This window comes from Globicephala melas, chromosome 1 (genome assembly GCF_963455315.2).
Source record: "Globicephala melas chromosome 1, mGloMel1.2, whole genome shotgun sequence".
NCBI classification, from domain to species: Eukaryota; Metazoa; Chordata; class Mammalia; order Artiodactyla; family Delphinidae; genus Globicephala; species Globicephala melas.
The window spans coordinates 101,898,010-103,035,007 of record NC_083314.1 but is presented as its reverse complement, the minus strand read 5'-3'; the positions used below and the strand labels follow the sequence as shown (position 1 = coordinate 103,035,007).

At 36.3% G+C, this 1,136,998-nt stretch overlaps 1 protein-coding gene, 1 long non-coding RNA gene and 1 pseudogene across 2 annotated transcripts; all 3 read right to left on the bottom strand.

Moving 5' to 3' along the window:
• Nucleotides 1-235,467: 235,467 nt before the first annotated feature.
• On the bottom strand, nucleotides 235,468-1,084,970 carry DPYD (dihydropyrimidine dehydrogenase). The gene is made up of 25 exons (XM_030868763.3): nucleotides 1,081,217-1,084,970; nucleotides 1,078,342-1,078,709; nucleotides 1,053,203-1,053,334; nucleotides 1,014,486-1,014,596; nucleotides 941,363-941,445; nucleotides 860,699-860,786; nucleotides 836,042-836,203; nucleotides 820,116-820,312; nucleotides 813,718-813,799; nucleotides 806,197-806,284; nucleotides 694,718-694,825; nucleotides 692,829-692,998; nucleotides 677,723-677,933; nucleotides 656,016-656,200; nucleotides 623,093-623,308; nucleotides 569,041-569,205; nucleotides 518,175-518,243; nucleotides 508,925-509,008; nucleotides 457,759-457,879; nucleotides 456,823-456,942; nucleotides 383,563-383,705; nucleotides 350,923-351,102; nucleotides 257,845-257,988; nucleotides 239,966-240,106; nucleotides 235,468-236,891 (listed from the first exon to the last, which is right to left on the bottom strand). The coding sequence occupies exons 3-25, from the start codon at nucleotides 1,053,239-1,053,241 to the stop codon at nucleotides 236,721-236,723; spliced, it is 3,078 nt and encodes a 1,025-aa protein (XP_030724623.1). The 5' UTR covers nucleotides 1,053,242-1,053,334; nucleotides 1,078,342-1,078,709; nucleotides 1,081,217-1,084,970; the 3' UTR covers nucleotides 235,468-236,720.
• LOC132593762 (cytochrome c-like) lies at nucleotides 933,384-934,261 on the bottom strand (annotated as a pseudogene).
• Nucleotides 1,084,971-1,096,801: 11,831 nt separating the features above from the next.
• On the bottom strand, nucleotides 1,096,802-1,122,725 carry LOC132597616 (uncharacterized). The gene is made up of 2 exons (XR_009564622.1): nucleotides 1,118,276-1,122,725; nucleotides 1,096,802-1,099,755 (listed from the first exon to the last, which is right to left on the bottom strand). It is a non-coding gene; the product is annotated as an uncharacterized lncRNA (long non-coding RNA).
• Between the last annotated feature and the right edge of the window lie 14,273 nt (nucleotides 1,122,726-1,136,998).

Below are 1,136,998 nucleotides of genomic sequence, written 5' to 3'. Positions count from 1 at the left end.
CAGTAATACTTTTGCGTCTGACCACACCTTCCTTTGCCCAGTTTCATCTCTTCCACATAGCAATCTCTTGTTCACTCTTTCACATTCATTGAAGACTTTTGCACCTGGCTTTTTATCTTATCACCCAAGTGGTAACAAATGTTTTGACTGATTTCCTACCCATGTTTATGACTTATGGAATATATTCTCCTTAGAGTTTCTTGCTCTTCTAAACTCCAGTGACCCACACCTTCACAACACTTCAATCATCCCTTCCCAGGTCAATGTATGCTCTTTGTATCTTCCAGAACTGCTTTATCCCTGAAAATTTGAACTTCAACAAATGTTATGGGGATTTTTGTCTTTTTTCTTCTGCTATATCCCCAGTTCCTAAAACAGTATTTGGCACATAGTAAGGGCTTAATAAAGACCTATTTGATCCATAAGTTACAACTTTCAATATTTCAATCTCAGTATATCTGGTTTTTTGAACACAGAGAGCCTATGTTCCTTGATTCTTCCCAGTTCTTCTACCTAGTCTGGAGCTAAGAATTGTCATCTGAACCACTCTCACTAAAATCTTCATTTCCCTTATATCTGTCATTTATGTCACACCTGACCAACAAATCTCAACCCAGATCAATATCAAAATCTATGTTCTTTGCTTGAATTGCTAAGTACAGTTGAACAAAATCTTACATCCTCGCAAATTAGCTCAACTCTGAGTACTCCGCACATCTTAAAATTATTTTAAGGACCAAGGTCAATTCCCTTTTTATATTTCCCTTAGCCTATATATATACCTATTCCCAACTTTACCACTAACAAATACTTAGGGACCAATGTACATAACATTACTTTTTGTACATGTTTGTCCTTCTGCCTATAATGTTCTTCTCTCTTTCCTAGCCTGCCGTTTTGTACTTATTCTTAAGAGTGAATTGTGTTACTGGAATCCTTCCCTGATTTCTCAGCCTAGACTTGGTAAATTGTCTCCCCTAACAAACTGTTTATCTGAATCACTGCACTTGCCAAATCCGTTCAATTCAAGGAAAAATTGCAAAAATGACTCACAGTCTAGCAAAGAAAACATAAAACAACCATATTGCCATGGTTATAATAGAGATGTATATAAAATTGTGCTATGAGAGCACATGGGAAGGATAAACTAATGCCACAGAGGAAGTGACATTTGACTAGAGTACTAAAGGCTAAGTAAGCACTTGCCAGAAAGAGAAATGGATAAGGAAGGTATCTTAATGCAAAAAAAGATATGTGCAGAGGCACAGAGTAATGGAAAGACATTATTTTCAGCTCATATGAATAGTTCAATATTGATGGAATATAGTATGGGAGGTGGGAGTGCGGAGAGATAAGACTAGAAAAGTTGGTAAGTCTTGTCTGTCATACTGAGAATTTTAGTCTTCCCTATAGATAGAAAATGTGAATACTTAAATAAGGGCTCTATGTGATCAGATTTTTATTAGATAACTGGTAGGAATGATGAGGATGGATTGCAGGAAGAGACCCTGGAGTAATTGAGATTAGTTGGGGAAATTCTTGGAACAGAGCAAGCCGAAGATAATGCTATGAATTCTGGCAGTGGAAAGGGAGAAAATTTGAGGACTATTTCAGAGATGGGCTGGGAAACTAATTAAATGAGAGGATGTGAAGGAAAAGGAAAATTTGATGACCAGAGTGTTATGCTATTATTTTTTTTTTAAAGGTAGATAAAGAAGTAGCTCTTGTAGTGTAGTTTTAGAGCAACAGTTTAAAGGACTGTTGGAACATTCAATTAGATTGTGAAAGAGGTGGGAGTGGAGATAATGTCCAGGGAGTCTTTGGACCTTAACATATAGATAATAGTTTAAGCAATAGGAGTGGGTAAGGTCATCTATAGAGAGTGGGTAGAGATTTTTATTTTTATCTATTTCCTATTCTATCAGTCCTCTCTGCCCAAGTAGACTGTCTGCTCATTGAGAGCTAGGATTGATTCAAATTTTATATGTTTCTAAGAGCCCAGCACAAGAAAATGATACTTTCAACAGGAATGAGTATTTGCTAAAGAATTTTTTTTCCCTCTTTGCTTTCTTATCTTCAAAGCACTTTTCCTTCTTTGCTTATGCACTCTCTGTTCAATTCAGCACAGAGAGTAATTTGGAAAGTAATTTCTGGTGAGGTGTATAATATAATGAAATATCACCATAGGGAAAAATTTGAATGTTCTGTGGAACTTGCCATATAACTCCAAACACAGTTTCACCTTAGAGGCTTTTTAAGAACATAGAAAAGTTATTATTTTTTTTTTTTGGAAAGTAATGTTAGTGATATATTGTTACTTCTATTGTTCTCCTTTGAAGTTTAAAAATATGCTAATCTGAAAGGCTACAACATACAAATAGGCCTATGTACTGTATGGTTTTCACAAAATATATGAAAAAGAGCTTAGAATATCAATGCTTATTCTGTAATTATATGTTACTTTTAGATACACTATCACAGAATATTTACACAATTCTAGATCTACATATACACTCTATGTAGATAGGTTGAATCTATATTTGTTGTTACTTGATAAAATTTTATTCCATTAAATTTGGCAATTTTTTTCTTTATATTTTCATCTACCTGGCTTAGTGGGGCTTTTTTCCTCTCCTCCTTTACTCCCTCCTGCCTCCCCTGCTTCCTTGTTCCATTAGATTCTCAGAGTTAAATAAGCAATTTTCTAAGATGTCCTTGTCAGGCAACATTATGGAAATTATTTGAATATCATTGCTAAGCCAGGTGAGCCATTTAAAAATGTAAATAATTTGCAATACCATGAATCTAGCTGATGAAGAGCAACCTTAATGCTGACTGATTTATTAGAATCTTTTCCTGATTAGTAATTGCTTCAAAATCTCTTTTCTGTGGTTCAGTTTATCATTTTTGTGCCAGTTCTTAATATAAATCTGTATAACTATCAAGTCTGTAATAAGCACTTCACATCATTACTCTATACTTTTCAAGCCAGTAATAGAGGGCAGTAACTGTATATTTCTTATAGCTATTGACTACTTACAGTGTTAGTTGATATTATTAATGATCTGATTTATAAAATATTTGAAAGCTTTGCATTGGTCCGACTCAACACTATTTTGTTCCCCAGGGTGCTATATTTTCAAATATATATTATGGCACCAAAACAAGACATTCAGGTTTTTATCCATTCTTTAAAAGTATTTTAAAGGAAAAGATATAGTCATGACATTGAGCCATTTTGAACTCGAGCTTTGTTTAAAATTCACAATCGTGATTGTAATTTCAAGAAGCACTGTCTTAAAGTCGTCTCATTGCTGTAATGAAGCTGCTAGAAATTTCATTTATTCTCACGTTAAATCTCAGGAAACCTATTTTATCATAGGAAATAAGTCAGTGCTAAAATACTGCTTTGACTCTGAGGTTCAAATTTACTCATAGATCTCTTGAGGAATGCCTATCAGTCAATCACAGAAGTTTTATTGCCTATTATATTTATTTTTTAATATAAATTTCAATTTAGCATTCTCTGAGGGTAAGTACTCTGTGTATTGCTACTTTCATCACGTGTGTATCTTCATTTATTTAACTATACATACATCAGGAAGCTTACCATGCTCTACATATCACAGATTTTAGATGTGTAGTGATAGTAAAAGGATTTGAGTATAATATATATTAACTAAAAAAATCTGATTTTCAGCTATCTATTTAACAGAGATAAGAGACTGTACTATGTGCTATATAAGAATCATTCCCACTTTGGAATTAACTTTACTGTGAAGTAATTTTGGCTGCTGTGACTTTCGTAACAACCATGATTTACTGATGCAAATCTAATACTTGATATATCCATGAGAAAGTTAGGACATATCATTCACTAAAACAAGAACAAACACATATCTCTTAAAACTGTTCACATGTAGCTCAAATACTTATACACTGTTTTGTTTCAAAAAATACCCTTTTGTGGGAACAAAAACTCTTCATTTCTTTTAATTTCTCAAATTATAACTATTTTTTTTAAAAAAGCATAATTATATAAACAATTTGTGTGCTTATATCTGTTACATTTAAAGTATTTTATTCTTAAATGGGGGAAGCTGGAATCTAACATGTTTCAAAATTCCAGAAGATATACACCAATATATTGCAAATAATATAGGATTTCTTTTTGCATATTCATCTAAATGTTGAGTTGTTTTTGCACCTAGAGGCATGTCTAAGTTTTTTTGCTAAATTCCAAAACTTTCCTGATGAGTTACAGGTTATTTCCATTCCATTTACATTTGTTCTAGCAAGAATTTTTGAGGCCTAAAAAGACTACTTGTTTGAAATAATACAATATTAGAGATTAAAATGAACATTTCATTTCTGAAGTCAATGTGGAAGAAAGGATGAACTGGAAGGATCCTACCTAGAGTAAAAATGCAGTGCTTTTTTTCCCAGAGATAGTTGTATTAAACTAAGCCTTTTCTTTCAATTGATTAGATAAGATATAGTTCAAAACTGATCAATTGAACTTATAAGTTAATAAACACTTCCTAAATAAAAAAAATTTATTTATTTAGACATTTAATTTGTTTATACTGGTCTATTTATACAATGTGAAGACTTTGTAGCCCCCAATTTACTACATTTATTTAGTTCAACTGTATTTTTTCATCTAGAAAATGTTTATTCTATCATGAAAAATTTTTAGATTTAAAACTGAAGCTTAATATATAAGGGAAAACAGATTCTGTCTCAGTCTACAAACATATTCACACTGCATAAAACACACACCTCTGATCTCATGTCCCCTTCTATGATTTAATCTCACTTCCCCTTCACATTCACACTTTTACAGGGGTAGTCTATACTCACTATTTCACAAGACTTAATCCACTCCAGTCAACTGCAGTCTGACTTCTGCCACCAACATTCCACAGAAATTTCTCTCATCAAATCATTAATGTCCATCATTAATGACCTTCTAACTGCCAATTTACTAAGCAAATAGTTTCCACATGTCACAGCATTTAATTTGCTAACATCCTATCAAGTGTATATTCTTATCCCAGTTTTGCAGATGAAGAAATCCACTTCCTATAATTCTTCAAGTTTCAAAAATTAGCCTGATAGGATCAGCTTGAGTCACATACCAATTCATGAGATCATCACCACAAAATTTCTCTGACTAGGCAAGTTGGGGTTGTGTGCCTACCTCTGAACAAACCATGGTAGCCAGGGGAATTGGATGCTTTGATTGGCTAAGATTGAATCACTTGCTCCATCCCTGGAGTCCTTGAGCACATAAACTAAGAATAGGAAAAAGGTGCTTTCCTAAAGGAAATTCTACCACCTTTATGTTTATGTGTCATGGTTTTTGTATTCTATGAATTTTTTTCCACCAAAAGGTATTTTCTGCTTTTTTAAAAAAATAGTAGCAGAATCTCTGGAAAAATAATATTCCTTAATTCCAAAAACATATGAAACTTATACTATGTCTTAGGCATGGCATTAGATCCTAGGAGTACAGTATACAAATAAGACATACATAGCCCTTACTATAAAAGAGCTTATAACATATAACTGTGTTCATTAGTATTTTATGCTCATGTACCTCTTAAAACAATTTTGAAAATGTGTGTACCCCTTGGTATACCTTAAACTGACATCGAAAATTTTTGTTATAAATTTGAATAATAAATTTAAATAAATGATTTGATTTCCAGGATATTATAAATGTTTTTTAAAGAATAAAACTGTGTGTTTCTTTAAAATAATACTAATGGTATTTAAAACCCATAATCATTTGATACACACCATCTTCCATCTAAAAACTATTTTTTTTTTTTTAATTCTTTTGGCTGCACCGCACGGCATGTGTGATCTTAGTTCCCCGACCTGGGACTGAACCCGTGCTCCCTGCATTGGAAGCACGGAGTATTAACCACTGGACTTCCAGGGAAGTCCCTAAAATCTATTTGTAACAGCTTTTCTTTGACATTCAAAAATTAAAAATTTTCCTTTTACTTCCTCACTTTGGGTTTTTATTCCTTTTTCCAAATATTTCTTTCCTTTTTACTGATTATCCTTACATCATCATATGCAACCAAAATATTTATAAAAATGAAAATATCAACTGTATTCATTTTTTATTGTTGTGTAAAAATTACCACAAGATTAGCAGCTTAAAACAACCCATATTAATTATCTCAGTTTCTGTGAACCAAGAATCCAGGCCTGGCCTAGCTGGGTTCTCTGCTTAGGTTCTCACAAGGATGTAACTGAGGTTGAGACAGGTTCTCCTCTGAAGGCTCAGCAAAGGAAGAATCTGCTTCCAAGCTCATTCAGATCGTTGGCAGAATTTATTTCCTTGCAACTTTATGACTAAAGGGTCTCGCTTTCTGTTGGTTGTGGGCTGGAGTCCTCTGGAATGTCCTAGAGGCTGCCTACGGCTTCTAGGGGCCGTTTGCACTTCCTTGCCATGTGGGTTTCCTCAATATGCCTGCTTACTGTATCGTGTTAGCAAAGAGAATCTCTCTCTGTCTTCTAAGGAGGAGTGAGTAGTCATGGAAGTGACATGCCACCACATTTACCATAATCTGTTAGTTTGAAGTAGTCCCAAGTGGTGCTCACACTCAAAGCACAGGGCACCAAGAGGAAACAAAACCCATTGGGGTTCATCTTAGGGTCTGTTTGCCACGTCTACATTTCACTACTTCTACCAATAACTCTCTTTGCTTTGCTTCCTTGAGACCTTCCCCACTTCTATGAAAACAACTGGAAGACAGAAGAAACAAATATCTGGATCAGGATATCCCAACATGGACCAAAATTCCACATTTCTAACACAAGCTTATCCCAAGTAGAATATATAATGATAGGAAAATAGAAGAATTTTTATGGACCTATGGCATCTTGATTAACTACTGAAAGGTATGTCTCCCCTTTTTTTGGCAACAGATTTTCAAACCTCCAGCAATAAATCATAGTAATATTTAATGTGTGGGAGAGGTATGCATTACTTGGTAAAGGGAAGAAGGTCTTTTATGAACCCAGGCAGGTCCTTAGGCAAACCTAAGGCAGGTCCTTAGGCAAAAGAGTACTATGGAAACTGAGGGCAGAAACTGATTTCCTTGAGGCCATTCATGCTCCTTACCCCCTGGAAAGTCTTTGCACACAAGGAGTGTTTATATTCTGCCTTGAAAGATCTTAGATTCATGTAATCCTAATAGAACTGATGCCTTTGTCAATCCCTTTATTTTCTGAGTCCCACATACACAAAAGAGAGTACCCCACCCACTAAATTAAAGTTCTAAAATTATTTTCTGTAGAAATTTCCACTGGGACCTTCAATATACTAATCTATTTCGATATTCTATTCTCTGAACATCCATAAATAGGAAAAAAAAAACAATTGTGCTATTCTAACAGGGCTATCCATTTCTATAAAATTTCTCCAGTCTTTTTGTGTTTGAGGACCTTTCATTGTCAAAAAAACAATCATGATTTCATGAAAACTCCTACTCTTAGTACCTTTTGATTGAGAGAGTACACAGTAGTAGAAAACTATGATTTTAAATGGATCTGCTACTTTTCAAACCACATGTAACTAAAAATATTTCAGTATACCTCACAATGCTTGTATAATTTCACACCTATACACACACACCTATACAATGTTTGTATAATTTCAAAGTTTGTAGACCTTTTATAATAACCACCAGGACTCTGTGGGACTCAGGGTGAGAAGCACTGAATTATGGTATACCCACTTCCGAAAGGATTCAAAGCAAATGAGGCAGTGAGTGTTGGTTATTATCAGAACAGAGCACATGGTGTTTATTTTTGCCACATCTTGCCCCAGAAAGTTTTAAAGGCAGAGTATAAAGATATATTACATGACAGATAGCATAAGGAAAAGTGAAGGAAAATAAAATCAAAGATGAGGACAAAGTAGAAGTAGGATTAAAAGCCACATTGTCCATTTTACGTGTCACTATCTCATTTCTCATACGTAAATTCTCACACATAAAAATGCAAGCCCCGGGCTTCCCTGGTGGCGCAGTGGTTGAGAGTCCGCCTGCCGATGCAGGGGACACGGGTTCGTGCCCCGGTCTGGGACGATCCCACATGCTGCGGAGCGGCTGGGCCCGTGAGCCATGGCCGCTGAGCCTATGCGTCCGGAGCCTGTGCTCCGCAATGAGAGAGGCCACAACAGTGAGAGGCCCGCGTAACGCAAAAAAAAAAAAAAAAAAATGCAAGCCCCATGTCTATCTCCTCTAGGATTTGGATTTATTCCTTAATCTAAAATTGTGTTCTTTTTCTTTTCTAATTGTCCTATTGATTGAGTCAAGTTAACTTTTCCTTTGCCTTTGCTGTCATCATCCCCCTGAAGTCCATCTCCTTTCTTACCTCTTTCTAAAGTTCCCCTTTCCAGCTTTCTCTTCTTACAGTGTCCCCCACTGTCCAAAGCAGCTTCTGTAACATTCATTTGGGAAAATCTTACCCAATTTAATATTAGGGTTTTGGTTTGCTTGGTTTTTTTGGCCACAGAGCTTGGCACGCGGGATTTTTAGTTCCTCGACCAGGGATTGAACCCATGCACCCTGCAGTGGAAGTCAACCACTGGACCACCAGGGAAGTCCCTTTTTTTTTTTTCATCCCAGACCTTTAACCCATTTTTATGTGTCTCTGTCTCCTATTCTGAGATACTTTTGTACAGGGGCACAGGGGCATAGATCAGGAAGCACACTGGAAATAATAAGACACTATATAAATGCAAGATAGTTTCGTTACTCCCAGACAGGAACCCAATCATTTTTAGAGAAGGAACTACTGTGTCCATTTCTAAATAGGACCCACTCTCTGTGATATGTAACATTAAACTCATGCGATATCTTCAGCCACATGTATAATGTAACTTTGGTTATACCTGTTTGAGAACCGTGGCAAGACTCCCTCTGCCATGGTTTAACTCACAATCATTTTTTCCAGGCTAAACCACACTCTGCTGATTTTACTGAACTGTTAATTCATCACTCTCCAGTTTCCAATCATGAAGAAAATGGGTGATATCATTTTAGATATCATTTTAGAGTTTCTACCTGCCTCTTTTCTTCTGATACCACCTCCAGAAAGAGTCAAATTTCTCTTCTGGTCTGTAGTCCCCACCTAAATTCTTTCTTCAGTCTGAATGGCAGGCAACATACCATTTGGCCCCAACCTGAGTTAGCGAAAGGCCTGCACGTCATGGTTCACAGAGCTTTCAACCCAGGTGAAGCAAGACCTCCGGGGGACCCCACAGTCACAGTGTACTCCCCCAGCTACTCCACTGGTGGGCTGCCTGAGCCTTCTTTCCTTTCCTTCCCTGTCTCCCCAGGAACCATGCTTTAATAAAAAGCTAATGAGAGTTTGAAACATTAGCTGATATTTCCTCCTGGAATATCCTATTATGTTTTTACTTTCTCCCAACTGGACCAATAACACATCATTTCCTCAAGAAGAATAGGTAAGAGAATCAAACTCCTGGCATTTCTTCAAGCTGAAGTATAAAAATAAAGTAATAGATTTGGAAGAAAAAGTCATTTGTCAAAGCCGGCTTTTTCTTGTCCTCAAGACTTTATCTTGGGAGAAAAAAATGATTAAAGGAAAAGTAAAGAGCTTAGAATGTTGGAAGGGCTGAATAGAAGTCATACACCCTGCCCCCCACAAAAGTGGGCTGAGACTTGAGGGGAACTGATTAAACTTTGATAAATTTGTGAATCCAAGAGTAGGAAAGGCCTATATTTTATTCTCTAGGGAAGCTGAGGGCAGGGTCAGCAAACTCTGACTGTCCCACATGCCAGCTGCCTGTTTTTATAAATACAAACCTATGCATTTATGTACTGCCTATGGTTGCTTTGATGTTATAATGGCAGAGCTGAATCATTGCAACAGAGACCTTATGGCTTGCATAACCAAAAATATTTACTACCTTGTCCTTCACAGAAAACGTTTGCCAACACTTGGCCTAGGGCATTGGGAAATTCCAGTTCCCCGGGTAGAAGTGTGGAGTGTTGTCTGGGAGTAGAATGAATGGCTAGCACGCTTAGGCGGATAGGCTTAAAACAAACAACCAGCATGGCACATAAAAGTCAAATGCATCTGACAGTTTCCCATGCAGTCAAAGTGGCAAAAAGATGGATAAAACGCTGAGACAGTCCTAGCGAGTTTTTTGCAACTTTTGCGTAGTATGGAAGCAGCAGAATGGTGACTATACAGAAATAACCAAGAATGCCATCAGGGCTTGGAGGAGCCAGCACAGACAAGAACAAAGAAATGACCCGTTAGCATCCTTCAGGACCCAGTGGCCAAGGAACCTAAGGGATGACTGATGTAACAGATGTCAGTCTGAGCTGCGAACCTGCACTACAGACCAGGTGCCAATGCATAATCCCCTTCAACAAACTTCAGGAACCAGAGGACGGAGACCCTACATCCACTCTTCTGTTCATTCATCCATTCCACAAATTCTCAGAGTACCTATTCGTTTTCTATTATTGATCTAGGCCTGGGAAACACAGAAATAAACAACAATGTTGTTTCTCCCCAAAATATCACCAGACAACCTGTTAATACAGCAAAGGTAAATTTATTAGAACTTGCTGAGGTAAGGGAGAACACCACCTTGACAGAGTTTTAACACATTATTGACCAGGGGATTTTTGCAGAAACTAACGCCTGTGGCCATAATACGTCTCCGGTCAAAAATGTGTTAAGAGTGTCTCAGAAAGAAACTGAAAGTAAAATGTTATAGGACTTTGGGGTCTGAACTCAAGTAGTTTAAGGAGGGTCTCTCAAATGAAGTTGGACAGAGATTGTGACATAATCTGTCAGGACTGGCCAACATAGACAAGTGAGAGTCTTGAAATGAGTCTTGCTAAGCAAACCGTGGTTGATGAGCAAAGTGTTTGTCAGGTGAGCAGGTCATTGTCTTTGATAAATTGTTCTGAGGGAATTTCCTGCAGTAAGCAGTGAAGTTATTTATTGGCTTACAGCCATGCCTTTTCTGGGCAAAGGTTTTCTGTAACAGACAACTAAGTCAGGCTGACATAAGTGGTCTACACTCATGGAAGTCATATAGCCATAGGTGGTCTCCATTCTCAACCAAGTCCTCATGGGGCTTCCATTCTGGCTGGGGAAGACAGACAATAAACAAATTCTATATAAATCAAATGTGACAAGTGCAGTGGAGAAAATAATAAAGCCGAACAAGGTAGAGAGAGATTGGAATAGGGTTGTGAGTGCTATTCTGTAGAATGTGATTAGGAGAGGCGTCCTTAATAAGGGCTCATTCGAGTAGTTCCTGCAGTGTGTGTGAGAGAGAGTCACAAAGGCTGGGATGGGGATGGCTTGAGAGCATCTCTACCACTTTCAAAATAGGGGCTCAATAATTAGTTCATCAAGAGAAAAATACAGTTGCATTTCTTCCTCACCTGAGTTGACAGACTGAGATTTATACCTTTTCCACCATAAAAAAGCCAACCTGCCATTTCTTTCTTTCCTTCCCTTCCTACTTGGGATTTGCTGTCCTGCCTCAACTGTTGATCTTTGTTCTGGGTATATCATACCTGCCTCAGGTCTCCTGCTGGAAAAGCAGCTCTGGGTTTGCAGACCCCATGTTTCTCCTTCACATTTCACCATGCCTGACTCTCCTCCTTCACTTCCTGCAGGCTTTCTACACAGGAAACACTCCTCTCTCCCAGGGCACAAGTAGCCTACTTGCCTGTGCGGACCAGTGGGCAGGGCAGTTGAAGCCATGGCACTCTGGAGACAAGAGGAGACCGAGGCACAGACTGGTGAAAGAATTTCCCAGCATACAACATTAGGGCTGCGATAAGCAGCTGAGCTCTCCTGACACCTAGCTCCCATCCCTCCCAAGCTGTGTGTGGTATGTGCAACCTCGCTCTGAGAGCTGTTTACTATGGTTTTACCTTGTCAGGGATACCTCAGATTCTCAGGTCTGGACTTTTTATTTAAAATAATTACAACTTACATCCATGTGGTTCTTTGTAGTTTGCAATGAATTTCTTCAATCATTTGTGCTTTACACAGGCCCAAGGTAGTCTAGAGGATAATGACGATGATGATGATCAGAGCAGCTAACCTTTAATGGACCACTAACTATGGGTCCCTGTCAGTTCTCAGTGATTGATATCTGCTATCTTTTCATCCTCACAGAATCCCCTATGATGATCACATTCCTGCTTTAGTGGTTAGGAAACACAGAGAGAAGTTCAGTAACTCATCCCAGGTATGTTAGCTGTATGGGAATTCAGCCCAGAAGATCTGAAGCCTGCACATTCCCCACTCTGCTGTAAGCCTCTATAGGGTCCCTGTTTCACGGGTTTGGAAACAGAGGCTCCACCTAAGTGGTGGAGCTAGAAATATAATTCCTATTTTAGTGGTCTTTCCACCTCCTACAACCTCCCTTTTAAAACCTAGCACTTTGGGGCTAAATTCAAAATGGAAGCCCTCAGGAAGCTGCTTTGTTTAACCTGGAAGAGAGGATGAAAATGCACTCAGGAAGAAGGTAATTTTTCACTATTAAAGACAGTGTAGGAAGTTCCAGACTTCACTCTCCACCCCCTTTCATCTTCCCACAGCTTTCGGTCGTGGGTCCCTGCTCACGTAAACTCTTGCATCATACGAGCTCTGAGTAAGGGCCAGCATCCCCTGAAGATGCACCAGTCTCCGTGCAGTCCCGCTGAGACATTAAAAACTCTCTTCTCATAGGCTGACGTGAACGATAATGTTTCCCCTTGAGGACTGCTTGCTCTGTGACACTTAAAACCCTTATTTCTGCAGTTTCTCTTTACCTGACTTATAGACAGTTTGAATCTAGAAGTTTAAGCCAAAAAGCTGGGATATGAATAGATTTAATGGATTCATCTGGGCATTTGCTGTGGTTTGAAATAAACAGCTTCTCGGTGAACAACTTTATTTTTAGAGTTATCTATCTTATCCTCTTGACTATCCTGTGGCGCTTCTCTTTAATATGCAGCTTCCTGAGCAGCTAAAACGGAGTGAAAGCAAAGGACGTAGAAACATTTCCGCGTGCGATTCCGCGTCTCTTCACGTCCTCTCTCTGCTGAGCCCTCTCGCTCAGAGGAGGAAATGCTACCTTTGCCCGTTTTCATCTTCAAAGAACTTTTCTGGATAGTTGGTGATTACTCTTCATAAGCCCCTTTAGAAGTGTTTGCATTCCCTCTGTAGTGTGGGTGAAGAAACCCAGGTGGAAAAGTCAGGAGGTTGAGACATTTCCCAAAAGCTGGAGAGGTTTGATGAGGGCTGAGAGTAAGATGCTGCCATATCTCTGCCTCAAGTTCCCTGCTCACAGCTCTCCCTCTCCATGAAAAATACATGCCGCTTAAATATTTACATTTTGCTAACAGTAGCAGAAATAATGCCAACACATGTTAATTAAGCAGCCATGAGATGATTAAAACACTGGTCTGGGCCTCCCCAGTGAGAGTAAATCTATTAACATTTCCTTATTGACTCTCAGAAGCCTCACTGGGATCTGTCTCCATGAGCTGAAACAAAACAAAATTTCTGATCAAAGGGATTTGTCCCGGGGGAATCGACTTTGCATTAAGGAAGTACTCATGCCCTGGCTGGTGGGGAATGTATGCTTATCTGATGGCAGCCAGACATGGCAGTATGACTCTGAGAAAAGGATTTGTAGTTAAGAAGAGTAACCGTCTGGGGGCCAGGTGCCAACTAGGGCCTGCCAGTGCCTGCTTCTGCTGTTTCTCCAAAAAGGGCCATCTTTGCTCGCTGCTTCCACAGGTGAGGTCTCTCTAGCTGCTGGCAGTCTTGTGTACCTTAACTGTAGCCTCAAGATGCCAGCTGAGTGTGAGAGTGTGTATGTGTGTGAACAGGGGTAGAGGGGGTCAGCTTTGCCTTCTCCCCTCATCCAGTTCTTTCTCTGTCAAGTTAGGAACTAGCTGCATCACCTCCGTTAAGTACAGAGAGGCAGGCTAGGTGCACTCTATTTCCTGTCCAGTGATTTTTTTTTCCCCAGCCCTTTTTTTTTTTTTGCATTCCCATGGGTTAATACTGACAACTTTGCTTTCCTGCTCACTCCTGCCCTCCCTGGCAAAGGTGCCGCCAGGATGCTTCCTTTCCTCTTTGAAGCAACTCTTGTGAGGACCGCTGGACGAGGGCCCACTTTATGGCCTGGGCTTTTCCCCAGCTCTGGTGCACTCTCTCATTTTTCCCACTTGAGAGAGTCTCTTTTTTGTGGCCTTGCTGCTCCCACTGAGAATTCAGGTGTGTGCATGGTAGATAGGCTGCCCCCAGTTTGCACGCCGGGAGCTGGCTCACAGGCTGGCTTTCTGGCAACCCCTAAGACCACAGACTCTTGTCGTTAAAGGAAGGGGAGGTTTTTGAACAGAAAAGATTTCCATTACTGGCAAGAATCTATAGAAAGAAGAATCGCAAAACAAGAAACACCTCCTTTCTTCAGTGTAAAAATATTCTCATGGATGTTGGGACTAAAAAGCCACCATGTCTGCACCAAAGGAACTCAGGAGGTGGTGGAGGAGACATGGGTAGCCAACACTCACAATACAGAAGGTGAGGGCCCTGACAGATATATCCCTAAAGGGCACCAAAATCAGACTGTTGAGTTCAGGAAGCCTGCCTGGAGGAAGTGATACTCAAGCTGAGTTTTGGAGGATAAAAGGTAACTGCAGGTAAGACTGTACACAGGGGACTGTTAGAGTTATCAGGTGAGAAAGTCATCCAAGTGGACAAATTACAGCAATTAAGCAGAAAAAATACACAGGACCTGATGACTCACAGCCTCGGAGAGGAAGTGGGGTTGGTCTCGCGAGAGATGGAAACATTAGAAATAGCTGTCAAATTGCCCTTCTGAGCGTCTTGGTAGATGAAGGTGCCGATCATCAAGATGGGAATACAGGAGAGGGATTGGGCTTGTTGGGGAGGAAATGAGTGTGGTTTCGGACGTTTCGCCTTTGAGGTGCCTGTACGTCACCCAAATGGAAATGACATGCCCCTTGCCTGTGTGTTCCCCAGACCCAGCTGCAGACAGAGGAATTGCCAGGCTCTAGCAGGGCAATTTCCCATTAGCAGAGAGTCTTAGCATTTCCTGAGCAGCAGTAAACTTTTTCAGGTTCCTGTGGATGCGTAGACTTTTAGGAATGGAAGCACCTTTAGAGAACAACATCTAGCCTAATTTTGCAGATTTGTCTAACCTTAGCCACAAGCTTTGTGCACCCTTAGAAGAAAAAATGACTGACCAAACAAGGATTTCTTCTGCCCCTAATACAGGGTGCTGCGGATTATGAGGTCCTTCTCTGCACTAATTCCGAGCCTACTTTATTCATGTGTGAATAACAAGAAGGCACATACTTACTGAACCATGTCATGAATAGATGACTTTATCTGGGAAAAAGATACCCTTCTTCCCCTCAGCGCTCTGAACCAGAAATCCTCAGTAGCCTATGATATCCTTGACCCTCCTGGACAAGGTCAGGGAGAAATTGGAATCAGAATCTGAATAACTAAGACAATCTCCCTTGACATTTCGTGCTCACATTCACCTCTATAAAATACACCAATTCAACATTTATTGAGAATCTCTTCTGTACCAGGAACTGTGCTAAGTACCATGGCTTTTAGAGACAGGAAGGGAAATTACAATGCATAGTCTAAACCTTTAGGTTGCTTCTGGCCTAGAAGAAGAAATGCATATTGAAAGAAAACGTGATGACATAAATCCTTGACTTGTTCTGTACAACTTTCTCTCTCAAAAGGTTAAGAAAGCAAAGAGAGGAACCAGTGCTTTGGGTCTACCTGTGAGAGACATACAGGGAAGAATCATTAAACCCACATTTTCCTTTCCTCTCAAGGAAAATTATCTTTAGCAGAAAATACTACATGAGACATATGTAAGAGGAAATTAAGACCTGAGAGAAGGGAAAGCTGAGGTGTCCTGGTGTGGAGGGACTTCATCTCAGATTACTCTCTGAACTTAAGAGTACAACCCTCAAATGCTGCTTAGTGATTTTTGAGGAAATGGGGAGTCCTGGAGAGGCACCCCAAACTGAAGCAATAGTCTTGGTTTTCAAAAAAAGGTCGGGGGAGAAGGGTTAAGTCTTTCAAACTATTGTACAAGCAGATGAGTGTAATGGCAATGGAGGGCAATATTCTAGACTGAATTCCCTTTTTAAAACATGCTTACAAATACTTAGAAGAGGAAGCACAATTAACAGGAATCAAGCTTGTTAATGAAGAGTGAATCATGCCAAACTCACCCCCACTTCTCTTTTTGATACAGCCACAGCACTGATGCATCAGGAAAACGCAGTAGACATCGTGTATCCAATTTATTTGGGAACAACATATGTGACTTTAGAACCACGATTCCAAAGAGTTTACAAGAACATTAAAAATTCTCAGAACAGAGCCCATTAGAGACCATCCTTCAGGTGTAATTAAATTCCCATGTATTTGCAGTGTCCTAGGGAGGCTATTAGAGAGAGCCTGGCGGGTACTTTAGTTATTTATTCACTTTATCTCATACTATACTCTCTTTCAACTCTTCAACCTTTCCATTAATCTGTTAGCCTGTCTTCAGATTCTGTTTGCTTTAAGTTGCTTTTCTCAGACCCCGGAACTGATTAAGGAAAATATCTATGCAATTCATCAAAGCCAGAGGAAAAGCCAAGTGGTCTTTGAAGTTTTAAGTATAATGCCATCTTTTGCTTTGTCTCTACATTTATTAACTAGGTCAGGAAGTGGACGTGGCCCCTGAGGGTCTCCGTTTGACCTTGATAGGGGCCTGGCTGCCTTCAGAAAAACAACCTGGACTGAGTATAGATTGTTTTTGATTTGAGTGACACTAGGTCAATGGCTTCCCAATTTTTTCCTTGCCTCATATTAGAGATGGCTTTTACAAGTGCACCGCACTCTCATGGTTATCCCCAGATTATAGGGTCTGGCAAGGATCAGACTGGGTGCAGTTTACATGCAATTCTTGGCAGCCTAGTTCTAAGTCCACCTTTTTCTTTTTTATTCAAGAGAACACATTGAGTTGTGAGGGAAATTCATATTATTACAGTGGTATAATTTTTTTTTTAATTTTTATTTATTTTGGCTGCATTGGGTCTTCGTTGCTGAGCGCGGGCTTTCTCTAGTTGCCGCAAGTGGAGGCTACTCTTTCATTGTGGTGCGCGGGCTTCTTCATTGCAGTGGCTTCTCTTTGTTGTGGAGCACGGACTCTAGGCTCACGGGCTTCAGTAGTTGTGGCGCACAGGCTTAGCTGCTCCGCGGCATGTGGGATCTTCGCGGACCAGGGCTCGAACCCGTGTCTTCTGCATTGGCAGGCGGATTCTTAACCACTGCACCACCAGGGAAGCCCTACAGGGGTATAATCTTGATTCTTGTCTAATGTTTATGAAAAACCCAATTGTCCCTATATCTTGGTATTTATTAAAGGTGACAAATTACAACAGCTAGTAACTGCATCACACAAGTGAGTTGTGACTCTAGGACTAAGAACTGGATTAGAGACAGTGATACAGCCAACAGTTTAAAATGTCAACAGAAATGATTTATTTTGTGGGGGAAAATACAGTTCCTGAAGACCTTTGTGCTTCTAATGATTGACATGTTCCCCGCAGACTGGTGAAAAATGTTGTCTTTGTCTTCCATGTTTCAGCTAATTGTTTTTGAGATTTAAACAAACAACAAAACCCTTCATCTATGGACTTATCTTACTTTAAGTACCCAATACCTTTGCTCCATTTTCCTTCCTTCTATCAAAACCTACACTCATCAAAAGGTCAGACATCATTGATTAACACCGTAATATAAATTTCAGTGTTCTTTGTTTTTCCAGTAAAGGAATATGGTTTGCATTTTCTGCCTTATTTCAACTGTAGAATTGAAACTGCTTCTATTCAACAGTTGTCATTTTAAGTACCTGCCTTAAAATCAGAGTTTGCAGCTTCAGCCTGGAGTTACGCCTTTTTGAAATCGTAGAAAATAGGCAGCTACCAAGAAAGGCAACACTGATTCCCAGCCTCCTCTGCCAGGCGTTTTCAGAGTTTGCTGGCCTCCATCGGTCATTCCTCTCCACTCTGCAGCAATCTCTTAATCAGGTCCATTTCACTGAAATTTTTAAATTGCCCCTCTTTATAGGAAGAACAGTTTGATTCAGCCCACTTTCACAGACTAACTCTTTCAGATAAGAGTATTATAAATTGGATAATAAAACTAAATCTCCAAGAGAAAGAAAATCAAGGCTTTATATCAACTATAACCCATACAGAGACTTAGGATCCCTCCTCAGCAATTCTTTTGTAATTCTACCTACACCGCCTCTGAATTAGTTAAGTACATGTGGTAAGCCACTAATCAGGGTTTTGTTTCTTAATTAAAAATTAGGGCACAAAACTGGGAAAAATCTCCCATTGACTAATCCAAGTGCTTAGGCCCTCAAATTCAGCTTAAATAAACCATATTCTGATTAGGTATTAGCTACATTTCAATTTCTTTAATTTGAAAAGTCAAATTGGGGATAATAATCATCATTTAAAATAAAAGAGTCTAAAAACTACCACAGACATTTGTGAAGACGATAAACACAGCATGGAATTTTAAGGAGTAGGGATCAAAGTTTCCCTTCTGGTGTGTTACTCTCAAGCCCACAGGCTCGAGTTACAATCCGGTTAACATAAATATCAGGATTGTTTTACTGGCAGTGTTTCTAATCTGGAAACTCTACTCTTTCTCTCTTTAATGTAGTTATGGGGCACCTTCTCTGCCCTTCAGCCTTGAGCCTGTGGGGAACCCAGAAGATGCTGAGGCCTAGTTTCTGTTCTCATTGTGCCAGGACAAGCTTCCTAAACATAGGTTTATTCATTACCTCTGTCTTAGCTCAGGATGCTAGAATAAAATACCAGAGACTGGGTGGGTTAAACAGCAGTTCTGGGGGCTGGAAGTCTGAGGTCATGCAGTCTGAGGGGCCAGCCTGGTGGTTCTGGTGAGAGCTCTCTTCCTAGCCTGCAGACAGCTGCCTTCTTGCCACATCCTCACCTGGCAGAGAGAGGAAGCTCTGTTCTCTTCCTATAAGGGCACTAATCCCTTCATGGGATCCCCACCCTCATGACCTCATCTAAACCTAATTACCTCCCAAAAGCCCCACCTCTAAATACCTTCATATGAGGGCTTAGGGCTTCAAGATAAGAATTTTGGGGAGATACAAACATTCAGTCCATAACAACCTCCTCACTTAAAAGTCCTCAGAAGTATCTCCCATCTTGAATTAGAAACCTTTTCACACACCGCTCCCTGCCTCCCCACTGCCCCCCCAACCCAGCTTTCATCCCTCACCTTACAGGTTGCCCCTCACCTATTCCAAACCACCTGCCATGTGTTTTTCTGATGAATTTTTTTCTATTATGTTCCATTGGCCTGGAATCCCTTCCTTAACTTGTCTACCTGAATAATTCCTACTCTTTTAAAATAGCAAGTGTAGCCTTTTTCCTCTCCCCCTTTTTACCCTATGACTTTTCCTTATTCAGTCAGCTGGGGCATTTATTCTCAGCAATAAGTTGTCTCCGGCACTATTTTCTCAGGTAAAGCAGAAAACAAAAGACAAGAAAAGGTCCATCCTTGCCTTTTGATTTTTTAAAAGCCTCAGGCCCCCAGAGAGGCCATAGGTTTGAGAAAATAATAAGGCATAAAAGCAGTTTTCCACCATACAGATGAAGCCACCAGAGATGAATTCTCTACTATTTGAGGAGGAAGGAGTTGGAGCAGAAATGAGGAATGAGAAGGCATCAGGGGAGATGGACAGGAGAAGCGGATCTTGAGAGGTGTGTGTGACTGAGAGCACAGGGTGCTATATCCCCCCCACCCCTGGGAAGAGACGCACAGAGAGAGAGAGGGATATCATCCAGCTCAGCAGAGAGCCCTGGAGCCCCATGCAGCAGCCCCAGTCCAGGGAGCTGTGGCATCTTCGAATGATGTCATGAAAGTGCCACAGAATTTTAGCACCCATTTCCCAAAGTGTAGCAGCAGTAGCAGCAGGAAGAAAGCTGCTGGAGGGATTTGCTAGATTGGAAGTGGTCTTTTATTGGATGTGAGGGATGAGCTGGGTGTGACCTGCATGGACCAGCCCTTTGGAACAGATAGGATAATGGATGTCCCTATAGCTACCAGCACCCCCAGCCTCACAACCCCTAGGCATTACAAACTTTCCTAAAAGATGGCTGCTACCCCAAACTGACTGAGATGAAGATTTCACCATCTGGCAGAATGGGTATGCAAGATAAAAACTAAGTTGAATGAAAAAATCAAATCAAATCAGATGTATTCCACATCAGAATTTACAGACAGAGATTCCAACCCATGCAAGTCCTTAACTCAGCTTTGACATCACTCTTATGAAACGTATGATAACTCTCCTTGGGAAAGGGAGGAGCTCTTTCTTTTTAAAAACAGAAGAAAACAATTCCTTCTTTACAAGGTTATTATAAGGATTGATGACATCACGTTTATAAAAGGCTCAGCATAGTGCCTGATTCATTGACAGCCCTCAATATTCGATGGATTATATTCTCATTTGTCTGGTTCACCTTTGTTTGCGTGGTGCCTGGCACAAAACAGACACTCATATGTGCTCAGTGAATCACACCATGCTCTACAATCTAGTTAATAGAAAAGATTGGCACATACGAAATATGTTTATTTGTAGATTACATACCACTCTCTCTATATTTATAGAGTGGTACATAACCTATTCATGCAGTAATGGTACAGAATAGAGGAAGAGATCACTTTTGTTAATTGTCAAGCTTCCTCAAATCTGAACAGCAGGGAACAAGGAAGATATCAGACACCATTATCTGGAATATGAGATCAATTATCTTCATCTCTTGGACCATTGCAAATTTTGGCCCTGATTCAAGCTTAGTGAATGTACAATTACTCTCAGTGCTACTCAGTCCACACATGGATCTAGATACCCATCAAAATTCTTTATTTTTATGGCATTTGGTTAAATTTGAAAATAATACCTAGAGAGGCCACTGAGAAACGCAGGGCTATATCGCTGTAGGAGATGTCAGGGGCTGTTACAAGACGACAGGAAACAAAAGTTTTCTTTCTACAGGAGAAAGGGAAGACTGCAGTTCACATGAGGAGGGAGCAGCCACCCCTTCCGGCTCTGAATCCCAGGTCACCCTACCTACTGGGCGTGCCACTGGGACATCAGTGCAGGATGTTGGGCTCCTTGGAAAGGTCGGTGGCTGTGACTGCTCGGTGGCATTAAGGAAAGTGACACTCCCACCACTAATCAGATACCTGGTAAGTGTCTATTCGCATGAGGTCAAAAATTAATCGGGGAACAGACCCACCATGAAGGTGTGAGACGACCAACGGGGTGACTCGATGCACGCTGCACATGGCTAGAAAAAAGAAATTCTGTAAATTAATTGCCCAACGAGAAGGAAATGAAATGCTCTGTCTGACCCAGCAGTCCTTCTCTTTCTTTTCTCCCCACCCTCTGCCCTCTCTTCATTCTCTCCCTCCTCCCTCTTTTCTCACCAACCAGCCTCCTCCACCCCAAACAGCAGCCACAGGTTACGGAACTTTTGTCCAAGGAGGATGTAAAAACCCCAAACCTTCCATGGGAGCCAGAAGGGAGAGAAGGAGAGAAATGACTTCCATAAGAGGTCCTACACCTAGAGAAATGGAAATTAAGGGACTCTTCATGAGGCTGTAGTGCTAAGAAAGGATTGTGACGCTGTAGAGTGGTTTCCGCTGAGATCAGAACAGGGCCCTATAGACCGACTAGAGTCAGATGGAGAGGGAAACTTGTACTGGGGAAAACACCTCAACTTTACTGCGAGCCACTGACACCCAGGGAGCCGTGATGTGTAGAGTCACTTCACTTGTCTTCCTGGCTGCTTTCTCTTTCTGGAGTATTTTTCTTGTAGTGTGGTGTTGTAAAGGTATTAAACCAGGGTTTCTGGTTTAATATCTTCTGTCATCCCTGACATTATTGACATTTTGAGAGGTGGGCCTGTCCTGTGTATGTGTTGTAAGATGTTGAGCAGCATTGCTGGTCTCTATCTACTAGATGCCATTAGCACTCTCTGCAAAAATGCCTGCAGATATTGCCACACATCCCCTGGAAAGCAAAATTCCCTATGGTTGAGAACCACTGCTTCAGAGGGTAGACTGATGTTGTTAGCCCTATGATTTCTGGAGTCTAAAATGGAGCAGAAAACTTTCTGATAGTGAACTGACACTGATTCCATGTGTTCCAGTTTCCAGCGTAGGAAGGATTGAAATTTTATGTCACCTGTTGAGAAATTACTTGACTTCTCTGGGTATAACAGGTACACGGATAGCTTTCACTTGGGGATGCAGTTCTAGCTAAAACACTTCTTTAAAATGTCTAAAGAAAAAGGGTGTTTGTGGAGATGTCAGAGAGGTAGCTATTAAAGGGGGAATAAAGATAGAATTAAGAGCCATTTCATTCCTTTTGTCAAAAATTATAAAGATATTAAAATCCATACAGATTAAAATACTACAAAATACTAAAAGTACTAAAAAGTCAGAATAGCAAAAACAAAAAAATCCAATTAAAAAATGAGCTGACAAACTGAATAGTCATTTTTCCAGAGAAGATATTCAAATGGACAACAGGTAGTGAAAATGTGCTCAATGTCACTAATCATCTGGGAAATGCAAATCAAAACCACAATGAGACATCACCCTCACACCTATTAGAATGGCTATCATCAATAAAGACAAGGGATTAACAAGTGCTGATGAGGTCGTAGAAAAAAGGGAACCTTGTATTACAAACCCTGTGGGATTGTAAATTGGGGTAGCCGCTATAGAAGACAGTATGGAAGTTGCACAAAAAATTAAAAATAGAACTACAAATTCTACTTCCATGTATATATCCAAAGGAAATGAAATCACTATGTTGAAGAGATATTTGCACCCCTGATGTTCATTGCAGCATTATTAACAATAGCCAAGGCATGGAAACCTAAACGTTTATCAACAGATAAATGCATAAAGAAAATGTGGTGTACACACACACACACACACACACACACACACCCATAGAATACTATTTAGTCATAAAAAAGAAGGAAATCTTGCCATTTGGGACAACATCAATGGACCTTGAGGGCATTATGCTGAGTGAAAAAAGTCAGACAGAGAAAGACAAATACTGTATGATCTCACTTATATGTGAAATCTAAAATAAAACCCTCCAGCCCCCTGGCCAAAAAAACCCCCCTAACTCATAGACAAAGCAATCAGATTTGTGGTTACCATTAGGTAGAAGGTAGGAGGTGGGGGAATTGGATGAAGGTGCTCAAAATGTACAGACTTTCAGTTATGAGATAAATAAGTACTGAGGATGTGATGAGCCACAGAGTGACTCGAGTTAACACGGCTGCATGGTATATTTGAAAGTTTCTAAGAGAGTAAATCCTAAAAGTTCTTATCTTAAGAAAAAACATTTTCTTGTACCTATATGTAAGTCAAGTCATTCATTATGTTGTACCACTTAAACTTATATAGTGCTGTATGTCAATTGTTTCTCAATAAGCCAGAAAGGGAAAAATAAAATTAAATAAAAATAAAATGTAAAAAATACTACAAAATCCACCTTAATGACAAATAACATCAGTTGTCCCCATGGCAGGGGAGAAGTAAGAATAAAGATGAATTGAATTGAGGCCATAGCAGTATCTATTCACAGCCCATTATCTTTAGCCCCTCGGGCCACTGACCCCAGACTAGAGCTCTGCTTCCCATTCAAGGAATTCCGAATCACACATCGGCTGCTACTCTCCAAAAATACAAACAGGCGAGCCCAAACATAACAGGGGAGAAGCATTTGGGCCGGGTTTGAAAATTTAATAAACAATTTGAAATAAACCTGAGGTAAAGTGGTGACAACAGGTAAACACATTTGGAAATGACATATAAATAATATTCAGCTTCAAGTAAGTCCTATGAGGGACTCTAAGAAAAGAAAGTACAGTTGGGTTAAAAAACAGACAAGTAGGGTTAAAACACCCTACACACGAAATGGTGGCTAAAGCAGCCTCAGCTCTTAACTAAATGCTGTTCATCCTTATAACATCTGTATTTGAGAGGTTAAAAAAAGTTTGGAGACTGTATTCCACTTTGCCCTTTCCACCTTGGTGCTTACAATAGTCCTGATGCTTTTCTCTTTTTCCCAGGGCACTTGACTCCCCATCACACACAACTCACTGAGAGATTAGATAAGTATTGTCTGGAGAACAATGAGAGTTGGTGGATAAATTGGAATGGCTTACAAAGAGGATACAAAGGGGGTGGTTATCATCAGGGTATCACAGGATTGGGATGTGGGTCCTGTGTGCTCCATTAGGGTGTGAGCCTGAGCCCATCATTACCATCCAATCCTTTTTACAATTGACCTTGAAAAGAAGGTCAATGCGATATTGACCAAATTTGCAAACAGCACAAAGCTTTCAGGTAGGGGAGATAAAGAGGATGACATATTACAAACCCAGCAGGAAATAGATAATTCAGGGCACTGGTTGAACAAAAGTGAAATGAGGTTTAATACAGAGACATGCAAGATAATATATGCACCTGAGAGAAAATAACTCTCAGCACAGATTCAAATTATGGGGGTATTACTCAGGAAGCTGTCATGCTGAGTGAGATTTGGGGAGGATGGTGGATAACAAATTGAATAGGAGTTCACAGTGCAGTGCCACAGCAAAGAAGGGCAGCGCTATTTTGAGATATGTAGACAATATAAAGTGATCTTTGAAAATTCAAGTGGGGACAGAGTGTTGCTTTACACCATGTGGGTAAAACCTCACCTTGAACTCCCTGGTGCCCTGACTTTCACAAAGATGGCAATAAGATGGAAGATTTAGCAAAGATAGTCATTTGAATGGTATTCAAACTGATGTAAAAGTCTCCCTAGGAAAAGCTGAATTGTCTTCCTTTGCAAACACACATTTATAAAAAAGTTTTTTTGTGGTAAGGTCCTTCTGTTATTATATTTCCTTTAATGCCTTGTTGAGTTTCAGGAAGGGGAAAATAATTCCTTAGAAAAGAAGAAAACAAACAACCAAATGTATTCTTTTAGGGAGCAGAAAAACAAGTGCTGAATTTTCATATGTTCAGCAATATTTACTGGGTATAAATTCCTGCCTGCCAAAATCTTTGACTCTAATAGGAAAAGAGATGACAAAGTTATCATACAAGGACAAATTAATCCTTATATTAGACTCATATATTAAACTAATATTAGAACAATAGAAGTTCAAAAGGACAGATATTGTTCTGGAGTCAATTAGGGAAGTTTTCAAAGTGCTCTCTCCCCCATTCATATTATTGAAAGATCAGTAATAGGGGGAGTGGGCAGATGTTTGAATGGGGAGAAACTGGAGCTTGTGAAGTTGGTAAGGGGACATGACTGGCACCTGAGCCAGCTGGTGGGGGGTGTCGGGAGTGGAAAGGAACAGAAGGATAGGAGAACTTGTGTGAATGAAAAATCATTAATACTTGGGAAGATAAAGGCTTTGCAATCGGACGTACTAGATTTTAATCTAGAACATAGAATTTAGCAGATACATAAGCATGCAGTTTATTTAATCTCTCTGAGGCTAAGATGTTTTATCAAATTATAAAAACTACTTTGCAAGATTATGATGACAATTAGAAATATGTATATGTGAAACACTTAGATGTTAAAGCCTGTAGTAGGTCAAAAAATAAAAGACTATGAGGTTTTATTCCTGGAGTGAATTTTAGTACTATTTTTCAGAAATGCAGCAGACAGGAGGATAATTTATTAGCTTGGCAAGGTGCTTGGACTTTCACCCACGTTGTGTTTGAAGAGATGATAGAACACCCAGGGTTTTGATTTTGCGAGAATTTGCCTCTTGAGGTGTTTCATGCACTACCGGATATAGTGAGGGTAGAGTCACTAAAATAGTACAGTTGTATAAAAATTCTGAATCCAGTTTTCAACACTTAGAGAAATAGCAATGTGTTAGCATTTCTGCAGAACAGATTTTGAACATTTTGATGGGCCTAGGTCAAACTGAAAAAGAACTCAGGACTAAAAATTCTCAGCTCATTGGACCATATGTATTCTTTTTTTAAAACGTAAGTACCCAGCGAAAGCAATAGGAATTACTCATGCTCAGTTTCTAACTCACATTTAATTTCACACAAATAATGGCAATGTTTTTATGCAGATCATAAGTGTGTGTAGTGGGGAAATTTCCATATGGGGGTACATGGATAAGCAAAATAATAAACTAAACTCCAAATAGAGGATGTAGCACATCTGTCTTAGGTTCATGGTACTTTGTATTAAGATTTACCTCATTGTTAGGCTTCCCTGGTGGTGCAGTGGTTGAGAGTCCGCCTGCCGATGCAGGGGACATGGGTTCGTGCCCCGGTCCGCGAAGATCCCACATGCCGTGGAGTGGCTGGGCCCGTGAGCCATGGCCGCTGAGCCTGTGCGTCCAAAAAGATTTACCTCGTTGTTGCTTTTTATATCTATAGAACGTTTGTTATCAGTTATCATTGCATGGATAGGAACAAAATATGAATATCTGGTTAAAACAGTCACTGTATGATGCTTCTTGGCACACAATTATTCCCATTTTGTCATCATTCAAAAGACATTTTTATTTCTGCCAAACAATAATCACTTCTTAAACTTATAATGATATATTAAAAATTAAAATATAATTAGCATCATAGCTGAAATGTACCTAATTTTACTGACAACAATTTGCTAATAAAGGAGAGAAAGGTTAATATGAATGGTGTCGATCATCTTTCCAATCACCCAAATTTATTTTTACACTTTAATATTCTAGAGCAGAGGCCAGCAAACTTTTCTGTAAAGTAGCAGAGAGTAAATATTTTAGGTTTTCTGGACAGGAGGCAAAATCTAGGATATTAGACAAGGACTCATATAAAAGAGAGAAAACAAATGTCCACAACTTTAAAAAATAATAATTAAATATTATTCATCAATATAACAGTTAATATAATAATAATTAAATACATTTTTAAATAATATGGGTCTATTAATAAGAAGAATAGAATTCTTCTGGGGGGGATAGAATTTTGCTTAATTGAGGTTGAAATCTAGTGTTCCCTCATTCTCCTACAAAGCCTTCTCTTGCTTCTCTGAAACACAGTGATCTTTTTTCCAGGGAACGCTCCAGAATGTGTTGCCAGCACCTCTGTTTTGGTACACAATATACTAACCTCATAGCATTGGACTCTTTTTAAAGTGGGGAGGCAGTTTTAGACCACAGGCTCTGGGTAAGACTCCCTGAGTGTGAATTCCAGTAGAATTGAAATGCATTCGTTGTGTAACCTTTGATTACTTACTTCAGTTTGCTCATCTATAAAATGAGAAGTAGTACCTACTTCATAGGATTGTTGTAAAGATTAAATAAATTTAAAAATGCAAAGATTTAGTACCGTGCATGACATGTTATAAAGCACTTGATATAAATATGATTCTTCTTTTACCTTTTAAAAAAAACTACTAAAAAATGTAAAACCATTCTTAGCTCATGAGTTGTGTAAAAACAAGCAATGGGTTGGATTGGGGTCATGAACCATATTTTGCTAAATTTTTTTTTCCCTTAACCTATCATTATCTGTGTATTAGAACCAAAATTTAAGAGCCAGAATGAAATTCAAGCTGTTGTCAAAATTACTTCACTCATTGTACAGATAAAGAAACTGAGACCGATAGTCAACTCACCTACTATTACAATCTAGCTCATTAGTGACAGGTCCCAGAGTAGAACCTCCACCCCTGGGACTTCCTACAACTGCAAGTCACAAAGTGCAGCCTGAGTCGGGGGCTAAGAACAGGTGGAAGTCGACTAGAGTTAGAATTGGTGAGTTCAGACATTTAAGTCTTACTCAGTTCCAAAAACGAGACCCAACATGCAAGGCTCCTATCTGAATCCTAGCAGTTTTGAGGACTTAGGAATTACTCCTTCAGACTACAAGCATTTAGGGAGAAGGCAAGATTTGCAATATATAACCGTCTCTGCTCCAGAATCCAAACTCCCATGGGATTTGTATTAGTATGCTAGAGCAACCATAACAAAGAACCACAGGCTAAGTGGTTTAACAGAAGAAATTTGTTTCCTCACAGTTCTGGAGGCTGGAAGTCTGAGATCAAATGGTGGGCAGGGTTAGTTTCTCTCATAGGCCTCTCTCTTTAGCTTGTAGATGGCTGTCTTTCTATATTTTCACATGGTCTTCCCTCTGTAAGTGTCTGGGTCTTAATCTCCTCTTCTTATAAGGACACCAATCATATTGGATTAAGATCTACCCTAAGTACCTCATAAAGTGAAGCTAAAAACTAAATTACCTTTTTAAAGTCCCTTTCTTTAAATACAGTAGACTTATATTCTAAACTACTGAGAGTTAGGACTTCAATATTGAATTTTAGGGGGACACAATTCAGCCCATGACAGAACCCCAACTCTGATACTTTAGAAAGTTATCTATATAATGCTGGAATATTTACACCAAACACAGGATGGTAGATTGATTAGAAATGGAAGTAAGTAACTCTATAAAATCATCTGCTTTTCAATGTTGGAAGCAGATGGACTGTCATAACCAAGTCTCCCAAATACTACACGGGTCTCAGTTTTCCGATCCCTAAAACAAAAACCTTGACCTGACTTACAGAGGCAAAGCAGAAGTGAATAAATGTTTGTCCTAGAGGAAAGTAATTCCATCTGCCCAAAGCATTCAGGTTATGTATTACAGTTTCAGAATTATATTTTTAACCAAGTAATATTTCACAAGGATAATGTAATCACCTAATGAAGTCCCCTTGAATGTTAATTATAGAGACGTATTGAAATCCACCAACATGATTTATTTTTTTCTGAAATATCCTTTTTCATACCATCTAATTTAGAGAGCATTGTGCCTACAGCATTCCATTCAAAGTCACCTTGCCCCTTCACAAAATCCTGTTCTGCTAGAAATATATTTAAATTAGTGCATGGTATACAGATTTTCACCTTACAGAAGTTTCTGGGAATTTCTGACTGAAATATGGGTAGAGATAACTGTTTTTCGGAAAAGCATTAAAAAAGCAAAATTTGTTTACATTGCTCTGCACTTCTCTTTTAATAAGTATCCCTTATTTTTAGTTAAACACATTTATCTTCATTTGAAATAGGGTAGATATCTCATAGATGAAGAAACTGACAATCAGAGATGTTTAGTAATTTGCCCAAGGTCACAGAGTTTGTAAGAGGTGGAGTCAAAACTAATAACCAATTTTGTCTGACTCTATTCTAATACTTTTATTATAACATTGCTTTCTCTTTCAGAATCCCTTTAACCATAAAACACCCAGCAACCTGAAATATAGTTTTGATAACATACTTTCTATATCTGTTAGTCCACTTTTGTAAGTAATATAAAATTAACTCGAATTGATTTAGCTCCTTCTCAATATGGCAGCTGGATGTCTGCCAGTAGCAATGGAAACTAATTGGGCAGAAGAGAGAGATGGTATTCTTTTTAGAGTAAAGAAAAACTGTCTCTGAAGATTCTAGCAAACATTTTCTTTTGTCTTATTGGTTGGAATTAGCACACATGCTCTGAACCAATCAAAGGGATGGGATTAAACTCAAACCAATCAGGTCTAGCCTTTGACCTGAGGTTAATTCCCTAATCTACAGAGATGTTGCTCTGTGGAGAAGCTGTGAAATGAAGATTGGCAAGTAAACTGCAGTACTGCTTCCTCCCGAGGGTCAGATAACACTAGGCTTTTAATCTTTTAACAACCCCTTTTCAGTGTGTTTGAATGTACCATAACTGCAACCTGTTTGCTTCCTCAGGATCCTGTGCTTTTAAAGAAGAATGAGTTCTAATTCATTACTTGTCAGGTAGACTAAACCCTTTGCCAAAGCAACACCTTCTCAGTGAAGAGACTACTTTAGCCAAGCTAAAGCACGGGTGACACACACCGGGGCAACCTGGCTGAAAGGTAGCTGTCACTGGGAAGGTCTCTTCAAGCACCCTCCCCCTCTGTGAAAAGTTATCCTTGTCAATTAAGAGAAAAAAGGGAGAGAGAGATACCCTCATTTTTGCTATAATACATAAAAAGTATACATTTTTTTAGTTTTAAGGCAAATATTTGCTTTTGTGGACAATACTTTAAGCAAATATTTGTGTGTTTTTTTAAGATTTTAAAAGTTTTTAACACAAATATTTGCAACTTTTTTGGGTGGTGTTTTGTTTTGTATGGTATGTTTAAAAAGGTAAGAAATCGTTTGGGGTTGAGTGTAGAGGCAAAGACCTAATTTTAGTGTAAAGTGGTGCCCCCAGAGAGCCTGCACGAATAAGATGACTCAGCAGTAGGCCTGACGGCATCTGTGCCATTCAGGTGGCTTCACTATTTAGATGTTGTTCTTCAACTAGATGCCTGAAAATGTGTCTCAGGGGGCTTAATATTCTTAACCTTAAACCTAGTCATTTTATTTCTGGGAATCCAGCCTAAGGGGAAAAAATCCTTAATGTGGAAAATGCCAAGGGGGAGAAAGGGTTGGGGGACAGATGGATTGGGAGTTTGGGATTAGCAGATGCAAACTGTGATATATAAGATCGATAAACAACAATGTCCTACTATATAGCACAGGGAACTATATTCAGTATCCTGTGATAAACCATAGTGGAAAAGAATATGGAAAAGAATATATATGTGTGTGTGTGTGTGTGTGTGTGTGTGTGTGTGTGTGTGTATAACTGAGTCCCTTTGCTGTACAGCAGAAATTAATATAACATTGTAAATCAACTATACTTCAATAAAATTTTTAAAAATAAAAAAAAGATAAGAAATTTGTAACACTGGATCTTTAAGACTATAAAACAGTGAATTGTATCTGCTATATTATTTCAGGTTATAGTATTTTACAGCTAAATGAAAACAATCCTTAAAATTGTTAATAAAACATATGTTTTAAAAGAACATTAGATATCTCTTAGAAGCATTATTAGCAAAATTATTTTTTTATAATCATGTATCTCAGTAGTAAAATATCACTTTTCTTTTAACTACCAAACTTTGGAGAAAGATCAAGATTTTTATAGAGTTATGATAAATAATATTTAATATATCATCAAATACCAAATATTTACTGAGTATTTTAAAATAACTTCAGGTATATTAACTCATTTAACCCTCATTATAACTCTCTAAGTTTCTTCACTTTACAAATGAGTAAAGTGGGGCTCAGGAAAGTAACATTGATAGTAAGTAGTGGACTCAAGATCAAAACCCAGACAGTCTGGTCCAAAGCACTGCTCTTATTGACAATGTTATACCATTTTTTTCAGTATCTAGTGCCTTTCCAGAAGTATCCCAAGGACTTTCTCCACTCAACACTCTTTACCTCAATAGTTAATACTCCTGATCATATCCTCAAATTTGTCCCTTCGCCTAACCTGCTTTTCCTACTTATTAATAAGAGCCAACACTTGAATGGCATTTAATGGTTTACCAAGAATTCTCACATAAGATTTTAATTACAAAGTGGATTTCATTCATATTCCTACTTTGCAGAAAAGAAACTGAAGTTCAGAGAGGTAAAGTTTCTTATGTTAGGACTGACGTCACCTATGTGGTGACATAGGTTGTTCCTGACTTGGCTCCCCCTCACAAGGAGAACAACTAACCACTATTCACAGACAAGACACCACTGAAAGAATCCTAGAACACAGAGGAGAGACTGAAGCACCACTTTAAACTACAGAGACCAAGAGAGCCTATATTAGAATAAGAGGAGTGGCAACATGCTGACTGCATTGACCCTCCCCTAGGCTAGGGCAGCACCATGCCAAGAGGTCTCCCCTGAGCCTCCAGTTCCTCCAGTAAGAAAAGAGAGCCCAGGGTGTACATTCAGCTCACCCAGCATTGTGGGTCACTTGTTGAGAAGCTCCACTCCAATCTTGTCTCACAGGGATTGCAGGGTATCTGCAGGCCTCAACTACTGGGAATCTGGTTGTGACAGGAAAGGGAAGAAGGGTCTTGCAATAATCAGCACTTGGATTTTGGCAGAATGAGTTCCTACCTGCAGCACCCATGTACGGTCTCAACCAGTGGCTTTGCCCATCTGCAGAGTCAAGACAGTGGCACAGTCTGTTCAGGGAACTTGGCAGGGTACAGGTCTGCCTGATTTGGGTCCTCGAACAAAGAGCTTTGCTGGCCCCACCACTAGGTGCCCCCACACAGGTAGGGAAGCTGAGTCATATCCCAGCCCACTGCTGATTAGCTCCCAGCCCTGCCTGATCCAAATGGCTGGCCAGAACACCTGGAAGCTGCATAGCCTAACAGTGCTTATGCAGAGAGTATGGCAGACAGAGCCGATCATCTGCAGAGCAAACCCAGTACTCCTGTTTGGCTACGGAACCTGGGGTGTAAGTTGGTTTGAGTCAAGACCACGAATGAAAAGCTTTGCCAGGCTTGGAGCCAGTTCTTATGCTCTCCTGGGCAGGGAAGCTAATTCATAGCCCTGCTCATTGCTGGATACAGCCTTGAGCCCACCCAACTGGGGAACGTAAACAGAGCCCACGGGAAGCTGTGTAGCCCATCCAACAGCCCTGCTTACAGTGGCACTTGAACAGAGAACACAGACTGTGGCTTTCCCCTTCTGCAGAGTAAACTAATGGCCTCATGTGGGTGGCTGGGGAATTCACTACACAGTCTTGCCCAGTTCAGATTCCCAAACAACAAGCTGTGCAGGCTCTGAGGCCCATCCTGCTTCCCTGCCTGTGCAAAGAAGTTAATTCATAGCGCCATCTACTGATGAGTATAGTACCCAGTTCTGACTGTCTAGTCAGCCTGACCAGAGAACCCAGGCAAATGTGTAGCTCATCAGCTCATCCTACACCCTTGCTTGGGCAAAGAACCAAGCCAGCAGTCCTATCCAACTGTTCTCAGACAGCAGCAGCTCCCCAAATCTCCTCCCTGACACCAGAGCTCAGACAGTGGCCTTGCACAAAAATAGACCCTGATAGCAAGACATATCAGTCTAAGACATTACCAGAAGATATGTCCAGACACTCATACTGAGCTGACTGGTGAAGAACTATCTCTGCCAAAGTGAACCTATAAAGTCTGGAAGAGGACTCAAATGCAGAGACACCAGTGTAAGGAATCACGGATGATAAAAATCAGGTAAACATGATACCACCAAAGAAAGCTAATAAAGCTCCAATACCTAACCATAAAGAAGTGGAGAACTATGAACTGTCAGACAAGGAATTTAGAATAGCCCTCTTAAAAAAGTTTAGTGAACTACAAGAACACCCAGGCAAGTAAACAAAATTAGGAAAACAATGTGTGAACAAAATAAGAATTTCAACAAAGAAATAGAAACCCTCCAAAAAAATACCCCAAAAAACAAAAAAAGAAATCCTAGAACTGAAAAATACAATGACTGAATTGAAGAATTCAATAGACAGCTTCAAAAGCAGACTCAACTATACAGAAGAAAGAATCAGTGACCTAGAAGACAGCATATTTGAAATTATCCCGTCAGAGGAGCAAAAGCAAAAATATAAAAAAGAGTAAAGAAAGCCAAAATAAATAAATAAATAAAAAAGAGTAAAGAAAGGATTTATGGGACACAATCAAAACAAATGATATCCGCATTATGGGAATTCCAGAAGGAGAATAGAAAGAAAGGGACAAAAAGTATATTTAAAGCAATAAAGGCTGAAAATTTCTCAAATCTTAGAAGAGAGGCCCAAAAGACCCCAAATAGGTTGAATCTGAATAGGGCTACATCAAGACAGATTCTAATTAAATTGTCAAAAGTCAAAGACAAAGAAATAATTCTGAAAGCAGCAAGAGAAAAGAGAGAATTTATACACTAAGAAACTCCATGAGATTATCAATGGATTTCTCAACAGAAACTTTTCACACCAGGACAGAATGGGATGATACATTCAAAATATTGGAAGAAAAAACTGTCAACCAAGAATTCTATACTCAGCAAAGCTGTCCTTCAAAAATGAAGGAAAAGTAAAGACTTTCTCAAACAAATAAAAACAGAGGGAGTTCATCACCACTAGACCTGTCTTACAAGGAATGCTAAAGGGAGTTCTTTAAGTGGAAATAAAAGGACACTAATTAACATCATAATACCATAAGAAGGTAGTGTAAAACTCACTGGCTATGATAAATATATAGTCAGATTCTGTTATATGATAATAGTGGCACATAATGCATTTACAACTCTAAAAGTTTAAAAAAAAATGTGGTAAAAATAACTACAATGATCTGTATGGTTACCCAGTATAAAAAATAGGTAAACTGTGACATAAATAAACTTGTGAGGGAGAGGAGGAGTAAAAGTGTATAGTTTGGGAATGCCTTGAGGTTAAGTTGTTATCAGCTTAAAATAGGGTGATATAATTTTCAGATGCTTTATGTAAGCCTCATGGTAACCACAAGGGAAAAACCTGTGGTAATCACACAAAAGTACATAGTAAAGAAGTCAAACATACTGACCAAAGACATCAAAACACACAAAAAGATAGCAAGATAAGAAACAAGGAACAATGGGTCTACAAAACAGCCAGAAAACAATTAACAAAATGATAATAGTAGTCCTTACCTATAAATAATTACCTTAAATGTAAGTGGATTAAATATTCTAGTCAAAAGATAGAATGGAGACTTGGGCCAAGATGTCAGATAGGAAAACCCTGAGCTCACCTCTTCTCACAGGCACATCAAAATCACAGCTGTTTACAGAGCATCTATTGATGAGAAAGACCAGAATCTATCAGAAAAGGTCTACAACTAAAGATATAAAGAAGAAATCATGAGACAGGTAAGGGTGGAGTCACTGTATAGTCAAGATCCATACCCCTGAGTAGGTAACTCACAAATGGGAGATTAATTACAACCGCAGAAATTTTCCCTAAGGAGGAATGGGTCTGAGCTCCACATCAAGCTCCCCAGCCCAGAGGTCCTGCACTGGAAAAATGAGCCCCCAGAACATTTGGCTTTGAAGGCCAGGGGACTTACTTTCAGGAGACCCAAAGAGTTATGAGAAACAGAGAGTACATTCTTAAAGGGTGCACACAAAATCTCACATGTGCTGGGACCCAGTGTAGAAGAAGTAAGTTTAAAGGAGCCTGGGTCAGACCTACCTGGTGTTCTTGGAGAGTCTCCTAGAGAGGCAGGAGGCAACTGGAGCTCATCCAGTTGGTAGACAGTCATGGCAGCTATTTTTGGGAGCTTGTTCTACCATGAGGACACTGGTGCTGGCAAGCCCCATTTTGGAATCCTTCCTCTAGCTTATTAGCACTTGGACCCTCAGCCACACACCAGCCTGTTGGTACCAATACTGGGATGCCTCAGGCCGAGCAATTATTATTGGTGGGAACACAGCCTCACTGACCAGCAATCAGGCTGCCTTAAGACCCTCTGAGTAAGCCCAAAGCTGCCCTGGGACACACTGTTCACTAGAGGGCCCAGGATCCTGTCCCACACACCAATGTGCATGCACTAGCTCTGGCAGACCCAGGGTCCTGTAGCCTGAGAGCCTGGGACTGAACTCTGCCACCAGTGGGCAAATATCATCCCCAGGATCACTGCAGCCTTGCAGCTTGGAGTGGCAAGACTCAGACCACCAGCAAGGCAGCACCAGCTCTGATACACCTTAGGTCCCTCAGCCAGCAGCCCTGGGATCCAGTCAACAAAACAGTAGGCTCACACAAGATTCAGGACACCCCAGAACCTGCAGCCAGAAGTGTCAGGCACTGGCCCCACCCACCAAGGGGCCAACACCAGCACGGGGGCCCTGCAGCCAGAGATTCTAGGACCCATGTGCACCCACCAGTGAGCTGACACTAACCCTGGGAACACCTGCACCCTGGCCTTGCCCACCAGCAGGACAACACTAGATCTGGGAACCCCAGCTCTGCAACCATACACCCCAGAACCTGGTTCTGCCTTCTGCCCACCAGTGAGCCAACACTAGCCCTGGGACACCCCTGGGGTTCTGCAGCCAGTCACCTCATGACCCAGCCCCACCAACCAGTGGCCAGCAGCCTCTGCAAAGGCAGGACCTAGAAACCAACCAGGCAAAGGGCCAGCCACACCTACCAGACCTCCAACAGTAGTAAGCCTACCACAATAGAAGGACTCACACAACATGCATGAGAGCATCCCTAGAGTATATAGCTCTGGTGATCAAAGGAGAGTGTGCTGCTCGGATGCAGAGAATATCTCCTGCAAAAGGTCACCTCTTCAAGGTCAGGAACTGTAACTAAACTACTAGATACATAGGAGTAAAACCAGCAAATTAGGCAAAAATGTGGTGACAGAGGAACGTGTTTCAAATAAAGGAACAAAATAAAACCCTAGAAGAAGAACTAAGTGAAGAGGAGATAAACAATATTCCTGATAAAGAGTTCAAGGGAATGACTGTAAAGATGATCAAAAAGTTGGGAGAAGAATGAACAAAATGAGAATTTAGAAGTTTTATTCAAAGAGAAAATATAAAGAAGAACCAGAAGAACCAATTGGGAGATTGGGATTGACATATATACACAAATATGCATAAAATAGATAACTAATAAGAACCTGCTGTATAGTGGAGGGAACTCTATTTCACTTTGCTGTACAGTAGAAACTAACAAAACATTGTAAAACAACTATAATCCAATTAAAAAAGAAGAAGCAGAGATGAAGAATACAATAACTGAAATGAAAAACACACTAGAAGGAATCAAAAATAAGTAGATTATATGATACACAGGACTGCATCAGCAAGCTGGGAAACAGAGCATTGGAAATCATTGAAGCTGAACAGAAAAAAGACAAGAGAATGAAAAGAAATGAGGAGTATTTAACAGACCTCTGAGACAATATCAAGAGTACTAACATTCACATTATAGCAGTCCCAGAAGAAGAGAGAAAGGGGCAGAGAACATATTTGAAAACATAATAGCTGAAAACTTCCCTACCCTGGGAAAAGAAACAGACATCCAGGTCTGGAAAGCAGAGAGAGTCCTAAGCAGGATCAACCCAAAGATGAACACACCAAGACACACTGTAATTAAAATGGCAAAAATTAAAGATATAGAGAGAAATGTAAAAGTAGCAAGGGAGAAGCAACACGTTATGTACAAGGGAACTCCCATAAGACTATCAGCTGACTTTTCAGCTGAAACTCTGTAAGTCAGAAGGGAATGGCATGACATACTTAAAGAAATGAAAGGGGAAAACCTACAATCAAGAATATTCTACCTGGCAAGGGCTTCATTCAGATTTGATAGAGAGATAAAAAGTTTTAAAGAAAAGTAAAAGTTAAAAGAATTCAGCACCACCAAACCAGGTTTACAAGAAATGTTAAACGGACATCTCTAAGTGAAAAAGAGAAGGCCACAACTACAAACATGAAAATTCTGAGGAAAAAGCTCATTGGTAAAGGCAAATATACAGTAAAGGTAGTAAATCAACCAAGTTCAAAGCTAGTGGGAAGGTTAAAAGACAAAAGTAGTAAGATCATTTATATTTGCAATAAGTAGTTAAAGGATACACAAAACAAGAAGATGTAAAACATGATGTCAAAAAGTAATCTTGGAGGGAGGAGAGTAAAAATTCAGGGTTGTTAAAATGCATTTAAAATTAAGAGATTAGCAACTTAAAACAATCATATATATATATATATATGATTATATAAATGATACACACAAAAGAGAAAGGAATCAAAACTCAACACTGAAGATAGTCATCAAATCACAAGGGAAGAGAACAAAAGAAGAAATGAACAAAAAAGACCTAGAAAAACAACCCCAAAACAATTAACAAAATGGCAGTAACAACACACATATCAATAACTATCTTAAATGTAAATGGACTAACTACACAAGTCAAAAGACACAGAGTGGCTGAACAGATACAAAAACAAAACCATATGTATGCTGCCTACAAGAGACTCACTTCAGATCTAAAGACACATGCAGACTGAAAGTGAGGGGATGGAAAAACGTATTCCATGCAAATGGAAATAAAAAGAAAGCTGGCATAGCAATACTTATATCAGATAAAATAGACTTTAAAATAAAGATGTTATAAGAGAAAAAAAGCACACTACATAATGATCAAGGGACCAATCCAAGAAGAACATATAACAATTGTAAATATATACACACCCAGCATAGGAGTACCTAAAATACATAAAGCAAATATTAACAGACATAAAGGGAGAAATTGACAGTAACACAATAATAGTAGGGGACTTTAACACCCTACTTACATCAGTGGACAGATCATCCAGATAGAAAATCAATAAGGAAACACAGGCCTTAAATGACACATTAAACCAAATAGACTTAATAGATATATATAGAACATTGTATCCAAAGCTGCCGAATACACATTATTTTCAGGTTCACATGGAACACTTCCCCAGGATAGATCACATGCTAGGCCACAAAACAAGCCTCAGTAAATTTAAGAAAATGGAAATTGTGTCAATCTTCTTTTTAAACCACAACACTATGAGACTAGAAATCAACTAGAAGAAAAAAACTGCAAAAACACAAACACATAGACACTAAACAATATGCTACTAAACAATCAATGGATCACTGAAGGAATCAAAGAAGAAATTTAAAAAATTACCTGGAGTAAATGAAAACAAAAACCACTATCATACAAAATCTATGAAATGCAGCAAAAGAAGTTCTAAGATGGAAGTTTATAGTGATACAAGCCTACCTCAGGAAACAAGAAAAAAACTTAAACAACCTAACTTTACACCTAAAGGAACTAGAAAAAGAAGAACAAACAAATTGCAAAGTTAGTAGAAGGAAAGAAATCATAAAGACCAGAGCAGAACTGAATGAAAAAGTGACTAAAAAAAAAAAAAAAGACAAGATCAATAAAACGAAGAGCTGGTTTTTTGAAAAGACAAACAAAATTGATAAGTTTTTAGTGAGAATCATTGAAAAAGGGGGGTTAAATCAATATAATCAAAAATGAAAAAGAAGAAGTTACAACCAATACGACAGAAATATAAAGGATCACAGAGATTACTATGAACAGCTATATGCCAATAAAATGGATAACCTAGAAGAAATGGACAAATTCCTAGAAATGTACCATCTCCCAAGACTGAACTAGTAAGAAACAGAATATGAACAGAAAAATTACCAGTAATTAAATTGAACCAGTAGTTAAAAAAACCCCAAAACTCCTCAAAACAAAAGTCAAGGACAGATGGCTTTACAGGTGAATTCTACCAAACATTTAGAGAAGAGTTAACACCTATACTTCTGAAAGTATTCCAAAAACTTGCAGAGGAAGGATTGCTTCTAAGCTCATTCTATGAGCCAAGAATCACCCTGATATCTAAACCAGACAAAGATATCACACAAAAAAAGTAAATTACAGGCCAATATCACTGATGAGCATAGATGTAAAAAGCCTCAACAAAATATTAGAAAACCAAATCCAACAGTATATAAAAAGGATCATACACCTTGATCAAGTTGGATTTATCCCAGGGATGAAAGATGGTTCAATATCCATAAATCAATCAATGTGATACATCACTTTAACAAACTGAAGAATAAAGATCATATGATCGTCTCAATATATACAAAAACTTTTGACAAAATTCAACATCCATTTATCATAAAAACTCTCCACAAAGTGGGTATAGAGGGCATACACCTCAACATAATAAAGGCCATATATGGTAAGCCCATATCTAATATCATATTCAATGGTGAAAAGCTGAAAGTATTTCCTCTAAGATTAGGAACAAGACAAGGATCCCCACTCTCACCTCTTATTCAACATAGTATCCTAGTCCTAACCACAGCAATCAGACAACAAGAAGAAATAAAAGGAATCAAAATTGGAAAGGAAGAAGTAAAATTGTCAATGTTTGCAGATGACATGATACTATACGTAGAAAATTCTAAAGAAAACACTAAAAAACTACTATAGCTCATCAATGAATTTGGTAAAATTGTAGGATACAAAATTAATACAAAGAAATCTGTTGCATTTCTATACACTAACTACAAACTATCAGAAAGAGAAATTAAGAAACTATTCCATTTACCATTACATCAAAAAGAATAAAATACCTAGGAATAAATCTAACAAAAGAGGTAAATACCTATACTTGGAAAACTGCAAGATGCTGATGAAAGAAACTGAAGACACAAACAGATGGAAAGACATACCATGTTCATGGACTGGAAGAATTAATATTGTTTAAATGATGCAAGGCAATCTACAGATTCAATGCAATCCCTATCAAAATGCCAATGACAGTTTTCACAGAAGTAGGACAAATCATTCTAAAATTGTTTGGAAACACAAAAGACCCCAAATAGTCAAAGCAATCTTGAGAAAGAAAAACAGAGCTGGAAGTATCATGCTCCCAGGCTTCAGACTATACTACAAAGTTACAGTCATAAAAACAGTATGATAATGGCACAAAAACAGACACATAGATCAACAGAACAGAAAGACAAGAAAAAACCCACACACTTATGGCCAATTAATCTATGACAAAGAAGGCATGAATATACAATGGGGGAAAGACAGTCTCTTCAATAATTGGTGCTGGGACTTTAGATGGCTATATGTAAAAAGAAAAAAAAAAAAAAGAACATTTTCTCACACCATGTGTAAAAATAAACCCAAAATTTACTAAAGACTTAAATGTAAGACCAGAAACCATAAAAATCCAAGAAGAAAACATAAGAACACTCATTGACATAAATTGTAGCAATATATTTTTGGATCTGTCTCTTAAGATAAAGGAAACAAATGCAAAAATAAACAAATTGAACCTAATTAAACTTACAGGCTTTTGTACAGCAAAATGAAAATACAAAATGAAAAATACAAGCTACTGAATGGGAGAAAATATTTATAAATGATATGACAAATAAGGGGTTAATATCCAAAACATATTTATCAGCTCACACAACTCAATATCAAAAAACCCCAAACAACCCAATTTAAAAATGAGTAGAAGGCCTGAATAGATATTTTTCCAGGGAAGAAATACAGATGGCCAACAGCTACATGAAAAGATGCTCAACAATGCAAATTATTAGAGAAATGCAAACCAAAACCATATTGAGATATCACCTTATACCTTTCAAAATGGCTATCATCAAAAAGACATAAATAACAAATGTTGGCAAGGATATGGAAAAAAGGGAACCCTTGTACACTGTTGGTGGGAATATAAATTGATGCAGCCACTGTGGAAAACATTATGGAGGCTTGTCAAAAAACTAAAAATATAATTACCATGTAATCTAGCAATTCTACTCCTGGGTATATATCCAGAAAAAAAGAAAATACTAATTCAAAAAGATACATGCACCCCAATGTTCATAGCAGCATTATTTACAATAGCCAAGATATGGAAACAACCTAAGTGTTCATAAACAGATAAATGTTTAAAGAAGATGTGGGATATGTGTGTGTGTGTGTGTATATATACACACACACACACACATTGAGTTGGCCAAAAAGTTCATTGGGGTTTTTCTGTAAGATGTGTGTGTCTATATACATACATATATATATATATATATATATATATATATATGCATACATACATACATACACACACACATACCACATACATACATGCATACACACACACACACAATGGAATGCTACTCGGCTATAAAAAAAGAATGCAATTTTGCCATTTGCAACAACGCAGATGGACCTGGAGGGTATTATGCTAAAGTGAAATAAGTCAGACATAGACAAATATTGTATGTTATCACTTATATGTGGAATGTAAAAAATAAAACGAAAAAATGGATATAACAAAACAGAAATAGATGCACAGATATAGAGAACAAACTAGCGGTTACCAGTGGGAGAGGGAAGGGGGGAGGGGCAAGATAGGGTAGGGGATTAAGAGGTACAAACTACTATATATGAGATAAATAAGCTACAAGGATATATTGTACAACACAGGGAATATAGCCAACATTTTATAATAACTTTAAATGAAGTATAATCTATAAAAATTTTGAATTACTTTGTTCTACATCTAAAGCTAATGTAATGTTGTAAATCAACTATAACTCAATAAAAATAAATTACAATACAAATAAAACATAAAAAAGGACATATAATGGCTGAGTGGATAAAAAAACAAGATCCAGTGATATGCTTCCTTTAGTTTTAAAGACACAAACAGAGTGGGAGAAGGAATGGAGAAAGGTATTTCAAGTAAATGGAAACCAAAAAAAGCAGAGGTAGCTATACTTATATTAGACAAAATAGACTTTAAATTAAAAATGGTAAAAAGATACAAAGAAGGTTATTCTATAATGATAAACCTACCAACACTGAATCAGGAAGAAATAGATAATCTGAACAGACCAAATACTCGTAAGGAATTGAATCAGCAATAAAAACATCTCCCAATGAAAAACGCCCAGGGCCATTTGGCTTCACTGGTGAATTTTACTAAACATTTAAAGAAGAATTAATGTTAATTCTTCTCAAACTCTTTCAAAAAATTCAAGAGGAAGGAACTCTTTTTACAAACTCTTGTTACGAGGCCAGCATTACCCTGATACCAAAGCCAGAAAAAGACACTACAAGAAGAGAAAACTACAGGCCGATATCCCAGATGAATATAGATGCAATAAAATACAGCAAATCAAGCTCAGGAGCACATGAATAAGGGCCATTCACCATGGTCAAGTGGGATTTATCCCTGGGATGCAAGGATGGTTCAACATATACAAATCAATAAATGTGATACATCACATTAATAAAATAAAAGAAAAAATCATATCTTCATCTCAGTAGATGCCAAAAAAAAAGCATTTGACAAAATTCAACATCAGTTTGTGCTAAAAACTCTTAACAAATTAGGTATTGAAAGAATGTATATCAACATAATAAAGGCCATATATGACAGGCCCACAAGCTAACATCATACAAAAGAAAAGTTTGAAAGCTTTTCCTCTAAGATCAGGAACAAGACAAGTATATGCACTCTTACCACTCCTTTTCAACATCATACGTGAGAAAGAGAAATAAAAGGCATCAGAATTTAAAAGGAAGTAAAATTGCCTCTATTTGCAGATTAAATAATTTTATATATAGAAAATCCTAAATATGTCACCCCAAACAGTTTAGGTCTAATAAACACATTCAGTCAAGTTACAGGAAACACAATTAATATACAAAAAAGTCAGTAACATTTCTATACACTTACAATGAATTATCTTAAAATGAAATAAAACAATCCCATTTACAGTAGCATCAGAAGCAATAAAATTAGGAGTAAATGAAACCAAGGAGGTAAAAGATCTCTACTTTGAAAACTACAAGACAGTGATGAAAGAAAACAACTAAATGGAAAAATATCCCATGTTTATGGATTGGAAGAATTAATATTGTTAATATGTCAATACTACTAAAAGCCATCTATATATTCAATGCAAGCCCTATCAAGATTACAATGGCAATTTCTACAGAAGTAGAAAAAAATGATCCTAAAATTTATATGGAACAAAAAAGGCCCTGAATAACCAAAGCAATCCTAATGAAGAAGAACAAAAATATCATGAGGAAGAACAACAAAAGGCATTACACTTCCTGATTTCAAACTATTCTATAAAGCTATAGTAATCAAAACAGTATGGTTCTGGCATTAAAACAGACACATAGGCCAATGGAACCAATTCAAGAGCCCAGAGATAAATCTAAGCATATACCGTCAACTAATATTTGATGAAGGAACCAAGAATACTCAATGGAGAGAAGACAGTCTCTTCAATAAATGGTCCTGGGAAAATTGGATATCCACATGTAGTAGAAAGATACTAGGCTCCTATCCTACTCAACTCGCAAAAATTAACTAAAAACTGGAATAAAAACTTAAATGTAAGACCAGAAACCATAAAACACCTAGAAGAAAACAGGAAAAAAACTCCCTGACATGTCTTGGTGATGATTTTTTTGGATATGACAATTAAAACATAAGCAAAAAAATAAATAAGTGGGACTATGTCAAACTAAAAACTTCTGCACAGCAAAAGAAATAATCAGTAAAATGAAAAGACAACTTATGGAATGGGAAAAATTGTTTGCAAACCAAATATTCAATAAGGAGTTAATATCTAAAATATACAGGATACTCACACAATTCAATAGCAAAAAAACAAATAACCCAATTAAAAAATGGGCAAAGGACCTGCATAGACACTTTTCCAAAGAAGATATATGAAGGCCAACAGATGCATGAAAAGATGCTGAACATCATTAATTATTAGGGAAATGCAAATCAAAACCACAGTAAAATACCTGGTAGAATGGCTAGCATAAAAGAGACAAGATATAACAAATGCTGACAAGAATATGGAGAAAAGGAAACACTTATATACTATTGGTGGGATTGTAAATTGGTAAAGCCATTATAGAAAATGGTATGGAGCTTCCTCAAATATTAAAACTAGAACTACACATGATTCAGCAATCCCACTCTTGGGAATATATTCAGAGGAAATTAAATCAGTATGTTGAAGAGATATTTGTGCCCTATGTTCATAGCAGCATTATTTATAATAGCCAACATATGGAAACAACCAACGTGTCCACTGACAGATGAAAGGATAAAGAAGTTGTGGTATATATATATATATATATATATATATATATATATATATATATATATATATATATAATGGAATATTATTCAACCATAAAAATGAGAAAATCCTGACATTTGCTACAACATGGATGGATTTTTGAGGGCTTTATATTAAGTGAGATAAGTCAGACAGAAAAAGACAAATACTGAATGATTTCACTTATATCTGAAATCTAAAACAAACCAAACTCATAGAAAAAGTGATCAGATTTGTGGTTATCAAGGACAGGGAGTGGTGGGAGGGGACATTGGATAAAGGTGGTCAAAAGGTACAAATTTCAGTTATCAGAGAAACAAGTACTGGGACTGTAACATACAACATGATGGCTATTCTTAACACTGCTCTATGATATATACGAAAGTTAAGAGAGTAAATCATAAGAGTTCTTATCACAAGAAAAAGATTTTTTTCTTTTTCTTTTGTTTTGTATCTATATGAGATGATAGATATTAACTAAACTTGTAATCATTTCATGATATATGAGGATAAATCATTATGCTGTACATCTTAAACTTGTATAGTGCTGTCAATTATATGTGAATAAAACTGGAAAAAATGAAAAATAAAGGGGGAAAAAAGGCCTTATTCAAGATCCTTCAGCTAAGAGGAGGTAGAAACAAGACTTTACTCAAATCTTTTGTTTTTTTCTGTCATGTGACAATGCCTTTTTTAAAGGAAGAAATTTTCCTCTGAGCTATCATGGTTGAGTTGTATGGAATGGAGTAAAGGCTACAGAAACTTTTTCACACTCTTCTCCTGGGAGCTCTGGGCTCCCTTGAGGAACTTTCAGGGGCCAGCAGGAGATGATGAGCTGGAGAGCCTTCGAGCATTCCCACTGATCAGGGAAGATCTAGTTTCAGCTCTTTTACACTTGCACTTTTATGAAATAATATTTTAGATACAATATTCTCCAGCTTAAAAACCACTGCTAAAGCAAACAAGCCACAAAACAAAGCAAAACAAAAAAACCCAGAATGAAAAAACTCCTAGTTCTATTCCAAACCTCAGACAAGGTAAATAATTTTCCACAAATCACACAGCTCATAGATGCACAGAACCAGAAAGACCATAACCCAGTTCTCCCAAGTTGCATCCCAGGGCTCTTTCTACCATCATGATAAATGTTACCTTCCTGAATAAAAAAGTCATTTAAAAGCCCATTACAAAAATGATAAACTGGGAGCCAGAAACAAAATCTTAAGGAAAAAAGTAGGCCAAGTGTTGTATTGAGGTCTGAGAAGGCCATTTTTTGCCTACTCAGGCACTGATTCAATTGTTCATTTTGGCATGATTTGAGCTTTCTTCTTTTTATGTCCAGGTACAACTCTTTTTCTGGAAATTCAGTATGGACAATTATCTACGTGGGGAAATAAATAAGATTCTTTTTAATGGTATTCCTTGCTCTGCTTTGAAGAAGGATAAATCAGAACTTGCTCTCAAAACACCTTACCAAAAGTGAAAAATATATTTTAATATTCACACTCAGCCCTGGGTAAATGAAAAGTAAAACATACACATGTTAAGCATGGAAAACATAAATGATCAAAATGTTAGTAATGATATAATGTAATAAACACTTAATTTACCAGAATACTCAGGTAATGGAATGGGCGCGTGAATATAGTTTTCTAGTCAACTTGAACAAGCAAAAAATGATTGTTTTAGCCCTCACAAATTTTTTAATGTAATTTTATTTACTCTTAAAAAATAGCTATAATACTCTTAATGTACGTTGTTTGATAATTTAGAATATTATAGTGCTTCTGGACCATCATTCTGAATATGAATTCTTATTGAGTTCAATAAGGTGAAGGAAACTGGGTTTAAGGAAGCTTACCCCCAAAGGCTTTTTTATTTTAAAAATTCATAAGTTTTTCTCTTTAAAAACTTCAACTACTTCTCTTTCTAGCCATGACAAAATAACTAGTGCTTGAAATGCTTGTCCACTGTAAATAACTAGAACACTGGACAAAATGTACTGAACAACAGTTTTCAGACACTGGCAACAGGTATAGCAGGACTGTGCCCCTCAAGAAAAGGAAAACAGATGAGATTATCCCTACAATTGTCCTAGATTTCTGCCAAGTTATTCTTTCCCTATGGTGACAAAAGGAAGGTAAACTTAAAACAGAGCACAGAGGGGCTTCCCTGGTGGCGCAGTCGTTGAGAGTCCGCCTGCCGATGCAGGGAACATGGGTTCGTGTCCCGGTCCGGGAAGATCCCCCATGCTGCGGAGCGGCTGGGCCCGTGAGCCATGGCCACTGAGCCTGCGCGTCCGGAGCCTGTGCTCCACAACGGGAGAGGCCACAACAGTGAGAGGCCCGCGTACCGCAAAACAAACAAACAAACAAAAAAACAGAGCACAGATATGTCACTGAGTTGTGGCGTCAGAGATCAGATCTCAGGGAGGCTGAAGCAGTTAGAATTTGTGGGTCAGCATACAGGAGAGGGTTATCTAGGGTAAGAAGCTCCAGAAATCTCCACAGGAATCCACTGTGCCTTTACTTGACTACTAAAGTGAATGTCATATGATACAATACTACACGAATAAGCAAAGAACTACAAGCACTGTAAAACAAATAATTCTCAGACCTCAAACAAGGCTGGGAAATGTTCAGCCTCTGAATAGCTTAGTACACAGTTTCTCTTTGAACACCTGAAACATTCAGTAGTGAACCCAGAAGGATTGAGACAGGAAAGAAGGGGACAGGGCACAATCATTAAAAGAATGACAAAACCGTTAAGAAGAACAGGATGCCACAAAAACTGGTTAGGACCTACTTGGCCCAAGATGGTGGAAGATTTGACTTCCAGTTGACCTTGAGTCTCATTATATGCTCCTTGTAGTATATTAGCATATGTTACATGACACACACACAGGTGCCAGGAGAGTTCCCAGGCTCACCACAAAAGGCCAAAAATGTGGGTGGTGCCCCAAATCCTGGGAATCCCCGCCCCCTTCTCCAAGATAGTTAGAATATTGCTCCTACTCATTAGCCTATGAAATTACCCAGCCTATAAAAACTAACCACCCCTGCACCCCACCACCTCTCACCTTCTGAGATGGCCCACACTCTGTCTACGGAGTGAGCATCTCCCTAAAAAATCTGCCTTCACTTTACTATGATTCACTCTTGAATTCTTTCCTGTGCAAAGCCAAGGACCCTTAGTTGTCAGCCAATCCCAGGGACTCACCTGAGACCTAGGACATGACCATCCTCTCACACCCCATTTTTCCTGCAACAGGATCATTCCTTAAAAGCAGGGCTAAGCCCCCTAGAGCAAAGGTTGCTCTAGACATGCCCTAACAAAACTTAAAAACAAGCTTCAGAAGGATCAAGCTGATCAATGTAACTGAACTGCCTATTAAACACTCTTAATCCAAACTCTTAAAAAGAAGAAAACAAAAAAGAAAACATATGCAACAAAGTAACATTTCCAATGCCCAGCTTTCAATCTAAGTGCACCTGCCATAAAACGAAGCAAAAAAATATGACCCATAACGAGAAGAAAAATCAGTGAGCTGAAATAACAAAGACATTGTTATTAGCAAAAAATGACTTAAAAATAGCTATTATTAATATGTTCATGGATTTAAGGGAAAGCTGTGAACATAATGAGAGAAATGGAAGATTTAAAAACAGGAAATTTTAGAAATCAAAAATAACTTTGTCTTTGTTGAAAAATTCATCAAATGAGCATACCAAAAAATTAAGCATTGTAGAAGAAAACATCCGTGAACTTGAATATATAGCAATAGAAACTATTCAAACTTAAGCATACAGCAAAAAAAAAAAAAAAAGAGTGAAAAAATCTGAACAGAGCCTAATGATCTCTGGGACAACGTGAAGACATCTAACATATATGAAGTGGAATCGCAGAAAGGGGGTTGGAATATGCAGAAAAAATTAAGTAATGATTCCAAATTTTACAAATATGGTGAAAACTATAAATGTGTAGATCCAGGAAGCTCAAGTGAATTCCAGGCAAGATGATTATAAAAAATACACAACAGAACATGATAAAATAACTAGAAAAAAATCAGTAAGAATAGTTTTAAAAGAAAGATATACAATGGAACAAGCTTCCACACTCTAATAATAACTGCTGACTTCTTATTAGAAATAATGCAGACTGGAAGACAATACAATGAAAGTTCTGAAAGAAAACACCCTGAGAACCTAGAATTTTACTTATAGCAAAAATATCCATTAGAAACAAAGGTGAGATAAAAATATTTCAGATAAACAAAATCTGAGCGAATTTAATTGCCAGCTGCTCTAAACTATGAAAATATGTTAAATTTTCAAGTGGAAGAAAAGATAAAATGGGAATTTGGATCTAAAAAAAAAGAAATTAAGAACCCTGGAAATGGTGAATATTTGAGGTAACAAAAATGACATTTTTTGTTTTTAATTTAAAAAATTGACTATTTAGACTAATAATATTTTGTGGGATTTTATAGCATATGTAAAAGCAAAATGTATGACAGTAGCACAAAGAATTGAAACTCTTGTACGTTGTGTGAATGTAAAATGGTACAACGACGATCTTATAAACATACTCTTACTGTATAACTCAAGAAGTTTGCTCCTCATTATTTACACAGGAGAAGTGAAGCGTGTACCTCACAACGACTTTAACACAGATGTTCATAGATGCCATCTTCATTTAGGATAAACATTCATAGTGGCCACACACTGGAACTGAACCAAAGGTATATAAACTGGTGAATGATGAACAAATTGTGTTCTATTCATCCAATAGAATACTACTCAGGGCTAAAGGAATGAACTGTTGATGCATGCAACAACATAGGTGAATCTCTAAAATAGTATGCTGAGTAAAATAAGCTAGACAGAAAAAATATATACTCTAAATTTTATTTGTATGATATTTTAGAGTAGACAAAACTAATATATCAACAAGAAAAGAGATCAAATGTTGCATGAGGTCAGAGTTGGTAGAACGTTACCTGCAAGTGGAACATAGAAGAACTTTTGGGATGATGAAAATACTGTACATCTTGATTGTTGTAGTGGTTAAATGGGTTATTAATTTGTCAAAACTCATTTAATCGTGTAGTTAAAATGAGCTCCTTTTATAGCATGAAAATTATAACCAATATTTAAAAATAAAACTAATAAATAATGGAAGACTTGAATATTTCTATTTAATGAACAATTTTCTTTAGAACAAGTTAATATAAAATAATTGATACAGGAGCTTTACATAATTTACATAATAGCTTTAAAATAATTTATACAGGTTAAATGAGAAACTCTGTGCTCCTACAGTATTCTTACTTTTTCATTAATGAATTTAATGTCTAAAATAGCACATATTTTGACCTGGTTGCATGCCTCTGATTTTTCTCATTTGATGGATGATTTTCTGATTAATAAAGTCATATTTAAATCAAAGAAAACTAGAAAATAAATTTCATCATTCCATTTTCCCTCCTTGAATGACACTGATTTCATTCATTCATTCTTTGAATAAGATAGCACAACATAGGCTATGGAATCAGGAAACTTGGCCTCTAATCCTGGCTAATTATTGTATTAAATTATTGTATGGTTTTGGGCACCTCAATCTTATTATTTTTTTGTTGTTATTACAGACTGTGTAGTCAATAAGTAGCAATATTAATATGCAATAAAGAAAAAGCACAGTCCCTGTCTTTAAGAAACTTGCACTTGGTGAAGAGAGGTAAACAAGTAATTGTGACATACTTTTGTCATTGGTGGGATGGAGGAATGTACATGTGCAGTGGATGTCCAGTGAAGGGCCACTGAAGTGTGCTGAAGCTATTTGGAGGAGGTGTCAGACAAGAAGTTCATATTTGGACTCAGAGTTGAAGAACTGTTAGGAATTTACCTAGTTGACCAGCAGGCAGGAGCCATTTTAGGTATAGTAAACTAAAGTGCAAATGTAACAAGGCTTATGAAAGGTAGTGTTTTTAAAAAATATTGTAGGGGTATAACATTTAAGGGTTGTAGGTTGGAGCCATGGGAAGTGAAGCAGGACAAGTAAATACACACCAGCTCATGGATGGCACTGCATCCCGTCTATTTGAGAACTCTATCAGATTGGATGCTGATTAATGGAAGTTTTGTCTTGTTTATCTGGATGTAGAGATCACCAAATGAGTTGCAATGCTTACCAACACACTAGGATGTGCTTCCTTTGTGTAAATCTAACAGTGCTAGTAAAGAGTTTCTGTTACATTGTTTAAAGTTATAGTTAAGTTTTGTGATTTATTTTAAATGGTGTTAATATTTTATCAGCATATCTACTTTTCCTTTAAACATGTGGTTTTTAGAATTTCTATATCAGCTGATTCCATTTTCCCCTCCATTGAGAATACAGTTCACCATTTTGAAATGATGGTTGATGGAAGAGGATGTAATTTCGTAAATTGAAATATAATTTATAAATAACCGTTGTATTTAATAAAATGACGTTCGCATTTAAAGTGGCTTTAAAGCCTTCCCTACCTCCAACTTTTTTTCCCAAACATTTTGGAGCTCAGTGGACAATAAAGAAGATTGAATTAAGCCCATTTAATCTTCTGTTCCAAATGAAAAAAAAGGCTCGAAACATTGTTTTCAGTCGAGCTCAGGAGGCTAAGAATTTACTGATCAGGGCTATATGTAGAGAAAAATAATGTTTATCAATCAAAGTTTAGTTCATAAAATAGAACACTGTTGTATTTCAAATAGTAAGGGATATAATATAGGGTATTAGAAACTTACAAAATTGTTGGAAAAGTTGGAGGAATGTGAGTCAGGGATTAGTGATTAACTCAACCGTAGAGGTTAAGGATATACCATCAGAGCTGCAATTCAGGAGTCAGGAAGATGCTGCAGCCCTCCCACCACACTGCCACAACTGTCACTCGACTGAGGTAACGCCAGTGACCTGACCCTGGGAAGCTGAGTCTAGCCTCCACAACCGCTGTTGTCGCCATGACCATGATTGCCAGCACTAGTTAACAAGAACTGCTCTCAATTTCTCTTCTACCTTCCAGATCTCATGAGAGCCCATCTAAGTAACAGAAATTAATTTGCATTTATAACTCCAGCTGTAAGAACGTCTGAGGAATGAGGATTGTAGTGTTCTTTCCCCTAGGGCAAAGCTCATGAAAAAGAAAGGACAGAAGTGGATGCCAAGGACCTATTTGACTACTGCCAACATGTCTTTCAATCTCAGAATTGGGTCTCATTCAAATTTTGCCTCATGAGAAAATGTGACAATTTAAAATTACAACAGAACGTACTATAAAGAAGCATGGTGTTAGAGGTGGACATCCTATAAAAAGAACCAGAAAGTAAGCAACTTGAGGGCAAGATTAATATTTCATTAATTTTAAAAATTTTCTCTCTAGCACAGTACCTGATGTAAGATGGACACTCAATAGATTACTGAATAAATGAGTTGAATGAAATACATTATCCCTACGTAACTGACCGGGGTTGCTCATTCATCCATTAACATTAGAATTTCAACTGCTCTAGTTGAAGTTAATATACTTATTTTTGCCACTTTCCCTCCAATATGTATGTGCATGTGTGTATACATACATATATATGTGTGTGTGTATATGTATCAGCATTTATCTCCTTAGAATAGTCATCTACATAAATAAATTTCAATTATCATATTCAGGAAATTAAATTTTGATATAGCACTCTTATCTAATATACAGTCCATATTCAGATTTCACCTTTTGTTAAAAAATCTAGGATCCAATCAAGAATCATATATCGTATTTAGTTATAATTTCTCTTTAATCTCTTTTAAACTAGAAGAGCTCCCTAGTCTTTATTTATCCACTATTTATTTTCATCTTTCAAATACTGACACTCTTTTGAGTCCAGGCCAGTTGTTTTGCATCATGTCCTTCAGTGTGCATTAGTCTGATTGTTTTTTCATAATGAGAGTCCGGCTTACATTTGGTTTGCGTTTTGTTCAGGAGCTGCTATGTAGGTGACGCTGTGTCCTCAGAGCATGACATCGAAAGGCACCTTATGTCAGTGTGTCCCATTATTGGGATGTTATATTTGATCAATCAGTTAATTTATTTATTACTAGTAAATTTATTTTGAGGTTTGCATGTTGTACTCTCCGTGTATGGAGTGTCTCCTAGTGTCTGGGTACTTTATGTGTACAAAGGCATAAGGTTTTAATTACTTCCCAGCAATATCCGGACGTAAAGGAAGAATTTTCCTCTGCGGCTATATTTTCTAGGGAGCTGTCACCCAGTAATTGCACTAGTATAGCTATTATAAATGCAATAGTTAGGAAATTGAGTAAAGCAGAAAACACTACTAGGTCTGAGTATAAACTTATGGACAATGCAAAGGAAATCCTTGCTGTATAGAGGATCTCATGTAAACGTGGGCCTTCCTGCCAGCTTGTTTCTTGACTTTGGGTTCTGCTGCTTGCCTTGATAGTTAACTTGAAGTGCTGACTTGCACAGAACTTTTAGACTCTGGCCAGGAAATAGCCAAGGTCTGTAGCACTTTCTACCCATGGGACTTTTCTCTAGCTACTCAGATCACGTTTATCCAGAACTCAGCTTGGATTACTACTTTTTTCTTTGTTTGAACATCTTTGGAAAAACAGAAGCTCTCTTCAAAAGCAGGAAAAAAGATAATTCTTTGAGATTAACCATTAGACATGTAACTCAGAAAATTAGAAACATTTGTGGAACTAGTCCTATCACAAAAGGGAATTTCACATTAAGAGAAGTATAGAAATTCTTCTATTTTGGAGACACTGTACAGATTTTCCTGACGGTGTTTGCAGAATAGCTTTGGTTAAAAACACAGCTTGTGGCCTTCCCTGGTGACGCAGTTGTTGAGAGTCCGCCTCCGATGCAGGGGACACGGGTTCGTGCCCCGGTCCGGGAGGATCCCACATGCCGCTGAGCGGCTAGGCCCGTGAGCTATGGCCGCTGAGCCGTCCGGAGCCTGTGCTCCGCAGCGGGAGACGCCACAACAGTGAGAGGCCCGCGTACCGCAAAACAAAAACAAAAACAAAAAACACAGCTTGTGAGACCAGCAGACTACATAGCAATTTCTGGCTCTCTATCTTCTACCTGTAAGTCTGAACTTCCTCATCTATAAAACAGAGGTAATATATACTTTCCTCATGGATTATGAGGATTAATTAGACAATGTCCTAAAGTATGAAGAGCACTTCTAACCATACTCAATGCCAAGCATGTAGATGCCAAGACTGGATTTTATTATCATAATCACCTTCAATTTAGATAATATTTCACAAGGACATGATGGAGGTATATCCAAACTTTGATAACTCAAGCTTCTCCTATTTGAAATGCTACTAGTGATATTTAGCATTATAAAAGCCCATGATTTTAGGGGAGCACAGTGTGATTGTTCAGGGGAAAGAGAGTGAGTTTGGAGTCTGATGATTTTAGGTACAACCTAAACTAAGATGTGTTTAGGCATATTACTTAACTCTCAGCCTCAGTTTATTAATCTCTATAATTTGTAGAGTTTCTCTGAAGATTTGAACTATTGCATTGGGAGATAGAGAGGAAAGGCAACTACTGGGGCTCTGGGCTTTCTTCTCCATGTGGAAATAGAACTTCAGACCCTCAAGTCTTCTAACCATTCCTGATTCTTCAGACCCTCAGGTGTCCTGACCATGGGAGAGGATTAGACAGGCTGCTCACCATTTCCCTCCCACACCCAGCCCTGTGCCAGCTTTGGAAACAAAATGACTTAAATAGGATAGCACCCAACAATATCTTTATGTCCCAACTGATGTCCTATGAAATTACTATTTTCCCTCATGACATTTCAATGATGGAATAAAGTCTGCTAAAATATATTGCCTTTCCCAGTGGATAAAGATTCATTCAAGTAGTACTCATAAGAAGTAATCAAGAGGAAAATAAGATTTAAAGCTTGTTTCTCTAATTTTCTGGGCTGTGGTCAGCTCCTAGTGGTTCAGTGATCTGATTTTATATGTGTGTGTGTATATATATATACACACACACACACACACGTATATACATGTATACACATACATATACACACACGCATACATATAGGTTCCATTTGTTATTAGTTTTGTGGTTAATATGTTAACTGTATGAATATTTGCATAATATTTCTAGACATTTGAGAGTTTTTGTATATAGAGAATTATATAAGCAATTCCCTAATAAAGTCTCTGTTTGGATTTTACAGATGACTTCGATAGAAATATATCATCTAAATATTTTTAAGCATTCATGTATTGCAAAGGAGTATTCTAGATACTAAGAGGTAAGAAGGAGTGTGAGACATGGCCTCTCTTCTCAAGTAGCTTATAACCCAACTGAAAGAGAAAGCAAACACAGGCAAATGGAATGATAACTGAAAATAAAACCTAAAGACTGAGTAAATAGACCAGACCATATTGCTTAAAAGAACAAAAAAGGCAGGTGAGATAACTTACATATAGAATGATTTAAAAGGCTTCATGATTAACAAGAGCTAACATTTATTGAAAGCTTATGATATTCTAGGCACTGTTCTAAGTGCTTTACACATTTTATCTCATATAAACCTTACAATCACCCTAAGAGGAAGGTGCCATCTTTCCCATCTTACACATGAAGAAACTGGAGCACACGTGAAGCAACTTGATCAAGGTCATGCATCTAGTAAGCAGTGGAACCAGGATGGAGGCCAGTTAGACCATGTAGCTCATGTGTTCTTAGTTTTTATGCCAAATACCTCTTGAAGGGGCTGAGTTGAAGCCAAACTTTCGAGGATGAGTGGAGTTGAAATGGAAGACCTTTTGGATAGGTCAGTGAGATCACTGGGGTAGGAAAGTACAAGTTACTTTTCAAAAAAGTGAGTAGTTCCTTTTGGACGCAGTCAAGAGTTCCTGTAAGAGTGATGAACGTAACACTAAGAAGGGCAAAATTGGGGTCCCCTTGTAAAGGAGACCTTATAGATCAGGTTTAAGATAAGGTACTTCAACTCCATGATTACCAGGGAGCCACTAAACATTTTTGGCATGAATTAAGGTTATTGCCTATACTTATCCATATTCCTCAAGAATCCCAGAGAACTGTGTCTCTCTGTGCAAGATCTGTGGTTTCTCGTAAAACCTGAACATTACTCCACCCATTCTTCCTTTCACTGACTTTCTTCTTATGCCAGAGACAGACAGGGTCATACCAATGACCTTCACCTTGAACTTCTTGGTTCTTGTCTCCTTGTCCTCCCTTACTTTTCTGTGGCATTCTTTGGTACTTGACCATTTCTTCCATCCTAGAAAATTCTTTGCCCTTGGCTCCTGTGCCTGTATATCTTCTCTTATTTCTGAAGGTGGCTCTGCGTGAGTTTGTGTGTGTCGCTTTTCATATTTGCCAACATCCTGAGTATAGGTTCTGTCTCAGCCCACTTTTCTTCATTTTCTTTCTTTACTCGTATTGCTTGGGGTCTCTTCCACTTCCACAGTAGAATAGGTAACTTTAAATCTAGATTCTGGTGCTTCAGAGCTTCCTGACCAGTAATTCCATCCACTGACCCTACCTAAAAAGGGCCTTCATGTTGTCAAGCCCCAGGATGACTTTTCAGGCCCAGAGGTCTTCAAGCTCAGCCTTTATTTTCACTACCCATCGGGGTTTAGCCTACTCTATTTTCTTTTTTATCTGTTCCTTTTCACTCTCTCTTATATGACTTTTCCCCCCACTACCTCAAAGAGTAGTAGCAGATAGGACATGGTCTAGGTTCTTCCCTTTCTAAATGTTTCTGACCACAAGAACACAGGTCTTTTGCATTTTATGGAATTTATAATACAGACACAGCTTGATAGCAAATGTGGAGAAGTAACAGAGGTTAAGAAATCTTTCACACTTTAAAATGTTGTAGCCCACGGTTTATAATTTCCAATTCCTTTATTAAGGTGGTAGCATCTGGAAGCTGGACTCTCTTATCTTTCTCCTCCCATTCACCAATTCTGCCATCCATCCATCATGCAGCTACTATTTGATGTTCCAACACAGAGCCCACACACTCCTACTTCACTGTCTTTATACCAGCTTGTGCTGTACCTCCTTCTAAAATGCCTAGGTAGTTCAAACACTGTTCATTAAATACCTATTATTTATTGAGCACTATACTCCATATGGGTTATAAATACACTGGTACCATTTCCTCATGGAATCTGTAGTACCATTTTTAAATTGAGTGTGTGTGCGTTTGTGTGCATGTTTGCCTGTGTACATAACAGTTTTTCTACTCCCTTCCTGCTCAACTATGATGAAGGATGTGGGTCACATAATAACCACAAGCCTTCCCAGAACCTTCTTCTGTGGCTTAGAAATATACTTTTAAAAGACGTCTTAGAAGATATCTTAATCCATATCTACCACATTTCATCACCTGGCTGCCCAATACACATATCTCCTTCTTCCCATATATACAATTCCAAAGATGCCTCAATTTACCATGATCTTTCTGATTATACAATTTATAGACTAAATAAAACATTCACTCAGAACCAACCCATTTAATATTTAATATTCAACAGTAAAGGAAAAACAAGGCAATGAAAACAGAAATTGCACTTGGGGAGAACCAGTAAGAAAATTACAGCTCTCCACCATGTATTGATCATACCCTGCATCCTCTAGATAGAATAATAAAGTATATTATGGGAGCAGAGACATCCTTCGGAAATAAATTGTCAGACCCATTTTGTGGCATCAGAGCACTTTCCTTGGCCAGGAAATCTGATTCCCTGACCCAGGCTGGCTAGGTGGTTTCTCTAGTTGAGTATTCTCTATAGGGCCCTCCTTAATAGAGAACCAGGAATAATTTTGTAGTGTACATATGCGTCTGCATTCTCATAGCTGTTCAGTTCTCGATGGCACAGATATTCATTGTACTTTGTCCTGGTCTTAGCCTGGGTGACCCTGCCAGTCAGTGTGCATCAAAATAAGCCACTACTCTCTAAGCTTGGGATTTTCCCTGATGCTTCAACCCTCTTAAAACCTCTCCCCATTCACTTTAGAAACTCCAATTAATTTGTTAAAAGCCAATTCTAGGGATAGCTGCCTCTCAAGCCATCCACCCCAAAGTCTGTTTACCAGGCTAATTTGTTTGTTTACTTTGAGGGTCAAGCTCACTTCTGCTGGCTTAATTTCAGCTATTTGGGACATGTTCATCCACATTGTGTGTTGTTCTGTGCTTAATAACCCTTGCCTCATGGCAAGGATGAAGAAAAATGGATTGGGAAGAAGCAGATTGGGAAGAAGCAGATGCCTAATTTGCCTTTGTCATATCACCAATTACTGCACTGGAAATTCCACTTCTAGAGCTAGAATAAGGTGGTAGAAGATTATTGCCTAGCCTCTATTTTTTTTTTTTTTCCAGAGGCAGGGCACATTGTGTAGAAGGGGGAAGATATGTTTAATTTGGGTGTTTTGAATTTGAACCAGTAAGCAAATTTCCAAGAGGAAGTCTTTTGAAAATAGTTTGAAATAAGAAACTAGAATCAAGGTAGGAGATCTGAACTGGAGAGGTAGCTTTGGAATCTAATTTCAACAGTTTTATGGTTGAAATCTGAAATACACTTAAGCTCAGTGAGGAAGTAAATCAACGGAGAGAAAGAATGTTGGAGAATCAAATAAGCCAAGTAAATAGGCATGTACTGTATATACTAAAATGCCATAAAATATTGGTTTTGATTTTTATAATCATCATTATATCTATTAAAATGAGGAAGAAGAAACAGCAGTGGATTAGTTATACGATTGGAGGAGAACAATAAAAGTTAAAAATGCCAAGAGAGGAGAATGTTTCCAGTAAACTCTCTAGTATCAAATGTGCTCCAGAAAGATCAATGATCCTGACTGACAGAAAGTCATGGGATTTGGCAAACAGGAGAGGTCACTGGCAATGATGGTAGGGGTAAGAGACAGGTTGTGGGAAATTATGATGAAAATGAAGGTCAAGAATTGGGGGTATTTGTTTAGATTGTTGGCATAAAAAGGAAAGGATGCTATTGATTGGTAAGTAGAAAGGGCATTAAAATGAAGTAGAAAAGTTAACCAGGGGAAATAAAATACTTCAATGTGGAAGGAAAGGGATTAGATGGGATACAGCTTGTAGTGAGAAAGAGATTGAACTGCTGGAGGCAGATGAGGGTGGAAGTAAACTTATAAAGAAAACAGGAAGGAGTGTGAGAGTTTTCTCAGGGATTATTTTTGCTGAACTCAGCCAGAGATGGTGCGGAGCCCTCCACATCACACGAGAACTTGCCCTCTTTCAGCTTTCACTATCAATCCATTTTATAGATTGTCTTCTTCCAAACATCAGATGAAACTTCCCACCTTGTTTTGGCATTCTATTTACATTCTGTTTCCCTACATACCTCACAATATGGTTTACTACCACATAGAACTGTGTCATATGCATATGAATAAGATGAAGCAACTGTGAGCCTCATGTCCAGTAATGCAAGTGTTGCAGGAATGGAATGATCACTCTAATTTGATGCTTAAATAGGTATAGGACAATTCTTTTCATAGCTGTCTATAAAGCCTTTATGCTGAATTACATCAGAAATACAAGTAGATAAAAAGAAAAACAATGTTTGTTCTTTCTAAGGTAAGGGTGTTAAAAACAAGGTTATTTTTCTGAATCGTATTATCATGTGAAGTATGTTTTGTTTTTGTTTTTTGGCTCAGGTTTGATAGACTTCACAAAATCAGCTTCAAATTCAATTATTGTCATCTCTCTCCACCCCCCCATCCCCTGCCAGTTTCAAAAGATGTGACAAGAACTTAGATGTTGGTTTAAAAACACAGAATATGGGATTAAAGCATCTATAGAGATTAAGAGCAGAGTCTATTTTAATAACCCTTTTAGATTTTTGTGCATACAATGTGGACAGGGGGATTTATAGTTGGTGCAAGTACCTTTCCAATTATAATTAGAATTGAACAAAACACTGATCAATAGGTCTTTTTCTCCTTGGGGCTATGAGAAGTCTGCAACAGGAATTATATTTTGGGACAGGGGTATAGGAAGTTATTTGGAAAAAAAGAATTAATCATAGCTGTTATGATGATTTGATCTGGCTGATAGATGGTCTCTTAAATAAGCTTCTTACTTAATCCACCTGAATCCAGCCTTCTTTTGTGCAGTCCCCACAGGGGTGTTTTATGTATTTTCTTGTGTTTGTTATTTCATGACTTTGTGGTATTTACATCAGTGCCAATGACCAGAGAGAAGAATTTGTTCACTCTATTCTTTCTCACACTCTGTATTGATTCATACAAATTGAGGCAGCATGTAGGAAAGGTTTCATTAATTTCAGGCAGGTCATGGGAATGAAGAAACATATAGAGTGTTAATTGAAAATATAAGGTGTGTGCTGTCTCCTTCTTAATTTCCCAGGCTAAAAGCTTGCTGGGTTTTTCTCTTTTGTCACATAATGCATGGTAGTGTATTTTTTAAATTAGTTTTGGGTTGCTGAGTAGTTGAAACACTGTATTGAAACTTGTCTTAAGCCAAATTATTATAAAGCATTTGATGGTATGAATGTTTCATTTCTCTGCCACATCTTTTATTTAGATTAGTTACGTTGATAAGATTAATTCAGTTTCACCTGGATGTTAGATAATTCTGGGATAAAATAGCTTACAGAATGTCATAGTTGGTTTCACAAATCTCTTGTACAATTTCATGAGGAAAGATGTCTGTGATTCTCCATTTTATAGAACTATGTCCTATATTCCTCTAATATATGATTGGAAAAGATAACACTTCTTGACCAACTGGCTGTCATATGTACAGAACTCAGACCCAATAAACCATTCTGAAAAGATGAGAGGGTGTAAGGCAACTTTCAAGATATCCATGTAAAAGCCTACGAATATGGGTTTAAAATTTTTGGCTTGTTTTATTTTGTCTCTGATGGCCTCTTTGTGGGTAGACTACATATTTTTCAGAAAGCAGAAATTTGGGTAACCTTTATGATGATTTAAAACTGTAAAATGTACAGTAACCATTAAATTTACTCATTTTTCATCTTCTGAAAGTAAATAATTGAAACTGCTACATATTTAATACAATTTGAATTGAATTAAAGCCCTAAAAAACTCAGGAGCTAGGATTCCTGAAACACCTCCTGTCTGCATTCTAGTTTGTAGAACTCCAGCCACTTCAACCAAATAGAAATGACTAGTTCTTAGAAGCCTGATAGACTCTTGTAATTCCATAGAATTGTTTGTCCCATCAGGGCAGCAGACTTCCAGAAATAATGTTCTTCCATCATCTCCTCTGTCAATACAAGTAGACAGAGAAGTATTCCCTGTCTTTGTTCTTTCCCTCATCGCTCTCTTCCTCTCTGAATCTTTCCAGCTCTTCATTAGTACTAGTGGAAATAGTTCTAGTTTCTCACTTTCCTTTTAGCTTCTGCTTTAGACTTAAATCACTGCTAGAACTTTCTGTAGGGAAAAAGGAGCCACAAAGATGGCCTGTTTCCTACTTTTTTTTTTAAACGGACACATATTTATTTATTTGTTTATTTATATGCCATGTTGTGTGGTATGCAGGATCTTAGTTTCCTGACCAGGGATGAAACCCGTGCCTCCTGCATTGAGAGCATGGAGTTTTAACAACTGGACTGCCAGGGAAGTCCCAGCCTGTTTCCTACTTATGTGATCTGCCTCTTCAAGGACTGCTTATGTGACCATCACCTTATTTTTAAAATAAAAATTGCTTTATTGTTTGTTTTAATTATTAAAATAATATATGTTTATGACATAAACACCCCACATGTAAGAAAATTTAAATTTGTAAAATAAAATAAAGCAAAATATTTGAAATTGAAGTTACTATTGGTTTAAAATAGATTGCTATAATATGTTGTATGTAAACCCCATGGTAACCACACAAAATACCTATAGAAGATACACAAAAGAAAATGAGAAAAGAATCAAAGGATGTCATTACAAAATAATTAATGAAACACAAAGGGAGACAGCAAGAGAGGAAAGAGGGACACAAAATCTACAAGACAGGGAAAAAACTTAACAAAATGGCAGTAGTAAGTCCTTCCCTACCAGTAATTACTTTAAATGTAAATGAATTAAACTCCCCAGTCAAAAGACATAGAGAGGCTGAATGAACAGAAAACATAATTCAATTATATGCTGTCTACCAGAGACTTTAGATTTAAGGACACACATAGGCTGACAGGAAAGCATAGAAAAAGACACTCCATACAAATGGTAGCCAAAAGAGAGCAAAGGCAGCCATACTTATAACAGACATAATAGACTTTAAGTCAAAAAATTTCAGGAGAGACAAAGAAGGACATTATATACATTGATCCTTGAACAGTGTGGGAGTTAATCTGCATATAAATCATAGTTGGTCCTCTGTATCCATAGTTCATCCACATCTGTGAATTCAACCAACAATTACTGTGAAGCACAATAGTATTTACTATTAAAAAAATCTGCATATAAGTGGACCTGCACAGTTCAAACCTGCATTGTTCAATGGTCAACTGTAATTATAAAGGGTCAATTCAACAGGAAGATATAACTATTATCAATATATATGCATCCAATATCAGAGAACACAAATATATGAAGCAACCATTGATAGAAGTGAAAGCAGAAAAACACAGCAACACAATAATAATATATTAAGATAATAAATAGAGCATCCAGACAGAAAATCAATGAAGAGCTGACTTGAACTATACTTTAGATCAAATTGACCTAACAGACATATACAGAACATTCCACTCAACAGAAACAAACTACACAGTTTTCTCAAGTGCACATGGAATATTCTCCAGTATAGATCACATGTTAGATAACAAAACAAGTGTTAGCAAATTTAAGAACATTGAAATCATACCAAGAATCTTTCCTGATCATAATGAAATGATGATCAGGAAACTAGAAATCAATAGCAGAAGGAAAACTTGAAAATCCAAAAATAGGTGGAAATTAAACAACATACTACTCTACAACCAATGAGTCAAAGAAGAAATCAAAAGGGAAATTAGAAAATATCTTGAGACAAAGGAAATGAAAACACAATATACCAAAACTTATGGGATACAGCAAACATGGTACCAAGAGGCAAGTTTATAGTGTAAATGCCTATATATATATAAAAAGAAAGAACTTAAACACCCTAACATTATACCTCAGTGAACCTGAAAAAGAACTAAGCCCAAGGTTAGCAGAAGGAAAAAAACCAATAAAGGTGAAAGCAGAAATAAGTGAAGTAGAGAATAGAAAAACAACAGAAAAAAATCAATGAGTTGGTCTTTTGAAAAGATTAACAAAATTGACAAACTCAGCTAGGCTAAGAAAAAAAAGAGAGAGAACTCAAATAAATAAAATAAAAAATGAAGCTAGAAAGAAAAGCTAGAAAGATGAAATATTTCAATTGATGCCATAGAAATAAAAAAGAATTTTGAGAGATTACTATGAACAACTGTATGACAACAAATTGGATAATCTAGAAGAAATAGATAAATTCATAGAAATATACAACCTACCAAGACTACATCATGAAGAAACAGAAAATCTGAACAGACCTATCACTAGTAAGGAGACTGAGTCAGTAATCAAAAACCTCCCAACAAAGAAAAGCTCAGGATCAGATGGATTTACTGGAGAAGTCTCTCAACATTTAAAGAATTAATACCAATCCTTCTCAAACTCTTTCAAATGCCAAAGAGGAGGAAATACTTCTAAACTCCTTTTAGGAAGCCAGAATTACTCTGATACCAAAGCCATACAGAGACACAACAAGAAGGAAAACTATAGACCAATATCCCTGGTGAAAATAGATGTTAAAATCCTCAGCAAAATACTAGCAAACTGAATTCAACAGCACACTAAATAATTATACATCATGAACAAATAGGATTTATCCCTGGAATGCAAGGTGTTTCAACATTTAAAAAAACAATCAATGTGATACACCACATTAACAGAATGAAGGATAAAAAAATCACATCGTAATCTCAAAAGATTCAGAAAAAGCATTAAAAAAAATTAAACACCCTTTTATGATAAAAACATTCAGCAAACTAGGAATAGAAGGAATGTTGAAGTATCTCAACATAACAAAGACCATAAATGAAAAGCCTCCAGCTAACATAACATCACACTTAATGGTAAAAAAACTGAAAGCTTTTCCTCTAAGATCAGGAATAAGACAAGGATGCCTACTCTTGCCACTTCTGTTCAACATAGTACTGGAAGGCCTGCATAGAGCAAGTAGGTAAGAAAAAGAAATCCAAATCATCCAAATCAAACTAAGCAAAATTGTCTCTGTTTGTCAATGACATGATCTTATATGCAGAAAATTCTAAGGATTCCACCAAAAAGCTGTTAGAACTAATTAACTGAGTTCAGCACAACTGATACAAAAATCAACATAAAAATATCAGCACATTTTCAACACTAAAAATGAAAAATTCAAAAAAGAAATTTAGAAAACAATTCCATTTGTAATAGTATCCAAAATAATAAAATACTTAGGAGTAAACATAATCAAGGAGGTAAAAGATTTGTACATTGAAAACTACAAAACATTGCTGAAAAAAATTAAAGACACAAATAAATAGAAAGATATCCTGTGTTCATGAATTGGAAGACCTTAATATTGTGAAAATGTTCATAACACCTAAAGCTATCTATAAATTCAGTACAATACCTATCCAAATCCCACTGGTATTTTTTTTTGTAGAAATAAAAAAAGGAATCCTAAAATTCATATATAACCACAAAGAACCCTAAGTAGCCAAAATAATCTTTCTTGAGAAAGAACAAAGGTGGGAGCCTCGCACTTGTTGACTTCAAAACATGCGCAAAGCTATAATAATCAAAACAGTATGGTACTGGCATAAAGACATATGGACTAATGGAACAGAAAAGGGAGCCCAGAAATAAACCCATGTATATATGGTCACATGATCCTTGACAAGTCTGCCAAGACCACACACAATGGAGAAAGCTTATGCTCTTCAGTAAATGGTAGTGGGGAAACTGCATATGTACATGCAAAGGAATAAAAATGGATATTCATCTTATACTATACACAAAAATCTACTCAAGATGAATTAAATGCTTAAACATAAAACCTGAAACTACAAAACTTCTAGAAGAAAACATGATGTTAGACTTGACAATGATTTCTAGATATGATACAAAAAGCATAGGCAACAAAAGCAAAAATAAACAAGTAGGACTACATCAAACTAAAAAGCTTTTGCACAGCAACAGAAACTATCAACAAGACAAAAAAGCAGTCTACTAAATAGGAGAAGATATTTGCAAATGATATATCCCATAAGGGGCTAATATTCAAAATATAAAAAGAATTTATTCAACTCAACATAAAAAACACAAACAACCTCATTAAAAAATGGGTAGAGGACCTAAATAGACATTTTTTCCAAAGAAGACATACAGATGGCCAACAGGTACATGAAAAGATGCTCACCACCACTAATCACCAGGGAAATGTAAATCAAAGCCACAATGTGATATCACTTCACACTTGTTAGAATGGGTATATGCAAAAAGACAAGGGAGAAGTTGACAAGGATGTGGAGAAAAGAGAACATTTGTGCACTGTTGGTGGGAATGTAAATTGGTGAAATCACTACAAAAAGAGAATGATGTTCCTTAAAAAATTAAAAATAGAACTGTCATATGATCCAGTAAGTCTATTTCTGGGTATTCATCCAAAAGAATTGAAAACAGGACTTCAGAGATATTTGTGCTCCCATGTTCACTGCGGCATTATTCACAATAACCAAGAGGCAGAAACAACCTAAATGTCATTGATGTATAAAAAAAGAAAACGTAATATAAATATACAATTATATTATTTGGCCTTCAGTAAAGAAGGAAATCCTCTCATATACTACAATACAGATGAATCTTGAGGCCTTTATGCTAAGTGAAATAAGCCAGTTACAAAGGGACAAATATTGCATGATTCCACTTATATGAGGTGTTTAATGTAGTCAAACTCACAGAACAGGTAGTAGAATGGTAATGGCTAGGGCCTGGAGGAAGAGAAAATGGGGAGTTGCTAGGCAATGAGTATAGAGCTTTAGTCATGCAAGACAAAAAGTTCTAGATACCTGAGGTACAACAATGCACATACAGTGAACAATGCTGTACCATACACTTAAAAATTGTTAATTGGGTATATTCTGTGTTATGTGTTTTAACCACAATTTTAAAAATTCTATATTTGAATCTTGAGTTTTTTCATAGTTTAGTATGTATTCAGTGTTCTGTGCAAATGTTCTATGAATGTTTGAAAAAAGTATATTTTATTATTTTTAATTAATAAATCTTATTACTTAATAAATTCTATTAATTATTTGACCCATCTATGTTATAATGCTGGCAACTATATCTTCTACAGATTGACAGTGGCTTGCGAAGTTCTTCTACAATTATATTTCTCTCAATTTTTCCTTAAATTTTCAAACAACTTTTCTTCATATTTACATATCTATATATATGTTCAATTTAATGCTGTGTTTTGGTTTTGCCTCTCTTTTGTTTCATATTTATACTGCTTCTCTCTCCCTCCTCCCCCTCCTTCTCCCCTCCTCCCTCCCTTCTTTTCTTCCTTCCTTCTTTCATCCTTCTTTCATGTTTTTGACATTTTCTCAGTACCTCTTTAATCATTATTTCTTTTTAATCTTATTTTTGCTGTTAATAACATATAACTTATTTTCATTTACATCAAATCTAAAATTTGCCTTTTTCAACTTGCTTTGTGCTTCCTAGCTTCTATTTTTTGTCTTTGATATATTTTATTTTTATTTTCTTTAATAATGTGGCAAGTACATATATTGTTTTAAGTTCTACCTCTAATTGCTTATAGTTTATCAAACACATGTGTAATCTTCATTTCTCCATTTATTAAAATCAAGAACCAAGAGACTACATCCCATTATGCACTGAGGAATTTATCCATCATTCTACTTCTCTTCCTCAGAGTGATCTTTGAAGACTGTAGAATGTAGAAGCATTGCTTGTGTGGGCATAATACAGGTCCGTATGAATATTGTAAATGTATCTGCAGAAGTTGCACCCATTGGTTTTAATACAATTTTCCCATTCTGGATCTCTTGATTTTGATTATCTCTTAGTAAGCTTGAACATCTTTAATTTTTTTCTAGAGAGATTTGTAAGTGGCATAATTTGAGAATGTCATTCTGTTCTTTGTCTTTAGGTTTTAATATTGTAGGAAAAGTTGGAGGCTAGCCTGATTTTTGTTCTGAGTCAGAAGCTTTGGTGTTTGTAGGATTTTTTGTTGTTATCTTACAATTAGTTTTAATAGCCTGTCTACAGCCAAGTTTAGGTCTTTTTTATTAACCATGTCTAGGTCATAGTGAGCTCTTCCAATTCACACACTGCATGTTTTCTTTTGAGCTCAGGAAAAATTTCATTGAACATGTATTTGATTGTTGTATTTAATGATGATGATGGTATTGATAACAGTTATTCATTGACTACTTGAAATGCCTATATTAAATAATTTACATGTTATCTAATTTAATCATAACAATGCCTACTATTATCCTCATCTTAAAAATAAGCAAACTGAAGCTCAGAGATGATTAACTTTCCAACACCCTCACAACTAGTAAATAGGAGGGAGTTTGAACCCCAAAGGCCTCACTCTGAATCAAAAGAAGTCACTGGTATGAAATGTACAGCATGGGGAATATAGTCAATAGTAATGTAATATTTTTGTATGGTTACAGATGGTAACTAGACTTAACCTGGTGATCATTTTGAAATGTACAGAAATATTGAATCACTATGTTGTACACCAGGAACTAACAGTGTTGTAGGCCAATTATACTTCATAGAAAAAGAGATCAGATTTGTGGTTACCGGAGGCAGGAGGTGGGGAGGGGTGTGAACTAGATGAAGGTGGTCAATGGGCACAAACTCCCAGTTATAAGATAAATAAATTCTAAGGATGTAATGTACAATACAGTGAATATAATTAACACTGCTGTATGTTGTACATGAAAATCCTGAGTTCTCATCACAAGGAAAAACCTTTTTTTCTTTTTCTTTTATATCTATATGAGATGATGGATGTTCACTAAATTTATTGTGTTAATAATATCATGATGTAAGTCAAATCATTATGCTATACACCTTAAACTTATACAGTGCTGTACATCAATTATATCTCAATAAAACTGGGGGGGAAAATCAAATGCCCTCAGCTACTAATTGACACTGCCTCCTCAAGGGGTCTAAGTTTCAGATTCTTTTCTTTAGGTCATCTACATCTATTAGCTTTTATCTCAACACTTTATCTTATATCTTTATCATATTCAGTCATTTTGAGTTCTAGGAGAGCATTTTGAGTTGGATCCTCTCTTCAAAGATTTGATTTTATGCAATGTTAACTTTGTTTTTGATTGCCTAATTTTAAAAATTCTGAATTACATTTTAGGACTCATTAAAATCCTTTTAAAACTTCATCTAGTATCATTTTTGTCTTTTTCATTGTTTTTGACACCAGTGCCATGAGGGCATCAAAGAGATGTTATTCTAAAATGGTCTTATGTTTCCTGTAGCAATTTTTCTGAGTTTTCAACATGTTCCTCCTTTTCTTAGGTGTTGCTTTTTTTGTCTACTCTTCCTTGGTTGGGGAGAAAACTCTTTGGGTCTCATGTTTTTTTGTACGCATGGGGAGTATGTTTCTAGCAACTCTCCCTTTCTACTAGTTGATCAGAAATTCCTCTTCTCAGATTTAGGTCCTAAGGGCAGAGTGATATGTATAGTCTCTACAATCAGTTTCTAGCAACTTTGTCATCTGGAGTGGGTCTGCTGGGCTGAGATGGATATATTTTCTCTGGTCAGGCTCTCTGCCTGTGCTTGCGAGACAGAGGAATCTACAGCAATTCTTAACACAAGTTTAGAATAGGGAAGACTGCTTTCTGCCAGCATGCACTTCTGCCATCAGATTTCATGTCTCCTCACAGCAAGCATTGTTCTCAGGCACCCATGCATCCTAAGATGCTGTACACTATTGAGTGTTCCCATCTATTTCTGACGATGACTTTTGCAGTCTCTGTGTAGAAAGCCACGAATGCATGGGAAGCAAGGAGAGATGCATTGTTGGGTCAGTTGGTTATGGGAAGACCACATGCATCCCATAGCAAAGAGCAAATATTGGAGCTGAATCAAGGTTTTTTTTCCTTCTCCATAGTGTTTTTGGTATTCTCTGTTATTCTTGGTTGACCCACAGAATATATGAAATCTGAATGTTTATTAATGCATAAATCTCAGTGATAGATTCAATGGAAAATCTCCCCAGACTTTAACATATGTTCTCTTAGAAGTTTTGTTCTGTACTTCTGTTGCTAGTTTTTTAGTTTTTCCCCCCATGGGATATGTTAATTGCAATTTGCAAGGCTGCTCTTTTCATCTGGATTCCTCAGAAAGTAGAGAATGGGGCTTATACTTCATTCAGAATGTGGCTCTAGGGAGCAGAGTCTGAAGCAAGGAAGGAGGGAGAGCCATTCCAAGGGTGTGGTATGGTGTTGATTTCCACTATGGGCGACTGGCTGATCAATCCTGTCAGACAGCTGAGAAACAACATAAAATGTTTAATCTATGATGGAAAAACTCCTACCTGAGAGGAAGTAGAAGAGACTGATGAAATGGACCAGCTAGAACTAGTGGACTTTGATCCAAGTCAGGAAAGATGGAGCCATTACAATGGAGAAGCATATGAGGATGACAAATATCCTCAGGGTGGTGTTCAGTGTCAGACCTCTTAATGGGGCCAGTGAATAACACTCACTGCTGGCATTTTATTTGCAGTAGTGATTGAGTGAAGGACTATAATCATAATATGCTCACTGCTTGCTATTGTTTGTTTTAATAATCAACTATAGTAGTGTTTTAAAAGTTAAATGAAGGGCTTCCTTGGTGGCACAGTGGTTGAGAGTCCGCCTGCCAATGCAGGGGACACGGGTTCGCGCCCCGGTCTGGGAAGATCCCACATGCCACGGAACGGCTAGGCCCATGAGCCATGGCTGCTGAGCCTACGCGTCTGGAGCCTGTGCTCCGCAACGGGAGAGGCCACAACAGTGAGAGGCCCACGTACTGCCAAAAAATAATAATAATAAAAAATAAAAGCTAAAAAACCAACCAAACAAAAAACCCTAACCTTGTGTTAGCAGCTGGTGTTAGGGACAGTGTCTATTAGTCCCCATCTCTTATTAAAGTTTCTACCCATGGGGGATTAACTCATGAGGTGCACATATGTGGATACTGAACAGCTTCCTGGAATCAACCTACAAAACCCTGGGCAGGAGGCAAAGGCATGCAACATAGACTGGAAGCCAGGTGCTATTGAAATGCTCCTCCTTGAAACCACATGGGCCATGCAGATCCAATCACTTGAGCAGTGGCTAGGGAAATATACAACAGAGTGTGGAGAGGTTGGCAGGAGGGGCCTATTGGGGACATACCAGGCTCTCAGTAAAGGCTGAAGAAGCATCAGATGCACTAATCTGGGATAGAGCAGAGTTGTGTAGGGGAGCAGAATTTGCCACTCCAAAATGTCTCTTTGGCATACAGATTGCTTTTTTTAAAAATTTATTTTATTTAATTTATTTATTTTTGGCTGCATTGGGTCTTTGTTGCTGTGCGCGGACTTTAGTTGTGGCGAGCGGGGACTACCGTTCCTTGCGGTGCACAGGCTTCTCATTGCAGTGGCTTCCTTGTTGCGGAGCACAGGCTCTAGGAGCACGGGCTTCAGTAGTTGTGGCACGTGGGCTCAGTAGTTGTGGCTCACGGGCTCTAGAGTGCAGGCTCAGTAGTTGTGGTGCACTTAGTTGTGGGACTTAGTTGCTCTGTGGCATGTGGGATCTTCCCAGACCAAGGCTCGAATCCATGTCCCCTGCATTGGCAGGCGGATTCTTAACCACTGCGCCACCAGGGAAGCCCATACAGATTGTTTTGAGCTGAAAATAATGAAGGCCTAGAAGACTTAGGAAGAACATTTAACTTGCCCCCTAGCTGCTTAAAGAACATATCAATAGATAGGGGACCTGTTCCAGGAAGGGAGTCGTCATCATAGATAACTGTAGTATGAGCTAGGTGCAATTGACAGGGAGGAACCTAGCAGTCTGTTAAAATTCTATTCTATGTCCCATTGTCTCTGCATGACCCAGCAAACATTTATTCACCAAACATTTACTCTTCTATCTCCATGTCAATTGCCTTCCTCCCCTGTGAAATCCCAAACAATTAACCCCAACCTCCTCTTGTTTGTAGCTAAAGAAGGTATGTAGGGTGAGGGTTTTGGCCATTTTGAGGAGTTACTCAGTTCTCTTGGGTCTCTGCTATGTGTACACGTTACTAAAATTTTATGTGATTTTTCTCCTGTTAATCTGTCTCAGGTTAATTTAATTCTTAGACCAGCCAGAAAAAAACCTAGAAGGGTAGAGGAAAATTTCCTCCTCCCTGACAGTTGTTTTCAATTAGATTTAGTGTTACCCTAGATACTAACAAAATGGAAAGAGCTAGTATTGCTCAGAAGTTTACAGATGTTCTAAGATTTTTCTTGTCCTGATATTGTGAGAATTAGAGAATCAACACCACATTTACTAAACTCCCCCAGTGTGAGCCCATTTCCCCACAACCTCTCCTATAACTCTGAAAGACCCTCATCTTACTTTCTATGTGAAATACCTCTGTCTTCGTGAAATCCCTTAGATGGATAGTGGTGACACAGAGACTCTATGCAAGGGAATTTAAGAGTAACTCAAGCACAAGGCTGGTGGGTAAGAAGTGAGGACACTGGGCTCTTGGGAAAGAGGAGAAGGAAGGTTGGAAGTCCCTGGAGAGCCATTTCAGATGTTTTCACCACCCTGCTGCTAGGCTTTTCACAACAGTAAATTAATCCCAGAGATAAGAGAACTGTTTCAAATCCAGTGACAAAATGGGTTTGTGACAATGAACTACTGAAATACTGGTATACTGTTTGCTGCTTAACTATCAACATTCAGCTACTTCTCACTGGCAGTGATATGTGATAGTGTCATTATGGCCCAAACATAATTTTAGAGCTGTCACAATTGTGCTAAGTAGACCAAAACATTGGTAAGATCTTACACTATTGAAAACCTACACTCATATATGTGTTATCAGTGATTATTTTTTTTAAACTTACATTTTGAATTCATTTTATTTTTGGGGGGAGATTTGAATTTTATTTACTTTTCTATACATCAGGTTCTTATTAGTTACCTATTTTATACTTATTAGTGTATATATGTCAATCCCAATCTCCCAATTCATCCCACCACCACCCCCGCCCCACTTTCCCCCCTTGGTGTCCATACGTTTGTTCTCTACCTCTGTGTTTCTATTTCTGTCTTGCAAATTGGTTCATCTGTACCATTTTTCTAGACTCCACATATATGCATTAATATATGATATTGTTTTTCTGTTTCTGACTTAACTTCACTCTGTATGACAGTCTCTAGGTCCATCCATGTCTCTACAAATGACCCAATTTCATTCCTTTTTATGGCTGAGTAATATTCCATTGTATATATGTGCCACATCTTCTTTCCCCATTCATCTGTTGATGGACATTTAGGTTGCTTTCATGACCTGGCTATTGTAAACAGTGCTGCAATGAATATTGGGGTGCATGTGTCTTTTCAAATTATGGTTTATCTGAGTATATGCCCAGTAGTGGGACTTCTGGGTCATATGGTAGTTCTATTTTTAGTGTTTTAAGGAACCTCCATACTGTTCTCCATAGTAGCTGTATCAATCTACATTCCCACCAACAGTGCAAGAGGGTTCCCTTTTCTCCACACCCACTCCCCTCTCCAGCATTTGTGTTTGTAGATTCTCTGATATCTCACTGTAGGTTTGATTTACATTTGTCTGATAATTAGTGATGTTGAGCAGCTTTTCATGTGCTTCCTGGTCATCTGTATGTCTTCTTTGGAGAAATGGCTATGTAGGTCTTCTGTCCAGTTTGTGATTGGGTTGTTGGTTTTTTTTAATATTGAGCTGCATGAGCTGTTTATAGATTTTGGAGATTAATCCTTTGTCCAATGATTCATTTGTAAATATTTTCTCCCATTTTAAGGGTTGTCTTTTCATCTTGTTTAAAGTTTCCTTTGCTGTGCAAAAGCTTTTAAATTTCATTAGGTCCCATTTGTTTATTTTTGTTTCTATTTCTATTACTCTGGGAGGTGGGTCAAAAAAGATCTTGCTGTGATTTATGTCAAAGAGTGTTCTTTCTATGTTTTCCTCTGAGAGTTTTATAGTGTCTGTTCTTACATTTAGGTCTTTAATCCATTCTGAGTTTATTTTTGCATATGGTGTTAGAGAGTGTTCTAATTTCATTCTCTAATGAAATGAGCACCACTTACTGAAGAGACTATCTTTTCTCCATTGTACATACTTGCCTCCTTTGTGATAGATTAGTTGACCACAGGTGAGTGGGTTTATCTCTGGGCTTTCTATCCTGTTCCATTGATCTATATTTCTGTTTTTGTGCCAGTACCATATTGTCTTGATTACTGTAGCTTTGTATTATAGTCTAAAGTCAGGGAGTCTGATTTCTCCAGCTCCGTTTTTTTCACTCAAGACTGCTTTGACTATTCAGGGTCTTTTGTGTCTCCATAGAAATTTTAAGATTTTTTGTTCTAGTTCTGTAAAAAATGCCAGTGGTAATTTGATAGGGATTGCATTGAATCTATAGATTGCTTTGGGTAGTATAGTCATTTTCACAATACTGATTCTTCCAATCCAAGAACATGGTATATCTCCCATCTGTTTGTGTCATCTTTGATTTCTTTCATCAGCATCTTATAGTTTTCTGCATACAGGTCTTTTACCTCCTTAGGTAGGTTTATTCCTAGGTGTTTTATTTTTTTGTTGCAATGGTGAATGGGATTGTTTCCTTAATTTCTCTTTCTGATCTTTTGTTGTTAGTGTATAGGAATGCAAGACATTTCTGTGCATTAATTTTGTATCCTGCAACTTTACCAAATTCATTGATTAGGTCTAGTTTTCTGGTGGCATCTTTAGGATTATCCATGTATAGTATCATGTCACCTGCAAACAGTGACAGTTTTACTCCTTCTTTTTCAATTTGTATTCCTTTTCTTTCTTTCTTTCTCTGACTGACGTGGCTAGGACTTCCAAAACTATCTTGAATAATAGTGGCGAGAGTGAACAGCCTTGTTATTTTGTTGAGGATTTTTGCATCTATATTCATCAGTGATATTGGTCTGTAATTTTCTTTTTTTGTAGTATCTTTGTCTGGTTTTGGTATCAGGGTGATGGTGGACTCATAAAATGAATTTGGGAGTGTTCCTTCCTCTGCAAGTTTTTTGGAAGAGTTTGAAAAGGATGGGTGTTAGCTCTTTTCTAAATGTTTAATAGAATTCACCTGTGAAGTCTTCTAGTCCTGGAGTTTTGTTTGTCGGAAGATTTTTAATCACAGTTTCAATTTCGGTGCTTGTGATTGGTCTGTTCATATTTTCTATTTCTTCCTGGTTCAGTCTTGGAAGGTTATACCTTTCTTGGAATTTGTCCTTTGCTTCCAGGTTGTCCTTTTTTTTTTTTTTTTTGCGGTACGCAGGCCTCTCACTGCCGTGACCTCTCCCATTGCGGAGCACAGGCTCCGGACGTGCAGGCTAAGCAGCCATGGCTCACGGGCCCAGCCGCTCCGTGGCATGGGGGATCCTCCTGGACTGGGGCACGAACCCGTGTCCCCTGCATTGGCAGGAGAACTCTCAACCACTGTGCCACCAGGGAAGCACCCAGGTTGTCCATTTTATTGGCATAGAGTTGCTTGTAGTAGACTCTTATGATACTTTGTATTTATGCAATGTCCATTTTAACTTCTCCTTTTTCATTTCTAATTTTATTGATTTGAGTCCTTTCCCTCTTTTTCTTAATGAGTCTGGCTAAATGTTTATTGACCTTGTTTATCTTCTCAAAGAACCAGCTTTTAGTTTTATTGATCTTTGCTATTGTTCTCTTTGTTTCTATTTCATTTATTTCTGCTCTATCTTTATGATTTCTTTCCTTCTACTAACTTTAGGTTTTGTTTGTTCTTCTTTCTCTAGTTGCTTTAGGTGTAAAGTTAGCTTGTTTATTTGAGATTTTTCTTGTTTCTTGAGGCAGGGTTGTATTGCTATAAACTTCCCTCTTAGAACTGCTTTTGTTGCATCCCATAGATTTTGGATCATCGTATTTTCATTGTCATTTGTCTCTAGGTACTTTTTTATTTCCTCAGTGATCTCTTGGTTATTTAGCAGCGTATTTTTTAGCCTCCATGTCTTTGTGTTTTTACATTTTTTTCCTTGTAATTTATTTCTAATCTCATAGCGTTGTGGTAGGAAAAGATGCTTGATATGGTTTCAATTTTCTTAAATTTACTGAGGATTGATTTGTGACCCAAGATGTGATCTATCCTGGAGAATGTTCCCTGTACACTTGACAAGAAAGTGTAAATTGCTGTTTTCAGATGGAATGTCCTATAAATATCATTTAAATCTATCTGGTCTATTGTGTCATTCAAAGCTTGTGTTTCCTTATTAAATTTCTGTCTGGATGATCTGTCCATTGCTGTAAGTGAGGTGTTAAAGTCCCCCACTATTATTGTGTTACTGTTGATTTCCTCTTTTATAGCTGTTAGCATTTGCCTTATGTATTGAGGTGCTCCTATGTTGGGTGCATATATATTTCTAATTGTTACATCTTCTTCTTGGATTGATCCCTTTATCATTAGGTAGTATCCTTCCTTGTCTCTCATCACATTCTTTATTTTAACATCTGTTTTATCTGATATGACTATTGCTATTCCAGCTTTCTTTTGTTTTCCATTTGTATGGGATACCTTCTTCCATTCCCTGACTTTCAGTCTGTATGTGTCCCTAGGTCTGAAATGGGTCTCTTGTAGACAGCAAATATATGGGTTTTGTTTTTGTATCCATTCAGCCAATCTGTGTGTTTTGGTTGGAGCATTTAATCCATTCACATTTTAGGTAATTATCAATATGTATGTTCCTATTACCATTTTCTTAATTGTTTTGGGTTTGTTTTTGTAAGTCCTTTTCTTCTCTTGTATTTCCCACTTAGAAAAGTTCCTTTAGCATTTGTTGTAGAGCTGGTTTGGTGGTGCTGAATTCTCTTAGCTTTTGCTTGTCTGTAAAGCTTTTGATTTCTCCATCGAATCTGAATGAGATCCTTGCCAGGTAAAGTAATCTTGGTTGTAGGTTCTTCCCTTTCATCACTTTAAGTATAATGTGCCACTCCCTTCTGGCTTGTAAAGTTTCTGCTGAGAAATCAGCTGTTAGCCTTATGGGAGTTCCCTTGTATGTTACTTGTCATTTTTCCCTTTTTGCTTTCAATAATTTTTCTTTGCCTTTAATTTTTGTCAGTTTTATTATTGTGTGTCTCAGTGTGTTTCTCCATGGGTTTATCCTGCCTGGGACTGTCTGCACTTCCTAGACTTGGGTGGCTATTTCCTTTCCCATGTTAAGGAAATTTTCAACTATAATCTCTTCAAATATTTTCTCGGGTCCTTTGCCTCTCTCTTCTCCCTCTGGGACCCCATGATGTGAATGTTGGTGCATTTAATGTTGTGCCAGAGGTCTCTTAGTCTGTCTTCATTTCTTATCATTCTTTTTTCTTTATTCTGTTCCATGGCAGTGAATTCCACCATTCTGTGTTCCAGGTCACTTATCTGTTCTTCTGTCTCAGGTATTCTGCTATTGATTCCTTCTAGTGTATTTTTCATTTCAATTATTGTTCATCTCTGTTTGTTTGTTCTTTAATTCTTCTAGGTCTTTGTTAAACTTTTCTTGCATCTTCTCGATCTTTGCCTCCATTCTTCTTCTGGGGTCCTGGATCATCTTCACTATCATTATTCTGAATTCTTTTTCTGGAAGTTGCCTATCTCCACTTCATTTAGTTGTTTTTCTGGGGTTTTATCTTGTTCCTTCATCTGGTCCATAGTCCTCTGCCTTTTCATTTTGTCTATCTCTCTGTGAATGAGGTTTTCGTCCCACAGGCTGAGGGACTGTAGTTCTTAATGCTTCTGCTGTCTGCATTCTGGTGGATGAGGCTATCTAAGAGCCTTGTGCAAGCTTCCTGATGGGAAGGACTGGTGGTGGGTAGAGCTGGGGGTTGCTCTGGTGAGCAGAGCTCAGTAAAACTTTAATCTGCTTGTCTGCTGATGGGTGGGTCTGAGTTCCCTCCCTGTTGGTTGTTTGGCCTGAGGTGACCCAGCAGTGGAGCCTACAGGCTCCTCTGATGGGGCTAATGATAGACTCCAGGAGGGCTCATGTCAAGGAGTACTTCCCAGCACTTTTGCTGCCATTGTCCTTATCCCTGCCATGAGCCACAGCCACGCCCTCGCCTCTGCAGAAGACCCTCCAACACTAGCAGATAGGTCTGGTTCAGTCCCCTATGGGGTCACTGCTCCTTCCCCCGGGTGCTGATGCGCACACAACTTTGTGTGTGCTCTCCAAGAGTGGAGTCTCTGTTTCCCCCAGTCCTGTCAAAGTCCTGCAATCAAATCCCATCAGCTTTCAAAGTCTGATTCCCTGGGAATTCCCCCTCCCGTTGCTGGACCCCCAGGTTGGGAAGCCTGATATGGGGCTCGGAACCTTCACTCCAGTAGGTAGACTTCTGTGGTATAACTGTTCTCCAGTTTGTGAGTCACCCACCCAGCGGTTATGAGATTTAATTTTATTGTGATTGTTCCCCTCCTACCATCTCATTGCGGCTTCTCCTTTGTGTTTGGATGTGGGGTATCTTTTTTGGTGGGTTCCATTGTCTTCCTGTTGATGGTGGTTCAGCAGTTAGTTGTGATTCCAGTGCTGTTGCAAGAGAGAGTGAGTGCACATCCTTCTACTCCACCATCTTGAATGCTGAATTCATTTTAGATTTATGGAAAAGTTGCAGAGATGGTACCCAGAGTACCTGTATATCCCTTACCTCTCTTCCCTAATGTTAACACCTTAAATAACCATCCTCCAATTGTCAAAGCCAGGAAATTGTCGTGGTTTAATACTATTAACTAAATGCCATACCTTATTTAATACTTCATACCTTATTTTAACTTCACTCATTTTTCCATTAATGTCCTTATTCTGTTCCAAAATCCCACATTGCATTTAGTTGTTGTGTCTCCTCCAGTTTGTGACATTTTTTCACCTTTCTTTGTCTTTCATGACTTTGACACTTTTGAAAAATACTGATCGTTTATTTTGTAGAATGTCTCTCAAGTTTGTTTTCATATGATGTTTTCTCATGTTTAGAATAAACTTATGCCTTTCTGACAAGAATACCTAAGTAATGATGTTGTGTCCTTTCGAGTGCATAGAGGTTATTTTTTAATATTCTCTATGTTTAGATACAACTTGTAAAGTTGAGTTACTGTTCATAGAAGTACTGAAACAGTGAGTAGATGTAGTATTCTTGGCTTTGGATGTGAAATTGAGGTAGATGACTTCTAAGATCCTTTTCTATTTATCAGAGTCTATGATTCCACATCATCCATTCAGCCAGTAAATATATTGAGAACCTTCCATGTGCCAGGCATTGGAACATAGACAAATACTTGTATTTAAACAAACAATATTTTAGGAATATACATAGACATATACATATATAGCAAAATAAATCTATTAATAGAGGAATGTATAAATTTCTTGGGGAGCTCAGGAGAGTTAGGGGTTAAGAAAATTAAATTGGGGAATTATAATGTGTGCTTTTTCTACACCACCAAGCAATTCTCTCATACCAGCTGGGTATCCTACAATTCAATTCAATTCTGATACTAACTGGAGTTCATGCCAGATCCCACAGGTTAAGGGCTCAGTCTTACAAAAATGCCCTCCCCCACCTCCCCTTCAGATGCCAGTTGAAAGTCCAGGTTGTTGCCCCTGCTTCAGACCCACCAACTGGTTCCCATGACCCCCTCCTCAGTTTGATTAATTTGTTAGAGAGGCTTAGAGAACTCAGAGAAATATTTACTTATGTTTACCAGATTATAAAAGGATATAACTCAGAAACAACCAGGTGGAAGACCTGCATCAGGCAAGGTATGTAGGAATGGGGTGCCACTCTTCCTGAATGTTCACCAACCCAGAAGCTCTTTGAACACTGTCCTTTGGGGTTTTATGGAGGCCTCATTACATAGACATGATTGATTAAATCATTGACCATTGGTGACAGAACTGAATCCCCAGCCCCTCCCCTCCCTGGAGGTCAGGGGTGGGACTGAAAGTTCCAACCCTCTAATCACAAGATTTGTTCCCCTGGCAACAAGCCCCCACTCCCTAGGTTACCTAGGGGCTTTCCAAAAGTCACTTCATTAACATAAAAGTCACCTTTTCAGTTCTCCTTCAGGAAATTCCAAAGTTTTAGAACTCTGAGCCAGGAATGGAAACAAGGACCAAATAATAGATTTCTTATTATAAATCACAATATCACAGGGATATTAGACAACTCTTCTCTCCCTAATTTCCATCTTTACCCATACAGGAAGGAATGTCCTCTAACATTGAACTTGAAGAAGTTGTGGGGAAGTAGATTCTTCCTTCTCCACCGCCTTAACTGAACTAACTAATTGGTGAAATGGTAAGACCTTGACATTCACTGGGTATCATATTTTTATGGGGCATTGATAAATGTGTTTTTGTTTATATATGATCCAGATGCTTGATTTCTATGACTGTTGTCTTTGGAAACAACAGGCTTCCAAAGCCCCCCTCAATGGATGGGGTTCTGGGCAAGGGTGAGGGAGCTGACTCGTCTCTATCTTTTCACTGGTGACTGGTGTATATGCTTGAATGTGTTTGCACAGTGTGTGGTTATATGAGATTCTGTTGAATTCCCCAATCCAGTTTTACCATTAATAACATGGCTACTTTGATCCCTATTTTGACTCATGTGTCTATTATCTATTGATTTGAATCCAAAGGAAGAAAGATCTGTAATTAGCACTCCTAAACTTGAATACCTTTGATTGTCAGGACAGGCTTTGCAGAGGCAGAGCTATTTGGACTAGGTTTTGAAGGTAAGACAGAGATGTCAAAGGTAGAAGACAGGTACATATTTTGGGCACAGGAGTTTTGGAGTGTTTGGAAAAGTGGCTAATCATAGCATCTCTCTTCTCTACCTTGGGTTTGGAACAAATTGTCAAATAAGACAATGGAGCAGCAGATGGAGAACTGAATATAATTTTTATTACTGATATATGCCAAGTTGGAGAATATAACTTAGGGTAGTTCTGCTGAATGTAAAACAATTTCAGTCTAAAATGGAACTGGAGGATAATATGAAATGGAGAATCTCACACATGCACTCTCAAAAGAACAGAACTTAAGAACTGAGAAACTGATTTCCTGTAACTGCCTGCTTTACAAAAGACTGAGACTTATCTCCTGACCAATGAACATCAGCCAATATTCCCTTCCCATCCCCAAGCCAATGAGCTTACTGCTTGGACTCTGGTTGGACCCCCTCCTCTTTTCACTCTGTGTGCATAAATACAGCCCACTTCAGACCATCAAGGGACTCACCTATAGCTTGCTACAGCATGTGTTTCCAAATTGCAAGTCCTCTGCTATTCCCAAATAAACTCAGTTTCTGGCAAATCAAGCTTGCCTCAGTTTACTCCTTTATTTAAGTTGACATGAGCAATCCCCAGAATTAGCCTGAATTGCCCTCATGGTCACAGGCAGTGATAAACTGGGGCAAGTATCCCAACATGGGTTGTATGCATGTGAACAGTATAGGGTATATGTGCGTATTGAGATGATGGGAAATAATAGAACATGAGACTAAAAAGAAAAATTGGAACAGACTTAGCTCTTTGGAAAAGGGATCATGTATTAGATCACTCTCATTGCAGTATGAAGGATGCATTGGCAGGAGGGGAGACAGAAGGCAGGCAGCAATTTCAGCTCCCCATTTGTTGACCTAATTCAGGAGTGAAGTGACTAGTTTATGAACCAAGACAATGGAAGTGAGGTTAGAGGAAATAGGATAGATTCAAGACAAATCAGTACAGTGGAACAAACCCACTTGGTGAACAGTTAGATATGGAAACGAAGGAGAGGAAGAAGATTAGGAAGTCAACCGAATCTCTTGCTTGAGGATCTGAATTAGGGAACGTGAGCAGCAGCAGGTGCTTATGGAGAAAGGACCTTGACAATTTTTGAGCTCCTAGTGTGTGCTAGCATGTGCTGGGTGCTTTCCATGACTATTGGAGTTTAGGGGGTCAAGAAATAATATTCTTATTTCTCTCCCAAATTTGGAAACCACTGAAAAATAGGACACAGGAGTTAGTCACATGCAGATCAAAGTTTCTAGCCAAGTGGGCTTGTCCATATTTTTCGCCTGAATCAAACAGATTTATCCACTAGTGAAACTGGACAATTGTAGTCATTTATCACAGAGCTGGGAACAGATCAAGAACAAACCCTTTTAAAAGGCAGGCACTTCTGAAGGAGAAAGAACTTAGAAGGCACTGACCTGAGCAGCCTCAAGTCCTTCTGAATTCAACAGAGTGCTTCTCCTCTTTTGGGGAGAAATGAGTAAAGGGTGGAGAGATGAAGGAAGTGGTCCTTGGTTTTCTTTTTCATTCTTGGAAGAGGCATTGGAATTATTCACATCTATGGAAATAAGAGGAGTAGAAAATAAATATTTGCTCTAGTATTGATAGTACTCATTTCAACACTTGCAACAATACTGTGAGATAGGTATTTTTATCTCCATTTTATAGACCACAAAACGAGGCCGAGAGAGGTTAAATTATTTGTTAAGTTCACACAGCTATTGAATGGTGGAGGCAAGATTTATATCTAGGTTTGCTTGAATTGGAATACTGCATCTTTTGCCATTGTTATACTACATTGCTTTAGGAGCTGAGTTAGATGCTGACAAGGACATCCAGGTGGAGAGGTACAGTGGAAACACATATCTGGGGTTCAGAAGGAACCTTGGGCTGGAGTTATAAATTTAGGAGGCAGAGGAAAAAATATGGAATTTGAGACTTCTGAGTAAGATAAAATTCCACCAAAAGTATTATTAGATAAGGAAGACTATGTGAAGGAGAACATTATGGAAGAAGGAATGTTTGGAATAATCAACAGAATTATGGGTTGGTTGCAAGTTATATACATAAATTTTACTTAAATTTTTTCCTTAAAAGTTATGACATATTTTCAAAGATAGATCACTCCTGTCATAATTATGTTTATTAGTCTCCCAGCATAGGAGGCAATTCTGTTCTGTAACTGCCATGCCCTCTCTACTTTACAGCAGCATTGATCTTGGGTTTGGATTGACAAACTAGGAAGACACTGTTGGCTTCACCCAGCATTGTTTAGCTTTAGAAAAGGCTAAAGGATATAAGATCAGCAGAGAAAAGGTGCCTTGATTCCCAGGCACACTTTGAGGTCCCTCTCACTCTGCACCTGGAATGAAATGAAAGTGAGTAGATGTAGACAACCTCAGTTTAGGGAAACCTCTGGATCCTTTCAGCTTTCATGACTAGCTAGTTACTTAGACCATCTCAGAATTATAATTCTAACTTTTATTCTTTAGTGCAGCTGATTCTCACCAATAAAAGTTATCCATTATTTGATAAATAATCTTGACAATAAGGTACAGATTCTTGGTCTAGTATATATTCCTTGGCTGGATTCTTGTTTATCTTGGATCTGGTACAGGCATACTCCTAAAATTTCTTCCATTATTGTTACAGGAGGATTTGCAGGGTCATATTCCCAGGTATCTCTGAGAGTAGAGAAAAGGCCACAGAACCATTTCCTTCCAGAAATGAAGAGATAAAAATCAAGGGAAATCTATATACATTATACAAACTATGCAACCTACTTATTAAATAATTGTCAGTGCATTAGAATGATCAATTACAAGTGATCAAAATTAAAAACAAAACAAAATTGAAAACAAAACTTCAAGCTGATTTAACTAAAAAAGAAAAATAATTGATTAAAAATCAAGAAGTAGCTACAGCTTCTGATACAGGTAGATCTAGGGTCTTAGCATTGCAAATGATATATTAGTACTTTCTCTCTCTCTCCATTTCTCCACTCTACTTTCTGGTTTACTGGCTTCACAATTAGGCCCATCATGGTAATCTCTGTCAACTTAGTACTTGGTTTCTCCAATGTTCAAATCCAGTGGAAAAAAGATTTTATAAAATTCTCATTCTGCCTCATTGGCTCGGATTGGAGCATATTCCCATTCTTGAACCAATCACTGTGGTTCAAGGGAATTTGATGCTCTAGTTGGTCATGCTTGTAGCTGAAGGTGGAGGCCCACCTGAAGGACCAGGACTAAGAATTGGAAACAGGATGCTCCAGGGGAATTTGAGCTTATTGGAAAAATGGTGAGTAGATGCTGAATGACTAAAAAAAGCCATCTGTGTTTAGGATTCTTGCTCTCTTTCAACTTATAGGAACCCTGCTCAAAATAACTCAAGGATAAAAGAATCTTCATGAGTTCACTTCCATGAGAAGTCCAGAGGTGCAGCTGACCTCATTCAAGGCAGTGACCAGGAGCTCAAATGATGTTGGCGTGACTCTTTCACTTGCATTCTATTTGGTGTTATTTTAGTATTTAGGCCTCTGCACAAGGTGGGCAAATTGGCAACTGGAAACCTCATACTTGTTACGTAGCTGGAAACATTTGACTACTTCAGCATTTCCAGTAGATAATAGTCTTTCCCATTAGCTCCAGAACCCTTGGAGAAGACTTTCTGCCCTGCTTGGGTCAGATTTCTATCCCTTCATTAATGACTACGCCCCGATGCCAGGCTACTTTGGCAAGGTTTGGACTCACCATTGACCAGGTGAGGGCAGGACACTGGGATTAACAACCCCAAGGGGGACCAGGAAGCAATGGTTCCCAAAGGAAAGTGGATATATATCAGAAGCAGCAGACAAAACCATAGCCACAGCAGTCTACCCTGACTGGTTAGAGGCCTCTGAAGGATTTAATATCATGTCCATATTAACATTGCTCATGTACTTTCTCACTCCTCTGAAAGCAAATCACCAAGAGCAAGTGTTTTAAATATGAAAAACAGAAAGATCACGCGTGTGTTCCACTTTATCAGAACATAAGACCTCGTATCTACTCATTGGAAATTCATATTCTTGTAACCATATTTGGAAGAAATTTGGGAGTAATCATGCAATTCCTGGTAAGAGGCCAGGTATTTTCCTCTGCAATGCTACACTGACCATATCAGAGGAAATAAAGGTACTGAAATGACTGAGATGAGTTCGACTGATAGTGTTTTGTTAGTTATGGTTATCACTAATGTTATTTCTTAAATTAAATATCAGAATAACCGTAAAGATCTCACCTTTGCACTTTGAGAGTAACTTTGGCAACATTCTTATTTAGTTGTAATTCTTTTATATGCAAGTCCTTTGGAGATGAGCTTTCAGAAGGGGAGATTCAATCAGTGAGTTTCTTCTAAATTCATACAACTTTATGATCAGGCCCCGGAAGTGAGTAGGGTGTCTTTAGTGAGGTGGAGTAGAGATGGCTCACTTTGTTTTTTCACTATGTACCACACATTTCTCTACATATGAGCCAAGCTTTCTTCACTTGCATCACTAAGAATGAGTCCACTCAAGCTGATTAACTCACACCAAGGGTTTAAATGGAATGGAATAAAGATGGCTTATTTAAATCACATGCATTTTGAGAATCATTAGGGCTCTGTGTCCTATGAATAAGGATGATTAAAATTCAGCAGAGTTTTGTGTATTCTTAGTGTGCATTTAGTTTACACCACAACATCGTCTTTTTTTTTTTTGCGGTACGTGGGCCTCTCACTGTTGTGGCCTCTCCCGTTGCGGAGCACAGGCTCCGGACGCGCAGGCCCAGCGGCCATGGCTCACGGGTCCAGCCGCTCCACTACATGTGGGATCTTCCCGGACCGGGGCACGAACCCACGTCCCCTGCCTCGGCAGGCGGACTCTCAACCACTGCGCCACCAGGGAAGCCCACAACGTTGTCTTTAACATACCATTATGCTGTGCGCTGTGACTGCTATTCATAATGACAAACATGTAGTAATAAACATGATGATACAGAATAAATTTAAGTGTCTTTACATTATTCTTAATATAATAATGGTTCCTAGGGCTGCATGCAGCCGTGAGTGCATATTAACAGGGGTAGCCCACTGTGAATTATGAATTTATAACACAAAATTTTCAGAAAAAGTACTTACTGTGTATGTAAAATAGCCACCTTTTAAAGCTTGGAACTTGGTCTGGCTAAAATTGCTCCTAGCAATATTTTTAAAAGAAAATATTCCAGAGGTAATAAGTGAACTGAATGGATTTGTGAATGATTGCCATAAAGTCTTCTTAAGGTAATAACTCACAAAACTGCAAAAGGAATAGAAAATTATCTTTTTATGCATGTGTAATATGAAATCAATTCAAATGAATTCCAGTAACAAATGTTCTTGATGTTTTTGCCATCTTAATGGATGTCCCTATTTATCTTTTATTCTTGTTGGTCGACTGATACTGAGACACAAAGGATCATATTTCTTTGCTAATTTGAACTGAATGCCTATAAATGTGGATAATTTTAAGGATTAATTTTTTAAGTTGCCATTTTGACTTTATTTGGGTAATATCCAGACCCACATCCACTCCTCCCTAAAATCTCTCTGAAATTCCTATTGTCCCAATGAACTGGTCCAAACACTTTAATCTCACACATGAAACTCTTTGTGAACTATCCATCACATTCTTTCCAAACTCATCTTACTTTACCTCCCATCCCCTCAAAAGGTGTACACCAGCATTTTGCAAACATTCATTACCTCTCCGCTCTCTGCAGGTGCTTTCCCTCAACCTGGAATGTTTGCCATGCCCCTGCGGACACTTTTCAGTTTCAAGGCATAGTTAAAGCCTTGTCTTCTCTGTAACATGGCCCTTGACCCTTGTGTTGTATCCCCTTGCCCAGCCCACTCCAATCACACACTTAGTCACACCCTTTACAATGCTGTTTCTGGACTGTGCAGACTGACCTCTGTTAGTGTACTTACTGGGCAGCACAGCAGTAAAATAGGCAAAATACTACTGATCCTAAGGGATTGACATAAGCCTGAAATAGGTGTAATTCACAGCATCTAGTACACAGTATGTACCGTATATATTAGCAATTCTTATGCTTACTGAACTGAATTTTAATTATTTTTAATTATGAGTATCTCTTACTAGACTATTCACCCCATGAAGGTATATGTCTTATACTCAGGACCAAGAGTAATGTTAAACAAACAAAAAAAAGTGAACAGTGAATTCATGTTGCAAAAATGGGTTGGATAATTCACTAAAGCATTTCATAAATTGTAGAATGACTTTACACGAGAGTTATTGTTACGGTATTTCATTGATTCTAAGATTCACTATCTTGCACAATTTAACTCCTGAAATTGGAATGGGTTGTCATAGCTTGATTGGCAGCATTCATTCTTTCTTAATGGAACATAAAATAATGATGTGTCTTACCTTTGATGGAGTCTTAGATTCAAAGAAATATGGCATTACTACTTCCAACTAGAGTTAATTACATCAGTTAAAAATATCTGTTAAGTGTCTGTATTGGTCAGGGTAAGCTGATGATGACAATCTTCCCTGACATATTTCCGGGGCCTATGACGCTAGTCACCCATTCATAAATCTTGACTTTGAAATGCACATCCTGTTTCCAAGCACCTACCTTCATACCCTAGGTTAACTATAAAATTGTCCCAGTGGTGCCTGGGCAGTCTGGAGTGTAGCTGTTAATGCTTTGGAATTGTTGTCCACCCCATCGAGTATGTTACCCTATAATAAACTGATCTGTTGATTATATGGAGCTGTCTGCCTCGTTTTTCAGTCTAGAGATGTCTTCCCAGTTAGGGGGATAGTTTTTGTTCCCTGTGTCCTTCAACAGCCTAGAACAAACATATGGTCTCAAAGAGCCACAGAAAATCTTAGTGATTAGAAGCAGTCTAGAAAGAGGTACGTGAGCAATATTTTGAGGGGTGTCGGATTTTGCTAGGTAAATTTAAGGAGGAGAGAGCGCACAAAGGAAGTGCACAGAGGCAAGGTCTCCATACGGTTGGCTTTGGTTCTAGCATTCCAGTTGCTGGGGGAGCACACATCCCCTTCTGTTCCGCTCCCCCGACAAGCTACACAAGATGTGGTAGGTCACGTTCCATGGGTGCAGCCTGCATCCAGTGCTTTCCACCTGGGCATACGTACAGCATGTCCTCAGTGCAGAAAGCTTTGTTCCTGAAACCCTGTCACCCTACCACAGAGGGCGCTGTAGCTGACACCTTTTGTGCCCAGTGTCACATCCCCTTGGGCCACCTCTGATTTCAGCCATGGCTGTGACGACAGTTGCATGGGAACCCAGACCCTCCTTGTGCCGGCAACCTCCCTTCCACCTCAATGGCACTCTGCTGAGCCTGTCAGCCTTGAAGTGAGGGAGTAGTTGACAGCCTCGGAGGCAGCCCTTAACCAATGAGGGTGGGTGTCCGGTGGATAAATGCCCATATTCATTTCAATTCAGATGTTTAAAACATCTTTGAGAAAATCGTGTTTTCCTTGTTGATTGCTGATGAAAGGAGGGAACTAGTGAAAGTGTTCCAGGAACTAAGAAACATCCAGGATTGTGGGTGTTTTTGAGTTTTGGTTTTTCATTAGGTTACTGTTCTTTACCTTAATAAATGCTGGCTCTGTAAGCCTCCTTTAAAATATAAAAGATATGCCCTCTTTGTCTAACAGCTATAAAAGCTTATCAGCACCGTAGTAACCTTTACAGGTTTATTCCTATTTAAATCACTTAATCTGATTTACATTAGTCTTTTTAAAAGAAGCAATATTTTCTTGCTATAGACACACTTTGAAATTGATATGGTTTAAATCTTCCCACACAGGCATCTCTGAACAGTGACTTACTGCTTTCCTTAGCTGCCAACAGACTGAAGAGATACCAATAATAACAAAAGAAATCACAGGCTTCCCTGCATCTATGTCACCTTAAAATCTCAGAACTCTCAGTGGCTAAAATAGGAAAATACGAAAGAGGCCATGTAGGCTCTTAGTATAAAAGTTAACTGCAGAAAAATAAAATTCCTTAGATGTCTACACCTCTACATTGACTTCTACTTAGAGATGTCCTCATAGCTTTCATGCTGGTGGATGGAATTCAGTTTACCATACTTTTATATTTCTAGAATTCTTTCAAATACCACATTTTGATATGGATAACAGGAATGACAACAAGATTGTCAAGAAGTGAAATGATACCGATAGGATGCTTACTATCTACTATGAAGTATGATATACATTTTACATGCAATTCACTTATTCCTCAAAACAGCCCAATGAGAGTGGTATTGTCCCAATCTTACAAATGAGAAATCAAGACTCAGGGAGGTTAAGTAATTTTCCTCAAAGTTACATACTAGTGAATGCATATCCATTCAAGGCAGATCTGTTTGACTGCCTTGAAATGACAAACTGGGTCCTTTCTTCATCTTCCTTATTTCTTCCTTCCTCCTGTCTCTTCATCCATATTACTCCGCTTATTCTTTGTACAGCCCCACACTGAATACCTTTTCTGCACTAGATTCTGGCTTACAGGCTTTCATAGACTCATAAAATGCAACCACTGGATAAAACCTCAGAGTTACAATAACCACAAGAGGTTAAGTAGTTCAACCTTCCTATAGATACAAGGGTCGGACACCCTTCGGGGGTTGGGGTGGAGGGATGATACAACATTCCGAACAGTTTTAGTCGCACTCAAAAACTTTCTGAGCTTGGAATTTAGGTTCTTTCAAAGTAGCCCATTCTTCAAATCTCAGCTTTAATCCTTTTTTTTTAAACCTGTGTTGTAACTAGATTTTATCACCCATTCTCCACTAGAGCAACCTGCAAGGAGAAAGCCAACCTTTCTCCAGAGGAATAAGTGGCTGGGCAGCTTTGGCTCCTGTCCCATTGGACAGAAGACGTTGGAAATGGTCTAGTCTGGTTGGCTTGATCAATTTCCAAATCAAGACAGTTTGACTGTGTCTCTTTTGTCAAATTGAGAACTGATGTTTAGAAATTCTGATCTTCCAGCAGAGTTTCCAAATCAGTGGGGAGGATATTTCTCCCTCCCTCCTCTTGCTTACTTTCTCCTCCTTTTTCTCTTTGTTATCAGAAACCAATATAAATTTCCTATCCAACTACTTGCCTCTCTATTTGACCCATTGTTTCTTTTAGAGATTTTTTTTTTTTTTTAATCTGAAGAATCCTTTGTCAGTTGCTCTTGGAGCCTGTACTCCAGCACCAACTCCACTGAAGGTAACTATATATTCTGATTTATTCAAATTCAATCAGGGAGAGTTAATGAATTCCTAAGGGCAGGAGATCAATCATGTTCTATTTATATTAACTTCGTGTTGCCTCACTTGTCTTTTTTAACTACTTTAAAGCATTTGAGAAAAGCATATTTGTGATACATTCTTCTCTTAAAATAACTTAATTTTTTAAGGAATTTTAATACACCAAATTCATAAAAATCTTAGCTTTTGTAGGGCTTTTAGGACATACACAGTAATATTTATTAACAAAAAGAAGCCTCCTCACAGATTTTGTGCCTCACAGGTTTCCTCATTTCCTCCAAGGGAGAATTGATTCCATATTCTTTTTTGTCCCCAGTGAAACTCAATTGTAGCAGTTTATTGCATGTGCTTGGTTTATCTGTTTGCTTCTCTTTCTGGACCATGTGCTCCTTTGTCTCCCTGTGTTTTGCAGTATCCACGGTACACACAGTAGGTGCTGCAAGAATGTGTTGTTTTGTTTGAAAGACTGGATGAATGAGTGAATCTAAAATGCTGTGAAACTAGAAAAATATAGGATGTACAAGACATATCAGAGGGAGACTGGCTGGTTACACAGGGAGCAAAGGGTTATGGCAGATGAAAAAGGTTATGGCACCTGATTAAATGTTGGGAAAATGAAAGGATGATATAACATAGTGCCCAGTGCAACTGGGCACTAAGATTTTGGTATAGAGGGAAAGAGGGGCTGAGCTGGAAGAAGAAAACGAGTTTGACAGGGAAGTGGGTGTGCACACATATAGAGGGAGGACTGGGGAGAGCAGAATTAGGGCAGGGGAGACCCATCTCTTTCAGAAGCTGGTGTAACATCATGGACCTAAGTTCTTCTTTTATGAAAGATTCTCAGACCTCCCTTTGGTGGCCAGGCAGTTACTAATTTTTCTTCAAGAAAGTAGGGAGACCATCTAGGGCAGGGGTCAGCCAACTTTTTCTATAAAGGGCCCTATAGTAATTATTTTCAGCTTTGCAGGCCATACAGTCTCTGTAGAAAATTCTCAACTCTGCTCCTGTGAAAACAGCCATAGACTATATGTAAGTGGTCCAATTAAATTTTATCTACAAAATCAGGCATTGGGCTGGGTTTGGCCTGCAGGCACAATTTTCTAACTCCTGATTTGGGGCTCACAGATCATAGTCTATGCTTTCTGGTCCTCTCTCAACTCTGTTGTGTTTTCATGGCTTGTCCAATAAATTGGCTTAACGTGAAATTAAGGCCTTTCTGCTCCAAATGAACAAATAACAACTTAGCTTGTTTACTAATAAACTCCTTAACAGGAAACTGTCAACTGAAAAAAAAAAGCACAATGTGACAGTTGTGAGTTAAGTTTTATTTGGGGCAAAATGAGGACTATAGCCTGGGAGACAGTATTTCAGATAGCTCTGAGAAACTGCTTCAGAGAGGTAGGGGGGAAGGTCAGTATGTATGTGCTTTTGGAGAAAGGGGAGTACATGCAATTGAGCACATATTTTTTGCAGAAGGTTTCTGTTAATCTTGTAAAAGTTACTGCTAGTCATGAGGAACAGATGTCATCGTGAAGGATTTTAGTGCTTTTCTAGATACGAGGAGATGCAAGAATTGGGCTCATAAAATCCTCTCCTGAAAATATGTAACTATCTGAAGACTTGTTCTGCCAGTTTTTCCCAGAGCAAAGAGTGCCTCATTCCTGATCTCCACCCTGAACTCCTTTCAGTGGGTATTGAAGGTCGGCAGCTACAGCGGCTCATGATTTAATCCTGTACAGGTAGATGGCAAGTGCCAATGACAAGTACCAATTTGTAGGTGACAAAACAAAATCTTTTATTTCTTATTAGCTACAAAAAGTTCACTATTCAAATAAGTTAATACAATATCTGAAATTCACTCATCAAAATATGCCCTATTAATAAGTTGAGAATTTCAAATTACAGATTTTAAATCTTTTCGAGTTTTCCAAAGGGGAAGAGACAAAGAGGAGATGATCACTTGGGACATGTGAGCTGGGGAAAGTGGTGGACATGAGGTGATAGGTGAAGAAAAGTGGCAGAACAGGCTAGTTGGAGAAGACAATCAGCTTTGCTATCCTCATCATTTGACTTAAAGTCAGTCTAGTTTGTCTCAAGCTCATCATAAATTATTTCTTGGGGGGCATTTTTGTTAGCAATGACTATTAATGCTCTGTGGCTTTGATTTGCAAGATTTCTGAAAAACAATTTTTTGTTTAAATATGATTGATCATATAAAAAATGAATTAATTCTCAATGGATTCTAATTGTGGTTCCACTTCATTCTTTGGGATAAAAACTCAGATTCCTAGAGAGGTAGTATTCTGTCAAAATGGGGTTGTAAGTTTATGTATAAAACTGTCTCCTCCCAACTATAAATATATGGCAATAATATCTATAAATAATATAAATATAATATAAATAATATTTATAGAGTCATTGTTCTGGAACATAAACATCTCTTATGGACCAAAAATTTTTTTAAAAATTGCAATTATGGAGGCTGAAGCTGGAGATCTACTACATTACAGGATGAAAACACAGAGGCAGCTGAGAGCTCCATCTCTATGGGGAAACAGGACCTAAGCTTTCCATACTCTAGTCAGGAGCTGAAGTAAGAAAAAAAATCAAAATCATTCTCAGGGGCTGGAGCCCATAGTATACTGCTCAGCAGCATGGTAGGAGGAAGCAAAGACAGCTGGATATGGCTCAAGCCATATACTAACTTTGATGCTTGATCAGTTTTAACTCCAAGAACAGTGATTCTGAGCTGCCAATTATCTTAGAACTAATGGAAATTATAATACCCTAGAAAAAGGGAGGGCTGGTGTTTGGAGGGTAAAACATGCTAAGATATTTTAGGAGTAAGAGAAATAGTGAAAACTTTAGGCTTTGTTAGAAAAATATGAAATTAAGTAGGATTGTTAAAAATTTTAATATTGATGCTAAAAGAATAGAAATACAAGCTATAATTCTAAACTGGCAGAGAGGAAAAGAGGGAATGACAGCAAATAAATGTTATCAAACAATAGGCTGGAAAAGAAAGGGACAAAAGATAAAATATGGAAAAAAGAAAACACAAAATAATATAGTATAAATGAGTCTAAATAAATCAGTAATCACAATAAATGTTAATGGCTTAAATACACCAAGTATTTAATCCATTAATCCACTCAGAAAAAGAGTGATCCAATTGCATATTAAAACTGTGTTCGAAATCCAGACTTACCAATGTATCATTAGAATAGTTGGTTTGGAGGAAGGTGAAGCAAAGCAGGTGTGTAATTTTGGTGTCATTTTTGTTATTGAGGATTTAGATGACCTCAGTGTGACTTAGTTACACAGGAAACCAGAAATAATAAAAGCAGTTGATACCACTGAATTTGTCTGCACATTACTATGCAACTCTGTTTTTCAGGAGATTTGGAATGAGAGACACTTCAGCTAAAATCCTGGTTGTTTCATTTGACTTTGTGACGCATAACAAGTTATCTAAGGTTTCTGAGATTGTTTTCTCATCTGTAACATTTTATAGAATCCTACTTCACAGAATTAAAGTAGATGTAAGTTTAAAGTGTTTATTAAGGTTCAAGATATGTTAGACTCCTCATTCTCTTTCCCCTTTACTCTTTAATGTGTTCTATTTGGGGCTAAGATAAACATTTGGCTTGATTTAAAGCTTCAGTAAAGAAGTAAACTTAGAGGCAGCAAAGGCTCATTAAATCTCAGTCTCCGTATGTAGATGGTGTTTGCATGGAAGAACTACAGGAACTCAAAATGATATCCAAGAAAGGGGGTTTTCCAGCTTGCCTGTGCTGTAAATAAAATTGTGCACAGCACCTTAGTGGCTACTTAAGTCTTGTTCATTTTACCAATAGGGGAAATGAAATACAGAAGGGATTAGTGTGCTTAAGTTATATAGAACAATGTCTCCCACACTTTAATGTGCATATGAATACCTGAGGAGCTGGTTAAAATGCAGATTCTGATTCAGTGGGTCTGAGTGGAACCTGAGATTTTGCCTGTGGTTTCAATTCTGATGCTCAGTGGACCACACTTGGAGTTGTAAGAACATAGATGTTGATGGCAGAACTTTATAACCTGAATCGCCACTAAAAACACAATGTGCTTTCTGCCACATCACACTTCAGGTAGCTTTCCTGGGAAGCAAACAAGACCTTGTTCCTGGAATAAAATAAGGCACATGATGCTGTGGTTTATAGAACAGGAAGAACTATATATTGATACATATTCTTCTTGGTTTGTAATTGGAAGTCAGATGGCAACTCTATATAAATAAAAATTAAAGTGATCAGAAAACTTGTTAGTGAGGAGAGAATTCTGAATGCTGCCACCTCCAAATTCTCCCTTTGTGCCTTTCTGCCAACTTCCCTGCCAAATTTCCAAGTCTGTCTCTAAGGGTTTCACTTGAAAAATAAATGGATTTCAAAGCACCTTCTTCTTGCTGTGATTCTCACTGGGGTTTTAGAACACATAATAAGGGAATCAAAATCCAAACCAAAACCCATTGAAACAAGATACATTCAATTGTTACGTTTGGATTCAGATATTTTAGTCAAGTTTATTTAGGCAACATTATTTTCCCAAATACTTCTTGCTTTTGGAATTTGAATAAGGCTCTTAGACCCTTGGGCTCAATTTCCCTGTCTGTTATTACACTAGTTTTTTTTTTTTTTTTAAAGAAACAGTTAAAATTTTTCTTTTAAGTGCTAATTTCTTAGATTTATGGATTCAATAAAAAACAGTGCCTCTTCAATTTTTCAGGGCTTGTGCTGATTTCTATGGCTTTGCTGACAAAAATTAGATTAAAAATTTTTATTGAATCTTGTCTGAAATGCTTAAACTTGACTTCAAGAGAGAAACTTCATTCTACCAATTCTCTCATTGGATTTGGCTTTGGGAAAACAGAATGTAAGCACTGACTAGGCTACTTGTTTATGTCTGGATGTATCCTGGTCTACCCAGCCCATCGGGGGAAGAGATTTCTTATCCCATTCATAATCTCACCAGAATTATGTATCTTGCTTGGTATTTCAAGGTGTTGCAGCCTGATTACCATCTATGTAGACAGGGTTTGAATTTTCCAAGATCCCAGCAGTTGAACAGAACTCTGATTTACTCAGTGAAAGAATTATCAGGAGACTCCTTTAGGCCTTTGGAAGAACTTGTTTGTCAGAACTCAAAATTCAAATTTCTGGGTTGCAGCTTCCTGCAGTCCTGATTATAGACTTTCTCTCCTTGGTCATGATTTTCTTCATTTGAGCTCAGTTTGGTCTCTAGAAGTCCAGTAGTGTTTTACACACTTAGATGAACATTGAAACAGGAGGACAATTAAATAGGTGAGAACAATGAACTCGGGAAACTCTGCCTTTCTTCTTTGTTTAAATCCAGGAATTGTTCTAGGCTTCGCTTTCAGGATGATCAAAACCCTTTAGTTTTTACCCTCCAGTTACAGACTACCAGCAAAGTGTGGAATTGGTTTCATTACCTTGTGAGATTGCTGGCAACAGTGACTCATGCAGGGCTGGTTATTTGCTTCCTGTGATTTTCCTGCCATGCAGGTGGTTGGTTATATAAAAGAAATTTTTTTAAAGAAGTTATTTTCAGATATGTCCTGAAATAATATCACCTCTGTTGGGTTGCCTAAGGTAATAGGAAACTGAAGGATGAGGGGTAGGGGGCTTGGTCTTGCATTATTGGCAGCATAAGGGTGATGAGATGACATGTATGTGTTAGAATAGCTATGTACAGAATGTAATACTATCATTGCTCATCGCTAAAAAAATTAAACACTGCAATAACATAATTATCTAATTGGGTGAATTGGTGGACTGTGGTAGTGTTATTAGTGTGATTTTGAATAATATTTTAATAGGAAAAATATTTACCATAAGAATTATTAAGCAGAAATTTTGATACCTATTCTTTTGCTTTTGCCATGGTGTTCCCCAGCCCATACCCCACACCCCAGGAGGAAGCACCCCTGGTGTTTCTATTCTCTCCTCTAGAAGAATGAAGACTAGATTTGGGGGAAATTTATTTTTGACAGGTAAATTATACATAGTACTTTTGAGGTATAGGTGTTAAGTGAATTTTAACTCTTAAAACATTGTCAGAGCATTTGTATATCTATACTAGTGAGTTCAAGATATTAAAAAATAAAGATCCACTCGCACTTGTCAAATGCAAAGGCTTTTCATCCTGGCACAAATTAAATGCCTCATTCCTAATTTCCAAATTTATTTAGTAAACGCATTTTGAGCTCAGTCATCCCTGTAAATTTAATCAATCAAAAAGTTCTTTTGAATTGTGATTCTTCAGAACTTTACCAGTGAGTCACTGTGGGGATGCAAGCTTCTGAATCAAACTCTTCAGATCCCGTTCTGCTAAGATCTCTCTCTCTCTCTCTCCACCCAGGCTGCAAGCCTAGGCAGCCACCCAGGGTTTATGTGAGGGCTTCAGAGGCCATTAGGAGTCAGGGAACAGCTTTCTCACTGGCACGGTCCTGAGGTTCTTCTGAGGAACGATGGGGCAATGACACCGGCTGCTGCCGACAGCCTGTCTGCTGTCCTGGAATTGCTGTTTTTCAAAGCTAATCTTTTCTCGGTTCGTTTTTATACTGAGATTTCATTACCATGTAAAACTACAAATATCAAAAAAAGGTACAGATCTACTCAGAGAGGATATTACTGAGTTAATCTCTTGAGATATCACAATGCCCATTCATTTTTTTCAGCCGTTATCAACTGGATAGTTCATATTAATCAAACTTCCTATGATTTTGCTGCAGAACCAGTTGGTGCTGCTGTCAGTTTTTTCTGTGCATGGTTCTATCATCTAAAAGCTGGAGAATTCTATGGTAGGAGAATTTCTTCAGACTCTGAGTCAGAATAAGATCTAGGAAAAGGTGACATGATCTATATTCTTAATTTAGAACTTTTTTCTAATGATCAATATCTGCATCAAAGGTGTAGTTTTTATGCTTTCACTTTAAATATAGATCAAGCAGCATTTCTAACATTTCTGTTAAACATTTACTATATTACACTTTTTATTTAACTCTTGAGACAAGGAAGCTATTAGTTTATAAAAGAAAATGGATAACTGTTTCTGACTAATTTTGAAAGCTGCTGGGAGGGAGCAGCAAACTGGAGCTAAATTCGGATCCATCGGTGGATACTAGGTGAATGATAAGGTATGCGTGCTCCCTTAAATAATCGTTGGATCACATTTCCAGAGAACATCTTACCTACACAAGATAATTTCCCTTACGATAAGAACATAGGGAAAGTGAGTTTTAGCACTCAGTGAGAGTTTCAAGTCTACACTGATGTTGGGCGACAAATAAGAGCCACCCCACAGACTGAGTTAATACAAATGTTTCGTGTTCACTTTGTCCTTATGAATTTAAACAAGATTGCCACGCACCGTACAAGTTGTACAGGAAAGAAAGACATCTTTATTAATTTAATTCCTCAACTAATATTCATTAAGCACTTTCTACATCCCAGGAACTGCGCTAAGTGGATGTGCTCCAGCTCATTTGAGTTACTGCCTGATACCATCTAACATCATCCTGACCTCCCTCCTCACTTCTGTTCTACAACTACTGGATCCCAGACCCTGAAAAATGTCTTCCGGACTAGTTCAGTTTTCCCTGATTTGATCACCTGTGAGAGTTTGTTTGCACTAGTCCTCTGTCTTCCCACTCCTCCTTCTAGTTAACCATCCCTCTAATCAGCCTGGGGACCCAAGCGTTACTTGCGTAAATGGTGCTCTGATAACAGCGGTGCCCTTTCCTTTTGGGAGGAAGATGGTACATTTCTGTTGTGGTCGCTCTGTTGCTACAGGACGTAATGGGACCTGTGATTCCTCCAAACCCTCATCATAATGAGCTAACAATGGATTTCCTCTAGCTCTCTGTACTTGTTAAACAAAGTAAGCTTTTCTTCAGAAACAAGTACTTTACACTTGTTGAATGACACTTTCACTGCCACAAAATTGTCTAAATGAAACGGGACTAGAGATGAAGGCATTTAGCAGGGGAAGAAAGAAGACGTTTTCCCTGAAGCAACTTGCTTTTCAGTGCTGCCAGTGACCATCTTTGCCTTGGAATGCCTTGAGTAAAAGTAGGTACTAAGCAGCAACGAATTTCAACATTTTTTCTAAATTTCTAATTTTCCTGACCAGTTGATTGCCAGTACTCAGAGCGGTATGAGCTATATAAGTTGCCAAAATGGACACTTTTTTTTCCCCAGAAAGCAGCAGATATTATTTTTAGAATTCTTGGAAATTCTTGCAGTTTTTCTTAGATTGAAAAACAAGATTATAACTCAAATTTTAAAAAAATTTCAGTCTGATCTGTGAACATTGGAGACAATTTGAAATCTGACTAATATCTCAATTATTTGTATCTGAAATCTGACTATAGTATCTCAATTATTTGTATCTGATGATAGTCTGAGATAAAAAACAAATTGAGAATAATTTTTACTCTCGTGTGTTGGGGAAATTTTTATTAATTAAAACAAAATCATTTCCCAACCCAGAAAAATTCTCCACAATGGTAGTAGAAAACTTACTGAATAAGCATTAAACCACAAGCGTTAAACCACAATGTGATGCACGTCACAGGCAATTTGATAAGAGATTGCAAACACAGGAGGGATCAAGATGTCAGAGTAGGAGAATGCGGAGCTCACCTCCCCACTACAGACACATCAAAAATACATCTACATGGGGAACAATTCTCAAGGAAAACTGGAAACTGGCCAAAGGACTCCTATGCAGCCAAAGCTGTAAGAAAGATTTCCATGTAACTGGGTAGGATGGAAAAAATGCATGGGATTGGGACCTCTATCCCTGGGAGGGCTTTGAAAGGAAGAAAAGGTCTGCATGGGTCACCTTCACACTGGGGAGCAAGCAGGTTGAGCCATACGCTGGGTGTCCCAGTCCTGGAGTCCTACATGGAGAAGACAAGTCCCCCTAGCTGCTGGGAGAACTGCTGGGACAGGTAGAAGGGCTGGAGAAACTAGACCCACTCATGAAGAGTGCATGGGTGCAGGCTTGCCAACAAACAGGGCGGAGGGAGCTCTGCACTGGCAGCTGCTACCTCACTGTACTCCCCAATCTGAGCGAGGCAAACACCCTGGACCTGCTTACTCCACACCACAGCTTGGCATGAGATCTGGGTGAGCTGGGTCTGGGGAAAAGACTGTCTAGGGACACAGGTGGGTTGGGGGCCTGGGATGTGGTTCAGGTGGGGCAGCAGCAGCCAGTGTTGGCACTAGCTCAAATCAGCACCACAGGGGAAACCCAGATTTATGATGGCAGCATAGCTGCTTCAGTTCCTGCAGCCACAAAGCTCCAACCTCTAGCCCCAGCTTAGATGACACACTGGCCCAACTCACTCCATGCCACAGCCTTGGGACAACCACAAGAGGGGAAGAGACGCCACCTTGTGCTATGTCTGAGCAGAGCCATGAATTCCTACATGGGCAGTGCATCAGACCTGTGTGAGTGTAAGAGCCTCACTTCAGCACTCCTGTCCTTTGGGGCAAAGAACACATTCAAGGGAAAGAGAGCTTGCTCAAGCTCAACCCTCAGGGCTTCTGTTCCAGCAACTGTGGAGCAGACCCAATACCTTGACAGGGTGGTGATGTCCAAGGAGCAGAGAGGAAGTCCTGCCTCACACTCTGTGCAGGCTTTAGATCCCCTAACACAAACTGCACTCCCTATCAAGGTGATAGTGGTCAGTACACCTGGGGAAAAATGTGGCTGTCATCCACATCCAAACAAGCCTTCACACCAAAGACACTGGATACACACAGTCTACATAGGGACACTCCCACATAAAAACACCCTTTCAATACCACAATAGATAAGTGTTTCTTCTAAATTCATAGAGACAGAGAAAGTTAAGTGAAAAGGTGGAAGAACTACTCCCAACTAAAGAGCAAGAGAAAAACGCTGAAAGTCTAAATAATGAAACAGACCAGTCTACCAGACAATGAGTTTAAAAAGGAGATAATAAAAATGCGAATTGAATTAAGATTATCGATATAAATGTAGATCATTGTAACAAGGAAGTAGAAACTATAAAAATGACCCAATCAAAAATAGATAACTCAATTTCTGAGGTAAAAAGCAATCTAGAAGCAATGAATAGCTGACTAAATGATACAGAAGAACATATAAGCCATTTGAAAGATAGAATAATGGAAATCACCAAATTAGAACAGCACACAGAAAAGCAAATGAAAAGCAAATGAAAGCAACATACAAGATCTATGGGAAAATATAAAATGTGCCAACTTACACATAATAGATGTTCCAGAAGGAGAAGAGAGAGAGAAGGGGATCAAAAATGTGTTTAAAGAAATTATGGCTGAGAACTTCCCAAACATAAAGAAGGCAACAGATATCCAGGTACAGGAAGCACAGAGGGTCCCAAACAAAATAAACTCAAACAGAACCACACCAAGACATAGCATAATTAAAATGGTAAAAGTTAAAGATAAAGAAAGGATTCTAAATGCAGCAAGAGAAAAAAAGGGTTAGTTACAAGGGAAGCCCCATAAGGTTGTCAGCTGATTTCTCTGAAGAAAGTTTAAATATATCATGTCACTCCTTTCTGGCTTGAAAAGTCCTGAAGGGGAAAAGCCTGCGACCTAGGATAGTCTACCCAGCAAGACCATCATTTAGAATAGAAAGAGAGAGAAAGAATTTCTCAGGCAAGCAAAAACAAAGAGAATTAAGAATATTAAAACCTATTCTAAAAGAAATGTTGAAGGGTTTTCTCTAAATTGAAAAGAAGCAAGAATTTATAGGAAAGGGAAAGATCCCAATAGAAAAGGTAAATATATAGTAAGGATTAAAGATCATTTAGGTAAGCCAGTAGGTAGATTAAAAAACAAACAAAAATTGTTAAAGCAACTATAACTACAGTAAATATTAAAAGGACAGACATGAAGATGAAATATAGGACATCAAAAAACACAAAATGTGGGGGAGGGGAGTAAAAACTATAGATCTTTTAGAATGTGTTTGAACTTAAATGATTATCAGTTTACAGCAAGTAGATGTAGTTATGGGTCAACATCCATGAACACCAGGGTAACCACAAATCAAAAACCTACAACAGATTTACAAAAACCAAAAAGAAAGGAACTCAAGCATACTATTAAAGAGAATCAAACCACAATATAAAAACAAAAAGAACAAAGAAGAACTACAAAAACAACTGGAAAACAAGGAATAAAATGGCAATAAGTACATACCTATCAATAATTACTTCAAATTTCAGTGGACTAAATGCTCTGATCAAAAGACAGAGTGGCCAATTGGATAAAAAAAAAAAACCTTTGATATGATGCCTACAAGAGACTCACTTCAGGATGAAAGACACACAGACAAAGTGAGGAGATGGAAAAGATCTCATGCAAATGGAAATAACAAGAAAGCAGGGGGTAGCAATACTCATATCAGACAAAATAGACTTCAAAACAAATGCTATAAAAAAAGACAAAGAAAGGCATTATATAATGACAAAGGAATCAATACAGGAAGAGGATATTGTACTCATTAGCATACACGCTCAACAAGAACATACAATGGGAAAGAGACAGTCTCTTCAGCAAGTGGTTCTGGGAAAGTTGGGCAGCTGTTATGTCAATCAATGAAGTTAGAACACACCCTCACACCATACACAAAGTAAACTCAAAAAGGCCTTAAAGATGTAAACATAAGACATGACACCATAAAACTACTAGAAGAGATCACAGGTAAACCATTCTTTGACATAAATCATACCAATGTTTTCTTAGGTCAGTCCTCCAAGACAATAGAAATAAGAACAAAAATAAAACAAATGGGACCTAATCAAAGTTACAAGCTTTTGCACTGCAAAGGAAACTGTAAATGAAAAGACAACCTACAGAATGGGAGAAAATATTTGCAAATGATTTGACTGACAAAGGCTTAATTTCCAAAATATACAAACAGCTCATACAACTCAACAAAAAAAAACAACCCAATAGAAAAATAAGCAGAAGACGTAAATAGAAATTTCTCCAAAGAAGACACACAGATGGCCAATAGGCACATGAAAATATGCTCAACATAGCTAATTATTAGAGAAATGCCAATCAAAACTACAATGAGGTACCACCTCACACCAGTCAGAATGGGCATCATTAAAAAGTCTACAAATAAATGCTAGAGAGGGTGTGGAGAAAAGGGAACCCTCCTACAATGCTAGTGGGAATGTAAATTGGTGCAGCCACTATGGAAAACAGTATGGAGCTTCCTCAAAAAACTAAAAATAGAATTACCTTATAATCCAGCAATCCCACTCCTGGGTGTATATCTGGACAAAAGTATAATTCAAAAAGATACATGCACCCCTATGTTCATAGCAGCACTATTCACAATAGCCAAGACATGGAAACAACCTAAATGTCTACCAACAGATGAATGGATAGAGAAGATGTGGTACATATATACAATGGAGTACTAGTCAGCCATAAAAAGGAATGAAATAATGCCATTTGCAGCAACATGGATGGAACTAGAGATTATCATACTAAGTGAAGACAGAAAGAGAAAGACAAATACCATATGATATCACTTATATGTGGAATCTAAAATATGACACAAATGAACCTATCTACAAAACAGAAACAGACTCACAGACATAGAGAACAGACTTGTGGTTGCCACAGGAGAGGTAGGGTAGGGGGTGATGGACTGGGAGTTTGGGGTTAGCAGATACAAACTGTTCCCTATAGAATGGATAAACAGCAAGGTCCTACTGTATAGCACAGGGAAATATATTCAGTATCCTGTGATAAACCATAATGGAAAAGTATATAATAGACAAGAATATAAAAAAGAATGTATATATCTGTATAACTGAATCACTTTGCTGTATAGCAGAAATTAACACAACACTGTAAGTCAACTATATTTCAATTAAAAAAAACATACATGCCTGGATACAGGAGTATCTAAATACATAAAGCAAATACTGAGACAGAAAAAGAGAAACTGATAATAGTACAATAATAGTAGGAGACCTTTTAACACCCCAGTGACATCAGTGAAGAGATCATCCAGACAGAAAATCAGTAAGGCAAATAAGGTCCTAAAAGATACAGCAGAACCATTGGATTTAAATGTTATCTAATTAAAGGACGCTACATCCCCCCAAAAGCAGATTATACATTCTTTTCAAGCATACGTGGAACATTCTCCAGGATGGCCCACATACTAGGTCATAAAGCCTCAACAAGTTTAAGAGGCTAGAAATTATATCAAGGATCTTTTCCAACCACAGTGGTATAAAACTAGAAGTCAGCTACAGAAAGAAAAATGAGAAAAAAACAAACACATGGAGACTAAAAAAACCAATGGATCAACAATAAAATCAAAGAAGAAATCAGAATATGCCGAGACAAACAAACATGACAGCACAACTTTACAAGATCTATGGGATGCAGCAAAAGCATTTGTAAGGTGGAAGTTCACAGTGATACAGGCCTTCCTCAAGAAACAAGAAAAATCTCAAAACAACATAAGCTACCACCTAAACAAATTAGAAAAAATAAAGCCAAAACTCAGCAGAATAAAATAACAAAGATCAGACAGAAAAAGAACAGAGATTGAAAAAACAATAGAGAAGATCAATGAAGCCAGAAGCTGGGTTTTTTTTAAAAGATAAATAAAAATTGACAAACTTCTAGCCAGGCTCACAAAGAAGAAAAGAGAGGGGACCCAGATAAAATTCAAAATGAAGAGGAGAACAACCAATACAACAGAAATACAAAAAATTATAAGAAAATAGTATGAACAGTTATATGCTAACAAATTGGACAACCTAGAAGGAATGGACAAATTTCTAGAAACACACAGCCTGCCAAGACTGAGTCAAAAAGAAACAGATAATTTGAGCAGACTGATCACCAGAAGTGAAATAGAATCCGTAATTTAAAAAACTCCCCGCAACAAAAGTCTAGGACCGATGGCTTTACTGGGAAATTATGCCAAACATATAAAGAACTTGTACCTATTCTTCTCAAACTATTCCCAAATTTAAATTCATTCTATGAGGCCACAATTACCTTGACATCAAAACCAGATAAAGACATTACAAAAAAAGAAAATTATAGGCCAATATCTTTGATGAATATAGATTCAAAAATCCTCAACAGGGCTTCCCTGGTGGCGCAGTGGTTGAGAGTCTGCCTGCCGATGCCGGGGACACAGGTTCGTGCCCCGGTCCGGGAGGATCACACATGCTGCGGAGTGGCTGGGCCCATGAGCCATGGCCGCTGAGCCTGCGCGTCCAGAGCCTGTGCTCTGCAACAGGAGAGGCCACAACAGTGAGAGGCCCGCGTACCGCAAAAAAAAAAAAAAAAAAAATCCTCAGCAAAATATTAGCAAACCGAATCCAACAATACATAAGAAGGACCATACACCATGATCAAGTTGGATTTATTCCAGGGTCACAGGATGGTTCAATATACACAAATCAATGTGATACATCATATTAACAAAAGGAAAAACAAAAACCACTTGATCATCTCAATATATGCAAAACAAAGGATTTGACAAAAATTCAACATCCATTCATGATAAAGACTCTCAATGTGTGTAGAGAGGGAACATATCTCAACATAATAAAGGCCATTTATGTCAATCCACAGCCAATGAAATACACAATGGTGAGGAGCGGAGAGCCTTCCTGCTAGATCAAGGAACAAGATAAGGATGTCCACTCTCACTGCTTCTATTTAACACAGTATTATAAATCCTAGCCACAACAATCAGAAAATTAAATGTATCTAAGTTGGAAGAGAAGAGGTAAAACTGTCACTATTTGCAGATGACATGATACTCTATATAAAGAATCCTAAAGTCTCCACTCAAAAACTATTAGAGCTAGTAAATGAATTCAGCAAGGTAGCAGGATACAAGATTAATGTACAGAAATCTGTCTCATTTCTATATACTAATAATGAAATATCAGAAGGAGAAAGTAAAAAAAACATCATTTAAAGTCTCATCAAAAAAAAAAATCTAGTAATAAACTTAACCAAAGGGATGAAAGACTTATACACTGAAAACTACAAAACATTGATAAAATTGAAGATGATCCAAAGAAATGGAAAGATAGCCCATGCTCTTGGATTGGAAGAATCAATATTATTAAAATGGCTGTACTACCCAAAGCCATCTATAGATTTAAAGCAATCGCTATCAAAGTATCCAGGACATTTTTCACAGAATAAGAATAATCCTAAAATTTATATGGAACCATAAAAAACCCCTGAATTGCCAAAGAATCCTGAGAAAAAACAAAGTTGGAGATATTACCCTCCAGACTTCAGACTCTACTACAAAGCTACACTAAGAAAAGCATTGTATTGGCACACAAACAGATACATGGATCAATGGAAGAGAATAGAGAGCCCATACACCTATAGTCAATTATTCTTTGACAAAGGAGGCAAGGATATACAATGGGGAAAAGACAGTTTCTTCAACAAGTGGTTCTGGGAGTTGGACTTGTAAAACAGTGAAATTAGAACATTCCCTTACACCATATTAAAAAAAAAAAAACTAAACCAAAAATGGTTTAGAGACTTAAATGTAGGACAAGACGCCATAAAACTCCTAGAAGAGAACATAGGCAAAAGACTCTTTGACATAAATTGTAGCAATATTTTCTCAGATCAGTCTCCCAAGGCAAAATAAATAAAAGTAAAAATAAACAAATGGGACCTAATTAAACTTAAAAGCTTTTGCACAGCAAAGGACACCATCAACAAACAAAAAGACAACCTATGGAATGGGAGAAAATATTTGCAGAGGATGCAACCAACAAGAGGTTAATACCCAAAACATATAAAGAGCTCATACAATTCGATACCAAAAAAACAAACAATCCAATCAAAAAGTGGACAGAAGAATAGACATCTTTCCAAAGAAGACATACAGGTGGTTAACAGGCATAGGAAAAGATGCTTAACGTCACTAATTATTAGAGAAATGCAAATCAAAACCACAATGAGGTATCACCTCGCAACTCTCAGAATGGCTATCATCAAAAAGTCTACAAATAATAAATACTGGAGAGGATGTGGAGAAAGGGAACTCTTGTACACTGTTGGTGGGAATGTAAATTGGTGCAGCCACTATGAAAAACAGTATGGAGTCTCCTAAAAAAAAAAGAAAAAAACCTGAAAATAGAACTAATATATGAGCCAGCAATTCCACACCCAGGTATATATCTAGAAAAAAATAAGAACACAGTCAAAAAGATACATGCACCCCAGTGTTCATAGCAGCACTATTTACAGTAGCCAAGACATGGAAGCAACCCAAGTGTTTGTAAATAGATGACTGACTTAAGAAGATGTGGTATGTGTGTATGTATGTGTGTGTGTGTGTGTGTGTGTGTGTATATATATACACACACACATACACACACAATGGAATATACAATGGAATGTTACTCAGCCATAAAAAAGGGATGACATATTGCCATTTGCATCATCATGGATGAACCTAGAGAATATTATGCTTAGTGAAATAAGTCTGACAGAGGAAAACAAATACTGTATGAGATCATTCATATGTGGAATCTTAAAAAACAATACAAATGAATGTATATACAAAACAGAAACAGATTCACAGACATAGAAAACAAACTTATGGTTACCAAACATGAAAGGCGGGGGAGACAAATTAGGAGTATGGGACGAACAGATACAAAATACTAGATATAAAATAGATAAGCAAGAAGGATTTGCTGTGCAGAAGAGAGAATTATACCCACTATCTTGTAATAATTTATGACAGAATATAATCTGCAAAAAAAAACTGAATTGAAACTAATACATGAGACTCATGAAACTAACACAATATTGTAAATCAACTATACTTCAATTAAAAACAGATTTCAAAGAGAGAAAGAAATCTCATCCCTTTATATAGTCATGCCGACTAACCTACTACATACATGTTTCAAGATGAATAATAAGTAAAGGACTCAACATCATTTGTCGCACATAGTTCATCCTAACTTTACCTGGTAATTGGGGAGACAATATGTATTAGCTAATTGGTTTTATCTAGAGAAAAAACAAACCTCATTTCTTTATAGCAGGAGGCAATTTTGCAACTTAGAGCAAAGTGCCCACTGAAGTTAGATTCCTATCTGCCACAGAATCTGGAAGATAGGGGTACTATCTCCCTTGATGTTTGCATTTCAAAGAGATAGTTCCCCAGTTCTTCAGAAAGACATTCCAGGTCAGAAAGATGACAGGAGGCCAGGTGACAAAAGACCTATCTAGTCTTCAAAAGGATTTATATGTATTTCAAAGAAGTGAGGAAGTACTTACAATGATAAGTTTTAAAAAGCAAATGCTCTGCGAAAAGGGAGGGGAGGGAAATCTCTTCCCCCATTTTCAACAGGGAGATTTAAGCCTCTTATTTTTAATTTGTGTTTGTTCTTACATGTGCAACTCTGCAGAAAAATCATTATTTGGTTTCCCAATTGTCTGCTAATAAGATCTGTTATGTAAATGTTTACCTCTGGGTACTGAGACCATGTGCAATATTTATAATTTTAACTCTGATAAATGTAACCCATGAGCCGAGTTCCCTAGAAATGTGGGATTCCTTTTGCAGCAGTCCTCCTCCCCATGCTCTAAGAGAATGGAGTTCTTGGGAGATCAGAGATCTGGCTTATGTAATTTTGTAGGCGCCGTGACCCTGGGTCACAATTCAGTGGCACGCTCAACTTCTGAGCTCTTTAGTTAATTTATGTAGAGTTGATAATTCCTCCCTTGGCCTTCCTCTTAATTCAGTTACTATTGAGGTAGATATCCTTACTGCACCCAATTTCCTTCTTACTCCTCCTATCTATAACAATGGTTCTTAACACTGGATACGTATTACACTCACCAATGGACCTTTAATAAAATAACCATGTCCAAGAACCCATCTCTTTCAGAGATTACACTTCAGTTGATTTGTCGTGGGACCCAGGCATCAATATTTTAGATCTCTGCTGTGCAGCTTGAATTTAGAACCACTGATCCAGAACAAGTGATTTGTCCAATAAGCCACTCACCAACAATAATAATTACCCTCTGTCTGTAGGATGGTGCCGTGCTCATCCATTTACAATGGTGGGGACTTCCACTTCACTGGCTCTTTATATAACGGAGGAAAATCTTTTACAGAAGACCACATTATCACTACCACCACTGTTGCTACCACCAGTAACTGTAAGCTACCTATTTGAATCCTTAGTACCATGCACAAAGTCTTGCATACACCAGCACCTGATAAGTCTTCATCAATGAATGAGGAATGCCTAGTTACTGAGTAGTATGTGAGAATCAAAGAGACAGAATTGGAATTTCAGGTCTCTTCTGAAATTCCAATTCCAACTCCAAGGCTGTAGGATCATAGTAAAATTCAAGTACATGATTATTGGCTGGTAAGAATAATTAAGGTGTGATCATAGTAAGTTGTTGGGCTTTAAAAAAGTGGGGAAAACTCAAGCCAGAAAAATCTGAATGGCAATTAATTCCTGGATTTTGAAACATTTTAGTTATGAGATATCAATAAAGCATTCTGCTATAGCTTATTCATCTCTCCACTGAGAGATAGAGAGAAAAAAATAAACACCCAGATGCTTTGTAGAATTATCACTATTTCTTGACTTGGGTGGGAGGGTAGTAGAGAAGAAAATAGATAAAGGAGGAAAACTGGGCAAAGATAATGTTTTTAGGGTTGAGGAGGATAAAGGAAAAGTATGAGAGGACAGGAGGAAATTGAGTGGGCCTTTCCCAACCAAGACAAGGAGAGTTAGAATGGGAATTGTTTCTTTACACACAAGCGTAATATTGTATTAGCCTGAGACATCTAACAATAATTTTGGAGCTTCCTTATCTTCTTTGAAATACACCTTATTCCTTTGGTAAACGTACTTCCTGGGTTTTTTCCTCCCCCTACAGCCCTACATGGTCTTCTGTGGACTATATATATATATAAAAGGGCAGGCATTTCACCAGGATTTTACCTAAGTTTACCAAACATTCCAGTCCCCCAAATGTTCTACATTCAAAAAAGAGCTCCTGGCCAGGTAAACCTGAAAAGCTGTGTGCTATAGCCCCATGCATATTAACATGTTAAAGGCCGGAAAAACCTGAAATAATGAAATATGTTGCAATTTAACCCAGCGTTCTCCAAATTTATGAAAGTAGGTTACTCTTTACAATAACTTACTAACAGTCTGCAGAGCTAGAGATCTGTATTACACGCTTTGGGGAATACTGTGTTAACTCACTTTACCTAAATTACATTTTCTATCCTGTTACTTTAGTTCTATTACTGTGGGCCTTTATTCATCTGTATTACCGAAGACCTAAGAGGAGAAAGAAGTTGAATTTCAGAAAATAGGTGAGAAAAAGAGGAAAGTGAAGCTACTAGAGGGCAGAGAGAGATCCAGAACCAAGACGGTGTTAGATCAGAAACCCAACCAAGCTGATCAAGGACTTTTCACATGAATATCAAATTTAGGGAGAAGAAAAAGAGAGTAAGGGAATAGGCTTTCTGGATTACTGTGAGTATGTGATTTTAGGTTTCCTACTAGAGACAATCTAGTCTTTAGACATACAGCCTGTTCAAAAGAATCGGGATGAATGTGAGCTGAGCTCGAGATAAGCAAGAAGCGTTAGTACAGAGAAAGAAATGTCAAGTTCTTTATGGTGATTTCAGAAAAATTGCTCTGATTCTCTCTAGAACATGGTTATGATCCACATTTCATTAAAAAAGAAATCCTGTTTGGGTAATATTGTTGTTCTCTCTCTCTGCTACCTCATTACCTACTATAAAATTTATCATAACCCAAATCCAACTAGCTAGATTCCAATAGCTGTAACCAAAGAGTTTTTCTTTATTATTCCACATTTAGAAAAATAAATGTCAACAAAAAGAAGCTAATGGGAAGGATTTATGAGATGTGCAATAATTCCAGCTGCAGGACTTTGACTTTGATTTCCAAAATGCTTTCACATCGAGTATCTAATTTGGTAGTGATTAGGCAACTGTAATTTTCTTAGTTTCCAGATGAAGGCCATTAAATGATTTGCCCAATATCACACTGCTAGGAGAGCCTGCACTTTAGCTCCTTTCTTCTGACTCCAAATTCTATCTTCATCCCAACACATGTACAGCTTATTTTACTAGTCCTTTGATTTTACAAATAATTCACACTTGAAGTTCACAGAAAATTGATGAGTTAACAACTAACGATTACTGAGAAGTTACCATGTTGTGGGCCGTTTTGAGTCTTTACGTAAACTATCTTATTCCATGCTCACAATATTCCTATGGAGAAAACACTATTGCTATCTTTGTTTCTCTGATGAGGAACCAAGGTTTAGAGAAGTTGATGGGTCTGGAATGGAGACTCAGGTCTTTTTGACACTGGAGGCCGCTCATGCCCCAAAGCTGTTTGTGTTAGTTTTCTATCGCTCTTGTAACAATTACCAAAGACTCAGTGGTTTAAAACAACACAAAGTTTTATCTTACAGTTCCAGAGGTCAGAAGTTCAACACGAGTCTCACTGGGCTAAAGTAAGGTGTTGGCAGAGTCGCATCCCTTCTGGAGGCTCTAGGGGAGAATCAACTTCTTTGCCTTCTCCAACTTTGAGAATCCGGCCACATTCGTTGGCTCCCCGCCTCCTTCCATTTTTAAAGCCAGCAACATTCCCTCGCGCTGCTCTCTGTAGGGCCTCGCCAACATCCGCTATTAAGAATGCTTGTAATTACATTGAGCACACCTGGATAATCTAGAGCATTCTCCCTACTTTACAGGTCTGCTGAGTAACAATATTAATTCCATCTGCAACTTTAATGTCCCTTTGCTCTGTAACTTAACATACTCAACGGACGTGAACATCTTTGGAGGACATTACTCTGCCTACTACACTGTTCTTTTTCTTTTAACAGAAAGGAAGATTCAGTGAGGTTTGGTATGAAGTACTACATTTACTCAGGTAGAATATGTCACCAGGATGTTTTTAAGAGACTTTCAAAACTAAATATGTAAACAAAAATAACTTGATTAATAATGAAGAGCCTCGAAAATATGAATTTTTAATAAAACAACTGGATTTGCATAGTACTGTGTACTTTAGAGTGTTTTCACACACATCTGATGCCCATAGATCACCTGTGAGGTAACTAGGTTAAATCTGATGGTTAATTAACCCTCCTCCCGCCCTGCTTTTTTTGCTTTCTTTTTCTTCTTATCCTGCCTTGTTTCACAAATGGTTTCTTTTTTCCCCAAAATAAATTATACTGTGTAGGCCTAGTAAAAATTATAATTTTAACCTAAAATAAATGCATTAAAATTTCCCACAGCTTTCTATTATTTTTTAGTTTAGTTTTCAAGGAACTCTGTGGGAGGATTCTGAGTATTATTTGCAGATGGCCGGTCTTGGAGCTGGTTAATCTCATCAATAAAAGGAAAATGAGAATAAATAGACATCGTTAGGAGATGTAAGAGTGAAGTTGGTAAAAGGAAGGCATTTATTCATTGAAAAGCCATATGGAACACTTACCATAGGCTAGGCACTGTTCTAGGCTCTAGGCAAAACAGTAATGAATAAAATAGCCAAGAATCCCTGTCTAGGGAGCTTAGACAGCAATTTCTAGAAGAAGAGATAGATAATGAACAAATTAACAAGTACATATGTAATATTTAGCAGTGGTAAGTGCTGGGAAGTCTGAGAAGAGCCAGTCAGGGTGATGGTTGCTATTTTCTACAGGTTGGCCAAAGAAGACCCCCCTGATAAGTTACTATTGTGAACGGAGACCAAAAGGAAGTAAGAGACAGAGCCATGTGAATATACGGGTACAAGGGTTTCAGACAGAGGGAATAGAAAGTCCGAATGTCCTGAGGTGGGAATATTCTTGGCATATTGGAAGAAGAGCAAAGAAATTATTTTATTTCATTTTCCCAGCATTATTGAGGTACAATTGACATATATCGTTGTGTGAGTTTAAGGTATATAATGTGTTGATTTGATGAACTTATATTGCAAAACGATTACCACCATAACCTTAGCTAATACATGCATCATGTCACATCATTACCATTTCTCTTTTTTTTGGTGAGAACATTTAAGATTTACTCTTAGCAACTTTCAAGTGTAAAATACAGTCTTATTAACTATAATCACCATGCTATATATTAGATCCCTAGAACTTATTCATCTTCTTTTTTTTTTTTTTTTTTTTTTTGCGGTACGTGGGCCTCTCACTGTTGTGGCCTCTCCCGTTGTGGAGCACAGGCTCCGCGGCCATGGCTCACGGGCCCAGCTGCTCTGCGGCATGTGGGATCTTCCCGGACCAGGGCATGAACCCGTGTCCCCTGTATCGGCAGGCGGACTCTCAACCACTGTGCCACCAGGGAGGCCCTCCCAGAACTTATTCATCTTCTAACTGGAAGTTTGTACCTTTTAACCAACATCTCCCCGTTTCCCTCATCTCCCAACCCCTGGTAACCACCACTCTACTCTCTGCTTTTATGAGTTTGGCTTTTTTAGATTCCACATGTAAGTGATATCATAAAGTGTTTGTCTTTTTTTGTCTGACTTATTTCACCTAGCATAATGCCCTCAAGATCCATCCACGTTGTCACAAATGGCAGGATGTCCTTATTTCTAATAGCTGAATAATATTTCATTATGTATGTGTGTGTATACACACACACATATATATATATATGTGTGTATATATACCACATCTCTTTATCCATTCAACCGTTGATGGACCCTTAGGTTGTTTCCATATCTTGGCTATTGTGAGTAATGCTGCAATAAATATGAGAATGCAGGTATCTCTTTTATATCTTGTGTTCATTTTCTTTGTGTATACATACAGAAGTAGAACTGCTGGGAAGAAATTATTGTAAGTGAAGCAGAGGGAGAAAACCAGACAGAAATAGGAAATGAGTTCAAAGAAGCGGTGGGGACAAGACTATAGCCTAATATTTGAGAAATTTATTTTTATTCAGAGTGAGATGAGGATCCACAGGGTTTTGGGAACAGAGAAGTGAGATCTAACTTCAGATTTGAAAAGATCACTCTGACTGCTGAGGGTGAGAAAGGGAATAAGGGGAAGAGAGACCAGTCAGGAGGCCATGAAAATCATCCTACTGAGGGATGATGGTAGCCCCTGAGGTGGAGAAGGGGCCAGATTGTGAGTATATTTTGAAGGTAAATCTGTAAAGATTGCTAATGAAGGGGAAGTGTGGTGTGAAAGAAAGGGAGAAGTCAAAGATAAAGCCAAGCGGGCTCCCTGGTGGCGCAGTGGTTGAGGGTCCACCTGCCGATGCGGGGGACACGGGTTCGTGCCCCGGTCCGGGAGGATCCCACATGACGCGGAGCGGCTGGGCCCGTTAGCCATGGCCGCTGACCCTGCAGGTCCGGAGCCTGTGCTCTGCAGCGGGAGAGGCCACAGCAGTGAAAGGCCCGCGTACCACAAAAAAAAAAAAAAAAAAAAAAAAAGTCAAGGAATTTAATTGAGCAACTGAGAGAATGGAGTTGATATTTACTTTGATGAATAAATCCAGGGACAGGGTAGGTTTGGAGAAGAGGATTGTGGCTTTGGACGTGTTAAGATTGAATTTCCTATCGGATACTCAAGTTGCGTTGTCAAATAAGGAGTTGGATATGTAAGTGTGGACTTTAAAACTGGATATATAAGTTGCAAGTCATCTTAAGTCTTATTTCCTGGTGTGTCTCAATATTTAGCAGTTGGAGAAAAGAGGTGGAAATTAGTATAAGAAGCTTAGGAAGGGCCAGTGAGATAGGAAGAGAATCTAAATAGAGTAACAACCTCAGAGTTAAGTGAAGAAAGTGTTTCCAGAAGGAGAGTAAAAATGCAGCTAGTAGGGACTTCCCTGGTGGTGCAGTGGTTAAGAATCCGCCTGCCAAAGGGGACACGGGTTCGAGCCCTGGTCTGGGAAGATCCCACATGCCACGGAGCAACTAAGCCCATGCACCATGACTACTGAGCCTGCGCTCTAGAGCCTGTGAGCCACAACTACTGAACCTGCGTGCCACTGAAGCCTGCGTGCCTAGAGCCCGTGCTCCACAACAAGAGAAGCCACTGCAATGAGAAGCCTGCGCACAGCAACGAAGAGTAGCCCCGGCTTGCTGCAATGAAAGCCTGCTCGCAGCAACGAAGACCCAATGCAACCAAAAATAAATAAATTAATTAATTTTTTAAAATGCAGCTAGTAGGGGGAAAAATTGGAAATTGAAAATTGCCTGTTGGATGTAGCAATGTAGAGAGGAATTTGATAACCTTGACAGGAGTGTTTACAGTGACATAGTAAAGATGAAACTGATTGGAGTGAGCTCCAGAGTGACAGGGTGAAAGAAAGAGACAGCAAGTATAGACACCCTTTAAAGATGATATCTGTGAAGAGGAGCAGTAAAATTGAACAGTAGTGGAGATGATCATGAGTCAAGAGAGGTTTTTTTATTTTTCTATTTTTGAAATTTTATTTTTAATTGAAATATATTTGATATATAACTATAAATTTAAGGTGTACAAGGGAAGTTGTTTTTTTTTTTTAACGGTAGAAATTATAGTATATTTGTAAGCTTATAAGAATGAACTAATAGGAGAAATTGATGACTCAGGAGTCAGGACAATTGCCAAAATAAGTAGGTAACAGGATGAGGGGATGCAGCTCAGGGAAGCACCAGACTTACACAGAACCATGGAAAATGACAAGAGAGGGAAGGTGGAGAATGCAGGTCCAGATACAGATAGATTGGTAGTTTGGTAGATGTTCTCATTGCTTCTGAGAACTTCTAATGTCTCAGTGAAGTAAAATGCAAGGTCATCAGGAGAGAGTGAAAAGAATGGAGGAGCTGTGAAGAGTTTGAGGAAAGATAAGAGGGGTCACCTAGGACATTAGGAGTGAGAGTATACTAGGCAGATGTGGTAGGATGCTGGTGGTGAATTTCAGCATAGTTCTGTGTTTTTCTCTAGCTCTCCCAGGGATAAGAGATTGAAACTGAATCATAATCATTGGTGCTGTAGTATTTTTAAAATTTGTAAAGATATTTTCTCTTTCTGGATCATAACAAAGTATTATGAAGCCTTTAATGTCATCCACTCTCTGGGAACATTTGCATTTTCAACAGTAGGAGAAACCATTACCCGATACCTGATGATTGAATAGTAGAACTTCAGATTTCAGTAATAAGGTTGGTGAGGAAATGTTATTGGAGAATGAGTACAACTGTTGTTCCTCAAATAACAGTATATTGTTATCAATGGATGCACGAATTTGGACCTTTATAAATAAGCAGTTGTGATTTTAGATATTTACTTCCAACAGAGGTTATTCATTAATGTCTGGGTGAGTGTGCCACTTAGCTCCAGAACAAGAAAAGAATAGGAACAAGAAAAGGTTTAAGGGGGTAGCATATTTGTAAGTCTTCTTTGTTGCTGTCCTATGGTTATCTTTTAAAGCTGTGATTCATTTCCAGGGTTCTTCACCTAAGTGAATAATAAGTACCACAAAGATTCCCATATTTTCTTTTTTTAGCCCTTTGGCCCATTATTACAATGCTAAACTTAGACATCTTTGGAAAATGAGAGCACAGTGGTGTCCTCATAACACAAGATGCTAACTCTAGTCACCCCTACCATTTAATAAAGACAAAGGAGATGTCTCTCTCTCTTAAGTGGCAGAGCTAACCTTATAATCTGTCATAGCTCTGCTAAAGCAAGAAAATTCTGAGAAAACTTCTGACACATTTTTCTAGACTTCTGGAAAAATAGTATATAAAGAACCAAGAGAGCCTGACATGAAATGAAGACAGCTTACTGTTCTGTCTTTTTTCCTTAATTGGAAATGCTGTTTTATAAGAAGCTCTATTTTATTTTCATGAACTTCAAAGAAGATCAGAGGAGTCTGATTAAACTAGAAAAATCTTCACTGGTGCTTTAACATTGTTGTTTTATTGCAGAACTGGTTCAAAGAGAGGTTGATGGGCCTGATAGTGCTTTCTGGTCTAGGTTACAATGGGAATCTTGAATTCTAACTGGATAATTCCCAACAGAAACACAAAGATAAACAGTGGAAAATATAATTCAATACAAAGGTATTATTATATTTTCCATTTGCAATTTATTGGTTTTTCATTGCTAAGAGTCATTATCTAGCTTGTTATTTATGCATCCATCTACCCTATTAAACTAACATTTATTATGTATCTACGTGGTACTAGACTTCATACTAGGTACGGAGAATATGGAGATTAGTCAGTAATGGTCCTTGAACTCATGTAACACATAATCTAATCTTCCAACATAACCAATGGTATTGGGTTGAATTGTGTCCCCTTAAAATTCATGTCTACCTCAGAATGTGGTTTACCAAACCTCAGAGCATGACCTTATTTGGAAATAGGATCTTTGCAAATGTAATAAGTTAAGATGAGATCACACTGTGGCATCCTTATAGGAGGAGGGTTATTTGAACACAGACACAAATAGAAGGAAGGCAGCCATGTGAAGACGAAGGCATAGGTTAGAGTTATGCTGCCCCAAGTAATGCCAAGGATGGCTGACAGTCACCGGAAGCTAGAAGGATACAGAGAGAGCATAGCCCTGCCCACACCTTGATTTCAGAGTTCTAGCCTCCTGAGCTATGAGACAATAACCTTCTGATGTTTTAAACCACCCAGTTTGTAGTTCGTAATTTGTTGTCAGCCCTTGCAAACTAATACAGATACTCACCCATTTTGATATATCTTCATTACCTTCAAATAATTCTCTTCTCTCACATTTTCTTTTGTAAAATCATTCTGTTTAACTGGGGAAAACTTTCAAACAAGTGGTCTGTTACTAGTTGATTTGCAATACTCTGTGTCGACCCATTTTCTTTCTTTCACCCATCAAGCATTTTTGTTCTCATGTAGGGTAGATGTTTTCTTTTAAAAGTACATCTATGAGACAGTTTGCTTTCATAGCACAAGTGTATTGTGGTGTAAATAAAAGTTAATCATAGAGGACTAACTAGAAGCTGAAGACTTTTTTACCAAACCACAGGTGAAGGGCTTATAATTCTTCCCTGAATTTCAAATACTTTTTGTGAGAAGCAAACATGGAAGAAAAATGATATCAGGGCTTCTTAAAGTTAAATGAAATTTCTACTTGGCAACGTCCTAATAAACAGAAGCCAGCTAAGCCATATTTTCTTTTATCTGCACAAAATGAATGGCATTTCAATCAATAGATCCAACAGGAAAAGAGCAAGCTGTGGTAGTACAGCTGCCAATGTCAAATAATAGTAAGTACTCAAACTTGTCCCTGTCCATTGGCAGGGACAAGTTTTGTGCACATGTTGTTTCATGAAAAGCAAGTTCTCATGGTAATTGTTGGTGACCATGGAGATCATATTCTAAATTAACATTGTACGATTATTGATTTGGAGGTAGGAAATGCATTTATCCTAAAAGCTCATTACCTAGCAACCACTGAGGCAGAGTCACCCAATCAGAAATTGACTCTCACATAAAACTATGGAAGTCAAGTTACATGCACAGTTTTTTTGTGTGTGTATGTGTGTGTTTTATTTGGTATTCAAAAATAGGTCTGCATAGAATAGAATATTCATAGCCATTACTTTTCAAACCTGCTCAAGCTAGATTCTCTTATAAAGAATAGGAGAGAGCATAAAAAGATCTCTTAGGGTACTTGGGAAATAGCAAAATGATAAATTACTTGCATTGGTTAGATAACTTTTATTTTTTTCTTCAGGGGAGAGCCTCCTTCCTTACTTTGTAAACATTCCTCCTCATTCTCTCTTTCTCTCACTCTCTCTCTCACTTTCTGTCTCTCAGGACTAACCATGTAGAAAATCTTACAATGTACGTATACAGAACTGTCTAACCAACACAACCTACTTTCACGTGGCATTTCTTTTAAAATATTTCTTTATGAAATATTTCCCTAAGATAATAATGCTCAAGACTAATCAGAAAATCCCAATTTGATGTGAAATAAAATGTATGTGGGCTCTTCTTAGGTATGATCCCATGAGAGACAGCTGTTGTGTGGTACAAGTCCAAGTTTACTCATTCAGTTCATGGAGTTAAATAATAATTCACCTGGAAATAATACTCCTCAATGACAATAAGTGTATGTGTACCTACTTTAAGATTCTACTAGTTTCCTTTCATATTTTAATATGTTGGAAATAATTTCATGCTACTATATAAAAGTGGAGGTGTTTTGGAAGTGGTGGTGACACATATCTTTAAAAATCTGTTATAATAGCCTATCACATACAAACCCTGTTCATTTTTGGAATACTTGCTAAAACATAAGAATAAATTAAACTTTCACATTAAAACTAGGAGGGTAAAATAGTCAAAGATCTTGACCTTCCTTACTTAGTATCTCTATATGATTTTTTTTTTTTCGGTACGTGGGCCTCTCACTGTTGTGGCCTCTCCCATTGAGGAGCACAGGTTCCGGACGCGCAGGCCCAGCGGCCGTGGCCCACGGGCCCAGTCGCTCCGCGGCACGCAGGATCCTCCCGGACCGGGGCACGAACCCGTGTCCCCTGCATCGGCAGGCGGACTCTCAACCACTGCGCCACCAGGGAAGCCCTCTATATGATTCTTAATGATGTTTGACTAGTTCTGATCACTTCTCAAAGGACAAATATTAACTCAATAGAAAAATGTAATTCTATCCTAATGCTTTGCAGGGGAAGAATTATGTGAACCGTGTATGTAACTATATCCTAAACCTTTAAAATTGGTCATAAATCTCTCAAAAAATTTAATTTTTTAATCTGTGTAGACTTGTTTTCATCATGCTTAATGTTAAAATCTAGTTACCTGTTGAGTGCCTGCATAAAAGATGAAATGCTTGCAGCATTTGGCATGACAGTTATAGTTATTAGTTATTAAGCTGGTAAAGTTAAATTTATAACCAAGTGACCAATGAATGAATGCCTTACTCCCTAATCCCTATTTTCTATCAGTTAGGCATACTACCATCCAAGAGGCTCCACTGAGTTGGATTATAAATAATATATCTATACATACACAAACTAGACACAGAATGATGTATATAACTGAAGTTAAGATCCTTAGCTGGCATTAGTAATGTACCCCATGACTCATTCCCTGACAAATATTTATTGAATGCCTACTAAGGGCCAGGGATTGGGGATTTAGCCATAAACAAATCAAACAAAAACCTCTGCTTTTGTGGAACACTAATTCCATGATGACTTTAATTACAACATTGCAATGAAATATTTCATGAGAATTGTGTATAAGATTGAGCAATATAACTGGCTTTTTATTTAAGTAAAATTTATATAGAGTGTAATATACAGGTAAGAAGTGAACAGTCTGACAAGTTTTGATGAATATATGCACCTGGGTTTATAACTGCAGTCAAAGTATAAGACATTTCCATCTCTCCAGAATGTTTTCTCATGCTCTTTCCTAAAGAACCCATACACCACATCAGGAATGACTGTTCTGATTTTGACAACCAAAGATTGCTTCTTCTTTTTCTTAGATTTTATTAAATAGAATTATAGAGTATGCACTATTGTGTCTTACATCTTTCACTCAGCATAAATTTTCTGAGATTCATTCATGTTGTTGTGTCAGTAGTACGTTCCTTGTTATTGCTGAGTATGATTTCATTGTATGACTATACCACAATTTCTCTATTCATTCAAATGTTGATGGACATTCGGGTTGTTTCCAGTTTTAGGTTCTTATGAATACAATCTGTTACTTAAACAATCTGGCATAATCCTTTTTCATATAAGTCTGCTGTCGGATATATGTACTGTGAATATTTTCTCCCAAGCTGTAGCTTGCATTTTCATTTTTTAACCATGTCTTTTGATGAGCAATATTTTTAAAATATTTGAAGTCAGTTTGACACTTTTTTCTTTTATGGTCAGTGCTTTTTGTCTCATCTTTAAAAAAATTTTCCTCTTCAAGAGTCACAAAGATATTCTATGTTTTCCTCTGGAAGCTTTAAAGTTTTAACTTTTGGTTTTAGGTCTATGACCCATTTCAAGTTAATTTTTCTGTGAGGTAGAGGTTGAGATTTATTTTTGCTCCATGTATTTATCCAGTAATCCTGCATTATTTTTTGAAAAGACTATTTTTTTCCCTATTGAATTGTCTTGGGGCATTTGTCAAAAGTCAATCGACCATATATGTTTCTGGAATATTTCTGAACTCTACGTTCTGTTTCATTGATCTATTTTTTAATCTTTATGTAATACCATACTATTTATAATAAATTTTGAAATTAGACATTGTGAGCCCAGATTTTTTCTTCCCTATTCAAAGTCATTTTAGATATTGTAGGCTCTTTCCACATAAATGTAAGAATTAACTTTGTGATTTGTATTTTAAAAAGCTTGTTGGCAATCCCACTACTGGGCATATACCCAGAGAAAACCATAACTCAAAAAGACACATGCACCCCAATGTTCATTGCAGCACTATTTACAATAGCCAGGTCATGGAAGCAACCTAAATGCCCATCGACAGATGAATGGATAAAGAAGATGTGGTACATATGTACAATGTAATGTTACTCAGCCATAAAAGGGAACGAAATTGGGTCGTTTGTAGAGATGTGGATGGACTTAGAGACTGTCATACAGAGCGAAGTAAGTCAGAAAGAGAAAAACAAATATCATATATTAATGCATATATGTGGAATCTAGAAAAATGGTTCAGATGAACCAGTTTACAAGGCAGAAATAGAGACCCAGATGTAGAGAACAAATGTATGGACACCAAGGGGGGAAAGTGTCATGGGGGTTGGTGGTGATGGTGGGATGAACTGGGAGATTGGGATTGATGTATATATACTAATATGTATATATACTAATATGCATAAAACAGATAACTAATAAGAACCTGCTGTATAAAAAAAATAAAATTCAAAAAAAAGTAAACAGAAATGGTTACAATTAATTTTATGTTATATTTCGTTTAACTCAATATATCCAAAAATATTATTTCAACATATAATCAATATAAAAATTATAAGATATTTTATAGTCTTGTCTTTGGTACTGAGTCTTTGAAATCCAGTATGTATTTTACGCTTACAGCACATCTCAGCTTTGATTAGCACATTTCAAGTGCCCCATAGCCACATGTGTCTAATAGCTGTCATATTGAATAGTACAAATCTAGAGGATAAAAGACAAGTATATTAAAAATTAACTTGTAGTTGAATATATATTTTGTCCTTCTATAAAGGCATGGAAGCTAATAAGATAACTTCAAAGATTTACTTTCTTAAGACACATATTGCATTATCCAGCACATTTCTCAGTCTAAGCACGGTTTTAGGGAGGGATAGCAATGGTTAAGAAGCCAAGCTCTGAGCTAGATTGCCTATTTTCCTATACTGCCTCTATAATCTACTGTGTGACTTTAGACAAGGTTCTTATTCTCTTATTCTAAGACAAAGGTCTTAGGTAAGTTAAATAAGATCAAACAGTGGAAGGTGCATAGTAAGCATTCAAGAATGTTAGCTCTCAGTATTTCACTGTGTGTTTGTGTGTGTGTGTGTGTATTTGGAAACAACTTATAAATGACCTGGATAAAAAAAATGGATCCAGTGGCAAATCATGTTCATTTATGTCCCTTTTGGTTGGTCTTATAGTTAAACTGAACCACATATATCAGGTTTGAGATATTAAAGTGGAATAATCAAAAGCTTCTTCATGATTTTTATGAAGAAAAATCATGAGGAAAGTGTCTGTGGAACCAACCAAAGAAACAGCCACCTCTACCCTGGCCAGCCGAGAGAGGTTCCATCTAGGGATCTTAAAATTGCTCTGTATTTAGAGCTGAATGGACTTTTCAGACATTTTTTATAGATATATTTGCTCTAATTTCTATTTCTGGTCCCAAGCTGCCAGTAACCTCTGCTGGCTCAGTTGACATCTGGCAGCTCTCTGACTCAGTAACTTAAGTCAAATTACCCTTTTCTCTTTGTTTTAATACTATACTCTTCTATTCTCCTCCCTGGAGGCCAGAGAGAGGACAGAAGGAAAAAACGAAGTCCCTCTGAGGCAAAGTCTTAGATTTTTGAAAGAATCTATTTTGGACTTGCTTTAAAATCCATTCATTTTGATGAATATAATCTAGTATGTGTCTGGAGCCAGCCCAGTAAATCTGTGAAGATTCTCAGCTTCATCTCAGTATTCTGAGAGACAATAATTCTGCACTTTGGTGGCATAATGAGATTTATTTGCACAACTTCCATGAGTGTATCTATAGGATATGCTTGTGGGGAGAAGGGTTATTCAAGTGCTATCATCTGACTTTCTGCTTTCAGTAAATATTTGCTATTTGAGATATTTTTCTATGTATGTGTCTCTTAGAGTTTCTCTGCTTTGTGATGTGTTCTCCTCTTGGGAGGCTGGCAGTATAAGTAGTTGACAAAAAAAGCTAATAAATCTGAAGTTAATAAGGCTCTAGACAGCAAAGTACATAGAAAAATGAGTCTCACTAGCTGCAGTGTATGGTTGAAGGCGGAACTGTCAACAGGAAGTCTGATTATTGCAAAGGGCAGGACAAAGCTCAGAAAAATTCCAGATGAGTTTTCAATTCACTGAAGTCATATCTCACATCAGCATATACCTCTCTCCTGGGATTTGAAGTTGGAGAGAAAGTAGTCAAGGAAGGATACAACTCTCTGTGGGGTTTCAGCTTAGCTTGAATTTGGAGGTGGTTCAGGTGAAATACCTTGAGGGGCAAAGTATGCAGGAATGGAGAGTGTCCACACTCAGATACATCATGCACCTTGAATGTTTGTATAAAGAGCTGCATGATGGAACCTCGTGCATTTTGTGATAATTTGCCATTCACGTTGCTTTTGAAGCTCAGTGATACAGATTCACTCCCTACCTACAGGGAGATCAGACACATTTAAACAGCGTTTATCTGCTGTGATTACACAGTGGAGGCGAGGTGGGGCCGTGGGCAGGGATTCGGTTCATGCAGACCCTTAGGCAGGAGCTTGGCTGCGGGTGGGTACAGTGACCGCTGGCGTCTGACTGTCATGGCAGCCACCACTCTGTATTTCCTCAGAGAGGTCCTCAGATGGGATGAGGTGTGTCACTATGGTTGTGGAGGTGACGTGCCGCTGGGGTGGAGGCTGCTTTTCTGAGATCTGAGCGCTGAATCTGTGATAGCGGTGGAGACAAGATCCCTCATAGCTTCTAACATGTAAAAAGAGTAAGGGGCTGAAACATTGTATATTTGAGGATTAAAGAAAGGGAAAGGCAGGGCTTCCCTGGTGGCGCAGTGGTTGAGAGTCCGCCTGCCGATGCAGGGGACGCGCGTTCGTGCCCCGGTCCAGGAGGATCCCACATGCCACGGAGCGGCTGGGCCTGTGAGCCATGGCCGCTGGGCCTGCGCGTCCGGGGCCTGTGCTCCGCAACGGGAGAGGCCACAACAGTGAGAAGCCCGCGTACTGCAAAAAAAAAAAAAAGGGAAAGGCAGCTTAAGTGTACAGCTGACATGGGGACACAATTATCAGAGAAACTAGGTTGTCTCTGATCTATAACACAGGAATTGGTTTCTCTCAAAATCAAGTCAACTACCTCTTGAAACATACACATTTCTCACACTGAAGAAAAAACGATCTCATTTGAAAATAGCATGTCAGGAATGAGGGTAAACTGAGGCTTCCATATAATTGTAAGTTTCTCAACACTTACGGAGTAAGCAATTTGTGTCAAGTTCATTGCTAGGTCCAGTAGGGAGGTCTAAAGAAGCAGGGGTCTCATCCAGCAACAACTCCCTGACTCTTCCCGGATGTCCAACTTTGTATGAGGCACTGGCCCATGTGGGTCGGAGACAGCAGAGGGAAAGACATTCTAGAGTCCTTGTGGGTGTCTGACAAGCACATATTCACCTGCTCTGGAGACCGCCATGTCACCTGGGGAAAGAGAGAGAGAAGAGGGTGGGGGGGAGTATCACTGAGAGAGTAAACCCTCCAGCTCTCTGCCTTCTCATGTAGCCTGGCAGGACTTCTTGCCTTTGAATTCAATGCAATACAACTGTGTCTTAGAATCAGCTCCCTTTTCTGGCTTAAGCTAGTTTGCATGGATATCTGTAATTTTTTGAGGGAGACCAGACATACAACAAAGGAAGATGAATAAATATTAAATTGAAGTAGAAATAATCCTTCCTATTCTAATTTCCATCTTCCTGCCTTGTATGTGTATATTTTTCTTGATTCTCATATTTTTTGAGCTGCTCAATGGACCCTTCTCTTTTCTCTACCCTCTTTCCCTTTGTAATTTTATGTGATTTGCGGTAATAATGATGTCAAAGTAAATGAATCCCAACCTTTTTTCTCGTTTCTGGCTTTTATGCGCATTATGCTTGATAAAATTGGACTATCCACAGTATGACAGAAATCTATTCCCCACATGGTTAGTGTATTAGTTACTACTGAACTAATACAGTGTTTCCCATGTAAACCACAGCCTTTCCTATTTTAATCTCTATATGGCCAAGGCCTACTTACTTGACTCTGCTTAAATGCTATATATTTCTGATTCCTCTTGTTTCCCTCATCCCTCTCATCCCCTTCCCTTTCGAACCTATCCACTCTGGGGAGTAATTCTCTCTCCTTGAACTTCCCACACTATTCTACGTACTTTGCATGTGCTAACTCATTCAATACTAACCATAACCCTATGATGTACATAGCCTTATAATCACCACTATTTTACAGATGAGAAAATTAAGGCATAACAATCGCATGACTTTCTTGATTTCATGCTCCTGGTATATAACAGATCAAGGATTCAACCCTAGACAGTCTGGTTCTAGGGTCCATGTTTTCAACCCTTATTCTGTAACGCCTAAGTATTGTCAGTGCTTTATATCTAATGTTAAAGATGTTGATGGCAGCTTCCTTTCCTCCTTTACCCTTCTTGAGTGTAGAGCAGCTGTTTGATTTTCTCTGGTTGCCCCACATTGCCTAGCAGGGTGCCTTACACATTCAGAAACTCAATAAATATTGGGTGAAGGATTGATTCTCTTATTTTGTTACCGCATCACTTTCTGTGGTTTGGTTGTCTCTAAATTTAACCAAACAACATATTAGTTGATGGTCAATATGTTGATTTATCAAAAAAACCTTATTAAGACCAGAGTAAGCCATCTCCTTTATTTCTTTCATGCCCCCTCTCACCTCCTCCTGGCTGAGGAAGAAAGTGGAATTGGTTTGACATGACAAATTTTGTGAGCTGCTTTTAAACAACTTAATAACCTCCAGGGTTTTACAAATTGATCTTTTTCTTAATGAATTGCCCCAGAAACTTTCAGGTTTGAGAGTCAGACCAACTGCTCCATAATTCATGAGTTAGCCCTTGTGTTCTTCTTGTAATGTAGGATGAACTGATTAATTTTTTGGACATTTTGGCAAATCTGATCTGGGTGACTAAGTCCCTGGCCTGTTTTAAATCCTATTTCTTAAGTCCTCTGGTAGGAATTATATTATGTCTCTGACAATAGTGGCCTTTGTAATGAGAACTGAAACAAAACAGGCATTAAACATGCTCATGTTAGCCAACCATTATTCATTTCTCCTCTTACTACAAAGAGTGTCTACCCTTTGTTTATGACTATATTTGAAATATATTTCCTGGTTGCTAAATGTTACACCCCTCCTGCTAATCTGATTTTGTGTATCAGAAGCATATGCATAGGTTGAGGCTTTGGATGATAGAATTTGGATTCATTTATTTTTGAAGGTTAAAGTTTGGGGATTACTTATTACAGAAGCCCACCCTATACAAGCATGACCTTTACCTTGCTCATGAAGAAGGGCTGGTCACACAGACAACAGCTACTTAATCTTACTTTATTATGCCATGCAAGTGCTTGGGAGAAATTCTGAGCTAATGCTGTAGTCAAAATAAACTAATCTGTAATAGTTGAAGACATTTCCCTCTTGCCTGAAAGCTGTAGCTCCTATAGCTTTAAAGCGAGGCATTTATTTCTTCATTCATCCATTTTTTTAACTAATATTTATTGATGTTCTATCATGTGCCTGGTCAGGTGCTAGGTCAGGAGGAGCATATAAAGATGAATAAGAACTGACGCCTGCCCTTGAGGAGTTCAGCCTGGTGAGAGGACACTGCCAAGTTGTGTATCAACAAAAATATTGGGTACTTACGGAAGGAAGAGTGATTAAGTTCCTAGAGTACTTAGAGAAAGTGACTTTTTTTTTTTAGCATCTTTATTGGAGTATAATTTCTTTACAGTGTTGTGTTAGTTTCTGCTGTATAACAAAGTGAATCAGCTATATATATACATATATCCCCATATCTCCTCCCTCTTGCATCTCCCTCCCACCCTCCCTATCCCACCCCTCTAGGTGGTCACAAAGCACTGAACTTTAGCTTATATATACTACCAATTTTACATTTGGTAGTATATATATGTCCATGTCACTCTTTCACTTCGTCCCAGTTTACCCTTCCCCCTCCCCGTGTCCTCAAGTCCATTCTCTACGTCTGCATCTTTATTCCTATCCTGACCCTAGGTTCTTCAGAACCTTTTTTTTTTTTTAGATTCCATATATATGTGTTAGCATACAGTATTTGTTTTTCTCTTTCTGACTTACTTCAGTCTGTATGACAGGCTCTAGCTCCATCCACCTCACTACAAATAACTCAATTTCGTTTCTTTTTATGGATGAGTAATATTCCATTGTATATATGTGCCACATCTTCTTTATCCATTCATCTGTCGATGGACACTTAGGTTGTTTCCATGTCCTGGCTATTGTAAATAGTGCTGCAATGAACATTGCGGTATATGACTCTTTTTTGAATTATGGTTTTCTCAGGGTATATGCCTAGTAGTGGGATTGCTGGATCGTATGGTAGTTCTATTTTTAGTTTTTTAAGGAACCTCCATACTGTTCTCCATAGTGGCTGTATCAATTTACATTCCCACCAACAGTGCAAGAGGGTTCCCTTTTCTCCACACCCTCTCCAGCATTTATTGCTTGTAGATTTTTTGATGATGGCCTTTCTGACCAGTGTGAGGTGATACCTCATTGTGGTTTTGATTTGCATTTCTCTAATGATTAGTGACGTTGAGCATCCTTTCATGTGTTTGTTGCCCATCTGTATATCTTCTTTGACAAAATGTCTACTTAGGCGAGAAGATGACTTTTGAACCAGGTCTTCATTGCTAGAAAGGAGTGTGCAACACCAAGAGGAGGCAGAGGAAAAAGAGGTTGGTCATGAAAGAGAGAGAGAGGGATGGAGATGGAAAGGAGAGTTGGTCTCTGATGCGGAAGGGCTTAGTGTGATTTTTCTAAAGTGGTCGTATTATATTCTGAAGGTAGTAGAGTCTGAAGGTTTTGAAACATGAGAGTGACATGCTTGTTTTTTTTTTTTTTTTTGTAGGAAGATCATTTTGGCGTCAGGTGAGGCACAATTTGGAGAGAAGGTAATCGGAAGCTGCCTATAAATACTGAATGACATTGCTCAGAATTTGATTTTCTGGAGATGTTTATATAAAAACTCAACCCTAGTGGAAAGAAGGATTTTATTGATAATGATCGTGTATTGATTATCGTTAATGATTTATTTGCCCTATAGCAAAAGAATCAGCTCTGGCATGACTTTACTGCTCTCAGAGTACAAAATCACTGTTATTTTCCCCAGCCCAGGGCGCATATCTGAAATTCAACCAAACCCTTGGCATTTAAGCAAGTTCACGCTCATTTGTAAGCTGCTTTGCGCAGCAGTATTTGGCCAAAACTGTTGTGCACGTTTGGTGGGAAAATGGCCTTGAAGGTAATTGTGGAGCCCAAACTTTCTCTCCTGATTAAAGCAGAATCAAATTTTATTTAAGAGGTGATGAGACTGATTATGGGGCTTGGGATACTGTAGAGCTGACAGCAATGGTGTCTGCAGGCCTAATGTAGAGCCTTATGCCAGCCTATGGCCGAACTATTAATCAATGGCGACAATGACGACTGTGATGCGTGATGTAAGTCACCCTTGGAAAAATTAGCTGTCTTGTCTGTGTCCACGGAAAGGAATGCTTTCTCTAATCATGGAAAACTGTATTTTTTTACATAAGAAATCTCAGATCCCATATTCAAAAAGAAGAATCTTGCCGTTCAGGGTGTATCTGAATAGCCTGCTGGATTCATGAGAGAACTGGGGTAGATTATGATATTATGGAGTCAGGAAAAGTAATTAAACACACTATATCGTCCATCTCTAAGATCTTATATACTAATAAGACTTTTAAAATGTTAAAAAAATATATATAATGAACATATGCAGTAGAAACCCACACGTGTTTACAAAGAATTAAAACTCTAGAAAAATATCATGATGTCATGATGTTTGGTTTAATCAGACTCAGCCCAGGAAGAAGTGGAAGGAATTTTGCAGGTGGAAGCCATGATCATTTGATGTCTCAGGTGGTAGTGAGTAGTGATGAAAAAGCAAAGCCAGAGCTACTACCCATGTGATAGAGTAGAAGTCCATCTTCTGAGTCATGTCCAAAGACATAAGTCCAAGACCTGACTCTGCCACATTTTGGCTCTGGGATGGTGGAAAATTCATTTAAGCAATATATGCCTTAGTCTTCTTATCTGTAAAATGAGCAAATTCAGTTATATCCCCTCTGAGATGCTTCTTAGTTCTAACACTCTATGAATTCTGTGAATTCAAGTCATTGTCTGAAGGCCCACAATTTCAGGGGTTTGACGAATCTGGCAAAGTGGTTGGTTTACCAGACTCTGTTGATGGGCTGTTAGGGCCGTGGTGCTAAAGCAGCAATGTCGATGAGGCAGGGAGGGAAGGACTTTATATTCCTTCAGGGTTGGAGCGGATCTCTATCTACCTCAGTTTCCACAAACCAGTTATGAATGTGGAGTTGCTGAATGAAGGTTATAGCACTCATAGGACTGGATCCACCAAAGATACAGGAGAAGGATGCAAGCTTAGGATATTCTGGCCCTCTCCTACAGTGTCCATGCAGTGCCAGGATTAAAACAGTAATCAGCTTGGTGACTTAGGCACGTTGCTTAATCTCTCCGAGCCACGTTTTCCTCACTAGAAAACTGGGCTAACCATAGCACCTATCTCATTAAGTAGGCTTGAAGATTCAGATAAATAATTTCCAAAAAATAGTACTTATTGAGTGGTAAAGGCCTGGCATTTTGTCTGAGTTTTAAACTCTCAATCTTACTTATTTCTCAAAAGGAGTAATGGGGATGTTGAGTAGAAAGACCGAGGTGGTAGAGGGAGGAAAGAGGGACACCAGAAACAACATTTTTATAGCTTTGTAGCTTTGTTTAGGGCTGGGCTTTGTCCCACAATTTGCCTCAGTCTTCTCATAATTCATAGGCATACTGCTGTTGTAGGTGTGACCTTTGACTTTCTAGAGGAAAATAATGAAGCAAGAGAAAGTTAGTGCAAGTGGATTCGTGGCTAAACATAAATGTGTCTTCTGTATTTTATGTTCACACCAGTGTGTTCTACTTTAAATTTCTCTATTTTTTTCCCCACTTTTCAACTTGGTAGAAATCATTTGCTGTCCTTATGTTCAGTTAGTGAATTTCTTTTGTAGGAAGAAGAGCTTTTTAAAAATCGACGGTAATGACCACAGCACAAGTGAATCCTTCCCGTAAATTCACTTGGATTTTAACCTTGACTATTGTAAATGAAATGTAAGAATAAATTTAACATGCCTGAGAGAAGCAATGGGCTCCTCTTCTATTAATTTTAGATTCACACCTATTATTAATTTGTTTTTTGTTTCCATAGTGGGAAGACTAAGATGAATTGCATTCAAAGTGTAACAGGAGTGGTTTGGAAGACAGAGGCTCAGATGAAGATTTTTGAAACACTGTGATGTATTATCTAGAATGACTGTGAAAATATCTTCCCTTGAGAATTTTCTGAAGAGACTGGCTTCCTTTTTGTTTATATTATACTCAGTGCAGTGGTAGCTGAAGTGTGGTGGTGGAGGCAGTGGTGGAGGGTGTGTATCCAAAGCCCCTTCCAGTCCAATCCTTCAGAGTCTAATACCAAAGGGAAGGAAACTTCACAAAGAGCCTTTATCATTAGAGCCAACTTAATGACAAAGAGCAATTAAGCATTTCTATGGTGGGTAGTGTTCTGCGTCTGTTAGCTATTATTAAACTTATTGAGTTTTTGAAGGGATTTATCTCTTGTTGCCTCTCTTTGCCTTGGCTCAATAAGGCAATGAAATCAGAATTGCATGCCTGTGACAACACGGGGCGTTGCCACCGGATGAAAGATGTTACCAATTTAGCCTGCCGACCACTTCAAAATCAAGAGGAGGAGCAGATGGGCTGGCTCTGGAAAATTCTCTTACTTGCTAGATGAAAACAACTCATAAAGTACTAAAGACGGAAAAGTGATTTTTAAAAATTAAGCAAATACAAATCAATTTTTCGTGTTTCTTGGTATGTTTCCTAAACAATAAAATCATCTTTGGCCTAGAATCAATCAAAGAGCATTTGTTGAGGGCCTACTAAATATCTGTTATGAACTATGGAGTACAAAATTGATGAGTTTTAAAGATATGGACTGCTTCTAAGGAGAATACATATGATTACCAGGACAAGCTGCACACACATGTATGTCTGTCTGTCTATATCTATTTGTTTATCTATATATGTATCTATCTATGCATCTATGTATCTGCCTATATATCATCTATCTGTAGAATTATATTAGCAACAGGTTTTGAATTAATAGTATATGTATATCACATATAGATAAGACTAAATGTTAAATTGTGAGGTACTGGCATATAAAAAACTGTCAGTTATGCAATATGCAATACAGATATTGTAAAGGAGAATTTTTAAGAAAAATTAATATGAATAGAGACATCAGAGACAACTTGATTTGGACGTTCAGGTGCATAGATGGGAGGAACAAAACAATTGGTTGTGACAAAGAGCTTGAGCCAAGATAGAGGTTGGAGTCAGGGAGGCAGTGAAAGGATCTGCTTAATGGGGGCTAATTTTTCTTGATTTGGAATTACAGAAGATAAAACAAAGTAGGCAAATAGGCCAAGAAAGCTAGACAGAGCTGGAATTAATGTGGAACCCATTATAGGTTTCTAAATTGGAGATGGCATATGGTTTAGTGGATGAATGAATTTAGATTTGGAGGTAAGCTCTACCTCCACCACTATTTTGTAAGGTTGGAAACTTGCCTAATGGAATTATTTGGGAAGATGAGAGTTGAACAAATTGTGCAATAGTAGAGGCAAACTTTTTAAAGGTGGAGAGGAATATAATTTAGCATAGAAGTTGCTGCAAACTTGGTGACATCATTCATTTAAAAAACATTTACCAGTACCACCACTGTGCTAGATACACCCAATGGACAAGCTCCCTATCCTCCTGGAGTTTATAGTTGTGTTAAAAAGCAAAATTTAACTGAGTAAATTTTAAAGATCCTATTGGCTTTATTCAATGATTCATGAACAGGGCAGCATCTAGCAGAAAGAAAGGAGCTTTGAGGAGCTGTACAAAATAGAAGACTTTATAGGCAGAAAGTGGAGAGGGACAAGGAAGGAGCAGCTTGTTTAAGGCAAGGTCAACTTCCTTTGGGGGATGGAAGGGTTTTATTGAGCAGATTACTTCATTAGTGCCGACAAGATTATTCCAGATTGACTGGTTAAAGGTTACATTCCTGGCAGAGGGTGAAACTGCAGTTAGGTTAGGTATTAAGTCTTGGTTTGCTGACATGGGGCTTAGGACAAGTGACTCCATTTGGGGCCTGTTGCCTCTTTTTAAATAATTTGAATGATGTCCACATTTAGTACACACTACTACTTTGGTGTAGAGAAAAAGTAGCTTCTTTTTGTACAACTTGTCTAATCTTCCTCCCCATTCTTATCCCACTGGAAGAAAATATAACATTGCCCATTAATAATATTCCATCTCATCTTTCTCAGTCTCAATCATTTAACAGTCTCTGTGGGTTAAATCTTTAGTAAATCCAGAATTTTCAATTCCCCCTTAGGGCTAGTTTAGATTATCTCTTTCACATGACTCAATCTTTTAGGCAAATCTTTAGTCTTTCAGATTTTTTTGTTCTTCTTCCTGCTCTTTTCCACAGTGGCATCTAGCTGTGGAAAGCTTGTTTCAGTGACCCTGAGGTCATGGAAAAGAAGGTAGGTATTCCCACAGTGTCTTTCAGATACTGGTGATCTGAGCTGATAAGGCACAACCAGAGCTATCTGAATATTTGGAATGATATTCACATTCCACAGTTAAACCCTGGAATCCACAGTTAAACCATTTGTCTCTGATTCTGTTGTCTTCCTGTCCTGGTCCGCCTCCCCTAGCAACAAATGCATGTGTGCTCACCAGGGCACACAGGACCCCTCCGTGTCCCACATAGGCTCTGTGGCACCAGGAGAACTGTCTCCATCTCTCTAGCTGCCTTCCCAGACCATTGTTGCACTGTTGTTCTCAGCCTTCCTATGTGATGCCTGAGAAGAAACATGCAACCGACCCTCTTCTCTTTCACATGGTATGAGTGGGCTTTCTCAGACTTACCCACATGGGCTTTCTCAGACTTACCCACATGTTTCTAAAACTCCCCACATACTGAAGACTTTAGCCCTGTTTCAGTCTGAATTATCTCCCTCACCCTAATTCATACGTTGAAGCTCTAACCTCCAGTTCCTCGGAATGTAAATGTATTTAGAGATAGGGCCTTTAATTAAGGTTAAATGAGGTCATACGGGTGGACCTTAATCCAAATTGCCTGGTATCTTTATAAGACAAGGAAAGCTGGACACACAGAGAGACACCAGGGTTATGCACACAAAGGAAAGACCATGTGAAGACACAGCGAGAAGGTGGCCATCTGCGAGCCAAGGAGAGAGGCCTCAGAAGAAACTAAAGCTGCCAACATTTTGATCTTGGACTACTAGCCTTCAGAATGGTGAGAAAATGAATTTCTGTTTAAGCCACCCAGACTACGATATCTTCTTATGGTAGCCCAAGCCGACTAACACAACTCCCAAAGCAGAAATTTGAAGACCTATCCTTATGACTTCTTGGCTCTTTCCTCTCTCTTTCCTTTCTATGATTTACTGGAGCAGGAAAGTTGAACTTCCCATTTCCTGTGCATAATACTTTCCTATTTTAATCCTCCTAGGTACCAAGCTTCATAATACACCCATGATGGAAGAAAGGGTAACTCTCCCTACACTAACAAAAAAAAAAAATCCATGATTTGAGTCTATCAGGCATGACTGTTCTTATGGTAGTCATGGAATAATTTGTAACAGTGAAACTAGCATGAAAATGCATTAGTTTAATATCCTCAAAGTATTATCCCTGCTACATGGCTTTAGTGGAGGAGACAAGCTTTAACATATAATCACACAAGTGAATAAGTAATTATGAAGAGGAGTAAGTGTGATGAAAGCAAATATAGGACCTATTGAGATGGGAATGGGTGGCAGTAGGGAATTCCTCTCTAAGAAAGATTTCAGCTGGGACTTGAAGGAAGAGTAGGATTTAGCAGGGAGCAGGGAGAGAGGGTTTCAGGAGTGCCAAGGCAAAAAGGAGGAAGGACACTCCTCTGAGGAACCAAATGGAAGCTAGTGGTGGTGGGTGGGGGCTGAATTAGGGTGAACACAAGGGTGTGGCATGGGTGTCATAGTGCACTGCGCTAGTATGTAGACCTGACTGTGGAGGGCTGGTGGACTGTGTCAGAGGTTTGAGATTTTAATCCCAGTACAAGGGCAGCCACCAAAGGATTTCAGCCTGTGACTGCCAATTTGTGATGATGGAAACTCCAGGAAGCAAAAATATGTAATGATACCAGCTATAGTAGCATTTATTAAATGCTTCCTTGGTGTCAGGAGGTTTCTATGTTGTTATTTAATCCTCACAACACCTGGTGAGGTAATAATTGCTACTCTTTATTGGGTACTGACAGTATTCCAAGCACCATAATAAATACTTTACAAATAAATCTCCACTCTCACAGCACACCTGTCAGGAAGTATTATTATCTCCTTATTTTCAATAATAGAATGCAGGCTCAGAGTGATTAAGAGATGATTAAGGTAAGTGGCAAAGCTGATGTGCAAACCACAGCTATACAGCCCTACCTTCCACAGTCCTAGGCATGTAGTATATTTAAACAGAGAAACAAATGGAAAGGGTTAACAGTAGACAAAGCAAGATAAACAAGAAAGATGTGATTTGAGGAAGGCCTTTCAATATTCCTGAACCTCTCATTCTGACTGAATTTAGGACAAACCCACAAAATCTATATGTCATTCTACCTATGTAATTCACCAGCAACCCATTCTGCCACCTCATGTCCGTGCCATGCGTATTAGTTTCCTAGGGTTTCCGTAACAAATAGTCACAAACTCAACAGTAGAAATTTGTTCTGTCAAGATTCTGGAGGCCACAAGAAATCAAGATGTCAGCTGGTCCGTGTTCCCTCCAAAGGCCCTGTGAGGAGCATCTTTGTTTGCCTCTTCCACTCGTGGCTCCAGGCCTTCCTTGGCTTGTGGCTGCATAACTCCATTCTCTGCCTCCATTTTACATGGTCTCTTCTTCTTTACTCAGTGTGTCTCTTCTCAGTGTGTCACTTATAGGACACGTGTCCTTGGGTTTAGGACTGGATAATCCAGGAAGATCTCACCTATAGATCCTCAATTTAAATGCAAAGATCCTTTTTCCAGTAAAGTCGGATTCACAGGTTCGAGAGCATGGGCACATCTTTTTCCCACTTTACCACGTGTTCCATTTCAGGAAGCTCCTCCTGTGTTCTGGATAAACATCCAGAGAAAACCCAAGGTATTACCAATCTGGTTGTGATCTCTTTGCTTCCAGAGGCAGAAGACCTCCCTGGTCAGTGTTCAGCTCTCTTGCTGTGGTTAAGGCTTCTGACCAAATATAGACAACTTAAAAGTCTACAGAAGCCCAAGGATTTTTTTCCATTTTGTATCTGGGAGTTTTGTGATATTTCAGAATTCACCAAAATCATATAATTTCCTCTTCTCTCCTTGATACACAGCTCTCTTTCATGTTTCAGTTTGTACATAGAGCATTAGAATGTGTGTTGTTATTGTAGGTAAGAGTAAAAATGTTTGTCTGGAGTGTAAATAATAGTTATGACTTGATCATTTCTTTTTTTCATTTTTAATTTGTCAGTGTTAGTCCAATGAACTGAAGTGAAAAAGATCTTCACACAGTCCCGAGTTAACAAATTCTTTTCTACTCACTCATACATCCAGGCATAAACGATAAGACATCGTATGTGTTTGGAATGGAACCCTGTAATCTGACCTGCAGATCAAAAAAGTGCTAATAAGTGGCAATCAATCTATCAGCCAACAAATGGTTTTATTTTCACTCAGTAAGGGTTTCACGCTTAAAGGGGAGATGGATAATTAAGACTTCATGTTTCAAAATATTAAATATTGATTTGTAGACATTTAGCAGCAGGCATAAAGCTCTCCTGAGGGATGACAACAACTGTCTAAAAGATTATAAAAGATTTTATTTCTCTTGGTAGAATTTAGCATTTATTTCTTATTTAAAAGATGTGAAATGAGTTAGTAAAATATTATATCAAGGAGATAGCTTGGAGCTCCACAAATGGCTGTCATGTCTGCAGTGTGTGGCTAGCCAGAGTTAAAATAAAACCGTTTTGCTACTTTCATATTGGCTTTTGGTTTATTGATGTGTCAGAAGGTTTATAAGCTCTTCAACTCAAGTTTTGATTGTTTTATCCAACTACTGTCACTTCTTATCAGTATTAAAGGCAGAAATCAAAGAAAAGGCCCAGGGGAGGAGGACTTCCAAATGTTGCTTTTTGCTGTCACTGTTGTAATGCTGATACCCTCCTGACAGGCCCTTTTTCTTGACACCACGGGGTAATTAGGGGGATTTTTATAAGAGGCTTTACCAATTAGTTAATACATTTTCTGATTAAACACTCCTTTGTCTCAGCCATAGAGAAACTGCCTAAATGAGTAGGGGCTGGGGATGGGACCCACAGTCGGGCTAGAGGGAAACACCATTGAGTCCAAATGTCACCTGAGCTTTGACTTTCCCAAGACCTTGAGTCAGTAATCCTTGTCAGTGCAGGCAACTGGGACAACGTTAGGGTCAGACATAATTTTCAGACCTTACAGAGTAATTCTGCGTTCAATAGACCCCATGTAATGTGTGGATTTCTAGTACCTTGATGAAATTCAGTGTCTTTCCAAAGACACTGAATTCTCCACTAATAAGCTCTCCACTAATAAGCTCTTTTGGTTGAGGGAATGTACAAGATAAAGAAAGGACAGCACATTGAATGGATGTGGGGACACCTACAAAACAATCTAAAGGTTCTGGAAATACCCAACATAGAAGATTGATAAAAATTGCAAAATTCCCCAGTGTTGCCATAGCATTCTCACAGATACAATTTGAGTTTCAACTTTATTTATCCTACTTAATGTACTTCGATACAAACAAGCATGCCATCAAAAATCATATGCCATTTGGTTTGTTGAATCAAGGTCTTAGTTGATAAAAGTAAAAACTGTGGTTCCAAGGCAGAACTCTTTTGGCAACATAAGGCTTGGAGGTGTTGGGTGGAGTGAAGGGATGGTGGCCTTGGGTCTGCTCTTCTGCTGGGGTGAGAGCAGAATTTAAGCCTTAGAGTTCCCCAGGTGGAGGGTGCCTGGGAGGGACTTGGCTGGGCAGTCTCTGCTGCCTCTTATTTTGCTCTAATGGTGGCTTCCTACCTCTGAGCATCTTCTCAAATTTCCTTCTATATGGCATTCACTCTGGGGTCTTTTATTTCTCATTTTAATACTTTGAAAAATTGACAGCAGTTGGATTAAAAAAATTGGAATTTGGATTGAAGTTCTTATAAAGTTTCTTTCCATTGGAGATCATGTAATGACTGGGCGTGTTGCTTTATCAGCTCCTGCCACTTTCTAAGACTGAGGTAGGTAACATCCCATAGGTGTAAACTGTGAAGAGAAATGAGCCAGGGCCTCAAGTTCCCAAATTGTATCCATGATTCTCCACTGGATGATCCTTGGATTTCCATGCCCGGTGGTGTGCTTTCTATTGATTTTTGTTTTCTAAATCAATTGCACCATGGGGCTTTAGAATTGCTCATTAAGGAGGTTGAAAAGAAGCAAATTTGGTTCAAGTTTTTGTGCTGAAAATTTGCACTCTCAAACCTGAACTGCCTAGCACTAGGGCTCTGCAGCCCTTACCTCATGCTTTGGTGGCTCCCTTGCATATATCCCATGGCAAAGTGGAAAAGATTTAATGAATAGCCTTGTGGTACATGAAATTGATTTTCTTAGCAAATATTAGTTTGGGAGTTTCATGTGTGAAACTGACATGCAGTGTCACAGTTCATTTTATTTTCTTTTTTGCACTGGTATATTCAATTTTAGAACAAAAGTATTTTTGTATTTCCCATTGAAGTTCATGTGATGCAGTTTAGAGCTATCTTTTGCTTATAATGAAACACTTAGAATTAAAAATGCATTCTTTTAAAGGCACATCTTTTTTTTATTAGACATTTGAATGCATCACACGATTTTATCAGCAGTAGTAAGTAGAGGATAGAGTAGGGAAGTGACAGAAAATCCATTTGGCAGAGAAAATAGGCTCTCTTCATACGTGTATGTGATTGCATGTGTGTAACATTAAGTAATCGTAATGCAAGTATAGACATCTTTTGGCATCATAATGGCAAATCAGAAAATAAAATACAATTTTTAAAATGTGGTCTGTTTTGGTCACTTGATTATTCACACTAGCAGAAAATAGAAAATAGGCTAAGACAAGTGAATCTACTACATTAGATTCTAAATTAAGTCCTGGGTTATATCTCTTTTATAAGTGAAAGGGAATTTAAAAGGCAAGTCATCTATTTGGAAAAGAAAAGGAGACAACATAGTTAGAAATAAACAGTCATAGTTTGTTTTAAACATATATTTTATAAAACAAAGAAGCAGCTGTGTTTTCCATAAGAGAACCATTGAGAGTGCATTAAATGGAATATTTAAAGCTGTAAAGTTGAAATGGGAATTCATACCGATTATCATTGCCTCTAATAATTTAGATAGTATTTCCTAGTATGCAAGAAAATCTCTAAAGTATATGATCATGTTCATATTTATATTTAGGTTCGAAAAAACAAAACAAAGAAAAAAATCTTTTTCTTTCGAAGAGCTTCCAGGAGTCTTATTCTACATGTAAATCCCTTCTGATGATCAGGTGATCAAGGAAGTATTTGTCATTTCTAAAATACTAAACATTAGATTCTGAAGATAATGCATCCTGAAGAGGGGAAAACCTGGCTCGTTTAATAACGTATACTTCATTTACAGTTCCGAGGAGCTTCGTTCTTCTGGCTACAACATTTCCCCCAGTCATGGTTCTGATGTATGCAGATCTCTAAGTACATTTTAAATAGAACAACAACTGAACGATTCACTCAACAGGATTCATGAAGAGGAAATAGACATATTTCGGCATGGGAGAATATTTATGCATTATTTAACAGCAATAATGTTTGAATTCATACATTATGCAAATGCAGTTATAATCAGGAAAATGAAAGAACTTGGACTGCTGCAACATCCTTAAACCCACCATTAGGTACCTATTTGTGCATAACGTGTAATGCTGCACAATGCCTTACGATGCTACAGTGTGTCACTCGAAGAGAAAAGTTATCAGAGATTAACTGGGTATAAAATGAAAAGTTGATGAACCCCTGATTGCTACCTTGGTACTGAGTTCTATAAATTTACCCTCAAACAAGTGCAAGGATGTTAATGATAATTAACACGATATTGGAATAAAATGCTCTTTACTCAAATGCTGCCCCCCATTAAAGCTTTCTCCCTATTTAGATATGGACGACTTCATCTTCTTTATCTAGAGCGCCCTGCTTATGTGCAGGCACTAGTCTAAGAATTTTACATGACTTACCTCAGTTAATCTCCTAACAATCAGCTCATAACAATGCTATGAGGTAGACACTATTATTATTCCTATTTTACAGATGAGAAAACTTAACCACAGAGAGAATGAGTATCTTGCCCAAGGTCACTGAAGTACTAAGTGATAGAACCTTGACTTTGAATACAGGAAGTCTGAATCCAGAGTCTACTCTCTTAGTCTCAATGTCATGTTGTTTATATGTATTACTATGACAGTTACTTAAGCTCTACTTCCTTCTTTTAGAGTGTAAACTCCCTGCTTTAAAAATGATAATAATCGAGCATTTGTTATATCCCAGGCACTGTGCCAGGCTGGGTGGATGCACAGATGAGTAAATATAGCCCCTGCTCTCCAGGGGCTCACAGTCTAGCAGGGGAGATATACATGAAACTAGACTGCATTGTGGGAAGAGAGAGACAGGCATGTAGAGGGGGAATTAGAGAAGCAATTGGAAGGGCATCTAACTCATCTGGAGGAATGGGAGCAGGAAACTGAAGGAAAGCTAAAGGAAGAGATCCCCATGACTGGGCTGCATCCTATTTGCTTGGTCCTTTCCTTATCCTCTAGCTCCTGGCATGGGATTCTGCACAGAGAAATTGAATACGTAGATCAGTTTAATGTTTCATTGGTTGAATTAAGTCACTCTTTCCCAACACCAGGGACTTCCGTGTTGGTGATCTTGGGTGCCACAGTGTCTGGGGAGAGTTTAGAGAAGACATGTGCCCTGATTTTAACTGAAAGTAGTGGTTCCTGTTGATCTGTAGAGAATGTTATAAAATCCATGACCTTGACCCAGGGGAAAAAATACACCTATGTGGAATTCTGTGAAATTTCAAGGTGTTTGTGAACTCTCTAAAACCACTTAGGACCCCAGGTTAGGGACCCCTGGTCTGAAGGACGGCAAGTTGGATGAGTAATAAGCCTACTAGTATATAATGGCCATGAGTACAGATCAGTGGTTCTTAAACTTTCTGGTCCTGAGGAACCTCTTTACATCTTTAAAAAATATTGACTTTTTAAATTTTTAAATTATTGAAAAACCCTCACCCGAAGTTTCTGGTTTGTATGGATTATATCAATCTACACTTATGTGAGAAATTAGAACTGAGAAATTTAAAAATATTGCCTACTAATTCAAAAATTGCAACAACCCCCGTTATGTGCTTACATAAATGTGTTATAGAACATAACTATGATTTCCAAATCACAAAATTAGCAACGCAAGTGGTATTAGTTTACATTTCTGTAAATCTCTTAAATGTCTGGCTCCATAGAGGATAGCTGGATTCTCAAGTCTGCTGCTGCTTTTAACCTGTTGGGATATGTTATTTTGGTTGAGCATATGAAGAAAAATCACTCTCACTTAGATATGTAGTGGGAAAGGGAGGAGTACCTTGAATAGTTTCATAAGATCATTGTGGACGTTCTTCTTTGATATTCCATCAAAACTTGGCAAGTGGTTGTTTCTTAAAAGTTATTTGAAATGTCAAACTTGAAACCATATTAACGAACTTTTTGTACTGTTACTTGAAAGTCCACTAGTTTCTTTTTGCATTTTGAGTGGATCTTTTGCTCCTGCATGATTTTTATAAACTTTTGCAGTGTTATTTGGAAATGTAAATTCACTGAGTTTTGCAGATCTTCTTGACACATTTCATTATACAGCATTAAAAAATTGCATTCACTAATATCACCATCAATCTCACCCCAAAATCTTTAACTTTGGGAAGGTGTCAAACTCATCATTATGGATACAAGATTTCCAAAATTTCAATTTTCATGTGAATGAAATTTAATTTTATCAATGACAACAAACGTCAGTTGCTTTTCTTGAAGCGATAGGTTCACTTCATTTGTTTTTGAGAAAATGTCTCCTAAATATACAAGATTGAATAATCATAGTTTGTCCGTCATTCTTTCAAGTAAAAATGCTTTTCCACAAAGTGACTTTTTCAGCTCACAACACAAACAATCACAGAAGTGTTTCTCCTTGAGACAAATCTTGTGCTTCTCTATGCAACCAAATCACTTCATATCTACTTCCCATTTCATCATCTTGATTATTAAATAGTGTATTCAAGAGTAGTTTTAATAAAATTAATTTTATTGTTTCATAAAGGACATTCTTAAGGGAAACTGGCATTTTTTAAAACTGTAATTGCATGGCAGTTGAAAAATATGATTATATTGTATAGCTGGAGGTCACTGTCTTGATTTTGCAAAGGCATCAGAAGTCCTATCCACCATTCCTTTTGCACCATTAATGCAAACCATCAACACAATGATAAAGGCAAATAATGTCTTAGTATTATTATGAAAGTAGTTTTGACCTTGAAGTTGCCCTGAAAGATCTTAGGGACCCCTGACATTCTGCATTCCACAATTTGAGAGTCATTGAGGTAAAAGGTACAAAGAGAAATTAGCTTCCTCTATGAAGGAAAGTTGAAATAAATATGGAGGCAAGTTGAGAGGTTTGGGGAAAAGAGCTTTTCAGGGAGAGAAGCTAACTAATAAAAGTATTAGTGTGTACCTAGGTGTGTTTCAAGTACAAGGAAATACTGTAGACTTCTTAGATGTCCAATACACCAATTTTTTTTTTTTTTTTTTTTTTTTTTGCGGTACGCGGGCCTCTCACTGTTGTGGCCTCTCCCGTTGCAGAGCACAGGCTCCGGACGCGCAGGCTCAGCGGCCATGGCTCACGGGCCCAGCCACTCTGCGGCATGTGGGATCTTCCCGGACCGGGGCACGAACCTGTGTCCCCTGCATCGGCAGGCGGACTCTCAACCACTGCGCCGCCAGGGAAGCCCACCAATTTTAATACTGTATTGTTCAGGATAAGAGTGTGAGACTCCTGAGGCAATCATTTTCCTGGCTGCAATTTTTGACCTGAGTGTTTCAAACACACCAATATCTATTTCTCTGGGTAGAATTTAAAGAAGGAGTCAGTGGGAAATGGTAGGAGGGAATTACACTCAACCAGCTGAAAATAGAGATTTTTAAAAACCTCACAAAACAAAGGCTTTCGAGAGTGAACTTACACTGCAAACCCATAAGCTTCAGAGAACCCTGGTTTAGAGAGGAGTGTTGACAGAGGCAAAACTGGAAAAGCAAAAGGCTGTTCTGCAGTAATTAAAACTAAACTGAAGAAGTCAAAAGATGCTTGTTATTCTGTGTTTTCATAGCAGTGTGTTCAGCTGCCATGGAAGAGGCTCTATTAGCATTTACTTTACAAATCTCATTTCTTCAGAGGTCAGAGCTCAAGCTGAAAATTCACTTCTGGTGGAAATTCCTTACCTTTCTGTTGGCCCATATCACAAATGGAATGCTTCCTAGGTTTATTTTAGTTGTCTAAATATTGTAGGGTTGCCTGGTAATAAATCAATTTTATGTAATATTTTTCTTCTCTTTATCTTTAGTCATCTTGAAACACTAAGGGTTTCTTGCATTAGAGTAGAATCCTGTATAATACATAGATCACTGATAAAAAGATAATTTGGTGTTGTGAAACAGGTTAATAAGAAAGAATATTACTAGCCATTCATCTTGCTGCCTCCAAGGGAAAGAATATCTTCCAGAGAGATAGCAGTTGAATGTCTTTTTAAAAACGCAGCGGTAATTTTCCCACCAAGATTATTGGTATGTGGATGGAAACTTGCAGTAGAAAGTTACCTAAGCTTCAAATTTCATTCATACTTTGTGATTTCCGTGACATCACCATTTCTTTAAGCACAGTTAAGGTATATTGTGTAGTACATTTCACATAGTCCAATATGCGGTTATTTCTGGGACTAGGTTAGCATTTGGTGGTGTTTCCTGCCAAAGAATTTTGCAAAGGAAAATGCTGTGCTTGAGTAGTGCATGAAGAATGTAATCTGCCGGGACTCTTGAGTACCCACCACATGAATAAAAATATGTGCTCTCAGCAGAAAAAAAAAAAAAGCTTAGACTAGAAAAACTTACCCTGTTCTTCTGACCTCTGTGAGTCATTGTCACAAGAGAGGACAAGTAAGTACACAGCTCTGGAGATAAAGATAAAGGAGATAGGGTAGTAATCTCATGTTTCTACCTATTTGGAAGAAACTATTTTTTGTGATCTGGAATGTTGTAGACATTCACACTAATATAGTGATTAAACACATTTAGGTAATTCTGGACTGGGCATCAATGTTAGATTAATGGAAGACCTTCCTGGTAGTGCAATCTGTTCAACTACCCAGAGGGGTTTCTCAGAGGACTTTTTGGAGGTATCTTGTTGGGAAGTTTATATAAGAATAATCATTGAATTAAAAAAATCACAGTGATAAAGGGGGCCTTGGAGATGGTTTATTAATAGTTTATTACCATTCATTTCTCAGGTGAAATATGTTTTCAGCTGTTTAGGATCACATCAGATGAGAGCGAACCTTTGGATGGGCAATAGTCCAGAGAACCCTTGAATTCCTTTCAAGACCTAAGTTTTCATGATTTAATAATAAAAAATATAAAAATACTTGCATTGAAATAAAAGCCCTCCATACATTCTAGCTATCATTTTTATTATCTTAACTGTTGGTTAGATGCTAAAGAGTGAAGGGGTAATAATAAAACCAGATCTGAGAGAAAAAGGCTGAGAAAAAGACTGTCTCTCTATAGAGCTTTTCAAGGCAAGTGAAAGCAGCATTAGCCTGCTGAGTGGTCGTGATGGGGAACAGTTGAAAAGAGCTTAGAATTTCCAAATCAGCACAAAAGCAGTACAGGTGTCACTTCAATCTCATATAACGTTATACCCCCCCTCCCCAAAACCCTTGTTCCCTTCATGAGTCAGAATCAATACAGCTTAAAAAGAGGCCACGGGAAGGAAGCACGGTGTTTGCTTACTCATAATGAATACTCTCCCTGTGATATATCGATAATATTGCTGCTTTTGTTTTTAGAGGTATAATATATCCCCCCACCATCACACACACACATATTCCAAGCTGAAACATGGCACCAAGAGCTTCATCCTGCACAGTTTCATTATTAATAATGTTATCATTAATGCAAATGTTGACACATTATCTGCACAACCATTTTCTAGTAAGGAAATCCACAAATAACACTTGACATCTTGTTTGCATAGCAGCTACAGTGTGTATTTTTCACTGTTCTTTGTATCTTTACTGCTTATTGGAGCGCCACATCATTTTGGCCTAGTTCAAAATCTTTTAATATGCAAACCTGAACCAACATCAAAGGACAAATCAGCTTCAAAATGATTTTCCACACTAACAGTCTTGTACATCGCCACCAAATATTATCACATTGATTACTACACAGTTTTAAGATTCAATGGTTTTGAGTTGATTTTTTCCATACTAATATATGTGGACTTTCATTATATGATTTTGGGGTCATAATTTTTTAGTTCTTTTCTTAAATCTTCATTAAATGTGCAATTTTTAATACAATTCAGGGTTTTCTAGCATCATGATGTTAATGATACTTCAATTATTTTATGCTATTGTTTGCAATGCAATTAAGCAAGACACTGAATCTTTAATATTAACGTTTCTTCTGTATGCCTACAAGCATTACATAACCATTGCAAACTTGCTACAAATTCTGGAGAATTTAACTCAGAAACAATCTTTGAAGAGCTAGACCTCACCATAGGGGGCAAACATCTTGGCTCCTAAGAAAGGCATTGTAGAGAAGGTTTGCTAATTGATTTTTCCTTATGAACAATCTGTTTCTCTTCCAGTTTCTTACAGGAGACACTGGCATTTGTCATTTTTCCAATATTTGGAGCTTGCTGCCTTAATAAATGCACATATCAGATGATGCTCGCTCCCTGTCTGATGGGCGAATGGTGTTGGGCAGAGGAAGGTCACACTGATGTTAAATTTGCTGCTGAGCAAAGGATCACAGTGTAAATGGAATCCTGAAAGCTGGGAAATGTGAGTGTGCCAGTGTAAATAATCTATTAATTATTGACAGCTAGGGGACTGAAAAATTCCTATTTAGTCATGACATCTTCATTTTCACGCTGAACCATTTCTGGCATTTTTAAAATTAAAGTTTTCTTTTACTATAGATATGAAATATTTCCATTTATACTAAATCTCTGCTGGTGCTTTCTTCTTCTTTTGACATTTTGTCTGATTTTTGCATATTAAAGCAATAGCAGATATGGCAAAAGGCAGGGAATGATCCAAGAATGAGAAAGAGAACAATGGTATTAGGATTGCTTACACATTACACATTTAAAAAATTCTGTCCCTACGTAGAGGGGAAACAAACCCCCAGGAAAAATGTAAGTGATGTTTGAGAAGCTTCAGGCACATTCACTATTTATAGAAGTCAAATGACATTGAAGGTGCTGACACTTGTGAGACCATTTAGCAGATATCGCAGGACTGTAGGTCATTTTCAAACATTTAAAAATATTCCAAGAAAAAGGACAAGGCTAATGTAAAATATTTTAGCGTCCTTGCTGTAATTTTTTAAAGTTAGTATTATAAACTGGTCAATGACATGATACCTTCATATATTCAATTTCTTTATCTCTACTACACATCATCAGGCTTGCTTTATTTCCGGCATCAGCTATTTGTTTAACTGAAGTAACTGGCACTCTGCTCATCAGAGTTTAACTGGAGAGAGTATAAATGTAGCCTAACGAAAAGGTTGGACCATGCAAGAACATTTGGGGACTTCTGAGGCACAGTGGGTTGGTGCCCCTGACATGTTGGGGAATGGCTTTTATTAACAGCACACTTCCGTTGGCGAGGTAATGTTCAGGCCTTTGATCACTATAAAGACCCTCTCTTCTGGGTTTCTTAACAAACTAAAAGGTTGAATCAGGTTCCCTGAAGTTTGTGAACCCCTTTTTGTCCATTTGGGTCAAGTTTGAAGCCCAAATGGACCAATTTATGTTTTCAGGTTAGTGTTGCTTTGAGTTGAGGAAATATGTTTGAACTTTCTATTCAGCAGTCCAGCTCAGGGGGTGTGAATAACGGTGAACTGTTCACACGCGCCCCAGCACACCTCCACTGCTGGGTCTCCTACTGCTGGACTGCTGGTCCAAACTGGCCTTAAAGGATTTGCCCCCAGGAGGAGGTCTTTCATGTTTCTCTAACTTTGATTTCCCACTCTCTGCTACTGATCATTTATGATAAACTGGCACCTTTTGAGGTGAGCAATGTCATGGCTGCTGTCTACATTTGAAATGACACTACATTGATGCATTTTACAACTAAAACCAATATGAAATACATGATATTTAAAAGGAAGGTTTTAGGTAATATGTCTAAGATAGAAAGGGAAAAAGTGAGAGGGAAGGGTTACCATGGAATAAACGTAAGTGTGAGGCATTTAACTATGTAGTTTGTTTAAAAGAAGAAAGAAGGCAGGAAGGATTCGTCAAGAAGGAATCCTTCAGAGGCTAAGCTAAGAGCAAACCATTATTCCTAACAGAATCACACAGTAGGTATGAGTCTTTGTATCTTCCATTTGGAAAGATATTTTTCTTTTGGGGGGTGATGCTGTGCATTGTGTGTTCTACAACAACAGTATCTGAAATGGAGGAAATATAGATCCATCCTCATTGCTTATAACATGGGAGAACTAGCTCAGCCATAGCCCTAGTGGTACTTGGAATGCTCATTCTGTCCAGCAGAGGGCACTAGTAACTAGTGCACACCAGTAACACATTCACGGTATTTCCCAAGATGAATAACCATATTTTCAGTACATTACAAACCACAGTAATGAGAAGAACCAGTTATTATTTTTGTTCTTGTTATCATGACATAACATCTTTTATTTATCCCAGTGAACATTTCCAACTTCTATAGCTTCAATTAAAATATCAGTGCCGGATTCAGAATACTCTCTCAATGTCCAGAATTGGTCTATTAAAACAAATCCACACAGATGTTTTCACGTGTCTGAATAAAAGGAACTTTCCTGACTTTTTCTCACACTAACACTTCTATTCATTTAAGCAGGATTCCAAAGCAAAAGGGCAACAATTCTAAACACTGGAGATCTTTGAATGGATAGAAATGGTGCTTCAGAACTTTTAAGAACCGTGTCTCTGCTGCCCCAGTAGGAACTTTACACTGAGGAAACACAGTCAAGGTTCAACAAATCTTGATTTCACAGACAGACTCCAAAAATTTTAATTAGCCATCTCCTTACATGTTTAGATATTATTTATGTAACCATCTTATTCCGTATTTAAACACTAATTGGGCAGCCTGCTGACTGTTACTGAAGAATTCCTTGGAGGGTGACAAATATTTCCAACCAATGATATTTTGATAACCAAAATATCATTCGCAAACTTTAACTAAAGAAATTTGGCCCTTTTCATCACCCTGGACCAGATGTATAAAAGGAAGAAGCCATAGAACTTTATATATCTTAACAGCTCCTCAGTAAACTTACCTATAAAAAACAATAGCAAACACCTTCAAATCACTGGCAAGAGTTTCTTGCACTATTTTTGTGCAGTAGCAATCTAAAAATATTATTATTGAATGATAGTTATCTAAATATAAAGTCTATGCATATTCTTATTAAAAAGAAATGTTATGACATTTTTAAATTAATGTCTTTTTATATCCCCATATGTACATATGTGTTTAACTTTGGATCTGTGCGATTCTCCTGTTTTAGCAGGGAGACCTAGACCTTATGAATATGTGTGGTAATTAAAAAGTAAATAAAAACATGAATGTACACTGCACATCATTGAAATGGCACATTTTACTATAAAATTATACCTTTTACGGCTTTCACTGAAAATATAGACTGTAGCGCTGGTTGATCAATCAGAGTTTTGAATTTTGTTATTCATATTTCTTATCACCTGTTTATGAGTAGTGTCCATTTTGCTTTCCATCACAGTTGTGCCTGGTTGAGTGCAGAAAAGGTTACATGCTAGCATATGGTAAAAGCTTATAGGAAGATTTATACCATTTTGAATGGATTGTTTCAGGTTGCCTGCATTTTTAATACCGCTTTCTTGTCACGGAGAAGAGGAGTTTGTTATTTTTGGCTTTCATTAGAGTTCTCACTTCAGAGTTGGTTAGTGGGGGTTTCTGCTTTCAAAGCTGACATCTCTTTTCTTTTTAGCATCTGTTACATAAACAGGGTGAATAGCTACAGGGTTCCAAAATCGCGAAGGAAGCAGCTAACCCGCTTATTCCTCGCTCGACAATGTAACTGACAGCACGTAGCTCTCTCCACCCCTGCTGTCTCAGTTTTGAAGGGAAGCGCTGTTGCGCCGCCTCCCCAGACACCAAGGCGCTGACAATAGGCAGATCTGAGGCAATGAGTGTTGCTGGGAAGAGAGCAGAGGAGAGAAGCCTGGTGGTGGGAGAATGAAGGTAATAAAGGAAATTATTAATACTTCTATAGTGGTTTTTTTGCATCTTTATCTCACTGATTCTCATACCATCCCTTTGAGAATATATAATTATTACCTCCTGTTAAAAATTCTGTATACATATTTGTACATATGTGTATTTTAAGTAAAGAAGAGGAGAAATACTCTAGGTAGGAGAATTCTTTTTTCTGTTCTCTGAGCAGGGACTGGTCAAATCAAAATGTCCTAAACACAAGGGAAAATATTACCTCACACAACAACAAGCTTCAGTGTAGAGTGGTTCCAGGGCAGAATGATGTCTTCAAGGACTGAACGTCTGCCATGGCCTTTCTGCTCTGCTGTTCTCAGAGCACACTGGATTCACACTCAGCTTGTGTCTTCACGGTCATAAAATGGCTGCCACAGCTCCAGGAGTCACAGTTCATATTGTCAAACAACACAAGATCTAGCACAGTTTCTTAAAGATAGCAAAGTCTGATGCATCAAATTGTACTGTTTTACCTCTGAGCTCAGTGGTGGCTTAATTCCCAAGCTCCACAGGGAAGCAGAATGGCTCCATTTGCTCCTGTCTCTCGGGTTCAAGCACATCATAAAAGAAAAACAGAAACAAAGACCTTGGCCTCAGAGAGTTAAGTAATTTATTCCAGGATCCAGGAGCATATATGGAACACAGTACCCATTGTTCTGTCTCTAAGTCTGTCCTGGAAGGTGTTTGGGTTAAAAGAAGACAGCCCTTTCAGATACCTGTTTATTTGTACAGAATATTCACTTCTTTGTACATAGTAGGCTTTCAATCAGCATCAGTTGATTTGATTTTAGGTTTAAAAATTAAATTAAAACGAAGTTCCCTCAGGCTATTTGGCTTTGCTCTCTCTCTGGCATTTCCCTGTGATAAGTTTAATTGAATTTGAACCAGACTCAACTGTGAGAAATGTCCAGGACCCAGATATCTTTTCTTTTGTGTGTTAGTTTTGTACTGATATCAACATAGATGGAGATAATCAGACTCTGAACTCATTCTGCTTCTCTAGGATGCTAGCTTCACTTTCTGTAATTAATCAGCCAATTAATCTACAATGCCTTTTGAGGAACCCCACTAATACTCCATTCTACCTGCTCTAAAGTATGTAAAAGGTGCTTTTCATCAAGGAGCTTGCAATATATTTGGAGGAACATGTCAAATACATGTAAAGGGTTGACTAATGGTTTTAAGGTTATATATGCGTCAAATAATCAGGCTCCCTGGGAGGCTCCGTACACAAACAGGCAGACGTAAGATGTGAGCTGGCCTTTGGCAGGAGAACTGGCGACAGGGAAGCAGAATAATAACTCTGATGGAGAAGGTCTATTCAAATTTTATGAACATGAGTTTTCTCAGATATCTGCAGCTGCACCATCTTGGAGGGATTGGAACTGAATAGGCCTCAGAGGCATACCTCGGGCCTGGAAAACTGGGCCAATTGCTTAGGGCTGTGAACTCTATGCAGTGGGAGAATGATTCAGAGAGGCAGCCTTGAGGGCCAAAGGAGGATGTTTTTATTTAGGAAGATTTAACTAAGAGAAAAAGTTTGCAGGATCTATCCAAACAGTCAGCCAATAAATGCAGACCTCATCCCCAGCCCAGAGCCCACCAAGCCACACAGCCTCTTTTATGACTTATTTAGTATGGTTTCTAATTCAACCTAATTTCCCCTGCCTTATCAGCAGTGTAGGCACAGTGGGCTTGATAGCAAGAGTTCTCTGATCTGTTGTTTTTTCTTTCAGCCAGAGCCTCTGAAGCTTGGATCAGGAATAGAGGTGTCGATTTGGAAGTCAAGAACAGGAGATGACTACTGACACCAGATAGGTACGCTACACAGGCAAGAAATTACAGAGGAGATAGCCAGAGATAGAGCCCAGAGGATTGCTCACTAGGGTTGATGCTAACCACACTTGTCCCTGGATGTCTCATTTGTAAAAAGAAGACCATAATAGTATATCCATCCCACAGGATATTGCAAAGTTTTGGTGAGTTAACAGATGCAAAGCATTAGAAAGTTTTTTTTTTTTTTTTTTTTTTTTTTTTTTGCTGTACGCGGGCCTCTCACTGTTGTGGCCCCTCCCGTTGCGGAGCACAGGCTCCGGACGCGCAGGCTCAGCGGCCATGGCTCACGGGTCCAGCCGCTCCGCGGCATGTGGGATCTTCCCGGACCGGGACACGAACCCGTGTCCCCTGCATTGGCAGGCAGACTCTCAACCACTGCGCCACCAGGGAAGCACTAGAAAGTTTTTTGACAGATAGAAAGTACTCAATATTGTTATTAAGGCTAATCATTTTCTAATTCTCCCATTTTCCATTCTTCTCCCTTTACACATTTCTCCTGTCAGTGCTAAGCTGCCCTGGTGTCTGCATACCCTCCCTGGACGTTTGCAACCCTCTCCAAGTCCCTCTTGAAGTATATGTGGGCCTCCAGTCCTCCCTCTTGCCTTTCCACAATCGAAACTTAACTGTTCCATATCATGTAATTCAACAATTCCACTTTTGGATGTATATCCGGGAAAAATTAAAACACTAAATTGAAAAGATACATTCACCCCAGTGTACATAGCAACACTATTTACAATAGCCAAGGCCTGGAAGCAACCCAAGTGCCCATCAACAGACAATTGAATTAAAAAGATGTGACATCTATATACAATGGAATACTACTCAGTGAAATGAAATACTGCCATTTGCAGCAACGTGGATGGACCTAGAGAATATTATGCTAAGTGAAATAAGCCAGGTAGAGAAAGACAAATACTTTATCACTTATATGTGGAATCTAAAAATTATGGAAAACAGAGACAGACTCACAGACATAGAAAACAAAGTAGTTACCAAGGGGCAGAGGGAAGTAGGGAGGGGCAAATTAGCAGTACGGGATTAACAGTTACAAACTACTATACATAAAATAGATAAGCACCAAGGATATACTGTATAGTACAGGGAATCATTGCCACTATCTTATAATAACCTAAAATGGAGTATAATCAGCAAAAGTACTGAATCACTATGCTGTATACCCAAAGCTAACACAATATTGTAGATCTACTATACTTCAATAAAAAAAGAAAATTTAACTGTTCTATTTCAAGCCCCACTAAGTCTGACATGGGTGTTTGCATTATAAGCAGACAATGCTTTAATGTCTAAAGAACGTCTCTACTGCTGAGATATGAGACATCGACAGTGGTTTCCTGATTCAGGGCTCTCTTGGGTGCCCTCCTCAAAATACACTTGTAAGCAGTCCCCTACTCATGTGATAACTTGAAAGCAAAGCAAAATAAATGACAAAGAAGTAGGCACAGAGAAATGAGCAGTAACGGATGCTATCAGACTATTTCCACAGAAACCAAGAACTGGTTTAAAGAGAGAAGCAAACAAATTTGTGGTCATTTAAAGCCTAAAGACACATTTAATACCTTTTTTTTTTTTTTTTTTTTTTTTTTTTTTTTGCTGTACGCGGGCCTCTCACTGTTGTGGCCTCTCCCGTTGCGGAGCACAGGCTCCGGACGTGCAGGCTCAGCGGCCATGGCTCACGGGCGCAGCTGCTCCGCGGCATGTGGGATCTTCCCAGACCGGGGCACGAACCCGTGTCCCCTGCATTGGCAGGCGGACTCTCAACCACTGCGCCACCAGGGAAGCTCTAATAACATTTCTTAATTTCTTTAAGTTTCTATCTTTTTCCCCCTATGGAGGAAATCTACCCGATATAACATAAACCACTAATACTGCGCTCTAGGCAGAACATGGCTCTGTAAGCAGTGCAGGCGGGTTTCAGGGAAACTAACAACATTATTGATTTTAGCCAAGCTTATTAGAATCAGTGTTACATGCCCTCTTCCCCTACCAGATTGTATTTGGACTTCATTATGAAATCTCATTACATTAAAAAGAGGCAGCAATGAGTTCTGTAAATAAAAAATTTCCAAAGATGGATTTGTTAAAATTAGTATATCTGTGAAACCTGCTTTGGGTATCAATCTGTCAGGAAATGGAATCGTGTATTTTCTTTCTATCCTGCATACCCCCTGCTCTTTTTTCTGATTGAGAATATTCGCCAAATCTAGCGGCATACAGAAAATCATCCCTTGTTTTCCTGTTAGCAACCTCAGTGCAGCATACAACTGGGTGAGACATCAGATCACATAATGACTACAGGCAGCTTGAAGGGAAGAACATGGGTTTATTCCCCTTTCCATACAGCTCAGTGACACAATAAACTCGTGAATCCCAAGCAAGAGCTATGACAATGGAGTTAAGTCTGCAGCCCTCTGGCCCTGGTTTTTTTAGTGCAGAAATATGAAGGACTAGAAGAGATTTGAAATCACTCCCATTTCTGCTTTAATATGTGGCATATCATTTGGATTAGGCGGCTTAAGTGAATTGATGAAATTGATGGAAATGAATTTATAGTGGAAATTGTTTTTCCAAAGCAAACAGTTACCACATGTACTTTCCTCTTAGACCCTCACTCCTGCAGCTGTTTATTCAGTATCAACACACACAGTCCTGTAAATACTGGAGAGAATGATGAAAACTCTTTAGCCGGAAAGCTGAGTATTCTTTCTTCCAAAATTACAAATACAAACTCAACACCAAACTATGAGTGTGGCTTCACTTGGCACTGAGGAGAGATTCTGGAATCCCCATTTGAGAAGCAGGGAAAGATGAGAAGTCCAAGGCCTTCCTGGAGGGACTCGGAGGCAAACCTCTGGCCTGCTTCACGCACGGCTCCCCAGTAAACTTGCACTGGCTTTGTCCCAGAATGCTTCCTCCCCACCCACGCAGTTGACATTTAGGATCTCTATAGATCTGGGCATTGACCTGATCTGTTGGATTAATACTGACACGGGGACAAAGACCTTGGTACCAAGATACTGAGCAGAATATTACAGAGTAGGGAGAGCCACACAGAGAAGTTAGAACTCCCAGGACTCAAGTCTCCAGGTAAAGGATGACAGTTGAAGTGACAGGCTGATTTCTCCCTCTTCTGACACGGTTTTTCCCATCCACCATAACCTCTATAGATTAGTAGTGGTGTCACACATTTGCTCAAGCCATACACAGCCGTGCTGGGAAAATGTAGTGTCTTTATATTCTATAATTGATCTGAGTCTTCTTTATGAGTCCCCTCTCTCCTGGATGCTTTGAGTTGCCAATAAACAAGATATCAGTCTCCTCTGCTTTAAACAGTCTCATTTCAGCCTCTGGTTCATCTGTCTGGCCTCCTCCCAGGACTGCCTATGGGCTGCTGCTCCTAAACCATGGGGACTTGGCTTGGTCCCAAAGTTTAGGGATGTTCTAGAGATCCAGAGCCTGGAAAAGCAGGCAGGCACTAGCTGCAGTGTTCCTAAATTCCGCTAGAACTGTAAGTTTTTAATTCTCGTTCCCTCTTGGGCTGTGACCTCAGGATGGGTGGGGCAGGGGAGTGGTATTGTATGCAAAGGAAAATGCATATGCATCCCTTCCTCTCTTTCTTTCCTTCCTGCCATTGCTCAGAGCTGGCAAGGTTGGGCTTTTATTTTACTTTCTCTTCCTTTCTGATCAGGACTTCTTACATCCTTCATTTCCCTTGCAGAGATCATTCTCACTGGTCATTGAGGTTTAAAGAGAGAATCCAATTCACCAATAAAGAATTTCAACTCAGAAGGCATTCTGAAAGCATTGCCCACTCTTATATTGGTAGAGGTAAAATTTGAGTGGAATTATAAAACATTGGCATTATAAAATATTTCCCATATAAGCTTTCTTCACAATGACCAATTTCAGAGGCAAACTTGAGATGTCTATTGCCCTAGCTCCCATGTTGTCTAGCTAGATATCCTGACCTCACTGGAGTCTCCTAAAATTCTTTAAACCAGATGGGTATTTATCTTTAGTTACCACAGTATACTTGGAAAAGTGTGCATGATACTTGTAAAAGAAACTGTGAAGGGTTTTGTATCAATCTGGCTGTTATCAGTGTGTATTTATATTTACAAAATTCTCTTGTACTGATTTCATTAGAGCACTTTGAAGCAAGGAAGTCTCTCACTCCTAGTTTGTAGAGTTGTATATACAGAGTCATTAGGTTATGAAATTAGTTTTCTAAGTTTCTACAAGGGGAAAAATGATCTCATTGCACTCAACCCTAGTCAACCTCCCCTGGAGTACATTATACAATTCTGTATACAAGCAGTACATCTCTCGGAGGGCAACTGGGACACAATCATTCAACATCTTTATTCAACAAATATTTCTTGCACTCTACAGGCCAGCTCTTTTTTGTCGGTGCTGAGGACAGAATGGCGAAGTGTTAAATAAGGTAGAAAAAGTCTCTATCCTGAGGGAGCTTGTATTCTGGCAAGTAAAATAAGAAAGAGGATACGGGTGTGGACGAAAAATGTCACCTGCCATATCAGTCAACAAAGGATGTTGCGGTTATCAAGCCTTCAGCCACTGCAGCTGCCCCAACTGTGCACCCTGAGGGGATTCGGGATGGAGAAAAGCAGGATACTGGTCCTAGATAACTAAGGTGAATATCAAAGGAATGACGTCAATAAGTCCAGACTTTTGCATCTTCCCATACATAGAAAAGCACTAAATTCATTAACCTGAGATGTCTGGTTTTCTTTAATTAACGGTAATATTTTGATGCTCCGACTACCTGATTTTTTTGTTGCAGAAACTCCTATATATCCTGGCTCCTCCCTTACCTCTTCAGAGCTGTCTCTCAGAGCTGTCTGAGAGGCCGTCTTCTGGGCTTAAGTCCTCAGCAAGTCCACTGGAAAAAACATAATTCTCAACTTTTAGGTTGTGCATTTTGTTTAGTCCATGTGGGTAAATATAAAGAGTACCTAGGGAACTTCAAGAGTTTATCCATCAGAAGAAGAGAAACCTTGGGGAAGGGAGAGTGAGATTTGACAATTGTAAATAGTACATGGCCTGAATTTTAGAAGAGAGAGGAACTCATATTTCTATTTGGTGTTGCAGTGTAGACAGGACCAGGGTCAAGGGGGAGGATTAGGGAGGCATATCTTGCTCAATATAAGAAAGAACTTGGTAGCAATTAGAGTTTTACTTCACCTGTCTCTGTAGAACCCTAATATACTGCTGGCGGAAATGTAAATTGTGACGCTGCTTTGGAAAACAGTATGACAGTTCCTCAAATGATTAAACATACATTTACCATATGACCCAACAATTCCGCTTCTAGGTATATACACAAGAGAAATGAAAACATATATGCATACAAAAAGTCGTCCATGAATGTTTATAGAAGCATTATTCATAATAGAGAAAAGGGGGAAACAATCCAAATGTCCATCAACTGACGATCAGATAAAATAAATGGAATATTATTTTATTGGCCATAAAAAGGAATGAAGTACTGATACATGTTACAACATGGACAAACCTTGAAAAGATTATGCTACATGAAATAAACCAGTCACAAAAGACCACATATTGTATGATTCCATTCATATGAAAGGACAGGATAGGGAAATCTATAGAGACAAAAAATAGATTAGTGATTGTCTAGAGCTGGCAGAGGGGTTGGGGGGCTAGGAGAATGAAAGCTAATTTCTTTTTGAGGTGATGAAAATGTTCTAAAATTGATGGTGACGATGTCTGCCCATATCTGTGAATATGCTAAAACTGTATACTTTAAATGACTAAATGACATGAACTACAGTGTAAAAAAGCTGTTAAAAAAAGAAGTAATATTTGAATCTGTGGTTTCAACTTTTCAAACCAGATTATGGGACACTCCAAATTACAGCTTTGGTTTGAAAGAAAAGAGAGGGTCCATTTCAGCCTCCTTTTGAGCCTTTTAATTCTCTATTTTAGCAAGTATGGAAATCAGACATTGTCTGATGACTTGGGGAAACTGGGTTTTCTGAAAGATAACTCCTGCCTTTTTTTAGTGCTTTCTGTGTCCTTTGTCCTAGGTTCTCACTCCTAAGGATGCAACGATAAGATTCAGAAGAGAGAAAGATCTGAGAAAATTCACAAATCAGTTGATACTCTTCATCTCTCAATGAGCTTTTATCAAAAAGGACAATTTTTCAAAGAAACGTATAATAAAAGAAGGGTATCACTCATCAATACAAGCTTGAAATTTATAATAAGGAACAAAATATTAAAATTTCATAATTTTATTGCTTGTTATATAAAATAATAAAATTTTTACTTGTTGGTACTTACTGAGTGTCTATTGTGCCCTAGTCACTTTTAAATACCTTAGTCATAATTCTCTTTAGAGTTAAAGAAACAGTTTAGAGACACTGTAATTTGCTTCAAATCACTGTTTTTGGTTCAGTGGCAGAGCCAAGGCTTGAGTCTGTGTCTTTCAGACATCAGTCTGCTTTTACAAGTTGCCTCTGAAGAAAGTGGACCAAAACTACAGCTTGAACGTCCTTACCACTAAGGAGTACAAAACAACCTAAGAGGTAAGCAAGAAACCTGGCTATGTATAAGTTCCCTCCACAAAGTTATCAAAAGTGAAAACATATCCTAAAGTGAGTTCTCCCGATTATTTCTTAATAGGTCAATACCATTGCGCAAAGTCTTGAAAATTCAAAATTTTCTTATTTCATGATTACTGGATTCAAATGGCAGCGCTCTCGCTCTGTCTTTTTCTCTTGCTTTCTCCCTACACAAATTGCTAGCTGTTGAGCTGCCAACAAACCAGAGCTCCCCTGGTGCTTCTCACACATCTCCAGAAATGATGTCAGACCAGCTCGGCTCATGTTCATATTCTCCTTGGCTGATGAAATATTTAAACGGTGCTGATAGCCTCAGATGGCATTTTAGATGCTGAATACACCACCCTGTGGGTCTCTTTCCAGAGGAACAGTAGGCTGCAGTGTCCTGCATCCATCTCTCTCCCATGTTTATGCTAAAAATGACACTTCCTCCTAATGCTTTTTAATCAAAAGCAGCTCATCACCAATACTAAAAAAAAAAGTCATTGCCAGTAGGCTTGACTGACCAAGTGCACACAATTAGTAAGACCTTTCGGAGGAAGAATGTACAGAAAATGCTCCATTCTTTGACTTTCAATTAAAATGATAACTGCAACAGATCAAGTGATAGGAAACCTGTTGCCTTTCTGTCAACCCTGAGGCTGGTGCCTGGTGGGAGAGCAAGGCTGTCTCCGCAAGCACAGGTGAGCAGGTCATGCAGAGTGCAGCTTTTACACCCAAGCTAATTGAGGAAGACATTTTCATTTTGACCTGATCCCATAGAAAACAGACAAACAAACCCAAAACGCTTGTCGAAGAGCTGTGCTGACACAGGTAAGGTTAATAGGTGTGAGGGACTAGACTTTCCTTAATATTAATAAAACATAATTTGAGCCTTAACACAGTGCCCTTGTTCCTTAATTTTGATGGTAAAAATCAAACCGTTTCCCTTCAATGTCGTTAATGGGGTCAGTCTCCGAGTCTGAGTCGGTTGCCATGCCGCCAGTCCTGCGGAATCCTAAAAACCATCATCATTTGTTTCTAAACAGATCAAGAGCTATTTACCATCTCAGTGTTTTGTGCACAGCTGGGTGTCTGGCAAATGTCCAATATCCATTAACATTTAAAAATTAGTCCCATAATGCATCTTTTCTAGGGCTTGAGAAGTATACACAGTGACACATGTTGGGAACCAATTACACTTGCACTACCATTAGTCTGGCTGCATTCAACTTCCCAGCAAATGCAGGCTAATTTAGTTTCCAGAATGGTGTGTCTAAATTCATACAATGACCTTAGAAAAGACTGAGTATCTAAAGATTTAAAGTGGAACAAACTGCTTAGCAAGAATATTACTTCTCATAGTGAAACATGAGAACACATTATGTGATGATTCGCTGAATTTCTGCATGTTTCCTTTTAATCCACCTTTCTAATACTTGCAGTCAGGATGAGTCGGGAGGACACAGTTGGACTAACAGATCTCAGTAACCATTTTTATTCCCTTGGTCTGCAAAGCTAACATTACTTTGTATGTTAGCAAATAATTAAAAATGTGTCTATTCTTTCTTACTTCTGGGGTTATAGCTGGGTTACCTGATTCCATTTGTTTAATGAATGAACAAATCCTGTCTTAGGAGTAGAGCATGTCAAACTCTATTTGGGAATCATACTATGATACTGCCCAAGATGAGCAAAGCAAACTATAATGGGTGGTTTGGTAAAATGCTGAAAGTAGAGAAGTTCAGAAATAAATACTTTCTAGAAAGTGTTCTTCAAATTTGCACTGTCAGAAAAATTCCTCTAATAATATCCAAGGTGAAAGAGGGAGTCAAATCTATCTGGGGAGCAGCGTCCCCCTTTCTTCCCAGGTGTCCATTCAGTTTTCAGTCATCAGGATGGAAACTGATTGGCTTCTCTGGCTGATGATTCTGGAGCGCATAGTGTCCAAGCTTATCTTAGCTCCCTTAGTCTATGTCATGCTGTTTAATAAAGCTAAATTGCTCACATAAACAGAATACTGTGCCATGGGCTTTTAGGATTCAGAGGTAGTTTAAAAATATAATTTTTCACTAACATTCAACAGAACAATTTAGCAATAGCTTTACAGAAAATTGCAGGAAAGCAGTAATTTTCCAAATGTGCACAAACTGATTCAGCAATTTACAAATTAGAGACTTTGCGGTGGGGGCTGTGTGTGAGGATGTGCACTGAGCTAAAAAAGTTGTCCTCTCCTAGGGAAGATTTCCCATGCCTCAGGCCACGCTGGCGAACATTATTCCGTTTTTCTCAAGCACCTTGAAATATCATGGTAAAGCTCCTTTTGGAGGTTATAATTGTTAAGTTAAAATTGCATTGACTGAATTGACTTAAATTGGGGTTGATTCTAGGAAATGTCAAGGCCTCTAATTTAAGGGTAATTTCTAGTGGGTTCGGAGGCCTATGTTAGGATCTCCTCTGGTGTGCTCTTATTTTGAGAAGACTATATATTTATAATGTTTTGGGTTGAAATGCTTTTAAACATCATAGGAAATACAACTGCTTCATCAAGGCTGTTGATTTGTGTCCTTACTGAGTTAGGAGTTTGGGGTTAGCATTCTTTTTTATCATTTAGGGAGTGTGAATCATAGTTACTGCTTAAAATTTGTAGGAGAGGCACATAGACATAGTAGATTAAAATAATAAAGAATACATGTGCCAATTGGGGAAAACATCCAAACCTATAATTTTTCAAAGCTGTTTATATTGTATGTTTCCAGGTCATTTTTTTTCATGTAGGGATTAACCCAACGGGTGTAGAAGAATTTGATTTATTGGATGAGGAGAGCTTCAATTTGGTTGAGAGTATTTCATTTTAATAACTTGAAAGGTAAAGATTTTTACCTCTAACAGTAATTTGAATGTGTGTCCTGCTTAAAATAACTAGTTCAAAATAGGCTGGGGGAAAAGGTGCATTTTATCTTTTGTATAAAATGCATGCAGGGTTATGATCTCATCACACATACAAAAACCCTTTACAATTGGAATCGTGAACAAGAAATGTATTTCTTCCAACTTAATTATTTAGTTTCCTATGAAGAAGTTGCTCTGTAGAGGTCAATTATCCTTCAGGGATATCCTGGAAGAAATGAACAATTAGCTTGATTTTCTGTTGAATTTAGAGCTTGAGACTCAGTATGTGATCTATTAAAAAAAGGAGATAATTCCTCTTAAACCATGTCCTAATCTACATGGGAGCCTTACACTGCAGGTAAGAAATCAGCAAAGTAATCCAATCCACCACCATGGGGCCAAGACTGAGCATCTCGATACACAACAATCATGGCTTCAAAACATTAAAAGAAAAATCTCTTATGGGGAGCAATGAAAGATAACAGAATTCACTCCTCTTGAAGTGTAAAACCTTATGAAATGGAAATGCCATCTGATTTTTTTTTTAACAAAAGAGAATTGCTCAAATCTGATTAAAGGAAGTAGCAGCAAACATTGTAATTTGGGGTAATCAGGAGAGTATACAGGTTTATGGAGAGATGAAAGGCAAGAGTATGACTTTCATAAGCTTCAGACTATCGAGGAGGCTGACTATTACCTGGCTCTGCTCTAAAATAAGCTCTCTTACCCCAAGAAACAGAATTTAAAGTGGGGACTAAATTGAGTTAAAAAGCATCCTACACAGAGCTTTTCAGAAAAGCACTGAATTCGCCTACACGATGAATCTAGAAAAAAAATATTTCCTCTCTGGAAATGTCTTTCTCTCTCTTTTTGAGTTAACATGGGAGTTGTAAATACAACATTCGCTCTCTCTCTCTCTCTCTCTCTCTCTCTCTTTCTCTCTCTCTCTTTTAATTTGAGGATGGTAGTTTCAGCTGGTTCTATTCCCTTGGAGAAGCCGGGACTATGCTTTAAGCTAAATAATATTGGATGCCCCTCAGGATCTTTACATGACCTTCATGTCACTGATTGAGCATTTCTCCTGAGGAAACATTCATTTGTTCTGTCTCAGTCCTAGGACTCTGGCTTTTAACACACACACACACACACACACACACACACACACACACACACACACACACTTGGGAGAGAGATGAGAATATGCAGAGGGTTTAAAGAAGAAGAACTCAGGAGTATATTATGGAGTGGGAAATTGTTGGAGTTGTGTCGTTTCAAATATAATCCCAAGAAAACAGTTTAAAGCCAGTTGCTGGTTTTCTTTACAAGAGGAAGAACGGTTTTTATCAAAAACCACTCTGTGGGTGGCAGAAATAAGTTTCTCCATGGAGAGGGGGTAGAGCTCTCTTGAATGGCTGCTACATATGATACCAAAGATAATTTGTAATAATATATAAAGAGAGCACCCTGAATTCATTTAACCAATTTCAATGCGATTTAAACATTTTTCATGCATTTTCATTGACTTTTACAGCATTCTGGTGAGGCAGAGTGGGCAGATCTCATTTCTGCCTCTGCAGTTAAGAGATGGCTGTGATGAAGACTAGAGCCATGGATGTGTGGAGTGGTGTCTGGTGATACAAGATTAGGTGCTTCTTGTTGAATCCCTTTTCAAGTTATTTTTCTGATATATTTCCCTTTCAATATTTTCTGTACTCAGTTGCACACTGCTTCAAGTCTTGCCTGGAAGGAGGGGAGGGGGGTGTCCCAGGACTTGAATCAATCTGAAAGACATGCTCTTTGATTTTAATCCCCCTTTTCCCTTAAACTCAACTTCTGCTGACAGCCTCAGCATGACCTAGTAATCTTGAGCCATCGGATTGGCATCAGATGTGGCCAGAAGAGATTTTATGAGGAAATGTGTGTTCCTACCACTCAGTCTGGACTTGTATCTCCAAAATCAAGGCAGCTTAATGTGTCCTGAAGGATTGAGTAGAGGCAGCAATCATAGATTTTGGTGTCAAGACATGCCTGGATTTAATCCCTGGCTTTGACACTTAGTCTGAGTCTTCCTCATCTGTAAAATGGAGATAATATTGGTAACCACCTCGAAGGATTATTTATTTAGGTGTTGGTGAGGATTAATGAGACAATGTGAGCAAACATGCGGTCACCACAGACCCATGCTGAACCAAACAGCTCATGTCTCTGTGATGCATAGTAGCTGTGGATTCAGAAGTGTCTTGACCTTAGTCTTTTCTGTAGTGTGCTTTCTTGGTCAAAGCCCCCAAATGCCAGCTTCCTCTGTTATACCATGTCAGAACCCCACAAAGGAACTTTCCTGAGTGTAATTTTATATCAAATATATGTTACAGAACTCTTAACATAATAACTTTTCTTGGCCTTGATTATTTCACAGTATATACCTACATCAAATCATTATGTTGTACACTTGAAACTAATATACTGCTATGTGTCAATTTTTTCTTGATTTAAAGAGTAAATGAAAGTAAAGATGACTGAGGAATCCATTAACTAATCTTTGCCCTATCGAGTAGTAAATTTTGTCATAAGAAGGCCTCACACCTCATAAAACTCTTTCTGAAGGTGCAAAATACGTGTGGTGGCAGTTTCCAAAAGCATTTCTGTACTTTGTTACCAGAATCAAACGTCAGAGAATGTTAGACCCAACAGCACCTTGGAGAGCTCCAAACTCACTGCTCAGCCCATTTTGCAGATGAGGAAACCGAAAAACATAAAATGGTCACACTGCTCCTCAGTTACTAAGTAGGATAAGAGCCTTGGACTCCTAATTCCTAGTATTGTGCTTTTTATATCTCATAGAATAAAACATAATCTAATATTTGTGGATACAAGTCTGAAGGCAAAGACTACTTGTTCATAAAACAACTGATCCATGTAAACAAACCAGTTATTCAGTCAATTCATTCCTTGGCCGGGGAAGGAGGGATGAGTTGCTGATGGGGAAGGGATTCTTAAATTGGCTGTTTGGCTAATTGTTTGATGAAAGCACTCACAGTTCGGGCCAGTGGTCATTCCAATAGTCTTCTAGATACAAACAGATCAGAAAAAAGAACTTCAGTGATGCCCCTTCCACTGCTGTTCTGGATGAATGGGAGGCAGTGGTTATGGCCATGGGCATTCAATTTGATGGAAAGAGATGGTTTTCATTCCTCAGGATTTACAGGATGCATAATTGTGGCTAGTTGTCAACTCTGTCTTATTCCAAAGGATGGCTCTGGGTGAGCCGTCACATTTTTTTTTCCTTCCACAGTGATTTGTTTCCTCTATTCGTTTTTCCTTCAGTGGTGCATTTACACAAGGCCTAACAATAGATGGACACCAAACTCAAGGGCACAGTCCAATAGTTCAAAAGGCCTTCTCTGGGAATTAAGGGGATGTTTGAGCAACCACCAGAATGACAGGTGAAGTCAATACAAAGCAAGTTTAGTTTTTCTTTTCCTATTTGCTCTTAGAATTATGCATTTTGCCTACTGAAGAGTTGGTGAAGCTTCCTCTCTAATAGTAAGTTTTAAAACACCCCAAAGCATTTCCTACTCCATCCCCAAATTGTTTTTCTCTGGTAGAAACATTTTATTCTCCTAGGTCTCTAAAAGTTAGAAAATGTTTCAAAGGTGGCAACATCTGTTCCCTACAGTTTATCTGTTCCCAAAAGAGCTTTGCAGAATCACCTTTACTAATGTGGAGCCAGCACTGAGCTCTGTTACATCTGCTTATGTACCACATATCTGGATGCCTAACTACTTGTGTAATCTGAAGACCGAGATCTTATAAATGATGGCTCATAAATTTTACTACCTGAACTTTACTAGCTTAGAGCCCCCAGTTGCTCATTTGAGAATCTCAGTCCCTCTCCCACTTGATTCACTAATCATGTATGTAGGCCCACCCTGGGATACATTCACTTAGGATTCAGTCTGTCAAGTTCTTTGCAAGGTGCTTTACTAGCCTTGCAGTGTTCTTAGAAAGAAGACTCTTCCTGGGCACAGCATTTGTCTGGGAATGGCCCCAAGAGCCTTTTGGGAGACTGAGCTGCACCATTATGGGGGGCTGTCATGGGGCTGGAGACCCAAGAGAAGAGATAAGAAAGGCCTTCTGCCCTGCTCTGTGTTGTACTTTGTCACCTGGACTCCACAGTAGAATAACTTGGGTTCAGAATCTTATAACATTCAGCTCCGTACATCCTAACGTCTTCCTCCCTTTGTGTCCAAGACGGCTGCCTATCAGACTGGTGGTGGAGAGGAGAGCAGTTGGGAGAATGGAAGGATACTGTGCTATCCTCTCCATCACTCCTTCCTTCTCAGCACCCCTCATATATACAACCACAGCAACGCTACTAACCCCACAGTGCCTCCTTTGGTTGAAACTCCAGCCTCTTTGAAAATTCACTCATGGAAATGAATATCCATGTGTGTGATGGGGCATGATGGAGAGGTAATTGGATAGGAAAGTTCTCTTCCTGAAATCCTTGAGCAGTGTAGGAACTCAGAGTAGGAAAGGCTGGAGTCAATCATGTGGTGAGGCCCTTCCTCTCACACTGTCAGGGTGTCTGGTTCCTTCTGGCCGGCAGTTGTTTCTTAGGCTGGCTGGTTGTCAGAGGTAGATCCTCTTCTCCATGTGTCCGCCTCAGCTGGCTTCCAGGAGAACAGAGTATGCTGGTGACTGTTCTCATCAGTTCTTTATTGAAGAGCTCACATGCTTGCGCTCAAACCATATAGTAAGGGGATGAATGTGGGGAGATTGCATGGCTTCTGACTCCCTACATTGGCCTTGAGGGTATGCCAAGTGGATGCTCTCTTGCTCACTAATTCTCCCTCTTCTCTCCTCTCACCCCTTTAAAGCCCTTTCCCACGTGAGTTCCCAGCACAATCCCTATTCCCTTCCTACTCCCACAAGTTCTCCCAGAAATTCAACACCCTCGCCAGAATAATGGAGCCACTGTATTCTCTCCTTGGGTCCGGAAAAGTCCACAATGTGGGCCTCATGTATCCACTAGATGTTGTGGCTTTTTTCCTTCTATCGGCTTTTTGCTGGTCCACCAAATGCGCTCTCAACTAGAGCCCACTGGAGCTACAGAAAACATGCTCCCCCTCTACCTCTTCCCAGGAAGCTGTCCTTTGGAAGACCTTGTACCTAATCTTTGGTACAGATTCCCATTTCTCCTTATTAACAGACCTTTGACATTGTTTCTTGAGAATGATCCTGGCTTTCTATGTTCCCCTGCATTACATTCCTTACATTCATTGGCATGGATGGCACCAAATCTAAATCTCTTCTTTCTCAGGTGAAACTCAGCCTCTTTGAAAATTAACTCATGGACATATGTATACAAGTTGACCCTTGAACAACATGGGAGTCAGGGGCACTAACCCTCCCGCTTAGTCAAAAATGCCCGTATACCATAATTCAAAAAGAGTCATGTACCAAAATGTTCATTGCAGCTCTATTTACAGTAGCCCAGAGATGGAAACAACCTAAGTGTCCATCAACAGATGAATGGATAAAGAAGATGTGGCACATATATACAATAGAATATTACTCAGCCATAAAAAGAAACGAAATTGAGCTATTTGTAATGAGGTGGATAGACCTAGAGTCTGTCATACAGAGTGAAGTAAGTCAGAAAGAGAAAGACAAATACCGTATGCTAACACATATATATGGAATTTAAGAAAAAAAATCATGAAGATTCTAGGGGTAAGACAGCAATAAAGACACAAACCTACTAGAGAATGGACTTGAGGATATGGAGAGGGGGAACGGTAAGCTGTGACAAAGCGAGAGAGAGGCATGGACATATATACACTACCAAATGTAAGGTAGATAGCTAGTGGGAAGCAGCCACATAGCACAGGGAGATCAGCTCAGTGCTTTGTGACAGCCTGGAAGGGTGGGATAGGGAGGGTGGGAGGGAGGGAGACGCAAAAGGGAAGAGATATGGGAACATATGTATATGTATAACTGATTCACTTTGTTATAAAGCAGAAACTAACACACCATTGTAAAGCAATTATACTCCAATAAAGATGCAAAAAAAAAAAAAAAATGCCCGTATCACTTATAGTCCTCCCCCAACACCAATGGTTCCACATCCGGGGATTCAACCAACCTCAGATCGTGTAGTACTGTAGTATTTACTATTGAAAAAAATAAAAGCATGGATAAGTGGACCTGTGCAGTTCAAACCCGCATTGTTCAAGCATCAACTATGCATGTGTGGGGGGGGTAAGACGGCTCCCCAAATTTCTCCCTAACCACAGAGTTGGGGTGTAGAGGTGGGAGGACTTGCAGGTAGTTTTCACAGTGCACCAACACGAACGGCACTGCTGGGGATGAGGGGCCGTGCCCTGTGCACACTCAGTATGTTTTCACACAAGTCCTTTAGTCTCTGTCTCAGGTTGGGTCCCCCAGAAACAGACCCCGAGACAGGGATTTAAGTATAATTAGTTTATCTGGGAGATGATCTCAGGAAACGCCAACAGCGGAATGAAGGTGTGAGACAGGAAAGGGAAGGAAGGAAGCTAATGTGTGTGCAGTGCACTCCCGAGCTCAGTCCTCTGCCAAACTCTGGGAGACTGTAAGCGACTTACATCAGAAGTGTCCCACCCAAGGGGTGGGGAAGATAGGTATTTATTCTTCTCTGTTACTAATGGCATGCTACTCTGGGAGGGATGAACTCCCTCAGCATTTCGGGCAGGCCCCGCCCTCTGTTAGAAACCAGAGAAAGCCCTCCGTGCAGAGTCATAGGTGCTCGCAGTCAGAAGCCGATAATAGCTTGCATTGGTGCAGAGCCAAAGGGAATGGGCAGGCCACTCACTGCGCCGTCTACTACTGCTCTATTCAAAGATATGAGGAGAAATACACTTTTATACTTTACTGGTCTGTGACCCAGAAAGGTAGAGACCTCTCCCTTCCTTTGGTCAGAACCTGCTCCATGCGGTTTGCTGGTGTGGTTTTTTGAAATGAAAGCCCTCCCTACCCCCATGCCACAGGGAAGGATTTAGCAAGGAAGAAGGAAGACTGGCTGGGATATTGGGTCGTTTATGATCGTCCGTCTTTGTTTGGAAAGCTCCTAAGAAGGTGGCTAGTACCTGTTTAATGAAAATAAGTATTTTCTAAGTGGAATAATAAATTAAAAATTGGGATTTGAAGCAAGAACCCCTGATCTCAAGAGAGGTGCTCTTTTCATTTAGTTCCACCTTTCCCTCATTAGGGGGTCCCTGAGCCCAGGAGGCTGGACACAGCAGTTGCCACCAATGATGGCAGCAAAAGGGTTCCCTCACTGGGAATTCTCCACCCTGACTGATAATGGCTTTTGTGTGTCTAGGACTGGGATCTGTAAATTGGCCTGCCAACCTGGCCAGAATGCTAAACCCCACTCCATTAAGGGCCATTCAAATCAACCAAAATGTCAGCACTCTTAAAAACAGATCTATTAATAATTCAAATGTTTTAGTAACAATACAAGTGTTTTCTCACATTATATTAGAAAATTTGACAATGTTTGCCCATATTTATGATTGCGCTGGCTTGCTTTTTCAGAAATAGTATGATTGCTAAGCACTGACACATTTGTTTCTGCACTGAATAGTCTGATTAGATGAAAATATCCCAAAGCCCATAGCTCTTATTTCAATAAAGAAAATTTGTCTAGGAGAACCGTGAATTCATCCCAAGAAAAAAGAAGCTAATTTTAGCATAGGATTAGTGGTGTTTAGGTGTTTTTGTTTCTTCTAGTTCTTTGATAATTTGTTATGGGTAGTAACTTTCTAATCAGGACTCATTCTGTTCCACCGGCTGTAACAGGTACTAAAGTTACCATGCTGTGGATCTGCACACGCATTATGTGCACATGCACATGCATTTACACACTTACTGTATTCACTCATCCATTGCACAAATACTTACTTGCTGATCCATAAATCTGTCACTAAATGTATAAACTTATTTGAAGGCCTACGATAAGGTAACTGCTATGCTAAAAAGGAGAGCACAGACCTTGTATCAGGAAAGACCTTAATTCAAATCCTATTAGTTGCCTAAGACTGAATAAGTGAGTTCAACTCTTCAAGTTTCAGTTTCTAAATCTGTCAGATTGTGATAAAGAAAACTTATCTCATGATTGATGAGGGTTAAATTAGAGAAGACATGTGAGTAAATTAATATTTGATTCTATGGATGATGCTATGAGGTTGATATCACTATACACATTTTTGTAGAGGAGGCAAGCAGGATTCTCCCAAATATGATTCTCCCCAAGTTGCACAGAATGGCATCCATGTAGTTAAAGCAGGAGGCCACGTTCTGATTTATATACCTGACATCTTGCTCTACAGTTTTCAGGCTGATGTAGAAGTAACAGGAAGCTTCCTTTTATCTCAGGTGACACTACAATTGTTCTTATCAGGTAAGAGACATAGAATCTCTTTTTTTTATCAATTAGGTACTCATTAAGGTTAGCAAACTTTCATTGATTGGTAAAGGAGTATGTGGCTAGTGAAAGGGGCAGTAGCAACTAAACTGCAAAGCAGAGGATACCTAACAACTTCCCTGAAAGTATTTTCATTTATTTCCATTGGGTTTTATTAAACATCCAGCATTACAGCCTAGGAAGGCTGTTTAAATATTCGAGCGGGAATTGATTGTGTGTTTTGACATAGTTGTGCTTTTGCAGGAGTATCAATGATCATATGGATTGTTTGTCCGTTTGACGAACTTCTTGCATGAGTGGTGTTGACAGTCAGACTGTTCCTTCAAGAGAATGTTTGTCTCCACCAGGGTCCTTTTGTAACATATTAGGGTAAATATTTTTCTTTGTGTGTGTGGGAGCACATTGCTAAAATCACAAAGGAAGGCGGTGGGAATATATGATTTTCGTATACAAATATTTATTTTACAGACATTTCAGAAACATTTAGTGCATACAGCTAAGTAGATCTATATATTGATTAGGCTGGCTTGTTCCCAGGGCAGGAGAACTTGATTCATCTCCTATAAATTCACTACTCTCTTTAGAGTTTCAGGATCTTCACCGGCAGCGTTTCTCCCAGGGTATTAAGGCCTTTGCAACCTACATAGGCATGGGTAAAGAAGAAAAAAGTAGGAGAGGAAGGCAGCAGCATGAACAGAATATTTTGAAGATAGAATTACAAAGCATAAAAAATGTTTACCTTTGATATCTTTTGTATAAGAAACCTTGGAAAAATAATTTTTATACTTCTCTTCATATTTTGACCTACTTTTGACAAAGGGAGGAGGATAAGGCAATAATGAGATGGGGTTTGGAGCCTGTCCACCTGAGCCCTCCTCTACCCCTCAGTGTGGCCTGAAGGAGGTTCCCAACAGTCCTGAGCCTCAGGCTCACCTCCTAAGAATGAGTCCCTTTATAACTCCCATGTAGAGTTGTGAAGATTAAAGAAAATGTATACAAAGTACCCAGAACACAGTAAGTAATGAATAATTGTCAGATATTTTTATTTTTTAACAAGGTTATTATAGCCCCTGGGAAGACAGAATATCTAGTGGTTGGAATATGGTATTAGAAGTGGGCAAGGTGCAAAATTCTGTTTTTAGCTCTACTATCAACTCATTACTACTAGATAAAATGCTACTATTACTAGCATTTAATTTTTTTAAAAAATTATTACTAGCATTTAACTACTAGATAAAAGCTCTACTATCGACTCATTGGCATTAGGAATGTACCTTCTTACTTGTGCCATTTAATTTTTAAGTTATCTGGAAAATATGATGTTGGAATTTGGTGATAATAACAGAGCCCAAAAGTGTTTTCAGGAAGGAATCTGGAGATAATGGGGGAGGGAATAGATCACACAGAGCCTTGTTGACCATTGTGAAGATGGTGACTTTGACTTCTACCATGTCAGGGTTTTCAGTAGAGGAGTACAGTTACCTGAATTAGGTTTCTAACTGACTCTTGTGGTTGCTGTGTTGACACTAACCTATGGGGTGGGGTTTGGGGAGAAAGGTAAGGCAGTAGGCAGAAAGACCCACCGGGTGGATGTTGTAGTAATCCAGGCGAGAGTTGGTGGTACCTCAGATGAGGATGGTTGCAGTGGAACTTTTGAGAAGTAATTATATTCTTGATGTATATTCAAAGTAGAGACAATAGCATTGTAGATGGGCTGGATGTAGGGTGCAAGAGAAAGAGAAGAGTTAAGAATCACTTGAAAGTTTTGGCCTGGCCAAGTGGAAGGATAAAGTGCCACCAGCTGGGAAGGGGACAACTGAAGTGTTGATTTGGAGCAGATTTGGGGTGGAAGATCAGGAGCTCAGTTTGCCACATGCTGAATTTTTAAATGTTTATTTAATTCTAGGTCAATTGGGCAGTGAGAGGTACGCATCTAGAGTTGGAGATATGGATCTGGAGTTAGCGATATGTATCTAGAGGTCAGACTGGAGATACAAATTTGGAAATCACTTGCATGGAGGTGGTATTTAAAGCCATAGCCTGGATGAGATCACCAAGCAAATTAGTGTGATAGTAAAGAGGACCAGCTGTTGAGCCCTGGGACAGTTTACTTCATGAAATAATGTCTCCCAAAATTTAAAGGAAGAGCAACATTATTCAAAAGAGCCCATATCTACATTTGATCACTTTTGTGACTTGTAACTGTGAAAAATATAAGTCGTCCTTGCTTTTGCTGGGTTTCTGCTGAAAGAGAAGATATAGTAAACACCAGGGGAAATTTGATGTTTTTTGAATGTCTCTTAACTGCCATAGACTTGCATCTGGAATATATAAAGAATGTTCAAAATTCAATAATAAGAAAACCAACCCTTGATTAAAACAGACAAAAAATTTTTTTTAACATCTTTATTGGAGTATAATTGCTTTACAAGGGTGTGTTAGTTTCTGCTTTATAACAAAGTGAATCAGTTATACATATACATATGTTCCCATACCTCTTCCCTCTTGCGTCTCCCTCCCTCCCACCCTCCATATCCCACCCCTCCAGGCGGTCACAAAGCACCGAGCCGATATCCCTGTGCCATGCGGCTGCTTCCCACTAGCTATCTACCTTACGTTTGTTAGTGTGTATATGTCCATGACATATGAACTCGCCCTGTCACAGTTCACCCTTCCCCCTCCCCATATCCTCAAGAAAACATAGACAAAAAATTTGAACTAAAACTTTACCAGAGAAGATATAAAAATTGCAAATAAGCACATGGAGAGATTCATAGTATCATTAGTCTTTATGGAAATGCAATTTAAAATCACAATGAGATATCACTGCACACCTACTAAAATAACTAAAAAGCAAAAACAAAAGAAGAAAACAAAAAACTGATAGTACCAAATGCTAAGGAGGATACAGAGCAGCTAAGACTCCGACGGTTAGGAATGTAAAATGGTACAGCCACTTTGGAAAACAGGAAGTTTATTTTATTTTATTTTATTTTTGCGGTACGCGGGCCTCTCACTGCTGTGGCCTCTCCCGTTGTGGAGCACAGGCTCCGGACGTGCAGGCTCAGTGGCCATGGCTCACGGGCCCAGGCGCTCCGCGGCATGTGGGATCTTCCCAGACTGGGGCACGAACCCGTGTCCCCTAGCATCGGCAGGCGGACTCTCAACCACTGCGCCACCAGGGAAGCCCAGGAAGTTTATTCTTATAAAGTTATATGTACTCCCCATAGACCCAGCAAGCATATTTACCCAAAAGAAATAAAAACTTATGGTAACACAGAAACCTGTACACACCTATTTGTAGTGGCTTTATTCATAACTGCCCCAAACTGGAAACAGCCCAAATGTCCTTCAACTGGTGAATCGATAAACTGTGGTACATCCTTACCATGGAATACTATTTATCAATAAAAAACAAACTACAGCTACACATAGCAACATGGTTGATTTTCAAATGTGTCACGGTAAGTTTAAAAACCAGTTTCAAAGGCTATACATTGTCTGATTCTATAAAGACAATCTATAAAGACAGAGAACAGATCAGTGATGTGATGGACTGGGATTGTGGAAAGGAGTTGAGTGCAAAGGGCAGAAGTGAATATTTTGGAGGGAGGGAACTCTTCTATATCTGGATTGTGGTGGTGGCTACATGACTACACATTTGCCGAAACTCATAGAAGTGCTCACCAAAAAGGGTGGATTTTACTGTGTAGATAATTATATCGCAATCGCCCTGATTAAAAACAGGATTTCTTTACACTAACAAAAAACAACTGGAAAAGAAATCAGAACAAACAAACAACCACATGGCTTCACAGTGTTGAACTTCTGGGAGACTACCTCAAAAGTCTAGAGAAAACCGCATCCCACGCTGAAGTCTTTCCCAAGGGCTGGGCAAGAGGGAGCGAGTCAGTGAGGACCCCTTTCATTCGCTGCATCCAGTGCACTTTGACAAAGCCAGAGACGGACTTGCTGTGGACCATTGGACAGCACATCGCCTCAGTGAAAGATGATCCAGCCTGATGTACTACAAAGTACCAGCATACAACAAGCTTGTTGTATTTTTAGATCCCGGACTCAGAGACACCATGTATGGTCTTTTCACCTGGGGTGAGGTTGACCTAAAACACTACAGGCAGATTCTCTGGAGTAAAAGATTTTTAACTACATGTCAGCGACGACTAGTTACAAAGGGAAAGAGAACTTGCCCCATTTGACACTAAATGACAGAACAATGTGACAAAAGCTAAAAACAGCAACAACAAAAATCAGTCTTTAAGACAAGAGGCTGATCCCCAGTAGCGTTAGGAACAAGCCTTTTGATTATATCTTTTGTCTCATGAATAGTAAATCCCTACCCTCAAAACGCTTTCTAGGCTGGTCTCCTAGATTTTGGTCTGATGACCTCCAAAGTACAATTTGCGAAGTTGAAGGAATCTGACCTTGTTTCGTTTCCATCTATCTCTGCAAAGTGTATTCTGGAGAGGAAGCCACAGGATCTTGTTGTCCCCCTATACATCAGGTACAGCACAGACCACATGTTCTATAGCTTTTTAGAGACCCGAGTAATGGGTTAAAGCCCCGATTAGTAAAAATGTTCTTTTGAACCTCTTGACTTAGTCTTCTAGCTAGGCTATTAATTGTAATATTGGCTTTCTATGAAACTTCAGCCTCAGTAATGAAGTATGGAGTAAGGCTTTGCTAGAACTAAGCATGCAGAGACACCAGACAGGGTTCCTGCCATAAGGGCTGGCATTAGGGTAGGAAGAAGCAAGTCTTAATAATAAAATAGTAATAATGATGATGACGATGACAATTCCAAGTAGCATATGCTACATCACAAATGTGCCCAAGAAATAGGAAACACAGTAGTGAAGCAGCACCCCGTAAATAGACGTTTAAGAATCAAACAGTTCTGCCCTGAAGTCCAAGTTCCATTCCTTTGTGCCTGTGAAACACTGGATGACTCACAGACCCTCCGTAAGTCTCAGTTGCTTTATCCAGAAAAAAAGATAACTGTAGATTCTACTTGTGAGCGTTAAAGGAGATCACACCTATGAACGTTTATGCACAGTACATGGTACAGCAAGCACTCCATAAGTGTTAACTATTGGTAGTGGATGGAAGTGGAGGTAGTACAAGTCGTAGTGGGATTGGAAAAAAGTGGCTATTTCTGCAATGGTATGTCAAGTGTGCTCTCGGGGGGGAGATCCTGGCTGGATCTATACATTTGGGAGTATGAACAGTACTTCAGGTCATGGTAGTGGAGTGAGATTAAGGAAAGAACATAGATTGAAGAGAGGGTATGGCCTGGCAGGGGGCCCTCTAGCATGCCAAAGTCTAGAGGTTGGGCTGAGAAGGAGCTACTAAAGTTGGATTCGTTTCCTTTCTATTCATTTCAGAATTTACCTCTATAACACTTTACAAATCCCCCCAAAAACATCACAGTCATGGAATTAAGCTTCAGCCTAAATCCTGACAGGTAGCTCTACTCACTTTCATTTCTGTCATTATTAAGGGAATGTGAAAAAATAAGTTAAACTTTTCTTGGCCTGTGTAATTGTAGTCCAGGTCTCCATTGTCAAAGTAAAGGGTTGAAGCAATTATCTAGATAATTCAGGCAGAACCTACCAGGCCCCTGGGACCCCTCTCTCCTTCTGCTGCTTTTGCCTGAGTAACTAGGGAATCACTTCAATCCTCTCTCTGCTCACGTAACTCTGGTCTTACTATGTCTTTAACCATTGGAACTTGTCACTGAAATAAATATATCATATTGGAAACAAATACCAGGGAGGGAAGGTACTCTCATTTCACATGTGGATGTATTTTATTTCCATATGGACTGTGCTGGGAGCCAGTGCAGACAGCAGATCTAAAGTGTAAAGGATAAATGAAGGCAGACAGGTAGGAACTGAGTCCTTGTCAGTTTGAAAGGAAATCAAGCCCCCTAAAGGTGAAGGAGCTGAATTTTCTTGACAAGATCCTGTATTATCATTTATTGTTATTTATGGCTCTTTGGGAGAACAGCAAGAATACTAAAATAAAGGAGAACATGTTGACCCATGTCACAAAACACTATGAATTTATAACCTCCCTATTAGAGATATTTTCCTAATCAAGAAGTAGCACTTTAGCCTCAAGAAAAGGGATGTGAAAGGGGATGAGAGGTTTTTGATAAAAGACTAGAAAATTGTACTTGCTTAAATGCCCAGGATGGGATAAATAACAGCAGAGTAAATGAAAATCTCACCAGCAAATGACACCCTCCCTTTTGTGTGACTGAATATAAGTCCATGGAACTTGCAGTTATGCCCAAATAAAGAGAAGCCACCGGCACTAACCCAGCATTGACAGAGGCTGTCAGATCTTATCTTAATGAGGCACAGATCCTAGGACAGGAGAGGAACAAAATGAAGCTGTGTGATAAGGTACACAGTGCAGTAATTGGATCAAGCTGAGGCAGTGGTGGTCCTTAACAGCAGCTCTGGATACAAACGAAAGGGCTGCCACTTGAAAATAATTTGCTACGTTTCAGTGTTACTTTTGTCCATAGACTTGTGTGTTAGAAGAGTCTTAGACTTTCCTTCTCCATTTGCCTTCCAGAATATTTGTCTCTAACCACACTTCAGCAAACTTAACAACATGGGAATCTTGAGATGCTTGAAATCCTTTATTTACGTGAATAGAATGTACTTTCTCAGCTCTTACCTTATTCTGCCTCCAGTAAATTCCCCATGTTGCTCGCATGGTGTTGCAATTTGCATTGCATTGTCCATGATTTGCCAGGATTCCCCCAAGATGCTAGGTAAATATTGACATCCCATGCTGTGAAATGAGCTCTCCAGAATAAGCCGAGGTCTTGTTACAATTAAAGAAGTATTTAGCCCCTGTGATCCACACTTACAGCAGTTCCATAGACATTCTTTCTGTAATATATTGCTTTGTAACAAGCTACTCCAAAACTCAGTGGCTTTAAACAATAGCTTATCATCTCTCATTATTCTACAGTCTGGATGGGGCTCAGTGATGCAGTTCTCCTGCTCCATCTGGTGTTAGTTGGGGCTGGAACATAAGAAGATGGTTTCTTTACTCACATGGCTGGGCCTCACCTGGGTTGTCTAGAACAGCTGGGGGCTGGTCAGGCATCTCTCTCCACGTGGCCTCTTCATGTGGCAAGGTTGGGCCTCCTGATGGCGTCATGGTCTCAGAGAATCTGACTTCTTCCATGGTGCCTGGCATCCAACAGGAAAGACGCAGAAACTTCCAGTCCTTTTAAATCCAGGGCTTGTCCCATAACATTATTTCTGCTACACTGTACTGATTAAAGCAAGTGATGGGGCCAGCCCAGACTCAAGGGAGGGGAAATAGCTATTTCCCCTCTTAGGAGACAAAAATGCACCATATATGTACAAAAGGGAAGGAACTGACCTTTAGGGACCTTAGAGAGGCCTCCTGACTGCTCTGGTGGGGACTGAGGAGCATTGGACATTGGATTCATTGCTTGTAGATAGTTTATTTCTAGTGTAGAGCATATTATTTCAGGGATATGAGGTACCCTAGGCATCATTTAAAAGGCGTTTCTCCATGTACACACTGTTATATTTAAAATGAATAACCGACAAGGACCTACTGTAAAGCACAGGGCACTCCACTCAGTATTATGTAACAACCTAAATGCGAAAAGAATTTGAAAAAGAATAGACACGTGTATGTGTATAAATGAAGCACTTTGCTGTACACTTGAAACTAACACAACATTGTTAATCGACTATACTCCAATATAAAATAAAAAGTTAAAAAAAGTCAAAGGCAAAGAAAATGTGTTTCTCAAACAATTTTATGGTTATCCGTAGTAAGAAACATCTTATATCATGATCCAGTATAAAAAAAATTTTAAAACATACACTTAGTAGTTTCATGAAAGAATATTGATCTTTAATACATGCATTGAACTCTGCTGTTTTTATTCTGCTTCATTTTAAAGAAAGTTGGTCTTGACCCATTGAAACTGATTTTATGATCTACCAATGGGGTAGCATCGTGATCTGAAAAATACCAATCTAATCCTAACTATTCATTTTACAGATGAGGTTGCTGAGAGTCTGCCTGCCGATGCAGGGGACACGGGTTCGTGCCCCGGTCCGGGAAGATCCCACATGCCGCGGTAGAGGCTGGGCCCGTGAGCCATGATTGCTGAGCCTGCACGTCCGGAGCCTCTGCTCCGCAAAAGGAGACGCCGCAGCAGTGAGTAAGCCCGCGTACCGCAAAAAAAAAAAAAAAAAAAAAAAAGCTGCAGCGCAAGCAGTGATCTAATGTGAGCTGTTAATTTTGTTTACTTTCTCATTCTGGTCTCCAAAAAGGTGCAAATGAAGGATTTTTTTAAAGAGCGTTTTATTTCTCATTACCCTACAACTTAACCATGCTTAGTGTATTTATTCAAGCATGAGCATCAACTCACAGCATTTTCAAACAAGCACAAAAACACAACCTATTCTCTGCCCTCAGGTTATTTTTTTGGTAGTTTATTTTCTTCACAACCCTAAGATACATAAAAGAAATAAAAGTTCATAAAGTCATACTTACTTATTAGAGCAAAGAGGGAACATTTCCTGACCTCAATGCTGTGAAGAAAGGGGGGTGGTGGAAACGTCCACAGGAGATTTTGAGGAATCGGGCTGTCTTCCAGGAAGAGTTTTAGTATATTTCTGCCTGGAATCGTAGATTGACTGGATGACCTCTGAATCCAAATCATTACTTATCTCGGTGTAGTGGTGTGATGGGGGCTGCATTAACTGATGGCCCAATTAGCTTTCCAACAATAAAACTGCTTATTAAGTAAACTAAACTATCTCTAAACATGGGCCTGCAGTTGACAGTGCAGAGCTGTACAGATGTTACTTTGGTTCTTCCTGTAGCTTGAGATTCTACTGCAGCACCGTCGAATAGAAATATGATGCGAGCCACATATGCACCACTTTGAAAATTTCTAGAAGCCACCTTCAAAGAAGTAGAAAGAAACAGGTGGAACTAATTTTTAAACTTTATATTTTGAAGTAAATTTAGACATAAAAGAGTTACAAAAATAATGCAACATTCCCAGACATCTTTCATTCAGCTTCTCTTCATGTTAGCATTCTGCATAACCACGGTAAGGTTATCAAAACTAAGAAATTAACATTGGCACAATATTATTAACTAAACTACGGACTTTATTTGGATTGGGGAAATTAACCCAATTTCAACATGGGATCAATCTAAAAATCATTAACAAGATATTTTACGTTCTTTGTTTTGTGCTAAACCTTCAAAATCTGGTGTGTATCTTACACTTATAGCATATCACAGTTGGGACCAGCCACATTTCAAGCACTCAGTTGCCCAGGGTGGCTGGTGGCTCCCACGTTGAGCCAAGTAGTCCTACCGTAACAAGTCAGAGAAGAGCTGCCATCAACAATCGACTTCCTCTTGTGTGACCCCTATGGTAGGTACTTGAGTCCATGAAGCACTGATGGGCAGGACAAAAGAGTCTATTGTTGACAGCACTGGCTTAGGGGTCAGTCAGAGTGGAGTTCCAACCTTGCAACTTACTGTTAGCTATGTGACTTTGACATCTAACTCAAATTTTCAGGGCCTCCTTTCCCTCATCTATTAAAAAATGAAGAAAATAACACCAACTCATGGGGTTACCAGATTGATTGAATGAGATCACGTGGTTAAACGCTGGCACATGCCTTACCGGGAGTGGCTGCCTGGCAAATGTTAGCTTTTAGTGGTTCTCTGTGTCACGGCCAAAAGATCAAATATATGTGCGTTTTCTTCAGTGTTGAGTGCTAGATAGTAAAAGTTGGTTTAAGGCTCTGGTTAATATTTTAGGAAAGCTCGATAAGTGGTTATTGAGTACCTACTATTTTCCAGGCACGGTGCTAAGTGCTAGAGGCAAAAATGTGAATAAAATCCCTTATGGAGTTTTCTCTGCAGAATCTGAAAGACTATTTATGGAAAAGGAATAGCTACCTAAGATGTTTTTAAAATCAATGGATCAGGCTGCATTTATTACTTGGATTAAAATTTACTTATTTCCTTGTTACAGAATGAGGTGGCAAGCTCATGGAGATGATTAGACATGTCAAAGAAAACTATCCATGGTAATGACAACAGTTAAATCCAACATTTCTTGAGCACAAAATCATCATGTGAACCCAGAAATATAACTCTAGAGCTTTGCCTTGACTATTACCTTACAATGTCTCTAGTAAGGTTTTTGTTATCTAAATCTCTGAGTGTAGTGTATGTCGATTTTTAAAATCCTGACACATACAGAGAATCAGGAAACCACAGTAGTGACTCTTCCGAACTTGTAAGATAATTGTCTTTGGGAAGTTGTCCTATGGACGATCCTTCCCTTCCTCCCTCCCTCCCTCCCTCTCTCCTTCTCTCCCTCCCTTCTTTCTTCCTTCCTCTTTTCTTACTTTCCAATATTTCTTGCATCTATAACGTAAAAACTAGACAAGTTGGACAAATTATCTCATGATACAAAGTAAATGCAATTTGAGGAATGAACTACCTTGAACTTTCAAAATAAAGACTAATAGCTCATTGGTGTGTTTTAAAAGATTCTATTCATAGTGCAGTGATCACAAGACAAACAGACTGAATTCTGGCTCTTATATATAGATATATTCCTTTTGGACAACTTAACCGATTTGACTCTCAGTTTCCTTATTTATAAAATGAGAGTAAGAAAAATGCCTTCCTTTCAGGAATGCTTTGAGGATTAAAAAAGATAATGTATGTAAAGCTTGTATTACAACATATGCTTTACACACATCGACCACGGAATGAGTGTTCAATATATGGTTGTTTGTCAGTCCAAGATGTCAACCTACTTGCAATTGTGGGATGCTGAGGAATAAGAACTAGTGTAGCAAGAATGCAAAAAGAAAGAGTCCTTTAGCTTTTAATTAGCTAAATGGTATCTTTGTGCTTAGATGATCATTTTGAAATCTAGATTTTTTTAAAGCTAGATAAAACTTTTTTTCCCCATTCTACTCTCTCCAATTTAACTTTTCGAGGACCAAATATAGAGGATTTTAAGCATGATGTTTCTTTTATCACTTAAAGAGGATTGACTTTCTACCTCAGCCAGCAAGGTCATGAGACTCATTGCCCCTGCATGGAAGGAGACAGGGGGGAAAGGAAATGGGAAGCCCGAAAATGGCCTCTTCTGTTCCAGGAAGATTTGGGGAAAGGGTGAGCTGAGATAGAGTGAGGAGTTCTTCCTGCTCCTGGTTGGGTCCACTTCTCACTGGCACAAGGAAACTTAAAAATCACCCAAATAATTTTGTGGTCCTGAGAAGTGAGTGCTAATGGCATGGTGTGGGGAGAGGATGCAGGGTCTCTTAACAATCCCAACCTTTACAGTGGGTCTCCGCCCAACTTGGCTTAGAAATGATGGTGCCATGACTCTTAGGGATGAGCCGGAGGGAGCTCTCCTTGGCCTTTGTAAGGCTTAGCAAAATTGGCCTGCTGTGGGGATGTAGAGGCCTTGAGAGGCCAGAAGACTACCAGAAGTTGGGATGAGGAGGCCATGCAGCAGAAGACTCCAAGCTGCATGCAGGGAATGAGTTTAAACGGTTGGGACTGTGAATCTGGCAATGAACACCACCCTCTCACTGTCAAAAAAAACTGTGAGATAGAAGCAATGTGCCTCTGCAGCTTAAGTTCATGGAGCAGGACAGACCAGACCAGACCATGTGTTACAGAGGACATGGGGTTATTTGTACATTCTATTTCCTTAGCACAAGCACTAGGTTGTGTTAGCTACATTCCTCCATATACTCTGACAACATTTTTACAAATAACAGGGCAAGGACAAGATAGTTTGAAATACTTAAAAGAGACTGCTATACCAGAAGAGACTGAGCTGCCTTAAGGGAATAATTAAACTATTGGATCTAAGTTTACCAGATTAGATTAAGATTTATATTCTCCTCTATTAACTGGTAGTATAGGTGTGTATGTTTGTATGTGTAGAAAAAAATGGGAGAATGAGAACATGAGAATATAGCCAATATTTTACAATAACTAGAAATGGAGTATAACCTTTAAAACTTGTGAATAACTATATTGTACACTTATAACTTATATAATATTGTACATTAACTATACTTCAGTAAAAAAATTTTTTTTAATTTAAAAACTAGGAGATTCCTTTCAAGGAGATGGCTAAGATTGTGAGAAGAGCACAGTTTTGTAGGGGGAAATCAAAAGTTCTATTTTGCACATGTTAAATATGAGATGCCTATTAGACATCTAAATGGAAAGGATGAGTAGGCATTTAGGTATGTGAGCCTGAAATTCAGAAAAGAGGGCTACACTGGAGATAACATGTAGGCATTATCAGCAAATAGCGTTTATGTGCCAGGGCATGGCTGGTCCTTGGCAATTCAAGTGTTTGAAGAATGTATACTTTTCACTAGTTATCTTTTGGCAACACTGCATGCACAGCTGGGATGGGGGATGGAAGCTTGACTGATTTGCCTTTTCCCTTGACCATAAGCCTAAGAAAAATGGAAAAGTAGGAATAGAATTAGTTGACCTAGAGGGTACGTATTGGTGCTGAGTACAAAATTCTTAGACATCTGTGTGGTTTCCCATGAGGAAGGGAACGAGGCAAACCTGCCCACACTCCCTACAAGCTTCACAGAAGGAGTAGTGAGGACACAATTTGCATGCCACCCACGTCAATATTTTGAGAAGAAAAGTCCTATCCTTTTGTAGCCTCCTGGTTTAATACAAAGGTACAAGAAGAGTAGACATGAAAAAGGACATTGAACATTAACAAAAGCCACTTGTCTCCCACTGTTTCCACCTCTTTAACTTCTAAAAATAACATCTTTGAGAGCTGGGCCTACATATACATCTGTCTGTTGGGGTTTTCACCATCCTTGTGTCATATTCATGCTTCATGATGAGGAGAAATTTACGGCATGTACCTCTCACTCCCTTCCTTCCATTTACCTCCACATTTACCTCTCCTTCACACATCCATCTTCCCCAAGTGTGTTCAGACATGACAGTGGAAGTAAATGCTCTATTTCATGTCACTGGGGATGGACGCCATCTTTCTACGTAGATGCGCATGGATCGATCTTCTCTGCATCACTGACATAATATAAAACTCCCACTCTTTTGAGGTCCCCACAGGTCCATTGTCATTCCTGACTTGTTTTCAGTTGCTGATTCTGCAGAGTCTATCTTGTTCTTGAGATAAACATAGTCTCCTTTTCTGAGAGCCTTGAGCAAAGTACAGGAGAAAGGTTAGTAAATATTGGCAGTAATGACGTTAAGTTTGCTAATATTGACAGCTACCATTCATTAAATATCTTCGTATGTTCTGGGTCACTATGTTCATCTCTTTGCCTGTCTTATCTCAGATACACGTGAAGTGGGGTTTGGGAGGCCAAGTACATGGTGGTTAGGGCCAAAGCTCTGAAGCCAAACTGTCTGGGTTAGAATTTTGGTAGCATCACTCATTGCTGTGTGATCTGGATCCCCATTTTTCTTGATTTTTTTCATCTGAGTAATATGAATAGTAATAGTGAGGATAATAAGGGTACCAACTGCAGAGAGTGGCTTCAAGGACTAAATGTGATAATATAAAGAAACAAAATTTGACATATTAAGAAACTAGAAAAACACTCGGCCCATAGTAAGTGATCCATAAATATCAGCTGTATCAATATCAGTATTATATTTGTCCTCCTGTCAAAAATGAGAAGAATAAATCAAATGCAAGTGATCCTAAACTGCACCATGATAGGTGGTATGTCTGGACTTAAAGTCAGGTTTGTTTCAGGCTATATATCTTCCAGTGGTGCAGGGGCCAAAATGGCCCCATAACAGACTTCTGACATTTGTATATAACTAACGAATGTTTCATTCTAACATAAGAAATAGTGGTAAACACATCATGTGCTGTATCACACAGGTACATGTTATACCACTGTCAAGAGAAGACTGCAGTGTTCCCATTTTACTCGACTCTTGCACCAGTTCAGGTGGCCCTGATCTACGCGCAAACTAAAACAACAACAATAATAACAAAACCCCCAGCAGCTATATGAGAAGGTCAGTGCACCTGACCATTACTACATCAGATCCCAGGCTGCAGATCCTGTCTTCACAGTCGAGCCTGTGCATGTACTTTGTACTTTAAAGCTTTTATAATTATCATTCTGTGATGCCTACTGTGTGGGTACCAATACCTAGGAATATTTGTGCCATCTGGGTAGAAATTAAAAGTCCCTGAAAGTTGACATTATAACTCTCAATGCATTTTTCTTCTCTATTTTTCTGGTTTCTAATGTTGACAACCACCCACATGGTATTCACTGGTTCTCAGTGTAGCCCACAGAAACGCCAGCTGGCTGCATGCCAGTGTCAGGAGGATGAGATTGTGGAGAGCTTCCTCATAGCAAAGCCTTGTCAACGACCAGCATTATTTCGGAATCTGAAATCTTTTTCTATCCCTTTGGTGTTTCTCTTTCCACCTGGGAGTGGGACAAAGGATGGGTTACTAATTATATTGTGGTAGCTGTGATTCATAACAACCCCAGCCCTCATCCTTATGCAGCATCACTCACTTAGCTGGTCCAGCTAATACTCGGAGATCGGATGGGGCTGCCAGCGTGCACATGCAACAACGCAGGAACTCAGCTGTGCCTCCTAGTAGCTCCGCGCTGGCTTTTAAAATATGATTTGTTTTCTCCAAACCTGTCCAACGCACAACATCCAGAAAGATACATGATAAAAACACAAAATCTGCCTTCTGCTTATTTTTGACAGTTATAACAATCTTTGTCTTCAATTAATAGAAATGCTAAATTTATCTCTTTGAGAATCGATGACTACCGAAATTCAAACAGAAGCATTTCAAAACCCAAGACCTTTCTTCTATCCTAACAACAACTCCTCAGGTAGCAGCACAGACTCCAAGGAGCAGTCTTTAGTTTGGAATATGGTCTTGTGTACATTGGATTGCTGATTAGAGCAATAAAAAATGAAGGAAGTTTGCAGAGTGCACAGCACTTCCTAGACTGTATGAAAACATGTTATCCTTTACTCAACAGGTATAATGCTTTAAAAATGGAACCTCACTAGCTTCAGGACCTACTTTGGCCTCCAAAATCTCCCAGCCAAGAAATCTAAGGGCTTCTGACTGCATGTATTTTGCACATAATGTGTGTGATGTGTGCATATCAGTATAGTAACTCTATGTGTTACTATGCTTGTATTAATCTGCCAGGAATGAGAGCAGTTCACTGACTTAAATGCCTTTAGAGAATGATGGAGTCAGGTTACAGAGGCTTGTCATTCGAGGTGTATTTGGTTTATACTCGGTCCTGTGGCGGTTCAGAACTCTGTATTATCACATGTGGAGCATCGTCTCCTACCAAGGCTCTCAGGGGCTGCCATATTGGATTCCAAGTGGCTCTGAGTTTGGGAGCAACAACAGAAAAAGAGGGATTGATTGATGCCCCTCCTCTACCATAGACCTGAGGTTTCCTTCTATCTGCAATTCTGGACCCAGGGCTGTCCAGTAATTTATTTAAAATGTAGCTATGGTTTGGAATATTTAAGTTGTTCTTGCTCTGGGTATATTGTGTATTTCTTTGGTAGAACAACAGATAAGCTAGTATTTACTGAGTACTATGTTCTAGGCAGGTTCTAAGGGCTTTACATGTGTTAGTCCATTTAATCAGCATAGCAGTCCTATTAAGTAGCATTACTATTTTCCCAATTTCCTGATGAGGACATTAAAACACAGCAAGGGGCTTTCCTGGTGGCGCAGTGGTTGAGAATCTGCCTGCTAATGCAGGGGACACAGGTTCGAGCCCTGGTCTGGGAGGATCCCACATGCCGCGGAGCAACTGGGCCCGTGAGCCACAACTACTGAGCCTGCGCATCTGGAGCCTGTGCTCCGCAACAAGAGAGGCCGCCGTAGTGAGAGGCCCGCGCACCGCGATGAAGAGTGGCCCCCACTTGCCACAACTAGAGAAAGCCCTCGCACAGAAACGAAGACACAACACAGCAAAAATAAATAAATTAATTAATTAATAAACTCCTACCCGCAACATCTTCTTTAAAAAAAAAATTAATAAATAAAAAACACAGCAAGGTTAAGTGATTTTCTTAGGGTCACACGGTAAGTAGTAGAGGGGAAACATGTCCAGTTCTTTTAACCACTATGGCCATGGACTTTGAGAGACAGCTTTTATGTAGAAGTAGCAGTAAGGAAATTTTTTAATATCAGGTCAATCCAGAGGAGAAGCTAGAAACCTCTGATTTATGATACATAAACTTCTTGGTTTTTCAGGCTACTTTGCCCTGTTAGCAAGAGCATCTAAGAGTCCTCGAATTGGGGGAAAATCCTAAATCTATTGTAGCTACATATTTTCTCCTTTTGCAACAAAAATATTCTGAATGTGTAAAATACATGAAAAAATTGCAACTAGTAAGAGATATGAACATAAAGATGTTCTTACCCCATGTGGTGGTAATAGAATAGATGTTTCCAGAACTGGTACTATCCACAGTTTTAAGTCTTACCTAAGAAGGAGAAGAGGCTCCACTCCAAAGGAATGCAGGGTTCACTATATTAAACCATTTGGCTGGTGACTGTACCTAGAGTAAGGAGTGCTGCTGTACCCACCAATCATTTGTTAGCTTCACACACAATTGTAGGACATTTTCTATAAATGCATTTTCTGTAGATGGTACATTTGATCAAGGACTAGACATTTCAAGGGATGCCTCTGAGTAGAAAGTTTTGATTTGCTACTATTAGGTCTAGCCGTGTCTCACAATGAGTCTTGGTTCCCCCTGAGTTCTGAGAGGTTGCAAGTATCTGAGGTAGTACTGAGTGACTGGTATTCCCAAGGAACCTAATACAATAAGGACCAGTTGAAACTCTGCCCTTGGAGACTCGTGTATACTTCACCTTGGTCTGTGGCCAGGACACGGGAGATGGATGAGCCATTGGTTCATTTATTTCAATTAATTCCATATCACTCCACATCACCAATCCATTTCACTCCAGAGTAATACCAACAGCGTTCTCTTTTTGGCCTGAACCAGTGAGTCCTTTAGATGTCCAGTGTTACCTCCTAATTATTTTCATTCTTGCTCCCCCTGCCCACACAAAAAAAATCATTAGCAGTACTGTGCGTGATTTGGTCGATTCACCTGACAGTTTTGCTACACGCAGATTTCTAGAGCAGATCTGCAAACGAAAGGGTGTCCAAGTAAAGACTCTATGTGTGAGGATAATTCACTAACTAATGGTTGCACTGCTAATTTGATTTTGCTGCTGATCAGAGATATGAAGAGAATTGTAATTGAAACGCATTGCCACCAATTTGTAAATGTTGGTACACATTATCCATCATTGTTATGCTATTATGCTATTAACATAAAATATCACATAGAGGTAATTTAAAACTGTTAACTGATACAGGTATAACTTTTTCCTGGTGATAATTACACATAAAGGAAAGAGGTCAGGCTAAATGTTGCATGGTATTATTGCATGGACTATTGATGGACAGTAGTGATTAAGTGATGTTAGCGCTGAAAAATTACTTTGTTCCTAGCATTTCTATTAATTTTCTGTTATACATGAATTTAAAATATCATATTCAAATAAACAATAAATTTTTCTTAAAAACACACTTTCTGGGTTAACTTTTCTAAAGTTACTATTCTGCTTCATATTAATTTAATATTGATTTTAATGAGTCTTTATTTCATGTTTTTTAGCTGCATACTTGGCTATAAAACATTTTCTTTAAAAAGTTAGAAGACACTAACTCACTACTAGTGAATTCTTGGTTGAGTCCATGAATTCCCAATTCATTTGTATATTGATGAATTGAATTGTGTCCTATATTCTTAAGCAAATTGGTACCAGAAATAATAAGCTTATGCTTCAGAAGGTGAGTATTCAGTTTGACTAAGGGAATTGGGATATGTGGGCAGATTCTGTGTTGATGCTATGATACTATGAAGAAAGATTTTCAATGGAGTCTATCACGTTATGTACTGTATGTGGCTCTGGGGATATAACTAATGAAAGGCAAACTGAGATCAATTATAGGATGAGAAGTAAAGTCAGATGAGGAGCACTGAATATTTCAGGTTTAAGCTTTGAAAATCTTAAGTGCTTGAAGCTTCTCAGCCAGAGGTTAGGTTGTCAATGAATATCACAATAAAAACACCGGACAAGTCATTCCTAGAAACGTTCCATGAGATCTTACTACAACTGATGTCAAGGACAAAATGTAAAATAACAAATAGTCCCTTAACAGAATAATGTGCTATAATTTTATCTCCTCCCAAAGGGTTCCATCAGTGCTAGGACTGTTGAGTCTATGAGACTCATGTGTTGCAAGTATTTATGAGATGGAGAAGAAACAACATAGGTGACATTCTGCTGCTGTGAAATGGGAGGCCTAGACTGATTTCTCAGTGCTCAGGTCAGAAAATAGCTGCACATAAACTTATAGAGAACACGTGACAATAATTCTTTGTTATTCTCAACTGTGGGACACTAAATTCTGAGTCAGGACTTAGTGGGCTGTTTCTAAGTGATAAGTTCTAATATAATCACGAAGGGTGAAAGACAAATCATCAAGATTACTCTTGAAAACCTCAGGAAGTTGCACTATCGAAGACCTAGACACCCTCTTAGGAAATCCAGAGCCGCCAGTTTTCTCACAGGTTGTGTAGATCAGATTTCTGTGCACACCAAAGGCAGTAGATGTCATTTATTTAGGGCCATAATGCACAAGAAGGATATATGTATAAGCACCAGAGTCTGAGTCAACAGAGCAAGGACAGTCACATGATGAGGGGCATGTAAGAACCGGGACAGGTTGAAGGAACAGATTTTCATCTTCTCACATTCCATCCACAATTCTCTCTGAGATTTATAGGGACTGAGTGAAATTGCCGAAACTACTGGCCTAATTGCTTTATTTAAATGGCTATCTTTCACATTCTTCTTCTCTTTGCTCCCTCTCTTTTCTCTTCCTCTTTTCTCCCTTCCCTTACCTCCCCTCCACTACTAACTCTCAACAGAACATTATTTAGCATCACCCTGACAGTATCTTTGAGATAGAATAGAAGCATTAAGACTTAAAAAACTTGTATGTAGCGTATTCTCAGCTCTAAGATCTCTAATTTGTTCAAACCTCTATGACTTATTTTATGTTGGTAGGGATTCTTAATGTTTTTGTAGGTCCGAGATTTGAGTAGATTCTGAAAGGACCCTTTCCCAGAAAAAGGTACTATAAACATTCAAACTCGGGCTTCCCTGGTGGTGCAGTGGTTGAGAGTCCGCTTGCCAATGCAGGGGACATGGGTTCGTTCCCCGATGCCGTGGAGCGGCTGGGCACGTGAGCCATGGCCACTGAGCCTGCGCGTCCAGAGTCTGTGTTCCGCAAAATTCAAACTCAACATAAAAATCAAGATCCATTCATGGTCCTATAATTTTTAACTAAGATTCTCTAGACCACCACAGGTTTCTCCTTCAACTAACATGTGGTCCACATTCTCACAATCTAATAGTCTCTCCTATATCATCACTTTAGAAGGGACCTATAAGGATGATAAGGACAGAATACTAAGATTTAATAGTTAACATTCATTAAATGCTTAAAGATGTACAGGCACTAGTATCAGTTAACTCATTTACCATTTATCACAACCTGATGACAAATGTGCTGTTATCCTCATTTTACTGTTAAGGAAACTGAGGTACAGGAAGGTTAAGGAATTTGCCTAGAAAACACAACTAGTAAGTGACTGAGTCATGATTTGAGGTCAGAAAGTCTGGTTTGAGAGTCCAAGCTCTTAACCACTATGCAGTATAAAATTAACTGGGTGTCCTCTCTACTCAGTTTGGTAAAAAGAGAAGAGAAGATGATCATGGCTACACTGTACCGTCAAATTGTGACCCTGTGACAGTGGTTATTTCTATGAGTGCTTCCCTCCTTAGAACAGGATGTGCTGCCTCTTAGTACTTGAAGCTGGCTGCTGACCTACAACTACATCCAGCCAGTCTTACAATCAGTCCCCTTGGTAAGCACTTGAATTGATTTCTAGCAGTTTTACAATCTGATTCCAGATTCCTAAAAGGACTATACCTACTTTTCAGAACAGGTTAATTACACATTACTGTTTGGTTTACAATCAAAATATAATTTCAAAGACTATTTAATTAAAATAATATTATTTAGGACATGTGGCTGCAAGTATCAGAAATTTAACTTGTTATAACTTAAGGAAGAAAAAAAATTATTGGGTCATGATCTCCAAAGATCTACAGAACAGTGAAGTCACGGAAAAATACAGAGAAGGTAATACTATTGGATATCTTTTGTCCTCATCTGCTTTTCCTTTTATTCATTTTCCCTTATTGCTAACTGGCTTTTTCCAAATGGCAGGAAACATGAAGCACCATAGCTTACACGTTTTACATTTTACATCTTAATCACAAAAGGGAGACAGTTTTCTCATTTTCTTCATGTCCAGTTCAAGAATCTAAGACAATATATTTTATGGACACAACTTGGTTTAATTTCCCAAGGGTTTGTTCCCTGGAACAAATAAAATGGGACTAGGGATAGAGGGGTTGGATCATTTGAAAACTTATTAGGTCTATAGAAGTATGTGGATGGAGTAGGAAGCAAGAAGTTCCCAGGAAAAGGGACAGAGTGATAGACAGCCCTTACCGAATGGCTATGAAAGAAAACTCAACTCAATTTATTTTCTTGAAGTTAGCATTAAATTATAGAGAACTATTGTAAAGAGGGCTTGAAAACTTATTTCTTGCTTTACACATTGGGAAAAAACGGTATGCAAATTAAATTTGTGTTAATCCAGTAAATAAGTGACTGTTTGGAAAAGTTTTATTACAAATATTTCAGCAAAAGTAATGTTATTACAGTAAATAATATCAACCTCAGTTTGGATTTTCATATCAGTTTAGAGTCAGATAAAATTGTAACAGGAAGCCAATGGGAATAAGAAGCACCTTTCTTCAAAGCACAGCTGTGGCGTCCTGCCGAATGACCTTCTGGAGGAGTCTGGGACTTGCACTGAGGGAACTAAGTTCAGAAGCAAAGTGGATGGGTACAGTTTATGGACTGACGTGTCAGAGGTTTCCTCATAGTCTAATGCCACCTGGTGCTTTTTAATTAAATAAGCAAAATAGAATTAATACACATGACATTTTAAGTAACATGATTCTGAGACATGGGCCTGAGTCCGCTCCTAGAAGAATCTGTAGTTTTCAAGAGGGAGATTTCACCGGTGTAGCTACACCTGCCTTACATTGCTGTCACTGTGCTGAGTAAAAGATGCTTCTACACAAGCGTGTTCTTAGGAATTATGTTAGTAATAAAGGCTTGTACCTTATGGAGGTCATATTTTCAGCATTGAACAAGAATCAGGATGTGAAGGACAAGTTTCTCATTCTGTCTCACTCACATTAAGTGAGAAAAAGAAATTTATGTGTGAGACTTTATGTATTTAAAAATACATGTGAGTCAGGACAGCCTCTTCAATAAGTGGTGCTAGGAAAACTGGACACGTAAAAGAATGAAATGAGAACACTCCCTAACAACATACTGAAAAATAAACTCAAAATGTATTAAAGACACTATAAAACTCTTAGAGGAAAACATAGGCAGAACACTCTTTGACGTAAATCACAGCAAGATCTTTTTTGACCCAAGATCTTTTTTTATTTAATGAAAATAAAAACAAAAATAAACAAATGGGACCTAATTAAGCTTAAAAGCTTTTGTACAACGAAGGAAACCATAAATAAGACAAAAAGACAACCCTCAAAATGGGAGAAACTATTTGCAAATGAAGTAACTGACAAAGGATTAATCTCCAAAATACACGAACAGCTCATGCAGTTCATACAACCAAAAAACAAACAACCCAATCAAAAAATGGGTGGAAGACCGAAATAGACATTTCTCCAACGAAGACATACAAATGGCCAACAAACACATGAAAGGATGCTCAACATCACTAATTATTAGAGGAATGCAAATCAATATTACAATGAGTTATCACTTCACACTGGTCAGAATGGCCATCATCAAAAAATCTACAAACAATAAATGCTGGAGAGGGTGTGGAGAAAATGGAACCCACTTGCACCATTGGTGGGAGAGTAAATTGATGCAACCACTATGGAGAACAGTATGATGGTTCCTTAAAAAACTAAAAATAGAGCTACCATATGACCCAGCAATCCTACTACTAGGCATATACCCTGAGAAAACCATAATTCAAAAAGACACATGCACCCCAGTGTTCACTTGCAGCACTATTTACAATAGCCAGGACATGGAAGCAACCTAAATGTCCATCAATGGAGGAATGGATAAAGAAGATGTGGTACCTATATACAGTGGAATATTACTCAGCCATGGAAAGGAACGAAATGGGGTTATTTGTAGAGACATGGATGGACCTAGAGACTGTCATACAGAGTGAAGTAAGTCAGAAAGAGAAAAACAAATATATACTAACGCATATATGTGGAATCTTAAAATTGGTATAGACGATCTTATTTGCAAAGCAGAAATAGAGATACAGATACAGAGAACAAGTGTATGGATGCCAGGGGTGGGGATGGGATGAATTGGGAGATGGGGATTGACATATATACACTATTGATACTATGTATAAAATAGATAACCAATAAGGACCTACTATATAGCACAGGGAACTCTGCTTAATGCTCTGCGGTGACCTAAATGGGAAGGAAATCCAAAAAAGAGGGGATATATGTATACATATAGCTGATTCACTTTGCTGTACAGTAGAAACTAACACAACATTGCAAAGCAACTATATTCCAATTTAAAAAATAATAAATAAATAAATACTAGATCTGCCATTTAAAAAAAAATATGTGGGAGTCAGATTGAAGCCTTTCTCCTTGACCAGCCTGAGTGAGTGTGAGAAACAATGTGGTGTGGATGGGCACATGCAGCTCTGAACTCCATCATTTGGAAAAATGAATAGCAGAAAGTTTTAGCTTTAATGCTTTTAAAAAATGTACTTTACTTTTAGATTTATAGTTAATATTTAAAAATCTCTTTCATCTACCATTAACTCTGGGAGCATGATGATGGAACACTAATATCAATTTGTAGCAGTTTTTGGGGGGGGGAGTAGATGTGTCCATTTGCACAGCAAGTTCAAAGGACAATTTAAGATTGAACAAATGTAACCACGAATTTATGGTGATAGTAAGCCATCTCAGTAGCTTGAAAGGGAAAAGATGGTATATATGGGGAGAGAGGGAACAGAAGGATGAGATATAGTGGGGAAAATGCAAGAAGGGTGTGAAATTGGTAAGAAACAAAGTGTGTTTATACATAATCACAGACATTGATTCTATATAGAGGAAAAAGAAAATAGGATGTTAGAATTATAATTTGTGAGAAAGAAAATCCAGCATCCTTCTTGGTCATTTAGAATTATGACTCGTTACCCATTATGCCATTGGAAGGCATTAATACATAGTTGGTCAAGAGTATGGGCTGTAGAGTCTAAGTTCAAAAACCTTTCTTACTGGTTGTGTGACCTTGGAAAACTTAATCTTTTAAATCTCAGATCTACCATCTTCAGAATGTGGGTAAGAATAGAAGCTGCTTGAGAAGGTTATTCTGATTAAATGAGCAAATCCATATAATGTTACTACCATAGTGCCTGCTATACAGCAACCGCTTAATAAAGTTTCCTATTATTTATGATGCAGTCATTAATTCCCCCTCCTCACTTATGGATAGAAAAATCTGCCCCAACACGCACATGCACATCCTGGTCATATTCTTGGCTTCAGTACTCACTGGAATGGCCTTAACGTTGTCTGATCATGGATAACTCTTTGACCAAGGAATATGAGCACTGTGCTGTGCTCATAGAGCACAGTGCTCATTGGTTATGGACTCTAGCTGATCAACACCCTCCTGATTTTGCACCTTGAAAAAATAACTTTCGGTTAGATTCATCCTTGTTTTTCTTCCCATCCTTGTCCTTCATGTAGAGACTTCCATTCTCTCTTCCCTCTGTTCTCTAGACTATAGACACAGGAACAGGAGATCTAGAAGCAATGACTTATGTTATATTTTAAAGCTGGTTTGAACCTAGAGGTCTTACCCCCTGCATCCTTTGGAAATGTTTCAAGAAATACACAACCAACTCCAAGGAAAAAAAACTTCTACCAAATCCCTCAGGAACAGAGCAAAGAATAAACTAGGAAAAACATAAATGTGGGAGTATGTCCATATGTGTGGCTGTTCTAATTTTTATTATATCAAGAACATGTGAAATGAGATGGTGCCTCTAGATTTGTGCTCATAAAATCTTAAATCTTAAAAAAATTACCCAAAATCATTGCTTTCTTTACCTCCTGCAGATGATGATTGTTGTTCAGCTGGAAACTTATATCCAAACTAAAGTTTTCTCGTCAGTGGTGGAATGATTTATTTTTTTCTTTTGGAAAAGTTACAAGCATCTCTCTGTATGCAAAAGAGTGAACAGTGGTAGACATAAGAGAATGGAAGGAAAGGAGTGATTTGCTTTCAAAGTAACAAATGCTTATTAGAGTATTAGTGAAGGAATAAGAGGGTGAGGCAAAACATCGGAGTGGTGAGAGGGGAGAGAGGAGAGGAAAGGAGAAGCATAGGGAGATCAGATTGCCAGCTGTTCATCCACCCCTCTGTTGGTGGCAGACAGAGGAACCCCACTGTCCCTTCCAACCTAGCCTAAAGCCCCCAGATAGAATAGCATGTGCAGTAGCATATGAGGGATATTATAACAAAACTCCACAGACTGGGTGGCTTACACAACAGACACTTATTTTCTCACAGTTTTGGAGTCCGGAAGTCCATGATCAATGTGTTAGCAGGGATGGTTTCTAATGAGACTTCTTTTCTTGGCTTACAGATGACCACCTTCTCTCTGTGTCCTCACACGGTATTTCCTCTGAGTTTGCACATCCCTGGTGTCTCTTTTGTGTGTTCAAATTTCCTCTTATAAGGACACCAGTCAGACTGGATTAGGGCCACCTTAACGGCCTCATTTTCTTAACCCCCTCCTTAAAAGCCTTATCTCCAAGTGCAGTCACATTCTGAGGTACTGGGTATTCGGACTTCACCGTAGGATTAGGGGGAGACACAATTCAGCCCATAACAGCAGAGTAGCTTGTCAGCCTGCCAGCCTCATAAAAATAGTCATCCAGGCAGAGGTGAGCAGAAGTTTTTGTATTTTTCATCGGAGTAATATTTCCATAAGGTAGAGTGATGCAAGGTGGGCTTACCACTTACATTTTGAGCCATCAGGATTTGGAAGATATAAGGTAGATAGTGATTACTTTGGCTCTTTGACCAAGGTAAGTCCCAAATCCTACACCAGCTCTCTCTGCAAAAATCTGAAGTCTCTGGAACAAAAGATTTTCTGTAACCCTGAGAATGGATCTCCAAGAAGGCTGCCAACCCTAACATAAAGGCTTTGGTCCTGTCCAGCTCTCACTGCTGTGTATACTCACCACGGTGGAACATTTCCAATCCTGTCAGCTTGTCTTTGATTTTACATTTTTTATAGTAACTTTCTAGCCAAATATCAATGCTGCCTACTGTCTTTTAGATGTTCAAAATCAAAAGTTGCACAGTGGCTATGTTTTTATTTTATTTAAGGATTATTTCTATTTTTGGCAATCTTTGACAGCTCTTTTCAGCACTGACGCTACAGTAAACCCATTGAAACTCTGGCTTTCATGGAGAGCAAACAAGCCAGAGAATTATTTCACTCAACTCAGATGAGAGACGGATTTTTGTTATTTTCCGTCTCCAAAAATCCTATACATCTCCATTAAAGGTTTACCTTAAGAATGGAATTTTGTGTCTTGCTTGCATTTTCTAAACTTTGGAGTATTTCACATAAAATAGAAAAGTACCTTTCATATCTTTTATTTAAAGCCAGGACATCTTCTGGGCCAAAGAGGTGACTTTTAGAAATGGAGCTAGGACATGATCTTTTGCCCCAAATGGGAGACAAATCTAAAGTGTGCTGAGCTAAGAAGCCAGACAGGTTTCAGAAACCTCTTACCATATTTATTTTTATCTGTATACTTCATCTCGTGTCCATTCCCATATGATCTGCCATCAATTACCCATTGTAATGGAAACCTCGAGTTTCTTATAAGGTAGAGATACAATAAAAGTAACTGGAGGCCAGTGAGGCTGCCAGTTCAGCTTTTGTCTGCCCCTGCACATCCCTGACTCCTTCCTATGGCCTTGTTGTTAAAAGCATCCATTTGTATATTTCTTCCTTTCTGCCTTTTAAAGTTCATGGGGAAAATTATCGTGTTTTGTTTCAAGGCACGTTGGAATCAGATCAGGAATTGAAATCCTGGCCCTACGCCTGCTGTGCCGACTTGGACTAGTTTCTTATCCTTTTTTCTGCCTTAGTTTCCTCAACTCTTAATTGGTGCTAGGAAAAATAAATGAGATTACATTTATAAAGCACTTAGTCTAGTGCATGGCTACATAGTATCATCACTCCCCGAGTGGAAACTATTTGTATATTTCTTATCTCTCTCCTTATTATCTCTTTCATTTTGGTCCCATCTCCTCTCCTCTCCTCCCCTCTCCTTTCTCTCCTTTACTGTCCAGTTTTCTCTTTCTCCTAACAATAACATAATATATGCACACCTTTGTGACCCAACCCAGTGAGTCTCAAGCAAGGGCTGTATTGGATATACGTAGGGATATTTAAGTATTTCAAAAGCCCGAGGGAAGTCTTAAATTGATCTGTAACAGCACTTCATTGTTTCTCTTCTTTTGACTCCAATTAGGTGAACTCAGTATAAAGAAACTGCTTCCTGTTTATCAGCAGTTCTGATGAGTTATAAATGTCTTGCATTAATAAGAGAGAGAGAGAATAGGAAAAAAGAATCAACTTATAAACACATTTTTTTCTGGGAATTACATCTTTCAAAATGTGGAGTCCATGAGAATTGAGAAAGAGAATAAAAAAATTAAACACATTTTTTTCTCTTTTCTCATCTCTAAATTAAAAAAGATATAGACTAGATGCTTTTACCCATCCTGAATACTAGTGGTATGGACCATGTCAGCCTGACTTTAATTGAAAGGTGTTTTGGTGTCTGAGGCCATCAGCCCTTTCATTGAGGGACACTATAAGAAAAATGTTTATGAATCACACCACTGTGTTAGTTGTTCAGGAATATTATTGAGGACATTGCCTGCTACATTATTAAGCGTGGCTCATGTATGAAAGCCATTCCACTATTTCATATTGGCATCTAGGAAACTTACAGTCAAATTCAAATCTCAATTCTAGCAACTGAAGTGGTCTTTACAGCTTACAATTTATATTTTATTATCCCAGATCCTGGTGTTTAAAATACAACGTTTTCAGATTTTTCAATTTTATAATATTTACCTCAAACCCTCTCTAGAAAAATTCAGAGTATGCATTAGTAAACAACTCTCCTCCCTCCTCTGGCTTCTGTAACTTCTTAGCACTCACAGATACCATTTCCTCCGAGGCTATTTCATTCACTCGCCTTCTTAGTCTCTGTTTATCTCCTGTGTAAAATCAGTGACTAATAATTTGTGCACATGGACAAAAAAAGAGGCATCTGTTCTTTCTCCTCTCCCAACCTCTAATTTTTGCATGTGTATTTCTGTTTGGCTTGTAGATGTTATTCTATGCTATCCGGTAAGAAGAAATCTACAGTGATAACTCGTACCCCGTATCATACCTGACTTTCCCTTATGGTCTTAATTTTGTTAGTGAAGACTGATATTTTTCTCTTCTCTATATTTCTCTTTTCTTTTGTTTGAGACTATCCCATATTTTATTTTGGAATATGTCATATTTTACGTTGAGAAGATGGACTCCGGACAAAATTGTTCCTGAATTGCTTAGTTTGTACCTTACTTAAAAACAATTGGTTATTGCAAGCCACATTACCCACAGAATGTAGCTGGCTCATGCCAGTCCTTGATTTAGTAATTTACTATAGATTATTGAAGGGGTTTTGCATTTTCATTTTTCAAATTGTTTCAAGAGCGTTTTGGTCATTTACAACAAAAACTTCAGTGAGCAGGATACACATGTAACATTATTTTTTACAGAAGGATTGCTGAGACTCTGATAACTAAGATGGCATGTGGGTTAGCACATGGTGAAAGCCATGGATCTTGAGTAGGACTTCTTGGGTTTGAACCCCAGATTCTTCATTTATTTGCCACGTGGTTTTGAACAAGTTACTTAGTCTTTCTGTACTTTATTGTTTTTGCTTTTTAATCTGTAAAATGGGCCCAAAATGACGCTTTTAGCTTAGCTCAGAACCTGGCACATGAGCAGTATTATTGTTTTGATGATTTAAAAATTTCAGGATAAAATTGTCAAAACTGGCCTGCAATGAACTGGAACGTAATTACACATTATTGCCTTAATTCCATGTCTCTTGGCTATTAGCTGTTGGGTTTCTGTTATCCAGAGAAAGCTGTTCTATAGCCCAGCATTATACTTGTACATTGGGGAACAAAAGGGAGCTCATGTAAAATGAAGCTGAAAAAGAAGTTGATGATTTAAATAAATGAGAATTGTTTCTTATAAAACCCGGGAAGGATAAAGAACCCCACTCAGTTCATTAACCAGTCGCTAAATGGTGTTTGTGTTATCTCCATGAATACTAAATGAATTCATTATGATATGTGCTATTATGGTGAATAGCAAATGAATTCATAACGATGGGCTTCATAAAAATATTCCTAATGGAGAAGTTATGCATTATCAAGCTGGTTTCTAGAGTAACTAGGGCTTACACTTAAATGGGGGAAATAAATAATACTAGTCACGACATTGGTTAGTTGGAGTTATTTGGGAAGGTTCTACAGAACTGAGAACACAGTTCATGTCTTGGTAATATATCAGTAGCCTCAGATGACTCTCAGTTTTTGGTTTCTGTCTTTTGTTACTGATGGCTGATATCTATTTTTGTCTTTGATTCAAAGAGAAGGATCCAATTATATGCAGCTAGTCAACAGTAAACCTTTACTTTGTGATTAGAAAGATTAAGTGAGAAAGTCTTAAAGCGTTTTCAACCTTTCCTGCCCAGAGGCTATCTGAAGGAATGGTTATCACACTTCACCAATCTTCAGGTCAGTTGCTGTACATAAAATGCAGTGAACCCCCTCATCTGCCCACTTTCTCTCAGCATAAGAATAGAATAAATTTTAGAATTAACGGCATGAATAGTGTACCCTTGAAGTAATATTTGAATTTTATTGACCGTCATAAATAGATTATGAAATCATGGCAGCAACAAAAGCACAGATGGTGTCTTATCATAAACCTGCAAACTGCAAGCAATGAGCCTGAAGACCACTCAGAGGGCACTTGTGGGCCATCAGTGGTCTAGAAACCACACTATGCTAACCTCTCATCTAAAGGTAGAATTACTTTCTTAGAAAAAAATTCACACAACTTCTTGATTTCATAATAAAATTAAAATACATCCAGGGCTTAAGTTTCAAGAACCAGCAGTTTTATGTGTAACCCTAATTTATGAATTACATTTGAGCCTCTAAGAGAAATATTTACTGAGAAGTATAAAAAGTAAAAGAAATACAAGGTAACACTTTACTAATGCAAGCAGCTTAACAATTCAATTAAATAACATTACTTGCAGCCTACAATGTGCAAGGCATTGAGGGAGGTATGTAAATAAGACACTGTGTTAGTCTTCAAGAAATTTTCAATAGAGTTTGTCGTGTACATATTTCACTATGATATAAATTAAACTGGGATAAGACTTAGAACTAATACATATAATGGAATGTGAATAATTATAGCAAAATAACAGTAATCACGTGCATAGGATTTTTTTGTGTGCCAGGAACCTTTCTAAACACTTTACATAAGTTCTTCATTTAGTCCTCACAACAAGCCTATGATGTAGGCACTACTGTTATCCCCAATTTACGTGTGAAGAAATGGAGCCACAGATGGTAAAGTAACACAGAGATAGCTGACTGTGACCTTTTCTTGCTTTTCTTCTAGGAAGGAGTGTTTTACTGAGAAGAATTTTGAAGCTGTAAAAGAGGGTGGAGTCAGAAGATGGAAGAAGGTTGGATTCCTGATACCATAAAAAAGATTGGACTTTCCAAAACAGAAGGTGGTATCAAAAGCAACAGAGATATAAAATAGGGTGACTGGTGAAAAAAAGCAAAGAAAGATGTTTGATAACTAAAACATCAATGGTATTTTTAAGTGAGTGGTTCATGGACGCATTAGTGCATAGACATGATTTCCAGATTAAACTTAAAGAAAGAATAGGGCATAAAAATGTGAAGACAGTAAGTGACGCCTGTTCTTTTGAGAAATTTGGTATTGAGGGCCAGGGGAGCAAGGATGAGATTAGTTATAGGTATTTTTAAAAAGGAGAGCTTTTCAAAATAAGCATGGAATAAATTTAAGAGTGATTGTCAGAGGGGAGGAGTCGATGGAGACAAAGTGATTAAAGATGCAATCATCCCACCCTTTCTTGGGAGGGATATGCAATTTTATTTAATTTGTTTATTGAAATATAGTTGACATACAATATTATGTTAGTTTCAGGTGTACTACATAGTGATTTGATATTTACATAAATTATGAAATGATCACCATGATAAGTCTAGTAACCATCTGTCCCCATACAAAGTTATTACAATAGCATTGACCATATTCTTTAAACTGTGTATTACATCCCTGTGCCTTATTTATTTTATAACTGGAAGTTTGTATCTCTTAATCCTCTTCAGCTGTTTCACACTGCCCCCACACCCCACCCTTTAGGCAAACACCCTTTTCTTCTCTGTATCTACGAATCTGTTTTCATTTTGTTTTGTCTTGTTTTTTGGGATTCCACATATAAGTAAGACCATGTGGTATTTGTCTTTCTCTGACTTATTTCATTTAGCATAATACATTTAGCTCCATCCATGTTGTTGCAATAACAAGATTTCCTTTTTTATGGCTGAGTAATGTTCTGTTATATTACAGCTCCTTCTGTTATATTACAGCTCCTTTATCAAGTCATCTATCAATGGACACTTAGGTTGTTTATATATCTTGGCTATCATAAATAATGCTGCAATGAAAATTTCATATATCTATTTGAATTCGTGTTTTTGTTTTCTTCAGGAAAATACCCAGAAGTGAAATTGCTGGATACATGGAAGTTCTACTTTTAATGTTTTAAGGAACCTCAATTTGTTTCCATAGTGGCTGTACCAAGTTACAATCCCACCAATAGTGTACAAAGGTTTTCATTTCTCCACATCCTTGCCAACACTTGTTATTTGTTGACTTTTTGATGATAGTTGTTCTGAAAGGTGTGAGGTGGAATCTCAGTGTGTTTTCAATTTGCATTTCCTTGATGATGTTAAGCATCTTTTCATGTGTCTGTTGATCATCTGTATGTTTTCTTTGGAAAAATGTCTATTCAGGGCCTCTGCCCATTTCTTAATCTGGTTGCTTTTTATTATTGAATTGTATGAGTTCTTTGTATATTTTGGATATTAACCTCTTTTGGCTACATCATTTGCCTACATCTTCTCCCATTCAGTAGGCAGCCTTTTCATTTTTGTTGTTAGTTTCCTTTGCTGTACAAAAGGTTTTTAGTTTAATTTTTTTTCTTTTGTTTACTTAATTGAAGAAACATATAAAAAATATTGTTAAGATCAATGTCAAAGAGCATACTGCCTATGTTTTCTTCAAGGAGGTTTATGGTTTCAGGTCTTATGTTTAAGTCTTTAATCCATTTTGAGTTAATTTTTGTATATGGTGTGAGAAAGTAGTCCAGTTTGAGTTTTTGCATGTAGCTGTCCAGTTTTTCCAGCATCATTTATTGAAGAGACTGTCTTTTCCACATTGTGTATTTTTACCTCTTTAGTCATAGATTAATTGACCATATAGACTTGGGTTTATTTCTGGGCTCTCTTTTCTGTTCCATTGATCTATGTGTCTGTTTTTGTGCCAATACCATGCTGTTTTGTTTACTGTTGGATTGTAATAGTCTGAAATCAGGGCACGTGATACCTCCAGCTTTGTTCTTTTTTCTTTTTTTGGCTATTCTAGGTCTTTTGTGTTGGTATTTTATAGAATATTTGTTCACTTCTATGACAAATGACATTGGTGTTTTGACAGAGATTGCATTGAATCTGTAGATTTCCTTGGGTAGCATGTTAATTTTACCAATATTTATTCTTCCAAACCACGAGCACAGAATATTTTTCCATTTGTTTGTATTGTTTTCAATTTCTTTCATCAGTGCCTTATAGTTTTCCAAGTACAGGTCTTTTGTCTCCTTAGTTAGATTTATTCCTAGATATTTAATTATTTTTAATGCAATAGTAAATGGGATTGCTTTCTTAATTTTTCTTTCTGATAGTTCATTTTTAGTGTACAGAAACACAACAAATTTCTGCATTTTAATTTCATATCTTGCAACTTTACCAAATTCATTGATGAGCTCTAGTAGTTTTTGATGGTGTCTTTAGTATTTTCTATATAAAGTATCACATCATCTGCAAAAAGTGACAATTTTACTTCTTCTTTTACAGTTTGGATTCCTTTTATTTCTTTTTCTTGTCTTATTGCTGTGGCTAGGACTTCCAATACTATGTTGAATAAAAGTAACAGGAGTGGTCATCCTTGTCTTGTTTCTTATCTTAGAGGAAATGATTTTGCTTCTAACTGTGGAGTATGATGTTGTCTGCAGGCTTGTAATATATGGCTTTTATTATGTTGAGATATGCTCCCTCTATACCCACTTTGTTGAAATTTTTATCATAAATGAATTAACTCTGCCCAAAGCTTTTTCTGTATTTATTGAGATAATCAAATGATTATACTTCTTCAATTGGTTAATGTGGCATATCATATTGATCAATGTGCAGATATTGAAGCATCCTTGCATCCCTGGGATAAATCCCACTTGATCATGGTGTCAAAAAGATTTGTTGTTAGTTATAGGGATTGGACACCATGGTGTGAGGAAACATGGCTCGATGGTGATTTTCCTAGCTCAGGCTCTTCATTAACCAATGGACCTATTTCTTATTATTGTAATCCAAGAAGGGAAGGAAAGGAACTTGTGACCAAGATAGAGAAGAAAAGTGAATCCAGGGAGTAATTTCAGGGAATCCAAGAGAAAAGTTTGCTGATTTTTTCAATGTTTGGTACATTTCAATATCACTTGCATGTTTTCTGAAGAAATTTTTATCAATTTTTCAGACTCTGGACCTTCATTAAAGAAAGTTTTATAACACACACACACACACACACACACACACACACACCTACAGTTACTCTAACTATAATACACAAAAGCCTTAGTTTTGAGTAATTTCCTATATTACTTAAACATGTAATATATATGATGACTCAGGTAACTTTACCTTAACTTCATTAAACCAATGACATTAGAGTCTATCTAACTTATTAATGGCACACTACACATTTCAGAAATGAGAGAACTTTTCACATAGTGCCTAGCAAAATGTTAAATGAATTAAATGTAGTTAAATATGAGCTTTAACACACATCTCATTTAACACTCACAAAAATCCTGTGAAATAGGTGTCATTATCCTATTTTACACATGAGGAAACATGTTAAGTGACTTGACTAAGGTTACAAGGGGTGGAGAGGAAAAGCATGGTCTTGAATGGGTTTCAAATATCCTAGTAGTACTTTCCCTTGCATTACATTTGTTTCGTTTGTACTTAAAATTGAAAGTATAAGGCAAGTTTAAACTATAAACTTCACTGTGTATTAAAAATTATAATATTTTTGTGTAATGACTTCTAAAAACTGTTCACAGTCTTGTACTGTGGCTTACACCTCAGCAGAAAAAGCTCTCAGCTCTTTGAGAGTGGGACCATTTCATGTAGCCTAAAAATGCTCTCAAATGAAGCCATTTAGTAGCAACTCCACAGACAGCCTCCGGAATATAAAGTATGAACAGAGTCTAAATGGGAAGAAATGTTTTTGTGGGGGAAGAATGCTATTATTAGCATCCTTACAGTCACCATGCTTGTGGTGTGGAACCTGAAGAAAAACAATGATGTAGATTTATTGATACTAGTCTCTAGTACCCTCCTGGAGGTAATTGATAATCAATTACTTATCTGTCCTTAATATCTTTTCTATTTCTACCATAACAACCACAATAAGAACACAAATGGTTTAATGCAATCATTTATTCCTTCCACAAACTCTTTTTAAGTAATTATTTGGTGCCAGGCACTGGGATTAGCATTTTCACTACAAATATGAACAGAGTTCTTAATCTATTCCCTTGAGGCTCTTGTTCTCTATTGTGTGTATTTTAGGTATATATATATATATATATATATATATATATATATATATATATATATATATATAAAACACACACACACATGTAGTATTACACATAAGACTGTTAAAATACATTATAAAAGATATTATATTAATGATAACCTGGCATTATGCATCAAACTAACAGTTGTCCCAGATGACTCAAATTCTAAACTTTTTCAGGAGAGAAGCTGCCTTATACAGCACTTCTCTTCCCTCCCTAACAGCTCCCTTCCTCACCAGCTGGTACAATGGCTTAGACTTAATGAGTGGCCAAAAATACTAATTAAATGATTTCTTGATTGGCTTTTGATAATCTTTATTCTTTAAGGTATATATTTAGCATTTTTCTCCACAGCAATAATTTTTAACCATCAGATAGATTTATTCTTTCATCAAACTCTAATAAATGCTACTAGACTACTACTACTAGGTAGTTTCTGGATAATTGTCACTGAGTTCAATTCACATCTAAACAAAGTCTTGATGCTCCAGGATTACTAAGGATGATTTGGCATATGTCAAAATTATTTCCTAAGGTCAGTAAATCAGGCAGTGACTGCATAATGCCACCACCATTACATGATCTAACTTTCACATTCACATGTTGGCTTTATGTTTGCCCATCCAGGGGAGGAGAAAAAGTGAGAAAACCAAAATTTGTTTGGTCATAGAAGGCAAATCACTCAGTCAATTGTCTTGCCTCTCTAGGAAGCTATGGCTCAAAAACAAATTGAGCATATCTAAAGCTGATAAAGTGCCTAAGCTTCAAAAGCAAAACAAACCCAGAAACTGATAAATCCCTTTGCTTAAAAGCAAAACTGAAGAAATTTAAGTGACTAAGAGAAAAGCTTTTGTTTAGCAGCCAGGGATATGACACATACTCTTGTGGGAGATGGGATGAGAATTAAATGATCGCATAAATGATCCCACTGTTTTAATGGATGATTATGAAAAAAAAAATATTGTCTCATTTTGATCAGGGTTTAAGGTAATACAGTGGAACAAGTTTGATAATTAAAGAGCTCCAGGAAAGCTGATGTTTATTTAAAAAAAAATTAAAATAAGCCATTCTCCTCACTATGTAATTTAGTTGACGACATTTTTTGTTTGTTTATTTTCATGAAAACCACTTCATTCTTTATCAGCTAGGCTCACTCATTTCTAAGAAGTCAGAATTATGTGCCCCCAAAGTCAATGATGTACATTGCAGAGCAATCAAATCAGCTTGAAGCATAAAGTCATTTTGTGATTAATTAGATTTGAACTAACTCTTCTTTGGAGGATACTTTGTGATAAATCCCACAATTTTGTGTGTGTGTGTGTGTGTGTGTGTGTGTGTGTGTGTGATTTGGGCAGTATTTAGCCCCGTGACCCTTTCTTACTTATTGAAATACTCTCTACCTTTGGACTGCATGATAACTAACTCTCTTGATTTTTTCTCAATTTTTTTACTTCTTAGTCTCCTTTCTAGGTGTTTTCTTCTTTGCCCCATCTCTTTAACTTCTTAGTTTTCTGCCCCAGTTTTAATATGTGATGAAGGGCATAAGCTTTGAGACAGATTGTGGCTTCTCAATGACTATGGGACTTTGAGAAAATATTTTAGCTTTTTATGTCTTGTTTTCCCTCAATAGTACGCCAAGATAATTATACTTGCCTGTTTGTTTCCTAGGGCTGCCACAACAAAGTACCATGACCTGGATGGCAGTCTCACAGTTTTAGAGATTAGAAGCAAGAAATTTAGTTGTTAGCAGGACCATGCTCCTTCTGAGACCTGCAGTTTTGCCTCTTTCCAGATTCTGGTGGGTTGCTGGCAATCTTTAGCATTCATTGGCTTGCAGTTGGGTAACTCCAATCTCTGTCTTTGTAATCACATGTTTTCTCCCTGTGTCTATGTCTTCACATGACCATCTTCTTATAAGGACCAGTTACATTGTATTAGAGGTCCACCCTACCCAGTAGGACCTCATTTTAACTTAACTAATCACATCTGCAATGACCTTATTTCCAAATAAATTCATATGCTGAGATACTGGAGATTAAGACTTTTGGGGGGACCATTTCAACCCATAACACTGACCTATGGCATTCTTGTTTGAACTAGAATGACTGATCAATTGCTTGGCATCTAGTAAGTGCCACAAAATTATATTCCCTTCCTTTCTCCTTCATGCTGGGTTATTATTACAGTGTCTGTCCATGACTGATTTCAGTCTGTCCCAATGTCCTTAATCTTTTTCCAAAAATGTGCACTGAATGTGGTGAAAGTTGGGTCACCACATTGATCTCTATTGATTCTCATCCTCACGCTGGTTTCTGAGGGCATGGGCTTATTAATGTTATTTGGTGTTTTTGTTTAGAGAAGCACTTACTTGCACCTCATGCAGTGTTTACCCATTGTTGGTTTCTTTCTTTGTCATCTTATTCAGTTTTACTGCAGTCTCTTCCACACCACAATATGCTTTTGTGCAAGAAATCAGATTACTCTAGGGAGAGGGTTAACGTCCACAGAGAGTGGACCCCAGGAGCACCTGATCTGCTACAGGAGGCAAGATGGCTCTGGAAGACACAAACTGTCCTAAGTTACGGATGCTCGAAGAAGTGTGGTTAGTTTTCATTGTAATACTTTACTTTTGGCTATGCTTACCTCCTGCCAGATTTCTAATTCCCTTGACATTTAAGATTGCCAAATCAGGCCATCTGTAAACATGAAAAGTTGTAAAACTGGGGTCTTTCACCAAAGTGATAGTTTTAATATTCTGAACAGAAGAAGGAATGATTTTTCTGGTCCGGAAAGTCCCAAACAATTTGGTTTGGAGTGGGTATACCTTCTTCCTTCTCTACCCTCTGTAATTTCTAGGACTTTCTAAATGTGGGTGGATTTTGGTTCAATGACCATCTTTTAAAATTTTTCTTTTTTCCTTTCTTTCCGTCCAGAATGCGCCTTGGCAAGCATTGTGGAGAAGCCCAGCACAGCCTTTCATGAGCCAGAAAGGTTAAAACTGTGATGAAAGGACAGCACCAGCTCTCTGGTGCTGGTGAGTTATTCTGTTTATTCTACATATGTTTCCTTTTAATTAAAATGTCATTTTTAATTAAAAATGAAATGTCAAGAAGGAAAAAAAATTGGCAAAGTCTGGACTATTGCAATGAATGCAAGCAGAAAAAGTCAGTAGAGAGGAAAAAACTTTGAAAGGATGAGAACCGTATCTCATTCCCCATTTTTGTAGAAAGAAAAAAAATCCGGAAGAGGATTGGAGAGGTTTGAATGGTCCTTGTTGTTCATGGCACACACACACATCTGCTTTATAGCATGTTCCCATAATTAAAAAATATATATTCGATATGTGGGCACACGGTTTAAGTTAATGAGTGATACTGATGGGTGCCACATTTTTCATGAGTGACAGAGCCACTAATGAGATGCAGCATTGACTGCAGAGGGCACCAATAAATTGTGTAAAACACACTTGCTGGCCATTTATTTAATATATTTTACAGAAGTGTAATGCCTTATAGCTTAATATGGGGCTTTTATTTTGTTATAAACACCCAAGCCTACAATGGGCTTTTCAAGAATTATGCATCATTTATGCCTCCCATTTCAGCATCGCTCTGATAGAGAATGTTCCACATTATGATTAAATCCTCAAAGGGATGCTTCCATAGACAACTAAATTCCATAAAAATAATTGCACGAGAGTATCCATCCCTTTTTCTAGAGTGTAGGAGCTGACACACGGTTAGGAAGATGGTGGGGCATGTAGAAATCAGCTGTGGAGGAATGACAAAAAAGTAGTTTTTGTATTGAATAAGGGAGAAACCAATGAGGAGTGAACCTCTCCCCAGCAGGTAGTACTTTGATTTGGCCTTTCATCTCTTTCATTTTTGTCTTGTTTGCTCTTTCGATGAAAACTTCCCTTCCCTCTCCCTGTCTGTCCACGTTGGCTTTATTTTCTTCCCTCTGTGGTACTATGCTTTTCCTTGACTCGCGTCTGTGCATATTGTTTTCCTTATACTTGAAATATAATTTTTCCCCCAAACTCTCCCCTAACTCCCTTCCTAGCTACTCCTTCTCATCCTTTGCATCTCAGTTTATAAAATCAATTCTCAATAGCATCCAAATCTACTGCCTTTTCTCTACCATCAGTAGGTTCTGTGATTACCCGCCCACCATGATATTCTTTCATAACACACTGGACCTCTCCCTTGTAGCACTTATTGCAACTGTAATTATATAATGAAATGCTTAACTTCCAACTTAACTTGCCTACTTTTTCTAGAGTGTAAGCTCCAGGAGGGGAAACCATGCCTACCTTATTGATGACTATGTCTCTAGCACCTGGCTCACTGTCCAGTACATAGCAAATGTTAGATACATATTTGCTGTTGAAAGAAGTTTACGGTCAGTGAAGTAAGACTCTGTGTGTGGTTAATATGTTTTGCTACAAAGCAGGTGGAAAGTAGTGTAGGTTCCTGCAGATTATGAACAGGCTCTACAAACAGTCAAGCACACCTCTACTGTAGATTTAGCTGTCTCTAGTATGGCTGTGATCCATGAAAATGATAATAGTGCTTAGAGTTTTATCCTGAAAAGATCAGGAAAAAAATGCAATTTATGGAGACATAATTCAGTAAACCGATATTAAGTTTCTACTGGCAGTGTGCTTGGTACCTACTGTACAATTTAAGAGCTCTCAATTTAGTAAAATTTGTGGAGCAAGTGAGAATGAAAGAACATTTTTCTGCTGGCTATGCTTTTTGTTCTCCACCGGTAAATGTTATCTAGAGGAAAATGAAGGTTAGGTATCTGCCCAGTTCTTCACTGGGTCTACAAGGAAACATACTTGTAACTATTTACAAAGCTGAACCTGAAGGAGATCGAAATGGTGCTAATTGTTTACCTTAATAGCTGATGAACTAACATGAAATGACTGCTTTTGTTGAAAAATAAATAAAATGGTAGAAATTTTATTAGGTATATATTAATTTCCTTGCCTCGTCCTCAGTTTTGTAAATATAAGTAATAAAAGTAAAGACATTTCCTATCCATTTCACTGGATATTTTTTGACAGCTATCTTTGAAAAATATTGAAAAGGTTGCCCCATTTTTCTTTATCACCATGACAGTCCAGAAGTCCTGCTTTGTGTCCAATTGAAATCCCTCCTGTTTTATTAAAACAATTTCTGCTTGTTTGCTTCTCTGTATCCACGGAGAACAACTGATCAGCATCCTTCATATAAAACCCTTTATATTCTTGGAGGCAGTAATTTCCTGTGAGATATTTAGTTGAAAGTTTCATAAACTTTAAGAGAAAAAAAGGACTGTGATTTTGTAACTTTACACTGTGTAAAGTTTATACTTTACAAAAATATTATCCAAAGTTTTGGACATAAAGATAATTACATTTACCTTCCTGTGTGACAAATAAACTCTAACCCCCTTTTAAATAGCATTTTGAGTCCCATCATAATACATTTAAATCACATATTTCCTGTCAAACATGGTTAATTATTTTGAAAGTGTGTGCATTATAGCACCTCTTTTTGGTTTCTCTTAATTTCTTGGTAAATCTCTTCTACTGTATTCTATCATTTAAATTTGTAATTGTTCCAATATGAATTATCACTCATTTTGAATTGATTTTGGCAATTTGATTTTAAAACCTTGAAATCTGATTATGGATAACCAATAAAAAAAATTCATGTGAGAGACAATAAAATATTGTCTTTTAGGGTTGAGTGATTCGATTTAGGAGCAGTTTTTAAAAATAGCTTATCTCTAGCATTAATTTCACATTAGTTGTCCACAGTAGTCTAAGACATCCAAACATTTACATAACAAAAAAGGCAAAATGTCACTTAAACTGCAAACATTTGTATGTGATCTAGAAGTGAAGTTATTTTCTGGGATTGACAGCACATGGTATTAACTGTCTCACAATTTCTTCATTCTTCACAGCAAGGGAGCTCTTCTTCTTGGAAGTTCTATGATTGGAGGGGTCTCGATACAAATTAACAAAAAGTTCTGCCCAACTGTTTCCTTGGTTTTGGTGAAAGGCTGCCCTCTTGTGCAGAGATGAGAAGCAACTGTTTAAAAACCTCATTTGCCTTATTAGTGATGCAATTACTGTTGGATTCTGAAATGAACATTAAGACTTTGCTTGGCACACGCAACTCATCATTTAGAAATACCAAGAAGCCACTCTTAATCTTCCTTTGGATTCCTTCTACTTTATAAATGAATTATGATTTCCATAATTCTTTTATGCAACTCAGGCCAAAGGTAAACTTTCACTTCGATATAAGAATATAGCCCACTAATAGGAAGAATATACATGGCTCCCCTTTTAAAAAATAAATGTCCCAGCTTACCCTTCCCCCTCCCATGTCCTCAAGTCCTTTCTCTAGTAGGTCTGCGTCTTTATTCACATCCTGCCCCTAGGTTCTTCATGACCAATTTTTTTTTTTTTTGAGATTCCATATATATATATGTGTTGGCACACGGTATTTGTTTTTCTCTTTCTGACTTACTTCACTCTGTATGACAGACTCTAGGTCCATCCACCTCACTACAAATAACTCAATTTTGTTTCTTTTTATGGCTGAGTAATATTCCATTGTATATATGTGCCACATCTTCTTTATCCATTCATCTGTCTTTACATTTTATTAAAATATTCTCTCATGGAAAAAAATAAGTAAATGATGTGCTTATTTCTAATTACAAAATCTTCTGATCTGTTAACAAACAGAGTCATATAACTAAATAAAAAAGAAGTCAGGGGGCTTCCCTGGTGGTGCAGTGGTTAAGAGTCCGCCTGCCGATGCAGGGGACAGGGGTTCGTGCCCCGGTCCGGGAAGATCCCACATGCCGAGGAGTGGCTGGGCCCGTGAGCCACGGCCGCTGAGCCTGTGTGTCCGGAGTCTGTGCTCCACAACGGGAGAGGCCACAACAGTGAGAGGCCTGTGTACCTCAGAATCATTCCTTTTGGTCTGTTGAAGGCTGGTTCTTGACTTTGTCACCAGAGGGAGAGAAGAAACTTGGAAAATCCTTCCAAGATTAGCACTTAAAAGTGAAAAATAGAGCACACGCACTCTCCCACCCTCTTTTGGTCTTATTTTTCCAAGTATTTAGTTTCACCGAAGTAGTGATTCCAAAATTCATCTTTGATAAATAGATAGATGATAGTATATAATAGCAGTAGATAATAAGTGGATTATTTCTATCTAATACTTTAATAATGTTTTATTTTATGCAAATGCTTTCTTGCACTTTTTAAATTTAGGATTTTAAAGAACTTAACAAATAATTATTATTATTTAGAAAAAAATTAGTTGACTATCTGTGAAAGGTATGAGCAATGAAGAATACTGAGCATTGACTATCTGTGAAAGGTATGAGCAATGAAGAATACTGAGCATTGCTATCTGAATTAATTACTCTGTCTTTAACCCATAACTCACAGAATGGAGAAGTAAAGCTTTGATGTGGCTTACACTTTAGAATTCCATGAGGTCTTTAGTCATCTGATAATGTTCGAACTCCATCTTTTTAGAAGATAAGAATGACTTAAAAGCTAAAGGAGCCCCCCCAAAATAAAAATATATGTCCACACAAAAAGTTACAAACAAATGTTCATATCAGTATTATTCATAATAACCATAATAGCCAAAAAACGGAAACAATCTTAATGTCCATCAGTGGAAAAAATGTGGTTTATCCATACAATGGAATATTATTCATCTATAAAAAAAATGAAGTACTTATACCTACTACAACATGGATGAATCTTGAAAACATTATGCTAAGTGAAATAAGCCAGACACAAAAGGCTACATAATGTATGATTCCATTTTCATGAAATGTTCAGAGTAGGCAAACCTATAAAGATAGAAAGTAAGATTAGTGGTTTCCTAGGAGTAGGGGTAACAGGGAAGGATGGAGAGGGAGAGGAGAAAAGGAGAGCTGCTATTAATGAGCACAGGATTTCCTCAGGAGGTGATAAAACTGTTCTAAAATTGATTGTGGGGATAGTGGCACAGCTTTGTGAATATATTAAAAAAACGTTGAATTGTACACTTTAGATGAATTGTATGGTATTGGAAATACATCTCGATAAAGTTGTTTTGTTTTTTTTTTAAAAAAAAAGGTAAAAAGAAAACAAACCCTGCCCACTGTGTTCTGTAACAAAGTCTTTTCCTTTATTGTCAATGTCTGACATTTGGCATTCAAAACTCTTCTTATGTGTGCAGTTAGCCTCACAGAACCTTCCTTGGTTTTTAAAGATTTTATGTCACTGGTTCAAATCTGCCTTCTTGTTTTATGAGTTTAATTATTATGAATAATATTCCTTCAGACATTTTTCCCCCCTTCCAGGACAAAATGCCTTGCAGGGAATGTAAATATTTTAAGTGTTGTTACAATATTTATATGTGCAGAAACAAAGAGTCAAGGGCGGCCCTTTGCCCTAACAGATCCGAGCACAGGCTTTGAGGTCTGACCGATTAAGATTCAAATCCTGCTTATTAGTTGTGAAATCTAGCACAAGTCCTCTTTTTGAGTCTCAATTTCCTTAGCTGTAAAATGGGGACAGCTTCACACAGCTGTTCTCTCATGTATTAGATGAGATAATGCATTTAAAACACTTTGCAAAGTTGCTTAGCACATGATAGATATTCAAAAAAAGAGATTAATAATAATTCTGAAGGAAACAATTTCGTTTATTTAACTAAAGTACATGACTAGAAAAGAGTTAGCTTCCTCAAGCCACTTTAATGTTAATTAGGGAGTTTTTGCTTTGGTCTTTAAAAATATGAATATTTCTAGAGCGTTCAATATGAAGATGCATTTTTTTTCCTTTAAAAAAAAGCTAGATAGAAACATGTAAGGAGTCATCACAGCTTTGGGAGAATGGACAAAATTATTCTCTTCAGGTATTATTTTCAAAATAATGGATTTTACTTGTCTTAGGAATTTTTTTATTCTTTTCATCACAATTGCAATCAGCACACTACCTGCTGTCAACAACAACAGAAACAGCTGGATCACCCATTTTGATGAGGGATTACTCTTCAGTATTTATAGTAACACCCATTTCACCAAGTGGAGCCCAAAAGAAGGAAAAAACAAACAAGTGACTTTCCTTATAACAGGTAACTGCTTTCTTTTGTATTAAATTTCCTTCCCTATTGCTTTCCCCAGCTTCAGAGTCTGAAGCCCGTTTTGCCACTCAGGGGACACTTTGAAAGCAGCCAAACCAATGTAGCTAATAGAAATTTAACTTTAAAAATACAAAGCTTTGCTTTAAATATCCTGTAGAAGCATTAAGCAAAATATTAAGGGATAAAAATAAGCACATAGCCATGCCAAAGACCTTGAAATCTGAACAGAGACTAGGTTCGAAGTCAGACATGCATAAATGTCTTTTCTCAGTGATATTAATGAAATGGTTAATTCTGTTGTCATGGCAACAAAGAACAGCTGTGATAAAAAAGCTAAAGGTCTATACATAATGCCCAATACAAGGTCTCTCTAGTTCTAAAGCTGATTTTCTTAGCTACAATAGAAGTGATGTGTTTTCAATATCATCCTAAGCTTTCACGTCAAATCCTCCCAATTAATCCAATAAATAGACAAGTAGCATAAAAAGGAATATATGTTTGTACATTATAAACCTTATAAAAGAAGTTTACCTGTGCTCTATCTTAAGAGGGGATCTGGAAGGTAAACATATGCTCCTGGAAAAATAAAAACCTTTACTGAGTGGAAATTGTAAAAAATAAAATATGTTCAAATGGGATATCAGAGTAATTATCAAACACATTATTGTCTAGCCAGTCAGTAGGAATGTATTATATGTGAGATAACAATATCACTGTCAACAACAGCAATGCAACAGCAAAAGTAACTCAATTTTTAAAACTCACCAGAACATAATAAGTGAATGAGTTTGTTTTCCAGGCCCATCGGTGTTGTTTGTGTGAAAGTGAATTCACTTCAATTCGCTGAATAATCACACCAGTAAATCCACCCTGACTGCAGATCAATTTTGGACTCTGATAAAGACCCATATTTCATCTTTCTTCATAAACCTCTTCTCTCCACCTTCTGGTTCCTGGAAGTTGTCTTAGCTTTCTTGGTCTTCCTCATCTCTCCTCCTCATGGGTCTCTATCAGAACTATTCTCTCCACTCTCTTCCATGTTTGTAGCTCGGGTACTCATTGTGCCTTCCCTGCATTACTCTAATAACTGAATGGGTCCCCAATTTAATGTCTTCTCAGATGGCAGAGTGATCTTTTTAAAACACAAATCAAATTGTGTCGTTTGTCTTAAAATCTTTCAGAGAGTCTCCCTTTACATTCAGAAAAAAATCCAAACTTCTTTCTTTGTTTATTCATCTGTCTTTATTTTTTAAATAAACACTATATATATTTAAGGTGTACTTGATGATCTGATGTACCTATACATAGGGAAAAGATTACAACAGTCAAGCTAATGAACATATCCATCTCCTCACATAGTTACCATTTTTTTTGGTAGTGAAAGCACCTGAAATCTATTCTCTTAGCAAATTTCAAGTGTATAATACAGTGTTATTAAGTACAGTCAGGCCATTCACTAGATCTCTAGACTTAACACATCTTACACAATGGCAGCTTTGTATCCTGCGACCAACATCTCCTCATTCCCCAACCTCCCTGCCCTTGGTAACCACCATTTTGTTCTCTGCTTCTGTGTTTTCAACTTTTAAAAATTACACATATAAGTAAGAGCCTGAAGTATTTTTCTTTCTGTGTCTGGCTTATTTCGCTTAGTATAGTGTCCTCCAGTTTTATCCCTGTTGTTGCAAAGGGCAGAATCTCCTTCTTAGAAGGCGCTTCATGATCTGAACCTTAGTGACTTTACTCTCATCTCCTGTGACACCGCACATCTTCCTCTCTGGCCAAAAAGACCTTTTGAAGCTTTCCAAATGGGCAATATGTTCTCAATATCTGTGTCATTTTACAACTCTTTCTTCCTTTAATTTGAATGTCTCTTTTTGCTTCTCCATCTAATACTCTCCGATTTGTAATTTTAGATCTAACTCATATTTTCAAAGGTGAGCAACATAGTATTATATGTAATGCAAAAAAAAAAAATTAAATGTCCCATAGTTAAATAATCTAGTTAAATAAATTGTGTCATAGACGCAATATGGAATGTTTCAAAGCCATTACAAACTATGCCAGAGATATACATGTATTGATACAGAAAATATTTACTGCTATCTTTTTAGGTTACTATCAGGTGAAAAAACAGTATGTTCAATGTGATTCAAGTTTTTAAAATTAACTTTCTTGATGTATAATTTATACACTATAAAATGTACACATTTTAATTGTATAGTTTGATGGGTTTTTTTTTTTTAAATGCATACTAGCATGTGACCATCGTCACAATCAAGATAAAGAATATTGCATCAGCCAAAACTTTCACTGGCTCCCCTTACTAGTTAATCCCACTGCTACCCCTGGCCCCAAGCAACCACTGATTTCCCTTCTACTAATATAGATTTGATTTTCTTTCCTAGAGTTTCAATGAAACCATATAGCATGTGCTTTTTGTGTTTGGCTTTTTCCTTCCAGCACAGAGATTTTGAGATTCCCCCATGTTGTTTTATTGATAATCCTTTCATTTTATTGCTGAGTGGTACTCTACTTCGTTATTCAGTAATTTATCTATTCACATGTTGGTGGACATTTGGGTTATTTCCAGTTTTTGCCTAATATTAATAAAGCTGCTATGAACAGTCAAGTACACTTCTTTGCATGGACATGTGCTTTCTTTTCTCTTGGGTAAATCTCTAGGAGCAGAATTGCTCAGTTGATTGGTAAATGTATGTTTAACTTTATAGGAAACTACCAAATTGTTTTCCAAAGTGGCTGAACAATTTTACATTTCCATCTTCAGTGCATGAGATTCCAGTTCCTCTGTAGTCTTACCAAGTTTAATAGTGCCATTCGTTTCAATACTGGCCATTCTAGTGGGTGTGTAGAGGTATCTCACTGTGGTTTTTATTTGTATTTACCTGTTGATTAATGACATTGAGCACCTTTTCATGTGCTTGGTCATCTGTTTATCTTTCTGGTATCTATTCAGATCTTTTGCTCATTTTAAAATTTGTCTCTTTTTCTTGAGTTGTTAAGAATTTAAATTTTTTTTTCTGGAAACAAGTTCTGTTTTATGTATGTATTACACAATATTACATAATGTTTTATGTAATACTTACATAATATTACATAATATTTTCTCCTTGTCTATGGCTTGACATTTCATTTTCTTAATGGTTTCTTTTAAATAGGAGAAGTTTTCTTTCTTTCTTTCTTTTTTTTTTTGCGGTACACGGGCCTCTCACTGTTGTGGCCTCTCCCATTGCGGAGCACAGCCTCCGGATGCACAGGCTCAGCGGCCATGGCTCACGGGCCCAGCCGCTCCGCGGCATGTGGGATCTTCCCGGACTGGGTCACGAACCCGTGTCCCCTGCATCGTGTCCCCTACTCTCAACCACTGCGCCACCAGGGAAGCCCTAAATAGGAGAAGTTTTTGCATGATTATGTTTTGGTAAAAATAAAGCATAAGCACATCTATTAAACACAGACAAGAACTTAATTGCGTCTTTCATCTTCGCATTCCTAGAACCTGGCTCAGTATCTGACATAGTCAGTGCACAATAAAATTTGACTGAATTCATTCAGCAAATATTACTGAGCACCTACAATGTGCCAGGAACTATGCCTGGGACTGGGAACACAAGTTATATATGAAATACAGACCTTGCAAATAAGTAGCTTATAGTTGAATAAATGAAAGGCAGAAATACTGTATATGGACAAATCTCTATATTCTCTGTGCCTAGCAGGATTCCTAGCACTTACTAGCTACCTGAAAAAAGTGTGCTGATGAATGAACTGCAGTGATAAAAACTGAGCCTTGCATTTTTTAGTGCCATTGTTTCAGATACACTATCCATTTATTTGAGAGGATTTTTTGCTTGTTTGCTTATTTGTTTTTAACTTATTTAATAAATATGAAGGTGGACAACCCAAATAAATGAGAATTCGATAGAAGACTGAGAAAAGTTTATAGCAGAGTTTTGTTTGGAGTGACCCAACCAAGTGAGCTGTTACTCTGGGGTCTCTGCAGAGCTGATGACTCCTAAAAGGAGAGGGATCAGGCAAATAAAATTTTTTTCATTTTTTTTTTAGGAGAGTTCATCTTTAAATAAAAATAGAGCCCCAGATGTCTGCATGGAGCTATCTCCTTTTCTTCTCTATTAGAAGTGGTCAGATCAGATCTCAAGTCAGTTTAAATGTCTTAATTATTAACAAGACTACGATCATTCTTTACATAGATGTTGTCTATGTATTCCTCAGTCATTAGAATCAGGACACTAGTGTCATTATCTGTATAATCAAATTGGATGATTTCATCCTCAGGCTCTCTAATCAGCATGATACTGGTAACTCATTTCCTGTGAAACATTAACTCCAAGATATTAGATATATCATTATTGGTTACTACATTTGAACCTTTTTCTAATAAGGGCAAATAGAAATCGTGATTGCAAGAAGTCTCAAAACATATGAATAAAGAAAATGTTCTTTCAGCAGATGATAAATTCTAGTTATGTAGTCATTCATGTGTAAATAGAAAAGGCAATCAGGAGTGTGGAAGGATTTTTTATCTGGATAAATTGATCATTGACTACTATTTTAGGCATGGGATGTATTTTTCCTTTTATGATAATACTTAACAGGCAGGTTTTTTAGTATCAAGATTTAAGATGGGAGATTAAATAAAGCATTTTTAATTTTATGATAGCATTCTACAGGGTAGGGACTTTTTACAAATACTAGTTTCCTCTGAGTTTAGCTTCTGTCTTCAGTTTTGAGAATAAATCACTACCTGTGGGTGGAAATATGCATCTTGATACATTTGGTAACAGCTTTGAAGACAGAAAAACTCACACACATTTTTTGGAATGCAAATAGAGAAAATGCACTTATTATAATCTTTAGCTTTTCCAGACAGGAATGCATTTCTGGGGAACACAAGGCTGTTGTCTAATTATTGGTGAATTCAGAACTGCTTGTTAACTTGTATTAAATTGAATTGGGATCATCCCTTAATCTGGCCAATGCATTGCCCTATTACATTTACTAAACTTTACCAGCTGGTTCATGATAATTCTTTCGTCCTTCTACAGGACAACTGGTTATATAGAATTCCTTAAAAAGCAACAAGACTTATTTTTTAAGTTTTCTAATTTCTTCCAGCAGCTGATAGGCATTACTGTAGAAAGCCTTGGAGACGACAGTGAACTTTGTCTGGCTTAGATTTGTATGAGAAAACTCTGAAAGAGACAGCAACGTTTTTCACACAGACAGAAAGCCCTGGAAGAAATCAGTTACCTTCTTGGGGGGAAAGGTGGCTTCTATTGTTCTGTTCATAATTTAAAATCCTAATGATTGAAGAAGAGGGTTCTTGGAGGGAAGAAAGAATGATATATAATTTTATCCTCAACAATTAAAAACCAACAAACAGAGACCCAAACTCTAACCCAGTTGTAATGTTCCATCTCATCAATAAAGACAGGAATTTTTAAAGTTTGTAATTTTGTTAATTAATCTACCATTGCCTCAGTATCCTTGTCTAGAAAATGAAGATAATCATACTATCTTTGTCACTGACTTATTTTGAAGTTAAATCAAATTATTTAAACAATCCACTAGGACAATAGATGACACTTAGTACGGGCTCAATAAATATTAGTTTTACTATTAGTACTATTTTTAATACTATTATTTTCCACTTTTATTATTATTATGGATAACTCCTCTCTGGTTTCTGTAATGTTTAGGGTAAAGTCTGTAAAATGAAAAGAGCTGAGCATTCATCTTTGGGGGTGATCAGGAACTGACACTGGCCTTCTGGAGAGAAGTATCCTCAAACATTAGAGATCACCATGTCCTACTTAACAGATAGAAGGAAGCCGTGTAAGCCTTTCAGGCTTGCATCTTGGAGGGAAAAGGATGTCATGGGAGACCTTGGCCTGAGCCAAGGTCCTGGGACATGATCGTGTTTCCCACTGTGCTGAGAAAGCACCAAAGATAAGTCAAGAGTTAGTGGTAATCAATTCACAGTTTTATTTGGAAATACAGGTCCATGATCTTTTCTTCCACAATTCTAAACAAAACCTCCAAAATCCAAGAGGGTTTGGGGTTTTTTGTTTTTGTTTGTTTGTTTTTTAGTAACTTATCATTTGCCAGTAAAATTAACCTGACTTGCACTCATTTGGGGGTGAAATCTGAAGCATCATTGTCACCCTTAGAGTGAATACACTGATCCAGAAATATTAATGACTTCGTATATGGAGTGCTGCCCTCATCTTTCTAGGGATGTATATGATATACAGCATATGCATATGCATTTTTTTCCTAAAATGTGAGAAATTCTGAAATGGGAAACACGTGTGGCCCCAAGCTTTGTGGATAAAGGATTAAGAACTACATCTCCTCACAGATTCACTTTGGTCTGGTAGGGTGAGCTGACCCAGTGTGATCCATCGATTCCTCCCTGGGCCACTACCTCTGAGTGCCCACTCCTGGGGAGGCGTCTGTCATCTCCATGCAGCACCGGTGGGCTCGCCAAGAGAAGGGAGGCCATCGAGACTGAAGCCTCAGCCTGACTGTGGTGACTTCTTGCTTTAGAGAAAGCAACCCATCCCCACTTTTTTTGAAGCCAGGAGTCAAAATTTAAAGACTATTTGGACAATCAGAATTCAATCTGAAGGGTGACCTCCCCAGTGAGAGTAGAATATGGCCTTGTGAGTCGAACATTTCTAGTTCCAATAAAGCCTTTGTATATTGGAGACTTGGGCTCCTACCCATCTTTGGCTTTCAGTTTGGTGCTGAGAGCTCCTGCCGTAGTGAGATGTCCACACTTTGCCCCCCACTTCAGTAATGTAGCTAGTACGTTGGGACCACTCTGGGCTGACGCCTTCCCTCTTCTTTCCACTCATCTTGAAAATAAGACACTACCTCTGAGATTTATCAGTATCTAACCAATCATAGCAGACATATAAGGTCATGTTAAAGAAAGACTAAACATAGATGCTAGTCTTGGTACTTAAATATTCTAGAGAAGGAATGTGAATTGGAAAGGTGTTTGTTTAGTAATGAAATCCTAGAAATGGGATCACAGATGGAAATCATTAAAGCACCTTGGAGGGAAGGGACTCTGGCCAGGGGAGGTGACTAACCAGCCCAGGTGCTCTGGACGATTAGAAAGTAATGTCAGTGAACATTCCAACCATCTAACCAACTCCCTTTACTTTACTCCTGTTTTCCTTGTGAGAGAGAAAAAAATATGTTGACCCGAAGGCTTGAGAGTCCAAGCTCCTTGGCTGTTCTAGTTCTTATTGCACAGTCTGTTTCATAGAACAGTGTCTCTGAGTGGAGGTGATAGGAGTTTACCCCAAGATGTGGAGCTAGTCTGCTATGTGCGCTAATAAGCCCCCAAGACTAAGTTACCACCCTGGAGGCATTCTTGTAGGTGGGCGGCAGCCTTTCCTGAGACTGCCTGCCTTTGCCTGCAGAGAGCGGATGGGTGATTAGGAGAAGCTGACACGGTAACGTCCCTAGTTGTCAGATGGGAAATGTGCATCTTCCCCTCCAGGTTTTCTTCCTGAAGGAAAACATCTATTTTGGTATTCTTTATTCTTTTCTAAGGTTAGGGTACATCAGGTTGACAACAGTTAGTCAAATAAAAATATTTACTAAGCATCTATTGTTTTATCCTCACAGAGCCAGGCGTTAGGGGTGTGCAAAAGAAGGGGAGCTATGTTCCAAACAAACTTTAAACAAGAAGAAACCATTCCTGCAGCTAAAGCAGGGCAGGTAACTGTGGCTGGTTTGATTGACAGTGGGGAGAATTGGGGGCTGACTTAGTTAAAGGAGGGGGAGAGAGGTGTGAGCAGAGGTGGTGAGAGGTTCTAGAAACTTGGAAACAGGGAAGACACTTGCGTGTCTGCAGGGGCCAAGCAGCCAATGAGAGGGGTGAGTGGAGGTGGTCTGTCCACTTGGAGAGCCCTGCCTGAAGGGGCAGCTGCTTCTAGTTTTAGCGCAGGGGTCAGCAAACCTTTCCTGGAAAGTGCCAGATAGTAAATATTTCAGTCCTACTGTCTCCGTCATAACTTGTGACTGTGAAACTCTGTTGCAACCCCACTATGCAACTTGTTACCCATGACAGCAGCCATAGACAGTTCGGTTAGTGAATGGATGTGGCTTTGTTCCAGTAAAACTTTATTTACAAAAAGAAGCTGCCCTGGCGTGGCTGCTGAAGTATGCCAACCCCTGCTCTAGAACTGATGGCTGTTGGATCTGAGTTTTCAAAAGGATTTAGAAATCAGGATCGTGATGTGACATATTTTGATCTTAAGATGTTGACTCAGTAAAATTTTTAATGCCACCTAATCCAAGCAAAATCATGTCTATGGCCCCGTTGCGGCCGATTTGTTCACTCTCAGGAAGATCTGATATAGGCTTGGGGATAAGCAGGATCTGACAGCTGATGAGGAGAAGAAAGAACTTTCTAATAAAAAGAATAGCACGAGAAAGACAATCAGGGAGCAGAAGGTGCTCGTGGCGGGTGGTTAGGAGTATAAACACTAAAGCCATCTTCTAGCTGTGAGACTTTGGACGAACGACCTCACCTCCCAGGCTTGGGTTTCCCGTCTCTGCATAACAAGGATTAGATTAGTTATTATTTGTAAAAGTGCTTGAAACCATCCCTGGCACAGAGGAATTACCAAATAGCTACTGGGTTAATAATAATTAAAAAAACTTGTTAAGAGGACTTGTAAATAACAAGCTAGATGTTTAGGCCAGCTTACTCTTAGGAATAAGTGCAAAAATTTTCACTCATTGTTCATTTTCCATTGATATGGGTGCTTTATTATTTGTAGTAGAGATTAGTGAATTCTACACAGGCAGACAACTTCCATTTGGTCCGCAGTCAAACTCCACTCCTGACTGGTCACTCACTCTGCAAATGTGTCTCTTGATCCCAAGGGGGACCAGATAGACTATATATACCAACTTGGGAGGGAGAAGAGAGAAGGAACATCTAAGGAAATCTATTATATGCTAATTGCTCCTTAAGGTGTCAGAATTCGTACCACAATCCTGTGAAGTAAATATGACAGTCTTCCCTCATCCTCCAAGTCCAGTAGCTTGCTGCTGCTAAAAGTGGCCGTGACAGAAACTCAAACCCGGTTTAACATCAATGCCCATGTCCTTTCCTCTTTGGTAGCTGGGATTTTCAAAATGTGTCTTGTGGCACTCTAGAATTTAGGAAAGCGACCATAAGCTCCTTGTGAGCAGAGATTTGTCTGTCTTTATGTTGAAAATACCAAGTCCTAGAGTATGCCTTAGGTATTTGTTAAACAAATGAATAAATATCGATACATAAGTAAAGGAAGGGAGGAAGGGACATAGGACGTTTTTTCGTGGCCTGTTTCAACCAGAGCAATTCCACTTGCATCTGCTTTATCCTTCTGGAAGCTCCTGCAGTGCATGTCACTGCTCCTCACAAAAGCACATTATCGTCTCTGTGACATTTGCAGCAAAACTCAGAGAACGATAGTGTTATTGCTACATCACTGTATAAGGGTGTCTTCTCTAGGCCTGAGCTGAGATTAGAATCATCTAGCAAGCAGAGGCTCTTGAGCCTATGCTTCAGGAGCCCAGAATTCCCAACCATCACTTCTAGGACTTGCCCAGGCCTGTACCCTGGGTCCCCTTTCCAAAGGCAGATCCTACCACGAGACCTGTCATGTGCGATGTGGGACAGGCTCTTTGGAGGAGAATAAGTTTTCGTTTTTTTTTTTTCTATTGACCTGCATATTGGCACTAAGGTGTCCACAGGCATGTGTCTAAGGCCACTGACAAGGGCAGAGAGAGTGCGGAGAGAAAGGTTTAGGCTGGGAAGACACTTTCCATTTGTACTTTTGTTCCAGGCACCGTAAATATTAGGGCCAACACATTGGACCCCTTTAACAGAAGGTAATATAAGGAGTGGGGGCAGCTTTTATTCCTTTTACCTGAAAGTAGAGCTGATGTCACAGAAGCTAAGAAGATTGAGAGTTCTGTTGCCTCTGGGACTGGCAGGATGTGAATGAGGATGTTAATGATGCAGTGGAAACTCAGGTTAGCAGAATCTAGGTTTAGAGTGATGGGACCCTGGTGTCTCCAGGAGCAGTGCTGGTGTGCAAGAGGATGGGGGAGCACCTGGCCCCTTGGAGACAGATGTTAATCCTTTTGTTGTTGTCGGAAATTGGGAGTGGGGTGTGCTCTTCATAAACGGCCGACATAGGTAGGCTTGCAGGTGAGGGTTGGCTGTTAACATTTATTTCATAATGTCCGTGTGACCTCATTGGTCCACACAGTGACCTAGTGAGGCCTGAAGATATTCAAATCAGGTGAACATTTCACACGAGCACTGTTTGATTAGCCCAGTGCTGACAGTTCAGCATGTGTCCCCATCGGAGCTGTCCTCACTAAAATTCAGCCCTTCTTGCAATAGTTCTCTTTAAGTACGCTTTGTAATTCTTTGGATGAGGGTTTCTAAAAACCTATTCTATTGGGGAGCCCCAAATCTGTAATTTCCTTCTAATGAGTCCTGTTAATTTGATGACAGCCTTCTCTAACATCAACACCACCCTCCTTTCGTCTGTAGGGGGCTTCATAATAAGACAGATCCAGGGGGACAGAGAGCTGCTAGACACATTAAAGAAGCTAGCGTCCCTGACTAAGGAAGGACTTATTAATGATTTTAGTCCCAAAGGGAGAGACACACAGAAATTCTTCAGAAAGAAATGGCGATGGCGAAATCAAAGCAACCCAGATGGCCTATAAACAGGCTAATTATGTGGAAGACCCAGAAGCAACTCTGAAGTTGCTTCCCCAGCTGCCTTTGGAGTCTGCCTGGTAGCCAGCTGCTGGCGAGGCAAGCACATCTTCCACAGGTCATCAGCAAAGTGCTGCCACATATTAAAGCAAGCGATAACCCCCTAGGATACTTCTTTATGTAACAAAGAATATTTTAGATGTTTATGGGTAAAATTCTAGAGGATTTAGAAACCTCTATATTATTCAATGAGTAAAAAGTACTTACAAATTGTTTTTCTTATCGGAAAGGCATAATTATGGAACACTGCATATATGTATTTGTTCACACCCATAACCCTGATGTCAGATTAAGAAAATGGTACTAGTACATGGTTAATGTATTGTAATTGAGAGATAAATGGCAACATTTTGATGAATAATGTCATTTAATGTCAAAGTTTTCTTTATCATGTTAGAAGTAGCAAGCCCAAAGCTTGGTGCAGACTCTGAAATTAGAGGCCAGGATTGAAAAACTCTGCTCAATCTCTTGGCCTTCACCAGACCCTTTGTGACACCCTGACAGACATCCTAAAGCAGGGAGTGCAGGGCTTTCTCCCTAATTGAGTTTGGTGATTTTTTTTTAAAATTAATTAATTTATTTATTTTTGGCGCATCGGGTCTTCGTTGTTGCTTGCGGGCTTTCTCTAGTTGCGGCGAGCGGGGGCTACTCTTCATTGCGGTGCGCAGGCTTCTCATTGCAGTGGCTTCTCTTGTTGCGGAGCACGGGGTCTAGGCATGCGGGCTTCAGTAGTTGTGGCTCGTGGGGTCTAGAGCACAGGCTCAGTAGTTGTGGTGCCAGGCTTAGTTGCTCCACGGCATGTGGGATCTTCCCAGACCAGGGCCCGAAGCTGTGTCCCTTGCATTGGCAGGCGGATTCCTAACCACTGTGCCACCAGGGAAGCCCGAGTTTGGTGATTTTAGCAATGTCTGCAGAGAAGCCAGGCACCTGATTCAGAATGGAGCAGACAGATGGTGGGAAAAGGAAGTGTGGAGGCTTCCTATTTAAAATGAATGGATCGATTTAACAATGGCCAGGATGATGTCATTAAAGGCATCTTGGTGATTACTAATTGATGTTCCCATGAGGTGGAAAGACTAGTGACCTCCCAGAAATCCAGATATTATGCACGTGTCATTTTTAATTATATCTCATAGGAGGAAAGAACAATTGTTTGTAGTAGTTCTATGTTCAATATCAGGGCTTAGTTTAGAAACCTAGAAGAGATTCCTAGCTGACCCTTGCACTCTTCTGGGCTTACACACTGTTATAGGATTTTCTGGTGTACCTACCAGTCTCCATCATCGTACTGTGAGTTCCCTGAGGGACGAGCCATGCCATTTAAATCAAAATTTTATTATGGGGGAAAGAATGGTCTTTCCAACAAATAGTGCTGGGACAAATGGACATCCATGTGCAACAGAATGAAGCTGGACTCTTACTTTACACCATCTAAAAAAATTAACTCAAAATGGATCAAAAGCCTAAATGTAAAAGCTAAAAATATAAAAATCTTAGATGAAAACATAGGTGTAAGTTTTATGACCTTACACTAGGTAATAGTTTCTTAGATATTACACCAAAAATATAAGCAACAAAATAAAGTAGATAAATTGGACATCATCAAAATTTTAAAAATTTTGTGCTTCAAAGGACACTATCAAGAAAGTGAAAAGGAAACATATGGAATGAAAAGAATTTTTACCAATTGTTTGTCTGAGCAGGGGCTTGTATCTAGAATATATAAAGTACTCTACAACTCAGTATAAAAAAGACAAATAACCTAACATAAGAAGAGAATATGAATAGACATTTCTCCAAAGCAGAGATAAAAATAATACACACAAGACAAAATGCGTAACAAAAAGCTATCAGGAAAATGCAAATCAAAACCACAAGGAGATACCATTTCACTTTGCTAGGATGACTATAATCAAAAGGACAGATAAGGGCTTCCCTGGTGGCGCAGTGGTTGAGAGTCCGCCTGCCGATGCAGGGGACAAGGGTTCGTGACCCGGTCCGGGAGGATCCCACATGCCGCGGAGCGGCTGGGCCCGTGAGCCATGGCCGCTGAGCCTGTGTGTCTGGAGCCTGTGCTCCGCAATGGGAGAGGCCGCGGCAGTGAGAGGCCCGCATACTGCAAAAAAAAAAAAAAAAAAAAAAAAAAAGGACAGATAATAACAAGTGTTGGTGAGGATGTGGAGATATTGGACATTCCTATACTGTTGGTAGGAATGTGAAATGGTGCAGCAGTGACTTTGGAAAGCAATCTGGTAGTTCCTTAAAAGGTTAAACATAGTTACTACATGACACACCAATTCCACTCGTAGGTATACACCCAAGAAAAATGAAAACATGTCTACGCTAAGGCTTGGACATGAATGTTTATAGCAGCTTTATTAATAATAGCCAAAGATGAAAACAAATGTCCATCAACCGATGAATGGATAAATAAAACATTGGTATATCATACAATGGAATATTATGTAGCCACAAAAAATGAAGTATTGATACATGCTACAAGTTGGATGAAACTTGAAAAGATTACGCTAGGTGAAGGAAGCCAGTCACAAAGGACCAAATATTTTATGATTCCATTTATGAGATGTCTGGAATAAGCAAATCCACAGACAGAAAGTAGACTGATGTTTGCCTGGAGCTGGGACAGAGAGGAATGGGGAGTGACTGCCAGTGGGTATGGGGTTTCTTTTGGGGAGTGATAAAATTGATAGTGGTGATGGTTTCACCCCTCTGAACATACTAATAGCTAGTGAATTTTATACTTTAAATGGCTGAATTTTATGTTCATGAATTATACCTCAGTAAAACTGTTAAAAAAATAATCTGTTGTGTACCCAGCCCACAATATGCCAGGCCCTCAACCTGGCCCTGGGAATGCAAATATGCGCATGGCAAGTGCTTGCAACTTAGTGCACTCATAGGCAGAGGCATAAGGAGCAAAGATATTATCAGGAGGGAATGATTAACTCTCATGTCTGGGGATGCCCTAGAGAAGAGGTCCCAACGTCTTGTGTTAGTTTTTGAAGAAAGAAAAAAAAATTATTCCTTGTATGAAGAGCAATACAGAACAAGGAAGCAGCACATGCTAAAGCATTAGGGTGTTTTATATATTTTGGTATAGGGTTCCTTTTGTAAACTTCTATGCTAAAAAAGGGGAAAATAAAGGAGTTTAGAAAGTACTTCATTGGGCAATTGTTCTAGTATTGATGAGAAGTGGGAGGATGTCAGTTCTGGTCGAAAGTGCAGGATGGAGGGAATGGAGGGCAAGGGCCACGCAGGGGGCATGTTCATGGAGCCCTCACTCTGGACCTCTGTGTGTCAGCTCTCTTCATCCGCAGCAGCCCCCCTATAAGGTCTGTTTACTCTTTTTCCACTTTAGAGGCAAGGGAAGTGAGGCACAGAGAAGTTAGGTAACTTGTCCAAAGTCTAAAGCTAAGTGGCAAAATTGGGATTTCAAACCTGGGAAATCTGTCTCCAGAAACTGAACTTTTAGCCACTACTTTATTTTGCATCCCCTGAGAAACCTGCCACAAGGCTTGGCCCATCCCTTGTCCTTGGAAAGTGATTGCTGATGGAATGAACCCAGCTCTCCTGTCAAGCCCAAAGAGACTGTGTTAGGAAGCCCTGCCCTTGAGCATGGGCACTGCCACCACCTACAACCAGAGAAGTTGGAGATAGAGGCCCTGGTCTCATGTTTCAGGACAGCTGCCTCCTTCCTTCCTTTTTACTCTTTATAACATCCAGCCAGCAGATCCTACTGCCCAGGGGCACCATCCTGAAAAGCTAATTTAAAAAAATATTTGATATTATATTATAATTTTGTATTATTAAACTAATATTTATTACACACTTTGCACGTGCAGGCACTGAGCGAAGCACTTTGCGTGCAGTATCTCCTTTTGACCTCACAATAGTGCTGAGAAGTTGATCACTGAGAGAGTGGTATATTGGTTAATGGCGTGGATTCAGGAGATAGACTGCATGCGTTCAAATCTCAGCTCTGCCATTTACCGACAGTGAGGCTTGTACATATTGTTTAGTAGCTCTGTGCCTCAGTTGCCTCAGCTCTAAAACTGATGATAATAATAGTACATACTTCATAAGACTGTGATGGTTAAAAAGATTATAGGATGTACGGTGTTTGGAATAGTGCCTGGCATGTAGTGCCGACTGGTTAAATGTTAGTTGTAATCTCCTTTCTCCTGAGAAAACAGGCTGAGATTATTAAGTATCTTCCACAAGAAGACACAGCTAAGCGGCAGAGCCAGGATTCAAGCACAAGGAGTCTGATTCCAGAATCTGCATTCTAAATCACTATGCCATGTCACTAGTCCACAAGATTCTGTTCACCTGGTATATATCTTCTGTGAAGTATCCTTTGCCTTTCCCAGATGAACTTAAGGATGCATTTATATTATTTCCATAATAGCACGATCAACGTTCTATTAGAAGAAAATTACTGTGTATTTCTAGTATTTTTCCATTACTTTACACAGTGGCTGGTATCTACTGGTTATTAATAAATATATGGTGTTCTCAACTCTACTGCTAAATATATCTTCAATCCATTCCTTCATCTCTAACCCCACTATTGCTGCCTTATCAGTTCAAGTTCTCAAAATTTCTTGTTTGAGTGGCTGTAAGGGCACTGTAATTAAACTTTGTGCTACCATGCCCATCACCATATGTCATGATATGAGATACTCTTAGTAAGCCTTTGTGCAATCAAAAGACTCTACAGTTTCCCTGCTGATAAAATTGATCTGAAAGCTAAATGTATATACACTTAGACCCGATAATTTCATAATCTGGACAGCCCCACCACCTGAAAGTCCTTAATAATTATCACTTGATGAATGTGGAGCTGTCTCCGCTATTTAAGGCATGGTAATGAAGAGTTAATTTGTAAACACCTCCTGGCTGAGTGTAAAAATGGTTGATGCAATACTATTGATAATATGCAAAGTATGGTTTTCTTTACTGTTGCTGTACCAAACAAGCCGTCTAAGATTTTCAACCACCCGACAAATTCCATAGGGGTCTGTATGTAGTAATGAACATCTTCCCTAAGGAAGGTATCGTCTAAAGTCTCTGAAATTGACAGTCATTCATTCATTAAAATCTCACTTGATACAGGAACTAATAAACTTCCTTTCCTAAATAACAAATCCTTTACAATGAATAAAGATTAAGAAAACTTCATTTCTCGTTTTGCCTCAGCATGAAACCGGTAGGCTAAATTTTATTTACTGCTCAATTACACACTCTGGTTAGGGGCCAAGCAGCTTCAGAATTTTCTATTTACTACAATTCTTTCAGGTTTTTTTCTATCTAGTGAAGTTGTACCTTATATTTTAGTTTTCAATACCTTGAAGCACCTTTTTATACACTTGTTTACAGTTCGAATATCCTCTTTTTGTGAGGCATCTATTTATGTCTTTTGCCCATTTGCTCTATTGGTGGTCTATTTTTTTCTTATTGATTTGTAGGCCTTTTAATATTTTGTAAGTGAGTTCTTTGACAGTTATATGTATTTCAAATGTATTTTCTCACTCTGTGACTTACCTGTTCATACTCTTAGTGGTCCTTTTGATGAAAAGAAACTCCTAACTTTTAAAAATTTTCTAAATTTTTGGCCGTGCCTCACGGCTTGCAGGATCTTAGTTCCCCGACCAGGGACTGAACCCAGGCCCTCGGCAGTGAAAGCGAGGAGTCCTAACCACTGGGCCACCAGTGGGAGTTTCCCAGAAACTCCTAATTTTAACGTTGTCTTTATCAACTTTTTCCTTCATGATTAAGATTTTTGTTTTCTGTTTATTAAATATTTACCACTATGCACCCATCAGATTGCTAACACCCCTCCTTCCAATATAAAGTGTTAACAATGGTGAAGAGGAACTTGAATGCTGCTGGTGAAGTGTAAATGGCTATAATAATTTTGCAAAACATTTCGGTAGCACAAATAATAATAAAGACACACAATTCCTACGATTCAGCTATCCCCTTCTTGGTTATTTCTCAAAAGAAATGCATACATCTATGCACCGAAATACAAACACAAGAATCTTCATAGCAGCATTATTTGTAATAGTAAGAAAGACTACCAACGACCTATATTTTCTTCAATAATAGCATAGGTATGAAATTATGTCATTCTTATGCACTGGAATACTATACAGGAATAAAAATCATCAAATTACCATTACATGCAATGGCATATATGACTCTCCAAAGGCTAATACTGAGTGAAAGAAATCAATCATTTAAAAAAATACATATTGTGGGGAACTTCCGTGGTGGTCCAGTGGTTAAGACTCCATGCTTCCACTGCAGGAGCACTGGTTCCATCCCTCATCCGGGAGCTAAGATCCTGCATGCTGTGCAGTGTGACCAAAAAAAAAAACAACAACTTATTGTGTGGTTCTATTTATAGAAAGTTCAAAAATAGGCAAACCAGCTGGTGCTAGAGGTCAGGACAGTGGTTACTTTGCAGGAGAAAGGAAGAGGTGCAAGAAGGATTTCAGAGATGCAGGGAGATTTTTGACTTGGGTGGGAATTAAATGAGTATTGTTCTCTTTGTGGTGTTCCCTTTTTTTGTGTGTGTGATACGCGGGCCTCTCACTGTTGTGGCCTCTCCCGTTGCGGAGCACAGGCTCCGGACGCGCAGGCTCAGCGGCCATGGCTCACGCGCCCAGCCGCTCCGCGGCATGTGGGATCTTCCCGGACCGGGGCACGAACCCGTGTCCCCTGCATCAGCAGGCGGACTCTCAACCACTGCGCCACCAGGGAAGCCCTGTGGTGTTCCCTTTGTGTGATAAGCTGAAACTTATGACTTGTGAATTTTTCTGTGTGTGCTATATTTTAATAAAAAGTTTATGAAAATAAATTAGCACATAAGACAAAAATCATATTAAATTTCTTTTTGAGAATATTTGACTCTACATTTTACTGTCTCATCTCCTATATATATCAATGTAATCTGATATTTTTGGGCACAAATGAATGCTTTGTTTTTACTTCCAAGGTCATGTAAATTTCTACTTTAGACAATTTTTTTTTTTTCATATCTTAGGTACTAGATTCTAGCAACACGGAACTATTATGGACCTTACAAATTATCTTTAAGTCCCTTGATAAAAACCTGAAGTAGGACAATGAGAATAGAAGAAGATACAGAAGCACTTCTTATTTCAGAGGTAGAAGTTGATAAAAACTGGCAAAGGATGGGAGGAATGCAGTGGGACAGACTGTAGTTGATTTTTATTCTTTGGTCCATCCGTTTACCCAAATTTGGTAACAGCAGAGGCTCTTGATTCTTGCAGAATATATGAGATTCCTATTGTTGCTGTAACTATCACAAACTAAGTTACTGAAAGCAACACAAATACTTATCATCTCACAGTTCTGGAGATCAGAGTCTAAGAAGTGTCTCCATTGGTTACAAACTAACGATGGGCTGAACTGCCTTCCTTTCTAGAGGCTCTAGGGGAAAGTCCATTTTCTTGCTTTTTCTAGCTTCTCGAGGTGCTCGAATTCCCTGCCTTGTGACCCCCCCTTCCATTTTTAAAGCCCTAAGTGACCAGCTGAGTATTTCTCGATTGCATTGCTGACATTCTGTCTTTTCTGCCTCCCTCTTCCACTTACTGAGGACTCTTGTGATTACATTCAGCTCACCCAGATTATCTAGGATAATCTCCCTATTTTAAGGTCAGTTGATTTGCAACCTTAATTCAATCTGGTGTTTATTCCCCCCCTTGTCATGTAGCTTGATAAATTCACAGGTTCCAGGCATTAGGACATAAGCAGCTTAGGGAGGGGACATTGTTTTGTCTACCACACAACAATATGATATTTTTTATGATACAACAAAGACGATGTGAACTTAGAGCTCCAGGGGTCACACGTGGAACCTGAAAATAAAGCCACAGAAGGCAGAACAGAGAGATGAAGGGAATCTGAGTTCTGCTGATGCCGTTATTTGAAACTCTGGATCCAATAAACACTACCCCTGGGTTTTTAGTTATGTAAGCCAATAACATCCTTCTTTCTTTTCCTAAAATAGTTTGAATTGGATTTTCTGTCACTTGAAATTAAGCTTCGTGACTGATATGGGGCAGGAAAGAAAGGAAGAGCTTATTGTGATTTTATTGGATCAATCCTGAGTGACTAGACGAGGAGCAAAGCTATGATACACGAAGAAGGATGGGAAGAGATGAACTAAGGAGGAGATAAGAGTTGACTTTAGGCATCCGAAGTTAGGCTTTGTAACTGAATATCCGTTGTACAACAAGGACTCTGATATACACATTTGAAATTCAGAGAAGTGGGGATGACACATAGACTTTGGAGTCACCAGTCTTTCTCCTCTTATCTTTAATGTAGATGTTTTATCTATGGTGTTCTTTGCTAGGTCCTTGGACTCCTACACTGCTGTCTTTAGCAGAAGAGAGCATAAAGTTGCCATGTTCTTGTCTTCAGGAAACTTTCAAAGATTTTTATTTTAAGGGTTAGCTCAGAATAATACTGGAATAGGAGGCATTGCCATTGGCCATAGTTGTTGGTAAGACGTTGCAGTAGGATAAAAATTATGCATGCTGGGCTTCCCTGGTGGTGCAGTGGTTCAGAGTCTGCCTGCCGATGCAGGGGACGCGGGTTCGTGCCCCGGTCCAGGAAGATCCCACATGCCGCGGAGCGGCTGGGCCCGTGAGCCATGGCCGCTGAGCCTGCGCGTCCGGAGCCTGTGCTCCGGAGCGGGAGAGGCCACAACAGTGAGAGGCCCGCGTACCGAAAAAAAAAAAAAAATTACTCATGCTTGTAGTCTCAAAAGAGAAAACGAACTTTCATTATTAAATATACCATGCCCCCCCAACCACATAAGTGCCCCATCAAAACATCACAACCTATAAGAAGGAAGAGCAAGATGTAGTCTCCCAAATGTTGCAAAACAAACGGGGAACGTAAAAAAAAAATTATGGTTAGCTTCCTACAGTTCTGTCCCAAATCCCTAAGCCCTCCCTCTCTGTTTCACTCAGAAGAGATTCTTTTAAAACAGAAAATAAGCATTTTTGAGTTTCTTACATAAAGACATGAATTGAAAGTTTCTTATCTTTCACTTAGGTTCTTATATCTCCAAGAAAATATGCAGACTTAACCTTTTCAATAATTGAGTCTTAACATACATGTGTCTTTCTCACACTTGTGTGTGTGTGTGTGTGTGCGTGTTTGTGTATACTTGGCACTTTATCTTTGACCAAATACCTAGATTCCATGGAGCTGGATACCATAAAATCACAGAAGGTCAGGAAAGATGAATAAGCCAGCACTAGTAATAGGCAGGTAGATCTTAGTTTCAACAGAAACACATGAAGGAAAATTATTGGTAAGAGAGGAGGTCTTGACCCGTATGTTGACTAATGCAAATCTTCAAAAACTTCCAGCAGTGTATGAATTTGAATTCATCAATGGTAGTGGAATAGAGAAGGCAGGGACACAGAAGACTCTGGGTGCTCGCGGAACACAACATGTGGAAAAGCACTACACAAATTCTGTAAAGAAATAACTGCACAGATACATTAACCAATATGACTCACTACTATAGACTATCTACCAGTGACAAGATGGCTTGGTTTCTTTAATGGCACAGCAGTTTATAGTGCATATTAGAAGAACAGTAAATATGAAAACAATGATAGACAATATCAGAGTTTATAAATGCTATAGATCAGTTAATGAAAGGCTAACATACTCAGAGGGACAATTAGCCATGCAAGTTTCCAACCTGAATGGGACTATTCACTTAAAAAATGTCATTTTGTAATTAAAAAAATTTAAGCAGAAAATCTGTACTAATTAATAAAAGAGGTACTATATTAATTAATGTTACCATATTAATTAACCCTTTCAGACAATGGTTATTTCATAGTTTCTTCAGGCCATTAAATGGCACCCTAAGACCACCAAAAGTGAATAATGCATCTCCAAATATTCATATTGTAGAAAAATAGGTAATACCCACTTAGTAAAATAATATGGAAGAGAGGGCATTGTCTGAAAGTCAAGTCAGCTGAGCTTCATTTCTAAATATGGTAATTGGATATATACATATATATGTTAAGTTTCATTACTGGGATCTTTCATTTTTGTTAGAATTAGCTACCCTACTCTCTCTCTCTTTTTTTTTTTTTTTTTGCGATACGCGGGCCTCTCACTGTTGTGGCCGCTCCCATTGCGGAGCACAGGCTCCAGACGTGCAGGCTCAGTGGCCATGGCTCACGGGCCTAGCCGCTCCGCGGCATGTGGGATCTTCCCAGACCGGGGCACGAAACTGTGTCCCCTGCATCGGCAGGCCGACTCTCAACCACTGTGCCACCAGGGAAGCCCGGCTACACTACTCTCTTTTTAAAAGAATCTTGGGGCTTCCCTGGTGGCGCAGTGGTTTAGAATCTGCCTGCCAATGCAGGGGACACGGGTTCGAGCCCTGGTCGGGGAAGATCCCACATGCCGTGGAGCAACCGGGCCCGTGAGCCACAACTACTGAGCCTGCGCTTCTGGAGCCTGTGCTCCGCAACAAGGGAGGCCACGATATTGAGTAGGCCCGCGCACCGCGAGGAAGAGTGGTCCCCGCTTGCCGCAACTAGAGAAAGCCCTCGCACAGAAACGAAGACCCAACACAGCCAAAAATAAATAAATAAATTTATTTTTTTTTAAAAAAGAATCTTGATCTTCCAACTGCTTGGAATGTCTTTTTCCAGATTGCTATGATGATGAATGAATGCTTAGGAAGTCATACCACCAGTTAATACTAAGACAGTCTGATTTTGAGTCTAGCAAATGTAGAATTTTGATAGTAGCCTTTTATCTCTTTAAAGTGTATTTGAAATTTCTATATTCATAAATAATAGCAACAGAAATTATAATTATATCTAATGTATTAAATGCAAAGCTATCATCTTCTGATGAAATTTTACAGATGAATAAATTGAGGTTCAGTGGTCTAGTTAACATATCCAAGTTCATGTGCTTGGCAAGCAGCAGATCCAGATTCTAATAACCTGTGTGTAAGATGAATGACTTTTTTCACATTTGTAGGAAGGTTTGGGAGGTGCAAGTGAAGATGGGGAACATGCACTGTGGGCTGTGTAGTGGGGGAGTGGAGTATTGGGTTTAAATACGGACTTTGCCCTCTTCAGTGTATGGTCTTGGGCAAATTGCATAAACTCTTTGAGCCTTGGTTTTCCATCTGTGAAATGGGGCTAATAACCTCTATTCTGATCAAATTACTGTGTGCTTAAATGAGATGTTTTATTTACATTTTAGTTTTGGTTTGTTGCTGTCATTTTGGTTGATAGAGTTTTAAAACAATGGTAGAAGAATTTGTTCTGCATTAAAAAACGTGTGTCTTATATAAACAATATTTACAGGTAAATTTTTTTCTTGATGTACAGTCAACAAGAATTTTTAAGTTATTTTATTGTAATGACAAGGCTCTCACATGAGTAGTACAAGATAGACTGCTGATGGTCTCTTCAGACAATATTAGATAAGATCTTAGTAACTGAATGTGTTTATATTATTGAAATTCTGTGTTTATTATAAAGTATAACCTGATTATATGAGCTCTAGTGTAAACATATTTTTTTTATGATTTTTTTTTAAGAAGATGTTGGTGGGTAGGAGTTTATTAATTAATTAATTAATTATTTTTGCTGTGTTGGGTCTTCGTTTCTGTGCGAGAGCTTTCTCTAGTTGTGGCAAGCGGGGGCCACCTTTCATTGCAGTGTGCGGGCCTCTCACTGTAGCGGCCTCTCTTGTTGCGGAGCACAGGCTCCAGACGCGCAGGCTCAGTAGTTGTGGCTCACGGGCCCAGCTGCTCCGCGGCATGTGGGATTCTCCCAGACCAGGGCTCGAACCCGTGTCGCCTGCATTAGCAGGCAGATTCTCAACCACTGCGCCACCAGGGAAGCCCAGTGTAAACATATTTTTAAGTGAACACATTAAAGATTTTAATGAACTCACTGTTAACAAGGGAACCAGTAAGATTTATAACTTGTTCCAATATAAACATTTTCATTTTAAAATAACAAACATAGGGGCTTCTCTTGTGGCACAGTGGTTGGGGGTCCACCTGCCGATGCAGGGGGCACGGTTTCGTGCCCCAGTCCGGGAGGATACCGCGTGCCGCGGAGTGGCTGGGCCCGTGGGCCATGGCCGCTGGGCCTGCGCGTCTGGAGCCTGTGCTCCGCCACGGGAGGGGCCGCGGCGGTGGGAGGCCCGTGTACCGCAAATAAATAAATAAATAAAATAACAAACATAATAGAAGAGACAGAAGATGATTTGTATCCAAAACATATCTTTGTTTTCTAAATTGCTTCACTATAGGATGCTTTTAAATGAGAAAAAAAAAAGTGAATACTTATTCAATAAGAGTTATTTAATTAACCTGTATTATTTTGTTTTATCCTCACAATAACCTTAGGAATTAGAAACTATTTTAATACCAGTTTTATAGATTAGGAAGTTTGGTTGTCTGAGGTAACAAGCAATTAAGTGACAGCCAGGTATCAAACTCCAAAGACTGCAATTATCTTCCAACTTTGGTTAAAGTCCAGAGTATGTAAAGAACATATGTTTGGAATAGTAGTGGAGGCTCTTAGTAGGAGAGTATTCAATTCCATTTTAATGAAACTGCATTTAATTTGTTAACACATGAAAGGATCGGGAGGTTTTTATGGTGGTGGAGAAATATGATGGGACATTCATGTTGGCAAGTAATCTATCAATAGAGTAGCACTGAAGAAGTGGAAGGGGATGTTGGATGGCCTGTTAGGAGGTATTACAAGAGCTGCATAATACACAATGGAGGAAAGAACCATGGCAGTTTCTACAATTTAGAGCTGGGGAAAGACTTGGGGAATGTTCCATGAAAGCAGGGAAGACAAAAAGCAGGAGAAGTAACTATTTTGACTTTTGAAATTGAGTTTGAAATGCTTAAATACAGCAAGTGGTCAGATACATGGACAGAAGTCCAACTTGGAGGTATAGATGTTAGCACCATCTGTATAGAAGGGTTTATCAGAGTCAAGAGTGGGAAGAAATCTTAAGGACACCTTCATTAGATTTGAACTAGCTTGATATGTATGACTGACTGTGAATGGAATTTGCTGTAGAATTAACACCAAACTGCTCTACCAAGAGATAGCAAAAGACCGTGTTATTTAATAATGCTTATAAAATTTTATTTGGTATTATTCAATCATACAGATTTTGTGGTAAATGTGCATTTCTAAAAGTGCATAATCAAACATTTAATTTTTCTTGATCTTGCATTTGTCATAGAAATATGCCACAGATGATTACATAAAGATTCACTACTTATGGATTCATATTAAAATATGCCACAAAGAAGAGATAAACTAATTTATAGGATGCTATTTGCTGGTTATGAAAATAGAGAAATACAAAAATATTATTTGGCAGTAACAGAAAATATTTCTTTTTTATTTAATTACTTTCAAAATTCCACATAAACACTAAAATAAAGAGTTGGTAAAGTGGTATCACACATTTAATATATATTTCCAATACTATATTTTTCATTCTTGAATGATGAAGCACATGACCCACTGCTGTATAATCTGGGTTGTGTTCAAACATTAATTGCTGTAATCATGAAGGTTACTATTAGAAGCAGATAGAACAGATCTGTGCACAGCAAAAGAGTGGCTTTAACCAGAGCTCCGTCCTAACACATCTTACTTTGTTAGGAACATAGTTTAAATATTTAAAGAAGAATGTCATGTTGATTCATTGGTGGCGTTTGGACACCCATCTAAGGAGTGAGTGATGAATAGCACAGTGTGATATGAATGGTTACTGAATACTCTCGCCTTCAGTATCCAGCACCAAAAAGAAGTTATTTCAGCGAAGGGGCCTGAAAAAAAGTTTCCCAAATCCTTGTTGGCTTTCTTTTCCTGCCACAGAAAATTATTATGTGACTTCATTTGAGCTTTATGGAGCTAATTACCTTTGCTTAGAAACAGAGTTAAAATTAAATGTAATTTTTAATTATAAAATGTTGCCTTGGAAACATTTGCTCATAAGTTAAATTGTACTTTGTTCTAAAATACTTATTTCTTTTACAATTAGAAATCAAAGACAGAGCCCAGCATAGGGCAATTTGGAAACTGTAGTATTAATTGCCACAAAACTGCTAATATTTTTCATAATGGACAACTGATGGTGAACATCCAATTAACTGCTACACAGTTATATTTAACAGCTCTCCTCAGAAAAGAATTATTCTATTTTACGACCATTAACTGAATGGTCACTGGCAGTAGACATTTTTAAAATTTAGAAATTTCTTTAGAAATTATCTTTTTTTATTTAGAAATTATATGTTTGTTTGAATTTAGAAAGAGCTGAGCATAATGATCACAATTAAAAAGATCAGCATAAGTAGGTGACCTCAAGGTCCACAGCAACTGTTTCACAAATCACCTTAAGACACGGGATTCACAGCCAAGGGCAAGCCTCTCTTTGGTTCATAAGGTGTTGTCCTGGAAACCATTCTGATGCAGTCGATAATAGGGCAGACGGAGAGACACAGGGTACAGCCTGTACAAGTGTCAGTAATGGTGGGCAGGTGGGTTTCAGGATCAAACTGGATAGCCTGCGAACAGAAATAAAGAGTCTTGCTGTCACTGCCCACAAAGGTCAAGAATGCCCCCATTTTAGCATCAACGTTTTTTTCCACTGCAGGAGAGCTGCACTTGGAGACAACTACGCCCAGCACCGTGGTGCAGCTATAGCAACAGTTGAGCTGCCAGGGAGAAGGAAAAAAAAAAAAAAGGACAAAAAAGAAATGCCTTTAAAATTAGAAACACAATGTTTAAAATTCCTTAGAGGTATTTTTCTCTCTTTGTGTGAGGAAAATATTTCATAACATAGTAACTCTCTAGTGTCCTGTGTTCTGAGAAGAACACAGGTCTTGTCAGTCTGACCATGACTGGGCAGGTGTCAGCTACCTGAGGGGGGCAGGGTGCTTCCACACCTTGTCCTTCTCGCACTCATGGTTCTCGGCAGTGGAGAAACGTCACTGTCAGATGGGGCAATGAATGCACTTGTTTGGATTTCAAATTATGTGTGTAGTGTTTAGAAGAAGGCAATAGGAAAAAAAATTAGCTTAAGTGCCAGCTTTCAGGTTTGAGGATTTCCAAGCTGATTCTAGGCATTACCCGACCACCAAGGGGAAAAATCACTGAAAGATGGGAGCCTGGACACCGCTTCCTGGTCCTGGCCTGACACTCCTCAGCTGGGAGAACCAGGATAAGTCTTCCAGCTCTAAAACTGCTCAGGATTTTGAGAAATTCAATAATTTATTCCATTTCCCCCCCTCCCTTCTTTCCTTCCTTCCTTTCTTTTAACATGAAGCAATCTATAATGTGCAATGAAAATACCTAGTGTGAAATTTACAATTAGATTTTTATTTAAAGTCATGATGATTATTTGTTAAAGAGAGAAACATTTGTTTCCAAATGTTATAACATTTCTTATTTGGAAACAACATGCAAGAATTTCCATCTAGGGGAGACTTCAGGGTAGATACGTGGGGGCAGAGGGGACTTGAGGACTTGTCTGGAATCTTGCAGAACAATTTGATGTTTTTACTCAGATGGTGCACTAATTTGGAGGAACGAGCTAGGGGGCTGAGCAAAATTATGAGGGTCATGAAGCCCTCGCCTCACTCCAGATACTCCTTGAGGCCAGGTCTGCAAATCTTACATTTTGAAATAATTACTGAATTCTGTTGTGTTTTTTTTTCCTGTGTCATACAACATGCTATATAATCCAATTCAAAATATTTTTTATGTTTAAACTTTTCCTCCCCCAAATGAGGCTACTTGTAACTATAATTTTTTTCTCTTTTATGCACATAAAAATGAAAATGGTCTCAGAGTAAATTATGTCAGGCTGCTTAATATTTTTTAAAAATTTCTGATCTTTAAGGAAACAACCATATATCTGAACAAGAACTGTAGTTATGACAAACTATTAGAAAATTTGTCTAAACAAATTGTTGCTATGTTTTGTAAAACAACATCTCAGATGGCTGTTTAAATGAGTAACAGCTATTTCTCTTCTTTATGTACCCTTTTATAAATAGAAATCCAAGAAACAATTGATGAAAATAAAATAATACTTATGTTTTAGAAATCTTAAACTTTGGGCTTCCCTGGTGGCGCAGTGGTTGAGAGTCCGCCTGCTAATGCAGGGGACACGGGTTCATGCCCCAGTCTGCGAGGATCCCACATGCCACGGAGCGGCTGGGCCTATGAGCCATGGCCGCTGAGCCTGCGCGTCCGGAGCCTGTGCTCCGCAACGGGAGAGGCCACAACAGTGAGAGGCCCGCGTACCGCAAAAAAAAAAAAAAAAAAAAAAAGAAAGAAATCTTATACTTTGAAAATTTGCAAACATGTAAAACTTTTCAGTTGAAGATTTTGATTTTCTATTTTTTATCCTTTAGAGACATAAGAGTCAAAGGACTTTTAAAATCTTTTTAAATGTATAATTGTGATTTTTTTCCCCTCATTAATAAGATTATTTTTGCTAAAATTGTACCAAGGCTAGAATTCCAAGGTGGGAGTAATAACCTCTAAGATTTAAGATGTTAGAACCCTGATGCTGTGATTTTAGTGATGAAACTTCCTTACTTATCTCTGATTGGTTAATTAGAGAAAAGAAGAAATGAAAATGAATGTGATATGATTAGCATTTTCAAAGTAACTGTTAGAGACACTTCTCAGATAGAAAAAAAGTGATACAAGGGTGAAAACTTGGTATAGAAGTAGTGTTAAATTAAGGAAGAAGAGATTTTTAAAAAATTAAAATTATGTCTGTCATACCTGTATTAGGTGATCAGAAGAATATGTAATATCGTACCACAAGCAAATAGGAACTTTCTCCAAGCTGAATAAGGTAAATGAACTACAATTTTTAACAATGGCCAGTTTATCTAATTTGAAAATTCATTAATCATCTTAAAGGGATCTTATTTTACTTTATTATACTTCTTTATAGCTTGAAATATTTAATGAAAATAATATTATTCTGTAGTTTTTAGCCTGAAGACAGTTGAATGCCCATTTTTTCTTTATTGTTCCATGGCAGACTCTCAGCTGAAGGCTGAGGAACTGGAAAGAATCTCTGGATCATTTCATGTGGTAGGAATACAACTTGTTGACTCTTCCAGCTATAGAGGAATTTCTGGTCCCAACCAGCCCATCTAGTTGGTGGGAAAATGCTTTTTCTTTCTAAATGAAGCTCAATCAATACTGAATGGAAGAGCATTCTCTTTTGGTAGAAGGAAGCAAGTTCTTTCAGGGTCATGGCAATAAATTGTAGCTCTTTTCCCTCTGCATGAGAGCATAATGCTTCCTCATGGGCATAATTGTGTGAATTTCTTTTTTTGTTTGAATTCTTCCTTCCAATTTTATGAGTGATGAAATGATACTAAAACAGTACTGTGCACTGAATGGTGGCATCGTTAGTATGAGTTATGGCTTCCCTTTAAAAAAAAAATCACTATGTTATGAGGGTGAGAGGACAGAGAGCTATGTCACTGCTGAGTAGCAGTGTTTGGCACGTCTGGTCTGAATCCCACACTTTGTGACAGAAGATGCTTTCTGCTACAAAAGCCAAGAAGAAACATGCCTCACAGCATCCTAATTGCAGCAGGATTCTTACCTGGTAGCCAGAGTCATTACAGGTCATGTAGCATTTGCCACAGCTGATACACATTTCTTCATCAATCACAGCCACAACTTGCTCTACGGTGCTCAGTTCACCAAATGTTCCAAGGTACTGCAGTGCTTTTCCAATCACATCCTGAAAGATAGGCACTGAATTACTTACAGTGTTCATTGTAAAACATTGCCATGTGATGATTAGTATCTGTCCAAATTTCCCTGTTTTTATAAAATCCTGCATTATATAACTTAGAAGGTTTTGGATACTGTAGTTCTCACAGATATACTTTTTATAATTATAGCTTACATATTTCTGTCTCCTGAAAGATGGGCTTTCTGTATATATCTAGCGTAGAAACACAAGACCTAACTAATTGCATTCATCAGGTTTTCTACAAATGATCTAAATCAGTGTTTCTGTGGACAGAAGAAATGACACCCTTTTCAGTGGTTGTGGCTTCCTTTTTCTCAATTTTGGACTTTGAATGATCCGAAAGTAATGAAAAGTGACAAAGGGTAATGCACTGATACTAGAAAACCTTAGATTGCTAGGAATGAGGGGAATAAAAATGTGGACACTCTGCATTTATAGCACTGCATTTGGAGTCTAGATTTCATTTAGAAGAGTGCTTTGATAGCATGCCCACCTGTCATGTCTTGAAGAGTATATTTCACTATTTAAAAATTCTAATTTATGTTAATTAATTAGGTTAATTTAATAGCTAAATAAGATGCTCTTTTACTATTAAAGAACTAGGATTTTCTTCATTCACCACTGAAGATTTTTCATGCTGTTACACATTGCTTTGTTCTTCATATTAATTGGAAGTGTGCTTAATATGTGAAGCACAGAAGATGTTTCATCAACAATAAGAAACACTTTGTTTCATAAAACAAAACAGAAGAATGTAACAATGTTTGTAAAATTAGTATGCTGTCAAGATTTTCTGCTTCTGTTTTTAACTTTTAACAAGACAATCTTTTGTTTGAATTCAAGGTCCGTCTTCAAGGTGGTTTGACTCACATTTAAAGCCACCTTCCTATATTCTCTATGGTATCTTATTTTCTGTTCTTCTTTTTATGACCTTGGTTACCCTTTTTTACTCTATTTTTTCCCGATTTCAGCTCTAAATGACAATATGCTCATGACTTTGAGCTTTTAAACTGAAACAAAGCTTACATAATTATATACCATTCGTGTGTCTCTCAAAAAATAAGGTGATCAAAAACTTACTGTCTTGACTATTTTCTTTTCAGTGTGTTGAAGGTATAATTTCAGTGATACCACAGTCTGTTTGTAGAGGGGGGGCACTTGATGTCCAAATCAATATCTCCATTCTGAATTTCTCTCACAGACTTAAGATCTACTTTTATCAGCTGCATGATAAGCACTGTCATTAGAATTTGGTATGTCAAATTCACCCCTCACCGAATTTTTCATCAGCATCACAAAACTGGATCTTCCTTCTGATTTCCTTAGTCTTACTAACACTGTTAGGATTTCTTCAGTCACTGAGGCTTGAAATTTCAGAGCTGTATTTCACTCTGACTTCTCCCTACTCCAAGATCTCATTAGTTGCCAAGTCTTCTGAGCTCTGGATCTGCAATATCTTCTGAATCCTCTTTCCAAGTCTACTATAATCTTTAACCATTACTAATTAATTTCCCATTACTTCTAATGTAGTTATAAGAGCCTACGTGTCTCATCCTCTTATTCTCCCTTTCCTTTCTACCTTATGCAGTGTTGTCATCTTCATCTATGCTGTAGAGCACAGCTTAAATGTTCTCACTACCTTACTCAAAAATCTGTTGAATTAAATACAGTTTCACATTTAAGTCTAGCATTTAAGGCTTTCTACCAACTAGTCTTTTTTGGTCTTATTTCTCACTTCCGAACACCATGTGCTTTAGCTACACTGGACACATGCCCTACACTGAACACACTTGTCAGTCAACTCCTCTGGCACCTAATTTTATCTTGAGTCCTCTGTCCAGAATACCCTTCCTTCCCATCTTCACTTTGAAAAATCCTGTCCATCCTTCAAAGACATCTCACATGCCACTACTTCCTGAAAATCTCCTTAATTCTTCCTTCTCCTTTCCTAACCAAATTGAAGATGTGATCTCCCGCTTCTTCATTCTCTTCTTCCTTTGTCTCCTACATCTTTTCCTCCTGCCCTTTTCCCCTCTTCATCCTCTCTCTCTCCCCCTCCTACCAATGCAATGGCCTAGAGTGTTTTATCTATTATGTGGAACTAATGGTTACAGATTACTTTGAGTTCTTACTATGTATCAGGCCAGTGCCATAATTTTTAAGCATTTTCTCATTTAAATCTCACACATTTTATAGAGGATGAGATTATTGACATTTAAGGTATAAAATTAAATAAATGATGAAGCAGGGATTCAGACCAGTGCTGCCTAACTTCAAATTCTATGATCAAAAGCACTCTGCTTTACTGGCTCATCGGTTATTTCTCTATTTAGCAAAGTTTACTTCATGTTGTAGGTATTTTCTACATTCAGCTCCTTATTTGCAGCCTCTTAGGAGGCTTTATTCATCTTTGTATCTCATGTTGTGTATCTTGCTCCTCAGATCACTGAAACATAATGGGTACTCAAATATTTGTTAAAATAAATGTATCTTTAGTTTTTCTATATACTAAATATTCAGCAAAATATTAGGCACACAGTTGTATGAGCTAACAGCTACTTTTTGATTTACCGAATACTTTTATTAATATGAGATTCACAAAAAGATTTGAGTACCTCTTTAAATACAAAATAATCATAGTCAACATATCTGGATATGTTTAATATTTTCTAATATTTTAAGACAGCAAATGCATGAGGTCACTCTATGGCTGTAAAAGACTCTACGTGGTAGAAAATAATTTTTCAATCTAGTAAACAAATTAGCCAGAACAGTTGTTTCATTGAATTAGATCATGGCTTGACTGAAATCATCAGTAAATATTCAAAAGATGATTAAACAGGAAACTCCCTAGATGGTCATCCAGCTTATAAGGCTTATTCCAAAGAAACAGTGCATATTTCTAAGATATTTTATTGGAGGAAGCAAATTCACATTCTGTGTATATCAAATACGCCTTTCGCTCTATATTGGAGATTTGCTGTTGTCATTTATTAAAACATCATTGTTTAATGTGAAACTAAATCAAACAAAGTCCTTGGAGCCTCAAAAAGTTATTTACACATGGTGTTAAAAATCACCCCTCATTCATCATAGTTCTTAAGAAAATTATGTATATATATATTTAATCTGGAAGAGGATAAAAGAATGGCAACAATTTTAAGTTATTTTGTAAAGAGTAATCAAATAAAATGAATTATCATTCTATGTGGCAGAAAACGTGGACATTTGTTTAAAACTCAAAGCTTCCAGGTAGTACTGCCAGTTTATAAATACCCTTGAGTACACGTTCTGGAATTTGGAGTTTGCTGAAAGTTGCATATAATCAGTAAAGCACATATGGCTAGTCTAGTCCCTGTTGGACACATACCTGTGGAGATTAGGGTACCTACATTCATTATTCCAAGCAGGGTGTGGATATACAAAGGTCGTGCGATCTGCTATAGCCATCCCTGATTAGTGGAAAAGTTTATGTATGAATGTGTATGTGGGAAGAGTGATGCCAAATTCTTTAAAGTGTAGGTGATACATGTGATTTAAATATGTTTTCCCTAAATTAATGTTGGGAAGCAGTACAGAATTCTAGAATCACATCTTTGTCAATTAATTATTTGTTTGGGATAATCAAAAGTATTTTTAAAAACTAGATCAGTCAATATTTCTGTTTGATATAAAGTTTGGGATCAAAAGTGAGGAACTAGAGGGCCCCCATCCCATCCCTGCTGCATCATACTTAATGTATTAGGCTTAGTATGACTTTCTTAGTTTTGGCCTATTTTTTTTTACGGGTGATTGAAGTATTTTCAAGTTGTGATTGATATCTGGCGTGTTAACTGTCCTTAGATTTAAGTCTTCTACACATCTGATTAGCATACTATTTACGATACCTGTAAAAAAGTGTCATTCAAAGGCCAGGACCAAGGACAGTGTGCTGTGGGCAATCACTATGATGTCTATCCAAAACAGATCAAAATTATTTGGACGTAGCTGTTTAATTACTTTACCATTTCCTTATCTGTACCATTACCAATGTCACAGGTTCTTATCTGTTATATCAAGTTCACTGCTTGCCTAATAAACCTATCAAAATAGGAAATGAGATAATTTGGTTTGTTCTCACAGAATTTATGCTGACACTTGATAATTTCTTCCTTTACTAATGCTCTCAAGTCAAAAGTTTAATGATCCTTAATGAAGCTTTCTGGTCTACTTCTATCTTTTCTTCACTCCCCTTGCCACATCAACCTTTTCCTTTTCTAAAGAACCTAGAGCACCATTTAATTTTTAGCAGTGTGATACAGCAATATCATACTAAAATAGTTTCAAAAATACAGCATACAATTTATTTTTGATATTCTATATAATGTCCTCCAAGCTAGGAGACAGGGATGGTGACTGTACAATTAGATAGGGAAGTCTTGAGTTTAAATTCAGTAGAACTCTGATAACAGGACTCAGTGTGAATAAGCTGAGTTGGGAGGGCAGAGACAAAGCATGATTCAGGAAATAAAATAGTAAGTAAATTAGTGGAGAAGGTAAGAGAAACAAGCAAACCAAGAGATGGGGTAGGAGCTAGTGAGGACCTGGGAACTGAAGTGGGTGAGAGAGGGTGGAGTGGAAGGGAGCTTGTTACTGAGACAGATGGGTGAGGTTTGGGTGTAGTCAATATTGGTTCAGTAGAGAGCTGTGGCCCTGATCACTGTATTCTTTTTATGTGGGCTGGCTCAGGCTTTAAAGTAGCAAGTTCTTGCCAGACACTTTGGATTTAAATACATTTAATGAGGCTAAATGTGATATGTTTCTACTTTATCCTTACCTATCTTGGGCTTCACCTCTCGAATATGTTTTCCTTATCCTTTTCAGTTCTAAAAGCATTCTTTATGGGGATGCTACAAAGATAACAGGAGCTGAACAGTTCTAATTGTAAGTTAACAGTATACCATCTGCTCTAAGTAGTGGGTGTATTCTCTTTTTTTTTTCTTTTTTTACTTTTAATAGACAAAATACATTTCCATTTTTCCTAATATTTTCTCCAAATTCAGATAATTTGAGGCTTTGGTATTTCTGAAACACTTTAAAATCCTGATGCCACTCTTTTATGATCATCGTTGGTAATGTGATCTCTATTTTCTCATATGACTATTCAATACTGAGTTATCTAAACGCTTCACTCTTTTCCTATTCCTCGTGAAACTCAGAGATTATGTCACCAAATTTCAATTTGACAGCCTCTCATTCTTCTTGATCCATTCAGGTTAGAGCTCTGACTACGGGATTGTTTTCTATTGTTGTTTCTGAGCTCCCTGAAAGTAGATTTACTAAAGGTGGCATACTTGTACATTTAAGTTTAGACTTCCTTTCTGTGGCCTAACAAACTCTACGATGATATGGGATGGTTACTTTCCTTCAAGATTCTTTTAGCTACCATTTTCCCCAAACATATTTTTATAAGGAACCAGAAATAAGTCAATGCAGTAAGTCTCTCATTGCTTCTCTCTCCTTTGTGAGATTAAATTTCCAACATGGCAATTCAATAGTTTTGCCAATGTTTTGCCTTTAGTGGAGTGGGATTTTCATCTGAAGTCTGTAAAGGCTTACATCGCTGCTCTATCTTGCCTGTCCGTATTAACCATCTAGTTATGGGGTCTCTGATGTAGTCCCCGAAAACATTTCTGTTTTCCTTTCATTTCACTCTCCTGCAGCTGCTTCCTCCATGCTTCACTTTCATGTTTGTGGATTTCCATGCATGTGTATATCTTTTTGACATATACTGTTCCTCCCCCAGCCCTTTCATCAGACTTATTTATTCCAAAGAAGATATACCTTTCCATCATCATATTCCAGTCAGGAATCACATCTCAAAACATCCCCGTAAGACTTAAGAGTTGATTTTCACCATATTCTGTTCATGTGTTTTAAAGTGCAGTCTCATAATTTTTCATCTGCTATTTGTCTGTATATAGACAACTGAGAATGTTAATGCCTCCTGCCCATTTCTCTGGTATCTTCTGAAAATGCTGGGAAAATCCTCTACTATTTTTCTTCCTGTGTCATCCCTTTTATGCTCCATAGTATCTAATATGCCTTACAGTTATATATGAGTACTTTTCTCCTTCCCCTCACAACTCAATTGAAATAATAAACCTCTCGATCAGACTGACTGGTCTCCTGCCAACACTGTCTTGCCAGTCTTATGAGATGCAGTCTATCTCTTCCTAGAAGCAGCAGGAAGAGATGAAAACATCACTAGTGCCCCTAAACCATTCATTTTCCTACCCAGAAATTCAAAGATGTTAGAGATACATTCCTGGCTTCATAAAGAGAATGAGAATTCATTCTCAAATATATCAACAGAAGTGGGAAGCATTCGGGGAACTTTATAAGCCTTGGCAGACTCTCAAATCTCTGTTATATGCTGCCTGGGACTAAAGCACGTTTCTCATTTAGCAGGGCCAAATGTGCACGCTGTCACTTCAGTTCTCTTCAGCCAGGAGATAAAACGGCTTCCTATTTGGTTTCTTTTCTCTAGCACAGGTGAACCTGTGGAATGTGTTAGGAGCTTCTTCAGAAGGTCCTGGTTCATCTTTTAGAAGGAGACCTTTACATCTATTGCTGGAGGTCAGTTGTCTTTTTCTTACTTTATCTCATTCTTCCCCTTCCCCTTCAGCACTGATTTTGATTACCCTCCTCTTCCTCAGAAGCCTTTTCTTTCACAAAAGCGACAGCTCCGCAATATGGCAATATGTAAGGTAAATGTGTCACTATGAAATGGAAATCCAGATGTAGGGTTGATAAAGAGGAAATTGACTGGACGCCTGGCTGACGCTAGGGCCCCAGACTATTCCCTGCGGTAGGACTGACAGCCTCTGAGACCATTTCTTAGCTTCCAAGGACGCAAGGGGAAGCTGGATACCATGTTGGCTAGTGAAGACTTCTGGTTCTCAAGGACCCCCTAGTCACAGTGTAACACTGGGAGTAACCACTCTTGACGCTCTAGCTGAAATCCTTAAATGTTTAATCAGTATATCCCCTCGCCCTTTTACATCATGTTAAGACTGAGCAAGAAAACTGGATTATTTTCCTCATTACTGCCTCTCAGTTTGGTCCTTTCTAGGAAATCCTACTGAACAAAAGAATGAGTTTTGTATTGGATTTAAGGTCCCATGGCTGCATTTATTCCAAGTATGTATTAACACTATGCTTTGCAAACATACTCATATGCTTGAAATGCCACCTTCCTTTTTTTTTTTTTTTTTCTTTCATGAGAGACAGAAGAAGATAGTGATTAAGGACCAAGTTTTAGAGCCAGATTTTGGAATCAAGTCTTGGTTTTCATGTCTTCCTAGCTGTGTGACCTTAGACAAGTTATTTAACCTCTCTGTTTATTAATTACTTAATCAGTAAAATAGGGAAAATATGGATACCTGATAGGGTTATGGTGAGGATTAAATGAGTTAATTCACAAGCATGCAGAACAGTGCCTGAAACCTCATAAGTACTCAATAAATATTAGCTTTTATTATTAATTCTCTGCTTAATTAACACTAATTTATTAAACTCCATGTTAAATATCACCATCTCTGTGAAGCTTTGCACAATTACCCGAGGCGGAACTAATCCCTTTCACTCCTCTGTGTTCCCAGAGCATTTTGTACATATTTGATTGAACTGTAAATAATTTTTAACATGTGTCTTTCTCCCTTGTTAGACTGTGAGCTCCGTAAGGATAGATATCTCTCTTTTTAAAATTCATGTTGTATTCCCAGTTTCCTGGATTGCAGCGAGTGCATAATAAATATATGTTAGCACTACATCTCCACCAAGATCAGGAAAAACCTGGTGCCTTGAACCATGCCTTGTTAGTCTCTGGACGAAGACCCAGTCCTGAGCACACTGCTAAGGTCACATAGCAAATACTCAATAAATACTTACTGATTGACTGATATTGAAACTGCCTACTTCTGAAGCAGCAGACCATTAAGTCTTATCTGAGGCATTTGAAAGAAAAGAACAAAAGATGAGATCTATTGAGCATGGCTTGCTTAGAAATAATATTGTCACACTCATAACCAGAGAAGATGTGGGTAGATTAGAAACTTGAATCCATGACTGAAAAACTTGTTCAGACAAGAGGGGCTTAGTCAACTTTGTGGGACACTGGGGCCCTTTCTATAGCAGATGGGGAATAATATACTGTGCTAGCTGAGAGGATAAACAAAGCAATGGCATGGAGTTTAAACTATTGAACAGAGGAATCTATAAAGAGGCCAACAGCGAGTAGGGAAGAAACATGCTAAAATAAACAGATAGGTGGACAGGGAAAATATTAAGCACGAAAACAGATAACCCAGGCCCTCAGGAAAAAGGGGAGATGGAAAAATGGTATGTCAAGAACAGAAGAAACACTGTAGGGAAAACATAAAAGTAATAATGAAGCAGCAGAGAGAAGTACGTAGCATGCCTGGGTAAGTGTGGTACAATAAAACAATAAAAGCACAAGAAGAAATGTCTGATTCACATGCAGAGAGAAAATGACTCTTAAAGGGAACGTGGCTGTTAATTTCAATGCGGACTGAACAACCACATGGCCGCATCATCCAGATGGGGTCTAAAATAATGGGCAAGGGGGCAAGGGACTCGTATGAAAATGACAACAACCGTGGCTCCTTACATTTGAATAGAACTATGCCTCGTGCAATACTTTCACACACATCATTTCATTTAGAACAATGGAGTTGAGGTCTTCTGACGTTATCTAGTATTTATTCTCCTTCCTGCCAATCTCCCACCTAGATTGTTACAACAGCCTTCTAACCAGTCTTCCTGCTTCTGTCCTTGCCCATCTAGGATCTTGTATCAACACCGCAGACAGAATGAGCCTTTGAAAAATTTTGTCAGATCACATCATTCTTCCTTTTAAAAAGCCTCAATAGTTTCCTGCCAAGGACTTTCCTACTTCGGGGTCTTTGCATTTTCTGTTCCTTCTGAATGGAACGTTCTCCCCCGACCCCGATATTTATCTGCATTGATCACTCTCTCACTCTTTGAAGTGTTTACTCATATGCCATTTAACCAGGCAGGCATCTCCTGATCAACCTCTCCAGCAATTACTTTTCCCCTAATCCTGCTGTATCTTCTCCACAGCACTGTGACCATCTGACGTAGTATGTACCCACTTGTTCATTTGTTTATTGTCTGTTCTATAATGTAGACACCAAATGTAGACACCACGAGAGCTGGGCTTTTGTTTTGTTCACTACTGAATTGCTAGAGACTAGAGTAGTGCTGGAACATAGTGGGTGGATGTTAATAGTTGTTGGATGAATGACAAAATGGATGTATGGGTGAATAGGACAATTATTGCCAACTGAAAATTGGAGTCTCAGTGGTTACATGTGAAAGGCAAAATGAAACAATACCAGATGTCCTTACCAAGATGAGCAGTGCTTTCTGACCTGTGGACCACTTCCTCATTCTTAAGACTTCCTCTATTTTTTTCTCCACGTCATCATTTCCTTCCGGTTATGCTCTTATTTCTTTGATCACTTGTTCCCATTTGCTTCCCCAGAACTTCCTACTCCCTCATAGGGTATTAGGTTAAGCAAGAAATGAAGAAAATATACGTGAAGCTTCTGTCTTGTGTCTGGCACCCAGTAGGCGGTCAGCATGTTAGTTCTTTTTTCTTTATATCATCCAGCACAGGTGCAAAATTAGTTTGAGCTCACTAATTTCAATATGCTCAAATCTAAATTTTTCACCCCACATTAAAAAACTCATCAAACCTAAAACACCAAGAATAAAACCCTGATTCATTATCTTTCATTTTTCTTTATCTCAGTTAGTGGGACTATCAAAAATCTAATCATCTTAGTCTCCTTATTTTCAACTCCTTACCGTCCCTTATACCTCAGTATATAAAGAGAATCATCAAATTTTAGAGGGAGAATTATCAAGTCTTCATCAATTTAACCTCTGCTTCTGTTTCCATAACCATGGCCACTCACCAAATCTAGGACCACATTATGAATCACCGGGAACATTCCTTTTTCCACTTACCCCTCTAATCACTACCCAGTCTACAGGGCTCCTTAAACGCCAGTTCCTCAGAGAGGCCTTCCTCATCTCCTTCAATCTAAATTAGGTCTTGCTATGAAAGAGACTCCACACATCCTGTATTTTTCTTTATTGTTTGTATTACAAATATAGCTTTATATTATTAGTGTGATTCTTTGTTTTAATACCTGTTTCTTTCTCTATTCTGTATGCTTCATGAGGACAGAGGCTGTGGCTGTTTTATTTTTTGTACTATAGATGCTCAATTCCTAGCACACTGCTTGTCTCATGGTAGGTATATGATAAAAATTTCCTGAAAAATATATGGACTTCTTCAAAACTTCCAACTTGGTTGACTTCCAGAGCTTTATGTATTCCTACTAACATTCTTGAGTTCACTTTATTGGACATATGGAAATGGAGGGTCACCCTAACCTGTTATCTACTTCAAGCTGTCCATTCCTAACATCATAACTAATAGTGGGTAACATATACAGTATTTAGGATATGTTTGGTGCAGGCTAAAAGCACTTCACACACTACCTAATTTATAATCCCATGAGGCAGACTTTTTTTTTTTTTTGCGGTACGCGGGCCTCTCACTGTTGTGGCCTCTCCCGTTGCGGAGCACAGGCTCCGGACGCGCAGGCTCAGCGGCCATGGCTCACGGGTCCAGCCGCTCCGCAGCATGTGGGATCTCCCCGGACCAGGGCACGAACCCGTGTCCCCTGCATCGGCAGGGGGACTCTCAACCACTGCGCCACCAGCGAAGCCCAGGCAGACTCTTTAATTATGTCCACTTTACAGATTAGTTAACCGAGGCAAGTTCATGTAGCTGCTAAATGGCAGTGGCATAATTTGAACCCAAGCAGCGTGACAGAGTAGTTCCAGGCTTAATTCAGGAAACTCTTTTCCCATAAATATAATCTTCTAAAATCTTATAAACCTTGCTACATCTTTCAATGAAGGAAATAGCTTCTTAAGACTTTCTAGCAGTCACTTTCTTCAAACACAGGCTACTTACTAGAATGACACTGGTAAGCCCAAATTCAGTCTCATTAAATGCCTATGGCATTGCAGTAGGTAGAAAATCATATGTCACTCTCTTATCCAAGATGACTTAATGTATTGTCTGGACTCCATTCCTTCCTTATTTGCCAAGGATATAGCTTCTTTAATCATGCCCTTTCTGGTAGCTGTAGGTATCCTTTCCTAGCATATAAACACATGCAAGCTTATAGTATCCTAACATATACAAACCAACCTTTCTCTCTACTACATTTCTTCTTGTCACTTTCCTTTTGATCTTTCTCAAGTTCAGGGAAGAGTATTCCATATGCCTTGTCCTTAATTTTGAAACCTTTATTCACTCTTCAATTTACCACCTCCTGGATTCTACTTTTCACCACTCCACTGAACCTGCTTAGGCCAAGATAAGCTAAAATATGAAGGTCTGATGTTTATGCTAAGGAGTTTACCTTAAGATCATGCTTAAGATGTGGGAATTTTAAGCAAAGGGTAAAACAATCAGATTTGCATTTAACAAAGAATACTTCATAATAGTTGGAGGATACATTAGGTAAGAATGAGAAAAGAAGGTGGGAGGCCAGTTTGTAGAATATTTCAGAATTCCAGGAAAGAATGTATAAAGAACTTCCCTAAGACCTTTGCTGTAGGGAAGAGCAGAAGAGGAAGAGGACATGACAGATAAAAATGGTGGACATTGGTGAATGTCTATGATCCCATTCATGAGTGAGATGAGTCATAGGATGAAATCTAGGCCAAATTTCAGGTTTCTGCTTAGGTAAGAGGGTAGATAGAGTGCTGTTCGTTGAGACACAGGACTCAGGAGGAAGATCAGGCTTAGAAGGAATGATAATCAGTTTAGTTTGAAGTACGATGGCCTTTAGGCACCTTGCTTAGACTATCCAGGTGGAGGTATCCAGAAGATAGTGGGTGACACAGGTTTGAAGCATAAAAAGAGGTAGGGATGCAATCCAAAAATGGGCAGAAGACCTAAATAGACATTTCTCCAAAGAAGATATACAGATTGCCAACAAACACATGAAAGGATGCTCAACATCACTAATCATTTGAGAAATGCAAATCAAAACTACAATGAGATATCACCTCACACCGGTCAGAATGGCCATCATCAAAAAATCTACAAACAACAAATACTGGAGAGGGTGTGGAGAAAAGGGAACCCTCTTGCACTGCTGGTGGGAATGTAAATGGATACAGCTACTATGGAGAACAGTATGGAGGTTCCTTAGAAAACTAAAAATAGAACTATCAATCATACGACCCAGCAGTCCCACTACTGGGCATATACCCTGAGAAAATCATAATTCAAAAGGAGTCATGTACCACAATGTTCACTGCAGCTCTATTTACAATAGCCAGGACACGGAAGGAGCTTAAGTGTCCATCAACAGATGAATGGATAAAGAAGATGTGGCACATATATACAATGGAATATTACTCAGCCATAAAAAAGAAACAAATTGAGCTATTTGTAGTGAGGTGGATGGACCTAGAGACTGTCATACAGAGTGACGTAAGTCAGAAAGAGAAAAACAAATACCGTATGCTAACACATATATATGGAATCTAAAAAAAAGGTTCTAAAGAATCTAGGGGCAGGACAGCTATAAAGATGCAGACATAGAGAGTGGACTTGAGTACATGGGGAAGGGTAAGGGTAAGCTGGGACGACGTGAGAGAGTGGCATGGACATATATACACTACCAAATGTAAAATAGATAGCTAGTGGGAAGCAGCCGCATAGCACAGGGAGATCAGCTCGGTGCTTTGTGACCACCTAGAGGGGTGGGATAGGGAGGGTGGGAGGGAGGGAGACGCAAGAGGGAAGAGATATGGGGACATATGTATATGTATAGCTGATTCACTTTGTTATAAAGCAGAAACTAACACATCACTGTAAAGCAATTATAGTCCAGTAAAGATGTTTAAAAAAAAAAAAGAGGTAAGGATGGAAGATAGTTGAGTCGATATATAGGAAAAGTTTAAATGAATCATAAAGGGAAATGATATAGTAAGAAGGAAGCAGAGAGAGGAGTCCAGACACCATCATCATGTTCTCTCTCCACCCTTTTCTCTTATTGTACCCCAACCTGCACCTGCTTCGGTCATGTGAAGCTACATGCTTCTACTTGAACTCATCACCTCAAGGTCCACCTTCTGCTACCTTTTCCATCTGGTTCATATCAAGAAGAAAAGGGAACTATGTTGAACATATTTCAAAGTAAAGAATCAGCACTGTAGTAGAAGAAACATTTTTGTCTTCACAGAAATGTTAAAAGTAGTACTAAGGTCTTGGTTTCAAATAAGGGGCTTATAGACAAGAATTCTGGACTTTGTCAGAAGGTTTTATTTGTGAAGTTTTTTGTTAAACTCTTCCTTATTAGACAAAGATTTACTTAAGGTATGAAACTTTTTATAGAAATTGGCCATCCTTATTGGAACTTTGTCTAACCCATTTCTGATTCACTCTTGAAAAGCTTTAGCGAATTCTGAGACACTGAACATTTAAATGTAAAGTAAGTCATGCAATTTATGATACATTTTTTTGTCATTGGATCATAACTTGAGAGAAGGAAGGAGTCACTTTAAAATGCAAATATTGAGATCTTGGAATGGTTGCTTATTTGTGAAAAAAAATTAAAGGTATAGCCATATCTGATACTTTAGAGCAGAACAAATTTTAGATTAATTAAATAATCAAATGTAAATTCCAAAAGAACCAGATGGGGTGAATGCATATGATCTTAAGGCAGAAAAAGCTAAACTAAGCAAATAAAGAAAGGGAGAAATCACAAAACTAGCTTTTGCCAGATATGATTTCATAAAAGTAAAACTTCTGTATGTATATCTAAAAACACCATCATACAAATTATGAGGCAAATGGCAATATATAAAAAGTTTATTAAAAAAATCTATAAAACAAAGATAAATACGACAACAGAAAACTGGTCAAAAGAAATAAGTAACAAATTCACAAAAGAAGAAATGGTCCAAAATATATTAAAAAATCATGCCCATCTTACTACTATTTAGACATTGGAAATTAAAGAAAAAATACTTTTTTGACTATTATATTAGTTAAAATTAAAAATAAATCTATTGTTGATGGGTGTCTAAGAATATGAGTCCTCTCTTACATTTTTTGGCAGAGTGTAAATTTGCACATTCTTCCTGGAGGACAATTTGGCACTATGTATCAAAAGCCCTACAATTTCACCTGCAATTTCTCTTGAGGAAACAATAAGAGATCTACACAAAGATTGTTGTACAACGATAGTTATAATAGCATTATTGGTAAAAAATTCTGGAAATAGCCTAAAAATTCAAAAATAGGTTAATTTTTAGAAGTTAATAAGTTCATATTATGAAATATTATAAAACCATTAGAGTGATATATAAATAATTATGAGGTTTTTATATAGAAAATTTGAGTATTCTATGTTTATTTTAATGTATTACATTTAGGTTTAGAAAAAGAACTAGAATTTTATAAATATAAATTTTAATAGTGATTAAGTTGAGGTGGTAGGATTATGGGTAAATTTTAGATTAATCTTTGTGCTTTTAACAGAAACAAAACAAAACAAACAAATGAAACTACAGAAGGTCAGGAGGAGGAAGAAAAGCAGAAAGGAAAAGAGACGTCTTTGTCCAGTGGTCTCCTCTTACAGATCTCTCATTAGATATTTTTCCCAAATCAAGTGATTAGTAGCACAGTGGTGACAAAAGCCATGTGTCACAATTCCCTTATAAAACGTTATTCTCCTTGTTCTATACTGACACCTTCATCTTCCATGAGCAATCTCTAGGTATATTTCATATATTTGCTAGAATGGATCCAAACATTTGGTCCCTATTATGAGCCAATCTTTTCAATCCTAAGCCAACAATTCTCAATTTCACCTCCATCCCCCACTCTACCACTGTTTACTATGTGACTTGATCAAATTATTTAATGCTTTTTAATTCCTCAATTTTCTTATCTGTAAAATGAATATAAAGATAGCACCTATCCCAGGTATTGTGAAGATTAAATGAGATAAAACATGTATAGCACTTGGAACAGTATTGGCATTATTAGAGCTATTCGTTGCTACATACTTCCATTGGTGCTTTCAGGAGATGAAATTTCTCTCCTACTCTGGAAAATCATACTGGAATATGAGTAAAAGTGAATTTATTAGAGGACAACTGTTCTAATTAAAAATACAATCATACACACACAGAGCTCACTTTTGGTAACAACATCATGACTCTAGCGATCAAGTGTCATCTAACGCCACCACGAATATCTCTGGGACAGGAACAGATCTCTATCTTCCTTCTTCCTCTAAAACATAAGCTCTGTCCCACTCTATAGAGATATAAAGCCTTATAGAAAGCGAGATGAAATGAGCAGTCATTGTCATGGCAAATGTAATTCCTCATTTTCCAGAAATAGTTGCACCTATAACTGGTGAAAATTCCCCAACTCTCTGCAGAAAAACCTCACCATTATCAGCTACCATTATGCTTTCTGACAGGACACACCATATTTCTAGAAATGATAACAGGTATTATAGAATGGGTATAGACACCCTGGGAAGAAAAACAAGGTAGTGGAATATCCACTGGACATTGAGAAAAACCTACCATAGCAGCCCCTTAATATGTCAGCACTGTTATGGTCTTAGTTATGGGAAGATGGTGTCAATGGTCTCTTGAGGCTTATGTAATGTAACACCAGGGGTACTTCAATTTGGATCATCTCTGAAGTAACAATTTAGGAGAGGAATGTAAGCCTGTACGATTTCTAATAAGACTCCTCATCTCTCCTTGAGACTTTAAAAAAATGTTTACTTACTTTCCAGACTTCCCAGTTCTTTGGTTTATTTAATTCTGCTGAGTTTGATATTTTATTTGGATTAGTGATTGGCTAGCTTTAATTCAACTTCAGCAGGTTTTTTTGTTTGTTCTGTTTTTGTTTTGATTCTAGGTTATCAATATATTCCCTGACAGAATAGAAGCCTAAAAAAGGCCGCAATGCTTTTATAATCACCTTGCTCTTCCTTTATTTCAAATATAAATAATATTTTTCTTTTGAATTTTGTATACATAAGGAAAAGATGGAGATCTTACATTTATTTCAAATTAATTAAGTAGGAAAAAACAAGCAGGGACAATTCCCACTTAACCCCAAATCATATATTAGTTATAGCCAAAGGGTGGGGGAAATGTGAAGAGTGGAAGGATCTGGCTTCTTCTTTACCATCAGTGTCCAGTTCATCCTTTCAGTATCACACAAATAATTGAAAGGAAACAGCTCAAGAGACTCTTTGGGGCTATTATACTGCTGAAAGTCCCAAGTGTTCACTTTATTTGGAATTATGGCATTAAAGTGCTGGTAGAATTTGTGTTCAGCCACTTCCATATTTCCTTTCAGAGCTCTGAATAACTTAGCCCTCTCAACATCGTCTAAATTCCACTGTTTTTAGCATAGGACACATTTCTTCTTTCTCATAGATAGAGGGGATTTTTAAGGGTTCCAACTCCTGTTTGACTACTAAAGAGGAATTTCAAAGAGCTCCTAAGAGTCAGCTTTTCAGCTGATGCTTCAACCAGGAAATGGAGATAGTCACTAAATGGAGAAGAGTAAGTTCCAGTGACTGAAAACCACATTCCCTGATGGTGACTTCAGAGAGAATGTGGACCAGTAATACTCTTTTTTTTTTTTTTAAATTATGATTGCTTTAAAATAATTCCATCTTGAGGGAGGTGGGCAGGAGGGAAGTAGGTGTGGCTATAAAAGGGCAAGCTGAGGGAACTTTGTGCTGATGGAACTCATATCTTGACTGTGGTGTGGATACAGGAACCTACCCATGGGGTGAAATTACACAGAACTAAACACACGTGTGTGCTCACACACACAAATGAGTAGAAGTACAACTGGAGAAATCTGAATAAGATCAGTAGATTGTATCTGTGTCATTATCCTTGTTGATTGTATCTGTGTCATTATCCTTGTTGTGATGCTGTATTACAGTTTTACAACATGCTACCATTGGGGGAAACTGGGTAAAGGGTACATGAGACCTCTCTGTATTATTTCTTACACCTGTATGTGAATCTACATCTTTTTCAAAATAAGAAGTTAAAGAAGAAAAACAAGAAATATAATGCACACATAATTCCATCTTAATGATAATTTTTGATATTATCCAGAAAATAATTTCCTGAAACCCAAATTTGTACAGGCTTTCCCAAGGCTGAAGCAGAGAAAGTTTGTCCAAAATGTAAGGTATCATGTTGATATTGATGGTGCATATTGGTAATTTAGTTGTACTGTATGACTAAGATACCTCTTCGATTTAATTAAGATTACAGTAATTTTTAAATGAGTGTAAGAAGACAAAGAGTTCACTGTAATATTTTATGGCCTATTCCAAAATTTGCATGAAACACATATTTGACAGTGTTCTAAAAAGTATAAAATATACAAATAAAAGAGGCTATCCTGTCACTGCAGACCGAATTTTTAAAACTCTCAATATATTAAAAAAAAAAACAGTGGTATATTTAAACAGGAAATAAACACAAACTAAACAATAAAATAGACATATTTATATATACAGCTTAATCTTTACCTTAATAGTGGGAATAGGCTTTTTGGGGATAAAATGGTTTCTCTCAAGTGGTGGAAAAGTTGCATTTTGTTCTTTCAGTCTAATCTTTTCCTCTGCTATGATTTTCTTGCGCTGCTCAAGATAAGGTCCAAAACTTGGCAGTTTCTAATAGGAAAACACACAAATAAGAAAGTATGTTAGCTCACAGAAGAGAAAAATGTGAGGATATAAACACAAATATTATAAACAAACAAATGTGTGTTCTGAGACTGTTTCACGTATACTGTAACAAGGTCTTCATTCATTCTTGGACCCTAGTCTTCTACGTAACAGAGTCCATTAATTATTAAAAAGAACACAATAGCACAATACCTTTACCAAATAGGTATGTATTAGATATACAAATATTAATTGAAATACATTTCTAAACAGAGTAAAATTCACAATGGTAAACCAAATCATTCACTTAAAACAATAGCTATTTGTTAAACCATTTGTTTAGTTCATATAGACAGAAGGTGAAACCTATTGATGCTTTTTTTCCTCTTCATCAGGTTTTTAGCACAATATAGACACAGCCTAGTCTCTGACAAATGCTTTTGTCAATAGCAAAGGTACTTTGCCAAAGTTCAAATCTGTATCTCTGTTTTATTGTGTTCAAATTCTTACTACATCTCTTTAAGGATTGTAACTAACGTTGATTGCAGTTTACTGGAATAGCTGAAAAACAAAATGGTAAAAATATTGATTTCTCTGCACAGAAAATAAAGTTTATTTTGCATGAAAGAGGCAAAAATAGAAATGAAAAGCAGAGGAAATAACACAGTGCTTCAACAAACTCCCTCAGTATTCAAAATCACATTATGGAGCTTTAAATCTCAAGGTTATTCAATTGTACTTTACAAAGTTCATTTAGAAAGATACCTGGGTGTCATGGAAAAATGCTAAGTGGTTTCACGTTAACATGAATATGCCCTCATACTATTCATTATCCGACAATTATTTCCTCTTCACTTTGTCCTTCTCTTCTAGAACCTTTGATCTTCACTTTTACTGACATATACTGCTGGTGATAGACACCACTGAATTCCAAATGTTCTGTGTCTGCCTGGAACCTGGAATTGCTAGGTCTCTTTTCAAAGACTGCAAAAATACCACCCGCCGCCCCCGCACCCCCCCCCCCACCTCTCCCCCGCTAGCTCTCCTGCAGAATAAAGCAGATTTACCTAGCCAGTGAAGGCTTGGAAAACTACAGCATTCCAAGGTCATCCTGATCTCTGCCCTAGCAAGTAATTAGGTGAAAAAATCACACTTGTTTTAAAACACTGGCCTCTACCTACCAGGTTGCATAACACTCTAGGAAAATGAGTTCTCTGGTCCTTTAGAGATGTCACTACAGTAGGTAAACTAAACTGAAACTGTGTTCCAATTTGGCCAAACTGCAACTGAAAATTTATATTAGCAGAAAATATTCATGTGGAACTATCTAAGATTGTTATTTCTATTACCAGTTTACTGTAATTATGTCAACAAGTTGAGCAAATAGAAACAATGTTATGAATGCCAAATTAATACACACAATTAAACCAGAACTATATACTTCATCTCTGCACCTTAATGCTTTTCTAAATTACAGTATTTAATGATTACAGTAATATGAAATGATATGACAGAGGGAGAAAATATATGAATATGTTGTATCTATTTTATCATAAAATAAGTGATGCTGTCTTGTTAAAAAGCATAAAATAGAGTCTAAAACAAATCCTCAATATTATCACATATGTAAGCCCTTTTCATGTAGAAAAGATAGTGCTTGCTTGTCCTATTATGAAATGATTCTTTTCCTAGGGCAGATGAGGTGTTACAGATTACACTTGGTGCCAAAGAAATGCCCCGAGGGTCCTTTCTTTGGTGAATGTACGTCCACTTGATATAAATCTTGTCAGAATATCAATCTCCCCACACTTCTCTTACACATCAAGGACACCTCTACCCTAATCTTATATCCTTGAAGATTATTATCAAGACTTGTTAGTGTGAAACACATGACCTCTGAGTCTAGCAGATCCCTCATGATAAAGGCAAGCTCTATGAAAATCTGAACCATCATCCTGATTCCTTGATGGGGCCGTACCTTCCTCAACACTATCTCATTCCACCTAAATGTTCTGTAAAATTATTCAAAAGGAATTATTCTCAGAACTTTTTAACCTATCTTCTTTTAAACATAGACCAGAGGAGATATTTTTTTCCATTTAGATTATTCTTTATCCAAAGAGAAATAAAGCAGTTAAATTTAAACTGTGATGATTTTAAATTGTTCCAATAATGGTAAAAATAATAATAATTAATAATAGGAAATCCCTTGATTCAGAATAGAATACAGCCTGAATAGACACCAACCGCCTGATATTTTCTATAACTTTTTTGCCGTGGTTGACCACATTTACCATATTTAACTAATGCAGCCTTTCCATAACTAAAGGTGCTACGATTCTAATGTGCTAATCTTTTATAACTAGTCCTAAGGAGAGGTTTTCAATTTAACATAGAGATTCCTATAGGATTTTCTTTGTGTGTGGGTTGAAGAATCAGTGGAAAAAAAAGAAAACTGTTGCCAAAGTTTTCTTTAAATCGAAAGCACACCCACACAGAATATCAGTGACTGCCCCCTCAACGTTCTGCCATTTATCTCCAAATCAAACAGGGTCTATTTTCACGTAGTTTCTCACTGCCATATGGAGATCCCAGAGGCTGAAGTGTTGTACCAGGTTCCAAAACTTCAAGGCTGCCATAGTCACCTTGCTTTCTGCATTAGTGTGAGAAATTTCACTGCTTTAAAAAAATTATTATTACATCGCACGTTAGAATGCCTCTAGGATAGCTGAGAACTGAACATTTGAAAAGTTAAGTTTTCTGCAAATAAAAAGGTCAATTCTCCCTTGCACCAGAGGATCACATATTACATTTAGGCATATGTTTGTGTTCAGATCTTGCCAAAGGAACAAACCAAAGCAAAATAGAAATAAGAAAGAGTGAAGGTGAAGGCAGAGCGGGCCGCTGTATATGTGTGCAATCAGCGATGATTAATAAAGCATTTAGTTCAAATCTCTGTCTGAACATATAGTTAATTGATTTCCTATTGCAGGAGGAGAAGCAGCAGGGCCTGACAGGGTCAGCAGCAGGAGCTTTTCCTCTTCATTCATTATTTTCTTGCAGAAAAAGTTGTAGCCTGCGGTAACTCAAAGAGAGCAGTTTTGAGCGTCATGCTATATTTCTTAAACAAAGGAAAGAGTTCTTTAGGACTCTCGAAAGCTGCTTTGTAACTGATGAGCTGAACAAAGCTCAGAAATGGTGTGATTTTTGTTTCAATGCTTTCTCCAGGGATTCATCATTGATGAATTTGTCCTCACCAGAAAAGCTAAATCCTACTCATTTAAAGATAACAGTATCTCACACTAAAACTGTCTCTGTCCAGATATTAAAAGCATTACACTGCCAATAGAAAAGTGACAACATAATGAATCAACAAGGATACCTTAAGCCAGCAAAGCTTTAGGGTAAAGAGGTCTATCTGGATTATAATTTATTCATGGATCAATCTAAAGGTAATTGAGCATATTATGAAGTAGAAGAGGGTTCTTGTTTCTAATAGAAGCAGGCACTAGTATCTTCCCATTTAAATTGCATAATTTTTATGAGAATGGCAGCAAGTTGGCTAATAGCACTGGTCTATAGTGCTGTAAGAGATCAACTCTTATTTTCCTAATCATACTCTCTCATCTGATTTGAAACAATGAGGGCAAGAAAAGTAATTTATTTGATATTCAAATGGTAATAAAAGATAAAATGATTTCAGGTTTATACTTAGTGCAAGATATATATATATATATATGTATAGATATAGTGCATATACTGTAAATATATATATATACACACACACACTGAGTGCAATATATATGTGTGTGTATTTTAATTTGTATACATATTTTGTACTCAGTATAAACCTGAAATCCAAATATATATATGTCTCATTTCTGTGTGTATACACTGACAGATTGAAGAATAAATTAGAGGTAAAGGATATAGTATGCTTCACAACTAAGAATTTATTTTATATGTTTTACAAAAACATGTTCACATATGACTTAGTTACACTATCTATCTTTTGTCATTTATTCAACATATACAATATCAAATGCCTACTCTGGGCCAGGAACTGTCCTTTGCTACATTAAAGGTTGAATAATTTCCATACGTAATGTGTGTAATTATCATTGCAACTAATTTTGTAAGTATCTCTTGTCATTCATTAAGGGGTACTGCCAGGCTGAATTATATGTCAAGTATATCTGGTTATTGCAGTTATCTAAAGGCATTGTATACAAAGCTCCTTGGAAAACTACTTAATCTCAATCAAATGACCACCAAAGAGAAAAGTGAAGAAAACAAACTTTCGAAGAGTTGATCTTTAACAAAACTCAGAAAGGCAACGGAGTACTCTTGGATACCTAAAATAAAAAATGCAGGGCTTCCCTGGTGGCGCAGTGGTTGAGAGTCTGCCTGCCGATGCAGGGGACACGGGTTCGTGCCCCGGTCCGGGAGAATCCCACGTGCCGCGGAGCGGCTGGGCCCGTTGGGCCATGGCCGCTGGGCTTGCGTGTCTGGAGCCTGTGCTCCGCAACGGGAGAGACCACAACAGTGAGAGGCCCGCGTACCGCAAAAAAAAAAAAAAAAATGCAGGAGCACGATGGCTGGGAACCTGGGTTCTCTGAGTGTGTTCCTAGCACACCCTAATTTCAATCACTGTGCACTTGGCTCGATGCAAGGAAGTATGGGAGACAGAGATGAGAAGTCTCTGTTCTGTTCTGTCTGAATTCAGTTACTTTTCTTCTTCCTTCAGTTATGACAGTAATCACTTACATTTGATCCTGATTTTTATTCCAAAATCTGCTTTCATATGGCTTACATTCAGAAACTCAGATTTTCCCCATGAATAACTGGCTTGTAATACTTAAATACTGATATAACAGCAAGCCATTTTTCATGATATTATCAGATTTGGACAGTGGAAAACAATAAGAAGACAAAGAGAGAAGGGCCATCTGTACATTATATTACCATAGTGCTATGTGGTGCCCAGTGGTGCACATTGGGACACTGGAGTAGGACATGCAAAATATATGAAATTAATGAAATATAACTCTTAGTTTAACCTGATAAATTTAAGTGGACAACTTCTGATCAAAAATGCAATGTCTATAGCAGTCAAAAGCAAAGATAACTCATGCTTCATAGTGAAAGCAGAAAGCCAACATTTGCATAGTGGTTAGGATACTGATTTAGAAGTCAAATTTGCATTAAAATCACAGTTTTACACTCATTACCTGTGTGACTATGAGCCAATTACTTAACCATTCTGCTACTAATTTTCCTTACCAATGAAATGAGAATGATAGTATCTAACTCACGATACATTTGATGCTCGGTATAAGCATTAAAATGGAATAATTGTAAAGTGCATGCCTGCCAATTTATTCCCACAAGCCTTAACTGCTTATGTTGCATTGTGTACCAGGCTCTGTATTTCCACGTTTGCTCATGCTAGAACGAGCCCGCCCTGTCTTTTTTACCTGGTACAGGCCCATTTGGCATTTTCCTCTCAGCTTGGTATTCACAGCATTGAAGTAATGTCCTTTACTGACTCCTCTCTGTCCGCAGTGTTACGGGGGCCTTGCAGTGCTGCAGAGCACTCTGGGCACTTTTTAGCCTTGCACTTATGTCGCTGCCTTATCACTATTAGCTTCTGCCTCCATCTTCTCCACTTGAGGTCCTAGTTAGTTTTTGATCCAGCACATAACAGGTACTCAATATGTTTTTTCCCCCCTTGTTTTTGGCTTGTTGCTTAGCTTTTTTCTCAATAGGTTTTTCAAAACTTGAAAAATTATTGAATGAATGCATGCATGAATATCTTGAATGTATTTTAAAAATCCCGCTGGTTGTTTGAAATGTCAGGCAATCCCAAACAATTACTTTCAGAAAGAAATTAAGTTACAGAAATAAGTTCTTTAAAATTAAAAATTATATCATACTTACACAACAGCTGTGATTCATAAATTTAAAAAAACCACTTGTAGAGTGCAAGACACTTACAATTTATATATAAAAGACAATCTGTCTCCTTAAAGAGCCTGTCGTTAATAACAATTGCAATACTCCAAGACAGAGGCTGTGGCAGAGGTGCCCCAGGATGTCAGATGAACAATGACAATGTGCACCTGACCCCGGCTGAGAGGACAGAACTTTTCTAGAAATGACATCTGAGCTGAGTTCTGAAGGATAGGGTGAAAGTCGGTTGGCAAGTAGTGAAGTTGGAGGTGTGAGGGTCAGGAAAGGGGAGGAAAATCCTCCAAGTGGAATAAACACCAGAGAGAGAAGGGCGATACTTTGGAAGAGATGCTGGGGAGCCAGCAGACTGCTGACCCTCTGCTCTGTGTTTAATAAGATACAAAGGGTGAGCAGCTTCTTCCGTGAAGGGGAAGCAGAGCACATTTTGTTGTGAAGTGATAAAGTCGGGATGTATGTTACGGAGAATGTCAACCAAGAGAAGAAAATCTAACATGAATGGAATGCCAGCAAAGGATGAAGGAGATAAGACTTGCTTTTTTGCCAAGGACTGTGCATGTGCTGGAGCTGCAAAGACAACTAGGAGGTCGTTCTTTCCAAAAGCAGTTTATGGCCTGTAGGAGGACTGACTCATATTCAATGGAACTGAGGTGAGAACATTATTGTTTTATATTGAAATATCATTTAAATGATGTATAGCAGATTCCTCTAAAGAAATAAACTTCATTGCTTAAAGCGATAACTTTTAAAGCAATATCTTTAGCTTGGAGTTCGGGAGATTAAGCCCTGATGGCATGATTGAAGAGAAACAAAACCAAAGAGATGGTCAAACCACTATGCATGAGAAATGCAGAAGAATTTTGAAACAGAGACGCAAGAGGGAAGAGATATGGGGATATATGTATATGTTTAGCTGATTCACTTTGTTATAAAGCAGAAACTGACACACCATTGTAAAGCAATTATACTCCAAAAAAGATGTTTAAAAAAAAAAAAAGAAAGCAGAGAGGAGAGGGAAGAGGAACGTGCATGAAGAGAAGGAAAAGCGAGAGATATAGAGGGAGAAGAGCCTATTGATGTGATGACGGGAGTACTTCTATAAAGAGGAAGTGCTAATATCCAATTTTAAGCAATCCAAATCCTCCTCTATGACCCCTAAAACTTTAAAAACGTCTCCTACCCACTTACATATCCTGGAGAGAAATTTGGAAGAAAGTCGGGGAAATAGGGTTGAGTTTCATGCTTGGATTGGCATATAGCTCAAAGAATAGAGACCAACGAGAGACAAGATTTGAGGGAGATTCAGAAATCAGTGGGAATAGGAATTTACTGCCAGAAGTGACATAGAGAACATAATCTCTAGGAATTTTGTAGCAATATCCAGAAGGATGGGACTGGTTGACCTCAGCTGACATTTGGGTTATGTAGGTAATTATAAGGAAGAAAGGGATAAGCAGAGGAAGAGATGCACAGTTTGATGTAACCCTGATTTAATGAGCAATTAATTCCAACTAAGAGACTTCTTAGTGAAGGAGGAATTTAAATTGTGATGAAAGATTATAAAAGGGAGAAATAGTGTGTGGTGTTGGAAAGGGGGGTAAAAAGAGAAAGGAATGGATGAGTAAAGGGTTGAAACATTAAGAAACTACAGAATGAACTTATTCTTACATGACTAAAACAGAGTAAGTGTCTGAGGAATACTAGCAGGTAAAGCTGGGAAATCTATGAAGGGCTCCGAATTCTGCGCAAAGCAGTTTGGATTTTTATTCTTCAGGGTGTAGGGAAACACCAGATATTTGAAAATATGTAATCAGGTCTTTGTGGTGGCAGAAAGAAGGATGAATTTTGGGTAGGTGCTTTGGCAAAAAGAGGAGAATGATCCAGAATGTTGGAGATAGGATTCTGGTTGTAGCAGAAAAGGGAAAGAGATGACATAACATTTTTTAAAAGATTATACAGTACTCTGGAAAATAGAGAGCCAATACTGACTACACATCCCAACTCCAACAGTACACGTTGATTTTCACTCCCTCACAACCCACCAGCTGCTGCACCGCTGCTCTGACAGTGACTCCTGCCTGAAACCACCTAGCTTTCATTCTTTCTGACACAGAACCCTCTCTGAAAATCTTCTGTCTCTACCTCTTTGCTACTCATCTTTCTGCAAATGACCCCTCCTCTCTCACCATCCCCTGCTCAATCAGAGTCTCCAACATTTTCAAAATCACATGGGAACTGTGTTCACGGGTGGCTGCATAGGCTGTGAACTACAGAAGAGTTACACCTTAGTGAAAATGAGCATAAAACAGTGGTGGTAGGGAACCTGGGAAGGATGAAATAGGATTTGTTTTTCTTTCCTTGCATTCTGGAGGACTCCTGCTTGTGTTTTGTAGTGATGATGAATTGGGGGAGAAGTGAAGGAAATCAACTTCCTCAACAATAGCTCTAGTGAGAGGGGATTGTAAGTTCTATACAGGAAGGGACTGCACCATCATTATTATCTTCATCAAAATCAGCATATTTATTGAGCATCGCTATACATCAAGACCTCTGCAAAGCGCATGAGTACCTAATCTCTTCTTCATTGCAACCCCATGAGGTGGGTATTGTTCTTGTCCCCTTTTACAGATGAGAAAACTGAGGTTCAGAAAGGCTAAATAACTTGCTCCAGTTTTCACTTATTAATAAATGGCAGAGCCAGGATTCAAATCCCAGTCTGCCAGATGCTAGACTCTCTGCTACGCTGTCACTCATATTTCGATGTAGTACTTACAAAGTTTATTAAATGAGTATTTAATGTATTCTTGATTGCTATAAAGAAGCATACTACACACATATTCCATTCCTTGAAATCTATGCTTCCTGTTTTTCTTTTTCCACAAACTGTGAAGCGGAAAACACCTCACACAGTAGACATCATTAAAGAAAATGCTGAACACATACCATGCAAAATATCTGTGTTAGTTTAGTCCTGTTTATTACTGGCCTCAAGTTTAATGAGCTCAAGTTAATACAGGTGAAAGGCCAGAGTGTTACATGTAGCGGTTAATGAAATACCATAGAGATGCTGAGAAAATGATTAGCAGCCAAATGTGAATTTAATATACTTCATTCTCAAGATGCAGCGCCCCGTGGGAGGCATCTTTCTGGGGGAAATAATGTGGTATATTGGAAGTAGCACTTGCTTCCGAGTTGGGAGATGGGGCTCCGATCTTAGTCTTGCTATCAGCTCTTCTTGTGACCTATGACAGTGCAGTGACTCCCTCTTAGTCTCAGTTCTCTTATCTGTAAAATGAGGAGGTTGGACCAGATAATTTATAAGGTTCCTTCCAGTGTGTCATTTTGTTTTGTTTTCAAATTCAGTTAGAAATCCTCAGGGTTTATGCCCAGGTAGCATCACATAGTCTGTGGATGAAACATTGGACTGAGTCATAAATTATATGATATATACCTCTTTCCCTCCTATTTAGCTATAGAACATTCTGAATCTGTTGAAGCTGTAAAATATGGATATTATAAATAATGTTTATCAAACTCCTAAGATTGGAGTTAAACTGTTTTAGACTTCATCAGTACAACCACAGATAGCATTGCTATTTTATCTCATTATTAAATAATGAAATCTGTATAGATAATTAACAGAAATAAAAACAATTTTAAAAAGAAAGCTATTATAATCTGTATAAATTGGGAAATTCCTACGATCACAACTAACACTACACTGTAATTATCTTTACGAAGTTTGATGTCTAGTTACAAACTCACCTGAGACATACTCTATATAAAATCAACTACACACATATTAGGAGTAGATATAAGTGATAACAGGCATGAAATTGCCAAGTGAGTAAGGTTAAAACACAAATACACTTCAACTGCATTTGTGTATATTCAAAGTTTTAGGTTGTTAAAGGAAAATAGAGCCTTCTACGAAAGCAGTGCAATATACAGAATGGTCACTCGTCTTGGGATGCAGAGACTAAGACACTTAGTTTCTAAGACAAATCACCTGCCCTCTGTGAGCCTCAGCTGTCATCTGTGTAAAACAGAAATAACAATGACCACCCTTCCTCCCTACTCTTCATAATTTTTTGAAATAGGAAGGCACTAATAGATTACTAAAATACAGCTTTTACCATTTTAAAAACTATAAAGCAGCATAGAACCCAAGTGTTATTTTAATATGAATATAATTTATGCTCAATATGATAAACAATATAAAGATGAAGTATGCTGAATTATAAAAATGTCACAAAATACTAGCTACACATGAAGAAAGACTTCCTGAGCTATAGTTCTTCCAATGCTTTAGGACGACTCGAATGAAATAATTGGCTTTTGAAATCCACCTTCAAAATGCTACTGCTTTCATGGCTAAACGTTGCATAGAATGTCAAGTGCAAACACCAATAAGGGAAAATGGAATAAAAATTACTTCATTCAATGGTGTGGAGGCAAAGGAAAACAGAAAAATGGAGTGATGAAGAAAATGGGACTGCTATCAATATGAAAAAAGCATTCAGGATTCAGGCTATATTTGGAGCCAGAGTAGAAGATGAATCAACCTTTTCCATATTTATTCAATATGATCCTAGTATTTCCCTACACAAGAAACACCTGGATGACTGCTTTAAGCCTTCTTACCTCAAAGTGTGGCACAAGACAAAAACTGTTACATTTTGATCCAATCAAAACTATTTGGAGTTAGTTACATTTCAGGACATACTGGAAAAAAAGACCATCATTTTGAAAGTCAATTTTTAGGGTTTCTATGCTAAGCAGGAGATTTATACTGGAGACAAAATAAAAGTAAGTGCAAGTTTTTAGTTGAAAGGAAAAGACTTTTCTAACATAGTTAATTACCATGCTAGTAGGAAGTATTTAACATGGGAAAAGAATCTTTTATATGCATGGCAAAGTTCTCCATAAACAATAGCTTCTGCATACAGAATAGAAAACACTAGCTAACATCCATCTGTAACATCAGACTCATATCCAAACCTAGGTCACTACAGAAGGCAATCCTTGCCCCACAGATTTGGATTTTCCTCTCTGTCTCTCTTCCACATCACTTTCTAAACTATAATACCATTATTTATGTATTTTCTATTTTTCTGAATAGATCATAAACATTTTGAGAACAGGATACTTTTTTAACATGTTTTGTCATTCCTCTTAATTCTTTACATATAGTTGGCTTTAATTAAATATTTGATGAATGAATGAAGGATTAAAATCAACAGAAAGCTGTGCTGACAAGAAATTTCAGCTAACCATATGTGGTCACAGCTTAATGATGACAATAAGTGATCTAGTCTAAACACTTTTCATATAAAATATTCAGAAAGATTCTCTCTATGCACAATGCTGGGCAAGAGTGGGATTGATCTAATGCCTAATGACCAGGCAAATACAATTTTGCCTGGTCCATAATATTGCATAATCCAATATCTGATAATAACAGGGAATTGTAAAAACAGATAGCATTTGTAGTGATAAGGTATTGTAAGGTATAATTCCAGCAATCAATTTAGATTCAATGGCTTAGAGCTCAATACAAATAATTTCTTTGTATTTTCCAGGTTCTTTGTTTAAAGTTTTCTATCAAGAAAATAGTAATGACCAACTATTTCATTTTCCTATTCATAACAAAAAAATCAAACAACAAAACATTTTATAGACCATAGTTACAAAACCCATTATTTTATTAAAAGTTTACTTTGAACAATTGTGAATCTAGGCAATTATCACATTAAGTCAAATACTCAGCTTCAGGGAAAGAATAATCCACTTGATTCTGTGGCCTTTACAAAGGCCATATGGCTATGCAGTACATGCTACTGTTCTTTTGACCCCCTACCGCAGCCATTGGCTGCCAGTCTTTTATAAAGATGAGCCTAATTCTTTGCATTGGCTAATACCACAAAATGAGGACAGCAGTCAAAGAAACCAGCCATTAGTACATAATTTTCTGAGCTTCATCAGACATCAGCCAATTGTTGAATATCACATGTCCTAAGAAGCATTAACACCAAACTCTAAAACTCTTATGTAGCTCTAAATTTCTAAAACCATAAAACCATAGCGGTTATGGTTTTAGAAATTGTTTTTGTGTATTATCTCAATTTCCACAATAACATAATTATTATAATATTGCTGAAACTTGAGGCCCACAGATGTGGCAAACACTTAATGCCCAAGTCCACATAACAGTAGGCAGCAGAGTAAACTCAAACCTAGGTCTCCCAACTCCAAGCGTAGCCCCTTCTCCTCTCTATTGACTGGCCATGTCCTTCCCAAGCTTTTTAGCTGCTATTTCGCCAAAAATTATTGTATGTTTTTTGGCAAGGGAAAGATCTAATAAAATGTGTTCTTGTGGAAGGCTCATTCTATGTGCTAAGTATTGAAGATGTAACAGAGGGCAAAAGATATGATTCCTATCCTCAAGGAGTCTGTAGTAGTTTGTCATGTAATAGGATTAAACATAAATAAATAATCCTATGAATACATACAACATTTATACAATTTTCAATGATATATAGTTATCTGATTATTTGTTTAAAGTCTAATCCTATCCGACAACAACCTCTAACCCTTTGCTTTACTCACCAGGCAAAATCTTAGCCCGTATTTAACCCAATTATCCAGCTAGTCTATATTTACACTTGAAAACTGAATATGGCTGGAGAATATGACTGCTCCCCATTCCCCAAATGGGCACTAAGTACCCAATAAGCCTTGGTACGGTATCACTGTCATTCTTTTTTTTTTTTTTTTTTTTTTTTTTAGCGGTACGTGGGCCTCTCCCGTTGCAGAGCAACAGGCTCCGGATGCGCAGGCTCAGCGGCCATGGCTCACGGGCCCAGCCGCTCTGCGGCATGTGGGATCTTCCCGGACCGGGGCACAAACCCGTGTCCCCTGCATCGGCAGGCGGACTCTCAACCACTGCGCCACCAGGGAAGCCCACCACTGTCATTCTTGAACTTTCTCACTACAAAATGACATTCTTATACCTTCTTCTTTCTCCCAAAAACTAAACTGCCACTCCTTCTCATTGTTAGCTGATGATCTCGGTTAAAGATCATTACATTATTGGTTAACATTTTTGAAGTAATTGTTCTAAATTTTATAAATCCACCTCATCTGTACTATCATCCTTCATCTTTTCTTCTTGCTGTGATGGGAAGTGTCCTGGTTCTTTCAAAGGCTCCACTGAGGGCTCAATCTCACACCTGCCTGGTCATCCAAAGGAATGTGCCTCTGTAATTTTTATCTCTGCCCACCCCATGATTCACTCTCACTTTTAAAAAGTATTCCATTAATACACAAATGTGCTTTAATCTCTCATCCTGAAAACAAATACATAAAACAAATAAAATAACTCCTTTGAATCTACAGCCGCTTCTAGGTATTATTTATCTACTGCCTTTTAAATTTCTTTTAAGAATGGTTAATCGTGTCTGTCCTCACACCCTCACCTCCCATTTACTCCTCAGTATACTCTTGTCAGGAATTTGTCCTCCATTCCAAACCATGGAAATGCTTTGGTAATGAGGTCAACGAACACCTTTATTTCTCAAATTACATGGCCACATTTTTGTGCTCATTTTACTTTACCTCTCAGAAATATTCAACCTAGGTAAGCCCTCCCTCCTTCTTAAAATACTACCCTTCTTTTCCTCCTACATCACTTCTGTATTTCTTTTGCTGGTTAAATCTTTCTTTGTGAAACTTAGAATATCCAAGGCTCAGTCCTAGCCACTCTTTTTTCCCCCTCTGTTGACATACTCTTTCCAAGTGATTTAATCTTGTCTTATGGCCTTAAATATCATTTAAACTGTGGCTTTCAAATTTATAGCTCCAGTTCTATTCTTTAAACTGAGCTCTAGACTCTTATGTCCAGCACCTTAATTAACATATTTAATTAAATGTTGAGAAGCAATCTCAAAACTTAACATGTCTTAAGTAGATTCCTTGTTATTTCACTCCAAATAGGTTTCTTTACTAATCTTTCCCATCTCAGATAATGGAGTGACTGCTCACCCATTTGCTCAAGTAAAAACCCTAGGGTTATTATGGCTTCTTTCTTTCCCTTACCATCCTGCATAGATTGATCCTTCAGCAAACCATCCAGGCTCCACCCCCAACACACATCCCCAAACTCCCCACTTCTCACCATCTTCATTGATACGGCACTAGCCTAAGGCTTCACTGTCTCTCACAGTGAACATGGCAATAGCCTCCTAACTGATCCTGCCTGCTTTCTCTTTTGACTTGATATAATGTATTCTCCACATAGTTACCAGAGCAGTTATCTCAAACACAAATGAGAACAGGTCACTCCTCTGCTTAAAATTCTCCAATGGTTTCCCAGCGCACTTAAAATAAAATCTAAAAGCTTCACAATGATTGCAGATTTATCTGGTCCCCACCTACTTCTTCAGTTTTCTTTTTTACTGTTCTCCTCTTAATTCACTATACTGCAGGCACACTGGTCTTGCTTTTCTCAAGTCTTATAAATTCCTATAGCCTTAGGGACTTTGCAGTTAAAGTAGGCCCTCCAAATCACACTCTGCGTATCTCCCTTTTAATAATAATCCTATAATTAATTAATTAATAAGTTCATTTCTCCATCCTCTCTAAAAGGTATGAACTACCAGAATAGGTTGTTCATCAATTTCATTCACTGATGTTTGCCCAGAACCTTGAACCCTGACTGACTCATTGTATATTCTTAGTGAATGAAGGTACTGGGTGGCAGTATATTTAGGATAAACAGTGCAGTCCTTGAACTGAGCTTGGCTTCCAATCCTGGTTCCATTATTTACTAGGTTTTTGACCTAGTCAAATTTTGCTTAACCTTCATATTATCTCAGTTGCCTCATTCATACAATGGGAATAACATTTCATAGGGTTGTAGTAAGGATTATATAATTTATACACTGTATATAAAATGAAGCTAGAGCTTTGTACCTAGCAGGCACTTAATAAATGTTAGTCCTTGTCTTCAACATCATCATTATTACAGAAATTCCAGCAGTGTATTATAGTTTTTTCAATTATTATCTTACATGTGCTTTAGCATCTTTTGCTATGGGCTTACCATTACCCTAGAATTAACATTCCCCTCCCTCCAGTAAACTATTTTTCCATCTTTTACAAGGAAAGTCAATGGATTAACATCATGTTTTACATGATGGAAAATTGTTTATTTTACATCCAGACTGCATACCCTCTATAAAGTAAGAATTGCTCACATAGTTATATAATTTTATGCTCCACATGTTTAAGTAAGTAAAAGTAAGGAAATGAAGATTTGATAGTTGCGAAGTAAATGTAAACACTAGTGCTTAAAGAATGAAGCCAAGCCCTAAAGTGAATGCTGTCATCTGTAGGGGTTGGGGAAAGATCCTAAGATCTGAGCCCATTACCGTGCTACTTCACGAACATCTGGCAGTCTGTCACTTCACAGGCAACAACATCTTCTCTAAACAGAAGAGACTTGAATTCATCAGGGAATCCCATAGTACAGTATATGCTTAACTTAAGTACCTGCTTTCCGTGATTTCCATAGATTATCATATTCATGACACTGTGGAGTGAAAGCATTCTTCTCACTCTCTAACCAGAACATGAAAAAGAAATTAAAACATTGGCAGGCACTTTGTCTCCAGTTTGTTGGACAAGTAAGAAAAGGACTGTCTACCCATTTATGTAAATGAAATTCTGTCAACTCAGCGCATTTTAAAAAGATGACAGCTGTCTGTCTATTAATAAATACCTGACAAGATAACAATTACATTTGGAGTTGACTGTTTTTTCTTTCAATAAATGTAGGTCAGTGGGTATTTTTAAGATTTTGTTTAAAATAAATTTTCAAACCCCAATAACTTTCCGCCTCATTTCCATTAAACCAGAAAGAGATTTCAACATGTACATTCTTGCTTTCTTAGCAGTGGTTTCAGAACATAATGGTCAAAGCCTTTTTTAATATATATAACTATGAAATTAAATACGTATGAGCTTACTGTGTGTATATACATACATACACACACACATGCAAATACGACATCCATACTCTAATGCAATATTTTGAATTCTATAGAAAGGTGTAAAACATAGTAGGCTCTCTGGGTTTCCCTGGTGGCGCAGTGGTTGAGAGTCCGCCTGCCGATGCAGGGGACACGAGTTCGTGCCCCGGTCCAGGAAGATCCCACATGCCACGGAGCGGCTGGGCCCGTGAGCCATGGCCGCTGAGCCTGTGCGTCCGGAGCCTGTGCTCCGCAACGGGAGAGGCCACAAGCGTGAGAGGCCCATGTACCGCAAAAAAACAAACAAACAAAATAAAACATAGTAGGCTCTCTGTTGTCCAGTGAGCGGCTACTCAGTTTAGGGATTATCTGGGTTCTTGTGCTGCTTCTTCTATTTGACTTTGGATTTTTATTTCATTGTTAACTATCAGAAAGGAAGGGTAAGGATATATAACAAATTAATTAATCTGGTTACCCATCAAGCTTTGGGAATATATTTATGAATAATATATTAATGAATGATTTGAGTTTTGGTGGATTATCTATAGCATCCATTAATCCATCCTGGCCCAATGGCCTATTAGTTAGACTTCAGAAAGTGAGTTTTTTAAACAGAATGAGGATGAGATTTTGAATTTCCTTTTATGGAAGATCATTCCAGGAGAATGTGTTTTTCTCTGTCTAGTGGAGTTTGGGAGAGGGTCTATGTTGACGTATTAGAATGCCAGTTGTAAGTACTGGATAATTTTATCTTTATTTATTACAGATTAAGAGCACAACATTGTATTTAATCACATTTAAAATGTTATTATTATGCATACTATAAGAGGAAAAATATAAGCAAAATAAATTGTTTAAAATATTAATAAAACTTTTTACACCTTCAGAGTCTGCTAATTTAAAGATGACATCAATTAATTGCAAGACATTCTGATTCAGAGGTATTAAAATGTGAAAAAAATGCATGTCTCATAATTGATGGAATGCATTATGTTCCCTAAATACTTACTGGTGCAGTTCTAAGGTTCTTTCTCATCATTGTTAGCAGCTGTAACAATGGTATTTCATTATTCCTAGAGCAATGCTGTATGAAAATTACATCATCATCCTAAAATTCTATTTATAAATAAATGTCCAAATTTTAGAAGTATAAAACAATAACAAAAACCTTATCATCAGAAAAAGGCAGGGAATAAATATTGTTTTATTTCCAGCTTTATCCCAAAAAACAATGTGAGTATCTGAAAGAGAGAGAAGGCAGAGAAGAGAACTCACTGGATGCCTCTGATTTGGGTGGAGTCCAGATCCGAATGCTTCTGAGATAGGTATCTGTTGTTTCCTGAATTCTATTTTCCCCCTATATCTATTCTAGAGGTAGGTAGTGCCACTTAGAAAATAAGATTGATGTGAGTTCAAGAAGAAATTATCGGGGGCTTCCCTGGTGGCGCAGTGGTTGTGAGAACGCCTGCCGATGCAGGGCACACGGGTTCGTGCCCCGGGCCGGGAAGATCCCACATGCCGCGGAGCGGCTAGGCCCGTGAGCCATGGCCGCTGAGCCTGCGCGTCCGGCGCCTGTGCTCCGCAGCGGAGAGGCCGCCTCAGTGAGAGGCCCGCGTACCGCCAAAAAAAAAAAAAAAAAAAAAAAAAAAAATTATCATATGCAATAGTGTTCCTTCAAAGAAAATCACGATATCTGACCATTTTTTAAAACACAAAATTCACCTCTTGTATTTCTTATGAATGTCTTTGCATGAGTTAAATACCTGAGCAGTTGATGGACTTAGTTATTTCCTGGAGAAACTTCTGTTGATCAGAGTGCAGGGAATAATTCTATCACAGCCCCTTGGAGATATTTTTTTTCTAGGACAGAATGAGCCACAGGGAGAAAGATACACAAGACAATGTCAAAAGATACAGCATCATTATGCCATTTAATGGCTGGTGTGGGTTACGTCAGCCAATAGTCCTGGGAAAGTAGGTTTTCCCTGAATAAAAATGAATCAAAAAGATAATGTCATATTTTATTAGACTCCATAAAATCATAAGCAAATACCATACATTCCTGTTAGTCATCTAGTGATGGAACTGTGTATGTGATGGCACTAATGGATTCCTTAAATGTAAATTACTGCTAAATTCCTAAGTAAACCGTCCCTCACTTCAGAGCCATTGTAATCCATCTCTTATGTCAGTTGAACTGTGATGCTTATCCTTCTGATTGCACAGGCTTTACTGCTTTTCTTCATTCATCTCTCATACTCAGTAATCTTCTTACCTCTCCTTTCCAAGTTTGTAATTTAAAAGCAATCTATTCACTACTGAAAAAAGGACCCTAGTGTAAATAAGATGACTTCGAGTTATGACCAAAGAAGCCATTACTGGCTTCTAAGAAATGGTCCAGGTTCTATTACACATACGACAATCTGGGGAGCCTCACTGCTCGCGCGCCTTCAGCAATGTTTCGTGTCAACACACAGAATCAAGGCTGGGTACTGACTTTGGGGTCTCCTTCTGTTCCTACTTTTTTCACATGGTCTTACATTTCACGTTTGAGAGAAAAGTCCCAGAGGGCCAAGATTTGCTTCATTAAGTTCTTTGTCATCAAAATGGATTTTGATTTTTTTTAAAGTTGCAAAATAGTGGATTGGCTAAATTGGAACTCATTCCTCAAAATCCTAGACGGCCATTAAAAAGAAAATGATATACAGGAGGATTGTAAGAAGTATAGAAAATGCTTACATAATAAGAGAAATAAAAAGCAGAATTAGAGCAGTGTATGCAGTAGGATACTAATTTAGTTTGAGAAATTATTGTTTGTATGTGTATACACACACCCGCACACACAGTTGGGATCTCTGAGTAGTAAGATTAGCAGTGATCTTTTTTATACTCAATGTATTTTGCTAATTTCTACAGTGAGCACATATTACTTTTATAATCAGAAAAATGTTATTAAAACAAATATTGTCTTAAAAGGTATACTAATGGGAAATATTATAAAAACCTTTGTGGAAATAAAATTACAGTTATCATTATGGCAAAAATTGTTCTCTTTTTTTAAAACTATGAGCTTCAAAAATTAATTTAGAACTGTAGCTACCACGCAAATCTAAGTTGTGGGAGAAAGCATAAGCAACGATGAGACAGAAATATGATAAGCAGACCTCAGGCCAAATTCTAAAATACTGTTAAATACATATTAAATCGGAAATGTTCATCCACTCCAGCAAAGCACTGTGCACATTTGAGGTTAGAGATATTTATTGCTGAATACATGACTAGATTTCTGTCCTATGTGGGGTGTTGGCAAATTAATGTGCTTCTAAGAATTAAACGGTAATGTAAACTTTTTAAGAATTAAAATTCTAATATTAGCTTTTATTAGAGTGAGTTATTTTTAATTTATATTTCTGAAGGAAGACATACATTTAGATAGAGGTACATATAAAATATTTACACGCACACTCAGAATAAAACTTCGAGCTACCTAAACAACGGTAGTTTTCTGAATGTCCCTGAGCCTAAAAACATTGCATCTCCAGAAGGCTCTTTGGTGGCAAGTATCATCTGCACTGAACGGAGCTGAGAAGAGCTATCAAGCTAAGAGTTACCCTCACATTCAGTTTTGATGGGTCCGTTTGTGGATTGAAAGAGAACACTTTTGACTGGCTAGTGATGTCTTTTGTAGGCCAGTCTTTTTATGTAGAAGTCAGTGACTATGAGAGAAGTTTCACTAGAATAATAAACCAATTTCTAAAAATATGAAACAAAGACTATACATAGATTAGAGGCCATAGAAGCAAATACATTGATGCTGGAAAAATAAGGTATCAGTAGAGAGAGGATCGTAAACAACAGTTGGTGAGACACAGTGAAGGCTTGGATTTTACAAGCACTGAAGACCCATTAAGGTAATATCTACTTCCCAAACACTTAAAAACGGGTATCTGTATTTCACTAAGGCCTGCTATAACACACATATAACATGTATATAAATATATAACAATATATACTATATAAATATATATATTGTATGTGTATACACACACACATAAGTACACATGGAGAGAAGCCAACTGTAATTTCAACTCCATCTTCCTCTGGAAGCAAAGGACAAATGCATAAAAGGGAAACTGGGCATGTGCACATGATCTAAAAGAAGATAAATGAAGGAAAATATTAATAAGTCAATAAAATTTTCTCATTGCATATGATATTGAAGTTCAGAAAAAGTAGCTGTGGAAACTCTGCAAATGCTGAGACATTGGATGTGATTTGAAAGCTGAATAATCTTCTGTCTAAATAATCCAGTTAAGTTACACCAACGTTTCCTGAGAACCTACAATTTTTTAGGCATTGCCCTCTCTCACTGATTCACTGTTCAGCAAGGAGACTCAGGCTGACTGCACCATGGACACCTTCTAAAGGCGGCTATGCTGTATTGTACTGAGACACCAGCTTCGGAGGCCTAGAGACATACAGCTGGTGTGAAATGACAACCCTGGATCTGCTATGGATGCGGGGGAGCTCTTCTCACAGAACTCATTTCTGTACACAATCTCTTTCTTGCAACATTTTGTAGTGAAGATGAATTACCGTTATTGTCTTCTAATATCTATCCCAGCAGATGCTTGAACAAGTAACTCAAGTCCCCATGGGATAAAAAGCATAATGACAGGTTGAATGTGCTAACACTATAGGTTTCCCCACTAAAACCTTTATTGATTAAATGCCTTATCATCATCAAGAATCACTCATTTATCCGATGCTTTCAAGTATATGTGAATGTATGGATGAACTACTTTTTCCTGAACCGTCTTCACTAAAAGATCACTTCAGAATCATCAGCTGAAGCTTTATTAATGTAGAATAATTGCAGAGGACACTCAAAGGAAGCTAGGTCAAGCACTGTTACCATCTTTCTCATATACTGATTCAACCTATATACTGGGGTTTATCCACATTCTAGAAAGCTAATACAGAGATTAGAAGAGAAAGTTAATCCACTGTAGAGATACATTGCTTGGAACTTTTACATCATTGTAATGTCAATACAATTACAATTTTACATCATTACATCGTTGTAATGTCAAAGATGCAGTTTTTAATATTATTTGGTTTAGAATTTTGCATCTTTATTCATAAGTTGAAAATGGTCTATAATGTATTATTGCAGTGTTATCTGGTTTTAGTAGTAAAGTTGATCAAGGTTAATAAATTTATTGGGGGGGGTTTCTGTATCTTTCTATAAGCAGGGATTGTTTAAATAACAGAAACTCTGACAAAACTATCAGCTATTCAGTTGCAAAACTATTCTTGCCTGATATCTTTTTAATGGTAAAAGTTAAAGTTTGCTTTCCAGTTCTATAGATGATAACTGGTTACATATTTCAAAATTTTTGTCGTTTATATTTGATGAGAAATTAGCTACTCTCTCTAGATTTTATTGCCAAAGTGTTATACATAACACATTATTCTCTAATTCTCCTATATTTGAGGTTACTTCTGGTTTCATTCTTACAGAATATATTTTTACTTCCTCCTTTTTGAGTTTTAATAATAATTTTATCTATTTATTGGCTTTTTCTTTTCAAATGTCATTTAAAATTAATTAGTTAATTAATTAATTAATTAATTTTGGTTATTTCCCAAACAGTCCTTGCTGACACCCAGGAGAAGAAAATATTCCTTGTAGATGCAGTGTATTTCCCCCTGGTGCAGGCTGACCTTCCCTTCTCTGAGCATCCTGAGCTGTCTTTATAATCTTCAGGTTCTATTGTGAAAATACCTTTTTCCTTTTCCCTCCTATCTTGCCCCTGTCCTTAACCTTCTGCCTAGATGCTCTTTCTTTTTAACATTAGATTTCTCTTTTTTTTCAGCATTTCTTTTTCAGGCCAGAAACTTTGGCTTCCCTGCATACAGAGCATTTAAATGTACATGTGTAGAAAGCAGTAGGTGATTATAAAATAGATTCCCTCATTTCTTGGCTTCTGCAAAGAAGTAGGGATGGGAAGGGCGTCAAAAATTAGATCCAGCAATGATGAGTGACATTATTAGGTTTTCTGTCTGTTTAAGTACCAGGAAACAGCAGCATCTACTGAAAAGAATACTGAGCCTGGAATCAGATAAGAAGATTAAGGTTTTAGGTCTTTGTTTAAATTATTTTTTTCTGCCAGATTCAAAAATTAAGGCTTCTCTAAGGGATCTTTTACCAAATTTCTCTCTTTTTACTCAAAATATTAGAGAAGTACATGCAGCCAAACTGAAAAACAAAACAAAACAAAACAACAACAACAACAAAAAAACTAATTGTAAGTTTTATGGTCTGGTGAATCTGCTTCAAAACTTTGTAAAAGGTTATTTGTTTATTTTTAATAATTTACCTTTCAGTGGTTTAGACCAGGTCATCTGAGGATTGAAGTTTAGTGAGAAAATTACTGTGCCAGTTGCAAATGGAAAAGAAGTTTCTAAATTTAGGTTCGTGGCTTTGGAGATCTTTGACTCTGGGATGAACCTGGTATCTGCACGCTGACCTGGGCAAGGAGCACAGCTCCCCCCGTGGATACCTCTTAAGTATGTAAGACAAACTATCATCATTTCCAAAAGATGTAATGAGACAAAAAATAATGTAATATTATTTAGTAATGAAGGCAAAAAAACTCCTCATTGTTTTTCACAGTCTTTGGAGACAAAAGGTTCTTACAATTTTGAACAAAAAGCCTTCAGTATAAAGCACACTAGGTGTGTTATTTATTGTGATTGCTAGTGACGTATTAGAGGCCAAGCAGAAGAGTATTTGAAAAGAAAGACCAATGCCGTGCATTCTGTAACTCTGGCTCACAACCAGTAAGACGTCAATTTTATGCCATCGACAACACATCTCATCCCTTCAGTGTGTCCCCAGAAGTCAGGTAGGAGTTCCGTGTAACAGCCCTGCACGAGAAGACGGTTGAAGACAACGACATGGAAATTAGCACATCGCGTGTCCCACTTTGCAGCCCAGTCTCTTGATTTCCATGATTTGACAGGAGATGATATCAAAGGCTGAAGAAGGGTGTTAAGGAATAGGTGAGCAGTTAGGATCGCGAGTCACACACTGACAGCAGAGGGAATGCTGGGGTGAGTGAAGCCACGGACATGGGCCCTATCATAGAAAATATGCTTTTTGTTAAAGCTCTCCGTATCGAGAGGGAGGAACAACCTTTCTGGCATGAATACTCTACTGCTGTGAGGATCTAGTAAAAGGTCTTCTCAGGGTTTGTTCAAAAAGGTCAGCTCAGGGACTACTGACCCCCACGACTTCATCCTGACAGTTTCAGCCCTCTCACAAAATCACTCTTGTCACTTCTAGCCTCCTGTGCTTTTCTGAAAACAAAACCCTCTACCACCTGCCGTCCATTATTCCATCAGCGAGCAACACGCGCTCTCTTCAGCTGATATTTCAATTTATTTGTGGTTAGATGTGCTATAATCCTCTGACCGAAGCCGAGGGAACAGTTTAAAGATTTAAAACAAAACGAAGCCAGTGCTTCAAACATCTCTTCATGCAATACTTACCAGACACAAAAATGTGGCTAATTCTCATCCGCACAAAAGCAAAACTAAGACACGCAGATGGTCAGTGCCTGCCCTCTGCAGAGGGAGAAGCAGGGTTGGCTCCAAGTAACAAATAATTATCCAAGTCCTTTGTAAATCAAGTTGTACCACTTCTCCTGTGAGCATCCACAAAGACGGCTGCATATATTTGCTATTAGTTCCTTCTTTGTCTGGGGATTTTGTTAATGCCCTTTCTTCATACAAGTTTGTGTCGCCTTGTTCTCACATTTGACACCAACTGAAATAGCCTCGCAGAACCTTTGTTTCTATTTTCTTCAAAATGTGTATTCCTCAATGAGGTTTCATCCTAATCTCTTCTTTTCAAAAGGATATGAATTGAACATGCAGAGAATCAGCCTAACAGGACCGATTATCAATTTCCATTTCCTTTCAGCGCCTCTGCCACCCGTGGGCCCCCTAGACAGCGTTCCTTGAAGACAAAGGGTGTCTGAAATGGACAACTTTATTTTCTACACTGATCTCTCTTAGTGGACGACAGAGACTCATCGCCCATAATAAATCCTTCCTCTGACCCTTTTATATAATGCACAGCTGAGCTAAAAAGGAAATCAATGTGGCAATTTTAATTTAGCAGTTTCATTCTGTTAATTTATCTAAAAAATCCTATGCCATGACTTCCCCTTGTCAAAACAGCCAATTCCTGTCAATGTGAAAATGTGAAAATGCTTTGAGTTTCTTCCCTTTTTAAAAATAGTATGGCTGTAAAAAAACCATGGGTCACATACTGAGCCCTCTGTGATTTTCCTGTGAGTGCAAAGCTCCTTTTGAAATCAATGTGAGCGCAGCAAGTTGGAGAAATGTGGAGGGTCTCTAGGGAGAAAAAAATCTGGGCCTACATTGTTTGTTAGCTTCGCTAAAGATGCCTGTGAAACACTATGGAAATGGGATGCCAAGAATCTGCAGTCTGTATGTGGTGGTGAAGCCTGGTCATTTTAGTAAAGTGGGGGCTGTCTAATCATGATTCATCCTTGGGGAGAGTTCTAAGTAATGAACCACACTGTGTTTTCTGTCAGGGCACCGTAAAATGAGCTTGAGCATGACCAGCAGACAGAGCCTTACACTCTGCTCTGGATGCCATGCTGTCGTAGGGGACGGAGGCCACCTCAATGCCACACAGCCATCAGGGCCACGGTGGGGTGAGCAGCAGTGGGGCCTGGGAGAGGTGCAGACTCCACAAGGGAGGTGGATTCTGCTGCCTTTTCAGTAGGAACCTCATGTCAAAGGAATTGCTTTTTCAAGTCTTTGTTCAAATCTGACTTTTCCGAAACATCCAATTTAAATTGAGAATTTTTCCTGCCTCTTGCCATTCCCCAGACCTACCTAGACCACTTACATAACTTTTTTCTTTTTTCCTCCTTGGCACTTGTGACTTTCAACCACCTTTATAATTTACTTATTTATTTTTATTATCTACCTCCATTCCAGGTAAAATGTTAAGTGCCCTGACTGCTTGTTCACTAAATCATCCTCAGAGCATGGCACAGTGTTTGGCACACCGTATGTGCTCAATAATTACGTTTCAGAAAGAAATGTTACAGGCCCACATCTGCCAAGCTGTCCTTTGGGTGTGGGAATGGCAGCATTGCACCTCTGTTGTCACCCCAGACCCGCTGTAGACGGTTTCCTGGAGGCTGACTCACATCATGGCCGTGTTTGGGAAGAAAATCACCTATTGCTCTGAGAACCCTCAGGACTTCCATAAGAACTGAGACTGGTAGAGGAGAGGAAGTCCAACTCCAAACCAGATCAAGGAACTAGCACAAGTGTGGGCTTATAAATAGTCAGATCCTGGGACTTGGGAATTGTAGAGACAAACCTAACTGGTTTCAGTTTGATACAAGGCTTCAGCTGTTGGGCCAGCATGCTTCAGCACAGTCATTCAGTGAGGGCCATTATGGTATAGATACCATGCCAGGCACTGCAGAGGAGACAGCAACTGGCCTATGTCTACAAGTAGATTATGATGTATAGAAGTTAGCTTATGTTTCAAGTCCAGAGCAAGACATGGGGTTTAGTATCTTGAATCTTGAAGAATGGCAATGCTTTCAGTGGTGGAGATGAGACGAATGACGTTAAATGTAATGGGAATGGTGTTAAGAGAAGCAGAATGCATTTGAGGAATAACAATCATGTAATCCACTTACCTTGCAGACATGTTTACTGCAGGGAAATTGAAAAGGGAGATAAATCTAGAAAGATCGGTGGCTAATTATATTGGAGATGGGTTTTATATGTTGTATTATTTTATTGGGGAACCACCAATAGCTTTTAAGGAGAGGGCAGACTCCTTCAGAAGTCTGTGCTTTAGGCAGGATGTCTTATTTTATTTTGTTTTTGTGGGGGTAATGGGGTGGTGGTAAACATAATTACTTAAGTAAATAAATATTTATGAGTGCTGAACTATAAAACTTAAGAACTATGAAATCCATCCAACTTCTAATCTTTAAGTGATAAAAGAATATTCTAGAAAGAGTCATGTATTTGCTTTTCAAAGACCTCGCAGATAGAGACTTTGCAACTTTGCTCGTCAATCTTTCTAGTACTCTGAACAGTTAAGAAATTCTTCTTTATTTCCAAATCAAATCTCTCTCTTTTTTTTTTTTTTTTTTTTGGTACGTGGGCCTCACTGTTGTGGCCTCTCCCGCTGCAGAGCACAGGCTCCGGACGCGCAGGCTCAGTGGCCATGGCTCACGGGCCCAGCCGCTCTGCGGCATGTGGCATCTTCCCGGACCGGAGCACGAACCCGTGTGCCCTGCATCGGCAGGCGGACTCTCAACCACTGCGCCACCAGGGAAGCCCCAAATCAAACCTCTTAACCTTCATTATAGCCAATTTTATCTGACTTCATCCTATATGTATACAGAGAATTACCATATGCTATACAAAAAGTCAGCCTGCTATATGCCTGAAGAGAGTAAGCAAGTAAATTTTGTTGAAATAATCTACTGTTCTCTAAAAACCTTGTTGCTTTAATCTTTCCTAATGTCACTCATTTTATCCCTTCAGTGAAAAGAAACAAAACAGAACAAAACTCTTAGGTCTCTTTGCTATCTTTATATTTCCTTCTGAAGATTGACATTAAAACTATACCTAGGAGAGTATGTCTATTGGAGAGAGTAGTGGATGATCATTTTGTGACTGTTTAATGTCATTGACTGACTTTTTAGTCCTCAATTGCATTGCTCTGATTAGTCTGATTAAATATAAGATTGCCTATACCCTCAGATTTTTCTTTTTTCTATACTCAGACCTAGTTAGATCAGATCATCCTCTGTTATCTTCAGAGTAAAGGTTAACTACCACGTGACCAGGGTACAGGGAAACATGGTTTTGACATATTAATTTGTTTTAAAGGTAAAACTCTCAGTTTTAAGTTGATAAAATATAGACTGAAAATTTTAATGCCAACAATAACATTCTGAAAATTCTGGGTATCTTTACATATCAGAAACATATTTACCTTGCATACCAGCCAGTTCTAAGATATACACACAAAGAGTTTACCACAGTTCCTGTAGATAAAATTTATTTTTCAAATAAATTCTGCCTCTAATAATAAGGTTGGAGTTTGACCAGTTCATTGAGACTCGGTCCTTTATTACCCTCTGAAATTGGTACTATCAAGTGAATCTAAGAAAACCAGTAAAAATTCAACTGAATAGGGTTTGAAATATAGCACCTTCAATAGCCCAGAGCACTCTGCTACTTTCTAAATCCGATAAAAAAAGTAAATATATGAAGAAAAATATATTTGCTCCTTGACATCACATTTATATACTAGCTTATTTACGAAATTTTTCTTTATCGGTCCTTTGAATGTAAGAAAATAAGAAACCTAGATGCTTTAAAAATGGATGAGAGCACTTATTAACCAAGAAAATATACACGGATGTATATCAATATTTACTTTTGTGTTTTTATTCTTTCATTGTTCCCTAATTTTTCTATTTTATTTCCTATCTAATCTTTAACAGATTTTTAGAAAGCTACATCACAACATCCTAAGCATCCTATTTCATATTAAGCCACTGCTGGGCTTAGGTGGATACTTTTTTTTTTTTTTTTTTCGGTACGCGGGCCTCTCACTGTTGTGGCCTCTCCCGCTGCGGAGCACAGGCTCCGGACGCGCAGGCTCAGCGGCCATGGCTCACGGGCCCAGCCGCTCCACGGCCTGTGGGATCTTCCCGGACCGGGGCACGAACCCGTGTCCCCTGCATCGGCAGGCTGACTCTCAACCACTGCGCCACCAGGGAAGCCCAAGGTGGATACTTTTATTGAGTTGTCAGGACGATGAAGGTTCTGAGCCCTCAGCATATAGAAGTCAATATGCAGTAGTGAATCTGGGTCCCTGCCAAATATGGTCTGCCATTGTGAAGTTCCATGCCTGCATTTTAAATCGTGCTGGAGTTTCTTGCATTTCACTTTTCCTTGGATTTTGCTTCATTAACCAACTTCGGGAGAAGTATTTTACGCTTCCAATCTCTGTGTGAAAGTCACTGATCAATCAGTGGATTTATGGTTTACAATGACACAATGCCTGATATATAGGAACCAAAATAAAATTTCATAATGAACTCCTTCCTTATCATTTTACTGAAGCAAATGGCTCCCCCTGCCCTGCTCCAAATAGCACATATTTCTGGCATTTTAATATATCGTTAGTTGGACCAGACAGATTTTAATCCCTAACAAAATAATTCTCCTAAACCTTAACTTATTTATTTCTCTTAACACTTTGCTATGAGAAAAGGCAAATAGTCATGTTAACTGGGTCACGGTGCTTTAATATTATAACTTTTAGTAAGTTTTCTCAGTAATTTTAAAAACACAGAGAGGCACAGTCCCCAACAGACAGCCAAGGGAAACCAAAGAACTAGATTTATTCCAAGCACAGACTCCATAGGTCAATGTCCACATTAGAATTTGTGTTTTGCATTTTATATTATTTCCTTCAACTTGTTTCAGTGTCTCTCAAGGATGAGAAAATTATATTTTCCATGGTCCATTTGGAATTTATTCCTCCATATTTGTACAGATACTAGGGGTAAAATATTTGGTTTCCATGGATAGAAGACCACTGAGAAAAACTAGATGCTACTAAAATTTGCCTGCATCTTTGGACATCCTGTATGATCCTTCTCTTACTCTCCTCCTATCCCAAATATCTGTGCATCCACACAGAAAATAGAATGGTTTGCATGCTCTTCTCTTAGTGATTTGCTGGGCAATCTCTGTTTTATGAATTTAGGAAACTCCTTCTATCTGTGGGCCCTTACTTTTTCTACTTGGTGTGAAAGAAAAACTCTAGTTTCATCCTAAAAAACATCTGGAGGAAATGAATCAGTAAGGTAGAACCACAACTTCTATAATATTGTTTTAACCTTAATCTTGAAATCTTTAAAAAGGATTCTTTTGGAATAAACTAACTAGTGAGAAAGAAATAAACCACTAATTTTTGGAAATAACAAATGATTTTAGGACCCTGTAGTAGCAACTTCCCAAATTAGCTCTTAGATTAAAATTTTCAGAAAAGAGGAAATATTTTAAAATAATCACATTTTCCTATCTAAGGTGAGGATGGTTTTTTGGCGAATGGAAACTGAACTTGTATCACTATGTCTCCTGTTTTATGTGGATGAATCTCTTTTTCAAAAGACTGTCTCAACCGCATGAGTTCATTTTTTTTAACAAACAAACCAAAAAGTATTGCATCTTAGACATTCTGATTCTTAGACAAAGCATCAAAGCATCTCACTTTACCACAGAAAGTTAAGTATATTTCGGTTTTATAGCAGATCATCTACATAGGAGTGAAAGAGAAATTCCAGTTTTATAACTTCCTAGTACATATATTTATTAGAACTATGCTGAATACTTGCATAGGCCTGAGGTTTAAGAGCCCTAATTTACTGAACATGACAGAATAAACCATGATGAGCAATAAATTATTTCTATATAAATGCTTGGAAATAGTTCACTCTGCTTAGTGGAGATATAATTTATACCATTCCTTTCTTTTGATACTATTAATGTTTTATAAATCCTTTTGAGATTACTAGTACAATGATCAACTTTAGCCTTGCTCTTGTCTGACTTGTCACAGATTCTCAATTTTGGGGATAACAATGAGTGAAATTTACTATATGTGTGAGACTTTTTCCAGAACTGTTCTTTGGCTCTCATTCTAACAGATGTGGTCTTAAGTGATAAATATCAATAGTTGGAGAAATTGAGAGGCAGTAGCTATGTCTCCACTTTCAGCACAAGTTTCCCAGTTGATTTGGTTTGGGATATCTTCTCTTTAGATACCAATATCTATATATAAATCTGATAAATTTGCTTGAGTAGAACTTCTGAATGTGAATATTTGACAAACTTGATTCTATCCTAGTGATTTTTATTATCTGTAGATTATAAATCATTTGTATACAAATGTCTTGCTAAAAGCTCTGGATCTTCACAAAACAAGCACTTACTTTGACTTGCCTCCCTGGCCCCTTCTTCCATACGTACACTGCAGCCAAACTAAACTTCTTTCAATCCCCAAATGCTGCATTATGTCTCATGCCTCTCCATCATGCACATACTGTTCTCTGGGTCTTACGTACCTTTTCTCTAGTCTTAGTCTTGTGAAGACTGACTATTTCTTTAGGTCTCAGCTTTTTTTTTTTTTTTTTTTTGCGGTACGCGGGCCTCTCCCTGCTGTGGCCTCTCCCGCTGCGGAGCACAGGCTCTGGACGCGCAGGCTCAGCGGCCATGGCTCACGGGCCTAGCCGCTCCGCGGCATGTGGGATCTTCCCAGACCTGGGCACGAACCCGTGTCCCCTGCATCGGCAGGCGGGCTCTCAATCACTGCGCCATCAGGCAAGCACAGGTCTCAGCTTTGATATCATTTCTTCTAGGAAGCACTCCTGTCAACCCTTACTTCTATAGCACGTGGGATTAACCCATTCAGAGCATTTCCTCTGCTACCTTGAGTACCTTATTTTCCCCCAGGCTAATTCCTCGAAGGGCAAGGATTGAATGTTGCAGTATTATTAGCACAATGCCTGTCACATAGCTGCACTCAAATACATTCATTGAATAAATGAAAGGATGAGTGGGTAGTGAAAACATCGTCTTTTCTTTAATGTGCTTTCTGTACATGATTTCCTCATTTCAGTTCTTTTTTTCCTCCTGGAAATAGTACCTTGAAATGTTCTCAAATACTCTGTTTTCTTTGGAACTTTTCTGCCTTGCTCTACCTGGACAATCATTTATTCATTCACAAATATTTCTGAGTTTTGTTTATGTACAAGGCATTTTGCAAGGTTGTGAGAAGAACTCCAAGAGAAATCATACTTGGGTGTGGCCCTCAAAAAGTTTACAGTCTAATAGAAAAGGAAAGACTGGCATAAAGAACACTATCATCAAAGTAGAGAATAGTGCCAGGGAAAGGAAATGATGTATTCAGTTGGAGAGATAAGACAGGTCTTCCTAAACATGAACAAAGTCTTAAAGCATGTGCAGGGTCTGGACATCATGGCATACAGAGAAAAGACATTGCAAGCAATGAGATAATGTGTGCAAAGAAGAAAGAGGAAGACAGAGAGCATATAAACACAGACAAAACCTGTTTGGAGCTCAGGGTTTATGAAGAATTGGAACAATGTTGATGGTATGTTGAGAAGGGAGCCTGGGTCTAGATAGTGGAGATCCTTGAATGCTGAGCTAAGAGTTAGATTTCTGGCAGACAAAGGGGACTATTGAAGCTATGAGCAGAGCTGTAAATCTCTCATCGTCTGGCTGAGTCTTGCTTCATCTTTCTACACAATATTTCTGTATCTAACTTTTTTTTCCTACAAAGCCACAGAAGTACTTCTCATCCTGTTCCTGTTCCTTTTCCTGTTATTTTATGACATAGTAATTGATTCTTCTAAAAAGCCCCACTTGAAGGCTGCTGGAAAGGTCATTGTCAAAGTACTTTCCCCCATCCTCATTAAGCTTTATTACTTATATTAAGTTAAAAATCCCAATAATTAGCCTCTTCTGTAGTTTCCTGCTGGCATCCTTCCAATTCCAATTTACCTGCTATACATTTTCCTGGTCCTTCTGAGACCTTTGACTCCAACTCTTCCATTTCTGGAGCCATTTCCTTGGCTTATATACCTCTGTGTTGTCTCTTTTTTGAAACACCAACTCACGGCCAAGCTCCCTTGGACATCTTGGATTATGGATAAAGCATATTAAATAGAAGTCATTAACCCCCCCAACATGATGTTATATGTTGCCATAATAAACCTGGTCTGTATTGCTCATCTTGCATGAATCAAGCACATAGTAATAGGTATTTAATAAGTGCTTAGTGAATAAATGAATGGAATGAATCTTGATTCATGTTGGAATACATGTTCCTTATGAATAGGAATTAATTTTTATATTCTACAACCTCCTCTACTCTCACTGGTACAGACACTCAATAAATGCTAATTAAATGAATGTAATTAATCCTTTCAGAAAAAGGAATGCTGTGGAAAAATCCCAAGGAGGTGCCAAAGAGAATAAATTTTCTCACCTTAACATACTCAGAGCCTCATATATGGTATTTAAGATAATACAGAAATGTACTCTTTAGCTCTCATTTACTGATGCTTGGCCTATATGCTTTCAATAAAATATAGCCATTGTTGATTTTTTTTAAAGCCCACCTCAAAGGTTTCATATCTGGGTTTTTATGGCTTGCACAAACAAACAGAAGCTGGATGTGCTTAGAGTTATCTGTGCCTAATATTTTAATTCCATTGTTCAATAATTCCCATTCCTTTGCATTACTTTTGCTTTATTACACTCTTATAATACTCTCAAATATATCTATAAAACTTTACAACCCTTTTCCAATGGCATATGGTGTGTGTTCTGAAGAGAAACATGTTTATGAGCTGAAAGATGGGAAGAAAATGTAAAGTACTCCTATGGGACTTGGGGAGGGATTACTGCCTGTCTGCATGGCAGGAACACTGCAGTATATCAGACTCTTGCAACCTGAATCAGAGCTCTTCTGTTTCCGCAATGAACAGAAGTCTGGGAATGTACTATGCCAACTTTGATGCTTTTAGGGGTTTTTTGTTTTGTTTTTTTGTTTTTCCTGCTGGAGACTGAAGTCAGTAGTTCCTTAAATGATACTTAAATTCTGTGTGCTATAGAATAATATCTATTAGCAAGGAGAGGAATTTAGCATGTGGACAGAGGTATGAAACCAAATACAATTTTACTGTCCTCTCCCATTGGAGCCCCCCACCCCCCAAGACTTTGTCAGGCCACAGTTAGTTCTTGGAGAACTTGTCCTTCCATAATCATTTTTGTAAGCCTACAGATTTTTGTTTTGAAAGACCCTTTTGTGTTCTTAAAATGCTTCGCTTGTTGAGCTCTCAATTCAAATTTTGAGCTGCCTCCGATATACAGTCCCTATTTGTCTTTCTCATCACAATCATGGAGACACAGAGTCTAGAAATCTTAGCTTGGTCTCTAACCTTTCTCGTTGCTCCCTAATCGGTCAACAAGTACAGCCATTTCTCCTCTCAGTTCTCTCCTACCCACTTCTCGCCTCCATCTTCTTTGCTCTTCCCTAGTTTCAGGCCTTGACCTTATCTCCCATGGCCTACTTCAGTCATATCTTAATCGATCTCTTCTGACTCTAGCCTCTCCCACTCAGATTACCCTCCAACATGCCACCATAGGATGACTGTTCCTTTAAGAAAGCCTTAAAGAGCCCCTTAAATAAACAACAGCCCCCTCCCTCCTGGCTACTAAGTCCCAGAGGACTTTGGGATTGCACTGCTCCACACACTCTTTACATCAGCAGCACTGGATGCACTCAGGGTCTTCTGCACATTCTACTCAACCTTAAATCCTCTTGAACTTCTTCACCTCTGAAATACGGCTCCTCTGTCAAAGGTGGCTCAAAGACTCTCGTATGTATTCCTGGATTTCTCCAATTAAAAAGAGTCTCCCTTCTATGCTCCCTGACACTATTGTTACCGCATCTCCATTGCAGCATTTTTATTCTGCTTTTTATTAGAATTTGTAACTTTAATTCCTGTAGCACCCAGTGAGTTGCATCTTCCTGTCTTCTTCAGCATCTCAATTACCCATTTGATAGTGTGTTTTAAGTGGACCCAAAATTATCTTTGCAGAAAGTATTGGCTCTACTCATGAGGATTTTTTTGGTCTATATTCTGCCATTTTTAAATGACCCAGCCTTCTTTGTAGATATTCTAGTAACAGGTAAGATAAAATGGCATGGATCTGCCTTAGCAACACTCAGTGATGATCAAACAGATTTGAAAATAAAATATTCAAGGAGAATGGTTTGAAGGATAAATTTTTCTAGATTTTCTAAATTTTATTTCTAGGTGTTCTAAATTCAAGTTTTAGAGATCTACTTAACTAGATGGTCCTTTGTAAAAATCTCATCACTGTCAACAGTGAAGGATGGTGTAAAGTGCTGCACTAGGAAACCCACATTGCATTTGTATCGGGATGGGGCTCTAGAACATAGTATCTTTGTAAGGCTATAACAGACATTTCTGGAGGGATTCTTACCAGAAAAAGCTGTGCTTCATTCATTTCTGTTGGTTTATACCTACAGGTATTATGAATTGTATATGTGATTGTTCCACTTTTTGCATGTTGCTAGGCAGTTTAGAATCTTATTTTCAACAATGCTTTATTAACAAACACAAGGCCACTCATAGACAATGGCTACTAACTCCATTCCTTTTCCATTTTATTTTTCTCACTTTAATATCTACCCTCTGATTTTTTCCCTTTCTAAGATCTATCTAACCATCTGTCTATCATCTACTTATCCAGTTATTACTTATAACTTGAAAATCATTGTAAGAAGTTTTAAATATGAACAGAGTTGAGGGAAAAAAATTAGAAATTTCTATTTCATACAAACTACATAAGATAGCACTTTATTTGTAGAAGGTACTCAAGGGTTTCCTGACTGAACTCAAAGAATTTCAAAGCACTGAAAAATCCCAGAGAAAAAGGCTATAGGTCAGATGTAATCAGTCACTAGAAGGAACCCAAATAGGCTTTTGGTCAAAGTTGAAGACAATAATATGGTACTCATTGTTATTGGGTTTCATGTATTTATAGTGACTCATACTTCATAATTTTACATAAAAAGAGTGAGGCAACATATGCAGTATTTTTCCCTACTATAATCCTCATAAAGAGGGTCTGAAAGAGAATTGTACTTTTCATGCATGTACCAATACTCAGGCACCACTACATCAGCTAACTCAAACAGCAGTCACAAAAGTCACATCAATATCTCTCTTACCTCCACCTGAGAAAGGTTAGTGTTATGGGATGTGCACAAGAAGAAGGGCAAGGAGCATGGATTGCTGGTCCCTGCTGTATGTCAGAGCAAGACAACTGAAATACACTGAGAAGGTCAAGAGCAGTGGAAGCTGAAGAGACAACTGTTTGTGTGTGTGTGTAAATGTTCATAGGATCTGAAGAAACCTCAGTACAAATGTCAGTTTTCATGACCTGATCACATATGACTCAATACAGAGGTGAAATCAAGATGCCCCTACTGAGAAGTTCAAAGTATAGACCCCTGAAGAATAAGACTGCAGCAAGCCAAGGGATCCAGTCATAACGGGAAGGAAATCCATGAACACACTTTTCATATTACGCTCAGTTGGACTAGCAATGAAGATCATTAAAAACTGAATAATTTTAGTTTCTAGGGTTGCCTTATTTTATTTTTTTACATTACAAAACTTTTCATTCATTTATTTACCTTTTAGTGTATGCTTTTTAAATGAAGATATATGGTTGCTAAGGTGTCTACAATTTAAAATACACTTGAAAAGATTTCTGTGACTTTCACAATTACCATGCTATTAACAGTGAACACAACTAAAATTGGGAGGGACATGGAGAAAGAAGCCGAGGAAAAAAATTGTCTTTAAAGATGTTTTTAAAGACACACACACAAAATATAATTCCTTCATTATCTTCATCAGACTTTCTTACATCTCAGCATTCTTTAGGTCAATCAGTCAAATCGCTGCTAATGCTTTCATCAACAGGAACATCATGATTGAGGTTAACACATCTGTGCAAAAGCTGTTACATTATAATAAAAAATTATAATGCTAAGAACTTTTTCCCTTAAGTGATATAGAAAATGCCCCTACAGATAAACTACTATTATATATCATTTCATTAATCTATTCCATGTTCATTACCTTGGCTATAGTATAGTTTACTAGGATAGGAAATGAATAAGATGCAGGAAATCTTTATAGCATAAGAAATATGCATAAAACATCTTGTTTCTATATTTTACAATTATAAAGGTAAAATAATACTATAGAAAAAACTGACACATAGAGAAAAGTAAAAGAAAAACACACACAGAAATCCAGCGCTCTAAAATTGGTATTCTTATGGGTCCTCCTTCCATCTTTGTCATGTGCAAGTCATCATGATGTAAAATTACTGTTAGAATGTGTTTGCTCATTTTGCATTTTATCACGTGGAGTGTGCCATATCACTGCCTAGAAACTGAAATACTATAACTAATGATATACCATAATTTAATCAATTTTCCATATTGCTTCCAAGTTTTTATAGTTAGTACTATTTGATTATTAAATAATGATGAAGTGAACTTGTGTGCACATTTAAAAAGATGTATTTGGGAATATTTCCTTAGAATTAATTCAAAGGCTTTAGATTATAGGATTTCTTTTCCAAAGAGTTGAAACTATTTCCAAAGTTATCAATATTTACAAGATCGGAGAGAGGGAGAAGATGGCAGAAGGGTAAAACGCGGAGATCACCTTCCTCCCCACAGATACACCAGAAATACATCTACACGTGGAACAACTCCTACAGAACACCCACTGAACGCTGGCAGAAGACCTCAGACCTCCCAAAAGGCAAGAAACTCCCTACATACCTGGGTAGGGCAAAAGAAAAAAGAAAAAACAGAGACAAAAGAATAGGGACGGTACCTGCACCAGTGGGAGGGTGCTATGAAGGAGGAAAGGTGTCCACACAGTAGGAAGCCCCTTCGCGGGTGGAGACTGCGGGAGGCGGGGGGGGGGGGAGTCTCGGGGCCACGGAGGAGAGCGCAGCAACAGGGGTGCAGAGGGCAAAGTGGTGAGATTTCTGCACAGAGGATCTGTGCTGACCAGCACTCACCAGCCCGAGAGGCTTGTCTGCTCACCCGCCAGGGCGGGCGGGGCTGCGAGCTGAGGCTAGGGCTTCGGAGGTCGGATCCCAGGGAGAGGACTGGGGTTGGCGGCGTGAACACAGCCTTTAGGGGGTTAGTGCGCCACGGCTAGCCGGGAGGGAGTCCGGGGAAAAGTCTGGACCTGCCGAAGAGACAAGAAACTTTTTCTTCCCTCTTCGTTTCCTGGTGAGCGAGGAGAGGGGATTAAGAGCGCTGCTTAAAGGAGCTCCAGAGACGGGTGCGAGTCGCGGCTAACAGCGCGGACCGCAGAGATGGGCATGAGCCGCTAAGGCTGCTGCTGCCGCCACCAAGAAGCCTGTGTGCGAGCACAGGTCACTCTCCACACCCCCCTTCCGGGGAGCCTGTGCAGCCCACCACTGCCAGGGTCCCATGATCCAGGGACAACTTCCCCAGGAGAACGCACGGCGCGTCTCAGGCTGGTGCAACGTCACGCTGACCTCTGCCGCCGCAGGCTCGCCCAACACTCCATGTCCCTCCCTCCCCCCCCGCCTGAGGGAGCAAGAGCCCCCGAATCAGCGGCTCGTTTAACCCCGTCCTATCTGAGCGAAGAACAGACGCCCTCTGGCGGCCTACACGCAGGTGGGGCCAAATCCAAAGCTGAACCCCAGGAGCTGTGTGAACAGAGAAGAGAAAGGGAAATCTCTCCCAGCAGCCTCAGGAGCAGTGGATTAAATCTCCACAGTCAACCTGATGTACCCTGCATCTGTGGAATACCTGAATAGACAACGAATCATCCCAAATTGAGGAGGTGGACTTTGAGAGCAAGATTTATTATTTTTTCCCCTTTTCTTCTTTTTGTGAGTGTGTATATGTATGCTTCTGTGTGACATTTTGTCTGTCTTTGCTTTCACCATTTGTCCTAGGGTTCTATCTGTTCGTGTTTTGGTTTTTACTTTAAAAAATTTTTTTTTCTTAATAATAATTTTTTTATTTTAATAACTATATTTTATTTTACCTTACTTTATTTCATTTTCTTTTATCCCCTTCCTTCCTGCCTTCCTTCCTTCCTCCCTCCCTCCCTCTCTTTCTTTCTTTCTTTCTTTCTTCTTTCTTCTTTTTCTCCCTTTTATTCTGAGCCGTGTGGATGAAAGGCTCTTGGCGCTGCAGCCAGGAGTCAGTGCTGTGCCTCTGAGGTGGGAGAGCCAACTTCAGGACACTGGTCCACAAGAGACATCCCAGCTCCACGTAATATCAAACGGCGAAAACCTCCCTGAGATCTCCATCTCAACACCAACACCCAGCTTCACTCAACAACGAGCAAGCTACAGTGCTGGACACCCTATGCCAAACAACTAGCAAGACAGTAACACAACCCCACCCATTAGCAGAGAGGCTGCCTAAAATCATAATGAGTCCACAGACTCCCCAAAACACACCACCAGACGTGGACCTGCTCACCAGAAATACAAGATCCAGCCTCATCTACCAGAACACAGGCACTACTCCCCTCCACTAGGAAGCCTACACAACCCACTGAACCAACTTTAGCCACTGGGGACAGACACCAAAAACAATGGGAACTATGAACTGCAGCCTGCGAAAAGGAGACCCCAGACACAGTAAGATAAGCAAAATGAGAAGACAGAAAAACACACAGCAGATGAAGGGGCAAGATAAAAACCCACCAGACCCAACTAATGAAGAGGAAATAGGCAGTCTACCTGAAAAAGAATTCAGAATAATGATAGTAAAGATGATCCAAAATCTTGGAAATAGAATAGAGAAAATGCAAGAAACATTTAACAAGGACCTAGAAGAACTAAAGATGAAACAAGCAATGATGAACAACACAATAAATGAAATTTAAAACACTCTAGAAGGGATCAATAGCAGAATACTGAGGCAGAAGAACAGATAAGTGACCTGGAAGATAAAATAGTGGAAATAACTACTGCAGAGCAGAATAAAGAAAAAAGAACGAAAATAACTCTCAGAGACCTCTGGGACAACATTAAATGCACCAACATTCGAATTATAGGGGTTCCAGAAGAAGAAGAGAAAAAGAAAGGGACTGAGAAAATATTTGAAGGATTATAGTTGAAAACTTCCCTAATATGGTAAAGGAAATAGTTAATCAAGTCCAGGAAGCACAGAGAGTCCCATACAGGATAAATCCAAGGAGAAACACGTCAAGACACATATTAATCAAACTGTCAAAAATTAAACACAAAGAAAACATATTAAAAGCAGCAAGGGAAAAACAACACATAACACACAAGAGAATCCCCGTAAGGTTAACAGCTGATCTTTCAGCAGAAACTCTGCAAGCCAGAAGGGACTGGCAGGACATATCTAAAGTGATGAAGGAGCAAAAGCTACAACCAAGATTACTCTACCCAGCAACGATCTCATTCAGATTTGATGAAGAAATTAAAACCTTTACAGACAAACAAAAGCTGAGAGAGTTCAGCACCATCAAACCAGCTTTACAACAAACGCTAAAGGATCTTCTCTAGGCAAGAAACACAGGAGAAGGAAAAGACCTATAATAACAAACCCAAAACAATTAAGAAAATGGGAATAGGAACATACATATCGATAATTACCTTAAATGTAAATGGATTAAATGCTCCCACCAAAAGACACAGACTGGCTGAATGGATACAAAAATAAGACCCATACATGCTGTCTACAAGAGACACACTTCAGACCTAGAGACACATACAGACTGAAAGTGAGGGGATGGAAAAAGATATTCCATGCAAATGGAAACCAAAAGAAAGCTGGAGTAGCAATTCTTATATCAGACAAAATAGACTTTAAAATAAAGACTATTAGAAGAGACAAAGAAGGACACTACATAATGATCAAGGGATCAATCCAAGAAGAAGCTATAACAATTGTAAATATTTATGCACCCAACATAGGAGCACCTCAATACATAAGGCAAATATTAACAGCCATAAAAGGGGAAATCGACAGTAACACATTCATAGTAGGGGACTTTAACACCCCACTTTCACCAACTGACTGATCATCCAAAATGAAAATAAATAAGGAAACACAAGCTTTAAATGATACATTAAACAAGATGGACTTAATTGATATTTATAGGACATTCCATCCAAAAACAACAGAATACACATTTTTCTCAAGTGCTCATGGAACATTCTCCAGGATAGATCATATTTTGGGTCACAAATCAAGCCTTCATAAATTTAAGAAAATTCAAATTGTATCAAGTATCTTTTCCGACCACAATGCTATGAGACTAGATATCAATTACAGGAAAAAATCTGTAAAAAATACAAACACATGGAGGCTAAACTATACACTACTTAATAACGAAGTGATCACTGAAGAAATCAAAGAGGAAACCAAAAACTACCTAGAAACAAATGACAATGGAGACACGACGACCCAAAACCTATGGGATTCAGCAAAAGCAGTTCTAAGAGGGAAGTTTATAGCAATACAGTCCTACCTTAAGAAACAGGAAACATCTCGAATAAACAACCTAACCTTGCACCTAAAGCAATTAGAGAAAGAAGAACAAAAATCTTCAAAATTAGCAGAAGGAAAGAAATCTTAAAGATCAGATCAGAAATCAATGAAAAAGAAATGAAGGAAATGATAGCAAAGATCAATAAAACTAAAAGCTGGTTCTTTGAAAAGATAAACAAAATTGATAAAGCATTAGCCAGACTCATCAGGAAAAAAAGGGAGAAGACTCAAATCAATAGAATTAGAAATGAAAAAGGAGAAGTAACAACTGACACTGCAGAAATACAAAAGATCATGAGAGATTACTACAAGCAACTCTATGCCAATAAAATGGACAACCTGGAAGTAATGGACAAATTCTTAGAAATGCAAAAGCTGCCAAGACTGAATCAGGAAGAAATAGAAAATATGAACAGACCAATCACAAACACTGAAATTGAAACTGTGAATAAAAATCTTCCAACAAACAAAAGCCCAGAACCAGGTGGCTTCACAGGCGAATTCTATCAAACATTTAGAAAAGAGCTAACACCTATCCTTCTCAAACTCTTCTAAAATATAGCAGAGGGAGGAACACTCCCAATTTCCTTCTACGAGGCCACCATCACCCTGATACCAAAACCAGACAAGGATGTCACAAAGAAAGAAAAGTACAGGCCAATATCACTGATGAACATAGATGCAAAAATTCTCAACAAAATACTAGCAAACAGAAATCAACAGCACATTAAAAGTATCATACACCATGATCAAGTGGGGTTTATTCCAGGAATGCAAGGATTCTTCAATATATGCAAATCAATCAACATGATATACCATCTTAACAAATTGAAGGAGAAAAACCATATGGTCATCTCAATAGATGCAGAGAAAGCTTTCGACAAAATTCAGCACCCATTTATGATAAAAACCCTGCAGAAAGTAGGCATAGAGGGATCTTTCCTCAACATAATAAGGGCCATATATGACAAACCCACAGCCAACATCATCCTCAATGGTGAAAGGCTGAAAGCATTTCCACTAAGATCAGGAACAAAACAATGTTGCCCACTCTCACCACTCTTATTCAACATAGTTTTGGAAGTTTTAGCCACAGTAATCAGAGAAGAAAAGGAAACACAAGGAATCCAAATTGGAAAAGAAGAAGTAAAGCTGTCACTGTTTGCAGATGACATGATACTATCCATAGAGAATCCTAAAGATGCTACCAGAAAACTACTAGAGCTAAGCAATGAATTTGGTAAAGTAGCAGGATACAAAATTAATGCACAGAAATCTCTGGCATTCCTATAAATTAATGATGAAAACTCTGAAAGTGAAATCAAGAAAACACTCCCATTTACCATTCCAACAAAAAGAATAAAATATCTAGGAATAAACCTACCTAAGGAGACAAATGACCTGTATGCAGAGAATTATAAGACACTGATGAAAGAAATTAAGGATGATACAAATAGATGGAGAGATATACCATGTTCTTGGATTGGAAGAATCAACATTGTGAAAATGATTCTAGTACCCAAAGCAATCTACAGATTCAATGCAATCCCTATCAAACTACCACTGGCATTTTTCACAGAACTAGAACAAAAAATTTCACAATTTGTATGGAAACACAAAAGACACCAAATAGCCAAAGCAATCTTGAGAACGAAAAACGGAACTGGAGGAATCAGGCTCCCTGATTTCAGACTATACTACAAAGCTACAGTAATCAAGACAGTATGGTACTGGAACAAAAACAAAAATATAGATCAATGGAACAAAATAGAAAGCCCAGAGATAAACCCACGCACATATGGTCACCTTATCTTTGATAAAGGAGGCAGGAATGTACAGTGGGGAAAGGACAGCCTCTTCAATAAGTGGTGCTGGGAAAACTGGACAGGTACATGTAAAAGTATGAAATTGGATCACTCCCTAACACCATACACAAAAATAAGCTCAAAATGGATTACAGACCTAAATGTAAGGCCAGAAACTATCAAACTCTTAGAGGAAAACATAGGCAGAACACTCTATGACATACATCACAGGAAGATCCTTTTTGACCCACTTGCTAGACAAATGGAAATAAAAACAAAAATAAACAAATGGGACCTAATGAAACTTCAAAGCTTTTGCACAGCAAAGGAAACCATAAACAAAACCAAAAGACAACCCTCAGAATGGGAGAAAATATTTGCAAATGAAGCAACTGACAAAGGATTAATCTCCAAAATTTACAAGCAGCTCATGCAGCTCAATAACAAAAAAAACAAACAACCCAATCCAAAAATGGGCAGAAGACCTAAAAAGACATTTCTCCAAAGAAGATATACAGACTGCCAACAAACACATGAAAGAATGCTCAACATCATTAATCATTAGAGAAATTCAAATCAAAACTGCAATGAGATACCTTCTCTCACCAGTCAGAATGACCATCATCAAAAAAATCTAGAAAGAATAAATGCTGGAGAGGGAGTGAAGAAAAGGGAACACTCTTGCACGGCTGGTGAGAATGTGAACTGTTATAGCCACTATGGAGAACAGTATGGAGGTTCCTTAAAAAACTACAAATAGAACTACCATATGACCCAGCAATCCCACTACTGGACATATACCCTGAGGAAACCATAATTCAAAAAGAGTCATGTACCAAAATGTTCATTGCAGCTCTATTTACAATAGCCCAGAGATGGAAACAACCTAAGTGTCCATCATCGGATGAATGGATAAAGAAGATGTGGCACATATATACAATGGACTATTACTCAGCCATAAAAAGAAACGAAATTGAGCTATTTGTAATGAGGTGGATAGACCTAGAGTCTGTCATACAGAATGAAGTAAGTCAGAAAGAAAAAGACAAATACCGTATGCTAACACATATATATGGAATTTAAGAAAAAAAAATGTCATGAAGAACCTAGGGGTAAGACAGGAATAAAGACACAGACCTACTAGAGAATGGACTTGAAGATATGGGGAGAGGGAAGGGTAAGCTGTGACAAAGTGAGAGAGAGTCATGGACATATACACACTAACAAACGTAAGGTAGATAGCTAGTGGGAAGCAGCCACATGGCACAGGGATATCGGCTCGGTGCTTTGTGACCGCTTGGAGGGGTGGAATAGGGAGGGTGGGAGGGAGGGAGACATAAGAGGGAAGAGATATGGGAACATATGTATATGTATAACTGATTCACTTTGTTATAAACCAGAAACTAACACACCATTATAAAGCAATTATACTCCAATAAAGATGTGAAAAAAAAATTTTTACAAGACCACCAGTTTCATACCAATACTTGACATTGTCTTAATATACGTAATTGTAATTTTTCTGCTTATTTGTTATGTGATATAAAAAGGAGAACTTACCTTTCTTTTAATTTTCTTCAAAAAGCAGTGGGCTTGAAAAATTTTTCTATGTTCTTTATTAGTTGTGCTTTTGTTCATGTATTTGACTATAGAGGTATCAAGATATTTTTCTAAAAATTTTAATTTAACCTTTTATTAAATAAAAATAGTAACTGTGCCACATTTATTATACTCTCCCTAAATTTATTGCTAGTCTTTTTAATTTAGGCTATACATTATGTACACAGGTTTTAAAATTTATGCATATAAATCTATAAATTATAATTTATATGTATATTAATAAATGGAGTCTATAATTGTTGGTATTACCTTTATTTTTAAATTGCTTTTCGATAGTGATAATGTACAGGGATATTAAACTTTATTTTCTTGTAAGTTTTTAAAGTTTATAGCTAACATACAGAGAAATCTATTTGTTGGTGTATTTTTCCTTTTTGTTGCTTTTTAAAATTGATTACCTATAGAAGTTTGATAAATATTCAGTTTTAATTTCTACCTGTTCTCTGGTTTGTTTTTTATATCTAACTATTTAATCCATTTGGAATTTGCTTAGGTGTATGGTATGAGACATTTTCGATTTTTTTTCTACGTAACTGCTATATATTATCATGTAATACATTTTAATTAAAAAATACTTTCCCACTGTTGCATGAAACTTTCTGTGATGCACAGAATTCATAGAACTTACTATACATACAAGGTTCTATTTTTAATTTAAAAAATTATATTCCATATAGGTATAGACTGTTCGTTAAGGGCTAATTACATTGATAATATATGATAATTACAGGAAGCAACATTACACTGATAATTTCCTTATCTTCTAGGGAATGACTTTTGACCAAGCTGGGCTTTGGAGAGTTGGCACTGGACTGATCATAAGTTTTCAAGAAATGAGAAGGATATTGCCTTCAATTTTTAAACTAAGTTATTATTCTATCTCCAAAATGAAAATAACCCTTCTCATTATATCTGAGTATAAACGTTTGTTTTCCTTTGGTAAGTGAACTGTTTAAAATAGAACTGCATTTTGTATCATCACATAGTATTGTGAGCATGGATTCTGAAGCCAGACTGGCTGAGTATAATTCTCTGGGCTGCTACTGACAGGCTGGATAGTTTGGGGCAAATTACTTAATCTCTTTGTGCACTACTTTCCTCATAAATAAAATGACAATAATAACAGTCATTATCTCCTGGGGTTATTACAAGGATTGAACGAATATTTATATTATTTTACCTAGTTTTAGAGGAAAAGGGGAAACTGTGTTAACAAAAGTTTCCTAGAAAGGGTTATCATTTGGCTAAATCTTAAAACATTAAGTAGACGTCCACTATTTGAATTTTCCATTTTGACACCAGTTTCGGAAGCTGGTGGTTGCCGATTTAGCAGAGAATTTTTACTACATACTTTTAGAAAGTTCTGCCCAGCTCTGCTGGGACAAGTAGAATATTGCTTTTTCAAAGAAGTTCTAGCATAGGTTTCTCTTCAGATCATATAAATCTTTTGCCTTTTTTTTTCAAAGAAGTCTTAGGCCTAATGATGAAGTATGTCAATACTGCCTTTGACAGCTATCTCCTCTCAGTAGAACTAGTGCTGAGAGTACCCCAGTGTTGAGAGTATACATGGTAAAAGATCTGATAGAATAATTTACACACAGGTGAATAGTAGCTAGTGGGTTACTTCTTTTAGGCAGGATCTTATGCACATTTTTTATTTAAAAAGTGTCTCAGAAAGAATTGATATTTAAAAATATCACCCTAAAGGGCAGCTTAATCCACTATTTTTCTGGGTTTCTCTAAGCATTAAATTTGGTCACCATGAAGCAATAATCCTAGTTATTAGCTTAGGTCTACTAACACACACTTCTACTTAGTTGATTTAGCTAATCCTTAGCTTCCACTAAGAATTGATATGGTATAGTTATTTGAAGGACATTTTTGTATCTTTCACAAAACAGCAGTTGTAGGCATTGTACATTATATTAAGGAATATTTCTTAAATATGGATCCATGTAACAAAATTTCCCAATATTTAGTGCCTGTCAGAGCAAAATATTGTCTCTTAAGGCAAACCTAAACTTCTCCTTTTATCAGACCACAAGCACTGCAAAGCCCATGACCTTGTTTAGTTTCTTGGCTACCATTAAGTTTAAAGCTAAACTTGGTGTCCTGTTTCAGTACTATAGCTTATCTTTGGTTTCTGATACAAGTACTTCTTACTTCCTAAATGATTCCTGATCACTCTTAAATTAAAAAAAAAAAAGGAATTATCTTAAATATTTTAAATCTATAAGCTGTTTTAAAAAGCATATAGGTACATGAATGAAATAGTTATTATCTGTATTCCTCTTTTGACCTTTGTTAAATGTTAATTTTTAAAAGACAGTGGTAAATTTTTTTATTTCCAAGTAAATTTCAAGGTCCTACAGCAGGATAGGATTTCTTGTTTTATACCTTCTATACCCTTCACTTATAGGTACTCAATAAATAACTTGATTGGCTGACAGCTGTCTTTTAAAAGAGGATGTCTAGCTTTCGTTAAAAAATGATGGGTTAATAGAAATACTGAGCCAACAGAGGCTTTCTGTTATTTTCAAATTACTCCACAATGGTCTATGATTATTTTCTATATGTAAGGGAGAGTATATCCAGGATCACCACTCTTTAAACTGGAAGGAATTTTGACAGAGTCCAGTTCCTTTATTTCAGGGATTAAGAAAACAAGGCCCAGAGAGTTTATATCATTTGCAAAGGTTACATGCGAAGTCATTAGAAAGTCAAGACTGGAATTAAGGCTTCTCATTTTCTAGTCAAGTCATCTGAGGCCAATCTATTTATTCACTTTCTACATCCACACAATAAGAATGACTTGCACACATTTTAAGGTTTGAAATCAAGCATGACCCTAATTAGAATCTTCATTCATAAAACTCTAAGCTTTAAAAGCGTTAGGAGTCATGACACAAATAACAAAGTTCTAAGAGCTCACTGTGCCTGTGAGCTGTGTTAAACATGTTTTATTATTTCATACAATCTTCACAATAACCCTCGATGTAAGTATTACTGTTATTCCCATTTTACAGATGAGAAAATGGGTGGCAGGCCCCATGCTTACTACCAAGATTCAGCTGAGCTGAGCTGAGCTCTCATTTACTATGAGTATTGCCTCACAAATCCATTACAGTACATGCTTTCCTTTTTAGATATGTAGATATTTTTTCCTAAACCAGACTGGGCTACCGTAATAATCCTCTACTAGAATCCTTAATTCCTACCCACTTAGGCCTTTTCCCTGGAAACTTCCTGCCATCAAAACAGTAATTCATACTCAGCCCTTCAGGACTTAAGTCACAAGTAGTGCTGGAATCCAAGAAAACACCAAGTATTCAGACAAATCGGGGAGGAATCATCTGAATTCCTTCAAAAGTCAGTGAAAAGAAGATGCTGCAATTAAGGAGTACCTTGGAGGAATGTAGGAATCAAATTTGTGAGGAGAAGGAAGGAATCTAAGGTGAAAGCAACTGGATCCTTTCTTTGTTTATGCCATCCTCAACACCAGTAAAGAGGAGCGTACTAGATTGTCTTGGACTAGAAAGAAGAGCTAAAATGGACAACTAACACCATAATATTTCAAAGTGACACATATCAGAGAAAGTCTCAGCTAACCACTTCATTCCATAAGTATGATATTTGCGAAAGGTGATCACCTGTTAATGTTGCTGATGAAGCCTAAGGAATCATGTGGCAAATGCTGAGGAAATAGTTCAATTCGAACCAGATTAATTGTTCACCTGTTGGTGCCACAGTTCTGTGTAGTGGCTGTCGGGTCTCTTTGTAGCTGTGGAATACAGGGCCTTCTGAAAATGCTGAGAGTGTAGTGTCTTCCCGGAGCCGACTCTACTAGATGCCAGCCTCAATCACGCATGTGCCAGCTAATACCAGGCCACACAACCCATCAATGTTTTCAGCATATTTAATCATCTGCCTTGGAGAGACAGAAAATATTACTATTGATTTAGCTTGGTGTTTAATGTGGTTGTTAAATTTTAAATCACTGTACGATGACCAATACTTTGGGTAGTAATGTAATTCTTCCAGGTTTATCATCTCTCTAGAAGCTTAACTATTTAGTTCATTGTGTAGCATTAAATTCCAGACAGAGGAATAATTTTTAATAACACAAACACTTAATAGAACAACTTTTCTGTAAGCTTTCTCCTAATGGTAACAGGAAAAGACAATTGCTCTCACCGTGCTCCTCTGTAGACATTCTGCCTGCTCTGTATCTCTGTCGGTTTTTCCATAATGTGCTCTTGGCACACTTACTTTAGAATTGCCGGTTTGAGAGCACTGCTTTTTTTATCCTTGTCATCAAATGTGATATTTTGAGCATTCAAGATACACTGCAAGTGTGGATAAATATTGAGACTGATTAATATTGAGACTGAAATGGAGAACATGTAGGTTCATCTACCTCTTTATAAAATGAGCCTTTAGGAAATTATTTCATCTCGGGGATATGTCTGGCTATTCTACACAATTTTTTCTAAAAGGCTAATAGTTAATGTGCCAGGCAGCACTCCTTCTGTACTCACTGCCTACAGGCAGAGTGGTCTTGGTAGGTACACACCTTAACATAGCATAACATCAACTCTTGCCTTTCCCACAGAGAGACTGATGGCTCCACTGAGTACACATCCCTGATCCAAGATGTTAGTGAACACATTTCTTATCGGCAGTGGAGCTCTCAAAGGTTTCTTCACTGTTCACCAACCACGTTCCAGTGTGGAGGAAGGATGTTAGCTAGGTATGGGACTAACACCAGATGCAATCTGGGTATTCAAGCTGACCCTACTGGTGGATGTTGGCTGCACACTGAATGTGGCCTGGCTGAAACCTGTTCCTATATGAGTGTGGCACGTGGAAATTGGAACAGATGGCGGGGTCAGTAATAAGAAACTTGTTTGTTGTTGCCGATTGGAGGCCATTTCTCCTGCCAGCATGACTCCACAGATTTATCCTGGCATTGGTGACCAAGGGGAGACAAACAACGTTGTTCAACAAGCATTCTGAAAGATAGCATATGGCCAGGAATAAATCTCCAGAGGATACCAGGATGTGTTATGTTGTGCTACACTGTGGTAGTATTGCTCCTAAGCAGTAGAGGGCATGGTGAGTTCGTCTGGTTAGCAGTATAAATAGAAGTGACTGAAAACAGCAGCAAATATAATCTGGTGAGCTTGGGAGCAATTGTGTGGTGTGCTGCTTCTAAGATTACTTGCTTAATAAACTGCGTTTGTTTCATTCTTTCTCATTTTACTACCAGAAAATATTCACATGGGTTGGGTTTTAGGGTGACAAAGTGTTGAGAATGTTTGTTGATTTTATATACATATATACACACACACACACACACACACACACACGTGCGTGTGTATGTATATATGTATATACATAGTAACTAATAAGAGAGAAGCATTAATGATGCTAGTCTAGAAGCTTAGTTAATTGGGAGTCTCTGGGGGGAGCAACTCAAGTTGGTGTCTGCTAATTAAGGCAATGCATTTTCCAGGGATTTAGAAAACCAAGAGCCCGTCTGACTTTATGACCACTCATGGGTTATAATGCAATAGCAGTGACTAGCTTTCACTGATTCTACTCACATGGCTGACTTGGTTAGATGCATTTCACTCTCACAACAAAAACTCGTGGGCAGTAATATAGTAACATTAGTCATAGAATAAAATACCAAGGTGATTCCACTTTAACATTTTTTCAGAAATCTAGAAATTTTGTCATTTAGTTTGGTCCTTTTGATAAAAAGAAACCTGTCACAATTGCATATTTCTTCAGAAGCTTTGTGGATTCACAAATCTTATTCAAATATAGATTAATTTCCTGAGATACCTCCAAATTAGGTATCCTGAAATTCCATTCATCCAGTTTTGATCCATGCCGGCTCTGGTTCATTAGTGCTGAGCAGGTCCTGGTGCCTCAGATCCTTCTCCCTCATTTCTGATGCTATAGCAGGATCTTCCCAATTACAACTGATCAAGTAAATGGGAGTTTTAGAAAACTGCAAGGTACTTTTCATTCTTCTGAGAACAAGTTATAAAAATAAAAATATTTACTGTTAAAGTGGTTTCACAAGATGAATCAAAGAAAAGTCAAATCATCATGAAAAACCCAATAATACAACTTCCAGATATGCAACAGAACAATGAAACAGTGCCAAAGCCAAAGACTTGGTTTTATTCATGGATTTAAAAAAATCTTGGACTTCTGGTATTTAAAACTCCTCTCCCCAGAATCTGGGTTTAATCCTAACATATGAGAGTGACCAGAAAAGCTCTGAGATCTGCCTAGGGTTTTAACCAAAAGCAAGAAAAGAACCTAGTGGGTTTGAGAGAGAATAGAGATGTTCCTGGCTAGTTTTGAAAGTGAAGCTCATTCAGTAAACTGTAGTATCAGTTTTTCCAAATCTCAAGTAATTAAGTTTTGTGTTATCCTACAAAGCTGAACATAAGTGTGAGCTGAGAGTGGGCCTTAAGTCACATAGGTTTGCAAACAGGTGGAGAGTAGGGAAAGCTCTCTTCTGAGTAGATATTACACCTGCAAACCTTGTCATTATCATCCCAAACAGGGTGGAATGGGAAGTGCTACTATGGTGACCTGGCTTCACGGAAGAGGGTGCTTGCATTTTCTAGCACAGTTCCTGGCACACAATGGAAGCTCTATACATGCATGTCAGACAGAACTTCAAAGCTTGGGAGACCATGGGGCGGAAGGGCACAGAAGGTGGCCAGCAGGTTCCTGAGTTAGAAGGGAATTAAGTTAGGGCATGAAGATGGGCACCCTTGCTCCACTCTGCCTTACCTCCTTGAATTTATCTCCTGTTACTTCCCCCAACCATTCTACTCCAACGCACTGCTCCTTGTTGTTCCTTAAGACTTTCACACTGCCTGTTCCTTCTGCTTGGAAATCTCCTCTTAGGCATCCACGTGGCCTATTCTTCACATCCTTCACCACTGTGCTCAAATGTCACTGTCTCAATGAATTGCAACCTGTCTCCTGACTCCCATACTTTTAACTGCCTTACCCTGCTCTGTTCTTCCTTTTATATAGCCATGCCTCCTAACACACTATCATTTCTTATCCTTATTGTTCTTTTTTTTTTTTAACAACTTGATTGGGGTATAAATGCTTTACAATGGTGTGTTAGTTTCTGCTTTATAACAAAGTGAATCAGCTATACATATACATATATCCCCATATCTCCTCCCTCTTGCGGCTCCCCTTATTGTTCATTTTTATGTCCTCTCTCTTGAAGATAAGTCCTACAGGGGTAGGACTTATTTTTATTGATGTGTCCTAACTGTCTAGAACAATGTCTGGCAAACAGGGATTTGACAGTTATCTTAGGTTTCTGTGCCATGTGAACTGAATTCCCTTTGAAGCATCACAGAATATGTGCTGAGGGAAAGTAAGGAATTATTGACTCCTATGCTAAGTAGCTGCAGTGCATATCCGTGACCTCCTACCAAAAGCCAGCATCCTGGGTATTCTAAAATCACATTCAAGAATTACTCAGTGGCTCTCGAAGAGATATATGCATTCCCATGTTCATTGCAGAAGTATTCACAATAGCCAAGGTATGGAAACAACTTGTGTCTCACACACACACACACACACACACACACACACACAGGAATATTATTCAGCTATGAAAAAGAAGGAATTTCTGCCATTTGCAACAAAATGGATGGAGCTTGAGGGCATTATGCTAAAGGGAATAAGCCAGACAAGAAAAGACAAATACTGCATGGTATTACTTACACGTGAACTCTAAATAAAAAGGAAAAAGAAAAGACAAACTGAGAGAAACAGAGTAGAAAAGCGGTTGCTAGGGGCTAGGGGGAGGGTGGTGGAGGAAATTGAGAGAACTTGGTAAAAGGGTACAAGCTCAGTTATAAGATGAATAAAGTCTGAGGATCTAATGTATAAATGATGACTACAGTTGATAACACTGTAATGTATATCTGAAATTTGCTAAGAGAGTAAGACTTAAATGTTATCACAAAAGTAAAAAAAGCAAAAGAAAACAAGGTAAATATGTGAGGTGAGGTATGTGTTAGCTAACTCTATGGGGGAAGAATCCTTTCACCATGTATACAAATATCAAATCATCACCTTGTACCCTTTAAATATCTTACAATTTTATTTGTCAGTTATATTTCAATAAAGCTGAAAAAAGAAAGAGAACTACTCAGGGACTCTCAAGTCAAATGGCAGGTCAAAGAGCTCCTTTGGATTCCTCCTTGGCTGTTTGGAAGTAGGGTCTACTAAATTAGATTTAGAGGTACTCAAGGTTTGAGAGCTATCCCTATATAATGCAGAGAGGATAGGAATTTAGATACCATTGGAAATTAAAATATATTGAAATGGAATCAATTTAGATTAGATAGTTCTTCAAATCAACTTGCACTCAGAGAACACGGGAGCAGTTTTTTGGTCAAAAATAATCAAACTTCACATTAAGGATAAATAAATCTATCTTCAGTAGGACTTCACCAAATATTTCTGGTGTTAGTGTGAAGAATTAACTTGAGAATTCTTTTTTTTTTTTTTTTTGCGGTACGCAGGCCTCTCACTGTTGTGGCCTCTCCCGTTGCGGAGCACAGGCTCTGGACGCGCAGGCTCAGCGGCCATGGCTCACGGTCCCAGCTGCTCCACGGCATGCGGGATCTTCCCGGACCGGGGCACGAACCCGTGTCCTCTGCATCGGCAGGCGGACGCTCAACCACTGCGCCACCAGGGAAGCCCTAACTTGAGAATTCTGGTGAATGCATTTTAAAGAAAACTTCAGATAACATTAGGGAAGGAAAAGAAACTCACATCTTTCATATAGTTCCACACATTTAGATTACAGATACATGAGAATCTCTCTTTTTCTCAAAGACCTAAGAAAAAAATCAAGAGATACAGAAAAAAAGGAGAAAAGAAGTAAAAAGAAAAAGAAAAGATTCTAGGGATTTTTGTTTCAGTCCTCTTCAAATAGTTTATTCTCATCACTTCTATCGGATTTAACTTTCTCGTATTGGCTTAATTTCCCTTCCTCAGTGGTAGACTTAGAAAACTGCACTCCTTAAAAAAAAAAAACTTTACATAATAACCCTTTTTAAAAAAGAAAAGTAACAATTTTTCTTCAGCCTTTCTTTTTTTGGCTAAACTAAGTTTAATTTAGTCTACAAAGCTAAATAATGCCCTTCCGGATTTTGCTTTTTGGCACTTGAAAAGTCTGGATTCTTTTACATTTGGCTCTTCCAGGGCTATTTTGATAAAATATTTGATCAATATTCTTTAGAGACTCCTACAAAACCTTCTAAAGCTACTACTTTCATTTTTAGACTTTGTCACTATAAAAAATATATGTTCACTCTGGGAAATTAAGGAAATACAGAAAAGAAAAAGAAGGAAACCAAAATCACCCAGAATGCCTGCTCTCAGAAATGCCAGTTAATATACAGATATCTCCTTTGCTTTTTTTCCTGTCCACATATACATGTTTTTTGAACAAAGCTGGAATTATATTTAGATATCATTTAGTTTCCTACTTTTTTTTTAAACTTAATACGAGCATTTCTAGGTACAGTGTACATTATTTTTAAATATTATATTTATTTTAAAAAGGAGTCACTTTCATTCTACCAAGGGTGTTTATAACAAGATATATTTTTGAAATCCTGCTTGGTAGAACAGTTATATAAGAAGTGGGGTATCTCAGCATTTGCTTTAAACACACTGAAATATTTAATGGCCAGCACATTTGGAACAGAGAACACTTGACCAATTAGAGTAAATTCCTTGAACTGCAAAGTAAATAAACCCAGAAAAGTGATTTGAGGACCACTATTACTGATTGAGGTATCTGATTCTCTTGTCCACAGTGGAAAGAAACCTCAGGGATGAGTGGACCTAGACTCCTGAGTAAGGCATTTTAGCATCATCCAGTGACTGTAGAAATTAGGTAGACCCTTCTGTGCAGTAACTCAGTATATATAATGCATACATTTATAATGCTATCTATAAAATAGCAAATACAATCTTCATCTATATTCCACAAGTACTTTCTTAGAATTTAAGTTTTTCAAGCATTCACAGGTTAAAAATGATTTCTTTTTAATCATAAGAATTTTTTTACTATAGCATATTACCAGGGAACTTAGCTATTCATTACCTCAGGTTTAGTTTCTGAGATGAGTACAATTATAAACCAAAAAGCATTCTGAAAAGAAAACTTACAACCCATCTTTGTAGGGCCATTTCTTATACGTCATCTTGCAAATTTTACTCTACCAGAATTTGGGCAGAGTTATTCTTAATAAGTGTGTAAAGGCTGCTTTTCTGTGTCATCAAGAAGAGTTATCCCCCAGCACATGCCGACTTATTCCTCTAGTGTATGCAGTATCCCCAGTTACGGACCTTTCCTACACGGTAATCATTATTCCTGCTTTGCTTTTCTGGTCATCAAACCCCAGTACGTATCACCATGAAACAAATGTCAAATAAATGATTGTCTCAGGAGAACCCCAGAGCTGAACGCTTGACTCTCAAGACTTTGGAACAATATTCTCTGACTTTAAGGCCTTTGATAATTCAAGTGACTTTTTAAAGCAGAAGGACAAGAAATAGGTATGCTTCCTTAAAGTAGATACATAGGCAAGTGTTTTTCTTCCTGCTTTGCACAAATACAGTAGAAGAATCTTTTATATTCTGGCAACCAACCAGAACTCTATTAACTGGTAGATGAAGTAAACTAAACTATATGTTCCAAATGTAATAGGGAACAAATGCACTCAATCCATGGAAGGTAAAGTCACAGCCCATAAATGGAAAGAACTAAAAGTTATCAGGTCATTCTACATGAAAAGTCCATTTTGACATTTCTGTTGTATTAACAATCCGTTCCTGCTTTGGTGGCCTTGGAAGAATGAACAGCAATATTCATAGTCTCTACTATCAGCCTTGTTAATTTTTTTGAAGACCCCTGGATAGTTATTAACCTACGACTTTTCACTACTTGAAGTGTTCTCATTTCTATGACAAATAGATTAAAATCAACAGAGAAAAGTTCCAAAGAGTGACAAAGTTATTGGGTTTTCTTGAGATTGTTATGCTTACTTCTTCATAATGGAGGTCTTTTGAGTCATGGTGAAATACCACCTATTTGGAGTCATATGCTGTGCTTTATCCCTCTGGTAGATCAGAAAAAGAGAGAACTTGGGTCCATCACTGAAATCTGATGCAGCAAAGAGGAGTGACAACTGAAGGAGTCTTAGACGAGTTATCATTTTTTCTTACAAATTACGTTCTTATTCATTCTACAGTTATGCCAAAATAGCATTCGTTCTCTCAGCAAATTTAACAAATAAAATAAAATACCTTTCAATGTAGTGGCTAAGATTCAGTGATGTTGAGGGAAGGATGATATGTAGAGAGATGCTAGTATGGTACAGGGTGTTGGTGGTGGGGGAGCAAGTGTGCACCGTTAATAGGAGAAGATGTCAAAAAAAAATGAAGCATAATAATAGTGCAATTTATCCTTGCTAAACGTACTGCAGTGTGCTATAATTAAATATGAAAACCTAAATTTATCTCTATGTTCGGTTGTCATTAATTTAACAGGGAGTGCACATGTTCTAATCTAATGGCTGATTTTTTTTTTCTCCATGTGCAGCATATTAAAATGTATATTAGCCTCAAGGTGCATAAACACAAAATAATAGACCAAAGGTTTTGGCCTGTGGAGAAAAAAAATCCATGCTCAAAGGCCGTCAAGTAGCTGTGATGCAGGGGAGACACTCACTTAGCCTCATTAAGCCAAAGCTCTCTTTTGCTTGTCTTTTGTTCTGCATGACAGCAGCCTCTTTGTTGTATAATAATTCATTCCGAGTTCGTTCCAAGCTACCGAAACTGGTGAACTGTGGCCATTTTAATGAGAAGTATTGGTGGTATGCATAATCTGGAAGCCACGTGGCCAGACAATCACAGAGCACTGCAGCCCGCAAAATGAGATATTGTCGAAATCACAAATTTGTCAAGTTGTTTTTGGACAGGGTATTATAATAAGCACTAAAATATGCATCCTATTACTCTGCATCTGCCAGTCAAAGATCACAGTAATGAATGCGTGCTGCAGGGTAAAACCAGGCCGTTTTCCTAAGTAAAACAAACCACAGAGTACAGAAAAGAATTATGCGGTAGGTTTTTTTGTTTTTGTTTTTGGCATTGCTCGATTTCTTTTTTTAATCCTTTTTCACCAGGAGTCAGGTTCTCCTGGCATGGTGTCCACTGCTAGCAGTGAATACACAGAACCTTCTGATGCCAGGGAGTTTACGTGAATACATTGCTTTTTAATAGGTGTGCTTACCAATGGAGAATACAAAAACCTCAAACTCAACGCTTAAACTGAGTCTAATGAAGAATTCCTTGGAGACAAAAGAAAAAAAGAAGGATAAGAAAATCTCTCCCAATGATATGATGCCTTATGTTTTATCCTTTCCTACTTCAAATGGCTTAGGCGTTGGGGCTTGTTTTTTGTTTGTTTGTTTGTTTCCCTGGGTTTTGTATCTGTTTGTCTGTTTCTTGCTTTTTTGTCTGTCTGTTGGTTTGTCTTTTTGGATTAACCTGAAGCTTCCATACTAGCCAGTTTAAGAAAACCAATACAGTGTATAAGGTAAGTCTTTTCACTTGTCAATAAAAATGGTCCTTAGGGAGAGTGACCATATAATTTATCATCTAACCCAGAGCGCAATTGAGAATGAAAGGGAGAGGGGTATCAACAATTGAAGGCATAAAAAACTGGTTTGTCACAGGCAAACTGGCCTATATGATTATCCTAACTGTAGGTTTTTGGATTGGTAAATGTGAAAGAAACTCACAATGACCAAAGGAAGTACAACACATTCTGTTATTTTAGACAATCTGTATTAAACATGTAGGGGTTTTGTTTTTGTTTTTGTTTTTGCCTTCAGCTTACGGACTCTCCATAAAGCCCGGCTAGAAGTACAATGACTGGAAGACAATTGCAGAATAGGGAGAAGAATCCACCGTTCCACTCTTTTCTAACCACTCATTTAAACAAATTTTATTTGATCAGCAGGCACTATGAGAGACAGCAATCTATAAAACTATGGTCCTCATGGTGTTTATAAACAGGACTGGGGGTGGAAAGATGGTTAAAGACAAGTACCACAGTGACTCAAACAAACAGGTACAGACATAGTAAATGTTCGTGTAGGTATAAACCAGATGGTCCCTTAGTTCAGAGAAGAGAAATATACTTGCTGGTGAGGAAAAATGAACAAAGCTTCCTGAAGTAGGTAATGACATCCTGAAGAATGAGTAGAATTTCATTAGGCAAGGACAATTGAGGCGGGGGAATTAATTGCACCTCATAAGCCGAGACGTTGAGGTTGTGATAGGAAGGAGGAGGGCATGTTTCAGGACCACCTGACTCAGAGATGCTGCTGTATGTGCAGAGGAATAACAAAAGTAAGATCGTATAACAGGTTGTTGTGAGATCCTAAAGAGCCTTGAATGCCAAATAAAAGAATCCCTTAGGCTTCCCCGGTGGCGCAGTGGTTGAGAGTCCGCCTGCCGATGCAGGGGACACGGGTTCGTGCCCCGGTCCGGGAAGATCCCACATGCTGCTGAGCGTCTGGGCCCGTGAGCCATGGCCGCTAAGCCAGCGCATCTGGAGCCTGTGCTCCGCAACAGGAGAGACCGCAACAGTGAGAGGCCCGTGTACCACAAAAAAAAAAAAGTGTGTGTATACTTTGGGGACATAACTATTTTATTTTATAGGTGCAGGTTTGCAAAGGAAGATAAGTGCAAGGCAAACCAGAGCCCCGAGTTTGTCTCAGGAGATACAAGCTAGAAGCTCTGCCCACAGTTGAACCATGGAAGCCTGAAAGTGTAACAAATGTCCTGGGATGTAATGTCTGGAGTCTTAAAGCTGTGATGCATGACAAGCTAAGCTCTTCAGTGCCAGAGGTCTCTGTCTCTGGGGCACTAATACATCCCTCCATTGCTCAAGTCTTCTATTTGGGGTGTATCCGTATGTGTGTGTGTGTGTGTGTGTGTGTGTGTGTGTGTGTGTGTGTGTGTGTGTGTGTGTGTGTGTGTGTGTGTGTGTGTGTGTATGTGTATGTATGTATGTGTTTTCCTTTGGGACATTTGCTTTGAAGTCTGGTCATCAAACTAGGCTCTTCCCTGGTGAGAGCACCATCCTATAGAGAAAACATCCACATTTGCCTGCAGTTTGTGTAACTTGCTAAACTGAAGACAGACACACTGCACGGCAACCAGAATGCTTTCATTCACCTTTTAATTTCATTAGATTTGCATCTACTGGTCGAAATTCTGGTTTTATTTTTCAACTCTGATGATGAATACTAAGAATTATTTTACTTATAGCTCTATCTCATTTTGTAGGGAATGAGAAGTATTGTGGATTTTTTACTTTAAAGACTTCAATAATATTTATCTTCTAAATGGAATCTTCAAATATACCAGGGGTATCTCATGGCTTACTACATACTGAGACATGTCTACTATGAGATCCCTGGAAATATCTGTCTCAATAATATCATTCCACATGCTGATGTCATGACAAGAATCATTGAACATCTGTTAAATAATCAGAAACACTTGATAAAATTTCTAATGATTGTTCTACATAAATGGAATCCCCCACAGTGCATTGCTTGTATTTTCTTTATATTCCCCTTGAATATTCTTCCTTGCATTATAGCTATTTAAATCTTACCTTTCAACTAAACTATAAGTTCTCAATAGATAACACCTGCTTCACTCTAAGTTCACAGCACAGAGCCTTTCATGTGCTTTGGGCTAAATAGATATTAGTGGAATAGAAAGGTAAATCTAAATGTTTCACACTTTTCAGAGTTCCTCTCTATTATAGAAACATAATATGCAGATGTGCTAACAGAAGATGACAAAAAATAGCAGTCTTTTGAAAACTAGTATTTATTAAATGGATGGAATATATGTTATAAATTAGTGTTGTGTAAACAATTAAAATGCTCTACAAGGACCAAACTGAAAGCTCATATTGGTGGCAATATGATATTGGATTCTAACTGTATTTCACCTGCAAAAGATTACTTTACTCCATCCCCAGTGCTATCATCTTAGTGTATGGCAACATTGTCTTGTAACTAGATTTCTCTAACAGCCAGTCCCACCTGCCCAGTGCACAATAAAAATGCAAGGCCCATTGTTTTAAAAAGCATTAAGATGGAGTTGACAGGGCATTAAACCAAGAGCAGAACTCTTTTGAAGAGGGGAGTGTTGTGAGACTGCACAGGTCACACACCCATGAAGCTGGCCCTGGTAATAGTCTTCTAATGATCTCTCGGATTTGATTTTGCGTATTTTCTATTTTCCCACTGCAGCACAATGATGTATTTAAAATGAAATTTAGATAATATCATTGTTTCTGGGTGAAACCATTTGACAGCTTCCCCTTGCACACTTAATATAATCCAAATTCTTTATCATAAAGCTCCACATGATGTGGTCACTGCCAGCCTCTCTAATCCTATGTGGTATGACTTTTACCCTTTTTCTCTAACTTTGGCCATACAGGCCTTCTTTCAGTCTGTTAAACTGAATCACAGATGCTTTTCTCTCCCAGTGGAATGCTGTTCCCTGACTCCCTCTCATCCTTCAGATCTCATTTCAAATATCACTCCCTCAGAGAACCCTTTCTTGATACCCAAACCAAAGTAGCTACACATTCCACATATTCTCCTAAGCACACCTTTTTCTCCTTCATTATAGTTATGACAAAATTTAACTTTTAAAAATATTAAAATTGTTTCTCTCCATTATCTGACTGTAATCTCCAAGAGGGCCAGAGCCCAGTCTATCTTCCTCACCACAGTATAACATCTGGCACAGAGCCTAGCTTATAATAGGTGCTTAATAAACATTTGTTGAATGAATGAATGAATGATTCATTCAAATGATCAATGACATTTTTCTCATTCTTTTAATGAAGTTAAGATGTAATTTGCTTGGGCAACCAGAAATATACAAGTTCACTCTGGCATTTGGAGGGGGGAGTACCAGGCTCTGTTCTGTACCCAGGAAGAAACTATTTTCTCAGGATAATGAGTATTTATTAATATTTATTTTTGTTAAACAAAATAGGACCCAGAACTAAGTACATTCCCTCGTCATCTGTTTTCATGACTCCTGGGTGGTCTGAAATATAATGCCTCTTTCTAGGGCCTTCTCTTTCCCATTTTCTATTCTATTTCAGAACAATGAGCTGTTATTTTTCACTAGCCATCTTGTCCTTCTTTGGCTTCAAATAGAACCGTTTTTAAGAAACTACACACAAACAGAGTATATTGCCTCTTCCTGGAATTCTAGTACATTATTATGACAAATGTTTTTCATAGCAATATTCATTGCATTATGTTCAACTGTTTTTGTTACTTGCCTGGAAATACTAGAAGTATAATTACTAGCTTTGACAAAGTAATAAAGTCAATAGAAAAAAACTATGCTAGGATTATGGCCTCTTGTTAAGAGATAAGCAGCGAAGTCAATACATACATGGAAAATTAATATTGATATCAAATCCAGCTATCTTATGCTCAAAATAAAAAATCATTACATTCTTAAAATATTCTTCTATGAAATGTATTCCATTTATAACTTGAATGCTATAGAAAACATTAAAATGCTTTATATATATTTATATAGCACCTTACTTCATTTAGAAGCTTTTAATTATATATGTTTTTATTATATATATATTATGCTTACATATATAATATATATTATATATAAAAATAAATATATATGTGTAAACTTTCTTTTGATTCTCTATAACAGTTCTATGAGATCAGCAGAGGAAGATTTAGTTATCTCCATTCTCTAGATGAGAAAACTGAGGCTCAGAAATATTACCTATGACCATGCAATCAGCTAATGATAGAGTCAGAATTCAGATTTTCAGATTCCTGTTCTATTTTACTGTTCTATGTTTAACAAATACAGCAGATATAAAAAGCATTTTTTTTTTTTTTTGCGGTACGCGGGCCTCTCACTGTTGTGGCCTCTCCTGTTGCGGAGCACAGGCTCCGGACGCGCAGGCTCAGCGGCCATGGCTCACGGGCCCAGCCACTCCATGGCCTGTGGGATCTTCCCGGACCGGGGCACGAACCCGTGTCCCCTGCATCGGCAGGCGGACTCTCAACCACTGCGCCACCAGGGAAGCCCATAAAAAGCATTTTAAATTAAAAACATTTTGATGAACATATTCTATTATTCCATGGAAGAACTTAATAGCAAAAAGTTAATTCATGAAGAAGATTTACGATCGTACATTATCTGAATCGGTCTAGTATTATTTACTAAGCCCTCTTCAACCTTTCCCCATCAAAAAGAAGTGTATTAAATTAACATTATAGTTATTTAAGAACTAATTTTTTTCTAGCCTGATTTAACTTTATGGATAAAGTATTAATTACCATGATTTCTTGGTTTTCCATCAAAATGCAGTTGAGGATATTTAAACTGGTATTTCCAGGAAATTCCTTATGCTAACTTGGTAAAACATTTACTTCACAGGAAGTATTTTCAATACTTTCTATAGGAAATTACACTGTGCAATTTCAGCCAAAGTTTCCAGGGATATGGAGGATTTATTTCCTGGCCTAAACCACCTCTAAATGAGATTTAAGAGTTTAAAAGCTGGTAGTGGAGGGGAGTAGTGCCTGTGTTCTGGTGGATACGGTCATACAGAGTGAAGTAAGTCAGAAAGAGAAAAACAAATACCGTATGCTAACACATATATATGGAATCTAAAAAAAAAAAAAAAAATGGTTATGAAGAACCTAGGGGCAGGACAGCTATAAAGACGCAGATGTAGAGAATGGACTTGAGGACACGGGAAGGGGGAAGGGTAAGCTGGGACGAAGTGAGAGAGTGGCATGGACATATATACACTACCAAATGTAAAATAGATAGCTAGTGGGAAGCAGCCGCATAGCACAGGGAGATCAGCTCAGTGCTTTGTGACAACCTAGAGGGGTGGGATAGGGAGGGTGGGAGGGAGACGCAAGAGGGAGGAGATATGGGGATATATGTGTATGTATAGCTGATTCACTTTGTTATAAAGCAGAAACTAACACACCATTGTAAAGCAATTATAGTCCAATAAAGATGTTTAAAAAATAGATAAATAAAATATATTCAAATTAAGGGACTTCCCTGGTGGTGCAGTGGTTAAGACTCCACACTCCCAATGCAGAGAGCCTGGGTTTGATCCCTGCTGAGGGAAGGAGATCCCACACGCATGCTGCAACTAAGAGTTCACATGCCACAACTAAGGAGCCGGCGTGCCGCAACTAAGACCCAGTGTAACCAAATAAATAAATATATATATGAAGATATAAAAGATATTCAAGTTAAGTAAAATATTTCATGTACAAAATAAAATTGCATTCACAAATAAAACTATTATGCCTTAAAAAAAAAAAAAAAGCCGGTGGTGAATGTATGGCTGGGCTACATTACATTCAGATGAATAAGATTTGCAAGGTCAGTTTCAGTATCAAATTTGGGTGTAAAATGCAAAGGTAGGAAGTTTGATGTTCTCACTTTTTTAGAAGATGACTGACTCACATATATTGTGTATACCTATATATGAACACATACATATGCAGAGGCCCATATTTAATATCTATTAGTGTATCTATTAAATGATGGTGTTATATCACATATACATACACACTCATATTTAATAGATATTAATATATTATATATTATACATAATATATGGTATTATATATAATATATGCAGATAGGCATACATACAATAGATATTGATATATACAATACAAAATCGATATTGACATATGATATTTTTAATATATTAATATATATAATTATCTATATGATATTAACACTACCAGCTTTTTTTGGTCAAGTTGTTACTCTCTCAGGTATAGCATGACTAAGAAATGGATACTTTTTTAAGCTTATGTTTGATGATTTTCATTGTATTTTCCCACTGATAAAGTAGAATTTTAAATATAACTCATTTTATTTTTATCTGTCCTCAATTGGACAGATTCATTAGTTCATTAAATTTAGAAATCCCTTCTCACTGCCCCTCTGTCATGTACTTAATGATCTGTAAAACACTTAAAAACACTAGAGGAGTTCATTTTTTAAAAGAAACCCTACAGAGAAGCTTTCTGAAATGTCAGAAAATCTTTTGTAATCAGCGATTTATTTATTTGTGCTTTAACTACTAATGTTCATATAGTAGAGGCATTCTTTTGCAGGGCAAACCTGTAGTATGCTCTGCAGCTTAATCTGATGATAGCTGATACAGCTTATTTAAAAAAAAAATTTGTTTTGCATTGCTATTGTAACAAAACTAGTTTAGAGCCTAATGAGCAGAATTAAAAGCCAGAAGAACAGGATTTAGGTTCAGCTGTGGGGGAAAGAGAATAACAGCTACACTGCATCCACACTCCTTTCCTAGCACTGTCTTTTTTGTGGACTATTTGGTAACATGGCTTGATAGGTGAATTGAGGCCTGGCTGTAGGCTGTAGAACGTGGTGAAGACAGTGTTAAGAGCATGTGTCTAGGTAATTTGCACAGTAGGTACCCTTGTCCTAGGTAAGTTAAATGTGTTTTTACCTGTGTCATCACGAAAGTGGAACAGGCTAGGGCTGTACTAGACTGAACTTTTCTCAAGACCTGGTAGTGAAGTGGGGAGTTGGCCTCTACTGGTTATCTTCTGTGTGGAGTGAGGCTTACCTGGCCTGAATGAGTACCCAGACTTGGGCTGGGTACTTCTAGGTATGTGGGATGTAACATTTGGGACATAGTTTTCTGTTTGATTTCACTACTATACGTCAAACATCATGCTTCCTAAAATCAAAGGCTTTTCGCATTTCATATTTCCGTGTGCTGTCATACGTCTGACCTTGGAATCATCATTTAAACTATTCATAGTTCTTTTCATCTATCAAATTTTATAACCTGTTGTTCTCTGGGTCCTGTGTGAAGCATGAGCCTTTCTGCTTTTGTGTCCAACTATTCTCTTTGAGTTTTCACCTGAGTCATTATCTGCCTCTTCCATAATTTGTCTCTGGATAGGAGGCCCCAAATTGCATTAGCTGTTTTTATTATCCTAATACATTGAAAGCCTGATTTTACTATAATTTGTTCTTCATTTTCATCCCAGTTCTAGGTCTCCTGATAATCTGTTTTCTAAATTGTGTCTATTAAATGTCTTATTTGGCATTGCTTTTTCACAGATTCATATCTTACATCTAACCAGGTTTCGCTTCATTTCTTTGTCCTTATTTGTAACCTCTTTAGATTCTTTTATAGAAGTCAGCTTTTTCTGAGAATTGAAAAGTGGCTCTCAAATTATAACCATCTACAAATTTCCTTACTGTTCTTTTGACCTCATTTTCCAATGATTTCATTAAATAAGATATACAAAGCCCTTCCTACTTTGAGATATTACTTTATTGTATTATATAAACCAGTATTTCTCAAACTTTAACATACACATCAATCACCTGGAAATCTTGTTAAAATACAGATTGTGATTAAGTAGATCTGGGGTTGGGCCTGAGATTCTGCATTTCAAACAAGCTCCAGATGATGCTGATGTCGCTGGTTCATGTACCACGCTTTGAGGAGCATTTATCTAGACAATTTTAGTTCATGCAAATAACGTAAATAACCTGATTTCAAATAAAGTTTTAAGGAAACTGTTCATGTTTTTACACATGGAACTTATTTGAAATGGTGGTTACTTGAGATGAATTTCTTTGTATTAGACTTTGTATTAGAGAAAGGATCTTACTTCCATATGGCCTAAGAGGGTGATTAGGATTTGATTTTCCCTTCTTCAGAATCTAGGGTCCTGCTTTGGGGTACAAAAATACTTACGTGGTTCTTTCAAACCCTTCTTGATGGTAAGCTATATTACCTAGTGTTTGCTCCCATTCAATCACATGTCACCTTTTCCGCCTATTCATATAACTTTAGAGATAGATCCCTTTTCAGTGTATTGTCATCCTCTTGCCTTTTGCTTATTGGGGAGATTTATCTACTTATGTGGGATTTTATTCCTCAAATAAGATAGGTTTGATTACTGACCCCTGAGGAACACAAATGCCTAGTTATCCCTATTTGTAATTTCCTATTATTAAGTCAGTGCTCTATGCAGGACAACAAAGTCCCTCTCATTTCCATGGTGACTGAATGAAGAAGCAATGATTACAAGGAGCCAGCCAGAGCATATGAGACAGAAAAAAGGAGGCTTGAAATTTCTCCAGACTTAGGAAATACGTATTCCGTGGCACAGAATGGAGTATCACTTCTGAAATATTTCAGTTTCTGTGAGAACTGCCTACACCTCTTGATGGATATATTTTGAAGTTGTACAAGCATTCCCATACCTGTAATATGTGTATAAGCTCTCCTTTATTTTTGACTCTTTTATTTACCCTTAATGGTACATGGAACTAAAAGTGATATATTTTCTAGACATGGCTTGATTTCAGGTGATATATATGTGCAACCAGAGAATAAGAGTCTTTACAATGAGCAGTGTTGAATAGGTGCTTCTACAGTAATCAGACGTCATGTATTTGGACTTGACTGCTCAGGGTAACCATATATATTCTTATAGAAGCACTGGGTGCTTAAAAATGCTTTACTTCATTCCGAAGTTAACAAAAATGACCCTGAAAAGTACACTGATAGCAAGCAATATTGCACCAATTATACCCTTCACTGCCTTTGATTGCGGGGTTTTCTCTTTATTAGCTTAAAAGTGAGCAATACCAAGTCTAATTCCCCAGGGCCTTTTGTGCTTCTACAAATCATGTCAAGTTGCTCACAACCACTGAATTCATTGCTCTGATTTAGAGATAGCAGTACGTTGGATGAGAATTTAAAAACAACAATAGCAAAAATCATTTAGGTCTTCAATTTATACAAATTCGCAATTTCAGGGAGTTTTATACCTAGGTGAATGTTCTTTTTATGAGGATTCTTCATGTTCCTCATTAACCAGAGGTGAATTCTGGAGAGTCCACTTCTGGTAATGGCCAAGGACCTTGTGTTGAACTTCTGCAAGTAACTCACCACACACACACATACAAAGTTATCCAAAGGGATTTAAGAATGATTAAAAGAAAGCAGAAACTGAAGGGAAGTTGACATTTGGAAGAAGGGAATAACACCATTCTTTTTGCTTGAGGATGGGTTCAGGTGGTATCAGCAGGGAGGTTAAAATTCAGAGAGAAATCCACAGTCCTACTAGTTGAGAACCCAGAGTTCAGTGCCATCAAAGCGTCTAGAAACTGGGGGAATTTCTAGGAAAGGGGAAGGCTACAGAGAGCATCGAATTCTGCATATGTACTTGGCCCAAGTCTCTGGCTGACTTCTGAGCTATGAATGTGCTTGGCGGACTTCAAGCAGCCCAGCCAAAGCTGAAATAGCTGAAAAGATATTTCAGCTTCCGCTAAGTGCAGAGGCGTCAGAGTTCGGGGTTTGTGTTCACATAAGTTAACTGTCTGCTGAAACAAACAAAGTCAGCACTCTTAGGTAGCAAATAATAGAGTCCAGAGTCTCCACAACGTATCATTCACACAGTCCAGAAACAATAAAAAATTACCAGACATACGAAAAAGCAAGAAATTCTGCCAATTCTCAAGAGAAAGGGCAGTCAATGTAGATCAATCTTGAGACGATCCAGATATTGGAATTAGAGGTCAAGGATTTTAAGGCAGCTATCATAACTATACTCAAGGTATAAAAAAATATAATGATAATGAGTGATAAGAAACCTTGCAGGAAAGAAAATCTATAAAAATAAACCAAGAAGACATTCTAAAACGGAAAAATGTGGGATCTGAGATAAAAAAATTTCACTAGGTGGGCTTAAGAGCATAATGGTGATGGTACAAGAAGAAAGATTCAGTGAACATGAAGGGAGATCGATAGAAATTATCCAATCTGAAAAACAGAGAATATAAACAATTGAAAAATAAATAAATAAAGGAACATCAGGGACCTGTGGAACAATATCAAACTCTAATAAATATTTAATTGGAGTCCCAGAAAAGAGGAAAGAAAGAATGGGACACCAAAACTACTTGAAGAAATAGTAACTAAATATTGCCCAAATTTAGTAAGATGCATACATTTACAAATTCAAGAAGCCCAGAGAAACTTAAGCTGAATAAATATTATAGTTGATTTTGAAACATTAAAACGTTTTATAACATTTTAATACTATGTAGGGGCAAGTTGGGGAAAAATTTGGGGACTCTGAATTTGTAATATGTTTGGGGATATGGAAAAATGGGAAAATAACAAAAATGAACTAGAAATGCATTTTGTTCCTTTAAAATCTATTATTAGAATGTTAAACAGGAGTACTATAAGAATGAATTATCCATTAGATAACTAAATAAAAATAATATTATTCAGTCACTATGCCACTTAAATAAATTCTAAGATTTCCTTTCATTTCCCTCCCTTCCTTCCTCACTTTCTCCCTCTCTCTCTCCTTCCCTCTCTCCCTTTTATCCTGGAGAAAGGCAAAGAACATAATTTTTCTTATTGGCAACATTAGATTGAAGAAGAAATGACATTTTATTATTTGGGTCAAGAGTTACTGTGATAACCAATAGTTTTATATTTATAATATTGCATATTTAACAAATTTCTCCACAATTATTATACAGTAGAGTGCTAGGATATCTAAGATTATTTTAAAATAATTTCTATTTAACAGATATGAAATTAAAACAGAAAATTATTTTATGAAAATAGGTGATAAAGGAAAAATAACAAGCCAACTTTTCTCTATTAACCATTCAGAATATTAGAATAGGGTGACTGGGAAATTATACTGAAAAGGCAAGATAGAATGTTTTCTCTACACTACTCATAGTAGAATGTTAATTATACATCCTCAACTGAACCAATGCCCTGGAGCTTTTCTATAATATTGATAAGAGAGTTCAAAATGGATGTCTCTTTAATGTACCACCTGACAAATACGAGATTAAAGGTCCTGCAGAATTTTGAAGGCCAAATGATGGGGTGTCTGATTCTGAGAGATAAGCTAACTCTTTAAATAGAAATGAAAGATTGCATGAGACTAACCCCCTTCTATCAGCCCCCCTCTAATTCCCAAGGTTTAAACTCAATTACATTTTCATTGGTACTTGAATTTTCCCTTATTGTCACAAATTTTGAACATCTGAATTTCAAAGAGAACACAACAGCCTTACACGCAGAATCAGTCATAGTTGGAAGGGTACCACCCAAATTATTTAGTTCGTCTACAAGAGACTGTACCATTACTGGGATTCAATAATGTGATATCTGAATAAAAGTCTTACTTTAATTACTGCTTTCATTTTTTTTTTCAAAGCCCAGTTCTTAACAAATTTTGAAAACATAAATTTGGACCTGGTCACTGTCTGTTCTCCAGTTAATTCTTCAAATAGCTTCAGGATAGCTTTAGTTAACTTGGCAAAATGCCCTCAGAAATGAATTAGCATGTTTAACAACTTGGCCAATCTCTCCCTCATCCCTACCCCAAGCAAAGCCTATTTCATTTCAAGCAGGCATTTTAGCATATAGTGGTTAAATTCCATCCTGCGTTCCTATCTTGAATTGGCTGATTTGGAGGCAGGCAGACTTCCTTCTGTATCTCATGCAATTTAGAAACAACAGCAGATTAGCGATTAAATTGGCTGAACAACTTCTGGCTCATATCAATTAATTTCTCCAAGGATTTTTCCTTAAATAAAGCATCTTTTATACACAGCTGCAGGGAATGTCTCAAACAACCCAGCTATATAATACACCACTATCTTTGAATACTTTCATTTTTAATGTTAGAAGCTCTGCCATAGAAAAGAGCCTGGAAATCCATCATTATTCTACACTGATACAAGTATAAGAAATAACAGTATCAGTGTTCCAATAAATTAAGACTCTGTAAAGAAGAACTCTCACCTTCTGAAAGGTGCTGCAATCATGAGGGATCTGAGGGTATTTCTAAGCCAGTCAAAGAGCTATATATTTGGCATCTGTAGAGGTATTCTCCTTTTTAATGTTAAATTCAACATGAAATCTAAACCATGTGTAGTTAAAGTGATTTTCCAAGTAGAAAGAAAACAACCTACCAACCAAGTCCACACACTGTGAACAGTGTAAGAGGAATGGGATCACCCTCCTTTGGAAACAGGACTGAGAGGATAAAGTTGTGGTATTCACTTGTTTCTGGCTCCTAGAGTTCGATTCTTAAAAAAAAGTGGAAGGTTAAAAAGTTGTATAGTAAAACTGAGTCTTCATTCGAATGGGAAAAATAAATCACTTTCCTCTTGGGGTTTCCTTAAGATGCTTGGTGGTTTACCTGTACTATCCCCTCAGCTTTTGGAAGCTGATCAACCCAGCTACCTACTCCTTTCAAACTTCTCTATCCTCCCAGATCAGAGGTACCAGGAATTACCTATCAGGAATTACATTTTGTGTTGAGAACTCTCCAGACATAAGCAAGAACCCAGAAATTTGCCAAATGGGCTAAAACTTGTGCTTTAAAGTTTAAAAAAAGAATCAGAATTTAATGCAGATACAGGAATATTACCTATGTTCCGCATTATCTGAGCATTTGGAAATTTTCCTTATATTTTATTTTCAGTAATTTTTATTACCACTAATGTTTTCAATAACTTTAGAGAGTATATTAATGCTAAATTAGATAATGGGAATGTTTCTGATAGCAAAAGTTTAGATTTATTAAAAAAATGGAAGAACAGATTTACACATTAAGTTTTTAGAGTGGCTTTTTTTTTTCTTCTCAGCAGATATCCAGTGGAAATTTTATATTTATCAAGAGTTTTAGTGCAGGATAAAAGTTAGAATTATTCCTGTCATAGGAAGAGCACAATAAACACTTCTGTGGAATATCTACCTCATATTTATATACTCCCTGGATTTATTTAGTATCCCGCTATTAGATTTAAAAATTAAAGCCCGTATCACTCTATTTCCTGTAAGTTACCACTTCTTGACACTGTACAATTCTTGGACATAATTACTTTGAGTCCCTAGAGTAATGTCAGTAAGCAACTCATGAAAGCTTCCTGGTAGAAGCAGATAGAATGAGACAATGACTACATAACTGAGATCAAATTATATCCGCAGGGAATATGGTGCTCTCTGTATCCTATGAAAGTCTACATGAAAAGCTCACTGATTTGGATGAATAGTGTGGAGAGTTCTTTCGAGCTGGTGAAAAGTCTGAATTATAGATTATTGGGAAAGAAATGCATATCCACTGGAAGAAACCACTAACAAGTGCTCATTTAAAACAGTACCTACATTGTTGGTTTTCATAAGCATTTTGATAGCATACTTGAAAGCTGTTAATTATCTAAAGTAGGTTAAACAGTTTCTTGCAATGTGTTTATACTGATAATTTGTTTAGCAAAGCAGTCCTTTTTATATCAAATAGCATAAAGGTATATTACAGCTACTGATGACTAAACATCCTGCATTTTAAATTAGTTATATCTCAAATTTACAAATTTGTAGTTTTTCATTTCTAGTCTCTGGAAAAATTCTAGGACTTTCTTTCAGAGGTCCACTATTCTTATTCCATATTCACAAATATATAACTTTAATTAAATATGATCATATCCTGAGAGAATTATGTTTTCAAGTTTGGATGACAGATTTCTATAGTGCATGATAAGCTTAAACTTTTTCTTTTAGTCACATAGTCACAGATTCTAATTGTAAATCTGAGGAACTCTGAGAAGATGAAACCTTTTTACAAGCGTGATATTCTCCAACCAGCAAGTTAAGCTTTTCACAGGGAAATAAGAATATGATGAAGCTTCCCTAATTAATACCTATCTTGCTCTGTGATAGTCACTCCTACAGTGTTCAACAGGCTATCACAGTCAAGTGTCAAATAAGTTCCAGAAATCAAAGTACATTTTACCAGCAGCCGTTCTTCTCTTCTGAGAAGGATGTGGACTGGTTTGGGTTTGTGTTCTGATTTCCTGTTGTCTGGGTTCAAATCCCAGCTTGGCTATTTACTAGCCTTGACTGTTTTCTTATCTGTGAAGCGGGGACACCAGCAAGACCTACTTCACAGGTTGGTCTGAGGCTTAAATGTGGCACTCAGTCCAGCACACGGTACTTAGTAGGAGTCAGGAGAATGTTAACAATTGTTATCTGTTTGCTAGAAACATATCCAAAGGAAGTTAGGTTCATTTGGCATGAATTGTTCTTATCGAGTTTTCGTTTCTCCATATCCCTACCCATTCTGCTTCCAAACGAACACTGTTTTCCTTTTTTCACAATTATATATATATTTAAAAGCAGTGAGTTCAAGTTTTCTCCAGGGGGCCAAATTCAACTTTAATATTCAGAAATTTTCAGAATTCACATTTTTTTCCCTTTGGGAAAATCAATGTATCTTCAAAGTTTTGGCCCTGCTCCTGGGGATGATGATTTCTCAGAGATGACCAGTACTGTGTTCGATCACATTTTCAAGCTCTCTCAGTTCCCTTGATGCAATCTGTCTGGGGCTGGAGACTTGCCTTTAAAGTGGTTAAGTAGTACCTGACTAAACTTGCTCACATCAAAACAGGGTTTCAGTTTCCATTTAGTGATTTTTGTTCTGCTCTTTCCAGACTGAGATGATCCTTCTTAGTGGAGAGGATGGAAACAAAATAGGAGTTGAGTAGTTCTGTCAACTGTGTGTCGCCTGTAAACACGTAACAGTTTTACATTTACTTTCCTAAGAAATGGTCTGATCACTACCATTTTCATCTGGTAGCTCTAAAAAAAGATATTACTGATGAGATGGATACCATCCATATTACTCTATTTTTTTCTTTCCAAATCAAAATGTCTACATATTAGCAATCTTCTTACATTTTGTCTTAGATGAAGCATCTATTTCTTTCCAAGGCAAAACAGTTGGGGGAAATACCCTTAATATGAAAATGAGCTTACAAATGGCTGTAATAATGATCAGAGTTTCTTCTATTTTTTTTGGACAAATTGGGTTAAGTTTTGAAACACTGCCATATTTTGCTCTTTAGATGAACTCTATTCTCAACTTGAAGCAGTTAGTCATTACTGAATCAGGTTATATTGTTCTAACCTGCATTAGAACAGGCGTACATATTGGGCATAATAAATAAAAAAACTCAAAAATACTCTCTGATGGTGAACCGATGGTGTAACTCTTGTATACACCAATTACGCTCTGCCTGGGATTGTCGCTTGACTTTGTATACTCACTATGCTGAAATCTCCTCAAAGACAACCTTGAAGCTCATCCCTCAACACCCAAATCCTGCTGCTGCTTCACCTCACCCCACCGAGCTCTGGCATGCTATACCTTGTAACACCAAATTAAAAATAAGGAGTAGGGCTTCCCTGGTGGCGCAGTGGTTGAGAGTCCGCCTGCCGATGCAGGGGACACGGGTTCGTGCCCCGGTCTGGGAAGATCCTACAGGCCGTGGAGCGGCTGGGCCCATGAACCACAGCCGCTTAGCCTGTGCGTTTGGAGCCTATGCTCCGGAACAGGAGAGGCCACAGCAGTGAGAGGCCCGTGTATTGCAAAAAAATAAATAAATAAATAAATAAATAAGGAGTAGATAAAAATTTTAATTGTTTTCCTGCGAATTTTTCTTAGGTCCAAGAATATAAGGCCAGGTATCCTGTAGGACTTCCAGAAAGAACCTTATAGGAGCAAACACAGGAAATATACAAGCATTGTAAAGCTAGGGCATAGTACCCACATACAGATCTAGGGTACTTTCAAACACCGCTCAATTTTGGTTCGCTGCAGACTGACATGCACCACAATGCTTGAATAAGGACTGCACGAATGGGAGCTTCGCCTGGAGTATAATGAAAATGTTCTAATGTTCTTGGCAAGTGTGTGTAGGGGTTTGCTTACCATTAAGTATAAATCAGTCATTGCCTGGTACCCTGAACAGTGAAGGGCACTAGAAGCACATAGGAGACTGTGTACCATAGGAGAGTCTAAAGTCCATTCAAATACCAGTTACTGCCTAGATGTCTGATTTTCTATGGAATTGAGATGACTTAAGAGAGAAAGAAGGCAGTGTTCACAGTTTGGCTGGGCATCCAGCCAGACGTGCACACAAATCTAGACAGGCACTGCAGCTGCCGAAGGAGAGGCCCGATGCCGGGGAGGGCATAGAAGTCTGCTCCTCCCCGTTGTCTGAAGGCTCTCTCTTCTCCATTACCCCCCAGCTCTCTTTATCTCAAACATGTTTAAAGACATAAATCAGCAGACAAGAAGGACTAGATTCATTAAGGCAATGGGTGGGGAAAATATATGCATATAAATAAATATCTAAATTCATAACCCAAACTGGAATTGTTGTAGAGAAGCTCAAAGTCAAGAAATCCAAAATAAAGAGACGGAACTGAAGGAAGAGATGGGTTCGTGACCTTTGCCTGTAAACAGAGTACATGGTGAGAGGATCAGGCCAGTGGGCAGGATGGCAATGTGGCTAACGATCTTGACGCCAGCAGCGAAGGGCCTAGGAAAGGAGGTGATGTGCCTGCAAAAGTAATGATTTACCCTGAGTCCACTGAATACAGGTGAGCAAGCAGGTGTTGTGTTATTCTCAGTACAATCCACTACCATAGGTCACTGGAAGGCAGGTAGAAAGTTCACCACTTTGCCCACAGATTAATAGAATCTTAATCTGCTGTCAACCCAGCTCAAATCTAAAGCATTAGAAACAATGATTGTCTCAGCACAGGATGATAAGTAGAGGCAGTGAAGCACAGTGGGCAAGTGTGCAGATTTTGTGAGCACATACACCTGGGCTAGAATGCTGTCTCTGCTTTTACTAGCATGGGAACTTGTACAACTTTCTTAACCTCCCTGAGTCTCTTTTCTCCACAGGAAAAAGAGGAAAATGGTTCAAACCTTACATGGATTGTTATAAGGATTAAAGTAGGTAACATACAAAGCTGTCAAAACAATACTACACAGCAACCAGTTGAAAGTATTTTTATCATATCATCATAATTATTAATTCTACATTTCTTTGGGCAAGTGACTATGAAGTCATGAACTGACTCTAACAGCTTTGTCTGTTTTATAAGATGAACACATACAACACTGAATGGTAGACGCAGGACTTAGCCAGGCTGTGCATTCAGTGGGTGCAGTTGAGGGGCATCACTGGCCCCTTGGAATAACAAGACTGATCCCATTGACAAGACATGGGATGATGAAACCATGTTAAGAGGAAGTTCACTGGAACAAAGGAATTCTTGAAATGGGAATATTAATGTCTAGAGAAGATGTAAGAAAAATTTCAAGCTAAGGAATCATTGTGTTTATGGCCATGACACAGGAATTAAAAAATCAGGTGAAAGTGGATTTTGTGTCTCATAGAATTTGAAGCACCCTCATTGTCACAATCATAGGTAGATGATGCTGTTATTTTCTTCATAGCCTTTAGAGTCTCTAACAGTGAGTGTGAGAAGGGGATTTGTATTTTAAAAACTCCAGAGTACATATATAAATGAGTAAAAAGTGTATCTTACTCTGGCTAACAGTTTTTATTGGACATCCTTCAAGTACCAAATAAAGTACTTAAAACTCATTGGATTAAGTTCTGATGAGCCTAGAAATGCTAAGGAGAGGGAAAGACATGATTTGATACAGAGTTATAGATCTGATTTCTGTGTGTGGAAATTCACATAAATTTGTTTTTGTCGCACTGATTTTGATAACGTGCCATAAAACTTTTGTTAATGCTAAGAGGAAAGACATAGCTAACGCTATAAATTCATATAGATATCTCTGCCTTACATATTTTGGTAGCAAATTAAATTTATCACTTCATTATCCCTTCCTGGCAGTTGGAAGTTGTAGACTTTAATGGAAGGTGCCAGGGCTGCTAATAGAATCTTCTCGTCACAGATGAAGGAAATGTAAAAGCAAAACTCACAAAGATTTGATGGGTTTTATGCTAAAAGACAACAGCACCCAAAAACACAAGCTAAGAATGAAGCCTGTACCCTATCAGGGGATGGAATTAATTATCTAACAGATTTGTAACTCTTTCTCTGCTATAAATAAAAATGCAGCAGTTTTCACAAGTGATCATTTGGCCACAGCCATTGCCTAGTATAGATTGGAATTAATGAGGACATTTACATAAAGCTTATACTACCATTTTCCACCCTCGAGACAGTTCATCTGTCCTTTCCCAATTGCTCCTAATTTCCCAGATTGAGATAGACACTTGTTCCTTTCTGCTTCTACAACTCCAGTATCATAATAGCAGTTATGTTGAAAGGAGGTATAGTTTAGTGGTTAAAGGCACAGTTTTTGCAATAAACAGAACTGGGTTTCTATCCTGCTTCCACTAGTAATAACTAAACCTCTTTAAGCCTCAGCTTCCACCTTTATAAAATGAGGGTTTATATACATATAAGTAAATGCATGTATATATGTATATGTGTAGATAGTTATGTAAAGCATTTAATTAATTTATTACTGTTATTATTATTATTTTTGCAATTGACCATCCCTTGATGATAAAGGATTTATCTTGTTCATCACTCAATCTCAATTATCTACCACAATGCCTGGTATGTAACAGATACTCAGTATTTGTTGAATGAATATACATATGTTTAAATGATTAAAAGCCAAACTCAAATTAAAGCTTCTGAGCTAAGCAGAGAGACATAAATTCTAGTTAGTTCCCCAAATCAAACCTGTCACAAATGTTATGAGTTCAGAAAAGATATGTGATATTTGTTTCCAGCCATAATTTTTTAGGAGATGCATCTTAGATAATAGGAAGCACAAAAGCAGAAGCTTGAAGGAAAAAAATACCAGCATCAAAATATAGTTTTGAACTTTTTACAACTTTGCCATAGTAACGCCTCACAAAATGCACAAAATGTATACGTCTGAATCGAAATTCAACCTCAAGAGTTTTGTCTTTATTTCTATAAATGTTATAATTTTATTATCTATTAATAATGGTGCTATTACAAGACAAAATGTCAATGCATATATTAAAGCATCAGAAAGGTATTTGGCTTAAATTTCCAGACAAATGTCCCACTGGGTTTGTCTGTATAAGGGTGCGTAGGACATTAGGGCAAAAGAGCCCAGCCTCGCATGTAACACTATCAACAATCAATTTAAGGTTCTGTTCTGGGAGCTGTGGCCTCAGGCAAGGCCAGCTTTTCTTCAGAGGCTGCAAACACTGGCTGATGATACAAAGCAAAGGAAGCTGAAGGCCTACCAAAGGACCTAATCAAATCTTCCATCTTTCTGAAACAGCTTCTCATTTGCATTGTGATGCCGCATCCCTTACCTGTGTCACTCCTCACGGAGCCAGTTGTTCCCCTTCTAGATTTCTAAGCCCTAGCCAACCTCCCTGATGTGCAAGGCCTAAAGTATTCCAATTCCACGCCCAGTTGGCAGAGGGAGTTGGCAGAGGGAAATACATTTGTTTATGCCCCCAGCCATCCATTTGCTTTAAGCTGGTTTCCAGCCAAGATTGTTATCTAGGTACCAGTTATTCTTTTCCAATAGTTAAATTCATAAGGTTTTAGTTTCCCAAAGGCTACCTGATTAAAGTAATTTGGACATAAAAAGTGTCTTTAGTATTTCTTGTATGATATATCTTACTTTGTCCCTAGAAATATTACTGAATGCTTCTTTTCTAGTTTCTTTCAGAATTAGTTGTTTATTTTTTAAAAGTTAATTTAACATATTTATGTATATTTACACACAGTAAAATACACAGTAGACAGTTGGAGGAGTTTGAATAAATAAATATATCCATGAAACTATGACCCTAATCAAGGTATAGGACCTTGTTATCACTCCAGAAAATTCCCTTGTGCCTTCTTCCAGTCAATTTCTACTTATCACTGTTGTCATTTTGAAATCAAGTAGGACCCTGTAGGATCCTGTGGGGATCCTGGGCACAGAAGCTTTTCTATGTCCTCCATTTCTTGTTTATAGGGAATAGCCTTCAGCTTCCATGACCTTCCCTGAATTCCAAAGGGTAGGTTCAAACTGTTGCTAATCAGGGAAGGGAGGGGACACACAGACAGACAAAGGAGGAACAGTCCAAAAACAATAGCGCAGCCTTGGGGCAGGGTCCTGCTTCCCCCTCAAGGGATACACATAACAATATCTTTGAGCTCTTCTGCAGAACCCAACCCCCCAACAAATGGAAGATGTTAACTACTTGATGAAGGATTCTTCATTTCAGAGAGAAGGTCACAGTTTGATAACCTCAAGAATCACAGAAGTTCACTGGGAGACCACCTGAGGCCAGATTAAAGGAATACAGGCCCTGCACACACCTTGATCCTTATCAGCAACCCTACCCTTGAACCATTGCCATAAAACTCCTCACCAAATCCCCCGGGGTTGGAACACACAGTTTGGCGGCAGGAGCCTGCTGTGTCCCCCTTTGCCTGGCAAAGCAATAAAGCTATTCTGTGCTACTTCACATAAAACTCTGTCTCCAAGATTCAATACAGCACCAGTGCACAGAGGTTTTCAGCATCAATTTCTAACAAAATTTATTTTTCCCATACTAAAATTCCACATAAAGGGAATTATTTCGTAAGTATTCTTTTGTGTCTGGCTTCTTCCTCTTAACATAATGTTTTTGAAATTCATCTATCTCAAACTTTAAGGAGATATGTTTTTATTTCTCTTTGATAAATACCTGGGAGGAGAACTGTTGGGTCTTATAAGAAAGTGCCAAAGAGTTTTACAAAGTGGTTGTAACATTTTATATTTCCACTGGCAAAATACAGAGGTCTAGTTGCTCCATATTCTTGCCAACATTTGACATTGTCAGTCTTTTTAATTTTAGCCATTACAGTGGGTGTGAAGAGGTATCTCATTGTGGTGTTTCACTGCACTTTTTTTTTTGCGGTACGCGGGCCCCTCACTGTCGTGGCCTCTCCCATTGGGGAGCACAGGCTCCGGACGTGCAGGCTCAGCGGCCATGGCTCACGGGCTCGGCTGCTTGGCGGCATGTGGGATCTTCCTGGATCGGGGCACGAACCCGTGTCCCCTGCATCAGCAGGTGGACTCCCAACCACTGCACCACCAGGAAAGCCCTGCTGCACTTTTTAATGTCACCTAAGCTTTTTCTGTTTTTCCTTACCCAGGTTTGTCAGTTCTTACCTAGTACTGTCATTTACTTAGGAGAATATCATTCCTAATCACAGGTCAGGCTACCTAAACTATGGTGACGTGCAAGGTCACCTGTGTGATGGAATATAAGTTGGTGATGACAAAAGATGCATCTACCAAAACATTTCCTTGACTCACTCCTGCTAAGCTTCCTTTGGGTTTTCCAGGAGGGGCAGAATGTACCACCATCACAGATAGGCTTATCAGGCTTTTGGTAAATTAATTAAACAGAAGTCTGCTCAATTTTGGTGCCAAAGGACTAACGGAAGAAAAAAGGAGTGGGGCAAGGAAGTGGGGCTATAGAATGTCTGTCCTTGGACTCTACCTTGTTTCTTTTATTCAATTACTGCCTGCTCTAGGCCTTGACACCTACCTAACCAGTTAATGCCTTCCTCCTTAGCCCACGGAAATTATCCTTGAAGCTCCTTAGAATCAAGTGTATCTCTTATTAATTGACTTAATGTGAAAAAACCCCACCACATTTCATACAATTTAGGCTAAATACATTTTTTAAACACAGTGCAAATCAATTGAACTGTCCTTTCATGTTGCATCCTTCAACTGCTGAATATTCTATATGGCATTTCACAGAAATATGATTTGATTTGAGAACATCTGCAGCAGTCTGGAACACATTTCCCCCTGTACTTGACTTTTAGCTCATTATAGCTCTCAGATGTTCTCTCAGCAATCCTGTGACATATTGGAGTGTTACTGAACAAACATCAGTGAAGCCTATGTCTTGAGTAGTGTCAATCTCGGTTGAAAATGTTTCAGCTTTCTTAGCATCAACACTAGAAGAATTTAATTAACCCACTGAAACTTTCAAAATGATAGCTAATGCATGTAAGAAATGAGAAATCTGAAACGTAGGGGGAGAGTGGATAAGTGCTTAACCTCCCACAAGCTGATGCCTGCCACCCTCAGCCTGCGCTTAGGAAGCCCATGAAAAGCCTTGCTGCTCTGTGCAGCCTCCTAGACTTTGCCATGAAACCTCTGGCTTGCTCTGTCACCCCTCCGGAGATGGAGAAGGTGGAGGTGGCAACCACTGCTGTCACACTCCCCTGGTCCCCAAACGAGGTCAGCTTCCAACCTCTAATCAGCTCCCATCCAGCTGCTCTTATGTTTTTAGTAGGTGGGGTTGGGAGACCAAGGTCAGAAAAGCGCTGTTGGCAGTGACACGGTTTTTTGCCCACTGCTGCTATTACATTAAGGAAGCAGCTGGTGAGATAATGTATGCCAAAGTGCTTTGTAAATTATAAAGTGCTTATATAATTGTCAGGGATAATCACTACTGTTGTTTTATTCCTAGGTTGCAGGAAGAGCACTGAACTGGGCTACTGGGTGGCAAAGTCCACCAGAAAGCTGGAGAGATGGGCGTGTGGGGTCCAGAGGGGGGATCTTGGTGAGAGTACACATTTGGATGATAACAGCAAGGAGATTAAAATTGGCTTCTGGGTCTGATGAGCACAGACAGTAATAGAAGAGCCATGGACAGGGGAATGTTATGTGAGGGCCAAAAAAGGGGAGGGGTTCTAAAAGATTAAGTCCAAGAAGCTTCTGTTCAGACACAGAAATGTTGTTTGACCCCAAGCCTCTGTCATACTTTCGGCCTTAGCTTGGGCCCTAGCCTTCCCACACTTCCTAGGCCTTAATTTCAGATTGTTTTGGAAAACATTCTCAAGTTCCCTGCCACCCCTGCTATTCTGTGCATATCTCTATATCACTGTAATTATCATACTATATTATATAAATAACTCTTTAATTGCCTAATTTCCACACTAGTCTGTGATCCTTTTAAAGAAGGCAGCATTATAACGCCTGGCACATACTAGGTGCTAACTGTCGTTTGCTTGATAAAAAGTAAGGGAGAAACCAGGAGAAAAGAGTGTTCAAAAATCAAAGAAGAAATTTCTAATAGGAAGAAGTGGTCAATTGTTGCATGTAAGAAGATCTAGTAAAGACAAGACTGGAAATTACTGGATTTGGTGATCACTAAATCACATAACTTGAACAAGAGCAGTTCTAGTGATTTGGGGGGTGGGGATGGATAGAAATCTAATTTTGATGGGTTGGAGATAGTAAAGCAAGTAAAGAATGAGAGACAATGAGTAGAGATGATGTTTTCTGGAACCTGACCTGTGAGAGGAAGAAAAAATTCAGACCCTGTTATTTATTTTTCTCAACAATCCTATGGGATACCTATTGTTATCCCAATTTTTTAAACAAGGAAATGGTGGCTAAGAGGAAAGTATGTAAGCTGCCCAAGGCCTTACTACTAACAAGAAAGAAGCTATGTGAAAAGCATAAACGCTGCTCAGTTTCATCAGTTGGATTAAGCCAATGGTGGGATCTCTTCACAATAACTTATTTAAAACCAGCTACAAAGCAGGAATAAATATTTCTGCTGTACGGTTTGGAAACAAGGCTATCTGGTATCTTCCGGCATTTTGCCAAGAGATCAGGCCCAGGGTGGAGTGACGTAATGGAAAACCGCATTATGGAAAACCGCATTATGGTACCAGCTGCCAGCACGTGGAAAGAGGTGCAGAAAGGAAAGTGAAGGTCACTAAAGAGGAGCTCTTCCGTTTTACAATTTTCAAAGGGCTACAGAGCTATCAGTCCTCTGGCAACAGCTACAAGTTATTTGCAATTCTGTATTAATCCTCACTGGCTGGTTGTACTCTGGTAATAATCATACTTGAAATGTCAGTGACTTAACACAATAAAAGTTGATTTCTCACTCATAAAAAAAAAGCCTGTTGTGTCTCTGGATATCCTCAATGTGGCGGCTCAGCAATCCAGGCCATCCATTTTATGTTGCCACTTTCTCAACGTGAGACTTCAGAGTTTGCTATGGCAAAGGAAAGGGAATTTAGAGAACTGAGTGCCAGCCGTGAAATGTTTCCACTCAGAATTACATGCCACATTTCACTCACACTGCATCAACGAGATCTAGTCACCTAGTCCTATGAAGCCTCCAAGAGGCAAGGAGGTTTACTTCTCCTACAGAACAAGGAAATATTAGTGAGCACCACCAATGCTGACCACAGACTCTGAGGGTATGAACAGAGAAGGATAATCTTGCAGGCTTGTTCTATATCTCAGTGAAGAATGTATACAGTAGTCCTGGGATAATTCTATTTTCTTAGGAGGCCAGGATTACTACAAATGCCATATGTTTACTTTCATTAATTTCACTTGGGACCTATATTGAACGTAAAGAAACATTTAGGCAACATTTGGTAACATTTAGGCTCCAAAAGATGACCAGCTTGATAGCCCTGAAACGACGGGTGACATTCTATAGCTCAGTTGGAATGGGCATATGCAGAGAATAATTGAAAGCAGAGGATCTAGAGAAGGTTCTCTAGTTTGAGATGAAATAGGATACAATTGATAAGCAGGAAAGACAAGAAAAATGCTTTAAAGATATACGGCAACAGAGGTTCAGGAGGCACGGTCTTGACATGGCTTGCCAGGAACAATCCACAGTAGATGGGGCAGCATGGGAGTGAGGCTTCAGGGCACTTCCAAGTCTATGAGGCAACTTCACAGACAGAGCCTGAAGCTGCAAATCAAAGAATTCCCTATGTAGCATTAGTCACATTCTCTGGGCAGGTTGTAGTCACAGCTTCTCAAACACGTTTCTAGGGGTCACTCGTGGCCATGAAGCACAGACTAATATAGGGCATGGATTTTAGACATGAATAAGATTGCTTTCCAATATCTATACAGCATGAAACGGAGGGGATATTTAGAAATTAGGTGGTTAATTAGGTCAATATGGCAACCAAACAGAGTAATCAGGTTTCTAAGGAGAAGAGGAGAAGGGATAGATATTTCATCTGGATATCTAAATGGATTTAGTTAATTGGGAGACTGCCAATTATTCAGAACAATTGAAGATATCTTGGCCTATCCTTCCTAAACTTCCAGGGTTTTGGTAATGCTATTCAATGGCAGTTACATGCATATAATTTCAAAGGTAAAAAAATACAAAACCAAAACCAAAATACAATAACAAAACCAAAGAACTATGGTTTGTCTTGTTTGATGTTTTGTGGGAGGGGGTAAATCACATCTTTCTTTTGAATTTCAAATAGCATTTAATTTTTTTTCTCAAATCTTAGATTAGGATACGGCTTCCCTGGTGGCGCAGTGGTTGAGAGTCCGTCTGCCGATGCAGGGGACACGGTTTCGAGCCCTGGTCCGGGAAGATCCCACATGCCGCGGGGCAACTGGGCCCGTGAGTCACAACTACTGAGCCTGCACGTCTAGAGCCTGTGCTCCGCAACAAGAGAGGCTGTGACAGTGAGAGGCCCACGCACCGCGATGAAGAGTGGCCCCGCTCGCCGCAACTAGAGAAAGCCCTCGCACAGAAATGAAGACCGAACACAGCCAAAAAAAAAAGAAATCTTAGATTAGGATAAATTGTCATAAAGCTGAATATAATTAGAATCTCTGATTGACTATAATTGACTCTTTGCATTATCAAAATGACTCCTTTAATACCAGAATATTATATCTTTTATATAATGCTCCGTTTATTCAAGTGGACAGTGAGCTTAAACAGAGATATAACAAATGCCTATTTTTTTCTCAGGGGCATAGCTCAGAATTACAGAGAGATATTTTGCTTTATTCCATAAAATCAGGATTAGGAACAAAGCTAACTGGTTTGCGATAAATGTTCACTGATTTTGTAGAGTTCTTAGGAGGGAGGATAGGAGATGAGTTTGAGGATAGTTATTTGAATTCAAATTTTATCTTACATGCTTATACTAATGGTTTCTTTACAAATCCTCAGTCCCCACCCAGAACAAGAAAAATCCTAATTTCTTTTCCTGGCTTAAAAGTACCATCAGAATTAATGTGGGTAACTTGTGTTGAAGATGAAAAGCACTTTTACACAAGTTCTAAGTATATAATTAATATTAATGAGGTACATTCTGATTAAAGTAGTATATTTGATGAAGTATGAGGAATTATACTGAACCACTTACTTTCATGAAAGTGACAAAGGGAATAATTTCATTTGTACTTGGAATTAGATATCAATTTAATGAGTGAGAAGAAATAGGGACTCGTACGTTTTAAAAGCATGATGGGATGCTGGCAACAGTAAAAATGTTGTATGGCTTACATTTTATTTCAGGCACACAGTGGTGGACTGCAACGAGGTGGGTATAATGGTTACAAATTCAAGAGCTCATCGCTGCCCAAATTCCTAAACCAGTCAAGCTGTCAGTGCTCCACACTCCAGGAAGTGCAAAGCCATATCCTGCAACATCTTTCTGTGTCGGTGCCCATGCAGGCATTACCAATTGATCACATACCTCCGCTGGGCTTGGCTTTGAGTTAGAATTCTCCTCTACAAAATGCTCTCAGTAATTGCCACCAAATATCAGAGTTCCCCTGTGCAATGAACCCACCTACCCCTGAGATGGGAGAGAAAAGAAGCTGGGAAGGTTTATAGGGGCACACACTGGTTATAAGCAATGCAAAACTATCTCTTCCTATAACATGAGAGACTTCTACCAGCCCCTCCTATAATTGTTGATATTAAATTCTGATACAGTTACTCTGATTTGGCAACAAAGTAGGCCCCTCCCTTTCACCTACAGTAGGACCAGTGATGAACCATTCATGCTAGTTTACTGCCCAGACCCCAAATTAACAAATTTATCTCCATTTTGCTTGGAAAGCAAACATTTCTGATTTGTTTAGGAGCTTTTTTGTGTGTATGAAAGGGAATGCTTCAAAGGACAAAGTTGCAGGCTTTTAAGCAGATCAAACAAAACTAACCTAATAAGGGCATGTTATCAATAGAAAGCCAAGAGAATGTATAAAAATAATGTATGAATATCAGCTGGAAAATCTACACAGAAGATTGAAGAAATCCACTCATAAAGCATTGCTCAAATGTTTATGCTTACCCTAATGTTATCCATATATTTTGGATACAAATATATCACATATCCAAATTACCCCAATCTATCTATCTATGTTAGACTTAATTATAACAATAACTGCCATGCATTGAATGCCTGCTATGTGCTACATACATCATATATATGTTTTCTGGTCCTCACAAAGCACCCATGAAATCAGTATCATTATCTCACTTTGGCATTTCAGCAAAGGGGAACTGTAGGATTCATGTGGTTGGTCCAAGTTCACCCAGTAGTAAGACACTGAGGTGGGATTCAAACCCAGACCTGCTGGACTCCAAACACAGTGCTCTTTTTACTACAGCGGCATATTGACTCCTTTGTGGGATTCTTACACATTAATGAGCTGATGAGACACTCAGGACTACAAGAGGGGGATATCAAATCTTATCCAGCATTTTTTGCTTATAAGTAGGAATAATCACCATTTATAACAGGTGATTGTCCTATTCTAAAAGGATACTTGGCAATTCAGCATTCTACCTAAGATACTACTCAAACCATCTGATGATATTTAGAGATGTAGATAAGTTCCCATATCTATGCAGTAGACTCATTTGGTAATTTTGGAAAGTTTGAATTTCCAGGAACTGATGCTGTTTTTTTGCCATGTTCTATGAAATGAACTAAAACAATAAAAAATATTTAGCCTCATGCAATCAGTCATAGAAAGCAATAATATTGATTTCTATTTCAATCATTACCCAAGTTAACTGAAAGAAATGTAACATGTCATCTGGAACTTCTCTAACTGTATAATGTATCCCCAAAACATAACTGCAGGGACAAAGCTGCAATGAGAGAAAATAGCATGGACAAGAACTATGAGGCCGTAAGATGAACGTGAAAGAAAATGGCTTTCATCACCTTTTCTCTCTCTTTTCTGGGCTAGCCGTGCAAGTGGTCATGGATAGGAGTTTGCTGCAAGAGCCCATGGGCTCCCTCACAGTGGATTTTTCATTGTAAGATTCCGTGTACTTGTTGATAAGATTAAATTATTTCAAATCCAGTTTACTTGCATAAAGTATTACATATATTTATTCTGGTCACAAGTTCTTTGTGAGATATAAGTATTGTGGATATTTTCTCTCATTCTGTGACTTAAATTTTCATTTCCTTAACTTGCCTTTTGATGAGCACTTGCCTTTTGAAGTGCAACTTATCTTTTTTTTTTCTTGTATGGTTAGTGCTTTTTGTATCCTATCTAAAAATTTTTCCTTGTAAGTAAATATTACTTATATTTTCTTTAAAACTTTTATAGTCTTTTTACTTTTATATCTATGATATATTTAAAATTACTTTTGTGTCCTGTGTGAGGAAAGTATGAGGTTCATTAAAATATATCTATATCTATATCTATGCTTATCCATTAATTCTAGCACCATTTATCAAAAGGATTTTCCTTTCTCCATTGGATTGCTTTAGTGCCTTTGTCAAAAATCAATTGAGTGTATATGTGAGGGTTTACTTCTGGACTTTCCATTGATCTATTTGTCTATCCTGACACTAAAACACACTTGCTTGATTACTGAAGACTTATAGAAAGTCTTGAAGGCAGATAGGTCAAATCATCTAAGGCTATTCTTTTTCAAGATTGTTTTGGCTATTCTGGCACCTTTGAAATCCAATGTAAATTTTAGAATCAGTTTATCAACTTCTACATAAACGTGTGCTGGGATTTTGATGGGGATTGTCATAACTCTACAGATCAATTTGGAGAGAACTGAGATCTTAACATATCTCTCCATTGATATTTCTTCATTAATTTTTCTCAATAATTCTTTGTAGTTTTCAGTGGGTGGCTATTGCATATATTTTAATTTGTTCCTAAGTACTTTGTAGTTTTTAAATGCCATTGTAAATGACATTTTAAAATTTAATTTTCTGTTTATTGTTCCTGTTGTTCATACAGAAATATAACTGACTTTTGTATATTGTCTTTTGTCCTGAAACTTTGCTTAATTCATTTATTGACTTTAATAGTGTTTTTATAGGTTTTTACGGATGTTTTATGTACACAATATTACTATCTGCAAATGAAAACAGTCTTAGTCCTTTGTTTCCAATCTGGATGCCATTTCTTTCTTTTCATGTCCTTATTGCACTAGTTAGGACCTCCAGTATAATACTGGATATAAGTAGTGAGCATAGACATTTACGCTTAGTTCTTGATCTTAGGAGAAAAAGTTTATTTTTTTTGCCATTACATATGAAATGAGCTGTAGAATTTTTGTACATGCCCTTTATCAGATTGAGGAAGTTTCCTTCCACTAGATTGCTTAGGGTTTTATGATAAGTAAATGATGAATCTTTTCAAATGCTTTTTCTGCATCTAAGGACTTGTACTGAGAACATATAAAGAACTCCTGAAGTTTAATTAAAAATAAACCCAACTTCTAAGTGGACAAAAAATTTGAATAGACACTTCACAGAAGAAGATATATGGGTGGACAATAAGGACACAAAGAAGTGTTTAAATCATTAATTTTCAGGGAGATGAAAATTAAAATTGCAATGTCATACCAATGTACATGTACTAAAATGTCTAAAATTAAAAAGACAGAGGATACTAAATGTTGGCTGGAAGAACCAAAACACCCATCCACAGTTGGTAGCCGTGTAAAATGGTACCACCACTTTGGAAATCTGTTTATAGGTTTCTTATAAAGCATACACATCACCTTAAGACTCAGATATTACACTCCTGGGTTTTACTCAAGAGAAATGAAAATATGTATTCACAAAACCAGTTATGCCTGAATGCTTATTTCAGATATATTTATAATAAAGGGAAAGTGAAAACAGCCCAAATGTCATTTTGAATAAATATACAAATTGTGGTATATTTATACAATAAAATATTTTTTACCAATAAAAAAAATGAATTACTTAACACTCCCCAAATCATGGATGAATCTCTGAAACACTGTGCAGAGTGAGAGTAACTACACACAAAAAAACCACACAATGTGGAATTCTAATTATATGATGTTAAAGAGTATGAACAAACTAATCTATGTTGATGGAAATTAGATTGTGTTTGCTTCTGGTGGTGAGGAGGAGGGAGAGATAATGACTGGGAGAGTGCAAAAGGGAATCTTTGAGGTGTTGACAGTGTTCTGTATCTTGATAGAATTAAGAGTTGCATGGGTATATCATTTGTCAAAACTCATCAAATGGTTTATTTAAGACCTGTGTTTTTAAAGACAGACCTTTTTTCTTTATGTAAATTATATCTCAATTTGGAAACATAAAAAGCATGAAAAAATAAATAGCATGAAGACATAAAACTTTTAAAGTTTTGGGTAAACAGGAGATACCACTCTCCTCTTCTGAGACTGTTATTATTAGGACTTTTGTGATGATCATGCTTATGACATTATATATTCCTTGTGGATACTTCTTTGTTCTCTGTGTTGGATAATATACCAGAGACAAATAAATAGACATCTACATATCAAACACCATAACCAGATAGCAGTAGTCTTACAAAATCATATTACTTTTGGTTTTAAAAACATGAGAATGATGCATCTGGTCATATAGATGCGCTAATTTTGGTTTCTATCATCAAAACAAAGCCTTGTTTTATGAGTCATTATACAAGCACCACGACAGTTTCTCTGACTTTATCCTAATGAAAGCTTTTTAATAAGTACACATTATGTTCACTTATTAATATCACTGATATGTATTTCATCATATTTTAATACCTACTGAAAGTAATTTGGCACATTTACTGTTTTCTTCTAAAATGCCTGCTATTTTTGAAAGGGCCTGGCTGGAATTTTAATTATAAATTTGTTTCCTTTTTTTCCTTCCAAATAAGGACACCACAGATAGTCTGTGCAACTTAATTGTATAAACATGTAGCATTGTGCTGGTTGCTTGAAAACTCAAGTGTAAATAAGACATGATCTCTGTTTTCAAGTTGCTCATAATGAGCTCAGCGATGGACAAGAAGTAATGTTAACTAGAAGATAATGTCATAACTGCAATAGCAGTTATATGAACAAAGGGCTGTAGGAGAAAGGAGTGACAATTTTCCCAGAGGGAGAGGAAGATAGTCATAGATGGCTTCACAAAGTAAGTGACATTTAAGATAGATCTTAAAAAAAATAAAGAGAGATCAATATATCATTCATCAATTCGGCTACCACGCTGTTGCTCCCACATGGTAGATGTTGGGTCAGGCACTGGCACCGCGTGTGTGGTCTAGGCCCTAAAGAAGCTTATACTCTAGGTACATTTTGCCAATTCTAGAAGGAATGCAGGTTGCTCACTTGCCTATCTCACTCTTTCCACTCTGGCTTCTTTCCATTTCATTTTACTAAACTAGACTTATACACCAAAAGGAACTTTCAAGTTCAAAGTTATTATTTTTCTTTTTACATTTTTTCATTTCTGATGTCATGGGAAAAGTGATGGCTTGATAAGTCATTGACTACTAATATTTAGTTCTACCACTTAGCTGTTTTCTTACATTAATTTATTCATTCAGTTACTTATTCGAGCATCATTTATTAAGCCCTTTCTGAGTATCAGTGGGTCCCCAGAAATTGGGATACAAAGGTGAAGAAGACTGTCTGGTAGAAGAAACAGAGATGCAAAAATTCAAATGCTGTGTGATACTGGTTGCAACTAAGGTTGAAGAAGAGAAGGAGAAATTAATTCTGGTGTAGAGGTCAGAGAATAACTCAAAGAGAAGTGGATGCTTTCATTACTCTTTAGTGAATTGGAAAGACATTTCAGATGTAAGGAACAGCATGTGAAAATGAACGCAGAGACCAAGCAGTCAGTAGTGTTGTCCTGTGCTGTTTCCCTTTCAAAGGCTCTTGCTTAGGAATCCTTCATCTCAGGCACAAAGAAGTGAAGTCATTTCCTCCCATGCTTTCTGACTGTAACATTTTCTGTTCTAATACTGGAGCCTCCAATTTCTTTCATGTTTCTCAAGCAAATAATCTCCACATAATTCTTATTTCCACACCTAAAAATGCCAAATCCTAACAGTTTACTTTCTAATGTCACTAAAATATATACTTTGTCTCCAACTCTAAAGAAGAATTTGTGGATAAAGGTATAATTGCAACTATATTCTCACTTAAGTATTCTTCACAACGCTTTATCTAAAATACTTGGGGCCAAACGTAGCTCAAAATGCAGAATTTTTTTTTGGACTTTAGGAAAGAAAAGTGGTACACATACTACCTTTTCCCTAGCACCTACAGCAAGATGTGGCGTGGCAACCTGGACTTCAACACGTTCGTTGCTCGGAAGTAAACACGTAAATGTTCACTCTAAGAGGAATAAATAAAGATTATAAAAGTCTCCCATCAGTTCAGGCCGGGTTTGCTGCCAAATGAGTTATGTGAAACATTTGGTTTCAGAGCTTTTTGGGTTTCAGAAGTGTTAATGAGAGATCGTGGACTTGTACTGTGGTTATCCTCATTTCATAGTTTTAGAAACAGATTTAGAGAGATTAATTAACTTGTCCAAGTTGCTTAGCTAGTATAGTAAGGAAGCATCATGGAAACCTAACAGTCTTACTTGGAACTCTGTTGGTAACCACTGTCCCATACGTAGCAAGCAAACAGTTCACTTTTATTAAGTCGCCAGGTTTTCACCAGGTAGAAGAGGGGATTAAGGTAACTGAGTATACAATAAAAGTGCTTTGCTACCTATGCGCCTTCTTTTTTTTTTTTTTTTTTTCTTGCGGTACGCGGGCCTCTCACTGTTGTGGCCTCTCCCGCTGCGGAGCACAGCCTCCGGACGCACAGGCTCAGCGGCCATGGCTCACGGGCCCAGCTGCTCCGCGGCATGTGGGATCTTCCCGGACCGGGGCACGAACCCATGTCCCCTGCATCGGCAAGCGGACTCTCAACCACTACGCCACCAGGGAAGCCCCCGATGCGCCTCCTTTTTGATGATACTGTGAATAGCCTCCCCTTCCTTATCCTCACAGACTTCCTCGTTGCTGACTGTCTGCATGGACTCTGGGTGTCATACTTTGAGAACTGTATCTGTTCTTACAATTCTTCTTGCTTACATGTCTTTGACCTAGCGGCTGAACTAACTCCCGCTCCTGGTTCCTCAATGGGTATTTTCAACCACTGGCCATTCAGAGCCCAGTGTGCTGCTTTTCTGGATGTCCTCTCCTGACTCTCTATTTCATTTCTCTTCCAGCTCAAAATCATTTCTTACCAGCTATCTCCCTCAAGAAGCTTGTGTTGTTCCCATTGCTAACTTCTCGATCTCTGACTGTATTCGGTTGCTATTCTTACTTTCATTTTTCTTGGCAATGCGGATCCTTGTATGCTTCCATCAGAATCAGGTTGTTAAAAATGCAGATTCCTGGACTCACCTTTGACCAATGAAATCAGGATCTCTGGGAGCGGAGCCTGGGAATCTACATTTTCATAAGCATGCCACATGGTTTTTAAGCACCAGGAGTTGGAGATCAATAGCTTTGTGGTGCAGCAGAGCTGGTGACTGCTCTTCCTGTGGGATCTACTTTCATGCTTGCAGGCACGAATTTATACAACTTGCACTGTAAGACCAGAGCAAACCATAAATGCCTGACTGCTTGCTCTTCCAAAGTCACATGAAGAAACATTGCTTGGGAAGTTTAATCAATTTATACGTGAGGTATGCATTAGGGAGACTATATTAAATATACTAATTATGTATATTAAATATACTAATTACTTGAAAGATAACATGACTAATTTGGCCAAACTAATTTGTTTCCATGGCTCAAGTCTCATTTTTCCTCCATCTTCAAACACTGTACTGTAATTCGTTTCTTCTAAATTTCTACTCTAATTTATTCTAGCCTGACCTCTGAGTGAAAGATGAAAGAGAGTAACAACTGTACTTTCCAAACAAATTTTTTCCTATCTAAAGAAGCCAGCTACTTCCAGTGGGGCTTTCTGAAAAGGGTCTGCAACTTCTCTTGTCCATTTATTATGAAAACAGGGTAAGAACCAGCATCCTATTCTTTAGCTAATGAGAATATAATACGAATTATTTTCAAAGATGCACACACACACACATACACACACACACACACACCTGCAACACTAGGAAGGAATAGCTAGGAAGCCACAGCACTTTGATTCACTATTAGGGATATTAACCTAAAGGGGATAGTCACCTATTGTTTGAGTCATGTCAGCCCTCACCAGAGACTCTGGAGCATAGATCTATTAGCAGAACATCTGCTTGTTCCTCAACTTAGTGCTGAGAAATGAATTGCTAATATAATCACACAGGCAAAATCTTTTTTTTTTTTAACAAATGATAATGCTGGAAATTACACTTTTGATTTTGATGAAGGCTGGACTTACTAAAATAAAGTCTGAATCTAGATTCAAACTATCAGAAAATCAATTTCCACTTAAGTCACTGACACAAGTGTTTCCATCATTATCCATCTTCTATTTGAATATGTAAGTTTTCAAATGAGTGTGGAAGTCTTTTAAAGACAAAAATGGCACAGTGCAAGGAAGCTACTTCCATTTCAGCTTGCATGGTGACTGCATACATTTGAGACAATGCTTTTATAGACAGTCATAAACTATCAAAACTACCATGTCAGAAACAATTGACTTGATATATTTACATTGGATGAGTATAAAGTTATTTGTAATTTTTTTTTAGTTATGAACAATTTTAGGATATTGATGGTCATTGATAAAGGCAAGAACACTCACTGTCTAAATACTTGCAGACTCAGTTTATGATAATATGATTAGTTACACTAATAATGCTGCTTAGGCACAGTCTCGCTAATTATAATATTATAAATATTAATGTCACCCAGCCTTTTTGTTTGATTGCCACTCATGGAGTCATTCATCATGATATTTTCCTGGAATCCACACTGTAAGATTTTATTTCTTTCTCCTTTTTATTTTTTCATCACTGGACTTGCCGGGATACACATTATTCTCCAAGAAGCCCTTATTTTTGGCTATCTGTTTGGAGAGGAATAGTGATATTTCCCATTAAAATTAGCCAAATGTAAACTGTTATATGATGTTTCTCTTATTCTTTCTGAGTCCCTAACCTTGCCATCCGAGGCAGAGTACCCAGGGTTTTTGTTTTCCATTCTTTTTCATGTGACCTGTTTCAAGTTAAGATTCATTTGAATTATTAAATGCTTCCTTAAAGAATCCTTTTACTTGCCTCTCTTTTTTTTAAGTTAATTATTGATGTAGTGACAAGCTGAAAAGACTAAGAATTATAATTTTTTCCTCCCCTCATTCAGGACTCAAGAAACGTCTTCTGACAATGGTTATCTATTTAGAATAATACAAAGGAAATACAAAGGCGAAATGCTGAATGTTGTTTTAGAAAAGATTTGCTAAAATCACTGTATTATACAAAATGTAAATGTAGTGTATATTTCTCTGAAAATAGCAGTTAGTGAGAAAGTTGGGACATAACCTTTTGAGCCCAGGTTTAACCACATAGCAGAAGCAGTCACAAAAGATACTGATTAGATTTTAATTTTAAAAACTTCATCGTATTATTCAGGGCTCCAGTGATTTGATTGTCTTGAAAATAGAAAGGTAATGTTATAATTTCCAGAGCTTGTTAAAGAATAAAGAAATCTCCAGCCTCCTACTGGAAAGAATGCCAGTCATCACCACAGTAAGCAAGAATTTGGAGGCACTTTACACTACAAACTTCAATCTTTTTCTTTTATATGACCTTGTGTTATATTGGTTTCATAAAAATGTAACTCAGAGACCTATCATAGAGTTGTAATCAAGCCTCCTTCAGAACGATTCTACAGCAGAAATCACATCAAATGGGCACGGTGTTTCCTCTGTTAGTGAGATGGTAGGAGGGCAAACAAGACCTGAAATAGAAAGTGAACAAGGCAGAGTTCTCAAGGACAACCCAGGAGAGGTGGCCACGTACCTTTCCCACGAGTTCAGCAATGCGAGGAACTGGTTTCCCTTTCTGGTGACTCTCGGTGGCTGGACTCTGCCCGTCCCAGTCTTGTAGCTCTTCAATGCTTTTCAGATAAAGCAAGGCTTTGAGGCCAGTGCAGTAGTCTTGAATGACAGTGAAATCCTGATTCTGAACAGCACTGCATACCTAGAAAAGGTGGAGCAACCAACTAAAAGTCAAGCTAAGAGCTAATTCTCCAAACAGCCTCACTTTTCATATAGTCAACACAATTTATTTTATGTGCCAGGCACTGTTCTAAGCATGACAGGTCAATTGTTGCCTGGAGGGGATGGGAGTGGTCGGGAGGGAAGGACTACAAAAGGGACAAGGAAACTTTCAGGGACTGTGAATACTTTCGTCAGCTTGATGTGGTGATGGTCTCACAGGTTGACACATATTTCAAAACATCAGACTGTACACTTTAAATACGTGCGGTTTACTGTATGGCAGGTATAGTCAGTATGGCTGTAAAAAAATTAGGTCCAACCAGAAGAATTTCCCAGGAGTTAAATTTAGCACAACATGAGAACGGACATTTTAACTCTCTCATTCTCCCTCCGTTGAGATGTGCAGCCTGGACGTGGTTCTCATGCGAGGAGGTGGTCCTGCTGAGCAGGAGACCCATCAACTCAACCCTCATGTACCACGGCCTGCCTCTTTAGCCTCATCTATCACTGTCCCCCTTTGTATTCACTGTGCTCCAGTCACCCAGGTCTTTCCTCTTTTCCTCGAATTCGCCACATTCCTTCTTTGCCTTAAGACCTCATAAGATCTCGCGGCCTAGAAGGTCCTTCCCTTCTACATATGGCTAACAGCACAGCTTCAGTCTCATGGGAATTATCACTTCCTCAAGGAGGCCTCCAGGAGCCCAAAATAAGTTAAGACCTTCTTTAGCTCATATATTTTTGACTTCTAAGTCTTGCAACGTTATTTGATTGACAGTTCCCTCCCCCAATAAGCTGAATCTTCAGGAGGGAAGAAGCTATTTTATTTTGCTCAACATATTATCCCCAGTGACCAGCACAGAGTTTGTCATTTATTCTGCTCTTAATAAGTATATGTTGAATGAATGCGTAATTCAGAAGAGATTTTTTAAATTTGAGTGACATTTCTTAGAAAATAGAGATTTAATTCTAGAGTTAAGGAAGGTTGATTCTGAGAAATTAGGATCATTCAAATAAAAATATACTTGAGAGTCTGTGTTAGGATTTGAATTAGAGCTTGAATTTAGTGGAGTTAGAGAAACACTCCAGGTTGATTATTTACAAAGATACTTCTCCAATTTTGATACCATATATAGTCTCCAGAGACTCATTTACAACTGCCAGTAGGACCTCCTCGCCCATAGGGCCCATCATCACTTCAAATTCAAAATTTACCATATAGAATTCAACACCTCTCTGCATCCATATTTCAAATCAATCCAAAGAAACAGCTATCCAAACAAAACTAAGCAAAGCAAAACTCACTTCTATCCCATCTTCCCAGATGTTAAATTCTTAGCATATATCATAGTTACTGGTGATTGCAGCCAATAAAGAAAAACCATGTCATACATGAATGTAGATGAAGAAATACCTGAAAATAGAATAAATCATATTCTATTTCAAGTTCTCTTAAAGCCTTCTGAGTCTTTAATTAACACATTTCATTGTAATCCTCATGCCTAGTGCACTACCTGATACCTAGCTATTGCTAGGCTGGTTGAGAAAATTTATTGAAAACACACTAAGGGGTTCCAGAATAGGGAATGGGAAGTAGACAGAGACAGAGAAAGGGCAAGAAAAATATATACCTAAGAGTTCACAGCAAAAAGTGGTAGTGATTTCATCATATATATGAAAAAGAAGGCTAAGTGTGGAATTCTGGGAATATGAGCATTTAAAAGGAAGGCTAAGGAAGACCATGAAGGACACTAAGCAGAAGAGATACAAGACGGCATCACGGAAGATGTCAAATGCTGCACGAAGGTCAGTGACATCGGAGGTGAAAAGTGATCGTTAAATTTACCAATCAAAAGACTTTAGCATTTATGGGGGAGAAGCTCTGCAACAGGGCAGAAGCCATCTTACAGCGAGTTGAAGAATGGATGAGGATAGAGGATGTGACAATATGAAGACAGACTGCTCTGATGAGAAGTTTTGCTCCTATTAAGAGAAATAGGAGAGCTAGGGGTATAAGTAGGAGAATTTTGAATTTTTTTTTTTTTTTTTTTTTCGGTACACGGGCCTCTCACTGCTGTGGCCTCTCCCGTTGTGGAGCACAGGCTCCGGATGCGCAGGCCCAGCGGCCATGGCCCACGGGACCAGCCGCTCCGCGGCATGTGGGATCTTCCCGGACTGGGGCACGAACCTGTGTCCCCTGAATTGGCAGGCGGACTCTCAACCACTGCGTCACCAGGGAAGCCCTGTATCTTATTTTTATAAGGATGGAAATAGCTATGTTTTAGGGGAATGTGGACATTTTATATTTCAGAATAGGAAAGAATGGCTTCTGTATATTATATTTCTGTCAAAATTGGCTGAATGATGGTGTGGTAAGAAGAAAACAATGTAATATCTAACATGAGATGAGCTCTTACTATGGGCCACACACTCTGTTAAACACTTTTTAATGTATTGGGTAGTCCAAAAAGTTCATTCTGGTTTTTCCATGAGGAAATTATATCATTTAGTCCTCAAAATAACGCTGAGGTAGGTTTAATTTTTAGCCCTATTTTACAGATGAGGGAAGTGAGATGCAGAGACTTGCCCCAGGCAGGCCACATGGTTAGAAAGTGGATTATACTGCATAATTCATGACCGTGCAGTCTAAGGTGACTAAGGTATAGACATTCACGAAGGAAAACTCTTTTCATGTAACTACAATTATCTTTTCCATGACCCAAACACATGTATATATAATTTTAAATGATCAATTATCTTCAACCCAAATATAACCACTGTTTTGAAAACTCGATACTGCTAGATAAAAATTATCAATGTCCTCCTGTTTTATTTACTTCTTACTTGTACATGAGTAGAAACAACAAGGCAAAACCAAAAAGCAGAAATAAAAACCTTTCATTTCCTATTGTGAAGGGCTGTATGTTACCACAGTGCAGGAAAGAACATTGAATAACCACTAAATACAGACAAGAATATTTTCTAGGAAGTCCATTTATATCACATAAAAAAAAATGTTTCTCAGGAGGAACAATTTAAGCATTAATTAGGCCTGCTATAACTTTCTTAGAGTTGATTTTCTTTTCAGAACAATTATAAAGAACATCATTATAATTTCCTCCATGGGATTTTTTTTTTTTAACTGTAAAAGTCAACTGATGCTTTACTTAATCTTCTTTGTTCACCGTGAGATTCTATTTTTTGGTAGTATATGTTAATGTGTATACTTTTACTATAGTCTTAAAATAGTTCCCCATATGGACATCATAAGAAATCAGGTTTTGAAAATCACATCATGTCATGTAATTTATGGGATGTTCATGACTGCTGTGAAAACCTGCTGCTAAAAGGACTCTAGATACTCTGCAGTGTATGAATAGTCAAGTTGAATCTCAGTCCTCCCTAACTTTTCCAATGAGAAGATATAAGAGCCACTACTTCTCTCAATCCACAAACATGGCACAATTGTGTAGAGTAGATTCAGCCAAGTGGTGCTGGAGTGATCACAAAGTAGACTTGTGTATTTTAACTATGGAAGAACATGTGGGGCTAAAGGCTAAAAAGACTCCCTCCTTGCCCACCCTCTTGTATGCACTTTACCCTATAGTGCTAGTGTTTCAGATAAATGGGAGCTACACCGAGCATGTGAAGGGGACACAGAACTTGAAGAGGTAGGAGAGACTACCAGATGGCAACTGAACATTGCTGGGATGGTGTGATATGCTGGAAACCCTGGACGCCACCATCAGGCATGGGTGTCAGAGGGGACCACTTCAGATATGTTTCATCATCAATCAAATGTCACACTATTTATATACCTTCCTAAAGTGAGTAATTTACCTTTTACTATCCATAAGATTAAATATTAATTTTCTGATAGAATTTCTGATAACAGAAGCGTTCACATTGATATTTCTTTGAAAATTTTAACATACATATATATTATCGGAGGGTCTTATTAAAATGCAGATTCTGTTTCTGTAGGTTTGGAGTGAGGTCCAAGATTCTGCATTTATGACAAGCTCCCAGGTGGTGCTGATGTCGCTGGTCTACACTTAGAAGAGCAAGGATTTAAGCACTGGTGGGGATGAATCTCATCTTATCCTGAAATGCTGTCTGCAAAGTAAGTTTCTTCCAAACAAATAATTTCTTGATTTTTACTATTAGATTGTAGCAACATTTTCATGGCCCTTTAAAGCAGCACTACTTATCATAATAAGTCACGTCTGAAAAAAAGAGAGTCATTTTCTGATGAAATAGTAATGAGACCCAAAATAAACTTAGGATGCAAGCACACCACTGGGAACAGAGCTTTGTCCATGGGATTTGATGCTCAGAAAATGGATTTGCTCAGAAAGGTGCCTCGCTCTTGCCTAACCTGCACTGAGGGCTTTATCTCTATCTCAAAGGCAAATGGTTCCTTTTAAAACTCCAAACATGTAGCTGCTATTCCTAAATGGGTGTATTTTATATGACATCTCTTAATTGTTTGTTTAGCAGCTCTGATTAGGACTCTTAATAGCTGTTAACATGTTTGCTCAGTATAATTTGTAAGTTCTTTATGGTGAAGGCTGGTTTATCTTTCTTCGCAGCAGGGCATCAGGTGCCATTATAAGGATCATTGCCACCATTAATTATTTCCATAAGCGTGAATCTCCCTACAGTGAGTTGTTCTAAATAGGAGCCCCTGGATTCTCAGCAGGACCAGCTCTGTGCAGGGGCTGAGTAGGTGGTGACCCCCTGTGCGGCATGTTTTGAGGTGTGCAGTAAAGCTCCCGTGGCCACCGGACAGTCTCCTCTAGAGGTCTGACACAGTGCCCTGACTTTTCACTTTAGGTGCAGCCACATTTAATTGAAGCCTGTCTATGTAAAGCAACTGTAAAAATACCTGGGAGGTGACAGAGGGTTGAGGGGTGCTATTCCTTTCTCGTTATTTCTCATTAAATGAGATTAACCATATTAATAGTAAATTACCTATTTACGGTGATTTATATTTTTAAAATCTCCTTTACATACATTATCTCTTTCAATACTACGAATAAAACTATGAATTAGGCAGGGGAGAGGATAGTATTTTTACTTTAACAATGGAAAGAGCTTGGACTTGAAGAACTATTTCTTAAAGTCTAATTGAGTGGTTTTTATGCCATATCAAGGGGTTAAGAGCATACATGTAGAAGTTTGGCAGAATCAGGTTTAAACTGCATCTTAGCTGCCTAAGTGTGAGGAACTTTCTTCACTTAAAAATGGAGATTAAATACTTAGCACATAGGAGCGTCAAAGGCAATGTATTTAAGTGCATAAACTAGTAGCTAGCACTTAGTAAGCTAGATTGGCACCAAAAATAAATTTCATAACATGAATAAATCATTAGAGCATGAATTAGGCAGAATATAATTTTTTAAATCTATACTTTCTTGGTCTAATGCAGTAAAAGAAGGTCACGGATACTATTTTTATTTACATTAAGTAATGACCTCAAAAAAAGCTCTGGTCTTGTTGTCAGAAGACATGTGTGAGACCCAGCTCTGTCCTTCAGCACCTGTGTGACTGAAGCTAGTCTTTTAGCTTGTTGTTTCCTCCTCTCACACCTCCCAATCTGAAAACAGTGGATGATGTTAGCTAATTCATTACTGTGAGGATTAAATTACCTCATGTAGGTGGAACTGCTGTGGAAATTAGAGTACCATTCAGACAGAATGGTAACAAACCTCAGAGTTATTATCAGGTAATCTAGAATTTAAAGGGCCTGGTGGAGGTCAAAATGGAAACTTTTGCCTGTAAAGGAAAACAAACTCCTTGAAACGTAAAAGACAATGTACTAGAAAACTAGCAAGCAGAATTCAAACTGGATTAAAAATACGAATCCCAGGCAAATAACTTGGCCAAGAAGAGTTCTATAGAAATAGAACACTGTGGGGCTGGGACTTGTTATGGTGCAACAGAGTAGCACCTCTTTCAAATGATATTCTGAAAATGTGACAAGGTTCTTAAATAGAGATCTTGAAGTATCAGACACAACTCAGATGAACCCATGATCACAATGATTCCGTTTCATTTCTTACCACATAGGTGGACAAACTACACTCCAGGTCTCAGAAATGTGTGCCACCAGACTGTAAGCAAGTAAAATACATGTTTACATTTTAAGTCCAAAGTAGTCTCAAAGTTTCTGTACATTCATTAGTAAGAGGGATATTGGAGAGTAACTACACTTAAGCAAAAATGGAAATTCTGCAATGCTTATCACATTCCAAAATATACTAATAACAGAGCCTTATGTGGCTGGAAGAAGTTCAAGAACATTCCCATGAAATATGTTTGAACCATGAAATATGTTTCATAGATGAAACACTGAATAAGGAGGATTATCCATCCAATTCTTAAAAGATTTCCCAGAAAAAGAAGAAAAATGTGATCCTATGATCTCTCTTTACTAATCTCTTTTGATAAAGGGTTAATCTGTTTAAGCAATGTAAAACACTTGCAATATTTTACATAGTGCTTTATTGTTTTCAAAGACAAAAGGGAATTTAGACATTTTTCAGACCAGCCTCCTTGTTTCACAGCTTAGGAGTCCAGAAAGGTTGAAAGAACTGTCCGTGGTCACACAGGTGGAGGCAGGGCTGGCCTCCCCACCTGGTCTGAAGCTTTTGTGCTAAGGCACTGCCTTTCAAGTGTCATCACTTAGTCCATACACCAATTCGGAGAGGAAGACAGAGAAGGTGCTATTAAATGTTTAGTGAGTGAAGAAATGGAAACTAAACATTGAATGTCCCAACTCAAAAGATTAGTAGGTGGTTGAGTCAATGGTCAGATTCAGATCTTCTGACCTCTGCTTTTATCTTATTTCTCTAAATTCCGAAATCTTAATTGTAACGTGTCTTCCATGGTTCCATATGCTCGTATTTATCATTTTCATAAGAAGAAGCACATTATTGAACAATGATTTCAAATTTATTATTTAATGAATAATGGCAGAAATCCACAGATTTTTAAAAGCATCCTAAAATAATTGGAGGACTATTTGAAGGTTTACTACTAAAACTGGAAAACAGACCTCTACTGTTGTTGGATGAAAATGCAGCTTCCAATTCCATCTGTCCACACCCACTGATTAAAAACATCAGATCTTCCGAAGGCATGGAATCAGTCATTCCTCACTGAATTGAGTTCTGACCAGTACTGATAAACATGTATAAAACTACATTGTACTTTTGAAACCGGTGTACAATACATATCGTTAAAGTAATAATTCAGAATAACAATATCTCCCTGTGAGGTTTTGGTACTACATAAACATGGTACTGCTTACTAGAATTCATGAATAAAACACCAAAATTATGATTTTATAAAGCTATAGGTGAAAAGACAGCCCCTGGAGATACATAGTACATAGGGAGCTAGATAGGGATATATTTGCATATCCACATAAAACCACAAATCTTAGTAGTTCTGTCATATTAGTTTCCATTTGTTGGAGCTGTACAACATCAAAGTTGTGATGTCCCTATATACTGCATTTAGCAGTAATGTAATGGACTACGTGAAGAAATCAAAGTGAGAGTTTCTAAGTAGTTTCCTGGCAATTGAGACAGCAGGCTCTTTCATGTGCTCTGTAACTGTAGCAGTGCATTGATTTAAACTCCTTCTGAGATCTCAAATGCTTTTATACTCTTAGGTCTCTCAAGCAGCATTTTTTTTTTTCAAAGTGATAAAATTCTAGCATTCAGCAGAATACCGTCTTGTTTGCCCCAAAAGGAGAGGGCTTATTTCAGCTTTGCTACTAAACTGCACAGGATCACTAAGTAAAACAGCTGTCCAAATGCCATCCTATTAAGAAATCTGGCTTTGAGTTCAGTTTTCTATGTTCTGACCATAGCAAATTGGATTGGGGAAGAAAGAACAAAAACCAAATAGCCCCACAGATGTTGTTTTTGTGAAGGTTCAGTTCAGAAAAAGCCCAATGGATAAGCAGTTAAGCTTATTAATTTTTTTTCAAAGTTGTCCTTTAATTGCTACTCATTGATAAATCCTAAAGGTATAGGAGTCACTTAATTTTTGTTTTGTATGCCATCTATTTCATTGTCGATTACATTCCTTATCCTCTTACCTAGCCTTTTAAATTTCCTATTTTCTGACAAATTCTAAGTATATGAATACCTCTTGTTTCCCAATCAGGAAGGAATTTTATGGAGCTTGAAAGGCTATTTTTCAATGTCCATCTGTGGTCATTCTCTATCTGATTAATTTCTTAACCCACATTCAGCTGAAGACAGACTAAAGAGAATAAAGTGTTTCCAAGGTATTTTACACTGAGATTCAGACCACATTTTGCCAACCAGAATATATTCATCTATTCTCCAAGTACTTCCTTACAGGCAGCACAGGTGATGGGCCACGCCCTCGACTATTATTCAGAACAGCATTGTGGGACTGATCTTCTCACTTGTACTTTGTTGATGACACAACTTGACTGAGATGGCCTGGGCTGATTAGTCAAAGGGATGTGCCCTGCAGGTGAGATTGCCTCTGTCTCCTTCCTTATATCGTCCTTTACAAAGTCACTTCCAACTGGATTCAGATCTCAATTATGACCTGAACCAATAAATAATAATAGAAAAGAATCATACAGAGACACAGCACCGCTGTCTGCCTTTTATGAGGGGCTAGAGATAAAATGGGTAAGCCAGGCACAACATGCAGGGCCAAAGAACGGTGACTGCTTACCTGCCTCCTCAGAGACATTGCTGTTGATGGCCATGCTTCCCCACAGACATAAATACAAGACAAAAAAAACTGAGGCAAGGCCTGGAGTCTCCTGCACATCAGGGTCTTATGTAGCCCATTCTTCAGTTAGGGGCTGTGGCTGCAGTTTGAGGAAGCTTGGTCCCTTTTGCTTCAGAAGCAGTAGGATTTTTCTACTAAAAAAAAAGAATCTCACCATCCTGGGCTATTGCTGTGGTGCAGCATCAGTTACCACAGTAATTTTCAATTACTCTGCAGTAACACAGGTGGTGGTGCAAGGGTTTCACAGAGCATTGTGCAAGCTCAGCACCTCCCATGATCAAAGTGGGGCAAGAAAAGGAAACTAAATATCCAAACAATAGCTGTCAGATGACTAAAATCCATAATTTTAGGCAATCTCTCTTTTTCAACAGTCAACACAGCTGCGAAAACTTGACTTACAATATCACTTACTAAAATACCGCACGGGGTTTGGATGACAGAAGGAGAATAAGTCATAATGCCTAGAAAGGAAATGTCTATTGGGCAAATTATCCCATGGAAAATTTTTTCTGGACCTTGAAGATGGATAAAGGTATGTGGTTACTCAACAATATAAGCAGACATTCATCATTCCAAGAAAAAAGGACTATTTGCCTGCAACGAGAAAAATGCTATTAATGTGAAAATAGCATCTCAAATAATACTGTCCACTTCTTAACTCAAAGCCCTCACAATTCAGTAGTTGATTTTATGGTTAATGTATTATTGATGAAAACACAAATTTGTGAGAGTAGTGTGTAGCTATTATCTGTGAGTCAAGAATCTTGACTGAGTTGCCGATATAGTCTGGGACAAAAAAGTTAGACAAAGTTCAGCTGATTGAGTGAATACTTACAGAGTTAAGTGCTATAGAAAAAAACCCTACCGATGTTCAAGTTAATATCCTGAAAGCACTCGTATACACCGATGGAAGGCTGGAGAAGCAAAGCAAAAAAGTTTGTATTTTTAAAAAGATGTGCTCTTTTTAAACATTAAAGACCTAAAGACAAAGAACATTAAAGACTTGTTCTTAATTCCTTTACTATACAGGTAGAAAACGTGAGGCTCACAAAGTTTGTGACTTTGTGGAGAGACCAGGGAAGTAACTTGTGTACTAGGTTTTTATTTTTTAAATTAATGAAGACCAAGAACCTGAAAACAAAATGCCTGGTTTTCAAGCTTCCACAAATGGATCGCTGGGATATGGTTACAGATGAATGAATGCAATGACCAAACAAGCAGTTTTATTTCTGCATTTCTCACTAAAAGAGCACATATTTTATGATTTATGAGTATGAGAATTAACCTGAAGGAAGATAACAAACACCAGTAAAAGTTCTAGGCTGAGAGTTTTAGGAGGATACTCAGAGGTGATCATATGATTTACCATTGAAACTATGACACTTGAGAGTAAACAGGGCAATTATTCATAAAAACACCAGGACAATCACCATAAATTAAAATTGTCCTAGACAAACCTAGATCTATGATTTCCTTACTTATTAGAAGGTTTTCTCCCCCGTGTTTAGATTGGAGGGAGATTTTCGCTTATCCTCATGGAATGTGTTCTGAAATGTTCTGTCACTTTCGGTTTGGTTTAATATTCTGGTCCTTCAGGTACTTATGCAGGCCTCAGAACCTTAACAATGGATTGAAGTCACAGGGCCTTTACTGCTTAGGTGGGAATTTGGAGTCATGGATAGCTGACCTGATCCAGATAGCCCTAGGGTTAAAGAGGCCCTCTTGGCCTCCAAGGGTCTTTTGGCAGGAGAAGAACTCAAGAAGAAAAGAAACAATAAGGACTGTCCCAAATCTGAATCTTGTAAGCCAGAATCTTGTAAACCACCCTTAAGGGTGGAAAAATCTGATGTACTTTACATATTTAAGAGTCTGTTCTTTTGTAGCTATCATTTCTTTATACTTTACCCAAATTCCTTTAGGCTTACTGTGCTTTGAAATTCACCTAGTGGGTATTACATTCCAAGTTCATGTGTAGCACCACATTTAAACTTCACAATAATACCATGAAATGTGGTATTATTTTCTTCAATTAGCAGATGGGTAAAAGAGGGTCAGAGAACTAAGGACCTTGACTAAGATCATACAGCTAATAAATAGCAGAGCAAAGGTTCAAATCCTGGGTCAGTCTGCTTCTAGGACCCTTTCTCATAACTTCTGCGTACTCTTGCTTTTCTGTTGTAACCATGACAATCACTCATGTGGAAACAGGGATAAATAAATAAATAAATTTTGTATTATATATATTTATATATATATATTATGAATCTATCTATCTATCTAAAATAGAACTCTTATGAGGAATATATCGAATAAAACATGTAAGTATCTGGGTCAGTACCTAAAGTACATGTACGGTAGGTAACATTGTCTGGATCTCATTCACCAGTTTTCAGAGACACAATAAAAGGATAGGTACTATGTCTGTTTTGTTCATCACTGCACACTCACATAAAGATTTGCGCTTGGCATGTGATTTGTTCAATGAATAAATGAATGAAGCAAGAGAAAGATATCAGAGCAACAGCACTCAATGATGAGCATAGTTCTTTCATTTTCTGTCAATAATTCATTTTCTCTTCCTCTACAGTAAGATATTTTTATTTCAATTCCTATTGCATTTAGAGTCTGTTCCATTCATTGCACCATTAAACATTAATTTCTTTGCACTTAACTCTTTTCTGGGAACACCAATGTATTTCTACGATGCAAAGAAGCAGCTCTACTTCTTTAGCATTCTTCTTGATACTCAGCATACTGTTTGTCACAGCCAAACTTGGCCTGTATTTGGATTATTACTTATCTGGTGGTCCCACTCTAGATACCTGAATGTTGATAGCAGCTGTCATTTGATTTTTCTCTTCTAGTAGTCTCCTTTAATCACAACTGGATAAACATGTAATTTATTATTCTATAAAGACCTCATTTAATAGTGACTGAACTTACAGTAACATGTCCAAATTATGCAATGTTCTAAACTACTAATTTTCATTCATATATGCATATATGTTGAAGTGTTTATATATAGCAATGTAGATGCTATCCATGGTGAAGAACAGATAAAATAGAGCCAGGAGAAACTAAGAGAAAGGTCTTTAAGTTCATTTGCGTCTGGATTGGCTTATTTAATTTTTTTGTTTCTGCGTCACTCATATCCAGTTGTCTCCTTGGATCAGGACCAATATTTCCATTCTAAAGAATTCTTTCTCTATCTTTGATTATTTCAGGTTCATCCTTTAAATTTAAAGTTCAGAACTTCATCAACTTACTCTAAGTAGTTCAAGGTAAATAATCAAATTTACTACTGAACAGATTTGTGGAAACACTGGCATTTAACACAATTTGCCCTCCTTTAAAATATATCCTGCAAAATTGCTGCATCTTCCCAGTAAAGACCTTTTCTCTCTATTTGCTTGGGATGTAGCCAGGAGTGTTTAATAGATCAATATGAATTTTAATCATCAGAGAGCAGTTTTATGACATCATTTCTTCAAAAAAGTTTTACTCAAAAATTACCCACTCATTCATTTATTTTTTTCATTCAAAGATACTAATTTATGAACCAGTCCTCTGGTTTCTTTTCAAATTCTATTATCAAACAAAACTGACTGCAGCATCCTGAGATGATGCTGTTTGTTTTATATCTATCAGAATGAACCTTCCTCAAAAAGATGTTGTCGGGACAAAATGAGATAAGAATTATGAAGAACTATATACAGGAAGGCTTTCTTGTTATATGTATGTCACAGTGAGTCTCATTCAGAGGTAAGAGTAACTATTCAAGTTTTTAATTGTGTATCTTGATGTGAAACTAGTGCCTTTTGAGTTTTCTTTCCATAATGATTAATTTCTAAGATAAGTTATTACATTGAGCCCCAGGACTAAAATTATCACATCTATGTTGTAAGCAATTGGCTTATCACACACAGTTGAATATATAAGATAAAATGTGGAGACCAAGAAATAACTGAATTTCAACTGTCATGCTTTGACAACATAAACTAAAATCTGATTGCCATCCCCTCTCCACAAATCAACATACTGCAAGTTTTAAATCAATTAAGAATATGAATTAGAATATGTATATGAATTAAAGGAAAAGATAAATAAGGTAAATGCAGCTTAAGTGAATTTTATGTGTCTTACATTTCAGTCTTATCTATAAAATGTCACACTGTAAGTTAAACTATTGCTTACATCCTGAAGCTGTTATAAGGAACAGTCCCTAATTACTAACGCTCTAAAATGCAATAGAACTGGCTCATTTTTTTTAACTCTCTTTAGATTACTCACATTTACTTTGTGTGTTTCAGAGACATCATGCTCTATGAATATGCAACATTATTCTTAATTTAGCTCTGTAAAACCAGGCATGTGCAATGTGTGGTGTATTTGGCCATGCTGAATTCACCAGTGATTAAACTGATTTTTAGCTTGCGTCATTGTTTTCAGGCCCCATGATGAGTCACGGAACTTTTCTCTCACCTCATATATATTACTGCATCTGGTATCATTAGGATGGAGTTAACATCCAGGAGGTAGTGATTGATTTAGGGAGATGATAATGAGATTATGGCTCATGCCCTTAAAGCATGACAACTGAAATCCTATCCTTTTCCACATGAGGAAATATGCTAAATATTATAATATCTGACACGTCTATCACTGTGGGATTAAGCCAGCTATCTGAAACAGGGTTGATGTTTTGATCCTTAGACATATTATCTTCTTTGTCTTACAAACACAGAATAATTGATTCGGAGATAATGAAGGTTTAAATCTGCATATCCAAATTTTTAATTCCAAGAAGTTTCTAGGTCCTCTTGGTTCAGATCTGTCAGCTTAAACAAAAGAAGCAAACAACCATCACTGTCTCTCTTTCCTCTGATTTTGTGGGGCGGGATCAGTAAACAGGATAAGAGAGGTGTTTAACTAGGTGTTTAACTAGGAATATGTATGTTTCAGACCGGGAGAATCTGGTATGAAAGTTTTCAAAAGACCCACAAGTCACAAGAACATTAAATGTGTGGGAAATCTGACCACTTAAACACAACAGAGAAGCAATATTTCCTGAGTGTTTGAAGAAAATGAGTTAGGGAAATGGATGAGCATGTTTTTAAAGACTAATAAATTTAGGCTTTTTTTTTCCTTTGGAAGGAAATGTTTTCTAGACCTTTTATTTACTTTATTTAAAAATATACATTTGATGCAAATTTCATTTCTTTTAATCTTTTCCTCTAACATAATCTTCTAGAACTCAGCTTCAGGATATATATATATATATATATATATATATATATATATATCTATCTCTGAGAATGATAAGGGGTAACTGAAACTGCCCTCTGAACTATTCAACACCCAGACGCTTTTTGTCTATTTCTAAACATTCACTGATAGAGACATCTACCCATTCATTTCTCAGCATCTGTACACGAGCATGTATCCATGTATCTACTTTGTGCCTAATCACTACCAGGCATTCATAAGAAATGGAAAGGAATATACATCCTAGCTGAGAGAGAAGACATATTTTTATGGGTTATACATGCATTTGAATGCTCGGTACATCTCTGGAAAGTAGGATAGAGAAAAGGAGATGCAACTGCCTATCTGACATCTCCACTGAGATGTCTCCTAGGCACGTTAACTATGGCCAGAGTAGCATTCTTAATTTTCCCACTCCTTACGACCTAATTCTCCAATAGTCCAAGACTTAGGAATCATTCCTTCTTCCTTTTTTTTTTTTTTTTTTTGCAGTACGCGGGCCTCTCACTGTTGTGGCCTCCCCCGTTGCGGAGCACAGGCTCCGGATGCGCAGGCTCAGCGGCCACGGCTCACGGGCCCAGCCGCTCCGTGGCATATGGGATCTTCCCAGACCGGGGCACGAACCCATGTCCCCTGCATCGGCAGGCGGACTCTCAACCACTGCGCCACCAAGGAAGCCCCCCATGTGCCCTTTTACAGTCATCCTCCCACTTCCTCCCCAAGCTGCCGGCAAATGCTGATCTGTCTTCTGTCCTCACAGATTTGCCCCTTTGGATCATTTTCATATAAATAGAATTCTGTAATACAAATAGTACAGTATTTTGTGTTGGCTTGTCTTCACTTAGCATAATGTTTTTACACATGTTAAAACAACCTATGCTGTTATGGTGTCAGTTAATTTCATTGCTGAATATTATGCCATTGGACGTACCCCATTTTGTTTATCCATTCATCAGCTGATGTGAATCTGGATTTTCTCCATTTTGGGGGTATTAGGAACAGTGCTGCCACAATCATCTGTGTACAAGTCTTTGTGCGGATATATGTTTTTATTTATCTTGGATAGGTACCTAGGAGTGAAATTTCTGGACTGTATGGTACATTTATGTTTAACTTTCTAAGAGCTGTCAAACTGTTTTCGAAAGTAGTTGCACCATTTTACATTCCCACAAGCAATACATGAAGTTTCCAGTTTCTCCACATCCTCAACAGCACTTATTACTGTCTGTCTTTTGAAAATAGTCATTCTAGTGGGCAAAAATGTCAATATAGCATAGTGGTTAAAATCAGAGATGCTAGGCCAAATTACGTGAGCTTAGATGACAGCTTTGCCACTTACCATCTTGTTATTTAACATTCCTGTCTATAGAATGGGGACAATGCTAATATCTATCTCGGAGGATTATTGGAGGGGTAAGTGTAATAGAACTAATAGCTTACAAAAGTATCTGACACATAGTAAATTCTGTGTGAGCATTAGCCATTATAATAGCTTTGTTATTATGATTTGCAAAGTTATAATGTACGTATAGCCTGTTTGTGGATCATAGTGAGGCTGTGGGAAGATATTTATGTTCTCTTCATTAAGAGTCTCTTATATGACGCTGGGCTAAGATAGTTATAACAAAATCCAGGCACTAGAATGTCAAGTTTTATAAAAATCAAACTAAAGATCTTACATATAATTAGAATGGGTAAGACTCCAAATGGCCAGAGTGACCTATCAGACAACTTCGGTTAAAATTGGGACTTAGACTGATTTAAGCAGTGGTTTCATTTATTCATAAAATATATCTATCCATGAAAAAAAATGAAAAACTAGTATAGACAAGTTGTTTTCCTACATAAAGTTGCATTCAGTTCTCAATTACTTGACCATAAGGACCTTCTTCCTCCCTTTTCTTTACCTGTATATTCATACCTTTGATTCCTTTTTTCCTTTGCTTGACTATTTGGATGATTAATGAATCATTGCGTGCTTCAACCAAGGAATGAATGGAGAAACAGCCAAAGAATGATATTCCCCCTTCTCAAATCACTACAATGCTCATTTTAGACACTTTTCCAGAGAGAACCAAGTCCCATCTTCGTATCAGGTATATTTCTGATGAATAACTTTAGAATATGTTTTGCACGCATGCTACTCAGTTTTTACGTATTACTGAAAGCATTTCAGAGCACTTCCCCTGGGTTTCCTGGTATAAACAGGAATCACTTCTGCATGCTTAGGTTACTGCTGTCCTAATTTCTCCAGGTTCCAGAAAGTCTTTGGGTACCCATTTAATTCTCTCACAGCAAGCTATTCCTACTTGAGAGCTTCCTAGCTTCCTGTGTCTCATTCTGGGAGTGAAGTGATCTAGGTTATAGTATAGTAAAAATATTACTATAAAATTGCACACTATTTTCACTTACCTATATTACCACTTATGGTTTTAACCAAAGAAATGAACAGTATGAATATAACATTTAACTGTTTCTGTACTGACAGGGTTTTTCTCCATTTCTGAAATTCTATGCTTTTACAAAATAAGATGAATATATTCTCTTTAAAAAGAAGTAGTAAGGCCAACAGATGAAAGATACATTGAAGTTGAGTTTCCACAATATGAGGCAGAATTTGCTTATAATTTTAACTGGATAACTTGTAAGGTCATAAGTTATCTGTCACAGTGAATATAGAGGCTTGATAACCAGATGTGTAGAAGAGATTAGAATCTGGATGATGTGCCACTATGGGCTACACTCCAGTTTGTAGGAGCCCGCTTTCACAGGGTGATAAAACCCAGAAGCAGGGAGAGTTAACTCTCCAGAAGGATGAACTTTAACGAATGGAAGAGAGAAGACCGAAGGGAATGGCAGAGAAGTTTTTTCTTCATTTTCCCTGTGATGGATTGTCCCAAGGCACAGTTGTGTTTGTTTGTTTGTTTTGTGCCACACCATGCTGCCTGCGGGATCTTATTTCCCCGACTAGGGACTGAACCCAGGCCACTGCAGTGAAAGCTCCGAGTTCTAACCACTGGACCGCCAGGGAATTTCCCCAAGGCACTGTTTATCTAGTCTGTCTGGAGGCAGTCCATGTGGCCAACTGACTGTAGCTTCTCTTTGCGTCTTGTGAAGCAGTGGCCAACTCAGTAACGCATTAACTTGTATTCAAATCGCATCTTCCTCTGTCTCATTTCTAGTTTCTTTTACTCTAACTATCCTAGATTTTACTTTCCAACAAAACAATAGCACTTGACCTTTCCCTCAGGCTCCTTTTCAATCCACCTGAGCTAAGACTAGCTACATGCTAGCCAAAAGCTAGAATAGAGGGTTGTAAATTTTGTTTTAAAATTCTTTGTGAATGTATAAAAATGCTAGTGGGGGATGATGATGATGAACCTTCCTATCTAACATCTGTGGGGTACTTTTTTGCAGGTACTATTTGAAGTGCTTTACATGTGATAATGTTTAATCCTCACATCCATCCTACGAAGTAGGTATTACTATTATCCCCACTTTACAGATAACAAAACTGAAGTATAAAAAGTTCACACACCTATTAAAGCCAAGGTCATATAGCTAACGAACAGTAGAGCTAGGATTTCACTCTAAGCAGTTTGATGCATTTTCATTTGTGTTGAAACATACATCAGTAAGACCTCAGAAGACTGAGGTCCCCTGTGCTTAGCTGGCAATTCTGAGGCTATCATTGCCTGTGTAGCCGACTCTGGACAAGGCCACTTGGGTCCTTGCCACACTTTTATGATTAGAATGTGGTCGCTAAACAGCTGAGATCCACTTGCTTTCAAGAATGCGTGCTTGGGGCATCAGACTCTCTACCTCCCAGGCTACTTAGCTCACACGTTCAAAAGGAAGCGTCCTAAAACACACACTTGGTTGCACCAAAGTTTCTCATATCTTCCTGCGTAGAGGTTTATTACAGACACCTGTAATAAAACAGACTTTTATTTTATGCTTAATTCAGGGCATTTGTAGTTTCACCTTGCATCATTTTTACCCACCATCATACGGTGCATATTACATCCATCCTGCACACAGACAGACATGCCCACGCTCAGGCTCATTATACTTATACGACTATTGGGGCTGTACTACAAAGGTTCCTATTTGTGTTGTGTAAGCTGAGAGTGACCTATACTTTCGTTTTGCCTTTCTCTTGCTCTATTTAAAATAATAACCACAGAATCTCTTTCAACAAAAGGTCATCTGGGTCAATGGACAGAACACAGAGGATCAGATCACCTGCCATAATTGCAAATTAATGCTCTCCTGGTAATGCATTAACTACACACTATTGATCTACAATTGAATCACAGAAGAACTACTGAGAAGTGATTTTACTTTCCTATTTTTTTGTGCTTTTATTGCTTTCTCCAAAACGCATTTTTCTTTCAACTGGAATTTTCTCTAATTGTCTCCATTTTTAACTTCCAACAGCGAGATGACTTCTAACTTGTAATTAGAATCTGTAAAAATTCATGTCTCTGTTTCAAAAGGCTTTTGGAAATCTACTGAACTGTAACTTTGATGCCATAAAACACGTACATGATGCACAGATACATACTTCTAGAGAGCCAAGCTTTTGAATGATTTTTTTTAACTTAGATAAAACAGAAATCCATTTGGTCCTCTATCTGAAATTACAATTTGTTGAATAGTCTGCAATAAAATATTCAAAACTTTCCCTTAAAAGCATTTTGCTTGGGAGCATTGATGATGTGATTTCCCTTCCTTGAGCAAACTTTTAACATATAAGTAAACTGTTTCTATCAGATACATTGTTTTAAGGAGTGTAAATGTGAGAGGAAGATGAAAAAATCCAGTAAATATTTATACACAGAATACTTCTGACAAAATCCAGATTTCCTCTTGTTTGTGGCAAACTCAATTGATAAAAATTCTTCTACTGAGTGGAGCTGATCATAAATTTCAATGCTGAATTTGATCATGCTCCTAGTTTATACAAAGGTCATCTGGCCTAAGCCTGGTTTCTGAATTGTGAATTAGGAGTCACTTGAACTGGAGACTGAAATTTCCTGACAGAAATTTCCTGTACTTCTCATACACCTTAAACTTATCACTGATTTTTTTAAAACTTCTCAATGGGAGACATAGTTGTGATTTCTAAGAAAAGTCTTTTAAGAATGTTTTAGGCCTATAAGGACTTTGATATTTTACTGTAATTTCTTTCATAATCACTATTTGCATGAGTCCTAATCAATACTATGAAAATAAATGTGCATCCAAATTATTTGCTTATTCTTTAATCCTCAGTAAGTCACTGTCATCTGTAGCAAGAAAACCTCTAATAAATGTCAATTACATGACTAAAATTACATGATCTTGGTACTCTTTCTTCTAGGAGTTTATAATGAGAGACCAACACAATCAGAGTTGATATGCATTTTCCAACCAATCTGAGAGCTGGACCAGGGTGCTGGAGCCTCCCTGATGTGCCAGGCATCGCTGGATGGCAAGAGGTTGGCAGGATCAGAGAGGCTGGATCAGGAGGGAGGCACTAGACGTACTGGGACTCTGAATCGTGATACTTCCTTTAACATATTAAATATTTCTCACAGCAACCCAATAAGGTAGATACTATAACTTCTATTATACAGATGAATCAACCAAGGTTTACAGAGGTTAAATAATTAGCTTAAATTTATTTAGTTATAAAATGGTGAGTCCAGGAGTTGAGCAAAGAATTGTAGAACTTCAAATCTCCTTCTCTTAACTACTGTAATATACATGGCAATACAACCAGATCTGGATACATAACAGAGGCACACAAATACTGTCAAGAATCTTCAAGACTAGAATAAACAAAGGTTTCTGAAAAACACTAGGGACTAACAACAGGCTTTCTTAACTGAATGCATTAAGAGCAAGGAACTTGAGACACTGGTTGGCAAGATAAACGAAACAAAACACTACATATTAGACAATGATATAGAGGTATACGGCAGAACTGTTCAGCTTCAATTTTACCACACTAAGAAGAGATCCCACTAACCTTCCTAAGGCAGCTCTCAGAGCTCAGTTATATCTTTGGTGCAGAGCCCTAGGTGTCCTGTAGTGCAGTTACTGCCTAACAGAGTCGTCCTCCCTCTTCCTCTACCTTAGACACATCCTGTATTAAGATCAGAAAGTGAATAAACAAATCTTCACATTTCTAATCTTTGAAGATGGTTAGAAATAAGACGTTTTCAAGGCTACTCCGTAAGAAATGAGCTAGGTGTTCATATTTTAAATACTGCATGTTATACCCAAAACAATATTTTTAATAAACAGGACAGGTGAAAATTCATATTTGTATGACAATTATTTGTAGTGCACAAAGGCATTTTCTTCTTCATACTTATTTCTTCTCTCACACAAGAGAAAATTAACTCTGTAGTATGCTCTAAGTAAAAATAATTTGTTAAACACACATATTGCAAAATTGCAGGATTTATTTTAATTCACAGAGTAAAATGTCTTTTGGAATGTTCTAATGTAAATAAATCCAGGTTACCGTGACCAAAAAAAAAAAAAAAAAACAAGAAATGAAAGAAAAGAGAAGAAAAGTGATAAAGAATTGGGATAGCACATACAAAGCAAAATAGTAGAGTACAAAATTGAATGTCAGGCCTGGGAACTCCTAGGGAGGTAGGTACTTATGAGAAACCAACTGTGAAATTTCTTTTTGTTGTCTGTATTTTCATTTTTTCTTGTAAGAGAAATATTTAGAATCTTTGTGGTCTGTACTTTCATTTTTTCTTGTAAAAGAAATACTTAGAATGGCACAAACAATCTATTCTGATCTGAACTCTTGGGGAAAAAAATTCAAATATATTAAGCATGTGATAGAACTGAATGATTCCGGAAAGGGATTTGTGTTAGTCTGATTTTTAGATTCATATCTAATAACATTTTTGTTGTATAGAAAATTGATGATGATGTTCTACCATTAACAGAACATGTACTGGGAGATATGTTTTTTTCTAGAAGTGATGGATTTGTGTTGATAAAAACACATTTTTGGAGACCATCATCCTTGGAAACAGTAAAAAAATATTTGCAAGGCAAGGATGAGGGAGGCTGGCTGCAGCCCTAGAAGAGAGGAGAGTTGAATCACAAAGGATAAAAACCATAAATTAAAAGTGAACCATGTGCTCTGGAAGTTCAAAGTAGAAAGGGCCCACTGAGCATTTATTTGCTCCTGGATTTGTGGAGAGAGCGAAGGGGTATGGTGTCAGACTGTGAAAATGTAAAGACCTTGTCACTCTTTAATAGCTTCCCATTAAACAGAGAATAACATCTAAAATTTTTATCGTGGCGTACAGTACCCCACAGGAGCCACCTCTGCCTGTGACTGCCCCTTCATCTCCTATCATCCTCATCTCCGCTGTGTCTTTCTGTCCTGAAACAAGACAAGACTGCTCTCACCCTTGTGCGCCAGGCCTTTGTATTTATGATCTTGCTCTTCCTTGTGCCAGGAGGACACTTTTCTCCCAGACCTCTGCATGGCTGACTTCTTTTTTTACTCATCCGAATCTGGGCTCGATTATCGTATCACTCCTTTGAGGGGGCTTCTAGCATGCAAGGTTCCTAAAAGCATTCTCAGTTGTCTGAAAACATCCTTGTACCCTTGGGGCTAGAACTATGCCTGGCACATAGTGGGCACCCACCACGTGATAAATGAAGATGTCATCTGATGTGAGTTCACTGAGGACATCATTTCCCTTTTACTAAATATCATATCTCAAATACAACTAAGATCACATCAACATTTACTGGGAAGCTACATCAATATGCTATTTTTGTTGACCTTGTTGTGAATTAAATCCCTCCACAGCTTTTCTACAAAATCTTCTCTTTGCCATAGTTACCTCTATTTTAGATGTATAATTAAGTTTTTGCACCCAAGGATGTGTCTTTATATTTATCAACAACCAGCTTTATCTTCTTATACGGTATGAGTCACATATGTGTCTCTTGCTTTTCCTGAAGCTACATTGGAACTTACTCTGCCTCCCTATTTCACGTTACTTAAAAATTGATTAACTGGATTTCTACGTTTTCCCCAAACAGAACTCAGGAGCTCTAAGTTAGTCAGCTTTCTAGAAATCTCATGATTTCCTTTACTCAGCACATGAGAAAATTTATTAGAATTTAAAGTAATTTTGGAAACTGAAGAATTCAGGGATAAATTATTTAAGAAGGAGTAAGCAGTTCACCTGGAAAATTATAAGACTGGGATAAACAAATGATACACAGGTGTAGTTCAAGAGTTGAGAATGAATCATCAGTTAATAAGTCAAGGACAGAGCATGCATTCACGTGTTTGTGAATGATGATGAATTTCTTTTTCATTTTCTAGAACAATTTCTTGAGCACAATAACATGGACGGTAGGAGACGCAGAGACAAATCATGGGATAGAAATCAGGAAACATGGTTTCTAATCACACCGGTTAGCCAACTGGTGAAACAAAGTTAAGGTAATTACAAATTTGCAAATCTACAAAATGGGTTAAAAATGCTTATTGATATGCCCTGAGCTTTGTAAGAGCCAAATGAATTAATAACTAGAGAGGACTTTTTGAAAAACAGATGGTAATTCATCATTAATATTCTTTACAATATATTTGCTATGGCCTAGCATTTTCTAATAACTCTCTATTCAGTCTGAATTCTGAACCCTAACTTAGTACCAAAACGAGTCTCTAAAATATTGAGGTGGATTTTTAAACAAATACACAATTATACACATCTAAATTAGTTTGGGTTTTTCAAAATAATGTTGGTGGATGTTGGCACTGCTCAGAATAATTTTGTTACACATTTTTTTGAACAGCTTATTAAAGTCAGTTTATGGACTGACAGAAAAGGAGACTCATGACTTTGTATACCTAACTCAGTTCAACAACCAACGTTGTTCACTTGGCTTGGCTCTCTTTAGCTTTGTTTACAGGAAATGAGATCCATTCTCAAAGTATGAAGAGTAGTTACTGATGGTATTGAAAATACATTAGCTCCCAAGTGACTATTTCTAATAGTCATTTGGGTGGATAAGTTATGGAATGATTATTAAAAAATTAGTTATGTTAAATCACAATTCATTTCAAATGATAAATTGATAAATTGGAAAGATTCAGAGAAAACCAACAGAGAAAACACAATGTTTGGAAAATAATATGTGAAATAAGAATATCTAAACAACTAGGATTTTTTTTTTAACTGAAGAATAAAAAGGTAAATAGTAGTTTAAAACTTTGGTCAGACATATGAAGATTCTTTGATGAAGAAGTGAAACTAGTAATTAACCACAGCTCTGCATACAATGCAAAAAGGAAAAGACAATATAAAGGATCTGGCCAGAGTCAGGAAAAAATTTAGCCAAGGAAGTTTATACAAGATCAGAAATTTCATATGGCTAATTGCAAACACCTTAGCTAACTCATGGTTATTTTCTCACATAAAATAGACATTGTGTGGTAGAGTTACTTTTTCTTATAGTAAAACTGTCATTCAAAAAGATTAGATTTAATTTCAATTAATTTCTTTTGAATCTAGATATTAATCTTTCTATCAAGTGGCGAATGTGTAATCATTCGAAAGCCTAGCAGGTTTCCATTTAATTTCCTCTGTTTGCTTATAAGCAACATTGTTGCACCACAATCAAGATACTTTCCAAAAATTAAAACCTCTTCCATTAAAGACACCATCCATTAAAGTAATTTAAAATAATGCAATAACTGACACAGTAATTTGAATTTCACTGAATGGATACTACTTTTTTCCTATATATTATTCTACAAATATAGGGTTTCTATTTTTTAAAATAACTACTTGCATATTGTTCTTAACACTGTACATGAAACACTCATTAAAGCTAGGAAACAAGAAACTGCATAGTGGAAAGAAAAATGTGTCTATTTTAACTAGCTATGTGAAATAATTCTGATGCCATTTAAAATAACTTTGAATGGTATCAACTATTCTTCCTTCATGTATCATAGCCTGACTTTAATGATGATGATTAATGATGATTAAATAAAAAATAAGAAATAATTGAATAAATATATTTTCCGCTTACCCAATAAGAATTTAAAATATAGTACGCAAAATTTTTACCACCTAAAGACCCCATCTATATAGTTGAAGCACTGCCGTCTTCCTGTGCATTATGACCAAGAGAGAATGTCCATAATGCATCTGCACTCATGTGGAAACAGTGTCATCGTGCTGCTTCAATTACCTCTTTTTCTCTAGTTTCAATAGAATAATACATCTCTTGATCACATTAAAAAATTCCATTTAGCTTGAACTAGCTCCATCAGAGCAGCTAATTATTGTCAAAAATTGATTTGGTTATATAACTCTAGTGAGTGTCTGTCACATGACCATGACTCACAGCAAATGCCCACTATACTCCCTCTTTCTCCTGTATTTCAGGATTTTCTATTAACTTCAGTGAAACCCATACAAAAGAAATGGAATAAAAAAACCCACCCATACAATCTCAATGAAGGCACAGGTCATAATTGTACATGAATGAACTTCCTATAATTTCTGATGTCCTGAATCAAAGTCCTTAAAAGATTGAATTGTAGTGGCAATATCATTAAATTAAATTATAGAAACCCAAAGTAATTCAGTGAAAAAAAAGGTAGCATAGTACTTATATCCTCTATCTATATACAATAGAGGAGAGTGAACATTTTGTGATGAAACCTATTACTAAAAGCAACTGACTCCGTCTGGGTTTTGGTTGCAATAGAAATCCCTAAATAGTTTTTATTAACAGAAATTGTAGACTAGTACTTAAATCAGATGAAGGGGATATAGAATTCATTCTGAAGGCTAGATCTGGGACAAACAACTTAAACTACAAGTTTAAAAAAAAAGCCAGTGTTAATTTATTAATCTTTTCAAACTGTTTTAAAGGGAAATTATTCAAGTTGTTTATTTACTATGCTTTTCCTGAATAACTAATTGGCAGGCAGAAGCAAACTTCCTTTTTTCAGAGTAGCCTTTCAAAAGATTTAAGACCTCAAGAGTTTATGAAGAGCTTGAGAATGTAATTTAACAAATAGGTATTTATAAATTTCAGTGTTCGGTATCTTAATTTTTTTTTTTTTTTTTTGACGTACGCGGGCCTCTCTTTGTTGTGGTCTCTCCCATTCCGGAGCACAGGCTCCGGATGCGCAGGCTCTGGACGCGCAGGCTCTAGACTCACAGGCTCACCGGCCATGGCTCACGGGCCCAGCCGCCCAGCGGCACGTGGGATCCCCCCCAGACCGGGGCACGATTCCGTGTCCCCTGCATCGGCAGGCGGACTCCAAACCACTGCGCCACCAGGGAAGCCCGGTATCTTAAATTTAATAATAATTTTCACTTAGAATTTTTATAGATCTAACTTGCATATTCTAACTAATGAGAGCCTATCAAAAAAGATGAAAAATAAGATTTCAAAGACACTGGGGTTCACTTAAATAAATTAGAAGTTAGTTGGGTTGACTGACAAAGTAATAAGAGCAGCTACCCAAGAATACACACCCATAATTAGTTTTGAACCTTATTTCTTGGCCAAAGTGTTGCATGTGGTTCTGTTGTAATAGTCATTTTTACTCCAAAGTTGTTCCAGGGAAATGATCTGGAATACTCAAATTATTGTCTAGCTAACTCCTTAGTTTTTATATAAAACATTAACTGAAGCATTTTTAAGGTAGGGTTATTGGATGCTTTACCACTGAAATGTTAAAATCCTCAGCAAAGCAAGTTGTAGAATAAGGTAATAGAAATAAACAGTGCCAATGAGAAATGGTACATTCCTAAAAATTGTAAGAAGACTTCAAAAAGCAAAAAATTGCCCATTAAAATGCAGCCTAGGGCTTCCCTGGTGGCACAGTGGTTGAGAGTCCGCCTGCCGATGCAGGGGACGCGGGTTCGTGCCCCGGTCCGGGAAGATCCCACATGCCGCGGAGCGGCTGGGCCCATAAGCCATGGCTGCTGAGCCTGCACGTCCGGAGCCTGTGCTCCGCAATGGGAGAGGCCACAGCAGTGAGAGGCCCGCGTACCGCAAAAAAAAAAAAAAAAAAAATTGCAGCCTGAAACCTAAAAGGCATTTTCCATTTTTAAACTGCAAGGTAGTCTAAAGTATTTTGTGATTTTTATATTTCAGTTAAACTCTCAATTAGCAAAAATTTAAGCAAGTGATGCTATAACCTAAGTATTTTAATTCAATAAAAATTTCCCTGATTCCTCGCCTTCAGTTTTTTATACAAATATTACCTTTGCAATGAGACCACTTTTTCACAGCACATATCATCTTACATACCGGATAATATACTTATGTTTCATATTTATTATATTATATCTTTGTCCTCACTAGAATGTAAGCCCCATGAGGTGATGGACTTTTGTCTGTTCTACTCACAGAAGTATGTATTCAAAATTCCTAGAATAGTGCTAGGCATGTAGATTCTCAATAAATATTTACTGAATGAATAAATGAATGAATGCTTCTCTGTGATGCAAACTGATCAACAAGAAAAGAATGTTCTATCACACTTATCAAACTTATGAAAAAAATTTTAGCTTTCCATTTGTGAAATGTCAATACTTTTTCTAAAGTCACATAGAAGGTCATGGTTATTAAATTCACTTAAAAATTGAATTTGCTACTTTGAGAATAAATCCTTATTCAGTAGTGCACTCGCCTAACTACATAGTTTATTTATGTGCATCAAGAAAATCAGAATCAAGATGTTTAATTTATATCACTATTTCTGTTTATTAATTCTCTTTCTAAACTCCAGTATATCAGCACCATCACACTACTTAAATACATATCATCTGTCTGATTATGTCTTGCAAAAAAATGCATCTTGTCAGTACATACTTTACATCTGAGTAGAAACAGAAAGCTAGATTTGATAGTATTCCACCTTAAGTTATGTAAGTGGATGAGCTCTTCAAGGGAAATATTATAGAATCAGAGAAGGGGAATGAGGTGGGCAGTTAAGAGCCAGTGAACAAATGGCAACAGAGAAATGGGAAGGTGATGATGGAGGGATTTAGGGCCTTGAGGTGTACAAAAAAGATTTGAACCAACTGCCAGAGGGAATTTGATGGGAAATTTTTTTTAAAAGATGAATAAAAACATGCTTACCAGCACACCAAGGCCCAGCTGACATCAAACACTGTGAATTTGGAGTAAATTCAATTGGCAAAGTTACCTGAATTTCTCTAATAATATTCAGCATCCCAGAAGTATAGAAAATGAAAGGTTAGATTAACCCAGGACTAGGGAGTGGAACAGGGTAAAATTCAGTTACAATGGAAGAGAGATAGAAATATTATACATTCTCCACCCCATTCAAATGCCAAGCCAAAATTGTATATTCAGGGATTTTCCCTCTCATAACTGTCCTGAATATATCTTAATACTGATTTTAGTTCAAACTTTAGCTAAAATTGGTTTAAAAATATTTTCCGGCTGAATTAAAACGTGACTAAAGCTAATGACACATAATTGATACATAATCTGTAATTTTATGTCAGTAAAAGCCTATGTGTGGAAATTTACCTTTTTAACAACATCAATTGGGAGTCAATATTTTACATGGCTGGGAAGTTTCTGGGCCATTCTTAACCAGAGCTGAAGGGTCAGTGCTTTGGCAGCCACTTTTTAATACCATGTTGACCTTCTCATCCCCTCTTCATAATCTGGTTTAAAAAAATGACGGGCTTGGATTTCCCTGGTGGCGCAGTGGTTGAGAGTCCACCTGCCGATGCAGGGGACACGGGTTCATGCCCCGGTCTGGGAAGATCCCACATGCCGCGGAGCGGCTGTGCCCGTGAGCCATGGCCGCTGAGCCTGCGCGTGCGTCCGGAGCCTGTTGCTCCGTAATCGGAGAGGCCACAACAGTGAGAGGCCCGCGTACCGCAAAAAAAAAAAAAAAAAAAAAAAAGATAAAAAATGACAACTCGAGCATACTCATTTAAAAAATATATTCAACAAATATTTAATGTGTTTTTCCTATACCCTGGTCAATACATCAGATGACCAGTGTTCTAGGATGAGGCCTGGCATGAAAAGGTACATTGAGCCAAACAGATTTCCTCTTTTGAAAATCTGAGCCAACAGATACTAAGCTGGTGAGGTATTTCATGTAGAAGGTGGAGCTGAAAGACCACCATGTTGAATGGGTCCATGATGAGCATGTGCTAGGCAGAAGTTCAGAGGAGGCAGGAACAAGGAGTAAGTCCTGAAGACAAAGGATTGAACAGAGCTACAGATTCCTTTGAGGGAGAAATCACATGGCTCACAAAAGAGATGGAAAAGGTCTCTGCCCAGAACTGCCCCATTGGTTCTTGCAGTTCCCATCTCCATTCACATATAGAATACAATAGGCTTCATTTTCTTCAAGTAGTTTGAGTGAGTCTCTGCTTCTTGATCCAAGATGAGCCTAAGCAGAAACTGCAATTTGAGCGATTATTTTACCACACGTTTTTATGAAGACACAAAGTACTCCATATATTTATATACCAGGGTCCATAAACTGAGTGCACATCTGTGTTTGGAACATATCATGTTATTTATTTTTCTATGTTCCCACATTTCTTCTCTTCTTTGAATCCTTACTCTAAGAATTAACTTGTAGCCTGAACATGTAAGCTTTGAGTAGATGGGGAAGATCTGCCTATCACTGCTACTCCACCTTAGAGGTTCTGGGAGGGGGACAGGCGGTATGAGCAGTTGGAAGAGCATTGGCTTTGCAGTCGAGAAACTCAAGGTTTTAGTTCTGGCTTTAGCGCTAGTCATGTGACTTTGGCTACACTACTTTCATCCTCCAAGCCTAAGATGATGTCAAAGAAGTATAAAATGATTTCACTCTCAGGTAGGCATGGAAATACTGTATCTAGCAGTAGCTAGAATCAGCACACGGTAGACAGTCAACAATTACCACCCCTCATGTGTGACTCGCCCAAGCTTACATGTCTGGAAATGAGCAGGAGTACTTTCTGGAACCCACTCATAATGCATTTTTATACTTGAGTTCATGTATTCCTCCATGTTCATGAAAAAAATTCAGGTGATATTCAAGCCTAGACATCCATTATCTTCCAGATTCTTCTTGAAGATACTGCTCTGTATTCTCCCTTCATTTCTGATGCCCACAAGTCCCTTCTTTTACCATTTCCCTTCTTCTTAAGGAAATTCCTTCAGTCGTTCTTTTAGTTATGCTTCCTGGAAATAAATTCTTAGTATTTCTTGAGTTAAGAATGTCTTGTTTATGGGTTGATAGTTCTTTTCTTTCAACAGTTGGAAAATTTTGTCTCACTTTCTGGACTTGATGGTTTCTGATGATGAGAAATCTATTGTCATAACTGTTTGCTCCTCATAGGTAAGATGTCATTTTTTTCTTGCTTTCAAGGGCCTTTTGTCTTTAGTTTTCAGAAGTTTGATAATGATGTGTTTTGGTATGGGTTTCTTTGGATCTCTCATGTTTGAGATGCATTCAGCTTCTTGAATCTTGTAGGTTTATTTATGTCTCTTACAAAACTTGGGAAGTTTTCAGACATTATTTCTTTTTCATCCCCTCCTTCTGTGACCTCTCCTCTGGCACTCTGATAACATGAATATTACAACTTTTGTTACACTCCCACAGTTCCCTGAGACTTTGTTCATTGTTTTCCTTTCTGTCTTTTTTCTCCCTGTTTTTCAGATTGGTTAATTTCTACTGCTCTATCTTCCAGTTCACTGATTATTTCTTTGTCCTCCCCATTCTCTTGTTGAGCCCATCAACTGAGTTTTGTATTTGTTATTATATTTTTCAGTACTGAAATTTCCATTTGGTTCTTTATAACTATGTCTTTTTTGAGACTTTCCATATTTTCCATTTGCTTCAAGCCTGTTTGTAATTGCCTCTTAGAGCAACTTTATGATGTCTGCTTTAAAAATCTTCATCAGATCATTCTAAATCTCTGTTACTGCTATCTTGGTATTGGCATCTATTAATTGTCTTTTACCATTCAGCTTGAGGTCTTCCTGGGTCTTGGAATGATGAGTGATTTTCAATTAAAACATTGACATTTTGGGTATTATGCTAAGGGACTCTTCATCTTATTTAAACCTTTTGTTTTAGCTGGCATTTTTGGATACCATTCTGGTAGAGGAGGGCAAGGATGCTGCCTCATTACTGTCCAGATGCCCTACTTGTCCTCCTTTGACACCTGAGGGACATAACTCCTTGTTACTGCCAAGAGAAGATAGGAGTTCTGGCTCCCCTCTAGGCCTCATCTGACACCAGTGGGCTGTGACGGGGCGGGGACAGAGTGGCCTTGTTACTGCTGGGTGGTGATAAAAATCCTGACTCTCGGGCTTCACTGGTGGTGCAGTGGTTGAGAGTCCGCCTGCCGATGCAGGGGACACGGGTTCGTGCCCCAGTCCGGGAAGATCCCACATGCCGCAGAACGGCTGGGCCCATGAGCCATGGCCGCTGAGCCTGTGCGTCCGGAGCCTGTGCTCCGCAACGGGAGAGGCCACAGCAGTGAGAGGCCCGTGTACCGGCCAAAAAAAAAAAAAAAATCCTGACTCTCCATTAGACTTCCTCTGACAAGGCCCCGGGGGGGAGGAGAAGGGACACCTCATTACGGTCAATGGGGTGGAAGTCCATGCCTCCCACATATGGGAGCTCATTATTGCCCAGGAGCAATGCCGGGTGCCTTGTTACAGCCTCCTGAGGCTGGAAGTAAGAGACCCATGCTTGTCCTTTGCTTGTGTGGACAGGTGTGGCGCTGCAGTTTTTAAGCTGTGGTGTTTGGCTAGAGAAGAGCAGTTACGGTAAAAAATTTTCTGTCTTGCTAGGCTATCTTTTCCTGGTTCTCTGGCTAGAAAGAGTAGGGGTTTTTTGTCTGCACCTGTTGTTTCTGGGTGGCTGGCTTCTTTGGCTCCAAGTCTGGGATATATGAGGCAAAAAGAAAACCCAGGAAATTCTCCACTGTGTGGTGCCTTGGGTCCTGAGATTCCTAGCCAGACTGTCTTCTCCCCTCCTTTCAGAATCTCTTTATGTTTGTTCTAGATATATAAAGGTTTTTAATTGTACTTACTCAGAAGCATAGGGAAAAGTACACCTACGCCATCTTCCTGGAAGCAGAAGTACTCCTCCATTAGCATTCTGATATATGTTATTTCCAATTTATATTTTATAACAGGATGTTAATTCCGATTGTTAAATTGGCAACACAAGATACTGCACTCCACTTTCTTGCCAGAGAATATAAGTGATGCTAAACACTCTGCTCCCCAATTACCATCAATGTTAGGTAGTAAGCAGCCATATTAAAGTGGGACTTACCTCAGAGGTCACAGTCTAGTCCTCACATGAAAAATTTTACCTGGGTCATGTCAGACCATCCAAACCTGCATATCTGGTCCCTGAGAGAAATGCTTATGCTATAAAGTGCTGAGGCACTGTACTGCATCTATGTTGAACAACATTGTAATATAAAAAGCAAGTGTATAAATAATAAAAAAATTAAGTAATTTCTAAGTTATTTGTAGAGGTCTAATAAGAGTATGATGGGGCTTCCCTGGTGGCACAGTGGTTGAGAGTACGCCTGCCGATGCAGGGGACACGGGTTCGTGCCCCAGTCCGGGAGGATCCCACATGCCGCAGAGCGGCTGGGCCCGTGAGCCATGGCCGCTGAGCCTGCGCGTCCGGAGCCTGTGCTCCGCAGTAGGAGAGGCCACAACAGTGAGAGGCCCACGTACCGCAAAAAAAAAAAAAAAAAAATGAGCATGATGTACTCATGTACTCATGTACATCTCAAAGTATCACTTTATGAAGACAATGGATGATTTTCCCTCAGCTTTGTACCACAAGAAGGTAAACAACCAATTCACTTCTATATTTTGAAAGCTGTGATTTCTTTGCTTTGGCTACCAGGAAGTTCACAGTCAAATTTGTTAATGCCTCCAGTACCATATGGCATAGATTGTGTGTATTGGCCTTGCCCCTGACTTCTTTTATTTTTCAATCAAGATTTTACTTTTACCCAGAGTTCCTCATATATTTGGGTTTTTTTTTTCATATATTTGGTTTTTATCCAGTAGTACAGTATACATTTTGGAATGTGATCTCATTTATTTTAGAAACATACAGGTGAACAAATATGTTAAGAAAAAAATAGAGGGTTTGTAAGCCCTCAAAAGGACAGGAAATGAACCTCAGGTTTGTTCTCAACCCGTAATAGAAACTTAATGAGTGCCACGCTTTTGATCCCGCAAGGCCTCTTTCTCAAGAGACCCTACAAGAACATACTTGTCACATAATTTTCACTTTATTTGTTAGACGGAGTTTTGTGAAGGGACAGACAAACACAAGTACTACCTGGAGGACCGAAGCACCACTGTGGAGAAACTGAAGACCACTTTCAGCTGAGTCAATTCCACCAGTGGCCAAAATGGGAAATCCAGGCAAAGCGCGAGCAATGGTGGTCACAGCTCTCAAAGCAATAGGTCTGATGGCTGTGCCTACAGAAAATGAGGATGATCAATGGTTAGTATATTGACCACTTGAGCATATTGTCTTATAATCACTATCATGTGATGGCAGTGTTGTACTGGACAAAATTCAATTTTATCTCTACTTAAGATATATACGTATGTAATATACAAGCATTGCTATGTTTCAAAGTATGTTAATTTGTAAATGGATATGTACTTATTTTAAGGACTTTGATGCTATTATTGCATGCAGGCATGTTATGCAAGTGGGTATAGCAACTCTAGGACTCTCACATAAAATACATACATATCACAATTTGATATACAGTAATGTGTAAAAGATTGTATGGAACACTCGAGCATCTGTTTTAAAAAGAACAAGGAATAGCAGATTTTGTAAAAGAAAAACAATCACATACAGTGCATAAATAGACATACAGCTCTGTTATGTTTCCGCGAAGTATAAAGCAGCTGGTGTGAATAGAGATACTGCAAAAACAAGCAAGGTGCTGATGAACTTACAGATTCCATATTGCATTTTACATGTATTTCCCAAAATCTGATAGTGATTTTACTCAAACATAGTAAGCCTAATCTAATTTTCAATACATTAGAACATTTTAATCAAGTTAAAGAGAATTTACTAGAATTCAGTAATTAGAGTATGCGTTTGAGTTTGTATACATTATTTAACCAAACATTACCAACACATTATTTGCTAATTGTAATAAAGGCTGTACGGATGGACAGAACACTCTGAGGTCGCTTTTTACATGATTACACTGTATAAGGCTGCTTAGACTCTCAAGGGTTAACCCAATTGGGAGTAAATTAATGCTCTCGTAACATAGTAATATAATTTGATATTTCAGATGTACACTCATAAGTCAACGGTCCTTTAAAGGCATTTTCTGAAGTAAAAATAGTTCTTTTTGTGCAACAATGTGGCATTGCCTCAAATAAGGGCTCTACAAACAACAAAACAAGCAAAGGGTAAAATAAGCCTCATGTGGTGCATACTTTGGCATCTCCTCCACCACCACAAGCATCCTTACCAGCATTCTCAATATGTATTCATTGGTGCTCCTATTAAGGAAGCACAAAGAGCTTTCATTAAAATCAGCGGTTTTCTTTTTATCCTGTTCATTTCAGATGAAACTGAATTTACGTGTAAACTAATGCTTTAGCACTCAACACCAAAAATGTTTGTGGAAATGTCTACTTGGCGCTCCCACACCTAAAAAATCTTCCTCTAGATAGCACTGTTTCTTAGTCAAGAATATTCAATGCTGACACTTCAGGATTCCATAACTGACATTTAAATACAAGGTAGTAAGTTAGGGCAAATTAGAAACTGAACGTCAAGATTCTATTTCTATTTCAAAATATTTATCAGCAACTTCTTCTTAGTCTATATGTTTTAACCATAAAAAAGGCTAACATAGTGGACAGGAGAATGCATGGAAAGAATACACACACATATTTATAGAAACATACCTTTAGCTATACTAAAAAGAAATTCAAGAGTAAAAGTTAGAGGAAAGCATTTTTAAAGGAAGTTGTAACTTAAATAAACCTTTTAGACAGACATACAGCTATCTTGGCATAATATAACTGATATGTTCAATATATGCTAAGTTGATGGCTCCTTTACACACATGTTACTTTGAAGTAATAAAGAAATATTGGGATTCTTTTTTTTTCTTATTTAGTTGACGCTGGAGAGTAAAGGAAATTTTTGCTAAGCAGATAAATAATTTATTTCTAACTGCACTGTTAGAAGACTATCATTAACACTAAGGAGTAAAATTTCAAAGTGGTACACAGGGATTTGGCCACATATTCCAATTGATATTAATGGACATCAAATGGCAAAATCCCAGAACACAGCTTTGAAAATTTAACCAGTTACATTTAAAGGGCAACATTATTACACAGTTGTTAAAAAACATCAGCAAATCCTCAGTGGCATTTGAAGATGTTCAATTAGGTCAATAAGACATTTTCTATTTGATGTATTTCTTCTTTTTTAAAACTTTTCTAATATACCGAATGAACATGAAAACCTTTCAAACTAATAAAGGTATCTTTTCAAAAATTAAGAGTAATTATGTTCTCTGAGGAAATGGGATCCAAAAATGAAGAAATGGATCCTTCTGTTGCTGGGTAATAGTAAATTCAGTTTTAATTTCCATTATAAATTCCATTTGATTGGTTTTCTTTATAACTCAATTGATTTAGTATGAAATATAATCTACCTGTTCTCAGCATTTTTATGGGGAATAGATTTTAAAAATGACTTTTATTCGCCATGAAAGGTTTTTGGAAGGAAACTGAAGGTATGTAAAAGGATCTTTCTAAATTGTTATACAGAAATTTCTTTTTAGTTTTAAAGTGACAGAAATGAAAAAATAATAGATTCAATATAAAAATAAAACTTTTGGTGTGAAAGAAATACATATATCGATAACATACAAGATTGTACATATGTTAATTAAAATGCATACAGATTTCCAGAATCACAGTTATTGAGATAAGAATTTTTAAAACTTTGTCACTGCTACAGTAATTAATGATTTTAGACCAAAGACCAGGAAGGAAGAAGCCAGTTGAGAAGCTCAAGGAATTAAAAGTGGACTCCATCCTAAAGGAAGCAACAAGGTTTAAATCAAAAATTGAAATCCTATAAGCTTAAATTAATTAATAGGCAACATGCAATTTAAATTAAGCCTTCATCTACATGGGGTAACCAGATGAACCTGATGGGAAATTAATTACATCAAGCCTTTCTGTTTCAACAGTGTGAGAGGTGCCAATGAAAGTCAGCCATTCTGAATCCCCACATTTTGAAACAAGCTGCAGGTTCAAACAAACAAAAAGTGAACTAGACCTTTGAGTTCCAAAATTGCTGTGAAGAGTCCTGATTTGTGCCAAAGTGACCCTAGCAGAAAACCTGGGGGACTAGAATGAACTTTTGGTATCTAATCAATCGAGGCCCTCCATATAGTCACATCCTAAAATGCAAATCAGTATGTTGAATTCATAGATCTTTGATAAACTTCACTTTACATTTGATTGATTCATGATCTAGAAAAACATTTCAGTAAGCCAGAGATGTTGAATTCAAAGGTAACCAATCTGAATTCAATGATTTTTTTTCTTAAGAAAATACTTTCTTATTTTAATTGCAATTTCAAAAATGCTACCGTTAGTAGTAGTATTACATATTGATATGCAAGTAAGAATTAATGTATTATGACTTAGGTTCCTTACTCAGGCCTCATTTATCCATTCAGCTGTTCATCTGTCTATTCAAGAAATATTAAGCACCTGTGCCTTCTTTTTAAAAAGAGGTAATTGTAACTGAATTGGAAAAGCTTAAAAGACAATCTCAGGTAATCAGTTTATGTTGTAACCATATTGTCACCCAGGGTGGATACCCAAAACACCAGCCTCAGTGATCTTAGGAGGTAATATGAGTCAGTTATTCATTCTGTACATATCCCATTAGGAAAGCTTCACATTCATTTAAACATCATATATTTTATGATTGCTATTAATACAAATTCTAGAAAGAAGGGAATTTGAGGATGAATTAGTTACATCAGAGAGACAACAGGGCCAACTGCTTAGGTTCAAATTCTAGCTCCACTATTTACAAGCTCTGTAATCTTGTGAAAATTTCTTAATCTTTTCATCTATAAAATAATAAAATTATAATAACTTCACACAGCTGTTTTGAGGATTAAATTATTTAATATATATAAAGGGCTAGCACATAATAAAGATTATACAGATGTTTGCTATTGTAACCTGTACTACCTAGAAGGACAATTGATTTCAGAGGGAGCACTTATTTAGTTTACTTTGTGCCTTTTATGCTGTTGCTGTGTGCTTAGTAATGCAAAGAAACCTTTTTTTTTTTTTTTTTATTGGAGACAAGATCGTGATGCTTAGGATGATGAAACTTTATAACCTCTGCTCCCTTAGGAGAACCACACATCTCCCTCTCCCTTTTCCCCTCTCCAGCAGCTTTCATTTAGTGGTGTCATAATGTTGGTAGGATTAACTGACTCCAAAGCTAAAAATCTCAAAGGCAGACATCCATATATTTAAGATTTTATTTTAAGAATCAAACGGTCCATGCACTAAATCAATATGCAAGACTTTTAATGACAACATCAGAAGTTGAGTTTATTGGTGAGAAGGAGGCAGAGCTTTACTTAGCATGACTAAACCCTTGAAGAGAAAAGACATTTTTAATGGGCAAGATAGTGTGGAACATATGCTAATTTTGGATAACTGAAATTTTGAATAATTGAGTTTAATTCTGTTTGTTTTTTGCTTAATCATTTGACTCCTAAGACAGCTACTGTTACAGAGTTAGTTGTTAAAGCTAAGTCCACAATAAACTCCCTGATAATGGCTCTAGCTGGCAATAAAACACAATTGGGTCATAATACTCACTCATGCTCACTGTGTATACAAAAAGAAAATGTAGTTTTAATCTGCTTACATTAATTAAAATATAATGAATTAAGTGGATAACAAATTCCTTAGAAATTGAACTTTGACTGTCTAATTGTTAACAGTCTTAACATCACCCAGAAGAAAAAAAATATTAGCAAATCAAGAATTTCAAGGATTTAGGAGTTGAGAGATTGATTGTTATAAAATAAACATAAGTCAAGCACCAAAAATTTATCCTTTAAAACAACTTTAAGGTATTAATGAACCTAACATACTGATAAATATGTAAAGCACATATATACATATATATATATACACATATATACAATGGAATATTACTCAGCCATAAAAAGAAATGAATTTGAGTTATTTGTAGTGAGATGGATGGACCTAGAGTCTGTCATACAGAGTGAAGTAAGTCGGAAAGAGAAAAACAAATACCGTAGGCTAACACATATATATGGAATCTAAGAAAAAAAAAAAAAGGTCATGAAGTACCTAGGGGTAAGACGGGAATAAAGACACAGACCTACTAGAGCATGGAGTTGAGGATATGGGGAGGGGGAAGGGTAAGCTGTGACAAAGTGAGAAAGTGGCATGGACATATATACACTACCAAACGTAAAATAGATAGCTAGTGGGAAGCAGCCACATAGCACAGGGAGATCAGCTTGGTGCTTTGTGACCACCTAGAGGGGTGGGATAGGGAGGGTGGGAGGGAGGGAGACGCAAGAGGGAAGAGATATGGGAACATATGTATATGTATAACTGATTCACTTTGTTATAAAGCAGAAACTAACACACCATTGTAAAGCAATTATACTCCAATAAAGATGTTAAAAAAATAAAATTAAATAAATAAAAATACATCTTTACACATGGATTAAAGTCCTCTGAGAAAATTACCATAATTCAACTAGAAACTGAAGTACTACAAGGATCCAGGGTTATATCAAGAGATATGAAATCTAAAGAGGAGAAATGGGAAAAAGAAAACCAATTATTTTAAGTTGTTATTTTAGGTTTATTGAAAAAGCTAAAAATTTTCTTATGAACATGTTTTAATTTTTGTTGAATATTTCAAGATATTTTTTCTGAGCCTTCATGTCTCTATAGCTATTTATCTGCTTCATAACATATTCAATATATTCATAGTCGATTTATATTCAATAATTTGGTACCTAGCATGTGCCAGGCATTTTATTTTAAAGCAATAGAATTAATACTATTTACCAGAGAAGGGGCCATTTTCCTTTCTGAGCTTTTATTTTTGGAGTGATTTCCATAGCCTGACACGGAGACTGGGGCTTCATACAGTGTGTGATTTAACCCTTAGAGTGCTGTGCAGGTAGATGCTATCATCTCTGTTTCGTATGTGAAGAAAGGGAAGTTCAAGCTGAAGAAAACTTGCTTTATGCCAAAGTTTAAACACCAAGTCTCTGTGACTATCAGAGTCCATACTTTTCAGCTGCTACTGAGAAATGACAGTGCAGCAATTATGACGAGGATCACTTGCACATTGTCTTTGCCTAAGAAAACCAGTATCAGTATCGTCTGTGGTCTAATGCTCAGAGCACAGGTTCTAAAGTCCAACCAATTAGGTGTAAGTCTTTGCTCTATTACTTTACACAATTGTGACTCTGAGCAAGCTCCTTAGTTAGCTTCCTAGAACATCAGTTTTCCCTATCTGTGAAACAGAGACATCAATAACAATAATATCATAGCAACTTGGGGACTATTACATGATAAAATTTGTGGAAAGCACTCGGCACAGAGCCTGGTTCATAGTATATATAAGCTAATATTACTATCAAAGCCAGAGAAAATTGATCAGAAAAATAAGCATTCACTATAAACATGTGGGGATAAACACTTAATACTTAGGGGGTGTTAATTAATCTCCTAGATATTAAATTTGGAGATCCTAAGTCATTTCATTTCTAAAAATTATAGTTTGAGTCTATGATTGTAAACGCATATATTTGTGTGAATAACTCTTTATTAGATGTATAATGCAACTGCAATATCTAAATGTATATGTCTTATCCAGAAACTCTATTTCGAGAAATCTAATCCATTAGTGCATAGACATAAAGTTACATGTACAAAGATGTTCCTTGAATATTGTTTCTTATAGCAAAACAGTGAAAACAACCTAAATAATCACTAGCAGTTATGCTAGTAAATAAATTATAGTTCATCCATGTATGTATGATATCACAGGAAACTTTTAAAACTGACGTGGAAATATCTCTAGGATATGATGTTATGTGTTAAATGACAAGTAGCAGAATAATATATAGGGTGTAGTCCCATTTTAGGTAAAAAAATGTATGATTACATTTAGTATGTGGGCATGTAAATGCGAAGAATGTTGAGTTTTAAACTGCTAATAGTTATTTCTGGGGAAGAGGTTGAAGAGGAACTTTCAAGTTCGATATCTATACGTCCATATTATTTTATTCTTTTAGGTAAGAAAGTGTTTATGATTCACTTCTGCAATGAAAAGTGACTATTTTTTATAATGCTTCTAAAACAATACAGGAATAGGCATTTTCAGATTCTGTGCTGTGAAACATTTATATATGGGATGTGCAATGATCCTACCCTCTGTACATTCAGAAGAGCCCATTTGGTTCTATATCCAATATTTTAAGTAAAATATTAACAAACTTAGAATATATCCAAAACAGGGTGAATAGAATGATCTCTCTCTCTTTCTCTCATTCTCCCCGCCCTGCCACATACACATATACACATACACACACATAATGGGATGGACCCAGAGATGGAAAAAGCCTATGAAAAGTTTTGTTTGGAATCACAGGGTAAGCAAAACCAGTAAAGCAAAATTTCAGTATGTCAGTTTTCCAAAGTAGTTTAGGATATGGTGATTTAGAAGAACAAAGAAAAGCAAGAAAGGGCTTCACACATATCAAATTAAGGATGTCGAGTTATGTTACTAGTGTATGAAACTTTAATTTTAACATTATCTGCCAAAATAAACTTTATTCCCCATAACTTAAAATGCATATGTATATATATATGTATATATAATATACATATATTATATATAAATAGTTTATTATGTACAGCTAATTCCACTGTTATGGTGCAATAAGATTGATTTTGAAATAAAAATTTTTTTAAATAATATGTGTGCGTGTATAAAATGGCTGAAAGTAATCCCAATAGTTGTTCTTCAAATATTTAAGGGATAACCATAAAGAAAGGCTTCATTTATGTTTCCCTCAAAAGATAACGAGAACAAATGGTTAAGAACACACTATTGGTTTTATTGTTATTTTTATCATTAATTTGTTGTAAATTCAGCAACAGAAGTAGCTACATTTGGATGCCCATATCCCTTAAACCTAAATGGATATTTGGCAGGTAGTGGCAGGTAGGATGCAATAAAAAAGACATCTGTACTATAGAAAATATTGAATTAGATGATCTCTTCCAATTCAAAATTCCAGGATAATATGAACTTTGTCATGGTATTTTAAGGAGCAATTTTATATGCTCTGTGGTTTCCCAGTAGATACCAGTGATGAAGTTAACTTATAAAAGGATTAAGTATGAGTTAAAGTGAAATTTTAACATGCAATACATTCATTATAGAGACTCCTCTTTTGAGTGCTTTCTAATTGCCAGGTGTTTTCCTAAGTGTTTTTTCATGCATTGTCTCAGTGACATTACTTTAGGTATTTTTTTGTCCTCATATTCTTAGATTTGTAAATGAGATCGTAAGAAATAAATATCTCACCCTCAAGATCACTCAGACAATGTGGGTCCAGTATTTGCATCTAGGTGTACCTGACTCCTAATGCCATGCTCTTAACCACAATACTATATTTCTTCCCTATTTTAATTGTTTGCATATTGATTAAGTTATAGAGAGAGGAGTTAATAATTGTTATAAATAATAAAGGTATGTTGTCCACATATGATAAAACCAAGAATATTGGCATTATATTAATTGTTGGCTAGTAACTAGATAGACACGATAGTAGTTAGTAATTGGTCTAACTAGAGAGACCATATGACCTGGTTTGCCCAGGAGAGTTCCAGTTTATCACACCTATATTTATTTGTAATTACATGATGTAATTATAAACTGCATCCTCTTTCACTCTAAAAGTAATCTAGTTTGTTTAATCAATTATAACGATAATTGTATCTAGGAATTATAGGACAAAGGTAATTATGGAAGCAAAGTGAAAGTTGATTTAGAACAAAACCATAATCTATGAAAAACTTAGAAACTAACTACACCTTCCAAGACTCAAAGGATGGCATGAAGAGATAAATTTCCTTGAACTTGTTACTAGAGGGAAAAATATATGGCATTCATATGTGATATCTAGGCATAATTAGTCTATATGTTCTTTCTGTTTTCAACCTGTAGGTGGCCACCACAAGCTACACTTATTAAACAACTCATTAGTAGCATTTTCAATACTGTCATCTTCAGATAATTAGCAATTTATTTAAATAACCAATTTCTGTAGAAATAATTGCCATGAAATGCCCTGAACCTACTTTTTTCATAAACTATAATAAAAGTGTTAAGATAATCCCTGACATTTGCAAATGCCATTAGTTCACCTTTCCTTTTGATAGTGCTATGGCATTATGTTTAAACAATTACCCGATAACACAGCAGTTTAATGAAACAGTACAGTAAGCACATTCTTCAATATGGCCAGCGAGGACATTCAGATTTAGAAAGAAATCAAGACATGTTAACATAGAGGAAAGACACACAGACCAAAGAAAAAGGATTATTGAAATAAGTACATTATTGCTATTTCCAACTTGGTTTAGTTTTCATAGTAGATGCTACAACATATGTACTCTCTTTGGAAACAAGAATGAAGAGTTTTGTAAATTGATTCATGTAATTGGATGGTGTCAGTTAAAATCGTATGAATCTATGAATATGTAAAATATACTCATCATATTATTTGTTCAGTAACCTCCACACACAAGAAACAAGTAGGGAATTTTTCTTACTCTCATTTTTCATGTATTTGTGTTTTTACTTACAAAATGGTATAAATTATCAAAGTAGAGTCATCAAGGAAAAACTATAAATGGCTTTTACATCTCAGATGGTATTTAGCATTTAAAATGGACCAGGGTTTCTAATCTCAGTTTCTTCCTTGTGATTCGGCTCCCTATTTTAAGAACTATTGATGAGGGCTCATAGTGTGTTTCTGAGTTACCAGAGATAAAACTCTCTGAGACCGTCACAGTTTTTAAGCTGTTGGTCTTCAGATTGGGATTGACACAGACACACTACTATATATAAAGTAGATAACTAATAAGGACCTACTGTATAGCACAAGGAACTCTACTCAATATTCCGTAATGGCCTATACGGGAAAAGAATTTTAAAAAGAGTGGATATATGTATATGAATAACTGATTCGCTTTGTTGTACACCTGAAACTAACACAACATTGCAAATCAACTATATCCTAATAAAAATTTAAAAAAAAAAACAACTAGAATTCAAAAGCAGTGACAATATCATTTTACGGCTTAAAGGAAATAATGCTGAGAACCTACTGAATACCAGGTGCTCTGCTAAGTTACTTACACATTATTTATATCTTCACAGGTCACATATGCATTATCCTTCTTGTACAGATGAAGAAATTCAGGCTCAAAAAAGTTAAATAGCATATGTATACAAGAAAGGCAGGGTTGTGTAGTAAAATAACACATTATAGCAATAAAACAATTAGTTCACAATGTGACCATAAAATTCATTGATGGGTTTAAATTTGAGGGCTTTTCTTTATTTCCAGATTACCATATGCCTCAGTCCCCCCCCCCCATAAGTACTTCTGGCAGTACTGTAAGCTTATAAATATAATGAATTTACCAATTAATATATGACTCTTTAAAAATACACATATTTCCTTAGAGAAGAGATTCTGAACCATGACAGACTTAGCAAACTTGGTGTATAAACATCTCTCATAAGATTTTGCCTAAGGATGTTCAGGGCAAATGTTATCATACCACATAAAAATTTCACAGTCTATGTGTATTCAAAAATGGTTATTCGAAGAGGAGAAAGAGAAAGATTAAAATGACGATGATAATGTTGATGAACCAGAACTAGGCTTTGCTCTTGGAGAACCCAGGACAATTACAAGGGGGCATTTTTCTGAAGATATAAAAAATAACAAAAATTTTCCCACATCCACTAGGATCATATTATCTCTTTCTTTGTAAAGCCATGATTTCTTTCCTCTCTGAAATTCTGTACTCTGTTTACACTGTGGGTGGTTCCATGGTCAGGGTGTCCATGGTAGCACTTGACCTACTGTCAATCTATTCCTTTTATTCTCACTCTCTTTTTCACTTTACAATAAATTACATGTGTAAATCTCTGGGTCTTGTGATAAGGCTGCATTCCACAGTCTGCTGAAACCCAGGTTGTACAGCAAGCACTAAGGTTTTGTTCTCTCCTCTGGGCTGGACATCTCTCAAAGATATTAATGGGCTTTAACATTTTTTTTATTGAAGTATAGTTGATTTACAGTATTATATTAGTTTCAGGAGTACAGCACAGTGATTTGGCACTTTTACTGATTATAGTCCATTAAAAGTTATCAGAAGAGAATCGGTTAATTTTCTGTGCTATACAATATATCCTTGTTGCTTACCTATTTTATACACAGTAGTATCTCTTAATCCCATACCCCTATTTTGCCCCTCTCCTCATCAGTAACCACTAATTTGTTTTCTATATCTGTGAGTCTGTTTGTTTTAAATATACATTCATTTGCATATACATTCGAGATATAAGTGATATATAATAGTTGCCTTTCTCTGTCTGACATATTTCAGTAAGTATAATATTTTCTAGCTCCAACCACGCTGCTTCAAATGGCAGAATTTCATGCTTTCTTATGGCTGAGTAATATTCCATTGTGTATATCTCACCTTCTTTATCCATTCATCGCTTTTTTTTCTTTTAACATCTTTATTGGAGTATAATTGCTTTAAAATGATGTGTTAGTTTCTGCTTTATAACAAAGTGAATCAGTTATACATATACATATGTTCCCATATCTCTTCCCTCTTGCGTCTCCCTCCCTCCCACCCTCCCTATCCCACCCCTCTAGGTGGTCACAAACCACCGAGCTGATCTCCCTGTGCTATGCGGCTGCTTCCCACTAGCTATCCATTTTACGTTTGTTAGTGTATATATGTCCATGCTACTCTCTCATTTTGTCACAGCTTACCCTTCCCCCATTCTCTAGTAGGTCTGTGTCTTCATTCCCGTCTTACCCCTAGGTACTTCATGACCTTTTTTTTTTTTTTTCTTAGATTCCATATATATGTGTTAGCATACGGTATTTGTTTTTCTCTTTCTGACTTACTTCACTCTGTATGACAGATTCTAGGTCTATCCACCTCACTACAAATAACTCAATTTCGTTTCTTTTTATGGCTGAGTAATATTCCATTGTATATATGTGCCACATCTTCTTTATCCATTCATCTGTTGATGGACACTTAGGTTGCTTCCATGTCCGGGCTATTTTAAATAGAGCTGCAATGAACATTTTGATACACGACTCTTTTTGAATTATGGTTTTCTCAGGGTATATGCCCAGTAGTGGGATTGCTGGGCTGGATGGGAGTTCTATTTTTAGTTTTTAAGGAACCTCCATAATGTTCTCCATAGTGGCTGTATCAATTTACATTCCCACCAACAGTGCAAGAGTGTTCCCTTTTCTCCACACCCTCTCCAGCATTTATTGTTTCTAGATTTTTTGATGATGGCAATTCTGACCGGTGTGAGATGATATCTCATTGTAGTTTTGATTTTCATTTCTCTAATGATTAATGATGTTGAGCATTCTTTCATGTGTTCGTTGGCAATCTGTATATCTTCTTTGGAGATATGTCTATTTAGGTTTTCTGCGCATTTTTGGATTGGGTTGTTTGTTTTTTTGTTATTGAACTGCATAAGCTGCTTGTAAATTTTGGAGGTTAATCCTTTGTCAGTTGCTTCATTTCCAAATATTTTCTCCCATTCTGAGGGTTGTCTTTTGGTCTTGTTTATGGCTTCCTTTGCTGTGCAAAAGCTTTGAAGTTTCATTAGGTCCCATTTGTTTATTTTTGTTTTTATTTCCATTTCTCTAGGAGGTGGGTCAAAAAGGATCTTGCTGTGATTTATGTCATAGAGTGTTCTGCCTATGTTTTCCTCTAGGAAAACATATTAATGGGCTTTAACTTTTTTTTATTGAAGTATAGTTGATTTATAGTATTATATTAGTTTCAGGAGTACAGCACAGTGATTCGGTACTTTTACTGATTATAGTCCATTAAAAGTTATCAGAAGAGAATCAGTTAATTTTCTGTGCTATACAATATATCCTTGTTGCTTATCTATTTTATACACAGTAGTTTGTATATCTTAATCCCATATCCCTATGTTTTCCTTTAATCCATTTAGAGTTTATTTTTGTGTATGGTGTTAGGGAGTGTTCTAATTTCATACTTTTACATGTACCTGTCCAGTTTTCCCAGCACCACTTACTGAAAAGGTTGTCTTTTCTCCACTGTATATTCTTGCCTCCTTTATCAAAGATAAGGTGACCATGTGTGCATGGGTTTATCTCTGGGCTTTCTATCCTGTTCCATTGATCTATTTTTCTGTTTTTGTGCCAGTATCATACTGTCTGGATTACTGTACCTTTGTAGTACAGTCTGAAGTCAGGGAGCCTGATTCCTCCAGCTCCATTTTTCATTCTCAAGATTGCTTTGGCTATTTGGGGTCTTTTATGTTTCCATACAAATTGTGAAATTTTTTGTTCTAGTTCTCTGAAAAATGCCAGTGGTAGTTTGCTAGGGATTGCATTGAATCTGTAGATTGCTTTGGTTAGTAGAGCCATTTTCACAATGATGATTCTCCCAATCCAAGAACATGGTGTAGCTCTCCATCTATTTGTATCATCTTTAATTTCTTTCATCAGTGTCTTATAATTTTCTGCATACAGGTCTTTTGTCCTAGGTAGGTTTATTCCTAGATATTTTATTCTTTCTGTGCAATGGTAAATGGGAGTGTTTTCTTGATTTCACTTTCAGATTTTTCATCATTAGTGTATAGGAATGCAAGAGATTTCTGTGCATTATTTTGTATCCTGCTACTTTACCAAATTCATTGATTAGCTCTAGTCGTTTTCTGGTAGCATCTTTAGGATTCTCTATGTATATAGTATCATGTCATCTACAAACAGTGACAGCTTTACTTCTTCTTTTCCGATTTGGATTCCTTTTATTTCCTTTTCTTCTCTGATTGCTGTGGCTAAAACTTCCAAAACTATGTTGAATAAGAGTGGTGAGAGTGGGCAACCTTGTCTTTTTCCTGATCTTAGTGGAAATGCTCTCAGTTTTTCACCATTGAGGACGATGTTGGCTGTGGGTTTGTCACATATGGCCTTTATTATGTTGAGGTAGGTTCCCTCTATGCCTACTTTCTGCAGAGTTTTTATCATAAATGGGTGTTGAATTTTGTCGAAAGCTTTCTCTGCATCTATTGAGATGATCATATGGTTTTTCTCCTTCAATTTGTTAAGATGGTGTATCATGTTGATTGATTTGCGTATATTGAAGAATCCTTGCATTCCTGGAATAAACCTCACTTGATCATGTGTATGATCCTTTTAATGTGCTGTTGGATTCTGTTTGCTAGTATTTTGTTGAGGATTTTTGCATCTATGTTCATCAGTGATATTGGCCTGTAGTTTTCTTTCTTTGTGACATCCTTGTCTGGTTTTGGTATCAGGGTGATGGTGGCCTCGTAGAATGAGTTTGGGAGTGTTCTTCCCTCTGCTATATTTTGGAAGAGTTTGAGAAGTTTAGGTGTTAGCTGTTCTCTAAATGTTTGATAGAATTCGCCTGTGAAGCCACCTGATTCTGGGCTTTTGTTTGTTGGAAGATTTTTAATCACAGTTTCAATTTCAGTGTTTGTGATTGGTCTGTTCATATTTTCTATTTCTTCCTGATTCAGTCTCGGCAGGTCATGCATTTCTAAGAATTTGTCCATTTCTTCCAGGTTGTCCATTTTATTGTCATAGAGTTGCTTGCAGGAATCTCTCATGATCCTTTGTATTTCTGCAGTGTCAGTTGTTACTTCTCCTTTTTCATTTCTAATTCCATTGATTTGAGTCTTCTCCCTTATTTTCTTGATGAGTCTGGCTAATGGTTTATAAATTTTGTCTATCTTCTCAAAGAACCAGCTTTTAGTTTTATTGATCTTTGCTATCGTTTCCTTCATTTCTTTTTCACTGATTTCTGATCTGATCTTTATGATTTCTTTCCTTCTGCCAACTTTGGGGGTATTTTTTTGTTCTTCTTTCTCTACTTGCTTTAGGTGCAAGGTTAGGTTGTTTATTTGAGATGTTTCCTGTTTCTTAAGGTAGAACTGTATTGCTATAAACTTCCCTCTTAGAACCGTTTTTGCTGCATCCCATAGGTTTTGGGTCATTGTGTCTCCATTGTCATTTGTTTCTAGGTTTTTTTGGTTTTTTTTGCGGTACGTGGGCCTCTCACTGTTGTGGCCTTTCCCATAGCGGAGCACAGGCTCCGGATGCACAGGTTCAGCAGCCATGGCTCACAGGCCTAGCCGCTCTGTGGCATGTGGGATCTTCCCGGGCCGGGGCATGAACCCATGTCCCCTGGATTGGCAGGCAGACTCTCAACCACTGTGCCACCAGGGAAGCCGTGTTTCTAGGTATTTTTTGATTTCCTCTTTGATTTCTTCAGTGATCATTTCATTACTAAGTAGTGTATTGTTTAGCCTCCATGTGTTTATATTTTTTACAGATCTTTTCCTGTAATTGATATCTAGTTTCATAGCATTGTGATTGGAAAAGATACTTGATACGATTTCAATTTTCTTAAATTTACCAAGGCTTGATTTGTGACCCAAGATATGATCTATCCTGGAGAATGTTCCATGAACACTTGAGAAAAATGTGTATTCTGTTGCTTTTGGATGGAATGTCCTATAAATATCAATTAAGTCCATCTTGTTTAATGTATCATTTAAAGCTTGTGTTTCCTTATTTATTTTCATTTTGGATGATCTATCCATTGGTGAAAGTGGGGTGTGAAAGCCCCCTACTATGATTGTGTTACTGTCGATTTCCCCTTTTATGGCTGTTAGTATTTGCCTTATGTATAGAGGTGCTCCTATGTTGGGTGCATAAATATTTACAATTGTTATATCTTCTTCTTGGATCGATCCCTTGATCATTATGTAGTGTCCTCCTTTGTCTCTTGTAATAGTCTTTATTTTAAAGTCTATTTTGTCTGATATGAGAATTGCTACTCCAGCTTTCTTTTGATTTCCATTTGCATGGGATATCTTTTTCCATCCACTCACTTTCAGTCTGTATGTGTCTCTAGCTCTGAAGTGGGTCTCTTGTAGACAGCATATATACGGGTCTTGTTTTTGTATCCATTCAGCCAGTCTGTGTCTTTTGGTGGGAGCATTTAATCCATTTACATTTAAGGTAATTATCGATATGTATGTTGCTATTCCCATTTTCTTAATTGTTTTGGGTTTGTTACTGTAGGTCTTTTTCTTCTCTTGTGTTTCTTGCCTAGAGAAGTTCCTTTAGCATTTGTTTTAAAGCTGGTTTGGTGGTGCTGAACTCTCTCAGCTTTTGCTTGTCTGTAAAGGTTTTAATTTCTTCATCAAATCTGAATGAGATTGTTGCTGGGTAGAGTAATCTTGGTTGTAGGTTTTTCTCCTTCATCAGTTTAAATACGTCCTGCCACTCCCTTCTGGCTTGCAGAGTTTCTGCTGAAAGATCAGCGGTTAACCTTATGGGGACTCCCTTGTGTGTTATTTGTTGTTTTTCCCTTGCTGCTTTTCATATGTTTTCTTTGTATTTAATTTTAATAGTTTGATTAATATGTGTCTTAGCATGTTTCTCCTTGGATTTATCCTGTATGGGACTCTCTGTGCTTCCTGGACTTGATTAACTATTTCCTTTCCCATATTAGGGAAGTTTTCAACTATAATCTCTTCAAATATTTTCTCAGTCCCTTTCTTTTTCTCTTCTTCTTCTGGGACCCCTATAATTCGAATGTTGGTGCATTTAATGTTGTCCCAGAGGTCTCTGAGACTCTCCTCAATTCTTTTCATTCTTTTTTCTTTATTCTGCTCTGCGGTAGTTATTTCCACTATTTTATCTTCCAGGTCACTTATACGTTTTTCTGCCTCAGTTATTCTGCTATTGATCCCTTCTAGAGTATTTTTAATTTCATTTATTGTGCTGTTCATCATTGCTTGTTTCCTCTTTAGTTCTTCTAGGTCCTTGTTAAATATTTCTTGCATTTTCTCTATTCTATTTCCAAGATTTTGGATCACCTTTACTATCATTATTCTGAATTATTTTTCAGGTAGACTGCCCATTTCCTCTTCATTTTTTAGGTCTGGTGGGTTTTTATCTTGCCCCTTCATCTGCTGTGTGGTTTTCTGTCTTGTCATTTTGCTTATCTTTCTTTGTTTGGGGTCTCCTTTTTGCAGGCTGCAGGTTCGTAGTTCCCGTTGTTTTTGGTGTCTGTCCACAGTGGCTAAGGTTTTTTCAGTGGGTTGTGTAGGCTTTCTGGTGGAGGGGACTGGTGCCTGTGTTCTTTGCTCAGACAGGATGTGGTTAAAGGAGCAGCTGCTTCGGGGGCTCTGGCTCACTCAGGCCGGGGGAGGGAGGGGTACGGAGTGTGGGGTGAGCCTGCAGAGGCAGAGGCCAGCGTGACGTTGCACCAGCCTGAGGCGTGCCATGCGTTCTCCTGGGGAAGTTGTCTCTGGATCACGGGACTCTGGCAGTGGTGGGCTGCACAGGCTCCCGGGATGGGAGGTGTGGATAGTGACCTGGGCTTGCACACAGACTTTTTGGTGGCTGCAGCAGCAGCCTTCACGTCTCATGCCTGTCTCTGGGGTCTGTGCTAATAGCCCGGCTCGAGCCTGTCTCTGGAGCTCCTTTAAGCAGCGCTCTTAATCCCCTCTCCACGCGCACCAGGAAACAAAGAGGAAAGAAAAAGTCTCTTGCCTCTTCAGCAGGTCCAGACTTTTCCCTGGACTCCCTCCCGGCTAGCCATGGTGCACTAACCCCTTCAGGCTGTGTTCAAGCAGCCAACCCCAGTCCTCTCCCTGGGATCCGACCTCTGAAGCCCGAGCCTCAGCTCCCAGCCCCCGCCCATCGCGGCAGGTGAGCAGACAAGCCTCTCGGGCTGGTGAGTGCTGGTCGGCACCGATCCTCTGTGCGGGAATCTCTATGCTTTGCCCTGCACACCCCTTTTGCTGTGCTCTCCTCCGTGGCTCTGAATCTTCCCCCCTCACCACCCGCAGTCTCCGCCCGCAAAGGGGATTCTACTGTGTGGAAACCTTTCCTTCCCACTGGTGCAGGTCCTGTCCCTATTCTTTTGTCTCTGTTTTTTCTTTTTTCTTTTGCCCTACCCAGGTACATGGGGAGTTTCTTGCCTTTTGGGAGGTCTGAGGTCTTCTGCCAGCATTCAGTGGGTGTTCTGTAGGAGTTGTTCCACGTGTAGTTGTATTTCTGATGTATCTGTGGGGAGGAAGGTGATCTCTGCGTCTTACTCTTCCGTCATCTTCTCAAATCTCCATTCATCTCTTGATGGGCACTTGGGTTGCTTCCATATGTTGGTTATTGTAAATAGTGCTGCTATGAACATGGGGTCCATGTACCATTTTGAATTAGTGTTTTTGTTTTCTTCAGATGTGTACTCAGGAGTGAAATTGCTGGATCATACTGTAGTCCTATTTTTAGTTCTTTGAAGAACCTTCATACTGTTTCCATAGTGGTTGCACCGATTTACATTCCCATCAACAGGTACAAGGGTTCCCTTTTCTTCACATCCTCTACAACATTTGTTATTGGTAGACTTTTTAATGATAGCATTCTAACAGGGGTTAAAAGACATTAATGTGGACAAGGACATTTCCAGGTGGACCTGATCAGAACTCTCTGAGTACCAATGCTCTCTGTAAACTGACCAGGCACTTAGGAAAGTAGGGGCTCTACTCACTAATATTTGCTCTACTGATTAGTAATTGCTTTCTCAGTTAGTTGACAATAAAATTTCTTCCTAAATTACAATAGGGTAAAAAAACGAGAAATCATTTTTAGTCAAAAGTATTGCTTGTACCCAGCACTATGTCAGTTACTAAAAGGCAGCAATAAAGGTACTTCCTTTCAGCAAACTTATGAGACTGAGTAGATGTGATGAAAACATGGGCAATGCATGTCCACATCCTGATTATGTGGATCAAAGTAAAGAATTTCTGAAACTCAGAGGATAGGACGATCCAGGAGACTGAAGTGGTTCAGGAAGGCTTTGTGCGAGATGCAGGATGTCAACTGGGCTGTCAAAAGATGGATAGATAGGTGTGGGGTTGAGAACTAGGATATTTAAAATTCAGGCAGGGGTTGGGGACAAGGTGAGCAAAACTGCAGATACAGTAATGAACAATTCATGTTTGTGAGACACTTAACGTTAATGGCAAAACTAAAGCAGCCTCTCAGGTTGGGATATGGTATATGACTCATTTGGGTGGGGAGAGGTGTTGCCTGGTGAGCAGAGGGACAGCCTCTCACCCACTCCCCCAGCTATCATCATAAATTGCTGTATGATATTTTATTTAAAAAGACGATTTTTAAAATTTTGAGCTGGCATAAGAATTCGTCAATTCTTATGAATTTCAACAGTGCCTGAACAAAAGATATAATAAAATGAAAGAATTCCAGATTTATTTCATTGTTAATAAAAAATATTTCTCCGAGGGAACTAAACAGAATATATAGTCTATGTACATGTCCCTGGCTATAGCCTTTCAACAACTGTCACCAGTATTGCACATTTTTATTTTCATAAATGCATTTATAGTCTTAACAAATGTCATAAATATTGCAGAAATCTGCAGCAAGCATAAAATAGAGCACGTGATAGATCAATTAGGAAAGGGAAAATAATTTAACATTGCATTACTTCAGATAAGATCTTCCAAAGTATTACCTAGAGGAGCTCTCATACTATACTAGACGTTGGGGATGTGCATCACTCTGGTAACCTCTTCTACCATGCCAGAGGGCAGCTAGGTGCCTAAAACTGGTCATCTACTCTCAACATGTGCCTATCCATGTGGCCCCTGATACTTTAGGGCTTTGGACTATAAGCAAGGATGCTCCTCAGGCAAGTGGCTAGTTAGAAACCAGCAGCTATTTGGATAACCATACAGGGGGTAAGAACATCTATTGGACCTAAATAGAATCAGGTAAAATCAAATCAAATAATGTATGTAAAGCAGATAGCACAGTGACAAGCACATATTAAGTGCTTAAAGCAGTACCATCACAACAGATTTTAAAAACAATAAAAATATAAGGGAACACTGTGAACAACTTTATGCAATAAATTCAACAACTGAAATGGACAAATTCTAAGCAAAACACAGCTAACCAAAACTGACAACAAAAAACAGAAAGTCAAAATAAAAAACAACCCCATAACTGTCACAGAAATTGAATTCATCATCATCATCATAATAAAAAACATTTGTACCAAGCAAACTGCAGGCCCAGATGGCTTCACTGGTAAATTCTATCAAGCTTAAGGAAGAAATAATACCAATCTTATACAAACTCTTGCAGAAGATAGAACAAGAAGGAATAATTCACAACTCATTTTATGAGGCCAGTATAATTCTGATACCAAAACCCAGCAAATACACTAAAAGAAAATAAAACTATAAGCCGATATCCTTCATTAATATAGACCCAAATATCTTTAATAAAATTCTGGTAAACTCTCTTTGAAGAACTGATAAGCTGATTCAAAAATTTATATAAAAATATAAACTAGAATAACTAAAACAACTGTGAAAAAGAAAACAGAATTCAAGGATGTTATTTCATTTCAGGACTTGCCATAAATCTACAGTATCAAGATAACAGTATAAAAATATAGAACAGGATGGAATCCAGAAATAGTCCCTACATACAAAGTCCATTGATTTTTGACCAAGTCACTAAGTTAGTTCAGTGGGGGAAAGAAAAATCATTTTAACAAATGGTGCTGGAACAACTGGATATTTGTAAGAAAAAGGGGAAAAAAAGAACCTTAGTTGTTATCTTACTTCATAGAAAAAATGTTTAAAGATTCAGAATGGACTGAGGACTTAAATGTAAACCCTGAAACTATAAAGTTTCTAGGAGAAAAACATAGGAGAATATCTCTGTAGTCTGGAGGTAAGCAAGATTTTTTGGAAAGAATATTAAAAGCACTTACTAAAGACAACCCTCAAATGGGAGAAAATATTTGCAAATGAAGCAACTGACAAAAAATTAATCTCCAAAATACACAAACAGCTCATGCAGCTCAATATCAAAGAAACAAACAACCCAATCCAAAAATGGGCAGAAAACCTAAATAGACATTTCTCCAAAGAAGACATACAGATTGCCAACAGACACATGAAAGGATGCTCAACATCACTAATCATTAGAGTAATGCAAATCAAAGCTACAATGAGGTATCACCTTACATCAGTCAGAATGGCCATCATCAAAAAAATCTACAAACAATAAATGCTGGAGAGGGTGTGGAGAAAAGGGAGCCCTCTTGCATTGTTGGTGGGAATGTAAATTGATATAGCCACTATGGAGAACAGTATGGAGATTCCTTAAAAAACTAAAAATAGAACTACCATATGACCCAGGAATACCACTACTGGGCATATACCCTGAGAAAACCATAATTCAAAAAGACACATGCACCCCAATGTTCATAGCAGCACGATTTATAATAGCCAGGACATGGAAGCAACCTAAATGTCCATCGATAGATGAATGGATAAAGAAGATGTGGCACATATATACAATGGAATATTACTCAGCCATAAAAAGAAACGAAATTGAGTTATTTGTAGTGAGGTGGATAGACTAGAGTCTGTTAGACAGAGTGAAGTAAGTCAGAAAGAGAAAAACAAATACCTTATGCTAACACATATATATGGAATCTAAAAAAAAAAAAAGGTTCTGAACAACCTAGGGGCAGGACAGGAATAAAGATGCAGATGTAGAGGATGGATTTGAGGGCATGGGGAGGCGGAAGGGTAAGCTGGGACAAAGTGAGAGAGAGGCATGGACAATATATACACTACCAAATGTAAAATAGATAGCTAGTGGGAAGCAGCCGTATAGCACAGGGAGATCAGCTCAGTGCTTTGTGACCACCTAGAGGGGTGGAATAGGGAGGGTGGGAGGGAGATGCAAGAGGGAGGAGATATGGGGATATATGTATATGTATAACTGATTCACTTTGTTATAAAGCAGAAACTAACACACCATTGTAAAGCAATTATACTCCAATAAAGATGTTTAAAAAAATAAAATAAAAGCTTACTAAATTTTAAAAAATTGATAAACTGGATTTTATAAGAAATCAATAAAGAAGCCAAAGTCTAGAAAGAATATTATATTTATACACATAAGTTTGAAAAAGAACTCATATCTAAAATGTATAAAGAGCTACTATAAAACAATAATTACAAGATGAATAACAGCTAAAATAAGCAAAACTTGAGCAGATGTTTCAAAAAAGAAAACATATAAATGGGCAACCAGTACATTAAAAAGTACTCCATCTTAGGGAAATAAAATCAAAACCTTCGTAAGACTCCATTTCACATTTGTTAGAAAATAGGTAAAAATCAAGAAGGTTGATAATACCAAACGTTGACAAGAGTGTGTAACAAGTAGAACTCTCATATATTGCTAGTTGGAGCATAAAATGAGAAAATCACTTTGGATAATTGTTTGAAAATGTCTTTAAAAATTAAACATACATCTATCCTATGACTCAGCCATTTCATTCCTAGATTTTTGCCCAGGAGAAATGAAAACAAGACTACAAAAGTGTATGTACAAGAATGTTCACTGCAGCCTTACTTATAACAGCCCCAAACTGGAAACCACCCAAATGTCCTTCAACAAGAGAATGGATAAACAAATTGTGGTCAATTAATTTACTGAAAATTATCATCAATAAAAAGGACTTGCCTACTGATACTGAAACAACACAGATGGTTATAAAAACTATTATGTTGAGTAAATGAGACCAAAGAGTAAACACACACACACACACACACAGTGGTAGGGGTGTGAGAAAGAGAGAGACAGAGATCACAGAGAGAGAGAATGAATAATTTCATTTATATGAACTTTAAGAATAGTCAATATCTATATATATCTACAGTGACATATATATAATATGGTGAAGGAATTGACTGCCAAGCAGTATTAAGAGAATTTTCTGGTATGAAAGAAATATACTCTATATTATTTCAAACTGTAGTTACTACAGATGTATACAATTGACAATGCTAATTTAGCTGAACACTTAATATCTGTGCATTGTACTGTATGTAAATACACTTCATTCAAAAAATAAAAAAATATGTAAATACATATTAGAGGTAGCAAAAATGTCCATCTTAAAAGTAAGCATCTCCCAGTTGGATCCACATCTAAGAAATCTTTGATGGTCAGATCACTCAAAGACTTCATTTTATAAAATATGAGAGCATCTTCCCATTAGCCGGCAGAAACTACATCCAAGAGAAAGTGAATCTTATATTTTAAAGGTCAATAGGACTAAAGATCATATATGCAGTACATCATGAACGAGAAATCCGGAGAAGTACATGACCCATCAGGAGCACTTTTTATCATATTTTTGGTCTCTTCAATGCTTGTAATCTCCATGAAATTTTCTTGAAAGCAGTGCTTTTAAAGAAGCCATATATATCCCATATAAGCATGTACAGCAACATATACACACTGTCAGTGATAAATTACTGATTGTTAAGAATAAAGATACATGGAGTATAAAAATGATGCAAATATAAAGACAGGTATTACGTCCAGACCTTAGATCTAAAGCACAGCGCCTGAATTAGCCAAGCATTGTAAGCAGCGCTCCATGTAGAAAGACGACAGCTCCAGTAAGCTGCAAAGGCAATTTGGCCCTTTGTTGACTGTTGTACTAAATGAAGACCCCAGAGCCAAATTTCAGAAATGTCATCAACTGATCACAAATATTGTTAACATATAATGAGAGTTTCTGTTTCTGCACTTTATGCCCATATTGCTGTTCGAGTATATCTTTACCTCTCCAAAACAACAGTGAGCACTCTAGGGTGTTATTCCTATTAAAACCTTGTAATCATAAACTGATCTTCCCAGCCGAATCTTTAAAGAATATTTGGCTTATAGCTTATGTCAAGTCTATGATGGGTTTGCAATGAAAAAAATCCTCCCCCTATTTGCTGCTTTTCCAGTCTTTTATGTTTTCTGATGAAATTTCAGGCTCTTGTCAAATTGAGGTCGTTACTTCGTAGATTGGCAAGGCTATTTAGGCTGAATTGGCAAGTGTGCAACCCCGGATGATTCAACTCGTTGCCAAATGGCATTTAGCTAACTTCTGCATGAATGAAAAGGAGACAGCCTATTATGAGAACCAACTTGGTGGAAAAGGATATATAGTCAGTATCTAATGCACGTATCTAAGCAGAAATGTGATGCATATGTTTTTCCTCATTCATAGATGCTCATTCAGTTTATATTGTTGCCGTAAGTGTTTCATCATCCAAATGCTTAAATTGTGCATAATGATTCCAAATAGCATTGGTCCATTCAGAATTGGGCATTGGGCATCACAGATGTGCTAAATCCAGCTACAGTGGCATGGCTAGAACATGGTTTCCATGCCTCAAGGGGAGAGACTTTTCTAGTAACCTCTGCCAAAACTGCTATATATTGTTTTCTCAACAGAGTTCAGAGACTCTTTGTAATTGTGTAGAAACTGACAGAAATCATATAGGACTATACCAATCTTTCAAATCTTTTCAAGTATATATGCAATGGGTGTAAATAGGGCCAGCAGTCACAGTGTATTTCTCTTTTCTAACACTAATATTTGTTTTACTCTAGGCAATAAGAATAAGGTGTGAGAAATGGCATGCTCACAGGCAGTAAGTGGCTTGAAAAAGGTCTCCCGTTTGCATTCTAGAAGATCATTTATTTATAAACTCCAAAATACAAATCATAAGACTCCCAGAGTTCTTATTTACTAAAAGCTAAATTGTCACAGGGCAGCTCTTGAAATTTGATATTTTAAAATGGCAAATTATAAAAAGTTTCAAGAAAAAATAATATACGTCCCATATCTAGCACAAACTGAACTAGAGAAACATATTTGTGATTGCCAAAAAGGGCTAGCACTCTAAAGACTGTAGGCAAACAAAATGCTAACAAGTTTAATTATTCACAATGGCACATTTATGGAGAGTATAATGCCGCAATCAATAATTACAAGCCCACACAAACAGCATTGTAATAATTCTACAAGGCGTGTTCAGAAGTGAAATAATTTAGAATTTGAAATCAATAGCATTTATAGACATTGGAAAATGTCAAATGGAAAATGAATGCCAGTGTTTGTATTCTTTCTGGAGCATTTTCACTATTCAGATTTTAATTATTCCTTAAAAGATTTCCTAGTACCTAAAAGCAAAGGCAAACATTTGCCCTTTCATGTCTCAATTAACTCTTCCAACAGACTCAGATTTGTCGGGAGCTGTTTTATATACAGGAAAGTGACAAGTCTTCATGAGAACTAAGGTTTGTCCTAAGTTTTCCCCTTTAGTCTTTGTCCCTTTTGGCTTCTCTCCCTTATGACATTCTTAGCCTCCAATCTCACTTTGTTCCCTTTGTTTCAATTCAAAAAACTCTTTGTTAGCATGTCAAAATAAAGGTTTTGGCACAAATGCTTTCTATCACAAGATATTACTTGGGTAAATTCGTAAATTAAAATGCTCCTCATAATTAAAAATAAAAGAAACTTTGTGAGGGGTATAGGGAAACTCTGAGTACTATCTTTTCAACTTTTCTTTAAACCCCAAATCATTTCAGAACAAAAAGTTTATTTTGAAAAATCCCTTATACAGCACTTGGATTCTTCCTGCTCTTACAAAAAATATCAGTTTGTCTACATTATTTGGCAAAAACGAAGACACAAACTTGTGCATACTGGAAATAGTTTTTTAAAAACACAGTACTTATAGTTGTTTTTATTAATTGCCATTTCCTACTAAGAAATAATAGCAATAATATCTTTTATTGAACTGTCTACTATGTGCAAAGCACTCTATTAAGGCTTTTACTTAAATAGTTTCATTTAAATCTCAGAAAATCCTTAGGAGCGATTACTTTTGATGCTCAAAGTGGTTAAATACCCTGCCCTTGTAATAATAACTGAAAGATCTTAGTTTCCACCCAAATCTGTTGACTCCCAAATCAGTGCTGCTTTCCACATTGCCTCACTTCAAACAGTTAGCATTTGTGTGTACTTATGTTCATACTAATATGATTCCAGGCACTGTACTAGGTTACATATTTGTAAGAGTGTTCAAAAATAACCCTGAAAACAAGTTGCTATTACTCCTAAAAACAAAAGGAAACACGCTGACGTTTTCTAGTAAAAGCTGTTCTAGTTATGAAAGCATTTCACTGTCAACTCTAGTCTTTGCTGACACTTCTTCAGGTTACTAAAAAAAAAAAAAAAAATCTATATTTAGCCATTTCTTCATTAATGGATTGATGTCCAATCACCTCATATATCACCAAGTTATCTATCCACTGAAAAAGAAAAAGAAAATTTCATTTCAGGTTACTCCAGAAACTATGGCAACCAGGCTGTTTGGCAGTCAAAGGGTGTAAAATCCAGATTAGATAGATGGATATATTTACATATTCACTTTTACATTAAACAGAGTGGATGACACATCCCTGTATAAAACCTATTATTTAAACACTTCAAGTGAAAAGTGTTAAAATAAATGGCTCATGACTTATGAAGTGTTAAAATAAACGTTTATTTCAACACTATACATGTCATAAGCCATTTATTTCAACACTTTCTACTTAAGAAGCCTCACCCAGACAAAAAGGAAAGATTTCCTTTGCTAAGATATGTCAAGAGGCCAAGACACAGAGGCTAAAATTGGAGTTTCAGTGCTAGAGGTCTTGGTTTGGAGAGGCTAGACCAGAAGGTATGGTGGGAAGTTTGATGCTTCACACCTGGTAAAAGCTCTATGCTTGTGGTAAGCAACATCACCCACATTGACTTCATTTAGACATCACATTTATCTAAACCGATTTTGAGACTTCAAGGCATGCCTGAGCATCAAACTGCAAATGAAATGTACTGTTTGGTGGTATTTCTACAAAGAAAACATATGTTCTATTTCATGTCTCCACTAATTAGAAGAGTCTGATGTAACCCAAACTCTGCAGGAAACAAAGCTTCCAAGAATAAAGGCAGAGTTTCATAAGTATAAAACAGCTTATATAGCACTTCTTATATGCCATGCTTCATTCTAAGTGCTGTACAAATATCAACTAATGTAATGTAATCCTCACAACAATTTGGAGATGTGAGTTCTCGTATTTCAGCCATTTTTTTTTTTCAGATGAGAAAACTGAGATACAAAGTGGTTGAATAACCAATCCAAGAGAAACCAGTAAGTAGTGGCACCAGGATTTTACCCCAAGCAGTTAGCACCAGAGTCCCCACACTTCATCCCTGGGCTAGGCTGCTGCCTCTTAGAAATAGGATAGCAGACTACTTCGTGTTATGGTCTAGAAGTTATGTAAGCTTGAGAAGTTGTCCAGTTCATCAATTCATCTTCAGACAGGGCCAAATTAAATAGGTGAAAATTTCTCCCCTTTGTAAATAAGACATATAAACACAAATAATTAATGATGTTTCTATAAGATATTAGTATTGACTGATGACTGATGGCAGTTATGAATTCTTTCAGTTTTGCCTATTTTAAGATTTTATTTTCCTACAAATAAAACATTTATGGTTAAAATGACAATGTCTGATAGTGACTAAGTTATTTCCCTCTAGGATGTTTCTATGGCCTCAATGCAAAAATGCTGGCAAATGTTTCCATTTTCAAGCAAACCCAATAGCAGTAGACTTCATATTCTGAACATCTCTCTGGGGTCTCTTTTATAACGTCTCTAATCCCATCCACGAGGGCACCACCCTCATCATTTAATCACCTCCCAAAGGCCCTACCTCCTTATACCATCACACTGGGTGTTGGGCTTTCAACATATGAATTTTGGAAGGACACTAACCTTCAGTCCATAACACCAACCAATCCCTTTGACAATCTCAAAGCCAAAAATTGGTAAAAAGAAGTCAGGAGACAGAGGACATTGTGACATATGAAGAACATACTTTTAACATACCACAATGGGGAAAAAAATTCTTAAGAGAGATTATAGGGGTATTTGGCATTTCAAAAGAGAAAACTAAAGTGTAGAAAAATTATGAAATGTATTTCACAAAAAGATGTAGGATTTTTTTTTTCAAATGACAATTTGGTTAATATTAAAATATATACTAATATGTTTAAAATCTCTATATTTGATATATTATTAGAATATAAACTAATACTTTAATAGTATAATTTTGATAATTATTTATCATATATTACATATACTAGATGAATGAGATCTATCTTTTCATAAAGAAACCTGATATTTAAGAATTATTATTGAGAACAAATTTTTTTTTACTACTATATATATATGTCTGAGTGTGAATATCTTAACAGCTTTTCCTCAGTTTAAGAAAAGTTTCAGACCTTCAACCAGAAAACAAAGTTTAAATTAAAAATGAACTTTTATACAAATTTAAAGTATACATTTAAAGTATTTAAATATTTCCATCCATTAAATCACCAGACATTTCTTGAATGCTAACTATAAAGTAGCCATTATGTTTGGAGGTGGTGAAATAACATTAGCATGTAATACATGCTAATGGCTCCAGAAAAAATCTGAGCAAATGACCATGACAGCTCAGAGGAAGGTGCAATAGTATACTTTGTTGGGTCATCTTTAAGATAATATGAGCTAAATCTTAAAGGAGAAGTGGCATTTTAGAAGATGGAGAAGGCAGGCAAAGGAATCACAGATAGAAAGCACTGCATGAGCAAAAGGTCAAAGATCTGGAAGTAATTGGAACATGAGATGTGTAACAAGGCCTAGAGTAAAGGACGGATTAGGAGAGACAGGAAGGGGACAGGTCTGAAAGGAGGGTGTGGCAGGTATCTCTGTGACCCACATCTCACGTCCTTAACCACCTCCGATTTCAACTGTTGCTGCCATGGACAGTTCCACGCCACCTATTATTAACCCAAGAAGGCAGAGGCCCACTCTAAGTTCTGCTAGGCTTCTTTCTTCTTTGTGCCCCAGGGCTGCTGCTGACACAGCAGAAGCCTACCAGGTCTGCGCAATTGCATCCACAAAAGTGCCAAGCTGTTAAAATTCCCTGGACAGCTTTCAAGTAGGGGGTGATGGGCACCCCTGGATAAATGCTTCGGCTTTCCATCCTTCAGGTGGAAACTTCAGCAAGACCCTCTGCCGTCTCTATACTTCTCAGGAGTTTGCAACTGCGATCTCAAAATAACACTCTTAATTGGTTTTTGCTTCTTCTTTGTCTTACTCTCCTTCCTCCCTAAGGCCTGCTTCCTGAGATCAACTCCCAAATAAACAACCTGCATCCAAGTTTTTGTCTCAGGGTTAGCTTTCAGAAGAACTCAAACTAAGGCAGTGAGAGTTACAACAGGGCCAGTGTGTGAAGGGTCCTGTGCTCCACTCAGCATTTTGGATGTTTTCTTACAGGAGCAGGAACGCCTCTGCGAATTTTGAGCAGAGTGGTCACCAGATGAGACAGTATTTTAGAAGTTATAAATGATAGTGGTGTTAAACAAGGATCAGAAGGAGATGAAAGTGAAAGTGAAGAGATTATTAAAAGGTCATTTAAGAATTAAGTCTGTTGGAGTAAAAAATGTAAGTCCCCAAATATACTCTATACTGTAGCATCTGCTTTGTATAAAGTACAAATCCAAGCAAAATTAAATATCATATTGCTTAGGTGTATTGCACACACACACACACACGATAAAATTAAAGAAAAAACAAGAACTCGGTAAACATAATGATAAAATTTAGGATGGTGGTTATCTCTGAGTGTGAGACAGGAGAACGGGATAGGGAGGGTCAGCTAAGTGTCGGTTATTGGCAACATTCTAGTTCTTACACTGGGTTAGTGGGATCATAGACTTATAATATTAATGAAATAATGAATTAATAAGTAAATAAGTAAATAAAAGAGTACTATTCATGGACCAATCATGATAGTGTTTTGTGACTGAAGACCCATTTTTGTGCATCCGAGATAATCCAAACAAATGAACCCCAAACTAGAGAGATTAAGCAATAAGTATATCTTTGTAGAAGAGTTCCACGAGGTTGTTTGCTGGTGAAAAAAATGTGGACTTAACTATTCTCCACATATTTTACTTCAGCTTTGAAAAAATCCATTGGAAGCTACTAAAAAAATAATAACTACTAAAAATAATAGTAACTGCAGTGAAACGAAGTTACTTAAAGTGTACACTGCTCTCTGATTGGATAGTGGCTAAAACAGACATGATTTAAAAAAAAGAATTAAGTTCATCATCTGTAAGTTCAGACCTTGGGCTAAATCAAGGTTATAGAGACAGAAAATGAGGTAAAAGAGTTCTGTCACACTCAGAGATGGACCATATTGTACCTTGTGATTAATTAGATATACAGAATAAGAGGCTGGGAGGTTAATGTTACTAACTGTGATAATTTTTAGGGTTTGTAGAAGATAATAATTTGGATTTGGGTGAGTACCTGAGGTTATCTAGATGGAAAACGTCTGAGCTACTTAGGAACATGAAATATAGTCCATTATTTATATTTTGGTTTGCCATGCATAGTGCACTGTATAATTGGGATTCTGTAAATGTCTTATTTATATATAGTAGCCTAGGGCTGAAAAGAGGATGTGACAGTATTGACTACTGGAAAGCATTTCCTAAAATGTTGTCCAGTTGAAAAACCATCTATGGACTTTAGTGTCGTAAAACCTTGGTATAAATTCTGCTTTCCTCTCTTAATAGCCACTGTGAGCTGGATTTTAAGCAATCTAAAAATAAAGCTAACAACACCTACCTCATAAGGTGGTTGTGAGAATTAAATGAAATTCTGAAAATGCTTTGAAACAGTAAAAGTGTTACACAAATATCAGTTACCACATCATTTTAAAAATAGCTTTGGAAATTGATGAATATATAGCAACATGGATTCTGATGTTTCTGATGATGATGATGATGAAAGCTAAAATCTATTACCCTTACTATCTGCTAGCTAGATCTTTAAGTACTTTATAATGATTATCCCTTAATGATAATGGCAGAAATTGGAGTGATAGATCAATGAACCAAGGACCAAAGTGTTCAATCAAGGTGAGAGAGTGACTTAAGGACAGTAGATGAGATCAAGTGGCATAACTGAGGCAAGGTCAGTGCAAAAAGTCGAGGTGGTATAAAGAAGACCAGAACTTCAAAGAATGGTGATTGAAGACCGTACAGCAATAATTTGGAAGGAGTAAAATAATAAAACAATTATATGAACACATTAATTTTTGATCACATTAAAACTCAACAAGCTTTGGACAGTGGCATATATGGATAGATAGGTATGTACACATACCTCTACATATATATAAAGTTGCCTGCCTTTCACCACTGTCATTCTTGGCAGATAAAACACTATAATCATTTTATAGTTGAATGGCATATAATGCAATGAAAGGTCTTCACAGGAAAAAAAATACTATGTTTTCACCCTTTTACTTTCTTTAGCAGTGATTAGTTCCAGAAATATAAGGTATCATCACTTCTCAAAAAGCGCTGTAGGCTATAAGACTGCTCCTCTGAAGTGGACACCATGTAATAAATGTGCTTTATTCTTAAACATCAATCAGTTTCAAGAATGGCAGCTGCTTGTAGAATGGTAATAATAGAAATAGTCAGCTAAGAAGTATGCTAGGCTTTAAAACACTGGATGACAGATGTGAAGTCTTCTTGTTATAAAGAACACTCTCATATAATTATGGTTTTATAACTAGTTACATCAGTTTCTAAATATTTAGTTTTCAAAATTTCTATATCTTTTTTGTAACGAAACTTATATGGCAGGGTTCTGTACTGACATAAGAAATAAGATATAGAAATATATTCAAGAACTATATGAAAGTATTCTGGATAGGTGTGGTGGCTCTAGGTCATTTAATCAGAAAACGAGCCCATTTTAATGATTACTAAAAGCATGATTTGAAAGTATTTTAATTTACTGCAAAAGTATGGACTCGGAGTAAGAATGTTTGTGATACATCTTGCAATTACACGAAGTTAAAAGTTTAAGCAATTTATGAAATAGATACGTACACTTTATTGAATGTGCTCTTTGGTAAAAACCATGACGATTTTTATTTTCAAAAGCAAAACTTCATTTTGTGTCAAATACATAGAGAAAGTGGGTCCCTTACCTAAATTGAGTTATATTTTGCTGGAGAGAGGGTTTGCAGACTGAACCTAACTATATAATGTAACATACCTAAATGCCAAAGAAATACAGTGGACCGTTCTAAAGGAGATTAAAGAGCAGGTGAATTCCAGGATGCGCTGGGAGAAAGTGATCCTCAAAGTACAAAATGAGATAAGCGGACGTCAGGCATTCCAAACTTCAGAAAGTTTTTGAAGGAAGGCATGGAAGTGAGAATGTACACACTGATTTTACAGAACAAGGAGATAAGCATTCGCCTTGGGTAGACTGTGTAAAATGATCACTGAGATGTAAATTGGGAAGTAATGCTTGCTAGATTGTAGAGATTTAGTCTAGGATGACTAAGAAGTTTGACAAACAGGACATTGGCATAATACACAGAGTTCTTTCTGTGTGGCATTCAGCAGATTTTGAAGGGGATTTTAATATAAAGGTGAAGGGAGAGAAAGGGAAGGGGAACTAACTGGGTACCTCTATGTGTTGGGCAGTGTGATAGACAACTTTGACTTTAAATGTCATCCTTATAATTACACTTTATTATTAATATAAGTATTTGAAATCACATCAATTCAAAATTATTTTAGAAAACCAATTGCACAAATATGGGGAAGTTTAGTACTAAATGACGCTTGCTCATGGGGATGAAGTTATGACAACCCTCTTTGAGAAAGAGATAAAAGAAGAACTTATATATCAAGAAAGAATCAATTTGCATCTCTCTCCTACCATGCTATAGGAGGAAGGAAAATTAGAAGGAAAACTGTGCCAAATGGTTGTTTTATTTTAAAAAATTAGTTTCAGAAGGTGGTTCCAAAATTATTTCTGAAGGTTGCGAAGGGTATGATTTTACTTGAGAAGATAACAAGTGTTCTTAGAATTGAGAAGTAAGAGTAGGCCAGGCATTCGGCATGCATTATCTCATTTATTCCTCATAACAGCTCTGGGAGGCCTGATTTTGAGTATTATCTTCAATTCGCAGTGAAGATACAGAGGTCATCAGCTGGTAAGTATGCTTTTGACATTTAAACTCAGTAAATTCTTTGCATCATTTATGTGGCCTCCATCCAGTAACTCCCGAAACACTGAATTATTTGCAGTTTCTTGAGGAGATCATGTTTATTCCCATCTCTGTGTCAATTCTCTTGCTATTCTCACTGCCTGAAATGTTCTTCACCTTCTTCTCCTATTCCTCCTTTGAGGCCCATATGAAATGTTATATCCTTTGGAGGGCCCTCCTGGATCATCCCCAATCACCACATTCCTTCCTTCTTGTTCCCTCTAGCACTAGCAGCCATCACCTTGAATGACAGCCAAACAGGCATGCATGCCTCTTCCTTTGTGGTATGAACTCTGTTAAGGCAGGAGAAAAATCTAGTTCCTACCTTGCCTGTGGGTGTATCCATGGGAAAGAAAATGAAAGGAAGCTTTAGGAAACACTGAGCATGGCTGGATGAGTTCATGAAGCTCTCTTCAGTCTGTTTCTTCATGTGTTAAATGGGGCCAATGGAAACCCCCACCACCACCAGGGTTAAACAGGAAACTGTGTGTAAAGTGTTCCACATAGAACCTGCCACACTGTAAGCCACCAACGCGCGTTATTTCTTACCACCACTGCCACTACCGTCATTATTCCTAGAAAATTCATTCCTTAACTTCCTAAAAGATCGAAAAGCATTATGCTTTCCTCTAAAACTTGAAGACAATTTTAAGTTTTATAAAAACGATTGTCATTGGGAGATTGCCATTTGAGTTTTAAGTGTCACGATGAAACATAAATTAACTTTTATTTCTGTTATAATTTATATTTTGTCTTAACTTTTGATCAAAGCCTCAAAAGAATTAGCAATTTGGGGTATGTTAAGTTTTACCTAGAAGATACATAAAGGATAATATTATCCTTCTTATTTCTCTTTCTCTTTTAGGAGGTGGAAATTATAAGACATTTTCCGGTAGAAAAGATATCAGACTTAGGTATATAGTCAGTTTTATTCTGGACCCATGCTGGGAGAGAAAACAATGAGTGTTCCACTTCATTTATGATTTCCACTGTGAAAATGATAAGGACTAGTATATTCTCAAATCAAATTAATCTATAGTTGTAGCATTTAAGATACAGTGAAAATCCCTAATTCAAGGGATTCAGTATCACCTATAAAGCCAAAATAAATGGGGTAAGATAAGAGTTCTCAGTCTTGGGTTATAGTGTCAATGCAAGACTTGAGCTGTGTTAATTCAACAAGCTTGATCTTGATTGCCAAAGCATGCTTGTCAATATTTAGCTCCCAAGGGGGCATGTCAGGGGCCTTTACAGAAACTAGCTTAAATACAAAATACTATAGGAGGATTTGTGATCCTTTTCCTAACACTCAGATTAAACTGCTGTTTTTTTTTTTTTCTTCTAGCTTTTTAAACCAGGAATGTGTTTTCCATATTTCTACAGTAACAAGAAGAGGAGAAATTGCATAGAAGAATTGTAAATGCTGTTATTAGGATTTCTTGAAACCCAGATAAAATTCTGTCACATGAAATCACTATAAGGCTTTTATCTGAGGTTTGAAATAGAATTTCCCCACCGTGATTACAATATGGGAAAAAGTGTGAAAAAAACATTAATCTGTATTGAGAAATAAAAGTAATACAGATGAGATGACGGGTAATGATTCCTGCAAACTTAAAAACAAATGGCTTGCAATTTAGTAACTCTATACTTAGAATCTCCTGCTACAATGATGCTATGAGGTTTCTAGACTTCTGTAGCCATTATTTCTTACATTTAAGAAAATATAGTGAGGATGAATCTTATAATGAAGAAAACCTACACCCTCTATGGTGATTAAGAATAAAACATGATATGAAAATTAGCCTTTTTTTCCTAAACTAATACATTTCTCTTTCCCATCTGACTTTTCTGGTTTAATAGATAGAGGTTAGCAATCTACATTTCCCTTTTATTGAGCCTGACAAAGCATTTATGAAATTGAGTAGGATGAAGATTATGGCAAAAATAAAAACAAAATGTTAAACATATATCTCACGTAATTGAAAAATTACCCCCTTCACTTGGTGATCAAAATTTTTATATATGTCAAGGCCTTATAACATAGCAGAAAATGGCCTTGATATCATCTATCTATCTTAGTTTTTACCCAAAATAATGACTAAAGATGAAATCAGATCAATGCTGCACTAGTGAGAATCAGGCTGAAACGACCAGAACCAGACCATGATTTAGCTATTTTCGGTTAGCTATAGACAGCTGTGATTGACAGTACTGATTTTTAATACACAAATGGCAAATTTCTCTTCTCAGTCTACAAGTTTCTGAATTGAAAACTCTGACGATTCACTGAAAAAACAGTTTTGATTTATCATATTTGTTTTACTAAGGTAAGACAAACGTCTGAGATACATTCTTAAATTCTATTTGAACTTTTATATAGTGATAAATCTTCCCATCATTGTCCCTAATTTAAGCTTCCTAAATGTCAGTTGACCCTCATAACTATTACCATATTTTATAGATGGATGGATCAAGTGAGTACAAGGTAGCATCAGAAAGCTACCAGTATTTAAACCAGGACTTGAACCTGGTTTTGTTGATTACAACCTTGGGCTCTGTCTTTAATACAACATATCAGAGATTTCTTGATTGAGGCAAAGCTTGCATACAAACAATGATGAGACTTCCAGACCTAAAAATGTTTTTGGTTTTAGAGAAACATTACTCTCCAGCATGTGTCAAAGATTTAGTTAAGCATGGACATATATATACTACCAAACGTAAGGTAGATAGCTAGTGGGAAGCAGCCACATAGCACAAGGAGATCAGCTCAGTGCTTTGTGACCACCTGGAGGGGTGGGACAGGGAGAGTGGGAGGGAGGGAGACGCAAGAGGGAAGAGATATGGGAACATATGTATATGTATAACTGATTCACTTCGTTATAAAGCAGAAACTAACACACCATTGTAAAGCAATTATACCCCAATAAAGAAGTTAAAAAAAAAAAGATTTAGTTAAGGAAAGATAAAACATTATGGTTTTCAGTTATATTGTGTGTTGTCTTTTCTTAGAAAACCACTTCAATTTCCCCCCAGTAGATGACAATGGCAAATCAGTTTTTATTCACTATCCCTTTTATCCTTGGACACTGCCTTATTGGATGCTGGGAATCATAACTATAAATTACACCCTACTACTCTTGCTGTGGCTCACCATACTTCTGCCTCACTAGTATTTACTGTTTCTTAAATTCCTAAACTCGTGGTAGTAGGTCCTTTGCATGCCCTCTTCCCTCTGCCTGGTGCTATAAGTATCCACATGATTGCATGATTGGCACCTTTTATTCACACAAGTCTCAGCTCAAATGTTATTTCTCAGAGGCACCTACTCTGAGCCCCAATTTAAAGCTCTGCCCCTTTCTTCCTCTATCAAAATTATATCACCTAGTTTTTCTATATTCATAACAGTTAGGAGTATCTGAGATTATCCTTACTTATTGTTTATTCCTCACCTCCTGTCCCGCTCGTTGTTTGCTCAGAGTCTAGAACAGTACCTAGCACATGGTAGGCTCTCTAACAAATATGTTTAAAGGATAAAGAACTGAATCAGTCTCTTTAACATCCAAATATAATATATCCCACAAAAATATTTTTAAGAATAACATTTGTCATTATCAGCCCCATCTCTGGGAATTTAATCATAGCAGAATTTGTGTTACTGTGATGTATAAACAACCTCACAGTCTATTTTCTATTATGTAGTGTATTTTTAATATAAATACTGATTTGAGATAAATCTGGTATTTTAATCTTTCCACTCAACTTTTAAACACAATATTTCTTTAATCATTTCAGGTCGCCTACTGACTAGCTCAATTTCAAACATGTAACCTATCTATTCATAAGTCAGAACATTTTAGTATTCTCCACTTAGATAATCAGTTTTCTAAGAAAACCCCATTCCTTTATTATAGTATAAGTTTGATTCCTCCACTCAGAATTTTATAAATGAAACATTCCATATCAGATGTATTCTACAACATTTTTATTGAGAAAAGTAATATATTGTACTCCGAGTAAAAATTACTTTTAAGTCATATGAACTTAGACAAATAGCAGTATTGAATAAAGTTATTACCAATTACCAGATTTTTTAAGCTAAAAAGATGGAGATATCCAGAAATAAAGAATTTAATCTAAGTTTCCCAAGAATTAGCTCATAATTTTAATAGAATAAGAATTTCAGAGAAATACTGTGCTATAAAATCTGTATGATTTGTCCGAGTTCAGAAGGGTATTCATAAATGTCCCTAGGCAGCAACTTCCACTTGGCTTAGGATGTCAAGGGAGAATACTAGCCAGGGAATGAAAAATAGTGCAGTTGTGCTCAGAATGCTCAGCTGCTAGGAGAAGAAATCTCCGCACCATGGATGGAGTGCACAGGAAGCATCCAGACAGACTCTAGGACTGTGACCCAATACCTGATTAAATAACATTGCTGTGGCCTGAAATTCAGGGTCCTGGATCTTTGGCCTTCCCATGCAATTCAGTTCAATACCTCATTATACCATGTCAAGGGATCTCTGGTGGATTTGCAGTTTTCTTCATCTTTTATGTGAATATTTCAGATGAATGCTGTATCATCTAGTTCTGCCCCTCCCTTTAGCAGACTAGTGAGAAACAAGAGTTTTATTTAGGTCAGAGTAATTTAACTGACCCACAGCAGAAAGTTCCTGAAGAGCTCAGCATCTTAGCTCGAATGCTGATTTAAAAAGAGAGATGGAGTTGGGAACACATTTTTTTTTTTTTTCCTCTCTGAGCCGGGACAAGCCTTCAAGGCAGCCTGAAGTTGTAGGTTGCAAAGGATTATATTCCAGATCATTCTTTAATTTTGCTGAGGATAAGTAGGATTAAGACCTGATTTCATGTCTGTTGGCTTTGAAGAAGTGCAGAGTTAGAAAACAACCTCACGAAACTCCACAGCCAGTCTGAAAGATCAGGTGCTAGATTCCTCTTTTTTCAGCAGTGTGCTTTCTGCTAAGCCACTGAGGAGAAGCTTTATTGTCAATGAAAGAATATTGTACTTAACATCACATCAGAGTCCTTTAATTCTGATCTCATCATTTAGCATACCTGGACAACCACTTCCCCTTTCTGAATCTTGGTGCTGTTATCTTGAAGTGTTCACTAGGATTCTTCAGAGGATTAAGTGAGAGAAGAGCATGGGAGTTCTGAGTGTCATATGGAGGCACGTTCTTTGGCTTTTCCGTCAGCTTTGTTAGCTAAGCACAAGGTCCCTACTAGCTACTGGGGGAGCTCAATGTTTGTGCTCTGGACAAGGATCACACCAAGGAGAAATCTGACTCAGCAGTTGTCTTTTCTTTGGGAATTGTCACCATTAGTCCCTCAAGAAGAATATACTTGTCAACAGCTCTGGCTGCCTCCCCACTTGCTCCAAAGGCTAGATCTTTGAGCTAATAATAACTTTTCAGTGTGTTTGCTATTTTTTCTTATATTCTAGGCAATCTAGGAATATTATGCAAGTATTACAAATGATAATCATGACAATTTTTAATCGCATGGCAAAGTACTTATGATGATATAACTTTAAGTGAAAAAGAATGCAAATAAAATTGAATATATAGTGTTTTTCTATGATGATAAAATATAAATTGCTTGTGTGTATACACATACATATATATAATGTATGCATGCACACACATATATTAATAGTGAATAGAGGACAGAATTACTGATTTTTATCTTCTTTATATATTTCTTTATTATCCAGATAAAAATTTTCAACAATAATGTCTGTTTTGATAATAATTTGGAGGTGTCAACTCCATTGGCTTTGAGATTATTACAATTTGGAATGATTTGGTATGAGGACTATTTGTTATATTACTGGTAGCCTTGTCACTCACTGCTGAAGTCTCTTCCCTTTCCCAGCCTCAACTGGGACCAATGCAGGGATGTAATTTCTGCCATCCAAGGGTACCTACCATAGTTAGCCATAAAAAGGAGGAGCATTTTATGTCTTTTCCCCCAGATGCTGTTCTATGACAACTTGCTTTTTACTATTAATGCTTGCCTGCTCTAAATGTGTACTTACTCATTGTATTAATCAGGTAGGTTGGGCTGCCATACCAAAATACCATAGACTGAGTGGCTTAAACAGTAGAAATTTATTTCTCAGAGTTCTGGAGTCTGGGAAGTTCAAGATCAAGGTGCCACCTGATTCAATTCCTTAGGAGGGGAGGGCTCCCCTCTTGGCTTTCAGTCAGCAGTCTTCTTGCTATGTCCTCACATGGAGGAGAGAGATCACTCTGGTGTCTATTCCTCTTCTTATAAGGGCGCCACCCTTGTGACTTTATTTAAGTTTATTCCTTCTTAACATGTCCTGTCTCCAAACACACAGGGAACTAGGGCTTCATAGTGAACATGAATTTGGGGGCGGGGGGGGGCATAATTCAACCCACTTAAACTGAGCTAAAGTATTCAACCGTACGCAAGCACTCAAACTGAAGATGAACTGTAACTCCTCAAATTATACCACTGAGAAGAGAGTGACCTATATTTAAGCCCTGATAGTCTTTCAATTACGCTGTACTCTCCCAATAAACTTATTTTGAAAAGGAAACAATTTAATATGATCTTTTGGATATGTCAGTATTTATCTGATAGAATTATAAGCAGGCAAATATTTTTTAAATTATTTAATCATTATTCTTGCATGGTGGGGAATGACGTCACAACTGAAAAGGCTGGATATTAGAATAAAAATCAATTTAAAATTTAAGAGTTGTAAAGATCATGAATGTATCCGTACATGATAAAGGGGAAAAAAGACCAAAATTTAGGTGAATTGGCATTTGTAGCTTGATATAAAATTTTCACTGACAAAATTACATATGATTTCAAAACTGTTTTATGGCAAATATATTAGATATAAGTAAAAATGTCTTTAGGAAAACTGTATTGGGTAACTAAAAAGTAGCTTCATTGATGAGAAATCACTGTTATTGATGGTGTGTGTGAGAGTTTGAATAAGATTGTTCATGAAATGAACATGAGAAAGATTACTTCCAAATTAACATATTATTTTATACACAATGTACTTTTATGTATGTATAAGGAAATTATGATATTAAATATTATTATTAAGTATTTGAAAATTTTCTTCACATCTGTACAATTTACTTATTCAGATTGGCGAAAGCTTTTTTTTCTCAATCATCTCACTCAACATAGAGGATTGCCTTATAGTCCTAGGCACCTTGTACTTGGACATAAACTGCCTTTACCCGACACTTAATCTGCAAAAATTGTAGTGTGTGAACTACACAAAAAATAGTGTTTTAACACTAATTCTGTGGATATTATATTGAAACACTGGAGAGAGATGCTCATGTAATTGATAGTTTTCTTCACTCACTTAGCACAATTGCAATTATCTTCTAAATGTTTAATAGTTATTCCCTTACTTCAAGGTTATTCCCATTGCCTTGAAGGCCTGGGGCTGTACATGTTTCCTTCACTTCATTCCAGCAGATTGCTTGGCATATATATTTCTTAAAGGAAGGAAAGAGGGTGGAAAAGTTAGCAAGAAGCAGCAGAATCACTAAGCACCTAATAATCTTCCACTAGGAGTCTGAATTCATAAAGAGTGGGAGAATGAGTTTCACTCTCCCCAAGGATCTATGCTATTGTGGTGTTGAAAGACAGAATGCTACTGCAGAAGAATGTCTACAGACTCTAAACCTCGATCCTTCTCTCTCCCCAAATCTGCCTCCTTGCATTTCTGAACCAAGTGCTGACACTCCTCGTGTATGAGCTACTCCTTTGGGTTACATCACAGATCTCCAGAAGAATCTAATTAAAACATACATACATTATCTGTGGAAGTTAATTAGCTAAGCCATTTACGCCAAAGCTCACTCACATGGACAGCTATGATGTCTGTGAGGGGATAAAACATAGGACAGGTAAATTCTGCTGTGAGTTTGGGGCCAGAAAATATGTGGAATACAGGCAATCACTCCCTCAAGGCGGGGCTTGGGAGACAAAAGTTGGGCTCAAACACCAAAAGGCAATATGGACACTGGGAATTTGTCTGCTGAAAGAGGAAGTAAAAGTGAGAGAGACAAAACCTTTTGTCTAGTTAAGTTCTTCTAGAGTACAGCCCTGCCTATGCTGAACATTTTAAAGGAATTAGTTATATATGTTCTCTCACAAACTGTTTTATGTGTTTTGAGTAATTTTAGTCAGGAAGATTTCTGTTCTTTACTTAGTATCTGTCTCTTGTGTTGATTCCCTAAGCTGTTATTGAGTATCCACTACTACTGCTACATACCAGTGACTTTGCTAATAGAAGATTTTTTTAAAAATTGACCAATATAGCATTTCTGTGCTAAAAGGTCTTTCAGACTACTAAGAGAGAGATGTAAACAAACAATAACCACACAAATGATTGACTTCTTTGACAGAAGCACACGGAGAGTATGTGGAAGCCATTGAAGGGAACATCTAATTTAGCTAGAGAGTTCCCAGAGAAGATTTGTTTGCACACTGAAGAAAAACTGGGATTTCCCCAGACAGGGGAAAAGCAAGAGATAAGCAAGAAGCATGGGGACCAGGGAGCATCTGAAGACCAGAGTGGTTCCCTGTGACTGAAGCACAGCTGAGTCTAGGGAGGTGGACAGGCAGAAAAAAACTAAGGCTAGAAACTTGCTTAGGAATGAGTTTGTGGGCGTAAGGAGTTTGAAGATTAAATAAAGTTGTCTGTAGTGTAAAGAAAGAATAGACAGAAGATGGGAGAGAAATCATGGAAGTAAAATCAGGTAGGAGTTTATTTCAATATTCGCAGTCAGCGATAGTCTTGGGGGTTAGAAGAAAAAGAGCAGCTCTGAAAAACATTAAGTAAGTAGGTTTCTTAGGCTTTAGAGAGCAATCAGATATGGTAATCTTATCATAGCCTCCTGTCGTCATTTTGGAAGAGGTAATGTGAATTGAAGGTAAAATTGTAATACAAGTCCGAGGCTGTCTTTTTAAATTCAATATTTTTCAAGAAATCTGCATATTCTCCACACTCTGATGATACTATATTTTGAAAGCCCTACAAAAGCATCAATTTCATTAATGCCGATTAAAAGAATGTAGAGAACAAATTACTAAAGCATAAATATACAGACCATTTTTCAATTTATTGCCCACTCACCAATGCCTTCTACTTCACCACATTCCAGAATAATTGTCTGTATTCCCCGTTCTCCCACTTGGTGAACGACTGAATCACGGTGTTCAAATCGAAGGACTTCCACACTTCGAATAATAATAATTGATCTCAAGCATGGTCTCTTAGGATTTAACATTCACTGTATTCTTCTCTCTGAAGTGTTTTTATATCAGTAACTGTAGCTTCATTGGCCCTTATATCACAGTGTTTGTTTTAAGAGCAAACTAGTACCCTGAGATAACTGTGAGCCTCTTTTTGAAAGATGATTTGCTTCCTGCAATTTGAATTTAGGGCAACAGATTTTGTCAGAGGCAAACAAGCACATTTTTCTCTTTTAAAAACCCAAGTTTTGAACATCTGTGAGAGGTCTCAACTGAGTTTGACACTCCGCCACGTCCTAGAAAAACCCCAACTCACAGTCATGTTTATTTCTTCTCTACTTTTTCTCCAACTTCCACTACATTTTAAAATTATTTCCTGACTAAATTAATAAAAACAAATTGAAAGATGGCAGAGAGCACAGGCATAGAAGCTTATTTTTTTTGAGAGGGCTACATTTAGCTAGAAGCATATTCTGTTGCTTCTAGTTTGAATCTTTATTTACACAACAATTAATCAGCTATAGTATGTCTTTTATCTGAGTAAATGATCAACAACCCTTTCTAAATATGTTAAGGAGTTCATTTCCATCTGAATTCTCCTGGCAAATACTAAAATAGATAACCTTAATAAGGCACTAATGAGATCATTATAAGTAGTTTTGTCTGTATTTAAAGCACAGATTTAAGATCTTCATTAATGATTAACTACTGGAAAACTTTGTCCAATCCCTTGAGTTATTTTTAAATCTTCATACACTATAATTACATATACTCAATCATAAAACTTTCCTTGGTGCTGAACACAATTGAACTTTGAATAAGAACAAGTATGTTACAAATCTTGGCTGTTTAAAAGGTTAATCTTTAGGTAGATTAATGATGTAGTGATCTTTACTCATTTCAAGCATTTTTTTTACTGTGGAAAAGATGCTTTACTTACAAGTTATCGCTCTGACCAGACTTATAGGGATAATTTCTCTAGAATATTTAACAACAAACACCTTGAACTTTCTGATTATAAGGTGTCTCTGAGATCAGATAAAGTCTATCACTGGTCTTTATTTTCAGTTGTAGTAAAATAAAGTGCACTTTTTCTCATCAGTTTTGAAGGAGTGACAATTAGTTTTTAAATTATATTTGAGCTAAAATCAATGTGCAAAACTTTAACCCTAAAGTTACCTGACAAAATAAGGGCATTTTACATGTGATACCACAAAATTAAAAGAAAACAGAAATACTTGATATTCCCGTTCATTAAATATAAAATAGTTATTTCAAAAAATAACTCGTAGGTGACTATATTTTAAATTCATAATGTACAATTTCAGAATTAAAGTGCACTATACTAAACTATACTAACATACTAATGGGGCAACATTGATATTCATCTATAAAGTATTCCCTCTCACAAGATATCATTTTTTAATACAGTACAATTACCTCCATAGTGACTGCAAAATGGCAGTTAAAGCTTTAAAGTGTAAATCTTTCCTTTGAGTATTTACCAGGCAGGGCTTTAAAAAGTGTTGGAGAGGACTAAGGAAGGTGGTAAGCTATTTATAAATGGGAAGGTCTTTTGCATTTGTCTAGGAATATATATTGTTAATATGTGATTAAATTACCATACCAGTTTTCCTGGCGGATTTCTGTGTTTATTGCTTTTTTTGGTGAAACATTTATCCAGCTCTCTCAGTCTCGTCCTCTTTCTTGTATGAATTCACATATATTAAAATGCAGGTGTGGGCTTCCCTGGTGGCGCAGTGGTTGAGAGTCCGCCTGCCAATGCAGGGAACACGGGTTCGTGCCCCGTTCCGGGAAGATCCCACATGCCGCGGAGTGGCTGGGACCGTGAGCCATGGCCACTGAGCCTGCGCGTCCGGAGCCTGTGCTCCGCAACGGGAGAGGCCACAACAGTGAGAGGCCCGCGTACCGCAAAAAAAAAAAAAAAAAAAAAAAAAATGCAGGTGTCTTACTTGTCTGATATATGTCATTTGCATTATTTGAAATCCTGCAGTCCCCCAATTTCTTGGAGTCCGTACAGTTCAGGAACAAAATTATTTAGTAATAAGATTCTAAGGATAAGACGATGTCTAATGAAACATACATATAACAACTTCACAAGCAATCTTTTCAATTTTCCTGTTGAATTTTAGGAGTAAAGGTGGAGAAAAATGTCTATGTTGAAGGAAGCACAGACTAAATTATTGTCATCATAGCCTGTGAATTATTATTGGATGCTCATTTTGCTCACAGGAGACTTTATATACCATAAAGTTACGGCAATCTTTATTTTAGAAGCTTATACTTTAAAGAATAAAATGAAGTAAAATATACTTTAAAATAAGTAAAATAAACATCAGCTCAGATACATACATCTAAGTGCAAGTAATTTGGAACTATATGAACAAAGTACATATACTCATTAACAATGATCATCATAATAATAACTAAATGTCCAATGAGCATTTACTAACTATTGCTATGCTAGAAGCCCCATGGGGACAAGGAGTGATCAGTGTTAGTGACAACTGTATCCAGTATGTGGGACTAGCATCAATTACATGCTAGGCAAGTCCTTCTCTCCTGAAGTTCACAGTCTAAGGAAGACAGACAAAAAATTAGAAGTAGAATACCATAGAACCATGATAGAGAGATGCACGGTATGCATGGACTCAGGGGGAGGGGCTTCTAAAGTGTTTGGGGGCGTATAAGGAAAACAGTGGACTTTGTCTTGAAGAATACATGAAAGAGTGGCTCTTACGGTAGGAATGCCTCTATGTCTAAGGGAGCGGTATGTTTGTAGATGCATCAGCAAGAGAGAGCTTGGCATGAGGTAGATGTGTGAGTAGCTCAGCATGGTTGGTCATGGCCCAGAGTAGCTGTTAGGAATGACAACAGATGAGGTTGACCTGACTGGGACAAAATCATGCAGGGCCCTGGGATGCCACTGTAAGGCGACTTTTATCCTGGAATTCTATCCATTTTATAAATTCTGGTTAAAAATGATACCTCTCCCACAAGCCTTCTCTGATCCTTCCAGAGAGAAGTGAGCTCTCTCTCCATGGAGCTCCTACAGAATTCTCTTTGAGTTGATCTTTTGGCATTCACCACATTATCTCTTGCAATAGGTGGTGGACTGAAAAGAATAGGGAAGTAGGATTCAGAAGGCAAGAGGTCTACTCTCAATTGTGCCTTTGGACAAATGTGTTAACCTTATTAATTCTGGGTAACAATACTTATAAGCATTTACCACACAGGGTTATTGTGAGTATGTGAAAGTGCTCTAGAAATTCTGAAATGTTACTTGAGTTATCTGAGTATATATCATGTATTTCCTATAAGAATGTACACACCTTTAAAAGGGACAAGAATTAGACTCTAGGAGGGGTGGACAGTAGTTTGCCAATTATTTATAAGCCTAAAACCTTGAAGATTAATCTCAATCTTTACTTCTTCCAGGAAATCTTTGCTTTGTCCCTCTCCCTGATGTGTTACTTCCCCTCTTCTTCTTCTTCTTTTTTTTTTTTCTGCAGTACGCGGGCCTCTCACTGTTGTGGCCTCTCCTGTTGTGGAGCACAGGCTCCGGAAGCTCAGGCTCCAGACGCGCAGGCTCAGCGGCCACGGCTCACAGGCCCAGCCGCTCCGCGGCATGTGGGATCCTCCCAGACCGGGGCACAAACCCACGTCCCCTGCATCGGCAGGCGGACTCTCAACCACTGTGCCACCTGGGAAGCCCCGTCCCCTCTTCTTGATTCACACACATGTGCACAGCTATTGCATGGTGCTTGCCATATTATGCCTTCTAACCTTCCTCCTCTCAGCTTCCTTTGCTGGATCCTCCTACTCTTCCTGATCACAGAATGTGGAAACAGTCTTTGGATTTCTTCTTTTCTTTGTCTGTATGCATTTCTAGTGTATCTCATCAGGTCCCATGATTTGTAAATACCATACACTGTTTACAGTCCGAATGCTCTATTTATGTCTTAAGCTCTTCCTTTACCCTGAGCTTCATAATCAAATATCCAATCAGTGGCTATACATCTTCACTTGCATTTTTAATAGACATTGTAAATCCAACACATCCAAAATGAACTACTGATCTTCTTCCCCACTCCCCTGCCATAAAGCTGTTCTTCTCCAGGGTTCTCCATCACTTTAAGTGGCACCATTATTCATTCAGATCCTTGACCCAGACTACTTGGAATCGTCTATAATTTCTCTTCCTCTCATTTCCAAAACGCAATCCCTCAGCCTGACTTACTTATAAAATATACCCTGAATGCAACATTCCCACCCTCCATTGCTTCCATTACTACCTCACTAGTCTAAATCACCATCATCTTTGGCCTGGATTCCTGCATTAGCCGTCAAAATGATCTCCCTGCCTCCATTCTGTCTGCCACAGAATAGCTACTGTGACATTTGATTTAAAAATGGAAATCAGGTCATATACCTATCCTAAAAATTAGAATAAAATCCAAAATCCATAGAGGGCCTACATGATCTCTGGTACCCCCTCTCATCGTATTGTCAAACACTCTCCTTGTTCACGCTACTTCACATCACATATCCTCACTGCTGTTCCCAAGCATTCCGCCATCTCAGGGCCTGTGTGCTGTGCTTGCCTCTGCAGGTGAAAACATGGCTTGGGCCCACAATTAATTCAAGTCTTTTCTGACCACCATACTTTCTAAAATTGTGATTATATACTTCCCTTGCCCCTTCTCTGATCTTTTCTTTACAGAACTTATCACTATATTGCATTTAGGTATCTCTTTACCTATTTATTTATTCCCTCTCTCCTCTATTAGAATGTTAACCTTTGTGATAGCAAAAAAGCTTATCTACCTTGTGCAGTCCTATATTCCTGAGCAACTGAAAATAGCAAGACTGAATACTTATTGAATAAATATTCAATTAATAAATGTTTAATAAAACAGGCATTATAAGTATATTTGAATAACTGATTTCAAGTAATGGACCAGTTTAGCATTTGGATGCCGTCTGATCAAGATCATGTTCAATTGTCTCTTAATCCACCAATCTTTTCTTCATAATTTAACTGAACATTCCTGGCCGATAGCTTACCTTCTAGGTTTCTTCTGTAAGGCACTTTCTTCAACATGTTTTCTTTTGGTGGTGCTGATCTATGTATTTAGTTTGCTATTGCTCAGTTCAATTTATGTAACTAACTCTGACTAATGTGCCATGTAAGTGTTTACTGTCATTCATCTCATGACTCAGCCTGTTCCAGGAAATGCAAAGATCAAAAAAATTAATTTCTCTTTGATTGTGGCTTAATATTTTTCATCTTCAGAGATGTATTCCCCTCTGACTTGAACAACGTCTAATGTCAATGAAAGTCTGCCTACTCAGGGACTTCAAAGCCAAAAGTAGTGTGCCAGTCTATAACAGAGCAGTGTGCTTTGAGGTTTCAATTTTTAAAAGTTAACATTTACTACTTGACTGCCCCTTTACCACATTACAATTCAAGGCAGGACAACCAAAAACTCCAGAAGGTGAGTGGATAGGGAAAGAGATACACAATTGTTGTTGATAATATAACAACACATGACTAAGCTGCACTAGTTAAATGTTCCTCAATGTTCTTAACTCAGTGCCTAGATTTAGAAAGTCACAGATCAGGACTCCAATTATGCTGAATTACCTGGGTATTACTAACCCCCAAGCCGACTTCTTGCCGTTGCTCTCCTCTAAAACTGTGTAGAGGAAAATGACAACCAAATCCGGCTAATTTCATGTGCATAATTGGAAAGAAAGCATCATTTAACAAAAAAAAAAAATAGTTTCCTGTCATTTGGCAATGACGCAAAAAGCTAGAGAAATCTAAAACCTGAATTCTGTGCGGAGAATATTTTCCTCGCACAAGGAAATTTACTAGTTCCATATCAGTTTTAATTATGCGTGTATGTGTACACACGCACAGACAAAACAACACACATACACATACATACACATTACACTGTTAATAAGACAATGGTATTTCACAGAAATTTTTCCATAGCTCTTTGTAGACACTGAACGTGAGCTTATGAATGGCAAGAATTTACTTTTAAAATATAATGTGAGGCCAGAAACTATCAAACTCTTAGAGGAAAACATAGGCAGAACACTCTAGGACATAAATCACAGCAAGATCCTTTTTGACCCACCTCCTAGAGAAATGGAAATAAAAACAAACATAAACAAATGGGACCTAATGAAACTTCAAAGCTTTTGCACAGCAAAGGAAACCATAAACAAGATGAAAAGACAACCCTCAGAATAGGAGAAAATATTTGCAAATGAAGCAACTGACAAAGGATTAATCTCCAAAATTTACAAGCAGCTCATGCAGCTCAATAACAAAAAAACAAACAACCCAATCCAAAAATGGGCAGAAGACCTAAGGAGACATTTCTCCAAAGAAGATATACAGACTGCCAACAAACACATGAAAGAATGCTCAACATCATTAATCACTAGAGAAATGCAATTCAAAACTACAATGAGATATCATCTCTCACACCAGTCAGAATGGCCATCATCAAAAAATCTAGAAACAATAAATGCTGGAGAGAGTGTGGAGAAAAGGGAACACTCTTGCACTGCTGGTGGGAATGTGAATTGGTACAGCCACTATGGGGAACAGTATGCAGGTTCCTCAAAAAAACTACAAATAGAACTACCATATGACCCAGCAATCCCACTACTGGGCATATACCCTGAGAAAACTATAATTCAAAAAGAGTCATGTACCAAAATGTTCATTGCAGCTCTATTTACAATAGCCAGGAGATGGAAACAACCTAAGTGTCCATCATCGGATGAATGGATAAAGAAGATGTGGCACATATATACAATGGAATATTACTCAGCCATAAAAAGAAACGAAATTGGGCTTCCCTGGTGGCACAGTGGTTGAGAGTCCGCCTGCTGATGCAGGGGACGTGGGTTTGTGCCCCGGTCTGGGAGGATCCCACATGCCACGGAGTGGCTGGGCCCGTGGGCCATGGCCGCTGGGCCTGCACGTCCAGAGCCTGTGCTCCGCAGCGGGAGAGGCCGCAGCGGTGAGAGGCCCGCATACCGCAAAAAAAAAACAAAAAAACGAAATTGAGTTATTAGTGAGGTGGATGGACCTAGAGTCTTTCATACAGAGTGAATAAGTCAGAAAGAGAAATACCATACGCTAACACATATATATGGAATCAAAAAAAAAAATGTCATGAAGAACCTAGGGGTAAGACGGGAATAAAGACACAGGCCTACTAGAGCATGGACTTGAGGATATGGGGAGGGGGAAGGGTAAGCTGTGACAAAGTGAGAGAATGGCATGGACATATATACACTACAAAACGTAAAACAGATAGCTAGTGGGAAGCAGCCACATAGCAGAGGGAGATCAGCTCGGTGCTTTGTGACCACCTGGATGGGTGGGATAGGGAGGGTGGGAGGGAGGGAGACACAAGAGGAAGGAGATATGGGAATATATGTATATGTATAATTGATTCACTTTGTTATAAAGCAGAAACTAACACACCACTGTAAAGTAATTATACTCCAATAAAGATGTAAAAAATAAAATAAAATAAAATATAATGTGACACGCTGAATCTCTAAGTATCATGGTTCTTACATTGAAATTTTTCAAAGAATTGTTTTTTAATTATCTAAAAATGTAACATATTTTGATGAAACATTGCAGATTCACCACACCTATACACTCCTTCCTGAAAACCCTACCTTAATGACAGAAAGTAAATACTAAAAGACAAAAAGCATAGATGCATGAAGACAAAGAGAGTAAGGAAGGTATCTTCTATAGATGAAAAATTTTGGAACTTGGAAAGTGAATTGAGAAGTGGTAACTGACGTAGTAGAAACCTACGAACATGCATGGTGTGGAACTCCCAGAAAGGCTCAGGACTGTGGAACGCAGCAATGCAGTGGAATGAAGGGCCCACAAGGGACTAAAAATGGGAACATCATGTGAAGATTGAGATGTAGAATCAGCAGGACCCCAGGTCCCCTCTCCCACTCTTTGCAGTCAGATTTCTAGTAGTCCGCTAAAGACCAGAGATTTATTTTTATTGAGAAAGTGTACTAGAGATACACCAGATTTCAAAACTAGTGGAAGGCTGTGATTGAGATGATAATGAAAAGTAGGGAAATGAAATGAAAGTCTGCATATTGAACACTGAGACTACCATTCACCCTCCTTTCCTTTTATATCAGAGGACATGTGCTTCCATGATAGGAGACTTGAGGATTCTTTTCCTAAGAAACTATTTGTTCCTAGAGAAAAGACCCCATATTTATGAGCCCCAATAAAAAGGACAGCTTACAGTTCAATCATTCTACATTTAAACTCTATAACTGCTCAACTTCACTCACAAACTCAAAGCTTCCAGTCAGCTTTTCAGTGTCTCACACTCAAAACTGAATCAAGAAAAAGAGCCCTGGATCTGCAGGCATTTCAGAAAGTCTCTTACATGAACTAGAGAAACCAAAACAAATCATCAAAATAAATAAAAGAATGAATAATGAGGAGGAAATAGTAAGCATATAAGAATTGAAGGAAAACTGAAAGAAAAAAAACCAAACAGTTAATATCCTTAGAAAGAGTAAGATAAGGCATTGCATTCAAAAGATGAGCATGCAATAAAAAAGAAACTATTGGAAAACAAGAAAGAATTTTAAGAAAATTAAAATACAACTACCAATAAAATAATAGGTTAGGGGATTTAAAATGATATAAAATTATATCCCAAAAGATAGAATAATAAATCTCCCAAAAGAGAGAACAGTAAGATTCAAGTAGGAAAAAAAAGATTTTTGAAAATTAGCAAGGAGAATGATTTAAAAAGACCAGAGAAAAATGAAGACAAATTATAACAAAATAACACCAGAAAATTTCTTAGATCTAAAGGTATAAATTTTCAGGTAGAAAAGACCTGAGAGCTCAACAATAAATTGAAAGGAAAATCCTCACTGCAAAAATCAGATTACAAGGGGTAAAGAGATCTGAAAGGGGGGAAATATATATATATATATAATATAATATATAATATATATAATCTTAAATGAGCAGATATTAATTGCAATCAGATTTCTCAATAACTCATAGAATAAATTGGAATAATGGCTTAAAATGTTTAGTTAAAAATGACGTTAATGTGGGAATTTATGCTCAAATTATTAACTATGAAAATAGAATAAAGATATTTTAAAATATGCATGAGCTGAAAATTTATGAGTATGCTTAGACTATCTCAGGAAGTTCTCAAGCTAAGTTCCAGAAAAATATGCTAAGTAATTACACTAAGAACGAGGAACATGGAGGAAACAGAAATAGAGAATCCAACACAAGTACTAAGTTAAGGGACATTCCTAAATGATATCAAATAGGCATACAGGCATAGGTTTTGTTTTGAAAATGTATATCAAGTTACAATTCTACCAATCGAGTGTCAAAATCTCTACTTCACCACCATTTTTTGAATTAAATATTCCCTTTAAAATATTTTACCAATTTGATACTTCAAAATACCTCACTGCTGCTTTACTTTGCACGTCTCTGTAAACTGAGTTTTAAAAGGTTTTTTTTCCTTGTGTTATTATTTATTTTCCTTTCTTGCTCAAAGAACTTTAAAACTCCACCTCTAGTTTACAACAGACCAGAAAAGAGCTGATTTTTTGACTTACACCTGGATATTATGCTATAAACTGAGGGATGTCATTAGAAAGCCAACTCACTGGTGATAGCATGTTGGCTGTTAAGCCTTTTGTTGAGGATAGAACTATTATATTATATGGTATTCACTTAATGAGAAGGCATGCACCTTGGTTCTGAAGCAACTGAGTTATTATCTTACGAACACTTTTTACTTTCATATTTTAGTTTTGTTCATGTTTTTAAAAAATATATAGATGTTTAAAATTACATGCAAACACATTCAGTATCTTCACTGTGATATTTTTTCATTTCTTTCACCTTTAGAAAGATTTTCTTTTCCATTTCAAATAGGGTAACTATCCACCTATCATTTTTCTTTTTTCAACAGTTTAATCTAGTACAGTTCTTCTTTTAGGTTTTAATATAAAACTTGTTTTGATGTATAGTATGAAGAAAGGATACACTTAGATTATTTTTCCCAAGGAGCTAATTTACCCATTCATTATAAGTTTAATAAAAGATCTTTTCCCAATTGACTTGAGAGTCTTCTTTTATAATATGTTATGTTCTTTGGAATACAGAGTTTCAGGGCTTTCTGTTCTGTTCCTTGGTTTTTCATTGATTGTTATGCCAGCAAACACTTTTGAAGCATGTCAAAAACCTCAGTGTTCACTCATCGCCCCCATAATTCCAGTTTGACTTTGAATGCAGCCACTTTATCCCCCGAGTTGAACACAGTTGTCATTCTTCTTTGAAGTGACAGATTGAGTTTGTTGAGCAGGTTGAATATGTCACACAAGTAAGCAAGTTTTGTGACCCATTGTGTGTCACTGAAATGTGCTGCCAGTGGTGACTGTTTTTCTAAAAGAAATCTCTGGAGCAGCTCTCATAGCTCAAAAATTCTGGCCAGTGATCTGCTTTTAGAAAGCCATCTCACTTCTGTGTATGAGAGAAGATGTGTGTGCTCTGCGTCCATCTCCTCACAGAGCTGCACGAACAGACATGAGTTAAGGGCATGTACTTTAATGTGGTTGATAATTTTAATTACCTCCTGCAAAACGTTTTTAAGTTCAGGTGATATTTTTCGGCTATCCAGCATTTCTCTATGGATGACACAGTGCATAGACTCACATTCAGAAGTGACCTCTTTGACCCGAGTAGTGAAACCAGAAAGCTGTCCAGTCGTGGCAGCCACTCTGTCCGTGCATATACTGACACAAAATGACCAGTTCAGTTTTCCTGATATGTAATCATTCAAAGACTTGAATATTTCTGCAGCTGTGGTGTTGGTTGGCAACAAAAGTGCACATAACATATCCTCAATGCACAATCTCCTGAAAAATATATTGCACAAAAACAAGCACTGTTGCCTTGTTGTCAACATCAGTAGACTCATCAACCTGGATTGCGTACCACGGTGACTCAATCCTCTCTAACAGTTGTGCCTCAGTATCCTCTGCTATTTCATCAGTTCATCTAGTTATGGTGCTAGCTGAAAGAGGAACACATGTCACCTTTAGAACTGCAGCCTCTCCTGAAAGTTCATGACAAATGTCCTTAGCAGCAGGCAGGATCCACTCTTCACCAACAGTAAAGGGCTTCTTAGCTTTAGCAATGCGGTTAGTCACTAAGAATGATGCTCTCAGCGCAGACACATTTGACAAAGTGGTGGCCTTCAATAATTGCTTCTGTTCTTTGTGTCCACATTTTTTCCCTTTGAAAAACTCCAGAGGCATGTATTTTAATGCAGGGTGCTTGGTCTCCGTGTAGCGAAGCAGTTTTGAATGTTTCATGGCTTCATTGGATAGCCGGTTGCCACATATTATGCAAAAGCGAGTTTGGAGAATGTGAATCACCTTTTCAATGAACCCATAATTTAAGTAGGACTCTTGGTATTTTCTTTTAAATGCAGCTTTCTTTTTGTGGGCAGTCTTAGCGTCTTCTGTTGTCTCATCATTGGGTCTTTCCCCCTTTTCAAAGAAGCTCTCCAGCGACGTTAGTTTTTTACTCATTTTGGCTCGGGTTAGCTTGTGGGCTTACCAAAACTGTGACTGAGACAAGTGCAAAGTGCAGGAAAGAGGCGCGGACGGAAGTGGTAAATAAAACAATGGGCGGGCCATGTGCGGACTAAAATAAGTGTTGAATTCTGACTTAAAGCCTGCCACCAGGTGCAGCTGTACAATTGAAGTACGTCAACTCACTTGCCACTATAAAGTCTGCCACCAGATGCAGCTTAATTGTCACTTGCCACTCACTGATAGGGTTTTGATATGAGCCTGCAAGCAATTGATTTATTATGGTCTCTGTGCAGTCAAAACTCTCTGCTAATGATAATCTGTATTTGCAGCCGCTCCCCAGCGCTAGCATCACTGCCTCAGCTCCACCTCAGGTCATCAGGCATTAGAGTCTCATAAGTAGCACGCAACCTAGATCCCTCATATGTGCAGTTCACAGTAGGGTTTGCATATCTATGAGAATCTAATGCCGCCACTGATCTAACAGGAGGGGGAGCTCAGCGGGTAATGCAAGCGATGAGGAGCAGCTGTAAACACAGATGAAGCTTCACTTGCTCACCTGCCGCTCATCTCCTGCTGTGCGGCCTGGTTCCTCACAGGCCACGGACCAGTACCAGGGTTGGGAACCCCTATTTTACCACAAGGGTGTACTATGTTTTTGTCATTTATTCAAATCTGCTTCTCCATGCTCTGCAGTTATGTTGTTTCTCACATTTAGCCCCCGTATATTCTTTGTTAAGGATGAATATTTTATTTTATTTATTTTATTTTATTTTTTGCTAGTGTGAATGTTAGTGCATAGGAGAGCAACTCATGTTTGTATGTCTGCTGTATGGTGCAGGCCCTACTGCCCCAAGAGCATAGGCTTGGGAACCAGTCAGACTTGGCCTCAAATAAAAATGAACCTGAGTCTCTGGCACAATTTTCCTCATTCATGAAATAACTCTTTGTAAAGGCTGCTTAGCTCAGTTCCTGGCACTGAGGGGCCCTTTAATAAAAGGTAGCTGCTATATAATATCTTAGTGCCACCATTGTCATTACACTGTCCTATACTCTTATTACTTCTAAGATTTAATATTTCATTTTGCATTTCCTAGGTATATGAGCAGAGCATCTCCAGGTAAGTAACTATATTTTCTAAAAATTCATATCCCTTTTTTTCGTGTAACATATGTTACACATAACTTCCAGAACAACATTTAGTAACAATCTAATGATATTATATAAATAATATTCATAATATTAAGCCACCCTTGCATTCCTGGAGTATTAGTCTTTGGTCAAGATGGATATTTTAATATAGTATTGAATTTAACTTCTTAGTTATTAATGTACATTTAGATTCATAACTGAAACAGATCCCAAATTTTTATTTAGTGCTTCTTAAAAAATCAACTTTCTAGTGTGCTGAGTTTCATAATTACTTCCATTACAGAAATATTCTGGTACTATTTTTGTAGTATTGGCAAAGAGGAAGCACCTTATAAATGTAACCATTTATTTTATACATATCATTTAGTTTAACCATCACAAAAACCCTCTGAAGTAAGCCTTATTCTTATTCTATAGATGAGAAAACGCAGGAGATAAATGTTTCCCAAGGTGTCAAAATACATTAATTAAAAAATCTGTGCTTTTGAGCACTATGCTGCTTAACATGACTTTCAAAAATATTACTTTCTAATTATATTGCAAGACCACCATTCTTTATGTCAGGTCCCAATTTTTAATATTCATTCATTCAACAGTGTTTATTGAGCACCTACTATGTGCCAGCCACTGTTCCAGCAACAGAATATATATCAGTAAGTAATACAGTAAAATATCTCTGCTCTTGGGAATTTTACATTTTACTGAGTAGTAGCAGACCATAAACACAATAAGTAAGTAAATCATTTGTGGGCTGTGTCTAAAGCAACACTTAGAGGGAAATTTATAGTTTTATATATTTATATGAAAAGAGAAAAAAGTATAAAGCCAATTATCTGTACATCCATTTTCTATTCTAAGAATCTAGAAAAAGAGGAAAAAATTAAATCCAAAACAAGCAAAAGGAAGGAAATAATAGAAGTAAGAAATGAAAAGAGAAAATGAACAAAAGCTAGAACAAATCAATAAAGCCAAAAGGTGGTTCTCTGAAAAGATCAACAAAATTAATAACTTCCAAGTAGACTTATCAAGGAAATAAAAGGTAATGCTCAAATTACTAACAATAGGAATGAAAGAGGTTAATAATTATAGATTCTAAAACATTAAAGATAATAAACATTAAAAGAATTATAAATAAGTATATGTGTCCTCTTTCCTTCCAGTTTTATTGAGATATAATTGACATACAGCACTGTGTAAGTTTGTGTACAGCATAATGATTTGACTTACATACATCATGAAATGATTACTACAGTAACTTTAGTGAACATCCATCATCTCATATAGGTACAAAAAAAAAGAAAAAATATCTTTTTCTTTGTAATGAGAACTCAAGATTTACTCTCTTAACAGCTTTCATATATAACATACAGCAGTATAATTTGATTAATCACATTGTATATTACATTCCTAGTACTTATTTATCTTATAACTGGGAGTTTGTACCTTTTGACCACCTTCATCTAATTCCCCATCTCCTCACTCCCCACCTCTGGTAAAATCTGATCTCTTTCTCAGTGAGTTTGCTTCTTTGTTTTTGAAGTATAATTAATTTACAACATTATGTTCACTCCTGATACATACAAAAAAGTGATTCGATATTTCTATACATTAGAAAATGATCACCATGATAAGTCTAGTTGCCATCTGTAATCACACAAAGATATTACATTATTGACTATACTCCCCACACTGTACATTCCATACTCATGACTCACTTATTTTATAAATGAAAGTTTGTACTTGTTAATCTCCTTCACCTATTTCTCTCTTCCCCCATCCCCTCCCCTCTGGTAACCATCTGTTTTTTCTCTGTATCTATGAATCTGTTTCTCTTTTATTATGTTTGTTCATTTGTTTTTTTTTTTAGATTCTACATATAAGTGAAAACGTTATTTGTCTTTCTCTGTCTGACTTATTTCACTTAGCATAATACCCTCTAGGTCCAACCATGCTGTGGAAAATGGTATAATTTCATTTTTTATGGCTGAGTAATACTCCATATATATATACCACATCTTCTTTATCCATTCATCTATCGATGAGCAATTAGGTTGCTTCCAATCTTGGCTATTGTAAATTATGCTGCTATGAACATTGGGATGCATATATCTTTTTGAATTAGTGTTTCTGTTTTTTTCAGATAAACACCCAGAAGAAGAATTGCTGAATCATATGGTAGTTCTATTTTTAATTTTTCAGGAATCTTCATACTGTTTTCCATAATGGCTACACCAATTTACACTCCCACCGAAAGTACATGAGGGTTCTCTTTTCATCACATCCTTGCCAATATTTTCAATTTGTTGTCTTTTTTATAATAGCCATTCTGACACGTGTGAGGTGATATCTTACTATGGTTTTGATTTGCATTGCCCTGATGATTAGTGATGTTGAGCATCTTTTCATGTATCTATTGGTCACCTGTATGTCTTCTATAGAGAAATGTCTATTCAGCTCCTCTGCTCATTTTTAAATCAGGTTGTTTGTTTTCTTGATATTGAGTTGTATGAGTTCTTTGTATATATTTGCATATGAAACTCATCAGATATATCATTTGCAAATATCTTCTCCCATTCATTAGGCGGCCTTTTTGTTTGGTTGATAGTTTCCTCTGCTGTGCAAAAATTTTTTAGTTTGATGTTGTCCCATCTGTTTGTTTTTGCTTTTTTTGCCCTTGCCTGAGGAGACATATCCAAAAAAATATTTCTAAGACCAATGTCAAAAGTACTGCCTGTGTTGTCTTCTAGGAGTCTTATGGTTTCAGGCCTTACATTTAAGTTTTTAATCCATTTTGAGTTTATTTTTGTATGAGAAAGTAGTCCAGTTTGCTTCTTTTGCATGTGGCTGTCCGGTTTTCCCAACACCATTTATTGAAGAGAGTATCTTTTCCACATTGTATATTTTTGCCTCCTTTGTTGTAGATTAATTGACCATCTAAGTGTGGGTTCATTTCTGGGCTCTCTATTATGTTCCATTGGTCTATGTGTCTGTTTCTGCCCCAGTACCATATTGTTTTGATGACTATAGCTTTGAGTTTGAAGCCAGGCATCATGATACCTCCAGCTTTGTTCTTCCTTCCCAAGATTGATTTGGCTGTTTGGAATCTTTTGTGTTTCCACCAAATTATTTATTGTAGTTCTTTGAAAAATGCACTTGGTATTTTGATATAGATTGCATTGAATCTGTAGATTACCTTGGGTAGCATGGTCATCTTAACGATATTAATTCTTCCAGCTGATGAGCATGGTATATCCTTCCATTTTTTGTGTTGTCTTCAATGTCTTTCATCAGTGTCTTACAGTTTTCTGAGTACAGGTCTTTTACCTCTTAGTTAGATTTATTCCTAGGTATTTTATAGTATATGTCCTTTTTAAATTTCACTACTTCAAATAATAATTATCCTTAAGTTTTTCAAAAGGCTGTTTCAAGTTTTTAAAATTATCTACGTCAAGAGTGAAGCAAAAAAAAATCTCCGATTTAGGATAAGAAATTTGCACACCTGAATTTCCACCCACCTACTTTTGTTATTTCTCACAAATTATTCTTTGTTAAAATAATCTGGAATTTAGATCTAAGTTTTTCCTTTTAAAATTTTGTTAATATTTGTGGCTTCTTTTTCAGGATTAAGTTTTGACACAGGCATTTAATTTTGAAACAATTTCTGATAAATGTTTAGGCCTACATATATGGTTAACATTTTAAAAGCTTAACATTTATGCAATGTCCTCCTAACTCTTGGATTCATAATTTAATTCAATGGTTCTCATACTTTAGTGTGCATCAGAATCACCTGGAGGGCTTGTTAAAACAGACTGCTGGGCCCTACACTTCAAAATTTCTGATTTAGTAAGTCTTGGGGTTCTCCCTGAAAAATCTGTGCTTCTAATAAGTTCCCAGGTGATGCTTACTGCTGGTCCAGAAACCATAATTTGAAAACCCCTGTTGTAATTTATCACTCAGTTATTTAGTACATATATCTTCAATAATATTTTTAAAGAATGATATATTTTCTGAGTCCTTGTATATCTGAGAATTTTCGCACATTAATATCAACTTGGATGTTTGATTACCCTTTCTTCTAAAAATACATGCCACTGCATTTTCTTCTGCTATTTAGTGTTCTTGAGACCATATCTGTGGCTAGACTAATTTTATCCATATATTCTTGTAATTCAAAATATTTTGTAGAATGTGCTAGGTAAGTCTCTTTACAGATTCTTCTGGTAATCAGTGAATTCTTTCTAATTATTTTTTAATTTAGGAAAGTGTTTTAAAAGTTTAAAAATATATGCCTTTCATTATGAATTAACATATGGAAAGTGCCTATTAAAGAAACTAAAATTTAGAAAGTAAGCTTAGAATAGTGACTGGTATTTTTTCTTTAATTACCTGCTGCCCCACCCCCATTCTGCTACTTTTATCAAGAATTCCGTTTTTGGTTGTCTGTATGTCCATCACCTTCTCTTTCATGATATTGACTTCTCTGTCCTATTTGTCTACATTTTGGAGAGATTCCTAAGGCCACCCTTCACAACACTGATTTGAGTTTCCATGGTTTCAATTTTTCTCTGTCATAAAAGCAATGTGGATTTTATTTGTGCTATTGTATTTTGGCTTTTTTACTATTTTTTCCTTTTCTCAACTGTTTCCCTATACATTCTGCATCTTCTCATCTCAGTCCAGCATGAATTGCCCCTGTTTTTTCTGTCTGCATGGTTAGCCAAATCCCCTCTTCAGGACTAAAGGTATGTGCAGCATTGATGTTCACATTTCAAAGGCAAATTGGCAGAATCTAGCAGATCATGGGAGTCTGTGAGACTAAAGTGGGAAAGTTTTATTTTTTTCTCCTTGCCTTGATCTCTGACACTCTTTACAGATGGAATATATGTAAAACTACATAATTCCCTGTGAACAGATACTAGGACTCTTCGAGTCTCTAATTCTACTTGAAGATCTTAGCTTATGAGGATTAGAGCTCTTAAACATTAGGCATTGCCTCCAGCTACTCCTGGCCACCCCTCACAGAGAGAGAGAGAGATGAAGTTTTCATTCATTCTAGAATCTATCTTAGGGCACTGGAACAACAGCAATGCTGCTTGCCTTAAAGTAGGTATAAAAGTGCTGAAAGTGCTTCTTGGCTCTGTTTTAATCTATTCCTGGTTCAGAAAAACAAAAAAATCATCCAAAATATTCTCATAAAAACAGCTCTTTTGATACATCCAATCATATGCACATTCTCAGAAATACCTGGTCAGGAATACTATAGGAGTAGCAAAGATATATATATCTCTAAAGATATATCCCATCACCCCAAATTTAATACCTATATGTAAAGCTCACCAAATAGAAAGTTAGTAAAAATTGCTTGACAAGTGTGACATTTGGCTAAGAGTTAAGTCAACATTTTGCTGTTCCTTTGAATATTGGTCACTCTTTATTTGTTCATAAATGTTAGTGAGCATTTTGGAGAATCCTTCTGAGGGTCTACTCATTTAAAAATCTAAATTATTATTAGAAAGATCAATGACTAAACTGAACCATCAACGATATACTGGTTCACTTCATTCTCCTTAAAACAAACATCTCAAATTTTTATGCAAAGTTTTATACCTTGTAATGGTGACATTCCCCACATTAAAATACCCCCGCCAACCCTGTGCCAAATGGGGACTGAAGATCACAGGTGTCAGAATACTCTGAGATTCTTGTTGAGAAAAGTATGTATTCCTGGCCTCACTTCAGATCTACTGAATTAGATGCTCTCTCGGCCCAGGAAGTGGCATATTTAACAAGCTCCTTGGGTGACTACTATCACACTAAACACTTTGGTGATCCCTGCTATATTATAAACCTATACAAAAATGGTGAAACTAAAGAAAAGTCTTTGGGGAACAATTTAGAATAATGGATAAGGAACAAACATGCAAATACACACACGCACATGCACACACACACACACACACACATTATTTCTACCAAAAAGTTACCATACCCCCATCAAGTATAAACTTGCTATTAAAATAAGGATTTAGGGAGCTAGAAGGGCCAAGGCAAAAAGATATTTCCGCTACTGAAACTATTACTGTTAGCCCAATTCTTTTCTATTATGTTTTATTTTACACTATTTCAGACAGAAATTTATAATTCCATTTTAACATTGGGCTAAAGTAAAAGACCAAATGTTTGGAGCTAGTGAATAAAAATCCAGCACAGAAATAATTTGATCCATTAAACCTTTGGCATCTGCCTTGAAAAGTACATATGTTTCTTTGTGTTATTTCTCAGTATATTAATATGAGAAATGCATGAAGCACAGAGGTTAACAGGAATCCTGAGAGGTTTACTAGGCCACTTACAGTATAATTGTGACCTGTCATTACTGTGATATTTTTTAAACAGTGATTAATCTTAGTGGCATATTTATAGATTATTTTCAGTCTAATTTTTTTGTTGTTGTTAAAGAAATACAAAAGTGGGTCTCTGTGTATTTTCATCCTATAATAACAAAATAACAAAAGCATAATAGAGTAAATTAATACAGAATGAGCTGGGGTAGGAAAGTTGCTATAACATAGTGGTTAAATTCATAATATCAAGAGCCAGACAGCATGAATCCCAATATACATAGATATCAGCTGTGTGATATTACAGAATTTACTTGACCTTTCTGTGCCTCAGTTTCTTTTTCAGTAAAACAGGTCACTAACTGAGACCACCTGACCAGGTTATAATGATTAAATGACATCACACATGAAAAGTTCTTATAGAATTTCTTATAATTTCTTCTTAGAATTTCTTAGTTACAAAAAGCTCACCAGCAAGTCAAGGTGGATGGCAGAGATTAAGAGACAGTCTGATCTCCAAAACCTTCTGAATTGTACACAGCTGAAAATTAAGAATCAAAAGGTGTTTCTTGCAGGTCTAAAATGTGCTTCTAACTTTCCTACATTTTGGTGGCGATAACAAAGAAACAGCAATGGTTCCTGCTTTTAAGAAGCTTATAATCTAAATAGGTCAATCATTAAACAGATGTGCTAAATGAACAAAGATGTCCAAGAAATATTCCTTGGACTCTTGACTACGTCTATATACTTTTTTTCAAATTAATTTGCAATGATTAAAATTTCTCATGCCATATGATACCCAATGTATGCTAAGAGGGTTTCACCTTCTTCTTATTTTAATTATATTTTATCTTCTTTTGTTTTAAACCAGGGAAAGTGAGAAATAGTGTAGTTTACTATTTCCCTTTCAGAAAGGGCTTAGCATAGGTTTTATGGCCCAATATATTCCCCACCTCACTACTTTCAAAATGTCCTTTTCACTCTCCCCACTTAATGAAAAACTAACATCTCTGAATTACTTAATACTGCTTTTTGCAAGCTCAGTTGAAATTATAAAGGAGACAATACTGCTCCTGCGGAAAAAGATGGATCTGTCCAAAAAGAAGGTATGACAGTTGCAGAAATACGTGGTCATTTGTAACTGACTGAAGATTACAAAGAAGGAATTAAGAAGGACCCCAAAGTTTGTTCTCAGTATCACAGTTGGACCAAGCCCTCATTCAGTTTATCTAAGCCAGTAACAAATAAGGTTATTTATGGCTATACTGATGTCAGTTTCATTTCAATTGCATGCTGCATGCTTACATTTTAAGAAAAATGCCTGAATGCTTCCTGTCTTTTTTTTTGTTGTTGTTGTTTTTCTTTGGAATAAATTCAAGAATTTTCCCCTAATTCATCTATTTGACTCAATTTTCCCATTTGGAGATAAAGTGATACAGATAATAAGGGACATGATTTTGACAATGTTCACAGACTGTCAAATCGTAGAATAAATTTTAGATTACTAAGTGACATCTGTAGCCTATTAGAATTTAATGAGTATACCATAGTTATACCATTTAGACTTATTGTGGCAGATTTTGGATGAAGACATTGATAAAAATGCCTAGCAGTTCATCTTTGGAGACAGATCTTAGCTTGAAACCAAACTATGACATGTCCTGGCTCAACTCCAGATGGCTCAACTCCATCTGGAGTTTGAGTCTTTAAGTCTGTAAAATGGGCCCAGTAATGTCCACCTCATAGGGCTATTTAAATAAGAATGCACTTAGAGTGTTCAATACAGTGCTGGGCACACAAAGATCATATTATTAAAAAGGCCTGGATATTCTACACAGCTGCTACTCATTTTTTGAATTGCCAGGGCTGAGGAGTGCAGAAAGGCTGATCAATTTTGCTAGTAACACAAGTGACTAGCAGCATAAATGTTCCAATACCACCATTAGCACATGTTAACTTATATACTGAAATTTATTAACCCATACAAGGAAATTTTCGCAGAATTGCTGGTGCTACTTTAAGAGACATGGTCGAGTTTACATAAAAAGTAATAAAACCAAGGTACTGTTTTTTTGTCATAAAGTTGTGCGAAGATTAGATGAAATAAGCTAGCACTCTTGTCCTAAAAGTATGTATACTCAGTGATGTACTTCATATGGCAGTATGTATCCCATGGGTAAATTGATTTTAAGGGAATCACTTTCTAGATCCCATATTTCCATATGTATTATTTCTTAATTTATATTGCCTGAGAAACAGTACAGTCAAGAGATCATGCTGGCTCTTCTGTTCCCAACTCCCGTGTCTCAACGTTCCTTTCCACCTTAGAAAAAAAGCATATTTCTCAGTGATCTCAAATACTGCAATGGTATATTGCCCTGTGGTATAAAGATTCTAGGGTACCAAATGGAATGATAATTCAAAATATTGGCGTTGGTCTATGATTGAGTAAAAACTATTTTTGCAAGTCAGATGACTTCTAAGTTATTGCTTCAGAAAAACTGAAAGAGAAACTCATCAAATTGTTTAAGTATTTTTGGTTAAGATCAATAAGTAACGTTTAGCTTATAACATGAAAGGTGTCCAAAGATTTGAGTAAAATGACTATGATATTATAAAACTCTTTCCACTCTAAAATTAAAATTATTTAGATGAACAAGGACTTTCAATGTTCACATCTAAAAATAAAAGCAGGATAGAATGATGCTGAACCTGGGCATTTTTAGGAATAACATGCATCAATGGATACATGATCAGAATTTTTTTTAAAGCCATCATTAAGAAATGCATTTCCAATAAAATTAGTTTCATGTTGAAAAATAATCAAAACTTATAATACATTTATATTATTATGATAAAGTATACATTTTAAAGTCTAACAATATGAAAGAAAAAACATTTATCATTTAAAGTCTTAACCCAGAAATTTAAAAAATATAAATGTCCAGTTATAGACATATATTTTGTTAAAGACAAATTCCATAGAGCGGCTTATAAAAGAAGTTCAAGCTTAAAAAATAGGAAAACAGAATAAAATCTGGTGAGAAGTTCAATTAAAAATATTAGTTCAAGGGGAAAAAAATCTATGTAAAACTTTCAACTATTATTTAGAGCTTGTTTATGTACTTTTAAATAAGATGATGTGTATAAAGTCACTGCTTTTTAGACTCTATTAGGTTTATTTACAAGAATGATGTAGCAATTTCATTTTAAGAATGAATATTTGCAGAACTCGGGAAATTCTGTCTTTTGCTATCAAGTAAACTTATAGCCAAAATTTGTAAAGGTCAACCTAAAATGAGTGAAGGGTACATGGTATATAATTTTTTAAATGTGGGGTATTTGTGAGCATAAAAATTTGAAGACCACAGACATAATATGTATAGAATCCTTAGTATACTTTCTGCACCAAACTGAATCAAAGTGCTGGACTTTTTGCAAAAGCATAGCAAAGAGGATAAGCTGGCCTGACCAGATTCCTTTGGCTCCTCTATTCCAATCCTAACTCTTCCTGTACCATCACTCCTGTATCATCTTGGCAGTCTGTACCTTTAATGCATCAGATACCGCATGGGTCTCTCAAAGGTTTACCATCCTCTACACTTAAGGACCTCTTGGAACTTATCAGGTATTCACATGATACAAAATTGTCTGGGCTGCACACCAGGACACTCCTCCATCCAAGAAGGCTGTAGGCAGCTTCCATGATTGATTAGCATTATGGCAAACAGGCTATAAACATGACTTTGGAAGACTCTCAGTGCATAGTGTAATCATGCAAACAGCAGGGATACTGTACACTGAAATAGCTTATCTCTGCAACATTGGTTATCTCCTTCCTTTTACTGCTAAAAGGATACCATTGTATGGGGATGACAGGAAAGAAGTAAGTGAAGAGAGAACAGAAGGCTACCAATACTGTTGTCTTCTATATTTTAAGAGTCTGAGAAAGTAACTTAGGTTCATTGATATTTAAGTGCTTGTCCTGGGAGAAAACTGTTATTATTCAGTATGTTAGTATCTGCACAAAGTCAAAAAGGAAAACATAATATTTCACAGTCGTGAGCTTAATTTTACCCTTGTCTACCTCTGACGCCTTCAAAGGATTACTAATATCCATAAATCGTCTTTAGTGGCACTCAGAATGTATTCTCTTCGCATAAACAATGGTTTGCAATCAACATTTAATCTGGAATGGGGTGACATATTCTTTCTATTCTGAAACATCAAATATTGTGTTCTATACTTTTTCTACGAATTAATTCTGACCTTATTAACTACAATTTGTTTCAGATACTTAACTGTGGGCAGATATTCTGCATTTATTTATAGAATACCATGCTTCTCTAATTTTACCTTGGCTTAAAGCCTTTTAAGTTATTTGAGAAGTAAGTTATTCAAACCAAAATGCTCACTGACACTAACTGTACTTCATCTACTGTTCAATGCATATTTTCAGGCCCTCCCATACTTATGTATCAGAAATTCAAGAGGAAGGCTCCAGCAATCTGTATTCTAATAAGTCCTCCACGTACTGGTACACATTAAAGTTTGAGAACCACTGATCTCCTGGAGTCTCACCTCACCAGCAGGACTTCCATAAGTAAAAACTGGCTACAGTTTAGAAGTTAAATAGAAATATTTCCTTTATCAACATACATGAATCCTGATACATAAAGGAATCATATATACAAATCTTAAGTCCAACAATTAAGGGTTAATCTATTTTCTATTATGTGATCAGGCATTTGCTTCTAGAGGGTTTCAAGATCTTTAACTACTGAGAACCAATGACATTTTGATAGTTCTCTAGATGTTAGGAATAAATGTGTTAGCTTTATAGTCAGAGTTTGCTGGAGAGTTTGGACCAACGCTTACGGATTTAGGCCAATGAATGGATAAAGATGTGAAGAATCTCATTCTAATCATGCCCTCCTTTCCTAATTTCCCTTTTCACTGTTTGGTCTCCTCCTTTTCCTTAGGGAGCCGAGTGATTGATAGCCTAATCCAATGACTATTACAGCTGCCTCAACTAGGACTCTTTTCCTTATCATTAGCAGTTAGCCTATGGTTAAATTCACAGCTCACTGCTTGGTACAGCCCCTGAGATTTAAGGGTCTGGCCTTTAGAAAATATTTAACATAAAACTGAAATCTTGACATACTGAGAACTCAGTTCTCTGCAAGGTTTCTTTAATTAATCCAATGACTGTACCATTGTTCTGTATGAGATTGTGACATGGTGAACTGTTTCTGAAGCTTACAGAGATGTGTAGCTCTAAATTAAACAGTCACTGACATGTACCTACACTGATTTTTAGTACAGTAGATATGCATGAATCTGTGAATATTTAAATTCAAGCTCAAACAGTGACAAAATACTCTCTAGTTTTACTTTCATAATAGAACATTTTTGATTAATTTCAAGCTTGAAATCATTCTTTACGAAAACACACACACACACACACACACAAGAAAGAAATTTAATAATTCATTACCACTGCTGCAAAGGTAAGTTTTCTTAATATGCTTGTTGGTGTCCTTTAGTTTACAAAGTCTATCAAATATTTTCTTAGGAGCTGGTAACAGACATTAATTTATTTTCCTAATTTTGAACACAGAAAACATATATACTATCCAGATACCCAAGAACTTTTTGGCTCTTAAACATTATTCGATTTTATCATTTATCTGCAGTTATTTTAAAATACCTAAGGAAAGAATATAGACCTTGATCTATGCTTTAAACCTTTGCCCTTGCTCCAGTCTGTCGATGAGCTGTAAGCGTCTATGAATATGGCAGCTGAGTCCCAGATGAAAAATTATGCATCTCATAAACTGCTATTCTGCTGAAATGTCAAGCCAAGGCAAGGCTGTACCTCAAACTCAGCACTTGGCATTTTCCTTCTGTCTGCTTTGTTGCCGTGAAGCAAACATGAACAGTGAGGATTTGTGTAGGGCAGGTAGCAGGCGAGCTCACTGTCAAAAATCTATTATTAGGGCTCTGATCTCCTGCATAGACCAACGACGGCCAAACAGTAAGAAACTCAGGCTTCGGGAAAAGCAATATAATGCAAAAGGGGATTCTTTGTCAATCTGTACGTGAATATACTCAAATAAGCATGATTTAAATGAGAATAGTCCTAATGGTGAGCTTCTCTCAACTAAACTGATAATTTATAATGAAAATTGTAATTCAACATCTTTATTTGATATGCCTACTTTTCACTATTCTGCAAATATAGTACATATATTTATATAACAAGTTCTTTAAGAATTTGATCAGTTAAACTTGTGATAGTCTAAGAATGTTTTTACATATGTGAATAATAGACTAGAATTTTTTCCATTATGTTGGTACATATAAAAAAAGAAAATAGATAAGTGAGTATAAAATGGAAGGCTCTCCTTTTCATTATTCTTTTTGGCATGATTTATTACTGCTTTTTTATTCGTTTAAATATTGTCTTTATCAGGTTACTTTAGATAGTTCAGTATTAAAATCTAAGCTCTTATTGATAAAGATGGTTACAATAGATAGCTGAAATTTTATGACGGATAGTAGGTGTGTTTTTCTGAAAGGATTATATGCATCAGTAATCATGTGATTGACACATAAAAAAATCCAGCCCATTAAAAACTACTTCCTATAAAAAATATCAGTACTGCAGTTTATGATATAATTGTAACGTATAGTATAAGAACTTCAAGCAATCTTACTAAAATTTTCAGTTGCTTGCATGTGTGAAAATAGTTATTCAAAACAAAACGTAACGGAAACTTCTGAGTCTCCAATCTAGTATATGTTTTGTCATCTTCTCCATTTTACACAATAGTCACTAATAAATACAACAAAAGAAGTTTAAGTTTATGCTTAGAGTGGGTTACATTGGATTTGTGTTTATGTAGTGCCCAGTAGCTGAGTGCATGCTGCTAAGTCCCGGCAACTCTTGAGTAACTATTTTAAAGACAAACATAAAATATGCAGTGTGGAGACAATGCTTAAATTCTTTTTTAAGCTACTATTGATACATTATTGATACATCGATTCCCTCAGGTTTTCTGAACTATACACTTTGTACTCATTTCTAGCCCTACATTGTCACAGAGTTACAAATTACTAGCAAATTTCTAACTTGCACCTTCTTTTATTGGTAATTCCCATGTTGATTTTACAAAGAAAACACCTTTAGGCTTGTAACTATAAGAGCTCAGTTAGTGTGCACTGTCCAATAGCCCACATAGCTAGATATCAAATCATATATCATTCATTTGTAGAATGTAAGAACATTTATGGAGTATACCATTATCATTTGTTGAGAAATACACCATCATTTCTTAACCTCTGTAATATCCTTCACGTGATTAGTAAAATATGGGTTCCTGAAACAGAGATCAAATCTTGAAGGCCGTCTTTGATGAATTATTCAGAAATCAGTATAAAGTTCATAAGTATTAGTAGTGAATAATAATAGTGTTCTACTGTTTTAACTAAGTTGATACAGAATCAATAATTTCAAACATCTAAAATTTGAAATTGAGGACAAGAATTTCCCTTTTTTGATAAAATAAAACAAATTTAGCAAATAAAATAATTTAAAATGAGTTAATTTTTCAACCTTGTAGAAAGTAAATTGTACTGAGCCTAAAGAATCTATCATCATCTCAAAGTGCCTTCTGCAGAGAAATTTCAGAACTTTTCCCTATATGTGGGTGTGCGTGTATGCGTTTTCATGTAAAACAAACGAAATATGTGCGGGACAACGGAATAACAACAAACCTAAGGAATATGCCCATCCCCCATTAATAAAAAGAACCTTTTAAAACACGATAAGGAACAATAACAAAAACTCCTTTAAATGAGTTTACCCCATTGCTTGATTACTATTTCTCCCGATGCAGCTATAAATGAATAAAAGTTATCCTTGTGAAGTCAGTTGCAAGAAAGACATATCTTTAGTTATGCCATGCAGGACTCATTTTTAACCATCTCTAAAAGAATCTTATCTACAGGGAGGACTTCATGTGAAAATGTTCCACCACAGCTGGATAACACCATTTATACAGGTGATAGTAATCACAGAGTTAGGGGCAAGCTTAAGATACCATTATTATTTGTGGACAAGGTCAAGAAAAGGGTCAAAATTTGAAACTAAATCAAGAAAAAAAATAACCAAACTGAAACTAGGTAAAATAATGAGTAATTCACTTGAGGATAGAGTTTAAAAATAACGTTCCTGATGAGATTAGTGTTCCTTCTAACCAAATAAATAAAGCCAAGGAATTTTCTCCCCTCCCCCTCAAAAAAACAATAATTTATTCAACTGTGTAGTGATACATGAACTAATTGCTGTTTGATGTTAAAAAGTGTTCTGCATGGATTCTAGAAAAAAAGAAAGTTAGGTGGTAACGACTTATAGTATTATGTTTCTACTGTCCATAGAAAGGTAGAGAATATTGATTCTTTAGAGGCAATGATTTAGACAGAAGTACTTGTATAGTGGAGAGCTTAATTAGTCATCCTAGTTTCATGAAAATATTCCTTATGAATACAGAACAAGCTTTCTTTTGATACTGTTCTCACTATGAAATCACCTTTAATAGACTCCTACTGTTATCACAAATCTTGCCAGGTATTTTTCCTACAATTAAAATTTAGGTTTATAAGTCATTTTACTATGAATTTGATTCCTGTGTTTGACCATCTTCCCCACTCCAATAACCTACAGATGAGTTGGAAAATGCAGTTTCTAAAATAACAAAGCTGAGGATGAGACCTTGGAATGAAGTCCTAACTCTCCCTCTTGATATAAATTTTAAACTTCAACAAGTAGAAGTTGCCTCACTTAATGACTTCTACAGGCATAATGACATCTTTTATTTAACAAAGAGACCTCCCTCTAAATCAGCAGCTTTCTGACATTTTTGAAGTTAACCACAATAAAAAATTCATTTTACATCATGACCTAGCATAGAAATATACATATGTGCGCATTACATGTATAACTAAAAAAAGACGTTTGACCAGTGTTTATCCCTACTGTGTGCAAAGCATTCTGACAGTTTTTTCTGTTCTATTTCATTAAAAAAAAAAATTTGTTCAGAGTTCATTAAGCTTGATTCCATAGTACACTCATGAGTTGGGAACCAAAGTTTGAGAAACATTGCTTTAGAATACTCTAGAATCCAGACTGATCATATTTGAAATAATTAAACTGACATTCCTTAGCTGAGGTTCTGTTTTTGACGCTAGTCACTGCACCCTACTAGCTAATATGTTTTAAAAGAAGGACATTACTGAAATGTGACCATTGTTCTATAGCATGTGCTCTACTCTAGTTCCTCACCATTTCCCCATTGACACAAAACAAAATATTCATTTCAAATAGCAGGGATCTTATTCGGAGAAAAAAAAAAAAAAGACTGATAGAGAGCTAGAAAGTTTTGAAAGAGAAAAATAGCCTTCCCTGGTAATGAAAAGTACGTACTGTATTTCAGGTGGCTATCGAAAACTGAACTCTTTGTAGCTTTCACTTAAAAAAAAAAAAATCTATGATTCAAGCAGCTCTTCCAAAAGTAGATATTCCAGTGTTCTGAGAGAACACTTGGGTAAGTATTAGCACTGTGCTGTGGGAATTTTTTTTTAAATTTTGTAAAAATACCTGGCATATTTTGTGTAGCTTTCTATATTGAAGCAGCATAATTCATAAAACTAGGAATGGTATTTAGCCATTTTGATATTTTCATCAGTCCTAAAATTTGAAGCCATTATTATTTAACACATTTTGTTAGGGTAGTTTTTGCTATAACTCATTCTGAAGGTACTTGGTTATAGAACTTACTTCTGTCCTAAAATATATTATCATTGCCTGTTTAAACTGCTTTTCAGATTATATTACCTTTAAATTAAAGCAAACATTGCTTAAAAGGAAAAAAAACTATTAATTTTGTCAATATGGAGAGAGTCTATTTTCAAAACAAATTGTTTATAATGTGAAGGGACTTATTATAGAACCTATCAGAAATGAGGTACAAACCCTTAAAAATGTTAGGGACATTTTGTTGTTTAAAATGAAAGTTCTACCCAGGCTTGGTTGAGTTTATAACCCAAGTGAATATTTATAGATGAATTTATAAATCTTAGAAATAGAGTTTTATGGAAATGTTAACGGGCCCTGAGGTACAGCTAAACTTGTTTGCAGATACTGCTATAATTTCCAGTGTGTGTATGCTTAAAAGACTGCAACACAAAAGACTTTTTCTAATGCTGTAATTCCGTCAGTTTATTAGACTGAGTTATAGTATGGGAGAATATTCAGAAACTGCAGCTTAAATGAGAAAACGCGAATGGTGTTACTTATATAAAATACTACTGCAATAGTTCTTTTATTAATTTTTAATGTTCAGCACCCTCTGTGACCTCCTTTATTCTCTTGCTGTCAACATGGCAGGCTGGAAAAATTGAAATGGGCTGACAGAAAACATAGTGCACGTTACAGCCCAACTCTGGAATCTCTCGACTCTCTTTCTGAGACACATGCTAACTTGCTCCATGTTATTCTGCATTACAATAATATTTAAGGCCCTGTTTGATAGCTCCTGATAAAAGGGAGTTCTGTCTGGACCCTGAGCAGGTGCTCCTCTACAGCCTTCCTCTTTCTGACATTGTGGGAATGGCATTCAATTAAAAGCAGAATATACTTTTTTTTTTTTTTTTAATCATGGCTTATAGGCACACTTCACGCTCTCAAAACATAATACCTCAGCATGGAGAGAGCTTTATTTGTGTCTATGCAGCCTCTTCCAAAAGCACATTTTGGTCTGATTCAGCAATGCTTTTCTTGAACAGTGGGACACTGCTATGTTATGTATATTTACCACTGTCTCTATCACCAGGGAGACTAATCCCCATACCAGTACAGTCAAGAACCTCACAGCATTGTCTTTGCAAGACCAAGTTCATGCTGTCACAGCAACAGAGTGCACAGGGCAAAAGATACTGAACAGGACTTTGGGATTAAAACTTCTCTTTCTGTTTCAAATGCAAGCGTTCTATGATGAGAGAAAGTGTGCAAAGGTATGAGGTCTGCAAATATCTTGTCAGCTGAAGCTATAAACATAATGTTTTAATGATTTATTTCACAGTTGTGAAGGTAAGATTTTTGAAGAAGGTAGATTTCAAACTTCTAGGAAGACTGGAAACTAGCCCAGACTATGAAAAAATATATTAAAATCAGGGTGCTTATATTCTTCTTTTAGAAGGCCTTGTTATTAGCCTTTACTAATTAATGATGAGACAATTGTGACAATGAGAAATTCTGAGTAATGCACAGACTGCAAGAGAATAGAATTTGTATGAAATCCTATCTTGGTATACTCTCTTCTTGTGCTATCAGTCACTTGATCAATCTGTCCCATCTGTCATAACTATTAGGAGTTTTGACCAGCAGTGAGTTATACGAATTTGGGATCATAAAAGGCACAGTATTCTTGCTTGTAACATGATCTCTTGATTTTTCACCAACCTCCAAGGAAGCAAAAATGCAAGGAGCGGGTAACACCTACCGGACACGCCTCCGTACGTAGTCCGTTTCCCAGTGCCCACTGCTGGCCAGGGTGTGCCATCGGCTTTTAATCCCATGAGACCTGAGACGGTGTTGGTGGCTGTAACACCGTCTGCGCCACCTATGAAAAACACAACATTTTTCTGCAGTTCTTAAAGGGACGATTGCTAAAGCCCATTCAAACCCACACAACCCAGAAAAATGCACACTCTACTTTCTCTTGAGAACATTTCCTCCCCTCAAATATATTCACTAATTTCATTCCTACAATTATACTGAAAATGCTAGACATAAAAATTTTTAATTAGCACCACTTTATTTTTCCAATTATTATACAGATTTGTGGATGCCAAATGTTTTGTATTCAGTGTTATTTTTCCAGCTAATTTACAATATCTTTACAAATCAGGATGCAATTTCCATTGGATAGCACACAAGCATATATGATTTGTAAAATCATGCATTGACTGTATGATTTATGTATTCAAGATATTTATTGAGCATGTGTTTAAGGCAGAGTACTAGATCCCATCAAATATAAAGGGAACTCATAAGAAATTTCACCTGTGGAAGCAGCTATCTTTTTAAAAAGTTTCATTAAAGGTTCAGGTGCTATTGCTGGACTGTTATATTGTGAAGTCATTCATTTTGGAGTGGTTTGTTGTGACTGTGGCTTCGGTTCACAATTGTTTGTGTGTAAACCAGGTGTTCATTAGGAAAAATGATAGATATTCTTGTATTCCCGGGCCACTTACTAGCTTGAGTATAGGTATGGAGCTGTTACATTTGTGAGGTCAAGCGCTCAATTCAATACTTTTCTTAAAGTTTAAAGAGAGATATGCACATCTATTTGTGGATAAAGATATATTTTAATATGGCTATGAAATTTAGGCCCATACTTACATAACGAGGCAATTGATGTAAGTCAGGTTCTTACCTTCCTTTGCAGCTCTGGCGATGCTTACGATATCAGTGACATTTGGGGTCAACTTGGCAAAAAAAGGAATCTGAACAGCTTGCCTAACCCAGCGACAGATGTTTCGCACCAGCTCTGGATCCTGTTCAAATAGGTCAGTCAAATATAGAACATAATTAAAGAATTGTGATCAAAATGTGTGCTGGAACAACAGCAAAGCTGGAGATGTGCAAGACAAATCCAACTTGACAATGAGCAACATGATATATTTCTCAAATTCCTCCTCAGTATTACATCTAGACTCATTAGGGAACTAAGGTTAACACACTTCAAGTGAACTGCAAATTCATCACATAAAGGTTAAATTCCTCAAGGGAGCCTTTGGAAAATAAAACTACAAAGAACCAAATGGAAGAAAGTGTTTCCCACTTCCAGTTAAATAATGTCAGAAATAAAACATAAACTTCTGGTGATAAGTTCGGGAACCATTACAGAATTTCTAATGACCTCATTGGTTTAAGCCTAATAAAAATATTTGAATAGCTGACTCCCAGGTGAATGGTATGAAATCTGAAGTCTATTGTTTTCATTATTAGAAGACTTAGTCTTGTTGAATTGTATTCAAAAGAAAATATGTGACTTCCTAATCAATCTAATTACAGTATATAGTATATGCTAATATGGGGTAATTCAGCCTTAGGTTACACACGAGCTGATCAGTAACTTTAGCTTACTTTTGCAAATGTTGCCAAGAGCTGTGTAGCACTTTCCAACATTGGTCAACTTGAAAGAATTGATTAAAATGACAAGAATGAAACAAAATATCAAATGCTCATTTTTAAAAGCAAGGAATAGATGTTTTCCTCTGCCTGTTTCTTGTGATTTTTCAGGCTTCTATTTTCTCATGGGACAAGTATCATTTAGAGGGCAATAACCTATCCTTCCTATTGAAAATAACTTAGCAGTAGTAATGTTCTTTGATTTCAACACATACAATAGTCCTTTTTTTTCATTACTTTTAGTGCAAAATTTATTCTGACAGGTACTGATAATGTGCTTTGATAAATTACATTAAAATATGCAATAGCAATTCATTATTGAACTTGGTAATATTATCTTAGGAAGTTAAAATGCTTTTTTTAAAAAATAAAAGATCCACCCAGAAAAATGCAGACATATATTTAAACTATGAAACAGTAGGCAAGTATTTCATTTGTAATTAATATTTTTATATGTAAGAAAGTTACTCTTTGCATTTTAACCTTTCGAATTCTTTTAAGATGAGATTTCTAATGTTATAACCTTTAGAAAGAACCTTTTCACTTAGGTTTAATGTATCTTGATCAGTCATCTTGTATTACTCTACAAGTTATGTGTTTGTGTGCTAAGACAGTGATGAGGTAATTTCTGTTGATTGTTATTGTTGCTATTCAGCAAAACTAATAATTTCAACAAGAAATCTTTGACTTGGCTTGTTCTCTTTTCAGAACAGTAATTTCTTCATTAAACATAAATATTAAAAATGCACTATATGGAATGCTCTACAGGGCATATTGTGTATTATGAATAGTAAAATCTGGAGACTTAGCTGTACAAATTCTAACTCATGAAAATGGAGATCTGCCCCTGCCCATGCAATGTTCATGAAATATTTATAACCACTGCATTGGCATTATGAAGACAGTTGCATCTTTGTGACTTTCATTTTTAAGTTATGAATTTCCATGGGACTTAGCCTAGAAATGACAGTAACTCTAGATGACATCAATTGCATGTCCTTTGTGAAAGCTTTCTTTAAGGTAGAATTTGCCAATAATTTAAAGATCACTTGAATTGCATAATACATGGAAGGTAGCCTGATAAAAATTAGTATAACAAATTTAAAATATTATCTGGTTCCAATAGAGTAAAGACTAATAATCTGATATAGGTTTCTAAATGGCTTTCAATACTATTGACCACTGTGTCTTTATATTTACTTTGAACATCTGTCACACTTTTTTCTGTTGATTCTCACTAGCTGAATACTTTAAATGGATGCCTCATACATTGTTTAACACTTTGAAATTTGTTCAGAGTTTTTCAGTTTTTGTAAAAAAATATGGTCCATTGGTTACCTTTATTTACTTGAATCATCTGCTGCTATTTTGAGATACCATAGTTTAATCCCCCGATAGTTCTATGAGTAAGGTTTATGGTGTTCAGATATATTTTACCTGTCTTCATACTCAGTTAAGCCAGCTGTTTACTAATCTTCATACCCAGCTGAAACACAATTTGATTACCTGAGAATTTTAAGGACAACTTATAGCTAACATTATTGTAAAAATTATTGACTGTTCCATAAATTGCAAAGTTTTGTTTGCCAGGAATAATAGGGAATATTCTAATACAACTAGAAATGTGGTGAGGCTAATAACATGAAAAAATGAATCTGTATACTTTGGAGAAACTATTCACACATTCCTATTTCCTCACATTTTTGATATGAATGATCGAGATCTAAAAAAATTAATAGTGCTTCTGCATCTTGACCTTCTCATTTGCTAGTGATAGCATCAGGTGGCATGGCCCTTCCTAACAAGCCAATTTTTAGAATCTTATTGAAATGAATAAATTTTAGACAATTTCTAATTCTCCCCTACAAAAAGTCTTCAGGATAGGAAATACACAAAGTTACTACAACCTCTCAGACAGACTGAGACTTCAACATTATCCACACCAACAAAAATTAAATAAAAGAAGACAATTCTGGATTGCTTTTCTACTTCTAGGCATATAATATTGTAGGCACTCAAAAAAATTTGTTGTGTCAATGAAAGAAGACTAAATGAAAACTTGGCAGATTTTCAATTTCTTTCTTTATGTATCCATCAATTTATAGATTATGTTTGGGTTTAAGAAAAACACAAATATATGTTATGATAGATACTGTCTAAAAGGATGAAATTCACTAAGACTTCTTTACAAAGCAGGAAAAATTCTGAAGAAGAATGGTAGATAATCATGGAAAAAAGAACAGCTTAACAAGTCTTTTAAAGTGTCTAGTCCACAAAAAGCCCACCTGTATCACCAATTTTTTACTGGCTCTTCCTGCAGATATTCATAATGTGCATTCCTGATCATGATTTGTAATCCCTCCCATAGCAACTGCTTGTGTGTGTGTGTGTGTGTGTGTGTGTGTGTGTGTACTACTTTAATACCTGTTAACCCTTTTTTTATTTGTATGATCGCCAAAGAAAGCTGTGAGGGAGCAGAACGGGTTTTCCTGTGATGGAGGTGTGTGATATTACTAGCAAGAAAGCAGTGAAGCCCTTAAAGGAATGAGTGACAGGTCTGGGGAGCACGTGGTGGTCTTGGGGGTACTACATGACGTGAAGGTAACAGATCAAGCCTGTGAGGTGCTAAGAAGAGGATAAAAGCAAACTAGAGATAAATGTGGCCTGTGACAATTTTAATGAGGACCAACCCTGTGTCTGTCTGCAATTAATACACTCTGGAATAGATTCCTATGAAAACCAGACAACAGTGACAACAGCAAAAAGCAGAAAATGTATTTCTGAGCAGACTGTTTATTGCAGAAATTTCCATTGTCCAAAACTGGCTGCTTTTAAAAGCTTAATGTTCTATCTGGGCCACAAGATAATAATTTTTAATTCTAGTAACTAGCATGTCTCTAGTTACACATTAAGGGGGTTCTATACATGATGCACCCTGCTGCTTCTGAGGACCCTTAGATGACCTCTCCATTGTAGGACAGGTATTTTCACCAATTACCTAGGGCATCGAATCTCACTGATTTCATGCCCTGTACACAGGAATAAGCACTAGAGAATGATTGTGAGAATTTCTTGATAAGTTAAATTACTAGTGAAATCTTTGACTTTAAGAAACATTTTCTCCAATTTCCCTGGTAATTTCCACTCTGCACAATTCTTTTCAAAATGGTTTTCTTAGAAGGTGGCATTTCAATGAACCCACTGAAAAATTTTACCAGTTATGAAATGTTTTCTACTAAGGAACTCTTAAATCTTAATTCACATGGCATGCTAGGAAGTAGCTAGCATTTTTATGTCCACTTTTCTGATAGACAGAACTAGGGTCTAGAAGATCAATCTGAGTACCTATTGCTCCTTCTTAATTTTCTTTCCCATTATCCTGTCCTAAACCATCATCTTCTTTAGTAAAATTGTTCCTTAAAGTAAAATGCAGCCATCAATTGTAAACTAGAACTATAAAAGGCTTCTACTTCATATATACCTGTAAGACTAGCTGTAGCTTCAGAGTAATAGGCAAAAGTGATATATTTATCCTTCTATGTCAGTAAAGTAACACAGAAAGAGTTAACTACTCCAGGTAGAACTATTAGTAAATGCAAAGACTAGGCATCGGAATGGGGATGTTTTAAATTAACTTATATTTTAGCATGTGTCCTTCTTGCACCAGTTTTCCTGATTTAAGAATTCTAACGATGGCATAATCACCTTGGAAAACCGTTTGGTGGTTTCCTCTAAAGGTAAATGTGCACTTACTAATCCATGCAGCAATTCTACTCTGAGTAATATATTCAAGAGACATGAAACTATATATCCACACAGACTTGCACACAAAAGTTCATAGCAACTTTTTCAAAATAGCTCCAAATTGGAAACAACTCAAATATCCATTAGTATGTGAATGAAGTGGCATGTCTACACAACGGAATACTATTCATCAATTAAAAAAAAAAAAAAACTAAACTACTGAATCATGCAACAATTTGGACTTAATCAAGGAAACATTATTCTCAGTTAAAGAAGTCCACAAAATGGTACATGCTGCATGATTACATTTATATGAAATTCCACAAAGGAAAAGCTACGCTGACAGAAAGCAGAGCATTGGTTGCTGTCACTGAGGTTTGGGGATGGGAAAGAGACTAAGTAGGAAAGGGCATAAGGAAATTTTTTAGGGTAATGGAAATGTTCTGTATCTTGATTGTGATGGTATTTACATGAGAGTAGACATTTGTCAACACATATCAAATTCTATACTTAAATGTATTTTTTTCTGTTATAAGTAAATTATACCACCACAAATTTCATTTAAAATTTTAAAATAATTCCAAGGGTGTTCAAATATAAATAGAAAAATTAAAGCCAGTGGCATTCTAGGCAATGTGGGTTCTATCCTTTTAACAAATTTTATTTTAACAAATTTATTTACTGACGACAAGGCACTGCAACTAGCCTATGCTGGAGACAAAGATGAGTGAGACAAGGAAGGCAGAGTCTACTAGGAAGTACAACCCAGGCACATAAATAACATGTATGTTGGATGTTGGATGTTAAGTATAAAAAAGGAGATCCTGATATGCGCTCTTATTTCGGAGTATTTGAGAGCATGTAGTACAGAGTTCAGCACATAGTAGGCACTCAACAAATACTGTCGACTTGATAGAGCTCACATTGCATAAATTAACATTGACTTTCTTATTTCTATTTACTCAGAAGAAAACTGGGAGTATAAAATTACTGGTTCCAAGATAACCTAATAGACAACTGTTTCAGGCACTATGGATTATGTTAGACAATGGTGTTAAAAATATATAATACACTATCTCTATTCTTAAAAAACAAAACAAAATAAAACACTTCATAATCCAGGGGGGAAATGCATAAAACAAACATATAATATGAATATAAAATGCTATAAGTCTATAGCAATGTATCTGTATATGCATATAAAATATTATATATATATATATATATTTTTTTTTTCCTCCACTTCCCTTGTGCCTTAAGCTGAAGATGACACAGAACTAACTGCTTGTGTGTTCTCTCCTCCCCAGGCACCCGTAGCCTTCTCCATTCTGATTCTTGCTTCAGGCTTTTCTTTCTCTCTCTCTGCCCAGAATGTCCTTCATCTCTTGCCCCTTGGATAACATCACTTCCATCCTACCTCAACACAGGATGGGTTAATAAATAATGACTCCCTTTTAAATACTCTCATAATGTTTCTTTATTACTTCATTTATCACAGTGTTTTATAATCATGTTTTTTTTTTCCCCATCTCTACCAGACTATTAGTCTTTTAGGGGATGTATCCTGCTCTTTTATCTTGATCCTCTTATGTAGAGTCTAAGACACTAAAGATAATAAATACTGTGTTGAACAAAAGAATGAAGAATTCCTAAATGTGGATCAGATTTCCACAGTCAGCAAGAAAACAACTGTCCCTTCCCTTCAATGGAGCCAAAATAAGCTGGAGATATTAGTAGTTCTTGCTCCATAAGCCAGTGGAATTTGGAAACAGTCTTGCTGTTCTCTACCAGCTAGCTGGACTGCCTGGAAGACAGCTGTGCCCTCCTGTGGCCCGGCAATCCATTAAAAGCTCCCTGAGGTCCTGACTGCCCATGGCCCTTTCTGTCTAAATCTTTAGGATATTGAAGATTTTCCAGTCTGCACTCTTAACCTTGCCTCAAGTCCCAGTCCTTGGTCCCTGGGGCCTGGTGGGGAAGTCTATCCATAGTTTTGCCAGTTAAAGGGAACTTGCATTCCTTTAAATACCATTTCCTGTGACTACGGTTTAATGCCGCTGTTTCTTCCATTCAGACAGCATTTCCCTAGCGTACCATTCCTCTGATATTCCTAGTGTCAGTGTTCCTCATTCCCACACACTTAGTTTCAGAAGCTTAAACCTTTCACAAATGGATGAGAATTGCCATGAACTATTTAGATAATTCTTAAGAAGTAGGTAGTCTTTGAGTCATTATTTTTATCCCCTCTGATGACTAGCCCCTCTTTATCCCCTCTGGTCCACTAGCTCACTTCTTTATTCCCAAGTGACAATGTAATGATGGAGGTCAGCTCTGAAAACGGTTCAAACTTCAAATCTTCCCCTCCACAGTTTGTCCCTATGGAAGCAGATTCAGATTTCCTCAGATTGTCTTGATCCTATCTTAATCCCAACTAGAAATCCACTGCCTCAACTGACCATGGCAATAAAGTGGGAGAAGTACCTGTTCAGTAGTCAGGCCAATGAACATCTCCTGCTCACAGGTCCATGTGCTATTCTAGCCAATGAGTGTCTTGGGGAGGCTCTTCCTCACAGCACTCTTGCTGTCTTATTATACAAATACCTTGAGTCTCTATTGTAGGAACCCCAAATTATAACAACAAAAAAAAAAAAACAGAAAAATAGAAACTGATTCTGCAAGTTAAGGGGTCAACTTTTTGAACTGTTGAGAAATTGTATAACCTTTCACCAGAACTAATGAGTAAATACACTAAGGTGACTTAACTAGGATCCGAAATGTTCTTAATGAGTACACGTAGAAGCAAGCAACCATGACAGACCCAGACATGCACCACTCAGATCCTCCTTCAGGAAAAGACTTGTGCCCAGCTGCTACAGTGTGGTAGAGCAGACAACTTCTAACTGGTCCCTCCTTCAGATCCCCTTCAGCTTTCAAGCTGAGGTCGGGATCCTCTTGGGGAGGCCCCAGCCAAGACAGCAAAACTGTGGTACAGGGGCCCAGCCATTTCTATCCAATGCAGGATTTCCCTAGTAGGCCATCTTTGCCCTAGGGCTCTCTGTCGGACTGGTGAAGATTCTTCTCATATCTGTTTCAGGGTCTGACTGCTCCCCTTCCCCAATCCTGCTTCATCCCTATTCGTCCCTATTCCTTCCACAAGTGTTACTCCCCAATAAACCTTTTGCACTTCTAACTCCATCTATGTGTCTGATTCCTGGAGACCTCAATTCCTTACTTGAATTTTTTTTTTTTTTTTTTTTTTTTTTTGCGGTACGCTGGCCTCTCACCGCTGTGGCCTCTCCCGTCGCGGAGCACAGGCTCTGGACTCGCAGGCTCAGAGGCCACGGCTCACGGGCCCAGCCGCTCCGCGGCATGTGGGATCTTCCCGGACCGGGGCACGAACCCGCGTCCCCTGCATCGGCAGGCGGACTCCCAACCACTGCGCCACCAGGGAAGCCCCCTTACTTGAATTTTTTTAATTCTCTTTGTGATAGGGTTAGGGTGTATTCTAAGAAAGTCAAAGAAGAAAAAGAAGCTCACCCAAATGACCCCAGGGTATCTCACTGAGAGAAACTCAAGAAAGCTAAATGGAATCCTAACAAAGCTCTTAAACCCAGCTTTCCTGGAAGGTCCTGGAAACAATCAAGCCTAGTTTACTCAACAACGGACAATATATGCTTCTGGGTAAGAAAGGGTCCAACATCAAGAAGCAGGACTAATTTTTCCTGTGAAAAAGACTGCGTTAAGGGACATAGTAGCAGACAATGATTGGGTGTCCTCTGTTCAGATACAGTTCAGAGTCATCACTGGAGAGTTTAGAAACCTACCTTACCTTTTGATTCAGAACCTGTTGGAAAAGACACTGCTGTGATGTGGGACACTGGAAATGACTGTGCGAAGTCTATAGATAAAGGAGATGATACCTTTGTGTCTGAAAAGCCAGGTCTACCCATCAGGGAAGTATGGCCAGGGGAATCAATGCACATGCTAATCCCTACCCCAGTGCCATATCTCTTGTTGATAAAACAAATTAATAACAACCTCTTTAAAAACATCATGAAGAGGTCGTCTGGCAACTTCCGGCAGGTGTGTTGGGTCTCTAATATTCTATTCTAAAGTCTGCTTTTGATTTCATATCCATTCTCTTTGCCTGAACTCTTGCATTTCTGGACTTTATCCTTTGCCCACTTCTTTTGGGATAAGACCCCTTTGAGTCCTGACGCTTACCTCAATTGGCCTGCACGTGCCCTGTTTGCATCCATATTTGATCCATGACTTATTGGTCAGTTACAGGCAGTCATTCCTTTCTGCTTCACAACGATTTTCCTTCACCTCTGCCGGATATTTCCATCTCTACTTCCCTTTTATCATCTCTCTCCCCACCCAAATGAAGAATGAAGCAGGCTCCATGTCTGTCTTCATAGGCAAAAAATGCCCTTTGAGAACCATACATTGGCCATAGTTCACAGAAATTAAGACACTTCAAAATCCTCTACATTAAAACATGTTTGAAAATGGCTTATTCTTTTTAGCATTCTTTACACTGAGCCCCCCAAAATACCTTGATCTTTCCTTATATGTGGGGTGTTATTTATTTGTGAATTCAAAGGTTAGTATTGTCCATGATGCAGAAAAAGTGCTGTCCATAGTCTGTTAATGAAGTTATTCAGTGTAACCTGAAAAATCTTATATGTGGAGAAACAGGCTATGAACATGCTTTGCTGATACCACCAGTAGGGGTTCAAAATTGTGGACCAGCTGAGCCAAACTGAAACTCAGCAGGCTCCTCCATCACTGCCCAGAACACACCGAAAAGGCTTCAGTGGGTAATGAAGTGACAGCAGTCACTTGCACTTCTGTGTATGGATTCATTTTAGATAAGGGCAAGTAAGTATTTAAGTGTATAATATGGAGTTTTTATTCTTTGCAGACGTTAGGCAGCTTGTCATTTGTTTTCTTAATGCAAAGCATTAGTGTAAGCAGTGTAACAATTGATATTTTATACATCTGTTGGTCTACTCACTTAGCCTATGTTTTTGAGTGCTAGAGTTAGAAAACAACCAGAAGCACAAAACCTCAGTGTCTTTATAATCCCCTATTCGTGTGAATGATTAACCGACACAGGGAGGAGACTAGTGTAAAACAGCCTTCTGCCCTGGAGCACCCATGATGCTGATACGTTTAAGACGAAGAGTCTAGGGAAGCCATGCTTCTGTCCTGGGAACTTTATGAAATCCAAGCAAGAAGGAATTACTGTTTAGGCAATTTTAAATAATGTAGCAGAGGAAACCTCAATCCCTTGGCAATGAATGGTTTCAGCTAAGGGGAGCTCATCCGTAACAAGATGGTACAGTTCCTTAAGGGATTTCTTCTGCTGCTGCTAGAAGAGCTAGAAAGAAATATCTAGGCCTTTGTTTGTTTTGCCAGCTCAGTAGACTGATTTCCCTCTTTGAGCTGAAAAGGATTTGGAGATAACAAAAAGTGGGGTGACTTTATTGAAAAGTGTTTGCGTGAAAATGTGGGATGGGAAAGATATTAAACATGACCTTTTGTAAGTGTGATATTAACAAACTCTTGACAGATAATTCATGGATGTTAGCTTTTACTCCAAATTTTGAGCAATCTGAACCTAACTTAATCTTTATCAATGTATTTATGCTCATGTGGTTTGCAAGAGTACACATCATAAGGTGTGTGTGTGTGGGTGGGTGTGTATGTGCATGTGTGTGTAAAAAGAGGATTCTCTATTTTAAAGTCTCTCAGGTGTCAAGAAAAGGAACCATGGCAAGCCTACCCCTGCCCCCAACTCCCATTACTGAGGGCTTATTACAAGTATATATGGAGAAGTAAGAAGGTAAGTGAAATGTTTTTGGCAAAGGAAGAGCCAGTCCTCTGGGGTCTGGGATGCCTGTCACTCATCTTGTAGGACACACAGCAGCTCTGGTGACCCACCAGTGAAATCAGTGACAAAGAGCAGCTCTTACTTTCTTGTTTTTCCTTTAAGAGTTGGTGTCTATTGCTTTTAGGATTAGAAACTCTGTGATACTAATGAATCTGCTCGCTCTTTTCAGTATCTCTTTTTCCATTTCTACTTCTACTCACTTTCTCTTTTTTCTATATTGCCTTTTTGGTTCTCCCAATCAGTTTTTCTACAATCCACCAGAGAATCTATATATTTCAAAACCAAACCCACAGAGAAGATCCTCAGATAAAAACAGAATAATATTTTTGTTTTGTTTTTTGGCCGTCCTTCCTATTTCACACCCTTCCCATTTATTTTGTTAAATTCCCACTGTATGAAGTATCGGTGGAACACAGAAACTATCGCCACTATGGAACCCACTGAAAAGAAAATTTTTGTCTCTCTACTCTCTGCAACCAACAAACAATTGCATGATTCTCGGCATGGCCAACTGATGCTGCAGCCAAAATTTCAGTCTCACAATCAGAAAAGTGGCTGAAGTTTCTTTGTGATAGTGTGTGGTGCAAAGTCTCTTGACAGTATCCAACAATGGCAGTAGTAGCAGATAACAGCACTGGTACAGGCTGTGCATTATCTGGGCAATTGTTGCTACCCATTCTCTGGATCCATTTGGTTTCTGACCCTTTTCTAAGCCTGTTGTTCCTGCCTTCCCTGATTCTCTAAGACATCTCGTATCGGCCAATAAATCTTCTTTTCACTTCTGACAGCTAAAATCAGTTTCTGTTGCTTGCAATTAAGAGTGCTAAATGATAGTCAGAGAGCCAGTACCCAGTACAGAGTGACCTTATTGCTTGAGTTATGGCACCACACTCCCTGAAAGGCTGCTGATCTCTCTTTATTTAGACTACAGCTGGTCACTTTCTGCTCAGGGTACAATATCTAGTCTAACGAACTGTGGTCAAAGTCTCCAGGACACATGCTTTTGTGACAGCTTGTACACAAGATATTGCTTTTGGTCACTTCCCTTTAGAAAGGAGCTTTAGGTGTGGCAGGTACTTAGCTACATGGATTGTGTATAGTAATAAATAAATAAATAAATAACACTTTTTATTTAGCTCCTAATAATTAACCTGAAACGTCCCATGAAATGTGAAAATTACAAAAAAATAAGGTATTAATTTGTCCTCAAATACAGTCAAATTAGATCACTTAGGGCACTAAAGATTGGTCAAAGTCAATAGAATATATAAATGGCTTTTGGGATTAGTATACGTCATTATTTTTCTATAAATCATTTAGCATTTGAATATGTCATAATAAGCAAGATGTCATATAATTCAAGAGACCCTTGCAGAAAGAAGTAATACATATCACCCAGGTACAGGAAAGCTTGATTTGAAATGTATTAAGAGTAGCTATGAGTTCTTAAAAGATGGATATGTAAACAGAGAATGGTAATATAGCCCATAAGAAAAAATATCCTGAGGCCCTGAAATTAATTTAAAATATGATCTCCCTTTCACTCTGAATACCTGCATGATTACCAATTCAACAAGGATCTTTCGTTTATCCCAATTCAACTTTACTGAGGTGCCTGCAGCCTACATGGTTGATAAAACAGTTAGGAAGCTTGCATGTGGGGAAAAAACCTTCAAACTGCTTGATACACAAAATCGTATTAGTATTAAAAACAGGTGAGTATTTACTTTTGCAATATTCAAGAAATGTAAAGTACCCAAAGAACTGCTAAACTTAGTTTAAAACTTTGCACTTTTTTTTTCCACTTAAAAATAATAAGTGTGGTAACCCTTACTGGGTCATGTAATTAACATCTAGATGTTGCAGCATATAATTAGGTTTTTAGAATATTGGGCAAAGGCAGCATCCAGTATCAAAAAAGGTTTTACTCATACATTTCCAGTTGCTAATATTCTTAGATTTTAACATGTAACAGTTGAAATCACAAACGCGACACAGTTACTTCTTACTTTATCCTTTCTCTGCTAAGTAAGGTATTTGTGGGAATTCAAAAACTATTGAATCTAAACCTTACTGGACATTTGCAATCATCCTGCAGTTAACCACAAAGACTTTATGAATGGTTTCATTTTGGTATAAGAAAAAGTCATAAAAACAACCCCAAGCAATTTGCTCTCCTTGAAGTGTGTACAAAGAAAGTGGGAAGTTAGTGGTAGAATGATTACTTTTATTTACTTCTAAAGTGTGTGTGTGTGTGTGTGTGTGTGTGTGTGTGTGTATGTGGTGGGGGGGGACTGGAGTCTTGAAAGAGTCACAAAATGGCAGCAACTGGATTAGGGCCTGTGGAGAAACACATGGATAGGGAATGCATAGGAAGACTCTAAAGCATGGGAATGCACTGTGTGATGGGAAATAGAAAGAAAATTCCAAACTATTGCTTATGAAGGGAGCAGAGAGGAGATATGGCTAAATGGTTCAACTAGAGTTTAGAGTCAGCTTCCTACAGATTCTGTGCCTTATCCTTTAGACAATAAGAAAACACGAAAAGCCACATGGTTAAATCCCCGTTTTAGAAATATAATTCCATATATGTCTATGGGTTGAGTAGGATAAGATACAGAGCAAGCAGGGACACCAATCTGAAAGAGAAAAAAGGCCTAGTGCTAGGCAAGAACTTCAAGTGGACTAGAACATCATTTTAAGGATGAATATTAAAAACTTTCAAGATTAGTACAAATTGGAGTTGGGGAATGAAAATCAAAAATAATTCTGTGGTTTGTAATTGTAGGAGAACAGTAATTTCATCAAGCAAGTGAGGAAATACTAGAGAAGCAGGTTTGGCAATAAAATGATGAATTTTAGATACATTGAGTTTGAGGTCCCTATAAGACACCTAGCTGAAAGAATCCAGTTGAGAGTTAATAGGAATCTGGATCACAGGATCACTAAATCATAGGTTTATGAGTTGTTAGTATGTAGTTGGTGGTTGAAATCTTGTGAAACCCTTGCTATGTCAGAGAGAGAAGAGAACAATGAGGAGGACAGGATCCAAGGAAGAAGGGAAACTCCAATAAAGAAGATGTAGATGTAGTTCTTGATATAAAATACACCAAAGACATCAGGTAGGATGAGGACTGAAATGTAGGCAAGAGATTATACCCCTTAAAGTCACCGGCAATTTATGGCACATATAGCTAAACATAATAGGGATGGAGACATTACAATGGTTATGTAGTTATATCTATAGATACACACAGCCCAAGAAAACCAAATAATAAATTTAATCTGAACTATCAGAGCTTAGAACTGTGCTTGACATAAAAGGTGTATGCAATGAATATGTTGAGTAATTATCATTTTATTGTTATCACAATTAGAACTAATGACACAGTGGAAGATCATTTGCTATGTTATGAGGCAATGCATATATGTAAGGGAGACTATATGACATTTTTAAAGGAATCGGTTACAGTTTAAACAATATCTCTGAATTCTAACAATGTGAAATCCATGACAGTCTGAGATCTAAATAATTAGCTTTGTTAATTAAATAACTTATTGAAATCACAGGCCTAGATAGGACTCAAAGAGGTTATTTAGACCATTCTCAGGCAATATTAAAAATAACAAACATACAACACAGTGATTTACAAGTGCTCTCACACATCGTAACTTAATTATCCTTAAATAATTCTACGTTTTGTTTTCTATCAAGTTATCCCCAGTGAGAGATACAGTAGACCCACTTCTCACAACATTTGAAGACAAATTCACACAAATCTCTTTTGCATCTTAATACAAATTAAAATCATATATTTCTGTTTACCTTGAAAGAAAAAAATAAAAATTGTTTAATATAATTTATACACTATCCTTGCATTAAATCTTTCTTCAAATGTCATTTTTAAGAAAGTTTTCCATGATTATGAAAGGATGATTTCATAACTATTGTGGAGTAATTTTTTGAATAAATTAATTAAAAAATTATTGACTAAGAAAAATTAAAATTACTCATAATAAAACAACCAAACAACAGCACTATTAAAAAGGTTTATTTCCTTCTATTTTCTTGGAGTAAGAATACAGTTTCCTCAAAACTTAATTCTTACCATTTTTACAGTTGTATATCCTTTATTTTTTTCATTATATCATGTGCACTTCCTATGTCATTCAACTTCTTTAAAAATACTATTTTGATATCCATAAAATATTTCATCATATAGATATACCCTATTTTACTTAATTATTTCCCAATTTTTGCACTTTGAGATATGTCCAGTTCCCATTATAAATAACACTGAACTAAATCTCTTCTGGTGATTGGTGCTCCTAATTCCCTTGCTTTTGTTCCTAGGTGCTGTGTTTATGGATAAAATATGAATTCTCTTAAAGCAAGCAAACAAAATCAGACATTTAGAATATATAACCCCTTAGAAGAGCTGGATAGTCAATAGACCTGGGCCTGACACTAGTGGAAACTTATGTTGCTATATGTTATCATGGGAGCAATTGGTGAGGGAGACAGAATTGGATTTTTCAGTTGATGCAAAATAGGCGAGAGCCCAACCACAATCAAACAGTCAGCTTTTAGCCTCTCCCCCATCCCCCCGCACCCCCCCCCACCCCGGCCCTGGACCTAGAGCACACAGGGCTTCCATGTCTCACTCACAGATGGATCTCTCCTCAGTTAGCACATGTACAATTTGGTTCCTCCACAATGTTTAATTTAAGCCAATGCTACTCATAATGGGATTTTCCTGAACCTTATATACCACAGATATCCCTATTAAGAGATAAAATGATAATGCTATTATACTGTGGCCACAGTCATTTCTAAATAATTAAGAAATAGACAATAACCTATGCTGTACATATAAACCATGATATGCAGTCAAAATCAGTCACTACGTAATTTTAGAACAGTCATGTTAGCCCACTTATGTTTAACTACCAGACCAGAATTTGTTAATACGCTTCCTCCATCCAAAATATACTTCCCCATTCATATTACACACATTAGTTCCAACCCTTGAGAGAATTAATTTCTTCATTTATCTTTCCTTAGGATTTTATATATACTTGTATTTGGATTGCTCAATAGAAATGTATTAGACGAATGAATGAATATTATTTGTTATGTAAATGGATAATATGATATAGAAAAAAAACTTTAAAATGTCAATAGGGCTATACATTCCCAAAGACACATTAGTTAGAAAAGACTAGGACTACATACTACTAAGTGAAAAAAAAAAGGTCAAACTACATTAAATACAGGCATGCTTTTATAAAGCATCCTTATGTAATCTTTTGCTAATTATCTGAGAATCATATACATACTTTTCTTTTCTTTTCTTTTTTTTTGCGGTACACGGGCCTCTCATTGTTGTGGCCTCTCCTACTGAGGAGCACAGGCTCCGGACGCACAGGCTCAGCGGCCATGGCTCACGGGCCCAGCTGCTCCGCGGCATGTGGGATCCTCCCGGACCGGGGCACGAACCCGTGTCCCCTGCATCGGCAGGCGGACTCTCAACCACTGCGCCACCAGGGAAGCCCCATATATTTACTTTTATACAACTAAATTTCCTTAAAATTTGCCAAAATTTTACTGTGATTATGTTGCAATCAATCCTTACAGAAAAGAGTTATCATTTATAAATTCTTAGGTTAGTTTTATTACATCAGTTCTTCATAACCAAGAGGCTTTTTAGTTTATGTCTTTGTTTTATTCCACATTTAATTAAAGCTAACAATTTGTTTAAAGTGCGATAAATTAAAGAAAATGTTTCCCAACTTGAGTGAGAGACAATTTTTAAACGTTACTTCCTAGATTTTTGGGTAATTTGGTAGGATGAACTTAATAGCCTAAAACAGCTATTTAAGAACAAGAGAAAAGAATAGTTGTAAATCTGAATTTTGTTAAAATTGCACAAATAGGAATGAGCATTAATAAAAATATGTTTTGTAAGATGGAATTGCTACGAATTTGAAGTATGCATAAATTCATTTTTATGGTTATGCCATTAACTTTGAATTATCCATATTGGACTGGTAAGAGACACTTATATTATAAGCAAACTCAAAAGCAAGTATATTTCTCTTTGGGATATAATCACAGTTACAAATGTACACTTTTAACTTTCTTTATTTCCAGTATTTAATACTGGATTAAAGTGATGCTTGGTGAGCACTCTGCTGGTTACTAACAGGTAAGGGTAAGAAATATCTTTGAGTCACCATGCATGAATGAGACACTAAATAAATATCTTACTCTACATTAAAGCAAATACACTATCAGATTATCTTATACCATATTTGTGAGTTTGATCAATATTAAATATTAGCATATTCAAATTTACAAAAGAATATACATACAATGATCTTTTATTTCTATGGTATTTCCCATAACTTCTGCAATACCAAAAGTACACTATGTGTTTCAAGAACACTTGACAATTTATTTAGACTTTCCAAAAATTTCAAATCAGAGCTTTAGTATAAATTTTATTATTAGTTATACATATAAAATCTTAATATACAAAGAACATTTTACATATATTCCTCTCTTCTTAATAGGAAATGGATAAACGGACAACTGTTTGAACATTAAATATCCTATAATTCATCCTGATATAAAAATGAAGACCTGAAAATAAATACTGATTTCCTGTTTATAAAAGAAATCAGGCTGAGTCCCATGTCAACAAATGAGTTTGCAGCAGCTCTAAAGAAACTGTAAAGACGATCAGTCTATTTTCTTTTTTATTATTTTCTTGTCGTTTATTGTCACAGTTGTTGCTTAATGAAGATGTGAACTTGTGTAACTAAAATCTGCACCACAGGAAACAATAAGGCATCATCAGCCATATGCAACTTATTTGCATAGTAGTGGGCTGTGTGTTGTGTAACCAGTTGTAACCATCTTTTCCTTATTTGGTGATATTCATCCATTCATTCATTCATTCAACAAATATATATTCAATTACTATCTTAGTTGCTGGGGTAAATAAGTAAAGTGAATAAGACAAAGTTATGGTTCTCATGGAGTTTTCATTCAACTGGGAAATACAATAAGGAAAAAATAAATAAATATGTAACACAATTTCAAGTAGGTAATAGAAAATTTAGAGCAGGGTAAGAAGATAAGGAGAGAAAGAGTGACGGGGCTGTGGGTATGGTAAACTGAAGATGGGTTGCTTGGTTTAAACCTGAGGAAGTCACATTTAAGTTTATGTATATTCTATGACCAAAACAAATAATCACTTTGCTTTTATAGTACCTTAAAATTATTTTAATTTCATTTAGTTAATTTTTTTTCTTTGTTCCTAGATTTTGAATTGTTTCAAGTCGGAGACCATTTTTTTTTTTCATCATGCAATATCATCCACAGAGGCAAGCGTAATACTGATATACAACAGGCACAATAGAGGTACTAATCATTGACTAAATACTCATCACTTTAGATAAAACTTTATTAGAACGAGATGTGACTTCAGAGCAAATACTATGTTGATTTTATATGATCACTACCTGTTTCTATTACCTAGTTTTATGTTTAACACAATAACAGGAAACTGAGATGCAGATGTTAGCTAGTAGAATGCTTGTAAAAGTTAGACTAATTCTTAGCTAAGTGATTCACTTATACTAACCTCAATGTACAATTCAAATTCCTTGCAAAACTATACACTGCTATATTTTATATGAGATCTCTCACCAGTAGTTAAAACTGCAAATGCTCACACTCATGTTAAAATGGGTTATGGCTAGGTAGTGAGATTTAAGGAGGAAAGGAAGAAAGGTAGGAAGGAAGGAAGGCACATAGGCAGGCAGGCAGGCTAAAGAAGACTAGACCTAAGTAACTGAATTAACTCCTCCAAGGCATCATGGTATTTGGTTTTTGTTACAGATTAAATGATCGTGCCATATATTTAGAGTGGTTTAGGAATGACGGGTGGTTTTACTTTTTCAGACATAGATATAGAATAGTATAAGATTAATTGAATGCCTGCTTTTATTAAGACAATAATTTTAAGTTCTACTTAAAGTTACATAATGCTTATGCTAGAGCAGGTGTTCAGAGAAATACAATCCCATAGTACTAAGGGGATATTCTTGGTACTATGTATCTATTATCTAGGAACATTTACATTAGAAGAAAGAATACCTTATTTCTCTCAGCTTTAACTTTAATATTCCAGGTCCTTTTTATTCCATCTGAGATGCTACTGAGATAATCACTGTTAATTAACCTCTGATTGTGTACCTAGGAACACTGAGAATACACTTGGTGTTTCTGGGCCTTGATACACCCCTCTTGCCTTGCTGTGCTATTTGGCATTCTGAGGTCTCAGATACCTCCTTAAAATGATGACACATCCTATCTGTATATGAGGTCTTTGAGCCAGTTCTCCTGTTTCTGTTTTACAACTTATATAAATGTATATATATATATATAATATATATACACATACATATATATATATATATATACACAACCACATATATTTAGTAAACATATTAATAGTGAAAGTAATATGAAAGTAAGACTAGGGTTAGCATCACTATAGGCAAATTTTTTTTTAACATCTTTATTGGAGTATAATTGCTTTACAATGGTGTGTTAGTTTCTGCTGTATAACAAAGTGAATCAGCTATACATATACATCTATCCCCATATCCCATCCCTCTTGCGTCTCCCTCCCACCCTCCCTATCCCACCCCTCTAGGTGGTCACAAAGCACCCAGCTGATCTCCCTGTGCTATGTGGCTGCTTCAAGAAATGAAATTGAGTTATTTGTAGTGAGGTGGATGGACCTAGAGTCTGTCATACAGAGTGAACTAAGTCAGAAAGAGAAAAACAAATACTGTATGCTAACAATATATATGGAATCTAAAAAAAAAAAAAATTGTTCTGAAGAACCTAGGGGCAGGACAGTGATAAAAACACAGACGTAGAGAATGAAATTGAGGACATGGGGAGGGGGAAGGGTAAGCTGGGATGAAGTGAGAGAGTGGCATGGACCTATATACACTACCAAATGTAAAATAGGCAAATGTTTGAAGTAAGAATTCTATCTCTGAAGACCTGACCATTTTGTTTGATTCTCTGTCTTAAAGGCATCTTCATCTGCTCCAAGCCAAATACCCTGTCTTCATGTTTGAGCATGAATAAAATTCAGGATAGTCATCAACAAATGATAGTCGTGATGTATCTTATGACAGGGACTAAACATTTACCATTTATTGGGTCCTGGCACACTATAAGCAGTAAAATAAATCACAAGCTCTGGGGAAATAAATTGTAAGTTAGGAATCAATCAATAAATAAATTCCTTATGATTACTGGTGTACACTGAAAAACAGTAAAAGCAAGAATTAAAACTACTACTTAATATAGTAAGTCTCTGATATTCATAGACTAAACATTTGAAGTCTCAACTCTTTGTGAATGATCCCATAGAGCATATATTAATATGTAATTTTATATGAAACTTGGAGGATGTTGTGAGCTTGGTCTGAGTGAGTCACTTGGCCAGGAATAAGCCTAACTTTTAAGAGCTTTTCTAACTAGCACCTACGCTGAGGTGCAGGCTTAACTTTTTTTTTTTTTTTTAATACTTAGAAGTACAAAATAATTTTTGAACATGTCAGAAGACTTTGTGTAGAGTGAATCCCAAAGAAAGCCAATTGTTAATTCTCATGACGGAAATAAGGAAAAAGTGAAACAGTTTTATAAAATTGATGCATCTTAGAAAATAGAAGTTCTGTATAAATTTGGTGGTGACTCAGGCAAAAATTAGTAACCATATGCTCTATATGGGAAAGAAGAAAAAGTGATGTTTGAAAACGTTTCGGCCGGTGCTCAATTCAGAATTTATGTTAATAGCATTATAAATGACTTTAGTTCTGTTTCTATAGAATCATTACGGTCTACAGGGACCATTTAAATATTTCAGTTATACTTTACTGCTTTTTATGAGGAAAATTATATATTATAGTGATACTTAGGGATTTGAGAAGGTCTTGGGACCTATCCCTCATTAATATTTAAGTCTCAGCACTTGTCGATTTACTTTTCTGCTATAATTTCCTGTTGATTCTTCAGTAATTGCTAAAATTTGGCTTATTCAGCTTATTATTGAACTCTTTATGAAGATGCAGAGTTTTCTTGGAAGTTTTTGTTAAATTTGACACTACAATGCATGGAAACTTAGGACTTAAGATACCTTAAGAACTGCAACTTCTCCAAATGTATATCCCCAGCTACTGATTCCTGCTGTTTGGTCATTTTTTGACTCATTTTTGAAAACAATGGCAGACTTTATGGGATTTCACACACAGTCTGTGGTCATACATAGTTTATAGTCTAAGAGGGAAGCAAAGCACGTAATCATGCTTTGTGTAGGCTGGTATGGGATGCTAGAGGCAGCATGATAGCATAATGAAAAGAATATGGGATTGGAGTCAGCTAACCCTCTGTTTTCCTGGATCTGTCACTTACCAGCTATATGACAGGTACCAAGCACATAGCAGGAGGTCAACATACAAGGTAAGCAGCACAAACTGCTGCCAAGTTTAGAGAAGGAAAGGGTCATCTGGGGCAGCAGTGGTCAGTAGAGATATTTGACTCTATCCTTGGAGAACAAACAAGCTTGACTGGGCAGATGGTGGAAGGAAATCTGTTCTGTGGCCCAAACACAAACGAAGGTGCTGCAGGGAACAAGAAAGTGGGGTGCATACTGGGGAAAGCAGAGTGTGTAAGTGTTGCAACACGGAGGTTCTGTGGACAGGTGAGGGGAAATCAGATCAAAACTGTAGATTTTGAAAGAAAGACAGGTTGCCTATCTCTGTGATAAGCTTCAGGAGAGGGTACTTCCTTTGTTTTTCATCATGCTTTCTTTGGCAACATGCACAGGAAGCTCTGCTGTCAGCTTTTTGTAGAGGCTGCTTCCTAAATTTAATTAGAAGACGCTTCCTAACACAGAAGCAGAGCCTCCCCTCTTCTTTCCATTATTGCACTTTATCTAATCAAACTCAGCTCCTCAAATTTCCAGCTTAGCTGTTTTCAACACTGCCTGTGCATCAGAATCACTTGTGGAGTTATACACACACACACAGGCCTTGGGCCCAGACTTCTAGACAAATCTAGGGAAGAGGGGTCCATGCACATTTTAAAGAGAGTTTCATTGGTGATTTTAATCTTCAGAAATGATTGGGGGAGAACTTGTAGCTCATATCTTTTCTTTAAAATGCGGGTCAAAGGTAGTCACCTGTTCAGATACAATAGCATGCTTATTTCTCCTTGGGATAACTGTACATTTCTCCTTAAAATAATGGAATATGTCACCTTGTGGATTAATTGTAGAGCTGTCAATACCCAAAGGCCTACTTTATTTACCACAGTTCTATCTGACCCGGTGGGTCCCCACAGTCTTGCATTACCTCCCACTTGGCCAATTCAACAGATAGGACCAAGGATAACTAAATTTCTTACATTTTAAAATAACATACTGGAAAATATACCAGTGCAGTTGCTGCTCTCTTAAAAGTAGTACATATGCCTTTTTGAGGCAAAGACACAACGCAGTGTACTCTTTCTAACATTCTTTATTCTTCCATTCCTCTACCTTCATCCTAGTGACTTGAGGTTACCGAGACCTCCTTTCTCCCTTTACTCCCACGGGCTATTTTCTTTATTCAGTGCCTTATGTCCTGTCTTACGTCTCATTCTGTCTCTTTAAGGTAACTGGTTTCATAAATTTAAATCATGAAGTTATAAATAGATTAATGATTTTTCCTTATAAAGAATAGCCACATTTTAAAAGACAACTCCAGAAAACAACAATGTAATAATGTCTCCACCTCACAGAATGACTCAATGATGGTGGATAGTTCAGACACCACAGCACAATAGTAGGAAAGATACATTTGAACAAGTACGCCTTTACAAAGAGTCTCTGGAATTACACCTTGTAGACTATTCTAAGACTGACTAGTAGGTGCACAAGAAGTGTTTTAGAATGAAGAACTATGCCAACATATTTCAATAATGTCAAGAAAAGAGAATTGAACCAGGAGCCAGGAAACCTGAGTTCGAGCTTAGGAACAAGATGAAAATGGACCTGAAAAGGGGGGAAACAAGTGCTTAGAGAGATGGGAAGTGAACCAGAAAAGTACAATTTTTAAAAGAAAGGAAATAATTTCAAGAAGGTATTCTAAATAAGGTCAAATTCTGTGCAAGAGATAAGAAGGTAAACGATTGCGAAAATGTTATTGGTGACATTTCTGATAGTATTTTGACTACAGTGAGAGGAAAGTTAGACAGAAGTTTGGAGTGTATAAATGGTGAAGAAGTGAAGACAGTTTTCTAGATGACTGGAAATGAAGGGATGAAAGAAAAAAAAAATGGACACGTGTACTGAGAGGATGATAGGATTGGAACAGGGTTTATCTCAGGATTTTGTTCATGTATGTATGTAGGAGATGGGGAAGGGGCCAAGGTGAAGGAGGAATGAAAAATATAAATACGGGGAAGAGAGTGAGATATTAAAGAAGTAGATGAGGTTGGGATTAAGCACTTGAGCAGAGGGGTTTGTCTTGGAAAGGAGGAGGGACTCTTATCTGACATTTGGGTTAAAGGAGAATGCTGACTAGAAAGATATGTTTCCAGGAATGTCAGAGCAATGAGGAGGCAGAATTCCTCAGGCCTCTACCAAATATTTCCTGTTGTACTCTCTGTTCCAAGAAAAGTACTCATTGCACCTCGCTGAGACCACCACCCATAGGCCCAACTCTATGGTATAATGTACTTATTCAGTTAGGTCTCCCAGGACAGATCCCTACTGTCTCCCATTACTCTAAGGCAGAAGACCTCTGAAAGACATATTAGCTGATGGGCTAAACTCCTAGGCTTTTTGCGAAGAAACTACTAAGGCAAGTCTGAATTGAAGAATTATGACTCAACACATTCTTGGGAATTGGTTTCCAGCTAAGAGAGTGCCTCAAATGAAATTAATACAGAGTTGAGTAGGATTCTGAAGGACTATATGGCCAAGAATCTCCAAGTCTGGCAGAATGGCAAGGGATAGCTTAATAGCTAAATACCACTTAACTACATTAACAGTTCTTGCCAATACTGGGCAAGAACTATCTCCCAGCAACAGAACCTGAACCCATGGCAGCCACACTGGCTAAATAAAGAACTTGGTTTACTTCAAAGGAAGTGAGTTACCACTAAATCGGCAAGCAGAAGGTGGGCCCTGCTTAGTTCCATTGACGGCTATATCTTGGTTCCCTTCCTCCACTATTCTAAATGGGTGGCTCCTCCATGACTGTTTACTAAGAACGGCAATTACTGTATTAAAGAATTTTGTAGATGAAGTAGTAGGACATCATGATCCCATTATTTTGACCTGCCATTTTAATCCAAAAGATATTTCGACTGAAACTCTGGGAAAATTAGACTCAGTAGAAAAAAACCCAAACAAAATGACTGTGAAAGTGAAAAACTGTATAACATTAAAACTTTACACTTGATGGCAATATTTAAAACTGTGAAAAACAGATTCTGGGAAGATAGAAAGTTGCCAGAATAACACAACACCTAAAGAAGCTTTGAGCTCCCCGGAGAAGAGAGCAAGTATGAGGCTTCATTAACCTTGGGAAGAGGAGGTAAGCAGAAGTCTCACTAGGTCTGAAGTTAACACAGCAGATTTTTTTTTTTTGGAGAGGGCTCAGCCAACACATGCCAGTGATGCTCCAATCTTGCACATCTGTCAATATTTCACATGGTCCTCTGGGAGGCTAAATAATCCTGCTAGGGCTGACAGACGTAGAAGGGTTGGAGGGTGGGGAATAGGTGGAATAAATTGCTCCAACCATTCATATTTTAGGAGGAACTGACCTTTTCCTACTTTCACCTATAGAGTCTTAGGACCTGGTCTTACACCCTTCTCAGAAAAGGGGTCCAGGTATGCCAGTGTGTGATCACTAGAAGACAAAACCTCTGCATCATCCACAACCTTCCACTTGCTCAAGAGAACCTCAAATCCTGGCCTGTTCTTGAGTGACAAAACCTACATTATAGGGAAGTCAAAGGAGAACTACTACCTATTTCATAGACCCTGTAAGTTGTGGGAAGGAGGTCAAGCTGAACCAGTAGCTACTGTTAAAGAACAGCTAATGAATTAGATAGAGAAGAATGTTAATTTACATGTAATGAGTATTCTCAAGGAGCTGCAATTAGAAAATAAAAATAATAATCACTTGAACTGACAATAATGATTTTCAGAATTCTAAAACCAAATAGAGAAATTGAAAAAGAGTGTAGCCACTGCTGAGAACTGAATTAGTTGTCTGCATGATCAAATAAAAGGGGGAAGAAAAAGAAAATTAGCAATAAAATAAGAGACTTAGAGGAAGATCTAGGTGACATAATACGCAAAGAGGAGTTTCAGATGGGGAAAAATTGAGCATGGAATAGAAGTGATGATCAAGGAAATAATAGAATAAAAATTCCCTGAGTTGAAGAAAGACTTGTGTCTTTTGAATGAATAGGCTCACTAAGACTCAGACAGGATTAATTTTACGAAAAGCCACACACCTAGACATAATCAGGGGAAATGTCTGACCTCCAATGCTAATGAAAACAATTCTTTCTTCGACCCAGAACAAAAATAGTTTTCTTACAAAGGAAAGATTATCTGACTATGCTATTAAAAGAAAAGGCCTACGATCCAAGAATCTTTACACTAGCCAATATAATACTCAAATGTTAAGGAAAAAGCACAATGGTTTTCAACATTCAGGGATTCAGAAAATATGCCACCCATGTATTGATATCTTATCTGTAGAAAATACTCAAGGAAGTACTCCCAACCTCATAAAAATTCAACCAGAATCAAATCTTTACTTTCTGAGAAGAGGAAAGAAGAACAATACAATGAAATACTGTTAAGCAACTTGTTTTAATTTATATGACGACAATTCTACAACTAAGATTTAGAATAGAAGTTATGACAGGATTCTTAATAAATATGTATTCTTAAAATTATATGCTTAAAATAAGACATATATATGTGTGTGTGTGTGTGTGTATATATATATATATATATATATGTCTTAAATAAGTTTAATAAAAAGTGCAATTAAATTTTTTCAGCTACTTAGGAAACCCAGGAATTGTGGAGGGAAGAAAGTAGAGGGAGAAAGGCAGGCTGAAGCCTAACGGTCTCTAAAAACAAGTAGAATGAGGAGGACTTCAGGGGTAAAATGAGCAAGTAGGCTGTTCTAGTAAGGACATCATAATTATTGAACTTGATATACTAATTGAGAAATATTGCTTTACACATCATTGTGAAGAGAAGAATGAAAGTCCATATTAGAGTAACAAATAAATAAATAAATAATAAAACAATGGGGGAAAACTTCAGCAAAGTAAGCAAATAGTAAACACAAAATAATATGAACTATTAAATCAAATAGATCAGTTACCACTATATGTGTGAGTAGGCTGAATTCCTTATCAAAGTAAAAAATATCCAGATTGGGTTTAAAAAATCAAATCAAATGCCTAAAATAGAAAACAAAAAGCAAAAAAGAATGTAGGAAGAGCAATTTAGTTTTGAGTGAAAATCTAGACCAAAAGCATTAATGAAAATAAGGAGTGATATTATACAGTGATAACAGACATGATTCCCAAAACTATATGCATAAACTATACAGCAAACAAGATAAGGCATATAACATAACTTTAAGGCATGAGTTTAGCATAAGGCTTACAACCCTAGGAAACAAATAGGAAAATATATAAAAACACAATGATAATTGGAGATTTTAATAGATGTCTTTTAGGTGTTGACTGAAAAATAAGCAAGGATGTAGATAATTTGAATGATACAATTAACAAGCTTGATCTAATAGATAATTGTAGAATTATGTAACAAATCTAGCACATGCATTTTTCTCAGATAGCAATGTGAATACACTGGGAATACAACTGGCCACAAGAAGAACACCTCAGCGGTTTCTCCCCAAACAGTGGTTTTATTCACTGAGTTCTTTGACTAGAAATTAATAAACTTATGCATCAACCACTAATCGATGACCTACCACACTCCTTCATCCATTGCTGACATTGTAGGAGAGTGACAACAAAGCTGAGCTATGGAGAGAAACTGATTCAATAGACAGAGAGGGTAGTGAGGCATCAAGTTCTTGTCTCCACTTTTCCCCTGAGTCAGTTGTACTATCATTCCTGTGGTTTGGCTCAAGTCAACATTTCCCTCATTTGGCTTAAGCGTTTATATTTTCATCCAAAAAAAGGGCCAACTAACCAAAGGTTCTCTCTCTCTCTTTCTCTCCACACATACACGCAAACATGTATATTGAACTTATACAAACACCTTCAATTATGTCATGTTGAATTACAAAGGCCCTAAATTAATGCAGATATCCTCAGATTTATGTCCATATGCACAAGGCTTGACAAGTTAGACTTTTCTCATGAACCTTCCTTTTCTGCCCCAGAATAGCATAATTTAAGAAAAAAATAATTTGTTGAGTATACTTAGGAATCCATGGAATTTTCAAGTTTCTAAATTCTTTCACTGAACACAGACTACATCATTAAAAATAAACATTTTGAGTTATTAGGCTTAGAATTTAAAAAGGTGAAATTTACCTTAAAGACTTTTCTGTTTTACCTACAAAGTTAATGGTTCTCATTTCCTTTATCTCAGAGCAGATAAGCATGATGATCTGATAAGAGCAGCTGGTTTCTTGGTCAGCCACTTCATCACTCTGTGTTTCACTCCTTGATAAAGATTGGCACATCTTTTTCTGTTGTCAGTGTTCTAGCAGTGCTCATAGCGGCTGCAGAACTAAGTCTCTCATAGATGAAGCCTAACTATTCCAGTGGTGGGCTGGAACCAACTCTATATTCAGTGACATCAGGTGTAGCTTGAAATTGGTCATAGTGGGAGGATTTATACCACAGAAACCACAAATGCTACAGATCAGGGGTTCATTTTCCATAGAGCTAGTTTAACAGCACACTACTGATTTTTGTTCCAGGTAGCTGATTTGACAAAGTTTGGAATCTCATATTCTAGTAGGAAGAAATAAAGTAGAAAAAAGGCCTATCAGAAACTTATTATGTTCTGCTTGAGTAAATGAATTTATTTCTGAGAAGTATAGTTTTTTTAAAAAGTCATGGAGTCCTTAAACTAATAATTTTAGGAAATGTTAAGTCTGAAAAATCATCTTATAAAATTATAAGCTTAGAAAAAAATTGTACTTTTGCTTAAGGCAAGTTAAAAACATGATCTTGTCTACTGTCCTCTTTTTAATCTCCTATATTCTTGTAGTAGTGAATCTTTCTAGTTTCTACTTCCAAGAACAACTAATTTAATTTTTCAAAGGATGGTTAGAATGACATTTCGGTGAATAAGAATTTTTCATATTATGCCTTAATAAAACTTGAAGACCTGTTATTATTCTATGGGGAAAAAAAAAATTACCAAAGCTTTTCCTTTCTGATAAAGCACTGAAACATTTTTATTACTTCATACAACTTAATAATGCTAAGCAGAAGTGAACTTATGTTCTTAATGGAATTAATCAATGTCCAGCTGATTATAACCAGTATTAGGTTCAGATTGGGCACAAGTGCTTCTCATGTGTGGGAACATGAACTGAAATCTCTTAATTTTCATCCACAAAATGTCCAGAAAAGTAAGAAAGGTAAAGACAAGGTCAAAACTGAGCGCCGAAAGTTGAACACCAATCAATGTGCAGAAGTCTAAGAGGGATTTGTGTTGGGAGTTGAAGTCGTGATAAGGGGCTTGTCAGGAGGAGGCAGAGCCCTGCTCTAAGGGGCTCGAGTTGTTTTTATTTAGCAGCCTTTGTACTTTGTGCCCTTGCCAGCTCATGAAGGGGCTTACCATTAGCACCCCACCACTCACCATCATCACCACTCTAAGAAGGACAATTCAATTTATTTTTATGGCAGAGACCAGTTTTTGAGGTCTGGATGAAGTCTGCTACCCCCTGTATTTGACTTACAGTTTCAGGTATTTAATAAACACTGTTAAAACAAAGAAGTGAAGAAAACCACCTCCAAAAACGACAACAACAAACAAAAAACAACAACAACAAAAGATAACACCAAACAACTTAAAAAAAAGCCTTATTAAAAATACTGAGAATCAGTGCATTTCCTTAATGTTATAAAGGTCTTCTGATATTCCTCTGTGTGTGTGTGTGTGTGTGTGTGTGTGTGTGTGTGTGTGTGTGTGTTTAATTGTCTCAGCTATCTTCTATGAACCGAGAAAGACCTTCTTTTGTTCGAATGTGACAGATCAGTTAGAAATGTGGCAACTACCATTTACAGTTATTGATTTCCATGTGACATTAAAGGCCCCAAATTCAACCATTATTCTCTTCAATTGTCACAAACAAAGGTTAATAATAGTTGAGTTTGGACTGAAGGAATCAAGTAAAGATTGCCCACTGAAATTAGCACGCTGTTCCTTTCTGAGTCTCAAGTCAGTATGAGGGTCTGTGTTCCACAGATTACATGTATATTATCACCCTTTTAAAATGTGCCTTTCTCCCAAAAGTAATATTTGAAATACAGAAAAGGAAAATGTAGTTTCAAGCTATTTAAAATAATAAATAATTTAAAAATATAGTTATCTTTGCGCAGAGTAAAAACATTTTGTTTTGTTGCTTCTATTGCAGCAAAATAATGTTTTTCATAACTGTAAAAAGTGGTATGTAGCATGATTAAACAATATTTCAATCCCTTAGTTCATGCAGAGGTTACCAGCTGGAGGGGAGAAAGGTTTGATTAAGTTTATGTCTTCCATGAGGAATTTTAAAGGAAAGCATACAACTTCTTTAATATATGAGTCCTGAAGCTACAAATGGCTTTTTCTCATGGGTAGGTATGAAAGAATAAAGTCCTTTTACTATAATAAATAGGCAAAAAATAGCTGGTAAGATATTATAAATCTTCACAAAAGCAATGGCAAATTTTAAAAGTCTACAAGTCTTTACAATTTCAACTTGCTTATATTTATATCATGACTTACTACCTATTTATCCTATTTGTGAATGGTAAATAAAGATTCATGTGCTGTGTCCACTGTAAACATTTTTTTAACAAGTACCTTATTATGAAAAAATTATTCCAATAATTTTATTATTTATTGATATATTATCATTAAATTGTTATATAGCATTATCAAATTATAATTCTCATTAGATGGAAACTAGTCATTTTTGGACTATTTCATAGACAGGAATTCTAGATCAAGTAAATGAGTTTAGGATAATTTATTGTAGATCATTATTTCTAAAAAAAATGAGACTCCTCCCAAAAGTTAACCTGTGGTTGTTAGTAATCATTCTAAGGAATTTTGGAAGTGGAACAATATATTTCCAAATAAACCTGGTTTATTCTTTGAATAGAAAAAACATTGGGCCTGACTTAATGTCATGCAATAGCATTTCATAGCTTAATAACAACAGTGGTAGTGAAATTATTTTAACTACAGGATCCTATCCTGTGCACTCAAGCATAATAATATCCATTTAAAACCTGACTGAAATTTTAAAACACCCAAGAATTAACAATTGTTCTTATATAATTGTATAAAAGAAGAAATAAAATTTCCCCCTTCCCAATCCCAGAGTTTCTAACCACTAGGAACATTAGTGTGTATTCTTTTCATTTTTTTACCCTATGTTTATATAGGCATATCTGTATATACTTATGTATTATTGTTATTTAACAAAAATTTAATCGTTTGCTTTGTTCTCTCTCTCTCTCTCTATATATATATATATATACATATATATGTATACACACACACACATATATATATACACACACACCACATACATTGATATATGTGACATGTTCACTTTTTCCCCCTGATTAAAACATACAGACCTTCCTCGTTCTTTTTAATAATGGTAGAGTATCCTTGTATGGATGTGCCAGTCCCTTAAAGATGAACAATTAAGTTGTTTCCAGTTTTTGTGTTTTTACAAATACTGCTGCACTGAACTATTTTCAACATGTTTATGCATGTGCTAAGATTTTTATAGGATAGATTCCTAGAATTGGATTACTGGGCCTAAAAGTTCATGCCCTGAAATTTACTCAGATTCAGCAAAACACTTTCTCAAAGTGTGGTACGATTTACTTCCCCATTAACAAAATGTGAGAGTGACTGCTTCCCCCACATCCACAACAGCACAGAAGGTTATCACTCTTTGCCAATTTAATTGATGAAAAATTTAGTGTCTGTGTTGCTTTAATTTGCATTTCCATGCAGACCTACTGAGTTGGCTATCTTTTCGCATTTACTGGCCATTTGCAATTCTGCTTCTTTAAATTGACGATCCATTTTTTATTGGGTTGTTTCTCTTCTTCTTAATTGGCTAGAAATCTTTTTTTCTAATGTCCTTTTCTTCCTGCTTATATGGATAAGGCATGCTCACTTTAGAAAATACATATAGGCAAAAACAAGATTAAAGCTGTCCATATTGCTACCCACACAGAGAGGAATATTTTTGGCATATGTTTTGTTAGTAGCATGAATGATGAGATGAAATAATTGTGTCCATTCTGTTATGTCACCTCTTCTATTCACTCAACGACATAGCCTTGGCATTTTTCTATACTTTTAATGTTCATTCACAACTCAAAATTAAAGTTGAATCAAAGCCGAGCTGCTCAATCAGCTTCCTCTCATAACTCATATCCTGTACTGGATCATGATTACTGTGGGAATGCAAGAAAATGCCTTTTAGTTGATAAGTAGAAAACAGCAGGAAGAAAAGTGACAAGAATCTTAATGGCAATTACATACGCAAGCAGACTCTATTCTTCTAAATATTTACATGTATTTTAATCTTCACTACAACTCTATAGGATGAATACTATTATTAATCCATTTTACAGAAGAGGAATTGAATGCAAAGGCAGTTGCTTTATATAGCATATAGTATGCATACAGACTGAATTCAGTAATCCAGTTTTGTGATCTATGCTCTTAGTGACTATGCAACCTGCCTAACGGAAGTACAAAAGCAGCAGTGAAATCATTTGCATTTGGATTGGTGTTTTCTGAATTATTTTTCCCAAGACTATTTTCCGATTGCAGGGATTTTGAACAGAGATTTTTTTCATTATTTGTCTTTTTGTTTGTTTTTACTTTTTATTTTATATTGGAGTATAGTTGATTAACAATGTTGTGTTAGTTTCAGTTGTACAACAAAGTGATTCAGTTATACATGTAAATGTATCTGCTCTTTTTCAAATTCTTTTCCCAATTAGGTTGTTACATAATACCGAGCAGAGTTCCCTGTGCTATACAGTAGGCCCTTGTTGTCATCCATTTTAAATATAGCAATGTGCACATGTCAATCCCAAACTCCCTAACTCTCCCACCCCTCCACCCTTCCCTCCCAACCTGTAACTGTAAGTTCGTCTCTAAGTCTGTGAGTCTGTTTCTGTTTTGTAAATAAATTCATTTGTATCATTTTTTTAAGATTCTGCATATAAGTGACATATTTCTCTTGCTGTGTCTGACTTACTTCACTCAGTATGACATTCTGAATAGAATAAATACAAAAGAATATTTATAAAATATATTTTTTTACATAAAAATACTTGTGTTTCTCATTTCCTTGCTTTTCAAAAATTAGTTTTACCATATACATTTACATCCCTAAAAAACATATAATTTAATATTAAATAATTTTATATTATTGGGTTGGCCAAAAAGTTGTTCGGGTTTTTTGGTAAGATGTTACAAAATCCCGAATGAACTTTTTGGCCAAGCCATTGTATATATGTGGAATTATATCCTTTCTTACTTATTCTTCTGAAACTTTCTTTTTTAGCTCAATATCAAATTCCTAAGATTCATTTACATTTTTGTATGTAGCTGTGTACCAATCTTTTTTATTGCTGTATAGTATTTCACTGTATAACTACATTACAGATTTTTCTATCTTTTTTATTGTGGATGGGCGTTTGGTTGTTTATAGTTTTTATGTTATCTCTTAAGTGACTATTCAATTCTTTTCCCCATTTTTCTACTGAGTTGTCTTTTTCTTGTAAATTTGAAGAAATGCATACATTCTAAATTTTACTCCTCTGTCAATTATTTGTAGAACAAATGTTTACTCCCAGTTTGTATCTTGCCTTTTCACTCTCCTCATGGTATCTTTTGATATCAATCTTTTCTTTTATGATTTGTGCTTTTTCTGCCTGTTTAAAGAGAGCTTCCAGATCATGAGGTCAATAACACATTCTTCAACATTGTTTTTAGTAAATGTTTTTGCCTATCACATTTAGGTCTTTAACTACATGTATTTGATTTTTGTGTATTGCTAACAATTGTCCTAGCACCATTTAGCTCTTAGTTCAATATTTTTGCACTGGTTTGCAATTACAGCTCACTTAAATCAAGTTTCCATATATGTTTGGGATTTTTTCATGAATTCTCTATACTGTAACTTTGCTCGAATATCTAAACCTGTGCCAAAACCACTATCCTAAGAGCTATAGCTTTATAAGAATTTTTGATAGTGGTTAAGGCCAACTCAATGTATATTAGGTGCTTAGAACAATGTTTAGAACAGAATAAATGCTATACGAATCTTTGTTATTATTATTGAATGCCTTGGCTATTTTTTTGTCATCCATATAAACCTTAGATTCAGTTGGTCAATTTCAATGAAATAATTTTGCTGGGATTTTGATTGGGTTTGCAATAAACGTAGAGATCTACTTGGAAAAAAATGAAAATCTTTCTATAGCAATATCTAATTCCTGAAGATGATATTTTCCATTTTTTACATCTTTTTAAAATAGCTTTCAATAAAAATTTTTAAATTTTCTACAAAATGATTATATATATCTTTTGTTAGATTAAATATATTTATTTATATTTTTTAATGCAACAATAGTGTATAGTTTTAAAAAATACATTCCTAACTTGGTGTAGCTAGTGTATAAATGAATTGATGTTTGCATATTGATTTTTTCCCTAGAAACTTTCTAAAATCTTTTTTTTTTTTCGGTACGCGGGCCTCTCACTATTGTGGCTTCTCCCGTTGCGGAGCACAGGCTCCGGACGCGCAGGCTCAGCGGCCATGGCTCACGGGCCCAGCCGCTCCGCGGCATGTGGGATCTTCCCGGACCGGGGCACAAACCTGTGTCCGCTGCATCGGCAGGCGGACTCTCAACCACTGCGCCACCAGGGAAGCCCTAAAATCTTTTTAATTCTAATAATTTATCAGTGGATTAGTTTATAATTTCACTATAGATAATCAGAAGATATATATCATCTAATTTTTTAATCCTTATATTTTAAAATTTTTATACTTTTATTTTATTATAAATTGATTTTATAATATAAAATTAATTAGTCTTACTGCATTGACATTTTATATCTAGTACAATGTAGGACAGATATGCAAATAACAGGTATCCTTGTTTCACTACTGATCTTAAAGAAATGCTTACCATTAAGTTTGCAATATGTATTATTGCAAAAATAATATATATTGCAAGTATTTTGCAAACATGTTAGATCACTTTAAGGAAATTCATTCCTATTCATAGTTTTCTAAGATGGTTCTAAAATTATGAATAGATATTGAATTTTATCAAACATTTTTTCCGTAGCTATTGAGATGATCATATGAATTTTTTCCCTTTTGACTGTTTATGTGATGATTTACCTTAATTAATTTTTTTCTTTTTTGGTTAAACCAACCTTGCTTTATTGAGGTAAGCCCCAAGTGTCATGCTATGTTCACATTTTTTATGCATTGTGGGATTCAACATGTTAATATTTTGTTTGGTATTTTGTATCAATGCTCATGAGTAAGATTAGCCTGCAATTTCTCACACTGACCTTTCAATATCAAGGTTATGCCTGACTTATAAAATGAGTTGAGAGGGGGGTATTCCTTTCTTTGCTATAGTCTGTAATACTTTAAAATCTTTTCTCCAAACACTTCCCATTGTTTGAAGCTAGTTTTGCAAGGGCTGCTTTTTCCTATGCACAAAAGACCGATCTGACTATAATGTTGGTCAGCCATTCTATAGTTAAAATGAAAATTATGAGTCTTTTTGACTAATTAGGTTTCAAACAGCTTTTGGTTGTACAGTATATCCATGGATGTTAAGACAGTATTGTCACAATTAAGGTTTTTGAAAAAAATCCTTTCCAAGAGGATGTTTTCCATCAATAAACAGAAGTAAAATTAAATGCCCGATTAACAAACATAATGTCCTCTTTAATAATTCTCAGCACTCTGGTAATTCTGCTAATATTACTGTGCTATCTACAACTCTTTCCTTTTGTTTCATGTTTTGAATAATTCAATTAAAATCTGACAAAGCAATAACAAGGGATTAAATGTTGTAGAATTGTAATTCGAAATAAAAACATAAGCTCTTTGGAAGTATTTATTAAAAATTCTAAAAAACCTTTTCAAGTATATGAGATCCTTGTATTCTATAAAGTTAACTGCTTAGCCAAGTTATCCTGCTTCGTCTTTTGTACTCAATTCCAGTAAACGAAGAAAATAAAAATGTGTAAAGCTGAATGACGTCCTTGCAAAGCAGACCACTTAGGAAGGACTCTGAGACTTCTCTATTTGGCCTACATTGAAGGAAGGATGATGCCTTGCCTTCTTTTCTCCTGTATCGTGAGAAGACTCATCTGTTGTAAGATGATCACTGAACAGCAGGTTTATAATTTTGACCCTTTATCTGGAAACCATTAAGGTACAAGGCAATGAGGAGGATATGAAAAGGAATGTGATATAGACTTGCCGTTAGAAAATATTTACATTAGAAATGGAGGTAGGACAAAAGTCACTTTCATGCATAAACTAATCTCATGTGGTTGGTGGGCAGAAAGGAGCCAAGAAAATATGCTAAGGAGCATATGGATCAAGATGTCAACACCATAGGATTCAAACCTCCCATATAGATAGAGTTCTGCTCTCATCAGATTTAATGATGAAGAAAGATACAACGAGGAAATCGCTTATTCTTACATCAACATTAAAAACAAATTAATATAACGTGGCATCACTTTAGAAGAGGAGCTATGGAGTGGTGGTGAAGTGTACAGGCCTGTATTTACACACCCTGACTCTGAGTCCTGGCTTGGCCACGTCTTGGCTGCAGGATTTTGGACAAATTGCTTAACCTTTCTATGCTTCTATTCTTTTATCTGCAAAAATCAGGAACACGGTAACACTAGCTCAGAGGGTTGTTTGAGGATTAAATAATATAATCTATGTAAAATGTTGACACATTTCCTGGCATATAGTAAACTCTCAAAAAAACAAGAGCTATTTGTTGCTAGCAATGTAAGCCAATCCTACAAATTCTTATCAAAAAATTAGTGATGATTCTATGAGAATCAGAAACCATAAGACACATGCAATCAAGAAAAATGCTAAGTAAGCATAAAAAGAAGAAAAATATAATTAAAGAAATAAAAGCAAGTAAACCATGAGATTTTTTTTTTTTTTTTAAACCTTGTGAGATGAAAGTAGTCTCAGACCTGGGACTGCTCCTCTTTAGAGCAGGAGAGAGAGGTAAGAATGACAGGGAAGGGGACCACAAAAGAAAGGGAGTCATGAGGAAATCGAAACTTTTTTTTTTTTTTTTTTTTTTTTGCGGGCCTCTCACTGTTGTGGCCTCTCCCGTTGCAGAGCACAGGCTCCGGATGCGCAGGCTCAGCGGCCATGGCTCACGGGCCCAGCCGCTCCGCGGCATGTGGAATCTTCCCGGACCGGGGCACGAACCCGCGTCCCCTGCATCGGCAGGCGGACTCTCAACCACTGCGCCACCAGGGAAGCCCGAAACTTCCTTTTTAACAAAGTAAATTAAACTTTATTATAATACTGACTGGGGTATTGGTGTTGAGAAGAAAGAAATTAAATATTCAAGTCATAAGATTTAGCCCAAAATACATTGCTTAAACAGCTTCCTAATCTGAAGTGTACCACTGTATACAAACATTTAAAAAATAATAATATAGCCCTCTAAATTTACCTGCTTTCTCTATTTTTATGTTCACAACTTATACCAGAATGTGTGTTGCCCATGCCAATTTTATATTTACTAATCTACATATAAGACTGGATAACTTCTGTAGGCAACTATTCCATTTGACAAATTTGAGGTGATCTGAAAGTTTGGGTACAGGGGTCAGTCAAATAAACTAACTGATAAGTTAATAGTTTAATTTTGGAGAGTTTTTTTTTTTTTTTTGAAGATGACAGGTTTTATATTAAGACTGACACCAGTCAAGGAAGGCACAGGAAGAAGTGAACTTCAATTATTCATGGTACTATAAGTCATAAAATCAGGAGAAAACATATGATGTAATTTTTTGGATTGTTTTATATGCTGATTTTAAAAATGTTATCATTTAGTCAATGGTTTATATCATAAGTGGAATCCGGTTGATAAAAATGCAATAGGAGATTCAAAAGAGATTGATACTGTAGACTTTTAAAAATTAGGACATCATGTCAAAGGCACACAAAACAGGAGCGATGCCTCGTCAAGGCTGAGCCATTTAGTATCGGGATGAATAAAACTATAGAGGGTGAACTGGGTTCACCTAATACAAAAGTCAGTTTTGTTTAGTGGAATCAGCTACAAAAGCCTTGCTTTTTAGGAACAAATCTGTGGGAGGTTTCCTGAACTTCTCATCTTCTATCTTGTCACCAAAAATATTTCCCCCATGGCATCCTTTAAGTATGCAAGTGTCCTAGTTACCATATTTGCTTATTTACTTTCAGTTTATTATCTCCCTTTCACTTTTACAACATCTTGATAGCTCTTTATATATGTTCCTCCCTCTTCTCTTCTCCCAACTAAGGAAGACAATATTAAAAATGGAAGTGTGAAATATATGAGAAAATAATACGAGCATTTTACTTCATCTGGAAGCTGACAGGACAACTGACTTATTCTTTTGGGTGCATAAAATGCACTATATTACAAGTTTGAGAGTTTACTCTGAAGGCCAATTAGTAAAAATAAGAGAAGCTGTTCCAATGGCATTTGTAAAATGATATTAAAGGGACCAGTGTTTCTTTTAAAAATAAAAAGACTGATACAGGAAAAAGTTAAAGGGCAGAATTCAAAGTGGCAAGAAAAGAGAAAAAGAAACCACAAAATGAAGGAAACACTTAACTAGAAATTTGGAGACATGAGGAACAGTGGAGAGATGAAAAATATAAAGAAAATGATTATGGAGATAGAAGAAAATCATTTAAGTGGCAAAAAACAATAAACTAGCTTTTCTGAGCTACTAAAGCAATTCTTATTTAAAATATCAAGTACCAAAAAAATAAAAACAGCAACAACCCTGGAATACAATAAAGTAAAAAAAATAGAGAATGAAAGTATAAAAATACAGTAGAGATAGAAACAGAAAACCAAACGTGATTCAGGAAAAACCAAATTAGAAGATAGTAATTTTACAGAAAGAGAAAATAAACAACCAAATAAAAGCAAACAGAGGGAGAAACATTTAAAAGGAACAAGGAACTAAATGCCGCAAAAGGAAGAGTTTAATTATAGATTTTTATTTAATTACACTAATATTTAATAAGTATACATATTAATACAATTAAATTCACCTACTGCAAATATTACAAAAATCCATAATGATACCAGATGTGAGGATACTGTTTATGTTTGTCTTTAAATGCAACTCAAAAATGAGACTGAAGAATCTGGCATATTCTCGGATAATCACTGCCAAGGAAATTTGAGCTTTCTAATCCAATTTAGGAAGAAAATCAGAAATTCTTTGTAAATAACTCTAGATAAAGAATAGGAGTGCTAGGTCCAAAAGGATCAAGGAAGAGAAAATGGAGAAGGCAGAATAACAGACAGCAATATGAGGTGTCCACAGAAAGAGGAAAGAAATTGGGGATAAGGGACATGACTAATTAAAGAATGCAAAAATGCAAAACAAAGCTGATGGTATCCAGTATCCTCAACACCTGCACAATTCCTACCACATAATAGTTGCTCAATTAATAACTAATTAATTAATTGAATGAATGGATGTTTCAGCTACCAGACTATCTTTTCAGGCTGTGTTCATCAATAGAAAAACAATGAAGGAAAAGCAAATAGGTAGATTTGCCAGGAATAGTGTCAACATAATTGCCACTTTGGAATAATACACCAACTTTTGGAAAAAGATGAAAACCCTGAATAATACAGAAATTAGGAACAAAAACATACAGATTCTATGTGAATTGATCTACAGGGAAGAAATAGGTCTACACTCTTCTCAAAGAACAATTCTTACTGGTTGCTTTGATTGTTTTTTATTGTCATCAGCCTTGGCACTCCTCCTGACGTGTGTGTAGGATTCTTGGAACCAAAACGAATATCACGTACAGTAAAGTGCACCTATCCTGAAGGGAAAATGACAACCACATAACACCATGTAAAAGAATGCCAGCAAAAAGAGAATTTGTTTTTGCGTTATATGAGACAATAAGGCAGAAAGAGAAAGAAAAGTAAAGCAAATGACTGTGTGACAGAAAAGAATAAGGCTCACGACATACAAGACCAAGAAAAGGAGGTGGGGGAGCCCACGAAGGCAGAAACAACGTAACAAAAAGGACAAAACCAGCAGTAGAAAAGAACTGTCAGACACAAAACCCTCAAAACAATAGATACGAAAAAAAGGATCAAGATGACAGGAAAAGAACAGCATGGAATCTAGTAAGAAAAAGAAACAAAAATTTCAAATAATGGATTTTTTAACACCCCCGCTGTTCCACCAGTGCATTGTGTCACAGCCTCACAGAACAGTGCATAATTTATTATGGTCACTCGCTGCCAGGCTGTTCTAAAGGGCAACAGCTATATGAAAATACTCCCCACCGTTGGATGGCTTAATGATCCACCCTTTGTAGAGGGGTAGGGCTGTGGAATGGCCAGCGAGGACAGAACCACTTATGGTCAGGATGGTGCTCGGCATATTTAGTGCTCTCTACCCTGTGAAGAAAGGGCGAATTAACTCTGGGGCACCTCTGTGGGAGTTTTTTCACCCCTCTTCAGCTTCTCCTGAATAATCACCATCTATCAGGAGTAGTTTCTGAATGCTCAATATCACATATTGCCTCCTCTAGGGGAGGGATGATGTTAAATAGAAACAAAAAAAATGGATTTTTAGAATAAAAACAGTCCTTGAAAATGAACATTCATGGCTGTAAAATTGCACTGTATTTTAATCACGTCTGGAGATTTAAAAAATAACTGTTAGGGCTTCTTTTTAGAAATGAACTTGGATACAGAAAAAATAAATATGACATAAAAATAAAGATCATTCAAATTATTTTTACCAGTCATTTTCAGGAGCATGGCCTTTTCAGTAGTTTATATAGAAGAGTTTTCATTACTTCCACAAATAGCACTATCTTCAAAGACATGCATCATTAAGATATGTATCCATTTCTATGATTAGTAAAGCCAGGGATTACTTCTTTAAAATCCTTTTTTTAGGGGCACTAGTGCCTGAGGTTGGGAGCAGAGGTTCATGAATCAGATGCCCAGGTTTTGGATCCTGATGCTGCCGTTTACTTGCTATGTGACTCTGCCACATTACTTACACTTTCAATCTCTGGACTCTCCCCTTTGTACAATGGGAATTAATAATAGTACATATGCCATAGAGTTGTGATCAGGATTACATGAGTTAGACCTTGAATCAGAGCCTGGCAGGTGTCAGTGATGGTACCTGCTCTCAAAGTGTGAGGGGACATTCAGGAGGCATTTGTAATCCAGAACTGTCTGCCATTAGGTGGTGGGCATGGAGACAGCAGAAAATAATGTTCTGCTCCAGATCTTCTCAATAAAAATGGCACAAAAAACCACTTTGTATGAAGGCTTAATTCATTCACTCATTCATTCACTCACTCATCAATTCATATCTTTATTAATCTGTCCAAAAAGTATTTACTGAACATAGCATGTGTCAGAATAACATTAATCTTGGGGGTTCAATGTAGAGCAAGTCACTCTAGCCATAGTTCCTTTGTCTGTAATATAGATAATGTTCTATCTTCCACCTCAAAGTTGATTGAGGAGTGGATGTGATTCCATGTATAGAAAGACCTAGCAAATTGCCTAGAATAATACGGGCACTAAGTGAATAAACTCAATTTCTATTGTTCATAAAAACTCTTCATGAATTTATTATCTTGGTGTATATTTATTTATTTATTATACACACACACACACACACACACACACACACACACACACACATATATATATATATATATCATGGTACTTTCTTTGTAGCCACCTCAAAACTATAATTCCTTATTTACTATCTATTGGGAAAACTGTATTTCCCTTTACACTAAATCTATCATTTCTATAGAGAGAGTGAATATCTAATATATATAATACTCAAAATTTTATATGTGTAAGTTTTTAATTGTTTAAAATAAGGATGGTTCCATTTAGAGGAAATTTTTTAATAAGAGCTTAGTGATAAGGATTGGAGAAAGTATACTGAAAATATCAGAATCACAGATATCAGTTCATGGTCCAGGATTGGAAAAGTAAAGATCCCCTGATAGTTGGGATTATAAACCATGGATTTGTCTGAGGCTAGGTCATCAGATGGATAAAGAATGCTTATCTGTTGTGGGTAAGAATGAGTCACTCACTACACCATGGAACAAAGAAGAGAAAGCTGGAGAGAGTGTGAATGCTGAAGGCATCATCTGTCTTCCTGGATCTGGACAATCATGAGGTCACCTTCAACCTTGTACCATCAGTTACATAAGCTAATATACCTATCTTAGTTTATAATACCAGAATTCCTCCATCTGCAGAAGACAGAAAGCTAAGAACTATCTTTCCACTTGTTTCTTCCTTAAAACTCATAGCCAATTCATCCTCAATTGCTGTTCAATATACTCCTTACCTTTGGCATATCCATTTCTCTATCTCCACCATCATTTTCTTCATCTAAGCTACAAACCATTGATATTTTTTACTTGAACTACTTTCTGCAAGAGATTTCAGCTGGTCTTCTCAAGTCCATTCTCATGCTCCTCTATTCTCTTCTCTCAAAATGAAAATATAATCCTATCATCCCCACCATGGTCACCGTCCCACTCACCAAACACATGCACATGTACACACGCACACACATATTCAATAAACCCTTTAATAGCTTTCCACTGCTGTTTGGATAAGATCAAAATGCTTAACAAGGCCTGGTTATGGGGTCTTAGACAGCATGACCTATATTTTCCTCTCCAATACCGTCTTGTGCCACACACATCTGCTCTAAGCACCCCATTCTTATTTCTTGCCCTTCAACAGGAGTTATTTCAGCCACAAGGCTTTTGCTCATGTTGTTTCCACTGCCTGTAATGCTCTAACCCACCCCAATCATTTCACTTAGTTAAAAATCCTCTAAATAGTTCAGTTATCAGATCGAATATCACTTCCTTAAGTTATCCTTCCTTGACCTTTCAGAGTAGCCCAGAAACTTCATACTACATGCTCTTCAAGTATCCTGGACCACTGCTTCATGGTTACTATGCCAGTCATACTTTACTGTTTGTGGGGTTATTCATCCAATATCTCTCTCCTTTACTAAATGGAAAGCTACATGAGGACAGAGAACATGTCTAATATTGCTCATCATTGTATTCTTAGCATTTCACACAATTCTTGGTACATGGTAGATACTCTAAATATTTGTTGAATGAATGAAAGTAGGGAAATATATGATGATTTGGGGAGTACAAAATAGGGTCTCTAGAATCTATTTCTCCTAGATAAAAAGGCTAGTTTCTAAAAGTCTGAGACCTAGGTGATAGAACATAGAAGGAGAATCAAGAGTGAATGCAGGAAAGAGGAACAGAGAACAGACACTAGAAGTGAAGGGAGCTAACTGTTCCTTCATATACCAAGTTCTCCCATATTAGGCAAAACATAGTGATAGAAAAAACAGGAATGGAATGCCTACTCTGTTGCCATACGGCTTCTTGCATAGTCAAGAAAAGAAAAATGTTGGCAACGGAAAACTGGCAACAGAAATCTCATTTGATAGAGGACTAGAAATTTTACAAATAAGAGAAAAAAAATCTGCATTGTCTTTTTTTTTTTTTTTTTTTTTTCGGTACGCGGTCCTCTCACTGTTGTGGCTTCTCCCGTTGCGGAGCACAGGCTCCTGACGCGCAGGCTCAGCGGCCATGCCTCAAGGGCGCAGCCGCTCCGCGGCATGTGGGATATTTCCGGACCGGGGCACGAACTTGTGTCCCCTGCATTGGCAGGCAGACTCTCAACCACTGCGCCACCAGGGAAGCCCTACATTCTCTTTTTTGATGAGTGATTAACATACATTAAATGTAATTGAATTTGCAGTTACCTTTGATCTATGAGGACTTTTAAAGCTGAATACACCCAGGAACAAAAGATAGGGAGGGAAGAATAAACACCCAACCTATCATTTCTAGAAAAAGTAAATAGCAAGTAATTAGCAAGTAATATGAGGAAAGAACCAAAGATATTTAAGACATCTCAAAGTGGCTAAAATTGACAGTCATGCTTTAAATTGGTATCTCTTTAAACAAAACTTTTTTTTCAGAGTATGTATTAATTAATCATATTGCTACTTGATAAATTGACTTTTTTTTTGAAAGGACAAAAACAATGTTAGCTCCAAACATGACTGTCATTAAGATTTCTGCAGTGTAATCAACGTCAACACAGACTTCATGTTTGTGTAAAATCCGTGATTCCCCTTAAGGACCTCCTCATGTGTTTCAGGGGATGGGGGATGTAACAGTTCCCTGGGAATGTGACTGCCGGACGATGGTAACAAAATACATAGAAATTTCAATTTTGAATCAGTACTCCTAGGCTGTAAAATGCTATGAGTTTGATAAATCTATTTTCTTTGACTTACTTTTCTGGGGGTGGGGAGGGGCAATATTTTCTTCCATAGTCAAATAAACCCATGTGCCTCCTTCCTAACATTGCTCACCTACTCCCAGCTGGAAGCCTTAAACTGATTGTACTTTAAAAGATTACTTCTACCCCAGCGAGAAATGTGTAAAAACTTTCTCTCTGAAGTAGAAGTTGCCTTAATTTTACGGTCTTCTTAAAAGCAGTGCCTCTTATGCCTTCCCTTGATTTGCCTTATTCATTATCCTCTCTCTTGCCTTATCTTGAACTCTGCTGCCTCCGAGTCTGTTAGCTCCTGAGTTCTTATTAGTTTTCTGGTCCAGTCTTGCTTTTTAGCCCAAAATGCAGTGTCCTTTTACTCCTGGGTCTTTTGTCCCTATTAATGCAGGACTCAAGTCCTATTTGTCAGTTCTTTCAAATATTCTAGGCTAGTTGGATCCCGTGACTGGACCCGCCATTCCATTGCCAATATTTCTATCTTAGTAATTTTGGTTTCCAACTTTGTTCCTATTCTGCACTGCTGATACCTATTTATTCTGGTGTGACATTATGGTACACAAACTGTATGATATCACAGACTAAGATCATAGCCTCTCCCCACCTCATTTCCACATCTCTCTCTTTAGGTCAAACATGTTTTTGGTTCATCTTTGTGCTATAGTCAACAGACATATAGAAAACTCTCAAATTCACTGTGATGTGATCATTTGAGAGTGATTTTAAAACAATTTGAAATGTTATTGATGCTTTATTTCAGGAATATAACATGATGAGTGTAGTAAAAACCACATTAAGTTTGAAAATACATATTTAGATATTTTTCCTGCAACCATTCACCAGGTGGTCCACCTATTTGTACTAAATATATATATATATATATAATTTTTTTTAACTGACAGACCCATGATTGTTATTCTAGATAAAAACAATGACACTTCCTGATCTAGAACTAGTATCTCAGTTAGATTTAAAGGGTGTTGCTTTCTACTAAAGATTTATTATTTTTAAAAGAAAGGGATCATTTTTATATCATTAACCAACATTAATAACTAAAATTGAAAAACTCATAGAGAACCAGCTTAAGGCAAAATATTGGCAGTTCTGTAAATGCCTCTTACAGATCTCCTGTAGTTGTCTACTTATCCATGTCTATGTGAATGTCTGGGAATTAAAATCAAATAAAAAATTAGGCAACATAATATAGTGTAAAGCAAATATTTCTTTTTAATCAGATATACTCTTTCTCATAACCAAGTTGATAATTTATTTTAAAGCACTTCCAAAATTATACTGCCAAAAGGAAAAATATAAGAAGGCAGGATAGTAAAATGTATTTGGGTAATATCAGATTTCAGTCGCTTTTGCAGAAGCTTATACCATGCACCCATTTCTTGTCCGTCTTCCAGGAATGAGGTTATTTTACAGTGCAGTGATTTCCTAACCTGTGACATCTCAGGGGCTCAACCCACTGAGGCTAACCTAGCCTAGCCCACGTTTAGCCAGTCAGCTCATAGACCTCAAGAACAACTTCCTAGCCCGAACTTACATTCGTCCATGTTGATTAGAGCAAAGTTAAACACCACATTCAGGACAAAGCAACACTTTGACACCCATGTTTCTTAGAGAGGCTAGAGTCAGAAGGGATGAGAAGAATCAAGAACCTTAAACAGAGGAGGTCTCGTGGGCACATACCTAACCAGTATCAAAAAGAAAATTTAACTCAGCAGTAAGCCTCACCTTAGATTCCCCCAAGAGATGTCAGAGAGGTCACTGTGACTTGAGTTTGTTGTGTTTTACCACTGGTGGGGCTCCCACATTTCTTTCTCTAACCTTTAAGATTTCTCATACTCTTGAGTTCCTGCATTTCACCCCTGGGAAATATAGGAAGTGCTATCACTTGTCAGCTGTTTTGGCTTTAAAAGAGGTATCTTTATACTGTCCCCTCCGCAGACATTCAATGGGGACCAGATTGAGGCAAGGCTGTGGTCATTGTTCTCTAGACTTTGTATTGCATATGAGATAGAGGGTCTGTTAGCCCAGCCGCTGGAAGAAGGTTTTATTTCCTAAGGGAAGCGCTAGCACATCTGGGGCAACGTGGTCCTCACATTTAGTTTTGGATTCTCTTCCTGGTGACAGACATCTGCTGTCTGGCAAGGGCAAGAGCAATAATCTGTGTTTTATGAAAAATGTTGGCATGTTTTAACAGAAGCAAACCCTTTCTCTCTTTTTTTAATAAAAATACAGAGTTTATGTAAATTAAATTTGGACACAGAACAGATCATGAGGGAAATATCAAAGTGTTGCTTTAGGTGATCTTAATATAACTCAACAATTATTTAAGATCACTGAACATTTTAAGATTTATCACTTTTAAACTAGTTTGTTTTGCTTAGCTAAATCATCATAAAAAGCAGGACTGTATACGTATTTCCTGATGAGAAAATTAATGTTAAGACTGTTTTAGTTGAATAATCCAGTGTTTGGAAATTCTATGCAGAGAATGTATGTAAATAAATGGAGGGGGCTGTGAGATAGAAAGACATAGCAGGTGATGATGTGACACCGCCATCTTTATTCAGAATTCTGCTTTGCCTGTAAAGCTAGAGTAGTCTTCTCTCCAATTACATACTATCATTTTGGAATTTTCCATCCAAAGGAATTGTTACCAAGCTAGTTGTGCACTATTTAGCAATCACACCCACAATGAAAGCCAAACCATGGCACCCAAAACACTGAACAATGAGAATCCTCCAAGGGCCAGATAAATAACATCTCTGTAGCCTCTTAGAACTGTTAGGTAAAGAAATCCAAATTCATTGACAGTGATTCAATCTCTAGGTCACCACAGACTGAAATGAGAGTATGCACCTAGTTTCTACCTTTAACCTGTTCATATATAAAATATTATTTTTCCTTTCTCATGGAAGATTTGTTTGATTGATAAAACATACCCAATTAATGAATTCGATGTCATTTGAAATAGAATTAGACAGGTGATTTTTATTTGAATAATTTCAGTTGAAAAGATACGAATTCCAGGCGGAGGGAATAATAGTATTCAAAAAGGTACAAAGTAAGAGGTTTCCAGGGCAATTGACTGACTTATTCAGTTGCCTAGAGATTTGGTTACAACCAAATGACAAAGTAGAAAATACTGGACAGAACACCGGATGGGGGTCAATGACAAGGGCATCACAGGCTCTGAGCCTTGTTAGTTGGTTACCTCAGGCTAAGGTTATTTAGATCACTTCCCAGTCCCCAGTTCCTGTCCTCTAAATAAGGAGGCTGAACTGGGAAATCTTCAAGGTTCCTCTCAGTTCTGAGAGTCTGTGCCACATCACTGACTCAAGGCAAAGAAGGAAACAGCTGGTGTGAAAAGTAACTCAAGAAAAGACTTTAAAAATGTATGCTTTCTGATGGCAAGGACAAAAAATCATGGGGATTATGTAACCAGTATTTTAAAGTCCTGTGGAGCACGTTTCCTCTTGCTCTCCTTTTTTGCTATGTGGAAGATAAAATAGGAAGGTAGGAAGACAAGGCAACTTATCCCATACCCCACGCCGCCCCCACCAACTATTTTTCTTTTGGTAGCTGATGGAGGGTCTAAGAATTAAAGGCACTGTTGGCTGAAGAAGGCAGCCTAGAGAATCTTCAATGTCAGGAACCCAGAGGATTAGCAAAAATGCTGGGAAGGCTTGGTTTCAATACTTAAAGGTTGAACCGGACAGGCACATACTGATCAAATCCATGTTGCGAATGAGCACTTATCCTTGGTCAAATGTTTGCTGCTGTTTACATGTACCAGATACATTGTTAATTAAGCTAATTAACCTAATTAAGCTCTAGTTCCTCATTGCTGCATGGCAGTGCAGGCCAAGTGTGGCCATATCTTCCTTATTGCAAGAGACCTAAGAAGTCGAATTTTTTTGTCCAGCCGCCTGTTTTTAAAATGTTGGTAATAATTTCAAAAACAAAACAACCACAACAACAGTAGAAAGCTACTCAAGGTCTATTCAGCTTCTGTGTGAACCTAGGTTAGGAAGTTCTACAGGGTGGAAGTAAAAATATTCAGTATAATTCTAAAAGGACAAAAGAGGGATATTCACTTAATGCTCTATGAACACTTAGCATTTCAGAAAAGGAGAAGACCTCAAAGAGGTGCCATTTCATCTGGACTTTAGAGAATTTATTGTAGTTCAAGTATCTTTATAAAGTAATATGCTGCCACAGGAAACTGGTTTACACAGATTGCATGTAGACAACTTTAAATTTGAATGTCAAGACATCAGAGAAGCTTCCTTATTCCCAAGAGACAGAACACCTCCATAGTAGGTTCAGGTTTGTTTGTGACTTAGAGCTTACTTAGTCCTGCACTTAATTTTAAATTAATAATAATAATATTTATGCTAATATTCAAGTACTGATTTATTAGGAACTGTTCTCCGTGCCTTTCCTATATTCAGGCTTACATGCTAATTAAACTCAGGCCCCAGGAGCCACTGACCAGCTTTGTGACCTGGGAAACATGGAAGCTCAGGTGTTTTGTTTCTTATTTTTTAATTTGTTCAATGGGATAAAAACTCATCCTACTTCAAAGGATTGTTAGGAACAGAAGGAAGAAGACAGAAAAAATTTTCATGTTGTAATATACCTCTGACTCTTTGGAGTATACACAACCCAAACTAGAGCACATTTTCACCTTTACTTGAGCGATAAGTAAAATGTTGACTTTTATGCAGGCCAGGGAAAATGTTAATGTTTTTAAAAAGAACAACATGATATGCATTTATTTCTTTAGTTGTTCTTGTTTTACCAATGCTCTTTATGGGTAGATTAAAAAATTACATGTTAGCCTGCTGCCTATAATGTTAGCATTTAAAGAACATTAAAGCTGGAGGGGATTTAGAGATCATCTAGTTCAAATTCCATGATATAGAAATGGAAACTGATGCTTTAGGAGAGTAAGTGGCTTGATCAAGGTGACATAGATGGTTGATGGAAAGAATAAAGAATGAGACTGCCTTTAAACACTTAGAAAGTGTCATGCTAAGTGTTTAAGATTTTATATGAAGTTTCACCATGCAGGGAATATACAATTCAAATTCCCAAGGTCGGCTTGAGATATTATTTATTTCTATAAATTCCATAAATATATATGATGTCTCTGTGCTGTAAAGGTTAGAGCCTTTTCTATTCATATATTTCACAATTTTTAGTCAGTTATGGAAACATAAAGAGTTTAACTATATATGTATATGTTTAAATATATACAGCTAATTTAAAAGCACTTAGGTACAAAGGCAGTACTTTTCACTTATTTGATATTTGCAAGAAGATATTTGAGACAAAGGAGAATAAAACAGATGTTTAGAGAGGAAAATGTACTGTATTATGATACCTTACCTCATCTTGAGCTAAAATCACTATTGTGTCTAGAAACACCAGAAATGTGGACAGTACAAGAGAGTGTTTCCAATGGATAAATATTCTAGCCATGGAATTAAGGTCAGTTTGTTTCATTCATGAAGCAAACATTTATCAGGCTCTGGCGATACACACAGGTCTGTGCTTGGCACAAAGGGAGCTTTCAGCAGATGGGATTCAGGATCACACTGTGATGGGAAAAATGAATTGGAATGGCTCCTCAGTCCCCCTACACCGAGTACAAATTCCCCATCCCACCAACTGGCAAGTGTTTAAAACTATGAACCCTAGGGAGGGAAGAAGAGCCAGTGGGAACAGGAGACAGAGGAAGGAAAAAAGGAAATGAAAGAAAAGATGAATAAGCCCCAGATGTTTTTGTGCCCACTCTAAAAATTCAGAGTTATAGTAAAGATTTTTTTTTCAATGCACTAATATTCTTCCTTCCTGCTATTTAAAATATTGAACATTCATGTGTCCCGAGGCAGAGTAATCATTTAAATTATGTTGGAGCAAAATGATTAAATTAGCTTTATTTTCCTATTATATAATTTGAGGATATAATTCAAAAGAAAATTTCTAAACTTGGCTAATAGAAAGAATTGATTATAGTTTTAGAGATTATAACTAAGAAGTGAAATGGAAATGGTTCTAAGTTTCCTTCAGTCTAAGATATAATGGTTTTTGGAACACATGTTTTCCATGAGTTCAAATTTTCCATGACTGCAAAATTTTAGCACTTGCATCTTCATTCAGCCAAAGGCTGCGAGAAAATCTGTGTGGCTAAATAACTTTCTGGAGAGGATACACCTAAGACACTTAACAGCAGGGTAAGTTTAGAGGCATTCCCAGAGCAAAAGTCTACTCTAAAAAATAAACTCAAGGCTGGGCAACATTTTCAAAATAATTGTCATATTTGTGGCAAGGAATATATATTAAAATACATCTTTCTTTTAAAAATTAGTCAATAGATTTAAATTTTCCATAGCTGTTTTAATCCATGTAACTAAAAGATATTTTGGTTCTAAGTTTCAGACACTGGGAAAGGGGTAAAGAGAGAAACTTGACTCCCTCAGGCCCTGCTGCAGGTGTCCTTTTAGGAACCTTCCTCATTTTAAAGAAGTTACACATCTTGACACACTGACAGTTGCCTAATCATATGACTTATAAAAGTTATGATTTAATACAATGGTATTTTTCCTCTACAGGTAATTCTGAGGCTCGTTCTATTACCACACTTCTGGATAATCTGTTGTGAGTGGAACAGAGAATGTACTTGAGCAACATTTGACTAGGCCATCCTTTCCTGCTGCCGTAAAAGAATGGTTTCTTCCTAAGTCACAAATCTATTCTGAATGTTAATTAAATATTTACAAGGTACTTTAAAATCCTCCCTGAATGCTAATATGAAAAGAGCAACCTATGTTCATGTGAATAAGCAGAAATTTCTGCCCAAGTTAAGGGCCTCTGGCCTCTGAGTTTAATTCAAATAATTCTATGACTTGAAAAAAAAAGAATTGAGCACCTACTATGTACAAGGCCCTGTGTCACATGTGGAAATAAAACTAAACTTTCTAGGACTAGGAAACTTGTCATAAATTACAACATTTTGTATTATTTAATTCACATCATTTCCCTCTGAACTTAAAAGCTAAATTAGATGCAAAATACTCACCTTTTTAGCATTAAGCTTTTACATTGTTCCTTAACGTATAACACTGTATCTAGTTACACAAAGATGCAATATTTTCTACATATTAACATATATTTCCACATTTTATTCATTAGGTTTTTGAAAGTACTTTAGCATGAAGTTTCCATTTATTGTATCCAAAAATAAAAATAGCATCAAAGTCTTCTTGCAACTCCCAAAACACAGTTAGGGAATAATGATCATATGCTAAAAAATGTAAAATGCAATTTGTGCTGTGCCCCATTTACTACAAAATCACTACGAACAATGCATTTTGTACAGTATATTGCTCCAGGGAAACTGGATCAGCATCAGGAATGAATAAAGAACATTGCATTTGAAATCAGCTAATTCTGCTTCAGCGCTTTTAAAAACTATTTGTTATAATATTACCTCCTGTCAAGCACATAATGTGATATTTTCCTCAATAAACCTAAACAGTTGCTGTAATTTCAACTTCTCTCATTTTCCACTTTTTAAGCACTAAATATTTAAACAATGCAGACCTGGAAGTCTCAAGCCACTCATCTGATCCTCCCATCTTCCTGCCTAAGGTATAGTAACTATCTGTACAGGGCCTGTTCTGTCACACAGACATACATAATGGCAGCTGTTGAGGTCCTTACCTGCCCGCAAGCCAGGCCCATTCCTCTTTCTCCCATGCCATGTGGACACGATAAATTTAACTCCAGGGCATCTGCTCCAGAAGCCTTTAAGATGTGGAAGGAAAATGAAAGTAAAGGCAAAGCTTTATTCGTGTACTGATAGGTTTCACCATTGATAACTCAACATAGGTTACATTTGCCAAATCTCAACTACTCTGCTTTCTGCACCACGGCTACCTTGTGAGGTAAATTCTGACTCTCTCAAATGAGAGTGTGTATGGCAGCAATATTAATAGCAACAGCAAATGTTTATTGAGTGCTTGTAAGATGACACTCACTGCACTATATGAGTTATATTTGCTATCTCTGACTCTCATAATCCTTGGATTATTAGGGTACCAATTTTACAGATGAGGAGACTGAAGCTCAAGGGAATTCAATGACAAACCTGGTTATCAAATGTCACAGCAGAGATTTTAACTCAGGTCTGTTTGACAGCACATTGATTCTGCCCTACAGAGCTTCTATTTTCATAGAAACAAATCTTACTAATTCTGGATAATTGGTACTGGAGGTAGCAGTGCAAAGAAAAATGTAGGCTAGCTGGAATGAATTTGAGTAAAATTTTAAATGTTCCTCTTTGATCAATTAACTTTTATTACTCATTAATACTGCTTTCATATGCTTCAGAGCATTCAAGCATGTGAATTCCCCAAACTGGAACACCATTCATTATGTTCTATGTTGCTTTAAATAAATTTAAAAGTAAAATAAAATTTTGGTAACAGTTCAAATTAAACCAAAGTATAGAAAAATATAAATAGTCTTTCTCTTCTCTCCTTCGATTTCCTACCTCTAAAGTAATCAATGTTAACAATTTAATGTGTAATTTTCTACTTTTTCTATGTATATATAAAAAAGTAAAACATACATATAACACATGCATCGGGCTGCTTTTTCTTCTTGGTTTTGCTCTTTATACTTTTCATTTTTTTCTTCCAGTTTCATTGAGATATAACTGACATATAGCACTAAATAAGTTTAAGGTGTGCAGCATAATGATTTGACTCACATGCATAACGAAATGATTACCACAAGAAGTGTAGAGTACATCCATTATCTCATATAGATACCAAATAAAAGAAAAAGAAAAACAGCCCTTGTGATGAGAACCTTTAGGGTTTACTCTCTTAACAACTTTACATATGACATACAGCAGTGATAATTATATTAGTCAAGTTGTACGCTACATCCCTAATACTTGTATATCTTATAACCAGAAGTTTATGCCTTTTGACTGCCTTCACCCAACACACCCTGACTCTGATAACCATAAATCTGATCTCTTTTTCTATGAGTTTGTTTGTTTGTTTATTTTTGAAGTATAATTGACCTACAACACTGTGTTAATTCCTAGTACACAACATAGTGATTCAATATTTCTATACATTTCTATACATTACAAAATGATCACCATGGTAAGTCTAGTCACCATCTGTCACCATATAAAGATATTACACTACTACTGACTATATTTATCATACTGTACACTTCATACCCATGACCCATTTATTTTGTAATTATAAGTCTGTACCTCTTAATCTCTCTCTCCTATTTCTCTCATGTTTTTAACTGATAATCAATTTTATTGTATTTCTTAAAAGTCCATGCTAAGAAACATGAAGTACAGATAATTTTGTCTTACTTTAATAATTAAATGGGAATCTTTCTTATTTAACTCATTAATTCATTAGTATACAAATGGGTCTTAAAAATGAAAAAAAAATATTTCATGCTAAGCATTCTTATAATAATTGGAGAAACACAGAATTTTTGAGAAGTCTTCTGTAAAAACTCTAAGAACAAATAGAACGCTTTTTAATTTGAGGTATGGAGGATAAACTAAACAATTCTTTTACCTAACTTCTGGAACTCTTCCAATGCCACAATTTCCTTTTAAGTAAGGTAAACCAGAAGCTTGAATCAGTTCCCATAATATTATAACATGTCTATAGCATCACACAAAGACTTAAAAAAAACTTCATTATTTTCTAGGTGTACCAAACCTTTCTTTAGGCCAACAGAGTCTCTTCAAGTCTCTCTTTTCTTCCTAATCAATCAAGATTTTAGCCTATTTTTTCCTGTTTCATGAATTTTAAATAGGACCTCAACAAACTTAAAAATTCTAGTTAGTTCTTTCTTGGTTGACGTCTTACCCACCTTTATTCATTAGTGAGTCTGCTTTTTCTTCTGTACATTTGTGAACATTCATTTGCTCATTCAGCCTATTTTCTAACATGGTTTTATTATGGTTTTTGCTTCTTTAATTCAATTTTAAAATGCTTCATGTTATTTGAAAATTACCATGAATCATGCTACATTTTTTCCTGCTGGTTTGGTGGTAAGCTTGGACAAAGCACAAACTGCTAAACTCTTGAGCTCTAATCCTAGAGCTGCTAAGGAATTTGGGCAAGTCAGTTAACTTTCTTTGTCTCCATCTATTTTAGTGTAAACTGGAGATAATATGACCTATCTCAAAACCATGTCATGTGGGAATTTCCAACTTAATTAAAACATAGTACGTTGTAATTATATACAATACTGCACTTTTCTTATTATTTCTTAGTTATTTCAAGTACTTCTTTTAGACTTCTTTATTTCTTTTAGACTGCTAGTTGAATTGCAGCAATTAATAGTAGATCAATTCAACAACATTTTGGAATAAGTTTTAGGTACCATTCGTATACATATTTACATTATACTTAGGTATAAGTATAATGTAAATATACATATAAGTATATAACATATACATATAAGTATATAAGTATAACTTTGGAATAAGTTTTAGGTACCATTTGTATACATATTTACATTATACATTTACATTATCCTAAATTGTAAGTGCAAGTTTACAATTAGCTATCATAGTAGACAATAATAGCTAACATTTACTGAGTACTTACAATATGTCAGACATTTTACTAGGCTCTTTGTAATGGGATATACCATTATCCCCATTTTGCAAGTGATAAAACCAAAATACAAAGAGTTCAAGTGACTCACTTATTGTTCTATAGCTTGTAAATGAGAGCAGGGTCTTGAACCCAAGCATTCTGAGTCCAGAGCCTGTATTCTTAGTCACTATCATAACTGATTAGAAATCACTTATTCCATGACTGACTGGAGTTGTTTCAGTGTGTTAACAAAACATTACAACTCGACATCCTTAAAGCTTCTAAACTTTAAATAAATATTAAAATCTTGTAAAACCACTTATCCAATTTAAAGTCTGTTCAGTGTCTAATTGTTAAAAATGTCCCCAGTGTTATACACGTAGACAAACACTGACTCACCAAACACACCTGGAATGACCTTTGAAATGAGCATCTAGGCTTCAAAAACAGATAATCCTGCTCAAGGTAACACCAAGAGATGGGGAATATTCAGCTGGCCTCTGCTTGAATATTTCTGTCATAGGGTACACCACCTTAAAAGGTAGTTAATTCTATTTACAAGCAACTATATGCATTCAAAAAGCCTTAATTGCTGAATTCGCATGAAATGTTAAATTAACTGAAACTGGGCATGCATTCTTATTCTTGTTAGTCACAAGCTTTTTAGTTTAGTCACTTAGCCCAGAGTTTATTCTGCCTCACCTAAATGATTATACAATAAAGTAATCTAGTGAAGGCAGTGACAGAAAATTTGCTGTTTCTAATTTCATATATTATCTATCACCCATCTATCGGCATGAAGTAGAATAATATGTTAATAGTGTGGACTATGGAGCCAGAGTTCATGGGTTTGAATCCCACTTTTACCACATCCTAGCTGTGTGAGTTTGGGCATATTATTTAACAACTTTTGGCCTCAGTTTCCTCACTTCTAAAAGGTGGAAAACAATGAAAGTAACTCGTAAGGTTGCTTTTCTAAGGTATAAATAAATTTAATCAAAGTGAATGACTTAGAAAAGTGCCTGGACTACATTAAATACTATGTGAGTGTAAACAATTGCTATCTATCTACCTGTCTCTCAGTCCATCCATCCATCCATCCAATTAGAATCTCCAACTTGCCCTTCCTCAGCTTTGATCTGAAAAAAATTTAGAGTAGCTATCCATACTTCAGGGGGAAAAAAGAAAACTATTCTAAGGAATCCTCAGAGTAGTGGTAGTAGTGTGATTTCTAAAATTTTATGAATCATTTTATAAAAACTCTCAGAGAAACTAGGGAAGCAAAACCACAAACCCTTGTACAATATATACAGCAAAATCGGGTACACAGCTCTTTCCCTTCTCCTTTCCTTACCTCTCCCTTCCTTCCCGATCAATGTAGTTATAAAGTCATTGGTTGGGGTAGAGCAAGGTAGGTGACTAGGAAGATCTAAGGAAGAGCCATGAGGGTCCAGTGTGGGATATCAGAGCCCAAGCACAGTGAGAAGGACAGACATGTGGAGGGTGGCTTGGTGTCGTGCATCAGAGTCCTAGTGGGAAGGGAAATCTTCCATGGATCAGGGGAACAGGCAAAGGACAACAGAGCCCAAGCAGGGTGGAGAGGCACGAAGCTACACTTTTTGGATTCTCTCTTAATTTCTTCTGTTAAAAGAATACACGAGGTCCACTGCCAACTTTCTAAGTAGCAACAGTGACAACTAGTCTCAACTATCCAAAACTGGGGACACAAGTTTTCTGGGATCTTAAACCACTTTGAAGTGGATGTGGCACAGGTAAACACTGAACTGGCTTGGGACCCACTGGGCACAAAGTCTGTGACTATCTCTTGTCTCCAACTAGGTGTCTATCTTCCCTGATTCCATTCTGTCCTGCTTACTGTTAGTGTTCAGGGACTTATATCCAACGGGTCCTACATATTTCTGTAATGCGCCTCTCTGCTTTTTACCTCAGTCTATTTGAGATTTCCTAACTTCAACATCTATTTAATTTTATGAAATACTGCTAGCCCAGACCCAGGTCAAAAATGACAAGAACCTGGCTTCAAAGTGGTTTACTTGGACTCTCTGCTAGGAGTAGTGTGGTTTGACACACTACTGGTTTGACATCTACACCTCTCAGCTGGGCCTTCCTTGCCTCATCCTACCAGTTACAGCCAGACCCTTGGCAATCCCTCATCAAGTCCCTGACTTAAAATCTTCAACTTTGGATCTTAATCACCTCAAGTTCATTGGTGCCCAATAAAGTGCACTCTTCCCATTTATTGTATAATTGCTTCCCTTTTGTTCGTCACATGCCAGTATGCCAGCTCTGTGCCTCTATTTTGCTTCACTCAACAAATATCTGAGGACTATCCGCTGGCTGGCAAAGCTATATGTTTGGAAATGGGAATTAAACAGTGAACCAGATGGAGGTCTCTACCCCCCTGCCAGAGTTTGCTTTGTCATAAGGAAGATAGGTTACAGGGCTGATGACACCACTGTTTATCACCATTTTATTAAATTCTGCAGAAAACAGGTACAAGCAAAGGTAGACCCAGATTTGGCGGAGCCTGAAGTTTGTATGATTTGGGGAAACTTCTTTAAAAATGAAAAATAATTTTAAAATGACAAAGAGAAAATTAGTACAGGCACTTGGAAGTAGCTTGTACAAGTCAGAGCTCTGAAACTTAACCTTCATTAGCTTTATGGTAAACCAGTTTTTGAGGACAGGATCTTAGAAGGAGTAGGACAGGGGGTTAACCTACTGGTTAGGGAGCGCAGAGTGGAGGAAGAGGGAATATTCCAGGCCAGGGGAACAGCAAAGGCTCTGAGGTGTAAATGTATTGGAGGAGTGAAAGAAGGCCATCGGGGACTGGAATGTAAAGAACATACCCAAGGTGACACTGGGGAAGTGGCAAGGTACCATACCATGTAGGTCAAGTCAGGAGTTTTGCATCTTAAGAAAGGTAGTGGGAAGACTGTGGATTGATTGATGGAGAGATTAGTGGGGCATCCTGAGATAAACTTAGATTAGGATGGTAGCATTGTTTATTGAGCCACACCTAATTTATATGTCTCCTCAAATCTGATGGCCTTAATTGCCACCCAAGCTTTTACCACTAGCTTAAAAAGTGCTATCCTACATCTCCCATCATTGCCAGCTCTCACAGCTCCCTCAGGATGAGAGTGGGGCTCTGTCACAGCCTCCACTGTACCTGTCAAAGTGGGAGCTCCAGGAGGGCCAGTGCCCTCAATATGCTGTGGGATTTGACTTCCCTAGCAGCTACCTAAAGGGGGCAGGACACATAACACAAAAGTGCAGAAGAAAGTAAAGTGTTGTACTGTAAAATTTTACCAATGAGAGACAGGAGACAGGAAGGAACCGGTAGATAGCTCCCTCCCCCTTCTTCTCCTGTAAACTGCTGTGAGGCAGGACAGTTCCATACAGCCCTCCCCGTCCCACACGACTAAGCGATTGGCTCCATCTCCTTGGGAAGTGGGAGCCAGCTCTGGAATGCACCATGCTCTCTCTGCTTTCCCTTCCTCCTATTGCCTTTCCCCGCCCTCACTCTTACTGCTCTGGAATTGAATTCTTCAATGAAGCATCTTCACATTAATTTTGACTCAGGTTCTGTTTTCTAAGTTAACACGCATTAAGAAAGAAATGGATTCAAAAATCTATTCAAATGAGTTCTATTCAAAAGATCTATTCAAGACCTACTATTGTGTATGGTTCAATTTGGTATACACATTTAAACTGTGAACATATCTACACAGCTGAGGCTCTACCATATTCACCTTTGTTTTGGCTGGCCAGGGACTCTGCACATAGTAGGTGCTTCATGGATCTTCCTTGCATGGAATTGGAATAGGTTATCAATGTCCCAGAAAAGTAGGATAGTGTGTGTGATCAGAAAACTGAACCAAAAACAATTGAGCAGAGCCTAACCATGCTACTGATTTGACACCAAGCTGTAAAAACTTTTCCAGAGGCTGCTTCTGTTTTATGGTGTTCATAAGACAAGACAAATTAAAACCAGGTTGAGGAATGCATAAAAGAAGACATTAAAAGTGTGGGTATTCTAGGGTTAGAGTGAAAAGGAAGGTTTGGTTCAACATGGTTCTATTTCCAAGAATATGCAAGTGACAAAAAAGATATACTGTATGTGCATTAACTTTTAAAAACAGCATTTAGTAGAATTTACTATATTTTAAGAATGTACTAGGTTCTTTTTTTTTTAACCACCCACGTGGTCTCAAATGTTTATTCAAAATAGTGAAATAAAATGGTATCCTCTGGTGAAACAACTAATAATGATCCCTTCTTGTGCAAATTTTCATTCTGATACAGAGTTTCTGTCTCTATTTTCTGTCTCATGTTCTTATACAACTGGATCTGCTCTGCTGTTACACATGTGCATTTCTGTTTTCAGATATAACAGTAAAGAGCAGATTTCCTCAATTCCCTACTGTGTAATTCAAGAATTAATCTACTCTAAGGAGAGGAAATTCATGAATTTAAAGTATACCCATCACCACATTAAGTGATTTGCCCAACTTAAAAGCAGTGGCTCGCTACAACAGCTGGTGTGTTATCTCAGATTTCTTACCCCTCATTATCACCACCCCGAAAGAAATGTACATTCTAAGTGGTATAGTAACTTTGGCTTGAACACTCTTTGTTTTTGTTGATTTGTTTTAATGTGGGCTCTTCCATTGTAAGAAAATCTGTTTTAATCTGTTCTGAAGTATGTGTTCATAGAAACAAAACCAAATACTGACTCTACAAAGCTTTACTGGGTGTCCCCCATATAAGCTGTGATGGAATCATGCTGCCTATCGCTGCCCTCCAGGGGGATGTGAAGACCTGGGGATAGTTCCTTCATGTGCTATACCCTGAGTTGGTCCATATTTTAAGATTAGAGGGAAGTGTTGTTTTTTAATTGACACCATCTATGGGTTGAACTTCTTGATATGTATATTGCTTTCCTGTGGAGAGATCCCACAGACTGTTTTGACTGAATGGAAGGCATACCTTTTTCTTTTTTTTTTTTAATGTTTTCCTTTTTTTTTCCTCCTTACTTCTCCTTTTACTTTTATTGATTGATTGATTGCTATAAGAACCTAGAATATGATATCAAATTGTAGTTTTAAACTACAATTTAAGAAATAGGTATAGAATGTGAGAAATATGAAAAATATCTTTAAGTTGGTTACATGTATAAAGGCTTTTGACTTTTTAAAAGTAAAATTTGCTTATTTAAAAATTAATGCTCATTATTGAAGAAAATTCTTTAAGTATTTTATTCTACAGAAGGCAGAGAAGCTAGTAGCGTGATAAAGCCATTCATCATAGTCAAGCTTTAAATTGGCAAAACTCATGCCAAACATGGGCTCTGTGGAAGATTTCATGGTCAATTAGGCAAATACATGTATGAAATGGACCCAGCTACAAAGATCATAAAGCCAATTACTGATCATGTTAATTTCACCCCCCTAAGTCCCAGAAATAATTTTTGTCCTCGCAGGTTTAAGATATCCAAATAAAATATACAATCAATATTTTTGAACACTATAGAAAGCTTTATAATATTTTATAATGTAGAGTCCTTAGTTCATAAGTATTGTTAGATTTAGTCTTCTATATTTCTGAGAGGTTTTCAAGAAACCCCAGCTCAAGCTGTCTACAGTATTTTTCATGACAACACGATGGACATAAGTATACAATTTTAGGTATGTATTTTTCCACTTGAAATATAAATTTGAGGCACATGGTTAGTTGTTTGCATTTGTGCAAGCTTCAATTTATATTATAGAAAACCTGCTGACTAGTGTTCCACTCAGGAGCATTCTGTCTTACCATTTTATGCATGTCTGTATTCAAACTAGAATAGTATTAAATGAACCTTTTATATTTTAAATATTCAAGAGTTTTATATTCAAAATTTCTTTTCTCGCTGTCAAACTAGTTTGCCTAAAGGCAAGGTAAGATCAAGTTAGACTCTCAAAGGTAGAATTAAATTTTATCATGGCATCCATCATAATATACAGTTTGCTTAATATGCAAATAAAGAGCATATGGATTCAAAGAATAAAGGATTTTCAGGCAGTGTGTGAAATCCAAGGGACCACTTTTATAGAATAGATTCCTTTTAAATTTACATTTCCATCATTTTAATGAAAACATAGGGTAAACAAATTATAATAGAAATGTTTTAAGTTACTATTTTCCATTCAATTTTACTTCTCCTGGGTTATTTTTCATGACAGCACTTTATTTAAAACTAATAAAAATAGAAGAGAAGAAATAAAATAAATATACTAGAAAGAAATCATTACCTCAGCCTTTCTGGAGAGTTCCATCCAGTCATTTTTGTTGTAACTGCACATAATGCTAGCAATCACAATCTTTAAAAAGAGAAAGGAAAGAATATTAGATCAAATAGTTATGCCTTTGTACACAAGGGTATATGATATATATATATATATGTTTATAATGATAAACTATATTATAAAAATTAGTTTTCCATCTGTTGAAAGAAATCATTAAAAAAACAGCAGGGCGTTATAGTGAAGCAAAGGATGAGATCTGGAGCTTCAGACTTACGTTAGAGACTTTCTCATTTACTCTCTTTGTATACTTGAGCAAGTTACTTAACTTTTCTGATCCTCAGCATTCACATTTTTAAAATGGAGAAAATAATACTGACCTTGCCCATCTCAAAGAGTGATGGTTGGAATTACATGGATTTGTGTATGTGAAAGAGTTGTTTAAATTATACAATGACACAGAAATATTTATTAATATAATTACTGGTATAGCTAAAAGTTTTCAAGGTATGGAAAGGAAGTGAATTAGTGTCTTCTTCAATCATATCTTATTATAGTATGGATAATAACACCTTACATATCATATTCAGAGTGAATTATAGTTTTAAAGTTTGTTAAATGTTGATTATTTAACTATAGTCTTACAGTAACCTTATAATGGAGGCTACATAGAGTAGTATTTACTAGTATCCGCTCTGAAGCCAGAATGTCTAGATCAGAGCTCAGACTCTACCACTAACTGTGTGGCCCTGGGCAAGATATTTAGTTTTCTCACTGGTTAAATATGGATAATAGTACCTTCCTACTTAGAAAAGTGATCATTGAATTGCTAAGATTTTATGGCTCTAATGATGTGCTAGGTAATGTTTTAATGGATTTTACTTTATTAACTTACTTAATCATTCTCAACATTACTCTCCCCATTTTACAGGTGAAGATGCTGAGGCACGGATATGGAAAGGTCACAGCCAGGACTCAGACCCAGAAATGTGACTGACAGTCTGTGCTTTTAACCACTAGGTTTTGCTGGCCTAATGTAAATATTCAATATATGTCAGTAATTCTTTTTATTATTACCATTTAAAGACTATGAGATTGTGACACAAAGAGTTTGTGCCAAGCCTAAAGTCACAGAGTCCAGTGGAAGAGTCCACTAAAAGCCACTGGGTTCTCACCACATACAGGTTTTTAATGTATGTCTAAAAAACAAAACAAAACAAAGATGTGCTGTACAAGTCAGATGAATGCTTTTAATATTAAGAGAAAGACAGAAAATATGTTGGAGAGAGTTCTGAATACCAGAGTTCGAAATACTGAACAAGTCTGTCCTTAAGATTGGGCCATTTTTTTCTCTCCTGATAGACTGTAATCTCCATGGGTGCCTGGACTGCTCTGCATCATGCATCATTTTATCTACAATAACCAGCATGATGTTTGGCACACAGTAAAACTGAGTGAATAAATGTACGAGGGCACTAAAGGTTTAGGAACAGAGAGTTGCTTTTGCAGCTCATCCTTTTAAAATTAAGCAGAAATGAACACCATGAGTTAGAGAAGGGAAAAAAAAATAAACAATCGGTGAAAACTGTTGGCAAATAATTGTTATACGAGTCAGAGTGAAGAGTGAGCAGGGCAGTTGCGAGGGCTGGTCTTGGCAATAGAAAAAAGGGTCAGATGTCAAAATACATAGAACTCGTGAACTAGAAGGGGCAATTAAGAAAGAAGAATCAGGGGCTTCCCTGGTGGCGCAGCGGCTGAGAGTCCGCCTGTCGATGCACAGGACATGGGTTCGTGCCCCGGTCCGGAGGATCCCACATGCTGCGGAGCGGCTGGGCTCGTGGGCCATGGCCGCTGAGCCTGCGCGTCCGGAGCTTGTGCTCCACAACGGGAGAGTCCACAGCAGTGAGAGGCCCATGTACCGAAAAAAAAAAAAAAAAAAAAAAGAAAGAAAGCCACTTCCAGGGAAGGAAGGTTTACTAGCACTGACGACTGGATATGATAGATGCTCTCAACTAGTGACTAAGATGGTTCCTCTTTACTAAGTGGCGAGTTTTTTGTGTTTTTTTTTTTTTTTCCTTAAAAAAGATGTTGAGGGTAGGAGTTTATTTATTTATTTATTTATTTTTTGCTATGTTGCGTCTTCATTTCTGTGCGAGGGCTTTCTCTAGTTGTGGCAAGCGGGGGCCACTCTTCATCGTGGTGTGCCGGCCTCTCACTGTCGCGGCCTCTCTTGTTGCGGAGCACAGGCTCCAGACGCGCAGGCTCAGCGGCCATGGCTCACGGGCCTAGTTGCTCCGCGGCATGTGGGATCCTCCCAGACCAGGGCTCAGACCCGTGTCCCCTGCATTAGCAGGCAGACTCTCAACCACTGCACCACCAGGGAAGCCCTTAATGCCGAGTTTTATTTTGATAAGGCTGTTTTTGCTTCAAATATATATTGATTGTGCCTGGATTGGTTAAAATCGTCACTTGCCTTATAAGGCCTAGGGATCACAGGAGCTACACTTGAGCTCGATGGAGAGAAATAAGTATCACCCACAGAATTTTCCTGAACTTTGAGAACACTGGTACCATCAAATGCCTAGGAACGCAGTGACTAGATATGATTTGGGGCACACTGTCATTGGGGAAGGGTGACCACAGGTGGGAGAGATACATTACGTTGAACAGATACAAGTTATATTTGTATGCTCTGAGCAGCCGAGCACTACCCTGTTCTTCCCTCATCATCTAAAAACAGACTTTATCTTCTTGCCCAAAAAGCTGGGAAAATATCCCCAACAGGGTTAATCACAGTGATCAACTACTCTGGTCTCATTAAAGTCCTTCAATGGAGCTGGGGAGTTAAAGGCTTTTTTCCTCTTTGGTCCCTGAACTGGAATGAAGGATGTTCAGAGTAGCTGGTAATCACTGACTGCTTACCTAACCAACCCAACCCTCCCACTCCTACCCAAGGCTAGCTGCACTAGGTAAAAACAAAGCAGAGACAGAGGAAGGTAGAGATGCAAGATGGAGAGATGTTTCTGCCACTTCTAAGTCAGGTGTACCACTAATATGCCTGTACAAGTGAACCAATAAATACCACTTTGGGCTTAAAAACCCAAGTTATATTCTATTTTCTATCACTGACAGTCTTGGCAATTACTACATGCAAAACTAGAATTGTCACTTTTAAAATAACTTCCTAAGCATTTTTTTTCTGTCAAGTAAATTTAAGGGAAAAATAACTTTATACACTATTTTTAAATGCTAAATTATCTAAGAAGTCTAAAAATCTTTATCTAAAACCAAGGGATAGTTTGTGAAATTATATGGTAACATTCTATTTCAGAGGAATATGATGACTCCAAATCATTTTATTTTTTATTAAGAGATATTAGGATTTTTCGAAAAGTCAGGCTAAAAGACATGAACGCTAAAAGAACACTGGACAGAATTTAATCTTTCTTTGATGATTAGAAAGCCCTTCAGTGTTTTGCCGTGCTTAGTTTGTAATCAAACAAAGGAAGACAGGTTACTTTTTTCCTATGGAAAAAAAAAAGAATTGATCTGTATTTTACATTGTGAAACATCATGAAATGTTACTAGAAATGAATACCCAATGAAACATTTTTAAAACCAAGGAACATTTCCCTATCTTTCATTTAATTTATGTCATTTCTAAGTGCTCCGTTTTTCATGGCTAAATTTTAAAACATTATTGGATGAGTCTATACATAACTATATTCTACATTTTTTGATACACAGTCTAGTGAGAGATTCAAACAATGTCAGTTAATTAATATGGAAGCTGAGCATCTGCTGTGGTAGGCACTGGATGACATGCAGAGGAGTTTAAGATATTGATTCAGAGTCTTTGTTTATCGACATTTAACCAGTATCTTTTAAGACCTTCTATGCGCCAGTAACTGTAACTCAAAAGTGATGAGCAAAAGAGGAAAAGTCCCTACCTTCCTGCAGCTTACATTTTTAGGGAGGGAAAAAGTCATTTAAAAAATACATTATTAGGACTACTTCCAGGTCAAGATTAAGGAAATATAGAGGAGAGCAAGATGGAGAATCACAGGGGTGCACAGAGCCTCATTAGTTGATGGTCAGTAAAGGGCTCTCTGAGTTGAGAAATAAAAGATAAGAAGGCACCTCACACAGAAGAATGGATTGGGACTTGAGTGAAAAGTGGCATTCCAGGTAGTGGAAACGGCATGTGCAAAGACTCTGAAGTAGGAGTGAGCCTGATATACTTAAAAAGAGAAGCCCTTTGTAGATGGTATTCCATGACAGGGCAAGAAGAGTGTAAGAGGAGACGAGAGAAGCAGGCAGTAGCCATATTTCTGGGAGCTGAAACCTGTGGGAGTTTGGATTTATTGTAGGTACAATGGGAGACCACTGAAAGGTTTAAAGGAGGGTGATAAAATGATCCGATTTACATTTTCAAAAGATGCTTCTGGCTACTTTACAGGGAACGGAATGAGGGGCTGTAGGGTAAAAGCAAAGAGTCCGTTGAGTTGAAATAATGTGGCTTGCATAATATTCATGGAGATACCAAGAAGTGGAACTCTGAGCTAAGACCAACAAGGCAGATCAATGGTTAGACTCAGGAGGTGAGAGGAGAGAAAAAATTAAGGATGATCCCTAGATTACTGGCTTGAGCCACTGAGTAGAGCATAGACACTTCACCAAGATGGAACAAAGCGTAGTGCAGTAACAAGTGGGGGACTGTTAAGAGGTTCAATTTTTAATATATTACATATAAAATGACTAGCAAGCATCCCATTAGTGATAACATCAAGTGAGCCACTGGACACATGAGTCTAGAATTCACTGAAGAGGTTAGGGATGAAAGTGAACACTGTAGAGACTTCAACATACAATGGTATTTAAATCTACCTAGCTTAGTGACTTCTAAACAGAATAGAATAAAATAGAGAAAATGAAAGAGATGAAGATTAACCCAGAGCCACATGAAAATGCTAAGAGAGGGAAGTGTTCCAAAAAGTAAGGAGCAATCAACGGGGATGAATGCTTCTGACAGCTGGTGTAAGAAAACAGAGAACTGTTCACAGGATTTGGCAGTACAGATGCCACTGGTAAGCTTTACAAGAAGGGTGGCGGTGAAACAGGGAAGACAGAAGTCAGACTGGAGTAGATGGAATGAACAGAATATGAAGGAGTGAGAGAATTGATACACAAAGCTCTGTAACAGTTTTTGTGGGCTAGCTCAAAGAGCAATGAGGCAGCAGATGAAGGGCTGTGGGAGGTCTAGTGAGATATATATATTTTTAAATGGACTATATTTGAGTATGTTTTTATGCCGATGGAAATGATGTGGAAAAGAGGAAGAAGCTGTTGAAAAGGCAAGAGGTGATGATGAATCTATAATAATTTATGAATCAAATTTTGGGTGTTGTTTCTCCCTGAAAAATACTTCAAAGGTTAAAAACGACAGGACACTTACTCTGCAACAAGGAAAAGTAGTGTTAAATGGCTTCAACTGTCATCCTTCCAAACTTTTAAATTAAAGAATCACGATTCATAGTCAAATTATTTTTTTTATAATTCATTTCCTTATGGAATAAATAAAATGATTTTATTATTTATTTTTTCAATCTGAATGACAGTAAAGTCTGCACATCAGAAATTAAGGTGAAGAGCAACATAAAATTTCCAAGTAGTTACAAGCAGGCCGTCTTGTCAAATTCCCAAATACTTACAGTCTATGCCTAGAACACAGGTTGGAAACACTGATTTGGTATTCTGTAATCATACTGTGAACTATATTGGAAATTCAGTCAACAATTCAGCTTCAAGACAACCTAAATTTTTTAGTACGGAAAAACTGCAAAGTGACAAAGGTGAACAATTGTAAATTACAAGTGGCCAAGTTAGGTTTTGTCAAACAATTTAACAAAATCATTGCTAACACTACTGGGATTATATTATATTGAGGAGGAAAAATAGCATGGGACATGTGATTTTCAAAGACATTTAAAACTAAGAAAATACGTTTACTAAATATTAACTAATTGTACAACATTCAAATTGTCAATGTTCTTTATACCACTGTACAAATATACTAAGGTGAGATTGGTACAATTTTCCTGAAATGTACACATTGAGAGTAGAACATTAAAAGTAAAACTCATAAGCTCTTCAAATTTTATATGGTTACTGCTAATTTAATGGTTGCAACAATTTAATGGTTGTCTTCTATATTATTTTAAAATTTATCGTTTTCTTTGCTTATTTTGGGACCCACAACTACCTTGCTTACACAACTATTCCTAATACAGAAAAGTCATGTTCAAAGTTATAAAATATGCACATAGTGTCCATAGAAAATCAGAGATGTTTTCCGCTAGAACAAGAAATAAAAAAACACTGTGGACTATTCAGGAACTACAGTAACTGCTTTTTTCCTCTCCTTTTCATCACTTCTTACTAGGTTTTTATGTAGTTTCCATCCCCACTGTATTTAGCAACTGATCTACCCTAGGTCACCAGTAACCTTGGCAAAATTATTAGATACTTTTCAGCCCAAATCTATACTGGAACTCTTCCCAGCACTGAGACGGTTAACCACCTCCACTTCCTGAGACCCTCCTCTGTGTGAGCTTTGGAGATACCTCCTTCTACCCCTATTTTTCCTATTTTTGCTATTCCTTCTCAGGCTCTCCTGCCTTTAGCCACCTTTCCACGTTGATGTCCCCAGGTTCTACTCATGGTCCTCTTTTAACGTAGACATCATGTTCACAATGAATTCAGAGAATACCTATATGCAGAAAATTCACAAAGTAAACACCTCCAACCTGTGTCTTTCTCTTGAGTGCAAGAACAGCATATTCAACTATCTTTGAGCACCTATGTTCAACTTGCCCCAAATCAAACTTAAATTTCTCCACCCTGAATTTGCATTTTCCCCACATCGAATTTGCTTATACTCTACCCTTTTGTTCCAAGTTAGAAAACTAGGAGGAGATTTTCTTTCTTCACTTCTCCCTCATTGCCTACATCCAATTACTTACTAAATAGTCTCTAGTCCACTGGTTCTCAGACTTGGCTGAGCACTGAAATCACCTAGAGAGTTAAAAACATAACCCCAAGATCTGTATGTAGTTAGGCCCAGTCATCAGTGTTTTGTCAGGATCTCCAGATAGTTCTAACATGCAGAATAGTCTGAGAAGTATTGCTCTAGTTTACTCATCAAATATCTCTTCTAGGTGCTCCTGACTCTTCATCATGACTGTCTTAGTTAAGACCTTCACCACTGCTCCCCTGGATTACTGAAGTACCTTCCTTATTAGTCTCCCCATCTCTGATATCAGCCTCCCCATCTCTGATATCAGCCTATGTCATCTGCCAGATCCGTCTAAGAGACAAACCTGATCATATCACACTTCTGCTTCAAATCCAAATTCATGCTATACAAGACCACAATGGGACATTTGCTCCAACTGCATTGAATTACTTTGCTTCCTTTTTTTTTTTTGCAGTACACGGGTCTCTCACTGTTGTGGCCTCTCCCGTTGCGGAGCACAGGCTCTGGACGCACAGGCTCAGCGGCCATGGCTCACGGGCCCAGCTGCTCCGCGGCGTGTGGGGTCTTCTTAGACAGGGGCACGAACCCGTGTCCCCTGCATCGGCAGGCGGACTCTCAACCACTGCGCCACCAGGGAAGCCCTACTTTGCTTCCTGAATGTAACATGTATTCTGCATTCTCTTGACCATATGTCTACTCCTTTTGTCTGAATGAATAAGGAATGGTCCCTGTGCTCATATGGTATAATAAAGGAGACATATGTAAATTGATACAAAAATAATTATAGTGTATGAACCAGAATACGGTGAGAGCAGAAAGGAAAGAGTGATTATCTGTATCTGTGTGAATCAGGGAAGTCCTCAGAGTAAAGGAACTCTTATCCGACTATGAAATCATCCATGGGTATTTATTGGAAACTGATTAGAAATGAAAAGGCCAAGAGTACTCCAGTTGTAGTAAGCAGCAGAAACAAAGGCACAGGGTGCTGTGTTTAAGGAATATGCTCTGCTTAAGGAATATCAAGCAGTTCAATTTAGCTTTGGGGGAAATGAATGGCTACACTTTGAGGGCATGGAGCTGGATGCATAGGTTGAAACCAGATTTATTCAGGCAAGGGGTTAAAACAATGGTTTCTAATCCGCTGAGCATTTGGCCTTGAATTTTAGATTATTTTGTCTAGTAAATTCCTGCTCCTCTTTTGCCCATTACCTTTCCCGGGAAGGCTTACCTGTTCATCCTTCCTCTCCTGTGTCTTCTGAGATCCCATAGCACCCTTTGCATGTCTTTATCATAACATTTACTATATTGTACTAAATTGTGGTTTGTATGTCTTTCAGAAGATGACCGAAGTTTTTGGGGATAGGGCCCAGTTTTTCATCTCTATATCTCTAGAATCTAGTATTGTACCTTATATTTAATTAGGATTCAAAAATGTTTGCCTCAAAGGAATAATGAAATAGGTAGCTGAGAAAAGAAACTGCAAGTAACACACACTGCAAGTAATCCAAGCAGTTAAATAATGTATTGCATTACATTTACAATATCTAAATGTAAGTAAATTTCTACATTCTACAGAAAGAATGAGAAGGACAGGTAGGTGGTGCAAGGTAAGAAGTTCAAGAACCTCTCACATTTTATAAAGTATACTTTATATCAATGAATAAGAATCCATTATATTTGTTTATAGATTTACACTTAATACACATTTTCACATACATTATCTCATTTATTCCACATAATAATTTTGAACTTAGAAAACCTTGTATTGAGAATAATGAGCACAGATAATTTACTTTACCAGCATAAAGTAAATCAATAGCACAGGCAGGGATTAAGCTCAGGTCTGTTGACTCCAAGTTCCTCTTGACTACATCAAGACTAAACCATATTGATTTCCTATCCTTTCAGTTTACATTAGAGATTCTAGCTGATTCTGTGTCCTCAACCCTCTTGTGGTAGTCTATTTGAAAGAAAGTGTTCCCCTCCCTGTATCCATACCCCCTTGCAAAGTAACTGTGCAGCTACTCTGATAAAGTGGGGGATTTATTTACCTGCTTTTTGAATGTGGGCTTTGTGACTTGTTTTAATCCATAGAATATCACAGAAGTGATGCTGTGCCAGTGTCAAACCACAGCTTGAAGAGGTCTTATCCTCTTCTGTTTACTCTCTTGAAATCCTGCCTAGCCATGTGATCAAGCTAGTACAGCCTGCTGAAGGATCAGAGACCACATGGAACAGAGATGAACCATCCAGCTGAGGCCACTTGGGACCAGCCAGCACATAGCCCACTTGGAAGTTGACTATAGACAGAGTAAGACTAGCTGAGACCAGAAGAACCACACAGCTTAGCTCAGCCCAAATCGCTAACATGCATGCAGAATTGTGAACTAAATTCATAGTTGCTTCAATCAACTAAGTTTGGGGTGTTTTGTTATGTAGCCAAAGCTAACTGATACCACTTTTATTAAGTTTAACAAGAACAACAAGAACTAGCACTTGCTCTGTACTTGCATGTGTCAAGCACTATGTTAAGCATTTCACGTGTATTATCTCTAATCATGATAAAGTGGAAATTATCAGCCCCAATTTACAGATAGGAAAGAAAAAAACTTATTTAAAGAGGTTAAGTACTCAGGACTGTACAGCTAACAAGAGTAAATATAAATCTTAAACTCTCTACCTATAATATTTTTTCTCTGACTCATTTCTCTTTGCTCCTTAAACACACATTTATAGAAAACTATGTGGGTTTATTTTTATACATGATGCATTTCATTCAATGTGTGTCAATTCTTATTACTTTTATTTTCAGAGACCAACCTTATTTCTGTGTTCTTGCTCAATGTATTATTTCACTGTGACTCCATAAGTACCATCTAAGCTAGATAGGCAGACTGAACTGCCTAGGAAATCATGAAGTCAAAGGGAAGATCAAGTGAGAAGGACCCAATGAGATGATCGCTGTTTCCTAACCACCTAAACATGTTAAGGAATGAAAACAGGGTAGTGTTGGCTCTTTATAATTCGGTCCCAAATCAGCTTGCTGCCCCTTATCTTGACACACCAAACTGAATACACTATATATACTGGCCACCAGACTTTTCTTGGCTTCCATTCTTTTCCCTGTGCTGTCCCTTCTTCTTATAGCCCACCCTACTGCTCTGACAGTATATCTCCTATTCATTCTTCAAGTTCTAACACAGAGCTAACTTCTACCACACTGCCCTCAATGATCTCAGAGACAGAATTACTGTTTCTACTAGGTATTTGAGTGTGATGCCTCTACCTCTATTTCAGTTTCTCTCACACTGTATCACAGATGTATGTTTATTTATACCATTGTCTTCCCTTACTCCACTCAATGGGAAAACATGCTAATTTTTATTCACCTTCATTTTCTTATCATTTGGTTCAGCATTGACTAGCACCTAATGTGAACTTAACAACTGTCTGTAGAAGGAAAGATGGCCTTTTGTTATTTTTTTATTCATTTAAAAAACTTTTCTAGTTCATCCCTATAAAGATTACAGTACTTGCTGCATCAGTGGAGAAAAAGTACATATATGAAACCACCAAGACTACCGTATATTTTCATACCTATAAGTCATTTACTGTCTTCATAGCATGATTTTGGCACTGGCTTTAATCTATGATGTCTAACTGGATTTAGGTTGTTCTATCACTATTGACCCTTCACTGAGGTTGCAGTAAGTCAGCTGAAGTCATAAAATTTGAATTCACTGTACACAAAAATGGTGTCACCTACATAAAACCTGTGAATGAGATTTGATTTTTCTTCTGCTTAAAAGGTCATGATATGTTGCCTGTATTGATGTGGTTCATTCAGGGACACAGCCTTTCAAAGGCACATAAAGGAGTTGGTTTGAAATATGTTATAAAGTATCTGTATTCCAATTTTAAACTTTTTCAATTTAGAGACTATAACAAATATTCATTTAATGAAATGCCTTCATAAATTAATAAGGTTAATAAATACAGTATTAAAATGTGCTATAGGAATTTGAGGTTTAAAAACAGGTTAAAAATAAAGTATTATTAAAAAAAAACCTCTCAAGATAATTACATGGAATAATGCGCTACCTTAAATAGTCTGGGCGCTTCTTCCAATACTATACATATAACACATGGGTGTTATAAAGATTATTGAAACATTTTCTGTAAAGATTTTAAATTCCAAATAAAAATTTTATGTAAATACTGTTATTGTAATTATTTTATGAGATGTAGCTCTTTTGCTCTCATTAACTATGGTTGCACGTTTAATGCATATTCAATTAGATAATCCTGTTGTGTAAGTTAGTGGTATCGTGTCTTAAGTTCTGGATGGTAAGCTTCCGGAGGACGTTGGCTGTGTCTTCCATCTCAGCCTATGTCCCTTGTGGGCTGGGATTGCCTGTTCTGTTTACTAATGTACCTGACACACATTAGGAACTCACAAAATATTTGTTGAGTGTAGAAGTAAATAAAAGAATAGCTGAAATGCAATAAATGTTTGTTAAATGCAATGTTTTTAAGAAGTCAGGGACTTCTAAAAACAAACAACTAACTCTTTCCCAACTATATGCTATTACCTCACAGAAATTCTATAGGAAGCCTTAAATCCAGTTCACTGTGGAACATGCTGCCCACCCTTGGGAGACTCTGATTCTGTTCTGGGGACTTCTTCAAACTTACATATTCTCCCCTAGACATCCACAGGCACTCTCCCACACTTCCTTCCATTCTCTGCTCAAATGTCATTGCCTCAGTGACACTTTACTTAAGACTGCAAACCATCCCCTCCCAGCTCTGTTTTCTTTCCCATGGCACTTTCTATTATATCATTTTATTTAATATAGTTAATGTCTTTCTTGCCTCGGTGCGAATGTAAGCTCCACTAAAGTAAGAATCTTTGTTTTGGATACAGAACAGTGCTGGCATATATAGTGATGCCCCTTACTTGTGAAATTAATAATCAAATACTAACATGTCATTTAAATGTCTTTTTGCATCAGCTACCTGATCTATAAAATGGGAATAACTTGGCTTCCCACACTTTTTCCATAGGGATTATTCTGAGAATAACATGGTTTTATATATTTGACATTAAATACTTTTCAATGAAATTCAATGGTTTTTTATGACTACGAGAATAATGCCATATTCAGATTTGCCATTTTCTACAATTTAGTTAGAGTGCAAACAATGACATTTTGAAATATTGCACCACTTTGGTTTTAAACATCCACTGATAAGACTTTTAAAAATATGCTGTTGGAAAGGGTAGAAAGCATCATCTGTATATGCTCCTTTGATCTTTGGTAGGTGTCACTTTGTGGGTATATTTGTAAATTAATGCAGTTTAAAAAAAAAGAGGCAGATCCACAGGATCAAACTTTATAGATCAATTCACATTTTATAGATATTTTAAAATTATTTTTAGATTTCACTGAAATATTAGGAAATTCACTAATATCTAGGACACCTTTTATTAAATTATGTGTCTTGGCTTAAATTGTTTTATCAGAATTGAGATTAAATTTTTTTTCCTACTCACTCAGAAAAAATTCTAAGACCTTTGACCCCAGACATGTATGATTCCCTATTTGGAAGACCCAAAGAGGGCCAATACTGCAAACAAGTAGCACGTTAAGGATAGAGGAGTGTGCTGCAATGAGGAAAGTCTGGAGAGTAGGGGAGGCGTTAGCAGCCGTGCCCTTTTCCTGAGAGGTCTGAAGAACACACACTTTAGACCATAAAGCTGGAAGCTTTTCTCCTCACCCATGCTCTGCATGAGACACGTGTATTTCCATTGCTCCTGTCCTTCCCCTATGCACTTCTGTAAGTAGTCATTCATCACCTTTCTCCCCATGAAACCACCTGCTTCAGTGCCCACCTTGAGACAGGCACAGAGAAGGCGCTGAGGGAAAACTAGATGGCTGAATAAACTAATGATCTTGTGCACTCTCTTTTTACACAAATAATGCCATCTTCACTTTTTTTTTCTGCTTTCCTTCTCCTCTTCATCACATCCCGTCCCCACCACAGTTTCCCTCACCTCACCAGACCTTTCTGAACAGGAAGCTATTTCCATGTGGGGACTCATGTGCTTCCACCTCCTCCATCTGGAGGAGCCGCATCTGCCAACAATGGGCACCTTGGTAAACTGCAGTAGAAACAAACCCTCTAACATGCTGCACTTTTCAGGATAATGATTAATGATACTTAACTAATAAAACATTCATTGTATCATTGAATTTTGATCAATGATTCCCTGCCTTAATGTGCTGTTCATACTTGGGAATCAACCAAAGATATTTCCACATTTTGTAAACATCTTAGGGTTTCATCTATATTTCAAATTTCAGTTCAAAATGTTCCTTCTCAGAAGCTTGGCGTAGTGATTTACAACAGAAATAATGACAGGATCTTTTTCAAAGTGATTGGAACCTTTCCGGTATAAACTTTACACAGCATAATGAATGTGTTGGCATTTTGAACTTATGTGCATACTATAAAAATAAAACAGAGTGTACAACAAAGTCCCTGTTAAATTCACATTACCTGTTAAATGAAGATACCAAAAGGCAGAGTAGCCTAATTAAAATCAAGAAATGCTATTCAAGCCATACTTACATACCTCTAAGATAATACATATGCACTAATATTTACAATGCATGAAAAGGGTATACATCTCATTAAGCACATGGGAAAAAATCCCCAAATTTCTTTGCTTTAGTGAGTTATTTCATAAAATATTTCTAATATCAATATTAGCTGTTTCAACTGCTGAGGTAAAGTCACATTTGTCAATAATCAATGTACTGGAACTTCTAATCCAAAGCAAACTCTGAAGGACCTTTTCAGAGTTTAAAATTTGACATTTTTTCAAAATAATATATTTAAAGCTTAAAAATTAAAAAGTTTTTCTCTTAAATGTTCTTTTTGCTCATTGTTCATACTTTCCAGCTTGCTCACGATTGCACAGATGTGATATAAATGCTGTTTTTAAGAAACAGCAATGAAGTGTTTGTTTTGTAATCTTTTCTCTCCCATATCCCACATATAATTACATGATCTTTGAAACATTCAAAACAAATAAAAGTAGCCTTTCTAAAGTAATTTTATGGCTGGAATTTGTAGTCCTCTATTTTAAAGGTAGATTATACATATTCCCTAGTATATAAGATTTGCCAATTTGAAAGTTTATTTAAAAAATAAATTTATAAGCATACACATGTCTTAGGAACTACTGTATAAAAGTATACACAATTAAGAGTTGGGAAAAAGGCATAAGACTGAAATTTTGGGTCATCAAATGTTTTGTTTTGATAATTACTATATATTTTCAAAGAGCATTATAAAAACTATAGCACTGATTATTTTAATTACTTAGAATATGGCAGAGAACAGCCTCCATTATAATTTGATTTAAAAAAACCAAATTCCTGTTTAGACCTTTTGAATTATTTACAACTACCTCCAATTGTTCTATCAGTTAATGAAGGAATAGTGAGGTATCCTTACCTCCCCCACCACACAAGTCATCACAGTAGAATACCATAAAAGCATGTGATGAGGATTTTAGTCTCAGATGCAGCCCATGTCCCCACATGTCTCATAAATTCTTCTAATGCATTTTCAAATACATGATCATGAATGCCTATTCAGTGAAAAAGTTTACCATATGCTACATTTTTCAACAACCAAGAACAAAGAGCAAATGGTTCCTGGTCTTGTATATGGAACAAAAAGCATAAAAGCAAAACAAAAACCTCTTACATTTTTACTAAATAAAGGAATGAATGCAGAATTGTAAAGACTGAGTGGAAGCTTCTTTGGGCACCATGCTGTTCTTTTCTTGAGACAAAAGTGTTCAATGAGAGACAGATAGGAAGGAAAGGAGGTACAAATGTAGACCTCATGTGTCACCCAATCCATCTTCTGCTTAGTAAAAACTGTTTGCTACAGTATAATATTCAATGCTTCCTTCAGTATACTTTAAGTAACATGAATTTTTATTATTTCTTTAGGAAGAATTCACAATATAGTAAGTAGGAAGTTACTGTCAAGAGTTTTTTTTTTCCCTTCCCCCTTCAAGATACTCTTGGGTATGCCTCTTGAATCAGGCTAAGCAATACCTTTCCTCTTTTAATATGTTCTAATGACTTGGAGTATTATTTCTCAGTAGATATTAATCAGTCAAGCCAGAGATATTTACTGCATTGGCTAAATGTATAATATATTCCCCCAAATTATTTATGTAAATAATATATACATATGTATGCTTAGAAATCATATATATATTATATGCATACATATACACATACACTTCCCCTTAATCAACCACCCCAATAACTCTACAATGATCCAGCCACCTATGAGCCTGAATTACTCAGCCAAACACACACACACACACACACACACACACACACACACAAATTCTATAAATTGAAAGGAAAAATACTTAACCTTACATTTTTGTCCTATCTAGGCAAAGTCCTTCTTTTTGAATTGTGACTTATTACAATTAGTCTTTTTATCAACTGGTTACCAGCCTTGGTTGAGTGCACAAGCAATTTCTGGTAAAGGACTCATTGTATCAAAATACATTAACCAATAAGCTATAGGTTCTGAGAACCTCATTATATGGGATATTATCTCTATCATATACTTTGGTCTTAAGACCTGCCAGAAAAAATTCACTCAAAGCAAATTAGTGGCTACATTTCATGTATTAAAGGACATGTATAGTTTTGGTCTGGTGTCAGTTTCATGGTGTCATTTTACTGATGTGTATCAGAAGGGATCCATGGCGGAAAATTAACTTGGGCTTTTTAACTGGCAGAGCAAGATGCTCATCTTCTAAAAATACTTATGCCTTAATGGTGTTTTTTTTTCTCATATAGAATTATTCTGCCCCACTCCATTTCTTACTGCCTTCTTATTTATTTGCAGAAGAGCTATCACTCCACTGAATATGCTGTAGCTATAAAATTGCTAAGAATCGAGTCTCTCTAGGTGCAAGTATTTTAGTGCACAACCTGTATCTTACTATGCATGCTAACAGCAAGCAGTACTGAAGCATTTTTATTGCCTGACTTGACCTTTGGTCTGGTTTAAAGTGTCAGCCTCTTCCTCTGTTCATTTCATCTTGAATAAATTTGTCAATGAATATATTTTTTAATATCTTTATTGGAGTATAATTGCTTTACATTGTTACGTTAGTTGCTGCTGTATAACAAAGTGAAGCAGCTATATGTATACATATATCCCCATATCCCCTCCCTCTTGTGTCTCCCTCCCACACTCCCTATCCCACCCCTCTAGGTGGTCACAGAGCACAAGCTGATCTCCCTGTGCTATGCAGCTGCTTCCCACTAGCTATCTAATTTACATTTGGTAGTGTATATATGTCCATGCCACTCTCTCACTTCGCCCCAGCTTACCCTTCCCCCTCCCCATGTCCTCAAGTCTATTCTCTACGTCTGCATCTTTATTCCTGTCCTGCCCCTAGGTTCTTCAGAACCGAGTGTTTTTTTTTTTTAGATTCCATATACATGTGTTAGCATACGGTATTTGTTTTCTCTTTCTGACTTACATCACTCTCTATGGCATAAATCACAGCAAGATCTTTTTTGACCCACCTCCTAGAGAAATGGAAATAAAAACAAAAATTAAAAAATGGGACGTAATGAAACTTAAAAGCTTTTGCACAGCAAAGGAAACCATAAACAAGATGAAAAGACAACCCTCAGAATGGGAGACAATATTTGCAAAGGAAGTAACTGACAAAGGATTAATCTACAAAATATACAAGCAGCTCATGTAGATTTCTAGTAGATTTCTGGTAGCATCTTTAGGATTCTCTATGTATAGTATCATGTCATCTGCAAACAGTGATAGTTTTACTTCTTCTTTTCTGATTTGGATTCCTTTTATTTCTTTTTCTTCTCTGATTGCTGTGGCTGACTTCCAAAACTATGTTGAATAATAGTGGTGAGAGTGGGCAACCTTGTCTTGTTCCTGATCTTAGTGGAAATGTTTCCAGTTTTCACCATTGAGAATGATGCTGGCTGTGGGTTTGTCTTATATGCCCTTTATTATGTCGAGGTAAGTTCCTTGTATACCTACTTTCTGGAGGGTTTTCATCAAAAATCAGTGTTAAATTTTATCGAAAGCTTTTTCTGCATCTATTGAGATGATCATATGGTTTTTCTCCTTCAATTTGTTAATATGGTGTATCACATTGATTGATTTACATATGTTGAAGAATCCTTGCATTCCTCATATAAACCCCACTTGATCTTGGTGTATGATCCTTTTAATGTGCTGTTGGATTCTGTTTCCTGGTATTTTGTTGAGGATTTTTGCATCTATGTTCATCAGTGATGTTGGCCTGTAGTTTTCTTTTTTTGTGACTTCTTTGTCTGGTTTTGGTATCAGGGTGATGGTGGCCTCGTAGAATGAGTTTGGGAGTGTTCCTCCATCTGCTACATTTTGGAAGAGTTTGAGAAGAATAGGTGTTAACTCTTCTCTAAATGTTGATAGAATTTGCCTTTGAAGCCATCTGATCCAGGACATTTCTTTGTTGGAAGATTTTTAATCACAATTTTAATTTCAGTGCTTGTGATTTGTCTGTTTATATTTTCGATTTCTTTCTGGTTCAGTCTCAGAAGGTTGTGCTTTTCAAAGAATTTGTTCATTTCTCCCAGCTTGTCCATTTTATTGGCATACAGTTGCTTGTAGTAATCTCTCATGATCCTTTGTATTTCCGCAGTGTCAGTTGTTACTTCTCCTTTTTCATTTTTAATTCTATTGATTTGAGTCTTCTCCCTTTTTTTCTTGATGAGTCTGGCTAATGGTTTATCAATTTTGTTTATCTTCTCAAAGAACCAGCTTTTAGTTTTATTGATCTCTGCTATCATTTCCTTCATTTCTTTTTCATTGATTTCTGATCTGATTTTTATGATTTCTTTCCTTCTGCTAACTTTGGTGATTTTTTGCTATTGTTTCTCTAATTGCTCTAGGTGTAAGCTTAGGTTGTTTATTTGAGATGTTTCTTGTTTCTTGAGGTAGGATTGTATTGCTATAAACTTCCCTCTTAGAACAGCTTTTGCTACATCCCATAGGTTTTGGGTGGTCATTTATTCATTGTCATTTGTTTCTAGGTAGTTTTTGATTTCCTCTTTGATTTCTTCAGTGATCTCTTGGTTCTTTAGTAGTGTATTGTTTCGCATCCAATGTGTTTGTATTTTTTACAGATTTTTTCATGTAACTGATATCTAGTCTCATAGCATTGTGGTCAGAAACGATACTTGATATGATTTCAATTTTCTTAAATTTACCAAGGCTTGATTTGTGACCTAAGATATGATCTATCCTGGAGAATGTTCCATGAGCATTTGAGAATAAAGCGTATTCTGTTCTTTTGGATGGAGTGTCCTATAAATATCAATTAAGTCCATCTTGTTTAATGTATCATTTAAAGCTTGTGTTTCCTTATTTATTTTCATTTTGGATGACTTGTCCATTGGTGAAAGTGGAGTGTTAAAGTCCCCTACTATGATTGTGTTACTGTCCATTTCCCCTTTTACGGCTGTTAGCATTTGCCTTATGTATTGAGGTGCTTCTATGTTGGGTGCATAAATATTTACAATTGTTATATCATCTTCTTGGATTGATCCCTTGATCATTATGTAGTGTCCTTGCTTGTCTCTTTCAGTAGTCTTTCTTTTAAAGTCTATTTTGTCTGATATGAGAATTGCTACTCCAGCTTTCTTTTGATTTCCATTTGCATGGGATATCTTTTTCCATCCCCTCACTTTCAGTCTGTATGTGTCCCTAGGTCTGAAGTGAGTCTCTTGTAGACAGCATATATACGGGTCTTGTTTTTGTAACCATTCAGCCAGTCTATGTATTTTGGTTGGAGCATTTGATCCATTTACATTTATGGTAGTTATCGATATGTATGTTCCTATTACCATTTTCTCAATTGTTTGCGGTTTGTTATTGTAGGTCTTTTCTTTCTCTTGTGTTTTCTGCTTAGAGAAGTTCCTTTAGCATTTGTTGTAAAGCTGGCTTGGTTGTGCTGAATTCTCTTAGCTTCTGCTTGTCTGTAAAGGTTTTAATTTCTCCATTGAATCTAAATGAGATCCTTTCTGGGTAGAGTAATCTTGGTTGTAGGTTTTTCCCTTTCATCACCTTAAATAGGTCCTGCCATTCCCTTCTGGCTTGCAGAGTTTTTGCTGAAAAATTAGCTTATGGGGATGCCCTTGTATGTTATTTGTTGTTTTTCCTTTGCTGCTTTTAATATTTTTTCTTTGTATTTATTTTTTGATAGTTTGATTAATATGTGTCTTGGCATGTTTGTCTTTGGATTTATCCTGTATGGGACTCTCTGTGTTTCCTGGACTTGATTAACTATTTCCTTTCCCATATTAGGGAAGTTTTCAACTATAATCTCTTCAAATATTTTCTCAGTCCCTTTTTTTTTTCTCTTCTTCTTCTGGGATGCCTATAATTTGAATGTTGGTGCATTTAATGTTGTCGCAGAGGTCTCTGAGACTCTCCTCAATTCTTTCCATTCTTTTTTCTTTATTCTGCTCTGCAGTAGTTATTTCCACTATTTTATCTTCCAGGTCACTTATCCGTTCTTCTGCCGCAGTTATTCTGCCATTGATTCCTTCTAGAGAATTTTCAATTTCATTTATTGTGCTGTTCATCATTGTTTGTTTGCTCTTTAGTTCCTCTAGATCCTTGTTAAATGTTTCCTGTATTTTCTCCATTCTGTTTCCAAGATTTTGGATCATCTTTACTATCATTAGTCTGAACTCTTTTTCAGGTAGGCTGCCTATTTCCTCTTCATTTCTTTGGTCTGGTGGGTTTTTACCTTGCTCCTTCATCTGCTGTGTATTTCTCTGTCTTCTCAATTTGCTTAACTTATTGTGTTTGGGGTCTCCTTTTCATAGGCTGCAGGTTCGTATTTCCTGTTGATTTTGGTTTCTGCCCCCAGTGGGTAAGATTGGGTTGTGTAGGCTTCCTGGTGAAGGGTACTGGTGCCTGTGTTCTGGTGGATGAGGCTGGATCATGTCTTGCTGGTGGGCATGGCTGCGTCCAGTGGTGTGTTTTGCGATGTCTGTGACCTTAGTATGATTTTAGGCAGCCTCTCTGCTAATGGGTGGGGTTGTGTTCCTGTCTTGCTAGTTGTTTGGCACAGGGCATCCAGTACTGTGGCTTGCTGTTTGTTGAGTGGAGCTGGGCCTTAGCATTGAGATGGAGCTCTCTGGGAGAGCTTTCACTGTTTGATATTATGTGGGGCCGGGAGCTCTCTGGTGGACCTATGTCCTGAACTTGGCTCTCCCACCTCAGAATCTCAGGCCTGACACCCAGCCAGAGCACCAAGACCCTGTCAGCTACTCAGCTCAGAAGAAAAGGGAGAAAAAAGAATGAAAGAAATAAAATAAAATAAAGTTATTAAAATAAAATATATGTTTTATTAAAAATAAAAAAAATTAAGTAATTTAAAAAACGAAAGAAAGAAGAGAGCAACCAAACCAAATCCACCAATGATAACAAGCACTAAAAACTATACTAAAAATATAAAAGAACAACAAAAAAAGAGACAGAACCCTAGGACAAATGGTAAAAGCAAAGCTATACAGACAAAGTCACACAAAGAAGCATACACATACACACTCACAAAAAGAGAAAAAGGAAAAAATATATATATATATATAAATAAATAGGAACAGAGCAACCAAATCAATAAACAAATCTACCAATGATAATAAGCTTTAAATAGTAAACTAAAATAAACATAAAACTAGAAAAAAAATAGATTCAGAAAGCAAGCCTGAAGTCTACAGTTGCTCCCAAAGTCCACCGTCTCAATTTTGGGATGATTCGTTTTCTATTCATGTATCCCACAGATGCAGGCTACATCAAGTTGATTGTGGAGATTTAATCTGCTGCTCCTGAGGCTGCTGGGAGAGATTCCCCTTTCTCTTCTTTGTTCTCACAGCTCCCGGGGTTCAGCTTTGTTTTTGGCCCCGCCTCTGCATGTAGGTCGCCCTCTGGCATCTGTTCTTCAACCAGACAGGAAGGGGTTAAAGGAGCAGCTGATTAGGGGGCTCTGGCTCACTCAGGCCATGGGTGGGAGGGGTATGGAATGCAGGGTGAGCCTGCAGAGGCAGAGGCAAGTGTGACGTTGGAACAGCCTGAGGTGCACCATGTGTTCTCCTGGGGAAGTTGTCCCTGGATCACTGGACCCTGGCAGTGGTGGGCTGCACAGGATCCCAGGAGAGGAGGTGTGGATAGTGACCTGTGCTTGCACACAGGCTTCTTGGTGGCTGCAGCAGCAGCCTTAGCATTCCATGCCCATCTCTGGTGTCCGCGTCGGTAGCCGCTGCTCCCACCTGTCTCTGGAGGTTGTTTAGGCGGTGCTCTGAATCTCCTCTCCTCGCACACCTGAAAATAATGGTCTCTTGCCTCTTAGGCAGGTCCAGACCTTTTCCCGGATTCCCTCCCGGCTAGCTGTGGCGCACTAGCCCCCTTCAGGCTGTGTTCACGCGGCCGACCCCAGTCCTCTCCCTGGGATCTGACCTCCGAAGCCCGAGCCTCATCTCCCAGCCCCCATTCACCTCAACGGGTGATCAGAAAAGCCTCTCAGGCTGGTTATTGCTGGTCAGCACTGATCCTCTGTGCGGGAATCTCTCAGCTTTACCCTCTGCACTCCTGTGGCTGTGCTTTCCTCCGTGGCTCTGAAGCTTCCTTCCGGCCCATCCCTCGTCTCCACCAGTGCAGGGGCTTCCTAGTGTGTGGAAACTTTTCCTCCTTCACAGCCCCCTCCCAGAGGTGCAGGTCCCATCCCTATTCTTTTGTATCTGCTTTTCCTTTTTTCTTTTGCCCTACCCAGGTACGTGGGGAGTTTCTTGCCTTTTGGGAAGTCTGAGGTCTTCTGCCAGCATTCAGTAGGCGTTCTGTAGGTGTTATTACACATGCAGATGTATTTCTGATGTATTTGTGGGGAGGAAGGTGATCTCCATGTCTTACTCCTCCTCCATCTTGAAGGTTCCTTATAGCTTTGAAAGGATTTCAAACTGTGTCATTCCATCTACCTATAAGGTCTAAATTCACATGAATTAGACTCTCACTCATTAGACTGTCACTCTCACTCATCACTCATGTAATGTGGTACAGAAACTTCTTGTCTTGTCAATGGTTCATGTAGAGCTATAATTTGGAATATGCTAAAGAAATGTATCTAGTGACTGTTCATGGTGTTAGATCCTTCCAGAATCTTTGACTGAGTAAATACTTAACTCTCTGATTTGCCATATCCATAAGTATTAAATTTTGGACCTCCCTCATTTAACTTTAAAGACACTATTTTGTTTTAGCTTCTAGATATACAGCAAAATTTTCCCATCAGAAATGGATCCTAGAATACTTTGAAGCAACTGGCATAGAACTTATCTCGACGTATGTCTTGTGGTAATTAGCAGTTGCCAAAACGTCACATTATTCTTGGTGAAATAGAAAAACTTCTATCTGGAAATCATTAGAGGTCCATGATCTGTAAAGCTATTTGCAAACCCAACACAAATTTAAACAATGTGAAAGTGTTGCTCCATTCATCACTCGGATGGAATTAATCCAGACCTTCTGGGATATCCTTAACTGAGAGGTGGTCACTGAATCCCCCCTTTAATTAGGCCCTGGTTTCATCTCAATCCCAAAAGATTTCTTATTGACTCATATTTTCCTACAATTGGTTCTCAACATTCAACCTCTAATATAATACAGCCACTAAAGATTAATTAATTAACTTTAAATTTTCTAAGGTGTGTTCTGAAAGATCTTTGACTCCTGTCTCCCCTGCTTGTTAGCTGTTTGATCACTGAGAGGAAACATACTTCCCTAAACTCTACAAGGGAAGTCACATGACATAGTGAAAAGAGCTTGGACTTCCACATTTATTAGCTGTGGAGCTTAGGTAAATTTCATAGTTCCTTGGGTAAGTCAGTAGTTTCTGTGAGACTCAACTTCCTTATCTGTAACATGGGGTTAATAATAGCTGCCTTAGTGAATTCTTGAGCCACTGTTTAAAAAGCATTTCTATTTATTTGTCTATTTCTATACCCGTCTCTGTCGCTTTCTCTAATCCTATCTCCATCTCTACTTCTACACCTGTATTTCTAAATGATAAACACAAAACACCCCAAAAGTATTAGCTAGCTCCTTTGACTCTGTAATTATCTAAAATTAGCACATATTTCTTATATACAAATATTAAATCCAATATGTAAATTTCAATTTCAACAAATAACATATTACAATACATGCCTTTAAGCAGGAGAATTGCATTAACTGAACGGTTGAAGGAAGTACACGAAATACATTTCTTTTAAACAAAACTACATATAGTAAGAAGAATATTCTTTAAATAGACATAGTCTATTGCCTGGTAAATCTGATTTTGATTTTATTTTACTGTGTGTTTTCACTTCAATTTTTTTCAACATTGAAATACAAATATGTTTCTTATTAAAAACTACCTAGAACATCAAATCCCATGCAGTAAGAGTGTTAACCATTGTAAACCCTGTCATGTCTCTGAGAAGCAAAGGAATTATCTTGTTATCAATTTAATAATGGAACATTGAAGTAAATGATGCCATCCACTGACACCAGTAACACTGTCTCTCTGGGGAAATTCATGTCTGTGAGAACTGTCAATCCAGATGGATACGGACATATTAAACATACTCCTTTCAATCCATAAATCTACCCTTTCTGGGATGCCTTAATAAAAAGATTCCTTATTTTGATAAAGACAAGCTATGCTATTTTTATTTAAAAAAAATATTTTGTGGAAGGGGTTAGTAAATAATTTAACAAATTTTCTTCTTCCTTTGTTTGCTTTAACATAACCTGCATGTAAAATATTATTCTGAGGTTTTAGATGAATGAAGTATTAATAATTACATAGAGATGTAAAAAGCAGATATAAGGTATTGAGATTCAGCTATTTGCTTTAGCAAGCTTTCTGCAAAACACAGTTTACCTCTGCTGTTTTGCATTAAAATTGCTTCTAGTTCTAATTCAGATGTATATAAGATGATTCTTTATATTAAATGTGTCATACATTTTCCCATGAGAATATATGACAAGAAAAGTAAAAATCGTAAGTATAAATATATCAATCAAATATACAGTACTAGAAAAGAATGAAAATCTTCTCGGTACAAAAATACATTATAAGAAGAAGCAGAAAGCAAGAAATCAGTTCAGTTGCATTGTAAAATTACTGAGATGTTTTGGTATCTTAGATTGCTGGTGCATATTAAATTGCATTAATGGACACAGGTTTTAGCCAAAACCTAGAAGTAATGACATCCTCAATGCCTAAAAACTGTGGAAGGAAGAACACATATTGATAAGGGGAAAAGAAGTTCAAGATGGAAGTAAGGATTCTAGAAAAGGTTCTTGAAATTTCCAACTGATTTTGAACTATTACTCCCACCGTCCCCACCCCAGACGATTATATTCCAGGGTGAAGAGAGGGCTAACTTGCCATGAGATCATTCAACGTGCTCCTGTCCAAATGCCTTGTGGGCAACCCAACTAGATATCTTAACAGGCACGAGAAATACTATGTACTCAAAACCAAACCCACCATTTCCCTCCCCAGATCTGTGTCTCCTGCTACATTCCATCTTTAGTGAATGGAGCCATCAAATACAGTTATGTAAATGAGAACTGAGAATCATTCTACAATACTTCATTTCTTTATGCAATAAGTCCTACACTTGCTACTTGAATAGTCACTATCTCTGGCAATTCCAACTGTTACACCCTCTAAAATTTATCACCTCTTCCATGTCCACTGCGCTTGTCCAGGTTGTTCCCATGTATTACCTATGTCAGGTCCTTCTATAGACCTGGTACCTAACAGCTACATAAGATATATTATGGCTTTAATTCTCACAACAATTTTATGACATAGGCACAAATACTCCCATTTTAAAGATTTTTTTAAATTAAAAATAACTTGTATTAAAGTTTAGGTAATTGCAACAGTTCAGAAAAATGCAAAATGAAGAATAAAAACCTACCTCTAACTCTATTCTCTACCTCTAGGCCCTTTTTCCACAAATGTGAACACTATTAATGTTACTTATCTATTTAAAAACATACATTTTCACACCAAAGAGATCACATTATGCACATGGTTCTGCAACTTGAACTTCAATTCCAAAATTATCTTTGATATTTATTAAATCAGCCTCTATGTATTTTTTCCAATTTTTTAAAAACCATTAAACAATACCACAAAAACTACTTTTGTACACATATGTTGGAGATTATATCCACTGAGTAAAATCTTAATGAAGAGATTTCTGGGTCAAGGGGCATATGCATTCAAAATTTTATTGCTATGGTCAAATTCTTCTGCAGAAAGTGTGTACTAATCCCACTATCAGCATATGAAAATGCCTATTTTCCCATATTCTATTATATTAATCAGAATCCTGGCAGGAAACAGATGGCACACTCAATTTGGGTAATTTGAGTAAAGATTAATAAAAGGGCTATTTACAAAGGGGTAGCCTTGTGGAGGAAAACCACAAGGGAAAGTGGAGGATAACAAAGGAGCCAGTAGGGAGCCATTACCATCCCAAGACCTGAAGGCTGGTGAAGAGGGAGGGCCATCAGACAGGAGCTGAGATTTAGTGGCATTCACAGCCGCCTCACAGTGACTCTTCAGGGAGGGAGTTCCCAACCTTTCCACAGTCTCTCTGGTCCTCCTGACTGAGCCCAACTCGAAGCCAGAGGACAAGATGGCCCATTGATGCAGGTCAGCCTTCCAGATCCAGATATGGTGTGAAAGGGGAGAGTGGATCTGAACACACACTGAAGATGTCGACTGGACCTTATAATTTTCCAGAGTTGAAAGTTAAAAAGGGTTTGTGCATAATATTGAAGCATGTGGGTACTTCTATTCTGTCATGTTGCTTTCTGAACTATTAAATACTCCTTTGCGAAGTGGTTTTGGTGCCTCTACTCTTGTTCTTTTTCCAACAAGTTTCGGTAGAGCTACTCAGGGATCTTTCCAAAATGTAAGCGGGATCATGCCATTTCTCTGCATAAAATCTCTCTGTAGTTCTCCACTTTTCAGGGATAAAGTTCAAACTCCTAGGCAAGAATAAATGGCTTTCATAATTGGGCCCCTGTGGTCTGGGGCCACCTCTCTAGCCATCGCGCCTGCTACCAAAAAACTGCCTGTTTGTATTCAGCTCTCAACCACTGCTGAGCCATTTGCAGTTCCCAGTTGTGAACCATTTTCTCACACCTGTGTGTGACTATATTACTTGGTCAGCAAAGCCAGCTCCTCCTTTGTACACATGGTCAACTCCTATTCATTCTTCAAGATGCCACTCCAGAGTCCCTACCTCTGGAAGGCTCTTCCCAACCAACTCTCTTTTGGCAAAGTTAGACACTCGGTACTCTCAACCTCTATGTGACATTGTGCATTTCTCCCTTGCACACAGTTTTCTGAACCTGTTTACTTGCTTATCCTCCCCTTTAGATTGTGAACAACTTGAGAGCAGGGCTTGTTGCTTGCTCATTTTTTCATCTTCCTCTTTGGTATAGAGCAGAGACTCTGATGTCTGATGAGTGTGAGTCCTGGGGCCTTCACTAATTTGCTGTATGTACTTGGTAAAGTCCTTTCATTTCTCCAAGTTCCTTAGCTTATAAAATGCACGTAATCTTAGCACCTCACTCTTACGATTGTTGTGAGAGTTAAAAGAGTTTTAAGTTTGCCAAACCTTTAGCACTATGTCTGGTATAGAAGCCCTCAATAAACTGTTAGTCATTAATCTTGTTTGCTCCAGAATGTTTACGTATCATATCAAACCACCAAGGATTCCATTTCCAAGAGGTTCACAGCGACTATTTGCATGAAGAAACACTACCTTTCCCTAGAGTGATGTGAAAATGTTTGAGGCCTGACATTAAAACTCCTGAGGGCATCAAATTTAAGATTTCTGGACAAACAAAAGAAACAAGTGTTTGCTCAAATCTCTGGGTAACTAGAGAAATACAAGGGTAGACTTGTTTTGTCAGTTATTGTTCATTGTGTAATCCATAGCATACAAGAGTGTCTAACACATAATGGGGGATAATAATACTTAGTGGAAGAATGTATATGCCTTAGGTTGGGGGGGACACCAACCGCTTATCGATATGAACCACTGTTGTGGCCTAAAGTGCCACACAAGCCCATTGTCAGTGACTGGGAAATTATTGCAACTCCTCAGGAGGGTGGAAACACCACTCAAAAAGCATGACAACAATGTAGGGTCTTAAAAACTGTTATCTCTGGTGGGAAATTCTCCCTCAGCTTTGAAGACCTGATGGCAGAATCAATAGGAAGAATATTTCCAAGAGCAGAAGCAGGAAGAATTTCTGTAAGAGGTGAGGTTCTAAACTAGTAAGACATGTAAAGTACTGAGGACAGGAGCAAGGAGATAGAGCATAGAAGCAATGGGGATTGGAGTTCCGTGTTAATACTGAGTGCTGCTTCTGAGTCAAATGCTCCTGAAATTCTTATTCATTCTTACTCCTTGTTTTATCTTTGGGAAAAGGGAGAGAAATAGAATTCTCCCCACCATTAATTCTAAGTGATATTATGAATAAACTAAAAAAATAAATCCGATTTTTAAATTATAATTTACAATATTAAGAAAAGTACCACTAGTTGGATACAGTTTAGAAAATGCAAATTTTAAACAAATAATACATTCATTAGGGAGAGTTTTACAATTAGACAGAAGAAGGCTTTCACAATTTGATTATTTAGTCCTTATCAAGGCACGATGAAAATGACTGGATAGAGGGCAAATGACAAGGGCAAATGATATTAAATGAGGGGATTAAGGTCACATTTGCAGACTTCCTCTAATAACATGTCCACTGATGAGTAGGTATTGTGGTAGGCTGACCTAGGAGTCAGGACAAAGGCATATAGCCAAGCCTTTGTCCTTTGTTTTTTGAAGTTAATTATCTATATGTTGGTAAATCCAGACCTAGGAGACCATGAAATCAGCAAACTAAAGGCGGGGTAAAGCACAATAAACTTTTCTCATCACGGTCTAAGACATCCCACTTCCTACTTGCATGGTGGTGTTAGGTCAGCGGCGTTGCCTCAGATCCTACAGGTCAGGAGAGAGTCTTAGCACATGACAGGGTGGTAGGCTCTGGTGCTTCATTCACTGAGCACCTACTGTTTGCCAGGAGTTGTGCTAGGTTCTAGGTATACAATAGTCAAGAAAACAGATGTGATATCAGCGTACATACCTCAAGATTACAGTCTAGCGAGGAACAGAAGTACTCAAAGAACATAAAATGGTGTATGCCTACAAACTGTGATGAGTGCTGCAAGTAGGTTGTTACGGTATCCAAACAAACACATACATACATAAAATAATGGGCACTTGACACAGATAATCCTTTCAGGTAATGTCTACCCATAGAAGTGACTTGCAATTGAAAATCTGACAGATGAGTGGAATTTGGGGGGTGAAAATGGCCAAATTCAACTAAGCGGATTATCATGTATCAAGACCCAGATGCAGTGAGAACTAGCCATGTTTAAAAGCATAAAAGAAGACTAGTATTGCTGGATGGTACCGACAGGAGGGAACGGAATAAGATGCTGTCAGGGAAGCAAATAGTAACCATAGTAAAATGTTGGTTCCAGCAAAAGAAACCATACTGTGATGATCTTACGAGGAATTAGCTGGAAAACTCTCTAGCTCTCCCATGCTGCCCATATGCCTATTTTTTTCAACCTGAGGGTAGAGTTGAACATCACTGAATTCTTGATTTCATTCAAGTCTGCAGGTAACCACACATCCATACTGTAAGTTCTTTTTCTGTCTGGTGAGTCATCTGGCCTAGGGGGAGGAGTATGATTATGGCTAAGTGGGGTAGGTGAAAGGAAAGCAGCAACTTCTTTTGTTCCTTTCCTTTCAGACCTGATTTTATCCTGAAGAAGAGAATACAAAATGACACTGCATCCCTCCTGCTGGGGAGAGTGCAGAATTGGTCATGGGCAATTGTGAGCACTGAGCTGACATAGTACCCTGGTGACCCGAATGAGTTAATGTATTGTCCAGAAGCTCTAATTTACAACCAGGAAGAATTTGGGGTATTGAGAGGCAGATTGAATAGGTCCATTTTGGCCCATTGTGATTTCAGTGACAGGTCCAGTTTGCTCTAGTCTAAACTGACTCACCAAATCATGCATTCAGACAATTAAATTACCAACCCTTTGACATACTGTAGGATTCCTGCAATGTGACACAGCCCTGTCACTTCAGGTTCCAGCTTAATGTGCCCTTTACTTTCCAGTCCTTTCCTCTTTTCAGGCACTTTGCACTGAAAATCTTCCTTGACATTGATTTTAAAACAAGATAGGCACAGTGTCGTTTATCTTTCTATTAACCTATGAATACAAAATCTTGCCTATAATCTTGTAATAAAACCAGATATATAACCAGAAATATAGCTAGCCATCTTGATTCTAAGATTTGTACCTTTTTAATTAACCAGCACTATGTCATATCTGTTTGTCTTTTCTTGTGGAACTTTCTTAGTATATATCAATAATAACTATTACATTTATTTTTATCTACTGATGATAAAAGATAATTCCAATAAAATACATAATCAAAGAGGATTTAAAAAAAACACTTCCAGAGTGGTTCATGAAACTAATAAAAATGATATCTGGGAAACATTTAATACTTTTTCAATCAAAATACCAGTGGGAAAGTAGTCCCTATAATAATGGGTGTTCAGTGGTTACATGGGGACACTCTAGAACTTTTGCTAGGGTGGTTTATTCAGAAACAGTCATGGAGCTGCTGGATGGAAACAAGATGGAAATGAGTCTTTCATCACACAAGTAGAAAAGACAACTGAAAGTAGAGTGGTAGTCAGAATACTATTGGCAAAGAAAACACAGACACATGGCTCAGATAAGAACGAGAAGAAAGAGAAACACCATGTGGAAACTGACCTGCTATACTGTGAAAGAAAGATTCTTTGGCCCCAGTGGTTAAACTATATCACCAAAACTATAGAAAGGAGGAAATGAACATCGATTATGATACTATGCATCGTTTATTATTTGTTATGCAAATACTTATAGTGAAATTCTCCATAACACTCATTACTGAGTTTGGGCTCAGTAATTCTTCGAGGATCCTTCTGTCACCTTCATAAGATCAATTTGAAAGAGCCTTCCTCTTCTCCAGACACTGATATTAGTATATGATCTAGTGGGCCCTTGAGTATTATATTTGAAATTCTTGTGCCCACAGTGAATAAAACCCTTTTCCAAATGCTGTTTTAGTGAAGATTAAATTTTTCTTAGATTTTTCTAAAATATAAAAACCAAGCAATTAAGAGTTCTTAGATTGGCCATTCCCAGCATCCCACATTATCTTTATTCTAATATGTTCCAAATGCATCAAGTAACCAATTCAGTTTTTCAGATTTAAAATTTTCCTTGTATTAAAAAACATATAAATTAAAAAAGCTGAACCACGTTTATTGAATATAGATTACACAGATAACGAGTCTGTCTTAAAAATTTTAGGGCATATCGTGACTATGCTTAGGGTAGTGTATTATAAAAAACTGATAAAATTAATTTGAAATCCCTAGACGATAAATATGTATATGTTTGGTATACATAGTTAATTCTTTTATTAAATGTATATTAAAATCAGCAGGATAATTAGATGTTACCAAAATATTTCAACTCAAGAAAAACAAAGAAAACTATTTAGTTTCCTCTTTACAACAATACAATACAATAGATTATTAAGCTGATATCTTTAATAAACTGATGATTTGTATGTTTTGGTAGAACACAATTAGGCAAATCAAGATATTTCAGTATGACAGCAACAATTTCAAAGTAAAGGTAGAATTATCATATTGTCTTATTATTAGGAATATTTTATTACTAAAAAAAACTATAAAGATATCAGAAGAAAGGGGGAATTGGAGATTTCTACTCTCCTTCTATGACTACAACTTCTTGAAAACTCTAATCTATCATGATCCAGTTCTTTGTTACTCCAGAGGAAAATTTAGAAGGGACATTTTATAGAAACAGATGTCTGATTAGTAAGGTTTCACACATGATTATGCTCTTAGATTATAGATAAACTTCAATGGAGATAAAAGTATATTTGACATTTTACAAAACAGCCTTCATCCAAACATGCTATGGCTTCAAGCCAATCCTCCAACTCTGGTCAAATCCTTCTGTATTCGATTCTAAAAACATTCTTACTTGAACCTTTGGCAGCATTCTTTTAATTATTCCCCTTTTCACAACTTTCATTCCTTACTTGCATTACAACTGTACACTTTCATAAATATTATATCTATTGGCTTCAGCTAACTGAAAAAGAAAACCCATGTCTTCTTTACAGCTATAAGGTAGATGTCACTATTTAGGCCATTTCAACTACTTAGGAGTTTGTTTTATATGATGTTCCTGTAAATTCCTATAGCATGAGAGATTTCAGATTCAGAGTTGGCAGAAGAGCTTCATCATTTATGCAGCATTTAATATATGAATTAAGTTGTTTTGATCCTGCACTATTTCCTGTTTGATCCTCAAATACGTTCCTTTAGAAAATTTCTATTAACAACCACTGACTTGCAATACTCTGAGGCAAAAGGAAAGGCATATTAGCCAAGGCTTTGCCCTTTGTTTTTTGAAGTTAATTATCTATATGTTGGTAAATCCAGTCAAAATATAAGCTTTCTGATATTGGACATCTTGAGAATTAGACAAAAATGACTTTCTCGATTTTTTTTCCTGGTTATTATCTCAAGAGCCAACATAAACCTATTCCTATTTGTGCTTGGTCAAATGACTGACATTTTTGTGTGTCCAAAGATCTATACCTTCATCACATATAAGCTATAATACAAAACTCCTGTTTGTCTATTCTAGGAAATTACTAAGAAAACATAACCCCAATCCTTCACTCTACACTAGGTACCAAAATAATTTCACAGCTGATTTAAAACTCTTACCCTCATCTTCATGCCCCAAGTGCAATGTGACCTGTCTAGCCAGGAAACTAACAGAGCATTCTCTCCCTTCCTCTTTCTGCCGTGTGTTCCCCAGCTCCCAGCAGTGGTCTGTTCCCATAGTTAACCTCACAGACAAGATAAAGCTTTCTTGCCCAATGAAGCAAGAAGAAAAAAAATTCTCTCTGAAAATGTGCCTCCATCTCAATTTTTTTTTCCAGGAATAGATATTAATCCTGCCCCTTTGCCCACTCGGCCAATAGTCAAAAAACCTCTGAATATAAAAATTCTCAGTAATTTTCTATGTTGCTCCCATCAAACTAGTTCATTACATATGACTAAAATGGAGTAGGGAATAGAAAATAATATGTATTCACCTCTGGAATGATCTCTTATCTTTTCTGAGCATGAGATCCCACTGGCTTCTCTTATGTGCAATTCAAAGATGCCTAAAAAATGACTAAGTATTTATGGTTCAGTTAAAATGTAAAAGCTCTTTCTTCTGTTATTCAATATCTACTGCAACAAATACTACTGCAATGTAGGTTATATGGTACAATAAGATTTCTCAGCCTCAGTGAGAGATCTTTTTAATCAAATCATTGTCAGACATGTAGTATCTTTAAGGCGGTGATAGCATCACTCCATCTCTTTGTTTACGGATGAGACTGTGATTTGGCCAAGTCATATAGCTGCCAACAGAGCTGCAAAAGATTGTAGTTCTTGCAGACTGGGCCCAGCATTTATTCATTTTTTATTCCCTACACTCCATGTTTGTTTCCCAAACTCATCCTCCTCTCCCCACTCCCCCCACCACCACCAAGCTGCAGACTCCCTAATCTCAGTTTCAATCAGTTGCTTGAAATTATTTTGGAAAAAAACGTAGTTCTTCAAATTCTAAACCTGAAAAGGAAAAACTATTCAAAAAGTTAATAGCCAACAAATATTTATTTGAGTGATTACCATGTGCCACGCACTGTAGAACAAAATTAATAAGGTGGAATCAGTAGAGGTAGAAAAGCAGCAGGTTTTGTTCACACAAGGAAGTTTCAAGAGTTTGAGCTCATTACTTAAAATAACAAGAGGATCATGTGATAGGAGACAGTTAAGACAGACAACCAATCAACCAGCCAAGGAGCTACAATAAAAACTAAAAGCTAAACAACAACAAAATCTACCTGAGGTCCTTAAAAAACACTTAATAACATCACTTACACAAATAAGTGGTTCATATAATTTGAAAATGAACATGTTCAAAATGCATCAAGTCCTTAAGTTTTTCTGAGTGTGTTTAGGTGTTTTTAAGTCTGTTTATGTGAGTACCAGTAAGAAAGGTTTCTTTTCAAAGTGCTCATATGGTTATGATTAAACTGCAGTATTAATTTGGATTGAGAAAATGGTTTACTTTGCTAAACAGAATATTTGGTAAATAGAGTATTAAAATTTTAAAACATTTAGAAAATTTTACCAGGATGCAAATGACATCAGAATATCAGTTCAGGAAAACTTAGTAAAATAGTGAGCATTTTTAGAAGTGGACATTAGACATAAATTTGGATTTTGGTAGAATTAATACAAACTATTATGCCACCTTTGTAACTATACAGAGAAATGTTAAATGTTTAGCTCAGACTATTAATGGTATAATATGATATAGATCTTGGTAAATTTGAGTTAATGTGGACTACAATTTGTGCTATGTATGTGACTGTAAAGATTGGTATGCTTTATAACTTGTTTTATTTCACATAATTTGATTTTATATTTCACTTAACTTGTATCATTTTTAAATTTCAGTAAATCAATAATATATTGGTGAAAATATTTTATATAAGAAATAAGTTCAGCATAACTTTGTCTGCCTTAAGCCTAAATACAAAGAAATATCTGTCATTGTGGTCGGCAATTTCTTCCTTTTTCTTTTTTTTTTTCTTGTCTTTCCTTTTCCTTCTTCCTTTTTGTTTTGTTTTGCTTTGCTTTCTGGTCAGGAGGAATGATTAAGTAGATATTGTTATAGGTAAGTGTTGCATATTGGTGAGACTGAAAGCTTTGAAGTTCAATTCCTGGCTTTGCTACTTTCTAGCACTTTTATCTTAGGTAATTTACTTATTTTTTTAGGATTAGTATGCACATTTGTAAAGTGAGGAAGATACTTTCTGTTTAAAATTGTGATGTGCATTAGTGATAAAGTAGGTATTACTCAGCATAGCAACTGGCACAATAATGGGCAATTATTACTAATTAATTTAGTCATCGTTAATTACCATACCCTGACTAATAGATACTGACAACATATAAGTCTAAAGGATGTGCACCTGGGTTTTAATAGTATTCTCTTGGGTGTGTTTTATTTGGGGGTGGGGGGAAGGGAAGGTCAGCAATAACCAAAAAACATGTATTTAGGGAAAGAGGCATGAGGTGCTTAAGAAATGTGGACAAACTGAACACCATTTTGCATGACTTGGGTACCAATATCTCTAAACTTCATTTTTCTCCTTAGTAAACAGATTGAGCCAGATGATGCTTGCTAATTAGTGATTCAAAGATTCTGGCATTCAAGGACCCTGTGACTTAACAATTCAGTTACATTTATTGAGAATGATAAAGAATGGCAACTCCAATTTTTTTCTACCATCATCAGATTTCTAAGATTAGAAGGTTGTTTCAGTGATGATTGGAAGTAAATCTTAATGTAAATCAGAACATCACAGGAGATGCATAGAAGTTCCTTAGTTAGAACTATGAGAAAGGAATATTACTCTTGGAAAATTCAAGTGTGTGATTTGATATAGCCTATCTAATCAATCACTGATCGACTTAGATTTGGTCACCTGTTTGTTAGACTCGGCCAACATGGCCTAGGGGACATGGATTTTTAAATAAGAATAATAATTTAGGGCTTCCCTGGTGGCGCAGTGGTTAAAAGTCCGTCTGCCGATGCAGGGGACGCAGGTTCGTGCCCCAGTCCGGGAAGATCCCACATGCCGTGGAGCGGCTGGGCCTGTGAGCCATGGCTGCTGAGCCTGTGCGTCCGGAGCCTGTGCTCCGCAACAGGAGAGGCCACAACAGTGAGAGGCCCACGTACCGCAAAAAAAAAAAAAAAAAAGAATAATAATTTAAACTAAGTATTTTGACAGTTCCCTTTTCTTTAAAAACAAACAAACAAGCAAACAAACAAAAAAACCTTTCATGGCATGAGTCCTTTAATTATATGGCTGATTTTCTATAAATTATTGAAAAATTTAAGAAATGCCCACTTCCACATGAAATTAAATAACATATCATGATGTATATGACAGAGAAGCAATTGAACTTGGCTGGGCATGGGTCTTGGCCCTAGGAATACCAAGAGACCACTATCTGGAGGGAAGAACAGAGACTACATGCAAATTACAAGATAGAGTTATATATGCATTGATAAAAGTATGATTACCCTTCTCCCATATCTAGTTCCTCTTATAAAAATTCTGGTTTACATCTGTACACCTTTCTGTATCTGTAAAATGTGCCTATGTGAATCAATTCTTTTGAGAATGTAGAAGTGGAGCCTAGAGCCTGGGGGTTAGAAAGAACAAAGAAAGAGAAATAGTACATAGCAGAACAGGCTTAGGAGTTTTTGTCAGACAATCTTTGGCAAGACACTATAAAATAGGGCCTAGAACTAACCCTTAGAAAAATTCATTTATTCATTTTTCTTGAGATATATTAATTGAGTCCCACTATGCACAAGCTACTGTTCTAGAAGGTCGAGATTCAGGAACAAATGAAAAATAAAAAAGGTCCCTACCCTTATGAAATTCACACTCTAGAGAAGAAATAAGTTTTGTGAGAAAAGGGGCAAATATATTATTGAATATATACTGAAATACTGAAATATACTGTCTAGTTGAATATTATATTCTAAAATAGTTTCTGACACTTAGTATATATTCAATAAATATTGGTAGAATAATAAAAGGGAACAATTTTGATAGTAATTAGTACTATTGGAGTTTGTGATAGGGGACTGCTCTCCACATGACAGTCAAGGAAAGCCACTGTAAGATGGTATTATTCGAATAGATAACTTGTGCTAGAATCTCTCATTTCTTTATAAGATTCAATTACATGAATGTTAGAGGATTTGATATTGTCCCACAGATCTCAGACACTATGACATATTTCTTCTTTGTTTTCTCAGTTTGGGTAATTTCTTTTACTCTGTCTTCAACTTCATTGATTCTTCTCTCTGCTATATCCAGTCTCCCTCAAGCCTATACTATGAATTTTTCATTTCTGAAATAGTATCCTTCATATATTTCTATTTGGATCTTTTTAATATTTTACAACCCTCTGATAAAATTCTACCATCTTTTCATGAATGTTTTTCCACTAGACCTTTTCTTTTTTTTCCACATTTATCATGTTAATTCTAGAGTCTTTATCTGATAATTCCAATTCTATCTCTGGATATGCTTCTACAAACAACTTGCGAGAAAACTCTCTTGACCTGGGTCACATTTTTTATTTTTTTTCCTCAAACCTTATAACTTTTCATTGTATGTCTGACAGTTTGTGTAAAAGAACAGTAGAGACTTAAATAAATAAAAATTATCTCAGAAAAGGGTGTACCCCTCCTTATGAGGCTGCTAATGTAGGAGACAGAGTTGATCAAATCTGTAGTTAAGCTGAGTCTGGGCTTTGTGTTGATTTTACTAGATCTAGTTCTCCACTGGCTTCAGATGTTTGAGTGTTGGATTAGAAATTTCTCTTCAGTAGGACTTGGAAACCGAGCCCCAGAAAGACTCCAGTCTCTTTATTATGATTAGTCCAGCCACCAACTTTCCAAACCATGGGATGTCTCTTGCTGCCTGCAGACCAGCTGCTAGCTTTTTGTGTTGTCAGGGAGTTCATTTTGCTCTCTACTTCCACACTGGCCTTCCGTGCTTCAGAACATCTTTCTGCTGAGCATGCCTTCCTCAAGCCTTCAAAAGGGCTACTGCAATACAACTGGTGAAGGCTTAGAATGCCTCGGAGAATTTCTCTCAGGGCTTTTTCCCCACCCCAGGCTTCAGTAGGCCTCTGCCTTGTAATTGGAGAAGGTCCTGATTCCCTTCAGGATGATCTCTCTGAGCTCTGCTGCCTCAGCCCCACATCTGGTAGGCAGCGCAATGAAATAACATGGGAAAGAGTTGGTCGCTAATGGCTGACAAGTTCTCTGCCTGGGCTCCTTGAGGTTCTCACGCATCATACCACTCCAAACACATCCATTAAACATTCTTTAAATCTTTACTGGTTTTTCTGTTGTGATTTCCTTCCCTTCCCACCATTCTTCCAGGGAGCAAAACAGTCAAGAGTCTCTTCTCTCCCAAAAAGAGCTTATCACTTTCTGGAATTTATTTCTTTTGGGTTAATCTGCATGGGTTTAAAAAAAAATTCCAATTTTGCTGATTATCTGACTTACTCTGTTTTTTAGGGTGGGAGTGTAATCTCTTCTGGCTTTCTATCTCCTAACTAGAAGCAGAAGTCCTGCCTGAAATTCAAAGACACAATCTAATCATATTGTATCTATCCTAGCTGAGTTTGAACTGAGAAGGTCTTAGAAGGTGTTAAGCAGAAGTAAGGCAAAACCTCTGAGTCGTAAAACATGATACAAAAACTTATTGAATAGTAAGTAGGAAAGTATGTTAAATGTAAAGTATTTGAGGTGTAATTATAGTCTGGGTAACAACAAAAATTATTGTTATATGTCATTTTCACATTGATTTCTAATCTGTTTTCTAATAATTCATCTAAAAACTTATTGCATACATAAGTTTTCCAGTCTATAAATATGTTCATTTTCTATATTGACACCTCCCCCCCAACCTTGCAACCCAAGAGCCATAACTAAATTTACAATTTAAACTAAATCAACCACAAAACAGTTACTGATCATTTTAATATTAGGGATTTTAAAGGACACATTATGAAAAAATTAAAATGCAAAAAGAAGCACAAAGTTAAATTATTTATTATGGAAAGATTAGTTAATCTAGTTACTTCTCTAAATTTTTCATGAATAAAATATTACACAAAATTTCCTTTTGGGTGATCAGTATATAGATCAGAAACTCCCCAAAGAAGCTGTATTAATAGTTAACTCATTCTTTATTAATACTCTAGGCATTTTAACAACATGCAAAGTGAAGTATCTACCTCAAAAATGACTTTAATGATAAGTTATTTCTTTGCTTCATGTACATAATGGATAATTAGCTTAGGAAAAATCTCAAAGGGAGAAAAAATAGCCAACTGTGAAATTCACAAATACTTTCCTTGGACTGGGTGCAAATGCTATTCAGGCCAATACCAGGGATGCATAAATTCTCTCTATCTTATTTACAATCCAGTTTTGATTAGTTAGCAGCTCATTTTCCAGTTTGTGAATTATCTAGGTCTTTGCTTCTTCTCTTCCCTCTGGCTGATTACCTTTCCCATTTCTCTGCTCTTTAGCACCTCCACCAGAAGGGGAGGAAAATCCAGGTGAAAAGAAAAAGTGAATCATACATGGACATTTTTAAGTATTCTGAAGCTTGACTTTAAAAAATACTTTTTTTTCTATTGTGAGTGTTTGTACATCAGACCTCTGTCATCAATTTGAAATTTTACCACTAACAGTCTAAGAAATATCCTTGGGAAATTACCTTCATCTGGATATCAGATTCTAATACAAAATGGGGATGATATTCATGTATTCCTTACAAGGTTATTTGAATTCATAAAATCTCTTTGTCAAATTCTTGCTTCTTTTCCTTCTGTTAAGATTCAGGGCTTGCCTTGGGAAATGGCTCCTTGCCAAAAAATGTGTTTTTTTTTTTTTCTTCCTTCCTTCTTTTTTTAAAATCTCTCTTCTCTTAACACAGTTATGAAATGCACTCTTGGTAGAAAAGTAGAAGCTACTGGCAAAAATATCATATCTTTACTGTTGTATTTCATTCGTAATTCCATAATTCTTCTCTATCTGTTATTAAAATGATAATCACAAGCTACCAGTATTAATGGACCTCATTTTAATGTATATTTTCATGACTTTGATTCTTAAAATGAAGACACATCCCATAGAGTGAAATTTTAAGTAAATTAGAGGGTTCATTTTACACATGTTTGTTCTACTAAAGTTTGCCTCATTTGTGATATTTTAAGAATGAAGTACTAAATTTGCCTAGTGATTAAATTAGAAGTCCAGTGCCTCCGTGACCATTCTCCTTTTAGATTGTTTACAATTAATTAGTTCATATTTGTGCATCACAGATATAGTTTTAAATTCTGATTAAATTGAAACAATTACCCAAACATAAATAATGGTTGAAATAGAAAGACAGTTATTAAAGAGCAGTCTATAGACTTTTAAAATAGTACTAAGTATTTATTTTTTTGAAAATTGTCTTAAAGAATAAAGAGAATAATTTTAAGTAAATACCTTAGAAGACCTAAGGGGAAAAATATGAAATTTGCTCCTTGTGAAAAATAAATCTCTGGAATATTCCCTGTACGGTACAGTGTAAAATAATAAAATGCCCAGTGGCAAAAAAAAAGTAAAATAGAATAAGTAGTTTGTAACAAAGTTAATGCAACACACATAACTATAGTATCTTATGTTAAATAACAGCCTCTATTTAACAATCTCCAACTTTTAGCCTCTCATAAAATGTTGGAGATTTAAAAAAAAAATAATAAATTAAATGGGCCCTTCAAGATTTAAAAAAAAAAAAAAAAGATACAGTTAGGGACTTGAGGGGTCAGGGGCAGTAACAGGTTTTACTTTATCCTTTCTCTCTCCTAGTTTTCCTAATACTTTAAGAGAAGAATGCATTAGAGTTGATTTCTCCACAAAAACAGAACACTGACTGATGTGAAATATTACCAAATTGATATTAAGTAAATGAGTCCACTGAGCAAACCTCTTCAGCGGTTTGAGTATGGGCTTTGTTTTTAGTTTATGACATGGTCTGGTTATGTAGCAAACATATATAATTGATAAATTGTATCCACTGCCTCTCTCATGAGCTAGTATATAACCAAGAAAGAGTCTAAATTCAATGCAACATCGCCATCCCCAGGGTCTCTTTCAACATGGTTCAGTGTGTTGGATGCTATACTTCCAAACTGAGGAGACAATATTGTTACCCAAAAGGCAGCCTGACAAATTACAAAGTGGAGGAGAATTTGAGAAAAAGTATGTTGCAGGCAGTTAATGCTTGTATATATAAAGTGACTAAAAGCTTTGAAGGATTTTCTTAAGATTTTCCCTTTACTGAATGAGATAAAGCCCTAGCATTTTAATCTCCCACAAAGCAGAAGCTTAAAAAAAACACCCAACATTTCTTTTCTTTCTTAACACTGCATAACATCATTTTTAACCTCACGTTAATTCCCGTGTCTCCATATCAAAGTGAATACAATCAAAACACTAGAAAATTTCACGGAAGGTAATAATTGACTGGTGGCTTGGGCAATGGGTAGGGATTGAACAGCCGGGTGACAGCAGTTTAGCCATTTAATCCAATCTGGGATTAATTCCCAGGGCACATCCCATGAAAAGTGCTTTTATAATTTTAAATGTAACCTATTGAATATGTTAAAACAGATTTATTGAAATATAATTCTCTATATACTATAAATTATATAAAGTATAACATATAATAATTGCACGTATTTAAAGCTTACAATTTTATATACTTTGAAACTATCATCACAATCAAGATAATGAATATGTCTATCATGCCCCCAAATTTCCTTGCGACGCTTTATAATCCCTCCCTCCAACTCCTCCCCTGTCTATGAGGCAACCATTAATCTATTTTACATCCCTATAGATTAGTTAACAGTTTCTACAGTTTTATCATAAAATATGTATTTTTTGAGGGGGAGAGGGGCTGGCTTTTTTTTTCTCAGCATCATTTTTGAGATTAATCCATGTTATATGTATCAAATAGTTCATTCTTCTTACTACTAAGTAGTATTTTATTGTATACATACACCATAATTTGTTGATCTATTCAGCTGGACATTTGAATCATTCAGTTTTTTGCTATTACAAATAAATCTGCTGTGAACTGTCCTGTACAAGTCTTTGTATGGACATATGTTTTGGTGTTTCTTGGGTAAATAGCCAAAAGTGGATTATCTGGGTCATATGGTAGGTGTATGTTTAACTTTTTAAGAAACTACCAAACTATTTTCAAAAGTGGTTTCACCACTAGCAATGTATGAGAGCTCTTGTAGTTCCATATCCTTGCTAACATTTGATATGATCAGTCTTACAAATTTTAGACATTCTAATAGATGTATATCTCACTGTGGCTTTAATTTGGATTTCTATAATGACTAATGATGTTGAGCACCTTTTCTTGTGCTTATTTGTCATTCATGATCTTCTTTGGTGAAATGTCTCTTTACATGTTTTGCTCAAAGTGGGAAGGGTTGTTTGCTTTCTTATTACGGGGTTTTGAAAGTCCTTTAAACATTTTGGATGTAAGTCTTTTACCAGATACATGATTTGCAAATATTCACATCTTTCACATCTTATGTCAAATTTACCCCTATTTCATTTTTTTGCTATACTGATATATTTATAAGATATACTTATTTCAGTTTCCAATTGTTAATTGCTAGTATATAAAAAGTACAAATGATTTTTAAATGTTGATCTTGTATCTTCAATCTTGCTAAACTCATTTATTATTTAAAGTTGTATTTTGGTAGGCCAAGGCTAGGTTGAGTCGTTAGGCATTTGCCTGGAGTGCAGAATTTAACGGAGTGCAAGAAAAGTTAGTAATAAAGATAAACAGTATTTTAATGCAACTCTTTAAAAAATCAAATCTGAAAACAGTAACTTGTAACCTAGCTGCCTGCTTTTGTAAATAAAGTGGTTTTTATTGGTATATTCAGTCAGATTTTCTACATAATCATGTCATCTGTGAATAAAGGTAGTTTTACTTCTTCCTTTGCAATGTGCATATCTTTTATTTGTCTTCTCTTATTTAACAGTACAGGAACTCTAGCACAATGTATACTAGAAATGGCAAAAGCAAATATCATTATTTTATTTCCCTTAGGAAGAAAGTATTCAGTCTTTTACCATTAACTAGGATGTTAGCTCTAGGATTTTTTTAAAATGCATTTTAGAGGGCTAAGAAATTACTCATATTCTTAGTTTGCTGAAATTACTTAAAAGTTAGGAAAGGATTTTTGAATTTCTTCGAATGTTTTTTCCTGTTTGTGTTGTTGTTATTATTTAGTTTGCAACTCATGTGAATTATATTATTTTCAAATGTTAAACCTACCAGAATTCCTGGAATAAACCTCATTTGTTCATGAGGTATTATATTCTTTATATATTGTTGGTTAATATTTGTAAATTTGTTTAGAACTTTTGCATCTACGTTAATGAGGAACACTGGTCCATAGTTTTCTTTTCTTGTCCTGCCTTTATCTGGTTGTGATATCAAAGTGTGGCATTACAGATTTAGTTAGTAAGTATTTCCTCTGTTTTTCTTTTCTGAAAAAGTAGGTGTAGAATTGGCATTATTCTTTCTTAAATGATTGGTAAAACTCACTCATGAAGCCATCTGGGCTTGTAGTTTTCTTCATGGAAATGTTTTAAACCAGTAATTCAATTTCTTTAACGTTATCCATTGCTTCTTGAATACACTTTGAAAATTTGTGTCTTTAAAAGGGATTTGTCCAGTTCACCTAAGTTGATTATCTGCATAAAATTGTTAATAATATTCTGTAATTTTCTGTTTTATATCTGTAAAATCTGCAGTGGTGTTACTTCTCTCATTCCCTATATTGGTAAGTTATGTTTCTTTTCCCTTTTTTTTCCTGATCAGTCTGGCTAAAGTTTTATCAATTTTATTTGTCTTCTTAAAGAATCAGCTTTACGTTCCTTGACATTTTCAATTATTTTTCTGTTATTTATTTCATCAATTTCCTCCTCTAATCTTCATTATATCCTTTACGTTATTTATTTTGGGTTTAATTTTCTCTTTTTCTAGTTTTTAAAGGTGGAAGTTGTAGTCATTCATTTGAGATCTTTCTTCATTTCTGATACATGTATTTGATACCACAGATTTTCCCTCAAGTAATGCTTGTATGGTATATCACAAATTTTAATATTTTGTATTTTAATTTTCATTCCATTCAAAATAATTTTTAATTTTGCTTGTGATTTCCTCTTTTAACCAAGGGTTATTGAAGTATATTATTTATTTTCTAAATATTTGGAGATTTTCCAAATACATTCCTGTTTTGATTACAAATGTAATTCTGTTGGGGGCAGAGTATATACCTTGGATGATTTAATTTTTTTTTAATTGCTGAGACTTCTTCTATGGCTCAGAATATGGCCTATTGTAGTAAATATTATGCATGTACTTGAAATGACTGTGTATTCTGTTGACTTTGGATGGCGTGTCCAATAAACGTCAATTAGATAAGTTGATAGCATTTTTCAAATCCTCAACAGCCTCATTCCATTGTTTTATTAATTACTGACAGGTAGGTATGGAAATCTCCAATTATAATTTTGAGTTTTCCCATTGCTCCTTGCAGCTCTATCAGTTTTTTATTCAGGTTTCTTGAGCTCTGTTATTAAGTCATAAAACATTTAGGATTGTCATCAACTCTGGATGAATTTTTTTCATCATTATAAGTTGATCTTTTTTTGCCCTTGATAATATTCTTTGCTTTTATAACTACTTTGCTATCAGTATTATGAGATTGTATTTGAATAGAATTACCATTGTATATCTCCTTCCACTGCTTCAATATTCTCCTATTTGTGTCTTCATATTTTAAATTGTTTTTTCTTGTAGGCAGCACACAGTTGAATCTTGCTTTTTTTTAACCAAATATGAAAATCTCTGCCTTTTAATTGAGATGTTTAGACCAATTACAATTAATTTGACTATTGATACAGTTAGGTTTAATTTTACTTTCTTTTGGTGTGAGTACTTTGTTTAATTCTATCTTACACCTTTATTTTTCATGTTTTATCTGTAACTAAGTCACATTACTTTAGTGGTTGTATAGAGCTTAGAGCATATATCTTTAAGTTATCACAGTCTACCTTTAAGGGATATAAAACTTCATAAGGTTTTAGAAGCTTACAGTAGTATACTTCCATTTCTTCCTCACAACTTTTGCACTATTGTTGTCATATATTTTACCTTCATGTATGCTATAAACTCCCCACACTATCTTATAATATGTTTTTGTTTAAACAACCAATTACCTTCTAAAGTGAATAAATAATTTAAAAAATTATTTACCCATGTAGTTACAAATCTCGGTGCTCTTTACTCCTATGTGTAGATCCATATTTCAACCTGGCATCATTTTCCTTCAACATAAACATTTTCTTTTAACATTTCCTGTAGTGAAGATTCCTAGTGATGAATTCTTTCCATCTTTTTTTGATTGAAAAAGTACTTATTTCACTGTATTCTGAAAGATATGTTACTGAATTTTGAAATCTAGGTTAACAGTTTTTGTTTGCTTGTTTTTTAAATCTTTCAGCACTTTAAAGATGACCTCTAACTTGCACTGTTTCTGATGACAAATCAGAGCAGTAACCCTTATGTTAGGTTCCTCTGTATGGAACATGCTTTTTGTCCCTGATTGCTTTGAAGTTTTCCTCTTTATCAATGGTTTAATTAATTTGATTAGGATGTAGTACCTTGGTGTAATTTTATTCATGTTTCTTGTGCTTGGAGTTCATCAAGTTTCTTGTTTATTATTTTTATTTGTTTGCTTTTGTTTTGTTTGCATACTGGGAGGCTTAGAGTTTTAAGAAAAATTGGGAAAGTTTGGTCTGTTATTTCTTCAAATTTCAGGAATTCCAGTACATATTAGGCCACTTGAAGTTTTCCCCAGCTCACGAATGGTATGTTTACTTTCTTCTCTCTCTCTCTCTCAACCTCTGTGTGTATGTGTGTGTGTTTGTGTGTGTGTGTTTCACTTTGGATAGTTTTTATTGCTGTATTGTCAAATTTACTAATTATTTCTTCTTCAGTGCCAATATGCTGATAATAACTTCCAGTGTGTTTTCCATCCTTTTCGTTGTAGTTTTCATGCTTGGAATTTTGATTTAGGTCTTTTATCTATCTTCCATGGCTTAACTTAGCCTTTTGAATGTATGGAATAACAGTTTTAATGTACTTGCCTGTTAATTTTAACATCATATCAGTTTTAACTGATCGATTTTTTTTATTATTTTGGGGCTATTTTCCTATTTCTTTACATACTAGGTAATTTTTAATTGGATGCCAGACATTGAACTTTCTCTTTTTGGTACTAGATATTTTGTATTCCTATAAATATTCTTGAGCTTTTTTATGAGTTGCAGTTAAATTACCTGGACATATTTTTATCCTTTCAGGTCTGGTCTTTAAGGTTTGTTGGGCATAACCAAATTAGTGCTTGGCCTATGGCTAATTGTGAATCATTTTGGATTTATTTTGATTTTTGTACATTAGACAGATCTTTTTAAAAAGAAATTATAAAGTAATGCCACTAGATAATTGTCCTGGATTTTAGCAAAAAAGCGAGGCTGGGAAATATCTATGTCCTCTGGAATAAACAAACAATATTACAAAATCATTACTTAAGCTGCGGTGTAAAAAAGAGAAGATCTTCCTGGAGGATATACTAAGCTTCCCTTCAATACCTGATCCAGCAGTTTTCTAATTTACTTAAAATAAATCAGCATGGGAATATGTAGACATTTACAGAAACAGGGACATTATAAGCTTAAATAATTCCAGATGGAACAAAGAAGGAATGCCTCCAGTTGCAGAGACTCTTACGTTTCTGTTGGTGAATACCCTTTTTGGGATACGAGGAGAGAAGAGCTAAGGTGCTGTTTGTGCTTTGTAAGCTCTGTGATCAGAAAGCAAAAGTAATGAACTTACACTGATCATTGCTTCCTGACAATACATTTATTGTAGTTCCATTTGTTACAAATTTATCTGAACAGACTGAATGGGTAACACAATCCCCTATTTCTAATTAGCTGGACTTAATTATACATACTTCAAAGAAAAGGAAGACCACTTCTGCTGAGCCGGACTTTGTGGCACCTGTAAGAAGATTGTGCAGGAGTAATGGGGTGATGAATGTCCACTGAATAAGTAGGGAGCATCCTCCTGCTTGGAGGATACCTAGATCTGACTCAGTCCCTCGAATTCCCTATTTTCAAATACAGAACTTAAAACGAGGCCAGGTAACAATTCAAGCCAAGGTCCACATTGAGTCACTGGCATTGTTTTCTATAGACACCTACATCCCTGCAAAGCAAAAAGAGCTGAGCTATAAAGTGTTCTTCACTGGAACTAATGACAAGATAATGATTGACTGATGACAGAACTTTCTTTGTCAAATGAAAAGATTTGTTTTGTTTTGTTTTTTCTTTTGACAGTCTGCAGCTGAGAAAGCTCAATCTAATTGGCCCATCTGAGTGGGTTGACAAGGGAGGATTGTAATATGTATGTTCTTAATTTCTCAGGTTCTTTATGGTCAAATAGAACACCTCTTCATGGTGTAATGGAAAGATTTCCAGTCCCAAAGCATTTACTTACTAACTGTGTCATCTGGACAGTTAATGCAGTGTCTCTAAATGTCAGTTCCCTCATCTGTAAAATGGGGAAAATCTCTGTTTCACAGATACATAAAACACTTAGCACATATAAACAGCTCCCAGTAAATAGTTCCGGTATAGGAGTTTTATAAATATTTAATGATATATGCCAAAGTTCATGAGTGACATTGATGGTATATATAGTGGAATCAATTGAGGAACTTTATAAAAAATATAAACATACTCACATACACATATACATATCTATACACATACATACACACACACAGATCTATATTCACTGTATCCATGCCAGAATTCTAAACTGATTCAACTAGTATAGGGCCTAACCATAAATATCATTTTTGAAGCTCTCTAGGAGATTCTAATATGCAACCAGAATTGAGAAACACTGGACACAGGTTCTTAATGTGAGGTCCTTAGAACCCCTGATAGAAAACAGAAAATTCATGAACTTGGATGGAAAAAAAAATTAGGTCTTTATTTTCACTAGTCTCTCACTGAAATTTAGCACTTCCTCCATCATGAAGCAACAAGCCAGTGTGCTTTGCACCAACAGAAACCAGAGAAAATCACATAGAGATGTAGAGTTGCTGCAGCTATCTCAGGGTATCAGTTGGAGTCACCATTATATCAAGACAGCAGTAGGTAGTAGATCTGCTATTAGATTGTATTTTTAGTGCCTTACTAAAGAGTAACATATTTTACTACATCATATTTTTTAAAATATTTCAAGAATTTTATTTTAATATAACGGGAATCCTTTATTACCTTATGAATTTTGTTTTATGCATTGAAAAACAGTATTCTAAAAGAGGCTTTTAGGCTTCACCAGGGTGCTTATGGAGGCCATGGCACACACACAAGGTTAAGAACTCTGTATTTAGAGGCTACTGGTCAGGAAAGCATCTTCAGAATGCTGACGGAGAGCAACTTCTTTGGAGTCATTTTGAACATAATGTGTGCAATGCCGATCTCTCAGTAATAAACTGAGAATGGGTTTCAGTAGAAATGAGGTGTCTTATAATAGAAGTATATTTACATACCAATTGTTCTTCCCTTATTAATTTCTCTAACAAAGCCATCATTCCCTTTTCTATCTTCACCAGCTGATTCACTGATGAATCCCTATCTTTTGCCTAACTCTCACTTTAGCTGCCACAAATGATAGAAAATGCCAGTCTTTGCTTGCTAATTCAGTGCATTCAGACAAAATGCAGCATGTATTTCTTGCTAAAAATTTTTTGCAAGCCTAAAGTATATGATGTCTAAGGTTTTTGCAGTGAGAATTAAAGGATTCACTTAAAATTGATTTCTGTAAGCCCTAATTACACAATACATTTCATAATAAGCATTGCAAAATCTCAGCTTAGGAAAGAAAAGAAAAAAACTCTTAGTAATAAATTGTCACTACAATGATCAGTGTGCCAAGTTTAATTCACAGGTAAATAAAAGGAAACTTTGAAAGCCAAGCAGAAATCTGGTATAAGTGTAGGCTTTGGTATAATTCTGTGACAGTTAAGAAACAAGCCCTTACAATATATTTCAGGGGGGTCTTAATGTCTTTATATTCAACATGTTCTTCCAGCTGTCTCCTCTAGTTCATGGTCAACTGGTGCCTACTTTCTCTGGAAAGAAAGATACTGGCTGCTGATGTTAGCTGAACTATATGCCCCCCCCCCCCCCGCACAATTCCTTTTTCAGAAAAGTTAGCCCTTGTTTAGAAGCTGCCATAATAGGTTGAATTATCTGATCCCTGTCATTAAAGGTGGCAGCCACGCGCTCGAGAATGATGTGGGAAAACTCCAGTGAGAGTGATAATTAAACGTGGAAAATGAAGGGTCACCTTCTTTCATTCAGCTCATTGGGTTTGGCATCAGAGTAATTCCAAAACAGTGGGGGACATTCTGCTCTCAGCATGGCAATATCTAGGTGCACACATACTATTTCTATGGGTTCAAATGGGAATGCCATTTTAATTGTATTTAAAATGTTATCTTTGATATGGGGAGTAAAAATGTTAGAAATTAATTCTAAGAATACAGAAAAAGAATAATGAATATAATCTAAATGGTGAAAGAATTAGAAACAAGAAAAGCTGCATTGTTTTCTCAGAAGAAAAAGTGTTATAGGAGAAGAAAATTATTTCCAGGGAAATTGAAAAGAACATTTAAATGTGTTCAAGTCTTTCTGCTTGACTGTAGGATCACAAAGCAAGGGTTTTGTCTCAACTTTCTTGTCTACTTACTGTCATTTCTTGGAGGCCATTATTATAACATCTTACTCCTCCTCAAGAGAGGGTAGAAAGTATCAGGTGAGCTTAAGACAAGTTATTGGTAGGTGTTATTTTCCAGAAAAAGGGATTTTTTTCAGATACATTGGCTCATCTAAATACTATTGAAAGAATATTTCATACTGTTCTTATTTTGCATTAATATAAGTAACATTGAGCCTTTAAGGGACTGAAATGATATTGCAATATAAGCAGGTGCACTAGTGAACACTATTACTAGACAGGAGCATGGATGCTAAAATCAAATTTCAAGTTCAAATTCTGGCTTCACCATATAATAGCTGTGAACCTTGGGCATGCATGCTACTTAACTCTGTGTGCCTCAGTTCCTCATCTGTGAAATGGGGAAAATAATACTACCTATCTTATAAAGTTGTTGAAAAATTAAATGAGTGTTAAAATACATAAAGCATTTATAACCATACCTAGCACAGAGTGAATACTATGTAAGTGCTCACACTTATTACCATTTATTATTATTTTATTGCACGTTCAGTACCTAGCATAGTATTACTTAACACTGTAGATTGTTTAAAAATATATTAATAATTATTTCTATGGTTGACCACTTTTTGTCCTTGTCATTCTGAGAAAAGCTTCCCAAAACATGTGGATTCTTTTAAACACAAATAGTCCAACAAAATTGTTACTAGAGTTGATTATATAATGTGCAAACAGATAATTGCAACATCAAGCTCAGGAAGTGAAAAATTCCTGAGCAGAAGCTATAGATTTCAGATGGCCTTTATAGTTCCCTTCACATCTGAAGGGTTGAATTGAGGAAGATAAATTGTATCTTCTGTGATTATATTTTGTTTCAAGATAAGAGAGAATTTTGAAACAATTAGAGCCTTCTAAAACAGAAAAAGAAACTTGATGAGCTAGGTGATAGTGTGATAGCTAAAGTTCCTTCGTAAAATTTCCTGATTTATCAGTTTGTGGGCAAACGCCCACAAATTTCATTAGATTTTAAAATATTTATTATTAGAATACTTGAAGTGTTCTCATTTGTCTTTGAAATATTTTCTACAATGCAAACATACATCGCCCCAAACTTCAACCTCAATTCACCACCAGCTCAGTGAGAGAGAGAGAAATGTGTGTGTGTTCATGTGTGTGTATGGTGAAGGGGGCTGGGGGGAGGAGGAGGAGAATGAATGAATGACATTAAAGACAACACTAACCAATTATTGAAGAGAAAATACTATCTGTGGACTAAAAAAATATAGGCAATATATAAAATCCAGAAAAAAATGAAATATCATACATAAGCCTGATATTACTGTAATATTTGTGTATAGTACTTTAGAAGAAAAAAACATTTTATAAAGGCTAGTTGACTCATTCAGAATAAAGGTGTTTGGTGAATTATTTCCCACGGAAAAAATCTAAAATGTACAAGAAATTCTGCTTCTGCCTCAGCTTTATATTTAAAATGATTTACAGTCTGCAATTTCTTCCTAAGGTCATCACCTTCATAAATACTAGCCACATACAGTGAAAACCAACTCAATACAATGAGTATTTCATTTCTCTTCCTCCTGCTTATGTAGATACTTCTTCCATCTACATGGCACCCATTTATAATAAAGCCTCACATTGTGCAGATTTTTATGAGTTCTTGAGCATTTCTTTCTTTTTCATCTTTCTATGCATCAGCAAAGCAACTGGCAGATTCTTTAATAAAATATATTATACACATTAATATTTATAAGCCTATGAATTGGATGTTTAAATAAACATTCACCAACTTATGCCAATTCTTTTGTTTTAGACGTTAAATCACACTTACATTGTCTGGAAAGTCAGCTTTTAGTTCAGTGACACTTTGACACCAATATGCAGCTGTTTTTTCACTGATGAGCTCAATATTCAGGAAGGAGCTTTGTCCAGGGCCATACATGGGGCCGGAGGTGGTCCCCCGGATGATTCTGGGTGAAACATTTGTCACTATGTCCTGTTGAAAGAATAAAGATATTGGGTCTCCTTTCTACAAAGGAAAAACTGTTATCTTCATTCTATGCTCATTTCCATATGACAGTATTCTACTAAGTCCTGCCTCACATTTTTAATATATTTTAAATTACAGTTGAACATAAACTACTTTCAAATGAAAAAGTAAAATAAAATATTTGTTATCTTTATTTAAATTACTTCGTATAATTGTAAGGTTAGCATAGTGGAAAAATATGTAAATTCATTTACACTGGTTTTGGGCATACACACTTTAATTTGTCTGCAATTAAATAATAAATAAAAATGCGAGGGCTTCCCTGGTGGCGCAGTGGTTGAGAGTCCGCCTGCCGATGCAGGGGACACGGGTTCGTGCCCCGATCCGGGAAGATCCCACATGCTGCGGAGCGGCTAGGCCTGTGAGCCATGGCCGCCGAGCCTGCATGTCCGGAGCCTGTGCTCCGCAATGGGAGAGGCCACAACAGTGAGAGGCCCAGGTACCGCAAAAAAAAAAAAAAAAAAAAAAATGCGATAAGTAAAATGTAAGAAAATCATTTCAGTCTATTTAATCTAAGCATCTCCAATGAGATTTTAACTCAAATAAGAGTTAATGTTTGTAAAGAAAAAGATTTTTTTTTCTAAAAAGTAATTTCAATATAAATCAGCTAAGGAGTACATATTAGCATTATTGGCTCATCAAACTTTAACACAGATTCTAACAAACTAACTAGGTTGACTTACCTATATGATTCTAACCATAAATTCACATTCAATGAGAACTAATTTTTCCTAAGACTGAAATGAGGATATCAATAACTTCCTGATAACTATAAACAGTAAACAGTCAAATTAACTTGCTTGTTAAGTGTAATTAACGATCCATATTGCTTCTAAAGCTGTATTAACAAAGAAGAGTAACATTCTTACATTGCTAAAAACTAAAAAGAAACAGACAAAAAAAATGTTTTTTTAGCCAGCTTCCAATTAAAATTAATTTTGAGTAAAGGTCATTTAGTTAAGGAGCTATCAGAATTATTCCTTTAAGTACCCCTCCTCACCATCTTGTCACTTTTAGTGAGATAACATGAACCCCCATTAGTATATAGCAATTAAGGTCAATTTACATATTTTAATTAAGAACCACCCCATATAAAACAATTAGCGTAATAGGCATACTAACTGGATTTCATAACATTTGGACGTTTTTCCAACTAGATAGACAGGAAACCTTAATTAGCATTAATTAGTGCTGATCTGCATATGTTTGATAAGGCATACCCTTGCCACAAAAGATTATTTATTCCTGAATCTGCCAAATGCTACAGTTGCAGAGGATAAAAGGACTTTTCTTCACATTGCATGTTAATTTCTGGCAATTTACATTCACTTTTACATACGAATTAGTATATTATAAAATAAATGTTATAAATGTTACAATAAGCCACCTTAAATATGTACATTTTTACTTATAGGAATCCTGCCAGTTAATGTTTTACTAATTAAGCCATTCTAATTTTATTGTAATCGTAGGAATACCACCAGCCTTACTTTGATTTGCTATTGTGAAACCATGTTACACGATCTTAATGGGTAAAATGACAAGTAGAGTCACCCCAGGAAGCTCAAGCCTAGTGGGTCCAATTTCTATCTTGGCAAATGCTTAAATGTGTGCTCTGTGTACCTGCTGGTGGCTTCTGTGCAGCTCAGCCAGGTAGGTACTCTCATGCTGTCACGGTCTGAGAAAACAATTCTAGAAATGTTTCATTCAAATTAGGCTGATTTTCTCTTAGGTTTCAATTTTCAAGAGACATACATTTAAGCCTTGAGTTCCTCCTTTCCTCTGCTATCCCCTCTACTCTAAATTTTCTTCACCTAGATAAGTCCAGTCTAGGTCACAGTCTGTGCTCTGCACAGGAGAATTGGACCAAGGAGGTGAAGAGAGTCCATATTCAGTTTACCAAGTCATGCGCCCTGGCAATGGGTAGTTCCACAAATGAAAAGGCACCTGTTTTAAATGACCATTTTGTAATTTATTGACTTGTGTTGAGGAGGAAGAAAACTTTCCCCCACCCTTCTAGGTTCTTCAGGCTGGTCTAAGAACTAAATTGACATGAGATAAACAGGAGAAATGGAATTTAACTTCATATGTACAGGAATCCTACATACATGAGAGGGTCAGAGTCCCCACATACATGAGAGGTTCAGAGACAGAAAGGTTAAATGAAGTATAAATGCCATCCTGAGCTAAGGAAAGAGATAGGGATCTGGGGCTTCCAAGAACAGAAAGGTCATTATAGGACAATAAGAAGAAGAGTAGATGTTTGGTAACTAGATGTTTGCCCTGTTGAATAGATGGAGACACTTAGGTAAATAACTCTTTTCTGGGAAAAATCCCAAATTTAAATTCTTCTAGGTACTTAAAGGAGGGGCAGTAGTTTCTCTTGAACCTGCAGGATCTTGACTGCCTTTATCTCAAAGTAACCTTCACGCCAAAGTGACACATTTTGGGGATGCTAATTCTGAACCCCTACGATTGGAAGTGGCACTTCCTGCTTATTCAACAAAACTGACTCGTGTGTTAGACTCCCTGCTCCTGCCCATTCTTCAGGTCTTAGCTTAGACTTCAGTCTATTTAGGAATCTTTTCTGATCTCTCCAGCACCATCAAGTCTTAAGCTGCTCTGACTCACACCATCATAACAATAACAATGGTACCAAGAGTACCATTCCTGGGGCTTCCCTGGTGGCGCAGTGGTTGAGAGTCCGCCTGCAGATGCAGGGGACACAGGTTCGTGCCCCGGTCCGGGAAGATCCCACATGCCACGGAGCAGCTGGCCCCGTGAGCCATGGCCGCTGAGCCTGCGTGTCCGGAGCCTGTGTTCCGCAACGGGAGAGGCCACAACAGTGAGAGGCCTGAGTACCGCAAAAAAAAAAAAGAGTACCATTCCCCATTTGGTACTCTTTACACTCTGTATCATTGATTGTCTATATTCTTGTCAGTACTTTTTTTTTTTTTTTTTTCTTGTCAGTACTTTTCAGTAGAGTGTAAACTTTTGAAGAGGAGGAACTATATCTTGTTTACTATTACATGTCCATCTTCTAGCCTCGCCTTTAGTAAGTGCTCATATAATGCATTTTTCTTTCTTTCTTTTTTTTTCAATTGAAGTACAGTTGATTTACAATGTTGTGTTAGTTTTGGGTGTAGAGCTAAGTGATTCAGATATATACATATACATATATATATACACATATACATATATACATATATATACACACATATACATATATATGTATATATACTTTTCCAGATTCTTTTCCATCATAGGTTATTGCAAGATACTGAATATACTTCCCTGGGCTATACAGTAGGTCCTTGTTGTTTCAAATAATGTTTATGAAGGAACCTAAACTAGAACCCTAGGCACTAGAATAGGTCTTGTCCTGAGGCAGGAACTATAAGGTATTTGTTGCTGGCCTCATTCTGTTGCTGAACAAGCAAATGAGTTTGGGCTTATAGTCAAACTTCAGGAACTCGTTCTTTGCTTAAATCCTTTCCTACCAGACCATTCACTTGCTTCCCCTGATCCGTCAGGGACACCTTCTTTGAATACAGTCCCCCACCCCACACTATGGCTAGATCCCGATACCAGCATGCAGTGATGCAGATTGCCCATTATTCCACTTCTCCCCATCCTAGCCTACTGTAGATCTTTGATGACAGAAAGCATATTTGAACTTGATCACCCTGTAGCTTCTAAGACCTTTCTGACTGTTGACCTTAAGTTGCTGGATTTATCTGATCTCTAGGATGCAAATAGAATGGCCCCATTCAGATATAAACCAACTCTTATGCTTTTCCAGTTCAAGTGGATAAGAATTCCTAACCTGGTCGATGGCCACCTAGAGGACTTCTTGGGTTAAGAGATTTCTTAGGTTAAAGTCCTGATAAGATGATTTCTTCCTATCAGGACCTTAACCAACTATAGTTGCCTCTTATATCTGTGCCCTAGGCTGTGCCCATATCTTCATAGAATGTGTAGATATCTTTTTAATATCATAAAACAAAAAAGATGAGTGGAAGAATCACAGCTATACTGAATAAGGAAAATCTCAGTAGTCCAGGAATTTTAAGCCATATGCTATTTTACAGTATTCCTCCTAATAACAATTCGGCCAAGAACTCACAACAGCCAAAAGGGTCAATAAGATGACAACATTTAATTGGAGGACAGTCAAGTCAATGCTTCTTTCTTCAAATGTTTCCCCTCAGTGATACCTTAAAACCTCAAATTCTTCCACTAGAGATTTTGTGTACTGTGAGTTAAATTTATTGTTAATGTTGGGATTGTTTTATTTCCTCTTCTATAATCCAATGTTAAACTGTAAATATACTTTGGGAGGATTATCAATGATTTCTTTAACCAAGATCCAACAGGAAGTACAAGGCAAATCAAAGGGAAGTTTTATCTACTGTATGACAGGGATTGTTTACTCATTTATGTTGATTTATGACAGGTAGCGCCTCTCTATACAGGTCAGTTTTCTCTCTCCTTAAGCAAAGAAAAAGATCCTTAATAATGGCCCAGATTACAGCCACCTATTGTGTATAACTTGTCAACTATCCATGAGTAAATTGTTACCATCACAGCAATTAAAAAGTTCAGCATATTCCAAATTCAACTAAAGTGCCAAAATTCCAATATGGTCATCCAGTGATAAATCAATAATATAAATTTTATTCTAGGTTTTGTTTCCCAAATTCAGTCATATTTACCACTACTTTGTCAAAAACCTTCTCCACTGACTTGAGACTTAGACTTTTTAAATTAAGTGAAAGATGAATGAAAACTTGGATATAACAAATTATCCTTGGTTATCTGATTAAAGTTAGAGCTTCAATAATTGGGCAATAACTTACTAAAGCATTTGACCTGGGAATACTAGAATCTGAGTATGATTTTACAAGATGATATTTTGCTTTAATATTTAACAGCTAAATCATATTAGCATTGCTTTAGGGAGTTAATGTAACAAAATAAACATATTCAAGAATAGTTAGAACAGATAAGAGTTTATTCTCTATAACAAAGAAGATGAATCACCATAGTTCTAGTGTTCAGTACATTCGCAATATTCAGACATTTTAAAAAATTGATGTTTATTTATAAGAAATCATTAGGTGATATCACTGCTTCATGTGATTCTGTAATTACCATTATAAAATGGAGTGCTAGTGACCTCTTAACATTTGAAGTGATGATAGTGATTTTTCAGCACTAGTAAAGAGACTGAAATGGTAAATAGGCTGATTATATTTGTTTGTTTAAGTTCATTTACTTGACCTCTCTTATCCTAAAAAAAAAAAACCATGCTGTTTCCATGGTTACTGCTGGAGTAAGATAGTCACAATGGGCTCAATGAATAGGAAAAGGAAACTTTGCAGAGATGACTTGGTAAGAAACTAGGAAAAGAATTGGGGTCTAAAAATGGTAGCTGAAAATGAAAAATAAAATTTGCACAGTGAACCACAGCTACTATACTACAACAGATGAATTTTAAAAATATGTTGTTGAGTGAAAAAGAGCAAGATGTAAAAAAATAAAGAATATGATACCTAAAACATATTTCTGTGATGAAATTAAAAATAAGTAAGAGAATAATTTAAAACAATTACTTTTGTTACTTTTTGGAGTAGATAGATGCTGGGGGAGAAACTGGAGATGAGGGGCAACAAAGGCTTTCTAAAAGTATTAGTGATATGCAGTTTCAAAGAACCTTTATTCCTGAACTGTAGAAACACATGGTAGAATGAGAAATCTGTTTAACGAGCTTTGTGCTAGCATAGTGAATACTATTATAAGCTATCGCTAAAGGTTTGTTGGTTTACCTGAAAACCTGTAACTTAAATCTTAGGGATATTTGTTCCTTTTTAATTTCCAAGATTCTGCTGTGAATTGGTTGTTTTTTATCCAAAATTCTTTTAATTATTTGGTTTTAATAACTAGAATTTCAAAAATGTAATGCACTGCAGGAAAGATCGTCCTCTAAAATATATCATATTCTATATAAGTGGGATTTAAGTATTCATTATTCCATAAAAGAGTAGACTCACTTTACAGATAAATCTAACAACAAATATCCTGTTACATAATATGATTCCATCATTATAAATCTGGCATACTGTTACCCTGGTAATAGCAAAAAGTAAAATAAAATTCAACAGTGGCCCAGTTTCTAGTGCAACTCCACTGTTATGAAAGAACCCTCTAACATTTTATTTTCTTCATGAACTAAGTATATTAATATTTGATTACTCCATAAAATAAATTTTATAAGGGTCAGAATAATTTCCACTTGGTTGTTTTGGAGGGGTGACATGGGTAGGATGAGAATCTTTTCTTAATACATCAATTTTCCATCTTAGTATCTTATACAATGATAGTGCTCAAAAACCTAAATTTGGGCTTCCCTGGTGGCGCAGTGGTTGAGAGTCTGCCTGCCGATGCAGGGGACATGGGTTCGTGCCCTGGTCCGGGAGGATCCCACATGCCGCGGAGCGGCTGGGCCCGTGAGCCATGGCTGCTGAGCCTACGCGTCCAGAGCCTGTGCTCCGCAACGGGAAAGGCCACAACAGTGAAAGGCCCGCATACCGCAAAAAAAAAACAAAACCTAAATTAGTGACAAAATTTACCCATTTGTCATCAGGAACTTTAAAGCTGTCTATCCACATGGAAATCACAGTAAATAAGATTACCAACGTTATCCTACAAATACAAAATAATTTATCAGAGAAACAGTGGTGTTGAAAATGCAGAAACAATAGTAATTTAGATTTGTATAGCACAGATCTTCCACATAGATCATGTATTTGATCTTCACAACTCTGTCATCATGCAGTTAATGCTACAACCAGGTCTTAGAGAAATTAAAGTGACTTGTCCACTGTTGCACAGCTCTAGTGAGCATTAGAGACGAGACTAGAATCTAGATGTATTTATGTGATATGAGTAATAAAATTATTAGTGATTTAACATTTGATGTATATGATAATAATTAGTACTAATTTTAGTTGCAAGAAAAATAAATCAACTTGAACAACTTAACTTTTAAAAGTGGGATGTGGCATATGAGCTTTAAGGAAAAGAAATGTATTACATAATGCCAGAATGTTAGGAATGTTTCTCTGTCTCTTTTCTCTGCTTCTATTTGCATATCTCTTCATTCTTTTCTCTTTCTACAGAGGGCTTCCTCTGTCTCAGTTCTTATGATAGAACACAGGCCTGTTGACAGGTCCCAAGTTACAAGATGTATAGTGTCTCCCCAAAACCTGTAATCTCTCAGGCCCACCAACCCCTGTGGCAGAGACTCTGACATGCTTAACTTGGGTTTGATAGTCACTGTTTGTCTAATTAACTGTATCTAGCAGGGTAGAATTAAGCAGGATTCACACAGATGCTCATGTAAACAAAGATGTAGTAACTGAGAGCTGAACAAGTAGTCTTTTTAAACAAGTCTTCTACCTAGGACTAGTCTATGCAGGTTCACCTTAGAAAGAAGAAATTACGATATGGGCATTCATAAAGTGTCATTAACTTGGAAAATGGCTGCAAAAAGACAAAATTATTATCATTTAGTGAAATTAAACTTTCCATAGTCTTGAATCAACCTTGATAATCCATTTCTTATTCCTGTGGCCCCAAACTTTGCAAGATCAAAGTCCTAAGAACCCTTTGAAACCTTCTCATGTTTTAGAACACATTGGGAATTCTGTATTTCCAGTGTGCTGGTGTGCTGACGACTGTCAACACAAATGGCCTGGGGTGCACTTAATCTCAATCTTGGGCTGGACAGAACCGACCAATGGCTACCCTATGTAAGGAAGGGAAGACAGTGGAGGGAGCAAGAGGAAAATCAAACAAACAACAGCACATTGTGCAGTAGAATAATTAGGGAAACGATTTAGAACCTGATTAGGCTTAAAAAGGAAATGATGAACAGAAACTAAATAGACTGAATGTCTATGTCAAGGAAGGAATTTTACTCACATGCTCTTAGTGCACACCTGGGGCCAACTGTCTTCCTCCTCCTGGATAGTGTCAGACATCTAGAAGATATGGTTTCTCACAATGCACAAATATGGAGATATAATTTTTGAATTTTATTCGTGTCTGACTGGTAAAATTCTGGGTCACAGATTTGTAGCCTTTTGTCTTTCTCTTCCCCCTTTTCAAGGAGTTTATAACTTTGCACACAGGACACTAAAAAGTAATTTGATTTGCTCTTTGACTTTTTCATCTATCAAAATGGCTTCACTATATCACAGAGAGGTTGTAGGATATTACATGACATAATAGAGCACATGGCTGACATGTGATATTTGATAAATATTTATTCATTCATCAATTCACCAACTTTAGAGACAAAGTAGAAGTGAAAGTTCAGGCAACTGTGCATGGGCTGAAGCTGGGAACTCGACAGGAAATTAGGATGGGAAGATTGCATAGAGTTAGGTCAAATTAGAGAGTCTTGAATGACTGTTTTAAAGAGTTCAAACTTCTTTCTGCAGGCTTTGAGAATCCATTGTGTTCTGTCTCTTATTCAAGTTATTAATACCAATAGCTCACAGCAGCTGTGCATTCACAGAGATAAGTCTTACAAGAAACAGATGAAGAGCTTTTTCAGTGCTGATATCAGATGGATTAGAACGTGATTAATCAGCAGACAGACTGATTAAATTATTGGGTTCACTGTTCAGATAAGAGGTTTTGGATATACTCTGCCAAACTGTAATTAACTTAGAAATTTCTGCTGGCCTGCTCATAAGATGATCATGTGATATGCTTTGAGGAAATCTTTTAGGGCCCAAAACAGCAGCTGTGAAGGTATAAGCATGAGTCAGTTCTAATAATTATTAAACATCTTCAAGTATCAGGGGAGGATTTTCATTGAAAATGATAAATGTTAAAAAAAAAAACTTTACTTTTTATAAAACTTGTATAAATGCTGTGGTCTTACTTGAGAAGCCACTGTAAATGAAATGGCTATTATTTAGGGAAGGGGACATCTAAAAGAATCAGACAGGAATTCTCCATCTTTGCATTATGATTAATAAGATATTGAGAGAAAGCCCTCACAATATAGTTCATTTAAAAATACCTGACAGGATATGAAAAAGCAAAAGCAAAAGATGCACAGCTGTACCTGTGTCAAAATAAGGAAATTTCTCAGAGATCAGAAATGACAACCAAGCAGAGATCCACAAGGCAAACCAGTTGTAGAGTGATATTTACCCTCAAGGTTTCTGCCAGTCCCAGGTGGCCTACAGCCTGAGTTCTAATGGCTTAGAAACATCTGAGAGAGCCACATAGTCAGGGCACAAGCACGGTGGTCGTGTGACAAGAAGCCTCCAAAAAGTTATGCTCTCATTTTCTGAGCTAAAGAACAGCTACAGAGTAATGATGTGTATGTGTCCATTTGAGCCTAAATACTGGATGAGAAAAAAAAATCTCTCTCCTAAGAATACAAACTTGTGCGGGTCCCAAAACCACAAGTTGAAAATTTGGTTTAAAAATGGCTCTTGGGGCTTCCCTGGTGGCGCAGTGGTTGAGAGTCCGCCTGCTGATGCAGGGGACACAGGATCGTGTCCCCGTCCGGGACGATTCCACATGCCGCGGAGCGGCTGGGCCCGTGAGCCATGGCCACTGAGCCTGCGCATCCGGAGCCTGTGCTCCGCAACGGGAGAGGCCACAACAGTGAGAGGCCCGAGTACCGGAAAAAAAAAAAAAAAAGGCTCTTGGCCATAGTGTCTTCAGATAATTAATAGAAGCAGTGTCAAAATCTCTCTGGAGGAAATTTTACCCCAGGGATGTGAGTTCACAATAGATTTCTACTAATCAAATGAGGGGAAAAAAGGCATCATAAATGAAAGTCAGTAGGAAGAAAAAGCTATAAAATCAAATCTACAAAACAAAGCAAAATAAAAATCCCCCACAGATACTGAGATTTTCAAATATGGAGTGTAAAAGTTTAGTACGTTTGAAAAATAAAAGAGAGGCTTGAATGTATAATGAAAGTATAAGAAATTCAAAACTTACCATAAAAATTTTAAATATAAAAAAAAGAATTTCTAGAAAAAAAAAGTAATAATTGGGGAAAAAAAGAATCTTAATAGTTGGGGGTAAATAAGAGATTAGACATAGATGAAGAGAAGTAGTCAATCTGATGATATATCTGGGAAAATTACCTGAAAGGTAGCACAGACAAATGAGATGGAGGTAAAGAGACATGAAACACAGATTGAGAATTAAAGGAGAAACCTAACTGGAGTTCACAAGAAGATAATGGGGACAATCAGAAGAGAAAGTATTTCAATATATATTGTCAGAGATTTAATAGAATTAATGAAAGATGTCAGTCTTCAGATCCAGGGACACCAAAAAACTCAAGGAAAACACATCAGATCAATGGAAAAGAATAGAGAGCCCAGAAATAAACCCACACCTACATGGTCAATTAATCTACAACAAAGAAGGCAAGAATATACAATGGGGAAAACACAGTCCCTTCAATAAATGATGTTGGGAAAGCTGGACAACTACATGCAAAATAGTGACACTAGACTTATTATCTTATACCATACAAAAAATAGACTCAAAATGGATTAAAGACTTAAATAAGATCTGAAACCATTAAACTTCTAGAAGAAAACATACGCAGTAAGCTCTTTGACACTGGTCTTAGCAATATTTTTCTGGATCTGTCTCCTCAGGGAAGGGCAACAAAAGTAAAAATAAACAAATGGGACTACATCAAACTAAAAAGTTTTGCACAGTGAAAGAAACCATCAAGAAAACAAAAAGCAGTCTACTGAATGGGAGAAGACATTTGCAAATGGCCCATCCAATAAGAGATTAATATCCAAAATACATAAAGAACTCATACAATTCAATTACAAAAAACAAACCTGATTAAAAAACGGGCAGAGGATTTGAATAGACACTTTCCAAAGAAGGTGTATGGATGGCCAACAGACACATGAAAAGATGCTCAACATCACTAATCATCAGAGAAATGCGAATCAAAACCACAATGGCATATCACCCCATACCTGTCAGAATGACTATTATCAAAAACACAATAATAACAAGCATTGCTGAAGATGTGAAGAAAAGGGAACGCTCATGCACTGTTGGTGGGAATGTAGATTGGTACAACCACAAAACAATATATAAGTTCCTCATAAAATTAAAAATAGAACTATCATATGACCCAGCAATTTCTGGATATTTAACCAAAGAAAACAAAAACACTAATTCAAAAAGATATATGTAGCCCACTGTTCACTGCAGCTTTATTTGCAATAGCAAAGTTATGGAAGCAACCTAAGTATCCACTGATGGAGGAATAGATAAAGAAGACATGACATGTATATACAATGAAATATTACTCAGCCATAAAAAAGAATGAATTTGCCATTTGCAACAAGACGGATGCACCTAGAGGGCACTATACTAAGTGAAATGTCATACAGAGAAAGAGAAATACTGCATGATTTCACTTACTTGTCAAATCTAAAAAACAAGAAACAACACAAAAGAAACAGACTCACAGATACAGAGAATAGACTGGTGGTTGCCAGAGGCAAGCGGTATAGGGAGATGGGCAAAATAGGGGAAGGGGATTAAGAGGTACAAATTTTCAGTCATAAAATAGATAAGACACAGATATGTAATGTACAGCGTAGGGGATACAGTCAATAATATAACTTTGTATGGTGACATATGGTAACTAGATTTATCACGATGATCATTCCATAATGTATAAAAATATTGAATCAGTACATGGTACACCTGTAACTAATATAATATTGTAAGTCAATTTTACTTCATAAATAAATAAATAAAATTAGTACCTTGTAGTAAATAAAGCACTAAAAGCAAAGAGAAGACTTAAAAAGGAACCAAAGTTAAAAAGACTACCTACAAGGAAAAGCAGATTGATAGTGAACTTCTTGACAGTGCCAGTGGAAGTCAAAAGAGAGTAATCTATTTTCTATAAAGAAGAAATATTGACTGAGAATAACTGTATACCTTCAAAATTATAACTCAAAAATGAGGATAGGGACTTCCCTGGTGGCACAGTGGTTAAGAATCCGCCTGTCAATACAGGGGACACGGTTCGATCCCTGTTTGGGAAGATCCCACATGCCGCGGAGCAACTAAGCCCATGCATCACAACTACTGAGCCTGCGCTCTAGAGCCCATGAGCCACAACTACTGAGCCCGCGCACCACAACTGCTGAAGACCATGTGCCCTAGAGCCCATGTGCCACAACTACTGAGCTCATGTGCCACAACTACTGAAGCCCACACACTCTAGGGCCCACGTGCCACAACTACTGTGCCCGCATGCTGCAACTACTGAAGCCTGCGTGCCTAGAGCCTGTGATCTGCAACAAGAGAAGCCACCACAATGAGGATCCCAAATTAAAAATAAATCAATAAATAAATAAAACATAAAAAAAAGAATGAGGATAAAATAAAGACATTTTCAAATAAAAGGAATGATGAGCAAATAGTATATGGCAGTGACAATGAATGAACTAATGCTAATTCAACTAAAATAAATGCGAGAAACAGAAGATTAAACAATAAGTGAAAAGCATAACAATATAAACTGTGTGGTCATACTTATATAAAGTATTAAAACAGGCAAAACTAAATATACTATTTAGGGATTCATATGTGGCAAAACATAAACAAAAGTAAGAAAGTGATTATTCCAAAATCTAAGTTACTACCTCTAGAGGAAAGAGAAAGGAATGCAACTGAGGAGGGGTGCATAGAGTCAAAGGTACAGAAATGTCTTATATTCTACATCTTAACTTGTGAAATGAGAAATAATAAACTCATTTTATTATTACTTAAACTATATATCTAAATTACACATACTTTTTTGGTATGCATGCTATGTTTCATGGTTTTAAAAAAAGTAAAACAAAAAAATATATCAAGCAGGAAAAAGAAAAACTGATAGGATGCAGACCTCATGGTGGAAGTATTCTAGAGTAAGCCATCTAAAACCCTAAGACTGTTGTGTTCTTCCTCAACCTTAACACCTCTGTTGATATAGAGCCCTGTATATTTTAGAGAATACTGGTTCTGGTGTCCCTCTAAGAAAATAATGAGGTTGTATGGCATGATCCCTACCATCAGTTTCAGCCACCACTGATTAGGATAGCAAAACGTCATTTATCCTAAAACTATAAAACATTCAACATGCAAATCTTCCAGATTAGAAATGTTACTCTCTGAACATTTTCCATCCATGACACAAATTTGTGATTTTGGGATAATCTCAAACTCATATTAAAACCACATGCTGTGGCTATCTTAGGGAATCCTCCCCAGCAATATTCTACTGACTAAAATAAGAAGATGCAATATGAGGGAGAAAAAAAGAAGTTTATTTCTGCCAAGAATCTGTGAAACCAATCAGCTAACAAAAAATCATTCATCTGAGCAAATATACAAAGTCAAACTCCCCTAAATGTAAGTTAAGCAGCCATGAGATTTAATAATTGAAATAATAAAGTTTAAAGTCTATTTTTTCATAATTCTAACACCCCAACTCAATAACATTCTTTCATATATTAGGCCGTAAAGATGCTTGCATTACAATTACAAAACACAATTTAAAAAAATGTATTATGTCCTACAGCACTTAGCCTTGACAAACAATTACTGGATATCACATTCAATTGAATACAAAAAGCAATCTTTATCACAGGTTAAAATTAGCCTTGGAACAATAAATGCTTTCACAGCTATTATAAACTCCAAACTGCTTTGTACCAGTCTCTTCTGAGGAAATGCAAACAAGTAAACTGAAGGACATTTGAAAAACTTCCTGTGTCCTCTAGTTTTTTCAAGTTGTTTTTTTTTTTTTTAGTTTCATAAGTAATAATCATTCATGTTACACTTAAAAGGTGGTCGATACGGCTTCATAGGGAAAGGCTTTACAAATTAGAATAAAATAAAACAAGAACAAATAACCAAGCAAACAAAGAAACTGAGAATTCTGAAATTCAGAATGTGTTATTCATAGTAGCATTCTATTTTAATTATCAGGACCACTTTTTAGGCATTATTGTAAAAAAGAAAATTGAATGGCAAAGTCTTTGCTTTGATGGGTTTCAGGGACATGCTACCCCAAAATATGGCACGTTGGCGTATTTAACACCTTAAGCTGAAGAAATTGTTTAAAATGGCAGAAGCAGAAAGGTCACGCTGACCTCATTCCTCTCACCCTTTTCTCCTGAAACATGTTATACAACTTTCATGTGAAAAGTACCCTTCCTGTACCTGGAGGAGGGAGACATTCTTATATCAGAGATGGGGAATTGGGGGCCAAGAAATCTGTACAAACAAACCTTGTTAAACTCACCCATAACTTCCTAGTTATTTCTTCACCACTTACTACCCCCTAGTCCAAACTGCTTTGTCTTGTCCATTCTTCACAAATTTATTGTTTCTTTGTCTAAAACGTATTAAATCTTCCTGCTCTGGCCACTTCTTTGGGTCTTCATTCTCTTGTGAAGTATTCTGTGTACATGTAAAAACTCAACAAAATGTGTATGCTTTTCGTCTCTTAATCTGTCTTTGTCAGTTTAACTTTCAGAACCCAGCCAGGGACCCAGCCAGGGACCCTACAAGGGTCCAGGAAAACTTTTTCTTCCCCTAGAGATGGCTTTGTCAGTTGGTTCAAACCTAGTATTCTGAGATAATATACTTTCTTGTCCACTCATCCTTCAGAAGACAGCATGAACTGTAGAATTTCACCATTTAAATTACTTAATGAATTACTTTAATCATAATAGTTATTAATTCTGAAAATGGTACAATCAAAATCATAACAGCAAAGTGGTGGGCAGATGCAAATGCTGGATATAACCACAAACTATTCTTACAGGTTGACCTAAAAATAAACTGATTCCTGGTAGAGATGTTATAATCAAAAGCTTCCATCACTGACTAAAATACTAATTTGAGAGTCTACCACTAGCTTGCTGAAGTAGCCTTAGAGATCATTAGATGGTTAGAAGGAACAATCCAGTGCTCAGTTTTCCTTTGGGCTGTAATCATGTTCTGACTTTAAGTATATTCAAAATTAATTAATTAAATAACTATAATAATAACAATGAATATATTTTAAGTAGCAATTAATTCAGTCACTTAAATGCTTGTCCAGGTGCCAAGACTGGTAAAAGCCCCTCCAAACGATACCTCATATTTGTATAGTGCTCTACAACATCTTCGGTGCTTTCACATATACAATAAAATTTAATGCTCTTAAATGTCCTGTGAAATGAAACATTTCCCAAGGGTGCTTGCTGGGATATTTGGGTATGGATGGGAAGTTCTTTGACCATACCACCTTGGGAAAACATCAAAGTTATAGCTCCTCTTGGTGATTAACAATGCACCCTAAGCATATGAAAGGCCATAAGACATCCAGTACTAAACCTATCTGTCAACCTTTCCATAATCCATTATCTCACAAACCCACAGGACTCTGAAACTTTTTCTCACATATTGCCAATTAATACCCTGCACACTTTAATATTTTATAGAAAACAGATTATGATATACATATATGGCAGTGGTCTTTAAAATTTTTTATCTTATACATATCAATAAGAGCAAACATTTGACCAGTCATCTCCAAATAAATAATTTGCAAAAATAAAATATTTTCCTACTTTCTTACTATATCCCAATGCTTTAGGGATGTTTGAACTCACAGTGGACAGGAGGGCACTGAAAAATATCTCTCTGGAGTACAGAAAGAAGAAAAATCTGTCCAGAGAGAAAGCTTAAAATCTTACAAAGGACAGGAAGATTGTCCAGAGCAGAGGTCGGTAAACTTCTATTGTAAAGAGCCAGGTAATAAATATTTCAGGCTTTGCGGGCAATGTGATCTCTGTCACAACTACTCAATTCTGCCATTGTCATATGAAAGCAGTCATAGACAAAATGTAATGACAAAGCAATCTGTGTTCCGATGAAAATATATTTATGGACACTGAATTTCATTTCTTGCTGCTACTTACATACATTTCATATAATTTTCACTACTTACAATATTATCCTTCCTTTGATTTTTTTTTTCCCCCAAACATTTAAAAATGTAAAAATCATTCTCAGTTCATGGACTGTATAAAAACAGGCAGAAGGCCAGATTTGGCCAGTGGGCCATAGTTTCCAGACCCCTTGTCCTAAGTGTAAAGGGTCAGATTAAAGAGCAAAGCAAAGGATGGGGATGAGGGAAAGCACCATTTTGATTTTCCTACAAAGCTTTACAGGGTGAAACACAAATAATTAGATAAAGATGATCCTGTTTCTTAAGGTTTAGTAGGCTTAAGACATTTAAGCTGCTTGACAGTAAGCAGCAATACGAAATACAGCTGGTCAATATATAACTGATTCCAAAATATAAATGTATAGAGGAATACTTTCCAAAATATTTTTTTAAATGGCCACTTTGACAAGTTTTCAGGAAACTCCAAGATTAGTCAGAGCTGGCTCCATGGTCCTTACGGCCCTCTGTGGAGAGTCAGCACCAATGTTTACTAGTTGGACTTGTCCTTGCAAAAATGATACAAAGGAACGGCCTTTTAATATATCAACCTCATTAGGAATAAAATGCACTGCTAACATCTGTAATGTTTCATAGCACTACATATAATTATTTTCAAATTTAGGTGAGGGTTACACAAACATCATAGATCTCCAGAAGCCTTTTATCTGATATATGTAAACATAATAAAACCTCACGGTTCTGATTACCAAAGGCTAAAGAATGAGTAATTTATACACTGCAGGCCTACAGATGTACAATTTGTGTGATAAAATAGCCCTAAGGGGAAGTTCCAATCGCAAAGACAAAGGACACAAATAAAATGCCACTATTTCCTCACAAACTTTTTTGGCTGTGGTTGATTTTTTAAAAAATAGTATTATTATTTCTGATTTTCCGGTAGCAAAAGTAAAACAGTAGTTACAGGCAACACAGTTTCATACTAGTTATAAACAAGAGAATGTTGAATTTCATTCATTAACATATTGATAAATTTCTGCTTCTATAACAAAATTAAGTTCTACTAACAGTTCACAACTTAGACTGTAGATACTAACCACAGCACCATATAATGATCTTATAATTGGATTGCAATGTCTTGGATCAATTTTGTAATGGGAGTAATTTCAAAATAATCTTATTTCTTTTTTGAAATGGTTACAAATCTAATATATAGACAAATGTGGAAGATCCCAAGTACCTGAACCACAGCAAGTAAGGTATCTGATTGTTCCCTTAGATAAGATGAAGGATATGAGTTAGGGAAAAAAAAAAAAAAAAAAAACAAACTTAAATAATTGCTTATTCACATGGAAAAGGATTTCTAATATTGAACAAAAGGGCTCCACTTTCAGCCAAGTCATGTTCATCATTTTTACAAATAACTGACGGTAGCCACATAAAGACCTGAATACAGATATAGAGAGATCATATTTATTAAATGTGCCGATGGTATTGAGGGGAATTAGAAGAAATTACTCCAATGGACTAAGAGACCAGATTAAGAGACATAGGTCAATACTGATTACCATAAACCTACTGCACCCATTCCCCTGGCATTTTCAGAGGCTTTTTTTTTTTTTTTTAATACAAAGAGGCAGTATGGTGTATTGGTTAAAAATAATAAAGTCAAACTACCTAGTTCACATCCTAATTCTTTCATCATACTAGCTGTGGCACCTAGACAAGTCACAACCTCTTTCTACTTCATTTTCCTCATTGGTAACATGAAGACAGTTAAAGATAACATTTCAAAAAGTTACCTTGGATAAGGTAAAACAAGGTACATGTAAAGTACTTGGAACAGTATGTGATAAAATATAAACATTTATTATAGTTCAATGGTCTTCTGTGCATTAACATTCTTTACCCTCCCTCTAGTTCCAATATATATGATATAATATTGATGTCAACCTTATTTTGGTGAATTGATACTGGATATTGGGGAGGTTGTGCATCGCTCAGAGTAGTACACCTGCACAAAGATACTGGGAGAACTCTGGTCTTCAGGAGGGCTTCTGCTAATTTACTGAAGCTGCACATGTTAGCTGACACAATTGGATCCACAAAAGGATTATAAAATTTCTGAATTAGTTCTCCTGATAACATGCCACACTGCTTGTCCTGGTAAAGAGAAAGAATTTAAGCTGGAGATTGTGAGTGCTACAATGTGGCAAAGATCTAGGTCATACATACCCCCTTTTTTTTTTTAACATCTTTATTGGAGTATAATTGCTTTACAATGGTGTGTTAGTTTCTGTTTTATAACAAAGTGAATTAGCTATACATATACATATATCCCCATATCTCCTCCACCTTGCGTCTCCCTCCCACCCTCCCTATCCCACCCCTCTAGGTGGTCACAAAGCACGGAGTTGATCTCCCTGTGCTATGCGGCTGCTTCCCACTAGCTATCTATTTTACATTTGGTAGTGTATATATGTCCATGTCACTCTCTCACTTCATCCCAGCTTACCCTTCCCACTCCCTGTGTCCTCAAGTCCATTCTCTACATCTGCATCTTTATTCCTGCCCTGCCCCTAGGTTCTTCAGGACCTTTTTTTTAGATTCCATATATATGTGTTAGCATACAGTATTTGTTTTTCTCTTTCTGACTTACTTCACTCTGTATGACGGACTCTAGGTCCATCCACCTCACTACAAATAACTCAATTTTGTTTCTTTTTATGGCTGAGTAATAGTCCACTATATATACTTGCCTTTTACACATCCTTTCTCTCTCAGTGTATGGTGGAGATTTTCAGAGTCTATGTAGACTGTAGTGTCATTTCTCTTATGGCTATGTGTATTTTTGTGTTTTCTTTTTTAAAAAAACTTTGTACAAAGCTTGAGATGCCTACTTCACTTCTGCAAATGTGTATAATGAGATCAATAAAGTTTCCCCAACAGTCGCAAATTACACTGCCTCTACCTTCAATATGTTTTAAGGGAGATCATAAAGACTAAGGTAGACAGTCCCAAGACAGGACAAAAAAAATAAAAAAGCTAGAGTCAGAAAGGGAGACCAATATATTGGATACAGAATCAAATTCCAAAGAGATGTTGATGGGCTGGAATGATAGACTTAATTTAGCAAAACAGCATGTAATGAGTAATTATATTTTGGATCTAACACTCCAAATACACAAGTACAAGATAGAAAAGGCATAGTTCATCAATGGAAAAAAAATAAAATACTATGCTGCTTTTATTTCAACATGGCTATAAAGAAAAAGGAGGCTACACACAAAAAAGTAGTGAATATATTAACAGTAAATTTGTATTAGAAAAAGGTATGTGACTGTCCCACTCTTTTCAGAGATGTTCAGAGTACTGCTTCCAGTTTGGGGCAACTGAACACTTTCATTAAAAAATAACAACAACAAAAATTGGTTAAGAGACTTAAAATGATATCATATGAGGAGTAATTCAAAAAAGTAAGTACATTTAGCTTAGATAAGGTAAAACAAGAGATATATAAAAGTTTTGATCATTTATCTGAAGGACAGTTATATAAAGGAGGTTTAGACTTTTTCTCAAATTACCTTAAGAAGCAATAACTTGCACAATAATTAGAAACTATTCAAAAGCATTTCAACTATGCTTTCTAATGTCCAAAGCTGTTTAAGGAGGCAATTATTTGTCTCTAGAGAGTTCCTCTTAACTGAAGTATTTGAGAATAATGTAGTAGACACCTACTAGATTATCTACCCAGCGCTTCTTTTCTGAGAACTGTCTTTTCTCTCCTTCATCCACCTGGTTGTGGGAGCCCTATACACAACTTTAGATTGATTTGGGGGCAAGCATTTTAAAGAGAGTCCAGACATGGTTGCAATTTTTAATTACATTTTTTCCTTAGGCGAACTGATTTCTTGTCTTTGGGATCCTGTAGGACATCCCATTATATACTTCTCACTTAGACTTAAGTTGCTGCAACCAAAACAAAACTAACATACCTATTGGTATGGATACTAATTGATAACGATGGAACAGGCAGATGACAGCAAATAAACCCGCAAATCCTCTTCCAGCTAATATTTTGCATTTTTGTGGTTAACTATTTTCAATAAACATCCATTTTTAAGGGTGAGATTTAGAAGTTTTATCACAAACCCCAACATTTACCCAAATCTTGTTAGCTCACATAGCCTTAAAAAGAGAAGAAAATAGGATAAAATGTTCCCTAAATCATTAAAATACTGAATTTTTGAGAAATAATTCCCCATTTTCCCTCTCCCCCCAGTCCCTGGCAACCACCATTCTACACTCTGCTTCTATGAGTTAACTATTTTAGATAACTCACATAAGTGGAATCATGCGGTATTTGTCCTCCTGTGACTGGTTTATTTCACTTATCGCAATGTCCTCTAGGTTCATCTATGTTGTTACAAATGGCAGAATTTTCTTCTTTTTCAAGGCTAATATTTCATCGCATGTATATACTACATTTTCTTTATCCATTCATCTGTCAATGGACATATGGATTGTTTTCATATCTTGACTATTGTGGATAATGTTGCAATGAACGTGTGGGGCACAGATATCCCTTTGCAATCCTGATTTCAACTGTTTTGCGTATATATCCAGAAATGGGATTTTTGGACCTTATAGTAGTTCTGTTTTTAATATTTTGAGGAACCTCCATACTGTTTTCACAGCAACTGTACAGTTCCACATTCCCACCCAACAGTGTATAAGGGTTCCATTTTTTCCACATCCTCACCAACAGTTACATGTTTTTGTTTTTTTAATAACAGCCAGCCTAACAGGTGTGAGGTAATATCTACTTGTGGTTTAGGTCCAAATTTCCCTGATTATTAGTGATGGGTATACAAGATGAGTAAGTTTTAGAGGTCTGCTGTAAAAAACTGTACCTATAGTTAAAACAATATGGTATTGTGCACTTTAAAAGATGTTGAGGATAAATCTCTTGTTAAGCATTCTTACCAAAAAATAAAAACCCACAAAAAACCAAGGAAATTTCTGGAGGTGATGAATATGTTTAGTGTCTCGGTTGTGATGATAGTATCACTCATGGGTGCATGCATATGTCCAAACTGATCGAAATGTAAAAACTAAATGTGTGCAATTTTTTGTATATCAATTATAGTTCACAAATCTAAAAAAAAGATACTGAATTTCTGAACAGATGTTAAATATTGATCACAGGTCACTGAAATGACAAAGTCGAAGTTGTAATAAAATATTCTAATGATGAACAATGCAGTTTAGGGAGAAAGAATAGAAATATAATTATTTCAAATTCTGAGTGTAAATATGGACATTAACACAATGAAGTGTAAATGCCAATAGAGCCCAGGTATATATACTTTCAATGTTTGATTACATATATGAGAACATACCAAAGATATATTTCGAATTAGATATAGATCGGGAGTTCCGATAGATGTTATTTCACATTTTAAATTTCTGGGACTTTCTCTAATAACTTTTAGATATTTGGTGTTCTTTGATTAGTGTCTAGGTATTAAGTCAACTCTTCTTAAAATAATGTACAGATTAATTTTATTTGTAGTAATTGTATACTAGATATTTTGAATATATTTACTGTTCATTCATTCAGTAAAAATTTAGAGGGCAATTAGTCTGTACCAGTTACTTCCCGTTAAAATTAATAAATAACCCTCAAATGAATAATAAACATATAAGATATGTGTTTTTCATATTTAGGTACAAAATATTATGGTGGTATATAATGTAGAAAATGCATAGAGACGTAATTTTGTCATTTTGAATATCTTTCCTAATCTTTTATTTAGCCTGAATGAAACATATATAATATAATTATAACAAATCTTTTTTCTTGTATAAATTCTATAAATCATGAATAAAATGTAATTCCAATAAAAATTCCTTTGATTGACTTTTGGAATTATAAAAAAAAATGATTCCAAATTTTACCTATAAAAATAAAGTAGCGAGAATAGCTAAGGAAATGTAAAAAGAAGAAAAGGGCAATAATATATATTAGTAAAATTAACACATATAATAAAAATCAGTAACTTTAACAGTATGGTTTTGTTACAAGAAGAAACAGAAAGAACAATGGAGCAAAATAGGAAGCCAGTGTATGTGGGCATGTGTGTGAATATGGTGGATAGTTAGGCTATAATATTCAATTAATGGGAAAATATGAATTAGTCATCAATTGTCCTAGGACAATTGATAAATCATTTAGTGAAAAATAAGCTAAAGATAATTATGACTTGCCATACACCAAAATAAACACCAAATTTTATAAAATAAAAATAAGTAAATGAACAAGAGGAAATAGAAGAAATATGTTACGATGTACCTCAATTTTATATGTTGATAAATTTTCTAAGTATAAAATCAATGAAAACAAAGAAACAAACAAATAAATAGGACAAACTACACTTAATAAACATTTTAAATATCTATACTTCCATACCATATAATCATAAAAATACAAATGAAAACATGGGAAAACGTTTGCAGCATGGAGAGCTTGGATTAATACTCCATCTGTTGGAAGGAAAGGATTAACAGCTGAGTTGTGGCCTTTCTTCTAGCTCCAATGTCAGCAAAATTTTTTCTGTAAAGGGCTATTTAGTTAATATTTCAGTCTTTGTGGTTCAAAAGTCTCTGTCATAACTACTCTGCAATTGTACCATGAAAGCTACCACAGACAATATAAACTAATGGGTGTAGCTGTGTTCCAATAAGACTTTATTTACAAAACTAGGTAAGGGCACAGATTTGGCCTGTGGGCCTTAGTTTGCCGACCTTTGTTCTAGCCTCAGAGATGCCTAAAGACTTGACCTCTGGCCAAGTTCTCCCTGCAACAGTAATTCAAAGAATGTATATCCCATACAAGTTAAATGAGAGTCCTGCTGAGGTTATGCTCTACTCACTGGATGGCTGCACCTTGTTGTTGAGTTTGGTCATTAATTAATTAATTGATGAGATGCAGCTACATCAAAGGATGTACCTACCACTGAGAAAGCCATAAACTAGCAAGGTAAAAAAGACTGGATGGGTCCGAGAGCTGATGGTGTCTTTGAACTGAGAGTCCTCACCCAGGCCGCCTCTTTTATAGTAACCATGGAAGTCCACAGTGCAGAATGATTTGTGGATGTTGGAAACTCTGCCAGAGACTCATGCCACTTCCACTCTGCTGTCACTCTGCATGCTGAACAGACCTGTCCCAGATCTTTTTCAAACCTAAGTAAACCTGATACTGAGTCTCTGAGCTTGACTATCAATCCAAATCCAAAGACAACTGCTGCTGGGAAGAGTAAAATATACGTGTGATTATAAAGGGTTTTAAATCACTAAGAAAAAGATGAACCTTCTAATAGGAAAATGGCCCCAAAATATGAATAAACAGCTGACAAAATAAAATTTCATATGAAAAATAAAAAGAGAAACAATAAAAATGTTTTACCTCATTAGTAATCAAAGAAGTAAGTTTAAATGATACCCCATTATATACCTATCAAATCAGAATTTATTTTAATGATAAAACTGTGCATTGGTAAAACTTGAGGGAATAGGAAACTTCATGGAGTTGACACTGGAAAACTTGAAAGAATTTAGCAACAGAAGGTGAAATAAAATGTACTTTTTGAACAATAATCTCATTTCTGGGATTTTATTTCAAATGTAATAAATTATTACATTATTTGTAATGCATTTTTTGCATTACAAATAACGTAATATGCATATTTTGCATATTACAAATGCATATGTGTATGTAAATAATGTGTATACAAATATGTGTATACAAATACACATATGTGCATACAAATAATGCACAGCAAAGAAATTATTTGTAAGCAAATAAATTAAATACAACCTTAAATGTCAAATAATAAGTGAAAAAAATATATATCAAAACCAAATTCAGCAGACATTGTTCACTGCCTATCTAATATCCAATCCTATTTTTGTTCTTACTCACAGAATCCTGATATCATTTAGGCGGAAATGTGCCCAATTTAAGACTTGCCTCTGTACATTTCCTTACACCTAGGGGAGGCCATTTGACATAGATCTGGTCAGTGAGAAGTAATCTGAGAATTTCTGAAAAAGCTTTGCTTCTTGATATAGACATTGCACTTTCCTGCTTTTCCTTTCTTTCTGCCTGAAAAACATATTTCTCAATAGCAGCATTTAAATGATAAAAAGCAAGGAGAAATGCCTCAAATTTTTGAAGAGAAATAACTTTTAAGCTAGAAAATTTAAATCAATAAGAATTCTAAAAATGTACCTACTATACACCCTTTCTGTGGAGCTTTCTGGAGGATTGGTTTTAGGAAAATAAGAGCTCAACCAAGAAAGGAAGAAATGGGATTCAGGAAACATGGAGAGTAGCATAAAGTAAATTGAGGACTCAGAAATATGAGTATAGATTAGAACAGGAGTGGGTGGTCTCCATAAGATGAATAAACTGACTGAATCTTTGGAACTTTTTGTGGAAAAACTGCTTATGCATATGTAAGAAATCAGGTAAAATATATAGGAAAAAATAACGAGTTATATAAAATATAAAACTTTTTTAAAAGGTATAATTATTAAATCCATGTAAAACAAACATTTGTAAGTCAAAGGAAACAATCATCACACACAACTTGAGTCAACAATGAGCAATATTTACGTAGACAAAGTAAGGTAAACATTAATAATTGAGAATGAAATTCTTAGGAACTGTAACAGGAAATCAATAGAAAATGTATAACTAAAAAAAAGCAATGTAAGTGCATTAGACTCATACTTTTTAAAAACCTAAAAAATGGTAAAAATTGAAAGTAGTTGCTTTGCAATAGCAAGAAAAAAAGTGTGAAAAGGTGGGGCAGGGAACAGCTGAATTTCATAAAAATAGTTTTAGTATTATTTGAGGTTTAACTTTGGGCACATAATACTTTGCTAACAGCAAACTTTTGTTTTAAAAAAGTTATAAAAAGTAGGCTAAAAGAAAATATGGTACAAAAACTACTATGTTAAAGATTACTATATGTGCAAAAACACCCCTCAAAATATTAGAGACATATAACTCAATAGAAAAGTAGTCAATATTTGTCAATTACTCCTCAATAAAGCTTGGGGAAAAAAAGGAAAAAACATAGTTAAAGGAAGTGCACAGACATTTCATAGAGGAAGGAAGGTAAATATTGATAACAATGTAAAAAGACACTTAAATTTACCAGTAGTCAGGAAAATGCACATGATAACCAGGAGATGCCATTTTTCACCCATAGTATTTTGCAATATGGTGTGTGAAAATAAGTAAAGAAAACCTCATTTTAAATGGAGTTGGGAAGCCCTGAAGGGGGAGCTCTCATGTACCACCACTCCCAAGATTTTCTCCTTGCCCAGCAATAGCCCAAACAATGAGACACAGCCACATTCAACCAATGAGAAACTGCCACTACCCTAAACTCTTGTTCTCCTCCAATGAACTTTCATTCAAACAGCCCCTCCCAACTCCCTCCTTTCCTCTATGAAAGAACATTCGTCTACTTTGTTCTTCAGACACGTCTGTGGTTCACCCATAGTCGGCATGTCCTGAATTGCAATTCCTCTGCTATCCCCAAATAAACTTGTTCTGTTGGCTAAACTGCTTACCTTTGTTTTAAACGTTGACAGTCAAAAAGTTTAAAAGATTGATATAACATTCAATGCTGAAATTCACGGTGAAGATGGATACTTTTACATTATTGGGTGTGTGAACTGCTAGGACATTTTTGAAAATTAATCTTCAGTGTTTCTCAAAATTAAATAATACATATACTTTTGAATCAAAATTCCCCTCATAGGAATCTAGTTTAGAGAAATAATAGTCCAGAACACCAAATATGAACATTTCATAGTGACAAAAATTTATAAAACCCTAATGTCCATCAAGAAAAAAATAGTTGAATAAATCCTGCTATATCCAATCCATACTATGAGAATTAGGGAGCCATTTTAAAAAATGAGTGAACTTGCTTACATTCTACTTTGAGAGGTAGACCATAAACAGATAACTAAAACCGCATACATTAATATAACCATCTTGTTAGAACCTTAAAATCTTGATAAAGTTAAAGCTATTTTTTAAAGTTAAGAAGCCATGGTTCCTTTGGTTGTTTCATTTGTCTAACTGATACCTGCATTGGCACATATTTTTATCTAACAAGTATTTTAAATTACCAGTTCCTCTTAGAAAACTGTATGAGCTCCACTTTCTCCTTCTCTCTCTGTATATGTATGATCATTCACACACATAGATATATTAAGAAACACACACCTAGTCCTAGAGAAAGAAATTACTGATAGTGGACTATAAATCATCATTGCCTTGAAAGTTTTTTTTTTTTTTTTCCATATACCTTTTACTAAAGCAGACGCATTACCTTCTCCTATTGTGGGGTGGTGAGGGTGGTGGGAGAAGCAAAGGTCTATCACGTTGAAAGTTATAAAAGTGATACTACATGTCGACAACAATTGATGAAGCACAGTGCTGTTGTTGAGAGAACGGTCTAGGGGATATATATATATAATCTAGATATAAAGATTTACTGTCAATCAGTGAACTATACAGTTATTTAATATGTGGATGTATCCAGTTCTTCCCATTGCATTAAATTGCCTTATTCCTCCTTTAAAGTGGTGTTATCCACCTGAACACACATTCAATTACATTTTCCACTAAGGATGAACTGCTAAAAATCAATGCACACATCATAGACACCTATATTTTTCTTTCTCCATTAGAGTTTAAGATTGCTACAATTCTATAAGTATTGACTCACTTCATTAGATTATTTTGAGTGAAGAACTTGAGGCAAAGATACCGTTTCCATGTGAGTACTTTAATAGAAAATATATACTTAAATTCCACTGTTTTTTTCTTCAGGTAAAGGCTGAACCAGATTCGGGTACACATGGGTAAAAAACTGGTTTGGATAAATAAAGGACATGTGCAGGCCAGTTTCATTAGCGATAACAAGGAAGAATTTTTATTATTTTATTGGGAATCAAAGATAGCAAATTTAGTTTTCATAATAGAAGTAGCAACTAAAAAAAAAGTATGCATTTCTGGGTACTGAGAATAGGCCAGTCACCTTTGTGCAGAAAAAGTCCCCCACCTCCCTCTGCCTTCACCTATAATTTCCCATTACGAAAGTTAAGATTTTAGTTCTTTTTATATTACCTCTCATGCAAACTTACCCTCCTCCAACCTCCCAACTTATCTGAACACATTTTCAGTTAAATCTCCAATCAACATTCTTATGTTTGTAACTAGGTAAATATTGGGATAGAATGAGAATAGGGGGAAAGAACAGAAATACAAGCTTGACTTTTTTGACTATATCTTATATACATTTGACTCTGGACCAGGCACATATTTTACATAATTTAAAAGCAGCCAGTGGCATAACCACACAGAGAGTTGCTACACAACACAGCTACTTTAAAGCACTGTGATTTGTACATCTCCAGTGGGACAAAAATAATGGCAAACAAAAAGAAAGAAAATATATGTCAATTTTTTTTTCAGTATTAAACTTGTTGGGATAGTGGTTTGGCTGTGTATAGTATAGAAGAAAGAAAGTATAGATGTAACATTGACAATGTCAATTAAAAATCATGTAGCTCTGAATTGGAATCGGAAATAACAAGTATCATTATTTATTTTATTCTAAAACAATTAATATTCAGATCACTGTCTACTAAAAAAGCCTAGAAGCAATGACCAACCTAGCATCAGTGGGCAGCCCTAGGACCCAGATTATGGTCTCTAAATACTATTTTTTTATTAAGTGGAACCAGATTACTCAGAGAAATGACTTTCTACTTCAGGGCAGGAAGTAAGCAAAGTGAGCCTAGAACATTTTGTCCCATCATAAAACAAGGCAGCTGTCAAAAAATACAAGCATATTAGAGTCATGTGAAAGCTTATAAACAAGTGGAAAAAAATAAAGCATTTATCCTGCTTCTCCTATATGAACTCTAGCTCGGTGTAACCAAATAATTCATGGTAGGAAATTACTCTTTATAGAATTCTAGTTAACATTTGAAGAAGGTAAGATAGAATTAAAGTATAATGTTTATGCAATGCCATATAAATTAATAGATCCATGTAGAGTAATAACAAAATTTGTTTTCTAAATCAGTGTACTATTGAGACACTGGAAAAAACATATGTAACCTGGGCTCTTTGGGATGTATGATTTCTTGAGATGACCAATAGTTACTTACGAGCATCATCAATAGAGAAAAGTGGCTATTTTATATATCCTGATAGATTAGGATAGATACCTACTAGATATTCTTGCCAAAACAACAACAACAACAAACACTATCAATCCTCTAGATCTAACCACCACATTATGATAAATCTAAGGGTCTAGAGATAATTTAAATGAAAGCTCAGGGAGGCAATCAAAGAAATCTAGGCTTTAAAAAACTCTCAAGGACACATCAGCTGGCTTTTCTAACAAAAACTGACAGAAACAATTTTAGAGAGGGAAAAGTTTAAAGAGATTTAAGAGAAATATCATACAATTGCTATTTAGGGATCTTATTTGGACATACTAATTCAAGTAAATAAATAAACAAAATTAGAAGCAAACACAAAAGTTGACTAGATATTTTATGATATTAAGGAATTATTGTTAATTATTTTTAGTTGCTATTCCAGTACTGTTTTCATATTAAAAGAGAATCTTTTTAGAGATATATATTGAGATATTTACCAATTAAATCATAAAACAACTGATATTTACTTCAAAATAATCGGGAACAGGAAGAGTGGTGAGGTAAAAATGGATGAAAGTTGGCTTTGAACTTATAATTATTGCAGCTTGGGGATGGACATGTGTTTTACATTTTGAAATTTTCTGTAATTAAATTTTTTAATATGACATGAATACTAAGCTTTGTTATCCCTTTCAGATACTCAAAATGGGTTCTATGAAAATCTGTATCTAATATCTCAACCTGTGTCCCCATCTTAAATGATTATACATATATCAAAATCGGTGCCTATTGTAAATTTAATCTCTATTTCATAAGCTAACCACAAATTGGTATGAACCTACAGGTGTAAAGTTTGAAAAACAGTGGCTCTGACTAGATGATACCACTGTTTGAGCACATAAAACTTAGTTGAAAAGACAATCCATAGCTTCGTGAAACTATTTATACTTGCTGATATCGGACACCCTATTTTTAGGAGAAATTATTTTGAGGAAAAAAATATTTTTAAGGAACTAATGAGTTTGGGGCATGTGCTACACTAAAGAGTTAATATCCAAAATATATAAACAGCTCATACAACTAAATATCAAAAACCAAACAACCCGATTAAAAACTGGGCAGAATGGGCTTCCCTGGTGGCGCAGTGGTTGAGAGTCCGCCTGCCGATGCAGGGGACACGGGTTCGTGCCCCGGTCTGGGAAGATCCCACTTGCCGTGGAGCGGCTGGGCCCGTAAGCCATGGCCGCTGAGCCTGCGCGTCCAGAGCTTGTGCTCCGCAATGGGAGAGGCCACAACAGTGAGAGGCCCGCGTACCGCAAAAATAAAAAAAATTAAAAAAACTGGGCAGAAGACTTGAATAGACATTTTTCTAAAAAAGACATAGAGATGACCAACAGGCACATGAAACGATGCTCAACATTGCTAATTATTAGACAAATGCAAATCAAAACCAAATGAGATATCATCTCACACCTGTCGGAATGGATGTCATCAAAAAGACCACAAATAAAAAATGTTGATGAGTATGTGGAGAAAAGGGAACCCTTGTACACTGTTGGTGGTACTGTAAATTGGTGCAGCCACTGTGGAAAATAGTATGGAGGTTCCTCAAAAAACTAATTTGAAAAGATTATTTACAATAGCAGCACTATTTACAATAGCCAAGATATGGAAGCAACCTAAGTGTCCAGCAACAGATGAATGGATAAAGAAGACATGATATATATATGTATATGTATATGTGTGTGTGTGTGTGTATATATATATATAGGATAGATATATAGATATATAGATATGTAGTGGAATATTACTCAGCCATAAAAAATAATGTAATTTTGTCATTTGCAACAACATGAATGGACCTGGAGGGTACTATGCTTAGTGAAATAAGTCAGACAGAGAAAGACAAATGCTGTATGATATTGCTTATATGTGGAATTTGAAAACTAAAAACAAACAAATGAATATAGTGAAACAGAAAAAAAACAAAGATTACGGCTTATGTTCTTATTTTGACATCAAGGCAAAAGCTCAGTTCTAAAAACTGGATGAATTTAGCACAGCAAAGTCAGGGAAATCCTAACTCAGTAATTCTCAGACTGTCCCTGAGGGGTCTATTCACATCACAACCGCATGTGCTAGAGCTACTCTAGGACACATCACAGGCTTGACCTGAGGTCATTGCCCTGGTTAATCCTCTCCTACTATCATGAAGATGAGAAAATATGTCAATAATGATAGTTACCCTTTGTTGAGCGCTTACTATGCCCTCAGCACTTGTTAAGGTTTTACTTCTATTACCTGCTAGAAATGTACTTGACACATGGGTGAACTCAGTAAATTATAGTTATTACTATTTCATTGCAACAACTTTACAAATAGGAGACTGAAACTTAGAGTTGAAATAAATTGCACAGAGTCCCCTAGCAAATTGGGACATGAAAGGGAAACCTGCTACTGAATACATGAGATGTATGCATAATAAGTCCTGTTGGTGCTTAAACCAGCTTGAAAATTCATTCCCAGTGGCAGTGCTACCATGAAAGTTGGTTGGTGAACCAGAATAAAGCAGAACTGGGTTTTATTCATTAGTTTATAATTCAACAAAATTTTGATTCTTGCTCTAAACATGCATTTAATAATGTTACCCTTAATATTTTTTGACCACTTACTAGATGCCAAGAAATATATCTAGTATTTTCATCACTATGCCAAATCAATCACCACGGCATGATGCTGGTTGGGCAAATCATTAACCTTTCTGTGACTCTGTTTCCTTTCTATAAAGTATTGATAATTATAGTACCTTTACTAGTACATTATCATCATCATCACTATCATCAACTCAGTGACTATTCACAACAATTCCTTAGGGGAGATATTCTCATCTGCTCTACCATTTACTAATAGCTCCATTAGAGCAACCATTCCATGTCTCATCCTCATCTACTGGATGGGACTGATATTAATATATACTGCACAGCCTTGTTGTGGAGATTTAGTGAGTACATTAACCCACAGCTCCTGGAATATAAACACACAAGAACTGTTTTCAATTGGGTAAGGTCCTAATGAATGGGGGAACAGAGAAGATATGAATGGCTTTGCCCCTGAAACCAAAAAATAATGAAATATCATATATACTGTGCAATTGTGAGGGCTCACTGCTCTTCTGTGTCATCATTATTTTTTTGAAGTTTCTTTTGATGCCATTTTTAGAGTAACATTTTTTAAGAATAAGGGGAGATAGTGCTGTGTAGTAGAAAGACATTGGTTTTGGAGTTAGGTAAACCTGACTAAGAGTTCTGGCTTCACCATTTAATAGCTGTGTGACCCTGAATAGTTTACTTACTTCTTTGGGATTTTGTTTCCTTAATTACAGTATTATGAAACAATATGAAAAGATATAAAATTCTTATTTCTAAGAACTGTCATGAAGATTAAATCAGATGATCTCTGTCATAATAATACATAAACTGTTTCAGTCATATTTTCCTCTGTATCAAGTTTTTAGAGGAAGGTAGGCTCTACAAAAAGATTTGATCCTAGAGTTTTGTATCCTCAGATTAAATTTTTTTTCCCCACAAGTTGCAACATCAGCAGATTCTCCACCCAACTTTCATGGTAGCACTGCCATTGGGAATGCATTTTTAAGCTGGTTGAAACATCAACAGGACTATTATGGATATATCTCATGTATTCAGCATTCAGTAGCAGGTTTCCCTTTTATGTCCCAATGCCTCAAAAGGAGCTCTTCTGATACGGTATTTTTGATTCATTTCCACTTGTCAAGGAGGGACTATCAGGTTTTATTTCAAATTTGTGTCATGCCATTGCTGTGTGATACTTCACATCACAAAAGATGATGCAACTTTCCACATATTAAGCTCGACACAGTCATAAATTTGCACTCCAAGCCCTCATCGACTTCAATAGGGCTTCAACTCGTAGAATGATTACAGATCAAGCCATTTTGATATAATGTAATTTTTTTAAGTAGCTTTTTTCCACAAGTAGAAACATGCTGCAAACAGCAAACTACCTGCATAGCACACACACAGCAGTCAGTAATCCCGCTCCTTGTCAAAACATTTTCTGTTCATATGGGAGTGTTGACTGTCGTCAGAGACTTAAAAAGATTTTAAGGAAAACCTCTGTAGCCACACTCTACTCCCTATTAGCATAACACAATTTGAGGAGCTTCATTAAAATTCATTCTTACAGGGCTTCCATGGTGGCGCAGTGGTTGAGAGTCCGCCTGCCGATGCAGGGGACATGGGTTCGTGCCCCGGTCCAGGAAGATCCCACATGCCGCGGAGCGGCTGGGCCCGTGAGCCATGGCCGCTGAGCCTGCGCGTCCGGAGCCTGTGCTCCACAACGGGGGAGGCCACAACAGTGAGAGGCCCGCGTACAAAAAAAAAAAAAAAAAATCCATTCTTACAGAACCACACCTTGGATGCTTTATTAGAATAAATTAGCTACCATTGTTGAACTTCTATGCATGCAAATCATAGTATGCTTTCCTTCATTTTAAAATCAGCTTTTGTTTCCAAATTAAGATCTATTTTGCCAGTTGATCACAGCATAAATCACAAAGAGCATAGCCTGCAAACATATGTTTCAAGTTCAAGCAGCAATGATCTGCTACTTACAACCCTGAAGACAATAAACATTTTTATCCAATCAACCGGAGTCTAAATAAATTCAAAGAATGAAAAGTCTTTGAAATATACAGGCTTTTGGATATCAAATTACCTTTGAACCCCCCCACCCAGAAGTATCTCTAACAAAATCCATTTGAAATACTGCTTCAATATTCTAAAAAAATCAATAATTTAAACCACAGGTTGAACATTTTTACTTCTTCTACGGCAGACTGTCATTTTTCGAAATGAAAATGCTAATGATACCGAAGGGGAAAGCACTAAGCAGAAGAGATGCATGAATGAAACCTTGGATTGGCTAGACTTGCTGGTTTGATGTCTTTCTCTCTCACTCATCTGTGACAAAATGTCTTTTAAAATCAACAACTTTCATTTCAGTGTTTCCAAAAAAATGCACTTCTCTATTGTACATTACCTTCTTTCTATAGGAAGTTAAGGAATGTGCTATAGCAATACATTTTACAGTAAATACGAATACAAAATGTTATACCAAGTAGGCTCTATTATTTCAGCATAATTTATAATGTCAGGACACTTTTAAATATTGCACAGAGCACTAGGGAGAGGATATTCGCCTAGTACTAATGGTTTTCATATTCATTCCACTGTACGAAAATATAAGCAATGAAGAAAGCCATGGAAATCCAGAGCCCAGAGGAGTTCAATTCAGAAGAAACTTTTTTGCTGCCTCTGAAATTATGTGCAGTGTTTAAAAATGTTAAGAAATAAAGGTGTGAGTCCAGGGTCATCACCTTCCTTGTGAGGGAACTGGATTTAAATGAGCTCTACCTAACATAAAATGTTGCTAGTAAACTGGGTGAATGTTGGAGTTGAGTCATTTTTGTCCAAGAACTGGGAATTCATGGGGTGTAAAACATCTTACTGGAACAAGGGCCAGAGAGATAAAACCAACAAAACAATGTTGACCAATGAATAGTCAAACATGATCCCAAGAGCAGTGGGACTTACGAGGGAGAAATCTTGTCCCATAAAATAAGATAGTTAAAAAGAGGCCGATAGTAAATCTTTTAATAAGTTTCTCATTTCTTTCCTAAAAACCTACAGCAACTTAAATTCAACCTATAGCTAAATTATGAAAAGAATATTATCGATCAGTTTGTATCAAATGATAAATTACATCATATTTCCATCTGGAAGAATAAAAATCCTAACTTAAAACAGAAGAGAGGAATTTGGCTTTTGCTGAGTGGCGGGCTGTGTTCGTGGCACTGAACTATGACTGCAGCAGACACAAGAAACAAGCAGACTCAGAAATTGTTAAGCTAACATACACACACTACTATATATATAAAATAGATAAACAACAAGGACCTATTGCATAGTACAGGGAACTATATTCAGTATCTTGTAATAACATATAGTGGAAAAGAATCTGAAAAGGAATATATAGCTGAATTACTTTGCTGTACACCTGAAACTAACACAACATTGTAAATGAACTATACTTCAATTTTTTTTAAAATGGTTAAAAATTTAGAAAACAAAAAAACTGTTAAGCCTCAGTTTATCCATGCAGTGGGGATTATGACATCTACTGTAGTGATGTGTGAGTAGTAAAAAAACAAAATGTAAATTATGTGGCTTTCAGAATTCCTGACATATAATATATATACAAGAAATACCTAATGCTAGTTTTTTCAGAGGAAGTTACATCTGGAACTCAGATAACTCTAAAAATTTTTAAATGTTCTAGTTAAACATTTAGCATGGTAAAAGAGAAAAGAGCTGGCTAATAAGTTGGTTCACCTACCTCCCTTTACAAGGTTACATAGTGTGTTAGTTGCAATTCCATGGCAATTTTCATCTTCTTCCTATTAAAACAGGCAGTTCTAGGATTCCAAAGGTTTATGGGAATGCAGTTTTAAGGGAGGAGAAAGTTTCCAGGGAGGGTTACATCTAAACTGGCTCCTGAGGCTGAATTGAGTTTCCCATAGGCAAAATATTGGGGAGGGGTCTTCAGATGGAAGCTCACCACATGAACAAGTGCTGGGGGAAGACAGCACCTGGCATCTTCGGGGAACGTGAGGGTGCCCTCAGGCAGGTGTGACTAGAGCAGTGAGCAATTTATAAATCTTGTGCACAAGCATAGTCTGTAGATTGGATAATAAAAAGAACACACAGGGTCTGAGAAAGTGTATATTACACAATTGTATTACACAATTATAGGAAATTGTATAATTGTATATACAAAGGGAACACTTCTATTTAAAACAATCTTAGACTCTCTGTTACTAAACAGGTGGAGTGGAAATCAAGGCTAAGAAAACATTGGGTTGAGATGACAGAGGGCCTTGTATGACACGGTAAGGAGTATGAAGTTTCTCCTACAGGTAGAAAGGATAGTGACATGCCCAAATATACTTTAGGGGGATAAATTTGGTTGAAAATAATCGCATTAATTTCTGTTGGGAGAGACCATGGAAATTAGACCCTTTAAGAGGTTCATGAAATGTTCTAAGTGAGGACAAATGAGGCCTTGAACAAGGAAAGTCAGAGCAGGGAAGGAAGATAATGTGTATGGAGTGTTCTGGATTTGGTAACTGATTCTATGGGAACAGTCAACACTCCATTTGAGAAAGAAGGAGAGAAAGAAGGAAGGAGAGGGAGAGGGACAGAAGGACAGAGGGACAGAAGGAGAGAGAGAGAGAGATTGATAAGTTTCCACATCTTAATAAACTGTAAAAATGTTTCTCATGCCTTTCTCTCTGCTTCCTCTTTCCTTCATTGAAAATCAAGAGTCAAAATGTAGATGTGGACTTAAATGGATGAACAGTTCTGTGCTGGTACTTTATCCACTTGTGAACTCAAAGTTTTAATAAATTTCCCTTCCTAAGCTGCATCAAAGATTTTTGTTCCGTTGTTGATTTTATTATTATTGATTATATTATTATTACATTAGCATTTGAATCTGTGAAGTGCTGTAAGACAGTTTGTTAACAATTTGTCATGATACCTCTGGTGGGTGGGAGGATGACACATATCATTATCATTATTATTAAGATTTTCTTTTACAGCTGGTACCATGATAAATGATTTACAGATAAACATAGCAATACTCAAGTTATTTATATCAAGTTAATTAATCATATTGATTTAATAACCTGTTCTGTTAACTTTTCCCCTGTAGATGTTAGTTTTAGATCTAATTTTAGAATAATTAAATTGAGTTCAAACGTTCAAACTCTACATTAGTACCTATATCTCATCTGAAAAATTATTAACATTTTCAGTTCAATTTTAATAACTGAAACTCTTCTAGCAGGGTGACCTTTTCCTTCCAAATATTTGAAGTAATTATAGCTGGAGAATGAAAGTACCCACTGACAATTTTCTTTTGCTATTGAAAAGTACTACTTCAGTGACTGGCCCAGAACACAGAAACCACGTTTTTCTCCTCCTATCTTCACTTGCTTTATGAATGGGGCAACCACAAACAGCTGCCAAGTCAGAGATCCTGGAGTCGTTCTTGCCTTGTCCCTCCCCATCTCTGGCTTCATGCAGTCAGTCACCAAGGCTGCTACTGCAGTCTCCTTTATACATTTTATATAGGTTCACGTTACTCAGTCTACAACCTTGGGCCGATACCATTTCTTCTCCAGTTGAATGCTCCTGTAAAGTCCATGAAGACTGGATGTTCCTTGCCATGCTCCTCACCACTCTATCCTCAGGGTCCACGTACAGCATTTGGAAATAGAGTAGCTTATAAATACTTGCGGAATGAATACATTGATCCTCCCCCTCTTGCATAGAATGAGAAAAGCACCAAGTATGGCAGCAGAGAGCAGGGAAAAACATTTGCTCCAGACTCCTAGAGTGATATTCTTTTTTTTTTTTTTTTTTTTTTTTTGTGGTACTAGGGCCTCTCACTGTTGTGGTCTCTCCCGTTGCGGAGCACAGGCTCCGGACGCGCAGGCTCAGCGGCCATGGCTCACGGGCCCAGCCACTCCGCTGCATGTGGGATCTTCCCGGACCGGGGCATGAACCTGTGTCCCCCCAATCGGCAGGCGGACTCTCAACCACTGCGCCACCAGGGAAGACCTAGAGTGATATTCTTTAGTCTTGCTATCTAGAGTGTATTAAATGTTTCTCCTTAGGTTTCTAATTTAGTAAGTTATGCTCATAATATAGGTTGGAACACTTATCCATTTCCTTGAACTATATAAATAACCAAACAGTAAGAGAGTACTCTTTGAATATATGACATCCTGTAACACTGTCTCCCAAAGGCCGGGGACCCATATAAACTGGCTATTCTTTACAGGTTGCCTTCTACCCCCCACCCTAAACTCTTATTTTCAGAAAGACTTGCTCTCATGTTATGCCTCCAGTATAAGTGGATAAGGCTTTCCTGATGACCACACTTCCTAGATCAAGAGAAAAGAGTGAAAAATGGCAGCTATTTTAACTGCTAGTTATGACAACTAGTTGTTATGGTGATATGTTATTAAGAATATTAAGGCAATCGCAATCTCCCAGTTTATCCCTCCCCCACCTTTCCCCTGGGTAACCGTAAGTTTGTTTTCTACATCTGTGACTCTATTTCTGCTTTGTAAATAAATTGACATATACACACTACTATATATAAAATAGATAACTAATAAGAACCTACTGTATAGCACAGGGAATTCTCCTCAATATCTGTAATGACCCATATGGGAAAATAATCTAGAAAAGAGTGGATCTATGTATAGGTATAACTGACTCACTTTGCTGTACAGCAGAAACTAACACAACATTGAAAATCAACTATACTCCAATAAAAATTAATTTTAAAAAGAATATTAAGGCAATTATTAGGTTTTCATACTTTTACTATTTAGTTATCAATTATACTAGAAACGAATATCACAATGAGAAACAACTTCAAACTCATTCTGATAGCTATAACAAAAAAGACAACCAACAATGTTGGTGAGTATGTGAAGCAGCTAGAGACCTCATACACTGCTGGTGGCATTGCAAACTGGTGCAGCCATTTTGGAGAAAAGTTTGGTGATTCAACAAAAGTTAAGTATAGAGTCACTGTCCTACTCAACAATTCTACTCCTAGGTATATTCACAAGAAAATTGAATACATACATCCACTCAAAAACTTACCCATGAATGTTCAAGAAAATACTACTCATAATAAGCAAAAAGTAGAAAAAGACTCTAAATATTCATGAACTAATGAATGGATAAACAAAATGTTAGTATATCCATAAAAAGGAATGTAGTTTTGATACATGCTACAACATGGACGATCTCTTGAAAATATCATGCTAAGTAAAAGCAACCAGACATAAAAGGTCACATATTGTATGATTCCATTTATATAAAATGTTCAAAATAGTCAAACCCATGAAGATAGAATGTGTATTAGTGGTCTCCAGGGGCTGGGGGGTGGGGGGAATAGGGAGCCATTGCTCGTAGGTATAAAGTTTCTATTCTGGAGTGATGGAAGTGCTCTGAAATTAATTAGTGTTGATGGCTACACCATTCTGTGAATACACTAAAAAACATGGAAATACATATTTTTAAAGAGTGAAATTTATGATATATAAATTGTAAAAGAAAAGAATTCTAGAATGGGGTTGATAGCTAAGGTTGCTAAATATTGTATTTCTTTTTTTTAATTGCAGGGATAAAACTTTCCAAAGAATTTAAAAAAACTGTGATTACATAACACACACACACACACACATACACATATATATATAAAATAAATATACATATTTTATATAATATACTTAGACCAAAGCAAAGTATTATAATTTCTCAACAGATAACTATATGATCTCATGATATACATATATATACTTCATTCTTGTGATAGCTATACATAAATGGAAATTATCTAGCTTTTGAATTAATAGAAAAAACATTGAAATTTATACATAAATGTAAATGAGGAATTTTTTTTTGAAGACTGTGTTTTGTAAAAATTCTTCTTTAAAACTTTATCAGCAATGATAGATATACGTGATTTCTTCTTATGCAAACTTATATCACTTACAATAAATAAACTTTTCATATTACTCTCTAAGGAATAAAATGAAAAACTGAGTAGATCAAAATGTAGAATGGTTGGAGTTGCAACACTGACCTCTATCTGATTTTTCTCCCTCAGGAGATATACCTTTAAATAAGCAATTTCAGTGTTTAGCCTTGTATTCCTTTGATAAATTCACTTTTTTTCTATCTTACATAATTTCTTTATAAAGACTTCATAACCTAAGACTCCAAATGGAATGAATATGATTTTTCTTTACCCTTGAAATAAAGAATATTTTACTTTACACCTTTTTTTAATATCTGTGACTTAATATTTTAAGGTATTGCTTTAAGACAGGTTGAAAAACACCTTTTGTGTTAAAATAGCAAATATTTTCATTTACCATGCATATATCTCCAAGGTTCATGCTAATTCAAAGATATTTTACAGAGTATATAATGTGTATTTCTCTCTTTCTATTTAAAAACATACAGCATACACACAACTTCAAATCCTCAGTGGAAAACAGTGAGAATAAAAAACATACACATTCATCTAATCACAGGCATACATGCATTTTATTAGCTAAGAAAGCAATTAAAAAATGTTGACACTAAAAGTTAATCAAGACCTTATCTTTCAGAAATCTGTTTTGAAACACTTAAAATTTTATCTTTCTTCATTAACATAAAAGTATAAATCCAAGATTTATTATGCATCTGTGACCCTCTGTTTCAACTGCAACTTAAAGTTCTATTCAAAATCTTATTTCAAAATCCTCAAAAATGTTGGAATCTAGAGGCAAATGGCAGAAACAATCATTTGTATTCAGGTCTCTTTTAAAAGGGAGATGTATGTGTATACTAACTTCATTTATAAAGGGCCTGTATTCTTCAGTGGATTAGTTTAGCTTATTTACAAGGAGAATTTTCATGTTTGTATTTCAACCATAGATAACTTTCTGAAATGAAAAGTTATACTTCCTCAGCTATAAAGAACAACAATAGCAACAAAACAAACTTCTAGATCTTCTATTTTTAAGGCACTAACATTTTGCAAGTTATAACTCCAACAGTACTCACATGCATTCAGAAATGAAATACATGTAATTCAATACTGAAGTAATCTGTTCTTATATTTTACTAAATTTAAGCAAAAGCCATTTGTGTGGTAAAATTGTATAAATAATAAAACTGAAATTCTCCCATTACAAATATTTTTTTTTATTTCTTAAAAGTATATCTAAACATATCTGTAGTATGTCTAATATTTTATGGTTCTTGGTGAAGCATAAATTAAAAATTAAATAATTAGGGCTTCCCTGGTGGTGCAGTGGTTGAGAGTCTGCCTGCCGATGCAGGCAACATGGGTTCATGGCCCAGTCCAGGAAGAGCCCACATGCCGCGGAGCGGCTAGGCCCGTGAGCCATGCCCACTCAGCCTGCATGTCCAGAGCCTGTGCTCCACAACGGGAGAGGCCACAACAGTGAGAGGCCCGCGCACCGCAAAAAAAAAAAAAAAAAAAATTAAATAATTAACCCAAAATTCTTACTTCTAATGTCTTTTAATCAGTCATATTTGTTGTCTTCGCATATCTTCATAAAAGAAGCATTTTTCCCCTTAGATGCGTGGAATTTTTTTTGCACATGAACACCAAATAACGTGTGTTAAAAGGGGGAACTGTAAAAACACAATGTGTATATTAATATAATATGATATAGTGTATCAGAGCTGATAAATGCCAAGCAAACAGCACATTTAACATGTTGAAGCACATTTTAAGCCTTCCTTTGCTCATGTAACTTAGGCTTCAAATGTATTTCTCAATTGCTCACTGCAGAATATCTGCAGAACTGAAACAATACTTTCAGTATAAAAATGAAAACCCCTTTGTTTCCACAAAAATCCTTATTCTGTCATCCACTGGCATGAGCTTTCCAGTCATGTTCTCTGCCAGTCCTTACCAGTTTGCCAATTACACAAGCTGCTTCCCAGACATCAGACACAAATTCCACAAGACTGCTGTGCAAGCGTACCCTAATTAACCATCAGCTTAATTAGACAATTTACTGTGTAATTAGCAGGCAATTAGTCAACACCTCTCAGATCTTATTGACTGCTGTGACAGCCTTTCCATCTCTCCACATTCCAATACACAACAGCGACCATGTTTCTAGCACTCTTCAACCTGGTACGAATTGTTTCTGGATGGAGAAGTGGGCAATATTATACAACAAAGGAAAAAATCAATATGTAGTCTGTCCAATTATTGAACTGCTTATAAACTTGTCTTTTATTTAATACTGAAAGTTCAATATTAAATATACTTTAAGTACTTGCTCCAAAAATGGCTATAGCGGCAACTTCTTAATATGTTTTATTTCATGTTTTAATGTGAAACACTGCAAATTACATGTACTATGAATTATGCTCCATGTGATTGACTATGCCTATAATAATTTGAGTGAATTTTCTGACCTGTGTGTAAGAGAACTACTCGATTAAATCCTATTAATGTTAATAGCAGTTATAGACACAAACCCCATACACACTGATGGAAGGCATTCTAGAGTTGGGAAGCATTTTCTAGTTTTCAGTGAATTATAAACAGGTTCAGAAATCAGGAATCACAGCTTGGTGTTTTAACATTTACATTAGTACTTATTAAGTTTAGATGAAAAAGCGTTTTTAAAAATGTTTTTCTCTGAGCCCGTGTGTGTGTTACATAACATCCACTGCTCTTTGCAGTGCAATTTCTGATTCTGATAAAATCCTTTCCTTTTTGGGGGGATTTTTTGATTGGCAACTAATGAGATTCCAACAGCTATAAGAAAGAACAATTCCTTATCTCTTTTGTTTTTCAGAAATATTAAAGAGGAATTTTATTGAATGATTTAAAAGTCACAAATCTTCTGCTATTTGAAAGGAACAGAAAATAAGAATATGTGACCATTCCTTCACAGTTTAATTGGTCAGTTGTCATCTATATTTTCTGTTATCTGATAAACTGCAATAAACATAAAGTACTTATTACAATAGATTTTTTCCTATATTATTTACACTTTCCCATTAGCAATGATTTTTTTTTCTTCTTTTTGAATGTAAGGGCCCAAAAATTCTAGGCAAGGAGAACAATTAGTGAAAGGCAACAGGTGACAATGAGGTTGGCTCATTGGAGAAAACTAGAAAAGGCCATTGTGGCTGTAGCTTAATTGGTACAAGTAGAATGAGATGAGGTAGCTTAATGTAGCTTAACTGGTACAAGTAGAATGAGATGAGGTCTGAGAGACAGGCAGGAGCTATATGATAAAGCGATTTGTACAAGAATTTTGGATCTTAGTTTACGGGCTATGGAAAGCCGTTAGAATGTTTTAAGCAAAGGAGGGGCATGATATGACTTAGGTTGTAAGAGATCACTTAGACTGTGGTGTGGAGGCTGGCGTAGTATTCATTGAGAAATGACGGTGGCTTAGATGTGGGTGGTACTAGTGGAGATAAGACCTTAAATGAGAAGGGCAAAAATATAGTGATTTTCTATGCTTTAAAAAATGATTACATAACTATTAATGTTTTAGTTTGGCATGCAGATTGTGGTAACAATAATGACAACTCTACTGATACGGTATTTCACATGTTAGAAAATCATTTTTACAATTTTTTTTTTTTTAATTCAAACTGATCTTCACTAGAATACCATAAAGAGGGGAAAACATATTTTGGTCCTGCTTTACCGAAGGTTTAGAGAAGTATAGATGTATATTATAAGTATAAGGTATAGATGATACAAACATAAGCCTCATGATTAGACTGGATTAATCAGAAAAAAGAGACTGTGTTGGGGGCAAGTGGAAGTCATTACTGAAATGGTGAATGGGAGTTACATCATGATTAATAGTGACTTCCAAATTGAATTGTGTAATTCCTCTACTTAAAACCTCTTTAGTTCCCTGTTGTCTATAAAATCACATTTAAATTCCCAGCCTAACAGGCCTTTCTCATAGTCACCACAGATACTTATACCACCCTGTGATGCATTATGCTGAATCTTACTTAAGATTCAGCTGCTGAATCTTAAATACGCTTGGCACTCTCAAGACCATGGATGTCCGTGTGCTATCCTTTCTGCCTAGAATAAAGATACAGCTCAAATGTGAAGTCATTTTTCTTTTTAAAAAACTGAGGAAAATACTGCTTTTGAAGTAACATTTTTAGTCTAAGAATCTCTGCTGCCTTATGTCAACATTTAGTCGGTCTTCCTGCATCTTTTTGTTGTATATTCTGAACGAGTTTAAATCTTGTAGAGCAAAAACCATTTATACACATATACACACACACATGCACACCATATGAATGGTCAGTGCCTAACAAATGTTTGAGTCGATGAGAAAAAAAAGTGTATATAAAGACAACAACAGTTCTCAAAATACATCCAGTCTAGTCAGTATACCTAAAAGTGACACTTATGACACTTTTAGATAAATTTTAACTTTAATATAGAGTGAATTTGGCAGAAGCTAATGATAAATTGTTCCAAACATATGGGATATTGTGGGAAAACATGCAAATGAATAAGCAGAGCAGGATGAAAAGGGCAGGGATTTAGCTGAAATGAAAGAAGCAGATGGGGAAGTCGGGTAAGTAAAGGTAACTGATATATGAAAAGAAAGTTTGGCTGAATGTTTCTCTAAAAAAACAGTTACTTCCTTAAGCATCTAGTGACACCTTATTTCAGAAATAGTGGTGAATGTGAAGTGACGAATATTGAACATGAAGCTCATCGCAAGTCACGTAAGAAAAAGGAACACAAATAGAACTGCAATTTAAAACTGAATAAATTCTTATAACAAAATAGCCAATGTAGGTATATCTTTAATAAAAATTTGACAGTGAGCTAATCACTGGGTTTTATATTTAAAGTTTTTTTTAATGAAGGTTAAAGACTATCTTTATGTAGTATGACTAGAATCTTGTTAAAAATCAATAAAGAAAATACAAAGCCAAGGATGGTATTATGGAATTCAAGTCATCTTAATTTCAACCAAGACTGCATCATTCAAACATTCCCAGAATATGGATACTTTTCAACTAGTTAAATTTAAAATCTGCAAAAAAATTAAGTGAGACTGGAAAATCAGTTTCCCAACGGCAGGACTATACTCTAAGGAAATTCCCATTAGCCATAATTATGAGACTTTTCCATTAACCTTGGCACTAGTTGCTTAAGAAAAAAGGAGCTGAATGAGAGGTATTTTCCACTACAAGCTAGGTTTTGCTACCAGCTAACCCAGATCAAAATTGTACACATCAATTTATATTATTAAAAAGCCTATTTGAGTCTCACCTTGTCCACTCTACCAAAATGATTAACTAATTAACAAGTGTGAAATCGCAGCCTGAAATGGAAAAGAGGTGAAGACGTAATTATATTGGAAAATTGATTGGTCTCCTTCATAGTCGACTAGCCCAAATTGTGAAATAGAAGGCAAAAAAATTTGAGAACAATTTAAATAACTTTAATAATATACTTGGTTAAAAATGCTACTTTGGTTACAATTAAAAGGTTTATGTTTAATATTAGAAGTACGTCAACCTGTTTGGAAACATCATAATCTACATTTTACTGAACAAACTAAGCCTGGCATACATGGCGTGCTTGAAAATTATTCATTTAGAACTTTGGGGAGAGGTAGGGAGTATTTTTATTGGATTCTAACTTGCAAGACTTAGCTTCATTATTGCAAGTGTACACACAAATGGGTATGCGAGCACACACACACATTCTTTTGTTGTTGAAGCGATCAAGTTTGCTTCAGAGAAGAGCTTGCTAAACAGTCTTGAAGTGAACATTTGGATGAAATCTCCCCTAAGACTACTACATGTGAACTGTAGCCTTTAAAAAAACCCATTCTGTATGATCTGAGGGTGAGTCAATTTTATGAATTATGAATTCAGTCAAAATTATGAATACAGTTCATCTAAATAACAATTAAAGAACCTAACCAGTGAAAATCAAACTATTACTACACAGAAATCACTTATGGTTTTAGCATGTTAAAAAGTTTCTCAGAGGAAAAGCTTATATTGAATGTGTTTAAATAATTATAGTCCTTAGTTAATGTATAGTTAGATATACAATAGAATAATACTACACATTAAAAAAAAAACCTATTTATGTACTAAATTTAAAGCCTGAACTATAGCAGTGAAAATAACGCAATGGAATGTTGTTCATTCATTGTTTCATAGACTTTCATGATAAAGTAATGTAGAAGCTCAATAATAATAAAATATATTAGTTTTGATATAATCTTTTAAAAATCCAGACCTTTATTTCTCATAAGGCCTTCCAAAAGAAGTTATAAGAGTAAACTGTGATTTTCTGTATTGTAATCCAAAGAGAATTACTTAGGCTCTAAAATATAATTATGTATCATATTTGTGAAGTTTTTCTTAACACCTTTAAATATTATTTTTTGCATTTATAGTCCTGACAATGTTAGTCCTGATTTTTATCTGGTTCATAGGTGCTGACAATTTGTGCAAATGTAGGCAACTTCCTCTCAATTAAGATAATGAGGATCGAAACAAGTTTCTGGAAATCCACATGGGAGAACCGACAACCTACACGGTGAAAAGTCTGCAAACCTTATTATGGGAAGGAAAATGGGACTATTTAAAAAGGAAAAAGACAAGGCTTGCAGATAGGACATGAGAGCTGTCTCCAAGTAACTGAAGAGCTGTCATGTGGAATTGTGGTTTAAATTAGAATCCTATAATTATTCATTCATCTAACAAGTATGTATTGCATCCTTCCTATCTGCCAGACATGGTTCTTGGCACTGGGCATACAGTAGCAAACAAGAAAGATAACATCTCTCTTCTTATGAAGCTTACTTCAAATGGCTAAAACAGAAAATATACAAGTAAATAAATAAATGATTAAGAGCATGGTAATTTCATATGGTGCCAAGCACGGTGAAGATAAAACAACCAGGGAAATGGGGGACAGACAGAATGAGTTTTGAGTGGTCAGCGAAGAATTCTCTGAGGAGAGAATTTTTGATGTGAAAACTGAATGGGAAGCAAGAGTAGCTGTATAAAAAGCTGAGGGCAGAGCCTTCCAGGCAGAGCAAACACAAGCAAAATGGTCCTAAGAGTTGGAGGAGCCTACCATGTTGGAGGACTAGAAGGATGGCCAGGGTGGCTGGAGAAGGATGGTACAGGAAGATTGGCTTTTCATGACAATGGATTCCCAGAGGTTTTTAATAAATCTCTCTCTCTCTCTCTCTCTCTCTCTCTCTCTCTCTCTCTCTGAGTGAAATAGTAGATAGAACCAAAATAGACATAAAATCCCAAGTGCCACTCTGCTTGAAGCAGGGGGTGGGAGGCCCTCAGTGCACCTGTTCAGCTGAACTCCAAACGCTGATGGAGTCAAACTGCCTTCATTTTAGACATAGAGTAATGAGGTCCAGTGAGGATAAATTAGGAAACAGCATCATATAGAGGAAAGAGCCTGAAATAGACCAAATAGACCTTGGTTCAAAACCTGGCATGGTAAATTTAAGGCTTTGGATGAGTAGAGCCATTTCCATGCTCCTGGGTCTTGTCTGAGGACCGAAGCATGTGAATGAAGCCATCAGGGACAAGCCAGCCACCAAGCAGTCTGTCAATTGGCCACAAATGCACTAGTGAGAATAAGTAACATCACATGGGGCAAAAAAGGCCTACCCAACTGAGCCCTGACCAGATTACCAAACTATAGGATCAAGAGCAGATTACTTGTTGCTTTAAGCCACTAAATTGTGGAGTGCTTTGATATACAGCAACAGATAAGTGATACAGAAATATCTGCTAGCCTAAAATCAAAAACATGCAGCACCAGATCTCAGATTGAGAGGCAGGCAGAGGCCTCTCTTGAAAACTCAAGAGTAGTCTGTTAGTAATCTGGAAGAATGTTAGTGGAGGCTTAAAACACAGTGTAAAAAATGCTATTGGAGACTGGGAAAGAGTGGCCTTGGGACTTCCCTGGTGGTGAACTGGTTAAGAATCCACCTGCCAATGCAGGGGACACGGGTTCGAGCCCTGGTCCAGGAAGACCCCACATGTCGCGGAGCAACTAAGCCCGTGTGCCACAACTACTGAGCCTGCGCTCTAGAGCCCGCGAGCCACAACTACTGAGCCCACGTGCCACAACTACTGATGCCTGTGTGCCTAGAGCCCGGGCTCAGCAAAAAAGAGAAGCCATCGCAATGAGAAGCTCGCGCACCGCAACAAAGAGCAGCCCCCACTCGCCGCAGAGAAAGCCCGCGCGCAGCAACGAAGACCCAACGCAGCCAAATAAATAAATAAAATTAATTAATTAATTAATTTTTTAAAAAAGAGTGGCCTGTATTACGCAGTGACGGAACAAGTGGCAAGAATGTCACTGGTGATCATTCAGAAGATAGAAAATGTACATAATGCATTTGTGGATCTGACTAAAATCTCTAGACAGAATGCTGAGAGTGTCAGTTGAGTGTTTCTGCCCATGTATAGTAGGGTACTGTAAGAGAGAAAAGAGTCAAATAAGGATATATTTGACTGCTAGCAAACTTAGAGTGAGTAAAGAAAAGGAGCCTAGAACTTGCCACATTGGAAAATAAAACTATTCTTCACACTTCATCTCTCCTGGAAGGAAAAAGATTTTCCAAGTAAGAAATGACCCTGGGGTAAAGATCACATCAAGAGCATTGCTATATGATACTCTGTTAGGACTTTACAAAGATTTCAGTCTGGTCCTAGTAGATTCTTTCAAGTAGACAATATTGATTCTAAGAATCTTTAGGACACTGTGTCACAGCAGCAAGACATATTCAAAATGGAGAGAAGTCTGTCTCAAAAAGACTTATGGATGTAGCTTTGGGGCATGGAGTCGGCCCTTAACAGATCTGAAAAGTTTTTAAGAGAGTTTTGTGGTGACATCACTATGACCTAGGACTAAAAGAGATAATTCAAAATAAAGCGAGAAATAGGGATTCCTAACTTTCTATGGTCAGAAACAGGCTGAAAAGGCTACTCCACTGCCAACATGGACCATCAGTGGTCATTTCTAAACAAAACAAAGCAAAACAAAACTCAGAGGACAGAAGTAAGATCCCAGAAGTTAGGGCCAATAGTGGATAGGAACAATGGATTAGGGAACCACTACTAGAGAGTAGAACTGGATCTTAATTAAGTAAGGGGCCCTGACAACATGTGCCCAACTGAATTTCAAAATTGCAATGGACAAGTGATTGCTATTTTCCTTCCATTTCTTCTCTTCCTGAATGAGAGTATCTGCTGTGGTTCTCATGACCATATCATTTTATGTTGGGTGTATAGCAGATAGACAACTTGTCTTTCTATTTCACAGAACCCTGGATCAAGTGAAGGTGAACCCAAACAGCCTTATATGGGTTAGGACCTGATACAGATCACTAGATCATAGACATTGAGCCCCAAATCATGATTGGATGACATTTTGAGTGTCTTGGAACGGGGTGGATGCATTTTGCACATGGAAGGGATGTGAATTATTGTGACCAGAGGGCAAGTTACAAAGACAGCTGCAATAATCCTTCCATGCTGTATGCATGCCCCTTTGTGATATGACTTTGCTGTTCTTCCCATCAATGAGCAGATGGTATTTACCTACTTCTTGAATACAGCCATGTATATTGTACCTTGTAACTTGCTTTGTCACAGAAAGTACAGTGGAAGTGACAGTGTGTGAATTGTGAGGTCTCAGCAAGGCCTTGCAGCTTCGAGTCTTGCCTTCTTAGAACACTGCTACCTTGTGAACAAGCCCAAGTTACTCTCCTTGATGCTGAGATATCAAGAGGCAAGAGAGATTATGAAGAGATGGAGAGAAGGGCCCGGCCATCTCAGCCATTACAGCAACTCTGACCAGACACATGCGTGGGGCCATCTTGCCTGTCCCCAGGCATCCCTCCAACTGACTGCAAATGCATGAATGAGCCCAGCAGACATCATGTGATGCAGAAGAACTTCCCATATGAGCTCAGCCAAACTACCAATGTACATAACTGAGTGAATAAATAATTGTTGTTCCAACTCCTGGGCTACTTATTTAGCTTTCTCAGACTATTACAGTTGATCCTTGAACAATGCAGACTTGAACTGCGTCCACTTGTATGCAGATTTTTTTCAATAATCACGTACTACAGTACTGTATGGACCCATGGTTGGTCCAATATGCAGATGTGGAACCACAAATACGGAGGGCTGACTATAAAGTTGTAAGCAGATTTTCGACTTTGCAGGGGGTCGGTGCTCCTAACACCTGTGTTGTTCAAGGGTCGGCTGTATTTCATCTAAAAATATTATACTATCTATCTTATTGTGAAGATTCAATGGATAACTTATGAAAAGTATTTGGCAATATCTATACATTCTAAGTAATTGATAAATGGTAGTTAGTAATGTGTGTAAAAATAATAATCATAACAACGACCTGCAATTTCAAACAACATGTTCAAGATAGTGATATAGAAGCAACTTTGGACAGAGACTGTTGTTGCCCAGGTCAAATTTCTTTTCCCTAGATGGCACTGCCTCACCATACTTGTTAGCCTTCCTCTACGGTATTTATTTACTTGGAAGGAAAAAGAAAAAGAACGCCATATTTTAAAATCAACAATTCATTTATGTTAATAAGTTAGACTAATTTATGTCATGATGTCTCCGAGGGCAGAACTATAAAATATGGATGCAACTTATGAGAAGGCCGATTTGGGGAAATTAAAATGAATACATTTCTAAAACAGATCTTTCTATAGCTATAACAGGCTGCAGTGCCTTAAAAGATCTAGCATGTTCTGTCACTAAAGGCTACATTTCTTCTGTCAGGGCTATTGACACATAATTTGGCCAGATAATTTTTATTTCCCGTCCTAATACTGTACAATACTTATTCCGTTTTCTCAAAAATCCTCTGCATTTTAAAGGCTTAGTCAACAACCTAAATATTAATATACAATCCATGCATTTAGAAATTCCACTGACATTTTCATTTTTAGACATGTATACATGTACTATAAAAGCAACCTGGGATATGAAAATTTTAAATTGGCCTTTTCTCCCTTGATTGAGATCAATACTCAGACCAATCCATTTTTTATGTGTTAACTGTCTGTTCATATGGCTGGAAGAAAAATAAACTCAATATGCTGTTGCCAAGAAATCTATGTATTTATTTACTAATTCATTTATCCAAAGAATATCTATGAAACATTTATCAAACTCTTCCTATACACTAAGCATCGTGCTATGTGGTATAAGATTGTATTTTATGCAAACAGTTACAATCAATACTTTGATGCCAAAGAAATAATGAAGACCCTTAAATATTTCTCAGATTCTAGTTTTCAGTATTTTATGTTGAGAGAGACTCATTATTTGTACACCTACATACCTAATTATTTGATACTTATTAAAACAAAATATATGCATTCAAGACATTTTCTTACTAAAAATAAAGTACAAGTGTACTGTAATAGCTATATATAGCTTATAAATGAAGTGAACTTCTGCTTAGGTCTGAATTTGATTTATGATAGTTAGAAACACTTCTGAGTTTATCTGGGTAGTGATGAAAATATATGCACCCTACAGTTATTCCATATTTGCAGTATATAATATGTGGCTACCTATGAGAAAAAAATTATGATATAATCAGCAAAAACAAAGTGTTTTATCTATTTCTTATCAGTATAATGCAAACACAGGTCAGGAGGTTATTTTATGTGAAATCTAAACAATTTCTAATATTCCCAGTTAAACAGAGCACTACTCTGGTTTGTCAGGACACTTTAGCTTTAATTAAGCTTGACAGATTGATTTCTCCCCTACCTTTTTAAACTTGAACTCAATATATATTTATATTAAAATTTATACTTATATTTTAAATATTTTTATCATGATATTTCAAATATTGTCTTTATAACACACAAACAGAATCTCAAGAAAAGCAAGCTAGGTATTTTGGGACACTCTAGGAAAGTCTGATTTGGGAAGGAAAAATATAGTTAATAAAAGCCACCTTTGATGTTATTTAACACAAAAGCAAACATAGATCTTTTTATATTTGACATTAAAAATCTTATCATTTGCCTCCCTAAAGAAAGCACATACAGCTTTTATACAGACTGCACAGTAAAGAATAATAATATTTCTGTTTACTGAGATAACAACTGGCATTTCACTGTAAGTCAATGGTCTTTCATTGCTACAGCATATTAGACCTCAATCTGGCATCTACAAATGTCGAGTATAAAAAATATATATATAGGATGAAAATCAAAGCATGTTCCAAACTCCCCAAAAAAATAAAAAAAAGGGAAACAAAGTTCACCTAAACATATTTGCTGCAGAAAGCAGTGTAATATTCAGCTGTCAATCTTGAAAAACAATGAGGGAGCCACACTGTCAGTAGGACAGGATAATAAAATCTCCAGCAGATGTTCAGGCAGGGCTCTAATTTTTACTGAACTCCCTTGGCAAGCATTTAATTTCTTTATCATATGCAAGCTCGGCAAATTGTACTTCATCAAAACTGTATTGTGAAATATTAATATTTCATATGATAACAAAACTGCATAGAATAACCTTTGTCATATTAAGAGCATCCAAATTTCAAATGTCAAGACTCTGAATTTTAATACATTTTAAGTAGACTCTTGAAATCGCATACTAAACTGTAATAAGGCTAATCTAAATTGGTATGCTATAATGCCACACAAATGTATAGTACATATAATACTTTAATAGATGTCTTTAGTAAGAGGCTGTGAAAAACATGTGTTTATAATACTGAGTTTTATACTACAATATTTCACCAATAAGAAAGCACAAAACTCATAAGAGAATAATAAATTCACAGAAATTTAATCACTAATTAGAGACAATATAAGAACACAAAACGAAAAGAAGTAGATCTCTATGAAGCAAAATGACTACTTTGCAAAATCAAGTACGGGAAAAAAATCATTTTTGAAAATAGAATTATATAAGCCCAAGGTGGCATTGTTATTTATGTCATTACAATCTGCACAGATACATTTAAAATAGTTTTTGCACAAATATTTTGTTGTACGCACCATCAAAGTAAGTAAAGTGGAGCTTCCTAAAACCCCCGTCATTATATTTTATGTGCCAACTTTAATTTGCATTTGTCCATAACTCTCCTTTTGAACCAGCATCACAGACTTCTGAATTGGTAGATTAAATTCAAATTGGAGTTTCAGAAGGAAGTTAGCTCCCACATTTATTTCTGCTGGTGATCCTAATAAAGGCAACTGCTCTTAGGTTATTGAAAGAGACAGCTTCACAAATCAATGCATGTCACCAACAGAGCAAAGACAGATGTCTCTGATTAATCAGAATTCAATTTTTGTAAGCAAACAGGAAGTTCAAAGCAAACACTTTTTTTCCCCTACAATTCTTCCCTTATACCTGATTAGCCACCTATTTCTGTTTACATATAAAATTTTTTAAATAGCATAACTAAAATAGTCATTAAGTGATATCAGACACTCAGTTTTTCTCAACGATTAAACATTTGATTATAGCTTCCAAGTAATTCTTAAGGAAGAATTGAAATAAAAACAAATGTATTGTCAGTATTCTACAAGGTTGTAAACAATTGATTAATGATATTCTAAAGCTAAATCCAATATGTTGTTTATTTTTACACTTTGTTTAACCAAAGTATTTCTAAGTATTCAGCCAATTTATGAAGAAACCTCCCTTTAGCTATTTAAACATAAAAATATTTAACCTTTTTTTTCATGCACTAGTTTTCTAACTTTTGAGGATTCTCTAGATATTCTTGATCACACTTACACATAGCATCTTGTAAAGCTGTCAGAATAAAACAGCTGTGATGGTTTAGCCATAATAACGCCAGCTACTGATCCTAGTAAGAGGTGAAAGAAGAGAATGTGCTTAATGGGGCATATTTCTTGCGTATTATTTTCTTTGCCTAAGGATAAGGCTGATTTAAATAATGATACTCTTTTCTCAGTCAGTAGATACACACATTCTTATACATTAATTATTACTAACTACTGGTAAGTACTAAATATATCGATAGGTGTAGCATTTAAAATTTTATCAATAAAGGGCTTAAAAATGTTAAATTTTGCTGCTTTTTTCTAATCCAAAACCGTGTAAGGATGCAACCCTCTACTGCATAAATTATTCCACTTTGAAAACATACACTTCTATGCTTTCTGTACTTTAAAGAATCAATCTGAACTTTAATATGTAGTTTATTTTCTACTAAGTATGTCCACTTGCATTGTGAGTACAAAGTCATAATATCAAATTAAACTCAGGTATTGTATTTGGGGAAAGGTTTCTGTATTTAAAAATTCAAGAAGAATCTTATTCCCAGCACCAGTAATTTACAATAAGTGATTTTTTTTGGCACGGCTTTGATTCCAGGATTATGTGCAAATAAAATTCATTGTCTCTCTAACTTTGAGTAGAGGCATATGTCCTCATTCACATACATCCAGAAATCACAAAACAATTAATAATGCCGACATAAGAATAAGTAAGTTTGTGATTATTAAATGAAATAGACACTCTGTAGTATTTATATTTTTGATGCTTCTTAGACAAAACACAATGAAAACTCTATGCCATTCCCCCTCCATGGGACAGAAGGAATAGAAGGAAATTAAAGACTCATTTGTAATAATAGGTTTTATCCAGTAGTTTAATAATAGTTATTTATAGGTCAGAAAAATCTTTCCATTATAATATTTATGCCCTAATTAAAATACATGATAGATATTTAAACATGACTTCAAAAATAATTTCTTACCTTATCAAGAGAGAAAGTTTTGGTCAGAGCAAAGCCCCAACCAGCTTCAAAAGCTCTACGAATCATTGATGAACTGCTAGTTGGAGTTGCACTGGCAAGACCAAAAGGATTTGTAAACTTCAATCCAGCCATTTCCACACTAATGTCCACCAGATCAATAGGAGTATAAAAGAGGGGTAGTTGAGGCGTGGCAGAAACTGAAGCTCCATATTGTGACTGCGAAAAAACAAATAGCCAATAATTATTCTTGTATCACATCTGATTTTCCCATATAACCTTTTACAAAAATCACTTCAACACAGCATTTAAATTAATATAGATTACATCGGTCTGTTTGGAGTGATGAAAATTAGCAAAAAAGTCAGTTAGCAGAGAACCAAATTCATATAATATCATCTTTTTCTAATTTAAAAAGTAGTTTAGAGAGTACTAATGGAAATAATATCAATTAAATAAACAATAAAACTACACTTAAAACATTCTGAGATTCAAACACAAAAGGGAGTAATTTCAGAATTTATCTCCTTGGTCCCATTAGCCCAACCTTTTTGTACTTAATTTGTGGAAATGTCTTTAGTGCTCAGAGATAAGGGCAACAGCAAGTCAGGAGTCCTAAATTCAATTTCCAGTAACCTCACTCTATTTATGAGATTTTAGGAAAACCACCTAACACATCCTTTCCTTTTCTTCTTTACCGTTTTCAGTACAGCAGCATGAATGCTGGTTGCCTAATTTCCTACCTCCTAGGGATCCTGGAAAATGCAGGAGATCAAAAGCCACAGGGAGACATCTAATTTGGAAAGTGGGTAATGTATTCATGTGCATGAGGGGACTTTCTTCAGAAACCAAACAGGTACCAAACAGTATAGAAATTTCAACTGTAATCTCTCAAAACTGTAAAACTACCTTTGTTAAATGAACAGTTAAAAGCAACTTTGCATTACTGGAAAGATTCAATCAAAAAACCCTTTACAAAGTGCATGGCCCACTGAAACACAGTAGGTGCTTGCTAAATGTTGTCTCTCTGATTGCAGAGGTTATTGAACATTTCATCAGGTCTTTTGTTTGTAAAATGTCTCTGTCTCTGAGGAGCTTCAAGATGGCGGAAGGGTAAGATGTGGAGATCACCTTCCTCCCCACAAATACATCAGAAATACATCTACATGTGGAACAACTCCTACAGAATACCTACTGAATGCTGGTAAAAGGCCTCACACCTCCCAAAAGGCAAGAAACACCCCACATACCTGAGTAGGGCAAAAGAAAAAACAGAGACAAAAGAATAGGGACGGGACCTGCACCAGTGGGAGGGAGCTGTAAAGGAGGAAAGGTTTCCACACACTAGGAAGCCCCTTTGCGGGTGGAGACAGCAGGTGGCGGAGGGGGAAACAGAACCGCGGAGGAGAGCACAGCAACAGGGGTGCGGTGAGATTCCCGCACAGAGGATCGGTGCCGACCGGCACTCACCAGCCCAAGAGGCTTGTCTGCTCACCCGCCGGGGCAGGCGGGGCTGCGAGCTGAGGCTCGGGCTTCGGTCGGAGCGCAGGGAGAGGACTGGGGTTGGCGGTGTGAACACAGCCTGCAGGGGGTTAGTGCGCCACGGCTGGCCGGAAGGGAGTCCAGGGAAAAGTCTGGACCTTCCGAAGAGGCAAGAGACTTTTTCTTCCCTCTTTGTTTCCTGGTGCGCAAGGAGATAGGATTAAGAGCACGGCTTAAAGGAGCCCCCGAGACGGGCGCGAGCCGCGGCTATCAGAGCGTACCCCAAAGACGGGCATGAGACGCTAAGGCCGCTGCTGCCGCCACCAAGAAGCCTGTGTGCAAGCACAGGTCACTATCCACACCTCCCTCCCGGGAGCCTGTGCAGCCCGCCACTGCCAGGGTCCCGTGATCCAAGGACAACTGTCCCGGGAGAACACATGGAGTGCCTCAGGCTGGTGTAATGTTATGCCGGCCTCTGCCGCCACAGGCTCATCCCACATCCGCACCCCTCCCTCCCCCCGGCCTGAGTGAGCCAGAGCCCCCGAAGCAGCTGCTCCTTTAACCCCATCCTGTCTAAGCAAAGAACAGATGCCCACAGGCGACCTACAAATGGTGGTGGGGGGGCGAATCCAAAGCTGAACCCCGGGAGCTGTGCAAAAAAAGAAGAGAAAGGGAAATCTCTCCCAGCAGCCTCAGGAGCAGCGGATTAAATCTCCACAATCTACTTGATGTACCCTGCGTCTCTGGAATACCTGAATAGACAATGAATCATCCCAAATTGAAGAGGTGGACTTTGGGAGCAATGATATATATATATATATTCTTTTTCCCTATTTCTCTTTTTGTGAGGGTGTATGCGTATGTTTCTGTGTGTGATTTTGTCTGTATAGCTTTGCTTTTACCATTTATCCTAGGGTTCTGTCTGTCCACTTTTTTTTTTTGTAATACTTTTCAGCATTTGTTATCATTGGTGATTTTGTTTTTTGGTTTGGTTGTTCTTTCTTTTTTTAATTACATTAAAATATTTTTTGTAACTATTTTTTGTTTTTTATTATAATATTTTTTTTAAAAAATCTTTTCTTTCTGCCTTTTATTCTGAGCTGTGTGGATGACAGGCTCTTGGTGATCCAGCCAGGCCTCAGGGCTGTGCCTCTGAGGTGGGAGAGCCAAGTTCAGCACATTGGTCCACCAGAGACCTCCCAGCTCCACGTAACATCAAATGGCAAAAATCTCCCAGAGATCTCCATCTCAACACCAAGACCCAGTTCCACTCAACGATCAGCAAGTTACAGTGCTGGACACCCTATGCCAAACAACTAGCAAGACAGGAACATAACCCCACCCATTAGCAGAGAGACTGCCTAAAATAATAATAAAGCCATAGGGCAAAATGAGAAGACAAAGAAACACATAGCAGATGAAGGAGCAAGGTAAAAACCCAGCAGACCTAACAAATGAAGAGGAAATAGGCAGTGTACCTGAAAAAGAATTCAGAATAATGATAGGAAATATGATCCAAAATCTTGGAAATAGAATGGAGAAAATAGAAGAAACGATAACAAGATCTAGAAGAACTAAAGAGCAAACAAACAATCATGAGCAACACAATAAATGAAATTAAAAATTCTCTAGAAGGGATCAATAGCAGAACAACCAAGGCAGAAAAACGGATAAGTGACCTAGAAGATAAAAGAGTGGAAATAACTACTGCAGAGCAGAATAAAGAAAAAAAAGAAAGAATTGAGGACAGTATCAGAGAACTCTGGGACAATATTAAACAAACCAACATTCGAATTATAGGGGTCCCAGAAGAAGAGAAAAAGAAAGGAACTGAGAAAATATTTGAAGAGATTATAGTCGAAAAATTCCCTAATATGTGAAAGGAAATAGTTAATCAAGTAAGTCCAGGAAGGACAGAGAATCCCATACATGATAATTCCAAGGAGAAGTACACCTTCAAGACACATATTAATCAAACTATCAAAAATTGAATACAAAGAAAAAATATTAAAAGAAGCAAGGGAAAAACAACAAATAACATACAAGGGAATCCCCATAAGGTTAACAGCTGATCTTTCAGCAGAAACGCTGCAAGCCAGAAGGGAGTGGCAGGACCTATTTAAAGTGATGAAAGGGAAAAACCTACAACCAAGATTACTCTACCCAACAAGGATCTCATTCAAAGTTGATGGAGAAATTAAAAACCTTACAGACAAGGAAAAGATAAGAGAATTCAGCACAACCAAGCCAGTTTTAAAACAAATGCTAAAGGAACTTCTCCAAGCAGGAAACACAAGAGAAGGAAAAGACCTACAATAACAAACCCAAAACAAGAAGAAAATGGTAACAGGAACATACATATCAATAATTACCTTAAATGTAAATGGATTAAATGCTCTAACCAAAACACATAGACTGGCTGAAGAGATACAAAAACCAGAGCTGTATATACGCTGTCTACAAGAGACCCACTTCAGACTTAGGGACACATACAAAGTGAGGGCATGGAAAAAGATATTCCATGCAAATGGAAATCAAAACAAAGCTGGAGTAGCAATTCTAATATCAGACAAAATAGACTCTAAAACAAAAACTATTACAAGAGACAAAGAATGATGCTACATAATGATCAAGGGATCAATCCAAGAAGAAGATATAACAATTATAAATATTTATGCACCCAACATAGGAGCACCTCAATACATAAGGCAAACACTAACAGCCATGAAAGGGGAAATCGACAGTAACACAATCATAGTAGGGGACTTTAACACCCCACTTTCACCAATGGACAGACCATCCAAAAAGAAAATAAATAAGGAAACACAAGCTTTAAATGCTACATTAAACAAGATAGACTGAATTGATATTTATAGGACATTCCATCCAAAAAAAACAATACACTTTCTTCTCAAGTCCTCATGGAACATTCTCCAGGATAGATCATATCCTGGGTCACAAATCAAGCCTTGTTAAATTTAAGAAAATTGAAATTGTATCAAATATCTTTTCTGACCACAACGCTATGAGACTAGATAACAATTACAGGAAAAATCTGGAAAAAATACAAACACAGGGAGGCTAAACAATACACTACTTAATAACCAAGAAATCACTGAAGAAATCAAAGAGGAAATCAAAAAATACCTAGAAACAAATGACAATGAAAACAGGACGACTCAAAACCTGTGGGATGCAGCAAAAGCAGTTCTAATAGGGAAGTCTATAGCAATACAATCCTACCTTAAGAAACAAGAAACATCTCAAATAGACAACCTAGCCTTACACCTAAAGCAATTAGAGAAAGAAGAACAAAAAAACTCCAAAATTAGCAGAAGGGAAGAAATCATCAAGATCAGATCAGAAATAAATGAAAAAGAAATGAAGGAAACGATAGCAAAAATCAATAAAACTAAAAGATGATTTTTTGAGAAGATAAACAAAACTGATAAACCAATAGCCAGACTCATCAAGAAAAAAATGGAGAAGACTCAAATCAACAGAATTAGAAATGAAAAAGGAGAAGTAACAACTGACACTGCAGAAATACAAAGAATCATGAGAGATTACTACAAGCAACTATATGCCAATAAAATGGACAACCTGGAAGAAATTGGACAAATTCTTAGAAAAGCACAACCTTCTGAGACTGAACCAGGAAGAAGTAGAAAATATAAACAGACCAATCACAAGCACTGAAATTGAAACTGTGATTAAAAATCTTCCAACAAACAAAAACCTAGGATCAGATGGCTTCACAGGCAAATTCTATCAAACCTTTAGAGAAGAGCTAACACCTATCCTTCTCAAACTTTTCCAAAATATAGCAGAGGGAGTAACACTCCCAAACTCATTCTATGAGGCCACCATCACCCTGATAGCAAAACCAGACAAAGATGTCACAAAACAACAAAACTACAGACCAATATCATTGATGAACTTAGATGCAAAAATCCTCAACAAAATACTAGCAAACAGAATCCAACAGCACATTAAAAGGACCATACACCATGAGAAAGTGGGGTTCATCCCAGGAATGCAAAGATTCTTCAATATACGGAAATCAATCAATGTGATACACCATCTTAACAAATTGAAGGAGAAAAAACATATGATCATCTCAATAGATGCAGAGAAAGCTTTCGACAAAATTCAACACCGATTTATGACAAAAAACCTCCAGAAAGTAGGCATAGAGTGAACATATCTCAACATAATAAAGGCCATATATGACAAACCCACAGCGAACATCATCCTCAAAGGTGAAAAACTGAAACTATTTCCACTTAGTTCAGGAAGAAGACAAGGTTGCCCACTCTCACCACTATTATTCAACATAGTTTTGGAAGTTTTAGCCACAGCAATCAGAGATGAAAAAGAAATAAGAGGAATCCAAATTGGAAAAGAAAATAAAGCTGTCACTCTTTGCAGATGACATGATAATATACATACAGAATCCTAAAGATGCTACCAGAAAACTACTAGAGGTATAATCAGTGAATTTGGTAAAGTAGCAGGATACAAAATTAATGCACAGAAATCTCTTGCATTCCTATACACTAATGATGAAAAATCTGAAAGAGAAATTTAGGAAACACTACCATTTACAATTGCAGTAAAAAGAATAAAATACCTAGGACTAAACCTACCTAAAGAGACAAAAGACCTGTATGCAGAAAATTATAAGACACTGATGAAAGAAATTAAAGATGATACAAATAGATGGCGAGATATACCATGTTCTTGGATTGGAAGAATCAACATTGTGAAAATGACTCTACTAACCAAAGCAATCTACAGATTCAATGCAATCCCTATCAAACTACCACTGGTATTTTTCATAGAACTAGAACAAAAAATTTCACAATTTGTATGGAAACACAAAAGACCCTGAATAGAAAAAGCAATCTTGAGAATGAAAAATGGAGCTGGAGGAATCAGGCTCCCTGATTTCAGACTACACTACAAAGCTACAGTAATCAAGACAGTATGGTACTAGCACAAAAACAGAAATATAGATCCATGGAACAGGATAGAAAGCTCAGGGATAAACCCACGCACATATAGTCACCTTATCTTTGATAAAGGAGGCAAGAATATAGAATGGAGAAAAGACATCCTCTTCTAAAAGTGGTGCTGGGAAAACTGGACAGGTACATGTAAAAATAAAGAAATTAGACACTCCCTAATACACAAAAATAAACTCAAGGGCTTCCCTGGTGGCGCAGTGGTTAAGAATCCGCCTGCCAATGCAGGGGACACGGGTTCGAGCCCTGGTCTGAGAAGATCCCACATGCCGCAGAGCGGCTAGGCCCTCACGCCACAACTACTGAGCCCGTGTACCACAACTAGTGAAGCCTGTGCGCCTAGAGCCCGTGCTCCGCAACAAGAGAAGCCACCGCAATGAGAAGCCTGTGCCCTGCAATGAAGAGTAGCCCCCGCTTGCGCAACTAGAGAAAGCCCGTGTGCAGCAAGAAGACCCAATGCAACCAAAAATAAATTAATTAATTAAAAAATAAAAATAAAAAATAAACTCAAAATGGATTAAGGACCTATATGTAAGGCCAGAAACTATCAAACTCTTAGAGGAAAACATAGGCAGAACACTCTATGACATAAATCACAGCAAGATCCTTTTTGACCCACCTCCTAGAGAAATGGAAATAAAAATAAACAAATGGGACCTAATGAAACTTAAAAGCTTTTACACAGCAAAGGAAACCATAAACAAGATGAAAAGACAACCCTCAGAATGGGAGAAAATATTAGCAATTGAAGCAACTGACAACAGATTAATCTCCAGAATTTACAAGCAGCTCATACAGCTCAATATCAAAAAACAAACAACCCAATCCAAAAATGGGCAGAAGACCTAAATAGATATTTCTCCAGCAAAGATATACACATTGCCAACAAACACATGAAAGAATGCTCAACATCATTAATCATTAGAGAAATGCAAATCAAAACTACAATGCGATATCATCTCACACTGGTCAGAATGGCTCTCATGAAAAAATCTACAAACAATTAATGCTGGAGAGGGTGTGGAGAAAAGGGAACCCTGATACACTGTTGGTGGGAATGTAAATTGATACAGCCACTATGGAGAACAGCATGGAGGTTCCTTAAAAAACTAAAAATAGAACTACCATATGACCCAGCAATCCCACTACTGCGCGTATACCCTGAGAAAACCGTAATTCAAAAAGATTCATGTACCACAATATTCATTGCAGCTCTGTTTACAATAGCCAGGACTTGGAAGCAACCTAAGTGTCCATCGACAGATGAATGGATAAAGAAGATGTGGCACGTATATACAATGGAATATTACTCAGCCATAAAAAGAAACAAAATTGAGTTATTTTGAGGTGGATGGACCTAGAGTCTGTCATACGGAGTGAAGTAAGTCAAGAAAGAGAAAAACAAATACCGCATGCTAACACATATATATGGAATCTAAAACAAAATGGTCATGAAGAACCTAGGGGCAAGACGGGAATAACGATGCAGACCTACTAGAGGATGGACTTGAGGACATGGGGAGGGGCAAGGGTAAGCTGGGACAAAGTGACAGAGTGGTAGTGTATATATAGACATATATACACTACCAAATGTAAAATAGATAGCTTGTGGGAAGCAGTCGCATAGCACAGGGAGATCAGCTCATTGCTTTGTAACCAGCTAGAGGGGTGGGCTAGGCAGTGTGGGAGGGAGGGAGACGCAAGAGGGCAGAGATATGGGGATATATGTATATGTATAACTGATTCACTTCGTTATAAAGCAGAAACTAACACACCATTGTAAAGCAATTAGACTCCAATAAAAATGTAAAAAAAAAAAAGTATCTGTCTCTCTCTTTCTCTTCCTCCTTCCCTTTCTCTCTGTTTATCTCTGAAAGACAAATAATACTGGCAAATATAAAGAGGATGAATTTTCTCAGCCAAAGTGGTTACTGAATGGACAGGTCTAGTTAATTGTAAGTTAGAACTCTTTTCTCTTGTGAATCATCACTCAAAAGTTGTTTGAGCAGAACTTTAATTTTACAGGAATGTGTCTTATGTAGATAAAGATTGCCATGACCTGCATAAAAATTATTTCTAGACCGCCACCACTTATAATGCAAAGTTAAGTTCACGTAATATGTAAAAAGGCATCAAACTTGTCAATTGAAAGACTAATGTGTCTCTGGTGCCTGCAAAGAGGTACCTGATGGCATCTAGCCTTCAGCTGTGGCAGGCATCTTCTGCCAACAATGTTCTGGGTTTCAAGGGACATTTCTGAATGTTGTGCAGTCCTATTGTGAGCATAATGTCTTCTGTTCTCACGTGGATGGCGATACTATTAAAAGGATTATTAGCAAAGACAAAAGTTATAATGTATAATATAAGGAAGTGAGGGATAATCAGAGTCATGTTAATTTGAGGTGTGTGTCTGTCTGTGTCTGTGTGAGTATGTACAGGGATAGGTGAGGAAATAAACATCTTCAGTGAGATTTTTTTAGCTCTGAATAATCATAATTTAAATTGAATCAAGGAACTTCAAGGTTAGACTATGGAAGAATTTCCTGACACCACAATTTGGTTAACACCAGGGAAATTTTAGAAGCCCCTTCCATGTTTGAGGAGCCTTAGAAACTTTGGGCAATCTTTGATCTGATGATGATAGCAGAAATACTTATGTTTCCATGTTCATTATTAGGTGAGGTGAATGACTCCACATTTTCTCCTTTTTTCATGGCTTTGTACTGAAATAACTAATCTCTTCAATCTCACAGATGAATTTTAGTTTTTCAATAATTACAGCTATATAGCATTAGACAATAGCCCAAGGACGTAGATATATATGTGTAGTTTAACTTGCATTTCTTAATTTACGTAGTTTTAAATACATAAATCATTGCTTTGGAATTCTTAAGAAGGCTGCTGCCTTAATATTTAGAAAGGGAATGATGTGGCCAAACTCTGCAAGATTTTCCTTAAGCTTCAAAACAAAATCGAAAAGCAAACAACAAAACAAATAACAAAAAAATCAATAAACACACAAATGTCAAATGAGCAGTATACTTTCTTATAAAAATGTGTATTTTATTTCATTGACAAAACTACTACTGATGTATATGCAGATATGACATAACCTAAAATCTTTAGTTGTAATAGGCAGTCTTTTTTCATATTGTACATACAGGGCTATTTTTTTGTTTTGTCTTTGTGCCTTTTTACCACAGTGTGGTGCTACAGCAAACCAGTCTGGTCAACCTCACACTATACTCAAGCCTTAATGTACGCTTCATTTTCTGAAATTTAAAAGCTTGTTCCCCTCTGCACCCTTGCTCAGGGAACTTAAGCATCTCAGATTTCAGCTCTCACCACAAGGCTAGTTCCTCCCAAATCCAAATTGCAACCTCCAAATTCAGATTTCCAAGAGACTTCAAGACCTTTGGATGTGGATGCTTTGTCATTAATTCAAACTCAACTCCTTCAAAATGTACCTCATCGTACATTCCCTTCTAAAGAATATGTTATTCAGATTTTCAATTTCAGACTGTATTATTTTTCCAGTCATCTGATAGTGTTAGTAAGCAATGAATGTAAGAAACAACCTAGATGTTGAATAATGAGGACTAGCTCCCCAATGATGCAACTGTACAAAGAATGTTATACTGGTGTCAGGAATGACACAGAAAAAAAGAATGTATTGACATAGAAGAGTGATTATCCTGTAATAAGTGAAAAAATTAGTGATGAACAAAACAGACAAGGTCTCTGGAGCTTACATACAGAAAAATGTAAATAAAACTACCCACCAACCAACTGAACACAAAATTAAAACCACAGATCATTCATCACACTGTCACTTGTCTCCATGCATTATCTTAGGTATTCCGACTAGCCTGAAATATAACCTAACACTTTCTTCACCCATCAAGCTCCTAATCATCCTTCCAAACTCAACTCATTCATGCAAGAATATGCTTCCTGGGGCATTTCCTTAATAGACTTCATATAGTTGTCTAAAGTAGCTGACTCTTTTCTTTGATATTTTATCATTTAAAATATGGCTGTACCTCAGTAGTCATCATACTGTGCAGTACATGTTGATTTTCTCTTCAAACAGAGCATAAGCTCCTTGAAGGCAGAGACTATAACCTATTCAAATTAGTATCTCCATTAGAATTTGAAATATTTGCAAAATATATGTTTAGATTACATTATATCATATTATATATAAAATACTTACTCTTAAAGGCAAATCTGCCCCTTGTAGAGACAAAGATAAATAAAATCACTTTCCCATAAGGCAACTCTCATCATTTATATCTTTATAATTATTTTTAATACACAATGCTTTTCGACATTATCATTGTCCTTTGTTGGATATCTCATTTACCTTCTATTTTCTGAAACTGAGGAGTCTGCTAAAGTAGTTAAAAGGGTTAAATACAGGAACTTGAATTTTAAAAAATTTCCCCCTTCTCTCCACTCTCTAATTCAGGCATCAACTTATAATCTGGACATCACCACAATCTCTCTGGTTGTTCAAAATGCACTTAATAGAAACAAAAAGAAAACTACAGAATCAAAAGAGACTGAAGTGATAAAGAACTGAGATCAGGATGGAGGGCAAGGGTAAAAATAGAGATTAAGGAAAAACTAAATATTCAGCAGATTTTTAGAGAGTAAAAATAAAAAGTAACACTTCTTTTATAAAAGCCATTGTCAGCCACATGAGATATTGAGAATGAGAGAGATGTCTAAAGATGACTTTTGTAAAAATTTCCTTTTTCCCCCTCAGAATTTTTTAGGGGAGACTGAGAAAAGATTTTAGTTACTTACAATTCAATCTAAAAAAAATAACTCGATGACATGCATAGACCATGAGAGTTCCCAAATTTATATGAGTTACACTTAAATGTTCTCACTTCATTTCCATCTACAAAATCCTTCAAGGAGCTTCACTACCTGCAGAATACAGCATTATCTCTTCAGCACTATATAACCCCAGGTGTGATCTGGGCTCTTCCCTTTCCTTACACTTTCTAATCACATCTTTCACCCTTTCTAATCTCATCTACTACCATTCCCTCACAACATCTTATACTTCAGTTTATTAAACCACTTACAATTTCTCAAACAAAACAATGTCATTAATGCATCTATGCATTATGACTTTTTATTTTTCCTAAAATGTTACCTCCTGCCTGGCTTTTCTGCTCTGAAAATTACAACTAATCCTGCAAGAGTCAGTCTTGCTGTCATCTCCACCAGGAAACTTCCCCAGCTATCCACAAGCTCACCTGTTCCCTTATCATACTCTGTACTTGGTTGCTTACATGTATGTGTCTCCCATCTAATTTACTTCCAGCACCAAGCATAAGACTTAACAGAAAGATGCTTAAAATATTTGTTGAATGCATCAGACTACTGTCCATGGGTACTTAGCCTCTTTTTTACATCAGTTCCCATAAGATGATAATCAGTTTAGATGAAATAATCATTAACTGTATTCCAGATATTTAAAAAGTCCAATATTCTATTATTTTAATGTAGAGTAACATTCGACTCTTACCTCTGGAAGACTACTGAATTTATTAGCAAAGCCTCTCAAAAGAGCCATCTAGTAGCAATGGTAAATAACTGTTCTAGGCAATCAAGTTCCTTATGTAAATACAGGCATTCTATAATTCAGTCACACAAAGTGACGTAAAAATTCACCTCACAATTTTGCTAGGATCCAGCTTAAAATAACACATTTTTAGGCCCTCCATGACTTTTAACTTCCAGATTCAAATGGACTCCTTTGGTTCCAGGTAACAGAAACTAGGTTCAGAAGATTATTATGAGGGTATAGAAGTATCTCCTGTAACAGCAGGAAAACAGCAAGGCATCCAGGAAGAGCTGGGAATCCTCATGGAAAGCCATAGGATCTGTCTCTTGCTCTCTCTTTTGTGTGCATCTAGGTTTATTCTGTCTCTGCAAACTGACTTCCTCTGCTTCATTATCCAGAATGGTTGATATTTTATAGGTCTAGCCCAGACATTTTTAACTCTACATTTTAAAACATTTGGAGAGTTTTTTAAAAATTCTGATATCTTGGCAAGAGAGACTCCATGCTAATTACATCAGAATTGCTCTGAGTAGGACTCAAGCACTGTAATTTTTAAAAATCTCTCCAGGAGACTGCACTGTGCATCCAAGCTTGAAAATCATTTCTTTAGCCGTATTAATGCTTCTCCTAATTCTTATTCTCAAGTGAGACATTCAAGTTTAGCCACCATCATCTTAAATGTCTACATTTTTCATATAAGCTGGGCACATACTCTAAAAAGTGCTTAACTGCTTAAAAGGCATTAGTTCTGACAACCATCAATACATTTTCCAAATATTAAGGCCCACTGTAAAAATAGGTCACTTACTTTATTCTCAAAATGAACAAGATACTTGTCTATTTGCAAATAATACTTATGCTGGGCCCAGTGATAAGTGTTTTGTACTTATTCTCTCTTTTTGATCACAACTCTTCAAGTTAGGCACCATTCTCCTATTGAAGATGAGAAAAGTGAGGTTCAAAGAAAGTAAATTACTTGTCCAAAGATAAGCAGCTAATATGTGGTAGAGCAAGATCTGAATTCAGAGCTTTCCCTTACTACATTATATCAAGTTGCCCCTATTTACATAAACATTGTTCTTCTAAAGTATTAATGCCCTCAAAATAGGAAACTGACTTAAAAATTATTCATGATGGTTTGATTAAACACACACACACACACACACGTACACATGCACTTTAAAATCTATTATCAAAAATGAAAAGTAGGGCTTCCCTGGTGGTGCAGTGGTTAAGAATCTGCCTGCCAACGCAGGGGAAATGGGTTTGAGCCCTGGTCCGGGAAGATCTCACATGCCGCAGAGCAACTAAGCCCGTGCTTACTACAACTACTGAACCTGCGCTTTAGAGCCCGCGAGTCACAACTACTGAGCCCACATGCCACAACTACTGAAGCCCATGTGCCTGGAGCCCGTGTGCCTGGAGCCCATGCTCCACAACAAGAGAAGCCACCACAATGGGAACCCCACGCACCGCCACAAAGAGTAGCCCCCACTCACGGCAACTAGAGAAAGCCTGTGCACAACAATGAAGACCCAACGCAGCCAAAAATAAAATAAATAAATTAATTAATTAAAAAAAAAAAAACCACTGGCAAACAGACTCTTATACCTAAGGTCCAAATTAAAAAAAAAAAAGAAAGAAAAATATATACCAGTCAGATATTAACGAGATAATCAATCATAATGCCTTTCATTTGAGAATAGAAATAAAAACAAGTACAATGCTACACTACAATGACCTATTATTTTATTATTACTCTTTATCACTGGTATTCTTCTATTATACCTGGCTGGGTCATGGAATCACAGACAGAGAAATTTTCATATATAATTGTTATTCTGTTGAGGGAAAAGCAAATCACATCATAATTATGTATCCCAATTTCACTTTTTCCCTAATTTGCTTTAGTAGAATGATTTTTTTTTAAGAAAGCACTGTTAAAAGCAAGACTATTGGTAGTGTTATGTTTAATTGAAGAAGAGAAAATAACTATCACTATGTTGCTTCCAATTTAAAATCCTCAAAGAGCTTTCACTTACTCACTTTATTTATATTTCATTGTGATATAACTATAATGGTCCCTATCTTGGGGTACAGCTGTTCTAGAAGCATCCATTCTGAAATTATTTTAAGGCAAAGAATAAATAACATTGTGCAGCTACTTACAGCTAGATTAATTCATAGGTTGGATTAATGCATTAATTAACTCCAGCTCAGTTACTTTGCCCTTTGAAGAAATATCCGAGGGAAAAAAACTTACAAGGCAGAAATTAATTTGGATTAGCTGTTTCCATGATGGAAAAGCCTAGGTACAGTGATTATAATTATAACATAAAATCAGATTTCATTTCTCCATTTTGAGAAATTATTATTTATAATGAAAATTTTAGAAAGATATGAGTCTATAAAAAAGTTTCTAAAAAATAATGATCCCATTTTATTCACTTAAAGGACTATATTCACATTGCTTTTAATAAGATATTTGTAACCTGAACACAAAATAAGGCTACAAAATTAAATGATATTAACTCAAATCAATGTGATCTTTTTTCTCCATCTAAACCCTATCTTCACGCCTAACTACCAGCTGTTAAGCAACTTAAAGTAGTATCATGCAAACATTCCTCTGTTCTTCAATAAAAAAACTATTCCTCCCTTAGTTTTTCCCATTTACTTTATTATGACACTGCCATTTATCCAGCTTAAGCCAAAAATCTGTGAATCATTCTTGATATTGTTCTCTCTCATTCCCCATTTCTCTTCCACCAGCAAATCTAATGACAGTGTCTCCAAAATATATGAATCCAAGCACTTCCATCCATTTTCACTGCCACCATTATCTCTTACTGGGACTATTTCTTACTGGTTTCCCCAGTTTCCCCATTTTCCTTGCCTCCTACTGAAATCCACTCTTTACTTTGCACCAGAATAGCCTTTTAAATTCATAAATTTGATTGTTTAAAATTTTTCATTGGCTTCTCATTGCATTTTGTTAATATTCAAACTCTTTATTATAGTCTACAAGATCCTTCATGATTTGGTCCTGTGTCCCTATCCAAACTTACCTTATTCCACTCTCTATATAAATATACATATCAGTCACATGTGATTTCCACCAAACTCTATCTTTCCCTGGGGGTCTGCATGTACTCTTCTACCTGGCATGTTTTTTTTTTTTTTTTTTTTGTTTTGTTTTCCTTTAATTCTTCAGTTTCCATGTAAAACTTTACTCCCATTTTCAAGTACCAGCACTTTTGGCAACTGCTATAGACTGAACTGTGTTCTCCCCAAATTCATATATTGAAGCCCTAACCCCCAAGGTGATGGCATTTAGAGACTGGGCTTTTGAGGGTTACTTAGGTTAAGATGAGGACGTGAGGTCATGAAGGTGAGGCCCTCATGATGGAATTAGTGCCCTTATAGGAAGAGACACCGGAGAGCTAGCTCACAGCTCACTTGCGCTCCTCTCTCCCTCTTTCTCTCTCTCTCTCTCTTTCTAGCTCACTCTCCACCATGTGAGTACACAGCAAGAAGGTGGCCACCTACAAGCCAGGAGAACCCTCACCAGAACCCGATCATGGTGGCACCCTGATCTCAGACTTCTAGCCTCCAGAACTGTGAGAAAATAACTTTCTGGTGTTTAAGCTACCCACTTCATGGTATATTGTTATGGTGGCCTGAGCTGAGTAATAGAGCAACCCAATGTAGAATCACCAATGAGTCAAGTGAACTTGTAAAACATGCTTCCTAAATCTCATGTGTCCCATGACCTAAAATGTTTCCTAGGCATATTCAATTTCTCAACAATATTTACAAAGTGCTTACTATATGGTAGACATTGTGACCAGGTCTAGGGACAGAGCAGTAAACAAATTACACTTTCTAGTTTCATGGATCTTATACAAAGTGATGGGGACTAGGGGGTGGGACACAAACACAAACATAGATTAGTGTATCTCTGTGTGTGTGTGTGTGTGTGTGTGTGTGTGTGTGAGATAGTGTGATTCATAATGAAAGGTATATATTTGGTCTTTGTCCTGTTTTCTCACACATTGCTCCTAAAACTCTTGGACTTTCCTCAATGATGAAAACAATGGAAGTGTCTTTTGCTATGTCAATGAGGTGACATTTGGAAAGAACCAAAGGATGGGGGCTGGTTGCCAGGAGAATCAACCTTGTGGTAAGTCGGAACTTTCAGTCCCACCCACCTGTCTCCCTGACCTCAGTGGAGGGGAGAGGGGCTGGAGGTTCAATCAATCGCCAATGGCCAATGATTTAATCAATCATACCTAGGTAATGAAGCCCTATAAAAATCCAAAAGAACAGGATGTGGAGAGCTTCCAAGGTAGGAATACCAGATTTGGGTGAGAATGGTGTGCCTGGTGAAGGCATGGAAACTCCGTGCCCTTTTTCCATATCTTGCCCTATATAATAATTCTTCCATCTGACTATTCCTGAGTTATATCCTTTTATTATAAACCAGTGATCTAGTAAGTAAAATGTTTCTCTGACTTCTATGAGCCACTCTAGGAAATTAATTGAACCCAAGGAGGGGATCATGGAAACATCTGATTTATAGCCTGTCAGAAGTACAGATAACAACCTGCTCTTGTGATTGGCATCCTAAGATAGAGGGGGGTCACTGGAACCTCCTATAGCCTATTAGTCAGAAACACATGTGATAACCTGGGCTTGGTGACTGGTATCTGAAGTGGTAGAAGGGAGGAAGGTGTCAGTCTTGTGGGATTGACCCCTTCCCTGTGGGATGTGACACTTATCCCCAAGTACATAGTGTCAGAATTGAGTTAAATTGTAGGATACCCAACTGGTGTCCTGAGCATTGCTTGGTGGTGTACAGAACCACTCCCGCTCTACACACACATGTTGGTATTAAGTCCAGGGACCCAAAATATTGTGTTTTAAAGTGGTTTTTCCTCAGAAATAGAATGCAGAATATGTGGGTTAAGGAATAGTATGGCTGGGGTCAGGGAAGTTTTCCATTTGGTACACACAGAGGCTTCTTTAATAAAGTAACACCTGAGCAGATACCAGAAGGAGGTGAGCAAAGGGTCATGTGTGTATCAACAGAGTTTTGGTATACCCTTTTCATGACTTTGAAATGCATGGCCCAATTTATCAGTTTAGTTACGGCAATAACATTGGTTTCTACCTTCTACTAAGTATAATATCATCCATTAAGAAAACAGAATGTATCAGTCTCCCAAGGCAATAGAAATAAAAGCAAAAATAAACAAGTGGGACCTAATCAAACTTATAAGCTTTTGCACAGCAAAGGAAACCATAAAACAAAAAGACAACCTACGGAATGCAAAAAAATATTTGCAAACGATAAGACTGTCAAGGGATTAATTCCCAAAATATACAAACAGCTCATACAGCTCACGATGAGACTGTCAAGGGATTAATTCCCAAAATATACAAACAGCTCATACAGCTCAATAACAACAACAAAATAAACCCAATCAAAAAATGGGCAGAGGACCTAAACAGACATTTCTCCAAAAAAGACATCCAGATGGCCAATAGGTAATTTCTCAACGTTAATTATTAACAAAATGCAAATCAAAACTATAAGGAGTTATCATCTCACATTGGTCAGAATGGCCATTAAAAAGTCTACCAAAAAAAAAAATGCTGGAGAGGGTATGGAGAAAAAGGAACACTCCTACACTCTTGGTGGGAATGTAAATTGGTCAGCCACTGTGGAAACCCATATGGAGTTTCCTTAAAAAACTAATAATATAGTTATCATATGATCTAGCAATTCCACTCCTGGGCATATATCCAGAGAAAACTCTAATTTGAAAAAATACATGAACCCTAATATTCATAGAAGCACTATTTACAATAGCCAAGACATGGAAGCAACCTAAATGTCCATCCACAGATGAATGGATAAGGAAGATGTAGTATATATATAGTGGAATATTACTCAGTCATGAAAAAGAATGAAATAATGCCATTTGTAGCAACATGGCTGGACCCAGAAACAGTCATACTGAGTGGAGTCAGACAGAGAAAGACAAATATCATATGATATCACTTATATGTGGAATCTAAAAAATAATACAAATGAACTTATTTACAAAACAAAAACAGACTCACAGATATAGAAAACAAACTTATGGTTTCCAAAGGGTAAGGGGGGACAAGGATAAATTAGGAGTTTGGGATTAGTAGATACAAATCACTATATATAAAATTGATGAACAACAAAACCCTACTGTATACCACAGGGACCTATATTCAATATCTTGTAAAAACATTATCATGGAAAAGAATTTAAAAAAAGAATATATACATATTTGTATAACGGAATCACTTTGCTGTATGCCAGAAACTAATACAACATTGTAAATCAACTGTACCTCAATAAAATTAATTAATTTTAAAATTAATTAAGTTGTAGTAAAGAAAACAGCATGTAGACTATTACACAGAACCTCTACTTCATACAACCATAAGGGTTGGTTAAAAGGATAATACAGTACTTTAAGAAATGGCTTCTGTTAGCCAAGGATCCCTCCCCAATAATAAATAACATGTTGACAAATTTTCAAGTGTCAGTCAAGAAGGTAACAATTGTCATATTCACAGGCCCAGGGGCAAATGCGGCGACACTGCTGACAAGATGTCAATGACTAGTGTAAGAAAAGCCTGGTGACCAGCACAAGGTGGTGCCTGACAGCAAATCCATGTAGTACAAAGGAGTCAGTATGAGCAAGGTGAGAGTGATGAAGGTAAATAACAGAAGCTGACATTTAAGAAAAGTGACAGCAGCAATGTTAAATATTAAGACTTGGAATAAAAAGTTCAAAATTGTAAGTCAACAACCTATCAGGCAATCCCTGCTTTGGTGTTAAGCTATTAACTCTGTATTTCTAGGAGGAGAAGTCTCTGATATAGGCTAAGGTGGGGATAGGATGCAGGGAGAAAACCAGTACAGTCTCTCAGAGGTTATTTTGCCACCCTCAACAAGTCAGTTAGGCCTCTTTAAGACTCATTTGTCTCATCTTTAAAACAACGATTGTGAAGGATGTTGTGGGAATCAAACGAGAAAAACTGTAACACTGTTATGCTCATTTTCACCCTTCCATTTCCATGTTAACTGTACCCCACCACCTGTTTTAGCAGTTGAAAGTAGTATTTATCACCAATGATACGAGTGCATTTGTAAAATCTACTTCCTAAACCTCATGTGCCCTGTAATCTTCAGCATATGCAATTTTTCAACCACAGTTATCAAGTACCTACCATATGGTAGGCATTTGTTGTCCAATCACCTACTATAATACAGGCGTTGTTCTAGGCATCGAAGATACCATAGAGAACAAAACTGACGAAACATCTCATTGAAGGCTACATTCCCATGGGATGTTGTCCTGCAGGCAGTGACTATGCAATATATGCTAAGTCATCCAAAAATGAAATAACATCATTTCGAGGGGTGATTGTATGGATTACAAAAGCCCAGTACCTTTGTTCTCATCCCCACTCTGGTACAAAGTTCTCTGATGACTAGCAGGAACTTACCTACGCATTCTGCCTTCCACAAGCTCAGCTAAAGTTCAGCCACAAGAACACCACGAGGAAGAGGATGCACAGTTACTGAAAAGAACAGCAGGGCTGAGGATGAAAAAACTTGGCTACAGCCCCAACACGGCCATCACAGAGTTTCAACACCTTAACGGTGGCATTACATTTCTCCTGTTCTTTTTTGTGGATCTTATTGCTGTCTTTATCTCTTTGAGGATCTTTAACATACTTATTTTAAAGCCCTTTCAGAAGATAGTTCTATTATTCAATTCTCCTATAACTTGAATTTAATCTTCCAAAGTCTGTTCTTCAGCTTCCTGCCCTATGTATTAAGGGGTTGAATCAGATGATATTCATATCTCTCTCAACCAACTTCAGCATAGGTTTTCTCATTTGTAAAATGGGGGAAAAATGGTTACTCCAGAGGTAATTTTTCAGTGTAACATGAATGTTAAGCTCCTAAAAAGGAAATGAGCATGTAGCAGGTATTCAGTAGATTAGATTCTTTATTTTTAACATGTATTATTTGGGTTTCAGAACCATAAAAAAATTATAATTTTGTCCTTTTTATGGATAAAAATAGTGAGGCACAAGATAACACATCAGAAACTTTAACTGGTTTCAAGTCTTTAAACTGGGAATTCCACCTCTATAAGTACATTGTGCTGCCTCAGAGCCATTAGTGAGATAACCAAAGGGCAATATGACATTCCCAAAGGTCTGAAGGGAGAATTAATGAATAATTAAGTCAGGACTTGAACCCAGGTCTCTTGACTTTTAGGTTTCCATTATGTCACCTTATCAGGATAATTTTCTTTTTTTTAATTTTTATTTTATATTGGAGTATAGTTGATTAACAGTGTTGTGTTAGTTTCAGGTGTACAGCAATGTGATTCAGTTATACATATATCTATTCTTTTTCAAATTATTTTCCCATTTAGGTTATTACAGAATATTGAGAAGAGTTTCCTGTGCTATACAGTAGGTCCTTTTTGGTTATCTATTTTTAATATAGTAATGTGTACATATCAATCCCAAACTCAGATTCTTTACAGCTTGTATTAAGAGTCAACTTTAATAAATCATTGAATGCAGAGAATAAAATTTTAGCTAAAATTTTCAACTGAGTTATTTTGCATTTGAATTTCCCCCAGCAACCTAAAGAATTTTAGTTCTTTGTTCTACTGTGATATTGTCCTTAGCCCTATACAGCTCCAGGCATTAAGGTGTTAAAGATTTGGCATAGAATTCTTAACGTCTATAGCCCATTTGGACCAAGTGACACTGCAGTGGCTAAGTTCTTTCATTCAACATCAGCACACGCTGAGATCAGGTTCTGTATGGCATGGATCAGAATTTTCAGAGTTATTTTTTCTACCCATTCTAATCTTGAGTTATCTGCCTGAAGTAGCAATCTACTGCTATATTGGTAAGGAAATATTCTGCCTTTATGGAGACAATTTCATTTTAAATTACTTTTCAGGTCAAATGCTGCCATTTAATAAGGTTTGGAACCTTATACAAAGTCAATAAAAGGTGTTAAAATTACTTATTAGTCATGGCATTTTCTTCCCCTATCACCAACTAGATAGTTTTGTTTTGATAGCTCCATTAGATATAGGCTCATTCCTCAGTTTTTCCTTGATTTCCTTTTACAACATATAGATGATATAAAAAATAAATCCCCCTTCATATGCAAAAAGGTACACATTATTAAAATTGAAATTTTTAATAGAAAAAGTATTGTCTCTGATACTTAATAATTACTTTAAACATTAGCTAGGGAATACACCAAAAATTAACATGAATGTACCACCAAAGGCAAATTCTATAGATAGCACTATAGGGTTTATTGTATGCTTATTTACAACACTTAAAATGGACTTTATTTTTCAATAGCTGTAAGCGAATTTAACTTTACTACTTCCCATTGAAAGGGATACAAATTAGATCACATGCACTTCTGATTCTTTTTCAGTCTGAAGGTCCAGTTTCCCAATAAGCAATTGGGCTGAAGTCATCTCAATACTGTGATCCTGACCAAGTGGAAAAACTTAGCATGGAAACAGCATTTAGCCATGACATACTTCAATATTATTTTTCGGAGGCTATCACTACCTCAAACTAAATCCATTATGATTTAAAACTGTCTTTTTATTGATATTCATTGTTTTTCAACCTGACAGTGGCCAAAGATTTATACCAATTTTCTTTTAACACAGGAATTAAAGAATTTGAAATATATCTTAGAGGACACTTTTTCAATAGGCCTCAAGATTTTAATACAGCTGTCATTTGAAAAGCCTTACCTCCTCTCAGTTGGAGAAGGGTTTAGAGAAGAAACCAGCTCCCTTGATAAGACTGTTTTTATTTGAAGCAGTGGAGGATTCAAAAATTAGTATGACATATTGATGATGCCTTTTTTGAAAGGCATTTTTATTCCCTAAGTAGAAGAAGACTGTAGAGGGCTGTCAATCATTAAACCACAAATGAAGTCCTTTGCCTGGCTAAGATATTTGCAACTATACCAATGCTGGTAAACTAACCACAAAATTATAGCCTTTTCTCCTGCCTCACCCAGATTTCACAGGGGTTGCACACCCAAATAAATGCCTCTTGGCTACCCATTCATCTAACAGCTGGAAAGATGACACTTGACATTTGGAAACTTTCCTGTGAAGATTGCTGCAAGGCTTTCCCATTAGCTTCCTGGTGAGACTGTAAGGTCGAATAAGCTGCCTCAAAACCTGCAAAGGGTAACGGAAATACTCTAATATTAAGCCTGTGCAATTTAAATTTCTAATTCTCAAATCATATTTCTTCAGATACTGTAGAAACCACTGGTATATTTCAGGGCAAAAGAATGCCTTTGAAGATGTGGAATTAAAGTGATATCTTAAGCAATGATGATGATAAGTGCCTTTTATTTAAAGTTGGCACTGAAGGTCTTCTAAGCAAGAGAGACTTGGACATAGATAATTTCTTCTAAGTTTGTTTTCTAAAATCCCAGACTGTCATATTTTTTTAGCAACTGTTCATCTTTGTCCAGAACAGAAATCTTAAACAAAAGGCACTGTCACTACCATTCTTTGGGCTTTATTTTCACATCATAGATGTTATGAGAGATAGGTTTAAAATTTTAACAATCCAACAGTGTGGGTTTGTTTGGAAAATCACTGACCCCAATATAAAATAAAATTGTAAATATTCCAGTATTAAGAAAATGCTGTGATCTTATACATCTTTCAAGTATAAACATAGGACTTTTTTCTCTTTAGAAAGAGACCTTTCGAAGAGACCCCCAAATCAAAAAGTTTTAATAACCTGACAGTTCACTAAAGGTATTAGATAGATAAAATCCTTCACATAATCTCAAATCCTAAAGATGGCAGAAGGTGAAAGATTTCATTTATTGATATGAATGCACATAATTCAATTAGCTTTATAGCAATGATCCTTCTGCACTGTGCCCAGTTTTGAATTCCCCATCTTCAAAGTGTCCTTACAATTTTCTATTCTTGGTTGTTAACTCAGTATTTCCCATGTGAGAGAGTCACAAGAATGAATAGGCCTCTCTAAATGTTCAGTCATATGTCCAAATGTAGATAAAATTAATGATTAAAGAGGAAAATGAAACATTAAAAAAAATATATGCAGAAGGGCATTGAAGAAACAGCAGACATGAATGATGTAACTTTGAATCTTGAATTAATCACCATCTGAGACTGAAATCACTTTTTAAAAGTCAATTTAGTGAGGCTGAATTTTACCCTATTAGTGACAATGACAGATAGGGATTCCTCTGGATGGGAATCTCATGGCCTCAAATCACAAAAAAAACACAGACACAAACCTAGCTTTCTCACAACATTCCATTAACAAATCCACCAAGAGGAGTCTCAGCTCACAGAGAGAAAATGAAATACTTAGCAATGACTGGATGACTCTTTTCTCTTCAAACTAAAACCACAACTACCATGTTGTACTCACTCACTATATGGTGGGACTATGTCATGTCTCTCTCTCTAGGTACTGAAATCACAAATTGGTTTCACATAGCCTATTGAACTACCATCAGATAGATGGTAATGACTTTCTGTCACTCTTGACCTGGGGCCGATCTGAACTAGTGACCAAAAGGTTAAAGGCTCTGTATCTCATTACTAACCCCCTGAGAGATCTAGTTCTCTCAACAACTAACTATTCTTTTGTGCCTCAATGAAACCAAAAGAAAATACACAAAAACCTCAAGCAGTAGAGAAGCAGGTCATCCATGCAAGGAATTTATGACAGTTTTGAAGAACTTTACAAACACCTATTTCAAAATATACCCATATACTACATACAACTGAGGAGAATCACATTAACTGTGAGAGAAATTCATTATAACCTTCATTAAAATATCACATAAGCTTCACTGAAGCCGAACAACACTGTAGAAAGTTGAGCTGAAAAAACACTGTAGAAAACTAAAACTTAAAAGATACCTGTGCTCTGTGATCTTACAGGGTTAGGAAAGACATTTTAGATCTAGTATGATGCTCTAATATTTATGTGTGTATCTGGTACATACATTCTAAGATAATTTTGCCACAACAATTAGTTTTAGGAGGGATTGACAAAATGGAAAGTATAACATAAAGAAATAATCATAAATGAAATAATCATAACAGTATCAGGCACTTTAACATGGATACTTATTATAGGAATACAGCTTATTTAATTAAGGTTAAAGTTTGAGAAAACAAAAAAAGAATATCATTTGGGAACATGCATGTAGACAAACTCATGTACATAGAAGGAACACTGAAACTAAACCAATAATAAAATTAACTTTCTGTTGTAGAAAGTTGACCTCAAATGCTGACTGCCAAGAAACAATATTCTGTAACTATTTAACTTCAGCTATTCTCTTTTTTTTGCAGTGTGCAGGCCTCTCACTGTTGTGGCCTCTCCCGTCGCGGAGCACAGGCTCTGGACGCGCAAGCTCAGCAGCCATGGCTCACAGGCCCAGCTGCTCCACGGCATGTGGGATCTTCCCGGACCGGGGCACGAACCCGTGTCCCCTGCATCGGCAGGCGGACTCTCAACCACTGCGCCACCAGGGAAGCCCTAACTTCAACTATTCTGTAACTAAGTATTCAGTGACACCTAAAGTCACTTGTAAGCTCAGTAACCAAAACATTTTTTTTTAATGTTTAATGACCCAATGCCTCCTTCCTTACCCTTTGCAGTTTCTCATGAATTCTACCTAGAAGAAACCAGGTGTTATCCTTTTCATTTCTTGCCTATAGTTGAATAAGCTCTATACAAATTCTGTCCTTTATTTGAGTTTCTATTAATTCCGTACTTATCCTTCCACTAATAACTCTTGTCTTTTGCCTTTCAATATTTATCTTTGTACCACCACAACTGCTTTCATAGCAGCAGCATGTACATTTAGATAAACCCATCCACTACCAGTAATAAATAGTGTTTTTTTTTTAATGTTACATATAAGAGATAGTGAATTTAAAATAGAATTCTGAATCACAGAATAGTGACATGACTAAAGGATCACTCTAATGATGTAATCAAACCTGTGACTTTTGAGATAATTTCCATATATTTAGATTGCTTTATTTGACAAAATGTCTCATGTTTACAAGATCATTTTCTGAGAACTACCATGATTACTTTAGGAAAAATGAACTTCTGATCTAGGATTAGACTTAGAAGAATTTAGCTTGTATTCTATCTCCAAGTTCTCAGAGAAGGCCATAGCATGGTGAGATATCATATAGTCTTTTTTCCCTCTACGTTGACTGAATTTTTGTTTGTATGTCAATACTAGAACAAAGTAAGTGCTGAATCTTCTGAATGCTTGTATTTTTGTAAAGAACATTTGGTATTAAGGTCCTCTTTGGTAAAGTAGGACCTTAGGCACCTTTTACACTCTCTTAACCAAGTTCTTTCCACCAAACAGATTCACTAGACTAGTTTCTTCTCTCCTTTTCCTCTCCGAGATATACAAAGGAATGCCAAGGAGTACTGAATCTTTGTAATGGGTGGGGTGCTCCTGTGTGCCTATGAACCTTCTACTCCACCTGTTGAGTTGTGTGCTTATTAAGAGTCAGTTGTACATTCTTTACCCCATTTGTGTTGGCTCAAAGTGTAAATAAAAATTATATAAATCGATGAGCTATATGAATGTGAAAAGAAAGAGGGTTGATTCTGTGAAAACTAAGTTGAATGTTTTCAAAAGATATGATAAAAAGGTGAGTTACTAAAAAACAGTTGCTGTCAAATTAAGTGTGACAGAAACAACTGAAATGACTTCAGGACAATCATAAAAACCCAGAAAATTGCTATGTACGTTCCTTGAAAATGTGGCTCCACTTCAAAAAACAAAAATGGAAGTTGTAGACATTATATTATAGTTAGGTTTAGATAAGAAATATTCTAGAACTCCAGTGACTGGATTGAAAAGATCTTGGCCCTGCTTATTTCTTTTAAGAGAAATGAAAATGAGAAAATATCTAAATGCATTAAAATAAAATGATATGCTTAATATATGTGTATATCCTTTTTATACGTCCCCATTTTAACTTTTTCGGATTAACCAAACAATTATTGATAACTGTTTCATAGGACAAGATAACTTTTTTGTACTCCTGTGTTTTTAAATAAATGTTCTAGATTTAACCAATTTATCATTGATAAATGTTCTGGATTTACCTATATAATTAAATGTCTGATTTTTACTCCAATTAATAATTAAATAGCCTTTAATCATACTAACTGAGCTAATTGCCCCTCTGTTTTCTTTCTCTGGGAAGTTCAAATTCCTAGAACTTTTCTATACACTTAATCATTCTGGTTAAGGTATATTTTTGGCCAGAATTAAGTTATACACAGACTACAGCCTCCAATCACAATCTTTAATTTCAGTTTCAAACGACAGAGGAACTCTCAGGAGAAGTTCTATTGCATTATTATATTTTTAAATTTTAACACATACTGTAGGGGAAGGTGTCAAGGACTGCTGCTAATTGGCAAGAAAACTAAGATTCCAGAGTTGAAAAGTACCAGGGAAGTAGTCCAGTACAGGGGAACTTAACAGCTAGACATTTGTGTGTTCAAATCTTGGCTTCATTTCTAACAGGATACTGACCTTGAATAGGTTTATCATTTGAGCCTAAAGTAAAGTAGGTAAAGTTGGTAAAGTATTTTTACCAGCTATGAAACATAGATAATGATGCCTGTTTAACAGGGTCATTATAACCAAAAACTGTACAATGTATGATAGATGCTAAACAATTAGTGGCTGTTATTTCAACGGTTGACAAGTGAATATAAAAGGCATGTTCCAGGGAGGATAAAAATCAGGGACTACTTCTTTTGAGTCTTCTCTAATAATTCTAGTCAACATTGATTTCTGTTCTTTGACTAATTTAGCATTTATTTGTTATAGTAAATTTAGCTTTCTATTACGTCATATATATTTTTCTCTAACTATTTCACATGGATGAAATAATTGAATTCAAACATCATTATAAGCTCCTTTAGAGAAGGAAAGCTGATGGGTTAATGTGGTTAATTTCTTTTTTTTCCTATTACAGAACTTTTTATCTATCCATCTGTCCACATACATGCACACACACAGACACATACACACACACACTAGTTAAGTAAATCCATTACAAAGATACAAGTACAAGTGCGAATTTGAAAATTTATAGAATTTTTTTTTGTTTACCTGTAGTCATTCTTTCAGTTACATACTCTTTCTTTGGGTACACTGTCAAAGTTATCTTAGATAGTCAGTATTCTCATTTAAGTGAAAGAAGAAAACTCAAATATGCCTGGACTCCACTAATATAGTATTATAAACAAGTGAGGTGAAGTCATACTGGATCACTTATTAGTACAACTAAAGAAGAGCAAGTTTAATATTTTAAAATAATGACTTACAAGGAGGGAAATGTTGACAAAATGAAAAATATTTCTCTCTCTATAAATTCCAGATCTGACACTATCACTTCTTCATTCAAACAGTTCCTACCACATTCCTGCCTCATTACATAGTCCACATTAAATTCCCAAACTGGGTACTCTCATCATGTTCTAACCCCAGTATAATAAACCCCAGATCCTTTCTCCCATTTTTCCTATATAGTCTCCATGTTCGGGGCCTCCACTAGCTCAGACTGCCTTTTGGTGAAAACAAAAGAAAAAGCTGTAGCACAGGTGCAAGGCTTAGGGAGCAGGCAGAAAGCACCTTTGTGAAAATTCAAGGAAGGCACTCCTGCCTCTGAATAGAAGCAGCACAGCAAAAGATGCCATTGTTTGGTGAGTGGAGCTTGGTCTGGATTTCAGCCAACTGGTACCCTTGTTTGGGTAGCCCTTGCACAGTGGGCAAGCTATGCAATCTTATCCAGTAGGCTTCTTTAAGTTCCAGCGATTCAAATCACTCAGCATTCTTCCAGTTTTTATCTTCCCTCTTTACGTGTATCTTGATTTTTATGAAGTCTGCTCACTCCATATCCTGATACCCACCTCCAGGCAGAATCAATCATTAACTCTTCCATACTGCCTCGTGCCTTTACATTTTTTATTACTGCATTTGTTATTTTGTATTATATGTATGCTTCCATAACTATTTGTAAAGCACCATTTTAAAAAACTACTGCTTACTGAATGAATGAATGAATCCATGCATGAATGACTACACAGATAGACAGATGGATGCATATGGATGCAAAAATGAATGGCTAGATAAAATGCTCTTATCATGACCTGAAACAGCCTCTTTCAGTCGTCATCTGTTAAAATACTATACTTTGACTTTCTATTCAAATCTCCTCTTTTATAATTTTTCTCTGATACCATTTTAACAGTCCAAAGGGAATAATCTCTAATAATTCACAAACAATAAATATTTAGAGTTCAGACTCTTTACTAAGAACTTTCCATAAATTCCCTTATGTATTCTTCCCTGAAACCCAATAGGGTAGCAATTTTATTATTGCTCCTTTATTAATAAATCATTTCTTTACCCCTAAGAAGACCACATCTTAGAGCAATGAAGTGACTTTCCCAAGGTCATACAGTTTGAAAGTATTGTTGAAATCAGATCTGTTTAGTTCAGAGCTCAAATTTCTAACTACTCTATTATACTTCTCCTCATTTATTCACTTTGGTACCCTCCCAAAGTCAAGTGTTAGACCCAACAGCTGGTACTCAATAAGTGGTAATTGATTAAATTAACTAATAAAATTTAAGTGAAGTTCACTTCAGATAACTATGGGAATTACTGAAATCTCAACATGTGTGTCTTTAAATAATCACATTTACCTGAAAAAGTGTATTTCAAAGAAATTCTAAATATCCAACTGCAATGATTGCATGTATGAATTAATACTATAATGTATGTATAAAATCATTTTTTTAAGTCCACTGTCTAGTGTTGCATGTTTCCCCAAAGTATAACATAAGACAAGGTGTTATAAACCTTCATTCATGAATACACTTCAGGCATTATATAAATTTTTTTAAACTAATGCTACATTGGTAAGAAAACACTAGTTACTTACAGTCCTAATTAACTTATATAACAAATATATTAGTTTTCTTAACTCTTCTTTAAATTCCTTTAAAATCAATTATCCCTACATTTTTTCCTATTTAATGATGAATACACTCTTTATTTTGAGGGTATATTAGCAAGCTAGCAGGCCACTGGCTTGTGTAGCATCAGACCAGTAAGAAGGTTTCAATCAGGGAAACATAGGATGCTAAAGAACACACTAGAAGGAAAGTGTTTCTGGAAGAGGAGAAGGAAGCAAAACCTGAAGGACAAGTGGGATACAGACAGGTGAAATGGGTGGAGTCAGGAAAGGCCCAGATGTAGGAGATATCTTGATGTGTTAGGGGAAATTCAAATTGGTATCACAAGCTAAGGAGTTTGGACTTCATCTTGAGCATAAAGAGGAGCCTCTGAAGGGTTTTAAGTGAGGAAATTAGGATCAAATTTGTATTCTAGAAAGATGACTCTGGCTGCAGCATAGGGGCTTTGGATTTGACAGGGGGAAATTGGGGGCAATTTTAGGAGGTGATAGAGGCCAGAACTAAGTTACTGACAGTGTAAAGAGAGAAAAATCCTACTTTGTCTATATGTTCCTTTTTAGTCTCATAACTGCTTGGCACTTTGTATCCAACATCCTCGCAGAATAGTGAAAGTGTTCATTTTACCTGACAGAGATTTTATCTGCCTTTTGTTTCCACTGCATTTCTAAAATGTCATTCAATACTTTATTTGACAAATCTGAATTCTTCAGCCAAACCCAAAACTTTTACTGGTCACAAATTTTTAATTTTTTTATATTTTAAACACTATCATTCCTAGCAATATATATTTAAAGCACATGCACTTTTTTTTCATAATACCTAAGAGTCTGTGTCTTTCCTTTCATGAGTAAGTGGAAACTAACTAAAATGATGGCTCATTTTTATCAGCACACATTTATCAGATTCAGGGAAGTAGAAAGATAACAGTGAAGTAAAAAAAAAAAAAAAAATACCTTCAAGAATCTTTCTGAATGATAATTGTGAAGCACTACAAAACCACCATCATCATAAAATATAGTAAACATTCTCTATGTCTTTTAATTTAAAAGCTACAAATGGATTTAAATATTTAGAAAACAATAACACACGCCATTCTCCACTTGCCTATGTTCAAGTTTACTGTTTCAAATCTCTCTAGCATCTCTGCCTTCCCACCATTTTCACTTCTGCAAACTGAATTCACATCTTCACTAGGTTTTATCTGGCGTAGCACAAAAGGCTTTTCCCTTCTCCTGGGTCCACCTTCATTTCTTCAAGGAGTAAACAGACTGGTCAGTGAGATGTCTGGTCAACCCAAAATCGTATTTCACACAAAAAATAAGCAAATTAAAATAAGTGTATGAAAGTCTTTACAGGCGTAGAATTGACCAGGCATATATGATAGAGAGAAGAAAAGAAAATTTAGATTGGGGCTTCCCTGGTGGCGCAGTGGTTGAGAGTCCGCCTGCTGATGCAGGGGACACGGGTTCGTGCCCCGGTCCGGGAAGATCCCACATTCCGCGGAGCGGCTGGGCCCATGAGCCATGGCCGCTGAGCCTGCGCGTCCGGAGCCTGTGCTCCGCAACGGGAGAGGCCACAACAGTGAGAGGCCTGCGTACCGCAAAAAAAAAAAAAAAAAAAAAAAAAGAAAGAAAATTTAGATAAATAACTCATAAATAAGGGTGTGTACAGCAGTGCTGTTTTATGAGAAAAATAGGTGTGTGAACACACTAGCATAAATCTTTCAACTGTGTTTTCTTAAGAATTATCTCTATTCTGAGACTGTGCTGTTTCCTACTTTTCTCATAAACTTTCTTGTTAATAAATGTGAGTAAATATTATAATTTCATGTGTTTGAGTGTTTATTTTAATGCTGTTACTCAGCAAAACAAGAAGCAATCAGCCCTATATTGGTTTCCAAATTGATTTTGAAAATTTTATTAGCCTGAGTAATCCAGAGTTTGAGGACCACTGATGTAGAGGATTTGACTCTAGGAATCAGAAATGTTAAATACTGGAGATGAAACAAGTTTAGGAGATCATGTTTGGTTTAAAAGAAGTGAGTTTGAAGTGTAGGTAAATATATATCCAAATGGAGTGGTGAATTTGAAATGTAGTTTAGACAAGTGAAGATATTCAGCAGACAGCTGGGTCATGGAATGCCCTACTGGAGATACAGATTACGGAGTTACACACTTAGGAGCCTTGGGAGAACACTATGAAAATAAGAAATAAGAGTAGAATGAGAAAATTAAAAGAGTGATAAGTTTTGGGACAGAAAAAGTGAAAAAGCCAAAGCAGGAGTCCATCCTGGGTAGTTGTCTTGAACTGTTCCTGCTGTGAATTTCTGAGGCCATACGGACTCTCCAAAATACAGATGCTGCAGCAACTAGAGCCAAAACCACTACCGACATGTCTCCTTTGTATTCCCAGATTTCTGTCTGTTAAAATTTCATTCCTTTTCCCCTTTTCTTCCTAGCCTAGTCCCTTTTGATTTATGAATGATTTGGACAGAATTCTTAATTTTAGACTTATCATCTCCCCAAAACACTGCTCCCTTTGTCTCTATGCACAACCAGTAGACTGTGGTTTACACCCATTCTTAGAGCATTACCTCTATGGGACACCACACCACCCTCTGGCCCAGATCGCAACATCTCAAGCCCCACTACTCAGAGATGCCAAGGTGAGGTGGGAGTAGGTTGGTTAACTGAACATAAAAAATATGATGTAATCAGTACCAAGTCCAGGCCCTACCTAGTAAGTAAGTAGTCATGGATGAATTACAGAAAGAGTAGAGAACAACCAGAATAGACTAAATGGTGGTGACAAAGAGGAAGAAAAATATTCAAGGAAATGGAAACATTAAAGACAAAGTGAATTTTGCTAGCATGTGAGAAACCAAAGAAATCAAAAGAAGGGAGGCAGGAATTATATCGTGAATTTAGAGCCTTTCTTGAATAGGAAAGAAAAATAAGGATTTTATTTACAAGAGCAAACTTTTCCAGAAACATTTTATGTAAATGAGGTTACTGTGTCTACATTTAGTTAAATTATAGAGCAGGAAAAGAACAGAGCATTTTGTCAAAAAGTAAGACAACTGAAATCTAGTAGATATGGCTTTTTTCCCCAAGAGCACAAAATTACTGCACCAGAGTACGCTTAACTTTATATTTTATCATTTTTACATTCTGCATTTGTATCATAACAGCAAATAGTGAAAAAATAATTACAATTGAAATTTATAAAATTTTTGTTTTCTTTTCAATTAGGTGCATATAATTTAGGAAGTGAATAGGAACTCACTGATCCACATGGACAGACAACATAATTTTCTGGACTGTGCAAGATTATTAGGAATATAGATTCTATATCATACTGCATATCATCCAGATTTGATAAATGTATTGTCTATGTCTTTAAGCATTGATAAATATTTTGAATACAGGATGAATAACTTCATAGTATTCCACTGGTAGAAATGCATAAATGAATTTTCAGTCACCTAAACAGGTCTGCTATCCAGTCCACATTTAAAAAAATTTATCCAAGTAAATATGTATGTGATCTATTGCATATATAGTTACTATATACCTTATAGAAATGCTCATATGAATGAGTAGCAAAAATAAAGAAGTACTTATCCATTGGAAAAAATTAACTGAAATTGATGGCAAACACCTACCTGTATGTATTTGTGAATGTACCAAGAGGCTTGCTTTCCGTCATTCACGGATTCCACCGTAGTGTTAGCCATACCAACAACATCACCACCTGCAAACACCCATGGTTCACTGGTTTGCATAGTTTCTGGATCTACCTCTGGGAGATCCCATCTGTTAAATTTTATAGGGCTCAAGGCTTCTTTTACTGGAAAAAAGTGAAAGACAACAGGCAATGACTAATCTGTGCATCACATAAAAATAATTTGAAAATTAAGAAAAATTATGATGTAATTATTGTTCTAGGGATTCAAGCAACTGTTTTTAATGAACCATAAAAATGGAAAGTTAATGAAATATCTTAGTTAACAACACATTCAAAGTGTACTGACTTAACCAATTCAAAATAAAACTCACATGTAGGTGTTAAAGACCACAGATTTGGGCAATGTTTCAGATATGGTATTTATGTGTAAGATGTTTGGCAGACTACAGTCCTTTAAATATTCTAATGGTTATAAAACGCATTTTCTAAAACTTTGTCCATGACCATTATTTTCACAAATTTGTTACTACTCTTATGAACCCAAATTTATTCCTGTGTAACATAGATGTAAGTTATATTGTGAATTTGAATCAACTGCCAATCTCTTCCTTTCACAGCCAGTTTTATGAACAAAACAAGACATATCTTCTACGTTTCCATCAAATTACTTACACTTAATGTTAAGCGATTTAATGGACCCAGAATACAGTTACATTTAGCCAGCAATTTCTGTTTTATTTTGTAAAAATCTACAAATGCAACCATTAACATTAGTTCCTTGTGGAAATTGCTCTGTAAAAGAGATTTAAATTATCTGCTAAATATGCTGTGTTCCATTGAATCTAAACATGTCAGGAAAAGGAAGAGGTTGAGTCCCTTTAAGAAAAATTACCTAAAGGAAACTCACTCGTCACACGATCTGGATATTTGGAAGAGATAAAAGAAAATAAGTTAGATTAAGGGGTTGATCTAGAGAAGAAATAAAGAAAGGTAGACAGTACCATATATGATGGAGCAAACTGAGCCAGTGTTTAAGATAAAATGTTCTTTCCAGGTATTCATATCATGAATTTTAAGCACAGCTTCTCAAGATAGACTAAGGGAGTTATTTTTTACTCCAATTGAAAAGAAAATATAACAATATAAACAAAAGGAGAAAATATTGGAAGCTCTTAGAATACAAAAATTAGTTGTTGAATAGATGAATAATTTAAGTTTAAAATAAAATAGCCAAACCATGTTATTCTAAAATTATTTTTTTCTGAGCAATAGAAAAAGAAAACATAAAATAAACCCTGGTGCATATTTGTAGCTTTCTACTTGAAGAATATTAGAATTCTAGAAAACTATTAAGGGACTACTGTTGATTGTGTTTTCCCCACAAGACTGTAGGTTCGATGAGAACAAGAATGTGTCCATGCTATACTGCTTACCACTGTGCCACCAACCCTAGCACAGCACTTAAAACATAAGAGACACTCAATTCAATGGATGGATGGATGGATGAGTAGATGGATCAATGCCATCATGCTCAGGTTTTTATTTAAAAATCTTCTATTGTTTGTATCTCTGATGCAATTTCACCTTTCATTGAGAGTAAAATTAAATATTCATGTAATTATTTTCAATACAGAATGGCATTCTGAGAAGATTTTTCTATTGTCTTTAAAGGTCACATGAAAAGAGACCTTTAGCATTTGTTCCCTGTTGCATAACAGATCATCACTACCATTTGTTGACAGTTACCTGAGTTGCAAAACATCGATGGTGAGCACGGCTCATCAATTCAACCTATTATAATAATGGTAACTGTAACACACCATCATTGAATGGTATAGAGACATACATACACACACACACACACACACACACACACACACACTCACATGCAAGGGATAAAAAATAATTCTCCTGTATAAGAAATGACCTTATTTGTCCAAGACTTTGATACAACTTTGTCCTACATAGAGATCAGAAATAAAGATGGTTTTTAAATGAGAAGAAATTCAAAATTATTTCACTAGGAGATCAAAGCTCTCTTATACATTTTCCTCATTTTTTTACAAGAATATCCTTGAAGATTAGCACAGATTTCACTCTAAGCTTGAGCAATGCAGGGATTATGCCTTAGTTATCTTTGATTTCCCACAGCAGCTATTAGAGTCAAAGACATATATACTGTGAAGTTATTGAAGCTTAAGCTTCAGGGTCCCTCACTTGCATGGGCCTCTTTCAAGGCCTAAATTTGAATTTGTAATTTTTTTCTTTTTTATAGAAAGTCCTCAAGTTATATAGGCTTCAGGTCTCGCAAAACTTGAATCTACTCTTCAGTACAGTGCACCTTAAATAGTAGGTGCTGAATAAATGCTTGCTGAATTAAGTTGAAGTTCATGAATAACGTGTTTTATAACTTTTTTATGATTTACAAATGCATATGGTATGATTCACTTTAATATTAGAGCTCTATCACTAACTCAGTCAATAAATAGGAGACGTTACTACAAGTTTAATAAGTAATTCTTGCATTTCTTAAAATATTTAGCACCAACACTATAAGCCAACCTAGGAATATTTATTTGTGAATTCAAAAGCACTATTCTACTCATGGGTCTTTCCATTGGACACACTTTGTATTACTTTATGTCTCTAAACATTCATACATACTCATGTTTAATTTTTAAAATATGCTCTCTTTCCTCAATATTTGACTCAATTATAGCTTGAAGTCAGACCTGAATATAAACTTTTAATTTTTCTATCATTTGTAACATCCAACTAACCTCACAAATAATCAAATAACTATGACACTGTATTCCAAAACAAAATTTTTCTCTCACAGTAAAAATTATCTCAGCCCCCTTTTGAAAATCACCTATTTAATTTTCCCCCTACTCTTTTTAGAGGGCTTCAAGTTTCACATGTTCATAGTTTCATTTAAGAAATAAATAAAAAAATGAGAGGTCAAGCAATTGGTTATGATGTTATTAAATAGTATAGCAAAGCTTACATCAATCAAAATAGAGATCATTTGTTTGCATTTTAATATCTAATATTTTAACTTTTTCTTTGTCCAAATGATAAAGGATCATTGAAAAAATTGAAAAAAATAGAACACGGACAGCTTATAAGAATATAAGCGATGCTTTAGTGGGTCAGAAATGTTTTCAATCAGTGGCACTAAGCAGCTAACACAAGAATGACTATTCATTACAACTTGAACATCAAATGATTAGGATCGTTTCCCTGTAGGCACAGTGGACTCAATATTTAAACATGAGAGACAGAGAGAGGGGATTAATTAATTTTTTGAAACTTTGTTGATTCTGATTGTGGATCCTAATAACACTTTTCACGATTTCGATGACTCTTTTGAAATGTAGCTATTTCTATTACTTAATCATATTTTTAAAGCTCCAAAGTATTTAACTTAGAACTCAAATTAAGGATTCAGTGAAAAAAATCTATATGCTTTTATTCATAATTTGTCAGGAAGGAGTTCATTTATTTAGCTGCTTCTTATTAGAGGGACTTTCATCCTCCTCATCATTGTAACTATCCTTCTATGGACTCCTCACAGCTCTCTTACATCTCTGCTGATACGTTTAACTTGGAATACAATAAAAATAAGTCTCAGAAGGATATCTTCTGTTTTGCCTTTATCTAGCTTGGAAGGAATGAAAGCATAAGTGGATGAAAAATGTATATTTACATTTGCAAACCAAATAACTGCTTGCCATATCCTATGAAGTGTTAAATGAATATTAATAGAAGGATTGTATTATTTTCTTTCTTGTTTATAAAATAATGGGGGTGGGGGAAGAGGGATTTTCTGTTATGATCATACACAGTTTCCCCACAGATTTCCATGAGATTGCATCTTGCTGGAGACTGCAGCATATGTCCTGGTAGTTCCATAGATGAACAGAAAAAGAACTTGAAAAAGAATCCCAAAACGTGCTTATTCACAGTCTATATTATTCTGCAAATGGGATAGAAATGTGTTAAATGTTATGGTGCCTGGAATTTTATGCAGTCTTTAAAAGGAATGAAAACATCCTTAATTCATACCAAACATTCAAGATTTATGTTAATTTTCTGCTTTAATCACTACTATGTTCGAGTGAGCTTATTTAAAAAACAAAGACACACTGAGGTAACTTTAAAACAAGAAATGGTTTTGAAATAGGAACTTTTAGTCAACTTAATGTTATGCATGAGATGATTTTTTTATATAGACTTAATTGTATTGTGACACACAAGTTCTTCAATAAGCCACAGCTTAAAATTGCAGAAACCGTCCCTCAGGGACACATCACTGGCAGATGCAGATTGCCAAGGTCAATTAAACTGATGTAGCTGTGCTGTCATATATGTAGAAGAGAAACCCACAAGCATATGACAAGTATATTTCTCAGTATTTATAAAAAGATGTCAAGAATGTTATATTTTAGTACATAAATATAAATTAATTCTCCATAAACAATAAAACAATACAACAGAAATCATAATGAAGAACGATTATTAGTATTCTTTGGAGAGTTTGAGATGCTATAAAACAACGGGGGGAATACAAAATTTCAACATTTGTAATAAAATGATATCTTGAAAACAGATGAATTCATCAACGTGCTTGTTGTTTAATTTTACATAACGTATTAGCCAAGAGGACCAAAGCACAATGAAACAAAAAGGCGAGCTGAGGCAATAATCTCAGTAAATCAGAGCTGAAAGCAAAATCTCAGCAAGAGCAAATAAATTCTAATTACAGGGCCAGGATATCAGAGCTGTGTTTAAATAGAATACCCTGGGGTATGGAAGGGACAGAACCACAGAATGCCTTCAACTAAGTATATCAAGTCCGGTTGGCACAAGCTTTGTTCTCACACCTCCCTTCTGCCTCTGAGTATTCGAATCAATATGCTGTCCATTCCCAAACACAATGGAGCGGACAATGCCAATTCATCATTTTCTTTCTGTAAACCCCTCAAAAGTCAGCCTTGATATTGTACCTTCCTGATCCTACAGAACCTCAAGTATCTCTGATTCTTTTTAGACTACTGCCTTTCTCATATTCTCCTCTCTCATCTCCTATGTTGAAAAACTGGTCTTAACCTGGTTCTCCCTTCTCACTGCCATTCTTACATCTTCTTTTATCTAATTTCTGGAGTAATTTACACTACCTACATTTTTTACCACCCAATTATTCCTTCCAATGTATCCCTCTTATGAAAACATGGTCTCTACGGTCACCAAATTCCGTGACTTCCTTTTTGCCTTTCTATAGCATCCAATAGACGAATCAGGGTAATTTTGATCTCCTTCTCTGATTTGCGGAATGCTACTCTATCCGGACTCTCCTTCTTTTTAAACTGTCCTTAGGCTCTATCTGGCTCCTTTTCATCTTGTCATCATCCTCTTCCCAGCTCTCAAATATTGTCTCTTACACTTTTCTGTGTCAGAAATTATAGTTGTCTTGTGCTTTTAACTTCATCTCTCTGGAAATGACCTCAAACACGACCTTCTGCTTTTTTTTCTGACACTTCTAGCTGCCTGTTAGAGATTCCAATGTGGATACTCTACTGTCCCTTCTAAATTGTCACATCTAAAACCCAGTTCACAAGCTTCCTCTGGGATTGTCACATTTCACAATTACTAGTAAGGTTACTTTTTCACGTCTCCTACTCATCGTGACCACCAAAGCTTCACTGAAATTCTTATCACTAAGATGATCCAGATTGCCACATCCAGTGACCCTTCCCGTCATCACCTCACTTCAGGAACTAGGGTGGGGTGGGGTGAGACACCCAGAGAACAAGATTTAAGAAGGTCCTTAGGCTCAAGATCGTGCAAGGGCAGGTCAGTGCCTCAACTGTCTCACCCTACGCATGGCACTGTCTTCCTTGATTTCTCAGTAGCATTCAACAGATGACCAATTCCTCCTCATAAAAGTCCCTTATCTTGGCTTCAATGACACCACACTTTCCGCTTTTCCATTTGCCTCCATGATCACTCTTTAACCTTCACTGCTGCTTTTTCCTATTCTTCCTTCATCAAAAAAACGTAGAAATAGATCTTAGTCTTGGCATAATATTTGAATCTTTTCTCTCCACTTATCTCAACATGCAGTCAGTTACCATGTTCTAACAATTCAACCAAAGGAAATTCTCTCCTAGTTACTCCTTACATCTCATTTATATCATCCTCACCTAATGAAGAACATTAAGGAAAACGATCAGCATTCATTGATCCCTTGTGTGAGGCAGACATGATGATGAATATTTCCATACAGTAGTCTCATTTAGACCACAGCACAACTCTTTAAGGTAGGTATTAGCATCCTAAATACAGCCAAGAGGTGGTAAAGCCAGTATATGAATCCAGTTATTTCTCACTCCAAAGCTCTCCTTGCCACTGACCCTTGGTGTGAGGGAAAGAAAAAGCCAGGAATAGGCCAAAAACAGTCTCTTAAAGTTTCACTATTGGGAACCGTGGGAATAATTAAAATGAAGCAGATTGGGGTTGAAGGGGCAGCAATTATCTTTCTTGTAGGTCTTATTTCCACAATTAGAGAATCAGCTCATTGTAGAGAAGAAACCCAAGTATTTTCCAAAAGCTTCCCAAAGCTTCTAAAGAAAGTCTCTACAGTGACAAACACACTGATTAGAGAAGAACAGGCATTGGCTAATTTCTTTTGACTGGTTTAACTATTTGACTTTCCTACTGCTATGGTTAAATAACGCTCAGTTTGGATATGCTTGTAGAATTCAGGCAGTGTAAAAGTACAGATTTAATTTTCTTTCCCTCCATGCCCAAGATAAGCTTAGACTCCCCAGGTTAAATACAAAAGATGGATGTCAATAATAGCCTGTAGCAACTCCTTTTGTTTTACCTGTATTCTATAGGGAGTCTCATTTCCTAAACTGACCGACTAATCAATTCAGAATTAAAATTGTCTAAGCACTTCACCTTGATTTGCTTATTTCTCTGCAATAATTCCATCTATTTAAAACACTAAACTCCTTGAAGATTTGATTTCATTTTCTCTGTAAGAGATCTCCTCAAGGAGGTCAGTGTCCTTGAGGAAAATATATGGGGATTGTTTTCAGATTCTCAGTTGGATTCCCAAATGCTGCACTTTGATTTGCTTATTTATATTCAATGATACCATCTACTTAAGACTACAAACTCCTTGAAGGAATAGATCATCCTTTAATCTGATTTGGACCATAATCATCATAATTCTACGCACATTTGGGTGCCTAATACCTCTTGATAATTAGGAGACAGTGAAAAAAGTGGAAAGGCTACTGAAATATTTTATGTATACTTCTCAGTGAAAGAACTTTTTAAAATGCTGGATGATACCATCAAGTGATATAAATAACTACAGAAAGGGGTTAAAAAATGTTTAATATAAAATCCTCATTTGCTGCATTTAAAGCATAAATAAAAACAAAGAGAAAGCCAGAAGTAAATTACACTACTTGTGAAAACAATATTATTAAAATATAAGTGAATACTGAAAAATATTTTAATTAACAAAATAAATCAAATGGAAAAGATTCCCTAAATAGAGCTTTAAAAGTAAGTCTATGTGTGTTTGACTGCCATGACTAATTATGTATCCATGTAATGTGTGTTCAATTTGGGCTTATTTAAATAGCAGAAATGCTCATTAGCTGCAGTATATCTGTGAAGCTTCAGTAAACAGTTTAATGGTTTTTATGTTTAACCAATTTCATAAGTTCCTGTAATTTTAGCTTTAGCAGCTCATTAATGTTACTTTTTGATATCCATCTTATGACTTTTTTTTTCCTTGTCAATCGGCTGTAGGCATACTTCAGTGCAAACTTAAAACATACCGTAGAACTTATTTTAAACAATTTTAGCACATAAGTAGATGCACGATTCAAAAATATAGCTTCTTTATATAGAGTACTGGTTGTATTACCATGCAGTCAAGAACTATCTTTGGTATTGACAAAGGCTATATTCAATAGAATTCATGATGATAATAATGACAAACATTTATCGAGCGCCCCAGGAACATGTGGTTGGTTTTGGATGAGGCAATGTATATGTCATCTCTCTGGATCTTCACAGAATAGGTATTATTTTAATTTTATAGCTGAGGAAACTGAGACTAAGTTACACAGATCACATTCTCAGGATTTGAACCTAACTACAAATCCACCACAGCTGTACCAGCTGGGAATACCTTCAGAGGCATTTGGAGATAAAACACCTAGACCTTAGTAGAGGGCCCTACACCTTGGGATTAGATATAGTCATATGATGGATGAAATTCTAGAGAAAGAACAAAAACCTGGGTAAAACTAGAATGAACCATTTATTTTTTAAAGTGGCAGCAATCACAACCTGAACTAAAGCCAGAAGAGGAATCATCAGAGTTTCATGAGATTCAAGATGTTTCTGAGCCATACAGCCAAGAAGAGATCGTTTCAAGAAATGTCAGATACAAGAGAAATGTAAGGTAGGTAACCAGATTTGGGGATCTGGAGTTCAATGAGCAGTAAAAAGATGATATGTGCAGGTAAATGATGAAGGCAAAAGGCAGAATAAAAGGGGTTAAGGAGAAAGGACCTGGCACAGACAGCAAGGCGGTGCATACAGGATGTTCTTCTGGGACTTTAGTAATGATTGCACAGGAAAAAAATACGGCACTAGCTTGCATTGGTTCATTCAATTAGCAAATATTGTCTGCTGTGTACTAAATCCAGCTGTAGGCACTGTAGTAAACCACAGATAAGGGAACTGTCCTTGTGGGATGTACATTTCAGTTGGCAGAAGATAAAAAATAAAAGGTGAACAAGTAAGTGAACTATATGATAGTGAAAATGGCTATGAAGAGAGATATATCAAGGAGAGTGTTATGAGGTGAGGGGGCTGAGAAATGGAAGATCATGGTGGGGATGGAGGGGCACAGAGGGCTCTTTGATGAGATGACATCTGAGCTAAAACAAAGGATAAGAATGAGCCAGCATGTGAAGACCTTGAGGCAGATCATTCCAGGCAGAGGGAACTGTTACAGAGGAGTTAGAATGAGCTGAAGTTGATGCACTTGAAGAGTAGAAGGGAGGCTTTAAGTGCGTGGAAGAAAGCAAGCAAGAGAAGAGGGGAGGGGGCCTAGAGATAGGCAGAGGCCTGATCAAGGAGGGCTTCATAAGCTGTGGGAAGAATTTTATTCTAAATAAAGTAGGAAACCACTGGAGGGTTTGGAACAGGGGAATGAAATGATGTAATTCTTCTTTAAAAAGCTGATTCTGGTAGGATTATAAGGAAGCAAGAGTAAATGCAGGGTGACCAGTGAGGAAGCTACTATTTTCAATGCAAGTGAAATTATCAAGCATCTGACCATTCTCTCAACAGAAGGAAGACTTGCTGGTCTTCATGTGATATTTTATATAAACATTGCTTACATAGGCTTTTGTCTTTACTGTGAATTTTCTGTAGCAGTATTTAGAATAAAGCAATCATTTCATTCTATTCATCCCAACATTTATCCATCTCTTCATTCATCCATTTAGCCATTCATTCAGTGAACCCTTAAGACTGTGCTGGGTACTTTGGATTAAAATATGAATAAATTACCCTGCAGTCCTACTGTCAACATAATTTAGAGTATATAAGGTGTATAGGTTGAAATAGGAGAAGAGAAGGAGTCAAAAAGGAGATACAAAATTAATTATATGTTTCCCTCTATGTGTGAGGGGAACATATTTTATTGACATGGCCCTTTAGATTTCAGGTACCCACCAACTTTAGAAGAAAATTCAGATACTTTAGCCTAACACTAAAACATTTTGTGAATTAGCAATGATACATTTCTCCACCTTTACTATTTCTTGTTGTGTGCAGTATGATCTAGCCAAAGGAATTACCTCTTGTATGTATCTAGCCCGTCCACTGTGATGAAATGTGCTTTCCCGTCTCTAGTCTCGTAATTCCTGTCCAGTCTTCATCTCTATTACCAATCCCACTGCCTCCATACACACTTCTTTGATGCTTACAACTGGAAGTCATCTCTCCACCCTGTGTGTTATGCTAGCAGTTTATCTATTTCTCCTTGAGTCTACCTAATGGCATTTTGCATTTTTCCCTCTCTATTAGACTGCAAGCTCCCGTAGACAGGGACAATGTATTTTGTGTGTGTGTGTGTGTGTGAACCCAGGAGAACCTAACCCAGAATCTTGTAAACTCAATAAATATAGAATGAAAGAATGGGAAATAAGGTCCCACAAGTATGTAGGAGGGCAGATTAGAAGGGTGTTAAAATTAAATTGAAGCATTTTGTTTCAATCCCACCGTCAGGGGAGAATAATTTTAGATTCTAAACTATGAGAGTAATACAATGATACTGGTGATGTGGCAGCTCATTTGGCAGCAGTGTGCAAATACAGGGAAAACACTGGGCCATGTTAAACAAAGTGAATTGTCAATACGCTTTTCAGAGGTCTTGGAAAATCATTGGATGTTCACTGAACATAATATGCTTGACACTCTTTCATGCACTTGTATGGAAAAAATCGTTGTGTAAATGAAAGTCCTTTGAAAACATTTGAAAAGCTTCATAATTACAAAATATTATAAGAATGGCTAGCATGGAAAAAAGGTTGGCACTGGATAGCATTAGAACATATAAAGCTTAGGTGAGACCTCTGAATGTATGTTCAAGTAAGTGCTGGCTTTCTCCTCCAGCAATGCCAGCACGTTCGGGACACCTAATAAATTACATGTGAATATTACATTTGAATTGGGTAGCTTCCATACTGGGGGGCTATCTATTAAATATGATCCAATGTAATTTTTCTAACTGATGAAATTACAACTTACATGTATGTAGGTCAATATCTAATTTAACCAAAGACTATTTTAAATAGGTATACTGTTATTTTTATTTTGTGATTTGAGCCAAGAATACAAATGCAAAGTAATTAACAAAACTAATCTGTAATACCAAATACATATTACTAAGAACATGAGTATACAATCTACATCATTACTAAATTTATAATTTCACTAAATTTTACATCTTGATTTTACATCTCACAGCAGCAGCTTACTGTGGTTTAACACTTCACAAAAATGTTTGGTTTCAGAATAAACCTTTAGTATATCATAAGCTAACTAGTATTTAAAAGACAAATATAATAGGCTATGGTAAACAAAGCTCTGGACATGTATTACACTCACTCTATGTTGAATAACATTTTCCTACGTTTTAAGATTTCTGTTCTCTGAAACAATTATGTTATTTTGTCCATTTTCTACCTTCTTTCCCCAGCAAAACTTGTTACATGCCACTGCTCTACTTCTTGTATGTAATCTTTGATTTGATGGAAAAGTACTGATTTATCCACTGTCTCCCTGTGAGAATGCATATGATATCAACCACTAGTGAAACCTGGAAAACAAAGATAAGGGAAGGCTCTGAACAGAGCTATTCACTGGGGAAACAAACCTATTCCTATGCAGTTATTAGAGGGAAGTAAAATAATTACAGAAATATCATGTTGTGCTTCAAACGGATGTCTAAGGCAGTTGTAAGTGATGTGATGTTGAGTCCAAGTCACTTTCAACACTGTTATCAGTTTCACCTCCCTCCTCATCACCTTCACCCCTTTAAAATAATTCCAAAGAAAAACTGTGCAAAGATTCCATTATTTTGGATGGTTACTCTGCAGAAATGCCAGTACTTGCTTTAAATCCTACCACTTTATCCTCACTCTGCACAGTGTATTCTGTAATAGAAAGACAATAAATCTTTCAGCCAGAAAAAAATCTGATAATTAGGACAATTTTTAAGAAAATATGTACAGTTTTACTATTGGTTTCCTGAGAATGCTTCTTGCCTAAAATACAGTTAAAAGCCAGACAATGTAGAGGGAGGACTAGAAAAGGATTCATTCTCATCACTGGGCCAACGATACAAAGGATATATCAATCTTTTATTACTCAAGCATTATGAAATGAAACGGTAGCATCAGGAACCAACTGCATTAGTGAAAGGGGGAAGGTACAGAACCATGGATTAAAACTGTCTTGATGCCATGTCCTCCAACGATATTTACCACCTAAAAAGCAGCAATAACAAAAGCTGATTGTTTTCCTCTTCATAATATGGTAGGTGAGATCCTTCTGGATTTCCAAATACCACATGTCCTCTTTCATCATACTTTTAAGAAGTTGTTATCTAAAGTACAAGTTATAACAGCTTTTATTCATTAATTCAATCAATGAATAACCACTGTTCTGGGCACTAGGTTATGACAGTGAAAAGACAGACGAATGATAGATAATGATTCTTAATGTCTCTTTTCAATCAGAATGTTCTTAGTTCTAGTCCTATTTCCAGTTGTTGAATGGATTAGCAAATCCAAATGACACACATCACCATTTCCCTCAGATCTGTTCTGTCTGCTACATTTGTGAGTTCTGTAGGCATTATGGACATCTGATCAGATTCCCATGCTAGATACTCCATATTCCACCCCTTTATCAGATGACCAAACCCTGACTGTCTACGTAAAAAATATGTCTGGATTCTGAATGTTCTTCTGCAGTTCTATGTCCTTTAATTTAATCTGGGCCTTAATTAGTAGCCACGCAAACTGACAACAAGTCTTTTAACTGGTTTCATCGATACCATTCTGTCTTAATCCCAGGCCACCTTGGAGCAACATGCTTATTCCACACTCCTGATGCTTCCTTCCATGTGGGGAAACAATTATTGGTATAACACTCGTGGTGTCTCTCTGTATCTTACTCACCTCTCTTAGAAAAGCTGAATTCAGTAATTATAATTAGTGGATCTGGAAGAAGAAATTAGGCATGCATGACACACCCTTGTCAAGCCTATAGCTTGGCACCTGCCCAGTTGAGCACAGGTTGTCTCCCTCCCTGAACACTGAAAATCTTACTGCTGCAGCTTCCGAACAGGGGACCTGCAATTGTTGGATCTTACCTGTGACTGGTGAGTAACTTTGCTTATTTCAGGCATCCAGTACTAGGAAACACACCTGTCTTCTGATATGAACCACCTCAAAGGTGACTTCATGGTTTCTAACTCCCAACTATTTGAAGAATATTACAAATGCTGCAAACCCAAGCAGAGAGATGGAAGATCCATCACCTACCAGAGTTACCTCATTAACATAAAGGTCTCTCCCATATTTAAACCCCCTCATTTTCACCTGGGTGTCTATAGGATAAAATTCAAAACTCCTGGCTTAGCATATAAGTCTCTTAACTCCACATAAATTTGTAGCCAAATTTCCTGCCATCTTGCCCCTACCCACTTCCCACCTTACCTTACCATACGGCATCTGCTCCAGCTAAACAGACTTTCTCACTATTGTCTGGTCACCTGAGGCCATTCATCAGCTTGTACTTTGTGTATGAATATTCCCTCTAACAGAGAAACTCCTACTCAAGCCCTAAAACCCAGTCCAAATATCATCTCAAATTAGCACATTATGCTACAATTTATGTATTTACATGCCTGTTTCTCCCATTAGCCTATGAGTCCCTGGGAGGCAAAGACTCTCTTTTACTCATGCTTGTATTCTTAGTGCCTGGACAGGGCCTATAACATATTTGGATATTATGAAATGTTCATTGCATGAAAAATAATGAGAGAATGAATAGTAAAAATCATAAAATTAAAAGTTCAATTTTAGAAATAAAAATGCAAAATTCAGACCTTCATTTATGAAGATGAGAACATGCATGAAATAAGTAGGCTGATGACAACTTTCTAAAGACATGCTGGTTTTTTTAATATAGCTTTTAAAAATGACTGTAAAATGACTACTTAATCTAACAGTATGGTGTTGAGCAAGTTGCATAATCTCCCCGTGGCTCCCTCCCTTCCACCCCCATTCCACCTGGAAACTCCTACACATCACTCAGCCTTCAATTTACAACCCACTTCCTCTAGGAAGTTTCTCTGAACCTTCAGACTATGTTTTGCGCTTCCCTAGGACTCTAAACTTCTCCCGGCACAATTTATTAAACTGCATTCCTGGAGGCAAAGTTTGCATACACCTTTTCCACACTTTATCCCCAGAATACAGCCCAGGGCCTGGAATAGCAGGCCATCAGAAGTCATTAGCTAAACAAATAAATCTGTGAAATTAGGAGTCTAGAATACATTATCTCTTAAATCCCTTCCAGCACGTTTGGAAATGTATGTAAGGAAAACTTCTACGCAAGTTACTGTATTGTAACATATCCATAAGTTACATTGGACTGACAACTTTATTTTTCAGTTCTTTCTCATCCATTCTTAGTTGTATCAATCATTAGTGAGGTCCTGCCTCTAACATTTGTGCCATTAGTTAAAAAGTTCTCTAATCTATCAATAAAGTGCAGTATTCCTTAACCTGTTCTTTGAAACTATATTGTAAACATTTCTGTTTATAAAAATGCATGCAACAGGGATAATCTAACCAATTATGACACATTTTCAACTTGGTACTCCACTCCTTCCCCTTCCTCTTTATTTTTGGTAAGGCAGAAGAGGAATGATGAAAGCTGAAGGCCACAAAGAGTGGACAATTGTTCAAAGAAAAGTTTGCTGAATCTCTAAGTGCCATGAATGGCTTCTGAAGGACATACTTTATTGTTTGAAAAATGAAACATATTGGTTAAAATAAAAAGGGGTTATTAAAATGCCTCAGTGTTCCCACTTCCATTAGAGAAGTAGCATATAAGTAACATTTTAATAAGGAAAGAAACAAATCAAACATACTGATGCCATGTCTTTTCAAGCACAAGTAACTATTATTATTGGGCACTTGACTCATCTAGTGCTCAGTTTAAAACATCTTTTCTAGGTTTTTCCCAACACCTAAAATAATTGAGGAAAAAATGGGCCCATTTGAAAAATTCCTAAATATCTGCACTGTCACAGTCTCATGCACACCATTTCTTGCCTACATAGCAATTTCTAGCTCTGGCTTAGGCCAGAACAAGGCAAACTAACCCATGGCCTGCATCTTTTCTCAGGTAGGAGGCAAGTGAATCAAACTACACTTGAAGCTAGTACTGGCAGAACATTTTATTTACCCCATGAGGTTTTGAAATAATTTTCTGAGGGAACTGGTAAGCAATTTTAAAGCCTCTCCACCACCGTCCCCCTCCCCCCCAAAAAAACATCTCACTCCCTTATGGAACTAATTGCAACTAATGCTATGAAGGAAGTTGCTTTCTGAGGGTTTCCTTAAATCTTCAGAAAGAACTGGGCTTCATGTTTCCTTGTCTCTAGTAAGATAAGCAGGAAGAAAATGTAGGCACTGGGTGAAGTGTATAAACTCCTTTCCTAGAAGAAAAGCCATGCATTCCCTGCTATGCCCAGAGAATTCAGTCACCTTATGATTTGCTCTCCTGAGCAGTGCTGTGCAGCATTATCCTGAGTCAGTTTTACACATCATTCATCCTATCTTTCCTTCCAAAAAACAAAGGTTTTTAATCTTAGTTATCTCATACCATAATTTTCAAATGCTTAAGAGCTCAAGCTTAGCATCCTCTAAAGTGCTTCTCTTTCCATTTTAAGATAAAAGTGAGCAAACAAACCAAAAATTTGGCCCAGTTTTACCATGTTTAAGAGGAAAAAACAAAGATATTAAAAATATCCTCTGCTCTTTATATACATGATTTATGAAAACACAAAATGGAGTTTTCTAACTACTAACAATTAGTTGAAAGAAAATTCCTCTCAATGGTATGAAAATCATCAGAATTGATAATAACACATTTTTAAAACATATGATACAGTTACAAGCTGTGTAATCTTTTTTCTGTAAATAAAAATAACCAAATGTAGGAAATATCTTCTCATTTAAAAAATCATAAATTGTAAGAGCATCTGCTTCACTTATTTTATAAAGACATGTGGACGAAGCCTGCAGGTCCCCAAATGAAGTCCTAATTTTCAAATGCTTTTATTCCTAGACAACATTCATAATGTCATAAGGGTATAATATAACTCAATTTAATTATTAAAATATGATTTTGTTACACAAGCATAATATCCAAAATGTTAAGAGATGCTCACTATGTGCTAGACATATATCTAAGTGCTTTACATATATTATTAATTTATTTATTCTTAAAATAACTCTAGAAGGTAGATGCTATAATCTTCCCTCTTAAAAGATCGAGACCACAAGACCACAAAGTATGAAGAGACTAAGGGAGCCAGATTTCCAGCGGGGCAGCCTGGCTCCAGAGCCCCTGCTCTAAGCTACTCTACCAGAGGGACTCTAGTTAGTGTCCTATTTATTGGATTATAAAGAGTGCAACAATTTATGCCAAAACAGGGGAAAACATCAATAGTAATAGAAAAACAGAACTACTTGTCTAACATTTGTGCTTTCTAAGAAAAGTAAACCAAACTGACCCCACAACAGGAAAAAATAACAACTAGGTGTAATAAAATTAATATCTTAACATGAATCAAGTCAAATCAAATGCACAAATATATATTGTGCATCTATTATGGGTACAATAATATGTTGGCCACTATTGGGACTACAACTTACTATAAAGGTACAGTCTATGCCTTTTTGGGGTTTACAATCTAATTGGAAGATAAATTATAATAGATTCTGGAAGATGAAAACACATAGCTCTTTTCACAGTGGACACTTCAAAAGAATGAGAGGATGACGTGGTGTAGTGCATGAAAGAGGCACAGAGGTCATGGCTAAAGTGCCTTCCTTCAGTTGTCTGAAAGCATAGTCAAAGACACATAAAACTGTGTCAACTAGGAATGTGAGGACAAGGCGACTGTTATCACCTCCACTGGAAAAATGAAACTGTGAGTTCAGTGAAAATGGTAATGCATTCTCCTTATCAATTCCAAACCAACAATGAAGATATGCACGCTTTCACAACTGGCAGTTTGGTTCAAAGCAGAAAGAGAAGGGAATAAAATAAGGAAAAAGTTTCTCAAACTTGACATTGTCCAAACAAACAAAAAAAGGGAAAATTCAATTCCATAAACACTGACATTGGTGTTTAATAGAAGAGGAGACTTCCTATATTATGAAATACATACTTTTAAAATAAATAAATAAATGTTTTAAAATTTCCAGTGAAGGGCAACATTTGTGGAGTGGAAATGCCAGTTAAAGGTAGCTTGTGCTTAATTTACTGACAGCCTTTAAAATCAGTCTTCAATACTAAAATCCAAATTTGAGGTGATTTGGAATCTTACATAGTTAGAGAAAATGGATGAGAATTTTGAAAATGTGGAACCACTCTCAGTTTTTCATAGGAAAGATATTAAATAAGGCTAAGACTTTATCATACCAATCAAATTAGAAATTGGACACCACACTGCCTTTAGAATTTGGACAGTAGTTAATGAAGGATTCGATTAAATTGTGCTCCTCATAAGCACACATATATTCCATGCACAGGGATGTGGAATACAGAGTCTTCTGTTCTTATTTCCCACTTACTACTACAATCCCAAAAAAAGAGAAATAAAATAGAATTAAATAAAATAATGATGATTACTTATAATTGTTACAAGCCTTAGGAACAATGAAATAATTAGCAACTGTAATCCAAGGATATTATACAAATTTGTTTTATAAATTTGACGTACTTATCTTTTCTTTAAGCTATTGAGGCACTAACTATTTTTCTGACATGAAATATTTATTACAGATATATTGGGTGCTTAATACTAAATAAAATTATTTTATATTCTCCTTTGCAAAACACACAAATTAAGGGACTTGCAAAAGTGATGCAGTATATCAGAAAAAAGTGAGATTAAAAATTTAATTTTCTGCAAATTCCCAACTTAGTTTACCTTTACAAATACCTATTATTGATATAATTGAGACACTACAATTTCATTTCACTACTATTTTCATTTAAAATATTATTGTAATCAGACAATGCTGAGGGTATAAATTATCACTGTACTTTATATGTACTCTGTCAAGTTTATTTCATTCCTTGAATTCTTCAGCATATACTTACATAATGCATTCACCAAGGACTTTCTAAATTAACCGCTTTGGAATCCACCCTGTATTAGATACTGGGAGGAACAGTTCAAGAGGGAACAGTGGAACGTAAAGTCAGGCACGTAGTATACATAAAATCATTTCCTGAAGTTCTCAAGTACTAAGGCGTAGGCGTTTCATCCTATTGTGTAGGTAAAATTGTTGAATTTAATGAAAAGTAAAACTGGAATTAGATATCTGAATCTGGGACACCATTTTTGGACTTTAGTGATAGGAGAACTATGGTGTGATAGCGAACTTGAGAAGAAATCTGCCTTAAGGAAACCTGATGAGGTGATCCTTCCTTACTCTGGGCGTATCTCTCTAAATGTATTCTTAACTTGATAAAACAACTATTTGTTTGCAGGTCTGCCTCCAACACCAGTTTGTGAGGTTTTTAAGTATAAGGAAAGCATCATTCATCTTTGTACTCTCCAGAATACAATTTGGTACCTGGCATTCTCTAGAAACTCACTAAATCATTGTTACATGCATGGGCATAAATATATGATGAAATGTCTTCTGAGACACAGAGAGTGGAGAAAGAGACTGCAGAGTCATTTTACACAGAAGTGCAATAGTGCCTACTGTAATCTAGCTATTACTTGGCACACAGAAGTTGTTCATTAAATATTTCTTACAGGAATTAATGCATGTGTGTATAAATGAATGAATGAATGAATCAGGTCAGTGAAGGAATAAATATATTAAGAAGAGAAATGGGCAAAGTCTGAACTTTGGAAATCTAGAGGAAGAAAAGCAGTCAGTGACAGTAGGAAAGGAATAATTAAAAGAAAAAGCAAGAAAATGGAGTGTTGGACTTCCCTGGTGGCACAGTGGTTAAGAATCCGCCTGCCAATGCAGGGGACACGGGTTCGAGCCCTGTTCCGCGAAGATCCCATATGCCATGGAGCAACTAAGCCTGCGAGCCACAACCACCGAGCCCGTGTGCTGCAATTACTGAAGCTCGTGAGCCTAGAGCCCATGCTCCGCAACAAGAGAAGCCACTGCAATGAGAAGCCCGAGCACCGCAATGAAGAGTAGCCCCCGCTCACCGCAACTAGAGAAAGACCATTTGCAGCAACAAAGACCCAACACAGCCAAAAATAAATAAATAAAATACATAAGCTTTTTTTAAAAAAAGAAAATGGAGTGTCATAAACAATAATAATGTGCTACAGTTTCATTTCCAAAGCACGTTCCCATTATATTTTAATTCTGACAACAGTCCTGAGAGGTAGGAAGAGTATATATTATTATCATTGTTTTTTTATAGAGGAAGAAAGCTGAGGCTCAGAAAGGTTAAGTGACTCGGAAGAGACTTTTTCAAACAGAAAGAAATATTTAACACTGTCAAATGCAGAAAATAGAATATGGACTGAAAAGATGTCACTGAGTTTGGCATGAAGTTCACTGGAGCCTGTGCAAAGTGAGGTTGGGAAGGACAGAAGAAGAAGGGTAGAAAAGCAGGTTGATGTTTAAGGAAAGAGATTATAAGTAAATATATTAAAATATATCATACCACATATGTAATAATCACAAAGGTACCACACATAAATTACATCACACGGGTATCAAGATGGGATAAAATTCAGGGTAGGAGAGGGAGACATGAATATCTTTTCTTCTTAGCCAAATGGACAAATTGCTTCCTATAAACTGATTTTCACTATAACTGATACATGTGCACATGAAAGTTTTCTTTGAAATTATTATTTTAAGATTTTAAATACCATTTAGATAAGACCTTCTTGATCAACTTCTAACAAATAATGATTCTCTCTATTTTTTAAATGCTTTCCATTCAAAAAACAATATTGAATATATTTAGAAAGCAGTAGAGGCATGAATGCTATTTAATATTCCAACTCTTCCAGCTCCCCTCTAACTTGAAAGTAGCTCTTATTAATGTCAATATTGAAAGGCCCTCGTAAAGCAAGTAATTCTATTTGAGGAAAAATTTCCCAAGCAGTTTGTTTTTCAAGTCACCAGGAGGGGGGAAGAAAGGAAAGTGAAGAACCATTTTTCCTTGATTTCTCTAATGTATAAGGGGTAACACATGTAGAGCACTGGAAGAAACAAACACAAGTAAATTTTGGAATAAAATACACAAATAAATTCTTAAATGACATCGCCAAATAAGTACAAATAAATCAAATTCTCTTTTCTTCTACTTCATATTTTAAATACTAAGTTAAATCTTTCACACACACAGGAACATAAGCTTTGGAAAGCTGTTTTCTATGATTTTTCTAAGTCACATCTACTTTAAGTTTGCTTAGGAAAAGATATATTTTTCTTAATATTAGAGTTGTCAGTTGTGGAACATAAATTTAGATGGTAAAATAAATTATTTTTGATAGGCAAATAATCAACAGAATTGCAAGTTAAATATGATACAACTTTTTACTCAATTTTTGGTCATATGCAGAGCAGTAAGAACAGTATGGTTTTTTTAGATAATAGAATGCAATTTATACGTTGTTCTTTTTTTCCTTGCTGAACTCATCAACAAATAGCAAACCACACTGTGACTATGTCTACATATCACATAAACGTCTAGATGAAAAGTGACAAATTCAGGCCATCATCCAGCTATTCAAAAACATTTATCTTGATGACATTAAACATCTGGATGTTTCCAAATACCAAGATGTTTGATGTCCTGCAGATAAAATATCTTGATGAGTGGTTAAAATTTTCCCTTATCTGTTGCAGAAATATGCACATTTCCAAGTATATATCTCTTTCTATTTCAGACACAAAATGTAATTTTAGCATAGATATAGTAGAAAGTTATAGGAATTGTCAGGTTTACATTTTTTCTTTTTTTGGTTACTGTTTTTCTTAATGAATCTCTGACAGAGAGAAACTTTCTTTTATTTTCCTTTTAGTTAATAAAATAGTTAATTGTCATTTTGACAGCGTGTAGTAAAAGGTAAAAGATTTGCAAAATGAAGACATGGGGAGGTACCTAAGCTTTATATACAATGGTCCACAGAAACACTGTGTGTGGGGAAAACTTAACACAAAATAGTCTTAGTTGGTTGACTTATTATTCATTTGGAATGCTATATAAAACATTTCCTTTTCTCATTGTCTTTTTTTTAAGCATTTTGTTCTTTCTTAGCATGTCCATTTATGCCATTTAAATGAAATGACAGGAGTTCAAACTTCCTAATTTGATAATTTTGATGTCTCTAGTGATGATTTGGCATGAAGATAGTAGTCAACATGAATTCTATTTTTGACTATTCATTAGATCCTAATTTGCTTGAATCACTGAAGATTGGCTCTTACAACTTACCTGTCACATTTTCTTACTCTAGGTCTAATTGAAGAAAAAGCTATTCTTATAGAGGAAACAAGGCAAAAATTATTACAAAGTAGAACATGTATTTTGATTATAAGCTTAAAAGAAAGGTTAATGTTCTTTTCAATTCCTACTACTTTAAAAATAATTCTCTGTAAACATTAAATACCATTTCTACATCTTATAAATCAAGATTTCTTGCATTCCATACTAGAAGAAGGAAATGAATGTTCAAGTGAAAAACAATTCCCTGAAAGCTGGAAACCATTATGGCAGTAAAATAACAGACAATTCATAACACATTTCAGCTCCCAAACACTCTACCTTTAGGATCACTCAGAACTGAGCCAAAGGCACTGATGACCACATCGGCTTTCAGATGGACTATCTGATCTTCATCTTCATTCCAGTTTCCGGTTTCATCTTGCTCTGTCCGAACAAACTGCACAGCAACAATTCTCCCGCCTTTTACGATAACCTTCCGTGGGGACAGGAAAGGCAAAAATTCACATTTTTCTTCCTTCGCAAGCTCCATCTAAAATGAAACAGAATATAGAAAAACTCGAAAATGTTTCTTCTTTATTTAATATTTGATTTTTAATTCAATTATACATGCTAAAGCTTATAATGTTTAAATAAACATGAAGTTTTTTCTTTCACTAAAGCTGAGATTCAGTTATCAGCTATTCACATTTTATAAATCACTGACTCAGGAGAGTCTTAGACTGAAGTTGTCATGTGGAATTTTATAGATCATGGCATGACAAGATGCTTCTCAAGTTTTAGGTTGTGCATGCCCTACGGTTGGTGATGTGTGACGTTTCTCACTACAGTAGCCTGGTCTCCTTATGCTTTCATTTCTGTAGGTTAAGTTCTCTTTTTAATTCTGCATTATATGAAAATAAATTCTTATTATTATTACCAGACTGTATATACCTAAGCTGGAAAAAAGTCAATAAAGTGGGTGAGCCAGTCTCTGGAAGTAAGTGATTAGAACGGTAGGTAGGAAAATAGATTAGAGGAATTCTGTAGAACCAAGAAATAAATAAGATTTTTACTTTTCGTGTAAAAATATACACGAAAATTTCAGGAAACAAGCATGCTCCTCTTGACAAATTCCCAGTTACTCCACATATTTCACATAATTTATTGTGCCATAAAATTAGGCACCCTAGTTTTTGTTTGTTTTCGTGCCCATAAAGGGATTTCTATTAAGACAGAATGTTGATGTTTATTTATTCCACTTACTGTTTTGGAGGAAATACAGGCATTTGTTAATGTGATCCTAACCAGTCTGTTGAGTAGTCTTTTCCAAAAGATATAAAAACATCCCACTAAAGAGGCTGAGAGGGTGTTGAGTCTTATTCTTTCCCTACCCCATGGAAGACAGGTAGATTCTCAGTTGACAAGTGAGGCTGAGAAAGTTGTGTGTGTAAGGCTTCAAACCAGGAATTATCTGGGCTACATCAAGATGAAAAAACTGAGACATAGAGTAACTTGCTCAACGTTGTTCTGAAGCCATGGACCCATCTCTCAGCGCTCTATCCGTAACTAGCGGTTCCAAACTTTACAGTGCATCAGAATCACCTTAGAGGGCTTGTTAAAACACTGCATAGGCCCACCCCCAAGGTTCCTAGTTCTATAGGACTGGATGAGTCCTGAGGATGCGCATTTCTAACAATTCCTAGGTGCTGCTTTGCTGCTGGTCCAGAAGTGACATTTTGTGAACTACTGTCATTGTAGATTATAGCTGTCTCTGAACTCAACAGATCTATACCATGTATTCTCCATGAGACTAATATTGCCCATAAGGAAGCAAAATTGATTCTTGGGGAAGAAAAATTCTTAGATAACATAAAGCATAGAGCCATAGCTTATAAACAGATATATAGAATATCTAGTATAGTAAAATAACAGTGTGGGGGTAATTAGAAAAAAAATCTAAAATGACTCCTTCAAGGGCTGATAATTTTTTTTTTTTAATTTGAGAAATGCAATATATTACCAAATATTGGCATGAAGCTATTTCAATCTACATCTTACTTAGGATATTTTTTGAATACTGGTTTTAATGGCTTAAAAATTGGACTACCTAAGCTATTATCACACAATATTTTACTTTGCATTATAAAATTAAGAGGTTAGCAATAGCAAAAGTACTACATAAGTGGGTAGTGTGGGTGGTAAGTATACAGAACAGTGGATCTCAAACTGCTCATGGTTTAGAAGGAAAACAGAAGTAAGTGGAACTGAATCAGTTTTGAAACCCACTTCCACTGCTTATTTGGGATAGTTGCTGAATCTCTTTGACCTTCAAGTTCCTTATATATGAAAAGGGGATAACAATACCTAACTAATTGGTATGTGGTGTTGTTTAAGGCAATTCAGAAATGTAAAACACCTAAAGCAGAACTTAACATGTAGAAGGTGAAAATAAATGCAATTTATTTGTAGATGTCTTTTTCTGAATTCACTTTTTCCCCAAATCATTCTTCAATCTATTTAGTATCACTTGGCAATAGGATTATGACTCCAATAGAAAGGTAGCCCAACAACAAAGGTAAAAAAAGGAAAGGCCCAAGAAACTTGGACTACTCTTTAAATTTCTACAAAATAAAAATGTGCGATGTCTGGAAAGCAAAATATTCCTTAAATACCTCAAATTAAAAAATAAATAAAATATACCATGATATGTTTTCTGTATCACTTTTGTCCCATTTGCATAATGCAGTGCCTTACAGCTCAATATAAACCAGTTATTGTGTTTCAAAAATGTCAAGTGATGCTAAATTTTAATGATAATGCCAAACTTGACTGGATAACAATGCCAAATGTTTATGGTTTGAATAAATCAATACACGATGCGTATTTATAATAGTACTCCTCTCTGTGGAGGGCAGAAATAAAACCCTGAACTTGGCTGTACACATATTGAGAGCATGTCTCAGACTGATTTAGGGCCTGTTTTGTCCCATTCTACTCTTCTTAACTATGAATACTTAGACAGTATATATTATTAGATGTAGATAATCTCACATACTTTTTGCCAAATCTGGCATTTAATTTAGAAACAAAAACTGAACACTGCAAACAAATCAAAACTTTAAAGAATTTAAAATAAGGTTACCAAATGATTTATGCTTGAACATGCTTTAGTAGTACTCTTACCATGGCTTTTGACTAAAACCTATATTCTAAAACCTACGTAGAGTTATGAACATGAAGAAACCATATGTTAATGTATCCTTAGCTCATATCATAATTTTCCATATATGCCAGGGTTGATACCAAATATTTAGTATTCATGACAGCTATCTGACAGTGCACGGAAGTCAGCAGGTATATACATTGGCCCCCAAAAACACTATTCTAAAATTCTGCTTTTTTTTTTTTTTTTTTTTTTTGTCGGTACGCGGACCTCTAACTGTTGTGGCCTCTCCCGTTGCGGAGCACAGGCTCCGGACGCGCAGGCTCAGCGGCCATGGCTCGCGGGCCCGGCCGCTCCGTGGCATGTGGGATCCTCCCGGACCGGGGCACGAACGCCGTGTTCCCTGCATCGGCAGGAGGACTCTCAACCACTGCGCCACCAGGGAAGCCCTAAAATTCTGCTTTTGAAACTTGCAATGTTATTTACTTTCTCAAACATTTAAGATTAGACTATTGGGCAGCAGACACAAATCACACTCCTTCCTGCTATTTTGCTATTAGGTACCTAGATTTTTCATTTTACATAAAAGAGGGGAAAAAAACTTTTAAAGGAAAGATAGAAAGACATGACAAACATATGTAATTATTTGGAAAGTATTGATATTATATTGAAAAAAGAACTGAGATAATAAGATATATCTTAGTCAATAGGGGAATATTAGGAAAATGAGAATTGAAAGTGAAGCCATATGTTAAGTGAAATATCCTTTGCATTATTTGTGGACAACAGAGGAATTTATTTTCACTGTTTAAGAAATCTGTCTGACAAGACAAAAATAATAATAATAAATACTTATATAGCAGCTATCCTTTAAGTGCTTTATACATAACTCATTTTAATTTTCACACAGGAGATGTGACACCTATATATTAGTTATTTTTTAAGTATTTCTTCAAACCAAGTTTTTCTCCCTGTTGTGGCTCAAAAAGCCAATAACACCCTGGATATCATCATGATTTACAGATTTATCAACCGACCTCTGGCACTCTGCTGCTTGCTGGCCTCACAACCAACACTTTGTGGGAAGAAGTATTATTTCCTTCCTACAGAAGAGAAACTGAGGATCAGAGAAACCAAAGGTATATTAAGAGATAGCAAAGCTTAGCTAAAATCCTGATATGGCTAGAACAAAATCCTGTGGTATTCAGTTTTATTCAAAGGCAGAAATTGTGGTATATTTGAAATAATGAGACTTTGTATGGTTCCAATTGTTGACTCTCAAAACAAGGCAAATTAGAACAGGAAAGGATCTAGCTAAAGGCAAATTAAAGATAAGGAGTTGGCTGGATAAAGGCTGCCTTCAGTGGGAAGAGGAAATCCAAGCTTCCTAGTCTAAGTAAGTTTAGAGGTACTATATAATCATGAAATACAGGAACCAAGTGATGGACTTATGAACCCAATATTGTAAATTAGTTAATGGAGACTCCGTGAATCCAGAGGAAGGATAAGTTTAGAACAAAGAAGTACTACTTCATAAAGCAAATAGTAGAAACATAAAACATATCATCTCAAGATATAAAGGTGGAAAATTAAAATAGAATTTAAATACATGTATTTGTTAGACAGTAAACTTCAAAAAAAACTCTTTAAGTACAGAAAGAATACCTTACTAACTTTCTATCCCCAGTGTTCAGGAGTGACATTCAAATATTTAACAAATGATGAGCACAAACAAATGAACATTCAGACAGATGCCTGGCAAATCAGGATATACTCCAGCTGATATGCCACATGGAAGGTTATCAAGTGAATTTCAGCCGTATCAGTATCTATCAAAATAACTGGCACACAGTAGACACTGAATAACATTTTGTTTACCAAAATGAATGACTAATATGAAAACCCAGAGGACATTCAAGCTAACAAAAGGAAAACCAATTAGTAGTATGTGTAGTCAACAGCTACTAAACATCCATACCAAAGCAAGGAACACAGAGCATGCAAAAGACATGCTACCTGACCAGAGCATCCTATGTTGTGAGTTTGAAATCAGAAAGCAAATGGTACTTCTCCTCCGTTGTCAGTTACACTGCCATATGAAAATGATGGACCAAAGTGACCAGTGGTCTAACCTCATGCTGTGGGTCTTAATATTTTATTGTTCAAATTAATCAGTCTTCTGGGCTAAGTAGTTCACAGATGTCAGTGTTAGTGCCTTTTAATACCTAATGTTTGTTAATGATCATTAATAATCAGCAGCTCAGAGTTTGGTATATGGACACTCCTGTTCATGGCACACATATTTATTTACTTGTTTGATGGAGCCTGTTCTCATGAGGAACAAGTGGTACATCAAGCAAACATACAAATATCTCTTGTCTTTTTCTCCACCAATAATTACTCAAGGGAATAAAAGACAAAAGCATCTATAAGGTTCCATTTTTGAGGTTCAGTAAATCAAATTGTTACTTTCTTTTCATACTGTATGAGGAAAGTGAAAAAAAACACTTCTTAGCTTTGATTTTTACCTCCATATTCAGGGATAATATGTGGTTGATGCAGAGTGAAATAAAAATAGAGTGCTATAACATGCAATAATGATCATCATTTTAATGATTAACTTTATGTAATATGATGATTTGGTCTGATTAATATTACAGGCATCATACTGTGGAAATTATGAAACAACTTAATTTACTATAATTAAAAGCATGATGTCAACTCATTTTTAGATTGCATATAGGCAAAGTAAGCATAGGTTATAAACCATAATTAGCAGAATTCAAAACTAGCATACATTAAACTCTAGCTGCCAAAGTTTGAGAAACGATATGAAGAAACTATATTCTTTGTAAAGATTATCCTCTAATAGCTAGACATTTAACAATTTATCAATTCTGTATGAACATGAGGACCTCAGAGATGGTATTTCAAATCAAAACTGTCTGGTAGTCTGCTTTGGCCAGTGATAATCCTGGACAATATTATCTTTTATTTCATCGCTGTTAAATTTATTCATACTACATAATGAGTCCAATTAATTTATAAATTTACCATATATTTATTAAGTACTTATTATGTACAAAAATGGTGCTAGGTGCTGCAGTTAATAAAATAATCCCTACTTTCAAAAATCTCATAGAGGCAGACAAATCTGCAATTATATTGTGTGATAACATATAAACACCTTCTGTTCTAATGACAGATAAAAGGGCATTTTACACAGCAGTTGTGCAGGTCAAGAAAGGTCAGCCTGGAAAAGATACAGCATAAACTAATCTTGAAGGATGAGTAGGAATTAGTTACTGAGAAATCCTGGTATGGAATAGATTATCTTCCTTTGGTAAGGGAAGATGTAGGATGGTAAGAAAATTAATCTCAAGAAAGAAAGAAAAGTGACCTGGTTAAATCCCCTTGTAAACATGCTAATGGAAAACAAACTACCAGCATTTGCAAGTGGGAGAGACCTTATCTGCGTAAAGCTTTTGGCAAGATATACCTGCTAGTCTAGGATTGCTACGGTAAACAAAACCTGGGAAATATGGATTTATACAGCAAGGTTCTCTCTAAAGAGTCAAATAAACTATGTAGCTATCTGAGTATAAACTGGAGTTGCTTTATAGTTAAAACAGCTTCTTTTTGTGTAAGTGATGGAGCTACAAACGTTACTTAGAGACCTTACATTATTCTGAACAAAAGCACACCCTGATGCAGCAGGATGGGACCTGGAGAACTGTACTAGCGGTCTTGCACCTCCTCTTGTTTACCCCACACTTCATGTTTACTTATATCCTTGATATTATTTATAAAGTTCGATGCAAGTTATATCTCTAATTCATGTGAGTTTGATTTCACAATCCAATCTTCTGGTTATTTTGGTTACCAAGGAGACGAAGGACGATAAAGTCAGTAAACTCTGACAATCCACTCTTGATCTCATCTTTAATTTACTAAATACTTCCTAATGTATTTTGTACTTTTCGGTTTATACAGACTCACAGTCTGTGGTGGAATGCAGAGAAATTTTGATATGCTTACCACTCTCTGGAACCTACAAGCTAATTCTTCAATTATTCTTTTCTTGGGCGAAAGAGTTTGCTGAAACCACAAGTTGAGTTTCCTTCTTTTAGTACCTCCTATGGTGTTACAAGCATTTGGCTTCTTTTAATTTTAAGCTTTTAAAATGGAAGAATCTTGAACAGAAGGAAACATTTCTTCACATGAGAGTTGTACTACACATTTGATATAGTTGCCCCTTAACTATATTGTGTCGTGATTGAGCTGCACAAACCAGAAATGCAATGCCTACATAATTTATAGGCTTAAAATGCCTTTGCACAGGTATCATAAAATACATCTTTTCTAACAGGAAGAGGGTATTTTTAAACATTACTCACTTATGATTGACAACATTTTCTTAAATCTGACTATAGCTCTTCTTGTTCCTCATCTTAGATTTTGCTACAGTCAAGCATTCCTGGCTAATGTTGGAGTATCTCACACAATTACCTTCTGCGTAACTTTGGTGCCTTTGCAGTACCTTCTTCCATCTTGAAATGCCTCTTCATATAAATTCTGTACAAATCAGGATCCTCTGTTTTATGCAACTCACTAATCCTCTCTGATTCTACAACTTTTTATTCATTTTTCCATTGGTTTCATACATTGATGGGTTGAATTTCTTTTTTTCCTTTTTTTTAAAAAAAATTCTCAGCTATTTTTTAAGAGACTGAAGACCAGGAACAATTAACATTTTTCAATCTACTTTTAATACTAGGTTGATATTGTAATATAATACATTAAAAAAATTAAATTAAAATATAAATAATTAAATAAAAATAACTACTTATTTAAAAGCTATCAGAAGTAATTTTGAGGTATATGTATATACATAAATATAAATTATATACTTTGAACATTTCATATTCATTTAAAGTCTTCCTATAAGGTTTTCAATGTCCCTAAAATATTTTATTCAATGTGCTTCATTGATCTGTTGTCTTGGATCAAGCACTATTCTATACTTTCAGTCAGACCCAAGTTGAATGAGCCAATCCATTTGAAGGAGACTGCACTTTAATTTGTGGGATGAGTATAAAGTAATAACTACCCTATGCGGTAAGTGCTCTAATATAGGAAGCATAAAGAGCTATAAGGTCTCACAGGAGGGAGAGGCTAATTAGAATGGGATTAAGGAAGCCTTCAAAGAGAAAATGACATTTAGAGCAGACCTTGAAGGATGAGCTCACCTCTTAAGAGAAAAAAAATCACTTTAAAAAGAATGACAATTTTTTTTTGGTTTTTGCATTAATCCATGCGTGGTTTTCATTTTTTTGTATCTTTTAAATTGTGTGCATGTTGAACATGTGTTTAAAAAATTATACAAATTAATTTTTAATATTTTCAATTTATATAAAAGAAAAGAAGATATTGGAAAGCTGAGATGAATATTATTAATGAGAGAGGCACTTCTAAATTTCACATAAAAGTTAAGAGTAATAGCAACATAAAGTTTAATAGAGTAATAACAAAATATCTTTATTTAATAAGATTTGATAGTGACTTGATACCAGTTTAAAATGTTCACTGTTAATGAATCTGTGTGTATATATATATTTTTCATATATACAGTATATATATGTACATTGGAAAGTTGGTAAAAAAAGGTACATCGTTTTTAGCTCTACAGATATTCCTAAGTCAACACAGTGCAGCCACCCCCTTGGGATTTTTGAAAATAATTAAGCATTTAGAATATATAATCTTGAATGGGCACAGGATTTGTTGGCTCCTGGCCTATTTACAGTCCTTTTTTTCCACTCACCATCTGAATTATCACATGTAGTGCAGAATTCTGACAACCACACCTGTCAGCTTCTTTGATACCCATGTCTTGAGTGCAGCAGATTTTACCTCACCAACTGACTGAGGAAACATTAATTGCAACTCGTTTCAAGTGCAATATTTATAGATATTGCTAAAATTTTCAGTACAGAGTTGCTCTCATTCCATGGAGAGATAAAGCCTTCCTGTCCAGATTCCATATCATTCACAGATCTTTCTCTAAATGTTCAAAATACAGAACTTGGGGAAATAGAAGAAACTCTGAGAAGCATAGTTATAACACTTATTTTACAGATGGGCACATCAGACTAGAATATATAACCTAGAACCAAGTACTTCAACTTTTAGTTAATTCCTTTTTGACTGTTCCATTCTACCTCTCATACTACACTGAAATTTCAGGCTTTTCAAAATGTAAACACATACAGATCCTTGGAATGTCATTCCCACATCATCATAAATTATTAAAGGCATACTTAATATCTTAGTACCAAGGGAGTCATTAACTACCATTAATTAACTTTGTGTTCCTGGGGACAATTGTGTGTGTGTGTTTGTTTGCAGGTACCTTCATATCTCCAACCATGCTAACAGGTCTTTGATCACCTTCCGTGGAGAACGTCAACCGAAATGATGTGCAGGTGACAAATATTGAAGAGCTGCTTACTAAGTAAAATTAAATTTGCCAGCTTATAAAGTTTATTTTCTAAAAATAGTCCCACGGTCATATGTCTCATAACTAAAAACCTAGAAAACATTAGCTACTGGTAGGAAAATGCATGTTTAGCTAGCCGTATTTAGATGATGAAAGTATCTACGGATGTAGCTTTAACATGATCATTTGACACTAAAAATATCTGAGGGGAGACCTACGGATCATGCTACATGAATGATCTATTATGGGGAATGCTGTGTGGTACCAGAAGGATTCAATTAAAAGGTACATTTTTTCACACCAAGATGTGTTATTTCAGAGTTGTAGTAACAGTTGAAGAAATTTTTGACTAACAGACCAGTCAATCTGGTTCTGTTATTTTATTATTAAAAATAATAAAGTAGCATTACCAAAATAGTTGACCTTCTGAATAGCTAAAATACATAGAAACAGGCATTATCAAAGTTAAATCAGTTATCATTTTGGCAAATAAACAGGGGGGAAGCCAAGGGGTGCTAGGGAGTAAAATAGAGAGCCCATTTAAAATATAGCAAAATTAAAGACCTGTCATGTTTTGCTGCCATTGGGAAATTGACTATGTGAACAATAGATTCTTGGTATGTTCTCTGTGTGTGGGACTATGCTATTAAAATAATTTTGTATCATATTGTTCTCAGTAATAATTAATAAGAACTACAAAGTCCTTCCCTAACCTTATCCTTTAAATTTATCAACTCAAGAGGGTCTATTGAGTCCTGACCTTCATGCCTCCTTCTAGGGATTCCCAACTGCCTAAAGCATTCTTGCAGTTCTATCTGATCTGTCAACAACTTTTAATACCAGCATTTTTGGGGATTCTGTTATCCTGTGAAATTTAATCTCACCTATTTAAGCTTGCAGAAAGTTCTGGAGGGAATTATTAACAGATTTTCCCTCATCTTCTTAGAGGACAGTGCTGAATGATTGGCTGGTTTCCCTAAGGACCCATGGCTGAGCAGTGCTAGTTTGTCAGTAGCATCCTATTTAGCATGTGTGTGAGGCCACAAGGGAGACTGAAAGACATTTGGAATCAGAATTACATCAATATGCTGATGATGCCTCCATATCTTCATTTCATCAAACCTTATATCCTGTAGCATTAATGCTTTCTTAACTAAGATGGAAAGTGCCCCCAAACAGCACACTGCTTATGGCTCTAATTAGACAGCTGGAAACTACATTGATGATACACTAGAGCAGTGGATCAGCAGCCTCAGCATCACCAGTGAACTTGTTAAAAATGCAAATTCTCAGGCCCATCCCACAGCTACTAAATCAGAAATTGGGACTAGGGCCCAGCAAGTTGTGTTGAACAAGCCCTCCAGGCAATTTTGATGCACACTGAAGTAAGAAAACCACTGCATTAGAGAAATGGGATGCGCTTGTCACTGCAGAATCTATTAGTAGTGCCTCCTAACTTAGTAGATTAAAACATTTCTGGATCTAATTATATGGTTCTTTGTTACTAACCATGTAACAATTCCTTATTAAGTCTAACTGGCCTATGTAATAATTCATATTTGCCACTTTATATTGGGAAAACTTTATATTGCCACTTTATATTGGGAAAACTTTATATTGTTCTGTATTTGCCTCCCCCTTCAAAAATCATTTGAGAATTAGACCACAGCTTTGGATATATACATGCTGGCATGCCTGACAGAGAGGCCTTTTACCAACAGACAAAATATGTTATTTCCAAATTCCATCAAAGAGCCAAAGCCCAATAAACAATATACATATTTGAGAAAAACTTTATCAATCTTCATTGACTTCAAAGAAACCAGTGTGATTGCAGTTTGTGTGTACTGGGGGTAAAAAGCATAGGAGGAATAGAAGAAATACCAAGAAATTGGGTTTGATATTAAATTCTTCGTATAGGTTGAAAATTTGTCTGAGAACATTCTTTCAAAACCTGTATCTTGAAGTAGAAGATATTGACTTACCAGTTTCATAAGTGTTAGCACTACCATGTCTTGGGCCTCTTTGATGTATACCAAATCAAGTAATTACATTTATCTAACTTGGAAACTATGAGCCTTTTTAATGCTAGAAGCCCTGGATGCTTATTCTCTCCAGAAAACATTTATTCCACAATTATTTGTTGAACACTTTTTATGTGGAATCCATTGTGCTAGGCAGGGGAAGAAAAAAGTGATGATCGTGGCACCGTTCTCATAGAGCTCACAGCTCAGTAGTTTTAAGACCATGTAAACATTTTAGTTTCTTGTAAGCTAATAATAAGCATCCAAACATTTGTTCTTCTAGTTTTAATTAAGCCCCAGATCCGCTTGAGTTCCACTAAGCTCAACTGCAGGCATACGACAAGTTATCCCACCAACCCATTGCTTCCTCCCAATACTTTGATAAACACACTTCATCCCACCAAGCTTTGGCCTTCTGACTGAGCCATGCCTGGACTCTGATCCTTTCCTTCCTATAATGCAGCCACTTTAACAGTTAGCCCCTGAATAGCCTCCCTGCTTCTGACCCAATCCCCTTAGTCAATTATCAGTAGAGCAGTCCTTTTAAAATTTAACTCAGATCTTGATGTTTGTCTGCTCAAAACAGTTCAGTTGTTTCCTCTTTCACTCAGTAAAAACTAAAGACCTTATGAACACTTACAAGACCTCACCACATACCGCCACATACTATCCTCTCATACTCTGTTCCAGTTACGCTGACTTTTTTTTTCTATTCCTAGAAGTCCAACAGCCTTCCTCAGTCAAGGGTGAATGCATTTACCTTGACATGGAACCTTTTTCTCCCAAATGTCTACATTCCCTCAATGTTTTCATCTCTATCCCCAAAGTCATCATATTAGAGAGGCATTCCTGGGCCATCCCATTTAAAATGGCAAGTCCTGGGCTTCCCTTGTGGCGCAGTGGTTGAGAGTCCGCCTGCTGATGCAGGGGACACGGGTTCCCGGTCTGGGAAGATCCCACATGCCGCAGAGCGGCTGGGCCCATGAGCCATGGCCGCTGAGCCTGCGCGTCCGGAGCCTGTGCTCCGCAACGGGAGAGGCCACAACAGTGAGAGGCCTGTGCACCGCAAATAAATAAATAAATAAATAAATAAAATAAAATGGCAAGTCCCGTCTCCTCTTCCACCATAGCCTCTCCCCAAATTCACACTTTGTTTACTCCTATTTCAACTATTTTCTCCATTGCATTAACCGCTGTTCAACATACATTTATGTGACAATTTATTTGTTTGGTTGAGTGTATTTCCTTACCAGGTATGAGCTCCATGAAGGCAAGAATTTCTATCTGACGTGTTCACTGCTGTATTCCAATTGCCTAAAGCAGTGCTTGATACACAGTGGATGCTCAATAAATGTAGGTTGATTAAACAAACAAAAAAACAAACAAGCAAACAAAACTTCTACCTTCTCAAGTAATTAATTATCTGGTCTCATTTTGTGTGTCTATGTGTGTTCTACTTATGCAGAAGAAATAGCCACTACTCATTTCTAGTGACCCTTGCCAATGGATGATGGCTATAATATAAAGCATGAAGTAAACTGACATTGCCATTCAGGGGTGTCTTCCCTTCCAACTTTCAAGATGCAGCCTTTCATAATGAAAACTTCTCTGACTTTAGATTTAGAAAAATAAGATTTAAAATATTTAGTTCAAAACATATTGCTCAAGCACTTATTCTTTGCTGAGGTCCTATGCTATGCATGAGGATACAAAGATGAATCAAATTAGCTTCTGTTTTTTTTATCTTAGGCAAGTCACTTTACTCCAGTATGGCTGTTTTCCTTTTATTTGTACCATGATAAGTTTGTACTAACTGATGCCTAAAATGGTGCTCCAGAGAGGGTGTGGAGAAAAGGGAACTCTCTTGCACTGTTGGTGGGAATGGAAATTGATACAGCCACTATGGAGAACAGTATGGAGGTTCCTTAAAAAACTAAAAATAGAAATACCATACGACCCAGCAATCCCACTACTGGGCATATACCCTGAGAAAACCATAATTCACAAAGAGTCATATACCAAAATGTTCATTGCAGCTCTATTTACAATAGCCAGGACATGGAAGCAACCTAAGTGTCCATCAACAGATGAATGGATAAAGAAGATGTGGCACATATATACAATGGAATATTACTCAGCCATAAAAAGGAACGAAACTGAGTTATTTGTAGTGAGGTGGATGGACCTAGAGACTGTCATACAGAGTGAAGTAAGTCAGAAAGAGAAAAACAAATACCGTATGCTCACACATATATATGGAATCTAAAAAAAAAAGAAAATGGTCAGAAGAACCTAGGGGCAAGACAGGAATAAAGATGCAGACCTACTAGAGGACGGACTTGAGGACACAGGGAGGGGGAAGGGTAAGCTGGGATAAAGTGAGAGAGTGGCATAGACATATATACACTACCAAATGTAAAATCGATAGCTAGTGGGAAGCAGCCGCATAGCACAGGGAGATCAGCTCTGTGCTTTGTGACCACCTAGAGGGGTGGGATAGGGAGTGTGGGAGGGAGGGAGACGCAAGAGGGAAGAGATATGGGGACATATGTATATGTATAACTGATTCACTTTGTTATAAAGCAGAAACTAACACACCATTGTAAAGCAATTATATTCCAATAAAGATGTTTTAAAAAATAAATTAAATAAATAAATAATAAGTAAAATAAATGGTGCTCCAGAAAAAAGCTCCTATGATTACAAGACTATCTCCACCTTGGATTTTGGAAAAGTCTGAAAGGGTAGAGTGGATGGAGAAAAACCTGGAGAATAAAGTTGACATTTTTAACTCAGTCATGAACCAGTGGTGACTCTGATATTTTAGTGAGATTGATCTGTAATGTGGTTAGTCTATATGTGACAAATTACCTATTGACTACAGTTATAATTCTTTCCTAGAATAGAGACTCCAAATATGTTCAGGCATTCTAAAGCAAATCAAATTCATAATACTGATTTGGATAAAATGAGTAATTTATCTTTCTATAAATACATTTGGTTCTTGTTCTCAGAACTAATACCCTTTATAAGGCATTATCTTCCTTAACGTTAAAATTTGAGAAGTCTGTGGTACATGTACCCAGCTGATGTTTCACCCAAGATTAGTCACCAGTCACCTGTTAGAATGAAATGATTTTAAATCTGTCATTTTTAGTAAGTTAACTAATTATTAATTCTAAGTAATGCTTACATTAGAGCTCTTTTAAGAAATAAATGGAAATCTCTTCATTCTACTGCCTTCATAGCAGAATGAATTAACTATAAGTATTATATATATCTATATCTATATATAGATAGAGATAGATATAGATATCTTTGAATGCAGCTTGTAAATGTGACTTATGGAAAATTCCGAATGTCTCTAATTACCACATTCTCCTAATTAATATCCATATATTTTGTGAAGAGTATCTAGTATTTGGATATGCAAGACTTAGCACATTCCACTGTTACTAGTTAAATACAGTACCTTTCAAAGATATTAACCCTGAGAATACAATACACAAGAAGCACTTGTGTATTGACAAAGATAAACTTCTCATTGTCTCCAAATCAGTATTATAAAATAATTTTCTTTTACTGTGAATGTCTGTACTAGAAAAAGCAACTATGGGTAACACAGAAATTTTTAAATGTGCATCTCACAATCTGAAGAACATTCTAATGATTTAAACTAGGAGTCTGCATATTAACAGTTTTACATCTTCTAAAATTTGTTGCATGACAACTCCATATTTTCTGATGGTTCCATTTTACCTCCTCAGGGACAGCTCTTATATGAACAAAGCCTTTTCTGAAGACGATGAACACTCGGCGGGCTCCACAACGTAAAGCAGATGTTGCACAGTCGAAAGCTGTGTCTCCAGCTCCGAGTACAATCACGGCTCCCCGTATCGATGGCAATGGAGAGTGACAGGCACACATTCCTGAATGATGAAAGGAAAACCCCATTTTCAAGTAGAGAAACCATTTCTGCATGACAGCTCAAAAGATACTTGTACTCAAAGCAGTGTAAAATTGCATCTTGCAGTTTTCGAGGATGGAGTGTCACTATCAAATTATTCTGCTTCATTGAAAGACAGTTTTATTCCCACTTTAAAAATATGTTCATACATGTAATTTCATAGTCAATACCTTTAACTTCTTTTTTTCCTTCTAGAAGGATAGCTGTAACACATTTTGAAGAGTTTGGGTCATAATAAACTGGAATCAATCAATTTAAACTCTGTCAAAGTTGTGATATGTATTTTTAACTTATTGTCATTAAATTTGTTTGTTAGAAGAAAAAAAGTGATCCTTGTGATCTGAGTTAATAATTTGCAATATTTCATTAAAACCTTTTATTTAGAAATCATCTTATAAGATTTCTAACATATAGCCCTGCTGTATAGTATATTTAGTAAATTTGGAAAATTAACATGCTGAATACGTTCCCTTTATGTAACTGAAGAATTTCTGAGAACTATTTTCTTGAAATAGTTAAAATAAAACTTTCTCCCTTTCACTGCTTTTTTCCTGGTTTTGTTTGTAAAACTGAGCAATAAAAGAAATATGACTCTCCAAGTGAACATTTCTCAACAGCATTTATATGAATATTTGATGTCCACATGAAGATTCTTTAAAAAGTAAAATGCAGGTGTTCGTTATGTATAGGTAGCGCTGTATTATTGGATTAAATAAAACTGTTGACAAGATAAATTACTATAATTTTTGAAATGTCACCACAGATAGCATAATCATTTTGCTTGAAAGAGTTTGTATTTGGGATTACATAATTAGCCTTTTGTAATTCTCAAATACATGCTATGTGTACAATGATCTTCCCTAGCAAGCATCGTGTTCTCTTGGAAGGAAGAGGACGAAGATGTTACACAACTTTAGCTGTAAAGTTCTACAGATTGATCTAAGAGAGAAAGTTTCTAATCTTTTTCAATTTTAGGAGAATAAATGTAGATTCTTATCTTTTCCATATGTAACTGATGTTAGAATATCTGAAGTTCAGAATTCTTTAAAAATATATATTTAAAGGAGTTTGACTATCGGGTTTTAGTGAATATATTATAGCTTCTTTAAGACTAAGATGATGATTCTAGCCCAGTCAAAGCAGAGGACAGGCATAGCTTCCAGTTGTTCTTCCTTTGGTGTGTGAAGTGATTTCACACAGAGACTAGGTATTAGGGTATCCATCAAAGTGTTTTGTTTTAATTTCATAAAACTGTGGTTCAAGAAGAGACTGAATCTTTCTGCTGGTGTGGATACAAATCATGGAAGACATGATCACTTGTCCTATTTTAAACAAAAAGTAAAACAGTTCCCAAAGTGAAGTTCCTGCCTTTTCTTTTAAGAACATCTTCTGATGTTTGTTAAGGACACTCTTATTTTGAAGCAACTTTTCATAATGCAGTTTAGACCTGTATACAACACAGTGAAAAATCCTTATGATGATGTTTGATTGGGAGGATGGACAAATAGATGATTCTGGCTAACAGTAATGTCAGATTTTTTTTTTTTTTCATTTTACATTGGTGTTATAAAAGGATGAACTGGAGATCTGGACAATTTCCTACTGAGCCTGGACTTAATATATATTCATAATACACATAACAACATAGGTAACATTAGAAACAGAAGACAGTATGTGATACCTGCTTTACTGCTTTTGGCTACAAGTGGCAGAAAGTCTTTGGATGTATAAAACCCCTGGTCCTGTGTCAGGCCTTGGAAGATGTGATCCTTTTTGGGTTCTGGCAAACCTAAGTAAAAAAATTTATAAAATGTCATTAGAAGGAGGACTGACTTTTTCTACTGACTATTAGAAAGAAAGTAGAAAGCTGTAATCATTAAGATAATGTGGTTCTTAGAGGAAAAAAAATCTATAAGCAAATTAACATAAAAGAATGTACATAACACAATGTAACAGACCTCAGAGTATACCTTTAATACATAACTAAGAATACATCATAAATCACACATTCATGCGCACATGTACATATACAGAAACATGGATACTCACATACAGTGTTAAGGGGAAAATCAGGTTATATTCTTTCCTCATGTCATAAATAAAAGTAAATTTCTGGTGTATTAAAGTGCTAAATATAAAAAATTCATCACAAAACCTAAAAGAAAATATGGATATATGTTTATCTAGTTCCTGAATATGGAAGGTCTTTCTAAGGGGGTGGGGGGAGACTAAAAAATTTCGAAGGAAAAAAAAGTGTTTTACCACAAAAATTCAGCTAGTTTTACACTTCAAAAATATTATAAACAAATTAAATGCCAAGTGATTAGCTAGAAGAATATTTTAACAAATAAAATGTCTTTTCTACATAAAGACATTTCTCAGTTTTAATGAGGAACATATTAACTTTTCAATAGAAGCATAAGCAAAGGGTAACAAAAATTGGGATAACAAAAAACATAGTTTATAAGCACCAAAAATCTTAAATCCCCTAGTAATTTAAGAGCTGCAAGTTAAAACAATGAGATATGATTTCTCCTCTACTAAAAAGTAAAGGGTTTAAGAAAATTACACTATATGGCAAGGTTAAAGATGAGATTTGTTATGCTCTTTTGGTAGAAATTTGGTAGAAACTGGTGCCTAATTCTAAAAAACAGTTTTGAAGCTATCATAAGAAAATACTAAGACATGCAAATAAAGGTTTGATGTACAAAAATGGTCAGTGCAAAAAAAAGATAAGAGAGAAACAGAAAGGGTGGAGGAATATCAAAATGCCAACAGAATGAATAATCCAGTTTTACTTTAAGACATGAAAAAATGACAGAACAAAATGCAGCCATTAAAACAAACATTTGAAAAATGTGGTAACAGATTGTAGTCAAAATACAGTGTTAAATAAACTAGCAGGACATAAAACACTGTGTATAGTATGATTTAAGTTTTATAAAAATATATAAACTATATAATCTGAACAGTAATCATTTCTGGTGGTGGGATTGTGGATATTCTGGGTTTTTAAAAATTATTTCCTTATTTTCCAAATGTTCTATAACATGCATGTATCAACTAGTTAGGAAATAATTGCCAACATTTTGAAAAGAATATGAATAGTTGGTTAAAATGCTTTCAAACTACAAATGAAGCAAATCTGATAGCTTTCACCCCACTACAGGAAAGCTTTTCATCTCAATTCCATAAGGGGGAAATTTATAGTTTAATGTTATTTACTATCCAAATCTCAGTCTACCAATAGGCCATTCCAGAGAAATAGTAGTTTATTTCATAGTTAAATGAAAGCCAATGGTAGCTGCTGGTAGACACACAGAGTAAAAAGTATGGCCCAGGAGATGAGTTTGTTGTGTGCGATAAGGTTGATACTGTATCTGACCTGAAAACTGAAGGTGCTGGTGGATTGAGTGCATAGCCAGCAATAAACCACTGCTGTCCCTTCAAATTAAATCAAACATTTTTCTTTCCTGTCTAGCACCTCTTTCATTTCCTCCCCCCCCAAAAGATTTGCCCTTTGTTTTTAGGTTATTTTAAGACCATTTTTTAAAAATTATTTTAATTATCTAAGAAAGTTAGGCAAGTCATTTGACTGGTCTTTGCTCTGGCTTCTCTATAAACAAAATGGGGATAATTTTATTTCTTCATTTTCTGACACAGAGGAATATCCCTTAGTCTATTTGTAACATGGAAATTATTACATAAATGTGTGGTTATATATATTAATGTAATTCTTTTCAAAGGGCTGAGATGGGGGTGGTTACAGTTACATAAATATAGCTGAATATGTACTTGAAGATTCTAATGACAAAACAATTTTTCTTGAAAGCTGTTAAAAGATGATTGTAGTTTAAGCTACATTTGATTAGTCAAACCAACATGTGTCATTTTATATATATATATAAAATATATATTTTTAAATAATAAGGACCTGTCTCCCCTTTGATATTACTATACTATAGAGACTGCATATGTTCTATGGTACTTCATTTTCCTGTTAAAAAAACACAACAAGGAAAACAATGTGAAGGGTTTTGCAATTTCAAGGTGATGTGATAAGCAAAAACCTTTAAGACAGATCAAAAACAAAGCACAGAGAATATAAGTGGTGGATAAGAATTCTACAGTTTCTGGGAATGAAGTCTAAGATCCTTCCTTTACTAATCCCTAATCTGAGCCTTTTCATTACTTGCCATGGTTAAGGTAAAAGGGAGATTTACATCTGTGCTTATTTTCTATAGACCCACTGCTAAAATAACTGTTATATAAAGAAATGCAAGGCATTCGTATTAAACACACCACCTGACCCATAGAGATGATGTTTTCTCTCCTGCAAGAATTATTTCACAAGAAAAAAGCTTCGGTAAAATTTAAATTTCATTTTTTCACTTGAGTCATACACTGACAAGGACAACTGAGTTTCCTGTGCTTTCACCCCACTCTGCATTTATCACTATAATGAATTTAACATTTACTGGGTCAGATTCTCCCTGTAAATGTTCAAGAGGGCACCAGCTAAATGTTCTGACCTATAGATACTGGCTTGAGGACAGGAAAAATGAGCCAGTAACTGGATGGGATGATTATGATTGGGTTATCTCTGCAGCCTATTTAGCCACACCTCAAGTCATGCTCACTTTTAGATTCCCAGTGTCCACGGAGCGCTTCTCCCCTACCTGGGTGGCAGATCATCTATTAGGACCATGTATCTGAAGCTCTGCTCACATACTCTTTGGCAGTCCAGCCCAGCTGGCAGAAGTACCCTATTCTCTGCTAACTATGATGCTGCTGGGTAATTAGGAACAGGGTCTTTGTCATCAGACAGAGTTTGGTGTGAGTTCTACCTCTCCCATTTATCTGATTGTGATCTTCTGTAAGTTCCTATGACGGTTAGTTTTATGTGTACATAGCGAAGTACACACATCAAATTATCCAATCAACACTAATCCAGGTATTACTGTGAAGGCACTTTATAGATGTGGTTAATATCTATAATCAGTTGATTTTAAGTAAAGGAGATTACCTCAATAATCTGGATAAGCTTCATCCAATCAGTCCAAAGGTCTTAAGAAAAAATTGAGGTTTCCTTAAGGAAGAACAAATTCTGTCTGTCTGCTGGCCTGGCCTACAGATTTTAGATTTGACAGCTCTCACAATTGCATAAGCCAATTCCTTGAAATAAATCATACCACTCAATCTATCTATCTATCTGTCTATCTATCTATCTATCTATTTTATATATCTCTTAAAGGCTTTATCTTTCTAGAGAGCCCTGAAACAATTAATTAATTGCTCTGATCTTCTACCTCTGCATTTCTAAAACAGAGATAATAATTATATTTCTCTTCTCTCATAGATGTGTCTATCTATTTATCTATCCATACATATATATATAAAGCATTGGGACCTGGCACATAGTGAATGCTCAATAAACACTATCTATTAATATTAAGATAGGTTTATTATTCTGTAGTTTATAATTTTTATTTCAAATTCCACATGCCGTGGCAAGGAAGAATAAATCTTAAATCAAAGTAAGGTATTAAAACCTTAGCAAATTTAAACAAAGTGCTACAAAAGAAGAAAAATGAAGCAACCTTAAGTGAAATATGAAAGATAATGAAACTTGCAAATACCCATCTATCAAAGGAAGATTTCCCTGAGAGTAGGTGGCATATTAATAAATAAGGTATGTGTCTATACCAGGATGATTTCAAAATGACACTGAAATGACTTTTTAATTCACCTTTCAGTGGGAAGAAGGAGGTTTATGAATAAAGAGGAATTGACAAAGATTTGACAAACAAAACAGCTCAGGGTAATATACGTATAGTGTTCTTTGTCTTTCAAGGAGGCCAGATAGTTTCTTTGTTCCCCTAGAATAGTTACTGAAGTTTTTGGTGTTTCAGCATGCATTTATACAAAGGTATACAAAGGAACACCTTCTTAAGACGTACTGAAAGATTATCATTTTCAAGTTCTCCAAAAAGAAAAGAAAGAAATAAAATGTTGCTTATACTACAGAAAATCTAACTTAACATGTATTGATTACTTATAGGCACTGTTTTAAGTGCCTGACATATAGGTAGGTGATTTTTATATACTAACTCATTTAATTCTCAAAACAACTCCAAAAGACAACTCGCATTATTATCTGCATTTTAGATATGAGGAAACTGAGGCACATAAAGATTAAGTAACTTCGCTGAAGGTCATAGAACAAGTAAGTAGTAATGCCAATTTCTAACCTGGATGGTCTGGCTGTAGAGTGTATGCTTTAACTTCAAAATGCTGCCTTTGCCATGTATAAGGTTATAATTAAGCCCTGTTATAATGTGTTGCTACATAACAAGTGATGTCTAAAGTAATCATTCAACGTATATGTATTAAGTTTCACTGTAAGGCTATGGATACGCATACAACACAGAATGTTCCAATCTAGTTGTAGAGAAAAGACTGGTTGCTTCTCTGGGCTGCATCTTTGTTTTGCGATTCTTTTCTCTAGCACAATTCCTCTCTAAAATGTCTTCCTTCTTAACTGCATTCCCCTTGGGTATCTGCTGGTTATTTTTCAATATTTGATATTATTTGAAATCTGTATCTTTGCTTTGTTTCCAAAGCACCTCCCTCTGAAACAACTACAGAATATAAAACAGCAGTGTATTTAGTAAATTCTTTGTACTCATATTAAGTTCTGCACAACTTCAATTAACATTAAGAAGATATTAAATATTCTGTTTTGTGTTATCATCTAGTAAGTAATAGATGAGGAATAAGTCTCTAAGGCTCAGTCTTCATAGCTATTGTAGGATGTGTTTAAGAATTTCTCAGATTTTATAATGTCTGCATGTGTTACTTTACTGGGTCAACTCATTCAGTGTTAATTGAATGGAGCAACAATTTGTGTGACGCCTCTCATTCTTGAAGGCATTCACTTGAATGACAGCTAAGCCGTCATGCGGAAGATGGTGATCAGACAGACATGTCACGGGAGACAGCCTCACACATCCCACAGAAGTGGAGAAGACAGCACAGAACATTGTGAGACTGCCTCAGGTTCCGGGCTTACGGAAATGGGCAACGTTCTAGTATTCTGAACTCTCTCTGCAGGTATACTGTCTTGTTATTTCACACGAGTGCTTTTTCAATAAGAAGATTTTAGTAGACATATAAAATCCCCCTGATTATGTCCTACTCTCAAGTTTACTGGCTGAGCACAGCAAAATGTAGTTGATGGCAAATGTCCTAAGTTTTTCACTTTTCCAAGTACTTTTGTGTCTGAGATTTTGCTGTCTTCTCAAAGAAGAAAGCACGTTGTGTGATCTCAATCCTCATTGCTAAGCCTGGTTTGGGGAATGGTGCTGCATGAGGAAGAATATTAACATGTGAAGATTAAACATGGATTCATTAAACAAACCCTCACTAAGGGACATGAGGCTATCTACCACAGCTATGCAGTTGTATCTTTGTAAGAAATGTCCCTGTGTAACCATTGTTTTTCTTTATTTTTGTTTATTAAATCTTTTAAAAATATCTTAATGCCAACTGACTTATTTCTATCATTTGTAAATACAGCGTACTGAATAAGAGTGAAAGCTCTAAAACTTTCTGTGTTAAAATTCTCATTCTAGCTCTTACTAGCCATTGACCTTGGGCAAGTAAATTATTCTTTCTGGGCAGCAGCAGCCTCATCATAGGATTGTTAGGAGAGTAAAATGAAAACAATATATGTAAAGCTCTTTGCATAGATGTGAAATAAACATTTCCTTTTATTTGCATTCTCTCCCTAAAAGCCTTTGTTTGATATAATGAAGGGACACATTCGGATAGACATAAATTAAATGTTCATCTAATCCATCATATACACATTCACACTGTTGCACATTTAAGCAGTCAGTGTTGGACAGATTTGGTAGAATGAAAGGTTGTGGTAAGACAAGGGTATTCCTCTAACCTCATTCATTCTACAGACTACAATGGACGCAAACCATACGTGCTTCAAGATCAGGAAATAGCAAGGTTAAGACCCTCTATTGGTTAAGGCATCATTCAAATTGCAGCAGTTAGTTAACATCCTGCCTCAGAGACCACTGACCTAGGAGTCTGGAGAACTGGGTTCTAGTCTCATTATATCCCCTTTCTAGCTGTACTTGGGTAAAATTACTTTTAATACTGTGGCTGTCAAATTCCTTTATTTTATCTAATTATGTTTTATTAAGCTATAATTGACATATATTAGTTTCAGGTGTACAACATAAAGATTCAGTATTTGTATATATTGCAAAATGATTACCACAGTAAATCGAGCTAACTGCCTTGATTGGAACGAAGATATCTCTGACTTATGTACAGGGTTGCTCTGAAATGAGGTGGAAAAGTACACATAAAAGCACTCTGGTAAATCTAAAAAACATTCAAATGTAAATCATTATTACTGTCTTGGGTAAAATATAAAAACTACGGAAAATAAAGACTCACATTATAAAAGATTCATAGTATACACTTTCACAAACAGAAGATACTGCAATTAATCATAAGAAGATATTTAAATGGCTGTACATAGATATGTAAATGTAGGTATAACTCATAAATACATGTATTATGGATATATGTGTTTATATACTTACTAGAAAAAGTAAACTATTTCAATATCAAGCCCAAACAGTTGAGATTACAATATGGAAATAAAATATTCTTTTCAAGGGCCTAATAAGCATTCTACAATTTCACAATGGATTATCAAGTTCTTCATCTGTCACTTAAAGATCACTTATATGACTCAAAGGATTTACTTCCAAGGGAAAACAGTGCCGTAAGGGTTATCATTCTAAGATCTATATATGGATTAGAAAGAGAACAGATCAATGATGCCCTATTGTGATTCTTTTCTCAATAAAACTCCCCATCTTTTTCTGACAACCCACTGTAAATGCGTTTAGCTCTTGGGTGTTCAGACTGAATTCAGAAAGAGTGGAGTGATTCAATATAACACATATGAAATCAGATCACCATATATCACAATAGTATTCATTTCATTGATTTTTCAAATCCCCATTAAATATCTGTTCTGTATAACTACTGTCTAGTCTCTCTCTATATATATATGACCACAAGAATAAATTGTATGGATCACATAATTCGTTAGAGCATAACAAGATGAAGACTCTTAAAAAATGTTATGAATGAAATCACCATCTCAAATCATATTTTTTCCCATTACACAAGGTATTTTTCTATACAGAAACATATAACAATAATGACATCCAGACCTAAGAGGAGTAAAGAACACTCATACAATTTTGAAAATCGGAGAGACGCTGAACTAAGATCTTCTTTTTGTATTTAATTATGAAAACAGTATAATTTTAAAAGCATTGGAGAAGAGAATAAAATAAACAAATGCAATAATTCCTATGAAGTTACAAACGTATTTCAGTTTGCTTCTATGATTTCATGTAGAAAATATGTATAAGTTCTATTATACCAACGAGATCAGTTCATAAAATTTCATATTAGAGCTTAATATCAGGCTCCAATTTAGAGTTTTCATGGTGACAGAAAATATAAACATATTAATAAAGCAATGTGTTCACAAGATCAACACATGTGAAGTAAATTGAATCTAAGTGGTTAAAATTCTTCTAGAGGATTTTTAATCTGTAATAAAATATCTAGCAATTTCATATAACAAAATGAGAATAAGATTCACTATGCATTTGTAGTCTCATAATTTTTACTCCTTTTACACGTTTGGAAAAAATAGAGAGAGAGAGAGACCTTATTTTAATTAATAAAATATTGTCCAAGAACTCAAAGACAGATAAAATATCCTTGAGTGTTTTCTACTTTCCTGATAAATAACTTCTATATTCAGGATCCACCTTATCTATTGTTCTTTCTATATAAAGGGACATATGAAGGAAACAAAACAACAAAATTCTGGACCAAAAAAAAGAAGCTGAACTATTTTTCTTTATATTTTTGTAATCCAATTTTCTTGTAATTAGCAGAAGTTATTTTACTAATTAAAATTTAATTTTAATATAAAAATAAGATCTCATTAAAATCCCTCTTCTAGAAAACATGTTAATGTAATTTTCTTTTTCTGTCACAAAATTATACATATCCCTTTGATTTTTGGTATTATTTATTAAAGTGTGCTTTATCTCTTGGGCTTTTTCTATTTGTTTTCCTCCCTTCTCTTTTCTCTGTTTCTCATTCTCATTTGGCTTTTGCTATAAAACAATTTCCTTAAATTTTAATCCTCACATCATGAAGTAAGGGTAAGCAAAAAAATTCAAAGAATATGCCTCAGGGGAAGATTTTTTTTTCTTAATGACTGGAATTCTTAGATGGTGTTAGAAAATTACTATTTAGCACTATGTAAGTATACTATATTCCAAAGTAAAGAAATCATTAATAATAAAATACTAAAAAGGAACAGTTATATTACAAAATAAATCTACCAGGCTTACAAAGAAAACAAATTTGCTACAGCTACCTGCTGTGGAGATGAGGCAGTAATCTCAACAGCAGGAAATAAAAGAGAAGAGAGGAGAAAAATACAAAAGCACAGACATTAAAAAAGTAATTAAAACACTTATCTCCATCGACATACATTACGGAAAAAACCCTCAACCAACCACCTAAAACCATACTTTATTGAACTGCACAGCAGGAAATAGCATTAAAGCTGCCACCGTAAACACACATTCTGTAGAAGGGAGAACACCCCTTTAAAAATGTAATCTCAAAAGTATTACTAATGTGTTAATCACCAGTAAATGTACCATACATTCATTGTATTGTATTAACTACTTTCTCAAAGGTATTTATTAATTGTACTTCTAAATTTTTTACTCAAATAAATTCTTAAATATACGTACTGGTAACCTCTTTATTTGTAATCGTTCTAATGAATTTTACAGCTATATTGTGAGGCTAAAGTATTCTGTATATCAAAAACTTTATGTAAAAATTTTTAATATAATATGCATTTATAATAGATAATGCAGTTAAACTGTTTTCTTTAAAGCCAAACTAATCTTTGCTATAGTACTGAAATAAAAAGAGTGAAACACAATGCAAGAGTTGAGGTCATGGATTAAAACTGAAATGAAAGCTAAGAATCATTCTGAATTACCCAAGTATGCTCTGGCCTTCAGAGCTCTGCAAAGTGAAACAATACAAGTCTGAGGAAGCAAGTGGCAGGCCTTAAAATAAAGATCATGCACCAAATGTGCTTGGTGACTCTCTCAGCTGCTGAAACTTGTTTCTGCATCTACCTGATTCTCCCCAGGCATGTCTGTGAAACAATGGAGAGCTGCCTGATTCAGAATCAAAAGACTTCTAATGGCCTCCTGACCTTTACTTTTTAGCTATTAGCTATAAGCTCATGCCTAAGTCATTAAATTTTAAACCTCAGTTTTCTCATCTTTAAAATTAGAAGAATTACAAAATGCATTTCCTTATAGAACTGTTATGTGGACAAGTAAGCATAGTACAGCTCTATATTGCTGAAACAACTTAAATTTACACATAGAAAATATAGATATTAGTTTTGCTACCATATAATTCTTTTACCTTTTAATTATGCATTTTGTTCTTTACTCAAATGATACATTTCTGTGCAAATTTATTGATCTTATTCTAAGTCACTGCTGTGGTTTTTATAAATCTTACAAGAAAATACTTATCTTAGTAGATTTTTTAAAGAAATGTGTATGCAATAAGAAAAATATTAAATTATTTCCATGATTAAATATACTTGGAATGTGCTCAGTATTACCGATACATTGCTGAGTTAGAGTCTTGAAACTAGAATACTTTTCTAGGAATTCAGAAAATTCCACAAAGTAATCACTTTCCAAAGACACTCTTGATGGATAGACATGGTCAACCATTTCAGAAACATATAGTTGACCTTGAACCTCAGTTTGTTCATCCACAAAATAGGCAGATTATCTAGAAACCAAATTCTGAAACTTGCCTGTGATTTTCTAGGAATCCAAGACTATGAAAACGTATCTTTGTACATGTGTACATTTTATTGTGTATGTGTACAGAGGGTCCATACCTTTCATTATACCCCCTACGGAGCCTGTGACTCAAAAATGGTTAAAGAATCACATTGACTAAGATTAATTCAACTATACCATACCACTTATCCAGCTGCCATTCCAAGTGCATGGAGTGTGGTCTCAAATGCAATGTAATTATCCACACCTGACAACTGTTACGCATCATGAACAAATACCATTTTATATAAGACTTTGTAAATATATTAAGGTTTGGTAAAATAAAGTTATAGTTTTGATGTCAGACATAACTATGTTCATGTTATTACTCCACGGTAATATTGGCTGTATAACCTGCATAATCACAGTTACTTAAATTTCAAGTCTCCATTTCCTTATCTATGAAATCAGGTAAATTAATTTAGATAATATATCTCAATAATATGATAAATGCTTACCACAGTGACTAGCATGTGGTAAATACTAGTAAATGAATTGGCTTTTATGTATTTTAACTTCCAAAATCCTATTACTTTCATACTTGTACCTTCCTCGATATTTTTCTTTCTTAACACTTACATAATTTTAATATAAAACACCACAACAACCACCAAAACTACAGATAATTTTAAAAACTTAATGCCAATTGAAATTTCCTTTGATATTGGTGATTAACCATATAAAACTTGGCAGATTCAATGTATATTCACTACATATCCAGTTCTGAAATTCCTGTTAGTTAAAAAAGCCAAGCAAAACTACAGTCTATCCTGTTCAACTTTCAAATTTGGATACTAGTTGTGATTTTTAATTGTTATTAAGATAAGATGGAAAAAGAAATTTTGGATGTTTCATTTATTTAAGCACTTATTCATTAATACCTACTGAGTGCCTACTGTACTTAGGATACAGAGGTACCTGGGATATACAGAGATGAATAGCTTCCAATCTAGTGGGAGAAGAACATATAATCAGAAATAGAAGAAAGCAAGATAAGTGCTATGACAAACGGATGCATAGGTAAGTGCACAGGAGCCCTTACAAAACACAGTTCACCTCAGCTGGTGACAATGATACTTACGCTCAGTCTTGAAAGATGAATGTTTCCCATGGTAGAAAAAGAAAGAGGAAGAATGAGCAACATATACAAAGGTGTGAAGGGGTAAGAGTTCAATCTGAATGAAACTAGGGTGTGGTCAGGGGAGCAGATAGGAGAGAGGGAATAGCAAAATTTGAAATTGACAGATAAGCAGGCCCCAGACCATAAAAGGCCATGCAAGCCACACCAAGGAGTTTGGATTTTACCCAGAGAAAACACTGCAGAGAAATGATACAGTCAGCTTTGTATATTAACAAGGACAAACTGGTATCAGTATGTAGACCGGATTTGCAGACAGTGAGAATGAAGGAACTAGATCATTTAAGGGGATGCTGCATAAATCCGGATAAGACAGGAACACTAACCTTGTACTTCTCAACCTGGATTATTAGTAACCTCCACTAACATGGCATTACAGGTAGTGTCCACAGCCTCAGTACAAACACAGCCTACTTTCCTGGGTCAACAATTTCAATCAAAGATAAGTACTTTAAATTATGGTGTTTATATTAAGACAAAAATGGAGATGCTGAGGAATGAAATGCAAATTTCGAATAAAATTTTACTACTTCAAAGAAATTCTGTATATGGGATTTGAAACTGTGCCTCTGGATTCCTTAGAGGTATGTTTTCACTTTCTTCTCCTATTACAGTAACTTTAATGGGGGAAAAAAAAAAAAAGAATTGATTCACACTAAGATACTGACAGTGGGGATACATACAGGAGAATAAAAACATATCCTGAAGGTCTTTAAGGGCTAATTTCATTGGATTTGGCACCTCGCGGTTGAAAAGTGTAGAGAGAAAGGAAGGGTCACAGCTGAGCCTCAGCTTCCTGTTTCGGTGGGTTCCTCAACAGTGGTGTGCTTGACTGTGGCTCAGGACAGTGGAAGAGGAGCAGATGCTAGGGCAACAGTATTGTTCCACTTCGAACATATTTAATGGAGTGTGGGATATCCAGTAGAGTCATTCTACAGATAATTAACAAGTAAAATTTCAAGGCTGAAGCTCATGAGAGAAATCTGGTCTGGACCAACAGATCTGAAAAGTATCAGCAAAGAGACTGTACTGGAAGCCATGAATGCTAATGAGCTAATCCTGAGGAAAAGACAGCCAACAGTGGAGCCCTAGATAACATAACAACATTTAAAGGAAGAAAGAGGAAAAGGAGCCCAAACAGAAATTGAGGAGGGATCAGTCAGTCATGAGAGGCAGGAGAAAGCAGTATGCTGAATGCCAAGAGAAGAGAGGTATCAGTTCAGACTTTATAGATATATATACATGTGTATATATATATATCTCCAGTGCATAAAAATGTACCAAGAAACAGGCGTTTAAAGAGTACTTTTGATTTTAGGACTCATCCTTCTTGAATTTTAAGTATAGTGCAAGGTCACTTTTATTTTGGAAATAAAAGTATTAATTAATTAATTGTTTTTGGAGATAATATAGCTAACGGAGATTTATTGAGAGAGAACATAAAAGAGAACAAAAACAACAAAATAGAAATATATGTATTGTAACTATGAAAATCAATTTAAATGAGGCAAATCAGAAGAGGAAGAGGAAACAGGATAAACCCTATACTGACACCCACACTGCAAGGTATTCTAGTGGTAATGCCTGCCAAAGTATGAAAAGATTTTGCTAGAAGAGAAACATAACACATGCCTTTCTAGGAATCAGTATCAGTGGAGAATATATTCATACTAAAATGCATTCTTAAGAAGAAAGAATTAGTCAACAATGGCAACTCTGCATTAATTAAATTCTGAACGAATAACAGAAAATGGATGTAGCTTAGCTTGTATAATATTTGTTTGATTAAAAACTGCCTTTAGGGGCTTCCCTGGTGGCGCAGTGTTTGAGTCCACCTGCCAATGCAGGGGACACGGGTTCGTGCCCCGGTCCAGGAAGATCCCACATGGCGCGGAGCGGCTGGGCCCGTGAGCCATGGCCACTGAGCCTGCGTGTCCAGAGCCTGTGCTCCGCAACGGGAGAGGCCACAACAGTGAGAGGCCCACATACCGAAAAAAAAAAAAAAAAAAACTGCCTTTAGGAGGGCTTCTTAAAGAATTTCATCAAAACTGAAGCTTTGAATTAGGGAGCTGTTGTTCCACCTCTAGTAGGTTTGGAAATCCCACAAAAGGGCCCACTGATATGTGGTTCACCCTGCAACAAATTTTTCTGACTTCTGAAAGGAAAACCAAATAATGACTCCCAGACAGGTGAAATACATGGCCAAGGTAGCAACACCTATGTTTGCTCTCAGTTCCCCCACCTACTTGCTGTGTGATGTGTAGCAAATTAGCCTATTTCTCTGTACCTTAGCTTTTACTTCTGTAAACTGAAGCTTTTAGTACCTCGTCCCCTGAGCTTTTCCAAGAACTCTTGAATCACGAAGCATTATACAGACATAAGAAATTTAATAATAATTGAAAATATTTTCATTATAATGGAGTCTATTACATAGACAAAGAGTATCATCTTCTCTTTTACTACTACAAGGTGAAGAAACTACAGTAACAGTGGATGGTGGATTAATCAGGGAGATCAAATTGAAATTCTGGGTTGCTCTTTGGAAATGATTTAAATTCCCTATGAACTGTGCAATATACACAAAATCAAAAACTAAATTATACTCAAAAGCGCCTGAACCACTCTAACCATGGTATAAAAGCATATATCTTGACATCATCAATAAAAATCTTACACGTTTTAAAGTCAACATAGAATAATGAATTCTATCCCAAATGCCTGTGGTTTAATGAAGTGAGCAGTCGATGTTTGATTTTTTTTTTTTTCAGTTTCTGAAATATGATATTAGGGTCATTTCTTATAAATATTTTCAGTTTTTTTTAAAGAAGTCATAGTCTACTGCTAAGCTGTTTGAGTTATGCTGCTTAGAGCATGGTTCATGTAAAACCAATATCAGCAATTTCATCTAATCCAATAGTTGTAAATTCTAGCCTCGATGAACACTTTTGAGTCTAACTTGCTGTCTTGCCAGTGTACTCTAGATTATGAAGGAGAGGAGACAGAATGCAGTTCAGAAGCTCTCTTCAGCACCCCCTGTCCTAAATTCAGGTTCAACTTCATATAAGCTCAGTAGTAATAAATATTTTGAGTTAACGTTTGTAGCGTGTTTTGCCACTTAACAATAATTCTTGTGTACTGGAGCTCCACAACAGCTTTATCGGCTAGGCATCTTTATGACCATTCAAAAAATGAGCAAACTGAGGTTCAAGGCAGTGAAACAAGCTTTCTGAAGCCCACAGCTAGTCCCATAGCTAGTAAGTGCCAAAGCCAGAATTAATCCAGCAAAAGCTCTTAAATACAGTGTTTCTTCCACCATTACATAGAATATATGTTTAGGATAGTCTATAATCTTTATTATTAGGGGAAGAAAAGGAACCATAACCTAGTCTTTGAAAATTTAGCATACAATGATCTGTGGCACCTTAAATTTTCTGAATGTTAATACAGTAGTTTTATTCATAAGAAAGATAAAAACATGCTTTACAGATTAGCAGGTAATTATTCACATATCCCACCTACGCTACATTTTCAAAGATTTTAGGTAAACTATGCCTACTTAAATTTACATGATGTCTTGTAAAAAGGATTTTCTAAGCATTATTCATTTGTTTAAAGCACAGATCTACAATGACAAACCTATCATCAATTCATTTTGTTGAAAGGGTAATAATGAAAGCGTTATTTTCCTTCTTTCACTGTGAGTCATTTGACCTATGTTAAATCAACTCTCAAATTTTCATTCATTATTTCTACATGAAGGATTTTGCCAGCTCAAAAAAGTATAAATCTTCATTTGTCAAATTTAAACTATCCCTGTCCCAGTTGCTATCAAGGCTCATAGCTCTTATCCCTTAAAAAACAGCAAAATATTGTCAAGTCACACAACCTGCCCACAGCCTCAGATGACCCCTGGAATCAATAATATTTGTAACTTGTAAGTGCACAGTTAAGGAGATCAGAAGGCAAGCGCTGTCCTCGTTAACCGCATTGAGCTGTGATACTACAGCCGACTCCCTTGTGTGGTCTGTGATCAATTTTAATCTCCTGACCAAGAATAAAAGAATGCAGACTCCTGATTCTGGATTCATCTTGAAAGGAGAGTATAGATTTGTATGTCTGCAGTGGTAATGAAAGATTTAATTCAACTGGCATTCCAGGAAAGAATACATCTAAACTATCATTCCTCCTCATTACCCTCACTGCTTCCAGGGTCCTCTATCGACAGAGCTAAATACTGAAAAATGTGTACACAATGGGTTAAAAAGCAAAGCTGTCTTTGTGGACATATGATCAACTGCCTACAGAAACAGACTTTATAGTGACTTGTCTTATTGCTACATGATTTAAAGTGGAATCACTTTTTCTATCTTGAATTTCCTTAGAAAGATTATAATTTTGTGCCAGACTTCTTTGTGTGAAAATCTTTATGTTTAAGCAATTAAAGAACGCATAATTTACAAAAATCATCATTTAAAATAATCATGATTAGTTGTTTTCAAATCCCTACATTTAGGTACACTGTTACATTTTGGGAACTTTAAATTGCAAATTGATACGAGAAGAAAAGACATCACCAGTTTGTTAGTTTTATATCTTTATATCTATACCCATGTCTCTCTCTCTCTATGCACATACATATATATGATAATGCATTTACAAACAAATGCAGAAATATTCTTATTTTTCTATGAAAATAAGAAAGAGTATATTTTATTGTTAAAAATAAAGTGTTCTTGCAGTTTACAGGGACAATTCAGGCAACTGTAATTTGAAAATTCCCTAGTTCCTATAAAATAGCATTTTCAATACATCAGACAAAAATTCCCATTCCACATCATCACCACCATCATTGCAGCAGTTTTTGAGCATTCATGATGCATCATGTACTGTGCTAGACAAAAACAAACAAACAGAGCAAGCTGGTGAAGAACACGGACCCCAAAGGCAGAGCCTAAGTTCAATTCGCAGCTCTGCTCCTTCCAAGCTCTTTGATCTTGAGCATATTAATTTGCCACCTTTGCCGCAGGTCCCTCATCCGTAAAGCAAGTATAAGGTCATGAATAGCACTGAACTTAGTAGAGCTTTTATAATGACTAAATGAGAGAACACAGACAAACATGGAAGTATGTGTGGTACTTCATGGGTATAAAATAGGTGTTAGCTATAATAAATTGCATTCTGGCTCATTCATTCATTCATTAATAAACATTCAGTAACTGCTCCCTACGTAAAAAGGACCATGTTAGGAAACAAAGATGAGCAGAAGACAACAATCTGACTTTTGCAAGCTGTTTAACTTTTGGACATCAGCCTTCTTATTTACAAAATTAAGATAGTAACATTTGTCTTGAAAGACTGTTATAGGGAGCAAATGAAATTAATTACATAAAGTGTCAATCATAACACCAGCTACATATAGGGGATGGTCAATAGATGTTTATTGAATGAAGGAGTAAAGAACTGGATGGATGGATGGATATATGTTATGCCTTAGGCAGAGAGGAAACAAGAGTGACTCAATCAGTCATCAGCTCAGAGCACACATTTATAAGTGAATTTCAAGTATTTCTAGACTAAAAAATTAAAATATAGCAGGTAACGAGGTTTTTACATGAAGTCCTGGCAAAAAGTACATTTGTCCTGTTTCCTCCCATAGAGAAATCAACATCTAGTGAAAATGTAAAGGATAAATATAGATTCCTTTCACAGGAGCTGCCTTTTCTCTGTTTATTAATTGTGTAATGGGTTCACAGTTCAAAAGGCCCAAATTTGGCAGTGGTAGACAACTGATATTCTAAAACCAATAAAGCAGGGTATGGTGCTGTTTACCAGGGAGGAGTGATTTATTTTATCATTTGATTTTAAATATTTAATGAAATCCACGACATTTTGATTGGCTTGAAAACTCTGGAAAGAAAAAAAAAAAAACCCAAGAAAACAGAAGTGGGAATCATCTTGACATTTTTATTTTAAGAACAATGACTCCACCTCAGCTAACAGAAGTGAATTACTAAAGGAATCTGTTTCTCTATGTGAATTTTAGTAATGGAAAATTATGTTTATTCTGTCTCTTAAAATGACTATTAACCAGATAGTTAAAATGTATATTGATTTGAAAAGGATAGTAACATTTTAACCTATCCAGTGGGCCAATTCAGTCCAATTCTGTTCTATGTATGCTCAAAGCTGATTAGTTTTAATGAACTGTTCTATGAAAGTAATACCACCAAGCATTCATTTTTTTCCTAGTTAATGCCATGCTAAATTAATGGTATAATGAGAAAGAACTCAGGGATGTGCCAGCATCTTAAATGGTAAAGAAATTGGGGGCTATCAGACCCAGTCAAGTGGTAAGTAGAATGATAAATCTAATTGCAATGTGCTCAAGTAAAAGACACCCAGATCCAGGTAGAAGAGCATGAAACTCGGAGTCCAGACCTGGCAGAGTTGGGTAAGGGGCAGAAAAGAGGACATTTAGAAGAAAATCAAGTAGCACCTCTTGAACACTGGTTCAGGAAAGCTTTGTGGAACTAAAAACATTTCTTTTAGATATCTTAACAGTACTATACTATCTGACCAAAAGAACTGCTATAATTTGACTACTGTAAATGCCAGCTTATGTACAGAACTCATCTCTTGTTTTTTTGTTTTTGTTTTTTGTTTGTTTCGTTTTGGGTTTTTTAAAAAAAATCTATTTATTTAGGCTGCGCCAGGTCTTAGTTGCAGCTTGTGTACTCTTACTTGAGGCATGCATGTGGGATCCAGTTCCCCGACAAGGGATTGAACCCAGGTCCCCTGCCTTGGGAGCTTGGAGTTTTACCCACTGGACCACCAGGGAAGTCCCAGAACCCAACTCTTCTTAACCGAGGATAGACTTTGCATATGTGTGTACATGTGTGTGTATAATATATATTATGATGCATGTAAACATATTCACAACTACAGGTACACAAGCAACTCCATATCTACTTACCTAGCTGTATATGTATACGTGTATGTATGGTTTAGAAGTATTAGTTAGTAACAAACATATTGTAGCTTTATCAAAAAGTAAAACACCCATCCTTCTCAAACTCTTCCAAAAAACTGCAGGGTGGAACACTCCCAAGCTCACCCTGATCCCCACCATCACCCTGATACCAAAACCAGACAAAGATATCACAAAAGAAGAAAATTACCGGCCAATATCACTAATGAACATAGAACCAAAAATCCTCAACAAAATACTAGCAAACAGAATCCACAAACACATTAAAAGGATCATACACCATGATCAAGCGGGATTTATGCCAGGAACGGAAGGATTCTTCAATATACGCAAATCAATCAATGTGATACACCATAGTAACAAATTGAAGAATAAAAACCTTATGATCATCTCAATAGATTCAGAAAAGCTTTTAACAAAATTCAGCACCCATTTATGATAAAAAACTCTCCAGAAAGTGGGCACAGAGGGAACCTACCTCAACATAATAAAGGCCATATACAACAAACCCACAGCAAACATCATTCTCAATGGTGAAAACCATAATTTGAAAAGATACATACACTCCAATGTTCCTTGCAGCACTATTTACAATAGCCATAATCAGAGAAAATACATGCACCCCAACGTTCACTGCAGCACTATTTACAATAGCCAGGGCATGGAAGCAACCTAAATGTCCACTGACAGAGGAATGGATAAAGAAGTGGTACATATATACAATGGAATATTACTCAGCCATAAAAATAATGCCATTTGCAGCAACATGGATGGACCTAGAGACTGTCATACTGAGTGAAGTAAGTCAGACACAGAAAGACAAATGTCATATGATATGGCTTGAGTGTAGAATCTAAAAGGGTACAAATGAACTCATTCGCAAAAAGAAGTAGAGTCACGCATGTAAAAAACAAACTTATGGTTACCAGGTGATAAGGGTTGGGAGGGAGGGATAAACTGGGAGATTGGGACTGACATATACATACTACTATATATAAAATAGGTAACTAATAAGCTGTATAGCACAGGGAACTCTATCAATACTCTGTAATGGCCTATATGGGAAAAGAGTCCAAAACAAAAAAAAAGTGGATATATGTATGTGTAACTGATTCACTTTGCTATACACCTGAATCTAACATTACATTGTAAATCAACTATACTCCAATAAAATTTTTTTTTAAAAAGTAAGACAATTAATTGACTTACCTCGTCCCCTCTACCAGCTCAAAAATCATTCACAAGAATCAGTAGGTATAGCTGCTTTAGGTAGAATGGTCTCTCTCCTTTCCTACCTTTATCTCGTAACCTTCCTATAGGATAGAAATCACCAAGAATCCATTGACTGCCATTATCCAAGGTGGTTTAAGACACCTAGACAAATTAGGGATAAGATGGCCACTAGGCCAGGCTAAGTTTTAGCCAAACAATCAAGTCATTCATCACCAAATCTTTTATAACCGATGTACCTCCTGATTGGTCTGTGCCCATGCTTTGCTGGTTAGTCAATATTTGAATGTCACTCCTGGGATCTAGCCAAATTAAAGTGAATATGAGGATGAGAGGCCAGGAAATATTTTCTATGCTAACATGGCAACAAGGTGGAGTGGGATGGGGTAGGGGTAGGAGTAACAGAGAAATGAGAAGACACAGAAATACTATCCCTTGCCTCTTAGCAAAATATATAACAAAATCTCAGCGTGCTTCTATACTTCACTGACTCCTTACTCCCTCCTTCTACCAAATGAAAGTAAATACTCCCAGAGATTTATTGTTAACATGACTTTCAAGCATTAGTTTACAACTAGAAAAAGCATGAATGGCTCATCTATTATTTGGGCCACAATGACAAATATTTAGAGTGTATCCTATTTCCACAGATCTCTCCTTAAAACCTGCATTTATATAGTAATTGGCGTTAAAAGTAGAAAGGGTTAAGAGACTAACCTAATCCTGTGTTGCATTCAGCATATCAATGCAATATGATATTGTCTCTGTGGAGTTTCATTTCACATGATAAAAGAAACAAGAAGCATCTGATCAATAAACAGAAAATCAAGTTACATATTCCCACTAGGCTGCTCTAACAAGGATTAATCTCAGAAATGTTGGTGCATGCCTAACGTTGTGGCTTTTAATCCTCTCACACCAGTGGGTCTAAAGTACTTGCCATTAGCGCTAATGTAAAAAGAATTAATACTTTACATATGGATATCCACTCTACTCAAATGAAGGGGTTAACGGTAAAATAAGCCTTTAAGGATGTAAATGATTCCTCCCATGTGGCTGGAAAATAGCTCAAGTGTTTTTCATTTAAAATTATTAACATATAGAAACATTATTATCTCTGCAGTTAATATGCACCTCACTGAAAATCTCATGGTCTGCAAAAATTAAGGAAGGTAGCATCCCTAATGAAGTTATAAAACATATATCATTTATTAAGCAACAAATTACATCTTTAATTTTCGCTTTAATATATCTTTAATTTAAGCTTTAATCATTATATGGAAAATGCCTTCCAAAGCCCCAGGACAAATTATGTCATGACAATAGGGTTTGTTTCTTCTACCCCCTACCTTCCACCCACCCCCAGTGCTAAACAAGGTTGTAATTGACCTCAAGCTTCCTTTTTATGAGCAGGCACTTCTCTGAAATACTGAGAAAATCAAGGGCAAGACAACAAGATACGAATGTTTTTCCATTAAGAGTCTAATTGTATCTAATTTTGACATTTTTTATTGATTAATGTAGAGTATTGAATAATCTAGTGAATATTTTGAATCAGATTTTCATTGCTTAAAATGTGAAATGTTAGAATAAAAAGGTTAAAGCCAAATTAGGCATACATTTTTCTTCCCTCCCTCCCTCTCCCCCTACATTCTTTCTCCCCTTCCCTAGATTCCTTCCTCCCTTCAATAAATATTTATTAAGGGGCTTCCTTGGTGGCGCAGTGGTTGAGAGTCTGCCTGCTGATGCAGGGGGCACAGGTTCGTGTCCCAGTCTGGGAAGATTCCACATGCCGCGGAGCGGCTGGGCCCGTGGGCCATGGCCACTAAGCCTGCGCGTCTGGAGCCTGTGCTCCGCAACAGGAGAGGCCACAGCAGTGACAGGCCCGCTACCGCAAAAAAAAAAAAAAAATTTATTAAGCAGCCTTGATATGATAGGCATTGTTCTCTTCTAGGAAAATTTATCTAAATTTGTTTTAAATCATATACTAATTTAATGTAATGTCTATTTGCACAAAGCATAATTTCAGTTGTCAATAGTTGATAAAGTTTGTCTGAAAAACCTTCTTTCAAAGGAAAAATACTTTATGTCTTGATAATACAAGGGGGCAAACTCTGTTCAGTGTGCTTGTAGAAATCAATCATACTTCTTTGAAAATAATTAGGGAAGAGTCATGACAATTGACATGTCATTAAAATCTTTAATAAATTATTTATCATTGTTCATCCTCTAACACAATGCTCATCACCTGTTTTACATAAACAGGTAGTTTCAATCACAAAATGTTAGCATTCTGATGCTATATGTAGAAATTTTGATTACATGCCATTTCTCAAATGGCAAATATGTTTTCCCCTGTGTAGCAGGTCGAGGTGAAGGATGAGTCAGCTGAAGGAGGAGAGATGTGTTGATCCTGGAGGAAGGAGGGCAGGAGGAGAGGACAGAGGAAGGAGCACGCTGATAGGTGCTGGTGAAACTTCCAAAACAACTGGTACTAATCCTGAATTGCCAGTATGTGTCTAAATCTGTTCATTTATTTTATATACATTTACAAATTAAAATTACAGTTTTAAAGAGGTAGGGTATGAATATAAACATATATAATGAATTAATTCTAATTTATAAATTTTATTACATTAAATAAATAATGAGGGTATCATTACATGTCAATTAACACCAATAATGAGTAAAGACACAGTATAGAAAAGAAAATGAAATTAGATTCCTTGAACATACAGAGGACAATTGCACAGAGCCAGAACTATGGGCACCATACAAGTGGTAGTTACTCTATGGGTTTGAACTGGGCAGGTTGACTTATATTCAGATTTTTTTTCAATAGTAAGTACTATAGTACTACGTGTTCTGACTTTTGGTTGAATCTAAGGATGTGGGACTACAGATACGGAGGAACTGTGGATACAGAGGAACTGCAGATCCCAAGGGCCAGTTATAAAGTTATGCCTGGATTTTTGACTGCACGGAGGATTGGCCCCCCCAACGCCCCAACTGTTTAAGGGTCAAATGTATTTTCTTTTGTGTATACATACAAAATTATAATTTTCTTTGACTTTTCACTGCTGGATCATCTTTTTCTCTAACTTTCCAGCTCATGAAGAGCCAGAGAGACTGGATCTTACTTATAATCCCAGCGGTATCTCTCATGGAGTCAATACTCAAATAACTGACCTATGGGAAATTTTATACTGCACCTACAAAGTTCTACTCATGGCACTGAAATATAGTGATTTAAAGTATAATAAATGTTTTTAAATGAGCCAAATCTTTAAAGTTGATTTAAATTTTTTAACAAAGTTTTATAACAAGGTGTATCAAATCAGGTTCCCACAAGAAACAGATTTCACTCTTAAAGGATAATAACTCCAGGAGATTTTATTTACAAAGGAAACATTGCAAAGGTGCAGGTAAGATGTTAAGGAATAACAAGGGACAGAGACTTGGGGCTAGAAGAATTAATCTAACATCAATGGTTCTGCCAGATAATGTAACACTTTCACTCTGTTTTCAGTAGATCAAGAGTCACCTATTAGATATTACAGCATATAGTATTTACAACACAGTGAGGTTATTTCCCCCATAAATCTGACAGAGCAAAACCAAACATAGAAACTTTTTATAAAACCAGATAAAACTGAGATAAAAAGTACTTCAAGGATGATTTGCTCCCAGAAGGGGCTTGACTTGTCCAAAACTGCATAGTCAACTAAGTGACCAAGCTGGGGTCTGGACCCAGTTACTTAATTCTCAGACAACTTAATTTTCATTAACAATGAAAGCATCATGATTACCCACCAAAAGAAATCAAATGTACATCTTCCCTACTCACCAAAACATGCACTTTTCAATGTATTTTTAAAAACCATGTTTAAGTGTGAATATACAGGATTATTTAATGTTATAAGTTGCAGAGACCTTGGATATCATCAGAGCTCACTTGTCTCATTGTAGTAGTGAGAAAATGAAACTTACAAACTTTTTGAATATTTGGGTACCAAAAGCTAGTTAAGGGCAAAACTAAGACTTCGAGATCTTCTAATTCAAACATTGATACTCCTTCCACAATCAAAGCTGCCTCTTATTTTTTCCTTATTTATTCTATAATGGCAGGCTTTGATCTACTTTTTTCCCCAACTTTATTGTAGTACAATTGACAAATAAAAATTGTATATATTTAAGGTGTAAAATGTGATGATTTAATACACATATGAAATGAAATGATTATCATGACCAAATTAATACATCCATCATCTCACACAGGTGTTTTTGCTTGTTTGTTTTGTGTGTGTGTGGTGAAAATACTTAAGATCCACTCTCTTAGCAAGTTTCAAGTATACAATACAGTATTACTAACTATAGTCACCTTGCTCTACATTAGAACCACAGAACCTAGTCTATACTGAAAGCATGTACCCCTTGACCAACATATCCGCATTTTCGCTACCCCTCAGTCCCTGGTAATCACCATTCTACTCTCTGGTTCTATGAGTTTGACCTTTTTAGGTTCCATATATAAGTGAGATCATACAGTATTTGTCTTTCTGTGATCGACTTATTTCACTTAGCATAATGCCCTTCAGGTTCATCTTTGTTCTCACAAATGGCAGAATTTCTTTCTTTATTTTACTGCTGAATACTATCCCATTGTGTGTGTGTGCGTGTATATGTATATGCGTACACGCGCACACACACACAATGGGATAGTATATATATGTGTATATATACACACATACATATATTATTCATATATATATACATATATATCACGTTTTCTTTAGGAAATGTACACTATTAGTAATAATGTAAATTGATACAGCCATTAGGGAAAACACTGTAAATCTTCCTCAAAAAATTTTAAAAAAATAAGTACCATTTAATCCAGAAATCCCGCTTCTGGGTATACAACCAAAGGAAATGAAATCTGTATCATAAAGAGATATATGCACTTCACTGTTCAATGCAGCTATTAAAAATAGCCACCTCACAACGGTCAGAACGGCCATCAAAAAAATCTCTCAACAGTAAGTGCTGGAGAGGGTGTGGAGAAAAGGGAACCCTCTTGCACTGTTGGTGGGAATGTAAACTGGCACAGCCACTCTGGAGAACAGTATGGAGGTTCCTTAAAAAACTAAAAATAGGGTTTCCCTGCTGGCTCAGTGGTTGGGAGTCCGCCTGCCGATGCAGGGGACACGGGTTCGTGCCCCGGTCCGGGAGGACCCCACGTGCCGCGGAGCAGCTGGGCCCGTGAGCCATGGCCGCTGAGCCTGCGCGTCCGGAGCCTGCGCGTCCGGAGCCTGTGCTCCGCAACGGGAGAGGCCACAACAGTGAGAGGCCCGCGTACCGCAAAAAAAAAAAAAAAAAAAAAAAAAGGATATGCTGGTTGGCATGATAAAATACAGTGTTCTGATTGATTCAGTTGCCTTTAGCATTTAGTAATATGTAAACAAGTTAACTACTTTCCATGAAATTGGAATTAAGCGAATTTTTTTTTTAATTTTATTTATTTTTGGCTACGTTGGGTCTTCGTTGCTGCATGCGGGCTTTCTCTAGTTGCGGTGAGCGGGGGCTATACTCTTTGTTGCGGTGTGCGGGCTTTCTCGTTACGGTGGCTTCTCTAGTTGGGAGCACGGGCTCTAGGCGCACGGGCTTCAGTAGTTGTGGCACACGGGCTCAGTAGTTGTGGCGCACGGGCTTAGCTACTCTGCAGCATGTTGGATCTTCCCGGACCTGGGCTCGAACCCATGTACCCTGCATCGGCAGGCGGATTCTCAACCACTGTGCCACCAAGGAAGCCCCTAAGCGCATTTTTGTACTTAATTGTTTATAATGTCACATGAGAATTCTGAAAAAATAATTTCCTTTCCTTTCAAATGTGTTACATATATACAATCCATATCCATGTTTTAATCAATGCAAGAAAAGCTAACTAATGATATTGTTAGAGCCATTGGTTCTATTTTTACAATACTGACCAGCATCACAAATCCAGCAGCTATGTTTTTTATTCCTTTAAAAAGTTTCAGTTTTCCTCCTTAGTCTTGGTATCTTTTGTATTTTTACCATATATACAAACTCAAATTTCACTTAGTTTCTAGGAAATCTGGAAGCAATTTTTATCCATTAAAAATGGATATTTTTTAATATGGCAACATTATTTTCTAGGCTTAAAGCATTTTTAAATATTGCCAGTGGCATTTGTGCCTATACTAGTTGACAGCTTTTTCTCATGCTGAAAAATAGATTTGGGGAAGTTAAAGCAAATTCACACATCTGGAATTGCCATGACTGATTCAAAATATAAAATAGCTACCGAGGCGGAAGATGGCGGAAGAGTAAGACGCGGAGATCACCTTCCTCCCCACAGATACACCAGAAATACATCTACACGTGGAACAACTCCTACAGAACACCTACTGAAGGCTGGCAGAAGACCTCAGACCTCCCAAAAGGCAAGAAACTCCCCACGTACCTGGGTAGGGCAAAAGAAAAAACAGAGACAAAAGAATAGGGACGGCACCTGCACCAGTGGGAGGGAGCTGTGAAGGAGGAAAAGTTTCCACACTCTAGGAAGCCCCTTCGAGGGCGGAGACTGCGGGAGGCGGAGGGGGGAGCTTCGAAGCTGCGGAGTGCACAGCAACGGGTGCGGAGGGCAAAGCGGGGAGATTCCCGCACAGAGGATCGGTGCCGACCGGCACTCACCAGCCCGAGAGGCTTGTCTGCTCACCCGCCGGGGCGGGCGGGGCTGAGAGCTGAGGCCGGAGCGCAGGGAGAGGACTGGGGTTGGCGGCTTGAACATAGCCTGAAGGGGTTAGTGCACCACAGCTAGCCGGGAGGGAGTCCGGGGAAAAGCCTGCACCTGCAGAAGAGGCAGGAGACTTTTTCTTCCCTCTTTGTTTCCTGGGGCGTGAGGAGAGGGGTTTAAGAACGCTGCTTAAAGGAACTCCAGAGACGGGCGCGAGCCGCGGCTAAAAGCGCGAACCCCAGAGACGGGCGCGAGCCGCGGCTGAAAGCTCGGAATCCAGAGACGGGCGCCAGCCGCGGCTGAAAGCGCGGAATCCAGAGACGGGCGCGAGCCGCGGCTGAAAGCGCGGAATCCAGAGACGGGCGCGAGCCGCGGCTGAAAGCGCGGAATCCAGAGACGGGCGCGAGCCGCGGCTGAAAGCGCGGAATCCAGAGACGGGCGCAAGCCGCGGCTAAAAGCGCGGACCCCAGAGGCGGGCGGGAGACGTTAAGGCTGCTGCTGCCGCCACCGAGGGGCCTGTGTGCGAGCACAGGTCACTCTCCACACCCCTCTTCCGCGGAGGCTGTGCAGCCCGCCACTGCCGGGTTCCCGGGATCCAGGGACAACTTCCCCGGGAGAGCGCACAGCGCGCCTCAGGCTGGTGCAAAGTCACGCCGGCCTTTGCCACCGCAGGCCCGCCCCGCACTCTGTGCCCCTCCGTCCCCGCCGGCCTGAGTGCGCCAGAGCCCCCAATCAGCGGCTCTTTTAACTCCATCCTGTCTGAGCAAAAAACAGACGCCCTCCAGCGATCTACACGCAGTGGCAGGGCCAAATCCAAAGCTTAGCCCTGGGAGCTGTGAGAACAAAGAAGAGAAAGGGAAATCCCTCCCAGCAGCCTCAGAAGCAGCGGATTAAAGCTCCACAATCAACTTGATGTACCCTGCATCTGTGGAATACCTGAATAGACAACCAATCATCCCAAATTAAGGAAGTGGACTTTAGGAGCAAGATCTATGATTTTTTCCCCTTTCCTCTTTTTGCGAACGTGTATGTGTATGCTTCTGTGTGAGATCTTGTCTGTATAGTCTTGCTTCCACCATTTGTCCTAGGGTTCTATCCGTCCATGTTTTTTTTTTAAATTTTTTTCTTAATAATTAATTTTAATAACCTTATTATACTTTACCTTCGTTCTTTCTTTCTTTCTTTCCGTCCTTCCTTCCCTCCTTTAGACAACGAATCATCCCAAATTGAGGAGGTGGTCTCTGACAGCAAGATTTAGGATTTTTCCCCATTTACCTCTTTTAGTGAGGGTGTATGTGTATGCTTCTGTGTAAGATTTTGTCTGTATAGCTTTGCTGCCAACATTTGTCCTAGGTTCTTTCCGTCCCTTTTTTTTTTTTTCTAAATAAGAAGTTTTTAATTCAATAACTTTATTATACTGTATTTTATTTTTACTGTATCTTCTTTCTTTCTGTCTTTTTTCCTTCTTTCCCTCCTTCCTTCCCTCTTCCCTCCCTCCCTCCCTTCTTTCCTTCTTGCCTTCTTTCCTTCTTTGCTTCTTTCTTTCTTTCTTCCTTCCTTCCTACCCTCCTTTCCTTCTTTCTTTCCTCATACTTCTACTAATTCCCTCTACTTTTTCTCCCTTTTATCCTGAGCCTGTGGATGAAAAGCTTTTGGTGCTCCAGCCAGGAGGCAGGGCTCTGCCTCTGAGGTAGGAGAGCCAACTTCAGGACACTGATCAACAAGAGACCTCCCAGCTCCACATAATATCAAACAGCGAAAATCTCCCAGAGACCTCCATCTTAACACCAGCACCCAGCTTCACTCAACGACCAGCAAGCCACAGTGCTGGAAAACCTATGCCAAACAACTAGCAAAACAGGAACACAACCCCACCCATTAGCAGAGAGGCTGCCTAAAATCATAATAAGGCCACAGACACCCCCAAACACACCACCAGACGTGAACCTGACCACTAGAGAGACAAGATCCAGCCTCATCCACCACAACACAGGCACTAGCCCCCTCCACCAGGAAGCCTACACAACCCACTGAACCAACCTTAGCCACTAGAGACAGACATCAAAAACAGGAGGAACCACAAACCTGCAGCCTGCAAAAAGGAGACCCCAAACACAGTAAGATAAGCAAAATGAGAAGACAGAAAAACACACAGCAGATAAAGGAGCAAGATAAAAATGCACCAGACCTAACAAATGAAGAGGAAATAGGGAGTCTACCTGAAAGAGAATTCAGAATAATGATAGTAAGGTTGATCCGAAATCTTGGAGATAGAATGGACAATAGATTGGACAAAATGCAAGAATCAGTTAACAAGGACCTAGAAGAACTAAAGATGAAACAAGCAACGATGAACAACACAATAAATGAAATTAAAAGTACTCTAGATGGGATCAATAGCAGAATAACTGAGGCAGAAGAACGGATAAGTGACCTGGAAGATAAAATAGTGGAAATAACTACTGCAGAGCAGAATAAAGAAAAAAGAATGAAAAGAACTGAGGACAGTCTCAGAGACCTCTGGGACAACATTAAACGCACCAACATTCGAATTATAGGGGTTCCAGAAGAAGAAGAGAAAAAGAAAGGGACTGAGAAAATATTTGAAGAGATTATAGTTGAAAACTTCCCTAATATGGGAAAGGAAATAGTTAATCAAGTCCAGGAAGCACAGAGAGTCCCATACAAGATAAATACAAGGAGAAATACGCCAAGACACATATTAATCAAACTGTCAAAAATTAAATACAAAGAAAGCATATTAAAAGCAGCAAGGGAAAAACAACAAATAACACATAAGGGAATCCCCATAAGGTTAACAGCTGATCTCTCAGCAGAAACCCTACAAGCCAGAAGGGAGTGGCAGGACATACTGAAAGTGATGAAGGAGAAAAACCTGCAGCCAAGACTACTCTACCCAGCAAGGATCTCATTCAGATTTGATGGAGAAATTAAAACCTTTACAGACAAGCAAAAGCTGAGAGAGTTCAGCACCACCAAACCAGCTTTACAACAAATGCTAAAGGATCTTCTCTAGGCAAGAAACACAAGAGAAGGAAAAGACCTATAATAACGAACCCAAAACAATTTAGAAAATGGGAATAGGAACATACATATCAATAATTACCTTAAATGTAAATGGACTAAATGCTCCCACCAAAAGACACAGATTAGCTGAATGGATACAAAAACAAGACCCTTATATATGCTGTCTACAAGAGACCCACTTCAGACCTAGAGACACATACAGACTGAAAGTAAGGGGATGGAAAAAGATATTCCATGCAAATGGAAGCCAAAAGAAAGCTGGAGTAGCAATTCTCATATCAGACAAAATAGACTTTAAAATAAGGACTATTAAAAGAGACAAAGAAGGACACTACATAATGATCAAAGGATCGATCCAAGAAGAAGATATAACAATTGTAAATATTTATGCACCCAACATAGGAGCACCTCAGTACATAAGGCAAATACTAACAGCCATAAAAGGGGAAATCGACAGTAACACATTCATAGTAGGGGACTTAAACACCCCACTTTCACCCATGGACAGATCATCCAAAATGAAAATAAATAAGGAAACACAAGCTTTAAATGATACATTAAACAAGATGGACTTAATTGATATTTATAGGACACTCCATCCAAAAACAACAGAATACACATTTTTCTCAAGTGCTCATGGAACATTCTCCAGGATAGATCATATCTTAGGTCACAAATCAAGCCTTGGTAAATTTAAGAAAATTGAAATTGTATCAAGTATCTTTTCTGACCACAACGCCATGAGACTAGATATCAATTACAGGAAAAGATCTGTAAAAAATACAAACACATGGAGGCTAAACAATACACTACTTAATAATGAAGAGATCACTGAAGAAATCAAAGAGGAAATCAAAAAATACCTAGAAACAAATGACAATGGAGACACAACGACCCAAAACCTGTGGGATGCAGCAAAAGCAGTTCTAAGGGGGAAGTTTATAGCAATACAAGCCCACCTTAAGAAGCAGGAAACATCTCGAATAAACAACCTAACCTTGCACCTCAAGCAATTAGAGAAAGAAGAACAAAAAAACCCCAAAGCTAGCAGAAGGAAAGAAATCATAAAAATCAGATCAGAAATAAATGAAAAAGAAATGAAGGAAACAATAGCAAAGATTAATAAAACTAAAAGCTGGTTCTTTGAGAAGATAAACAAAATAGATAAACCACTAGCCAGACTCATCAAGAAAAAAAGGGAGAAGACTCAAATCAATAGAATTAGAAATGAAAAAGGAGAGGTAACAACTGACACTGCAGAGATAAAAGAGATCATGAGAGATTACTACAAGCAACTCTATGCCAATAAAATGGACAATCTGGAAGAAATGGACAAATTCTTAGAAATGCACAACCTGCCAAGACTGAATCAGGAAGAAATAGAAAATATGAACAGACCAATCACAAGCACTGAAATTGAAACTGTGATTAAAAATCTTCCAACAAAAAAAAGCCCAGGACCAGATGGCTTCACAGGCGAATTCTATCAAACATTTAGAGAAGAGCTAACACCTATCCTTCTCAAACTCTTCCAAAATATAGCAGAGGGAGGACCACTCCCTAACTCCTTCTACGAGGCCACCATCACCTTGATACCAAAACCAGACAAGGATGTCACAAAGAAAGAAAACTACAGGCCAATATCACTGATGAACATAGATGCAAAAATCCTCAACAAAATACTAGCAAACAGAATCCAACAGCACATTAAAAGGATCATACACCATGATCAAGTGGGGTTTATTCCAGGAATGCAAGGATTCTTCAATATACGCAAATCTATCAATGTGATAAACCATATTAACAAATTGAAGGAGAAAAACCATATGATCATCTCAATAGATGCAGAGAAAGCTTTTGACAAAATTCAACACCCATTTATGATAAAAACCCTGCAGAAAGTAGGCATAGAGGGAACTTTCCTCAACATAATAAAGGCCATATATGACAAGCCCACAGCAAACATCATCCTCAATGGTGAAAAACTGAAAGCATTTCCACTAAGATCAGGAACAAGACAAGGTTGCCCACTCTCACCACTATTATTCAACATTGTTTTGGAAGTTTTAGCCACAGCAATCAGAGAAGAAAAGGAAATAAAAGGAATCCAAATTGGAAAAGAAGAAGTAAAGCTGTCACTGTTTGCAGATGACATGATCCTATACATAGAGAACCCTAAAGATGCTACCAGAAAACTACTAGAGCTAATCAATGAATTTGGTAAAGTGGCAGGATACAAAATTAATGCACAGAAATCTCTGGCATTCCTATATACTAATGATGAAAAATCTGAAAGTGAAATCAAGAAAACACTCCCATTTACCATTGCAACAAAAAGAATAAAATATCTAGGAATAAACCTACCTAAGGAGACAAAAGACCTGTATGCAGAAAATTATAAGACACTGATGAAAGAAATTAAAGATGATATAAATAGATGGAGAGATATACCATGTTCTTGGATTGGAAGAATCAACATTGTGAAAATGACTCTACTACCCAAAGCAATCTACAGATTCAATGCAATCCCTATCAAACTACCACTGGCATTTTTCACAGAACTAGAACAAAAACTTTCACAATTTGTATGGAAACACAAAAGACCCCGAATAGCCAAAGCAATCTTGAGAACGAAAGAAGGAACTGGAGGAATCAGGCTCCCTGACTTCAGACTATACTACAAAGCTACAGTCATCAAGACGGTATGGTACTGGCACAAAAACAGAAAGATAGATCAATGGAACAGGATAGAAAGCCCAGAGATAAACCCATGCACATATGGACACCTTATCTTTGATAAAGGTGGCAGTAATGTACAATGGAGAAAGGACAGCCTCTTCAATAAGTGGTGCTGGGAAAACTGGACAGGTACATGTAAAAGTATGAGATTAGATCACTCCCTAACACCATACACAAAAATAAGCTCAAAATGGATTAAAGACCTAAATGTAAGGCCAGAAACTATCAAACTCTTAGAGGAAAACATAGGCAGAACACTCTATGACATAAATCAAAGCAAGATCCTTTCTGACCCACCTCCTAGAGTAATGGAAATAAAAACAAAAATAAACAAATGGGACCTAATGAAACTTCAAAGCTTTTGCACAGCAAAGGAAACCGTAAACAAGACCAAAAGACAACCCTCAGAATGGGAGAAAATATTTGCAAATGAAGCAACCGACAAAGGATTAATCTCCAAAATTTACAAGCAGCTCATGCAGCTCAATAACAAGAAAACAAACAACCCAATCCAAAAATGGGCAGAAGACCTAAATAGACATTTCTCCAAAGAAGATATACAGACTGCCAACAAACACATGAAAGAATGCTCAACATCATTAATCATTAGAGAAATGCAAATCAAAACTACAATGAGATATCATCTCACACCAGTCAGAATGGCCATCATCAAAAAATCTAGAAACAATAAATGCTGGAGAGGGTGTGGAGAAAAGGGAACACTCTTGCACTGCTGGTGGGAATGTGAATTGGTTCAGCCACTATGGAGAACAGTATGGAGGTTCCTTAAAAAACTACAAATAGAACTACCATATGACCCAGCAATCCCACTACTGGGCATATACCCTGAGAAAACCAAAATTCAAAAAGAGTCATGTACCAAAATGTTCATTGCAGCTCTATTTACAATAGCCCGGAGATGGAAACAACCTAAGTGCCCGTCATCGGATGAATGGATAAAGAAGATGTGGCACATATATACAATGGAATATTACTCAGCCATAAAAAGAAACGAAATTGAGCTATTTGTAATGAGGTGGATAGACCTAGAGTCTGTCATACAGAGTGAAGTAAGTCAGAAAGAAAAAGACAAATACCGTATGCTAACACATATATATGGAATTTAAGAAAAAAATGTCATGAAGAACCTAGGGGTAAAGCAGGAATAAAGACGCAGACCTCTTAGAGAACGGACTTGAGGTTATGGGGAGGGGGAAGGGTGAGCTGTGACAGGGCGAGAGAGAGTCATGGGCATATACACACTAACAAACGCAGTAAGGTAGATAGCTAGTGGGAAGCAGCCGCATGGCACAGGGATATTGGCTCGGTGCTTTGTGACAGCCTGGAGGGGTGGGATGGGGAGGGTGGGAGGGAGGGAGACGCAACAGGGAAGACATATGGGAACATAGGTTTATGTATGACTGATTCACTTTGTTATAAAGCAGAAACTAACACACCATTGTAAAGCAATTATACCCCAATAAAGATGTTAAAAAAAAAAATAAAAAATAAATAAAATACAGTTTACCCAAAAGATACCTAAGGAATAAATTGTTCAAATTGTTAAAAAAAAAAAAAAAAAAAAAAATAGAAGTAGAAATGAAAAAGGAAAAGTAACAAATGACACTGCAGGAATACAAAGGATCATGAGAGTTTACTACAAGCAACTATATGCCAATAAAATGGACAACCTGGAAGAAATGGTCAAATTCTTAGAAATGCACACCACACGATGCTGAACCAGGAGAAAATAGAAAATATGAACAGACCAATCGCAAGCACTGAAATTGAAACTGTGATTAAAAATCTTCCAACAAACAAAAGCCCAGGACCAGATGGCTTCACAGGCGAATTCTATCAAATGATTAGAGAAGAACTAACACCTTTCCTTCTCAAACTCTTCCAAATATGCACATGAGGGATCATTCCCAAACTCATTCTACGAGGCCAACATCCCCCAATACAAAAACCAGACGAGGATGTCACAAAGAAAGAAAACTACAGGCCAATATCACTGATGAACATAGATGCAAAAATCCTCAACAAAATACTAGCAAACAGAATCCAACAGCACATTAAAATGTTCATACACCATGATCAAGTGGGGTTTATCACAGGAATGCAAGGAATCTTCAATATATGCAAATCAATCAACGTGATACACCATATTAACAAATTGAAGGAGGAAAAACATAGGATCATCTCAATAGATGCAGAGAAAGCTTTCAACAAAATTCAACACCCACTTATGATAAATACCCTCCAGAAAGTAGACATAGAGAGAACTTGCCTCAACATTATAAAGGCCTTATATGACATACCCACAGCCAACATCCTTCTCAATGGTGAAAAAGTGAAACCATTTCCAGTAAGATCAGGAACAATATAATGTTCCTCCTCTCACTATTATTATTGAACACAATTTTGAAAATTTTAGCCACAGCAGAGAAGAAAAAGAAATAAAAGGAATCCAAATCGTAAAAGAAAAAGTAAAGCTGTCACTGTTTGCAGATGACATGATGCTATACATAGAGAATCTTAAAGTTTGTACCAAAAAACTACCAGAGCTAATGAATGAATTTGGTAAAGTAGCAGGATACAAAATTAATGCACAGAAATCTCATGCATTCCTATACACTAATGATGAAAAACCTGAAAGAGAAATTAAGGAAACACGCCCACTTACCATTGCAACATAAAGAATAAAATCCGTAGGAATAAACCTACCTAAGAAGACAAAAGTCCTATATCCTGAAAACTATAAGACACTGATGAAAGAAATTAAGGATGATAAAAACATATGGAGAGATATACCATGTCCTTGGATCGGAAGAATCAACATTGTGAAATAATTATACTACCCAAAGAAATCTACATATTCAATGCCATCACTTTCAAACTACCAATGCAATATTTCATGGAACTAAAACAAAAAAATTCACATTTTTATGGAAGCATGAAAGACCCCGAATAGCTAAAGTATAATTGAGAAAGGAAAACGGAGCTGGAGGAATCAGCCTCCCTGACTTTGGACTATACTCTGAAGATACTGTAATCAAGAGAGTATGGTCCTGGCACACAAATCGAAATATAGATCAATGGAACAGGATAGAAAGACCAGAGTTAAACCCATGCACATAAAGTCACTGTATCTTTGATAAAGGATGCAAAAATGTACAATGAAGAAAAGGCTGCCTCTTCAATAAGTGGTGCTGGGACAAATAGACAGCTACATGTAAAAGAATGAAATTAGAACACTCCCTAACACCATACATAAAAATAAACTCAAAATGGATTATAGGCCTACATAGAAGGCCAGACACCATTAAACTCTTAGAGGATAACATAGGCAGAACACTCTATGACATAAATCAGAACAAGATCCTTTTGACTCCCTTGTAGAGAGATGGACATAAAAGCAAAAATAAAATAATGGGACCTAATGAGACTTAAAGGCTTTTGCAAAGCAAAAGAAACCATAAACAACACGAAAAGACAACCCTCAGAATGGCAGAAAATATTTGCAAATGAAGTAACTGACGGAGAATTAATCTCCAAAATATACAAGCATCTCATGCAACTCAATACCAAAAATCAAATAACCCAATCCAAAAATGGGCAGGAGACCTACATATATATTTCTCCAAAGAAGATATAAGGATTGCCAACAAACACATGAAGGCAGGCTCAACATTGGTAATCTGTAGGGAAATGCAAATCAAAACTACAACATACAATGAGGAGTCACCTCACACTGGTCAGAATGGGCATCATCAAAAATTAAACAAACTTTAAGTGCTGGAGAGGGTGTGGAGAATGGGCGGCACTCTTGCACTGTTTGTGGGAATGTAAACTGATACAGCCACTGTGGAGAACAGTATGGAGTTTCCTTATAAAAGTACTGAGAGTTAGGGCTTCAACATATGAATTTTGAGAGAGTACAATTTATCTGACAATTGATTTTCTTCTTTTTGCCTGGTACTGCTATATCTGTGTCTGTTTCCCAGAGTTCACCGCATTAGCCATATCTCCCCAACCCAGAAAGCAGCTGGTTAAGAAAATGTGTTGTTTGGGAGTAATATAGTTGAAAGAAATTTTCTTGCCAAGCTAGAAACCCTCTCCATAAATCCAGAAAGACATAAGAGAAAGAAAACCTGTCTATTATTGAATAAGTATTAAGCCATAATGTGATACACATGGTAAGCAATCTACTAAAAGATCACAAAGACAAAAGATATATTTTATGTACATCTTAGTAAAAACAATCCATTACAAACATTCTCAAAATAATAAGTAGTCCTCAAGTAAGACCTGGCAGCAACATTTGTCACAGTTTGTCCTAAATTCACCTGGTAATTGGGATGGCCATCAGTGTTTGCTAATTTGCTTTATACACAGGAATAATAAACTTCTCATACATTTGTGATAGAAGGTAGTTTTGGAGTGAGACATTCTCTGAGACAGTCTCTTACCCTCCATAGAATTGGGAGATAAGGTGCTACTGTTACCAAACCCAAGTTTGGGTGCCCAATATACAGTGAGGCCAAATAATACCAGAACGTTGGAGTTTGGAGAGGAGAAAGGATTATTGCAGGCCCATACAGGGAGTTGGGTGGCTCATGCCTTAAAAACCCCGAACTTCCTGAAAGCTTTCAGCAAAGCCCTTTTATAGGAAAGGTGAGGGAGGGGCATTGTTAGTTGTTGCAGACTTCTTGATGTCAGATCCTTTTCTCTTGAGGTCAGGTCATGATGTTCCTATAAATTTCCCCCAAAACAAATGCTATAATTCTATGTTATAACAAGAAAGGGCAAGGTCTCAAGGTACAACTTTCACCCTCTATGGTCCACGTCCTGGCTAAGAGAAGGGAGTCCCTGGTCACACAATTTACCCTTCCCTGGAGAGTTCGTCCAGCACCCAATCTTGTTCCTCACACCAGTGCCCAGGCCCAACTATCAGGAAGATCTCAGCTAGTGGCTCCCTCAGGGCCAGGTCCCCAGACCCTTCCCAGCCATCATCACTGAGAGAGCCAGGCCCAGGACCCAGCTGGCCCTCAGGCTCCTCATACCACCCAAATGGCAGGGGCCAGCTCTTGTGGATTGCAACCCATGCAGACTGCCACCACCATTGTCCATTTCCACCACCACTAACCTCTGATAACCACCATTCTACTCTGTTTCTATAATTTAGGTATTTTCACTGACAATGTAAGTGTGATTATAAACTATTTGTCTTCCTCTGTCTGAAATATTTTACTTACCATAATGCTCTCAGGGAACATACATAGTGCAAGTGGGGGATTTGTGTATGCATGTATTTATTTATTGCTGAGGTGTAGTTGATTTACAATATGTTAGTGTAACAACATATTGATTCAAAATTTCTGTAGATTATACTCCGTTTAAAGTTATAATAGTGTACATGTGTCGATCCCAATCTCCCAGTTACTCCCACACCACCCTTTTCTCCCTTGGTATCCATATGTTTGCTCTCTATGTCTGTGTCTATTTCTGCTTGGAAAATAAGCTCATCTGTACCATTTTTGTAGATATTATGTATAAAATGGACAACTGATGTGAACCTACTGTATAGCACAGAGAACCTACTCAGTGCTCTGTGGTGACCTAAATGGGAGGAAAATCTAAAAAAGAGGGGATATATGTTTACATATAACTGATTCACTTAGCTGTACAGTAGAAACTAACACATTGTAAAACAACTATACCCCAATAAAAATTAATTTTAAAAAGTTATAATAAAATATTGACTATATATACAATGCTGTACAATATATCCTTGTAAGCTTATTTAGTTTGTAAATATAGTAGTTTGTACCTCTTAAACATAGTAGTTTGTACCTCTTAAACAGCTACCGCATCTTGCCCCTCCCTCAGTCCCTATCCGCACTTGTAACCACTAGTTGCTTCTCTATGTCTGTGACTCTCTTTCTGTTTTGCTATATTCATTCATTTTGACTTTTACATTCCATGTGTAAGTAATAATATACAGTATTTGTCTTTCTCTGACTCATTTCACTAAGTTTAATACATTCCAAGTCCATCCATGTTCTTGCAAAATGCAAAATTTCATATTTTTTATGCCATAGTAGTATTCCATTGTGTATATATACACTACATCTTCTTTTTCCATTCATCTGTTGATGGACACAGATTGCCTCCATGTCTTGGCTATTGTAAATAATGCTGAAATGAACACAGGGGTGCATATATCTGTTTGAACTGGTGTGGTTTTTTTTCTTCATTTATATCCATATATGTTATACCCAGGAGTGGAATTGCTGGATCTTATGGTAGTTCTATTTTTAGCTTTTTCAGGAATATCTATAGTGTTTTCCACGGTGACTCCACCAGTTTGCGTTCCCACCAACAGTGTAGGGGTGTTCCCTTTTCTCCACATCCTCACCAACCCTTGTTAATTGCAGTCTTTTTGATGATGGTTATTCTGACAGGTGTAACGGGATATTATTGTGGTTTTGATTTGCATTTCTGTGATGATTAGTAATGTTGAGCATCTTTTCAGGTGCCTGTATATCTTAACTGTCTATTCATGTCTTCTGCCCACATTTTAATTATGTTGTTTTTCACATTTAGGTGTATTAGCTGTTTGTATATTTTGGATGTTAACTCCTTGTCAGCCCTATCATTTGCGGATATTTTTCCCCATTCAGTAGGGTGTGCTTTACTCATATTGAAGGTTTCCTTTGCTGTGCAAAAGTTTTTAAGTTTAATCAAGTCCATTTGTTTATTTTTTGCTTTTATTTTGCCTTAGAAGAGATATGGGAACATATGAATATGTATAACTGATTCACTTTGTTATAAAGCAGAAATTAACACACCATTGTAAAGCAATTATACTCCAATAAAGATGTAAAAAAAAAAAAAAAAAAAAAAAAAATATAAAATAGCTGAATGCTATGAGAACCAATTTAGTCATTGTTTTTTATTTAATGTTATAGTTAGGCAAAATTCCCTAGAATAAGTAAAAAATATATGTATATATAGGAACCCTGGAATTATTACCCTGGATCAAACTCAGATTCCAGGGCTACTTGGCTACATCACTATCTCAAGGTATACATAGGACATTAATCTTAAAGTTCTCCTATGTATTGGTGTTTCCATACCCATTTGAATATATTTAGATTTCTCACTAAGAGCATCTCATTGGTTATAAGAACCATTTCCATATCACCTTCTCAAAATCAGGCAAACATAATTGGCCAAAACATTTCACTCAAGCTTCAAATAGCTTACAGTTTCACATATTAGACCAGAAATCCATATTTACTTTTTATACTGTTCAGTAGTGTATGACTTTTATTAGTGTATGCTCTTTCATTCTTCAGTCTCCCAACACGTGGAGGTCTAAGCTTCTTAGGCTTCCTTCATACTTCTGCCTTCATCTAATCATTTTAATTAGAGTTTTATGGTTCCATTTTTATTATCATTTTTAATTAAAAAAATCAGCCTCCCATTTGCAAATGTACTATAGCTTTATATGAAATTGGATAATTAGAAGTTTTCACCCCATTAAGAGAACTATCATATTTGCTTCAAACTCAACTATCTAATAATTGGCAAATTTATACACCTACCGTATAAGAGTACCTAAATTCATAATGATGGCCATGTCAGCATTGTAAGAAGCTGAATGTCTTTTGGATATCAAAGAAATTTGAATTTGAGTATAATAAAAATATTAACTATTTTTAGCATAAACATTGAGAACCTACTATAAATTTATCACTCTTCTAGGTACTTTGAGTAGTACAGAAATATATGTACCTGTACTTATATATTATTTTATATTTAATGTGTTAGGATAGGGATATGAGTTAATTTGAATACCACTATACATGTACACTGGAATTGAACAATTAGGTAAATCAATGGCAGATGATGGGAGTCAGCTTTCTCACTGTTGGCATAGGAGGATATAGGCAAATAAAGGGAAGATGCTAAAATGACCAATGAATTAGAGCTGGAGACACCAGTATGTACTCATGTTCAGCTTAGTATAGATACAGATGGTTATACATTTATAGATATATGTATGTACACAGGTGAGTATACACATATATATTTTCTTACTCTGTCAGTTAAGAGGTCCTAGAAGCAATAACACTGCAGTAGCAATGAGCATACTTAGCTCTGAGATCTTCATTTTTAATAAATGGACCTTGGAGAAATGGCTGATTCTAGGACTAGGGCAAAAAATATACAAGATATGCCTGTAGTCTGTTGTAGTGCCAGAAGTTAAGTGCTAAAACACAAATACACATACGCATACAAACACACACACACACACACACACACACATAGGATGATGGGCATACATCACAGAAGCACGGGAGCCAACTTACGGAACTCCTAATGGTCACAGCTGGAAAAATTAGAGCAACAAAATAAATAGCTTAATATTAGATTATATCCCAAAGCACAAAATAAGCATCCTTGAGCTCATACTTATATAAATAAATGATGAGATAAATGAATAAACAGGAAGAATAGACAAATCTCCACACAGTATAATTCCAAATAATTTATGTAGGTACTGTACTCTCAAAGAAGGGGAGCATAACTCCCCAACTCTTAAGTATGGCCTCTGCTCATAGTGACTTCGTTCCAAAGAGTATGAAAAGGGGGCAAAAGAGTAACTTATTAGTGGGGAAACCTGGCATACACTACTTTAGCCAGGTAGACTAGAACAACTTATTGAAGGTGGACTATCATAGAAAGTGAAAAGAATGACCAATCTAGAGTAGAGATGATTCACTGCAGAATAACTGGAAATAAATTTGGAACCATAGAGTGTTCAGTTGTTACCAAGACCTCATAAAGTCAGCCCTAAGCAACAGAAGCATCTTAATGAGGGTTTTTTTGATCAGGGACACAATATAATGAAAAGAACTATTAAGGAAGATAATTTTAGTTGGCGGGATGAAATTAAAGAAGAAATTCTGATACAGAGAGCCTGTCTATAAGAGGAAATATTATTGTTTATAAACATCTGAAATAGAGTAGCAGCAGATACAATAGAAGAAAAAAATAATACAGAATTATTATAGATTAATTGTAGATGATATACAGGACAGTAACTGTTATGGTCTGAGTTGTGTGCCCCAAAATTCATATGTTGAAGTCCTAACCTTCAATACTTCAAAATGTGATTGTACTTGGAGATAGGGTCTTTAAAGAGGTAACTAAATTAAAATTAAGTTAAAGTCATCGGAGTAGGTCCTAATCCATTAAGACTGGCATCCTTATAAGAAGAGGAAATTAAGACACAAACACACACAAGGAAAGACCATGTGAAGACAGACACGGAGAAGACAGCCATCTACAAGCTACGGAGAGAGGTCTCAGAGGAAACTAACCCTGCTGACACATTGATCTCAGACTTCTAGCTCCCAGAATTGTAGGAAAACAAACTTTGTTGTTTAGGCCACCCACTTTGTGGTACTTCGTTATGGTAACCTTGGAAAATTAATATAACGATAAAACAATAATTCTCAATTCTGAAGTTTTGCAACCTAGTACAATAACCACGACATCACTAAAAGTAACTGGGAAAATGGAGGAGGAAGTTCATGTGGGCTGTGGCAGATGATAAATCCATCAACACAGATAAATCATTGTGCTCTTTGGGTCATTTAAAAAATCAAGGATAAAATAGCTTGTCCTCTTGACTGTGTACCTACTAGCCTGTGGGCAAAGTGAGGTCTGAGACCACTTCCTTCTTATTTTTCACTCTCTGTGATCTTGAAACATAGCAAGAAATATATAAATATTGGTTAAGCTAATGAATTTATATTTCCCACAGTGCCAAGCCCAGAGTGTCTTGCATTTATCAGTGATTCATTAATGTTTGTTGAAACAAATCAATAGGAAAAATGTTTTAAGCCCTAGTCAAAGTTATAATTATTTTTAAATGTCAATGATACCAACATAACTTAAATGAGAAAACAATTATTAAAGTAATGGGAAAAATATCATGCAAATATCCAGCTACTTCAGGTACTTTAAGATGATTTTAATCTCAATTTAATTTGGAAGTGAATACTTCCAATGCCTATAACTGGTTACTCCAAATGACAGGAAAAAAAGCAAGCAATGACTTCTAAGCCTCTCCGAAAACCTCTGCCTAACTGAAAATGGGTTTGTGTTCTCTCTCACATTTCTACTTCAGTCTATTGTTTCTAAATATGATGTATATATTTCCAACATAATCAATAGTCTTCTAAAACAATGTTAAGTTGCTATCAGTTGTTAGTATTTGCCTGACTTGTATAGGTGAGAAGGATCAAGTCTTATCATGTCTCCCTCTGTATTAGCTTGAAAACTGTCAAAATGAAAAGACATAGAAAGGGAAGAGATTGGAGGGGAACTATAATTCTTGAAATACATATTATGTGCCAGGTATTTTCTAGGTGGCATACATTCAATTCCCACAGCATCTCATCTCTAGTTTATCTAAGGGGAAATTGGAGCTTAAATATGTTGAAGTAACTTCCCAAGGTATCATATTCACTAAGTGGCAGATCAAGGATTTGGTTCCAAAGCCTAGATACTTTAATTTACAGCCCACTGCCTTCTAGGATTAATGAAACTTTGTACGTAAATATTAACAACAATAATTTAATAACTATAATCATTTCAATTATCGCTTCCAAGTAAGTAAACTGCTGTTACCTGCATATCGCCTCTTGTTGCATTATAAACTGAGGACCCAGCCTGTGGCAACTCACATTGTTTCAGGTATACTTCCCAGATCACCCTCCTGCTCTTCAACTTCTCAGGTTTCTAGGTACCAAAGAATGTATGTCCCCTCGCCTTCCCAATTATGACACCGCACTTGGAGGCCCAACTATGCTTTTGTCTGTTGCAGGGCCAGCAAGTTTCTAAGTTCCCCTATCCCCATCTTGCCTATGACAGAAAATCCTGCTCTGAATAACACTTATTTCCTTCTCTCTATGTACTGTGTTTTGGAACATCTTTTCCAGACTGGATGACTTAGGGGGATTGAGCACTACCAACTGATTATCATTCGACACTACATTGCTAATTGCATTGAATTATAATAATATATATTTATATATATATAGCATATATAATGTATACAAATAAAATACATTATTATAATTATAATACTATTAGGTCCAAAGAGGCAAAATTATAAAGAGCCTTTTGAACCACACTGAAGACTTTGGATGCCATCCTGAGAAAGACCAGTTTGCAAGCTGGGTTGTAACTATCTAGTAAGGAAAAGATAAGTGCTAGGACTAAGGAATGATAAGAAAGGGACCCATTTTTGAGACATTTAGCAGTAGACTCTTTAGGATATGAAAACTGCCTGGATATGGAAGGAAAGGGAGAGAAAAAGTCTCTGAAACTTTGGTCACTTCCATTGACTAAATCTTCAGGAGCATTTGCTTCCTGGAATTACCCATCCTATTGCCCCAGCTCTCTAATACTCTCCATTTATACTCCAGGAACCTATTTCCACATCCTGCTTTAGCTCACGCCCGATGTGTATTCGTCACTCCTCCCTGCATCTTGATATATATTCCATGCCCAGATATCACCCAGTATACACAGTGATTCTCTTGTTGTGTATGCCATAGAGAAAAAATTCTCCGACATTAATGGTTAAATTGCCATTTGAAAATCAACTAGTAATAAGAAAAAATGCTTTTGGCTTCATATATGTTTTGCCTGCTGTTTTAGGTCCTGCAATCAAGTACATAGCAATAGTCTCAAACAAATGTATCAATAACAGTTAATTATAGGAAATCTAATACCACTTGGAAATCTTGCCAATAATAACAACAATGATAATAATAATACCTCTTCATAATTTTTAGGAGATGAGAACAACCATGATTTGTGAGGTGACAGCCAAGTCCTACTTAGACTTACAAAATGATTTATATATGCAAAATAAAATGGTTAAAAGGAGAAAAATTCAGGATTCTCATTTCATTATATGCAAACAGAACTAGTAAATACTAATGTATGACTGTGCTGTTTTATGGGCCATGTATTATATGTAAAAGAGCATTATGTGCTTAGACTTTGCAACTAGACACCTGGGTTCAAATCCTAGCCTCTACATGCTAACAAAAGGACTTGGGATGAATTTTCAACTGGGAATCCCAATGATGGGAAGATACGCATAATTCATTTGACTTAACATATGTAACAGAATTAGAAGAATGCCTGGCCATTAGTAAACTCTCACACACATTAGATATTATCTCTGCTCCTTTTAAGTTAATAGTTATCTTTAAAACAAAAAAAAAAGCAAATCACTGATTTATTTGATTTTCTGTTTTCCTCCCAGACCATAACTACTCTAGCAGAAAATGCTATCTGTCCACCTCTAAGTCACATGCTAAATCTGACATCTTTTTACCACTTAGGTTGCTACCACTTGGTTTGGGCTTTCCCAGAAACAGCCTAAGACAAGAAATCAATTGCAAGTACTTTATTTGGGAGATGATTACATCCTTGGCAGAGGAGGACATGAGTCAGGGATTCTGGGAGCCAATGTAGGACACTTGCCTCAGAGCTATCCCATCCCGGGGGTCTGGTAACTGGAGCGTTTAGGGGGCATCAGTGATAGTTCAAAGGTGGCTCATAGAGGCATTATTTCTTTTGGTACATCCTGCCTCTCCACTGTCATCTCATACTGGCCCCTTACTTTTTAGATTGATACAGCCATATTTTATCAAATGTAGTAAAGCCAGCATGACCCACATCCTCACATAATTCAATTACTCAAATGACTCTCCTCAGAGATGCCATTTCTGATCATTCTATTTAAAATAGCACCCGCACCCCACTCCCCTTAAAAGTCAAAAATTTATTTCAAATGTTAGCAATCTTTTGTTCAAGATCAATATATTCAGCAAATACTATGATGGGTTTTAGAAATTAGAATCTAGACAACACTATGATTTATATAAATCTTTTAAATTTTATTATTATACCTATAAAATGGGGATAATAAAATCTATTTTCAGGGGTATAAGAATTGAATAAAATAATACAAATATGCTATAAAGTACTATATAAATGTACTACAAATGCAGTGTTCTTATACTTAACACTTTTTAATATTTTGTACTAAAGTTTTCCATACGGTTCATTTTATTTCATTTCCATTTTCCTTCCTTAACCACTTACTTTTGTCTGTTTTGTTTTGTTGTTTGCTTCCTAGGTCCCTTCAAATACTCTGTATGCCATCTCTTATGTGTCTAATCTGGCGCTGCTCTATTTCTCCATGACTTCTTAGTCATTCTCTTTCTAGCTCCCTCCACATCTTCCTCCTGGAGGGTTTGTTCCTTCCTCTGAGCATTCTGCCAGTATTGTCTCTCCTGCCGCTTGAAGCTAACAAAACCCTGAACTGCTGCTTCTCTAGGACCTCGGAGTTTAATGTTTTGTCAGCTTCAAGCTGTTTTGGAGAAAGTGTTGGCTTATTTCTCAGCTGTAGCATTGACTTAGCAAGTCTTCCTTCTAAACCTGTAAATAATTCATTTCAGGTCAAGTTTTTGTTACTAGAAACTTTTCCCAGTAAATAAGTTTCTTTATCTCTGGTACGAAAGTATGGTTTGGTGGTACTAGTGCTAAGCAACTTATTAATAAAATATAAGTTCTATAATAGGAAGGCATAAGCCTACCACTTAGGTACAACACTATCTGCTACTATTTTTTTGTTTTGGGGAGCAAAGCAAAGAATTACAGTGGTAATACAGCTTCCCGCCCTTCAGAAAGCCTGTCAATAGGCGGTACTGTCAAAAGCTTCAAGACATAAGCCAAACCTCAATGGAACACTAATGCTCCTGTTGTCTTGATATGTTTCAGTCTAGGTTCTATAATAACTTAAATAATTGAAGAAATGGAGGTAGTTGAAACAACAACAAAAAGGTAGGTACGTAACAGGCTTCTGAGAGTGGCTTACCAATTTTCATTTTGCTGATACTACACCTAATGTGGCTTACAGGGATCCCAGAAGGATTTCCTAGTCACTTCAAACTGTCATAGTCTGAGCTGCCCCAATGATGGGAGTGGGATCAAGAGTACTGGGCATTCTGTTAGTCACTCCAAGCCCAAAAGACTGTAAGTCAAGAACAGGCACAAACTCTCTTCTGATCGGCAAAATTGAAAGCCCAGCCAGCCACTATCAATCCTGCTCAGAGTATAGTTTATCTTCTCTTGTCAATCTAGAAAACCCTACTTGTTGCTGGCATTTCAACAAGCAAGATTTATTAAGGGTGAAATGTCAATCTTGAGCCTTGCTCCACCTTGTCCCAGGTCAGTAGGCAATGAAAGTGGTCATTCTAGAAAGTGGCATTTTGCAATCATAAGCACTTATGTGAAACCAATTTGAGAAATGATTTATGTTGACAAAGAGTAAGAGATCAAATGCATAAAGCAATAAAGAGATGGACAAAAAAATATGTGCTTCTAAGGAACCTGTTATTCAGAACTAAGTTGAAGGAATTTCATGTAAAAAAGTAGATATGAATTAATAACTTTTCTATGTTTTATTCAGGAAAAAGGAAACACATGCAAACTGCTAAAATATAAAAAGAAATGAAAATGGAATCTTCTTGAAACATAATTTGCAATTCTGGACAAATGTTTGCTCTTTAAAGGTATGGGAGTAGGAAAAATAATTTGTGGAGAGATCTTTATAATACAGTAGGGGGATAAAAGAGTCAGAGAAACCATAACATTAAAAGATGCAAAATAAGAATATTAGATCATTTTATGGATAACACAGTTATAGTTTTTTTAAATGATTTTTAAAGACCCCTTTGAAATTGAGACTTGAATTATACATAAATACAGCCACAGGGTTGGACTTCTAAAATTCCATACCACCACTCAGTTGTAACCTAAAAGTAATGCCAAGAGTACATAAGCACAAGACCATGTAACTTCTTCCATAGTAAAAATAACTAATATAACAGGGAGTGAAATGAAAAGAGCTGGCAATGCATTTCCCCCCCAGCATATCAAGCAGGTTTTCATAAGGAAGCTGTGGTCATCAATCACTACCTCATTACCAGCCCGTCATCTGGGCTTAGGCTAAATGTATTCTGGCTGGCTGCCATACTAAATGTTCAATGAAACATCCTTAAGGCTCTCTACAAGTTCAGCTGAAGTCGCACATGCTATACATCAAAGAGGAACATTAGCGTTATCATAGCTTAATAAATAGTGCCATTCTGGCAATGTAATCTTGTGTTCTAGAGCTATCTACCATCCCCAGTATTATACTGCTTAAGTAAACAATCTTGCTGTCTCCTGTGAGGTTTATTTAATGATAAATGCATATAGAGATAATTACTCATACTACAGATATACAGATATACTGCCAAATCTACTCAAAAGCTGGACATAAATGAGATTAACAAAATATTTTAATACACACAACATGTAAAAAAAAAATCTTTCTGGGAATATAAGTCATACATGTCCATTGCTATTCATCATGTTTGACTCTCACTGGAAAACTTTTAAGCCAAATAATGGCCCCAATCTTGCTGGTGACTTTCACAATTTCAACTAACACAGATATTGGGTGATACACTCGTTGTTGAAATGATTGCTCACTGTCATTAGTCTTATAATGATAGTCCCAGAATTTTTAATATACATACAGGTGTCATTACCTTCACTTGTATAAACTATATACCTAAGTTTGAGGATGGGCTATTTTTTAACGTGAAATGTGCAAAATGGTTTCAGAGCAGTCAACATTTTTGCAGTTTCTGGTTATTCTTAGTTTGGTCGTTAAAGCCTAAGGATATAGGCAACATGCACATTACTAAGAAAAAATGTCCCTGGCTTCTTCCCAAGTTTCAAAAATATATAAGTAATTCTAAAACAAAATTGTGGGGCATGCTTTTTTAACACTAACAAATTTGCTGAAGCCACACAACTTTCTTTGGTTTTCTTGCTAATTACATGCTTTTGATTAAGAGTTTCCAAAAAAAATAGTGATAATATTTAAGAAATCTGAAAGCTAAATCTAAAATGTGAAGTCAAACATCTTAATAAGAATTATGAATCAAGATGGGATATGCCAACAATAAGTAAATTTTAAAAAGAAAAGACTTAGTGTCAAATATAAGATGAAGGTCATCTTGGGCCAGAAAATGAGATATAAATATAAAACAGCAAGCAATATTAAGGCCCTCATAAAATAAAGGGCACTAAAAATGAGATAAGGATATGGAATCAGGTTTCCCCTGAAAGTCTAGGTCTGGGGCTGGGCTAACCTGCCAGGGAAAAGTGGCCAAAACCATTGCCAACACGCCGTCTGAAACTATGACATTTTAAAATGTGAGCCTACAGGGGATAGTTGGGCATAGACACAGCCTCTTCACTATTAATCAACCACTTCAGACATTAGATCACTGTGGGAAGAAGCCCCCAGACACATTATTAAGATGTCAAGGAGGAAAACCGTTCACTCTATTCTTAGATTCAGTGTCTGGGACCTGTGAATTCAACAAATAAAAGATTAACAGGAGAAAAGGTGTATGGTTTTTATTAATATTTGCATGCATAAGCGTTCACAGAAAATAAGCAAAACTCAAGAGGAAGTTTGACTTGGGGGCTTATACACTCTTTTAACAAAGGAAAAGAGGTTTGTGCTACAAGGGAAGATAAATTATGGGGAAATGACTAAGAAATATATGAGGGAAATAAAGAAAGATAAGAGTTATTTTAGTAAAGTCTGTTTATGCAAACTCGTCTCAAGTGTTGAATCCAATCTTTGGCATTGAGGTCCTCTTCCCTTCCTTTCCTGCTGGGCAGGGCAGGGTGGTCAGGGGCATGACTAAGGGGCACTTCCACAAAGAGAAATTTATGCCCTGTTTTTAGGCAGATAAGGGGAGGGCAGAGTACTCTTCCTGTATCTGTGATTCTTAATTGCTTTCAATTCAAAATAATCCTTATGCCTAAGAGGCATATTTTGGGGAGGCATATTCTGATTCCCTTCAAAGACCTGATTCAAGACTAAAGTTCTAGAGGAACAGATTAGGAAACTGCAAAACCACTGGATAGGCAAAGGAGGGTACAGATGAGGAGAGAAAGAAAAGTAAACCAACACAAAATTTTAAAATTCTATTAAAAATGAATATGCAAAAACAAATGTTATAAAGGATTCAAATGCTAAGAAAGAAAACCATCTAAGTCAATATGCGAAACAGGAATTACAAAAAAATAAACATTTTATGGAACACTCTGACAAAAACATTACAATAAGTATGTCCAGAATGCTTAGAACAGAAAATGATATATTGGTTTTTCTTAACAAAGTATCAACTTCTGGTACAAAAAGAGGGAAATTAAATATGAAACAACAGGTTTGAAAAAAATAATTGATATAAAATAATGGAAATGAAATACAATTAATAAAATAACAATAAATGAAAAAATAACTCTTGCTCTGAAGATGTCAAAAAGATAATTAGAAATGATACTGAAAAATTCATCCACAAGGCAGAATAAAAACTAAAACATGAATAAGTAGGTAGAATATATTGAAGCAGGAGGAAAGGGGGCAGGGACAACCTTTAAAAGAATGATATAGCCATAATACAAGACAAAGACTGGTTAGAACCAACTGGGTCCCAGATGAAGGAAGATTCGACTTCCAGTGGACCTTCAGCCTCATTATATGCTCATTGTAATACATTAGCATGCTAAATGACACACCCACCAATGCCCTGACAGTTTTGAGGCCAACCATAAGAGGTCAAAAAGCGGGCAGTGGCCCAATTCCTAGAAATCCCCGCCCCTTGCCCAAAATAATTGGAATAATCCTCCCACTCATTAGCCTATGAAATTACCAGCCCATAAAAATTAACCACGCCATATTTCGAGGCTCTCTCTCACCTTCTGAGATGGCCCACGCTCTGTCTGCAGAGTGTGTTACCCTCTAAATAAATCCACTTTTTACCTATCACTTCGTCTCCGAATTCTTTCGCAATGAAGAAAGAACCTCAAATTCACCGGGAACAACATGAAAGATACCAACAGATGTCTTTGAAGTTCCAAGAATAAAATAGAAAAATAGAGAAGTATGATTTAAAAAGATAGTAGGTGAGTATTTTACAGTATTTAACACTGGTTGCCAAAGTGGGCACTTATGTTTCCACAAGGCTTATAGAACAGTGTCAGAATAAAACCTATTCATGTCTCAGTGTAGTACAACTGACAAGAGCAGGATTTTTAGGGACAAAGAAAAACCCTCAGGACCAAATCTAATCTCCTCCATCTAGTTGCAATTGCCTGAAATTCCTTTAACTGAAGGCAAAGCCTTTCAATCTGTAGATAGAGATAAAAGGCTTAAAATGCAAATAACCAGGAAGAAAGAATGTATTCTGTCCATGCTCTGTTTACTTAGATGGGGTGTTCAAAAAAGTGAAGAGGCACAAAGCACCATAAGAGATCTGTTGAGAGTGATGTCTTTGAAGAGAGGGTCTGGAACAGCACTGCCTTCAGACTCAGGCTATCTGTGCCCCTGGCTCTGGATTTCAGAAGGTAATGTTCTAGTAATTTTTTGGCCGTACTCCAAGGGGTGAGATGTTCTGTAGAGCCTAAGCTATGTGCCCACCTGGAGTCCACGCTTCAGGATGGAATTCCTTTCACCAAAGGCCTGAGCCTGCTTCCTGGGCCTGCGGCCTCTTTGGTTATTATACCATCCTTAGTGTCATGTCTGCAAACCAAGGGCTAAGGGTGGCCAGGGTGCAGCTATTGCTCTCCCCATTTATAAAATGGGAATAAGACTCTATTCTAGAATTGCCACAATGATTTAAAACGTCATTGTATATGATTGATATATATAAACATTTAATAAATGCTCATTCCTTACCCCTTATTGATAATGCTATTATCGTAAAATAAATGTATGTGTACTGAATTAAGAATAATGTTCTATTATCTTGTTATCTACTGTCCCATGGCTCAGACACTGAACAAAACTACCGTACTATACTCAACATTAACTGTTACTTTGTGCATATTTATTTGGTTGTTTCCTCCCATCCTGTCTTTTTCTTATCTATTATAGACATTTTGGAAATAAGAATTTGTAAGCACTGTGCATTTTAAAAAGTATAAATAAGAAACAGTTGAATTTTCTGAAAGTTTAAAAAAATCTCCTTTCCTAATGATCATTAAAGTGATGTGTTATATCAAATAATCAATGGTCTCATTAAAAATGACAGCAGTCTTACAAATAGTCTATGAAGCTGGGTCCTTGAGTTTCAGTGGTGTATGTCTGTGTATTTAATTTCATATAATTGGTAGGTAAACAAAGAAATAAGATTTTCAGCTATGACATTGATTCCAATTATCTCATTGTTAATTTAAGGAGCCCACTGGAGGCTTAAGATGCATTAAAAAAATATAACCAAATTAGATCCTCAAACACATGTATGCATCACTAAATGATGCTTCACATTCCTATGCAAGCTGATATGATTTCTGAGTGACACTGATAAGGTCAACAGTCATGTGAAAGCTGGTTCTTATTCTACTCAACCTAATTGAAATATAGGGACAGAAACTGTATTTTTATGATATCACAAAAAAGGAGTTAACTATCGAAACAGAAGTAACCCAAGGGCAATCAATCATCAGAGAATCTACCTCTTTATCTAGTCTGCATATATAACTGACAACTCATCAAAATATTTAAATATATATAAATGAAGTCAGGTTAAACAATGACTTGCAGAATTTAAAGAGTACAAATTCATTGATTTGTTTTTTAAAAATAAATTCCTAAGGAGGAGAAAGGGCATTTTCCAACTCCCCTTGAGGCACTTAAGATTTTTTTTTTTTAGTATTGCTTTCAACCTCTAGCAGAGGTGTTTTTCTTGACATATTTATTCTGTTAAAAGATTATGTGAGTCTGTAATTGTACCGGTCGCATAACACCACCATGGCCAACAAGGTCAACATCCAACACCATGGCCTAACCAGTGTAAGTGGTTCCCCAGTAGTTTTGGAGAAGTTAGGACACAGCCTACATTTGCAACAACTGTCACTGCCTGGAGGCTCCTGACCCTTCACAGATGCCATGTGTCATGGAAGTTTTCCCTGGGTGAATAAAATGGTCATTTTTATAGAAAAGTCACAGAGGTCAGTAAAGTGATAGCAGAAAAGGGTGACTCATACTTGACTCTGGTGCTCTAGCTCTAAGGTCTGAAAGTTAGTCTAAATATCTTGTTTATTCTTGCCTGCTATGACTTTAAGAGGTCAATCCCCTTAAAGAGATAGATCCCAGTAGCTGGTCTTCTAGCATAAAATATTTATTATGAAGTCAATGCTTTACTTTTCCTCTTCAATGTGAAAAGCGATTTTTAGCTTCCCTGTCTTTCTTAGATGAAGATTATGACTGCCTAGCTGACACATGCATGGAATATAAAAGACATATGTCACTGCTTAGCCTGTCCCAAGTCTTGCAGTGGGAATAAACCAAATGATTCTTCCTTTGGACACAACTGGTTGGACAGAGGATGAATGCTTAATCCAGGTCCTAACCTCTGATCAGTCCACCCAGATACTATATGCAGTCTGTAGTGGGGAATTTGGTTGGTATCTGTAATGCAGAAGGTTAAGGACTTCTTTTGGAGACAAGTACAGTAAGCACATGTAAAGTTATAGAGAAAAGTAGAGGATGAAAATAGCAGAAACAAAAAGAGACAGATCAGATTCAAGAGTGTTTGGCAACCAAGAAATGAAGAGCTTTATTTCTGTTCCTGATGCTTTCTACTTCCCATAAAGCCTGGCAACATCTCATGTCCTATATTTACAATGAATCACTCTTAACTTGAGCTAGCTTCTGTGGCTTTCTGCAAAGAAGACTACCACTGAGAAAAACACAGCAAACATATTTATTATTACTGTCTATAAAATTTGAACTAGAACTCTCAAGCTCCTCCATCTCTAAGATGCAATAAACAAAATTGTAACTTTGTATAACTACCAAAATGTCGTGTTAAAATGTCTTCCCATTGCTTTCTACCCTTAGTTATCAGGGCTCCACATGTTGCAAATATTTGTGTATATATATCAGACGATAAGGCACTATAGAGTGAAATTTATCACATGTTTTTAAAGGAAAATATTTTAAAGTTACATTTTGAAATATGTAATACTTCCACATAGTTCAAAGATAAGATACAGAAAGATACATTGTGAACAGTCCCCCTGTCTTCACTGCTTTAACTTTTTTGGATAGCACTGAATATATGAAATTTTCATGCATACACAAGTAAATATTCTTATTACCCTATTTTTTGCATAAATGACAGCATATATTGTTGTACACCAACTTTTTTCACTTTACTGATCCATCTCAGAGATATTTCCCCATTGATATATAAAGATGTTCTTCAGTATTTTTAAAGCTTCCTAGTATTCTGTTGTATAAATATACCATAATTTATTTGTTGATTATTAGCTAGTCTCTCCTGATGGACATTTAGGTTGTTTCCATTACTTTGCTACTTTAAAAAGTACTGCAGTTAATAAACTAGTAGACACATCATTTCTTATGTGTGAAGAAATTTCTCAGAAGTGGAACTGATGGTTTTACATAAGCATTGTATGAGAGTGCCTGTTTTCTCACAGCCTCATCCAACAATCTGCCAGACTAATAGATAAAATGGCACCTCAGTGGAGTGTTAATTTGCATTTCTTTTATTATGAGTGAAGTTCAGCATTTTTTCAACTGTTTAAGGGTCATTTTTTATTTCCTTTTCTGTGAAACATGCTATTCTATCTTAGTGTAGGATGTGAAACATAGATCCAACTTTATTGAAGAGGATATCCCAGTTATATCAAAACCATGTAATGAATAATTTGTTTTTCCACACTAATTTGGAATACCACCTTTTACATATACTAAATTCCCGTGTACATTTGTGTCCATTTCTGGGTTTGTCTAATCTATTCTGTTGATCTGTCTTTTCAGGTACTAGTACCATATTATTTTAATTGATAAGATTTAATGATGTTTTAGGTTTATTACAATATAACTTTAACTTCTGTTGCTCTTATAAATACATACTTTCATTTCACCACATCTTCTAATAGGTTAATTAGAATCATTTTTTGTTTGCATATATAAAAGCTACTGATCTCAGTACACACATTTTGAACTCCAGTTTTCCTGAAATTTGTTTATGAAAGTTTATCAGTTGATTTTTCTTTGGTACTCATCTAGAATGAAATATTTTTTCTCAACCAATACAATTCTTATAACTCTATCTTCTTTCTTTTCCCTAAGTGTTCTAACTAACTACTTCCAGTAAATGTGAAATAACAATAATGATAATGGACATTATTATTATTGTCTTGGTCCTGAGTTTACTGAGAATGTTTCTCCATTAGAGAAATGCTATGTTAGATTTGCATTAGGATAAATATATATTTGTGTTAAGAATATATCCATCTCATCCTACTTACAGTATTTTTATTTGAAAATCAATAATGACTATTGAACTCTGTCAAATGACTTCCCAATTTTGATATAAATTATCATATTCTCCTTAGACTTATTAATACAGTATATCACTAGCTTTCCCTAATGTTGAACAATGCTTATATTCTGTAATGAACCTCCCTTTTTCCTGGTGCATTATTCTTTAAATGTGTTGGTGGAGTCTGCTTGATAAATTTCATTTAACATTTTGTATTAATATTTATAAGTGAGATTGGTAAGACTCATACATAGTTTTTTTCTTTTTTTTTCTTTTGGGGAGAATTGGGCAATTTTTGTCAGGTTTGGCATAAAAGTTATGAACATTACAGGAAAAACTTTAGAAGTGTTCCTTACTTTCCAAGCAATTTAAATAATAATGAAGTTGTTTGCTCTCTTATGAAAATTTCTGAACCTGACTTTTGTGAGGTGAACTATGACATATTTTTCTTCTTCTTTGTGGAAATCAGTCAACTCTCTTTTTGAGGTAAGTTTTGGTAAACATTATTTTAGTAAAGAATTATACATTTCAAATGTATTTGCCCTGAATTTTATAAAGAACTTTTTATAATTTACTTAATTTTTTCTGTTATTTATAGTTATTTAGTACTCAGAGTTCATATTTTTTGTAGTTTTATTTGTTCACTTTTTCCTCTTTTCCTAATTAATCTACTTGGTTTTATAGCCAAAGACTAGATATTAGATTTATTTTTTTTAATTCTATTTTTCTGTTTTCTAAGTCATTAATTTCTGAGTTTGTCTTTATTAATTACTTCTCTTTTTTCTCAATTTAAATTATTTTTATTAATACATTAAATTATACTTTATTTTAATTTAAACCTAACCTTCTGGGTCAGAAGTTTAAATCTTTGTTTTATTCTTTCTTTTTTGTTGCTAAAGTTATTTAAGGCTATAATTAATTGTATTCCACAGGATTTTATATGTAGAGTTTTGATTTCCCCCCCACTTATATTACAAATTCTGTTATTTCAATAAGTATTTCCTATTTGACCCAAAGGTAGTTTAAAGGAAATCTCTTCCCCTGTATTTCCCATACAGTGTTTTTTTTTTTTTTTTTTTTTTTTTGCGGTACGCGGGCCTCTCACTGCTGCGGCCTCTCCCGTTGCGGAGCACAGGCTCCAGACGCGCAGGCGCATTGGCCATGGCTCACGGGCCCAGTCACTCCACGGCATGTGGGATCTTCCCGGACCGGGGCACGAACCCGTGTCCCCTGCCTCGGCAGGCGGACTCTCAACCACTGCGCCACCAGGGAAGCCCCCCATACAGTGTTTTTATTGTTTGTTTGTATTTACTCCATCATGATCACCTAATCAATACCAATATATTGTTACAGTGTGATCAATATTGTGTTTACTCATGAAAATTTACTGAGATTTTCTTCATAGCATAGTACATGCTCATTTAAAAATTGTCCATGGGTGCTTTAAAGGAAGATGTATTTTCAGTTTCAAGGTACAGAGTTTTGTTTATGTGTTTTAGCAATTGATTATTATGTTATTTAATTCTATCTCACTTCTGTCACCTTGATCAGCTTGGACTGAGAGTGGTGAAATATGTTTCCTACTAGTAATGTGCCTATAGGAAATTTGCTGCTTTCGGTGCATAGATTTTCATCACTACTACATCTTCATTGTGATTTTCAGCATTTGGTATTAAAAAAGTGCCCTATTTCTCATTTTATTGCTTTTGAACTGAATTTCACCTTGCCTGTTATTAGCATCATGACCCTTGCTTTACTTTTGTTTTCATTTACCTGGTGTAACATTATCATCCTTTTATTTCAGCCTTTCCAATTCACTTTGTTTGAGCTGTACCTATTAAATAAAGCACAGAATTGGGTCTTGATTTGAGACGCAATCTAAAGGATTTGTTTTCGTTTTTGTTCTGTGCCTTTTATGATATAGTCAATATAGTTGGTCAGCTAAGTCATCTTATTTCATGCTATTTTTCCTGGTTTTTACATATTTTACCACTTGGTCTGCTGCTTTCTAAAAATTTAAAACGGGTAGTGTATATACGTCCATGCCACTCTCTCACTTTGTCCCAGCTTACCCTTCCCCCTCCCCATATCCTTAAGTACTTTCTCTAGTAGGTCTGCATCTTTATTCCCATCTTGCCCCTGGGCTCTTCATGACCAATTTTTCTTTTTTTTTTTTAGATTCTATGTATATGTGGGAAGCAGCCGCACAGCACAGGTAGATCAGCTCAGTGCTTTGTGACCACCTAGAGGGGTGGGATAGGGAGGGTGGGAGGGAGGGAGACGCAAGAAAGAAGAGATATGGGGATATATGTATATGTATAGCTGATTCACTTCATTACAAAGCAGAAACTAACACACCATTGTAAAGCAATTATACTCCAATAATGATGTTAAAAATAAAATAAAATAAAATAAAATAAAATGGGTAGTTCTTTCGATATTTTTACAAAAACAATACCCTCAACCTACTAATATTTTAGATGGGATCAATAGTTCCCTAATATGAAAAATAATAAGATTTCTTCCCCTAACACCCATTCTCCACCACTGGCCTTTAGTCAATACTATTTCCATCCTCATGTTTTTCCATTACATGTAAGAGTAATGTGCTTATGTTAAGCTCAATGTGCTTATACTTCTATTGAGTGACTCAGTCAGCTTTAAATGATTACCTAGCTATTAAAGATAAAGCCTCACATTGTTTCCCACTTTTCCTCCATATTTGATATTTTTATCATTTCAGCATTATCATAGCACATTTCGTTCATATTCTCTTCTATCACCATGATCCCCACGTTTGTTCTAGACTTTATTCTTCAGTTATGTTTGTAGCACTCACTAACACTTTTGACCCACCAATCAGCATCTTTTCTGATTGACTGAAGTTTGTTCTCTAATAGTTTCACCAAGAATGGTCTCCTGAAAACAATCTTTCCTGAGTTCTTGAATGTTCAAAATGTTTGCCTGTAGACTTTATACCTGAGGACAGTTTGGCTAAAAATAAAATACTTAGCTCATATTTTCTTTCCTTGACTCTCTTGTAGGTATTGCTTCAGTGTTTTCTGTTCTAGAATAATGCTGCAGAGTTGTATGAAGCCAGTCTAATATTTTTTCTCTTAAGTATGACATGATCTTTTCCCCTACATATCCAAAATATATATTTTTTTATTCTTTAAAAAAATCCATTAATTTTCCTTGGATATTTCACAGTCTTAGGCACTCCAGGGTAATTTTTCCTGGCAAGACGTTCAAAGTATCATTTATAATCTTTTATTTCATGCATAGAAGTTTTCTTGAATTATTATTTCAAATATTTGTTCTGTTCCATTGGAGGAGGAAGAGGCTTTCTTCTGAAGTACTCCAATTATGTGTATGTTAGATCTCTTTTGACTGTTTCTTATAGTTATTATAATTCTTTCCCTTTATCCATATCATTTTTTGCTCTTCTCATTTCCATGTTATATGTCCTTTACAGTGCTTTGCAACCTTTATTAATTTTTCTTCCATTCAGTGATTATGTTGTTTTTTTGTCATCTTTCTTATATTCTGCCAGTTCATTTTCTATCTCCTCCTATTTTTCTGCCTTGGTTTTGTCACTTAGGCTTTACAGCTTTCACTCATAGACGTGATGACACACTACGTTTTCTTGTTTTAAATAAATAGCAAAATATGAGTCATTATTTTTATATGTTCAACTGCAGTATGTTTCTGGGGAGTATGATTCATCTATTGGTAAATGTATTTGCTTTTTTCCACAATTCCTTATAGTATTTATGTTTTAAGGCCACAATAATATCTTATTACTCAGTACCTAATGTTTTGACTTCGTTTAGACTAGTTATTTAGAGGATGATCCTGCAGAGGTGGTTAGGCAGTGAGAGAAGGTAACATTCCAAGATTATTAACCCAAAGGTTCTATCCTTTTTTTGCAGCCATGCACACAGATGGCTTCCTGCAAATATAGCTTTTTTATGTGGGATTGCTTGAGTAATTTCACCTACTCTGTTTTGCTGAACAAAATCAAGTACAGGAAGAGCTTTTTGTTTTTGTTTTTTCCTACGAGCATTGCCCACCCAAGTTCCAACACTTATTTATGCAAAGAAGGGCAAATTGCCATGCTGTATGAGATCTCTCACTTCTAACTCTATAATATTTGTTTTCACTTTCTCTTCTACAGTTTTTGTCTGATTTAAGCAGCTCTTGGCAGCTCCTAAAATACTTCGGAGTATACCAGTTATATCTATATTCTGATTTTACTGAAAAAAAATGTGTTTGGATGTTTTTGATATTATTGATGTTGACTTTAAGAAGAAATGTAAGGGGCTTCCCTGGTGGTGCAGTGATTGAGAGTCCGCCTGCCGATGGAGGGGACACGGGTTTGTGCCCCGGTCCATGAAGATTCCACATGCCGTGGAGCGGCTGCGCCTGTGAGCCATGACCGCTGAGCCTGCGCGTGTGGAACCTGTGCTCCGCAACGGGAGAGGCCACAACAGTGAGAGGCCCGTGTACCGCAAAAAAAAAAAAAAAAAAAAAGATAAGCTAGCTTACTAGAAAATATAAGTTTAAATATTTTGGTGTCCTTTTCACAAATACAGAAAATTAAATTGATGTATATTATTCTTAAAATTTAACATGAGTTTATATATTTTTTCTAAGCAAATTTTATATTTGATCACCCAAAACAATGGGAAGTACAGAGCCCAATTATTCATCTGATTAGAAATAGAAGACAAATTCCCTGGAGGTGAGATATACCATGTATAGAACTAGGAAAAACAAAAATAACAGTATAATATACAGCTTTTATTCTAATATATACTCATATAGTATGTGTTTCTTACTAAAAGCAGAAAACTTTAAATTCAAGACCACACGTTTTCAAAGAGGGAAATTTGCCTATTATAATGTGTAATAAACTACTGAACATTATTTCATTCAACAGTGCTACATCTTTATAAGTTCTCTGAATAAGCCAAAGAAAGTTTATCTTAAAATACTTATCAGACTATATTATATCTGCATAGTACCTTTGTATAATTATATAACTTCTGAAAATAAAGATATATAAATTCACTCTGTATTTGTTTTCCTAACAAAGTATTAAAATTATTACACTGTCAAGTACTATATCATCACAAAAATTATGTCCAATAGGATTACCAAAACAAAAGTCTCCTCAGACTCTCCATTTTTTTCCAATTCATACATTTGATATTTTGCCAATTACTGATGAGTCAACTCTGCCCTTTCTCTTTCATTCATCTTCTCATTTTCATTTCTGCTGCTACTACCAAATCAAATTTTCATTATCTTTCACCTTGACAATAGGCCTCATAGAAACATGAAAAGTTATTGTTGAAAGGAACTTTGTGATCATAGCTAGGCTACCAAATATCAGGTCTGGATTTAACTGCCGCTGTTACTAGGTAACGGTTTGAAACTATCGGTATAGTTGAGGTCTAACAGAAATAGTAGTAAGGAATCTAGGTGGTGAGATCCATCCTGGATTCAATCAAGTAGCAGCTGTCATGCAGAAAACCCAACCTTTGATAGGACTGTGGAAATCAGTCTGTGGTTTACAGTGAATGTCTAAGGCACTATGGGAAAACTAATCTAAAACTAAAGTAAAAGTGGGCCAGGTGCTGTGGACTGTGTTAACGTAACAAGAAAAGGAATTAGGGAGCTGAGCTTTAGAAGCAATTTAATGCCTGTGTATCATCTCATTAGGTATTATGTCTTGGGCTTGATAGGAAACCAGATACTTGGGGAATAAACTTTATTTCTGTTATACGATTATGGTTAAAATTAGTGTTTTGAGAATAAAGTTTAGAACATAATTACTGAAATAAAGTAGCTATACAAGTAAACAGTAACAGAAAACACATAGAAATATAATTAAAACTAGAGATTATATTGATTTATATCATAAGGACATATAGTTTTATTCACTATTGAGAACTGGGATTTTTTTTTTTTTTTTACATCTATCTCAGTGTATTGTAATGGTTCATTTTTATTTATTTATTTATTTATTTATTTATTTTAACATCTTTATTGGAGTATAATTGCTTTAAAATGGTGTGTTAATTTCTGCTTTATAACAAAGTGAATGAACTATACGTACACATATATCCCCATATCTCTTCCTTCTTGCATCTCCCTCTCTCTCACCCTCCATATCCCACCCCTCTAGGTGGTCACAAAGCACCGAACTGATCTCCCTGTGCTATGTGGCTGCTTCCCACTAGCTATCGATTTTACATTTGGTAGAGTATATATGTCCATGTCACTCTCTCACTTTCTCCCAGCTTACCCTTACCCCTCCCAATGTCCTCAAGTACATTCTCTAGTAGATTTGCATCTTTATTCCCATCCTGCCCTTAGGTTCTTCATAACCATTTTCTTTTTTTTAGATTACATATATATGTGTTAGAATATGGTATTTGCTTTTCTCTTTCTGACTTACTTCACTCTGTATGACAGACTCTAGGTCCATCCACCTCATTACAAATAACTCAATTTCATTTCCTTTTATGCCTGAGTAATATTCCATTGTATATATGTGCCACTTCTTCTTTATCCATTCATCTGTTGATGGAAACTTAAGTTGCTTCCATGTCCTGGCTATTGCAAATAGAGCTGCAATGAACATTGTGGTACATGATTCTTTTTGAATTATGGTTTTCTCAGGGTATATGCCCATTACTGGGATTTCTGGTCATACGGTAATTCTATTTTTAGTTTTCTAAGGAACCTCCATACTGTTCTCCATAGTGGTTGTAACAATTTACATTCCCACCAACAGTGCAAGAGGGTTCCCTTTTCTCCACACCTTCTCCAGAATGTACTGTTTGTAGAATTTTTAATGATGGCCATTCTGACTGATGTGAGGTGATACCTCATTGTAGTTTTCATTTGCATTTCTCTAATGATCAGTGATGTTGAGCATCCTTTCATGTGTTTGTTGGCAATCTGTATATCTTCTTTGGAGAAATGTCTGTTTAGGTCTCTGCCCATTTTTGGATTCAGTTGTTTGTTTTTTTGATATTGAGCTGCATGAGCTGCTTATAAATTTTGGAGATTAATCCTTTGTCAGTTTCTTCATTTGCAAATATTTTCTCCCATTCTGAGGGTTGCCTTTTGGTCTTATGTTCTCCTTTGCTGTGCAAAAGCTTTTAAGTTTGATTAGGTCCCATTTGTTTATTTTTATTTTTATTTCCATTTCCCTAGGAGGTGGGTCAAAAAGGATCTTGCTGTGATTTATGTCATAGAATGTTCTGCCGATGTTTTCCTCTAAGAGTTTTATAGTGTCTGGCCTTACATTTAGGTCTTTACTCCATTTTGAGTTTATTTTTGTGTATGGTGTTAGGAAGTGTTCTAATTTCATTCTTTTACATGTAGCTGTCCTGTTTTCCTAGCACTACTTATTGAAGATGCTGTCTTTTCTCCATTTTATATTCTTGCCTCCTTTATCAAAAATAAGGTGACCATATGTGCATGGGTTTATCTCTGGGCTTTCTATCCTGTTCCATTGATCTATATTTCTGTTTTTGTGCCAGTACCATACTGTCTTGATTACTATAGCTTTGTAGTATAGTCTGAAGTCAGGGAGCCTGATTCCTCCAGCTCCGTTTTCCTTTCTCAAGATTCCTTTGGCTATTCTGGGTCTTTTGTGTTATCCTCAATGGTGAGAAACTGAAACTATTTCCACTAAGATCAGGAACAAGACAAGGTTTCCCACTCTCGCCATTATTATTCAACATTGCTTTGGAAGTTTTAGACACAGCAATCAGAGAAGAATAAGAAATAAAAAGAATCCAAGTCGGAAAAGAAGAAGTAATGTTGTCACAGTTTTCAGATGACATGATACGATACATAGAGGATCCTAAAGATGCTACCAGAAAACTACTAGAGCTAATCAATGAATTTGGTAAAGTAGGAGGATACAAAATTAATGCACAGAAATCTCTTGCATTCCTGTACACTAATGATGAAAAATCTGAACGAGAAATTAAGGAAACAATCCCATTTACCACTGCAACAAAAAGAATAAAATACCTAGGAATAAACCTACCTAAGGAGACAAAAGACCTGTATGCAGAAACTTATAAGACACTGATGAAAGAAATTAAAGATGATACACACAGATGGAGAGATATACCATGTTCTTTCATTGTAAGAATCAACTTTGTGAAAATGATTATACTACCCAAAGCAATCTACAGATTCAATGCAATCCCTATCAAACTACCGCTGGCATTTTTCACAGAACTAGAACAAAAAATTTCACCATTTGTATGGAGAACTGGGATTAAGATATAATAATAGCTAACACATGTTAAGCATTTATTTTATGCCAGGCACGATTTTACACATTTTATCTGTACCAAATCACTTAATCCTGTTTATGATCCAGTGAGGCAGTTATATTATTTTCCAGACTTAAAGTTAAGAAGACTGAAACAAGGAGTTACTGAGTAACTCATTCAATAAAAAAACTAAGTTTAAACCCAGGCACTACAGTTCTGGAATCTTCAATCATAATCACTTGGAATACATGATTCTTTGAAACTACGCATAGGCATATGACTCCTGCTATCTCATTTCAGTCAGATGAGATCCTCCATAGAACAGTTTTCATGCCGGAAGCCTATGCTGAAAGAGAAACCACCTGGAAAAAATAAAATCTACTTTTTTCTCAATATAACATACTACCAGTGGATTGTAGATTGTTTGCACAGAAGGCCATAAGAACTCCTTCCATCCTTGTATGCATGACCCATTGTAGATGACTTTGCCATTCCTCTCCTTAAAATTTAAGGGGAATCTATGACCCTGCCCTTGCATTTGGATTATCCTGTAACAATTGCTTTGACCAAAATAATGGGGTGAGAATAACACTGTGTGACTTCTAAGCCTTGGCTTCAAGAAGGCTTGAAGCTTGTACATTCATTCTCTTGGGACAAACCTACCTTGTGAACAACTGGGCTAGCCTCCTTGAGGATGAGATACCATGTGAAGAGAGATAGAGGATGGGATATCATGTGAAGAGGGATAAATGTGTAGATTAAAAAAATCCAATTTTCCCAATTGACACCTGAGACATGTGAGAAGCCCATCCCAGGCCAACCAGCTTCTAAGCAACCTCCCAACTGATTCCAATTCATGTGAAAACAGCTGAAAACATGTGTAGCACAACTTCTGTTTGATCCCAGATCAAAATGCCATCCATGGAATCATAAGCAAATAAATGTGGGGCTGTTTGTTATGTAGCAATAGGTAATTGACACACTTTAAACACAAAAATCCATTAGAAAATTGGTCATCCTGGTTATTCCTCCTGATTGGTCAATTTCATAATCTGCTTGTTGACAGTGATTGTTTAAATTAGGTCTTTCTTGATATTTTGTTTTATTACCCTCTATCTTTTAATACTTTCTCAAGTCCTTTGGGCTTTACTCTCATTTCCAATATGACTGGCTTATACTATATAATTTCTCTGTCTCTGTCTCTCTATATATGTGGGTATGTGTGTGTGTGTGTGTCTGTGTGTGTGTGTGTGTGTATAAAATATTATATACATTATATATATATATACACACATATATAAAATATTGTATGACTTTATGGGGTACTAGTCACTTCAACTTCTGTCTTTAAATCCCAAAATCATTTAGTTCAAATTATTCTGAGATGACATCTTTATATGTGTGTATATGTAGAAAGGAATGGAGAAAGACTATTTAAGTAGCTATTTAATACAGCTCTTTAATATTCACTGTCTACAATCACTTTCTGAACTATCTCCCCCAAAGCACATAGGTATCCTTCTGTATGTATTCATTTCTTTCATACTTTTATTACAAAATAACCTAAACTATGGTTCTTTCTCGTTACCCTGGATTCTTTCCTACAACAGAAACCCTACTGAAAGTGTAAACTGTCAAATTTTCGTCCATTATGAAAATCTCTCAATACTGACAATTAGCTTCCAGTTGTTTAAATCACCAAGTGCTACCTTCCGTCCCCACAGCCAGCCTAAAAAATGCCCCACAATGTTAAGTTGAAGGTACAAAACCTTGCAAGAAATAATCTTAATGTACGATTGGTTGGTGTTCAAATTTTCTTATGAAGGACGCACATAAGGACATAGAGTCTGCTTATGCCATTTATGAGTCTGAAACTATGCTCAGTTTTATATGAGATGAAAAGTGGGAATCAATGTCACTACCAACAATTAATATTTATAAGGATTACAGACTGATGCATAATTATCAAGGTTTCACATGTGTCATTTCTTTTCATCATCATATCAACCCTGCATTTGGGACCTGGGAAGGGTGTGACTTGTCCAGGGCTGCAGATCCATTTTAAAGACAGAAAGAACCAGAAACCTATATTTATTATGAATTCTTATTAGATTCCTACTAAGTATGCCGTGGATCTTAATTTTGTTTTACATATGTTATATCTACATAATTAGAAAGAAGGACATACCTCTGTATGTTCTTTGATGTTAAGGATGCTAGGCAATATTAATATTTGACATCTTAGCAAGGAGTTCTAAGAAAACTCTTAAATCTAGAAGGCTTATATTTTCATATGTTTGCCTACACATTTCAGTTTAATTGAGGAAGCAATTTTTAGTCTTTAATTAATTGGAACTGTAATTATTCAGCCTGGAGAAGTCAATTTAATGAAGATTTTCAGCTACATAAGGAGCTCTCAAGATGATCATGCCTATTTCCACTTAAGACTGATTTATAAGTAAAAAAGATGAGGAAAATATTCCTGACAGTGAAGGTTAGCAAATTTTAGAAAACACAAAGGTTACAGAAATTCTTTCATGACTGTTATTAAATAAATCTTCATATTTCTTATTCTAGTTATAATTTTGTCTGCACATGAATAAGTTACTTAAAAAATAATGTTTCTTTTGCAGTTTTGAATGATTCTGTGGCTGCATATAGTAATGTATTTAAATCTGATCACAATGCAATTAACCATGTATTACTATTTGGTAATTAAAATATGGTAATTAATTTTTTTGACACTTCAGGGGAGTCAAAATTTTGAAAATAAGCAAAAAGTACAAAGAAAACTTTGGGGAGACTGTCTTGTTGCCAGACAAGTATTCCTGTGTTTAATTTAAATGATAGTTAAGATTTCATAAATAATTCTAAGTTAAATATAAGAAGGGGGAGTTAGGAGGTACCAAACAGTAATGATGAAAAGCCCCTTATTTTTAGGCCATGAATGCTCCCAGAGAACAGAGAAAATGAAGACAGGGGAGAGGTCGAGAGACCATAATAGGAAGAGATCTGTGTTCCTGAAAAGCGCAGAATCAATGCCATCATCTTGTGTTCCTATTAGTAGAGCCTCTTAAATGATTTTCACACCTCTACCCTTCCCTCTATACAGCTGCCAAAGAGATTCCTTTAAAATGGAAATATGGAGGCAGCCACATGCGCCTACCAAGGATCAAGGTCTCAGCAATGGGAGGCCACCGTTCCTTCCCAATATCAGAAACTTAGGAGCTGTGGGGCAGGAGGCCACCGGAATGGAGCCCACCAGATAGTAGCCAGCGCTGTCTGCTTTTACCGCCCTCCCTCTCCTGACGCAGGCCACTGCTCTCGGTCTCCTCTTTGTGCTGCTTAACCGAGGACGGCTCACTCCAAACACCACCCGCTCCTGGGCACTCAGAAACCACTGTCCCTGCCACCCTCACCTTTCCCGTGCCTCCTGTGACCAAGTGACCTCTGTAGACAAAAGAGTCTGAGGCAGAAGAACCAGGAGTGCTTAAGAATGCTGGGATCTATAAGGTGCTTTGTGAACACAGGAGGTGGTTCACTGTGGCTTCATAACAGCAGTTGATACTGGTGATGTGGAGGTTTCAACTTTTCCTCAATATAAGAAGAAAGATTTAAATAAAGCACCAAACTTTGGAAAAGTCTGCTACACTCACACATTTTTGGGAGAAGTTTGGGAAGAGCAATGAAAAGTGGTTGTATCCACATCTGGTTACTATGGAAGTGGGAGCTGAAACAGCTGCAGAAATGACAGGGTCATGAGAGACCTTCAAGATGGTGGAAGAGAAAGACGTAGAGGTCACCTTCCTCCCCACAAATACATCAGAAATACATCTACATGTGGAACAACTCCTACAGAACACCTACTGAACACTGGCAGAAGTCAGACCTCCCAACAGGCAAGAAACTCCCCACATACCTGGGTAGGGCAAAAGAAAAAAGAAAAAAAAACAGAGACAAAAGAATAGGGACGGGACCTGCACCAGTGGGAGAAAGCTGTGAAAGAGGAAAGGTTTCCACACACTAGGAAGCCCCTTCACTGGTGGAGACTGTGGGTGGCGGTGGGGGGAAGCTTCGGAGCCGCGGAGGAGAGCACAGCAACAGGGGTGCGGAGGGCAAAGTAGAGAGATTTCCACACAGAGGATCGGTGCTGATGGGCACTCACTAGCCCGAGAGGCTTGTCTGCTCACCCGCCGGGGCGGGTGGGGGCTGGGAGCTGAGGCTCGAGCTTCAGAGGTCAGATCCCAGGGAGAGGACTGGGGTTGGATGCGTGAACACAGCCAGAAGGGGCCAGTGCACCACAGCTAGCCGGGAGGGAGTCCGGGAAAAAGTCTGGAACTGCCTAAGAGGCAAGAGACCATTGTTTTGGGGTGCACGAGCAGAGAGGATTCAGAGCACCGCCTAAACAACCTCCAAACACGGGTGCTAGCTGTGGCTATCAGTGCGGACACCAGAGATGGGCATGGGACGCTAAGGCTGTTGCTACAGCCAAAAGAAGCCTGTGTACAAGCACAGGTCACTCTCCACACCTCCCCTCCTGGGAGCCTGTGCAGCCCTCCACTGCCAGGGTCCCGGGATCCAAGGACAACATCCCCGGGAGAACACACGGCGCACCTCAGGCTGTTGCAACATCAAGCCGGCCTCTGCCGCCCACAGGCTTACCCGACATTCCATACCCCTCCCTCCCCCTGGCCTGAGTGAGCCAGAGCCCCCGAATTAGCTGCTCCTTTAACCCCGTCCTGTCTGAGCGAAGAACAGACTCCCTCAGGCGACCTACATGCAGAGGCAGGGCCAAATCCAAAGCTGAGCCCCTGGGAGCTGTGTGAACAAAGAAGAGAAAGGGAAATCTCTCCCAGCAGCCTCAGGAGCAGTGGATTAAATCTCCATAATCAACTTGAGGTACCCTGCACCTGTGGAACACCTGAAAAGACAAAGAACCATCCCAAATCGATGTGGTGGACTTCGGGAGCAACAATATATATATTTTTTTCCTTTTTCTCTTTTTGTGACTGTATGTGTATGCTTCTTTGTGTGATTTTCTCTCTATAGCTTTGCTTTTACCATTTGCCCTAGGGTTCTGTCTGGTTTTATTTGTTGTTTGTTTTTTTTTAGTATAGTCTTTAGAGCTTGTTATCATTGATGGATTTGTTTTTTGGTTTGGCTGTTCTCTTCTTACTTTCTTTTTTTTTCTTTTTTTATTACTTTTTAATTTTCTTTAATTTTAATAATTACTTTTTATTTTAATAACTTTATTTTCTTTTCTTTTCCTTCCTTCCTTCCTTCCCTCTTTCCTTCCTCTCTCTCACTCTCTCTTTTTCTCTTTCTGTCTTTCTTTCTTTCTTTCTTTCTTTCTTCCAACACAGACCTCCTGGCTCCACGTAATATCAAACAGCAAAAGCACTCCCAGAGATCTCCAACTCAACGCTAAGACCCAGCTCCACTCAACGACCAGCAAGCTACAGTGCTGGACACCCTATGCCAAACAAACTAGCAAGACAGGAACACAACCACACACATTAGCAGAAAGGCTGTCTAAAATCATAATAAAGTCACAGAAACCCCAAATCACACCCTCAGACGCAGACCTGCCCACCAGAAAGACAGATCCAGCTTCATCCACCAGAACACAGGCACAACTCCCCTCCACCAAAAAGACTACACAACCCACTGAACTAATGATAGACACTCGGAGCAAACACCAAAAACAAGGAGAACTATGAACGTGCAGCCTGCAAAAAGGAGATCCCAAACACAGTAAACTAAGAAAACTGAGAAAACAGAGAAACACACAGTAGATGAAGGAGCAAGGTAAAAACCCACCAGACCAAACAGAAGAAGAGGAAACAGGCAGTCTACCTGAAAAAGAATTCAGAGTAATGATAGTAAAGATGATATAAAGTCTTGGAAATAGAATGGAGAAAATACAAGAAACGTTTAACAAGGATATAGAAGAACTAAAGTGCAAATAAACAATGTGGAACAGCACAATAAATGTAATTTAAAATTCTCTAGAAGGAATTGACAGCAGAATAACTGAGGCAAAACAGATAAGCGACCTGGAAGATAAAATACTGGAAATAACTACTGCAGAGCAGAATAAAGAAAGAAGAATGAAAAAAATTGAGAACAGTCTCAAGACCACTGGGACAACATTAAATGCACCAACATTTGAATTATAGGGGTCCCAGAAGAAGAAGAGAAAAAGAAAGGGACTGAAAAATATTTGAAGAGATTATAGTTGAAAACTTTCCTAATATGGGAAAGGAAATAGTTGATCAAGTACAGGAAGCACAGAGTACCATACAGGATAAATCCAAGGAGAAACACATCAAGACACATATTAATCAAAAATTAAATACAAAGAAAAAATATTAAAAGCAGCATGGGAAAAACAACAAATAACATACAAAGGAATCTTCATAAGGTTAACAGCTGATTGTTCAGCAGAAACTCTGCAAGCCAGAACGGAGTGGCAGGACCTATTTAAAGTGATGAAAGGGAAAATCCTACAACCAAGATTACTATACCCAGCAAGGATCTCATTCAGATTTGAAGGAGAAATTAAAACCTTTACAGAGAAGCAAAAGATAAGAGGATTCAGCACCACCAAATCACCTTTACAACAAATGCTAAAGGAACTTCTCTAGGCAGGAAACAAGAGAAGGAAAAGTCCTAAAATAACAAACCCAAAACAATTAAGAAAATGGGAATAGGAACACACATATCGATAATTACCTTAAATGTAAATGGATTAAATGCTCCAACCAAAAGACATAGACCGGCTGAATAGGTACAAAAACAAGACCCGTATATATGCTGTCTACAAGCAGAGACCGACTTCAGACCTAGGGACACATACAGACTGAAAGTGAAGGGAAGTAAAAAGATATTCCATGCAAATAGAAATCAAAAGAAAGCTGGAGTAGCAATTCTCGTATCAGATAAAATAGACTTCAAATTAAAGACTATTACAAGAGACAAAGAAGGACACTAAATAATGATCAAAGGATTGATCCAAGAAGAAGATATAACAATTCTAAATATGTATGCACCCCACATAGGAGCACCTCAACACATAAGGCAAATGCTAACAGCCATATACGGGGAAATTGACAGTAACACAATCATAGTAGGGGACTTTAACACCCCACTTTCACCAATGGACAGGACATCCAAAATGAAAAATATAAGGAAACACAAAGATCAATGCAAAGATCAATAAAATTAAAAGCTGGTTCTTTGAGAAGATAAACAAAACTGATAACCCAATAGCCAGACTCATCAAGAAAAAGAGAAGACCCAAATCAACAGAATTAGAAATGAAAAAGGAGAAGTAACAACTGTTATTGAAGAAATACAAAACATCATGAGAGATTACTACAAGCAACTATATGCCAACAAAATGGACAACCTGGAAGAAATGGACATATTCTTAGAAAAGCACAACCTTCTGAGACTGAACCAGGAAGAAATAGAAAATATAAACAAACAAATCACAAGCACTGAAATTGAGACTGTGATTAAAAATCTTCCATGAAACAAAAGCACAGAACCAGATGGCTTCACAGGTGAATTCTATCAAATATTTAGAGACGAGCTAACACCTATCCTTCTTAAACTCTTCCAAAATATACCAGCGGGAGGAACACTCCCAAACTCGTTCTACGAGGCCACCATCACCCTGATACCAAAACCAGACAAAGATGTCACAGAGAAAGAAAACTACAGACCAATATCACTGATGAACAAAGATGCAAAAAATCTCAACAAAATACTAGCAAACAGAATCCAACAGCACATTAAAAGGAGCATACACCATGATCAAGTGGGGTTTATCCCAGGAATGCAAGGATTCTTCAGTATATTTGTATCAATCAATGTGATACACCACAGTAACAAACTGAAGGATAAAAACCATCTGATCATCTCAAGAGATGCAGAAAAAGGTTTTGACAAAATTTAATATCCATTTATGATAAAAACTCTCCAGAAAGTAGGAATACAGGGAAGTTACCTCAACATAATAAACGCCATATCTGACAAACCCAGGGCCAACATCTTTCTCAATGTTGAAAACCTGAAACCACTTCCAATAAGATCAGGTTGCCCACTATCACCACTATTATTCAACATAGTTTTGGATGTTTTAGCCACAGCAACCAGAGAAGAATAAGAAATAAAAAGAATCCAAGTCGGAAAAGAAGAAGTAAAACTCAGTGTTTGCAAGTGACATGATAGTCTACATGGAGAATCCTAAAAATGCTACCAGGAAACTACTAGGGCTAATGGATGGATTTGGTAAAGTAGCAGGATACGAAATTAAGGCACAGAAATCTCTGGCATTCCTATATACTAATGATGAAAAATCTGAAAGAGAAATTAAGGAAACACTCCCATTTACCATTGCAACAAAAAGAATAAAATACCTAGGAATAAACCTACCTAAGGAGACAGAAGACCTGTATGCAGAGAATTATAAGACACCGATGAAAGAAATTAAAGATGATACACACAGATGGAGAGATATACCATGTTCTTGGGTTGGAAGGATCAGCATTGTGAAAATGACTATATTATCCAAAGCAATCTATAGATTCAGTGCAATCCCTATCACACTACCACTGGCATTTTTCACAGAACTGAAACAAAAAATTTCATAATTTGTATGGAAACACAAAAGACCCCAAATAGCCAAAGCAATCTTGAGACAGAAAAACAAAGCTGTAGGAATCAGGCTCCCTGACTTCAGACTATACTACAAAGCTACAGTAATAAAGACACTATGGTACTGGCACAAAAAACAGAAATATAGATCAATGGAACAGGATAGAAAGCCCAGGGATAAACCCATGCACATATGGTCACCTTATTTTTGATAAAGGAGGCAAAAACATACAATGGAGAAAACAGCCTCTTTAATAAATGGTGCTGGGAAAACTGGACAGCTACATGTAAAAGAGTGAAATTAGAACACTCCCTAACATCATACACAAAAATAAACTCAAAATGGAGTAAAGACCTAAATGTAAGGCCAGACACTATCAAACTCTTAGAGGAAAACATAGGCAGAACACTCTAGGACATAAATCACAGCAAGATCCTTTTTGACCCACCTCCTAGAGAAATGGAAATAAAAACAAAAATAAACTAATGGGACCTAATGAAACTTAAAAGCTTTGGCGCAGCAAAGGAAACCATACAAGACAAAAAGACAACCCTCAGAATGGGAGAAAATATTTGCAAATGAAGAAACTGACAGAGGATTAATCTCCAAAATTTACAAGCAGCTCATGCAGCTCAATATCAAAAAAACAAACCACCTAATCCAAAAATGAGCAGAAGACCTAAACAGACATTTCTCCAAAGAAGATATACAGATTGCCAACAAACACATGAAAGAAAGCTCAATGTCACTAATCATTAGAGAAATGCAAATCAAAACTACAATGAGGTATCATCTCACACCAGTCAGAATGGCCATCATCAAAAAAATCTACAAACAATACATTTTGGAGAGGGTGTGGAGAAAAGGGAACACTCTTGCACTGTTGGTGGGAATGTAAATTGTTACAGCCACTATGGAGAACAGTGTGGAAGTTCCTTAAGAAACTAAAAATAGAACTACCATACGACCTAGAAATCTCACTACTGGGCATATACCCTGAGAAAACCATAATTCAAAAAGACACATGCACCCCAATGTTCATTGAAGCTCTATTTACAATAGCCAGGACATGCAAGCAACCTAAAGTGCCCATTGACAGATAATGGATAAAGAAGATATGGCACATATATACAATGGAACATTACTCAGCCATAGAAAGAAACAAAATTGAGTTATTTATAGTGAGGTAGATGGACTTAGAGTCTGTCACACAGAGTGAAGTAAGTCAGAAAGAGAAAAACAAATACCGTATGCTAACACATATATATGGAATTGGAAAAAAGAAAAAAAAAATGGTTCTGAAGAACCTAGGCACAGGACAGGAAAAAAGACAGACGTAGAGAATGGATTTGAGGACATGGGGAGGGGGAAGGGTAAGTTCGGACAAAGTGAGAGTGGCTTGGACATATATACACTACTAAATGTAAAGTAGATAGCTAGTGGGAAACAGCCGCGTAGCACAGCGAGATCAGCTCGGTGCTTTGTGACCACCTAGAGGGGTGGGATAGGGAGGGTGGAGGGAGATGCAAGAGGGAGGGGATATGGGGATATATGTATACATATAGCTGATTCACTTTGTTATACAGCAGAAACTAACACACCATCGTAAAGCAATTATACTCCAATAAAGATGTTAAAAAAAAATGGAAATCTGATTCTTTCACTCCCCATCCAGCTACATCGCCTCTCTGGCCTCTAGTCACCTTTCTTTGCTCTCTCCCCGCTCAGGTTACATGATCCCTCCGTGTCTCCCACTCAGGTTAGGTCCCCTTGGAATGCAGCCTCATAGTCCTTTACAATTCATTATATCACTTTTAAAATTGTTTCACGATGTGGTATGTGTTCTATTTAATATTTGTTTCCCACCAGCCTAGGATCTCCTTAAGAGCAGGGATTATGTGTGTCCTCTTCACGTATATATTTCCAGAACCTGCCCAATGCCTGACATGAAGCAGGTTTCCCAGTACCCTATTAAATGAATGAGTAAATTTGCAGTGAATAATATTTTCTTTACTAATCTCTTCATTTATTCAATCATTCAATTAAACATTTAATAAGGGTTTAGTTTATGCTCAGTCCTAAAGCTACCATAGGCAAAAGGGATGCATAAAACTTGCTGCAATTTACTTTCTAATTCATTAAGAATAACATATAATAAGTTCCATAATATTAAAAAAATTCTTTCATAGAAGTTAGTTTTCTTATGATAGTGATTACATTTTTAAAAATCTTGTTGATCTGAAGAGGATGTTCCTCATAGTAACAACACCAAACTTTGCAAAAGTGCCTTTTAGAGGTGAGTTAAACAAGCAGATATATCTCACAAACCACACAAAAAGGAATTAGTAGTCCTGATGGCATAATTCTGCTACTGTTCCAAGTTTATTTTCACATTGTTTTTCATTGGGTTTAACCCACTATGACTATTATCAGGTTACTAGTAACTTGAAAGAATTTTGAATTTTATTTTCTGATATAATTATCTAGTATATGTGAAATATAAGGTAACTACTTTTATAGAAAAGGTATAATTTTTACCAAAGCAACAGTGAATAATTCCAGTTGTGTACACACACACGCTCACATACACAACACACACGCACATTAGAACTTCAACAGCAGTGCTTAAAATAGTACCACTCCCTTCATTGCATTCTATTATTTATCATATAACATGTCACCTAACTAAAAATTGTTCAATCATAAAATGATAGATTATTCAAACGTCTAGCTATAAAAGCTTGCAGTGAAATCCTCAACTCAGAGTATTTGATGAGTGTTAAGGCCTCAAGACTTCAAACCTTGTTTCTGTTTGGGGACTGTTGTTTCAAGTATCTACAATTTATTCATCTTTATACATAAAACATATGTGCAATTTTAATAGTTGTATATGATGCAGAATTTGAACATTTAAGGGATGTTGTTACACCACATTAAGTTTAACCCTCATTTACGTCTTGGATGATAGATGCAAGAATTCCAACTGAGGCGATTTTATGAACCAGTTAAATGATTTGTATTCAGAACAGCATTAAAAGTCCCCATGACAAAGTGTACTTGAACAAAAATACCCTGCTTGTGACACATTCTTTACAAGTAATGCGTTTTCATTTTTCACATGTTGCATCTCATTTATTTTACTCAGGCACACATACTTAAATCTGCAAGATACTGCAAGCTTCCAATACCTTTGAAATAATAAATCACTTCTTGCAGATGTTTTCACCCGCTGCAAGGCTGCCGTTCATTAATCAAACATTATCAGTTTCTATCATTGCCCAGTGTTAAACAGAAAAAGCACTTCATTTTGAGTTCTGACTTTCATTCACTGGTTAGTCCCTGACCCCACAGTACTCACTGCTTTCACTTTAGAAATGTGAAACCTCCTACAGTATAATAGATTTTACAGCAAAAATCCTAAATGGTATTATATTTTTTGGACTCTGTATTGCTTTATCCTGAGCTAAATCACACTACATATCTAAAATGGCAAATAAATGCAGTCATAATATCCATTCAGAATTATATCCACAAAAATAATAAATTTATAACGTATGCTGTGTTTCTATGAATACGCCTAACATCAAATTTCTAGAACACAGGTGCAGGGACATACTTTTTAAAAAATTTGCTTAAGCTATTTAAATCATTTCAGAAGACAATGAAGGGCAATTTGTCTACCCACAGTAATTTTTAAGCCTACAAAAAGAAATTGGAACAAAGAGACAACTGTAAAATCTTTCTGAATTTTTTTCTCTCTAGGGAAACACATTATGGAAAATGGATCGACTTGTAATACAAGATATTATGGACGATCTTATGGATCATGAGTCACTGGAGACACCCCATAACATCCTTACGACCTAAAGAACTGACAACTGATGTAAACTGCATTTCTTTACTGCCTTAAAGATAGCCCAATAATACAGATACTACAAAAAAGAATTTGAGCATCACTTTCATTTTCTTTTCAAAAACACAGTCTCGTGTTAATCATTCTCTTTGACTAACAAGTCTTGAACAATAAGAACTCAAAGCCAACTCTAAGACCAAAATTGATTTTACAATAAATTCATGAACTGGAGACTGCCATGCAATTAAATTTATTTATTTATTTATGACTGTGTTGGGTCTTCGTTGCTGCACGCGGGCTTTCTCTAGTTGTGGTGAGCGGGGGCTACTCTTTGTTGCAGAGCACGGGCTCTAGGCACGCCAGCTTCAGTAGTTGTGGTGCATGGGCTTAGTTGCTCCACAGCATGTGGGATCTTCCTGGACCAGGGCTCGAACCTGTGTCCCCTGCATTGCCAGGAGGATTCTTAACCACTGTACCACCAGGGAAGTCCCCACCCAATTAAGCGTAAAGGAAATGCTTTATAAATATTTCATTTCACCAGTATGAATCGATATCATTAGTGATTATTCATAAACTTTCTCTCATTAAGGTATGGTGCTAAAAGCCATACATATTGATATGGTCCCCATTCCAGTAAATTTATAATAAAAATTATGTGAATTTTTGCAAGATCCTTTTTCAGATCAAGATCTGAGGGATTCAAAGTCAGTAAGAAAAGCAACATGAAAAACATGTTACCATGATTTCACTCAGGTATCAACTAACCTTACAGAATATTAATTTGAGGGCAGAGGGGAGAGTAACAGTACCATGGCAAGTTTTTTTGTATGGTGATGCTCCTAAGCCTGGAGGCCTAAAGCATAGAGGCTCTGATGTCATCAATCCAGAAATCCAGATGCCTCCCACTGCCTTGGGAATAAATCCAAACTCCATAAACTTCTTAACCTCATCTATGACCCATAACAATTTATTCATGACCTACTGTCATGCCCTATCCCTGTCATATACTTTCTTACCCTTCAGCATGAATCTTAGGAATACATCATACAATACTTGCCACAGTTTTCAAATTTCACTCCATTCTTTCAAGTTCCTGTGTTGTGGTGGACACGATCTTCTCTGCCAGCAATGGAGTTACCTCACCTCTGTCTAAAAGACTCCCACCCTCCCATTAGTACAGTAATTATAAAAAAAAAAAATTATGAGTCTCCAGGAAGTATGTCTAAATAATCATGGAATTCTTAGTGACTAGTAGAGTGCCTAGACGAATAATCATTGTTAAAAATATGACAAATAATTGAATAAAATAATGGACATGGGTAAAAGTTGTCTTTACCAGTCAAAATTTGAATTTCTTGTTTATGCCTTAATATGTTCTTGTCCTTACATTTTCATAAAATCAATCCCTCCCCTCTTTTCTTTCTCTATCCATTCTATCTTCTCGTTTTAGTTTCCCACAAGGAAAGGATCTGAAACACTTTTGTATTAGGTTTAAAATAAGTGATAGTACTAAAATTTTATTCTTTCCATACACATATGCATTTAACTAAAGATAAGCATATGATGTTGTCCTTATGCTAAATAACAAGCCTTTAGCTGTGAAATTGTAGGTTTGGGTTTAAAAGTGTTTGAGGAGAGAAATCAGACTCAGATCTCTATTTAAGTCTGAACTTAATGTCTACCAGTGATCAATACTGTGCATGTGCTATCTGTATGTACAATAACTTATCAAGGTGTCATCTACAGTTTATAACCCCCATCTTACCTCAACTAACCCAACAATCTCAAAAATTAATGGGATAAGTAGAGATGCCATTCACAAATTTGTGTAAGGCCAAATAGGTTACAGATATGTAGTTATAATATATATTCTCCTGCTTTCATAATGTATTTGAGATAGTATAAAATTTGAGATAATCTAATAATTGGATAATTACAATGATTGAACACTCATATTAACTCTGAGTTTCCTGGCAATGGAGTAAAAATGAGATGATTATAAACTACATAGATATCAATATCTAATGAAAGAAGGTTTACCGGTTCATCAGGAGAGACTATTTTTTTCAAGGAATTTTGTTATACCAATCAATATATAAAATTTACTGACCAATATAACAATGTTCAATAGTAACGGTACCAAAGGAATAAGATTTCTTTACTTGGCTTTTTAATATTTGAAGAAGTCTTGGGAATTGTAATAAAATATATATATATATATATATTTCCATATAATTTTCAAGATTATGTGAGATATCTTATTGTAACCTTTATATAACCTTTGTAAGGCTATAACCTGATATCCTAATAACCTTTCTGTACAGAATCACTAATATGTATTATCTGATCTGAGCAGCAAATACATACCTTTAGAAAAAACAATTCGATGACTATATTATCCTATCAGAAATATCTTTTATAAAAATAAGTAAAATATTAAATAGCAAACAATAATAAAAATAGCTTGAAAAATAATCAATCAAAATCAAATATAGACTACCATAAAAGGGATATTTTCTATCTATTGTGTTCTACTTGAATATACACAAATATGATTAAACACTTGCATTTCCCAAGAAAAAAATCTTGACAATTAATTTTGCAATGAGGCATTTTGAAAATAAAATCCTATGTGATCCCACAATGAAGTGTCATGAATTTGATTTTTAAAATTACTACACCACTTTCTTACAAACTAGTACATATCCCTTTTTTCCTTAGAGGCTAAAAACATGATCTCACTGAAGCTCAGCTCCACTACTCTGTTAAGCCTCAAACAGAGCGAGACACATTTGTGACTGCTGTTTCAGCGCTCAGAAGATGCTTTTTGTGAGTTTCTTTCCATGTTGCCTGCTGAAACACATCTAGCCATCCCAGCTCCAAAGTGAGAGTGGTAATCTCTCACGGAGTGTCACAGTTTAATTTTGTTTTTGTTTAAACACATTGATTCCTAAAACTCAGCTAGGGCAAGGAAAATAAAACCTTTGGGATTCAATAATAAAAGTTAAAATATTTAAAAATAGTCTTATAGAAGAAGCAATCAAATGAGTGTAACACACACATGAGTACACAAAGTGCTGGCATCTCCTCCAACTCAAGAAAACAAAAACTTAAAAATTGTACAAATTTGAGATAAATATGAACGGACTTGTGTTATCTTGTGTTGTGAGGCAATTAATAAAAATATTGACTTTTAAATATTTTTCTGAGTCATCTAGCTTTCACTGTTTGCGGGGAAATAAGGCTGAAAGGGGGGAATAGCATGCTTAGGAAACTCAAAATAAGGCCACATTTTCCTCTTTAATTTTTAATGAAAAATAATTGCTAAAGAATACCATTATTTCTTCTGCAAGAATGAGGACTTAGAAGATTGAAGGAACTTTTCAAAAAAGCAACATCTCTTGAGCTCTGACGTTATTGTATTTCCATGTCTCTTATAAATCTAATGTACCATTTTCCATTAGCTATTGATCTCTTTACAAGTCATAACAACACATCTTATATAACAAACAACCATGCCTAACTGTCATACTCTACCTACAAAGCAGTTGCTCTGAGAGCTCAGTGAAAGAAAGGATAAAAAGATTCTCGGGCTTCCCTGGTGGTGCAGTGGTTGAGAGTCTGCCTGCCGATGCAGGGGACGCGGGCTCCTGCCCTGGTCTGGGAAGATCTCACATGTCGCGGAGCGGCTGGGCCCGTGAGCCATGACCGCTGAGCCTGCGCGTCCGGAGCCTGTGCTCCGCAATGGGAGAGGCCACAACAGTGAGAGGCCCCGCGTACCGCAAAAGAAAAAAAAAAAAAAAAAAAAGATTCTCAACTTATAGAGAAATTCACTCACTCAAAATGTAGAAATTCACTTAATCCTCCCTTTTTTTCCCTAGAGTACCCATGTGCCTCGTGTCCTCTAGTTTAGGCACTGGGTTTACTCTCCTGAACAAATGGGGTTCTTAAACTCTTCAAGGTGGACAAGGGATCAAGAGATTTAGCTGCTTTTTAACAGACTTTTGACAAATCTCTTCCTTTACTCCTACACTCACAGCTGCCCGGTATTACTAATATTGAAAGTTTAAGTGGATTCCTTGTTGTCCAGTCCAGGACTCAGTTTTCTAGGGTCTGCTCAGTCCGATCCCATATAGCCATCTGATTTTCAGCTTCTAAAGTTTTATTGTTGTTTTCTCTCCTACTCTTTTTTCTTCTGGGTTTATGGCATTTGAAAAATTCTATTGCTTTTATGTTAGTGGCAATTCAGGGTAAGATAGAAGCATATGCTTGTATTCAGCCTCACACTTTCAAATAGAAGCCTCACTTTAATTATAAAAATAAGAACGACTGTATCATATCTTACTTTGTGTTAATACTTGGAAAATTTTCTATTTTTTTTCAATAACCTGAATAGAACTAGAAAATTTATTTGTAGGTGTGCCTTTTCTCTCTTTGGTCTACATTCCAAGAATGAATTTGAACTTTTAAGTTCAACTGTAATTTCTTAAGCCCATTGCATAACTGTATTCTTTAGCATCTTCACTGTACAATTATCACACCAGTAAGCAAGACGTAAGGCAAAAAAAAATCAACTATGGCTTTCTGTAGATATTTATTTACTAAAACTTCTAGAAAGTATTAAAATTTGTATTTTTAAATTAAATTTCTAAATTCTAACATACAGTCTTGCCCATGAGTTGCCTCACGCTCGTGACTCTTAAAGTTTGTCAATATTTTATATGAGCCAATGTAATATAAAACCAAATTATTTTTTGACAGTGTTGGGGCTTCTGTCAATCAATGACATCACATCCTATTGCCATTACAGACTAAGCAAATGGTTTTATTTTTAATACATTGTATGTAAATGAAAAACCATCCATTTTCTTATAGTCACAGGTACATCTGATAAAAAATGGTTCCCTAACAAAGGAGCAACAGGTGTCCAGAAAATTCAGTTCACACTGCATTTTTCTTCTGCTAGTGGTATCAGAAAACTAATAAGTTAACATCAATAATATATTCCAAATAGAAATATATTTATTATATAACTAATGGGGGATATTGAAGATGATTGTTTCCTCAATTCTTCTCAGAGACCATTCTCATTTAAGTATAACAATTAGCTAATTAGAATTATTCCTGAAAAATTTTTAAAACAGATACAGCTTATGCATTTGAATTTCATACAAATATTAAAAAATTTTTAAGCCCAACTAATGGTTCAATATACCTATAGGACCACACCTAAAGAAATTAAAAGTTATTTAGTTGCTTATTTCTGTTCATAAAATTCTATTAGTTTTATTCTACAGACAGTACCTGCAGTTTGCATCAAATAAACCACAAGAACAACATCAAGAAAACATTTTGCTTAGTTATACCAGAATTCAATTTTTGTTGATGCCCTTTTAAGCATTTCAATTAGTTGTTATGTTTATGTTTAGTTTTATAAATTATTCTTCTCAAATATCTAAATATACATTTCCTAATAAGCTTTAATATTCCAAGTGATAAATATGAGAAAATGCTTTGAAACCAATTATAAGAATAATCTTACATAGTCTGAAAATGCTGATCAAAGTATATCATTTCAATAATGTCACTGCTGGGACAATATAGCTTTATTTGGTGAAAATAATGATTTTCACTTTTATGAGAATGTTAGATTTTTATCCTATGTACACAGAGATTAATACAACATTGAAAAGCCTAAGCTACAGGAATTTAAGAGTAAAAGACTATATATATAATTCTAATAGCTACTTACTAAGTGGCCATTTGTTTTCCAATGTCCTCATTTAGGTTCCTAATTTTAAATCATAAGGAAAAAGACCTAAGACTTTAGACCTAAATATTAATTACTTAACTCATCTTTTGCCCAAGTTCAAGCTCTAATCACCTCTTACCTACATTGTATAACAATTGCCCAGCTTGCCTCCACATGTCCAGTTCTGTTACTCTCAAATGCATCCATACAGACTATGCTGCTTAAAACCTTTCAATCGTCTTTCATAATCAATTGAATAACAGCCCAAGTTCCTTAGCTTGCTAAGCTGGCCCTCCGTGATCTGCTTCTTGCCTAACTCTCCGACCCAAACGCTCAACAATTAGAGATTCACACACTCCAACAACACTAAAGTACTCAGAATTTATTATGCTAGTTCACTGAAAACTTGCTCTGTTGAGCCTTCTGTCAGAAATAACCTCCTCCCTCCAACTTCTCTTTTCCTGCTACCTCTTAATCATTCTTTCAACTCAGTAAAGATGCCACTCCCTCTAGTAAGTATCCATGACTCCCTTCCCCCACCCTAAAAAACATTCTTACACTTAAATTCATCAGGGCCATGGATAATGTTGGGCATCCCCATTGTGCCCACAAAACTGGGCAACTCTCAGCTACTATATACATTACCATGATGTTTTGAAATTACGTTACTCTACACCCCCGTGAGTCTTTAGTCTTCATGAAGCCAAGTACAATGTTTTCCCCGTTACTGAATGCTTAACAAGCAGTACCTACAATTTCTTTTGTTCGATACAATATCTATCAAGATCCATCCATGTTGTTTCATGTATCCCTAATTCATTCTCTTCTGTTGCTGAGTAATATTTCATTGGTGAATATTCCAGAATTTGTTTAACCCATTCATCTATTAATGGACATTTGTGGGGGGGTTCCCCATTTTTGACTAATATGAATATTCATGTAGGAGTCTTTGTTGTGGACATGTTCTTATTTCTCTTGGTTAAATATCTAGCTGTGGCATCACAGGGTAGGTATATGTTTAACTATATAAACATTTACTAAACTGCTTTCCAAAGTACATTTTACACTCCAACCAGGAATGTATGAAAGTTCCAGTTGCTTTATACTCTTGCCGATCTTTGGTATTATTAGTCTTTTTACCTTAGTCATGCTAGTGGGTGTGAAGTGGTTTCCCTCTGTGGTTTTAATTTGCATTTCTCTAATGATTACTGATGTTTAGCATCTTTGTCATATACTTATTGGCTAGTCCTATATATTCATTTGTCAGTTCAAACCTTTTGTCTCATTTTTATTTTTTAAACTGGACTATTTACCTTATATGCCATGAAGAATTCCTACCATATTCAGGAAATATACAAATTCTCTCTCTATATATATAGAGAGAGTATTTGCCATTTTATTTGAAGAGCATTTTTAAATTTTAATGAAGTACAATTTATTTCTCAAATTTTAATGTTTCATTTTTTAATTTTCCTTTCTCACAAGTATTTTTTAACCTAATTAATGATCCCGAGGATTTTAAGGGAAATCCATAATTTCAATGAAAATTACACTAACAATCACTGAGCCCTTGGTACTAAGCACTGTGCTAAATTAACTTAATCATCAGAGTAACCCCCATGAGGCAAATTATTATCTCCACTTAAAAGATAAGGAAACCTAAACAATGAGAAGTTAAAAGAATTTACTCAAGGGCACACAGCTAATATAAGACAGAGTTGGGATTATATTCTGGTCTTTCTAACCTTGAATTCCCTGCTCCTAACTTTTATTGCTTTACTGCCTCTATAATTCCAGGCCCAGATGATAATTCGCTGGAAATTTTTAAAATCTGGAATGTTTTTACTACTAAAAGAGATCATGGGAAATATCTGTAGGATGAATATAAAATTTTGATATAATTAGATACATCCAAATAGGCTGCTTGTAAATTGGCACACTGGAGATTTGGGAGAAAGATTCCAATGATCTTTTTTTTTTTGCGGTACGCGGTCCTCTCACTGTTGTGGCCTCTCCCGTTGCGGAGCACAGGCTCCGGACGCGCAGGCTCAGCGGCCACGGCTCACGGGCCCAGCCGCTCCGCGGCATGTGGGATCTTCCCCGACCAGGGCACGAACCCGCGTCCCCTGCATCGGCAGGCGGACTCAACCACTGCGCCACCAGGGAAGCCCCTCCAATGATCTTTTTTATATTACATAATACAGTTTGTGCACCAGTATATGGGTGGTATCTGCTCCATATATTCAGTAATGGAAATTCTTTGGTTATCTGTATTGTTCTGAACAGTTATAGTTTAAAAAGGTCAATCCATAATAAGAAGTAGTTACCACACTACATATATTGAACTATTGTTCTTTAACATATGGCTAAGTAAGCCTTTGGCAGAACTCACTTTTTTCTTTTGACTAAAGTTTTGGCCTAAAGGCTTAGCTCAAAATGAATTACCTCATTTTTCAAGTCAGCAAATAAGACTTTTTAACTTATTTTTTTTTCACTTATGCCCTATAGTTGACTTAGATTATTTAAAAGTGAAATACATGCACAAAGTATAAGAACTCAAGTTTTTGAATGAATGCTCAATTAGGTCATTCTTTATTGAATTTTACATACATTTATTTTGCTCTCTTGTCTCTTTCTCCTCATTCACTCTCATTTCTTCCATTTCCACCTCCTCATACATGAGTATTGTACATTCATATAGTCATCATTCATATAGTACATTCATTTTAGTCATCCAGGTTACCAGTGCCTACAAAGCTCCAGTAACATAGCATAATACGCTTAAGGATGAATTTATCTTCAATCTTTAACTTACAAAATGCCCTACATTTTTCCTAACAGTAATATTCTCTAATGGCATGGTGGCAGATTTCATCACTATACTCAAGCAAAACACAAGCTCTTGCTACGGACTAGTAATTTGCTAAAATACTACTGTTCCTGCATTTTTGAAAATAATATATTTGTCATAATAAGTTACTAATGGGGTTATTCAGTGATCTGATAGTATTAACTCCTTTTCAAAGCAATTAATTATTTATAGCTAAGTATAACTTATAGCTAGACAAACTGGCTCAAACCAGTTTTGTGTGTTGGTTTTATTTTTATATGCTTGAAGGGATAACAATTTTGTAGTTCTCTTAGAATTCCATTGAAAAAATAATAACTGATTTCATTGTAATACATTCAAGAGATATTACTTTTTTATACAAATAAAAAATAAAACTAATGTTCAATAAAGGTATCATTCCCACTTGTTCCATCTGTTACAATAAAATGTTTTATTTTGTTCTTTTCTTCCTTCTATCCCATAAAAGTTAACTGGCTAAGACCTCCCATAAATGTAAAAGTAGTTAAGGAATATTTTAATGTTCTTTGTCTATATTTCTCTACTTTGCTGTGGAGTTTCCTTTCCCCACTTAACATTTTCTGTTGGGTGTGCTCCTGGAGATAAGGTTTTCTCTTCTCTCTCTCTCCCTCCTCCACTCCCCCGCCACTCACTTGGCTCTCATGTTCTACCTTAGAATTTTTTCCATCATCACCAACCTCTCAATGAGGAAAAATATCCTTACAACCTTCAAACACTAACACAGCTGCCTATGCTGTTCTTTGCTAGTCTCTTATTCTTCCCCACCTTCTCCTCTTTAAATATTTCAAACTTTTGTTTTCCATTTACTTCTTGCCTTGCCAGAAAGTGTATTCAGATTTCTCTGTTAAAGCAATAACTACAACTTTCTCATCTCTCCTCTTTCCTTAAGCCACTTTACCACTCTTTACTTACTTTCCTGTGATTATTGTATGGGGTACTGTGGAATGGTAAGAAGACCACAAACTTTGGATATATGCTTTAGTTCTTGAGATCCTTGGTGACCTTAGGCAAGCCACTCTTCCACCTAGACATAGTTTCTTCAGCATTAAATTTGATGTAATGAACACCTGCTCCCTGGGATTACAGTGCAGTTTACATGAGATCATACGTGCAAGGCCTCTAACACATAGTAGGCATTCAAAAACAAACGTTAGCAAAGCACTTAGGCACTGATGGCTCAAGCCAAAGTTGACATTTACAATAGGACAGATGTGATTTATTTGCATTAGATAAGAAAAACTCTCAAAAACACCAAGTGTACTTTCTAGAATTATTGGTTTTTCTTACTTTTCTCAAGTTAATCAAGTTACTGATGGAGTTTTTAAGGCTCTTTCAAAATACTCAACAAAGGCAATTACCACAACTTAGATTCAGGACCCTAAAAAAAAGCTGCATTTCAAAACAGTCTTCACAAAGTAATCACAAAACATTTGCTAGCCTGATTAATAGACATTTAAAATCTTCTGAATGACTTGGCTCAGGATTTTAGTTTATTTCCATTGTAACCATTTAAGGAGAGATCACATCTGTGATCAACAAGCCTGTGTTGTGTCCTGTCATTCATCTACACTGGTTGGTGGAACGATCAGGAACATGGTAAAAATTCCCGCAGGATCCCAGAGTCCTTTCAGCATCCTGTTATAAATAAAAAGGAACTCTCCACTAAAGCCAATTTGATAAGAAAAGTATACATCACTTTTCAGCTGAAAGGTAGGTGATTTTAATAGCAGGTTTAAGCATTATTGGAAAATTATTTTTTAATAGAAATAAAACCAGTGTAATTTTAAAAATTGAATACAAATAATGAATACCAGTGGTTAATATTATATATTGTTACCAGGATTCTAAAAAGTTACAATGATGAGGGAAAAAGAATTTAGCAAAACAACAATTATCAGTGTTTAAAAAGATCTGTTTATTTGATTTAACATAAATTATGTCTGTAGTAATAAGTATTAGGTAGAGTTTAATGCAACTCATTACTACAAATTCATTTTGTCAAGAGGGTAAACATAAATCCTGAGATCATAACTTGCCTAAGATTTTCCTCCCCACTCCTTTATTTCCTCTACCAATCAACCTACAGTGGTTTGTGGAGACCATATGTTCAGTTATTCTGCATTGTGAAAACTTAAAAGAATCTGTAAGGATTGATTTTACATTTCCATAATACATAATATATATTTTCTTGCCAGACGTTAGCGGAATACAACATTGAACTCTAATGATGGCAAAAAGTTAATTTTAGAGATGTATCTATTTAATAGTTATGTAATTGTGAGAATTTCTAAATGTATTAAGCCATATACTAGTACTATATTTTGACAAAAGAGAAAATACAGAAAGCCAGTAAGAATACTCTAGGGAAGAAGTAAACTTAAAAAGGAACAAATTATGGCAAAATTGAATTTCTTTTGCAAAAGAATTTTATTGGTTATTGAAAAAAGGATGGTAAACTCACATCTCACTTTATATGATAAACATGTCTCTAGGAAAAAAAATCAATAAATTTTATAAACTATATCTTATGTTAATTCTTGTTAAGGAAATTTGCTTTTTTAAGGACAGCAAGATCATGGTTTTTAAAGTAAAAGTTTTCTTTCTCAATTCATTTATTTTCTAAATATACATGTATTATACAAGATTTTCTTTTAAAAGGTATATTTTCATGTAATTATTTAATATTTCCAACTTACTTATGACAAATATCCAGTATTTCCAAGTCAACTCCTTAGCAAGTAATAACCAGGTTTGAGAATACTGGCTCTGTACATCAGCAGCTAATACTAGCATCGCGCCACAGAAGTTCAGTACTCATGTGAGTTAACTTTACTTTTTCTCTATTATCACAAAAGATCCCTCTAACCAGAGAGTTATCTAATCTATGCTAAGGTCAAAAGAATGAACAATAACAGAACTAAAAATAACTATGAATAAATCATGTTGAAATAATATCCCTAGACACAGAATTAGAACATAGTCATTGCAGTGTGTCTGAATATCACACTCTGTGAGCGTGGGCAGTCATACAATTTCACTGGGCCTTAGTTTCTCACGCCACATAGGGCGGTTATGAAGAACAAATATGTAATCCCAGTGATACCATGGCTTCACATAATACCTATAAACTGATAATACTAACGACTGCCATTTTTTTATTCCTACCACATGCCAATTTCAGTGAAAAAATAACTTACATTATTTCTATTACTCCCAATAATCATAAATGGTGGAATAATAACTGAATTTGACCAGCTTTAAGGCTTATAGTTTTTCTGCTAGAGCACACAGCAAGTAATACCAAATCCACCTCTCCTGCCCACACTTCACACTTGATTTACAGACATAATCAGGTATACCCGAGGGCTTACTGGATCTTTCCACCAGGATATCACAGGAATCCTAAACGTAAGAGGTCAAATCAGAACTCATAATGTTCCCCTCTTATTCTACTGGGAAACTGACACCACCATGCAATTGGTCAAAAGAAGTGTTGAAGACATCCTGACTTAGAGCTATTCCTTAAATTTTGTACCCGCATTGCTGATTCTTGCTCTTATTCTTCACTGACCATATCTAATCAGGTGCTAAGAACTACTCATTACACTTCCTCACATTTGTTCCCTGCTCTCAGCTCTCACAGCCCTACTTCAGACCCTCAATTTTATTTTACCTGAATTATTGCAACAGGTACAATGTAAGATCTCCCAGTATCTGAACTTGTCCTTCCCCAATCCATTTCCATAGTGCCACTAAATTAATCTTTCTCATCTCTTACCTCTCACATCACATTCCTTCATCTTGCACAGTAAAATGGAAATACACTAACTAACTAAACTAAACTCACAGGCATATCATGCAACACCTGCAGAATCTGACTGGGTTATATCTGTTTTACCCTACTTTCTAGCACACACCCCTGGCAGTAAAAGCTCCAGCAACAATATGGAGCTGTTCCAGATGACATTCCCTATACCTGGTGTCCTCCTCATCTTCTCCCTCCTGCATGTTCCCTGATTTGTCTTTTTCCTATAGAGGCTAATGGCTAGGATGAATTAATAGGAACACATATAAGTAAGTGAATACAATGTTTAGAGGCTGTGCCACCATGTTACATATTGTAGGAAAGAAAGAAAGAGTTACCTGGGGAACGATCATGAAATGTTTGTTTATCTCCCCTTAAAACTGCAAGCTTCTTGATAGCAAGGACATATTAATCACCTATCAGGAATTTAATATTTACTGAATGAACAACTGAATGAAGTAATATAAGCAATAATGGGAGTGAAAGCCTTAGCATTATAAAAATTGTAAGAATGAAGGTCATTTATTATTGTTAATACTTTAAGCACATGTCTGTTGATATTTTTTCCAGTGATGCCAGAGTTGGATTCTAAAGATAACTTATAAATATTAGATTTTTCAAATAGCATTTTCAGGTTGTATGGGCATAATTAAGTAAAAAAATACAGCTACATATGTCAAATTATTCAAAACTATTTTTTTAATATGATGTTGAGTCAAAACATTTTTTAATCGTTGCCTCATTTTGGTCCCTGTTCTTGATTCTTAGAAAACTTTTAAAGTCTAGAAGTGAGGTTTGCTTCCCCTAGACTGCTTTTTGACTCTTCTTCCACAGAAAAAAAGGGGCGACAGAATGAAAATAACCTTAAGTTATGCTGCCTTTGAAAAATTACTCTTTCCTCACTTTATCCTCCTCAAGCTTCCATTTCCCAGAACGTTGATGTTAAATTGCAAAAGGCTGGTAGCTAAGAATTAAAACAAAATAAACAACCCCACCACCCCTCCAAAAAACCCTGCCCAGAACCAAGAAGGATTGTTTCATAACATATATGTGCATGTGTGTATGCAATATAATATGTGTATACCATACACAGAAACACACAAATATATAGAAGAAAAAAGAACACATTTAAATATAATGGAAAATAGTTGCAAAGAAACCTAAGACAGCTTTAGGGCCAAATCTATACCACTCTAATAGGAAACCTCTCTGTTGAACCAATCATTAGAGACTTAGTTTTCTTTAGTCCCCATATGATCCACTCTATAGTAGCCCAGAATTTTCCCACCAGAAATTCTAGTTAATAGCTACCAAATATGTATTAGAAGGGGGAAAAGCACAGATACATAACAGTGATTCAACTTTCCCTAGAGTCCCCCATTAATCAAGCATTTCTATAGTCAATAGCAGAGGAAAACATACATATGCAAACACAACACCAAAAATTTACTTATTTGACCGTATCAGAGTGGTATTCTTTAGAAAATAACTTTAGTCTATATACACAAAAGGCTTCTATTTTATAATAATAATATAATAATAACTGATTATACCTTCCAAAAAATGACAATAGGATTTTATATTATTAATCTTGGTTAGCATTTGGGTTTTAGTTTTCATATACATTTTTTGTTTTGGCATTTTTCTAAGTAGCATAAAGGCAAACCTGAATCCAGTTTAAGGCAAATTTAAGAAAAAATAAAAATTGAATAAATCAGTCCTGAATTCAATATATTTTTACAGTAGGTCAAACAGATATTGAAATAAAATAAAACATGATTTTTCCCACCAATTAGCACAAAAAAAATGCATTTCTACCTGATCTTACTGTCCTTAAAGTTAAGAAAAATCATAAGTTCTATTCACTATCCACATTCTTTTCTTATTCAGTATTTACTTTAATGTTATCTCTTTTCATTTACCAGTTAAACTTCTTCTACGGTCTTTAATAAACTTTGCTACATAACAAACACCTTATCTGTTTTTTGTATAAGACGATGGATACACTTACATAAAAATGTAAGGATATGTTCCAAATAATGTCCAGCTTACTTCCCTGAGTACCAAGAATAAGAGGAATTACAGTCTGAATGGCTCTTTGTTACTTCTGGGCTGAATCAATAGGTGCTAATTGTTAGAAATTATAATGGAGAGTTGAGAGAGAGGACAAAATAATGTAGAAAGGAAAGTTACATATATTTAATAAATCATGTCCTAGCCTAGAAACAAAGATTTTTACTGTGTGTGTATGTTTCCTATTTACCTATCAAAAATTGATGAGATACAGCAAGAACTAACACAACATTGTAAATCTACTCCAATAAAAATTCATTTAAAAATTGATAAGAAAACATAAAACTAAGCATGAATCACAATTTATAAGATTACACCTTAGAACCATCAATCACTTCACAGACAACTGACTAATTTCAGTTCTCAATTCCTGCTGTGACTTTAGTTCATGGATGTGTTTTTGTTTTTTCTTTGATTGTGAAACTAAGCATATACTTAGTTACTGAAGACTACTTTAAAAGGATAAAAATTAAACCTGAGGAAACAAAATAGCAGGTTTACCTATGTTAGTAATGTTTTCAAAAATTTAATATAGGCATGGTATCAGGAAGAAAAATATTCCTGGATACACCTTTCAGATAAGCTATTTGCTAAAATAGTAACTAAGATGTGAGGAAGCCATGTACTTTAATGAACACGAAAATGTGGGGACCCACCTACAACTGGCTATTTTAAAGTGCTAGCACAATATAATCAGTGATGGATACATCTTCTGCTTCAAAGACAGGTTTTATATTGGTGTTCTTAAAAGTATTTAACAAACAGTTCCATACTCTCAAAACAAGTTAGGTGGTATTAGACAAAAAAGTTAACTTGATTTACATTGCATGTGGACGTCCATGTAAAGGCTTCTCTTGTCTCAAAACTATGAGAAAATATAAGCAGTCAGTGTTCTTAAGTAATTCCTTGGTCTACAATCTGCTGGGCAAATCTGGCCTTCCACCTACAATATAGTTTTATTGACACATAGCCAGCTGTGTTCTTTTGTTTACATTTACTCTTTTCTATGCCTGCTTTTGCACTATAAAGGCAGAGAGTTGGGTAGTTTTCTATGCCTGCGTTTGCACTATAAAGGCAGAGACCTATGGCCAACAAAACGTAAAATACTTGCTCTTTTTTAAATAAAAATTTTGCTGACTTCTCATGTAACTTTTTTTGCCACTAGATAGAAGCTCAAATAGAAGATATTTAAGTTCTGTCTTCTAATATTCCTCTCTCCAATTTACCCCTTATAAACTGATCTCTTTGCTGTATTTCACCCTCTTTCCCCATCCTTTTTGCTTATAATCCAATTGAGGTCCTCATGACATCAAAAAGATAAATAAAATTTCATTTTTACTCAGAGAAGTTTTTATCTGCTTATCCATCTTCTTGATTAATTTTGCACTTAATCTATATATTTTTAATATTCATTACCTCTATATTACCACTGTGAGTTTTTGTTGGTAATAGGTAGGATGCAAAAAAAGTATTAAAAATCACGATAAACTACCTCATACCCATTACAATGGCTACTAACAAAAAATCACAAAATAACAAGTGCTAGCAAAGACAGAGAAATTGAAACCCTTGTGCACTGTTGGTGGAAATGTAAAATGGTTCAGGCACTATGCAAAATATTATGGCATCTCCTTGAAAAATTAAAAATAGGATTACTATATGATCTAGCAATTCCACTTCTGGGTATATACCAAAATTAAGTGAAAGCGGGGACCTGAAGAGATATTTACCCATGTTCATAGCAGTATTGTTCAAAACAGCCAAAAGATGGAAGTAACCCAAGTGTCCACTGAAAGATGAAAGGATAAACAAAATGCAGTAATACATAAAATGGAAAGGTGTTTAGTCTTAAAAATAAAGGAAATTCTGACACATGCTAAAACATAGAAGAAACTGGAAGACATCTGCTAAATAAGCCAGCACAAAAGAACAAATACTGTATGATTCCACCTATATGATGTATCTAGAGTAGTTGAACTTACAGACATAGAAAATAGAATGGTGGTTGCCAGAGAACGAGGGAAGGGGAGAATAGGGAGTTGTTAAATGGGTATAGAGTCATTTACCATTGCAACAAAAAGAATAAAATATCTACGAATAAACCTACCTAAGGAGACAAAAGACCGGTATGCAGAAAATTATAAGACACTGATGAAAGAAATTAAAGATGATACAAATAGATGGAGAGATATACCATGTTCTTGGATTGGAAGAATCAACATTGTGAAAATGACTCTACTTACCCAAAGCAATCTACAGATTCAGTGCAATCCCTCTCACATTACCACTGGCATTTATCACAGAACTGGAACAAAAAATTTCACAATTTGTGTGGAAACGCAAAAGACCCCAAATAGCCAAAGCAATCTTGAGAAAGAAAAACGGAGCTGAAGGAATCAGGCTCCCTGACTTCAGACTATACTGCAAAGCTACAGTAATCAACACAGTATGGTACTGGCACAAAAACAGAATTATAGATCAATGGAACAGTATAGAAAGCACAGAGATAAACCCACGCACAGATGGTCACCTTATCTTTGATAAAGGAGGCAAGAATATACAGTGGAGAAAAGACAGCCTCTTCAATAAGTGGTGCTGGGAAAACTGGAAAGGTACATGTAAAAGTATGAAATTAGAACACTCCCTAACACCATATACAAAAGTAAATTCAGAATGGATTAAGGACCTAAATGTAAGGCCAGACGCTATCAAACTCTTAGAGGAAAACATAGGCAGAAAACACTAGGACATAAATCACAGCAAGATCCTTTTTGACCCACCTCCTAGAGAAATGGAAATAAAAACAAACATAAACAAATGGGACCTAATGAAACTTAAAAGCTTTTGCACAGCAAAGGAAACCATAAACAAGACGAAAAGACAGCCCTCAGAATGGGAGAAAATATTTGCAAGTGAAGCAACTGACAAAGGATTAACCTCCAAAATTTACAAGTAGCTCATGCAGCTCAATATCAAAAAACCAAACAACTCAATCCAAAAAATGGGCAGAAGACCTAAATAGACATTTCTTCGAAGAAGATATACAGATTGCCAACAAACACATGAAAGAATGCTCAACATCATTAATCACTAGAGAAATGTAAATCAAAACTACAGTGAGGTATCATCTCACACCAGTCAGAATGGCCATCATCAAAAAATCTACAAAAATAAATGCCGGAGAGGATGTGGAGAAAAGGGAACCCTCTTGCACTGTTGGTGGGAATGTAAATTGATACAGCCGCTACGGAGAACAGTATGGAGGTTCCTTAAAAAACTAAAAATAGAAATACCATACAACCCAGCAATCCCACTACTGGGCATATACCCTGAGAAAACCATAATTCACAAAGAGTCATGTACCACAATATTCATTGCAGCTCTATTTACAGTAGCCAGGACACGGAAGCAACCTAAGCGTCCATCAATAGATGAATGGATAAAGATGTGGCACATATATACAATGGAATATTACTCAGCCACAAAAAGAAATGAAATTGAGTTATTTGTAGTGAGGTGGATGGACTCAGAGTCTGTCATACAAAGTGAAGTAAGTCAGAAAGAGAAAAACAAATACCGTATGCTAACACATATATATGCAATCTAAGGGAAAAAAAAGGTCATGAAGAACCTAGGGGCAAGACGGGAATAAAGACGCAGACCTACTAGAGAATGGACTTGAAGATATGGGGAGGGGGAAGGGTAAGCTGTGACAAAGTGAGAGAGTGGCATGGACATATATACACTACCAAATGTAAAATAGATAGCTAGTGGGAAGCAGCCGCATAGCACAGGGAGATCAGCTCGGTGCTCTGTGACCACCTAGAGGGGTGGGATAGGGAGGGTGGGAGGGAGGGAGACACAAGAGGGAAGAGATATGGGGACATATGTATATGTATAACTGATTCACTTTGTTATAAAGCAGAAACTAACACACCATTGTAAAGCAATTATACTCCAATAAAGATGTTAAAAAAAATTCAAAGAAACTATAAGGGACTAAAAATAAGTGCATGTATGCACAGTTGGGGCAAATTATGGACAACAAGATACAAAAAGACCAAAAACCCATCTGCCACTTCTGAAGAGCTGGGAGCAAAAGCAGGGGGTCCAGAACAAAATCAGAGTACTGTGCATGCCCCGTGCACACAACACTACCAAAGGGGTGGACACATCCCCTAAACCACCCCTCCAGACCCAACACCTGGACCCACCCCTACCCTCACCCCATATAAGGAACCAGCTAGCCCCAACTCAGTGAATGAGCAGAGAAACTTGTTACTTGTTTTCGCTCAGGAGCCCCATTAAAGCCTTGCCTGGGAAAAAAAAAAAAAAAAAGGGTATAGAGTTTCAGTTCTGCATGTTGAAAATTGTTCTGTGGATGAATGGTAGTGATGGTAGCACAACAAAGTGAATGTACTTAATGCCACTGAACTGTACATGTAAAAACTGGTTAAAACAATATATTTTATGTTATGTGCATTTTACCACAATTTTTAAAAATGAATTTAAAAAGTTTAAACCATTATATACGAGCAACGCCATCTTATTGTGTTTGTTAAGAGTAAGGCTTTGGTTTCAGATGGACCTCCATTCAAATCTAGGTTCTAGTACTAAGAAAATTACTTAACTTCTTTTAGACACAATTTATGTATGTGTGAAACGAAAGTACCAATAATACCAATCCAAAATTACTTCAAGATAATTAAAATAATTTATGCAAAGAATACAGCCAATACTCCAAGAACTTTAGCTACTATATATATTATATTCATATGTATACAATTCTTATTTATTAATTGCATTAAAGTAGTTTTATTGTTTTTCTAAATGAATCATAACCCTTTAAATTTATTTTGTAATCTATAATCCTTAGCACATATGGTATAAGTTTAATAATATACTTTGAAATATGATCAGCCAATGGTAAGATTAAAGGAATAAGAACAGTGGCAATGCACCTGACTATGGTATGGTCTTTATAAAATAGAAAAGAAAGACTGTTTCCTCTCAGTAAAAGGGAAACAACCATAGAGATACTAAATTGCAGTCAATTTTAAAATACATTAATCTGGCACTGATAAATGTATCAGTAAAGTATAAATATTAAGGTTCAAAAAACAAAACCATCATGTACATAAAAAAAGGAAGAGTAGAAATACAAAATAGGAACTTAAAGAGTCAAGGAAGCAAGTTTCCATTTAATATGACTTTTTTCCACTAAACTAGATGTACTGACATAATCTTTGACTGATTAACTCAATATCAATATCTTCTCCAAAGTTAACATGAATTAAGAGTTGGATGCACAATTTATCTCAGTAACACAAGCAAAGTGAACATCTGTTAATTTTCTGTTGTGGAAGTTTTTGTTTGGGGAGGTGGGGGATGTGAACAGAGCCTCTGATGAACAGAGCCTCTGATGTGTAATGTTCTTTCCATCTGCACACCAGGAGGCACTGCATGGCTAATCAGAAGATAACACACATCAAGTTTCTCACATATTTTGAGATAAGTAAATAAATCAAAATTTTGTTTTAAAATTGTTTTCTTAAATGTCCATGGCAAATATGCTTAAAAATATACTCTAAAGGTTTATGTTATTTGAGGTAATAGTTATAAATTAATCATGAAGTATTGTTTTCCTCATAAATAATATTACAAAGTAATATGAGTTTAAGAAATTAAGAAAGAGTAATGTAACCAAACTAGGTTCTCCCCCATTGATTTTCACTTATTCATTTAAATAAATCTGTGTCATACAAAAGAGCCTTGGGGAATTCAGAACATGATTTTGCTGGAGGCCCCTTAAACGATTCAAAGACAGGATCTGGAGAAAAACTGATTTGATATAAATTTCAATTGAATTGCTTCTAAAATAGATGTTATTTAAAATACAATGTCTTAATGAAGTCTCCTCTTCAAAGCACTTGTCTTGCTTTAGAACATACTGTTTTTAAGCATTTATGTCAAAGAAGGTGTTTAAAAGTCCATGGAAAAGAATATTAGTTCATTTGATCTAGTGCTGCTAGCCAAAGATGGTATAGCCTAACCAGTATAAATAGGAAATAAGTGATAAATAAGACACAAATTAGCCTGCAAATTTTCTCATTTCTATTCTACGGAAAAAGTATCTCTAGAAAGAATGCTAAAGCATATGTAGAAATATACCTACTTTCCTCTAACTCGCATCAACTCTGCCATTTCCATATCGTTTCTCATGCTTCTCTTATTAATCTCTCTTTCATTGTGTATAATGGACTCCCTTATTTTACCAACTTTTACATAGAGTGATTTACAAAAGGGTAAGATATGCAGAGTTGTGTGATTTGTAGTATGAATAAAGCTATCTAGTAGTATGCCTCAACTTTAATTGGAAATCACTGATGTTTTGTACATATGTGTTCGATGTATTTGTGAATTTCAAATTCATTGAATTGAGGGGTTGGGGATGGAGGTTGTGTACTGTGGCATTACTTAATACTTCTATAATATCCACTAACAAGGAGTCACTTCAATTAGTGACTTCTAATTTTGTTAATTATCCTGAAGTTTATCCTTCGACATCAACATTCTACCTCTAGAGGACAACCCATACCTATTGGATGATTAGTACATTTAAAAACATCCATCGTGTTGCCCATAGTGAATGTTCAATAATATCCCCTTCCAAGTTCAGATGATGATTTTCACCCATCAAAAGATGTAACCATTGGCCATAAGCCATTAGGAACTGCTAAAAACACAGTGCTTTAACAATGTGCTTCTTTAATTTCAGCAACTACAGTAAGTGCAATATATTTTCATTTCATAAAATATATAGAGAGAAATATAATAAAAATTCCTCCATGTCTCCATCCAAAGAAATCCAAAGATGTTCAATATTTTAAAATATAATCTACATTCTTTTACAATTTTTAAATAAAATGAACATGGGCTACAGGATATTTTAAAATAACCCTCTTGCTAAATAAATTACTTCCTTTTTGACTACCATATGAAAGCAATCAATATGTTTTAATTAAACAAATGGTTAATTCAATAGATATTTATTGAGCACCTACAATATTCCAGGAATTCTACCAGCAGAAAAAGACATTTTTTAAAGAGATTTTCTGGGGCTTCGCTGGTGGTGCAGTGGTTGGAAGTCTGCCTGCCGATGCAGGGGACACGGGTTCGTGCCCCTGTCCGGGAAGATCCCACATGCCACGGAGCGGCTGGGCCCGTGAGCCATGGCCGCTGAGCCTGCACGTCCGGAGCCTGTGCTCCACAACGGGAGAGGCCACAACAGTGAGAGGCCCGCGGACCACAAAAAAAAAAAAAAAAAAAAAGATTTTTCTGTATCACCACCTTCATCATAAAACACTTATTAAACACCCTCAAGCAAATAGCTTTGCCTTTACCAAAAATGCTCAAAAACCTCTTAATATTCAATTTAGCAGTGTAATACTTGATATAATGATAGACATAAGCATAAGAATGACATTCACTATAACATTTAGAATTTTTAAATTATTGCCTTTGAGTGGGTAATCAAAACCATGAACACGTCTTTGCATTTCATCAAAAAAAAGATGCCTGGAAAGTACATGAATTTTAAAAAAGGTTAAATGATCAAGTATAGTTTTAAACTTCTCAAGAAGTTATGATGCTATTTTTCATTTTTTCCTTTATTTCTCTTTTCTTTTCACTCTTCCAATTATTTTACTTCAAAAAACTGTATTGATATACTTTGTGTCAAGAAATGTGCTGAAACTGTAAAATACAAAGATTTAAAAAACTAATCTCAGTTCCCACAGGTTTTTAATATGGCATTTTTGTCCATGGGGCAGAGAAGTGGATATATGCACACACCAAAAATAAGAAGAAAACTAAATTCAGTCCTATAAATGACATATAAAACATTTTGCTATATGTGAACATACAGTGAACATTTATCTCAGCAGGATAAGTACGACAGTCTCATGTAGGAAGTACCATTTGAGATGAATATTATATGTATTGACTTTACCATATGGGGACAGACTGAAAATTTTTCTCAGTAAAGGAAAGAGTATAAGCCAAGGTATAATGGTGATTATAAAAGTACAGGTTACTTTTGAGGAATGGCTAGAGATCTGGTAGTGGGAGAGGTCAATAAGGGGTGTATGTTTAAGGAAAAAGGGGTATATTTAGACAGCTATGGTAGCCAGTTGAAAGTCATACTAAGAAAGCCAGTTGAAAGTCATACTAAGAAAATTTCTTAGTCATACTAAGAAAATCATACTATGGTAGCCAGTTGAAAGTCATACTAAGAAAGCCAGTTGAAAGCCAGTTGAAAGCCAGTTGAAAGTCATACTAAGAAAATTTCTTAGTCATATTAAGAAAATTGGACTTATTCTGAATGCAGTGACAGCCACAAAAAATGTTTGAGACATTTATAGCTTATTTTACGTAGTGTTATCTCAGGTGGAGAGTTCTTCAAATTAGAGTATCACATTACTCAGAGAAGCAGTGATAACCATCCTGGGGACCAGGATTACTCTTACCAACATGATTAGTATGGTCTCCTAATATAATCAAACTCTTTAGGAATCAGCACCAGCTTGGTGAACTTGAAATTAGAACAAGGAGATTTAGGGACCTTTAAAATGGACTTACTATGTATCTTCATGATAGGGGCTCAAATAACTCCAGGTTCATTGATTCATGTGCCTTTAAAGAGACACTGCCAATATTTCCTCAGGTTTTTTTTTTTTTTTTTTTTTTTTTTTTGTCTTTTTCTGTGCTTGGAAAGTTGACCAGCCCCTATTACCTACTTCTGCAGATTAAGATGCACTTTCTATAGATATGTTAATATGATCAAAGACTAATTGCCCTACATCTATTTTATCTCCTTCTGGGGGCTTTGCTTGAACTCATTAAGTGATGATTTAATGAACTCTCAGCTGGAATTCTATTTCCCTCATTTCTGAATTCTTGGGAGCCATCTAACAATTATACCCGAGTACTTACAAGTGACACTAGATTAGACATTATTAGAAATTTTAAAAAGTGGATTGGCAAAATATCCATGCCCTTTTCTCACTTACAATTAAGACACGTTTACTATTTTAAAATAATCTATTCAGAATTGTGCATAGTTCTCAAACAACTTCAGTTTTTATCTGTAGACAGAAGTGGGTGGTCTAAAAACCTATTTCATTTTCTTCTAAATAAATAGGAAGTATACATGATTGTGTACAATTTAGAAACTACTGATTAAGAAGCTAATTAAGAATAACTTTTATAGAGAAGAATTCTGGCTCTAAGAAGGCACAGGAGATTTAACTAAAGGCCACACTATAGCAAATTTAACACCATAATCTCTCCATGGGTTTTCTTAATTGTAATTATCTCTTCTTTACTGTTACAATATTTGGGCTTCATCACATTTAAAAAACATTCTTTTCTGACAGTAATGGGAGAAAACCAATTGGTAGTAACAATGAGAAAAGTGATCTTAACTATAAAGCCTAATTCTTGCAGATTATTAAGTCCCATATTCAAGATCATTAAGCTGGACTCATCCATGTAAACAGGTGTCATCAGCTAACATGTTGAGTTTCAGTCATTGCATCTGAAACACTTTTTATTTGTTTATTTAGTTTTAATTTTTATTTAACATCTTTATTGGAGTATAATTGCTTTACAATGCTGTGTTAGTTTTTGCTGTATAACAAAGTGAATCAGTTAAAAGTATACATACATCCCCATATCCCCTCCCTTGTGCATCTCCCTCTCACCCTCCCTAACACACCCCTCTAGGTGGGCACAAAAGCACCAAGCTGATCTCCCTGTGCTATGCAGCTGCTTCCCACTAGCTATCTATTTTATATTTGGTAGTGTATATATGTCAATGCCACTCTCGTTGTCCCAGCTCACCCTTCCCCCTCCCCATGTCCTCAAGTCCACTCTCTACGTCTGTGCCTTTATTCCTGTCCTGACCCGAGGTTCATCAGAACCTTTTTTTTTTTTTTTTTAGATTCCATATGTATGTGTTAGCGTATGGTATTTGTTTTTCTCTTTGTGACTTAACTTCACTCTGTATGACAGACTATAGGTCAGTCCGCCTCACTACAAATAACTCAATTTCATTTCTTATTATGGCTGAGGAATATTCCATTGTATATATGTGCCACACCTAAGTGTTGATGGACACTTAAGTTGCTTCCGTGTCCTGGCTATTGTACGTAGAGCTGTACATGTAGCTGTCCTGTTTTCCCAGAACCACTTACTGAAGAGCATGTCTTTGCTCCATTGTATATTCTTGCCTTGTTTATCAAAGATAACGTGACTATATGTGTGTGGGTTTATCTCTGGGCTTTCTATCCTGTTCCATTGATCTATAATTCTGTTATTGTGACAGTACCATACTGTCTTGATTACCATAGTTTGTAGTATAGTCTGAAGTCAGGGAGCCTGATTCCTCCAGCTCCGTTTTTCTTTCTCAAGATTGCTTTGGCTATTTGGGGTCCTTTTTGTTTCCATACAAATTGTGAAATTTTTTGTTCTAGTTCTGTGAAAAATGCCATTGGTAGTTTGATAGGGATTGCATTGAATCTGTAGATTGCTTTGGGTAGTATAGTCATTTTCACAATGTTGATTCTTCCAATCCAAGAACATGGTATATCCATCCATCTGTTTGTAGCATCTTTTTAATTTCTTTCATCAGTGTCTTACAGTTTTCTGCATACAGGTCTCTTGTCTCCTTAGGTTTATTTCTAGGTATTTTATTCTTTCTGTTGCAATGGTAAATGGGAGTGTTTCCTTAATTTCTCTTTAAGATTTTTCATCATTAGTGTATAGGAATGCAAGAGATTTCTGTGCATTAATTTTGTATCCTGCTACTTTATCAAATTCATTGATTAGCTCTAGTAGTTTTCTGGTAGCATATTTAGGATTCTCTATGTATACTATCATGTCATCTGCAAACAGTGAGTTTTACTTCTTCTTTTCCGATTTGGATTCCCTTTATTTCTTATTCTTCTGATTGCTGTGGCTAAAACTTCCAAAACTGTGTTGAATAACAGTGTTGAGAGTGAGCAAACTTGTCTTGTTCCTGATCTCAGTGGAAATTGTTTCAGTTTTCACCATTGAGAATGATGTTGGCTGTGGGCTTGTCATACATGGCCTTTATCATGTTGAGGTAAGTTCCCACTATGCCTACTTTCTGGAGGGTTTTTATCATAAATGGGTGTTGAATTTTGTCGAAAGCTTTTTCTGCATCTATTGAGATGATCATATGGTTTTTCTCCTTCAATTGTTATTATGGTTTATCACATTGATTGATTTGCAAATATTGAAGAATCCTTGCATTCCTGGGATAAACCCCACTTGATCATGGTATATGATCCTTTTAATCTGCTGTTGGATTCTGTTTGCTAGTATCTTAATGAGGATTTTTGCATCTATGTGCATCAGTAGTATTGGTCTGTAGTTTTCTATTTTTGTGACATCTTTGTCTGGTTTGGTATCAGGGTGATGGTGACCTCATAGAATGAGTCTGGGAGTGTTCCTCCCTCTGCTATATTTTGGAAGAGTTTGAGGATAGGTGTTAACTCTTCTCTAAATGTTTGATAGAAGTTGCCTGTGAAGCCATCTGGTCCTGTGTTTTTGTTTGTTGGAAGATTTTTAATCACAGTTTCAGTTTCAGTGCTTGTTACTGGTCTGTTTATATTTTCTATTTCTTCCTGGTTCGGTCTCGGATGGCTGTGCTTTCCTAGAATTTGTCCATTTCTTCCAGGTTGTCCATTTAATTGGCATAGAGTTGCTTGTAGTAATTGCTCATGATCCTTTGTATTTCTGCAGTGCCACTTGTTATTTCTCCTTTTTCATTTCCAATTCTGTTGATTTGGGTCGTCTCCCTTTTTTTCTTGATGAGTCTAATGGTTTATCAATTTTGTTTATCTCCTCAAAGAACCAGCTTTCAGTTTTATTGACCTTTGCTATCATTTCCTTCATTTCTTTTTCATTTATTTCTGATCTGATCTTTATGATTTCTTTCCTTCTGCTAACTTTGGGGTTTTTTTGTTCTTCTTTCTCTAAACTTCAGGTGTAAGTTTAGGTTGTTTAGTTGAGATTTTTCTTGTTTCTTGAGGTAGGATTCTATTGCTATAAACTTCCCTCTTAGAACTGCATTTGCTGCATCCCATACGTTTTGGGTCGCCATGTTTTCATTGTCATTTGTTTCTAGGTATTTTTTGATTTCCTCTTTGATTTCTTCAGTGATCTCTTGGTTATTTAGTAATGCACTGTTTAATCTCTATGTGTTTGTATTTTTTACAGATATTTTTTCTGTAATTGATATCTAGTCTCAGAGTTGTGGTCGGAAAACATACTTGATACAATTTCAATTTTCTTAATTTGCCAAGGCTTGATTTGTGACCTAAGTTATGATCTATTCTAGAGAATGTTCCATAAGCACTTGAGAAGAAAGTGTATTCTGCTGTTTTGGGATGGAATGTCCTATAAATATCAATTAAGTCCATCTTGTTTAATGTATCATTTAAAGCTTGTGTTTCCTTATTTATTTTCATTTTGGATGATCTGTCCATTGGTGATAGTGGGGTGTTAAAGTTCCCTACTATGATTGTGTTATTGTCAATTTCCCCTTTTATGGCTGTTAGCATTTGCCTTATGTATTGAGGTGCTCCTATGTTGGGTGCATGTTTACAATTATTATGTCTTCTTCTTGGATTGATCCCTTGATCATTATGTAATGTCCTTCTTTGTCTCTTGTAAGTCTTTAATTTAAAGTCTATTTTTTTCTGATATGAGACTTGCTACTCCAGCTTTCTTTTGATTTCCATTTGCATGGAGTATCTTTTTCCATCCCCTCACTTTCAGATTGTATGTGTCCCTATGTCTGAAGTGGGTCTCTTGTAGACAGCATATATACGGGTCTTGTTTTTGTATCCATTCAGCCAGTCTGTGTTTTTTGGTTGGAGCATTTAATCCATTTACATTTAAGGTAAATATTGATATGTATGTTCCTATTCCCAGTTTCTCCATTATTTTGGGTTTGCTATTGCAGGTCTTTTCCTACTCTTGTGTTTCGTGCCTAGAGAAGTTCCTTTAGCATTTGTTGTAAAGCTGGTTTGGTGGTGCTGAATTCTCTTCTCTTTTACTTGGCTGTAAACGTTTTAATTTCTCCATTGAATCTGAATGAGATCCTTGCTGGGTAGAGTAATCTTGGTTGTAGGTTTTTCCCTTTCATGACTTTAAACAGGTCCTGCCACTCTTTTCTGGCTTGCAGAGTTTCTGCTGAAAGATCAGCTGTTAACCTCATGGGGATTCCCTTGTATGTTATTTGTTGTTTTTCCCTTGCTGCTTTTAATATTTTTTCCTTGTAATTAATTTTTGATACTTTGATTAATATGTGTCTTGGCGTGTTTCACCTTGGATTTATACTGTATGGGACTCCCTGCACTTCCTGGACTTGACTATTTCCTTTCCCATAGTAGGGAAGTTTTCAACTATAATCTCTTCAAATATTTTTCAGTCCCTTTCTTTTTCTCTTCTTCTTCTGAGACCCCTATAATTCAAATGTTGGTGTGTTTAATGTTGTCCCAGAAGTCTATGAGACTGTCCTCAATTCTTTTCATTCTTTTTTCTTTATTCAGCTCTGTGGTAGTTTTCTCCTCTACTTTATCTTCTAGGTCACTTATCCGTTCTTCTGCCTCAGGTATTCTGCTATGGATTCCTTCTAGAGAATTTTTAATTTCATTTATTGTGTTGTTCATCATTGTCTGTTTGCTCTTTAGTTCTTCTAGGTCCTTGTTAAACGTTTCTTGTATTTTCTCCATTGTATTTCCAAGACTTTGGATCATATTTACTATCCTTACTATGAATTCTTTTCAGGTAGACTGCCCATTTCCTCCCCATCTGTTTGGTCTGGTGGGTTTTTACCTTGCTCCTTCATCTGCTGCATATTTCTCTGTCTTCTCTTTTTGTTTTATTTAGTCTGTTTGTAGTCTCCTTTGTGCAGGCTGCATGTTCATCATTCCCGTTGTTTTTGGTGTCTGTCCCAATGGGTGAGGTTGGTTCAGTGGCTTGTATAGGCTCCTAATAAAGGGTACTGGTGCCTGTGTTCTGGTGGGTGGGGGTGGATCTTGTCTTTCTGGTGGGCAGGGCTGTGTACAATGTTGTGTTTTGGGATGTCTGTGAACTTAGTATGACTTTAGGCAGCATCTCTGCTAATGGGTGGGGTTCTGTTACTGTCTTGCTAGTTGTTTGGCATGGGGTGTCCAGCACTGGAGCATGCTGCTCGTTGAGTGGTGCTGGGTCTTAGCGTTGAGACAGAGATCTCTGGGAGAGCTCTCACTGACTGATATTAAGTGGGGCGGGGAGGTCTCTGGTGGACCAATGTCCTGAACTTGGCTTTCCCACCTCAGAGCCTCAGGCATGACACCCAACTGGAGCACCAAGACCCTGTCAGCCACACGGCTCAGAAGAAAAGGGAAAAATAAATAAATGAATAAATAAAGGAAAAAGAATAACGTTATTAAAATAAAAAATAAAAAAAATATTAAAATAAAAAAATTAATTTTAAAAAAAGAAAGAAGAGAGCAACCAAACCAATAAACAAATCCACCAATGATGACAAGCCTTAAAATCTATACTAAAAAAACCCCAGAACAACAGACATACAGACAGAACCCTAGGGCAAATGGTAAAAGCAAAATGGTAAAAGAAAAAAAATCACACAAAGAAGCATACACACTCACGAAAACTGAAAAAGAAAAAAAAAAAAATATATATATATATATAAATTTTAAAAAGGTAGAGGGCAACCAAATCAATAAACAAATCTACCAGTGATAAAAAGCTCTAAATATTAAACTAAGATGAACATAAAACCAGAAGCAAACTAGATGCAGAAAGCAAATCCCAAGTCTACAGTTGCTCCCAAAGTCCACCGCCTCAATTTGGGATGATTCGTTGTCTATTCATGTATTCCACAGATGGAGGGTACATCAAGGTGACTGAGGAGATTTAATCTGCGGCTCCTGAAGCTGCTGGGAGAGATTTCCCTTTCTCTTCTTTGTTCACATAGCTCCTGGGGTTCAGCTTTGGATTTGGCCCCGCCTCTGCATATAGGTCGCCTGAGGGTGTCTGTTCCTGCCCAGACAGTATGGGGTTAAAGTAGCAGCTGATTCGGGGGCTCTGGCTCACTCAGGCCAGGGGAGGGAGGGGTACATAATGAGGGGTGAGCCTGCGGTGGCAGAGGCTGGCGAGACGTTGCACCAGCCTGAGGCACGCCATGTGTTCTCCCAGGGAAGTTGTCCCTGGATCACGGGACTCTGGCAGGGGTGGGCTGCATAGGCTCCCAGGAGGGGCGGTGTGGATAGTGACCTGTGCTTGCACACAGGCTTCTTGGTGGCTGTAGCAACAGCCTTAGCGTCCCACGCCCGTCTCTCGGGTCCGTGCTGATAGCCGCGGCTCGTGCCCGTCTCTGGAGCTCGTTTAGGCGGTTCTCTGAATCCCCTCTCCTCACGTACCCAGCAACAATGGTCTCTTGCCCCTTCCACAGATCCAGAGTTTTTCCCGGACTCCCTCCCGGCTAGCTGTGGCACACTAGCCCCCTTCAGGCTGTGTTCACGCAGCCAACCCTAGTCCTCTCCCTGGGATCTGACCTCTGAAGCTGGATCCTCAGTTCCCAGACCCCGCCCGCCCTGGCAGACGAGCAGACAATCCTCTCGGGCTGGTGAGTGTTGGTCGGCACCGATCCTCTGTACGGGAATCTCTCTGCTTTGCCCTCTGCACCCCTGTTGCTGCACTCTCCTCCGTGGCTCCAAAGCTTCCCCCCCCCACCACCCGCAATCTCCACCCGTGAAGGGAGAGACTTGTGTGGAAGTCTGTGTGTGGAAACTTTTCCTCCTTCACAGCTCCCTCCCCGAGGTGCATGTCCATCCCTATTCTTTTTTTTTTTTTTAGCAGTATGCGGGCCTCTCACTGTTGGGGCCTCTCCCGTTGCGGAGCACAGGCTCCGGACGCACAGGATCAGCGGCCATGGCTCACGGGCCCAGCCGCTCCGTGGCATGTGGGATCTTCCTGGACCGGGGCACGAACCCGTGTCCCCTGCATTGGCAGGCGGACTCTCAACCACTGCACCACCAGGGAAGCCCCCATCCCTATTCTTTTGTCTCTGTTTTTTCTCTTTTCTTTTGCCCTACCCAGGTACGTGGGGAGTTTCTTGCCTTTTGGGAAGTCTGAGGCGGAAAATAGTCAAAACGGTTGCATAAAAATCAACAGTTTAAAAATATTTATAGATTTCGTACTATGTGCCAGGGACTACACTATACACTGAAGATTTATCAGTGTGTAAGGCAGACAGACTCTTCGACCTACAACAGTTTAACTTCTACTGGCAGAAACAAACATGTAACCAGTCAATTATAATACATGGAAATAAGTGCTAAAATCTGATCTGAACATCCAGAGAGGGAACAGGGACATAATGGTGTGAGGATTGTTGGTAAGGAAGTGGCTTCATTCATCCAGGCTAAAGAGTGAAGGTAGGGAGTGGATCGTCACAAGTAAAGAGAACTCCATGAAGTAGAAAAAAGGATATGGAAGAACTCAAATATGAAAATAATGACAGTTCTGGGTCCAAGCAACACCAGGTCCAAAATCCAAGTTAAAAAAATTAAGATGAGGTAAAAGTGAAAACATTTCAAATGTCTGCGACACCCAATTTACTAAGTGACTAAAGACATAAGTTGTGAATAAATCATGAAGAGCCTTGAAAGTCTTATTTTAAGGAGTTTTTCCTGTATCCTGAAAGAAATAGGGAGCTAATTGGGTGGGGGGTAGGGGCGATTTAAATGAGGGAATGACATGATGAGATCTAATTTTAGAAAGATCACTATCTCTGTTGTGTGGTTAACGGTGGCCAAAGAGACTGGTTAGGAGGCTAAGGAGTAGCCTAGTAACATGAAGAGAGGCGAATAGTGATAGTGAGAAGTGAATTCAAGAATCGACACAAGTAAAGCATACAGAGAGACTCTGTATGCTTCACAGAGTGAGACAGAGACTATTCAGCTCTATAATATCTTCCGGCAGCCTCTGCTCCCTTTGTATCTATTGTGACTGTAATTATGGATTTTACTGGTATTCACCCCGTCATTCCTTCCCTCTCTCAAGTATTAAAAACAAAAATTCAGAAAAAAAAATACTTTGTCAGAAGAATCTATAAAGTATTACCATTTTTCTGAGGGTGTCTTAGTGGATATTCTTTCCCTTACATGCTTGCTTAGCCTTTTCATCACTGCCATGTTTTGTGAGAATATAAGAGGTAAAGTACCATAAAATGGACAATCAGAAATGGGAAGGGAAATAGGCTCCTTTGAAGCAAAGATTAAGGATTCAATTCTTCAGTCACCTAGAACAGTGATGCTTAGATTGGCTCCAGAATATAATCACCCAAAGAACTTAAAAAAATATATATACCTAAAACACTGTAGTCACTCAATACTTATTTAATTCACTCAACAGCTGCTTATTGAGAGGTGTTGGGCATACTATGGGGAAAAAGCAATTAGTACTTGAGGGTGTTTACAATGTATAGCAGTGGCTTTCAAGCATTGACTATTAAGCCGCATCTTAAAAACACATTTTCCATATAATGCAGTATGCATGTGCAAGCACATACACCAAAAACAAATACACATATGATAGAAAAACATTTTTCGCAAAATAACATTTACCACAACAATATGCAGCACACTTTTTGATATTTTCTATTTGCTTGTGCTCATTTTTTAATAATAAAAAATGATGGTTGTAAACCATTATATTGATTTCAATATCAACCAAAGAAAGCCATCAAATACTCTGAAAAAACCTCGTACAGGGCTTCCCTGGTGGCGCAGTGGTTGAGAGTCCGCCTGCCGATGCAGGGGACACGGGTTCGTGCCCCGGTCCGGGAAGATCCCACGTGCCGCGGAGCGGCTGGGCCCGTGAGTCATGGCCGCTGAGCCTGCGCGTCCGGAGCCTGTGCTCCGCAACAGGAGAGGCCACAACAGTGAGAGGCCCGCGTACCGCGCAAAAAAAAAAAAAAAAAAATCCTCGTAGAGAGGATGTTCTAAAACTCTATTTCTGAACACTGATAGTAACACACTGTGCCGGTGCTTTTATTTCAACAAGAATACCCAAAATTTACAGTCTTTTAAAAAAATACCAATTATCTCAAAGACAACTCAATCCAGTTTGAATAAGACACAGAGCTTTATCTCACTTACCGTTATTTCACTTAGAAAAAACTAAACATCTCACGGGTAAAGAGATGTACTCTTTCAGTCTCACAATCATGTACACACAGTGAGATAATTTCCTTAATGGATTCTGGAATTAGTTAGGGAAAAACCTAAAAGTGAGCAAGTTTTCACCAGCAATATTACACACAATACTAAAAATCAGGAAACATGAGAACACACTTCTGTTAATGCAATGGATTTATAAAGCTATCCTTAATAAGTCATATTTAATTAAAAACTAACTTTTTTTCTTTTAGAGAAACTAACATAGGATGAGACAATAGTTATAAATATAGAAGAGCTATAATACGGTTTTCCCAATTACAGAAGGAGAAAATACTTTTATCATTAAGTGACCTATGTAACCAGCATGTAAGAACTAAGTTCTAAGAGTTTTTTCTTTGCTATTAACTGCTTTACTGATTTCTCTCAATAAGGATTCCATGTGTCAGATACAAATGATGATGCACATGTATGACAGAGACCTCTATTTTTTTCTCTCTCTATATCTATTATCCCCCTTCTCTATAGAAATAGAAGTTTAATGGAGCATTATGTCCACCCAGCTGAAGGCTTTATGTCCCAACATCCTTTGCTGCCAGGTATGTTTATGTGACAAGGATGTAGACAATAAGATACAAACAGAAGTGATATGTGCAATTTCTGGGTCATAAACTTAAAAGGAAAGGAGTCCCCTTCTTTATTTCCAATTTTTGTTAGCAGGAATGTGGAAATATTGGCTACCTGAGAACGAAAGATGGAAGTCAGGTGTTGAGGATGGTTCATACTGTTAAAATGAGAGAGAACTAAACTTATATCTCGTTTAAGCCTCTATTATTTTCCTTTCTTAAAGTGGCCAAACCTATATCCTAAGTATTGTAGAATTCCTATTCCAAAATGTACTCCTCTATACTGAGTGGGAAAAAGTAGATAAACAAAGTGAGTGAAGTTTAATTACAACATAGAAGCATGATGAATGAACAAAAGCATGTAAGGATGTGAGGCTGTCTAAGTAATAGGTAGTTATATGGTAATAGAAAGGTCACAAATTCCCAACTCGGCAGTCAAGAGTGTCAAATAAATACTTCCTGGAGAATAAGGCTACTTGTCTTCTACACACAGAACCTTTTTTTTTTGGCAAAATGAAACTTTCTTGTATACGCTTCATACAAAATACTGAAATAGAACATAACTGCATTCTACACATCACTACACCAAAATGTCAAAAGATTCACTTCTCAGCATGAAAATGCACAGAAACATAAATATGAAAAGACTTCACATTAAATGTTTTATTCACACCTCAGTGCAGAGTCAAATGGAGTATTGTGAATGGGATGTAGCACTATCAAATAACATATGTAAGGGGACTTAATGGAATAAAAGAAAAGAAAACTCTGAAACATTCCTGATTCTTGCAGATGGAAGATATCTCCATGGCTGAAAACACTCAGAGTGATAAAATTCAGCTCTTCCAAATTTTGTTATAATTTGCTTCTTGAGCAATTAATTTGGTGATATTTCAATGTATTGGTTATTTATTTGGCCCCTATCTCTTCAGTACAGAGATTCTTTGTAGACAAAGTTCATAGAGATACACTAAACTGCATTAGCATATGCAACTCCATTAATAGAAAATGCATCTTTTACATACAACTGCTGTAGGAAACCACAATGGTGAATTTCAAATAGCTATTTGAAAACATTGCCAATGTTTCAGCGCTATTGCCTGACTAAATTTTTCATTTATTATTAACCAAACATTTTTTAATACACATTTGTTGAGAGTAACAGCAACTTACTGATTCAATTTTACTGGTGTTTAGCAAAATATACATCAAAAAATACTTGCCCAATTTCTTTAAGTAAAATTCTCAGTACAAATGTAATGTTGAAAAGTAAAACCAAAATCAAGGGTAGTGCCACTAAAAATGGAACCTAGATAATATAGCCCTAGATATTTTCTCTTTCCTCTTTGTATCTACGCATGATTATTGTACTTAGATAACATAGGGAAATACTGCTGACAATGGCACTCAAGTTTCTGAAAGAAAGGAGGTTCAGTACATATATTTAGGAGCTAGAAGGCAGGAAAATTTATCTTCCTCTTCATAATTTTTCATCTAAGTAAAGGGAGTGACAGAGATGGTCTTAAACTTGGTATCAATTATCTAGTAAGAGAACACACACCATCCTGATAAGAAAATTTAGTAGATAGTAAAGCATTCCTGATTATTTTACTCCAGAAACACTATGAAAAAAGAGAGCCCTAAAAGAAATGTTATCTAGTGTGTGATTACTTAAAGAGATGGAACAGTTTTCACCTCTGTGTAGGTTTATTAGACATTCCTATTCAAAGAATGTGAACTAGAGAGGAGACAAACTAAAAGATATGAGGATGCACTTAGTTTATATGCCATAATTGTTCACAGTATGATCATATAAGAGATTAAATACAAAGTTCATGAGACAAAGAATAAATTAAATCAACCATTTGCTCTTTCTGGTTTCTCAGTATACAGGAAATGGAAGGGAAGAGTATTAGAAAACTCAATCTCCGTGGGATATTTAGGCAAAATATGGAACCATAAGATACATCAATTGCCTTAGCAGTTATACACTGTCCATGTGACATTCAGAACTATGAATAAACATCTTTAAAATTCAGCCAAATATGAAAAGTCTTTAGAAAATATTGAAAAAAAAAGAAAATGAGCTAATTCTCTCCTTTAATATCAATTTAACCAATTTGTTTAATCATAAAGAGAAAGCTACAGCATCAAGATATTTCTAAGCCCAAATTCTGAGCTTCTGTGGCATGACTTGAAAACACTTTGCTTCTTAGATGTTCGCTGGTGATGAGAGTATGGTGAGAGAATGGGAAGATAAAGACAGTCTTGCCAAAGTCAATCCATAATGAGGTGAGGCAGTGCAACATGTTACAAAATAGGAAATTTTCTTTGGCCATTCATTTCTGTCTGCTCCTCCCTGAACAGACACAACTTCTAACATGAAAATGTCTGAAGGTAGTTATTCTTCTGGATATTATCAGGAAGTAAAAAAATATTATAAAGAAAAATATTTTAAAGTAAGCTACTCACCTATCCCAATGAAAGCAGCTTTGTACCCTTCTTCTTTCAAAGTGCTAAGAGTAATTTCATTCACTGAAAGGCTTTTACCACAAATTACCTGTAAGAAAAAAAATTCTGTAACTGTATTTTGGCATTTGAATGACTAAAACCTTAATCCTTAACATCGAAAATAATAAAAACTCCGTATACACATATATATAATTCCATGTATAGATATGAAAATATTTTTGTCTTTTAGTATATAGGCTTATGTATACTAAATAGTATATAAGTAGAACAAACATGTTTTACTTAATAGCTAAATGCATTTTTGCCTTTTAATTAAGTACCACAAGAAAAGTTAGTGTATTTAAAATCAAGTCAGTAAATTTTCACAGCTTAATTAGTATGTTCAAGGCACTATGTGGGGCATTTTAAAGAATAAAATGTTAAATGAGACACAGTTTCTGCCTCAATGTACAGTCAAAATCTGTGCAGAAGATGTACAGAAATAAGTATAATAAAAAACTGAGTGTGATCAGCACATGTCTACAAGAACTCAAGGGATGGAGAAATTCATTTTGGCTGAGGTCATATAGATGAGAAAAAAGAGAGGTAGTGGGATTTCAATAAAGCCCTTCTTAAACTGAAGTATAGTCGATTTACAATATTGTGTTAGTTTCAGGTGTACAGCAAAGTGATTTGGTTAAACATATATATGTGTGTGTATCTATATTCTTTTTTAAATACTTTTCCATTACAGTTTATTTTAAGATATTGAAAATAGTTCCCTGTCAATAAAGCCATCTTAAAAAATGGATAGGATTTTGATAGCGGATACTTTCGAGGGAAGATGAGTAAAGTCAGGAGTCAGAGGGTAGATACTTCTATTAAAAATCACAGTACTTTGCTTAATTCCAGACATGAGTCTATTTTCAGATCTTGAACCTGCTGACTGAAGAGGTGGTCAGGTCCCTAGAAAGAAAGACCCTGAAACATCCTGGCAAGTAAATATTATAATGATTCCTCTATTCCTTCTCCAAAGGGAATTATAGCCATTTACCCAGGTGACTGTACACTGGGGAAGGGGGCATAATCACACATTTCAAGGACCCTGGACAAGGTTCTTCACTGACATTGATAGCTGAAGAGTGGGGACCTACAGTGATAAGGTGAAAAATGGAACCTGGATAAAGTCTGGTTCACAGTGGGCCTAAGGGGATCACAGACCCAGTTAGTGGTTATTCCCAAGTCTCCAAGTGTATAATAAAAATTGTTATACATGTCAGTAGAAATAATCCCCACATTGGGTCTCTGGTCTGCAAAGCAAGAGCTATTATAGTTATAATATTGGGAAGGCCAGAAAACTTCTGAAACCCTGGTCGAGAGAGTAAATCAACCACAATGATAGCCTGGAGTCGTGGTGGTGGTGGTCCATGTAATACTTCTGTTTTGTTTCCCAGTCTGGCCCTGCTGAGACTAGATGATTTCTGGAGAATGACTGTAAACTCCTGCAGGCTTGACCAAAGTGAAGCCCTGACTGCAGTGTCTGTGACAGATGTGGTATTATTGCAGATTAGTAAGGCCACAGGTACAATGCACGTAGCCATTGATATGATGAATGCACACTTTTCATGTTTCTGTGGAAAAGGGATCAGAAACAGTTCACATTCATGGGGGAAAGATAAGAATATTCATTTACAGGTTTGCCTCAGGAATATGTCAACTCTCTTCTGTAATAATATGTATAATCTGAAACAATCTGGCCATACCACAGAACATCATAGTGATCCATTACACTGAGAACATCATGCAGATTGGACAGCATAAGCAAGGGGTAGCTAGTATGCTGGAGACTTTAATAGGCCTGCCCTCCACAGGGCAGAAGATGAACCTTATGAAGATCAGGGACTAGCCACTTGAGTGAAGTAAAGGGGTCAGGTATGTGCCAGTATATACTCTCTAAAATACATGACTTTGCTGCAATTTTGCACTCATTTACCATTATAAATAAGGAAGCACAAGGTCTGGTAGGTTTGAGTTTTGAAGTCAACATGTTCCTAAAAACAAAAGTCTCTAAACTGATTCATAGCAGAAGAACAAAGTTTACCCATTAAAGCAATAATTGCACCTAACTTGCATAGAGTACCTAACTAAGTGCAAGACTCTTCCAAATACTGCATAGATGGACTTCTCTCATCCTCACAATAGCATTATGAAGTGATATCGTTATCCTCATTTTACAGATGATGATACTAAGGGACAAGAGAGCTTTGACAACCTTTACCAAAGTCAAATATGTAGTTTAATTGCAGAACCAGCACGTGTAAAAGCTATGCTCTAATGTCTCTTGAGAATGAAGGGCAGAACCAGCACCATCCTCAAAGGCACAGAACAACATACTGCATGTGGAGAACTACTTGAAAATGTAGTGTTTCTGGGGTATAAAGTGCAAAACAAAGAAAACAAAGAGAAAGTAGGGGGATAAAATGACTTTGGATATAACATAGGGGGGCATTTTTGTTTTACTAAAATACTAGTTCTAATTTTATTGGCAGATAAAGGAACCATTTGAAAGTTTACAACCAGGGGACAACCAAGGTGAGATTAACGACTAATATTCAGAACTCTGGAACATATCAAATACCATGAAATAAACTAGACAATTAAATAAACACATATTATTAAAAGTACTTAATACTAAGTATCTAATAGTGGGTATTACTATTAGAGTTAGTAGAGTTAGATGCTATTAAAAGTAATGGATAATGAAGGTTTAGAATTTTAATTTATTTTTCAAAGAGTAGATTTTTTATTAAACTATTTCTGATCATAAAGAAAGATAAAAAGTTCTAGTGCTTATTTTTTGAAATGACCTCAATACCAATATACAATGAAGGTTAGACATAAAAGAAAACTACAGGTCCAAATATTTTAAATAAAATTTTAGTAAACTGAATAATACTACAATTTCCAAAGTTGAGCAGTGGAGTGCCCTGCCAATGGGTCTGTCAGTGGAAGTGATACTCAGAATACTTGACTTTAGGTTTGGTTTACTAACTGACTCAGCAAAAAAATTGAAGAAAGACCCCATCCTTCCTGAGGTAGTGTTTGTGTGCATGTGTGCGTGTGTGTGTGCGTGTGTGTAGCTGAGTAGTGGAGTTATGTGATTTATCAAACAGGATTGAAAATATTCCAATTTTTCCACCCTGATAGAGTGAACATGTCCCTGAATTTGTAACATTCAGAAAGGATGCACAGGCATTTTGCGTTTCTCAGTCTGTTTCCACCCTAGCAGGCAACAGCGTGCAACTGAGGAAGCAAAAAAGTTGAATTATACTTTTGTGTATCGAAAACTGGAAAGACAAGTAGCTTTACTCCTAGTGTTAATTTACTGGGACTGGGACCAGTAAGACTTTACTTATTGTAGTCAGACATTGTGGGACAGGGGGAGAATAACCATCACTGTGCAGTAAGTAGCTCCATGGTGCAAATGAGAACAAAGCAATAATAACAATAATCAGTGGAGTGACAAGCACAAGGACTCTTCCCTATGTGGGGGAATCTAGTCAAATTTCCCTTTTCTAAAGCATAAAACCCCCAAACATTTGCCATCAAATCCAAAACTCACTCTCAGAAAGAATAGGAGAAAGATTCTTTGACAAAATGTTAAAATTTTGCTTACATTATGCCTTAGGAAATTGGACCAAGACGTGTAAAACTTAAAACTGGTATTATATGATAACTAACAGACATCAAAACATTTTGTGGCTGATATACTATGAAGTCCTAAGATTATTTGTTAAATATATACAATGTTAGAAAAATCATGTTATGGGCATTTTGTTTGTGTTTTTGCTCCTTTTTCTCCCATATTTTTTATATATGTAATATTTTCTGTCATAATTTTCTTAGATATGGATTATAGCATATATTAACCTCCCTCTAATGGCTTTAATAATATATGCCTGGGTACTCAAACATCCCAGCTAAATTGAGAATAAAATTTGCTCCACATCAAGCTTAGTGTAAGAGTTATTACTATTTCAATAGAAGGGCTGAATATAGTAAGCCCTGAGCCAAAGTTCCACCTAATATCTACTCCGGGACTTGACAAAAATTTTCTTTATGCATCCATAATATGTCTTCATACATATAATAATATTTTTAATGTAGGATTAAGGTTTACAACTTTTTTGGCGTGGAACGCTTTTTTGAAATGAACTATGTGGCACCCATTATTAAAAAATACAGATAATAATGTACATGCTCTTCACATTTTTGATAGAAAATTTGGCCGATGCAGGGGACACGGGTTCATGCCCCAGTCTGGGAAGATCCCACATGCCGCGGAGCGGCTGGGCCTATGAGCCATGGCTGCTGAGCCTGCGCGTCAGGAGTCTGTGCTCCGCAACGGGAGAGGCCACAACAGTGAGAGGCCCACGTACCGAAAAACAAAAACAAACAAACAAACAAAAAAACCCATCAATGTTCTGTTTCTCATAAAAAGACTGAAATCAGATGGATAAAATTTTCAAATTTAGCAAAAATATAAGTATCAAGACAATATTCTTACCAACAATAAAATAATGAAATGCTCGGAAATTTATTTCTATAAAGCTAGCATAACTCTATAACCAAAATCTATAGCATAACCAAAACTCACAAAGATAACAAATAAAAAATAAAGCAAAACAAAGACAGACTTTCAGTAGCTTTGAAACTCTATAAAGCGAGCAACAGAATCTATTCCCTGTTGTATTTACAGTTTTAATATTCAGTGCATAAATAAGTGAATGCAAAAGAAATTAAAAAAGAAACTCATAGAACAAACCTAGTTCTAGATGTACAGATATAATAAAACATGATGCAAAATGTACATATTCCAGAAATGCAAAGATTAATATAACTCAATACATTATCTGAACATAGACTTTCAAAAGGGGCAATTAAAAAATTTAACACCCCTCCTCCGTTAAAATAAAACAAAATAACTTAGGAAATGTTACTATTCTAAGTCTAGAAAAAGAAAACATTTATTCAATATGATAAAAATACTATTTCATAGATCAGAAAAGATGCCATGCATTACCACTTTTATAACATACTAGTGACAATGAAATAGTGGAAGACAAATATATATATATATAACGTACAAATAGAGGGTTTTTTGTGACACAATATTTGACTGGAAAAATTCATCTTAGAATAAACAAGAACTAATCTATCAGCTATTAGATATGAAATAAATTGAAATTACTCAACAAGAAATTTAGCTGAAGAGCACAGTTGGGAGGGAAGATGATGAATTAAACTAAGTTTATATATGATGAGTGTATGTTATTTGGATGATAAATGTGTTCATTAAACTATTAAGATGACAGGACTGGAGTTCAAAAGAAAGATGGTTCTAGACAAGTCCTTAGCACACCTCTAGGCAAAAGTAAATTCTCAATAATTATTTATCAAATAAATGAAACAAACCTATTAGAAAGAGAAAAAAATCAGATAATAACCAAGATAATGCTAGATCATGAAAGCTAAAGATACATACATACATGAACATAAATGCATGCATAGATATATACATGCATGCATACATATCAGAATATATCACATGCTGCACAGGAGCCAAACAGTATAAACACAGAGAAAACTTCGTTTCATTGCCAGGAAATTATTGTTGACTTTAAAATATACAGTGTTAGTTGAGAGGTAAAAACGGAAGGTAGGTTGTAAGAAGAATCTGGTGATGAGAAAAATGTGGTAACAAGTGTAGAACATTTTAAAAAATATATATCCTTTCATGGATAAAGTTGATAAGTCATAAAAGATGCAAGCATTTCATCAATGGATGCAAGTCCTCAAAGCTAAAAAAGAACCTCATTACTGTCTCTCCTCAGAGTGATGGACAAGACAGTATTAACCTTCTCTTTAATTCAGGTTCTAATTCTTTCCTGATAATTTAATAAATTCATAGGGTTTAAAATTCAAATGTACAAAATGGTGAAAAACTCCTTCCTACACCTTCCCAAAGGCAATCTATACTATCAGATTCTATACATTTCCAGAGCACATATATTTCCAGGCATATATAAGCAGATATGTTTATATTTTACACAACCTGTAGTAGCATACTTTTCCCTTTGAACAAATATTGACCAAGGCAAGGGACATTAATTGACTTTGTCAAGGTTATCTGACTATAAAATTAGAAAGTGTCATAATTGTAGCTGAAATGTACGTTTTCTGGCACTCAGTGAATTGACTACTATTATGTCTTGAGTTTCCTAGTAAGAGAAATGGGTATGCCCTAATTTATGCAATATATTTGGTATGGTAAAAATCAAATGCAATTTTGTAATTACTTATAAGATGAATTCAGAGGTGTCAAATTAATTTTTGATTCATCTTCAATTTGAAGTATCACTTAATATATTAGTTTGAAGTCTCAATAATCATGTTCTTATTTAATGAGATTTAGGTAAGAACTTGCATTCAAAATGAAATACATTTAACAAACTTTTCAGAATGTATTTATATAAAGCAAGTAATCACCCTTAAATCTATTTTGAACACTATTTTTGAACTCTGTTTTCATAAAGTTGTGCACATCTGTACGGCATACTTGCTATAAGATTTTTTGTTTGGTGATTATGTGTAAATGTTTCATCGCCTAACCATTGCCAAATAAGATGTAATTATAAGTGTAAATGCACAAAATACTGTTTGAGTGTTTCCCTTTTAATTGGTTATTTTAATTTTTATTTCTAAATGCAAGAGCCATGAATAGTTTGTACTTTTCAAAATAGCTCCCATATGTACTTACAGAATGTATTATGTAAATCATAGTACTTTGTTAATCTATTATCTTATACCTATTACAGAAAGGTAAAATTTTTGAAATAAAAATAGCAATATGTTCAAGTGAAGAGCCAGAGTATGATACTCTTAAATAATACAAAAGAACAGGAATATCTAAAGCTATATTACGAAAGTAAAATGTATTAATTTTTTTTTTAAAAGAACACAATATTTATTTCACAAAACAATTAAAAATACAGAGCTGTTGCTTTCTACCTTGCTGAGTAACTGTTTATGTTGAAACAGGATTATCACATTAACACTATTGACATTACACATATAGTAAATAAAATAAACCTCTGTAAGAAATTATGTTCCAAATTGTGAAATACAAATGTTTCAGAGTGCACAAAACTTGCATGAAAAAAACGTGATTAAAGCAACCAAACCCTTCTATTAGCTGCACTGAACCCCTAAAGCAATTTAGGAATTTGTTTCTTACAGACAATTAATCACATGCAGGCGTGCCAGATGAGAACTATTGATTGCCCTTTTCCAGGCTAGTGGCATTCAGACAGTAGACAGACAAATGCCCTAAGCAAGGAGAAGCATCTTTCTGCTTCTGCCTGGTGTAGCTTTTAATTGTTCTTTCCTAAAGTGTGTGACATTTTGTTGTTAATCTTTAGTGTAGAGCTTACTCCTTTCTTTTGGAGCAATACACATGTAAGCGTTATGTTTTTCACTTACCTTTACACCAAGGTCCTTCATAAGCTCAATCTCAAAATTGACTACATTATATGGTAGCCGGAACTGAGGGATTTCAGAGATACTGAAAATAAAAATGAGAAGCATTTGTGGGAAAATCACCAATTTAAAAAATGCAACATGTCTTTATTGATCAGTATTAAAGGAATAAGTATCTCTTCTGAGGGTATTTTCATATCACATAATGTGAGTGTGAGGACATCCACATTTTTATATGCATGACAGAATATGATATGGGCTTCAAGAGAAACAGTAGAAACTGATGTGGAAAATAAATAAAAACAATGAAAAACAAATAGTGAGTAGACAATTGGCCTATACTTTTAAGTTTATTACAGTATTTAGTTGATTTATTTACTAACACTTCTATAAATTCCTAAGAAAAGAAAATCTTAAAAAAACAAAAATTTGAAAGTATACAGTGTTTAACATACATATCATATATACATACACACATATATATTCTGTAACTATACCTCTAGCTTGTTCAAATTCAAATCTGTAACTTTGTATTATCATACTGTTCAGGACATTACAGAATAAGTTCTGTAATGTGATCTACAGAATATTTTTACAGTAAAACAATCTTCTATGAAAGCAATGTGTCCCAAAAGGGTTCAGTCATTAAAAAAGTAATCCTACTTGATATCAGTGCTCATTGTTTTCTGTCTTCAAATACAATCACTTCAAGAGTTAATAGTTCATACATAGTATTAAAGGTAAGTTCAAATAACTTTTCAATATCTTATAGCAATAAAAAGGCTACATATGTTCATGAATATACAGCAATTCATGTAGTCATTCATCCAACAAGCATTCATCCAACAAGCATTTACAAAGTACCAGGTACAGTGTTAGCTGCAGTGATTTAATGGTGAATTTGACCAAATTACCACTTTTAATAAGCTCTCATTCTTGTGAGCAAAGATATATAAACAGATCATTACAACAGAATGTAGTACATTCAGTGAAAGAGCTATATCCAAGCACTATAGAGATTGATTTGTAAAATAAATAAATAACTGTTGAAGATGAACTTTCTGGATCATTCAGTGCAAGGTCTTCCAAAGTGCACCTGTAGTCTTTTCATTCTTTGGTGACTTAAGAACTTGATTATTCAATTAATTTCCATACATCAATCAGCAAGGCACCATGCTCATCTCAGTGCTATAGAAAATGCAAAGTACTGAACAGTACAAAATCAAGGTCCTATATTAAAGGAGCTTTCTATCTAGTTAGGGTGTAAGATTATACATAAGAATGACTTAGGGCATAGGGTAAGAGAGAAAAACCTCCTAAGCTGATCTTTGGACAACCACACTACCTCAGCGGTTATCATAATGCTCTGGGCACCACACAGGACTCTGCCTTTGTAGGGTAGCAGAATATACCCCTCCAAATATGCCACTTCGGCACAGAATTATTTTGAGCTGAAGATAATTAAGAAGAAACAGATACAAGAAAAGCTCTCCGGTCCCCTATTACCTGCCAAAAAGCAGTACATAACACACATTGCAATGGTGTGTCTTCCTTTCCTGTACCAAGAAGGGCAAAACTCTTAATCACCAGGAGACAATTGTAGACCCTTACCAGCCCAAAGATGGGCACCAAGAGGAATTTACATTACAAGCTTTACTAAATAACTCTTATGTTCCATTAGTTTCCCCCATATATTAACCTCTCACAGTTTGCTGTCCCTAAAAGCATAAACCCTTTTTCCTTTGTCTTGTCACTTCTCCACAAATTTATCATTCTTTGTTAAGATGCTACATAGGGGCTTCCCTGGTGGTGAGGTGGCTGGGAGTCCGGCTGCCAATGCAGGGGACACGGGTTCAAGCCCTGGTCCGGGAAGATCCCACATGCTGTGGAGCAACAAAGCCCGTGCGCCACAACTACTGAGCCCGTGTGCCACAACCACTGAAGCCCACGTGCCTAGAGCCCATGCTCTGCAACAAGAGAAGCCACTGCAATGAAGAGTAGCTCCCCCCCCCAACCGCAACTAGAGAAAGCCTGCACTCGAGACCCAACGCAGCCAAAAATAAATAAATAAAATCTATCTTTTTAAAAAAAAAAAAAGATGGTACATAAACCTCAAGTTCTGACCCCCCTTCTCTGAATGACTCATCACTGAGTTCTCCCACATGTATGTACAACACATGTGTTAATAAACACTGTTTTTCTCCTTAATTTGTCTTATGTTAGTTTATTTCACAAGGCAACTACTGACCTAAGAGGATAGAGGATATTTTTTTTTTCCTTCCTGTACCTTCCGAGGCTAAGGAGAAAAATTCTTAAATAGTATGGATTATATAAGTAGGCACAAAGAGACACCCAGTCTTGATAGGCCTGGGGGTCTGCAGAAGAGAGACTGAAAATGGACTAACATTGGAATCTGATGAAAGTCCTCAAAAGGCTAGAAACGAAAGCAAAAATTCTAGCTAAATAAACCAACCACAGCAAGGTGAGTCTCTAAATACAGACAGATACACTGTGAGGCTGAGTACCTTCCTCTGATTTGGGATTTTTATGGGTTCTGAATAGAAGTATACGATATGTAAGTAAAAAAAATGATGCTAGTTTAGGTCAATGGTTCTAATTTAAGATATGGCTCTGAAACAGCAGGTTAATGAAGCAGGAACAATTTTTCTACTGACCAGGAAGAAAGGAGAACACTCTCAACCTAGCAAGAAGAAACCAGAGCAAGGAGGAAGTATAACTCTGAAAGTTGAAGTAGTCAGCAGAGCAAATGGAATGCCAGGCTGCTAGGGCTTGAGCAGCTCTGCTTAGAATCACATACTGCCCTGAAAGCGTTGTAGCCCACACTTACTTAGCACATGTGTTATGAATAAATGTGTGAGAATCACATTTCCAAGCATCTTCTATAGGAAATAAGAGTAACGTGAGATACTAAAAAGAGTTAGATTTGATCATAATCAAGTAGGCAGGGGATAAGGAGGTAATTATTGATTGTTATAAACATGACACAATTATATTCACCAATGGATGAGGTCAGCAGACAGATGGGTGATACACACACACACACACACACACACACACACACACACACACACACCCTCATGGTACAACGTGACAAATATCAAATACCAAATGTGAACGAGAGTGTTTCAAAGGAGAATTAGCTTATTGCAAGATGAGATAATCAGGTGAAATGTGACATATGATCAGCTTTCAGACAAGTGAAGGCATCTCAAGATGAGGAAAATGATAAGGAAGGAGGAACAGAAGGGGGAGGAGGGGAAAAAAAAGTGTACATGCTGTGTTCAGGGGACGGGCAATGGAGCAGAGGGGGTGTCAGCAGGCTTCAACAGGAACACTAACCACCCCAGATACCAGGCAAATTCCTCCTCATTTCAGAGCTCTAAATGCCGTCCATATGTGATGGCACCCACATTTTTATCCTCAAACCTAAATTCCAGACCTTTATATTCACTTGGACGTCTAATAGGTATCTCAAATTTTTTATACCCCAAACTAAACTTTGGTTCCTCCACCCTAACATACGTCCTCAGACAACTCCTTCCTATGAGCTGCTCAACCCTATACTCGTACTCTATTCTCTTACCAGCATCACACCAAGTCCAGGTGCAGGCAATAAGGAGGTACACTGTTTTCAGACGATTTAAAAAGTTATGAAACTGACAAAAATAAGCCTTTTTGTATTATCACCATGAGCAGGTAACTCTCAACAAGTCAGTGATATTCTAAACACTGTCTCCCCCCAAAAAACTCTTTGGTGGATCTAAATTCTAAATAATGGCTACAGTTGCTACAGAGTTTTAGTAATAAATGATTTTAAAATAAATATCCACATGTGTCAGGTCTATAGTCTTCCGCTCTACCAGCTGAGCTATGGAAGGTGAAGCAATTATACTCCAATAAAGATGTTAAAAAGATGTGTAACCTTTAAATAATCCCAATTTTATTACCCATTCATTAATAAACTGAGTTCTACAGAACAGTTAATATGGAGAACTCCAGTTAAACAGCAACCACTGGCACATGCTGATACACCTACAAGCATATTCCTCATTCCAATGGCCATAGGCAGCATGTGTCTCCACCCCTGCAAGACTACGTATTCCAATGTTTAAACAGTTGATCTGAGACTGATAAAATGATAACACATGAAGCAATATGAATCTACTTCAATTCTATCATTTTGTGTGACCAGAAGTTTTTAACTTGGGTTTAAACTTTAAAATAGTGAAACTGTGAACTATACCTTTAATATTGAAATTATTTTGTTTTAATTGCTAATATTTTGTGTTATGGGAGTGAATAAAAATAATTACAATCACCAATTATTACATAATTCTCTTTGAAGATTATTTTATTGTACAGACTAGAGGATAACCATATTTTAAAAATTATCTATTCCATATATCAAATGCTCTAGGGACAGCACTAAACTGCCATTTTTGAAACCCCCTCATGCATTTATAAACACCTGACATACTCTATATTTGGTTTATTGTTGCTTTATTGTCTACCCCCCCACTACCAGAATACGATCCCCATGAGAACAGGCACTTTGCTTTATTTACCTTTGTATCTCTAGGGCCCGAGACAATGACCAGCACATAGTAGGAGATCAATAAATATAAAAGGAAGGAAGGAAGGAAGGGAGGAAGGAGGGAAGAAGGGACAGAGGGAGATTACCCTCAAGACTGCGTATTGAGAAAGGGGATACAAGGACAGAAGATGGAATTTAATTGGAATGGTTACTTCCCAAGTTTGTTGTACTTATAAAAACAAACTTTCATTCTTCTATATGTGCTCTTTTAACAATCTAAAGTTTTGAAAGAAATCTTCCTTGTGGCCACAAATCCTTTAGTACAATCAGTGGAATGCCCAGATAACCTAAAAAAATAATCGCTCTTATATGTTCATGTTTCTTTCATCTAAATGGAATTAACCAGTAACAACCTCCTTCCATTCTTTTTAAAGCACGATGCTCATACTCCGATAGAACTTTGCTTTAGTTTATTACGCTAAGGTACCACACTTTAAATTTGTGTTACATAACACATGTTCTCAAAATATTTTCTATGACCAAATCTATTTCACCTAAACCTCATTTCCTTATTGTGAATCCATAGGTTGTCTTTTTGTTTTGTTGATGATTTCCTTTGCTGTGCAAAAGCTTTTAAGTTTGATTAGGTCCCATTTGCTTATTTTTGTTTTTATTTCTTTTTCCTTGGGAGACTGATCTAAGAAAACATTGCTAAGATTTATGTCAGAGAATGTTTTGCCTCTGTTCTCTTGTAGGACTTTTATGGTGTCATGTCTTATATTTAGGTCTTTAAACCATTTTGAGTTTATTTTTCTATATGGCGTGAGTGTTTTAAGTTCATTGATTTACATGTAAGCTGTCCAGGTTGCCCAACATCAGTCGTTGAAGAGATTGCCTTTTCTTCATTGTATATTCTAAAGAGTTCCATTTATTTTAAATAAAGCAAACTCCATCCAATTTCTAAGCTTAATATGAATTTCTGAAAATCAGATACAAAGTGAATATTTTCCATTTCAGTGTATGAATCTTCATGGGAATAAATGATTATGTGACTGAATCCTGGTTTAATAATGATGCTGATTAATAGTAAATAATAATATGGTATCTATGAGATAAACACTGCATAAATGTACATTAAAATGGAACATTTTTAGTAGACTCTAACATAATTATAATCAAATGCAAAACTTAAAGAGATCGGAGAATGAAAATACGTGATCAGGACAGCACGTCTGTGTACACAACAAAATGAATCATCCAATATTCTGTGGAGTTTGGTTTCTCCATCTCTAATTTGCATAATTTTCACATATATATATCGCCATTAAAGGAAAGATTCACAGGAGTGAAATAAGCTTTCTTTTTTTTTTTAAAGATTTTTTTTGATGTGGACCATTTTTTTAAAGTCTTTATTGAATTTGTTATAATAGTGCTTCTGTTTTATTTTTTGGTTTTTCTGGCCGTGAGGCATGTGTGATCTTAGCTCCCTGACCAGGGATTGAACCCGCACCCCCTGCATTTGAAGGTGAAGTCTTAACTGCTGGACAGCCAGGGAAGTCCTGAAATAAGCTTTCATATGATTGGTTCCTCTATTCATAAAATATTTTGCTGAGATTTCTCTTAAATTCACAGAACTAGACAGAGAAATTTTAAAATAAATATTGCTTAAAGCCAACTGCAAATTTAAAGTGAATAATGAAATCAAAATTTGAGCATTTGGAAAAAGAACACTTAAAATACCATCTGTGAGCCTGAAGTTCCTATACGATTACGAACCAACAATGTTCATAATCATTTTACCCCATCAATTTTGACACTGTGAACATGAAATAAATGTAGGCATTACCTTAAACCACCAACGTATTCTTGTTTTTCAAATATAGTGATGTCAGAGTAGCCTAATCGAGCCAAGAAGGAAGCACAACTTATACTTGCAGGCCCAGCACCCAAAAGAGCAATCTTTGCAGAATAGGCTTCAGGCATTTTTTCTGGGGGAGGCAGAAAATGACTCCTGATTTGTGGGATATTCATTGCTTTGAACACCTACGGAGAAATCAATTGGCATGGTTAACATTTTTAAGCTAACTTTTACATCCTCAAACATAGTTTTAATGTTTCCAATCCATTTGTGCTTTTAATAGAAATAAGCAGTACATTTTAAGTATTAGCATACTTAGAAGTTATACTGGGTCAAGCTGATGGCAATCTACGCTTGACTAACTCTTTCTCAATCTTTGAAATTCCTGTCTAAGGTCCTCTAGGAAGCATTCCTGACTCACTTTCCCTACTCCAGCCCTGGTCCAAGTTAAATGCTCCTCCTCTAAGCTCCTGTATCATATTGTGTATGCTATTTTAATGAAACCATTTACCACGTGTGCCACGTTTCCATGTTAGCGGAACATTAGTTCTTGAGTCATAGAATATGTCATATATAAAAACACACACATACAACTTATTAACTATTTGTTTTAAATATTTTTAGAAACATGTTACCATTGTATAACCAGCAGTGAGTGCTCACCTGGCACATAGACATTCAGTAGATAATTTATGACATCTGCTTCTGGTTATGATAGATTAGCTTTTGAAGAATAACATTTCAAAAATACGTTGGAAGCACTGGAGAGCCTCTGAAGTAAGCCTGACTAGAGGAGCCAAGATCTCAGAAAAAAGGGAACAGCAGAGAAGTGAGGTGACAGTTTAGGAGTTACTTTTACCCTGAGGGAATTCGCCACTTCTTAGCAGAGTGAGGAATCTTGTAGATAGATGACCACGGCTCAGAAGAGACTGAAAGAGAGATTTTTAGCTAATTTTCTAGGACTAGAGAGACACAGTGTTTATAAACAAAATAAATCTCTGTAAAGCAGAAGGGAGCTTTCTGCACTCTGAGAGGCCAGAAGAAACAACTGGAGTACAGGAGTAGCTGAAGAAGAAAAAGTCCTAGTAAACACCTTAGCATACAGCTGAAACTTCTGGAGGGCTGTACTCTGCAAGTGGGGCAAACCAGAGGAAGACATGTAACCCAGCCTGATTTAGATGAAGGTGATAAGGTCTCACTCCTGTCTACCTCCCAAATGATAGGGTGAACCTTCTGTGGAGGATAATAAGTCAACTGCAACATCTACAAATTTTCATATACGAGGCCTGGCTTTTGATCAAAAAAGCCCAGGCCTCTCATTAACTAAGAACTAAGAACTGCCAATAACTCAGAAAACATAAAGATATGCATACATAATCCAGTAAGTGTAGTTATCAAAGGTAGACTTTAGAATAACTATAATGAACATGTTCAAAAAATACATAAGAATGTGAACTTCACCAGGAAACTTGAATTTGTTTAAAAAAAAAAAGAAATTTTAGAAAAGAAAAAAATTCAAAATTAAAATTGAAAACTAAATAACTGTACTTAACAGTAATTTGAACAGGTGAGCAAAAATGGACTCATAAACTGAAGATGAGTCAGTTTTGTTCTGTTATTTGTAAATTATTATTGCACTGGATTTTCCCCCTTAGTTTTATAGTAGGGTGCATCAACCTTGGTAGTTTCTGATGAACTGAATATTTGAATGAAATTTTGTAAACTTCATCACAAACGCAACATGTTTAGAGGTCTGGCTTTAAAATTATGCTCTTGGGGTTGAGTCATGACCTCCATCATTCTCACGGTGTACAGTATTGAATAAGTGTTTTAACATCTCCATGCTTCAGTCTCCTCAAACTGTAAAGTGGGGTTAATAATATCTATCTCATAGGGCTAATATGAGGATTAAATGAGTTAATACATGTAAACCTAATCTGAGGGTTTCTCTGAATGCCAGGGCACAGTAGAATTGTACCACATAGTAGGCATCCAGCAAGATTTTGATTAATTTCAAAATTCCTGAACTCCAGTGATAGTTACTCATTTCAACAAATGAGTAACACACGCAGTTCTTCCTCAGTGATACAAAAGGATGGTTATTTATAGGTTATTTGTAAGTGAATAATCTTGAGGAACATTTTAAATAGATTTCCTTGTATAATCGCCCTGTGATTTCTGACTTTTCACTCATCTGAGAAGTGCATTTCTTTCATCACTCCATATTGACTTTACTAGCATTTTCCCCATAATTTTCATATTATTTTGAGGCAAGGGAGAAATTATCCTGATTTTAAAAATGCAAAGACTGAGACACAGAGAGGGGCCATCTAATATTCCCCCAAGCTTCCTCACATTCTGGAGACAGAAACAGTATAATTGTCTAATAATTATGCAATGCTCTCTAAATGGAAAAGGACATAACATGGTAAATGCAAAGATATTTACTGATTCTAATTGGAGAGTATCCTTTTACTCATTTAAATATTTCTTACTTTCTAAAATGGTACTTAATGGAAATAAACACAGATATTTGGTAGCTATATTTCTTCCTCAATTACTCTACTTGTTCTTATAAACCAAGCAATAGCAACTATAAATTATAGGGGAATCATGACAAAGTTTTCTTGGATATTTCAGAATATCTCCACTAGTTGAAGGATATATTGTAAAAGGTTAGTTGTATTCAACATATCCCATAAGAGTTTTATATTTTTGCAAGTATTTAACTTGATTTTATTATAGAAAAAAACATAATTTCTGGTCATTTCTAAAGAGATACTATTTCATCAGTTTAGGTCTAAGAGAAACCTTAAAAAAAATACATTGGTTTTCATTTTGCTGGTTTCAGTTTCTTTGAGTTAATTAATTAGCAATATGACAGTCTGGTTACCTTTTGAATGCTTAAATGGAAAGAGATTGTTATTTGTGCATCCAAAAGTAAGTTACCTCAAATTACATGCCTTCTAGGAGATGCTTCTATGTAATTTTCTTTGTAACTTGCTTCCTTTTGTGAAAGAAGTCAAAGGAAGTACTGAGTACATACTATTCACCGCACTCATCCTTAGAAAAGAAATATTCTTGGGCTGTCTGACAGTTTCTTCATCACAATTAAACAAGGGACACCAAAAGTGGGAACTGTGTTTCAAACACATGAGAAATAAGGAAAATTTCATGCTATGGCAAATTTTTAGTTATCAAAATTATTAATGCATTAGTGATTCTTAAAAAATGTTGTTTCATTATGTTCTTATTATTAAAATAGACATTATTGTGAGACATCGCTGGCATGGTAAAAATACTGTGTAATTTGAAATCAGAATATTCTGTTCCATTAAATTTCCACCTTAATTTGGTAAATATCTTTATGTGCCCTCTATACTAGTATGAATAAGACAAACACAGACCTTCCAGTAAGTAGTTCCCTGGGTAACAGAGTACTCATATGTCTTAAATATAGAAAAATTATTACAATGCAATCTGTCCATGTGTAGGGTTCATTTTTATACATGGTGCTGTTGGAGCTGGTGAGAAAGAAATGTTATCCCAGAAGGGAAGAAAGATAACGCCTTAGCCAAATCTTAAAAAAATGACACATGTTATTGTGGAGAGGATTTCACCTCTCTAAATGTCAGCTCTAAAATTAAGAGAGTAATAATTACTTCAACAATTTATTGTGAAGATTGAATAAATCAATGATGATAACCTCCCGGGATTAATGCTTTCTCTTTATAAGGCACTCACGTAGGTGCTTAACATTTATATCTCCAGCCCTAAAAATCTTTAAAGTTAGGTATCATTGCTCATTTTATAGACAGCAGAACTGATTCCTAACTTATTATTCTACATTATAGTTCATAGTTTTATTATGATTAAACTATATGTTCTATTTGTGATTTAAGGCTACAACTGAATTGAATAGTTAAGTTGACAAAATACAATTAGAAAACATAGGTGTGTGTACTTTGGTTATGAGCAACTTTACTGATCCAAAATCATATGTAGGTTCAAACTAAATCAGTGCAAACACTCATTTGCCTTCAGAATTTGCTCATGCTGTTCTCTGTGCCTTGAATTCTCACCCACTCCCAACTTTACCATACTTGGTGAACATCTTTCAGGATTCGGTTTAAATTTCACTTTCTCAACTCAGCTTCCCCTCCCTGCTAGACTATCTGTTAGGGTTCCTAGCTACTGGCTCCCACAGTATTGTCTGACTGCCCCCTCTCCGCACTTCATTGTAATTTGCTTGCTTTATTGTCTTTCTCACTAGGCAATAAGCTCCCTGAGGGCTAGTATCATTCCTATCTTGTTCATCACTGTATCCTTAGCACCCAGACACTGCCTACTACCTAGTTAGTCACTCAAATATGTGCTCATTGCTGGAGTTGGAAAATAAAGCTGTCGGGGGTCAGGCAATCCACGCTACAGCTTGCTAGGGACAAAAAGAGAGCAGGGAGGCAACAGAGAGTGATGGAGACATGGTAGACTGGAGAGATCACTCCCCCATCCTATCAGCTTCAACTGATTTTTAATATGATTTTTCTAGAAACAGCAGTAATGGTTAACTACTTATAAGCAGGTCAATAAAATAATAAAAGAACAGTAATTAGAAGGCAGCCATAATTGAAATGTACTGGTTGTTATGTGATATGCCAGATAATCATTTACTAAACTATTTTCAAAGAGCCAGGTTTTCTTTGTAGATCACCATTATTTTTGCTCTCATGTTCTATTTCATTATTTTTCTATTATTTTCAGTTTCTTTCTTCTCCTTTTTCCACATCTACCACCAACACATCCCTCCTCCACCTGTTTCCTCTCTCTCTAGCTTCTTGAAATGAAACCTGCTTACTTATATATAATCTTTATCTCTTCTGTTATATACACTTAACACAATAAATTTTCATGTAAAAATGGCTTCAGCTACGTTTTACAGGTTGTCAATGGAAATTGTGTCATTCAGGTCTAAATATTTTATAATTTCTATTGTGATAACCTCTTTAACCCATGAGCTATTTACAAATGTGTGTTTTAAATTTGTTGCTATTACCTTCATTTTGACAATATTTTTATTTTTGATTTCTAATTTAGTTGTGTTGCAGAAAAGTGCAGTCTGTATGTATTTATTTGGAAACAATATATACATATATGTCCACACTCATATATATCTATATGCACTCACTCTATATTAGTTGGGTACAGGAACCTTTCTGGATTTATCAAATCAATCTAATAAACTTTATTCAAAAAATCTTACAAATTTTGAGTAAGGCCATATTGTAATGTATATGTAAGTTTATGAATTTTATACTTTTAAGACATTTATTCTTCTTTTCATTAATTGTTTTTCTCTTTATTTTTACTAGTACACTTTCCCTAAAATTCCACTTTTGTTACATATGAATATGACTACACTAACTTTTTTATGGTTACTATCTTGCAAGGTATTGCTTTTTTCAACCACCTTATTTTCAAGTTATCTGATAAGGTCTTTCTCTTTTAAACATCATATAGCTGTTTGGAGTACTTATTTTTAATCCATAATAAAGTCACTTATGTTTTAATAAGTAAACTTAATAAATATGTTATTATGATTAATTATATATTTGTATGTATTTCTACTATCTGTTCTGTGTTTCCTGTTTACCATATTTTGTATTTGCTTCTCTCTCTCATTTTTTATTTTTCCTTTCCTGTCTCTCACTGGATTAAGTTTTCTACCCACCCACCCCTCTTTGATTCTATGATTTCTTAGAAGTTACAGGTGGTATTTCTATACTTTTTGTGATTACCTTTTAATTTTTAACATAGATATTTCAATGTTTTTAAAACATTGAAGAGAGATATCAAGTATCTCTCTCCTCCCAACACAAAAGGCCCTTACCACCCTTAACTGTGCTCTACCACACCCACCTCAAACACCTTCCTTGTCAATTTTATATAAAATTTTATCTCTATCTTTTTTAACACCCCAAAATGAGTTGTTATCATTACCTTACAGTCAATAATTTTATTTACCACCATATTTTTCTGGTTTATTTGCTCACCATCATTTCGTACATCTCTCTTTCATTCCAAGTTTGTCTCAGTCATGCTGAAGAATAACTTTTAGCAGTTCTTATAACAAGGTGAGTAATAAGTCACCGTAGATTTTAAATGCTTAAAATACCTTTACTCATGCTTGGATTGTTAAGGGAGAAATACAGTTCTTTATCTTAGTTCTTTATAAAAAGTGTTCTTGGCTTCTAACATCTATGGATGCTGATGAAAAGTCTGGGGTCAGTCTAAATGTTGTTTGGTTTTAAAGTAATCTGTTTTCTCTTTTTCTGGAAGCTGCTTCTTTTGAGATCTTTGGTATTTCACAATATTATAATCGTGTGTCTAATAGAGGGGCTTACATCTTTTCTTTCTTTTGGAAAATTCTCTACCATAACTGCCTTAAGGCTGCTCTTCACCAATCTCTTTCTATTCCATTTCTAAATTTAACTTTTTACTGGTATTTTTACTACAGTGAATATTTCCAATCAACTATTTTTCATACCAAATTCATTGGTTTTTTTTCATAATTTTACCTTATTTTTATGGATATTATTTTCTATTTGTTTTAAAGGTCTGATTATGGTAGTATTTGGTTTCATTAGGACAAAATCATCTATAGGTTGAGTCTTTTGATTATCACTGGCAGCATTAGCTTTTTCAATGTGGCTTTGGACTTTTTGTTCCAGACTTATTCTGAGACAAAGTTTTCTGTCTTTGCACTTACCCTCTTGCTTCTTATGTACAGTACACGATGGCCTCCACCCAGCATCACTCCTCTCCCTCTACCCCACTGCAGAAACAGGTCTCTAACTGGAAGCCCAGGGCTCCAGTCCCCAGGTGATATTTAGAGATAACACAGAAGCAAGTTACTGGGCCACTAGGCACATGCCCAAAACACTGGGGCACAGCTCTCATTGCTTATCTTTGTAGCTTCATATAAGCCCTAGCCCTGCATCTATTTTTTTTAAAACTTTCTACCAGGGTTAGGTAAATCCAGTCCTCTATGATGCATAATGTTTTTGGTACTTATTATCCCACACCAGTCAAACTCCCCAGCAGCCCCTGATTGATTGTTTGCTTATGCAGAGCCTAGGAGACAGTGGCCCAAGTCCCCTGTTTACTGTTGAATATTTCTATACCATTTCTGGCCCCAAAAGGTATTTATCTTCCTTGTTAGTTCAGCTATTAACTTTTCTTGTGTGCTTATTATATTTCATTTATAGTTACGCTTTGGAGCAAACGGGTATTTAAATTTTAACTCCCAGCATAACGGCTCTTACAAGTGATTCATGCTGATACACTATTACTGCTTTGTGCTACTTTATACTACTACTCATCAAATATATCTGCAAAAAAAATACATATTTTTAAGTTGCTAAGATTCAAACGAATGAAAGTCCATCCTTCTACACTGTAAGGTGCCCACAAGAGTATATATATTTGAACTTATAAACAAAAATTCAAAAAACATTAACAGTAAATCTTAATAACCATGTGATTTCGGTAAATTTCAATGTTATTGCCCCAAATCTCTGAATGTATTTTTATGTGTTAAAACTCCAGATACTAATATATAGTTATAAGACAAACTAAAATGTTATGATGAAAATCATCTAACTATCTATCCATCCTGCAGGTTTAATTATTCATCATTGTGCCAGCACTGAGTATTTTTTTTTAATTTTTACTGGAGTATAGTTGCTTTACAATGTTGTGTTAGTTTCTACTGTACAGCAAAGTGAATCAGCTATATGTATACATATATCCCCTCTTTTTTGGATTTCCTTCCCATTTAGCTCACCACAGAGCACTGCGTAGAGTTCCTGTGCTATACAGTAGGTTCTCATTAGTTATCTACTTTATACATAGTATCAAGAGTGTATATATGTCAATTCCAATCTCCAAATTCATCTCACTCCCCAAATTCATCTCACTCCCCAACCCCACACTGAGTATGTTTAATAAATCTCTAAAGATTTTTGGAAAAGAATGTCAAATATTTACCAATATCTTTATCAAGACATTATTCCTTTCTATTAATCATTGCATTAAGACCAAAAGGAGAGACACAAATGAAGCCTGTACAGGCATTACTTGTGTTTGCATCCCCAAGAGCAGCCCTCTTGATTTCATTTATACAAACCATTGATTTTATTACTCTTTAATGCATATCTTTCATGTACTTCTTATTTCTCTCAGAAATACTTTTTTTTCTTTTCTATGAACAGTATTCACAAACTATTGATAACACTTTTTTCAAATAGGAGTGGTATGGAGAAATTTTATTCAAAGATGATACAAGTTTGGGACAATAAGGCAAGTGTGAAATGTCATCAAATCTAACAACTATTCGCTAATCCATATTCTATTTATAGATGAACTGCAAAAGGCATTAGCCATAAATATTGGTTATCATCCATTATCATGGTAATATATCTTAGATTATACACATGAACTAGCAGATCTTATTGACCAGTTTGCCAAACTGTATCATAAATGTGTTAGACTCATTCTTAAATGTACTTATAGACCAGTTATCACAAAATCAGGCTTAGGTTTTCCTAATTAATATAAAACTTTAGGTAAAAGCTTAAACTTCAGGGCTCTCAATTGCACGGGTCCCTTCCAAGGCCCTGCATTTAAATTTGCAGCAGTACTTTTGTGTAATTCTTCAAAGAAGGAACCCAAAGTTTATCATCTCAGGCCCCATGAAACCTGACTACTGGCTGTATAATAATCCTTCAATGGCAAGAAGAAAAGAAAAAACAAAAGCTTCCTGGTAACATATATAAATAAAGAAAACAACTAAGCCATATGTGTTGGTCTTACACAACCTATTTTAATATAGTTGCTTCATATCTACCAGAAAATGAGGTACAGTGACCTCATTTTGTGACTTGTAAGGTACAGTGACTGAGGTATTTGTGGCTGAGTCAACAAGGTGTAACTCTGTGAGCCTGCAGCCAGAAAACCCAAGTTTACATTGACTTTGTATCAATGACTTATAACATTAGGCGGGACAAGTGACAGTTTGTGAAATAATGGGAATTAGATGCTTTGTACTCTGGATCTGCCCTTTATTACATGTGAATTTGTGTAAGTCTCTTGTTACTCATACAAAAAAATGAGGGTGATAACATTTACCTAGAGGGTTATTTTCAGTATCAGTCAAGTTCTAAGTAAAGTACCTAACATTGTCCAGGGCTAAAGGAGTTTGTTTAACAAACTATGATTTTCTAATCATTTTGATCCTTGGTTTCCTCATGCCCCAAATGGGAAAAACATTGGCTAGTTTACATGTCTTAATGGTTGTTTTTCAACATTTTAAAGTGAGATATTATAAAAAAGCATTGAAGTGCTATGCAAGTATGGAGTATTATGATGCTACGTTTTCCCCCTACCTGATCCTATCCTTTGTACTAAGGTCTAATCATCTCCAAAACCAAATATCAAAAATTAATGAAGATTAGAGAGGGGAGACAGCAGATGCAAGAAGAACTACAATCCTGCAGCCTGTGGAACAAAAACCACATTCACAGAAAGACAGAAAAGATGAAAAGGCAGAGGGCTAAGTACCAGATGAAGGAACAAGATAAAACCCCAGAAAAACAACTAAATGAAGTGGACATAGGCAACCTTCCAGAAAAAGAATTCAGAATAATGATAGTGAAGATGATACAGGACCTCAGAAAAAGAATGGAGGCAAAGATCAAGAAGATGCAAGAAACATTTCACAAAGACCTAGAAGAATTAAAGAACAAACAAACAGAGATGAACAATACAATAACTGAAATGAAAACTACACTAGAAGGAATCAATAGCAGAATAACTGAGGCAGAAGAACAGATAAGTGACCTGGAAGACAGAATGGTGGAATTCACTGCTGTGGAACAGAATAAAGAAAAAAGAATGAAAAGAAATGAAGACAGCCTAAGAGAACTCTGGGACAACATTAAATGCAACAACATTCACATTATAGGGGTCCCAGAAGGAGAAGAGAGAGAGAAAAGACCAGAGAAAATATTTGAAGAGATTATAGTTGAAAACTTCCCTAACATGGGAAAGAAAATAGCCACCCAAGTCCAGGAAGTGCAGAGAGTCCCATACAGGATAAACCCAAGGAGAAACACGCCGAGAAACATAGTAATCAAATTGGCAAAAATTAAAGACAAAGAAAAATTATTGAAAGCAGCAAGGGAAAAATGACAAATAACATATAAGGGAACTCCCATAAGGTTAACAGCTGATTTCTCAGCAGAAACTCTACAAGCCAGAAGGGAGTGGCATAATATACTTAAAGTGATGAAAGGGAAGAACCTACAACCAAGATTACTCTACCCAGCAAGGATCTCATTCAGATTCAATGGCGAAATCAAAAGCTTTACAGACAAGCAAAAGCTAAGAGAATTCAGCACCACCAAACCAGCTCTACAACAAATACTAAAGGAACTTCTCTAAGTGGGAAACACAAGAGAAGAAAAGAACTTACAAAAACAAACCCAAAACAATTAAGAAAATGGTCATAGGAACATACATAACGATAATTACCTTAAACGTGAATGGATTAAATGCTCCAACCAAAAGGCACAGGCTTGCTGAATGGATACAAAAACAAGACCCATATATGTGCTGTCTACAAGAGACCCACTTCAAAACTAGGGACACATAACAGACTGAAAGTGAGGGAATGGAAAAAGATATTCCATGCAAATGGAAATCAAAAGAAAGCTGGAGTAGAATACTCATATCAGATAAAATTACTTTAAAATAAAGAATGTTACAAGAGACAAGGAAGGACACTACATAATGATCAAGGGATCAATCCAAGAAGAAGATATAACAATTATAAATATATATGCACCCAACATACGAGCACCTCAATACATAAGGCAACTGCTAACAGATATAAAAGAGAAAATTGACAGTAACACAATAATAGTGGGGGACTTTAACACCTCACATACACCAATGGACAGATCATCTAAAATGAAAATAAATGAGGAAACAGAAGCTTTAAATGACATGATAGACCAGGTAGATTTAGTTGATATTTATAGGACGTTCCACCCAAAAACAGCAGATTACACTTTCTTCTCAAGTGTGCACAGAATAGTCTCCAGGATAGATCATATCTTGGGTCACAAATCAAGCCTCAGTAAATTTAAAAAAATTGAAATCATATCAAGCATCTTTTCTGACCACAATGCTATGAGATTAGAAATCAATTACAGGGGAAGAAACGTAAAAAACACAAACACATGGAAGCTAAACGTTACTAAATAACCAAGAGATCACTGAAGAAATCAAAGAGGAAATCAAAAAATACCTAGAGACAAATGACAATGAAAACATGACGATCCAAAACCTATGGGATGCAGCAAAAGCAGTTCTAAGAGGGAAGTTTATAGCTATACAAGCCTACCTCAAGAAACAAGAAAAATCTCAAATAAACCATTTAACAAAAAATAATAATAATAATGAAGGTTGAATTATTAGTCCAAGGATGCTAATGTAAATGCATATGCCTTATCAAGTTTGTTATGAAATTTCATTGTTGGTTTGTATTATTTCCTGAGAAACTACAATGTTTCTCAGGACATGTAGTATGTAGAAGCAGCCTACAACAACACTTAATTCTAATCAATGTTCAATCAATGTTTGTTTGATTAACTGAATCCTTACCTAGTGAGAGCTTAATACACTGGGTGTTTATACAAGCCAGTTTTCCTGGTATAGTCCTGGTTTGTTTCTGTTGCCCTGAATTAATTATTAATAGTGTTCTCATTCACTTTCCAAAGTATCTCGGTCATTTGTTTTATTAACTGATTTATAAAGCAATCGACATAACACACAGAGTATATCCAATCTCATATTTCAATTTATGTACTTTTTCTTAATAATTGATTTTAATATGAGGACTGCACCTAAATTTTTTATTTGTTCTCTACTTATCTATTTGATAGATGGGATGCATCAAAAAAAAACATTATTTGAGAGAGGACATGCAATACTCTATTATTTATTAGTGTATGTGTGTCTATATTCTACTCCAATATACCTGTAGAAGGCAAAAGTTTAAGGCTTTCAGTGACTCCATGTTCAAGATGAATATATGGTAGAAATAATATTTGTCCTATTAAAATAATCACTAACTCAAGTATTCATGTTCATTCACAATTCTTTAAAGTATTTATTGCAGCATTTAACAAAATATAAATATTGATGTCATTTAAGTAATTTTACTAGGTTACTTAATGTAGCCTCATAATACCTGGCTGCTTGAATCATATCAGTGTATTTTTTTATTATATTATAAGCACTGGTCAATTTGATTTCAACTGTGCCTACTCAATAAAACATAGAAATAAACACAAATAGTATATGATGGTATATAAATGGTATATGATGGTGGGCTAAGAACTGGGTATTACAAATGAGAGGTGATATAAAAAACCTGCTGAGAGATACAATTAGAGAAAAATCTAAAGAGTAATTCTGTTCTCAGTGAGTCACCTGATTTAGTCTGGAATTCCGTTTGTCAGTTCCATTCTTAACTGAAAATATGAAAAGTAAACTAAAAGTACAGTGTCAAGAAGTATATGCCACACAAAACAGTATATGTAATGGGTATTAAAATAATCTCATAAAACATTTACTCGGAAAAATATAGTTTTTAGATACCAATTTCATAATCTAATGTATTCCTAAAAATTCATAATTGAGGAAGCAATCTTAAGTACTAATCCTCTGAACCTCATTCACTTTAAGATTTAGAGTCAAACTTTAGAACCTTGGACTTTCAATTTTAATTTTTCTAAATTGTCTCTAAAACTCTTTAACATCAGTAAAAGGGAAGTGATTTGACATGCAGCTAATTATCTACTTATAGTTGTTTTTCAAACTTTAGAAATGAGTAGAAAGATGCATTCTTATTTCACTATCTTTTTGCAACAATTCATTAGTTAAATTTGAGAGGTAATGAGAGTCTAGTTGGTTTATTAAATGTGATAAATACATGATTTCTTAAAAATTCAACGAAATGATCAAACACATTTTAAAATAAAATTTTCAAGTGTTACATTTTTGTAGAGAAATTTTTAAGACCCTGATGAAATTGATAAGAAAATCCATGGCAAACTATTATTTCCAAAATTGTTTTATTGAAGCACTATTATTATACCTAACTGAACTAGGAAAAACTGCCTCCAAGAGAGATTTGGAATCACCCTGTAGCCTGTCTGTCCCACAAGCACACAAAAGTGTATGAAGCAAGGTCACTGCGGATGTGAGGACAGCAAAGGACTGACAATACAGGACCAAAAGAAAGTAGCTGAGTAGCTGGTCTCCTGATTCTCCTCATGCTATCCTTTGTGTGATTTATTCCTTTTCTACCACAGTCCCTCCAAATCATATGCCCATGTTCAAATGGAAAGGTGTAAGATATGGATTTAAATGGTAACGGCAGACTACAGAGTTGATATTTTAAAAATCACTTACAAGTTATAGGAAAAACAATTTTGAAAAATATCATACTATTTTACTCTGCTTTCCTAACCTTTGCTTAATTTGGCTGAAAAATAGATTTATATTTCTTTAAAGGTCAAAAATCAATCATTGCTTTATCAAACAACCAAAACATGAAATTATTTGCATCATGTTCCACTTTGACTTAAGTATTCACGTCAATAGTTTAGTAGTTTGAAAGAATAATAGTATTTTGTATACTGTTATTTATAATTAATATTTTATTTTAATATTATTTAAAATATATATACTTTTTCTTTTCACTGGAAGTCAATTAGTTCATTGTATTTTGCTTATTTTTTTAATTGAAGTGTAGTTGATTTAGTGTTAGTTTCAGGCGTACAGCATAGTGATTCAGTATTTTGCAGATTATACTCCATTTTAGGTTATTACAAGATAATGAGTGTAATTCCCTGTGCTATATAGTATATCCTTGCTGCTTATCTATTTTATACATGGTAGTTTGTATCTGTTAATTCCACACCCCTAATTTGTCCCCCCCATTCCCTCTCTCCTTTGGTAACCACAAGTTCGTTTTCTATATCTGTGAGTCTGTTTCTGCTTACCTTCACAACTATAAGAGTTAGGTAAATTTAAGTAAACAACCCTTTCACAGAACTCTCTACAATAACTTGCCCTAAGTAGTCAACTTAAAAAAAAAAAAAAAATGAATGGAAAGCTTTTCTATATAGTTCCACTGGGAGATTTTTATTTATGATTTGATAGATATATTTGAAGACACAGTAATACAAAGTAAAAATGGAATGTAATAAGATACATTCCTATCTAAATTCCATGAGTCACTTAAAATAATTTTAATGCCATTCTAATCTATGCTATGTCTTAAATAAACAGACTGCTTTGGAAAGCAGTGGTAGTAACCTCATTAAAACCAAGTGAGAGTTCTCCGAGGAATGGTGTTTCCCTTTCTCTCCCTCTCTCTGTTTCCTCTCTCCCATGCTCTCTCTCTCTCTCTCTCTCTCTCTCTCTCTCCCCCTCTCCTCCCCTTTCCTTATCACTCTCCCCCTTTCGCCTTCTCCCTCTCTGTTGTCAGGTCACTGACAAACTAACAATATTATTTTAACTCATCTTGTTTTGAAATGCAGTGTTAGTTCGTATACATGTTATGTGACCTTTTACTTACTACATCCTTGCAAGCTTGCCCTGTTTTAATGAAGAGGCAATGAGTCCCCAAAGAAAAATGTGGAAGAATTCAAGTGAATCTTCTCCAACAACTAAGGATTTTCTCAGGTTGTAAAGATCATACCTTGCACTGGTCAGGTAAGCCTAATGCAATTTTGAATTTGGTAGGAAAAGAAATTAAATCCAAGAATTTATTGCAACAACTCACAACCTCAAATTGTTTCTATTTTCTCATTCCCAGGAGCCCTTCCTTAGAATTAACCTGTCAGAAAGCAGGAAGGGAATAACCCTGATTTATTACTAAAAGCAAAGTGAAATTTAAGCTTGAGGGATACTATGGGAAGGGTCCTAAAAAGAAAGAATATATTGCGTTTAAGTTGACAAAATCAGACAGGGAAGTCATTAACTAAAAATCTAGTGTTGACAGGCATTTAATTTGGTATTCTAGCCAACTGGACACCAAGGATTACAAAATTTTACTGGAACCTCCATATAAGCTGGTCATTTAAATGATACATGGGAATTGACCTGGTAGTTGACTCCAAAAAGGAGACCCCAGAGAGAATAAGATGTCCCAGAGAATCAAAGTCATTTAAAAAGTATTCATAAAAGAAAAAGACATGGCCCAAACTTATAGGATAAATAGGGACAAAATGTTTTCATATTACTTTATTATAAATTTGCATTCAAATAACACACCGGCTTTTAATCCATAAATTCACAAAAGCTAATGTTAAAGAATATTATTCAGTTTCAGGGTGTTTGATAATTCTACAACCTCTATTACTCAAAAAATATTACAGAAGAATACTGATGCATTATTTCAAGCTGTAAAGATTAAAGACAGTTTCTGGAAAAAGAATCAGTTAAGCAAGATAGTCTTTTCATAATGAGGGCTCCTAGCCATACTCCAATGTAAAGTTAATGAATATATCCCATTTTCAGATCCTCCACTTTATACAATTTTCAGTGAAAGTTTTTTAATAACCTTCTGGGATTACAATTAAATTGACATATGGTTTTAGAAAATTTCATTTTTGAAGCCAAGTTGTTGAATAAAAATACTGTTTATCGCACAAAACACTTTCACTTTACCTGTATTATCACACTAAAAATATTGGATATCAACAAAGCATCAAGAATTAAAGTTATTTTAAGATTTTTGTGCTTTGGGGGGAGGGAAACAATGTATACATCTTACATACCTCAGTAGCAAACTGTTGCAATCCACCAATATTAATTGGTCCCTCTTCAGTGGCATATAAATTGCATCCACCTACACAAAGATCAGAAGTTGGACATACCATTCCACAGGTCAGACCAAGTGGGTTATCAGAAAAAATCATCTTAGCAGCTCCATAATAGTTCTGCAAAAATAAAATAAAATAAAATTTTCTTATGTAACAATGTACCTTTTAAACATTCAAATTATGACCTATTTTTTTCTATTAGATTATTGGATTGAAATCAATATATGTATAAGATGCAGAGGTTATAATACTGTTTACCATCATCAGGAGCTATAAAGCAATTATTAGCAAAGTAATATATAGGAGTATTCAATATACATCATATTAATAAATGAATAATTTTGGTAGTCGAAATTTAAAATATGAATGTTCTGTAACTATTTTTCTTTCACAAGGCATCTAACTCTATCCTGCTATAAATATTTATTTTCAGTTTTAACAAAGATTAGTTAGGTAGATTACTTGAACAAGCTTAAAATCTAAACCTTAAGAAAAAAAAAAAAAGATTATGCTCAGGTTATCCAGGTTATCCTCCATTTAACTAAATTAAAAGCAACCAGGGCTCTATTTCCCTTCATTTCTTCTGGCCTGTCCATGGATACTATGTACTGTGACACTCTTTGTTGACTATCCTCCTTCAGTAACATCCTATTAACCAAATATGCAGACGAAACTCATTATACAGGACTAAACCTTAACAAGTTCATCCCTAATCGCTCCCTTCCACACATTTGACTATTATAGATTAGCTTAGAATCCTTTACGTTTCATTAAGAATTTCTAGGGACTTCCCTGGTGGCGCAGTGGTTAAGAATCCGCCTGCCAATGCAGGGGACACGGGTTCGATCCCTGGTCCAGTAAGATCCCACATGCCGCAGAGCAACTAAGCCCGTGCGCCACAACTACTGAGCCTGCACTCTAGAGCCCGTGAGCCACAACAACTGAAGTCCATGTGCCTAGAGCCCATGCTCCACAACATGAGAAGCCACCACAATGAGAAGCCCACACACCGCAACAAAGAGTAGCCCCCACTCGCTGCAACTATAGAAAGCCTGCGGGCAGCAATGAAGACCCAACGCAGCCATAAATAAATTAATTAATTAATTAATAATTTTTAAAAAAAGGATTTCTGGACTAAAAAGAGAACTGCCATATGACCCAGCAATCCCACTACTGGGCATATACCCTGAGAAAACCATGAGTCATGTACCACAATGTTCACTGCAGCACTATTTACAATAGCCAGGACATGGAAGCAACGTTAAGTGTCCATCGACAGATAAATGGATAAAGAAGATGTGGCACATGTATACAATGGAATATTAATTACTCTGCCAGAAAAAGAAACGAAATTGAGTTATTTGTAGTGAGGTGGATGGACCTAGAGTCTGTCATACAGAGTGAAGTCAGAAAGAGAAAAACAAATACTGTATGCTAACACATATATATGGAATCTAAAAAAAAAATTGTTTTGATGAACCTTGGGGCAGGACAGGAATAAAGACACAGACGTAGAGAATGGACTTGAGGACACGGGGAGGGTGAAGGGTAAGCTGCGACGAAGTGAGAGAGTAACATTGACATATATACACTACCAAATGTAAAATAGATAGCTAGTGGGAAGCAGCTGCATAGCACAGGGGCATCAGCTCGGTGCCTTGTGACCACCTAGAGGGGTGGGATAAGGAGGGTGGGAGGGAGATGCAAGAGGGAGGGGATATGGGGATACACCTATGCGTATAGCTGATTCACTTTGTTATACAGCAGAAACTAACACAACATTGTAAAGCAATTATACTCCAATAAAGATGTTAAAAAAATTATTTTTGGAACCCGACGTGTTCATAAATTATACAACTACATCATCATTTACTAAATAATAAGTTGAATATTTCAGAAGAATGTTTTCCTCTAATGAAAATTAAAATATTGGGCCTGACCAGTATTCCTCAAAGCTGTCAAGTATTTTGTCAAAACTAAGGAAAATTTTGAGAAGCTGTAACAGTCAAGAGGTCCCTAAGGAGATGTGACAACTAAATGTAATCTGTTATTTTGGACAGGATCCTGGATCAGAAAAAGGGCATGAGGTGAAAACAAAGGAAATCTGAAGAAACTATAAACTTTAGTTAATAATAATATATTAATAATGTTTCATTAATTGTAATAAATGTGCTATACAATGTTAGATGTTAATAGTAGGTGAAACTTTGTATGGAAATTCTCTGTACCATCTTCACAATTTTTTAATAAATATAAAAATACTCTAAAAATACTTTTTAAAAAAGAGATGGTAGAACATATTTAACAATATGAAACAAATGCATTTGTTTTTCTTTTGGCTTTTGTTTAAAGTACTTTTGAAGGTCTTCGAAAACACATACATTGCTTCCATAACTAACTTCAATCATAAATACAAATTCCTATATAAAATACTGATGATAATAAACAACAACAATCATCTTTACTATTTATTGACTCTTTACTATATTTCTAGAACTTTACCAGGTCTTTATTTAAGTTTTAACACCAATCATCTTATATAAGATGTCCAGCACTAAATAAAAAATTTCTAGGCATAAGAAAAGACAGAACTAAATCCCTGACGATCAGAAAAACAAATAAATAAATGAAGCAGACCCCAAGGTGATCCAGAAAGTAAAGTTAGCAGATGAAAACTTTAAATTAATTTTAATAAAAATTCAGTCTAAAAAGACACACAAAATAGATGAAACAATAAAAATATAATTAGAATATTGTAATCTGTTAAAAAAGAATCAAACTGACATTCCATAACTAAGTAAAACATTTTAAAATAGATCTAAATGCATGGTTTTAACAGCATTCATGGTGGTTTAACAATATTTCTCTTATTCTCAGATCTGTCTCTCCACTCCATTTCTGTGCTTACCACCTTATTTCAGGCCCTCAAACCTCTGTCTGGGAAAAGGAAATCATTGTGTACTGTTGGTGGGAATGTTAATTGATGTAGCCACTGTGGAAAACGGTATGGAGGTTCCGCAAAAAACCAAAAACAGAACTACCATGTGGTTCAGCCATTCCACTCCTGGGCATATATATGAAGAAAACGAAAACACCATTCGAAGGATTACATGCACCCCATGTTCATAGCAGCATTATTTACAAAAGTTGGGATGTGGAGGCAACCCGGATGTCCATCGACAGATGAATGGATAAAGAAGATATAGTATACAATGGAGTATTGCTCAATGGAGTATTGGTCTTCTTAGAAACCAACAGTCACAACTGACACATGTAAATGTTTCTTCAATACACTTGGAACCCGAATGACTTTTTGGCCAACCCAATATGTTCAACTGATTTTTTTTTTTTTTTGGCGGTACGCAGGCCTCTCACTGTTGTGGCCCTCTCCCGTTGCGGAGCACAGGCTCCGGACGCGCAGGCTCAGCAGCCATGGCTCACGGGCCCAGCCGCTCCGCGGCATGTGGTATCTTCCCGGACCGGGGCACGAACCCGTGTCCCCTGCATCGGCAGGCGGACTCTCAACCACCGTGCCACCAGGGAAGCCCCAACTGATTTTTAAAAGGGTTCCAAGACAATTCAATAGGTAAAGAACATTCTCTTCAACAAGTGATACTGTAATAACCAAATTCCACATGCAAAAGGATTAAGTTGAAACTCTACCTTACACTGTACATAAAAGTTAACTAACAATGGATGATAGATCTAAATTTTAGAGCTAAATTTATAAAACTCTTAGAAGACAACATTGGAGCAAATCTTCAGGACCTTGGATTAGGCAATGGTTTTTAGATATGACAACAATGCACAAGCAACAGCAAAAATATAGATAAATTGGATTTCATCAAAATTAAAAGGATGCCATCAGAAAAGTTAAAAGAAAACCAGAACAGGAGAAAACCATACATGATAAGAAATTTGCATCTTGAATATGTGAAGAATATTTACAACTCACTAATAACAAACAAATAGCCCCAATTAAAACGAGCAAAGTATTAGTATAAACATTTCTCCAGAAACATATAAATGGCCAAAAAGCATAAGAAATGACACTCAACATCATCTATCAGGGAAATGCTAGCCAAAATGACAATGAAATATCACTTCTCACCTGCTTAGTGGGCTATAGTTGAAAAGACATACAGTGAAAAGTGTTGGCAAAGATGTGAAGAAATTGGAACTCTCATAAGCTACTGATGGGATTGGAAAATGATGTAGCTGCTTTAAAAAATAGTTTGGCAGTTCCTCATAAGTTTTAAAAGTAAAGTTACCATGAGATTCAGCAATTTCACTCTTCGGTGTACACCCAAGAAAATTCACAACATATATCTATGTAAAACTTTGTACACTAATGTCCATGGCAGTATTATTCCTAATGGCTAAAATGAAAACAACTCAACTGATCATCAACTGATGAAAGGCTAAAAAAAAATGTTGTATATCCATATAATCGACGTTATTTGGCAATAAAAAGTAATGAAGTAATGATAAATGCTACGACATGGCTGAACCTTGAAAATATTACGCTAAGTGAAATAAGCCATTCACAAAAGACTACACATTATATGATTCCATTTATAGAAAATATGTAGAATAGGCAAAACCAAAGAGACAAAGCAGATTGATAATTGCCTATGACTGGGAATCTGAAAAGAAATGGAAAACAGCTGCTAATGGGTATACAGTTTCATTTTGGGATGATAAAAATATGCTCAATTTGATTGTGGTAACGATTGTAACTCTGCAAATTTACTCACCATCACTGAACTGTGCACTTTACATTGGCAAATTGTATGGGATATGAATTATATCTCAATAAAGTTGTTATTTTAAAAAGTACACTTACAGGACTGGGAATTATACAGGCAATGTGTAAGGCAATAAAAAAATCATTCTTGTAGAAAATAAAATTTTTTTATAAAGGGATATTTGAATAAGACTGCTAAATTAGATGCAAAACTGGACAATATCCTAGAAGACAACAAAACATCACTTTTGGAGTTATATTTTCTACTGAATGGAAATAATTTGCAACTCTACTATACACAAATCTCAAAGTAAAGATGCAAATTTGCAGTCTAAAATTTTAATTAATGTTACAAATTAATAGTTTTTTTCCTAAAAATTAAATAATACTTAGGTGTCACCTTGTATTTACTTACAAAATGCTTTAGTATGATAATGGTAAACAAATACAGACTTATCTCATTGGTCGTTGGTCTGGTTTTGGATAATTTTGCCTAATAGTGGTAAACATTAAACAAACTGTCCATAATGAATAGTTACGAGCTTAAAAGTAATTGGTCTACTCCTAAGCAAACTTCTTTAGTTCCTACTTAAACCCATTGATCCACTAACTCAGCACCTGCAATTAAGCAAGCAGTTAATCACTGCCGAGAAAATCTCAAAGTCATTGTCAGTATTCTTTCCTCATCTTACTTGACACATCAGGAACATGTGACATGATTGATTAACAAATATTTACTGACTCACTGACTAAAAAATCCTATTGCATAATTAGAAGTTTTTATAATATAAAAAGAGTATCATAGCAAAAAATGTCAATTGCAGATAACTTTTAAGGATATTTGAGGAAAAAACAATGCAGAAAGAATATAATCTACTTAAACACCTAAGGATCTTTCCACAAGAATACTGATTGTTTTATGAGCCCCAAATTAGTTTCAAGACTGCAATAAAATAATCACAGAAGAGAAAGAGATACATATTTTTTTAAATGCAACAAATAAAACATTTAAAATTACACTTATGGCTCATGATATGCTACCGCTGTCAAACTTACTGGGCCTGATCTATCACCGCCTATCATTGACAATAAAACTGTCTAGTAATTTTTCAGCACTCTCATAACTCCAAGTGTAACCATTACATCAAAATAAAATTATAGGAGGCTATAAAATTTTTTTAAATTAATAAGAATTACTGAATGTTTCTTAAATTAAAAAATCACCATGACAATTTTTTTTAAGGCAAATTTACGTTCCCTGATATCAAAATGATTTGCTATCGGAGTAAGAAGTCATTTCAGGCTAAGGTTTAGAATCAGTTTTAAAATTGGTGGCATTCAAAATGACTCTGGAGGTGACAGACCTAAGAGATGAGAGGGAATGTGATATAGTCATTGTAGACTGAAATGAGTAAATAATCAGAAAAGTTCAAAATATGTCTTGGCATAATGACTTGGCAGTTTGGCTAGAGTAGTTCATTCATCCACTTAGGAAATGATGATTAGGAGATATATTTGGAAAATGTGTTTGGACCAAATTATGGAGAATCTTCACTGTCAACTTAAGGGTTTGGTATTTAATTGAAGTTTTTTAATAGAAGGGTGCCAGTACTAAGGGACTAACTAGGAAGACTGCTGTATAGATGATGTGGAAATTCTCAGAAAGGGAGTGGAATTACAGGGAATTTGAAGAAGAAACAATTTAAACCTAAAAAACGGAAAGCATTGGCATATATCACAGAATATAGAAACATGGTTTTGAAAATGGGCTAAGCCAACATTAAGCACCTATTCAGAAGTCACCTTTGCAATTGACCTCTTACAATTAATTTTGAAGAAACGGTAGATAACTCCATGTGTAGAGATATGGGTACTCAGAGTCAGACATTCAGAAACCTGTTAGAAAGGGAACACTTCCTCAACTCTTCCCATCAAGAACGTCAAGATCAATATCAATTATTTCTCTCATAGTAAGTGGGAAGATTTCTTGAGCCCTCCTTCTAAACTAGAGTTTTGACTCCTATTCTGTGAGCTCTTAAACCTTTCTAAAAGTAAAGGCTATAAAATTTAAATTTAGTAGGGTACTTTAAAGACAACGCAGCAGTCTCCTTCTAGAAAATACACAACCACTTCAACTGGTTTCTTCATGTTATTCAGTCACAAGTATTTTAGTCTTCTACTGTGTGAAAGAAAAAATGTACAGGGCTATGTTAGGAGGGAAAGAAAATAAATATCTGATCTTTTGTGCACAGATTTATTTTATATATAAAGGATGATGACTTTTCCCTTCTTTAAACAAAAATCTAAAAGACAAAAATGATGTTTGATATGTTTGCTGTTTTTATCTCAACACAAAAGAACAGGCGTTGACTGTTATCCGGTCCATTAACTTACCCAGTGTCTTCTCGGTGCTGAATTTTCTATTACTCATTGGGATTTTTAAAGCATATTCTAAGGAACAACTTACGCCATTTACGTGAGTTAATTTTAAGATAACTTCAACTTTTATTCTTTGTTTTTCATTTAAAAGTTATAGCTTGAAACTTCATTAGTGTCATCCCTCTACAATTTAATGATTTTTAAAGTCATTATCAAGAAACACGAAAAACTCACAAGCCAGCTATTCTCTCATATGGTATAACTATTTTAACAAATAGTTCTATCATATTCAGGCCTTCATGTCACTACAGCATTATCAATACAGCTGGTGGATTTATTTTAAAGTGTTCTTCCTTCTTCCAATGAGTGTTTTCACAGATGGAAGCACCCTTCCAAGATAAACTCCAATCTGTTGCATTTAAAAAATACTTGGGCTAAACTTCAATAAGTTTGCATGTGTGAGAAGGGTGAATTAACATTACTTGTATTTCTGGATTGAGCTATATAATGGTGAGTGTCATGATGTACATTAGTTGAATAGAAAATATCTCTAGTAGCACATACAAAAGTATAGGCAAAGGACATCTCTCTGGCACTCACCATCCCTCAATAAACAATCTATGTATCTTCACATATTTGGCAAAGGAGAGGTAGGGATATATCACGAACAGAATACACAAAAATTCCCGCCCTCACAGTACTCACATTCTTGTAGAGACAAATGGAGATGGAAGAATAGATTTGGATGCTTTTATTCTGAAAATCCTCCCTTCATACCACATACACTAAATTTTACAAAATTTTTACATGAGTAGACTTTAGAACTATGAATTTATTTTAGTCTCACTTAATGTGTAAGGAAATAAAAAAAAATCATTCTTGTAGAAAATAAAGTTTTTATCTGACCTTGAGACGCTAAACTAGAAAACACACATTCAAGTGCACGCACGCACGTGCGCGCGCGCGCGCGCACACACACACACACACACACACACACGGGTTTCTGAGCCATATGCTCCTGGATTTGAATCATGCTTATACCATATGATTGGAGGAAAATGTAATATCTCTCAGCCTCAGTTTCATCACCTAAGAAATACAGATCAAAATTCCTTCTTAATTAGTCATATTTATGTTAAATATTGTTTAAATACTTGACACAGATAAGATGCCTAGTACATTATGGAGCATAGGGCAGATTTAATGAATTTAAGTCCCCACGCCTTCCCCTAGGCTTTTTCTCCCTAAAAAGGTTTTCTTAACATGTTAATTCTAAGAGTTTAAGATTTTAACACTTATTAAAGAAAACTCAGGAAGTAGAAGACAGCAAAAAAGAGCAAAAAGTACAGAAAGAAAAATTATCATCAATCTACTAGGTCATAAAAAAGAAATGACATGGAGGCATGTAAGTAGGGGCATAATAATTTATATACATTATAGAAATGTAAAAATGTCACTTCTACTTCTCCAATTTTCTGCACCCTATCCACCTTTCTCTATTAAATTGACCTGAGAACATATAATATTACCCAACTTAGTTAAGATAACTTAGTGTGTATGTGTACATGTACTCAATTCACTAATCATCAAGTATTTATGAACATCTACTCTGTGAGAGGCCTTTTGGTAAGCACTAGATACGCGTGAAGAATCAGTATTTTTGCTCTAGATTGTTCTGGTTAAATGGAATACAATTATCTTCTATACCAATATCCACCCTATTCATACCATATATCATTGTTCAAATAACATTTCCTTTAAGAAACTTTATCAATTTTTCACCATTTTCCAACCAGAAGCATAATGCAGGTATGTCCTTTCTTTGCACTACACCTTTTCAACCACTGTATTTGTTAATATAAATTTACGATAGTTGTATATTTTTCTGATCTGTCTTTTATTAATTTTTTAAAATTTCAGAAACCATGTCTAATCTATAATCTTTGCCTCTAAGCAAGCAGTAGAATATTAGAAACTCAATTGATTAGCATTTATCTTTTAATATCAAAAATAAACATTTAGGTAAAATTCAAAAAGTGTAAAGTACTTCACAGTTTTGAATGATCATTTTAAAGTAAATAATGTGAATATCTGTTGTAAAAACTAACAAGCCCACTTTATCCGACAAAATAATAAAATGTGCAATAGATTTTGTAGGAAATTTACAAAGGTATAATTGTTTTCATTCTTAGAGAGAGATTAAGAAGCACAGAAATAAACAATAGAACATAAGATTATTTCATTTAGTGTATGCTAGAGTTCGCATATAGTAGTTTACCATAATTCATGATATACTTTCTTCAAGGAGATAGGATGCCTTTCTACATCTAAACTGCAATGCAAATATAGAAACACATATGTTAGAGTCATGATCATAATGTTAGAATGATCATTAAAGCTAAGAAAAAAATGTAAAAGTAGAAATCTACAAGCATCATTTATAAATATTACATAACTTGAAAGCAAATAGAAATATTTTAATTTGAGAAATTATTGAAGGTGAAGTAAAATTAACATTGATAGAATCCCCTATTTATAAACTACATAAAAATGCTAAAAGATTTTTCTCTAATTTTATATTAGAGAATTGTGTCATCTCGGATATAATTTAAATATACTGGTTACTAATATTTGGCTACAAAAAGAAAAACTGTGGAGGTTTTGTTGTTGTTTCTCTGTTCTTTAAAAAACTTTTGTTATTGAAAAGGGCAAAAAAGTACAAGTCAATCAAGTTTTTGGCCAAGTTTTAAAAATAAATTTATATTTTCAATAACAAATATATATAATAGCTAAATTAAAAAAAGAAACCTGAAGGTAAGAAAGAGCTCAAATAATCTCACTCCAAATCATCTTACCCCAAACAAGATTTAAAACAACAAACTCAGTGACCGTTGTTGAACATCATATATATGATAATAACTTGACAGAATTTTACTACTTATGATAATAGAACTAGACTATAATTTAACACTCCTATTTTCTTCTATTCAAGCAAAATAAAGTCACACTATTTTATGAAGGTTTACTCTTCACTGACAGAAATGAGAGATTTCTTAACTGACAGGGTGTTTTGGTGTCTACCATAGTGTGTTATATATGGCTCATAAAACCAGCTGTCAGTTACAATCTGTACAGTGGGTACAAATAGATTTATCAGAAAAGTCTCCTTTCCAAGTGCATTAATTTAAACCCAAACTACTTTCAAAATTGTAATTAGTTTTGATTATAACAATTTACTTAAAACTCTTCAAATTATCAAAGTACTTGTCTAAAAATGAAACCCAAATTTCTTTAAGATGACGTCTACTGTGTTATACATTTTGCCCACTCTTCAATACATTAATACTACTTATAAAACTCAGGATAGCAAATGTGTTACTTATTTAGCTCTTTATATTTTAATAATGACTTATAAATATACATACTTCATTCATATAAATAGCGTAGTGTGATGCAAACAAAAGCACACTCGACAAGGAAAAGCATACTCAGGAAAATCCAGTTACATTATCAAGTGGTTCTGTGATCTGGGATAAATCATTTAACCTTGCTGGATTTCAAATTTCTTCGCCATATAATGGGATGGTTAGTTAGATTAAAATTCCATTTGTCTAGATTCTGTTACACTGAATTTTACTTATTAATAATGACAAATATTCTAAGTAGTATCTCATGTGTTTATATAGATTTTTCTTTGTCTTGATTATACTAAAGAAAAAAGCCGTAATTCCAGTTTAATTTACATATACATATATAGACTATAAGTCATTGTTCTGTTTAAAAATAATTAATTTTTAAAATATATTTACAGTAGCATATGTTTAAATGTTTCCAAACATACACACAACCACAAACAGTGTGGCTTTACCTGTCTCATATAAAATTGGTTTCATATGTACAATGAATATCTTTTCTCATTTAGTTATATTACTTTTAGATTTTATATTGCTCATATTTTATAATGGGTTGACTAATAATGCTTTGTGTTACAGGTTTTCAGAACTAAATGTTAATCTTTTGAAGCAAATACAAAGAAAAGTAGTTAATGTTACCTATGTTGGATGTGATTAAAAGTAAAAATGTAACCTTTTAAAGGTCCAAAGACATATATTATAAAACAGAAACAGGACAGACTTTGCATAAGCATTAATGATTCAATAGACAATTTAACATCCATCTATCTTTTCCAGCACAATGCATTAGAAAAGAGGGTACATTTTGACAATAATATTATAGTCCTTTGTCTTTAGCACTAGTAAATTTAGCATTCTACCATTTGCTAGACTCAAAACTGAGAGGCTATGTATTAAAGGCTGAATTCCAGAAAATTTAATGTTATACCAACTGATAAATGAATAAGGTAAGATAAGCATACATTTGCATTAATAAATTTAAATTAATATATTAGAGTCCAAACACAGTGTTCAATAATTATTTTGCAGAGCATCTTTCCATTTCATAAAATTAATTTTACATGTTGAGAAAAGTCAGGATATTCTGAAAATAAATATACTATCAGGGGAATAAATATAGAATTAAGTATATGATAGATGTGGCATTTCAGAATAGTGGGAAGTGTATTATTCAACAGATTTGGAACTATTAGTTATTTAGAAAAAAAAAAAGCTGAATTTTTCTCTCATCCTTTATACCAAAATAAAAACTCAGAATAAGGCCTGCACATGTTACTCTGTAAACCCTTAGATTTATTTTATTTTACTATTGAATTGTAATTTATTATTTTTATTAAAAATATACATGCTGGGACTTCTCTGGTGGTACAGCGGTAAAGAATCTGCCTTCCAATGCAGGGGATGTGGGTTCCATCCCTGGTCAGGGAACTAAGATCCCACATGCTGCGGGGCAACTAAGCCCACATGCCACAAACTACAGAGTCCATGTGCTCTGGAGCCTGAACCACAACTACAGAGAGAAAACCCATATGCCACAACTAGAGAGAAGCCCATGTGCCGCAACGAAAGATCCTGCATGCTGCAACTAAGACCCAACACAGCCAAAAAATAAAGAAAATAAATAAATATTTTTTAAAATATACATGCTCATTGTAGAAGTAAAATAATAAGGACATTTATAAGAAAAATGTTAATAACCTCTTTACCCTGCCCTCAACCTTAATCAACTGAGGAATCTAAAGTTTAAGTTATTTCCTTCTATGCCACTTTTAGCTTATATATAAATTAGAATTTTTTCTAAAGATAGTGTTATGTTATTCATATTAATATGCAACTTACTTTTTTCATTCAATAGGGATATCTCTCTAGATCAACAAATATAATAATAATGCATAGCCTCATAACATTCCATAATGTAAATATAACCTAATAGATTTATCAACTTGATGTACCCTGCATCTGTGGAATACATGAATAGACAGCCAATCATCCCAAATTAAGGAGGTGGACTTTGGGAGCAAGATCTATGATTTTTTTCCCTATTCCTCTTTTTGTGAATGTGTATGTGTATGCTTCTGTGTGAGATCTTGTCTGTATAGTCTTGCTTCCACCATTTGTCCTAGGGTTCTATCCGTCCATGGTTTTTTCTTAAAATTTTTTTCTTAATCAATTTTAATTTTAAGAACGTTATTATATTTTACCTTCGTCCTTTCTTTCTTTCTTTCTTTCTTTCTTTCTTTCCTTCCTTCCTTCCCTACTTTAGACAACGAATCATCCCAAATTGAGGAGGTGGTCTCTGACAGCAAGATTTATGATTTTTCCCCCTTTACCTCTTTTAGTGAGGGTGTATGTGTACGCTTCTGTGTAAGATTTTGTCTGTATAGCTTTGCTTCCAACATTTGTCCTAAGGTTCTATCCATCCCTTTTTTTTCCTAAACAAGAATTTTTTAATTCAATAACTTTATTATACTTTATTTTATTTTTACTGTATCTTCTTTCTTTCTGTTTTTCCTTCTTTCCCTCCTTCCTTCCTTCCTCCCTCCCTCCCTCCTTTCGTTCCTTCTTGCCTTCTTTCCTTCTTTGCTTCTTTCTTTCTTTCTTTCTTTCTTCCTTCCTTCCTTCCCTCCTTCCTTCCCTCCTTTCCTTCTTTCTTTCCTCATACTTCTACTAATTCCCTCTACTTTTTCTCCCTTTTATTCTGAGCCGTGTGGATGAAAGACTCTTGGTGCTCCAGCCAGGAGTCAGGGCTCTGCCTCTGAGGTAGGAGAGCCAACTTCAGGACACTGGTCCACAAGAGACCTTCCAGCTCCACATAATATCGAACGGCGAACATCTCCCAGAGACCTCCATCTTAACACCAGCACCCAGCTTCACTCAACGACCAGCAAGCCACAGTGCTGGACAACCTATGCCAAACAACTAGCAAAACAGGAACACAACCCCACCCATTAGCAGACAGGCTGCCTAAAATCATAATAAGGCCACAGACACCCCAAAACACACCACCAGACGTGAACCTGCCCACTAGAGAGACAAGATCCAGCCTCATCCACCACAACACAGGCACTAGTCCCCTCCACCAGGAAGCCTACACAACCCACTGAACCAACCTTAGCCACTGGAGACAGACATCAAAAACAGGAGGAACTACGAACCTGCAGCCTGCAAAAAGGAGACCCCAAACACAGTAAGATAAGCAAAATGAGAAAACAGAAAAACACACAGCAGATAAAGGAGCAAGATAAAAATGCACCAGACCTAACAAATGAAGAGGAAATAGGCAGTCTACCTGAAAAAGAATTCAGAATAATGATAGTAAGGTTGATCCGAAATCTTGGAGATAGAATGGACAATAGAATGGACAAAATGCAAGAATCAGTTAACAAGGACCTAGAAGAACTAAAGATGAAACAAGCAACGATGAACAACACAATAAACGAAATTAAAAATACTCTAGATGGGATCAATAGCAGAATAACTGAGGCAGAAGAACGGATAAGTGACCTGGAAGATAAAATAGTGGAAATAACTACTGCAGAGCAGAATAAAGAAAAAAGAATGAAAAGAACTGAGGACAGTCTCAGAGACCTCTGGGACAACATTAGACGCACCAACATTCGAATTATAGGGGTTCCAGAAGAAGAAGAGAAAAAGAAAAGGACTGAGAAAATATTTGAAGAGATTATAGTTGAAAACTTCCCTAATATGGGAAAGGAAATAGTTAATCAAGTCCAGGAAGCACAGAGAGTCCCATACAGGATAAATACAAGGAGAAATACGCCAAGACACATATTAATCAAACTGTCAAAAATTAAATACAAAGAAAGCATATTAAAAGCAGCAAGGGAAAAACAACAAATAACACGTAAGGGAATCCCCATAAGGTTAACAGCTGATCTCTCAGCAGAAACCCTACAAGCCAGAAGGGAGTGGCAGGACATACTTAAAGTGATGGAGGAGAAAAACCTGCAGCCAAGACTACTCTACGCAGCAAGGATCTCATTCAGATTTGATGGAGAAATTAAAACCTTTACAGACAAGCAAAAGCTGAGAGAGTTCAGCACCACCAAACCAGCTTTACAACAAATGCTAAAGGATCTTCTCTAGGCAAGAAACACAAGAGAAGGAAAAGACCTATAATAACGAACCCAAAACAATTTAGAAAATGGGAATAGGAACATACATATCGATAATTACCTTAAATGTAAATGGACTAAATGCTCCTACCAAAAGACACAGATTAGCTGAATGGATACAAAAACAAGACCCTTATATATGCTGTCTACAAGAGACCCACTTCAGACCTAGAGACACATACAGACTGAAAGTAAGGGGATGGAAAAAGATATTCCATGCAAATGGAAACCAAAAGAAAGCTGGAGTAGCAATTCTCATATCAGACAAAATAGACTTTAAAATAAGGATTATTAAAAGAGACAAAGAAGGACACTACATAATGATCAAGGGATCGATCCAAGAAGAAGATATAACAATTGTAAATACTTATGCACCCAACATAGGAGCACCTCAATACATAAGGCAAATACTAACAGCCATAAAAGGGGAAATCGACAGTAACACATTCATAGTACGGGACTTAAACACCCCACTTTCACCCATGGACAGATCATCCAAAATGAAAATAAATAAGGAAACACAAGCTTTAAATGATACATTAAACAAGATGGACTTAATTGATATTTATAGGACACTCCATCCAAAAACAACAGAATACACATTTTTCTCAAGTGCTCATGGAACATTCTCCAGGATAGATCATATCTTGGGTCACAAATCAAGCCTTGGTAAATTTAAGAAAACTGAAATTGTATCAAGTATCTTTTCTGACCACAACGCCATGAGACTAGATATCAATTACAGGAAAAGATCTGTAAAAAATACAAACACATGGAGGCTAAACAATACACTACTTAATAATGAAGTGATCACTGAAGAAATCAAAGAGGAAATGAAAAAATACCTAGAAACAAATGACAATGGAGACACAACGACCCAAAACCTGTGGGATGCAGCAAAAGCAGTTCTAAGGGGGAAGTTTATAGCAATACAAGCCCACCTTAAGAAGCAGGAAACAAATAGAATAAACAACCTAACCTTGCACCTCAAGCAATTAGAGAAAGAAGAACAAAAAACCCCAAAGCTAGCAGAAGGAAAGAAATCATAAAAATCAGTTCAGAAATAAATGAAAAAGAAATGAAGGAAACAATAGCAAAGATCAATAAAACTAAAAGCTGGTTCTTTGAGAAGATAAACAAAATAGATAAACCACTAGCCAGACTCATCAAGAAAAAAAGGGAGAAGACTCAAATCAATAGAATTAGAAATGAAAAAGGAGAGGTAACAACTGACACTGCAGAAATAAAAGAGATCATGAGAGATTACTACAAGCAACTCTATGCCAATAAAATGGACAATCTGGAAGAAATGGACAAATTCTTAGAAATGCACAACCTGCCAAGACTGAATCAGGAAGAAATAGAAAATATGAACAGACCAATCACAAGCACTGAAATTGAAACTGTTATTAAAAATCTTCCAACAAGGAAAAGCCCAGGACCAGATGGCTTCACAGGCGAATTCTATCAAACATTTAGAGAAGAGCTAACACCTATCCTCCTCAAACTCTTCCAAAATATAGCAGAGGGAGGAACACTCCCAAACTCCTTCTACGAGGCCACCATCACCTTGATACCAAAACCAGGCAAGGAGGTCACAAAGAAAGAAAACTACAGACCAATATCACTGATGAACATAGATGCAAAAATCCTCAACAAAATACTAGCAAACAGAATCCAACAGCACATTAAAAGGATCATACACCATGATCAAGTGGGCTTTATTCCAGGAATGCAAGGATTCTTCAATATACGCAAATCTATCAATGTGATAAACCATATTAACAAATTGAAGGAGAAAAACCATATGATCATCTCAATAGATGCAGAGAAAGCTTTTGACAAAATTCAACACCCATTTATGATAAAAACCCTGCAGAAAGTAGGCATAGAGGGAACTTTCCTCAACATAATAAAGGCCATATAGGACAAGCCCACAGCAAACATCATCCTCAATGGTGAAAAACTGAAACCATTTCCACTAAGATCAGGAACAAGACAAGGGTGCCCACTCTCACCACTCCTATTCAACATAGTTTTGGAAGTTTTAGCCACAGCAATCAGAGAAGAGAAGGAAATAAAAGGAATCCAAATCGGAAAAGAAGAAGTAAAGCTGTCACTGTTTGCAGATGACATGATCCTATACATAGAGAACCCTAAAGATGCTACCAGAAAACTACTAGAGCTAATCAATGAATTTGGTAAAGTGGCAGGATACAAAATTAATGCACAGAAATCTCTGGCATTCCTATATACTAATGATGAAAAATCTGAAAGTGAAATCAAGAAAACACTCCCATTTACCATTGCAACAAAAAGAATAAAATATCTAGGAATAAACCTACCTAAGGAGACAAAAGACCTGTATGCAGAAAATTATAAGACACTGATGCAAGAAATTAAAGATGATACAAATAGATGGAGACATATACCATGTTCTTTCATTGGAAGAATCAACATTGTGAAAATGACTCTAGTACCCAAAGCAATCTATAGATTCAATGCAATCCCTATCAAACTACCACTGGCATTTTTCACAGAACTAGAACAAAAAATTTCACAATTTGTATGGAAACACAAAAGACCCCGAATAGCCAAAGCAATCTTGAGAACAAAAAAAGGAACTGGAGGAATCAGGCTCCCTGACTTCAGACTATACTACAAAGCTACAGTTATCAAGACGGTATGGTACTGGCACAAAAACAGAAAGATAGATCAATGGAACAGGATAGAAAGCCCAGAGATAAACCCATGCACATATGGACACCTTATCTTTGATAAAGGTGGCAGGAATGTACAGTGGAGAAAGGACAGCCTCTTCAATAAGTGGTGCTGGGAAAACTGGACAGGTACATGTAAAAGTATGAGATTAGATCACTCCCTAACACCATACACAAAAATAAGCTCAAAATGGATTAAAGACCTAAATATAAGGCCAGAAACTATCAAACTCTTAGAGGAAAACATAGGCAGAACACTCTAGGACATAAATCACAGCAAGATTCTTTCTGACCCACCTCCTAGAGTAATAGAAATAAAAACAAAAATAAACAAATGGGACCTAATGAAACTTCAAAGCTTTTGCACAGCAAAGGAAACCATAAACAAGACCAAAAGACAACCCTCAGAATGGGAGAAAATATTTGCAAATGAAGCAACTGACAAAGGATTAATCTCCAAAATTTACAAGCAGCTCATGCAGCTCAATAACAAAAAAACAAACAACCCAATCCAAAAATGGGCAGAAGACCTAAATAGACATTTCTCCAAAGAAGATATACAGACTGCCAACAAACACATGAAAGAATGCTCAACATCATTAATCATTAGAGAAATGCAAATCAAAACTACAATGAGATATCATCTCACACCAGTCAGAATGGCCATCATCAAAAAATCTAGAAACAATAAATGCTGGAGAGGGTGTGGAGAAAAGGGAACCCTCTTGCACTGCTGGTCGGAATGTGAATTGGTTCAGCCACTATGGAGAACAGTATGGAGGTTCCTTAAAAAACTACAAATAGAACTACCATATGATCCAGCAATCCCACTACTGGGCATATACCCTGAGAAAACCGAAATTCAAAAAGAGTCATGTACCAAAATGTTCATTGCAGCTCTATTTACAATAGCCCGGAGATGGAAACAACCTAAGTGCCCATCATCGGATGAATGGATAAAGAAGATGTGGCACATATATACAATGGAATATTACTCAGCCATAAAAAGAAACGAAATTGAGCTATTTGTAATGAGGTGGATAGACCTAGAGTCTGTCATACACAGTGAAGTAAGTCAGAAAGAAAAAGACAAATACCGTATGCTAACACATATATATGGAATTTAAGAAAAAAAAAATGTCATGAAGAACCTAGGGGTAAGGCAGGAATAAAGACGCAGACCTCCTAGAGAACGGACTTGAGGTTAGGGGAAGGGGGAGGGGTGAGCTGTGACGGGGCGAGAGAGAGTCATGGACATATACACACTAACAAACGTAGTAAGGTAGATAGCTAGTGGGAAGCAGCCGCATGGCACAGGGATATTGGCTCGGTGCTTTGTGACAGCCTGGAGGGGTGGGATAGGGAGGGTGGGAGGGAGGGAGACGCAAGAGGGAAGAGATATGGGAACATATGTATATGTATAACTGATTCACTTTGTTATAAAGCAGAAACTAACATACCATTGTAAAGCAATTATAGCCCAATAAAGATGTTAAAAAAATAAAATAAATAAAAAAAATAAATAAAAATAAAAAGTCACTGTGAACACATCCATGAGCTCTCATGTCCAGGGACTGAAAAATGAAAAGGCAGTGAGCAGAGAAATAAGTGGAACCATCTTAAAGGCATTCATCAAACCAGGTGAAAAAGGCTTTTGTTTTCAGGTCCTTTGAGAACATAGCAAATATAAATTCCTTCTAAAGAAACGTCTTCATTGCTGTCCTCAAAGAACTTCCACAGATAAAGCCTCAAAGAAAATGAGCAACCAGAATTAAAAAATAATAATAAAAAAATAAAAATAAAAAAAGATATTAAACACACAGGGAAACAAAACACTATGAGTGGAGCCAGTAGACATCACAGACAATATAATCAGGCTCACAAATACTTTAGATAGTGGGATTCTCAGAGTACAAAGTTAAGTAATTTTATCTGTTTTAAAAAATTAAAGACAGGCTTGAAAAATAAATAAAAAGCTACCAGATTTTTTTTAATGTAAAAAAAAGGACTCCTAGAAATGAAAGATAAAATTGTAACTCAAAACTCAGTGGACCATTTTAACAACATGTTTGAAATTGGTTAAGAAAGTATTAGTAAACCTGAAAGTAGAATTGAAGAAAATGATCTAAGATGTAACCCCCAAAACACAGAGATGAAAGTTTAAAAAATAAATTGAGTCATTGAGACTAAAGTAAGAATGTTTAACATATATCTAATGAGAGCTCCATAAAGAGAGGAGAAAGACAATGAGAAATTCCCCCAAATGATGAAAGACATCAATCCACAGATTCAAGAATCACAAGGAAAACCATGCAAAATAAATAAAATGAAATCCAGACTTAGATAAGTCACTGTAAAACTGCTGAACACTAAAGATAAAAAGATCTTTAAATCAACTCCCCTCCAAAGATATTATGACTCTCAAATGAGCAATAACTAGGATGCTGGTGACTTTCCAATAGCACCAATGCATGACCAAAGACTAAAATGATATTGTCTGAGAGGTGAAAAAAAATAATAACTGCCAACCCAGAATTTTATACATAGTCAAACTATTTTTCAAGAGTTAATAAATGTATAAAGTTTCAGAAACAAAAAGAGTTGGTCAACACCATACCCTTACTGAATAAAGATTTAAAGTATTTATTCTAAGCAAAAGTGAATTGATTTCCCATGGAAATCTCAACGTGGAAAAAAAACCTGAAGAAAATAGGCAAAAATTTGAATAAAGCTAATCCAATATTGGCTAATCAAGCATTAACAATACTACTGATCAAGTTTTAAAAGGATAGAATTATTACATTATGAGATAGGGAGGGCTAATTAGAATTACAGTACCTTAGTCTATGCCACAAGACCCACTCAGATTAGGTCCCCAAATGGCACAGATCCAGAATATTTAGCTTGTTTTAAAATTTAGAATACAATCAGTCCTAGAAAAAAAATACATCTTTCACATTACTCAAAAATTGGCATCTCAACTGTAAGGGAAACTGACAGACAAGTTCAGAACTACTTATTTAAACTAAATGGCAGACTTAGCTCTGAAGGATAATGGCTTGTCAGTCTTCTTGGTGCATCACATAGACTTTTTAAAAGCTGTGTTCCCTTGAACATCATCTTATGGCAGGTAGGTAAATTTCTGTCAGTTTTCTTGTGATGGATAGAGGTGCTCACACTATCATCTGGCAATAAAAGTGAGGGAACTAGCCTTGTGTACCAAAGAAAACCTGAAATCTCATCACTACATTTTGTTTTATTTATCCAAAATATTCATATCTTTTAAATTACTCAGTAATAAATTATGGACTTCCTAATACTTTTTTTTCATCTGCTTACTTCTCTTTCATAATAGTGGAGAAAGCCCAATTGGTTTACATAATAGGTTATGTATTGGGACATTAGTTTCTAGGCAATGGGGAGCCACTGAAGCTTTTTGAACAAGGGTGTAATGTAATTAGAGTTACGATTTTAAAAAATTATTCTGAAAATGATCCACATTTTATTTCATAAGGGTATAAACCACTTAGCCATTGAAGTTGAAAAGCAAACCCAAAAGGAGGATGGACTAAATCTATTGATTGCACTTCTGCTTTGTAACCTTTGTGCATGTGTGTGCATATGCACACACACACATATATCAAGACAACATATTTAAATAAAAATATTGTTATCAAGAATATTTATCAATAAATTCTGCTGGTTAAATTGTGTTGCTCCTCTGACTTCTTGTTACTTTCAATAGGAATCTATGATAAAGAAGAGTCTTTTATTTTACATTCAGTCATTTAGTCAGTTGTTTTTCTAATGTATATTATTAAATTTATCTATCTAGATATAAAAGTCACAAAATCTAAGTACACAGATTCTGTAAAATATGCAAATCTGTGGAAAAACCAAAGCTTTACAACTTAATATAAAATTTTGAAAGAGAAAATAACTATTATTTGAAATAAAGCATCATGAAACAAGAAACATTTTTTAGCAATTTTTCAATAAATTTATAGACTGACCTTATGCATACTGTTTTTTCAAAAGAAAACTACTGGGCTTCCCTGGTGGCGCAGTGGTGGACAGTCCCCCTGCTCATGCAGGGGACACGGGTTTGTGCCCCGGTCCGGGAAGACCCCACATGCCGCAGAGCGGCTAGGCCCGTGAGCCATGGCCGCTGAGCCTGTGCGTCCAGAGCCTGTGCTCTGCAACGGGAGAGGCCACAACAGTGAGAGGCCCGCGTACCACCAAAAAAAAAAAAAAAAAGAAAAATAAGAAAACTATCAAAAAATATAGCCTAGTATTCACAGTTTGATTAATCTGAAACGTGTACTTCCGACTGAGAGATACAATTGTAAACAACAGCCTGCACGAACAGGCAGAAAAACTGACTGAGGAGGTACGACAGAATTGAGTGTACCTTTGGAAACTAGAGCTGTAATCCAGTTTGTAATAAAGTAAAGAATGGAAGTATTGGCCTAAACTCCACTGAATCACAGAAACCGAACACAATACAACACAAGTGACATCCTTTTTTCAAAAAGGCACAAGGTTCATTGAGTTGGGTGATTCAATTACCCTCTCAACCTGGAAAGAACCCCCCTCCTGATCTGAAGTCCACTGGCAGAGCAATGTGGGACAGCCTACATTGTACACAGCTGGTAAATAGCTAAAAAGCTGCAGGCTTTAAAGTACAAGAATCTCTGACCTTTCATGATTGGTGCAATGATTCTTCAACAAAATACTACTTACAACAGAGTTCCTTAAAAGTCTGCAAAAGATTACATTTTCAATTAAATACCTCCAAATATCGTCTCTTCATACGGAAATCTGTTTAAATAAATACAATGTGCAATGTGCAATGTTTCATCAGGTAGTAAAGAATTAATGAAACAACATTTTTTCCTAAAATAGAAATGATTTTAATCTTGTTTAGACACTTTATAAACTTTTCAAAGAATATCATTATTCCCATTTTGTCTTTTTTTAATAAACTTTTGTAGACCTTAAATGAATGTGCTATACACTAATTAGAATCACAAAATCACTACTGAATTATAGAATATATAAGGAAAATTTAGCTAGCATGGATCATAATTCTAGTATCTCCTCATGCATGAAGCCAAGAGTACTACTACCTTAGATATAATTTTAGCCAAAACACTTTCTACTTCAAATTTTGGACATTTTGTTTTACTCCTTTTCTCATGAGGTTATTAAATAAATGAGATTTCATGCACACATTTCACATAAATTATTCATTCTCACATACAAGACAGAGATCCTGTGATGATAAATGTTTGGGATACTACAAAGTTAGTATCCCTTTTCAGATTTCATCTTATTTACAAAACAAACATAAATCATTGATGATTTCCTACTATCTACAGAATTAAGTCTCAAATATTGAGCATAGAATTAAAATATTTTCACGACCTAATCCCAACCTAATTGTCTGGTCTCTTTCTCATCACTCTTGTTCATGTAATCTAGGCTTCATCTTAGCTACACTGAATTTATTATATTTCTCCAAATATGCCGTGTATACACCCATATTCCTGCTTTTTCATATGCTGAATACTCTTCCTGAACTGCATGGATTGCAGCACTAACCATATTGAATTATGGCTAGGTTTTTGTGTTGCTTTGTTTTTTAACGTATCTGGCTTTGCTTACAGATTATGAATTTCCAAAAGGCAAGGTCATAGCAGGGACCCTTTCTTACCCAGTACCTGTCACTGTGTTTGGTACATAGTAGGTGTTCAATGAATAACACCGGCTACAAAAAAAGTAATCACTTGTATAATATTTACCATATTGAATGAATAAGGAAGTTAATAATTCTACATCAACAAAATATTTGTTGAATAATTACCATATTAGAGATTTTTTTCACATACAAATATTATTTAGTTTATACCATAATCCTGTAAGACAGATGCTATCTTTCTTTCATAAATGAAGGTAAAGAAATAAGTAATTTTCCCTGGGTTCACAAGCGTTCAATCTAAAAATTCAACCTGGACTTCAAATCCTAAAAAAACTGACCATGTAGATTAACACCATGTCCTATACCTAAGTAATAACCTCTAAATCTTTTGAAATTCTAAAGCTATATAAATTTATAATTTTTCTCCTACAATATTTTTTAAATCATTGACATATTAAGAAATGATCTTTATATATTAAAAGGTACCTGGTAGTTGAAGGGGCACTTTACTGGATTTTTGCAGCATTTTAGAACATAAGTTTTAAACCCTGTGAAAGGAAGGATTCGCTACATCCTTATGAGAAGATTACTTCAGCTTTTGCTCAGTTAAAAGATAAGATACTTGGCTAAGAGATTGTAATGCTCCTTTCTCAAACAAAAGATACTATTAATTAATTATTCAATCAATAAACCATTCTCTTAGTGAATAAAAATTAGGCTTAGCCTTACATTGACTTAAAAAAAAAAAAAACTGAAAGATCAAAATTCCTTTTTTTTCTACTCATGCCCATAAAAGTCTGTTTTCTATTTTTTAATTGTTGGGGGCTTTTGGTTACAACTCTATCAGTCTCTATGAATTATTCCAAATCTTAAACAAATTCCCTTGATTTGTTTCAGTGTGCCAGAGTTAATACCAAAGCACATTTTAAAACAAAGATACGGACTTCCCTGGGGGCGCAGTGTTGAGAGTCCGCCTGCCGATGCAGGGGACACGGGTTCGTGCCCCGGTCCAGGAAGATCCCATATGCCGCGGAGCATTTAGGCCCGTGAGCCATGGCCGCTGAGCCTGCGCGTCCAGAGCCTGTGCTCCGCAATGGGAGAGGCCACAACAGTGAGAGGCCCACGTACCGCAAAAAACAAAAACACAAAAATAATTCACAAATTTGAATGTGTTCAGATAATCAATGACATTCCTATCTATAAGCATTTAGCACGCCTAAGCTAGAGCAAATCTATTCAGTGAATGCTTTGTATTAAAAAATGACTAATTTCAACACGAACTAATTTTTAAGACAATAAACAGTGAATACGCATTTCACAATAATCATATCACAAACTGGGAGAGACTAATTAATAAAATGTGCCACATTTTCACAGGCCTATAGAAATCATATTTTTAATACTTTAACCCAATTTACTAAGACAAGCTTTATGCTTTAATCATGGTCATAATAGATAGAGAACAAGATCAAAGGCTGTTATTAATTTTCATTTGCAGAACTGAATCCAAATTTACCTTGTTTGAGATACTTGTGATGAACGATTTAATATCTAGATTGGTTGGACAGCTCTTCTGACAGGGGGCATCTGCACATTTCAGGCATCTAGGGAATAAAATAACTGAATTAAAGAAACTATAAAGTAAGTGAGATAATATTCTATATATTCTCTACCCTATACCCATTCAGAGTTAGTGTCTATTAAGAACAAATAAAATTGTACTATTTTTAGATACAAAAATTTTTTAAGCAATAAACATAGAGTACTTGTGTTTCACTTTTTGCACACCTCCTAAGGTGTATGAAATGGCACCACTGAGGCTAATAACTGCCCTTTCTCTTGGTGCTCCTCCTAGAGTTCAAGAAGATCAAACTTATTTAAGATACATCATTCATCCATCCATTCACTAAATCAGTCTTACTTGGATCCCTCACAACACTGATAATGCTTAGAGAATGGAGTCTTTTATGATAAAAGTTTTGTATGCCTTTTACACCACAATTATACAAACACAAAGGTAAAGTCTCTCTTTTTACCACGTGTAAATTCCTTTCTTCCTCCATTCATCTCTCCCACTTTTCCACCCACCTCTCCTCCCAGCCTTCTTCTTCCCCTGCCATCATCCCTCCCTCCCTCCCTCCTCCAATTTTCTGATGTCTTTTAACCTACGCATTATTCACATGGCAATTGGGCTTTGCAGTAGATGCCTCAATGCATAGACCAGATCTACCCCCTTTCAGACTGAAGTATTTATTCCTCCAGCTGCTGTGCCCTCACGTGAAGAGAACAGGCTGAACCAAGGTCATGCCCCCTTTCTAGCTGCTGCCAGTTTCCAATCACAGGTCAGTGAGGGGAGGTAGAGGCGCAGTCTCCTTGCCCCCACTTGGGGAATAGGTCTGCAGGGATCTACTGCAGCCTTTATCGTAGCTATGTCTGTCCAATCCTGATTCCTTCACTCTTGTTACAGGTGTGGATCTTCTAATAAACTTCCCACATACTAATCTCATATCAGAATCTGCTTTCTGCGGAAATGACCAGAGACATGTTCAAACTTCAGTGTTCCTAAGAACCACCTGGGAAGCTTGATAAATGTCATAATTTCCACAGAGAAGCCCCTCCTGAGTCTGAGTTATTGGTCTGGGAATCTGCATTTTGGAAAGCCCCTTTAAGGTGATTCTGATAAACATGGTTGGAGCCACACAGTGAGAATCACAGTTCTATAATTACTACCTTAGGACTGAAACCACTGGTTAGAATGGTCTTTAATTTGTACATTCATATACGTATTTGTGTATTCATTTGATAAATATTTAATGAGCCCTTGTTACATGGCAGAACCTGGGATATGAGGTTATAAAAGTGATCAACAAGACCACCATGGTCCTGCTCTCATGGAACTTGCAGTTTGGAGGAAGTTCAGACATATAAAAGGCACTTGTAGTAGTCAGTGTGGTCAATGTGAATTTGGGTAAAAACAGCATGCTAAGGGAGCATATAAGAGGAACAGTAGTCCTGGAGGGAGAGAGTCAGGCAAAGCTTATTGGGAACAATAACACTTAAAGGGATGATTGAAGAATGAGTGGGCATTAGGGAAGCAAATGAAGGTGGGATTTGGAGTGCAGGGTCACTCAAGAAAATGACAAAGGATAAAAACAGTACGTGCCAAGGCCTGGAGAGAAAAAACATGAGAGGGTAGGTGAACTAATGGAATCTGGTATGGCATAAAGTGAAAGTGGGAGTTGTGAAAAATTAAGCTGGTGATCTGAAATTTAACATACACCATTGTCACATCTGTCAGAAGACGAGAATTCTCTGAGAATTTCACTGAGAATGAGTCCCACGTTGCTCAGTGACAAAGGTCACTAGCTGGCTCATTTTCTATCCACTTCCATGTGTAAAGACGTTGGTTCATTTCCTTTAAGAAAACAATACCGGTCTCCTTGTCATTCTTTTATAAGTCAGAGAGTCCTCTTCATTGTCTGAACCAATTTCTCAGTACCTAATTAATATCTTGTTTTTAAATCTGATCTCTTCTCTCTGGTTTGTGCCCTTAGCCTTCTCTCTAAATTAAATTTTACACAATGAGTACCGAAGGCTTTTCATAATCAATTGTCCTCTCTGAAATGCAGTCATTAAACCTCTCCCCTATCATTTCACTAAATGCCATTGTTAGATTCACATTTATAATTTAGTTGAATTCCTATCTTCTTATACTTATGGGTTTTTTTTCCCTAAAACACTGTCACTGAGTTTAAAAAGAATTTCTTGGAAGTATGATCAGTAGGACAACAATCCAAAAAGAAAACAAAGCATGGTTTATTTGGTCCTTGATGTTGAAACGACGTGATACTTATATGTGTTATCTTCACATGGATAAATATGTTGTACATTAACAGTGGTTTGAAAGGATTTCCTATTATGTGGTAAAATAAAATAGCTAAAATAAAAATAGCTATAAAATAATATGCAATCTTAAATGTCTTCTGATTTGTAAAAAAGTCATTTTGACAATTTTTTAAATATCTGCCACTCCATAAGAATAAAGCAACAGAAATACTTGTTATGATAGATAAAGATATAGATAAATAGATAGAGGATTCTGGTTATCCCTAATGAAGTCACAAGCTTTCAGCTTTTCTTTTTTTTAACACGCAACTTGAATAATAAGGCAATTAAAAAATAAAGTTATAATGTCAGCAGGTATGAATGAGCCAAATTAATTCAAAGTGTATTTTTCTGTTCTTCCAGAGAAATCTTATATTCAACATAAACAGATTCACTTAACAGCACTGACAACACAAGGAGTTTTAGTTGTGGTTATTAAGCCTCTTTACCAAATAATTCTCCTTTTATTATTGAGCTAGTTCACAAATAACAGCTGTTGGAAATGTCAAATGTTAATGAGGCAGGGCAATGGAAACCTGAATTGTAGCATTCTTTTTTTCTTTGGTGCCATGAATATGCCAGAATGGGCAGACTCTGATAATAATACCATCTTGCAATTCTCTAAGCGCTCTGCAGACTAAAGTGCATCAGGCTGCCATTAATCCCACTTATCACTCTGACAGCTCAGTAATTACACTACTGCTATAGCCAGGTAGTCCTAATAAAATATCAACCACTGCAGTGGAATGCATACTGGGGAGATGTTTTATTAAACTTGGGGGGGATTGATCATCAAGTGACATTAGTGTTGACCTATTTTTCTATTTGACAATAAATTATCCTTTGACCATGCCATAATAGATATTACAGAGTGCATTTACTGTACCAAATCAGAAAGGTACTGCATTACAATGATGTAGGCAAATGGTGTAAATAAAATAACAGAAATGCATGTCAGAATGTATTACCTAAATTGCTTTAAATGATTGATACCATGAAAAATCACAGACACAGTACTTAGGGGAATATGTCAACAATTATTGTAAACCACAGTCCTACATAAATTTTTCATTAGAAGTAACATTTAAATTACACTTGTTTTTATCCTCAGTCATTTAATTCCCCTTTTATGTTTCAAAGTAACTCTTTTATAGTGCAGTTTATTTTTAAATGCATTGTAAGAGGCAAAAGTTAATACAGATAAACATTTATGTAATATTTTAATCCCCAAATAATTACATTTATACTGAGTATGTTAAATTATTTTTAAAGCAATAAAAAGTCTTAATTTTTTACCAATGATGAACTTTTTTCATTTTTATATTTAATAGAGAGGATAACTACAGATTTCATTAAAAGCAAAATATACAATCTTTAATAATGTTAATCCTTCATGATTCAACATCACCATAAAAAATGTACGAAAACTTTAGTACTGCTACTTAAAGGACAAAAACTATTAAAGATATATTTATCCAGGAACTTTCTCTAGGGAAAGAGAGCTATGATTCCTCTCCCCAAATATCAGTGAGGCTGGACAGTTTGTTCTTTTTTTTTTTTTTTGCGATACACGGGCCTCTCACTGCTGTGGCCTCTCCCGTTGCGGAGCACAGGCTCCGGACACGCAGGCTCAGCGGCCATGGCTCACGGGCCCAGCCGCTCCGTGGCATGTGGGATCTTCCCGGATTGGGGCACGAACCCATGTCCCCCGCATCGGCAAGTGGACTTTCAACCACTGCACCACCAGGGAAGCCCAGAGGCTGGCCTATTTTACTCCACAGTATGACACCAAAAAACATTATAGTGAGCAATGAACTAAAGCATTTCATTCTTCACACATCTGAGAACAGATGCCTGCTTCTTTTATTGTTAAGCATACATAGCAGTTGGAATAGTAACATATGCTTGTTGAAGAATTTTCTAATCCATGAGTTTAAATAATAATTAATTTCTTTCTCAGTTTAAAAAAATCACACAAATCTGTTTGAAAGACTTGAAAACTCACATTGCATTGTCTTTGGGTTTTTTGCTAGACTTTGGTTCAATCAAGTCAGCACTGTTTCATCAGGTTATGTATTATCTATGTTAGCTTATATAATCAAACTGGGCAAGTCAGTATTTACATTAAAAAAATTAAATATTTTCTTAATATTCATGTTGTATTTCCTCAGATCTTTGATATTCAGTACCTTTATTTGGAAAGGTCTAACTACTTCAGGTGTAGCAGTGGGTACAGGATCTAACTTCTCCACCCTATTATAACCAGTGTAAGCAAATATATAGTCTAATATCCTTCCCCAACTTGGCAACATTTCTACTGAAACTGGGCAGAATGGAGTATCAGATTGAATGGAAGGTGTGTGAGTCAAGAAATGGAGGTTAGAAGTGTCATACATATATCTGAGTTCCACAGCTTACATCACTTGCACCCAGATTCTGTCATAATAAAAGGACCCAAGAAAGCTGGTTGGCATCTTTAAAGTATGATGAGACTAATCCAATGTTCTGATGCATTAAATATACAAGAGCCATTCTCAGCTTCCAATAATTCTCTCTGCTTCTCTCAGTATTCCATTAACAGCCTTTCCTATATACTTTCTGACTCTGCTTCTCTGATTACACCACAGGTTCTTACTAGCTCAAGGGTATTTGGAACTAACTTTGAATATTCCTAATATGCATCTTGGCCCAGTTTCTACATTCCACTGGGCTGGAAAGCTATGGCAACATCATTTACAATAACTGAATTTTTTTTTTTTTTGCGATATGCCGGCCTCCCACTGCTGTGGCCTCTCCCGTCGCGGAGCACAGGCTCCAGACGCGCAGGCTCAGCGGCCATGACTCACGGGCCCATCCGCTCCGCGGCATGTGGTATCTTCCCAGACAAGGGCACGAACCCACGTCCCCTGCATCGGCAGGCGGACTCTCAACCACTGTGCCACCAGGAAAGCCCTAACTGAATTTTTTTATCCTGTGCACCATTCTGCCTTTTAACCCCACCAACGATGTTCATGTTTTAAGGCTTTTAATATTTATTTGATTTTATAGGTTAACAACAAAACAATCTTTAAGTAAAGATATCCACTAGAAATTTCCATTCACATGTGGGTGCTGCAAGATAGTTCAAAAGAAGGAAAATTTAGGGCTTCCCTGGTGGCGCAGTGTTTTAGAGTCCGTCTGCCGATGCAGGGGACGCGGGTTTGTGCCCCGGTCCGGGAGGATCCCACATGCAGCAGAGCGGCTGGGCCCGTGAGCCATGGCCGCTGAGCCTGTGTTTCCGGAGCCTGTGCTCCGCAACGGGAGACGCCACAACAGTGAGAGGCCCGCGTACCGGAAAAAAGAAAAAAAAAAAAAGAAGCAAAATTTAGAACAGTACACAATTCACACAATCAATGCTCAAAACATTTTGTTGGATGATCATGAATCTAGGAATATAACATAGTTAAAAACTTTTCTACAATATGTCTATAGTCTGTGTCAAAAAATTGTTTTGTCTCAAATACTAATAGCTAAAAATGTGCATTTTACACTTTTTGCATATTTTGAGTTAAATGAAGGAACTTAAAGTTAAAAATAATACTCGTTTTTGATCTTCATATATAACTGATTCTTAAAAATTAATAAGATCACTTTTATCTCCACTTCATAGATGAGAATATTGAGCCTCTGTAAATCTCCCAGAAGCATAATGAAACCAGTGGCCAAGGCAGCTGAAGGAACTACTGGAACATATTTACCATCTTACACCCATCTAGCCCATTCAGGTATGAAGACAACTCAAAATTTTAAAAGGTGATGTTTTACTGACCTCATCTCTTGACAACACTAGTGCCTCCTTCCCAGAGTAATTTGAAGACTGAGAAAAAAGCAGTTGAGAAGTCACAGCTAGAAAAAGGCTATAGTATCCTCTCTCCTAGAGTCCAATTTTAGTTTAAGAAAAAAAAAAAAAAGTGGAAGGTAGTCTTAATCATCTCCTCAAGAGGCTTCTCAAGTCAAGATGAAAACATTAGAGTTTTATGATATTACACAGTTTCGAAGGCTAATTCAATTACAGCTTTAAACAGCTTTAGCTGTAGCCACTTCTATTGGAAAGATACTTTTTGAGCATAGTCTTATTTTTGAAAAAACTGTGTGTGCTACAGAAACCTCAACAGCCTAAGAAGCCATAAATTTGCATACATCTTGTCCTGCAAGCAAATAAAACACTTCCATAAGACTTTAGTACATATTACCTCCTAAAATTTTAAACAAACATATCGTCCTATTTTACTACACAAAGAGAGTATCATCATGAGTATCTGAAGAATGCTGCTCTTAAACTTAGATTTTTCTCTTTCTTATGAGAGCCAATGGGACTTTAAGTTTTTGTTGTACAGAGGTGGAACAAGAAGAATGTGATGGAATCTGTATATATTACAAACTGCAAGAAGTCGTTGAAAGAAAATAAACACACATCATGCATATATGCATAAGACAGAAATAATTAGGTATGAAAAGAGAACCAAGTATGATTAAAGGAAGTGGGGTCAGTCCTTAAGGCTTTCAGAATCTACTGGGACTTTAAGATACTAGAAATAGCAGTTTTAAATAATAAGCCAAGATTTAAATACCAATACCAAAATCTAAAGAAAATAGGTTTATTTGCCAAATGTAGGTTACAGCAGTGAAGGAAGAGTGCCCCCATTTCCAATTTCTCTCTACTATAAATTTATTTGAAGAGTACAAGATCATGACTTACAAATTGAATTGTTGAAATGGAATAAAAAATGTTATTATATTGTAACTATTACAAGTAATTGGGAACTTCCCTGGTGGTCGAGGGGTTAAGACTCTGTGATCCCAACGCAGGGGGCATGGGTTCAATCCCCAGTCAGCGAACTAAAATCACACATGCCACGTGGCGCAGCCAAAAAAAAAAAGTAAGTATTACACATTCACAAGTTTTAAAAACATGTCAGTAACACAGAAACACTTAAGGTCAATGAATACAGAACAAATCAAAGTATTTATTAAATGTTTTTTTCTGCCAAGTAGATATCTAGGCCCTAAAACCTATGATATAATTTTATCCCTGTCATTTGCAGCTACAACAGAGGTATACTTTGATCAAGAAAACCAGAGATACTAATAGATAAAAGTCCTGCTTTATGTCCTGGAGGGATGGTCCGCTTGGCAACACTCTTAGGAAACCTTTTTTTTTTTTTTTTTTTTTTTTGCGGTACACGGGCCTCTCACTGTTGTGGCCTCTCCCGTTGCGGAGCACAGGCTCTGGACGCACAGGCTCAGCGGCCATGGCTCACAGGCCCAGCCACTCCACGGCACGTGGGATCCTCCCGGACCGGGGCACGAACCCGTGTCCCCGGCATCGGCAGGCGGACTCTCAACCACTGCGCCACCAGGGAAGCCCAGGAAACCATTTTTTATCCACCTTAAAGATGGTGGGGATTGAGAGTATTTAAAGGGATTGAAGAAGATGGCCAAGAAGATAAAGAAGATTTATCAAGAAGATAAAGAGATTCCTCTCTCTTGCAGTAATGAGAGGGTGATAAGCCATGTAGCTGGATAGGGTTACTTGTGAGACTTGGTTATACTAAATATAGGCAGCATAAACAAGCCAGATTATACATAGCGTATAGGTATGATATATAGAGCGTGTGTGTGCACACACCCAGACTTATGTGTACACTAATATTAATTACTAAGTGCTCAAATGTGCTTGCTTGTCCAAAACCTTTAAATGTATTACCTCAGAAAGCATAGCATAGAGGTTAAGAGAACAAGCTCTGGATCTTGATTGCCCATATTTAATTCTTGACTTCACTGTACTGGTGTTAAGACTTCAGGCAAATGACCTAACCTCTCTGGGGATCAGTTTTCTCATATGCAAATGGAGGTAATAATTTGTACTTCAGAGGTTTGTTGTGAGAATGTTTAAATATTATACACTTACACCAAATAGTATGTACTTCTTTAGTTACTTAACAGGCATTCTCTATAACTCTCAAAATGCTCTGAAAAGTTATGCATTGCTTTCTCTCCTTTAATGTGAAAGGGGTCAGTGAAGAGTCACAGTACAATGTTTTACAGTTATTTACATACATTAAACGTAGTAGATATCTGACAAACATAAATATATGCTTTAAATCTTCATTTTCTCCTTATGGGATTTCAGAAGAAGGAAAAAGTATTTCTACTTCAGGAAAATCAGAGAAGCCTTCTCAAACAAAGATACTTATGCTGGAGACTGAAGAACAAGCAGGATTTTGCTATGGACCAATGAGTCTACTAGAGCTTGATACAGCAAGTTATGGATGCATATGTGGTTTCTCCGTATTCCACACAGCAGCTACTACACCATGTACATTTTACCTGCCCAATAATATAGGAGGAATGAACGAATAAAAGGAATAAGAGGAAAAGAAATTCTGTTGCCTAATGTAATTCATTAAAAAAAAAAAAGATTATGGGTTCATCCAGGGCAGAGACTACATAACCCATCTTTGGTTCTCAGTATTACTCACAAATGTTTATGGAAAATTCCTGTCAGTGCACTTCTTCAGGAATCAAACTGCTAAAATACATGTCAATCTCATTAGTGACCCAAAGTCATTTATACAGAATCCTTTCCTCATGAGGTTTCTGGTTGTTTCTTCATGCTAATAGTATGAGGCAAACATATTCTTCTCCCAAAAATCAGTTAAATTAAAGATGATAGGTTGGGCAACTCAGTATACTGTGAAGTTTGTGCTTTTGAAAAATGGATATATCCTAACGAAAAATGTAAACTGATCTTTATTATGGATGTATAGTTGAGTAAGTAACTAACAAAAGCAATTAGCAAATATGAGAAACCATGCGATGAAAGAGCCTTTCCTTCATTCCTGCTCCACACATTATCTCCTAGTACTTCTGTATTTTCAATGCCTGTATAAGGCATATTTCTCCCCTCCCCTTTTCAACTGCTGCCACCCGGTGAGATGGTGACAAAGTATTTCTTACCCTCCAGGGTAGGGTAGCACTTTGTCCTGACAAAATATGCTATCTATGCACAAATAAAATATTTCCTTAGGTAACTGTTTGCAAATAAGAAAATACCTATATTTTGCATACCATTTTAATTTGAATACATTTATATACATGTGACGACATACATCCGTAATAAAGATCAGTTACACGTTTAGTTAGCATGTAGTCGTTTTCAAAAACCCAAGATTCACAATACATTTTATAGTCTAGCCTACCATTTTTAACTACAACAAGCCATATGTAATTATTTTTCAAACCAGTATATTGCTGCTCAGCACAATTGTGGTTCCCCTCACACTCTAGACATCTGTTACATGATGCTCAATACACTTTTGATCCTTTACAGACCTTAGGGAGAACTAGGTGACAGTACTGACAGTTTTTATTATAGCTTTCCTACTACTCAATAATCTTGTTTCACCTGGACTATTTCCCCAGTAGTGTCATAAACTCTTTGATTTATACTGAGAATCCTTCCAGGCTTCTTAGAAAGAAGAAATTATTTTTCGTAGCATGTCCATATGCTGTGCAAATTATATTTTCAAACTTTAGAACACCTGTTGTATGTTTATCTTAACTCCAATGAAGCCCCTTTAGGAAGGGCAATCCAAACAGGTAATTTATATTAGTCATAGATGCTCTAAAAGCAAAATTTTCAGCAAATGCCAAAACTGAAAAAGCTTTATATTTTATGACTTTTTTCAGGCAATTTCAGAAAAAATATAATAATAATAGTAATATTGACAGATCTTTGATTTCTAATAAACATGTAAAAGAGAAACAAAGTCAAACAGTTTAATCTATAAATAAAATACAACTCCTAGATATGTGGGATATATTGATCATGAAAAAAAGAACATTTGTGTAAATACGTAAACCTACTTAAGTGCATGGAGACTAAGATTTAGGATAGATTTTACTTTTTACAATGTTATATTATTTGAATTTTTTGCAATGTGTAAATAAAACATGTAATATGAAAAATAAAAAAAAGACTTAGATGTTGTTTGGCAACTAAAATCACATTATCTTGTGTAATTTTCATTTTGGTCATTTGAATTGACAAGGCCAAAGCCAACCCACAATGCTCACATAGCCTCTTTAAGTTTTACAAGGGGCTAGTTGAAGGTTTTAATAGGAAGACCACAATGAAGTATACTTCTGAGTAGCTGGTGGTTCACAAAGCTAACAGAACAAAGGGTCAGGTCTGGCCAAAAAAAAAAAAAAAAAGAGTGAGTGAGTGACAGCACAAGTGCTGGAGGGAGTCATTAATTAAGTTAAAACAACAGCTGAATAAAATATTTGGCCTTAAAATTATAAGACAGTATTTGCCAATAATAGTATTTAAATTTATCCAAATCTCAGCTATCTAAGTGCAGCAGGAATGTAGGAATACATTTATTAAAAAGCCACCATGTTCTAAGTTCTGTGCCGGCGAAGGAGAGAATTTACTGAAACTTACTTGGAAGACGTTGACTCAAAAATATACTGGACTTACTTCATGTAAAAGAGATTTTTGTTCAGTTTTTTTTTTTTTCTTTGTAAGTGCAACAGTGATTGCAATACTTTAGGTGCTGAAAGAACAGATTTGGAGAGCAAATGCCATATCTGAATTTTCTTCCTGTTGGAACTAGTATTCAGTTTCAAGTGTGGAGCCCACACAAATTTATCTGAAAGTTTAACTTCATAAAAATAATGTCACTCCTCCTTTTTTAAAAGTAAAAGTTTTTAAACACACTTTAAATTAAATTTAAATATTCATTCCTTTTACTTAGTTAAATCTATGTTGATTACCCCAAGTAAAAGAAAACTGTATTCAGCACAAATTTTCTCAAGTGTTTTACACAATCCTGGTGATCTTTTTAAAAACCCATATCCGATCATGACATTCTCCTGTGTAAAGGGAGAACTGGCATATAATGACCTTTGAACTTGGCCCCTGCCTATTGCACTCCTCCAGCTCCAGCTGCAACACCTGTCCCACTCTAGAACTCTGCAGTTCTGTGAGCAGGTCAAGTCATTTTTCAACCTCTATCTATTCCAACAGGCTCGTCCCTTGCCTGAAGAGCCGCACTTCAAACGTGCTGCAGAATTCATCTCAGCTGTCTCTCATGAAGCCCCCTGGTTCTTACCATTCTGATCTCCCAGAGCACCCTGTGGATTTCTTTATCAAAGTAATTAACACATTGGACTATAACAGTTGATTTTCTGGTTTCTCTACTATTTCCTCCTCCAGTGAGAAAATGGTTGGGTCCCTTGTCTTTGTTGTTGGTCTGCTTGAAAATAGATTCATTTTAAATTAGCTGAAAAAGACAACCAGAACTTTGGGTATATGCCAGTTATTGTTTTTAATGTTTGGGAAAAATTATTTTATTTTAATAATTGACTTTCAAACTTATGTAAATAACATACATGTACGGTGAAAAATATTTATATTTGGTTTAATTTATTTAATAAATACTTGTGTAGAAGTTGCTATATGCTAGTACTATTGTATGTGTTTTATAAATATTAACTCATTTAATCTTCATAACCACTCAGTGAGGTAGACATAAATATTAACTCACTATATCTTTATAAGAACCTGATAAGGTAGATACTGTTGTTATTCTCATTTTAAAGATAGTAAGGCACAAAATTTTCTTCTCTGATTTAGGTTTGAAATATTTTATTGCTTATTTCTGTGATCCTGGTGATTATTAAGTTAATAGACATTTCCTAAAGTCCTGGGATTCCCAATTTTCTCTTCTACTTCATTCTAAAATCATAATAGTGTATGGTGATGTCAGGGCTTGCCTCACAGGTTGTGAAAGCTGAATTCAGGACTATTATCCAGGTGTGACTTTCTCCAAAGTCCAGTCTGTAGGTATCATCATTTCATTTCTGCAGTATTTCTCATAATGATAGCCAGGAGCCCCAGAGAACTTGAGAACATTTCTGATATAATATAAGAAAACCATATATGTTATAGTCATTATTATACAATATATGCCATATATGGCTGGCTTCAAATGCAATCTAACAAAATTCCTCATTTGCTTTACCAGGTAACCAGCAATAACACTTACAGATCATGTTATTCTTTACAAAGCATTTTCTTATATGTAAATTACCTACAGAAATCACTAAGATCAATCTTTTCAGTAGAAATACCAGATAGACAAAATAAAAGCAATTAGAAACATCCTACAGATACAACTATGAGTCAAAATAGATAAACTAAAAATATATTCAACATCTGTAATCATGACTAGCCTAAAATAATGTCACTATACTTATAACATTTGGAACATTATATATTGTGGCAAAAAAATAATTAAGACCAAAATTGTTCTGTTAAAGATGTTGTCCAGACTACTATTACTTCCCACTAGGGTTTGTGTGAAGTGACTTAGACACTATTTCAGTACTTGGGAGTTTAATGCCTAAGAGTCAATGCTGACATCGCACATGAAGAATATGCAGAAATTTCAGGAAATTAATGAATATGAGAGAAAAACAGATAAGAACATAAATGTTTAATCTGCTTAATTTAATTCATATCTTAAGGTGGACCAAGGTTTCAGGTAATAGCACTGCTTGGAAATGAACTAATGTTATGATGGTCTGATCATTATCAGAATATTTTGAAAAAAATTAGCCTAGAAGCCAAAGGACACAATGTTCAGAAATAACATCTTGAACATTGTCATCAAAACTAGCTGCCTACAGCTAAATATTATTTAAACTCTAAAAACAGCAAAATAAAAAGCTATGGGCACATCATATATATTTTTGTAATACTGGAAAATTCCATTGACTATGCTTCTAGTGAAATGCATTATAATACTGACAGTGCTGTCACAGTTTGTCACAAGTACCATTAAATTTAAGAAATTTAAATGAAGAATTTGAGTGGAAGTAATAGAACTTATATATGTTTATGGTCTATGGAATCTTAACATATCATTTCCTTCGTTTTTTCATTCATTTCCTTCCTTCCCTTTTTTCTCAATCAACAGAAATCTATAGAGCACTTGTTACTTGCTGAGGATTACTGCTGCATTCTGGAGTAAACAAGATGAGAAAGCCTTGGGTTCTGCCCTCAAGAAGCTCACATTGGAGAAGTCAGACAAATAAATACACATTCTCAAATGATGCGAAGGTGTGGCAATGGAAAGATGAGGGATGTACATACTTGCTCAATCTGTCCCCTCCTCTTTCTTAGTATAATGCTAAGGACACAATGAACAGATTTGTTTCTCTAGGATGTGTGTGTGTGTGTGTGTGTGTGTGTGTGTGTGTGTGTGTGTCTACATGTGTATAGGTGTGTCCCTGTGGATAGGCCAAGTAATACAGGGCTTGAGGAAGATAGAAAAAGTGAGGAACTGGAAGTATTTGCTACTATCTACTGAAAGTAGCATTGAGCTCTCTGCCCAATTACTTTTAGATTCACCTCAATCACAAACACATCATCTCTTTCAAATGATCTCTCTTCTTTTACCCACACACCAGCCAGTAGGTACTCATCACAACACAATACCATAAGAGACAATACAGTTTGATGGATTCTGGACTTAAATCCAGCTCTATCACTTACTAGCTTTGTGATCTTAGAAAAGTTACTTAAATACTTTGTGCCCCCAGCTTCCTCATCTAACTTGCTAACTATAGGCTAGACACCATACAACTATAGGGAGGACTGCATAAATTAATACATGTAAAACGCTTAATGTCTGCCATATAATAAATGCTCAATGATGTAAATCACCGTTGTAAATCATTATTGCCTAGGAACAATGGAGAATGCAATGGAATAAATGAGCACTGTTTTTCCACAGCTAATGGGAAGCGCAATGTTACGATGAAACTGTAAAATAATGACTACCACACAGGTTACTGTGAAAACGAAGTAAGATAATTATGAAGAAGACCAACAACAATGTTGCCTAATAAATGATGAGTAGAAAACATTTAAAAGAATATCTTCCAAGCCACTTCAAGGGAGTTTGTGGAATACAGAAGTGAAGTGGTATCATACTGAATAAAAATAGAATGTGTAACCATGAAAGATAATATGAAATAAAATATGTAAGATGTGTTATGTGCATCCATAAGGCTTATAATGAAAACAGCAGCCACACCCCAAAGCCAAAAATAAACTGATCTCTACAGATACCCTACGAGCATGATGGGTCAAACTTAGAAATGACTTGGCAATCATTACCTCATTTCTCCAAATGATCTCTTCTTTAGCTCATTATTAATAGTTTTAATGAGACTGTGTTAGTAACCAATTCTGTATTTGGGTAGTTAGTGTAGGCAAATTTATATGTTACCAATGAAAAGAGGTACTGGAGCCTAGGGTGGTGACAGTAGGCAGGGAGGCAAATGAATTTTGCTTTGTCAAGGGAAGCACCTCTGATAGAGTATAATTTTTTTTGCCTCTTTTATTTCCCACATCTAGAATGGATATTTTTCCAATACATGAACACATTTCATATGATAGGACACCTAAATTTTCTACTTTAAACAGAAAGAGAAAGAAGAGAAACTTATTTTCAAAAATATTTTTAGAGAATAATTTTTCTTATGTACTACCTTTTAATTCAAGCTGTGAAATGTCCCACCTGTTCCCTTCTTGATATTTTTTTAAGGTGAACTTTTCAGAACAATCCCACGGAGAGGAAATTGCTTTACAAGCTAGGAAGATATGAATCTGTTCTCCCAGTAGAGTGAGGGCATAAATCCTTTTTTATTGAAGAGGTGTTGGTAAAGTTCTATATATAAGACGACAGTACAGTATTGATTTTGGTAATGCTGATACAAAAGCAATATTTTGATTTAAACATGCCATATTCTTTCCATTTTCCTGCCTTTGCTCTTACTTTTCCCTCAATATAAAATGGATGACTCCTCACTCATATTCCTCGTCTGGCAAATTCTTGGGCATCCTTCAGGATGCAGAATAGGTATCATCTCCTCTTGAGAAGGCTTCCTCAATTACCTCCTTTCCCTCCTTAAAGGTTATTCATTTACTTCATATTCCCACATTTTTCACACTATACTATAATTATTTTTTAAACTAACTATATCCCCAAATAGTTGATAGGTTTCAGGAGACATTCATTCATTCAAAAAATACTGATGGAGCATCCGTTAGGAATAAGGTCATAAGAAAATAATGGCTAAAAAAACAGACACAATTCCTTTCTGTAGCTTAGGGTTAAACAAACAAACATTTCACTGAAGATGAAGAAGGATTATAATATCATAGAGAGGTGGGATCAGGGGATCAGGAAAGTCTTCCTGCCATCTCAGAGATGAGTAGGAGTTACCCCAAGCAAGGAGAGGAAGGGACAAAGGAAACGTGAAAATGCTGTGAGATGGCAGGAGGCTCAGAGGGTGGAGGTTTTGAAGGAAGATGCTGGTGCCTGGAACAGGAAGTGAGCGGGAGGGTGACTAACAAGGGCTGGGAGACTTCAGATTTATTCTGGGACTTCAATCAGATAGCCATACCAGGGGCTCAAAAAATGTTTGCTGAATAAATAAATGAATAAAAATAATAATAAAAAGAAGACTATGCACTTGCTTGGTTTTTGAGGGCTTATATTATTTCTATCTTGAGAAAATTAAAATTTTTACAAGGCAATTTACTTCACATTACTATAAATAGGAATGAATATTTTTGCCTTAGTGAGACTTTCCCCTTTTCATATATTTAAAAGTAATTTAGAGCGCTATAATTCAGATTAAAATACAGTATTTATGATGCAGCTAACTTGAAAAATAGGCATCTTACATACATCTGCTTCCAGAGGAAATATTTATAATATTTACAAAGTTTCTCTGTGGATTCCAAGAAGATGAAATTGTACAACCTCTTTAGGAGAAAAATTATCATTTTCCACATAGCCTTACCAAATGAATGCCCCCAAAAGCAGCTTGGCACTAACCATTTCTTTTGTCTGCACTACTGAATTCCCATAATATACACTACCCAAGAAAAAGGAACACCTGCCCCTGACTGATCATCTCATTGTAGACATTTCCCATCATGAAGTGATTCAGTCATGAGGCAAAGACACCTAAAAATAAACTCTCAGGGGAAGACAAATTCAAGAATCTAATCCACAATTGTCCTCTGCATTGAAAGAGCACTGGGCAAAGAGTGCCTTCTGGCTCCTATGCTGTTATGAACAAATTATATAACCCTGATCACATCATTTAACCTGATCAGGCCTCAGTTTTTTCATCTTAAAGGTATGCGTGTATGATGAAGTGGTCTCTAAGTGGCTTCTAACATAAAAGGGCCATGGTCTGATGTCCTCTTCACATGTTTCTCAAATGTTATGGGACTAGGAGAGTAAAATTCTTAAGAAAAAGTATAAACACCATTCAGTTTTCAGTTTGGGGAGTCAATAAAGCATCACCAAAATTTTAAACTCTAATTTTTTTTAAATGAGAGAAATGAACATTTTAATAAATGGAACATAGTTTGAACCCAATAGTGAGACCTGTCCTAAAATTTCATTAGTGACATGGAAATGCTTATTTTAAAAGTAATGTGGAGAACATGAAAGAAACCCAACCCACAGTAATAAAAATGGTAAAATATTTGACAACCTTGATCTGGTCCAAAATGTTCAGCTACATTAAGTGATGAGGATATAGAACGTTTCCAATTCCTCCACCCTGTTATTTCTTGGCAGTCTGACGTAATTTGGGATTAAAAAGTCCTTAAGAAAGGTATTTAATTCCATTTTTAAGTGTTAGGAACTGACCGCCTCTACCTACACTACAGTCTGAAGTTCCCATTTATTTCTATCTTCATCATGCCTGTTTTTTTTTTGTTTGTTTGTTTGTTTTTTGCGGTATGCGGGCCTCTCACTGCTGTGTCCTCTCCCGTTGCAGAGCACAGGCTCCAGACACGCAGGCTCAGCAGCCATGGCTCACAGGCCCAGCCGCTCCGCGGCATGTGGGATCCTCCCAGACCGGGGCACGAACCCGTGTCCCGTGCATTGGCAGGTGGACTCTCAACCATTGCATCACCAGGGAAGCCCCATCATGCCATTTTAGTCTCCTGCACAGGAGAGGTCAAACTCCTTTCTAGAAAGTGTATCAAAAGAAAACAGTTTGGGGCCAGAAAATATGGGCTTATATCCTGTCACTGCTACTTGAAGGCTGTGGGGCTTGGGTAAGCCACCTAATCTTTCTATGCCTACCTTTTCCCATCTGGAAAATGAGATAATACTTACCTTAGAATCATGAGAATTTAATAATGTACATGAAGGGCTGAAGCCCAAGTAGCTATTCAAAACAGACATGGATTCACTTACACATTCTGTTTGCTGGTGTTCATACTCATCCCACCAACACCTTACCTGGAGCATGTCTCTCGGGGACTAAGTCTTTTGACCTGTATTTTGTTTACTTGCTGCCCAAGCTATAAGCCAGAATTACTGAATCCCACAGATATACACCTTTTGCTGAGTTGGTATTCAGAAATATTTCACTAACTTTCCTAAGGCCCTAAAACTCCAAAGATCTGTTGACTACTCATTAGGTCAGATTTTTTATTTCTGTCATCCTGTCAGAATTTCTGTCATCATTCTGTCTCTCTCCGTCTCTAGTCTACACTTCTTAAAATTGCTAAAATCCTGAATTTTGAGTCTTCACTGCCAAATTGCCTTTTAATATTATGCTTATCTCTTCTTCGATAATCCAACAGATTTATTCATGTGGCTTCTTATAACCTCACCACTCTCTTTGATATTTCCTTTCCTTCCTAGCCATAAAGTTACGTAATAGTGGAAAACAGCATTTGTCTAAATTAACATTGGTATATTTCTCTTAGAAGACAAATAAGAAACTATATTTTTGCTTAATTTTGTATATAAACCACTACATATCATTTTTTTTAAAAAAATGATATTTTGTTTTAGATGAAGATTTGTAAGACACACAATTTTTATACTGTATTGCCACCTTCTATAATCTTTTATATATATGTGTATACATATATATTTGTATTAAACTCACATTCCTAAACTGAGATGCTATTAAGAAAAGACATGACTCTAATTTGTTTCAGCAATAACATCATATTTATTTATCAGGCATTTTCTAAGTACCTACCATGTGACAAACACACACCAGGGTTTTAAAAATGAATAGAATGTGATCCATGACTTTACACAATAACCATATTGTTGGGCAGCAAATATTTAAACACCTAATCATGGCTATATATGGTGAGATAAATTAAAAGATAGTACAAAATGCTCCAGAAGCAAAAAGAAAGCAGTGATAAGTTTATAGTGGGGAGAGTCAAGGGAAGTGTTCTTCAGAAAGTGGCTTTTAATCAATCTGGTCTTAAAGAACAATGACTATGACAGAGAGAGAATGAAAGCGGGGGGGGGGGGGGGGCGGTATTCGGTGGAAGAAACAGAATGAGAAAAGGCATGGAACGTAAAACTACATTGTGTGTTCCTGAAAAAGCTGTTCTACAGGAAGGTTAGAGTAACAGGTACCTGAGAAGCAGTAGCTAGAAAAAACTGTCCAGAAATATAGTCTGGATTAGAACTAAGTTTTACTAGTCTTCTAAGAATTTTGGTTAAAATGACATTGTAAAATTTTGATTTGAAGTTCATCTTCATTTCAAATAGCCACATGACATTCTCTCTCTCTCTGCCTCCCCATCTCCCTCCCTCCATATATACATATGTTAAAATTGCAGAGGTAACCTAAAGAACAACTGAGATACCTCAACGGATAGGAAAAGAAACAAAACCACAGAGTAGCAAGCAGATTGGAAGCAACAGGTCTGATGGGCTCCAGGCCCTGAAGCAAGCATAGAGAGCCTAGAATCAACTCTTTTGATATAACTGAGACCAAAAGTGCCCCACCTGAGATGGGGGACTGGAATATGACTCTCTGCTTAAAATCATGGACCTTTACCATGTAAGGGATTAGAAAAATACTGAGAGTTGTGCTAATTTGAATAAAGACCCATATAAAGCTTTATGCCAAAGAGAGACAGAAGGAAGCTAACACAGACTTGATTCTAAGACATGGGTCAAGCCACCCCTCATGTGGTTACCACAGATACAACATCAACACAATATTACTATGGGATAACTTCCAGAGCCACCAATAGAAGACATGAGATCCATATCGAGGCAACCATGGAATTATTACATGGGAAGGGAAGAAAAACACATTTCATCAAGAGAAAAACAAATAAGCACAACAATCACTCAATATACACAAACACACAAAATTTATAAAAACAGACAATGAAAAACTTACGTAAAAGACTGCCAGTAATCAGGAATTGAATTTATTACAGTGAAAATACAGAGTAATCTGAAAATTTCAAGATTACTATGTTTATAATCCTCATAATAAAATAAAATAATGGAGTAGAACCTGCTGTATATAATACAGGGAAATCTACTCAATGCTCTGTGGTGAACTAAATGGGAAGGAAATCCAAAACAGGGGGGATATATGTATACACATAGCTGATTCACTTTGCTGGTACAGCAGAAACTAACACAACATTGTAAAGCAACTATACCCCAATTAAAATAATAAAATAAAGAAATATTTTAAAAGTTCAACTGTAAAAAAAAATAGTAGTAAATACCATTCCTTAAAAACAAAAGCGTAACATATGAAACAAAAACAAGCAGAAATGAAAAAGAAATGGGAGGATATTGAAAAGAACCAAATAGAAAATCAGGAAATAGGAAGTTTTGTTGTTGAAATGAAAGTATAATAGATGGGATACATTCTAGAGTGGATGCAGTCAGAGAGAAATTTACTCAATTGTAATATGATACTGGAGAATTCATATAACCTGCAGCACACAGCGAAAAAGATTAATATATTTATATTCTGGGATAAGGACTTTAAACATCATTGTACAGCAGAGAGTGGGAAATGACTATTCAGAGGATTCTTTAGGAACTAATTCTGGTGTCAGTATAAAGAATGAACAACAGGTCACTGTCATATTCCTGCCAAGTCATGATGAGGTCATGAGCAAACAGGTAGTAGAAGGAATGGAAAGAGATACATTATTTCCCCCAGCTTTTCTCTCACTTGTTTTAGTTTCCATATTTTAAAAAATTACTTAGGTCAAAACTTCTTTAGTTGTTCTCTGAATCCTCTCTTTCTTGGCCTCAGATTCTTTCTCCACAAGTACTCCTATCTTCATTATTTCCTTCCAGTCCCCCTAGCATAAAGCCTTATTACTACCTACTACCCAGAATATTATTTATTTTCAGTATGATTGGATATCTCCAATCATATTATTACATGGCAGTCATACTATTTTCTAATAACTGTCAAATGAAGCGTAGACTCTTGAAAAATGATAATAGAAATAGTACTATTTTAAAATCAAATGAATCTGGGTTCAAATCCTGTCTTTTCCACTTATTAATGTGACAAGTCACAACTGTTGTGAGCCTCACCTTCTGAATCTATACAAGGGGATTCATAGAGTTATTATCAGGACAAAAGGAGATTAAATACCTACAGTCTTGCTAAATATTTGTAATGTAGTAAGTGCTTAATAAATGTTACTTCCCCATCCCCTTGAATACCCAATAAGAACAGCAGTCTCTAATATTCCTGATTAACCAAGAAAGAAAAGACCAATGCCCACATTGTGTCTTACCTTTCTCTGTTAATGTATTTGGTTAAACTAATTTATTTACCCAGCTGTCTCCCCCTCTAGTCTGTAAAACTTTCAGAGCAGTGCCCACTTTTATTCCTCTCTGCATCACTCTGTACCTAGCACAGTGCCCAGCTAATAGCAGAGGCTTAATAAATGCTAGATAAACAAATTAATGTATCTACCATCTCATTTATCTCCCACTCACTGCCCCTACGTGCAACCAATGCTTTTTAAAACTGTACAGTATGATATTCTTAGATTACCTTTACAAGTCTCTCCGTCTTGTTCTTCTATCATTTCCCTCAACTTTCCTCCTCCTAGCAAAAGCACACCCAATCTACCTCTTCGACTGATTTTATTATCTCCCTCAAAACTGACCTATCACTTCTCTGAATTCCTCAATCAAGAAAGAGAAAGGATCTTAATTATCATATCCAATAATATATTCTGTTTCCTAGGCTAGTTTATCACACATAGTAGGAGCTCAAATTTGTTAAACTGACTTCAATAATCTTGCCAATTAATTAAAAGTTTTTTCATAGCAGTAGAATGCATCATAAAAAGATAATGCATATTTTAAATTATTATGATTTATTAACTCGATTATTTTGATTTATGCCAGGGATCTGAAATGAGGATTTAAAATTCCAAATAGGATATTAAGATTCTCAATATTCATTCAAACATCTATTATAAATCTTATTTCTCTCTGAAAGTAAAGCTTCATACCAACCTAATTAGCATGCATTTATTGTGTGTGAAAACATCCTCAAGGATTTTACTTTTTTTTCCAATCAGGTCATAATTGCTTTTACTAATAGCTACTAAATATTTTATTAATTTAGAATTAACATAAAGATAACACTATATATAAAAAATAATAAGAAAACACTGCTGACAATCTGTTGAGGTAAGAAGGAAAGCATGAGAAAGAGGGGAGAAAAGGAGAATAGGAAACTGGAAGGAAGAGGTGATAATGTTGAGAAAAAAGGAAAAACAAAAAAAACGGAATAAAAAAGGAAAAGAACTGATAAAGGGGTGAAAAAGTAACAATGAAACAAGAAGGAAGAATACAGAAAGAAAGAAGAGAAAAACAAGAAAAGAGAACAAAGCATAGAAAGAGAAAAAATGTTAGATGCATATGGTATTTATTCTATCCATATATAAAATTCTAGCATTATGAAATTAAAATATAGTATAAGATAAAATGACTCAGCTTTCCTGAGACAGCACCAGGCAGCATGCAGGATGTTAGTTCCCCGATGAGGGATCAAACCCGCGCCCTCTGCGGTGTAAGCACAGAATCCTAACCACTGGACGGCCAGGGAATTCCTAAATCTTCTTTAAATACTCATTTTATAATGATATTCTCCTGCCACAAAACATTAAAAAGACTCATCCTTTCTGAGGCTTATAAGTTTAAATCCCTTGACCTCCCTACCATTCAGTGATAGATTTAAATGTTCTCCAACATTTAACTTTCACTCTGATGAGGTTCTTTGCTGTTTTTTTTAAGCATTAATATATGACACTGTCATAAACTTGTGGGAGTTCTTTATAGAGTTTGTGGGAAGGAAATGCTTTTGCAGATTATGTTTCATTGCTTGAATATTTAACATACGACAGAAAAATGCCTGAAGAAATTTTTTCTTTAATACATTTTTATGGGCCCTGGCTACAGACAGGCTATTGGACCACCTCAAGGTCACTACACTCAACAGCCATTACACTAAGGTAGGACATCTGAGAAATTCAGGTGCAAGCTCATAGGACACAGAATCAGCCGTAGAACACAAGCACCTGTGGCAGGTAATACCACATAAGTATACCACTCAAGAATTTCCAAATTCCATCTCTAGTCAAAAACTCACACCTCACAGGTGGGCTTACAACATAAGCAGGAGAGTAGCTGGTAGCCTTACTCTTGTTTTTATTTTTTTCTTCTTTAACATCTTTATTGGAGTATAATTGCTTTACATTGTTGTGTTAGTTTCTGTTGTATAACAAAGTGAATCAGCTATACGTATACATATATTCCTATATCCCCTCCCTCTTGAATCTCCCTCCCACCCTCCTTATCCCACCACTCTAGGTGGTCACAAAGCATGAGCTGATCTCCCTGTGCTATGCGGCTGCTTCCCCCTAGCTATATATTTTACATTTGGTAGTGTATATATGTCCATGCCACTCTCTCACTTCGTCCCAGCTTACCCTTCCCCCTCCCCATGTCCTCAAGTCCATTCTCTACATCTGCGTCTTTATTCCTGTCCTGCCCAGAGGTTCAACAGAACCTTTTCTTTCTTTAGATTCCATATATACATGTTAGAATACAGTATTTGTTTTTCTCTTTCTGACTTACTTCACTCAGTATGACACAGTATGACACACTCTAGGTCCATCCACCTCACTAGAAATAATCCAATTTTGTTTCTTTTTATGGCTGAGTAATATTCCATTGCATATATGTGCCAAATTTTCTTTATCCATTCATCTGTCAATGGACACTTAGGTTGCTTCCCTGTCCTGGCTATTGTAAAGAGAGCTACCATGAACATTGGGGTATATATGTCTTTTTGAATTATGGTTTTCTCAGGGTATATGCCCAGTAGTGGGATTGCTAGGTTGTATAATAGTTCTATTTTGAGTTTTCTAAGGAACCTCGATACCGTTCTCCAGAGTGGCTGTATCAATTTACATTCCTACCAACAGTGCAAGAGGGTTCCCTTTTCTCCACACCCTCTCCAGCATTTGTTATTTGAAGGTTTTTTGATTATGGCCATTCTGACGGGTGTGAGGTGATGCCTCATTGCAGTTTTCATTTGCATTTCTCTAATGATTAGTGATGTTGAGCATCCTTTCACGTGTTTGATGGCAATCTGTATATCTTCTTTGAATAAATATCTGTTTAGGTCTTCTGCCCACTATTGGATTGGGTTGTTTGGTTTTTTGATATTGAGCTGCATGAGCTGCTTGCATATTTTGGAGATTAACTCTTTGTCAGTTGCTTCATTTGCAAATATTTTCTCCCATTCTGAGGGTGGTCTTTTCATCTTATTTATGGTTTCCTTTGCCATGCAAAAGTTTTTAAGTTCCATTCAGTCCCATTTGTTTATTTTTGTTTTTATTTCCATTTCTCTAGGAGGTGGGTCAAAAGGATCTTGCTATGATTTATGTCATAGAGTGTTCTACCTATGTATTTCTCTAAGAGTTTTACAGTGTCTGGCCTTACACTTATGTCTCTAATCCATTTTGAGTTTATTTTTATGTATGGTGTTAGGGAGTCTTCTAATTTCATTTTTTCCATATAGCTGTCCAGTTTTCCGAGCACCACTTATTGAAGAGGCTGTCTTTTCTCCATTGTATATTCTTGCCTCCTTTATCAAAGATAGGCTGACCATATGTGCGTTGGTTTATCTCTGGGCTTTCTATGCTGTTCCACTAATCTATACTTCTTTTTTTGTGCCAGTACCATACTGTCTTGATTACTGTAGCTTTGTAGTATAGTCTGCAGTCAGGGAGCCTGATTCCTCCAGCTCCGCTTTTCTTTCTCCAGATTGCTTTGGCTATTCGGAAACTTTCATGTTTCCATACAATTTGTAAATTTTTTTGTTCTAGTTCTGTGAAAAATGCCATTGGTAGTTTGATAGGGATTGCACTGAATCTGTAGATTGCTTTGGGTAGTATAGTCATTTTCACAATGTTGATTCTTCCAATCCAAGAACATGGTATATCTCTCCATCTATTTGTATCATCTTTCATTTCTTTCATCAGTATCTTATAATTTTCTGCATACAGGTCTTTTGTCTCCTTAGGTAGGTTTATTCCTAGATATTTTATTCTTTTCATTGCAATGGTAAATGAGAGTGTTTCCTTTATTTCTCTTTCAGATTTTTCATCATTAGTGTATAGGAATGCAAGAGATTTCTGTGCATTAATTTTGTATCTTGCTACTTTACGAAAATCATTGATTAGCTCTAGTAGTTTTCTGGTCGCATCTTTAGGATTCTCTATGTATAGAATCATGTCATCTGCAAACAGTGACAGTTTTACTTCTTTTCCAATTTGGATTCCTTTTTGCTTTTTCGTCTCTGATTGCTGTGGCTAAAACTTCCAACCTATGTTGAATAATAGTGGTGAGAATGGGCAACCGTGTCTTGCTCCTGATCTTAGTGGAAATGGTTTCAGTTTTTCACCACTGAGAACAATGTGGTTGTGGGTTTGTCATATATGGCCTTTATTATGTTGGGATAACTTCCCTCTATGACTACTTTCTGGTGAGTTTTTTTCATAAATTGGTGTTGAATTTTGTCGAAAGCTTTTACTGTATCTATTGAGATTATTGTATCGTTTTTATCCTTCAATTAGTTAATATGTGTATCACGTAGACTGATTTGCGTATATTGAAGAATCCTTGCATTCCTGGGATAAACCTCACTTGATCATGGTGTATGATCCTTTTAATGTGCTGCTGGATTCTGTTTGCTAATATTTTGTTGAGGATTTTTGCATCTATGTTCATCAGTGATATTGGCTTGTAGTATTCTTTCTTTGTGGCAGCTTTGTCTGGTTTTGGTATCAGGGTGATGGTGGCCTCATAGAATGAGTTTGGGAGCATTGCTCCCTGCTATATTTTGAAAGAGTTTGAGAAGGATAGGTGTTATCTCTTCTCTAAATGTTTGAGAGAATTCACCTGTGAAGCCATCTGGTCCTGGGCTTTTCTTTGTTGGAAGATTTTTAATCAGAGTTTCAATTTCAGTGTTTGTGATTGGGCTGTTCATATTTTCTATTTCTTCCTGATTCAGTCTCAGAAGGTTGTGCTTTACTACGAATATGTCCATTTCATCCAGGTTGTCCATTTTATTGGCATATAGTTGCTTGTAGTAATCTCTCATGATCCTTTGTATTTCTGCACTGTCAGTTGTTACTTCTCCTTTTTCATTTATAATTCTGTTGATTTGAGTCTTCTTCCTTTTTTTCTTGATGAGTCTGGCTAATGGTTTATCAATTTTATTTATCTTCTCAAAGAACCAGCTTTTAGTTTCACTGATCTTTGCTATCGTTTCCTTCATTTATTTTCATTTATTTCTGATCTGATCTTTATGATTTTTTTCCTTCTGCTAACTTTGGGGGGTTTTTGTTCTTCTTTCTCTAATTGCTTTAGGTGTAAGGGTAGGTTGTTTATTTGAGATTTTTCCTGTTTCTTGAGGTAGGATTATATTGCTACAAACTTCCCACTTAGAACTTCTTTGCTGCATCCCATAGGTTTTGGGCCGTCATGATTTCATTGTCATTAGTTTCTAGGTATTTTTTGATTTCCTCTTTGATTTCTTCAGTGATCTCTTGGTTATTTAGTAGCATTGTTCAGCCTCCATGTCTTTGTACTTTTTTTTTTTTTGTATTTTTTAGTTTTTTTCCTGTAATTGTTATCTAGTCTCATAGCGTTGTGGTCAGAAAACATACTTGATATGATTTTTATTTTCTTAAATTTACCAAGGCTTGATTTGTGACCCAAGATATGATCTGTCCTAGAGAATGTTCCATGAGCACTTGAGAAGAAAGTGTATTCTGCTGTTTTGGGATGGAATGTCCTATAAATATCAATTAAGCCCATCTTGTTTAATGTAGCATTTAAAGCTTGTGCTTCGTTATTTATTTTCATTTCGGCTGATCTGTCCATTGGTGAAACTGGGGTGTTAAAGTCCCCTACAATTATTGTGTTACTGTCAATTTCCCTTTTTATAACTGTTAGCATTTGCCTTATGTATTAAGGTGCTCCTATGTTGGGTGCATACATATTCAGAATTGCTATATCTTCTTCTTGGATTGATCAGTTGACCATTATGTAGTGTCCTTCTTTGTCTCTTGTAATAGTGTTTATTTTAAAGTCTATTTTGTCTGATATGAGAATTGCTACTCCAGCTTTCTTTTGATCTCCATTTGCATGGAATAGCTTTTTCCATCCCCTCACTTTCAGTCTGTATGTGTCCCTAGATCTGAAGTGGGTCTCTTGTAGACAGCATATATACAGCTCTGGTTTTTGTATCCATTCAGCCAGTCTATGTCTTTTGGTTCGAGCATTTAATCCATTTACATTTAAGGTAATTATTGATATGTATGTTCCTATTACCATTTTCTAAATTGTTTTGTGTTTGTTATTGTAGGTCTTTTCCTTCTCTTGTGTTTCCTGCCTGGAGAAGATCCTTTAGCATTTGTTGTAAAGCTGGTTTGGTTATGCTGAATTCTCTTAGCTTTTGCTTGTCTGTAAAGGTTTTAATTTCTCCATCAAATGTGAATTAGATCCTTGCTGGGCAGAGTAATCTTGGTGGTAGGTTTTTCCCTTTCATCACTTTAAATAGGTACTGCCACTCCCTTCTGGCTTGCATAATTTCTGCTGAAAGATCAGCTGTTAACTTTATGGGGATTCGCTTGTATGTTATTTGTTGCTTTTCCCTTGCTGCTTTTAGTATTTTTTCATTGTATTTAATTTTTGATATTTTGATTTAATATGTGTCTTGGTGTGTTTCTCCTGGATTTATCCTGTATGGGACTCTCTGCACTTCCTGGACTTGACTATATCCTTTCCCATATCTGGGAAGTTTTCAACTATAATCTCTTCAAATATTTTCTCAGTCCCCTTCTTTTTCTCTTCTTCTGGGACCCCTATAATTCTAATATTGGTGCATTTTATGTTGTCCCAGAGGTCTCTGAGACTGTCCTCAATTCTCTTCATTCTTTTTACTTTATTCTGCTCTGCATTAGTTATTTCCACTATTTTATCTTCCAGGTCACTTATCTGTTCTTCTGCCTCAGGTATTCTCCTATTGATTCCTCCTAGAGAATTTTTAAATTCATTTATTGTGTTGTTCATCATTGTTTGTTTGCTCTTTAGTTCTTCTAGGTCTTTGTTAAACGTTTCTTGTATTTTCTCCATTGTATTTCCAATATTTTGGATCATCTTTACTATCATTACTCTGAATTCTTTTTCAGGTAGACTGCCCATTTCCTCTTCATTTGTTTGGTCTGGTTAGTTTTCACCTTGTTCCTTCATCTGCTGCGTATTTCTCTGTCTTCTCTTTTTGCTTAACTTACTGTGTTTTGGGTCTCCTTTTGCAGGCTGCATGTTTGTAGTTCCCGTTGTTTTTGGTGTCTGCCCCCAGTGGGTTAGGTTGGTTCCGTGGGTTGTGTAGGCTTCCTGGTGGAGGGGACTGGTGCCTGTGTTCTGGTGGATGATGCTGGCTCTTTTCTTTCTGGTGGGCAGCACCACATCCAGTGGTGTGTTTTCGGGTGTCTGTGAACTTCATATGATTTTAGGCAGCCTCTCTGCTAGTGGGTGTGGTTGTGTTCCTGTCTTCCTAGTTGTTTGGCATGGGGTGTCCAGTACTGGAACTTGCTGGTCGTTCGGTGGAGCTGGGTCTTAGCATTGAGATGGAGATCTCTGGGAGAGCTCTCACCAAGTGATATTAGGTGGGGTCAGGAGGTCTCTGGTGGTCTAATGTCCTGACCTAGGCTTTCTCACCTCAGAGGCTCAGGCCTGACACCTGGTCGGAGCACCAAGACTCTGTTAGCCACACTGCCAGCCCGCAGTCCCCAGGAGGGTCATGGCTTCAGTCAGTGGGACCTCTCCAGATCCGGCAGCAGAGTGAGGCTGCCATGCCCTGGGGCTCAGGGGCAGCTCAGTGATGGCAGAGGAGAGGGACCTCAAGCCAGGAGTTCCAGCTCTGCCCAAACGCGGGCTCCATTCTGGTAGCCTTACTCTTGAGGACATACTAACAACTCCTGCAAAAACTGGCCAATCAATCAAAGCTAATGCCAATCTATTGGACTCTCCATCCAACCCACAGTCTGGTAAGCAGTAATATATGCACATTGTTCAAACCAGTGAGCTGGGGGTGGTTTTTTATGTGACAATAGCTAATTGATAGGAAAACTGTACCTAGAAGTTCAGTACTATCATAACAAAAACCTAAAATATGTGGCACTGGCTCTACAATGAGGAGGTAGTCAGAGGTGGAAAATTCTTACAAAAGATAGAAAAATGGCAAGAGAATTATTAGTAAAGGCTGGGAAGGTGCTGGAATTATTAGGGATGCTGGAAAAATAATGGTGACTTGTGTTTTGTAGCAGCAAATGTAACACTGTGCCCTGTAGTAAATCTAAAGCAAGATATTATAATATAGCTAATGAATTTATGGATCTTGGCAAGATGATTTTTCAGGTGATATATTCAGAATGTCAGTTGGTCTTACTACATTTAAGGTATATTAATAAAGAGTGAACCAAGAAGGTACTTGTCCATTTGCAAGTCAATTTTAGAGGGAATATAGTGAAGCTGAGGGTAGCTAAGTTTGAAAATAAAATTTTTCTCATCTGTAGTCTTCCCAGCTGGCAAAAGATTTTCAAAGTGAAATGAGGCCCAAGGAGTACAATGAAATCAAGGCTTAGATTGTAAGGCCCTTTGCTAAGATCTCTAAAAGAATTAAGTCGTGTCCAGTGGTGAGAGAAAAGATGAGGATGAGGACATGGGCTTCTAGAAATCTTTAAGGTGTGGTCTCACAGACACCAAATCAAAAAAAAAAAAAAAATAGCAATAAAAAAGTGTATAAAGAGAAGCATTTCTGGAAAACGATTGTGGTTTGGCTTTTGTGGTGAAGAGTAAACTATACCAGACATAGAGAAAGCCCACAAAATTTTATAGTAAGTTTCATAGTAAAAGAGCCACCAACCTTTAATAAAAGCGATTTAAATTGTTCAAATTGCAAAACATCTTCTGGGCCTCTAACTTTCTATGAGAGGAATAAGCCTAAGAAAACTACTCTGGTCCCAAAATGGACTTGAGAAGTATTTCTTCAGAAGTAGCCGAGAAAAGTAACAGATTAGGAAGGACATCACAAACAGCAGAGCAAAAATCTGAGAGGGAGCCATGGGGAACAATGAACTGGAAACTTACTCCCAAGGGGAAGAGTCAGGACCTAATCAAGGAACATTTCCTATTTTTGGAGTTGAGGAACTTGATAATATTTTTCCAGCATGGTTTCAGAATTACTGTGGACCAGTGACTGTTTGGTGCCTCTCATTTTCCCCCCTTTTGAAGCTGCATCTGAGGAATCACATCAGAACTTTATGTAGTTTATGAGACCCTGTAATTAACATGATACTAGAACTGGACAAGATTTCTGATGGTGCTGAGTTGGAAGTGAGGAAATTTTGATTTTGGGAGAGACATGTGTAACTGATGCAAGAAGTGGTCTATAATAGAGTGGTAGAAAAATGGACCAGTTTCTTCACCCCTTCCCATATCTACACCCTTTGCAATGTTGACTTTGCAGCTCCTTTCATCAAAGGGTAGATCTATTTCCCAAATCCTTGAATATAAGCTGATGCTGTGAACTGCCTTGGCCAAGAGAATGTGGCAAATCGTGTGCCAGTTCTGAAGCTAGGCCTCAAGAGATCTTTCATGCTTATGCCCCCTCTCCTGGAGCTCTGCCATTCCTGTGTGAACAACTCCTATCTAGCCTGATGTAGCTAGTACATGAGTGACCACAGGGAGGAAAGTCCAGTTGTAAAAGCCAAGGCTACCCGGACCTCCCAATAGGCTGCCAACCTCAAACATGTGAAAGAGTTTAGTCAAGATCAGCAAAGCTATCTGCAAAACTTAGCCCTGACGGGATGTGTAAGTATACTCATGTACAATAATAAATACTATTGTTTTAAGCTTCTGAGTTTGGGGATTGCTTGTTATGCAGCAATAGCTAATTGATACATGCAATGATCCTCTAAAAATCTCAAATGCAGACTAAATAACATCTCAATTTTTAACAACATCTAGAATTAATTTCAACAGTCCTCTCTTTAAATAGGGCCAGAACCAGATGGTCATTTTAGGTTCTTTCATCTTATGACTTTGTCCTTTCTGCTATGCACAAAAGAGAGGCTGAGATTTGACAAAGTTAAGAGAAAACACACTATTACAATATCTACTTTTTACTTAAATGTTTCCATGAATAAATTTATAATGGCTCAATTTAAGAAGGAGATGACCCAGAAAAAGAGCAATCAGTTCCTCTGAAGTTCTGGGAATCTGAGGATTCTCTCAAATATGTACGTATATCCCTTCCTAATTATGGAAATTATTGAGCAAGCATCTTCCTATATCTAAAAGTTCTAGATTTTGTAATGCCAGGAGACACATAATCTACAGTTTTCTAAAAAGTACTGTGTGCATATTTGTGTATTAAACATAATAATTTTAAAATTCACTGTAATCAGGCTACAGTCCTGGGAAGCAGAAAATGTACTTTTACCCTGAGTGTGCTCTTATCAGCATTTATTTCTATGTTAGCTGATTCTAAATACTCTTTTTTATGCAAGCAAGCATTGCCAAACATCATTCTATAGGCAAGAATTTCCCACAAATCATAGATTGACGGTGAAAGAAATTCACTCATCCTTTTTATTGGCATTTTAGAAGACATTAAGATCTGTGATAATGTAAAAATTTCAAGTATCCTTTCACATTCTAAATTTAGTCATTTTCTTTGCAGTTTAGCAGTTAAGCAGTTATTTCACGTGTGAAAATGGAAATATTTCAATTACAAAAGCTAAATTCCTACTACAAGAGGGATAAATGTTCAACATTTTTTGCTGTAAGTAAAACTACTTTTTATGCCTGTAGGACTCCCAAAATCACAACTATTTATTTCAAAATGCATCTTTTCCTAGTAAGGAAAAGTACATATCAGTCTACCACTTATTGAAGGTTAAATGAGAGCTGTTTCAAATTTAGCCAAATTTCACAAAATACAAGCTATTTTATCAAGATATGATAAATATTTGTCATATAGTAATAAAAGAAATAAGAAAATTATATTTATAATATTAACTATATCACATAATCCCCCCAGATAAAAAATAAAGATCATTAGATTTTAAAAATGAAAACTCTATTCAGTTTTTCATATAAAATTGCCAAAAAAAAATCCTTTACTAGGTTATAACTTATAAGATGACTTTCTATAGCCATTCATCTTTCTATTGACAGAATGTCCCAGATTCTTACAAATTAGGTAGAAATTGCCGGTCTTGCCTTGATTTCCACTTACTAGCACTATTCTGCAGGAAGGAAAAGGATTTTTTGGAAGAAATGAAGTACTCTGGTATAACAATTTTCATGCTCAAAGAATACAAGAGCTGGATACAATTATACAAATTTTTCTAAAGCAATAGAACATCAAGTTTCAACCAATTCTTCACGGGTTTTTTACCTTTAAAAAACTCCTCCATTTTTTACCAACATTCTTCAAGCATAAGAATAATCTCCATCATACATTTGAGTTATAAAACAACATTTAACATACCAGGTTGGAAAACATTTGTCATTGAGTAATGATGTGTTCATTTTGAACAATTATGAGACTGTGACTGTTAAATCATTACATTTTTAGATTAAAAAAAATTTTAACACTGTCAAAGTGTGGGACAAGATCTCAAGACTACCCTCAATATATTTTGAGAAAAACATCTCGAAGTCAAATGTGAACTTAATTTAGAAATATTTCTTAGTTGTTAAAATATAGATGCACATATTTTCAAACTTCTGCCACAAATTAGCTGCTCATTCCACATTGGATAATAACTTTAAAATATTCAAACATTATTTTTCTCCATAACTTATAAAGAACACAGTGTCTGGGGAAATAAAACAGAAAATAGGAGACATTAGGAAGAAGTTATCATCCTTCCACTTTAAACCTTCCATTTTGAGTGGGAGTGGAGGTTGGGAAAAATAAAGGAATAAATCAGTAAGCAAATTAATCAGCAATATGATTTTAGCTACTGATAAATGCTTTGAAACAAACAAAACACACACACAAAAAAAAGCAATTGACTAACAGGAGCAAGGATCATTTAGATTAGGTAGTTGGGGCTTCCCTTAAGACACAATATTTGAAGTAAGTCCAAACGATATTAAAAAACCAGCTATCGGAAGACCCGGAAGGAAGAGTGTTTTGGCAGGAGGCTCTGTAAATGCAAAGTATCACTGCTCATTAACATGTTCATGCTGCACTTCCATAACTAAACTGCAGTTGCCTGAGTTCAGAGATTACGTTACCCTAGTTGCTTTATGTGAACATTATTATCAGTATAACTCTACATTTCCAACAGTTGATTAATAAAAGTCTATTAGTTAATGAAAATAAATGTTTTTGTAGCACTATGATATATGAGTGTGTATATTGCTTTTAGCTATTAGAAAAGATAAAATGTCATTATTTAAGCTATGTAAATAAGGAAATGACTGATATATTTAATAAACTATTCAAGAACAAAACTTTTTCAAAAGTTTTTTAAAACTTTTGCATGCATTTTTTCTATGAGTACCAACATTTTCCAAATTAGAACATATAAAAATACATATTTGCATAATTAATGTTGTGCATGTGAATGAAAAAATACCCACTGGAATAAAAAGCACCCCTATTTTCATTACAGCATTATTTACAACAGGCAAAACATGGAAGCAACCAAAGTGTCCACTGATAGATGAATGGATAAAGAAGATGTGGTATATATATACTCAATGGCATACTGCTCAGCCATAAAAAATAATGAAATCTTGCCATTTGAGACAACACAGATGCATCTAAAGGGTATTATGCTAAGTGAAAGAAGTCAGACAGAGAAAGACAAATATTGTACGACCTCACATGTGGAATATAAAACACAAAACAAATGAACAAACTAAACAAAACAGAAACAGACCCATAGATACAGAGAACAAACTGGTGGTCACCCGAGGGGAGGGAGGTGGGGGGTTGCTGAAATAGGTGAAAGGGATTAAGGGGTACCAACTTCCAGCTATAAAATATATGTCACAGGAATGTAAAATGTATCATAAAGAATACAATCAATAATACTGTAATAATTTTGTATGGTGATAGATGGTTACTACACTTACAGTGATGATCATTTCATAATGTATTTAAATGTAGAATCACTATGTTGCACACCTGAAATTAACATGATATTATATGGCAACTATAGTTCAATTTTCAGAAAAAGATAATTGTGACTAACACCTGACATGAGAACATACTATTTTGAGTAACTAGAAAACACACTACATTTTCATGACAGCTTTTTATTTTTATAAATTTATTTATTTTTTTTTGGCTGAGTTGGGTCTCCACTGCTGCACGTGGGCTTTCTCCAGTTGCAGCAAGCAAGGGCTACACTTCGTTGCCGTGTGCAGACTTCTCATTGTGGTGGTTTCTCTTGTTGCGGACCACAGGCCCAGCTGCTCTGTGGCATGTGGGATCTTCCCGGACCAGGGCTCGAACCCGCATCCCCTGAACTCGCAGGCGGATTCCTAACCACTACGCTACCAGGGAAGCCCCATGACAGCTTTTTGACATAGGCTCTGTCTAGGATGACTGGATAATATAACAGTCATTTCTATTTTATTAAACTGGGAAAATTCATAATACTCTTGTAAATAAATCTTTATAAGTGTTAGATCAAGCACAGGAAATAACATGAAATATATTAGATATGATATCCAAAATCTCAGTGTAACAATTTATTTACTGCAAAAGTCTCATTCATATATTCTATTTCTTACATTTATTTATTACATCCTTAATACATCTTAAAACATTAAAATCTAAAATATAAATATATATGGGCACACACATATACATCTGTACATATAGGACATATTTGTTTGTGTGTATGTAGATAAAATAAACCATAACACTATAAATTGGCAATTGTGAAAAACAAATGGCCATCCATTTGAGATATCTTAAAATGTTTAAGCTTAATTTTATCAAAAAACTTACAGTTAAATCAAAATGTAATTTTTCCCACATCAGATTGGCAAGTATTAAAAAGTATGCACTGTTGGAAAGTAAATGGGAAACAGACACATTAAAAATCCATCAGTGGTTATCAACTTTAAAGAGCTATTTGACATTTATATTAAAAAAAATACTCCTGCCCTGCCTCAGGTGGGGCAATAACTAGTAATTTTTCTGCATCTGTGGGGAGATCTCCTTCCTCATTCCTAATATTCTGAATTTATGTTTCATAGCATTTATTTTTATCCATTTGGTATGGTCTATCTAAATAAATGATTTATCTTTTCAAAGAACCAGCTTTTAGACTGAGTTATCAGTTTTTCATTTTTTATTTGATATCTTCATTAATTTTTACTGATTTGCCTACTGCTATCACATTTCTCACTACTATTGAGCTTCTATCAAGCATCCTAATTTTAATAGTTTTCTCATTATAAATAGTGCAGTGTTAATTAGTACATAACATTTTTCTTTTTCTTTTTTTTTGTCTCCCCAATGTTTTACAAGGCACATATTCTACTTTGAATTTTTCTAGTTGCTCTCTTGGTGTTTTATTTAATAGCATAAGTGAACCAATTTTTCTCCTGGTCAGTTGAAAGTAAAATTGTATATTTTTGACTTCTTTAATTTCCCTACTCCATAATTACTCATTCTTCATTATTACAGTCTGGGGTCTTACATGCAAATTATCATCATTATATTGACATGTTTTCATTATAACCTATTCTTTCAAGAATATTTGTCTTTTACATTCACTTGTACCCAAGATATTTTAAACTCCAATTCTTGATTTCTCAATTTTTTTCATTCACTTGGAAAACATTTTCCAGTAATGTTCCCTAATAGGTTAAACGGTATATATTCTGAACACTTGAAAGTTTAAGAACATCTTTCTGTCACTACCATAGATAAACATCTTGGTTTTTCATAAAATTATTAAACACAATATATTTTTTCCTTAAAATTCTATAGATAGAATTTCTCCACTGTCTTCTGACATATGGAATTGAAAATAAGATGTGTGAAGCCGACTGATATTTCCCCCTCTTATAATCTGTTTCTTTGGCCTAGATATTGATAGAACTTTTCTTAATTATTGCAGTACAATAATTTGACAGTAACAAAAAGAAAAAGAAATTACTGCAAGGTAAATAAAATATTCTTCTATTATGCCTCTGATTATTGTCTCATTTCCACATTTTTGCTTTCTCTTTGGGGCACATCTATTTCTGCCCCCCTACTCTCTATTCCCTTACTCTGCTCTTTTTTATTCAAAGTATTTATCATTCGTAACATATTATATATTTCTATGTCCCCATGTCTATAATTCTTCATCCCTCCACAGGATGTCAGCTCTGTGAGAGCAGGTACAATATTTACTCTGTTCATTGCTGTATCCCTAGAGAATTGACTGAGATTTAGTATGCCTAGAATGTAGCTAGAATATAAACGTTTTGAGTGAATCACTGAAATCATATATATTGGGCCATCATTTTATCCTTAATATAATTGATTGTCTCATGTTACACATTATAATTTTCATCTGCATTATTAAGAACTGCTCAAATTTCTTCTTTTTATCACAGATTTTATTTTATATTTTTAGCCCTAGTTCTACTTATTACTGTCTCCAATGTGGGATTTTTCTTTTTTTAGATTCTTAGCAGTTCTGTCTTACCTCTCTCCCTTATCCTATCTCTTCCTGTATTCTGTTCTTTTTTCATAGAAGTCATGCCTTCATGACTGTGTTGAGGTCCTAAAATTCTTCCAAGGTGCGTGCACGGCTATGTACTTTTTTTTTTTTTTTTTTTTTTTTTTTTTTGCGGTACGCAGGCCTCTCACTGTTGTGGCCTCTCCCGTTGCGGAGCACAGGCTCCGGACGTGCAGGCTCAGCGGCCATGGCTCACGGGTCCAGCCGCTCCGCGGCATGTGGGATCTTCCCGGACCGGGGCACAAACCCGTGTCCCCTGCATCGGCAGGCGGACTCAAACACTGCGCCACCAGGGAAGCCCTATGTACTTATCTTTAAACAAAAGATAATGGGTAACAGTTACAGGCATTGCTACCAGAGTTCATCTGCTTCACATGACCAAGTCCTGTGACTATCTTGGGACTACCTTTCAAAGAAGATCCTATGACTTGATTAGTCTTGAAGGCTTCCTATCCAGTTTCTCTAGGACTTTCAAGATCTGCCTATATGTAGAAAGAGGAAGGAGGCATGGTGGAGACAGGAGCGAGAGTCTAGAGCAATGAAGTATCCTCCTCCCTCAGTCTCAGGCAGTCTTTATGATATAAATTTCAGGCACAATAAAAATAAGAAATCTGGCCAAAGTTTTCTTAGGCGAATTCCTTCTGATGTATATGTAGTATGTAATTCTTCAAGACTATTAAATTGTCCATCAGACTTAGTTGTCACTGTTTTTGTAAGGTTTGACATTTTTAGTGTATCTCCTTAAGAGTTCATAAAGGCTGGAAAAGGCTACATTTTAATTTTAATTAAAGTAGTATTTAAGTTTTCTGACAGATATTATATACTTCTAATGAAATTATCTTAAATACCACATGAAGTTTGGATACTATTTACCATGATTAAACTACTAACTACAATTAATAATTATTTATTTATATGTCTTTCTTCCTTTTCTTCCCTGGGTAGTCATTATTTGCCACCTACCAGCTGGTAGTGAAAATCCATAATGATTCATTTTTAACCCAGATTATTTAAAATATTAATATTTTAAAATTTATATATGCCAGGCTTTTTCATATTATGTATGTCTGATTTTTCACTTGCAATATAGAAAAAATGACTTTGTAATGAAAATGACTTTCCCTTTGCTTATGAGCAACTATAAATCTGTTTCTTGGAAACAGTGTCAAAGATACTCCAGACACCCAAGCCCACATTAATTTCTCCTTACTGCACATTCACTCACTAACATGCAATTCAGTGCTTACTTATTTACAAATTCATAGTATGAAATGTTCTTAAGATAGAAGTGCCAGAAGGGACCTTACAGATTATCAAGTTCAATTTACAAATGAGAGAACAGAACCACAGAGACATATTCAAGATTACAAAGCTAGCTAATGGCAGAACTGAGGCCATAACACAGGTCTTACCATTTCTTTTCCAGTTTTATTTTTCTAGCCAGATGGGAAGGTATTTAAGGACAGAGATCATGTCCTCTATGTCCTAGTAACCTCTTTCATAATATGGGTAATAAGTGACAAATGTTGAAGCGCTGATAAATGAGGGATGACAAGCAATACATGCTTTTGTTTTTCTGTTGCTGTTCTAGCTTGACTGCATGGTTAAGTAACAATTATGTACCATATCATAATAATGTGACAACTAAATGTGATAAACCTCAAATGTGTTCTCCAAGTAAGGTCACATCAGAAAATACTTAGAAATAAAAAAATATTTTCTTTGGTTGTAATAATAATTAACAAAATATCTCAAAGTTTAGTAAGCACATCAATAACATCATCTCATTTAATCTTTCAATGGCCTTATTTAGTAAACATTATTATTATCTCCAAATTACTAATAAGAAGAAAAATCTCAGAGACAAAGTAACTGGCTCAACGTCTCAAAGCTAATGAATAGGAAGGCAGGAAATTAAACTTAGTCCATTTCATTAAGAAGCTTAAATTCTTTCTATCACTTCTCCACACACGAATGCTGTTTATTAAACCATGTCCAAAAACTCCTGTATTCAATACCACCAAAATGAAAATTATAATTATTACTCTCAACATTCAAAATTACTATAACCTAAGATATATTTCTTAAAATGTGTAAACTTAGTTATCACTTCTCAATAAAACATGTCAATGATTATAATAGGAAATATTTCACTGTTACGTCATTGTATATAGGCATAGGGTGAAGGGAAAGGTTTCCCTTTATGCAGCAGTGAATACATAAACCTATTTAACAAATTGAAGTTAGCAACGGTAAAACTCAAAAGAGTAGTATCTTTGATAATTTTCCACATATTCCCTAAGAAATAGCTGCTCAATTTTCCTAAAAAAAAAAAAACAAACCAAAAAAATCCTTAGGTACAGTGAATTTTTATGTACAGCACAACAATGGTTAAGGAACCACTTGGTGCAACAAGCTCTCTTTCTATACTGATGGTTATCATTGAAACACACTGCCACCTTATGACAATTCTTTTTATATCTTAATTTTCAGAAAACTCTGTTTTAAAAATAAACTCTTGCCAGGAATATGACCATGAAGTACAAAAATTATCTAAAATTTAAAATAAACAAATAAAATAAAATCCCTAGCTCTACTGAAAACAGACTGAGAGAAAAATGCTATATTTAAAATAATATTTTTAGATTTTGAATAACACAATGATTTTGATGACATGATGTAAGCATTTTTAAATTCAAGAGACCAGGATATAACTGATTGCATGCTAGCAATGGACTTAAATTTTGAGTCTACTTTCCAATTATAGTTTGAGAAGTTATATCCAAAGCTTTAGTCCCTTATTGTATCTATCATACTGCATACACACACCCAAAAGATATAAAAATTGCAATGGTTCTGTTTGGAAGTATAGGGTAAAGAGACACTAAAATTAAGAAAGATGGTATACCTGAATAAAGTCTTTATTATGTGAAATTTATAGTAAAGCAAAATAAGTATTATTACTACTACAAATTAAAGTACTGATTTGCATAGAATCCTCTTTTTGTTTCCACAGTAGAAATTTCTATTGTACCAGAAAATGTGAAGCTTTTATCCAGCAGCTGGCTTATTTTTCTCTATGGATCCAGTGATTCATGTCTGTATTGGGTTTTGTTTCCTTTTTTGCATTAGCTCCTAAGGTACTTATAGATGAATTTATGGTTCATATTTATTAAGTATATAAGAAGTCACTGTATGCATTTTGTACTCTACTATCACTCCTGGCTACACCTTATTTTTCTGCCTTATTTTTACTTTGGCCTGATAGTACCATTTACTTTCATTTTTATGTATATACTTGGTACTGTGGAATGAGTATGGATTTTGGAAGCTGAACAACCAGAACCAGCTCTAACTTTTACTAGCTGCAGGATCCTGATAAATTACTCCATCTCCAGGGTAAACTATAGATTTGTCATTCATAAATCAGGGTTAAAATACCTTCTTTGCACACAGTTGTCGTAATGATTAGACAATGATTAGAGATACTTAATGTCTATTGAGTGCTTGATATGTAATGGTTACTTATATAACTTAATTTCTACATTCTTATTTCAATAAAGCATCTGAAATCAAGTTGTATTTTATAATTGCAATTAATACAGTAGTATTCTTTCAAAAAAGATGTTTTTAAATCAGTGATATCTGAGAATCTAGGAAAAACAGTATTAACTTATTGTGCTGTATTTTTATAATCACCCTCATGCTCTTTTTGAACTAAACAGAATTATTAACACAAATATTTCAGCGAAATGCTCAGTTGAAGTTAAATTATGAATGAAGGATAAACAAATGAAGGATGTAATAAAGACTCTGGTATTATAGTTTTAAGGGAAAAAGTTGACGGTTCACTAAAGTTTTCTATTTTTGTTTAAAATTTATGAGCAAAGGAACAAAACTTTAAAAAAGAATTTGTGCTCAATAACACATTGCTTAGTTTAGTTACTGACTTGCTGTTTGCCCAAAGTTTTCATCAAGAGAGTTCTTACATGTGGATACCAGTGGAGACATCTGTAAAAGTTAGTGCCACGTTAACTCTTCTAGGCATCGCAGCACCTGGTGACGCCACAGGGAAGAAATCATGGATACTTCTTGAACATACTGCAACAGCTGTCAACTCAGAAGGAGGTATATTCTAAGTTCTACCAAGCAAGTAGTATTCTACAAAACCTCATTCTATTCCTTCTTTTAACTGAAAAGAAGCCAGATGGAAACATGCAACTTGTCAAATGGCAAATAAAGAATTCATATACATCGTATTGCATGGGTCTCTTTATGTTCAGCTTTAAATACTTGGTCGCTCAATTCTCAGAATAATTTCACTGACATTTTAAAATAAAAATAAAGATACCAGATGCTTTTCCAGGTAAAGAAAACACCACATCTCTAAGAGAACACAATAAATGTAAAGACAACGGCAATATGATTGTATCTTTAACATAATATCAGAATGAAGAAATGAGACATCATTCTAGAAGCTTAATAATGTCCAGAATGACTGTGACTATTGCATGACTAGCCATCTCTCACAACAGTTAATGGTGCAATCTGCTTGGAGCACACAGCCACAGAAAACCAGAAAACAAGCATTTTTATTCATGATATAGCAATCCTAGCTGTGCTGCTAGGGCTAAACCTCCACCTGTATCTCCATTGCAGACTTTTATTTCCATCCATTATATGAAATTACCATAATAATTCTAAATATACTGTGGCCACATTTAATCGTTAATGTATACAAAGATCAAAAACTAGTAATTTTGTGATATATTATTGCTACCAAAAATTACTTATGATTTTAAGATAAGATGCTTTTCACAAAATTGGACATGTAATTATTCAATATTTAGAGTTCAAGCTTCACTATTTCTGAGGTGCCACTGGGAATGTGTTAATTTGTCCATCCATTCTCTTATGGCCGCATAAAAACATTAGTTGAGTACCTACCATATAACATACACCATGCATTTTTATTTACACGGAGCCATTCCTTAAACATCACTAAACATTTCTTTTATAGCTGAAGTCTAGTTTAGGGCAGGAGAAATACCCTACAAAATCTGAAAGAGAATGATTTGTATCAAGAATCTGAATCACATCGTAAATGGTCTCCATTGGGTATGATGTCTTAATGATGGTGTGATAGAGATCACTGAATCCCCACGAGCATTCATAAATTTCTCACTAAACTAAATTGTAGTATAAATAATTTCCTAAAAGCTTCTTAATGACACAAATTGTTTGCTTCTCTTCTACATAAAGCCTAAGAATTATATAAATGATTGTAGCAAGTCAACTCTCATTTTTCGATACCAGTAATAACACATCTTAATGTGGTTAAACAACAATAAGCAGTATTTTATTAACAATATTATCCACTTTTCAAATGCTTAAAATTTTACGGTATTTAAATACAACAACCACATCATTCATGAGAAACAGACATCTTTACACCCAGCACTACAGATGAGAAAGCTGAGCCTCACAAAGGTTCAGAGAGCTACCTAAGATCACACAGAAAGTAAGAATACTGGGGTTTTGACTAACTGATTCATGTTTGTGTCCAGCCCATGTCTCATTCCAGTCCTTTATCCCTTGATAAAGCTTTTAGGCACAAAAGTTAAATACTAGAATGTACTCTTCAGTATACATTGTAAAGGAAACTTTAAGGGACAGAAAGATGGCACTTAAGATGTTGAGGCAGGAAACCCAGCCACTATTTTCCACTTTCTCTCTTCCTTATCCTCTCCCGCTAATAGATGCACAATTAAATCACTGCAAACAAAGAACTTCTATGTAGGAGGTGTAGTTCATACTGCCCAGTTTCTGTGAGTTACATAACTCACTGTAGGAGATATACTCATAACTACTACTTCTACAATCCTCACTTCTTTGCAAGTCGTTTTACCTCACCTTTCTTTTCACACCATCATCCCATTTCCTTTTGTGGCACCAGATAGCTGCTGTGGTTAACAATATAAACGATGACAGTCACTGCAGCCTTGCTTGGCACATGCTCTATGGAAGGTCCTCATCCTAGTAGCTACCTCTTTCCCAGAAAATGGAAGCCTACCACAGAGAGCTCTTGATTATCTGCAGGTAAAACATCTGCATTGGGAATTACCCATTTGCTCCAGACACTGCTGTGCACACACTTTTCTTCCCACCCTACCAAGCTGCATTCCAATTTCATTCAGTTGCCTATTTACATTTAAAACTTCCAACAAAAGCACAGAAAGTGAAAGTGGTGAAAAGGCAAGGGGGTAGGTGGGGAAGGCCCACTCAGAAAAAGGCCATAGAATCATACTACTATTGTATATATACCCATTCTAGCATTAACAGGATTAGTCAACTAAGTGCCTTAAGTCATTTATAAAGAGTAAACTATTTTCCTTGCCTACATTTGAAAAACAGAATAAATGACTAAACTCCTTTTCTGCATTTGTCTGTATGAATCAAGCCTTAGAATATATTCCCTGAATATCAGCTGGTAGTACCATCAGGGTGTTGCTATGGTTCTTTGTGACTCAAAAATATAAAATGTGAATCAACATAATGAAGGTACAATCCTAGAGAAATGTGCAGTGATGTGACAGGCACTCAAGAATTCTTGGAGAGTGGGGGAGCGGTGGGTAAGGGAGAAGCACAAAATGTTAACATTTATAGTTCCTGTGTTACCTATCTCTCAAACATTCTGTTCCTAGTTCTTATAGAATCAAGACTATGGAACATAAAAACAGAATAGAAAACTTTGATCTTGACAAAATAATTTCTGAATAATTATGACTGTAAGTGATTGGCCTCTTCTACAATATTAAGAACTCCATGGCTCAGTTTTATGTAGATATGTGTTGATCATCTTATTTTAAAAAATCTTTCTTATTTCAAAAAAATATTTTGATACGAGTGGACTCGGACCATAGGAAATAAAATGTACTTTCATTCTTGGGTTGAAGGTGAAGGGGTTGTTACCCCAGGAATGATGTTCTTACTTTCAGGCAAGAATAAGAAGGCATCATTTCTTGGGGATCATAAAGCTGGAGATAGAACCTCATGACAACTTGTTCAATGGAAGGCCATACCTCCTTTAAGATCAGTACTTTATCCTAAATCCCAGACTTGTCCCCAAATCAGTAATAGGAAACATCAGCTTTTCCACACAATCCCTTATACTTCTAATAAAATCATGCTTCCCATGGCAACAGATGATATCTCAGGAGAGGCAAGTTCAGAGTAGAAACAATACACATAATTGTGGTTTAACGAGCAGGACTGATACTACACTGACCTTATTATTCTCTTACATTTTTTGTTAGGGGTAGTAGTAATAGTTTACAAGAACATGAGTCACGTTATGGTATAACCAAACTGATGCGAAATATTTGATCTCATTTGAATTTCTATCCCCAAGAGACAGAAAAATGTTCAATATAGAAGGAATAGTAAATAAAAGCAAAACTAAGGACATCTCAATTCCCAGTGATCATTATCTCTCCAAGCAGTAGTGTTTCCTTAGGCATGAGCCATGCTTTTCCTTTTCCTTTTTTTTCAAATTACTCTTACAGTGAAAATAAAACCAATTTTTCAGCTTTTCATAACAACATTTGAAAGTATAGATATCTATTCAGTAACCTAGTCTCCCTGGCAAAAAGCTCTAGGGATATATGAAGAAGCTCTTTAGAGGAAAAGGACATACAGAACAAGGGAATACACTTAAGTCTCTAAGTGTATTAAGGAAAATGTAAATATATACAATTTTACAAGACTAAACCATTGTCTTCAAGAAATGGAGCACACAATGTATTCGGGGGCGGGGGAGGTTCTCATTTAATACAATAGGCTATGAATCAACCAGATTATATATTTCCTCTTACTCATAAGGGCACTAGGGAAGCACTGTTTCTCACAGATGGTTTATATTAAAAAACACAGCCACTCTCTTTGCTCCCCTTTCAGAATACTCTCTAACTACTTCTATGAAAAACATGCGAGGGATTCATATTACCTGACTAAGCTGACAGATGTTATCCAAAGTGACATTGTTATGAGACTGTGATTTTGACAGTCATCTATATCAACTTCTTCTTAATGTCTCATTTTTCACAGGGTTAAGTACACAGGAACAAAGGTAGACAATACATTAAAAAGTGTGTCCAGAGGAATTTTAACACCAACAGAAGCTGGGAAAGTAATTCCTGTGTTGCTAACTTTTGTGTCAGGAAATAATGTAGAATTATGGTGTACATGGAGCTCTAACTTTAGTAAACACAATTACATTTGTTAGATTTTTGTTGTGTAATGAGAATTAGATTTACATCTTGCTATTTAATAAAATCATTAAAAGAGAATATAACTCAGACTTTGTAGAAGGGAAAAAAATACAGCAGAAAAATTAAAATATACTTGCCTTTCCAACAAGCTTCAAACACCATGAAGTCCATTAAACATTTAATTTAATTAATATGCCTATTTCCTTGGTGATAACATTTACTGTTATAACATTTACCATATTTTAATATGCTTTACTGAATATGAGAAAGATCAAATATCTGTCTTTTGAAGTATATACCAGAGATATAACACACATTTCCTCTACTAGTATCATATGAAGCAGCTTGGGCCATTGTTTTATGCTATGCATATTATTCATTTTGAATATATATGTAGAGTAGTATTTTCCAAGTGGAAGAAGATAACTACTCACACGCATTTGTGATTCAAAGCTTTCATTTAGGCAATGACGCCCACCCATCAATAGTCTTTCATGCCATATGTTTTTATAGCAGTTCTCTAAACACAAAGGGAACCTAAATATTCAGTGAGTTTCAAGTACATCAGACACCTCTGTGTTTATTAATAGATCTTTATGTGAGTTGAAAGAGAAAGATGACCTTTCCTTATAGGTCACTGCCTCCTGACTGAAATAATGAAATAATGTGTGCCCAATTTGGCCTTTAAATCTTAGGTCAACGATATGCCTCAGCCACATTAAAAAAAAAAAAAAAAAAAGGCTCAGCATTTCTCCAAAAATACTCAAGACAACCTCATAGAAGATGAATGGCATTTAAATCTTATTACTCGGAAAAGAACAAAGGTAATTTTTTTAAAAAAGCATTCCCTTCTCTTTTTATAACATGTTTATTAGTAACCATTATTTTACCAATCCTATCAAATATGATGGTTGGTGCCAAAAAAAATTTAATGATATTTCTAAGGAAATCCATGCCTTCTCCAAACATAAAAATGAAAAAAAAAAAATAGGGTGATATGTAAAAATATTTAAATTTGTGACGTGTGATTAGCCTTCATTTCTACACAAAAGATATTACCCTTGCAAATATATTTTTATAAAGCAGAAAGATAAAATGTGTCCAGTCCACTCTGAATTACTGTAATGTTCTCATTTAAAACCACCATCTGTCAGAGATAATCTTATTTTATATCAAGGGAACATCCATTAAATATTCATCCTCCTCATCCTGGAAATACGCTCATACAAGATTAGGGCCCTACCTGAGGAGATATGAATATTAGTCATTTTATTAGCTCGTCTCTGAATGAACCTTAGAATAGACACCTGAGAAGTTTACACCTAAAGAGTATCATTCTTTTTAGGCTGAAGAGTGTGATTTCTGAGGGCTGCTATTAATTTACACATTCTGAGGCCAATGAGTTAATTTATACTATCTTGGCAACGAGCAGTTATCACCTATTTTGTTTGATTTTAAAATAGCAGAAATTTGCAAAGGTAAAGTTTGTTAAAATACAGCATATACCTGCAAGAATTTGGGTGGAAATAAAAAGCTAATGTTGGCATAACTGCTGAGGGGGAAAATTGGGTAAATCGTTCTCTTTTTGCATGGACGTTCCTAACTTCTAGACTACTTAATCACAGCTTCATAATTTATGCTTTATTTCCCTGGCTTTGGGGACAAAAATACACAGGTCACTGTGAACTAAGAGCAGTCCTTAAAATATTCATGCCGCCTTCTATTCTTCATACAATAGTAATGAGAAAATTGAACATTTTGTTCAATTACAGAAAAAACTACTAAAAATTTCAAGTTATATATGCAGACAAATCATATGTAAATTCAAGAAGAAAATAAAGCCTCCCCTCTCATTTCACAGATTTCCCAGGAGGATACTTCACATAAGCAGTAAAAATATTTGAAAGCATAACTTAGTAAGTCATAACTGCATCTATATCTAAAGTGAAATGGAAAAAGTGAGACCTTCATCCTAAACAGTGAAATAGATCATAATGACACTTTGGAAAGAAAGAAGTTTCAAGATGCTATATCACAACTGCTGGCTTACATTGTCAACCTGCATTTCTAGTCTTCATTTAGAATAGTGGCAGTCTTTCATGGCAAGGTTCCCCTGCTATTCTGTAATACATGAAAAAGAAGAAAGAGGTCTATTTACAAGATTCAACTTACCCGTAGGCAGAGAAGTAGCAAACACTTTAAAGAACGATTCTTGGCAAAGACTAGAAGTCTAAGATACAAAATTCAAACTAATGATCCTTCTGCAATTTTTATGATGTCCTTTACTTTAAAAAAAAAAGCTAAACTCTGAACAAACAGAAGTTCAATTGAGTAAAACTATGGTAAGAAACGTACTTTTAAAAATAGAGCTAATGACTCTCAAAATGTTCTTTTCTGAAAATAGAAGATATTTATACATTAAGTGCTAAAATATAAGTGTGCATGAACATTGATATTATCATTATCAATACCTCTGCACAGAGTTCACTTTGACATTGACTGTTTTTGGTCACCTACTGCACACATTTGAAAGACAAAGTTTAATAAGTCTTCCCCTAGGGAAAATTATACCACAGTGGGGAAATATGCATGAAAAGGTTTAAATAATCATTGCAGTACAATGTAACAAGTACTTTATTATAATATGTGATAGATTTTCTTCAACAATCCCTCCCATCCTTGTATGTGCATGCCACTTCTCCCTTTAAGAGATGGGATCTTCCCTCTTGAATGTAGACTACATTTGTGACTCCCAGTGACCAATAAAATGGTGGCAGAAGTGCCACTGAACCAGTTCTGAAACAAGGCTTTAAGGGGCTCAGCAGCTTTCACTTTTGCTCTCTTAGAATCTAACCGCAATGCTATGTGATGCTAGTTTAGCCTATTGGAGGATGAGAGGCCATGTGGGAGAGCCATGTGAGTGAGACCATTCTAGTATTCCAGCGCCAACTGAGGTCCCACAGGACTGCAACCATACAAGTGAGCCCACATAAGAACAGCAGAACTATCCAGCTGAGTCCAGCCAAAGGAATTATAAGAAACAGTAAACTGTTGTTTTAGGCTACTAAGTTTTGGGGTGGTTTGTTATGTAACAATGGATAAATGATACAAAATAAGGAAAAAATAATCATGGCATTCATAGACCTATAGAATCTAATCTAATTTCCCCAAGAATAACCAGCTAGTAAAGGACAAAAAACCAATTCCCCTGAATTTCCACCCAAGATGCAAGTATAGTGCAAAGGCAAAACTACAAGCTCTATTGTCAAGTTGAACATAAAATCCTGTGGCTGAATATGAATCCCATTAACCAATACAAAAGATGACCTACATTGGTGGGACACATTAGTATCCTCACTCAATAATAAATTCACAGTGATCCAGAATCTGGCAAAGATTCATGTAACAGCCTCAATTTAAAATATTACAAATAATTTGCTAACTATTCAGTATTAAAATTTTGAAAGTGATATCCACATATTATATTTCAGAAACAAATATAACAGGACCATATAAGCTGAGCCTCCTTCAAAAATGCTTTATATGAGATATCGTTTAATGATAAGGCTTCTGACTGTACTGGGAGCATCAATCATTGAACAGCATCTCTTTCTTTTCTAAAACTGAATGATAAGCTATTACTCACATACTTACTATTGATCACTAGGATACAAAAACCTGTGTGGTAAATTCTAGTAGTTTAATTTCTGGGAAAATAGTTTGTGAACATGAATTTTAGGTTTTTCTTCCCAGAAAATAAATCATATTTTTTATTATAGATGTTAAGCAAAATTTTAAATAGCCCCATTTCTTTTCTTCTGCTTTTCTCTCACCTCCCACACTTCTTTCTCAGCCCATGGGATCTCATGCTGGCCTCAGTTCCTTTTGCTATTTCACAATTTTCTCAATTCCTCAGAAGAGCAATATTTGAATAACAAAATTAAGTATAACATAAATATGTCTTTTTAGATACATCTCCCAAAGGACTCCATGTCCCCAAATCACTCAACTCTTTTCCCCAAATCAACACGTTCAGTCTCTGAATACAGCTGGTATCAGCTAGTTATTAGCAAGAAAGCTTCAACACATGGCTAATAAAAATACCTCTTTAAATCTCTGATAGACTTAGAGATGGATGCTTTGAAAAATCAAGCAGGGCGGCCTTCAATAGTGCAAGGGAGAGAATCAAGTTAAAGAGCAGAGAATCACACCGGCAGTACCTGAGGATGTGTGCAAGAGGGAAGGTGCGCCTTTGGAGAAGGGAGAGGTTACTAAGGATCCACATTAACAGGAAGTTGGGATGTGTGTTGTACATCCTTCACTCACCTCCCTCAGAAAATTTTCAGTAATTTATCCACTGCTTACTAACAATTTCTAAGAAAGAACTCTTTCTGTTGATGGAGAAAAGTGATAAATTCTGTCTCAAAGTTACACTCTGGGCTCAAAACATATACTACTCGTAGACCCAAGCGACTTCAGGATTATGCTCCTTTTAAACAGAAAAGGTGTTGCTGGAAGAGGCCACTCTTCTTGCACAAGGAGAGCAATGATATTAGCATTTTAGTCTCTAAAAGTTCTTTCTTACACATATTGAAAAGGATGGTACGACGCCTGGAGGGATTCCGCATCAGGACCCAGGAGAGAACAGATTTTCTACAGAATCTATGCATTTCAAACAGAAGTACCATGTTTCCATGGAGGGCACAGAATATTCTGCAACAATGTGATTTATATGGTTCTCTTACTTTTTTGACATTTGTTTCAGAGCAATTGCCTGAATACATTCTTTTTTTTTTTTGGCAAAATGTGGATAATAACATATGTTGAAAAAGTAAAAAACAGTGTGATTATTTTCTATGTTCACCTATCATTTGAATATTATTTGTTACTCTCTTTACATCTCTTCTTTACCCTTCTTTACAATTCTTCAAAATATTAGGTTTATGTATGATCATTTATATTGGAAAAAGTAGAATTACTACAGAGGACATTCTGTTGAGTTCAAAATATTCAATTAGGAAAAAACATCGATACATCATTTACTCACATTTATAGTCATTAAAGATTATCTACAAGTATCACACGGTAAATGTCCCTCTTTGCTTTAGTATAAACTGCAATCAAAAGGTTTCCAATTATCTATTAAATTATCATAATATGTTTTATAAATAGATAAGCTACTCTACTGAGCTTACAACTTCTTTATTAATGTTTATACATTCAGTCAGGAAATAGGCAGTTGGTTCATCCGAAGTGTCTAAATAAGAGTTATATATATATTATAAATAAATACCCAATATGACAGGTCAGTTATACCCAGTTTCTTAAGAGGCATCATTCACATTTTGTAAGGAACAACTCTTTTTTGTACCGGGGATGTCTGAGATCTGTGATGCACTCTTATTAGATGCCAAAGCACCCACCCATCATTGTGACAACAACCAAAAATGCCTCCCCACGTTTTCAAATGCCCGCTGAGGGGTAATAACACCTACTGCCCCAGTTAAGAATTACTAGATTCACTTTATAGTTCAGGAGGGAATAAAAATCTTTTACAAAACTGAAACCAATGAAACCTCTACTTAACTTGGAAACCATAGTACTCTGCTTTTGCAACTGTAGCATTAGCAGTACTGTAACAAGTTTTATGGTCTAGTGTGTATTTATAGTATAGCTGTGCTAAACATTTTTGAAGGAGTGAGAAATTTGCATTTGTGATAATGCAGAAAGCTTACAGGGAAACTATGCTTAAGTCTAGTAACTGTATCATGGTCTGCTCATGAATCAGTTGGCCCCAGGTACATTTCTTTTTACTATTTTAAAATCCCCTTTCTTTGAGAAAAAGAATATTTAAATGTTATACTAAACTAATTCATTCCAATCAGTATCCCACATTTGTGGACAACACGAAAACAAATATTTTATAGACTTGTCTAAAACTATTCTGACCACTGAAATTTGTCCAGTTAAATATTCAGCTACATCAATATTTTATTAGACCTTTCTTTTTTTGTTAAATTGTGGGGGAAGACAAGGAAATAGGAATATAGAAAAGGAGTTAGTAATGGGAAAAGAGAAAAAAACAAAATCTTCTTGATTCTTAATTGCTCTAGGAAGCACAGTGTTCATAATATTTTGGGTTTAAGAAACTGATTTCAAAAAATTATAAGTATTTTTAAAATGAGGGAATAAATTGATGTTTCTAATAGCTCTCAAAGAGAACCTTCTTCTGCTAACACTTTTATGCAGTCATAATGCAGTATAAAGATACTTCAACTAATAATTGTTCATTGTAGGCCCATTAAATACAAAGAAGGACTATACTATCAGAAGTCCTTAATCAGAGGTACCTTCCTGACACCAATTTAGTCATAGGACTTTGCCCATCTCCCAGAGTAAAAAAGAGAAAGATACTGCTACTGACTCTTCAGTCTGCAGCTGGCCTTTCTTGTGCTAAATACTTTTTATATTTTTTTTTCTAACTTAGTTCCACAGCATTTCAGCAGCAGCATCTCCATTTTACCAAAGATGAAGCTAAGCCTCAAATATGTCACACCACACATAAGTGTCATTAAAATAATATATGAAAACTGATGATTAATAAGATAACCAGAAAACTCAGTTAAAGTCATGCTCCTTTATGTAAGTTATCAGTCTTGGGTAATTTCAAAATGGGTAGCAGAAAAATATAGGAGAGAAAATAGTTTCTATTTGTACTTTTCTATCCTCTCTAAAAAGAGATTCAGCAACTGGAGGCAGCTTACTACATATTCATCATAATTCATTCACTCATTCAACAAATGTATCTACCTACAACAAATATGATCATATTATTTTATTCCATCATTTATCAATTTTTTAAATGCTAGGGATAGTAATTTCAAGTGTTGGAATAATAAATAACTGTGCAATCAACTATTGAACATTTAGTGAAAAATATTAACTGTTAAGTCATATGTGAGTCCTTCTAATAGAATACATAAAATATATTGAAAAGCAAACTAAAGTAGAATGGAGAATAGTATACATTACAGCAAATAATCAGAACAAATATTCCTACATAAATTTGACTTTATATACTTTTACCTTTATCTTAACAATTTCACTTTTTGACATAGCAAATAAAATTTTGCATTCATCACTGCAGTTTTTTTTAAACAATGAACACAGTATACACACTTCTATGCATAAGAGTGCTTAACTTTTAATATATGTATATGCTCAATAAAGATAGTATAAAATAGAAATCTCATTCTCTGAGGAAGTTATTTATTAAAAATAACTGTTATAGGGCTTCCCTGGTGGCGCAGTGGTTGAGAGTCCGCCTGCCGATGCAGGGGACACGGGTTCGTGCCCCGCCTGGTCTGGGAAGATCCCACATGCCGCGGAGCGGCTGGGCCCGTGAGCCATGGCCGCTGAGCCTGTGCGTCCGGAGCCTGTGCTCCCTCAACGGGAGAGGCCACAACAGTGAGAGGCCCGCATACCGCAAAAAAAAACAAACAAAAACAAAAAAAAACAAAAAAAAACTGTTATAATAATGATTACATGTCTCATTTTGTTGTACCAAGACATAATGAAATACTACTTATTATTCTAATAAAATGCAATAAAAATGATCTTTCCCTGTGTTACTGTTGTGATTTTAAGGTCTCCCTATAAATCTCCTACTAACAAAAACAGTACTTCATCAATCGATGCCCCCATTAAAGACACATCAATGATGGTGACATCTTAAAGCTTTTATTGTTCTGTACAGTTTAAAATTCACTTTCTCTTTTAATCTACATATCAATTCTGTTAGGTAGATATTATTATTATCCCCCATTTTACAGACATAAATATTGACACTTAAGGAAGTTTTTTTTTTTTTTTATTGTGTCAAATTACACAGCTAATTAAGGAAGTTAGGTAACATTCATTTTTCTTCAGGGCTTTTAATCACATTAAATGGATTCCTCTATTCAACATATGGATTTAATTTTCTATGAAAATAATACTGTAATTTCTCATTCCACACTAATCACAAATTTAAAATATCCTCTCAATACACCAGGAAAATCTATGTTTTAGTACTTATATAGTAAACATCCTAATTATGGATGTGACTCACATAAATAAGTTTTCACCCCACTTCACTGTAACTCTTCTTAATGCCAGTATAAAAATTACTCTTTATTATTACTTGTGAAAAAAGACATCAGGGAGATTCTGAACCAACAAAGGAAGAAAATACACGAAGGGAAGGAAAAAGAGAGATAAGGAGGGAGAGACAGAGAAACAGAGAGAAGAGAGAACAAACATCCAGCAGTAGTGATATGAATTATTTTTTTAGTTATCACAAAAGTAATAATTACACTGTAACTCCATGGGAACAATGGTAATTTCACAGTAGCTCATGTTACTGTTATCATCCTATATCCTGAGAACTGTGAAATTAATTTGTGGCACTACTGTAAGTGTTGGCCATAAGCTGTTCCCTTGGTAACAGTATTATGCTACCATAGAGAAGGAATATTTGGCAGCAAAATGGACAGCAGCAAGCTGGTAATACATGGGAAAGCTTCTATCTAAATACACATAGCATAGCAATCACCTTTGGAGAAACTACATGGCTTTCCAAAAGAGTTCCCTCTGTTCACTGTCCAGTATCTGTTGACTATAGTTAGTTCAAATGAATAGCAGGTAATGATCAAATTACCAGTTCATATTTAGTTAACAGGGCCTTCTTATCTTTAAAAAATTGCAAGGAGAAAGTACAAAAATGTATTACATTTATCTTGCTCTCTTGTCTCTTTCCTCCCCTGAAATTATTACATGCCATTAGAAGCCATACCAACGTATACACATACACACAAACATACACAGTTCAATGAAAAGCATGCATGCAGCTGATAGCTAGGCAACCCTTAGGTATACTAGGCATATTTTTAAAACTATTTTGCTTAAGGATATTCATTTAAGAAGGAAGATCTTTTACATCTGCAGTCTACTACCTTCAAAGTCACAGAAGGAAAAGTTGAACATGTGGCCAAAAGTCTAGTAGCTTACATTTCTACTTTTTCTTTTTCAACATAAAATATTGAAGAGAGTATACACTAAAGTGGAAGAGCATAACTGTGTGATACCACAAGAAATTCTGAATTAGAGATGTGCATTTTAAAAGCCATGCACCCCAAGCTTTGGATGGCTTAACAACCCAGAGGCAAAGGGCAGATTCTCCAGCTCGCCCCTTCTTTCATAACACTAAGCAGGCTGAATACCACTCCAGGACAGCAACAAATTGGCTGCGCACACTGTTTAGATTAGCTAACATTTATGTGTCTGTGCTAAACTAAGCATCATGAGACTGGCACTGTTTTGTCATTTTTCAGATAGAAAATTCAGATATGAATTCTTCAGAGTTCAGTAAGTCTATTTTAAAATCTATTTTTGCTTTTGATATGATCAAACTGTACCTAGAGATATAACTGCATCTTAATATTTATGATAAGCTTTTGCTGAGTAATATTTTCCGTATATATGCAACGCAAGGTCAATAGTTACTAGAAAGTCCTTTGTTTGGCGTATAAAAGATTCCTGTCAGCCTAACTTCAGGGACTATTAGGTTCTGACAAGTTCTGCAGAAAAGTTAAATCACAGACAGAAATGTATTAAGCTTAGTTGGCTCCTACACACCAATCTTTTTTTTCCCCAAAGTACCTGGCACAGAGTAGGTTTACAATATTTGTTGAATAACTGAATAAATATTCTCAAAATCCTATTTGGCCATATTCCCCATAATGACATTGTCCTAACCTACATTTAGAGTCATCTCCTCTGACATCTATTTCTCCAGAGTTATTCTCCTAATTTAGATCTCTGGATATTCTCTCTGTAATATCTTGGAAAAGATCAATGAGAATAGGAATTATTGGATATTATTTTATTTTATTTTATTTTATTTTTATAAGAAATAACCACACATAGGCTAACCACAAACTAAGCTAATAAACCATGGTTTAACAGAATTCTCCATAATAACCCAATAAATAGTGAAATAGTTTTTGCTATTATGAAGTTACCACCTATTCAGTGTATGACCACGGGCAAGTTTCCTGACCCACTTGAATCGCAGTATCTTCATACATAAAATGGGTATAATAATAGTACCTACCTCATGGAATTATTATTAGGGAGAAACAAGATGATCCATGTAAAGTATTTAGCATAGTGTTGGAAAACAGAAAGATCATATTAAATGTTTATGTTATTGTTATAATATTATATTAAACACATCAAAAGTATCGATACTTAAGATATATTCACTTCAGTGCTTAAAGTTTTATCTACTATGTCACCTAGTCTGGATATGTTCCAAAACCTATGCTGAATAATCTTCCTTGTACCAGGAACTAAAGGTGGTATTGAAAAGAAACAGATTTTGGTGTCAAGCAGACAAGAATATAAGTTATAGCTTTGTCACTTAAGAGAGTTCTCATCTGAAAATTACTGAAGCTTCTTGAATGTTAATTTTCTATTAAAAAGGGTGGAGATTGTAAGTGTCCACTACCTTCTTCTGATTTTTAGAATAAAATTCATACTCCTTTCAATAGCCAATGGGTCGTAGAACTCATCTTCCTCCACCAAACTCCATCCACGTTGCTTTCTTCAGAGTCCTCATACATGCCAAGCTTGATATCCATTCAAGGTGAGCCTGGAAACCCACGTACTTTACCTCAGTGGTACACCTCCCCTCACCCATGGAAAGCAACATTGAGGCATAGAGGATTTATGTAATGATTAGTCGGGCACATTATGTCAACTGAAATAAGGTTTCCAGGAAGTTTGTATATTTGAGTAACTTCAGTATTTCTTAGGAATCACAAATGATTATCCTAGCCTTACAATAAAATGTGACCCTGATTTGTGTGATCAATAAGCAAATTTTCATGGAAATTACTGAGTATATGACAGTAACTTTTGAGGCAAATTTATACCTGCATGAGTAAGTTCTCATCCTGAAGAAAAAAATTACCTTCTGAAAGTCCATGCTAGTTATCTGCAATAACAAAGGTGAAGTACAAACTATGTGATCCATCATAACGTGAAATAAACATGTATTGCTACTCTGTGATTTTGGTCTTTATCTCTGTCTGACCCATTTCTTGAGATTATTACCTCAAGATGCTCTCCCATGGAGTTTTCACTGGGAATACTTTAATCCAGTTTCTTAAAAATCCATAACAAATTACTAGGGTCTCAATGACTCAGTAACACTCCTATGTTTCAAAAATGATATATAAAAAACATAATCTACAGTAAGTGTGACTAAAGTATTTTATACCTGCAGTGTTGAATTGTTCCATTGGAGGAGAGCAGGAAAAAATATAAGTTCACATGCCAAAACTAGAACCTTGTTGTCACTTTAAAGTGTATTCTCTCTGAATTTACTAATTCAAAATCCCACAATTCCAACATGAATCTCTTAGCCTCCCATTCTGCTTGCTCAGTTTCCCAGTTACTACTGGTCTTTATGTTCTTCAAGATCTCTGCTATACTCTGTGTTGAAAAAATAAAGTGAAGACACGCAGAACTAGACTACCAAATGGTTCAAGTCCCTGATTTGTTATTCATTATCTGTGTAACCTTAGGCATGGTTCTCTTAACTGTGAAATTAATGTAAGAATAATACCTTGAATTTTAAGTAATAATAATACGCACCTCATTGTATTGTCACAAGAATTAAGTGACTAATCATATGTAAAGTATTTAGAAAAGTTCCTGGCATAAGGTAAGTAAGCAATAAATTACAGCTATTATGATTGAGTCCTTCATTTTTTATTTTAGTTCCTCCCTTTTTTTACTTAAACTCCATTTTAATGATTTTAAAGAACCTTCTATAAAGATGCCTATCCCCTTGTTTCCCAGTTCTTCCATTATGCCTTTCTTAGAAAATTCATATTCTGAATGAAAACTTCCATGCCTACAGAGAAAACCATATATACATGCAGAAAACCAACAACATAATATAGCCAGTGTCACCAATTATCTGAGCTCTCAAGACTCCACAGAAACGGGACCTATTTGTTTGGTCAACTTCTCATTCTTCCATTCTCCAGAACAACTATGAAAAACTTTCATCTTTCCTCCTCACTGCCAAGCCATTTCTGTTCCATTCCTTTACCCTCAGCATGATAACCTTCCTTTTTATTTTTGTGACAAAAGCCTTTAGTTGGTGCTCCCTAACAGAGCTGTCACCAATTCTCTAAACCTGCTTGTAATGATCACTGTTTTTCTTCTGCCCCTTATCATAACTGTATTTCTGGTCCTCTTCCTATCAAAGGTGAATCCCCACAAATGTAAATGGATTCCGTCTCCTTCTACTGTCTCTAAAGTCACATGCTTTCAATTTTCACCTCTTCTCCTTTCATCTCCTAGAACCTCCTTATTAGCATCTAATTATTTTTAGTCACTCCAATGTAATAACATTCTTCTCTGAATCCTACATCTCCTTCCTCCTATGAACAGCCAAAAAGTAGAAACAAGTTTGTTGTCTATACTGACCATCCCCATTTTCTTCCTGTCTACTTATTTATTCATTCATTCCACAGTCTATTCCGGTCTACTTTCTGCTCCTACTTCTCCATGGATACACTCATGTTACTAAGTATGTCCACGCCATTCACTCCAGAGAATACGTTTTCAGATCTCCTCTTACTTAGTCTTTCAGAAGCATTCAATAAAGTTGTCTACTCTCTCCCTGTTAAAGCACTCTCTTTCTTTCAACTTTAAAAATAGTATATTTTCCCCTTGCTTTTTTGGTCATTCCCCAGTCTCCTTTGTTTTCATGTGTGTTTTCCCATTCCTTTCCTAAATAATTGTTAATACTGGAGTTCTTCAAGATTCTACTGTGGTCTTTTGTCTCATTCTACACTCATTTCCATGGCTTCAATTATATCTCCATACTTATCATCTTTATGTCCTGCATTCTCAGATCTCCACACTACAACCCATCTCTGTCCTTATCTTTGGGCATGTATGTCAAATATAATTATTAATTCCTTCATTGTTCATTCAACAGATACATAGTGAACATTTGTCATGCCCCAGGAACAATTCTAAATGGTAGGGATGTACATTGAACAAACACACAAAACTTCCTGCCTTCACACAGCTTTATTCTACTGAGGGAGTTACATTAAATATAAACAAGTAATATAGACAGTATATTAGATAGCTGTGAATTCTCAGGAGAAACATAAATTAGGAAAGATGAATAAGAAACGTTGATGATGTAACTTGGGTTATGTTTAGATAGCAGCCAAGGAAGGTGTCTCTAAGAAGGTAAGATTTCAGTTCTTCAGAGAGAACTGAAGACTGAGAGGAAGCAAAGGGCATAGAGAATGGCAAACTCCTGTGTTCTGTGAAACTTTTTATGGTTTGCCTCCTCCCTCTCTAATCAAATTTTCAGTCATGTATATTGACTTTTCACTGCCTAACATTTTTTTAAAATTTCTTATGCCTTTCTTAATTGTTTACTACTTTGCAATAAATGTTAAACATGATTTATTTTATTATTTGAATAGTAGTGTCCTATCTTCATGCAAACAGATCCTCTTTTAATTTATTTTAGAAGTAAGCAGGATACAAATAATAAAATAAGTCAAAGTAAAATATATCAGTATGTGAGTTGAGCTTTTACTTTGTAAAGAAAGGGCACTATGCTTAATAGAAAAAGAGATGCAAAGAAGCCGGATTGTAGTGGGTAGAGGTATGACTGAAAGGTAGAGACATGGAGTCACACTGTTTAGATTACTTATTCCAAAAGGTTGGCAGTGAAACGCCTTCCAGATAAATTTGTAGTTAGATACAGCACAATTCTGACAGTTGGCTCTTAGTGAATTCTTTCCAGTTTTTAAAACTATTTAATTATGAACATAAGCCTTAATTAAGACAAATCTTTCCTCTGCCTAAATAAGAAACTGCTTAAATGTCAGAGGGCAAGACTAAAAGTTTCTGTCTAAACTCATTTTACAGTCTCCACATTTACATACAACGTGCCATGCTACCAGGAACCACTAAGCACATTCTCACACAGGTTCAGGGCCATCCATGCTCCAGTAAGAACTTAGAACTTGAAGAAACATACAAGAAACCACTGAGTCAGAAGCAATTTCTACTACTCAAAGTACCATTTGTTGCCCTTTGGGTGTCCCAGATACATTCCTCAGATATTTCTGTTACCAAGACTCCCAGCTTAATCTTTGCAAGACTCACTATGTGAGATCCTGAACTTAGGGACCTTATTCTCTTTAGTGCAGACGTCAGAGCCGTCTTACTTATCCTTCATGCCTTGACTGATCTTTCTGAAATCTAGAACTTTTACCATTAAAAAATATATGTTTTACATGTCTACAAATCTATATAATGAACATATTTATCCCTCTCAGGCTATAGTCCAAGGTATGGCCCTGAAATGGCTTCAGGTTTTTTCTTCAAAAATTCTATAGGATCCTATATCAGTTTTTCTTTTTTTTTTTTTTCCTTATGGTTGTTGTTGTTTGATTTACCCCACCAGTAACATTTTTTTTCTCAAACTAAACTGAACTGGCTTATCAAGATATAGTAAAGTAAAAAGACATCTGCAAAAAACTTGATACAGGCAAAAGCAGTGTTTAAATGATTCAAAGTTTTGTTCTTACATGTCTTCAACATACTAGTTTATTATTCTTTTCAAATAAACACATTATTTTCTCAAACCGAAGGTATGAAATTATTACAATAAAAGCAAATTACATATATTAAATGCTGTATAATTATCTCATTTATATGGCTAAGGTTATTAGCTTATATACAATGTCTTTAAAATATCTATTTGCAGTTATGTTTCAAACTGCAGATTTGACACACCAGCCAGGAGGAATGCTACAATTCCTGCTGTGCTAAACTTACTGAAACAAATAGAAAAAACACTTTATTTTGTTTTGTTACTGTTTTACTATTTTGTAATTGGACTACCCTACAGGAAATACTCTTCTTTATATCACTGAGTTAGTATAATAATCTTGTTTCATGCTCTTCCTTTATATACAACATAAGGATTTCTGAATTATTATTTTATATGAGGGATAAAAATAATGACAAAAAAATTTAAAGATATTAATCAAAAGGTGTGTTAGAACTACTTGTAATGGCAAATGCTCCTAATAATATGATTGAATGTATTTTTTGACAATGGAAATATGGGCACACATACTTATATCCAAGTATCTATAAAATGCGACTACACAGATAGAGAGATAAGAAGCATTCTGAAAAAAAATATGTCTTCTCCAAATGTTTTAAATGAGCAACACCATATATCTTACTATTCAAAGATTACAAAGTTGTTGTTTTTTTCCTTTCAATTATTAACTAAAATAAGGCTAAAAAGCAAAGTCTCCTTGTATACAAAGTAGTCTTGAAATTTATATCTGGAGACTATCATTTAGGGTTATATTCAGTGATGCTTATATATTATGTGTTCCGTGATTAATTTTGTCAAAATAAATAACTTTTATGAAAGTGCTAATATCTTCATAGAAGAATTAAAAACGATCTTTAGAAAATGCTTGATAAGTCCACTCCATCTCTCCCTGGATTCCACATGCTAAGACCACTTTTAAAGAGAATTTTGTCACTGAAGTAAAAAATTCATTTAAAAGGTTTTTAAGCTGGAGTAGCTTTATGAACAGTTGTGCTAACAGCAATAAAATGTTATTTCTAGTGAATAATGAAAAGTCTTATCACATTCCATTTAGAGAAAAAACAAACTTGTTAATAGGCTAAATGGTTTTTTTAACCATAATTCTCATTTAATGCAGACATCTTTGGGGGGGGGAAAGGGGTGCATATAATGGTGTATAACATCTAATTTGGAGCTCTATATAAATACCACCTGTTTCTTAAGTACTATCAGCACTTACTGAGGATCAGATTATAAGGATACCAAAAAACGTTATTTTATATAAAAGCACACATAGAATTTCTTCAGGAACAGGCACTTGTGAATATAATAGTAACGAAAAATAAAAAGGAACTAAATATAATTTTGCAAATTACATCCTACGGTATCATGTCCTAAAGCTCTGTTCCAAAACTCACTATTTCAGAGGATTTTAACATGTTACAAAAATTCATTAAGAAAAATAAATAAATGCATTTATTTCATAAAACCTTAATTAGACACATCCTACAATGTGTCTTTGACATTATCTATCCCTACAGAATCTCATTGATATTTCTCTTCCTAGACCAAAGTCTATGGCATTTGATTGTGTTCACCCAGGTGTAGCATACTCAGTGATACAGAACTCTCTCCTGAATAAAGAAGAGGGAATTAAAGAAATTAGAAGATAACAGGTTGCATATTCTAGTTGTAAAAACAGTCACTTTAGGAAAAGTAAGTGCTTAAGTGGTCATATAAAAAGCCCTATTAAAACCAATTAAGCGGGCTTGCCTGGTGGCGCAGTGGTTGAGAGTCCACCTGCCAATGCAGGGGACGCGGGTTCGTGGCCCGGTCCAGGAGGATCCCACATGCGGCGGAGCGGCTGGGCCCGTAAGCCATGGCCGATGGGCCTACGCTTCCGGAGCCTGTGCTCCACGGCGGGAGGGACCGCAACGGTGAGAGGCCCGCGTACCGCAAAAAACAAACAATTAAGCTTTGTCTCTTAGGATTTGTAAACCTACACTTTTGAGCACTGAACTGAGTTGACAAGACCAATTAATAACTAATTTTTATCAAAGTAGTGAAATACTTCATTTATATTTGGGATAACCTGCATGTATATTATTTTGGTTTTGAAAAAATAAACACTAACTTGACACTTGCTAAAATATTCTGTTAAAACAAGCAATGACCTGGGGCTCTATTTCGATTCATTAAATGAAATATAAATTAAAAATGTTTTGAAAAATGAGGCTCATAGACGTTAAGAAGCTTACTAAAAATTACAGTCAGTCCAAGGGACAGAGCCAAAATTAAAACTCTGGAAGGATAGAAGACTGACCAATTGAAAGGTAAAGCAAATTAATTTTGGTTTAAGGAAGCTGAGTTTTGCATGACAAACATGCAAATGTCAAATAAGCATTTAGAGCTTTGGGTCTGGGGTTCAAGAAAGTGATGTGGCAGATAATACAGATTTAAGAGACAATAACTAACACACAGACTACGAATAAAGGCAAAATAAGGAGGTGCGATCACTAAAGGCATGAATGCAAAGTGAGAACAGGACCCAAGAGGAAAAATATTTTAGAGAGAATAGGAAAAAAAAAGTGGATTAAATATTCTGCTTGAGGGAAGGAGACACAAGAGGGCTATGGGGATATATGTATACATATAGCTGATTCACTTTGTTATACAGCAGAAACTAACACAACATTGTAAAGCTATTATACTCCAATAAAGATGTTAATAAAGATATACATATAAGATATATGTATATACATATATATGTGTATATATACATATGTATATATACACAATGGAATATTACTCAGCCATAAAAAAGAATGAAATAATGCCATTTATAGCAACATGGATGGACCTAGAGATTATCATACTAAGTGAAGTAAGTCAGACAGAGAAAGACAAATATCATATGATATCCCTTATATGTGGAATTTTAAAAAAAGGATACAAGTGAATTTATCTACAAAACAAACAGTCTCACAGACTTCAGAAACAAACTTATGCTTACCAAAGGGGAAAGGTGGGGGTGGGGAAGGGATAAATTAGAAATTTGGAGTTGACATGTACACACTACAAAATATAAAATAGATAATCAACAAGGACCTACTGTATGGCACAGGGAACTCTACTATTATTAGGATATTATTTTAGGATAAGGATATTCTGTAATATCCTAAATGGGAAAAGAATCTGAAAAAGAATAGATAATATGTATATGTATAACTGAATCACTTTGCCGTACGCCTGAAACTAACATAACATTGTAAATCAACTGTACACCAATATAAAAGAAAATGTTTTTAATTAAAAGAAAAAATATTCTGCTTGAAATGAATAAAACAAACAAAAGAAAAACAACATTTGTTTTTCTCTAAAGTTATAATGACATGTAATTGCTTATATTCAACCAGTACATAAATTTAATAACCAACACAATGTGTTAAGGTAGACAGAGAGGGACTTCAACTTCTATACAGAATGTAGTAGGTCACAGTAGGTCAATCGATGCTCTAATTGCCAAAAACTAGAAAAAGCTGAATAAACCACAAACATTTTCAGAGGCATCAGAGATCTGAAAAAGCAAGGAAAATTACACAAACTGAAGTTCTTGAGAAGGGAGAATGTTTTCAAGATAAGGTGAGGAGAAATTACCAAAACTTTTAGTGATCATTGGCACAAGGGAAGGGGTGCTGTAAGTGGAACATTAAGAGGACAAACACGTCTGTCTCCCTGCTGGATATATGCAGAATTCTAGTGCTGTGTGGGAGGCTTATAGAGACTAAAGTTCTAAAAGGCAAACAGAAAAAAAAAAAAGGGAAGAGGGAATGGGGCATGAAATAAAAACTGTTAGAAACAAAAGAAGAAAACTGACAAATCTCAAATCATACTTGAAGAGTTTAACAACCCTCTCTCAGAAAAAAATAAATATTTAAATAAATAAAAATCAGTAAGGATACTGAAGATCTAGATAACACTATCAACTGTCTCTAAGTGACATTTATAGGACACTACACCCAACAATTGCAGAATAAACCTTCTTGTCAAGTCAACATGAAATATTCACTAGGCATAAACCATATGCTGAGATAGAAATCAACTTTGAAAATATTAAAATCGTAGAGATTTTATTTTCTGGCCATAATCTTTTACAATTGATAAATCAACATTGACACGTCTTGATCACCCAAAGTCCATAGTGTACTTTAGGGTCACTAAAATGTTCAGATCTTTTGCCCATTTTTTAATCAGGTTGCTTGTTTTATTATCATTGAGTTTTAAGAGTTCATTGTATATTTTGAGTAAAAGTCCTTTATCAAATATGTATTTTGAAAATATTTTCCCAGTATGTGACTTGTCTTCTTATTCTGTTGGCAGTGTCTTTGCAGAGAAAATTTTTAATTTTAATGAGGTCCAGATTATCAACCTTTCTTTCACAGATCATGCCTTGGTATTGGATTTAAAAGTTATCAGTGACTCAAGATCATCTATGCTTTCTCCTATGTTCTGGGAATTTTCTACTTTTGCATTCTACATTTAAGTCTATGATCCACTTTGATTTAATTTTTGTGAAGGCTGTAAGGTCTGTGTTTATATTCATTTTTATGCACGTGGATGTCCAGTTGTTCCAGCCCCATTTATTGAAAAGACTATCCGATATCCATCATATTGCCTTTGATCCTTGGTCAAAGATGAGTTGACTATATTTGTATGGGTCTGTTTCTGGGCTACCTATTCTGTTCCATTTATCTGTCTGCTCTATAGCCAATACTACACCACAATATTGTAGCTAGAATGTCTTAAAATTGGGTAGTGTAAATTCTCTGACTTTGTTCTTCTCCTTCAATATTGTACTGGCTATTCTGGATCTTTTACCTCTCTGCATAAACTTTAGAAACAGTTTGTCAATATCCACAAAATAACTTGCTAGGATTTTGACTAGGATTGTATTGAAGGTAAAGATCAACTTGGGAAGAACTGATATCTTAAGAAAACTGAGACTTCCTATCAAGGAACATGGAATCTCTCCATTTATTTAGTTTTTCTTTGATTTTGTCCATTGGAGTTTAATAGTTTTCTTCATATAGATCTTACATATATTTTGTTAGATTTATACCTAAGTATTTCATTTTGGGGGTTGCTAATGTAAATCATAATGTGTTTTGAATTTCACATTCCAATTGCTCATTGTTGGTATGAGAAAAACAATTGATTTTTGTTTATTAACCATGTATCTTGCAACCTTGATATAATGCTTATTATATACCAGGAGGTTTTTTTGTCAGTATTCCGGGAGGGTTTTTTGTCAATATTTTTCAGATTTTCCACATAGACAATCATGTCATCTGTGAACAAATAGAGTTTTATTTCTACCTTCTCAATCTGTATACGTTTTATTTCCTTTTCTCGTTTTATGCATTAGTTAGGACTTCCAATATGGTATTAAAAAGGAGTGTTAAGAGTGGACATTCTTGCTTTGTTCTGAATCTTGTCAGACAGATCTTTTTATTTGGGTCTTTTTTTCTTTTTTGTTATTTAAAATAATGATGTATGCATCCATGATCTTTTTATTTATTAAAAATTTTTTTTTATTGAAGTATAGTTGAGTTACTATATCATGTAAGTTTCCAGTGTACAGCACAGCAATTCAGTTATATATATATATATATATATATATATATAAATCGTTTTTAGATTCTTTTCCCTTATAGGTTATTACAAAATATTGACTATATTGATAGTTTCCTGTGCTATACAGTAGGTCCTTGTTGGTTATCTATTTTATACATAGGACTGTGTATATGTTAATTCCAGATTCCTAATTTATCCCTCCCACCACCTCCCTTTCCCCTTTGGTATCCATAAGTTTGTTTTCTATGTCTGTGAGTCTCTTTCTGTTTTGGAAATAAGTTCATTTGTGTCTTTTTTTTCCTTTTAGATTCCACATATAAGCGATATCATATGATATTTGTCTTTCCCCGTCTGGCTTACTTCACTTAGGATGATAATCTCCAGGTCTATCCATGTTGCTGCAAATGGCATTATTACATTCTTTTATGGCTGAGTAATATTCAATTATATAAAGTCCAAATAATCTACCATGTTACATACTTATGAGGATATAAAATATAAAACTTAGTTAAGGAATTTATTCATATACTAAATAGACTGTTTGGAAATTTGTGTAAATATACTTCTATGCAACATCATATATAAAATATTTATTGTTACATATAAGCAGATAAAAATAATAAATAATAAGAGGCATACAATAATTTAGCATGTTTAGATAATCTTAAGCTTGCTCATATATTTATAGATTGCAAATAGTATGTATTAGTATTGATACAGTCAAGATATCTTTCTGGAATAACTATATCATCTATAGAAATATATGTGACAAAAATATTTGTCATGACCCTTAAAAGCAGGTAAATATTTTGGTGGAAGTGCTGAAAAAACAATCAATTCTATAAAAATTTCAAGTGAGCAGAATAATCCTGAAGAAATATGAATTGCAAGACAAGTCTTGTATTACTACCAAATAAAAATAGACTTTCATTTTAATGGAATGACCGAACCTAAGCAATGATTCTCAGGCTTCAATTAATGGTTCTAACTGGCTCAAACTTGCTACCCAATGCTTTTTAATTATTTAATATATTTTACTCATATGCAATCATTTAACTATAATTATATGTCAAAACTAGTAATTTATTTCTTTACAAAGAAAAAATTTCTTAACCTTGTTTCACTATTAAAAAGAAAAAATCTGATTCCTCAAACAGCTTTTTCATCCAAACTGTTTAAATTTCAACACAGTTCTTAGCTCTGGGTGAGAAATGTCTCAAGCAATATTCCCTTACAGAATATGAAATTATAAGCAACATCTAAGGGGATGAAGGAAGAAATGAAATATGAAGGAAAAATATGACAATGACAAATATAATACCAGTAAGTAATTTAACCTTATTGTAAATCATTTTTCTTACCTATCTAAAAAAAAAAAGAAAGATTGCTCTAAACTTTCCTCAAAGATAGAGGGAGATACTGGCAGGATAACTGGTTTGTAAACACAGCACAGATATCGACTAAAAGTATCACCTATGACATCCAACGACAGATACCCATTTCCACTAAAACTTGATGGAAGTTGATGTTATGGAAGACTTCTAAATAAAATGACTACTATTATTTCTTCTATTTGCCAGCCAAAGTAATGGCCCTTAAAATGGGAGAGAACTATAGGGCTAAAAGTTAGGACATGTACTAAATTAACTAAATTTCTTAGGAGGTTTCTTGGAAGATATTAGGAAGGTTGAAATTTAAACATCAGGAGCATTTTTTTAAAGAGTACAGAGTATCCCATATGGCCTCTCATTGAATCCTAGAAAAAACTTCTTTGTGCACTAGAAGAAAAATATTTATTCATGATTAACTGATTTATTAAGTAAATATTGACTGATTAAATTTTAAAATAGAGGCAATTCCTCAGAGAGTCTCATGGGTACAAAACTTTATAAAGGAGTTAAATAGACAAAAAACACATCACAATGAATATTTTCCAATAAATATAGCTATCATGTATGTACTTTAGTAGATGCCATGATTCTTCATCCATTTATAAAAATAATTGATAAAGTATAATATCACAACGTTGAATTTTCATAGGTACCTCATTGTGGTTAACTAGTGTCAAACCAAAGAGTAACATTATACTGTTTCATAATGTACATGGTTCTTCAACCACAAGCATAACAGATTAATGCTAACTGATTCAGTGGCATTGACATGGATACCTCAAGTTGCCTGCATACTGGTGACTTTACAATTGCAACTGACGATTTAATTCTTAATCATGTCTGTTCACTTGCATGAGTAATCTAGGAAATGTAACTTATTCAATTTCAAGGAACAGCCCAGAAACTAGGAGATATGACACCTCAGTAAATGTTCTAAGTCACACTTATTAATAACAGTGGAAGAGCTTCATAGTATTTTTACTATTAATCAGAGAAAATCACAAATTCATAATATATGTACCAAACAATTCCTTGAAATTTATTTTAATTGGTTTATGTCAAGTTTGCTCTTAACGAGGGGTCAGTGAACTATGACCCGTGGGACAAATCCAGCTGGCTGCCAATTTCCATAAATAAAATTTCATTAGAACACAGCCACAACAATGCAGCCACACCCGTTGGATGACATATTGTCTATGTGGGTGCATCTGCACTATACCAGCACAACTGAATAGTTCCAATTAGAGACCATATGACCCAGAAAGCTGAAGATACTATCCAGACTTCTACATAAACTGCTTGCTTACTTCTGCTTTAGACTATCAAATTACCATGTTCTGTTTATTTAAGCAACAAATTCAGAAAAAGTAAATCTAACCAGTTAGCTATCTTCACCAATTGTCAGAATGGGACACATGTTTTCTTCCCAAAAAATAGAGTAAACACAAACACTCTCGATGGATAGAATTCAGTATACATCACAATAACCTGTAGAAATAATAGATAAGAAAGGGTAGAAATCTTCTTTTAAATGTAGTGTGCTGATATATGAGAAATGGTAAATAGAAAAACTAAACTGCAATGTATATCTTCTAGAAGAGAAGACTATTACAGAAAAAAAATAGAATCAGCTATTGTGTTATATGTGGAATGAACCTAAATTAATTAGAATGAGCAATAACAAAATATACCAATGTACTTATAAACAATAATGAATTATCTATAAACCCATTCTATTATTCTTCTTAAATTGTAGAAAATGCCAAATATAATTACAAAATACATATTCAAAACATGTAAACCACTAATTTTCCACTTGTAAAAGCCTAATTCAAAAAGCAATTTACTTTATGGTTTACTTAAGCTTTGTAACTACATTAAAATATGATAGTATATACACAACAGCTTGTTAACAAGATTATCATAACATTAAAATCATAATGGGGCACTTCAATTATGGATACTTAAAATTAAAGCTAATCCTCACAGTACCAATTTTTATCTCCTAAATAATTTTAGCTATTAGCTGCTCATTCAAAGTCTGTATCTAAAATGATAAGCATTCTAGAGTAAGACAGCTCTGTACTTTTCTTTGGTAGCAAAACAAAAGCTGTATCCTTTCTCTGTAGTCTTTAACCCACAATCTTTTGCTACGAAGGGAAAAATGCAATTTTTTTTTTTACCTTAGTTAAGTACTATTTATTTATGTTGTTGCTAATGTTGTTGTTTTAAATAGTAACTTCTAATATAATAATACATATTTTCTGTTTTGGTTTTATCATTCTAAATGTATCAAGTTGTCATAAAATAGCAGTTACAATATTAATTTGATTTTTTTCTGTAAATATTTCTTTTAAGAAAATATTGTCTAGTTACACAGTGGGCACCAGGTTGAAAGAACCAATGCTCAGATTAATGAATATGATAATGCATTTTATAAGTATATAACTGTATCAAGTCATGCCTGATTTACTTGTGCTGTTGTTTCCCAAAATTTATAATTAGTAAGTATGCAATCATTTCTCACACTCAAGTTCTAATTAAAGTTCAAAGTAGAGGGCTTCCCTGGTGGCACAGTGGTTGGGAGTCTGCCTGCCAATGCAGGAGACACGGGTTCGAGCCCTGGTCTGGGAAGATCCCACATGCCGCAGAACAACTAAGCCCGTGTGCCACAACTACTGAGCCTGCGCGTCTGGAGCCTGTGCTCCGCAACGGGAGAGGCCCCCGCTCACCACAACTGGAGAAAGCCCTCACACAGAAACGAAGACCCAACACAGCCAAAAATAAATAAATAACTTAATTAAAAAAAAAAAAAAGTTCAAAGTAGAGGAAAACAGTAAATTAACATAGCTCCTAATTCATATATGCCAATTGCTACCAAATCCATAAATAATCCACAAGTATTAGGTATATATTTGGTTTTATTAAACATTAGTGAAAATTAATATAGAACTTTTCTTCTACTTCCCATGAATGGTGAAAAAATTAAATTATCTTTGGCCCATTTGAAACTGAATGACAAATCTTGCTTTCACTAATCCCTGACATGAATGAAAGTAACATTCGTAAGTTATGCAGTAAACAGATAATACCAAATGTATGTGTGTGTGCATACACGTGTGCACATTTGCACACATATGTGTCAACTGTGTGTATACATATGTATTCGTAGTACACAAATTACATTAACTTAATTACACGGAATATATAATCAAATGCAATTAATTACATATATTTTTACATAATTAATCATTTTCCTAATGCTTAACCTACCTTTTCTAAGCTGCATTTCAATAGTGTTATTAAAGTAGTTCCATCACATCATTATCTAGAAAAAGTGATGGTGTGCTTTTGTCTTTATATTTTATAAAATTTGACGATATTCAGCCTGGTTGCCCTCTTTCTATGTTAGGTGACAGAAACCATAGACACATGTGCTTATGTGCATAGTAGAGTGTGTGCCTCTCTCTAACAGAAGTGATAAAGACAAGATATTCTCCTCTGCATGGAAGAAAAGAGGATACTCTTGTAACCTGCTTACTGGGGGCGGAGGGTGGGGTGTGTCTTCCAGAGATTCCTGCTGATCCATTTAGCGAAAAAAAAACCTTGGAGAAGTATAATTATTATAGGATCAAGAAATATGATTGAAATAGAAAGCTTACACATTGCTTCTGCATCCAATTTCACAGGTCAAACTTTGCATGTAGTTAAAACACACACATACACACACATGGGCATTTATAATTACCTTTATTTTTGTAAACTTGGAAAACAAAAATATGTTACTAATATTGAATATGTAATCACTGATCATTATATAACATATTCAGGATTTTAAACAATTTGTGTTTACTTTTCATACCATTAAACAACCTGCTGATTTCATTAGAAATATTTTAATAATTTCTCATTTTACTTATTTTATACTTCTCTTCAACACCACTTCAAATTTTCTCATGCCTTAGATTTGTTTTCTAAACTACTTATTCAATTCACTATTCATAAATATTTAGGTTGCCTTCTCTTCCCCCTCATCTTTTTTTACCATCATAAAAGAATTTCATTGAAAGTTGTGCATAAAACTGTAATTCTAACAGATATGTCTAAAAAGCAAATGGATCTCCAAACTTCAAATGCTGTCAAACTGCAAGATTTCCTTGACTGGGACAGGGAGATTCATATAGAGATAAAAATAAAGATAGAAATTAATAGAGATAGAGTACATATATATGGACATATATATATATACAAACACACATTTCTGCATATAATATATATATATACACATACACACACAAACATCTACAAGTGTAAGGTTAAGTAGGATAGTGATAATATTCTTATCTTCAAGTCTTATTCAGATGGCCAAATTACTCATAGAGACAGTCTTTTACTTCAATTCATGTAGAAGTACCAGTTAAAGAAATGCCAGTGTAGTTTATCCATTATGCTTAGCAAGGGATGCAAAATTAATATAACTAAAACAATAAGCAACTAAAACAATATGTAGGTACCAGGAGTAACACATCCCTTAGATCAGATGGCAAACAGCCTCAGTACCACTAGATATTGACAGAGGAATGAAATTAAAGTTGTACTTTATAAACTAACACATCTAGAAGGAAAAACTGAAAAATACTTCTTTTTAATGTCTTTGAATCTCTCTTCAGACCTCACTCTTTCAATGAAAAGTTTAGATTGCTATTTATATTCCTTCTACCTCTCGAAGTCTAAAGTAAAGCAATAGCTTTAAAGGATTTTTACCTTTCAACTTAAATGATATTTAAAATGTACTGTATCTCTTAAAATTATTTTCCTAATTTACATAGTTATACTTTCAGTTTAACTCTGGATACATAGCTGGGTTTATGGTACACCTGCAATTACTATTACACGCACCAGAAAAAAAGCCAAGAATATAAACTGTGCAACTCAACATCACCATCTAGTGACAGAATTCCTAACACGTGACAAAGCTGAGCAAAAAGGAATAGATTTCAGAGATATAATGCCCTGGTAGTTTATCTTTAGAATAATCACCAAATGTAACAGCTCTCACTGAATATGTATGGCTCTACAAATAAAATCCTAACCCTTAATTGGCTATGTCTGTACTCTAAAATGTAATTTATATTCTTACCATAGAGGTATATCCACAGATCTCACCAATCTATATTTTTGTGTATTAAGTCATTATCAGAAAGCTTCATATAGTTTTTTACATTTTTTTTCTTAATGAACTACATTCTATATGTAACTTTTCTTTCAGATTTTGACACCCCATTTTCTTAAGTTATTCAACTGAAGTACCTTCCAATTTCATTATTTCTACTACACATGGCCCACTACTGCCTTAGGAAGTAAAAAGGTGACAAAGAGACACCACGTTTTTTAAAAAGGTCCCACTTTTCCCCTTGATGTTTAGAAATGATTACAGGGACTATGACAGGTGCAAAATATAATACAGTAATCAAATCACTTTGGTATGATAAGAGGGTTGAATTGGCAGAGATAAGGGGAAAAAATGAAAAGAAATTGAGAATTTCACCTCTAAATTCACTATTATCATACTATAGACAGAGATTTCACCTGGAGATGATACATTTTTTTCTGTCCTTAAAATTTTTTCATGTCATCATTTTCAGAAATCCTGTACAGTATTTCCACACAGCCATGGAACTACAATGGACTCTATAAGTTAGATAAAAAATATTCCCTCTGGCATTCTACATTCTAAGACCACACCGAAGTTTTCCAGTCAATTCCATCATGTATGACATATGTAATTTATTTGAAATAAGCACTATACACCATTCAATGGAAATAATGTATACAAACATTGTAATACTTTGTATCTTCATTTTCTTAATGTTTCATAAATTACAAAGCATTCTCTCCTACATTATTGTTGTTCTTCATATCAATCCTATTAAGCTTTTAATCCTATCTTATAAAAAAGACTAAAAAAGACTAATTTATCTAAAATCACAGTTGGAGTCTAAAATCTGATTTTTGCCACTTATCCAAGATTTTGTATCTTATTTTATATTCTTCCCATTTTTCCTTCTTACTTCATTATTTTTCTTTTTTTCTTTTATTTTTTTTAGATGGAGAATTTTAATTAAATTGGCATAGTTAAGACCAAAAAGGGAAGGTGGACATTGTCAGTGTATCTTCAGCCCTTGCCTTAACGGGCGAATGAACACAACTTGAAACACAGGTGACTCTTGCTGGTCTATGAGACAGTGAAGGGAGCTTCTCAATATTTAAATATATTAATATAACCAGTTATAGAAATCTAAATATAAAACCAATCTCCTATAGGGTTTGAGAAGGCATTCACCATATCCCTGAAAAGTTTAACATTCCTTATTCAAGTTTAATCATCTCTTTAGAAAGGGAAAACAGTGATAGTACTTGTTGAACCAGAATTACTATCAAAATTCAAAAAGCTGACCATATTTATTTAGCCACAAGCCAATCTTATTTAAATCAGGACAGAAATATTACATCAGCCATTCATGATCTGAATTCTAGTGTATGAGATCAATTTACATATGGTACACATAAAAAGTCATGAGACATTTCATAATAAATAAGGCAGTGGCCAACTATTACTCATTAGTAGCTTTTTTGAGATAAGCTATCAAGTCTGCCCTTTCTCCCTTCTTCTTAATGCCAGCAAAGATCATTTTTGTTCCAGGGATGTACTTCTTGGGATTCTCCACATACTCCATCAGCATCTCCTCTCCCCAGAGGTGATGCCTTTGTTTTTGTTGGCATCTGTGTAAGAGAATCCGACAGCCTGTCCTGTCTTTCGCCCAAACAGAACACGGAGATTTGGCCTGGTCTTGTGCTTGCCTCCCTTTTCCACAGTATGGCACTGGGCACACTTCTCAACAAAAATATTCTTGCCCTTCTCGACATCACCCATTATTAAATCGTTCTTTCTCTGTGCACGACTCAGAGGTTCCCACTCGCAAGCCGAAAGTCCCGCTCTCTAATCCCAAGAACACGCCGGTCCGCGCCTACGTATCTCATTATTTTTCTAATCATTCATAATATGCTCCCATTATAGAAAATTTAGAACAGAAAATTATAAGCCTGAGAAATGTGTAAGCCCACCACTCAGATATAATATATTTTGCTGTATTTTATTCCTATCTTTTTTCTCTTTATTCTTTATATTCAATGGAGATCATGTTCTACATGCAATTTTGTTTCCTGGTATTTTTCAGTGAACATGATGATACTCGTGTCACTCAAAAACACTGTTAAAGGTCATTTTAATATCCAGATATAACTAAATACGCCACAATTTACCATTATGTATATATATTTATTGATATACCATATATATTATTTTATATTCTAGAAACTTCATTTTCTTATTATTTCCTTAATAGTAGACAATTAGGTTCTACTCAATTTGTTTACTGTTATATTCTATAATTTGAGAAACAGTTTCAGATTGTCCATAATGTCTATGTCTTGTGCATAGTATATTTCATGAAGTTAAATTTATATGAAAAGGGGTATGTTTGTTTCAAGGTTCTTAGTACTTATTGGTACACTTCCTTCCTTAAATGTAAAAGTAATTTCAATTGCTCTTGATCTCTGAGAACGGGACAATGGCTCTTACCATTCCATCTCCAGCACTCAAAAATCTCCTCCTCGCTGAACTGCAGTAACGTCAATAACCAAGAATTAGTACTTTTTATGTAATTTATATTTTGCTTGCCATTAGAGTTGAATATTTTAAGGGTTTCTTAATCATACTTTGCCAATTAACCACTAAGCTCCTAAATTGTTTTGAATCTCTTACACACATGGCAATACAGAACCCTGATGTTGTCTTTAAATTTTGTGATTTTTTTCCATATACAGAAGATTTTTTTTTTTTTTTTTTTGCGCGTTACGCGAGCGTCTCACTGCTGTGGCCTCTCCCGTTGCGGAGCAGAGGCTCCAGACGTGCAGGCTCAGTGGCCATGGCTCACGGGCCTAGCCGCTCCGCGGCATGTGGGATCTTCCCGGACCGGGACACGAACCCGTGTCCCCTGAATCGGCAGGTGGACTCCCAACCACTGCACCACCAGGGAAGCCCCAGAAGCTTTTTTAATGCAGTCAAAGCTTAGTTATTTCCTCAACTACTTTTTGGATTATTATCTCTTTCCCCATCTAAACCTCAGAGATAGTCACTTTCATAGTTTATTGGACTGTGGCTGTCTCATTTATTTATTTTAGCTCTTTAATATACACGAAACTTCCTTTAATACCCGTGAGGTAAAAATATAAGGTGATTTCTTTTTTCTAAACAGCAAAACAACTGTCTCTTATACCATTTGCCGAGCAATTCAACATGTCCTGGATGATTGGGGTACTCTAATATAACTACCTCATAGGATCTTCATAGAATAGGTAATACACAGAAAAGTTCACAAATTTCCATCTTTATCTTAAAACTGACCATATTACTAAATTCTTTTATTAATTTCTAGAGTGTTTTTGTTGTTAATTCCATAGAGATTTCTACATACAAGTCATGTCTTTAGAAAATAATAGTCACCTTGTCTCCTCCATATCATATTTGTTAATTTTGGTTTTATATCCATTACTATGTTCTGATTTCAGTTTTACTCTTCATTTTTTGAGAGTGTGCATGATGTGTATGTGTGATGTGTGTGAACATGGTTTAACCTTACCCTAGACTCTCCTTTGATGATAATTCCATCGGTGAGAGAAAGGTGAATGTCATGTTAGCAACTCAAAAACATCCCTCTGGGGCGATGCTGTCCAAACCATAGCCACTAACCACGTGCAACAATTTACATTTAAATTAATAAAAATTAAATAAAATTAAACATTCAGTTCTTCAGTTACACTAGCCACAGTTCAAGTGCTCAGACACACCATATCAGAGTCCCAATTTATTCTGTTGGAGAAAGTTATTTAAAATGTTTAAATCCCGGGCTTCCCTGGTGGTGCAGTGGTTGAGAGTACGCCTGCTGATGCAGGGGACACGGGTTCGTGCCCCGGTCCGGGAAGATCCCACATGCCGCGGAGCGGCTGGGCCTGTGAGCCATGGCTGCTGAGCCTGTGCGTCCAGAGCCTGTGCTCCGCAACGGGAGAGACCACAACAGTGAGAGGCCCGCGTACCGCAAAAAAAAAAAAAAAAGTTTAAATCCCAAAATCTGTTTCTCTCTGACACACATTTTCCTAAACCAAGTATTTTCTTAGGCATCTGGTTAGATTCTCCTTTCTGATTCCATGCACTATCATTCGAAATCAGATGCTTTCCCATGGCTACAAATATCAAAGTACTTAACAAATCCCAGGCTGCAACCTCCAGTCTTTTTCCTGAGTTGCAGAGTTGTATTTTCCTTTGCCTACTGCAAATTTACACATGAGTTTACCATAGCTATCTCAAATTCATCTGAAAACTAAAATCATCTTACTTAATCCTCCTCTTCTTTTCTCTTTCCCTATCTTAATTAATGTATATCCAAATACTCAAAATAAAAACATTTGAGTTTAAACTTACACAGTGCTGTATGTCAATTATATCTCAATAAAACTGGAAGGGACAAAGCGATAAAGAGGCATGGACATATATACACTACCAAACGTAAGGTAGATAGCTAGTGGGAAGCAGCCGCATAGCACAGGTAGATCAGCTCGGTGCTTTGTGACCGCCTGGAGGGGTGGGATAGGGAGGGTGGGAGGGAGGGAGACGCAAGCGGGAAGAGATATGGGAACATATGTATATATATAACTGATTCATTTTGTTGTGAAGCTGAAACTAACATACCATTGTAAAGCAATTATACTCCAATAAAGATGTTAAAAAAAAATGATTGGAAAAAAAAAAAAAAAACTGGAAGGGAAAAAAAAGTTGAATACAAAGTCAAAAAAAATTTTTTGACTTGCCCTTGATAAATGTCCTTCTTCTTATTTTTTATCTTTATCAATAATTCAACAAATAATTATTAAGCACCTAATATGCTAAGAATACATATGGTAAGGCTAAGAATACAAAGGAGAGCAAAATAGCAATCCTCCTACCCTCATGAGATTTACTATCTAGTAGGATACACAAATAAATTAGACTTTATTCTGAAAGCATAAGAAAACTTTAAAAGGTTTTAAACAGAGCAACAGAGATTAAATCAAGTTTTTAATATACTGAGGCTATTAAGTCACAGAGTCTCATCAGATCTACCTTCTAAATATTTCTAAATTTCTCAAACACACTCTCCTCTGTTGACCTCTATACCCTTCTACCTTTATCTTAGTGGGGTCACTGATTTCTCTACATCTCTCATTCCCTCCACTGTACCCTCTACTCTACTGCCAAAACAAACTTTTGAATTATTTTTTCCCAGTCTGGGTATGAGTTAAAACCTAATAAAATACTTGTTTCATTTAGCCAGCACATTCCAGAGTAGGCTGTATCCCCTTACACGTTTTAAATAGCCGGCCACACGTTCTCACATCCAGGATTAGATCCTCACATCTGGGATCAGGAAGAAGCACCGGAGGGGTCTAAAATGATTCCTGAGCTGGGACACTGATGAAAGAACAGGCCCAAGATTGCTTGGCAAAGACTGCCCACGAACAGGGATTGGATGAGACGACAGAGAACTGAGCAAGGGCAGAGACCTCTCTTTTTTGTTCTTAGTAGAACCTTAATAAATGAGGAGGTAATACCCAACTTGATGATAAGTCCCAACCAAGGCAGCCACAAAATGTCTGTCACTCTTCAGATTCAGTCAAGTTTTGCTCCAACTTCTCCAGACTACAGACACACTCAGGAGGAGGGTACCACTGTGGGTGCCCGGAGCCACCTGAGGGCTGCTGCAGAGGTTAAGTTAGTGAGAAAAAAAGGATGTTCAATAGCCAAGCTATGTCATGCCCATGGACCAAGAGAAAAAATGCCATATCATTTTTGGGATCAGGGAAACAACTCAAGTACTGGGGCTCTGAGTCTTCACATCAGGCATTTGATTTTTGTATCTGTCTCCCCAACTAGACCATTAGCCCCTTGAGGGCAGAGATTCCCTTATTCATATCTGTAACCCCATTACCTGGTGTATTACAGAAACACAATAAATGTTTATTAAATAAATGAATGATTGTATCTATCCCCACATTATATTTTCTTACCCTATTAGAATTCTAAAAAGTTGTAAAATAATCTTCATAGTTTTATCAATATATTTGATCCTGTCACCCTTCCTTAAAAACCACAATCACTCCTTGAAGTAACTTAAAGTATCTATCCTGGCAAGCTAGACTCTATGTAACTGACCTCTAGAATATGGTAACAAACACATTTCCAACAAGCCTCCTGAAACCAGCCCCTGAGCTAACTGAAATTGTTGGCAAATTATTCATACCTGTCTCCCACTGCCCCCTCTCACACTCTGAAATTCTGAATAGTTCCCACCATCCCTGCCAACCTCGTACTGCTTTATTTATACCCAAGGATTCTTGGCATATGAGGAGAGATATTACTGACCAAATAATTCTGCCTATGTGAGTTTTGCAGGAAAACATACATTCAAAAAAGCTTGAAAAAAATTTGCTCTACGTCTTTAAAGACGACTTTACTGTTCTTGAAATACATCTTGCACCTTTGTTCAATACCTTTCCCTCTACCTGTAAAACTGGCCATATTCAAGGCCTAGATCAAATTTCTTATCCTCTCCATGGTTTTCTTTGATTTGACACTCTTCATGTAAGACAATAAAAATGATCATAGATGAGAGAACAATTAATTTTTGCCCCTTGATGCATTCTCCTTTTATTCTATTAGTCACATAACATTATAACTTTTTGTTTATATGCGTCCATAGTCTCACATATAAAGAATGAGCTCCTGCTGTATTTTCTAAAGGCAAAAACCAGAAGTTTTTTTAAAAGTGCTAGGCCCACAGTACACTAAACTGTTGAATGCTTTTGGTAACAAGATTATTTAGTTGTGTTTAGTGAATCTAAAGATTATGAGTGTGTGTATGTGTAAAATATCCTGCCAACGTAAACAAAGTACATTACACAGCCATATGATTAAATGCTGATTTAAATTATCTAGCCTATTGCTTTATCTCATAGCATGGATGGTTGAGAGGTTACTCCAATCAGGTAATACTTGTTTTTCTCATTAATTCATCTCTACTTTTTGAAAAGCAGAATTTTCGAAAATGGCAAGTATTACAAAATTTGGCAGAATTTTATAATCTCTTCCAACGCAGTTCTCCCATAATTCAATTTGTTTTTTTCTTGATGATGAATTTTCTATACTAATTACATCCTTCCCTTGTTCATTGTATTTCCCTCACTCACATCCATTTTCATTCACATTGCCCCTTTGCAATTCTTTCTATGTTTTTGGCCTTTTATTCAAAGCTTCAGAGCTGGCATTCTCTTTGTCTTCCTTTGGGTCTATGGGTTTACTTCAAACTGAATAGATATAAAAATACAGAGAATAACTGTACAGTTCTAAATAAATATTGATGTTATGCTTAACATATTCAAAGTTATTACAATAAACATTTACAAAAATGATGTTTTCAATTTATACCTGTGGTAGTTTCAGGTAGAGGATAAAGAATATATTGAAAAACAGCGGTTCAGTCATAACTTCTGCATTGGCCTTTTCCACAATACATTTTACTCTTTATTTTAAATTTACGACTATTTTCAATAACTTTTACTTTCTGAGAATGCCCACTTGCATTGTATATAGATACAAACTCTCTATTGTGGACTCAGTTTTATTTTTCCCTCTTTTTTATTAGTAAAGACATTAACAATAAAATAGGCTCACTTGCTCCAGCTGGTAATTTCTCAATACTAGTAATATGTTATTCCTCTTTTTGTGACATCATAATCATCTATATAGAAGTACCATGTATCTTTGTGTAGAAGCTACTGTTTCCATTAAATTTAATTACCTCCTCCTGTGGTTTTAAATAGAAGTGGCTTCAAAATGAGGGCAGCTTCTATTAAATTTAATTACTTTCCCCTGCTGCTTGCGTGGTAAAAGGGAGGTCACTAAATGAGAGCAGCTTCTAGCCTAAAGTATATGGTAACTGTGTGCCAGCAATAACAAAATTGTGCCCAAAATACCCTTCTAGGGAGCTTCACAGGTTTATCCTTTCTCCTATTTAAAATTTTTCCTTTAGCCTTAATTTAAGCCCTTAAAAAATGAGCATGGATAGAAGCAGATATATCTTAAAAATCAATTTTAGTTTCACAGGCTAAATCAAGGCAAATATACTATTTCTGTACAAATATATTGGAAATTATCCCACTCAAACGTTCAGAACTTTTAAGATTAACATCATTTGTTGTCGTTTCTCCAGCTGTAAGGATGCTAAGTTTTATTCTTCACACATTTTCAATGTCTAGTAAAAGCCTTCATTGATTCTGATCAGATGGATTTAAAGACTGCTTCCTAAAAGTTATTAAAAAGGTATTAAGTTTAGGGAGATTTCAGAAAAATATTCAGAAATAGTAATGTTAAAAAGGAAAAAAAAGAAAACCCATCAGGTTCATTATAGACTGCTGTATTTGAAAAAAAGTTAATCTGTATGCTTTATAATAGTATGAAAACGTGTATCAGTTTAAAAATACTATGGTATAATCCTATAAAATATTTTAGTTAAATATTAATTAGGAGAAAATACTACTCAGTTAAAACACCATTGTACTATTTATTTTTTTACACAGGCAGAATGTAGATGAACAACATTTCCATTCAATCACACAGTTTAGTATAAATATAAAACAAGACACCCCTCAAGCATTTTAAGTAACAAATTAAACATTTACATTTTTTACTGTGCACTGAGGCTTAACATTTATGCAGCTTCAAAACCAAAGTACAGCCTCAAGGGAAGTCTCTCCACTGACAAATTAATACCTTAGAGAACAGAGCTGAATGGTGGCAATGAACTCATTTGTTCCCCCAATAATGAAGAATGACTTTTTCTTTACCACATCTGTGACTGTTGCTATGGTGACCCAGACTTACCTCATTGCTTCTCGGAGAGCTCCTCGTTCACCAAGAGTCGTGTGCTTGATGTCATCAAAATTATTCTCCAGCTTCTCGCAATTCTGCAACATATTAGAAAAATGCATTAATCCCCCAACATACTGAGATAAAATTATATCTATGCAATTATGTAAAATATAATTGATTATATTGATTATGGACTCAAAAATATGCACACCATTTTAATTGGGTAGGATTCATTAAAATTGACAGTGTGAATTCAACAGTAACAAAATAAAAACGTTTTATGTTACAGCTGTCACAGAAGTCTTCTTATCAATTTTTCAAAATTGGGTAAATAGAAGAAATGAGTATTATATAAAAGTAGTACAACTTCTAGAGTTTTGAGGTTTAAAAATTAGTTCTCTAAAATAATCTCAAGTATACCAAAGCCAACTGGAATTCAAAGAAAGTCAGTAAAGTTTGAAATCACAATAAATTGTATATGATAAATACCCAGTTCTAAAATATTAGTATTTACTGATATGGAAAGATAAAGCCCAGGCATAATATAATAATAAAAGTTCAAACATTTTGAAATCAAAATTTTAAAATTAGATCTTTAAATAACAGTTATATACAAATTGTTCACAAATATATATATATGTATATATATTTGAAAATAAATAAGTCCACTCATTAAAATTATGTGACATTGCATCAGGCTCTTAGCATTACTGGACTGAATTTTCTAAGAGTTTTTTTGTTTAATTTTAATTATGTTTTTATATGTAAAACTAACTTAATCTCACATGACCCTAATAAGTTATCAGAACATAATATATAGGATTAAATTTTACCCTAAAAAATGTATCCATATGAATCTTTTGGCACATTAGATTTCATGTATTTAGGTAATAAAATAACTGGATTTAGCATTTTAGTTAATTTAACAGACAGTAAAACTAAAGAATAAAATTTTAACATTAATGGGTTCTATATTAAATTGTAAATAAGTATGATGGATTTTACAAAAATACAGAATTTAGATTAATAATTTCCAATGTGTAAGAATTCATTGATTTGAAACCCATTGTTATATATACCATTATCTTACCTTGATATCTTTTTTAGATTGGCCAAATTAAGGCAAAGATCCTTTTAACACATAGTTACATGTTTTACAATGAAAATCTTGAAAATTAGCAAAATGTATCTAAAATAATTTGAATTATGGATCAAAGTCCTTTTTTGGATATGTAACTTGCAAATATCTCCTGATCTGTGTCTTGTCTTTTCACTTTTTAATAGTATCTTTTCATAAAGAGAATTTCTTTTTATTTTTTTTTTTTGGCGGTACGCAGGCCTCTCACTGTCGTGGTCTCTCCCGTTGCGGAGCACAGGCTCCGGACGCGCAGGCTCAGCGGCCATGGCCCACGGGCCCAGCCGCTCCGCGGCATGTGGTATCCTCCCGGACCGGGCGCGAAACCGTGTTCCCTGCATCGGCAGGCGGACTCCCAACCACTGCGCCACCAGGGAAGCCCGAGAATTTCTTATTTTTAAAGAGGCCCAATTTATTATTGCTTTAATTTATGGTTAGTGCTATTTGTGTCCTGTTTAAGAAATCTTTGATTTCCTCAAGGTTATAAATTTATTTTCCTATATTTTTCCACAAAGCTTTATTACTTTGCATTTCACATTTAGATGTGTAATTCATCTGGGATTGATATTTGTATATGTGTATAACAGAAAAATCACACCATACAGGTCAGCGGTTAAATCAGTACTATTTTTTGAAAAGGCCATCATTTCCCCACTTTAATTCATCTTTTCCATAAAGTAAGACACAGTATACATAGGGTCTGTTTCTGGGGTCCATAATGGCCAACTGCTCAATTTCCTATATTTGTGCTAGTATCACACTGTTTTAATTACTCATATCTATAATAAATAAAGAACTCCGACAAGTAAATATGAAAAAAACCAGACAATTCAATGTAAAATGGGCAAAAGACTTATATAAACACTATATAACAGAGACTATACAAATAACTAATTTAAAAGAACATGCTCAACAGCATTAGTCATGATAAAGATGCAAATTTTAAAAATGAAATATCACTACACACTTTGAAAATGTGTAAAATGAAAAAGATAGATGATAAAAAAGTGGGTTTTTTTAATATAAAAAGCAACTGAAGCACTGCTGGTAGAACTGTAAATTGTTAAAACCACTTGATAAAGCTTTTTGGTAGCATTTTCAAAAGCTGAATTTTCATGTCTTGGAATACACCCAGAACAAATATGTAATATGTTTGCCTAAAGTCGTATACAAGAATTTTAATTGTAGCACTATCCAAATTTCCCCAAACTGGAAACAAGTCAAATGCACATAAAGATGGAATATATAAATCAACTGTGTTATATTACTACAATGGAAAATACATAGCAATGAGAATGAACAAACTACATCTATGTGGAATAACATGGATTACCTCACACCCATAGTATCAAATAAAGTGACACACAAAAGATCACATAGGAAAATTATTCCACTTAAATGAATTTCAAAAACAAGCAAAGCTGCGCTTCTCTTGTAGCACAGTGGTTAAGAATCCGCCTGCCAATGCTGGGGACACGGGTTCGAGCCCTGGTCCAGGAAGATCCCACACGCCGCGGAGTGACTAAGCCCGTGCACCACAACTACTGAGCCTGCGCTCCAGAGCCCGTGAGCCACAACTCCTGAAGGCCGGGTGCCTAGAGCCCGTGCTCCACAACAAGAGAAGCCACCGCAATGAGTAAGCCCGTGTGCCACAACGAAGAGTAGACCCCGCTCACCGCAACTAGAGAAAGCCTGCACACAGCAACGAAGAGCCAACGCAGACAAAAATAAATAAATTAAATAAATAAATTTTTAAAAATTACCTTTAAAAAAATAATAACTTGGAAACAAAAATAAGCAAAGCTACAGTGAATAGTTCAACAATAAAAGTAAGAAAACAATTCCATTTATAAGAATATAAAAAAGAATAGAATACTACTTAATAACTTTAACAAAAGAAGCATAAGACTTGTGTACTGAAAAGTACAAAACATCATGATAAAAATTAAAGAAAGCCAAAATAAATGGTAAGACATCCATGTTCATGAATTAGAAGACAATATTGTTAAGGTGGCACTACTCCCTAAATTAATCTAAAGTTTCAATGTGATTCCTGTCAAAATCCCAGCTGACTTTTTTTTTTTCAGATTTTGATAAGCTGATTCTAAAATTCATATGAAAATAGAAGGGACCCAGAATAGCCAAAACCTTCTTAAAAACAGAATAGCAAAGTTGAAGGCCTAACACTTCCTGATTTCAAAAATGACTATAAGCCTACAGTTATCAAGACATATACCCGCATATATATATATACAAATGTTCATGGCAGCATTATTCATAACATAAAAGGTAGAAAAACTGCAAGTCAATAAAATGATAAATGGATAAGCAAATATGGTATACCAATATAATGATATACTATTCAGCCATAAAAAGGTAAGTTCTGATACATGATGAGCTTTGAAAACGTTATGCTAAGTGAAAAAGCCAGATGCAAAAGGTCACATTGTATCAATTCATTTATATAAAATGTCAAATACAGGCATATCCATAGAGACAGGAGATTAGTGGTTGCCAGGGGCTGCAGAGAGGGAAGGAATTATTGCTAATGGTAACGGGGTTTCTTTTTGGGGACATGAAATTTCTGAAATTAGTGGCGATCAATGCACAACACTGTGAATATACTAAAAACCACTGAATTATATGCATTTTAAATGAGCGAACCGTATAGTATGTGAATATATCTCAATAAAGCTACTATTTTAAAAGTAGGCAAAACTAATGAAGGTGTTGGAAATTAGTGGATACTGACTACAGGAGACAGAAGAGGGTCTTCTAGGGCACTGTTTAATTCATTTTGTGAAAATTCATGGAACTGAATACTTAAGATCTGTTTAGTTTTCCATATGTAATACTGCAATAAAAAGCTTTAAGAAGAGAGCTTGAATTCTGGTGAAGGAATCATAATGCAGTAATATATCACTACAGTTAAAGAATGCAGATAAAGAAGTTCAAAGTGTCTGACACAGTAAGCGTTAGCTACCAGCTAATAATAATAAAATAACATTTTATTATTTACTAAAATTCTGTACTAAAGTTCCAATTCCTGTAACTTACCCTGATAAATTTTTGATACTTCATTAACTAAACTATGAACTTTTTCTCTATAGAGTGATAGTCTTAAAGAATGACATTTATATGACTATAATTGCAAAGATGAATAACTAAATTATTTGAATTAGATGGCCTTTGAAAAACACTTTCCCAGTACTTCTGGGATAAAAATTAGTCTGGACCTCTAAGGCAGAAAGCAGAGTTTTCCTTTCTTTATTCAGGAAAAAAAAGGGGGGGGGGGACAAATATAAATTTTACACTGAACAGATTGTAGTGCCCTTTCAAATATTTCTATGGAAATAATAATATTTTTTAGAAGGTTTATGTTCATAGGTGTTCAATGCAGCATTTTTATGACAGTGAAATATTGGGGGGGATTCTAAATTTTCAACATAAAAGAATGGTTAAATAAAGCACTTTAAATTTGAGGGATATTATGCATTAATTACAAATCCTGTTTAGATAGAGTTAGCCAAGGTTTATTTGACATTGTGTAATTTTTTTTAAAAAAACACTATAAAATTGAATATGTTGTATGATATGATTACAATTTTGGAAAACAAAACAAGCAAAGCCAAAAACGACTAGAAATGAAATAGTAACTCAGATTATCTCAAAATGTTGAATAAACAAGGGTTTATTTTTTTACTTATAGTTTTCAATATTTTCCAAAGTTTCAGTTACAGGTTTATATTTCTTTTTGATTTCAAGATTTAAAAAATTAAGCATTTTTTTAAAGATTTTGAAAGTATCTGTATATTCTGTGCTGAATATGCTATTTTTGTAAAATATAATAAAACAAAATAATTGCTAGCAATAAAAGAAATTTAATATAAGATAGGACTGGACTTTTTCAATATTTATTTTTTCTATTAAATATGCACTTGACTAATTAAGATTTCTGCCTCCTGATTATTTGCCAATGAGTTCATGAAAGTTTTAATATTTCAAATTGTCCAAAAAAAGTTTCCAATCATCAGTTTGATTTCTTTACTTTTGCACACCCAAAAAGAGGTATAAGGATGTACACAAAGCAGTAAAAGAAAATAAAGTCATATAATAAAATCAGTTACACTTATTTGCTATATTCAACCTACAACATAGCTTAATGTGAACAACTGATACTCAAATAGTGCCACTTGGGCTAAGCAAATACCTGAAAAGACCCAAACACAACTACTAGTTATATAATATTTGGAATATACTGTTTTTAACTTTCATATATTTAAACTTAATAACAGATGACTAGTATTTATTCATGATTCTAAACAGAATTCACAATACAATTTTTAGAGTTGCATAATATTCTACTGCACCCATGTGCTATTACTTATTTAGCTAATTCCTTTTTGGTTTGGTTTGGTGGTTTGTTGCTAATGCTATTATAAATATAAAACAAGAATAGATGACTAAAAATGAAATAAAAGCTTAAAAAGTATTAAGAAAAAATAAATATCATTGACTGGGATTATTCATTCCAACTAATTTCCCATCTAACTCAAATTGTTTTCATCTAAAATATAATCAAATTATGTGACTATGGTAGAGTCAATACTCAAATTCAGGATTACTGATTCTATATCTCATTCTCGTTCCTGAATTTAACTGTTAATGGAAAACAATGCATGTTTTCTCTGTGGTCATATAATTATACTTATTTTTATCTAGATTTGCCATAAACCCAACCCCATCAATTTAGATGAATCACTGCTAAGAGTCTTACATTTAAATCTTAAGTTGGAAAAAGGTTTCATAACGTTCTTTCAAACTTTACTGACTCTTGATATGGAAAACAGCACTTATCACTTCCCCACAGGTGGTTTATAAATCAGATGTGGAAATAGATATTTCTATTTAATTGTTTTGGGCATATTTTTCATTTTTAATATATCTCCTACTTTGGATATACATAAATATATACACAGATACACACACATATATACATACAAATGTGTTTGTTAAATGGAGTCATTTAATAGAAATAAATCTGTACCTTGACGAGGTATTTTTGTTTTTTATGGTTGGTTTTCAAGAAAATCTTAGAAACTTTGATTTTACCAACAGAGATTAACAAAATCAAATAACGTTATATCTGAATCTATTTATTTAAGAACAATTGTCTTCAGTTAGGGTACTGTCTTCTCAGACGCTACCTATAGGAAATGTGAGATTTAATCATTAAAATCAATGGAAAGGCTAGAAAAGTCACACTACTGTAATTAAGAGAGAATTTTAAGATCTCAATTTAGCCATTTAAAGTAACTCCCTAGACCAGAGCAATAATGCCCACAGCAAAACAAAGTCATAGATAACAAATATTTAAGGCAGCCTGCTACAACCGTGTGACACAGCAGCTTAAATCAAAAGCAAACACCGATGGAGTCCACAAAAACCTCTTTTCATCCCAATATCCATTTCTGAGTCCCTTGGGAAAAGCTGTATAATAAAATGTAAAAAGCAAAAAATAAATAAGCTTTTACTATTTCTTATAATTTATAAATCATTTCAAAAAAGTGAATGTTAATCTGATCAATTTTTGAAAAAGGTCAATTCACAGTAAAATCCATGTGTAGACAACCTTTTCAAAACAGAATTCTTGTGGAAATTTTACTCTTTCAGATTTATGTTTTTAAAAATTATACAGATGGTTTCAGAATTTCAAACGAGTCTAGATGTTACTACAAAAAAATGCATTTGCCTCCCTTCTATGTGGTAAATTGAGAGCATAAAGAAAAAATACATATACTTTCTTGTTTGTCTGTTTTTTCTTCTGGTCCTGAAATCCCTCATCACTTTCCTCCTCTTAGCTACCTGCACTGTGGTTTTAAACTTTATTTTGGTCTCCACTGCTGCAGAGAAACAAGTTCGTGAAGGACATTAAAGAAGAAACAAGCAAAATTACTGGATTTTGAGTTTTTAAAGGCCTATCCTTGGCATACACAAACAATAGGGTGGAAAGACTGCTTGATTGTCTAGCTTTTCCAGCCACAGAGATAGGAGATAACAACATTCTTCTAAAGACAGAGTGAGAGAAAAGTTGGACACAGAAACCTTAAGTAGCCCCACTGAGCTCACTATGGCTCCAGGAATTGAGAACAGGCAAAGATATCAGAGTTGACTGAGACAGAAAGTGTTCCAGAGCATCTGAAGGTACTTCTTCATTTTAATGATAAGAAGCCTCAAATTTAATAGTGATTTTATCTGGAAGTGGTTAAAATGACATATTTTACCATGAAGTGGAATGGGAACCCAAAATGATTATTGAATAACAGAAAAGGAAAGAATGCTCCATGTTTCATACTCCCTGAGTCTGCAGAAAACTTATTGTGCCCAACAGAACAATAGAGGAAATAAATAAGTCTTGTAAACATTTAAACAGTCTAATTGTTACCTTCACCAAAAATACCTGTGTCCTGAAGAAATCAAATCCAAGATTTTTTTTTAAGAACAATATATGAAAGTACCAAAGAAGAGATACAAGAGTTAAATTCTAATTAAGACAAATGTTAGTCTTTTTCCAGAATGAGATAAACATCTCAAGAAACTAACATTTTTATCTGCTCATCCTCTCCATAAATAAAATTAAGCATCAGATGCTTTAGATGAGAGGCAGAGAGACACTCTCACGTTCACCATTAGTAACATTTTCCTAACAGTAGGGACAACTGTAAGTAAAATGGAGCCAATGTCTTCTATCAAAGTCTATTCTCAGCCCAGTTCATATGAGTACGGATCTAAAAAAAATTATAAACTTATGTTTAAATAACAAATAACTTAATATGCTGTTCATTACAGGGTGAAACCATGTAACCCAGATTGGGACTTGAACCCACAGTCTTTTAATTGAGATCACACACCTGGTCTCAGGACTTAACGAAGCTCAGGTTCTTGATGTTCTTGTCGCAGAAAGAATTCAGTGAAAGACAAAGTGATAGGTAAGAAGTGGATTTATTCAGAAAGAAACACACTCCACAGGCAGAGTGTGGGCCATCTTAGAAGGCAACAGGCCCCAAAATATGAGGTGGTTAGTTTTTATGGGCTGGGTAATTTCATAGGCTAATGAGTGGGAGGATTATTCCAATTATTTGGGGGCTGGGGTGGGGATTTCCAGGAATTGAGCCACCACCTACTTTCTGACCGTTTATAGTTGGCCTCAGAACTGTCATGGCGCTGGTGCGTGTGTCATTTAGCATGCTAATGTATTACAATGAGCATATAATGAGGCTCAAGGTATACTGGAAGTCAAATCTTCCACCATCTTGTACCTAGTTGGTTTTAACCAGTTTTTGTAATGTCCTATGGCTATGTCATTATTTTAAAGGCTGTGCCCTGCCCCCTTCCCTCCTGTTTCAAGGGGATTCTATATGTTAGTGTAGGATTATCCCAGAATACAATTTCAGGCATAAGTAAGGCATAGGGGACTTTCCAGGATGTAAAAAGCTTTCAAACAATTCTAAAAATGAACTCACGCATGGTGATGACTGATACTTCTTATTTTTCAAGTGCCTCGTAATTTCCTTTGACCAAGATGATTGCATGAGAGAGCTGCAACCATCACAGCAGATGCAAGACAGACAATCTATTTTGTAGGAAAGAAGGAAGGCAAAGGCAAAGGGTAACTAAAAAGGAAAAGGGGACACAGGGAGAGAATGAATGAACAAACTACTCCTCAGATTAGCAAGTACAAGAACGAGAAAAATCAGTGATTAGTAATAAAACACTGGAACAAAAAACAGGCCTATTAGCCTAAATACCATGGAGCAAGAAAGTGGGAACACACAGAAAAAATGGAAGGACATGAAAAGTATTGAATTTAGTGCTGACCAGATATTCCATTGGCTACAACAGGCAAATGTTATCTCTACTTAATTAGTAGGAAACTGGAAATCCATATCAGCAACCAAGGTAAATGTTATAGTTTTTTGGCATATAAAGATGAATTATATTAACAGTAAACTAGCTAATAACATGAAGGGCTTACTCTGTGTTAGACACTTTTCTAGGAACTTTATCCATTTAATCTGCACAACAACCATTGAGATCCATACTTCACAACTGAGGAAACAGGCACAGGGAGATTAAGATAACTTGCCTAAGGTCATATAGCTAATAAGGGATAAAGCAGGGATTTGAACCCAAGGAGTCTGTCCTCAGAGCCAGACTCAAATCCCTCAGAGACTGCTTCAAAAGAGTAAACTGAGTAAAGTGAATATAATAAAGTTCTGCATAGGTCCTCCTCTAGACGTTTGTTGTTAAGTTTAGATAACTGGATTGGACGGACAATAGTTTACTAATAAAGTGGGGCATAAGTTTGTACAGAATACTGTTTTATTTCTTTCTGGATGTGCTACACTTTACAAGGTAGAAAATAAGGAATCCAATATACAGATGTTTAGGCAAAATTAATACCCATAAATATTTTGCATGCAACAGTCTTTATTTGGGTCTGTGACACCACTGTGACAAATATAATGAGCAATTAAATTCCCAAGTGCTCAGATTTTGGCAGCAATTAAAGTAGAAACTAGAAACTAAGCATCAAAAAGAACTGGTTTTGGTGGCCTCCTGCCAAATGAATCCCCATGGGTTGAGAGAAGGTCTAGGGTTTCAACTGTGATAGATTTTACAGTGTTTTAATATCTCATCTGTATTAAGGATTGTATAAAGGTATGATAAAACAAATGAGTAAAATATCAACAGCAACATGGGGGCAAAGTAACACACAAGAAGATCTCTGAATGCTGAGAAATTTAAACACGATCACTGAAGTATCTTTGCTTAACTAAACCAAACAATAACAAATTCAACCAAGTATCTAGTGATTCACATGCTGGATGGGGCAGGAAAGAAGCAAAAAATTCAGCAAATTACATTATTAAATAAAAGAATTGATGGTATTACCATATAATGTAATTTCTATTAGGACAGCATTTCCTTTATGAAATAATCACAATAATTAGAACTAAATAGATTGGACCTAAATTTATATAGTAACCAATTTTTTTAATTAGTAAATTAATTTTAATAAATGAGGAAACAGTTTTATATTATTAAGGTCACAGAGAGTTAATGGCACAGCTACTAGAACTTTAGTCTCATAATTACTAAATAACAAAAGCTGAAGTTAATCAATTAAATTTCAATTCAGAAAAAAAACTTGAAAATCTACTGTTAAGCATCATACTAAGCATCAGGGATATAAAGGTAAATAAGAAAAGACCCCCATATTGATCACAATCCAGTGATAATATAGAGAAGAGAGAGGAATTAACTCTCCTAGAGCAGATATGTCTATGAGTTAATGACTTCTAAACATGTCTTTGAAATGAGTCAAAATTTTCCAGATTAACAGGGGCTGAGGAGGGGTGAGAAGGCAAAGGTAGTGGAATTGGCTCTAGCCTCAGACCTCAGCATTACTGCCTACTAGTTATAGGTCCTTAGGCAGGACACTCAGTTTATTCTAAGCAAAATATACTTGAACCTTCTAGCATGGTCATCAAAATTAAATAATACATGTAAATCACTTAGTACACCAAACAAATAGAAGGTCTTCAATAAATGGAGGAAGCAAAGGAAAAGAATAAAGAGGAGGAAGAAGAAGAGTATCCATGAACCCCACCATAATCCTAATGGATCAGACATTATGGAGTGAGGTAGAAAAAAGTGCATTTTTCATGTCTTCCAAGTGATTCTAATGAGTAATAAAGTAAAATCAATACAGTCTTTATGGGAAAAAGAAGATTTTTAACTTTTTGATCATAAGATCCCTATGAGAATATAATGAAAATCATGATCCTTTCCTCTTAAAAAATTAAATATTCACAAAAAATTCATATGCATATATATACAATATGCTACATACAATTTCAATGAGCCAGTGGATCCCCTGAAGCCCATCTATAGCCCTACGTCTATGCGCACCAAATTTTAATATGAGGAAGGATGATTTTGTAATGGACCTAGATGACATAGAAATGAAAGTTACAAATATAATGTCCAAGTACATTGAGAAGCAAGGGGTCCAAAAGCTGGCAAATTTCTACTGTTTGATAATGATGCTTAAGTATTCATATTCCTAATAAAAAAATATGTTGCAAAAGTCAATTCTGTTGCCAAGCTAAAATGAAAGCAAGTCATTCACTCATTCATTCATTTAATATTCATTTAGATTCTAATAGGTGCCAGATACACGGTAGTCACTGGGGATACGAAGGTTTAAAAAAAAAACCTCTTCATGTTCAAAAACACAATTTCAGTTCAAAAAGGAAACTATTATCAGGCAAGTATGTCCCACATCCAGAGGAAGAATACTTGCATATTAATGCGATCATTACAAATGATCACATATTAATGCGATCATTACAAATCTCAGATGACTGGAAGCCTGCAGGACCCACAGGGAATTAACACCACAGAGGTCACAAGTTTTATGGAGGCAATTATAAATTTACATTTCATAAAGCAGAAACTAACACACCATTGTAAACAACTATACTCCAAGAAAGATGTGAAAAATAAATAAATAAATAAATTTACGTTTCAAAATCTGAACAATTTAAGTAAAATAGCACACTCCAAGCTATAAAGCTACAACTCTAAGGTAATTTAGCATGGATTAATTTAATGATTTTCTTTAGGCAGTAAGGTAAACAGGGAAAAGTTAATACCAACGCCTATGTTTCTCATGAAGTCAGAAATTCCTAAGGTCTAAGTTCCTCCAAAGAATGAGTCAATTAGATGAACTTACTCTTCCAGTAAAATGTTATGTTTTAAATCTTGGCACTCAGCAAAAAGCCTCAAAACTAGCCCCACTGAAGTTCTTTATGACCGAAGTAAGAAATAATAATTATATTCAGACTTTTAAAATTCCAGATGAATATTCTAATACCAATATACGATTTCCAGTTCTAATCCAGAGTTTCCTATTTCAATAGATAATTGCTTTTCCCTTCGGTATGTCTTAACTAGTCTAATCCTTTCAGTGAACATTAAGACATAATCATGTTTAGCTAATGTCATTTCACTAATGGTGGCCAGCTTACAATCAAGGCCTGTCTAGGAGAATCTCGTATGAGTCACAGTGAAATAGAATATAATATAGTAGGAGACATAGGAGCTGTGGAGACAGGAAATCTGTTTTTAAGTTCCAGCTTTGCAAGTAAACTGTTTATATATTCTTAGGAAAATGCTTAACATCTCAGTCTGCAAATATTTCCTCATGAAATGAAGATATCAATGAAAATGATAAAAGTAATGACACACACTTCAAAGTGTTGTGAGGAAAAATTAAATGAGATCATGTATGTGAAAATATACTCTAAACAAGAAAGCACTGTTCAAATAGTGCTATACATTTTTAAATGGATAGAATAAATCTCATTTCCAGGCTCATAGTCTAAGTCAAAATGTATTTTAGCTACAATTACCTTGAAGTGTTTTAAATTTTAACTCGTATCCATGGTAAAAATTAAGTAATATTTTAGTACTTTCCCAAGGTGAGCAAAAATTAAAAACAGTTCTGCTGCAGAATCCTACCTGCTGAGCATTAATTCCTATATCTAAAGGAGGTAAACAAAATTCAAGATTGAGTATTTACTTTTTAATCTTAATTTCTTATTCAAATTACCACATAGGTCTTTACATAACGTATGGTTATATTTTGTCTTTTTTGGATTCGTTTTTTTTTTAATATTTATTTATTTATTTATTTGGCTGTTTCGGGTCTTCGTTGCAGCACGCGGGCTCTTAGTTGCAGCTCACAGGCTTCTCTCTAGTTGTGGCATGCGGGTTTTTTTCTCTTCTCTAGTTGTGGCGCGCAGGCTCTAGGGAGCGTAGGCTCTGTAGTCTGTGGCACGCGGGCTCTGGTTGAGGCGCTCGAGCTCAGTAGTTGCGGCGCACAGGCTTAGTTGCCCCGAGGCATGTGGGATCTTAGTTCCCTGACCAGGGATCGAACCCGCATCCCCTGCATTGGAAGGCGGATTCTTTACCACTGGACCACCAGGGAAGTCCCCGTATGGTTAGATTTTGAATGAATCTCACTTGGTTTACAGGATAACCAAATGAAAAACAATTATCATTATTTCAAAAAATATTGTGGAGTACTATGTGCCAGACACTGCCTATCTCAAATCACTATATAAACTTTAATATTTGCTTTTTAGAAGTCATTATTATTTCCTTATTCACCTAATCTTGAGGGGGAAAAGCCTTTCAAAGAACAATTTAAATAATGAAAATCTACTACTTCAACTGCGAAGTTTGCTCACCTTCAAGCTCTGTTTGATAGGACCGATCTCATTTGCTACCAGGCTTCCTGAACTCAGTTTGCTCCAGTGACAGTGCCTCCTTGCTGTTCCTTCTACACAAAAGCACCCTTTCTCCTCAGGACCTTTGCACATGCTGTTCCCTCTGCCTGAAATGTTCTTCTGCCAAATATTCACATGGCTTACTCTTTCATTTCATTCAGGTCTCTATTTAAATGGCACTTCTTTAGAAACATCTTCCCTAACCACTGTCTCTAAAAATGAATTTATCTTCACTCTCTCTGCCGCCTTTCCCTACTTCACTATTCTTCTTCATAACATTTATTATACCTAACATTATATTACATGTTATGGTATTTTTAAAATACTGACTGTATTCATAAAGGCAAGGGGTTGTTTTTTACTTATAAATGTTGACTATACTTATGAAGGCAAGAGGATTTTTTTATTAATTTATTTACTACTACATTTCCACATAGTAGTTAACCATTAAAGGCTTGTTGAATGGATGGTCTAGGAACTTTCACATACATGAATCAGATGCTACCTTCAATTAAAAGTGCAAAATGATGTCAGTGAAGGCAGCTAGCTATCTTTCCTCCAAGAGACCTTCCATTGTAGCCTTATCTTGACAACTACCTCATGGTTCAAATTTGGTTATTCAGTCTTGCAAACTAACAGCTAATTTTGTCAGTCTGCCTTTCATATTTTGTCTCACATTAACCAAGTTAAATGAAACAGAGATACCAAAGTAGAGTGCAAATGCAGTCATTTATTACATTAAACTGTTACATGGACCAGACTATTATGATAACATGAACAGTGAAATTTAACTTTCGGGAAATTCAATATGGAATGGCAAATAAAAATCAATGTTGGTTAGTGAGCATAGATTCTAATGAAAAGAAATCAGACTTTAAAAAGTGTTACTTCAAAAGAGACAGCATAGAGTATTCTTGCTTTCCACAAAGAGATCATTACCAGTGCCTTTACTGGACATGAATAGACACTGCCCTTGTTGAGCTTTATAACTCATTTTCTCCTATGATTCTAGAGTTAAGTACTCTTAATGGACATTTGGGTAGAGCTAACCCAAACAAGTCTTTATCTGCCAGTTGAATCTTCCAAACTTTTTAAGATAATTTTTCCTGTACATACTCGTAAGTCACAATAAAATGCTCTTTGCGGTGCCAAAAAAAAAAAAAAAAATCAAAAAGAAAACTATTTGCAAGTCACTATAGCAAGAAAACAAGGACTTCCAATTAAGTACTTAATAAATTGCTAAAATGGAGGGGAAAAAAAACAAGAAAGCAAAACAAAACCAAAAAAATCCTGAAAGTACTAGAAACTGATGGTGTTTATAGAATATGCCTGCTAAGAATAAGAAAAGTGGGAAAAATTGGATTACAAATCATAATCTACATTTGTATCATTTTCTCAAGACACTGCTTCAAATCCTAGCTCATTTACAGCACTCTCATCCAGTTCAGCCTATGATATCTACTGAATAGCATGGGTGTATATTTTTTTGATGAACAGCAAAAGCTTACTGGCCAAACTGGACCTTCCTGTGTTCAGTGATACGGTGGAAGATGGACAGAAAGCTACAGAAGGAATAGAAGCTTTGATCACCTTATTTGTCTCCTAAGCTAGGGTATGTGCGCTCATATTTAAATACCTCTTTAGCACTGGAGTGCATGCAGACCACGGTTTACCATGAATTAGCTCCCTTTTGGCAGTTCCTTGCTATGAACTTCAAATAAATGACAGAACTTTGTATACCTTCAAATAACCCTCTGGTAGATATTTTGAGCCCTGCTATGCTAAATGAGGCCAATAAGAAAAACCCAATTCCAAGAAGATCAGAACATTCCCAAAAGACAACTCTTCAAGTGTTATATATTTATGAGTTAATTTCTATAAAAAGTATTTCTACCAAAACAAAAAATTAAATTCATTTTCTTAATACTAATAAATTCACGGTACCAAGCACTTCATATACTGGCTGATTTGTTATCATAGAGAAGGATCAATACCAGTCTGAGTAATCTACATTAAAATGCCCATCAACCACATGATCCAACAGCTATTTACCTTTGCCATGTGGAAGCTTGAAAATAAAATATTTACTAATAGTTTTACTAACATCAGTATGCCCCCACTAAATTAATTACCACCACTAGAAAGGCAGAGGTACACGGTTGTTCTATATAGGATCTTAAGCCTATTCAAAATTAAAAATTTGATATAATCTGGAGGCTTTAAAATTAAACAATCCCTTGTCCTTGGGCAGCTTATCTCAGAAGCAGTGGGTGTTCTTTCCAGAATAGGGATGTCTCAGCAGATGAGGAAAAGTTTGAGGTCAAGGTTGACAGTGTTGGGGGAGTGGAATAATTCCATTATTACTACTCTGACATCAGTGGTATTTTTCTACATCTCAAAGACAATTTTAGATAGTTAAGTTTTTCACGTGAAGGATTGTCTTTAGGAACATCATCCACTTTAAAAATCTTAAACAAGTGTCTCATTTACTGAATCCAATCTGCTTATTCATGCACTTAATTACACAGAAAACACATCATTCTCAGTGTTCAGCACTTAATCTTTAGTATGTTTACTTTGGTCAAAATCTACAAATGTCTACAGACCATATGGCTGCGTAATGCAATGCATAATGTATTACAACAGTACCATACATAGCATGTACGATGTAAAGTTAGACATCAGGTAAACTCAAAGAAGTGAACATACACAAACATAGTCTTTTCTCCAGTGCTGGGAAGGACCACTTATTTTAAAATTCTATTAAAAAATAATTAAAAGCTGACTATGTATCATTTTAAGCTATCTCATTCTCTTGTTTGGAATAAAACCCTTGAGATCACAGCAAAGTGAGTCAATTCAAACAGGAAGGAGTAATTCAGTACTGGAAGTACTGAAATTTAACAATCTTTAGTGCATCAAAAATTTTAAATGTACATTACAAAAAAAAATTATGCAATCCAATCCAACATAAGTCTCCATAAACAGTACCTAAACTGATAAACTGATTTTTGTTTACAAAACCATATGCCTAAGATTTCTCTATAAACATGGAATGCTTGGTACTAGATAGATATCAAACAAACGAAAGACCCTAAAATAGTATTTCTAATCATGTATCTTTAAAAGCACACGTGCATTTTAAATATGTGAAAAAAGTTTAATAGAATCATTTAAGTTCTTGTGTTAAGTTAAAATTCAGAAAAGCAATAATTTTTAAGTCACAAAAATGAAGCCTTCTAATATCCTTTTGGTTTTGAAGAAATAAAGGCTTTTACTTGACAGTTACTTACATAAATTTGTATCAAAAAGAGAAGTTGGCAGAGACTTCTAAATTCATAACAATTGTCTATTAGTCTGTTTTTAATAATTTTTCATTGGCATGTAATCCTCTTTAATTAGATTCCACTCTCTGTTGTTTCAAGACTCCATAAACTGGTGTCTTATATACCAGCTGCTAAAGCAGGAGTTACTGTCTAAATGATATTCACAATGAGTATTTAGAAGGTTTACAATTATACCCTTGCTAATAAATTGTGCTATTTTCCCCAACAATTTTAAGTGCTAATCTTCAGAAGCCATTTTAAAATTAGCTAAAATTCCGTCAAGAGATTTACAAAAATTGTTAGCATGAAGATAATTATGTCACAGTCCTTGGACTCCATCTCTGATTGTGTGCATAAATCAGAAAATGTCAGCTGTGTTTTCCCTTAATAATTATCCTTGCAGCAATATATTATAGTCTAAACTCCTATTATAATTTTTGTTTCTGGTTTCTAAAACATCAGACAATTATTTCAAAAGTTTGGAACTGATTAAATAATTTATATTGCCCAGAACAGTAAGTGATTATCAGTTCTAAAATTTTAAGTATCAGTAATAAGTGGATCAATATGGAAAGTATAAATTCAGTGCTCATGAACCCTCCATCCTCAGGAACTAAACACTTGAATGTGCTAACAATTTTTTTAAAATATTGATTGATTAGAAATCTAACATAGCAGATAGTAGGCACATAGAGGTATACAATTGAGTAGAAATTCTAAGACATATATCCTTTTACTTTCAACACCAGAAACACATGAAACATAGTATCTGTGTATCTGAAATATGTGTCAAGTTTCTTATCATCTGTTAATATATGATTTTTCTATCTTTCTTGTAAAAAAATATAACCTTCATTTCAGGAGGTATGAAATGAAAAATAAGTTCTCTCCCTTTCGTCCAATAATCATAAATTACAGGTGTGTTTTGATTTTTTTCTGATTAAACAAATTAGACTAAAAGATGGAATTCTGATATAAGCTTAGTAACCATAATAAAAACCAAAGTCTTAGATAGTTATCTTTATACTTAATTAATAGCTAAATACCAGGAAATATTTTTGGTGTATTTCTCACCATATCAAGCATTTTAGAATTAGCAAAGATAAAAGTTCCAGTTCTCTGAATACATCAATGCTATAACTTATCAAAATGGCTAGATGTAATAGTTAAAGGCAAGTGGCTGAAAGTTCTGGGTATTCAAAGACAGGTGAAAAAGGGGTATATTTTCCTGAAATATTAATTTCATGAAAGATATTCTGGAAAAAATTTTGAAATTTTGCCAGTCAACTATAATCAATAGTCACATTTTCCATGTTATCCAATACTATGTCCTTTCCATGAAATCTCAGAGTGGAAAATAGTTATGTGCACTAAATAATTGGTAAATAATGGAAATTGAGTATTATTGCTGAATTTAACATTACAAACTCTGCAGTCACATCAAATTAACAGGACCATTGCTAGCCCAAAAAGGAGTGTAGCAGCTAGAACCAATGATTTCAGGAGACTCCCATGATTCAATTTTCTGAAGAATAAGTTTGTAACCTTAGAAACCAGGCTTCTTTCCTCATCAATTAAACCAACCAATAGACAAAACTCTTTCCCACAAAATACATCAACATTTTCCACAAGAGCTTCCTTAAAAATGTTTTAGTAATACACATTATCAAGCCACAATCCTTTCTGAGTATACTCCCCAATATAAAAAACAAGTTTAAAATTGTGCTTAAGTGAATTAGCATTTTTAAGTTTAATTTTTCAATTTCAAATTTTATTTAATAATTAGATGTTCAATTGTAAAAGTAATATATTTTCCTTGTAAAATTGGAAAAAAATGTGAAGTTACATAAAAAATAATAATCTCCTACCCCATACTAAAGTCTATTCTAATCCTCTGTACTAGTCATTTTAAGCACAATTACTATCTTTCTATAGAGTTTTCCATGCTCACAGAAACATATACTTTATGCTGTACTTTTCCTGTGTGTGTTGGGGGGCGGGGGGGTTTCAATAAAGTTCACCTTTTTAAAAAGTCAGCAATTTTTTTTCACATAACATGAATATGTAGATATCCTACCAGATCAATAAATATGCCTCTAAAATTCCAAAAACTACATCAAGTTCCATATTTTTAACAATTTTATTAATGATAGAAATGTACTTTTTATCCTAGCATTTTATTGCTACAAATAATACTATAATACGTACCACTGTACATGGGTGATGATAATTTTTCTTATTGTGGGATAAACTTTTTCGTAGTAGAAATGTTAGGACTTTTTTTTTTTTTTTTGCGATACGCGGGCCTCTCACTGTTGTGGCCTCTCCCTTTGCGGAGCACAGGCTCCGGACGCGCAGGCTCAGCGGCCATGGCTCACACGCCCAGCCGCTGCGCGGCATGTGGGATCTTCCCGGACCGGGGCACGAACCTGTGTCCCCTGCATCGGGAGGCAGACTCTCAACCACTGCGCCACCAGGGAAGCCCTAGGAGTTTCTTTTTCATTTTAAGATATATTACTAGATTTTTCACCAAAATTTTGTACCAATTCACAACTCACTAGCAGTGTATGAAAGTGCTTAGTTACCTGAAACTTTGCTCGTGCTAGATATTATTAATCTCCTACACGTTTGCCAACTTAAGACTGGAAATCATTTTACATTTACCTGTCTCCTAATGAGGTTGAGCATCCTTTCACGTGTTTACTGGCTGTTTATACTGTCTCTTTTAGATATTGTCTATTCATATCCTTTGACATTTTTCTTAATCATTTATGTTATAAATATATTCCCAGACAATTGCTCCTATTTGACTAGTTTAGGGTACATTTTGCCACACAATCATTCTTTGTTATTTTGTTGCTTGTTTTTAAAGTATATTAAAAGCAATGACAATAACATAAAATCTATAAAATGAAGCTAAAATGGATTTTTTAGAGAAAAATTTATAACATTAAAAGAAATAACACAGGAAACAATCATAAAATATTGAAAATTATAAAGTATTTATAACAATTCATAACAGAGAAAAAGAAAAGAGAATTCCTCCACACTTATCTGATGGAAATGGGAATAAATTTTTGAAACCCAGGGCTGTAAGATTTTGGTTGGATCTGCTTTGCATCAGAAAGAAGCATCCAAGCAGAAAACAGGGTTGTTATTTATGTTTAAATCATAAAATTTAATATATTCAAATGACATCTGAATAACTAGTTGAGAATAGAGGTTAACCAAATACTGTATCTTTCTTAGATGAAAGCATGAACTTCACTAATTTCCTTAATTTTTCCATGTTCACCATTTCACCGTTATTTATGATGGTATGTTCATTTTCCAAACATTTAAAGACAAAATAATCTGTGAAGAAAATTTCAGTAGGCTATTTGAGTCTTTTCCTTTTATTTCTTTTTATTATTATTTTAAAATATTGTATTTAATTAGAAAAAATGAATGGAGTCATGTGTACAATGATGCCAAATCCATGAAAGGCAAGAAGATTCACCTGCATCTGGACCATGCTACTTTGAATGCTCCAGGAGCTATAGCCACATTCTCAGTTTATACTTTGTCTCCATGAGTTTGCTTCTTTTTTCCTGACTGGTTTGAGTAGCAAAACAGGTAGTTTTACGATTTAAAAATTTGAAGTATCAATAACTGTAATTTTAGATAATTTTTTAATGAAATAGACAAGAATGTGTACAGTTTTCTCTGCTGCACTTCACTGGAGACAAGCGTTGGTCCAAGAAATTTTCATCATGAAGGAATATGATGCTCTGTCAGAGGTTAAAAACTGAAATAAGGTAAATCAACTTAAATTCATTGCTCACTCTAATACAGAGATTTGCAAATTTGGTCTATTTAAACATTCTTACAAGTTTGGGCATGATTCATTAAAAAAATTACAAGGAAAACAGTCTATTTATGGTACATGACCAAAATGCTGCAATGAAAATGAAATTTGAAAACTGAATGAAGAGAGTTGATTATGCAGATTGCAAGGCTCAGATAATTTACATGTGATGAAAATTACAGTATCAGTTTTTAAATTAATGGCATTATCAGTCATCGTTTTTCCCTGAATCAGTCCTTTTATGAGATTATCACAGAGACAAGAGAAGATGGACCAAAAGATTAGTGACCCTTTTATCCCTTTCATCCCATCATAAACCACAAGTGGCTTAACTTGTCATCAAAAAATATACTTATCAAAATTTCTGTCAACACAGCCTCGAAATATTGCACTGCACTGCCTCTTTGACTTCATTCTGGATCTCTCTTATTAGCGATTATCTGGGGGTATTTAGTAAGCAGTGAAGAAAAGAAAGTGATGGCATCTCTCCCTCACATGACTGTGTGCAATCGCCAATGCTGGGAGGGCTAAAAAAGAATGATAATCACCACGTTGCTGAAATGAATATGTGATATAAGTACTTCTTAATTAAAGCAGCTTCCTGACACTGACAGGATCATTGAAACAGCATCCTACCGACTATCCAAAGCTGGGGAAAAATATTGTTCCTTGGCCTGAGCAATTCGAATATTTTAATGTCAAAATGAACAAATCTTAAAGTAATCTGACATACTATATATTTTACTTATTTTGTTTGCTGTTAATTTTATCAAACTAGAATGCAATTTCCACAAGAGAAGATATTTTCCTATATTTTGTTCACTGCTGCGTTCGCAGGGTATCAAGCAGTGCCTGACCATAATAGGCATTCAATGAATGAATTAAAACCGTATTAGATGTAGAATTAAAAATTTGCATAAATACTAAAATTAAACAAAAGAGACTTTATAGACATTTTCGCTGGGCTAAAGGCCCAGTCCTTCTCTAGTATGCAGTAGCTCCTTTGAAAAGCACTACTTTATTGATACAATTCTTAAAAACTGATTTGCTTCACAGGGGAAGATGATAAGCATATCTTAATTGTTCTTTAATGACTATTAGTAATATATAAAGTAATGTATTATTTATATTATTATAAAGTAATATTTCTATTAAGCATATTAAATATTTCAACTTGATAAATTGAGTAGATATCTTGCCATCCTTGTTAGAATAATTAAATGTTGTCTGCAATCATTAATAGAATAAGAAATATAATAAAATTGTCAGTGAATATGTTAAAATTGCAAAGATGAAAAAATTATTTTAGGGCTTAATTCTCAAATGCACTTTTTTAAGGAAAATCATACTAAACTGCAATTCAAGATAATTTCCTCTCTCACAAATATATTATTTAGTTATTTCTATCAGAAGACATCTATATATTTAAATAGTCCAAATATCTTAATTCTTAAATTAAGCATTATATACATATTACATACACATATATTACATACATAGACTTAAACATATCCTACAATTCATATAGGAGCTTACTTGGTATAACTCTCCACCAAATGATACTATTAATACCTTTTACTAATTTCACTAAGTTATTATTATCATAATTAACATGATTATGGTTAGTATTATCTTAAATAGCTTATATATTACTAGTTCTACAAAGATCTGCTCAATATTGTATTTACTGACAGATTGCTGCTGAGACCACTGAACTGGAGGGGGCCTTGAAAATGCAATAAATGTTTGTTGAACTGAATTGAAACTACTGCCTATTGGTAGTTATGAAGTGAAAACCTATATTGTTTAAAAGACTTCCAAAAAACAAAATTCACAACCTCTCAAGGAATTAAAATCTTCACTCTTAGGATATTCTTTAGTTCTAATCTAAAGTCCTTATGCTTCCCACCCTCTTGTTCTGCACTCAGTGGAGATGTTCAATAAATATTTGTTAAATTCCATCCTCTTGTTCTGTTCTCACTGAAGATGGAAAACAGCTAGTCATCTTTCTTTTGTAAGAACTCTTCATCCTTAAAGACTGTTATTAACTCCCTATTCTTATCGTCTCAAGATTGAACAATCCAATTCTCTAGCCTTGCTTCATCATTCTGATTTGTTTTCAACTCTAAATTTATACACATGCTTATCTCAGGAATCCACTGCATTTCTCAACTTTCCTTCTTATTAATGGGGCTCAAAACTGGATAACTTGTTCTATGCATTTAACCAATTTTGAACATAATCAACAAAATGTTGCTTTACAGCTTCTTACTACAGCAATAACTCCCTCTCCAGCAGCCCAATCTAGATGTTCTTAGGAATTAAAATGACACTTTGACCCACTAGAACATACAAATTTACTGGCAGAAGCTATTTTCCCTCATAGCAAATAATGTTTCCCTTCAGTACATTCCATAGAGTTTTATCATAATTTTTCTCAGCACAATCCAGTTACATGTAAACTGAATACAATTTTAAGACACAACAAAACAGAGTAAAAAGTGACACCCATGTGCCATTTCATGGTAGATTTGAATAACTCCACTGTCTTCCCCAAATCATTATTTATGGAGCCTCTGACAATCCCCCTGTGAACAATATGATACCTGCTGCATAAGAACTTTTATTTCGTCAGCTAAGTTGGAGATGTAAACTTGATTTTCTAAACACTTAGCATACAATCAGGCTGACCTTGCTTTGTGTATTAACTAGATTAAATGATAGCCGCACTTCTCTCCTTAAAAAGTCAAATGTTCATTAATTGAGTAATACTCTGAAATAGACACTCCATAATATTTGTATACATAAATCATTTTATGAATTTTATTGGTATGGATTTACTAGAAATAAATTAATAATACTTTTAGAATTTATTCTGAATATTCTAGCTCTCTGTCCTTGTAAAGTTTACATTTTAATGGAGGGGAGAGAAATGATACAAATATATACTTCAAATATCTATGTAAAATATAGTAAAATACACACTTCAAATATCAACATTTAACACTGATAGCCTCAAATACTGTTAAATGCTTTAGGGAAAGAAAGGAAGGTAATGTGATAGTGAGGGAGATGTGGACCTAGTACAAACAGAATGGTCAGGGAAGGCCTAGTTTTTAAGGTCATGATAGAGGAAAATGGAATTGCAAAGACCCTGAGATGGCTATGAACTTGGCTAATTTCAAGTAAAAGAAACAGTGTTCCTTAAAAGTTTGATAAAGTGCATAATAGTAGAAGTTAAAACAGGAGAGGTGGACAGGGTCCAGATCATAAAGGATCTTGTTAAACCGTGGTAAGGAGTTTGTAATTCATTGGAATTACAACATGAACCCTTCACAGGGAGATACTTATTTAGCATCATTGTCTTAAAATCATAAGAAAATCATCACATAATATTTTCTGTTCTCTTTTGTAATCACTATTCCTCATTTACTAATTTTTTAACTTCTTAAAATATTAGTTCATCATGTGCTTCTATAAAACACGTATTCATCAAGAAGTGTAGATTTCTAAAAATACCGCACAACAGATAAATTATCTTTTAGCTTGTGGAATTAAATATGATGAACAAAAGGGAGGGATGAATGGCTGTCCCAGTCATCATTTTTAGTTAGCCACCCTCAGATCTGACTTGCACTGCTCACCTTTCACTAAGAATCAGTGCTGTATTTCCAACTTACTGCTAGGAATTTAGAACATGTTTGACACTAGACTGTATATTTTTCCTCAATATAAATTATTTTGGGGAATTCCCTGGCAGTCCAGTGGTTAGGACTCCACACTTCCACTGCTGGGGGGCAAGGTTCGATCCCTAGTCAGGGAATTAAGATGCTGCAAGCTGCGCAGCATGGCCAATAAATAAATAAATAAATTATTTTCTTCCCAGGAACAACCAAGTACTTTTGGGATGCAGTGACTGTTGAAAACTAAGAATACAATCGCTACAAAAAAGAATCTCAAATAATTATTCAGACAAGAACTCTCTCCACTTATTTTATTTCTTAAGTACAAAAAAAAGATGTAGTGTAAAAAATAAAGATAAGTGAGGAATAAAAGTGTAAAAAACATAAGCAATTGGTAAAATGTGTCCTTAACATACCTATGAAGCTTAGTAAAAATAAATTATTCTTAAAAGTTTCATAGTACTTTAAAAATAAAACATATTTAAAACACAAGTTTATCCTAACAAAATAATAAAAGGGATCATTAGGCAGGAAATAAAAGCATGCTATATTTATCAGCTTAAATGAAGGGATTAAAGAGAGCCTCATTCCATTTATTGACTCTGGTATTTACTGATTGTGATATTGAGAAGTCAATTAATTCAAATATGTTACAAATTTAATATTATACATTTATAGAATCAATATACAGTGTATGATTTATTAGTCTAAAGGAAAAGATTAAAATTTCAGCAAAAAAGGAAGAAAGAAAGAGAAATATCATAGATGTGATGAGGGCAGGGTAGGGATTAAGACAGCATTTGAATGCAAGTCAAAATATACCAATTAAACATAAATGTAAAATGGTTAAGCTTCTTTATTAAAAGATATTCTCAGAATAAAAAATAACAAGATATACCTCTATATCAAATGACAATTATAAATAATAGGATGGGCCAGGCAAATGCAAAGAACAAGATTGTTTTATATTGATAAATAGTAAAATCTTCAAAGAAGATACAATAACATTAAACTGAGATGGAAACAAAGCATTCAAAACATTTTTTAAATAGTCAATAGAAAACTTTAAGACATTTCTCTATTTTTTTCTCTTTTTTAAATTATTTTATTGAAGTATAGTTGATTTACAATGTTGCATTAGTTTCTGCTATACAGCAAACTTAGTTATATATATATATATATATATATATATATACACACACACACACACACACACACACACACACATTCTTTTCCATTCTGGTTTATCACAGGATATTAAATATAGTTCCCTGTGCTATACAGTAGGACCTTGTTTTTATCCATTCTATAAACAATACTTTGCATCTGCTAACCCCAAACTCCCAATCTATCCCTCCCCTACCCACCTCCTCCTTGGCAACCACAAGTCTGTGTTCTATGTCTGTGAGTCTGTTTCTGTTTCATGGAAGTTCATTTATGTCATATTTTAGATTCCACATACAAGTGATATCATATGGTATTTGTTTTTCTGTTTCTGACTTAGTACGATAGTCTCTAGGTCCATCCATGTTGCTGCAAATGGCATCATTTCATTATTTTTATGGCTGAGTAATATTCCATTGTATATATATATCATATCTTGTTTTTTTTAAGGTACTGTTTATCTGCATTCTTTTAACATCTTATTGAAATACAGTTGATTTACAATGTTGTGTTTAATTTCTGCTGTACAGCAAAGTGACTCAGTTATACATAGTATTTTTCATATTCTCTATTTAACAATAAGAAAATATCATTTCTGTTTAAGAACTTTTAAAAATTGTGACTATTCTCCTAAAATGTCATATTGAATAGATAAAATAAAATAAATCCAAAACAGTTCATCCTTTAAGAGAATGTGTAAAGTGTCATTATAGAGGAGACAGGAGGTTGGGCTGTGACATGCAATTATATTTTACGTTATTAGGGCAGCGGATCTAACTTAAAAAGTTTTACTGTGTGTGTATACAGCATATAAATATCAAACACCATTATCATATGAACACTTACAGTATATGTGTATAATACACATTCAAATTGTCTTTTTAAAAAATCTACAAGTATATGAAATTACTAATTATACAATTATGCCTAATTAGATATGAATCAGTGTTATTCATGTCATAGTTATAAAATGGTGTTGTATAATTAACAGCAAGTGTTATCTCCCTCTGTACCATCACCATTACTCAGCATCTTGAGTGCTATGTTTGTTTTGGAGAAGCTCAAATAAAAAATCAAAGAGTTTTCAGAGGAAAACAATGAGGAAAGATTAAGGACTTTTTTCTGTGTATTATGAGATTATGAGTCAAACATTTCCAAACATTTGAAATGTAATCAGTTTCAGTTTGCTTTAAGTTATAACTAACAACTGAAGATTAGATGTGAGAGAAATTTCTTATACAGTATATTTTAAGAAAATAATCTTAAATATGTAAATATGTGAAATCAGGGCCTTTATATCAATACCATCTGAGGCATTGTTGATAATAGCAAAAAACAAAACAAAACAAAACAAAACCTGTATAAAAATTGCATATTCAGCTTTAGGGCACTGAATATATAAATTATCATATTACTGTGGTACTAAAAGCATTTAAATAATATGTAGTATGATATGTGATAAAATAATATGTAGTAAATTTTCCATTTAAAGTGAACAAAACGAGGTTACAAACTAACAGGTATGCTATATAATCCCATATTTAATAAAAATATAGAAGTATTAATTAAGACTGAAACAACACACCAAAATGTCTGTGACTTTACCTTTTTCTTAATTTTTTTTTTTATTTTTGCGGTACGCGGGCCTCTCACTGTTGTGGCCTCTTCTGTTGCGGAGCACAGGCTCCAGACGCGCAGGCTCAGCGGCCATGGCTCACGGGCCTAGCCACCCCGCGCGGCACGTGGGATCTTCCCGGACTGCGGCATGAATCCGTGTCCCCTGCATCGGCAGACGGACTCTCAACCACTGCACCACCAGGGAAGCCCCTGTGACTTTATTTTTGAGGGGTAAGATTTCAAGTGATTCATTCCACTTTGCTCTGCTCTGTCTATATATATTTCCTAAAATTCTCTAACACTATCAAAAATTCTTTAATAGCTAACTTTTACTGAATTCTTGTTCTGTATCAGGCATTGTTCTAATTCTTTTAAACCCTACCAACAGCTCTGTAAAAGAGCCATTACTAAATTTGTTTTTTTCAGATGAGGAAAGTGAGGCAAAGAGGTTAAATAACTTGTTGCCTAAGATTTCCTGGGTAGAAACTGACAGCGTTCAGATTTGAACCTTACGCGTATGGTACCAGGACCTGCACTACACTCTAAGCATTCCACAAACAAGAAAAGAATTATCTTTTATAATTCTCAAAGCATTATAATAGTTATATTAAAAATTAAAGAAACAAACCTGATGAATATAAAGATTGCCATAATCAGTTCTATCTCCTTTTATGCATATTTACAGGAAAAAATATGGGCAAATATTCTGTAGCAATGTTTGAATAAAGCTTTCCTGAAAGACATGAGTCTCTTCCAAACTTTTAATTTTGTGACTTTCCTTTAACAAAAACAAAAAAATCACATGTTGTTGTTGTCCTCAGGAGCACTAAGAAATTTCCTGCCTGAGAAGTAAATGACTGAGGGGAAAAAATTATAGACTATTATGGCATGCTAATAATCCAAATTAGATAAACAAACACAAGCAACGGAAAGGAAGAAAGAGCAAATGCACTCAGCAGAGAATGGTGATAAAGAGTAATGGACAGCTCATTCTCCACAGCTAAAATTGCACAAGCTAAGCTGTCTAAGGAAAATGAGTCATGTGATTCTCAAGTTATAAGGGAATCTTACAGAATATTTTGAGTTTGAATAGCTAACACTGCAGGCAATTGAAATAGGTCTCCAAATATCTGATTAAAGTCATGCACGATTACAACTGGTATAGAATATTTTTGTACCTCTCTTACAAATGGTAAAATGCAGGTTAAATTTCCAGTTTCTCTGTTACTTAACTTGCAAAGTAGGTATTAATTAAGGAAGTAAATTAAGGTTAACTAAAATTTTAGTTATGAAAATGAAGTTTAAAACTCTTTATTAGGACACTTTTCACTTCTACAATGCTTCTTAATGAACTATTTTGTGCTTTGATTCAATAGTCCTTTTATTTCATATGAATTCTTTAACACAAATGGATTTTTACACCAGAATCTGGCTTTAAATCTCTAAAAAAAAATCAGCCTCAGAATACTAGAGTGACTGTATAAAAGGAAAAATGAGAAGAGGAATAATATGAGGGGTGCTGTGCAACCATGAGAGATAAGAAATACATGAGATCATAGGGAAAATAAAACTACCAATAATGTCATCTATAGAATTAAGTCTCCAATTTTTTTCAACTTAATTTAATCATGCAAAGTGCCTACTAAAAACCACCAGGCTAGGTGATTTTTGTATTTCAATGCTTATAACTATAACTCTACCAACTGTTCCTCTATAAATGATATATTAAAATCAAATCAATAATGATTTTTTAAATATATGTCCTTTTTTAGAATATATCTCCCATGATTCCTTACCAATTTGCAAGTGAAAGGGAAAAATACATTGTTCTCTTTTTTCATAAATTGTCTATGTAATAAAATAAAACAACATAATTTATGTAAAACACAGAATAGAACTTTAACATCTTTCCTAAGTTAAGTATATCACTGTTTTATCATTTGACAAAGCACTGATGCTCAAAGAGTAATATTTGACAAAGGAAATAGTCATATCTATAGTCATAGGAAAGTTATATAGAGAAGGACATCTTAATTAAAATTTTAAAAATATAATGTCTCTAGGGCTTCCCTGGTGGCGCAGTGGTTGAGAGTAAGCCTGCCGATGCAGGGGACACGGGTTCGTGCCCCGGTCCGGGAAGATCCCACATGCCGCGGAGCGGCTGGGCCCGTGAGCCATGGCCGCTGAGCCTGCGCGTCCGGAGCCTGTGCTCCGCAACGGGAGAGGCCACAACAGTGAGAGGCTCACGTACCAAAATAAATAAATAAATAAATAATGTCTCTAACAAGTTATAATTTTGGAACACAAATTATCACTTGCCTAATTCCTATATATGTCATTTCTGTTGCACTTTATTTAATATCCTAATTCAAACAAAGTAATGAAAACTATTCGCTATGATGAGGTCTAATTAGGATCCTCCTTATTCTTAAGGTAGTGTAGTATATCACCTCACTTATTATTCCTTTCACCTATAAACTATGACATATATATAAATCACCTAAGTGTAGACACTACATATAAGGTCAAGGTCAAAGGTGAAATTCTTGAATGGTAATATACCGTGATGGAAGTTCAAGAAAGAGTAATTATAATTTAAATATGCAAGGACATTTGGACCTCCCTCCCTTATGTAGTCTTTTTCAGATATCCATATATTTACACAAAGTTTTACAGAAAGTTTCTGACCTTAAATCAAAATTAGATATTCAACCCTAGTCCCAAAACTTCTGCAAATATCAAACCAGACCATACCTACTTTTATAAATTTCACAGTGGCTAATGGTGCCAGCAGCAAGGAAAAAAAAATAATTGGGAGATGGACAAATAAATATGAAAGCTTTCTGTAATTGTAAAGCACCGTAAATAAGAATTGATGTCTATGTGTGTGTGTGTTTGTGCTTGATTCAGGTAAACCAGGACTGAACACCTGAAAGAAACTGAGCTGTTAAATTTTGCATGTCTGAACCAGTCAGGAAGTACAGTTATATGATGACTGAAGAAAACCAAATGAAGGAATGGAGAAATGAAGTGGAAATTAGGCCACTTTTAACAAATATTCAAGGATCAACATTAGAGACTAAACTATTATTAGCTTAGTTAGCTTAAAATCAGAAATTCTCACATTAAAAACTAATTCTCTGTTTTAATTTTCTTTCTGCTTTCTCTTAGTTATAATAATACCGACTAAGTGTTATTATGGCTTACATAGTGCTTGCTATGTGCCATATATAGGATGTCACATTTGCTAACAATATTATTATTATGTTAGTATTAAGATTAGTATAAATTAATATCATTCTCATTTTATAGATGAGGAAACTGAGCACCAGATAGTGGAAAATAACCTCCCTAATATCACAGAGCTAGTAATTTTCTTTTCTTTTTTTGTTTTACAGGGCTAGTAATTTTCTAAACCTCAGTTTTCCCATCTTTAAAATGGAACACAGCATAATACATGTAATGCATTATAATAACTATTATTATTTATTAATGATGATATTATCCAAATTGTAAGAGTGGAGTTGTAACCAATGAGCACTGAACACCTGCATTTTCTAAAAAGGTCATCTCCATTGTGAAATTGCTTTGCAGAATGGCAACTTTCTATTCATCTTACTGAAATTCAATTGATCTGATGCTCACATAGTAATATTCTGATTATTATCTGGCTTTTAACGGAGTTCCTTTCTAGTGTTCTGATACATGGAAGAGTTACTTTCCTCATTATAAACTAACAAACTGGCACACTGAAAATTAGGAAGAACCATTCCCATATATTTCCCTCAGAAATAGTTTACCAATTTATTACTGAGAACCAATTGGCTGTCGATACCCAGACCCCACAGTGCATTCTTTGTATCTTGACATCACCTACAGGCATATCTCTCTAAAACCCATTAATCCCATTCTGGGTTAATGCTTCAGAAGTGCTTTCTGGCACTTGGGTATCTGTCTGTCAGGTTATTTCTCTTGTATTATAGTCCTTTAGTAACGGGTTTCTCTCCCTCACTTGACTAAACATTCTTCTGTGTATAAAAGTTCATGCATAACCCAGTGTTTGATCGATAGTATGTACTCAATATCCACTTACTGGATTAATTAACGATTGATTTATATTTAGTTCAACTCTTTAGGAACTTCTATGATATTAGTTTAGTCATGTATAGTCTTCAAAATTCTTGATCAATAAACTCCTTGGGCATTATCATACTTAAATTCCTGAACTAAGTGAATCACTCTGAAAAGAATAGTTAAGATTCTGCTGCCAAATGTGAGCACTTCTGATGAGCAGCAACTTATATAAAATTGCTGAGTACAACCTCAAGGCTGATTTTTTCCTATCCAAGTATGAGACATACTACACCACACCTGGCCTAGAGTCTAAACTATAACACTGTCTGAATTAAAATGGTTAATAAATCTACTAAACTGTGTAAACAAACAGGCAAAATTTATTTAACGTTTAATTTTTCTTTCAAAATATATTACACACCATCTTCAGTTATCTTCAGATACACTTTTACTATAAGGCTGACATGAAAGATGTCATCAGATAATAAGAGATCATCAGATAACACGAGTCACATGACTTATCTAAGATTGAGTAGTTAGCATAGAGTCTACTTCCATTTTCCAGTACTGCTGTGCTTTATGAAACTATCTTCAAAAAAAAGCAGCAGTTATAAGAATAAACCAGGCCACACGGAAGCAAATGCCTTATCCTCACAGAAATAAAAACATTTATAACCGTAAAAGAATACTAATAAGAAATAATAAAGATGGATGGAAAAATATTCCTAATTACAATGTTTGGTTCTGGGCAAACATTCTGGAGGAAAGAACAAATTTATAAGAAAATTAATCTGATTCAAAAAGAATCAGAGGGCTTCAAAAAGAATTTGGAGGACTAGAATCAACTTTAAGAGAAGCCAGATTCAGGAACAAATCATTAGAAATACGCAAACTTATAAATCTTTAATAGACAGGTAGAGAGTTCCTTTTAGAAAAGAGCCAAAAGAAGAAAAATCTAAATGTTTAGAATAAGTTAAGCTGGGAGCTGAAGTTCCAAGAAAGTTTCAGTCTTTAGAAGACACATCAAAACACAGCCAATTTCACGTAGCTGCAACCAAAACAGCCTTCAAAATACATAAGAAGAATTAAGAATGACTTCAGATAGCACTAAAAGCAGTGCATTGGATAAAAATTTCAATCTTGAGGGAAGTACAAAACTACTTTCACAAGAAGCCAGAGATTGGAAAAGGGAAAGGGAACAAACATTAAACAAAATAAAATGTTAGAAAACTCTACAGTGTGCATGAAATGAATTCTAAAAGATAAAGAAAGATCAAGCCTTGGGTGAACACTAGCTAAAGATGAGGGATTGGGCTACTGCTCTTGGAGAAGATAACACAGATGGTGGGAACTTGGAATTGAATATAAATAATGCATTAGATCCTAATTGTCCATCAACAGATGAATGGATAAAGAAGATGTGATACACACACACACACACACACACACACACACACACACACACACTCTGGAATATTACTCAGCCATAAAAAGAATGAAATTTTGCCATTTGTGACAACATGGATGGACCTGAAGGGTATTATGCTTAGTGAAATAAGTCAGACGAAGAAGGACAAATAATGTATGTTTTCACTTATATGTGGAATCTAAAAAATAAAACAAATGAAAAAGCATAAAACAGAAACAGATTCATGGACACAGAGAACAAAGTAGTGGTTTCTGGGGGGATGGGGATTAAGGGAATACAATCAATATTTTCAGTAACTTTGTACAGAGTATACTCTATAACAATGTCGAATTACTATGTTATACATCTGAAACTAATACAATATTGTAAGTCAACTAAACTTTAATTAAAATAAAGAATGCATTAGAAAATTAAGCCCACTTAGAAGATGGATTGAAAGTTATTTTGAAGAAATTAATTGATGCAACTAAGTTATTTTTTTTCACAACTTTATTGGAGTACAATTGCTTTACAATGTTGTGTTAGTTTCTGCTGTACAACAAAGTGAATCAGCTATACGTGTATGTATATATATATATATATATATATATACATATATATATATATATCCCCAAATCCCCTCCCTCTTGAGCGTCCCTCCTACCCTCCCTATCCCATCCCTCCAGCTCATCACAAAGCATCGAGTTGATCTCCCTGTGCTATGCAGCAGCTTCCCACCAGCCATCCATTTTATATTTGGTACTGTATATATGTAAATGCTACTCTCTCACTTAGTCCCAGCTTCTCCTTCCCCCCCCATGTCCTCAAGTCCATTTTCTACATCTGCGCCTTTATTCCTGCCTTGCCACTAGGTTCATCAGTACCATTTTTTTAGATTCCATATATATGTGCGTTAGCATATGGTATTTGTTTTTCTCTTTCTGACTTACTTCACTCTGCATGACAGGCTCTAGGTCCTTCCACCTCACTAAAAATAACTCAATTTCATTCCTTTTTATGGGAGAATAATAGTCCAGTGTGTGTGTGTGTGTGTGTGTGTGTGTGTGTGTGTGTGTGTATATATGTGCCACATCAATGGAACAGGATAGAAAGCCCAGAGATAAACCCATGCACCTATGGTCACCTCATCTTTGACAAAGGAGGCAAGAATATACAGTGGAGAAAAATAGCCTCTTCAATAAGTGGTGCTGGGAAAACTGGATGGCTACATGTAAAAGAATGAAATTAGAACATTTCCTAACATCATACACAAAAATAAACTCAAAATGGATTAAAGACCTAAATGTAAGGCCAGACACTATAAAACTCTTAGAGGAGAACATAGGCAGAACATTCTATGATATAAATCACAGCAAGATCCCTTTTGACCCACCTCCTAGAGTAATGGAAATAAAAACAAAAATAAACAAATGGGACCTAATGAAACTTAAAAGCTTTTGCACAGCAAAGGAAACCATAAACAAGATGAAAAGACAACACTCAGAATGGGAGAAAATATTTGCAAACAAAGCAACGGACAAAGGATTCATCTCCAAAATTTACAAGCAGCTCATGCAGCTCAATATCAAAAAAACAAACAACTCAATCAAAAAATGGGCGGAAGACCTAAACAGACATTTCTCCAAAGAAGACATACAGATTCCCAATAAACACATGAAAGGATGCTCAATATCACTAATCATTAGAGAAATGCAAATGAAAACCACAATGAGGTATCACCTCACACGCCATCGTCAAAAAATCTAGAAACAATAAATGCTGGAAAGGGTGTGGTGTAAAGGGAACCCTCCTGCACTGTTGGTGGGAACATAAATTGATACAGCCACTATGGAAAACAGTATGGAGGTTCCTTAAAAAACTAAAAATAGAACTACCATACGACCCAGCAACCCCAGTACTGGGCATATACCAAGTATATTCAAAAAGAGACATAATTCAATGTTGTGTACCACAATGTTCATTGCAGCACTATCTACAATAGCCAGGACATGAAAGAACTTAAATGTCCATCAACAGATGAATGGATAAATTACTTAACAACTCAATAAAAATAAATAAATGCTAACTAAGCTAACTGAAGAAGATAGGAGAATTTATGTACTTAAAGGTTATATCAAAAGTTTCCAAACTGGCAAAGCTTCATTGCAGTCATAAAACACACACACAAACACACACAAACACACACACACACACACACACACTGAACGGTAGAAGCAAAAGCTCTAGTGAAACTTCAAGTTTTTCCTGAACTGAATCAAAAAAAAAAAAATGCATTTTCACAAAGTATCCAATTAGAGTGAATTTATTCCATAAAGATAGAGGGGGGCTTCCCTGGTGGCGCATTGGTTGAGAGTCCGCCTGCCAATGCAGGGGACACGGGTTCGTGCCCCGGTCCGGGAAGATCCCACATGCCCCAGAGCAGCTGGGCCCGTGAGCCATGGCCGCTGAGCCTGCGCATCCGTAGCCTGTGCTCTGCAATGGGAGAGGCCACAAGAGTGAGAGGCCCGCGTACTGCAAAAAAAAAAAACAAGATGGAGGGGAAACTTCTCAACAGAGATGAAAAGATCAGCTACACATGTAAAGAGATAGACATCTATAAAATTATTGCCAAAAAGTCTTTTAGAAATAATTTCAAAATATATCATTGGCTATTATCAAAGGCAGCTTATTTCCCATGAGAAAAAAACTCAGATAATAGTTTGAGAGATCTATTGGCTGAGAGAAACTCTGATATCATAAGAAAACAAAATAACAACACATTAGACAAATTATTAAGCATTTAAATATTCTGAAAAGTATCCTAACATCCTCAATACTCCACGTGGGAGGCACTTAGCAGAGACCAAGGAGGACTACCTGGAAACTCTCTGGATGAAAAGATCTCTGGAAAAGGAGGAGCATCAAGCTGTGGTGTTGTGCAGCTGCAGAGTTTCAAGTCCAGAATGGACCAGGTGCCACCTGCTCCTGTCCCAGGGTTACAGCCACATGAGCAGGCCCTTCCATCAAGGCAGCTCCTTCCTGACAGAGCAGGTCCTCCATAACAGCAAAACTGACCTTGCACTGGCAGGTGTTTTGGACTTTCTTTGGGCACAACTCTCCCACTTGACGTGGAGTTGCTGGTCCAGACCCTGGTGGTCTAAGTCTTTCTGTTAAAAGTGAGATGTTACAGACAGATACTCAGGGGAAGGTATTAAGAGAAACCTTTCACCTTCCCCCAATTTTGTAAAGTGAAGATGAACTTCCTGAAGAATCCACTCCCCTGAAGAAACTCCCTCACTCAGTACATCCTCCCCTGACAAGAAGAAAGGTCTGTATACCAAGCACTGAATTTTGTCTTCTAATCACATAGCCTGAAAATAGAAATAAGTCAATTTCCTAGTTCATCTCACCTTCCCATGAGTCTGTTTCTGAAGATCCAAAACCATAGCAAGATGCTTTTTTTTTCCTTTACTAAAGGAATTTTTTTTTTCTTTCTCACATTTTTTGGGGTTATTTTTACTATTAAGTGATTACATAATGGCTGAAATGAAAGTCTGATAGGATTATAATCCATAGGAAAATGTTTTATAACTGTGTGTTATTTAAATGTGAATCATATGTAAATTGCTTCCATCTTATTCAATTTGTAGGTAGTGTAATTACAGTATTTTTGTTTTTAAATCCACTAAAATAATCCAGAAACACAGGCAAGTATTTTTGTCTTCATTCAAAAATGTGATTTTTTTCCTTTTTTTATAGCTATTATTTAAGTGATTATGGAAACTTGATAGGATTACAATTCTTAGGATAATGTTTTATAAATGAATTTTATTGAAAAGTGAATTTTGCAGGTACAGTGCTTGTTTTCTTCTGTTTCTAGATAACATAAAGACAGTACTTCTGTTTTGCTGTTTTACAAGTCTTCCCTAACATTAGCTGTAGTAAGAGTTTTACAAGGGAAATCCTGCCATAGAGACATTTGAAACTTGAACTTTATTCTGTAACCAGCGATCAAATTTAATGTATTGGGGATTCCCTGGTGGCGCAGTGGTTGAGAATCTGCCTGCCAGTGCAGGGGACACGAGTTCGAGCCCTGGTCTGGGAAGATCCCACATGCCGCGGAGCAACTAGGCCTGTGAGCCACAATTACTGAGCCTGCGCATCTGGAGCCTGTGCTCCGCAACAAGAGAGGCCGCGATAGTGAGAGGCCCGCGCACCGCAATAAAGAGCGGCCCCGCTTGCCACAACTTGAGAAAGCCCTCGCACAGAAACGAAGACCCAACACAGCCATAAATAAATAAATAAATAATAAATTAATTAAATTTAAAAAAAATTGAATGTGTTTGCAAAACTAGTACGTTTACCAAAATAAACTTTGATTTAAAAAAATTAAACTACCTAAACATCTAGGCTCTGGGAAAGAAAAACAGACATTACTGTCTAGTACTTCAATTAAGAATTATCAAATCTACACTACTGTCAAAACAATTTTAATATTAGTCATAATATATGCTTAATGAATATATATTTGAAATCTTTAATGCCAAATGCAGAATGTATTTGACAAATATTATGTGACTAGTTCTAATTTTGAATGAAAATACATGTATTATAGTTCTATGAATTTACAATGACCTATAGTTAATGTTTGATATTATTTCTGTTTTTCTAATTTCTACTTGATTTTTTTTCTTATGTTTATTTTCCACTGGTAATTTTTAATCATTCTCTCCCTTTTGGACCATTTACTTCTCTGTTTTTGAAAATATCAAGCAATTTATTGTTTTGTTATCTTTGTTTTATTCTTCAGCTTTATATCTTCTTGCCTATAACCCAAATGACCCTAAGCAGTACTCTTTCTAAACCAAAAAATTAATAAGTTAAAAGAAAATGCTCTCTATGGGACTGTTGTATGGTCTAGCAACATTATTCACTGCCCTTTTTAACGCAGAGCAGTAACAAGGATTCCTTCCCTTTCTGTCTCCTTAGTATACTATGCAAAACCTTTCTTTCACTGTATATCGACTCACTGGTAAACAGAAGAAAGACATAAATGACAAAGATATGTTCCACTATTAATATCAGTATTCATAACAATTTAATCTTTTTTTAAAATTTCTCTCTGGTAGATTAAATGAGATAGCCTTAGATTTTCATAATTATGGAAGACAATAGAAATTCTAAATATTTTTATGAGGTCGTATTTTAAAATATCTTATTTATAGCTAGAAAACACTTTTAAGATACTAACATCCTTACTACTATTCAATTATTGACTTTTAAAGTTAGAACAATGTCAGCTTAAATATAGTTATTAAAGTACCCTTTTTTCCAATAAAGGAAATTTTCCTACCAAATTATTGCAGAAGATAGAGGTAAATATAGCTCAGTATATGCACTAAAATGTAGAAAACAGTAAAAAGATTTTAAAACCAAATAATAGAAGGCATTTAACAAATTTATCATTTATGATCATTTGCATTCACCAATAATAGACAAAGTTTCTCAGCTTGAACTGTAATTAAATCCAAATCTATACTACTTAGGAGAAACAAAACAAAACAAAGCCAGAAACAAACAAACTTTTTAAGATAAAAGCATGAACAAAAATGTATTAATAAGCAAACAAAAATAAAACAGCTACAATAATATACTAACAGATAAAATACAAAGCAAAAATTTTAAATTGAGTTTCAACACATGATAAAATATATGGCTGCCTAACTTAACTGCTACCTCTTCAGAGGCCATCCAACCTAAATTCCCTGTCTAGTCACTTCCTCTCATTTCCCTCTACTTACATTCACCACAATATATTTATAGTACCCCAAATTTTATCTATTTAATTACTGCTCATCTTCCCTAACTAAATTGTACTCACCATGTATTCAGTCCCATTTAAACAGAGACCTGATAGTATTGTTTAAATAACACAGCTAACAAGTTTAAATTAATAAATATATATCAAATTTCACATGATATCCCATAATTAGGGGATATATTTACTTTCAATTGTTCTTAGGACATTAAAAACTAATAACCTAATATTACACAAATTTAAAATAATATTTTACAGTCATTTCTAAAAAGCAATTTTTATACAGGCCTTCTCACTACAATGCAGCATAATGAGAAAATGATAACATAACAAGAAAAATATAATCATTTGGACAAAAGCGCCAACCATTATCCTGAACAGCTATTAGGTAAAACTATAATTTTTTTAAAAAAAAATTGTTTTAAATAAGTAAAATGAAAAAACTCCATACAGTAAGTCCCCTACATATGAACCTTCAAGTTGCCAACTTTCAAAGATGCGAACATGCCTTCTCATGTCCAATCACGTAAGCTAGTTCACGTGTCTGGTGTACACTGTCATGTGCGTGCATCCTCTACGAGTGGTTGTGCTTTTGTGTACTTTACGGTCGAGTACTGTATAGAGTACAGTAGTACAGTATCTTTATTTCAAGCCCAGGATGTCTGGAAGCAAGTGTGAAAGCAGCAGTGATGTAGCTGGTCCTGCCAAGAAGCGCCGAGCGATAACGATGGAAACAAAAGTGAAAGTAATTGAGAGAGTGGAGCGAGGTGAAAAGATGGTACACGTCACTGGTTCCTGTAGCATTGAACTCCTTGCTGTGCAACACAAGGAGCTTACTAATGAAGACCTAATGGAACTGGAGGCCCAGAGAAGGACAGAGAGAAGAGACACAAGAGGAAGAATTAACTGAAGAACTGAAGAGATTCACAACACAGGAAATGGCAAGGGGATTTTCTTCCTTTGAGGAGGCACTGTTAGTTTTTGTGGCACAGGACCCGAATGTAGAATGGTACACGAAGGTTGCAGCAGCCGTTCAGAATGCAATCCAGTGCTACCGTGTCATCCATGATGAGGAAAAAGGAGCTATTACCCAGACATCCCTGGATCATTTTTTCAGAAGGTAGACAGAATTGAATCCAGCAAGGAACCAGAACCTGTGCCATCAACATCACACGTGAGTGAAATTTCGGCTTTCCCTCCATCTCCTATTGCTGACGTTCCTTCAGCTCTACCATCTCCCACCTCCCCTCCCTCCTCCGGTCAGTAACTCTTCTTATCTGTTCACTTGATGCCAGCCCCTGTATGCCAGCTGTTGTACTGTATTACTGCACTCTTTCAAGGTGCTGTACTGTAAGATTAGAAATGTTTACTTTTCATGTTTGCTTTTTATGTATTATTTGTGTGAAAAGTATTATAAACGTATTATAGTACAGTACTATATAGCCAATTGTATTAGTTGGGTACCTAGGCTAACTTTGTTGGACTTATGAAAAAATTGGATTTACAAATGCACTCTCAGAATGGAACTCGTTTGTACGTAGGAGACTTACTGTACTAAAGACCTAGCCAAGCTGTAATTACTATTTTTTAATCTTAATGATATATTTAAGTCAAGAAGTTATGACTTTAAAAAACAAAAGTGATAGTAAAAAAGTGAAATAAAATAGTAGTGATATTAGTAATAAGGATAAAATGTGACGTGGCATGCTACGAGGGCATCCAGCAGAGACACATGAGCTAGGCTACAGATTCAAGGTTAAACTTCCCTTCCTCTCATAAAGAAATGCTATATGATCAACAGAGGATGAGAAAATTAAACACACGTACACATACACACACACACACACACACACACACACACACACACAGGAAAGATCTGTAAAGAAGAAAGGGAAACAGCAGCTACACTTTTGGGGAGGTATAAACTCCAGTTTCTGGAAGAAAATTTGTCAGCATTCATTGTTTGAACGAGCAATTTCACTTCTAGGAATCTATACTATAGAAACATGCAGAGGGACTTCCCTGGCAGTCCAGTGGTCAAGACTCCGTGCTCTCAATGCAGGGGGCACAGGTTCCCTGGTTAGGGAACTAAGGTCCCACATGCCCCATGGTGTGGCCAAAAAGAAACGTGCGGATACGCAAAAAGAAGGTAGACAGATGGAGCTTCACTACAACGTGGTTTGTAACGGTATAGAACTGGGAAGTACTAAAAGTCTTTTTAAAAAGGATGATCAGGGACTTCCCTGGTGGCACAGTGGTTAAGAATCCACCTGCCAATGCAAGGGACACAGGTTTGATTCCTGGTCCGGGAAGATCCCACATGCCGCGGAGCAACTAAGTCTGTCTGCCACAACTACTGAGCCTGTGCTCTAGAGCCCGCAAGCCACAACTACTCAGCCCGTGTGCCACAACTACTGAAGCCCACGTGCCTAGAGCCCAGGCTCCGCAACAAGAGAAGCCACTGCAATGAGAAGCCTGCGCACCACAATGAAGAGTAGCCCCCGCTCGCCACAACTAGAGAAAGCCTACACACAGCAATGAAGACCCAACGCAGCCAAAAATAAATAAATTAATTTAAAAAAATAAAAATAAAAAAGGATGATCAGATATGTAATTACATATGTATATAATAGAATATTATGTAGCCATTAAAATTAATGAAATAGATCAATATGTACTGCCCAGGAATCAGGTAAAATCTGTTTTATATGTAGCAACTAACAGCAGACTCTTCTAAAAGTCTATAACCTGATGATAAATCCAGTATAACCATATAAGTTCTAATGTTACATAAAAGTATATATAACACTAAGTTTCTGGAATGCAATCAATAAACAAATAAACCCCCAAACTGTAATAAAAGGAAAATAATAATGCATGTAACATAGTAATATAGATCTGCTCAAAGAGAACTTCTCTTTAGGGTCCTAGTAAACCATGAAAGTGACATTAGTCTAAAGTTAATTTGTGTAAGACCCTGGAATATGGGAATGGAGGCTAGGCTAATTTTGGAAAAGAACTCACCAATTAGTGGGAAAGGCAGATCTTAGACTGAATAAAAACTTTTAAGGGCTTCCCTGGTGGCGCGGTGGTTGAGAGTCTGCCTGCTGATGCAGGGCACACGGGTTCGTGCCCCGGTCCGGGAAGATCCCACATGCCACGGAGTGGCTGGGCCCGTGAGCCATGGCCGCTGAGCCTGCGCCTCTGGAGCCTGTGCTCTGCAGCGGGAGAGGCCGCAACAGTGAGAGGCCCGCGTACCACAAGATGCTAGGCACTTAGTAGGTATAAGAACTTACAGTATCATTGGGAAGAGTGACAAGTAAAGCAGCAATGTAAACACAGTGTAAGAAATTTCTTAATAGTATAATATAATTTACTTGTTTGGAAGTTTTTATTGTCTGTCTCCCCTGACAAGAATGAGAGTTCCATGAAGAAAAGATTTTTGTCTAGTTGTATTCTAAATGCTTATAGCAGTGCCAGGGAATTAATAAGTCCTCAACAGATTAGTTGATTGAATGAAGAAAGGGAAAGAAAATAAGGGATAGCAGAAAGGAGGGAAGGTGGGCTATACTGGAGGTAGGTTCATGGTGTTGGGAGGCCAGGGAGTAATCAGAGAAGGTTTTCCAGAAGATATAAAATCTTAGCTGAGACCTGAGGACAAGATTGAATTTAGTGAAAGTATTTGAATGGTGTGAGATTATCTTAAGTCCTTGATCAAATAAATGGAAGACTGGTTAGACAGAGATAAGTGGAATTGATTTCTGTAAAAATACTGTTTTATTTTGCAACTAACGTTCCAGTGGTGTATCCAAGGTGAAGATGTTGATAGACAGATAGATAGATAGATAGATAGATAGATAGAATTTGATACATATATCAAATTATACAGAGAGTTCTAGTAAGAAAAATGATTGGAAATATGTTCACTGGGCTTAGCAACACAGAGGCCATTTGTGACCTTGATGAGAGCGATTTCATTCAAGCAGAGGAAGTGGAAACCACATTGTGGAGAGTTTAGGAGTAAAAGAGAAATGAGTGCTTGGCATTTCCAGAGAATGGGCAGTGATTTTGAGGTCTGGATGAGGGAAGGAGATTTAGCTGGTTACATCTGTGAATACCTCTAGTTATAATATATACTTCAACTAATTTTTTAAAAATGACAAGCCTAGACTATGTGTTTGAATGTGGAAGAGGAAATACTGCTGCAGAGGTAGAGGGGGAAAAATGTGTACTGCACTCAAAATGAGCGTCTTCCATAGGCGTTTGGAAATTCTCACCAGGAGCTTTGAGAATCCAACAGTATAAAATTACTTAGTGACACTAGTTGGTGAGGAGAAAGATTTGCCTGCCTATTATTTGGATGTTAAAAGAAAAGAAAAACAAACAGCTTTAACAAGGAGAGTAAGCTTCTCCACTGAACTACATGAAATGCATTTAATTTTTCTCTCCAGGAGTATACTCAAGCTTGTATATCTCTGTGGTTTTGGTTGTTCTAGGACAATACCTTTGAAAATATCAAAATCTTTCTGCAGATATTTAAAAACATTTATTCCAAAGAATAAGAAATATTGAGACCTAAAATTCATAATTTATTGATTACTGGATATTGGTTTATTTATATAATGGAAAATTACCATAGAATTTCCATCACTACCATTTTTTCATTCTATTTTTTTTCTGTCTCTTTCTTGCCATCCTCCCTCACTCTTTAACTACATAGTTCCATTCTCTCCACAATTTACTGTCAAGAAATATTTGCTGAAAGTTAATAATATTTATAATAATAATAAATATTTGCTGAAAGTTAATAATAAAGTGCCTGTTGGCATGAGTCAATAACATTGACTCATGAGTCAATAACATTGCATTTATTTTGTTATACTTAAATTTATTGCAAAAGTAACCCAGAAATTTCACTTACATCATACCAATGGAAGTACATTGCTTTTACTTTTAAAATTAGTTATAAAATTATAAAATACTTGACCATATTATAATGTGGTAACTGGCACTCTTGTTTTAAAGCTTTTTTTTTTTTTTTACAGTATTTGGGAATGTGTAATTGGGAGAACTGTATATGGGCATACCAATAAGCTTTTTTTAAGAAACAGTTATTCTGGTCAAACCATGACCATAATGTCTCTGCCTAAAACCCCAGGTTTTTAAAAATAAGACATATAAACAAGGATCTAAAATAATTTAAAATGTCAACACTGACACACATTTTAAACTAGCATACATAGGGCTGCCTTTTTATTTATTTATTTTATTTTTTTTTTTTTTGCGGTACGCGGGCCTCTCACTGCTGTGGCCTCTCCCGCTGCGGAGCCCAGGCTCCGGACGCGCAGGCTCAGCGGCCATGGCTCACGGGCCCAGCCGCTCCGCGGCACGTGGGATCCTCCCGGACCGGGGCACGAACCCGCGTCCCCTGCATCGGCAGGCGGACTCCCAACCACTGCGCCACCAGGGAAGCCCAGGGCTGCCTTTTTAAATTATTCATTATTGAGCTATAAGTGGTTATACAGCCATAGAAGAACCAAAGATGACTAAGACACAATCCCTATCATCAAGCAGCTCAAATCATCTCTGATGTTCTAACAGAAGACATGGGAATCCACGTAGTTACATGGTACAGATAGAAAACTTCCTTCCTTAAAACTAGGATGAACCTCAAGAAGCATTTCCAAAAGTACATATAAAATAATTTTTACTTTTCCATTCACTTTCCAAACCACCTTGTCACCTTTGATTGTTTCAATCAACAGATGCCACAGGAGGGCAAATGTAGAGTAATCACACATGTTGTGGCCTCTCAGTGTGACTTCCATAAGGGAGCTTCTTAATCGACTTTTTGCAAATGGGTTAGAAGTATGGCAGGACATACTGATGGATGTAAAGTGATAACATTTTTTATATTGATAAAAACTGAGTCATTGTACACATTCAAAATTTACCACACTTGAAAATATATTTGAAAACTATACAGGTCCTTCTGTTAACTTTCTGATCTTAATAATTTCAAAAATATCCTATTTGAAAGTTTTTTTTTATAAATTATAAATACTTAATATCTTCTTTCTATACTTGATTTTTACTACATTATATTATATTCTTTATATACATTTATGTTTTATATATAATGACATATTTGTTATATATTTACTTATATATATTTTTATTTACATAACTTATATAGGGAAATGTAACTAACTCATCTACCAAGCCCCATTTACACACCTCCAAATACTCCCTGGTATCTCAGTGTGGCATGCAAATATTTCTTTGTGTGTTCTAAAACAAAAGAAAAATGGTGTTCTAAAACAAAAGAAAAAGGTTGGGAAGTGCTATGCTAAATGATTACTCAATTTGTAATGATGGGAAAACTGGCCTATCTGCAGTAGTGGTGCTCTCCTCAGCTAGATTATTCTGTGTGTGAAATTTTAACCTATAAACAATATTACAAAGTATGCCTCTGACGGATCCCACAATTTCATAAAATGTCCAGGTCTTAAGTGCATCAGGGTAAGAAACATTATTACTGATTTCATTTGGGCACCATAGAAAAAGCATAATATGCTCCTCTTCAAGTCCTTTATACAGAATAATTCCAGACAAAATAAAAACTTCTCATCATAACAATCCAAAGATATAAGCTATGTGATATTTCTCTTCTTATGACCTAAAACAATCTTTTCAGTTAAAAGCCAGGATGACAGCTGTATTATATTTACTTATAGAACTTGAGAATCATTTTGCTCACTAAAAGATACTGTTAGATGGTTAGAGAAAACAATTTATTGAGCCCACTGGGGGCTAAATATTTCTAATTCCAATCCACCTCAAAATGGATACAACATGAAAATACTGGTGTTCAAAGAAGCAGATGAATTTGAAAAACCAAACTTTAAATGTGAACTTCAATTTTGATTCATGTGTGACTGTATTTTTTTGTGTCATTAATTAGATTTGAGATAATAACATGGACTAGTTTCTAGAATCTTTGTTTCATTAATCTGTGTATATACTTTTGACAAGTATTTGTCTTGGTCCTGAGGATATAGCTGTGGACAAAACTGACTGAGCCACTGCCCTCAAGAAATTTAAATTCTAGAGAGGGAGAAAGTCAATAAACAAATAAACCAGCAAATATATAGATGATAATAAATGCTACAGAGGAAAATTAAATGTGGTTAGAGATAATAAGAAATGCTGGGATGGGAGATGTTGCTATGTGACTTTCAGTCTCAAGAAAGATATTTCCAATAAGATTACATATGAGCAGAGATCTGAAGGAAGTTAAGAGAGTGTGCTATGCAGATATCTGGGAAGGAATATTTCAGACAAAAAAAAAAAAAGATAGTGTAAATGCCATGAAGCAGGAAGCTGTATGATGTTTCATGAAAAATTGAGACACGGACTTCCAGTTCCTGGTTCTGCATGTAAAGAGCCTGGAAGTCACTACTGCAACCTAACAAGTAAAAAGCCTGAACAAACTGAAAAATAAACAGCTTTTCTTGGACTTGTGAAAGAGGCGAGGACCCAGAGCAAAGTGTTTTCCCCAAGACTGGACAGACAGGTGCATACAGGGAGTCAGAGAGTACCTGTATAAAGACAAAGGAGAGGAAATTGCCACAGGAACCAGTGCCAGGGTAGGAAAAGCTGAACTGTAATTGGTAAATTGCTGCATGCTCAATGTGAACAAGTCTGAGAGTGAAAAATTCCAGGGAACCCAATCATAGGGAAGCCCCCAAAATATTGTCAGATTTACCTCCAAGAGTAGATATATTAACTTGAGAGAGAGCAGACTTCAAAGCAAGGAAAATTATCATAGAAAAAGAAGCCACACACAAAACAATGAAACCTGACCCCTATCTTACACCATACATAAAAATCAACTCCAAATTGATTAAGACTTAAACATAAGACCTAAAACTGTAAAACTCCTAGAAGAAAACAAAGGAGAAAAACTTCTTGACATTGGTCTTGGAAAGATTTTTTTGGATTTGACACCAAAAGCAAAAGCAACAAAAGCAAAAATAAATAAGCGGGGGACTGCATCTAACTAACAAGCTTCTGCACAGCAAAGGAAACCATCAACAAAATAAAAAGGCAGCCTATGAAATGGGAGAAAATATTTACAAACCACATATCTAATAAGGAGTTAATATCCAAAATATACAAGGGACACACACAACTCAATAGCAAAAATAACCCAATTTAAAAATGGGCATAGGACTTAGATATTTTTCCAAAGGCATACAAATGGCCAGCATGTACATGAAAAGGTGACCAACATCACTAATCATCAGGGAAATGCAAATCAAAACCACAGTGAAATATCACCTCCCACCTGTAAGGATGTCTATTATCAAAAAGACAAAGATAATAAATGCTGGGGAGGATGTGGAAAAAAGGGAACCCTTGTATACTGTTGGTGGGAATATAAACTGATACTGCTATATTGAGAACATATGGAGGTTCCTCAAGATATTAAAACTAGAACTACCATACGACCCAGCAATCCCACATTTGGATGTATATTCAAAGTAAATGAAATCATTACCTCAAAGAGATATCTGTACTCTCATGTTCATGGCAGCATTATTCACACTAGCAAAGGTATGGAAACAACCTAAGTGTCAACTGATGGATGAATGGAGAAAAACAATGTGGTATATGTATATATACAGTGGAATATTATTCAGCCTTTGAAAAGAAGGAAATCCTGTCATTTGCAAAAACATGGATGAAGCTGGAGGTCATTATGGTAAGTAAAGGAAGCCAGACAGAGAACGACAAATGTCACATGGTATAACTTATATGTGGAATCTAAAAAAAAAAAGGTCAAACTCATAGAAAGTAAAAAAAGTGGTTGGTTGCCATGGGTCAGTAAAGAGTACAACTTTCAATTATAAGATGAATAAGGTCTGACCATCTCATGTATAACATGGTGAGTATAACTGATAACACTGTAACGTATAATTGAAATTTGCTAGAAGAGTAGAACTTAAATTCTCTAAATAAATAAAGTAAATGTGTGAGGGAATGGATGTGTTCATTAATGTGAAGGGAAGAATCATTAGAAAAATAAAAAAATAAAAAGAAGGGCATTACACAATGATAAAGGTGTCAATTCTCCAGAAAGACATAAAAATCCTTAATGTGTACATGCTTAACAACAGCATGTCAAACTAAGTCAGCATAAAATCTTATAGAATTGCAAAGAGAAATACATGAGTCTACTATCATAATTGGAGACTTTAACAACCCTCATCAGAAATGGACAGATCCAACAGGCAGAAAAAGTAATAATATAGTTGAACTCAACAACTACATCAATCAACTGGACATAATTGACATCTACAGACTGTATCCAACAACAGGAGAATGCACATTTTTCTCAAGCTCACATGGAACATTCACCAACACAGAACACATTCTGGGCCATAAGACACATCTTAACAGATTTAAAAGAATACCAAACATACAGTGTCTGCTCGCAGAACACAGTGTAATTAAACTAGAAATTAATAACAGAAAAACAACTAGAAAATTGTAAAATACGTGGAGATTTGATAACACACTTTTAAATAACATATGGGTCAAAGAAATCTCCGGAGAAGTTTAAAATATGTTGAACTAAATAAAAATGAAAATATAACTTACCAAAATTTATGGAATGCAGTGAAAGCAGTACTTAGAAGGAAATTTATAGTATTAAATACATATATTAGAAAAGAAGATCTAAAATCAATAACCTAAACTTCCACCTTAGGAAACTAGAAAAAGAAGAGCAAATTAAGCAAAATTAGAGAATGACAGGAATTAATAAAATTGAAAACAAGAAATCAATAAAGAAAATCAATTAAACCAAAAGCTGGTTCTTTCAGGACATCAGTAAAATGGGTAAGACTCTAACCAAGCTAACTAAGAAAAAAAGACAGAGGGCACAAATTACTAACATCAGAAATCAAAGAGGGGACATCACTACAGATCCTACGTACATGAAAAGGATAATAAAGGAATACTAAAAACAACTCTATGCCCACAAATTTGATGACCTCGATGAAATGGACCAATATCTTGAAAGACATAAGCTGCCAAAACTCACACACAAAGAAACAGACAATCTGAATAGGACTGTATTTATTAACAAAATTGAATCAATAATCAATAACCTTTCAAAACAGAAAGCACTAGGCCCAGAGGGTGAATTCTATCCCCTGGTGAATTCTACCAAACATATAAGGAAGAAATTATACCTATTCACTACAACCTTTTTCAGAGTTATCCTCTGAAGCAGAGAATACTTCCTAACTCATTCTGAGGCCCACATTACCCTAGTACCAAAACAAGACAAAAACATTATTAAAAAAGAAAACTATAGACCAACATTCTCATGAACATAGATGCAAAAATCCTCAACAAAATATTGGCAAATCAAATCCAACAATGTATAATAAGAATTATACATCATGAGCAAGTAGGACTTATTCCAGATATGCAAGTCTGATACAACATTCAAAAATTAATACAATCCATCAACAGGCTAAAATAGAAAAATCACACAATCATATCAATAAATGCAGAAAAAGCATTTGACAAAATCGAATACTCATTCACGATTAAAAAAAAAAAAAAAAAAAAACCTCTTGGTAAATTCGAAACAGAGGAGAACTTCCTCAACTGGATAATGGACATCTACAAAAAATCTACAGCCAACATACCTAATGGTGAGAAACTTGTAGCTTTCCCACTAAGATCAGGTGCAAGTCAAAGATATCCCCTCTAAACCACTTCCTCTCACCAGTCCTTTCCAACATCGTAATGAAAGTTCTAGCTAATGAAATAGGAAAATAAAAGGTAAACAGATTGGGAAGGAAAGAATAATGCTGTCTTTGTTCACAGATGATATTACTGTCTATGTAGAAAATTGGAAAGAATCTACCAAAACACTCCTGAAAATGATAAGCTATTACAGGAAGCTTGCAGAACACAAGGTTAATAAACAAAAGTCAACTGCTTTCCTCTATACTTGAACAAAGGGAATTTGAAATTAAAAACACACTGTCATGGGGCTTCCCTGGTGGCGCAGTGGTTGAGAGTCCGCCTGCCAGCGCAGGGGACACAGGTTCGTGCCCCAGTCCGGGAAGATCCCACATGCCGCGGAGTGGCTGCGCCCGTGAGCCATGGCTGCCGAGCCTGCGCGTCCGGAGACTGTGCTCCGCAACGGGAGAGGCCACAGCAGTGAGAGGCCTGCGTACCGCAAAAAATAAAAAATAAAAAAAATAAAAACACACTGTCACTTACATTAGCAGCCAAAAAAGTGAAATACTTAGGTATAAATCTAATAAAATATGTACAAGATCTATACAAGGAAAACTACAAAACTCTAATGAATGAAATCAAAGAGGAACTAAACAAATGGAGATAAATAAATGATCCTATATAGAAAGGCTCAATATTGTCAAGGTGTCATTTCTCCTGAACTTAATCTATAGATTAAATGTAATCCAAGTCTAAATCTCAGCAAGTTATTTTATGGATACTGACAAACTGATTCTAAAGTTTATATAAAAAGGCAAAAGACCCCACAACACCCAACACAATATTGAAGAAGAAGAACAAAGTTGGAAGACTGACAGTAACCAATTTCAAGACTTACCATAAAATTACAGTAATCAATACAGTGTGGTACTGCCAAAAAAAAAAAAGATAAATACATCAATGGTACAGAACAGAGAGCCCAGAAATAGACCCACACAAACTGATCTTTGACAAGAGAGCAAAGGCAATACAATGATGCAAAGACAGTCTTTTCATCAAAGGGTGCTGGTAAAACTGAACATCTATATTAAAAAAAAAAAAATTAAAAAATAATCTAGGCATAGACCTTACACCCGTCACAAAAATTAATTCAAACTAGATCACAGACCTAAATATAAGAAAAACTATAAAACTAGAAGATAACATAGAGAAAACCTAGATGATCCTTGGGTATGGCAATGGCTCTTTAGATACAACACCAAAGGCACTTATGAAGAAATAACTGATAATTTGGACATCATTAAAATTAAAAGCTTCTTCTCTGAAAAGACAATGTCAAGAGAATGGGAAAGCAAGCCTCAGACAGGGAGAAGATATCTGCAAAAGATTTATCTGAGAAAGTACCATTATCCAAAATATAAAAAGAATTCTTAAAACTCACAATGAGAAAGCAAACATCCTGATTCTAAAATGGGCCAAAGATCTTAACAAACACTTCACCAAAGAAGATATATAGATGGCAAATAAGCTTATGAAAAGATGTTCCATATCATATGTCATCATGGAAATGCAAATTAAAACAACAATGAGATACCATACATAACTATTAGAATGACCAAACTATGCAACACTAAATGCTGGCAAGGATGTAGAGCAACAGAAACTCTCATTCATTGCTGGTGGGAATGCAAAATGATACAACCACTTTGGGAGACAATTTAGCAGTTTCTTACAAAACTAAACATACTCTTACCATATGCTCCAGCTATCACACCCCTTGGTATTTACCCAAAGAAGCTGAAAAATTATGTTCACACAAAAACTTGCACATGGATATGTATGGCAGCTTTATTCTTAATTGCCAAAACTTGGAAGCAGCCAAAATGTCCTTAAGTAGATGAATCGATAAATAAACTATGGTACATACAGGCAATGGAATATTACTCAGCACTAAAAAAGAAATTAGCTAGCAAGCCATGAAAAGGCATGCAGGAATCTTAAATGCGTAAAAAAAGTGAAAGAAGCCAATTTGAAAAAGCTACAGGCTGTATGATTCCTACTATATGACATTCTAGAAAAGGCAAAACTAAGGAGACAGTAAAAATTTCAGTGGTTGCCTGGGGTCTAGGGGAGGAGAACGATGAACAGGCAGAGCACAGAGGATTTTTAAAGCAGTTAAATGTACCACTCTGGTGGGAGATGCTGATAATGGGAGAGGCTATGCATGTTTGGGAGGTAGTACATATATGGAAAATTTCTGTACCTTCCCCTCAATTTTGCTATGAACCTAAAAATTCCTATAAAAATCAAAGTCTTCCTTCCAGAGTAAGTCACTGGGAGAACAACAGAAGTTGGAGCAAGAAGGGTAGTGTTGCAGATTGTACAAGACTGTATTTTATCTCGATTGTGATGGGAAGACAACGAGAAGACATGCCGTATTTTATGTTTCAAGATAATAATAATATGGGTTTTTTAAGGTTTTGTTTGTTTGTTTGTTTTAAACGTCTGAGGAATAGGGGAAAACAAGGAGACCATATAGGAGAATACCTAAGTTCAATATTGCTTTAAATCTGGGCAAGAGATGGTCACATTGGAGAACCTCTATCTCTCAAACATATATACCCATAATACATTTATTAAAGAACAAATGCCTGCTCCTGTCACTCTGAAACTGATATTGGGTGCTGATACAGTTTTAAACCCTAAAAGGGTTCTAAACCATTTTTAGGGTTTAGAACCCTAAAAGTTCTAAACCATTGAGGCTCCAGAGAACACTTCTCTACATCTTCCATCCTATCTCCTTCAAAAAGAGAGAATAACATGAATAAGTGTGGGTATGTCATTACTGACATATGAGATAAAAACTGCTTTGGAATGAAGGGAGGATTTAAAGGCAGAAGCCGTTAAATAAACAACAGAGAATTAAAGTCCTTCCTTACAGATAGCATAAATTCAATACTTCTTGTATCATTTTCTAGTAGTGCCAAGAGTCCATTGACTTGATTCTTTCCATCTCCTAATTCATAATTCCAGAAACACGTTATTGTAATTGTAGGGAAACAAAATTTGCCACCCCAAAATGTGTTTCTTTGGCTTGAGGATTATTTTAGGCTGATTGCTTTAAAGAAACAAAAGGCTCAGGAAGAGTTTTTAACCTCCTCCTCTTAACGGCCAATTAAAATATTTTATAAAGGGCCTGGTCCAGAAGGAGCACTATCACCAGAGATATCCACAAAGAACACGAGCTAAGTGTGGCCCAGGGCCTGGAAAGGAATGTGTTTTTCCTCCCCCACACAATCCTTACAAAATCTGCACATGACAGCCAGTGAGTAACTAGTAATATTAAACAATCCATATTACTGTTAATTTGTATGCTTATATAGAGCTAGATATAATATGTGAAACATGATTCTTTAGAGTACCATATACATGAAAACTAAAGCTTATATTCAAATTGATTTATTTTTATCAAATACTAATATTTGATAGTATTTACAAAAAAGTTCAATATAAATTTCAACTTCAGTTAAATATTTTGATATTTAATAATTATAAATTGTTTTACTTCATTGAATGATTTTGTTTATATTATTTTATTATACCATTTTAATAAATAATGTGAATATTTTAGAAAAAGTTTCAAATATATGAAAATAGTTTGTAAATGTTTAAATATTTACTTTAATTTACATTTTAATGAAATATATTCAAATTGGTATATTTTGAATAAATTCCATTATATTTTAATCCTTTAAAACATTATTACCACTAGAATACAAATTATATGGCATCTTCAATTATCACAACACAGTTTGTTTCTGCTGAAACAAAGGCAAGAAAAAATAAATTTCATAATATAAATATAGTAATTTTATAAACTACACACGTTTATTTTATTACTCACCTAAGCATCACCAGCCCACCAACAGAACAGCCATGTATAAAAACCATATTTTTCAACTTTATCATGAACATGTATTTGTTAAAGTTGGGTGCTAGAATATAATTTTTTAACACTTTTTTGTCTTGCATTATAGCTTGTAAATATTCAAATATATGAGATGTGGGCCTCTACTTGTATTCTTGCCTGAGCCAAACAAATGTCCAGGCCAGGGTAACAGCCAGAAGACCAGGTATGGTTGTGCAGTTGTACACATAATTCTAAGAGAAACCATACCCACAGATCACAATACAGATGAAGCTCCCATGAGGTGGAGAAGGTGAGAAGTTGTCTTTTCTGTATATATTTTGAAGGTAGAGCTAATTTATTAACAGACTAGATATGATGTGTGGAGAAAATAAGAAATCAAGATTCAATATTTTTGGCCAGGGGAATTAAGTGGATAAAGTTATCTTTTACTGAGACTTATCTGGCTATTAAAAAGAAAAAAGTTTAGGTAACTGTTAAAAAAAACAGCTCCCGACACTTTCTATGTATTTTCTCTTAAGAGGAATGACAGAACAATAATACCTACCATAGAAATACTTCACCAAGGTGGTAAGATAAATGTCAAGTGTTTTGAGTTCCCTGGAGAAAAATATTCTATAAATGCAAACTGGAACTGCTATCTTGATATTATTTATGATAGTTTTAAAATGATTTCTTGAGTATATATTCTGTCTAGATTCTTTTCTGATGCCAACACTGTGTTAACAGTTCCAATGAAAGACTCAAATACAAGGCAAATCTCAGAAAATTTTTTTATTTTGTCAACATTACTGTTTTCAGCACTTCAGCACTGTTTTCAGCATTACTGAATTTTACTGATCTTTCACATGTAGCTTTCTAGATGTTTATTCCCATTATTAAAATACCTGTTTCTATTTTTTAATTAATAATAAAATATTTTTATTTTTCTTAAATTTACTGCCCTTACAACAGTACAATAACATTATTGCTTTGAGACAATTTTCTGTCAGATATATCAAGCTGCTGAGTATAATTAGATCACTCTTTTGAAAATTAGTTTCTTTGGAAAACTTGATTTGAATTTTGGGCAAACCCAGTAAAACTTGCCTAATGATATATTGGTAATGAAAACAACTAAAAAAAGGTGGGTAAATGTAACAACTGTTCCTATCTTGTTTCAGTTCAGTACAAAAATATTCCAAACATTTACTTTCTTCTTGCAAAAACATAAACATATTTTTATATATTCTGAAGTGTGCTAGGACTTGCAGATGTCCAGTTTCATCCCTAGGTGTTAATAGTTTACTTACTAGCTACATAACCTGGACAAGGAACTTAACATCTCTAATTCTCAGTTCCCTCACCTTTAAATAGGAATAACGCTAGCACTTACATCACTGAATTATTGTGAAAATTAAGTAGGTGTTGTTTAATTTCTTCTTCTAAAAGGGTGCATAGTAATAATATACATTTAAAGGCCTTCATATGCTGGTCCGTATTATCCTGTCTATTCTGGTAATACTATAGTTATCTGCAGTTCATTGAAAACATGTCACTGCTTTATAAATCTATGAGGCTACACATGCTGTTCTTCTGCTTGTATTGCTTCCTTTTCCCCTTCTCTTTCCTGCCTGGTTAAAGGCCTGCTGTATCTTCAAGATTCAAATGACCCATAATCTTCTCCAGTTATTCCTCGTATTCCCTCCTGGCAAAGGTAACTTCTTTAATTATCCAGTTATTTATTTCTCAAATATTTATAGAATGTCCAATATTATCCAATGTTCTAGAATTTTTCTATGCTTTAGAATATCTATTCAAGATTTATCTTAAAAATATAATTGTTTTTATTTTGACCTTTACTCTTCAACTTTCTACCATTGGTCCAAACCCAGTTTGTTGAATGAATGATAAGAAGACTGAAATGCCACCATTTCTATTTATTTCTGTTTGAGGGATTAAATATTTGTTCAATTGATTCATAATATTTCCCACTCAAAAGATTAAAACTAGGTTACTATGATGACATTCATCACAAAGCAAGCAATGTTTCAGGGCTGGACAAAATATACTATGAACTGTTTTTCCAAGAAGGTATAAGATAAACGCAGTAAAAAGGAATAATGCTTTTATAGGGGAGATAAGTAAGGTGTTCAAAAGAACACTTTCAGTGAAAAAATTACAACCTATGATATTTAATCTAACAAAGCTTAGTATACATCTGATAAAGCCTAAACCTTGCATCGCAGATAACTTGTCCAATATATACCCGAAGTTTGAGGCTTGATAAGTTCTTTCAGCCTTTTTCTGGGTTGGAGTGAAGTTATCTTCTCTTCCACTTTTTTTTTTTTTTCGCCTCTGCCTAGAAGCCATTCCGGTACAGCCAGAACCACAGAACGTGTAACATTACCAGTAATTAGCAAGAAGTGACTTTACCACTGAATGTCAATAATAAGAGAAAAAATCAGCAACAGTGATAGCAAAATCTATCAAGGATGAATATAATAGCTAGCAATCGTTGAGTGCCTACTATATGCCAGGCACTATGCCAGCTGGGAGAACAATGAGCCAAGATGGCACCATAGCTGGTATTTCCCACCGTACATCAATGCTACATTCCATTGATGTCTGTTTCTCCCTAATACGAATATGGATACCTTCTTGTATCCCTATTATGGTACTTAATATGTATTTAATGAATGATGGATGGCATTTTATTTAATTTTTTCATCCCTTTCCAACAAAGAATGCTGTTCATTCTTCCTAAATAATTTTCACAATATCTGAAGAATCTTTAATCCCTTTCTCTTTATTCCCATAACTCCCACCTTTATTGATGTACCTAACTAAAAAGTAAGTTCCAAATTAACATTCTAAGGATTACTCATTAATTTTAAAACATTACTTTTATGATGGTAGTATCTTAGTCCAAATCATGAGTTTATTGCCCTAAGAAAAACATCCAAATCCCTAAAGTGTACTTAATTTTTTTTCACAAGCTCAATCCAGTCTTCTTTTCTAGACATTTTCACCTCCACCCTTCCTTCCAAAACTCTTCTTCTATTGCTCTCAGGCATGAATCCCTTCTGGAGCCTGAATTATCTACTGGATTTTTGCCTCCCAAACATACTATGCATATTCCACATTCAAAAATCTGTTCTCCTTGATGGACCTCCTGGCCCTCTTCCTTTTACTCACTCTTTTAAATCCTCCCCTACTAAACCAAAATATGGCAAGAACTCAAATATGATAGAAAAGTTATTCCATATATGTGCAAGAAAAACCACCACACTGTCAAACTTTCTTAGGCAGAGCTGTGGGGAAATGATTTGGGTAGATTACTTGTTGATTTGCAGCTTACAAAGCTGCTGGCTTTAAAGCCAGAGAGTATAACTTTAAAAAGAAGGCATATAGATATAGATTTAGAGATAAAGAGAGATAGATAGGTTAATATAGAGGTACAGATATAGATTCCAATTCTCAAAACACATGAGAGGCAATTTAAAATGAAACATAATAAACCTAAAAGCAAATGGATAGAAAATGGATAGGATGAACTAATAGATAATAAGGGCAAAGGTATACCATAAATACTATCTGTATTCTTAGTGGAGCTCAGGGAGGAAAAAATAGAAGTAATCCAAAATAACCAACTACAATTACTTCATGTAACATGGAAATAAACTAAGAATACTACATCTGTATACATTTTGTCTCTTATAGAATAAGGAACACTGAGAGAGTTTATGATAAAGGGTCTATTTAATCATGAAAATCATATGGTTATATCAACCTGGATTTGTTTACCAAATACCCAAATGGATGAAGCGGGTCAACTGTATGGTGATGAGTGGTAACTAGACCTTTGGTGGTGATCACTTTGTAGTGTATAAAGATGTAGAACTATAATGTTGTACACCTGAAACTTATATAATGTTACATACCAATTTTACCTCAATTTTTTAAAAGTATATGACATTTGGAAAAAAATCACACTTAGGATAAATAAATGTAGTATCAGTTTACTCAATTTTTACCATCTGTAAATTATGACAAGATGTAAGAAATCCTAGATAAATGTCTTATCATCTGAACCTGAGACATTCCCCATATGCACATAAAAATAAAATAACACACCATTTAGTGAGCATTTACCATGTGCTAAGCTTTGTATTAGACCCTTTTAAAATTCATTAGTTTATTTACTCCTCAAAATAATTTAATTAGATTGCTATAATTATTAGTGTTTCCATTTTTTATTGAAGGAAACTAGAGCTAGCTGATAGAAGTGAAGAATAGTACCCAAGGTCAAGTTAGTAAATGCTGAGACATAATTTGTACCGAGGCAGTCTGTCTCTAAGTGGGAGCTAATTACATTACACTCTACTGCTTCACCCAACACATACAATTTAACTATCTTTACCCCTTACTCTGTTTTCCTTTTCCTACTTAATTATAATTTTCATATATTCCCTAAAACTAAAACACCCTTTTCTAAGTCATTAGAATTTGATATATACCACTGTGCTCCTTAGGATTTTTTGGTTGTCTATACCTAAAATCTGCTTTAGGTAGTTTAAGCCAAAAAAAGAAGACTATATTTGGATACAAGAGTATCTCACAAAACACAAAACTGCAAAACTCCCCTGATGAAAAGCCATGAGTAACCCAGGCAGCCTTTTTATATACATCTGCCTCAATCTTCTCTCTCTTTAGACTGGCTTTTTCTGCTTTTAATATAATTGGCAGGTGGAAAATGGCCACCCCACAACAACCAGGATTCATTTTTTTTTCTACTGAAACAACCTAGAATGAAATGTTATCTCTTGTCCCAGATTTCTAAGACAGAATCTGCTTTTCCTGGGTTGGGTGAGTTTTCTCAATCAGATTCAGAATCTGACCCTAGAATTGGGGTCACAGTCAGATGGTGCAAGTATAGTTTCAACGGCCCACACCTATGCATCTGTGAATTGGGGGGCAGATACCCTCAAAAGCGTACACCACAGTCATATTTATTCCAGAATTTATGATAAATATTTGCCTCTTGTAGAAGAGAATCCTATAACTAAGGAACATAAAAACTATAGGGAACTCAATCCTAAGAGGTTGTACATGAAGGCAATCAGAGTATGCTATCCCAAAATATGCTACTTTATTCAATTTTTATAGATTATTTTGAGCTGAAGGCAATTAAGAAAAAACAAGTGCAGAAAGAGCTCTTTGCCCTCCACTATCTGTCTAAAAGCAGGACATAAACTTCCCTTCCTGAATGCGTTCCTCCTCCCTTCTCCTGAAGAACAACCCTTATCACTGGAGACAGAAAGTTGACACAAAGATGCAAAAACAAACCTTACTAAAATAAGTCCTATCAGCCATTAGTTTCCCCCATATACTTACCTTCCCACAATTAACCACCCCTAGAAGTCAAATCCGTTTTCCTTTGGTCACTTCTCTACAATATACTGCCCTTTGTTAAAATGATATATAAGCCCATGAGTCTAACTGCTTCTTTGAGTCTTCACTTCTTATCTATGAAAGCCTTCATGGACATAAACTGTTAACATCAAATAAAATGTGTACACCTTTTCTTCTATTAATGTTTTTTGCCAGTTTAATTTCATAGACCTCATATATTGAACATAAGAAGAAAAATTTTTTTTCTCTTTTACATAAATTATAAATATGGATAGATAGATGATAGATAGATAGCTATAGAAATATACAGATATTTAGAGCTACATCTTCAAATGCTGATGTTGAAATGTTAACCACTGATCCAATCTGCAAATCTTGAATAGATACTAATGTTTTCAGGATCAATCCTATGCAATGTTCTGGAGAATAGGTTAGTAAAATCTAAATAGATATTAGAAATTCTGAGAGACTAAAAAAAGAAATATTCCATTCTGTCTTATTAAAGACTACTGAAGCAAAGTATAACCATGCATAGGATATAACACAATTTTTGTTTTTGTTGTTATTAAAGCAACTCAAAAGAAGTAACACTAAAATACCCTGGTCTAAAGAAAACAAAAAAATGCAATGCAGTTAGGATGTTCCGATCTTGACTGAGTTATATAAAACTCCAAATAAACTTCCATAACGGAGGACTATGACAGCAGAGTTTCACATCTCTGCTCATAGTCAATTGTAAGTGTGTGACTAGAGGAGGATCTTTTTCAAGCTATTTCTCTATAGTCCCTGATACCCAGAGTGCATGCAATATTAATGTTCTAGCTTGAGTATACAGCATACACCAAATCCTCACTAAAAGAAAAGCTCCTCAATTCCTAATCATTTCAATAGGCTCTAATGTAATATTTCCTACATTGGAAATCACTGCACTTTATTTAAGGAAATCAGTTTGGCCGAGTGAGCTCTGTGGAGTGCAGCCTGCACAGACGTCAGTTCAAAGGATCAGATGTCAAAGTGCTCCCTCTAATGTCCCTTAATCATCACTCTGATTAGCGCTTGAATAGGACTGTGATTAAAAACGTTGCTGCCATTGTCTACCTATTCAGGCGCCTAGCATTCTACGTGGGTTCCACCGATTAGTGTTTGAATAGGGGAGCGATTAGAAAGACAGCTGCCATTGTATGCCCATTCAGAAAACAGCAAAACTAGCATATTTATTTGTTATGAGCACCAAATAAATGTTTTGCAAAGGTAAAATATACCATTAGGCTCTAAAGACAATTTAGCTGATTTCTTTAGTTCAGAGCACTCTATTTTCCCATATGCAAAGTTATTTCTTATTTGCAAATACAGTAATATGCTTCATTAATATCTTTTAAAATATACATATCCTGTTTTTATAGACATAGTCTTAACACATCTGCTTTATTATATACTACTTATTGACATACAATACATCATATAATTCCAGTTTAGTATTTATGACTATGCAAAGAATTTCTATATAAACAAACCAAATCAGTTTGGTTTCGGATCTTTTGGATTCCCTTCTCAATATTCCTGGACTAATATGTAATCTATATGAACAACTTCTCCAAAGAGAAACTTCCTTGTCAAATGGTTAGAGGAAATGTTTCACTCTCGGCCATTTTAAGGGAAGAGAAACATTTCAGGTTAGCACTTAGTTCCCTACAGGGGCTCACACAACAGAGCATTGGCCAGGGCGAAATCCCCATGACAACGAAGAGCTATAGACTGGTGAAACTGGGCAGGACCAAGGTGTCATGATGAAGCTTTTTGGAGAGTGCAAAATATGGTAAAAAAATTTCACAGGAAGATAATTCATTCCAACTTCATGGATATATTAGGCAGTGCTCAGAAAATCTGGTACCTCCGTTGTTTTTCTCTCGCTCGCTCTCTCTCTCTCTCTCTCTCTCTCTCACACACACACACACACACACACACACACACACAACTTGCTGCTAAGAAATTTCTCGGCAATACAGGAAATGTCTGCTCTGTTTTCCATTACCGTCCTTAATATCTTCCTGTTTATTACCCTTCCACATTCTTTCCATATTTAGTTACTTTGTTCTGTATCCACTATCATTATGGATCTACATATGTAGTAACAGAAACAGATCTGGGAGCATCAACCCATCAATGCTACACAATGACAGTTATAGAGGATTATATATATGCCAGGAAGTGTTTTAAAGTGTATAGGAAGTGTATATAGTACGCAAATTGACTCATTTAATCCTAACAACAACTATATCAGGTAGATGCTGTTATTACCCTCATTTTACAGAAGAGGAAATGGAGGCAGGAAGAGATTAAGGAATTTACTCAAGGGCACATAGGTAGTAAATGGCAGAACCAATAATTGAACCCAATTAGTTTATCTCTGTAACTCACTCTTAAACCAACCTTTCTCCTGATAGGTCATCCCTTCAGGTTCCACTGTCTTCTTTCATAAAAAGCCAACCTCAAAGATAAGGCAGCTAGCTTTAAAGGGAAAGATTTCTTTCTTTTGCTAATAAAGCTAACTGAAACACACCTTACTCAGAGGAAAGTTTTTTCCAGTTCCAATTAAACCCTGACTAGATAACTACACTCCATTCTAATTAACAATAAAGTTGGTTAAAAAAAAAAAACAACCAGAACTGCCACTTAACTACTATAAAATTTCACTCCCACTTAACTATTATAAAATTTCAAACTAAAGAAGAGCAAAATAAAAGTAACAGAGCTGATGGCTGACAATTACAAATGAGTTTAATTTGTGTGTCACATGGACGTGGAGAAAGTTGTGATCAGTCTGAAATAAACAATTAAAGCAAAGCTTTCTTGTAACAGCCTCAGGAAATCAAGAGTTAACACTTTTCTTCTTTTTAGCCAATTAGCATTTTATTACATATTTTGCCTGGAGAATAAATCTCTGACAATACTATTCTAATTCTATGTGTGCAATAAAGTGCCAAGGAAACACATACTTTCAAAGACAGAACCTAATATATGGCAAAATTCCAAATTCTAGCAGGTAGCAGAGTGTGCTTTCTTAATGAGATGGTATGCACTTCTCTCAATGAAAGAATCAGCATAAAGAACTTTTCAATAAATGTTATTATTAATATCATTACTGTTATTGTTACTTGTACTACTCCCCTCTGATCTCTTCTGTCTCATCACTTGGTACTTCCCCCCATATTCTACACAGCCATGCAGCACTAAAATTGTTAAAGTATCAATATCATTAGTTCAATATCCTCCCTCATCTTAGGTGTCTGCAATATATAGTCTGTACTCTGGTGGGATCCTTCTTCTTCTTTCCTTCCTTCATCTACATTTTCAAGTTAAATTCTGTTTTCTCAGAATTTTCTGTTTTCTAACGCTAAATCCTGAGACTAGGTTACATACTTCAAGTCCCATGGATGGCAACACTCACAACACTTGGTTGTGAATGAGTTTAATGCCTGTTCGAATGACTGTAAGCTGTCAGGGCAGGAAAAGCATCTGTCCCTTTCCCCACTTTTCACAGTGGTTGGCACATATTTGGCCTTCCATTAATATTTGGTAATTAATTAAACTGTACAACTCAGATTTCAAGCAAATATACTATGAATATTAGTAAAATAATTTATCTATAGTAGTGTTGAGGCAGGAGGTAGATGGGCCCCCCCCTAGGGTAAGCAATTGGAGTTTGTCCCCTGTGGATACTCCAAGATGAGAATAGCATGACAAATCGAGAGAAGAGGCTGGGCCCTGCCCAGATAGAAGATAAGAGACCATATATTTCTCACTCTCGAAGTCAAGGAGACCTTCCCGACCAGAAGCTCCTTGGATGTCAAAAGGGGAGTTATGCCAAGCTACCCATAGGTCTCTTCGGTGGAATCCATCTTGGCTGAGAGATGCGTGCACACACGGAAGGATCCTGAGATATACCAAATATGGACTCTGAGCCAGGCAAATCAAAATGATTGGCCAAAGGAAACCTGGAAGAAATGCCCATAAAAGCGATTTAAACTACCACAAGGGCGCAACCCTCTCTCTGTGTCCGCCCATGTGTCTATCCACACGTACTGTACTCTTTTTTCTCCTAATAAACACTTCACTTGTTTCACTACTTTCCGTTTTTGTGGGAATTCTTTTCTGCAAAGCCAAAGGGCCAGGGCCTTGTCACTGACCACTGGTCTAGTGGCTAGAATTCGGTGCTCTCACTGCCATGACCCAATCTTAATCTCTGGCCAGGATCAGAAACCCTGCTTCTAGTCGCTGCAGACCGAGGCCAACCAAGATCAGTGTTGTATAAATATGGAAAAATGTGATGCAATGTATTAATTATCTAAGAGAGGTCAATGCTATAAAAAGTACCTTATTTCTAGCCATTGGATCAATGCCCAAAAATGTTCAAAAGATGCTCTTTGGAGTTCATAATTCATATATAGACAATGGAAACCAATCAATGATTTCATATTTTAAGTACAGATTCAGAGTATACTTTGTATTCTTAAAGAAATTGAGATTGCCCAAAATTCTTTAGAAATTCATAACTAGACTTTAAGACTTCTACCAAAAATGCCCTTCCCATAAGTAGTATGCTACTATAGTAAAATAAATACTGGTTATGTGTCAAAATTCATACGACTGAAGACTCCATCCCAATTTCAAAATTACAAGGTTTACATATGTCTAAATGACCGTGCAGCAAGAGTTTAGGCTCAGAATCCCTGTTCTTCTTAAAGTTGTATATTCTGACAACAGGATTTTTAGGTAGTCACATTTCACAGTAGATTTTAACTCTGTAAAATTTTCCCTCTGCTGAACTTTTAAACTTGCATTTTCTTTAAAGGATTAGTTTTTTCTAGTTTATGTCTATCTTAACACACACATAAAGTTAATTACTAAATTTATACAGTAATAACTTCTAACCTTTGTTAGAAGTATGGAAGAGATTATCCAATAAAGATCACTTAAAATACACCTATTTAAAAATAAACTTATTTTTCGAATCCATTACAATGTTCTCAACAAATGCAGCAGGATAACTGTTCTTAATAGAAATGGTAAAACCATACCAGATTAATGATTCCAAAAAATCCGATAATATATGCAATAGCATTACTGGGAAATTAATGTAAGGACAAAGGAAGCCCACCCAGTGAGCCAGCTAGGATTTCTGGGGCCACCTGTGCCATCCAAATCCATTTGAGTCCCTGCTGCAGGTTGGCAGTTGTTACCCAAGTTTAAACACTCATGGGGACATTGCTGGGTCCCAAGGCATGCTGGTACCTCCGGCACAGTGCAAGCCTTTGGTTGGCAGCAGTTTTCAGGGTCAGTACTATGGTGATGTAAGTGAGGTGTCCATGTCACAAAATTTAAGGAGACACTCACTCTCAAGAGTCCTGCAAGTACTATCTCAGCTTCCCAACACAGGGTTCTGAATGGCTTTGCCTGGCCTAGCCCTTCTTTCTTAGTCTCTCCAACCCAAAGTAGGAACTTACCCTACCCTAACTTCCCACCCCAACAGACCTCATTTGATACTCTGCTGGATGAAGGATGGGAGATAATCACCGATTCTGTTAAATTCAAAATCAGACTTTGTGGGATACGAGATGTTTTACTGTAATTTTTGTCTCCTTCCTCCTAAAGTTTACACGTTAGGCAGCTAGGCCACTGGTTTTCATTTCTTAAAGAGAAGAATGTAAGTGCAGAAAGCAGCGACACAGAGATTTTCTGTGAGACTTCGGATTTCAGAAGTCAAGTTTTCAAGGAAACTGGAAGAACTTGGGTGATTGACAGTGTGGATTTAGGAGGATATGTGTGATGAGTTAAAAGCAAATTTTTTCCTCCACTCTTACCTTCCCATCTAAACTATATAAATATTTTAAGAATGGAAAAACAAAATGAGGATCAAAAGGAAAGGGAAGGGTCCAGGAATAATGGTCGATCCAGAGAAAGAAGCTCAGTTCCTCAGGCTGGACACAGGGGGAATGACAAACCCTAGCCAGGTGCGTGGAAATCATGAGCTTGGAGAACCTGTCACCCACTAACTAGATGAAGCCCTGGGAAAAGGTGACTAAACCGTGAAGTTCCCCAAGCCCCTGTGTTGAGAAGGACATTAGAATGATTGTCATGTGTTCGAGAGTGACTTCAAAGTAGAAGAGAGGTGAGGGACAGGAAGGGACCCGGTGAATGGGAATGAAGGATGACTCCACATTCCCCGTGATGGTTATTAGAAGAAAGATGTCATGAAGAATCAGCAGGGCTCAGCTCACCTATCACACTTGCCACCAAATCCCCAGAAACTCATATATTAGCTCAGAGAAATAAGGGGGAGTGGGGGGACAAACAGGGAAAAGAGAATTCTGAAAGTGACAGTGACTAAACTTCTACTCTTAGAGAAGTTCAAACTAAAAATTAAGTTCAGTTATAGGAAAATAAAGGAGGTTTTATTTCCTTCATGCCTGAGTTTCTAGTCTGATATTTGTATTATGTATACAAACCATGTATTTTTCAACTATTGAAGAAGGCATTAAGTTGTAAAGAATCTTGGTTTTGGTTATTTTTTTTAATTCCAGAAACCCCTTCAGGCATTGAGTCTATTTTTGGAAGAAAGCTATTGTCAGCAATCAGGAAAGCAAGCTCAAGCCTGAGAAGCTGTTTTAAACTATGGTGTAAGAAGAGGCCAGTGCAGAATAGGATTGCTTTCTTACTGTGACTCTGGTCAAAAGCTCATTTAATTTTGGAGCTTAAAAATAAAAATTCATATTGTGAATTTGATATGTACCAATATTGGGACCTGCATTCTATGTCAAGTTTAACAGAGCCAAGTAGCTGGGGATCCAAGCTTCCACCTTCCCTTTCTGAATGAGATTGGTTGACTAATAACTTTATTAACTACGTGGATTTCATCTCTTAATAGTCATGTAAAATTGAGAGGGAAAAATGGACTCAGCAGATAAGGCAAGCTAGAAGGATAATTTCCAAAGTACAAAAAATAGCCCCATTCGGTAATCGGGTGTTAGAGGAAAAGCACACTGATCTCTCCTTCTTTGTAGGAACTCTCCCACTACGCTCCTCTGGTTCTCATCTCACCCATCATAGCACTTCTTGGCTAAATTCTCATCTCTGCCTGCCCTTGCCTGGTGCTCAGTGCCAAGTTGAGCCACAATGGAGCCTGAGGCAAAAGGAAAGAAGTGTGCTTCCATATACACATTTTATATATTTTTTGTATTATTTATATATTTTGTATGATTTTTGTATTATTTACCTTGATTATTGAGTCTTTTGGTGCCTCCTTTACACTCTTCACCTGAGGCCTGTGTCTAACTCCCCTCTCCCTAATCCCTGCCCAAAGTCTAAGCTCCATATTCTTCCCACTCCACACACCCTTCCTGGGTAACTCTGCCCACAGGCCTTTAATTACCCACATATATTCTGATTACTCAAAACTCTTCATCTGCATTCCTGACCCCGTTACTGAGCTTCAACCTTTAAACTAAACAGGATGACCCACAGGTACAAGAAACTCAAAAGATCCCAAACTGAATTCACGATTTCTCTCAATTTATCGTATGAACAATTAAGTGTACACATAAAGTCAACTCCCAAGTCATATTTATTTTACCTCCCTGTTATGGACTAAATGTTTGTGTCCATCAAAGTTCACATGCTGAAATCCTAACTCTCACTGTGATGGTATTAGGAGGTGGGGCCTTTGTGAGGCTTTTAGGTTATGAGGGTGGAGCCCTCATGAATGGGATTAGTGCTTATAAAAGAGGCTCCAGAGAGCTCTCTCATCCCTTCTGCCACGTGAGGGCACAGCAAAAAGCCATCTATGAATGAGGAAGCAGGCCCTCACCAGATACTAAATCTTCCGGTGCCTCGATCTTGGACTTCCCAGCCTCCAAAAGTATAAGAAATAAATGTTTGTTGTTTAAGCCACCCAGTCTGTGGTATTTTTGTTATAGCAGCCCAAACAGACTAAGACACCTCCTATATATTCAAGCTTATCCTCTCTCCTACATGCTCCCCGCCCCTGGTCTCCATGATTTGTCTTCCAGCCTTGCACATCAGTCCCAGAGACCTGGCCTCCCATCTTTCTCGTTGAACCCATCTTCTACACTGAAAGTTAGACTGATTCCTCTCAAGACAAATCTGACCAACTCATACTGATAATTAAAATTCCTCCAGGGTTCGTCCTTTGAAAGAGGACTATATGTTGATATTTCTGTCTTCTTCTAAAGAATGTGAGACCTTCTTGGCAGGGTCTATATCATGTTCATTTTTATTCCAGAGTGCTAAGCAGCACAATGCCTGGCCCATTGTAAACAGGCAATAAATGTAGAAACAAAGTAGTGACTAAGATGGTGAAGCTCACCCAGGGAAAAAATAAATGATTACCAAAACCTACATATTACTTACTAGAAGAAAAAAGTTCAGTGATTTATTTTTATTTACTTATTTTAAATAGTCTACTTAAAGAGCTCTGGTACCAGACTGTATGGATTCAGCCTCTAGTTCTACCATTTAGTTGTGGACCCTTAGACAGGTTTCTTAAGCTTCCCTCATCTGTGAATGGAGATAAAATATAACACTTACCTCACCAGGGTGGTTCTGAGGCTAAAAAGAGTTACTTCATAGAAAGTACTTTGAAATATACCTGCAGTCAGCAAATTCTTAATATACATTATGGTTTATTTTTATTTGTATTATTTTACTTTGAGCACCTACTACGTGCCATGTGTTTAAAACAAATTAGCTAAAATTCTCAAAACATGTCAAATAATTGGTTGTCTTTAATTGCCTTTCCTTTTTATTTTCACCCAGGGTAAGTTTTCTGATTTGTAACATTTTCTGCTCTTTAAAAACTGCTAACGGAAAATGAGCACAAAATATTTATGTAATTAAGACAGTTCAACATTTTCAAAAATGGCAAAAATAAACAGCAGTTATAGAACACCTGCTTAAAAGATACTGGAAATAACTGTTTCGTGCTTCATTAACCAGTAAAAACACATTTGCCAGTTTAAATTCCCTACTGAATTCAGAATTTCTAATTATTACTAGAATGGTATTAACTTGGCAAGGAAAGAAATTCCTGGGTAAAAAATTTCAGAATTGCCATTCTTAGGGTACTTCTACAGGCCAAAACAGATGCCTATTTTCTAAAAAGCCTATAAACAAATATTTGTTTATTAAAACTAAATGTGATTTAATTTAATAGACAATTTTAGACTACTTATTTTGCATATTTTATTCACCTTTGAGTGGCATTCAATACAGTGCCTAACATACAGTTGCTTCAAGGACCAAAGTGGAAAGAGAGACAGAGAGGACTCTACCCAAATAAACCCAAACCACAGCCCCAATGCAGATATGCTAAGAATGATAAAGCAGTAATTATCTGAGTCAAACCAAAACAGAGAATTGTAAAGCCAAAGCAAAATCATTAGAAAATAAAACAAAATAAACACGAATAAATAAAGCCTTTCTATTTGGTAGTTGGGGAGTTGGTTCAAAACGAGCTCTTTGGCTGCCTTCAGAAATGATGTAAGATTACTGGTCACAAATGTGACCACCACTACAATCTACATTTTCCTTAACTTTAACGTATCTATTTTCTAATCATCTTATTCGTGTTTTTTAAGGAGGTCAGGTAATACACTGGATAGGACACACTAGATTCAGATAACCAGAATTCTAGACACGGCTCCAACACTAAGTAATTTCAATGAGTTTAAGCAAATAATTTAACATTTTCAGCATAGTCAGTAAAATGAGGAAACAGATCAGTATAATGAGGAAACAAATCTGGGTTGTCCATTCACATCATGGTAAAAATCAAATGCAATATGCAAAGGGACTCTGGAAACTGTATATAGCACTATACAAGAAAACATGTGATCCTTATGTCTAGTATGTAAGGACTATGTAAAAGAGGGGTCATATTCATTCAACAGATCTTTAGTGAGCACCAAGGGTTCATGAAGCTGGGGACACAAAGAAGCCAAGAAGTCTAAAGAGAGCTTGGTAGGGTGGCAGGTTAGAGTTTTAAATAGGGTGGCTGGAGAAGCCCTTGCTGAGGTGACAACTGTACAAAGGAAATTATGCAAACTCCAAGTAAGCTAGAAAACCACTGAAAGATTCTGAGCACAGGAATATTAAAAGGATTTCTCCGATGAATTATTATGAAGAGACTCTACCAGGAAGGGGCATAAGCATGGAAACCATTACAAACCAACTGAAATAATCCAGATGAAAGATAATTAAGATGGCTTAGAAAGGTTGGTAGTGGTAGAAGTGGTGAGAAATAATCAGATTCTAGATATATTTGAAGCCAAAAGGATCTTCTACTTAGGTATGGAAGGTGAGAGAAATAACAAAATCAAGGACTCAGTATTTTGCTCTCAGAGAAAGGGTGGATGGACATGACTCCAGGAATAATACATTTTGGAGGTAAGATCATAATTTGGATTTTCAGTATGTGTACACTGAAATGGCGATTAGACATTCAAGTGGAGGTATTCATTAGGCATTTTGTTATAGAGGACTAGAATTTAAGAAAGTGGTCCAGGCAAGAGATATAAATGCAGGAGCCATCTGTCTATACATGGTATTTAAAATGAGGAGACAAAATGTGATCACCAACTTAAGTGAGTCTCTAAAGAAAGAAAGAAAGATCTGAGCCCTGGGCACTCTGATATTTAAGGGTGAGAAGATGAGGAATAACCAACAAATACGCTGAGTGAGAAGGAGATACCAATAAGGAAAGAAGAACACCAGGGAGTCTAATGTCCTGGAAGTCAAGTGAAAAAAATATTTCAGGAAGAAGAGAGTGACTGCCTATGTCAAGTACTGCTGATACAGGCCACAATTTGCTCTTAATTTAGCAATTTAAAGTTCGTTTTCCCTAAAAGCAAAATTTGAGACAGGGATTTGGGTTCACGTGATTATGGAGTGAGTGTTCTTCAGGAAATACCAATACAAGAGGGGTGAAGCAGGGTAGGGAAAAAAAAAAATGCTGAGCAAGCATTTGTCAGTGATAGTGTCTTGTCTTAGTCAAAGCTACAGGGCAAGGATCTGGAGCACAACTGCCCATAGGAGCTGTCCTTACCTTGAGGCAAGCAGGCTGGCTTCTTCTAAGATACTGTCTTTCTTTTTAGTTCTCAGAAGGTTAATTATGATACGTCTTGCTATGGATTCCTTTGTGTTTCACAGAGGCTTTTGAATCTGTAGATTTACGTCTCTTGTTAAATTTGGGAAGTTTTTAGCTATTATTTCCTTTTGGGGTATTTTTCAGCCTCACCCCGTTTCTTCTCTTCTTGATAGGGGTAGAAGTTCAGTGGTCTCACCACTGACACCACAGAGGGTGACTGGGGTTGTGGGCTGCCTTGGTTACCGGCTAGCTAGTGGGTATGAAAATCCTGACTCCCTACTCTTTCATCCAGCAGAAGGATTGGAGCATCTCATCCTCTCATCATAAGATGGAAGTCTAGGCTCCCACTCGGCCTTTATGAATGCATCAGGATGAGGTCACAATTTTTTTTGTTTTGTTTGGCTAGATTAAAGCAGTTACTGTCGAAAAGTCTTCTGTTGCTAGACTGTTCCTTTCCTGGTATTTTGGCTAGAGAGAGCAGACTTTGTTGAGATCTGTGTACGTGTGTGTGTGTATGTGTGTGTGTGTGTGTGTGTGCATGTGCGTGTGTGTGTGTGTATCAGTTAGCATTTCTGGTTTTCCAATTTCTTCAGCTCCAAGGCAGAAAAAAGAAAACCCAGGGAACTCATCACTGTGTCATGTTTCAGGTCCATATCCCTAGCTGGCTGGCCTTCTCTTCACTTTTCAGAATCTTCTTATGCTTGTTTTACCTATAAGGCTTTTTAGTTTAGATGAGTGATTATAAAACTCAAGTATGAAAACTTATCAATTCAAAATAAATCATATCTTGTGGTGATACTTTTATTCATGCACAAAGAGAATAATAATGAAAAGGAAAAAAATGCATTCTTTAATTACACTGAGGATAACTTTCAACTCTAGCTCCATATTTCCCCTTGGGAATATTATTTCACTGTTCTTTATTAATCCAGTGTATCACATAGAGTTTTCAAAATGGTTTACATCCAGAGCAATATATCTGCTGTTAGAAATTGAGATTATTTTAACATATATTTAAAGCTTTTATTTTTCCTCTAACACTTGCTCATTATAGAAAATTTGAAATATACGAAAGTGCTAAGAAAACAAATATAATTACTATTAACATTTCATTATTTTTTTCTTTTTTTCTTTGTGAATATGTATATAAGTGTGGTTATGTAAAAGTGCATACAATCATTCTTAAATACAGTGCTGTTTCGTGCCTTGTTCATATAATATAGATTGTAAGTATTTTTTCAGATTATTAATTATTTCAAAAGTAATTTTAATGGTTGCACAATTTACCACTGAATAGATCGGCCCTAATTTACTTAACCATAACCCAATGGTTGGAATTCAGTAGGTTTTTTCCCCCAGATTTTTCTCTACAAATAATGTTGGGATGATCTTCTTTCTATTTAATTATTTACCTACATTCCGAGTTCTTTCCTTAGGATAGTTTACTAGGAGATGAATTACTGGGTGTAAGTGTTTGATAATTTAAAGGTATTATTATGGACTGAACTGTATGTATATCCCCTCAAATTAATTTATTGAAGTCCTAACCCCCAGTAACTTAGAATGTAACTGTATTTGGACAAATTTGGAGACAGCCTTTAAAAAGGTAATTAAAATGAGGTCATCAGAGTGGATCTTATCTGAGATATTGGTGTCATTGTAAGAGGAAATTTGGACAAGTACAGAGTGAAGACCATGTGAAGACACAGAGAAAAGACAGCCAGCTGCAATCCAGAGAGAGGCCTCAGAATAAATCGCCCCTGCTGACACCTTGATCTCAGATTCCTAGCCTCCAGAGCACTGAGAAAATAAACTGTTCTTTAGGCCACCCAGTCTGTGGTACTTCGTTATGGCAGCCCTAGCAAACTAACACAGGTATTAACAAATATTGTCAAAGATATTGCCAAAGATACTGTCAAATTGCTTTTCTAGGAATTTGTGCCAATATATATTTAATAGAGAAAAACACTTCTCACTGTATCTTTGCCAATTACAAAAAATAGGATAATATTGGACTGGCCAAAAAGTTTGTCCGAGTTTTCTGTTAACACGTTATGGAAAAACCCGAATGAACTTTTTGGCCAACCCAATATACACCACTCAGTTTACAGGCTAACATTATGGAATGAAAATGCTAATTTTTATAAAATAACAATAACAATAATAATAATAGAGAAAGCCTCTCTTTCTAAATAAACAGTTTAATAATCTATAAAGGGGACCTTAGAGAATTTATCTAATTTAATCTAATTTATCTGGATCACATTTAAAATGAGAGAGTTAGACTTGATAATCTTTAAAGGCATTCTAAGTTTGAAAATTATGTGATTCTTTTTTCAGTGTCCTTCAATTGTTCACATCATTATACAGGAACATGACTGATAGTTGATCTATTCCTTGATCTAATTTGGACCACATTAGTGTCCTTCCAGAGACCTCTACTAGAAATGTCATAGTAGAATGCAAAGCTCACAGAGCCGGAGCAAGGAAAACTGAATTTCAAATCCAGATCTGCTAGTAAGTGGCTGTGTTATCATCTCAAGTCATGTTGTTTCTCCGTATTTCTATTTCTTTTTTTACTCAAAAAACTTTGCTGGTTGGTCAGTGACAGAAAGATTAAATATCAGATAAAAACAAATGCACATGAGCACATACTCTCAATTCCTATCCTCAGAGTTTATATGTAGGAAAGAAGTGCATAAAAATAAATTAAAATTATTGTATTAAATAGAACATATACACAAGGTACCAAAAGAGCTAATGTTAAATAAGCTAATACTATTAATTAGCTCACTAGTTACTTTGAGAAAATTAATTTTGGAGAAATTAATTTTGGGAAAGCAGGTAAAAAGGAAATTGCTTTCCCAAACTTAAAGATGTATACCTCCTAAGACAGCATTTTAAAATTGCCTTCAAGGTTGTACTTAATCCTCATTTATGGCCTAACAATCCCAGCCCAGTAATCATTTCATGGGCCCAATTAAATAACATTCTAGCAACCAGATCTCAGATTTTTGCACCTATACCTCACCTGGAACTATGAGATGCTCATATTGAATACCTAATGTTCAAATATTCCCCCAAAGCATATTTTATAACAGTTTGTATACATTAGTATACCCTTGTTCAACTGAATTATATTTATAACTTTGAAACTCTTCTGTATCATTGTGTCATTACAAAATGATTTTAAGAGGTTTTTACAGATTTTTAAGAAAATAAATTTTGGCACCAAACTAAATTTATGATTTTAAACTATTTCAATAGATTTTTAAGCATCAAAATTAAACACACTTTTCAGATTATTCAAATATAAAATATTTAAAATAAGAAAAATATCACAGCTGTACTTTACACATATTTAATTATGTTTCTAACTACATATAAAATCTGGTCTTACAGTGTGTAGAATGAGATAATTTTCAGCATGAACTCATGTATCAGTGGTACTTACAAAGCAGTTCTTATCAGGATTTCTTTTCCAATGTTTCTTGGCTAATTTCTTGGCCAAAGTGGAATGCAGAGTTGCATGAGATTGTGTTCGAGGATTTAAAGCCAGGATACTCTGAAGACAGTATAAACAAAGCATAAGCATGTGTAAATATGTTGGCATTTTAAAAAATCAAATTTTATTTTAAGATTCCCCACACATACCCCAAAGACATATATTAAAAATGTTGTTTTTCCCTTCTACTATTGTAATTCCACAACAAACTTATCTAAAGTAATCATTTACTAGGTGATATCCCAGCTGACTTTATAAAAATATTTATTAATGATAATATGGAGTTCAAAAACATGTGAAATATAACAAATAACTCTTTAAGATAAATTTTATAATTAGTATTACACATGAGAATGAAAAGAGAGGCACTTCATTCCAGATTTGATTTAAAGTAGTAATAATACTCTCTACTTTAAGTTTTTAGAGTTTTACCAATTGCTTTCAAACGTATTATTTAATTTAACTTACAAACAGCTACTATTATCCCAAAATCTTGGATGATCAAATAAATTGAGGCTGGTTAAGTAACCTGTTCAAGATCTCACAATTAATATGTGGAAGGGAATGAATCAGAACTCAGTTCTTCTGAGTGTTGGGCTTACATTTGAATTCATCCAAAGATGAAATCTATATATTTTACTGTGACTTTGTGAGGTATAAAGTAGAAGAGAAAACCTTTCTAACCACACATGTAAAGCAGCACCTGAGTAACTGAATAAAAAATGAATTCCAAAGCCCTGTCTTAAGCAATGTTTTAAAACATAACCACTGGGCTTCCCTGGTGGCGCAGTGGTTGGGAGTCTGCCTGTCGATGCAGGGAACACGGGTTCGTGCCCCGGTCCGGGAAGATCCCACATGCCGCGGAGCGGCTAGGTCCGTGAGCCATGGCCGCTGAGCCTGCGCGTCTGGAGCCTGTGCTCCGCAACGGGAGAGGCCACAACAGTGAAAGGCCCACGTACCGCAAAAAAAAAAAAAAAAAAAAACATAACCACTAGGAGTCTTCCAGAACAATCACATGAAGACCTCTGCAGATCAACTCCCCAGCAGAACAATATAACTGATAAAAATTAGTAAAATTAAGAAGACTTTGAAATCTCCAGAAATTGTCGTGAAGCCAAAGAGCAAATGAAGGAACATTTATTCAGGAAAAATCTACTGAAACTTGGTAAGAATGGCGAGGGTGTGTGGCATTCGAAGTGCAGTCTGCCCCCAGCCTCCACGTTCCCAGTTCAGCCTGACAGAAATTCTACCTCAGGTGAGTACAGCCAAGAACACAGAGCTCCCTCCGCCCCCAGCCTCTAGCTGAGGCTGTGGTGTCTCCCAGAGAGAGGCAGGACATTAACATTTCTCATCCCCTCTCCCTACTCTACCAGCTATGCAGCAACTAAATGCCAAAAGTGCAGCTGAGAAGTCAGGAGCTCCTTTGCTTCACCCAGCCCCCACTCATAGAGCAGAGGCTCTACTTCAGAAGCAAACATACCAGTAACAATGGGGTTCTGATCACCATCATCTCAGCTCGCTCATGGTTTAGAGTTAGCAAACCAAGAGAAGCAAACTGAGATCAGAGGTTACCGCCTATACCAGGGCCCTGCTCATAAAAGCAGGAGTGTCACTCTGTGAGAAGCAGGCCACTGTAACCACACCTAGATCTGGAGCTGTGGCTCAGAGATTTTTCCCAGAGAAAGAGGCAGGCCATAAGAACAGACGGCTCTCCCCAGAAGAACTGACTTTATTTGAATTAATACATAGGAAGTTCAAGCCTAAGGGTAGTCTCGAAAACAATAAAGATTTTGATGCCAAACAATTAAGACAAAACTGGTAGCTTCATGAGAGCAATAAAGTAAGGCATAAGGCAGACAGTTTACCAGAAAGAAATAGCTAACAGCTCCTGCACGGCCACAGCAAGCCGCAAAGACTCACCTGAAAGCTACCCCAGCAAAGGGGCCCAAATTTAACTGAATCACACTGTGGAGCAATTTATATGCCAGGGCATTGTCAAAAACAGCAGAGCAATCAACTAGCAATCAATAGAGACTAAGAGCTGGCTGTGATACCAACAGAGGTGGATAGTTTAACAAAGAGATCCAAAGAGAAGACACAGAGTCCCACTAAAACCCCTGTCATCCCAGAGTTACTAGGCACACACCCACGACTTCACCCTACATGAGTGCTATCTGAGGTTCACACCTTGGGGGAAATAGACTTCCCTAAAGTAGTACACCAAATCACTAAACAAATATGCAAACAACAACAAGCCCCCATCCCTGGGATGGGGGAGAAGGAAATTAGTATCCTGAATTGCTATATTATCTGAAATGTTCAGCTTTTAATAAAAAAAAAAATTACAAGACATTCAAAGAAGCAGGATTATGTGATCCATGCAAGAAAAAAAGCAGATAACAGAAATTGCCTTTCAGAGGTTCCAGGTATAAGATTTAATAAAAACTTCAAAGCAGCCATTATAAGGAAGGTATAGTAACAATATCTCATCAAACAGAATATTCATACAGAGATAGAAATTATTTTTAAAATTATGGAGATAATAAACTACAATAACTGAAATGAAAAATTTGCTAGAGGGGCTCAGTAGTATATTTTAACTTGCAGAAGAAAGAATCAGCAAATTTTAAGAGAACTCAAGAGAGATTATGCAATCCAACAAACAAAGAGAAAAAATATTTTTTTTAAATTAACAGAGCCTTAAAGATATGTGGTACAAAAAAAAAAAAGATATGTGGTACACCATTAAGTACCCCAAAATATTGTAGCAGGATATCAGGAGAGGAAAGAAAGGAGGAGAAAAAAATATAAGGAGAAAAATGACTAAAATTTTGATTTTAAAAAAAGACAGAAAAAACATTAAAGTATATATCCAATAAGCTCAAGAAATTTGAAGTAGGATAAATGCAAAAAGATCCACACATAGGAACGTTGGTAAAAATGCTAAAAGTCAACACCAAAGAGAAAATCTTGAAAGCAGCAAAAGAAAAATACTCATATGTACAAGGGAACTCCAATAAGTTTAATGGTTGACTTCTTATCAGGAACAATAAATGTCTGAAAGTAGTAGGATAACATTTACAAGGTACTAAAAGAAAAAAATTGTCAACCAAGAATCCTATACTGAAGGCAGAAGAACAAAAAGGAAATAGATTTGAAGTATACTGTAAACCAACTAGACCTAATAGATATCTATAACCACACTCCACCCAACAACAGAATATACATTCTTCTCAAGTGTACACAAAACATTCTCTATGACAGACCAGATGCTAGGCCATAAAACAAGCCTTAATAAATTTTAAAGGATTAAAATCATACAAAGTAGTTCTCCAACCACAATGGAATGGAAACAGATATCAATAACAGAAAGAAATCTGGGAAATTCACAAACAGCTTACATGCACATAGTAAACATTGTGCTGAGAGGAGTCAGTTACAAAATACCACATATTGTATGATTCTATTTATACACAATGTCCAAAATAGGCAAAGCTATAGAGACAGAAAGTAGACTGTGGCTGCCAGGGGCTGGGGGGATTAGGGCAAATGCAACATTACTGCTAAAGGGTATATGGTTTCTTTGGGGATGATGAAAATTGATTGTGGTGATAGCAGCACAGCTATGAATACACTAAAAGCCTTTGAATTCTACACTTTATACAGGTAAATTGTACAGTATGTGAATTACATCTCAATAAGGCTGTTACCAAATAATAATAATAAACACATATTCTATATTCAGTGGATTTCACTGTATACTGCATTCATTCTAATAAACATCAATTGGGACTTATTTTATTATCCCAGTATAAATGAAGATTACTTTTAATAATTGCTATATATGATATACATGATATTTCTTCAATCTATCAATTTAGATGTCTGTGTTCTGGACAACAAACGAACAATAGAGCTATGAGTTTTAAACTCATAGTGTATTCCTTACGATGAAATAATGCCAAAGCAACCTAGTAATAAGAGCCAACATTAAAAAACATAAGTGGGCTCCCCTGGCGGCACAGTGGTTAAGAATCCACCTGCAAATGCAGGGGACACGGGTTCGAGCCCTGGTCTGGGAAGATCCCACATGCCGTGCAGCAACTACGCTCGTGCGCCACAACTACTGAGTCTGCACTCTAGAGCCCACGAGCCACCACTACTGAGCTCACGTGCCACAACTACTGAAGCCCGTGCACCTAGAGCCCATGCTCCGCAACAAGAGAAGCCACCACAATGAGAAGCCCGCTCACCGCAACTAGAGAAAGCCCTCTAGCAGCAGCAAAGACCCAATACAGCCAAAAATAAATAAATTTATTTTAAAAAAAGAAAGAAAACATAAGTAATCTCATTTTTATACAAAAAAAGTTGAAAACACTTCCTTATTATAAAATAGATGCAGTTTTGTTTTAGTTATTCAACCTGAACCATTACTAATCTCACACATTAATTCAAACTGATAAATAAAAAGATGACATTTTTTAAGGTAGTTATTGTGGCCAACATTTAAAGGAAAAAAAAAAAAACTGGGTAATATGCAAGAAAGATGGCTGTATTTCATTTAGTTTTTACTTCCACAATCCATACTGTGATAAATGATTATGTTTATCTATGTCGGCACAGTAATGTAACTTTGAGAATAAATATTCTGAATGCAATTTATTGGCTGCTTATCACAGTAACTTTTCTTTTACACAGCATAAGTAGAAAGTATAACACAACATGAAATATTGGGTTAACCTTTTGCAAAAAGGCAGTGAGTTGAATTCAATGGATCTTGGCTAAAAATAAATTGGATTGTGGAGAATGGTTACCAAGGATTTGACTTAATAATATCCCAAATGAAAAGTGATATAAAATAAAAATACAAGACACGAGTGGTTGAGAGCTGTTAAAAACAATTTTCCAAAGCAAGACTTTTTAAAACTAAAAGTCAATATCATCAATAACTAAGCAGCTGGCAGAATAATACAGGAGAGTTCTAAATTGTGTTCTTCCTAAGAAATGACCAAAGCCAGGTCCTAAAAGGGTCACAGGGTCCCCTCCCTGGATAAATTGAGCACTATAAGAGGCCCATTAACCCTTTCAGATATAAGGCATACTGCTTATAAAGGGAGATTTTCTCCCATGCAAAGAATTTGGCCTTTGGCTTTCCCATTTTCAGTAACACAATAAAAATGTACTGGTGATTCTAAAGACAAAAAAACAGAATTTGAGAAAATTTCATTGTACTAATTTTATTTAGGTTAAGAAACGATAGAATATGATCCAGAGACAGATTTACACATGAGATCAAGTCAGAGGCATGTGTTGTCACTGTGCTGTCTGTCAGTGCTATTCTGGGAAGCAGCTGGAATGCCACAACACAAAAACTAGAATTCTGCATCTGAGGAGCATCCTTCTGTACTGCCATAGAGAACACAAAGAGGAGCCCATATTGACTACAATAACAGGCCCTCACTTCACAAATAAAAGCATTAAGTCTTAGCCCAAAAATACTGGAACTGAGTACTGAGAGCTTGAATTCCAATTGCAGAAAACCACTTGGCCAACATATTCTCTTTCTAAACACACAGCTTTGTTTTATATCACAATATCGATTATTCAAACATAATGCACCATTAAGCTCCCTTCATCCTTTGCATTTTAAATTATAAGCAAATGTTTCCTCTTCAGTACTGGTCATTGCTTACTGACCCATTAACATAATACACATACACTGACATTTCTGATTTACAGGCTGAACTTAATGAGTTAGATTTTGTCTTATTTAAATTATGTTTAAATTTTGTCTCTGGTAACTTATCCTGAGGTCTCTATAATGGTCTCCTACTTTCCATTGAATCATGTCAAAAATAAATAAAATTTAAAACATGCTTTTCTCATTTTTTCATAATTCGGTATAACTATCTTGATTTCAGCAAAACATTGTATTGTGCTGTCATTCTTTTCCTCTATAAATATTCTCAGCTAACAGAAAAACAGAAACAACTATTGCTTAATGATTTTGCTAAGTATCTCTTGCTTCATCCAGGTAACAATCTAACAAATGTTCATCAATGGAGAACTGAACTTTTCAGTATTCATTTGCTTAACAGTCTCTTGCTTACAGGCCCCAATCTCAGCCAATTACCCTACTCTTTCCTATGTCTATCACTAGTCATAGTATAAGGCAAGTTTAAGTAACTTAGGAATTTACAAAGGTGTCTTTGGCTCTTGGATAAGCTCAGAACTCCAGCTGGGTTGGGAGCTGAAGAGGAGAGAATGCAGCCTCCATTTTGCACCTTGCACCCACACTTGAGATATAAATAACCTTGAAGTCTGAAAACCTTGGAAATCCATGGTAATCTGTCCCGGTCAAGAAATCTAATTATTCTTAATGCACTTTCATTCCTTGTCCAGGCTCAGATTTCTTTTCCTTTAGGTTGGACTACCTTTCCAAATAACTTATCTTCCATATTTTTCATTTTACTAGCTCTATTCAAAGAACATTTTTTCCTTTATGCACAATGACTAACTCACTACAGTTAATACATAATTGATGAAGGATGAAGTCTCTAACAGTCCTAAATTTTACAACTTTCATTGTATTAAATATCTACTAAGCAATATGCATAGTGTTTCAGATTAAATTTGGGCTTAGATTTTAGCTCTACTATTTTTGCTGGTTATTTAAACTCTCAGTCCCTCTACTTCTTCAACTATAGAATGGTCATTAGTAATAGTACCTACCCCATAGGGTTGTTTTGAGGATTAAATAAAATGACATATAAAACTTAGAATGGTGCGTGCAGAAAGTGCTTAATACATGTTATCAATTAGTATATGATGGGACTAGATTTTAGACTCCACTCAACCCATTTATATTCATATTTTATATTGTTAATTTTGAATACATATGTATATATGAATCATACAGGAATATAGAAACAGATGAAGGCAACAGGTGAAAAGGTAACTATAAATGAGACAGTAAGTAGAGATATATCCCAGGTGAAAACAAATCATTGGTCTCTGAACTTATCTTTGCCCTAAGTCTGCAATTTCAAAGGCACATTGCCTGAAAATGCAATATGCTCTTCACAAATTAGAATGGAAGGGTCATGAAATTCAATTACAGATTTTTAAAATCCAGTACATGTATATAGCAATGTAGATATCATTTTATAATACATACAACTCTATATAACTCATGGACCTTTGGCTGCAACATGTTTCGGTGAACTCATATTACATTTCCTTCCCAAGAAAGACAGGGCAAGTCAAAAGTGATGAATTTATAAAACATCAAAAAACTCATCAACTGGAAGTGAATGAACCCCTTCAGAAATGCCAGTCATTCTGGGACTTCCATGCCTGGGAAATTTGATCTATTTCTACTGAACCAATAGTTAATACAAATAAAATAGTTTACGTATCTTAAAACACTGCATTCATCATGTCACTCTCCTATTCAACAAGCAAAGGTCTGCCACGTGAAGCTGCTGTCTGCCTTTGCAGGGTCCAGTATGCACTCTTCTTCACTTACAGAATACACACCACACATTAGGCACCTAAGTGCTTCCTAATTGAAAAACGTCTTTTAATGTCTTTCAGAAAAGATTAAGAATTCAAACACAGGATTCATAACTTATACATCTGATATTAATCTCATAATTCTTAATACAGAACAGAGCATACCAAAGGTGGTGACTGATTCTGACTTAGACACTGTATTAGTCAGCTTGGGCTGCTATAAAAGAATCTCATAGACATTTCTTTCTCACAGTTCCGAGAAGGCCCTGTCTCTAAATACTATCAAATTGAGAGTTAGGGCTTCAACACATAAAATTTAAGGGGGACACAAACATTCAGTCCATAACAGCCATGGAAAGGATTCTACTATCTGTGGAACTATGCAAATGTTAACTTGGGCATTAACTTAAAAGATATTTTTCTCTTAAGATTGCAGTGGTACTACATTGAGTCTACACTTTTATTTTATCAAGAAGAAACTTCAGAATAAACAAAAGAGATATTACATGGTATTGCTTAAATTTTAATAAAAACAATATTGACAAAGAAATTAATACTAGCCATTAATTATGTATCTTCCTTTATTCCTTTAACCATTTGAATAGCATACATACCTAGTTATGTACTGTTTATATATTTTCATAACAGGAATTGAAAACAAAGTGTCACATGCAAACCCTTATAAAGTGGTATCAAAAAAAATAAAATAAAATAGATAAAGTGGTATCAAAAATATAAAAAAGATGAGAACCTGTACTATACCCATTTTATTTAAAAATTTCACTACTTTATAAACTATTTTCTATTTAATATAATTTAATATATTATTGCAAAGTATCTCTGCATTATATATTTAAATAAAAAACAATATTTGGAAAAGGCATAACTATAAAAACTCATGCTAAAATAGTATCTTACATTCTCAAGAGTTGCATATATATATGAATGTATACACAGAAACTCAAGATAAAATTATACACGAAGAGAATTAAAGAGAATTATTACATTACCAAAAAATATTCACCAGTTCACTGATAATTAAGAAAATTCATATTCTAGAATTTATACTTTTTATATTCAAGAAAAATTAGTAACTTTATCTTAAAACTTGCTTTACAGAAATTTTTTGGCCTCAAAAATCAGCCTTTGAGAGTCTTTTTAAGTAATATGAAAACTATTACAATTTACCTTTAATCTATTAACTTTTGTGTATAAGATACATTGTTTCTCAAAAGAGCTGTGTTTACAAGACTAAAGGTCATTTTAGTTCAAGAGAGGCTAAGTGTACGCCAGCATGCTAAAAATAAAGCAATACTGGAGAGCAAATGGAAAAGCTAGAAAACAAGATTTAAGGGGAAAGAAGAGAGTAGGACCTTGGCTGAGTTTAGATTTTTTTTTTAATTAACTAAATTGAGCAAGTAGCATGATTCCAGGTTCACAAAATCGTAATAAATCAAGGATTGACTAGTTGCCCTTCATTTATATGGTTAATAGCTAAAAGGAAACATATATGGGCTAGCAAGTGATTTATATCAGAAATAAAAACTAAAATTATTTTTAAGTGATCTATTAATTTCTTGATTTTATTAACATGAAGAATTATCATAAGATACATTTTCTTTTTGCCACCAGGAAGAGATCCACACCTGTGCAGAGACTAACCTACTTTCTTCCTTTTTTCCGCCCCACCATCCCCTAGTCTATCCCCACAGCTGTGCTTGCTTAACAAAAACTAAGGCAAAACCTTTGAACCAGCCCCAGCCAGAAAGCGCCAAGACGGTCAACCGCCCTGAACCGGTTCCAGCCCAACCACGAGGGCGGCGCCTGTGCAGACGAGAACCAAAGTGTCCATAAGTTGTCTTTGCCTCATTACCATGCTAAGATCTCCATCCAAAGAGGGGGCTTGCACTTTGCGAGACACAGTTTGTGCTGCATGCAAAGGAGCCCAAAGGACTACTCATGCTCTGGTTGCTTCTGGAAATTGCTGCCCCTTTCCCAAAGTCTGATGGCGTACTCACCTGTTACCCCTTAAAAGTTTCTCGCCTCCCTCCCTGAGGGAGAAGGGTTCAGTAGAACACAGAGCTTTCCCTTCCTCATTCCTTAATCAATAAAGTTTCCCGCTCTGCTTTGCCGAACCTGCTCCCCTTCAATTGGTGCAAGCAGCACCAGGCAAGAAAAGGACCCAACTGGGATCCACCCGATCCAGGAGGGGGTCAGTAAGAATTTGAGAAGGATAAGTGTGAGGCAAGGATGTGGTGAGTTTGGGAGTTGAACTATTTAAAATCAAGAAAATGCAACTTTTGAAAACTTTTTTTGTATTATGCTATAAGCTTTAGTTTACTTCTCAACTCTCCATGACTTTTACGCCGTATTCAATACTGTTGATTTGCTCTTCTATCCAGAAATACATCGTCTTTGGTTTCTCTGGTATCAGAGTTTTAAGGCCTCTCTTTCTATTCACTACCTTTACTTCTGTGACTTCCATTGTCCTCTTGACCACAATTAAGGGTCCTTGGACCTCTTCTGAATGCCCCTTTATTAATGATTTCTGCAGCTGAGTCTTATATCTATATTCCAAACCCTGAGATCTCTCTCTGTCTTGATCTACAGTTATCTACTTCACTGGATGCCAAATAACCCACTTGCATGTTCCATCATTATCTCAATTTCTTCACATCAAAAAACAATGTATTGTCTTTTTCACCCAACTTTTTAACTCCACTTGACTTCTGTCAATAATACCACCACTTCTCCAGTAAATTGAACTTCACATGTGGTCAATCTATAACTACTGTTTCTTTTGTTCCTTAAACCCACACAATGCCAATGTCATTTACATCTGGCCCATCCTCTCTGTATTTCCTATTTCTACAAACTATTGCAGATCCTATTATAGTACACTTGGATCATGATATACTACTACTCTCCCAATTAAACTATTCACCTCAATTCTGTACTTTCTCTCTTTCCTATATAACAGACATCCTACACACATATAAATGCACGTGCACACACACATATACACACCACAAAGCTTAAATGTCTCCCCATTACATACATAATGCCAATAAAACTATCACCCTGCTATTCAATCTGGTACCCACACATAGACACACCACAAGGCTTGAATGTCTCCCTGTTACCTACCTAATGCCAATAAAAATTATCACTTTGCTATTCAATCTGGTACCACCTACCACTCCAACCTACTTCCACTCTCACCTATTTGTTGTTTATTGAGTCTGTGTACAATCCTACCTCCACACTTCTGCTCACATCACTTCCTGTCTAGGATGCAGCCACTTTATGTTAGTGTAAATGCTAACTTTCCTTTAAGAACTAAGAACTATTTCCTCCAAAAATTAAGAAGAACTGTCCCTCCCTCTATTTAGATCATATCCATGAACTTCTAGATAACCTACTGCCACTGTCATTGGACACATCAGATAGGATATCAATTATCAATATATATGCCCTCTCATCAAACTGTTCAGTAAAACCCTCAAAAGCAATGATATAGTTTATATATCCTCCTGTCCTCAAAACCAAGCATAATTTTTCATTAGTAAAATTATGCAAAAAATGGTTAATAAGAAAAGTTCTTTAGCAAAACAGTCATAAAAAGCAGCAAGAAACTTCCACTGGAGAACGAACTTTAATGCTGGCAAAACAAACAAAATTTTGTTTTCTTAGTGTTCATTCTATTGCAGAGGACAAAAAACACCATTCAGTATCTGTCAGCACTTACAAAGATATTTAAGCCATATAATCATTAACTACTCCAAAATGGGAGGTCAGTGTTTTCCTACTTTCATTGGAAGGTTTAATCACTTGCTGAAGCAGCAGTGACACTTTGAACTGAACCTTGCAATCTGTGGTAATATAACACCAGCAAAAAGTTCTGACAAGAAAACAAATGAATTATTTGTTATCCACTTTGAACATGTTCTAGGGTCAAAATTTTGAATTTTATTACACAACACAGACATCTCCAACATATGATAGATGTGGTCCCTACGACAAAAGAAGATGCAGACCACTGGACGAAGTAGACACAAAAAAAGAAAAATAGGGGCTTCCCTGGTGGCGCAGTGGTTGAGATTCCGCCTGCCGATGCAGGGGACACGGGTTCGTGCCCCGGTTCGGGAAGATCCCACATGCCGCGGAGCGGCTGGGCCCGTGAGCCATGGCCGCTGAGCCTGCGCGTCCGGAACCTGTGCTCCGCAACGGGAGAGACCACAGCAGTGAGAGGCCCGCGTACAGCAAAATAAATAAATAAATAAATAAATAAAGTGGTCTAAGTATGTTCATAGAGCAATGCATGGTGCTAAGTCAGCCCAGAAGGTGAGTCTAGGAAAGGCTAGATTTGAAGTGTATTTTTTAAGGGTTTCCCTTGTAATCTTTAAAATAAAAAGGAGATCCTCTTAAAAGAAAGTATGACTTGTTGTTTATTAAAAAAAACCTGGAAAATACCTGGCAAGAAGAGAAAAGCTAAATTACAGTCTGTCTACAGTTGAGTAATATACATACTTATTATAAATTGTTTAAAAAAATACTGATTGGAGAAAATATTATGAAAAGGTTTTAAAAGGAGGAAAAATCAAATTTATATATGAAATAAGATCAGTTCCATGAGAAAGATATAATTTTGTGTATTAGATAACTATTTTAATTAATATAAAATGCATGGATATAATTACTATCTAAGCCCTTTCTCTTACGTGATATCTTGTATTCTTAATGACCTTTGTTTGAGTGCCTAAGAGAATGATCTCCATTTATTATAAAAAGTAGTATTAGCTAATGGAAAATATGCAGTATGAAGTCAGATCAAGGTATCTCAATTCTTTAACAAACATGATCTAGCAATTCCAACTAGGGGCATAAATATCTCACTTTAAATACTTTGGATTTAAACCTAAATTAAGATATGAAGAAATGAAGCCTCTTTTACTACTCTTCCGTTGTGATTAAATACTACTTGACCTAAACTGGTTTCCTTTCAGGAATAAATAAAATTAAACTCTCTGCATCTTCTCAGGGTCTCTAGGATTCAGTACATTAGAGTTGGAATGGACTTTAGATATTAAGATTTTATTTCCCATCCTAACTCAGAAATCTTATTCCAAACACTTATTAAACTATATCAATCAAATTTATCAAAGAAATATGACAAAGCATTAATCTATAACATATACAAGGCTCACACAAAGTATTAAGGAAACAAGAAAATGCTAAAAGATAAATACAAAAAGGGCATAAACACTTCACAGAGGAATGCATGTATATTTCCAGTTAAAAAATGTTCAGCCACCCACTGGGTCTTCATTGAAATAATTTTCTGCTCCTACCACTACTAGAAAAGCTCCTGTCAACTCTCTGATGATGAACAAGTTGCCCATTATTTCTCTTTGTGCTATTGTTGTCACACATTTCACTTTTTTTTTCATATTTTTCACCTTTTTTTAACTTTTCAAGTAATTTTTATAATAGCTTTATTGAGATATAATTCACTTACCACAGTTTACCCATTTAAAGTATACAATTTAATGGCTTTTAGTACATTCACAGAGTTGTGTAACCATCATCATAAACAATTTTAGAACACTGCATCAATTCCCCCTCCCCCAAAAAATCCATACCCATTAGTAGTCACTTTCCATTTACCCCAAACTCCCAGATTCAGGCAATCATTAATCTACTTCCTGACTACAGATTTGTCTGTTCTTTTTTCCCAGCTTCACTGCAGTATAATTGAGAGATTATAAAATTAGATATGTATTTAAGGTATACAATGTTGTTCTAATATACATATACATCATGAAATGTTACCACAATCGAGCTAATCAAAATACCCATCCCCTTACAATTACCTTTTGTGTGTGTGTGGGGGGGAAGAACATTTTACTTCTACTCTCAGTAAATGTCAAGTAATACAGTACTATTAACTATGGTCACCACACTGTCCGTATCAGATTTCTAGAACATGTTCACTCTGCATAACTGAAACTTCGTACCCTTCGACAATCATCTCTCCATTTCCCCCACCTCCCAGCCCCTATTTTTGCCTTTCTGTGCCCAGCTTATTTCACTTAGCACAATGTCCTCCAGGTTCATCCATGACATTGCAAATGAGAGAATTTCCTTCGTTTTTATGGCTGAATATTCCTCTGTGTGTGTGTGTGTGTGTGTGTGTGTGTGTGTGTGTGTGTGTGCTCCATTTTAGTTATTTACTCATCCACTGATGGACACTTGAGTTGTTTCTGTATCTTGACTATTATGACTAGTGCTGCGATGAACATTCCCGGGAGTGCAAGTATCTTCTCTTCTGATACTGATTTCTGTTCTTTGAATAAATACCCAGAAGTGGGATTGCTGATCATGTGGTAGTTCCATTTTTAATTTTTTGTGGAAATTTCACACTGTTTTCCATAACTGCTGTACCAATTTACAGTCCCTACAACAGTGCACAAGAGTTCCTTTTTCTCCACATTCTCGCCAGCACTCATTATCTTTCGTCTTTCTGATAACAGCCCTAACAGTGTGAGGTAGGCTCTCACTGTGGTTTTAATTTTCATTTCACTGATGAATAGAGGTGTTGAACACCTTTTCATATACTTATTAGCCATTTGTATGACTTCTTTGAGAAACGTCTATTTGCATCTGCCTTTTTAATTGGATTATTTGTTTTCTCACTATGGATTCACCTATTCCAGACATGTCATATAAACAGAATCACACAATATATGGTCTTTTGTAACTGCTTTCTTTCATTTTGCACAATGTTTTCAATGTTTTATCCATGTTGCATTTTACTTTTATATATATTATAAAACCCACACTACATAGTTTTCATTTAAATAATTATCTTTTAATGACCTTTAAATAAGTAAAAACCATACATTTACCCATGCAGTTACCATTTTTGCAGTTTTGTATTCCTTTGTGTAAATCAATATTTCTGCCTGATATCATTTTCCTTGTCTGAAGGACATGACTTCCTTTCACGTTTCTTACAGTGCAGGTTTGCTGCTGATACATTCTTTCAGCTTTTGTCTGAAAAAGTCTTTTTCACCTTAGTTTTCGAATGCTGATTTCACTGGGTATAGAATTCTAGGTTGAGAGTTGTGTGTTTTTCCCAGTACTTTAAATACGTTGCTCTGCTGTCTTCTCACTTGCATCGTTTCCAAGAAGAAAGCTGTTTACCCTATCTTTGTTCTTCTGAACTAGTTTGCCTGTGTTTTTGTCTGCTTTGAAGATTTTCTCCTTATAACTGGTTTTCAGCAATTTGATTATGATGTGTCTTTGTGTGGTTTCCTTCATATTTCTTCTACTTGGCTTCATGGGGCTTTTTGGACCTATGGATTTATTTTCTCAAATTTTTTTCTGATTTCTCATCCCACCACCACTCCTCTCCTTAGGGGATTCCATGTACGTATATATTAGGCCACTTGAAGCTGTCCCACAACTTGCAGCTCTCTTTTTTTTTCTCTCTATGCTTCATTTCAGATATTTCACTATCTTTTCTTCTGCACTATCTAATCAGTGTTTCATCTTATCCAGTGTATCCTTCATCATAGATATTGTAGTTATCATTTCTGTAAATTCAATTTAGCACTTCTGTCTTATCTTCTGCGCCTCTACTTAACTTTTGAACACATAGAACGTTATAACTATTCTAATGTCCTCTACTAATTCCAACATCTGTGTCAGTTCTTAGTTTGTTTCAATTCGTTCACGTTTATCCTCATTATGGGTTGTATCTTCCTACTTCTTTTCAAAAATGTCTAGTAATGTTTAATTGGATGCCAGGTATTGTGGATTGCACCTTGTTGGGATATTTCTGTATTCCTATTTATGTTCTTGAGTTTTGTTCTAAGACGTAGTTATGTGGAAATAGTTTGATCCTCTTGGGTCTTGCTTTTAAGATTTGTGAGGTGGTATCTGAGCAGCAGTTAGTCTAGGGTTAATTATTTTCCACTACTGAGGCAAGTGCCCTATGAATCATGAAGTGTTCCAGTCTGGCTGGCGGGAGCAAGCATTCTTCCCAGACCAGTGTAAATGTCAGGTACTGTTCCTTCTAGTTCTCTCAGATTGTTCTTTACCCAGCTTTGGGTCACTTTTCTCACATTCATGTGCTGATTTTCCCTCTGAGAAGCACTCTCCTCTGTTACTCTGTGCTACAAACTCCAATGGCCTTGGTCTCCCCAGAGTCCACCAGGCCCTGGGTGGGTTCCCACTTCCTGAGATGAGGCTTATAAACTCTCTCAAGAGAGTAAGCTGGGCAAATATTGGGGGCTCTCCTCCTTTATTATCTGTCTCTCAGGGATCAGAATCTTTTGTTGCCAGATAGCTAGTTTATTAAAAACCATTGTTTCATATGCTTCATTTTTTTTTTACTATCAGGTGGGAATGTATGCAGGAACGGGTTCGTTCAGTAGGCCCGAGTCGCTCAAATCCTGCACATTACCAGAAAAGGACTATTTTCAGAAGTGGCCCTTGACCCACTCCTGGGAACCAAGCTGGGAATGCTCTGATCAGAGTACTTTTATATGCCTAAGGTCTTGGGCCATGCTACACTAACCTGACTAGATAGTTTAAGCTTACAGTGTGATTAATGATGAACATCTGCTTTTTCTCTGGGGGTCTGGTGCTTGAGTAACTGAAGTCAGCCATGTAGCACTATATGCCTCTGTGACTAAGGCCAAATAAAAACTGTGAACACTAAGGCCTGGGTCAGTGCCCCTGGTTGGCAACACTTCACACATGTGGTTACACATTGTGGTTGGGGGAATTAAGCATGTCCCACATAACTCCATTGAGAGAGGACACCTGAATGCTTGTGCCTGGTTTCCTCTGGATTTGACCTATGTTCCTTTTCTCTTTGTTGATTTTAATATATCTTTCATGTAATAAACTGTAATCATGAATATAATAACTTCTGAGTTCTGTGAATACTTCTAGTGAATCAATGAGTCTGAGAGTGGTCTTGGGCACCCCTGACACAAAATGTAAACTCATTCCCTTTTACTCCACCTTGAGCAGAAGTGGAAGTAGAGACAAGAGTACCATATTTTAACGGTCACTCTGTCCCACACAACTTAACTTTCTAAAGCATCTTGACAAAAAAACATAGAGAAATTCTCTAAATGGCAACAAAGTGATTTCTCCACTCATATATTCAAGTGTCAGCCAGTAAGATGTATTTAGAAGTGTGGGTCTTTTAGGAAGTCTCATTAAAGGGAGGGGTACACCCTTCTTTTCCTCTTCCTCCATCCTTCTGGAGCTCTAACTTCCAAACTGAACGATGAGGTGGAGTTGAGGATATCAGAGTGTAAAGACAGAAGCCTGCTGACAAGAAAAAGGTGCTGCATGCCCTCCACTATGTATCTCTGGGATGCTTTACATGAGGAAGAAATAAATCACTGTCTTGTTTAAGACACTTTTATTAATTTTTTCTATAATATGCCTCATAAACTGGTTCTTACAGTGCCCGAGGTGATTCTGGTGGCCAACTAGGTATGGGAAGCACTGATAGTCCCATCAACAAGCAAACTATTTGGAGCCAGAATATATATAAACATCAAAATGAAAGCATTTGGCTTATGTACTTAAAAGAAAAATGGGAAATCACATCAGCATAAGTTAGTATTTTTCTTGAAACCCATCACCATGTCAAAAATCCTAAACCAAAAATTACTCATTTCAAAAAATGATCAATGGAAACTTTGTTGTGCCAGCACAGAAAAAAAAAAAAGATTCATTTTAATCTCCATTGATTGACTGCTAATAGGTTTCTCCATTTTAACTGACATGAATTTTTTACAATATGGCACGATGATGTGAATAAAAATTTACCCAATGTTCATTCGTACACTGTTTTCTGGAAACCTTCCATAACCATCCTTTGCACACTCCCTGCCTTCAATCCACTCAAACCAAGCTATGTTAAACCCAACTTACCAGGCTGTGGTAGATTACACACTCTGTGCTCCCGAGATACACTATCTCTATCAATATTTTTGGACTTAATTTCAGGATTTATTCTCAGCCTAATATATATTTCAAACAAGAAGACAGCTTAACTCCTCTTTCTCAAAATTTTATAACGTTTCTTCTTTGTAGAAATACTTAGGCACATTTTTCTAATGTTCTTACATTGGACGACTGTTTATAATAGCTGATGTTAAATCGGAGATTCCAGTACACAAGGCACCATTCTAAGAGTTTTTCAAGTTGATCCTGTGATGCCATTACTATTATTATTGCCACTTTATAGATGAGGAAACAAAATCACAAGGAGGTGAAGTAACTTGCCCAGAAAGTGGCAGAGTGTCTTCAGATTCCATACTGTTAATCACTACTCTACTTCCTCCATGGGCAGCAATAATATTACCTTCATATTTACTTTTAATGTATGTAACTCAAATATTGCAGTATATTCACTGTAAATAATGAAATGAGTTTTGTATTAGGACATATAACAATGTAAATAAGACATGAATAAGTCAGACTTAAAGAAAAATCTATTATCTGTCTGTTAGCCACAGCACCTAACAAACTAACTGGTATACATTGATTACCTGCTTCGAGGTTAAATGAAAAGAAAGAGGCAAATCTTAGAGATATTGTTAAGGAAACTCTGGAAGGAGGTGATGACAATGAATGAAAGCTGTAAGAGACAGAAAAATAAGTGTATCTCCCATGTCAGGAATTTGTGATTATAAGAGAAAGGGTAACCACAGAAAATAAAAATTGAGATACAGAACTGGCTTAGGAAAAAGTGTTCAATTCTTTTTGACACATCACTTGAGTACTGGTGTTATCTTACAAATGACACATAGACTAAAAAAACTGACAGTGAAATACAGCATGTTACCAGTGCCTTTCAATTGTTGAATTTGAATGAAGTCCAGACATCTTATCTGAAAAGCTAAGATCTTTCCTTAATTGTGAAGAAATCACAGATGCTCTGGTACCAAAAATACAATTTACAACTTAGAAATGCCAAGTAACACTACTTCCATTATAATAGAAATTATATGCTTAACACTTTCAGTTTATAAAATTTTTTACATATATTATTAGATCATGTGTTCCAATTGAAATCTACACTGTAAAAAAAGAAAAAAAAAAGTCTACTTATGTGCCTGTCTGCCCAACAAGACTTGAGCATATCGACTATAATGAATGGCTATGACGCATCTCAGTACCTTCAGTACCTTGTATAGGTATAACATAAATGAGGCTCACAATGAATTGAATTGCACCTCCTTAGAGTGTTAGAGCTGTAAGGGATCTCCATTTACAGATAGATGAACCTAGGAAGGTGAAAGGAGAACCCAAGTTAAAGGCAGTCAAGATTAGGACCAAGTCTCCTGATTCCATTACTTCACCATATTCATATAAAAATATTACTACAAAGAAGCTACAAAATATTTTGAGTTATCCACTATTTTACATTGCCTCTGACCACACTTCTGACTGGAAGTATATATAAAAGCAGAAATGGAGCAACAATCAAGAAACGTATAAATATTCAGACCAGAGAGAGGCATAATAGGTCAGAAGTTCAGTGTTTCAGATTTTTTGGATAAAACTAGGCTTCTTTTGTTTCCACAGGAAAGATCACATGATCCCCATATTTAAAATAATTCTTTAAGCATTAAAAGTTTTCCATTGCCACTGAAATACTATTCATCTCAAGATGAGTAAATTATCACTGTCACTTTCAATACAAAGCTTCTTGCACTTCAGCTGTCATTTTACAGATTCATAACTGAAAATAAATTTTAAGCAGAGTTACATTGCTGTGTAATGAGTAATAATTTTATCAAATTAGTAGCATTCAGCTTCTAGTGAGATTTATTTTAGTCATAGAATATTTAGTAAAAAGAGCATACAAACAGAACCATTTACCTTTTAAGACTTTTCTAAAATGGGGCATACTACTAGGAAACAATCAGCTATTACTCTCTATTTCAATCTAAATAACTGTAGTAACTTCCAGGTGTTTGATAAAAGGCAATTCCATCACTGTATAGGTCCACATAGTTTCTATAAGCCTTCCTGGCATTTAAACTTATTCAAAGGTATAAACATTTTCCTCAAAAATGATGGATATTAACTTGTAATTAAGGTTATTATGTTAGCATAGAGGAGGATTTGACTTAATGGAAGACTCTCTGTGATGGAAATTAACAAGATTGCTACATAATTACATAACAGAATTAATTGTGAGCAACATTTGTGCTATTTACACACTTGTTAAGATTTAAGGAAGCAAAGGCTGGATGATTAATACATCTCGTAGTATTTACAATGAAGTGAAATAAAAACGAAGTACTAGAAATGATCTGTTTAACGTTATCAGAGAATGAGATATCTCAGACTTCTTTTGCTTTTTTTTTTTACATTGAACATAATAACTTTTTATTGGAAAAGGTAAGAAAACTTTAAATACAATGAAATTCAACCCTCCTAAAAATACAGGTTATGGAACTGAAGCATTTGATAACTTTTAAGTATACAAAAAAATGGTGTTTCTCACAATTCATGAATCAGTTCCAAAGTAGAGCTTCTGCCATAACCAGAATCTTGAAATAGGCAAAACATACTAGACTAGCAAAGCAATATCTAATATGAGCAAGGCTGTAGAAATGTCCCGTGTTATTACATTAATTCTATTATTAACATAGCAATATCTTTAGGTTCACTAATATCTTTCTAAAATTATTCCTTGGAAAACTTTTCTTGGAACTATCTTACATTTCACTGTTTTTCACTTGCTAGCCCACTATTTGGTAATTTAAATTAGTTTCAACTGTACTAGAGGAACCCAGAGATCCAAATATTTAATGTTTTAAAAATCTTAATCTTTAGGTGGTCTTTTAAAAAACTGTACTTTTCCAAAACTGCTAGGCAAATAGCCAAAGATAAAAAGAAAAATGTCCAAAAATGTGATAGATGAATCATACTATGGGTAAATTAAAAGCAGGAACAGCTAAAAGTGTTGCCTCTAAAAAAGGAATGGAGAGAAGATGGAGAGAGCTGCAGAGAAGTCAGTGTTGTCGGAGCTGGACCCAGCTCCAGCGGGTACTGGAGAGCCTACAGTTAACATTTTTTCCCAACTTCATGTTTCTAGGGTGTAAAACCTGCTGTGGAGGATGTATCTACCCCCTGGTAATCAGCAAACACTACAAATCATGGCTTCCCTGCTCCCCGTCCCCCTTTCTCCACTCCCAATCAGTAGTTTACCAGCCTATCACTGGGAGGAATAATAAAGAGCACCACTGATTTCCTTAAAAGCTTTTCTTTATTTTTTATTTTTATTTTGTCCATTTGTTACACTAATTAAATTACATTTAAAGATGCCTTTATGGGCTTCCCTGGTGGTGCAGTGGTTGAGAGTCCGCCTGCCGGTGCAGGGGACGCGGGTTCGTGCCCCGGTCCGGGAGGATCCCACGTGCTGCGGAGCGGCTGGGCCCGTGGGCCATGGCTGCTGAGCCTGCGCGTCCGGAGCCTGTGCTCCGAGACGGGGGAGGCCACGGCAGTGAGAGGCCCACGTATCACCAAAAAAAAAAAAAAAAAAAAAAATGCCTTTATTAAAACAATGGGATAATTCAGAGATTATTCCACAGGATTCACTGGGCAGCAAGGTAATCATAACATTTCAGTGACAGTACCTTAATAACATGGAAAGAACTCAAAGTTCCATATTAATCCAAAGTAGTTCCCATGGATATTAAAAGGCACTGGTGAGCTTGAGTAATAGCATGAGCATTTGCATAACTAGTCAATGTAATTTAATATCCCCAGAAAAGTTGACTCAAAGAATAAAAGTTATCAAACCCAAAGGTTGTATTTTTAAACCATAGGTGAATATGGAGGTATACTATTTTAAAATTGAGAAATGAAATATTTACATAGACTCCTGATTTATTTCATTTTCAGATTAACTGAGAACTAGACAAATTGCTTTGTTTTGAACATTGTAGAGCAAATTACAATTACACAATATGCAACTCTTAAGTATTTGCCATTGTAGCATAATTAATTCAAAATTGTATTAGTACTAAAGATGCAAAAGAGACAATGGTTAGGCTTATATAAATTAACCACAGATCATAGCCTTGTAATGATTTTTTTCTAATTCTCAAATATGAACTGATTGTCTTGACAGTGGCATCATCACTGTTATAAAGTAGAATTGCAAAAGAATAATGTCCTTCAGTCAAGGGATCCAGTGAATGTTTTATAACAAATGTCTAAATGTATAGAAACTAAAGAAAAATATATATATATACATATAGAATCCCAAAGCCAATTCCAGTTCTGCAGTCCATTTTGCCTATTTTTCCTAATTTCTCCAACAATTAAAGACTGTGTCCTGTCAGAGATCAACATAGCCTGGCAAAGGGCAAAACTGGTCAGTTGACACCATGTTGAGAAGTGATTGATGAAACCTCATCAGCTCCCCTCCACTGCAACCATCTGGCCTGTGGATTAGAAGCCATTCATACCTTGTTTCATTTACACATGTGAAGGACTCCTTGAAGAACTGAATATAAAACATCTTATTGAGAAATTTTGTGAATGCATACAGTGGGAAAAAATGAGGTAACGTTTGAAGGACTTCCCACTCCTGTACTTCTTTTACTCCTCATTTTCATGTCATGTATTTTAATGTCTGAATAAAGAGCAATGTAAAACTGGGCTCATATTCATAGATTTTAGTTTCCAGTTCACTACTGACTTTAGTCGAACCATTTAACCTTTCTATGCCCTTGGTTTTATCATTTCTGAAACTAATATATCTTTGTAAGGCTGGAAACATGTTTTTAAGTAAGGCAGGGAGGAAAAAAGTGCTGTGAGGACACAGACCCACATTCACCCTTCTTAACTCTAACACTGCCCGCTCCTGTACTTACACCTGTCTTACACTTGACCCATTTAAGCCAGGAGAGCCCTCCTCTACCTGTCCCTAGAAACAGACACCTAACTCATTTTTGGCCCCTGAATTACAGTAGATTGGAGTGAAGGTGGGAGAAGATTATAACACAACTTACATGTATCTCTTTATTATCATTTATTTAATAAAATGAAAATAGTGTAAAGCTAAATCACCAAGCTGCATGAATGTGGATTTATAACATGCATACTTTAATTCTAACACCATAATTCTGAACCATCACACCCAAGCACTCTTCACCTTCTGTCCTAATTTATACTTATTTGTCAATTTGCTTCAAATTCCATTCTGATGTCATAAGCTCATTGAGGGGAGACGCATTTATCTTTTTAGCCAGTTCCCACATGGTACTTAATGTAGAGCTTAGGATATAGCAGATACTTAACAATTACTTATAAAACTGAATGAAGGTATATACCTTGTTGGTAACTTTAGCTTTGGAAAAATACATATTTAATTTTTAGTGTAGATTTTAGAATGTATCTACTTGGTTCTTTATCATATTTGATAATAAACATATTTTCCCCTCATACAACGACTGTACATGTCTGTAAGTTAAAGAACTTCGTGATAATATCAGCTTCCAGATGCATTTGTTCTTCATTCGTTCCAATCAATAATAGTATGAGGCAGACAGGACAATGACCATGATCTCCATTTTATAGATACAGAAATTAGCTTAATTTGACAAATCTATACAGTGGCAGAACTAGGACTTTAACAGCATATTTAGGGTTCTCTAAAATATATTATGATATTTAACCCTAATTACTTCCTTAAACTATGGATGTGAATTTAATAAAGATCTTCTCTTTTACAAACTTTAGCTATCTCTACTTCCAAAATCTCATCCTTCCTTCCCTTGCTTCCTTCCACAAATATCCCAGCTTTTTTGCAATTCATATTAAAATCTGTATTCATTTGCTAGGGTTGCCATTAAAAAATACCACAAACTGGGTGGCTTAAAACAACAGGCTCACAGTTCTAAGGCCTATAAGTCTGAAATTAAAGTGTCAACTGGCCATATTTCCTCTGAAACCTGTAGGTTGTCTCTTGGACACTCTGGTGTTTGCATACAATCCTCTGCATTCCTAGGCTTGTAGATGCATCACTCCAATCCCGGCCTCCGTAGTCATATGGCCATCTTTCCTCATGTATCTTCACATCATCTTTCCTCTGATTCTCCTCCTTATAACTCTGCATTCCTGTCATCTACCAACCCCTTGGTCACCACACCACCCTCTGCCCAAATTCAGTGAAAATTTAACATCGAGTTTTCTTTCCATACCCTCCATTCTTTTCAGCAGTCCAGTGACTTCAACAGCCACTTAGATCAGCCAGCATCTGCCTCTTACTCAACAGTCTCACCAACAATTTTTTTTTCTTCCACATCACTTCAGCCACCATCTCCCTTAGCCTTGTTATTAATTATTGCACCACCTCCAAAAGCTTTATTTCAAACACACCACTCTAATCTTCACCTCTTATACTCTTCCCTCTTACAAAAATTCTTTGACCTTACTGAGACTGCCAATCCATTGACTGCACCCCTGGTATTCTGACTTCCCTCATCTTCAAAACACCCTTAACTCCCTTCCCCTCTCTCACATCAACTTCATTGCCCAGGCAAATCTGAACCCAATTAAGCCCTTTAACTACTTTCTCTAGCTACCCAAGCAGCTAAAAGTGGCTGGAGAATTCCCAATTATGTTCACTGTTCTCATGTTAAATTTTTGACAAATTTCAAATGGAAAACAAACACTGCGTAACAATTCTACTCTACTTTCTTATTGTTTTCATTCTCCCACTTTGCAGAAAATCTATTCATAGTTTCGTCTGTTCTTCAAATCTATATTCCATTTTCCTCTTAGCCTCAGTTAACGATATTGCCTCATACGCTTACTGAGAAAATAAAAACCATCAGATGGGAACTCCCTCAATTTCCCACCACCCAATATACCACCTCTCTACTCTTTCTACTCTAATGCTTATATTATCAATCCTATTCCCTCTCACCAATGAATCCTTTCATACATGTAATTATCCCTCCTATGTATTCAACACTGGTGTCTCTTTCCACTGGATCTCTTCCATTAACATGTGTATATGCTCTTTTATCCCCTTCCAGCTACTTCCCCATTTCCATGTTCCTCTTTACAGCAGAATTTTTCCCCAGAGTTATCACTTGTCATACTATCACTTCCTTATATTCTGTTCTCTTCTCAGTCCACTCTTATTGGCTCCTTTCTCCAAGCTAGCTATTGTCAAGCTCACGATTTCTCCATGTTAACAAACTAAAGAATCTTTATGCCCTCATCTTACCCTCTCAACAGCAATAAAGACAGCTGACTTTAACACATCCTTCCTCTTTCCCTGGTCTCTGTGATACCAGACTCCTCAGCCCCTTGTCTAGCTCCACTGTCTCTAAGTGGTTTTAGCCCCATAATTCTCCAATATCCATCTTCACTAGGACTGCTTCACTGATCTTCAGATGCTTATTTCCAGCTGCCTATCTGGTATCTTCACTTTGATATCAAATAGGGATTTCAAACTTAATGCCATTACATACAACACCTGTATCTCCCTCACACCGGTTACTTCTTTTTGCTCTTCAAACTAAGTTCTAGCCTACCTCTTTGATTTGCTTTCTTTTTTAACTCAAAAGCCATGGCAGACTTCTGGTCTTTCAGGTTTGAGTTCAAAAGTCACCTCCATAAGGAAGCCTGCTCTGACTGCTACATATAAAGAAGGCTCTACTAGTCATTCTGCATCATTTTACTCTGGTTTACTTTTACCAAAACTCGTCATACTGTCTAAAACTAACCGCACATTTTAAAGTTTTTTTACTGTCTATTACTCGCCTACTGTAGTGCAATTTTATTGAAAGCAGAAATCTTTTTGGTCTTGTTTGCGGATGTGTTTCTGAAATCTAGACCAGTGCCTAGCACACAGTAAGAAATTTATAAATATTTTTAAATGGACAAAACAAAAAAGTAGATTTCTGTGTTTTTAAAATATCAAAACACCATATTTTCAGAGATACAAAGTCCACTGGAGTCAAAACAATAATTAGTAGCCATTATTAATATTTTAACAGCTGACATTAATTACACAGTTGCTATGCGTTAGAACTATTAAAAATATGTAGTATTGAATATGCACTATTTCCTTCAACCATACAACAATCTTATGATATAGGTACTATTACTGCCCCGATTTTTCAGGCAAGGAAACAAACAAAAAAGTTATTTGCTAAGGTCAAAAACTAGTAAGTGGCAGAGCTAGGATACAAACACTAGCGCTCTCATTCCAGAGCCTATACTCTTAATCACTAATCCATGCTACCCTTTCATTACAATTAAAATAAATAATAATGATCCATTACATATTACCAATAAATATTTTAATAGGTTAAGTCTACTGATCTATTGCCATTTCTGAATTTATCTGAGGGTAGTTTTAGTGGATGGTATGTTTCCAAAATAGCATTAGTTTTGTTCTGATTTTGTAATTCATTAGCACTTAATTTTCTTAAAATCGGTGATATTTCTACTGTTCTTATTTGTATTTCTTATTTTCTCTTATTATTACATTAAAATTCTGTTAACATAATTTGTTTAAAAGAAAATGCAAACTGTTTTAAAATGTGGAAAAATGTTCAAACTTACAATATTCAAATAAATGCAAATTGAACTAATCAAACAGTTTTCATCAAATTGTTTATTTAAAAATTAAAAATCAATATTAACCTTCAAGGGTATCATTTCATACACATTCATACACTGATAGCAGCCATATGAATTTGTACAACTCAAAAATATTTCAAATCCTTAAAACAGTCATACCTGCAGTGGATAATTTCTCTTCTAGAATCCTTTCATGATAATGTGATCTTAAACATGTATAAAAATATTTTAAAGTTTTGTTTATTACTGTCTAGTTTTGGCGTGAAGGGGTGATGGGCAGTAATATTCATGAACATATGAGAATTTTCTTCTACAAATGTTTTTATCTCTTTCAAAAAATATAGAGGCTTAAGCATACCAATGTTCAGAGTTCAGGTTGCAAGTAAATTTTAGCTTTAAAATGAAGCATGAATCAAAGTTATTTTGGGTCTTCCCTAGCGGTCCAGTGGTTAAGACTTCATGCTTCCAACGCAGGGGGTACAGGCTGGATCTCTGGTCGGGGAATTAAGATCCCATATGCCACGAGGCACAGCCAAAAGATTAAAATTTGAAAAATAAAGAAAAGAAAATGTTTTTTTTTAAGTTATTTTGGTTAACACATCTAAGACAAAAAAAAGTTTTGCTTTATTAAATTTGTCATGTGAGAAAACTGTGTTGAGGCAAAAGTAGTTACACTAACTGCCCCTTTTCTCTTCCTAAGTACTATGAGGAAAAGAAAAAGGAAAAAATTGCAAACATACATGTGCTTGTGTGTACACACAAACACACACACAACTCATTCTTCTGATATAAAGACCTAAGGTGAAAGAATCCTTTGAGAATCTGGCCTGACAGAGTGATTTTAAAGGTGGGGCTACAATGTAAAAGTTACCATCCTTGGTCACATGTTGGGACATCTGCAGTTGGTGTTACATTTATTCATTTGCAATCACATCCTGAGATTTATTCATTCAAGATAACAACTTGAATCCCAACCTTACTCATCCTGTTCTCCCAGGGCAGAAAAAATAAGGAACCATCATCAGGCAGTAAAGTCACAATCTAGAAATAAGCATCAGATCAGGACTGAATGCAAATCAAGTCATATCCACATCAAAGGAAAGGACATCCAGATGCCTGAGTGTTCCATAGCCTTGTGTCAGTGGTGGGAGGATGAGGCAAATGGGTGATTGGTTCCAATTCCATTTTGTCCTTTCTTTGTACCCAATAATGAGACATTTTTCCATTTAAAAAATACTTTTAAAAAACGTTTAATTCAGTTGAATCATTGTAGGTTAGAAGGGCAGAACTGAAATGCACTACAAATCATTAAAGCCACCCTCTCAAGTATATTTACATTTTAAGAATTTTGTTGAAGCATTATTTTTAATAACCACACTAAAAACAAATGTCTGTTAATAAATGTTTTCAATAAACTTTGGTATCTCCACTCCCAGAGAATCATGCTGCCTTTTAAATAGTAAGAATGTAGGGAAATACTTCTGACAGGATAAAAAAGCAAGTATAAAATTATATATGATTCCTTCTCTTTTTTTTGCATGTATGTATTATAGATTTTTGGTCTGTGGTTGATATGAGGTTTATATATAACTATATATATATGTATATATATATATGTTTTAAGTTGCTGATCTCTTAATTTCAAATGCATTTTAACGACCCTGCATTTTTACTCCCCACCCCCTCACTACTACTGTTTTTGACATCATATTTTACATCTTTTTGTTTTGTGTATCCTATTGCAGATATAGATGATTTTACTACTTTTGTCTTTTAACCTTCTTACTAGCTTTGTATGTGGTGGACTTGCCTTCCCCAATGAGCTTTTTCCTTTCATAATTTTCATGTTTCTAATTTTGGCCTTTTCTTATTCCCTTAGAGAACTCTCTTTTACGTTTCTTGTAAAGCTGGTTTGGTGGTGCTGAACTCTTTTTCCTTTGCTTGTCTGTAAAAACTTTTGATTTCTCCATCAAATCTGAATGAAAGCCTTGCTGGGTAGAGTATTCTTGGTTGTAGGTTTTCCCCTTCATCACTTTAAATACATTATGCCTGCAGAGTTTCTGCAGAAAAGTTAGTTGATAGCCTATGGGAGTTCCCTTCTACATAACTCATTGCTTTTCCCTCATTGCTTTTAATATTCTCTATCTTTAATTTTTGCCATTTTAATTACAGTGTGTCTTCGTGTGGTCCTCTTTGGGTTGATCCTATTTGGGACTCTCTGTGATTCCTGGACCTGGATGTCTGTTTACTTTCCCAGGCTAGGGAAGTTTTCACCTATGATACCTTCAAACACGTTCTCTTCCCTTTCTCTCTTCTTCCGGGACCTCTATAATGGGAGTATCAGTGAGCTTGATGTTGTCCTAGAGGTCTCTTAAACTGTCCTCATTTCTTTTCATTCTTTTTTCTTTTTTCTGTTCAGCTTCAGTGATTTCCACTGTCTTCCAGCTCACTGATTTGTTCCTCTGTATCATTTCATTTACTGTTGATTCCTTCTAGTGTATTTTTCATTTCAATTATTGTATTCTTCACCTCTATTTTGTTCCTCTTTATATTTTCTAACTCTTTGTTATAAACTTCTGACTTCTCACTTTGTCCATCCATTCTTCTCTCAAGTTCTTTGATCATCTTCACAATCATTACTTTGAACTCTTTATCTGGAAGACTGTCTATCTCTTCACTTAGTTTTTCTTCTGGGGTTTTACGTTGCTCCTTTGTTTGGAACATGTTCCTCTGTCGCTTCACTTTGCCTAAGTTGCTGTATTTATTTCTATGTATCTGGTAGGTTGGTTATGTTTCCTAACCTGGGAAAAGTGGCCTTCTGTAGGAGATGCCTTATGCATCCCAGCAGTATACTCCCCTCTGATCACCAGAGCTATATGCATTAGTGGTGCCTCTATGAAGGCTGCATGGGTACTTCTGTTGTGGCAGGCTGACTACTGTGGATGGCCTGGTAGGCGTGGCCAGCCCTTCGTCCAGTTGGTTGCCAGGCCTTGCCTTGTGCAGAGGCTGCTGGCTACTGGTTGGCAGCACTGGGTCACAAGATAGCTGGCTGTGGAACCCCAGGGGGTCCTGGGACTAGTACTGGCTCGGTAGGCAGAGCTGGGCTCTGGAGTGGGTGGACGAAGCACTAAGGTTCCTGGATCTAGTGTTGGTCTGCTAGTTTGTGGTGCCAGTTCTGACACAGCAGGCTGTGGGTTTCTGGGTGTCCCAGACCTGGTGCTGGTGTGCTGGTGAGTGAAGCTGGAAATCAGGGCAGCTGGCTGAGGAAACATCTCAGAACTGATATTGGCCTGCTGGTGGGTGGGGCCAGGGTTGGCAGGGCCTGAGGCTTGTGCTGGACACTGGCAGGTGGGTCCAGGGGTCCCAGGGCTAGTGCCAGCTCACTGCTGGGCAGAGCCAAGTCCCAGGGTCTCTGACTGCAGGGCCCCAGGGTGTCCCAAGGCTTGTGTTAACCCACTGGTGAGTGGCCAGCCCTGGGGTGGCTGGCTGAGGGGCCCAAGGTTTCTCGGAGCTGGTGTTAGCCTGCTGGTAGGAGGGCTCAGGGCCCACTGGGTCCCAGTGCTGGTGGTAGCCCGCTGGTAAGTGAGCTGGGTCCTGCCACGGCAGGCTGCCAGGTGCAACTGACCTGGGACTGGTGTCCACATACTGGTGTCCACATACTGGGACCCAGGGGGTTCTGGAACTAGTACGTGTCCAGTAAAGAGCTGGGAAACAGCTGATTCCTTGAGTCTCTGGTTGAAGGGCGCTGGGGTGTCCCACTTCTAGTGCCTGCTCCCTGGTGTGTGGCATCAAGTCTTAGGCCCTCTGATGGACAGGGCCATGCCCAGGAGAGGCTGTGGGTTCAGGGGGTCTTAAGGCAGCCTGCTTGCTGGTGGGTGGGGCCATGCGCACACGTGTGTGTGTGTGTTCGTGCGTGCATGTGTATAATGGAATATTACTCAGCCAAAACAGAGAATGAAATTTTGCCAATTTTTCCATTTGCAATGACACGGATGGACCTTGAGGGTATCATGCTTAGTGAAATAAGTCAGAGAAAGACAAGTACTGTATGTTATCACTTACATGTGGAATCAAAAAATAAAATAAAACACAGCAAATGAATGAAAATAACAAAAAAAGAAACATACTCACTGATACAGAGAACTAGTGGTTACCAGTAGGGAGAAGGAATCAGAAAGGGACAAGATAAGGGTAGGGGATTAAGAGATACAAAATACTATGTGTAAAATAAATAAGCTACAAGGTTATATTGTACAGCACAGGGAATATAGCCAACATTTTATAATAACTTTAAATGGAGTATAATCTATAAAAATTTTGAATCACTACGTTATACACCTGAAACTAATACAATATTGTAAATCAACTATACCTAAATGAATATTATACATGATTAAACTATTTAGGGAAAAAAACCTCATGTATAGGAAAATACTAAATTACTATCAGCATGACTGTTTCATGTGGTATGACTGTATGTTTGGGATCTTCTTTTCACTTTTTTTTTGCATCTTTTAAATCTTCTGTAATGATCATGAAAAATAATTAATTTAGAGAAATTTTTAAAAATTATTGAAAGTTAACCCCCAATAAAGAGTATTTTGCTGTGAATGTTGTTATGCTTTAATCCTAGGGATCTGTGAAGAGAACTGAATGACTTTTTCTTCTTTGAATTACCAAGGATTTCAAACTTTTCACCAGCACTTCCCAAAATCTGTCATGGAAGAACATTTGGAAGAAGATTCCCAAAGCTTTGAGGACACTGTGGTGCAAAGAGTCAGAGAAAGGTAACTTGAATTTCTGTGGGGCTGGGAATCCACTATCTGTACTCTAGTTTCCGTTGACAGTTATCAATCAAAAAGCACACTGGAGAAACTGATTCCTTTCTGGAATCTCTGGTCTTAATTCCTAGTTAAATACAGCATCACTCTACAGACACACAAAAATATGAATTTATTAATTCCAGATCACCCTCACAGAACTCCAGCCATATAAAGAAGGATCGGACTTTTTCTGTGTGCTCAGGAGAGATTTAGACTTAACTCATTCATTTGATTAAAAAAGAAAAGGAAGCAAGCAAGCATGAAGAAAGTTTAAAAATCAGGTGAATAAGTATATCAAATCCTTATAGCTGGTATAAATGGTGCACTAATCCTACCTAGCATGTAAAATACAGTAGCTCCACACCACTACCTTGTATTTCCTTAATATGATCACCCAGCAGGTCACGTTTCCAAACGATTTCACCATTGCCATATTGTATCACAAACCATCCGTAAAAGACTGATCAATAGCAAACTCATTGAGGAATCAGCAAACTCTTCACAGTGGTTGAATGATTTCCACAAGGTCAGACAGCAAGGGATCTCACTTATGGAGCAAAAATATCCCCAGGCTTGGTCCCTATCCCAGGATACTTATTTTAATTAACATATAGTAAATACACATTATCTTCTATTGTTTTGCTGAAGATTTCCTCATGGCCTTTAATTAAACATACTAACATTTCTAAAGTTTTAACATGCTACTATGGTCAATTTTTAATATCATTCAAAGGATTTCACAAAGACTAAACAAACAGATCTACTTAGATGAGACAATCTTGAGTAGGTAAAACAAGTTGAAAACTGGAGGATGAAGTTTTGGGAGAGAGGTGAAGGTGGGGAAGGGCATGGGGAGGATCAGCAGAGAGTGGTAGGTAATAAAATATTGGGGAAGGGAGAAGTACAGTCAGGCTCCATCCTTGAGCACCATCTGTATAAATCAGGCCTGGAGTTGACATGTAATTTTGTGTGGGTCCCCTGAGAAGTGGCCCTCAGGGCTTCATTATTGATGAAGAGATTTTTCTTCAAAGTGGCCTAGCCAGGAGTACCTCAAGGGGACATTCATAAGCACTCATAATATCAATTTCCAAGCACCTGGGAGGTAGGGACACGGATTGTCTCTTTAATTATTATGATAGAGGTAAAAGATAGTGAGAATGCTATTACACAACCAAGCTGAAATCCTCAAAGAAATTAAATTACCATAACCTAGTATACAAAGTTTATTATCTGAGTCATCCTTTAGAAAGGGCACACTTTACCTTTTCCTGGTGCAAAATAGGTTATCTCCAATTCCCTCCTTCCTAGGAATTCAAAAAGTTATAAATACAAATATAGTGTGTGCAGGGATGCTTAGAAGTCCGGAAAGAAACTCTCTTTGAAGCTAATATGCTCACTTAGAGAAACTATAAGTTTAGTCCATTTTACACAAAGAGATATGGAGTTAGACACTTTTTCTTAAAATAATTGTATAGGGATTTCTTTTCAGAAAAGGATAACACCAATCCCTTCTACATATCATTGAGAATGCCAAGAAACCATTTTCACCAATGCTTGCGCCTGATCTCGTCACAAAAACACTCAGAAAAACACCAAAAATATCAATCCATATGTACACTGCAGTAAAACAGCAAGGGTTAGGAGGTAGGAGAACAGTCAATGCTGAATCTGAATCTTATTCCCCAGAGATTTAGATGTGGATAATCCTATATAGACAAAGCCTGTGCCACATACTTCCTTTGAATCTCCTGCAGCTTACACTAGAGGGTTGGTAATACAGTGGGTATTAAAAATATTTTTTAAATAGAAATAAAACTCAACATGAAGAAGGTCTCTTTAATTTGACCTGAATTTTGAAAACTCCCCCATCTCACTGGTAATACTGACCAAAAGAATTCAGGAATTTTCTCATAAGTCATGTCTGCAAAATTTTTTCATCTGTAATAAGCCTCACTCATAATTCTTTTAACTTCATTAACTCTCCCTTTCTTCACGTATTTTAACAGCTTTTGATACCACTAGTTAATTCTTGGAGTTGAACAACATTCTAGCCAAATGACATTTACATAACACAGATGATATATGCAATAATAATACTTACAATAACTACTACCATTCAAAAAGCACATATTTTAAGTGACAGATGCTGTCTAAGGCATTATATGTACATGACTCCAATTAATCCTTATTTATTAAATAAAATTAAATTAAATTAAAGTTAATAAATTAAATCCTTAATTTATTGCATGAAATAAATTAAGATTAAAACCAACTGACAGAGGAAGAAATGACTGATAGTCCAGGAAACAACTTGACCACAATCACACAAATAGAAAAATAACAGTTCCAGGATTTGAACTCAGGACCGTTTTAACACAATTTTTGTTTGTTTGTTTGTTTTGGTTTATTTTTCAAACTAACCATGAAATGAAGCTTGATTTTGTGAAATACAAAATAAAAATTTTTATACAAAAATAATGAGTTCCTAACATCAATATATAGATAAGTGTGGTGAAGAGTCTGAAAGAAGTTATATGTTGAGTTAAATACAGCTGTTTCCTATCTACTAGTATAACATTTTAATTAAAAGCAATGGAAGCAGTAATAATTATAAACCACAGGAAAGACATAATCCTATTAAGAGTTATCAGTAGTATAATTGGCTCCAGGATATCTGTGAACACCCACATTATTGATGTTTGAGGCCAAAAAATACCTCTGTCTTAACATGGAGGATTAAGAGCAAATGAAGTCCAGAAGGCAAACACGTCACATTTGAATATCAAAATCCTGATTACAGATAAATTTATAACCTTAGAATGCCTTATTAAATATTTTTTAATTAAGGCAGGATATGAATGACACAGAACTTTCCTTACAGTTTTAAGGACTGAAGATTTCTTCCTCCTATATATCATTGTGTCCATTTAGCTAAGAGGCAGAAAAGCAAATTGGCCAATTCTACTTTTCAATCTCTTTGGCCACACTGAAGCCTAGACTATATCAAATCTCTTACAGTTCCTTTGTCACATTATTTCATGACGATTTTTTTTTAGTCTCATTGTCTTCAATTTTAGTGTTTCTAATTTTCTGACTTAACTTTATGCTAATTACTAGAATTCACCCACAGTGACCACACATGTTTACCTTATTGGAAGGTCTATTTTTCAGCTCTTGTGTTGTTGCTTGTTTATATACAGAGTTTGGTAAAATGCTGTATTCCAACAGTTTAGGAAAGATATGATTGCTTAATGATCATCCAGTTATCTCAGCATTCTGACTAGAGATCTTCTTGGTATTCTTACTAATTCCTTACTGTAAATGTAGAGCTTTCCAAAACTGGGTTTTCCTTCTAGAATGTAAGAAAGGAGACTATTGAATTTTAGCACATTTTAACAATTAAGCAATCAGTCAACACTATCTGCTATGATTAAGATTAAGCAGATCCAATCTAAAAATCTCCCTAGTGATAGATTCATCATTAGTCATTAATCTCACAGTTTTTAATTAAACCACTGAAACTAGCCATCTACTTCACATGTAGGAGGTAAAATTCTTTTTAAAACTGTAATGGAATACATACATAACCATCCTTAACTACAGGAATGTGTAGTACCTTAAAACTACAAGGAGCTATCATTGGAATAACTCTCCAAATTTGGAGTAACTTTCCAAATCACATAATCAGACACATTTCTACCACCCAGCTAAATTCGTTAGAAAGGAGAAATATTTTAAAATAAAATTAAGTACTGTCCACGGGACAGCTTAAAATAAGGAGAACAAGCACATTTTTAACAACTCAAACTCACAAAACAAATTAAAAAAAAAAATTTTTTTAATGCTTTAAAAGCCTTGGCAAGTCAAGATAGCATTCCCAGAGATTTGTGGTGCCCAATCAATAAAAGGAAGGAGACAAAAATGGATGCAGTAAAAAACATTTAAGTTTAAATAAATAAATAAATAACCCATAACTTCTGCAAAGTTGAATCCTTATTCTCTCCTTTGGATCTATGCACCTCCTCCCTCCCCAGGGGCAAAAGTAGTTATGATAAAGGGCATTCTGAAATATCTTTTGCCATCTCTACCAATTCATAAGCCTGTTTTTAAAATTCTCCTGAAAATTTACTTTCTCCAAGTTGTTTCCATTATACTGCCATTTCCCAAAGCCATCGTTTTATTATCTTATTTTCTTTATTAACAAACACAGAAAATTCTAGATTATCTTCTCAAATGAATAGAAGTCACAGTATCGGTAATTCAGAAACCATTTCTACTTAACTCTAAAAGCATTATGATTTTGTGGACATTGGACTAAAATCATTTTTTTATTCAACATAAATTTGAAATGAGTTTATAACTCCTTATGAATCATTAACTGATAATTCTAAGAATAGACCTTGATTTGGGATTATGGAAACAGTAAAGGGGTGGACAGCAATTTAGTTCAGCTATAAATACTTACCAAAATTACTAATATCCAAAGAATTAATTAAAAGCTCACTGTACCTGCATACATTTTCACTCTGCTATACTTTTACAGTAAATTCTCAATTACCCATGTCAGTGGAGGGGAACAAGACATTGAACAAAAGTGAACTCTTCCAAAATCATTCTTACTTGCTTTTAAAAGTGCAGATATTGACAACAGACCAGTTGTCAGTTCAAACTAAATGAATTATTGTGAAGGTATTGCTGAGGTCAGGGAACGTGATCAATGTCTGATATTCACCTTTCTTAAAACCTTCGCAGGAGAATTTGTATTCAAAAGTCAGTCTTGACAAAATTTAGCTAAATCCAAAAAGTAAGCCCACAAAGCAAAATATCTTTTTAAAGTATATAGCTACCATTAATGAACTTTAAAATAGTAGTTATTTCACAGGCAGTGATTTTCCTAAGATATTTGTTCTATATTTTTATTTTTTAACATGTTTTGTCCTTTTCCTAACAAGATGTGAAGTTGTGACATTTATTTACTAATTTTACATCTTGTCTATGTTTATATCTTGTCTATTTTATATCTTGTTTATTATCTTGTCTATGATTATTTTCCTTACTTAGCAGATTATGCAGATGTGACACAGAGAAGCTAGGTAACCTAAACAACGTCACCTATCTAAAAAGGGGTAGACATAGACCTCAACCACAGGCAGTTTGCTCCAGATCCCAGGCCCTGAACCACATTAATAGGTCTGGAGAAATGTCTGACTTCTCATACATCTGCTACCATTACTACAATTACAATAATTTTTTAGTATATGAGCTAGATTCTATTGCCTAGTATCTATTACCTACTAATGCATCCTTGCTATGCCTATCTTCCGGCCCAGGGATATTTCAGTTTTGGAGTCTGGTGACCTTCTGACTGTTTTTTATGCTCCCAACCCTTCAAACCCTGATGCACTATTGGATTGAGGCTAGAAATATGGAGTGAGCACACAAAACAACTTTGTAAGCCTCAGTAACTTTTTTCCCCAGAAACAAAAATATTTCTTGGCTGCTTCACTGAAACCTGAGGTTCTATAGGTAGCTTAAGGAGAAAATTTAGTCACTATTATAGCGGGTTGTCACCATCACCTTCTGTTCTTTTCACATTCATCAACTGAACACTTACTGTTTTACACTGATAATTTTTTTTAAAGATTACGTGCTTCTCCACATATTTGAGACAAGGCAATGGTCACAAGCAGATCAATCTCTAGACAATGATTTTAAAGAATTCATTCAAAAAAGGCAAATCCAATGTATACATTCAAATTTGATAGAAAATTGAACCTTCATAATTCATTTTGACTCTTCCAAAAAAAAAAAAAATGAGCTTTGGTGAGTCAATAGGATCACCTGAGACATCTATGCTTGGATGTATCCCTCTAGATTTAATGTATTTTTCCTCACTGCATTATATTTTAATGATTAATTTCACACCCTTTCATGGTACTCTAGCTCCTGAATCGTGCATATTACTTTGAGGGAAAGGAAAATTCCCATGCATGATGAAAGATGTTACTGATTAAAGTGTGGTGCATATATGAACTACATAAAAGCTGAAAAAGCTTGAATGCCACTATTCTATATCAAGTAATATTGGGCCAACTAAGCTTAGATTAAGGGGAGTAAATGTGAGGGCCTGACCTTCTTAAATGGTCTTAGTTGAAACAATTCATGAAATTAAGCTGGTCGTTAATGTTTCACTGGCATCTTTTTCCTTAGTGTAATATGGTTATGAACTGATTTCATGGACAACTGCGAAATAGATAAATTCAAAAGCCAAAAGCCATCTGCCCTCTGACATTCTTATCTCTGAAATCAGTACATCACTACTACCTAATACTGTCAGAAACGTACTATTTGACTTAGCTTCAAAAGGGGGGGGCGGGGCAGAGGGGGCATTTGGTGAAGTCAAAGTAACAAGGACCAAAAAGGACAATGACATAAATCAAGTATGTTTTACCCTGTGCATGAATAAACATTGCGTTAAATATATCATATTGATCAATATAAAAAAGTAAACTATCCACAAGAGAAACTACAAGTAAATTAAGTAGACATGTCCACATAATATACTTTGGCTCTTATTACCACAGTGGATTTTTCAACCCAAGGTATGGAATCTGGAGAAAACACTACTATCATCCCCCAAACAGAACACAAAGTTCCTTCAATCACTGACAGAGAGAACACAGAGGCAACACAATGGCAAGAAGCAGCTCTTCTGCAAACAGGTGGTTTTAAAATTTTACTTAAGCCACTGAAAGGACTGAGGAAAGGAAAATTTTTTCATTCTAAGGAAAACATAGGCGTGCACATACACACGTTTTACCAGCGTAGGAGACTCAAATTTTAAAAAGCCCCAAACAAAACACAACAAAAAACTACAAAGCAGTTTATTTTAGCTCAAAAGTGCTGACACTGGGGTAGTACGTCTAAAATCACTGTTTGTTATTATATCTGTCTCATCGCATACATAAAGGTCTTAGGGAGAAGTCAAAGGAAATGGTCATGTATTTCAGGGAGAACTTTATTCACAGGAAGAAAGATGACATTTTTACAGAAAGAGTGCAAGAGAGAATCAAAAACTGTTGACGAGAGGAAAATACAGTTTATTTTGTATTTCTGAAGGCACTGTATTTTTCATATTTTCAATACCTTATCCCATTCTTCTCTATGTTATTTTCATAAGCAATACTAAGGCTAGCAGGGGCTGCTATAGCTGACACACAGATCTTTATTTCTATACTTTGCAAATATGCATTATTCCGCGACTGGAGGTGGGGCAGCAGACTGGAGGTGTCCGGAAACGCGGACGCTTACAGGGGCAAAGGGGAAGGTGCGGGATAGACTGCGTGAGAAATGAGCGCTCCTTTGAGAAAATCCATCTCTCTCGAACACTCGTGGTTCTTCAGTCACTGCCACTCAAAGACTTCTTTAACCCCCACTCCGAAGTAAACAGCCAGGTCCCAAGCCAAAGAACACCCCTACCGTCGCGGGCCCCCCACTTCCCTCCCTGCCAGCCCACACGGGTCTCTGGCTCCTCGCTCCTCCGCCTCCCGCGAAGGCAAAGTTTCCCGCCTCTCCCACTTTCCCCGGCCCTGCGGTGGCCGCGGCGGCCTTCTGGGCACCCGCCAGCTGCGTCCCCCTCCCTCCCTAGACGAGCCCGCGCGCAGTCGGTACCTCGATGTCCACCACGTCCTTGCTTAGCACAGAGGCCATGGCGTTGCCCACAGCCTGGAGTCTCCTACAGACGAATCCACCCCGCGTCCTCAGGCTCCAGCCGGAGAGCAAAGCAACAGCTTGCCCGAGCGCCTGTGGAAATGGAAAACAGAAGGCAGTCGGCGCGGGGGCGGGGCGGGCGCCGGGCGGTGACGCCCCCGGGGCGGGGCTGCGCGCTCGGCCCCGCGGTTCCCCGCGCGCCGCACCGTGGGCCGAGTGGCGGGAAGGAGCCCGCCCCCTGTTTCCCGCCTCCGCCCCACAGCCTAGCAGCTTGTTTTCCTTCTGTTCTCGGAAAGAAGGGAGGGAGAGAGCGGTAGCTCTGGGGACTGGCCTTTGCTCTGTAAACTGTTAAAGGCTACGTAGGGGCAAGATGTGATTCAAGGTAAAAACGGTCGGCGCTCTAAGTAACTAATTACTCCTTTTCTCTCCTTCCGCAGGAGCCCTGCAAGGTGCAGAAACATTGTCTCATGGGCAGCTGCATCCTCAGAATTCCTCAGGGATAAGATAGTAGTAAATGTTCCTCAGGCCATCCAACAAATAGGCGGGAGCAGGCAAGGTCAGTGATCTTCTGAGAATTGACAATCCCTGGGGGCAGGGGCGAAGAGAAAGGGGGCCCGGGATGAAAGTGAGCAAAAATTTCTACAGACAGAAGCTGCAAGTAGCAAGTCCTGTAGGTGGTACAAAATCAAGGTTGTGTTTTTGCAGTGCAGTACGTTCTAATGTCTATTTTAAAAAATTGTTCTAAAATGTGAAGCTCTTTTGAAGAATTGTTCTTTATGTTTTGTTCTAGAGCTTGCTGGGGAGAGGGGAACGACTTCATTTAGAGACAGTCTCAATCCAGAAAATATTCTCCTCATCTTTGAGTGTATCTGTACTCCAGGCATCCCTCCTTTCTCCCTCCATCGTCCTCTCTTCTCCCGTAACTCGTCCTGCTTACTTCTATTAAGGCTTTTATCACACTTCTTAGTCCTCTTGGCTAGATAGTGAGCACCTTGGATTCTAGTATTTCCTCTTTATCATTATTCTTTCAACAAATATTTATTAAACATTTTCATTCATTCAACAGATATTTAGTAAACATTTTCAGTTACCAAACACTGTGTTAGGTGCTCTGCCCATAGGCTTCAAGAAGACACATCAGTCTCATGGAAATTTTACTCAGAGTAAGGAAGTGAGCAAACTAATAGGAGACTGAGATGCCAGCTTGGAAGATTAGAGGACTAGAACAGAATGACTGGGGTGTGAGTGTTCACCATCTTGAGTGGTTGGGAAGACTACTTTAAACAAACCATCAGATTACCGTCCAGAACCTGGATAGAGGCTGGATACATTTTTCTTAAATCTAATAGTATATTAAGAGAAAGTAGAAAGTTACATAGAAACCTTGGACTATTCTTTTTTTTTTTTTTTTTTTTTTTTTGCGGTACTCGGGCCTCTCACCGCTGCAGCCCCCACCTCCGTGGAGCACAGGCTCCGGACGCGCAGGCCCAGCGGCCATGGCCCACGGGCCCAGCAGCTCCGCGGCATGTGGGATCCTCCCGGACCGGGGCACAAACCCGCGTGCCCCGCATCAGCAGGCGGACTCCCAACCACTGCGCCACCAGGGAAGCCCACCCTGAACTATTCTTGACTCCCCTTTTCTCCCACATTTAATGCATCCCAAGCTCTCAGGATTCAACCTCCTAAATACATCTTGGAACATTTCTTCATTTCTCTTTCTTCACTGCATCCACCAAGATCCAAGCTGCTGGTATTGCAGCTTCTACTCTTACCCCTCTTCCCTCCAGATTGAGCTTTAAAAAGTATCGATTGGCTCATCACACACACACACACACACACACACACACACACAGCATAAATCTTTCAGTGGTTCCCACTGTATTCAGAATAAAATACAAACCCATAGTGACCTCTGAATAACCTGCTCTTCCCCTCTTCTCCAACCTCACCTAGGGCTACTCTTGCCATGAGTCATTATGTTCCAGCCACAAAGTAATCTTCCCATTCTCCAACCACTTTTCTCCTTTTACACATGTCCTCCATTCTACTTGTATTTCAGGTTTCAGAGAAACCTTCCCTGACCTATCCCCACCACCAACAAAATTAGACCCACCCTGTCTCTGTTGTTCTCTTTCAGGACACCTTATTTTTGTCTCCATAGCCCTGTCAGATTTTATTTGCATATTTATTTGAGTGTGATTTGTTTAATATCTGTCTTCTATTTAGAATGTAAGCACCAGGAAGGGAGGGTCCACATCTGGCTTGGTAGCCTACTGAATATTAAGTGTCTAGACCGGGACTGAAACATGGGACCAGGAATACTAGGTGACTGAATGAACTCAGTAAATCCTAAAGTTAGTTTATGCAGTAAGTAATTCATTTTAGAAACTTTAGTTTTACTTTACAGTTTCACTTTACCATATATTCTTCTCAATGTTCCACTTATTCCTGGGAAGTAAAATCATAGTATCTATCAATGATTTTCTAGTTAAAATGTGTCACACTAACTACTTTTCTTTTCATGGAGTAAAATTCCAAAGTCTGATTTCCTTCATCGTCCATGGTGAGTTACGACCATACCTAACTCACCACCAAAGTCATCTATATCCTCTTTCTTGGAGATATTTTTTATATATGCATACATATATCATACATACATATACACATATTTAGAAGGATAGAAAGAGATATACACATGTGTGCATTTATCCACATATAATATGTATATAATATGATATATGTAATTTTAATATGTATGATTCCTTCTCCAGTTTAACCAGAAAGTTTCAATAGTCAATTTCCTGACCACCAGAGATATGGATTTATGTGTTGTTTTAGGTTGCACACTAATACAAATCTTATCAGTTAGCAATCCATACTTTAGTTGTCCAAGTTATCCTTAAGAGTTAGACACTATATTTCCATTTTGATTTTATGTGATTATTATTCTCCTAAACCACCATAGAGGATAAAAGCCCAAAATATGCTGTCTTTCCAAAGGTGAGAGCTTCTTCAGTGATACTCAATAATCAAATAGAAAATTTAAATGTTATTTTACCATCCTCTCAATCTCACCAAATAGATGTATCCTATTCTGAGATATTTAATTAAGGCATATAATCACATTGCTCACATGCCACACCTATACTCCATGATCAGTGATGGAATCTAGTAATATTTTAAATCCATTAAAATTCCACATTAAACACAGTTGTACCTGTAAATAATCCAAGCTGTTTAAAGCTTACTGCAAATGCATTCACACTACACTTTTTTAAAGTTGTAAGTTATGATGGCACTTGTCAAGCTGTCCCTCCATCTGGAAGCACAGCCAAATATCAGGTGTTCCACATTAATTGTTTGTAGGCTTTAGAGGGACAGCATATCAAATAGTGTACAGATTTACCAAAATGCATCTCAGCCTAATAATTTACATTACACAAATGAATATTATTACCATAATCAGAAGGAAGGCTTATGAGTCATCTTTCATTTCTGGAAAGTTATTCAGTACCATGATTTTGGAAACACAATAAAAATTTAGATTTCCATATGCTTTTATTTCCCCTCTTTAGTCTAGAATTAAGCAATTTTTAAAACATTCTTTGGAAGATGATTTTCTTCCAAAAAGTCAGAGCGTTTGATTTAGCATAAAACCTTTTTTCCCCCATCTGATTTTCTGAGGCCAGATTAACTCCTATCCAAACTGACAAAGAGGATAATGACTAAAAATCAATTGGGCTCAAATATATCAAGTATTCCTGCTCAAAAAGATAATAACGTATATATTTGTCCTATTTTATGGAATAAACATGGTATAATTTATTCAGCTGTGTATGCCATGTATCCTATATAAGCCTGCATGTGCACATGCATACACACGTGTGGGTGCTACATGTATGCATATATATTATGTAATGCCATAAAAATCACAGATAACAAAGAGAAAATATAAATTCCTGTCACAAATTTATTCAATGATTACTTAATGTTATTGTTTCAGGCCCTGAGATAGGCATTAGTGATACCTCAGTGTATAGTAAAGACAATGTCCTTGTCATCACAAAAATTAAGCCACTAGTTCAAAAACTCATACTGTCACATAGTGATTTTAAGTAAGTGATGAATGGGGTTATTATGAGAGTTAAATGACAAAATATGTGATAGTATTTTGTACATTGCAAAACACCATGCAGTGTTACACATTAAATGTTTAAAGGTATGTTCTCCAATGCTCATATTCCAGAAATACACCATTGGGGTATGGTTGACTATGAATGATTTGGGGTAAAATGCAGTGTGAGTTGGAGGTTTACAGACTTAGACGACTTAAACTAGGGGAAAAATATCCTCTGGAATGAATAGTCCCTGAATTTCTGTCATTACCTCGAGGCCTTTTTCTCAGGCTTGTTGCTTCTCTCTCACAATCAAAACTTACCATAATCCCAGCAGCTGGCAGTTAATAGCTGTCTCTTGGTTTTCTTGCTGAGATTTTACTCTTTCATAGTTTCAAGTGTGTTTATATTTGGGATTGAGACAGAACCTTACTGAAATTATTCAGTGTTTCTTTTGGTCAACTGCAGTGGATGTCTGATGTGCCTCACAGGTTCCCACACTTCCCTGCAAGTTAAGACTAAGGTACTCATTCTCACAGCTGCTGGGTGTGTTGGCAGAAGAGTGACTTTGCTGAGTCACTCTTCGGAAATTGCCCCTGGCTAAAGAGAGCTATTCACTTAAGGGTCATTCCTCTTCCTCAGGTAATGCACATCCAATAACTGATTGATGTGGGACCATAAAGGTTTGGCACTTGCCTAAATTCAAGATATCTTTGAGGGGCCATCCCAACTTCAGAGGTCCCTGGAGGGATCATCTGAGACATTTGTTGGAATTGCCAAGAGTTCAACTTCTCCCTCTGTCCATCCTGCTTCATTCTCCACTCCCACAGGTCCTCATCCAGATAGCAATTCCCAATAAATAAACTTCCTGCATGCACATTTCTATCTTAGGTCCACTTCCCAGGGGACCTAAGCTGCATTATCACCACTGTATATTATTTCACTGATAAAATATATTGCATGTAAAATGTACTTAATTATCCACGTGTCTGGACATAAAAAAAAAATGACTCATATAATAAAGTCTCATCATTTCTTTCAGTATTCTGAGATATTCCTATATTTGTTCATATATTTATTTATACCACAAATAACTATATGCCTAATACATACTAGGTATAGTAAATAACATTAGAGGTACCATGGTAAGCAAAAAAGAAATGAAGTCTCTGCTTATGCAGCTTGCAGATGAGTTAGAGAGATAAACATTTGTCAAGTAATCACACAAAAATATAGTACTTACTATGAATAACAATATCAAGGAAAATATAGAGAACTGTTATATCAGAAGGACTGGGAAATCAGTGAAGGACACCTTGAGTAAATAACCTTGCTGCTAATTTCTGAAGGACAGTAGAAGTTAAGAAGGCAAAAAAGAAGAGATCAACAACATTCCAGGCAAGGAAATAATCTCTGCAAAGACTCCAAGAACAGTGGTATCCTAATGGAAGGGAAAGAAGGCTCTGATATCTGGAGGTCAGGAATCTAGGTAGAAAGTGTCGCAGAGCGAGGCAGTAGAAACAAGAATGGACTGTGGTGTTTTAGTCTTAGTTTAAGATTTTGAATATTATCCTATAAGAAGTGAGAAGTAATGGAAGTTTTTTAAAGCAGTGGAATGACATGATCAAATATGTATTTTGAAGTATCACTCTGATTGCAGTGTATGTGTAATTGCATATTCATATACTCACTTGGGTAAATATGTGAAAATCAACCAAGGCAAGTGATTTCTGGGGATGGGCTCAGTCATTTCCTCCACATGTTAGCCTGGCTGATAGTCACCATGGTCATAGAAACCAAAATAGTGAGTTTCCTACCATATATTAATGCCATTGTCATTTATTATTTTCTAATAATTAAAAAGCAGATTTTTTTTCTTAATTTTTTAAACTTTTTCTTTTTTAAAATTAATTAATTTATTTTTTGGCTGTGTTGGGTCTTCATTGCTGTGCACAGGCATTCTCTAGTTGCAGTGAGTAGGGGCTGTTCTTTGTTGCGGTGCACGGGCTTCTCATTGCAGTGGCTTCTCTTGTTGTGGAGCACGAGCTCTAAGTGCACGGGCTTCAGTAGTTGTGGCTCACGGGCTTAGTTGCTCCATGGCATGTGGGATCTTCCCGGACCAGGAATCAAACCCGTGTCCCCTGCATAGCAGGTGGATTCTTAACCACTGCCCCACTAGGGAAGGCCCTCTATTTTCTTTTTAATTGAGTTGTAGTTGATTTATAATATTATATTAGTTTCAGATGTACAACACAGTGATTCAAAATTTTTAGAGACTATACTCCATTTGAAGTTATTATAAAATATTGGCTATATTCCATATGCTATATAATATATCTTTGTAGCTTATTTATTTTATACATACTAGTTTGTACTACTTAATCTTCTAACTCTATTTTTCCCCTCCACCTTTCTCTCTCCCCACTGGTAACTACTAGTTTGTTCTCTATATCTGTGAGTCTTTTTCTGTTTTGTTACATTGACTCTGCCCCAGGATCCAGCCCCACTCACCAGCAGGCAAGCACCAGCTTTGGGACACCACAGAACCCATAGCCAGTGATGTCAGGATCCAGCCCCACCCACCAGCAGGCCAACACTAGCTCTGGGAAATCTAACCCTGCAACCACCCACCCCAGAACCTGGTTCTGCTCACCAGTGAGCCAGCACTAGCCCTGGGAACCTGGCCCCCTCCCCGGGCTTCCACAACTTGGCCCCACCAAAGAGTGGCCATCAGCTTCCACACAAAGCAGGGCCCAGCAACCAACCAGACTGACAGCAGCCACCCACAGCCAACCACAACAGAAGTACCCATGCAGCCAACAGAGAGGGTACCCCTAGAACACATAGCTGTAGTGACCAGAGAGAAGGAAATGCTCTGCTGGGACTCAGAGAACATCTTCATAAAAGGCCACTTTTCCCAGGTCAGGAAGCATAACCAAGCTATCAGATACATAGAGATAAAAACAGCAACTTAGGAAAAATGAAGTGACAAAGGAACAAGATAAAACTTCAGAAGAACTAAGTGAAGTGGAGCTAGATAGGCAGTCTACCAGATAAAGAGTTCAACATAATGATTGTGAAAATGGTCAAAGATCTCAGAAGAAGAATGGATGAACAAAGTGAGAAGTCAGAGGTTTATAGCAAAGAGTTAGAAAATATAAAGAAGAACCAAACAGAGGTGAAGAATATAATAATTGAAATGAAAAATACGCTACAAGGAATCAACAGTAGATGAAATGATACAGAGGAATGGATCAGTGAGCTGGAGGACAAGAGTAGTGGAAATCACTGAAGCTGAACAAAAAAAAGAAAAAAGAATGAAAAGAAATAAGGACACTTTACAAGACCTCTAGGACAACATAAAACATAGAAATGTTCACCTTATAGTGGTGCCAGGAGAAGAGAGAGAGAGAAAGGGGCAGAGAACATATTTGAAGGTATAATAGCTGAAAACTTTCCTAGCCTGGGAATGTAAACAGACATCCAGGTCCAGGAAGCACAGAGAGTCCCAAACAAGATCAACCCAAAGAGGACCACACCAAAGTACATTGTAATTAAAATGGAAAGCAAAAATTAAAGACAGAGGCTAGATTATTAAAAAGCATCAAGGGAAAAGCAATGAGTTATGTACAAGGGAACTCTCAGAAGGCTATCAGCTGACTCTGCAGGCCAGAAGGAAGTGGCATGATATATTTAAAGTGATAAAGGGGAAAACCTACAACTAAGAATACTGTACCTGGCAAGGCTTTCTTTCAGATTTGATGGAGAAATCAAAAGTTTTACAGACAAGCAAAAGGAGAAAGAGTTCAGCACCAGCTTTACAAGAAACAGTAAAGAGGGGCTTCCCTGGTGGCACAGTGGTTGAGAGTCCGCCTGCCGATGCAGGGGACATGGGTTTGTGCCCCGGTCTGCGAAGATCCCACATGCTGCGGAGCGGCTGGGCCTGTGAGCCATGGCCGCTGAGCCTGAGCGTCTGGAGCCTGTGCTCTGCAACAGGAGAGGCCACGACAGTGAGAGGCCCACATACCGCAAAAAAAAAAAAGAAAGAAACAGTAAAGCGACTTCTCTAAGGGAAAAGGAAAAGGCCACAACTAGAAACATGAAAAGTACAAAAGGAAAAAGCTCATTAGTAAAGGCAAATATCTGGTAAAGGTAGTAAATCCACCACATACAAAGCTAGTACGAAGATTAAAAGACAAAAGTAATAAAATCATCTATATCTGCAATAGGAAGTTAAGGGATACACAAAACAAAAAGATGTAAAATATGATGTCAGAAACAGTAGTAGTGAGGGGGCGAGGAGTAAAAATGCAGGGTTGTTAAAATGTATTTAAAATGAAGAGATCAGCAACTTAAAACAATTATATATATATATATATATATATATATACACACACATATATATATATACCTGTAATACATACACACTGAGAAAAGAGAAATGAATTCAAACAACGTTAAAGATAGTAATCAAGACACAAGGGAAAAGAAAAAAATAAGAAGAAAGGAACAATAAAGAACTATAAAAACTACCCTCAAACAATTAGCAAAATGGCAATAAATACATACCTATCAATAATTACTTTAAATGTAAATAAACTGAATACTCCAATCAAAGACATAGAGGGGCTGAGTGGAGACCAAAAAAAAAACATGTAATATGCTGCCTACAAGGGACTCACTTCAGATCTAAAGACACATACAGACTAAAAATGAGAGGATGGGGAAAAAATATTCCATTCAAATGTAAATCAAAAGAAAGCTGGGGTAGCCATCCTTATATCAGACTAAATAGACTTTAAAATAAAGACTGTAATAGAGACAAAGAAGGACATTACATAATGATTAAGGAATCAATCCAAGAACATGTAACAATTTTGAACATATATGCACCGAACATAACAGCACCTAAATACATAAAGCAAATATTAACAGACATTAAGGGAGAAATTGACAGTAACACAATAATAGTAGGGGAATTTAACTCCCCACTTGCCTCAATGGACAGATCATCCATACAGAAAACCAATAAGGAAACACTGGCCTTAAATAACACATTAGAGCAGGTGAACTTAATAGATATATAGGTAACATTCCATCCAAAGCAGCATAATATGCATTCTTTTCAAGTGCACATGGAACATTCTCCAGGACAGAACGCAGGTTAGGCCACAATACAAGCCTCAGTAAATTTAAGAAAATTGACATCATATCAAGCATGTTTTCCAGCCACAATTCCATGAGACTTGAAATCAATGACAAGAAAAAAAACTGCAAAAAAAGATAAACACGTGGAAACTAAACAATATGCTACTGAAAGATTAATGGATTACTGAGGAAATCAAAGAAGAAATTTTAAAAAACCTGGAGGCAAATGAAAACAAAAACAAAACAATGGATAATCTATGGGATGCAGTAAAAGCACTTTTAAGAGGGAAGTTTATAGTGATACAAGCCTACCCAAGAAAATACAAAAAACCTCAAGTAAACAACCTAATCTTACACCTAAGGAACTAGAAGAACAAACAAAATCCAAAGATAGTAGAAGGAAAGAAATCATAAACATCAGAGCAGAAATAAAGGAAATAGGGACTAAAAATACAATAGAAAAGATCAGTGGAACTAAGCTGGTTCTTTAAAAAGGTAAACAATATTGATAAACCTTGAGCCAGACTCACCAAGAAAAAAGAGAGAGGCCCAAATCAATAAATCAGAAATGAAAAAGGAGAAGTTACAACAGACACCACAGAAATACAAAGGATCATAAGAAATTACTACAAACAATTATACTCCAATTTGAACAACCTAGAAGAAATGAACAAATTCCTAGAAATGTACCATCTTCCAATACTGAACAAGAAAGAAATAGGAAATACAAACAGAACAATTATGGTAATGAAATTGAATCAGTAATTTAAAAAACTTCCCCAAAACAAAAGTCCAGGGCCAGATGGCTTCACAGGTTAATTCTACCAAACACGTACAGAAGAGTTAACACCTATCCTTCTCAAATTATTCCAAAATATTACAGAGGAAGGGATACTTCTAAACTCATTCTGCAAGGCCAGCATTACTCTGATACCAAAACCAGACAAAAATATCACACACACACACAAAAATTACAGGTCAACATCACTGATGAACATAGATGCAAAAATCCTCAACAAAATATTAGCAAACCAAGTCCAACAATATGTTAAAAGGTTCTTACTCCATGATAAAGTGGGATTTATCCCAGGGATGCAAGGACGGTTCAGTATCTGCAGATCAATCAGTGTGATACACCACATTAACAAACTGAAGAATAAAAACTATACAGTCATTTCAATAGATGCAGAAAAAGCTTTTCACAAAATTAAATATCCATTTATGATAAAAAAAAAAACTTCACAAAGTCTGTGTAAAGGAAACATACCTTGGCATAATAAAGACCATATATGATAAGCTTACAGCTAATGTCATACCCTGCAGTGAAAAGCTGAAAGCATTTCCTCTAAGATCAAGAATATGACAGGGATGCCCAGTCTCACTACTTTTACTCAACATAACAGTGGAAGTCCTAGCCACAACACTCAAACAAGAGAAAGAAATAAAAATAGTCCAAATTGGAAAGGAAGAAGTAAGACTGTCACTGTGTGCGCATGAGATGATACCATAGAAAATTCTAAAGATGCCACCAAAAACCTACTAGAGCTCATCAGTGAATTTGGTACAGTTGCATGATATAAAATTAATAAGCAGAAATCTGTTGCATTTCTATACACTAAAAACAAACTATCAGAAAGAAAATTTAAGGAAACAGTCCTATTTATAATTGCTTCATAAAGAATAAAATGCCTAGGAATAAGTCTAACAAAGGAGGTAAAAGACCTGTACTCATTAAACTATAAGACACTGATGAAAGAAATTGTAGACAACACAAATAGATTGAAAGATATACTGTGTTCATGTGTTGAAAGAATTAACATTGTTAAAATATTTATACTACCCAAAACAATCTACAGATTCAGTGCAATCCCTATCAAAATACCAAAGGCATTTTTCACAGAGCTAGAACAAATAATTTTAAAATTTGTATGGAAACACTGAAGATTCCAAATAGCAAAAACAATCTTGAGAAAGATGAACAGAGCAAGAGTTATCACACTCCCTGACTTTAGACTATACTACAAAACTACAGTAATCAAAGCAGTATGGTAATGGCACAAAAACAAACACATAGATTAGTGGAACAGAATAGAGAGCCCGGAAATAACCCCACTCATTTATGGTCAGTTTATCTACAACAAAGGAGGGGAAAAGATATAATGGTGAAAATACAGTCTCTTCAATGCAATGTGCTGGGAAAACTGGGGAGCATATGTAAAAGAATGAAATTAGAACATTGTCTCACATCATAGACAAAAATAAAATCAAAATATATTAAAGACCTAAATGTAAGACAGGAAACCATAAAACTCCTAGAGGAAAACATAGGCAGAACATTCTTTGACATAAATCAATATTTTTTTCGATCTGTCTCCTAAGGCAAAGGAAACAAAAGCAAATATAAACACCTGGAACCTAATTAAACTTAAAAACTTTTGCACAGCTAGGGAAACTATCAACAAAATGAAAAGAAAACTTACTTACTGGGAGAAAATATTTGCAAATGATATGACTGATGAGGGGTTAATATCCAAAAAACATAAGCAGCTCATACAACTCAATATCAAACAAACAACTTGATTTTAAAATGGGCAGAAGGTCTGAATAGGCATTTTTTTTCAAAGAAGACATACAGATTGCCAACAGGCACATGAAAAGATGCTCAACATCACTAATAATCAAAGAAATGCAAATCAAAATCACAATGAGATATCACCTCACACCTGTCAGAATGGTTATCATCAAAATAACCACAAATAACATATGTTGGTGAGGATATGGAGAAAAGGGAAACCTTGTACAGCGTTGGTGGGAATGTAAATTGGTAGAGCCATTATGGAGTACAGTATGGAGGTTCCTCAAAAACTTAAAAATAGCACTACCATATGGTCCAACAATTCCACTTCTGGGTATATATCTGAAGAGAATGAAAACACAATGTCAAAAACATATATGTACCCCAAGGTTCACAGCAGCATTATTTACAGTAGCCAGGTATGGAAGTGGCCTAAGTGTCCATCATCATATGAATGAATAAAGAAGATGTGATATATATATACACAATGGAATACTACTGCTCAGCCATAAAAAAAGGAATGAAATTTTGCCATTTGCAGTAACATGGAGAGATTTGGAGGGCATTATGCTTAGTGAAATGTCAGACAGAGAAAAACAAATACTGTATGTTATCACTTATATATGGAATCAAAAAAATAAAACAGATCTCTATGGTTTTAATCAAAGTCTAGAAAGAAAAACCTAAACCCCAGAAGGAATTCTGTCTCTCAGTCAGTGACTACCTTCCTATTTTCCAAGATGAAACTATAAAGATCCATTTTTAATCTTCTGAATAATGAATGACAGGCTACTCTTGTTTCTTGGTTTGTTTTCATGATCACCACCTCCTCTATATTGTGAGGTCCTTCTTAGTATTGAGTGTGTTGTATCTTTTCATTCTCCATGCCTAACACAGTACCTAGTAATAGTACATACATAAATATGTTGGAATTAATATTATTACTCTCTCTAAACTTGACAGCATACAGAAAGCCTGAGAGGAAAAGATTTCTAGTAATAAATGAATAAATAAAGGGCATTAATGGGCCATTCACAAAAAAACAAAGAATGCAAGTGGATGATAAAGAAGTGAAATTGTATCAACCAAACTAGTAATCAAATGCCATTTAAATGATAATGAGATATGATTTTTCACCTATCAGACTGGCAAAGAAAATTTAAGGAGTGATCAAGGCATAGGAAAATTAATGGATTCATAAGACTCTATAATGAGTAAAATTTTCTTATGGTGTATAGTTACAGCAGTTTAGCAGTACATACCCAAATTTTAAACATGTTCATTATCTTTGTCCCAGCAACTTCATTTCTTATATTTTTATCTTAAAAAAAAGTTATGCTTCCATGCAAAATTTACCTAAAAATATGGTTCATTCCAATGTTGTTTATGCAAAAACAAAAAGGTAACAACATAAATGTCCTACAAAAGGTGACTGATTAATAACTGTATTGAATGGATACAGTTAAATCTTATGCAGTCTTTAGAACTGGGGTTGTAGAATTTTACCCACAGTGAAAGATACTGACAATATATCAAAGAACATATGAGATTATATGGTCTGAATATACATGGATAAGTAACAAACACATATTAGTTAATTATAGGAAAAAGTAAAAGTTATTTTAAAAACTCTATTGCATCATGAGCAAATACACAAGCACATATACCTTTTATAAATTTGTATATGTGCATGCAAGGAAGACCTTCCTTACTCCTACCATGGTGCTTGACACATGTTAGGCACTCTGTAATTTTCATATGAAGTATTTTATATGAAAAACTGAATACCAAAAGTGTTGATAATATTCTACAGTCAATTCTATGAAAATAATTATTCATATTGTATTTCTGGATGAACATTTTTTAAGAGTTATAGAAACTGGCACATAGAATTATTTTTTTTTTTTTAACATCTTTATTGGGGTATAATTGCTTTACAATGGTGTGTTAGTTTCTGCTTTATAACAAAGTGAATCAGTCATACATAAACATATGTTCCCATATGTCTTCCCTGTTGCGTCTCCCTCCCTCCCACCCTCCCCATCCCACCCCTCCAGGCTGTCACAAAGCACCGAGCCAATATCCCTGTGCCATGCGGCTGCTTCCCACTAGCTATCTACCTTACTGCGTTTGTTAGTGTGTATATGCCCATGACTCTCTCTCGCCCTGTCACAGCTCACCCTTCCCCCTCCCCATAACCTCAAGTCCGTTCTCTAAGAGGTCTGCGTCTTTATTCCTGCTTTACCCCTAGGTTCTTCATGACATTTTTTTCTTAAATTCCATATATATGTGTTAGCATACGGTATTTGTCTTTTTCTTTCTGACTTACTTCACTCTGTATGACAGACTCTAGGTCTATCCACCTCATTACAAATAGCTCAATTTCGTTTCTTTTTATGGCTGAGTAATATTCCAAGTGGTGCTGGGAAAACTGGACAGGTACATGTAAAAGTATGAGATTAGATCACTCCCTAACACCATACACAAAAATAAGCTCAAAATGGATTAAAGAACTAAATGTAAGGCCAGAAACTATCAAACTCTTAGAGGAAAACATAGGCAGAACACTCTATGACATAAATCAAAGCAAGATCCTTTCTGACCCACCTCCTAGAGTAATGGAAATAAAAACAAAAATAAACAAATGGGACCTAATGAAACTTCAAAGCTTTTGCACAGCAAAGGAAACCATAAACAAGACCAAAAGACAACCCTCAGAATGGGAGAAAATATTTGCAAATGAAGCAACCGACAAAGGATTAATCTCCAAAATTTACAAGCAGCTCATGCAGCTCAATAACAAGAAAACAAACAACCCAATCCAAAAATGGGCAGAAGACCTAAATAGACATTTCTCCAAAGAAGATATACAGACTGCCAACAAACATATGAAAGAATGCTCAACATCATTAATCATTAGAGAAATGCAAATCAAAACTACAATGAGATATCATCTCACACCAGTCAGAATGGCCATCATCAAAAAATCTACAAACAATAAATGCTGGAGAGGGTGTGGAGAAAAGGGAACCCTCTTGCACTGCTGGTGGGAATGTGAATTGGTTCAGCCACTATGGAGAACAGTATGGAGGTTCCTTAAAAAACTACAAATAGAACTACCATATGACCCAGCAATCCCACTACTGGGCATATACCCTGAGAAAACCAAAATTCAAAAAGAGTCATGTACCAAAATGTTCATTGCAGCTCTATTTACAATAGCCCGGAGATGGAAACAACCTAAGTGCCCGTCATCGGATGAATGGATAAAGAATTATTAATATCATAGTCCTGGCTACAATTTTTTAAGTTATAGAAATTGGCAAATAGTGAACACTACTTGAGCCTCATCTAACTAGACAAAATAATCTGAATATTTGAATAATGTCCTATTACAAAATAATTGATTGAATGTATTGATTTATTTAATCTATAAAGTAATAATTACATCAGTCCTTTGCTCCAAACCCTTCACGGCTTCCCAATTTACTCAGTAAAATTTACAGTGCCCTATAAGTCATGCATGATCTAGCTGTCTGATTCCTCTCTCCCCCTAATTCCTACTGTTCTTGTTCACTCCAACTCTACCCAGATAGGCCTTTCCATTTGCTGTTCCCTCTGCCTGCAGTGATATTCTACCAGATATTCTAACAACTAGCCCCTCATCAGCTTCAAGCATCTATGTAAAATTCACCTTTTTGGTAAGGTCTATTCTGACTACCTAATTAAAACTGCAGCTCCCATTTCTCACATTCACCATACCCCTCTCCTGCATTACTGCAAACTAGCATTCTATTTGTTTTAATTATGTGTCCATTCATCATCTACCTTAAGTTCTGTAAGGTTGTTTTGTTCACTGCTATACTCTCAGTATCTGGACTACTACCTAGCACACTGTATATGCTTAACAAATATTTTGCCTGAATGCATGATACAGCTAGTACATTATAGTCCCCTTTCACCTTTTAATACTTCTGTATTAGCATTTAACGTTGAATATTATACATTTATGAGTCTGTCTCACCCACCAGAGAGAATTGTTCAAGGGCAAGGACTATGTCTTGTTAATCTTTGAATCCTTAGCTTACATAGTGTCTAGAAATAAGTAAATGCACTCAGATATGTGTTGATTGAACAAACAAATGGATTAAAAATCAGCATACTTGTATATTCTCCCAGTAGCACTTGCCCCAGTGCATCCTTAGACATTTAAAAGTTGAAATTTATCATGTATGGCAATCAGAGAAACTCCTGGCTAGAAGCTTACTCTGAAACATGTTTCCTGTTCTCGTTCTTGTCTTAGCAACTTACTTGGCAATATTTGATAAGTATAGTCACCTGTATAAAGTAAATAAATTTGAAAATATTTCCATTTTCTTATTTCATGTCTTAAACACATTCAAAGAGTTTCATTAGTTTTGTTTTTTCAAGTGTCCTGAGCAGTCCCTTCTCCATCTATTGAAAATATTATCAAATTATGCTTTAAAAAATTGCATCTAATTTGCAGAATGCTAGAGAAAAATTGTTTGATAGTGTTGGGGAGCAGCATTTGACAGCCCCAAATATGTCTCTTTGGCATATTAATTGTTTTAAATTGGTTATTTTCTGAGAAACAGCAGACGTGAAAGGGCTCTGAAAACCACGTAGAAGTTGCCCTTTTGGAAGAAACATAATTTGTAAGAGGAATCTCCATTTTAAGTGTGTCTTTCTGTGCCTGAGAGGTGGATGACTAAATATCTAGAAACTCTTATCAGTAGAGAAAGCAGTAACTTGAACCTGCATCGCAATCACCCTTGTTTACTATGCTTTTCCTGATACCTCCCCAAACTGATTCTCCCACTCTCAATATCCTCTTTTTTCTTAAATTTTTATTGAGGTATAATTGACTTACAATATTGTGTTAGTTTCAGGTGTACAGCAAAGTGAATCTATTATACAAATACATATATCCACTCTTTTTCAGATTCTTTTCCCATATAGACCATTACAGAGTATTGAGTAGAGTTCCCTGTGCTATTCAGCAGGTCCTTATTAGTTATCAATTTTATATATAGTAGTGTGTATGTGTCAATCCCAATCTTCCAATTTATCCCTCTTTTGTCTTTAGCTGAAGATGGTGTTTATGGTGAGGGCTTCAGCCATTTTGGCGAGTCATTCAGTTTTTCTGGGTCTCTCCCATGTATACATGTTATTAAATTTTTGTTTGATTTTCTCTTGTTAATCTGTCTCATGTCAATTTAATTCTTAGACCAGCCAGAAGAACCTAGAAAGGTAGAGGAAAATTTCTTCCTACCCAACAACAGTTTGTATCACAGGCAGGATAAACGTTCCTAAAGTATTTTAACACTCTTTTAGAAGCACTAAAAATTACATGTTTGTGCCATTGTATGTGACATATTTGTGTGTATATAGATATATTTTATCACTCAGTATACTGTTTAGATTTATTGGTTAAGGTTAGTCATCACTGAACTCATAAATTCAACTATCTTGTTTTAAACTTTAATTGAAAGAAATTCTTTTAAATATCGTCTTATTCTTTTCCTTTTTTTTTTCAATCAGAGAAGTGGGAAGGTGAGGGATACTGATTAGCATGACTCTTCCAAGTAGCACAAATATATTTCACAATGTGATCTTTGATAAATGTCCAAATGGATTTTAAAACTAAGTAAATTGAACTGCTTTTTATTGAGTCCCATAATTTATTCCAACCATCTGTGTTACACACACACAAAAGTTTGTTTTTTAAGGGTTTTAGATTATTTTTTTTGTCCTCCTCAGCACCATCATTAGGATATAAAAAACATTAACATATTTCAGGATTGACTTTTGCCCCCTAAAGAATATATCTTTCAGTCGAGAAACATTTTTCAACACCACTATTTGCAATTTGGAGATTAAAAAATATGAACCCAAAAACATCCTTTTGGCATCATACTTTCTATTTAAAGGCCACCAAATGTTTCTTTCTGAGAAATTGTATTGAACAGTTAGGATCTTGGCATGCACTGTTGTTCTAGGGAGAGATATTCCTGGCCCACACTTGTTGCTGGGTAATTAATGACTAGAATGTGTGGACAGAGCCACCTTCCCATCTGTACTAGCCTTAGCTACCATCGATTGCTGTGTGGTGTCCTCTGTTGAACCATGCATGCTTAGTCATTAATTTTACTTAGGACTAATAAAAATACCTGCCTTTATTGATCAGCTACTGTATGCCTAGGACATTACATATAATTTCCGATTTAATCATCACAGCAATCAGAATTTAAAGATAGAGAAACTGATGCTTATGTATTTTATGGGAATTTCTGATAACTACTTTTTTTGTGTGTGTGTAGAAGTTATTATTGATAAAACAATGTTAGAAATGTGTGAATTTTGTTTGTTTGTTGTAAATGCACTGGAATTTAAAAAGTGCATTTTTAGTTTTCTTCAAGGAGAATGGTACTAACTTTTAAAGTGTCTACTATGTAAACTTCATATTAATTATCACAGTGAAAAGAAAAGAGGCTTAGTAAGATTAACTGTGTATCTTCTCAAGACTGAATCCAGGCATATCCTGGATTCTTGCCTAGGACTCCTTCATTCAGTATGTGTTTCAACTTGAAATAGTGTACTGGTAGCCTATATTCTCCTACAGAATCCACCTATCTTCCTAACTATGTATCTATCTATTCTAGTCTAGTCTAGCCTAGTCTACCTGTGACCTATAATAATCCTGATGTTTGGAGAATGATATTATCTAAATGGTGACTTTTCTGTGCTACAGTAAGAGTCAAACATATAAGTTACATGTGTAACTATATGTATCAACCACATCCTATGTAAATACATGTATTTGTGGTTGATTCATACAATAAATCTACAGTAAGAGTCAAACATATAAGTTACATGTGTAACTATATGTATCAACCACATCCTATGTAAATACATGTATTTGTGGTTGATTCATACAATAAATCCATGTCTAGGTGATAAGCTCTATTGTCATCTTTCTCCCATCATTTGCACTAAGCTGAATTACTAAGCATGCAACACAAATCTCAAAACAACTCATATGATGCAATGATACAAAAAGCAATTCACAGTTTAAAATAGATTGTTCTGAGAATAAGAAAAAAATTGGCTAAAGCAATAAAAGTAGAGAAAGATGAAGGAATTTGAGATCATTTAGCCTAGAGAAGATAAAGCTTGCTGAGTTTGAAAAAATGATTCATTTAAATAGGTTTTTTATAAGAATAGTGAACAGTTTTCTATTCTGACATCAGATCAAGAGATGAATTAATAAATTATCAAAGAGTTTAATTGGCTATAAGGAAAATAGCCTCTATGCCAAAGTGATGAAATATTAGAACGAATTACTAAGGAAGATATGAAGTCTTTATACTGGAAATCTGCACAAAGAACATAAACAAACATCCTGCCCCCAAAAGTAATCTACTGGACAACAAGATCTCAAGTAGTTTTTTTCTAAATTTTTGTTTTATAGACATCATAGCTCTTTCCTTACTTTTCTTCCATCTCTCCCTGCCATTCATAACAATATCCTAAACAGTAACAATTTCTGCCTTTTCTTTTTTTTTAAACATCTTTATTAGAGTATAATTGCTTTACAATGGTGTGTCAATTTCTGCTTTATAACAAAGTGAATCAGTTAAACATATATATATGTTCCCATATCTCTTCCCTCTTGCATTTCCCTCCCTCACACCCTCCCTATCCCACCCCTCTAGGTGGTCACAAAGCACAGAGCTGATCTCCCTGTGCTATGTGGCTGCTTCCCACTAGCTATCGATTTTACGTTTGGTAGTGTATATATGTCCATGCCACTCTCTCACTTTGTCCCAGCTTACCCTTCCCCCTCCCCATATCCTCAAGTCCATCCTCTAGTAGGTCGGCATCTTTATTCCTGTCTTGCCCCTAGGGTCTTCTGACCATTTTCTTTCTTTTTTTTTTTAGATTCCATATATATGTGTTAGCATATGGTATTTGTTTTTCTCTTTCTGACTTACTTCACTGTGTATGACAGTCCCTAGGTCCATCCACCTCACCACAAATAACTCAGTTTCATTCCTTTTTATGGCTGAGTAATATTCCACTGCATATATGCGCCACATCTTCTTTATCCATTCATCTGTTGATGGACACTTAGGTTGCTTCCATGTCCTGGCTATTGTAAATAGAGCTGCAATGAACATTTTGGTACATGACTCTTTTTGAATTATGGTTTTCTCAGGGCATATGCCCAGTAGTGAGATTGCTGGGTCATATGGTAGTTCTATTTTTAGTTTTTTAAGGAACCTCCATACTGTTCTCCATAGTGGCTGTATCAATTTACATTCCCACCAATGGTGCAAGAGGGTTCCCTTTACTCCACACCCTCCCCAGCATTTATTGTTTGTAGATATTTTGATGATAGCCATTCTGACCGGTGTGAGATGATATCTCATTGTAGTTTTGATTTGCATTTCTCTAATGATTCGTGTGTTTGTTGGCAATCTGTATATCTTCTTTGGAGAAATGTCTATTTAGGTCTTCTGCCCATTTCTGCCTTTTATTTATTTATTTACTTATTTATTTATTTTTGGCTGTGTTGGGTCTTTGCTGCTGCACATGGGCTTTCTCTAGTTGCGGCGAGTGGGGGCTACTCTTCGTCGTGGTGCGCGGGCTTCTCATTGCAGTGGCTTCTTTTATTGCAGAACATGGGCTCTAGGTGAGCAGGCTCAGTAGTTGTGGCTCACAGGCTCTAGAGCACAGGCTCAGTAGTTGTGGCCCATGGGCTTTGTTGCTCTGCGGCATGTGGGATCTCCCTGGACCAGGGCTCGAACCCATGTCCCCTGCCTTGGCAGGCAGATTCTTAACCTCTGTGTCACCAGGGAAGTCCCTGCCTTTTCTTTTTAAGCACATCTGATTATAAGACTATTAACTGCAGTTTTTCTTTTACATTCCATTGTCAAGAAGTGAAAATAGTTATATATGAGCCAGTTTTTCAAGAAAAATGCAGATTGCAAGGGAGAGCACACTTAAAATGTATTCCTTACATACATGTAGGGACTAGATCGATGACTGAAAAATATTGTTAAATCATAACACTCCCCTGTTCAAAACCTATCAATGGCTTCTCATTAAACTAAAGTAAAATCCAAATTCTGTAGTATGGTCTACAAGGCCTTTCAGGATCTGAACATTCTGTATCTCTGTTCTCTTCTCCTCCCATTCTTCTCCAGCTCACACCACTTCAGCCACTCTGGTCTTATTACTTACCCAACACACCAGCTTCTTAGTTCTTCCTAGTCTTTTTCCTTGGAGTAATACCAAAATGATACTGAACAGGTGACCACTAAACAATGTTGTATGAGGATATTCCACACTCAGGGAACAGCAAGTACAAAGCTCTGAATGCTCTCTTTCTGTCATTTTCCCCTGAACATGCATAGGTAGACATACACATCAACATCCATATCTTTCTACTGAACATTTTTCTTTGCTGCACATCCACTGACATTATATCTGTTTTGTATACCCATTTAGTGTCAGTTTCTCCTTCTATGTCATGAGTACTATGATCAAAGACTGCTTTCTTTCTTATTCTCTGTTATATTGCCTACACCTAGTATAGTATCTGGCACATGCTAGACATTTAATAAATCAGCCTTTCATTCCACTTTCAATTTAAACGTAGACAGTATTTCCACAATGCCAAAATCTGATGGAAAAAAAATATTGTTTATAGTTGTGACTATAGCCAAAGTCAGTATATTTGTGACTGAATATTAAACTTTTCATCTGTATGGTTTGTCATAATAGAAAGAGAGATGTAGTCTGAAGGTGAACTGGGAAGTACAATTTGAAGAAATTATATCATTTATTCTTTCTAAAATGAATCAAGGCTTATTGTCTTTGGGTAAAAATGTATTATTAAAAAAAATCTTACAGTGAACTTCTTTTCTCCATGTAAGAAAACATTTGCTATTTAAAAAATGTGATTCTCTCTCTGATGTGAGAAGAATTTATTCCATTCCCTATCCGAGAATTTCATTGCCATTTGCATGTTGCCTGGAATACAAATTGTACTTAGTAATCAATCAGTGTTTAATTGCTGCTCAAGTAAACCCTCGTAATCAGACTTGCTGTAAAAATGTTAAGGTGTGCAAAAAGCATAAGGTGGCATTTTCCCCTCCTTCTTATTATGCCTGTGTAAGTTCCATTAATACTAATAGGAGGCACAGCTGGTCGTCAACAGGAGATTACAGGTTGCTGTTTAAATCATATTTTATTTTTATACCTTGACAAGATTTATGTATTGAAATCAGTTGGCCAGATTTTTGCTGTTGTTAAGAAAGCTTTTCTCTGAAAGAATGAGATTGGGGAAGGGAAATGGAGTCTCATATTTTTTATTTTAGGAATATAAAGACTCGAAATCCAAGCAGCAGCTTGTCCTTATACAGCAAGTCTGTCTTATGCTTTAGCACCAGCTGGAGTCCCATTTCTAATTTGCTGTGAAGAATTAAGTGATTTGAGACACATACCCTGGAGTATTTGACCTCCAGTGTCAACCAGCTAGCTTGCAATTCCCTTGGCTGGAAAGTTTCTCCAGAATTGATTTGAACTAACATCAGTTAAAATACCCTGCAATATAGTAGTAAATATCATTGAAAATCTGAGGATGACTTTATAGCCATGAAAATAAGCACACTGTAGAATATTAAGGAAAGGAGTTTAAAAAACATGGGAAACTTGGTGATCAGAAATGTTGTGACAATAGAACTTTTCACCTCAAGGTCATCGGTTTGAGTCTGGCACAGTTGGGTAGCTTCACTGGCTGAAGGTGATTGTGAACTGTGTCAGAGCTCTCAAGCTTATTTGTCATAAAACAGCTATTCCTGTTATTGTCAGTTGCCACAGTGTTGACAATTCTTGAGATTAAAAGGACTAATAAGGACAAAGTTAGGGCAGTATCCTCATTACCCCAATGCAAACCAGCCTCCATTTATTTCAGTCTTCTTTTTCCCATGTTGTTGCCCTCTTCTGGATTGTTGTCCATTTTCCCTCTGTACCTAATCTAGTTCTTCAAGTCATTCAACTCATTCCTTCTCCCTCTCCATGATACTTCTCCCAATAATCCTAAGGATTATTATTTTCTCATTCCTGACCTTGCTTGGTATCCAGTTACCTGATGATAAATATACCAGTATGAGTAACGCTATTATAGGTGGGGGAATAAATGTCACCATTCCCATATTTCTTGAACTTCTCTATCCCTCTATTTTCTCTTTCCCCAGATTCCACTACAGTTAATTAGCCACATCCCATGGAACCATATCCTAATTCTCACTCCAAAATCTCACCTGGATCCTCACCCTAGTTCTGGTGCCCCTAGTTGACACTGACTACCCTAACTTGCTGTACTATCCACTCTAAATCATGAAGGATACAATGAAAGCTTATAACCAGGGACATCCCCATCCCCTTGACATGATAAAGTAGATAAAGGAGAAAGTAGATGGAAAGTGTCAGTCATGAGGTGAGATCAAAAGTAGGGGTAGCTTCTGAGAATCCCTAGTTGGAAAACTACATAGTGATTACCTTTCATAGCCTATTTTCCCATATTTATTAGAGTCATATGTTTGTTGGGATATTTAGTGCATTTAATACTACATTTCAAGTATAGTATGAGTTCACATAGCCTTATGACTTTACATAATCCCCTAATTCTTTAACTTCTATGTTTATTCCCAGAGTAAAACTACATGGTGGGATGGAGTAATAAAAATATCTACCTTTTATTGAGAGATTACTCTATGCCAGGCACTGCCTTGAGTGCATTATGTATATTATCTCATTCAATACTTAAATCTATCTCAGGAGATATTATTATGCTTGTTTTATAGTAAAGGAAATTGAGCCTTCAGGAGTTTAAGTACGTGACCAAAGTCACACTACCAGAAATATCAAAGTTTCAGGATGAACATAGATATTTCCAAATTCATAGCCCATTTTCTTAACCAGTATTGCCCACGATGTCTTCAAATTCTAATATTTTGTGATTTGATCCACCTATTTAAGCACCTAAGTTCTAGCCTGAGATTTAGCATAATATATCAAGTTTGCTTCAAGGAACACTATGCATATGCATTCAACTCAGTGCTTTATTTAATATATTTGGTAGAATGAAGTAGAGTTATGCTTATGTGCCATTGTGTACCAATTCTTGGTTAAGTCTTTGTCACCCAGTAAGATTTTGAGTGTAATGATCCAGTAACTGACATATATTTTCTTTTTGTCTTAGAAAACATATGGCACATTATTGGGCACTGAATAAATGCTCAGCAAATGCTTATAGCTTTGAATTGATGTTCTAATAAAATTATCAGATTATGGAAATTCAGAAGTTTGTGCCCTGCAAATATTGATTTTAATTTGAAAGAAAAATTATCCTACTTGCTATTATGGTACCTAAGACTATATACAATCCACTAGTGAGGTTTTGAGGAATATGTGGTCATTTTGTATTCATAATTTATTTTTTCTGAATATGTGATAATAAAAATGTAAAAAAAAAAAGGGAGAAAATATGTAACACTCATAATTCCACCATCAATGCTTTAATCTATGTCAATTTATACAACTGTTTTACACAGGTGGAATTATTTTAATAACCTTGATTTGTAACCTGATTTTTTTCACTTAACACAAAATATGATATTTAGTAGATTCATGTTATTCTAAATTTTGAGTGTTATTAAGTATAGGTTAGGTTATGCTGCAATAACAAATGATGGCAGAAATTTCAGAGGCTTAATACCACAAGGTTTATGTCTTACTCATGATACATTTCCCATGTGGGTCGACCCAGACCCTCTGCTCCATACAGTAATCCTGGGACCTAGTTGCCAGAGCTTTCACTTTCTTTTGGTTGTACCCTCTGGAACATGTGGCCTCCTCAGTCACTGCAGCACATTAAAAAGATGCAGGAAGTTTTCATCTTAACAATTAAATACTTAAACTAGAAATGACACGTGTCATTTCCACTCATAGTCCAATAGCCAAAACAAGTTATATTACCCTCCTAATTGCAAGGGGGCTGAAAACTGTAAGGAAACATACGGAATATTTTATATAACTAATCTTCCTCACTTTTTTCCTTCAATATAATTCCTTCAGTTTTATATTTAACAGAGATTTCTCAAAGTTATGATTATCAAGAAAGGCATTCTTCCCATTTTTCAAGTGTTGATATAAAGGTAGCAGTTACTAACCTTAGAGTTCAGACTCAGTTAGGTTCACCAGAAATGTAACTTAAATTACTCTCTAACAGAACTTAATTTTTATTCTGAATCCTTAATCAGTCAAATGGCAAAACCAAAATCTCGTTCATTGTAAGGCTTCTTTTCCCTTTCACACAGAGTTGCTTCTTCTAAATTCTAGGCAGTTGACAAAGTGCCGGCGTCTTAGTAAGGAGGGTGGGCACCTGGTCCTCGGTCATTTTCATGTTTCTCTGTGATAAAAGATGAGATGACCATCATCCATTCTGTTCACTGTCCACACATGTAAGTACAGTTTGCTCTTCTTTCCTGAAGACAAGGCCTCCAAAGCATCCTGTTCTCTCTCAGTTACTGCTGTGCGCCTATGGAACAGAGGGAACACATTATTTTGCTACTGTAGCTACATTGGGAATGTGTTAGGGATGGGATGAGTGTGAGGGGAAGCAAAACAGGCAGAGCTCAAGTTCTTTTCTGAGAAACCCACAAGTGACTAATCTTTCATTCTTGATAGGAAAAATGAGGAATATAGAGATTGACCACATATTCTTCCCAAATATTATGAGGTAGCATAACCTTGTTCCTGGATCTCAAGTTTTAAAATGAAAAAGAAAATCTGACTCATTTTACTCGTGTTTTACAACCCTCATTTCAGGCTATAATCTGACTGAATAAATAGAGGAAACACAAAAAATGAGGAAAGGAAAAAGAAAAATACATAGCAAATTATCAAGATATTATTCTGTAATCTGCTAACCAAGTACTCATAGCTGGTTTCTTCTGTGTAAGGTGGCCATATTCTGCACCATGCAGCTATGTTATCTAATAAATTCTGACTGTCTAGTGTTTATTTGGGATCCCGGAGCCAAACTTCTCCTGTAGTAATGTGTGGCTCAATCATATTCTCAACCTTAGAATTTTGCTTAGAGACTCTGGTGTTCCTAGGAATAAAATTTTATTATATACCTTTAGAAGTGGTGGTAGTGAAATGGGGGATTATTGCTGTTTGTTCATTTGTTGGTTGGTTGTTGCTTTAGAAGAAGCATTTTGTCTATCACTGTGGGTAGGTGATTCATTAGTTGTGAATGTTAATTCATTAATTGTGAATGGCTTGTGAATTCCCTCTCTCCCTTCATCTGGCTCCTGGGAAGGAAGCTCTCCCTTGTTTCTAAGGAATTATTTTCCAATCCTCCTGCCCATCAAGCAAAGTTAGAAAAATAGATTATTTTGTCATTCTGGTAGAGGGATTTTTGGCTGAAGAAGCCCTTTTTGAGATATGAATTCATATTTTGAGAAAGAAAAGGACAGGGATAGTAGAGGCCTTATGTTTTGGGAGTGGGGTGAGAATGAGAGTTGACCCTCAGTCCTGAGTGGAAATGGGAAGGAGTGTGAAAAAACAAAAGTGAGTGCAGCTTCCACAGAGTAGAGGCCCTCTGAATAGGTAGGGTCTTAGAAGCTGAAGGCTCGTTTCTGCAAAGACCCAGTGCTAAGTTTCACACTTTTGAGGATCGTGGCAAGTGTCCCCCATAACTTAGCCAGATAAAGTGGAAGTTGACCCTCCTTTGGAGCAACAGTCCTCAAAGGCACTGTGTTGTCTAGGCAGGAATTCTGATAAAAAATATGAAAGAGCACATAGTGAAAGATCAAAGTCTAATATTACATGACATTACGTAGACCCTGGATGATCTCTTTATTTTTTTATAAACCTTTTATTTTAGAAAAATTTTAGATTTACAGAAAAGTTGCAAAGGTAGTACAGAGAGTTCCCGTGTATCTCACATCCAGTTTTCATTATTATTTCCATCTTAAATTAGTATGGTACATAGGTCAGGTTAATGAACCAATATCAGTCCACTATTACTAACTAAAGTTCAAACTTTATTCATATTTCTTTATTTTTTACCTAATTTTTTTTTTTATTGTTGCAAGATCCCATCCTCTATACCATGTTATATTTAGTTGGCATGTCTCCTGAGATTCTTCTTGGCTCTGGTAGTTTCTCAGAAATCCTTTTTTTTTAATGATATTAACAGTTTTGAGGAGTGCTGGTTAGGTATTTTGTAGAATGACCCTTAATGAAGATTGTCTGATGTTTTTCTCATGATTACACTGGGCTAAGGATTTGGGGGAGGAAGACCACAGAAGTAAAATGCCATTCTCATTGCATAATATCAAAAGTATATGCTATCAGTCTGACATCACTTTTGATATTAAACTTGATCATTTGGCTGAAATAGTATTTGTCAGGTTTCTCCACTGTGAAGTTACACTTTTTCCCTCTCTCTTTTTCCATACTGTATTTGCGGGGGGCGGGGGGTAGGAACGGAGTGATGAAGTCACTATAAAAGCTTATATTTAATGTTTAGAAAAAAGAAGATCAGTGGTTGGTGGGGAAGAGTGAATAGGTAGAGAAGTATGTAAAGGAGATAGAGTCTGATCTGTGCTTCGAAACCGAGGTAGGTTTGGATAGGCAGAAAGAACAGAGGATGGGGGTCATGCTCCCCTTCCTTGAGGACTGAGAATCTATATAAATTACCTGTAATTCTTCTGCATGGAAGCTTTTAAAATTCTCTCCCATGTATTTACTTATTCAATAATTAATTTATATTAGTGTAGATTCATGGATTTTTTAAAATAGTTTAGGTTATAATACAGTACCACTTTATTTTGTTACTCAAATTGTTCCAGCTGTAAACATTGAGAGCTCCTTAAGTTGGCTTCTGTGTTGCTTTAAGATTCCATTTATGTGTGTGTGTGTGTGTGTGTGTGTGTGTGTGTGTGTGTGACAGTGCGAGTATTAGTCGACTCAGGAGGCTGCTATAACAGAATACCATAGACTGGGTTGCTTAAACAACAAGAATTTATTTCTTACAGTTCTGGAGGCTGGGAAATCCAAGAACAAGATGCCAGCTCATTCAGTTCCTCAGTGAGGGCCCTCTTCCTGGTTTGCAGATGATTGCCTTTTAATTTTATCCTCACATGGTGGGGAGAGAGAGAGAAAGAGAGAATGAGAGAGAAAGAAAGAACAAGCTCTGATTTTAATGCCGTCATGGGGGCCCCACCTTCATCTAAACCTAATTATCTCTCAAAGCCTCCATCTCCAAATTGGGGATTGGGGCTTCAACATATGAATTTGGAGGAGATACAAACATTCAGCTCATAACTGTGTGTGTGTGTGTGTTTTACCACTTTCTTTCTGGCACTACAATATGCTGCAGGCTTATCGTGTGTACTTCCTGAACAGTCTGGAAGCAACGATTTCTCCAAGGAGCCCTGGTTCATTTTATTGGAGAATGGTATTAGAAACCAAGATCTGGGCACGAGGTATGCTTACTGCTACCAGAGTGTCATTGCTTCTAGGCCTTCTCAGCAGACAGAGCAAGGAAATACGTGTATGTATACTCACCCTCATGTAGATAAATATCTATAAATATTTCCTATGTATCCTTCTGTGACTATATTAAACTAAATGTGAGTTTATACTGACGTCTTCAACTCTAATCCATTACTACGTAGATCATCTAACCTTCTCCCCTTGCTTTTCTGTAACCTCTTATCCCAACGGTGAGAGAACTGACTCCCATCATCCACCATCCATCATCCACCATCCATTTACTTAATTGTTCAGTTTCAGTGCACATGTATAGCAGTACCAGAACTGTTAACCCATGATCCAGTGGGAAGCAACAATACATTGCTTTTGTAGTTACTTTTGCCTAGTTTTACAGACTCTGCTAATTTCCAAAGTTGCTTTGGTTAACACCTGTTCCCCCACTTCTTTCAGTGAGGTTATTTTGTGCATTTGTAATACAGTTAGATCCTTTTGTCACAGTCTGCATTCTATCTCGGGATCACTTGATTTCCTAAATAATTTCTTTTTAATTTGCGTACATTAAAGTTTGCTGTTGGTGTTGTGAAGTTCTATGGGTATTGATTGACAAATGCATTATGTCATATATTCTCTATTAGCATCATGCAGAATAGTTTAATTGTCCTAAAATATCTCCTTTATTTCATCTATTCAAACCTTCCCTCTTCTGGAACCCTTGGCAACTATTAGCCTGTTTACCCATTCTACAGTTTTACCTTTTCCAGAATTTCGTTTAGATGGACTCACACAGTATGTAGCCTTTCAGACTGACGTCTTGCACTTAGTAATATGCATTTAAGATTCATGCATATTTTTGTATGCCTTGCTAGCTCATTACTTTTATCACTGACTAGTATTCTGTTATTTGGATATACCACAGTTTGTTTAACAAAAAGAAAGACATCCTGGTTGCTTCCAACTTTTAGTGACTATGAATAAAGTTTCTGTAAACATGCATATGTAATATTGATTTTTATCTTACTTTAAAAAATTTTTTGACATAATTTACATACCATAAAATTCATCCTTTAAAGATGTATATTTAAGTATTTTTAGTACATTTACAATGTTATATAATCATCACCACTAATTCCAGAATAATCTCAGCACCCCAAAATGAAAACTTGTATCCATTAGAAATTACTCTACAGTGTCCCTTGCCCCCAGTCCCTGGCAATCACTAATCTACTTTTTGTCTCTATGGCTTTGTCTATCTGGGGACGTTTCATATAAATGGAACCATACAGTATGTTGTGTTTTGTTTCTGACTTCTTTAACTTATCATAATGTTTTCAAAGTTCATCCATGTTGTACCATGTAACAACACTAATTGCTCTTTATGTCTGAATAATAGTCCATTTTATGGATATAGCATACTTTGTTTATCCTTTCTTTAGTTGATGGACGTTTGGGTTGTTTGTACTTTTTGGCTATTAAGAATAATACTGCTCGGGCTTCCCTGGTGGCGCAGTGGTTGGGAGTCCGCCTACCGATGCAGGGAACGCAGGTTCGTGCCCCGGTCCGGGAGGATCCCATATGCCGCGGAGCCGCTGGGCCTGCGTGTCCGGGGCCTGTGCTCCGCGGCGGGAGGGGCCACAGCAGTGAGAGGCCCGCGTACCGCAAACATAAATAAATAAATAAAATAAAATTTAAAAAAAAGAATAATACTGCTATAAATATTTATGTACAATCTTTATATGAGCATATGTTTTCATTTCTCTTGGGTCTATACCTAGGAGTTGAATTGCTGAGTCATATGCTAACTCTATGTTTTTACTCTTTGTGGAACTGCCAAAATGTTTTCCAAAGCAGTTTTACTATTTTAAATTCCCACCAGCAATGTATGAAAGTTTCAATTTCTCTCCGTCCTCACCAATACTTGTCATTGTCCATTATTTTTATTATAGCCATCTAAGGGGTATGAAGCAGTATCTTCCTAGAGTTTTGATTTCCATTTCTCTAATGACTAATGATGTTGAGCATATTTTCTTGTGCTTCATGTGCAGATTTTTGTATGAGCGCAGTTTTCAAATCAATTTGGCAAGTACCTAGAAGCATTATTGTTGGATTACGTGTTAAGACTATGGTCTCTTTATTTTTATTCAATCGAATAAATATGATATGAATTGCAACCAACATTTGTGGAAAAACTCCTACCTGTTACAAACTATGACAGCCAGCCATTTGTTAGCCAGAGAGGAGGCAGAAAGCTCCTATTACCCCGTGTCATTCTTCCCTGAGTGGGGAGGAGACATTTCACCCTCTAGGGAAGCTTGGAGAAGCGTTGGGATACTTTTGGTTTAACAACGACCTGTGTGCTACAGGCATTTATTGTCTGAGGCCCAGTCAATACTGTGCAGTGTGTGAAAGCGTCTTGCACAATCAAGAAAAGCCCTATCTCAAATGTCATTGAGCGTCCCAGATGAAAATAACAGCCAGACGTATGAGTCAGCAGAAACCAAAAGGTAGAAAAAAGTGAGGGGTAGAATTCAAAATTTGCAAGTGATGGAAAGAAAATAGTGGTTAAGGACAACTTCCTGGGACTGAGAGGTGATACGATCTTCCTAGAGCTGTCTTGAGTCATGTCATCTCTGGGAACTCTATATGTTATGGTCTCTATTTAACGACCCCTGGGTCACTTGAGAATCTTGTTTTCCTTATTTATATTTTGTATCTTCAACCTGACCACCTAACATTATGTAGATTACCTAAGTGAGTGTCAGGTTTTGCAATCAGGAGATGCTAACTAGCATACCTTTTTTCCCCCATAAAGATATGGAGAGGGTGGAATTTGAAGAGGGAGGTCCACTTTACTCTGAAGTTATTCATTATAAGCTGTTAGGACTAATATTTGCATGTGGTTAAAATGTTACAAGTAATGGTGGTATCTTTAAATATTAACCTGGCAAACTCATTATTTGGGATACTTTGATTTGTTGTTTTTTTTCTATGTGATTCTAGTAAATTGGTTTCTGAGAAAACTCCACATTATGAAATGGAAGCAAATTTCATACCAAATATTTGCGGAGGAGAAAAAAAAGCCAGTACTTTGCAAGTTTACTCACACTGTGTGGTTTGTTGTTTCAGAAAGCTTAGTATTTCACAAATGTATTCAACATTATAAATCATGAATTAACATAGAAAAAAGTGAAAACTTCTCAATAACACCCATAGGTAGGAATTATAGCTTAAGTTGTGATTAAAGTAGGACTTTGTCAAACGTATAACCAAGTTACATTCTGTATACACTAAAGCATTTACTTTCCATATACTTGAATTTTGCATGTTACCAAAATGCTGAAGTCATTTTTTCCCTAGTGATTAGAACCTGGAATACATTGTTCTGTATTATCAAGCTGCCAAGGCAATAAGTAGTGGTTAAGCCATGTGGTAGTCTATTACATTGGTGGCCCCGGATGAATTAGTCTCCTGGTATTTGTCCCCTTGTGCAGTCCTTTCCCTGTGAATCTGGACTGGACTAACAATGTGCTTAACTAAAAGAATAGGTCTAAGGTGACTGTGCTAGTTGCAGGCCTAAGCCTTAAAAAGTCTGGCAGCTTCCACTTTTGCACTCATAGGAGGCCTTGACCCTCTAGACAAGAAATTCAGCTATGCTTTTGGAAAGGCCATAAGAAGCAGCGAGGAGAGTGAGAGGCCCTGAGACTACATGAAAGAGAGATGCCTAGCCCTCAGAGAGATGCCTAGCCCTCTCAACCTCCCTGTTGCCCACAGCTGACTTGCCCGCTGAATTTACCTACAAAAGTGACCAGCAATAGGACCATCAGAAGAATCAGAAGCTGAGCCCAGCCCAGACTACAAATGTGTAAGCAAATAAAACAGTTGTTTCAAGCCAGTAAGTTTTGGCTATGAATGACCAGAAAAAGCACTTACAGAATATCTGACACTGCATAGTTTGCCAAGGAGGTACAAAGAATAGATGATGGAGTGATGCATGTTTGACTTCCAGGTTTATTTTATTTTATTTTGTCTTATTTTATTTAAATTTTATTTTATTGAGGTAAGAACACTTAACCTGAGATGTACTCCCTTAACAGTTGTTAAGTGTAGAATACCATATTGTTGACTATAGGTATGACGTTGTACAGCAGATCTCTGGAACTTGTTCATATTGCTTACCTAAAACTTTATGCCTACTGGTTAGTAACTCCTCTACCCTCTCCCCCCAGCCACTGGCTACCACCTTTCCACTCTGATTCTATGAATTTGGATATTTTAAATATCTCATATAATTGACTTCCAGGTCTTGAGCTTCCAGTCTTGAGTATACTATACATCTTTTCACTGAAAGTTTTAGAAACTACATTTTTTATTAGTAATATATTTTAGCTACATTTTAGATTATCCAAAATATAGCATGGAATATTAATTACATTTAGCATTTTTGTGAGTGAATAAGTTTTCATCTTCTAATAAGTAGCTTATAAATGAACTTTTGGAAGGCATTAGTTTACTGAGTGTTGTCTGTATCATCACATATAGTACCTCAAGGTATAATTTTCAATTATTGCAGTAATTCAGGCAAGGGGGAAATTTGGACCTGCCTGAGCAATTCAAGAAAGGTGCAAGCCACTTTGGTACCCGGAACTGATAGGAAGGAAAGAGTTGGAGTGAGGCAGGTGTAGAAGAACAAGACAGACATTCTGAATGAGGTGTGACATGCTAAATGAGGCACAGTGGCCTGGGGGAAGCTGCCATCTTAGAAGGGTACTTAAAGACTTGGTTTAGATTCACACTGTATGGGTTAAGAGGATTTTCAAGGAATTACCCAAAGGTAACTTAGCAAGGAAATTACATGATTAGGCCATGTTTTAGACTTATGAATTTGGCAGCAATTCTGAGGACAGAGTAGAAGAGGGAGAGGTTTAACAAAATCATGAAAAATCTTACTGACATCCAGTGTTTTCAGAAACTTTCTCTAGTATTCAAAAGAGATTTTTTAAAACAGAAGTATAAAATAATTGCAGTAAATAGTAATAAGTACTTTTGCTGTTTAGTCAAATACTTTCATATAATGTCATAATAACAACAAATTAGAAAGACTACCATATCCTCTTGATCAAAAAGTTAATTCTTTGGTCATGTAACTTTAATGATCATCCTGGGCTGTTCCATGATACTGTAAATAAAGAGATGTATACTTTTTGCAACGATAACCTTTGTCATCCTCGAGCAATTTTGTTAATGTTGAGTTTCCTTAGAAACTTTATAGTGCTTGTATATGTATATACGTATTTTTCTTTCGGTCTCTTATGCTGGACATGATTTTTCATATTTTGACAAATGTTAAACAGCAGAGCATTTTCTTACACATTTAAATGTTACTAAATAAATGTGAATGTGTCTTCCTGTAATGAAAAAAGATGTTCAAGACAAAGAAATTCAGGCGAACTCTAAAGGGATAATTGAGTCAGGATGAAAAATAAAACGAAAAATGTTCTCCCTATCTCTCAGCTTAGTCCAAAGTATCTCTTAGAATATCTTAAAGGTATCCTCTATGAACGTATACCTATACTTCCTATTATTATTTGTAATTGCATAGGGAGTATCACAAGAACTGAGAAAAATATCTTGTTAAAATGTATTACCTTTATAAAATTTGTAACCAAAGATTTATTTATGCACAAATACTCTTCAAAGGGCAGGCCTCGTGTTCAATACCCAGTTATGGCTAGAGTTAGTGCTAGAAAGGCAGGTCCATAAGGTCTGTCCAATTTATATTCCTAGGAGGATGAGCTGTGTTAGGATTATTTCTAACACACAACCTGAATATTCTATTCTATACAACTTTGTAGAATTTGGTGGAAGCCTTTCCAAGTTAGGTAAAGCTTTTTAGAGGGCTTAGTATTTAGCTAAATTTCCTGGATTGGTCTCGGAGCTAATTTAGGCTTTAGTGACATGTAATAACAACTTGAGACATTTCCTTGGCCAGAATTTATGTGATATGTGCTTCTGTGATTTAGAGTGTTATGTTGTATCACTGGATTACAGATAATCCATTTCCCATTGAAATATGTAGCCACAAACTTTAAATGAATAAAGAATGAGTCGAATAAGAAGCATAGCAAATGTTGCTAAAATGCAAAGTCTGCATATATTTTTAGATTTGTCTACATTAGGACCTATACTATAAAATATGGAAATTCTTTTAAAATCTGGAGATACTGCATGGTTTTGGAAGGCATGCCTCTAAATGGATCTAATTTAGGTTTTAAGTATTGTTTGGGATAAAATATTAAAGGTAGCTTTTGATTTGAGATGTTTAAATTAGAGTTGCCTGTAGATTAACTTCAAAGATTAAAACTCATAATCAGCTGTTAATTCTAATTCTTTTTACTGTCATATAAGTGTAAAATTGTATTTTTATCTCTAAGGTAACATAATGAACCATGAATCTACAATTTGAAAAACTGTATACTAATGAACTTATAATTCCCTTGTGCCTATGTTGGAAGGCTTTTTTTCAAAGCATATCTGAAAGCATAAAGAATCTCTTTTTAGTGTTTGATTAGCAGCAAAATTAGTGAGTTAGAAACATTATTCATACTACAATAGAGATGTAGGCAAGTTGGAAACTCTCCAATTGGGTATTTGGAAACAGGGACAACTTAATTGTTCTGAGGTTGAGAGACAAATTATTGATTACATTTTCCCACTAAAGTATTCCCTTTAAAATTAAACTGAAATTTGCGGAGTGGGTGGTGGTGGTGGTGGGATGAACTGGGAGATTGGGATTGACATATATACACTAATATGTACAAAATATATAACTAATAAGAACCTGCTGTGTAAAAAATAAATAAATTAAATTAAATTTTAAAAAATTAAATTAAACTTATATTGTTGGTACCTTTTGCTAAGGAAACACTCATCCTCTACTGGAAAGTGCTTGGCAAATGGTAGGTGCTCAATAAATATTTTCAAAATGAATGCTAAATGCAAACATGTCCACTAATTATGAATCTTCTGCTGCTTATTTGAATTGAATAAAAATTGTGTTTTATTTTTTTTAGTGTACAGATTAGACACAGTAAAGAGATATGAATGTTGATGCCATTTTTGGTGACTTTATGAAGCAAATATGTGATTTTCAAATTTTGACTCAATATTTATATTTCTAGTGTACAAATAACTGATTTCTGGAAAATATTAAAGGCAATTTTTTGTGTATCAAATGTTTTGATCTTTTCAATAATGCCTCTTGAACATGAATTTTTAAAATATAAACCCAAGCAATGAAAGAAAGAGTACAAGTGTCTAGATATTAAATGAAATGTTTAGAGGTGTATATCTTAAGCTATATCCACTCAAACTGAAAATAAGAATTTTCTGTGCAGCATAAGAAATTATGGTAGAATGAGTTGCCTCTGTGTGTGTGAGTATGTACGTACTTGGGTTAGTGTTCTGTTTGTTTTACAGTAAATGGAAAAATAAATGATTCTTCTTGTGGCTGAGTGAGAATTTTAGTGTCCTAAGTTGTGTATGTGTTAGATAAGAAAAAGTCCTTAAATATTCAAAATTGGTATTATTGGTATATACATTAAAGAAGTTCTTTCACTGAACAGGAGAAGCAATGCTTACAGCAAGCTTGGAGTTCGGTGAGAAGAAAGAGGGTCAAAGCTGAACAGGGATAGAAGTAAGGATAACCATGAACTAACCAAAAGTGTGAAAAATACTTTTATTACTCATTGGACAAGAAAATTACAGAATCAGGGATGCAGAAAATCCACACATTTTGATGTGTGTAATTTAGTTTCAGTTTAAAAGATGCTACTAAATAGAAGAGAAACAAATTCAGATATTTCCAATTGAGGCTTGTGTCCAGAAGAAGGGATTTCAGGCTTTACTCAGGTCTATCACTAAATGTATCTGATACCATCATTAAGTATGTATTAATAACCTAACACTTATGTATGTACAATACTATGTTAGATGATGAGAAGACAGAGAATCGTTAAACATAGTTAAGAATCTTAAGTTTTCCAATCTTATTGGAAATCCAAGAGACACCTATAGAAAGAAGATAAGATCTGGTATCATCTGCTATGTTCCAAATATGTGTACAAATAATAAGTGTTATATTCAACTATGATAGAAGGTGGAATGTGATAAGTGTTAAAGCCAAGTAACGTGGGAGCACAAAAGGTGGAGAGATTAAAATTGGGGAAGAGGAAATGGGATTTTAATACACTAAGTTTTCATGTAGAGGGAACAGTATAGCAAAGGTACTAACGTAAGAAAGATGGAGCAAGACTGTGGAGTTGCCCTGACTGAGCATACATACAGGGTGTACAGTGGTGTAAAAGCCTTAAAAAAGTAAGTTGACTGTAGTAATGGAGAATTTCAAATGTTGGAATAAGAGGTATTAATTGTATTAAATAGACCTGTAAAACTGTTCACAGTCTTTCAAGACTCAAATCCTGGTGTAACATGATGAGATTTTGGTTTAAGATGAGGACTCTGGTAGTGGGTAATGAAAAGAATAAAGTGAAGGTGTGGAGACAAGTAAGGAAGTTACTATAATAATCCAGGTGATAGGGATTAAGAATCTGAACTAGGACAATAACAGAATGAATGGAAGCAAGAGGTAGATGATGTTGCAGAGATGAAATAAAAATACTGTGCAAGCAAATAGTTGTTAGGACAGATAAACGAAATAAAAATGTTAGTAACTACTATTTGTTACACATTTTTACATCCATATTTATTGTCTAAAATTGTCTTTCTGAAATTCTTGGAAAGGTACAATTTTCCAAGACTGAACCAGGAAGCATTAGAAAATATAAACAGACCTATCACAAGTGATGATATTGAAACCGTAATTTAAAATCTTCCAACAAACAGAACTCTAGGACCAGATGGCTTCACAGGCGAATTCTATCAAACATTTAGAAAAGAGCTAACACCGATCCTTCTCAAACTCTTCCAAAAAATTGCAGAGGGAGAAACACTCCCAAATTCATTCTACAAAGCCACCATCACCCTGATACCAAAACCAGGCAAAAATATCACAAAAAAAGAAAATTATAGACCAATATCACTGATGAACATAAATGCAAAAATCCTGAACAAAATACTAGCAAACAGAATCCAACAGCACATTAAAAGGATCATACACCATGGTCAAGTGGGATTTATTCCAGGGATGCAAGGTTTCTTCAATATATGCAAATCAATCAATATGATATACTACACTAACAAATTAAGGAATAAAAACCATATGCTCACTTCAATAGATGCAGAAAAAGCTTTTGACAAAATTCAACACCAATTTATGATAAAAACTCTCCAGAAAGTAGGGATAGAGGGAATCTACCTCAACATAATAAAGGCCATATATGACAAACCCACAGCAAGCATCATACTCAATGGTGAAAAACCGAAAGCATTTCCACTAAGATCAGGAACAAGACAAGGATGTCCACTCTTGCAACTCTTATTCAACATAGTTTTGGAAGTCCTAGCCACAGCAATCAGAGAAGAAAAAGAAATAAAAGGAATACAAATTGGAAAAGAAGAAGTAAAACTGTCACTGTTTGCCAATGACATGATACTATACATAGAAAGTCCTAAAGATGCCACCAGAAAACTACTAGAACTAATCAATGAATTTGGCAAGGTTGCAGGATACAAAATAATGCACAGAAATCTCTGCTATTCCTATACACCAACAACGAAAAATCAGAGAGAGAAATTAAGAAAACACTCCCATTTACCATTGCAACAGAAAGAATAAATAAAATACCTAGGAATAAACCTGCCTAAGGAGGCAAAAGACTTGTACTCAGAAAACTATAAAACACTGATGAAAGAAATCAGAGATAGCACAAACAGATGGAGAGATATACCATGTTCTTGGATAGTAAAAATCAATATTGTGAAAATGACTATACTACCCAATGCAATCTACATATTCAGTGCAATCCCTATCAAACTACCAATGGCATTCTTCAAAGAATTAGAACAAAAAATTTCACAATTCATATGGACACACAAAAGACCCCGAATAGCCAAAGCAATATTGAGAAAGAAAAATGGAGTTGGAGGAATCAGGCTCCGTGACTTCAAACTAAACCACAAAGCTACAGTAATCAAGACAGTATGGTACAGGCACAAAAACAGAAATATAGATCAATGGTGCAGGATAGAATGCCCAGAGATAAACTCACACACAAATGGGCACCTAATTTACAGCAAAGGAGGCAAGAACATACAATGGAGAAAAGACAGCCTCTTCAGTAAGTGGTGCTGGGAAAATTGGACAGCTGCATATAAAAGAATGAAATTAGAACACTCCCTAACACTATACACAAAAATAAAATCCAAATGGATTAAAGACTTATATGTAAGACCAGACACTATAAAACTCTTAGAGGAAAACATAGGAAAAACACTCTTTGACATAAACCACAGCAAGATCTTTTTTGACCCACCTCCTAAAGTAATGGAAATAAAAATAAACAAATGGGACCTAATAAAACTTAAAAGCTTTTGCACATCAAAGGAAACTATAAACAAGACAAAAAGATAACCCTCAGAATGGAAGAAAATATTTGCAAATGAAACAAGAGACAAATGATTAATCTCTAAAATATACAAACAGCTCATGGAGATCAATATCAAAAAACAAACAATCCAGTTTAAAAATGGGCAGAAGACCTAAATAGACATTTCACCGAGGAAGACATACAGATGGCCAAGAGACACATGAAAATATGCTCAACACCACTAATTATTAGAGAAATGCAAATCAACACTACAATGAGGTATCACCTCACACCAGTCAGAATAGCCATTATCAAAAAATCTAGAAACAATAAATGCTGGAAAGGGTGTGGTGAAAAGGGAACCCTCTTGCACTGTTAGCGGGAATGTAAATTGATACAGCCACTATGGAGAACAGTATGGAGGTTCCTTAAAAAACTAAAAATAGAGGCTTCATTGGTGGTAGAGTGGTTGAGAGTCCGCCTGCCAATGCAGGGGACATGGGTTCGTGCCCCAGTCTGGGAAGATCCCACATGCCACGGAGCGGCTAGGCCTGTGAGCCATGGCCGCTGCACGTCCGGAGCCTGTGCTCTGCAACGGGAGAGGCCCCAACAGTGAGAGGCCCGCGTACCGCAAAAACAAAAACAAAAAAACTAAAAATAGAACTACCATAAGACCCAGCAATTCCACTACTGGGCATATACCCTGAGAAAACCATAATTCAAAAAGAGTCATGTACCACAATGTTCATCGCAGCTGTATTTACAATAGCCAGGACATGGAAGCAACCTAAGCGTCCATCAACAAATGAATGGATAAAGAAGATGTGGCACATATATACAATGGAATATTACCCAGCCATAAAAAGAAACAACATTGAGTTATTTGTAGTGAGGTGGATGGAGCTAGAGTCTGTCATATAGAGTGAAGTAAGTCAGAAAGAGAAAAACAAATATGGTATGCTAACACATATATATGGAATCTAAAAAAAAAAAAAATGATACTGATGAACCTAGTTGCAGGGCAGGAATAAAGAGACAGACATAGAAAATGGACTTGAGGACATGGAGTGGGAGGGTGAAGCTGGGGTGAAGGGAGAGTAGCATCAACATACATATACTAACGAATGTAAAATATTTGGCTGGTGGGAAGCAGCAGCATAGCACATGGAGATTGGTTCCATGTTCTGTGATGACCTAGAGGAGTGGGATAGAGAGGATGGGAGTGAGGCTCAAGAGGGAAGGGATATGGGAACATATGTATGCAAATGGCTGATTTGCTTTGTTGTGCAACAGAAACTAACACAGTACTGTGAAGTAATTATACTCCAATAAAGATCTATTAAAAAATAAAAAAATAAAGTTGTCTTTCTTATAATGTAATTGTCCGGTGTGTGTGTGTCAGAGCAATGCCAACCTAATAAACTGAGTTACTTCAAATATATTTTATGCAAAGATATTTGCATTATTTTGAAGTAGCAGAGCATCAATTTGGGGTATAGAAAGGTTCTCTCAAATGAAGAAGGGATAATAGGCAAAATCTGATAGAAATTCACATTTCATGTGAAATGTATGGAGTATATGTATGTGTGTGTGTGTATATATATATATGGAAATATATATATATATATATAATACTCCCCATCAGCTTTATATCTGAAAAGATTATTGAGAATCATTGTTGGAAAATGTGTTGGAATAAGGAAGTTTATTCACCACCTAAACCAATTCATTTGAAGTGGGATTAGATATCATCTGTTTAATAATGAGAAAAACCAAAAAAAATAAAGGTCATACCTGAATATGTTAAATAGCAATACAAGACAATGGAAAAGAAGCATCTGCTTGACCTGGTGAAAGGACTTTTTTCTGAAAGTGATTTGCTGCAGGAACCAGAAGGAAATATTAGAAAACAATCAGCGTTCAAAAAAGTATGCAAGAAATCATTGTTTTTTACAAAACAATAGAAGAAAGTCATTAGAGAAACAATGTTCAAGTGAAATGATAAAGGAATGACTTAAAATAAGAAAGAATTGTAAAGAAATTAAAAATTATATTAAAAGAATAACAATCCATTGATATCTCAAAAAGCTGAATGATGATGTAGAGGATAAGCTTGAATCAAACAAGAAAGAGAAGAACAATAAAACAGTAGGAAATGACTTTTGCTATTTTAGTCTCTGATGTTTTAATTAAACATAAAATGCATTATGGAGAAATTTGAGAATAAGATAAACTCCGTGGATCTTTTCCCCAGAAACAGGTACACATGCATATACACCTAAAACTCGTCAATTTTAAAAGGTTCGCAGACCTCCCAAATTGCACACATGTACCCTATGTTAAGGTGAAGAATTCCCATTATGCAGTGAATCTGAATAATCTAGTTCAATATTTCCAAAACCAGTATTCCATGGAATACATTTTTTCCCCAACTGGCTAAGACCTAAGTGTCCCATACTCAAGTTTGGGAACTGATAGAATAAGCAATATTAAGCAGATTCCACTACTTCATTACTTCTCAGAGCCTTATATATGCAATGTATCAATACCTAACTGTTTTTAAAAATGCTTACTCTCTGCCAGACAATAAGTGTTCAGTATAATATATATTCGTCTTACAGTCCTCAGAACAGTCCTATAAGTACTGTACTGTTATTTTTCCTCTTTTAATGACATGGAAAGTGAGGTTAAATAACTTGTGAAAATTCACACAGCCTGTCAACTGGGAGAGCTAGGATTCAAACAATCTAGTTTAGACTCTGTGTTATTAACCACTACAATAAAGACAGGAAGCAGGGCATATAGGGACTATTAAACTTTTGTATTTTGAGGTGAACCTATTAATATTCCACAGAAGTACTTTATAGAGCATATATGGAAAGTCTTAATATGATTAAGTAGTTGAATAAAATATAAACATAATGTGAAACTTACACACACACACAGTTACATAGCTTTGAAAACTAACAAAATACAGAACATGTTTACAAAACGTGATCATTTTATTAGGCAACCAAAAATATCTCAACATATTCTGGGCAGAAATTATGCTTTCTATATTCCTTGTTAACAATGCAAAGAAACTAAAAATTATTAACTGTATTAGTTATGCTATAATTATAGCTGCTGATACAGAGCCTCAAAATAACAGCTCTTAAATGAGTTAGAAGTTTATTTTTGTCACACAAAGAATTCTATCATAAACCATCAGGGTGGATAGGGCAGCTCCTGGTATCAGGGACCCAAGCATCTTCTACTTTCTTATTCTACACACCTCAACCTTTTGCTTCCACATCGTGGTCTAAGTTAGCTGCTTCAGCACCTCTCCTTCATGTCTGCATTTCAGACATTGAGAAGAAGGGAGCACACTCTTTCATTTTCAGAGTAAGCATTTATATCACTTCATCATTCCATCACTTTCACTCAGGTCTCCTTGTGGAACTATTACATGGCAACACCTAGCTTCAAGAGCAACTAGGAAGTAGTAGTCTTCAGGATGGTGACCATGTGCTCAGCTAAAAAACATATCACCACATAAGAAGGGGCTAACAGATATTGGGATGTTGGGGCAACCTATAGATTTGGCCAATCTAGAAGAAAATATTCTCTTTACTCAGATACACAATGAAATCAAAACTATAGTTACAGCAGGTTTAAAACTGGTGGGATGCTGCCAAACTTACACTCAGGAAAAAATTGAATGCTTAAATGATCTTGTATTAAACAAGAAAGAATGAAAATGAATTAATCACTCAAGTGAAGAAGTTAGAAATAATTCTTTATAATGAGTAGAAGAAAAGCAGGGAAAAATTAATAAAGATAAAATTGCAGGTTAATAATTTATAAATGAGAAAAAACAGCAGAATGGTAAATAAATGTAAATGCTGGCTCTGCAAAAGACCATTAAAAGAGACAAACTGCAGAAAACGCAAGTCAATAAAAAGGGAAGATGCAAGCTCTTTACATTATGTATGAAAGAGCGAATATAATCACAAACACAAAGGAAGATTTACAATCATAGGCATATATCATCACCTAGTGCAGTGCCTACCAGAACACCTAACACAAGTAACAGGAGCTTAGTTTTAATTAGTTAATAGGCCCTAGCCTACAAAAAGCTCTTTCTATAAAGTAATTAATATATAAATCTGTTATAGTAAAAAAATCAATTTAAGATGTTGGAAATATGAAGCAGAGAAGAAGGAAGGAAATCAATATTTTTGTAGCACATTCTGTATGCCAGGTACTTTACATACTTTTTCTCATTTATTTAAGCTTCACAACCCTGTAAGGAAAGATTACTACATTTCAAAGCTGAGGAAACAGATTCAAAGAGGTGAGTAGTTTGTTCAATCTCAGGATCTAAATGATTGAAATAGTGTCTGTTCAGGTTAGTCTGCCTAACCTGAAAGCTGATGTTCTTTCCACTGCTTTGTACACTTTTGCCCATTCTCAGACTTCTCTTTGCCAAGAAAATCTTTTCGAGTTCCTTATATCTAAGCAGGCCCATTTAATCTAGTTTATTTTTTCAAATAGCAGGAATTTGTATACAACTTCTTTTGAAAAAGCAGTTTACTGCTCAAAAAAATTTTTTTTTTTTTTTTTTTTTTTTTAGTTATTGCATCTAGGTGGGAGGGAACTTGCCTAAGGCAGAAGTTTCTCTCAGATCTCAGGACAAATCATATTGCTTCTAATCAACCGGTATACTTTTTATCTTTCAGACACTGGTCTCATAACTGACTGCTTCTTTCCTCTTTGGCTTGTGAGAAGCTCAAAAAACAGGCAGGTTTTTTCCAAAACCCTGCAAAACCCATGCGTGTTTTTTGTACTAACCTTATCTCTGATTTTATTTTCTCTAAGCTTTTTAATTTTTGTTTGATTTTAATATGTTTATTATATCCATGATGTTCCAAATACTTTTGCAAGCCATTTAAAATAGTATATGTACTAAAATGTTGATTGGATAAGACATATATATAGGGCTTCCCTGGTGGCACAGTGGTTGAGAGTCCGCCTGCCGATGCAGGGGACACGGGTTCGTGCCCCGGTCCGGGAAGATCCGACATGCCGCGGAGCGGCTGGGCCCGTGAGCCATGGCCGCTGAGCCTGCGCGTCCGGAGCCTGTGCTCCACAACGGGAGAGGCCACAACAGTGAGAGGCCCGCGTACCGAAAAAAAAAAGAAAGGAAAAGGTAAGTATAGGAGTAAATATAAATGAATATTGATATTAAGGAACAATACTAATGTCTTGAGCACTTTACAATGTTATATAATTAAGTGCATCATAATAATAAAAATTATCTCAACGAGGATAATATTTTCATAATGTATAAATCATAACATTGCACACTTTAAAAATCTTAAAATTTTATTTTTACCTCAACTATACCTTAATAAAGCAGAGAAGAAGATAACACAAAAGGGGAGAGGGGAATAAATTGAGGCAAAGCATTCCAAGATCTCAGCAATGAAAAAGCAATAATTTATAGACAAGGATGCATATTTTAGTAACTATGGCAATCACAGAAGAAAAAAGAACATAGAACTAACAAATAGTAGGGAAATAGAATGGCAAAATATAATTAACCCCAAAGAAGTTAAGAAAGGACATAAAACTATAAAACAGATGGGTTATATAGAAAACAAATTATATAATACCTATCAACCCCCTCAGTAACTCTACTAAATAAAAAGGCATTAAATATTCTGACTAAAAGACAAAAAATAAAGCTTAACTATGCTACTTATTAGAAGTATGTCTTAAGTATAAGGGCACAAAAAGAGTGACTGTAAAAGAATATGAAAAGATATATAAGAATGTATTCAAAAGGAAGTTGGGTATTACATTAATATAAGACAAACTCGGTTTTAAGATTAGAAGAATTTGTACAGAAAAAAGAACTATTTCATACTAATAGTAGGTCAAAGCAACAACAGAATATACAATTGTAAATTTGTATACACCTATTAACATAGCAAATATATATTATGATAGATAGATAGAATGATAGATATAAGCAAAAGTTGACACAAGTAAAAAGAGAAATAAACAAGTCCAAAGCATATGAGAGAGTTTAAGTCACCATTATTCATAGCTGATAGAACAAACAGACAAAAACATTGTAAGAATATAGATCTGAACAACACAGGAAATTATTTATTGGCATAAATTGAACAGTGCATACAATCATGATAGAATATACATTATTTAAATGCATATTGAATATGTACCAAAATCTAAACTTGGCAAGTTCCATAAAAATAAGAAGAATTCCAAAAAAAAGTTTCAAATAATTGAATAATACAGAGTATAGGCTTCTGGTCACTGCTGAATTAAGCTATAAAGTAATAACAGAGATAACTAGAGAATCTCCAACTTTTGGAAATTAAGCAATTTAGTTTGCATGATTGAAAGTCAAAACCACAGTGGAAATCAGAAAATCTTAGGAACTAAATAATAATACAGCACATGAAATCTTAGTTACAGCAATGTTCTCTAGAGACAATTTATAGCTTTAACATCTTATATTGGAAAAGAAAGGGCTAATAATGAATATCAAAGTTTCCATCTCAAAAAGCTAGAAAAAGGAACAGCATATTAAACACAGAATAGTAGTTTGAATGAAATAAAAGTAGAAAAAGATGAAATAGAAAGCAAACACACAACAGAAAAATTCAACAAAGTGCAAAGTTGTCTTTTGTTTTTGAATAATAAAATTGATTATCACTTGGAGATAGGAGACAGGCCTGACCAAGTTTTTTTAAAAAAAAAAAGGAGAGAGAAAATCATTTTTACGAAAATCAGGAACAAAAATGAGATGTCATTATAGGTTCTATCGATATTAGAAAGATAATAAAGGATGTTTTGAATAACTTTACACAAATACGTTTGACAGTTTAGATGAAAGGAATAGATACCTTAAAAAACAAAATTTGCCAAAGACATCAGGAAAAGTAATAGAAAATTAAATAATTCTGTGTCTATTTTAATAATGGAACCCATTATTGAAAATTTTACACAAAAATATCCTGTCAAGTTGATTTCACCAGTGACTTCTTCAAAATATTTATGAAGAAACAACACCAATTCTATAGAATCACTTCCAGAGGATTTAAACAAACAAACAAAAAAAAACAGAAGAAAAACTTCCCATTCTTTTTATGAGGGCTGTATAATTCCAGAAAATCTGGAAATATTTTAAAAAATTAAAATCACACAAATTTTTTTACATGAACACAGATGAAAAAAATCCTGCACCAACAAGTGCAGTGTGTTAAAATGAGTCAGTTTTATTCCATGAATTGTAATGGTGTTTTAGCAACAAAAAATAAATCAATATAATTGACCTTAATGGAAAAAAAAGGAGAAAATAGATACAATCATATCAATAGATAAAGAAAAATAAAATACAATTCATGAAAAGAAAAGAATTGTGTAAGCTGGGAACAGTTGGAATCTTCCATTTTATTGAAAGCTTTCCTCAGAGTTTGGGAATGGGACAAGAGTGTCTGAAGGTTTCAGTCTGTGCAAAAATATCTGAAAAAATGAAATGAAAATAATATTACAGGAAGAAATAAACTGTCATTTTTTATAAACAATATAATTACATATGTGGTAAATCCAAAAAAATGTGGACAAATTACTAAAATTTATAAGTGAATTCATCAAGATTACTGAATACAAGGTCAATATACCAAAAATCAACTGTATAGCTATATATCAGCTACAGAAAATATAATATAGAAATGGTAAAGATAACTTTTACAATAGCATAAAATATAAACTATCTAGATATAAATCTAACAGAATATGTAAATTCTGTATCCTAGAAACTACAAACATTGTTGAGAGAAATTAAAAACCTAAATAAATGAATGGATATAATATGCTCATGAATTGGAAGATATAATAGTGTATAACTATTTTCCCCCTTATAAGTGATCTATAGATTCAATGCATTCCAACTAAAACCCCAGAAGAGTTTTTTTTCTGGTGGAAATTGATTAGCTGATTCTAAAATTTATATAGAAATACAAAGGTCCAAAAATAGTCAAGAAAATCTTTAGAAGAATAAAGTGGAAGAATTTCCAGTGCCAGTTACCATGGCTTATTATCAAGCTGCAGTAATGAAGATGGTATGGTACTGACAAAATAATAGGTGAAAGAAATAGATGAGAATTCAGAAAGAGACACACATTCGCCTGGTCCCTTTATGTATGACAAAGATGACACTGCAGGGCAGTGGAGAATAAGGGGTACTGGTTCCATTGAATATCCATATGAAAAAATGATAGTTGTTCCCCCAGCTTTATTAAGATATAATTGACACATAATTCTGTGTGAGTTTAAGGTGTACAATGTGGTGATTTGATACACTTATATATTGCAAAATGATTACTGCCATAGTGTTAGCTAACACTTCCATCACATCACATAATTACCATTTCTTTTTTATGGTGAGAACATTTACAATCTATGCTCCTAGCAACTTTCAAGTGTATAATACAGTATTATTAACTGTAATCACAATGCTGCAATTAGGTTCCCCAGAACTTATTCATCTTATTTTAAAAGTTTACCTTTTTAAAATCCACATATAAGTGATATCATACAGTATTTGTCTTTCTTTTCTGACTTATTTCAGTTATCATAATGCCCTCAAGTTTCATCCATGTTGTCACAAATGGCAGTATATCCTTCTTTCTCATGGCTGAATAATGTTCCATTGTGTATGTGATATATAGATAGATGATAGATAGATAGATAGATAGATAGATAGATAGATAGACAGATAGATGATAGATAGAGATATATCACATCTTTTTCATTCATCATTCACATTGTTGTTTCCATATCTTGGCTATTATAAATGATGGTGCATTGAACACAGGAGTGCAGATATCTCTTCAAGGATCTGTTTTCATATCCTTTAGATATATACCCAGAAGTGGGATTGCTGGATAATATGGTACTTCTGTTTTTAATTTTTTGAACAACATCCATACTGTTTTCCATAGTGGCTATACCAATTTACATTCCCATCAGCAGTGCACAAGGGTTCCAATTTCTCCACATCCTTGACAGTACTTGTTATCTCTTGTCTTTTTGATGAAAGCCATTCTAACATGTGTAGTGATATGTCTTGTGTTTTGATTTGCATTTCTCTGATGATTAGTGATGTTGAGTACATTTTCATGTAACTGTTTGTCATTTGTATGTCTTCTTTGGAAAAATGAATATTCAGTTCCTCTGTCCATTTTTAATTGATTATTTTTTGCTATTGTGTGAATTTTTTGTATATTTTGAATATTAAATCTTTATCAGATATATAATTTGCAAATACTTTCTCCCATTCCATGGGTTGTCTTTTCACTTTGTTGATCATCTCTTTTGCTGTGCAGAAGCTTTTTAGCTTGAAGTAGTCTGACTGATTAATTTTTGCTTTTTTGTTGCTTGTGCCTTTGATGTCATATCTATGAAATCATTACAAGACTAATGTCATGGAGCTTTTTTCCTATGCTTTCTTCTAGGAACTTTACAGTTTCAGGTCTTAGGTTTCAATCAACCATTTTGAGTTAATTTTTTGTCAGTGGTGTAAGATATGGGTCCAATTTCATTCTTCTGAATATGGTTATCCAGTTTTCCCAACACCATTTATTGAAGAGACTATCCTTTCCCCACTTAGTATTCCTTAAGGGCTTTTGATTCTGTTCTGTTGATCAGTGTGTTTATTTTTAATGCCAGTACCATACTTTTTGATTACTATAGCTTTGTAGTATAGTTTGAAATCAGGAAGTGTGATGCCTCCAGGATTGTTCTTCTTTATCAGTATTGCTTTGTATATTTGAGGCCTTTTGTTGTTCCATACAAATTTTAGAAGTTTTTGCTGTTATTGTGAAAAATGCCACTGGAGTTTTGATAGGGATTGCATTGAATCTATAGATGCCTTTGGGTAGTATGAACATTATAAAGTTATTAATTCCTAATCCATGAACATGGGTATCTTTCCATTTTTTGCTTCTTCTTCAATTTGTTTCACCAAAGTTTTGTAGTTTTCAGTGTATGGATCTTTCACCTCCTTGGTTAAATTTATTCCTAAGTATTTTATTGTTTTTGATGCTACTGTGAATGGAATTTTTTTCCTTGTTTTGTTTTAGATGCTTCATTGTTATTGTGTAGAAATGCAACAACTACCTCATGCCATACAGAAAAGTAAATTTCAGAAGGATTGTAGATCAAATTATTAAAGTTAAAACAATAAAGATTAAGAAAAAGCATAACGGATTTTTTGTTTGGTTTTGGAGGAAGCAAAGATTTATTCATCAGGACACAGCATTAAGTTTACATAAAGGAAAGAATGATTAACTGGATAATATTTAAGTTAAGTATGTAAGTTTTACTGCATAGAATTAAGAATGTTCAGCAATCAAAAACACCATTAATAGAATCAAAACCAAGACACAGGGCTTCCCTGGTGGTGCAGTGGTTGGGAGTCCGCCTGCCAAGGCAGGGGACATGGGTTCGAGCCCCGGTCCGGGAGGATCCCACATGCCGTGGAGTGGCTGGGCCTGTGAGCCATGGCCAATGAGCCTGCATCTCCAGAGCCTGTGCTCCACAATGGGAGAGGCCACAACAGTGAGAAGCCCGCGTACCACAAAAAACAAACAAACAAACAAAAAAACCAAGACACAATGGTAAAGATATAGATATATGATAGATAGATAGATAGATAGATAGATAGATATCTGACAAAAAACTTTTATCTAGAATATATTAAGAATATCTTCAAATCAATAAGAAAAAAGCATACAGTCCAGGAGAAAAAATAGGCAAATGATTTGAATAGACAGTTCACATAGGAGGACATCCAAATGGCCAGTGAATAGGATAAAACATGCTTAATATCATTGATAATCAAGTTAGTGCAAACTAAGATGAGATTGGGATAACATTACTCACCCACCAGAATGAGTAAAATGAAAAATACAGGTAGACACCAAGAGGTGCATCATTTCTTGATGGTTCCCATCCCAAATGGTTCCCATCTGCCCAGCTGTTGGACTCACTAAAATGTAGAGGACAGCACTGATGAGGATGTACCTTTAAACAGCCCAGGATAGGAAGGAAGCTCACTGTCTTCAGACCTTATGAAGCTTTGTGGTGAAGTGAAACCTAAAAACAAGCCATGTGGCTGACACGGTCTTGGTGTTCCAGCCGGGTGTCAGGCCTGTGCCTCTATGGTGGGAGAGCCAAGTTCAGGACATTGGTCCACCAGAGACCTCCCTGCTCCATATAATATCAAATGGTGAAAGCTCTCCCAGAGATCTCCATCTCAATGCTAAGACCCAGCTCCACTCAATGACTAGCAAGATACAGTGCTGGACACCCTGGACCAAAAAACCAGCAAGACAGGAACACAACCCAACCCATTAGCAGAGAGGCTCCCTAAAATCATAAGGTCACAGACACCCCAAAACACACCACCAGATGTGGACCTGCCCATCAGAAAGACAAGATCCAGCCTCATCCACCAGAACACAGGCACCAGTCTGCTCCACCAGCAAGCCTACACAACTCACTGAACAAACCTTAGCCACTGGGGGAAGACACAAAAACAATGGGAACTACGAACCTGCAGGCTGCAAGAAGGAGACCCCAAACACAGTAAGTTAAGCAAAATGAGGAGACAGAGAAACACACAGCAGATGAAGGAGCAAGATAAAAACCCACCAGACCAAACAAATGAAGAGTAAATAGGGAGTCTACCTGAAAAAGAATTCAGAGTAATGATAGTAAAGATGATTCAAAATCTTGGAAATACAATGGGGAAAATACAAGAAATGCTTAACAAGGACCTCGAAGAACTAAAGAGCAAACAATGATGAACAATACTATAAGTGAAATTGAAAATTCTCTAGAAGGAATCAATAGCAGAATAACTAAAGCAGAAGAACAGAGAAGTGACCCAGAACATAAAATAGTGGAAATAACTATTGCAGAGCAGAATAAAGAAAAAAGAATGAAAAGAATTGAGGACAGTCTTAGAGACATCTGGGACAACATTAGACACACCAACATTCAAATTATAGGGGTCCCAGAAGAAGAAGAGAAAAAGAAAGGGACTGAGAAAATATTTGAAGAGATTATAGTTGAAAACTTCCCTAACATGGGAACGGAAATAGTCAATCAAGTCCAGGAGGCACAGAGAGTCCCATACAGGATAAAAGCAATGAGAAACACTCCAAGACACATATTAATCAAACTATCAAAAATTAAATAAAAAGAAAAAATATTAAAACCAGCAAGGGAAAAACAACAAATAACATACAAGGAAGTCCCCATAAGGTTAAGAGCGGATCTTTCAGCAGAAAGTCTGCAAGCCAGAAGGGAGTGGCAGGACATATTTAAAGAGAGGAAAGAGAAAAACCTTCAACCAAGATTACTCTACTCAGCAAGGATCTCATTCAGATTCAATGGAGAAATTAAAGCCTTTATAGGCAAGCAAAAGCTAAGAGAATTCAGCACCACCAAACCAGCTTTACAACAAATGTTAAAGGGACTTCTCTAGGCAGGAAACAAAAGAGAAGGAAAAGGCCTACAATAACAAAACCAAAACAATTAAGCAAATAGTAATAAGAACATACATATCAATATTTACCTTAAATGTAAATGGATTAAATGCTCGAACCAAAAGACAAAGACTGGCTGAATGGATTCAAAAACAAGACCTGTATATATGGTGTCTACAAGAGACCCACTTCAGACCTAGGGACACATACAGACTGAAAGTGAGGGGATGGAAAAAGCTATTCCATGCAAATGGAAATCAAAAGAAAGCTGGAGTCGCAATTCTCAAATCAGACAAAATAGACTTCAACATAAAGACTATTACAAGAGACAAAGAAGGACACTACATAATGATAAAGGGATCAATCCAAGAAGAAGATATAAAGATTGTAAATATTTATGTACCCAACATAGGAGCACCTCAATACATAAGGCAAATGCTAACAGCAATAAAAGGGGAAATTGACAATAACACAATCATAGTAGGGGACTTTAACACCCCACTTTCACCAATGGACAGATATTCCAAAATGAAAATATATAAGGAAACACAAGCTTTAAATGATACATTAAACAAGATGGACTTAATTGATATTTATAGGACATTCCATCCAAAAACAACAGAATACACATTTTTCTCAAGTGCTCATGGAATATTCTCCAGGATAGATCATATCTTGGGTCACAAATCAAGCCTTGGTAAATTTAAGAAAATTGAAATTGTACCAAGTATCTTTTCCAACCACAACACTCTGAGACTAGATATCAATTACAGGAAAAAATCTGCAAAAAATATGGAGGCTAAACACATGAAGTCTAAACAATACACTACTAAATATCCAAGAGATCACTGTAAAAATCAAAGAGGAAATCAAAAAATACCTAGGAACAAATGACAATGGAAACACGACAACACAAAACGTATAGGATGCAGCAAAAGCAGTTCGAAGTGGGAAGTTTATAGCAATATAAACCTTCCTCAAGAGACAAGAAACATCTCAGATAAACAACCTAACCTTACACCTAAAGCAATTAGAGAAAGAACAACAACAACAACAAAAAAACCCAAAGTGAGCAGAAGGAAAGAAATCATAAAGATCAGATCAGAAATAAATTAAAAAGAAATGAAGGAAACAATAGCAAACATCAATAAAGCTAAAAGCTGGTTCTTTGAGAAGATAAGCAAAATTGATAAACCATTAGCCAGACTCATCAAGAAAAAAACGGAGAAGACAAATCAATAGAATTAGAAATGAAAAAGGAGAGGTAACAAGTTACACTGCAGAAATACAACGGATCATGAAAGATTTCTACAAGCAACTATATGCCAATAAAATGGACAACCTGGAAGAAATGGACAAATTCTTAAGAAAAGCACAACCTTCCAAGATTGAACCAGGAAGAAATAGAAAATATAAACAGACCAATCACAAGCACTACAAGTGAGACTGATTAAAAATCTTCCAAAAAACAAAAGCCCAAGACCAGATGGCTTCACAGGCAAATTCTATCAAACATTTAGTGAAGAGCTAACATGTATCCTTCTCAAACTCTCCCAAAATATAGCAGAGGGAGGAACACTCCCAAACTCATTTTACAAGGCCACCATCACCCTGATAGCAAAAGCAGACAAAGATGTCATAACGAAAGAAAACTACAGGGCAATATCACTGATGAACATAGATGCAAAAATCCTCAACAAAATACTAGCAAGCAGAATCCAACAGCACATTAAAAGTATCATACACCATGATCGAGTGGGGTTTATCCCAGGAATGCAAGGATTCTTCAATTTATGCAAATCAATCAATGTGATAAACTATATTAACAAATTGAAGGAGGAAAACCATATGATCATCTCTATAGATGCAGAAAAGGCTTTTGACAAAATTCAACACCTATATATGATAAAAACCCTGCAGAAAGTAGGCATAGAGGGAACTTACCTCAACATATAAAGGCCATGTATGACAAACCCACAGCCAACATCTTTCTCAATGGTGAAAAATTCAAACCGTTTCCTCTAAGATCAGGAAAAAGACAAGGTTGTCCACTGTCACCAGTATTATTCAACATAATTTTGAAAGTTTTAGCCACAGCAATCAGAGAAGAAAAACAAAAGGAACCAAAATCAGAAAAGAAGTAAGCCTGTCACTGTTTGCAGATGACATGACACTATACATAGAGAATCCTAAGGATGCTACCAGAAAACTACAAGAGCTAATCAATGAATTTGGTAAAGTAGCAGGATACAAAATCAATGCACAGAAATCTCTTCCATTTCTATTCACTAATGATGAAAAATCTGAAAGAGAAATTAAGGAAACACTCCCATTTACCATTGCAACAAAAAGAATAAAATACCTACAAATAAACCTACCTAAGGAGATAGAAGACCTGTATGCAGAAAACTATAAGACACTGATGAAAGAAATTAAAGATGATACAAACAGTTGGAGAAATATACCATTTTGTTGGACTGGAAGAAACAACACTGAAGGTGACTATACTACCCAAAGCAATCTACAGATTCAATGCAATCCCTATCAAACTACCACTGGCATTTTTCACAGAACTAGAACAAAAAATCTCACAATTTGTATGGAAACACAAAAAACCCCAAAGAGCCAGAGCAATTATGAGAAAGAAAAACAGAGCTGGAGGAATCAGACTACCTGACTTCAGACTATACTACAAAGCCACAGTAAACAAGACAGTACGGTACTGGCAGAGAAACAGAAATATAGATCAATGGTACAGGATAGAAAGCCCAGAGATAGACCCACGCACATGTAGTCACCTTATTTTTGATAAAGGAGGCAAAAATATACAATGGAGAAAAGACAGCCTCTTCAATGAGTGGTGTTGGGAAAATTGGACAGCTACATGAAAAAGAATGAAATTAGAACACTCCCTAACACCACACACAAAAATAAACTCAAAATGGATTAAAGACCTAAATGTAAGGCCAGACACTATCAAACTCTTAGAGGAAAACATAGGCAGAACACTCTATGACATAAATCACAGCAAGATCCTTTTTGACCCACCTCCTAGAGAAATGGAAATAAAAACAAAAATAAACAAATGGGACCTATTAAAACTTAAAAGCTTTTGCACAGCAAACGAAACCATAAACAAGACCAAAGGAAAACCCTCAGAATGGGAGAAAATATTTGCAAACGAAGCAACTGACAAAGGATTAATCTCCAAAATTTACAAGCAGCTCATGCAGCTCAATATCAAAAAAAACCAACCAACCAATCCAAAAATGGGTAGAAGACCTAAATAGACATTTCTCCAAAGATATACAGATAGCCAACAAACACATGAAAGCATGTTCAACATCACTAATTATTAGAGAAATGCAAGTCAAAGCTACAATGAGGTATCACCTCACACCAGTCAGAATGGCCATCATCAAAAAATCTACAAACAATAAATGCTGAGAGGGTGTGGAGAAAAAGGAACCCTCTTGCACTGTTGGTGGGAATGTAAATTGATATAGCCACTATGGAGAACAGTATGGAAGTTCCTTAAAAAACTAAAAATAGAACTACAATATGACCCAGCCATTGCACTACTGGGCATATACCCTGAGAAAACCATAATTCAAAAAGAGTCATGTACCACAATGTTCATTGCAGCTCTATTTACAATAGCCAGGACATGGAAACAACTTAAGTGTCTATCGACTGATAAATGGATAAAGAAGATGTGACACATGTATACAATGGAATATTACTCAGCCATAAAAGGAAACGAAATTGAGTTATTTGTAGTGAGGTGGATGGACCAAGTGTCCGTCATACACACCATATGCTAACACACATATATGGTATCTAGAAATAAAAATTGGTTCTGAAGAACGCAGGGGCAGGACAGGAATAAAGACGTGATGTAGAGAATGGACTTGAGGACATGGGGAGGGGGACGGGTAAGCTAGGACGAAGTGAGGAGTGGCATGGACTTATACATACTACCAAATGTAAAATAGATAGCTAATGGGAAGCAGCCGCATAGCACAGGGAGATCAGCTCAGCGCTCTGTGACCACCTAGATGGGTGGGATAGGGAGGGTGGGATGGAGATGTAAGAGGGAGGAGATATGGAGATATATGTATATGTATAGCTAATTCACTTTGTTATAAAGCAGAAACTGACACACCATTGTAAAGCAATTATACTCTAATAAAGATGTTAAAAATAATGAAAAATTCAGGTAATGCTAGTGTTGGTGAGATGATGCTACAACTGAAACCTCATATAATGCTAGTATGAATGTAAACTAGTACAACTACTTTGGAAAATGGTTGGACAATATCTACTAAAGTTGCATATATGAGCTACCAGCAATTCCACTTTTAGGTATATGACCAATACAATAGAGTATATATGTTCACCAAATCATTGGAACAACATTTTGCAATGAGAAAAGAGGAAAAGAATAAAATCCTAAAATAAATCTAATTTGAGTTGGGTGATGTTTGAAGCAGCTACTACCTGTAGGGCTAAGTTAAATTCTCCCAGCTCAGTGATCCTAGAAATGCTCTCAAAAACCCCTTTAGCTGGGCACAGGTTCCTGGTCTGTTGACTTGGTCCCAGTTTCAACATCTCACCCCGTCTTTCTCAGACAGAGGTGTTAATATAGTGTTTTGCCTGATCCCAGGCTTGCCCTTGGATCTTGACTTTCTAATGTTTCTCTACTCCATATTCTACAGTCTGTGAAGGAAGTTCACCCTATTCCTATGATCAGGCCTATCTCACAGAACTCCATCCCAGGAATTGCCCTCAGAGCCCCTCTTTAGCTGGGATGGGAAACTATAAGGTGTCAGTGAAACAGGCAGAAGACTAGCAAACATAGAAGAGTCATATTGATTAGATGGCCATTATTTTTCTAATTGTCCTGTCACTTTTGTGTCACCAATTGGTTTTGCCACGTTGATGAAAATTAATTATAAATATTCTAACACACTGATTTCATGGCATCCTTCTGGGCATACACTTATTATCAATGTAATTAATATGTTTTCAGATACTCTGCTTTGGGAGAAAGTTCAGTAGTTGAACTCCTTCTTTAGCAAACACTGTGTCTTGCCTTCATGATAACCTTGTCTTGTTTATCAGGAGAGTGTCATGGGAATTTTTTTTCTTTTTTAAAAATTTTTTTAAATTGAAGTATAGTTGCTGTACAATATTATGTAAGTTATGTGTGTACAATATAGTGATTCATAATTTTTAAAGGCTATATTCCATTTATAGTGATTATAAAATATTGGCTATATTCCCGTGTTCTGCAATATATCCTTATAATTTATTTTATACCTAGTAGTTTGTACCTCTTACTCCTCTATCCCTGAATTGCCCCTCCCCCCCTTCCCTCTTCCCACTGGTAACTGCTCGTTTGTTCTCTATATCTGTGAGTCTGCTTCTTTTTGTTATATTCACTAATTTGTTCTAATTTTTAGGTTCCATATACAAGTGATATCATACAGTATTTGTCTTTCTCTGTCTGACTTATTTCACTTAGCATAATGCCCTCCAAGTCCATCTATGTTGCTGCAAATGGCAAAATTTCATTCACTTTTATGGCTGAGTAGTATTTCATTCTTTATCCATTCATCTGCTGATGGACACATAAGTTGCTTCCATATCTTGGTAATTGTAAATAATGCTGCTATGAACATTGGGGTGCATGTATCTTTTTGAATTAAAAAGTGTTTTTGTTTTTTTGGCTATATACTCAGGAGGGGAATTTTTTATTTTTATTTTTTTGCAGTACGCAGGCTTCCCACTGTTGTGGCCTCTCCCGTTGTGGAGCACAGGCTCCGGATGCGCAGGCTCAGCGGCCATGGCTCACGGGCCTAGCCACTCCACGGCATGTGGGATCTTCCCGGACCGGGGCACGAACCCGTGTCCCCTGCATCGGCAGGCGGACTCTCAACCACTGCGCCACCAGGGAAGCCCCACTCGGGAATTCTTTACAGAATTCTCCAATCGTTTCACTCCTTTTGTCCCATTCCCTTGTTTCCTTATTCCCTCTGTTCCTTCCAAAGTTTGCAAATTTCTGCATAGGTGTGGAATATCTTCTTGTCATAAAATGTTATGTTCCTCCACCTTCCACTAAGCTTGTTAAAATACGTTTACCCTTCTTTTCTGTCTTCCAATATTGAGTTATATCCCATCAAGTTGTACCTAGGAAACTTTTTGGTTAACATTTCAAATAACTTTTGTATTATATAAATACATACTCTATATAGGGTCTAGAACAATCAGCTTTACGTTTTGTTCTTATATTTTTTACAGTGGCTTAACTTCATAGCCTCATTCAAAGAATCACGTAGGATAGTGAGAAACTTCGTTATCTAATTGACATATTGCTGCATGATGGACCACTCAAAAGTAGAATCAATTTTAGAATTTACACAACAAATCCATTCTCACTGCATTTAGGAGAAGTTAAAAAATGTATTTTTCATTCTAAAAGTATTCATAAAGGGGTAAATGTTAAGAAGATCAATTCCATAATAAGTGAAAAATGTTTGACATGTGGTTAGTGGGAGGGGGGATGAAAATAAGAAAAAAACTAAAGATGATATAATTTCTGACTCCTTACAAGTTTTAAATATTCTAAACCTAGCATAATGCCATCTTCTTTCTCTCTGCATTTCTGTTACTCTCTGCACTTTTTATTCCTTAAATCCTTTAATTATAGCACTGGACCAGCTGCAGCAATGAGGACTGTAACTATGATTTGCTAAAACTCTGTAAGCTTTTCAGTTTCTTACAATTCACTACCTCCTAAACAGATTGGACTTGCACCTCGGCTTTCAGAGAAAAAAGTGTGGGCTCTTGTACTCACATGAGATTGACTGCAAGCTGATCCAAGTGGTGCCAGGGATGGACCATACAGGGCTTGGTTTATGCACTACCTGAGATCTGCTTGAGACCATCTACATCTCCAGACCTCAGACACTTCCCTCACTAGTAATGGGGTAGAGGAAGTGACACTCTAGCAAATCGTCGCACCTTCCACAGTTATGAAGCTCCGGACACTGCCAGTGCCACTGCCACCTTCATTGCCACAAATTTAGAAGCCTTCACATGTTGTACCAACTGACATAAAGACATTACATCTGCCCGTTGGCTGTACTGCATGCCTGGAGGCTCTGGATTCCCCAGCATATACCTGGAGGGGCCAACTAACACAACCCAGAAACTGGGGAGCTATTATTGCATGGGACATATAGAAAACAGAGGATATTGCAAATAAATTGTTTGCTTTTCCTTTCCCTCACTGGACTGTTCCAAGTTGCAATTAGTTACATATAACCCTTCTGGGATATCCTGCAACAATTAACAACCAACTGTGATGCAAAGCTGTGACCAGCTCAAAAATATACTCCTTATTATCCTCAGTTTTTCCTTCACTCCTGCTTCTCTGGGATTGCATACCCAAGAAAGTCATAGCACATAAGCTTTTGCCTCAAGGTCCATTTTCTAGGGAAGTTTATTTAAGACATGGACTAAACATCAACTAAAAAGACAATTTTAGAGTCCCTCTTCTAAATGGCCACCACTAAAACATAAGGACATGAAAAAGTTGAAAGAAGTATAGAAAAATATATAGCAGGCAAATGTTAATTTTAAAAACCCACTGTAATTTTATTAAAGACTGATAAATAAACTTCAATGAATAAAACAGGATAATTAGGAATAAAGTGGCCAAATACATGTCAAAAATTCATCAGAAATATTAAATAATTAAATTGTGTGCACCTAATAAAACATCTCTAAAATATATATAGGAAAAATGGTTGAAACAAGAGCAAAGTGATAAATCTCCAATCATAGAGACTTCCAGTCGCCCTTTCAATCGTTAACACATTAAAAGAAAGAAATTTAAAGATAGAGATAATTTGAGCACACAATAAACATATTTTAATAGAAATTTTAAAAACTGGAAAAAACCCAAAATATTCTTTGTTAAGTGACTGAATTAAGAGACTGTTATATAGGCACTCAGTGGAAAATTATGTAGCCATGAAAATGAACAAATTATAGCTACATGCAAACAGTGAATCTAAGAAACATAGCCTTGGGTGAGACAAGCAAGTTGCAAACCACGAAGTTAATAATACCATGTTATATACGTCAAAATCTAGAAATAGATACATCTACAACAGAAACTATTTGAAAAAGCAGAGGAACAATAAACCCAACATTCAAGGTATTGGTTACCTTTTGGGATTGGCAGGGAGATGGGGTTTGGAGGAAAGCATATGTACAGCCTCGGTGACATGGGTAATATTCTACTTCCTGAGCTGGCTGCAGGGTTCATGACTGTTATATTTTCATGCTTCATGATTTTTATATATAAAATATTTTTACTTATATATATATATCAATTTTATATAACAAATATTATATTATAAAATAATATGTAAAATTTTAAAATTAGTCTTAAAGATCATGTCTATTGAGTAAAATATTGATATATCATTAGTTAGTGATAAAATTGTTTAAGAAAATTAATTTTGACAATTTCAATACCAAATTTTAGTCACTGTAGATCTTGAATTGTGGTCTACTCAGAAAAAAAATCATACTTTATATCCTGAGTCTCCTAGATTCTCAAAATCAATAAAAAAGTAATTTTTAAAATGATAAACTCTGATTCAACTTAATGGTCTGCTTTCCAATTCAATTCAGTATTTTTTTCAATATAGAAGGGGTATAAAGTATGTCCAGGGAAATATGGCATGTTTTTCTAATGGTGTTCAGAGGTGTGTCTATCTATAACTTTGAAACTATCAGTGAACGTGTATACTTTACTTAATGTAGAGAAATATTAGTGTTGCTACATGTCATTTAAATATTCTTCCTTGAATTACACATGCTATACATACAGTGCTATATCCTCCCACTCCCATACCTGTAAATTGTTAGTTCAGTCTGTGCACAGAGCTATGAGTGATAAGCTTAGAGAGCACCAAGATGATGTGCTAGTCTGTTCATTTTATTCCTAAATGCTGCCAAAAACCCATATATACCCCATATCTTAAATACACATATTCATTAAGAGATAGCATAATGATAACTAGCTGATTCCAATCAAACCTTCAGTTTATTCACTTATTAGCTGTGGGTTACTTATTATCTTGCTGCCACATTTTCTGCATTTTAAAAATAGAGATAATGTTATTCCCCAATTTAGACGTTTGTTGTGAATATAAAATAATATAGGTGAAGTTCGTAGCACAATGTCCTTTTTATTCATTGAAAGTGCTCAATAATTGTAAACTACTGTCATTATTATTATATAGTTGAGGTAGTGCTTACACCTGTGACCAGTGTTTTTCTCAAAGGAAATAGTACTGGTGTGCTATTTTACTCTTATGTAAGATTTCAGACTACATAGGCTCTATAAGAATATCATGTTTATATGTATGGAGATTGGAAATAAAGGAACGAGTGTATCAGTTTTAGCTGCAAGATACAGAAGACCCAACTAAAAGTGGCTTAAACAATAAGGAAAATTTATTATGTCATGTGTCAAAAATCCTTTTTTAGATGTAGGGTGGTACTACACAGTTGGTTCAGAATCTCTCTTTTCTGCCATCCTCTGCATGTGTGTTACTTTCTTCAGCCTTACAAGAAGGCTACAATAGCTTCAGATAGCTTCTCAAAAGACTATTCAAAGATTGAATGAAAAGGCATCCCTCCCCTTTGTCTGAAGAGTATGAAAAAAATCTTGCAAGATGATGTAGTCTTGTGTCTCATTGGCCACAACAGCTTCACATGTCCCTAGAAGAAGCAGGGGTGGAAGGTTGTGAAGGTAGGTAGTGACAGTATTTGTCACATTGAGGATGGGAAGGAAGTGTTGGAAGCAGCATTTAAAATGTTAATCAATCAACAATCAACAAATATTTACTGTACAACACCTAGTATAGAGAATTATTCTATGAATATTTGGGGTAAATACAAAAAAAGATGGCAGTATGTCATTAAGAAGAAAAATCAATAATAAATTTTTTATTAAAAAAGAAAAATACTAGCAGGGACATAGATTCAATTAAAATAAGAAAAATGTACAGAATTATAAAGTAGAATTATCACATTATTTGTGTATAAGCAAATGTTCTTATCTATATATATATATCTCCTCTTTATCCTTAACTACATTTCCCTCATGGGAAATAACACTCATTTTATTTTCAGTGTTAGCATACCACATGGTTTGGAGAAGTTCCTTTTTTTTCTGGTTGTTACCTGGACACTAACATTTAAAAAATAAATGGAGAAACTCTAGAAAAGTTATGCAATTTGCAATTCAAGATGCAAATTATAATGATAAACTAAGCACTTAGCATGTATAAATATTATACTTAGATTCTAGGGCTTACTGACAAATGATAAGCATGAAAACACTTACACAAACAAGGAAGTATATCATATTTTAGTTCAAAGCCATCACAGAAGCCATAAAATTCCTTAGTGCACATTTTTGAATTTTGGAAATATTGATGATTTCTACATGCATATTGAATCAAAATGGTCATCAAGAGAGTAAGCAGTAAATATTTAATGGATTTGTGAACATTAGGCCAATTATTTTTAACTTGTTTCCATTATAGATAAAAGGAATATTGAAAAAAAATTCTCAGTGCTGTTTTTTTTGAAGATGCCAAGTTTTTAAAGGCTCTGAACTCATAAAAATTTCAAAGCTAATAGAAACCTTATAAATTATTTCATCCTTTCTCCTAATTTTACTAATGAGATTCAGGTAGAGAAGAGGTTAAGTGACTTTTCCCAGTTCGTGCAGCTGGCTAACTGCTTTCTGGGACTGGCTTGCACCCTTTTCAGGCTGCATTTGAACCTTTTTCACAGGTTCTTTCCTTTTCTTCTCTAATGTATTTGTGTCCTTCATTTCTTCTCTGGCATGCTTGGAATACACAGAAATGGATCTTAAAGCAGGCAAATAATATATTTTACTTAAATTTTAAACAGTTCTGTTAAAAACATAATCTGGAGAGATGGATTATGTTTTAAGTCAGTTGTGTTTCCTCCCCACCCCTCCACCCCAGATTTACTGAGGTATAATTGAGAAACCAAAATTGTATATATTTAAGATGTAATGATTTGCTACACTTTGTGAAATGATTACCACAATCAAGCTAATTAACAAATCTCTCATCTCACATAGTTATCGTTTTTGTTTCTGTTTCTTTGTAGTGAGAACACTTAAGATCTACTCTATTAGCAAATTTCAGGTATACAATCACACTATTATTAACTATATTCACCATGCTGTACATTAGGTTCCTCAGGATTTATTCAACTTATAACTTACAGTGTGTACCCTTTGGCCAACATCTCCCCATTTCCCCCTCCACCCAGCCTCTGGCAACCACCATTCCACTCTGTTTCTGTGAGTTTGAATTTTTTAGAATCCACATTTCAGTTGTCCGTTTCTTTGCTCAAGATTGGATTCTAATATCTGGGATGATTACTTCTCTGACAGTTGGGAAATCAGCTCCAACAGCTCCATTCCTCACAAGCTCACCATCCTCAAGCTTACCCAAAAGACTACTTGATAGCACTGAAGAATAACCACTGTAATTATAGAATAACAGAACAGAAAATCAAACTGGTTCAAAGTCTCTACCCCAACTGTAAGAGACCCCAAGGAGTTTCTTACAGTTCTCCCTGTAAGAACTGCGTAGTTCTTACAGGGAGATTGTTCTTATGAATGAGGATTTTTATCTCCAATCCTTGCCCATGCACTAAAATCTACCCCTTCTCCAAACAGGAATGTCCTCAAGGCCACAAGGCTCAACGTTATCTTCTGAAAATACCTCTGCCATGTCTATGTTGCTTAAGTCATTATCTGTTTGATAGAAGCACACCCTTTAGGCAATTTCCACCTGGTCTCATTACAGTTCACGTCCGTTTCCTGTGTTGGTAAAATCAACCAGCTATTTTCCATTCAGAGATTCATTCCTTCAATAAATAATGGTTAAGCACTTGGCTTATTCCTGGCATCCTAATAAGCTCTGGGGATACTTTGGTGTGCAAGAAAGAGACAATTTCTTTCCTTAAAGAACATTTAGTCCACTAGGGAAGACATGCAGCTAGACAACTAAACTCAACGCGATTCTTGCTCTGATCCAGTAATTATGGAGTATAATGAAGGCACGTGACAGAGAGGCCTCATGTAACTTCCAACGATGGTTACTTTTAAACTGAACACTGAGTAGGAAGCTCACAGGCAAAATAGGTCAATTTCCTTTTTACTCTTGTGTTTGGTAATTAGTTTCCTAATTAGTTTTTCAACAGAGTTGTTCCTCATTAGTTTTTCAACAAAATTGTTCGTGAAAGAATATTTAAAAACTAGAAGCTTTTCTTCTGGAAACCTTAATTCTTTTTCTGCACACTATTTGCGACATCTACATTTCTCCACTTCCTGGAACTGACTCTTAATATGTGAATTTAATTTCTGTCATGGCTGTGGTTTCCAAAGAAGAGTCACTGACCCCCTATCTCAGAATCACTTAGGGTAATATTTAAATATGGAGATTATAGGTAAGTCTCCTAGTCCTACTGAAACATAATCTCTGGGAATGTGAGGAGAGGAAGAGAGAGAACTAAAATTTGCATGCTTAACAATTCCCCTCATACACACTAAAGTTTGAGACTTATTGGCTGCCATCATTGAGTGTACATTCAGAATGTAACTAAAATCCTCTTCCCCAGTTTTCTTCTCATTGCCTCCAAATGGAGTATATGTGTCTTTTCAAGGAGAACTATTCCTAGCTGTCCAAGTACCAAAAAACTCACCTTGATTATTTCCCATTATATTACCTAAGGCACTATGTTGGTATATAAGCATTTCTTGGGACTAAAATGACACATGCCTAGGGCAATCACCAGTTGTTGTGGCTCTCTTACTTGGTAGAAATAGGAATTAGTAAGGTCAGTTTTCAAAATTCCTGCTTAGCCTATCTGGAGTTGTATATTTTTATCTAGGGAAACAAAATCACAGTTCCTATAAGTGACTAGCCTCTAGCCAATTCAGAAAATTAGGGCAAAATTTATCAAAGTACCCTAGAGTTTTTGACCCAAGATCCAACATTCTACTAACTAAATCATTTGGGTATCAAAATATATTGCACAAAACTATTGTATTAGTTAGGATAAGATTAGTCTGCTGCCAAAAAGACTCTTAAGGAGAATTCAGTGGCCTAAGGAAGATTCAAGTTTATTTCTCTCTCATGTTAATAGTCCAACATTAACTCGTGGTCCAAGTTGGGGGGTATGGCACTGCCCCACATGGTTTTTAACTGACTAAAATTCCTTTCATTGTATCTCCTCCATTCTCTAGAGCATTCTACCTGTCTGCATGGTAAATCAGATTTCTGTACATTCCAGTTAGGGGAATGGAAGGGGAAGGGGACGGGGAGCATGGAGAAAGCACAGTAAATGCATACATCATTTCCGTTCATAGTCCAGAAGTGAAAACTTTGTCCTGTGGTCACACACAACTGAGAATCAGGCTCATAGTTGTAATCTCGGACTGAGTGGCTATAAGCCCGTTGCCAAATGTATTACTATGGAAAAAGGAAAAAACAGATATTGGTGTACAGCTAGCAGTCCCCATAACTGTACTTTAGACATGCAAACTGAAATGGTATTATTTTTCCCATAAAAGAGATTATTGACGCTGAAAAAAATGCATGTATTTTGTTATGAGCATAGGACTTTATTAGCTTAATAAGAAATGAGATATACTCCCTTTTTTGGAAAATAAGTCTGTGTCATTTTTCTATTGCTACTTAACAAACCACCCCGAAACTTAGTGGCTTAAAACAGAGATCAGCAATTTTTTTTCTGTAATGGGAAGATAGTAAATATTTAAGGCATTGAAGCCTATATAGTCTTTGTTACAATTACTATTCAACTCTGCCATTGCAGTATGAAAGGAACAATAAACAATACATAAACAAATAACTATGGCTGTGTTCCAATAAAACTTTATTTTCAAAAACATGTCGTGTTCTACATTTGGCTCATGGGCTGTATAGATTGGCTGACCCCTGGCTTCAAACAACAACTATTCTATTTTTGCTTATTATTCTGTGGGATGATAAGTTGATTGTCCAGTTAGCAGACAGGTCATCTAAGGCTAAATAATCTAGAATGGCCTTGCTCATGTACCTGGTGTTTAGCAGGTTGGTTGATATTGGGGACCTTAGATGGTATGTCCCATCTCCACCCCATGTGGTCTCTCATCCTCCAGGAAGCTAGCTCAAGCTTCTTCGCATGTCAGTCTCAGGGCAGCAAAGACAGCAAGCCCAGATGTGCAAGTGCTTGTCAAATCTCTACTTTCAACATGTTTCCTGATGTTTTATTGGCCAAAGCAAGCCACCTGATAAAGCCCAGATTGAAGGTGCAGAGAAACTAGCTCTTGATGAGAGGAACAGCAAAGTCATAATGCAAAAGGTGTGTGCAGACAGGGATAGGAGGGATTATTTTAGTCATTTTTGTAAACAATCTACCATGAAATCTTTGAAGTACTAAAGGACATTACAATTCAACTTGATATTTTTAACAATAAGATGATCTTCATACCTTGTGAACTATAGTGGAAAGTGGGTAAGTATAACTTATCTTAAAATATTACAAAGAATTATATTCCAAGGCCAGAGAAATGAAACAAGGATCTTAAGAATAAATCCATATTGAAGACTACCTAGATGAGAGAGTTGTTAAGTAAGCAACTAGCGGGGTTATCTCTAGACTGTTTAATCTTTTCTTAAATTCCTTATTTCCTGCGGTTGCTACCTTCAAAGTTTCAAGGTATACATACAGCCTGTCATCTTGATAGACATAGTGGCCTCTGGCTCAGAATCTTCTGTTTGAGCTTTCCAAACAGTGGGGTATACAGCCAACATCAGTCCTTGAATTAACTTATCGAGAAGTTTTGAAGAACTAAAGCCATTTACAATCTAATTTAGTGGATGGTGGGTTAAAAGCCCAAAGGATGCCCTTGAGCTTCTATATGAGTCACTGTAGAAAGCAGAAGTTTTTCTAAACTAATGTACAGAAGAAATATACTATACAAGTATTAGCAATTGTCTTCTTTACAAAATCTAAAAATATATAGGAGAAATCATTCCATCTGTAAAGCCAGTGAAATAATTTTTACAAATCCTCCTCTCCTGGAATTTTGATTAACTAATTGAAATGTTTTCTAGTGTGTTAGAAAAGCAAAATGGTTCAGTGTTTTATGTGATAGTATGAATTAAATTACTAGAGTGCTACCATTATTGATGTTTATACTACGTACCAGGCATCATGTGAAATATATCATCCTTGGAAAGGTATGCAGAACATTATGAGGACCTGTCGTATTTGTTTTTTCTTCTCAGATGAAAAAAACTAAAAGCCCAGAAAGATTAGGGAATTTCCCAAGGTCCAGGGGTGTGCTGGTAAGCTGGCACATGGGGGTAAAAGCCCTGATTTATATGGTTTGCCAATTTTTGCCATGTAACTGATCTCAACCTGGCTGATTTCAAATTATCAGTGTGATGTCAGTGAACACGATGTTGGGAAGAGCTGCACATAATCAGCTATCATGATCCAGTAGGAGGTGGCTCTGATACTCCACTGTCAAGATCATAAGCATAATAGGAAGTTGGAGAGCCAGGATTTGAGCTCCTGGCTGTCTACAAAGTCCATCCTTTAAACCATCATACAATAATGCCTTCTGACATAATAAACTATTCACCTGAAAAATCACAAAAGATCATGAAGGTCTACAATATCTTTAATCCCAGAAACATAGATACTTCTTTATTCTCTATTTTATTGAAACTAATACAGGAAATAGTCTCTTAGAATTATTCAATAACCATATGTTAGAGACCAAGAAAAATGGTGTACTTCATCCATCACCATTTCTATTATTCTTCCCTTTCCATTATCTTAAGCTTTCACAGATTTTGCTAGTGTTGCTTCTTATTCATATTTCATTGCCACTTTTCATCTTAATATCCATATACTTGGTCCCCAACAATTTTTTTTGCTGTTTCAGAATGTTGGCTGCTTTTTTTCATTTTCATAGTTTATTAAATTTTTTCTTACCTTATAGTGTAACTTTCTCACTTATGCTCTTTAGTTCTTCAACATTCTGGCATTCCTTGTTTGAGCAAGTAAGTAGATGGATAGAAGTCTAACTACTAAAATAAGATGGGTTCACATTTTAAGAATTATTTAACCTTTTTTAATACCAGAGTATCCTCATCTGTAAATGAGGATAATAAGAGTACTTACCTTGTGATGTGTGAGTGATTGATCATTTAAAAAACAAACAAACCAGGAACTATAGCAGGAACAAAAATGGAGGGTATGAGATGGTGGTACGGATGATACTTTGAGAATGTATGAGATCCAACATCATTTTATGCTGATGAAAAACATCATTTGATGTTTGGTGGGAACATATCTCAAAGATTTGTAAACAAAAAAACTCTTGAATATGATAGCATTTTTTTCATAGCATGAAATAAAATTGCACTAGATTATTTTCTTTGCATAACAGATTTTATACTAAGAATTTCATCCTTTGCTAAAATAATTAAGATACTCATGAATACCATTTACTGTTACCATGAATTGAAAGAATGACAGATGAGAAAATGAATTTTTCCCAAATATTCTCATATGTGTTAAGCTTTAAGAAAAATAAAGAAAACAATTTTGCAAATTGGTATGAATTTTTATCTGATTGGTAAGAGGAAATTTATGAAAGCATACCTGTGATGATAGACCAATACATGTTTATACTATGCTGGAGAAAATGAGAATTTTAAAACTCATCAGAATTTTCATAATTTCTTCAAATAGCTGAATTGAAGTGAGTGGATACCCAGCAAAATTTTTTTTCATATACTTCTGTAGAAAAATAAAAGTACAAATTGAGGTGATTTCTCTTTTTATAAAATGAGCCCCATTATATATTTTCTTCCCATATAAAGATAGAACATATACTGCAAAAGAACAAACTTAAAATGGAGAATTCTCTCTGTCTAGTAGTAAAACAAAATCTTACCTTCTGTTTGATGTATTATTCTTGTTACTCATAACAAAATTCAGTGATATCACGATTTTCTGTTGAAATTATTATTTTATCATGTAGCATACCCTAGAGTTTTGAAGAGTTGTACAGAATGGTGAATAAGAATTTTTTTGGACCTGATGCATTTTCAAGTACATCCAGGCAAATGAAAATAAATAGATAGGAAACAGAGCTAATTAAGAAGATTGAGGTTCAAATGAAATAAAACCAGCAATAGGAACAACATTGAACTCTGAATCAGGAAATGAAGCCATGAGTGAATTCGATTTTAAGTAGTGGTTAATTACAATTAAGCTTCAAACATAACTTGTAAATCATATATCAGAGCATTATATAGAAAATATAATGTAGTTTGTGTTTAATATATTTTAATTTACTTTCCTTCCTTAACTCCTACTCTAACGTTGTTATACTATGGAAAGCCAAGTTTCATATGACCAATAGAAGGTAGTTTAATAATGTAATAATGTCAAGGGCTAGAAGGAAATTCTGGAGAGAAAAATCATTGACTTAGAATTTAACCAATATCCTTCTAATAAATGGAAAGTACTGATGAGGGCATAAATGCTGCATCAACATAAAGAAAAGAAATCTATTGAATATAATACCTCTGTTCTTTCCAAAGCCAAATGATTCTCTTTACTATTCCAATGGCTTCACTTGTTAAATTTCATCGCTTAGCAGACAAAATGTGTAACTTGGCAATAATATAGTCATATTGGCATTTTTTCTTCCTACAATTAAATAACTTGAACTTTCCCTCTATATAGCATATTACACTATAGACATATATTGTTTCTCTTCAAATTTTGGTATTACCATAAGGTGTGAGCTTCACTTATTAAAACAAGATAATCGAGAGCTTTATTTTATTCAGGGGAAAATATGGGGGTTAGTTTTTTTTTTTTTTTTTTTTTTTTTGCGGTATGCGGGCCTCTCACTCTTGTGGCCTCTCCCGTTGCGGAGCACAGGCTCCGGACGCGCAGGCTCAGTGGCCATGGCTCATGGGCCCAAGCGCTCCGCGGCATGTGGGATCCTCCCGGACCAGGGCACGAACCTGTGTCCCCTGCATCGGCAGGCGGACTCTCAACCACTGTGCCACCAGGGAGGCCCGGGGGGTCAGTTTTTGCATAAAACTTTAGACTGTAGTAAATCTCATTTTTCTCAGTATTCTGGGTTAGATTTTTTGTTGATTAGTAAAATAGCATGATGTTTAAAACATTTACAAAAATTTATTTTATATGTAAAACTGCATCACTGATGAATATTGAATCTAAACATACTCTAGTTTAAACAGATTGTAAAGCAGAAGTAGTGAGAAAGCTAAATAAATGATAGATAAATTAAAGAGGAGTCAGGATTAGTCACAAAGTGAAAACGAAAGCTCTAATAATGACAAGGTTGTGAACTAAACATTTAAAGAAAATGCAAGACATATCTTGGATTTCTAAATTTCTATTTCCTCATAGTTTTTCTGGGCTTCATTTTATTATCAGGTTATGAAATCTAGCCTAATGGAATAATAAGCATGCTGAACTTACAAAGAATGCTACCGAAATTATCTTGCAACATAAATATGGATTTTGTATTATCCTGAATATAATCACTATATTGTCAAGATGTTATATCTAATAGTTTTTATCCTGCAATGTAGACTACTATAATCCCTCAAACCTTTATTTATTTTTATAGACAAGCCATTTTATTATTAGAGTTTGCTTTTTGTCTTGAACACTTTATTTTTATATTAATTCTACCTTCTAGAGAACAGTGGAGAATGTTTAAATTGACCATTTTTATGGAGTACGTGATTTGTCATGAGCAATATAAATAAATACATTAATTGCCTTATCATACTTGTATCTGACAGATGGGTCCCCAGGCACAGAGCCTAACCTTTTATTTTGACACCTGCCACATTTTGCCAGCCCTGACCCTTTTTCTTTGCCAGAGTGTCGCTGTGCTGTTCACCATGGTTGCACTAATCCCCAGCTTTTAAAAGGCATAATATTGGAACCCTTCTGAGAATCGCTGCTATCAATCAGCTGATACCACAACATAAAGCATTTTACAGATCCATCCAACATCCTTTCTTTCCTGTGATTCAAACACATTTTCTCTTATTTCTGTATCCTACTGGCTCAATAAGATTACATGGAGTTTGTTTTAATCTAATACCCCATATTGTTACCTTCTGATATAAACCATTTAGTTTAGCAGAAATTTAAAATTTATTGGAGAATAATAAAAGAAGTTATGTTTCCATTTTTAAACTAAAAGATACTTCTTTACTACAAAGCAAGTATGCTACTTTAATGTAGCTAAGGAGTTAAAAATAATCTGAACACGTTAATTTGAAAAAAAAAAAAAAAGAAGCATCGGGACAATAAAACATGTTTTTAGAATTACTGTGCACTTAATCTCAAACCTGCACCTTTGATTTCTGGGGTGATTCCAAAAGCCACTAACACATGATATGTGTCTGGATTCATACAAACTAAAAGCACATGCCTGGTCCATTAGACAGAGGTCTGGTTCTAAAGAGTTCTGCAACTCAGAGGACAGACAGAAGGCAGGTAACCTGTGGAGGCGCATCCATTACTGAAATAATTTAATATAAATTTTAAAGGATTCCCTCTTTGAGAAAAATCAGACTATAATTAATTATGGAAAATGTTGTAAGCAATCTTTTGGAGGGAATATGTTGGAAACAAAGAATGTTAAAATTAGATAAGTAGGTGGGAGACAGATATTTGATAGCAAACATAAAGTTCCACCAGACCAACCCAGTTTGGCTTACAATCTCATTGCGGACTGGAAGCCAATTAGAGATGGGTACACTAACAACATGCCTTTCAAATACGGCATCTATTGCTTCTGAAGTAAGCTTATTTGGAATAAGGGAAAGAGCCTTGGACTATGTCTTAAGCTAACTTTCTTCTATAATTTAGACCCATTTATGCCAGCTAGGATATATATGTACATTGCAAGAAGTATGGGATCTGTATCTTAGGACATTCAAAGAAAATGCTGTTTCATGCCTGGGGCTAAGAGATATTAGAGTTAAAAGGCAATTCTAGAGTTATGGCAGCTTTTTGTACCTCAGCATCAGCGTTTTTGAATCTTTAGTGAGCCACCATTAATATGACTCAGCTGTATTTCACTTCTTCCTCTTTCTTCTCTGCCCCAATCCAAATTTCACAGTTTACTCAGAGTTTCTGATAGCTCATATTTTAAGCATGTACAAAACACTGGGCTATCATAGAAAATCATTTTTTCACTTATTAGATCTAAATCCAGAGACAAAAAGACTGAAGGGCCCGTCATCTTTTCAAGCCTGGCCACAGTTCATAGGTTGCTAGCCAGCCTATTCTTTGGTCCCAATTCAATCAGCTCTAAATGGTGGGAAGCAGAGATTACTTGTGAGTAAACATCTCCACTTAGGTGGCAGATGTTCTGGATGAAAATGATTCTCTTAGAAGGAATATGTCATGACTGACATAGACAATATTCAAAGCGTAGTCCAGAGACTGGAGCTGGTCCCTGTGCTATTTGTTACCCAACCAGAATGATAAGCACATTGAGGATAACCATGTCAGAACTTTTACAGCTATTTGTTAAAGTCATTTGATGGCTGTTGAATCCAACAACAAAAAGTTTAGATTTGTGTTTTGTATACATTTTTGGGTTTTTTTCCTAGTAATTCATTTATATTATATTATTAAAAAATAATGGTGACATTGAAAGTGGGTGGTAAACTCATCTATCACTACAGATATTTTGATAGGCACTGGTTTAGAAGACTCCTAGAGTTCTAATTGTGGTGCTCGCCTAGCTAATTAAGTAATAATGATCAAATCTTTGCAGTCATATTATAATCCTCTAAATATCAGTTTCCTCTGTAAGGAAACTCACCTTCCCAAGTTATTATCAGTCATAAGGCAATACATGAGAATAAATTTGAAAAGTTGTAATAGGCTAATCAGAATTAACTTATATTTAATTGTTATTAAAGTCTCTACATACATATATCTATATATATCTTTCCCATATAAATATAAGATATAGCTGCAGTGGAGATTTTATTGCTTGTTTATCTTGTATTTGCTATTTTTTGCAAAAGGCAATCAGAGATCAAATTGATAAAGATCTACTCAGGAAACAACCTGTTCTCAATAATTTTACAATCTAGTTGATTGTAAATAAAAGTTAAGTAAAAATATTTTAGCAGTGTAACATTCCAAGAACTACGAGGAAGAAGTATATGTGTAATAAATTAGTCATATAAATATTAAAGACTAAAGATATTCAAAGGAAGGAGAGAGAATTTCATGCTATGGTGATTAAGGAAAATTTTTAGAACAGGTAGGATTTGTACAGGATCTTGAAGAATGAATGAAATTTGGAAAGGTGGGAAGGACAAACTAGGTTATTCTAGGCATAACACAACTTTCAAGCAGAAGCATTGAGTCAGAACATCTATGTATATGTGTGTGAAATGTGTGGGTATTCCAATAGATAGACAGATAGAAAATAAATAAAATTAGAAACAAAATAAAATTAAAAATTATATTACAATAGGCAGTCTTAAGTTTTTTGTAGTTTTCCTCACCTAAAGCATGATCTTAAATTATTAAAACTGAAACACTTGAAATAGAATTGCTTTTACATTCATATCATTTACTGTCACATGTTAAATGCAAACAATGGAAGTGCAAAATAATTTAATAAATCATTTTCTTCAAGTAAAACAATAATTTAAATGATAATTTTTAAAAATCTCATAAACAATTCAAAGAATAAAAACAGTTATTAAAGTATTAGTATTCTTTCCTGTGGATATCTGACATTTCAGTCTAATGTAAAGAACAAAACTGAATGGCAAGAGAATTGCTTCCCCTAATAAGCAACTTATTACCTTAGCAATTTTATTACTTTACACTAGGGTCATAATAATTAAATTACAGAATATCATAGAGCATCATGTAAATTTGAACCACTGAACATATAGTGCCTCACTTATAAAAGTCCACCAAGTATGAATGCCGTTATTTTAAGGCATAAGAACTAAGATATTATTAGCAAAGCAGTGATTTCAATACAGGTTTTTGTATTTCACATTCAACTCTATGACACCAATTTGAAGTACCAAGATACCAGTAATTTTGTTTGTATAATATTTTTATTTTTATTCTGAAAATTTTATATGATAAGATTAAATCAACAATTTATTTGTTCAATTTGTACAAAAATGACAAACCAAAAAATAATCTACAATTCTAAAGTGGTCACTGCCTAATATAATAAGCAAGCATATCATGCTGCTGCAAACATATATTGCAAGAATCATCCTACTCTGATGGCATATAAATAAGACAGTATTGAAAGTGAAAGAGTAACTCTGTGTAGGAATCTCCAAGTACATAAAATACAATTAAAGATGGTAAAGACAAACTGAAAATGTTTAAACAAAAAAAATCGAAACCACAGTTCTGCCTTAATTTTAAAAACTGCAGTTCCTGGAAAGAAAAAATGTAATAAAAAAGATCTTAAGCTTAGGAAACAATAGGTGGAATTATATGAAAATGAAAGAATTAGAGGAAAATGTGTAGAAACAGTTAATAACTTCCTCGGCAGCATTTCCCAGACCACGTAGATGTGACAAGAGCTTATCAATCAGTTAGAAAAATACAACAAAATGGATTGAATGAAGCTTTTCCACTTAAGATCACAAATTTATAAAGCCAAAGAATTTTATTTTGGTTTCAATTTGTCTTAAATAATTAAATTTTCTCTACATTTCTAGTATTTTAATAATACTTTTATTAATTGACTCTATGAATAATTTATACTAAAATTTGTTTAATATTCACATTATAAATTCTTGCATTTTGCTTTGTAATGTTTGTAAATGTTTATCTTTGAACTGTATGAACTCTTTAATTTTGCTTTCTTTCATTAATTTTTAGCAATATTCACACTACCTAGCATCAGGCTTATCATTTTATCTTACTATTAATTGCCTGTCCAATTGAAGTTCAGTATTAATCAAGCCATACTAGTTGATCTCAGCTGAGGACTCTTAAGAAAAAGACGTGATGAGAAGATCGTGGTTGTCAAATGATGTTTAGTCAGTGAGCTGGCTGCTCCTTTTACGCTGTTTCTTTCCACTTATTCTAATCCCTCCTTTCCATAAACTCCTCTGCAATATAGCAATTAGACTTATTCCTTCAACTAAATATGATATCCGTATAACATATACTATTAAAAAGTTATCTTTTTCTTTTAAAGATTATGATTCTTCAAAGAACGGTCAATATTCACCGCTTTGTTGTTTACCACACATTTCGCCCCTCAGCTATTTTTCCATTTGGCATCCTGTACCCCAGCTGTAGATAGCAAGAATCTTTAGTTAGCAAACTCATGACCTTTCCTCAGAACTAATTCTGAGTCACCTTTTGCTTTTTTTTTTTTTTTTTGCTGTACGCGGGCCTCTCACTCTTGTGACCTCTCCCATTGCAGAGCACAGGCTCCGGACGCGCAGGCTCAGCGGCCATGGCTCACGGGCCCAGCCTCTCCGCGGCATGTGGGATCTTCGCGGACCGGGGCACGAACCCGTGTCGCCTGCATCGGCAGGCGGACTCTCAACCACTGCGCCACCAGGGAAGCCCTGCTTTTTTATATTACTTATCACTCTTATCTTAAAATGTATTTCTTTCGGCTTCCTTGACTTCTTGTAACTCGGACGATTTGTTTGCCTCCTGCCCTTTTTTGCCCTGGAATGCAGGTATTTCCTAAGGATCCGCTTTCTTTTTTTCCTTTAGTTTTCTAATCATCTGTGGAATGTAGCTCTTGTCTCTCCCTACTTTAATCTCTGTGAGGATTTTCCTGAAATCACTCTCTCTCACTCCACACCACCCACTGGATCAACCTGACATACCACCAGCACCTCAAACTCAACGCGTCCAAAAGCTTTTCTCTCCTCTCTCCACACACTTTCCTATTCCTTGGGTAGCAGGACCATAATCCTAGAAAACCAGACAGGAATACTGCACTGGGGTCTCACTCCCCACCCCACCATCCTCACCACATGTCTTGAGTTTAGAAATTGTGTGGATTTTGCCTTCACAATATTCCTAACATCTGCTTCCCCATCCGGATTCTCATTTTTACTGTTAGTCTCTCATTTAACTTTGATCTAAAATATCAAAATAATTATATAACTTGATTCTCTATATTCACTTTCTTCCTGTAAAACATAACTCTGATCATGTTCAGAAACCTCCAATGATTTTTTATGAGAATTCTAAATTACTTGTTTTTAAATTTCAATAACCTCTACTATTTGGCCACATATACTTGTCTAGCCTTATTTTTAAATTCTGTAACTTTTAAGATACATTTCCCCTGTCTTTTCTCCCTTACAATACACTGTAAGTTTCTTAAGAATTAGGGCTTGGTTATTATTTGTCTGCGTGTTCCTTAGACCTTCACACAACATTTTATTCTAGGATCTCATTATACATGTTTTCATAGTGAATGAATAAATGAATGAAGTAGCTTTTACCCACCACCTCTTCATCCTGGAAATTCTAACATTCCAGACTAGCAATAGAATTCTCTTAAGATAAAACCTAATTAAAAAAAAACCAGAGTGATGGGTCACAGCCCTGGATGCACCCTGGAATCACTGGGAAGATTATGAGAAACAGTAATGCTCCACCTCCAGAGACTCATTTAATTGTCCTGGGTGGGATTCAGTAAAACGGTATTTTTAAACGTTCTCCAGGTAATTTGAAGTACGCCCAAAGTTAAAAACTTTTGAGCTAGAGAGAAAGTGTGGGCTGGGGAAATTGGAATTTTGAATTTAGTTCAAGATTAATTTTCACATACTATATTTACCCCAACAATAAAATCCACCCAAATGAATATTTTCACTGTCTCTAGCATCAGAATTTGATACTTAATAGATCTACGGCTAATGGAAAATATACATAGAAAAAAGAATTAGTTTTAATAGAATATTAGACTTTTAAAATCTATAGGTAATTATCTGAGATTAAACTATTCAAAAAGAATATTAGACCTGAAAGTAAACCATCGTAATTTATGCCTGGTTCTTTTATTCTATTTATGCAGTGATCTGTTTATTCAACCAACATTAATATTCAGTTATGTTTTGGTTGTTTATAATTGCAATTTTAATTTATACAGAAGTAATTTCATATCGGATTGTTTTAAATTCTAGAGTTTATTGATCCTTAATACATCCTATGTAATCATTAACAGTATTGAGTTATTGGACCTTGGTAAGATCTTCAAGCTCACTAAGTGTTTTGAATCCTTTACGCTTTAAAGAGGGAAAGGGTACAAATGATGTAATCATTTCTGAGTTTTTAATATTCCATTATTTTGTCTTGCTCTCTCTTTAAATACAGATATAACACATAGTTGGAAATATGTTTTACATTTTAGATACCACCAAGCAGCCAAGTGGTATTGTTTATCTAACCCTTATTTTTTTAGAAAGTAATTGGTTTTAACACCACCATTTGTGACTCAGTAATTCATTAACTAGTTCTGAAACGCTAACCAATTTTTTTTAATAAGTCCCTCCTGTGTCACTTCCCTACCTCCTCTACCCCAACTCTGCTCCAAAACTGTCAATATTTCAGAATAATATAGAGATAAATGCAGAAAAAAATTTTTTTTTAAATTCTGAAACTGGTTTCAAAAAACCTGAAGCCCTTGGAGTTATGGAGAGGACTCAGAGTATAGATATACTTATGAGAGGGAAATTTGTGAAAAACTAAAAATGTGTCACCCCCAGCCCCCATCTAGGCTTGCTGGGCATGGAGCAGGTGGAGGAGAAGTGATATAAAGAGATTATCTATCATTAGAAATATAGAAGGGATGAAATAAAGTGAGCCACCTGAAAGAGTAAAGCAGGCAGGAATAAGGAATGTGTAATAGATTATTACAAGCGTGGACTCAAGCCAGACTGCCTGTGTTCAAATCCCAACTCAGGCATTCACTAACTGTGTGACCCCAGGCAAGATATTGGCAATTATGTTGCCTAATTTTTTCTATAGTCTAAAAAATGAGGATAAATAAAATATCTACCTCATAAAGCTGGGGCAGGAATTAGCTGAGTTGGGGATGCTGGAGAGGATGTGGTCTCACTCAGACCTCCCAGCTCCCCACGTACTTCACAACATCTTTTTCCTCCCTTGGCTCTGTGATGATGCTTCATCCTCATTCCCTCCTATTATCTTGACTATTCTCTCAAACTCAGTTCATGTAAGACCACTGTCTTTAAGCGTTGTCTTCTAGCCAACACTCTAGGTCACAGGCATCCTAGAAAGACCCTGACACCTGCTTAAGACACTTCTCCAAGCTTTGCCTCCTACCACCTAAGCTGAATTTCTTCATTTTTCTTTGCTCAAACACTTTACGTGGACCTTGCATTTAGATGGCATACCAGGCTTTTGATTTGGCATCTTCCCCCCTGCTTCATCCTCTCAGCACCTAATGTGCTTCTGATAAGAGGAGGACACACTGCCCCTGCACTGGACCAGACTTCCAAGATTCTTCCCAGACCCCAGGTCCGGAAGCCTCACCTCCCTTTTCTCCTTGGGATGATCACACAGCCTCCACAGTAGACTTCTGTCTATCCAACTACCACTTAAAGGATCAAGGATCCTCTCAATTTCTCATTCCCCACATTAACCCAATCTCCTTTTCCTCCACGATTCCAACATTCATTGATAGGCTAATAAAAATAATGACTTAACATCGATTGAATGCTACTATATACCAAACACTTTTTGGAGATAGGTAGTATTACCTTCATTTTGCAAATGAAAAAATTGAGGCACAGAATGAGTAGGTAACATAACCAAGGTCACACAGCTCATAGATGGGAAAGGAAAGAAAAGAATGAAAATCTGAATCTCCACACCGGATTTGTACTAAGTGTGTTTTTTAGAAGCAGACTGTCTGGGTTTGAATCCTACTTGGCTGGGCGCTGTGTGACCTGAGGTAAACTGTTTAATAGATCTGGGCCTCAGTTTCTAATTTATAAAATTGGGATCGTTATGCCTGTCTCCCAGGATTTATGGGAGTGTTAAGTGGGATAATAAATGTAAGGCACTTAGAACAATACCAGCACTTAGAAAGTGCTTTAATGGTTACTTATTGTTATTACTCTTTATTGCCTCTTCCTGATGGCTAAATCTTTGTTCCCAGTTTTTTGAGCACTGACCCATGTATCTGACTCTGCTAGATGTCTGGATGTTCCACAGATGTCTCAACTCCTTATTATCTCCCCAATTTATCCTTCTAGTAGAGCTTACCTTGGCGAATGCTATTATACAAAGCACAGGAGTCATCCTGGACTGCTCGTTATTAGTCAGTTAATCCCAACAATGAATTTCCCCATATTTTTCCAGCCTTAAAAGTTATCCCATCTTCCCTCCTCTCACTCCTACCTATAGCAGACTCATTTCTCGTAATAGTGAAATACTTAATGATAGTTTACTATTAAAAAACAAACAAAAAACAGGAACACTGCTATGTGCCAGCGAGTCAATGACAATCATAAAATGAATAGTATCTAATCTCTTCTCTCAAGGATCTCACAGTCTAATTAGGAAAAGAACACATTAATAATTGAACACCAAGTGGTGAGCGCTTTAACAAGGCATATGTCAGGTATTAATGGAAGGTGGAAATGGGGATTATGGATGGTGTGGTGAAGAAGGCAATACCAAAGGTCAGTCTTATTCAACAAGCCAATGATACAAGGCTCTGTGCTAGGTGTTGGGTTATTTCTTCTGACGTGGAGAATATCATAGTCTATGGGAGAAACTATAAATATACATTTCAGTATAAAATAGCAAATGCTAAGACAGAGGGAGACACAGTGAGTTCTGAGAGCATAATCGAGGTCTGCAGTATAAGAATAAGACATTTTAGAAATGTCAGGATCTAAACTAACTGCCTCTGCCTTATTTGACTTGTCTTACTGGAAAAACCTATTTTTAAGGCTCTCTTCAGATGTTGCCTTCAGTTTGAGGCTGATCCTGGCTTCCTTCCAAGTGGGTTTGGTTCACAGTGTCTGTTTTACCCCACTCTCATCACTCCACCCTCAGCCTTTTACCTCTCCTTGACCACTCCTCTGTGAGAGCAAATATAATTTCTTTTCTAAATAATTATTTGCATGGTACTCTTTCTCCCAACCTATTATCAAGTGAGACGTCTCAATATGTGGGGAGTTTGCCACCATAAAAGCCTCATTTTCTTATAGTAATCCACTCAATTATCAAATGCTCTATCCAGTTAATAGCAAACTGTACTTGGTGACTTCGGAAATTTACCATGATTGAAAATGAGAGTTAAGGATGCAGTTTACATTTAATCTAGGTGTTCCTTAATACAAATAGTACAAATGGGTATAATATATCTTCAAAACTTTAATTTTCTTTATCATTATAGCAGTCAGATTACATTTAAGATGTGTTTATATTCAGCGGATTTTTTAAAAATTAAAACATGAGTCACAATGAAATACCTACATATTACATATAATACTATATGTAAGAACTCAGTAAAATTTAGTTATTGTTCAATCTCTTGTACTTAAATTATCTTCATTGATAGCCAAGATATGGAAGTAACCTAAGTATCTATCAACAGATGAATGGAAAAGGAGCTGTTGTGCGTAAATATATATACAATGGAATGTTAGCCATAAAAAAAGAATGAAATTTTGCCGTTTGCAACAACATGGACAGACCTGGAGGGGATTATGCTTAGGGAAATAAGTCAGTCAGAGAAAGACAAATATTACATGTTTTCAATTATATGTGGCATCTAAAAAATACAACAAACTAGTGAACATAATAAAACAGAAACAGACTCCCAGGTACAGAGAACAAACTAGTGGTTACCAGTGGGGAGAGGGGTGGGGGGAGGGGGGAGGTAGAGGATTAGGAGATACAAGCTACTAGGTATAAAATAAATAAGATACAAGGGTGTAATGTACAGCACAGGGAATATTTTATAGTAACTTTAAATGGAGTATAATCTACAAAAATATCTAATCACTATGTTGTAAACCTGAAACTAACAAAATATTGTATAAATTTTAAAAATTATCTTCATTGAACATACGAGCACTTCCCCAGTATTTCCTGTGTGCCAGGCACTGAACAATCTGACCTAACAGGGCTGCCAGCCACTAATTCATATGGCATCGTTGTACAATTTGGAAAAGACACTCTTCCTCAAGACATTTTTGTGTCCATGTTGAGGAATTTGTCATAATAAACTAATTTTATTAGAACAAGCCACCATACTGCCATCTGCAGAAGAGTGTTGTAATAAATACGTAAATTGGCAAGGCATACAATGTGAATGGCTCCTCTAGGATTGTGCAGTAAGCAACCTACACAACCATTCACCGAGGTCCAGCTTAGTCTATCCTTGTCCTCAAAAAGAATGTTACATTTGGTAAGAAAAATAAATGCTGCAATAATGCACTAAATCAGAAATCATAAGTTTATATAAGTAAGCAATTTGCTATAAAATTATTAAAAAGAAATACCATCTTAATAAGTAATGAGTATCATACATGGTTTCAATTTGGCAAAATGCTACGCTGACTGTGAGACTCTGAGAAGTCACACTATAAACAGTGATGAACTTTTGACTATGGTCATTATTTAGAAAATCTGTTTTTTAATAAAAGCAGCTGAGAATCTGTCAGACACACAATTATTGGGTTGAAATTGACCTAAATAAGTCCACATGTTCAAAATCCTGTTTCCAGAAAAAAAAAATCCTTAAACCACCTAAAGTAAATATCTATCTTTTTAAAAAAAATATTAACGACTCATATTATAAGAAAATCCTCCTTATAGTTAAATCCACAGTGCTTAGAATTTAATGTCTTTTATTCTCTCAATGTGAGAATAAATGCTACAACAAATGTATAGTGCCTGGATAGGGTAGGTACTCTATAGGTGATGAAATCCTTCTTATTAATGCATTTAGAATACTTTTCAGGTTTCCTGTATTATGACAAGTTACAGTATTAACTCCCTGCAAGCAAATATAAATGAATAATCAACTAGTTGATTACAGTACCTGAAATTTTCTTTATAGAATGTGGATATGGCAGTCTGTGATCTCAGGTTCACGTTAGAGCATATGTTGCACCAGTACAAGATTTAACCAGGAGATAGTAACATTGTAAACATTATTCCAAATTTGAAGAAAATGGCTTTTTAATATTTATATCTATCACTGACTTTTAAAAATTGGGAATGCCCAGGTTTGATGAATTGAGACAATGGTAACTAACTGATTAACTAAATAACTAAATAACTAACTAAATAAATAAATAAAACTAAGCAATGCCTTTTCCTTACCATGGAATCCCTTCACCTGTTCTCTTTTTCTTAACGATTTCTTTATGTTCTCTTTTTCCCAACATTTCTCAATTCTTTTTCCATTCAGCTTCTTACTGCCACATATAACATATTAAAATTTCCCACAATTTCTTTTCTTTCTTTCCTTATATTCTTCTTTTTAAATCATAGGTTACCTAAGATATATTAGAATACCAATGTGTTTGGATTACTACAAGAAGGATTCCATATGATCCCAATATCTATATTGAGCTGTTTTCTTCAGTTTTATGTAGCCCAATTAGCAGCAGATGTTTTTTGTTTGTTTTTGAACATTTTATGTGTAGAATGTTTGTATTTTTCATAGTAATTTTTCTTCTAATTGTGTTGGCACTTTTAGTGTATTTCTAACCTTTTTATTGTACAGAAAAAAAAATCCTCTAATGCTGCATCATGAGAGATAAAAGGGACACTTCTATCTTCGTGCTTCATAATTACAACCTGCAGCCAGGGATGGAAGTCATGGTGGCACAACTAGAGAGTTGCTTATCAGGGACATGAGATTAAGGAGTCTGAAAGAAGAATGCACCCATTAATTGTGGAGAAAGAAATAAGGGGATCATTTTCTTAATTACATGGAAATGTAGGAAGAAAAAAATCTAGGAAAAAAGGCTAAAAATTGCATTTCTGTAACAATTAGTAGAGAAAAGAAAACTTTAATCAATTTATTTTCACAGTTTCTACACAAATAGATTCAAAAAGAATTATCCACACCAAAATGATTCAATTACTTATTTTTTCAGTGAATTTAGTAACTATTTTTTTCCTGATTGAGTGAACCAACCAAATGTTTGATAACTTCTAGTGGATGTTGACAGTATATTGATGTCAGTCATGCCAACAGTTTTTTTTGTTTGTTTGTTTTGTTTTGTTTTGTTTTTGCAGTACGCGGGCCTCTCACTGTTGTGGCCTCTCCCGTTGCAGAGCACAGGCTCCGGACGCGCAGGCTCAGCGGCCGTGGCTCACGGGCCCAGCCGCTCCGCGGCATGTGGGATCTTCCCGGACCGGGGCACGAACCCGCGTCCCCTGCATCGGCAGGCGGACTCTCACCCACTGCGCCACCAGGGAAGCCCCAGTTTTTTTTTTTAATAAATACTAAACTGAGACTATCCTTTGAATTTCTCATTAAATATGAAAGTCCATATTATTTCCTTGTTGTACTCTAAAAAAACTCTTACAAACAGGGCCAAACATCTCTTAGAGAGGAAAAAAGGAATTTACTTCCTTGACTTTACCAAGAACTGTTACTCAAAATTTGTTGTTATTGTTTAATTCAGGGGAAAATGCTATATTAAGCAGTTAAAAAATTAAGAGAACATGTGATTTTTAAAAAATATAGCTACGATATAAATGAGAGTAATTGATCTGTAGCACATCAACCCAACTTCATAAGAAACCTTCTAAATTATATAATAAATTGCCCTTTTTTCTACCACATAGGCCACTGCTTTTTGTTGATACTATTTACTATAATAGTACTAATGTCTATGACTTGAAAAAGCAGACTCTCTCTGATAAGAAGAAAGATTTTTAAGACAAGGGCCTTCATTCTTTGTGAAGAGCTAATTATTCACCAATTACATGTGTGACATATTTTACAC

Excerpts from the sequence above, each read along its gene's own strand:
- DPYD (XM_030868763.3), bottom strand. The coding sequence starts at position 1,053,241 with ATGGCCTCTGTGCTAAGCAAGGACGTGGTGGACATCGAG. Across the intron at positions 820,313-836,041 it reads TGCAACAGTTTGCTACTGAG|GTGTTCAAAGCAATGAATAT; the intron begins GTATGTAAGATG and ends ATTTCTCCGTAG. Across the intron at positions 456,943-457,758 it reads CGCCAGAGCTGCAAAGGAAG|GTGGCGCAGACGGTGTTACA; the intron begins GTAAGAACCTGA and ends TGTTTTTCATAG.